The sequence below is a fragment of the Cydia amplana genome, chromosome 1 (genome assembly GCF_948474715.1).
Source record: "Cydia amplana chromosome 1, ilCydAmpl1.1, whole genome shotgun sequence".
Classification (NCBI taxonomy): domain Eukaryota; kingdom Metazoa; phylum Arthropoda; class Insecta; order Lepidoptera; family Tortricidae; genus Cydia; species Cydia amplana.
Genome location: NC_086069.1, coordinates 20,831,945 through 21,985,104, shown reverse-complemented (window position 1 = coordinate 21,985,104; position 1,153,160 = coordinate 20,831,945). Strand labels below are relative to the sequence as shown.

Below are 1,153,160 nucleotides of genomic sequence, written 5' to 3'. Positions count from 1 at the left end.
AAACGCCATTGTGCATGGGAAAGAACACCCTGTCCCGTTCCTATGCATGTAGATCGTAATGGCCACTAGGGTGCTGAAGTGATGGACCAGCATCAAGGGACCTTGGTTCCAGTACATCAGACACCAGAGTAGGTCGAATGCGAAGTAGCCCCAAGACCATACCATCAGGGCGTAGTGCCGAGGCAGAACTGGAGCTGAAAAAATTTCACGTCAAAATAAATTAGAGATGCCACGGCGAATACCTATTCGGCCACAAATGTTGCCTACTATTCGGTTGAATGAATACCGAATATCTGTTGTACCTACCTAAAAGACTTTGTACTTTGTTGGCGAATAGTTTTCATAATAGGTAAGTTGCGACATTTGTGACTCTAAATGTTCGCATTGCCGCAAATGCCGAATATTAGCCGCTTCGGCCGAGTGAGGGGCCGAATATTCGGTAGTCGGCCAAAACCACTATTCGGGGCATCCCTAATTAGTAAACGCATATAATAAATAGTAGGGGTCAGATAGGTACAGTCGGCAAGCACGCTCTTAACAATAAAGTTGTGCTCAGGCATTTTGAACACCTCGCCCGTTTAGGAACTTTTTTTACTGACTGTACATGTAATACTAACAATAAGTACCTATAGCGGTCGTCAAACTCTTGGCAAAATTCGAGAGGATGTGGAGGAGTCTATTGTCTCAAAATAGGCAAGCTAGGCGCTAGGCTTGGGAGACTGGTCCGGGGGTGCCAATTCGATAGAACTAACTTTTGCAGCGGAAATTTGAGCATTCCAAAAGAGTAAGTGAGAGCGGGATTCCTTTTTTATATTCGACAACCTTGCACAAATTGAACTAGTCCTATAGTACCTAAGCTCAATAAGGCTTGTGTTGTGGGTACGAGACGGCGGTTTGGCCGAAGCCAGTCGCGCAAGGTCGTTAGGCTACGGCGAGGTCGTTAAAAGGCTCTTTACCAGTCAGCCGGCATATGCTGAGCGACCCCAAACCACACTGCGCGAGGCCCACCGCACTCGACACGCTCCCGTGCAGGAGGGTCACGGCCCGCGAGTGGTACTCGGGGCATTTGTCCGGCTGCCGCGCGCAGGACAGCAGGTACAAACAGCTCCAGAACAGGAACGATGACAACTTCAGAAGCGATGCCGTGTCTAGCTCGGGAACGAAATCCATTCAATACATCCCGGTTATATGGTTTACCGTATTATTTATGGATTTTAACCATGTTTAAATAGGTACTTTAGTTCTTATGGTATTTTAGTTGGGACTGACTCATGTTGTGATTGTGTAAACATGTCAAATTGACAAAATGGTACCTAATATATAAATTCAAAGAGGTTAAGGTTCCGTCACACAGGCGCGTTTTCCGGACGGGGCTTGAGCGTTTTGTATGTAAAATAGCGACTTTTGCTGGCGACCCGCCCCGGCTTCGCACGGGTTAATAGATTATACATAAACCATCCTCTTGAATCACTCTATCTATTAAAAAAACCCCATCAAAATCCGTTGCGTAGTTTTAAAGATCTAAGCATACATACAGACGGACAGACAGCGGGAAGCGACTTTGTTTTATACTACCTATGTAGTGAGTTGTGATGATAGTGAAGCGGTGCGCCCCGCCCACGCCCTGCCCGGAAAACGCTCCTGTATGTGACGGAACCTTTATTGTCTAATGTATGTAATAGCACAGAATAAATAATAGTACTAAGTACAGAAGACCTCTCTAACAAGTCTAACAAAACGCGTCTGTTACGATCAGCACAGATATGGCCGCTAGGTGGCGACAGCGCCACGCGCGGCTTATGGCTTTCCCCTAAATTGGGGTCGAACGGATGTACTTTTAGCTACCTGTAGTAAAGCGACGAAATCGCGGAGTGAGACACGCCTGGTAATAGATTGATTTTAGGTACAGCACGCCACGACAATTTATTATTATTTATTAAAGTTCCGGCTTAGCACAGGAGCACCGCGACAATAACTCGCCCGCGAGACGGACTAGGTACCCGTCTTTTTTTACTGTACCTTATACCTATTAATTAGAGAGGAACGGATAAACTATGTCGCAGCCATCCTGTGCGAAGCATCACACTGTTAGATATGTGTTACTATAAAACTGTAGGTATTTTAGGAGTTCAAAATATTTTTTTATGCCATATTTGGCCAAACTAGGAATAGTTTATGGCATACTGTGAAACCGTCCCCGCAAAATAAGTATCTTGAACTCTTGGAAGTAACGTTTTCTGTAGTACCTAGACCTCCTGACGAGTTTTATAATCTTTGAGGCAGCTAAAAGTTTCGTAATTAGTCAATTCAGTTCATATCAGATTTAGGTGCCTATTTATGAAAGTGTTTAGTCATTAAACTTAAAATGAATTTAAAAGTGGAAAAATTACTGTCTTTGGTACTTGAACTCACGGCCTCTGGATCGATACTCCAGCGCTCTGCCATCTGAATGAGCATTACTACTCGCATGATTGATTGTGATTGATAATGATTTTGTTTTACTCATTGTTTAGTAGGCATGAGAAATTGGAACTGTGACGTCACTGTAAATCCATATAAAGAATGGGACTCATAAAGCTTATTTTTACAGTGTAAGTATTTATTCATTTTCCAGGCATAGTACGATTTATCGACCACATACTTACTTGTCAATTTAATTACATACAACCTTAGCAATCCGATTTAAGGTTCAAATGAATCACCAAAACGTAACTACCTATTTGTAATAAGTATAATTTGGATTTGTTGGCAAACCCTTCCAGATTTGTACAACCTGGAAAAGGGTTACGTAAATTTGATTGCATGACTGGCTGTGAAATTAGTCTATTTGATTGTTTACAATGCTTGGGTAAAAACTCTAAATATCTAATTGGATTTAAAGAACAGTAACATGACAGTATAAAATCTGTCTAGGTCGTTTCAAAGGTTAGATTTACCTTTTCCTTTGACTCACGGCCCGATTCGAATTCATGTCATTCATGCTCACGGCAAACTTGAGCGCGTAGCACTACGGCAAACGCTGCGCCGTAGCTTGTTGTTGTATAGTGTAGCGGCCAAAATCCCGTAGCCGTAGAAGGGTAACGCTATTGGTAAAATGTGTTGTAATTACAGCGTAATTTTAACAATTAGCTCTGAAGGATCAACAAGTACTTAATTGTAAAATCAAAATACATAGAATTAGATTCATAATTCGTGTGTTTAATTTTCTTCTATTAAAATCTTATAAACAAATATACATGTACATATACATTATAACTTATAAGTTTCAGGAATGTATATTATTTTCAAGAAAGCTCACTCCGATGGAGGATAACAATAGATTCATAATAAAATGTTTATTCGTATTAAATAAGAATTATTTAGCTACAAAAATACCTTTCGCACAATTCAGTCATTTTAATGCACATTTGAATAAGACACTTTATTTAAGTACCTACTTATATTTTAGTAGATACTAATTAACTTATATAGTATTGAAATTTGTATTTTATTGTAAATCTAATTGCACAATCTCACGATATGATACGAAAAATGGTTAGTTATTTATATACCTATGTTTTATTGTAGGTCTCGAATCGTAAAATTGGCATAGGTAATATAAGTACCTATAAGTATAATTTTATGGTCATCGCAGTTTATCCACAAATTTCTGTATGGCTCTATATCGGGTCGGTTGCATGGATTCTTTGAGCATCGGCCGAAACCGCGTGTCTTCGAGCAGGGCGAGGCAGAGCAGCCTCGCGTGCAGGCGCGCCTCGGCGCACGCGTCGCCGAGCAGCTCGCCCGCCGCGCGCAGCAGCAGCGTGCGCGGCTCGGCCGGCAGGTCCAGCATGCGCGCCGCGCCGCGCCGCTCCACCAGCCGCGTCAGCGCCTGCGCCGTCGCCGCGCGCACCGGCCCGGCGCGGTGCGTCGCGCCTCTCCGCGCCAGCGCCACCGCGGCGCGCGCGCTGCTGCTCCCGCACGCCACGCGCACCAGCGCCGAGGCGGCGTCCGCTCGCAGAAACCGATTCACGTCCGCGCAGCGCTCCAGCAGCGCCGTCACCGCATCCTCCAGCTCGGGGTCCAGCGACCGACCTCGATGTTCGAACAGAGATCCCATGGTGGAGCACGCGGTTCGGGATACGCGAGAACGTAGCGACTTAACGTGAGTGGCCGTCGAGCGGACTACCGCCCGCCAGCTCGTCGCCGGTGCCCGCGCTCCGCTGTCCGACGCGAGTCGCTCGGCTTCCGTTAATGCGTTCACTATGACTTCCCAATCCTCGTGTTTAGCGGGTACTATACACTCCGTGAGCGCCGAACGCACGTCGCGTTCGCACGCGGGCTTGTAAACGTTACTCGTGGGGTCGGGTGACCGTTGACCGCTTTTAATCGGGCTGGCGGATTCACTTCTACTCCTAGCCGACACCGGACTGGGCGAAGAAAGTCTGCTCTGAGGTCGTGAAAGGGGCGATTCGGCCCTTTCGGAGCTTAATGATTTCTGCGAACCAAAATCATTGTTACCGTGAAGCGAATTATTGTCTTTCAAACTATTCTCATTCTGAGATTCAGCGCCTTTAATGGACTTCTCCGAATAATCTTCGACGTGAATAGACGGCGAGTGCGGTGCGGGCGGTACATTATCAATTTCGTCTACAGGAATGTCTACGATAGTGGTTTCCCCGAAAATTAGGCTTTCCGACGATATCTTTTTTTCTTTCTCTTCAGTGACATCTTCACAAGTAGCGGTGAGCGCGCTCGAATCTCTGTAATAAGAAGGACAAGTTGAGTTTGTCATGCATTTTTTAATCATCACCTAAGATATAGTTAGGGGTGTATGGTGACGGGTGTCACGTGCCGGGGCGGCAGGGCGAGTGCATGTTTACCGCGTGTGGTCGGGCAGGTCGGCGACGAGGTCGGGCGCGAGCGGCGGGGAGGGCGCGGGCGCGACGCCGGAGCGGGGGCGCGCGCAGCAGCACAGCCGCAGGGGCAGCATGGCCGCCTGCCGCGGCGGCGCCTCCGCGACTGCCGCGCCGGCGACCCCTGCCCGCCGCCCGACGCCCGTGCGTACCTACACCTACCGATCGATCGCCACCACATGTTGATGAACTCACCACTTTACTACCTGCATATTATGTAAATTAAGTAACATTCTCGGAATTTCCCCCGATCGCAAGCGGAACAAAGTAACTCCACCATTAGCAAAAATTAGATGTCAAGTCACCGTGTAACCATTATAATGTAAAAATGCGCCATGGCCTTGGCGTTAGTTAATTATGCGATTAACTAAAGTAGGCATACAGGAAGAATTAGTGTTCAGAAGGAATTTCATTTTTGCCAGTAGAGCCTTTGAGAGAGAAGCAAACATGGTAGTTTGCTTTTTAAATCATACATAGCAGATAGGTACCTATTTACACGTACGACACTACTTACATCTGATTACAAATGTGCAAGTTGCGGAATGTTTCTAAAAAAGTTAGTGGAGTAGGTACCTAATACATATATACTTACCTACATATACAAGCTGCAAGTTGTATGGTATATTTTCAAATACAATAATTAACAATATTTTACATAAATAATATCTGGGAGACCGAGCTTTAATCTATAAGATCTAGCTAGATCGATTTTCCGCCCCCAAAACCCCCATATAGTAAGTTTAATCGAAATCGTTAGAGCCGTTTCCGAGATCCCCGAATTATATAAATAAATATACAGGTATATATACAAGAATTGCTCGTTTAAAGATACCGTGGAATGGGGTTACTCTGATTCGAGGGGTAACATTGATCATCGATTTTTAAGGAAAAGGGAGTGGATTTTTGAACGCGAACTTAAAGCATTTTATGATGTGGTTGGCATGCTTTACAAAAATAGATGATGAAAGCGTGCAGAAACGTATTCCTTATAGTTTAAAAATCGATGATCAATATTACCCCATGAATCAAAGTCACCCCAGTTTACGGTATAAGATCTAAGTACAGTCAGCAGCAGAAGTTGCTAAAGCGGGCGAGGCGTTCAAAATGATCTTGACGCGACTTTATTGTTAAGGGAATAAGAGCGGCAGCGTGTCAAGGTAATTTTGGATTGAACACCTCACCCGCTAAGCAACTTCTGCTGCGGACTGTACGCTTTATGTTCATTTCTTACAGCTCACAACCTAATAATTGTATGTGTGTACCTAGAATATACCTACGCTTCACTTCAGAAAGTTAATCGTATACATTTAAGACCTATTAAGCGACTGTTAGCTAGGTTTGCCTAGTGAAGTGGGGCGATCCGCCGATACCGTAAATGGGTCATCCATAAACGCCGAGAATGAAAGCCGGCAATAATTTTAGGCCCGAAATGTAGGTTAGTGGTGGCACGCAATTACACATGAATTATATACTTGAGGTTATTAGATTCGTGGGTGACGTGCGTAATTGATATCATGATATGGCTGTCGAATTTGATAGACGGTAGGGAATATCAATTAGCTACCGAAGCAAAAGACTTATAGAATGTAAGTTAATTTTTTTAAAGAGCCTATATAGGTTGCTTTTCTATTCTTCGGACATAATAAATATGTGACGCCTCTGCAAAACAAAGTGGCTATAGATAGCCCCTATAGTTTAGGCTACTACGAGACTCCACTTTACCAATGTTGGTCAATAAGATCATACATACAATGTCTAACGAGAGTTGGTTTTAATTTCATGGCAGCGTGGTCGAGTTAAAGTAAAGGAAATTAACAATTTTGAAGAAGACGGTTAATTAAGGTTCATTTAAAAGGTTATTAACCTTAATTAATAATTTCAGCTGAATATTACTTTACAGATTCCTTTAACTCAACAACGCTGTCATGAAATTAAAACGTCGTTACCTATCCCTAGTCATAACGTGACATGATAAAGTATAAATAGTAAAACCTTTTAGAGATTATATATTGAAGCTCCGCTATTGTATATTATCAGGAAACTAAGCGCCGTAAATAAAAATACTACGCAGCCTTGGTCATAATAATGCTTGAACGTTGACATTTCCAAAGGCCAAATTTTACGCGATTTCTTTAAATATTTTATTTTCTTCGGCCTCGGTGGCATTTTACCGACATTCGTCATAATTACTCATGTCGATTAACCAAGCCAAATGGGGGTGACTGACTCGAACCAAACGTAATTGGCATGGTAATTTGTGCCAGTTTTATACTGATAACAATCGACACTCCAAATATACAACAAACAGTTAACATACTTATTAGTTTGTATTTTTAGCTGTACGCGTTAGAATCCTCGCTCTATAAAATTCTTGGTCGCATGGAAAATGGAACGGAAACTAATTAATACGAATCGCGAGAAATAGGTAGGTACCTAAGTAAGTAGCCTTGGAGTCTAGACATTTGGTCAATTCTTGCTATCAGATCAAAGGAAAACTGCAAGTGTGCCCTAAATACTGACTACGAGTATGAACAAGCACACTATTTGCCGAAATGCTTAGGTAAGTTTTTTTGTATTTATATTGAAAATGTCTAGAAACGTGCATGTCTTGTAAATAGGTAGGTACATAAAGGCAATAGGCTCTTGCTTCCCCACCACACCCAGTGCAATATCGATGTGACATGTGACACGCTATTGGAAGACATAATTTCCTGCGCATGCTAATTAAAACCCCTTCTATTTTTGGGTGACAAAAACTATGTCACTTACAAGTTTATCTTGTTCGACCACCCTTAGAATAAGGCACTAAACAGACCCGACCGTGGTCACGGGCGGCGATTGGAGACCGCCAAGAATCCCAAAAAGGGATGGGAAGGCATCTCATACCCTCCTACAGACGGTAGGTAAGGTTTTGTTATTTAAATTTAAATATAACACAATGTAATATTGTTATTGAATAAAATGATGATGATGAATAGGTACTTTGGCAGTTCATGGACTAAATCTGTTAGGGAAATGGGCCACAGAAAGTAATCCCGTTAAAATCCGGTTCGAAGGACCATGTAGGTAAAGCCATGACAACGTTAGGTAGGTATAGGTATCTTAGGTTTTAGGAGGAGTTACACGTTAAATAGCTATGTCTCTAGCTCTACCTAAGATTCTAAGATTGTGTCAGACATTTTATGGGGTTCTTTGGCCTACGTTTTATCGGAGACTCTCGGAGCTCTGCTAATAAATATAGGAAGTACCTAGTTATAAATATAATGATATTGTCGTTGATTGGGGCCGGTATCACGTGTCATATCGGTACGTTTTTGCGTTTTGGCGATATAAATTGCATTAAGGAGGCAATACCTACCGGCTCGGCTACCTTATCGTATCAGCATCAAACTAAACGGCGGCTAAAGCCTATAGTGATTCTGGAAGACTTTAGCCGTCTTTTAGTTAGAGGACAGCACTAGCACCTTATTCTGCAAGCTGCAGGAATCAATGAAATATCAGTCTAAATTGGCTCCTGTCTGCCCAACGAGTATGTAATATAACTCCGCGGCTGAAATCAGCTGACACAATCTACGATAAAGCCCAAAAACATACCTAACATTTCGCCATTTCGTGACACTTTATTCTCACTAAGTTCTATTTTATGTAAGTACCTTTGTCTATTGACTGTTTGTGTGTTTCCGAATAAAAAATATATTTCTATTTCAATACTATATTTTAACCAGAACTGTAATTTACATCTCATCGTGAATATCTTGATAAATAAATACACCTGTGACAGATATAGTAAGTAATTTTAAAATTACGGATTGTTATCTTACTATATCTTACTGTATCTAAACTAAAGCAATATACCTAAGTGCAACATACCTACTAGGTATTGTCTGGCCTGGCCGTCAGCTGAATAGATTCCCAAGACAGCAAGGTCAATATCCAAGTTATAACACAAGGCAGTACAGTATACATTTTAAATAAGCACTAGATAATTGATCAAACATTTGAAGGCGATTCGTGCCATCGTGGTATTGAACTCATTGACCCTGGCATTTTGGAAATTGAGAAACTATAATTAACTTAAAAAGTATGTACTTACTTCAACGGGATTTCTTCACGGAGATAATAATTGTTGATACTTACTTGTCACTTAGTGGAATCGGCGATAAAGCTTTGTGTATAGACTCCCCGTTTGCTTGTGAAATACCTGTTGAGTGAAAACAAACTTTAAGGCTTTTAAGACATGCGTTCCTCATCTCAGATGTGTTCCTCACCTGAGATGATGACCTTAAAAACGCAACTTAAAACCTTCCGAACTGCGTATTGACGAATCACGAAATGGACGCATCACTTATGGACAAACTGCGTAGTAGACGAATGGACGAAATGCGATTTGGACGAACTGCGTATTGGACGTCCAGCTAACAAATCTGTTACCCGCCTTATTCCAGACGTCCAAAGTATGTTGTGTACCTACGATTTAGGCTTGTCTTTATATTTTAGAGAACTTACTCGGTAATGGAGCAGAGTCTGGTAATGGCCTCAATCGTCTCGGCGGAGGCGGACCCGCAGGCGAGGGCGTCGAGCGAGCGCGTCTTCGCACTGGCACCGGAAGAAGGGAGCTCCTGAATCAAAACAATTGGTGTCACACAAACTCCTCGTTTTAGAGAACTCCGGAGCTGGCGGATCCAAGCAGAATGCTGCCTCGCGAGGAGTTAGCCGTGTGAAGTACCTCGGTCGCTAAGATGTGCCTCGCCTGAGAAGGCATTGCGAATATTGCGATTACGTGTAGTTAACTAGTTAAGGTGTGTGCGTTTGTCTCGGTTGAGAATGTTGAGATACATCAACACGGACCGTCCTGCTTCACGCGCGAATGTCGCCGCGAGGCAGCTTTTTCTGTGTGGATCTTCTTCTTCTTTCCCGTCCCGTCTAGTCTAGATTGTTCATAAGTTGCTTTGAAGTTTATACCAAGTTTATACTAAGCCTTGCATCTGTCCTAAATGTAGGGTACCTATTTATAAAATGTTCCACAGTCTTTACTTTCAGTGTATGACTTCTCATTCTTAAAATATACCTACCGCCATATATATATGGTAAAGTAGGTATCAAGAAAACGATAGTTCACGAAAACGCTAATTCAACAACTAAATATTTTAAGTATACCTAGCTGAGGACTGAGGCTATTTACCTTGACACGTGGCTGGTTCTGTTTTCGACAGGCTTACTGAGTCGTTCTCGTAACTGAAATAAAACTTTATATCAATAACCACTACGTCATCAATACAACTATTTTAGTTTTGTGTAATTACAGACTGAATTATTGGCACTAAAAGACTTGGTGATAATTTTATTTGGTGTAAGTAGTGTATCAATCGACTCTACCCAGCTAATTCTATCGGCCTTACCCGACTTACCTTAGTTAGACGCATTCTACTTTAACAATCGCTGTTAGAAACAAGGAAACTGACTTAAAATTTACCAAGCGCATGCTAATCGAAACTCTATTTTGATTTTGTTTGTTTTGTTACCGTATTACAGAACACAAACAGCGGTGTGGACTATTAGTCTCCTCTGAACTGCGGTCAGCACCTCTGCGGGCCCGGCAGCCCTCGACGCGAGGCAAATTGTGCGCTTTATGTTTCCTAAATTCCTAACGTCCTAACAAGAATATCGTGCTCAGATGTTATTTGTTACCATATTACAAAACCATATTACAAAACAGCGTCATCAGCCCTGGCGGTGTCGGCGAGGCTTCTCCGAACTGCGGTCTGCACGTTGTGTGTGCCTTACGGGCGCTTCATGTCAATTAACGTCCAAACAGAACCTCGTGCTGTTACCTTATTACAAAACACATCCGCCGTAACGGTGTCGGCGAGTCGTCTCCGAACTGCGGTCAGGACCGCGGCTGGGCCGGCAGCTCTTGCGAGACAAAGCGCAGCGCGAAGTTGTGTACTTTGCATTCGCTCCGTGTCACCAGACATCTGATCAAAATAATCTCACGTTAATCTAACGTGATGTCACGTTCAAATTATGTAGAAATGAAAATGAAGGTTCAGTCGCCACCCCAGGTGCATCATAGAGGCTAAGGTGCTCATTTATAAATACGTAGGTATAACCTATCTTTAAACGCATCTGTAATCATTGCGTTAAAGAGAGCATCATATTGAAATGTTCAAATATTTCTGGAATTCTCCACTTTATTGTACCCGGTACACATTTAACCTGCTTTTGGTATAGGTAGGTACTTACGCCGATTACAGCAGGGTCGAAAATTACGTCAATGAGATTGTGCAAAGGTATGGTCTGCAGCATCGCATGAGGTAGTGCGGTCGGTGGTGGTTCTCGGCCCATCCTGGCCACTAAGGCTGGCAGGAGCCGCCTAACGCAGTCTTTGCTGGCTCCTCGCAATAGGGCACAGACTGCTCCTTCTGCTGGTGCTCTGGCTGCCGAGACCTGCATCAAGAATGTATTTATAATGTTATACATGGTATATATTAGGTCTGTTCAGCTGGAAAATACCTACGCTGTTATTATTAGTGTGCGAGTGCCACTATAATAGATAGGGCATCCGGAGTATAGCTTTGTGGTTGTTGTGCTAGGTCTCACTCCAAATCCAATCACTGATTGGTCACTGTGTCCAAATCTTTAGTTGGAGCATGGAAGAAGAGGAAACAGCAAACATATTTATAGCTATATATTAGTACGAGTGTAAATATGAACTAAATATCAACAACTTAACACAAACTAAACAAAAGAAGTGTTACTATGTACCTAGTTACAAAAGTAATTATTTTGGGCACCCGTTTTTATTTCTAAATGGGTTTATGTAAATAAGATTGTTGATAAGTTCGGGCGTGTCAGTTGTACACGGACGCTTTTGTTTGGGCACCTCGGTAAAGTTTCTTAGGCCGACAAAGACAAAATCTAAATAGCCTCTAATAGGAGCGAAAAGTTTTTAATAGGACCTATTAACTCAACAGAAGATCAATGCAAACTGGGCATGCAGTTTGCATGAAAATTTATACAAAGTGAGCCGTTTTTTTTTCAGATGACATCAACATCACTGTTGTGTTATCTAATTTTCATTCCTATCCTATCAAGAGTATTGAGTTTTTCGACGAGGGTTATTATTACCTCACATGTGTACATACAAGCGGTCGGCTCTGCGTACCGCAAGTTCTCTGCGTGTAGCAGAGCACTGTCGCTATCCAGTTTTCATTCCTGTCCAATCGAGTCTTTTGACGAGGATTCAACTATATTACCTCTTCGCTTAAAGCCCACATGTGTTGTACAAGCGAGAGAGCGGCCGGCTCCGCGCGCCGCACGTTCTCTGCGTCTAGTAGAGCACTGTGCAACTGATCGGCCGCTTTTACTGCTGCTATCCAGTTTTCCTACACGAAAAAAGGAAAAGTCTTTGGGTTATTAACATTTAGAAGCGCCCTTCATGTAATTTATTAATTGCGGATCTGTCAATGCAGATTTTTTTCTCCGAAATTGACGCCATGATTGCTTAAAACATACCTATCCTTATCCCTGAATAAATGTGAGTATAGGTTAGGTGCTTTAGACATCAATCAACCTAGCTTCGTAACTGTATTTCCATTAATTAATCATAAGTAACTCGTGTCACGTTTATACTAGGTAGGTACCTAGACTAGGTACGCATTATTCCAATAACTGTTTCCTATGTTAGAATTCTAAGAACGAAAGCTACGCATAATCTTATGAATCTCGTCGAATTTCAATGATTCATTCAATTACCTATATAATCTCCATTTGAAACCAACAGCAGAGTAACGCAGAGTGCTCGCTAGCAAATTGATCCCGACACGCACACATTGTTTTGGACTACTATAGTTCGTTTTTTTAGCATTAGAAAGAAGGTAAGCGATCTTGACATGTCTTTTAATTGAAAAACGCTTTTTAAAAATCAGTAACTATTACTTATGAAAGTAGAAGAATATATAAATGATCGTATTAGATTCATAATTGTTACATATTTGCAATTATTTATTTTTAAAACGTGTTTTTCAATAAAAAAGACACGTCAAGATTGTTTACCTTATTTCTAAAGCTAAAAAAACGAACTATAGAGCAATTATTATTTAATTGACAAAACAATCACTTGCCAAAACTATATCGTTCAGTGAGTGGTATACAGTCACTACAAACACAACTAATGGCGACGGCGTAAGTACTTACTAGGTATGTAGTCATAGGTCATATCAGACGTACCGTATTGTGTAATTGATCCGAAATATGTTTTGGAACTACTCCTAAATCTTCCCATTGGTAGTGCCCGCGAAGTGGTGAGGGTCCGCGCGGAGAGAGGTAGTCTTCTTCTTTGGGCGATGATGACGCTAGAAGGCTCAGCACGAATCTACGAGTAATGAAGAGTGTTTTTTTGTATTGTATTGTATTATTCTATCTACAGTCTACTATTATATCACATCTTTCTTACCCATCCTGCTCTAGATGTAGCCGTGTTGATCTTCGGCGAGGAGACACTGTTGGACTTCGCTGTAGATTATGAAGCACCTCGACTTCTCTGTGTGGTTCCACTGGACTCGGAAGTTTATCCGGAGTTCGGATCTCAGTCAAAGTCAGTGTGAACCCCGAATTTTTTAAATTGTCCTCCGGTGCTTCGTTCTTAGATCTAAAATAGTCATACAATTCACTTAATGATTTCGATTTTAATTTGACTTTACTGTATGTTGCTTCTATAGTAGGGTTGCGAGGTTTGTTGTTAATGACTGGTAATGGAATTCCACTCTTTTTAGGTTTGCTTTGCGATTCCCTTTCAAATGCTTCCCGTTTTATATCATTCATTTTACTCACAATCAATGGTGTTACTTGCATAGACGCTTCTTCGATGTGCGAATGTTGTATGGCTGCAGATTTGTTTTGAATAGAATCGTCTTCACTCGTTGCTATGTTTTCGCTGTCAGGTGTGCGAATTTTAACACTTTCTCCTCCAAATCGCACCTTTTTAACTACAACATCCATGTCTTCCGAGTCCCCGTCGCTATATTTCAGCATGTTCCGATCGGAACTATCACAATCTTCTTCACTACCCGTATTCTTCTCAGATTCAGTCTCATTCTCCTCTAAAACGGTCATCGTAATTGCAGTATCGGAGTCGAATTTGATTTCAGTTTCGATTATCACTTTTGCGTAATTATTTCCATAACATGGCACGTGGTTATATGAATCATCAGATGAGGTATCACAAGTTGATAGTCTGACAGGGCTATTAAAAACATGGTTTATTTTAACCAACTGATGGCTGTTTTTATCTCGGTAAGTGGTTTTTCTAGGAGCATAGTATACATCAAGCGAATCTTCATCATACACTTCACACAAAATACGAAATTTATCTTGCACTTTTGGTTCTAATCTTGACAAGTAAATCATGTAATCTCTCGGGCCGACAACTCTTCTTAGCTTAATAAGCGACCTTAACGCTACATCTCTGTGTACATGATCAAAAAGTTTATCTCCTAATGTCTGAAAAATTGGAAACGTATCTAACACAGAGTGTCTTCTTTTCAAAATTGCCATAACTGAAGGAATAGACAGAATTAAGCCAGTTATTACATTAACTTTGGTGTCAAAATCGGCTGAATGTGGTCTAATGTTATGATAAGAGCACTTGTCTAGAATAGCTCTAGCCGCGCATTCTGGGTCCTCGCAATGGGAGCAAAACACTTTCAAAGCATCTAGTGCAGCTTTGCGGACGTTTGGGGAGCCATGTCCCAAGTTATCTATAACTTGGTCGAAAGGGAACGTTAGTGCGTTGCCAGAGAGCGGCAGGAGATCAGCGAGCACGCGAAGAGCATGGAGACGGACTTCCCATTCAGGGTGTGTGAGGCGATCCCTTATAGCGATGTAGAGGAGCTCAACGTCGAGGTCCGGCGGCAGCGCCCGGGCTCGGAGGACACGATCCCATAGCGGAGCGAGGGGCGGAGGCGCCGTCTCCGGCAGTTGCATGGTGGTGGACTGAGCGAGCCGGCCGGTCGCGTGCCCGGCGGCGCCGCGTCGCGAACACAACTGGGTTAATGATCGGACGGTACGCCACGCCGTCCCTGACCAATCGATGGCTCACACATGCACACTTTACCCCGACGGCAAACTTAACCCCATAACGTCTCGGCGGAACTTCTATCGGTTGTCTTAAATCACTAAAATATTTTGTTATTTGTATAAATGAATTAGTACCTAGGTAGTTTAATTAGAAATTATGATACAAAGGTGTGTTTTTGTAAGGGTTATCTAGAAGGGAAGGGAACCTCTACGCTCTTCAGCGATACCTATATAATGCTACTTTTGTTGGTTTATTTTGGTAATAGGTAGGTACCTATTACCAAAATAAACCAACAACATATCGACATGGCCTGAATTTTGATGACAGAGACCAAATTTTGTAAGTAGGTATAGAGAGCATAGATAGAGCATTAACATTTGGGATGTAAAGGATCTCTATTACTATTTACCTATCACAAAAACCAAAAACCAGCATAAAATAACATACAACTACATACCTATGTAGTTGTATGTTATTTTATGCTGGTTTTTGGTTTTTGTGATAGGTAAATAACCAAAAACCAGCATAAAATAACATACAACTACATACCTATGTAGTATGTAGTGTGTTTGTGATAGGTAAATAGTAATAGAGATCCTTTACATCCCAAATGTTAATGCTCTATCTATGCTCTCTATACCTACTTACAAAATTTGGTCTCTGTCATCAAAATTCAGGCCATGTCGATATGTCGATAGCAACCAAGCATAAAGTCATAATAATAATATCGCTTATGGCCGCTTGTATCTGTAATTCTGTACCAATCAATATAATACGCGTTGCCCATTATTTGAAAAAGTGTAGGTAAATGCGAAGGCGGGGTAATTTTGAAACTGGCAAATATCTACTAAACTAGAAACACTTTCTACTGTAACAACTGTATGCAATATGCCATGTAAGCGTTGCAGTGGCGTAAGTGTTGCTGAAGTATAAAGTGTTTCTAGTTTAGTAGATATTTGCCAGTTTCAAAATTACTCCGCCTTCGCATTTACCCCAATGCACCCTAGTAGTTTTTTTTTGAAGTGAAGACTTCTTTAGCGGCGCTGGGCACTTTTTGAGGTGGGGAAAAAATGATAAACTCGAGACAGCGTAAGGCGATCACGTGACCGTAAGGCGATCACGTGACCGTAGGTAAGTTTAGATGGCCACTCATTTAGATGACATTTAAATCAATAAAGAAAAACTCAATGGCATTACTTGAAAAAGGTTCTAATCTTGTACGGGCTGAAATACGAGGATCTCACAGTTACATTCTAACTTTATATCACTCAAATATAATTCAATCAAGCTACATCTTGATGAAATCGCTAATAAAAGTGAACTCTAGTACTGGTGAATAAAACTCAAAATATTATGACCAAATATATTTAGATGCGAATGGATGCGAGGTCTGCAAGGTAACTTTACAATTTCTATTCGAATTTTAAACAATTAACGCTACAAATTTGAATTTCGAATTTTAAACAAGCTCACTCACCAGCAATTCCGGAACTTAAGTTTTTCAATAGAAAGGAGGATAGGTCAATTATACATAGTGCTGCAGACATTTTGGACTAGTCATTGAGTTTTCACTTCTGTCAGCACTCCCGGAGTGCAATCCGTTGTTGTTTTATTAATGATTTGCTTTGAAATGTCAGCGATTTGATTTCATTTACGCCTGTCCCAACACCAAAGAGAAAGGTTCTTAGTTGTAAACCAATTTTGTTAAAAAAATTAATTACGTGTAGACTGTAAGGATGCTGGGAAATAACAAATGCATAGAGTCTGTGCGGAGAGAGAAGAGTCGTCGAATGTATGGGGCCCATTACATTCCACCCTTTCCTTCACACTTAATATTCAAGACTCAAGAATCGTCAAATTGAAAACCTGTGGTGAAAACTCGCGCATCGTTACATGCTTTTCGCTAATCGTCGGCCATAGGACTGCTACGGGGTCCGATTTTTGAATTTCGACCACTCGATTTCGTGTATTTCGTTAATTAATATCTCCACTACTAGGCATTTAAATTCTACTAATAGAATTGAAATCGAGTGGTCATACCAATAGATTCCAAATTTCGATCGCTCGTATTTCAAAAATTAGCATTTCGCCGTTTTCCACCGATTTTCGAGTGAAGAAATCGAGCGACCGAAATTCAAAAATCGGCTCCCAGCGATCCTTCTGGCTCATAGCGGTGTTCCACCATATATATTCTTAACTAGAAGTGTTTGACTACATTCCTGACTAGCTAGAAAAGTATGTTAAGTATGTCATGTCTATATGCTTATAGTCGTTCCGTATGAACAGCAATTCCGTACCTCCAAAGCAAAGAAGTCACTGAAGTCAGTCTTCCCATTCATGGTTAGTTCACACAAACACGCACATTGTATACTATAATTTGTCAAAGGACTGTCTCATTTCAAACATAGACAGAGATAATCATACTATCTTTGTCTTACACTTGTACTGGCACCCAAAAGAAAAGCATGAGTATAGTTTTGTTTGGTCTTATTTACTGACAAATTGGTTTGACCAACTATATAAAATATTTTTTTCAAACAAAATATTATAACTCGTCGGCTACAAATTTGATCAAGCAGATACAAAACGCAAGCCGCCATGTTTTATCAACTGTCATAAGGGGGGAGTTGCGAGGAAAACAAGCTCTGTTTGTTTTATTATTTTTGATACCATAGTCTTTATAATTATAATAATATCAGAAACATATTCATCTCTACACCTCTATGTATATTATGAAAACTATTAACGGTGATTTTAAGATGTGTTCCTGTAAAAAAAGTACGAATCAAGTGTGACGCGGATCAAATAGAATGCCGACAAGATGAAGCTTTTATCGCTGCTATTTACGATTATCACGACTTTTTACGTCCCGCTTGTCTTCGCTCAAAATGAAAATTGTACGAGGCCTAATTATCGGTGTGACTACGAGTTATCGGTGGAAAAACTTTCTGAGACTTTGGGAAAAAAGTTTAATGAGATAGTCGCAACAGAACTCGGCAGTGATTATTCCACGCATTTCGAAGTACGCACCGCTTCGAAAGTAAGCCGAAATCAACCCTCAGATAATGACCTGCTTTTCACTATAGCCAGTAAAATAAGCTACAAGCTCACCTCTGCGGCTACAATACTTAAAGATATGAGCAAAGCTATTAACGGCAACAATACTCCGTCCTTCACGTATCCCTGTCCATTCAACTCTATACGTAAGTCAGTGTTTATTAAAAATGTTGAATTATTTGAAAATATGCCTTTGGACCCTAAGTCTCAAATGTTGGAGCGTTTCAAGGATTTAAAAGTAAAACGACAGTATTACCTTTCACATATTGACTATGCAACAGATAAAGACTGTGTTACAATGCCACACTCTAATTTGAGATATCTTTATCACAAGGTTGTGCACCCAGCTTCAAAATTTGTTGTATTTATTATTGATAATAACATGAGCTCAGGATCATTGCAGCATGCAGTAAGAGTAGCTCGAGAGATGGCCTATGCTCTACAAAGCACTGATGTTATTGCATTGAAGGTGACCAATACTACTGGATTTCTGAAATTTGATGACACATGCAGTAAAGAAGGTGTATCCAGCCTAGGCAATGCTACAGATAACAACAAACTGCTATTACGGGAGTACTTTTCATTGCTGGACATTGCACCTTCAAATGTTTCCCCTCTGACTATAAATAAAGAACTAAAAGCTCTACTCGCTGAGAAATCATTACCTACCAACAAGCTGTTCGTATTTATGACAGATACTAAGATTTTAAAGAATGAAACATGGCTGAAAGTCTTTCCTTATTCAACAAATGACGATAACATGAAGTTTGCCATTGGTCTGATATATGAAAATGATGCAGCTAGAAACAGTTCTTTGGGAATATTTCACATGGATAAGTGGCACAATCACTCCAGCAACCACTCTGTGCTTAGGTTGCACATAAACAACAGTGGGGTGGTGGGGCAAGTGGCATCAGCATTTATTTCACTATTACCTGATACATATCAAAACAATTTAATAATAACTGAAGGCCCACTCTGGGAAGCAACAGATAGAGACTTTATGGTGTCCTTGATGCTGCCTATATCTTCTGGGATTCTAGGATTAGATTTATATTGGTCTGATCTTGCTGAGGACATTATATACTTTAAGGATTTAAATTTAAAAAAGAGAGCATTTGTGATGGATTTCTCAGGTAAAGTGCTTATGCACTCATATTTTCCAAGACCTGAGACAGCTTCTGAAAAAATCAAATTCACTCACTTGGAAAGTGTTGAGGCTTATGACTTCATTCACAGTGTAAAACAAGAAATGGTATCCAAGAGTTCTGGTAACTTCACAGTGACCGATCAGAGTTCTAGTAATTCCATTGTTTATTCTTGGAGATGGGTTGAAAAGTTGTATATTGTTTGTATAGTTTCAGAAACAGTAGGAAAAAGTTTTTTAAACAAGACTAACATTTCCCTTGCTAGAAGCAACAAAGAAATATTATTTCATAGATTAGATTTGTTTCCTCCAAAAAATGGCAAAATTTGTCGTCATTTCAAACAAATAGCCACAATTGATCAAGGTACAGTTTATTTGAGTCCTTCTAGCTTTCAGTCGCCATTCACTTACTTATATGATATGGGGAATGGCCATGAAGCAGTTATGTATATGCAAAACTATTTGGCATATTTGAAAAGTGTTGCTCATGGATTGCTCTCTAATCCGGGATTGAAAAATGAAATTCAACAAGATGTGGGATTTCTTAATTCTCTTTTGACTTTTTATAAAAATCAGCATTTGCATGGAACCTACTCCAAATACATAGTTAGAAGGTATGCAGTAACTGAAAGTGGTGTACTTGTCATGTATCCTGGCACAGTTTTAGAATATGACTATGAACCTGTTCGAAGACCCTGGTATACATATGCCTTAGAAAATCCAGATAAAATTGTTCTTACTCCTCCAAATTTAGATGTGGGTGGTGCAGGATATGTGGTGTCAATTTCTTATGCTTTAAAAAGTCCTCTTCATCCCACTATGGTAGTCTCTATGGATGTCACCATGGGCTTCCTTTATAAACTGCTAATTGATAGCATGCCTTTATGTGAAAAGGCACATATTAAATGCTTCATTATGAATAACAGAGGCTACCTAGTTTCTCATCCAGGCTTAATGGATCCTAACAGTTCCGGCCCTATTGAACAGCAGCATATCACCCATAAAGAGTCTATGATCGCAACAGACATGCTTAATCACAAAGGATTTGTCACAAAAAGACTATGCAGTAATTTCTATGACAAGACTATACAAAGATTTTACGAATTTAATACTTCTCTCCCAAATATTCTTTCCAATGCAGTGTCTGGAGACCACTGTGTTCATTACTACATTGCAGCCATTCCTGGTACGAATGCCTTTATAGGTCTTGTAAACGCGTCTTGCGTTGCAGCCTCTTTTTGTCCCTGCAGTATGGTGGACAGGCTCTGTCTTAACTGCAATCGGATGGAACAGACAGACTGTGAGTGCCCTTGTGAATGCACTTCTGAAATTTACGAGTGTCCAAACACTAATTTTACTAAGATCAATCAGGAGATTCCCTTATGCGGAATGATGCCAGAAAATAATAACCATAAATCGCATTATTTTCACAATTTTGCTGAAACTTTGCAGGCCTGTTTCGATTTTCAATGTGAAACTTACTCAACGCGTTCATCTTGCTTGGGTATATTAGGTTGTGAGTGGTGTCAGGTTGATACAGATGGCCATTCCCAACTTTCGACGCCATATTGCACTTCTCAGTCTACGTGCTTTAATGGAGTTCTTGGTGCCGTTACTCCGTATGGCGAGGGCACCTTAGGTCACGTTAGTAGAGACGTGACAGGAAACTATTTAGGTCCGATTGCAGGTTGTATTGTTACTATTAGTCTAGTAATAGCCGTTGCCATATATTGCTATAGGCAAAATGTTACGACGGCCAGTTGCCATAATTTATATGTAGATGGTCCTGCCGAAACTTGGCCTGATGCAGACGTACAAATGAGCCATTTACAGTCTGATGACACCCATGATCTTTCTGGGCAAGATAAACTATTGCCAGCCATGGAAATAGAAGCCCCCATTTCGCCATACAGGGTAGTGACCGGTTACAGACGCTCCCACACGGCTGGAGGCTCAGATCACGGGTATTCTACGATGACCCCGCATGAGGACTCTGAAGCGACCGGATTTTCGGTCAATGATCCAATAATTCTGTCAGATGACACAAAATCAGATATAAGCTGCCCACTTCCAGCTAAGATTAAGCCCAGATTAAAAGCTGGCGATCTTAGCGTGACTGTTCTTCCCTGTGGCAAAAATAGTGTAATAGCTCCTGTGACTGTTCATAGACATATGGAAGCCTCGTAATACGTTAATTATTCATAATCTACCTCTGTTGTACATAGCATTAATGTTAATGTGGTCAAGCAGCTTAATTTTTTTATTAAATGTGATATATTATACATACTTGCTAATGTTAGTGAATTTGGGTAATGATTTTAGTATCAGAATTTTGGTTACTACATAATGGTGCTCTTCCTTGATTTCTGTACTGTAATAATGTACTTATTTTTTATACATTGTTTTGTGAAGCATAATATGAGGTGAATATTAAGTTAATTGACGAGAAAACGCGCACGCGCAGGATTGTAACAAGTGGTGCTATATCGCATCAGCAATCAGAACTGCCTCCGGGTCATTGAGCCATTTAACTTGGCTTGAGCTTTTTAACTTATACTTGGTTTTTTCGGGTTATTCCCACTAGTTACCACCAAGTTGTTACCAGTGGTAACTACTGGGAATTATTTCCCACCTTTTAACATTGGTAAATAATTGGAAAAATAATTCCAGTAGTTACCACCAACGCAGGTTGGAGGTAACTACTGGGAATAAAAATTCCCAGTAGTTACCACCAAAATATTTGTTAGAGTAAAATACTAATAAAAACAGTATAAATAGTATAATATAAATATAGAGTGATTTAATAAATAATTATTAAGTTGATTAGTGTTTACGTAAACTGCCTTTAAAGCGCCCAAAAATATTGAAACAGTTTTTAACCGGTACTAGTACAAAAACTATAAAATATGTAAGGAAAAATTTAATAATCCATTTAGATTATTTTTCAAGTGATTTTATTAGGTAATTCAAAATCACTCTATATTTATACTATACTATTTTATACTGTTTTTTTCCCAGTAGTTACCAGTGGTAAAAGGTGGGAAAAAAATTCCCAGTAGCTACCACTGGTAACAACTTGGTGGTAACTAGTGGGAATAACCCGTTTTTTTAACTGATCATTTTATGCTTCATCATATCTATTTATTTATGTACCTAAAAACCTACTTTTGTTTAACGGAGATTTTTTCTTGTGACAAGCTTTCAAACTACAATAAGTAGGTAATAAATAAACGTTCATACGTTCAATAGACATATATTCCCTGAATACCTATGTTAACTTGCCTTTGTTATTTGTAGTGCTAACTGATCAGTGTTCAGTTACGAAGTATTGTATTTTCGCTTATGTTACAAATTGGCACTATACAATACAGGTCTATTTGTATGTAAGTTTTATATTTTAATTTTTTGTATTAGCATTAAGATACAGTAATTTTTATTTCGAGAATGTGCCAGTGCCTAATGTATTATTAAATTAAGTGGACATATTTTTAAGACTGAATTGGATGTTGCATTTACGCAATTTAAGAATAAATTTTCTTTTGTAAAGATGTCTTGATTATTTGACACTTCCTCTGGTTGAAAAATACTTGAAATTATGCACTCTAATATAAAAAAATCGTATACGCGCACCGAGGGTTCCGGAAAAGCTTTTAAATTATATCATGAAACTATACAAACCGGACAAGTGCGAGTCGGATTCGCCCACCGAGGGTTCCGTACAAATTTAATTTTTAGTATTTGTTATAGTAGCAACAGAAATACATCATCTGTGAAAATTTCAACTTTCTAGCTATCACGGTTCATGAGATACAGCCTGGTGACAGACAGACGGACAGTGGAGTCTTAGTAATAGGGTCCCGTTTTTACCCTTGCTCTTCCAGACGGACGGACTGACAGAGTCGCACCAGTAAGGGTTTCCTTTTAACTTTTTGGTACTCGTACGGAACCCTAAAACGGGGGTGACGCCAGGAGTATAATCTGACCTAGTCTGTTTTTAAGCCCTTTTTAGGGTTCCGTAGCCAAATGGCAAAAAACGGAACCCTTATAGATTCGTCATGTCTGTCTGTCTGTCTGTCCGTCCGTATGTCACAGCCACTTTTCTCCGAAACTATAAGAACTATACTGTTGAAACTTGGTAAGTAGATGTATTCTGTGAACCGCATTAAGATTTTCACACAAAAATAGAAAAAAAAACAATAAATTTTTGGGGTTCCCCATACTTCGAACTGAAACTCAAAATTTATTTTTTCATCAATCCCATACGTGTGGGGTATCTATGGATAGGTCTTCAAAAATGATATTGAGGTTTCTAATATCATTTTTTTCTAAACTGAATAGTTTGCGCGAGAGACACTTCCAAAGTGGTAAAATGTGTGTCCCCGCCCCCCCTGTAACTTCTAAAATAAGAGAATGATAAAACTAAAAAAAATATATGATGTACATTACCATGTAAACTTCCACCGAAAATTGGTTTGAACGAGATCTAGTAAGTAGTTTTTTTTATACGTCATAAATCGCCTAAATACGGAACCCTTCATGGGCGAGTCCGACTCGCACTTGGCCGCTTTTTATAATTATAAACAAGAAAACTTTTGGTTATTACTATTTTTATTTTTTTTCTTAGCCTATTTGTGTCCCACTGCTGGGCAAAAGCCTCTCCCCTGGTTCTCCGTGACTCCCGGTTCAGCGCTTCTTCCGGCCGGTTGTTAAGGCGTCAAAGTCGTCCCGCCATCTCTGCCATTCATTACTATTAGACAATCATAATTTGTAGGTATGGGGTATGGTATTTATTGTATTACTGGCTAAATGACGGTGTCACGTGGTTTTCTTTGTTTACATTGCCTCGAGAACATAAAATAACCGACTTAAAAGTGGTATTAGAAAAGTCAGTACTTATTTTGAAATTTCTTATTTATTACCATTTATAATCCGTCGGTTTTCGGCTATGTAACTATAGTCCGGCAAACCGATTTATCAGAAGGGAAAGGCGCGAAGTACAAAATTTGTTCGGGCATGCATCCTTCGCGCCTACATTATTCAAATTTGTCGCCTTTTGCCACTGACAAAACCGTTTCACCAGACTGTATCAGGAGGTACTAACAGCGCCGCTACTCGTCATCGAATCTGATGTGCGTGTGCGTGGGCTGCGGCGAGGCGGGCTCGGGCGGCCCCGGGGGCGGGGGTGCCCGCAGGCGCGCGCGCAGGCGCTCGCGGCCGCGCGGCCGCGGGCATCCCCGCCCCGCCTCCGCGCGCGCCCACTGCTCCTCCTCCTCCAAGCCCGACAGGATGCTGGCGCGGTTGCTGGAGTTGGCGCAGTACTGGAAAATACATTCGATTTAAACATCGGCGGCTGTGTAAGCGTAGTCCACCTCGTCCTCGACATTTTCACGAGAACCAGTAGGCCTAACACTAGCACAGGACGCCTTTTTCTAACTGTACCTATTAATAAATGAGGGACGGGTAGTCTACCTTCCGAGCGAAATACTGTGGCGCCACTCATGGCTAGTCCGGCTGTTAAAAACTGCAATCCGTATATGGGAGCGTTTTTTGCCCATGATGAAAGGGAGACGCTTCGCTCGGTCAAAAAATAATTGACACCGCGCTAGTACCTAAACATGCGATGCGAGATTAAACCTAATGCACACTGTTTTTAATTTTGAAGTTGACCTTTTTAAAATAGTCAACTGTAACAACTATAACATATTCACTAAATTTACGACTTACGAATATCATTATAGTCTAGTTCAATAGGTACTTATAGTAGAACTAACATCAAGTAAACTTTTTTCACTCCACCAGTTCAAGCAACCCAAACAGAAAAGTTCATCTGATAATTAGCTCTACTGTAACATTCCCAAGGATCATTAAATAGCAAATAAAAATGAAATGTACAAAAATTAAATGTGTGATTTACTTACTTCGTCCGCTGCTTTTGCTGAATCAAAGCGTATGATTATCTCCGACTGACCTTCTTTTGCGTCCACGTGCATGGCATGGATATTGCTTCGCACCTGTAACAGTGGGCAATTATTGTGTACATCATATCTGTCATGGTACTAAAACAGTCTTAATAAATAAATAAAAGTACACTGAAAATCAAATTGCATTATAAACGAAAATTAACAAAAACTTATTTAATATTTTTTTATATACCTACCTATTTTAAGGACGCTGTGACATTTGTGTCTCTTACCATGATTAATATCTGGGAGACCGAGCTTTGCTCGGAAAACATATAAAAACTCATAAATGCGCCTTTTCTCAGAGATAAGACCTAGCTAGATCGATTTTTCGCCCCCGAAAACCCCCATATAGCAAATTTCATCGAAATCGTTAGAGCCGTTTCCGAGATCCCCGAAATATATATATATATATATATAAATAAACAAGAATTGCTCGTTTAAATGTATAAGATAAGTAGTAGCTTGTTTAAATATTTAGTTAGATGACAAATTGACAACCCTATTTGATTCTACTAAAACAATAACTTAATTCAATAGGAATTTATAATAAAGAAAATTGAATCTAAATGGGCATGTTTGGATGGTTGTTGATAAAAGGTGCAATTAGTTTGGGACAAGGTAAGCATACCGTTCGTTTGGTGTGTCTGATATCGCAGCATGGTTCTGGTAGCACCTCTCTGACAAAGACACCTGGGATTCTCTCCAGGGGTGTCACATTCTTACTGCTGATATTTTTTCCGGGATTTAAAGCTGTAAATCAGAATGTTACATCAAGGACATTAAAACATTCAAGTAGGTAACTACGTAATTCATTTCAGTGATTAAGGGCCACCCCTCACTAGCGTCTTTTGAGCGTCGGCGTCTAGTCAGCGCTACGGAAAATGCGCAGTTGCGTCAATGCTGGGATTCGAACCATCGGCTTCACAGGCAGGGTCACTACCCATAGCCCAGACCGGTTGTCCTAAGAGCTAAATTCCTCTTCATGTCTTAAAAGTTGGACAGGTGGAATTTCATAATTAGCAGATTAATATCTATGCAGACTAATAATAAATTAATAATTACCTGTGTCAGCTTCCATTGGAAGTGTTGCAGGCTCGGGTATAGCTGAATAGGAATTCTTCCTATTATACAAATTCAACTTCACTTGTTTCATATAGTTCCTTTGCAGGGTTAAGTACTTATTCCGTAATGCTTTCCATTCTGATCTCGGCAAAACTTGGAGGCCCCACAGGGCTCCTTTTGGAGCTTCTTTTGTATTTAAGCCGTTTGGAGTTTTGCTTTTAGTTTTGGCCGACTTTTTTTTGTTTTTCTTCTTAGTTGGCGAATCTGCATCATCCTTAGATTCATTGTGGCTAGTTAAATCGTCTTTAGGGTCTTCTTTTGTGCACACCTGTAAAATGTATTGTGTCTGCTGAGTTGTGTTTAATGAATGAATCATGTCTTAATTAATTTAGGAATGTAAATTTTTAGGTCTTCCTTACTAAAAATTGTAAGTAACCAAAGTCAGCTATTGTTCAGTGTATGACATTGCTAAATAAATAGTAGGCAACATATCTTGATCAAACAAAGAATCTTCAATTTAGTCAAAAAATACAGTCATTTTTAAATACCTTTGATGGTTTACATAACAGGTATGTGATCAGCTAAATAATTATTCAATGAGTAAGATTTTACCAGTTACCAGTGATCAGCAGAAACAACAGCTTAGCTGCAAACTAATTATTTAATAAGAATAATAAGTTAAAAAAATATTACTTACATCATCTATTGGTGTTGCTATACCTTTGCACTCATCCTGCAAAAAGAAAATGTGATAGTGAGGAATATACTGTATACTTATGTATAAGAACATAATGAGGGATATTAGATGAGTTTAAAACTTACAGTAGGAGTATCCCTTTTCTCAGAATCTGAGTCTTGCCCTAGCCTCAGTTCTAAATTTTTTGGCCTTTTATCCTTACTTTTCCTTGATCTTTTCCTAGGTGGTTCATCCTCTTCTTTAGCCTTGATATCTTGTTCTTTCACCATAATGCCAGTGTCTTCTTTTACCTTATCGGGGTTTTCTTTTTTGATGTGTGTCCCTTCTTTTATCTTCGGCTTTTCTCCCTTTATGTCCACCCCTACTTTTACCTTATTATCATCAGGCTCCTCAACTGAAAACATTTTAACAGAAGAGAGTTCCTCGGGTGGCATGCTAGTGGGCAGTCTGCAACCCATCTTGGTGAATGCCACTATGCAATTATGTGCATCCTCGACTTTATCAAATTCTATGAAGGCATAACCCTGGAAGACAAAACAAAACACCAACTTAGTTTGGTTTTTTTGTGATTTTTTTTGCAATAAACATTTGTAGGATAAAATTCAGATATAAAAAAAAAATTGATACAATTTAGATTCAGTCATCAATGGTTTTACCAGTAAAATCAAATTGGAGTAAGGGTATTAAATTTTAACCTTTTAACCGTCATAGAATACGTCATCGAGCGTGCTCGTGTCGCGGTGGGGTACGAAGTTTTGTCTTATTTATCAGACAGCGGCGAAATGAGCCTGATATTGTATGTCTTAAGCCCCGTCTCCATATCGCGGCAAGCTGCCGCGCGAGCCAATGTTCGATAGTTTGCCGAGCGATATGGAGACGAGGCTTTACATATCAGTCTACGGCGGTTAAAAGGTTATACTTAAAACATATAGAAATATTAAACTGTCTATGTAAACAGATATTTTTTTATAGAATTTTTTATATGCACCTTGATTTTCTGTGAGTTTTTGAACTTGGGTAATGAAATGTATGCAATATGCCCATAATCCGAGAACACCTTCTCAAGCCACTCCCGATTGGCAGTCATTGGTATAGACTCCACATACACAGTCCTGGATTCTGCATCATAGGGTTCAACTGGAGTTTTTCTTCTTATCTGAAATGTCAGCAGTTGTCAATAGTTCTTCATGATCCGGGTTAAAACTATTTATTTTATTTACAAGTTATTTGTTAGACAGAGCAGACAACTTGATTACCTTCTGCCTATCCTCTGATAACTCCAAAATTGTGGAAAACTTCATAGCTTTCGCAATATCAATAACGTCCTGCGTCATGGCGCGAATCTTATTGAACTTTAGAAAGACTTCTATAGGCACATAAGGGTCAGTTTTAATTAATTCACCGAGAAATCTATCTTTTGTAAGATTTGCATCACTAAAATAGAACTCCATTTGCTTGAGTATTTTATCATATAAAAGTTTTTTACGATGCCGCACTCTCTTCCTACCGTGGGACTCATGTTTTGCCGTACTATCGGTAGTAGTTGGATTTTCCGATTCCGACATATTTATTTACTGAATGTGAAGTATTTGCACCACGAATCACACTAATAACTACACGGTAGTGTCGGTAGTCGACCGGCAATTTTATTTACCTACTGTTTCATCAGACTTTTGAGTTTGAGCTCTACTATTTTTTTCTATTTTATGATCATTGACATAGTTTATGATCATGGTATAATAATATACTCCGCCTGGTACTCTATTCCGAGATTCGCGAATGACCTAACTGGCACTTGCCTACGTCATCATGCTGTTTACAGGTTCTCAAACTTTAAAATGTGGGAGAATTTTAACCAACAGTGAAAATTATTTTAACGGCATTAATTTTAAGTTATTCATGTAGAAACATAGTAAAATAAAACAAATCTATACTGCACTTTTCACTCCTACTCTTACAGTTCCGAATAGAGCAGCCAACCATTTTCGTAACAAAACATTAATTACGAAGCTTACGACGTGAAAAGTTTGGAAAACACTGCGACTGCTGACACTGAGCGAGAAGGAAATAACAATTAACACGCGTTCGACAAGGACGGTCGGTCAGGGACAAAATGGCGGATTGTCAAATGTGACAGCGCTATCCTGTGTTGCCAGTAGTGTAAACAGAATTACCCGAACGTCTGAAATTTCTTTCGTGAATCGGAAGATATTGCTAACGAATAATTAAAAATGACGTGTTATTGTAACATTTAAGATAAAATACATATAAATGAAAATTATTAAATTATAAAGAAATAAATTAACTTATTAACCATAGATATAATGTACCCATGTAACATGTTATGTTGAAATAAAGTGGCAATGTTATTGTGACGTAGGCAAGTGACACTCTGGGAAGAGAAGACCATGTTTTATTAGACCATGGTTTATGATCAAATCACACCATATGCACACCATACAAAATATAACTTGTCAGTGTGACGTACTGATCACGATTATTGCCATATAGTAATATTTATGAAGACTTAGAAAGTTGAATAGACTTAAATATTTTTTTTGCATTTTACACTTAATTTAAACTAAATTATTAGTTCTTGATTACGGGGTTTATTAGCATACAGTTAAAACAAGTCATTTGTTGAATTATTATGGAATTTAATCAAATAATGGCTATACTTAAGAATAGACAAATCTCTTTTTTTCTTCTATTTTTATTTAAAGATTCCCATTCATGGGTAGATGTCACCGGACCAACAACGAACCGTGCAGTCCGATGGTTCGCACCAATGTGAATGAATCGTGTAAACGCCACTTTAGATAAAAATACTGATAACCAATCTGTGGATGCAGTACAGTGGACCAGTGTACGTTTGACATTCTGAGTTTTTGGTGGTTTAGCTTTAGCGGAGTATATATGAGGGAGAAATTATTGTTTGGTAGTTATTAGGAAGGTGTTAAATCATGAATACAGTTTTCATGCCCTAGTCTTAATTGGTTTAGTGTAATATTGTGGTTTCGCCTTTATTTCTATGATGTGCCTTTACCTTGTGTACCGTCGATAGATCTCGTACACATCTCGTAGATAGGTTTGTGCTCGAGAGGAAGATGACGGTTTTAATCTGCTACTGTGTTATTGTTTCCACTTAATTGCACGATAACTATATTCAAGATGACAACAAATATAAAGTCGGCCAATGTTACCTTGAGGCCGATTGAGGTGCCGAAAGCTTTGCAGGATGGAGAGAAGTTCATGAAATGGGAGGAGGTATATTAATTAATTATTTTTATGAGTTAAATATTCAAGTATAATATACTATAAGTATATTTTTTATTTGGTCAATAGGATTCAGGCCAGACAGGCCTGCCAGTTACTCTGAGGGTGGATGCCAAGGGGTTCTTCCTGTTTTGGACTGACCAGAATATGGAAGTGGAGATGCTGGACATTGCCACCATCAGAGATGTGAGGACAGGAATCCACGCAAAGGTTCCAAAAGTAAGTAATAAATATTTATTATGATTTAATTCATGTTCACAGCTTAACAGTCAGGAAAATATTAAACAGTGCACTCCATACTAACTTAGCCTTTATGACGAAGAAGCAAATATCCAAACGAACTACTCGTCGTGCAAGTTTCATTGTGTTACCAAAGATAAGAAAACAATTAGGTAAAAAAAATGTTTACATATGAAGGTGCACAGCTTTATAATAAATTACCGTCTGATCTGAGAGGGGCTTAAAGCTAAATTATCGCAGTACATTTTAAACCACTACACACCTTAAAAAAAAATAGTTGCTTGAGCGTGTACCTCTCGAGCGACTTTGTATGCTACCGTAGATATAATTACTTTCACTTTATAACTCTGTTCTCGTGTAAGTGACTTGTATGTCTTTTATGAGAATAAATATCTTTAAACCTAAACCTAACATTTTATGGGACATACCTAAAACATAATTTTCTCTTTTTAGGGTTCCGTAGCCAAATGGCAAAAAACGGAACCCTTATAGATTCGACATGTCTGTCTGTCTGTCTGTCTGTCTGTCTGTCTGTCTGTCTGTCTGTCCGTCTGTCTGTCCGTCCGTATGTCACAGCCACTTTTCTCCGAAACTATAAGAACTATACTGTTGAAACTTGGTAAGTAGATGTATTCTGTGAACCGCATTAAGATTTTCACACAAAAATAGAAAAAAAACGATAAATTTTTGGGGTTCCCCATACTTCGAACTGAAACTCAAAAATTTTTTTTTCATCAAACCCATACGTGTGGGGTATCTATGGATAGGTCTTCAAAAATGATATTGAGGTTTCTAATATAATTTTTTTCTAAACTGAATAGTTTGCGCGAGAGACACTTCCAAAGTGGTAAAATGTGTGTCCCCCCCCCTGTAACTTCTAAAATAAGAGAATGATAAAACTAAAAAAAATATATGATGTACATTACCATGTAAACTTCCACAGAAAATTGGTTTGAACGAGATCTAGTAAGTAGTTTTTTTTTTATACGTCATAAATCGCCTAAATACGGAACCCTTCATGGGCGAGTCCGACTCGCACTTGGCCGCTTTTTACTAAATAGACAATTCTATACTACCTATAAAATTTCATAATTTTCATAAAGCAACTAGTATGAATAAATACATTTTCGGAAAAACTAACAATATTCAAATGTTCATTAGAGTATTATCAATAATCATTTATTGTGTTTTTTTGAAACAGTTGCTAACTACACCAACTCATAGGTTCAAGCACACACACACACACACACACAACACATGTGTGTAGGTCACATATTCTTATTGATGTCTAATTGGAATTGTTCATTTTTTCTTATCTGATTTATAATAAAGGTGTACCTACTAATTCTACCATTTGATTACCAATTGATTTAGTCCATACATACAATACAATTCAATACAATAACTCTATATTGCTTACCTTAAACTACAAAAAAATGACACGGACAGTACAGAAAGATTAGATTGCCATACTGACTGATTGATAGTCCATACTGACTTTATTATATATTTTTTAAGCTTCTTACTCTTAGACTGAATTAGACTTGTTTGTTTATTTGTTTAACTTAAAAAAGTAAATTGAATTTAGAAATTTACCCCTTCAGGTGGCATATAGCATTTTAGGGTTATTGTAATTTGGTGAATCATCTTAGTTAATTAAACAAATTAGTAGCACTTTGTATTTATTTCGCTCCAGGTAGTTTATGTTTATAATGATGTACTTTTTTTACCGGAACAGATACATCATATTATTTAGGGTTAGAGGCTGTTCATGACAAAGGGTAAAAACGGGACCCTATTACTAAGACCGCTGTCCGTCTGTTTGTCTGTTACCAGGCTGTATCTCATGAACCATGATAGCTAGACAGTTGAAATTTTCACAGATGATGTATCTCTGTTGCCGCTATAGCAACAAATACTAAAAACAGAATAGTATAAATATTTAACTGGGGCTCCCATACAACAATCTGATTTTGTTGTTGTTTATTGCGTAATGGTACCCTTCGTGCGCGTGTCCGACTCACACTCGGCCGGTATTCTGTAAAGCATTTGTGATACTCCATCAATAGTTCTTGGATAGGTTTTAACTTAGCAGATATAATTATAGTTATAATTTTATGAGGGGTTTTTAAATTTAAAATTTAGAGTTTTTATAGTTGGTACAAGATAAGAACCAATATTTGACAGTTATGAATTGATCCTTATATACGATGTTAAAGGCTATCAGTTAAATGGTAGGTCTTAGCTCCATATTTATAAGGTTTAATTCACTGTCAAATATGTGATCCTAGAAAGTTTCCACTATAATTATTTTAATTTATTATATATTGTTATTTTTATAAGGGGTCAAAACAAAACATCAACAGTGTCAGCATAAGTTGTTAGAAATGGCAATGTATGCAACAATGAACACTGTCTGCCTTTATCAGAAATATTTTGTGCACTGTGAACCAGAGCAACATAAAGATTTTACTTTAGCAACACATTTCCGAGGTTAAAAGAGACTCTGTTATCAATGCAGTAAAATACTGAAAACGAAAAATACATACTATATAAACCATAACTTTTCCATCATAACATACCCAAAATATATTTTTTCTACTCCCGTACTTTTATTTGTCATTTAAAAGGTCGTACACACACCTTTAAACCCCTATGTTATAGTTGTCAAGACAAGTCTCTAGTCTATTCCCCAAAAAAGTATTTGTGCATACACGCAGTATCTTTTTGGTACTTTTACGATACTTCGTGTAATCACCACAATATTGTATGAAATACATTGTTGCCAACCTAATTTTAATTGTCATCTCTGACAGATGAGTACTAACTAGTAGAAACAAAAAAATTGCTTCAGAAGTCAGAAACGCGCATGTGACACCCGTAATATAGCAAGATCCATAGACTACGAACACCGCTTAGCGTTGCTTGTTAGTCTCCATAGGCTACTGTGGTCAAAATCGAGAAAAAAACTGTTCAAAATTGTAATTTAACTAAGAGCAAGTACCAGGGCCTCATGAGTTACAAGAAGGTGTCGCTGACCAACTAGCCGTGGGGCGCGGGGCGCGATTGCCGGGTCGAGTATCTTAGCTGTATACTTTTGGTTTGTTTACCTACATATATGTCCTATATGATTCCACTTGTTTAAAGTATTATTTTAGTTGAATGAAAAATAAGTAGTAAGTGCTTGGTCGTAGAAAAAATATTGTATGCAACGTTGTTTAACTGAGTCAAAAAATACTCGTGGCGTCTTTATTAACAATTTTCGGCTTCGCCTCAAATTGTTACCCACACCCACGCCACTCGCCTTTTTTGACCCCTCTTAAACAACGGTTGCATAAAATACTATTTAGGGGAAACTGGGGAGGGTTGATCACCCCTTTTATTTTTAGCAAAAATTTTCTTAACTATTGGCTGTTTTGAAAAACTTTATTGACCATACGATTCAGAATTTATCTGTTCATCAATAGTTTGAATTAGAACAGATTTGTGCAATAAATTAGACCATTATTTAATGAAAACCCATACTGTAGACTTTTACCATGTGTCCCCTATATTAGGGAGACTTGTTTACCCCTAATTGGGAGCCTTGATCCTAGGGGGATCAAGTGTCCCTGGTTCTTGGGACACATGGTAAACAGATTTTTACCATGTCTCCCCATACCAGATTCTCATTTACTATATAACTCGGATCGCTATTAGTAATGCATCTAGAATTTGGAAAACACACAGCAAACATATATATATTGTATCTTCCATACTTTGAGGTTGTATTTCCGGTTATCAGATGTGTTAGTTCGATGGGATCAAGTCTTCCATATTTGGGGACACTTGGTAAAAAGATTTTAAGCGGAAATGCCATGCTTCGAGGGTTGAATCTACATTAATTTATTAACTTTACCTACAGGAAATTAATATATTAAGGTATGAAACACATAATAATCCATAATCTTATGATTTTAAAATACAATGTAATTGTATTTTCCATACAACAACATAAAATTTGGAATCAATTTTTGTACCAACAAAAGTAAAAATAAATCAGAAATTAAAGTTATAAACAAAAAAATTTCTTGTAACAAGCAAGCTAAAGCTTTTAAAGTTCTTTTTAATGTATTTTTAGCTTCAGATACAGCATATTTTTATTTTCTACTGGTTTTTTACCCTTCTCTGGTCGTTATTATTTACTAAAAGTTTATAAATTTACCACGCACGTTTTGAGGACGGTGCTTGAGCTGCATAATCCTAAAATCCTTTCTACGGACCGTCGTCGGTTCTATAGTATAAAAGTTCGGAGGGCCATTGAAATTGCATCTCATCCGTTAAAACAAATATCGTTCGGTTGAAAAACCAAATATAGTTATGAGTGTTGTTTGTCGACCCCGGAACATCCCTAGTGTGTAAAACGTTTAAGTTGATAAACAAGACCAAGTGCGGGTAGTTCGTAAAATGTCGATGTCAACTTTAGTCAGTCTTTTCCGGGGACAATTCCGTTTTCGAAACGTCGGAGGTATAATTGAAAACTAAATTATACAATTAATAAACAATAATGAGTCAACCTTGAAAATTTTAATCAGTGTTTCTCTGGTCGTACTTTCGCGGCATGATTTCCAAAAGAAAAGAAAATATTTATGATAGCTCTATGAATCATTTTGTAAGTAGATTGATTACAAGGTGTACTTGATCCATGTGGGGGTGACATGATCCCGGAATCATATCTCCCCTGGAGAAAAAGACTAAGTCTCCCCAAACATAGCAAGATTATAAAACGTGCCGTACTCGAAACTTGTGTTCGCGTATTTCAATGTAATCCAAGTTAATCATCACTTCAATAAACAACAAATAAAATAAGCACACTCACTAACATCATTTCCATCCCATGCTATAAAATAAATCCACGTAAAGCTTACCGAAAATGTAATATAATACGCAGAAAATCTTATACCGTCCGCCATTTTTAAACCACTGACTTCTTCGATACAGCGCCATGACAGAACGTGAAGTTAGGAACGAATGAATGAGTGTTACTAGCGTAAAAAAATGTATTTCGTTTGGTTTAATAAAAAATGAAGTTTACCAAGTGTCCCCTAGGGATCGACCCTCCCCACCCTCACCTAACCATCATGAAAGTATTTTTTTGACGTAAATTACGTCAAAGCACACTTTTAAGTTACGTAGACCAAATTTGCAACAAAATTGGTCTACAATGTCTACCTCGTAGTTCCCGATATAAAAAAAGTTGCTTGTATTTATTTAATATACATTTGATAAACCAGTACCTAAACGAAATTGGCTCGAATATAATTTAGATCTGATCACCGGAACCTCAAAAATGGCTCAGATACTCGAACGAAGGAAATGAATAAATAAATAAATTATGAATTATTATTATGATCTCCAAAGTAATGACGTCATAAAAATAAATTCCACCTCATAACGAACAGCGCTAATTGTACCCAAACTCATAGAGTTATAGGTCCATGCCCGAACTGTGCAATGCATGTACACGTATACACGTGTGGAGTGTCAAATTAAAGCTGACTTATACAGGGTGGTCCAAACCTTGACGTCCAAAATTTTTTTTTAGATTCCTCACGTCGTCGTATCAGAATATACCCCATGTATGTTAGCCGATTTTTCGTAGTTTTCGAGTTATGATTTTTTAAACTTTTAACTTTTGTTATGAAATTCCGGGGTTCCCATACAGAGTGACTAAAAAATAACAGCATTCCTATTGCCAGGGAGGTTTTGGGATTATACTGATCAACTTTTACTATGGGACCAACCCGAGGTTCGAATCGTGACTAGGAGGCTAGAACGCCGAAGGTAGGCGAAATTTGGTAACCCATGATTGTTATGACTGCTTTAATATGAATACGACAATACGTGTTAATTCCCACGATGAACCGTTTCATGATATGAAGCCATTAAGTGTCCATATTGTATTGCCTGTTTCACGACACGGCCGAGGCGTGGAAATTGCGGGGTGCGGTGGCCATAATGCTTATAATTTATGTGCCCTTCCATAACTGAGCTAAGTAAACAGCCACTGTGGGTTGATGGCAATTTTGTGATCCACACAACCTTAAGTATTCTTGTTTTAACATGGACCGCTACATTGTTATTTAATGTTTTTTTTTTTACCATAATATGATAGATTAGTTAGATTAAAGTCAGATTAAAGATGTTGCAACTTTATTCGTTTCTTGCAAACATCTATAGCGAATTAAGAAGACAAACCAATCTAGGTAAATTTAATAACTATTAGGGATATCGGGATTATATCGCGTACTTATATTGAATTGATTATTTAGTTATTATTATTAACTGTCTAAGTGTTATTGTTTAGTATTTATTTATATTTTCGTTTTATTTCATGAGTAACTATCGCGGTAACCGAAGACAATATTATTAGGCAAATACGTTTTCCCGTGGTTTCTTGAGTGGGGATTGTTGAGTGGGGATATTCTTAAATAAAATGATGCGAAAATATTGAACCCTTTAACCGTCAAGAATGCTTTAAGATATTATGGCGTACGCTCGGCTGTCAGCTGTCAATGTAACCTTCATGCTTATTAATAAGTAAAGTTTATATTGGCGCACTTCGCTTGCGCCCATAATATTAGCGTATAATGTGAGTGACGCTTTTAGAGTTGATGTATAGCGTAGCGTTCGAAGGGTTAAAGGCACATAGAAGTATGTATGTGAAGTTATCGGCCGACGCTGGGCCAGTGTGAAACTAAAATATGCAATAAGTACTTGGACTTCTTCACAAGACATTATCGACAATATGTATAAATATAAAATGTAGTGCGTATGCGTATGTAGATCATGAGTACGTGAGTTAAACTATATGTCGGTAATTTTCTTTTAAGACGTTAGTATAATTTTTCTATGATGTTAAAATACTTATCGATAACAGGTGAGTAGGTAGAGTAAATGTTACCATTTTGTCAATTACTGGTTTTTGCCAACACAATTTCTAGGTTTACTCTACTTTTAATCTATATATATAAATGCAAGTGTCCTGACTGACTGACTGACTGACTGACTGACTGATTCATCAACGCAGAGCCGAAACTACAAAAGCTAGAAAGTTGAAATTTGCACACTAGGTTGCATTTATAAAGTGTACACGAGATAAGAAGCGATTTTGAAAAATTCAACCCCTAAGGGGGTTAAAAAGGGGATGAAAGGTTGTATGGGGTACAAGTTTTATTTTAAGCTAGGAATTTGAAACTTTGTAAAAATGTATTATATTAAAAAACAAGGAAACTAATTTCAGCGTTTTCGAAAATTCATCCCCCAAGGTGGTGAAAAAGGGGTTGAAAATTTGTATGGAAATCAAATATTTTTGTGAGTGTGGGACTTGAAACTTTGTAATTGAGGATATTATTATAAGACAGGAAAAGTAATTTCAGCGTTTTTGAAAATTCATCCCCTAACAGGGTTAAAAAGGGGTTGAAAGTTTGAATCCATTACAAATGCTTTGAAACTTCTTAGAAAGGCATAATAGCCGATTACCAGGGGTCGGACAAAAAGTGCCGATGACGTAAAAATGACGTAATCTTGCACACAGGATGATGTTTGAGTTTGTATTTAAACTTCCGTGTGACATGTAGTAACAAAGTAGTATTAATGAAGTAACAAAATAATCGTAAATAAATCCATGGAATTAATAATACAGGTGGTAGGGTGATGTAGTGAATGCCGGCCACAATATTCGAGTACAGATGACATTTTAGAGCGTTTTCTTATACATTAGTAAATATAAATTTTAGCTAAATATAATCGTGAAGATACAATAGCTAAACAATAACAATGTCAATTTATTGTTCATCTGATTGACAATGTGTCAGTCAAAAACGTACTTACTCATTTCAAGTGGCGATATCGTTTAATAAAGAGTTGATAAATGATAAGTGATAATTGTTTATGAAAATCAAAAATACTATTTGAAATCATCCTATAAGTGGTTTGACGTCATCCGCACTTTTTGTCCGACCCCTGCCGATTACAAAAAAAAGTAATTGCGACGTTTTAGGAAATTCAACCCGTAAGGGGGTTAAAAAGGGGATGAAACTTAGTCTTGGGGTGCAAATTTTATTTTAAGCTAGGACCTTGAAACTTCGCAAAAAGGTATTAAATTAAAAAATAAGAAAACTAATTTCAGCGTTTTTAAAAATTCATCCCCCGAGGTGGTGAAAAAGGGGTTGAAAGTTTGTACGGAGATCAAATATTTTTGAGAGTGCGGGATTTGAATCTTTGTATAAAGCCATATTATTAGAAATCAAGAAAAGTAATTTCAGCGTTTTTAAAAATTCAACCCCTAACGGGGTTAAAAAGGGGATGAAAGGTTGTATGGGGTACAAGTTTTATTTTAAACATCAAACATCAAACATCAACATTTATTCAGCAAATAGGCCACAAGGGCACTTTTACACGTCAACATGGAATTTACATACAGCAAAAAAAAAACACATCTACAATTATAAAATACAACTTTCTAAGCCGCAAATATAAAATCAAACTAAAGTATTACATAGAGATGTATAAAGTCTCTAAATGTCGAATTACAAAAAAAAAACGCTATAACAATAGTATTGAAAAAAAAAGAACACAAAGATACAAAACTATAATCTAAAATTATTTAGAGATGTAAATGTCTCTAAGTGTCATCATAACTAAAAGATTACAAATATATAGTAGTTAATCAAATTATCCTTAGAGATGTATAGGGTCTCCAAGAGTCAAAATCCTGTATACCTAATTAAAACATTCATTAAGTAAGAAAATGACAATAAAAATAAAATAGCATACGAGAACCGAATGATGTGTGTCTGTGTCCATGTAATTATCCTCAAAAATAGAGTAACTAAATATAATAGTTCGTGTTAGCTTAAATAGACCAGTCTCCACAAACAGCACCCGTTCACGAGTATGACGCGTATCTCAGCCATCGCCTCTCTCAACCTTCATTCGGGAAAGTGGCGACCCGATCAACAACGCCACCGTAAGCAAAGACTTTTAAGCGAGCATGACATATTCAAGCTGCCGGGCCATATTAATATTTAAATTGTAATAACGTATAACTGTGAGACACAACATTTTGTTCTTGTATGTTACATAAAAAAACGGTAAATCTTCACATAATTACCAAGCTAAATGCCCTATATTGACTTAGAGATGTATAGGTCTCTAAGTGTCGGAATCATTAAAAATATAAGTATGTACAAATAAAATAAAAATAAAATTAAAACTAAAACTTAGAGATGTATAAGGTCTCCAAGTGTCAAAAATTTAAATTAAATTAAGCAATATAAACAATATAATTAATCGAGAACATGATGGTCTCATGTGTCAATTCTACTGGACACTAGCATGATTAATTTACAATGAAAAGAAAAAAAAGAAAAACAATACATATTTATTTAACTCTTATTATACTATCGAAATCAAGCTGCCGGCTTAAAGGCATCTCTATCATCTATAAAATCATTTACAGTGTAGTACGCCTTACTCAACAAGGAGCGCTTAATGTGTGACTTAAATTTGTTAAGTGGTAAATTCGCTATATCAGTGGGAACTTTGTTATAAAAACGTGTACAGTTCCCGACGAAAGACGTACTAACCTTACGGAGGCGGTGGGCGGGCACAGCAAGTTTAAGCTAGGAATTTGAAACTTTGTAAAAATGTATTATATTAAAAAACAAGAAAATCTATTCAGCGTTTTTAAAAATTCATCCCCCGAGGAGGTGAAAAAGGGGTTGAAAGTTTGTATGGAGATCAAATATTTTTGTGAGTGTGGGACTTGAAACTTTGTAATTGAGGATATTATTATAAGACAGGAAAAGTAATTTCAGCGTTTTTGAAAATTCATCCCCTAACAGGGTTAAAAAGGGGTTGAAAGTTTGAATCCATTACAAATGCGTTGAAACTTCTTAGAAAGGCATAATAGCCGATTACAAAAAAAAGTAATTGCGACGTTTTAGGAAATTCAACCCGTAAGGGGGTTAAAAAGGGGATGAAACGTTGTCTTGGGGTGCAAATTTTATTTTAAGGTAGGACCTTGAAACTTCGCAAAAAGGTATTAAATTAAAAAACAAGAAAACTAATTTCAGCGTTTTTAAATTTAATCCCCGGAGGAGGTGAAAAATGGGTTGAAAATTTGTATGGAGATCAAATATTTTTGAGAGTGCGGGACTTAAATCTTTGTATAAACTGTATAAAGCCACATTATTAGAACACAAGAAAAGTAATTTTAGCGTTTTTAGAAATTCATCCCCTATAAGGGTCCATAACGGGTTGAAAGTTTGTATAGGGTTCAAATTTTATTTAAAGGTAGGAACTTGAAACTTCGTAAAAAGGTATTTTATTATAAAACAAGAAAATCTATTCAGCGTTTTTAAAAATTCATCCCCCGAGGAGGTGAAAAAGGGGTTGAAAGTTTGTATGGAGATCAAATATTTTTGAGAGTGCGGGACTTAAATCTTTGTATAAAGCCATATTATTAGAGCACAAGAAAAGTAATTTCAGCGTTTTTAAAAATTCATCCCTTAAAAGGGTTAAAAAGGGGTTGATAGTTTGTATAGGTTTTAATTTTATTTAAAGCTAGGAACTTGAAGCTTCGTAAAAAGGTATTTTATTAAGAGAAAAGAAAACTAATTTCAGAGTCTTTGATAATTCATCCCCCAAGGTGGTGAAAAGGGGTTGAAAATTTGTATGGAACCCAAATATTTATTTGAGTGCGGGACTTGAATCGTTGTATAAAGGCATAATATTAAAATACAAGAAAAGTAATTTTAGCGTTTTTAAAAATTCATCCCCTTAAGGTTTAAACGGGTTGAGAGTTGGTAGAGGGTTCAAATTTTATTTAAAGCCAGGAACTTAAAACTTCGTAAATAGGTAGTTAGGTAGTAGGTTTTATTAAATAGTGGACTTGAAAATCTTCTGGGGGTTGAGAGAGATTATATCAAGAACAATTTTATTCAGTTAGGGGCTTGAAACTTCGTATTAGCCAGGTTGTGAAAGACAAATCTCATGCGTTGTATAATAATTAACAAATGATTAACCGTCCCTACTGCTATCTTTTGCTGCATAATGTTCTAAGCGAATGTAGAATTTATAACCACCAATATACAAATCCACGCGTACGAAGTCGCGGGCAACAGCTAGTACTACATACTTACAACAGATTGCCTAGTACAGGCCGGCAATTTGTTTTCAACTTTGTTACACGAAAATAATGTGCGATGACGTCTATAGTTCGTTTTTTTAGCATTAGAAAAAAGGTAAACAATCTTGATGTGTCTTTTAATTGAAAAACATGTTTTAAAAATAAGTCACGGCAAATATGTAACAATTATGAATCTAATACGGTCATTTATATTCTTCTGCTTTCATAAGTATAAGTTACTGATTTTTAAAAAGCGTTTTTCAATTAAAAGACATGTCAAGATCGCTTACCTTCTTTCTAATGCAAAAAAAAACGAACTATAGTTTTAGCTTTAGAGGTGACCACGGAACAAATAAACTCGTAAATGTGACGAAAGTTTTATACCTAGATTGCGTGTAGGGTCGCCCATTAGCAAACCCATAAACTAGGCTGAAGATAGGTGACTCAACGGCAGCGGAGTCACTTCATGTAATAGGGGTGCTTTTAAATTAAACTCATTTTTCATCGTGACATATGATAGTTACCTACACCTAGGCGTTTATAGGGTACTATTTGAGGAGTGTCTTTTCAAAAGGGTTTATTTTTTTCTTAGCGGTACTTCTAGAGAGAACCTTGCTCAAGAAAACTTAAGGTCCAATTTAGAAATAGATTCCCAGAAAAAATAAACCCTTTTGAAAAGACACTCCTCATTTCAAATAGGCCCTAATAGTTATTTTTGAGCTTTTCCTGAATTTACACTAGACTTTATTAAAGGTAATGTAATCAATATTAGTGTTAGTAATATAGGGATGATGACACATGTTGAACTTTATAACAAAATCTAGTAAAATAGATAGCAAACAAGCAATTTATCACAATAATGTGGATATTAAAATAAAATATTGATAAATTACAAAAATACAGGACCTGCAAGTTTCAAAATTTAAGTTTTTTTTAAACTTCCAAAAACGATAAAAGTAAGGGTACCATTCGATTCCTTATTACATTTCATCCAAAAAAATATTGTAGGTATAGCAACTATATACATAAACGCAATATTTCACCGACAAAAACGCAATTTTCTTGTTTTGTCCATACTACAAGATGGGCTCCCAGAGACCTTGACGTCACGTTCCCTTGTCGTTTTGTATAGGGCTTTTCGCGAGTGAAGTGCGACTGTCGGCCTTTGACTACAATTTCTGACTTTTGTGTTACTTTAATGCAATGGGTCCCATATAGACATTTGGTCCTAAAAACAAACCCGATCGATTGATACCATAAATGAAAATTAGTCATGTAGCCTATTATAGGTATTGGTTTAAATGTTTTACATCAAGATGTTTATTGTAACTATTCTAATAGGTGTCGAAGTATCTGTAAAGGGCTGATTAATACACGCCACTCCTTTATGTTTACGAGCTTGTGCGGTGATAAAATAATACGTTTTTGGCAAAAAATTCATTTTTGGTACAAGCTTTTATCGCTGACTGTACTTTTCTTTCCACAGGCAACTAATCTAATCGAGACAATTCTAAAAACCTCAAACACAATTAGGTTGCCTTGTATTATCACAGAGTTCCTATGGCCACCTCCTGTCTCCATCATCAGATCAGCTCGATGGTACCATAACATTGCATTGTCACTAGACTTACATATGTATGCAAATTTTCAGCTTCATTGGAAGTCGGGCAGTGGGTCAAATTTAACTTGCAAGATTTGACCCGTACAAACATAACTACATACCATAGATTAAATTTCATTTATTTGCAATAAACATGGTACAGTGGTTCTTATGCTATTGTTATTAGGTAACACATGATTAACTACATAGTAGCATGCAAATTTACACCTTAAACTCTAGGACATCCAACACAAATAGACAGTTATATACAACATAATTCAAATGTCAATGCTAAAGCTAAGAAATTTAATTAATTAAAGTAACCGTCAATTTAAAATTTCATTAATATTATACAAGGTTTTTTCATGTAGCCATAGGTACATAAGGTACATTGCAAGTTAAATAAAAGCTTGTAATATAATAAGGGTTAATTTTTCCTTTTGATGTAATAATGAGCCAAAAATTTCACTGACTTCTATCAGACGCGGACTGTAGTATACCTATACGTATAGAGAGAGCGATAGACAGACCATCGGCTTAATAAAACCGCGAGGAAGGAGAGACGCAATCACTCCTGACTGGTGATTGGTTCCGTATTGCCCCGAATACTTCAGTAATTCAGTTCAGACGCACACATTTTTATGCGGGTCTCCCACAATTTTTAAATGCATAGACCAAAATTGAAGTCAACAGCGAATATTTAAATAAATTAAGTAGTAAACAATATTCAACTTTCCAAAGCAATTTAAAAGCCAGTATATAAAATTTCCAAATGAATATTGAATTGTTTACCTGTGGCGGGGTCCCTATTTAAAGAGTACCCTCTATTTCTCTAGGATCCCACCATCCGATCCTGACCTGATTACACTGACTTCCTTTTAAGAAAATATATGTTTTCATCCAGTCATCTAGATTAGAATAAGGAAAAAAAAATGAAAATACCTAATTAGAGTAAAAGAAAAGTTTGAATAATTGCTTAGTAATTGCTAGTAAGTACCTATATCGTCAGTATATGAATAACGTACATACAAACGTACTCGACTGTTTCCTCCGTGGTTTTTGAAGCTTAACTCGTCCTTCAATTTGCCACTTCTTAACCGTTCAACAATTAATGTACTATTATTTGATGTACTGTCCATAAACATATTTTGCCTATATCGTCTAGTCTGAAATCGTTAGCACCTAATTAGTCAGATAAGCCGATAGCCACAAATGTGGGCGTTTTAATACTCGAGACCTCGGCTTAATTTATTGAATTATTAACATTCAAATTATTCTACAATTGCAAAAGCTTAGTTTTTAATAGGCATGTTTCTTATTACAATTATACGTGGACTAGCAACCCACCCCAGCTTCGCACGGGTTACAAAAACCTTAACAAATTATACACCTAAACCTTCCTCAGGATTCATTCTATTGATAGGTGAAAACCGCATAAAAATCTGTTCAGTAGTTTTTGAGTTTATCGCGAACATACATACACACAAACAGACAGACTTTGTTTTATAAAGTGTAGTTATGAATAAGCAAAGAACCACAAAGCGAACTGTGCCGAACAAGATATCCAATGGAGAGGAGACAGTAAAGTTATCTTGTTATAAAATTTTGAGAAAGTTTTGTTCGCGCTAGACGCATCACCACGGGCGATTCATTAGGTCATAGGTTTTCAAACTGAAAGGCTCGTTCCCCTTAATGGACGCCTCCCTTGCTGTCCAAGAGGGGGCGCCGATCTTAGCGCCCTTTGCAAGCAACCTTTGAAACTCCTAAGAATTGAGGGGGGCAGTTATTCCCTCCTGATACATAAAGGGCATGCGGACAAATGTTTTGGAACCCGTGCAGTAGTGTTTGCTACTATTGTGCATACAAAGAAAGTAAGAGCCCAGCTAAAATTAACGTCCGCTCCGTTCATTATCGATTAGGGTACGGATGGATGTGGGAAAACGTATGCATGGTTTTCACGGTAATGTGGGCTCCATCGATGCAGGCTGTTTAATTTGTGTTAAATTTTCTATTGATTTGGCTTTCAGGGATGGTGACTTCAGTAGTCCAGTAATTATTTTCGTAGTAATTACTTTTACAATTATTATACCGCCTACGTGTTTATTTGGCATATAGTCATATACCTATCTCATTTAAAATAGGTAATTATTTATAGGTTTTAGACTTTATGGCCGACGGCCGCCGTCACTATGATGACACTTTATTTCTACATCTAGGTATAGTTCTTAACTAGTTGTGATGAAAACTTTAAAACTCTTTAATGTTGTAAGTTATGTATTAGGATTCAAGCGGGGTTTATAGGCTATAACTGAAGTGGTAAAGCAAGGCTACTTAGGAAGGCAAAATTCAGACGTTAGAAAATATTTGTCAATAATGGCATTTGATTTGGTATTTCATTATTTACGTGAAATCGGTTCCGAAAGTAGTAACAATAATGTATGTTACATTCACATCAAGTCAAGATTTAAATACATCAGAATTCGACCTAATATAGACTAAATTTATTTGAAATCTTTTTCGTATTTTTCCGTAATTCGTGTCGCGTATGTTCCAAGTAAATGCAACAAATCAATCTATTCCGGTTTACAGCCAATCCGACTGTTTTATGTTATTACATCACGTATCACATACACGAGCGTGATCGTCAGGGAACGTGATTTGTGGAGCGACCTTAAATTAAAATACCTAGGTTCTAGCTAAACTGTTCATCCTCGAGGAACCCGAGCGATTCATCTCCGTTTATAATCACCGCTTCAAACCCACGTACCGTATATGTATTATGACAACAGCGGTTTACTTCACGGCTAATAATTAATGGCTTATTTTTAACCGGGCAACTAAAATATTAAACAGGAACTTTCATTGGGTATATAATAATATAATTTGGCTGTGCATTAATATTTTAGCGCCAAAAAATATATTTTAGCCTCAAATATAAGCATCATTATTATTAAAAAAACTGGCAGCAAAATCGAGCCACCCAAAAGAATTAAAGGGAACTTAAAGTTGGTTGGTTGGTTGGTTGGTGGTGGTGGTTGGTTGGTGTCTAAAATAATAAATTGGCAACTAATATTGTAAAGCGATCATAAAATTTAGTTGTCATCTAGTTGTTCACACCTAAGTAATCAACTAATCATAACTAAGCATATCGTTTCAGCTAGGTAGTATTTTAACACGAAAGCAGTTAAATTTAATGAATATTGGTCACTTTTTACACAAAACACCTCAAATTAATTTACCAATACGCAATGGTCAGTATACTTATAGTCGAAATTTCTAATCATGCAACGCCTAATGGCCATTATACCATTAGATCTTTATGTTTTTAATTACTAATTTCAATAGTTACCACTGTGTTCTGCTAGAGTCAACAGATAGGTGCGACGACGAGCGAAGCGAGGAGGAGCGTGTTAGGTTAGGAGGACCGTGTAATGACCAAACAAAATATTTTAAAAGAACTTCATTTTTTAATTAATAGGTAGCCGTTTTATTTTTAAAATGTGCTTCATAAATGGTCTCCAATATATTAATTCAGTTGCCAAATAAATACTTGGTACCTGCCTAAAAATAATCAAAAGCTGCAACGGCATTAAAATACAACTCATATTGACATATTTTAAGGCTATTTTAAGGCTTTTTGTTGCCAAACTATTAATTTTAGTAGCCATTTCTATTTTTTAAACTACCCAAATTCGATTAATTAGTTGACCGGTTAAATACGTGCCATAATTAATTGCTGACTTTTATTATTAAGGACACGTGTTACGTTAAAATATGATAACTTTCCCGTGATCCGCAGGTGCGTTTTTAATTCAAATTTCTTAATCCGTTTCCCTGGATTTCGGGCTGTTTATTTAGGTAACATAACGGCCCGATTAGAGGGTTTCATACGTTACTTTGTAATATGCACTCTTACAATCTAAGATACGTTATAAGAAATATATAGGACCCTCATCCGTTATTTATTTGCAATAAGAAATAAATGATAGATAATATTCACATTGACACATATTAACATTGCAAATAGGTTGCCTAGTTAAATTGCGTTCGGACAGTAATTTTTTTTGTTATTTAATCATATATTATATCAAATGAAAGCTTATTTTATCTATAATCTAACTGTAATAGGTTGCCTTATTAAAAAGTTGGTTCAGTCCATGGTTGCCTAGATTAACCGATTTTAAAAATGTACATCTTAAATCTATGCAACCTATTTGTAATGTGTCGATGTGAATATTATCTAGGTATCATTCATTTCTTATCACATAATAAGAGATGAGGGTACCTATATATTTCTTATAACGTATCTCCTACTATTACATGAACCTAAACTTGTGATTTAATTACAGTGGTTATAATTAATTCTTAAGTACGCGCAATTCTGAAATTAGCTCCTTGAAATATTAAATAACAGTAGCGAGACCGCAATTACTTAATGAATCCATGTTCAAGCAGCACTCGCGTAATGGACTGCTAAGCTGTAAAACCGTTTAGCTACTTGCCTACGAATTAATGCAATGCAAAAATATATAGTTTAAAGACTTTTTTAATGTTTTTTTTTAAGCGGGAAACTAAACATCGCTTCATTACACAGAAGTTTCAAAAGCACATGATAATAACATTGCGGTGCCAGTCCCCAAATATTGTTTGCTATATATTTTTATCATATATCCTCAAATTGTGAGTTATAGTCACCTACCGTATAGCTAAGTGGTTAAGCAACTTTTGTCGGCTTCCTCGTTCTTCTTGCGCGAACTGTAGATCGCGCGGCGGATTTATACAGGTAATATAAAACAGAAGACCTAGATCTATGTGATTGTTATCAGATGGGCACTCGCCTGATAACCAATATAGAAAAAGACAAAAAATAACGCTAATAGAGACTTGTGATTATATGTTTCCGCCGCTCCCACGCCGTCATCCCCCGCAATGCCACACTCTTGAGACCGAGTAGAGCGTGCAATCTCCTTTTGCACATTAGGGGTTGTTCTGGCTGGTCGTCAATTTCGTTTCTATATATTAAAGGCTTCGTTTCCGGGCGGGACGTGAGCGGGGCGTGAGCGTTTTATATGTAAAAGCGGCGCTCCCCGCTTACGCCCCGTCTGGAAAGCGCGCCTGTGTGACGAAGCCTTAACACCTTTTATAGGCCCATTTGAGCAAACATGGGAAAGGACTTGTTTTGACATTAAGAATCTAAATTGTGTAGGTACATTGACTTAGTTGGTGTAGCGGAGTTTCACCTTTAGGGGGATGTAATGATGACCTCGCTACATGGATCTCTAAATATATTAAGCACAGTATAAAATAGCTACTGCAATGACCATGAATCAACACTCGATGGGCGCACAATTCCATCTCCTCTCAATCTCATATCTCTTGTTATGAATGTAACCTCAACTCTCTCAGGGAAAATTAGAAGGGCCCCAAGTCCCGTGGCTTATATCGGTGGATGCACGGCACAACTGAATCTCCACAACACAGGAGAACTCATCGTGCATCCCGCAACTCATATACTCATGATATACTCTCATAATCTCGTATATCTCTCAACTCATAATATGCGATGAGTCCCGAGGCGGGAACCATTTGGTCCCCGACGAGCCTCCACAACAACCCCTACAGCTCATCCATCAGCCTCCATAATGAAACCTCCAGTGACTCAAACCGATAAACTCTAGCCACCTCACTTGTTACATTCAAACTCGAGCTACACATAAAGAATATCAGACAATTCTTCAACTCAGCTCTATCTCAAGGTCGTCGCTAATTCAAGGTCACTGCAATATCCATATATATCAAAATATAGATTTGTTTAGCTTACCAAGAATCTCCTGTACGTGATGCACGCGCCACGGCGTCACACCACCTCTTACGTACCAGAAATTCAGACGACCTCTCTCAACTTGTCTCAACTCGGTTCCCGCCATCTTCTCCGCTGTCACCCATGACACTAGCCGACCTCGATCGCCAGTGTTACCAGTGAAAGTACGCTAAGAGTGACAGATAGGATACATACCACAATAACAGACTTCGCGATCTCCGCGACACTCGCGAACGGCAAAAGGGTTACATCAGTAGCGTCATTAGCTGACGCGTCCATTCGGCTATTCGTTCTCTAGCCCAAATGGCCGCATTCCTCCTTACTCTTGTCGCTTCCTCTGGCCGTTCTTCCATAACACTTGGCTCTCTCACTTCTGCCTCATGTGTATCAGCAACGGGAGCTTGCTCAGTTTGCGTAGGACTACTTTCGGAATCTAACACAGAAACTTCTTTCTCGGTTGCCGACTCGGTAGGGATTGTTACCTCATTAATTTCTATCTCGGGCTCGGGTAACACTATCGTTTCTGATGCTTTTATGGGTTCTATAATTTCAACCATCTCACGGTGTTCAGTTGGTGTCTCTGCCTTCTCGTTGTCTTGTGATGGTAATCGTGCATAATCCGTTGGGCCGTACGTATCAGACTCTAAAGGATACAGATGGGCTATGGATCTCGTAAACTCTGCATTCCCAACTACCACTTTGGCTGCTCGGCACTCACCATCACGGCTTCGGATTAAACTTGAGATTTTACCAACCTTCCAATTGATTCTATTTTTGGAATCATTCTTAATCTGTACAATGTCACCGACTTCTGGAGACTTCTTTGATATCACTCGCGGTTGTTTATGAGAGTGGCTGAATCTGTCCCGCAGACTCGGTAGGTATTGATTGGTGAACATCTCTCTGTATTCGTTAAGAATCCTCTGACCTCTCTTCCAGCCTTCAACCAAGTCAACTTTGGTATTGGTACCTTGTGAGGTCCCCTCGCCAAGTTCCGGGTTTATTTCTAGACACTGACCTAGAGACAGAAAATCAGCTGGTCGCAGGACTCCCTCTGGATCGGAACCCACTGCAGTCAAAGGTCTCGTGTTCAATACAGCCTCAATCTCCTTCACTACTGTATGCATTTGACCGTCTGTTAATAAATGCTTGTCAAGTGTTCGCTTTAAGCAGTGCTTTACCAGTGCAACTAATCTTTCGTAAAAGCCGCCTTGCCAGGGTGCAAGCTGCGTGATGAATTTCCACTTGATATGTTTCTCCTGGCAGTATGAATGGATTAGTACCTCACTTGTCAGCTTGAACTGTAGTGCATTGTCCGATATCAATATTCTAGGTGGTCCTCTAGCCGCCACGAAACGCCGTATCGCTAGCAAGCACTCCTCAGCCGTCAAAGCCTTGACCAACTCCAAATGTACAGCACGAACTGCTAAACATGTCATAAGACAAATCCATCGTTTTTCTCTACCAGTATTTGTTTCCACTAATACCGGACCCAGATAGTCCAATCCAGTAAAGGTAAATGGAGAACTATAGTTAACTCTTTCACTGGGTAGTGCAGGTGGTGGTGGCAGTTTATAAGGACCTCCAGAATACTTCTCACACTGCGAACATCTCTTCAGAGCTTTCTGTACTTGGGCACGCCCATGGGGGATCCAATACTTTTCGCGTAATATACTTAGCGTGTGTGGAACCCCAACATGGTAGTTGTCTCTATGCGTCTTCAGAATTATCTGGGTTGTGAAGGGCGATTTCTTCGGAATCAGAATGGGATATCTCTTATCATACGACAAATTAGCATTCGCGAACCTTCCTTTACATCTTAAGATCCCATCTTCGTCTACAAAGAGACCTAAGTTTCGTGACAAACTGGTTACCTTTCCTGAAACTTCTTCTGAAAAGAATTTTCCTTGTAACTTCTTTATCTCAGTCACTGTCTCTTCACACTTCTCTTCGTCTAATGGGTGTTGCATAGAATCCAAACTTTCATGAAGTGCAGTGGCTGCAGGATTATCCTCCATTTCAGAAAAGTTAAGATCACTATCTCGGTCTTCATAGCCTTTAATTGTCATCTCTGGACCATCCACCGTGTCCAGAGCCCTCCCGGCCAAGCACATTTCTTCCTTCTTCTGCTCCTTAGGCCAATCACGTTGGTCTTGTAGAAGGAAATCTGGACCATGGAACCATAGATCCTGTTTCTGATGCCACAATTCCGGTCTGGTAGCTATGTCTGCAGGGTTCTCTTTTGAGTTGACATAGCGCAGCTCTGAACCTAAGATGTCCTTAATTTGCTTGATCTCATTGACTCGTCTCGATACAAATGGTGGAAGTAATCTACTAGATTTGATCCAAGCTATGACAACTTGACTATCCGTCCATAAATATATCTTGCATATATTTAGGTCTATGTGGCTTTTAACATACCTCAGAAGTCTACTTCCTATCAGATACCCTAGCAACTCAAGTCTAGGAATTTTGAGATCACTTTTGTCTTCTGCTGGGGTTACTCTGGATTTTGACATGAGAAACGAAGTTGATACTTGCTTTCCAGTTATGACGCGCAGATAAACAACTGCTGCATATGCATTCATAGATGCGTCAGTGAAGCAATGTAGCTCATACTTCGTACATTCCGACTTTGAACCACTTGCGACATGTCTTGGCAGTTCTACGTTCTTAACAGCTTTTAAATTCTCAATTATGTTCCTCCATGATGTTGACAAGTCTTCAGGCAGAATCTCGTCCCATTTTAACTTCCTAGTACAGATCTCCTGGAACAAGAGTTTTCCTGGTAGCATGAGTGGTGACACAAACCCGCATGGATCGTACAGACGTGCTAGCACTCTCAAGACTCCTTTCTTTGTAATACCTCTGTCTATGATCTCGCTCTCAAAGGTTTCGTTATTCAGTTTGAGCTTTAAGGTGTCATTTTCCAAATTCCATATCAAACCGAGGATCTTCATTTCACTTTCCTGTTTAGCTCTCTTTTGCTCGGGAATCTTGTCTACAAAATCTTTGTCGTTAGACATCCAATCTCGTATGTTCATTCCTAATTCTTTGAATGAGTTTGTAGTTTGAGCATACAAATTGAGAGCCTCTTCTCTTGATTGAACTGATGTCACTAAATTGTCCACATAACATTTATCTGCTATCACTGGAAGAAGACTTTTGTTAGTCCTTGAAAGGTGATATCGAATTGTTGCCGCTAAGAGGAAAGGACTTGATATCACTCCAAAAGGCACTCTGCAGAACCTGTACTGCATGATATTGTCTTCGGTTAGTTCCCTTTCCAGATCTTTGACCCAGAGAAACCTGGTCACATCCCTGTCCTCTTCTTGTAGACCAACCTGAAGAAAAGCCTTTTCAACATCGGCGGTGATAGCAATTTTCCCAATTCTAAATTTCAGTACCAATCCTGTAAGGTCTTCCAGCATGTTCGGACCTCTGTATAAGCACTCATTCAAGCTCTTCTCGTTTTTCAGCTTAGCTGAAGCATCGTAGACCAGCCGGCCTCTTTTTCCCTTCTGTTGAACCATATGAAAAGGTAGGTAGTGAACTGGATGGTCAGCAGGAATGGTAGGATCCACAACTTCTATTATGTTCGCTTCAAGCTGTTCCTTTAAGATTTCCTCATACTCTGTCATGACTTCTTTATTTGACCTCCGTAATACACCCTTTAACCTTCCAAAGGCAAGTCCAAAATTAGTAGGCAATTTAGGTGGATACTCTATCCACGGCCACTTGACCTGGTACCGTCCTTCACTGTATTTGACAGTATTGTTAAAGTGCTGCACGGCTTCTTCCTCACATGTAGTTTTTGGAGAATCGCATATCCCGATGCTCTCAAGTGACCATAAAAATTTGACATCTATGGTACGCAGAGGAAGATCTGGTTCTGTAAAAAAGTCTTGATTGATTTCATGACACTGGCAATATGTAGCAACTGATAGAATGTCCCTTTCTCTGTTGTTAGTAGCACTTCCTGCGAGGAACCAACCAAAATCAGAATCTACCAGATAAGTATTATTTCCCAAATCAACACTCTTTCTGATAAATGAGAAGTATAAATCATTTCCAATCAACAAATCGATGCCTTCACCAGTAGAAGCATCGTCCGCCCAGATGTCTATCATTGGTGACTCTACCTTAGCTATGGGTAGCTCTGCGGTGATGTATGGAACTATATTCACTCTAATCAGTCTTTCAACATTACGTTTACTCACTACAGTTATTGTTGCATATGGGCATAACATTTCTCTGGGCTTTTCTGATCCAAAAGTATAAATCATCAAACAATCTTCTCCATCAGATTTAATTCGTAATAATTTTGCTATTTTGTTTGTAATGTAAGTTCGTTGACTTCCAGAATCAAGTAAAAGTCTAATGCTCAGACTTCTCCCCTCCGCTGTCCTTACTTGGGTTACTGCCGTCTGTAAGAAATTGGATGGTTTATTTAACTGTACATTAACTGAAGTAATGTTTGAAAGTACCATATCACTAGCCTCACCCCTTTGCACCTTCTGTCGACACAGTGCTCTATTATGCATCCTAGAGCAATGTACACATTTTCTCCTTCTTGTGCACTTGGAGGCACGGTGTCCTATTTGGAAGCACGCATAACACCTATCTTTCAACTTCCCAATCCTCTCTTTATATGTGTTAAATTTGGTACAGTCCTCACTATAATGTTCTTCATTGCAAAATATGCACATTCTCTTAGGGCGTTTCTTGCTAGGTTGAGTTGAAATTGCTTCCCTCTTTTGTTGCCATTTCCTTTTCTTTACAGCTCCAATCTGCAGTGTTGCTGTTGAAGCAGGTGTACTCATCTCCGTTGTGTCACTGGACTTTACTGGAATCACAGAACTCTCCATGTTTGTAACAACCGAACTCTCCATGGCTGTTATTACAGCATCCAAAGCCTTCCGGATTGCAGCAAAAGAATCATCGGTTGACATAAGCCACACTTGGTATACTACTCTTGATGGAAATTTATTAAGTATAATAACTCTAAGGTGACTAGCATCAACTTTCTCCCCAAGAGCCTCTAATACCCTAAGGTGCTTCTCTATATTGTTCAGAGTACGCCTACAATCTTCAGGTGAATCCTTAGCTACAGCTAGATTTTGCAAAGCATCATTGTGAGCATCGATGACCTTCGTAGGTTTACCAAAGCGGCTATTGAGAATGTCTACCGCAATCGGATAATTCATGTTAGTAGTTTCCAGACCCTCGACTGCTTGAAGGGCTGGTCCCTCTAATGACGCTAGCAAGTATGATAGCTTCTCAACGTTGGCAATGTCCTTATTATCAACATTAGCTGCGAATTTATCCCAAAAAGTGTTCCATTTTAGAATGTCACCGTTATATTTCCCTAACTCTAACTTAGGTAGACGCGTTCTATGATTGTTTTCCCCTTCATGGCAGTATAGTTTTATTGCGATTTCTAATTCGGTCAGCGTGTCCTCCGCCTTTACTTGCATATCTCGACATTCATTGCAGAAATCTTCTTTTATATCCGTTGCGCCAGACAAATATCTATCTAAATCTGTTGTGAGCGATAACAATCTATTTTTAACGTTTATTCTCACAGCAATTATCCTGTCCCTTGCTACGCCAGTTTCAATGCTGTTAAGGGCCTCTGCGGCTCCCTTTAACGCTTCTGCTAGCCTATCTAGGCGCAATTGTAATGTGGAAAGCAGAAAGTCCATTTTGTACGCAATGCGAGCTACCGATACACTTTATATGCTTCTATATCTTATGAGTATCTTGCATTTTGTTTGATGCTAATCTGCAATGAAAAGCGTTCACTTGAAGTCGAGTTTAAGTACTATAAAAGTTTGTTAATCTTACATGAAATTGCAAGTGCTTTATTACTTCATAATGAAGTCGCCTTAAATCTATTACTTACAAAAGTTTATTTAGCAGTCCACTTCGACACTTTGGCACTCCTTAATTAAGTAATTGCACACTTTTATTAGTTTTTCACTTCTAAAACAAACTTTTCTCACAACACACGAAAGAAAAACGGGTAAGTTCGCAAAAGTAAAAACCATAGACTTAAGTAGACTAAACTTCATTCTTAAACCTCCTCTACACGACCAGACCGATAGATCTATCATACCGAACCGTTCCGTACCAAACATAATAAATAATCCGTGACGTAAATAATGTCCGTAGGGAAAATAAAACAACAAGGAAATGTTTCAATATATCTTTTTTTGTTATAAACTAACGAGGAAACGCAAAATGTCAAATTTAGTAAATAAATTTGACCATGATTACCATGAATATGACCGAACGTAAAAAGTGGCGTGTTTCTGAACGTGTTCAGAAACTAATTAATGCTGATCTATGGAAAAGAAAAAAAAACAAGGAATCGTCTATCGGCCGGTTCACCGTGTAATAAAATTCTACAATCAATTCGTACTGAGCTCGAGACATGCACATTCTCTTCATGGCTGGGCAATATCACTGTCCATGTGTACGCACCACAATAGGTCATAACTATCCCATGTGTACGCACCAGCATGGGCATACCCAAACCAAAAAAAAAGTCAAGTTGAATAAAAAAATATTTCAACATTTAAGTACGACAACTCTTTTCTCATTCCAAACACGTGAACCGCAACCGACATATTTTTAAGCATTCTCCACCAAAACATGTAGCGGAGTTTCACCTTTAGGGGGATGTAATGATGACCTCGCTACATGGATCTCTAAATATATTAAGCACAGTATAAAATAGCTACTGCAATGACCATGAATCAACACTCGATGGGCGCACAATTCCATCTCCTCTCAATCTCATATCTCTTGTTATGAATGTAACCTCAACTCTCTCAGGGAAAATTAGAAGGGCCCCAAGTCCCGTGGCTTATATCGGTGGATGCACGGCACAACTGAATCTCCACAACACAGGAGAACTCATCGTGCATCCCGCAACTCATATACTCATGATATACTCTCATAATCTCGTATATCTCTCAACTCATAATATGCGATGAGTCCCGAGGCGGGAACCATTTGGTCCCCGACGAGCCTCCACAACAACCCCTACAGCTCATCCATCAGCCTCCATAATGAAACCTCCAGTGACTCAAACCGATAAACTCTAGCCACCTCACTTGTTACATTCAAACTCGAGCTACACATAAAGAATATCAGACAATTCTTCAACTCAGCTCTATCTCAAGGTCGTCGCTAATTCAAGGTCACTGCAATATCCATATATATCAAAATATAGATTTGTTTAGCTTACCAAGAATCTCCTGTACGTGATGCACGCGCCACGGCGTCACACCACCTCTTACGTACCAGAAATTCAGACGACCTCTCTCAACTTGTCTCAACTCGGTTCCCGCCATCTTCTCCGCTGTCACCCATGACACTAGCCGACCTCGATCGCCAGTGTTACCAGTGAAAGTACGCTAAGAGTGACAGATAGGATACATACCACAATAACAGACTTCGCGATCTCCGCGACAGTTGGAATCAATTTTCTCAATATCGTATGGTAACGATTGAAGGTCAAAACGCGTTAACCACCCGAAAGCTATCAACATTCTAACATTGTTTCTAATTTAGTATTTTAGACGTAAAGCATATGCGACATGCGTATCAATATTATTTTGCCTGGCACCCTTTTTAATCTTTAAAGCTCAAAGGGCTCAGTTTGGGTAAAATAATTAGACTAGAACCGAAGCGGTAGCCGTCAAAGCCAGGATGCCTCAGGCGGCCTGTTGCGGGTTTAGTATTCAGTACCACGGTGGGGCCGGGGCCTATGCGAGACAATTTACCGCTAACCATATTACAATCATGCATCAAACATGCTCCGGTAGTAATTATGTATGCGTATTTGTTTGTTACGAATATTTTTATTTATACCTATGCATTGTGTATGCTACGGTTATGAACGAAAATGCTCTCATTGACCTACGAAAACAATTGCCTTAGTGAAATCTAAATATTTTGCGAGAATAATGCAGAATTGTCGTGCAGCGACAAGCTTGGTTACATGCTGATTTGTAATTCGACCTATTCCTTGAAATTTGAAAGGGGTTGTTCAAGAAGAGCTGATTTGCAATGATTTATGCCCACTCACCCCGGGGTCTCAATTGTCTCAGTGGCTTTCAAGTTATTTCCGTTTTAAATGATTGTTTCATGTTAAACATGTCGATTTTAGGTACTTATTCAGGATGATTGTATTTATCTTAATTAAGCTATCCAACGCGAAAGATTTTGTATAGCGGGATACACTGCTACGACCTACGGCGTAGTATTACAGATTACAGTGAATGATATAAGATTTTTATTTAGCTACCTTGAGTAAACTCTTTTTGTTTGTCCTAGGATCAGAAGATCCGGAACGTGGTGTTGTTCGGCTCGCAGGGCTCGTTGGAAGAGAAGACTGTGACCGTGTGCTATGGGGCAGATTTCGTCAACGTCACTTTCATTAACTTCTGCTGCACGAGGAAGGAAATTGCTCAGGTCAGTTTATTTACACATTCATACATTACAGTTTATTCATACATTTTATTACGGTCTTATATTTTCCCACTGCCGGGTGAAGGCCTCCCTCCTATTCCACCCCGTACTCCTATCCGTTGAAGTGTCCCACAAGTCTGTCAAAGGCGTTAATCTCCTACGAGGTCTACCGTGACGCCTTACAATTGTGTGACGCAACTGGTACCTGGCTCACAGGTCATCCGACTTACGGCATACGTGTCTCTCCAACCAGGCCAATTAACAGTAAATAAAATAGCTTTTTCTCAAAAATGGACGGCAAAGTCGACGTTGCCGGTTAAAAAATAGGTTGCGAAGTTTGTAGTTTATGGTCAGTCAAAAAATTAAAAAGTTAAAAACATTGCAGTCTCGATTTTGGGACTGCAATGTATACAAATTCCATTATTTGTAGAGTTCCAAACTTTTTAAAAGTTTAAATGGCCATATCAAATGAAGGAATAGGTTCATTAAACAGCCAAACAGATGATCAGTACCAGGGATGTTGCGAACATCCGCATCCGCATCCGCAACCGCGGAACTTCCGCATTATTTTCAACATCCGCATCTGCATCCGCATCCGCATCAAATCGATGCGGATCTTGTGCGGATGCGGATGTCAAACAAGTCGGTAGAGGAACGTCTTAGTGGCGGCGTAAGTGCTAGGTAATTTCGTCATTACCTATAACGAAATCGTCTAGATCCAGAAAAGTCGGCCAAGTTACTGTTTATTAAATATAACCACTGACAATCCAACCTCTAGACTGAGCTTAGGCCAATTCTTTCATGAAACCGATGCTGCCAAAAATACGGGGGTGCGGGGGAACGAGGTGAGCGAATCCCGTGCCGTGATTGGTCCGTTCAAAGACACGGACCAATCACGCCACGGGATTGACTCGAAGATGGAGTAACGCTACCCTATATGTGGCAGAGGGGGTAGCGCGACTATGCTATGTCTAGAGGTTGGACTGTCTGTGAATACAACGCACCTATATTCTTGCTCAAATACTAATCGTATCTTTTTTTTTTTTAATAAAAAATACTAAAAATGTAATATTTGACGTTTTCTAAGTACCTAATCTTGACATCCGCATCCGCATCCGCGGATGTCAAAAAATCTGCATCCGCAACGTCCCTGATCAGTACTTATTATTATAATGTTGGTACCGCGACTATTTAGGTGTTTCAAATAGGTTGGCGTATTTGCAGCAGAAAAATACACTTTATAAATAAAATTACATTATTTAAACAGGCTTCTACACTTACCTTCCAAGTATCTTCTCAACCTACTCGGGAACTGCAATTCGGGAATTATATTAAATATTTGTAATATGAAGGAAGGCGGGGAAATTAGGTCTCCTCCAAGCTAGCCTCCAAGCCCATGCGCGAGGTGCTCGGCCGCAGGTGCACGCCTTCCCGCTTCCACGGCCCCCGACTCTGTAATCTCTGAAAATGCTCACAACTTTCCTTAAAAGCGCGGAAATTAAAAAGTAACTGCATTATTTTTAAAGTAGATGAGTGCTTTAGTCCTCTTTAGACAAAGGCTACTTCCCTCTGCAGTTTACCGCGTTCCATGTTTATTCCGGCCCCTAGGGGCAGCGGAAACGGAAATTCAGTACTAATATTTCTGAATCAATATTCATATAGCCAGTAGGTAGCGCTCAAAATCCACCTATGTGGCTACGCTACGGTCTTTAGTCTAACTATACATATTGTAGAATACGAGTAACACCTACCTCCGACTACTGGTCGACACGGGAAATCACTTCCTTTCGAAATTCTGGAACACATATTATGGCTACCCGGCGAAACATTTGGCATACCTACACCTAACTGATTTTTGCGAATTTATTTATGGATGTTGGGTCCTTGGGGTTTGCCCAGACGTAACTGTAAAAATAAATTAGTCCTACAAATTAACGTTTTTATGACGTTATAAAAACTTCACAATGGCAATTGTGTGTCAGTCAATCTACGTACCGGACGTGTAGTAGTGATAAAATAAAATAATGTTATTCATGTCCATTAATTACCAGAATTAATCTTATCACAGATTAATACACTGGCGCTCGCATCCCAATTGTCGCTATGGATTTCTTTACCTAAACCTATTATATATTACCCTTAGTATGTATAGTGTATGTGTGTGTGTTTTATTTTTATTTTTTATTTATTTTTAATTTAAATTTTTAATTTTAATTATAATTTATATTCATATACAATGTAAATTGTGACTGAATAAAAAATGAAATGAAATGAAATGAAATGTAGGAGGAGATGGGGCAGCTTGATACGGTTTTAATAACGTTTATATAAAATTGAAGGCATTTATATTATTTTTAAACCTCTATTTATGAATGAATCACAGATATTCTATAGCTATTTATCTCATACATTAATAATTTATTAATTATTTATCTCATACATTAATTATTAATTAATTTATCTGAAATTAATTATTTATGAACAGTGAATTTATTAATAACCATTAAACAAATCAGTGAATGTAGTGAATTGCATTGCTCAAGTTCATCGATAGAACTTTTATTTCTCTTATTTTTATCCGTGCTGACCATTTTATAAAAAAAACGTTACTTACTCGCGTATTATGGACATCAACATTTTTATTTTAATGTTATTTATTCCTTAAATTAACACTTACAGGCTACACGTGATAACCAAGAGTGCATAGTGAAATCAAGAAAAACATGTTACATAAATAATTACTTATTGGTAGAACTCGTTGGTAGAACCTTCATATCAATGTGCCCCCAGACAACTATATAAATAATAAATATTAATAAAAAGTATGGAAAAACTGAAAGTAGCTGAAACAATACGAATACATTATTCAGTAATTAAAGGCCAAGTATCGTTGTAGGCATACCTATACAGTGTGTAAATCCAATATGGGCGAATATTTAAACGGTGGTTAGCATAGGACCTAAAAAGTATATTGAGATAGATTTTACTTAGAAATGCATTGAAAATTTTAACCATACAAAATAATTCGGCCCGCAATGTAATACACCACACAAGTTACGGGATACGAGCTTTTTAAAGTAACTGTCAACGCTTGTTGGCAGTTACTATAAAAAGCTCGTATCTCGTAATGTCATGTCATCTTCTGTTTCTTAATGTTTGCAGTACATTGCTGCTCGGTACATGTGGAAAAAATTAATCACGGGGTCATAATTAAGTGTAACTTAAAAAAACATTTTAATTAATGATAAGACGGGTAAATTATATATCTGGTTTAATTTATTGCCCGTATTAGACTTACACACTGTATATGTACCTACCGTATACTGAGGATTTTTATTTCTTTTTCTATACGGGATTTATTCTCTTGCTAAAATGTTAGCTGTCTAATTTACCTTAATTTTAGTTGAGTCGAGACCCCCAAAAACTTATATTTTCCAGTGAATCGTAAGCTAGCGACCGAGCGAAGGCGGGCCTCCGGTAGCCCATTGGTTCTTCTTCTTTATGTGATGTGAATTAGTGTGCAGGTGCACTTGTGCAGTCAACTCTCGTTAGTTTCTGAAATATACTGTATGTATGTGCCCCTTTATCAATGTGTACATTCCCCCTACGAACTGTAGGTACTGCATATTTCAATGTACCTATACGGTCCCCGGTAATTCAAGAAACGTCAGCTATGTGCACTAGCTGGTATCGTCTCGCGTTCCAGGTTGTCTGGCAAACCGACGGAACGTAGTCGCTGCCCGTGACACATTTCACCGCGAATATCGGTGCACGAATGTACTGTACAAGAATGTTTATCTAAAATTGCATTGAATGCGATTAGGCGCAGAAATCTCATCTGCGGTGCCCGAAACGCTGATTATAATGCTCAGATGTCGCGCGATATAAATAAAGGCACCTATTTTTAGAAATCTTCCTGAATTCGTTTTCAGGCTTAGTAAGATTTATCGACCACCTACGATCAACGTACACACAAGAGCAGAGAAAAGCTATGCAGTGACTCGGTTTTATTGCTCTTGAGTGTAATAATAATGTGTATTGTTAAAGTATGAGTGAGATTAACATTCGGTTGTCATTTTTGACTCATGGTTCGAAAAGGCTAAACTTGAACGTTGCCTATAGAACCGAGGAATTACGATAGGTATAAATTTAGATGGTTAGTGAGGTAGATTGTAATTTGTATTGTGTTGGTTTATTGAAGTAATGCATTGTTATACTATGTTATACTTATGGAGATAGGTACCTGTTAAAATAGTACATATCAGTGGCGAAACGTCCATAAAAATCAATTTTCCGTTGATTTGCATACTTGAAGCACGTTTTTCTAAAGCTTTTGGAAAAAGGGCAAGGTCGCTGCGACCAATTCCTTCGGGAAATTCCGTACAGGTACACAAATGCAATATTTGCTTAGGGTGAAAGGTAATTAATTATCCTTGCCAAAAAAAGTAGGTATTCCATCTTGCATATGTGTATTGTGTATGGGAACTTTCCACATATGGAATTGGCCGCACTGACCTTAAGCCAAATTGGTTCCGGTTTGACTTACGGATGTACGAGTACACGGGTATGCCACCTTTATGCTGTATTCATATTCATATTAGCTTCCGAACTCCGTAAGTCAGTATTTCCTCTAAAAGTGTAAAAGAGCCCTTATACTCCGTTAAGCTGGGATTCATTCATTGTGCTCATTCATTGATCGCGCAAAGCCCCATTTTTCTGCATGGCGGTTCAACATGCGCTATGCACGCGTCCCACATGATACGTGTGCATATTGTATTGTCATTTAGGTCATTACCTACCGACGCGAGCGTGTCTCAGGGTGCGGGTAATCGTGGTTAGACTTGTTCCTGAAGTAACTAATTATTGAAAGTACTGGGTGCGGTGCTGATAGAATACTACGTTGTTAGTATTGTACACAATACTACACAATATGAAATTTACGACATTAGTCAGTAGTTTAATAAATGGAAAATTACAACACACGGTTGTTAAGTAATGACAATAGGCAGCAATAATATTTTCTAACAACCTACTAATGGCCATGATAACAGCGTTATTTTAATCGTACCATATATCTTTTTCACGGTCATAGGACATCTTAAAGACTGTACTTAAAGCTATGATTTAGTGGTAATACTAATACTACAGCTGTTCTGTCAGTCACCAAGCAGATCCTGTTCTAATGTTTCAAATGCGTTGTTATTCGTGTAAATGGTTTAGCATTGAGCGTTGTTCAGTCAGTTCGTATATTCCCTGACGAAGGATCGGACTGACGGACGAGCTTGATCGCCGGATACCTACTTGTCTTGATTCTTGCCCGCTTTCTTGTGATTTGATCAGCTAGCGCACGTTCTAACAAAAGGTCGACAGTTTATTTACGCTAGCTCTGCTAAGTACTGGACCGCATTTGACACGCAAGACAGTTACTTGGCATGTGTTTGCCATTTAATATATTTTTAGGCGTTATGATATGGATTCTTCAGTATAATGACCTATTAACTGTTAAAGGACAACTTCTAATAGGTACTTCCTTTATAAAAGTTTCTAGGGCGTCCATTTTTATAGTTTATACTCGGCGCCACAAATTTCTGAAGACACTGAAAATACATATTGTAAGGTCGTAAAAAGAAAGGGGATGTAGTAGTACATAATGTTTTATTATATGTCACGTTGTAAATTGTAGATCTCCGTTTTAAATTTCCAGAGCATAAAGAGGATTTCTTATCAGTTAGAGTGGTTTAGGGCGTCCTATGTACATATTTAATTTTGCGTCGAAATATATATGGCATTAGCTATTCCGATTATCTTTTTCAAGTTAATTATTACAGAGGAGTAACCCCTGTACCTAAATGTATTACGTACTTAAAAAAACACGTCTCAATCAAAATAAAACTGACGGAATACTAGTTTGAGTTTACTTTAATAGTAGTTTATGTGACTGCTTCATAATGAAAGGCATTAAAATAGGAGCATGGGCTTATATTGCCTAATCATGTACAGTTACATAAAAAGTTCTATCTAGATACCTACAATCCTACATATTACAAGCTCTTTTTATCGTCTCAAATAGCTCAAAACGATGGGAACACTCGAAATAAGCTTACAAATATATAGCGCGTTAAAATTAATTTCTAAAATCATAACCGTTTTGGCTTTGCTGGAAAAATAGAGCAGGTGGCAGAATTTTAATCCCTACTAAGTACCTACGTAATATTATGGGAATGTAACTTTGCCTGTCTGTTATCTCTCCACCCTTAATAAAATGAAATTTGTTATGGACTTAAGGAGATAGTTATAGCCTAATCACACTGGCGATTTGCGGGAGAGTTGAAAGCGAGGTGATCGAACAGCGAGTTCGCAGTGTGAATTCTGTGTGGTAAGGCTCTTATATGTAGTACCAGAAAAGGATATTTCAATTCAATTTTATTTATTTGCTTGAACATACACAGTTGTCATGGTTACATGTCATAGGGGTGTTATAGGTACTTATTGTAGCTATTGTGTACATGAATGTATGGTCTACCACAATATGGCATGCAAAATCTTAGATTAACTTAAATTAAAATAATAATCTAATTACAATTAAAATGACAAGTTATCAAAATATTCCTTCAGATTATAATATGGTCTTATTAGTAGAAATGATTTTAATTTTTTGGAAAAGTCAATAATATTATCACATTGTCTAATGTCCTCATTCAAAAAATTATAAATTTTCATTCCCATGTATTCCAGACTTCTTTTGAAAAGTATATAATTTTTAGATTCTGGTAATTGTATGTCAAATTTATGTCTTAATCTAGGATGTCTATTTTTGTTTTTACATGCAAATCGGGTCTTATTTTTATAAACAAAAATACAGACTAAGTATATGTAAAGTGATGTCACTGTCAATATGTTATGCTTCACAAACAGAGGACGGCAATGTTCAAGTCGCTTTGCCTTATCAACATACCTCACAGCCTTTTTTTGTAAAAGTAAAACACATTTCACATGGACACTGTTACCCCAGACCTCAAGGCCATATCTCATTAGGCTTTCAAAATATGCAAAATAGACTGTTTTAAGCGCAGACGAGCTAAATATTTTAGAGAGGCTTTTCAGTGTGTAACAGGCGGAGGCTAATTTTTTTCTTAGAAGTTCTATATGACTATGACTATGATATATGATAGTTTATAATAATCATCATTCTACGCAGATACACCGCGGGTCCTAATATAAAATAATGTGACCTTTTACAGAAAGACTTGTTTGTTAGCTAGTGAGACATTTTATTACTTAATTATTTTGATGCCTTATTCGGAATTAGCTAAATAACCGAGGTAAAGCATCAGCAAAACTAAGCGATCTTAGAAAAATACTAAATCATACTCGTAGTAGCGTAGACGCTAATCGCCTTAAGATGGTCTTACACTGATATTAATTAAAATTATTATAACTAGGTTTAATATTATAATTATTTATTATAAGATTTTAATTTTAAGTATTTTAACGTATGGTTTTTCTACCTGTTGATACTTTATTAATTCGCGAACAGATGTTTGTTGCCGACTATAAGAGCCTTATTGCCGACTGTAATTTTACTTAAACAATCTATCAATAACTAAGGTAAACGTACTGGTGCCCGACGCGGTCCCAGTACATGTCATCTTGAAACTTAAGTCACTGTCAATAGAGGTGACAGCAGGGTGTCATCTATTGGGCATCAGCATGTCGAGCACTAGTACGTTTACCTTACCACTACTAACGGCCCGATTCGAACTTTAAGATACGTCAAATATACGGCTATTAGATACGATATAGATTAGATATGTCAGTAATATTTGACGTATCTTAAAGTTGGAATCGGGCCGTAAGATTGTTAATTCGATCGAGCTCTATCTAACTCACAGTGGGGGTAACCAAAAACCTCACCAAATATCACCAAGGGGGAGGGGGGGTCAAAAAGTAGCCGAAAACACCTCGCGTGATTTGTGCACAACCTACTGCCATTGCAAGTTAAATAAGTTACGTAGACAGGTACGTATAACAAATAGTACAGATATTTTTAATGGGGATTAAGTATTTTGTTAGGTATTTTCGGTGGGTGCATTTGATCCAAAATGTGAAAAAGCCGCCAAAATTGCTCGCGAGCCATAATGCGAAGCTGTAAATCTGCGTGAGAGATCTCGTTAATAATAGAACGACAGGACAATGCTCCGCGTTACGATGTACTTGACACGCTGCGATCTTTACGGCACGAATAACGATATTCAATCCCGTTCGCATCGATTTTATTGAAATGAAGGCTCAACAGGAAACTACAGTCTATATCGGTGCATCTTATAATCCTTTGTGACACTGCTGCCCTTTTGGTTACTTCTGCTGTTAACTGTACCGAATATGGAGCCTTTCAGTAGTTATGAATTTTTGATATTGGACCTATTCATTCATCGCATCAGTGAGCTTCCGGGTTCTATTGCGAGATTTGCGAGTGAGCCGTTTCTTGTGAAGTTTGAGTACAATGTCAAAACTATTTAACCTACGCTACGGTTGCATTGTTCATAAATTAAATTGGCTTCTTGTACTCCGTAAAAGTTGAACAATGTTAGGCTTTGCTCAGGCCAATTTTATTTGAGGCTTAAAGGTTTAAACTGCTATATTTTTAGCGAATTAGACTAGCAGGTCATTTACCAGAATTTTACGGATCTTTCCTTGTTTCTGTTTGTATAGCACGTGTGGATATTGAAAACAATCTAATCGCGGTTATGACGCATACAAATAAAACAACAAATGTATAATGTATATGTAATGGAGTTTTCTTAGAAGCTCCTCTACGTAAATATTATACGGCGCTTCAGGCGTCCTCTCGCGCCATGAAAACCTGTTGCATTTATTATTCAATTTGAAGGGTCCACTAATGGCCGCGCAGTAACAATGTAAAGATAAGCGTTATATTTTTGTATAGGGTATATTATTAGTATATAATCTAATACCTTTAAACGAGCGATTCTTGTATATTTATTTATTTATATATATATTTCGGGGATCTCGGAAACGGCTCGGAAATTTGCTAGGGTTTTGGGGGGCGAAGAATCGAACTAGCTGGGTCTCATCTATGGAACGCGCATTCTTGAGTTTTTATATGTTTTCCGAGCAAAGCTCGCTCTCACAGATATTGTATGTTTATACTAAATACGACTTCGGAGCAACGGTTTCTCGAGTTAAGAAGTTGCAGAAGAGTTATTTAGGAGTCCGCAGCAAGCTCGGCTGAATTTCACCTATATCTTATCCTATTGTATTTAAGTCAAAGTTTCAGAGCAATATAGCGTGTCGTTTTAAAATGAGAGCGTAACTACGTTTGTATGGAAAACCGAGCTTGTTTGTATTGTATTTTACGAATTAATTTGCTGCTATTATTAAATAATGAATGAAAACAGTAGTTTTAAAGCATCACAAAATATGAAATGAGCTCATGCGATAAGATAAATTGCGCCAACAACGTTGAATGACATATTGTCACACTATCACGTCATGATTTTTTTTCTCGACTGACGACACAACTAATGGGAAAACTAACACTTTTAAAGCGATAGGCATGTATGTACAATTAAATGTAAGTTTCAGTGGGGTTTAAGGCAATGTCTTCAGGCTGATTTATGATAAGTATATTCGATTTGATTATTTATAGAACAAACTTAATGTTGACATAGATCACTAGCTACACCTTATAAAACAAAGTCTCCCGCCGCGTCTGTCTGTATGTATGTATGCTCGCGAAAACTCAAAAACTTTTGAACGAATTTTCACGCGGTTTTTACCTATCAATAGAGTGATTCTTGAGTAAAGGATGGTTTAGGTTTATAATTTTTTAAGGTTTTGTGTAACCCGTGCCAAGCCGGGACGGGTCGCTAGTATTAGATATGTATAATATTGTATAACCATAGTCAACAGTCATTGAGTATGCTATAACGATATCAGAGGTAAAATATATATTTATAAAAAAATATATTGAATAAATGTAAGTTTCATATAGGTAGGTAGGCATTTAAAAGAATAAATAAGAAAATATACATAATATAATTTAGGACGTCATCGAACTGTAAACGTTTAGTAATAGTATCTTTATTATAAATGGCGGGCGTGAGCTATTCTGACACTTATAAATTATTCTGACTTAAGTACTCTGAAGACTCGAAGTTCCAATCAATTCGCACACTCCATCCCATTAAATTCGTCTAGTTCCTCTGATCAGATATTAAACTGATTCTATCGGGGATTACATCACTTAATATTGATTTTATTTTATTATTTCATTAAATTATAATATAAGTTAATTTGTATTTGTATCGGCATACTTACCGGTTAACGTTGTTAAAACATCGTTAAGATATGTAAATCTATGGAATTTATTTCCAAGATTTATATCATTAAAATTTGCACAGCACAAACAAGCTGAATTACGGTCCACGCCACGCCGGACAGATTTATAATTTACTAATTATAATTTACGTCTATTGTTTTATAACGTTTTTTTTTTATAAAAGTATCCAGTAGGCAGGTAATTTATAAAAAGTATACATATTGTAATAAAAATTAAAAATATCGTATCGCTATTTGGAAACCATGTGACAATTATGTTCTATAATTTCAATAGCCAAATTCCAATTGATAAGTACGAGCAAAATCGTACCATTAATTCTGTGTTAGTGCGATGTGATTTAGGTCACTCTAAGAGTCTAAGGCGATTAGTGTACAGTGTCTCGCCTTACCACCAAATTGCATCATGGCTTGCACGTACAATCGTTAACTAATTAAGATGCTGCTTAAGGCTGCACTCCACTAAAGCTAAGTTTACGTTTACATACAAGTGGCACATAGCTTCGTAGCTTAGCTTGAACGTTTTACGAATAAACGTTACACTCACTATCGCAATCGTTTATTTTCCGGTAGATAGCAAAACGTTATAGAAACTTATTCTATCTACGAGTAAGTATGTATGCAACGTCAAATCGGGTACTATTCTCGATTGACATGCCACATACGCTTATAAAACAACGTGACCGAAATATGTTACCTACATATTTCGCATGTACCTATGTTGCGCGATAAGTATTAAGGAAAAATGCAGGGTCTCCTCCACAGTATTGTGTCATGTCAGTGATAAATTGCGCACGGCCATGTCTTTAGTGCGATGTGACAGACATGAAAAGGCAAATCCGATGCGTTACGATACACGGGCCAAGGTCGGAAGTCACTAGATCTATGCGCGCACGTATTTTTAGTTTTTACCTAAGCATCAGTAGGACGAGAACTATTATGACAATTAAACTTAAAATTTGATAACTAAAGTTGAAAAGAAAATAAACTGTTATACTTAGGCTATAATATCACTTTCACAATCGAGACAATCTAACGACGAATGACACTTCAAATAAAAGCTCTTGGAGTCGTTTAGGTATAGGTAGTGCCAAAGAAACTGTTACAGGCTTAACAGCCCGTAATGTTTCTTTAGCACTTGGCACAACTGTAATGGTTGTTAACACAACCGACACATGAATTCAGCAATAGCTCAATTTCCCACATTTACAGGTGCCTATAAAATCCGAAAGAATCCGACGATCTCCTGCATGCTCTCTGTCATCGAACTTTAATTATATTAAATTCAGGAAAACAGTTGAGTAGGTAGTAGTATTTCAACTAATATTAAATAAAAGGTAATATGAAAACATACTTATTCTTTCTTTCTCTTTTCTGTCTCCAAATTGTTATCGAATTGAGAACCACTTCATAATTGAAAGTCTGTTATAAATATATATCTAACGAAAACAGCCCAAAATTGTGGAACGCTTCATAAGGCCATAAATAGATTTTCAGCATCTAGTTTTGGTACCTCGGAGACGGCGCGATTGTATGAATATTTAGTTCTGCATCGAACAAAGCTTTTAAGCTATTTACGAGTATAGACCGTCTGATGGTATCAATGATATACTTTCAAGATGGCCAACTAGATATTTAATTCCTACCGATTCATAAGTATCTACAGTAATTGAGATTATTGAAATGTGCAAACCTGAGCGAAATACATTTTCTTGGTAGGTATAAATTGCCGGAAGACATTGATGGTAGCTGGAATCTTATTTTAGCCTACTTAACACAATAAACGCAACGTTTTAGTAATCATTAGTCTGCCTACGCGCCATTTCAATAATTTACGGAGCATATTCATTACGCTGTATTGCGTTAACGATGGTCAAACATAAAGCCTGAATTACATTTTTGTCAGTTCAGTTTTGTTCTTTGGCATACTTTGTGATTGAAAAACTTTTGTTTCGCTCCATCATTCTTAGCATGCGAGTTTTGGACGTTTAATCGATATGTCACGCCGGGGCTTTGAGTTTCTTGTCCGACTCCACCAATCACGCCGTGTCTCATCTCACAAAACAATCGAAACTCGAGTCTGAAGTTTTACTTAAAGTAGGAGTTTTGCTACGCGTAAATTGATTTACGGCCTGATTCGACTTTAAGATAAGTACTTAAAAAATTTGCTAAAGATACGATATGGATCGGATATGTCAGTGTCAAAAGTGACGATTTTGTTTTAAGAAACGTCACTTTTGACACTGACATATTCAATCCATTTCGTATCTTTAGCAAATGTTTAACGTATCTTAAAGTTCGAATCAGACCGTCAATTTGTTGAAGATTTGTATTGACTGTTGAAATGCAAATTACTACTTCACTGTAGTAAATGTCTGACGTAATTTTTTGGATGCTCCATATTTTCTGTAGTTTATTGACTGCGTCTTCCTGACTGCTAGTAAATTTCACGAATTTTGACTAGGCGAAGACAATCACTGTGACGTTTAAAAGTAATATGTAGCAATAGTTCCCTTTGGCCTAGCTCTTTCTCGGATACTCGGATCTCAGCCTCCGTCACTGGCTTTCTTTATTATTAGGGTTCCGTAGTCAACTAGGAACTAGGAACCCTTATAGCTTCGCCATGTCCGTCCGTCTGTCTGTCTGTCCGAGGATTTTTTTTCTTGTAGACATACTTTTGCATTCTGAAATCAAATATTTTTCGGTTGCGGATTATACCAGTAGCAGAACGTAATGATTATATTCTCTTTGACCAGTAGACATTAGTATCTTGCTCAACTGAATACAGCAGCGTCTGCTTCGCGATCTCAGAACGTTTTGGAGTTTAAAACTTAAATTAATATTTTAATACCTACGAAAGTTTTGTTGATTCCTAGCTATAATATACGAGGGGTGTTCAAAATATTCTCGGTATGAGAATGAAAACAAACAAGTACGAAAAGTTTGATATTTTTATTTTTCAATATACTCCCCCCCTATGTTCATACACTTAAAAGATCGATCAATTATTTTTTTTAATCCCTCATAAAAATATTTTTTATCTTTCGTGTAAAAATGCTCCTCCACTGCCGCCTTCAATGCTTCATCGTCAGAAAATTTATTTCCACGCAGATCCTTTTTAAGATTGGGGAGCAAAAAGAAGTCGCTGGGGGCTAAGTCCGGACTATACGGTGGGTGAGTAACAGTTTTAAACCCACATTCAACAATAGCTGCCTTGGCAATATGAGCAGTATGGACGGGGGCGTTGTCATGCAGAAGCAGAATACCTTTGGTTAACTTTCCTCGCCTCTTTTCTTTAATTACATCCTTTAATTGACGTAGAATGTTAGCGTAGTACTGTCCTGTGATATTTACACCTTTTTCTTTATAATCGATTAGTAATACTCCTTCACAATCCCAAAATATCGTGGCCATGACCTTGCCAGCTGAAGGGATGACCTTGAACTTCTTGGGATGAGCTGAACCCTTAATGTGCCACTGCATGCTCTTGTTTACTCTCTGGGTCATAATGATGAACCCAGGTTTCATCTCCAGTAACTATTCTTTGCAGCACCTCATCAGGATTTTCACCGCACAGGTCAATAAAATCGGAACAACAAGCTACACGCATGTCTTTTTGAAGCCGAGTCAGCATTCGCGGAACCCATCTTGCACTTACTTTTGACATATTAAGATGGTCATGTATAATATCATGTACGGTACCAATAGAGAGATTGGTTACTTGTGCTATAGATTTTACCTTCACTCGACCATCTTCCAATATAAGTTTTTCCACTTTATCAATATTTTCTTGTGAAGTAGCTACTACAGGCCGGCCAGGTCTAGGGTCATCTTCAATACTCTCCATTCCGCGTTTAAACTCGCTTGACCACTTTTGAATGGTAGATAAAGAAGGAGCAGACTCACGGTAAACACAATCCATTTCCTCTTTTATGGTTTTTTGATTTTTACCCTGTTTTGTCAAGAATTTTATCACGCATCGATGTTCTAATTTAGTTAACATTGTCAATTCGCACATGATGTTCATGTTTGTTCAGCAATTGCAGAAAAACAAAAGACTATCTCGGTTCGAATTATACTTTTTTTTAATGTCAATGAATAAACCTTAGCGGCCAGTAACGAAAGAAATTTTAGAAGAGGTCGTAAGATATCAATACCGAGAATATTTTGAACGCCCCTCGTATATAAATAATCCATTCATAATGAGTCCGACCGTGTGCGACAAAAGTTAGAGTTAATATCACTGTGAAAAAATAACCATTAAAATGTGGACTGTATTATGCGGCTCTTCACTATTTAGGTCATATAAAATGCACTGCATTATATTTTTAATATTGTGCCTCTTTAGTGCTGGCACCTTGTAGCAGTAATGAGCACAACTTCAAACTCTAGTATATATTCGGATTCACCTGCCTCCCGGTTTTCCTTTTATTCGTTCAGCCTGTCACAAATATTATTCTTGGCAGCGGATCAGGTGCAAATCCGATTTTGATATACCACGCTTTCAGCGTCGTCTTTAGACGTCGGCGTATGTGTATTACGGTGCGATATCAACAATTAAGATTGATAGACGAGCTACATATTTCAGTGTTCCGCACCAAAATTTGAATAAACGGATATTTTTTTATGGAGATGCAAAATTTACTTAGGTACATATTAACAAATTATTAAGAGAGAAAAACGTAAATTTGTATTTTTAATATGTTGAATTTTACACGTTTTAATCAAGGGTGAAAACATGTTGTTCACACGGAAACTAGGGCAGACATCAAGGTTAAGCTGGCTAGAAAGAAAAAAATGCGGTGGTGACTGGTGATATATATAGCAGAGGGATCTGAAGAGCAAAATTTTAAAAGAAGAGTATCCAGAAGTATGATCAGTAGAAAAAGTTTTTGAGTTATTGAGATAAAACTCAAAAACCGCGCGTCGTTTATATCTTCCGTCGTAAATTTCGGTGGCGCGCTAAATCTTTTATTTCCTTCTAATTTCTTGGCTTCACTTAGTAAGACTATGTAGGTATTATTTTTATACCTTTCCGTTGATTTACACATAAATGCACGTTTTATATGATTATTGAAATCAAATTTTGTTGACAGATGTGGACCGAAGAGCTATTTGCATTGGCATACAACCTGAACCAGCTTAACAATCCCACCATCAAGTTTCTCGAGAAGATGCACACCAAGATCACCCTTAAAGCAGACAAGTCTGGAAAAATACTCGTTAAAAAGTAAGTGACCTTCTCATTAGTCTTTTAATTTTTGTAGAGCAATTGAAACTTTAATTATGAACCAACCTTAGTAGCACGGTCGCATTTTTATCGTTTGTCACCATGCCATCGTTTGTCACGTTCTAACAAGTAGGTATGTAAGTGCGAAAGTGACGGGCATAGTGATAGACGATAAAAATGGAACCATGCTGAGCCCGCAGGGCTTAATGCCCCTTGCTATCTACCAACTGTATCAGCCTACATAATTATTATAGTTCTTCTTAATAAACCAATTGCAAAAGTTTTTCTATTAATAAGCAGGTATACAAACAGTCAAACACTAGGATTACTGGCCTCCAGATTAAAAAAAAGTAGTTTATTTATTTTACAAACTTCTTCTTACAAACTTAAATTAAATGAGTTGTACCGTGACAGCTTTTTCATGACTGGCTGGGGTTGCCGGGTTGCCGAGATATGCTAGACTTCTATGCTAAATATTTTAGCTACCAAACGGTAGTACAAACGTATCTAAACTATTAATCTGTGTATTCAGAGGTATGCAATGTGCATGCACAGGATGTGAATTTGCGCAAGAATGGACCCGTGTCTTGAAAGCTTGCAACTTACAAAACAAGCGGATTTTATCTGTGAAATATTCTAAGCTTTTGTGAAAAGGGCCCCAGATTGACCAGATTTTTCTAACAGTGGGCGGTTGATGAATATACAATCCTGGGTTTAGTACGTCTTCCGGTTTCCTGTGTATTCAGAGATAGGCTGTACGGGATACTTATATTCGTACAGGTTCAGTTTGATAACGACTCATTTGTCAACGCGGAGTTACCTATGTGGATCAGATATTTATTATATAAGTTTTTCGTGACTGCATATTCAGATAGTTATTTCTTGTTATGAAACTGTTATTGGATATGATCACCTATCAACAGTGACATTTCTGGCTGAAGGATATTTTCTGTTGACAGCTGACTGATCATATAACGGTTTCGTAACAATATTATACAGCTCTAATCACCCTCCAGCGGTGAGTCGTACGCTAGGGAATATTTTGTAAGGGCGGTTGGTAGACGAAAATACAGTACACGGGTATGGCACCCGCTGTATCCAGAAATGTGATGTACACTTATAGCTGTCAGCGTGGAGATACGGGGATGTGGTATTTGCGAAACGGTTGACAGGTTGACGTGAGTGCATCCTGGCCCCTATTTCACCAAGCTGACAGGTACGACAATTGTCAAAAAAATGACAGACCTTTGTTTCACCACGCCGACATTTGTCAGTGACATATGTCGAGTGACAATTGTCAAGTGACAGGTGACAGATGATAATTTCGTAAATTGTTTTGTATAGAACTTCATATAAACATGACAGGTAGTTTGGTACAATTGTCCATCTTAAATTTAATGACAATTATTTTGTGAAACAAGGGTAATGTTTACTAGTCGACATATTTGTCAATTCTTCACAAGAGATCTTCGATCAACACGGGCTTCCGACACGTCGGAAGGGATAGGCCCAAGCGATATCTTGACATTCAAATCATTCTGCCATTTTTCGCGGGGGGGAACGTGCACACAGTCGCACTTCTCACACACTTACATACAAAATCCAATCTGTAATGACGACACAAATACATAGAAAATGACACCCTACACAGACAAATCTTGCACACCTCGATTTGTTTTTGTGTACGGACGAGTCACAAGTGTCACAACACGCACACTAATACATTTTCGTCAAGAGATGAGAAGTCGGATTTGTCGCTCGACCGATCCGCAATTTGTACTGGGCGAGAAAAATCGATAAATCTAACAATTACATGAAACTAAAATATAATAATTGTGTTTAAATGTAATTAAACGTATGATATGTAAAAAAAATATTACTTACATGTGAAATGTAACACCTTCTTTTTGTAAATTTGATGTCCTCGACCTCTTTTTACAATAAAAAACCGAGCAATTGGCATTTTTTTCTGCTGCTATGTTCACTAGCGCGTCTGGACTCGGTCTAGTTTAAATCCGAGCGCAACTAGTTTTGTTACCCGCGCTAGATCAGTTGGTCTTGTACCTAGGCAGAGGGGAAATAGTGCGAATGCCGCGTCCCTTCCGTGTTGGTCGAAGCAAGAGATCGTTAATTGCTTTCGATGTGCCGTGTTGTCATCACTAACATGATATATTTTTTTGTTTGTTTTAAGTATTTTTTCTGCAAATGCAAAGTCAGTGACGTCAAAGTAGGAATCTATTCGTACTTTATATATTCCCTTGTATAAGAATGTCACCACTATTGCTTTCGCGGAGATTCATTTTCTAACTAACCAAAACCCTAACTTTACTGTTAGTGCCCAACTTCGCCCAAGTAAATTATTAAAAAAACAATACCTACATACCTAATTTCGCTACCGGTCCCCAACTTCGCATTATATATTTTTTTAATTATGAAAACTATACTGAGACTTATTCCAAGTCCTAAATGTTGAATTACTAAACGCCTTCATAGGCAACAATTACAATTTATAATGGAATTATGATTTAATGCTAGTTAAGAAGAATTTAAAAGCGATTTAAAGCGATTTTTATTTGTACCCTAAAGGCGAATTTAGGGTACACAGTTTTGCCAACGTTTATTTTCAATGAACTGCAACAATGATAACGTGGTTTGCTAACAACGAAAACACTACAATTGTCACCCAAGCCTGACACAGCTCCGATCTCATGTCAAGAATTACCGACAAATCGACAAATTTGTCGACTTATAAAAACTACTCGTGTTTCACCAAATCATTGTCATTAAATGAAAGATGGACAATTGTAACTAAATGCCTGACATGTTTATAAGCACTTCTATACAAAAACAGTTTACGAAGTTGTCACTTGTCACCTGTCACTTGACAATTGTCACTCGACATATGTCACTGACAAATGTCGGCGTGGTGAAATAGGGGCCTGGTGTTGAGAGGCGAAGCGACAATTGATACTTTTGTAAAATATGCAATGTTGGTAGGTGAAACGGAATAAATACCTACGAGGGGTATTCAAAATATTCTCGGTATGAGAATGAAAACAAACAAGTACGAAAAGTTTGATATTTTTATTTTTCAATATACTCCCCCCCTATGTTCATACACTTAAAAGATCGATCAATTATTTTTATTAATCCTGCATAAAAATATTTTTTATCTTTGGTGTAAAAATGCTCCTCCACTGCCGCCTTCAATGCTTCATCATCGGAAAATTTATTTCCACGCAGATCCTTTTTAAGATTGGGGAACAAAAAGAAGTCGCTGGGGGCTAAGTCCGGACTATACGGTGGGTGAGTAACAGTTTCAAACCCACATTCAACAATAGCTGCCTTGGCAATATGAGCAGTATGGACGGGGGCGTTGTCATGCAGAAGCATAACACCTTTGGTTAACTTTCCTCGCCTCTTTTCTTTGATTGCATCCTTTAATTGACGTAGAATGTTAGCGTAGTACTGTCCTGTGATATTTACACCTTTTTCTTTATAATCGATCTGTAATACTCCTTCACAATCCCAAAATATCGTGGCCATGACCTTGCCAGCTGAAGGGATGACCTTGAACTTCTTGGGATGAGCTGAACCCTTAATGTGCCACTGCATGGACTCTTGTTTACTCTCTGGGTCATAATGATGAACCCAGGTTTCATCTCCAGTAACTATTCTTTGCAGCACCTCATCAGGATTTTCACCGCACAGGTCAATAAAATCGGAACAACAAGCTACACGCATGCCTTTTTGAAGCCGAGTCAGCATTCGCGGAACCCATCTTGCACTTACTTTTGACATATTAAGATGGTCATGGATAATATCATGTATGGTACCAATAGAGAGATTGGTTACTTGTGCTATAGATTTTACCTTCACTCGACCATCTTCCAATATAAGTTTTTCCACTTTATCAATATTTTCTTGTGAAGTAGCTACTACAGGCCGGCCAGGTCTAGGGTCGTCTTCAACACTCTCCCTTCCACGTTTAAACTCGCTTGACCACTTTTGAATGGTAGATAAAGAAGGAGCAGACTCACGGTAAACACAATCCATTTCCTCTTTTATGGTTTTTTGATTTTTACCCTGTTTTGTCAAGAATTTTATCACGCATCGATGTTCTAATTTAGTTAACATTGTCAATTCCCACATGATGTTCATGTTTGTTCAGCAATTGCAGAAAAACAAAAGAACATCTCGCTTCGAATTATACTTTTTTTTAATGTCAATGAATAAACCTTAGCGGCCAGTAACGAAAGAAATTTTAGAAGAGGTTGTAAGATATCAATACCGAGAATATTTTGAACGCCCCTCGTAGTTTATTTTTAAATATTTAAACATTTTACTGCTGAATATTGAAAACTAATTACCGATCAAGCGTGAGTTAATAAAAAAAATTGTGATGCTTCGGAACGTTCCATGCACAAGTTTTTTACTATTGTACAATGATTCTTTTGTAATTGTTACTTCTTCAAGTGAAAAGCAGTATAGCTAGTTAAAAATGACATATAACCTATGATATTTATTACTTTATATCTGCATGGTTCTTAGTTTAAACTTCTAAACTAACATTTTAGAAGCCAATATAGAAAAAAATGAATCCATCGAACTGCACCACACGATAGTGCTCCATTGAATGCGTATTGGAAATACGAACTAGGGATATCTGCCAACGAATGTGGAAAGTTTAGATTAAATGGAATACAGTGTAGGTATGCCTTCTGACTCCCTTGCTGTTGTTTACTGCGACTTACTACTTTGTATCTTGATCAATTTATTAAAAAATTCAAGAAGCTTTTTGATATACCCTGAAACATTTTAGCGAAGAGAATATACGGACTTAAATAACGTATAATATTGTTGGTATAAAGTTTATACATAAGTGTCTACATTATTGGACGGTGCTGTATCTTCAAAGTGTTGTATAAAACTTGTTGCACACGTACAATGTCTGTTTTGTTAAATGAACGGTTTAATTCAACGGCTGTGTAAGTATATTTTTAAACAATGTCAATCACTGACTAGTATCTATCAATTGTAATCAAGGGGCGGATGACTACTAGTATTTTATACTTAAGTCAAGGTTGTCGAAATTGATAATGGGTTATTTATGACTGACCCAGAAATTGTTAAAAACCAGTATTTGGGAAAGTACATTTTATCTTGTTTGGTTGTTGTCAATGATTGCATTGCAAATAAAATGATATCACTCAGTAAAAAAAATAATCATCTTCACTTTGTGTGATGTAAAGAGCGACCGCTTATTAAAAAAAAAAGTGGTAATTTTGGCATTTATAATAAAGGAATAGTAAAAATTATGTCAAGCAAAACTGAGATTATGAATTGATTGTTTCATTGGTTTGGTATATGTTAAATGTTGAAAGTTATACGCCTCACAAACTTGTGCCAACATATTTGTTACATTCAAAGACAACTAAATAATAAAAACACGTATCCTTAAATTTTGTTAACTCGCTTGCTCGCGTTGTAAATGGCACACTCGTGAGTTTCTCAGTTAATTTAAAGATACATTCCATAAATATATGAGGTTGGCATCAGATCAGATCCATCTTAAATAATGACGAGGAAGAAAAAGTCCACAAAATAGGTATGGAAATTGACTGTCTTTCTTATTTAATTGTATCTGGCCTTAATCTAGTAAATGGGTAATCACTCCAAGTGAAGTCCAATTTGACAACTTTACTGCGGCGTACTTCAGCGAATTTGTTAAAATGTTGCCTCTTAAATTTGGCATCCAATGTCGCGGGCCACTGGGTCACAATAGCCAAGACGTATCGCCGAGTATTAAGTAATATTCGTAGCCAATAGTAATAACGGGTATATTATACGTTTGTGTGTATAATATTGCCCTAAAATAAAAATACGGTTTGTACTGCTCAGGCCTTTAATGGAATTCACATAAAAGTAAATTGTTGTCGCTCTGTGTATCGGCAGCTATATATTTCATTTCAACGATGCGACTTTCATAGGCATAAATAAAGGAAATTTTAAAAATAAACCATACTAAGCCTGAAAAAGGAAGATATACAATGTCGAAATAATGATTTATTTTGGTTCATTATTATCGCATGCTTGATACCGATTTGTAATCAAATAGCTGCTTTCATTAATTAATCTTAATTAACTTCATTTCGCTCGCGAACGAAACCATAACAACACAACAGCGATAACAGTTTTCCTCGTATGATGGATCACGCAATGAGCTTAATAAAACTTTTGACGCTGAAGTGATTTCTTGCACACTTGGGCTTACGCATATCTTGTTAAAAATATAAATACCCGTGCTACTCCAATGTTATTTATTTAGCTCCTTTTTCGGAATAGGTACATTTAGTTATAGACTCTTATTTATTGCATTAACGAAATGTACTATTGTAATTGATCGGCCGGCCCTTAAAGCAATTTTGCGTGTGGGCATTTTTATTTTCAATTGGATGGTTGAGCCTATCTCGATTTATATATTAAAATAAAATTCATCTGCCAATTTTATGACGAGACCACAATACGGTTGACATTAATCCTCAGTGTAACTCACTCGGTTGATCCAATTCTAAACGAAATGGCCCATTTATAAAAGTAATGCACTAGTTTGGATCATAAGTTTTAAGGATCAAAAAATTATGCAGTGAAAATTTCGAAAACATAGGCCAGTTTAGGCTCAAAACTGCGTAGTAAAATCACAGGTGGTGTGATGACCGAGGATCGGCCATAACCTAATTCCACGACCCTGACCGTACGCAATCGGAATTTGTCAAAAGTTAGACATTTGCGGCTTTGTTGTATTGTGAGAAAGTTAACTACTTAGTTATCGGACACTGTTGAGTTAGAGCTCATAATTATAAATTTCATATAAGTTTGAAAACTATGGTCATTGGAGTTATTTTCTTGGCAATGAAAATTGTTACACCGAATGATAATATCTTGTGTATACCTAATCAATTAATCAGTGTTTTTAAGCACGTATTTTTATTTTCCATTGAGTTGAAATTGTGTTTTAGGATTTCAATATAATGATTATCTTTTCAGGATATATGTTATATTTATATTTATTTCTTTATTTCAAGGCGAGGTAACAAAATGTAAATTGGATACATACGTCTTAATATTATAGTAAACTTATAGTGCTAAATTTACATTTCAATAACTACCAAGCACAACATTCATTAGAGATTATAATATTTAGTTAACAATTAATTTGTAATCTTATAATTAAGGTGAGATCATGGACAGTGAGATCATGTACTCAACTAGGTATGTGATAATTTAATTACACTGTTTCTAAATCTATTATAACTTAAATGAAAAACGTCTACATCATTACAAATCTTATTGTAAGAAGCGCATATACGAGACAGGGGACTATGTTGTGAAACGTTATTTGTAGGAGGTAAGTATGTTATATTTTGTATCAATTCTCGGTACTTAAATATTTTCTGAAATTGCTGGTATGGTATATATGTTGTAAAGGGTCTAGCCGCAATCCTATAGTGAAACTGCCCCTGGCTGAAGTGTATACCTTTTTTAGGTGCGTTTATTTGTCTTATTATAAGATATCGTTTTACCAAATTTCAAGGCTAGAATTTTTCCCATACAAACATGAACCACTCTAAAGTACGTAAGAAGGACGGCCTGTATGCATTAGTAAGACATTTTTACCTGGCTGCTCCAAATGGATTTTATTACAAAAAATATATTTTATGCAATAGTATATTCTGCATTAAATAACAAAAAATTGAGGTTGTCGCTATCTCATAAGTATTAAAAAAAAAGTTTAAAAAATTAAAAATATTTTTTTAAGCCTTTATAAACAAGTTACAACTTTGATTTTTTTTTGGAAATATACTAATATTAGATGAAATAAACATCCAAATTTCAAAACAATCGAACCACTAGTTTAGCTACAAAAAAATAAAAACAATTAAAAAAATATTTTTTTTTTTAGCCAAACCAAGGGGATTCTAGCCTTGAAATTTGGTAAAACGATATCTTATAATAAGACAAATAAACGCACCTAAGAAAGGTATACACTTTAGCCAGGGGCAGTTTCACTATAGGATTGCGGCTAGACCCTTTCATATCTATTGTAAAGTACCCCTACAAATATTGCTCATATAATAAATAACGGCGTAGAAAATGCGTGTTGATGAAACTATCATACCACATGATCGATCACTAACACTTATGAAGTGTATATTCTGACTGGTGTAAATTACAGTATCTTGTCTCCTGCGCCAAAATATTTTTGGTCACTGAGCGAGTATCGCTTTAATTCATTTAAATTACCTAGTCGAAAGTTATTCCTGCTGCTTGGAGTTTTAAAAGCGTAATATTCGGTTCTTCGATAATTGGCGGTAAAAAAATATTTGTCTTTCAAATCAATCCTCCACAATGTTAGCACACTTGACGAACATAATGTCATAGCTATGTTTGGCGATGTCACACATTGGATTGTTTGTTTGTATTACTTAATCATCATCAATTGCGAGGGTATGACATAACCTGCTCTTTCTTATCTTCAACAAATTTTATAAAATTGTGTGTTTATGCTACGAATCTACGATTGATTTAAAGGGTTTAACATTTTTAGCATATTATTGCTTGAATAAAATAAAGTACATAGATATTATATCTTTGACTGTACTAAATAAGAAAAAGAAAAAATAAACTCATTAGTATATCAGAATAATTACTCACTCATGAGCATTAGAGGTTCAAAATATATAATTATATATGTAGGTATGTACGTACTAACTGTCAATTTACAGCAGCGAACCTCAAAAACACTGTAATATTATGAAAAAGAAACACCGGTCAAGTGCATGTCAGCCTACTCAAAATGGGTTCCTAAGTACCTACTTTTCGACTGATATGAATTTATGTGTTTTGATTTTATTATACCTATTGATATAATTTACTTCAACTAAAACTGATTTTTTATGCCAATATGGTATAATTTACTTCAACTAAAACTGAATTTTTATGCCAATACAAATACATAAATGTATATAGGTATGTGCCAATACATTCCGTGAAAAATTCCATTGTCGACTTATTACGATTCATGAGATACAGGATGATTGACACTTGACACTAACAGACTGTGGGATAGCGGAGGCTTAATAATAGGGTCCCGTTCGGCACCCATCGGTTACAGAGAGGCTACCGCGAAAATCGAAATTCGCAAATTGCGGAGATCTTTCTTTTACTCCAATGAAGGCGTAATTAGAGTGACAGAGAAAAATGCCCGCAATTTGCGAACTTCGATTTTCGCGGTTATAGAAAGGGCAGTCTCGATTCAGTAAAGATGTTACCTGTCCAATATCTAAGTTACGGTCAGGTCAAGTTTGCCGGTTGCGGCGCATCCAGTAATGGGATTTGGCCGGCCGACTGCGAAAGCTCATTCCTTATTGCCCTGGAGCGTTACGCTGTCATACTTTAAAACTTTTACCGAAATTGGACTGGATGAGATTGGACGGACTTTATTTTGATGTTAAAATGTTTTACGACTTGATTTAATATTTTAACTATCAACGTTATTTTATTATGTACAGTCAGCTGCAGAGATAACTGACCCCCTGTGTAGAAATTTGTTTGCAGGGGGGTCAACTGTACCTGTACTTAAGTTTTTCTTTGGTGTATAAATAATAGAGCCAATAGGACACCAGATTATGTTTTTTATAGTAATTTAATAATTGTATTCAGTTAGTTTTTAGGTTTCCAAAACTAGATTAACGTAATTGTTTTTCCATCAGCATCGTCCGCCTATTTGCCCAGAACAAGGACGACAAGAAGCGGGTGGAGAAAGCCCTCAGCGAATCGGGACTTCCTACAGGCAAGAATGACACCATCAGCCAATCCAAGTTCCAGTTCGAGGACTTTTTCAACTTTTACAAGAGCCTCACGCAGCGGAGCGACGCGCAAAAGATATTCAACAGCCTGTGAGTTTGCTTTATAATTGAACGGCCCTTGGTTGTTTAATTGACAGTTTATAGACAGCAACAGTCGGAATTGAAACGGAGCGCGGCAGGGAGGGAAGCCTAAACGATTGACATTAAGTAGCTGCAGAGTCAGTATCCTTACATATAAGTGCCTATTGGTGGATAGAACGTTGGTAGTATGTATAACGATATGAAACGTCCCAACGTGGCGTCGTTTTACATAAATAACCACGTCATATAACATCAGCTTTAATATCAAATCAGCTTATGACACCATAATAATAATTATTTTTGTAATCCTCTTTAATGTAAGATGTACGGACGTGCCTTACATAAGAAGTCAGATTGAACGCTGGGAAATTAGTTAAAATCAAAAAGAGTCATGGGGGTCGCGAGGTCTACAGCTCATAGAGCCACTAGTTTATTAATCGAATATTCTGGTTTTCCCCTTCGTGCCCAACGAAGGCTTAATAAATAGAATAAATAAATATATTAGGGGACATCTTACACAGATCAACCTAGCCCCAAACTAAGCAAAGCTTGCACAATGGGTGCTAGGCGACGATATACATACTTATATAGATAAATACATACTTATATACATAGAAAACACCCATGACTCAGGAACAAATATTTGAGTTCATCACACTAATAAATGCCCTTTCCGGGATTCGAACCCGGGGCCATCGGCTTCACAGGCAGGGTCACTACCCACTAGGCTAGGGTCGTCAAACTTATATATTTTACTTTGTATCCAAAATCGTGTAGAACGGACGGCAAGCCGCACCTGTCAGCGGCGCAGCTGGTGGATTTCCTCAACGAGGTGCAGCGGGACCCGCGCCTAAACGAGATCCTTCACCCGTACGCGGACATCCAGAAAGCCAAGGACCTAATCAAGGCGTACGAACACAACAAGTATCACCAGCAGAGATCGCAGCTAACGTTTGACGGATTTTTAAGGTATGTTTATATGACTTATATATATGTAAATACTTTGTCCAGTGTCTCTTCTTGAAATGATTTAATCACCAAGACGTAAACATCATATAAAACATTGTTTTGTTGCTTTATAAACGTTATCGCATGAAATATACAATTTATATTAGTAGCTCTATTTTTTTTCAGTAGGTATTAGAGGAAAACCTCCTCCTTTGGAGTTTAGAAGTCGGTTATAATTTGTGATATTGTAAAAAAATACTAAGCATTTTTTATGTAAAAAAAACTTTACCTATATAAATTTTACAAACTTACGATTGTTTCAAAATTCCCAAATATAAGGTTTGCATCGCTTTTCCATTTTCCACGTCGGCAGTGTATGTTCAGTTCTGCAAATGTGTGCATAGGTACATTTTACTTACTACAACGCGAAATTCAACATCGCACCTAGTATCGTACATACACATAACGATTGTTGACTGTTAAACAGTTTAAAATCGGTCTCGAAAAAATGTTTTAAATGGACTCATTAAAATTTATGAATGCATATTAAAACCCAGGTGCAACGCAAATAGGGGTAGCTATTTTATGTTTCAAATGTGGATGTTTGTTTGGTATCCGTAGGTAGGAAACATATGCATGCAGCTTGGATGCTTTTTCTTTTTAATGCAAATAATAATTGTATTTTCAAATATTTTATTTGTAAAGTAAGCTTTTATCGCCGGTTGCACTTTGTATTAAACAATGCAGCCTTAACAACCTAAATTTTTGCCATTGAATAAAATAAATTTGTAACAAAGGCACCATATTGCAGATTCTTAATGTCTGAGGATAACCCAATAGTGGCGCCCAACAAGTTAGACCTGAGCGACGACATGGACCAGCCGATGGCGCACTACTTCATCAACAGTTCGCACAACACGTACCTGACCGGCCACCAGATCACCGGCAAGTCCAGCGTCGAGATCTACCGTCAGAGCTTGCTCGCCGGCTGCAGGTGCGTCCATGTCCTGCCAAACGACACTAAGGCTGGTTTTAGTGTCACGCGGACCGTCCGTGCGGATTGCCAAATTGTACGAGAAAGCTGTCTGCGCGGACCACTCTAAGACGCTCCCTGAACTTAATACATATTGGTCTGGTGCGGAGCGATCCGCACGGACGCCAGCCAGCTAAAACCAGCCTAAAATGAAACGCTACTTCTATGGGCTGCGACCTCACCGCATCACAAAGATCACCGCAGTCTGGGTTTTGATCACAACAAATAGGTTATCTTTACCACGAATATTACTGAATCGCGATTAGAAAGGGATTGAGATAGCTGTCAATCCATATTGATTTTGACGTAAGTGTATGGAAATCTGTTATTTCTAATCCCTTTCTGATCGCGGCATGATAATACCACGTGACAAACAAGTGCAGCACTCATAATTAGACTCGTAGGCATTTTGTGAATAAACATGGCCCTGACCACGTAATAGGTAGTGATATGTGGTTGCACTAATGATTTGCTTATCGAAAATATTTTAGGTTAGAAAACTCTCCAAATTACATTAATGCATTTTTAATAGCGTTATAACTATAACTACAAATGTGTTACCGGATAATAGTTGTCGAATAAATGTTGATCGACCTTAATAGCTCAGATTAACTTGGTGTAGGTACCTAATTATATAGAATAAAATATTTCCAAGAATACCTACATAGTTTAAGTATAACGATTTGAGATTCTTTTACAGTAAAAACGTATTAAAAATTAAAGACAATAGTCCAGTGTTAATATTGAATTAGAGCCGGGTCGTGGGACGCATAATAATTTATAAGTTTAAGCGAGCGAAAATGAAAACTTCCATTCATTAAAGTGAAAACGTAATAACATAACATAATAGGTAATTTCTTTTGTGAATGAGTATTATTCGTTTTATACAGATGCGTGGAACTAGATTTCTGGAACGGGCGCACGGAGGAGCCGGTGATCGTGCACGGCTACACGTTCGTGCCCGAGATCAGTGCCAAGGAGGTGCTGGAAGCGATCGCGGAGAGCGCCTTCAAAACCTCCGACTTACCCGTCATACTCAGCTTCGAGAACCACTGCAACCCCCGCCAGCAGGCCAAGATAGCCAACTACTGTCGGGATATATTCGGCGACAAATTGTTAGACCGCCCTTTGGACTCGCATCAGCTCGAACCAGGTAAGCCAATATTTGAGCAGAGTTGACGTCATTATTTTAATTTATTCGGTGACAGGCTCGGTTTACTTTCGTCACGCTGATTGACAGCCGCGTAAATAGTTCAGCACTTCTAAAGTTAGACGCTCATAAAAGTCGAATAACACCGCCAAGGAAAATATAGTAGAAAGGGTGTAAATGTAGAGTGACATGGGCAGTGATGTGATCGCGCGGGCGGAAAGTTCGATTAAACTAATTGAAGCCGAGACACCTGATGTTTGCGCTGGCCGCGCCGGGTAAACACCGTTCGGACCCGTCTATTCTACACTCCATTTCGATTACACCTCACGCGAGCTTCAACATTTTTCGAACAAAAAATATTTCAATATGAAAACTAAAGAAACTATTTAAAGCATATACTGTTGATTAGGTTTGGTATACATATATTAGCGGTCATGGCATGCATAACAGGCTTTAAAACGAATAATATCACGCGCGGGCTAGTAATTCTGTAATTTTCCATAAAGTCAATATCCAGGGAGAAAAATGAGGACTACATTTGTATAGAGAATACCTAGATCGTCCTCTTTCCTCTTAAACCTTCTCATCTTTTGAGATCTGACAGCTTCATCCCAACTGTGCTAATTTTATATAATACATATTTTACTTAAAATATACTGAAAAGGCTAAATAAAGTTCGTTTTTTATATTCTTATATATATACAAGTTAGATAATGAATATCTAATTGAAATGACTACGCTTGAAAAGTCGGTATTGGATTGGTTAAAGTAGTACAACCAGCGATTTACTTTATTTAAAAATTGCATTGACTAAAATTCTGAACGCACGAATATCTACATTACCTAATGTACTTCTAATTTATTGGAATTAATGGAGATATTTTTACGAGCAGCAGTCTTATCTTGAAAGCTTATGTCGTTTGTAGTAAGTAGTACCTACGCAGTAAAATATTTTACGCCTGATCCTTGTCACATAACGCCTCGTGACAGTTAGACACAAATTTATCGGGACGACTGCGCAGTCAATCGCAAAAATATCGCATCATTCATTCATTTTGTCGTTATTTACTACTTTGTTAATAGAGTCTGCGCGGATAGAGAAGAGTCGTGAAATGTAGGGAAGCCCATACATTCTAAGACTCTTATCTTTCCGCACAGACCCTACCCGTATTATTTTTCTTTAAGTACCATTTCGACATGTTTGAAATAGTTTGAGTGGATCACCTTGTAGTTTCTCAACACCAATGAGCACGATGTTTTTCTTGAGGTTAGCTACATTTGAAGCTGAGTGTACAAACATAAACTCGATTACCGATGCATTCCAATGTTGTCTTTCTACCCATAAAATACCTACATATTCTCTATTTTAAAATACTTTTGATCAAACTAAATGACACACAAATAAGTCATAAAAGTGTTTAACGATAAGTATTTTCAAATTAATTTTTAATTGAGATGCATTTCAATATTAAACAATTTTCTTTCGACTTTTTTATGATACGCGATACAGTCATGTAGGTTTACCGTGTATAGTTTGACGTTGAAGAATTTCGCATTGAGGAAAGTTTCCGCGTCGATTGCACCGCGCTATTGAAATAGTTCCTTTATGCGCTGATTTATTCGCGCTGCGGATCAATCTCACTAATGAGATTTTATGTTTTTTTTTCTGAAGCTCTTGAGGGGCGTCGTTTGTTTACCTGTTTACGCGGTACTTCTTTCCTAGCGGTTTCATCGTGTACCTTACCGTTCGTGGTATACTCAGTCATATATTATGAATAGTCAGCAAGGGGAAATTTAAAACGTTTTATGATATTGACGCCAGTTCGTAGGACGATATATTTTTGAGTATATACAAGGGGATGAAATCTTAGAAATGTTAATTAAATTCTGATTTCCCTTCACTGGCCCAGGAGTATTGCGAAGCACAACTCTAATCATACATGTAAATTTACATTCGATTTTATAGCCACATTAGATCAATTCGTTTTGATGCGCCGCGTCTTATTTGTAGGTATTAGATCATTTAGAACCTTGTTAAACCATTAACGAGGTTCTAAATACGTGGGAATGTATCTTATGTTTGATGGCGGTTATAATTTATAGGTTAATTTACACTATATAATTAAGCAACAATTTTCATTTTTCTATTTTAAACCGAACTTCATTTAACAACTGGAAAATTCAAAATGTCCGTCATCAATTGTCGTTTTAATTTTCCATGAAATTCAGAATGTTTGCTGTATAAACACGGACTTTATTAAGCCCGTCTGAATCGAGGACAACTACGGATAGGTATTATTTTAAAGCGACGTTTTTAGAATTAATTCTTGTAATACCGCGAGATTAACTTTTATGAAATGAGACAAAGTCGTGAGAATTTTAATAGTTATTTTGTGCTAGTTTATAAAAACATTTATCTTCCTAGTGGTAAAGTTTTGTAGTGTCATATAATATGATGTAGGAATGATAATACTGTGCTATCCAGTATCAAACTATCCACACTGTATAGGATTTTTAAATAGGTCAGTAAATGCAAATACTAGTTCCTGCTCTGCTACGCGTAAATTGTTCTTTGAAGATTCGACCGTGATACTTCTGCAAAACGGGTTGGGGTTACATAAAACGACAGAAGTATTTTTTTCATACCGTTATAAGAAAAAAAGTTGGTTTAATTAGTCATACCACTCATACCTTGGTTTCAAAGAGGCCTTTGATTTGTAATGTTAAAGCACGGGAATTATAGCTTACTTTCAAAAGTGATAACATTCTATAATTGCTATACGGTAGCACTATAGTGATATATATACTACTTGACGATAAAAATGACTCATTTAAATTATATTTGTAAAATGCTATTTTAGGAGGAGAACTACCGCCACCATTGCTGCTTCGTAATAAGATTATAATTAAGAACAAAAAGAAACACCACCACCACCACAAGAAAGAGGACTCCTTGGCGTCCGAGGAGAGCGAGGCCAGGCCCGAGCCCCCCGTGCAGGGCAACGGAGACGTGTCTCACGGAAGTGTATGTACCTGCAACATTATATACATACCTACATATAACACAAGTAAACACTCAGTTTTCTCGTACATATTTTCTATCTCTAACTTATCTAAAATTGTGACTGAATGGACAGGACCACCAGGAAAAAGATACAAGGGTAGGCCACAAAAGCGCTGGTCAGACGACATAGTTCAAATAGTTGAAAAAACGGGAAAAAATTGGATGAAACTAGCTACAGACAGAGAACAATGGAAGGGACTCGAGGAGGCTTTTACCCAATAGGGATCAGTGAAATGAAATAATAAAACAACATATAAAATAAACTAAAATTATATTTTACAAAAAAAACTGCTATATTATAAACTGTACACATTTCGCTGAAAACTTATCTTATTAACGACTAATATTTCTGTACAAAATAATATATATCCTACATTTAAGTATAAAATGATTTTGCTGTGAAAGTACGCACTAATGGAAAGAGCTCGCCGGGCCGCGCCACGGTTAAAATTAAAAATCGGAGAGCTCACTTCACATTCGAGAGGAATTTATTTTGCTGGAAGCCTGCAGAGTTTCGTTACCAAAAATGAACAAAGTACTTCATTGTAAACGATTAAAAAAATAGTATCGAAGTCGGAATTGGAATTGGACGGCTATGTCTTGTTTGTGCCTCTGGCGGTCGAAACGGCTGGCTGTTGGTGCTTAGAGGCTAGAGTTTTTTAAGGAGGTTGGGAACCGTTTGCGACATAGAGGCCTGTAGCGGTATCATGGTCGTGTTTTTATCACCTGTCACGTCATGCATCACTTTCGCACTTACATACTTGTTAGAACGTGACAGGCATGGTGACAAATGATAAACAGACGGCCATCATAGCCCTTCTGGATCCCCGCTCCGGGTCATTCCTGGTGCAGAGGTTGTCCATCGCGATTCAGCGCGGTAATGCGGCGTGCGTTTTGGGCACCTTTGCGCCTGGGATGACGCGGGGTGGGATTTTTGACTGATTGCCGACTGCTTTGTTTTTGACTCGTGTTTTTTTGTGTTATGTAATTTTTAGAAATGTAGTGTGTAATTATGATCTGTTTTATATAATTAATGTAATTTTGGTGTATCTGACATTTTGAAAAATTCATATCATAAAATTATATAAAGTGTTTACCGGCAAAAAAAAAAATCAAACTTTTTGGCTGGAAAAAAAAAACAAATGAGTCGGAATGAGTGTTAAGAGCCAACAGGAGTGGTCATTTCTCCATACAAACGTACTCGACTGTTTCCTCCGTGGGTTTTGAAGTTAGAGCAATGATTTTTTCAACACAGATTAATATTGTCAATATCTGTGTCGGACCGTTTTGCTTTTTTTGATATTTTTGTTTTTTAAGGCGCTAGAGCCCTGCAAAAATGGCCAAAATGGCCTAATTGACTATGCCGCAATGAGAGGCGTGCTATTCAAAACTGACATCAATTAGTCAAAAAAGCAAAACGGTCCGACACAGATAATGTCATAATCATTTAGATTTCCAAATTTGGTTACGATTGGTTAAGTTTTGGAGGAGGAAACAGTCGAGTACGAAACCTCGATTTTTGAGATTTTTACGCAGGCTTTTTCGCCTTGTCCTTATCGCACTAGTTTTAGGAGCCGCTTCCGTTAGCGAGACGGGTATATTTACCTAAAATATTTAAATCTTAGGGCCACCCCACATCTAGCGTCTTTCGAGCGTCGGCGTCTGGTCAGCGCTATGGAAAATGACGTTGCGTCGACGTTGCGTCGACGTCGCGTCGACGTTCGGCCATAGAGTTGTAGACGCCGACGCTCGAAAGACGCTAGATGTGGGGTGGCCCTTAGCTCCTGTTGGCTCTTAATGTTAGATGTTTGGGCGCAGCTCGTGCGTCAGAGCTCGAAAGAGTCGTCATCGTCGTCGGAGTCGGAGAGCTCGTCGGGCGAGGAGGAGGCGGGCGGCGCGGACGGCGGCGGCGAGGAGCCGCGCGAGACGCACGCCGGCGCCGAGATCTCCGCGCTCGTCAACTACGTGCAGCCCGTGCACTTCAGCTCCTTCGAGAGCGCCGACAGTGAGCATGCCTTTCTACTTACACTACTTAGAGCCACTCGCACCATCGCACTAACCAATTAACCCGTGGAGGGCCCTAACAATACACGTGTGCTAGTAACTAGTATAGGAGTTCCATACTACGCTAATTTTGGGGCGCTCCAGAGGTTAAGAGCCACTTGCACCATTCCACTAACCAGGGGTTAACCGGTTAAACCCTGAGTTACCATGGTTACCAGTACAATTTGACACTGGGTTAACGGTTTAACCCCGGGTTAGTGGGATGGTGCAAGTGGGCCTAAGCGATTAAACCGTTAACCCAGTGTCAAATTGTTCTTGTAACCATGGTAATTCCAGGTTTAAACGGTTAACACCGGGTTAGTGGGATGGTGCAAGTGGCCGTTACTTACACAGGAACCCATCACAATTACGAGAGCTCCTTTTCACACCATTATGTGGCCGCTCCCTACTAGAATTAAAGGCACATACATTCGCGCGAGCGCGTATTTCAAATTCGTTTAACTCCAGAAACTCACGCACCTACTTTACCCGTTTGATGTGAATTGTACATAAACCGGACCCGGCAACGAATACATACAAGAGTGAAAACGGTAAGCGGCAAATAGGAAATCCATTGCTCTGTTTTCAACAGCTCATTATGTGTTGTGTGCGCGTAACGAAAGATTTGTATACGTACTTTACAGAAGGTTAACTTCTTTATGACAACGAACATTTATAAACACCCATAACATAAACACTGATTTAAGTTCGGACATTTATAGCGCTTATTTGTTTACAGAAAAAGGTCGTTTCTACGAGATGTCGTCATTCGATGAGAAGCAAGCAACAGCTCTCCTGAAAGAGCGACCGATCGAGTTCGTGAACTATAACAAACACCAACTGTCGCGAGTCTACCCCGCTGGCACGCGTTTCGATTCCTCCAATTTCATGCCACAGGTAAAGACATAGACATGTATTTACTTATAATATTTAGTTACACGTCAAGTTGCCTAAATATGTTTGCATTATCATACTTATATAACATAAAGATATTTATTTATACAAATACGTTTTGAAAGCTACTTGTAACTTGTCATTAGTATTATTTATAATATATCACTGATACAAAATAAAACCATCTTTCGCATTATTCAATGGTACAAAATTGCGCTTGTTAAGTCAGTTAAGATTTTTGTACGTAGCGCGCAAATTCATCTCTGGCGTGTATCACACTGAATGCGATTCCGATGTTTGAGTGAGACAACGCTATATATCCCGCTCGCACATCGGAGCGACGTGCGAATCGCATCCAGTGTGATAACCGCCTCTCTCTGAAAGTATGAAAAAATGAAAATGATTTATTTAGGCATCAAAAATGCAGCTTATTATATAGTAGAAGGGTATTACATTTTTAGGAGTAAGTATTCTATTGTTAGACAGCCTAGGAATAGTGTCCTGAGCCCTAAACTAGGTAAACCTGTCTTATATGGATCAGGGAATAAACCACCGCTACTTCTAGCAATGCAGGTTGGTTGTGAAGTATACACAAGTTAAAAATATTATACCGAAGGTCTGATCGCTTACATATTTCGCGTATTTTGTGTTTTCCAAGTACAACGTAGGGAGACGCGAATAATAACGCCTTCCAGCTCGTTCTAGGCCTTCTGTTGCTGCGTTCGTCTGCTTTTCTCTTGCACTCAAGTACTAAGTACCAATATCGATGACCTTGGTTTTATTGCAAATCTTCATGATGTAGCTGGCTCACGGTTTCATACATATTATACATGCATTTGACTTGTAATGACTAATGGCGTTATTCATAAACGGCTGCTAACTTAATCAGTTGGTGATCATCGTTTGTCCCTATCTGTCGTTATGACATAGAGACGGACAAACGATGATCATGAGCGATTAAGTTAGCAGACGTTTATGAATAACGGCGTTAGTATCTGTTTTACTTTATACAGGACAGGGTGACATTTGAGTCGTGATCAGTAATATGTTTTTCTAACTCCATAAACAACGAGCAATTTAATGCCCCTACTCTTACTAAAATCAGACAAGATTTTTTTAATTTTTTGTCATTTATTTTACTTTTATAAGTGGATTTAGGATATTACAACGGCTTATTAAGATATTTAAATTAGTAAATTGAATCGCCTCTTTGAATCGGAACTGTCATTGACATCAATTTTGTCATTTGTCCCAGTTAGAAATAAAATTTACTTAATTTTTCATTTGAAATATCTTACAAAGCTGTTTAAATACCACATTGCCACTTGTAAAAGTAAAATAAATGACAAAAATAAAACAAGAAAATAAAAAAAATCTTGTCTGATTTTAGTAAGAGTAGGGGCATTAAATTGCTCACTGTTTATGGAGTTAGAAAAACATATTACTGATCACGACTCAAATGTCACCCTGTATATATTTGTTGTATTTGTTAACCTGTAATTCTTGTAAGTCTTATTACGCGGTGCATTGGCACATGCTGTTATGCCGTGTAAATGTATTTAATAAATAAAAATATGTGTTACTTCCCAGGTGTTCTGGAACGCGGGCTGCCAGCTGGTGGCGCTGAACTACCAGACGCTGGACCTGGCGATGCAGCTCAACCTGGGCACCTTCGAGTACAACCGCCGCTGTGGCTACCTGCTCAAACCGGAGTTTATGCGGCGAAAGGTAACTATTTCATTTATGCTATTACTAACCCTGAATAGCTTTAAATATAAGGCTTATTTTCTGAGCAAATCAGTAAAAAAATCAGAAAATAATATCCAACCTAAATAAAGATTATAAACGGCTATATATAGGTATACTTAGACACAGTTCATCATTATAAATGGTTTAATTTTTTTTTAAATACAACAGGAAGGTGATATATTATTTTCACCACACCAGCTCGGAAAGGCTTACTTTGCACTTCAAAAACCGATAGCAAAGTTGCATTTTATTCACACGTGAGGCAAAGTAATCAAATGCAAATTTTTATTTGTTTTCTTATGTTTGCTGGTAGAATTGACTTTTAAATGATGATCTTGATAAATATTTAATATTATTCATTTGGATTTGATTTGGTTTGATTTTGTTTGATATTTTACATTTAATAAATATTTGCTTCGGGTTGGTGTTTCAATTTGGTGTCACAATTTTCTATCTCGCCCATCAGTCTTACAGCAATGTCTTCATACAGTATTATGATCCTTAAATGTAACAGGACTGATTGGGCAGATAGAAAAATGTGAATTAAATTTCACGTTTTCTCCATAGTAAATGTATGGAAAAAGTTTTTTTAATTTGTGGCTTTTTAGTACATTACCGTAAGTTGACCCCAAGGAAACTATTGATACTGGATAGGAATGGAATCGATTGGCATACAAAAATAGCATGTGAAAAATAAAAGTTTTCATTTTCATACAAATTGTATGGGAAAAGTTTTCCTCGATTTGTGGCTTTTCTAGCCGGAATTTTTTTTTTGGTTCCATACAAGCTTTTGATTCTTAATAGGAACGGGATCGATTGGCATAAAAAAAGAAGTTTGTCAAAAATGACCCTTTTCTCGCAACCTGTATGTTTTTTTCAAAATCTGTAAAAGCCAATCTTCATTAATTTGAAATCGAGGGAAGGTCTTCTAAGACCGTTTTCTCGTAGCAGCACGGGATCTGGTAGCTGCCCTCACTGACCCAAAAAGATAATCCACCCTGTATATGTTTTTCTAATATTTATCTGGTGCTTTATTTCATGCATTATGTGAAATAATTTATTTTAAATGCAGTATAATACCCTATTCGTTCGTTTCAATGGGTTCATTTACATGGCAAGTAGAGTATTGATACAGCCGTAACCATCGTTTGTTTTAGGACCGTCGCCTGGACCCGTTCGCGGAGAGCACCGTGGACGGCATCATCGCGGGCTCGCTGGCCGTGACCGTGCTGTCGGGCCAGCTGCTCACGGACAAGCGCTGCGGCACCTACGTGGAGGTGGACATGTTCGGCCTGCCCGCCGACACGGTGCGCAAGAAGTTCCGCACCAGGGTCGCGCCCAACAACGGCATCAACCCTGTCTATGGGGAGGAGCCGTTTGTCTTCAAAAAGGTATTCCCAGTTGACCCTTGTCACGTAAAAATTGCCTGTGGTGCATTGATTAACGGCCGTTTGTACGAGGATAGGGTTTAAGAGGTCGAAGTGGTCTTCGATGAACGAGATCTGACATCGGGCGATCTGTTACAGATCATATCATCCGCGCTCGGCATGTAGTGTTAAAACACCATGCCTTCACCATGTTTCTTTCACACCTCTTTACTATGTTTCACATCTGCACTTCCTATGTTTCACATCTGCACTTCCTATGTTTCACATCTGCACTTCCTATGTTTCACATCTGCACTTCCTATGTTTCACATCTGCACTTCCTATGTTTCACATCTGCACTTCCTATGTTTCACATCTGCACTTCCTATGTTTCACATCTGCACTTCCTATGTTTCACATCTGCACTTCCTATGTTTCACATCTGCACTTCCTATGTTTCACATCTGCACTTCCTATGTTTCACATCTGCACTTCCTATGTTTCACATCTGCACTTCCTATGTTTCACATCTGCACTTCCTATGTTTCACATCTGCACGCTATGAGAGACGAGCAAGAATCGCGCTGGACCGATCCGATCTCACGGGCCGTGGAGTTGCAATATGTTTTTGATATCTTGTTGAATTTCCGTTTAATACTTTATGTTGACAAATTCAGACGGTTTGAACCATGTAAATGATATAACCGATGTATTGCCAGGTGGTGTTGCCGGAGCTGGCGATGATCCGGATCGCGGCGCACGAGGAAAGCGGGCGACTACTCGGACACCGCGTGCTGCCCGTGGTGGGGCTTTGTCCGGGTTACCGGCATGTCAACCTGCGCACCGAGCTGGGCCTGCCGCTACCCGCCAGCCTGTTCCTGCTGGTGGTGGTCAAGGTGAGTGGGGGCTGTGTGCTACCGGCACGTCAACCTGCGCACCGAGCTGGGCCTGCCGCTACCCGCCAGCCTGTTCCTGCTGGTGGTGGTCAAGGTGAGTGGTGGGCTGTGTGCTACCGGCACGTCAACCTGCGCACCGAGCTGGGCCTGCCGCTACCCGCCAGCCTGTTCCTGCTGGTGGTGGTCAAGGTGAGTGGGGGCTGTGTGCTACCGGCACGTCAACCTGCGCACCGAGCTGGGCCTGCCGCTACCCGCCAGCCTGTTCCTGCTGGTGGTGGTCAAGGTGAGTGGGGGCTGTGTGCTACCGGCACGTCAACCTGCGCACCGAGCTGGGCCTGCCGCTACCCGCCAGCCTGTTCCTGCTGGTGGTGGTCAAGGTGAGTGGTGGGCTGTGTGCTACCGGCACGTCAACCTGCGCACCGAGCTGGGCCTGCCGCTACCCGCCAGCCTGTTCCTGCTGGTGGTGGTCAAGGTGAGTGGGGGCTGTGTGCTACCGGCACGTCAACCTGCGCACCGAGCTGGGCCTGCCGCTACCCGCCAGCCTGTTCCTGCTGGTGGTGGTCAAGGTGAGTGGTGGGCTGTGTGCTACCGGCACGTCAACCTGCGCACCGAGCTGGGCCTGCCGCTACCCGCCAGCCTGTTCCTGCTGGTGGTGGTCAAGGTGAGTGGTGGGCTGTGTGCTACCGGCACGTCAACCTGCGCACCGAGCTGGGCCTGCCGCTACCCGCCAGCCTGTTCCTGCTGGTGGTGGTCAAGGTGAGTGGTGGGCTGTGTGCTACCGGCACGTCAACCTGCGCACCGAGCTGGGCCTGCCGCTACCCGCCAGCCTGTTCCTGCTGGTGGTTGTCAAGGTGAGTGGTGGGCTGTGTGCTACCGGCACGTCAACCTGCGCACCGAGCTGGGCCTGCCGCTACCCGCCAGCCTGTTCCTGCTGGTGGTTGTCAAGGTGAGTGGTGGGCTGTGTGCTACCGGCACGTCAACCTGCGCACCGAGCTGGGCCTGCCGCTACCCGCCAGCCTGTTCCTGCTGGTGGTTGTCAAGGTGAGTGGTAGGCTGTGTGCTACCGGCACGTCAACCTGCGCACCGAGCTGGGCCTGCCGCTACCCGCCAGCCTGTTCCTGCTGATGGTTGTCAAGGTGAGTGGTGGGCTGTGTGCTACCGGCACGTCAACCTGCGCACCGAGCTGGGCCTGCCGCTACCCGCCAGCCTGTTCCTGCTGGTGGTGGTCAAGGTGAGTGGTGGGCTGTGTGCTACCGGCACGTCAACCTGCGCACCGAGCTGGGCCTGCCGCTACCCGCCAGCCTGTTCCTGCTGGTGGTTGTCAAGGTGAGTGGTGGGCTGTGTGCTACCGGCACGTCAACCTGCGCACCGAGCTGGGCCTGCCGCTACCCGCCAGCCTGTTCCTGCTGGTGGTTGTCAAGGTGAGTGGTGGGCTGTGTGCTACCGGCACGTCAACCTGCGCACCGAGCTGGGCCTGCCGCTACCCGCCAGCCTGTTCCTGCTGATGGTTGTCAAGGTGAGTGGTGGGCTGTGTGGTAGCACACAGCCTGCTGTCTGTTCCTCTGTCTAATAAAATTTAATGTCTGAATATATTCGACATATTTACACTGCATATACTTTGCAGTGATAGTGTGAAGGTGTCGCCATAGACGTCTGCGAGTAGATAATTGCGATGAAAGCAGATGTTTATAATGGCACTTGCACTTGCCTGGTCTTTTTGTAATTTTGCGAGATTTGTAGCATTTTTCGTATACTTGCAGGACTACGTGCCGGACAAGCTGTCGGAGCTGGCGGAGGCGCTGGCCAACCCCATCAAGTACCAGAGCGAGCTGGACAAGCGCGAGCACCAGCTGGCCGTGCTCACCGACGGCACCGACGAGCCGCGCCGCCCCAGCACCTACCCTCCTGTAACTATACTTATTTTAATTGGGTACTTTCCTCTACTTGAAATAAATTATTTCAAACTGTGCACGAAATAAAACACCGGATAATTATTAGAAAAACATAGATAGCAGTTATTTTTAAACAAATTTTCTAAATTGGATTGAAATATAAAAAGTAGGTGAGTTGACCGTGACGTCACTACACATGTTTTCATATAAACTCCATAATATCTGGGAGACCGAGCTTCGCTCGGAAAACATGTAAAAACTCGAAAATGCGCATTTTCCCAGAGATAAAACCTAGCTAGATCGATTTTTCACCCCCAAAAACCCCCATATAGCAAATTTCATCGAAATCGTTAGAGCCGTTCCCGAGATCTCCGAAATATATATACATATAAATAAATAAATAAATATGCAAGAATTGCTCGTTTAAAGGTATTAGATTAGCAAATCGTTTTGACAGGTTTAAAAAAGAAGCTGATTTGACTAGTAGGAAAGTAGCCAATTATGCCTTTTACACTTTGTGTATGCGGCTGCCGCTGCCGGCGTGTCGATGCAAATCATGCGGTGGCATGATCCACAAGAGAGAATGTTTATAGGTTTATACTTACAGTCGGAGGGACGTCACAATTGATATTTGACTTAAAACTTATTTATTTTCTGCAAACTGTACCACAAAGCTTATAAATAAATAAAAAGTGGGAAAAATCACTGCCTCGGGCGAAATTCGAACTCGCGACTCTGAGGTCAATCTTAAATACTCGTACATAATGAACTCTAATTTATTTGATGAAAATTCAATACCAATGTAACACATATCAATGATCTACATGGTCCGTGTCACTATACTAATTAGGATTATTGGTAATCGTGTAAGTTTTATTAAACACAGCCGGGTTATGTATAAAATTCACCACGAACGGATCGGTCGAACCATCAGGAAGAAAAAAATTTGTGTAATCGTATTAAGAGGATTTTACAAAGTCTCGTGGCTCGATCGATCGAACTAGATGAACTTTTAAAATCCCGTTAGTCCGATAGTAGGACTACAAGACTACAATAAGTACTTATCGTCCGATCAATCGAGCCAACAGGAAAAAAAATATTCGTAGTCCGATTGATCGGACAAGCCGATCGGACCACGCGGCGTAAGGGCAAATATTGGGTTACAATATCAAATATCAACATTTATTCAGCAAATAGGCCACAAGGGCACTTTTACACGTCAATATGGAATTTACATACAGCAAAAAAAAACACATCAATAATTATAAAATACAACTAAGCCGTAAATATCAAATCAAACTAACATAGAGATGTATAATGCCTCTAAATGTCGAATTACAAAAAACGCAATAACAATAGTATTGAAAAAAAAAACACAAAGATACAAAAACTATAATCTAAAATTATTTAGAGATGTAAATGTCTCTAAGTGTCATCCTAACTAAAAGATTACAATATATAGTAGTTAATCAAATTATTCTTAGAGATGTATAGGGTCTCCAAGAGTCAAAATCCTGTATACCTAATTAAAACAATGATAGTAAAAATAAAATAGCATACGAGAACCGAATGAGGTGTGTCCATGTAATTATACTCAAAATCAATGTAATCGGTATACCAGGTGAAGTCGCAGCTGACGATGGACGGCAGCCCGCAGCGGCCGAGCGCCCCCGAGCCGGCCGCCGAGCCGCCGCCGCCGCCGGCCGAGCCCAAGGACGCGCCCGAGGGTACGTCACCAGTCATTTATAATTATCACATTCATTATAATTCTACAATACCAGGTTATACCAGTACAAAAAAAAAGCGCTGGTGGCCTAGCGGTAACAGCGTGCGACTTGCAATCCGGAGGTCGCAGGTTCGAACCCTGGCTCGTAACAATGAGTTTTTCGGAACTTATGTACGAAATATCATTTGATATTTACCAGTCGCTTTTCGGTGAAGGAAAACATCGTGAGGAAACCGGACTAATCCCAATACGGGCCTAGTTTACCCTCTTGGTTGGAAGGTCAGATGGTAGTCGCTTTCGTAAAAACTAGTGCCCACGCCAATTACTGGGATTAGTTGCCAAGCGGACCCCAGGCTCCCATGAGCCGTGGCAAATTGCCGGGACAACGCGAGGAAGATTAATACCAGGTTATACCAGTGCATCATAGTTTTATGGTACACGAATTATTTTTCTAAAGTACTTGATTTTTCAGAGAATATGTGACGACATAATCCATTCCATTCCATTTCTATCTGTGAGTACCTTTGCTTTGTATTGTTACCTAAATCTGTATAATATTTTTTCACCTCAGCAGCTCGAACAAGGGTACTTTGCTACTTAAAAACAGTGAGCAAAATCGCATTTTGCTCACTGAGTGAGACAAAATGACATTCAAGTGACCTTAATATTCAAATGTCATTTCAACATGCGGGGTCTAATACAATTTCGAAATACTTGGATTCTATTATCTCTGTCCCTTTCGCGTCTTTAGCAAAAAGAAAGAGACAAAAAAAAGTTCAAACTATATTCAACGGTACATTGACGGTTTATAATAGACCCCCGAAAAACGTCAGAACGCATCGTTCCAAAATACATACGAGTATGGATTCTTAATAATTAATTAATTAAAATAAAATTTAAGATTTCATAAAAACTGATAAAAACATTATATTTTACGTTATTTATTGTACGATTAAGATAATGAACTCAAAAAATACACAGAATATCACGTAAAATAAATAATTATAGTTTTAAGAATCTCTACTATAGTTTACAAATAGTAAGTATCCGCAATTCGGACCGTATCTTACAATGTTTTTTTTTTACAAAACAAAGTTGTCGATTGAAGTGTCAATCAATTGATGGTCGTTGTTTCCATATATTACCTATTTAACTGAAATTTACTACGTTTTGTTTTTGTGTTTGATTGTGGTAATTCAACTTAATTGTTAGTATATCTTAAGAAAGCATGAGTGAATAGGTAAGTGATGAAGGAGGATTACATTTTTCAGGTTGTCTAATATGTTCTCACTGCTGAGGTGAAAAGTTTTGTGAACTACACGAGATCAAAGTTATTTACATCTCGTGCGCTTTTGAGTCCCTTACTACGCTCAAGATTCTAAATTAGATTCACTCGCTACGCTCGTGAATCTACTATAGAATCTTTCGCTTGCACGGGACTCAAAATAAGCACTCGAAGAAATATCAAACTTTGATCTCTTGTTGTACAAATAACTATTGTAGCTGTTGGTACTCCTTAAGAATAAAAATAAATAAATAAATAATCACCGCCGCCTGCCTTTTATAGATCACGACATTACAGCTTTATTGTGACCTTTTCAAATCAGAATGTTCTTATAATGTGAAATATAAGCGCGACGAAGCTGTAAAGAGGTCCTGTAGCGGTATCATGGTCGTGTTTTTATCACCTGTCACGTCATGCATCACTTTCGCACTTACATACTTATTAGAACGTGACAGGCATGGTGACAAATGATAAACAGACGGCCATCATAGCCCTTCTGAGGTTTACTTGTAGAATAAATTACTAATTACAATTAGAATTTTTAAATTATTACTGTACCTATTACTGTGTTATTTATGTCAATTTTACTTTTCATTCCACAAATAATTAAAAAGGCACTTACGCTTCGTTAGGTCTTATATTATAGTGTTGATATGATCTGATTTGATGACACCAATTATCATTTGTAGAAACACCAGAATGCAAATCGAATGGCGGCGCGGAGGAGCCGGTATCGGAAACGCTGGACGCGCTGTTGTCGCTCAAGGTGGTGAAGGAGAAGCGCTCGGAGCTGGCGCGCAAGCTCGACGCGCTGCGGCGCAAGTTCGACAAGGAGAGGCGTCCGCTGTCGGCGTACGTTAGCACCAAGCTAGTCAAGAAGCTTTCATCCAAGAATATGTGAGTTTACACACTTTTTATACTCTATGCAAACGTATTTAACGCAAAGAAAAACCGGCCAAGTGCGAGTCGGACTCGCGCAACAAAAAATAGAGCAAAACAAGCAAAAAAACCGGCCAAGTGCGAGTCGGACTCGCGCACGGAGGGTTCCGCACGATCAACAAAAAAACAAGCAAAAAAAACGGTCACCCATCCAAGTACTGACCCCGCCCGACGTTGCTTAACTTCGGTCAAAAATCACGTTTGTTGTATGGGAGCCCCACTTAAATCTTTATTTTATTCTGTTTTTAGTATTTGTTGTTATAGCGGCAACAGAAATACATCATCTGTGAAAATTTCAACTGTCTAGCTATCACGGTTCGTGAGATACAGCCTGGTGACAGACGGACGGACGGACGGACGGACAGCGGAGTCTTAGTAATACGGGACCCTTTGGGTACGGAACCCTAAAAAGCACTTAATAAAACACCTAATAATGTAATCTAAATTTATCGACAGCATCGGCGAGGCGAGCTCGAGCGACGAATGTGCAGGCGCAGGTGCGCCGGGTAGCGCTGAGGCCGTCGCCGCCGAGCGCGAGCTCCGGCTGCGCTACCACCACGCCATCTACGCGGCGCTCGACAAGCACGTCATGCTGGACCAGCAGCGGCAGATGCGGGCGCTCACTGTGAGTACATGTCACACGACAACCGTCGCCGCCGAGCGCGAGCTCCGGCTGCGCTACCACCACGCCATCTACGCGGCGCTCGACAAGCACGTCATGCTGGACCAGCAGCGGCAGATGCGGGCGCTCACTGTGAGTACACGTCACACGACAACCGTCGCCGCCGAGCGGGAGCTCCGGCTGCGCTACCACCACGCCATCTACGCGGCGCTCGACAAGCACGTCATGCTGGACCAGCAGCGGCAGATGCGGGCGCTCACTGTGAGTACACGTCACACGACAACCGTCGCCGCCGAGCGGGAGCTCCGGCTGCGCTACCACCACGCCATCTACGCGGCGCTCGACAAGCACGTCATGCTGGACCAGCAGCGGCAGATGCGGGCGCTCACTGTGAGTACATGTCACACGACAACCGTCGCCGCCGAGCGCGAGCTCCGGCTGCGCTACCACCACGCCATCTACGCGGCGCTCGACAAGCACGTCATGCTGGACCAGCAGCGGCAGATGCGGGCGCTCACTGTGAGTACATGTCACACGACAACCGTCGCCGCCGAGCGCGAGCTCCGGCTGCGCTACCACCACGCCATCTACGCGGCGCTCGACAAGCACGTCATGCTGGACCAGCAGCGGCAGATGCGGGCGCTCACTGTGAGTACACGTCACACGACAACCGTCGCCGCCGAGCGGGAGCTCCGGCTGCGCTACCACCACGCCATCTACGCGGCGCTCGACAAGCACGTCATGCTGGACCAGCAGCGGCAGATGCGGGCGCTCACTGTGAGTACACGTCACACGACAACCGTCGCCGCCGAGCGGGAGCTCCGGCTGCGCTACCACCACGCCATCTACGCGGCGCTCGACAAGCACGTCATGCTGGACCAGCAGCGGCAGATGCGGGCGCTCACTGTGAGTACACGTCACACGGCAACCGTCGCCGCCGAGCGGGAGCTCCGGCTGCGCTACCACCACGCCATCTACGCGGCGCTCGACAAGCACGTCATGCTGGACCAGCAGCGGCAGATGCGGGCGCTCACTGTGAGTACACGTCACACGGCAACCGTCGCCGCCGAGCGGGAGCTCCGGCTGCGCTACCACCACGCCATCTACGCGGCGCTCGACAAGCACGTCATGCTGGACCAGCAGCGGCAGATGCGGGCGCTCACTGTGAGTACATGTCACACGGCAACCGTCGCCGCCGAGCGGGAGCTCCGGTTGCGCTACCACCACGCCATCTACGCGGCGCTCGACAAGCACGTCATGCTGGACCAGCAGCGGCAGATGCGGGCGCTCACTGTGAGTACATGTCACACGACGAACCCGGGACCGGTCACGATTACGCTAGGAGGCAGTTAAGCTTTGGATTCCTCCGAAAACGGTGCCGTCATATGACGGCCGTCATATAGCGGCCGCAAAGACGGCCATCTTTACGGTGACGACATGTGGAAAGTACCACGGCGTCATAACACACCGTCAGCCACCAAGTTCAAAGCGGCAAATTTGAAAAATGTAAGGGCGAAGGGATAACGTCCATAGAAAATTTGAATTTCGCGCCTTTTCCTGCTGACAAGATTTGCTTGATCATCTATAATTTACTTGGAGGATGAAATATCATCAGAAGAGGAAAATAATCGTAGTACGGAATCATTTATTCAAATCTCGTGTCATTTATTCAAAATGGCGTCACCGCTATCTAATAAAACGTTCACGAAACTATCGACACCGTCATGACGGCCGTCATCTTACGTTACGTTGACAATCAACGTAACGTAACGCCGTCTAGGAAACCGCGCCATCTTGTTTACATAGACAACGTTCTAGTGACGTCAATCAACGCTATATAGCGGCCGTAATATGACGGCACCGTTTTCGGAGGAATCCAAAGCATTACCATCTTGGTCAGCTATCTGTCAATGACATACTAAATATTTGTCTTGTATTTATAAAAAATACGGAATTAAAATATGGTTTTATAACATTTTTACAGGACATGCTGGACGCGGAAAAGAAGGAGGTCCTCAGCCGGCTCGCCAACGACCGCAACAAGGAAGTCAAGGCGCTCGCCAAGAAAACGAACCGGGACAAGGACGAGATTCTTCGGATAAAGCGGGAGATTCACTCGCAGGTATGTTATTTTTTATTTTTTATTATTTATTCAGAACACATACAGTCATACATGATACATAAGTTAGAAGTGCATAATGCGCACATAATATTTTTACTAAAAAGACATGGAGACCTGGGGCCGATTGCATAACAAACTACAACTAATATTACAAGCGGAACTCCTTTTATAATTTCACTTATTAAATAAGGAGTTCCGCTTGTAATATTAGTTGTAGTTTGTTATGCAATCGGCCCCTGGATGTTATTTGTCATAATTATTCTTATTATTACTCATAAGTCATAAGCTTGCAGCCCTTGCGGGCTAGATGCACGAATCCCATTTAAACGACTATATTTATTTACTGTGCTCCTATCTTAATTTCCGCATTGAAACTTTTTAATAAAAAGCAGTTTTTTCGACTGTTTAGTATAGAGCTCGTCGTTTGAAGAGCGTCAACAGAATCGCACAAAAAGGTACAAAAAGTATGGAGATGGGAATTCTAAAACGACATATTGTTGCGTGCGGGGCCGCTGGGCACTTTCTAAATGGCGAGGCCTATACACTATACCAAGCTTTGGGCGACTGTGAGGTCTACGGAAGCGGTTTTTTGGCGATAAATTCGTGTGACTCAAATAACTAGCGGCGTCGCGTACGACGTCCGTAGATCGTAGTCGCGAGCGGGCTCTGACGCCGACGTCAATCGAAGACTGTTGATGTAAGAGTGCCACTGACAATCCAACCTCTAGACTGAGCTTAGGCCAATTCTTTCATGAAACCGATGCTGCCAAAAATACGGGGGTGCGGGGGGACGAGGTGAGCGAATCCCGTGCCGTGATTGGTTCGTTCAAAGACACTGACCAATCACGGCACGGGATTGACTCGAAGATGGAGTAACGCTACCGTATGTGTGGCAGAGGGGGTAGCGCGACTATGCTAGGTTGGATTGTCTGTGACGAGTGCATTTGAATGTTCGTTGCAGTCGGTGGAGCGCGGCGTGGCGGAGTGCTCGCAGCTGGAGCAGGCGTACGCCGCGCGCCGCGAGGCCCTGGCGCGCGCGCACGAGCGCCTGCGCAACGAGCTGCAGCGCCATCGCGACCAGGTACCCACCCCTCCCGGCCGTATTTCCATCTCTAGTTCACTGGCCCAGCCTAAACCTTACGCAATGTGACGGTGCGCCGTTCCATATTGTAACCCGAGAGCTCCGCCGACCGGCGTCGACGCCGACTGCCATACATATTTTGAATGTAGCCAGGGTGCGGCGGTCGGCGACGGCGGCGAGCGGGCGGGCGTCGGTCAGGTCGGTGCATAGACTAGGAATCCTCTAGACGGAGTTTAGAGCTATTATTTCATGAAACCGATGCTGCCAAAAATACGGGGGTGCGGGGGGACGAGGTGAGCGAATCCCGTGCCGTGATTGGTCCGTTCAAAGACACGGACCAATCACGGTACGGGATTGACTCGAAGATGGAGTAAAACTACCGTATAAGTGGCAGAGGGGGGTAGCGTTACTATGCTCAGTCTAGAGGATGTCTTGTCTGTGGGTCGGTGTTTGATATAGACGCTGGCGGTTGTGGTCCCGCAGGAGCTGCTGGAGCTGGAGCGGCTGTGCGGGCCGCCGGAGGGCTAGAGCGGCCGGCGCGCGCCCGGCCCCCGTCTCCGCCCTCGCGGCCGCGCCGCGCCCCGCGCCGGCGTCCCCGCCCCCGAGGCTCTTTACTTTTGTTAGGAATCTGTGATATTATCGCCTAAGGAGAGGAACGTACGAGTGGATCCCGTCTCCGGTCGAGTCTCGGCGACGGCAATATTGTTTCGATTTCGTAATCTCGTAGTTTTATTGCGGACCGTTCTCTTTCGGCTCGCCCGCCGCGGCCGCGGGCGCTCGCATGGCCGCGGCGCCCCGGCGGCGGCCCCGGGCACGTGCCGGGTAGCCGTTTAACTAATTTCGCTCCGTGCTAAGAATATATGCGAGTATGTCGTGACGGTGAGGTGTGTATTCTGTATCCGAAGTGTGTCTAGTGAGGGGTGTCCGTTATGTTCCTGCATTTATATGATGATAATAACGTAGTGTAGAGGTACGTGCGGCCGAGTGCTCGACGGTCGGCGAACTGGTGGCCCGCGCCCGCCGCCCCACCGTTCGACTGGTTCACGTCCGACGCACGATTCCGTGCCAGGCGTTTCATAATATACGTTCAAATGTAATATCTATACATATCGCAAGCACAACATGCTTTGAAATATTTTCACTGTCGTTTTTGGTATAAGGTTTCTACGATGGTTCTTCCTTTGATTAGTAATTTGTAGAGTTATTCCAAAAGTAATGTTAATTATGAAAATTATTCTTATGATGGTTATTCCAATGATTTCTGGTTAGTGATTGTGTTTAATGCGGTAAGTGAATTATTATTTCTTATTGCAGATACATTAAACAATTATACACTTTATTATTGAACGCCATTTTTGAAGTAATTAGATTAAAACAAAAAGATTACCTTCCGTATCCAGGTATTAAAACTGTAATAACCTAAGTATAATTATTATTTATTGTGCAATTGATTTACATGAAGTAATGCCGCGCACGCATGTGTCGCCGTGAAGCGTTGCGCACGCCGCATAGCCCGCACACGTGAGCGCCCGAGCGTGCGAGCCGTAGTGGTCGGCTCGATCGATATAATATAATGGCTTGGAAACTGTAGTCGTACTAACCGCTCAGTCAGTAATGTAGGTTGTAGATTAACATTCCATTTTGCTTAGAAATTAATATGATAGCCGATACGTATATTTTACGACTACCGTTCGACTTTAATATAAAACTATAGTATTGCTGCCACTGATATTGTTTGAAATTCATATACAAAATATTTTTCCGCATCGTAAGGAACTATTTTTAATATAGCTCTCTTAATCGTATTACCTTATTATTTTCATCTACAAATAGGCGATCGTATATAGGTATATATTGACTTACAAAAAATAAAGACCCCAAAATTTCTTCCCAATATCGTAACTTGAAAGATAATGTTCGGCTAGCAATAATTTTAACTATTTTAAGTAACAGTCATTAATTGTTAAGATCGTAGTGGCCTTGTCCTGGGCGGATTTCAAGGTATTAATATAAATAAAAAAGCCACAGTACTGTCAGTCATCAGTCCTGGAGTAGGTTTGAACTAAGCAGCTGTAGCCATCGTTTGAGATGCACAATTCTGTCGCTTAGAGATTTAGTTTTGGTTTTGCCCCCCCTTCAATATCGGTGTGCAAGTTTCCATTCGAAACTCGAAAATTAAATCGAGAGGCAAGATTTTTGAATACACTGAGGATTTCGTAAAAGATAACTTTTAATTGGCTCAATTTCAATTCAACGTAAATGTCATGGATTGTCTCGGCTTTGTCTCGATTGTTTTAACGTAAATTATGCGTACTTTTTACGTTTCTATGGTGCTTCTACTAAATTTAGTCGCGATGTACTTAAATCGAGTTATTACATAGTCACTTTATATTATTCTAATATTCGGAAGTAGTCTTTGTCACAAAATAAATATAGATTTATTGGAGAGTACGGCGATTATGGAATTCAAAATTACGGAACCGCTGACTTGTCAAATATCTCAATGTCCTTGCAGTTAATTATATTTGAATCTGAAAATAACTCGAGTACTTCGTTTAAGCGTTATTGACGCAATAGTTATAACAATATAATATGTCAAGTTTCAGCCGTAATTTTGTTCCAAACGCATCGTCGGTTATTTATTGCATTAGGTATTTATTTTTCTATTTTAGTCATTTTGCGTTTTGTTCGACATAACGCGTTATTAGGTCACATACCCATTTAGAGCCACGGAATTTAGTCACTTTTGACAGCTCACAGGGAAATGATTAGAATTTAGATAGACGTAGAAGAAGCCTTTTCGCGGTGAAGTCTCGTAACGAATACCTCCATTTCGTTACCCGTGTTTCAGCAATAAAATATTTATAATAATAAAATACAAATGTATCCGTCTCTACTTATCTTAAACGAATCGCAATAATGTTCACGTTTGATAGATGTTAAGGTGCGGTGCGTTCATATTGTCCCACTGTACGTTATTATAGGATTATTTGAAGAAATTGATATTCTGTACCCTTTAAAGTGCCTATTAGTTTATTATTTTTGTCTTTTAGAGCGACTCGATACAATATGGACTCACCGAGTAACAAATTAATAGTCAAGTGCAATATTAACATTAAGACTCGATCCCGCGATCGTTTCCGACTTATGCGTTCTCCGTTCTGTGCATCTAGAGTATCGTAATAGCTGCCAAATATACACGGATATTATACAAGTAACGGATGTTAATAGACCTGCTCATACTACATACATATTCTTGTTTTACTTTACACTTGATATATTTTTAGATACAATGAAATTTACACCGTTTCGTAGTTTTATCCTATAATGAGATTTCATTAATCACTTTCGATACACAGCTTATAGGGTGGTGGTAACTAACGCCCTTGGTGTTTCGATTGGGTACCTATGTACGTGGAAGAATATTGAAACGAGTTATTTAATTAGTAAATTATAGTCGAGTGAATACTTATAATTCAAACCATACGTGTCTACAAGGTATAATTACACATTTTAGTCGTGTCTACCACTAAATACCACTTTAATATAACAATCCTTTCTCCAATACGCTGTCTAAGCATTCGTGACTTCACACTTCACAATAACGATGACGACAGGCAGATGCTCCGTGCTAAAGTTTTGGTGATTAAATTGTTACATTTGTAACACTGACACTAATAGCCATAACGAAAAAGTTGAACTAGTTTAAAAATATAAATATTTAATTAAAAAAATCTACTTTATGAAACCAGTCAAAAAGGTATTTCATGTAGCATATTTATTTGTTACAACTTTGCCCACCGCGTCGCAAAGTTATGTTAAAGGGCAAAGTTTTATACTTATACGGTATGCAGAAATAGAAAAGAAACAGGGAAACCTTTTACTTGATCGCCTTCATGTACTATATTTGAAATTGTTATAATGATAGGTAGTGTGTATATACTTGTGCCCAATTTTATCACTGTTAGGTAAATGCAAAGTATGGTCAGTTTATGTCGAAACCCTGCGTATTATAAACGGTGCCAGTAGCATACGTCTGACAAAGATCGAAAATGAAACACTTGCCTTTGAAGTTTAAAATTAGTTATCGCGTTTAATTCGGGTATTTTATTGATCATGTATATTTAGAGTGTAGATAGTTAAAAAAGTACCGTGTTACACCCATCTAGAAGAGCAGGCTAATTGATATTTTTCGAGTTTTCAGATTTCCATTTTTATTGAATATATTTGTGACTTTTTATGGTATCCTTTACAATGTATCAAAATAACTTGAGAAAATAAAACGTTAGGTCACATTTGTTATGTTTGATCGTCGCACTAAAGAATGCGATGTGGTCGAGCTCCTCAGTAATGAAAGAGGGAAGAAGTCAAGTTCAGCCGCTATCCATTTCGTAACTGCGAAATATTAATTCATCAATTAACATGTTTCTCGTTACGTAACCAATATGTTTTTAGGAGTCGTAGTATCAATAGTCTTGATTTCTAGAAGAGTTTTAGGTCCCAAGAACTTCTGAACTCGCTCAACATTTGAGCGGTGTCCATTTCTGTGGAGCTTTTTAATGGATGAGGTTTATTATTTATTTATTTGTTTATTTAATCTTTATTGCACAAAAGAAAACACAATCGAACAAAAGGCGGAATGAATGCTATAAGGCATTCTCTACCAGTCAGTACCTAAGTAGTACTCTGAGATTATTATGCACATCAGTATTTTTTGTTTACGCTGTTGTCTCGCTCTATCCCACTATTGCATTATATAGAGTTAATAAGATACGTAGTTAATGTAACTGGTATAACTTTGCCAACTAGATAATAAGAGTTAGCTTGTTGTAAACAATCCGACTGCAGCTTCGATCAGACACGATAGAAGACGTGGAGGATTCGAACTTCTGGAATGATATATTACATTATAATGTATGTGGTTTAGCGTTTTCGCGATCGTAATATTAGCTTCTACTTGTGTTATGTTTCTGTACAAAATGTCAGGTACGAATTGATATTTATGTCTATGTCCATCACTGACGAATATACAGACTTGGAAAAAACCTCATTAATAAACCAGAGCCCGTATCATGAGCCACTGACAGTGTCAAAACTGACATTTACGCTATCGAAAACGTAATCTACTTTCTATACATCTCGTTTGCACTAATATACGAGTACGAGCGAGATGTATAGAAAGTAAATTACGTTCTCGACGGCGTTTATGTCAGTGACAAACTGATGGTACAGGGGGCCTAGCCAAACGATATGAAACGCTAATATAAGTGTTTCGTTTTGTTTTCTGCAAACGATTGTCATCTTGGTTAGGCCCCAGATCGCAAAAACTAAAAACGCAAAGGCTTCGTGACCTGTCTTTTGTATAGCATCATCTCCTTTATAACTGAATTCTAACTTCTAGAACGGTATCGTCTGACTGACTTACACTCATTGTAAATGTATACGTATACCTTAATATGTACAAGTATTTGTTATTTTTTATACTCTAATAATACAATTACTGTGTACGTTGAGATGTTATATTTTTAAAATGTTCTTTACATGCCATTTACCGTTACTGTTCACTCTTTCGAGTCTTCCTGCTTTATACGCTTTTTACTCCCTTATTTACTTTACAACTATGAAATATAATACCTACATATATACTTACTAATCCAAGGCAGTTAACTATTCAAAATGTTTGCCCGTTTTGCTGTTTATTTATGTACCTATGCATATTTTATAAGCGGTTACACTTCTGTTCTATATTGTATTGTGTGTTGGATCATTCTACTGAGATTTTATGTATGAGTTCCATTAATTAAATGTAATTTTAATGCTCGCGCTAGAACATTAATGCCGTTATTTAATAGTAAAATATTACTAGGAACTAAGAACTCTTACTCCGCTGGTTGTATTATTTAAATAGCATGTGTACCTTTATCATATGCGCAGCTATAGATTTATAAATTCATTCCAGGTGCATTTGTTTTATTGAAATTCTATTAAAATAACATAACTGAGCGGGGTGATGAAGTGATCGGCACATTTCTTATGATCTGTAACATTAAGCGTCGAGAGCGACGGGTTGTGAATAGTGCGAGTACGAGTAGATTAAATTCGGAGCTGCAGTGGGGTGCCGTAGGGCTGTACAGTAGTCGTCTCCCATCCCGTGCGAGCCGTCTGGGGACATCCAACCACATACACATTAGATATACCCACACTGTGAGCGTTTCAATCGCTGCCATCCCTTTTACTGATAATGTGGAAAGGCTAGCGTTACTTCTGGTTAGAACAGAAGACTTGTCTTATACAGATATTTAATCAGTATAGAGTTGCTATCAGTTGTCATCATCCTCATGTTTTAATTATGTAATTGAATTGGGATTACATTCCTATCAAACATGATTCAAGAAATTGATTATACTACTTTTCTATGTCAAAGTACCTACGTCTTTAGAAATGAGCGTTATCAACGTTGACGTAGGTAGCTATTTACATATTTGCTCTTCAAAAAATAATAGATCATATCGTTTGGCGTTGCAACTTCACGTTAAAATGTTAGAATTTTTTCGCATTTATTATTAGACGTTTCGTAAAAACTTTTGATGTTATATTCACAGGAATACGTTTTTCATATCATCATATTTTATCTATTTCGATATTTTGCCAGTTCGAATGTTTAGGTATTTAAGTGTAAGTAATATAAAAGGAATGACTGAAATATGTTTGTTAGTCAAAGTTATTATGTTTGGATTAAATTGCGTTCTCTGTATTGAAGAAATCAAATCATGTCATGGTTTTTATTAAGAAATGTGTATATATATATGCACTGTTGTTACTATTTTGTTGAATATTACTTTTAAGTCGCACTCATTGAATCTAAGCAAAGATCTGTTATCTAGAATTCGTATAATTGATATTGTGCCAGCCGAAATATTTTATTTGCCTTCGTTATTAATATTATTTATTATGCATTATAAACCATATGTTATTATCACTGAGAGAGTAAGAGTTGGATTTGTTTGTTACCTTTATTTCATAGTTTGTTTAGTATAGAAACTTCCTTTGTCAAAACTGGGAATTTAATTAATTGGTAAAATTGTCTGGTGTCGAGGCGAAGGTGCTTTCCGATGGATCCCTTTTAATTAAAATTTAAACCTATTTGATATTTTTCGTATGAAAAACAAACGGCGAGTAATTTCTATAGGCACAGATATTTTTTCCTTTATAAAATATAAAAGTACCCGGCGAACACTAATAACATATTGAATAATGTTAGAATTGCAAGCTTATGTCAATAAGATTAGGGTTCATTATTGTTTGCCAGAAAAAAGTAACGTGCTCTTAAACATAATTGCATTACCTACTTTTAAATATATGAATGACAAAAAAGAAGGACAATGCAGTGTCCAATTTCAAATATGATGAAAAATAGTTTAAATACAAATTACCCTGTGTTTGTATTTTGTACCGATGTTCAAACGAGTACTTATTTATGGAGGTATTTATCTTGTTGAAATGTGTAGTTCTGGGCGGCTTACACTCTCTAAATAGTTCTAGTCATTTTTAATTCCTCCGTGTTGTAATCGATACATAACAAGTATGCCTGTTTATGGGTAGACAATATAATATAAATCAATATGAATGTTAAACAAATATATATAGGTGAAACTTATATCTATTAAATTTGATGTCTGTTCTACATGTCGTGGTTTTATTTCAATCTGCCTGCTTGAATTAATCAAATTATTTAAACGAACATGGCACAAAACGGCCAATCTACTACTTATATCTTGCTCTGTAAAGCATGGTTATAGGGTAGGCAGGTATTAGTTTTCGTCCAGCACTAGTTTTCGTCCACTGGACTAAATTTGAATATAAACTTACATTGCTGCACAAATTTGGAGTTATTGTTATCCTTAATGTCTAAACAATATATTTATCTACATAAAAATGATATTTCGCAAGTAGCAAATTAAATATCAAACATTTTATTGTACTCTCAAGTGGACGAAAACTAGAGCATCAACGGAAGTCGTAAACTAGCGCAATGACCCTATTTGGTCCTGGGATGATGTCGCTATTCGTCCCGTGCACGACAGTTACGCCATCTTTAGTTTGGCCAAGGACTGTATCTTGTATCATATCAAACAGACAGACATATTCATAGGTACTATCTTTGTCTTACGCTAGTAGGTACCAGGGATGTTGCGAATATCCGCATCCGCATCCGCAACCGCGGAACTTCCGCATTATTTTCAACATCCGCATCCGCATAAAATCGATGCGGATTTAATGCGGATGTGGAACAGGTCGGTACAGGAACGTCTTAGCACCGGCGTAAGTGCTAGACTGCTAGGTAATTTTGTCATTAACCAAAAAAACCTATTAGAAATGAGCAGTCAAGCGTGAGTGGGACTTAATGTACGGAACCCTTGGAACGCGAGTCCGACTCGCACTTGGCCGGTTTTTTGAAATAAAAATTACTAAAATGTAATATTTGACGTTTTTTATGGTACTATCTTGACATCCGCATCCGCGGATGTGAGCCTTTAAAAATCCGCATCCGCGGATGTCAAAAAGTCGGCATCCGCAACATCCCTGGTAGGTACTAGCGACCCATAAGAAAAGGAAGAATACCTATAGATATTTTTGTTCTTTACTGACATTTTTGGTTTGTCAGGCTATATATAACATGTTTTAATTCAGGGGAATATGTCAAATAATGACATAATAATAGGCTTTTATCATTGCCGGAACGTGGATCCGAGCAGGAAGTTTAGTATTGAACTACCTAATTAATTATTGATTAACTCAATGCCTAAAGGGAGAGGCATTCATTGGCGCGAAGTGTTAAGTTACCATTTTTAGATTTAAGCCACTAGATATGGCAGACCCTACTAAGTATGCGAAATAGAGTCAGCGTGAAGTGTAAGAGGCAGCACCTGCTTACAACCGTGAATTGATTTCGATTCAGGTCACGAGATGGCAGACCCAACACGCACGGTCTCTATTAGTAGGTACATGGTAGGTACTTTGGTAGGTACTAAAACGTAGTGATTTAATTCTCTTTAGTAGGTACTAAGTCAACGTGAATCCGCGTTCCCGTATTGGCTACGTGCGAAGTACATGGTGGGGGAAAATAAAGCGATCGCAGCGCATGCAGTGGTGAAAATTGGAACTAAAAAAGGATAGAGTCTTTAACATTTCATACACGTTATATGGCTCGAACTGGAAGTTTAATTTACGATTACTCCTGAGATATTCATTTAAATTGTATGGTGTAACCATTGTAATCTGTATGAAATGTTTAATATAACTAACGTAATTAATTTGATAATAATTGATGCTGTATCCGTGTAAAAAGCTTTGCAAATGCCACATATTATGTGATCTTTTTCTAGAAGTTAAGAATGGTTATAGTAAGTTATCCTTAAAAGATAGACATACACCATCGCGGACTTTTTTGTAGACTCATAAAAGAGAGACAACCCCACCATACATTGCATTGTTATAGCACTTATACTCGTAGCTCAAACGGATTAGGCAGCGTTTTCGATTAAAGCTCCTAGCCCGCGTGTTTTTTTTCCGACAACATCGTCATAAGTATTTCAACAATTTTAAACAAATCCTTAATATTACGAGTAAGTTATACACCTAAACCTTCTTTACGAATCACTCTATTGATAGATGAAAATCGTGTGAAAATCCGTTCAGTGGTTATTGAGTTTTGGATTTGGAGTAGTTTTATAAGATGTAATAAATTGACGTTTTCCCCTAGAGTTGCGGATGATGTGCGGATGCTAGGTTGCGTGACAGTCGTGCACGAAGCGAATATTTGCGCATAGAGATGTTTTTAAATGTCAGTGTATAACTGACATAATTAACAAACATATCTTTTCACTTTTCGTAAAACCATTTAAACATAAAAAATTTTAAGTGTTAAAAATTTCGTGTGTAAAAATGTTAAAGCAAGTAAAATTTCTACGTAGGCTTACGCCTTATGTCACTCAACGGGCTACATTCCAAAATTTCGTAATGTCCGATACTTTAGCGCGGTTGGAGTCAGAATGCGAGAAGTGCTGCTACAACCCTAGACTACCATCTCGCAAGGTTTGTGGTTGCATTGCAACTAATAGTTAAGGTTACTCGCATGTAGATAGCACGTTACTTGTTACGTGGACCCTGAGCCAAACCAAATATCTGCATAGTTCTTCAACAGTTTTGAAAAAGTAGTCGCAGTGGCTACAACGAAACTTTTACGTACCTTTGTCTATTGTATGCCGATACATTCCTTTCCTTTAAATAGGTAAGTACCTAGTGTTTACAGACGATCGGGCCGCGACGCCCGCGACTTTGGTGCGGTCCGGCGCACGTTCGATCGTGTGTAAGGCGGTCTACCGCAGAAATGAAATGAAATGAAAAATTAAATGTACAGTGCACTGAGAAGAAGGCCTTAAGTAAACTCCGCAGTTTTCCGAACAATCAGTGTTTTGGTCTGGTATTTCTCGATGTCTCTATGTTCTAGGTAACAATAGTCGGGGCAGGTACCGACGTCGGTCGAATCGTATCGTTGTTCCTCAAACAGCAGCGAGTGATCAAGACGTTGGCGCTGTACGATGACGAGCCAGACCGGTACGTGCTGGGCGTGGGTACGGACTTGGCGCACATCGACACCAGCACCGAGATCGAAGCGTATCAGGGAAAGCAGTTTCTTAAGAATGCTTTACACGTAAGATGGTTGATGTTCACGGTATTTTCAGGTCAATCTGAGTTCCTAAGTCAAACGATAGCCGTTGGCATTGAAAGGGTACCTACTTAAGGAGGATTTGTTTGGTTCCGAGATCACTTTTTGTCTCGGTCTTATTCATGTACGTAAGTAGATTGGTAAGAAAATAAAGTTTAAAATCTCGAGCCATAAGGTTGTAAACCACAATTTTCATACCTAGGTAGGACTGGTGGGTATCATCATTAAATACTTACGACTTATTTTTAACAGACTTCCCCCGACGCGAGGGGAGACTAGGCTTTATTGGAATTAGTACGGTATCCTCACGATCTTTTCCTACGCCAAAATGCGATTGGTAAATATCAAAATGATAATATTATACGAATGATACAATATCGTCGATTTGATATTATATTGTACATAATAGGTACCTACTCCCCGAAAATCCAAAATATCCAATGCTCATTGGTCCACGTGGTCGTCAGGATCCACGTCCTGACTTGGCACTTGACACCAAATACATAAAGCTATAGTTAGTGGGAAATGCCTTGAAATCAATTTAAACGTGTTTTAAATTTTATCATCATCTTCCTCGCGTTGTCCCGACATTTTGCCACGGCTCATGGGAGCCTGGGGTCCGCTTGGCTTGGCTTGGGGTGTTTTAAATTCACCTTTTTTTATTTTTAAATTTATCACCTTAGCTTTTTGTAAAGGCTCTCTTTATTAACAGGTGAAAAAGTTGCATTTTATCCACAAGAGTGGGAAAGTAATTTGATGCTAATGTTGAGAACGTTGTCTCCTCATGTTAGTTGATTTGGAACGATAAATATTTAGTAAACTACCTAATATATCCTAATATCCTTTCATTTGGATTTGATTTGTAATGTTATACAGTTAGTGTTTTCCTCGGGTTGGTGTGATGAAAAATTTTGTGTTTCACTCTCTAGCAAAGATTGTTTAACCCTCTTGCCTTAAGACCCTCGCAACGCTCAAGATTCAACTTTCCGAACCACTCGCTACACTCGTGGTTTTTTGGCATTCTTCGCTTGCTCGGAATCTCGAATATTGTAAAACAACAACTTGTAAAACATAACTACCTCTCAGGATGCGGACGTAGTGCTGATCTGCGGCGGCTGCTACGAGTTGCCCCCTTGCTGCAATGAGCCGGACCGCGAGCTGTTCTTCAAGAACATGCGGATCGTGCGCACCACCACCATCGCCGTCTCCCAGTTCTGCCCGTACGCCGTCCTCGCCGTGCAGGCGCCGCCGGTCGACTGCAACTACGCTCTGTGCGCGCATGTTAGTTCATTTGTGACTTATTTCATCCCGAGCGCTATAACAGCTCGACCACTTCTCAAGAGGGGGCGTAAAGCCAGGAAATAAGAAGGAAACAAAAATAAAATATGCTCAATATGTTAGCGATATACCCAATTATACGCATTAGCAGGGAGGAATATGATAGGTAATTAAAATTTAACCTCTTATTATGTACTTATTTCCGAAGAACGTTCGTTGCACGGTCAACACTCCTATAAACACCAACTCTAAAAATGACTGCAGAATGTAGGTACCGCACTTTTAAGAAACATATGTCCTTCTGTTGTAGACATTAAAGGTTCTCGGCACGTACAACCGGCGCCGAGTGCTGGGCGTGAACTCTGTAAACGCCATGCGCGCCAACCAGTTGTACAGCTCCATGATGGGCGATGACCCCAGCAAGTCCAACGTGGCGGTGGTCGGCGGCTGCGGCCGTTGCACGCGCGTGCCGGTCTTTTCCGCCGCGAAACCTAACCCCTTCGACTGCAATGTGCCCAAGGTGATTCGGGGTTTATATGACTTAACCATACACTAGTGATATGCAATGTAAAAAAATAACATGCCACAATCGTTTTTGATCTAGAAAACGTTGAACTGTCTGAGCCGACTAGTGCGCGAAGCCGACGACATTATCTGCAGGGTGAAGAGCAACAACGAGCAGGGGCATCTTTCTATCGGCTTCTCTACTGGAAGATTCGTTTTGAACATTATGAAAGGTTTTAAGTATGATTTCTTAATCTTAGCTTTTATCTCTTACTTATATATATTAGGTGCCTACGAATTTCGGGCATGTAATTCATACATGTAATGTACCCTATTATTCGTCTTCCGCATTGTTCTTGTCGATATCTTCCGACTCCAAATCTAGGCGAAATGCTTTCATACCTAGTCTTAAAGTTAAAGTAAGGAGTTTTATATGATTGGAGACACAATTGGTTTCAATCTGGCAAATTGTCGTTGCAAATTAATATATTCACCATACATTTTCTCATAAGGAATTCATACTTTGGTAGGAATAGTGGAGACACCCTCAACTCTCGACAGTGCGCTGGTGGAGCAGAGTGACCCGGAGAAGTGCTACGGAATGCGCGTCTGTGCGACCCCCGTCACGGTGGGTCGGTACGGCATCGAGCAGTATACCATCCCCGAGCTAAGCGAAGACGAGCAGCAGCTGCTTTCAGAGGCTAAGTTAGTAAATTAAATATCGTCGGCCTTTCCAGGGCAGGGCAGGTATTTACTTTCGCAAACGCTTCGGCTGTGGAATGAACTCCTTATCCTTACTTATCCAAACTTATAGTTGGATAAGTATGGAAAAGACACTGCTGCGTTTTTCATACAGCTGAGAGCTTAGTAGTTTCTACTTTGTCTACCTTCCTGTATCCTACACCTACAAATTTTTTCAGGTGTGACTTAGAAGATATGTTAAACCTCGGGCGATGCTACGCTACTGGTGAAGAGTACACTTTGCACCCTTGCAGGTACTACGAAGTCGAATGTGGGCCTACGTGTCCCTGTCCACAAGTCTCAAGTTCAAAATAAATGTAAATTAGACGATTAATGAGGGACTTAAAGGGGGACTTTTTATCTGAGTTTGGTTTTGACAGGTATCCGAAGTATAATGAAAGAATATAAAGAAATATTTAGTTATTTTTGAACGTTGATTGGTGTTAAAACGCTAAAAACGCATGTCGTGCATGAATATTGAATAATTTGGTATTATGAGCCTCAAGCTGTGTCCAGACGAAACAATTTTTCGCCAATCTGATGAAATTGACCGATAATTGTGAATAAAATTTCACGTCTTCTCCATAGTAAATGTACCTATGGAAAAAGTTTTTATTAATTTGTGGCTTTTTAGTACCTACATTATCGAAAGTTGACCCCAATGAAACTATTGATACTGGATAGGAATGGAATCGAGTGGCATACAAAAATTGCATGTGCAAAATAAAAGTTTTCATTTTCATACAAATTGTATGGGAAAAGTTTTCCTCGATTTGTGGCTTTTCTAGCCGGAATTTTTTTTTGGTTCCATACAAGCTTTTGATCTTCAATAGGAATGGGATCGATTGGCATCAAAAAGTTTGTCAAAAATGACCTTTTTCTCGCACCCTGTATGTTTTTTTCAAAATCTGTAAAAGCCAACCTTCATTCATTTGAAATCGGGGGAAGGTCTTCAAAGACCGTTTTCTCGTAGGAGCACGGGATCTGGTAGCTGCCCTCACTGACCCAAAAAGAAAATCCACCCTGTATTTTATATTTTCGTTTTGGAGCGTTTTTTTAAGAGCCCATCAACGTGCACACTAGCGCCACTGCTAAATAATCGCGATTATTTCAATTTAACGAAAGATAGTTAAAAAAGGGGGCCGCTACGTACTGTATCTTGTATTAAAGTACCTACCTTTTGAATACATCAAACTAGTTTCTATGTTGCTGGATTCGTCAATCTATAAACTCAAAACAAAAACGGCCGTTTTAACTTTGGACGCATAGATTGAAGAATCCAGCAACATATAAACTAGTTTGATGTATTCAAAAGGTACTTTAATCTTTAAAATGTATCTGTTATTAAGTAATTTACTGGTACTGTCACTGACTCGTATATAAAAACTCTTTATTCTGGTTCAGCGTATTAGGTATACCGAATATAGCCTATATTTAATAGCCGAAATTTTCTGCTAAAACATAAACTTGGTAAAGTTCCTTTGTGGTAAAATAAACCCTTAAAAGTTCCCTCTTTTTATGTTTAACCTGTGTTTTGTAAAGTTTTTGTTGTTTAGGAGCGGCACGTGTAGTGTAGGTACGGCAGGGATGCACGTGTAGTGAGGTACGGCAGGGATGCACGTGCTAGCAAACGCCTCGTTTGTTGGTCACGTGTCGTGGGGCTTCAGTTTTACTTTCTTTCGATCTTATACTTATTTAAAGGGCTCGTTTGTATCAGGTTTGGCCACTTCATGATTGAATTTCATTTGTAATTTTGCCCATGCAATTTTGCAGCTTGTACACGAATCCATGAATTAAAAAATAGCTTGTGATGATATTGTAATTAGTTTTGAATTATTTATTGTGTGTAATTAAATAAGCCAAATTTCAGTTTATAAATAAAAATATATGTGTTCCATTAGTTTTGAAAGATCATTAACCACCTCAACCTCAATGAACTAGCATTGAATCGGTTTAGGTTAATGGTTATCGGTAGCCATGAACTTCAATCAATATTGAAGTTCATGGCTAACTACTACCAATGTAGTAGTTAACTTAAGCCTTGGTTAATCCTATTGATTGAAAAAGGAAGTATTACGCGACCTACACGCACACGGGCGGGATTTCTGCTGCTCTTGAACCTGTAACGTGCTGGAGGCCTTTGGGCGGGGGTGGGATGAGCCGCGCTACCGCGTGTGGCTCAAGTGACGCGTGCAGCGGTTATATGATAGTATAACCGCTGCACGCGTCAGATAGTTTATTAAGGATTGCGAGGAGAACGATTTTGTCGAATCATATTAAGTAGGTACTTATTTAAGTAGAGAATTGATTGATTGATTGGAAACACCATTACTCCTATACAGTCTTCTGGTAATATCTTCTTTATTATGTAAATGTTCCGTGCCATTATAGATATTATAAACACTCTCGTAGTATAGTGTTCTGTAGTAAACTTTTAGATACTGTGCAAGAGATGTGCAAGTAGAAGTAGCTCTGATTCTTTCGTGTTCATGGTTGAGGGCGGTTGACATTTAGTAATTCAGGTTCTTCAGGAAGGTGAAATAACTGAAGGATGTCTTTAAAATCTGAAAAATAATAAAGCAGATTTAATTTGTTGATAACATAATAACTTACGTTTCACTCTTGCATAGCTACTTAGGCCGGCCCACGAATAGCTTGAGTTAAATTAACACACCGTTTACGCAGTAATGTAGGTAAGTATATTATATGTATCCTCATATTTAGTCTGCATATTGAGCAGGCACACGGAGCGCCGGTTGGACATGCTCACTCGGCGCGCTGTGTCGGTGCACAAACAGGCAACGTACCGTGCTCATAGTCTGCACGTTGACGGCGGTGACGCCGATGGGCTGCTGCAGGCGGCGCAGCAGTAGGTATGCACACGGAGCGCCGGTTGGACATGCTCACTCGGCGCGCTGTGTCGGTGCACAAACCGGCAACGTACCGTGCTCATAGTCTGCACGTTGACGGCGGTGACGCCGAGCGCGCGGACGGCGATGGGCTGCTGCAGGCGACGCAGCAGCAGGCACACGGAGCGCCGGTTGGACATGCTCACTCGGCGCGCTGTGTCGGTGCACAAACCGGCAACGTACCGTGCTCATAGTCTGCACGTTGACGGCGGTGACGCCGAGCGCGCGGACGGCGATGGGCTGCTGCAGGCGATGCAGCAGCAGGCACACGGAGCGCCAGTTGGACATGCTCACTCGGCGCGCTGTGTCGGTGCACAAACCGGCAACGTACCGTGCTCATAGTCTGCACGTTGACGGCGGTGACGCCGAGCGCGCGGACGGCGATGGGCTGCTGCAGGCGATGCAGCAGCAGGCACACGGAGCGCCAGTTGGACATGCTCACTCGGCGCGCTGTGTCGGTGCACAAACCGGCAACGTACCGTGCTCATAGTCTGCACGTTGACGGCGGTGACGCCGAGCGCGCGGACGGCGATGGGCTGCTGCAGGCGATGCAGCAGCAGGCACACGGAGCGCCGGTTGGACATGCTCACTCGGCGCGCTGTGTCGGTGCACAAACCGGCAACGTACCGTGCTCATAGTCTGCACGTTGACGGCGGTGACGCCGAGCGCGCGGACGGCGATGGGCTGCTGCAGGCGACGCAGCAGCAGGCACACGGAGCGCCGGTTGGACATGCTCACTCGGCGCGCTGTGTCGGTGCACAAACCGGCAACGTACCGTGCTCATAGTCTGCACGTTGACGGCGGTGACGCCGAGCGTGCGGACGGCGATGGGCTGCTGCAGGCGATGCAGCAGCAGGCACACGGAGCGCCGGTTGGACATGCTCACTCGGCGCGCTGTGTCGGTGCACAAACCGGCAACGTACCGTGCTCATAGTCTGCACGTTGACGGCGGTGACGCCGAGCGCGCAGACGGCGATGGGCTGCTGCAGGCGACGCAGCAGCAGGCACACGGAGCGCCGGTTGGACATGCTCACTCGGCGCGCTGTGTCGGTGCACAAACCGGCAACGTACCGTGCTCATAGTCTGCACGTTGACGGCGGTGACGCCGAGCGCGCGGACGGCGATGGGCTGCTGCAGGCGACGCAGCAGAAGGCACACGGAGCGCCGGTTGGACACGTTCATGCCCTCCCACGGCATTAAGTATGCCGTTGTCGCAAGGAGCTCGCTCTTAAAGCCCATGCAACAGTTTTATTTCTAATGAGATTTGAACCCAGCTTTATATAAATAAATAGTAATAATAAATAATTATATTAATATAATTTAATATATAGATATTATATATTTATTTATTTAAAACTTTGTGAAGTCCCCAATCCGCATTGGGCTAGCGTGGGGACTATAGCCCAAGCCCTCTCGCGCATGAGAGGAGGCCTGTGCCCAGCAGTGGGACGCATATAGGCTCACATTATTATATTTTTTATATTAAAACTTTATTGCACTTAAAAAGTAGGTACAACAGGCGGACTTAATGCCTCTAGGCAATCTACCAGTCAATCATAGGGCGAAACAGAAATGCGTCAAAGTAACTATTTATTAATCTGTGGTCAAGGTGGGTGCAGTGAGACCAGAGTAGACGTGTGCGCCGCGCCGGCGCGCCGCCGCCGCCGGCATTTTTTGCCACGCCGCCGCCGCCGATAAATGGTCGGCGTGAAATCGGCGTGACCTTGAATGTTGTTAATTTGCATTTGGATTAGAATATGGATTTTTTGTATAATATAGTTGTCAAATATACATCAATTATTAATTAAATGAAACAGAATAACCAAGTTGCATAAACTATTTGACATACCAAGTAAAGTAACTGAGTAATCCTAAGTATTCAATAAGATGGAGCGATAATTATGAAGTAGGATTGGTCCTGTTAATTGGGAATTCACATTGCCTCACATACGAAGGCAGAATGCTCCATCATAAAAAGACTTACAATTAACTAAAGTCTATTTTATATTCGGTAGACTAAAATGACATTTCATAGTATGAAATGTCACATGATGTTCATACTATGAAACGTCATTTTAGTCTACCGAATAAAAAAATAGACTTTAGGCAACGAAAACAGGGCTCATGTAGTGGAGTCAAGCAAAAATCTGAGAACGTTGGTGTGCGAAAATTCTCGAGACCTAGACTTTCCAAAAAAAAGTCATGTGCTAAAAATGTCAAGAAGAGAGAGACAGAGTAACAACACTGTCGATTCACTGTCAATCTGGCGAACAGCGCAAATGCTTGCCCAGCGGAAATGTGCAAGCAGTAAATGGGTAAAGCAACATTATCATATCACTCGATGCTATTTCTTGTAATAAACTGTGCTACTATTGTCGCCTTCCTGACGGGATTAAACCTTTAACCCTTTAACTAAAGAGTCTGATATATAAGACATTACATATCCAGCTCATTTCGCCACAGTCTGATAAATAAGACAAAGATCTGATTTGGTTTTTACAGCACATTTATAACTCCCGTAACTTTGCCAACCTTACTCTGCGTGGTAAAATTACTGTCGGTGGCGACACGAGCACGCTCGATCAAAAATTGCTGGCGGTTAAAAGGTTAACAACAAGAAATACATCGAAATGGTGACTCTTCTGAAGAAAATTGAAGATGAAAGTTCTAGAGAGGTCTTAAGATCAACCATTCCAAAGCCAAAGTAAGGCGATTACGAAAAAGCGAGCTAGTCTATATCTTGGGTTGATAACCAGTGCCTGTGCTTGCACCGCCGAGATACGCCGCAAAGCTGGCATGGCTAAGAGATGCTATGGCTAAGGCTAACCTAGACAAGATCTGGAAGAAGAGAGGTATTCGACGTGCAACTAAAGTGCGCTTGGTACGAGCTCTTCTTTTCAATATTCCAGTATGATGCCGAAAAGAAGATACGTCTCAGTGAGCCTGGTGCTTCCTGCTTGTACGACAAGAAAACCAATAAATAAAAGCCGTAGCAGTCCACTGTGTCTAGCAAACTTCAAGGATATTTGGAGTTCTGTTTTGTTAATGTACGTCATTTTTAATACGATACGCCAATGAAATCATGAGAAAATTGAGAGTTACCGATCGAATCGAAGGTCATTGGGACCAGGTAACCCCTTAATGCAAGCCAGTTGCTAGAGAAATTTAAGTTATTATAGCTATGCTATATTCATTTACAAACCCTATTTTAATCACAGTCTATTCAAAACAATACGTATTTCATTCACCAGCAATCTGGATTGATAAAATTTTCAAGAAAAACAACTAATTAATGATTTTTCTTAAGAAACCTGAAAGTCAAGGTCACGCCGATTTCACGCCGAAAACACGCCGCCGCCGCCGATCATTTTTGAATCGGCGCACACGTCTAGACCAGAGTGAGACTCAAAAATGAAATAGATAATTAAAGAGTAGACATCTATTCAATTTTCGACGCGACTGAATAAAAGTGTGGTAATTCAAAATGGCTGCTGTTTATTTATTAGGTATTTATGTTAAAGGGCCTTTCAGATCCTTCATACCTATATCAATTTTCATTATGACCGGGACAAAGGGAATTTAAGATAGCGGCCATTTTTTACAATTTTTACTTCATATTCCTATTTTTTAAGAAGCCTTTTGAATCCTCAGATATCAATTTTTAACATGATCATACCTAAAATAAAGAACCACGTACCTTGGTGTTAACTATTTCAAAAATAGTTGATATAATAATTAGCTGTCCGAAGATTGTTACTGTGAGGGGGCCATATTTGGTTAGAGCACCTGGGTCCTGAAACACAATAATTACGTTTTGAATAACATAACTAGTTACATAGTTATAAAACATGGAATATTTAAGTAAAGTCTGCTTTAAAATTCGACTTGGAAAAAGAAGTGAAAGAACTTACGCCTGCTGATAACTCTAGAAGCAATATACATCCCGATACTTGATGAAAGAGATAGTAAATAGCTAACACTGGTCCAAAAAAGTCCGACATGTCATCTGTAAAACTATTCATAAAATTACAAAATATAATAATCTGTTACTGGTTAGGTATCAATAGGTAATCCATATTTTACCTGACAATAAATAGATGATGTTTAACACAATCTTTAATTTTTTCCTTAATTACAAGATTTTCTTCCTCGGTGAACATTGGAGCTGTTATAACTGAAAACTGCTTTTTTCCTCCAAAGTGTGCGTTTATTATATCCGTGGACTTCTTGGGCCCAGGAAAGGTCAGCAGACTATTTTTAAGCACTTCAATATGCCCGATTATTTGAATAACGAACAACGACATGAGGATGTCTATACCACCAACTAAAATGGCGCATACGAAAACTATGTAGAAGTTGTAGATTGTGGCAAACTTATAGTGGTCCTGAGGATCAAAGCCTGGGTAAGAGAAGTAGACGGACAACTCGACGGTCTTATTGTCATTTTTGTATGCCCCGCTGCTGATGTTGTTGATGATGGGAATCATGTTGTATACGACGGCACAGAACATCCCTAATGCCATTGTTATTATTACAACGCGATGGGAAACCCATTCAAACTTCTCATAGATCTGGTAATAAATTGAAAATAAATTCAATTTAAATGATTTTAATTGAGTATAAGAAACATAATCATATGTGAAAAATATTATCTAAAAGAATAGGTAGGTATATGCAAGATACTGACCTTAAGGTGGTAGCTGCCCTTATGCTTGAAATGTGTAAGATGAAAAGAAAGCAGGAATCGTTCCACTAGTTCTCCGTATCGAGAGTAAAGTGGAAGAAACGTTCGAACCTTAGAGACAAAAAAAATTGATACAAACACAACTTTGATTCAGAATAAAAATGTAAATGTACCTAACTATACTTACTATTGACAAGGCAGCAAAAAATAATGTCAAATACATCTGACCCACTTCAAAGAGAGATAAAACATTGAAGTTGTCGATCAGGAACCATACTTCTAAACTGATGGATGTAACTCCGGCGGGTATTACGATGCAACGGCCATAGTACTTGTACAAGGGGTGAACCTTGCCGCCAGCTATTTGGTATGGCCAGGAAGCTGTTATTGTAAGAAATGCTTTTAATATTTTTATGTAACCGATGGACAAAGCGTCTAGGGGTCTGCAAAAAAGTATAGTAAATACATTAAACTATGCTACGTAGTGAGTACCTAGCTAGACGCGTACATTGTTAAATTCTGCGTTTATTAATTATTAATGTAAAAAATAGCGGTATGCACTAAAGTAGGTCCATATTTCTGATAAGGAATATATGTACATAGATAAGGTTGTTAAAATTTTCCCTTACAAGGCACGGGGCGCTCGCCTTTCAGACGTGTTCATGTTTGCCATGGCTAGGGTAGAATGTCGTGATAAATAAACAGCGATGACGAGAATAATTTATTTATCTAGCATCATACGTACGTTATGGTTAATGTGGACGCATCTGGTAAAACTCCATACACTTTGGTACAAAAGATTTTTAGAAGCATATCCACGTTAAAGTATCATTAGAAAATTGTTGCTAGTCGCGTGTTATTAGCGATAACGGTAATTTCGATGGCATAATTTGTAATCAGGCATATTAGATTACTAAACTAGCCTTGTTATTTCTTTGATATAAATATGTCATTATAATATAATGTGCTAATCCTCTCATTACCCTCGTAACGTCATGTGAAAAGCAACAGCCGTAGCATTAAGCGCTACTTAGTAATGTGTAGTTATGTAATGTAGTAATTATTTATCATTTAAGTACCTAATACTTACTAATTAAATGCAAAAAAAAACATTTCATAACCCATGGCCGGTGGTGATGAACTGGACACAAAGCATGATAATAGGTGGGTACTTATTATTTACTACCTGTTTGGCTATGAGGCCTAAAAAAAACCGGCCAAGTGCGAGTCGGACTCGTGCACGAAGGGTTCCGTACCATTACTTACACACACATTACATTACGTACAATACATTGTGAACATGTTCACAAGGACGTCAAGGACATCACAGGCGACTCTAAGGGAGTCGCGATGCGACGAAGATGGTGGAGAAGAGAAGGAACCCAGCTCGTCAGAATCAGTGCGATACCGCACCGACCGGACCCAACCATTTGCTGCGTCCTGCAACACCGTCGACGCTGCTGTATGTGTCCCGTCTACACTACCTTACGAAGGTCGATGATATCGTAAAGTACGTGAAAGTAAAAACCGGATTCATCCTGAGGGTCGCTAAGTTGGAATCTCGACACAATGCGAATTTTAATTCGTTTGTGTTGACCGTTCCGACTGAACATCTAGCGATCCACCAAGGAGGAGTTTTGGCCGAAGGGTGTCAAGTTTCGGCGGTTCCGCGGCCAGCTTCCTGACACAGCGGGGTTGGGTAATGGATCGCAATCATAATGTGATTTTTAGTGTTTAGTTATATTTATATAATATGTATGCTAGTTTTAAAGTAGGTATTTATGTATGGGCTACTAGTTGCCTGAAATAAAGATTTCATACATTACGCAAAAAACGACAAAAAATCACGTTTGTTGTATGGGAGTCCCATTTAAATATTTCTTTATTTTGTTTTTAGTATTTGTTGTTATAGCGGCAACAGAAATACTACATCACCTGTGAAAATTTCAGCTATCACGGTTCATGAGTTACAGTCTGGTGACAGACAGACGGATGTACAGCGGAGTAATAGGGTCCCGTTTTTACCCTTTGGGTACGGAACCTTAAAAATTAACTCTCAATACAAATGTCACACGCAAAGCAATTCATTAAACAGACACCCCTTCATCAATAATAATATATCTAAAATAATATTATTATTGTACATAATACATTTATAATACCTAACCAATTCCTATTTCAAGCTGTCTGGTAAAAGGCCCGCAGTGTTTCCTCGTGATCGCTCGCGTGCGAAACATTGAGCACATACGAGTAAAGTACCTAAGTATAACTATTATTCACTCACGCGATTCTGCACGTTTGCAAATTAGATTAAAGATGATGGGATTGTAGTCGCCGTACAGGTCAGGAGCTCGACGACTCAAATAAAAAGCTTCAATTCTTAGTGAACTGATATAATTTTCCAAGGTACTGGTTTACAAGGGTTCTTGCCAAAACGGTTAAATGTAGAAGTGGTGTAGTTATTGTATGAAGGCTGATGAGAGAGTGATTTGCAATATTTGATGAGTACAAAAGGTGGTTTAAATTTATGTGCCTCTAATTGGCCGCGATACAAAGTATGTGGAGCGCCCCTATTGGTGCTCAAGAAAAAGCCTCCGAACACTAGCCGAGCCCGACGGCCGCGTTTAGCCACTGCACCAGGAATATAGGTACTGAGACCCTATACAAATATAAAGGTTGCGTTCGCAACAGGATAGTTCTAGTAAAAATAGTTACATCAAACCTAATTCCGTTATGGTAAGAATTGTATGACGCGATTATAAATGTGATCACCTAAGTAGTACTTAATCAAGTACCTAAGTAATTTTTTTTAATGTAGGTTTAAGAACATGCTTAACACAAAAATTCAAGTGTATCATACACATAATATATCTATAGGTATTTTATACTTAGGTACTGTTTAAAGGGCCTATTATTCCATTACCTAATCACATATATGTAGTCTATCCACAATAATAAATAAAAATCCGTCTGTAAACTCTTAGTTTTTTAATTATGTAATTGTTTATTGGGTGTAAGGCGTAACACGCGCAAACCCAGCACGTGTTCCAGCCCCTTGTTGTGCACTAGTCACGTTCTCACGTCGCCAGGGGCTTCCACCACTTCGGAAGAATGTAACATATAGATAGGCACTTAGTTGCATCCTTCTCAAGATTACTAATCGGTGTTAAAAGGGTTTACTTACACAGACATTTTAATCCTCGAGCTTTGACATTCTTGTATGAGGTGTTCACTAGGCACTTACCTAAGTCTATTTTTTTAATATTTAATTATTTATTTAACATTAAAATATAGAAATAAAACTTATTTATACGAGTATCTTACTTAATTTGTTTTAAAACACAAAATAACGTCGTATTTGCTTAGTTTGGGACTATGGACCTGTGTAAAATTGTTTCCATTTATTTATTAATTGACCTACAGCAAGCCTACCTACCTAGAGTAGGTCGGTATGTTTTAATCTTTAATCCCTTTGCAAATACAAAAACTCGTTATGCTCGTTACGCAACGTACGCACTCGCAAATTGGCATTGAGACGTTTGAACTTGTAACATGCCCTTGAGAGGGATGGGGTCGTTCTAATCCCGGGCTAGATTTTTCCAAATACCTATATGAAAGGAATTATATAATATTAATATATACATAACATTAGCCTTTAACGAAAGTTTAGTTTAATTCATCAATATTTAAATGATTATAGGGATTATTAGGGATTTTCGATTTAGGATTGATTTTAAAATCTAACAAACTCCATTTTTTTAAATGTTGCGTCTGCGCCATACGAGTTCAAAGCCACAGTACTTAGGGATTATTACATAAGTGCGACCCCAAGTGCGCGATGCACGATTGTGCGACATATTTTTTTTAACGACACTGCAATTCTGCGAAGTGATATTGTGCGACATATCACTATTCGACCAAACTATAGTCCGGCAGTATTTTATACTATTACGGCTCGACAATACTTCTAGTGCACGACAGTATTTGTGGGTCTACGGGTAATTTATTTTTAACATGGTCTCAGCACTTACACTGTTTCTTCTCAAAAAACATTTCCTTTACAACTGAACTAGACGGAGCCCCGCTTCGCGGGGCTCCTATTTCTGGGCGCTTTGCCCTTCGGGCATCTGAAGCTACCTAACGAACCTAACCTACCTATTGATTTATATTTCGCACACACGATGATTCGCTCAAACGGCACATCGTATAGTCGTGCATCGCCTAATAATGTTTCGCACGAACAATAGTTCCCACAAATGACATGTCGTACAATCGTACATCGCCTAATCATACGTCGCACTAACAATACTTCGCACAAGCGTGTGTCGCACTCCCGTAGTAAAGCCCAGTACTTATACGTTATAAATATATTGAAATATAAAAAATACCTATGTACGTACGTGTACGTATATCCAATCCTAGATATTGTTTTGTTATATATGTTGTGGTGTAATTGTCATGCGCAGAGAAACTTGAACTTGTTGCGTAACCTTGTCCGAGCGAGGACGCCCCCGCAGGGATCGTCCCCTTCAGCGAGTGTGTCCCAAGTCACAAACACCCTTACCGATATACAAGGTAACGGAATGGAATGAAGAAATGGTAAAATTAATCTAAAACTTCGGTCAAGAGCATGTCGGGCCATGCTCAGTGTAGGGTTCCGTAGTTACCCGTCCGGCACAACAGCCAGCCTTGAACGGGGCTATTAGTAGATATTATATAGGTACCTGCAAAACAAGCAAACTGGAGTATCTTCGCAGCACCTTTTTGCGAAAACTCGAAAATGGTGTAACCGACAATATTCGCTTTAATTTTCATTGAAACTTTTTTGATATATTTTGGAACCATGGTTCGTGGTTTTTGAAGTCCCCTAATAAATTTGAAATACCTTATCCAACGATACACTTATATATAAAAAAAGAATTTAACGTGTAGGTAGTAGGGGAGCTCTAAAAAAATGTTTTCAAGTTTTATTTATTTTACCGTTTTATCAGCGTGATTGATTTATATTATACCTATTACATGCTATTACTCATGCCTAATTGCAGCTTTCTAGCACTAACAGTCAGTGAGCTAAGCCGAGGGCGGACAGACAGACGGTTAATCTATAAGGGGTTACATATCAGAATACCGAAAAACGATTTACCTAATGTTGAATCACCTATGCTTGATTCACCTATTTTTAATTTACCTAACGATCATTTAACCTAAACATTTACTGACCTAAGTTTATAATACCTAAGCTCAAATAACCTAATGGACGAAACACCTAATGAACGATATACCTAATGCACGTTTCACCTAAAGCTGATATACCGAATGCACATTTCACCGAAAGCTATTATACCTAATGCACGAAGCACCTATCGCTGATATACCTAATGGACGATATACCTAAAGCTGATATACCTAATGAACGATGTACCTAAAGTTGATATACCTAATGGACGAAATACCTAAAACTGTTAGACCTAACGAACGAAATACCTAAAGTTGATATACCTACTGAACGAATTACCTAAAGTCGATATACCTAGCACATACTACCTATCATTTTGCCGAATGATCAAGTGGCAACTCAACCCAATAACAGACACAGTCATTAACATTATGACGATGAAATGGAAGGTGGTTTTGGCACTTTTTGGTCACAGTTTACCTAACACGCTCCTCCTCGCTTTGCTCGTCGTCGCACCTATCTCGACTCTGTATTATATTAAATTATTGTATTTATGTATTTAAAAAAATATGTAGCCAATTGAATTATTTGGTTTATGAAATGTAAGTTATTTCGTTTATTAGGTGCATCGACTTCAGGCATTTCGTTGATTAGGTGTATCGAATTTAGGTATTTCGTCCATTAGGTATATTAACTTTAGGTAATTCGATCATTAGGTACACCGACTTTAGGTAATTCGTACATTAGGTATATCAACCTTAGATGTTTCGAGCAATAGGTGTATCAGCTTTAGGTAATTCGTGCATTTAGGTATATCAACATTAAGTGTTTCGTGTATTAGGTATATTAGATATAGGTATTTCGTATATTAGGTAAATCGGTTTTAGGTGATTCGAGCATTAGGTGTATCAAGTTTAGGTAAATCGACCATAGGTGCTCTGAGCATAGGTAAAACAAATGTAGGTGAAACGTGCATTAGGTAATGCGTTCATTAGGTGTTACGAGCTTAGGTTAATTGATCATTAGGTATTTAAAAAAATAGGTGAAACGAGCATAGGTGATTCAACATTAGGTAAATCGATTTTCGGTATTCTGATATGTAACCCTATAAGGCCAAGCGCGCACTACGATTTTATGTCGTGCGATAATTTGGTCACAGAAGTGCAACGTATGTGTTTATGTGTCAGTGCGCGCATATACGACAAAAATATTATAGGACGATTCTAAAATCGTGTCGCAAAATTTAAAATCGTAGTGCACCCTTGGCCTAAGGGTTCCTTGAGTGAAAAGCTCCTTCTTACAATTTTTTTAACGACATCAACAAACAAACGTCTTTTAGGAGCAGGCGGCTAAATTTTAGGTAAATGTTTGCCCACGTACCATCACGCTCGCTCCGCGATTGTTGCTCCATTTAGGGTCCTAGCTAAATTGGCTGTTCAATACTTACACCATACAATCTGCTGTATTCGAACTTCAAGATATTCACAAGAGACGACACGTACTAGATCCATTCTAGATACGTTATAGTTTAGATATCAATCGTATCTTGGTGATGTCTAAAAGATATCTAATAGATGTCTATTTCAAAATCCGAATCGGGCCCAATTTCCAATATAGCAAGAACCCTAAATGGCATAACAATCCCGTGTGGTGACTGTACAAATGTATGTATGAGGATTTAGAGTACCTACCTCATGAATGAGACACCGAAACTTAAGGTTAGATGAAATGTAGTAACACTAGTACTTGCCGATTTGTAAAAGCAGTGGTGCAAATTTTAAAGTGGTGTATTCTATTCAATGAATAAACAAAGTTTTATTTAGGTACACGTGCTCGTTAATAAAAAAAGTGTAATTGGTTACAGTTACATCATAGTAAGTATTTAAAAATACACCTAAGAAAATCGTCTTCTATAGGTAATGATTTGGATATCCGATGCTGGAGAGTTTTAGTTTTATAACTAACGTGAAGTAGTTTATAATATGTAATTATTTTAATGTATGCGGATTATTATCATCGGAAATAAAAATATCGTAATAAATATTTAAAAAAATTGTAACGTAGATATTTTTGTTTGTCCCTTTGTACAGACGTCGGGTGAGGCGTGGTGAAGGTTAAAGGGGGGCCTCACCCCCTGTATTTCAGCAGTCTCGGAGCCACAAGCCTCTCACACTCATATGTTGATCGTAGACCGCAACGAGTGAACCTCTTTCAACCTGAAAATATATTTACCTTTATATTTTCATTCATACACGATTCTTAATAGTGTCCGTGTTTTACCATTAAGTAAAAGCGTCAGTGAGTTTGTTGCTGTTGGTTTATAAAAAGGTAAGCTCTTCCGTTTAAAAGAATCACTTTGTTACATTATATCCTTAGTTTATTTTATTTTGCTAAAGTTTTAGTTAAAAAATAAATAAAGTATCGAAAGTCTTTGTTGAGTTTACAAGAGATTAAATTGAAAGCTGCTCCGAATTACATTTAAGATCGAGTCAGGAGTACCTAACTTCCTTTCAATTTTTATTATATTTGAGAGATTTTTGGCTGTGGTATTACGGCCTTTGCGTTAATAAATTAAGGTAATAAGATATTGTTCAGTAAGAGCTTAAACACATGTATAACAATTGTCTTTATTACAGATAATCGACACTATTATTATTATTTAATATAATTACTCATGGAATTTTGTAAGACCTTGTATACTGTGTCAACCAACACAATGAATCTTTGTTAGGCCGCTTCACAACAGGCGGGTTGCACGGTTTTGCCATCATAGTGGTAAATAAAAGAATATATAGGTAAACTGGGTACTTAGGTCAATTCGTGGGAAATTTTCTGTAGGTATTAAATATATTATATTTGCATTTGCATTAACGTTTTAAGGGTTCCCCATACGAAAACGGAGCGGGAAGCGTTTGTGGCCTAGCGATAAGTCGTGCGACCTTTTTCAGTTACTTGGAACTTGTATGATATCATTTGATATTTACCAATCGCTTTTCTGTGTAGGAAAATATCGTAAATAATCTAGACTAGTCCCAATAAAGCCTGATTGCCTCTCTGCATTGGAAGGTCAAATCCTATGCCAAATCTTGGGACAAGGTTTACAACTTTTCCAAGCGAACCTCAGGCACAGAATAAATAATAGTTACATGATATTTCTATTCCGTTAACTTATTTCAATATTAGTTTATACACCATGTAAAATAACTACAGTCGACTCTCGTTAATTCGAAACTCGTAGGACTTTTAAAATATTTCGAATTAATTATCGAGAGTTTGAAATATCAAATGGTTCGAAATTTTTGAGAAAAAAAAATGAAAGTTCGTATTATTGAGTAGGTTTTTTTACAATATCAAAAGAAATCTGAAACATGAGTTTTCTTCAATGCACATTGCTGAGAGTGATCTGAAAATTCTTTTGCAATATCATGCACTTGTCTTCTTACCGACCTCCATTTTTTCGATTAACTCCTTCTTAATTTTCAGCAATAGTCAAGCATTTATACTTTTTAGGAGTCGTAACTAACACTAACTTTTAATCTGTACACATAACCAACGAAAGATTGCAACGACGAACTTGTACTTGTCCCAAAATGTGCGGTCTATTATATGGTTCGAAACCTCTGTGAGGTCTGAATCTGAACTTTGAATTGTAGAGTGTTTGACGCCTATGAGTTCGAATTAACGCGTCGTTTTGTTACTTAGCGATGATTATTTTTGTTCGAATTACCAAGTGCTTAAAAATGTATTAATTTATTTCGAAATACAAATGTTCTAGGGAACTCGTGATAACTTCGAATTATAGAGAGGTTCGAATTATCGCAGGTTTGAATTAACAAGAGTCGACTGTATACTGAAAATCTCCTTATTAGGTTACCTACCTAAGTTTACCTAAACATTCTGTCACGCCATGTCGAGCGCAATAATTGCTTTTTATTCCTCCACCATGCATTTAGCATTAGACAATAAGTCCTTGGCATATGAGCTACTAGCCTATTTTAACTTAGGATCATGCGTCATTGCGTAATTAGTCTCAATCCCTAAGACTCCTAAGAGGATAATGAGTCTTGAACGGATAATAACTGACCATGTTTAGACAATTAGTTGCGAGACTTGCCTAGGACCGAATTCACTAATGATCGCATTACACGCGACGCGAGTGCCGGTGAACCCGCAATTGTAAATTAAACCATAGCCATACTTACAAGTATCTCCGTACCTACATTATTAATTCGTTGGTATTAATAATGATCATCAATAGAACATAGGATCATTTTGTCACTTTGAACTTTAGGCAGTTCAATGAAGTATAAACTAAAAGCGAAATATGAAAGAAACCGTAGGTACCTACGTTCCTAATTATTGATGACGATTTCATATTAATGTAAAAAATTTGACCTAATTAAAAAGTTTGTTGCAAATTTTGTCTAAAGATAGCGTTTCACATCATCGTGTGCACTAAACTTGTGCACTTGTGCAGTGCGTGCGTGCGGGGCGTCTTAGCGGAGGGTATTAAGTATATCTACGTGTTTTCTGTATTATTTCAGTAAACCGCAATGGCTGCATGTAAAGATAAACTGTATCCCAACTGCGATCCGACTGTATGGCTCCGATCCTGTGAGGAGGAGGTCACTGAACCATTGGAAGGACAAATTACAGGTTTTATTTTATTTATTTTATTAGTTTTAATTGATATAGTTTATAGTTAAATTGAATATATTTTAAATTAAAAAAAAATATTTTGTTATTATTTTGTTGAAGTCTTTAAAGTTAAGTTTTCGGGAGTTAAAAGTTAAAGTTATCATAGTTAAAATTTGTTATTATTGTTTAATTTTAACGTTTTTTTAACGTTAATGTGACAGCTAAAATAGCTAAGAAAAAGTGTATTTACATCGAAACATTTCTTTAGTCCAATCCATAATAATTAATTAATAACAAAGTGTTGTCGTAACATTTTATAGTCAGGACAATATAAATACGTCCTTATATTCTAAAAACTTGGCGATATATAAGTTAGGTATATTTAATTTCCACCAAATGACATGTATAATTTTATTTATGAGCCACGTTTTTAGGGTTCCGTAGCCAAATGGCAAAAAACGGAACCCTTATGAATTCGTCATGTCTGTCTGTCTGTCTGTCCGTCCGTATGTCACAGCCACTTTTTTCCGAAACTATAAGAACTATACTGTTGAAACTTGGTAAATAGATGTATTCTGTGAACCGCATTAAGATTATCACACAAAAATAGAAAAAAAAACAATAAATGTTGGGGTTCCCCATACTTAGAACTGACACTCAAAAATGTTTTTTTCATCAAACCCATACGTGTGGGATATCTATGGATAGGTCTTCAAAAATGATATTGAGGTTTCTAAAATATTTTTTTTCTAAACTGAATAGTTTGCGCGAGAGACACTTCCAAAGTGGTAAAATGTGTGTCCCTCCCCCTGTAACTTCTAAAATAAGAGAATGATAAAACTAAAAAAAATATATGATGTAGGTACATTACCATGCAATCTTCCACCGAAAATTGGTTTGAACGAGATCTAGTAAGTAGTTTTTTTTTGGGGTTCCCCATACTTAGAACTGAAACTCAAATTTTTTTTTCATCAAACCTATACGTGTTTCTGACACTTCCAAAGTGGTAAAATGTGTGTCCCCCCCCTGTAACTTCTAAAATAAGAGAATGATAAAACTAAAAAAAATATATGATGTACATTACCATGCAAACTTCCACCGAAAATTGGTTTGAACGAGTTCTAGTAAGTAGTTTTTTTTAATACGTCATAAATCCCCTAAATACGGAACCCTTCATGGGCGAGTCCGACTCGCACTTGGCCGCTTTTTATTTGTCTTGGTATCATCATTCATACATCAAACGGCAATGCCCGGATCATGATTTTTGAAGTGAAAACTTCTTTAGCGGCGCTGGGCATTTTTTGAGGTGGGGAAAAAATGATAAACTCGAGACAGCGTAAGGCGATCATGTGACCGTAAGGCGATCACGTGACCGTAAGGTTTAGATGGCCATTTAGATGGCATTTAAATCAATAAAGAAAAACTCAATGGCATTACATGAAAAAGGTTCTGATCTTGTACGGGCTGAAATACGAGGATCTCACAGTTACATTCTAACTTTATATCACTCAAATATAATTCAATAAAGCTACATCTTGATGAAATCGCTAATAAAAGTGAACTCTAGTACTGGTGAATAAAACTCAAAATATCATGACCAAATATATTTAGATGCGAGGTCTGCAAGGTAACTTTACAATTTCTATTCGAATTTTAAACAATTAACGCTACAAATTTAAATTCACTGGCCAGCAATTTCGGAACTAAAGTTTTTCAATAGAAAGGAGGATGGGTCAATTATACATAGTGCTGCAGACATTTTGGACTAGTCATTGAGTTTTCACTTCTGTCGGCACTCCCGGAGTGCAACCCATTGTTTTGTTTTTCAGGTGAAATTCCATCGTGGGTACGCGGTAGCCTGCTGCGGAACGGGCCTGGCTCACTCCAAGTTGGCTCCGAGAGGTTCGACCACCTGTTTGACAGCTCTGCCCTGCTGCACAGGTATGTAGTAGATGCCTTACTACAGGGGTCGGCAAACTTTTGAGAACAATAGCCAACTGCACTAGGAATTAACAAACTCAATAGTATTAAGAAGTTTAAAGAGCCGCAAATGTTTTTTCAGTGATCTATGAACATTCAAGACTTAATTTTTTGGTGTCTTGAAAAGCCGCAAATGTACCTACCTCCAAAAAGTCGCGGATGCCGACCCCTGCCTTATATATCCCGCCGTGCTATGCAGATTCGTAATAAGTGGTATCCTTCACGTCACATATTATAGTCTGTGAGGAAAGAGAAGAGTCTTAGAATGTATTGGATCCCATACATTTCACGACTCTTCTCTTTCCGCACAGACTCTAGTTTGTGACTATCATGAGGTTCATGAGCGCTATTATATCTGTCGTCATCACATCCTAAACGATAGTCATCCCGTCATATTGTTAACTAGTGCCCCTGAAGGTGCCTCATGCATTGCTTTGTTATCCTTATACCAGCTTTTGCTGGTTTTGCTGATGCTTTTGATGATGCCGATGGTTTTGATGTATTTTAGGTTTGCTATCCACGATGGGAATGCTACATACCAGTGCCGTTTTCTGCAGTCTAACACCTACAAGCGTAACCAGGCGGCGCGGCGTATCGTCGTCACGGAGTTCGGCACCAGCGCGGCCCCTGACCCGTGCCACACCATTTTTGACAGGTGACAACATTTCCGACTAGCGCCCGTGTCCCGTGCTAATACCGGTCTAATTATCTACATAAACTTATTAGGGGCTCATTTTGGGAATTACCATTGATTTAAACACACATTTTCTGTATTTTAGTGCTAATATCTGAATATATTTTCTGTAAAAATACACTTGTGAACCAGAAGCTGAATAACGTGTGAATAACTGATTCATTGTGTACAAAGCTGGATAACTTTGGTTTAAAATCGGTATAGCCGATTTTGACAGCCTCTATACAAGTATTATTCAGCTAATTCACCACTATCCACGAGTCAAAGATGGATACGGAGTACGCGTGCGGGGGGAGGGGCGGCTAGTGCGTTTAGGAATCTTGTTATTAGTACACTTTACTAATATCTATAAAGCTATTTACTATTTACGGAAATAAGAATAAAACTCATAAGAATAAGAAAGGGACTTGTTATTACAAGATTACCAAGTATAGAAATCAGAATTGACTTATAATTATTAATACTCATTTGTAGCCACCGATTTTAATAAATCCCATTTGTATTATCTAGTAATCTTTACGTACTGTAACTAGTACACCATTTATAAACTCAAGGAAAGTTTTATAGAATTTATACAAATCTGTTATTCCGAGTAAAGAATATTAATTTCACGATTAAGTAAAACCGTTTTGTATTTCCTATACTATGAAATTAATAAAACTTACTTGAAATTATATTATTTTGTATCGCCTAGAAAAAAAATGTAAAAATTAATAAAGTTTGATAATCCCGTCTTTTAGAAAGCAGGTTTTTAATTCGAACAATATTTTTTCTCTCCGTGATGCAATGCACACATTATACAGCTATTACATTGCTGTTATTCAGTTGTAAGCTGCTTAATTTGTGCCTAAATCTTCTGTATAAAGTCTGTAAAAGCGCTGTTGCAGACATTATTCAGCTACCTTATTAAGCTTACAGTACGGCATGCTCTATTATTCAAACAATATTCAACTGCCTTGTGTTACTTGGAATGTGGCATGTGGCTACAAAGTTTTGAGAGTTAAGCCTTGACATCGCAACATTAACCCACCTATTTCCAATGACCTTTTATTTATGTAGACGTGTGACGTTCATAGTTGACAAAACTAAAATTTGATCCAACGATATACGTCTAACTCAATGTAGGTTCCGTAACTTATATTTAATGGCTCACGATTGTGCGCCTGGTACCATATCTACCTCATTTTACTTACATCTATGCCTATTTCATAAACTTTTATAGAAAAAACCGCCTTCTTAAAACAGTTTAAAATGCCATTTAAATTATTTAATATCTGGGTGACCGAGCTTCGCTCGGAAAACATATAAAAACTCGAAAATGCGCGTTTTCCCAGAGATAAGACCTAGCTAGATCGATTTTTCGCCCCCGAAAACCCCCATATAGCAAATTTCATCGAAATCGTTAAAGCCGTTTCCGAGATCCCCGATATATATATATATATAAATAAATAAATATATAAATAAACAAGAATTGCTCGTTTAAAGGTATTAGATAGATAGATAGATTACCACAGCGCATTTCATAATTACAATTAGCCCAAAATTGTTAAACTAGTAAGGTTATAATTATAACAAGAATTGCTCGTTTAAAGGTATTAGATACTTATAAATTCAGGACCCATACTTTTCATGCCGTTGACATCAATTTGACGTCACGCTGCATATAGATATTGATCCCAAATAGTTTTATTGTAATTATTAATCATTAGTCGTCAATCATTTTAATCATGTAGGTACAAATTACTTAAATAGTTTTCGTAATTTACAATTAAAAACGGATATCTGTTGCAAAACTCGTGTAAAGATGACATTGTGCCTATTTACGTTTTTCCAACAATACATAACAAATTATGCAAATATATCAAATTTTAAGTAAAATAATATGTATTATTTTAATCTGACAGCTGCAGTTATTTAGTTGAGTGACAATATAGTACTATGCCTTATGGGAAACGGTTGAAGAGATGGTTCAGATCCGGAAACCGCTACCAACTTTTAGTATGTTGTTGGGCATGGTATTTAGTCTCCAAAACTGCCGGGAGACAGCGGCGCTTTTGGTTTGGTTGTGAAACCCAAATAACCAAATATATTTTTACATCATTTTGATTTCTTTGTGAATTGCTCTTAAACTGTTATATATGGGTCAATTTCTGAACACGATTTTTTTTCTGTCCGTGATGAAAATCGCGGGTTAGCATCAGATAATACTTACCATTTTTTTTTTACATAAAGAAGTCACACTTTCACACCGAGTTCCATATGAATTCACTGATTAATTGGTTTTTAGAGTACACTTAAAAATACCTAAAGGCTCAAATTACTGCTCCCGTGCCCTGTCCGGAATCTACTTTTGAGCATAATGAAAAATCCTACGAAAAATTCTACATTAGTATCACTAATTTAGTGTCAAATACTTAAACTAGATGATATTTACTATCACTGAGCACATACACTATTAACTTCATTGTGGTAAATAACTCGTGATCGATGTTTAAATTTTGTCCGAGCGCGCGAGTACAATTTCGTCGGCAAAACTCACAGGGCTCTGACAGCCGACGTCTGTATTTGAACCGCCTCGTGTCCCGCCTCACCTGTACTGGCAGTATTCGGCTGTCTTTCAAAGCAAACGGATGTACGTCAAGCCGTGGCGTGTTTGAGCAAATCGCGTAAGTATTTCGGAATCCGGGTGGGCGACAATTTTTTTCTAATTTCGATGCCCCTTATAAATTTTATTTTCCACATAGCTTTTCAATAACAATTGTCATATTTAGGAGCCCTTTATGTATCTTTATGTAAGCGATAACATAACAGTTTGGTCAAACACGATTTAAATTTTTGGCGAATTTTTTTATTACGAATTCTAATTTCCGTGCCCTAATTCCCATAGCAAATTTACCTAAAACAGCTGATTAAGTGGCACGGGAATTAGAAAGTATTACATTTATTGTCAACAAATCTTTTATTGGGGGCACTTTAAGTTAATTGGCAATGTTTACGTCATATTATTATTACATTTATGTATATTGGCATTGAATATATATTATATGTAATAATAATATGACGTATATCTTTCTATTTTGCATTTAAGGAAATCTTAAAGAATGCACAAAAATTTGTGAACGGTTTTTTAGTATAAGTACTATAGTACATACAGGGTGGACCCGAATAACCCGGGCAATTTTAATACGTAAGGTAAGGTGGGGTAAGACGACACCGGGGTAAGACTATCACTTGTATGGAATCCTTGTACTGTTAGTCTTGCCCCACCTTACCTTATTCATTGATCATATTATAACATTAAAATATTATATAAACATAAAACTATTTCTGGAATTATTACATATTATAATACCTGTACCTAAGGTTACATGAAACAAAATGAATCAAATTTGCAATGTTTTTTTTTTTGTAAATTTGACAGCTGACAGCGTATACCGTATAAAGTTTAAATATCTGGGAGACCGAGCTTTGCTTGGAAAACATATACCTACCTAAAAACTCAAAAATGCGCGTTTTCCCAGAGATAACACCTAGCTAGATCGATTTTTCACCCCAAAAAACCCTCATATATGATCAAATTTCATTCGAAATCGTTAGAGCCGTTTCCGAGATCCCCGAAATATATACAAGAATTGCTCGTTTAATAGATTAGTTGTTATAAATTAGCTTTTCTAATACAAGAAAAAATAAATATATATCCTATTCTTACTATATTATAAATGCGAAAGTATCTCTGTCTGTCTGTCTGTTATCTCGTCACGCTTAAACCGCTGAACCAATATCATCTTGATGATATTTGGCATGGAGATAGTTTGAGGCCCGGGGAAGGACAAAGGATCTGGGGGCACGGCAGTGCCGCCGCCAAGTCGAGCAAAACAAAGTGGCACGGCCGTACCATCAAATCTCAATAACATTCTATCAAAATAACATTTAATGCACTTTACAATCCCTTAGTTTTGTCACTGACACAATCACTCACGATCATCATTATTTTAAGGTACTTCTAGCATACCCAAATTTGAAACGTAATTTGGTTTTAGCTTTTTAAGCCAATACAAATCTAATAATACTGCAATATTAGTCACGTTCTAAAGATCTAATAACTGCATAAATAAGTTTGTAATCCCATAGAAATATATGCGATAACAACGTTACCTTTTAGTTCTTACAATTAGTAGGGAAAGTAAAGGTACACTACGACGTACGATGTGAGTATGAATAAAGATGTGTATACATAGTATCAGTATGGTATGGGTATGATTACCTGAAAAGAAGGACAGCCTACAAAAAGAGATGGGATCCTATCAAAAACATTACATGTAAAAAGATGCAAGTCTCGCAACGCAGTTCTTCTACTACAAAAAAGTTTTGAGATGTAATGGGAAACCAAGTCGGTTATTTTAGTCAGTGCCAGGGGGTATTAAAATCGTAATACTATTAGATACCTTATTAGGGTTCCGTAGCCAAATGGCAAAAAATGGAACCCTTATGGATTCGTCATGTCTGTCTGTCTGTGATAGTCTTACCCCACCTTACCTCATATGTGGTCAAACAATTTTTTGTGTTATGAATTTATGAAGGCAGCATATTCGATTTCTTCAGATTAACTTACACAATAACTTCTTCTCACTGTGCCCCTATTTACTTATTTCTTAGTATCATTTCCTATACGGCCATATACCAGATCATACACCTTGTACCTATCTACATGCAGATACATCATGACACTTTTTAATTTAATGAATAGTTTTGTATGTATGTATGTATGTAAGTAGGTATTGTTTTGAAATATGTACATTTTACTAAGAAAGAGAGATTAGTTGCCATTAAAATCAAGGAAACGATTAGTCAAATACGTAGTTTTTAGTGTATCATACTTTCGTAGATTTGTCGTCCGAAACTAATATTAAAGAAGGTAAATATGTTCGATGCCGCTTCAGTATGGTTAAAGTACATTATTGTAGATTAAAATATACATAAATAATAGTTTTTACTACCAAAATAAGTTAAGAAAACAATTCCTGTGCCATGTTCTAATTTCCGTGCTAGTAAAATCTAATTCCCATGGACACACTAATTCCCGTGCCCTGACCAAAATTTTAAATTGAAATAACTTTTATAGTTTTATGAATATTTTTACCCCATAAGAAAATTAATGTTTATTATATTTTTTATCAAATTATCAGCATAATTTTTTTTGTGTAATGTTAGTATTTCAAAATTCCATGGGAATTAGACAAAAATGCTCGTTTGGTGAAATTGACCCATATTTTGGTACACAGTGTATAAATTAAAAATAGTATATTTAATTGGCTTTCATTTAATACCCCACACGTGTATGTGCAATGCATAGTTTGGGTGCAATATGCAATATTCGCAACGAGGCGGGAGTCATTTTTATGACGTCATTCCGCTGAAGTAGATGGCCGGCGTCGCGGTCTCTCGGCAGTTTTGGAGACCCAATACCATGCCCAACAACATACTAAAAGTTGGAAGCGGTTTCCGGATCTGAACTATATTCCCATAAGGCAGTGCACTAATAAGATAAAAGTCAATTAGACATCGCACCTACTGATTATTTCAAGTAAGTCGATATCGGTTATCTGCAGAGGTTGTCAAAATGATTAATTATGACAAAATAATTATTATGTTGCAACATTGTTGCAATCATACTCTATGCAGCGTGACGTCATTTTTGCGTCAACGGCATGAAAAGTACGGGCCCTGCTTATAATATATAAGCAACATTTTTGACTAGATCCAGTTCTGATGCTAATGATGAGTGTAGTCAATGATGAAGAAACTAGTATAAAATTCCCTTCTGTCCATCCCGTTTGGGTGACCCCCTTTGGGTATGGAACCCAAAAAAATATGGTTTAAAAAATATTGTTTGTTTTATTATATTTCAGAGTTTCAGCACTTTTTGATCCTGGAGAGTCAATGTCGGACAACGCCATGATTTCTTTGTACCCATTCGGTGACGAGATGTATGCCTTCACAGAGGGTCCAGTCATTCACAGGTAACTATGACATTTTCGGTTAAATATTATATGTGAATAAAATACATTTAGGTAATTATGCCTGAAGGGTAAAAATGTTTTAGGGTGGACCCGGTAACGCTGGACACGCTGGGGCGGAGGAACCTGATGAAGAGCCTTGCGCTAGTTAACCACACCTCGCATCCCCACGTCATGCCCAACGGTCGGTATTTCGGTAACCTTTATATTTTACTCGTACTAGCCTCCGGCCGCGATTTGAACTCCGTAGAAATCGTTAAAAACTTTCAACCCCAATTTTAAACCATTTCATAAGTCCATTCTTGGTAGAGTGTAGAGTAGACCTCTAAATATTTGAAGAAGGGTTTTCGGTTTCAACGGATTGGGCTGTGCTTTGTCCGTCGGCGACTAAAAATAGGTGTACCTAATGGACCTGTTTTATTTATAGCTATTGTCTTAGATAAAAAACAATTCGGTTTGTATCTAAATTGTAGGTAAGTAATGAGCAAATTTTTCTCAAGTTGAAAGTTTTGACGCGGACCATAGAATGAAACTACCATTCCAAAAATGTATTTGATGTTACTACATTCGTGCTTATTTTAGTAGTAAAGCATGTAATCAGCGTTTTGTTTCCTCATTTCAGGAGACGTGTATAACGTGGGCATGTCCCTCGTAAAAGGACGCCTGCAGCATGTCGTGGTCAAATTCCCATTCACTGAAAAAGGTTCGTTGTCATACACGCTTTCATTCACACTAACAGCAACACTCAGTTGATCTTACGTATTTACATAAAGTTTCGAATTGTCAGTAAACAGTGTGGGTACTTTGTCTATATTCCTTAGTCCTTACATTGTCGACAGCATCGACAGTTTAGGGACTTTAGGGTAAATCAACAGCTTACTGCCATGAATGTAGGTAAATAGTGAATGAGTAAAGTAGACAATCTATTGCCATTTTTAAACATTGATACTATACCTGAAGTCAATATTAGGCATTTAAAATAAAACCGAGAATTTGTAAACTTAAAGCCTGACCAGGAATATATGATCACGCGCTTTGTTGCGGAATTTCACTACCTCTACGAGTAGAACTATTTTTTTCATACTGCATAATATACTGAACTGTCACCCTATACATGAGAATAACAGCGTCCTCTTGACAATGATCATAGGTATACTACTGGTCAGGCTTTAAATAATGTTATTCAATAACCTTTAAATGAGCAGAAGGATGTCAGAAATTACCTACTCAAAATTGAGCTCAACCTTTTTAAAATAAAGTCCTAATCATGGCGATAAATAATGCCCTTGTTATTAAGGGATAATTATTAACAGTGTTTGATTCTTCGTTTCAGGGGATATGTTCGAGCAGGCTCGCATCGTAGGCAGCATGAAACCACGGTGGCCCTTACACCCCGCATACATGCATACGTTTGGTAACTATAATCAATAATATGATGACTTCATTTAAAAGAAATATTCAGAATACAATACTCTTTGTAAGACTTTATTGCTCACCTCATACAGTTTACGATACATGTACAGAAACAAATAAAGACAATTGGGTAGAGGATTGGAGAATATTCTGTATTTCAAGATTTTTTTGCTCCATTCATAAGTCTCTCTACATGAATGGGGATCATTATATTTCCGCTAGCTAATGCTATGTTCCATAATCCATTATTCAAAACCTTACTTATCTGATTGATAATATTGTCAGGAATAACGGACAACTACTTCGTGATAGTAGAACAGCCGCTATCGGTGTCCCTGGTGAGCGTGGTGCGGAGCCAGCTCTCGAACAAGCCCCTAGCCCGGAGCTTGCAGTGGTACCCGCAGCACGAGGTACCTAACTAAACACTCATATGATACTACTTAAAAAGCAAGCAAAATGTTACAACTTTAGTTGATAGTAGTGTCCGACCGAAGGTTCGGTTTCGGTTTCGGTTTCGGCCAGTTTCGGCCAAAAAATCATGTTTCGGCCGTAGTTTCGGTTTCGGCCAAAAAACGGCCGAACCTTTCGGCCGGGCCGAAACATACGCAATGGTACTTAATTCGTTCTATGAAACTAAACTATGTGACAAAGACCAAAAGTTGTGGAACAAGTAGGACAACAATATTAATACATATACTGATTTATGTATACAGAAATTAATCGGTTTATTATTAAACACAATTCCACTAATAATGGGCCCACTGAACCGTCGACGCAGTCTTAAGAGGCTGTCAATACTATACCTAAAACGCGCACACTGTCTAATTGTAACGTAGTAAATGAGATAGCACTGTCGCATGTTACTGGGCCTGGGCAAGGGAATAATAAGAAAAATTCATCATCGTCCTCGCGTTATCCCAGCATTTTGGCCACGGCTCATGGGATCATGGGGTCCACTTGACAACTAATCCCAAGAATTGGCGTCGGCACTAGTTTTTACGAAAGCGACTGCCATCAGACTGACATTCCAATCCAGAGGGTAAACTAGACTTTATCGGGCTAGTCCGGCTTCCTCAATGGTAAATATCAAATAATATTTCGTACATAAGTTCCGAAAAAGTCATTGGTACAAGCCGGGGTTTGTAGTGTTTGTACCTGCGACCTTTGGATTGAAAGTCGCACGCTCTTACTCACCGCTAGGGTACCAGCGCTCAAGGGAATAATAAGAAAACTATTGAAATAAAAATAAATGTGGATTATTTGTGTAATATTACTCGTTAGCGGTTTAGGTATACTTACGTAAATGTTTTAACAGATTGATTTTAATTTCAGACACATAAGTCAAGAAATAAAGACATTAGAACCGTTTAATGGTGATTTCAAGACAATCATTGCAATTATTTTTTATCGAGCCGATGTCGTTCAATCATGTATCGAGTGCGGCCCCGGTCTTAAAATATAATAAATATTAACATAGGTATAAATATATTTTTTGCTTTACTAAATCAAATAGTTTTTCTTAAAAGGGGCTACCTGCGGTTTTCAACGATTTTTGACAAGTTTTGAATCGTATCTCCTACTTTTGCACTACAGATAGATTTTTATAAGACATACGGCTATCGGTTCTTCAATATTTATCTCCATTATTGTCTACCGGATTTTGAAAGAAATTGATACTATTTTATGATTTTTTTAAACATTGTCTAAAAGAAAACTTTTTCGTATCTAGATTGCTGTGAAGGATATTACTTATACGAAATCTACATATTTGGGTTCGTCTTTGACGTGTCGTAAAACGTGTCTAGGGTTTTAATTTTAAACGAATTAACACAAAAGTTATGGCCAGAAAACCAGTTTTTTGGCCTTAAATTGTTCAACTTTGATGCCAAATATCTCGAAGACAATGAACTTTGAAGTAAACATGGAATACTATATTGCTTAAAGCCGTTGCTGTTAATATGATAAACTACACATAAGAAAACTAAGGGATTCAGATCGAAGGTTATTAGCGTGGCGGATCCCCTTAAGTAACATCAATTTCAAGGACATTGGGTGTTGACAGCCCCTTAATATAAGTTTAAAAGCGGTTTTATGACATTTTTTCAACGATTTTAACAAGTCTTCAAAAGTTTCGGTTTCGGTTTCGGTTTCGGCCGAAACTAGAGCCAAAGCCGAACATTCGGTTTCGGTTTCGGTTTCGCCAAAAAGACATGTTTCGGACACTAGTTGATAGTAACAAATAAACAGAAATCTAATGAGTATTTTTTTAAATAGATTATTATGCCAAGGTGCTTAGTGAACGTGCCAATCGTTAACGCTCCGTAGCGTAGTGTACCTACTTACCTAGTCATCTCTGGCTATCACTCTTCCATATTAGTGCGACAGTGACAGTTGCGTTTCGTTCGCTACGGAGCGTTAACGATTGGATTGGCACGTTGGCTACGCACCCTGAGACGTAAAACTCACCAAAATAGTAGCACTTCCCAGTTCTATAGAACTAATAGAAGTATACATCGTCTTTTTATTAAATTCCGTTAACTTCGGGTATGGTTAAGTATGTACGTTTAAGAAAACTAATTGTTATTGTTCGTAGGGGCCTTATCAGATATATTTTTATTGATTATCTCCGAAATGCAGTTAATTATAATTCCGGTGTCTTTGAAAAAGTTACTTGATTTAAGCTCAGGAATGCACCCATGAAATTAACGGAAATATTTAAAAAAACACGGTGAATATCTTGCTCGAATACGATTCTTTCATAGAATTTTCATAATACTTCGCAGTTATTTGGAGTAGGTACATCGGACTTGCCACTTCTAATTTGTTTGCTTTAATGATTTCCAGACACACATAGTCCTAATAAGTCGAAAAACTGGGAAAGAAGTAACGCGATACCGGACTGACACCCTGTTTTACCTCCACATCATCAACTCGTATGAGCAGGACGGCAGGCTGATCGTCGATATTTGCGCGTATAACGATGCTAAGGTGATAGATGCTATGTACATCAAGGCCATTGAAGTAAGTCCCTTTTTAATTTTTTTCACCACACCAGCTCGGAAAGGCTTACTTTGCACTTCAAAAACTGATACCTAGCAAAGTTGCATTTTATTCACATGTGAGCCAAGTAATCAAATGCAAATTTTGAGTTGTTTTCTTATGTTTGCTGGTAGAATTGACTTTTAAATGATGATTTTGGATGATAAATATTTAATAACATTCATTTGGATTTGATTTGGTTTGATTTTGTTTCATATTTTACATTTAATATTTGCTTCGGGTTGGTGTGGTGAAAAATTTTGTCTTTCACTCGGGGGCAAATTTTATTTAACTGTCCTTTGAAACCGCTACGCTCGTGGTTCAATTTTGGAATCTTTCGCTTGCTCGGGTATCAATATTAGCACGAGCGCTTAAACAACAACTTTGCCCCCTTGTAAAACAAATAACTATTTTCGTTTATGTAAGTATATTGCGCTTGAAGTCGCAGAACGAAATCTGAACCTAGGGTTTGAAGCCCGGACGCTTATTTCAAATAGGTAAATACGATATTATGTCACTACGCATACATTTTTGCTAAGTACGTAAGTGGTTGCCAAAATAGTTGCGACGATCTTTTTGTGAATGCATTTTATTTTTACATGTAACATATAATGTACATTTTCAATGAGAAATAAATTAATCTAATCTATCTACCGATTTCAATGGGATCGTTAGTTACTGACTTGCCCGGGCTACGAAGGTGTTTTTACCTACTTCTCTTGACTATAAATAAAGAAATGGCTCATAAAAAATTAAAATATAACTGTATAACTTCTAAAAAATTATGCAACACGCATTTCGCACCACCATCGTACTTAAAGTAAGCGATTTCAGTCGATGCAAAGCAACGCAGACTACGCGGAGTGGTTTCGCGGAAGGCCCAAGCGGGTAGAGATCCCGCTGGACGCCCCGCGGCTCACGCGCGTCGCGCCCCGCCTGCTGGCGGGCCTAGGCTGCGAGACGCCCAGGATACACTACGACCTACACAATGGTACGTGCCAAGCCCTAATTATTTACACACTGGAACCTATACAGTCACGCACACAAACACGTCGTGTGTTTTAGACTGAACCGTCTGAAACTGTACCGTCATACCTCTTAGGAGTAATTTTACTAATAATTTGTTTTACCCATTCTCCTCTCTGAAATAATTTATTGAGCTTAGAATAAATTTAAAAGTGGAAAAATTACTGTCTTGGGTGAGACTTGAACTCACGGCCTCTGGATCGATACTCCAGCGCTCTGCCATCTGAGCCACCAAGACCTCATCCATAGCCAGCAAATCTTTCCACCATATTATGGGTCAAGGGGACCGTAGCGACATCTACCGTAAGAGTGTTACACTTCTTAAACGGCTACCGGAGTTCCAAGTCATATTGGAAATTCACCAGTTACGATGTGCTACCCATACTAATTTCATTTTTTAACAAGCAGAAACGTCTGCGAACGATGCTATTAAGCTTAGAATAAATTTAAAAGTGGAAAAATTACTGTCTTAATAATAACATCGACATCGTAATAGCATATGACTTGGAACTCCGGTAGCCGTTTAAGAAGTGTAACACTCTTACGGTAGATGTCGCTACGGTCCCCTTGACCCATAATATGGTGGAAAGATTTGCTGGCTATGGATGAGGTCTTGGTGGCTCAGATGGCAGAGCGCTTGAGTATCGATCCAGAGGCCGTGAGTTCAAGTCTCACCCAAGACAGTAATTTTTCCACTTTTAAATTTATTCTAAGCTTAATAGCATCGTTCGCAGACGTTTCTGCTTGTTAAAAAATGAAATAATTTATTGAATCAGGCGTTACTTCGGGGAAATCCATATTAATATCTTCACACAACAATGTTGCTTTGCTATTCCGTGATATAAAAACGTGCTAGCTTTTAACCCGTTATACTAAGTAACTTGCGTATTTTTACATGGGTACAAAGTAAAATGTGATGTGTATTACTTCTAAAACGTGCTATGACATGAACCTTAAGAATACACTGTGATTACTATTATCGGTCTAGGTAGTCTATTTGTACGACTTTTTATAACTTTTTTTTATAAATCTGAATTGATGGTACTGAAATATAACTATGGAAACGGATTTTAAATTCATTATACGCGATATTATCCGTTTCCATAGTTTTATTTCATGAGTAACTGTCGCGGTAACTGAAGACAACATGGTGGATCTGTGATAAAACCGTTTTTTTTACAGGAAAGCCCTATCGTTTCTTCTACGCGATTAGTTCAGACGTCGATGTCGAAAACCCCGGACTGGTAAGTAATAATTTTATTTAATTTCTATAATTTCTTGTAGGATTGTTACAGTACAGTACACGACTTAGTTACTTTTCACAGGAAGTACCTATAATACGTAATAAGTATTACATAAGTATTTTTATATGCTCACGTTGACATTGACTCACGTTGGTTACAGATCATCAAAGTGGACACGGCGACGAGTGAGATTCGGACGTGGTGCGACGTGGACTGCTATCCCAGCGAACCCATCTTCGTACCGCGGCCAGGCGCTAAGGTACTTATACGCATAAGTAATATGAAATATCATTTTGTTACTGGCTTAAACAATTTCCATACCATATTGATCAGTTAAATGATTACTCATCACGGGATCACGGGTCTCGAGACAGTCGGGACTCATTCACCGCATCGGACGTAGGGAAAACCAATATATTTCGTATGTACACGAGTACCTCATGTGCCTCTTATGGTGACGCCGGTGCCTAGCAGTTGACCGTTTATAGGCTGTTGATGATGATAATGTTATCTAGGCAGAAGACGACGGCGTGTTGCTGAGCGCGGTGGTGCGCGGTGCGGGCGACTCGCGCGCCGTGGCGCTCCTAGTGCTGGAGGCCGCAACCTTACATGAGCTGGCACGCGTCACGTTCCGCACGCCTTCGCCTGCGCCCAAGTGCCTGCACGGCTGGTTTCTACCCGAGCGCGTTTAGAGCCAGTTGCGCCTACCACAAGTCCCACAACTGACGGACCGATTAGTTATCTGTGCAGCTTACCGTACAACCGTAGGTAGAAGTAGCTACTTTATAATTATAATAGGTATATGTTTGTGTTTATTCGCGCAAAGTTAGTACATAATTATATCGTTATTTGTGGAAGGGGTCGTTAATATTGTATTATTCATATTTAAGCTTTAAATTGTAAGAGCTTATGAACAGGCTATACAACGAAAAAAATGTGCTTTTGTGCTACTACAGCATACATGCTACACGAACAAATCATTACAGATTTACAGCTTACCTACAGATTCTTCATATGTTTGATAATTGTACCTACATTAATTGTTTTAGGACTTTAGTTTTTACTTAGCCATAAGTGAATGAACAATTAGTGTAAGCAAATTTACATACCTATTCTATATTTTTGCTATATGAATAGTGTTTCCACGGTTATTTGTCTGGAATGAAATATACTGGAAAAAAAGCAATTGTATTTATGTCATTGGTCAGTTGACATGTCCCCCATATACCTACTGAAAAAAGTTATAGATTGATAGCTGGGCATGGGATAGAGTACGGTAAAACCACCCAACTACATACATATACGAGTATGTATAGACCAGTACTACAAGTTATAAACTGAAATAAGGAGTTATATACCAAACACCAAAGAAAATGTGACCAAGTCCACCGGTGGCCGAGGCGGGAACCGAACCCGCGCGGCTAACCTCCTGATCACTAGACCACCCTTAGGTAACTTATTAAATTAATAGGAGGTGAAGCTACTCCACTTATTAATTTGCTTTCAATTACTCGTAATTTCTGTTTTTGTTTTTTAAATTTTACGTTAAATTGGGTGTTTGGCTAAGTACATTTATTTAAGAAAACTAAATGGCATAGGTAGGTTTCGTAATTTACGAAATTTTAATTTGTTATAAGTTTTCATAAAAATAATTATGTAAATGCTCCATCTTCCGCTTTTGTGGCATTAAAACAGTTTACCAACTCTTTCAAATAATTAAAAATCCTGACATGTAATTTTTTGATATTGCCGCGTTTTTTCAGGTTCAACTTTCATTCTTCAAACGGGAAATTTTATGCGTTCAAAGGGAAAAAGTACCCGAGGCATTAATAGAGTCTGGCTATTAATGCCTCGGGCCTCGGGTACTTTTTCCCTTTGAACGCAGAAAATTTACCGTTTGAAGAATGATTCAAATACATTAAATAAACACTAACAAAAATGACTAGCTTTTCGGAAGTCTCAAATAACACCATGAAATTTTCTATTTTTCACCCTTAAAATCTTATCTCAATGTAAGCATGGTTGTTACCACCTTTTTAAATTGAGTTATCAGTGTGGGTAAACAGTGAACACATCTAATGCTAAGTAGGTATACTTTAGTTAAGTAAGTAGATTAGTAGGAGGTGGAACTACTCATTTGCATTCTGTCATTAATTGTGTCTGGTCCTATTCATTAGATTAATACACTACGTTAAATTTAATACTTAGTTAACAACCTATCAAAATAAACACTGACAAATATGGCTGACTTTTCGGAAGTTTCAAATGACACGGTGAAAATTTGGTTAGAATTTTTAGAAATAGCTATGGTGCGTGATGCTAATAAATTTCCTTTTGCCATTTTCTTGTGCGTGTTCTTCATAGTCAGTCTGACCGGCAACCTGATCACTTGCTTCGTAATTTACTACGACAAATCAATGCATACAGTAACTAATTATTATTTGCTGAACTTAGCCATATCCGACTTAGCACTCACGTTTACGATGTTGGAAGAAATTTTGGAGAATCTTGTTTCCACGTATGTACATAGTCAATTCACATGTCGAGTGCAGTGGTTTTCTATCCTCTGCTTATGGAATGGTGGCATATTAATTATGACAGCAATATCTATTGAGAGGTATATTGCTATTTGCCATCCGTTGAAGGTAAAAAGTAATCCCGACTGTCGCAGAGTGGTGAAGGTAATTGTGATATTATGGTTGGTTTCGATCGCCGAGGCGGTGTTGGACACGCTCGACGTCGATGCTTGGAAGGTCCGAGAGACGTGGGTGTGTCATACGTTCCCAACTCTGCGGGTTCGTGTTGTAAACGGAGCACAAGCGATTATTTCATTTGTTATACCACTTATAACAATGACTTTCGTCTATATGTCAATTATGCTAAAAGTCAACTCTAAACCGAGAAAATGTTCAAGAGATAAGGTTTTTAACTACCACGATCCCAGAGGCAAAATTAACAACGTTGTGGGTAAGTCCTGTGAATTGTTAATATGTTTTATATGCGATGAATTTGCATATTAAGAATGTGAGTGACACGGAGCTTGATTCGAGAAAACAACAGAATGTAATGCGACTGCCAGTAATGGCAGCATTAGGTACAAGTAGGTACTTACCTACATATACAATTTCACAATTTACTTGTCACACAATTAGCCATATGGTAGCCACGCCACATTCTCTCATTTTCCTGAGCCAAATAAGGCTAAGCTAAGATTTGTTGAAGCGTGTGTTTTCAAATATACTAGGGGGGTTTTGCCATAAGAATCACTGGGGGTGATCGCCAATGATTCTTATAACAAAATAAATACCAAATAATAACGTTGGATATTGTTTTTGTCTTTGATTCCAGTAGCTATGACGGCATCGTTCATCGTTTGCTGGCTGCCGTTTTTTGTACTACGAGTGCTGCTTTGTGTACTAAACCTGCAACAGCTCTTCAATATCGCTGAGGTTTGTATTCTTTTGTCATGAATTTTATAATTTAGTATCTATATCTATGTATGTACTTATCACTTTAATATTGATAATAAATAAAAAATTACACTTTCGTTTTAGTGGTGGAGCATAGCATGGCGTGTGAGCTGCTTCAATTGTTGGCTAAGCGTCGTCTTAAACCCCATTATGTTTAGCCTAGTGTCATCTAAGTTTAGAAAGTCCTTTAAGGTAATTACTAATATTGGGTATTGGAAAAGAAACCGTACCTAGTCATTCAATATTACAGTATGTACTTAATCCAGTTAATTTACTTGTCATAATTTTTCTTTCAGACCATAATCTGGAGAAGTCAAATATAAGTAAATTACTAAGCCAGCCAGCTCGCCTAACCACTTCTACCGCGTTGCAGACTATAATTAAGATGTTTACGTATTAGTCAAAAAGGCCTTTACTTTTGTTTTTTTTATATACAGAGGTATTACAGTAAATGTACAAATATGTACTAAATTAAAATAATAACTAGCTTAAATCTAAAATAGGCCCTTGAGACATTGTACCAAGGATGCTGGCGGCATTTCCTCGTTGTATCACAATGCTGATACGCACAACGGTGCGAGGAAGCCGCCTCTTCGGTCAACAGTTACGTCAACTTTCACGATTTCTGCAACTATTGAAATTGCATTTAAAGATAAAAGAGTCAGGCCAAGATAACTCTGCAGCGATTTTGACAGCACGTACAGACTGTGCAAGTGTTACATATCAAACTTCTCTGAGATTATGAAGTTTAAAATAAAATAACTATCAAAGCTTATTCTGGCTTGGTTTGACTCTATATGTACTTAATCAAATACTCTACTCAACAAACTTAGGTACTACATAGTTTGGATAGTGATTGTTCGCTACTAATACCGAACCGCTAGATATAAAAAGAAAAATTATTTAAGTATATACTTATCTGTAACTTATAGCTAAAAAGCCAAAACGTTACAAATATTAACATTTGTATTGATGCAATTATGTATGAAAAACAGGACATCGTGACTTTAAAATATCGCTATGGACTGTTGGTAAGTATATAGACCAAAATTAATAGTAGCAATCCGTTAAAAAAATGGTACCTACTTGCATCTTTGCATCACTAACAAATATATCGTTCTCACGAAAAAACGAGTTTAATTCTTAATACTCCGTTATTAGCTGTAAAGTAATGACTGATGGGTAAGTACATGTCAACTTTATATTGGGGCGAGGAGAAATATAAGTAATACCTATATATGTATGTATATAAAATAGAAACTCGTTCAGAGTCGCGCTAACGCGCTTTACAGTACGTTAGACCCTAACGAAAATACAAGATATCTCTCAACATGTCTAACGTATCGAGTAGGTAACTCAACAGGGTTCCTCGGAAGTCGGAACCTCAGTAAAACAATACATATATTCTTTCAACTGAAAAGCTGAAAGAAGTGCGCCCATATCGCGTTGAGAGAACGTCGTCAGATCCTTCTTTCGACCTTTTACAGATCTATCTTTCGACCAAATAGCTAAAAGAGAAACGTAATGCTGCCTTCCTTACGACATAATTTGCTAGTTGGGGCCCTTCGGCCAGAAGTCCCGCACACGATGGTGTCTTGCAGCGGCCGTATTTGGAGTTTTACCAAACCTTGCTTTTACATCCCGAGAGGGAACAGAAAACATAAAACTAAACAAGTTATTAAGTAGTTAGGCCATTTGAAGTAAGCACAGATTCAAAAAATAACTACTGAGTACCCTGCCAATATAGCTTTTTTGGAACTGCAGACTCCGAATGTGTAAGTACCTACGTTTATTAATTAATTTTAGCATGAGGAGTCAACTAAACTTAATAGAAGATAATGGATAGTTGCGCGTAAACATTATCCACTTAATCAAAATGTCTACTTTACTCTACTAAGTAAATGAACTTGCTACGCGTATAATGGACAAACAAATAAACGCTACCGCGGCTACCTTACTAATCGCACCATTTAGAGCGTGGACAGAGGTTTAAGTACAAGGATGTACATAATTTATCGGAATAAAATAATACTAAAACAATGTCGAACTCCAGCGATGGTTCTGATAAATTCAATGTGGAATTGTGGTCCGCAATATGGGCTGAGGCATTTCAAATAAAAACTGATTCTGCTAAAATGATCGTGGCCGGTCTTATGGCTATCATATGTGCATTAAGTCTCCTCGGAAATCTGTTAATTTGCTACGTAATTTATGACGATAAGACCATGCACACTACAACCAACCTACTTGTTTAACTTGGCGATATCGGATGTGACTCTTACTTTGGGCCTGATTCGGACTTTGTAATAGACATCTATTAGATATCTTTTAGACATCGCCAAGATACGATAACGATATGTTTAAGATCTCACCTGTCAAATTTGACTTTTACGCGATTCTGGAGATACTCTTGAACGATTTCCACAAGATATTACTTAGAGATCTAATATACATATAGTACGTCTAACACGATCTATCATAAAAGTGACATATTGGTTGCCCGAATTGCGCTGCAAAAGAGAACTAGTTGAAATCTAAACTATAACGTATCTAGAATGGATCTAGTACGTGTCGTCTCTTGTGAATATCTTGAAGTTCGAATACGGCAGTTTTGCTCCTATGTTTGAGCTAGTAGGTGATGCTTATTTTTTAAAGTTTTCGCAAAGTGAGTGGGCATGTAAAATGCAGTGGTTTTCAGTGGCCTGTTTATGGAACCATACTGTGTTAACCATGACCGCGCTGGCTATGGAGAGATACATAGCGATTGTACATCCTTTGAAAATTAAGTCAAGCCCGTCGATCATTTAGAAAAAGAGTAATGAAAATCATAGCCTCGTTGTGGATCGTAGCGATTATTTTAACACTACCGGAGATGCTGGTCGTTACTCTGGGGAAATATCGCCAGACAATAGCATGCTTCGTGATCCCTACTCCGTTGGCAAGGATCCTAAGTGGAGCTTTAGCAATTTTGACGTTTTTCTTTCCACTGATTATTATGATATTCGTGTATTCAATGATAATTTATAAAGTCAATACCCGACAGAAAAACTTAGGGCACCGCGATGTTACTAGAAAAATGAATAAAGTTATTGGTGAGCAACATGTTATTAAACAAGTAGTAGGTATACATACATTTTGATAAGCATATTCAAGTCAAGCATGTAATAAGTATGTACACTTGTACTGGGGGAAATTTCCCGTCAGCCCACTAAGTGCCAGTTGCATCATCCGCACTTGACAGACTGATCAACGTCACCCGGCGCGCCGCGGCGGCGGTTTACTATGAAACGTTGCATACAATAAAATTTAGCGAACTCTTTAACGATGACAATCAGTTTGGTGCAACCGACCCTTAGTCCTGGGATCTTAGAAACGGCTGTAATGTTTTCTATGTTTGCTATATGGGGCATAAAAAAATATAGGGGGCAAAAAAATAGTGTTTTTCCGAGCAAGGCTCGGTCTCCCAGATATTTTTGTTTATAAGCATGTCGAGCACTGGTATATACGTAAACGTACTAGTGCTCGACATGCTAATGCCCAATAGATGACACCCTGCTGTCACCTCTATTGACAGTGACTTAAGTTTCAAGATGACATGTACTGGGACCGCGTCGAGCACCAGTACGTTTACCTTATGCAATGTCAAAAATTGTTTCCTAATTCAATAATTTACATCCTAGAATATACTGTATATACGGTTTATAGGTTTTAGGATATTGAACTGTGTGCATGTGGTTTTTTCAGCAGGACTTATGGCATTGTTCTTGATCTGCTGGACGCCATATTTCGTGAAGCGAATCCTGCTAGCGGTGCTACATCCCAATACAGTACTCAAACTCGCTAAAGTAGGTACCACGAAATTAAGGGCTTTAAAAATATTTTATAAAAAAAAATCTATAAGGGTTAGCTACATCTCCCTCGAACTTCGAGATTTGATAATTATTTTAATTTGAAATCGGAAATCCGCCGCTACACACCCTTGTATTGTTGATGAATAAGTATGATATAATATATATGATATCGTTCCTCTCCTTATGTCCTATCCATATACCTAATACATTACAACTTGATGACGATATAATAATGGGCATAAATTGAGGATGGGTCTAGTGAATTTAAACCCAATTAATAGATAATATGCTTACTTACAACGAACCACTTGATGCTAATCCAATTAATCTAAAAGTATACATTGTTAAACAAACATGGCTAATGTATTCAGAGGGCCTAGCCAAGGTGACAATCTTTTGCGCCGTCCGTAGCGAACGAAACGCCTCTCTCTCCATGTCGCACTAATATGGAAGAGTGGGAGAGGGAAGGGACATTAGCGTTTCGTTCGCTACGGACCAAAGGATTGTCATCTTGGCTAGGCCCCCCTGTTCTTGAGATATACCTACCTACATTCAGAGGAAAAAGATGCGTTAACGTAATCACACGCGCCGCCTTGCAATTTGGATACATCTCAATATCGATAATTTTATATCAAGATTAACCTTACCTAAACCAAAAAATACCTGCCTCGGATTCAAAATGTCCATTATTAGCGAAGTTTTAAGTGATAGTGATCATAACCTCGAGATATGGGCTGATTTCCTAGAGCAAGTAATGCTCATAGAAAACTCATATTACAAATTGGTACAATATAAACGGTATTTTTATTTGTAGTCAATCAATCAATCAAGAAAGGTTACAGGAAAAATCGTTAAAACAATACACTCCTTTTTTTTGGCCGTCGTGTAAAAAAGCCAGAAACATATTAAGATTTAATAAATACTGAGTAATTTATATGTATTGTTTTTTCTTTTTTATTTATTGTCATTTTTACAGTATCAATTAGCTTCCCTTGTATAATATCCTTGACCGCATTGCGTGATGGTTTCATCCTATCATATTGGACCTTTACCTACTGATATGAACTTCATAAGATAATATTATGATAAAATTATTAAACTAACCTATGCCCCCGACTTACAGGCCAATTCGTGTTTCGGTTATTAGACCTATTTCCAATATGACACTGACAGATCGGTATCAACAAAACAAATCTAATAAATAAAACTCGAATTGGCCTGTTAGTTACGACTACCACAGTCGCCATATTCAGTCGGTCAAATCTGAATTTGAATCGTTGTCTTGAGATATGTAGAGCAACAAAAATCTCATCTTCTTTAATATAGTTTAATAAACTTAATTAATAGGATATCAACTGCTTAACAAAGACTAGTACTTACTAGGAATCAGAATCAGAATCAGAATCAGAATTATTTTATTTGCTAGAATACTTAAAACAACATGTAGTACAGGATGTTAAGGTACAGTAGATCAACAGTTTCAAGTTCATCACGGAACCTTATAAAGATAACTACATACTTATTATTCACGTCACAAGTTATTGAAGTGTGCGGCGCATAGATAATAGAGTCATGACATGCACAGTGGACAGTTTACTGGTAGTAGATACTAAGACTGCATAAAGGGCACTGCACGAATTGAAACGTAAGCCGACATTTACAACGTTCCACCAGACAACCACGCGTGCCGTGTGCGCTCAGTGCCGTCAAGATGGGAGGAGAATTACTTGTGGCATTTGTTTTAGTTATTATTCTTGTTACAAAACTATTTGTGTTAATAAGTAAAACATCGTGCGAGTCAAAGCTTCCTATGACGGGCAAAGTTATTATAGTGACAGGAGCTAATAGCGGGTTAGGGTTCGAAACGGCCAAAGATCTGGCGAAACGTGGAGGTCGGGTCATCATGGCCTGTCGGAACGAGCACCGCGCGCTCGCAGCCCGCGATTCAATCATCAAAGAGACAAGTAACCCAGAAGTCGTTTACAAGCACCTCGACATGTCGTCCCTTGCGTCGGTGCGACGATTCGTCGAGGACATCAACAACACGGAGAAGCGACTAGATGTCCTCGTCAACAACGCAGGAGTCAACGGGTGCGGGGATCGTTTCACGGAGGACGGCATTGTCGAAGAGATGCAAGTCAATTACTTCGCAGCATTTCTCTTAACTCTTCTCCTTCTGCCTCTACTGAAGAAAACCGGGGCGAGCCGGATTGTAAATGTTAGTTCGACTTTACACTTTTTTGGGAGGATACATTTTGAACACATAAATAAGAGAGGCTATTACTTGGACATGTTTACATATAGCAATAGTAAGTTGTGCATAATTTTGTTTACCGTTGAGCTAGCTCGAAAGCTGAAGGGATCCGGTATAACAGTGAACGCCGTACACCCTGGGGTGATTATGACTAACATCAGTGCTACATCGTGTGCACTTGAACGGTTTTTGTTTTCTTCTCTTTGTTGGATTTCTTCCAGAAATGTTGTGGAAGGGGCGCAAACAATTATATATTTAGCGGTAGCGAAGGAAGTTGCCACTACCACTGGAAAGTACTTCATAGATTGTAAAGAGAGATACATGACTAGAAAGGCTTCAAATAAGAAACTTACAGCTGATCTGTGGAATTACTCGAAAAAATTAGTGGGCTATGAAGAACCAAATAAACATGAGTAAATTGGCACCGTTATTGTGTAATAATAATAAATTGCTTTTTATTTGAATTGCTGTACGAGACTGAAGTGACTGAATACATTAATTTTCGTATACTTTCCACTGTGATATTTAACTCCCAATTTCATACATATATATCCTTTTACCTGAATGGTTCAGTGAAAGTTACCTACTTCAAGAAATACCTACTACATAATGGTTTGTTTACTTAACACGTTGGCTGTCCACGATACACTGTAGGTGTAACAGTTTTACTCCCACGTCCCATAGACTGATCCCACCGGTGATGCTCAAAGCATTGTTCTATTACTGAGGTGCCATTGAGCATCACTACTGGGATCATGTAATTTTCTCTATGGCCATGAGCCAGTGGGCGACCGGCGGGATCAAAGCTAATTTTTCAGGGTTGATTAAATTACATGTCAGAGGTTGTACATCAACTAGACAAAAACAAACTCTTTGGATGTGACTCGCCTCGGAAAACTTGGCAGGTTCACTTACATGATGCACTTGAGCCCGCGAGCCTCCCTGGGTATTTTGTATGTAACATTGACAAACGACAGTGCCTGATAAAGTCACAAAGTGCGGCCCGCGTCAACTTTGTTAACTACTATGTGGCCTTTGGCTGCAAAAAGGTTGCCGACTGCTGGTATAAAGTAATGATGGTCTACCAATTTTAGGAGCCCCTCAGAAGCTAACTAAGCTAGGTATCTAAAAATTCGAAATATTCAAGTTGTAACTTTAGAGTATCCTCTACAAAATAGCACTCAAAGATCCAAAAATTACTTCCCTCGATTCCTCGTGGATCCCTGCCTTCGTAAAATCGGAACTTGAGTTTAACAGAAATGGGACTAATCTGGTAGTAGGTACCTACCTATAATTATAAAAGGTATATATTTCCAAAAGGTTCAGATGGTCGTTTTTGTCTACGTGACAGCGTGATAAAACGGTATACGTCACTTTCAATTGCGCTCTGTTAAAAAGTGACGGATATTTTGTCACGTGGATAAAGCCACCCATGATAGGCCTGCGGGGTAACCGATATTAAAAGAATAAAATAAAATACAACCAAATTGAGAACCTCCTCATTTAGAAATATTTAAGTCGGTTAAAAAACGATTGTCTCGCTAATCCAATTAATCTAAGAGTACCTATACCTCATTGGACAAACAAAGTTAATGTTTAACGCTTAGAGCAAACAATTCCGCACCGCGAGCTCACTAGAAATTGTACCGCTTAGTAGAGTGCATTTAAAATGCCACTAAATAGAAATAGCGATTGATACTCGTATTATGCCTAGTGAATTGAAATACCGAAATCGTTAATATAACGTATCGTTCACAATGTTTTACCAAACTCCAACGGTATCGCGTGAGTTTAACTATACAATGTGGGCTGAATTTTTAGAAGAAGCATTGCCTAAAGAGTACGTTTACTCCAAGGTGATATATGCAATATCCATGTTCTGCATATTTACGGTCAGCCTTATAGGAAATTTTCTTACCTGCGTTGTCATTTACTACGACAAATCTATGCATACTGCAACTAATTATTACCTATTCAACTTAGCCGTGTCGGACTTGATCGTCACCTTCTGCATTCTACTGGCGGTACAAGAGAAACTGAGTGACGCCGACATCTTTGGTCATCAGGTAGCGTGCCAAATATATTTCGTGTGTGTGGTCTGCTCGTGGAACAACAGTATCCTGACCATAACCGCCTTGTCTATTGAGAGATATATGGCCATTATGCGCCCTTTATTGCTGAAATCAACTCCAATGTGGCGGAGAGTTACTAAAGTAATTGTCGTACTGTGGTTTATAGCGATTTTGGAGACAGTCCCAGAAATGTTTACAGTTTCAGCAATCACGACTCAACAATCAACCAGCATATGTTTCACGATTCCGACCGCTTTATCCAGGGTTGTAAACGGAGTGCTAGCAATTATAACTTTTCTGATACCACTTCTAATAATGACGTTTGTATATTCAATGATCGCAGTAAAAGTTAATGTCACACCGAAAGACTGTTCAAGAAATCAGATTTTCAATTATCGAAATCCCAGAAGCAAAGTTAACAAATTATTAGGTAAGTGCATGTAGGTACAGACATAGTGTTATTTAACTACAGACTGACAAATCGCATTTAAAAAACGAACAGTTAGATATGTAAGCTCGCGGGGAGACCTTTGTCTCTTTAATTGGGTGTCAAAGTTCATTATTAAAGGTAAAAAAACGTACCTATTCAAATAGTGCAGTAAAATATTTTTTAATCGACTTTAAAATTGCAAAAGGAGGAATTTCTCAATACGGTTATATGTTTTTTCACCTCAGCAGCTCGAACAAGGGTACTTTGCTACTTAAAAACAGTGAGCAAAATCGCATTTTGCTCACTGAGTGAGACAAAATGAGCAAAATGTGATTTTGCTCACTCAGTGAGCAAAATGCGATTTTGCTCACTGTTTTTAAGTAGCAAAGTACCCTCTTATTCGAGCTGCTGAGGTGAAAACTTAATTGTTGGTATTTCTTAAGAAAACATGAGTGAATAGAGGTAAGTGATGAAGTAGAAATACATTTTTCGGGTTCTCTAATATGTTCTCACTGCTGAGGTGAAAAGTTTTGTGAACTACACGAGATCAAAGTTATTTACATCTCGTGCGCTTTTGAGTCCCTTACTACGCTCAAGATTCTAAATTAGATTCACTCGCTACGCTCGTGAATCTAGTATAGAATCTTTCGCTTGCACGGGACTCAAAATAAGCACTCGAAGAAATATCAAACTTTGATCTCTTGTTCTACAAATAACTATTTTGTATAATGTTTAATGTTTGTTAAGTACCTTTCAAATGAATATGTAGTAAGGTTATCCTGTTAGTATAAAACCTTGGGAAAATGTATGACAACGATGTTTAAGGCATTATTTGCGGTTACATATCTATACCTAGTGTCGTGGTTTTGTCTCCAGTAGCTATGACGCTGTCATTCCTAATTTGCTGGCTGCCATTCTTCGCCATCCGAGTCATGATTGCCACCCTGGACGTCCAGCAGCTGAAAGCTTCCGCTGAGGTAAGGTCAAATAGGCCAGTAATTAATAATAATCTTAGTCCTTTATGACTTAATATTAAATTTATCGTCGTCGTTACATAGTTCCCGGCTTCCCGGCACCTATTCACACCAGAGCCAAAGAAACTAGGTCTGACTTACTATTAAACTTGTCTTTTAAAAACCCTTGTTATGTCTCCTTGGGTTTCAGTGGTGGGGGCTCGGTTATAGAGTTACAGACATCAACAGCTGGTTTAGCATCGCAATAAATCCAATTCTCTTCAGCCTTATGTCCACTAAGTTCAGAAAGGCTCTAAAGGTAAGCAATGCAGGTTGTAATTTTAATTTTTGGTCAACATTATAGGTACCTTAAGAGTTTTTGTGCAAAAAAAATACCTAGAATGCCCATTTTTAGGGTTCCGTAGCCAAATGGCAAAAAACGGAACCCTTATAGATTCATCATGTCTGTCTGTCTGTCCGTCCGTCTGTCTGTCCGTCCGTATGTCACAGCCACTTTTTTCCGAAACTATAAGAACTATATTGTTGAAACTTGGTAAGTAGATGTATTCTGTGAACCGCATTAAGAATTTCACACAAAAATAGAAAAAAAAACAATAATTTTTGGGGTTCCCCATACTGTGAACTGAAACTCCTAAAAAAATATATGATGTACATTACCATGCAAACTTCCACCGAAAATTGGTTTGAACGAGATCTAGTAAGTAGTTTTTTTTAATACGTCATAAATCCCCTGAATACGGAACCCTTCATGGGCGAGTCCGACTCGCACTTGGCCGCTTTTTATATAATTGCAATTTTAAATAAGCCTATTCCGAACTGGCCTATTTCATTTAACCCTAATTATAATCATGTTTTTCAGTCGTTTTGGAATACGAAACTTAGGAACAAGCGTCACCTGAAGTCCCAGCGCAGTTACGAGAATAATACTTGTACGAGGGTATAATAATTATTAATGACGAAAAAGGGTGCGATAGTCGAGCAGATAATGGCTTGTAATATCCTTGCAATACATCATTGATCAAATTTTGAATACTGATAGACGATGATATTAAGCAACCAAACTACAATATTGAAGTGGTAAACGTACTTAACTAGTGCTCGACATGCTAATGCCCAATAGATGGCACCCTGCTGTCACCTCTATTGATAATGACACTTAAGTTTCAAGATGACATGTACTGGGACCGCGTCGAGCACCAGTACCTTTACCTTATCCGCTAACAATTAATTAATTAATTGATTTACAGTTAGGGCCCATTTAGACGAAGCGAGAACTCGCATGCGAGTTTCATTACATTGCGGGTTTTGATTGGTCGGTTAACAGTCCGCAATGTAACTAAAATCGCATGCCGCATGCGAGTTCGCGCGCCGTCTAAATCAGCCCTTAGCTCTCTTTATTTTGGCAAAAAAGTGATTAAAGCCTATTTTATCCGCTGCACCTATTTAATGTTTTTTTTTTTAATTATAGTATTTAATTTATAGCTTTATTTTTAGTTTAGTTTAGAGTATTTTAATTTAATTTAATATTTTTTACGTAATTTCAATGGAATGAGTTGATACCTTAATAAATAACATTTTATTTTATTATTTATTTATTTATATTTACTTCCAGTTTGAAAATCTTTCAAAGCCGATGTCCTGGGTAAGGACGACCATTTCGTAATCACCACAATGTTTTAATTACCATTACGTACACTTGTGGGTACTTACACTGAAATTAATGTTATAGTCTGCAGTAGAAGGCAAGCTATGCTATTAATCAAATAACAACAATGGCTAATATTACAGACACATACAAGGTGACATCTAATTGGACGAATTCAAGGAGATAATACTACCTATGTAGTTAATTTAATTAAAGCCGGGTTACGATCTAGGTAGTCTTTGTAACTAGGTTTTTAAATTAATTAATATTGAAATTGATATGAGTCTACCAAGTCTAAGTAAGGGTAATTATTGTACAGTCGGTTGCAGAAATTATTGACCTCTCGGGCATAGAAGTTTGTATGTAACGCGACGAGGGAGGTCAAATAGGTCTGAAGCTGACCTCTGAGAAAAATATTGGCCGATCAATACCTTTAACTTTAAAGGCATGTTTTTTATTCAAATATAAAGACAAATATATGTACTTATTTATAAATACGTTACACAACCTCAAAGAATATTTCATTCATACCTAGCTAGCCTACTTTAGCCTAGGTAAATACATCGTACAAATATATTTTTTCAATAATCTAAGACATCGTTTTGAAGGTCGTCACTAGTACCTTTGTAGTATAGTGGAAAGTTTTATATAGATATAATCATATATTTCTTATTGAAAATGTACCTACATTATATGTTACATGTCAAAATAAAAGCATTCACAGAACTCCCACTCATAATCTCCCAGTCTATTATTATAAAGGAAAACAAGAATCTATGAAAGACTCGTCGTTGTTTTGTGGTGTTTAAATATCTACTCAGAATTGTAGTGATTACAGCTTGAAAACCACGTGTTATTATTATTATCTTCTCCAAATTCTTAGGTACCTACCTTAATGGTTTCTAATGTTTCTATTGCATTACCTCATCACCAATCTCCCCTCATAATATTAGTTAAATTGCTAATAAGTACAATTTTTTAAATTACGTACTTAAGTAAATAGGTATTTAGGATAAAGTATTTTACTATTTTTTAATAACAAAACTTCCGTGAGACACAGACATATTAAAAATATTAAAAACGGGTCACTCACATACCCACGGCACGGGACTTACAATACGTGAGTGACCCGTTTTTAATATTATTTAGTATATTTTATTACTCGTAGGTTGCAGCCGTTGCAGATAATGAGATACCTGTAACTATTAGTAAGTGCTATAAAAATAAAAGAATTGCTCTAATCAAGGTAATTATCGTATGAACACACGAATTGCAAATAATTTTACGTAATTAAGAAGATTAGTCTTATTTCAAGTTAATTTATTCATTTATGTTACTTACAAAAATTAACCATGTAAATTGTATTAAGTACAATTAAATGTGTGGGCCGTGCAGTCAGTATACACCACACCAACGATATCTTGCACTTGTAAATAAGGGTCTATTTGCAGATAGGGCTTTATTCAAAGAGGTAAGTAGGTATTCTGCCCCACCACACATAACGCCATAAAAACGGTTACCTATTGGGAAACCTATTTAAACATTTACAAGTTTGCGAACGGATACGGAAAACAAGTAAGAAACAATAAATTTTCCAATGACTGTTGCGCCTGTTGCGGCTGTCATGCGTTGTGGGGAAGTATTCATGATCGAATTTGAATGATATCTCCTTAAATCTCAAAATTAAAGTAACCTAATAAATTGCCATAGCCTTTCCCATACCTTGACATACCTGACATACCCGAGCCACTGCCATAAGATTAGAATATATGTACTTACTCAGTTGCTCATGTTAGTACTCCAGTAGGCACAAGTACACTAGAAAAATATTTTAAATCTGCCTGTAATGTACCAAGTTACACAGCAATTGGGAATTTAAGTTTGTCATCATTAGGGACTGCACTTAATTATCACAACGTGTTATTTTATAACAATACCTCCGGCAGCGGGTACCCCCACCTCACACATTGTCCAGGTACCCAATCGTTATCTATTCTAATAAATACCCACAGAATTGTGAATATAGTTCAATTTTAAAAGAATCCGGGGCCCTGTGCAAATGCACGTGCAGTAGTTATCATTGGCAGTTTTGCGACAGTCAAAAAAGTAATTATTGAATAGATAATAGTGTAATATATTGAGATGAATCAAAATATAAGTGACGCTGAGATCTCGAGTTGCCATGAGATAGAAGAAATGGTGAGTTTTGGTTTTGTTATCTACCCCATTAGTACCTAACTTTATTTATTACACCTATGTAAAAATATAATTTTAAAGGCATGGAACTATATATGTAGGTACTTAATTGAAAGTATTCTAACCCATTCTATTCTATTCTAACCCCCTATTAGAAAACATTTCCTTCAAAATTTCTCGGTTCCACTCACGTTCTAAACCTACCTTTTCTATTTCTTCCTGTGGCACACAGTATGCTAAAAATTATTTCTTTAGGCGTACTTGTAATATGTATAATGAATCGCTTAATGATATAAACATTTTTGTTCATAGTTTGTCCGTTTTCAAGAACAAAGTTCGGCATATTTTGTTTACTAGTAATTGAAAAATTGTTTCAAGTAAATTTTATATTTTGCATTGTTTTCTTACTTTATTTGCGTGTTGTATTCACAACTATACCTACGGGTAAGTTATAATTAAGTAACCTATTTACTTTTCATTGTAATAGTGAACTTAGTAACATATGAAACTTTAGGCCTATTTTTAGTCATTTTTGTAAGACTTATTTGTAAAAGGCTGTTTGTTTTCTAAATAAATAAAATAAAAATAAAAACTTTGATACATGTATATACCTACATAAATAAGATTTATACTGGGCCCGATTCGGATTTTGTAATAGACATCTATTAGATATCTTGTAGACATCGCCAAGATACGATAACGATATGTTTAAGATCTAACCTGTCAAATTTGACATTTCCGCGATTCTGGAGATACTCTTCAACGATTTCCACAAGATATTACTTAGAGATCTAATTCACATCTAATAGATATCTAACACGATCTATCGTAAAAGTGACATTGGTTGCCCGAATGCGCTGCAAAAGAGAACTAGTTGAAATCTAAACTATAACGTATCTAGAATGGATCTAGTACGTGTCGTCTCTTGTGAATATCTTGAAGTTCGAATACGGCAGTATAACTAATAACCCTGTAAATCTGAAAAAATACACACTCGCAAACGTCAGTTTCCTGTTTCTAATTCTGGATACGAGACTAGGCAAAAGCAACTTAGCTATTTACATAATGACTGTATGTGTGTCAAAGTAATGTAGGTAGATAATTATGTAGACCCACTTAATTTTTATTATACCTAATATTTAGCGCAGAGAGGCAGAAAGAGTAGCACTGGAGGCGCTGAGGCGCCGGTTGAACGACATCATACGCTTAGCTATAGAAGAAGGTAGGTACTTACGTTTATCATGCGTATAAAGTATAAAGGCCTGTGCACACCAGCTGCGTGTGCGTGACGTGCACGTGCGCGTGCAGCGTTGTAGTATACAGATCCTTATGAGAGACGGCACACCGCTTGCGTGACGTGTGCGTGTGCGTCTCCAACATTTTAGCGAACGTGCACGTCACGCACACGCAAGCCGGTGTGCACAGACCTTTATTATCATATTTATCGATCTACCCTACTAAGTAAAACACTACTTGCAATTGGCTTCGAACTATGTACCTGGTGAGTCAGATTTCTGACTATGACAATATAATATATAGTTTCACGTTCTATCTCGTTCTAAGTTCCATTGTGAAGATTCAGGGCGTGTTCAATCACTTTCATTCATACTCGTATGTTAGAATATCATGTTGTCTTTTTGCTGACTCACTCAGCTCACTCTATCGCCTAATTAAATATCATAAGAAATAAAAACCAATTGATAAAACAGCAGTGTATCTTAATGGAGTAATATCGACCTACAGTAGTTTACTAACTTAAGACGAAACAGGAGCTGAGATTTAAATATTTTAGGTAAATATACCCGTCTCGCTAACAGAAGCGGCTCCTAAAACTAGTGCGATAAGGACAAGGCGAAAAATCCTACGTAAAAATCTCAAAAATCGAGGTTTTGTACTCGACTGTTTCCTCCTCCAAAACTTAACCAATCGAAACCAAATTTGGAAATCTAAATGACTATGAAATTATCTGTGTCGGACCGTTTTGCTTTTTTGGCTAATTGATATCAGTTTTGAATACCACGCCTCTCATTGCGGCATAGACAATTAGGCCATTTTGGCCATTTTCGAAGGGCTCTAGCGCCTTAAAAAACAAAAATATCAAAAAAAACAAAACGGTCCTACACAGATATTGACAATATTAATCTGTGTTGAAAAAATCATTGCTCTAGCTTCAAAACCCACGGAGGAAACAGTCGAGTACGTTTGTATGGAGAAATGACCAATCCTGTTGCCTCTTAATAAAGGAAATAAATAACTGATGCGAATAGATAGTACACATACATGGACAAAAATAACACCTGTATTCCATCAGATAAAAATATTTGTATAACACTCACTCCCTAATTCCAGACGAAGAGATAGTCGGGGAGAGAGACGTGTTAGCCCTGGAGCTTGAAAACGAGCTTCGGTCCGAGAGCAGGTACAGCGAGTTGCTGAACGAGGCGCAGCAGGCCTCCCGCGACCAGCTGCAGGAGATGCTGGAGTTGCAGGTCAGTGCACGCTTTTTTATGTGATAGTAAGCAAACGAGCAGATGAGCAGCTTGATGGAAGGCGGTCTCTGTCGCCCCTGGACATAAGCAACATTGGAGGAGCCACTTATGCGTTTCCGACCCTTGACAACCCTGAATACCCGCTTTTTGAAGAACCCCATGTCGTAGCTCATTTCACATTCTGCATGTTCTGGGAAGAACCGAAACTAGATGCATGTCATGCATATATATTGCATCTGGTTTCAGCCAACTACCTCCTGCAGAGTTATGCAGTATATGCCTTGCAGCTTCAATGCTTCCTGAGTAAATGTGGCTCTCCATCACAGTAGGGTCCTTATGCTTCAAGTGCAACAGGTCCTTTCCATCTGAAATTCCAACAGAAATTCTGATAAAAACGTTCTTATTGCACATGAAGCATAAGGACCCTTATCTAATGGAAAGCCACAAATATTCAGCTAGTGACCTTCTATAATTGTCATCTATTTTGACGTAGTTTTTTTTTTTTCAATTTTGTTATCGTCAGTGACGTATTATTTTTTACCGCTTATCTGATTTCAGACCCAATTAACAAATGCTAACGTGGACACCGTGAACCTGCTCACGTCACTGCAGGAGCTTCGAGAACAAAACCACGCCACTCTCAGAGCCGATCCTATCTATGTGAGTCGTCTTAATTTGCATAAAATACTCGTAGCCCCTTCGATGCCAGCATTGGCTAACCTAATCTAACAGTAATAATACTAAAGTACTTATATATAACGAAAACATACGTATTAGCAGAACATGCTGTTTGAAAAACACTATAATATGAATTAATTAATTATTGTGTTTAAGAATTTATTTATAATTTAATTGACTTAACTTAGGTACTTTGCTCTTTTTTATTATTAGGAGCCACATGAGCCCATATAGTGTCCCACTGCTGGGCAAAGGCCTCACACTTTTTCCAAAGCTCGTATCTAAATATTATTAGTTTGATCTTATCTTTTAAACAAATAACAATATTAGTTAATAAATTAGATCGTACCTAATGTACCTACCCATTTGTGCTCGTTGTTGACAAACTGCTTCCCACGTTGATTCTATCCACGGCCCACCACGACTATCAATTTAGAAAGCTACGCGGCCTAAATAGGCTATAAAGCAGGTGTCAAAACGAATCCCAATTTTGGAACGTTTCAGGCCCTGGTCCAAGAGGAACGCGAGTTGCAACAGAAGTTGGACGACATGGGTATTTACGTGTACCCGCCCACCGGCTCCCAATATTACCAGTGACTCTGGCTACGTTGTTCCAAGGGAAATATAATGCTGCGTCTTACGTAAGCGAACAACTCGTGAATGCGAAGCGAAGCGGCGCGGTGCGGCGCGGCGGGCCCATGGCGTTCGCGTTCGCAACGAGATGTAGGACACTTATAGGTACTTATTTCACCCCGCGCCGCATCGCTTCGCTTCGGTTTCGCGTGTTGTTCGCCTACGTATTACGCTGCGTAAGACAATCATTGACATGAATATTGTGTACAGATGTAGTGAACAATTGTGAACAATACTTCGCCATCGGATTTTCTCGGAAACGTTCGTATTTGTTATGCTACTACCTAATAGTCCACATCAGTAGGTATTTTTTTAGGTAAGTACTGAGACTGACTAAAATAGTTCTTGCGTTTCCGTGAAAATACCATGGTAAAAGTAGATATTCACTACATCTGTACCTAGACTGTAATTCAAAACATTCACTTTACGAAAACCTACCTTCCTCTAGCTGCCCGTTGACCTAATACATAAAAGGTCTTTCATTTTATTGTATTTAGATTTTTTATTTCAAAAAATCAAAATTACATTTGTGTTGGCAACTTTTGATTTGTGGATGGCTAGAAGAACGCGTGCCAAACCTAATAAAACGATAGCTGTTCGCGTTTCTAAGAGTTAAAGGATGACATAGTGATTATTTGTAAATAAATAAGTAAGTAATAATTGTAGTTTATTTTTTATTTCCTAACTCTATTACAAAATTTCCCTTACGTTACATGAGCATTACAGCGTACCTATCCCCATTCATTTCAGCTCATAGGAATCGTCTCGATGAGGTCAAACGTCAGCTGCAAAAACATATGATAAATACAGACATACACACTATTTTGCTATGCAATACATTATAGGAACAACAAACAATTTAAATTTAAATCACCGATTTTGTTAAATTATGTAGTAAATATATTTTTCGGTCTCTCTGTAATACGAATAAAAATGATTATTATGATTATATTTATTATTAAATACTTAGGATTAATACAACTCATTAGTTACAGAGCTTAATGAGCTAATTAATAGATAACAACAAATCCGGTTACATGGCATATGTTGTTATGTAATATGTATTTATTACGAATATATAAGTATTATGTCTAATAACTACATAAGCGCACTTAAACCGTTAACCCAGTGTCAAATTGCACTGGTAACCATGGTAATTTTAGTATTAACTAGGGCTCGCGGTCGTGTCCGGGTTTCGTGTACACGTGTTCGGTACCCGTTTCCGTACTACACGTACACGGTTTTCTGACCCGTTCTACACGTGTAGACGGGTACACGTGTAATTAAGATCCGTGTATCCGTGTACCCGTGTACCCGTGTACACGGCGGAACGGATCTTACTACACGCTTAATACACGCGGGTCTAACCCGTTCTTGACGTGTAGCGGAGATTAAAGTTATGTATAGCTTAACTTAGTTATGTTAGTTTGATATGAATGTAAAGGGCGATATAAAGAAACACGATGTTACTTCAATGGCGGTTTATTCTAAACTAAAAACATGGTCAAGCGCGAGCGGCATACCCACATATTCATATCTAAACCTAATAGTTATGTTTACCTACATGTATAGTATTGTGATATACTACACTACTTCCCCCCTTACCGACAGGTTCGATCTTGTACGTACCCAGCTGATTATCCATTGTATTAGGTCACCTGGAGATACTTAAGTTATTAACTAGGTCAGGCGAGCAACAGCTGTTAGATGACTCATGACTATAAGTAAGAAGGAATGTGGTGTTTACATAATTAGGCGTTAATTCTTATTGACTAAGGTTATATTATAACAAACGTAAATTAGTTTAACGGTTAAATCTCAAAATTGCTAGGAGTAAGTACATATATTATGAAGTGAGCACTTGTAGGTAGATGCTGTACCTATTTACTCTCCTCTTAATCTAAGTAAGTACCTAGGTTTAGTAGGTACAATAAGGAAAAAAAAATGATGACTTAAAATTAATGGCAATTATTAACAATGGTAAGGTATCATAACACATGTTAAGCCAGTACCATATATTATAAGTACTTAGTACTAATAGCTTCAATCGAATTTAAATTTAAATAAAACGTTTTGTTTTATGCGAGTTGAAAAACAAAGCAAATTTTGCTCTATTACTTAGGCTATTGGTTCAAATTTCTCTGACAATTTCCTTATAATTTGTCAATGATATTTTTTTTTTTTACCTAGGTATCTGTGTTTGATAATAAGGAACAAAGAAAAACAATTATTATTCGCATGTTTACGGATACACCTCTTCAAAACCGTATCGCATAACAGGCATGCGAGCGCGCATCGGTCTGGAGTTGGTGGCGGGTGGCGCTGGTGCATCCCCCGGGACCCTACAACCAGCCGCCGCCAGGGGAGCCACGTGAACGTCTGGGGTCGCGCCGTCATGGCGTGCCTCGCGCCAGCAGCTGGACTCGTCCGTCGGCGCCGCGCCAGAATCGTGGCGTGCGCGCAATTGATTTGTGTGCCGAGATATCATGCCTTCCTCTGTCTGAGCTTTAAAATTGTTGTTACCTAATACCTGTACAATCGTAGCCTCAATCCACTTATGGCCCTTACGAAAGTCTCTAGCCCACACTAAATCCCCGACTTCGAATAACCTACTGTTCTGGGGTCCACGAGCTATTTGTGTTTGCTTATTTTTTCCTACAGTGTCAAACAAACCGGTTTTGAGTAGGTCAAGTCTTGTTTTTAATTGACGCCCTAGCAACAGTGCAGCTGGTGAGTCGTCCGTGGTGCAGTGTTTAGTGTTTCGGTAATCTAACAAAAAGCGTTGTAAAAATTGATTAGGGTTAGTATTTTCTTTCGTTGCTTTTTTTAAACATTTTTTTATTGTACGCACCGCTATTTCCGCCTCCCCATTAGACGCGGGGTGATAAGGAGCTGACGTGACGTGCGTGACCCCATTTTTCATTAGGAAACTTGCGAATTGTTCACTACTAAATGGGGGTCCATTATCTGAGACTAATTTGGATGGAATCCCAAATCTAGCAAATAACTCCCTTAATTTATCTGTAGTTGCTTCGGCCGTTGTGGTTGTCATTGGGAACACTTCTATCCATTTCGAATAACTATCTACGACTATAAGGTATGTTTTCGCATTATATGACAAAAAATCTATGTGTATTCTATCGAATGCCTTCTTTGACATAGTCCAAGGCACTATGGCTACTCGCGGGGGTGCATCCGCTGTCTCTGCACAGACACGGCATGAGTTGCACAGCTGCTCGATGTCCAGGTCTATCCTAGGCCACCAGACGTAACTCCGCGCGATGCTTTTACACTTGACAATGCCTAGGTGTCCGCCGTGCACCTCGGCCAGCACTGCCGCCTGCAGCGCTGCCGGCACCACGACGCGAGAACCCCATATGACACACCCACCTTCTACGTTGAGCTCATCTCGTCTTCTATAATAAGGAAGCAGGTCGGCTACCACTCCTGCCTTCGGCCAACCTGATTTAACATACTGTGACACTAGATTAAGTGTTTTATCAGCGGCAGTTTCCCTTTTGACGTCGAGCGCGCGAATCGGGAAATTATTTTCTATAAATTGTACAAAGCTACAATCATCGCTCGCGTCGCTTTGGTCAACTATGGGTAACGGTAAGCGAGACAGTCCGTCTGCTATGTTGTCCGCTGATTTTACGTACTCAATGTCATATTGGTAGCCCGACAACAGTAGCGCCCATCTTATGAGCCGCCCAGCAGCGGTGGCTGGAATGTCTGCCTTAGACCCAAAAATGCTTACCAGCGGACGATGATCTGTGCGCAGGGTGAACCGCCGACCATATAAGTACGTATGAAATTTTTTTATGCCAAAGATGATGCTAAGTGCTTCGCGGTGAATCTGGCTATAATTTCGCTCGGCCGCATTAAGCGCTCGCGATGCATATGCGATGGGCCGTTCACCCTCCGCCGTTCGGTGCAGTATGACGGCGCCAACCCCCGTCTGGCTCCCGTCACAACATAGAATCAGTGGTAGCCTCTCACTGTAATGGGTTAAAACTGGACTATTCGTTAATGCAACCTTGATTTTCTTAAAGGCTTCTTTCTCCGGTTGGCCCCACTCCCACGTCTGTTCCTTTTTTAACAATCGGTATAAAGGCGTCAAAATGTCTGTGAATCCTTTAATAAATTTCGAATAAAAATTAACCATGCCCAAAAAGGCTTTAAGTGTAGACGTGTTTTCGGGTGCCGGAGCCTCCAATATGGGCTTAATTTTATCATTGTCTGTTCTTACCCCATTTTCGGAAATAATGAAGCCCAAATACTTTACTTCTTTGGCGAAAAAGGTGCATTTCTCTTTGCGCAATGTTAGCCCCGCGGCTTCAAAGCGATTTAGGACACTCTTTAAATTTTTAATGTGATCGGCTTCACTATTTCCCGTAATCAAAACGTCATCCTGATAAACTGTCACGTTGGGGATTCCGGCCACTACCTGTTCTATGACGCGCTGAAATATTGACGCTGCCGACGCTACCCCATATACTAGTCTGTTATACATGTATAAACCGCGATGTGTGTTTACTACTGTGTACTTTTTTGAATCTTCGCTGAGTTCGATTTGCATATATGCTTCCTTCAAATCCAATTTTGAAAATAGTTTTCCCCCATTAAGATTATTAAACAGCTGTTCGGCACGCGGAAGTGGATATCTGTCTACTTCTAACACGGGATTGAGGGTGGATTTATAATCCCCGCAAATTCTGAGGCTACCATTGTTTTTGACAACAACAACTAAGCATGAAGCCCAGTCAGAGGAAGAAATCGGCGTAATTATACCTGCACGCTCCATGCGCTCAAGCTCGGCGTCGACGGGCGCGCGCAGTGCCAGCGGTAGAGGGCGCGCGCGTCGGAACACGGGCTGCGCGTCCGGCCGCACGCGTAGCGTCGCGCGCGCGCTCACATGCCTTCCCAGGGACTCGCTAAATACGCGGGAATGTTCGCGCGTCAATGCTGACATATCTAACATCACTTCACTGCACTTATTCTTACTGTTGTCTATTTTTAACACTGAGTCTGTGACGATGATGCTCATACCTAACGGTTTTATCCACTCCCGACCTATTAATGGCACACCACCGTTCACGATGATATATAGGTGCAGTTCTTGTCTAATATTTAAATACTCCACGTTTACACGTATGAATCCAAGCGACTGGATTGGTAAACGATTGTATCCACGTAACTGTGAATCGTCTGTATATAATGTGTGGTGTCCGAACAATTTTTTGTACAGATTTTCGTTAATACAAGCAACCGGTGAGCCCGTGTCAACGTGCATGTGCAGCTTCTTCCCGTCGACAATAACCTCGGCAATTACCGGCTCCCGTCCCGTCAGTTCCACATGGTACAGGCCCTCGAAGTCGCCGGTCTGGCCCGGCTCGCAGTCCTCATCTGGATCGCCACTCGAGCCGCTATCTTGTCCCCAATCGTTTGCCGTGTCGGTGTTCGTAGTATAATTCATCTCACGAATGTTGGGACACGCTCTTTTTATATGGCCTTTTTTTAAACATATTTTACAAACGTACTCCTTGAACTTGCATACGGTTTGGTCGTGATCTTGGTCGCCACAGCAGACACACTGTTGCCGTGGTTGTCGTGGGCCCCACGAGCTCCGGGTCGGCCGCGCCGCGGCGCCCGCAGCGCCCGCGCCGCGCCCCCGGCCCGCCGTGGCGGCCGGCGCGCCGCCCCGCCGAGCGAAACGCGCGCCGCTGCTGGCGCCGCGCCCGTGTCCTGGCGCCGGCGCCGCGTATACCGCGTGAAGATCGTGTTCTTTGGAGCTAGACGGTTTTTGGTCTACAACATTCGCGGCGTTTTTGGCAGCGGCTTCCAACGATACCGCCATTTTATAGGCCTTTTTAAAGTCTAAGTCGTTTTCTTCACAAAACAAACGTTGACGAGTCATTTCGTCTTTTAGGCCACATATGAACTGGTCCCTCAGGTTGTCATCTAAAGTAGTTTTGAAATCGCACGTTGTTGCTAGGTGCTTCAACGACGCGGCAAACTGGGCGACCGATTCACCCTCGGTTTGTTTTGTTAAGCGAAACTTGTACCGCTCGGCGAGATAAGATAGCTTCGGCTGAATGTGCGCCGCGACTAACGCGATCAAGTCGTCATATTTAAAGTCCTTTGGTTTCTTTGGACTGCAAAGGTCTACCATTAGCTCGTATGTGGCAGTGCCTACACATGCTATCAGTGTAGGGACCTTCTTCGCATCCTGTACATCGTTGGCTAAAAAGTATTGTTCCACGATCTCACAATATGTCGACCACTTTCCGTCATTAATATCAAATGTTTTTAACTTTCCCACAGACATTTTCTTTTACTTGCACTATCCACAACACAAATAACTTGTAGATTCGCGACTGCGCCAAATGATATGAATGTAAAGGGCGATATAAAGAAACACGATGTTACTTCAATGGCGGTTTATTCTAAACTAAAAACATGGTCAAGCGCGAGCGGCATACCCACATATTCATATCTAAACCTAATAGTTATGTTTACCTACATGTATAGTATTGTGATATACTACAGTATAGCTTTAAATAAAACACAGATTCAGGGTCAGGAGCCCCGATTGTTTACCAGTTTTATCGGATTTTCAAATTCGGACTTGCAAGTTATATTTGACCTACTTCCGATGAAGCTGAAAATTTCCATACGTATGTAAGTCGGGTGACAATGCAATATTAATGGAGCTGAACTGATGATGGAGACAGGAGGAGGCCATATGAACTCTGTGATATAACAACTGAATTGTGTTTGGGGTTTTTAGAATATACTCGTGGAAAGAAAAGTACAGTCAGCGATAAAATCTTGTACCAAAAATGAAAGTTTTGCCAAAAACTTATTTATTCTTTATTTGAATACTCCAGGACCCGCTTATTTTAATCGCTTAATATCGCTTTCAAATAATTGCTAAAAACGACACCGTTATTGGTAGAGTGAACAGAAATGAAAATATTTATTTTTGTGTACCTACTAGTTAAAATATCAAATTGTATTATAAAAAGAAACATAAATGCTATTATTATTCGACACAGGCTGTGAAATGCTTTACAACGGTTCTCATTTTTAACACGCTTTTATTAGGTCGACCTGTAACTAAATTGTAATGGAATCTTGCAAGTTAAATTTGATCCACTTCCCGGTTTCCGATTGAGCTGAAATTTTGCATACACATGTAAGTCGGGTGACAATGCAATATTATGGTACCATCGAGCTGATCTGATGATGGAGACAGGAGGTGGCCATAGGAACTCTGTGATGAAACAACGCAACCTAATTGTGTTAGGGGTTTTTAGAATTGTCTCGATGAGTATTAGTTGTCTGTCGTAAGAAAACTACAGTCAGCGATAAAAGCGTGTAACAAAAATGATTTTTTTGCCAAAAACTTATTTTAAATTAAACAGTAATTTTCAAAGATATAAAAAATTGTTTTTCTACAAATTGTCACAAATGGTAAAATGCTTGTTTCCATATAGAAAAGACCCATTAATCACAAAATTATTTGTAATATGTAGTGACTGTTTATGGTGCATAATATTTTCTGAATTGATTAGTTTAAACTTAAAGTATCTACAAGTAAAATGTGAAGATTTCATTAGTTGATTTATTGATTGATTGATAAAAACTTCATTATATATCATATACCACACAATAATAAGAACGGTAGTTTTAAATCCCATCCTCATTCCCATTCTGACCCTTATTGTTTCAATACCTTAATTACAAATATACTACAGAACTGTTTATTTAAATATACTAAACATAAATTATAACTGTTATAAATGTAAAAAAATCGCATTAATTTTAACGCAGTTTTTGGTTTCACTATACGAAGTAGGAAGAAATGTACTTACTCAGGGGTCGTCATGGTGGGTGATTTTTGATGTATTGATAACAAATGTCTTCCTATGGCTCCTGTTGAACCACCATGGCACGAAAACTCGTTATTTGCCTGGTCATTGCACAAAGAGCAATAGGCTTTGTCACCGGATCTGGCAAAGTTCCACACCCAACTTCTTCTCATTTTTTTTAACAAAAATTAACAGTAAACAACAAAACAAAAACTATTAATAAAACAACAAAACGGTACGATTAACGTAGATAGACTTTAGTATCCAACTGACCAATAGGCGAACTGGAGTCTAACTAAAGTTCTATGAGATACTTTTTAAATCGTAGGCATAGATATTATTCATTGTTTGCTGTCTCTGTCACTAGTAAAATGCTTTTAAGAGCCGCGCGGCAACAAAACAATAGAATAATCCTACCTGAAAGATTAGTTGTTGTATTTTTTTGCAGATGTGTCTAGCTTATCATAAAGAGATAAGACCAAAAGCACCAACGCACGTTGTAAAAACAACACGTTCTATTGAATGAAACTTCTGCACTTTGTTTATTATCTATGTCATGTATTTTGTTTTTCACACGATATGGCAATTTAAAATACTTAATCTCATTTTGTTAGTACCCCGTTCGTGGTAGTTTCAGTTATGCTTACTATCTACTTTTGTCTTAGTTAGATAATCATTTAGGTCGTTAAATATTAAATTATAAATATAGATTTCATTGCTACGTATAAAATGCATGTACCTACCTAGACTTAACAAATATGGAGTGCCCTAACAGGGTGTCATATATGTACCTACCATCCTCAAATTATAACAGCTGATGTATAATGAGCATGACTATAGATGACAATACAATAAAGAATAGGTTTACTTTCATTATCAAAAAACTACATCAATGAAGAAAATTATATAAATGAACTCAACGGTATCTAAGTTATTGTTAATTTTAATTTAATTAAGTAGAGTAAAACAAAACATGAATTATTGAAACAAAGTCTACTTTATTATTGACATTACTAATCAATAACACGTTAAACTGCAAAGTAATCGAACTTTCCTAATCTCTCTTATATTCCATCGTATCTCTTCATAGCACGAATCTCTGCTACACGAAAATGAACGGTTGAACCCGCGGGTAAATAAGATCCGTTCTTTCGTGTACCCGTGTACCCGTGTACACGGGTACACGGGTACCCGTGTAAACGTTTCTGGATCCGGGCGGGTTCGTGTAGTTCGGGTTCTTAGTACCGCCGGGCTTAAGAACACGGGTACCCGTGTCAGCGTGTAACACGTGTATCGGGAGCTCTAGTATTAACCGGTTAACTCCGGGTGTATGGTGCAAGTAGCCCTAAGTACCTATACTAGCTGTCACAGTAAATAATAATAGGCTGGGTATGTGCGAAATGCGTGGTGGGGAAAATAGAAGCGACGACAACGCAAAGGCATGGGAGAAATGCATGGTCTAATAAAACATGGTCTTCTCTTCCCAGAGTGTCACTTTCCTACGTCACAATAACATTGCCACTTTATTTCAACATAACATGTTACATGGGTACATTATATCTATGGTTAATAAGTTAAAATATTTCTTTATAATTTTATAATTTTCATTTATATGTATTTTATGTTAAATTTTACAATAACACGTCTTTTTTAATTATTCGTTAGCAATATCTTCCGATTCACGAAAGAAATTTCAGACGTTCGGGTAATTCTGTTTACACTACTGGCAACACAGGATAGCGCTGTCACATTTGACAATCCGCCATTTTGTCCCTGACCGACATCCTTGTCGAACGCGTGTTAATTGTTATTTCCTTCTCGCTCAGTGTCAGCAGTCGCAGTGTTTTCCAAACTTTTCACGTCGTAAGCTTGGTAATAAATGTTTTGTTACGAAAATGGTTGGCTGTTCTATTCGGAACTGTAAGAGTAGGAGTGAAAAGGGCAGTATAGATTTGTTTTATTTTACTATGTTTCTATGTGAATAACTTAAAATTAATGGCGTTAAAATAATTTTCACCGTTGGTTAAAATTCTCCCACATTTTAAAGTTTGAGAACCTGTAAACAGCATGATGACGTAGGCAAGTGACAGTTAGGTCATTCGCGAATCCAATGACGTATAAAAGAGTGGACTCGGCATATTGTTCTATACATGCAATCAGTTATACAAATACCAAGCATTTCGATGCAGAATAAGTAAAAATTATGTTGTCACTTTCTAACCAATATATTTTCCCTTATGTGGAAAAGGATAACAATACTTCAGTGCGTTCTGCTATGGTAACATTTTTCATTTGATGGTCACGTGACATGCCTACTGTGGCCGGTCCGCCATATTCAGTTCACGTTTTCCAAGGTACATGAAGCGTCAAAGTGTTCTGTTATTAAGATAAAATATTGGATATTCGGAAATTTTGCGAATATTTCTGTTTAATAATGTGGTGTAGTGGTTAAGGACAAGAAAGGACATAATCCCTAAGTGCAGTTTTGTTGGATGTGGCTCAAGAAAAAAGGAAAACCGGAAAAGTTTGTCGTTGCACCGGTATGTTTACATTTTAACTGAAATATTTGTTATTTCATAGATGACTGCCTTCTTATGGTGTGTATTTAGTTAATAACTAGCCAATAAATACTATTTGCGATATATTGGAATAAATTAAGGATTTATTTTCGATATTTTCGTACTATAGAAATTAGTACATTTGACAGCTAGTGATGTGCTTTTATATCGAATTTAAGAAAAGTTTGGGGAAGAATCTTAACATGTATTTGAAAGATTTTGTATGTAAATTTATATTTTCAATTAATTAGCAAAAATTGGACCAATCTCATTTTACGAAGGACGATATCCCTTCGTGCCTACATTTTTCAAATTTGCCGCCTTTTTCTACTGAAAAGATCTGGTTGACCAAATATATATGTATATACTTAAAACCTGTATCCTGAAAGCGGTTGTACTGAGGGAAAGTAAGTAATCATATATTATATAATATTTTTGTTTTTTCAGGTTACCGAAATCTGAACTGAATGTACGAGAAAAAAATGGTTAGAAACCATTGGAACAGAAAATATAAGGCAAAACACAAACTCTTGCTGATGAAAAGTGTAATTCAAACTTACCTTGATGATGTACGTTTCCAATATTATAGAAAAAACAAACGAAAAAAGAATCTTTCTGGAACTACCTGAACAAAGTTGTATTATTCCGAATCAGAAATGAATAAAGAATATTTTTGTGTATGAATGTTGTTTTATTCTACATAGGAAGAATAATCTTCTCATGTTATATTTAACTAATAACGGTACCCTAGTTCACAATACCGCTAATTATAAATGGTCAAGCAGATCTTGTCAGTAAAAAAAGGCGGCAAATTTCAAAAATGTAGGCGCGAAGGGATATCGTCCCATAGAAAATTTGAATTTTGCGCCTTTTTCTACCGACAAGACTTGCCTGACCATCTATGCATTTATATTAATAATTAAATTGCAACTTTGTGATATCTGCACTATCGTCTTAATTAATCGTAATTAGTACGATTATTAACTAGAGTAGGTATCGATAATGCAAACGGCCGTCATAAAGACTCGTAAGCCAACAAATAGCGTTTTCTCAATTATATGTTATCTTAAGTTACAGGCCAACATCAACATTTTTTCTGCTTTGCCTTAAGGCAGGCTTAGGGCTTGAGGTGGACTGGTAGAGAATGTCATAAGACGTATAAACTCCGCCTTTTGTACACTATGTTTTTCTTCTCTTTAAGTGGATCTAATAGGTTTATGTGTTTAAAATGATGACAACTTAGTTTATCGATATCCTTGTCAAATATCAACTAGTCTTCCAGCACTACAGACCGCCATGTTCAGTTCTCGGCAATATGGCGTCGGCCACACTTTTTTTGTAGGTATGTCGCTTCCATATGATTCTTTTTTCATTGCGCGAATCTCGGAAGAGAGTACCAGGCGGAGTATATTATTATTCTTATGGTGTGTATTTAGTTAATAACTAGCCAATAAATACTATTTGCGATATATTGGAATAAATTAAGGATTTATTTTCGATATTTTCGTACTATAGAAATTAGTACATTTGACAGCTAGTGATGTGCTTTTATATCGAATTTAAGAAAAGTTTGGGGAAGAATCTTAACATGTATTTGAAAGATTTTGTATGTAAATTTATATTTTCAATTAATTAGCAAAAATTGGACCAATCTCATTTTACGAAGGACGATATCCCTTCGCGCCTACATTTTTCAAATTTGCCGCCTTTTTCTACTGAAAAGATCTGGTTGACCAAATATATATGTATATACTTAAAACCTGTATCCTGAAAGCGGTTGTACTGAGGGAAAGTAAGTAATCATATATTATATAATATTTTTGTTTTTTCAGGTTACCGAAATCTGAACTGAATGTACGAGAAAAAAATGGTTAGAAACCATTGGAACAGAAAATATAAGGCAAAACACAAACTCTTGCTGATGAAAAGTGTAATTCAAACTTACCTTGATGATGTACGTTTCCAATATTATAGAAAAAACAAACGAAAAAAGAATCTTTCTGGAACTACCTGAACAAAGTTGTATTATTCCGAATCAGAAATGAATAAAGAATATTTTTGTGTATGAATGTTGTTTTATTCTACATAGGAAGAATAATCTTCTCATGTTATATTTAACTAATAACGGTACCCTAGTTCACAATACCGCTAATTATAAATGGTCAAGCAGATCTTGTCAGTAAAAAAAGGCGGCAAATTTCAAAAATGTAGGCGCGAAGGGATATCGTCCCATAGAAAATTTGAATTTTGCGCCTTTTTCTACCGACAAGACTTGCCTGACCATCTATGCATTTATATTAATAATTAAATTGCAACTTTGTGATATCTGCACTATCGTCTTAATTAATCGTAATTAGTACGATTATTAACTAGAGTAGGTATCGATAATGCAAACGGCCGTCATAAAGACTCGTAAGCCAACAAATAGCGTTTTCTCAATTATATGTTATCTTAAGTTACAGGCCAACATCAACATTTTTTCTGCTTTGCCTTAAGGCAGGCTTAGGGCTTGAGGTGGACTGGTAGAGAATGTCATAAGACGTATAAACTCCGCCTTTTGTACACTATGTTTTTCTTCTCTTTAAGTGGATCTAATAGGTTTATGTGTTTAAAATGATGACAACTTAGTTTATCGATATCCTTGTCAAATATCAACTAGTCTTCCAGCACTACAGACCGCCATGTTCAGTTCTCGGCAATATGGCGTCGGCCACACTTTTTTTGTAGGTATGTCGCTTCCATATGATTCTTTTTTCATTGCGCGAATCTCGGAAGAGAGTACCAGGCGGAGTATATTATTATACCATGGGAGAAATGAGAATTTTCTGTGACGACATATCCTCATACATACTATTTGACAACAAGAAAACTGATGTGTGCCAGTCAGGACAGCGCCATAGTAATAATGCACAATTCGAAAAATAAATAATCAATGGAAACGACCACGTGAATTCGATTGCCATGATAGACGAGATGGTCGTTTGGCTACACGCATAAGTCAGCGTTGGACCGCAATCCGTGGGCCTCGTTACCGGCTCCAGTAGGAACCCCAGCAGTAGGTACCACGCACATCAGCAGTCGCTGGAGCTGGAGTCCCGACTAACGAAGCGGACGTATAGCGGGTGCGCGGCCCGCAGCACCAGGTCGCCGGTGAACCGCACATCCGCGGGCCGCGTCACTGGCTCCAGCCGGAACCGCCGCAGCAGCCCGCACATCACCACTTTCAACTCCATCATAGCGAACTTCATACCTGGAAACCATTTCATGAAATGTACCTACATGTATTAGAAATACTGCCTGTCGAACCTCCTACACTTTAATCATTGATTATTAAAAGTGTTTATAACTTTATACCTATATTTATTCCCGGTGACAGGGGTCTGTTTGTTATCAATTTAAGTTTTAACTCGGGTACTATATTGCTATTGACATATTGCTGGTATGAAAAAAAAATTAAATAAATGAAACCATTACGATATTGTACTCATACTCATATATGTTATTGCATCAGCTACAGTTGGTTTGAATAATAAAAATAACAGCACCTACATTGGAACTGTACAATATATTTATAACATGTAGTAATAGTACTTGTCTATTACATGACATTTGCATATGGCATTTGAATAATGTGTAGGACAAAGGAATAGCTGGCCTCCTTATCAGAGGAACCCTCGGCCCGTTATTTATAGCGTCCGTGGTCCTTATGTTACGCCTGGTCATTCAACTTTGTGCAGTTTGTGCTATAGCACTTCGTCAACAATAGAACGTTTTGAAAAATAATTTGATGAAACCAGTAGAATAAATCAATAATATTTTAAGTAGGTACCCGATATATAATTAACTAAGTACCTACTTTTGAGCTGGAGCTAAATTTGAGTGTAATCTCCTTTCTAGTGTCACTATTATAACATTAATCGTAATGTCGCATCCTGCTGATCTTATCATTTAACCAACTGCATGGTATAATAATATACTCCCCCTGGTACTCTCTTCCGATCACGTGACTGACACAAGCCTACGTCATCATGCGACAGCGCTATATAAAGTGGCAATGTTATTGTGACGTAGGCTTGTGTCACTCTGGGAAGAGAAGACCATGTTTTATTAGACTATGACCAACTGCATATTCAGATGCTGGTTCGAAGCCTGGGCTTCGCACCTATAGCTGTGTGAGCCACTAGTTATAACTGTAGTAAATTACTTGCCTATACAATTCCTTGGTCCAGCGCTAAATGGTATGTAAGCATACGGATGACGTTTTCCATTTAAAAACCTTTCCGGCATAAATCGTTCAGGGTCCGGGTAAACAGCTTCATCTCGGTGGATATCGAACACGTTGATCTGGCAAATAGTACCAGCTGGTACTCTATAGCCTCCTGAAAATACATGCAAGACACGTGTTTTAACCAATTCACAACACCGTAGTAATCCCATTACATAAGTGCTCCATTAACAAAGTTTTGTACAGAGCACAAAAAAATTACATAGGTAATTATAGTTATTACAACTAGCATAGTTTATTGTAAGCAACCGCTTTGATTTGCTAATATTCCGCTCGCACAGTGGCATGACCGCTAGCATCATCGGCGGGACAGCAATTATAATTATGCGCGTGGGATAGAGATAGGAACAGGCGGATCAATGTGCCAAATTATTCGTGCTTAGCGTCCTTACTTTAGCGACATTACATCGTCTTCAATGTAATGCATTTGAGTTTTTCGACCTTATTTACACGAACCAAACAAAAGCATCAATACAAATAAAATATTAGTTACTTCTGCAACAAAGTCAATAATGTATTATATATTTTGATTTTTATTGTATTTTTGTTGTCACTTGTGCCGAGATGCTGATTATAGTACCCATTACGTGTATTTTACCTACCCAATGTAACGTCTTCATTAATGTGGCGAGCGATAAATGGCACGCTGGGGTAGAGGCGCAGGGACTCCTTGATGCAGCACTCCAGGTACTTCATCTCGCACAGGTCTTCAAATGTCACTTGTCGATGACTATCGTTGCCAAATATACGTTGCAGCTCCTCGAGAATACTATTCTAAAAAAATTACATATTTACAAAACAACTTCAACTCCGGAGACTTTTGTAGTAACTAAACAAAGTTAACACGTGCCTGGACAATTGATTCGTTGGCGATCCTCATAATCATAAAACAAAGCGCCATAGCAGTTGTATCGTGACCCTGCAATCATAATTTGTTTTTAAATTGGTGAAAGGTTCTTATATTTCTAAAAATATAAAGACGCAAATATTTATGTTGTTTTATAAGTTAAGTAAATCTTTCACCTCAAACATAAACGTGTCCACTTCTTCCCTTATTCCATTCTCGTCTATTTTGTTATCCCTTTCGTTGACAAGAAGCAAGTCCAAAAAAGCTTGTTTCTTTTTTTGACCATGCACTTCCGAACCGTCATTAACTTTCTCATTAGTAGCTTTGCAAAATTTCCTTTCTTGGATAACTTGGTTTGTAAAGTTATGTAAATATTTCAAGGCAGACTTTTCCATTCTCCAAAATGCAGAGAGGTAAAATATTCCGTCGGGATACAGCCAAGGTCGGATCATTCGGTTGACTATACAATAACCAATCGTATGGAGCGCTGAAAAGTATTTCTTTGATTCTGTACCTTCACGTAATGACGTACCCATGGAAGTCTCTGAAAAAAATGCCCCAAATGTCCAAGATTACTATTATCCCACTATATAAATTTACATACTTGTAGGTACATAAGTATAAAAACATACCGCACATAATGCGAAGAGTTGCCTTAGTTATGATAGGCACCAAGTCGGTCCTGGGGCTGCCGAGCTCGGCCTGCACGAAGCCCAGCAGCCCCTCCGTCTGCTCGATGATCGTGTGGCTGAACTGCTTCAGAATGTTGAAGTGAAACGCCGAGGTTAGCAACTTTCGCCTTTGGTGCCATTTGATTCCTATTAGTTAGTAGAATGTAACTTTAATGGTTATTAAAATCTAACAACGTGAAAGTTGATTATTTCAAATGGGTACTTACCTACTACTTGTATATATATATACCTACTCTTTTTTCTCTTAGACGGTTATACGGTCTAAGATACTTTGTACCTCTGCATACAAAAAATATGTAAGTACCTAAGTGTGGCTACAAGAGTAACCCAAACAGGCTCACGTATTGGCATAGTGTGGATTTTGAAATTATAATCAATCTCATGCCGATGACCAATACCCATGATGCAGTTGTTTCTTTTTAAAAATAAAGGAATGTCTCCATTAAGTAAAATGAGCCAGCTTAAGGATTTAAGGTAGTTTCCCTCCAGGGCCCGACTTATCTTTCCACACTAAACGTAAACGTAATACTTGCCGTTGCTCACTAGTAATCCTTGGCCGAGCCAGGGTGCTAAGAAAGTGTACGGAAGGCGTTTTTCGTTAAAACGGGTTGTAGACAGTATTGTCTGAAAAGCAGTTTCGAATATTATAATTCCTTTCAATACCTACTAGAAACAAGTTGAAATAGTTATACTAATATATAGCTGGTCAACCAAATCTTGTCAGTAAAAAAAGGCGCGAAATTCAAATTTTCTATGAGACGATATCCCTTCGCGCCTACATTTTTCAAATTTGCTGCCTTTTTCTACTGTCAAGATCTGGTTGACCAAGTATAGTATTTAGAGGTTTATGTTGAGTACAGATACAAATCTCTAAAAATAGCTTGATTGATTGAAGTAATATTACTTCTGCAAATTATAAGAATCTATTTATTTTTACCTCGATATCCACTGGGTCGTAAATGTTAATTACGCGAATATTGAAAGAAGTTAGTTTTAATATTGGTCCTTTACTCTCTGCTCGCAGTTTTCTTGCATATAAAAATAGTTCATCTGAAACCATAATGTTCAAACATAGGAGCACCCAAGTGCTTTGTAGAAGTTTTAGACTCAAGAAGATAGTGGACAACCGCTTCTCCATGCATATAATACGTAGTCCCTATTTTCCTTCCTGGATATTGACATTATGGAAAACTACTATTAATCTTAAAATCCCAAAATCACTATCGGCACAGCGGTTTTCTTTTGCGTTACCTGTTTTAGCTCAGGATTCGGCAAATTTTCACCGAACCCCTGGAATAACATACCCTTATTTATCTATTTTACCTTAGCCTTTAGACATCGCGCTTTTCAAAACGATAATAGGTGGTCCACAATCTTCTTAATACTCGTTTAAGTAAAAGTGAATAAAAACTACATCTACCTGGCGGTAATAAAACCTGCAAGATGTTTCCTATCAGAGGCCACCCTCTTGGTCCAGGAATTTTGGCGATTAGTCGGCCTGCATGACAATATCTAAAGTGCAAATGCAACCAAATAAGTAACACTACAATTAATAACGGTATACACAGTAACATCGCGAATCTGCCCGGATGCAAAACTTGGCAACGACTGGCGCATTTGTTATATGTATCTAAATAATTTCTACATAAGTATGTAGAATCGTACTTATCGATTACAATTATAATGCAATAAATTGTCCATGACGTCTGGGTCATAGTGCAAGTTGATACTCGTACACAAACATGAACCTTAATTAATTAAGCTTCACAATAATATAATATTGGCAAAGTAGTAATTTGCTAATTTTACTGTTGATATCGTCATTTAAAAAGTACCTATTAATTTGTTTCTGTTACACTAAGGTATTACGACGATGTAGGTAATAGGCTAAAAAAATGACGATTTTTCAAAAAAACTCCTTTCTCTGAGCCTAATACTGCGTCTTAAACGACCCCGAATGTACAGTCGCGCGCATTTACATAATATTTGTACTGACCTACCCTTTATTAGATACAGAAATTAAGGCGGAAATTTTCATTAAACTTTTATAAGCCGGTAAAACATGCGGTTTTTTGATAGGCTGTTAGTACGTTCGGCTACCATAGGTACATAGGTAAACAATTAGACACGACGAATCTAATAAAATAAGATTTTAATTAACGTTGTTCTAAAGACTACAGTCTCATAGTTCTTGGAAATAATACATTATAAGTAGGTATTTATATTCAGCACGTACGATAGGTACTTAATTAAGCTCAGAGCTTCCCCGACTCAATCAAGTCCCGAATTTTAAACTTCTGTATTTTCCCGGAGTTGGTCTTGGGGAACTGCTCGGCGACCCTCAGCAGGCGCGGTATCTTGAACTTGGCGAGGCGGCCGTCGAGGTGCCGGCGCAGGTCGTCCGCGCTGAACGTGGCGCCGGTGCGCACGCGCACCACGGCGCACAGCTCCTCGCCCAGCCTTTCATCGGAGACGCCTACCACCTGGGAATCATACAAATAAACTATTTTGCATTCAAACTAGCTTGTATTCATTGCTCTTGAGTGAAATATTTTAAAAGAGATACTTAATATGTAAGTATATCCAACCTTCCGGAAGTGTTATGTTTGTTCCCATCGCTCATTATAACTGCAAGAAATTGAAACTGATACTGACACCCACCCACCACCACTGATAATGACACCAGTCATGAAATATTTAAGAGAAAATTCGGAGTATTATATACCTGTAAAATTTCTAACGCTCTGCGCGTTAATAGTTGAATGTGTTATTCGTCTTTTATGTTTTCGACATGTTTAATAAAAGATACTGCAATTTGATTACAAGCAAATAACAAACCTAAATTAATTAAACGTTAAATTTAAGCAGCTCTATGACTCTTGTTTACGGTAAAATATTTCCAGTGTTTAATTATTGGGTCCTAGTATTATGGGTATTGTACTCCTACTTAAAGGCAACGTCCTCAATCTCCTAGGGCGCCATTTTAACATCATGTCTATTAGCCGATCCATTATCCACGAGTCTTACCCCAGGCTCCCAGGCTGAACATAATCCCTAAAATAGGAGTGGCAGGGTAAGGTACCTGGCTCTCAATGACGTCAGGATGCGTGTTGAGCAGGTCCTCGATCTCCTTGGGCGCGATGTTCTCCCCGCCGCGCACTATGATGTCCTTCAGCCGACCCACTATCCGCCCGTAGCCATCTTCACCCAGGATGAACTTGTCTCTACAATAAAAATCCAAATAGTTGTCGAACTAAACGTGTCTTTATCCGATGATTGCCTACTCTGGGAGGGCAGTTCGTTCTGACGACTTCGACTATATAGTCTCCTTGACATCAAATGGTTTCATGGTTTCATCGTATAGGGAAAAACTTGATCCCCTAAATTATTAATTAATAAAGCTTTGTAGCTTGATAATAATTTTAAATAACTATTATACTTAATGGGTCGTTAACTTTAACAGTCTGCTTTTTATAGCATAGTACCATCGCCCACACTGTTAACTGACAGTGCGTAAACCTTATTACAAAAGGCATAAGGTCGACCGATGGACAGTTAAGAGTGTTGCTGTTTGTACTCAGCGGCGTAGCTACCTAGGGGCTAGGCGGGGCAGTGCCCCGGGGCCCTCAAGCTCAGGGGGCCCTCGAATCATTACCAGAAATCTCGATCGAACTGAACTTTTGGAAATTTCTCCCATTTTCAGAATAAATATGACAGGTTGCAACCCCACTTTAATCATGGCAACTCAGTTGAGAGAAATTCAAAAGTTATGCCTAGGGAATTCCCCTAAATTCTTTCTGTAGGTTGGCAGTGTTGTCAATTTGACGGATAGTGATATGTGCGTTTTATTATCCATCGATGTGCGTTTTATTGTGAATTCGAGTTAAGGCCATAACACACTATCGCACCGCACCAAGGTCATTGTGCGACGCACCGATAAGAGCGAGAAAGAGATATCGCTTTCTCGCTCTTACTTATGGGTGCGTCGCACAATGACCTTGGTGCGGTGCGATAGTCTGTTACCACTATTAAGATTTTTTTTTCGAGAACGGTTAAAAAATTAATTCTGTATCAGGAGTAACCCCGGCTACACACGTAACGATAAATGGTAGCTTTAAAACTGTGCAGTCCTAACTGCGCAGTTTTATCAGCCGTGTGTATGACAAATCGTTGTCGATTATCGTAACGATTTGTCATACACACGGCAGATAAAACTGCGCAGTTCGGACTGCACAGTTTTATCGCTACGATTTATCGTTACGTATGTAGCCGGCATTAGTAAGCTAATGTCAATAAACTTTTTTGTACTGGTCAATATAGTGGTTCAATTTTATTTGATTTTACCACTCATATCTTGGAGGATATAAACGGAGACGCCATGTCTAAAATTTTCGGTACAAAATAGTCTGCCGTTTTTTGCGGGGGAGGGGCACATCAAATGTATAGGTACTACGTCATGTCAGATAAAAGTCAGTCCATACATATGGTTGACATGAGGTTGACCATTGGCCGCCTATTTTCGACAGAGGGGTACGCCTGTTAATGGCGGCTCCATTGTTAATTACTCCGAGACTCATATTGATGTCCGTTAAGTCAATAAATCGTGTCAAATCTATAGATTTCGGCTACAGCTCATTGTATTATTGTATAACGCGAAATATCGTGAAAAAATGTAAGTCAGTCAGTGGCTGCAGTTGGTACATTGATTCAGGTCCGCGGGCAGGAGATCGTTCATGGTCTTCACCGTTAAATGTGGTAACACTAACGGTGATAAATTTTTTTTCCGGGGATTCCCCAACGACACTTGTAGCGTATGATTGTGTTTCTCTTTCCTTTTATTTTACTTTTAACGTCGTCAGTGAACAGTGAGTACCTACCTACTCGAGCACAATCTAACATTGTATTGTTTAATTAAATTAGAAAACTAAAATTATGGATAAAAATAAGAAACCCAGTGGTGCATTTAAACGCAAACAACGCCAAGAAAGAGAAGATAGTAAACAAAAATTGCCCAAAATTGACAAGTTTTTTAGTCAGCCTTCTGCAAGTACATCTGGCCAAAATATTTCTATTGATAGTGACTCAAATAATGTGGTAACTGCAGTGTTGGTTGAGAAGCCTACTGAAGAAAATTCGACAATTATTGCAGTTGGAGATACCTCCGCCGCCGATCATGTGAACGTGGATGATGTTTGCATGACACACATAAGAGCGGAGGGTTTGGAGGAACCACAGACCTCTACATTTTTCGAAAATGTGTACGACAAATCTTCTTATGACTTGGGAAACTTCACGAACAAAATATTAAGTGATAACGAAAAACGTCAAATTATTGATATGGGGCCTTTACAGCCTTCAGGACCTTTTCCAACAGACATCAACCAGAACAATAGGTGTTTTTCAAAATCGTACTACGTTTCATGTTCTAAATATGGGCCAGTTAATCGTTTTTGGTTGTGTTATTCCAAAATACTAGACGCTGCCTATTGTCAACCCTGCTGGTTATTTGCTTCACAAAGGAATAATGTTTGGTGTACGGGAATTCGAGATTGGAAGCATTTATCAGAAAGAATTAAACAACACAGTTGTTCGAGTGGCCATTCAGAAGCATGTGCTGTGTATGAATTTTGGAAAAAAAATGATACTAATACTATCGACAAGGAACTTGAAAATGAAATTCGCAAAGAAGCATCATTTTGGAGAATGGTTCTTCAAAGGTTATTCGATATCATACTTACCCTAGCAAAGGGTTCTTTGGCTTTGAGAGGACATCAAGAAGACTTAAGTCAGGAAGGATACCACGGAAATTTTCTATCCGTTGTAGAGCTTGTCGCCCGATATGATCACATTTTGCGGCAAGTATTGGATATGCCCAAAGGTAATAATAATTATTTCTAAGTTTTTTTATCGTTTTATTTTGTTTATAATAATTAACTGTTTATCAGGACTTTTTTGAAATTGTGTTTTTTTATGTTTTTAGGATCTACAAGATATCTGAGTGCAACAATTCAAAATGAAATGATTGAGACCTTGGGGACCAAACTCGAAACCCATCTACTAGAACAAATTAGAGCGTCACCGTTTTTTGCCATCATAATGGATACGACACAGGACGTATCGAAGGTAGATCAGCTAAGCATTGTTGTGAGGTATGCAGTAATAACCAGATCGGAAAATGGACAGCCAATTGATATAGAAGTAAAAGAAGTGTTTCTAGGCTTTTATGCAGCCATCAAACATGGCGCAGTAGATTTAGTCAACCAAGTGACAACATTATTTATCGACAAAAATATTGATTTAAAAAAATGTGTGGGGCAAGGCTATGATGGAGCCAGTGTGATGAGTGGTGTGTATAATGGTGTACAAAAACATATTAAGGATATCCAGCCTAACGCAGAGTACGTACATTGTGCCACTCATAATTTAAATTTGGTGATAAATGATGCCGTTAGAAGTTGTGTGGGAATACAGATTTTTTTCGCAACGTTGCAAGATTTGTATAACTTTTTCGGAAACAGCATCAAACGTTGGGATCTACTGTCAAAATTCACTGGTGAATCGGACACCACTCTAAAAAAACTAAATCCGACTAGATGGTCCAGTAGGGTCAATACGATATCTGCAATAAAACTTCGTTATTTTGATATTATCAAAGCATTATCAGAAATAGTTCTAAAGAGCCCTAATAAAGATGAGCGTAGTGAAGCAGAGAGTATTAAAACAAAAATGCTAAATTTCGAGTTCGTGTTGCTTTGCGAATTCATGCACAGTGTATTGAACGACATCAATTATGCATCCAAAACTTTACAAAAATGCGACATTAATTTGGGCGAGGCGAGTAAAGTTTTAGCAGAGACCAAAGCAAAGTTGCAAATTTATAGAAATGATTTCGAATTATTCAAGTGCAAAGCCAGTGAAACTGCAAGAAAATATGGTATTGATACCCATTTTCAAGAAAAAAGGCAAAGAAAAGTTAAAAAACATTTTGATGAATTAGCTGCTGATCACCGATTTCCAAACCGAGAAAAAATATTTGAAATTGAGATTTTCAATAATGTACTAGACACAGTAATATCTCAATTAGATACACGTTTTATTGGTATGAGTGCAGTCTGTCATATATTCGATTTTCTAACACCAACTATTTTATTACATGTTGATGAAGCAACTTTATTACAAAAGTGTGACGAATTCCAAAGAAAATATTCAGATATAATAGGCCCTAGTTTTTCACTTCAATTTATTAATATTTACCACCTAGTTTTACCTCAACTAACTCAAGCATGGACTGTTCACCAATTATGTAAGGAAATAATGAGCAAATATGGAGTGCTAGAATGCGACCTAACAGAAGTATTTACAGCAATGTTATTATTCTTTACAATTCCTGTCACTTCTGCAGCAGCTGAAAGGTCATTTAGCAAATTAAAAATAATAAAAAATTATTTAAGAAATAATATGGGCCAAACTCGACTCCGACATTTATCGCTAATAGCAATTGAAAACAAAACCGCATCAAGCCTGGATTTAAACGAAGTCATTGATACTTTTGCGAAAACTAAAGCTAGGAAAAAATTGTAAATATAATTGTTATTTAGTCAGTTGTTAGGCCCGACCATTATATAATAAACCCTTGAATCTTCTCTATTTCGTTTTATTAGCCAAACCAAACCTACACCCAGTATTAATTGTAATTTATGTTGTTACTGTTTAATACTATTATTACCTGCCCTGCAGTGCACAAAAAAGAAAGCTCTTTTTTGTGCACTGCAGGGCAGGGCAGGGCAAGGCAGGGCAAGTAGCTTAGCATTTTTGAAGTATTTGTATATTTCATATTTTTATTTGATAAAACTTAATCAGTTTACATAGCAGTGGGGCCCCATTTTTTTATTTGCCCCAGGGCCCTTGGCTACCTAGCTACGCTACTGTTTGTACTACTATAACTGATATACTGGGCGGCAAATTTGAAAAATGTAGGCGCGAAGGGATATCTTCCCATAGAAAATTTTAATTTCGCGCCTTTTTTTACTGACAAGATTTGCTTGACCAGCTATATATGCTTACCCAGTATGCAGCCAGCCATCATCTCTTAAAGTTTCTCTTGTTTTCTTCGGATCGTTCCAGTAACCAATCATGTTGCAGTAGCCTCTTACCATCAGCTCGCCCGGGCTACCAAAGGGTAAAGTTTTGCCTTCATCGTCGACCACCTAAGGACGAAAAATCGTTCAATACGTTATAGTAGACCTAATGTTATATGTATTCATAGAATTATCTAAACAAAAATAATATTTTAATTTTACCCTCGCTTCGACATGATCGTGAATATAACCAACAGTGTTGGCGACAAGCTCCGTGCTGTCGTCCGGTAGATTTTGGAACACAGCTGCTGTGGTCTCCGACAATCCAAATAAACTCTGCAACATGATATAGAGTTACATACCTTTTAGGACAGTTATATACATGTTACTAGTTTAAATGAATTCTTCGCTTGTAATAACGACAAATACCTACTCGTACAACACTTTGTGTAACGCACAGTGAACGCCAATCACCATGGGGCCCTATTTTTAAACGGAACGAGACAAATTAGATTTAGTAATTCTTACCGTAACCATATCAGCATTAAGATGCGTTTTAATATCCTTTACAAGTTGTGGACTGCAAGGAGCTCCTCCATTCAACGCGACCCTGAGGTTGGGCTTCGCGCCAGTACTCCTCACCAAGTTCAGTATGTCGACGAACATCGTCGGCGTGCCGTTCAGTACCGTACATCTAAACAATTTAATTAAATTAATCGCGAGTTTTGAAAAGTATCACGGTTCTTTGGTGTGGATTTCTGCCTCTTTCCAAAGCAGAGACAAAGTTGGATTATTTTTGAAGTCGAGGATTAAGCACTACCTATAGCAAAGCATCTATTAACATCGGATATGGGAAACGTACCGCTCTTGACTTAATAAGTATAACAGAGGATAAGTATTTTAGGTGGTCCTAAAATTTGGAATTTAGACGTTCTTTGGGTATGACATTTAGACATTGTCTCATTTAAATGAGGCAGTGAGTGAAAAAGGGCGATTGTATACTTTATCACGATCGTCCATCCACGGTAACGACATGATTTTGCGAGTTCACAGTAAGTATTTAGTATACCTACCTAGTTTAAAAACGAATGCATGCAATCTCATACATTTTGGTCCGCTGCTAATCCAATGTCATGACCATAAATCGTTAAGTTATGAAAGCGCCCAATCAGAACTCTTTTATATCAGCTTAATTAGAGCTCAAGTGTCACGAGGCCCATTCAGGCAAAGTCTGCCCTTAGATTCCTAAACTTTTACATTTTCTAGTTATAGTTTTTAGACGAAGCTACACTTTACTTCTCATTAAGCAGAGCCTTCAAGTTCATGTCGGGGTTGTAAATAGGCGCCGCTAGCACGAGCGTGGCGCCGTGGCGCAGCGCGGCGCCCGTTGTGATCACTGAACCCATGGCGTGGAACAGTGGTGCCTGCACGTGGAAATAAGAAAATACTTGAGTAGGTACAGTCACCACATGGGATTGTTATGCCATTTACGGTTCCTGCTAAATTGGAACTTCTATAGCGTAAAATTTAGCTAGGACCCTAAATGACGCAACAATCGCGGAGCGTGATGATATATGTACATGCCTTTCGTGGTTTATCATCTGTCCAGCCAGTGGTTATGTAAAGAGAAGATACCCTTTTCACATAGATTTTCGCACTTTGACTCTCCTGATGCTATCTCTATTGCACGCGCATAATTATATTGCTGTCAAGCTTGCACATTGACAACCAGCATCATGGGCGGGATAGCAATATTAGTTGTTCTGCGCGTGCCATATAGGCAAAAATTTTTTTTTATCAAACCCATACGTGTGGGGTATCTATGGATAGGTCTTCAAAAATGATATTGAGGTTTCTAATATCATTTTTTTCTAGACTGAATAGTTTGCGCGAGAGACACTTCCAAAGTGGTAAAATGTGTGTCCCCCCCCTGTAACTTCTAAAATAAGAGAATGATAAAACTAAAAAAAATATATGATGTACATTACCATGTAAACTTCCACCGAAAATTGGTTTGAACGAGATCTAGTAAGTAGTTTTTTTTTATACGTCATAAATCGCCTAAATACGGAACCCTTCATGGGCGAGTACGACTCGCACTTGGCCGCTTTTTTAACTAGTTAGTAATAACTCTAACCTGGACACAAATTGTGTGATGTTCCTCGTGTAACTTTTGCCTCTTGCCTATGAAATAACTGTTGTTAATGTATCCAAAATGTGCGTCCAGTGCAGCTTTGGGGTCTCCTGTAAAAACAATTTTTGAAAAAGTTTACCATTTTTATTCAGAATATATTTTCAGTTTAAGTACGTCTTTCAATCTGGACTAATTATTGCACCCTTGTTAAGTTCTCTGATGAAAATCACGACATCAAAAACCTGACTCCTTACGGTAAGCAGTGCGAAATTGTACCCAAACAGTTGATTACACATTTACAAGAGCTTGACACAATTGTCACTGTTAAAAAAAGCAGCCGACCCTTATTTAATTCAAGGTGAAAAGTAACATTATATGTAATAAGTAGACAAAAGATGATAGTCACTTGATTTTTTAAAATCAAGAAATAAGAAAAAGGAACCTAACCTGTGGTTCCTGATGTTAAATGAATGACAGCTCCGTCATCAGGCTCAACCTTACTGCAAAACCGTGAGCAGTCCTGCTTACTCGTCAATAGCGACTCGAAACAGAAAGTGCCACTAAAAATCAGTTTTAATTATCACAGATGTTAAAATTACATCTTATTATATTTCAGTTTTAATAGGTACCTACTTACGGCAATTCCATTCTATCACATGATATAATGGATTTTAAACTAGGAAAGGTTTTGGACTCAATGTTTCCAGGTGTTTGTTTGTAAACTTCTGGTATTAATTCTTCTATAATCTTGAAGTAGTTTCTTTTAACCGTATCTCCTATTACGATTGCTTTCAGTCCAGTTTTTTTGATGCAAAAACTTAGTTCTGGTTTTTCGTAGAGAGGATTGAGCAATACCTACAAAAATAAAGTAATTTTACAATGTCTGACAATTTCTAAAACATATATATATATATATATATATACCTACACAATTAAGGTCAAGTGATATTTCTTAATTTTCTCTTTTGTTACCAATATATTTATAATTATTATTATATAGGTATTAATGTATAATATTTTTCATAATTGTTATTTTTATAGTTAATTTTGTAATAACACAATTCAAACGCAATCACTTTAATTGCGTCTTCGTTCTGTGTAAACTTTTTAGGATTCCGTAATTCTTTTATTATTTTTACATCTTAGATTAAGTTTTTTTTTATAATATGAATAATACAAAGTACATATAAATACTTTACAAGACACCTAACCTATATAGGGTGCCGCCAGCAGTCAGGGCCGCAGAGTGAGACCGATATTAGGTATATAAATATTTTTAAATTGTAATTATTATTTAAAATACTGTACCGATATAAGACCCGCTCGAGCAGCGCCTACCAGGGTGACAATAAACTGGGAATTGTTGTGCGACCAAATCCCCACCATGTCCCCTTTCTCTAGGCCTTGAGCCCTTAGAGAACATCCTAAAGAGTCCGCCTGCAATCAAACATAGGTACCTACATTTTATTTATTGTTAAATAATTAGTCGTTTCTCAAAATGTAGTATTTTTCAATATTTATTAGTAACCTACTCGCAGAGATGGTATATTATTTTTATTACCGCTCTTGTATGCATAAATAATAGAAATCGAACAATGACTATCGAAGAATAAGGCCTGCCCGTTTAACACACCAAATAAACAATTTTTAATATTCTAATTCCGAAGTCAGATTTAACAAGGCAGGTAGATGTACGTGAAGGTTCAAATAGTAGGCAGCAGCTTTTAGCATAACATGACATTACTACTACATACATACTACTTATCTAGATATAAGAAAATAAATGTTTTAAATGTAACATAACACTTACTTTCGTCAATAGTTGTTCATAAGTCAGCGTGACGTCTTCGTAGATTGACCGGACGGCCACGCGCCCAGGCCAGCGGTCAGCGGAGGTCTCAACAACCTGGCCGAAGGTCGCGTAAGTCAGCGGCTCGGACCCGGGGTTGTGCAGATACCCATTTGATGCTAAACGACTGAAATTGTAAAATCACATGACAATGATCACCTGGATTTAGTAGATAATTGTCCTTTTTGATCACTTAAGACTCCTAAGATTTATTTTTACTTGGTTTTACTTAGTTTCACTGTGTATATTTATTCGCATCGTGTTTGTGTTGTACCTACCTATATTTTATTTCTTTATTGATTTCGCTGGATAATGAAATGAAAATTAGACATGTATTTTTTTATTTTTTTATATCGAGAAAACTTTAACCTAGTAAGGTTTTGGTTGGAGTTTGCCCTTGTAAATATAATTTACTTGCCGTGTGAATTTTTTCGCGGAATTTGCCTTCGTAAAAACGCGACGTAACAATTCAAAAAAAAGCTTCCTCTTAAGTTTGAACAACTTCCCAGTGTATGATTAAGCCAAAATTTGGTATAATATGCTAATATACCTGAGAACTATAGATTATTTAAGACAAACTAATCGTAAAAAAATTATAGGTTGATAATCAGCGAAAGCATCCATAGTTTATCATTAGAAGTCCTGAGGTAGGTACTATATTCTGATTGTAATGAGAGGTTATAAATTTGATCTGGATTTGTTATGAATACGATCCGTTAGTGTTAAAAATGACATTTTTGGTAGAATAAATGTCGGATTTTTACAGGTAAGTTACATGAAAAAATATAGGTACCCGAACGTAGAAACTCCTTCTTATTCTGAAGTCGGTAAATATTAGATACCTACCAGTTCAGATATTTATATAAATATTTAGGTAGATCATACCTTACACTTCTATTAATAATGATATTTGAGCCAAACAGCGCCGTTTTAAACAACATATTAAACATATCACAATACACTGTTATCAGTCTAGTGAGCTCAACAGCTGCTTGTAAACTGCGTCACAATGTGATAAATATACAAAAATAAAACTAAGTAGGTACATACTAAGATTACAGGTTTAACTAGAACAGACATACTCAACATTTTTCCCATAAAAGATCTTATAATAGGTACTTACTGAGTGGTATTCTTGACGAATAGGTAGGTAGGTACATTAGATCTGTGTTACATAGTTTAGCAACTAAAAGAGGCATTCAAACTTGCACCTAACATCCAAACGATATCTAAATAATGTAATTTTGTTCTCATTCGCCCGTGCGTCACGCGCACAACGCGCGAAATTATTTATGATAAATATAATATCGTTTTGATGTCAGGAGCACGTTCGAATCGACCAAAAGGGTTAATGCAAATAAGTTAGCTGTTGTATTTATAATGCGGCGGACTTGAGGAAAAACAGTGAACGCATATAAACCATGGAAGTATTCTGTCCGCTCAATTATGACCCAACGTAAAAGTATTCGATTGTAGGCGGTGCTTACAGACTGTTCGATTGGCAACTTCAGTGCGGCCGAGATGACAGTCAGTGACGGATGGCTAAATTGGTTTATAAAAACTACGTTTTTTTGTAATTAATAATGTCTTCATGTGTCGTGAAGTGGTGCAGAAGTTATTTTAGTTCATATCAAGGACAGTGGAATCACTTTTCACTTGTAGTAAACAGATAACTTCAGTAAAATTTGGAATAAACATGACGACATTTTTTCAATACTACCGTGCTAAGTTAAAACGTAACAACTGCATACGACTTTCATAACAACATACGACTTTTTAAATTGCGAGGATAATAGGGATGGTTTTATGCCAAATGAAGTAGACTATTTTATTAACTTATGATTGAATAAAAAAAAAACGGATAAACGGATAATAAACGGCTTCCACTGTAATTATAAATGTAGTAATAAATTCCTTCTTACAGATTTGTATTTTCCTTTTTTATTTCATGAGATGGAGCTATAAAAAAACTACCTAGTTATTTCAAATTAATAATCAAATTTGGTATTGTCATTTTACATTACTTTCCATTCAGATTCCCACAAGATGCTATTCGCAGAGAACTATGGAAAAAAGCTGTTCAATTAGAGAGACATGAAATTGAGTGGATGCCTGGCAAGATATCTAATGTTCTATTCATGAGATAACCCGTGAGATAATCATACCCGGTCTCCTATATGTAGATACATTTTTTTCTATCACGCTTTCACTGAATTAATTTAACAAATACACACATTATCTCAAAATGTTTATCATTTTAATCCACCCTCTACTGTCACATATATGTAGGTTCTCTCTCAAGCCATTTCCGTCAGTAGAAAAGAGCGGCGAATTTAGAAAATGTAAGCGCGCGAACGGTTATGGTCCCATACAAAATTGTAATTATGCGCCTTTTTCTACTGACAAACTTGCTTGACCGGCTATATACCGGCTAAATATGAAAATGGGGATTTATTGTGACTCCGCCTGTTCAAATGTTTTGACCCGATTCGTGTACCCTTGTAAATTTTGCAGGCTGTATAGCCTGCCCGATTTCTAAGATCAAGTTCGCCATACATTTACTATGGCGTACTTGATCTTAGAAAAACGGACAGACTATACCAGTACGGCTACCATCAGTTTGGCACTGACAAACGCCGTCGAGAACGTAATTTACTTTCTATACATCTCGCTCGTACTCGCATATTAGTGCAAACGAGATGTATAGAAAGTAAATTACGTTCTCGATAGCGTAAATGTCAGTTTTGACACTGTCAGTGACTCATGGTACGGGCTCTGAACGTGACTTCGCACTGCCATACAGATTGATAATAAAATATACAAAATACTTATTATAGCGGAATACATTTATACCTACAACAATGAATATTTAATTATGTTGAGTTAGTCTGTCATTTACTTTCATAACAATATATTAACTAGTTATCTTTTAATCTGCATTAAATTATTATACGTGAATTATTTGACTGGTTCTTCAATGTATGGCATAAACCTATCCCTGTCCAAGTCATATACTAATCAAATATGAACCGCGAACTCTCAGCGGCCAGTACGTACAGCAAGAAGGTTATTAGCGGATTAATGTCGCTGATTGGTAGTTATTGACATTATATGCATTTCATCTACACTTAGCTGTGTACGTTACTGTAATAGAGACAGGCTCTGTAAACGTATCGTCTTATTTAAATGTAGGCGTAATTGTGTATGTGTGCTAATTTGGCCCGAGGATTTGAACGGTAATGTTTCCAAAGGCGGTTTCCAGTTATATGCTTTCACTGAGGAAAAATCTTTCAGAAACTAGGTACTTAGTTGTACAAGGTTGGTACTAAATAAAGTATTTATAATTGAAATATGGTTTTATTTTCATAGGTAATGGTTTGCCTTGTCATTGGTATTTCAATTGAAGGTATTGTCAAAGTGCCCCGGATTCGATCATATCTCGAAGCTTGTACTTTTGAATCTTGCCCGACGCCGTTTTTGGAAATTCTTCTGTGACTTTCAAGAGCCTAGGGATCTTGAATTTAGCCAGTTTTCCCGAGCAGTACCGGGTCACCTCCTCAGGAGTAACAGAGGAACCATCTCGCAGACGCAATACCGCGCACAACTCCTCTCCAAGCCTCTCATCTGATACTCCTACCACCTGTTGATAAGATTGTTAAAATGATAAATATGTTTATTAATACACACAACTCAAGTGATATGATTGATAACAATGACGTCATGTTACAAGAAGAGAGTTTTTTTACAAAGATTTCTCGTATGCGAATATGCGGGTGTTATGCAATGCAAACTATTAATTGTTTACCTCGCTAGAATTTCACAATATGGACAGTTTTACAGTATCTATAGTATATAGTATAATATAGTATGGAATTATTCTGTGGGGTAATAGTACCAACGCTCCATTACTTTTTACCCTCCAGAAAAAGCTTGTTCGTATCTTAATAAATAAAACACTTGACGAAATCGAAAGCCACAAACCTTATTTTTCTGAACTTGGACTGCTGACCCTCACATCTATATATATATTAGACATGTGTAAGTTCGTTCGAAAGAATAGGGAATTATATATAAAACGAGAGGACCTACCTTCTACACGATCGATACGAAACAAGAATAGACTAATCCCACCACCTTGTAAACTTAAACTACTGTCATCGGGCCCTTTAGTAATGTCTATTAAAATATATAATAAACTCCCGGACTCTATAAAAGAAGAAGAAAATTATAATATATATATAAATAAAATTAAACAGTTGCTATTAGCTAAGTCATATTATACCCTAAGCGAATTTTTTAATGACAGATTATAATTAAATAATATCTATAATTACAAATACATTGAAATTTACATTTTTTTTTTTGTTAAGGCTTGACTTTGGTATTTTTGACATAAATTTAATCCTTATTTTTACATTTGCTTATAATTATTGTTTATATTAAGATTTAATCACTTTACATTAATCACAAATTCTCCTCTCCTTGGAATTGTAAATAGTATATTGCAGTGCCCAACAGGGTTCACAAAGACCTAGCTTATAAGTTTACCACCTGTACAATTACTTTGTGAAATTGCAATAAAATATTGAGTATTGAGTATTGAGTATATAGCATGGCATGTGGAACGTAACCTGCACTTATAGTTCCTAGATATCAAATAAGTAGGTAGGTACCTGGCTCTCGACGATGTCAGGATGCGTGTTCAGCAGGTCCTCGATCTCCTTGGGCGCGATGTTCTCCCCGCCGCGCACTATGATATCCTTCAGCCGACCCACTATCCGCCCGTAGCCATCTTCGCTCACAGTAAACTTATCTCTGTATTACACAAATTAATATTTTAGAATATCGCTTCTAAAAATGCGTAATTTTATATCTGATCGAACTAAAGATTACTTTTTTTTACACGGCAGTCCGCTCAGTGTTCAGCGAGCTGCGTTCGGAGAAGGACCTGAACTCACAGCGCCCTAAACAATGTCTGACCAATCCTGTCACCGACGAGGTCTGCTAATGTAATCGTTTTAAAAGCTTGAAATGCTGTTACCCTGTGTGCAGCCAGCCATCTTCCCCTAAAGCCTGCCGGGTCTTCTCCGGCTCCCCCCAGTAGCCCATCATGGTGTTGTACCCCCTGACCATCAGCTCCCCGGAACTGCCGAATGGGACCACTTTACCTTGTTCGTCGACTACCTTCAGGAAATAGAACTTTGTTACTTTAAAGGAAACTTAACTACTGTAACCTGATAAAACCAATTTCAAAATATTTTTCGAGATTTTTATACTTTGTTTTCTTTTTTGTGGAAATAATGGTACCTACCTACAAATAATTCATAAACTGGTATCACCGCTAAATTTAAATCGGCTAACCGAATTTATTAAATAAGTATGTCGAATGTAGTAAGTATGGAGTTACCCGAATTTATCTCTCTTTTGCAAATCTCAGTCAAGTACAATTCAATTAAAATTAAAGGCAAAATAATCAACAAGTATTGATGTGTATCATTTAAGGCATTTTCGAGAGTATTAAACTACAATCTATTAAAATGTTTTGAAACTTTTTTTTTCAGTACATTAATTACCTTGGTTTCAACATGGTCTTGTATGTAGCCGACTGTCCCGGCAACCAAATCAGTGCTGTCGTCAGGCAGCGACTGAAACACAGCTGCTGTAGTCTCTGTCATTCCGAATAAACTCTGTAACGAAAGGAGTTCTTTGATTTTCTGTCATTTGCCAAAGTTAGAGCGACTACAGTTAATTGTTAGCGCTGATTTCTGGCCATCCTTAAAACTGGAACACCTGACCCACGGAACATATAACACTAGGTATACCGAGACAGTGCGGGCGTTGAGGTGTTGCTTGATATCTCGTATGAGCTGCGGGCTGCACGGCGCGCCGCCGTTCAGCGCCACGCGCAGGTTCGTGCTCACTCCCATCTTCCTCGCCAGGGACACAAGGTCCACGAACATTGTCGGCGTGCCATTTACCACGGTACATCTACAACAAGAAAGAATGATACCTACTATCAGTAACATTTATACCTACAACAGAGCTTATTGTATTGTAGGTATATAAATATACCTACTTCTCAGATAGCAGAGCTTTCATATTTGCCTCGACGTTGTACGTAGGAGCCGCCAGCACCAGCGACGTCCCGTGCCGGAGCGCAGAGGCCACCGTGATGACCGAACCCAGTGCGTGGAATAAGGGAGACTGAAACAGATGGAAATAAAAAGGAGGGCTTTCCCAACTGCAACTAGCTTTCCCATACTGACCGATCTAAATGGGCCACCCTGTATACTAACATATCTTATGTTTTACTAGATAGTTACAAGCGTACCTGAACACACGTGATTTCATGGTCTTCGTGCAGGTTTTGCCTTTTGCCCATAAAGTAAGAATTATTCACTACTCCAAAATGCGAGTCTAATGCTGCTTTTGGATCACCTGTATTTAAAAATAAAATTTGAATACCATAGTAATTAGGGTAATTCATCAATTCCTGGCCGCAGTTAATACCTAGCAAACATTTTAAGTATTTTTTCCTAGGCTCGAAGAAGATTTTACCAATTTAAGTAAAAATTACGTCCTAAGTCACCAATTATTTTACGTATTGTACACTTTTACTTCAAAGTCAAAATATAGGGACAATAAAACGTAAATTTCACTTCATAAATAGACCATGAAGTCAGGGACTTACGGGTTGAAAATAAGGCGAAATATTAGGTAAAACTTACCTTGAAACCTGACCAATAGGTCAAATCTACTAATAAGGCATTTTAGGTGTATTTGCGACGTAATTATTTCTTATACGGGGACCATGAAGTCACGGACTTAATGGTTGAAAATAAGTCGAATTACTAGGTAAAATTAACTTCGAACCCTGACCAATAGGTCAAATATACTAATAAGGCATTTTAGGTGTATATGCGACGTAATTATTTCTTATTCGGGGACCATAAAGTCAGGGACTTAATGGTTAAAAATAAGTCGAAATATTAGGTAAAATTAACTTCAAACTCTGACCAATAGGTCAAATGTACTAATAAGACATTTTAGGTGTATTTGCGACGTAATTGTTTCTTATACGCAGACCTTTAGGTCGTTGATTTTATGTCGATTTTATGTCGATTTAGATACTAATTTTAGGTAAATGTTACCTAAAATAGATACCAAATTGCGACCATATAGTTAAAAACACTTGTAAAGTACTATCAATACCATAAGGTTGTGCCGCCATTTTCTTTCATTATAACGGGATGCAAAATATGAAATTGCATGATTTAAGTTGTTATATCTTGAATGGTGCCATCGCACGGTACTTCATATTGCTAATATTCAAAATAAAACAATACTTTTGATCGAGTCAATACACTCACACACACAAATATTCAATTACAGCACTCAATTACAAGCAAATATATGCATTTTGATTTTATAAAATGTTGAAAACTTAAATATTTCAAGAGCCCATCGATAGTTTTGTATGTAAACCTAACATACTGCACGAAAAAATTTTCTGCGCACTAGATTTCATCGTTCTTCATCTGCGTAATCGGCCTAAGTAAATTATTTTACATGACTTAGTGGCCGCCATTATCATTGCAAAACTTCAAGTTGTTTTCTTGTCAGACATTTTGTTTCTGAGTGAAAAGAATATATAAGCGTAATGTTTGTGTCTCTTTTTCTCATCATCGCGTCCCATCTAAACATTGCCTCGCAGAGTAATTATATGGTAAAAAATATGTCACCACCACGTCTAAAGGTGGTAAAGATTACCAAATTAGTACATTTCAACTACGCGGCACGTCGTGGCGACGTCGAATCCACGTCGGAAACATGACCTAATGTTGACCTAATGGTTGTAATCACCAAATTGCCGTCAATAAATACGTCGCCGGCACGTGCTTTTTTTCCCCATTTATGTCGACTCGACGTCGACTCGACGTCGATTCGAGGTGCCTCATTTTGGTCACCTAAATTGTGCGACCTAAAATAGGTGCCTTTCTCGGAATATTGACCAAAAATATTTGCTGGGTAACTGGCCACCTTTTATACTAAAAATATAAACAGAATTCATGAAGTGTGGCCACTTGGCCAGTTATTGACACTTAATACTATAATGAATTCTGTTAGGTGAATAGAATTCATTTTTAGTATAAGGTGACCAGTTATTAACCGGTGGCCAGTAATTGACAATTTACGCTATAGTAGAATTATTTACTACTGTGCCTGTTTAATCAGAGAATTTTAAGTTTCGGCACTATATATTATTTATCACTAATGTGACCCATAAAAGCGATAAGAATGAAAAGGAAAAATAAATACTTGATGAAGTTACCAGTAGTTCCAGATGTAAAGTGGATAATGGCGCCGTCGTCTGGGTCTACTTGAGCTCCGTACCGTGAGGCATCATGCCTGTTTGCCACCAGGGAGTCATATGTGAATGTACCCCTGTAACGCAAGTAACGCAGCGGTTAAAGTAGGTAGGTACTAGAAAGCAGGACGCATCTAAAATGAAATCTAACCATATGCTTGTCGGTATATTGTATTAGAGTTTGTTGCGGATATTGATGCCCTACGTGTCATCTCTAACCAACGTTTTTTTGTTACTTTGTTTGGGACGGTTAAAAAAATCAAATGTTCCGAACTTTTACGCAGATAACAAGCAACTCCTTTAGGTCTAGTTGTATTCAATTCTAATGCGATATTTTATTGCTAAGCTAATATACAGATGTAGTCCATAATTATTTTCCATCGTATTTTCACGGAAACGTACGAACGTGTCTTGCTATCCCAGTCAGTCTCGGTACAAAGAGTACTGAGGTTAACTGAAGTAGCATGACACATACGAACGTTTCCGAGAAAATACGATGGAAAACAATTATGCACTACAACTGTATTTAGGTATTCTAGTTTGGCCGAATTAACTTACGGTAATGCGTTTTTATCACACGTGATGATGGTTTTCAAACTAGGGAATGTTTTGGACTCTATGAATCCTGCTTTTTGTCTATGTACTTCCGGTATCAGCTGTTCTATTGTCTTATAATAGTTCGCTTTCTCTAAAGTATCACCTATAATGATGGCTTTCAACTCTGTTTTTTTAATACAGTATGTTAATTCAGGTTTCTCGTACACTGGGTTTAAAGCTACCTGAAAATAAAAAGCATTAAATGTATAAAAACATCAATAAGGTAACGCTGCAATTTATTAACAAACGTTCTATATTAGGATCATGGGGACTATTATTAAGTGTAACGAAGATTTTTTAGATGAACTTAAATTCAGTTTATTCACGATGCTTTCCGTCACCGAAAAGCGACTGGTAAATACCTATTAAATGATATTACATACATAAATAACTTCCGAAAAACTCATTGGTACGAGCCGGGGTTTGAACCAACTCCAACCAAATAAAGAAGAAAAACGACCTTACGGAGATAAGGCCGACCCTCGCCGCCGCGACCAGCGCGACGATCCAAGCAGCGTTGTTGTGCGACCAGATGCCCACCCGGTCACCCCTCTCCAGCCCTCGAGATCTTAGGGCACAGCCCAAAGCATCTGCCTATAAAGTAAATACTTTATTGAACAAATTAACAAAAACAGTCCGCAGAAAGCTCGGCCGAATTTCACCTTCTCATACAAACAGTACGGCTACCATCAGTATGGCACTGACATAAACGCCATCGAGAACGTAATTTACTTTCTATACATCTCGCTCGTACTCGCATATTAGTGCAAACCAGATGTATAGGAAGTAAATTACGTTCTCGATAGCGTTAATGTGTGAAAAACTTAAATTCGCTGTATTTTTTAACTATAGTATCTGAAGCTACATAAACTAATTAAATCAAAATATTTTTTTAGCATGCGTGTCTCATGTCCAGATACTTAGATATCGTTAGGTGATATTGGAGTGCTGATAAAATAAATAATTTGATATTGTCACTTTTTTTAATAAAATGGTTCAAGTCTCCCACCTGGTCAAGTCTCCCGGACTCCCTACTAGAGAAAGTCACTATATCAGTATATAGTCAATTAGTCACGCATTAAACTTACGCGTACACGAATAAAATACATTCTTAGGTCCAACCAAACCACACTAAATGCAAAATGGTCGTGGGGCAACTATGCATATTTGAACAGAGTACAGGCCCATGTTGGTGTTTAACTTACTTCTGCCAATAGCTGCTCATAGGTGAGGGTGCGGGCCTCGTACACAGAGCGCACGGCTACTCGGCCAGGGTAGCGATGCGCGCTGGCCTCGACTGCCAGGCCTATGGTCGCGTACGTCAGGGGCTCGGAGCCGGGGTTGTGCAGATAACTGGCATTGGAAAGTGCGCGACTGGCTTGCCTGAAATTATCGATTTAATCCTCAAAATAAATATACTCATTGACAATATTATGTGACTTGATGGCAATCCCCGCAAAAAGTTATTTGCTGCTGCTGTTATGTTATGTTAATATAAATATATATACGTATGTAATATCTTTTAATATAAAAAGATATCTACTTATGGAAACTGTCTCATATTTTAATTGATAATAATAATCTCCTTATTCCGGCCGGCTATATGTAAAACAATAATATATGTAAGGCGAATTAGAATCCTGGCCATAGGTATATTTAGGTAGAAAAAATTACTATAAATATTAACGTAAGGTTAATACTGCGATTCAAAGGAAGATTATTAATGAACGAATCAAGATCTAGCCTAAACCTGGTGATAAGTATCAAAAATAAATAGACATAATTTTCTTTACACAACAATATATAAAACAAACGTACCCGATATTTTTCCCAAAGATGATATTGAATGACTCGTAAGTAAGACGTTTAATCCACATGGTTAAATTAGTTTATTTATTGGTGTTCACTTATCTGGCGCTAAGAACACTGTTATCGCCGCCAGTCTATGGCACGTACTGTTTGGTTCAATGACAGCTTGTTTTGCATGTATTTATTCTAAATAATTTAAATTGCATGTTACCTATTAAAGAGAATAAGCCCGTTACTAACATGATAATTGATAACAAGCAATTCTTTCTATAATATTGGATAAAGAGTAGGATTGACAAGTATTAATTACATATAAAAAAATATGATTTTAACTTAATCAGAACTATTAATTAAGTACAAGTTAAAATTCAAACAAATAAAAACTTTATTGTATTTTGACGTTCGGTAAGGATAATACTATAAATGATGGATTGTAAAAACGTTAAGACCCAATTAGTGAATAAGTAAGTATAATATTTTTCATAGAGCTTGGGTATGGTGACAGGCGACATCTCCATACAATTAATCTAATACCTTTAAACGAGCAATTCTTGTTTATTTACTTATTTATATATAAATATTTCGGGGATCTCGGAAACGGCTCTAACGATTTCGATGAAATTTGCTATATGGGGATTTTCGGGGGCGAAAAATCGATCTAGCTAGGTCTCCGGGAAAACGCGCATTTCCGAGTTATTATATGTTTTCCGAGCGAAGCTCGGTCACCCAGATATTAACGTTTAAACGCAAAATATGTACCTATTGAGAGGCAAATTGTCACCATCGCAATAAGCTATGTGAAAAATAAAAATACTATAATTGGTAGGTAAGTACCCAGTAAATAATGCAAGTAGGGAATTTTTATATTATTTATATTTACTGAAACAATTATAAGTATATATAATTGTCTCAGTAAATGTTAATAATATAAAAATTCCCTACTTGCATATCTAGAATTTGAGTATAAAATACCACAATAACAGCGGGATTTTTTTTTATAAGTATACACAAATATAGTTAGGCGCCGATTGATATTTGATTCCCTCTCACTATTATCCAAAAACAAGTTTTTCGAACACTGAAGCACTATATTGAGTTTAGTTATTTATTTATAAAAATAACTGGAAATAAGAACTGGAAATACTGGAAGGAGTTGGAGGAGGCCTTTGCCGACAGGCACACTGAACTAAGAGACTTCATATAAATATTCAAAACTAAAATTACTACTAAAATCAACAAATATGTTCAGAATAAAAGGGCTATATAAATAAAATATTGAGTTTAGTTACTTTAAACACTAAACACGTCCAACTCCTAACAGTTTTGATTAAGTAGATATTAAATCGCCCATTATATCACTTATCTGATAAAAGTCATAAAAGTGTATAATGCGTGTCTTGATGATTAAATATTTGGATTTCCGGTTGAACTAGAAAATGACGAAGTCGTCTCGATTTTTTTTTTGCTCATTAATGTTGTTTAAAGTGTGACAGCTTATTATGCAGTGAACTAACGTTGAACTGTGCTGCTAATACTAATGAAGAATAAATCTGAATCACTTTTACCTAACCATTTTTTTGTCAACATCCATCTTGTCCATCCATCATTTCGTCCATTTGGCTAGACCAGCTATTACTTAAAGCAACTATGTAATACCGAACAACGTCATGCTCTACGAACGCACTTTTTATTCTCTACCTCTGACCGTGTCTGGCTAATAGGGTCCTAGAGTTCATAATTTATTGTATACTGGCTGAAATCTATATAACCTAAAGTATTATTTCGATCCCACTTGGATCCCACTTGACGTAGGCTAAATCATCTACAACATCGATGGAGTCATATATGATATATGCCATATACACGGTGGAAAAAAATTATGGAGGGAACGTGGCTTAAAACAGTAAAGTTGAAACCTTAAGTTAGCTTATTTTATTTTTGAACATGATACTGTGCTGTTCTGTAATAACGAATGAACTTTATTATTAGGATCGCTCTACGTGAGTCGTAAATCGAACAATATTAGCAAATATTTGTAGTTAGCTAGACTATTCAGCTACGAAAGTAAAGCTACGGTAAAAACACGGTATCGCTAAACATTAAATTATAATAACAATTTTTGGGAAATAATGGCAATATGATACTTATGTGATTATTTACCATCTGTCTTACTGAGGGTTTACTAACAGGAAAAATTTCGACACTACAGGACATGCGCGTATTTACCCAAGGGCCAAAAGGTGCCGCGGGCCAGAGCGTTGGGCTGCGAGCCGAAGTGCTTCGCAAAAATGTTATCCTACTCCACTACTATTTAGAATAAGAAACAAAGTTACTTGTAATATTTAAGAACCCAGATATAGGTTGAGAAATACATTACCTCTTACATATTGATTTGCATATACGAGGGGCGTTCAATAAAAAGTGAGAATGAGTATGTTATATACAACTTTTATTAAATGTTATTTTATTTTTCGACATAGTCACCTTTTAGCATAATACACTTAGTATATCTTTTTTCTAAACTTAATATTCCATTTCTAAAAAAGGTTTTATCTTGAGTACTTAAAAAATCTTGTACTGCAGCGACTACCGCGTCGTCGTCTTCAAATTTCTTGCCTCTTAGGTATTTCTTCAATCTCGGAAATAGGTAGAAATCACTAGGGGCGAGGTCTGGTGAATACGGAGGATGCTTAAGGATATCGAACCCAGCATCACGTATTGCAGCCATTGCAACGGCGGACTTGTGTGCCGGTGCATTGTCCTGATGGAACAACACAATTTTCGAGAGTTTACCTCGCCGTTTTTCACGGATCTCATTGCGCAATGTTGTTATTTGTTTGGCATATAAAGAGCCCGTAATAGTGGCTCCATGCTCGAGATACTCAATCAGTACGACCCCTTTACCATCCCAAAAAACAGAGCCCATGACCTTATCGGCAGATGGGCCCACCTTGAATTTCTTCGGAGTTGGAGATGATGGCCTTTTCCATGTCATAGACTGCAGTTTCGTTTCAGGGTCGTAATGATGGAGCCATGTTTCGTCCATTGTTATAAATCGCGCCAAAAAAAGTTCCCGGTCTTGCTGTATCAGGTCCAAAGCTTCTTGACAAATCTCGACTCTAGTTTGTTTTTGCGTGTCAGTAAGCATTCTGGGTACCCAACGCGCTGATACCTTTTTCATACCCAAGCGTTCATGTAAAATATTATGCACGCTCCCCGTTGAAATCTTTACATTTTCAGCAATAAAACGAACCGTGACACGACGATCCGCCAAAACTAAGTTTTCGACTTTTTTCACAATTTCTTCAGTTACTGCTGTAGTAGGGCGTCCGGAGCGGGGGTCATCCATGGTCGATGTTCTTCCACGTCTAAATTCGGCGCACCAACGTGTAACTGTCGAATACGGAGGAGCATTAGACCTTAAAGTGTCCCGTAAATCTAAATTGACTTGGTCCGTAGAAAAATTTTTCAAACACAAGTATTTAATAACGGCGCGCAGTTCAATTTTCTCCATTTTCGCTAACGTACTCAACAGCATCGCAAAGAAATCGCCGTATTTTTTTTAAAAACAAAAAACAGTTAGTTTTTTTTTTCATGGCAATCAGCTAGGTAGATTAGCTTTACCGGCCAGTATTTACTTTCCTAATATTTAAAGAGTTTGCATCTCATTCTCATTATATATTGAAAGCCCCTCGTATTATATCTATTCATAATTTATGTAACCGACATAACAAAATCAGACGTTTTTGACATATACTTAATTAGCCACGTCAAATTAAGCCGAATTTGGCCAATCTGCGGAAATAATTCGTGTAGTTTTAAAAATTGGTACAGGTATACCTTATGATGTCCAGATAAACATACTAAAAGTCCTCGAGGGTAGGGGGTGTGCTGAGGGTGTAGGAGGGGGTTGAAGGTACCTTTTTTCATATTTTGGCTCATATCTCGAATATCTGTACGAATAGCATTATAATTACTTCGGACAAAAATTTTAACATAAAATTTACTACAAATTTAGTTATGTCTTATTTTTACTCTGTTCTGTCTTGTTCTTATTTTTTGGAGCTGTTAAAGTTAAATAAGAGATAAAAAATAGACACATCTATACTACTTAAGCACACACGCTTTCCTTAACAGCATTGTCTCGTTTTCCTTTACCATCCATTTCTTTATACTCGAATTTACTAGTCTTACATGCCTAGTTATTGTATAAAATGTTTACATCAGACCGCTGGTCAAGCCCTTGTGTTCCTCCGTATCTGATCATCGCCGTGGCAGAATCGAGGCCGTGGCGGAGCCCGCCCTCTGCCCCCGAGCCCCGTGGCACCGGAAGTGGCGCGTGGAGCGCACGCGACGGCCCCGCGCGCCGCGCACCCCCGCCTGTGACGAAACATGCAAATTTCCCTCGACCTCTTAAGGCCACGATACAAATCGAAGTAGCTGAAAACGCGTCCGTATTCTCCCCCCAATTTTCCCAAACAAGGTCGAGGATGGACGAGGCCATCCAACTGGGGAATAAATTAAGCAGCTGATAAGGAGTAAATTAATATTAATAGTCTTGATTAGAGTTCAGTTCACTATTATAAATAGAGGGAATATATTCGTTATTATTATTAATGTGTCTAACACAAAAATTTAGTATAATTCCTGTTCATTGATTTCATAAATACCTTACATACTTATGTTGCCGCTCTTATCTTGTTGTGTACAGTTGAATAAATTGGTAAATATAAATATATTTCTTATAAATCCTAAAATTACCTTTAGCTAAACTGTTATTTGGTACTATTTTATACAAATAAATAATTGGCCGCTCCGATATATGTGATGACGAAGACGAATGTACACCTACACTCAATAGGTAGGTACTCATTGTTTCCACCCGAATTTCACAGTGTAAATTATGTGACTCAGAACATATTGGCGAGATTTACATAGTGGTGGAGGCACGAAAAATGTGAAGGGTTTTATAAAAGTGACGTTGGTTTAATAAAGGTTGAATTTATAAGTAACAACACAACACAACAACAGTTCTTTGTTATTAATTTTTAATCATGTATACCGCGAAGTTAGGAATGAAGACCTTAAGCATTACAAAGGCTTAATTGCTACTTGGAATAAATTTACTTCAAATGTATTTTTGTCCTAGGACTTTCAGATACTATTTTCAGGACGTGTAATGATTGTAAGTTCCAGTATATATAATTTCTGACAGTATAGCATAAATAAACCAAGGGTTGGCCAACCACAGCTCGTGAGCCGGATGCGGCTTTTTGAGTCCCTGAAATATGATGTCACAGCACAAACCTCTTCAATTGAATAATCTTCCAGCATATTGAAATTACTATAGTCTCGACCACGTCTTGATACCTTCAAACCGGCTCTACGAGTACGTGACTCGGCACGTTTTACCAATTTACTATAATGTAATCAGCAAAATGTAACCTATCGACAACGATAGCTGTGTGAGTACATACTTGCATACTAAATTAGAAAAAGCAATTATATTTACCACCCGCCTAAACTTAACATTTCGTAGGGACATTTATTCAAATTCTTTAGATAACCACAAGTCTGTTTTTATTTCCACTACTGTTTATGTTATGAGAAATAATTATCTATACGGTTTTCTTTCAGTATTCTACATTTCAATACTTCCAGCGTGCCTCGCATCATTTCGTGTAGACAGTAGCTACAAATCTGGCAGCGATACCCCGATAACAGAAAAGTAAAAATCGAGCCAATGCATGTGACGTTTTGAGACATCGCCGATTCGAGTTTGTTTGTAAATCCGGTTCGCGCACCTGCCTTCGCCTTTATATACTCGAATCATGCAAGAAATCGGCTGAGCTACGCAGCCGTGCCGCAGTCATGGCCCGCCCGCCCTGCGCTCAACATAGCCCAGGCCGAGCACGGTGATACGCGACGCCACAGTGTAGTGATGAACAAGTGATCGTGAATCTGGCCCGGTTATGAAGTGAGGATGTCTCAAGCGCCAGCCGGCAAAAAAGGCGGAAAGGGTCCGCCTAAGAAAAGCACCGAAGATGATAAATCAGCAGCGGCGAAGGTCACGGATGATAAGGATGAGACGGACGGAAGGACGGACGGTGATAAGAAAGAGATTAAGGAGAGCAATGGAGACATTCCAAAGCCACCCAGCGCGGGCGTCAACATGCGGGAGGCGGCAGCGAAGGTGCTGGTGCTGGCCCAGAAGACAGAATGGTCGGCGGTGGAGAACACTCTCAAAGTGCTGGAGAAGCTGGTGGCGGCCGGGGGAGATGACGCCATCACCGTGCCCATGGCGGGCATACACGATCCGGTTAGCAATTAACCCTCATTCTTGTGACCTGCTATATAAAAAAACAACTACCAAATAAATTACAGTACCTATGAAATCTCCAGTAGAGGAAATTACACAAGATTCGGGAAACATAACAAATGAAAAGCGTTATTTCGCCGTTTTCCTAGCAAACTATTAGGTATATTACGACTAGGTAGGTACCTACGGTTACGCTGTTTACTTTAAATTACTGTGAGTATTTTCTTGTCTGAGAAATTGGATTGCATTACAGTTTGTTACAGCTTAAAGGCAACGTTCATTTGCAAAAAAAAAAGGTAAAAGCTTTATTAAACTAACTGCGTTCGTTTATTGTATTTGAAAATTAATGCGTACTGTATTTTTTATCTATTATGATTTACTTTTCCAAAAATTGAGTAATTTAAGGTGTAGTTTGCAATCATCTATTTACCTACGTATTTCAATACCCGTATATAATAAAATTACATCCACGTACTCAGCAGTCATCAAAAGCCTTCAGCGAAATGCCGGTTTAAATTAGTTTTTATTATTTTCACTGCAGAGAAAAAAACAAGTAGTTATGTTGTCTGCGCTCTAGCATGTATACTCAGACTCAAACATTGGCCAGGTGCAATTTAATGTTGATAAAAATCTACGTAGAAGTTAAGTTTACCTTAGAAACTTTTTGTTTTATCGGGGTAGAAAACTTCCAAATGGAGCTTTAGACACGAAATCAAATCACTGTTTTACAGGAATTACAAATAGCGAATACGTCTCACTTTATTCATATCGATGCGAGAAAATAAATACAATGGGTAATTATGAATCCTGTTAATCAAGTTCTATATGTCTGTATCCATTCAATCATTTAGGCAATTCATTATTACTTATAGGGGTTTTTATTTGCTGAAGACATACCTACATAGTGCCTACCGACCTATATCTAAAATTATTTAACACATATAAATATCATTAAAAATTGTCAACCATAATTTTAATCTTTTCGGTTAGAACGAGTCTCATAATCATACAAAATATTGAAGCAGAGGTAAAACAAAAGATAAAATTGATATTTACTAAAAGTAGCCAACTATTTTATAATTTGGATAGAGATGTGTTGCGATATATAAGGCCAGGGCCAGTTTGGCTGCACTGTTTTTGATGCTGACTATAGGTACCACAATAAATTCTACTTCCCTAAAGAGTTATCACTATTACTTATAAACATAGGTATCTGGTGGGTTTTACCTACCAATACCGTAAAACGAGGTGACTTTAGGAAATTTTGGGGATACTTTGATAGTTTTAAAACTGCCACTAAATTATCATTATTCATTATTTTCTCGAACTGTTCGTGTAACAAGTTAGATTATTATACATACTTGTTTACCTACTACTAAAAAATCCGAATAAAAATATGTAACGGCTGAAAAACTGAAATATCGAAGTCGCCCCTGCATTTGAAAGTCACCCCGGTTTACGGTACCCAATACCAATAAGGACAATTTTACCTACTAAATATGAATTGGAATCGAATTGGTTTTGTGCAACTGCTTCTGGTGGAAATAAACACGAAATAAAAATGTTCACACTTCGCATTCAACTGTTAGTTTATTCAGATAGAAACACAAAATGATAAGGAATAAATCAGTCTGAATTGGATCTCTGGTAAGTCCCGAAAGTTAAAGATACTGCAGCCTAATTTCTGGGTATTACTTACATCGTAGTATGCCTGAGTGATCCGTTAATCAGACTAATTGGAATCTAATCCGGAAGTTTTTAAAGGATTTAGAAGTGCCACAACTAATAGGAAATAATTTAGAAATAAAATTCTAAAATATTTAAGGTATAATGAGGATTCCCGATTCCCGTCAGTGTCCGGTGTTGGTTACATAAAGTGGTGAGCCGTTGTACCAAAAGCGAAGCTAAGTGGTACGTCGTAGCACACATGCTACTTAGGCTTGCCTATATTAAAAGTATATTTTCTTTATAAAGAGTGGTATTCAGATTTCAAAATCTATTACGTATTGTTTTGATATTGCGATAGGCTAACATTGTTCACGTTTGGTTCAAGTGATGCCATAAGACATCTCGCTAGAACTTATTCAAGGTCGTTAATTAGGTTCATGTGTATATAATAGAATATATTTATAAGGTTGTCCTATAAGATATAGAGTAAAATCAGAATAGGGAGGTGCCGTGCCGCTCCAAGTGAATTACCTACCTATTTTCTACTTAGGGGCTATTTTCTACTGATCTTAAGATACACAGTCACAAGAGCAACACAAACTAGACATTGGTGAATTGTCACATATGAAATTAACCTGCTTAAAATTGTTATATGCTGTCTTAACGTACTAGATACTGTATAAGGATACATGAAACTTTACAAAATTCAGTTAGTCAGTTTACATTTTATCCCTTTTTACAAATACTAAACTAAAGACAAACGATTAAAATAGCTAATTGAGGCTTGAAGCACGTTTATGATTTTATAAATAACGGTAATTTATCTATTTACTTATATATTTGATCCTTAGGCACTGCAAGTGTGTCGCCTATTCATTATATTTAAAAAAATGTATATTATTGATGCGGTCACTATAACGGGTAATTTGTTAACTAATCAATAATAATTATTAAGTAACAATTTATGTTTATGACACTTGCGTTCCGTGGAACGGTATATAGAAACATGCTAAATAAATTAACCGACTTGGTTTTAAATTACGTCTTATAACTTATTAGCAGTGAAGAAGAAGTGCATAAGTGTTTTAGAAGGAGTACGACATTCGGAGACTAGCATTTTTTTTTAATGTAGGTAATGATTTTGGTAGGATACCTATGAAAATGAAAATGAAAAATGTTTATTTGTTAACAAAGAGGGTACAGTTGTAAAGGTTGGAGTCTTCTAGTAAGTATAAAATACTTGTAACAGAAGATATGTGTTTAAGTAGTGTCTAAAGTCTGTTTTTTTATTCGGTAGACTAAAATGACATTTAACAGTATGAAATGACATTTCATGTTCATACTATGAAATGCCATTTTAGTCTACCGAATAAAAAAATAGACTTTAGAGAAGATAAAATTTGATAATTTGAATCTATAGTCAATATATCAAGCATCATTTACGTATGCCTTTGTATAAACACCATTAAATCTGGTAATAGCTATCAAAATCACAACATACCATTAGTGTATTTTAGATAACACTAAAAGCTGATACCTAGTGATAAACGAAATTTAACACATAACCGTAGAATATTCTCATCTTATCAATGATATAGTTACGAGTACCTACAGGTTTTACTTCGTAAAAATAAGATATTTATACTTACTCAGTAATGTTTTGTTTAACCAGCGTCAGAAAAAGAAGGAGGTTATCAATTCAACCTTTTTTTTGTAATTTTTATGTTACCTCACAGCTCCGTAATTTCTGAACCTAGGTATTTGGAAAATTATTTATTATCTTCAATGTGCGCCATTGTGATTGACGATGCTTGCCACGCCTTAAACATTGCATCGTAAACTAAATTCGCAATACATTTCATCGTAGAATATACTTTAAGAGGCCGGTATCGATTTTAGTCGCAAAAATGTAAAATTGATAGATTTAGTCAATGAAATTGTCCATCTTTTGTTGCGTAATAGAAATAACAAGTACTGGTATCTATTAGCACGTTTTCTTATCTTGAATTTGTACAGATATTTTTTTTGAAAAGTGACTCACTAAATTAGTAATGATATTTTTCTGAGGGACGTTTAGGTAAACGCGCGTCTAGCACTGATTTAGTCGATCTTATTTGTAAAAAAAGTTTGGACTGCTAAAAATGGTAATTTTGTATTACACATATCCTGTACTCCAACTTTCATAGACTACATTTTTGTTATATGATATTGAACAAGAGTAAATGAAAGTTAGACGAAATCAATTTTCACCAGAAATAACTTCAAAACAAGTGAACATTTTTCGTAAAAATATACTTAATTTCAACGTAATTTGGATGCTTAAATAATCTACAATATTTCCTGAAACTGTTCTTATACCATAGTTTTTTGGTGAATTTTTAAAAACTGCCCCTTCTCGTCATATATTGCCGGTGACGCACGGTCGGGACCTCATTATTAAAAGGCAAGATGAGAAAACGTGCTAATAGAAACCAATACTTGTTATTTAGATATTATGTAACAAAAGGATTATAATTTCAACGACTGAATCTATCAATTTTACATTTTGGCTCTAAAATCAATAACGGGCTCTTAAAGTGTACCTTATAAAAAACAATGGAAAAGTTATTTTTGAAAGTCGCTGAACAAATGTTAGTCTATTTGAGGAGTACCTACAGCCTACAGTTTAATTTTTAGCTCCTGTTACAAGCAGGCCACACCCAGCATAACTAAAAGGGATCCTGTTTTTTATTTATTTTAAGAACGAGCCGATAGCACGTGAGATGAACTTACTTCCATATTACCACGTATCTATTGAGTTATAATACAGCACGATTTAATTCCTATTTACAAGTTTTTTTATTCTTATTTACTTATTTAACATCACCAAATAAGCGACTATAACTTCTTACCATCACATCATGCACCTTTTGCAATATTGGTTGCGGTCAATCAAATTTAGTAGGTGGTTAAGCTTAAAAAAATCGCATTGAGTGCACTGATTGATTTACAATCTACGTATTTCGTTTCGCGTATCACGAAAAACTAAAACAAATCATACAGGGATGGTTGATCGATCTCGCAGTAAACTGACTCCTGGCAGTAAAAACGAGTAAAGATGACTGTGCGCTGCACGCGACCGTTGCCAAGATATCACACAAACATGGAGGGAGGACGAACCGCGTTTTAAGCTTTAAGAAACTTTCTTTGTCAGTTTGAACTACCACACTACTTATATTAGAATATGTTACGATCAAATGAGCAGGGAACTCCGAGAAATAATACAATCACCCCGATCTAAAAAAAGTAGAAATGCAGGCATCGGAGTTTTTGTCGCATGGTAAGACTAATAGCAAGCTATGGAGTCGACATTTGCCATAAATGTAAACTCTTATTCATACTCATACTCATGATTAATTTTATTTAATATGAGAACAGATTACTAAATAGTTACTACGTATATCAGTTTAATTTATTAAACCTCATTTGTTGCAATAAATGTATATTACAATTGGGTGAGTTGTACTTCACAACTCAAGCACACTATAGCAGATTTTTCATAGTCATATTGTAAATCGTTGTATGGCTCTATCCAAAGAGTATTAAATCACTACGTTTTAAGAGTCGGCACTCTCGAACAAGCCTTAAACCGAATTAAGAACGTACATTGTGCCAACACACCAAATACATGTCAATACTGCCAACACAAAAAAAAACAACGCTAGGGCTCGACACTTCCGGTACCTACTGTTTATCGATATCGATAAATGTGCGATACGTGCTGTTGTACTGTACTACTGTAAAAGTAAATATTGAAAATCAGGTGGATTAATAAAATAAATGCAAAATATAAAAATAATTTTATTTTACATAATAAAGATAAGATACAGATAGTTTTATATTTACGTAGGCATATTACAATACGCTTATGAACGTAACTAAAGCTACAATCTACTTTTAGAGCACTCCTGCAAACACTGAGTCTTGCCTGTGAAGGCTGTGAACTCCAACTTCCCACAAAGGGAAAAAGCTGTCAGGCTCATTCACTTGTAGATATTCAGAGGTTGGAGTTTCATTCAGCCTTTGTATAGGTAAATATTCCAAATCCTCATTACCTGTTACCTTTACCCATAGTCGATATCTGAAATAAAGGGATTATCGATAAGTTGTTCGCACACTATTCGTGTCTTAGGTTACCTAGTTTTTACAAGAAGAATCTATTCACAGAATGTTTTCGTTTTAATCAAGGATGGTAAACGATAAAAACTACTCCAAACTAATTAAATTAGTATCTGGGAACGACTCAAAATGAAAATATCGCACAAAAACACCAGTTTACCGACCTGTTCGAATCAAGAGGAAATCTTGCTAAAAATATATCAGAAGTAAGTTTCCTTACACGCCTGACCCCACAAACTTCACATTTTCTTAAAGATTTGCCCCCCATTTAAATAAAAGCTAAAGTTATTTGGTCTAAACACAAAAATAAACACGTAACATAACCGCTTTCACCACAATTTAGAATGACGGTAGACGTTTTACCGATCATACCAACCTAAAGAAAAGTAGGTATAATACGTCTATGTTTGAAAGCAAGTATGGTATGTGTCACCAAAATGCAACAGCAGTCATTTTAATTCGATAAGATTATTTACTATGCCTCAACGTTGGTAACAAGTACGTTCCTAAGTTATCATAGTATGGGGTGTCGATGGGCTGGCTCTATCCATACCAAAATTGCAGCTATTTCTGGGTTAGGCATAATAATTAATTATGGAATATTCCTCAACGTATTTACCACATACAGATATACATAACTACTACGTTTGCAATCACCAGTGATTGACACATGACAAATACTAATCAATTTTATCAGCGGTTAGTACCTACATGACATTAGGTCTTTCGCAGCGATGTAGTTTGTACAGTTGTATGTTAAAATAGTTGAAGTTATGAATTCATAATGTAATAGAAAAATATTTTTTTATATAATTCGACTAAGATAATATACACGACCGACCGCTCTAAAGGCATTTTAAGATAAATTAAATAAATGAGTATGAGTATGAATAAGAGTTTACATTTATGGCAAATGTCGACTCCATAGCTTGCTATTAGTCTTACCATGCGACAAAAACTCCGATGCCTGTAGTAATAACTGTCTACAGGTTTAGGCTTGGGTGATATTTATATACTTATTTTGTATATAAGGAATCGCAGTGAAATGATTCCAATGTCCGTTTTATTTATGATTTCAATTCATAAAACAAAACTGATTGAATCTTGCCCACTGCGAAACAAAGTTGCAAATGAGCGTCCACTGATTCAAAACACTCATTCAAATAATTAATAAAAACGGAATTTAGTTACATGCCGTCTATTTCTGGCCGTACAATAGTCGTTTACGATAGCGGCAAGCGTGCCAGTGGCTCAATTAAAAAGGTAAATCTTTACTGGGCAGCTCCCGTAGCGTAGCGTGGCGTGAGCAAAGTGTGTCAGACGGCGGGCGTAACGAGGACTGCTTACGTGCTTACCATACCTACTCGTTACTGGCGAAGGAGCCATGCCGGGACTGCAGCTCCCGTCGCTTACAACTCGCTCGGATAACTGAGCGCCTACCGCGAACCACGTTCGACGTGTTGCCTCTCTGTCGCACTTGTAAATCCGTACGTAAGTGTGACAGGGAGGTAACACGTCGAACGTGGTTCGCGGTAGGCCCTCGGTATGAGCGAGACCTAACGATTCGTCACCACTGCAAGTAATCTGATATCACGATTATGCCGGTTTTAAGAAATATATTAAGTAAGCAATAGAAATAGTAGCCTAGTCCGCGCCGATTCTGCGTAACAATCAAGGTATTTTTTTTATATTCACGATAAAATCAAAACATTTTTTTCGGATTTAGACATCTATATAAATATAGGTAATAAGCGAAGAGCACTCAACTACTACTATAAGTAGAGATACCTCAGCTCACTCGCCTACCTATTACCTACTCGGCTCATTGCGCTAATATTTGGTAGTGTATGGCAATATTAGCAAATATTAGTCAATATCCAACCAATTGGGAAATATATATATACACCGTATTTTTTTCCCGCAAGGGTGCATTCCCGAGCTTGACCCATTAGCGCCCGCATCCACTTTTTGGAACCCACCATTTTTTTAATGCTGTTAGGTACAGTTACAGTAGAAAATTGATTCTAACACCGTAACCCACGTACCCAAGTGGGTACATTGGGCGCTAATGGGGAGTGCGTGTGGTAGAATGCTGTCGCGCTAGCTGAGCCCAACATTGTTGCTCCTAGCCAAACTAGTTATTATAGTTATTATAAATAAACACTCTACAATCAAGATCTTTTCTTAGGAAATACAACGTCCTTACCCCAAGGATGAATCACCTACAGATATTTAACAAGTAACTTTCTCAAAGACACCGCACCGGTATTCTAATGAACTCCATTTCGGATATAAACAATTTTTTTTTCTGATAAGGCCCCCACAAGCGTGTACACTCTACTAAACTTAAGTACTAACTCGGGCGATCGATGTTCGGAATGACATTGATATGTCACAGCTTTCAATTGTTTGGTTGAGTTAAATATATGCCCGTCTTACGACAAATCTATATGCAACATTTAATTACTTTAGTAAAATATTTTTTTTTTTTTGAAAATTAACAATGACATTTAGTTTTCTCAAACGTACTTAACCATATCCCGAAGTTAACGGAATTCAGTTAAAACACGGAATTAAAAAGTAATAAAGTAATTACATTTGTAATATCCTAAACTGTCAACACTTTATTCCTTACTAGCGACCCGCCCCGGCTTCCCACGGGTTAACAAATTATACATAAACCTTCCTCTTGAATCACTCTATCTATTAAAAACCGTATCAAAATCCTTTGCGTAGTTTTAAAGATCTAAGCATACATACAGACAGACAGACAGCGGGAAGCGACTTTGTTTTATAGTATGTATAGTGATTCGTAAATGTGGGTGTCCACAATACAATAAACACGAATTGAACATAAACATGAATAGAAGTAAAAACAATAAGTATGTTTCTGTAATTGAAATAAAACCCAAGATTTCAATTTAACCGTTGATACTTCAGCACGTCGATCGCCACGCTTCCGGCAGCAAACCGTTTGGCCTACATAATTTCAGATGTAAATTCGTGGAAGTGGTGCTGACCATTTGTGTGTCAAGGCAAGGAGTTTTGCGTGTGGCTTGAACCTGCTTAATCGATAGGATTAATGACCTTGGCGTTGACCTATCTATTCTTTGTAATCATTGTTTTTTATACTTAAGATGATATTTAGTTATAAGTAGTCGAGGTTTCTTTAATGAAAACCGGATCATAAATAATTATTCAACTCCAAAAAAATTATAATTTATCTGATACACATGTATTATGATTTGTTAATATACATAAGGAAGATTAGGATCTAATAGGATCTAAGTAATTATATATCTTAGCCCTTCAAAGTTTTATTTTTTTAAGCACAGTTTAGACATAACCACTCATTATTATTATTTTAAACAATAGGTGAAGTGCAAGAATACAAAAGTGAGGTATTTGATGAATTATTAGATATGAGATTATAATATAGACAAGACAAGGAAGAGACGAACGAATAGCTCACTGTGTTATCTTTCTGAGCAATTGAGGTCTCGTGTCGCGTTGATGTCGTATACTGTACAGTGCCGACACCGCTCAACAAACTCCTGATAAATTTTGATAATAGGTAGGTACTCGTACACTGTCAAACTAAAACCTTAAATAATATATACCAGTTGATTGCCTGATAAACAACACTTTACCGCAATTTCCTTTCATTTTACACTCGCTGCGAATTTGTAATATACCTAATGACAAGAACTAACTGCCGTAACCTCATGAATAATTCATAAATATTTAGCACAAAGCAAGTAGGTATGATTAATAAACTTAAGTATTCGAGCTATATAGCTTTATATAAACTTCGTGAAAATTTGGTTAAGTCTTGAGGAATTCGCATAACTATTTATATTAGTCCGTTTTCGTAATTCTTTATTAATATATTTAATATGCAATTATGCATGACGGAAGTGACCAGAGTACAGTCAAAAGGTTCGTTAACAACCTACACCTACGCGTGGATTGTCAAAGGGGATTTTTGGAGTACTAATAGTCTTAAAAGCATGAAAATCGGTACGATTGATCTTTAGGCCTTTATAATTAATTTGACCCGTAGCACCAAAAAAACGAGTATTTTTTGACTCAGTTGAACAACATTATTAAATTGTACAACGGGACTTAATCGCGTATCTAAGTTTTAAGATTTACCTCTGACGTTTCGAGGACGGCGTTGTCCCCGTGGTCTTGGAGAAGACTGTCTAAGTTAACATCAGCATCTTCTAACAGTTCTAACCGCGCGAGTTTTTGGAACTACCCGCACTTGGTCTTGTTTATCCGCTTGAACGTTTTGCGCACTAGGCGCAGTTAAACAACGTTGCATTTATAATACTTTTTCTACGACCAAGCACTTACTTTGAAATAAAATTGTAGATTTATATTTTTAAATCAAGAAGTAGCAAAAATTGTGGGTACGGGCGGAAAAAGAATGAAGGAAATTAAAAAAACATGTCAATGATTCACTTAAAATAAGGTTTGCAACACTGTATTTCATTCAATATTTTTTAAGTGGTAATTACACGAAGTATCGAAAAGTGCCAAAAAGATACTGCGTGTATGCACAAGTGCTTTTTTGGGGAATACACTAAAGACTTGTCTTGACAACTATAAGGTAGGGTTTTAAAGGTGTGTGCACGATCCTTTAAATGACAAATAAATTTGTACTGGTCTAGTAGTTGAGTGAGTTAGTCTGTAAGATAGGGTTAATAGGCTTAGTGGGGTAGGTTTAACATTATTAGTGAAGCACCAAAGATCCCACTATTCTCAAAATATATATTCGACACCCTGATTTATGTTTATGGTCGTCCAAAATACAAATATAAGTTTTATAACACTTTAAAGTTTATTAAATTACCGTTTCCAAATGTACCTACCCAAAACTAAAACACAAATACTAGTCTCCAGTCTATTTTGTATGTACAAAATGTAATGCAAATTAATGTAACAGATATTTTTAACTAAAGCAACAAAATTACTAACATTTAAAATAGTTATTTTCGATACAAGTGCGAAAAAGAGGAAATTCGAAACGAGCGGAGCGATAAATTAAAACACGACCGAAGGGAGTGTTTTAAATCGACACGAGTTGCGAATTACCTATTCGCACGTGTATCGAACAACGTTATACAGTACATATATGGCACTTTAAAGTTTCGACATACGCACGAAAAGTGCTATTTTACGCACTAGTGCGGAAAAGTAGCCCCATATGTACTGTAAATAACTATTACAGTGTTCTATTTGTTATACCTACTGGTAAATATGTAGTTTTATAATAAAAACTCTTCTTTATCATTTAGTTTCCCCGGAAGTTCATCAATCTAATTGCTATTCTGAATAAAACAGCGGAAGTGACCTTGCATTCTTTAAACCCTGCCTAATATCGGAAAGTCCTAGCAATCGATAGACAAAACACCTAGTTTTCATGAGATTTTGTAAAAAAACTGGGTTTTGATACTTGTTTGTAACTTTTTTGATGAATCCCGTACTCATAACATGATTTCAATGAGCTCAAATTCACTGAGGCTGTTTAGTTTAAGTATTACCATGTTCCTATGACTTCTGTCTTCATGATGTATGCATTTTCATCGAAATTGAATAGCTAATGTAGGTCTTTAGAAGGAACAATAATTTTATAATTTATATGTACTCCTTGGATATCACGGGCCTATATATGTACTTATTATTATGTGAGCTTGAAAATAGTTATAAACAAAAACTTATTTCTTAAAGTTAAACCATCGCTTTTGTAACGTGACAATGTCAGCCAAAATTTCTCTACCGACCAAGATAATATCCTAGACTCACCATTAAATGCGACGATGAACGAGGCGACAGGGAAGAATTATTAGACACTAGCGACCTGCTCCGGCTTCGCACGGGGTATACAAAACCTTAACAAATTGTAAACCTAAACCTTCATCAAAAGTCACTCTATTGATAGGTGAAAACCGCATGAAAATCCGTTGAGTAGTTTTTGAGTTTATCGCAAACGTACTCGTATATACACACAAACAGTTTTTGTTTGGACTTTGTTTTATAAGTGAGTGCATAAGTAACTCGACTTGTTACCCATAAATAAGGACTAGGCATTCCAAAATTTAAGAAGATAATAAATAATACAATGCAAAAAAAACAACGGGTTGCACTCCGGGAGTGCGGGCAGAAGAGAAAACTCAATGACTAGTGCAAAATGTCTGTATAATTGAGGTTAACGCCATCTAGCGTTATTTCGTCGCATTACTTGAAACCCCTAAGCACATCACTGTTAGTACTCGAGTTATATTAATACCAGTTAGAGCTAAACTCACTAGATGGCATTTAAATCAATAAAGAAAAACTCAATGACATTGTTCGATCAGGTCACGTGTCCGTGTTACGGTCACGTGATCTGTCGCGAGTTTAACATTTTTTCAAAAAATGCACAGCGCCGCTAAAGAAGTTTTCACTTCAAAAACACAGGGCACCCGGTATTATTTTTCTTTTTCTGAAAAGTATATACTCGTATAAGTTCATCAATATTTAGGTACCTACAACATTAAATGCATGTATTTACGAATATGGAATAGCCCAATTTCCGTTCTCCTAAATTATCCGGTCTAGCTCTATTTGTCATTGCCATGACATTGCCACCTAAAGCCAAAGCGAAAGCAATACAGCTTTCATAATCGGGCCAAGGGTCAACACTTGAATCGGTTCTGATAATTTACTAAAAGGGTTTACATAGCGGATATTGCAATGCTCAGGAAGCGCCCCACCACGACGTTATTCGCGAAATCAGGACACGTACGGAAATTAGCTTGAAGGGGATCGATTAGCGATGATTAGTTTTTTGTACCTACTAAAATAATCAACTTACCTCGCTGTGGCATTATAATTGACCGAAGCGTAGCGAAGGTCTACGTTTTGACTCGGGCATTTTGCTTTTGTATGTCTGGATGTTCTCCTCTACAGGTCACAATTCTCAACCGATTCTTGTGAAATTTTGTGACCAGATTCTATGAGTAAATAAAAAAAAATTGTCGATCCCGTTTTTGGAAATTTTTAAAAAATGGAGGAGTTGTGATACCTCGCGCTTAAACAAATAGTCGTATCGATATCATAAGAGTATTTTCTTTTTGAGACATATTTACATAGTAAATGGCAAAAAAAGCAGAAACATTGTATTGCTGGTTTAGGCGGTATTTAGATATTTAATTTGTACTCGAGAATGAGTAGCCGAATTTCGTCAGCTTAGCTAAGAACTATCATGGCGCAGTTTGTAAACAATCACTTTTTTTGTTTGCACACAGAAAGTCTGGGTTCGATCCCCAGTAAGACATAACTTTTTGTATTTTTTTTTCACTTAAACTTCGTATTTTTTTAATCAATTAAAATCTTTGTATTGTTGATTGATCAAACCGCTGTGTGGCGCTGTCATCGTGCATGGTCCCAATAAACTATGCTCGCGAGGTCTACAGCTCACAGAGCCACTAGTTATTTTGCTTATAAATGCTTGTGCAAGACTGCGCCACTTTAATAGATTTTTTTGTTTGACCTTATATGGACCCTTACTTATTTTGACTTTTTCTTTTTATTTAGACCGAATGAAAAGTCATTTAATATAGGTTCTTATATCTGGCTATGCTTGAGTACCACATGCTGATGGGAAGCATTTTTTATTATTTAATTTAACTCGTCTAAGTCGAGTTTTTCAAGGAATAGGGTATTTGTAGTCAAATCAGTTTCTTTTTTCGAACTGTCAAAACGATTTCGCTTCTATGGAATTTATATGAAACACTAGCATGTGACGTCACAGTCAAATTACCTACTTTTTATAGTTTTATACGAGTTTTAAAATATAAATTGTGTCTAAAAATAACTGCTGTCTACGTTTCTCTATTAATCTTCTGGTGCTTTATTTCATGCATGGTGTAAAATAATTTATTTTAAAAACAGTCAAATACCCTATTAACTGACAGAAAAAATATATTTTATTTTACTTTAGCATATCAAACAAATTTACCTTGCGCAGTAAAAATTTACTTAACATTTTACAGAATATACAAGGCCGTCCTCGACATGAGCTATGTATCTGCCTAAATTACGGCAACATTATGGGTGATTCCACACCTTTATTGCTAGCTCAAATGCAAGAGTTAGGTGTGCCTAGACCTATCCCATCTGTAAATGTGAATTAAAATGTGACCTAGCCTATGAAAACAATTTTTTATTTCTTAACTAAATGAGCGGTTTACATTTGTAGGATACCACTTTGAGGTATTTTAGGTGTATATGGTACTTATTTACCTATACATACCTACCTATTTAATTTCCTAGCCGAATTATAACTGGCGACAATCGCTTGCGCTACGATAACGAAACGCTTTGTGTCTCTCTATTACTCTTCCATATTAGTGCGACAGTGACGGTTGCGTTTCATTTGCTACGGAGCATAACCGACACGAAAGATATTGCGATCAAATGTTATTTAGTTCGTCAAATATAAAAGATTACGGTTGTGACATGATACTGGTAGTATTAACAATAAGTTTGAGTTTGTCTGCATTACTCATGAATATATCTGCTTGACGAAACAGGAGCTGAGATTTAAATATCGTCTCGTTAACGAAAGCGGCTCCTAAAACTAGTGCGATAAGGATAAGGCGAAAAATCCTGCGTGAAAATCTCAAAAACCGAGATTTCGTACTCGACTGTTTCCTCCTCCAAAACTTAACCTATCGTAACCAAATTTGGAAATCTAAATGATTATGAAATTATCTGTGTCGGACCGTTTTGCTTTTTTGGTTAAATGATATCAGTTTTGAATACCACGCCTCTCATTTCGGCATAGTCAATTAAGCCATTTTGGCCATTTTTGAAGGGCTCTAGCGACTGATATTACAGTCGGCGGTCTTGTGGTATAATATCTATGCTTGAATGTACCGTACTTCATATGCCAAAAATATAACAGGGGCTTAGCTAAGATTACAAATAGTTCATAGAAAACGCCAATCGAAACATAAATAATGTATGGAAATAGTCACGTGACTTTTCGTAGCATCTGTCATCCCATCCTCATCATGGTACTATTTTTTTTTCGTACGGCGTTTGTCGATGTACAATTATTATCTTGGCTAGGCCCCCAGTAGCTTTCAGTTTCGTAACTAACCCGCGGGTGGATATAAAGGAAAGGTGTTCGAAGTCGTCGTACCACTTGTAGTTGTAAAGGCTTTGTTTGGTATTAAAACCTTCACGCGCTTTCCTATATTCGTTTTCTAGATTTAAATAAAACATTGACATGTAAAAATAGTGTCACATTTAATTTATTCGTGTACAAAAAGCACGATATTTTATATAATAAAGAACTAGTGGAAAATATGTGTTTAATTCATCAGAATTCAATATATATACATAATCCACTTCAGGCTTTCAATCCACTTTCAGGGTAAATCAAAATGTAGTTAATAACTGTTTGTGTGAGAGATCATTAGAGTAATTGTTAAAGCGAGGCCACGTGCACTCTAAGCCAATCACGGGAAGAGGGCTGCTAATTCCAAAGGTAGTCAACGAGTAGCAAGCGAGAGCGGAAACCTTACACACACAGATTTAGCGGCTATCATATTGAGAGATCCGACCTAAGTATGTAGATAGATAGCGTGTAACACATATGTTTACCCTAGTTTGTACCTATACAAACAAATTTTTTCACTACATTAAGTTTTATATTGTTAATTTACACAAACCAAATTATATAACTAAGAGTAACTAATGAAATGTGGCAAGTATCAATTATTCCAATCTGAAATATCCGGTACATGAGATTATTGATCGTTTTAAATGACAGTTTTTTTTATATATATTTTAAGCACCAAAAAAATGGAATCATCAAAACATACATTCAGAAAATATGTGATCACATGGGATATAACATTTTGTTTTCCTAAAAATTGGCAGTTCTCGTAGTTTCCCGGTCAAAATGTACGAATATATATATGTCGGAGCGAGACACCAGAAAGACGTATTGCAGCATTACAGTTCATAGTTAGACGCTTGTATAAAATCGATTAGCAATGTTTGGCGTATTGTTGAACTAAAATGACAGGTAGAAGGCTTTGGAACGTGAAGATGTGTACCTATCTTGAGTGAACGTAGGCACGGGCAGGCATTTTTGTCGTTATGTTGGTAGACTGGTCAGGCAGGTTTACCAACTTGAATTGGAGGCGGGAGCGGTTGGCTCCGCCGCGGGAACTGGCTTCCTTCTTCTTGATCGGACCGCGCTAGAGATCGGACGTTAGCCAAGCTCGTGCCTAATTCGCTACGTTCCTGAAGGCTTACACCTGAAGGATTATTCTGAAAGCTTATAGATTCTCACGTTGTTTAACCGTTTAGCTAAGTGTTTTATTCCAAGTGTTATTTTGATTTCTTATGTGCCATTATAAGCTTACTTTTGTAAAATAAAGAAACTATGTGTTGTTTTGAAAAGATGTGTCCCGCCGAGTTTGTTGCCGGGTTAGATCTTCTCGGGTCAGAGGTGTAGGGTTGGAACCGGTTTAGTTTGACTTAAATAAAGATTTGAACGATTTCATGTGATCTTTTTATTTTTATTGAATTCCGATTCCATCGTAAGATCGTTTAGTTATTTTTATTATTTAGTACTGAAATAATAGTAGGCACTAGTATGGTTAATGAGTCCGAATGTTTATTTCATGCGTAGGTAGCATACCTACTATTTTGGCTGTGAAGTAATACATCTAGGTACTACCCCCACGCGCCCACCGCCATCGGGACTATCCGTCCCCGACATCAGCAAGTGGGATAGATGCGGAGTTTCATGTATTGCTTACACAGCCACCTGGGAACGTGGTGTATTTCTGGTGACCTACATTCCATAGTCTGGACACTTTGTAATGGTAAGCTCACGTGTCTAACCTTGATTGAATGGTGAGTGTAATTCATTGTTATTTGGTGAGAATTATTGTGAAATTGTGAATTATGATTGAGGCAGTCGAGCATAGCGGTCGTTACGTGACGTCATCTCTGGTATCGCCGCGTTTCTTTACAATTAATTTTTGTAATCCATTTAGATCGAGGCGATCTCGAGTTATTTTGATTTGAAATCCATACTGTTAATTAAAACCAAGTATTAGCTATCACGACGTGATATTATTTCATCGCTCACTTGTGAATCTACCCTCAATAATTGATTTGAAAATACAATTAATTTTTAAAATCCGTTGAAATCTAAGTGATCTTAAGTTATTTTGATGTGAAATCCATATTGTTAATTAAAATCAAATATTGGCTGTCGCGACGTGATATTATTTCATCGCTCACTTGTGCATCTACCCTCAAAAAATATTTTTTTTCATAAAAATACAATGCACCGTTAGAAATTGATCCTGCTGATTTGCCAATGCAAGCATTATGTAATCTTTACCCTGTAATGTTTAGTAATTAATAAAATTGCGACAAATTATTGCTCGTAATGCCGTGATAGATCGCAAATCGTGTATACTATGGAAACATGAGCTACGCATATGAAAATTAATGTTACAGTGTCCTGCAGCCAGAGCCGAGCGAACTTGCAGACACCATTACGCCCGTGACACAGAAGCAGCTGTGCAGTATCTTCTGTGCTGGAAATTTGGAAATAAAAGGACAGGTTTCGTTCTAATTGTTTATTAGTGAATTTTATTTTGAGTGTAATGGCGAAGCATAACAGTCGAACGTAACTAATAAGCTGTCACTTTTCGTATTGGCCCATTTACCGTGTTACTTATTTTTGGAACACGTGTTTGTTTGTTCATGGAATTAAATAAAACGCACTCATTGAAGTTTAAATTTTATTCTGAGATTTTTGAAGTCCCGTATACATTGGAAACATGTTTTTTTGTGTCTGCTACCTTGCATTTCATAAACCTTTTGAGTTTAGCCTGCATTCATGATAAACCTGATACCGTGCAAATGATGATTTCAGTAACAGCCAGCTATGTTGAACCACATCGTGTCTCTCGCAATCTGCCGCAGCAACGGCAACGGCAAGCGGAAAGAATCAGCCTCCGTGCTTGGGTTGGACCTCACCACCACCACCTTTGACTTGGTCGCGTGCATCATACTTTATTAAGCTGGTGAGCAGTTCCCATTTCGTTGGGATTATTTTGAGATGTCTTACATCTGTTTAGAACTCTTGAGCGAGTTTCTGTTGTAAAAGCTAAAGTAAAAAGCGATTTTCAGTTATTTTGATCAGTAAAGTTCAGTTTCAGTCGATCAGTTGACGCTGATAGTGTCAGTAATTCTAAGTTACATGATTGTAACGCCTGTGTTTATTTTCTTTTCGTGATTCACTCTTAACATTTTTTTTTGTGCTTTCGATGGACTGAAAGCTTGTACTTTCGTAGGACTGAAATTACGCCCGATGGACTGGGCACTACTGTTTTGCTTTTGATAGACTGAAGGCACGCCCGATGGACTGGGCAATACTGTCATGCTTTCGATGGACTGAAGGCACGCCCGATGGACTGGGCAATACTGGTTTGCTTTCGATGGACTGAAAGTATGCCCGATGGACTGGGTATTTTTTTTAGTGACCGCATCAGAAGTGCCGGAGCATGTAAGAGGTGCACGTGGTCTGCTTTTTATGTGCAGAATGCTCTTTGCGAGGAGTAGCACTTACGCAGCTGAGATGGTTACTTCTGACGAGGGTCTGGTTATCTGGTATCTGCCGAAGGACTGGCAATGCACCGAAGAACTGGTGTTGTTTTGTTAAAAATGAATTCCCATTTATGTACTGTGTTCATATGAGTAAAATTGGAACTATCAATTCAGAATGTTATTTATTTTAAGATGTCTTACAAAAATTTTGATCACATACGACCAATTTTTTTTTAATGCCAGATTACTTCCCCGTAAATTGATATTGATGACAATAGTAGTGATACTGTCGAGCAATGAATTAGAGCTGTTGTGATTTGTGTTTTTGATGTTTGGGATTGTTCTGTTTTCGAGTATCCGCCAGATGGAGGCGATGATTATTGGAGTGTATCCGTTAGATAGCGGCGATGATTACCGACGAGTATTTTTATTTAGTCGTTGCTCGATGGACTATTTTTGACTAGAGAATTGAGGATTGTTAAAGTAATTTTGAACAATTATTTTTTCTGGTTTGATTGATGACAAAGTTTGATTTTAATAGTAATTTGAGTGAGACCCAAATTGTTGGTCAGGAATGACCGAGCGATGAGATACTGTGCTGTATGTTTTGTTTCAGTATCAAATGCATACACCCACACACGAGGACGTGTGTAACGCAGGATGGCCGTGTCGGAGCGAGACACCAGAAAGACGTATTGCAGCATTACAGTTCATAGTTAGACGCCTGTATAAAATCGATTAGCAATGTTTGGCGTATTGTTGAACTAAAATGACAGGTAGAAGGCTTTGGAACGTCAAGATGTGTACCTATCTTGAGTGAACGTAGGCACGGGCAGGCATTTTTGTCGTTATGTTGGTAGACTGGTCAGGCAGGTTTACCAACTTGAATTGGAGGCGGGAGCGGTTGGCTCCGCCGCGGGAACTGGCTTCCTTCTTCTTGATCGGACCGCGCTAGAGATCGGACGTTAGCCAAGCTCGTGCCTAATTCGCTACGTTCCTGAAGGCTTACACCTGAAGGATTATTCTGAAAGCTTATAGATTCTCACGTTGTTTAACCGTTTAGCTAAGTGTTTTATTCCAAGTGTTATTTTGATTTCTTATGTGCCATTATAAGCTTACTTTTGTAAAATAAAGAAACTATGTGTTGTTTTGAAAAGATGTGTCCCGCCGAGTTTGTTGCCGGGTTAGATCTTCTCGGGTCAGAGGTGTAGGGTTGGAACCGGTTTAGTTTGACTTAAATAAAGATTTGAACGATTTCATGTGATCTTTTTATTTTTATTGAATTCCGATTCCATCGTAAGATCGTTTAGTTATTTTTATTATTTAGTACTGAAATAATAGTAGGCACTAGTATGGTTAATGAGTCCGAATGTTTATTTCATGCGTAGGTAGCATACCTACTATTTTGGCTGTGAAGTAATACATCTAGGTACTACCCCCACGCGCCCACCGCCATCGGGACTATCCGTCCCCGACATATATATATATATATATATTATTATTTCTTATGTATTAACCGAAATCTTCTATTGTTAGAATAATACATAACATATTCCAATTTAAGTAGAAAGAAACAGTGTCTTGTTAGGTTAGGTTAGCGGTCTTAATAATATGGCGTTCTTCATAAACGCACTATAAGCGCCAACACGTCAATTAGTTTGACCTTATCCACCAATATTATGTATTTGTAGAAAAGGAATAAAACATAACATAATTAATTGAGGCTTGTAAAGTTTTATGTATAAGAGGGTTAGTTATCATTTTCCATCCACCGCCTCCTATAAAGAAGCCCGCTTGAGCGTATAACTCGCGGCGCGGCGGACGACAGGTCGGCCGCTTGTTATCGGCACGTAAGCACGGGCCGCTCTGCTACTCTAAACTGAAAACATTAACAGCGATTATTCCGTGAAGCTCGTCGTGACGGCCTCAAGGACTTGTCTTAATGAGCCACATTAATAAAACTATGCAATTTAAAACGGAATTTTCCCATCGTATTAAGAAAATAGCGTTAACATTAATTTTAGCAAATTTAAAGATGAATACCTAATTTCATAGAGTTCATGTTCTGGATTTTCGTTAGAATCGTGAAAATAGAATGTAAGAAAGTCAATGAATAAGCCGACTAGAATTGAGGGACATTTGGTCATGCGCGGTTAGTCCTAAATACATGAAAACTCTGAAAAGAAGCTCCAGACAGTCAGCATCGTAACATTAAATATTTATGAATGTTTATATGTATGTCTTCCGTTACTGAGCCAACCGGAATTAAACGCGATATTAACCCGTGACGATTCGACCACAAGATTTAGGGCCCGATTCGGATTTTGTAATAGACATCTATTAGATATCTTTTAGACATCGCCAAGATACGATAACGATATGTTTAAGATCTAACCTGTCAAATTTGACATTTCCGCGATTCTGGAGATACTCTTGAACGATTTCCACAAGATATTACTCAGAGATCTAATTCACATCTAATAGATATCTAACACGATCTATCGTAAAAGTGACATTGGTTGCCCGAATTGCGCTGCAAAAGAGAACTAGTTGAAATCTAAACTATAACGTATCTAGAATGGATCTAGTACGTGTCGTCACTTGTGAATATCTTGAAGTTCGAATACGGCAGTAAGATTGGTACAAATTTAATTTAGATATCAAAGTTGTTTACGTCTTGAACAGAAATAATCTTAAGGTCAGGGAAGGCCGATGCCATATCATTACGGTGACCTAATGTCATGTATTATTCGTATTAATTAACATCTCACGTCCCGGATCCTTTTTTATAGTTTTACCCGTCACAAGATGGAGTAACTCGATGTACAAACAACTATAATTAATATGCCAAAAAAATTCATTAATGTTCTGCTTGGTCATAATATTTACTTAATTTTTTTAGAAATGTAATCTGTACGGATATGATGGTCGTTCTTGTCTACGTGACACCGTGATAAAACGGTGTCCGTCACTTTCTTTCCCACGGTGTTAAACAGTGACAGTTATTTTATCACGTGGATAAAGATGGATAAAACTATCACACGGCTAATGATACAGTACATAGTTACATACATCCAATATATACATAAGTACACTGTTAAAGTCATAACACTTGCTGTGTATGTGCAGGTATCTGTTTAACTAAATCATAATCGGGTATGTTGGTGTCGTGTGTTGCAAAATGATAATTACTGAGCCGGTTTTGGCGAGGGGTCAATAGATTTGTGTTATAACGCGGATGAACACATAATATTTTTATAAGTACGAAAAAACCGTAGTCGGGTTTTGCCTGTATACCTATTGATAAGTACTTAGATTAAGCACCTAAGAGAAATAATTTGTAATATAATATCTTCTCAAAATGTGTCATAATCAGGTTAGATGAGATCTATGGAAGTTATTTACAAAGTAAGTATAAGTATGTTGGAAATGATCAAACTTTAATTTACCTGGTACTAACTAGTCTTAGGTTTCTCTTATAATTATAATGGATGTATTAACTGTAATGGCGACTAATGCGATATTTGTTTGAATTCCGCAGACGACGGGCATGACACCGCTCATGTACGCCGTGAAGGACAACCGCACATCCTTCGTGGAGCGGCTCATCGAGCTGGGCTCCGACGTCGGCGCCAGAAACAATGTAAGTATTCGTACAACTCGTACAACACTAGAAAATGGTACTCGTACCATAACACCATCAGCTCTCAATATCGACATTCCAATTGTAAAAATCTATTATTAACTATAAATATCTGGGAGACCGAGTTTTGCTCGGAAAACAAATAAAACACAGAAATGCGTGTTTTCTAAAAGATAAAACCGAGCTAGATCGACTCTTCGCCCCCGAAAACCCCCATATAGCAAATTTCATCGAAATCTTTAGAGCCCTTTCCGAGATCTCCGAAATATATAAATATACAAGAAGTGCTCGTTTAAAGGTATGTTCGATTGTTTGTCTATTTCTTTAGTACCTACATACCTACATGCCGCAGCCGCAATTAGAGTTGAGAGGGTGACAAATGTTAATAGACTACCTAGTAGTTGTAATCAGATTAGACAATTGATTTAAATTATCTTTTGACTTGTTTTGTTCTTTTATTAATTATGTATTATAACTTTAGTCTAGGTTGCCTTTTGTTAATGCATTTTTTTGCACGCTAGAGAAGCAAATTATTTATTCCATAATGTCGCAAGTTTTAATTCACGTCGTTACAACGACACCGTCCATTATAATCTGATTAGAATCTACTACCCAACTTATGAAATACATACAATGGTATCACCACCGGACTAATTATTTGTCTAAAAAAATGTAAAGTACTTGCAATAAAAGCAAAATGACTACTCGAATCGTCAAAGTAACTCAGCTGCCATCTAAAATCACTTATCTTTTGTCAATTGAGAAATGATTCACTGAAGCATAGGAACATAATTATATTAATTATTTTCATGACGCCTTAAATTTATATTACAGCAAAGATTGTCGTTAATTCTGTGACGCACGAAAACTATAGTACATTATTGTCGAGGTTCGGAAGTAGCTACTTGCAGGCTGAGGATTCGTTTTAAACGGACGACCTTGGGAGTCCGTTTAATTGAATCCGAAGCCAGCAAGTAGCCTTCCAGCCGAGTCATATATAGTGCTTTTCTCAAAAATGGTGCAAGAAATAGAAATATTTTACAGAACTTACAGAAGCAACGTTCTAATTTTCACAGAAAAAAATCCAACCATTAAAAAAATTTGCTTGCCGCCTTTAAAAAAAAAATAGAAATGTATTTTTCTGCTAAAAATACGCCAACCTATTTGAGACACCTAAATAGTCGCGGTACAAACATTAAGCCTGTAACAGACTATCGCACCGCACCGCGACCTTGGAGCGTCGCACCCATAAGTGAGAGCGAGAAAGAGATATCTGTTTGAATAATTTTACGGCTTAGACTCACTTGTTTTAAGTCACTCGCGCGACATGTTTCGGAGAGCCTAGGTCTCCTTTCTCAAGCACTAACAGTGCAGCGAGTTAAAACAAGTGAGTCTAAGCCGTAAAATTATTCAATGTTAGCATGTCTCACAACAGTTTAAATTCGATTAGATATCTGTTTCTCGCTCTCACTTATGGGTGTGACGCTCCAAGGTCGCGGTGCGGTGCGATAGTCTGTTATAGGCTTTATAATAATAAGTGCTGATCATCTGTTTGGCTGTTTAAGGGACCTATGCCTTCATTTGATATGGCCATTTAAAGTTTTAAAAAGTTTGGAACTCGTTAAATAATGTAATTTGTATGCGACATTGCAGTCCCGAAATCGAGACTGCAATGTTTTTAACTTTTTAATTTTTTGAATGACCATAAACTACGCACTTCGCGACCTATTTTTTAACCGGTAACGTCGACTTTGCCGTCCATTTTTGAGAAAAACAATATTCCTACCTATGGCATGCGGAGGTAGGTAGGGTACCTATTACCGGAGTGTCCATAAATATACTGCAATTGGGTTACTCGAATGTGGTGGCCATAATTTTGCATGTTATGAAAAAGTAGGTGTGATATCGATTGGCTGGCCCAGGGTACTGGCTATTTGGTACACACCGGTAATTACCTACAACCAACGTCTTGGCGAAGTGGAACAAAGAGGCAATTTGCCGCTTGCTTGCCATAGGGGACTTATTCTCAAATGTGCACTCGCCGTATCAGAATGATATCGAAAACGTATTGGATGAGTGTGGATTGGATACATATTGAATTTGTATAATATTGGCATTGAGATCAATGTTGAACACACTTCCAACATAACATAAGTACCTATAAAAGTGTTCCACACTTTAAGAACTATACTTGGTCAACCAGATCTTGACAGTAGAAAAAGGCGGCAAATTTGAAAAATGTAGGCGCGAAGGGATATCGTCCCATAGAAAATTTGAATTTCGCGCCTTTTTTTACTGACAAGATTTGGTTGACCAGCTATAGAAATAAAATATTTTAATTTACTTGAAAAACGCCCCGTGAACTGCGAAAAAATCTTGTTTTATGTACATTTTAAAAACATAATAACTATGCCGATACGGATCTATGCCGTAGAGTGAGTGGAATGCGCTCTAGGTCATCTAAAAGTTCGAGGATGACATAAAAAGAAAAAAACGAGCCGCCGTTCCAATTATCACCTATTAAAAATTTCAAACAGCCACCGGATATTAATTTAGTATATAATTATGAATGTCCATTTCTGGGAAACTGGAGAAGCCGCAATGGTCAAAGACAATACATGCCAACCATTCTAGATTTAACTCTAGTAAAACCTACGTCGGATAAATGATGTAATTGTAAGTAAGTAAATATTCTTTATTGCTCCAATAATAATTACATGTAAATGTAAAATGAATTGAATATTAACTTAAATTAAGAAGAAAATTATAACTAGGTGATATGGTGAACTAAGTGATATTAGGTATAAATGATGATATGATTAAGACCAATAAAATGCTCACAATAAATAAAACAAGGCCAAGTCCGGTGAGAATGAATGACAACAATGACGTGAGACTATAAAGTGTATTGAAGAAACTTTCTAGCTTTTATAGAATGGTTTTTTATACCTACTTCTCACATCAGTTTTATTTATTTATTAAATAGTGTTGTAAGTACGTACAGTTGTAGTGATACCTGACATGTATTATGCCGATTATACTTGAGTATAATCACGATTACATATAGAAAAAAAAAGCGGCCAAGTGCGAGTCGGACTCGCCCATGAAGGGTTCCGTAATTTATGACGTATTAAAAAAAAACTTAATTACTAGATCTCGTTCTTCAAACCAATTTTCGGTGGAAGTTTGCATGTTAATGTACATCATATATTTTTTTTAGTTTTATCATTCTCTTATTTTAAAAGTTACAGGAGGGGGACACACATTTTACCACTTTGGAAGTGTCTCTCGCGCAAACTATTCAGTTTAGAAAAAAATGATATTAGAAACCTCAATATCATTTTTGAAGACCTATCCATAGACACGTATGGGTTTGATGAAAAAAATTTTTTTTAGTTTCAGTTCTAAGTATGGGGAACCTCCAAAATTTATTGATTATTTTTTATTTTTGTGTGAAAATCTTAATGCGGTTCACAGAATACATCTACTTACAAAGTTTCAACAGTATAGTTCTTATAGTTTCGGAAAAAAGTGGCTGTGACATACGGACGGACAGATAGACATGACGAATTTCGGGTTCCGTTTTTTGCCATTTAGCTACGGAACCCTAACAATCAAAGACATTTGACATTTTGTAGTCTAGCTCCATTAAATTCTTGACTCAGTAAAATTGAAAAGAGGTGAGATGAAGCTACGCACTCCAATCAAATCGTAGAAGTCTACGGCGTAGACATCTGCGCCCAGCGCCTAACAAGCAAGGCAAAAGGCTTTCAGCTTTTTAATATTGGGGTGGCAAAGGCTCTGTAATCTGTAATCCGGTAATTGATTTATACTTTTGATTACTTAATACATATAAAAAAGCCACTTAACTATTATTTATTGTTTAAATAACCTTACTAACTTGTAAGAAGAGGGCTAGAGGGGTCGGAGCCGACAGAGCTTACCAAAGGCTGTTCTGAATTTTTCATTCACACACGTTGTATAAACATGAATGCATTATGTATTTGCGAGGATATTATTCTGTACAATTATATACGTATTACAACCGAGCGAGTCATAAATAAATACACCAGACGGTCTAGCATAAGTTGCGTTCTCGCGCGCGACTCCATACGTCAAGCGCGACTTCAAGTATGGACTCGCGCGCGAGAACGCAACTTATGCTAGACCGCCTGAAGATTGAACATATATCAAACCTTTTTATGCCAATGACTCGGTACCTACTCTGACCTAGAATGCCCACTGCACGCTATTAAGTTCTCAGACACAGCAATTTGATTTGTTATCGCTTGCCTTAACTTTTCCGGGCGCTGACCAGCGTCAAATGCCACATCCTTACTCACGACTGACTCATGATTCTCATGAATTCGACTCCACAAATGACATCACTTGTAAAACCCGAAGGTGGTCGAGGAGACGCACGCAACCGCAAAATTATGCCTACATTATAGTTAAAGTCAGGGTTAGAGGGTGAGACAAATTATTATTGTTAAAGTCATTGCATATCATTACCTATGTTATTTGACCCAACTCTGTGCAATTATACAGGATACAGGGTGGGATTTTCTTATAGAAACCTGGACGGAAAGTACTCTAAATAATGGAGATAGCAAATTTCACTTAAAAAAAAATTCCTGCATTCAAAGATTTAAAAAAATACGCCGGCTAAAATTAAAAAGTACAGGAAGGATGTTTTCCAAAGAAGTGACCTTTTAACATCAGTTTTTAACACTAGCATTATTTTACCATAAAGAAGAGTCACAGACCTCCTTTAGTTTGATGTTAAATTAATTTCGGTCTGTTCTAAAAGAAATGGCGTCTTGCTGTCCGTAATTTGAGAAAAATACAGTTTTAATTTGATAATTTTATTATGTTGAAACCAATTGCAGTATCATTCACATCGAAAACATAAGACGAATAGGACATTGAACTTTTAACGCGCTAAGCGATAGACATTTTACAGGATCAGTAAAATATCAAAAATACTCCAAATGTGCCGTCACTACATATATGTAGTGTGACTTTTTTAAGATGTCCGTATGTTATGAACAATTCTTAAGTAAAATTCGGTCATCTTAACATAACACGAAGACGTCACGTAATAATTAATTGTGACTAAATAATTCTAAATTATTTTTTTCTAATTTCGTTTGTGGCAGGACAACTACAATGTGTTGCACATCTCTGCGATGTACTCCCGTGAGGACATCGTTAAGCTGCTACTCTCCAAGCGAGGGGTTGATCCTTTTGCCACCGGAGGGGTAAGCTCTTGTCTTGTAACAAAATAAAAATTGAAACCGTCCGTTTTTGTCTGAAGGGTAAATGTGCCCATTGTCTTTACAGTTCTTTCTTATACCTAGGTACTTTATAAAATATAAAGTAATTTTACCTCGTGAAAACTATTTTATTAACATGAAAATCTGGCCACTCGTGCCTAATGAAAAGGAATACTTCCTTTTCAAATAAATAAAATAAATGATGTGAAAATGATCAGCACTGCAGAAAGTTCATTACATCTACGTACCTACTGCAATAATATTAGTTACTGGCAAAATGCTGATACTTTTGTCGTTGTAATAGAGCCGACAACAGACAGCGGTCCACCTCGTGGCCAGCAGACAGACCGGCACGGCCACCAGCATTCTGCGGGCACTGCTCACGGCGGCGGGGAAGGACATACGGCTGCGAGCGGACGGAGTAAGTGTACCACTATTTAATAAGGTAAAGAAAGAAAAAGATACAAAAGGAGAAACCAGATAATATGTCGAATAGGCCGTCGTTCACATAAGCATAGAGTAGAAAAAGGGGGAAAGGGTTATTGTTTCAAATGAAACGTATGTAACAAACTGTGCAAACGGTGGCAAACTTTTTGAAGTCAATATTGGTATCATCTAATTGATCTAATTAAGTGGTTAAATGAACGAACGGTATGCTAGGCTATTTTATTATAAATCAGAAGGAAAAGTAGGTAATAAAAAGGCAAGTAAAATTAACTGCCAGACTGACTCATTTATGAATCCGTACAAAATTTATGGTTTTTATAATATCCTCCCCGTTTCTAAACCGAACTAATTTATCAGTAATATTTCGTTTCTAAAGAAATCATATCAACATAATAAGTTTTGGTATTTCTATTTCTTTATCATGCGTCTAGCAAATAAACCTGAAATGATAGACCGATATGCAGATCCCAAATTGAACGAAATGAACGAAACGCTACATGAGCACTTCAATTTTTACTAAAGATAATAAAGGATATTGCATTCTACGTCATTGAAATAGAGTTGTTTAATCGAGAAGCTTCGCAGACAGATTGGGTGGCGGTGCATCGTTAGTCGCGGCATCGCGTGCAGCGGCGTCGCCTGGCACCGCCATCCGCCGCGTTCAGGAGCTATGTACCTCCAAAAACGCCCTCCACTGTAAACAAAGCCCCTTCCAGCTCGAGACCCGTAACGTCGTAAATGAATAAAAACTAATAAAACTTTTGCATCATCCGAGTTTTCACCTACACGCACCAGTCTGACAGAAATTAATTACTTGTTCTTATAATCTGAAATCGAAACAACAAAATACACAAGGCCATACCCCCGTAGTAAAACGTGCCTCCCTTGCGAATAGAAACTAGCTAATTAAGATCCGCGAGCTTTAGCCTACGGGCAAACGTCACAACACGAATTTACAATGCAAATTAGGCGCGGAATATTAGTTACAACGTCAGAACTGAATTTCAAAATTACTTATTATAATACAACAAGTCTCAGTCAGTCCCTGGGCGCGAGCTGGACGAGACCTCTGCTATGCCCCGACTCGTGCCCGGGCACTAGTAATAGACTGGCTCGATGGAGGACCACGTACGTATACCCCCTGTCGGTGATCCGTCGCAATGAATCAAAATTGTTTCCAATTTTGCATGCATCGGAATTGAATGTGAAGCACGATAGTCGATCGATTTGGCATTCCCCGTATACGAAGATTGCACATAACTTTGGAAGTATTGTCTGTGGTGTGACAGTTAGCGGCCGGTTCGTGCCGCGCCTCGCCGCAGCCGTGAGTAAGCTGCACTGTATGGAAACTGCATTCACTTCAGTGCGGGTTTGGCGCGAGCCTGGAGCCCGGTGCCGATAATGTCTGACGGCAGGCCGGAGCCCCCGCGGAGTGCGAATCTGCTGCGCGGCGGCGGCACCCGCAGCCCGCCCGGCACTTCGGCTCTGCAGCCGAAAGATTTGCAGAAGCTTGAACTCAGTTTCATAGAGTTAAATAAGGAAAAAGCTAGACAGAAGGAATGGAAAAAGTTAATTCGCGACGTGGTGTTGCAGAGGGGCAAGATCCCGCTCCTGCTGGCGGTGGAGGCGGGCAATCAGAGCATGGTGCGCGAGCTGCTCAGCGCACAGACCGCGGAACAGCTCAGGGTAAGCTTTCTCGATTGACGCCTGACAAATCGCATGGGGCAATGTTATCTTTGAACACTTGTGTTTTTGAGGCGCTACTTTACCTTCCTACGTCCCAAAAATGGCTGTCTATAATATTTGAAAGGTGTCTATTAGATATTGAAAATTGTGTAAGAGTTACAGAACTAATGTCAAATGATGTATAATAAATATAATATTATACCACTTAGTTGATCTTCAAATGTTACTAAGCGCGACGGTATTAAAATGTGAAATTATTTGTTTCTAAGTATAGTTAACTTATTTGTTATTTATATCAATTATCTTATAGAATTTACTGTTAAGTTCATTTGGGTGTACATTCCCTAATTTCAAGAATAGGTACTGAAGTTCAATTTAATTACGCTGCGTATTTCTCTTGTAGTTGTTATTGCCTTATTCAAACTTCAAAGTGTAGGTATTTTTTGTTGTGCCAGTATGAAAGACCGATAGCAACTCATCAATAATAGCGAGAGAAACATTAGGATAACATTCCACATCTGCATATAATGTCAATAAAAATATTATTACAGTCGGTACTTGTTGTAGATGTTCGTTCTAGGAAGGTACTTGTTCTTTGCCTACGCTTTGCATTAGCGCCTTCATAAGCTTGGTCACAATACTCACAATCAATATTCTTGCACTTTAAGTACCAACACTTTTGAGCCCGTACATGTTCGTGTCACGAATCACTGCAAAGGCTGTAGGTTTGCATAGCTTTTTAAAAACTTTTATTATCCTGGTAGTTTTTATTAGTAACTTGAGCAAATTTACGAGCAGGTATACTAAACGCAATAAAAAAAAACAAAGCGCAAAAATAAGCTGAGCTTATATACCCACACCAATTATTGCAAACAAACTAAATTACTTTAAAAGTAATTTAATTTGTGTTATTTCAAGTTGACACCTGCCACGATAGCAGAGGGGCGCTGGTTCGATTCCAGCCCTGGGCACTGGAGACTTTATTTAGTCACTTTTTTCTTCGTACTTGTATAACATTTACTTCAGTTTTTATTTGTACACCAATTTTAAATATATTTTATTCCTGCCTTCAATAAATAATTAGCTTTTGAATCGAATCCAAATCAATAAATTAGCGGAAACATCAGTTAGCACGCTACACAATCGGACGCTGAAATTTAGGTTATTCGATTAATTTAGCCAACCGGAGAAGTATCAAGCGAAATTGGCATTTAATATGAAACATGAAACATCTGCGGTTTCATTGATTTCGATGAACGAATTACATGATTACATGTATTTTTGGCACATTAGTAGGACAAACATATTGAACAAGGGTTAACTAATTAACTAATTTATTATGTTCAACTTTCGTAAAATATTTTCAAATTATCGACGAAATATGTAGGTAGGTAAGTGACGTACCTACTTAAATTGGCACTTTTGGTAAATATGTTTGACCTTTCGCTAATCACAATTAGTTAGGTATATTGCTTCCCTGTACACCCTCTCATCAATCATACACAGTGCAGGACGACATCGAGTTCTGAAGCAAGTTTGCATGTCTACTCGTATTACAGGCGTATTAAAATTGTAGTTATTCGATCTGTTTCCGATATGATACTGATTTCTCAGAACCAAAGACACTGTCACTTTTGACACTGACAGATCAGTATCATATCGGAAACCGATCGAAAAACTAAAATTCGAATACGACTGTTAGCTCAGTTGTAGTTGATACGTTTTACGAACTCTCATACAATACTCATAATAATCCGTGATAGGTATTTCGCGTACGTACAATAAAGCATAAAGCTGGAGGTTATGTTGCCAGGCATCGACGCCGGCCGGCGACACGGCGTTGCACCTGGCAGCGCGCCGACGCGACGTCGACATGGCGCGCATCCTCGTCGACTACGGCGCCGCCATCGACGCCACCAACGAGGCCGGCATGACGGCGCTGCACATCTCCGCCGCGGAGGGCGACGAGCCGCTCGTCAAGTATTTCTACGGAGTGAGGGCTAATGCGGCCATTGCTGATAATGAAGGTAAATTTAGCCAGCTTTAAACCGTCTTCAACATTTAATAAGCTTGAATTAAAACAATGCAACCCTATCAATTGCAGACCGCACTCCGATGCACTTGGCGGCGGAGAACGGGCACGCGGCCATCATCGAGCTGCTGGCGGACAAGTTCAAGGCGTCCATCTTCGAGCGCACCAAGGACGGCAGCACGCTCATGCACATTGCCTCCCTAAACGGCCACGCCGACTGCGCTATGATGCTCTTCAAGAAAGGAGTCTATCTCCATATGCCTAATAAGGTTTGATGGTTTTTAATAGTTTTTATGCTATTTTTAACCTGCAATGACATGTATTAAACCTTAAATGCATAGTGTTGCCAAATGTCTACAAAGCATTAGACAGCTCACAGATTAATGGTTAAACAAATTCTATTTGTTCCTGTATTATTATTTCAATAGTAAAACTAATAAACTTTCCGAATTATTACATACATTTACGCAGTATTTTAATTTATAAAAATTACATTTGTTTATAGACGAAATGTCGGAAAACTTAGAAAAACTTGGAAGTTGATGATTTTTAGTATGTGATTTTGGGCAGATTTTTCGGGGTTTGTAATTATTTTATATTTACAAACTTTATAATAGGTATATCACAAATAGTTTACTTACCTTTCTAATGGTAGTAAAAAAATTCATATATCTATTACTGAAAATTACATATTTACATAAGTATGATTTAGCCAATTCAACTTCTAACACTGATTTCGCAGTGAAAATCGAAGTTATATTTTTTTTACTATTTTTCCTAGAATCGGCAAACAATTATGTGATACATATATTAATTTCGGGCAAAAAGAAAAAGTCATGCATTTAAGGGTTAAATACAAACGGTAAGCGACTCTGTAGTTTGTCTGTTGTCCGACACTTAATTTTTAATTCTGTGAACCCCTACTAATATTAAATATATTAAAAATGGGTCACTCACGTATTTTAAGTCGAAAACGCTCGACATGTTTCACTCCGTACATACCGAGGAGCGTCATCACCATCAGCTGCAGAATTAGGCAAAGAAGTCATACAAAACGACGGTTTTGATGAACAACTGCGCTAACCGAATATCCTTATTTGGATTTTACAGGATGGAGCCCGCAGCATACACACAGCGGCCCGCTATGGACATGTTGGAATCATCAACACCCTCCTGCAAAAGGGGGAAAGCGTGGATGTGACCACTAATGTAAGATACATACTTTTACTTACAATGGGTATCAAAATACTATTTGATATTTGATATTTATTGAAAACAAATTTTACAGCATTACAGCTAACACCAATGCACTGTAAAATTAACTAGTAAAATTAAGTAAGTAATAATAAAGCGATTAATAAGCTACCTATTGCGTGTTTAATTCGCAAAAAGATAAAAAATCTTTAAAAAGTTTACGACTTTGGTCGGCAAACAAGTCGCAGTCAGGTGCAAAAGATAAAAGATTATTAAGGAGTGTCCGGGAACGGACAATTGGAGAGTACTGGTGTGCAGTCGTATCATTTGACAGAAATGATAACACATATAAATATTATATGCTTACCATTTCCATTGTGCAGGATAACTACACGGCTCTCCACATAGCGGTTGAATCATGCAAACCGGCTGTGGTGGAAACCTTACTCGGTTATGGAGCCGACGTTCACATTAGAGGAGGGAAGCAGCGAGAAACACCGTTACACATTGCTGCGAGAATACCTGAAGGTATATTGTGGTTCTTGTAGATATAGTAAGATAGAGATACAATCAAATGGTTGATCAATATAAATACATATTACTTTTTAACAACATTTCAGGAGATAAGTGCGCATTGATGCTTTTAAAGTCTGGTGCTGGTCCGAACAAAGCAACCGAGGATGGAATGACACCGGTACACGTGGCAGCTAGATATGGAAATTTGGCAACTTTGGTACTTTTATTAGAAGATGGAGGAGACCCGTTAAAGAAGACCAAGGCAAGATTTATTAGTGTTGCTACTTTTATTACGCTGTCATTAAAATATTGAATATGAAATGACAAAATTATAAATTAATTTCAGACTGGAGAAACGCCTCTACACATGGCCTGCAGAAGTTGTCAACCGTACGTCGTACGCCACCTCATAGAGTTCGTGAAGGAACATAAAGGCGAAACCGTCGCGACTTCATATATGGATGCCGTAGATGATGATGGAGCAAGCGCTCTTCACTACGCTTGCAAAATCAAAAAAGAAGAAGTAAAAATTCCCGCAGCTGACAGAGAAGTTGTCAAATGCCTCATAGAAAATGGAGCTGATGTAACCCTTATAACAAAGCATAATCATGAAACGGCATTTCACTTTTGTGCGATTGCGGGAAATAATGATGTGATGACAGAAATGATAACACATATGTCAGCTGCTGACGTTGGTAGAGCTCTTAACAAACAAAACTCTGTTGGTTGGACGCCGCTACTAATAGCATGCCATAGAGGACATATGGAGCTGGTCAGTACGCTATTGTCCAACCATGCCAGGGTAGATGTTTTCGACGTGGAAGGGCGATCTGCTTTGCACTTAGCAGCTGAACACGGTTATCTACAAGTCTGTGATGCACTTTTGACCAATAAAGCCTTTATCAATTCCAAAGCCAGAAACGGAAGAACGGCACTGCACTTGGCAGCAATGAATGGGTACGCGCACTTAGTGAAATTTTTAATACGCGACCATAACGCCATGATAGATGTGCTTACACTAAAAAAGCAAACGCCGTTACATCTAGCGGCGGCTAGCGGACAAATAGAGGTTTGTAAGCTTTTGTTGGAGCTCGGGGCGAATATCGATGCTACTGATGAATTAGGTCAGAAACCTATACATGCCGCAGCACAAAACAATTATTCAGAGGTCGTGCAGTTATTTTTACAGCAACATCCAAACCTTGTAATGGCCACTACAAAAGACGGCAATACATGCGCACATATAGCTGCTATTCAAGGTTCAGTGAAAGTGATTGAAGAACTTATGAAATTCGATCGGACTGGTGTTATTTCCGCCCGTAATAAATTGAACGACTCTACTCCGCTGCAGTTGGCAGCAGAGGGAGGCCATGCAGACGTGGTCCGAGTCCTCGTAAGAGCGGGTGCATCTTGTACCGATGAGAACAGAGCAGGCCTCACCGCTGTACATTTAGCTGCTGAACATGGACATACCAATGTATTAGATGTTATGAGGTCAACAAACACTTTGAGGATATCGAGTAAAAAGCTGGGCCTTACTCCATTACATATAGCAGCGTATTACGGGCAAGCTGGTACTTAGTTTTATTTTATAAAATATTGCAAAATGTACCAGAACTAGTTTTGCTATATGATAACCATTATTGTTTTTCACAGAAACCGTCCGCGAGCTACTGTCCTATGTCCCGGGGACTGTAAAGTCGGAAGCTCCAACCGGCGTATCCCTAGTTCCCGTACTAGGATCCGAGTCCGGCCTGACTCCACTTCACCTGGCGGCCTACAACGGCAACGAAAACGTTGTCCGATTACTACTCAACTCAGCGGGAGTACAAGTTGACGCCGCTAGTACAGAAAATGTCAGTGCCAATGATTATCGTTTTAATGTTGTTTAATATAATATTATATATATATAAGTAGTTAAAAATTAAAACACATGAAAATATTTTCAGGGCTATAATCCACTCCATCTTGCGTGCTTCGGTGGGCATATGTCGATCGTCGGTCTTTTACTCAGTAGATCCGCGGAGTTACTACAAAGCACAGATCGGCATGGAAAAACTGGGTTGCATATAGCTTCTACCCATGGACATTACCAAATGGTTGAGGTGTTACTCGGTCAGGGCGCAGAAATCAATGCCACAGATAAAAACGGTTGGACACCATTACACTGTGCAGCGAAAGCCGGGCACCTCAACGTTGTCAAACTTCTATGCGAATCTGGAGCATCACCTAAAAGTGAAACGAATCTAAATTGTGCACCTATATGGTTCGCCGCATCTGAAAATCACAACGACGTCCTTGAGTACTTGTTACACAAAGAGCATGACACACAATCTTTAATGGACGACAAACGATTCGTTTATAACCTCATGGTGTGCTCAAAAAATCACAACAATCTACCAATAGAGGAATTCGTGCTAGTTTCACCGGCGCCCGTTGATACCGCCGCTAAGTTATCCAACATCTACATTATTTTATCTACTAAGGTAATGTCATTGTTTGTACCTTGGGACCTTGGCATAGTGTGGTTTAATACGTGCAGATAGCATCAAGTATTTAACATGCATTGTGTGTCCGTAACAGGAAAAGGAACGTGCCAAAGACCTCATCGCGGCGGGAAAACAATGCGAGTCGATGGCTACCGAGCTGCTGGCGCTCGCGGCGGGCGCGGACTCCGCCGGGCACATCCTCACCGCCACCGACAACCGAAACATCGAATTCCTCGATGTTCTCATTGAGAATGAACAAAAAGAAGTCATTGCTCACACAGTTGTTCAAAGATATCTTCAGGTAAAATATAGGTAACTTTTTCTAAGTTACAAAGAAAATTATGCTCAGTCAAGAAAACCATGAATATTGCTATACACATCTGTATTGTTTCAGGAACTCTGGAGAGGGAGCCTCAAATGGACTGGCATCAAAATTATGTTCCTTTTTTTCGCATTTATAATCTGTCCACCTGTTTGGATGGTGTTTTCTCTTCCAATTTTAAAATACAATAAGGTTCCAATTATTAAGTTCATGTCATATTTGACTTCTCACATTTACCTCATGATATTGTTAGCTTTAGTGGCAATTACGCCCATTTATAACTCTATATTCAGGGAAAGTTTAGTACCGAGATGGTACGAGTGGATGCTGCTCATCTGGTTGAGCGGTCTTCTTTTGTTCGAGCTAACTAACCCCAGTGACAAATCAGGCTTAGGGTGGATTAAAATAGCAGTATTAATGTTGGGTATGATAGGGGTAGCCGCGCATGTCGTGGGTTGGATATTTGTCGAAAAAAAATACTGGCCAACTCTAATGTATTGTAGAAATCAGTGTTTCGCCTTATCATTTTTACTAGCTTGTGTTCAAATCCTGGATTTCCTGTCATTCCATCATTTGTTCGGGCCATGGGCCATTATCATCGGTGACCTCATGAAGGACTTGGGAAGGTTTCTCGCAGTGTTAGCGATATTTGTATTCGGTTTCTCGATGCATATCGTCGCGTTAAACCAGCCATTCAGGAATATTGTCAAACCAGAGGACGCAAAAATTGCAAGAACGGCTCGGAGGAAACTGTTTTCCGACGGTGAGTGTGAATCTATTACATCATTTATTACTCATAATCATTTTTAGATACTTATATGTTTTTTTAGTTTTACTGTAGTTAGGTTGGAATGTCCGAAAATGTATGTGATTAAATTATGTTATTAATACCAATTACATGATAGATGCTAATCTTCGAACCAAACGACAAACAAATGATGAACAATGGACAAATTCACTGCCCGGGGAATCATACCGGAGGAAACAGGGGCAGCCGACGGGACGTAAGTCCGAGTTAGAGACCAGAGTCAGTCTACATGTTTTACTTTCATACGATGATCGCATATTATCTCGATGTGCTTATTTTCTTTATTTTCTAATGACCCATGCATCCGCTTAAAAGCTTGAATGTTATATCAGTATCACATCGAGAATGTTATCATCGTTGAATGAAATAAATGTAAAATATTTTTGTTTTGTTAGATTATTGTGCTGCTATACAAACACCTCATGTGGAATGTGTTAGGAACTGTAATATACAAAATATCGTTTTCTATAATTTATATCGTCGTGAATTTACAAATGCGATATGAGTTATGGCAGCGAAATGGTTTAGATTGTCTTGTACCTAATTGTTAAGACCCCGTAAACAATGCATATTCTGCTTCATTTGTGCCATCGCGCGCTTTATGAAAACGTTTAGTAAGTAACCTACCTACTCGTACGTTATGAATGTCGACACAGAACATGCATTGCGCGTCACAACTCTAGATTTAGTGGAATGAGTGGCCGACCTCACGCATTTGATGGAGCAAGTTTTTTTGCGCATGCCGTGGCTGGCTTATGTCCTGCGTTTACTTTACACCGGTGTCTTGGCTCTTGAGGCACCTTTATGTTTCGGATATGTTTGGCTGATTGTCCTCAATGTGGCGCCGGGCGCGCACGCTGTCCATGTCTGTGACACCTAGCTGAAGTAGAGGGACGGGGTAGATTGATGCAATGACTCAAAATTAATACTAATTGACTCGTAATGACAAGCCTAAACAAAGTTTCTATTCCGATCATATCATTCATCGCACAAGTTAACAATTTCAAAATTAATTTGATTTCCTTTCCTTCTTTAAAACCCACGTATCAGTCTACCCCATCCTTTCTCCTACACGACCATTTAAAGATTTTATCCAAGATCTCTCACAGCCCTATGTGTTAGCTCAAACCAAAGTTGCCAAATGTGTTTATTTTTTTATATTTCAGTAAGTGATGTTTTATTTTATTTTCTGTTTCACAAGGAACGGCTCTAGAGCAATATCACCGAGCGTTGCATCAACCTAACCTATTCGTGTCTTAATGTTTGAGTAGAACCGAAAGAAACGTGGCCCATTTGAGTATTGTCTTCTAGCGTCATTGTCGGCGATCGAGGCGTTCGAGAAATTGTTCTTCGCCCTTTTCGGCCAGCTCACCTTGTCGGACCTGAACTACGTCTCAGCCCTGCGGCCCCTGTGGAGCCAGAACCTGTTCAAGTTCGTGTTTGGAGGATACTTGCTGATGTCGGTAGTGGTGTTGGTCACGCTCCTCATTGCGATGATGTCGGACACTTATCAGCGCATCCAGGTAACTGCGTGTGTCACCTCGCGTGTACATTTGTTCGCAGTGACCATGAATCCAATATTCTCGTTCGAGCTGCTGTTCTTCGCGGTGTTCGGCCAGACGACGACGGAGCAGACGCGCGTGCACCGCAACGACAGCAACGTGCAGCCGCTATGGACCAACTATCTCTTCAAAATAGTGTTCGGGATCTACATGCTGGTGTCCGTGGTCGTGCTGATCAATCTACTCATCGCTATGATGTCAGATACGTACCAGCGTATTCAGGTAACGTCCGTGGGATACATATCAAGTATACTTTATGCATTACGAATTGGCATGCCATAACTTAACGATGAATCTAACTAAACATTTGGCTAAATAAATTAAACTGTTATAAAAAATTACCTATGCCATATACATATATGCACACGTCTACACGATTGACTCGAATTCGTGTGCGTGGCCCGTCCTTAGATATATGTATTTAAATGTTAAACAGGTAATTTCAAGTTTTATGGCTAAAATTTAATGAAAACTTAACTAAATACGAAATGGTATCACATGAAAATTACTAAGGTTTTATTCGAAAGTTTTGTCTAATCTCAGATTAAATGTTCTCGAGGCACCCAATGTAGGTATATTTTTAATGTAACCAAGGCTTCGACTTCGTATGACAAAAGATCGAGTCCCAAACCAAAAACCGACTAGAATCGGCTAAGTACAGTTTGCTGCACATTGTTAATAATGCTACCTAATGATAACAATTGATAACGTAGCGGTGGGTGGGTTACAGGCTCAATCAGACATCGAGTGGAAGTACGGGCTGTCGAAGCTGATCCGCAACATGCACCGCACAACCACAGCCCCGTCGCCGCTCAACCTCGTCACCACCTGGCTCATGTGGCTCATCCACAAGTGCAAGGTTCCTATTATTCTTCAATTATTTACACTTGATATTGATCGATATTAACTTGATATTCAGGCGATGAAAGGATATGAAAGAGTAAAGAGGTAGGACACATCATAAAATATATTATTTTTTTGAAGCGCTGACAGTTTCGGCAAAAAAGGTGTTGCCGGTTGCCACCATTGAGCAAATGGCCCCACATAGATATTTAAATAAAATCAGCAGTAATATGATCTAAATGCAAATCAATCAATTCAGTTACTTAGCTGAAAGTTAACTCGTAGAATCACTATACACTACATCATCACTGCTGTACATACACGAACCATGAAGTCCCCATGTTGACTACAAAAAAATATCCACAACACATTGGCTCTTTTGTTCCTATGGATGGGAATACGAGATTTTATTTTTAATGAACGGATGAATAATTCAATTGGCAAAATCCTTTGTTTGAAAACAATCGTCACTAACGGGACGTTTATGGCACTCACACATTGCCTATTTATAGTCAGATGCCACTAGCACAAATCAGTCGTCCGTTCGATGATCCAATTATTATTTTTGATCATTAACCATCGTTAATTTATACCTACATTTCGATGAAGAATTATATGCACTCGCACGCCACCTAGTGACGCTCCATTAATACCATTGCACAGGGTCGCATAACAAAGAAGAAGCGTCCAAGCCTGGTGCATATGATTGGATTGCAGAGGCAGGACCAGCTGAGCGCGAGGACCAAGGCCGGGGCCAAGTGGCTGTCCAAGGTGAAGAGGGGACAAGTTGTGCCCAAAGGTAAATCAAGCTAGCAAACAAAAAAAATGCTCTTTAAGTGTCAAAGTGCAAGAAGTCAAAGTTAGTTCCTTATTATTATTTTTTCCAAATTTCTCGAGATATTCGAGAAGTTCTGGTCGAGAACTCTCGTGCCTCGAGAAAAAATAAGATCGAGATACCAAAACCCTATTATCGTTTTAAAAAACTTCTCAGAAGAACATAGAGGTGCTTATATAATTTTCTAATATAAATAGGTACCTCCTACCTATCTTCCACCTATGAAAAAAACTTAAATTGCATATTCTAACTTATCCTTCTAGACTCTACACGTCTCTCAGTGGTGCACCTGAGCCCACTGGGTTCCCAGATGAGCTTCAACAACATGACGAGAATAGAAAACGTCGTGGACTGGGAGATCATAGCGAAGAAGTACCGCGCGCTCATGCGCGACGAGCCTGAGGAGCCGGTACTTAAGGATGCCGACTTGGAGGAGGCCGACAACACGTCAGAAATAGTCCCCAACAATGTAGCGGCTCCGCCGAAGACATAGGAAGATAGGTAGTGAGGAATGCGTTTATAAACATAATACATTTGTCACGTCATGTGCCACCTTTACCACGAAGTGGCCTGCGCGCCAAGCAATCGTTTCCGAAGTGTCAGGATCTGACCAGGAGTTTGAGACATTTTATAACGTGAGCCCTACTCTACATTTTTTACAAATTTTTCATTTTTACTAAACGAATTGATTGGACGGCGTCTGGGACACGTTTTATAATGTAGGTAAGATCACTTGACTTCTAGACTCATGGACATTAATTTGAATATTGTATGTAAGTATTTGAGTATTGTATTGTATGTAAAGTAGATATTGTAACTCTTTTATACAATCCGTGCCCTATACTTTATATAATATGAAGAAATTATAGTTTCATATATACTAACTGTACATACAGGTTATTTTTATTTTGTCTGACTGTATAATCAGACATAAAAAAACTACATACTGAACAACTTTTACTATGGGCCAACCCCGAAATCGCGAAAAAAATATCTGCCGTCTCAAACATTTCTGCTAATCATGTGTAACATGTGTTAATGAGGTACTTATACATACTTAGGTTGATACTCGACTACTCGTACCGATTTTTTAGAACTGCAGTTTACTCTACTCGTTTATTTTTAGCCTAAAACGATTCGTCGTAATGTGTATCATTCTTTGTTTTCATTAACTACCTATTTATTGTGCATCGTCAGCCTCGGCAAATTCACAATCACCGTGACCAATGTCAATGGGTGCCCCACTCAAGTGTGAATGCGGACCGAATTTTTCGCAAATATGTTATTGCAACATTTACTTTTTGTGCATTTAGTATGACAGTGTGAAGGCACTTGAACTTGTATAAAGATTGATGCAATTTCTAATCTCCATTGGGTATTTTAAATCGGTGTAATGGTTTATTCTAAAAAAGATCCAGCACCATGCTGTATGTGGACAAATCTTACCTTGGCCCTTTTACGTATGTAAAAGAACCTAATCGCTACGAAACCGTACAAAAATTATAACAGCGCTATCGGTTCAATATATTGTAGGATTTGCAGGTAATAGAGCCGAAAAATTACGCATTTTAAATTGAAAAGGGAACTCAAGTTTTTATTAATTAATCGCAAACAAAAATCAAGTTCGTAGGTACTTGACTTCATCATAGGTACCGACATGAAAATGGAAACGAATACGTAATGTAATCACCTTATGAAAAATACCTATATAGGTAGATATCTGCCTACTAATATACCCGCCGTTAATATCTAATACTTATATATGATCGAAAATTGAAGATACCGCATCCTAGATACTTACGACTCGGGTATGTTTTCACCAGTGTAAATTAAAACCGCAAATTTATTTCTGCGGTGGCAGCCAATATAATAACATGAAGAATATAAGATAAATCCCTATTAGTGTTTGACAGCCAAGCGTCTCGATGCCAACGATTACCTAGTGAGAAATGAAATTACTGAAATGAATTTTTCTTTACGATTGAGTATTTTCTGCTAATAAATATTTTGGCTGTATATGAAGTGTGAACAGTCTAATCTTACGATTAAAACAAAAAGCATATCTTTTACTCACACGGGATCTACATCTACATGACCGGTTTTCGTGCGAAAATAGTCCATCGCTTTCTTCAGCAGTCGGACAGCTGCCTAATTCCAGTAGTTAAATAAACATGTGTTTACCACATTTAATTTGTTAAGAATTAAGGTTGAAGGTGGCAACTATTGGTTCAGTGTCAAGCACTATTAGGTTATCTACGTTATTGTAAATAAAAAATGCATGGTAGATATAAAAAATAATCTTTGTTTTTAACATTTTGTACAATAACTTTTTTAACATTTCGATTTCTAAATAATAATAAAGTCGAGATTTAAAGCAATAAGTAAATAAGTTAGTACATATTTTACCTTGAATATGTATAGTTACGTTTATTTAAAATTATATAATAAGATACTTTTAATATGGACCGAATGTTTGTGATAGTGAAAATAATATTTTTCCATCTAATTAAGTAAGTAAGTACCTACGTATTGTATTGTAATAGAGATAGATAATTAAACCACTTAAACTTGTCCTTTTTGTTCTTTTAGAAACCTAATCATATTTTTGTAAATAAACGTGTTGTGCATTTGTGTACTTGTATTGTTTCTTGTGTATATTTGTTTTCTACATATATTTACATATTTATATTTTATTATATGTATTTACAACTACCTATTTCCCAATAAGGAATTAGGTGAATCACGCTTTATATTTTATAATGTGTGACTTTTTTCTATATTTGAAGCAGCGCATTCGTTTTATCATTAGGATATTAGGAATCAATAACTGAAGAGTAAATTTAAACAGGTTTACTAACGAGGTATTTTTGTAGTTCATTGGCATGGTTACATCTAATGGATACCTACCTCTTTTAGAGTTGAAAGATCTAATTTACTAACTTAATATTTCCTATTTATTGAGGTTTATTCATCTTCCTCGCGTTGTCCCGGCATTTTGCCACGGCTCATGGGAGCCTGGGGTCCGCTTGGCAACTAATCCCAGTAATTGGCGTGGGCACTAGTTTTCACGAAAGCGACTGCCATCTGACCTTCCAACCCAGAGGGTAAACTAGGCCCGTATTGGGATTAGTCCGGGTTCCTCACGATGTTTTCCTTCACCGAAAAGCGACTGGTAAATATCAAATGATATTTCGTACATCAGTTCCGAAAAACTCTTTGGTACGAGCCGGGGTTCGAACCCGCGACCTCCGGATTGCAAGTCGCACGCTCTTGCCGCTAGGCCACCAGCGCTTCACTGTAAGTGGTGGTCTACTGAAGATAGAATAAATAAAAAAGCGGCCAAGTGCGAGTCGGACTCCAGTTCCGTATTTAGGGGATTTATGACGTATTCAAAAAAAAACTACTTACTAGATCTCGTTAAAACCAATTTTCGGTGGAAGTTTGCATTTTTTTTAGTTTTATCATTCTCTTATTTTAGAAGTTACAGGGGGGGACACACACATTTTAGCACTTTGGAAGTGTCTCTCGCGCAAACTATTCAGTTTAGAAAAAAAATATATTAGAAACCTCAATATCATTTTTGAAGGCCTATCCATAGATACCCCGCACGTATGGGTTTGATGAAAAAAAAAATTTGAGTGTCAGTTCTAAGTATGGGGAACCCCCAAAATTTATTGTTTTTTTTTTCAATTTTTGTGTGAAAATCTTAATGCAGTTCACAGAATACATCTACTTACCAAGTTTCAACAGTATAGTTCTTATAGTTTCGGAATAAAGTGGCTGTAAAATACGGACGGACAGACAGACAGACAGACATGACGAATCCATAAGGGTTCCGTTTTTTGCCATTTGGCTACGGAACCCTAAAAATACGCTCCTGTATGGAATATCCCGCAGACGACACTGTTCGCATTGGCCTTATCATATTTTTAAATGTGAATTCACATACATATTTCCTTCCTAGGTTATGCACATTGCGGTGTGCGCACTGGTGTGCGTGTCTATGCGAGTAAGGTCGCTAGACATGACTGACATTACATTTGCACGGTCGAACGAATTAACTGCCACGAACTTAGAAAGCACTTGATTATTTTGACAACCTTGCATTCTTTAATAGTAAAGAGATAAATAATTTTATATCTATTATTACCGTCCGTTTTAGAAGTCTTTAGGTACTCCTCGTGTTATTTAATAGCGTGGGTCATCATCTTGAAAGCTATACTAGAACAAGATTAGCGTTCTAATTTGTTATATTTACCTACATACGAAAGGCCGATCGGTGTCAATGCAATATTATCATGACATCGAGCTGATCTATCTGACTATAGTAGAGACCGAAATGAGCCATACTATATAAACTCGGTGATAAAACAACGAAACCATATTGAGCTTGAGTTTGTTAAAATCGTCTGAATTAATACCTAGTAGTTGACTGTTTAAAGAAAAGAACAGTGAGCAATAAAAGCTTTTATCGAACATGAAAAAAAATATGTAGGAGTTTGAAAAAAAAAACATCAATCTTAATTTCACGTGTTTGATGGGGACACTTTCTAGAGTTAGACCAAGAAAAGTCTGCAGCGATTTTGATAGCCCACGCAGTGCAGGTGTTATTTACACGTCACAAATTCATAGAAGTATGACGTTTAAAATGACACTTTCACTGCGTGGGCTATCAAAATCGCTGCAGACTTTTCGACCCTATTCACTCCCAATGCCAATACCGGAAGTAGTGTTAAATACAGAAATGGACTAAGTATTTTAAGTAATTAGGGTTCCGTACCCAAAGGGTAAAAACGGGACCCTATTACTAAGACTCCGCTGTCCGTCCGTCCGTCCGTCCGTCCGTCCGTCCGTCCGTCCGTCACCAGGCTGTATCTCACGAACCGTGATAGCTAGACAGTTGAAATTTTCACAGATGATGTATTTCTGTTGCCGCTATAACAACAAATACTAAAAACAGAATAAAATAAAGATTTAAGTGGGGCTCCCATACAACAAACGTGATTTTTGACCGAAGTTAAGCAACGTCGGGCGAGGTCAGTACTTAGATGGGTGACCGTTTTTTTGCTTGTTTTGCTCAATTTTTTGTTGATGGTGCGGAACCCTCCGTGCGCGAGTCCGACTCGCACTTGGCCGGTTTTTTTTTACTTAAAATACAAACAGAAGTATCCTTAATATAACCTTTACTTTTTCTGAACAACATCGGCCTTTGGAGAGTCGCACCTAACCATGCGTTAAGGTCTCTTCTATTTCTATGAAGCTATAGGTAGGTAATACAAACATTACAAACAAAAACATTCAAACCATTATCGTTGCGTGAAACCAAAAGAATATATCCAATTTACATAGTTGTCCAAAAGTACGAGCCCATGATAAATAAAATGTGAAATTGAATATGTAAAACCACCAACCACTACAGGGTGCACGTGGGGTGCCCAGTATTAAATGTGAACGTGCATAATAACCACTACATAATAACCAGGCCTCGGAGTTTTTTTAGCACGGTAAGACTAAGGAGAGCTATGGAGTCTTTGTTAACATTAAAATTAAGTTCATACTCATACTCATCCTCATTAATTAAGTACAAGTAAATTATGTACAGCTCTAGACCTAATAAATATCAGCGATCATCACAATAACGAAATACGTAACTATATATTCATGACATAATGTGACATCTGATTTACTCATACACATATTTAGAACTTTCACACACAGTGCAGTATATAACTGCTTGATCGGTATTATACTCTAACTCTTCATAGGGTTCTATCCAGCGCTGTATAAACGAAGAACGTTGGCGAGATTTTGTATTGTGTAGAATGCTGTTGACATGCTTTAATATAAAAGTGTGTCTTAATTGCGTGAGATGTACGTCACAAGACACACACATTACTACACATTTTTCGTGATCGTATATAAGATCTTTGTACGGTTCAATCCAGTGCAAAATTTCAGATATTTGTGGATCCGTCATAATGAAATCAGCAATTTATTCCGAAATTTGCCTTAAATGAATATATTGAAGTAACAAATCATACGTCTTAATATGTTGATACATGACATATGATGTCATTAAGTGCATTATCTAAAGCGGCCAGTGACAACGTATAGTTCCTTATCTTAACAGTAATTATAGTATGTAGGTACGTTAAGTACTTAAATAAAATATTGGAGCGATGACACTGCAATATGGGTAATATAATAATATTAACATACACATATACATATTATTACTTTTTTATAATATAACATTTAATTAAATATATGTAAACAGAATTAATTACATATAAGTAGTCTAAGTATTTATAAAACGATTCGGTCGAACTTAATTAATGAGGATGAGTATGAGTATGAATTTAATTTTAATGTTAACAAAGACTCCATAGCTCTCCTTAGTCTTACCGTGCTAAAAATACTCCGAGGCCTGATAATAACCAATACACTACATTCGTTAATTTAAACAATAATTTATTTTATTTTAATCATAAAGACAATAAAAGGACAAATAAATAACTTATGATCGAACTAAATACATATATATATGAATAATACCAATTATTTATATCTACTGATTATTAAAATAAGTGCTACAGTAGTTACCTAATATATTATTAATTATTAAAAAAAAACAGTTCATCCATATTAATAATAACGTTGACATACTATATAATAAAAAAAGCGGCCAAGTGCGAGTCGGACTCGCCCATGAAGGGTTCCGTATTTAAGCGATTTATGACGTATTAAAAAAAAACTACTTACTAGATCTCGTTCAAACCAATTTTCGGTGGAAGTTTACATGGTAATGTACATCATATATTTTTTTTAGTTTTATCATTCTCTTATTTTAGAAGTTACAGGGGGGGGGACACACATTTTACCACTTTGGAAGTGTCTCTCGCGCAAACTATTCAGTTTAGAAAAAAATGATATTAGAAACCTCAATATCATTTTTGAAGACCTATCCATAGATACCCCACACGTATGGGTTTGATGAAAAAAAATTTTTGAGTTTCAGTTCGAAGTATGGGGAACCCCAAAAATTTATTGTTTTTTTTCTATTTTTGTCTGAAAATCTTAATGCGGTTCACAGAATACATCTACTTACCAAGTTTCAACAGTATAGTTCTTATAGTTTCGGAGAAAAGTGGCTGTGACATACGGACGGACAGACAGACGGACAGACGGACAGACAGACAGACAGACATGACGAATCTATAAGGGTTCCGTTTTTTGCCATTTGGCTACGGAACCCTAAAAAGGAAGGAATAATGAAGAATATAAAATGCAAATTAAAATAGCTTCGTCGCTGCGACGTTTCATATCAGTAGGGTGCGCAGACGCTGCTAAACGTGCGCACGGCCGCGGCACACGACCCCCGTACAGTGTCAACAAAACAAAATGTGTAGTGAAAAGTGCCACTGGAAAATATTGTTACTTTTTATAGGTACATTATTAATATTATTATTTATTTTGTGTCATGTAGGGATGATTTTCAGGCTATGGTGTTAGTGATGATATAGGTAATCGATTCATGATCGAATCATTCCTGAAAAATAAACGCGCAACTTAGTTTAGCGCATTTGATGATTTGATGAATTTATTTTGCACCTGAACATAGGACATACCAAATGTCGTCACTGTTAAAACTAAGTTTGGGAAAAATAATTAAAGTATTAATATTTTTATCAACAGTTTTATCATGAATTGAAACATTATTACTTATGGGAAAGGCAAACCTTAATATTCATAACTCGTTCATTTATCACAAATTGCAGTAAATCATACCGAATCCTAACCAAAACTGGGCTATGCAAAATACCATCAACGTGTATAAGTAGGTAGTGTAGGTACCAATCTTTAAAATAAACTATTAAATACTGAAAAAAAAAAAATGCCGACGAAAAATTACATACTGACAAAAAACAGTAGGCTCAATATAATTATGCGTCCTTTTCCAGGAAAATTATTTTTTTGTTCAGGGTATCCATTTAGCGCTTAATACATTACAAATCGAAACATCTAAACAATACGTATAAGTAAATTTCAAACACTCAATCAAAACGTTTAACATTTGAATAATTTTACGGTTTAGACTCGCTTGTTTTAAGTCACTCGCGCGACATGTCTCGATCACAACAATTAAAATTCGACGTTTAACAATTGTTTGACGTCTCTAAAAATATTTTGGGAAACATTAATTTGAAACCATAAATACATAAAGATGTGCATTTATTTTATGAGTAGGTTTTTCAATTAGTTAATCTGCATGGATATATTAAGCAACATTTTATAAAGTTAATCATAATTGGAGTAGATATATTTTTGTGATTATGTAAAAAAACGATTTGGATCTAACGCATAACTTTTATGTAAGAACTAGTAGCCATGAAGTAATAAACTTTTTTTAGGAAATAGTATTTTATGCAACCGTTGTTTAAGAGGGGTCAAAAAAGGCGAGTGGCGTGAGTAACAATTTGAGGCGACGCCGAAAATTGTTAATAAAGACGCCACGAGTATTTTTTGACTCAGTTAAACAACGTTGCATACAATACTTTTTCTACGACCACTTATTTTGAAATAAAATTGTAAATTTAACAAATATTTTTCATGTCATCTAGTGGACCTTCTACCTACGGTATCTACCTGTTTTTAGTGATTCTTGTGCTATTACTGAAATTTCTTCAGGCGTAGACACTAAGTTTTTGTCTTCATCCATTTTAACTTGAAAGACACACTGTTTTTTAACACAAAAGTTAAGTTTTCATTCGACAGGCAGAATAGTATTCATATTCAAGATTCACAATATTCAAGAAGTAGCAAAGAATGGAGGGTACGACTGGTACGAGCGGGAAAAGAATGAATGAAATTAAAAATAAAAACATGTCTATGGTTCACTTATTTGTCAGATATGACATTCACACTCATAAGCGAGAGCGAGAAAGATATATTTCTTTCTCGCTCTCACTTATGGGTGCGACGAACCAAGGTCGCGTTGCGGTGCGACAGGGTGTTACGACTATAAAGTTGGCAACAATGTATTTTTTAAGTGGCCATTACACGAAGTATCGTAAAAGAGCCAAAAAGATACTGCGTGTATGCACAAATGCTTTTTTAGGGAACAGACTAAAGACTTGTCTTGACAACTTTAAGATAGGGTTTTAAAGACGTGTGCACGACCCTTTAAATGACAAATAAAAGTACGGGAGTAGAAAAAGATATTTTATATACTCCGCTGTAGTTTTAATAAAGGTATTAGCTAAGCTGTAAGTCATAAATTTTATAATTCACTCCACCTTGCAGGTATTTTTCACAGCACGCAAGCGGCTTGGTTACGCTGTTACAAGGGGTAAGTATATTTTATAGGTACCTACAGTGGTCGTTTGAATATGCTTGAGTTGCACCAATATATTGCGCATATAACACCCCTGTAGTTGCAGGCGTCCATAGTTTACGGTGACTGCTTACCATCAGGCGGGCCGTATGCTTGTTGGCCACCAACATTTTAATTTAAAAACAACTCCATTATATCGTCAATAAATATGTAAGTACATACTTATTTTGCGGTTACCGTAGCCTATGGGGGCCTGTGACGTCAGTAACAGTGATGTCGACAATTGTCGCACCTGTCACCGTAGTTAAATAGGGGCCTAGAGGGAAAGTACTCTAAAATCTCTAAATAATGGAGATAGCAAATTTCACTTAAAAGAAACATTCTTTTTTTTTAGAAAAGAAACAAAACTGTATTCAAAGAGTTTTCAAAAATAGGCTTTACTGAGCCAGGAATCGAACCAACTACAATTTAAAAAAAAAAAGCGGCCAAGTGCGAGTCGGACTCGCCCATGAAGGGTTCCGTATTTAGGCGATTTATGACGTATAAAAAAAAAACTACTTACTAGATCTCGTTCAAACCAATTTTCGGTGGAAGTTTAAATGGTAATGTACATCATATATTTTTTTTAGTTTTATCATTCTCTTATTTTAGAAGTTACGGGGGGGGGGGACACACATTTTACCACTTTGGAAGTGTCTCTCGCGCAAACTATTCAGTTTAGAAAAAAATTATATTAGAAACCTCAATATCATTTTTGAAGACCTATCCATAGATACCCCACACGTATGGGTTTGATGAAAAAAAATTTTTGAGTTTCAGTTCGAAGTATGGGGAACCCCAAAAATTTATTGTTTTTTTTTCTATTTTTGTGTGAAAATCTTAATGCGGTTCACAGAATACATCTACTTACCAAGTTTCAACAGTATAGTTCTTATAGTTTCGGAGAAAAGTGGCTGTGACATACGGACGGACAGACAGACGGACAGACGGACAGACAGACAGATATGACGAATCTATAAGGGTTCCGTTTTTTGCCATTTGGCTACGGAACCCTAACAACATCGTGTACTTTTATGGAATGAATTAATAAGGACAATCATAAGGATCGAATCACGAACGACTTGAGAACTGATGTTCGCAATACAATTTTGACTGATTCATCACAACACGCTATTAAAACTTACTCAAAATGACTATCAATATAGCAGCAATATTTAAACAGTATTTTTCTACTCCAGCACTTAAATGTGTCAATTAAATGACTGACAGTGATATCTAAAGCAATGTCATTTGAATGCTTTGTCTATAGGCTCATAAGATGACTGCTAGCAGTCATCTTATGAGTATAATACAACTGCTTTATTTTTTTTAAAGATACAAGTTCCGATCATCTTGATTGAAAGAGGTATGTTTTCATTTACAATAATAACTCTTTTTTTTTTTAAATAATAACTCAATTTTTTTTAAATAATAACTCTTTTTTTTTAATAATAACTCTTTGTTTTTAATAATTACCTTTTTTTATTATTCCTTTTTTTTTTTTTTTTTTTTTTTTTTTTTTTTTTTTTTTTTTTTTTTTTTTTTGCTGCAGCTGTAATAGAAAAAGTAATGTATGCAACAGCTCATAATTGGTTCTTAAAATTCTCGGGTCTTTTTTTACAAAACTCGACTACGTCTCGTTTTGTAACTTCGACCCTTGAATTTTAAGAACCCTTATTATATCACTGTTGCATAAACTACTATTATCACGGATTACATTATTTCTGTCGATTCAAACTACATAATTCAGCAGTCATTTGTGTAAAAGGCAACTCTGGCTGAATACCAATTACCATTGTATTGTAATATAGGTACTTACACATATTTTAAGGAAATTAGGGCGTCGCATTTAGGGGTGCATTTTTGACGTGTTATTTTTTTTTATTAAAAACATAATGACTATATAAAAATACATAGATATTAATTACTTTCGAACCGTATGATTTAAATGTGTGCTATCATACCAGTTACTAGTTGTAACTTAATTCTTCATTTAAATGTTTGTCAATTTATTGGACATCAGTAATCAATAATCATTGCGCAGAATAATTTAGACCCCACATCGATCGATCGATCAATGTTAGCTATAAACGTTAAACGTTTAAACTCATCGACTAAAGAAACAACATATAGACAATTACATAATTAATAAACTAGTAGATGATACACAAATATAATCGATGCAGAATACATTTCCTAACAGAGTTGTCATATAACCATGTCACTTATTAATATTTCGGTGAGGTCAAGGTTTTGGTCAGGTAAGAAAACCCCGGCCAAGTGCGAGTCGGACTCGCGCACGGAGGGTTACGCACCATCAACAAAACATAGAGCAAAAAAATCGTGTTGGTTGTATGGGAGCCCCCCTTAAATATTTATTTTATTTTATTTTTAGTATTTGTTGTTATAGCGGCAACAGAGATAGAGTAAGACCAAAGAAAGTCTGCAGCGCTAGATTAAAAGTAGTTTTTAAAAACCAGTATGTGACAACACCACAGAAAATGGATTAAATAATCTTGATACTTGTGAAATTTCTACCATATTTACCGACTATGAAAAAATTAAGCTGTGCATTATGGTAAAATAAATTTAATTCCAACAATAGATGTCACTATTAATATGTATACATATACTAATATTGATAAATAATATTGGGAGAATGTGACATTTGGCTTCATCAAAATTATTAAGCTTTTGTAATATTGAGTGATTTAGGAGGAAGGTTTATTTATAATTCGTTAACCCGTGCGAAGCCGGGGCGGGTCGCTAGTCAAAATATAATTCAATTTATTACTTCTACACTAGCTTATCTTGTTCAAAACAAACATTTCTAAAGATATTAATGGCTAAAGCGCTTTATCTTGAATATATGCATCTACCTACAAAACTTATTAATTATACTTTGATTTACTGTACCATTGTCTATCTATACCTATTAGTGTTGTGAATTTAAGCTTCGAGGCGTAAACTACAAGACTCGAGTCGCGACTTCTGAGTCTAGAAGCCTCGAACCTTAAAGCCTCAACTTAATAAGTTCGCGTTGCTGCTTACGAGCACAGAAACCTCGAGTCTTTAGGCCTCAAGCTTTAAAGCCTCCTAAGCTTTGAAGGTTTAAGTCTATAAGGTTTGTAGCATTTAAGTCACAAATTAGATTAATCTATGCCATATTTGATAGTTATGTCGTAGTCAGATTGTATAATCCGCCGTATTACATTACGGCTAGCCGTTTTACAAAACAGGGGCGTTTTGAAATGCGGCGGTTCGACGATTAGCCGGATTGTCATTACGATACGTTCTTCAATAAGGCGGCCTACGTTTAGCCGCATCGTATCTACTATTTAAATTGTAGAGTGACCATTCTTTCGGTCGCCTACGTAACCGGAGTTTGACAATGTTTGCAATTTAATTTATTTTTACCATGGTCCCACCGCACTTCCTGTGTTTCTTTTCCAAAACATTTCCTTCACATCTTAAATAGACGGAGCCCCGCTTCGCGGGGCTCCTATTTCTGGGCGGTTTGCCCTTCGGGCATCTGAAGCTACCTAACGAACCTAACCTACTTACCTACCTACGCTTTTTTCCCCAAAGTGAAGAAGAAACAGTCCGACGAACTCCAGATTTGATGGACACCCCAGCGTTTTTCATTGTTTGTTGTTGTTATGTCAGGCAGCGCCACGAGTGTTAAAAATGGGCACTAAAAACTGTCAAAGCGGCGGCTAATGACTCGCTGTATTACATTACGGCTAGCCGTCTTGAAGAACGTATGGCGCCGAATACATTCCGGCGGATTTTCATTCAGCCGCATTCAATCCGGCTAATCGTCGAACCGCCGCATTTCAAAACGCCCCTGTTTTGTAAAACGGCTAGCCGTAATGTAATACGGCGGATTATACAATCCGACTGCGACAGTTATACAGGGTGCCCGTGAGGAACCCGAGAGATTTTAACAGCATAATCCTGAGATCGTTAGAAGTAAAAATCCGGCCAAGTGCGTTTCGGACTCGCCCACTGAGGGTTCCGTACTTTTTAGTATTTGTTATTGTAGCGGCACGGCAACAGAAATACATCATCTGTGAAAATTTCAACTGTCTAGCCTAGCTATCACGGTTCATGAGATAAAGCCTAGTGACAGACGGACGGACGGACAGCGGAGCGGAGTAATAGAGTCCGGTTTTTACCCTTTGGGTACGGAACCCTAAAAACTAGGTAGACCGCCACACCGGACGCCGTCAAATTAAGGGTTAAAAATAAATACACAATAAGTAATACTTTCTGCCTATAACGCTCGTTGTTTGAGCTCTTAACGCTTGACTCAGGCCTTCGAAGTTCGGGGGCTTGAGCTGTCAATAGGCCCGAGTTTTTAAAGCTTGAGCTCTCTATGAAGCCCGAGTCTTAAAGACTTATTCTTAAGAGCTCATAAAAAGCTTGAGTCGTTAAGGTTCTGAACCGTTTCTAAGCTCAAACCTTTAACGCTTGAGTCTTCAAAGCTTGAGCCTTCAAGGTTTGCAAGTCTTTAAGGTTTAAAAGTCTTCAAGACTAGTCTTTTAACAACACTAATACCTATTATCAATCAATCAATGTCAATCACGTCAATCAAATTGCTAAGCTTTGTATTCAAATCAACTAAACAAAAAATTACTAATAAACCTCAATAAAAAGCGTAAAATAGGTGGGCCATTTAATTTAAAGTTGTCCCCTACACTTTTTTTTTAATTTGTGAATTTATACAGGGTGTCCCAAGAAGTAGTGATATACTGAAGCTGGGAGGTAGAGGACCTAGAGGGCTATCTGAATCACCCCCATGTATGTTCCGCGATTTTTCGTATTTTCGGAGTTATGATTTTTTTAAATTTTTCACCTATCGCCGAGTACGATGAGATTTTTATTTATGGTGACGTGAATTATTGCGGTAGATGCTTGATTTTTTTTGTGTTTCAAGCTGATAGATAGGCCAATCAATTCAGTATGGTAACATTTACTATCGTTAGATCACTGAATGGAATTAAAAAAAAAATTAATGCCAAGAAAGATAAAATTACCCAGTATATTTTATTTTTCTAAGCGCCCTTGAAGTTGTGAACATACTGGGTTATTTTATCTTTCTTGGCATTAATTTTTTTTTAATTCCATTCAAAGATCTAACGATAGTAAATGTTACCATGCTGAATTGGCCTATCTATCAGCGTAGCACACAAAAAAAATCAAGCATCTACCGCAATAATTCACGTCACCATAAATAAAAATCTCATCGTACTCGGCGATAGGTGAAAAATTAAAAAAAATCATAACTCCGAAAATACGAAAAATCGCGGAACATACATGGGGGTGATTCAGATAGCCCTCTAGGTCCTCTACCTCCCAGCTTCAGTATATCACTACTTCTTGGGACACCCTGTATGTTATTTCTACTCAGAATCACGAGCTCTTTCTATCCTAATAGGAGAAAAAAAGTGTCCCGAGGTTTTTTTCCCATTCCGTTACCATTTAGACTTTGTATCGGTTTCGGAATGGAAAGATCGAAAAATGTATGGAAATCTTGGGACACTTTTTTTTCCATTAGGATCAAAAGAGCTCATGATTCTGAGTAGAAATAACATAAAAAATCCCAATTTAAAAAAAAAGTGTAGGAGACAGTTTTAAATAAAATGGCCCAGGTATTACCTACACTTGTTTGTTTATTCTAGTCATGTTTTCATCTTACGAAGCCTTCGATCAAATATTTAACGCTCATCATCATCAATCATATCATAAGAATCTAAATTCGTACTTTGAAGATTGCTATCAAATCTGCTTTTAAAAAAATTACAGGGTTGGTTTTAAGAGAAGGAGTAAAGCCAGGAAACTAGAATGGAACAAATGATATGGCCCGCCGCGCGAAACTTGCGACGGAAGATTTTTCGCGCGAGAGTTTTAACGTGGCACCTACCTCAATAACTACAATTTTGCGCTAATTATTTTGTTACAAACATCCTGCTACTTTTAAATGCTTCAAGATTTTAGAATAGGCAACGTTACGTAACGAAATTTAGGAAACTTTGCAATAAGTAAGCTGCTATGGCAAGTTCGGTTTGGCGGGTTACCAAAGTGGACCATTAGAGCACCTTGAGTTATACAACGCACGCGGCCGAGGATCGTAATCGGGTGGCCCCGCTTTCTTTGCAGGTTTGTTGATAAACATGCGGCGCTAGTGCTAGGGTTGCCACTTTTTTTAAATAAATATTTTCCATAAAAGGGTGGCGACCAAGAGGAAAAGAATTGTACGTACTTACTTAATGTTAGATTAGAACTTATTTTAATCCATAGAAAAAACAACTTCAATTTCAACTTTTGTCTAAACCCGCTCGGAGAATCTCTCTTCATCCTCTAAACTAAAGTGCCAAGTTATCAATAACTTGGCACTTTATGACTCCTCACGTTATTTGGTGGGATGAACTTTTGAGTGAAAATTTTGAATAATAAATACTTCATAGCATTAACTTGGATTACATTTATAATGTTTTATCGTTTGCGTTGGTGTGATGAAAAATTTCTACTTCACCCAGTAGGAAAGTTTGGTCACGCTTCGTGCCTTGAACCCTCGCAACATTAGTAGTTTGCTCCCTCGTTAAACAAATATGTGACGTTCCACGGCAAAAGGTACCTTATGGCACTTGGCGCTTACGTCGCATAGCGCCGCAATAATGCCAATAATAATAGCGCGCGGCGGCGGAGCGGCGTTAATAATAGCGTAAGCGCCAACGGCCATAAGGTACCTTTACCCGTGGGACGTCACATATAAGCGGTGTTAAAGCACAGCATAACACCCAGCAGATAATATTTTTTGCCAGTAATGATAAAGATTATTTATTTGTCAAACATGAGTAAAGTAGTATAGAGATGTTATATTGTACAAAGTTGTTGTCCTTCGTGCTTTGCCCTTCGGCGTACATAATATAATTTTTCTACTCCAGCACTTAAATGTGTCAATTAAATGACTGACAGTGATATCTAAAGCAATGTCATTTGAATGCTTTGTCTATAGGCTCATAAGATGACTGCTAGCAGTCATCTTATGAGTATAATACAACTGCTTTATTTTTTTTAAAGATACAAGTTCCGATCATCTTGATTGAAAGAGGTATGTTTTCATTTACAATAATAACTCTTTTTTTTTTTGAAATAATAACTCAATTTTTTTTAAATAATAACTCTTTTTTTTTAATAATAACTCTTTTTTATTAATAATAACTCTTTTGTTTTAATAATAACTCTTTTTTTAATAATAACTCTCTTTTTTTTTTTTTTTTTTTTTTTTTTTTTTTTTTTTTTTTTTTTTTTTTTTGGCTGCAGCTGTCATAGAAAAAGTAATGTATGCAACAGCTCATAATTGGTTCTTAAAATTCTCGGGTCTTTTTTTACAAAACTCGACTTTTTTTTTTTTTTTTTTGCTGCAGCTGTCATAGAAAAAGTAATGTATGCAACAGCTCATAATTGGTTCTTAAAATTCTCGGGTCTTTTTTTACAAAACTCGACTACGTCTCGTTTTGTAACTTCGACCCTTGAATTTTAAGAACCCTTATTATATCACTGTTGCATAAACTACTATAATCTATCTAGCACAACCACACCTATTCATTAAAAGCCATTTAGAATAATGGCAAAAGCAATTTGTCATTATCATTTAAATAAGTGTTAGTTAATAAACTATAACCAACTTTTATTGTGACACTTACTAGGTACTTCTAACATTTTTACTGAAACCATGAAACTAACAAACTTGCTTTATATGCAGGCCTCGGAGTATTTTTAGCACGGTAAGACTAAGGAGAGCTATGGAGTCTTTGTTAACATTAAAATTAAATTCATACTCATACTCATCCTCATTAATTAAGTTCGTCCGAATCGTTTTATAAATACTTAGACTACTTATATGTAATTAATTCTGTTTACATATATTTAATTAAATGTTATATTATAAAAAAGTAATAATATGTATATGTGTATGTTAATATTATTATATTACCCATATTGCAGTGTCATCGCTCCAATATTTTATTTAAGTACTTAACGTACCTACATACTATAATTACTGTTAAGATAAGGAACTATACGTTGTCACTGGCCGCTTTAGATAATGCACTTAATGACATCATATGTCATGTATCAACATATTAAGACGTATGATTTGTTACTTCAATATATTCATTTAAGGCAAATTTCGGAATAAATTGCTGATTTCATTATGACGGATCCACAAATATCTGAAATTTTGCACTGGATTGAACCGTACAAAGATCTTATATACGATCACGAAAAATGTGTAGTAATGTGTGTGTCTTGTGACGTACATCTCACGCAATTAAGACACACTTTTATATTAAAGCATGTCAACAGCATTCTACACAATACAAAATCTCGCCAACGTTCTTCGTTTATACAGCGCTGGATAGAACCCTATGAAGAGTTAGAGTATAATACCGATCAAGCAGTTATATACTGCACTGTGTGTGAAAGTTCTAAATATGTGTATGAGTAAATCAGATGTCACATTATGTCATGAATATATAGTTACGTATTTCGTTATTGTGATGATCGCTGATATTTATTAGGTCTAGAGCTGTACATAATTTACTTGTACTTAATTAATGAGGATGAGTATGAGTATGAACTTAATTTTAATGTTAACAAAGACTCCATAGCTCTCCTTAGTCTTACCGTGCTAAAAAAACTCCGAGGCCTGTTTATATGCGCGCATACATACGTCTCCCAAGTTTCGTACAAGAATGCCCTTGACACTGCTGTCAGATTAACATGCTTCTAAAGAGAACTTGAAGCGAGCAAGATAAGGCGGCGTGGTTAATCCGTCAAAATAGGAACAATGTAATCCAGAAAACTCTTATACAAAAGTGTTTACGATTGCACGGAAATAAATTGACTTTATAGTTTTACACATGTTAATATTATAGTATTGTCCGTTTGGCATCCCTAGCCTGCGCACGTACCTCGAGACCGGTCTATTTGTTATCTTATACTTCAAATTAAACAAACTAACCTACACGTATTTTATTTGTTCGTACATGTGTAATATTTTTCCCGAAAACGGGTGTGTAAGTTTTACACACCCGTTACACATGTAACGGAGTCCATTATGACAATTTAATGAAATATAAATGGTAACCCGAAATTATTTATATTACGATACTCAAACCCACTAATCCATTTTACAATTCATTGAAAATCAATGTTGGCAAAAGTAGAATGTTAAAATAATAATGCGGGCTCCTAGCCTAGTCGTTAGTGAACGCTACCTGTGAAGCCGGAGACGCTCGGGTCACCCGGGGGTTCGAATCCTAGTAAGGGCATTTATTTGTATGTTAAACCCAAACTTTTAAATGTTATCAGTGGGTATTGTTTTATGTACGAAATATTTTTATTTTACTGTTACAGATAAACCATTCTTAGATTATTTTAGATGTAGGCGTAGGTACTCTGGGGAGAAGTGCGCCATCTCTCTCACTGCGTACCCTACCTATCTTTATCTGTAAAATGTTAGGTAGCCCAGATATTAAGTAAGTAAGTATCAGGCAACCAGTAATTAATTTGGTAACTAGAAAGTTTTTGTTCTCCTTTAAATGTACAGTTATGTAGCAATACATTATTACATATGATAAACTGTAAGCGAGTGATTTCATTAACAACAAGTTAACGATGTAGAAAAGTTAACGTACCTATCTATTTTGGTCTACATTTTTATCCGATAGGTGACTTCGAGAGAAGTCTTGGCAAGTATACTCAGCTTTTTTATAGGTACTTGTTGAACGAATTTCAGCAACTTCCACAGGTATGGTGGATTTATAATTTGGCAAATTAATTACCTATATTTATTTATTCTGGTACAGAGAACGTCAAAAACATATTTACATTTTTCGCATTATTAAATTATCGGAGACCACGAGGACAACGCCGTCCTCGAAACGTCGGAGGTAAATCTTAAACTTAGATACGCGATTAAGTCCCGTTGTACAATTTAATAATGTGTAAAAATCGTGAAAGTTTCAATCAGTGTTTTACATTTATCGCCTTATTACAAAGGAGCAAAAGTTTTCATATCTTTGACGACTACGTTTTAACGTAGACGCCGAACGAAAAGAGATATACCAGCTACCTACGACGAGTACCTATACCGGAATCACAATTGCCACGAATACGAAATACGAAAATAAATCTATAACCATTATCCAGTTTATCCACCTCCGACTCGGATCTTAAACGGATTGACCGATTTAGCTGTTGTTTTCTGTAAGGGATTAATTACATTAGTGATTCAAATGGTTCTGTGTTACGTTCCTAACTTGCCAGAGAATTTCTAACATGGGCCCACGATAGTTCACATATATTTACGCCAAGGCATTTATTTGCCCCATCCTTACCATGCACACGCACAACGCCAATATTAATAAAATTACTAAGTTTAATTAGAATACAATCATAAAACTATAGGAAACAGGAATTGGTAATTCTGCAATTTACCTGCGTATCCTGACCTAACAAACGTATTAATTATTTCTGAATGTCTAGAGCGGAAGAGGCAATTGCCAATACAAACACAGGTCCACTGCAACTGACCAAGGCTATTTGTTTTAATCACGATCTTATGAAACGCATTTTCTAGTGATTATCCGCTCTATTGGTGTTATAGCGTGAACCCACTTGGGATACATCACTCGCACGATACGTTTCTCACGAACATAGGTTTAAAATGCACTTTAAAAATTTGTAACAAATGATGCACATAGCGCGTCGCAAAACACTAACTAAAAAGGTTAGGTTGCTTTATTCGCTGTCCGAAAAAGTTGAAAATCATAAATATACAACGCAAGACCTCTACAGCTCCTAAGCCGAATTTAATTCAATTTATCCAAAGTAAGAAACGGTATACGAACAGGTGGGACGAGTTGTTGGCAATCGGATTCCTGCAAGTAAACTTTAAGTTATTGGTTAATACGTGAAATCTTGTGTATTTAATAATTCCTTTATTATGTGTACTTAGGTAGTTACCTACATATTAAAGTGACGCGATGAATATTTGCGTTTTAAAGAACTAAGTAATCATATTACAAACACAAACTCACAACAATATCTAAACATTTGATTTCAACAATGGATGATGACACTTGTAAAGACAATTTTATAACAAAATCTAGTAAAATAGATAGCAAACGAGCAATTTATCACAATATGTGGATTTTAAAATAAAATATTGAAAAATTACAAAAATAAGGACCTGAAAGTTTCAAAATTATTTTTTTTTAACTTCCAAATACGATAAAAGTAAGAATACCATTCGATTCCTTACATTTCATCCAAAAAAATATTGTATAGCAACTATATACATAAACGCAATATTTCACCGACAAAAACGTAATTTTCTTGTTTTGTCCATACTACAAGATGGGCTCCCAGAGACCTTGACGTCACGTTCCCTTATCGTTTTGTTTAGTTTAGGGCGTTTCGCGAGTGAAGTGCGACTGTCGGCCTTTGACTACAATTTCTAACTTTTGTGTTACTTTAATGCAATGGGTCCCATATAGACATTTGATTCTAAAAACAAACCCGATCGATTGATACCATAAATGAAAATTAGTCATGTAGCCTATTATAGGTGATTAAACTTTACAATAACAAATTTTGAGGATAATTGCTACACTTACTTACATTACAAAATCATTACATATTTGTTTGTAAGTAGACCAGGGCTTACGACATTAAGCTATCTAATAATTGACATGTTTTGTCTCGACTATGAGCATAACGTGTAACTTGATCTAGTGGTTCGTAACAACTGCACCTCATTGGAGGTCAGACTACGCTGATGCGTCCGTGGAAAAGTGTTCGGTAACCGTTGTGACAGCTCTGACCGTCACACCGCGCCAGCCCAATAGCCTCAATCCATATATATTAATCATTAATTGTCTTCGTAATCGAATTACACCTGTAGCTATTACACACAATATGTAGGCACATTATAGTTATTGAATACAGATGTGATTATTTGCTAGGTATTTAATGGATCTTGACAGAGAAACGTGGCTAAAATGTTCACACATGGGAATAAAAAAAAACCGGCCAAGTGCGAGTCGGACTCGCGCACGGAGGGTTCCGCACCATCAACAAAAAATACAGCAAAACAAGCAAAAACACGGTCACCCATCCAAGTACTGACCCCGCCCGACGTTGCTTAACTTCGGTCATAAATCACGTTTGTTGTATGGAAGCCCCACTTAAATCTTTATTTTATTGTTTTTAGTATTTGTTATTATAGCGGCAACAGAAATACATCATCTCATCTGTGAAAATTTCAACTGTCTGGCTATCACGGTTCGTGAGATACAGCCTGGTGACAGACGGACGGACGGACGGACGGACGGACGGACGGACAGCGGAGTCTTAGTAATAGGGTCCCGTTTTTACCCTTTGGGTACGGAACCCTAAAAATTTAATAGGGGAACTCTAGTTCATTTGTAAAGTTAAAGTGAATAAATAGTTTTTCGGTTTTTATCCGAACACAGCCAAATAATTAATAGCATTTAAAGATCCGCATATTTTCTAGTTTTTTGAAGTGAAAACTTCTTTAGCGGCGCTGTGCACTGTTTGTGATGGGAAAAAATGTTAAGTAACAGGTGTCACGTGACCGTAAGGCGTAAGACGTAACCCTCTCTTTCTACCGCGCGGCGAAAATGCATGCCTGAGCCTGCTGTTTCGTTTTTATTCACCAAAGAACTTTAGTCATAACGTATCATAATCAGGTCAATTATTTAAAAGTAAAACTGGACTTTTATATTACCTAAGCAATAAAGTTCAATGTTCTAATCTTATACGGGCTCTAGTACTGGTGAATAAAACTCAAAATATCAAGACCAAATATATTTAGATGCGAGGTCTGCAAGGTAACTTTACAATTTCTATTCGAATTTTAAACAATTAACGCTACAAAGCTCACTGACGAGCAATTTCGGAACTAAAGTTTTTCAATAGAAAGGAGGATGGGTCAATTACACATAGTGCTGAAGACATTTTGGACTAGTCATTGAGTTTTCACTTTTGTCGGCACTCCCAGTGTGCAACCCGTTGTTTTTTTTTGTGCTACCTTTTGTATCTCTTATTTGTATGTAAAAACAGTACCTACATATGTAATGACTTAAAGTTATTTTTATGCATAATAATATATGCTACGAAGAGAAGTCAAGAGAAACTGTGTCATTTCATGCCCAGAGCCGTCTTAAACTATGCTGTGGCCCCTGGGCACATAAGAAATTGGGGCCCTTTTGGAAAGTAAAGTAAGCTAATTAAACGAACATTTTTCTACTATGATCTTCTATTTATTATGGGTAATCAAATATACTGTTACTGTATGTCCTCGGGGGCCCCCTGAGGATGGGAGCCCTGAGCACGGGCCCGTGTGCCCTTATGGAGAAGAAGTAAAGACAGTACTGTTCATGCCTCGCGTATACGATGATACAAGTGTAACAGCTCAAACTCGTAAATAATACTTAAGACATAATCCACTTATCAGGAATGTGTGTTAAAGAACCCGTCCGACCTGTATGGGGGTGATACCTAGAATATAAGTAGCTATATGTATGTAGCTAACAATGCAATGCATTACGTGCACGGGGCCGTGTATTCCCGTCGAGTGCGCGAGCGCAGAGAAATAGATCTTGAGCGAATCAGACTAATTTGGCCATAAATAAACGACTTGACCTCGAGGTATGGGAATAGTGACTTGAATCATTCCGATTTTGAAAGAGCCACTTGCATTTATACGGAAGTTTGTAAAGAATTGGGCACGAGTTTTTTCGTAACAAATGAAACAATATTGATTTTATATTACCCGTAAAGGCCACCCCGCACTAGCGTCTCCCGAGCGTCGGCATCTAGTTAACTCTATGGCTGCTGCTCGACGCAACGTTGGCGCAACTGCGCAGCGACGCCATTTTCCATAACGCTGACTAGACGCCGGCGCTCAGATGACACTAGTGTTGGCTGGCCCTAAAAAGTCACTAATGTCACGTAAAAATAGAAACCCGTATGCAAAATATGCAAAATCAAATTACACCTGTAGCTCTATAAATCTGTTAAGTAATTAAAATACCTACCTACATTTTATATGCTCTTAGAAAAAAAATACGCATTTGAACTGTTAAAAATAGAATTGCCTAACATCAACGCTTGCATGAGGTCAATGCTTCCTTTATAGTCTAGACATATTTCTACCTAAGATTGACCAAGTGTATTTCATTTTTCAGAACGCTTGATAACTTCGAAGTGGTTCCATTGACGAAACCCCAACTCCTGGTTAATTCAACATGCATCAACCATGCCCACCCGACCATCGTGTTCACATTCGGCTACAGGGGCAAGGTGGGGGGACCGGCCACCACCGCCGTCCTCTCGGCCTACTTGGCCACCAAAAAGAGGAACGTGATTCTGCTTGACTGGGAGAAGGAAGCTGACGTCGGAATTCTTGGTCTGCCCATGACTTACGTATTTTCGGCAGTTCCGAATGCAAAAATTGTAAGTGGTTTAAGAGTAGAGATCGAGAGTCCGTTGAATAGTAGAGTCCGCCAAGAGAGAGTAAGAGTATGCCACAGAAAATTATGGCACAGTTTATTCATCATCATCATGTTATCTGGGCGAATGAAGCTCGCGGTTATCAACAGAATAAATCGTCCATCTCTTTTCATTGATTAGCGTCTCCATCTCCATTTCGTTAGGAATGGGTAAAAAAGTCTTGTGAGAGCTATCGCGTTATGAACTTTCAGGGTCGCTATTAATAATGTGCATGTGCAACCATATTTCCAATATTTATTTAATGTCAACAACCTTTAGAACAAATAGCTATGTAGAGACCGCTGCAGTTGGGTTTTTGACATTTTATTATACAATTTATGCTCTGTTTATAAAAAAAAATCGATGAGAAGGATGTTATTACACGTAATAAACCAGTTTGATAGGATGTATTTCGCCAATGTTTTATGCAATAAATTACATGTAACGTGTAAGTATAACAGGTTCTGCAATTAAATTATTTTCGACCAGGTTGGTGACCATTTGGGAGAAGCTCTTACAATGTTGGCCCGAGCTGGGATGAATACGACACGACTACATCTCCTAGGACATTCCTTGGGTGCCCACGTGATGGGGTACGCTGGCAGGCGCGCCAGAGAAAACCGCCAAGTTGTCGCAAGGTAAGTGGTAACCGTATGACATAATTCACTTGACTCACGATTCTCACGAACAAAAGTAATTGTTATTCAGAGACACGGTTTATTTTAAGACCGAACAAAACAGTTTTCTTCACATGTTTGCCTATCTACTGCTAATGATTATTTTATTTTAAGACTGTTCTGTTCTTGTCACGCCACGCGTAACGAATCTTGAGTTGCAGTCATTGTCCTTGCTCTTTTAAAGTTACGTTGTTAAAAGTGATGTTTTTTCCGGAATAAATAACTATTGCTTACTTATTCCTTATCATTATCCTTGGTTCGGCCTAAGTTAAACGTATTTTGATAACTAAAGGATAACTAGGCTTTCAAGTTCTGTTGCTGTCACGTAAAAAAATATTTATACCAATGACAATGTGTAGGTACCTGCAGTTTAAAGTTATATGAATTGCTTAATTGCAGTGCCTCAACCAGGTCTTATGGTAAGACTTACTTATTGGGCTAATAATTGTACTGTAATACAACTTGTCGCATCCAGAATCACAGGTTTAGATCCAGCACGGGCTCTGTTCGAGGGCTCGCTGGGCGTGCGCGCCGGGCTGGGCCGCAAGTGCGCGCGCTTCGTGGACATCATCCACAGCGACCCCGGCGGCTACGGCACCACCACCTCCGCCGGCACCGTGGACTTCTGGCCCAACTACGCGGGCAGCGGCGGCACGCAGCCCGGCTGCCCCAATGGGGACTTTGACATGTTCAGCCCGGAAGGTATTCACGACTCTAACTATATATACCCTTCATAGTACATATTTCCAAGGATTCATAAGAATCCATTAAGATGAAAGTGTTTAAAGATGTGCGGGTAAAATATTTTACAGTAACGCGGAAAGGGTTTTACGGTAAAGAGGAAGAAACGAGTAGGTAAATGAGGAATGTATGGGTCATCTATCCTATCCTAGAAATTTAAATCTTCTGCGACATGAACTAATCAGTAGGTAAAATCAATCCAAAATACAATATTATTAAAAAACCATGTCCAAATGTAATAAATGCAGCTGCTACCCCCAACCGCAATGTGAAGATACACCGAGGCGAGGGCAAATTTAATTGCAACACATTGAAACGGTGAAACCAAACCAAGTAACTTAACCATTTAATGGGCAACATCAACATAATTGCCATTATTTGTAAAATGGATACGCATCAAAATTAATAGATTTACGGTCGAAATCAATGTTCCACATGAAACACGTCCAGCCACTAAAAGGGTAATGAAATCTTTATCATAATCGTGACCAAACGATTATTTCAAATCGCACAAGAGGAAACTGCAATTACAAATTTACTTCAGTAGGTATCTAAAAGTAAATCACACATATTACAGTCGACGTCAAAGATACGTTGCATACCTATGTCATGTTTGCATCTTTCTAATAAAGCGAAATATTGTATATAAATAGTACCTAAACCTATTTAACATCGACTGTAGGTACATTATAAATATAGTGTGATATTAGTCACGAAGTAATACTTATAAAGCACAAACTCCAGTTACATTCAGTAGTATTAATTAATTACTAGCAATTTAATGAATTCATAACTTTTGCTTTACTATTCCTGACTTGTTAATAACCACAATTAATATTCAATAGGTATGTAGCTACTGAGAAAATGATCAAGTATCAAGTAAGGTAAGGTATCAAATCAAGTAATTATAGTAGCAAGTCCATGACACCCGTTTCCGTGCCAAAACACTGTGATTCAACGTGTAGCTGTGTTTTTCTTCCTATGAACCGTGCCATAATATATTAGAAAATTGGTACATTTATTAAGCCCTCGATTCGATCGACGAAATCCTAATTGACAATACGGTGCTCGACACCTCCTCATCTAAAAGTCTCTTTACGATGTACTGGCAGAAGAGTCCTTTATCTATGTAATATGCCACGCAAATTACACAATCGTGTTGTAGAAATCATGTCCAGGTAATAACTTGGTCTCGTATAAATACGCCAACTTTAAGGGTGTTACCACACCAATCGATCGATGGCATCGATGGATGGAATTTCTACCTAGACTTATCGATCGATGGGTGTGGTAACACCCCTACCTGTGATTAAAAAACAAAGTAGGTACCTACTTTAAGACTACTTCCTGGCTATCTACGTGGTTTTACACTCGAGCAGATATCCTGACACTACACAATTGCGTTTTCAGAGTTTCTTGACGATAATAACTCTGAGTTCGCCGAATATTATCTGACCTCCGAGCAAATTAAGAACATGACCCGGAAGCAAAAGATGCGATCGATATCTCAGCGTAGTAAGTTCACTATACCACAAGGATAAACATTAAACACGCCTAAGCTTCGCTTTTAGGAATGCTGAGCTGACATAAATTTGCGGGCGGCGAGGTTTTTTAAACATGTTGCAATGCAGATTGGCTGTTTGTGGGAATTTACAAGTGTAATACTAGATTTTGTATAATTATTGGGCAAATGCCGATTCGTCTATTAATTTTCAGCTGATACCATAACTATAACCGTAACGTATAATGGCGAAATCACTCTGGTAGCATGCAAATAATGTCGACTGCCTGGAAATCTTATACACATATTTCGCATTCGGCGCCCGACCCGGTGAACGACCCAGTGTTATTAACTGGGAGGTTTGCTTCTAAGAAGGTGATGGATGCTAAATTAATTCGGTTAAATTGTATGTAATTGTATTGTGTCGTTGTTTGTTGCTGATACTTTAACAACAGAAATACCTAAAGTTAATCTGTAGATGGGTGGATCAACTTTTTCGTAAGCGTCAGGACGGCAGGGGCTCCTCAGCGATTTCAACGAAATATTTAAATACATATTGTACCTTCTGTGTACCTCAGTGTACCTTTAATAGAAAGATATAATTAACAAAGAAGGTCCAACTATGACATCTTGCATAATACCGCACTAAAAGTATGCAGTTAAATTGTACCTTCAGTGTACCTCTGTGAAGCTTTAAAAGAAATCAGTACGTCTTTCCTTTAAAACGAGCTAGGCTCAAAACAAGGTCCACCCGCCAACCTGACGTCAGGATAGCGGGTGAACCTTATAAATCTTGTATTTTTTCCAGCAAAATGTATGTAGTTATATTGTATCTTCTGTTACTGACATAAAAATGTATGTTTGGTTATTTTAAATACCAAACACGGGTTTGAGAGATGCTCAGGTGACTGGAACCATGGCAAGAAGTGTCAAGAAAAAGTTGATTCACCTATTGTTGAAATATACAAGGATACTTATGCTTTGCAAAATATGGGAACTTAAACCAGACAGCACTACGCTTGGCTCATAATAATTATTTGTTATCTTTTAAAGAAGAAATTTTAGCCACAATTAAAGTATTTGATTCCTAACTGCCGGCTGCAGTAAGGAGGGGGTTGTTTTCACGCGTAATTGTACCTACATGCGTAAGGTTAACTCACATTTATAGACGGGTCTAACGCGAAATTTATTCACATACTTTTATTTACCGACGTTTCACTGGTCATGTTCGCGGCTAACTGTTAGACCCGTCTATAAATGTGAGTTAATATGTGTTCAAAACGCGAAAGTTTTAAATATTATATGCATAAGGTTGTTTGATTTTTATTAATGTAGGGCAAACCTTGGCTTATCGGTGATACTTGGTAATTCGGTGATGATGCGTTGTTATCTTACGCTGAGCTTACAATGCTGAAATGTAAGCAATTAAATCGCTGCCAACCCAATTGCAAGCATCAAAACTAACAGCTGCCAACAATTTTATAGCTCGCATTTCCTCATGGTGAGAACTGTGTAAGATTATAACGCAGTATCACCGAATTACCAAGTATCACCGATAAGCCAAGGTTTGCCCTACCTAATAAAATAAAATTATTTTCAGATTTCATTTGTTATTTCACTAAATTTTTTTAAACAAGTAGCAATTTTTTTTAAATATATGACACCGGTATTTTAGATTTTATTAAATTATTACAAATACGCAACTAAACATCTCAAACTAGCCACGTGACCTATTATCAGCTGAATGATGACCATGTTTGGGAGCTATAATTAGTCGAAAACATTATTTGAAGCACGAAACAAGTAGGCATGTGGAGCAAACTAAGTAAAGGGTGTTTTTTTTAAAGGTATACAAATTCAAATTTAAATAAAACACGTAAAAATAAATTTTATTATAATGGTATTGGTTTTATTTAAAAGATATTCTTATGCCATTAGTTGTTAAAAATGATTTCGGGCATATGGGCGCCACGGCTGGCTCGAATAAAGCGTAATCAAGTCCAATTTTCGACCACTTTTTCGAGCAACTGGGGCCGTATATTGGCAATAACGCGGCGAATGTTGGCTTCCAATAAAAACTTTTTCCATAAGTACATTTACTATGGGGAAAATGTGAAATGTTATTCTCAATTTTCTATCTCGCCCATCAGTCCTACAGCAATGTCTTCATACAGTATTATGGTCCTTAAATGTAACAGGACTGATTGGCCAGATAGCAAAATGTGAATTAAATTTCACGTTTTCTCCATAGTAAATGTATGGAAAAAGTTTTCTTTAATTTGTGGCTTTTTAGTACATTACCGTAAGTTGACCCCAAAGAAACTATTGATACTGGATAGTAATGGAATCGATTGGCATACAAAAATAGCATGTGAAAAATAAAAGTTTTCATTTTCATACAAATTGTATGGGAAAAGTTTTCCTCGATTTGTGGCTTTTCTAGCCGGAAATTTTTTTTTGGTTCCATACAAGCTTTTGATCCTCAATAGGAATGGGATCGATTGGCATCAAAAAAAAGTTTGTCAAAAATGACCTTTTTCTCGCACCCTGTATGTTTTTTCCATCCGTTCTTCTTAGACCGTTTTCTCGTAGCAGCACGGGATCTGGTAGCTGCCCTCACTGACCCAAAAAGAAAATCCACCCTGTATATTTTATGCTCGTGGTTCTTACTATAAAGAGTATAAAATATAAATATCGATCGATAAGTGATAACAACACATTCCAGACCTGTGCAGTCACGACCGCTCCTGGCGTCTGTTCGTGGAGTCGATACAATCGCCCACAGCCTTCCCGAGCGCCTTCGCGCCGGATTACGACACCTGGGCGAGCCACCCCGCTCGCTCCGCTCACACCATTTATATGGGAGACTTGGTCAACACGCGGTGAGAGGACAACCTTAACTTTAACTTTGCCATATTAGTGGATATACTCAGGGCCGGATTAACCCTAAGGCAGAGTAGGCAACTGCCTATGGGCCCCGCCTCGGCTAGGGGGCCCCGGGGGCCCCGCGCGCGCCAAAAAAATTGTGTTTCATATGGCCAAAATTCATAAATAATTTTTTATGGTACCTACTTATACCTAATGTCCAATATCAGTTTCTCAGATACACAATCATCAAATGATTATGTAAATTATGTTATTTTATAGCTTTTAAAGTATGTAAATCGAGCTCGAATTTCAGGCTCCCGAGGGCCTAAAACCTCATTAATGAAACTTCGGCCCTCCGAGTAACTGATGATTGGTTCGTATCAGAGCGCTGCTTTCTTACAGTTCGACCTTCGGCGTCGCTTTTTAACAAATATAAACATTGATTTCAGAAGCTTAAGACTCGAAGCTTTTGCCTCGCATGAAAGCTCACCTCGCTGGTTATAAGTACGCTTCGGGCTTGTTAAGTATGTGGAGATTGCTGAGCTCGACCTTCAGCCTCACTTTTTACCTCAATTTTTGGTTCGTCTACCAAATCTCTTCTTCAGCTTAGCCTTTGGCCTCGCTGCGCCAAGCTCGGCCTGCGGTCTCGCTTTTTAATACAATGGACATTGGTTGGCGTCTGTGATCTAGCTGAGCTTATCCTGAAGCACGGCTTTGACCTCGCATGAAAGCTCGCCTCACTGGGTAACTTCGGATTGTTAGGCTTTTTTAAAACGCTTTCACAATTTTTTCACAAAAAATTTCGCGCTTTATGTCCACGCAAGAGCGAAAAAGACATCGTTCGGCATGTTCGGATCGGCTCAACCGACACCTGAAGGTTGAAATTAAAACCGCAAACTTACTTCCCTGTACTGAACAACTGAACTTATGTATTCAGAATTAACTGTAAGGGGGCCCCGAGCATTGCACTGCCTAGGGGCCCCGACATGCTTAATCCGGCCCTGGATATACTGTGTATACGGTACACAGGAATTCGTATGATACCTAATACAGAAACGACCAGTTTTTTTGTCATGGGCAGTTTCAGCATACTACCTACCTTGCAAATTTTTTTATAGACTGCATCGGACAACCAATTTTGTACACAGTGTTGTTTTCAGTAAGGATCAAACAAAGGCCAATAATAAAGGACCTTGAGAGCTACCTATTTAAAACGCATAGTATGTTCAGTTATCAGCAGAAATTATCAATTTTGTGTTCTTCGTGCTTCTAGAGTTTCTAGACCATGCTTGCTGTAGCACCTTGCATACCTACTGAATTATTTTGTTAGGGTAGATTCACAGACATGACATCCTCTAGACTGAGCATAGTAACGCTACCCCCTCTGCCACAAATATACGGTAGTTTTACTCCATCTTCGAGTCAAGTGTCAGAATCCCGTGCCCGTGTCTTTGAACGGACCAATCACGGCACCGGGATTCGCTCACCTCGTCCCCCGCACTCCAGTATTTTTGGCAGCATCGGTTTCATGAAATAATTGCTCTAAACTCCGTCTAGAGGATTCCTAGTCTATGGGGTAGATTAGATATACCCTTACAAAATAATGGTCAGATGACCAAAAACTAATAATAATATATTATTAAACAGTTTTGACTTAAATTTCTTCTGATGGTTATCAATGTGTGGTGTCAAATTGTGATTATTTCTACGAAACCCTTGATTTTCTTGGAGCAAGCATAATAAGGGTCAAAGCGATAGCTTTTACGGTCCTCTATGGTCTAAGTTTGATTCGTACTGAACGCGACGCCCTTAATAGGAATTCAAGACTATCCGATCAACCTTCAATTTGTTGACAAACTTCCTGTTTCCAGTGCCTCGGGCGACTATTTCCTAACCACAGGGCCGACGTCGCCCTACAGCATGGGGCCTCGGGGCCTCATCCCCGACGACAACCAGACGAGGAGGCGACGGAGCTCGACCCTCACCCGCCTGCTCAAGTACCTCAGGTGATACGTCGCCAACACAGTGCAGACAACCCGAAGGACTGCCTATTATTATATTACTAGATTACTTTATAAGTGATAGCATAGTGATAGTGAGTCCGTTGTCTAGTGCTAGTGATGTACCAGCGTCCCCACAGTTTACTGACAATTCGTAAACCTTAGTGCAAAAACAGATCTACACAGATCCGGTTCCGGAATCGGATTATATTAGCCAATTCATTAAAATATAGTGAGTAGTGTTGAGTCGCTCACTCGTGAGGCACCTCATTTGTACCACTCATTTTGTTAATTTGTCGCAGTACTTCGTACCGCAAAAATGTCTTACTTCACTCCTCTATTCATTTTACTCATTTACTCGCGCGCATCACAAACACCTCTTGCCACACAAATCATTCACACACTTCAAATTTCAAAAAAACTCTTATACGTTCAAATTCACTCGCGAGTCTCGCGACCCTCAAAACTCATACACTCCTCACAACTCGCAACAGAGTCCCGGGATCGCGCGAGGCGCTAGGTGCTCGCCTGCTCGCCGACACTCAAAACTCAAATGTCTCAAATCAAGAAACGAGTAATGATCCACACTGTCAACTGCCGAACTACAAACCTTATTGCAACGACAAAAGGACTACCGAGAAATGCGTTGAGTTTGTACCACTCACCGCCTCTCTGTGACATGAACCCCTCAAAAATCGTTTCAAAATGAAACAATGAATTAGAAATACCCAAAGAGGAAGTGAGACCGACACGCGACGTACTTCAATATCGCTTCGCGTCACCACCGAAAATACGTTAACAATTAAACACGAAAGACAACAAGCGTAAGCGCTGCAAGCTTTCATACATCTTAAAAAAATTGTCGCTGTTGGAATTAATGGAATAGTTGACGCTGAAAATATGCTAGTACCTCACCTCATTTGAAGTAAGACATTGTAACACCTCATTTTAGAAAATGAGGTACTCATACAAACTCATTTTAAATTGATGTCCTACCCATCACTAGTGAGTATTGAGGTCGCATAGACAGGCTGATAAAGTATTGATAATAGAGTGTAAGTGAAATGTTCATAAGGGTATCATCATAGGTGTTAAAAGCTTGCAGTGCCGTCAAGTTAATATTTCTTATTTAGGCTAGTAGGTGGCATATACCTACTCTCTCAGTCTCTCTCGTTTTTGCCTATTCAAACTGCTGTTTTAAATAGGGTAGCAAATTCTTGACATCCAAATATTCACTTAACATTGCAGTCCGATAGTTTATTACGACAGAAGACATGGGATGTAACGTAAATATTCGCTAAAGTATCGAAAAGTGAAGCTTCAAGAATGGGTCTAATTTACCAATGGACGAGGATGACTTGGTTTGTTTATGAATTCATGATTCCTAATCATGATGTTGATGTTGAACAAAATGTGTAAGATGTTGCTTATTTCTGACAATAAACTACTTTTTATACATATTTTGTAATTTTGTAATGTTAAGAGTTACTATATCTAATTTAGGAATATTAATAAATACAAAATAATAAGTAAAAAATTGTTTTCATTTAATAAATCTTTACTATTTACAATATAGTACAATATAGGACTAGGTACAGCTAATTAAGGCTAAATATTTTTAAATTTTGGCATCATAATGATTATCCAAATATAAGTTAGTATACCTACTTAATAAATTACATTACAAATAAAAGTTACTATTACATTACTCTTCATTTACTCAACGATTGACTATTTTACTTAGCCACAATGCAAAACATAATAATACATGATAATACTAACTTCAAAGATAAAATAAATATACTTACTCAAAATGCTTATCTAAACTACTGGCCTATCACAGTATATTCAGTATTTAGTTTAGGGGCCTAATTTAAACTTACGTTAACAAGCAAGCCCAACAAATTTTGTCATTTGTACACGATTTGTAATTAACATACTAGCACTTTATAAATAATATGTAAATCCGAACGTGAATTTGTCTTTTGGCGATGGACATACAGGATGGATTTTCTTTTTGGGTCAGTGAGGGCAGCTACCAGATCCCGTGCTGCTACGAGAAAACGGTCTAAGAAGACCTTCCCTCGATTTCAAATTAATGAAGATTGGCTTTTACAGATTTTGGAAAAAACATACAGGGTGCGAGAAAAAGGTCATTTTTGACAAACTTTTTTTTTGATGACAATCGATCCCATTCCTATTAAGGATCAAAAGCTTGTATGGAACCAAAAAAAAATTTCCGGCTAGAAAAGCCAGAAATCGAGGAAAACTTTTCCCTTACAATTTGTATGAAAATGAAAACTTTTATTTTTCACATGCTATTTTTGTATGCCAATCGATTCCATTCCTATCCAGTATCAATAGTTTCTTTGGGGTCAACTTACGGTAATGTACTAAAAAGCCACAAATTAAAGAAAACTTTTTCCATACATTTACTATGGAGAAAACGTGAAATTTAATTCACATTTTTCTATCTGGCCAATCAGTCCTGTTACATTTAAGGATCATAATACTGTATGAAGACATTGCTGTAGGACTGATGGGCGAGATAGAAAATTGAGAATAACATTTCACATTTTCCCCATAGTAAATGTATGGAAAAAGTTTTAATTAATTTGTGGCTTTTTAGTACATTACCGTAAGTTGACCCCTAGGAAACTATTGATACTGGATAGGAATGGAATCGATTGGCATACAAAAACAGCATGTGAAACATAAAAGTTTTCATTTTCATACAAATTGTATGGGAAAAGTTTTCCTCGATTTGTGGCTTTTCTAGCCGGAAATTTTTTTTTGGTTCCATACAAGCTTTTGATCCTTAATAGGAATGGGATCGATTGTCATCAAAAAAAAAGTTTGTCTAAAATGACCTTTTTCTCGCACCCTGTGTTTTTTCCAAAATCTGTAAAAGCCAATCTTCATTAATTTGAAATCGAGGGAAGGTCTTCTTAGACCGTTTTCTCGTAGCAGCACGGGATCTGGTAGCTGCCATCACTGACCCAAAAAGAAAATCCACCCTGTATACTGCAACTGCAATTAAATCAAATGGCGCCATCTTAGCGCTGTCTAATAAAGCTGCCAGTAACACGAAATTAAATCTCTGTATGAATTCGATACGTCCTTTGGTTTTGAACGTCTTTCGTCTATTTGTAAAATTAAGTGAAACCACAGAAAACGAAACTAGTTACGTCGTACTCTGAATGTCTATGAACTCTGCTTAACGTCTATGATTTGAGATTGAACTGTCTATGATGAAAGAAATATTTATGTGACCATAAAAATAATCCACCCACTTAAAATGTCACAAAATACAGACAGGAAAACAACCCATACATATTCAGCGTCGTATTTTAAAGGCCTTGTTACACCTTTCTAAATTTAGTCATTGACAAGAGGGACGCCGCAATACGTGAGACACGATAAGAGATATATTCTATCGTTTCTCACGTATTGCGGCGTCCCTCTCGTCAGTTACTAAATTTAGGAAGGCGTAACGACCTCTTAAGATCCTACTTGTAGCGTGATGGCCTTATAGCTAAAAAACTGCAGTTACTAAAACAACCAATAGCGCCGTTCCATTATACCTATAAATACTACACGCACGCATATAGTTATTTGTCTGCGGCATGGACTAATTAAGTTATGACTAGAGTAGTAAATGGTGGCTCGGCGCACTACCTCACAAATACCTGTGCTACGTGGGCGAGGTGGAGTAGAACCTCTTCATGGTAGAGTCGATGTCGACGATGGACCCTCTGATGTCGTGCGTCGCGCCCGATATGTTCTCGAAGGTGGACGCTAGCCGCTCTAGAGCTCGGGCCTGTGGGTAACACATTCTGGTTAAAGTAGTTCACAGAGACAGAACAGACGTTGGAAATGCATTACAATTTTAAGATAGAAAATGCTTTTTCCATGCATCCTTCCTCCTAGTTCTAAACAAAATCAAAGGTAGGTATAGTTCTGTTATGCTACCTAATCTTAAGTGTTGGATTTTGCAATATTTTTGTACAAAAAAGAGACATTAATCTGGTCTTGATAGAATAATACTTAGTCAAATGGCTTAACCACTGGTTTTTCAACCAGGCTCACAGCTTAACGTGACTTCCGCTCGACCCATGCAAGAAAGCCGGGTCCACACAGAGCGAGCATACGCGCGAGGCAATTTCCTCGCGCACAAAACGGCCAGTGTAGACGTGACTCGCGCGCACCGCCTCGGCCGAGGCACGTCTACACTGGCCGTTTTGTGATGTTCGTTTTGCCTTTTTTGACTAATGATTTATTATCGTCTGCACACAAGAAAATCTCATCATGCAAAAGTATGAGGTTATCACCTGTATATGCGAGGATTCCGCTAACCGCTCCATGGCCTGCGAGTTGACTAGGGTGGCGTGCGCCATTTGCGACATCGCCGCAGCTTGGTCGCCCATCACTTTTACCTGGAAACAATAGTAAGTATAAAATTATTGTCTTAAAGAGGATATCATTACTGTTAACCCTTTCACAGCCAAAGACATCAACTGACTAGCGCGGCGATACTGCCTGATATCCATACATCTGGTATTTCGGTGCGGGAATGATTTCGTGTATTTTATAACTTTGTTTATTGTAAAATAATTACCAAACTATGAATTAAACGTAGGTAGTAAGGTCCAAATGTGCTTAGAAATGTTAAATTAGTATAGTTTTTAGTTTTTACCTGTTATTTGGCTAGTGTAAAACATTCCCGCACCGAAAACCCCGATGTATGCTGATATCCGATATCGATCTACGTGCATTCTGACAAGGTTCACGATGACGCGCCGCATACGATAGGTGTGGCGTTCAAAGGTTTCAATGTTATCTTAGGCATAATTTAAAAATAATACTAGCCCCTTGAACTTCACTTAAACCTTGGAATGCGTGAAGGACTCTGGTGGTCAAAGGTCTAGTGGCCCTAGCCAAACAGGGAGTATAAGAATAGGTACAAATAGCACCAGTGCATGGTCGCCTTTTGGTTTCATTTTGGCGCCTTCCCAGTATGGTTGGTGTGGTTATATGTTTTTTTTACACTTACTAATTTCTCCATGACCGCTACTTGGCGCTCCTCATAGTCCATCATAGGCTCCTCAAAGGCTAGGACTGGTTGAGACTCAATATGGTTTGGCTCCATACTGTCCTCATTGAAAAAGTTGTCATCTACAAAATGGGACTCCTGCTTCACTGAACTGCGGGACTCTGGAAGTAAGGATTTTGGGGTTTCAATTAGGTCAAGGGTAAAGAAACATACTGAAGTGTAAATATTATGCCTAACTTCCATGCATTGCCTTTAGAGTGATTTAACATTTTTAACATCAAAACCAATGCCACATGCCATGTGTAAGAATGGTCAATGTAAGCCTTCTGCTTTCAAAAAACGCTGATATTAGTTATCATGTACCAATAAGTTAATGTGTATGTGAGTATTTTATACAGCAGATAATGATGAAAATAATAGGAATATAATTATGTAATAACATTACATTATGATTTAAATATAATGTCATATTTAAATAAAAACACTGACATATTCAAGTTGAGTGTGGTCATGGTATGGTAAGTTGATAAATAGAATTTAAACAATTTTTATGACTAATTGTTACACTTAAAATTGATAATACTTCTTAATTGAAAGATCAACCGATCCCTTTCATAAGACAGTGAAGAAATATGACTGATGACTTTATGAGATGAGAAATCGCATAAGAAAATTTTTAATTTACTTACTAGTAGATTTATCTACATCACTTGCTAGAAACAAGTCCCATATCTTCTTCTCAATATTGGAACACAATCTGTTAGGATCACCTCCGCCTGAGATAACTTTATTCCTTACAGTAGATTTCTTGTCAGCCCAATACTGAAACATTTCAAGACAAACTTATAAATTTCAAATTCCATATTAAATGAGTCTAATTATTTTTATTTAAATTTGTACACTACAGGTTTTCTTTAGATTTGGGATTTTTTGTGTTATTTCTACTGAGAATCATGAGCCCTTTCAATTCTAACAGAAGAATAAGTGTTTCAAAAATTCCATACATTTTCTATTCATTCCATTCCATTACCGTCATAAGATTATGAGAAATGGTGGAAATGGTGGTGGTTTAAGGTAAAAATATTGAAATTATAAGTGAAAAAAACAGGCCAAGTGCGAGTAGGACTCGCGCACGGAGGGTTCCGCACCATCAACAAAAAAAAGAGCAAAACAAGCAAAAAAACGGTCACCCATCCAAGTACTGACCCCGCCCGACGTTGCTTAACTTCGGTCAAAAATCACGTTTGTTGTATGGGAGCCCCACTTAAATCTTTATTTTATTCTGTTTTTAGTATTTGTTGTTATAGCGGCAACAGAAATACATCATCTGTGAAAATTTCAACTGTCTAGCTATCACGGTTCGTGAGATACAGCCTGGTGACAGACGGACGGACGGACGGACGGACGGACGGACGGACGGACGGACGGACGGACGGACGGACGGACAGCGGAGTCTTAGTAATAGGGTCCCGTTTTTACCCTTTGGGTACGGAACCCTAACTAGTTATATTTTTACTAATTTACACAGGTATCGATATTCTCTTAGTATATTTGATATGGGAAAAGATAAGTAGTTTTACAAATTTTTCTTGACATTTGAGTTGTATCCATTTACTGACTTACTTTAATCCATGATTTCATAGGTCTTGTAGGTCCAGTTATGCCATTAACTATCCTAGTAAGCTGGAACCACAACTTCTTGCTCTCCTCCCGCCCTTCCAGTCCTCGCAATAGCCCAAGAGCCAGAGTTTGGTGTTTTTCCATGAAGTCCACAATTGCAACCACCTGCTCCAGGCTAGGTCGGGACTATAAAAATAATAACATAGATCACCAAAAAAAAAGCAATGTAGGTACATAACCGGTGTGCAGTTACTGGTCCAAATTGCCAAAACTACAGATTTAGATTAAAGTTCTATGTAAAGTTAAGTAGGTATAATAGGTTGAGAATATTGTTTGAAACTTTCAATTCTCACTTGAAAATAACTTGACTTCTCGCAATACAAGAGTGATGACTGATGATACTCACTGCTATAGAACGATCCGACATGACGGAATACAATATTAGAACCTGCCAAAAAAAGTATCACAGCAGTAATTTTATTCGACACTGATCCCACCAAGTTTTATTCACATTTCAAAAGTTAAACGACTATTGAAATTGAATTCGAGTATAATAAACTCCTACAAAAAGTCGATAGCCAGTGGACATGACGACAACCATTGGTTGGGGTTGAAGCATAAACTAAACAAATTGTATTTTTTTCCATATACAAACAATTTCACACGCACGTACACGTAATAATAATACGATTTATGTCTGACAGCAGTCAAATGAGTCAAATGCATTGATATAAAGTCTATTTTTTTATTCGGTAGACTGAAATGATAGTTAATAGTATGAACATGAAATGTCATTTCATACTATTAACTGTCATTTCAGTCTACCGAATAAAAAAATAGACTTTAGGATGATTGTGATTGATAATATGTGCAAAATCACATCCACATGTTATTTGTTGAAAGGTCTATAAAGCCCCACTGGTCCGATACTAGACCAAATCCCTGCGTGAAAGGTACGCTTTATAAGAAAATAAATTGTATGTGGTCTATGGTTTAGGGTTGCAACAAGATGAAATTTCCCTATAAAGTGAATTAAATTATCATGACGAATTTCATTACGTCATTCAGAACTTTATTTCTCTCTTAAATGTCTCCCTTTTAATTAATTAGGTACTGAAACGAATATGTTTTAATGTTGACGTTAAACGATATCGAAAATACTATCTTAATCTTCTTTTGTGAAAAAACTACGCTTAAAATAAATCATGACGCTTCATAGGGGCACATAGGGGTTATAGATTATGTTTTGTTGCAACACTTAACACCAATCCGGCCAATCTGACAATTGAATTGACATTTGTTTTGTAAATTGTGATTCTGATTTGATGATGGGATAGAAATGTTTGCCGAGTAAATATTTAATGAATATAAAATAAACTGCTTTCATTTTTATATATTTTGCACGAATATGGCGAATTCAGTAAATATATCAATTGAAGCGCCCATAGAAAATCAGATACAAGAAATAACCTACGATGGCCAAGAAATATATCAAGCGTAAGTATTAATCATGTACATAAGTTTAAATGAGAAGTTATTGCATTAAATAAATTAAATTGCTTGGTTTATACAATAATTGTTCATACATTTCAGGCCGTTGTCTATGTCAGAGAACCTTGCGCGTTTAGCACAGAAAATAGATTTTGCGAAATCAGATGATGAATTCTGCAACATTAAGAAAGAGCCTGAAGTAGAGGCGAAATCTGAGGAGGAGAGCAAAGAACCCGGGTACCAGTCCAGTCAATGGCCATGGGACTCAGTGAGGAACAAGCTGAGAGATGCCCTAACACAAGTCTGCGTCCTGGCCGATGTACTCAGCATTGCCAAGGAGAAGAGATACATGGTTAGTAGATATTATAAAACTAGGTTGGTTTGGTTATCATAGATTTTGTTGTGAGCAGTAGTGAAGCTGCTGGGCTTCATTAAAATGTATTGGGTTATTCCACAACAAGATTAACACAAGTCACCATTTCATTACATGCTTGTTTTATTTACGATGCATAATTAATTTTTAACATATTATACCTAGATATATTGACACTTAAATATGCTTCATTAATAAATAAAAAAACCAACAAAATTGTGACTTGGATAATCTTTCAAGGAATGATCCAATTGGCTATTGTCTAGCGAGAAATGTTGGGCTCTGGCCATCAGTCCTCACACATGTACATGGTACATAATACACAGAGTTGTGGCAATTTGATTGCAGATATGTTTTCTGTGAGGCATAGTTAGGTAACAAAATAATGCATCAGTATTCTTTTTTTTTGTATGGCCAGTATCTTTGGCCTAAAGAATATCTACATTGTGATATCTATTTCCTTTCAAATCAGAAAAAGCATTCTATGAATATTCTTGTAAATTGGTATTGGGTTGCTCTAACTATTGTGTACAATTATTGCTACAATGTACTTATTGAAATTATCTTTAGTTAATAACATTTCTTTCCTGGCAACAAAGGCTGTGTCGATCTGCAAAATATCAGCATGTGACGATAACAACAGACAAAAGTTAGTGCATGCGCTGATCCAGTTAAGTTAAGAAGTTATGTATCGCTGGTTTCTGAATGTATGTATTACAATAGCACCAATATAATTATATATATATAATTATATATTATAAGCAATGTAACTATTGGAGTGTATTATTAAACTTACAGATTAAGTATAAAACTATTCTGCTTACAGATTCTAGACCCAATTCAAGCAGATCAGCAAGACACACGCCCCATGCTCCAAGTGTATGGTCGCAAGAAAGCGCTCGGAGCAGCAGCTGCTGTCTTACTGGCAGGTGTGGAACGTCTCCGAGCCAGTGAGACCATGAGAATGAACCGCAACATGCCAGACTTCCACATTGACTTGCTGAGGCTGAGACAGAACTGGCGGCTCAAGAAAGTTTCTAACACTATTGTTGGGGATTTGAGCTATAGGACTGCGGGGTCAAAGTTCAGTCAGACTGGAGTTTTTGAGGTAAAATATTTGTGTCAGACATGCGAAGGTTAGGTCAGCTGCACACTTTAATTTCTCATCTCAGAAGTAGTAAACAAATATAAATAAGTCTATATATTTTTGGTTTTTAGGTAACTACTACAATCTATACCTATGATACTAGTATAGTTGATAATCAGAGCATCAATTAACCTGTAATATGAATGCAGGTTACCAAAGCTCCAGAGGAGCAGATAGCAGCCGCCATGAGCCTGAACGCAGCGGGGCCGGCGCCTTCGGCGCTGCGGGTCACAGTACCCCCTGAACTGCAGGGCGTGGCATTTATATCCGTACTCTGTCAAAAAGGTTTGCAGTCCTCTTGTAATAAAAGGCAGGTAATATAATAACTGGATTGCCTTCTGCAGTGCGTTCTGTCACCTACCTCTGAAACATCTTGTTAAGAGTGTAAAGCCAGGAAATTATACGGGAACAAAAGGTATGGAGCGCTGCGTGAAATATTGCGACGGAAGATATGGTCATCCCTCAGGTTTTAACGTTTTATCTCATAAATTCTGAAAATATAATTCTGTTTATAATTTTATTTTACTTGCCACGTCAATCGGCTCTATGACTAAAGTCTATTTTTTTATTTGGTAGACTGAAATGACAGTTAATAGTATGAACATGAAATGTCATTTCATACTATTAACTGTCATTTCAGTCTACCGAATAAAAAAATAGACTTTAGTTACCTAAGTTTTCTTATTTATTTGACGTTATTGCTCTAAAAAGCTTTATAATCCTTGACGGACAAAAGATCATTTCAATAACCTGTTGTTTTAAGAACAAGAGGACGTAGTGACCGCGACCCTCTCGTCGTCTGCCCTGAACTGCCCGGGCACGCTGCCGGGCGAGGGCGCGGAGCTGCACTGGCAGCAGAAGCTGGAGGCCGCGCAGAACGTGTTGTTCTGCAAGGAGCTGTTCGCGCGGCTCGCGGCCGAGGCGGTGCAGCTCGACGCTTCTATACCGCACATGGTTGTGGGCAACCAGATTATGGCTACGGTAGGTTTAACAAGTGTTTGCTGCTCTCATATGCCCGGTGCATTCCCGTGTCTGTCTGTGCCATATGTGCCCGCCAGAGACAAATAAGCTTAATCCCAATTTGAATCCTGAATCGCAATCATACAAATACAAATACAAATACAAATAATTTATTGAGAAAAGTATAGTACAGTGGTTGCTCTTAAAGACTAAGAATTTATAAAGACAAGTGATTTACAAATGCCTGAACTAGGATTCCCTGTGTTTCAGGCAGCGAAGGACAATATTAACTATTTATTAATTATTCACTTAATTATAAACTATAAGTAGTACACAATATAAGTCTTATTACCTAAACAAAAAAGTAGGTTCTTAAGTATTAAATATCAGAATACAGTAGGCAGTAGGTAATCATTTTACGACTATTAGTAAGTTCTCTGTATCATCGTACGTCATTTTTTGAAAGGCGCGTCGTAGAGTATTCTTGCAACAAGCATAGCTAAGTGGGTATAAGTCTAGTGTTGCATTTAACCTGTTGTACAAAAATGGGCCCAAAAAGACAAAGAATCTAGATGAAAATACGTATTTTCTTTGTACGGTTTGCATGCATATAATATCTTTGCGCCTTTTATTTCTATAATCAGTGTTGAAAGGAGTTCTGGCGTGCTGCTTTAGTACTGTGCTTAATATATATAATTGACGAACAGTTAGTACTTCACATGATTTATAAAGGAGGTCAGTAGGGTATAGGAATGGGCGGGAAGTGGCTACCTTTAATAAGGCTCTTTGAGCTCTTTCTAGGGTTAGTAGTGTAGTTTTAGCTGTGCCACCCCAAGACGAGATGCAGTAAGTTAGTATCGATTGACATAGCGCAAAGTATACTTGTTTGATTAAATTTGAATCAGCGATTGAACGAAGTTTTTTAAATATAAACATTAACTTTCGAACTCTATTGCACAATGCTTCAATGTGATATTTAAAAGAGAGGGTTTCGTCTATCAGGACTCCCAAATACTTGATTTTGTCAGTAATAGCTAGAGATTGACATGAGCAGAGATTATTCGAGTTTTCCTTACAGTTATGTGCGTAAAGTTTGAGGTTATGTGCGACCGGATCTGTTTTCCGCATGGAAAATCTTATAAAATTCGTTTTGTCGGAGTTCAGTGTTAGTAGATGCAGTTTTAGCCAGTTAGTTACAGCATCAAATCCGCGTTGAGCATACTCGTAGGCCTCGTTTGTTGACTTTGCGGAAAAAAGTAGGGCAGTGTCATCTGCGTAGGAAATGATTTTGCCACTATCTATTTTTAGGTTGCATAGGTCATTAATATAAATCAAAAATAGGGTCGAGGCCAAAACGCTGCCTTGGGGCAAGCCAAAAGGAGTGTTTTCTAAATCGGAACTTATGATGTTATCTATTTTTACGCATTGAGTACGTCCGTCTAGGTAGCTCGCGATTAATCTATGCTGTGTTCCTCTAATACCTAGTGTTTCGAGCTTGTGCAGTAAAATGGGAGTAGAAACAGTGTCAAATGCTTTTGCGAGGTCCAGGAAGATGCCAATTGTCTTGTTACCCTTGTCTAATTCCTGAACTAGATAGTCAGTCAATTCGTGTACAGCATCTGCGGTTGATAATTTTGGCCTAAAACCAAACTGTGTCTTTGCCAAAAAGGCATTCTTCTCGAGATATTGTACAAGTCTGTTATTAATAATTTTTTCTAGGATTTTGGATGTCGCTGGTAACAGAGAAATCGGTCTATAATTTGTTACTTGAGCTTTGCTACCAGATTTGTGGATAGGGACTACAACGGATTTTTTCAAACATTTCGGAAAAATTCCTTCAGAGATGCATTTTTGAAATATGTGTGTTAGCGGTGGAACTAGGATGTGTCTGAAGGTCTTTATTATTTTGTTCGAGATGCCATCCCAACCAACCGCGGAATCCTCTTTTAAGTTCATGATAATTCTGTCAACCTCAGTTTCATCCGTATTTAATAACACAAAAGATTTGGAAGATTTGTTTGGTTCGGATAGCAATCTTGAAGGGAGTGGCGATGAAAATCCCTGGACTTTTTCAGCCAGGTTTTTGCCTATGTTAACGAAAAACTCATTTGTGTTATTTGCAGCCAACAATTCGGACGGACCTGCTTGCAGCAAACTTGCGGATGATTCACGTTGTTTTGCTGTGTGTGTTACGTTTTTAAGATGTTTCCAAACTAATTTACTGTTTTTTCCAGCAATTTCCAGTTGTTTTTTGTCGTAGTTTGTTTTTATGTTTTTTAGTAAGTTGGTACAAAAGTTACGATATCTTTTATACGTCAGTTGCAATATAAGATTGTCTGGATTTGCTTTAGCTTTCAAGTGTAGTTTATCCCTGTGTCTCATAGATCGAAGAAGTCCCGTGGTTATCCATGGTTTTTTGTTAAAATTCTTGCTATTTAAACGTGTCTTATTAGTGTTACGTAAAATTGCTTGCTGGACATTTTTGGTCAAGTACAGCATACTATTTTCTGCATCAGCAGAATTATAAACGGGGCCAAAGTCAATATTGCGTAAATCATCTCCAAGTTTGTTTATATTTAATTTATTGACAAATTGCGTGCGCGTGCATGTACTACGTGATTTACGATAGAGGGTTAGTAGGGCAGCTCTGTGGTCGGTCACTGTAGAGTTAGTAACAAGTGCTAACGCCGAAGAATTAGATTTTACCATAATATGATCTAAGCATGACCCGCTTTGATGTGTAGGAAGCGTGTGCGCTGGTAGTAAGCCATGGAAAGAACACAGGTTAAGATAGCTTTGTGCTGTCAGCGAGGATTCGCTGTTTTCAGATAGAATGTTAATATTAATATCTCCTATCAATACTATATTTTTGAAGGATGTTAGTTTACTTAGATTTTCATCCAGGGACTTGATAAAATTATTGGTATCTCTAAAGGAGGGGGGTCTATATAAGGCTAATACTGCAGTATCTGATCCGATTTTAATTAAGAGCCGATTGCAATCTAGTATATGGGGTTCCACAACTGTGATATTTAAATTATTTTTTACATAAACTACTACCCCGTCATTTTGGTTATAATTATACTTAGTGCTATACGAAATGTAACCGGGCATATTTGGTAGATTGGTATGAGTACTAAGCCAGCATTCAGTCAAGACAATGATGTCACAAGTAATATCTAGTCTTTGTTGAAATACATTAAAATTATCGAAGTTTTTGCAGATACTCCGTATGTTTTGTGTTAAAATTGATAATGGACTTCGACAGCGACGAACATGTTGTTTGCAGGTTTCGACATCGCAGGCTTTAGACTCTGATACAGAGAAACTATCTAGGTCAGAAAATATGATATTGTTCATAGGTAGTTAAACTAATGAAATAAGAAGTGCTATATAAGTATGTAGAAAGTTAGCGCTCCTAGGCGCCTTCATAATCTATAGAGTTTAAATACCTTTTTTCGGCCATTTTTCTAGCTGGGCAGTCGGCTTCGCCTGTTTGGTGGTTGCATGGTTTCTTGTAGTGCGAGCATGTTGCACATTTTGGTGCTTCGTCCTTTTTTGTGCATTCCTTGAATGAGTGACCCGCTTCGCCGCAGTGGCCGCAGATGTTGGTCTCCATTTTGCAGGTCTTCGCTGCATGATTGTAAAGCTGACATTTGAAACAGCGCGTCACCAAGGTGAAATCCCTAACAGGGCAGGATGACCAATTCACAAAAACTCTGTCGTTCGTAATTAAGGCCTTGCGTATCGCTCCAGAAACTTCAATTATATAATTACAGGTCTCGGCGTCCTTTTTTCCGGATTTGTGACTGAGCTTAGTGGAAGACATAAATTTTTCGAGCGACCAATCTTGTAATTTATCGGCTAAGTTTTGATTGAAAATGCACTTGAGGACTTCAGTTTCCTGCATGTCCGCGGGAACTCCAATGACTACAATTCTGGGCTTGCGTTTTTGTGGCTCGTCAACGGTGAGTCCAGAGGTCGTAAGCTGCGCCGATTGCTTCAGTTTTATGACGTCTTCTTTTGAGTCAGTGCTTATCACTACACCGCCGTTTTTGATCTTGCGCAACCCTCTCACGTGCAGCTTCATTTCTTCGGGCCGGATAATCTTTTGAACGAGAGATTTTGTCTCCTCACTCGATTTTAACTTGTCGACCGGATAGATTGCGACTGAGCTAATGTTAGATGGTTGAACGTACCTCGTTCCATTTTTCTTAAGGGCGTCGGCAAACGATACAGGTCCCGAAACTTGTCGGCTGGATTCCTCAATCGATTCCTTTAGTTCTTGGATACGTTTTACGAGGTCCATCTTTTCCTGCTGCGCTTGGCGAGACTGATATGCTTGGACTGCGTGGCTTTTTAGAGATTGGTATTCAATAGCCATTTGTGAGGCTAAGTGGTTCACGCTGCGACACAGGTTGTTGATTCTGAGCTTCTGGTCAGTGTTGAGTTTACCTTCTGCAGATGTAGAGCATACGTCGTGGAGGTTCAGTTCGATCTTTTTCAGCCAGGTCTGGATGTCACTCGTGGGAATTACCTTCGGGGGCTCTTCTTCCTGCTGCATGTTTGCTGGTGCGGGCCCGGGCGGGCCGGGCTGCGGCGTGGGCGTTGAGGGCGGGCTGCGGCGTGTTAGTCCACTCCGGTTAAATGGACTATTCTCCGACATTTTTCGCTTACACCTGTTTACTCCACTTATACATTATACTGTAGCCGTAGGTCGGGGTAGATGACTAATGACCCAGATAATGCACGAATGAAATGCAGACAATCACGAAATTATGCACGTGAATAATTAATTATTTTAATAAACACGTCCGATCTCATTGACGGCTCATTGAGAATGTCATAAATGATCACAAGTTACTCATCTGCAATAGAATTGCTTGCAGCACCTTTCGATCTAGCTCCGAAATTCAGTCTTCATTATTATTCTTCCTGACGCTCGTTTTAAAATGATTACTTATTATTAATATGAAACGTTTTTGTTCCAAGGTCCTGCCTGGAATCCAGTTGCTGATTGGACTCTGCCACAATAACGGTCAAAATACTAATAGCAGCAACCCTGATGCAGTGAAGGTGTGTATTGGAACCTAAGTATTTACTATTTGCCAATAATATAATGTTCCTTACTTATTATATTGACGCAAATGCGGAAGATCTCGCGCCTGAAAGACAGTTATACTCGTACATGTGACAATTATACTTCCGCACGTATAATAAACTATAAGCAACGTTCAGGGGAGTCTATCACCACTGTTAGGTTACGAGTGTCCCGTGCTGCATCTGGTAGCTAAATTTAAGACGAAAGTTGACGATCGAGCACGACCGCTTTTCCATACCAAACGTAGTCCCCATTTTTCTTTCTGGATATCAACATTACCTATTGAAAATGTTTTTACACCATTTCATGTAGGTATATTAACAGTTATATACCTACATCTTCATTATTTTTATGGATTTTTTTATTAATACAAAAGTTAGGTTAGCTTAGCCTATTTAATCGAAAATAACATTTACAATATGTATATATTTTTTATCGATCATCATCATCATGCCACGCAGACGAAGTTGCGGGCAGAAGCTAGTGCTCGATACCCATCATCTCATCCACCTGCGAGTTGAATTCGATTAAGGATATTCAAGTGACGCCGCCGTCGCGCGTATGCGTCCAACACCATATATACCTAGGCACCTAATTCATACTGGAGGTCATAAGTTATGGTTATTACCCTAGCAGTTTCAGATTTCCTGCATTATGATGTGACGTTTGTTCAGGGCGAAGGTGGCGCCGGGAAGTCTGAGCACGACCACGTGCTGGAGCACTCGCTGCACCAGCTGCTGCGCGCCGTGCACCACGCCAACACGCACCACCCCTTCCCGCACCCCGCCACCGGCCCGCTGGGGCCCTCCAAGCGGCGCTGCCTGGCCGGTACGTAGTGTACACTCGCTGCACCAGCTGCTGCGCGCCGTGCACCACGCCAACACGCACCACCCCTTCCCGCACCCCGCCACCGGCCCGCTGGGGCCCTCCAAGCGGCGCTGCCTGGCCGGTACGTAGTGTACACTCGCTGCACCAGCTGCTGCGCGCCGTGCACCACGCCAACACGCACCACCCCTTCCCGCACCCCGCCACCGGCCCGCTGGGGCCCTCCAAGCGGCGCTGCCTGGCCGGTACGTAGTGTACACTCGCTGCACCAGCTGCTGCGCGCCGTGCACCACGCCAACACGCACCACCCCTTCCCGCACCCCGCCACCGGCCCGCTGGGGCCCTCCAAGCGGCGCTGCCTGGCCGGTACGTAGTGTACACTCGCTGCACCAGCTGCTGCGCGCCGTGCACCACGCCAACACGCACCACCCCTTCCCGCACCCCGCCACCGGCCCGCTGGGGCCCTCCAAGCGGCGCTGCCTGGCCGGTACGTAGTGTACACTCGCTGCACCAGCTGCTGCGCGCCGTGCACCACGCCAACACGCACCACCCCTTCCCGCACCCCGCCACCGGCCCGCTGGGGCCCTCCAAGCGGCGCTGCCTGGCCGGTACGTAGTGTACACTCGCTGCACCAGCTGCTGCGCGCCGTGCACCACGCCAACACGCACCACCCCTTCCCGCACCCCGCCACCGGCCCGCTGGGGCCCTCCAAGCGGCGCTGCCTGGCCGGTACGTAGTGTACACTCGCTGCACCAGCTGCTGCGCGCCGTGCACCACGCCAACACGCACCACCCCTTCCCGCACCCCGCCACCGGCCCGCTGGGGCCCTCCAAGCGGCGCTGCCTGGCCGGTACGTAGTGTACACTCGCTGCACCAGCTGCTGCGCGCCGTGCACCACGCCAACACGCACCACCCCTTCCCGCACCCCGCCACCGGCCCGCTGGGGCCCTCCAAGCGGCGCTGCCTGGCCGGTACGTAGTGTACACTCGCTGCACCAGCTGCTGCGCGCCGTGCACCACGCCAACACGCACCACCCCTTCCCGCACCCCGCCACCGGCCCGCTGGGGCCCTCCAAGCGGCGCTGCCTGGCCGGTACGTAGTGTACACTCGCTGCACCAGCTGCTGCGCGCCGTGCACCACGCCAACACGCACCACCCCTTCCCGCACCCCGCCACCGGCCCGCTGGGGCCCTCCAAGCGGCGCTGCCTGGCCGGTACGTAGTGTACACTCGCTGCACCAGCTGCTGCGCGCCGTGCACCACGCCAACACGCACCACCCCTTCCCGCACCCCGCCACCGGCCCGCTGGGGCCCTCCAAGCGGCGCTGCCTGGCCGGTACGTAGTGTACACTCGCTGCACCAGCTGCTGCGCGCCGTGCACCACGCCAACACGCACCACCCCTTCCCGCACCCCGCCACCGGCCCGCTGGGGCCCTCCAAGCGGCGCTGCCTGGCCGGTACGTAGTGTACACTCGCTGCACCAGCTGCTGCGCGCCGTGCACCACGCCAACACGCACCACCCCTTCCCGCACCCCGCCACCGGCCCGCTGGGGCCCTCCAAGCGGCGCTGCCTGGCCGGTACGTAGTGTACACTCGCTGCACCAGCTGCTGCGCGCCGTGCACCACGCCAACACGCACCACCCCTTCCCGCACCCCGCCACCGGCCCGCTGGGGCCCTCCAAGCGGCGCTGCCTGGCCGGTACGTAGTGTACACTCGCTGCACCAGCTGCTGCGCGCCGTGCACCACGCCAACACGCACCACCCCTTCCCGCACCCCGCCACCGGCCCGCTGGGGCCCTCCAAGCGGCGCTGCCTGGCCGGTACGTAGTGTACACTGTATACAGTAGACCAGGGATGTTGCGAACATCCGCATCCGCAACCGCGGAACTTCCGCATTATTTTCAACATCCGCATCCGCATAAAATCGATGCGGAGCTTATGCGGATGCGGATGTCGAACAAGTCGGTACAGGAACGTCTTAGCGGCGGCGTAAGTGTTAGGTAATTTCGTCATTACCTATAACGAAATCGTCTAGATCCAGAAAAGTCGGCGAAGTTACTGTTTATTAAATATAACGCACCTATATTCTTGCTCAAATACTAAACGATTCGTTTTTTTTTAATAAAAATATACTAAAAATGTAATATTTGACGTTTTCTAAGTACCTAATGTATGCGGATGTGAGCCTTTAAATATCCGCATCCGCGGATGTCAAAAAATCTGCATCCGCAACATCCCTGCAGTAGACCACCACGTTTTGATAAAGATATCACTACATAAAGTCTATTTTTTAATTCGGTAGACTAAAATGACATTTCTTAGTATGAAATGACATTTTATGTTCATACTATGAACTGTCATTTCAGTCTACCGAATAAAAAAATAGATTTTAGTATAAAACAAAGTCGCTTCCCTGTCTGTCTGTATGTATGCTTAGATCTTTAAAATTAAGCAACGGATTTTGATGCGGTTTTTTTAGAGTGATTCAAGAGGAAGGTTTATGTATAATTTGTTAACCAATGCGAAGCCGGGGCGGGTCGCTAGTAGTTTATAAGTATTGCTACTGCTCTACGAGTATGCATGTAAAAAAGTAAATATTCAGCCTTAACACTACCCTATAAAATTACCATGTATTTGGTCATGAATAATTGAATAAGTGTACCTATTCAATTATTCATGAATGTATTCCATGTCGCTTGCCTCCAGGTCCTATGGCCGCGGACCGGTACGAGCTGTTGGATATGAGCAAGGAGCAGTCTTTGCTGGAACAAATTATACAGCAAGCGCAGCATTTCTTCATGCGTCGTCGCAGTGAATATGTCCTAGATACTATAGCTAAAGAGGTAATGCAATCTTGACAGAAATATACAGACTGTCATTCATTACCTCGTCGTCCATATTTTTTCAAGAGCCGGCTTTCGGATGATTTGGCGGCCCACCACAGGTTAAAACGAACAAAACGAAAACTAAAAACCGTAAAAAGCAAGAGTGAATAGGCTATTTACTGATCCTTCAGTGGAGACTAGGTGAATCTCTTCAGTTTGCAGTAATTTATAGAAAAAATAGTGGTAAAATTATAACTCTACAACATTAAGGGTCAGTTGCGCTTGCGCCTGTTTGTTATGTATACATATAAAGTTACAGTATACTTTACTACTATGTGATGATGATGATCAGCCCAACAAGTGTGGATGGTGCAACTGGCCCTAAATATTGCGTCTGTTAGGTAAGTGATGTATCTAAATACTGTTTTAGCAATATGTAATCGTTTTTTGGCAGGTCAAGGATCCTCTAATTGTGTCACATTGGAACGCCCTTAACAGCCCCACGCAGTCCTGCGTGAAAATCAATATTATGGCGTCAGGGTACGTCATTTTGCCATAAATATATAAAATTTTATTCTCCAGTTGTTATTGGGCTCATTTCTATACGGATAATTAGGTACATTTATCCTTTTGTCTTTGCACTTGTACCGATTAAACTGTGTTAATATTGTTGATCACTTTTAACCTTTTAGACGCCAATGACCGATATATCCGCACCGTAGGTTCAACGCCAAAGACCGATTTATCGGTCACAGACCACAGAGCAACATAGACCTACGTGCATATGCATAAAGTTCAATTTCAGTTTTGACACTTAGCTGACGTGGCGTCAGCGTGACAGCTTTTGTGTTTGACACGGGCGTCGAAAAGGTTAAGGCAGTTTACGGGGAATTATTTTTGCCAGTAACTACTGGAAACTACTGGTAAAAGATGGGAAAAATATTCCCAGTAGTAACCACCGGTAACAACTTGGTGGCAACTAGTGGGAATAACCAAATGCGAAAGTTTTTGCCCTATAACGGTCTTACCTGCAATAAAATATTGTTTTAACAGGTACGATGCTGTGTGCCGCACGTCGTTGGTTGTGCACGTCGGCGAAAAGACCCTCAAGTGCATTTGCCGCGACGGCAAAGTACGGCATCTCTCCTACGAGCTACAGGAACTAAGAGACCTAATTTACTGTCAGGTAACTTTAAAAAAAATCCAAGCCAAAAAAACATTATTTAGTTTTAATACGGAATCTAAATAGTTAAAATTTATTGAAATTTAAATATTATTTGGTGCAATAACGCGAAAGATATAGTTCACTTTTTATGCGACTGAAATCATTTCGATACAGTTTAGTCAACTATAATGAAATTGACCAATCGAAAGCGCGGAGCAAGTACCAGGGCCTCATGAGTTACGAGAAGGTGTCGTTGACCAACCGGCCGGGGGCGCGGGGCGCGGGTCCGGGTCGCGTACGAGTATGAAGGTATCGCGGCTGCTCGCGCATATACTTTTGGTTTTTTTACCTATATGATTCTTCTACTAGTTTTAAGTATTTTTTTTGTTGACTCGTAGAAAAAGTATTGTATACAATAGTGATATAATCAAGCTTTTCAATCTCGTACCTTCCTTAGGTAACTCAGCAAGCTTCGTTGCCTAAACACGGTACTCGACTGAAAAGCTCTCCATTATATCACGATTGTATAATAGTAGTTTATGCAACAGTGATATAATAAGGGTTCTTAAAATTCAAGGGTCGAAGTTACAAAACGAGACGTAGTCGAGTTTTGTAAAAAAAGACCCGAGAATTTTAAGAACCAATTATGAGCTGTTGCATACATTACTTTTTCTATGACAGCTGCAGCAAAAAAAAGGAGTTATTATTTAAAAAAAAGTTATTATTTAAAAAAAAATTAGTTATTATTTAAAAAAAAATTAGTTATTATTTAAAAAAAAAAGAGTTATTATTGTAAATGAAAACATACCTCTTTCAATCAAGATGATCGGAACTTGTATCTTTAAAAAAAATAAAGCAGTTGTATTATACTCATAAGATGACTGCTAGCCTATAGACAAATCATTCAAATGACATTGCTTTAGATATCACTGTCAGTCATTTAATTGACACATTTAAGTGCTGGAGTAGAAATAGTAGTTTATGCAACAGTGATATAATAAGGGTTCTTAAAATTCAAGGGTCGAAGTTACAAAACGAGACGTAGTCGAGTTTTAAAAAAAAAGACCCGAGAATTTTAAGAACCAATTATGAGCTGTTGCATACATTACTTTTTCTATGACAGCTGCAGCAAAAAAAAAAGAAAAAAAAAAAAAAAAAGAGAGTTATTATTAAAAAAAGAGTTATTATTTAAAAAAAAGAGTTATTATTAAAAAAAAAGAGTTATTATTAAAAAAAAAAGAGTTATTATTTAAAAAAAATTGAGTTATTATTTCAAAAAAAAAAAGAGTTATTATTGTAAATGAAAACATACCTCTTTCAATCAAGATGATCGGAACTTGTATCTTTAAAAAAAATAAAGCAGTTGTATTATACTCATAAGATGACTGCTAGCAGTCATCTTATGAGCCTATAGACAAAGCATTCAAATGACATTGCTTTAGATATCACTGTCAGTCATTTAATTGACACATTTAAGTGCTGGAGTAGAAAAAAATACTATTCAAATCTTCCAAGAACAAAATGAAGCAATTTTATATGGTCAAAATATTTAATAAAATAATTTGATTTGTTCCCAAAGTTGTGCAACTTTATGATGATTCAAATTCTTAAGAGGGTTCCTGTATAGCTTAGCCATCTGATTTTAAATTACCTGTAATACCATGTATACTTATCTCTTCCTTAGATATACCAGCACCAAATGACTGCAGTCCAAGCCGTCGGTCGCTGTATGGGTTGGCAGTTGCTTGCCAGCAGCTCGCATCTTGGTTCGGGACCCGTAGAACCTTTGGGGAATGCTTCATCATGCCTACTAGCTTCTCCCAATGGTATACTTTATTATTTTATATTGTTTTTGATTGCAAAACTGTTTTTCCACTATTTATCTTGTCCGTTTAAGTACTTTGACAGAAATTACTTATTGAAATTTTGAGTTAAGTGTATATATCAGTTAGATATGAGCGCCGCGCCGGCGCGCCGCCGCCGCCGTCAAAATTTTCGCGCCGCCGCCGCCGACGCTGCGCTATCGGCGTGGCATCGGCGTGACCTTGGTAGTTACTATACTACTTTCAGAATCAGATAATATATTTTTAATCGAGTTTAGATCATTAACGGCGCCACTTCGAATAGTTTATAGGCATTCAAAAGGTATTTTAGGCCATATAAACTTATCTGTCTAGTAACCGCGCTACTAGTCTTGGGGAAACGAAATTATTTAATATCAATTTTAACATCAATATGCTTGTAATAAACATACTGATTTCCTTCCATTTTTATTGTGGAACGTTCCACATTACAATTTATAGATTTTATATATACACTAGACATGTCAATCACAATGAAAAAATTTACTGTGATCAACTCTGGCTAACGTGAGACTCGAACCCACATCTTTGGATTACCGATCCAATGCATAACTAATTTTGCCAGCTAACCATCCGTCATTTACCGTGAATTTAACCATTGCAAGCATGGTTAAACGTCTTTAAAAGGTATAAAATGGGGTTAATTTTGAGATATTAAGCGTTTCCACGTTCAAATGTCCGGCCGTTGGCTTCGCACGGAAGGGCGTCGGAATCGGGTCTCAATTAAACTTGGCCACTGTTGAAATTTCAAGCTTTGCTCTCTCGCAGCTCAATCTTTGGCCTTGCATCGCTCGCATGGAATTAAGCCGCTATCTGAACCTGCAAGTTTTTGGCCCTGTTTGGAGCTCAATTTTCGGCCTGTTTAAAACGCTTGAGCATTGGTCCTTATCCGATCATAGCTTCATTTCATCTCGGCCTTTGGCGTCGCACGAATGCGCCCGCAGGAAAGCTCCTGATCTTGAACACTATGGCTTCAATCTTTATCGGCCTGCACCCTCGCTCTGCTCTCTTGCAGCTCGGCCTCGCACAGAAGCGCGACGCAATCGGCGCTCCAGGCGTTCAGCCGTCAGCCAAGTTTACACTTGACGTTCGATTCTTAGCTGTATGCTTACCTGCAGCTCATCCTCTGGCCTCGCATTGGGAGACGTCGAAATCAAGTCCTCGGTGTTACATGGAGCTCGGCGTTGGGCCTCACTTTTTGACATAAATCGGTTTTGTTGGGTCGATATTGGTTAATGACGGAGCTCGTTTTTTTTTGGACTGTCGACAAGACGTTTCCCTGATACAGTCAATCCGCAATTTTTAACTTAGCACAAAGATAAGGGCCACGCTAAAATCTTCCGGCCAAAGCCTCGCCATGATTAAGACCGCCTCTGATGCCGCGCGGTACCGCTTATCCACAGTTTATACGATATCAATGTTTTTTCGTACCATTATTCAATAAATTATACTTGAAAATAAAAAATGCATTTATTTCATAACTTTCTTACAGCAAAATCATGTTTTTTTCGGTAAAATTTTGGTTTGAATTCTTCTTTCATTAATCGAAGGTGTTTCAAGGCCACGCCGCCGATGCGCCGCCGCCGCCGACCAATTTTGACCGGCGCGCCGCCGCCGGCTATATGCCTATCGGCGCTCATATCTAATATCAGTATATTCATATTACCATATCTTTTAATCTCTTTAGGTGACAGGATGATAGCAATAAGATGCGAGCCTTCTGTAGGCATGCAAGTCTTCATTGCTCAATCTCCAAGGAAAGACTTCTTCTCCAGTGAACTTGTGCAAGATAAGAAATGGGAAAATCTGGGTGGAGCTTTCAAGGAGATCAAACTGGACAAAATGGAAGGCAAAAACTTCTTGAACAAAATGGAGCTTCTCATGGCATGTCTCAGCAGCCCTTCGTAACTATAATTTATGATTAAAGTAAGATGTAAGATAAAATGGTATAATAAAACTTATTAAGCAAAGTAATCATATTTTTCATTTATTTATAAGGGGACTTAACAGTAGATCGCTTAGGTAGTATGTTAAATATTCACTGAAGATTGTTCTTGTATTAATTTCTCGATGAATTAGTAGATTGGAGACCAAATATTCCAAGGAACTGCAACAAAAAGATAATTTGGTATTTGAACATACATACATAGATGGTTTTTATGTGATAGAATTAATGAAGTTATGACGTCAATAATAGTTTCTGCATGTGACTGTGTCAATTACCAATAATAAAAATTATCCTATCATCTAAATTGATTCAGCAGTTTAAGTACAAGAGGATAGAGACAGGCTGAGTTTCTTTTTCGTTTATAAATTTTATAATAGTGTAGGTAGTATTTCCGCAGCTTTCATTGGGGATAACATAAATCTGCATGGAGTATTACCATTGCACCAAAATATGAATACCGTCAAGTCAAGTCGTCCTCATGGTCCTATTATAAAATACTATAGAACAGGAAATTAATTAGTGTAGTAAACAAATATGCTGTTTTAACATAAAAGGTTTTTGAAAGTAGATGTTGTTCAGCATAATAATAAGAACCTTTATCCTGTATTGAAATATACTGCTTATAAGTCACACAAACGTAGCTGCGACCATACAATTAAAGTTGTGCTTTTATTTTAAAATAACATGAAATTTAACATGAACATTAAAGTAACATATATCTATGTATTGTACTAGTTTTAGTTGCTAGAAATTGTAATACAAAGAAATAAAGGGTGGCTTAACCCCTCAAACGCCACTGTCAAACATTTGCTACTGAATTAATAACCTTTTAACTGTTAATTACAATCTAAATTGTCTGGGACGGATATGGGAAAAGGCATTTGCGGGGTTAAACATTTACATTAAGACTACTCTTTCTATTTTCTTGACATAATAATATAAATGTGCATGCCAAGTTTCATGTTATTTTAAAAGAAGGGTGTAATTTTAATTGTATGGGCACAGCAGCGGGTTCATGTGAGCCGCTATGAAAAGTATGAAACTATAAGGAAAATCGAACACCCAAGATATTGAAATAACTGTGCATCAACCTAGTTGTGAGAAGAAATAGCTGAAAATAAATGCAGACTCACCTCTAATTCCTTGAGAGTTAACACCAGCAGAACTCTTCCTAGAATCCAACCCCCAGATTTACCAGACATTGAATTTAAAAACTTGGAAGGCTTCAGATTATGATAACACTAACACCTAAATAAAGTCTAAAGCTAAATTAAAACCGAGAGAGGGGTGATCTAGATCTGAAATTTCCACCACCACCGCTGCCGCCTGATCCATAACCGCCACTCCCTTGGCTGCCTCCGTTGCGGTTGAATGACCTGCCGCCTCCGCCTCCGCCACCTCCACCATAAGGGTTGAAAGGTCTGTTGCCGCCAGGGGGTCCTCCAAAGGATCGCCCGCCTCGGAAGCCACCACCTCCGCGTCCTCCCCTGAACCCACCGCCTCCACCGCCGCCGTTTCTTCGGGGTCCGTCCCGCTTCCTCGACAGTTCCACTTTCAAAGTCGTGCCTAACATCTCGATGCCGTTCATCGCACTACACGCATCTTCAGCCTCTTGTAAGTTTTCAAATTCTATGAATGCAAAACCTGGGGGGTTAAGTGCTACCCAAACGGAGTTCAGTTTGCCATATTTGTCGAACTCGCGCTCTAAGTCCTCCTTCTTTATGCCTTCTATAAGGCCGCCGACATACACCCTAGTGCCACCGGAACTCATTATTTTTGGTTATCTAAAAAGGCAAATATAAATATATTTAGTAATAATGCTGGAATGTACTGCCCGATACTTAAATAATTCGATTCAGATCTGACGTTCGAGCACTAAATACATAAATACAATGCATCGGATAAAACAAAATGTCGTCAGTCCGTTAATGCCACGCTAACGAGTATTTCGTTTTTTTGCAAATTTTACGCACTCACGGACAATTAATTTAAAGTACTTACATGTATCTGATTTAGACGAGTGAAGGTAGCATAAACTACACTATAATCACTGCGTATTTAATTTGTTTTTTAATATTTAGCTGTGATGAGAGACAAAAATGGATCAATGAAATTGATTGATGTCGACCGAGTGAACGAATGAACGAAATGAATGGCATTTGTTGGGTTTCTCGGTCGCAGGAAAGACGCAATACCGCGCGGCGCGCAATACCGTAGCTAGAGACGTTTTAAGGGCTCTACATACGGATGCGATGAATCGATCGACACAACGTGAATAAATATAGATGGTCAAGTAGATCTTGTCAGTAGAAAAAGGCGGCAAATTTGAAAATATAGTCTGTGCGGAAAGAGAGGAGTAGTGGAATGTATTGGGCCCCATACATTCCACGACTCTTCTCTTTCCGCACAGACTACATACAAACGAGTGCGGAGGGGCTTAAGGTGTTTGAGCCAATTATAGTCTGGAAAACACAACTTGTCAGTCGGTAAGAACCAGGAAATCTGGCTTAAGAAAAAGACAGTATGATTATCTATATCTATGCTGGCCACATACGTAACGATAAATCGTTGCGATAAAACTGTACAGTCCGACTGTGCAGATAAATCGAACCGTGTGTATGACAAATCGTACGATAAATCGTTGATCGGTGGCAGTTGCAAATTATATTAGAAAAATCGTTGTCGATGCGTTTGCACAGTTTTATCGTTGCGTGTGGATGGCGATCGGTCATTTCGGCAGTACTTCATGTAGCTTGCTTGTGTGCGCACGTTCGTTCCTCAAGTAAATAATGAAAAATATGAAAATCAATCCATATTTCTCTTGGTCACGGCATCACGCGTGAACGGCTGGACCAATTTCGCTAATTCTTTTTGTCTTAAAATTGGTCAAGCAGATCTTGTCAGTAGAAAAAGGCGGCAAATTTGAAAAATGTAGGCGCAAAGGGACTTCGTCTCATAGAAAATTTGAATTTCGCGCCTTTTTCTACTGAATAGATTTGCTTTACTGTCTATATGTTAGTTATTGTCAGGAGAAGTTTCTTATAACAGAAAAAAAATAAGAAAGTTGCGCGGAACATTAGAAAATTTAAGAAAACTTAACTACCATATTAACTTTCATGACATGGATAACATGTTTCTTGCGTGAGCTTCTGCGGAGAACTGACGATCGACGCCGATATCGGAGGCGTGTGGAGGCACTAGGAACGTTCGATTTATCTGCACAGTCGGACTGCACAGTTTAATCGCTACGATTTATAGTTACGTGTGTAGCCGGCATAATAGCCGTTTAGACTCGCGGCGCGTCTCGTGGCTCGCCTCGAGCGTGTAAGCCCGTCGAGCTAATGATTACACTCTCGCCTCGTGGCTCGGCTTGTGGCTCGTCCCGACCCGTGGCTCGTAAGCTCGTCGAGCTAATATATTTTAAACACTAACAGCACGGCATAAGGTTTATAACCGAATGACAAGCCGAACGCGAGTGCGAACGCAAGCGCGCGTCCCGCGTGAGCCCCTTTGACACGTGCCCAAAAAACCGCTCCTCCACGCGAGCCAGGCGAGCGCGAGACGAGCCACGAGCCCACCGCTTACACTCGCGTCTCGTGGCGCGGCTCGCGGCTCGGCTCGTGTCTCGCGCGAGAATGTAAACCGCTTAATAAATTGCGTGAGGTTTGTAGTGTTGTTCGTGTGTATTAGTGGTAACAGACTATCGGACCGGACCGCGACCTTGAGCGTCGCACCCATAAGTGAGAGCGAGAAAGAGATATATGTTTCTCGCTCTCACTTATGGGTGCGACGCTCCAAGGTCGCGGTCCGGTCCGATAGTCTGTTACAAGCTTATGTAGAGGCCGTAACGGAAACAAATGCTATAATGGGTGAGGTGTATAGAGGCCCTTAGTTCATCAGTGTAGATTGGGATTATGAACGAATGAATGAATGAGAAATTCCCTACGCAAGTTCTTTATATGTGTGCTGTGCGTGCAGCGATGCGATTTGCGACTGGTCGAGCCGTAGCGAGCGCGTAGTGGTAGGGAGGAGGCTTTGAATCGAGAGGGAAGAAGGGAGGGCAGCGGGAGGAAACAAAATTACTCAAAACCGGCCAAACGACTTGTTCAACGGTCGCACGGTGGCGCGCGTTTTCGTTAGGTTTTTCTTTGACGTGCTTGTAATCCCACCCCACCTTTGTTTCGGTACGAATTGTTTTGATACAGTTTTTACAATTGATACGATAAAAAGTATTTATAACTAAATACTGACGATGATATAAGTTGTTTCGTGTAATTTTTACCTGTTCAATGTTTGGATAGGTGTTAAAATAGGTAGCGGGCAGGTGAGGAGCGACAATAAGTGAAATGAATATTATGTTCAGTTAGCAAAATGGAGTGCTGTAAGGATACGGGAGTTCAGAAGAGACATAGTCAGTTCAGTGACACAAAGTACAAGTGGAGGACGGCAGTGTTGATGGTGGTGTTGTGTTGGGTGTGCGTAAGTGGACAAGAGTTGGGATACAGTGAAACGGATCCTTATTTGTTGAACAAGTCGTTGGGATTGACGGAGTTGGCGGGCGGAATCGTGGCCGGCGGACGGACTGTATGGAGAAGCGAAGGTAGTCCGTACCTCCTCCGGGATGACTTGCTGGTGGAAAGGGAAGCGGAGCTGGTCGTGGAGCCGGGCGTCGAAGTGCGGTTTGCACCCATGATTGGCATCACCGTGCGCGGAAGATTGATAGCTGTGGTAAGTTGCTCGTAATTACTATAAAGTATTTTTTTTCTATAACTTTTCCTTTACATTGCTTGCTTCGCTTAACTAGGTATAATAGCTGTGAGCTAAACGCTATGTAGTATGTTGCTAAGTTGTCCTGTAATACACTCCAACAAAGTATTTACCTAGTTACGCGCTTAATAATTAATGTGAGTAGGTACCTACAAAAGTAAATTAGTTGTCAATGTTGTCATTACGTAGGTATAATCCTCTTAAAATGCTTTCCTAAACGAAGAACTAGACATTAGCTTGTTAGTAGTACGTACCTACCTATTTTTTTATGTAGTTGCTTCTCATGTTTACAAACTTAAAATTTAATCTAATTAGCAATTTCAGCAAGAAAAAGAACTGATCAGATTCTGATTGGATCGAAGTAGGTAACTGTATTTTTTATGGAATGTGTAAATAAACAAAATATACTTGGTCAACCAGATCTTGACAGTAGAAAAAGGCGGCAAATTTGAAAAATGTAGGCGCGAAGGAATATCGTTCCATAGAAAATTTGAATTTCGCGCCTTATTTTACTGACATGATTTGGTTGACCAGCTATAGTATTTTTCTCTCTTTTCCCTATTGGCATGTGATGGGTAGGTACCTATAGCTGGTCAACCAAATCTTGTCAGTAAAAAAAGGTGCCAAATTCAAATTTTCTATGGGACGATATCCCTTCGCGCCTACATTTTTCAAATTTGCCGCCTTTTTCTACTGTCAAGATCTGGTTGACCAAGTATACCTACATGATCACCTACGCCGACTGTACATTATCGTAATTTTGTATACCTATGTTATCATTATCACGGAATTAGTATTTACAATACTATTAAGAGTATTAAGACCAAGCATCTACTGCTTCCCATGAATCCCATGAATAGTTATAACTAGCATATTTAAAACCGTAGGTAGGTATGTTTATATTCATACCGTGTATTTTGACGTAATGACACGTTACTTCTTTTACGTCACCCTAGGCCCGTAAGTGGGATTTTCTTCCCACTACGCGAGAAGAAAATCTCACTTCCTGGGTCCTGGCCAAGGCAAAACGTAAAACTTTAGACAAACCACGGGCGGTTATTCGTAAAGCCTCAGATCGCATATTTATGACCCTCACCTTCGGTTCGGGCCACAAACACCTGCGATCTGCATTTACGAATTCACCTCCCTAGGTATGAATGTAGGTACTATTAAAGTTACCTACTTCTTAAAGGAACATAATAAAAATAAAACAAAGTAAGGAAGCCCAAGTTGCATTACAGCTACAGTGACTTGATTACAAAATACACAAACAGAACAGGTACGATTCACCACAAAAACTGGCCCACTCATATTGATCGAAGCGAGCTCGATAACAACAAGCACTTGATAAATTCCACTATGTCCTGATTACGGCACGTACCTACAGCACTGATAAGAACATTTGTGGCACTCATTCACCTGTGCTATTGAGTTTTTCACCTGTTTGTGTGCCAAGTGCAAATATTTAATGCAAATATTTTAACTGTATTCAAGACTGGTTTACTTACAATTACCTAGGATACAACCTAGGTCTGCTTTTGGCAAAATATCTTTCTTATGCCTTACACTGAACTGACTGAACTGGTAATGAAATTACCTCCTCTATTATAAAACAGTTGATTTGAATACAAGTAGCTAAAACACAAGAATGTTTTGTAATAGTCTTTACAAAGATGGTAACTTGTAATCATTCTTACGTTTAGATTTAAGCATTTTGGATAATATCACATGAAGCCGCGTAGTATCCGTAGACTTAAAATTCAACGCACGCCTTACACAATACACAACACTCCTTAACATATTGGGTACGTGCCTATGTATAGACTACCTTGCGTGCGAGTTGCGAGTCGCAACTTGCGACCCTCATGTGTCCGTCTCACCTGGCGAGAAGAGAATATCCATCAAGGGGGAAAACAAAGCACATGAACACGTGCGTGGCTACAGCCAATCAACCGGCATGGCAGCTCTGACCCAAATAAACTAATCACTGCCTACGTTCTCAGTCAGACCCATTAGCCAATTTCACCATAGATTTTGCATATTATGATTTTAGTACCAAAAGTCTCCTGACAAATATGCAATATTTACCTGTAAAAGGTCATTCAATCAAAGTTCTTGGCTTATGGGACGTTTTAGTTTCGTATCCATTGGCATTGTGCCATAGGCATATAATCACCGGTGAATGTGAAGATCATGGAGGAATAGTCCCTCAAAATCTAATATTAGGTCAAGAGTGAATCATTGATAATTAAACGAGCAACACTTGTTAATGAAGGCAGCTGATGCGTCAAAAAGCGCCGCAGCTGACCGAGGCTGACCCGGACCGAGCCCATGCGACATCCTCCCGTTAATTCAATCAGCAAGACAAATCTCTCAACTAGAACCCAGTCATTTAACGATAGCAAACTTCCTGAGAGATTTCCAAGTCCAATGATATATCATGTTCTGTAAAATTTTGGACAACTTGGTATTCTAATTCGCACATTCTAAGATTCACTGATGATCCAGTTATCGTTTCTGTGAACGTCGGATGAAGAAGTGCAGTCAAAAGAAAGGTTTATGACTCTTATCATATATGAATCAAATTAAATGCAATTAAAACTTGCGCAAGACGTAATTCCCTATTATGAGGCGATGATTAGTCATCTCATCGACGATTCTTCTAAGAAACGGTGTTGTGTCTAATTAGATCACTGATTCTAACTTCCTCGCAATTTCACCTCTCACCTAGAATAGATGCAAGTCACTCCTTGTGTCATTATAGAAAATGGTTCTTGAAACATAATGAACTGGCTGAATTATCCATGTCGGATTATATTTCAGCGTGGAATCTTGATTTCGCCGTCTTGATTATACGCCTTGGTAGGTATGGTATGTGAATAAACATCAGTCGACTTTGGTGTAAAGACAAAAGCAACCTTTACAAGAGATAGTGATGAGAAAAGGTATAATTTTTATTGACTAACTTGATAATACAAACATTTTTGCGTGAGGATCTATGGTGTGAACATTATGAACTGATCGAAGAATATACCTACTCATAGTATCTTTACCAACATAGACACACAGCTCTTTGTTCCTAGTTCTCATACTTAACCAAGAAGCGTTAAACCAGAGGTTTGAAGATACAATGGATCATAAAATGTGACCGTTATATAAGACCGCTGAGATCTAAGATGCCATGCCATCGCCATTAAATTGAACCGAAAGGATTTCCTTTAAATCGTAATGTGTTTCTACTGGTCGGAGCCATTTGTAACATGACTAACATAGTCGTTAAAGAAAATGGCTCCTCCATAATGACGGGTAAACCGCATAACTTTCACTGTTTTGACCGAGTACCATAATGTTTTTCTAGGATTATATTGCTTAAATAGTTCATTTTTGATTATCATTATTACCAAAACTCCTTATGCCTACTTGATTTAGATGAAAATTTACAAATGAGCATGAGCAAATCTAGATTTGATTTAAATACTTACCTATATTATACCTAACGACGTACCTACAGTCCTACATTTTGTAACATTATCTAAGTTGCTGGTTGCTAGACAGGGCACCACTGTAATCACAGCAAACGAAAAAAACCAAGCTTGTATAATTAGGACCGCTCCTATCAAAATTGTGTCAAGATCTGTAAACAGATAAGCGACCATTAAGCGACAGACATCGTACTCGCCGGCAAAAAATACGAAAAAATACATAACTATTAACTACCTACGTAAGTACGTCATGTCATAATAATATTTCGAAAGCATTCCAAATAAAGGAGGAAGATACGAACCTGTTTTTTCGCATTAAGTTAAGTGTGTCAGAGCTGAAGAAACAACTTTTGTCCAAATTAAATGACACTGCTTTCTTGTTATCGATGAATTAGGTGCTACGCCTGGCAAATACAGTTAACGGTTAACGGTAGCGGAGACTGATCTCACAGTCCTACGCCTTGGAATCGTAGTAGCCTTGGATGCAAATACCTACTTAGGTGCCGGCTCTGAATCATCGACTAGAGCTGCATTTAAAGGCTTCTTATTCCAACAGTGCACTGAACTAATTTATTTAATCAGAGGCTCATTACATGCTCATTACTCTCATTAGTAGGCAAGTATAGTTAATTTTATACATAATAGTTGTATACTAAGAATGTTGACGCAAGTGTTGTTTTCAAGTGTCTCCTGTAAAACCACAAAAGGCTAATAATACGTAGATAACTCTTATGAATGTTTCATAAGAGGATACATTGATGACAGGACAAAACATCTTTGTTTATAGTGACCAATAATATGTATTTACGCAGTGTATTCTCTATGAGGATAATATTCTCGCTCGTCACATATATTCAATAACCGTAACATAATTATTAAAATAGCTTCCTGACCTACTCACGCATTAACAGTATACATTACGTATATTTTAAAAAGCCTTCAGAAGTATTCAGGGCACAGGTAACCGCGTAACCTGGCGCGGCGATCGGTGAGCGTATGTACTTTCATTGTAATATGTCTTAACAATCTCCTTACAGTGAGTCACAAAAGTCACAATGTGTTGACACTGTGATATCTGATTCATTCATGGCGTAGTATTACTTCCGTTATTGTTCATATTCTTATCAGCTACTGTGCATGCCTATGAAATTCCCTGAAAAATGAGACACTTAGTCTGCACTAAAACAATCATTAGACAAATAAAGATAACTGATTACTAGACAATACTCGGTAAAATGTAAGGAGGAATAATTGAATAGCACATTTATCTTATTGTGCGAATTCATGTAGTTCCTTTTGTAATTGTATTATACTCGTATCCCTTCTTTTATTTGCTTGCGATTGGCGAGCAAATATACCTACCTCTAAATATCTCTGTAATACCACAGCCACACTTACAGCTTGAACGTAAGGCCTTCCTTCCTACACAAGGCTTGCATAATTCCAGCCAGTCACGTCTTATCTTAATCATGTGGCATTAGGTACAGGTGCTAAAGTAAAAGTCTAACTAATGTCTTTTCAGTAAGTAAGTAAGTAAGTATTTATTTGCAAAGAATAAGTAGGTACAATAGTGTCTTAGGTGGTAAGTGACAATTGGTTGCTTATTCTGCTATTTGTACTATACAGGTTGTATTAGCATGCAAAAATCTTCAAACGACTACAAATCGGGCTGTATAATATCTTCAGAGAGAAATCGTTTACACTGTAATAGCTTTTATCAGTCAATAGCTTCATCAATTTATTTCTAAATCTATGTACAGGTTGTTCTCTTATAGATTTTGGCAGTTTGTTAAAAAGTTTCATGCACATAACAAAACAGTGGTTGGAATACAGTGCTGTCCTGGGAACACAATTATGGACCAGCCTTCCTGGATCCCATTGATTTCTAGTAGAGGCGCTTTCAGCTGTTGTAAATAAATACATATGCCTCTTTACAAACATGCAGATTTCCAAAATGTATAAACATGGCAGCGGTAAGATCTCAAGTTTTTTGAAAGATGGTTTACATGTCTTGTGGGGGGGCTATATTACAAATAGCACGTATACATTTTTTCTGTGCTACGAATGGAATATTAAAATTAGTACAATTTCCCCACAAAATAAGCCCATATCTTAACACTGAACCAATATATCCATGATACGCAGCTAACGTTGTATGTAAACCTGATAAGCGTCTTAACTTACGCAGTACATATACAAATCTATTTAGTTTACTACGGATCTTTTCTATTTGTGCCTGCCAATCCAAATGTTTATCTAAAACTATCCCTAAAAAACTTACACTTTCCATTTCTTGAATTGTTTCATTTCCGTAATGTATATTAATCTTAACATTTTCGCCAAGTTTGGAGTTAAATTGTATGTAATTGGTTTTACTAATACTAATCTGCAAATTATGTCTTTCCAGCCATTTTATAACATTGCTTAATGGTCTCATTAACTACACACAGTTACACCTATACTATATAATATACATACACCCATTCAATACGTCAATATATTCTGAACTAAACTCGTTTTGCCGTCTCGGTTGTCAATAAATTGTGTTCTAACCTTGCGAATCAATTCCCTGAGAATTTAGTAAATTGGCTAAAATGTTCAATTGACCGGGCTATTGACTCATTTTTAAAGACAACCTTTTTTTTGTTGCTAATTGGGCCAATACGTTTTTGTCGTTCATAATTTGCTTATGGCAAAGCATTTGTAAGAGAAGTATAGCATGCAATTAAAATTTTAACTACCAGTATTTTTTCAATGTAGGTAAACATATTTTAAAATAAAGGATGCAGTCAATGTTTTTTGCTGGTATAAAACTGCCGGAAAACTGCAGCCGGTGTTGTTAGAGTTCAATGTCTCGAGATATCGCTCCGATCTCGTCACGCGGGCTGCTATTTGGTAGATAAGGTACTTCGTTCGTCTCGCTTGGTGCCTACCGTGGTCGTCTCCTAGACCGTGAGGTCATGAGAAGAAAGCGATTATTAAGCGACAAACAAAACATTGCTCCAAATATGTTACTCGAAGATACAGTGATGGATGAACGATGTCGGTTTTAATTTAACTTGACAAGCCAGATATGGAACAATCTGATGCGTCTACCGTTGTAATTGTAACTAGTGCTACTTTGGTCTAAGTTTCAAAACTCAGTAAATATGTATTTAAAAGATGCTGCGAAACTTGCTACTAGACAATAAATAAAGTCAATGAAAGGAATTATCTACAGGCTACACGATAACATGATATACTTTGTACCCCGCAGTCCTAAAATTCCTAAAACATTTAATAAATTGTAATAAATATTACATTTTCGCCATTATTGATTTGTTGCAACCGTGTCAAATGTAGACCGACCAAACGTATTAAAATATTCAAAATCTGTTTTGTATTAACATCTTCAGTCAGAATAGTTGAGTATCTTCCTCATCCAATCTATTTTAGCTCCGGTTTTGAAAGTTCAGGGAGTGCAATGAATAAGAGAAATGTACAGTTACCAAGTGCAGTATGCAGACGAGGTTGGTTGCGCAAGAGTTCGCGCAGTCGTGCCCTCCTTCCCGACGACGCCAGGGGAGATTTAGTAAGAAGTTTTCGATTACTTGTACATAGATCTCAAGTTAATATCACATTTCGTAGGCTTACATTATTGGTAATATACTTAAACCTACTATCTAAGTTGGTATATGAAAACGTTCAGTTGTATTGCAATGCGTGTTAAGGACAACATTAAACATTAAACATTAAGATTCACAGACTCACAGACTTAATATGTAACTAAAGCCTGAAGGCCTAAGGACTCTTAGAAATTCCAATTAAATATACATGTAAAATAACTATCAATGTTAAAATAAAATCAATCTTACTTTATAATTTTCTCGTAAGCTATACACACTAAGGTAAATGTAGCTCGGCCGAGGTATGCAAATGCATGTCTAACGCTCTGGGGATAAACATTCAGGACAATGCCATTGTGTTGACGATTTCTCCACTTGTTGTTACGATCATTGGCGGTCCTGAGACGTATCATTATAACAATTATCGTTACCTTTGAACGGCTTGTATCTCTTCTAAATAGGGTTTTGCTACAATAAAGTTGATCCATAGAACGTACTTACCTCATTATTTCATAAAAAAGTAAGTTTAAATGTTAAGTAAAGAAGTACTACATACTTAACTACACTACAACTATAATTAACTATAGAAGAAACTGGCGGCAAAATAAAACCACGAAACACGTGAATTTCTTGTTTGAATTAGGAAATTGAAGTTATCCAGCTATTTCTAATATATTCTTGGAAACTAAACTGTCGTTTTCAACGCGATCGCACGTATAACCCGAAGCGGAGACAATGCAAAAGAAAACGCCATCGATTCAACTTATTGTCACAGTTTATGGTTTACTTTTTTCGCTCATCGGATGAAGTGGTTCGTTTTGTCACGCTTTTCACGAGCTGAAACAGAGCGCGACGATACTATCTATTCCCGTACCAAATGTACGCTTGCACAGTTCGTGTTTCATGGGTTAACTAGATCTAATTAATTTCAGAGTTATTTCGCAAAAAGTTTACCGTAAAATTCAGGATCGAAAGCCAATAGCTTGTCGAGTTTGAAAAAAATGTACACAAACTGCCCAAGTGCTTGTTTGATGTGCAATAAAGGGTTCCGTACCGTACTGTCATAATTCAATTCATTAGGCTTGACGATATTCAAGCCACTTGTGTAATTTTATTTAGGAAGGCAGTTTTACGAATTTAAGTTCAACATGGTGAAACTGAACTAGATAAAAATATTTTTAGTGAAGTAAAAATTTGACAGACAGACAGACATTTCTGATTTTATTATTTTGGTTAGAGAGCACCAAAATATAAATCCGCGGTAACATACCATTAAAATGTTTATGAACATAGTCAAGTGTCTACCAGAGCTGCCACATTGACTATTGATTAATTTATTTGCATATTGTAGATAAAATATAAAACGTGGTACTAGCCGGGTATAACTCCTGGGTTAACAACCTGGGCACATTGTACGGTGGCACGACACTGCCGTGATGCCGCGCCGGACGAGCAGGAAGGATCGTGATGTCGTGAGCTTGTACACAAAGGAGTCTTTAACGGTTCGAATAAATAACTAGCAAAATTGCTAAATCGAATTTTATAAGTTTTATAACATTATGGTGACCGTAATGACAGATAAATTGCACATTGTTGTAAATAATATAAAAATGTCCTTCTTCACATTGTTATTATACCTCCCAACGTGCAATATGTGACGATTTTTTTAGTTCCAAACAATTTTTTGTGTGTCCTTACAATAAGAAGAAAAAACCATATAGTATAGTGTAGGTATCTACTATTATTTTCGAAACAATGCTATTTGTTTCCTGGAAATTGCAACAACTGGACTTCAATTGTTTTAGCAAAAAAATAATTTGAAACTCAAATCAACGCGTAATTTCACGTTCGCATTCCATTGACACTAGCGCGCCATTATTATGTTGAATGTTAGATCCGAACAATGAACCATTCCATCACCAACCGAAAAAAAAAAGTTTAATTAACAACTGTTAAGTGTTAACTATTGTCCACAGGACTGAAAACTTTACAGTTTTGATGAAATGAACACACAAGTTTTATCTCCTGTGGACAATAATAGTTAACAGCTAACAGCTTGTGGGCATGTAGGTAATAATTTTATCATACTATAGGGTTAAATAAGAACTTAACTTTTGGGTATATCTACAGGAAAGACGTGAACACACACAGAATGTGTTTGATTGACCCAATTAGGTAGTCACTTATTTATTACATTTCAATGGTATGACGCAGACACAGTTTTTGATATTCATGTCCGTTCCATACATATGACTCTCTACCATAGCTATATAAACTAAACATACAGGTTATTGCTATTAGTAGGCCTTATCTGGCAGTTAGAAGGTTTACAAATGGTCAGTTAAGTGTATCTCTGTATTAGGTGCATTTACATTATTGTTATCGCACACAGACTTAAATATACCTAGATGACGCAAATGCATCTACTTCGCGTGTCCGAACCCCGACGAATCGTCGAGGTTGACCGTCGCTACTGACAGTCCACGCGCGTCAGTTGTTGCAGCCAGTAGTTCGTAAAAAAATAAAAAATGCCTCGTTGCGTGATAAGTAACTGCAACAGCCCAAAAATTGCAAGCACCCAAGGGCAAGGACATATTTCCTATCACAGGAAGTAATTTTAAAATTATATTATGCGTAAATTAATTTTAAAACAATTTTTTAAGTATTCCAAGTTGTGTTTCCAATAATATACCTAAGTAACTATAGATTAACGTTACAAAACTATATTTACATTACATTGCGCGTTTGCTTTGAGCGTTTGATCTGACGTTGTGTGTTAAAGAGTCGATGAATATCGGAACTTGCGATACTGTCGCGCATCGCTTCGACTTCGTGGTACAGGCCATTTCTCATTCGTCCGTCAAATTTAGCGACTAGTGTTGTTCGTTCTACAATATCAATAATCGATTCTAATCGATTACTCGATTTCGAACAGACGAATGATATTATCTAGTATTAAAAAAACCAATTTAATCGTTATTATTAAAAAAACCGGCCAAGTGCGAGTCGGACTCGCGCACGGAGGGTTCCGCACCATCAACAAAAAATAGAGCAAAACAAGCAAAAAAACGGTCACCCATCCAAGTACTGAGTACTGACCCCGCCCGACGTTGCTTAACTTCGGTCAAAAATCACGTTTGTTGTATGGGAGCCCCACTTAAATCTTTATTTTATTCTGTTTTTAGTATTTGCTGTTATAGCGGCAACAGAAATACATCATCGGTGAAAATTTCAACTGTCTAGCTATCACGGTTCGTGAGATACAGCCTGGTGACAGACGGACGGACGGACAGCGGAGTCTTAGTAATAGGGTCCCGTTTTTACCCTTTGGGTACGGAACCCTAAAAAGGAGGGTAATTTGAAAGGGTGTTTCAAAAAAACTTTCTTTATTTTTGTTTTCCACATGATCCAGTCATAGATTTTGAAAATACCAGTTTCATTGAAGGGAAAAGTTGGGAAGAAGATCATTCGTCTGTTAGAAAATCGATGTCATTCATGACAGTCGATTTGTGATTTTTGGCGTGGTTCGCGGGGGAGCGGGGAGTGAGCGAGCGAGACCGCAGATATAAAATCTATGAGTATGAGCAAGACAGTTGAATCGTAGCGGGGCAGAGGGGCATCGGTGTCTTTGAATCGGTTAGGGTTTCCCATCACTAAATTGCGGCTGTGACGTCACAGTAGGTGGTAAAAAGTCGGCACGCTTGGTTTCAATACAAATCGTGATATTTGCTTTATCTATGGTATATTTAAGTCTGTGTTATCGCACATACTTTAGGGCTTTGCATTCCTGACCAACGCTTCGTGTTCTTCCAGACCAGACTGAAATAATTTACATAGAACAACTATGTATTACCTATCGACCAAAAAAATCTCGAAAGAACGCTTTCATTGTCCTCATTGTCATTGGCCTTAAGAATAAGTATGTATATATGTAATTATGTATTGTATTATGATTCAATACATTTGTTCTATTTAAAAAAATATAGGGAAAAGCAAAACATAAATAGAACGCAACGCTATCGTTTTCTATGCCTGTCCTTTTACAGAAAAAAATTGACTTAGTCCTTGCCGCACATTAAAATACCTCTAATGTCCACGGCCGTCCCATGTTGGCCACGCTATTCTATAACTTACTTAAAATTCCACGCACTGTGTTGTGTTCCCACCAATTCTTTGTACACCGGAAGTCTAATGCATAAACTCAGGAATCTTTCAACCGTTGATGTTCACTCAATAATGTCACGAACGAGGACGGAAAATCTCTTGTGTCTTCAAGCCTTCGTCAACTTTCTGTATTGAATTCTGTATTGGAATTAGCGTTTTTTTGTAAGATGCTCTTAACAGTTTTGTTAAATCGGATGTTTTGTTAAATATTATTAGCATATTAATAATTTACGTCAGACAACCGATCAAACCAATATCATAATCATAGTTATTTGTGAGTTCCATCTCATGCGTTCATCAACTTCAAATATAAAGAAACAACTAAACCGTCCCAAAGATATCGCTCAACTATTACGTTAAGCAGACCATAATAATTTACATTGTTGTTTCTTACTCGTAGTAAACGCTTTATCATATAACTTGTTAGATTAGAATAGATAAGATAATTTAATGATTTCTGGTGTATATGACGTATAGGAATCCTATTATCTATAGGTGCGTAGTAATCAATGCCATAAGTTAAAATAAAACATATAAATAAATAAATAAGCAAGTATTGGTTTTCATAAAAAAAGTATCTTATTAGCTCGTATTAACTCTTCTTACTAGAAAGTAAAGGTGAGAGTCAAAGACTCGTTTTTATATTACCCCTACATTTTTTGTGAGTCATTATGTCTCGATGACTTTAAGGCGTCCTTGCGCCGTCCTTTCAACCCGCCGTGCGGGCTGTGAGTTTTTAGGGTTCCGTACCCAAAGGGTAAAAACGGGACCCTATTACTAAGACTCCGCTGTCCGTCCGTCCGTCCGACCGTCCGTCCGACCGTCCGTCCGTCCGTCCGTCCGTCCGTCCGTCTGTCCGTCCGTCTGTCACCAGGCTGTATCTCACGAACCGTGATAGCTAGACAGTTGAAATTTTCACAGATGATGTACCTATTTCTGTTGCCGCTATAACAACAAATACTAAAAACAGAATAAAATAAAGATTTAAGTGGGGCTCCCATACAACAAACGTGATTTTTGACCGAAGTTAAGCAACGTCGGGCGCGGTCAGTACTTGGATGGGTGACCGCTTTTTTGCTTGTTTTGCTCTATTTTTTATTGATGGTGCGGAACCCTCCGTGCGCGAGTCCGACTCGCACTTGGCCGGTTTTTTTTATGTATTTTGCCGTTGATAGTTAACCACGCGGAACTATTTAACGGACGTCTGACGACCTGCCTTAAAATTCAAATAACGCGAACTGATCGTTATTTTAAGTATGTACCTACAAATTCTTTTAATTGTAAAACCGATATCTTATATTTATTTATTACTGCAGGAAAATTTGGCAATTTACGTTCGAATTAAAATATATGTAGGTATACATATGTCGTAGAGACATAATGTCTCCTGTCTCCTCTACACGATGGGCCAGCGCTGGCCACTCCAAGGAACGCAGCCATGCGGTAGAATGAGATAGCAATATCACTTGCTCCATATAACGTATAAATGCGTCCCTTGGAGTGGCCGGCGCTGGGTCATCGTGTAGAGGAGCCATAAAACATATAAACTTTAAAAAGTCAAGACCAACAACAAGACAAAACAAGATAATAATAAAAAATGTTGATTATAAATATTTACGAGTATATTCTATCCTTTACATCGGAGCAGACTTTTGTCGACACCCCGGGAATGTCATCACACGGCCGCATTCCTGTACAATTTCGCATTGTAACAGTTGGTAGCCAGCAGTTCGTGACGATATGAATAGGGATGCATGAAAAGCCAGGAAGCCATATCTAGCGTGAAGTGCAAGGGCGCATCGACGCGTGCGCAGGGCTATATCCCATCACTTGATGGCCAGTCGGCCACAAGCAGACCAGTATAAGTGACAGCTTAGAATACGCACAGTTTTTACAGAATTTTGGTTCAAATTATACTAGGAGCTACCTTAGTATAGTTCTAATGTTTTGTAAATTAGTATAAAGGTATACGACGATATAGCCAGTAAGCCAGTACGTGGGTTGCCGGATGCCGATGCCGGCCGGCCATCGCGCCGGTGTATAATATGATGTCACGCTGCTAACAACCTCCGTAATCGACTTCTGTTTTGGGTTATAAATGTAGGCAGTATGTCATTACACTCTTAATGTTTTCTATGTTAACAGCAGTCTCGTTCAATTTAGAATATTGCCCGATAGATTTCAATTAATTCGCTACATACACTACAAATCGTCAGTGTATCTTATCTTAAACACACCATCCCCCATCCGACTCTTATCTGGTTCTAATTGAAAGTTTCAACGGAAATAATACATTACAAATGTGCAACAGCGGACATTACAAAAACTTACTAGGTTACTTAGGTCGTTCGAGGAGATTGCAAAAAAACCGTGTCCGAATTGTACTTCCGTCTATTCTTCTAGTCAATGGTCAATCTTTGGTACCGCTTGAGTTAATCCTTTGAATGGAATTATTGAGAAACTGAAAATAACAATACAACCTATTTCAAAAACTAGGATTGAGTGCAATATGTTCGTAGTTTTGGGTCAAGTTACGATTCTACAGTAGGTAGGTGCAATAAATTTCGAATTAGACCTTAAGTATGGCCTTACTTACTGCAACTTAACCACTTATCAGCCGTCCCGTTAGCTTGATTACCACTATACCTCTAACCACTTCTTTGCAGCCTTACTCGAGCGGAGGGTAATTGTATGTTTTGTTTCATTCCAGGGTGCACATCATAATGGTATTTCATTTACAAGCACCGAAGAGCCTCCTAAGTCAAGCAAACCCATTCCTGATATTCGGCTGGTTGACGGACCCTCAATATTAGCAGGAAGGGTGCAATTGTTACATCGAGGTCAATGGAGATCTGTCTGTACCAATTCTAGAAAGTAAGTAGATTTGGTAGCTGTTGTTTTTATTTACCCCTCAAAGTAAATGAAGGAATATTTTAGTTGGAAATTTATAACAATTGTTATTTACAACAAATTAAGTCGTTCATGATATCATTATTTTTCAGTTGGACCATTAATGACATGGAAACAGCATGCAGACAACTAGGCTTTATGGGCGGGTCATTTTACAATTGGATGGATCGGCAACCGGGTCGACGCGCTCGTCTATTATTTGAGGAACCCAAGTGTAGAGGAACGGAGTATGACTTATTCCAGTGCGACTGGAACTCGCGTCAATTAGGTTCTGGTGTCTGCGATTACCATCCCGACCTTGCTATTCAATGTTCGCCCCATCACGATGACAATGAACTCGGCAATTCTGGCAGACATTGGCGTGGATTACGTTTTGAAAATGCAGTATATGAAAGAATTCTTACCGCTGCTAACACTTTATACGTACCTACATCCATGTCAATACTCGAGCATATCACTATAAAAAACGCTGGTCTAGGAAGGGATAATAATGCTACTAGTGCTTTAGATGTAATAGGGGTACCACCAGTTATGAGAGACATTGAAATATCTAACTCTGCTTTTAATGCAATCAACGTGACGTCACCGAACGCGCCCATAGTAATTAACAACTGCACCATACAAAACAATAGAGGTTACGGTGTCTATGTGAATTCTACGTACGGCATGACCAAGATTGAGAATTGTTTAATTCACGATAACGGTGGGGATGGAGTAAAATACGTTGTGCATGAAATGAACATAGACGAGAAGTTTGATCGAAGCGAAATATTTGATCTCTGTACAATGGCTTCCACACCTAGTCAGACGTTCCCTATACAGATGACAGTAGAACAATCGAGATATTCGAATATGGAACGAGATTGTGAACAGAAATTTTACACGAGAGCTGATCATGTTTTAACTTTAAGCTTTCTTAAAATTATAACGAGTCGCAACGACACTGGAGAAATATTTGTATACGACGGTTTAACTCTGAATGATAAACTTCTAGTATCATTTAGCTTGAGAAACTACTCAAGACCGCAGAGTGTGACGTCGACAAGAAACCGAATGTATGTACGATTTAAAGCTAATACAAGAACCGATATAACGGGGTTTCTAAGGCTGACTTCGGGTGTGAACAAGGTATATGATTTAAATGTAACTGATACGATTATTTCCGATAATAATGGCAGAGGAGTCGTTATAGAAAATTTAAGATCGCAAATCCATATACACCGATCATCGATATCAAATAACAATCACGTAGCAGGATTGCAAGTTGTAAATGGAGCTGGAGATGTGAATGTAACTGAAAGTAGAATTTCTTTTAACCAAGGCGATGGTATAAATATAACAGTTACGGGTGGTAACAGAAACATATCACGAAGCATATTGAGTTCTAACCAAGGGTACGGTATCGCTGTATGGATTAATAATACTCAAGAAACTGAATACCTCCCAACAAACCAAACGACGGTTATTGAATATTCTGAGATATTTAAGAATCTAGATGTGGGTATATTACATGGTAATTTCTGTAGAGACGGTTGGATCAACATTACAGGAAATTGGTTTAATATGAGCATGGAAAGTACAATCGATATATCGACGTGTTGGAAATTGATCACGCCAAAGAAACCATTAAATTTACAAATTGGTCACAATCGTTTTTACCAAAGTCAGAAGGTGCCTATAAAGATACAACCAGCTCTAAATATCATTGGACGAATAGAATATAATTATTTCGAACATGGTGAATACGGTGCTCTTGTTATCTTAAATAGGATGGAGGGAAAACACATAGAGGAGTTCGAAATACTGCCTGCTCAGTTCAACATACAGCACAATTATTTCTTTAGTAATAAAGGACCCTTTGTGGTGAATTTGGGACTATCGCCATACAGCGATCTTCAGTATATATTATTCTCCAGAAACTATCTAAGAGACAATAAAGTGAGGGAGCCATTTGAACCTTTGGAAGGAGTATCATCCCGTTTAACACCGAGAAGTCGAGTAGCTGCCACAATTGTACTAGCTTCTAGCAATATTGACGTGTACAGGAACATTATTAACAATCCTGAGGCACAGTATGAGATAGGCTCCCATGTTGAAGATCAAAGCAAGATTTTAAATTGCACATACAACTGGCTCGGTTCGGGCGAAGAAGAAAAAGTGTATAATAGGTTGTTTCACAGAAAAGACCGATACAATTTAGCAAAGATAAGTTACATGCCTTATTTACTACATAGTAGCAATCCTGGTGCAACACAAATTAACTATAATCAACTATATGTCCCACAATTTAATATTCCTGGTACTTTTACCGTTGGTGGAGAAGTGGAAGGGATAGAAATACTACGACCCGGAGAATACGATGTAGACAAAGATATTAATGTACGTCCTGGCGGCAAATTGGTAATACAATCCGGAGTTACATTAAAGTTCCCTCCAGCTATAGGTATGATGATAGCCGGAAAATTAGATGCAAGAGGGAAGCGACCCAGTGATATTACATTTACTCTTAAAGAAGAAGTCATTCTGACAAACGACAGTGTTTACGAAACGGATCCAGAAGTAGAACCAACCACACCAGGATATTCAGAACCAATAGTGCCTATTCGACTCTTGGGTGGCAGGACGCAGCATGAAGGAAGACTGCAAGTAAGAATTAATGACAGGTGGGGTACCGTTTGTAATTATAAATGGAATGTAATCAATGCTGCTCTTGTCTGTCACCAGCTTGGATTAGCGTTAAATCCTAATGATTGGTTCCTCGAACCAAGTGAAATACCTTCTGCTGGAATTACTGAAGACGTTATTTTATCTAACGTCGAATGTACAGAGTTCGATGATGATATAACGAAGTGTAAAGCAGAAACTATGGAAAACTTTGAAAATTCGTGTTCTCATGAAAATGATGTAGGAATTCGCTGCTATGAGACCAGTTGGGCTGGAGTAAGGTTCAGTGTTATCTCAGAAAGATCAGATTTACAGTATGTCAGTATCGAAAAAGCGGGACTTCTGGATTATTCATCTAATACTTTCAAACCTGCACTGCAATTGGATTTTGCCAGACATGGATTAGAAAGTGTAAAAATAGCTAACAACTATCATGATGGGTTAGGTATTATATATTCCGATTTGTACGGTGCTGACGCTATAAATACTGTTCGTAATTCAGAATTCAGTAATAATAGAGGCAGTGGTATAAGTTTCAAACAACTTGGGTTGAAGGTGTATAGTTCAGTCATAGAAAATAATAATATTGCTGGTATATCTCACAACCCTCACATACCCGGCTTGCAACAAAGAGAAATTGCTGGCTGGTTTAATTTAGATCCAGGCTTCAATATGGACGAATCAAATTACCATCCGATCATGTTACCCGAATTTGAAACCGATATAAGTTTAGCAAACGGAGAAACGCGGCATATTGTGTTTACTAAACATTACGATGAAAATATCGTAAAAACATACAACATCAAATGCAATCCAGGATATGTTCTTGGACTTCAACTTTTAAACCCAATCCACAATTTTTCTACAGAAATTATATGCATATATGATTCACAAAATATTAACGAAGCTAGTACAAAGTGGTGCCTTGGTCGTGATCTATCCACATTTCCTACAACAAGCAACAGTTTCGGTGTCGTGCTTACATATGAAAGTGGAAAGACTGCTCTGGGAGGTGTTGTACTCGTTGTCAGCACTATTATTGCACCTGTACAAAATCTACGAAATAGAATTGTCAGAGGACCGGTGCCAACACTTCAAGTTGCTAATACCAAAATAAAAGGTAACACGAAAGGTATCAGATCCCTTTATTACAATAGGTACTTAAACGAGCTTGGCGATCACTTTTTACGAAAAGCTAATGAAACCATTAAAATAATCAATTGTGAAATAGCACACAATAAAGAAGAAGCTCTGTATATCAATACGCCATTTTGGGATATTCACGAAAGCAATATAACGGAGATAACAATTATGATTAATAGTAGTTTGATAACAGACAACGGCAAAGGAATTTATCACTTCGCGCGCGATTTGAGGAGTTCTAATAACTTGTATCACTATATCCTTCAAGACAATACCGTGGAACGGAATAAACTAGGAGGTTTTGAAATAAGTCTGCCTTATGTATGGCAATATAATGAAAATTTCACACATTCCGTTTATATGAACAATAACACTTGGCGCGCCAATCAAAATTTTGGTATCTCTATTGACGGCCACTTTGCAGAAGTTAATGTAACAAAAAACGTATTTACTAATAACAATTGTAAAACTGGATGCATCGCTGTTCGCGGCATGGAAAAGAAAATGAAAGTTGACGGAAATCTGATTGAACGGAACAACGGTCAATTCATGGTTCAATTCTTTATGGACAGCCAAAGCGAAATCATGGGACTAGTGTACGCAGTGTTCATTCATAATCAAGTAAAAAATAACAGACCTTTGTATCAAGTAACTAGAGGTGCATTAGTCAAAAGTACTGATCCCACGTTTGCACTCGGTTTTAAAGGAATTCAGAAAGTTAAAGTCAGCAGAAACTTGTTTGGCAAGAACGATCTACAATATACTCTGCTGGCTGGTATTAAAACAGCGAAGACAAATAATTTACTAGACGTTACCGAAAATTGGTGGGGAAGTTCGGACGAACAAGAAATAAAAACACAAATATTCGATTTTGATGATTGGAACAATCATGCTATCGCTACTTATTTACCGTATTTACTAGAAGATAACTTTGATTCTAGTTTATCAGTTTCCTTTAGCCCTCAAACCCCCATAGATGTCAATATCCTTGGCGGCCGACTCACGCAAGATCTTACCATTGAAGCCCGCATTGCTCCATATATAGTAAAGTCGGACATAACAGTTATGCCCGATGTAACACTCACTATCACCCCAGGTGTAATACTAGAATTTCCTCCAGATGTTGGAATTTTGGTCATGGGAACACTACAAGCAATTGGCCATGCTCAGTTGCCTATATTAATGAGGCCACTAAGAATATCAAACAATGCTGAAAGTAATAGAATTGAAAAGAGAGATATCAACCATTATTCTTCCTACAACCATAAACAAAAAAGGCAATTAGAGACTCTCGTAGTACAAGACTCCATTAGACTATGCACGGGGCGTAACTGTTCAATAAATGATAATCTTATGGAGAAAAAGCACGAGGGTTTCTTAGAATACTACAATCGAACCACATTACAATGGGTACCTATGTGTGACAATCGCTTTACTGAAAGAAATGCTCAAGTGGTATGTAGAGAACTAGGCTTTGATCCAATAAACGTATTCTTTGCACACGACAGACGAGTAGAATATCACAGCAACTCCTTATCCCGCATATGGTCCTGGCCCGAGCCTTTGCAATGTGTTGGTACTGAGGAACATTATGAAGACTGCCCTATAAGACTAAATGGTCAGCTGTACGGTCATCGACATGAATGTAAATGGGACTCGAAATACGTATTCATACATTGCGGCAAGAGAAATTTAGACGAGTCTTTAGAATATTGGGGAGGCATAAGATTTGCTAACCCCGAATTCGAATATTCTCTTTATGAACATAGAATTCATGATCATCATACTCACGAAACCATGAGGAAAGTAGAGAGTGCTTTAGAACATGTTCATATAACTGGCGCTGGTGTTCTTCACAATGAACGCTCACCTGCAATTCAAAGTATTGTTAAAAATCCACAAATCAGAAACGTAAACATAAGTCAGTGTGCCTATCACGGCATAAACATTGTGTCTCCCACCGATTCGCTCGACATGATGTTCAATACTGTAAATGATGTCTTAGGTGAAGGGCTCAGTGCAATATCGATGACTGGAGAAGGTAGGGAGTCTGAAGAGTCCAGCTTTACACCATTAAAGGATCTGAATCTTCCGTATCACATGTTTTCTCTCGTTGATATCTGCGACAGTAGCAAAGTTATAACAGTTGAGGAGAGAGTCATTATTTATTACAAGTATGACAATAATCCTGTAAATTGTGTCAAAATATTCAAAAGCATGTACAGAGTAAAACCATTTGGATTTAGACTTCTGCAATTCAATTTGTTTAATCATACAATGAACTATGGAAAACGAGATTCGTTAACTTTATACGACGGAGATATTTACAATATAACAGCTCCTCAAATTGGATATTTAGAAAACGGATCTCCAGAAGAAAAGAAACTTTTTAAGACTGTCGGGGCCAGTTTAAGTATAAAACTGTTCGCTAATGGCGCATCCTCGGTTCATGGATTCATTGCTGAAATAGTCACCCTGCCTATATCTTCTATTGGATTCAGTGAGTGTATTATGTTTATTTGCCTACTATTGAATACAAAACTATTTTCAGAATTTCAAATCATTTATGAACATTTAGCATTTAACATTTGTTTTTTATTTATTTAAGGTCGTGACGTGCATCATAATATATCTAGCAGTGTATTTACAAAGAACAGGGATGGCGCTATAAGTTATACTTCAGTGGGCGAAGTAAACCCTCTTGTCGCTATTACTAGAAATGAACTTGTAGATAACTGTCTCAAACTTTATGGAAACTTTACGTCTTGCCAAGCCGCAGTGAGACTTGACGTCCAAAATACCCAGACTTTTGTATTCCGAGTAAGTGTATGCACTTAAACTATATAATTGTTTCTCTTACAAAATAAATGCCAAAAATAGTAATCAAAACAACTACATTTTCAGCACAACCTGGTACGCGGCAATGTTGGTGGCTTGGCTTTGAGAGCTGACTCCAGAAGTTCTGCAACTTCGTTACGAGGATGGATACACAATAATCTGTTTTTCTTAAATCACGACTTACCAAGTCTTAAAGTAGAAGGTGCATATTTTACTTCATTTTTTCTCTTTTTTTTCAAACGTGTACCTATAACTTATATGAGAAAATTCTATTATGTTATTAGGACGCCAATCATCACCCTACCAAGAAGTCACAATATATAGAAATTATTTCACTCGCAATAATGTACAATTCAAGGATGTAATTGTATTGCGTCAAGTTGTCTCCAATTTCACACACAACTACGTTCATCAAAACACTGGCCAGAGAATCCTAGAGGTGGCTGGTTTTGATAAAGTTAGACTGCCTATTTACCAAACTACGTCTCACAACGGATTTTATAAGTAAGTAACATGTTAAAACATAATAAATAATGAAAATGTAATCTATAACGAGATCGTTATAGATTACATTTGCATTATATGTAGATACATATCATATTTTATAACGATTAAAGCTAAATGTGTTACTACCTATCTTTAGCAAATCGTACACATGTGCAGGTACTTACATAACAGGATTACGAATAAATGTTTGTGTGACGGACATATTTAATATATTTACGTGTATTACCTTATTTGTGTAATTTAATTAGATTACCGATTATACCGATGTTTCATATTTCTCACATGGTTTCAGAAATTACGCATTAGATCGCGAAGGGCGAGCAACGGTGGTAGCGGGTACCGCAGGGCAACATTATGTGGATAATATTTTCTTTAATCCCGACAACGATTATGAGATGATTACTGTTAATAGATCTATGTAAGTATTATGTAGGTAATCTGGTACTTTCAATTCGAAAGTCTACATTCTATAAACGTCTTTCCAAAAGACGTTTAAAAAACCACAACATGACACTATAATTACTGTTCTGTAAAGTTTAATGCATGATATTATTCAAAAATTTGAACATTCCCTTTGGCCTATATTATAAAATTCTGATTTGCATGTTTCTGTTGCATGGCTGCGCCGGACCATAGCTTTGTTGACTATAATCCAAATGCGATAAGGTAAGTTTCGTTAAAAAAGAAATATAAATCATCACTTACCACTTCATTCATCATCTAGCTACCTTATGTAATTAACTTCTTTATATCAAAATTATATGCATTTTAGTTAATCATTATATTGATGTTTCATATGGAACAGCATTCTTTTTCGCTAAATCCTGTTTAATCCATTATAAAAAAACATATTCACCTCCCAGAGTATGCCATAATATACCATATACTATGGTCAATGGTAACAAAATCACCGTTTGTTGTTTAAACAAAGTATCGATACGTATTTATTTCATCGATATTTTATTTTATTTCTGACGAAGCATTCACCTGGATCTCGTTAACCATGCGCTGTATTTAAGCTACTTAATAAAGTCATCTAACTAATCTAAATATTCATTAACTATTATAAAATATTTCCTGTTATGTGGTCCTTCTAACCGGATCTCATTTGAGGCTAAGTATTAATTGACTGGTCAGGGTTCATATTTGTTTGTGGAGGCCGGGTTCTCACTGTATTTATAAATGTTGAACACCATTAATATTATGGTTATCTTACAGCGCTCTGGAGCTCTGGCGTACTCGCATTGACGCCAAACATAACTATTGGAGTTATAACGAGACCTTAGCCGTAGCCGGCCGAATTAGAGATCAATCCGATAATCCACTTTTACTGGAAGTGGACTACAGGCCGTACTACATGAACAATTTAACAGTGCTCGGAGGAGGCAAGTGCCCACCCGGCTGGGACGCTGTTGCCGGAACGTGCTTCATGTACATCGGGGCACCAATGACGTTTGCTGACGCTAGCAACTTTTGTTTGGTGAGTCACTTTTTGTTGTTGTTACTTTGTCCCTCTCCCTTCAGACGGGGGAAAATAGTAGCACTGTTCGAAAGAATGGAAGGAAATTTGAACTCGTGCATTTAATTGATCTCTTGAACCGACATTTGGTGAGATAGAACTGCTGTGTCTGCTGTATGTGCAGTTAGTCCTTTATTTGTTCTGCAGTTAGTCCTTTATTTGTTATATTTGTTCTGCGCCTATCTTTTTTTAATGATTCGTCAGGTAAGTACTTACAAGTAGTAATATGAATAAATCATATTTTTTCAAAAAACAACTGGGGCAAAATAACTGAAATGAATGTCCTATCATTTCAGTCTGACAACGCATCCCTACCATACGTGTCTGGCAACTACGAAGCACTGTACAACTTCATCCAAGCCCAAAACCAATATTTCCAAGACGGCGACCGCGTGTGGGTACAACACATTGACTATCTCACGCAATGCACTTCGTTCGCTATCTCCAGTGTTCAAGTTACTGAATGTAACCAGAAACATGCCTTTATTTGTGAGATTGGTAAGTCCTCCTTTTAGTTATTCTTCTTCCTTGCGTTATCCCGGCATTTTGCCACGGCTCCTGGGAGCCTGGGCTCCGCTTGGCAACTAATCCCAAGAATTGGCGTGGCCACTAGTTTTTACGAAAGCGACTGCCATCTGACCTTCCAACCTAGAGGGGAAACGAGGCCTTATTGGAATTAGTCCGGTTTCCTCACGATGTTTTCCTTCACCGAAAAGGAAAATATCAAATGATATTTCGTACATAAGTTCCGAAAAACCCTCCTTTTAGTTATTAAGAATCAAAAATTAAACAGGATTTTTTTGGCACGTGTTCTCATATTCTAGATTATTTTACTTATGTAGGTACCTATTCTGTGGTTTGGGGGTGATTTAAAATATTAAATTTTGCTATGTCGCCTTTTTTGGAAGGGTTTCCACAGAGGTATCCAAGAAGTACCTTGGTGAATGGAAATCTTTTCAGTGACGTTATGAACTGATTTTGTGACATGTGTTATAGTTCGTTTTTTTAGCATTAGAAATAATGTAAACAATCTTGACGTGTCTTTTTATTGAAAAACACGTTATAAAAATAAATAATGGCAAATATGTAACAATTATTAATCTAATACGATCATTTATATTCTTCTGCTTTCATAAGTAATAGTTACTGATTTTTAAAAAGCGTTTTTCAGTTAAAAGACTTGTCAAGATCGCTTACCTTCTTTCTAATGCTAAAAAAAAACGAACTATAGTTAAGATTTTGTTGTTTAAACGTCGTGAATAAAATTAACTGTATCCTATTCTATTCGCATTTCATTTTGCAGATCCAAAGATCACAATAGACCCCATGGCCTGGCAAGGAGATATGTTGGCGGTAGCTTTTATTGGTATATTGGCATTAGTTGTGGTGTTGGTTGGTGCAGCCCTGGTCTGCTGGTATTCAAAGTCTAAACACAGGTAAGAATTGTCTCATTTAGGTGATCAGTTACATTATACGTTTTATTGAATCAGTGACACAATAACTTGTGTGGTTAATTTCAAATTCCAGACACATCCAGAGGCTAGAACGTCGCAATTCAATTAGGCAGTCACTCCATTCTGTCAGGTCCATCGGCAGCATCAACGGAGGTTATCCAGATAATACTTATAGGAGAAAATTAACTCAAATGGTACGAGCTAATGATCTGGCACAGAAAACATAATCATTTTACTGAAAAATTAAAATAAAACTAACAAAAAAATGTTTTCTTTTAGAGTACCAGATCAACAGAAACTTTAACTAAAGGCTCCGATTATCGAAAGATGCTCGCGTCCACGACCTCCATGGAGTCTATGGAGAAAAGTCAGTTCAATTCTTCCTTGGAAGACACCCAAAGTTATGATATCTATGAAGCTCACAACCCCAACCCGAACATTATGCAACTGAAGCACAGCACATTTATAAAAAAACCCGCATCACCAGAGTATTCGGTCCCACAAAATAATAACCGCCCATACAATCTGGCATACAAAAACGAAGGCTACAGAGATAATTCGAACGCGACCAGTGGTGCTCCCTCAATGAATACGGTAACCACAGAAGAAATTCCTATAATACATCATCCCGGTGGTCTGCAATCTCCTCAAGATGATGACACATTATCTCCCACAAGTGATTCGCAATACTTCACATCGGACACATTGCCTTTGCGAGGGAGGACAGACACCTTAGATTTGAAGAATGGGTTAGAGAGAGAAGCCAAGTATAGTCCATATGGTGCTCCTAACTTTGGCACACAACCAAAGTTATCTTTCCTTATGGAGCTGAGATCGAAAATGCCAGAGCAGCCGCAACCGGGCGCCATGCCAACTACTACATTTGGACAAAGAAAGCCTATTACTGGTAAGTTACACAACTTACACAAATTCTTTTATACGAACTATTATTACACACATAAATGTAAAGAAAATACTCTTGTAGCAAACGATAATTAAAAATAAATACTTAGTGAAAGATTACCTGTGCCCTGTTTATCAAAAGCTTGTATCTTGTAATACAAGTGAAAGTCCCTATTTGATAGCTTTTCTTAGAAAGGGACTTCCACTTGTATTACAAGTTACAAGCTTTTGATAAACAGGGCACTGATCTTATTGTCCGGGAACTGTCTGCATTTTTAAAAAATAACCCTTGTTCACTTTTTCTAATTTCAATTGCAGATCAACAGCAGTATTACGAAGACAATTTACCAAGCCCACCACATCCGCCAGTGTATACTCCAGACTTCTCTGACCACATTCCAAGCTACGATTCAAGTCCCCAAGATTTATCTCGAGAATTCGACGCCTCGCCAACGCCAGGCTTAGTCGGAAGGTCTAAATCTGAAGCGTTACTAGAAACTAATTTTGACTTCGACGATAACACAGAGTCTAGTTCTTTACCTTTAACTGAAGCGAGCAGAACGTATAGTCAACCTTTAGAGACTGCTATGTAAAGTATATACCTTCATTAGGCGCAAAAAATACCACTGTCATTTAAGACCATTACGTTACTACTTTAATAGCAAATGAAATGATGTTGATTATTGATTGTAGAATAGATGGAAATAAAGTCTAAAATAAATGGTGCGCCTGAGTTTGACAGATGGAGTAGATGGCGCTGAACGGCGCCATATTTTTGTGGTAACTTCAAACGACAACTTTTGAAAACAAGTACGAACTTATCTTAGACTTTACACATTTATATATCATCTATGATTCTGCGGTCAGAAAAGCGAAGACAGTCATATTGCAGATTGCAGGCAAAACATCATTTACGATTAAGTAGGTATTGTGAGTAGTAACAATGAATGAAAAAAGACTGAATGGAATGTTTTGGATGTTTTCTTGCATTTTTAACAGGGAAGTATAGAATATTTAAAACTTTCGCGTTTTGAACACGTGTTGACTCATATTTATAGACGGGTCTAATTTATATAAGTAATAATTTATAATAATTTGAGCCTATATACGTCCCACTGCTGGGCACAGGCATCTCATGCGCGAGATAAGTAAATATAATAAAATAAATTTCGCAATAGACGCGTCTATAAATGTGAGTTAATATGGAAGCACGTGATCGTCCGTACAAAAAGAGAAAACGTTTTTCCACTTCTAAATATTTTACATTCTCCATGATTTTTAGTAGGTATGTTATTGACACCATGATAAAGTAAGTTTTATGGTTTTCCGTTTTTTTAATTTTGTAAACACAAAAAACATTTTCTTTATAAAGACCTATAAACATACAATGAGTATATTATGCTGAAGCGATAACAATCAAAATCAAAGTGATATGTTAAGATTTAGTTAGTGAAATGGAAATTGAATCAAAAAAGTGCCTTTTGTCAGTAGCTATACTTCTCTCTTAATAGTGAATCAATTTTCAGTACTGATCTATTATAAAAAAAAACATATACTTACATATGTATATGCAGCAGGAGTGCCTTACGTTACGAAATGTGTTATTGTATTATGAATTTTATATTAAGTATTAGACATTATATCTAATTTTATAAATTTACCAGACGTGCACGATCTCAAATAATGAACTACTTCGTTTATGTAACGAAATATTATATCATTTGTTTAAATTCAAGAATAGGTATGTGATAAAAAATATTCGTATGTTGCCTTAATATGATGCCTTATTTAATTTTTTTATATTGAAAAAAAAAGAATTTATACCTACCTATAAATGTACACTAGGCAATGTGCAATGAAATGACCCACAAGACGTAAATATAGGTGTTAATGTAAGTAGGTAATTAATTTCATTTTTTTAATTTGTATGCTATATCTTAAGGGTTGTCCGTCCCTACGTAATAAGTAGGTATAATATAATATTTTGATAAAATGACTGACAATACAAATTCCATTAATAAATAAATAGTCATATAGTCTTTCCCTAACTTTAGATAATCTCTTTCTTTTTTCTTACTATTCTTGATTTACCTACTGCATCTCTCAAACTGTTAATTAATTTAGTTAATCTTTAACTATTAAGATAAGATAGGTACCACCATGTACCACTTACATGTCCTCTCAGTAAACTAATAAGTTCTTTTTATGTGCTCTATTCTCTGTATAATTATATTATTAATTATAAAATCAGAATCATATTAATAAATATATGCTTTAATTGTAAATTGTACAAAATGATATAGACAACAAACATATCGGTATAAGAGAAATAAAAACAGTGTTACTTACATGAAGAAATAAAATTGTATATTTTATATGACGATTTTCATTTATTATTATTATCATAACAATCGGTGTAGCGGTTACGAGAACGTACTCTGAATGCCTGACCAGTAATATATGATAATATGATCAATTGATCACGCGCCATATTGCGGAATTTCAATGGAACCAAATGGAACTAAATATTTCATACTAAACTGAATTGTCACCACATACCACATACATGAGAATAACAGCGCCCTCTTGACAATGATCATATATTTCTGGTCGTGCTCTAATAATATGAGAAGGTATTATTTAATTTCAGTATTACATTGATATAAATAGTTCAATACTAGAGTCAGACCAAGAAAAGTCTGCAGCGGATTTGATAGCCCACGCAGTGCAAGTGTTATTTTCACGTCATAATTTAATAGAAGTTTGACGTTTAAAATAACACTGGCACTGCGAGGGCTGTCAAACCCGCTGCAGACTTTTCTTGGTCTGACTCTACCTCAATGGTATCTTTTTAACATTGGCAACATGTGCGAGACAGGCGACCCACTTTTGCTATCTCAAGTATAAAAGATCTTTGTCTCAAGTGGACCGTTTTCTCTAGTCTGGTACGAACACCTTTCTCCCTCGGTGATAAGGTTCAATTTAGTATGGCACAAAAAGTGACAGTTGCTCCACCTTGGTATAACTTCATCTTCATGCAAAATGTGGATTGTAGCCTAGCTGACAGATGCCTAATAGGCAAATTAGACTCTCGCACGAGCCGCGAGCCGCGCTACGAGACGCGAGTCCACCGCTTACACTCTCGTTCCGCTTGTCATTCGGTTATAAACCTTATGCAGTGCCGTTAGTGTTTAAATTATATTAGCTCGACGAGCTTGCGAGCCACGAGACGAGCTGCGAGCCCACCGCTTACACTCGCGTCTCGTGGCGCGGCTCGTCTCGTGGCTCGCGCGAGAGTCTAAATTGGGGGTGACACCATACTAGTTCATGCTGACATCACACTGACACTTGACAGAAGACTGGTGGTGTACGGTACGGTACGAGTGTGACATTTGCCTTGCTCTCGCCGAATGAGAGAAGTTCGTACTTTGCGCGTAGCTGATATTCGATAAATTTCGATATCAGCATCAGCTGCGTTTAATGTTTAAAACAAAATAATTATGTTTTGCATATTCAGATAAAGGCATTTTATATTTTGTTTATTTTTGAGTCATTAATTACATCGCGTCATTAGAGCGGTGCTATTGTAAAAACAAGGACATTACAATGATCGTTAACAATAGAAGTGAAATAAAATAGCTTTCTATATTGTGGTCAAAGATTTATGAGTAAATGGTATTAATAAGTGCTACAAGTATGGACGTGGAAGAGACCGGATCGATTAACAATGAGCCCGTGGACGCGATTGAGAACGAAAATGAAGAAGACATTATAGATGACTCAGAGGAGCGCGAGCTGGTGACAGACTCTTGCTCGACAAAGGTGCTGGACACCTCGGAGCGGCCTCGCGACAACTATTGGGTTGTTTATTTACTTTTTTATTTATTTGGCATCACGTCTCTTGTGTCATGGAATTTCCTGATTACTGCAAATGACGTGAGTATTGTTTCTTTTTTTTAATAAGCCTGTTTTAAGAGAATCTAAGAATTAATGGATCTAGCCTCATGTACTAGAGATTATGTCTAGTTTTGAATCAAGAAATATAAACAAAACTGGTAATTGAAATATTGTTTTAATTTATTGTAAATTATTTAGTGGAATTAATAGAATAAAATTAAGCTAGTATAATTCTACTGAAACAAAGACTGATTGTTATGTCAGCTTGTATTCTAAACTGTTGATGTTTATCATCGCAGTGTCCTTGCAGCCTATTTAGAAAACAAAAATTATTGTGTAAATTGTATTGTTATTTAAATCAAGACCTTGCTAAATAAAACTGATGGCAACTGTTTTTATTTGAAGGTGTATAGTCTATTTTTTACACACTCTTATTTGTCTTTACTAGCTTCACTGCTTAAATTAGCCATTCCAATTAACCACTTCCTGATATCTAATCCAGTTGAATTTTGGAGTACTTCCATAGTTCCGATGTAATAATATGCTAATATAGAGCCAATCTGATGATGCAGTTAGAAGGTAGCCAAAGGAACTCTTTGATCAAAGAACACAAACACATCAAGTTTAGCTCATTAAAAAAGTCTTCAGAAGTACTTTGTAAATATGCATAAGAGAAGTACAGTCAGGAATAAGTCTCACAATTTTTTTTGTTTTACAGTAACTTGTCTTTCTCATTGCTTCAAATTTCTTGTTTTCAGTATTGGATGTATAAATTCCGAGATGTGTCTCCAGTCAATTCCACCCAGTTGGAATTACCACCAGTGCGGAAAACTCAGTTTCAAGCTGAGTTCACTTCCTACCTCAATGTGGCAGCTTCTATACCTAATTTAATATTCCTTATATTAAACTCACTTTATGGGCATTTGTAAGTAATTATGGGAATTCATATAATTAATAATACTAATATATATATATGTAATTAATTATAAAGCAATTTAAGCTCACAATTTGCCATCTTTTTAACAAGCTTTTATTAGGTCTACCTGTATGTAACTAACTATGTAATGGAATCTAAGGTACCTAACTAATTTAACCATCTTCCAAGGATCGTAGCGTCATGAAAATTGGCAGCTGTATGTAGTTCTGATGACAATACAATAATATGGTACTGTCAAACTGATCTGATGATGGAGACAGGAGGTGGCCATAGGAACTTTGTGATGAAACAACGCAACCTAATTGTGTTAGGGGTTTTTAGAATTGTCTCGATGAGTATTAGTTGTCTGTCGTAAGAAAAGTACAGTCAGCAATAAAAGCTTGTACCAAAAATTAAATTTTTGCCAAAAACTTATTTAACATCTTAAGTTCAAATTTCTGTGTGCATCATGTTGGCTCCATTATATAATATATAATGGCACCTGAATCTAGCTTTAACTGTCTAAGCATGAAACTAATTGAAGCCATTTTGTCCATGGTCCTACCATATTTTTTTTATTGTTTTGGTTTACTATATGGAATCTTTTTAATGCATCAATAATTATTAAATTTAGAAACCCATAACATCAAGAAAAGTTGCTAGGATATTATGTATAATTTGGATGGATTGTTGCAGAGTATCTGTGAAGAGCAGACTACAAGGATCACTCTTAATGATCACACTGTCATTCCTGGTGACCACCGCTTTTGTGCAGATTGACACAGACGAATGGCAGAACACATTCTTCATTGTCACAATGGTGACTGTAGTTGTCATGAGCGGTAAGTTAATGTTAAAATAAATAATAGTAATACAGTAAAACCCGCTTAATACGATCACGTTTAATACGATTTCCCGCATAATACGCCATTTTACGCCGGTCCCTGCAATTTTAGGCCTGTTTTCATACATTTTTTCACGGTTACTACGACTCGCGTCCCGCTTAATACGCCATCTAAAATTATATATTACTTATCCGTCCCATTACGTACCATCTGTACGTTTGTGTTTTTGTCATAACCGTCGTATTGTTATGCAATACGCCGTTAGCCAACATTTTTTATGTGTTTATTACCTACCTTAGGTTTTTTGTTTTGTCTAATATCTTTTGTCGGGTCCTTATCGGCGTGAGAAGTGCCATCTGCTTGACCGTTATGGAGCACGGAGTGCAAGCTATCGCTACCAGATTTATTTGCAGCCAGTTTCTCCAAGACTTTCTAGTTGAGCCTATCGTTAGTGTTCCTAGATTATTTAACTTATACCTACCTACACTTAAGATCACATTCGCTCATTATCCATTATTATAGTTATTTTTGTTCACGTTTAATACGATTTCCCGTTTAAGACGCTTTTTTTGCTAGGTCCCCTCAGAGTCGTCTTAAGCGGGTTCTACTGTATAATAATGTCAGTCACCACCAAAAACTTACTAGGAATTTCAGTAACAAAAACTTTATAATTAAAGCAAAGGAGTTTTGATGTGGATTCAGGTCTGTGACAAAATTGCATTTTGCTGTTTTAGATGGGATATGTTAGGTTAGGTAGATTTTTTTTTCTGTTTCTTAAAATTGTGAACATTGTAAAACAACGGTTTTGGTTAGTATTACCTTACAGTGAGAAATTATTTAGACTCCAGTTTCCTTAACTTTCAGGAACAGAAGAGACCGCTTTTATTTTCCTGAATTTGTATTGCCCAGAAAGGCAATGAAACAAGGAAACTTGAAAAAAAAACAATGAATTATATTGAAATAATTGGCGTCTCTACTTTTTATGTTTCTGAAAGTTAAACGGTTGTTATGTTCCAGCCGCTAGTGCCATATTCATCGGCGGACTCGTGGGCATCGCGAGCCGCTTCTCAAAAGAGTACATGGCAGCCGTGGTAAGCGGCCAGTCCCTCGGCGGGATCATTGCTGCCGTCGCCCAAATCATATCCCTCGCCTTCAAAATATCACCCTTGCACAGCGCCCTCATATACTTCATCATAGCTGACATAATGCTGTTTGCATCTTTAATCTCCTACATAATGTTGTACAAGATTGACTTCTTTACACACCATATTTTGAGTGGCTCTGGTATGGTTGCTAACAGGCACAGAGAAGTGTCCATGGTAGCTGTCATGAAGAAAATCTGGGTTTACGCGTTTAGCATTTTTGCGATTTTCGCGATCAGCATGGCCGTGTATCCTGCTGTCACTGTGTTGGTTGAGTCACATCCTACTACTCAAGGAACAGATTGGAACAGTGAGTTATTTATATTAATTGTTCATTTTAATCCTAATCATTGTTTGGTAAACAGAATCTCAAATCAATTAGACAGTGTATAATTATTTAACATGAAAAATATTTTTTTAATAGAGTTGTGTTTTTCAGAGATATACTTCGTGCCGGTAGTGAATTATCTAATCTTTAATTGTGGAGATTACTCCGGGCGTTTGGTAGCTGGATTTCTACTTCGAGTAAGTGCCTAATTATTTGTTGTACTAGTTGAATAGTTACAATGGTTTAACCCTTAAATGCATAGTGATGCATTTATACACACAACATAAACATCAAATGTTATGCATTATTAAACAAATTCTATTTGTTCTTGTATATTATTTCAATAGTAAAACTAATAAATTTTCCGAATTATTACATAAATTTACGCAGTATTTTAATTTATAAAAGTTACATTTGTTTATAGACAAAATGTCGGAAAACTTGGAAAAACCTGGAAGCTGATGATTTTTAGTATGTGATTTTGGGCAGATTTTTCGGGGTTTGTAATTATTTTATATTTACAAACTTTATCATAGAAACATCACAAATAGTGTACCTTTCTGTTGGCAGTTAAGATTTTTCCTATACCCCTTACTAATAGCTTTATATTTCCAAAAATATGATTTAGACTATGCAACTTTTAACACTGATTTCGCAGTGAAAATCGATGATATCATTTTTTTTACTATTTTTCCTAGAAACGGCAAACAATTATGTGATACATATATTAATTTCGGGCAAAAAGAAAAAATCATGTATTTAAGGGTTAAGATATTAGAATTAAGAAAAGCTCTTAAGTGCATTTCCTGGTACCTATTGCAATATAATTAATTTACCTTTTAAGCATGTACATTTCATCATCATCATGTTGTAGACTATTTAATTGTATCTATGGTAAACTAATGAATGTTGTTTTGTCACGTCAATCGAATACAAGATGTTAATTCTTGTATCTGATGATAATCATTTTATTTACGTACGTAGCGCTATTACCTAATTACGTACGTGACTAATTGACACACACATCCATAAAAAAACGCCTGTAATTGCACCGCGTGTTTTTGTGAGTGTGAGACATTCTACAGTCGCATTTGTCCTATTAAACGAGCATTATTTATATTATTATTATAGGTAGGTATAGAATATTTACCTAATATAAGTACCTAAAACACGTCTCCGAAACTATTTTATGAAAATTACTTACCTACATGAAAAATTTGAAAATTCATTTTACTAAGTACCTTTTCTCGGTCACCAAATCTTTTTTTATGATACCTAACAATAACCTAAATATTCCAGCCTCTGAACCAATGGATAATAGGAGCCGCTAGTCTATTGCGTATTATCGGAGTCCCAATGCTGATGCTATGCAACGCGCAGCCGCGACCGCACCATCTGCCGGTCATCTTCGAGTGGGACTACGAGTACATCATGATCATGATCGTGTTCGCTTTCAGCAACGGCTATCTCACAAACATTGTAATGATCAATTCTACCAGGTGAGATTGTCAATTATTTCAACTGCTCTAGTCGCTAATAGAAGCCCAGGTTTCATGTCTGAGATCCAACGCGACCGCATCATGTCACGGTCATCTTCGAATGGGATTACGAGTAGGTAGCTACATCATAACATGATCGTGTTCGCCTTCAGAAGCTGCTATCAGACAAACATAGTAATGATCAATTCTACCAGGTAAGATTACGTATTAGGTAATTAGTTATCTGGCTGGGATATGCAAGACTTGCAAGAGCGATAGTAATTGAGATAGAATTTCTTAGAAATTTCGAATTTCCCGTTAGGTAGCCATTCTGATGTCTTGAGTAGCTGTTCATAGCCGGCTTCACGGCTGTTATGTAATGCGCAACCGCGACCTTAGGGTCCCTTAGGGGTTATGGTATTAGTACCATCCTCCTATTTGCTGTGTCAAGTGTATGTAAGGAGAACTAGATATACATAATTATATATATATGTCTAGCTCACTTAAGAGCGACATCTCTCTATCACTCGAATATTCAAGAGCGTTAGAGTGGCAGATGACGAAATTTCGATTGTAGTTAGATGTTCGCGGTAGGCCCTCTACAGAGAGTAAACATTACAGTTCAAAAGTTATCACCATCTAAAGTAGGTTGTCTTGGTGGGTGCTGTTTATTAGACGGAATCTCGATAAAGACTTAATTAATGGTTTTCAATTTCAACTTAAGTACCTATGAGATGAGTAGTAGTATGAAAAGTTTTATAATTCTTTGCTGACTCACGTTAGCGTTAATCAGTTCTTCGATTATGATCGGTGCAACAGGATTTTGACGTTTAATTTACGTCGTAGGAACTATACGTTTTTTTATATCAAAAATCCACGAAAAACTATCGCACTGTAAACGATAAGTATGTTCTTTAAATTGAATTATATACATCTTCCTCGCTTTTACCGAAAGTCTGCACGTGTCGAGATATCTTATCGCGTAAACTAGATACATATTTGCATGCTCTCACATTTATAATGCAGTGCTGATAACCCAGAGTGCTCTGTGACACATCCTTGTTAGGTCAACAGACAGCCGTATCATCTATGCAAGTTGTTTTGTTTTGCTTTATACATAGTTTCTATAATCAATATATATTATAAAAGAAAGTGTACAATGTGCGTGCCGCTAAACGTACGATTGAGGAAGTTATATGGTGAGGTAGCCCTCTACCTCCCGTCCATGAAGAAGTTTCCCGTTTTTACCTGAAGCGTGTGCTTTTGAAGATATAAGGGCTGAAAGTTTAGCGCAGACCCAGTCCCAGAAGCAGTCATATTGTTATTGAATATTGAACCTTAACATAATAGACGAAAGTTCAGAATTGATCGTGAAATATATATGTACCTTCAGAAATTTGTACCTGGTGTGGTGTCTCGGGTCTCGGAGGCTAGACATTTCTAGAACAGTCCAGAACATTCGGGAGAATTCGAGAGCATTCCACAGCATTTCAGAATATTCTGGAATGTTTTCAAATGTTCGAGAACATCCTAGATCATTGTGGAACATTCCAGTACACTTTCGAATGTTCTGGAATATTCTGGACCATTCGACCATTCATTCATTCCTACATTTGGCCTTTGTTTATAGGGTCCGAGCGGAGCTACCTATTGGTAGGGGTATATAAAGCAAGATCCGTCGTGAAGTTCGAATGTTCGAGAACATCCCAGAATATTCGGGAATTTATAGCCTTTTTAGGGTTCCGTAGCCAAATGGCAAAAAACGGAACCCTTATAGATTCGTCATGTCTGTCTGTCTGTCCGTCCGTATGTCACAGCCACTTTTCTCCGAAACTATAAGAACTATACTGTTGAAACTTGGTAAGTAGATGTATTCTGTGAACCGCATTAAGATTTTCAGACAAAAATAGAAAAAAAACAATAAATTTTTGGGGTTCCCCATACTTCGAACTGAAACTCAAAAATTATTTTTTCTTCAAACCCATACGTGTGGGGTATCTATGGATAGGTCTTCAAAAATGATATTGAGGTTTCTAATATCATTTTTTTCTAAACTGAATAGTTTGTGCGAGAGACACTTCCAAAGTGGTAAAATGTGTGTCCCCCCCCGTAACTTCTAAAATAAGAGAATGATAAAACTAAAAAAAATATACGATGTACATTACCATGTAAACTTCCACCGAAAATTGGTTTGAACGAGATCTAGTAAGTAGTTTTTTTTAATACGTCATAAATCGCCTAAATACGGAACCCTTCATGGGCGAGTCCGACTCGCACTTGGCCGCTTTTTGTATTTCCATGAAGAAGGTTCCCGTTTTTACCTGAAGGGCGGTGCTTTTGAAGATATAAGGGTAGATAATTTCGCCCTCTAGACATTTCTAGAACAGTCCAGAGTATTCGAGAGCATTCCACAACATTTTAGAACATTCTGGAGTGTTGTCGAATGTTCGAGAACATCCCAGATCATTATGGAATATTCCAGAACACTCTCGAATGTTGTGAACTATGCAATATTGGGTGCCATTCGATTTTTACAACTACCACACAATCACATGTCTACTCTCTGAGCGAAGCCGGGTACCTCAGCTAGTAGGTACCTACTTGAAGATAAAATATTCAGTCCAATATGAGCACAATGCCGTTTTGTGTGCCGCCTTGTATTGTAGATTTACCTACCTTAGGTACCTACTCATATTTTAGGTCTTGATAAGCAAAAGTAGGCATATTTTGTTATTATTAGATAGGTAGGTAATTAGTTAAATAAAACGCATATCTTGTTTCTAAATTACCTCGTAGGTATTTGTCAGACAAGACAATTAAGGGAGGTTATAGACTAATTTATTATGGGAAAAAACCGGCCAAGTGCGAGTCGGACTTGCGCACGGAGGGTTCCGCACCATCAACAAAAAATAGAGCAAAACAAGCAAAAAAACGGTCACCCATCCAAGTACTGACCCCGCCCGACGTTGCTTAACTTCGGTCAAAAATCACGTTTGTTGTATGGGAGCCCCACTTAAATCTTTATTTTATTCTGTTTTTAGTATTTGTTGTTATAGCGGCAACAGAAATACATCATCTGTGAAAATTGCAACTGTCTAGCTATCACGGTTCGTGAGATACAGCCTGGTGACAGACGGACGGACGGACAGCGGAGTCTTAGTAATAGGGTCCCGTTTTTACCCTTTGGGTACGGAACCCTAAAAAATGACCGGTTATCTACCGATAAATTAACGACCTTTTTAACATATTAAATATTAATGAATTGGCTCTTGATGAATTAGTCATTATCGGAACAGTTAGTGTCTAGATAACTTGATACCACCTTGATACATTGTAGGTCACATTGACAATAAAAAAAAACGTTTATCTTTTGTTTTGAAAACGTTGATCTTGGTCTATTAGGCATGGTGTCGCGTTCAGTAACGACAAACGAATGTCAATGATGAAGAGAATCTACCGATTTAACCCATTATTCAGAGAAAATAACCGTAACATTTGTTTCCAGAGTGGTAGAGCTGCACGAGCGAGAGAAGGCGACGTCCGTGATAGCCACGATGCTGAGCATCGGGCTGACGGTGGGAGCTGCCGTCGGGATGCTGTTGGTTCACTTATTATAAACACCGATATAATATTATATCCCCACACGTCACAATGCGGACGCCTGAGGTACCGCAAAGCCTTTGCACGGGCACTCAATCAAAGCTTAAGGGAATAGATTTGTTAAAGTTAACGGGGCAACAGCAACTTACTAAATATTGTGGAGGGGTAAAATAAAGTAGTACTTAACTGCTCTATCACCGAGGGAAAATTTTAGCAAAACTTTGCTCCTTGTATTTAGGAAATACCAATTCATAACACATCAGCTGTCTTAATCCTGTAGTTGTTAAGCGAGAAAAAAAACCAAATTGTTTTGTGGAAGTAAGCGCATAGCATAATAATATTCTTTACTGATATAAGACAGCCAGTTGCCCGTAGCTGGAGGTTAGTTTACCGAGGGATTAGGAGCGACGTTTGAATAAGATAATATTTGGCCAAACAGTCGCAAACATTACTTATGAAAAGATCCCGTGATGGAAAGAAATTAACAAAGTCAGCTAGAATGTGCTTGCCTTTATGTAACCTAAAATGTACTTTAACGTTGTCCAAATACAAATTGTTACCAAAATTTAATATACTTGCATAAGTATATTTTGTATTGTTCATTTGAACGTCAGCATATTTACGTGTTATTTGCTGTTAGTTTGTATCTGGTAATTACATCAATAGAATAGTTTGCACTCAGAGCCATACACACTTTATTTAGAAAATGCATTTGAAATTCAATGTTTGAATATATATTCGATATTTGATTGACAATTACACATTCAAGTGTAGTTTTCTAAATATTTTACTAATTGACACTATAGATTAACAATTTTTAATATTTGATTGTTACCTGCACGGCTAGCACATATTGCCGGGGCGGGGCCCGCGTAAGATTAAAGCAGTGGTCGGCAAACTTTTTTCATGGGGGGCCAGAAAGCTTGAGAGATTTCGGAGGAGGGCCAGAATTGCAGAAAAACTGGAAATTTTAAAATTTTACGGTTTTATATAAAAGTACAATTATGCAGCAATTCCGACCTTCACCTTGAAACTTCTCAAGCTTTTTTTTACAGCAAAAAAAAAAAAAATATATATATATAATTTCAATGTATCCGCGGCGGGCCGGATAAAATGGTTTCGCGGGCCGGAGTTGGCCCGCGGGCCGTACTTTGCCCACCACTGGATTAAAGGATCGGCGCGACTGAGTAATAATTACAGTCGCGCGATTTTCGGCAACATGTGCTAGTCGCGCTGCTTATATAGAATTTCTTGTGCGTAGGTTTATTAAAAGTTAAGCCGCATTCCTTTGATATTGTTTCACTGCCCTTATTACTTATTTAATGCTCAATTTACATTCCTGCAATGTTATAATTTTATTAACGATTATTTTTTGTACCAAAGTGATGGTTAACTTTTTATCCACTCGATTTATCTTAAGCTCAGATAATGGTGTAATAGATCTCATATAGAATAGGTATTCAATTTTAATTATGACTATGTTATTTGTAAAAATGTAGATAATTTAATTGTAATAGATTGCACAGAGTAATTATGATAATAGATGTTTTTGGACATATTGTTTAATTATTCAATTGTGTTTGTACCTGATGTTAGGTATTATTTTTAAATAAATATATATGTAATAATGTATAATGAAAAAATCATGAATCATGTAAACTAATAACTCATTTATCTTAATAGGTGCTGCAAGGTTAGATGTTTCTACTTGTCATTTATTAGAATTTCTTATGTTTTTTTATGACTATTTTACGTTGTCTTACTTGGTAATACACTGTACAGTGGAACCTCAATAACACGAATCTTTATTTACTGAGGTTTGAAGGGAATGGAATGGCATTTTATTGCGTGTTTTATCATATCGACATTAATACATTTATGTAATGAGTTGACATAATAATTTATCAATGTTAAGTATGTACCTATCGACTTTTCAATGTTTTTTCCGCAAATAGCTTTTATTGCGTTAACTACATATAGTGTGATTGCATCTATGTTCAATGATTGTAATAGATTGTTCGTGTAGTTTATTTTTCTATATATTAAACTGTGATTTGATTATTATGTTTCAATTGACATTATAATTATACTGTTTATGTGATAAATACTGCTTTTGTTTTATAATCCTATATCCATGACATCTTACGTGGGATATGTGTGTGGGACATTATAGCCATGGCCGGGCTATAATGTAATTTTTGCCAGTTAATAAAAACAATTAATCATCAGTCAGTCCCATTTTAATAAGTTATGTCATGTAAAAGTTAACATTCAATTTTAAGCATATATCTAAATGAGAATGATTAGAATGTGTACACATAAAAACTATGAATAAATCGTAATGTCCGCAATTCATAACAATAAAAACATTAAATAGAATATCCTGGCACCATTAATAACAAAAAATCTAAGACAGCCCATGCTTCAGATCGATTTGGACATTGTTTGCAAACAGGCACACAGGCCAAGTTTGGTTAATAATCTTTAAATCGGGAAGGTACATCGGAATAGTTCCACTCCACGGAACTAACAAATTTTGTTTAAATAAAATCTAATTATTTAGGAATTTTCGGGTCAGTGGCGTTCCACTTCCATTCCACTTTCCATTCGTTAATGGAAATTACCCATAATCCATAATCCATATCATGGATCTAATTGGTATTTCACGTTTTTTAGTGCCTAATGCAGTTCACACTAAACTTAACATTTGCTTTATATCACTAAATAGGATAATAAATTGTAGTTCACGGTCAAAAAAACATTAGAACAATAAAGAATACTTATACTTAAGTATTATAAAGGGGCATTCCACGAGAATGTCGCTTACGTAACGCTTTCGCCTTGTATGGCAGCTACCTTAATCAAATCCCTAAAGTTCTAGAATATACTGCCAATTCCTTAGCCAAGTCGTGAAATATGAACAGACCCAATATAGCTTACTCAGCATTTTCATAAGCATTAGAATAATGTCGTTACGAAAGCGACATTCTCGTGGAATGCCCCTAAAGCCAGTTAAAAAAACATTCCTAAAGTTTAAGAAATGTAAACTATCCGAGACATGGTCACCAACGTCTTACTAAAGACATGAGCACAAAGTATAATCACATGTATAAAATTGGGTATCACAATTATATGAACTATTTGCATTCATTATAGGGTTACGATTTGATTTAAGTATATCTAATAGGGTTTTGTATGTTACAATATGTAATATGAATCAAATTAAGTATATGAGATTGGGTGACTTGTGTGTTGTCTTTTTCAATCTATTGGCTACAGTTGGTCAGAAAGTCATTGTTTTTACATTTTATACAGAGTGGTTCCTGTAACAGGAGCAATAAATTAAACTGTAGGCTGTACTCCTCAAACTGACCAACATTTGTTCAGCAACTTTTGAAAATAACTCATGTTTTGATTTTTATTACACTTTAAAGTTTATTCTAAGACACAATGTAATGCAAATTTTGTTATGTTTAAAGCGTGACAAGCAACGTCAAACACACTGATGTCAGCGTACATTAAAGGCAATATTTATTTTGTATTAAAAAGAGGAAGTCTAAAGGATTTATAATTTTTAAAAGTTGCTGAACAAATGTTGGTCAGTTTGAGCAGTACAGCCTTTAGTTTAATTTATTGCTCCTGTTACAGGAAGCACCCTGTATATTGTATTACGTAGTACCCTTATATTGTACCAGGACTTGGCCAGCAATCTTAAGTGTATTCCGTTACCTATATAATATGACACAACTGAACAAGCATAACCCTGTAACGCCGATATATTACTCAACATAATACATAGGTACATATAGTAAATGACGCAAAATTATATTGGCCAACTGTTGGCATCCTTTCCCTTGTCATTACGGCACATTTTGTTTAACCTTTTAAACACGAGCATTTGAGAATAGGACATAACCAAGTTATATTAAGCGAAATATTGTTAGGATCAAAAGAATATCAAAGTCTTGTATGTTACATACCCGACTATCGAAAAAGGGAGTATAAGTTAATGGAATTGGCGTGCCCTGCGGCTAAATTAAATAATTTAACAAAGGTAAGGTGTATTAAAGCAACCGTCCCGCTGCCGACAGTTAGAGTACGGGCATTTTTACACGACTGCCCAAAAAAAGGAGTGTATTGTTTTCGCAAGTGTATGTTCTCTCTTAGAAAAAATTCTTACTGGCAGTATGAACAGTCAATCAAAGTTACATATATGCATCTGTTTTATTCACACACCGCTTGTACATCTACAAGTTTTATTTTTACATTTTTGGTAAGGTCAAGAGGGACTTCTTAACTATAATTATTCAATGTTCTACTTTGCGTAAACCAAAACTACTAAATAATTATCTAGCACCTCATGAATTATGATAGTTACTAACACTACGTGCTACGATGTTAAAAAGTTACACAAAAGTTGCAATTGGCCTTAGTTTATTAGCATTAACCTTTCGACCGCCAACCAAAATAGTGATAAGCAAATTTGAGCCTTATGTAAACAATTGAACCTGCGTGTATACTACAAGCAATGCCGCTCAGAGCCAGTGCTGAATCCCGGCAAGCCTTTTTGAATATAGGTACAATAATGGCTTGGCTAGCTGTCCGAATGGCGGCGAGAGGGCGAGTTGCGATCGACTATTTTTTTATGCATAAAACGTACGTGAAAGTGAAGATGCCGTGTGAATAAAGAGATGCACATGTTAATTATTGATCGCTGACTCTCACTTCCGGCGAATACTATTTCAAAGATAAAACATTCACCCCGTAGAAAAATAACTAGCATATATAACTACTCGCTGATCGCTGCCGGCCAGACACCTGCTCAAAAGTAAGTGTTAGGTAGGTATAACCATAGAGAAAAAAATACATAGATTGCTCACTCCATACATCAGTTTTAGTACCAGAAAGACTATTAGCATCTAGCATCGAGTAGCGGAACTATCAGTACTGCTACTTGACAATAGATGTAGCAGTACTGATAGTTCCGCTACTCGATGCTAGATGTAGACACTGAAATTAATAGTCTAAGTGTATGGAGTGAGCACTCTTGTCTTACTATATTTCTCTATGGTATAACTGAGCATTAGGGCTATTACCTACCCGTTGGGACAAAACGGTTAGGGCAAGCGATTTTAGGACAAAAGTTATTAGGGATAGCGTGAGAGACCCGTTACCGCATAATATACGGAGCCGTGCAGCGCTACGTTAGCTGTCAACTTCGAAGCAGGAAATTATCTTAGATTTTACACAACCAATGAATCTTTGCTATGCTTTACCCTTCCCACAACACTGCTTACAAACGACATCGGTCAAAAGGTTAACCCTAAATGGTTAAAGATCACCTACTCCGCTGGGTAACGGCCTCCGCTCCTTGCCGCACGAAACGGAACATTCCGTTGGAAATCGCCACCACTGGCGAAAACAGACGGAGGGGGTACTCACTGAAATAAAAAAAAAACACCATGTATACTAATGAAAATTCCTTAAAATTTAATAGGGACGTTGACTGTATTATAAAATATAAAATAAATTATTTCACAGCATGTACGAAATAAAGCACCAAAAAATTATTAGAAAAGCAATAGTAATTTTTTGACACAATTTCTATTTAATAAATCGGATACAACTATAAAATCGATCCGTCAAGCCAACAAGTAACCACTGATAATGTTGAGTGAAACTCTAAGATATGATCTTGAACGTCCATAATCAATTAATAGTTGGTGCTTACCTTCCAATAACAGGTGTCGCTTCATTACCGCTCAGTATGAACACCGGGAAGAAAATAGAGAACACACATCCACTGAAAAAAAAATTGTTATTATTAAAACATCGAGTATATAGGCTTTTAGCCGCTTACGCTCGATGGTATTCAGTCAGGCTTACGATTGTTTTAAAGGGACATATCAACTTGATTTTAAAAATTACTAAGATGAGTTGCACTACTTGCACTCAACTCGGCTGGTTTCATAATAATGCTTGTGTCACCACTGATGATATTTTTTTGAGTTGCTATACCTATTACAGGGAATTAATAAACAAAAATGCTTTACCGTATATAAATTAGATAATGTTGGATCCGACTTCCAAGGTTATAATATATTTATATCTAGATAAGCGAAATTATTGTTCAAGAATTAATAAGTGATATAGATAATTCGAATCGGATCGTCATTAATTCTGTAATTAGCAGGACCGTCATAGGGTGTCAGACTTCGGCAGCTCGATTGAATCGGCAGATCCCTTAAAAACGTTAGTTCTAATCTCGCTATTAAACAAGAGTGAAATTTTACATTTTTATTTTAATATTTTGCATGTGTACCTACAAGTATATATCGGAATACCTAATTATAATGTAAATAAAGGAAGAGTAGATTCAACATAATTTAAATTCGCATCCTATACTATAAGAATCAAGGACGATTGAACACTCGACTAATATAGATTATCGCAACCTTTGTACCGCATTTGGTATAGCCGGAAATCGCGGAATGCTGATTAGCTTACTATACTATACTACATTATTACAAAAGGGCGTTTTGAGGCCATGTTATTGAGTAAGAGTTACACAAAAAGTAATGTTTGGGAGGAAGTACAGTCAGCAGCAATAGATGCTAAGCGGGCGAGGTGTTCAAAATGATCATGACGCGACTTTATTGTTAAGAGAATAAGAGCTCGTCGAGATAATTTTGAACACCTCGCCCGCTTAGCAACTTCCGCTGCTGACTGTATATACTAGGAAGTATGGATAGATTTACGTTTAACATCCTGCTCGTGCTTGACGACCGGTCTGGTCTTTTTAGTGACACTAATGAGTAATGACTCTGGAGCCGATAGTCCCAGGTCCGATTCTCGGTAAGGGCAATTATTTTTCATGGGTGTTTTCTACATAGAACATACATATATAAGTATATATTATACATTTTTCTATATACGTAGGTACATATATCGTCGCCTAGTACCCATAGTACAAGCATTGCTTAGGACCTAGGTCGATCTGTGTAAGATTATCCCCAAATATTTATTTCTTTATTTATTATTTAAATCAAAATCTTCATAATCACCTTATGATGTAAGACTGAGGTATCTGCGTGAGCACCGCCAGCGGCAGGCCGAACCCGAGGAAGTACGGCCAGTTGGTCTCGATGAATGTGAGCCGCTTGTGGAGCTCCCAGCCCATGTTGAACCACTTGTACTCGAACGAGTACAGCGAGTACAGCAGGCACATGTGAACGAGGCATAGGAGCTCCCCGATGTATGTGATGGGTAGCATACTGACTAGCATACTCTGTGAAAAAGACATATCATGAGTTAAAAAAAATATAAATTCACAGTTGAATATTTTGCACATAACCTGCAATGAGCATCAGTGTTTACCAAAAATATATTTTTTTGGGAAAGGACAAAGGTAAGTATTTAGGTAATAGGTATACATATTCATATCAAAACTGGTACCGATAACCGCACCGATGTAGGTCAACGAACTAAGTAGGTACCAGACGCAACCCACACAAACCTAGGTCAAAATAATGACATAGCTTTAAATAACTTAAGAAAGGTTCTAGTGGAGGCTGAATAAGGAGTCTTCAACGATATTGCCGTGGCGTTTGGTTTTTTTTTAATTGACCAATGATAGACTGTAGTGTCATCTGATGATAAGTGAAGTCAGGGCCTAAGACAAAACTGTACTTAGGTCGTATCAGCTACGCCCAGGACATAGTTCAGTGTCACTGTCATAAGTAACATACCTGAACTAGAAATAAAGCTTGCACCAGTATGCTGAACAAGGAGTGGGCAATGATCTTGCTGACGCTCGACATGAACTGTGGCCGCCCGCGCCGGTGACTGTAGGCCGAGTCTGCTATGTCCTGTACAAGTTTCCTGTATGCAGTATAACATACCTGAACTAGAAATAAAGCTTGCACCAGTATGCTGAACAAGGAGTGGGCAATGATCTTGCTGACGCTCGACATGAACTGCGGCCGCCCGCGCCGGTGTCTGTAGGCCGAGTCTGCTATGTCCTGTACAAGTTTCCTGTATGCAGTATAACATACCTGAACTAGAAATAAAGCTTGCACCAGTATGCTGAACAAGGAGTCGGCAATGATCTTGCTGACGCTCGACATGAACTGCGGCCGCCCGCGCCGGTGTCTGTAGGCCGAGTCAGCTATGTCCTGTACAAGTTTCCTGTATGCAGTATAACATACCTGAACTAGAAATAAAGCTTGCCCCAGTATGCTGAACAAGGAGTCGGCAATGATCTTGCTGACGCTCGACATGAACTGCGGCCGCCCGCGCCGGTGTCTGTAGGCCGAGTCAGCTATGTCCTGTACAAGTTTCCTGTATGCAGTATAACATACCTGAACTAGAAATAAAGCTTGCACCAGTATGCTGAACAAGGAGTCGGCAATGATCTTGCTGACGCTCGACATGAACTGTGGCCGCCCGCGCCGGTGTCTGTACGCCGAGTCAGCTATGTCCTGTAAAATAAAACATGTATTTATTACAACCTTTCCGTGTCATTTAATATAAACATTGGAAATAGCAAGACATACATAGGATTTTCTTTGTTTGTAAACAAAATATTTGTATTTTGTGCTCGTTCAACAGGGAATATTACGCAAAATTCTGCATATGGGAGGGGGCGCCACTAGCACTATCTGAGAGCCTATTCCGAAACAAGAAAATCGAAATTTCGTTACTATCTCTCTGTCACTCTTGCATATTCGAGCGATAAAGAGGCTGGGTTTACTGTCACAGCAGCAATCAAAAATTTAACACATTTATATGATCATTCAGTAGTTGTGTGTATCTGATTATGCAACAAGATTGTTTCAGAACTTATTTTATGATATTCAAATGGAAACATAATATAAATGAATAAACATACCTGAAACCACAAGCTATTAACCAGCTTGCTCAATAGGAACAATGGTAGCACCCATATCATCCGGAAAGTCATGGACAGGAACGGCTGCATCCAGCCCCACACATTGTGCGCCACGCCAGGATTGTGACCAAACACAACCGTTACTAAGTACTTCATTGAAGGTAGCAACACGTATTCAAACACTAATATACTGAGTAAGAATATAAAGCCGTTTAATATGCATGATTGCAATACCCTAGTAAGTACTTTTGATTCCCTGAAAAAAAAAAACAGAAAATGCAATAAAGTCATTACTTAAAATTGAACCTGTAATTCAGGGACCGGAACCGCTTACCCTGAAGAGGGTTTTACCCCGGGTTAATGATAGAGTGGTTTTTAAAAACCCTATCAATTCGGAAAGCACATCATTGACTTACCCAAACGAAAAAATTACCAAATTGAATACAGTTAACTCGGGTAAGCGCTTACCAAAACCAAAAACCCTTTATTAAAGTTTCCCTATGAAGTGGGTTTCAAATGCGATCAAGCTATTTTAATCTCTGTGACCAAGGCTTTCGGCTGATTATTGCAGCAACATACAAGCGCATGGTTGACAATAGGTACAAGTATGGCGGCACGAGCGAGCCTACACACGCAAATAAACAGACTTTATGCATTAGCCGTAGCGCTTACGCCTTTGATCAAGATGCTATTATTGCTTGTCCGTGCGCGAAAATATCGTTGTGATTTGCCGGGCGGCGGCGGCGAACAAGTCCGAGCTTGCTGTTTGTGTTTATAGAATTGTTCGGACGGAGCTCGTAATAGTGCGTTGCGGTCGGCGAAATTTTAAATTGCAAAATATTGTGAATACTTACTTCACTTGGTGGTTATATATATATATTCTACGTTAGCTTAGAACATTATGCAGCAAAAGATTGCAGTAGGACGGTTAATCAGTTGTTAATTATTAATATTATACAACGCATCAGACTTGTCTTTCACAACAATCACAACCTACGAAGTTTCAAGCCCCTAAGGTAGGGTTGCCATACGTCCCGGTTCGCCGGGACATGTCCCGGTTTGAAGCACGGTGTCCCGGCGTCCCGGCCGATAAGGAAATTGTCCCGGTTTAAAAATCATTTAGTAGGGGGCTGGACTTGGTAAATAATAATATACCTACATTTCTACGTTTCATATGGCCAAAATTAAAAAAAAATGTTTTTTCTACTCCCGTACTTTTATTTGTCATTTAAAGGGTCGTGCACACACCTTTAAACCCCCTCTCTTATAGTTGTCAAGACAAGTCTTTAGTCTATTCCCCAAAAAAGTATTTGTGCATACACGCAGTATCTTTTTGGCACTTTTACGATACTTCGTGTAATCACCACTTAAAAAATATTGTATGGAATACATTGTTGCCAACCTAATTTTAATTGTCATTTCTGACAGATGAGTGAACCATAGACATGTTTTGGTTAATCATCATCATCATCATCAGTTTTCATCTTTATAGGGCTGTATCTCCTAAACCGTGCGTCGTAGCGCAAAAATAATCCAATTTTCGGTCCCCTTTGGAACCCGTAAGTAATATTTAAAAAACACAAAAAACTAAAAAAATTTAAAAAAAGAAAGAAAAATGTTTATGGGTTGTATCTCCTAAACCGTGCGTCGTAGCGCAAAAATAATAAAATGTTCATTCCTCTGTAAGAAACCCCTAATTAATATAAAAAAAAAAACAAAAAAGAAATAATAAAAAACAAAAAAAAAACTTTATAATGCTGTATCTCCTAAACCGTGCGTCGTAGCGCAAAAATAATCAAATTTTCGTTCCCCTTTGAATCCCGTAAGTAATATTTAAAAAACACGAAAAACAAAAAAAAAAATTAAAAAAAGAAAGAAAAATGTTTATGGGTTGTATCTCCTAAACCGTGTGTCGTAGCGCAAAAATATTAAAATGTTCATTCCTCTGTAAGAAGCCCCTAATTAATATAAAAAATAAATAAAAAAAAAACAAAAAAAAAACTTTATAATGCTGTATCTTCTAAACCGTGCGTCGTAGCGCAAAAATAATCAAATTTTCGTTCCGCTTTGAAACCTGTAAGTAATATTTAAAAAACACGAAAAAAAAAAATTCAACCCCTTTTTCACCACCTCGGGGGATGAATTATCAAAAACTCTGAAATTAGTTTTATTTTGATAAAATACCTTTTTACGAAATTTCAACTTTGTAGCTTTAAATAAAATTTGAACCCTATAAAATTTTCAACCCCCCTTCGACCCTTTAAGAGACGAATTTTTAAAAACGCTGACATGACTTTTCTCGTATTTTAATAATATGCCATTTTACAAAGATTCAAGTCGCGCACTTAAAAAAATGTCTGACTTCCATACAAATCTTCAACCCCTTTTTTATCACCTTAACTTAAAGGATGAATTTTAGAAAAACGCTGAGATAGGTTTTCTTCTTTTTTAATGAAATAACTTTTTACGAAGTTACAAATTCATAGCTTAAAATAAAATTTGAACCCCAAACAAACTTTCAACCCCGGCCTTTTTAACCGACGAAAAAACGGAGGAGGTTCTCAAGTCGACGCGTATTTTTTTTTATGTATGATCACATATTTTTTTTTTACAGAGTAGTTCGATTTTGATAATTATTTTTTTATTGGATTTGGTATACCCCGAAGTTGGTCCCATATAAATTTGGAAAAAAAATCCAGCCTTAAGGGTAGGAAAATAGGGGATGATTGATTTTTCACTCACCGATTGTAACGTATGACCACGCATAACTTTTTACAGAGTAGTCCGATTTTTTTCATTCACGTGTCGCGCTATTAACAATGCGTTAAAACTAAAAATGGAAAAATAAAAACTTTTTACAAAAAAAATAAAACCGACTCCAAAAAGGATGAAATAAAATATTATCCTTTTTGAAGTATGTATATGCGTTACCAACTGATATGTTTGAAGTCGGTGCCAAGCCAAGTAGTAACAATACCATACCAGTCAAAAATAATCAGCTTTACGGCTATAAATCCCATTTTTGACTGGTATTGTTACTACTTGGCTTGGCACCGACTTCAAACATATCAGTTGGTAACGCATAGACTTCAAAAAGGATAATATTTTATTTCATCCTTTTTGAAGTCGGTTTTATTTTTTTTGTAAAAAGTTTTTAAAGGATGAATTTTTAAAAACGCTGAAATTGCTTTTCTTGTTATCTAATAATATGCCTTTATACAAGGATTCAAGCCCCGCAGTCACAAAAATGTTTGATCTCCATACAAACTTTCAACCCCTTTTTAACCCTTATAAAGGAAGAATTTTTTAAAAACGCTGAAATTACTTTTCTTGTACTCTAATAATATGCCTCTGTACAAAGATTCAAGCCCCGCACTCACAAAAATGTTTGATCTTCATACAAACTTTCAACCCCTTTTTCACCACCTTAGGGGATGAATTTTCAAAAACGCTGAAATTCGTTTTTTGCAGTTTTGAAAAAAAAAAGTTTGTCAAAAATGACCTTTTCCTCTCACCCTGTATGTTTTTTCCAAAACCTGTAAAAGCCAATCTTCATTAATTTGAAATCGAGGGAAGGTCTTCTTAGACCGTTTTCTCGTAGCAGCACGGGATCTGGTAGCTGCCCTCACTGACCCAAAAAGAAAATCCACCTGTATATTCCATGACGTCGTGTCACCAAACTCAGGACGCGAGTAACACGAGTAATTAGAGAGGACTCCAGAATGTGATGTGACTGCTCCAATTCACTTCACTTGTTTCGCTTTTGCGGCTGCCGCCCCCCCGCCCCCGCCTACCTATCTCTATCTATCCTGTTCTGTTGAATGAGAAAGGTAGAATCGCCGCCTACGTAGAAAAGAGACGGGAAAAGGGTTACCCTATGAAGGGGTAAGCGGTAAATATTATAGGCTTAACTACCTTATCTACACCCTATTTGATTTGGTAACCACATCTAATATGATTAATCATATTCAAAATGGTTTCCATAACGATAGGGTAAGCCAAACGATAGGGTAACCATGACCTCTGGGTAAGCATTTAATAGGGTTACTTTATCGATACGATTAATCTTTAAAAGGGGTTTTCCGGTCCCTGCCTGTAATTCAAAATACTATCTTACAAAAATAGAACATGAATAATAGAGATGTTACGGAGTTTTCAGTTTTATTTTAACTATACAGAACATCAATAAACATCTAATAATCTGCCTATCCTCTCACTGTTTAAATTAGAAGTGATATTGTGAAATTTGCTTTGTTGTTGTTTAGTTGTTACAGTGTGTCAGATGCCTAAAATACCTGTTATATTTAATTTGAATGGCATAGCAATAGTGGTTGTGCTTAAATGGCATAATGTATGAATATATTATTATGAGTACATGTTATTTGTAAGGAGGTAAGTAGGTACATCTTTTGTTTACCTCCGTTTCCAATTCCCATAAATCAAATCTAATTCCGGTTCTGAATCTGGTTCTGAATCCGGTTTTGATACACACTTCTTCACCTCCGTAACACCTCTACTAGCAAACCACTTGAAGATTATTGTTAGCCAGCTAAAAATTTTTACCAATTATTAATCCAATGATCTATCTATTGTAACTTTTCTCATGAACTATCATAGAATATTTTTTTGTATGTACTTATCCTTCAAGAGTTATCTACTCCTAATCAAGACAATTCTAACAAACCTAAACTCAATGATGTTGCATTGTTTCATCACAGAGTTCCCATGACCATATCTGGTCTCCATCATCAGATCAGCTGGATGACATCACAATATTACATTGCCACCGGTTTGTCCTGTATACGGAAAGTTCAATCAGCTCAGCTCAATCAGATACCAACAAGTGGTTGAAAAATGGTTTGCACCTTTTGAAAGAATCTTACATACTTCACTTACATATAAACTTTACAAGTTAAATAAATTATTCTAATATTTTATTTCATATTTCATTTATTGCATAGTCATGAAAATAAATTACATAATAAGATGTACATTTATTTTTTGAACATATGTCTATCACTTAACTGAGGCTGTTGCTGAGGTCTAACTATTGACTAAATAGGTAGTTTTCATGTTATATTCATACTAAGGTTGGACAAAATTTTGTCCTAAAACCAAGCTATCCCCTACTAGAAAGCCACCACACTACTACTTTACCAACTGCCTGACTTAAGTAGTAGAGCTACTAGTTCAATAATGGATAATTATCAGCAGTATGGTAATACAAACAATCTGAAAATATGTCAAAGGTGTTCTGATAAAGAATAATGATATAAGTACAAGTAACATGAATCATGTATTACTAATATAGATTTCATGGTACCTTCAGCTACAAATTTCTATATAAAAATCTATTATTGATAATGTGACGAAAATTACAAAAATTTGTGAAAAGTGCCTACTTTTATAACATGTGTTAGATAACATAACAGAATCTACTCACTACAGTTAGTATTAGCATTTACCTTAAAAATCAGATTGTACCTATTGGTACAATCTGATTTTAAAGATCTCAATATTACAAGAGTCAAATCATAACAAAAGAAGTTTGAATTCAACGCCCTAATAACAATGACTAGGTACTTACTGCTGAACTTTGGGGGCTTTCTGTTTTTGTTTACCCTCTGCATCTTTGTGGGGCGACCGACTCAAGGCCTTCTCGTTGATCTCCTTATCCAAGTATAACAGGACTGTCACGCCTCTTAGGCTATCTATAAAACCTTTAATTAAAGACACCGAGAAATTCTGAAACAATAAAATACACATTCAACATCTTCAACACAAACCAGCGAGTAATTTTAAACGGTTTTACAGTATTTTTATAATTGTACATCACACCTTAACGCTTTCCATATTGTAGGTATTTTTCTTTAAGGAATTATCTATTATTTCATTGTTGTATATATGATAATGAACTTCTGTTTCTTGTGTTCTCACATCATTGGATCATTGGATTTTGTTTGACGTAACTTTTGTATTTTGCGTTCGACTTTGACATTACCACGTGAAAATGTTGCCTGCTAATACATTATTATTTCTACTAATATATTAAGCACCTTAAAATCTTAAAATCCGTTAAGGAGTTATAGGTGAACCAGGATCTATTGAGGTTGCGCCATGTTGCGGAATTTCACTGGAACTAATTTTTTCATACTACACTGAATTGTCACCCTATACATGAGAATAACAGCGCCCTCTTGACAATTATCATATATTACTGGTCAGGCTATACTATAGCTGGTCAAGCAGATCTTGTCAGTAGAAAAAGGCGGCAAATTTGAAAAATGTAGGCGCAAAGCGATATATTCCCATAGAAAATTTGAATTTCGCGCCTTTTTTACTGACAAGATTTGCTTGACCAGCTATAATGTCCGGTTACCGTTTAAAATATTGGATAGCGCAAGAATTTCGAAATTTCGTTACCTGCATCACTCTTGAATTTGAAAGATTTGAAAAATAGAGGCAAATAGACGAATGAACGAATGAAGTGTTTTGCGGTGCGGTAGAACTCAACAGTTATGTAAAGGGAAGGGGTCGTAATTTTTGGGCACAATTGGAACAGCAAGTTTTACGATTCGTGCTACCAATTCAGGACAATCCGTATCACCACGCCAAACACGACAAGTTGACATAAGGTCGTAACTGAGCCTTACCTCTAATGAATTGAGACCTAGAGAACCCAGCAAAAACGTAGTTGGGTATAAGAATGGGTAGCGGTTAGAGTCGCTGCCGAGTTAACTTAGTTTGAATCTAATTGGTCCGACTCTTTTAGTCGTCAACCTTTTGCAAACCTTATGGTACAAAAGTACGAAACCTTAATGATAGTGAATAGAAAAAAAAAACCAACTTCACAAAAATATTTACAACCATAGTGCATCTCATAATTATAATTAACCTCTTGGATCTATCATCAGAAATCGAGTTTAACAACAATGTGACTTGAAAAGCTAAGTTGCTTATAAATATAATAACGAAGAGAACCAATCGCCAAACGTGACCTCTGTTGAAAACCTCCTAATTTTGATGTTGGTTAAAAACTACTAATACCATTTTTTTTTCTTTTGGTAACCCTAACACGTTCAGGTAGTAGTTGATTTCGTTAGTTCACTTTTTCATTTTCACTTTTAAATCTATCCATCAATTTTGTCTTTTTAATATGTATTAGAACAATTTTCTAATGTAACGGCTATCAAAAAATATTAAATAGGACTAATATTTTTTCATTGTAATGCAATGGATGTTTAATATTATAGAGAAGAATGCAGTGAAGGTAAAGTAAAAGCAAATATAAAAAACAACGAAATTAGCACCACCCTATAAACTGTCAAACGTTTGTCAAGCAGATGTCAAGTGTCAACAAGTTTTTGTTTTGCAATTTCGCATGATGTACAACATTCGCGTTTGAAAAGTTATAATAATTTAATCGTACACATACGCTAATTATAATACACATATCCATGAGGATTTGAAAATGGATAACGTATTCATTCTCAACAATTTGGGGTAAGTGTGTTGTATAAATAGATACGGTCTGTAAAGTCAAAGTATTCGCATCACAAATATCAGTTTCGCTTGACCTCTTTTATAATGTTTAGATAAAGAATTTGCGTTTCTGCTGTTTTGCGAAATAAGAGTCGCGTCGACGTCTATATCATACGTCGTAGTTGTGAAACTGTGGCATGATCCCTCGTTATTTCGTCCCTCTAGAGTAGGATAGGCCTCTCAAATGTAGGGTAGGTTACAAAACTTATTGAATTGATTAAATTCCGGTTATAGAGGGGCCTATACCACGAAACTTACAATTACAATTTACAAGTGACAAGTTACAAATATGTATTTAGTACAACTGGTCATATCACAAAATTTACAAAGGACAAAATTGTAATATAAAATTTATACTAATATGTAAATTGTCGCGACATATCTACAATTACGCGTATCACAAAATATTACAATTTACAAGCAATTTTCCGGAAAATTTAACAATTTTGTAACTGACAATTGTACATAAAAGATTTGTGTTACAACTAATTGTAGAAGAATGTATACATATTTGTGGATATGTAAATACAAGTTGACAATTCTCTCGGCGTGTGTCAAAAGCATAATACAATGATTGTAGATCCATTCTACCACAGTACTTTTTGTTTCGTTAAAATCTTCAGTACCAGTGATAGTAGTAGCGAAGAAGAATTAGTTGTTAGGCGTCATAGGATGTACAGCGAACGCTAAACTCCCCGAATAATATTTCAAATTGTAATTTTGTCTTGCAACTTGCAACATTTTCAACCAGTTTTAATGACGACATAAAAAGATATGGTATTTATGTTCGTAAGGTATTTTTAAAGATATAAATGAAATACCCTCAACATAAACTAAGTGAGGAATATTAATACATATTTGTCAAATTGTAATAAATACGATTCTACGTAAGTCACTATATTATTAAATATTTGTCAAAAAACTAAATTGTAATAAATACAATTTCACATTTGTCACAATTATGTATGTTATTGTGACATACCTAGGGCCACTAGGAAAACGGGGTATAGGAAAACCTGTTACTAGATGGGAAGACGAAATAAAAAATATTGCTGGTCAAAACTGGATGCAAATAGCTCAAGATAGAGACGAGTGGAAAACTCTGGAGGAGGCCTTCACCTGCGAAGACGGGGTTCTTGCCAAATATCAAATAGTAGTTTATGCAACAGTGATATAATAAGGGTTCTTAAAATTCAAGGGTCGAAGTTACAAAACGAGACGTAGTCGAGTTTTGTAAAAAAAGACCCGAGAATTTTAAGAACCAATTATGAGCTGTTGCATACATTACTTTTTCTATGACAGCTGCAGCAAAAAAAAAAAAAAAAGTTATTATTTAAAAAAAAGAGTTATTATTAAAAAAAAAAGAGTTATTATTTAAAAAAAATTGAGTTATTATTTAAAAAAAAAGAGTTATTATTTAAAAAAAAAAAGAGTTATTATTGTAAATGAAAACATACCTCTTTCAATCAAGATGATCGGAACTTGTATCTTTAAAAAAAATAAAGCAGTTGTATTATACTCATAAGATGACTGCTAGCAGTCATCTTATGAGCCTATAGACAAATCATTCAAATGACATTGCTTTAGATATCACTGTCAGTCATTTAATTGACACATTTAAGTGCTGGAGTAGAAAAATATATTTAAAATATTAGAACTAACATTATAAAAATTATAAGTTAACTTTAGACTAATTCTAAAACACCAAACAATGTTAAAAATTCGCAAGAAATGAAAGGCTATTTTATTTATTTTTATATTGTGACATACCTTCTATATTTTGTGTTACGGGTCCTCAAATGCAAAATATTTGTAAATTGTAGAATTGTACATGTGACATATGTAAAATTATTGTGGTACGTATTTTTGTTTACAATTTAACAATATTGTCGAATTGTACACTGTACACTTGTAAAGTTTCGTGGTATAGTCCCCTATGAAAGTTGTCAACTCATCAGGTGGTCAATTTATCCTTGGATTTGAGCATTAACTGTATCATATTATGGTAGTAATGTCTAGTTTGTTTGATTTCTCACATAACATGCTATTTTACACTGTACATGTAACTTATTTTCATACATTTTTTTTTTTTTTTTTTTTTTTTCTCCTGGTTTACTCCCTGCAATTTTGCCCAGGGTGAATTTGCCAATGTCGGTGTTGACTTTCACACGTGAGGAGAATGTTCGGTATAATAATTTTGTATTTTTGGAAGGATGTAGTTGGGAAACCCTAAAAACAAATAATTGTTATGAACATCACAGACAAACACATGACGAATACAAAAATTAGCAAAAAAGCGGGAAGCGGGTGACAGAACGTTAGTAGTGCCAACATGAAGGAAGTGGAAGAGAAGAATACTTTATATATATAATATAGATAAAGATATAGAGTATAAATTGACATGAATTAAACGAGTTAAATTAGAAAAGATAAGACGTTATTTAGAGTTTAATGTTATTCGTTTGTAAATATTTAATTAGGATAGAAGTTAGCTTAGTATCCATGTGACAAAGTAGCGAGCTAAAGCATATAGGTCGTGGAACATTTTCGGGTAATACATCGTACAGCGAGTAGCTACATTTTGAACAAGCAAAGAAGATGTGGTCCAAGTTGCCCTCATCCAACCCACATTCACACATTGAATTCGCACGGACACCAATCATAGCCAGAAATAACGGGGTACATACTTTGCCTAAGCGTAAGCGACAAATGGTGGATATTACCCATTTCGGAGAAGTACGGAATCGATAGAACCACGGTTTTCGAGTAATTCGAGGTTGTATACAGCCATAATGTTTACCGGTCTCTAATCTAGAGGTATCCCATTGTTCCTGCCATGAATCAAACATATCAGATAGTGCACAACTCAACAGGTCAGTACTGTAAATTTCCTGTTTTATTGATCCAATCTCAATCGCCTGTTTTGCCCATATATCAGCCATCTCATTACCTCTAATACCACAGTGGCTTGGAACCCATCCGAGAACAATATGTAGGCCCCTCAGTTCACACCTACGTAGCACAGCCTTAATTTCAAGGATCAATGGAAATTTTGCTTTAAATTTGAATTGATTGCCTACAATTGCCTGCAGGCAACTCCTGCTGTCAGAGAAGATAATTGTTTTTTTAATGTTATGTGTGTCTGCATATTTTACCGCCTCAAGAATAGCAACTGCCTCACCGGTGAAAATGGATGCTTGAGGAGGACATTTAAATGGGAGGGCAATATTGTACCGAGGAATCCACACCGCTGCTCCCACGCATCTTGTAGGATCCACCTTAGATGCATCAGTAAAAACCGGTAAGTATTCTTGCCATTTTTCCAAAAATTTATTGAGTTTGTTGTTTGCCCCTGTATCATTTTTGAAAATTCCTATATCTAATATAACTTTTGGTGAGTATATTAAGGTCTCAAACGCCACTTCAAATAAAGGGTTAGTACCAGATTGGTATACACTGGGGTGAATATTAATTAATTTTGAAAAAGAAATTACTATTCTGGGAAAGGCTTTATATGTCCAATATCGGTTTTCAGTGACCTCCAGTGCCAGTGCTCGCAAGCGTGGAAGCAGCAAGTGGTTGTTATAAGAGCTGGCTTTAATCAAGAACCTGTCGGCGAGGTATTGTCTGCGTAGAGATAACGGCGGTTCAACACCTTCCACCTGCATGCCATTTTTGGGAGAAGGAAGCATAGCACCTAGTATGATCCTTAAACATTTAGCCTGTATAAGGTCTAATTTATCTAGGCCATCCTTATTACAGGGTTCCATTAAAAATGACCCATAGTCCATATGGCTGCGTATGATGGCATTATATAGTAGCTTCTGGCAATAAGGATGGGAGCCCCACCAGACACCTGACAACGCTCGCAGAATACATTTTATCACAATTAATATGCTTGAGACTCCTTTTTGATGTGGTTCCTTTAAAAGCTTCTATAGCAGGTTTTCACTGTCCTTCCAACCCCTATATAATTCAATAGAATTTTCAATAAAATATATAATTAAGTACATTTTTCTTTGCTTGCTAAGCTAAGCTGAAATGGGACTGGGCAGGGCACATCTGCCGAATGCACCCAGAACGCTGGGCCAAATTAGTCACAGACTGGATCCCACAGGATGGATCTCGGGGCAAAGGAAGACCCAAACGGAGATGGCGAGACAACCTTGATGCATTCTGTGTGGAGTGGCGGGAGTGTGCATTAGACAGAGTCAAGTGGCGGGAAAGTCCCAGCAGTACACACTAAAAGGCTAAAGAAAAAAAAAATCATCTGTCATGTGGTTCACCAACCTTTTCATTGAATAATATAATATTGAGTGAGATTCTCTAAAAGTCTAACTCTAAACTTATTGACTTATTCTCAGAAATTATATTTTATTGTACTATTTTAATCCAGGATACCAAGATATATAAAGGTTACATAATTATAACAGTACATAATGCTAAATTTTAAAGTCAGATTTAATTTACTTGTATAGTTATAACCTCGACCTCTGGTGAATGTATAAATCATGCCTATGAAGATACAACCTTCTATCTGTACAAACCTATCAAAGTAAAAATGCCCCACCTAGGGTTTGCACGACGGATCCGAAATGTATGGGAAGATCCGCGGATCCGGATCCAGATCCGGATAATTTCATACATTCCAGATCCGGATTGCAAACCCTAGCCCCACCACAAGCCTCCTTATTATGACTTAATCATTACGACTTTACGAGCATAGGGTCATTGCGCTAGTTTCCGTCCATGCTCTTGTTTTCGTCCACTTGACGGACTAGCAAATAATATATTTCATTTTTAATTTGCTACTTGCATATTATATAAAATTTGTATGTAGATAGATATATTATTTAGACATTAAGGATTGCACGTATTCAAATTTCGTCAAGTGGACGAAAACTAGTGCAGGACGAAAACTAGCGTTAAAGAATTTAATTTTTGGTTCGTTCAGTAACAAAAATTGATTCAACTAGTCTAGAGATTGTGAATTGCGGCTGCAAAGCTGCATGCGGCTGTTTGGATAGGAGGCATTATTCCGGCTCTTTCAGTGATCCAAAAGAAAATATTCTTAAACCATTGAAAACAGCATTTGTGGCTCTTTGAGATTCCTTAAAATGCTAAAAAGCTTGAGTTTAAAGTATTAAAATTCTTCTATATTCAATTCTGTCTTTTTAGGGTTCCGTAGCCAAATGGCAAAAAACAGAACCCTTATAGATTCGTCATGTCTGTCTGTCTGTCTGTCTGTCCGTCTGTCCGTCTGTCCGTCTGTCTGTCCGTCCGTATGTCACAGCCACTTTTCTCCGAAACTATAAGAACTATACTGTTGAAACTTGGTAAGTAGATGTATTCTGTTAACCGCATTAAGATTTTCACACAAAAATAGAAAACAAAACAATAAATTTTTGGGGTTCCCCATACTTACCTGTATGTAAACCTGTGTTGTGTACAATAAAGTGATTACTACTACTACTACTACTACTACTACTACTTCGAACTGAAACTCAAAAATTTTTTTTTCATCAAACCCATACGTGTGGGGTATCTATGGATAGGTCTTCAAAAATGATATTGAGGTTTCTAATATAATTTTATTCTAAACTGAATAGTTTGCGCGAGAGACACTTCCAAAGTGGTAAAATGTGTGTCCCCCCCCTGTAACTTCTAAAATAAGAGAATGATAAAACTAAAAAAAATATATGATGTACATTACCATGTAAACTTCCACCGAAAATTGGTTTGAACGAGATCTAGTTAGTAGTTTTTTTTTATACGTCATAAATCGCCTAAATACGGAACCCTTCATGGGCGAGTCCGACTCGCACTTGGCCGCTTTTTTTTAAACATCCAACGCATTTAAATATTCAAATTACATATTTTGAAATATCTTACGTGAGATTAAGGACAGAGGGAGGGGGTCGAGACAAATCTTAAGGCATCTGAGGGTGAGAGTGGGTCAAAAAAATCCTCAAAAGCGCCTCACGTAATTAACCCCCCCAAACTGCGCGTCGGGGCACCCGCCTGGAACGGTTCTGTATTTAAAAAATCGGCCAAGTGCGAGTCGGACTCGCGCACGGAGGGTTCCGCACTCCGCACCATCTACAAAAAATAGAGCAAAACAAGCAAAAAACGGTCACCCATTCAAGTACTGACCCCGCCCGACGTTGCTTAACTTTGGTCAAAAATCACGTTTGTTGTATGGGAGCCCCACTTAAACCTTTATTTTACCTATTCTGTTTTTAGTATTTGTTGTTATAGCGGCAACAGAAATATAAATCTGTGAAAATGTCAACTGTCTAGCTATCACGGTTCGTGAGATACAGCCTGGTGACAGACGGACGGACGGACGGACAGCGGAGTCTTAGTAATAGGGTCCCGTTTTTACCCTTTGGGTACGGAACCCAAAAGCTTGTTTTTAGGGCTAGGTAACTTGTGACCCTTGTGACACATTATGTAGGTATTGAACAGTATGTTAATTTTTGCTGATAATACAATCTTTTTATAGGGTTACGTACCTCAAAAGGAACAAACGGAACCCTTATCCTTATAGGATCGCTTTGTTTTTCGTCCGTCCGTCTGTCTATCAAGACCCTTTATCTCGGGAACGCGTGGAGATACTCGTATAATACCTACTCAGGTCTACAGCCCCTTTAAGCTGTGAAAAAATCAAACTTCTAAGTTAACGTAAAAAAAAGATACAGCCGTTTATGCCGCAAAAAACGTATATTTGGACACTCCACGCCAATCAAAATTTATAGGGTACTTCCCGTTGACCTATAACTATGAAATTCGGCAAGTACCTAATATCGTCGTACAGTACAACTGTACAAGAACAGGGAAAAATCTGAAAACTATAAATTTGAAAAAAAAAAAATTGTACGGAATCCTCGGTGGGCGTGTCTGATTCGCACCTGGTCGGTTTTTTATTTATTTATTTAAGTATAATTGAAGGGCTCGTACATAAATCATGTGATCATTGATCATATTTGGCCTACGCCCGTGATGTCTTCTCGGACTGTCCTAAATATGCCTGGATTTTGAATGGGTGAATAAAATAAAATTAAAATGGGTAAAAACATGCGAACATAACTATTTCAGTTCAAACTATCCATAGCCAGACATAATTATTAAAAGGGACTCGCTAACTGATTTAATTTAATAGCAACGTCTTGCCTTGTCAGTAGCAATAGAATACTGTTTTAATATTTTTAATAAGTAGGTTATTGTTTTTGACATGTTTATTTATTTATTACCAACAGCAGAGCGCAAAGTTCAAAACTCGTATAATCACTTGTACGTCACAGCGTTGCTTTGTCCGTCTGACATGCACTCAGTCAGTGCTCGCCCGCGGTGGAGGCCGTACGCCCCACGGAACAATCTACTTGTCTTTGTCACGTAGGCATGCGTTAAAGTTGACAGTTGTTTATTGTGTAGAGTCAAGATGAAAGTGGACAAAGAGCTATGCGTGGCGGGGCCGGAGACTGTACCTATTATCTCCGACAGGAAGGGCAGCCTGAAGGTGGCCATCACGCCGCTGCAGCACAAGACCCTCACACACTTGCCGAAACGACCGCCAGTGGACTTGGCCTTTGAGGACCTCACTTACAGGGTCCAGGAGGGACGAAAGAGCAGTAAGTAATGTTATTATGAACTTAGATTTATTTTATTGTACAGCGGAAACACAAATACTTATTCGCATTTAAATTTAATGAATAGAGTCATAATGAAAGAAAATAAATTGAACTTATCTCATAGATAGCTAATATTGAATATTAATGTGTACCGATATGTCTCCGAAAAATAAACAGTACGGGTTCAACTCTCACTTAGCTAACATTTTCTCCAGTTTCACTTTTATTTATCTCTATCTACTTTATGGTATCTAAAACAAAGCACAGTGCACGAACTCTATAACAATGCAGTAGGCAATAAAGTTTACAATCATAAAATACCCCATCATTATATAATTAATATTAACACTACATTCATTTAACGCTTGGCTTGAACTACACCTTTGCGTGTTTCTCTAAGAAAATGTAGAGCAATAAGTTAAAATAACTATAATTACAAAGATTTTCCTCGTTTAGTAGTTATCTGTGCTCACGGTCAACTTCTTGGTAGCAAACGGCAATTAAACGACGCGTGTTTTGTGTTATTCAGTAGATTTTAAGGTTTGACGTCAAATAATTCAAATGAGACCAATCGTGAACTACCGCTTAGGTTTTCGGATCTTTGCCGAATCGTATGGATACTTTATATTTTGTAGGTCGGCATGACCTTAGCCTTAGTCTCGAACCTCCAATGACATTCAGAAGGAGCTTACGGCCGATTTCCAGCTGGTTCAATGCACTTGTTGCACATTTTGCCTGCATATACTGGTACTTTAATCTTTGCCTTTTTGCGGCGTTAATTTACCTACATCTTTGCGGATGAGAGCATCGAGTACGAAATAAAAAGGTTTTTAAATAACACCTCCTTACCAGAAATTGTACTTAGAAAGAACCTCGTGAGCCGCTGTTTGCCGAGTCCAGGTCAAATTTATAGAAGTACACGCATTATGTTATATTGGTCATATAACGTAACACGTGTTTCTAATTATATCTAAATATTCCGTCCAAATAAAATGTACATTTGGACTTAATATTACTTTCATTCATATCACGACCATGCTATTTATATACAATCGTAGAAACCAAGAAGGTTTTTCATTACTGAACCTTCACGTCAATTAAATAGTGTCTAGTTACAAGCCCACGCTTTCATCAAAAACAACCGACTAAATACATTAGCATTAGCATATGGCAAAATGCCGTTACAACGTCACTAATGAGAAATGCTACGTGCAACTATGTAGCCCTTAGGTACTTGGACGCGTAAACCTAAATTGGTCCCTTTATTAGAACACCCGATAATGGAATGGGTACCGTAACGATGGCGACACCGATATCATTAGTATCATTAGTTTAATTATTAGTCTGGCCTTCTTAAGTCGTTTTGTATTTCAGAACGCGATAACGACCGATCCTTATGTCGTGAATGTCGTGATGCGTTGTCCCATTTGTATTTATAAATAGTATAAGATATAAGTAATACCTATAAATTTGTAAATTGTAAATTTAAAACATCAGCTAGTTTACCAAGTTGTACATATCTTATTTCGTCGGAAACAAAAGTAACAAAATAAATTCGCGATACCTAATCCCGATAAAATTATGTCTTAGTATGAATTATTATTATCGTGTGCCTATTGTGTCCCACTGCTGGGCAATGGACTCTGGCAGAAGAGGGGGTTCTTCCACTCGCCCCGGTGTAGAGCTAAGGGTTGTATTTTTAAACAAATTTATATGCTTTTCAAATATAAATATTGGTTTTGTTTGCACATCGGGTTCCTATTTATTGATCATAAAAGTAAAATTTTACTACAGGTCAGAGGAAAAACGCTGCAAACTATTTTAAATTTACCTGGCCAATGGCTAAGTAAAGTAGACATAATATTAGGAACATCTTCTTTTTTGGAATCATTATCATCAGGTTTTTGTTGTTTGTTAGCAATTAAACATGGCGAATAATTATCTAAGTGGGGAATGCCCGAATCTCGTCAAAAATATTGTATTCTCGTCTTTAGTGTCTTTACCCATCACGGAGCCAATGGTGTCCCGGACATTTGAGAGGCATGCCATGCGCGTAGTCGACGTGTTGTGTAGACGTGTCGTTTTATTGAAAAACACTTGAAACGAAGTCACAGCAAATATGTAGCAATTATAGATAGCATATCATTATAGCACAGTTAGCACATCATGATTTATATGATATGCTTTTGCAGCTTTTGGTTTCATAAGTAATTATTTTAAAGCTTTTTTCAATAAAAAGACACGTCAAGGTTGTTTACCCTTTTTCTAATGAAACAATCTTTCATTTGGTCTAGACTCAAAATTGGCACTCATGGCAAAAATAAACATAACAAAGATAAATAAATAACTATTAAACAATGTTAAATTACTAATAAAGATGTTCCGAATAACTAAATCGATAGCCGGCCAAGGGTGAATTTAGTAAGTAGAAATTAGAATACAGGATTAATGATAATAAATTGCGTGAAATTAATCGCATTGACATTGGTTGTAAATTTTTATTAGATTAGGTTATTGCTTAACTTTGTTATCTTTGTTTCTTTACATTTCACAATCAATATTTTGTTAAATCTTCGTTGACAATTCTTAATCAAAAATGTCAAAATATAATAAAACCTGATAAGCAGCTAGGTCACCATCTTTAGATCTAGATGAACTTAATGTTCGAAAGAGTACGAAAGCATGACAATTCTGTTTTACTTCATGTTTTTTTCCTGGGCATGTAAATTCTACTAATATTTCAGTTAGAATTTATATTATGTATCAGTATCACCATTGATTACATTACATTTATTAGGATATTAACACATTTTGACATAAACAATACATGTATTTGGATGACAAAGCTTATAATAATTGGCATGTGTATTTATCTGGTAAAAATAATCTTATAATTTTATTCATTGTCATTCAAGGTAATCATGTAAAAACTGTTTATTTTTGTTTTTGTAATTTCCGTGTGCGAGTCAGTTGACCTTCTACATTTTTGATGCCGCTTTATGTATGTTGTTAGAAGATCAATAAAATCATGGTAAATACTATTCATTAAATAAAACTTAACTACAGTAGCGGCCAATAATGTGTCACATCACATCCATATTCTTACGGTTGTTTTTTTTTTATATATTTGATAGTGATTTCTACGACACTACTTTAGATAGTCTAGTAGGTATTTGATTTAGTAGTCCTTTGTGCGGGCGATGAGAAAAATTGGTCTTATGTAACGGTTTTATCATATAGATGTTTTTTTATTTAAATAGTCAACTTATTTTTTTTATTAGGTAGAGTTTTTTATATATATGCTGAGTCTCCTATTGTAATTCACAGTATTTCATTGGTGTATTCATCATATACATATTTGTATAAAATTACTACCGTAAACCGGGGTTACTTTGATTTGCGGGTCGACTTTGATAACAACTTCCATCCGTCACTAAAGTGCTTGTTTTAACGAGTTGAAAAACACCTTAGCAGTTATTTTTTCTTTATTGGCAACACTGATGTTGCTTCACCGCATAGTGACGGGATGTACGTGTATAACTAGTATTTTGTCTAGAAAAAAAAATCATAATAATAAGTACGCTTTTCTACCTGATTTTATTAGCTGAAAAATTTTGACAGTACTTGTGTCAATAATTATGACAATGTTATTTTATGGTATCTTACGTTAATCAGTGTTTATTCGTGAGTTTGAAAAAATATCCAAAAATCAGAAACCTATACATGCGCACGTAGTCGGGGAATTCATGGCTCGGGGTGTCTTTGATCACCTATATGTGGTGAAATTGATCAAAAGATTAAAGTAACACCATGAATTAGTTTTGGCAGCTTATGATGTTTTCATGTATACTTTCTATAGTTATATAAAAAATTGGTATCGTCTGTGAGTCTGTATAGTTCGTTTTTTTTAGCATTAGAAAGAAGGTAAGCGATCTTGACATGTCTTTTAATTGAAAAACGCTTTTTAAAAATCAGTAACTTATACTTATGAAAGCAGAAGAATATAAATGATCATATTAGATTCATAATTGTTACATATTTGCCGTGACTTATTTTTATTTTAAAACATGTTTTTCAATTAAAAGACACATCAAGATTGTTTACCTTTTTTCTAATGCTAAAAAAAACGAACTATAGTATATGTAGAGGTTGCAGAATTGTAAGTTTGTATGTAGAAGTTGATGACGGAGCTGATCATCCGAGTAAAAAAAATATTTACTGTAACTGAAAAGCTTGCAATTCGAAAATCTCTTGCTAAGTGCGATGATAAGTCAAGTTCTTACGTTATTTTAAGTAAATAATCTAATAAAGCGCTTAAAATTATTAATTTGTAGCATTTGTATGTGATCAAAGTACCCCACACCTTAAAAAGACATATAACTTAAAAAGTACTTATACGATTTTTTTTACGGCCGTTTTAGCGGGTTTACTTTAGAATCTTTAGATTGTTAGTGAAAAAAGTAGTGGTTTCAAAGTAACCCTATTCTTAATATAACTTTGATCGCGTTGTTTTTATTTATTTTTGATGAAACTACAAGTACAATTTTTTTTTCATTTGGCAGGCTGAGAGAAGAGAAAAAACTTACGATTACGATTATTATATATTTTTTTCATATTTTTACGTATATTAGGATCGTCAAAAATGATTCCAAACTCAAAAATTGATGAAAGTAACCCCGGTTTACGGTAGTAAAATATGCATTCTACAAATTAACCCATATTGTTTACTCTATAAATGTTCATACAAAAAACACAAAGGTGATAGGTATATTATTGGCCGGTACTGTACTTGTAAACTTACGTAATTCCTTTTGATAATTTACTGGCTTTCTCGCGTTTTTTTTAGGTAAAATTATTATTTTGTGTTTGTTGCGGGTTTATTATTATTTTATTAGTAAGCATGGCCATTATTCAGCCATCCTTACTTTAATTTATTCAAACTATTCTATCTATAACGTACCCAATCATTTAAATGTAAATGTAGGTACGTATGTTTCTATTCGGTTTCGTTACATGTACAATGCATGTAAAAATTAAAATTGTCCCTGTATTTCAAAAAAACTCCAATGAATAATGAATTACTCGTAATATTGTACGGTATTTAACAGTATTGCAACTTTACTGGGCATAGGCCTTTACTTGGTTTTGTCACCATCAGTATTGCATTCTCGGAGATATCCTCATTCAGCGGTCGTCCAAGGTTCGCCGTTAGCAGTCTTGGATTACTTGGATATCACGCAACTTGCCAATTAACGCTACAATAGTTTTCCTGTCCCTCCGTAATAGAAGTTTCATGTGTAAGCATGATGGCCGTTCTTGGCAATTACCCCCTAATTGGTCAAAGGACATAATACGCACGTGCATATTCATAATTGTATTGTACACGTGCATTTATGCACGAGCTAATTAGTACCAGAGATATGTGAGCTAAATGTGTCAAAAGGTGCTCATCCACTGAGGCGTGGTTTTACAGATCTAGAGATGTGATCAGAAATTTAGACACCTTTATTTATGTCATCATTTTGTTCGGCGCATTTCAATTATTCATGAGCAGCAGTAGCAACACACATGTAGTTGAGAAAGATTAAGCTAAGATGGTGTACTTTTTCTTGAGGTCTATTAGGTTAATAGTATAGCTGGCGGTATCTAGATCTAGTGCTACGAGCGCTCGATTACGCAGCAAGCTAGTAGTGCCGTACGTAGTGCGGGCAATGCGGGCATAGTAATGACGTCTCCATCCTGTCTTCGTATTTTCGTCACATCAAAATAAACTTCGCCCATTGCCTTTGTAACTTACAGAATTACAAATTGTAAGCCATGTATAGAGTAAATACGCCCTAAACTATGCTCACGAGGCCCATGTTTTTATTATTATTTCCAAGTCAGGGATAAGATAAGTACATTAACTGCTTACTCGTGTTTTGCATAATCTGTTGCTACACAAAGTTCGATTGCGATTGTTTTGATTATATCTAGAGTAAAGAATACCTATATATCACAACATACTTCTAACGGACACTTTATTGAACCTCTGCGAGTTTATAATCTGTCATTAGTACCTTTCTTCTTTCTTCGGGGCTACTAGTAGTCACTCCATCTGCATCGAGTACGACGTACGACCCTATAAATTCCTTAACATTTTATGTGCTGAGTTACTTAAAGTAGTAATACGTAGATAAGACCAATGCCTAATTCACGTGGACGTTTATGTCTTTCTTAGTTTTGAAAGATTAGAAAAAATTACATTTCACCCACCAAAGGCAAATGCAACAAACAGATTAAAAAAAGATGCTTATTATTATACTAATGTAACGTATATTGTTCATGGTAGGTTGATGTTCACGCCTTAACAACCTCGGCTGGCAGCTAAAACGAGCGGTCATGCGGGTTGCCTCTATGTACCAATTGTTTTAATAGCTGAGGAAACGCTAGGTGCGCCCACGCAACCGACTTTCCGGCGAGCAGTCAAGTAGCCAGAGATGGCGCTCGGCGATTTCTTAAATATTTGACAACCCGTTTTATAAGCACTTGAAGTGAGGCAGAGTAAGCAGCAACACGCGTATATACGCAGCAGATATCTGCTGCCACCATCGTCGTTCGTATGGTGTACTTAATGAATGATTTGTTTTGAGGGTTACGTTTGAGTATTATGTGAATAGCAGATATACCTAGCAAGGTGCATTTTGTTAGGACTTCGTAATAAATGGGCATTTGACGGCGCTAAATAATTCGTTGTATTGCAATTTCTAACAGCCTTGCAAATTACTTTCAGTTTGGTAATTATGTTCATTATTAATCGACTCTTAAATGAATTAGAGTATTAGAGCATATTAGAGATTAGATAATATGGAAATAATGACAGGTTGCTGGGTTGCGTTTTAAATATGTCAATATACACACACATATATATATATATATATATATATATAAATGTCAGCATTGCCATCCTTAGTTATAGAGATGCATTCTGCATTTATATAATCAGCAGGGTCATGACGCTCGTAATATGGTGTTATCTACAACCAGGGCCGGATTAAGCATGTCGGGGCCCCTAGGCAGTGCAATGCTCGGGGCCCCCTTACAGTTAATTCTGCATACATAAGTTCAGTTGTTCAGTAGGTACAAGGAAGTAAGTTTGCGGTTTTAATTTCAACCTTCAGGTGTCGGTTGAGCCGATCCGAACATGCCGAACGATGTCTTTTTCGCTCTAGCGTGGACATAAAGGTTTTTATATTAGTTTTTGCCGATTCCTCCTTGCGTCCAGTGTGGGGTAGGGATTGCAGAACCGGTACTGTTTAAAAGAACCGGGATTTTCGGTACCGGGCAAAAATGGAACCGGGATTTCCCGGTATTTTCGGTACTTTCGGGACTGCCTTCAAAAATCAGTTTCACATCAATTTTCAGTAAAAAAAAGCGTAAAACGACCACGAATCTTTCTTAAAACAATAAAAAAGTAACACAGTGAAGGTACACACTTCTTTGTACCATAATATGTGTCTTTAAGTCACACAATCATTAATATAATTTGTTTCTTTTTTCCTAAACTACATGATATTTTTACTATCTTTGTTGATTGGCAAAAACTGAATTGTGGCTCAGTAATATCATCATTTTTTTTTAAATATGTAAGACGTTTTGTTAAAAAGGATTAAAAAAAAGATAATTTTCGCATGCGTTCAAAATGGGCTGTGGACCTTCGAATATATAATAACAGAACTATCAATACGACAAATCAAGAAATTATTCAGACAGAATTATTAATTCATTTAAAATATCATTATCATATGTGAGTTTCTTATACCGTGTTTGAATTTGAATTAAAAGTAGTATTTTATTAATTACAAAATTGTCTCTATTTATGCTTCTAGTTAGTATACAAATATGAAATAACTAATTGTTCGTATAAAATTATTTATATTACAAACATGTATGCCCTTAATTAAAGTATCAAATTACGCAATTTTATATTGTCGGCATTGTCAAACCCATTGACTTTTTTTAAAATTTTATTTTAATGTAGTGGTCAGCCGTAAAAGTATTACCATCAGCCTTAGATTGATAAAATATATTTATTTTCTTTATAAAACATGATATTTCATGCTAAGTAACAGAAAGCAGTCAAATATTGTACCGGAAATTTTAGTCCCGAAAATCCCGGGAGTACCGGGATTTTAATGTTGAAATCCCGGTTCTTTGCTTGGCTCTAAATCCCGGGAATTCCCGGTACTTTCGGTACCGGTATTTCCCGGGAGCAAACCCTAGTGTGGGGAGAGCTCTTTTTTCTCAATAAGTAGTTAAATATTTTGCGAGGCTGAACAGCGATTGTCCGACCATATGAGCCACATGATTAAAATTAACCTAATAATAAATATTTTACATGTGTTTAAATGATTATTCATTAACCTATCGAACTAGCATGTAAGTACTGGGTAAATCGGAAAAGCAACCGAAAAATCGCGAGCGCAGCGAGCGCGAAATTTTTTGTGAAAAAATTGTGAAAGCGTGTTAAAAAAGCCTAAAAATCCGAAGTTACCCAGTGAGGCGAGCTTTCATGCGAGGTCAAAGCCGTGCTTCAGGATAAGCTCGGCTAGAGCACAAACGCCAACCAATGTCCATTGTATTAAAAAGCGAGACCGCAGGCCGAGCTTGGCGCAGCGAGGCCAAAGGCTAAGCTGAAGAAGAGATTTGGTAGACGAACCAAAAATTGAGGTAAAAAGTGAGGCTAAAGGTCGAGCTCAGCAATCTCCACATACTTAACAAGCCCGAAGCGTACTTATAACCAGCGAGGTGAGCTTTCATGCGAGGCAAAAGGCTAAGCTTCTGAAATCAATGTTTATATTTGTTAAAAAGCGACGCCGAAGGTCGAACTGTAAGAAAGCAGCCCTCTGATACGAACCAACCATCAAATGTTACTCAACAATAATATATGTGTCATACAAGCGTTACTCGGAGGGCCGAAGTTTCATTAATGAGGTTTTACTAGGCCCTCGGGAGCCAGAAATTCGAGCTCGATTTACAGACTTTAAAAGCTATAAAATAACATAATTTACATAGTCGTTTGATGATTGTGTGTCTGAGAAACTGATATTGGACATTAGGTATAAGTAGGTACCATAATTTTTTTTTTAATGAATTTTGGCCATATGAAACACAATTTTTTTGGCGCGCGCGGGGCCGCCGGGGCCCCCTAACCGAGGCGGGGCCCCCTAACCGAGGCGGGGCCCCCTAGCCGAGGCGGGGCCCATAGGCAGTTGCCTACTCTGCCTTAGGGTTAATCCGGCCCTGTCTACAACCGCAGTCTACTTGAAGAACATGATTGTCGTCTAGTACTATGTTTGAAGGTTGGATGTAGAGCAAACTCATTGGGTTTTGCAGAGGAACTAATTTGTCAATTTGGTTTCAAATACCTAATGAAGACAATGTGATTGGTGTACAAACACAAACAGCTTCTCTTCCTAAACGCATACACCGTCTCTAGGGTTTGCACGACGCGTCTTAAATGTATGGGAAGATCCGCGGAGCCAGATCCAGATAATTTCATACATTCCGGATCCGGATTGCAAACCCTAACCGTCTCCGTTCCATGGTGGGGAAAAACATGACTCGATAATTGCTTAGTCTTTTGAGAGTTTATGAACTCTCTGATGGCAAGTTACCGCGACCAGAGAAATAAGTAAGCTCTTAGAGTGCTCAGTGTGCTCACTCCATACATAGACAAAAACCTATTTACTATAGGTAAGTATTTTAAACGTATTATACGTTTTAGCATACCTCCCATACAACTTATTATTATTAAATTAGGAAACTGATGTATCTTAGAGTGAGTAGTCTCTAAGCTTACCTACTATCGAGTATGATGCAGTCATCTTTTGAAATCGACTAACAAAATACGTATTATAATAGTAAAAGGATATGACTACACGTGCATTATGATAGTGATAAGCGCTACCTGTTCATATCTGCAGATTAATAATAATCAATATCGATATCCTAATTACCATAGGCTCTGTTGAAATTTTTATATTGTAACAACTTTGATGTGAATGAATGATTACAACTAAATACATCAGGTGTATGCGTATACCTAATGTACTTATAGATTTTTTATTGCAGAGCTAGAGAGAAGCGCTGGTGGGCTAGCGTTAAGAGCGTGCGACTTGCAATCCGGTTCCGGAGGTCGCGGGTTCAAACCCCGGCTCGTACCACTGAGTGTTTCGGAACTTATGTATGAAATATCATTTGATATTTACCAGTCGCTTTTCGGTGAAGGAAAACATCGTGAGAAAACCGGACTAATCCCAACAAGGCCTAGTTTCCCCTCTAGGTTGGAAGGTCAGACGGCAGTCACTTTCGTAAAAACTAGTGCCTACGCCAATTCTCGGAATTAGTGGCCAAGCGGACCCCAGACTCCAGGCTCCTATGATCCGTGGCAAAAAGCCGGGATAACGCGAGGAAGATGAAGAGCTAGAGTAGTGACCTGTCTTCAACTCTTATACCTACTGTTTTGCTAAAAACTGCGGTACTTGAGTGTCAACTCGTAGGTAAATATTTGCTTTATTGAAGCCTTTCTCTTTCGCGTTGTCATCGTTGTGAGCGAGGTGAAAGCTGATGTGTGAGGACTGAGGACGTAAGGAGACAGCATGGTTATAATATTTAAGGTGTTTACAGCTGCATTACCCACAACTTTTTAAAAACGAATATGTACAGAGATTAAGTGTTAATTCTTCTATTCTGATCACGAATGTTTAGTGGACGACCGTTTCTCCATACAAATGTAGTTCCCATTTTCTTTCCTGGATATTGACGTTATGGAAAATATTTCTATACAATTTATTGTATGTTATTGTATATTTATTGTGAATTTCTTTGATTTTCTCGAAGTTAGGAGCGAAAAGCAAATTCTATAGGTACAACATTTTAGAAGTGCCTAGCCTAAATAATTAAACTCATGGATGCGTTCCCTTTTTGTCTTAAGGGCAAGTACTAACAAAATCTTCACTAGAATTAAGTTGAATCGGTTTAATTCACAATTGTTATTCGCATCAGAGTTAGTAAGTAAGAATTAGAAGTAAATATTTGTTTGCGTTTATGTACAATTGGACGCTGCAAGTCATATATTATTATTTATTTATAAGTCATGTCATAATTACCTTCGAAATATACCGTTTCTAGCACAAGGTTGTAGCGATTGCCGATATGGGCAGTGGGGCAGTGTCATTCGTTTCTGACAAGTTATAGCTCTAAAAGTTGTGAAGGAAATCTGGAAACTTGCGTCAGGTGGAATGGAAGTGATGTGTCTGGAACCGCGAAGTTGGGAATCAAAGTTCGTATATCTCCGTCTATATCGCTTTTGCTATATAGGAGTGATATAGGTAGATGTGGTTGGTGCTGTGAATGTTTAAAGGGGCCCACTTATTACCAGTCCGCCGGAAGATACCGGCCTGTCAGTTGTTCGGAGCTGTCAACTTTTTGTTCTAACTGACAGGCCGATATCGTCCGGCGGACTGTCCATCAGTGGGCCCCTTTAGTCTAGGAACTTCTGAAGGTTGAATGCAGAAAAAAACCTGGGATTGGGTTATTAACCCATGGCTCATGCTATATGTTTTTTCTGCATGGCAGTTGTCATAAAATTTGCTATTAGTGCTTGCTTACAACAACAACACAACATTCAACACAGAGTTTTATTTAACCATGCATACTTAAAGTGTCATTCAATAGAACTTGCGAACTATGTAAACAAAAGTTACTAGTAATTTGACATTTAGTGTCAATTTTAGTATGGCGGTTTGTTTACATAGTTAGCAAGTTCTATTGAATGACATTTTATGCTGACATCAATCCTAATAGTAGGTTAGAAGTTAGAGGGAGAAATTGTATTAGTAATAAGATTAAATACATATTTGTCTAAGAAAGTAATTACGTAGTAGTTATGTACCTAGTATGAATGTACGAAATCATTGAAACGTCGACAGTATAGGTAGTTAAATCGACGACAAATGGTATATTAAATTTAGCTTTTTACGTTTAAAAGCTTTGGACCAAAATGCCAGTCTCGCAGGGATACTATTACTTACTTATTTATTTACTTCGGGGTACATTTCATAAAAATACAAAAACATGCCCTTATAAACGCGTTCGATGTCTAATTAATAATCTATGATGTGCTTGCTGCCAACACTTTTATCATTAAACTGAATGTGTGTTGTGTGTTGATACAGGGTGGAGTTTGTACCGTGACTAATAACGCACACAGCCACCGCTGACAAAGGAACTTTGAAACAAAACATTTCGTCCTTAATGTTAAATCATTCTTGATGATAACCAAAATATATAATATAAGATAACCAATTATTTTGAATCCCTTATTTAGTTATATGGTTTATTCAACTATTTATCGAATAACTACGATTCCTACAACATAATGGAGTGAACTTATCGTGCGACCGGATTTAAGAATCGTTTTAAAGTTCCTTGTGTTTCGGAACAAGCTTGATAAGTACTTAAAAAAAGATTGAATATAATGAAATAGAGAAATTGATGATGATGCTGTCGATGTCGTGGAGAAAAGTACAAATTCTTGTAATTAAAAACATTGTGTACAGATATTTTGAACACTCAGTTCATACATATCCAGATTGTTCTGTTTCATAACCAAATTGACATTTATCTATACTTTTTGGGACACTATGTATAATTATGTATGCACTGCGCACTCGTACGGTACGTTTCGACTTTCTGGTAGTACCTGAGTAATACTTCTGGATAGAACTTTATAAGTACCGGTTGTGTATCTTACTGGTACGGAGTAGAACTAGTTGGTATTAGATAATGGTTATGCGTACGTTTCTTACCTAGTTAAACCAGTTTTGTTCTAAGAAAGCCCATCCACGACGAGAAGAAAATATTGTTCTTTATCTGATATCAATAGTGGTTTCTTACAAACCTACTTATAGAATTTTCGTCTTGGTGTTGTAAGTATTTACATAGTAAATACTCTTATACTGATATACCTTTTAAACGTCTTTTTTATTTTCAACGTTGTGCTGCAGTTAATATGGATAATATTAGTGTCCATAAGGTCAGTGGTTTTTGGTCACGGACGCACTTTATGCGATTTCGAAACGTATGTACTGTACCCTATTACTCCTGGGCATTCGGTATTATTTACAAAATTAATATTGAAGTTGAGTTTGTCGAACCTCGTACCTACCTATTTTGACAGATATGGAATCTGTGAGGTGCGCCACTCGGTACTATTACTTTCTCAAATAATTACGAAAAGAATCGTGAAAATTTTGAAAAATCGCGTCTTCGCGTATACCTAAGTAATGTGTCATATAATTTTTGTTTGTTTTGTGCAGATGTGAAGACGATTCTGAAGTCGGTGTCGGGGCGGCTGCGGTCGGGCGAGCTGACGGCCATCATGGGGCCCTCGGGCGCCGGCAAGTCCACGCTGCTCAACATACTCACAGGATACAGGTAAGCTAATCATCACTGACATAACACTGAGGTTGCAGACACGCATATCTTCTTCTATGAGCATACCTGAGTATGTAAAGTTCCTAAAAAGGAAATATAACTAGGTAGTCGAAAAAAAGTTGAATATACGAAATACCAAGTCACAAAAAATCGTAGGTATGTTCATGTCATTATATAATTATCGAATGAATCAGTTTATTAGCCCCGTTCAGATAATTCTTATTATTTTAAAGAATATATTATAATTAAATGTAGCAAGGAATTACATGAATAAATTGAATACATAATCAACGGATACGTCGCACTTTATGATGAGAGTTGGGTCAATTTCGTGACGCACATTGCTTTTGTTAGCTGGGAGTTAAATAATCACTAGTATCTTCTAATTATCACGATATTCCAATGAAATTAATGCATAGAAATGAATATGTGTAACTGTGTCATATTTATTTTGATATCTTCGGACATAAGTTGTACATTTTCGGCAAGGCTGAAGTAAACTGCGTGAAGCCTCAATACTCATAGGTGTCAAGACTCTCGAGTGTCTCAACATTACTGGAGATTTGTTGGGCGTTGCTGCCGACGTACTAGTTTGCCGACTTGCGTCAACCACTGCACAGTATGTGGTTTAAGGCAAGAGAGATGAGAAACCCAATGTGTTGTTTACTAACTTCTTACAGGTTGAAATATACCTATGATGTTTAGAAGCGCAAACTTAGACGCGACGGGAGCTGGTACCTATATTCAGCAATAGGTAAGGTAGGTAATAGAAGTAGCATGATCACATGATCTTGTCGAGAGATCGAGGGCGTCTATAGAATATTTTCAAAATAATGCTCGATGAAGTGTTTGGACAAATTGTGTGTGTAGCTTAACAGATTATGATTTTGTTCAAATATGTACTAATTATATTTGAACAAAAATTAGACTCTGTTCTGATAATCATCACTGTTCACTTTATGCACGACTTTGGCCTTTAACCTCTGAGCTTCTTCTATTTCTCATCTATCCGCCCCTGCCCTTAGCGTACACCACAGCCTAGTCGGTTGCTGCCATATTGCACGTTTCAATCATTAACTTGTAAGTTGCAGCGTTTTTACAACACGGTCATGTGCGAAATAGGAATTATCCTAACCATCATAGCCGACTTTGTCACTGCGTACATTTACGTAACGCTGTTTACTGAACTAGCTAAAGACGTGATTCAATAGTCGTGTCATATGGAAGGATGAATTATAGGTATACGTGATAAATGACTTAGTCCCTTTTGATTTATACATGTTGAGAATAATTACTCAATTCCATTTTACATGTCTGTTTTAAACTACTTTCCGCTATGCCAATGTATATGCTTAGTTGCTTACACTTACACGTGCAGTACTATTCACATGGTGAAACATATAATTGTGTTGATTTAACATTTTAAGGCGACAGTAGAGGTGGGTAAATTTTCAGATTCTGTCAATTTACCCCATTTCACACACAAGCGCACTTCACGCACACTACCTCACTTTACTGGGACAGGTCATTGACCCATCAAGTTTTTTTAAGATAGCGTTTTGAGTTTAGTGATAACCACTGACCTCTTTTGAGGAACAGAAACTGTAAAAACGTTCCATTGAAAGAAGAAAGAGAAACAATACATTAAATCTTGGTCTCCTTGTCTGTTCATGTCACACGTGACGTATTTAAATTCTAATTTAATTCATTTCATTGTTAACTATTTTCTGCATATTACGGCTTTGTCGAGATACGCGTTTTGTAAAGTTAAACCGAATAAACCCAGATATCATTAAGTCAGATGTAAAATGTTATTTACTATACGGTTATTCATAAGGCGAAAAATCAATTCAATTAGAAATTTAAATAAATAAAGTTTCGGCAGGGTGGAAATTTATTTAAGGCGGACAAAATAAAATTTAATAATATATGTCGGCTGATGTACCCCTTATCTATCTTTACAGATTTACTTGTACGAGTATCGTATATTCGCTATTTATTTTGCTATTAAATTTATAAAATTAAAATAAATAATTAAATATTATACTGGCATTCCACCGCTATTATTTCAGTGCTGAACTGATTATCTTCGATCGTAGCCTTGATGATGTAGTTGTACTTACACTTACGGCGGTAGGAGCGGCAATGAACCCCGCGCAGCGTAGAACGAGAGGTGCGTTGGGGTAAGTGCATATACATATAATTCTTCGTGCGTCTGTCTGTCTGTCCGTCCGTCTGTCACAGTCTATTTTCTCCGAAACTACTGGACCAATTCAGTTGAAATTTGGCACACATATGTAAATTTGGCACACTAATGTAAATTTGTGACCCAAAGATGGACGTGTAACGTAAATAAAATTAGAGAATTTGAAATACGGCAGCCATTTTTGGGGGGGGGGGGGGTAAATGAAAAAATTAAAAAATAATGTTTTTTAAACTATATAGTGTTACATATCAAATAAAAGAGCTCATTGTAAGAATCTCAAATAATTTTTTTTTATAATTTTAGGATTTTTTTTTAATAGTTCAGCAGTTATTCATGAAAATAGGCAAAAAATGATCATTCTCCGCCCACCTTCTCCGAAACTACTGGATCTAAAATTTTGAAAAAAATACACAAAGTAGTTCTTTACCTATATATGTCAGGAAAATCTATAAGAAATGTGCAGTCAAGCGTGAGACGGACTTAATATACGGAACCCTTGGAATGCGAGTCCGACTCGCACTTGTTTTTGTTTAGCTCTTATTAGGTTTAAGGAGTTTTATGAGTGAAAAAAGAAGTTTTTTGTTTTATGTGCCCGCGTTATTGCCGATCGATTGAGTTTTAAACGATAATTAGACAAAAAAACTTGTTTTTCACCCAACGAATGTAGATCCCCATGACACTTCTTCCAAGTCGCCTTTGGATAGGCTTAATTTTAAAAATAATTGAAATAATGTTCTATATCATACTTGCAAAAAAAATCTAAAAATAATTTACGTGACCAATGCTTATTATTAGTAAATATCTTATAATTTAATATCTGATATATCACACGATACAAAAAATGGCCGCAAAGTTAAAAGTTCATTTATTTACGTTACTAGTCCATCTTTGGATCACCGACTCTTTGTCATATGTGACAAATGTGTACCAAATTTCAATTGAATTAGTCTATTAGGGGCAGACACACGAGTGATCTTAAAAGGGATTTTTTTTCTTGAATGATTTGTATGCACTTACCCCAACGCACCTCACGTTCCACGCGGCGCAGCGTAATCAGTAAGTACCTAATAATTAGTGTCCGACCGAAACCACAAATTTCTGTATACATAAATATTGTTGTCCTACTTGCTCCCCAACTTTTGGTCTTTGTCACATAGTTTAGTTTCATAATACGAAGTACTATTTCGTATGTTTCGGCCAGGCCGAAAGATTCGGCCGTTTTTTGGCCGAAACCGAAATTACGGCCGAAACATGATTTTATGGCCGAAACTGGCCGAAACCGAAACCGAAACCGAATCTTCGATCGGACACTACTAATAATCACAATGGTCTTAAGTACCACAGACCCTACTGTCGCTTAAGTCCTTTATGACAATCTCTGCCTATTAGAACTTATAAAAAAAAAGAAACCGAGTAATTATATCCAACTACCGAACTTGCTTACAAATTTTCTCGAGATATTTGAGAAATGTGATATGCAAAGGAGAACATTCGAACAAACGAAAGTATTTTTGCCCAAGCTGAAACGGAGACCTTCGCCTACGCTCGGTCAGTGATGGTTTAGGTACAGTCAGCTGCAGGTCACCCCTGCATAGAAGATTGTATGCAGGGGTGGTACCTTTTCTCTGCAGCTGACTGTACACCTATAAAAAATAGTTGTACCTGCTGCAATTTTATACCGGTACCGTACTTTATATTTTAACAGGTATAGTACCTTCAAAACGAAGCGGTATTGATAAATAATAACGGTACCGTACCGCCTATAAATAATAATAATAATTCAGCCTATATACAGGGTGGTCCAAACCTTGACGTCCAAAAATTTTTTTTTAGATTCCTCACGTCGTGGGCTATCAGAATATACCCCATGTATGTTAGCCGATTTTTCGTAGTTATCGAGTTATGATTTTTTTTTACTTTTAACTTTTCTTATGAAATTCCGGGGTTCCCATACAGAGTGGCTAAAAAATAACTGCATTTCCGTTGCCAGGGAGGTTTTGGGATTATACTGAGCAACTTTTACAATGGGGCCAACCCCGAAACCGCGAAAAAAAATTACCCTTCCATAGAAAATGAACTAGCCAAAATGTATAAAAAACCAATTTTTTTTTCGCGATTTCGGGGTTGGTCCAATAATAAAAGTTGCTCAGTATAATCCCAACACCTCCCTGGCAACGGAATGCAGTTATTTTTCAGCCACTCTGTATGGGAACCCCGGAATTTCATAGGAAAAGTTAAAAGCTTAAAAAATCATAACTTGAAAACTACGAAAAATCGGTTAACATACATATGGGGTACATTCTGATAGCTCACGATTTTTGGACGTCAAGGTTTGGACCACCCTGTATAGACAATAATCTCAACGCTAGCCCAATGCGGATTGGGGACTTCACACACAGCTTTGAATTTCTTCGCAAATGTATCCACTACGAGTATGCAGGTTTCCTCACGATGTTTCCTCCTTCACCGAAAAGCTAGTGGTAAATATCAAATGATATTTCGTACATAAGTTCCGAAAAACTCATTGGTACGAGCCAGGATACCAATGAGTTTTTCCTTACCGCTTATACCGTAAAGAAATAATGCAGTCTCTGCTTTGCACGATTATTGTGTGGACATAATTCTTATAATCACCGAAACATACATACCTCTACGCACAGAATGTCATTGAAATAAAACATTGTTTTTTATAGTAAATTTATATAACATTCGATTTATACACATAACAATAAGCAGGCCGGGCCGCAGCGATATTGGCCTGTAAGCTTCATCTCGGTCTCCAAATCCGCAAAACTCGCTGGTACTAAATGCTGATCTTGCCGTTATTAATTATCTTGATTCTTGAAGATTATCAGAACAGCACGTTACGTAATCGCATACATAGACGGAACGAACGTCAACAAAGTAGGTGTAGACACTGCAAGTCTTTAGGTATTAAACAAATTACGCTTCGTATTAATAGATGAGTAATATTTAAATGAACATATAATATTCTCTAACATAAATACAAGATTACAATTAATTGACATCAAAAGTCATTGACGTACAGAAGTCATATACATTTTTATAATGACGCAAAATTGATACCAGCATAATGAAAATCAATCCCAATCAGTAAAACGAGTCTTTAAACTTTTTTTAATTTTAAGCGGGTTTTGAAGGAACAAGTTACTTAAATTCGATTGTAATCGTATTGTTTTAGGATAATTTACTGCTGTTTTCGACCGTTACGACCCGTAAATAACAACAACTCACATTTAAAATTTGACTCGAGCTCGACGTGATTATATTTATTTACCCTATTGTATGAAATACAATTTATCTACTGGTATACATTTTCGTATGCGTATATGATGAAATGTCTATAATAATGTCAAAAACGAGCTACAACGACGTACACGTCTGCTTCGATGCAAGGCCAACGGCCATCTGACTCGAAGAAGAGTTTTGAGTGATGTCGTCAATGTATGGAAATTATACGAAAGTTTACATTTGGGATTGAATTTCTGTGTTGTATTTGTGAGTAAAAATATAAGTAGATAATAATTTGGTAGTTTAGTTATCTAGCCTTCAAAATCCCACAACAACTTAATTACTGTCAAAGACAAAACTGTAATGCGTCTTGCTCAAACGGAACTCCATATTTTGATTTTTGGACAGTTTTAGTGTTGATTTGTAGAGAATTACAGCAAATAAAAAATATTATGGCGTGAAGATCCGGTACACGGCTTCTTCGTGAACAGATTTACGTATAATTTAATGTAGTTATTAATCATTCATTGAACAAATTGATTGCACAAAGTGAGGTCTAAATCGAAAACGTCATATACCGTCCCCTTAATAGATGTCTGATGTATTTTAATTTTCTGCATGAAAATGTATACCGTTACATACCTGGCCAAAATAGGTTGATCTATGTGGAATTGTCACCAAATATTAGTTTGTTATAAGTTTAACAAGGTCTGTAACGTAAAGTATTGTTTACATATTCTGTACGTATGTACACAAAGTACACTGGGGAAAGAATAGACGAACGGGCCTTATGTTTGTATAGCCATACTTACCATATGATAAGTACCGTTTCCTCATATTGTTATATATTTTCCTTTAAAAGATTGATTTAATTATGGTTTTTAATTTTTACTAATCATCTTATCTTGATTTGAAGCGACCTATTGTATAGTCAATAGTGTTTACTGGTGCCGTAAGAAAGATTCCAAAATTGTAAAATTTCCACATTGAAAAATTTCGGGAATTTCTCATATTTTTGTAAGGAAATCGAAATTTCTGTTTCTAAAATTATGCTTTCCTTAATTTTCTATAACATTTTCCTGTAATTTACGGAAACTTTTACAACATTTTTGACCGCAACTGGCACATATGGCATAATTACGAGCATGTTATGGTATTGAATTTCAGGCACAGAATTTTATGGATAGTATTTATATGTAGCAAGTAGATAGGTAGAGTAACTTCATGGTACTATTATTGAAACGATGACGTTTCTAGTAATTACCTACTTGTTGTTTGCTAGACGATCAGAGTTCAAGTTGCCATGCAATGTCCGGCTTAACGGAGTTATAGGTTGAATTACTAATTACAAATGAATACTAAAGTACGTAACGTTAGTATATTGGATCATCTTTTGTTTTGTTTCATACGAAGGTAATTTATTTATAAGGTGGAGTTATGAAACTTATGAGTAATGAGGGTTTTAGTAAAACCCTTTAAGTGCCACAGCTGTATAAAATAAAATGTTGAAAAAGATTTCAATATTGTTGGCGTGACCAATTCGGAGTCGAGTTTATTTTATTTTAAGTTCGCGGTTAGTAAGTAATGTAACTATAAGTACCTTGAGTACGATCTTATTGAATAAAATTTCAAATCGTCTTTAATATCTATACCTACTCTTGGCAGAGCGTAGTCTCATTGAAACATTTTACACGTCGTTTCACTTTACAGACAATTTCACTTTTATGAATCACTTCTTGCAACTTGTTATATTCAGAGATATTTTGATGAAGTTTGAACGGGTTGTAAAAGGATTTTAACTTGACAGTTGGTATTGATGTGACATGTGATATAGCACCGCGGACAGTGGCTCTGCAAACCGGATCTATCGTTTACAAGTGGCTCGAGCGATCCAGGTCACGCGGTCAGTTGCACTCATCGGACAACCGGGCGCGGGCGTCATTGCTGCGTCCAAGCTCTGCATGTGCACTGTACGCGGGCATAACAAACCGCATGAACATTGAACAGGCGGGCAAAACAACAACAACAAAGTTGGAACTCACAATCAAAGCCAAATGCGCTTCAATAAGACACGTATCGGTCAAAGCAAGACAAAAAAAAAAAATGCCTTTATTAATGAAAATGCAACAACAAAGTTGAATATATTAACTTTAATATTAGGAAAATATACTTACATGTAAGCTATTTTCATACTTTACTTTTGTTTGGACGACGTTTTTGCCTTGACTTCCACTGAAACCACACCACCACAATATGGTGTGGAGACTCATACTCCCGGTATATTTAATATTATTTTATTTGCTTATATACAGATACACGGTTAAAATACCTACCACTAGAATTTCAAAAGTAGCATTATCTGATATGTTACTTAAATGCGACATTCATAAAGAAATTGAGAATGTACGAGTAGACTGCTTCATTACCGTTAAATAGCGGCACCGCTTACTATTTATAAAATCAGTGTTACTTGTTTATACTAAACAAGAGTCAGACTGATCTAACTCTACACAGACTTTGGGATAACAAAGTGTGGTATGGGCAGTAGCATTTGTTGTAAGTAGTGTACTTGTCAATGCCAGGACATTGTACGCATTGCAGATCTTCCAAATATTATGCAAAGCAAACACGCATAACATAACATAAAAGGAGTGCATGAATATGAACTACTTTCATAGCGTCTAGCGCGTTTCTTCTGCCAGTCACGGGAATGCTCTAAAATATCTTATTCGTATCTTTACTAGTTTTTTTTAAATTATTTATTCGGTTTTAATATAATATGTACAAAACTTAAGAAACTAAAACCCGTTCTGAGCCATGCGGCATACCGGGTGCAAAGGTCCCCATCACAGCAGCGTTCTCCTTTACTAGATTACAATCTGATAGGTAGATTAGTCACTAGTCATCAAGACGAGAGAAGGTCTTTAGTTGTCAGGCTAAACTATTACTATATTTCCTAATCAATTTCAAGATCTTCAAGTCCTAAGTACCACTATACAGATTAGATTTCTTTATTTCATGATAAAAATCCCAACTAACATTATAAATGCGAAAGTAACTCTGTCTGTCTATCTGTTACCTCTTCAAACCTAAACCACTGAACCGATTTAGATGAAATTTGGTATGGAGATAGTTTGAGGCCTGAGGACGGACATAGGATCGTTTATATCAATCATCATCATCCTCCCACGCAGACGAAGTCGCGGTCAGAAGCTAGTACACCAACACATCAATTTGTAGAAATGTTTAATGAACTTAGAGGAATATTTCAATTGACTATTAATAGAACAATAAACTTTTACCGATGCTGTAGTAATGCTGCGTGCGAGTGATACAAAACGCTACAAATAATCGAAATAATCTTTGCCCTTGGCAGACATTAAGGCATCAACGTCAATCGATAGCAATTAAATAGATCGATTCTTACCTAGATCGAGTTTAGCTTAGCTTGTCGGTTTTGTTGCTAACTCAATAGTCAATACAAAGTAGTTACCTCTCTAAGTTATACTCATTAAGTTAAAAAAAAAAAGGTTTGTATGATTAAGAACTACTGCCGTATTCGAACTTCAAGATATTCACAAGAGACGACAAGTACTAGATCCATATAGTTATAGTTTAGATTTCAACTAGTTCTCTTTTGCAGCTCAATTCGGGCAACCAATGTCACTTTTACGTTAGATAGAGTTAGATATCTAAGTCATATCTTGTGGAAATCGTTCGAGTATCTCCAGAATCGCGCAAATGTCAAATTTGACAGGTTAGATCTTAAACATACCGTTATCGTATCTTGGTGATGTATAAAAGATATCTAATAGATGTCTATTTCAAAATTTAGTCCCTAGTATTTCTTGATATAAACTTGTGGTTGCCTCGAAGCCTTAGAAAGAAAAAGTTGAAAAAAAAAACTGCCGTAGTGTAACAATCTACATATAACATATATCATATTTTCACAAGCAGAACAATTAGCAAAATTAGTTTATTTATTTCAAAATATCCTTTTAATGCCAGTCTGTTCTTTTAACGATACTGAACCACAGATTAAAACCTTCACTATTATAGTCATAATAATCGTATGTTCTAGTAGTAGTAGTAGTAGTAAAATACTTTATTGTACAAAAAGAAACATAAAACATGAAAGAACACACATCATTCATCATTCATGTTCTCAACGTATTATTTGTATCCCCAGGACGTCAGGAATGGAAGGCAGCATCACAGTGAACGGCATGGAGCGGAACCTGTCGAGCTTCCGCAAGCTCTCGTGCTACATCATGCAAGACAACCAGCTGCACGGCAACCTGACGGTCGAGGAGGCTATGGCGGTCGCCACCGCGCTCAAGCTGCCCTCTGCCACCTCTAAGGCTGACAAACGCGAAGTGGTAAGTGCCTACCCCGGCTTTTGTGAAGTCCGGGAAGAAACATAGTTAACAGTGAACGGCATGTTCCGCAAGCTCTCGTGCTACGTCACGTAGGACAACTAGCTGTACGGCAACCTCTGACGATCGCGAAGGCTTATGGTGGTTGCCACCGCGCTCAAACTGCCATCTGCGACCTCTTACAGCTAACAAAAACAAAGTGATAACTAAATTCCTACACTAAAGTGTAGATACACTATCTACTAATTATTGATGTGGCTTCCGGATGCGGCGCCATTGTGATAGCCATCTAATAATGCTGCTTGTAGAACCTAACAAAGACTGGGTTGAAGCGTTAATTGTAACGAAACAGAAAATATTTGTTGAGTCAATATTTGTTCTTGTTTTGTCCTGTTTGTTTGTTGTAAGTTAGAAACCATCCTTGACATAGTTTATTAGAAATTGTTATTATATGTTTGTATCTCCTTTTTTGGAATCACAGGCCTATAAATCCCGGTCTTTTGATAGGCTTGCGTGGGGATATATATCTAACACGTAGAGGCCCTTTGGAGAGCTTTAATGTCATGTAGAACGCCTGCTGGAACCCGTTCACGGGTGCAACAATAGACACCCATGAACCGGTCTCAGCAGGCATTGAGACTATTGTAGAAAAAGTGAACAGTATGGGTGAAATCACATCTGTCAGCATCGAGCCGCATTTTATATATGAGAAATCGCTCGTTAGTATGAAGATGCGTACGCATGCGGAAAGCTGAAAGCAAGCGTACGTACCGGTCTATGGATTGAAGTTTGGGTGGACAATGAGACTGGGTTATTGCAAAGATGTCGGACACCTGCCATAACAATGTTTAGTACACGTTATCGAGGCAGGCGTTATTATATGTTATTATTGTACCTACATTCATTAATTAGCACAGATGTTTATGAATATGAGTACTGATGACCATCATATACATAAATTATGCAAATTGTACCTGGTTAATAGCAACGGCCAATTAATTCGGTCTAAAACAGGCAGCACAATGAGAATCCTTTTTAGCAATTGCATTATAAATGTTCCCTATAAAAATCAAGTACGTTTCAGTTGTCTGTCATATCCTTATAACAATAAAACTTTAAAGTAACTTCCTCGTTATTCGTGTATTAGCCCACGCCAAAAGTAATTGAGTATTTTGTGGTTGAAACTGGTTTCGTGCCAACCATGCATAATAAAACAGGCGTACGCACCGCGAATATTGACAACGTCGGACGCATTTTAAGATTGACTCATTTGGTAGAATTCTTTACGATGTCTTCCCGTCACTAAAACTAGCGGTAGGAAAATATCACATACATATTAATTACAAATAAATCTGGTTCAACTCTGGTACTTGTTTAAAAGCACCCCACCTGAGATGGGTACTTTGCTACCAGTGGTTTTGAATAAATAGGTAAGGTGAAACAATTTGCATTGATTTGTAAACTTGATGTTTGTGAAACTACGGGTCAAGAGGACTTGAACAATCATACCTACCGATTTAGCCTTTCTCTTCATCCTTATGCCATTCGTTGAGGCTTCTGTCCACCTGTGAAGGACGCATATTCATCGTCGTGTTATTAACTCCAGATCCAGGAGATCCTGGAGACGCTCGGTCTGGCGGAGCACCACAAGACCATGACATCGAATCTCTCCGGAGGACAGAAGAAGCGTCTCTCCATAGCCCTCGAGCTGGTCAACAACCCGCCCATCATGTTCTTCGACGAACCGACCTCGGGCCTCGACAGCTCCTCGTGTTTCCAGTGCATATCTCTGCTGAAGACGCTAGCGAGTGGAGGAAGAACTATAATATGCACGATCCATCAGCCGTCTGCTAGATTGTTCGAGATGTTTGATCACCTGTACACGTTGGCCGATGGACAATGCGTGTACCAGGGCAGCACGGGGAAATTAGGTACGTAAATTTTTGCCACTGAAGTTCTTTTTTTATCGATAGGGATTCTAATGGTTTTTATTTACCTCATAATTGTTTCAAGTCTGCTTGAGTTTTATATGCACACAAACCTTAACTGGTATGTATAATGTAATGTCTTGTTAGTACAATTAAAAGCTAACATTCCTTTTGCTTCGCCGTAGTCGGATAAAAATAAAGGACGCAAGCACTGATACTAAGATCAAAGGAGGTTTTGAAAGTGACGAGTTTTTTTTTCATTGTTTTTCAAATAATTAGTTAAAAAATCGTCTTAGTTAAATTAGCATGTAACCTTGAACATATTTATGAATAAAGAGTAAATATAATTAGGATTGGTATTGCAGTGTCATGGCTAGGCAGTTTGGACCTGCAGTGCCCGTCGTACCACAACCCCGCGTCCTTCATCATCGAGGTGTCGTGCGGCGAGTATGGGGACCACACCGGCAAACTAGTGCGCGCCATTGACAACGGAAAACACGACATTAGGTAAAAATAAAGATAGATGTCATATAATAGAAAAGTATTTAGAAAGGCCTCCCGTGGCTAGATTTGTGCGTCTACAGCTTTCGCAGTTCGCGTCAGCCGCGAAAGCTAATGATGCTAGACCAAGATCTAGATGTCTTTGTCAACGCTTTTAAATAACTTTCTCCATGCTTCCATTTCAAATTCGTATGAATCTCTCTTAGTGAAGCAATTGAGATGTAACAAAAGTCTTGTATTATATGGATTTGAACTAACCTTTCGAATGAAAGAAGAAAGGACAATTTTTCTCATTTACAAATTTATAATAGTCCATCCACTTTATTTAAAAATTGTTATACATTTCCAGAAACGGCCAACCTTTCCCTGAGGCGAAACTGCCCAACCTGAACAACAAAGAAGACATGCAGAACTCTCTGAACGCGGAGTGGAACAAGAACGACCTGTCGCAAGTGCAAGAGAAGTTCAAAGAGGACAAGTCTAACGGGTCGAACGGCACCGGCGCTGGAAACTTGCACAACGGAATATTGCAGTTGGCGGCTAATGAGATCGCCAAGGGAAAAGGTTTGTAAACCCTGCCGATCCTACCATTTAGCATTTATATTAGCAACCAAGGTTGCTAAATCTCATATTAATTAATGTTGTGTGAATATTAATGGATGGCCAGGAATATTATAGGCACGTCTAAAGTGATTTGAATATGCTGGTTATTGTACGTAATTGTGTACACGTGGGCGTGGATATACATTTTTTTTGTATTATCACGATTTTATTTTGCTTTAAATATATCAGCGTGGCCTACTTTCTTGTTCACCTTAGGTTAATATTTAGGTATATTAGATAAAATCACGAACATGTATTATTTGCGTTATCACAATATAATTTACATAAAAATGTTCGCGCGTTTTATAGTTCTATGTCGCTACTACTATTAATCGCGCAAAAATACATATAAAAATTTAAATACAACAACCTTGACATGTATGTATTTGGTAGTATATTTCCGGTTAAAATTCGGATTGCCTCGTAGTTCGATAGCTAAAATGGTAAGTACGGTCACTGTCATAATATTCATAATCAATAACACGTAAAAACATTTATTTTATGCTATAGTAACAGGGCTGCTTTAGGGTAGAGTTAGTGGGGCGTTCACCTAATGCGGTAGCCGAATCCAAGGGGTTGCCAGGCAACTAATATTGTTAGATCGGCCAACGACTCAATATCGACGCAGTTTATATTTCACGTTGAACTATCTTAACCTTCTGAATAATAAACTATTTAAGTTTTGTTTTACATACATTTTTGTCGTTGTCAATTGTCAAAAAAAAAAAATGCAGCGGGTAAACTATGTAGCGCGAAGAAACCAAATAATTACATTGCATGAGCAGGGCCGCAGGATGCGCGATATAGCTCGATCATTAAATATATCCAGAACAACTGTGCGTCTATGGATCGCTCGATACGGACGAGAGGGCCACACAGAAGACCGACGCCGTTTCAACCACCGCTCACAGCGGCTCACGGCTGAACAAGTTTATGAGATTCGCCAACGTTATGAAGAACATCCTTTCACGCCCACCAGATATTTCGCGGATCGGTTTGACGTTTGTTTACGCACAGTTCGAAATTATCTTCACGGTATTGGAATACATCACAGGCCACGCGAGAGAAAAGTAACATTGACTGAAGCAAACAAAATTGCAAGAGCTGATTTTGCACGCAGATACCAAAATTTCGACTGGAGCACTGTGATATTTACACATGAAAAAACCTTTCTTTTATCACGAGATGGACGTTTGAGTTCATGTAGATATGACGGGATCCCGTCGTATGCAGAAGAATATGATGATCGTATAAGTGTAAATATGTGGGGGTGGGTATCTTCTGCAGGGGTCGGAGAGCTCACCCAGATAGCTTCGCGAGCCAATGCTTTAGATTATGTAGAGACAATGGATGAAATCATGGTGCCTACCGTGCGAAACGTTTATCCGCAGGAAGAAGTTCCAAATATACACACCGTTCACGATAATTGTCCAATACATAAAGTAAGGGTCACCAAAAACTGGTTTCGCCAGCATCCCGACATAATTGAAATTCCTTGGCCCAGCAAATCACCCGATTTAAATCCAATTGAGAATATATGGAGTATCATAGTACATAAGTGGGAAAATGGGCGAGAAGGCACGAAACAAGCCTTGGAGGACCATTGCCATGAGGTTTGGGAATCCTTGCGTGGTTCAGATATTTGTAGTCGTATAGACGAATCGATGCCGGCCCGACTCCAAGCTGTGTCTGAAACTCATGGGGCCTTATACTAGATAGGATATAAATATCCCTAATAAAATACTCAGAATGTAATGTATGATAATCATTTCATCGTAGTTTATTATACTTTTGGATCCCGTCTTATAACAATTGAGGTCGACCGACTTATTTCGGATACGATATCAAATGTTGACTTTATAAGCAAACGGTACTTGGGGTAGCCGCTAATTTCTTTAATCACCCGTAGCAACTACCGATAACTTCCGTCTGGTCGTTGTGGCTGGTAGTAACAGCAAATTGGACATAGTCGGCTGTGTTCAATTTTGGCGAGAGAGAAAGATTAGAAAGATGTTAAATGGTGAACTGAGCTCGGAAAGGCTCGGCAAATATACATGTCAAACTGCGGCACAAACTTGATGTTAGCGTTGCGACGAAAGATAACCCTTACAATTATTGATGTCATCACCAATTTGAATTTAAAACGCTACGCGAATCCAATTCCTTGACTACATAATTGCGCCACTATATGTATTATCGTCATTGTACAGATATACTATATTTATTTTTAAAGATATCTAGTGGAAGATAGGCACAAATTAACGATATTTATATTACATTAATGAACTGATTTCAATACAAACAAGCATAATTGACACCGCGATATCTAAGGGCGAAGGTTGAACGACGAAGTTACTTCCTGTTTGTAAGGTTGTTTTTCCTCGTTTCACTCCGTACTCGAACTACGGATTAATCTTCAGCTCTTATATTACTATTGCGTAACAGTAATATTCCATTTTAATCATTTAGTTTAACGTGTATGTAAACTGCCCTTGTAATGACATCAGGGACGGGCTTAGTTAATTTGATCAAGCCAACTTACTGCATAATTATTGTGTTGTAAGATTATAATGAATTTGCTACTTTCAAGCAAAAAAAACCTATCATAATAGCAGTTTTATTCGAGGATATAGTATGACTAGTTAACATTGCGGGAAGCCTTTGAATGAACTGGAGATCATCGCGTAGTGCCTGAAATTAAGATAAAAACCTTATAGGTAACTAATCATTGCAGTGTTTTTCTCAAACATGCGTGGAAATATTGTAGCTATGATGCATTAATAGATTGTGAAACGTTATGTTGGGTGTGCTCAACCGAGACGCGCCGACAATAATTTTTGTACAACGTTGCCGGCTTAATCACCTATCTCCCGGCCTTTGTAGTAATGTACTATTATACTGTACTTTTAAGTGAACGTAATTACGATCACTGTTGTAGCTGGCCCTTCAAAATAGAATAGCGCTCTCCCATCCGAGATATACTTGTTGAATTATAATTAGAGAGCGGATTTGAAGTAGCGATCTCAATATTAATATGGATATGACTGGTATAATTTATTATTTTTTCTACACACAAAAATAATGTAACTTATCGGAACAAAAAAGTAAAAACCTTTTTGGAAGCTTTTGTAAATATTGGGCAAAAATTATGATGATAATAAATAAATGTGTGTAGAAAAAATAATAAATTATACCAGTCATATTCAAATTAATATTGAGATCGCTACTTCAAATCCGCTCTCTAATTATAATAAACCAGCGACCCGCTCCGGCTTCAAACGGATTAACAAATTATACATAAACATTCCTCTTGAATCACTCTCTTCTCTTTTTGGAGAGTCCCTATGTATGCTTAAAGATCTAAGCGTACATAGGGACAGACAGCGGGAAGCGACTTTGTTTTAAACTATGTAGTGATGTATAAATAAGTAATATATGTGCAGGCGAGCCGCTGGTGGTGCAGATGGAGCTGGAGAAGCCGGACAACACGGAGGCGGCGCTGCTGGGCGGCGACGCCTCGCCGCGCCGCTACGCCACCTCCGAGCTCACGCAGTTCTGGGTCGTGCTCAAGCGCACCTTGCTCTTCAGTCGGCGGGATTGGGTCAGTTGTAGCTCTTATTTGTATTGCATCAAGGTTCCATTTCTAACTGATCTTAACTAACTACTTCATACGAGTACAACGGTATTTTAGTGTTTATCTTGGACTTATCTACATTAGAGTTTGGGACATTAGGCTTTCGTCCATTTAGCACTAACGCTGTCCTGGGTTGTGATAAAGTGAAATCCGATCTTCAGCTTGTAGTATCAAGAATAAATAATCGGCCACGGATGTTTAAGACATAGAGATATACACAATGTGCCAGTGACATAGAAAAAAAATGCTTTTGAACTTGAATCTTGGGTTAGTGGCTCAGAACTATTTAACGAATTTGTTAGATCATACACAACAGAATACGAGGCAGTTTAGGTATGTGGATAGTGGATATATTTGTGCCCCACCGTAGCGTGTAAGCTACTGAGGCCGAGTAAACTTTTGTACGAGTAAAAGGAAGATTTTTTTTTATTGTACCTAGTCGATTTCAAGTTATTCAAACGTTTTGCATATTGATAACCATAAAAATTTATATGACAGACTCTGATGTACCTACGGCTTTTCGCGCACGTGCTGGTGGGTCTGCTGATCGGCGCGCTGTACTACGACATCGGCAACGACGGCGCCAAGGTGCTGTCCAACCTCGGCTTCCTCTTCTTCAACATGCTGTTCCTCATGTACACTTCCATGACCATCACGATCCTCAGCTGTGAGTACTATAACGTGTCATACAAGCTGTCAAACACCGATCGCTTGACATTTTTCAGTGAACTCTTTTGGCAAGCCAATAGGGGTGACGGGTGGTAACTAGAGCCAGGGGGGTGTCACTCCGCAGTTTAGGTACATTTGGCCGGCGCGCCCATCAGACAGGCGTATAGCAGTGGGCTGCCGCTCGGCGTGCACGATAGTCGTGTTACGTGGCGCTCGCGCAAAATTGAAAATACACAATGGCTTCGAAACTTACTCCGCGAGAATCAGACATGCTATTTTCGGATAAAACATGTATGTTTACATAATCAACGTTTGTAATTCCTACATATTTATCTTAAAAACAATAAATCAGTGGGTATAGGTATAAAAACTTGTCAAGTGATAACCCCGTGCCGACACTCGCAGCTTGGTCATAAAACTGCGGCGCGCAAAGGAGATTCACGGTTCGTGCGCGGTTATAAGTTTCAATTTTGCTTGCAGGCGGCGATATAGGTGTAATTTTATACCTAAACCTGACTTTTGTGAAGGGGTGAATTTTCTGTACGGTAGTACTATTAGTTATTCTATGCTAGAGCTACCAAAAGTCGATAACTCGAACGGCCATGCTGTATCACTAACCTAGTGATTTGCGTAAATAAGGGCATGGCGGCTTCTCTTTTGTTTATCTATATTAGCGTAAACACAAGACCAAATATTTGACACCTTGCTGTCAACTTTATTGCTATGACATTATGATTGAAAATGTCGATTATTGGAGCTATGTCGACCACTGGAAGCTCTACGTTAGGTTATTTTATATAAGAGTACTAGTATTCAGGGAGGTTTTTGTTTATGATAAAATGCCTACCGTTGTATACCTACTGACGAATTAATGTATCGTTGGATTGATCCTGGGTTGTAGGTATAATGACGCAAAATACGTATAATTGGTTTTAAATGTTGAATGTTGTTTTTTTGCAGTCCCTCTGGAGATGCCCGTGCTAGTAAAAGAGCATTTTAATCGCTGGTACTCACTGCGCTCCTATTACCTGGCCATCACTGTCTCCGATATACCATTCCAGGTAATGTATTAAGTAATTAAAGTTAACTAGTTTTATCTAAGACTAGCATCATATAACTTTTAAGATGTAGAATTTATTTGAAGGTTTTACCATTTTTATAAGGAAAATGTGAGAACTTTGAGACTTCATAGTCGGTTTATTTAGATGCATACTAAAAATCTTAACTCATAATAAAAAAGTTTTTGACCAAGTCATACACATTTCAAACACAGGTAGCTAAAAATAATAGTTATAACGTTCCTAATAATGTTGAAACGTTCCTAGTGTTGTCAATAACGCTCATTTTGAGGCTTAAAGACTCGAACCCTTCAGACTCTCGAGGCTTAACACTTCAAAGGCGGCAAAGACGATTTCTTATATCCATACGCGTAAAATATATGTATATGTAAATACAATTCTCAAATATAGTCGAGTCTTCAAGACTTACGAGTCTTGAGGGCTCGAGTATTTAAGCCTAAAAATAAGCGTTATTCACAACACTGAACGTTCCAGTTCGGCTGTAGGGTTCATGGTCTAATAAAACATGGTCTTCTCTTCCCAGAGTGTCACTTGCCTACGTCACAATAACATTGCCACTTTATTTCAACATAACATGTTACATGGGTACATTATATCTATGGTTAATAAGTTAATTTATTTCTTTATAATTTAATAATTTTCATTTATATGTATTTTATCTTAAATTTTACAATAACACGTCATTTTTAATTATTCGTTAGCAATATCTTCCGATTCACGAAAGAAATTTCAGACGTTCGGGTAATTCTGTTTACACTACTGGCAACACAGGATAGCGCTGTCACATTTGACAATCCGCCATTTTGTCCCTGACCGACCGTCCTTGTCGAACGGGTGTTAATTGTTATTTCCTTCTCGCTCAGTGTCAGCAGTCGCAGTGTTTTCCAAACTTTTCACGTCGTAAGCTTCGTAATTAATGTTTTGTTACGAAAATGGTTGGCTGCTCTATTCGGAACTGTAAGAGTAGGAGTGAAAAGTGCAGTATAGATTTGTTTTATTTTACTATGTTTCTACATGAATAACTTAAAATTAATGCCGTTAAAAAAAATTTCACTGTTGGTTAAAATTCTCCCACATTTTAAAGTTTGAGAACCTGTAAACAGCATGATGACGTAGGCAAGTGCCAGTTAGGTCATTCGCGAATCTCGGAAGAGAGTACCAGGCGGAGTATATTATTATTTTCATAGTCTACATCTAGCATCGAGTAGCGGAACTATCAGTACTGCTACTTGACAATAGATAGCACCGACCGGAAAGTCTTATGTTGTTGAGCATAAGTTAACTTAAAATAAAATACAAATAAAATACTTACTAATAAAATACTAATAAAATACTAAAATACTAATACTAACCTGTTAATGTGTGTCAGGCGATATTCTGCGTGATCTACGTGGTGATCGTGTACCTGCTGACGTCACAGCCGCTGGAGTGGTTCCGGTTCTCCATGTTCCTGACGTCGTGCCTGCTCATCTCCTTCGTGGCGCAGAGCGTGGGACTCGTGGTCGGCGCCGCCATGAACGTGCAGGTAAACTCTCCGTTAGGGCTCATTTAGACGATGCGAGAACTCGCATGCGAGTTTCATTACATTGCGGGTTTTGATCGGTCGGTTGAATTGGACGTAACCAACAGTCCGCAATGTAACTAAAATCGCATGCGAGTTCGCGCGCCGTCTTAATCAGCCCTTATTATTGAATGTAGACGACATCCTACTTTCAACATCATACTCTGTATATTATCAAGCATTGACGAAGAAGAGTTGTGACCACATAGATACTCTTTTACTTGTATAAGTAACACTACGTCGCAAGCCGCGCCATTCAGATACAGCTTACATTGTTTTAAATTAGAACACCCCTAGAATTCAAAAGCTAACCAGGACGGATATGGTGGTCGTTCTTGTCTACGTGACGGCGTGATAAAACGGTGTCCGACACTTAATCCCGCAGTTTTAAAAAGGGACGGTTATTTTGTCACGTGGCTGTTAAAGCTATCCATAATACGCCTGCTCGACGGTGTCCAACTGGCGGCGATCAGCGAAAAGCGACTAGCTATGAGCGAGTATTTTTTCTTCGCAGGACATTGCATTTCTTACTCGCCGGCAGTTTGAATACATTAACGCATGCATCTTTTTACCTAAACATCTACAGCTGCCTCAATATGTGAGCCCCCATCATGTATAGTGATCTGTGCTAGATATTTGACTGTAAGCTGCAGCTCGCTAGAGATCGCTAAAATATCTTGTTGTATTTCAGAACGGCGTGTTCCTGGCGCCGGTGATGTCGGTGCCGTTCCTGCTGTTCAGCGGGTTCTTCGTGTCGTTCAACGCCATCCCGGTGTACCTGCGCTGGATCACGTACCTGTCCTACATCCGCTACGGCTTCGAGGGCACGGCGCTCGCCACATACTCCTTCGACAGGGAGAAGTTAAAGTGCACTCAGGTCAGTACTATGTACAAGAAATGCGTTTATTTTAAATTATGTACCTACACATGTGCCTGCACTGCACCTCCTAGTTATAGTTTAGTTTTAAGAAACATTTGCTGTGCCCTGACAGGGTTCATGTGTGAACTTACCCTGATGTAATATCTGTCCTGTACTCGTACCACATGATTATTATGCAATAAATTATGAATTATGAATTACTAATTACTTATACGAACAGTATCGTCCTGAGCAGGGATGTTGCGGATGCCGATTTTTTGACATCCGCGGATGCGGATTTTTAAAGGCTCACATCCGTGGATGCGGATGCGGATGTCAAGATAGATACATAAAAAACGTCGAATAATTACATTTTAGTAATTTTTATTTACAAAAGCCGGCCAAGTGCGAGTCGGACTCGCTTTCCAAGGGTTCCGTACATTAAGTCCCACTCACGCCTGACTGCTCATTTCTAATAGGTTTTTTGGCCTGAATTACCTAGCAGTCTAGCACTTACGCCGATGCTAAGACGTTCCTGTACCGACCTGTTCCACATCCGCATCCGCATTAAACTCCGCATCGATTTTATGCGAATGCGGATGTTGAAAATAATGCGAAAGTTCCGCGGTTGCGGATGCGGATATTCGCAACATCCCTGGTCCTGAGACCCAGCAGCAGTTTTGTTTTTGAATTGGAATCCTTAAGTTGTCAATAGAAGTTCATTTAGATATGTTGGAATCTTCTATCTCTCCTCTCCATGTGATCACATTACAGCCGTCTAGTCTAGTTAGTTCATCAAGCCATAAAACCATAGCGAGGCGAAATATGCAACAAATGAAACTAGTATTGTTTCCCCAGGCGTACTGCCACTTCAAGAACCCGCGCACGACGCTCGAGGAGCTGGACATGGGACAAGCGGACATCTGGCTGGACGTGGCGGCGCTGTGCGCCATCTTCCTCGTGCTGCGCATCTCCGCTTTCCTCTTCCTGCGCTGGAAACTCAAGTCCACCAGATAAGCTACTCCGTGTCTTTATATACGTACTATAGATTATCGTATCACTCGAGGTAGCTTGTATGTATACATTCGTGTGCCGTTCTCAGGCAAATGCTATCGCGTGTTGGCAGCTAGTTACCTATACCTTCACAGATATGTTGATGGCCGTTGAAATGGTACCGCTTGTTTGAGAACGTCATATATAGTAAAATTAGCGTTCGTTACTGATTTTAACAATAATGAACATCTTCCAATGAGCAGCTGTGTTCATTTAGCGTCCCATACGAGGTTTTAAAGAATCGTTTAAAAATGTCGTTATTTATAAATTGAGATAATGAATGAAACTAAAGAAAGGAATAAATTATAGAAGTAAGAGTGAAAAGGCATGTTACCAATCTTAACGTATGTGATAATGATCGTGAAATGTGTACTGAAATGAATGAAATTAAAATTTGACTTTTTATGAAGTGGAATAGTCTCCCAAAAATCGACTAAATAATTTAAATTATTAGGACGTTTGCCTAGAGTCGACATATTTTGACGATAAATATCGCATGACAAAGATGTCACGTTAAATAATAATAAATTCGTAGTTTGAGGAAGTTGTGACTCACTCTGCCACGAACTTATGTATAACTTGCTCAAATCGATTTAGTACTGTTCGTTTTAAAACTTCATATACCATGACAAATTGTATTTAAGATTTCCTGTTTGACATCCGAATGAAACTAAGTGCCTTGTTACAATCAAATTATTTAAATTGTGATATCTAATGTGATTTATAATGTATTGCCAAAATGAGACAATTTATGAACTGACATACCCGCAAATAATATACTTATGAACTATGAACTGAACTGTTTTGTTTGTGAGCTGTACAAGACATTTCACATGCAAAGATTATTCGTAAAGCATTTGAATAATAGTTAGAACAAACTGTTACTAATTAAAATCATTATTTTATTCGAGATCTGAAATGATATTGATAATTATTGCGCAAAGCAACAACTTGGATTTTTGGTAAAAGTTAATGATTTTATTACTATCTCAATAGTTAGGTACCTACTTTGAGATGTATTTATAGTATCTAATTCTGCCACTAAATGTAACAAGAACTACAACTCTAAGTCTCCAGTGGTGTTTGCCACTTTTAAAAATTAGAACCGAGTGTCTTGCCCTGGTATGGCTTGCCTTTTCCTATCTTTGTAAAGCTAAAATGATATAAGTATAATGTTATTCATAAGACGACACCCAGGAGTATTCTAATCATAGCAATGGTGTTTGACTCTCGAAAACTTATTACTCAACAAATATTAATAAATACTTTACAGCTTTTTACGCAGGGATCACGGTCAATATTGTACTTAGCATAGTTCTTATTATTATTATACTCTAGGTAGAAGAATTCGACGGTTATGTTATTCGGTTAGTTTTAATTATGGTTATAAAATGTTTTGTATATTTTTAATAAATGGTTTATGAAGTAATTGTTATTTTTAACATTATTTAGGTAAGCATTGCTTATCACCATGAATGAACCTAAAGTCTATTTTTTTATTCGGTAGACTGAAATGACAGTTAATAGTATGAAATGACATTTCATGTTCATACAATTAACTGTCATTTCAGTCTACGGAATAAAAAAATAGACTTTAGATCCACCTACACTGAACTGATCGCTTCAACTAAAATAAATCTGGCCATGAACAAAACATAGATAATAATAATTGCAACCCAATAAACCGCAATAATTCAGTAGGTATGTATTTTAATAGTCACCTACTCGTGTTTGTTATTCGGCTTTGGAGGTAATTATTTTGGGAAAATAATCACATTTGTTTGTGGTTTTTAAAAAAGCAAGGAAAACTTTAGACTAGAGATCAAGAAACTCAAACTAAAAACCCAACTATATGTACCTAATAAGGTACAGTTGTTTGTTTTTAGGGTTCCGTACCCAAAGGGTAAAAACGGGACCCTATTACTAAGACTCCGCTGTCCGTCCGTCCGTCCGTCTGTCACCAGGCTGTATCTCACGAACCGTGATAGCTAGACAGTTGAAATTTTCACAGATGATGTATTTCTGTTGCCGCTATAACAACAAATACTAAAAACAGAATAAAATAAAGATTTAAGTGGGGCTTCCATACGTATACAACAAACGTGATTTTTGACCGAAGTTAAGCAACGTCGGGCGAGGTCAGTACTTGGATGGGTGACCGTTTTTTTGCTTGTTTTGCTCTATTTTTTATTGATGGTGCGGAACCCTCCGTGCGCGAGTCCGACTCGCACTTGGCCGGTTTTTTACATTTTGCTTTGACCTAGGTAGTTGCTGGTGAGGCCGGTAGCGTTTACTTGCGTTGTTAGCAATTGGAACTTATTGTTCAGGGAAAACCTTTGTCGTTACAAGAAACTCGCTTACATAATCTTGCCTACCTTTGTTTGTGAAACGGGTGCAGTAAGTATCTACAATGATTATTTATTATATTGTATTAGATTGTCTACAAGTTACTTAGCACCTAAGTACCTATATCCTAGTGTGTCCATGGAAAACATATGGCATCACAGTGAACAACACTTCGTGGCTGTTGCATAATGATGAACACGGACCAGGTAAGAGTTTCAGTTCCTAATATCATTTACGTTTTACTTTTAAGAACGCAGGCAGTGTATAGTGTTCGGTCATAAAATTGTGTTGTGATATGATTTATTCGAAGAACTTATTTTAATGGGACGTAAGTGTAGATACGTATGACTTTCCTAATTACGCCAAACAACAAAACCTTGCAAATAACTAATTTAATGAAATCAAACCAAATGATAAATGATTCACATGGTGTAAAACTCCGACCACGCTAAGTTTGCAAAGCCGCGTGGATGGACTCCACGTATATTTATGTCTAGAGTCTCTACCTACTTTTATCCAACATTTGGGTCCATTTAATTAAGGTAATGAACGAATGTAACCAAGTAGTAACAATCAAGCAAATAGGTAATTATTCATTCACACTAGCTATAAAGACTACCCTAAAAGTACTCATTTAGAAGCACAGATTATGTCTAAGCAGTGTTTATAAGTCAGTGCACTTAGTTATTAGGTACAAAGAACTCATGAGTGGTTTGACGGAATTATGACCGCACTCTGTAATCTTGTGACATACTTACTGTTGTAGGAAATAATTACCGAGTGTAAGCATCTGCATATTCTGAATCGAAATCAGAAAAATGTTGACTTTAGATTAGTTTTGGAGACTTTGTTCTTTGTAAAGGTATACTTTACAATTATCCGCATCATCCCGCAATCCCCAAATTCTGAGAAAAGTAGCAAGTGAACAATTTATTTTTAATTGTTTAAATAGAAGATTTTACTTTCTTGAGTGCCGTGACGTAATGTCCTTAGTTTGAGGAAATTAAGGCCAAGTAAAAAAGAGTTCTGCTCTTATTTACTTAGTAGTAGAGTAGATTACCAGTATGTAGTAGAGGAAGATCTAATAGTTTCTTATGAGTAGGAGAAGATAAGTATCAGTCTCCTTAGCCAATATTTATAAACTGTTCCTAGGTAGGTAATAGGTAGGGTAGAGCGGGGCAAGTTGAGCACAAACATATGCCAAAACAGACGGTTTAGAACAAATCTTATCTACTGAGTTCGATACAACATTTATTTGGGACGAAACAAAATTCTTGTTTTACCTATTAATAAACAGCAAAATGTGATCAAGTAACAAAAGTCAGATATGCTCAAGTTGCCTCGATAGTGAGATAAGATGAGCATGGGCATGGGGTAAGTTGACTGAGGGTCGCGACCACATGAGGTCGTTATTTTGTGCATTAAAGCTCTCCATTCTGCACGATTTGGCAGATTGTATTCCCCTCCCGCGGACCTCTCTTTTCGTATATCGGGTTCCCGCGTCCCATGTTTAGTTTTGGACATGTTTTGATTGTTCTACTTATCCCTTACCCGCTTGCTCAACATGCCCCTTCCTACCCTATTAATAATTGCCCTCAGTCGACAATTGAGTTAATTATCATACGACTTAGTTGTCTTAACGCATATCTAGGGATAATTACTAGCTGACATTATGTGAACAATTTGCATTCAATTGATAATGACAATTTAAGCACCATGCAAGTGGACTTTGTTCTAGAATAATTGGTGCCTAATAACTGCCTATATTATGTGCTGCCACTAAGAAACAACAACAATACAATTGCTTGGTAGAATCCACATTGTACCAGGAAATTGTATGATTGGAATTTTTGGCATTTTGTAGTAGGTCATCAATACAGTTTAGTAGGTAAAAAAAAAACCTCATCAATCTTTTGAAAAAGTAAAGAAAACAACGGAAAATGGACCTATCCTTCTTGGTCCTGGAACAAATTAATATGTGAGTAGGTATCCATTTATTCCCTGCGGGGACTAGTGGAAATCAAATTATTCCTTTTCATCCCGTCCGGCAGAAAAGGGAAGGAATTCCTATTTGTTTTCGTTTCGTGCTAACGGCACCAGGGCTAACGAAAATACACTAACATTTGTCAGTTAGTGGGTCAAAATTATATTTGTTTACTGTTGTTTTTTGTCCCCAAAAATGTGACGGAGTGGAGCTTTAGTTTATAATTTTCTCAAGAAAATTATAATTTACAGCTGGAAAGACATGCAATAGCATTAATTTTTTATTTATTTGTTAAAAAATAAACAAAATAGAAGCGTGACAGAAATGTCAGAAACAAGACAACGAAAAGAATTTTGACCCTAGTCCGACACGTTCTCACAAAATTGCGTCATAACGAAGATTACGAAGAAACATATATTATGTTGCACATTAAGGAATAGGGTCTAGAACTCATATTCCTATGATACCTACGTATACAGGGACAACCATACCTTTGCATATAGGTAAGGTACGCGTACACTACGCAATGAGGTTTGAAGACACACATTTCCACCTTTCCGCTGAATGGCTGATCTAATAATACCTTACTTTCGTCAAACCTAAAATTGCCACTACGATTTTGACGGCTCATTGTAACATTGTATTGGCAATTTAATTGGCTCTATCCTGCGGAGTTAGGGTAGAGTGATTTATAAGTATACCTACGCCATTGATTGACACCATCTGTAGGGTAATTGGAATGATGATATTGATTTTTTTAGTTACAAATCTTTTAGTTACTACTTCATGGTGTTCCCTATTTCTCCATTGAAATATACAGAATTACACAATTCCCTACAAGTTAGTTCATAGTTAAAATTACACAATACAAGTATATTACCAGTTGATGATGTGATGCCACACCACTGACTCTGCCAAGGCATTATTCTAGCTTCGCTACGGTTTACGACATCAATCTTAAGCGATTTATTAGCTAGCACCTCTGCAGTTTAGTGACGATGACTAGGCATGCAAACTAGTTATACTTATATTAGGTAAACAGTAAATTTCAATTGCCTAGTTGCACCAAGCTGCACTCGTCATCTGTGTTCACATGTAGTACGTACGAGGATTTTACTGGAATTGAGTTCACAAAGCAAAAACGAAACCTATACCTATATTGTTATTATTTTTTGTTTGTATAACCGCTATACGCTATAGGGGAGACTGGGGAGACTTGATCCTAGGGAAACTTGGTCCCCTAAGTCATTCTAACTCTACTACGTTGTCAAAACCAGAACATAATGACGACTAATCTGGCCTAGTGGGTAGTGACTATCTTCTTATTCTTACTATTCTTCTTGCACCCTTTTTACATGTCTCTGTTTAGCCCGACGGTTGACTGGTAGAGAATTGCCATTTGTACAATATTTTTGTAATTTGTGAAGTAAGGTTTAAATAATAATAAAAAATGTTTAGCTTTTGTCAGGCGTGTCTCACTCCGCGATTTCGTCGCTTTGCTACAGGTAGCTAAAAGTACATCCGTTCGGCCCCAATTTTGGGGAAAGCCATAAGCCGCGCGTGGCGCTGTCGCCACCTCGCGGCCATATCTGTGCTGATCGTACGTAACAGACGCGTTTTGTTAGAGAGTGAGTCTTCTGTACTTAGTACTATTATTTATTCTGTGCTTTTGTTACAATTCTACTTAATTCGTAAGTTACGATAACGATAAGAGTTACGAATCGTAACTCTACATTTGTCGTTTGTTCCAGTCAGACATGCGTTATCTTCATCTCTGCCACAGCCGAGCGGAGCAATGTATAAAGAAAAAAGCGGCCAAGTGCGAGTCGGACTCGCGTTCCAAGGGTTCCGTACATTACACAATTTTGTAACAATAATTATGTTTTTTTTTTGATGAAAAGGGAGTAACATGTTTCTAATAGGTTTTCCTGTCATCTTCAGGTGTTACCTGAAGATGACAGTCTGACAGTCTCACTCATAAGGGGGGGGGGGGATGGTCATTTTATCTGGGGGCACGGCAGTGCCCCCGCTAAGTCGAGCAAAACAAAGAGGCACGGCCGTACCATCCTTTTCTCGAAGCGATTCAGGCCATTTTCGACGTCCTGTAATTTTGTGCTGGCTGAAGCTGGAACCCTGAATTTTCAGTAATATATAGGGCTTATCATGCTTAAGATATATTCTCAAAAACATTCAATGTGAACTAGTAGTTTAAGAATTATTGTACGTCAAAGTTCCTTATTTTGGAAACTGACACACTCACTCACTCACTCACCTACGATCATCACAATTCTAAGGTACTTCTAGTACACCCACAAGCTTCAAATTTTAAACATAAGTAGTTTTCAGCTTATCAAGCCATAGAAAACCTAAAAATATTGCAATATCAGTCACGTTTTAAAGATCTAAGAACTGCATAAGTAAGTTTGTAATCCCATATAAATATATGCTATTACAAAGTTACTGTTGCAGTTCCTACAAATAGTAGGTAAAGTAAAGGTACACTACGATGTACGATGTGAGTATGAATGAAGATGTGTTTCTTTATGATATGTGTATACATAGTATGGGTATGAGTACCCGAAAAGAAGGACTGCCTACAAAAAGACATGAGATCCCATCAAAAACATTACATGTAAAAAGGTGCAAGTCTCGCAACGCTTCTACTACAAAAAAGTTTTGAGATGTAATGTGAAACCAAGTCGGTTATTTTAATCAGTGCCAGGGGGTGTTCAAACTGTATCAAATATATATCTTTAATTTGTAATACATATAATGACTTGGCAATCGCACATAATGCTTTACTCGTACCGTAAGTACTCGTAAATATGTGTAATGCTCGAACTGCAATTAGCGCTAGCGTTATGTTTCATTAATCATTATGCAGCCGTGCGATGTCCAAGTCATTATACGTATTACAAATTAAAGATATATATTTGATACAGTTTTAACACCCCCTGGCACTGATTAAAATAACCGACTTGGTTTCACATTACATCTCAAAACTTTTTTGTAGTAGAAGCGTTGCGAGACTTGCACCTTTTTACATGTAATGTTTTTGATGGGGTACTTATTTTCTTGAATAACTGCTAAACTATTTATCTTAAAATTATAAAAAAAATATTTGAGATGAATGAAATGAAATGATGAGATGAAATGAGCTCTTTCATTTGATATGTATAACACGATATAGTTACATTGCTGTTTTACCCCCAAAAGTGGTCTTCATATTTAAAATTCTGTTTTTTACGTTACATGTATTTTTAACAATATGTTTTTTTAATGATAAGTGAGTAAATAGTAGATTGTTAACCAAGGGGTGAAAGGCACTCATTTCTGCCGAGGCAGTAGCTCGAACGCAGTGAGAGCGCCAATAGTCCGAGGCTGAAATGATGCCTTTCACCTGAGTTAAACACTCTACTTTTCATTTCGAATACGAGGAAAGTAAAATGCATGTGTTTTTTAAAAAGATGAGTAAATATAAATTTTCATAGTATTTCTTGAGGGTACTTTCAATTAACAATTTAGCCAAACGGATCGTTATTTATGGAATGCGGAGTTAAATATCAGAATGGAAATTGTATAACAAATCCATTTAAACCCAAATTTCAATTGCCCATTGTAATTTTTTACTTGGAACGTAAAATGCTCTAGTGCAGAAACGTATCATTTTCTGCACACCTTAGAACAACAATGACCCTCTTTCAGAGCACGAGAAATGAAAATGTCTTTAAAAAACCCGTAGGGGTCGGATCAAAAACTAAGTACTTAAGTCCGACTCACGCTTGACTACACATTTCTAATAGGTTTTCCTGTCATGGATAGGTAAAGAACTATTTAGTGTATTTTTTTCAAAATTTTAGACCCAGTAGTTTCAGAGATAAAGGAAGGGGGGAATGGTAATGTTTTGCCTATTTTCTTGAATAACTGCTAAACTATTTATCTTAAAATTATAAATAAAATATACTTGAGATTCTCAAAATGAGCTCTTTCATTTGATATGTAACACGATATAGTTTAAAACACTTTATTTTTCAATTTGCTCTTTTACCCCCCAAAAGTGGCCTCCATATTTAAAATTCATTTGTTTACGCTACATGGCCGTCTTTGGGTCACAAACTTACATATGTGTGCCAAATTTCAACTTAATTGGTCCAGTAGTTTCGGAGAAAATAGGCTGTGACAGACGGACGGACAGACAGACACACGAGTGATTCTATAAGGGTTCCGTTTTTTCCTTTTGAGGTACGGAACCCTAAAAATCAACATGCATTACTAATAGGGTAATAAACTCATCTCTCGATTTTTAACAAACGGTTCCGGTTTTCAGTACCTATTCAGTTGATGATACACAATGTATTAGATAGTTAACCGCGATGTTCGCGGTGTTCTGCTCAAAATGCTCTCACTATTATCATTAAGGCATTATCTAGCCTAGCACTAGCCAACTGTGGCCAGTTTAATTGCGTAGCATAGCTTAACAATATTTTTAGTAATGCGCATGTGTGTCATTGATACGGTGTTGATTTTATTGTTATCAACAGATCAAATTGCAAAGCAGATGTCGAAAGGCTAATCAAAAATTACTTGCCCAATACAATAGAGTTTGTCGTATGGAGATAGATACATAAATAACCAAGCGAATAGTGTACAAAAATGTATTAATTGAACTTTTTGTAATTGCAATAAGAACTCTATTGGACATTTTATGATCGTTGTTGAGCTGTTTCCTAACGGCGGCGGTGCTTGCGCAAGTGCTGCCCGCGCAGTCAGATTCAATGATTAGTCAGTATCGGGCGGTATTGCAATTGTAATTAATTACTTAATGCGTGTTCTCGGGAGCGGTCTTAATTCTCATGTAACGTGTGAGCAGTATGATGTGCGGACTGAATTTATAGAGGGAGACTTAGTCATTTAGTCATTTATTCAATATTGCATTGAATAAATGACTAAATGACACATAACATACATAATAAGGTACATAATAAGGTGTTACAATTTAAGAGGTCAGTTCATGACACCCTGTAAGGGCACACAATAGTAGGTACTTATATTTACAGTTATATAGGACTTTATACGATTCTATCAGGTTATATAACATAATCATTTAAAGTTACCAATTATTTAATAAAATAGCATCTACATAGTCACATAAATTAATTCAGGATTACAATGTCAATAAATAAATTGGAATATTAAATAGTTAATGGAATTATTTTGTCAAAATATAGTATAGTTTATTTTCCGGACGTCTTTTCTAATCGTATAGTTAATAGTAGATTTATTGTTGGTACTAGTAGGTCAAGCTATAATTTAAAAAAAATAATAATTAAATCCTAAATTAATTCAATGTCATACTTATTATCTAGCGTATTATCTTCGAGAAACGATTTGACTGTGTAATAACAATTTTCTATTAACAGGGTTTTTAGTCTAGTGTTAAACATTTTGTCATCTGGTTCGGCTTTGATAGCATTAGGGATATTATTAAAAATTTGTATACATTTGTACTGCGGTCCTTTTTTATACATAGCTAAGGTAGATCTTGGCACTAACAGCTTATTTCTATATTGGCTTCTAGTTTTATACGTATCGATTTTCGGTGGGAATAGTTCTGTATGTTGTCTGACAAAAAGTGCAGCCTCCATTATGTATATTGAGGGTAGTGTCAACAGCTTATATTTGATAAAAAGAGGCCGGCAGCTGTTAGGAATGTGTACATTCGCTAAGATTCGTATACACTTTTTCTGTAAAATGAATATTTCTTTGGCGTCTGTGCTATCACCCCAGAGAAGTACGCCATATCGGAGGCCAGAGTAAATATATGCAAAATATACCGATAAAGCCGACTCAAAATCCGTGTTTGCTTTTAATATGCCAAGAGCGTAAATAAATCTGACTATTTTTGTTTTAAGGCCTTGGACGTGCGCTTTCCAGTTTAGCCCTGAATCTATAGTTATACCCAATAGTTTGAAATCATTAACCTCTTCTATTGTATTGTTATTTATTTGTAGTTCTAGTTCTAATGGTCTTTTCTGTGTCGGTTTAAATTGAATGATTTTTGTTTTCTGTAGGTTTATGTCTAAATTATGCTCGGCAAGCCATTTTTTGACAGTGTGTAAGAGGGTCGAAAGTTTTAGGTTGGCTTCGGTACTGTCCGTAGCGTTAAATAGCAAAGAGACGTCGTCTGCAAACATGACACATTTTGTACTTTTATCTAAAACTTTAGGCAGATCGTTGATGTACGCTAAGAATAGGGTGCAGGCTAAAATACTGCCTTGAGGGAGGGAGCAAGTGGTCTGACGTAGTTGAGAGTTTGCGCTCGTAATCTCACGGCTCTGATGGTCGTAATAATCTATTTGGACGTATTGTTTCCGATTCTGTAAGTATGATTGGAACCATTACGTGTAAAGTCGCGTGCAGCTAAAATTTATTTTTTTATTCGGTAGACTGAAATGACAGTTCATAGTATGAACATAAAATGTCATTTCATACTAAGAAATGTCATTTTAGTCTACCGAATTAAAAAATAGACTTTATTTGTTACCATTTTGCAACAAAAAATTGAGTATGGGTTAAGCAGCAAGCCTAGTGAACGGCTTAATATAAAATATTATTCTCTGTTATTTTGCTAAATAATAAAAAAAGCACTTTACAAAAAAGAAACACAAATGTTCTTATTCTTATTTGTGAAGGACTTGTAGAAAGTTATATTGCGATGTATGGTTATAGCGAGCGCTAATATTATAAAGCCGTGTAGGGGGAAAAATCGACCCATTAATTTATTAGACTCATTATTAAAATAGTTTTGAGTTAAAATAAGTTTCGATCCCGTTCTTTTATGTTTTGATTACGTTAATTTTAAAAAACGGTTTTTTTTTGTTATACTGTTTTGTGTTACTACTGGTATTCTAATTCGTAAAACTTTGAATAATTTTTCACTTGCTAAGGTCATTTAATTTTAAAGGTTTTTATTTTATTTATTTATAAGGTCATGGCAACAGTGTAGTGTTAAATGTTCATTCTAGTTTGAAATTACGTATTTGCCTTGAGTTATATAATTAGAATATGTGATGTTTCTCACTATACTTGTTGATTTATTCAGTTTTAGGTAATACTTATCATTATCATGCACACGCTTCCGCATTTTACGACGCACAGTTGCTCAAACCCAGGAATGATTTCATTAGATATTGATATTACCCTTAGCTCATACAGACAGTTTACCCTTAATCAATGTTTAGGTACTTAAGTATACAAAGTTTAGATATAAATAAATAAATATTAATGGTCATTTTTACACAAATTGACTAAGCCCCACGGTAAGCTCAAGAAGGCTTGTGTTGTGGGTACTCAGAGAACGACATTTTTTTAATCTACGATTATAATTTCCTGCTCATACAGAGGGATCAAACGAAGGCCGTTGACCTCTTTGTATGATCATCGTGCAGCGAAATTTAATCGTTTCATAAAAACTTTTCTGGATTACGCTCCGCGATTGTTGCGCCATTTAGGGTCCTAGCTAAATTGGTTGTTCAATGCTTACGCTATAGAATTTCCAATTTAGCAAGAACCCTAAATGTGATAACAATCCCGTGTGGTGACTGTACATACCTACAGTGTTATGTTTTTAACCTGACCATACAAATTGTTATATTGTACATAAGTCCTTTGTTAAGAAGTGTCACCCAGTGGCCCAATTGTGGCCAGCGGCCGAGTCCACGCGCACAATGTAACAAGCTACATCGATAGTCGCCGACGATCATGATATTCGGCTTGTCTGGTTGGAAGTGCAAGCTCCAGGATTGATTGACAGCTTGTAACAATATTCGAGGTTTGTTTTTGCTTTTTACTTCAAAGGGGGCAAAGTTGTTGTTTAACCGCTCGTGCTAATATTGATACCCGAGCATGCGAAATATTCCAAAATTGAACCACGAGCGTGACATTGCGCGAATTGGCGTTCGAATAGTGGAATGTTGAGCGTTGCGAGGGCTTCAAGGGACGAGAGTTAAATAAATTTTGCCACCGAGTGAAATACAAATTATTTCACCACACCATTGCGACGAAAATACTGACTGTAAAATATCAAACAATTTCGCAGCGATTTTGACAGCACCGAAGTTTGAAAATCTCACAGGTAACAAGGAAACATTCATTATGAAAATGGACAATTTTAATTCCTATTCCAAAATAAGAGACTCTTTAGAAACTTTTCCAAGTGGAGTTTCGCAATTTTGGTAACTTATGACACATCTATCTATCTATCATTATCATCTTCCTTGCGTTATCCCGGCATTTCGCCACGGCTCATGGGAGCCTGGGGTCAACTTGGCAACTAATCTCAAGAATTGGCGTAGGCATTCGTTTTTTTAGGGTTCCGTAGCCAAATGGCAAAAAACGGAACCCTTATAGATTCGTCATGTCTGTCTGTCTGTCTGTCCGTCTGTCTGTCCGTCCGTATGTCACAGCCACTTTTCTCCGAAACTATAAGAACTATACTGTTGAAACTTTGTAAGTAGATGTATTCTGTGAACCGCATTAAGATTTTCACACAAAAATAGAAAAAAAACAATAAATTTTTGGGGTTCCCCATACTTCGAACTGAAACTCAAAAAAATTTTTTTCATCAAACCCATACGTGTGGGGTATCTATGGATAGGTCTTCAAAAATGATATTGAGGTTTCTAATATCATCTTTTTCTAAACTGAATAGTTTGCGCGAGAGACACTTCCAAAGTGGTAAAATGTGTGTCCCCCCCCCTGTAACTTCTAAAATAAGAGAATGATAAAACTAAAAAAAATATATGATGTACATTACCATGTAAACTTCCACCGAAAATTGGTTTGAACGAGATCTAGTAAGTAGTTTTTTTTTATACGTCATAAATCGCCTAAATACGGAACCCTTCATGGGCGAGTCCGACTCGCACTTGGCCGCTTTTTACGAAAGCGACTGCCATCTGACTTTCCAACCCAGAGGGTAAACTAGGCCTTTATAATTGGTTTCCTCACGATGTTTTCCTTCACCGAAAAGCGACTGGTAAATATCAAATGATATATCGTACATAACTTCCGAAAAACTCATTGGTACCTAACAAGCCGGGGTTTGAACCCGCGACCTCCGGATTGAAAGTCGCACGCTTTACCACTAGGCCACCATTTATGACTAATATCTTGGAGTTCAGTACCCACTGAATGCCGTCATTATTAGACATGGCCTAGTGGCTTCGCCCCCATTTCATATAACCGAGTTCAAGGCCTGCAAAAAAAACGGCAACCGGTAATCACTATCTTCGAGAATGGTAACGAAACGGTGTGTGATCCGGAATATCCATGGTATTCTAGATTGTAGATATAATACTAGATTGAACGTGAGGAACGAGATAATATTTTATACTTATTGTGCGTTAAAAATAAATGCTTATAAAAATGACGAGAGAGTCAACTCGATTAGTTGACTGGTTTAGTAATTCTAATCTTGCTTTATTTTAAAATCTGAAACGGGCTCATTATTAGACTAGTATGTATGTATAAAATCTGCATTGGCAGGATGCCAACCCCTCGCTCGGCAAGAATGACAGCCGCACTCGTGGGTGCTACGACAACGGCGGCGCGGGCAGTGCTCCGGCGCACGCTACTTGTGCTAGTCGGTCCGCGGCCCTTGCAAGCGCGCCACGCTCGGCCTATGTTTACCGGTGTTACCCTGTTCACGAACATAAAAACAGCTTTGTGAACTGAAAGCTGAATACAAGTAATCTGTACAATCAGGTAAGTTTACCCATATGTTTATAAAGCATTCGAGATTGGTAAAAATACATTCTGTGCGATGTATATTAAAGTTTACGTTACACTTACCCAAAGGATTGTACAGTAAATTCTGTTTGTAAATAACCAAAAATTATGTTGGTGCATATAAAATAAATAATATATCAATATCAACCCAGCCGGTTATCTCGTGATTAGACTGTAAACAATACTGAGCACAATCGCAGATATGTGATTACAATTAGTGATTGAAATATACAAAATATTTGACCTACTTTATTTGTGCACTTAACCTTATTTTTCGTCTTTAACCTGCTTTTGAAGTTACTATTACCTACACCGCGTCCTTTATCGTCTTTATCGAAGTAAGTTATCCTGTAACCTTAGTTAAAAAATACCCAGACAGAAGAATACAATAACAATAATTGAAACACTTTGTTTTAATGTTTCATCTATTTGCTAACTATACCTAATTACTGGATTCATAGGCATAATATTCGTTAAGCGACATCATTGACATGATTAACATTTGATTTTGGGAGACAAAATTTAATGACAGGAGTTTCGATATCGATAAACTCAATTATCAATGTTTATCCCATATACGAGGGGTGTTCAAAATATTCTCGGTATGAGAATGAAAACAAACAAGTACGAAAAGTTTGATATTTTTATTTTTCAATATACTCCCCCCCTATGTTCATACACTTAAAAGATCGATCAATTATTTTTTTTAATCCTGCATAAAAATATTTTTTATCTTTGGTGTAAAAATGCTCCTCCACTGCCGCCTTCAATGCTTCATCATCGGAAAATTTATTTCCACGCAGATCCTTTTTAAGATTGGGGAACAAAAAGAAGTCGCTGGGGGCTAAGTCCGGACTATACGGTGGGTGAGTAACAGTTTCAAACCCACATTCAACAATAGCTGCCTTGGCAATATGAGCAGTATGGACGGGGGCGTTGTCATGCAGAAGCATAACACCTTTGGTTAACTTTCCTCGCCTCTTTTCTTTGATTGCATCCTTTAATTGACGTAGAATGTTAGCGTAGTACTATCCTGTGATATTTACACCTTTTTCTTTATAATCGATCAGTAATACTCCTTCACAATCCCAAAATATCGTGGCCATGACCTTGCCAGCTGAAGGGATGACCTTGAACTTCTTGGGATGAGCTGAACCCTTAATGTGCCACTGCATGGACTCTTGTTTACTCTCTGGGTCATAATGATGAACCCAGGTTTCATCTCCAGTAACTATTCTTTGCTATCGGAACAACAAGCTACACGCATGTCTTTTTGAAGCCGAGTCAGCATTCGCGGAACCCATCTTGCACTTACTTTTGACATATTAAGATGGTCATGGATAATATCATGTACCAATAGAGAGATTGGTTACTTGTGCTATAGATTTTACCTTCACTCGACCATCTTCCAATATAAGTTTTTCCACTTTATCAATATTTTCTTGTGAAGTAGCTACTACAGGCCGGCCGGGTCTAGGGTCGTCTTCAACACTCTCCCTTCCACGTTTAAACTCGCTTGACCACTTTTGAATGGTAGATAAAGAAGGAGCAGACTCACGGTAAACACAATCCATTTCCTCTTTTATGGTTTTTTGATTTTTACCCTGTTTTGTCAAGAATTTTATCACGCATCGATGTTCTAATTTAGTTAACATTGTCAATTCCCACATGATGTTCATGTTTGTTCAGCAATTGCAGAAAAACAAAAGAACATCTCGGTTCGAATTATACTTTTTTTTAATGTCAATGAATAAACCTTAGCGGCCAGTAACGAAAGAAATTTTAGAAGAGGTTGTAAGATATCAATACCGAGAATATTTTGAACGCCCCTCGTACTTCCCATATATACACGATCGCTCCAAGTTTTGTTTCTATTAAAATTCCAGGAACCGGCCTATTTAGTTTCATGTTTAAAACTAATATAAAAGAAAAAAAAAATGGTAGCAACTTCAATATAAATACAAACTAAATATATAAAAAATAACTACATACTAAAACCCGTCCCGGGCTGCCCCCGACGCAAAGGTGCCCATCACGCTCGCCGAGTTTAAAATAAATAAGTAACTACTATTATATTTTCTTTGTATATGATGTCATAAAATATTAAATTTGTTTTATAGGTTCGTGAATACATGGAAGGTGAATTTGTTATTAGTCTCTGCTGGTACATTTAATTCCCCAAAATTATATATTACATACTTTTTTTATGAACTGTTTTCATTAAAATTCTTTCTATTGTGTCATTTTGTTGATTAGGGTTATTTTTATTAAGTCATAATAAATGACTTCAAGACATTTGAATAAAAACCGGCCAAGTGCGAGTCGGACTCGCGCACGGAGGGTTCCGCACCATCAACAAAAAATAGAGCAAAACAAGCAAAAACACGGTCACCCATCCAAGTACTGACCCCGCCCGACGTTGCTTAACTTCGGTCAAAAATCACGTTTGTTGTATGGGAGCCCCACTTAAATCTTTATTTTATTCTGTTTTTAGTATTTGTTGTTATAGCGGCAACAGAAATACATCATCTGTGAAAATTTCAACTGTCTAGCTATCACGGTTCGTGAGATACAGCCTGGTGACAGACGGACGGACAGCGGAGTCTTAGTAATAGGGTCCCGTTTTTACCCTTTGGGTACGGAACCCTAAAAAAGTAAGCTGTAAATATGGTTGCATTGCTAACTGTAGACCGTAGCCATTGTACGTATAAATGGTAAGTGGCTCTTCCTTACGGTCAAGGTCAAAAGTTAACGACAAAGAGGGCAATGACCTTACGATGCTAATGGAGGGTGCGGAGTTTAGAGCTGTGAGCAACTTTTTCTAATCAAATATTTTAAGAGTTTCTTATACATAGTAGGTGAAGTTTAATATTTAGTTTCAAATAAATAAAAAACGACTATTTTACGAATGAAAGATAACTTTGCGTCCTATATGCCTGTTATAGTAAACATATCCCTATAATGGGCGTGGCACCATGATACGTAAACCACAAATTCTGTAAAACAAGTAGGCATTTAACATCAGTTTTTAAACACTGGCAAACAAGAATGATAGAGCTGCTTAAGTTTGACGTTTCATTAATTTCTGTCTGTTTTAAATGATATATGGTGCCGTACTGTCCATGACTGGAGAAAAAAAATAGTGTTAATTTGTTAATCATTAATTCATTATTCATTATGAAACCAATTGCAGTATCTTTAATTAAATAGGTCAAACACATTAAAATAAACGAATAGGACATATAACTTTTAATGCGCAAAGCAAATGAAATTAAGGTACCTTATCCGTGTAAAAAAAAAACAAATACCTATTCTCTTAAATGTTTCATCAGTCTACATGATTAATGATTAGTGCCGTTACCGTACTTATGTACCTACCTTTTTAAGCTTAAACCGCGGAATTTATCCTTTATAATAAAAATAGTTTGCGTCCTTTCAATCCACCATGAATCTATATATATATGTCGGCGACGGATGGTCCCGATGGCGGTGGGCGCGTGGGGGTAGTACCTAGAGATGTATTACTTCACAGCCAAAATAGTAGGTATGCTACCTACGCATGAAATAAACATTCGGACTCATTAACCATACTAGTGCCTACTATTATTTGAGTACTAAATAATAAAAATAACTAATCACTATTCCAAAATTATTTGAATCAAAATAAAAGATCACGTGAAACCGTTCAAATCTTTATTTTACAAAAGTAAGCTTCTAATGGCACATAAGAAATCAAAATAACACTTGGAATAAAACACTTAGCTAAACGGTTAAACAACGTGAGAATCTATAAGCTTTCAGAATAATCCTTCAGGTGTAAGCCTTCAGGAACGTAGCGAATTAGGCACGAGCTTGGCTAACGTCCGATCTCTAGCGCGGTCCGATCAAGAAGAAAGAAGCCAGTTCTAGCGGCGGAGCCAACCGCTCCCGCCTCCAATTCAAGTTGGTAAACCTGCCTGACCAGTCTACCAACATAACGACAAAAATGCCTGCTCGTGCCTACGTTCACTCAAGATACCCCTCTTGACGTTCCAAAGCCTTCTACCTGTCATCTTAGTTCATCAATACGCCAATAGATGGTGGCGTTACTCTCTACGCAACTTTATGATTCCGTTACAAGCAAATAATATGTAGCCAAACATTGCTAATCGATTTTATACAGGCGTTTAACTATGAACTGTAATGCTGCAATACGTCTTTCTGGTGTCTCGCTCCGACACGGCCGTCCTGCGCTACACACGTCCTCGTGTGTGGGTGTATGCATTTGATTCTGTAACAAAATACTCAGCACAGTATCTCATCGTTCGGTCATTCCTGACCCACAATTTGGGTCTCACTCAAATTACTATTAAAATCAAGCTTTGTTATCAATCAAACCAGAAAAAATAATTGGTCAAAATTACTTTAACAATCCTCAATTCTCTAGTCAAAAATAGTCCATCGAGCAACGACTAAATAAAAATACTCGTCAGTAATCATCGCTGCTATCTAACGGATACACTCCAATAATCATCGCCTCCATCTGGCGGGTACTCTCAAATTTATGTGAAAACAAAACAATCCCAAACATTAAAAACACAAATCACAACAGCTCTAATTCATTGCTCGACAGTATCACTACTATTGTCGTCAATATCAATTTACGGGGAAATTATCTGGCATAAAAAAAAAAATTGGTCATATGTGATCTAAATTTTTGTAAGACATCTTAAAATAAATAAGATTCTGAATTGATAGTTCCAATTTTACTCATATGAACACAGTACATAAACGGGAATTCATTTTTAACAAAACACCAGTCCTTCGGTGCATTGCCAGTCCTTCGGCAGATACCAGACCCTCGTCAGAAGTAACCATCTCAGCTGCGTAAGTGCTACTCCTCGCAAAGAGCATTCTGCACATAAAAAGCAGACCACGTGCACCTCTTACATGCTCCGGCACTTCTGATGCGGTCACTAAACAATACCCATCGGCATACTTTCAGTCCATCGAAAGCAAAACAGTATTGCCCAGTCCATCGGGCGTGCCTTCAGTCCATCGAAAGCAAAACAGTAGTGCCCAGTCCATCGGGCGTAATTTCAGTCCTACAAAAGTACAAGCTTTCAGTCCGTCGAAAGCAAAACAATGTTAACAGTGAATCCCAAAAAAAAGAAAATAAAAACAGGTCTTTAAATCATGTTACTCAGAACCATTGGTACTATCAGCGTCAACTGATCAACTGAAACTGAACATTACTGATCAAAATCACTAAAGATAGCTTTCTTCTTTAGCTTTAACAACAGAAACTCGCTCAAGACTTCTATGCAGAAGTAAAACATCTCAAAATAATCCCAACGAAATGGGAACTGCTCACCAGCTTAATAAAGTATGATGCACGCGACCAAGTCTAAGGTGGTGGTGGTGAGGTCCAACCCAAGCCCGGAGGCTGATCCTTTCCGCTTGCCGTTGCCGTTGCTGCGGCAGATTGCGAGAGACACGATGTGGTTCAACATAGCTGGCTGTTACTGAAATCATCATTTGCACGGTATCAGGTTTATCATGTATGCAGGCTAAACTCAAAAGGTTTATGAAATGCAAGGTAGCGGACACAAAAAACCATGTTTCCAATGTATACGGGACTTCAAAAATCTCAGAATAAAATTTAAACTTCAATGAGTGCGTTTTATTTAATTCCATGAACAAACAAACACGTGTTCCAAAAATAAGTAACACGGTAAATGGGCCAATACGAAAAGTGACAGCTTATTAGTTACGTTCGACTGTTATGCTTCGCCATTACACTCAAAATAAAATTCACTAATAAACAATTAGAACGAAACCTGTCCTTTTATTTCCAAATCTCCAGCACAGAAGATACTGCACAGCTGCTTCTGTGTCACGGGCGTAATGGTGTCTGCAAAGTTCGCTCGGCTCTGGCTGCAGGACACTGTAACATTAATTTTCATATGCGTAGCTCATGTTTCCATAGTATGCACGATTTGTGATCTATCACGGCATTACGAGCAATAATTTGTCGCAATTTTATTAATTACTAAAAGTTACAGGGTAAAGATTACATAATCCTATGCATTGGCAAATCAGCAGGATCAATTTCTAACGGTGCATTGTATTTTTATGAAAAAAAATATTTTTTGAGGGTAGATGCACAAGTGAGCGATGAAATAATATCACGTCGCAACAGCCAATATTTGATTTTAATTAACAATATGGATTTCATACCAAAATAACTTAAGATCACTTAGATTTAAATGGATTTTAAAAATTAATTGTATGTTCAAATCAATTATTGAGGGTAGATTCACAAGTGAGCGATGAAATAATATCACGTCGCGACAGCCAATATTTGATTTTAATTAACAATATGATTTCACATCAAAATAACTTAAGATCACTTAGATTTAAATGGATTTTAAAAATTAATTGTATTTTCATGAAAAATCAATTATTGAGGGTAGATTCACAAGTGAGCGATGAAATAGTATCACGTCGTGATAGCTAATACTCGGTTTTAATTAACAGTATGGATTTCAAATCAAAATAACTCAAGATCGCTTCGATTTAAATGGATTACAAAAATTAATTATAAAGAAACGTAACGATCCCAGAGATGACGTCACGTAAAGACCGCTATGCTCGACTGCCTCAATCATAATTCACAGTTTAACAATAATTCTCACCAAATAACAATGAATTACACTCACCATTCAATCAAGGTTAGACACGTGAGCTTACCGTTACCAAATAACCAGATTATGGAATGTAGGTCACCAGAAATACACCACGCTCCATGTGTAAGCAATACATGAAACTCCGCATCCATCCCACTTCTGATGTCGGCGACGGATGGTCCCGATGGCGGTGGGCGCGTGGGGGTAGTACCTAGAGATGTATTACTTCACAGCCAAAATAGTAGGTATGCTACCTACGCATGAAATAAACATTCGGACTCATTAACCATACTAGTGCCTACTATTATTTGAGTACTAAATAATAAAAATAACTAATCACTATTCCAAAATTATTTGAATCAAAATAAAAGATCACGTGAAACCGTTCAAATCTTTATTTTACAAAAGTAAGCTTCTAATGGCACATAAGAAATCAAAATAACACTTGGAATAAAACACTTAGCTAAACGGTTAAACAACGTGAGAATCTATAAGCTTTCAGAATAATCCTTCAGGTGTAAGCCTTCAGGAACGTAGCGAATTAGGCACGAGCTTGGCTAACGTCCGATCTCTAGCGCGGTCCGATCAAGAAGAAAGAAGCCAGTTCTAGCGGCGGAGCCAACCGCTCCCGCCTCCAATTCAAGTTGGTAAACCTGCCTGACCAGTCTACCAACATAACGACAAAAATGCCTGCTCGTGCCTACGTTCACTCAAGATACCCCTCTTGACGTTCCAAAGCCTTCTACCTGTCATCTTAGTTCATCAATACGCCAATAGATGGTGGCGTTACTCTCTACGCAACTTTATGATTCCGTTACAAGCAAATAATATGTAGCCAAACATTGCTAATCGATTTTATACAGGCGTTTAACTATGAACTGTAATGCTGCAATACGTCTTTCTGGTGTCTCGCTCCGACATATATATATATATGTTTATTTATTGTCATTTCCAATGACAAAGTGTGGGATGTCATCATTAATGTCTTTCTTTGAACATAAATGACGTTTATAATGACACCTCCTCACTTTGTTCTGTTCAAGTCGTTGCAAAGTTGGCTGATGTAGACCAGCTCTACTTTATATCAGAGTGCCGAGAGAGCGAAGAATGAATTCTACGCGTACAAAAACGATTTTACAGCCGTATTCGAACAATAAGATACGTCACAGAAGTGTCAAAAGTGACGTTTCTTCAAACAAAAGCGTCACTTTTGACACTTGTTTGACACTGACATATCCGAAGCATATCTTTTCAAAATCTAATATTGGACGTATCTTATTGTTCGAATACGGCTGTTAGTTTGTTACGATTAGGTACCTAGTGACAGTTTAAGCCCCTTATGCAGTTTCTTCAAATTGTGAACAAGTCTTGTTTTAAGAGGTAATTTAAGTAAAATATGTAGGTACTTAAGAACATGTTTTAGTATACCTACTTTAATCGGAGTTGCGATTTGCGAAAAATTCATTTACTCAAATTCGAGGCCATGCTACCATGACGTCACGCATTTTAAAATTAATCTTTTTTTAGAAACGACATCCAGCACCTTAGAAATAAATAATATTTGTATTTGTTACTTTTACACTTGGAGGTGCCATAAATTTTGGGGCAAATGTAAAAATGTTCTAACGTAAGTATTTTAAAATGTTTACAATATGTAGGTGAGGGTGGGGAGGGTCGATCCCTAGGGGACACTTGGTAAACTTCATTTTTAATCAAACCAAACGAGATACATTTTTTTGCACTGGTAACACTCATTCATTCGTTCCTAACTTCACGTTCTGTCATGGCACTGTATCGGAAAAGTCAGTGGTTCAAAAATGGCGGACGGTGAAAGATTTTCTGCGTACTATATTCAATTTTCGGTAAGCTTTAACTGGATTTATTTTATAATATGAGATGGAAATGATGTTAGTGAGTGTGCTTATTTTATTTGTTGTTTATTGAAGTGATGATTAACTTGGATTACATTGATATACGCGAACACACGTTTCGAGTACGGCACGTTTTATAATCTTACTATGTATGGGGAGACTTTGTCTTTTTCTTCAGGGGAGATATGATTCCGGGATCATGTCACCCCCAAAGCGATCAAGTATACATTGTAATAAATTTACTTACAAAATGATTCATAGAGCTATCATAAATATTTTCTTTTCTTTAGTAAATCATGCCGCAAAAGTACGACCAGAGAAACACTGATTTAAACTTTCAAGGTTTTTGACTCATTATTGTTTATTAAAACGGGATTTAATGGCGTATAATTCAGTTTTTAATTATACAACCTACTCCGAACTCCGAAAACGGAATTATCCCCGTGCCTTTTGAAAAGACTAACTAAAGTTGACATTAACATTTTACGAACTACCCGCACTTGGTCTTGTTTATCAAGTTAAACGTTTTACACACAGGAGATGTTACTCGGTCGACCTATATTCATTTAAAATAAGTATAAAAAACCTTATTTTCTTATTTAAACCAAACATTGCTAAAAACCACCAAATATGCCTAATTGCCTATGAGGCAGAGGTACTAAAGCCACCATGAAAATTAAGAACGGGACATTTAACTGCGACTTCGTCCTCGTATGTATATTTCGTGGTTAGCATTTTCACACAAATATCCAACCGCCTTGAATTGTAAGTAACTATAGGAATGGTTTTCGGCTGTGTACCAAATTGAATTCAAACCAGTTCAATTTATAGTAACTACTTACTTTTTAGCATGACATCTACTTAAATTGTTAGGAAGAAATTTCAACATTATCGAAACATGGCTCAAGGCTTGATGCGATCTAGGTAAATGGGTACGTAGATACTTACTCGTACCTAGTCGAATATCCGAGTGAATGGCACGCAAACGGTCAGTTCATAGGTACGCAGGTAATAACCGGATGGCGTTGGCCAAATAATATCTATTCATTACTGACCGCATGAATGGCCCTTAACATTTGATTTATAACACTAAAGAACAGCGCTGATTTCTAAAAGGAACACATCATGCAAATAACGGTTTTACCTATAAAGGTATGATTTAGGTATGATCCTGTCCCTTCATTAAAATATTAAATATATGTTAGTTAACTTTTTAGTTTGGTAGTTAGTGTGGGTCAAATCTTGGAAGCTAAATGATTGATCCACTTCCCAGTTTCCGATAGAGCTGAAAATTTCGTCCAGGAACAGAAAGTTGAATTCCTAAAATGTTGAAATCCTGAAATGTTGACTTTGACTAGGCGGTTTGCCCTTCGGGCATCTGAAGCTACTTAACGAACCTAACCTACCTACTTATTGATTTAATCTGATATCAGTGATATCCGTGAAAACATTATTCAACATTTTGAGAATCCAACATTTCGATAATTCAGCATTATGAGAATTCAACTTTATGTTCCTGGAGGGAAAATTTGCATACATATGTAAGCCGGGTGACAATGCATATGGTACCATCGAGCTGCTTTTTAGATGGATACAGGAGGAGGCCATAGGAACTATGTGATGTAACCACGAAACCTAATTGTGTTTGGGGTTTTTAGAATTGTGCGATAAGTATTATTAGTTGCCTGTGTGGTAAAAAAGTACAGTCAGCGATTAAAGCTTGTACCAAAAATGGTATTTTTGGCAAAAACTTATTCGAATAATTGAAACTCAAACTCGCAAATAAAATTTTAACTAAACACACAGTTATACAAACTTAAAACTACCTACCACAAAAAACTTAAAATCTAACAGAGCGGCTAAATTTGTAAATAAAGGAATATTATTTTTTGTGTTCGCTGAATAATGTGAAGTAGGTACCTAATACCTACCGGTATTCAAGTAACATTCATTTTAATGAGTGATGGAATGGTTCATGGGTTAATAGCCTAATTATAAAGTCGTATATAAACACTGTTTTATGTTAGATATTACATTTTACAATACGGTGTTTATTACCTGTTATTACAGAGTTCAACAGATTCAGAGTTAAGTATCAAGATAAATAAATGCCTGCGTTATTAAGCAAACTATATTTACATAAAATAAATACCTATTTACCTAAATACATGAAAAAAAAAGAAAAAGAAAACTTATATGATTATTAATTATAGTTAAATATAAGTATATGCAGTATAAATACCTACAGAACAATTTATTTAAATATTGCCTACCTATATAGCATAATAAGAAGTAGAGATAGCTTACTTATACAATATAATCACTATACATAGTATAAAACGAAGTCGCTTCCTGCTGTCTGTCTGTCTGTCTGTCTGTCTGTATGCTTAGATCTTTAAAACTACGCAACGGATTTTGATGCGGTTTTTTTTAATAAAGTGATTCAAGAGGAAGGTTTATGTATATTTGTTAACCCGTGCGAAGCCGGGGTCGCTAGTAGAATTATAATTTACCTATAACTTTTAAATTGTAGGTACCAAAAAAATATAATAACTACGTATGATACTTTCCACTAGCATTATTTTGAACTCGATATTCATATTCATATTCACGTACGTACGTACACGTAAGTGCCGCGAAGATACGTTTTTTAGAATGCTTATTTTGACTGTGTTTTGACCTTTTGTTGTTTGATCTTTTGCATGTCGCATCTTCGTACCTATCGTATGAAGGTATGGAACCCTCCGACTTGCGTGGTTCGATACCTACAGTATACCTCATTCTTATAGTAATTATGTCCATTACCTGTGATATTAATATCATGATATATAACATCATAAAGGTGCTTATTTATTGTAACCTATTGGTAAATAACAGTTCCTGTTGGGTGACAACAATATTACAATATAATATAATTTCAAGACCATTATCAAAGTTGACACACATACTGTTTTAGATAAAATCCGGCGAGGTTGCAGTAATTTTTAATTACTTAGTGGTTTATTTGTGAAATGATTTTTATTCATTAGATTAAGGTTTTAGATGTGTTTACTGAAGCACTTTTGGGGTCGTGGACTTCGATGTATGAGTGATATCTTTAAGTGGTTACTAAGCTAACTGAAATATTAAGAACTTCCGTCCTTTGTCGTTGATACTGGTCGTTGTCACACAGAGTGGAAAGGTTAATTAGAAGCGAAAATAAAATTGTATGTAGTTAGGTACATATTTTTTCAAGTTTTTACATATTTTACCGTTCTGCTGCTATGCATGATTTATGTATCCATACCAAATTGCAGCTTTCTAGCACTAACGATCACGGTGCAAAGCCGAGGACGGAGGGGCAGACGGACATGGCAAAATTAAATATAAGGATTCTTAGTTGACTACGGAACCCTAAAAACGTGTCCATGTAGTCTAATCATCTAATGTTGTGAAGTATCAGTAAATAAGTGCATAACATGATGCCAGGGTTAGTGAATTAGAATCGAGAACAGCATTCATCAGATTCGGTAGATAATAATGATTGCTTCCTCGCGGTGGATGACTGCGCACCATTCGCTGCGTAACACACGCATATGCATGTAATCTGTAGGTAACTACGTCGATAGACTCAATAGGTAAATTTTCAACTGTAGGACAGTTTAAATACATTTATGTACATATGTATCTTTGTATAGAAATTTGTATTTTGTTGTGTGGTAGGTAGGCCTCTTATGTTTCCTTTATTATCCTTCATATCTGATTTACATAGTACTATCGTCCTAAGGCCCAAGGTCCTACCTATAGTACCTATTAAGTTCGATGTAATTTAAAACATGTTCAATTGGAACAGAGTCGCTTTTGCTTTGTTTCGTTCAATTTTCAAACAACGCAAAATCAACTCTTATTTCCCACAGTTTAGGTTCAAATTTCAGTGGCAAATTTTCTATGTTTCGTTTGTATGGCTGGGCCTTAGGAGGATATGAAAATCTTGCAGTTTCAAGAGGCACGAGGGCTTTTAAACGAAATTTGCGAGTCGCGAGAAAAATACTAGCTGTTTACATTATACCTAGTATAATAAATCGAATCCGAATGAATGTTATTGAACATTGATCACTCAAAACAAAATCATCACTTAAAAGTCCATCCTACCAGCCAACCTGAGGAAAGAAATCCAAAATTTGCAACAAACTATTTTACCATTATAGATAAAATGCTACTTTCTTAAAATCTGCTTTTGAATAATTAAGAGAGCCATTCTGAGCTGGTGTGGTGAAAAAATATTTTATTAATCTATTAGGTAATCTCTTTTATTCTGCTTGTAAGAAGATGACCATGCTAAATAAAAACAAGAAATGCAAATATTTAAATGTTAATTGAAAATGTGTATTCACTTCCTACCAATGCGGTTGTAGACATACCTAATAACAAGGACGATTATCGAATAGTATGTTTATGATGTCAAATTATGTGAAGAAAAACGTATGTTATAGTATTTTATGCAACCGTTGTTTAAGAGAGGTCAAAAGAGGCGAGTGGCGTGAGTAACAATTTGAGGCGAAGCCGAAAATTGTTAATAAAGACGCCACGAGTATTTTTTGACTCAGTTAAACAACGTTGCATACAATACTTTTTCTACGACCAAGCACTTACTTTGAAATAAAATTGTAAATATAACAAATATTTTTCATTCAAGAAGTAGCAAAGAATCCTCAGGGCACGGGCGGGAAAAGAATGAATGAAATAAAAAAAACATGTCTATGGTTCACTCATCTGTCAGAGACGACAATTAAAATTAGGTTGGCAATAATGTATTTCATACAATATTTTTTAAGTGGTGATTACACGAAGTATCGTAAAAGTGCCAAAAAGATACTGCGTGTATGCACAAATACTTTTTTGGGGAATAGACTAAAGACTTGTCTTGACAACTATAAGATAGGGGTTTAAAGGTGTGTGCACGTTCCTTTAAATGACAAATAAAAGTACGGGAGTAGAAAAAATTCTTTATCAGCCATAACTGGTCTATGTGTGCGAACTTGACCTTCTTCTCTTGTTTAGAATCAATGCCAGGCAACCAGTTTTGAGCCTATGTAGCAAACATAAACCAGGCCATCAGTCTGTACTGTTTTGAAATGATTGGCACAAGCATGATAAGCCACAGGCGGACCCAAGAGGTACAGTGCACAATGCGATATTGCGTCATTAATTTTTGCTAAGGAGTCACAGTCACAGTGTAAAATAGTTTTAATAATGGCGAACTTTATCAAAATCAAAGTATAGAGGGCTATAAAAACCTTGAATTGTGTTTTTGACGAAATGTATGAAATAATTTTATTTATTAAAAAAAAAAACAGAAATATTCAACGAACTGCTTAAAAAATCATTAACAAACCGTATTAAAGTTCACCTTTGACAGGTTCTCGAAATCCTTGCTTCTCGAGATCTAGATAAAAGTCGTCTCCTATCAGCGACGCAAAAATCACAGCTCGCAATTATCAACCGATTTTCGTGAAATTTTGTGAGCAGTAGCATATTTTTTTTGTCGATTTAACTTTGGAAATTATCCAAACTGGCAGAGCCATACATTTATTCAGTTTTAAGCTATGCTCGCGAGGTGTACAGCTCACAGAGCTACTAGCACGTTACTAATGTTACTATCATGTATAATAATTATTATACTATATGGCGAGAAAAAAATACTGGTCAAGTCCGTCAGGACTACGCTCAAAAAACGCTCGTACATTAGAAAAAAAGCAACAAAAAAACCTTGTTTAACTTAATTGCCATGATATCCTTTTTATAATGATAATATTTTATCGGCTTTAACTAAACGGCTGATCCGTACATGTTCAAAATAAATTTCGTGAAAAATACAGTAATTGCACTTACGCAACTTATCCAACGACGAAGTGCAGCAAACTAGGAAACAGGTTTGTTTGATAGTAAAAGATAAACCAACCTCAACCATTGTTATAAACAGTTTAGATTGTAGATTAGATGAAGATCTCATTGCAGCCGAGATGCAATCAGAGCATTTCATTTCAGCGCCCAACATTAATCATTGTTGCATAGTTTGCATCATTGCTCGGAGAGTTATACTTAAGTGCAATGTCCTTACTAACTTTTAAAATGGCTTAACGTTTCTATGGTTTTTAACTTATTTCGTTTAAATGCATGGGCCTACATAATTAACTATTGTTATTTGGTGGCGTAATATTATTATTTCTTCCTGTTATTAAACCGGCCAACTAAGCCGGAAGACGAAGAGGGTATAGTGTTCTAATGACTTACCTATAATCATTAATCAGATATCAGCTAAAGGAAACTGTGGATTATTATTATTACATAAGGATTGTTCCATGAGTTCTCTATTGGAAAATCAGCGAGGAAAAGGAGCGAACTCCTTGATGATGGCACCTTTTTTGTTGATAAAATTATCTTAAAAAATATTCAATCAATCAATCAATCAAATTCTTTATTTCAGGCAAAAATACCCATACATGAAATACCAATATCATATTAAAATTAATAATAAACTTAAAAATATATGTCAACAAAAATAAATACAATTAATTAAATTATTGGTTGGCGTATCACGCTCAAGGCAGGCATTGAATTTAATTTCATTATGGCGGTTATAAAAAAATACTTGCCAGTCTCGTTCTATACATTGTCAAGGACTGTCTGGTTTAGATCACAAATTTTGAATGTATGTATAATAATCATCATTATGTAATTTGGAGATTATAGTTGGCGCCAAATATCATTATGGTATGTTTATTTTTAAACTCGGATAAAATATTTTTTAGTTAAGATTAGACAATACAATTGTCTAATCTTAACTAAAAAATATTTTTTTTGAATTTGAAACTATACTTGGTCAACCAGATCTTGACAGTAGAAAATGGCGGCTTTGAAAAATGTAGGCGCGAAGAGATATCGTCCCATAGAAAATTTGAATTTCGCGCCTTTTTTTACTGACAAGATTTGGTTGACCAGCTATAATTATGGAACGATTACGTTTACGCTGCTGGTTAAACATAAGAAACTAGAATTTAGTTGTTGTTTGTTTTTGTTGTAGCTTAGGCCAAACAGTTGTTTTAGCTTCTTTCAACGATTGCAAGACTAGTTTTTTGTTGCTACATAACAACTGTCGATCTAATCCTATGTAATTATTCAGACACGATTGCGAGTAAAGAATTAGTTTGAGGTTCGGTAGTTACCAAACTAACACGTAATATTTAAACACACATTGTTTTATAGTTTTATAATATAAATATATTTCTGATATTTTTAAGTACTTCACGTAATTTAAAAGGACAATTTTAAGAACATGTTCATTTTGTTTATGCTAGCAGCGCTTTACTGGCAGGCCCCATGTGATACTGAAGTTTGAAAAGGATACACGTTTTTTTGTAATATCTGGGGGCATAGTAGTGGGGGCACAGTAGTTACGAATTTAAAAGTGTAATAAAACATTCCTTTAATGTATTTTCCGGGCCTCTATTGTTTCCCAAATAGTTTTAAGCCATAATGTATTGTTTGCCCGCATTTTCGTTAGTCATTATTCATTTGGTTCAGAAACGCGTCGCTTTTCAGGATTGGCATAAAACAAACCTAACCTAACCTATCTATAGGATAACCTAATGAAAATCCTGAAATGTTAACGGTTTCAGCCTTATGACTAATGATAATATGACAAACAATACCTACATTATAACTTAAAACTTTATGGGAAACAACGGGACCCCGTATTTTCCACATAAAACTCCTTGCTAAATAGTCTATCACGTAGATATTATGCTAGCTAATGGCGTAATTTTCTAAACCGTCGGTAAAACCTGCGTGCACTTGTCACCTGCAAATAGATTTAATTAGTTAATTACAGCGCCCGGAAGCCCTTTATTTTAATTACATTCTATTATACGAGTAAGCATAATAATTAATGAAAAGACAAGTGGTAATATAAACTTATTATCTGGTACCTGTATTTATGCGTTTTTATATCGTCACTTAAATATCGCCTGAAGTATGAGTTTAGTTACTCAGCGTATTAATAACATCAATTACTGATAATTTGTGCCATATCAAGAGTACCTAATTAAGTTTTATGCATGAAATCAGATCTACAGTAAAAAAAAAAGCGGCCAAGTGCGAGTCGGACTCGCCCATGAAGGGTTCCGTATTTAGGCGATTTATGACGTATAAAAAAAAACTACTTACTAGATCTCGTTCAAACCAATTTTCGGTGGAAGTTTACATGGTAATGTACATCATATATTTTTTTTTAGTTTTATCATTCTCTTATTTTAGATGTTACAGGGGGGTACACACATTTTACCACTTTGGAAGTGTCTCTCGCGCAAACTATTCAGTTTAGAAAAAAAAATATTAGAAACCTCAATATCATTTTTGAAGACCTATCCATAGATACCCCACACGTATGGGTTTGATGAAAAAAAAAATTTTGAGCTTCAGTTCGAAGTATGGGGAACCCCAAAAATTTATTGTTTTTTTTCTATTTTTGTGTGAAAATCTTAATGCGGTTCACAGAATACATCTACTTACCAAGTTTCAACAGTATAGTTCTTATAGTTTCGGAGAAAAGTGGCTGTGACATACGGACGGACAGACAGACGGACAGACGGACAGACGGACAGACAGACAGACAGACAGACATGACGAATCTATAAGGGTTCCGTTTTTTGCCATTTGGCTACGGAACATTAGGTTTTGTTGTCATCTATAATAGGTAAAGAACTAAATATTTTGTGTACATCTTTTTCAAAATTTTTAGACCCAGTAGTTTTGAGATAAGGCCGAATGGCATTGAGGTATATAACAAGAGACGACATCTCGAACAAAATGTTTCCGCACCTCAGAGAAGTGCATGCACTTCTTTGCTTTTAGTACGTCATAACGTCACCGACCACTGACGAGATGCCACACATGTACAGAAAATTTAAAAAAAAATAATTAAAAATTAAAAAAATGCATTCGTGCGTGTTAAAATAAAATTAATAAAAGGGATGGAATAACATTTCACCGGTAAGTAATGGAATAACTGTTGATTTACTATTATTTAGTTTATCATGAAACGTCACTTTCGAATATTCGCGGCTGGCAGCCATTTTCTTCGGCGCAAAGATTAATTTTCACAGACGTGACACATTGGTACCTACCTACGAAATGATGGTTTACGTTGTTGGTTAATTGCACAAAAGTTACGAAATATATATTTTTCTCGTTATTTATTGAATGTTTTAGTTATAATAACGTATTTTATAATATGTATATTTACCTATGTTAGGTACATTAAGGGTGGTAAGTGCAAAATTGTTACCGAGAATCAAATAGGTAGGTAGCAAATGTGATGAATCGTTAAAAAAATTAATATAGTCCGTGATACTAGTACTTGGAATATTGTATAGAAATAATATTTTAGGAAAGAATCCTCGTTTTCACTCGTGCTATATATAAGTAATTTAAAAAAAGGTAAATTATATTCAAGTTTGCGTTTTAGTGGTTGATCCCATTAGAAAAGTTGCTCGGTATCACCTATATATTCACGTCGTATAATATTGCAGGTCATTAAAAGTAACCCTGTACGTAGGCAGAATATGAGCAGCTGTCATAACAGTTTCGCCTCTGGCCTAGATCCGCTTATTCTTCATCTTAGTGACAGAGGTCAAACGCCGAAAATGGCGGACAAAATTTGTTCGAGATAGCGTGTCTAGTTTACATATTATGTCTATGGCCGAATGGTAACTTTATGGCAATTTTCTTGAATAACTTCTGTCTATTTATTTTAAAATTATAAAAAAAAAATATTTCAAATTCTTAAAATGAGCTCTTTCATTTAACACGATATAGTGGCCCCCATGTTTAAAATTAATTTGTTTACGTTACATTTCCGTCGTTGGATCAGTACACTGGGTACTTTACATATGTGTAGGTACCAAATTTCAACTTAATTGGTCCAGTCGTTTCCGAGAAAATAGGCTGTGACAGACGCACGAGTGATCCTATAAGGGTTCCGTTTTTTTCCTTTTGAGGTACGGAGCTCTAAAACGTGTAACTATTAGTTTCAAAATTATTATCTATTTATGTGTTGCCGAAAAATTCGGTTAAATACATTTATTACACGTTTTGGAGGTCAAACTACGGCAACCTATGTATTTATTTGAAAAATGTAATTTTCCTTTTCAGTCGTCTCACCTCGCCGCTCGTCTTGTAAAGGAATGTGGACTTAATTACATGGGCTACAAGTGACAATGTCGAGTGGCATGGAGGTCGGGGTGAACCGACAGTTGGGCCGCGCGCACCTGTCGCACCTGCCTCAGCGGCCGCCTGTAGACCTGAGCTTCCAGGACCTCACCTACACCGTGCAAAATGGACGAAGTAAGTTTGTTCGAGTACAGTCAGCTGCAGAGATAACTGGCCCTCCCTGCCAACAGATTTATATGTAGCGGGGGGTCAGTTAACGCTGCGGATTACTGCACATTACAGTTCTTACCAGCGGTAGAGAAACGCTGGGCGCGCACGCAGTTAATACAAATGCACAACTTTATAACTTGGGATTTTCGCAATGACCGTGGTTAAGATTATATGTTACTAATTTAATATTCTTTGATACAAATACTATATACAGTAGGTACAGCTACAGACTTGGTAGGTGTATAGTCGCCATCAGATATATCGGAGCGGCCAAGGTGCTTAAAAATATCTGAACACGCACTCTAACGCCTTGACAATAGAGGCGGGTAGTATATATATTTGTGAGCGCCTCGGCCGCTCCGATATATCTGATGGCGACTATATAAAACGTTATGCGGCAGAGTTTATTCTGTTTTTATCAAAGTAAGGTCGGAAGGTCGTGTTTGTCCGTCTTGATGCAACATATCGGGTAAAAACTAGGTTAAGTATTTTTAATAATTATCGCAGTCATTAATGCATTGAAAGTATTGTGGTATATTTCTTATTATCTCATACACATGTTATAACATTTATTGGTATATATAGGTACTTTTTGAAATCGGATCGTATAATAATAATCCGTATAAGCAGTTGTAAGTAAGTGATATATTTATAAAATCTAACGACATCTTTAAAAGCATACCTGTGGAGATATAAATATTTTATAGTGAGTTCGAATGAATTTGGTAATGTACCAGTTCTGACTGAGAAAATAGTTAGGTATATATATTATATTATTATCTTGTAGTCAAACTCTAGACCATAATTAAAATTGGCGCTGTAAAAGCTAAACATTAAAAGATGCAGCTACATAACATAAATCAGAAGTCATCGGAGTCAGAATCTAAAAATATTGTTATATTGTGATATGCTTAATTACCTAAGCAGTTCATTAAATAAGCAAATGTAATTTACAGCACAAAATAGGTCAGCGGTCCGCCGTGTAGCCGTGTGCCGCCCTGGTGTATACTTTTAACAAATATTAATGCAATGCACACACTCCTAAGTCCTAACTATAGGTAAATTAGAATTTCCATAGATAATATCAACATCGGAGCAGCCAAAATGTTTGAAACAGCCAATTTTTATCGCAATTATGGAGTGGGTCCTATAGTAAAAGTTGCTCATTATGACCTGTATATTCAACTCGCAAAATATGGCCCCTGTATCGACGAAAGAGTATTATAACATATAAGTAATATTGAGTATGTGAGTCGGAGCATACCATAACTAACGTGGCATTTGGCTGTCGACATTGGGTCTACTGCGGGAGTGTAAACGCCGGTTAGTCAACAGCTAGAAAGCATTGCACGTGCCGGGCAGGGATGGGTTCTATATCGATACTTGTATCAAAATATTTTTTTTCTACTCCAGCACTCTCATTTGTCGATTAAATGACTGCCAGTGAGATCAAAATCATCTTCATAAGAAGCGCGGCGTGCGGGGCCCCGGCGGCGTAGTGTTCTTAGGATCCTAACAGCAGTGTTCTTAGGTATATTCGTACAATATTGTTATGCAAATGTTGTTTTTTTCTAGGCAAGTTCTAGGTAAAGATCTACAAACTAATATTTACTTTGATCTTATTTCTAATTTTAGGTGTTTGCCGCTAACCGTTAACAAATATTGTGTGCAACGACGGTACATAGGTAAATAATTAGGTCTTAAAAATTCTCGGGCGTGTCTCTATGAAACTCAACTTCGATTCGTTTTGTAACTTCGGCCCTTGAATTTCATGAACCTTTATTAGGCACTGTTGTAAAAAAAACATAAATAGGGTCGTCTTGCGCTGCTATTCGAAATCATATCGGTTTCGGAGCTGAGAAGAAATAATAATGAAATATATCTACTTTGATATCCGATATCGATTAGGCAAATGTAAAAATTTATTTAACTGGCTTTATTTACCACGATGTTGGCTTTGACCCTGATATTGCTAATTTGATATCGTACAAACTTTAATAATAAACGATACCACTCTGACAAAATTAACTTTGTTATACAGTCAGTAGCAATAGTTCCTAAGCGGGCGAGGTGTTCAAAATGATCTTGACGCGACTTTATTGTTAAGAGAATAAGATCATTTCGGCAGCTTCTGCTGCTGATTGTACCTACTGAATTATGGCATGTCACAAAATCCTTACGTGACATGTGTAATCAGTGATTATCTTAATACGAGGACGAGTGAAGAGACTAGTTAAAATTACCCGTAATGGAAAAAGTCAGGTCAGAGGAAAATGACAAGCTAACACGATCAACACAACAAAGCCGTCATACAAGCAAGTCTTGCCTTAGCAATTAAATAGATTATAGTTATTAGTAAATGCTTCATAATTGTTCAATCTATGTCAATGTTAGAAGCCTTGGAAGTGAACTGAATCGCTCTAAGTATGATTAGCATTATTAAAGCATCTATAGTAGGATACAGAATAGGTACATACCTATTCCTGAAGGCAAACGAGCCTGCAAGCTAAGCTACTTTTAAACAGCACCTAAGTATTATTACAAGTAGGCGGTAAAATAATTTAAAAAATCTGGAAGAAATCTTAAAGAATTTTAGGATTTATTCAGTAAAAATGTGCTACTATTTGGACAAAAAGTTCAGAATAAATTGCTAAAGCACCAAATAGTTAAGTATGTTTATAGCAAACATTGGTTAAAATGTTACAAAAATACTTATTTACTAGCGTGAAAATGACATGACTATCGTGGAATTTGTAGTTATCGCGAAAACAAGCATAGTGCGACTCGCCTCACTAAATCGCCTCTGCACGGGCCACGCGGCCTGGATACGGCAAAAGACGCGCACGTGAGAGCACCGTGCTATTCCCATTACATTTGCTTTGCTCCACACTGTCCTAAGATACCTAGTCCTTATCTTAACAGAAAACGCAATAACGTTTTCCCCTCCAGTCAGAACGGCAACAACAATAACGGACATTAATTACTTAATGACGTTTTTTACTAGAAAGTTTCATTAGGTTTTCTGCTGAGATTATAATCATTATTTAATACTACCTTTTATTTTGATGAAAATAACGGAAATTTGTAGGTACTTATATTTTGATTTAACAAAATCACAGCCAGTTAGATAAAAAGTCAAATGTGTAACGTCCCTTGCTCATCTGGTTAATAAATAAATATACCTTCCGATACTACCTATATAGTAAGCATAATAATGGAAATATGGAAGACAATAACTATATAATAAACACAAGGTTAAGGGGTTAAAGAGCAAAAGACTGAAAGCTTGACAAGCTAAGTATAGGTAGATGATTTTTGACGTGAGCCAAACACTGCCATAAATTGTCATATCATGATGTTTGATGAGTGTGGATATAAACAAAAGGCAGTACAGTCAGCAGCAATTGTTGCTAAGCGGGCGTGGTGTACAAAATGGTCTTGACGCGAATTTATTGTTAAGAGAATAAGAGCGCGTCAAGGTGATTTCGAACACCTCGCCCGATTAACATCTTCTGCTGCTGACTGTACCTAAATAAGACTCTGGCTTAGGTATTTTAATCCTTTGACGGATTCACATTACTTAATATAAATGGAGCTTACAAAAGCAAAAAAATCTATCTAATTAAAGTCTATTCTTTTATTCGGTAGACTGAAATGACAGTTAATAGTATGAAATGACATTTCATGTTCATACTAATAGCTGTCATTTCAGTCTACCGAATAAAAAAATAGACTTTAGGTAGTTTAAGTTGTCTCTAAAATTTGTTTTGTGTTGAAAGCTAAAAACAAATGATTTTATAAGACAAATTATATTTATAATAAAAAGAATCGGTGAATCTATCTATCTATCTAATACCTTTAAACGAGCAATTCTTGTTTATTTATTTATTTATATATATAGCGATCTCGGAAACGGCTCTAACGATTTCGATGAAATTTGGTATATGGGAGTTTTCGGGGGCAAAAAACCGATCTAGCTAGGTCTTATCTGGGAAAACGCTTATTTTTGAGTTTTTATATGTTTACCGAGCGAAGCTCGGTCTACCAGATATTTAGGTATTAAGCAAATTAAAAGGTTTAGTAAGGAGACGAATACCGTGGTCATATGTAGAGTGCGCCGGCGCGTTGCACTCACCGGCTGTGGCGCAAGGAACTAGCTTTCTGTTGCCAGACTCGAGTCTGCCCGCCAAGGACGCTGAGACACTGATTAGGGCTTCTGAGAGGGGTCGACGAACTTACTGCACGTGACTTAGCTCGGAAATGAGATCTATGTAAAACCACCGTTTAAAGAAACGCAACTTAAGCAAACCTATGCAAAGTATTATTTTAAAATTATTTATTGCTATCTATCTAAGATAATTTAATATCAAATTCAAAATTACCTTGTTATATAAAATAACGAGTATCAGATACAACAGTTTTCACTTATGACAACAAAATTCCAAAAGCTTGAACTTAGTCCAGAAAAAATGACCAAAAAACCTTGGCCATAGAGCTTCGTGAGTTTGATAAATGTTACCTAGTTTTGATAGCTCTTGCAGATGTCGCCTGTTATACTTCAACGTATTATTTCCCTAAATACTCGCGTTGCATAATTTTCCTTAGTGTACGTAAAAAAGAGATGCATAACCGTATTTACACAATACAGCAAAGTGAGGCCACCAAACGAATTAAACTAACATGACTTGAACCGAATGCGATGCGGATGAACCACGCAAGCGTTCGTGCTTGAATATATACATACTTATTACTTTTATATACGAGTAGCAGGATATCTAAAATATAAAACCTACAGGCCTGCAAATTATCAGGGCATGACACAGAAATTAAAATATAAAAATAATACTAAATACAAATTGTAGAATTGTAAAACGAAGGATATGTAATGTAATAAGTAGCACGAGTATGTAAGGGCCATGCACGGATTTGAAAACAAAATAAATAAAACACATACAAACAGTGGCCAGGGTGTAGACATTAAAATATCGAGAACAACAGTATGTAGTTCATTACATCATGGGTTCGAATGATCAGCAGGCGTATTATGGATGTTTATCCACGTGATAAAACATACGACTCTTTTTAACACCGCGGGATTGAAAGTGACGGACACCGTTTTATCACGCTGTCACATATGTAGAGAAGGACGACCGTCATATCCGCACAAGACCCTACGGAGGAAAAAATAATACAACGTAAAAAAATATTTAATAAATGCGCTTGATATTTAATACTTACGGAGCTCCATTTTCATATTACATATTTCAAACTGCGTTAAATCAAAACCGAAAATTATACTATCATGTGTGTTTATCAATATGTACAATACCTCATACCCGACCACATAACATAATATAAAAATATTAGACAGTACAATCAATACACTTAGTGGCGATTTCAACATAGCTATTTTAATCAAGCTGATAATTTATAATGTTAAATATGATGGTAGACCGTCCGTTTTATTATAATTAGGGTTTCGTTTTTCAAAGAGTCAAACCCAAATGTATACCTAATAGTTACCTACCTACTTGTTTTTCATCCGTCTAACAACAACATTGCACAACTCGCACTTGACCGATTTACTGCAGTCGATTAAGCCTGCCTGGACACATTGTGCTACAGATACTATCATTCTCGTGAACATTATGATACATGTTAGTCAGTAAAATTCCATGTTAAACGTTTTCAGAAAGAATGTGAAGGCTAAATATACAGTGTGTGGCCTACAATACGGGTGAAAAATTAAAACGTAGATTCTACTCCTCAAACTAGACAATGTTTGTTCAACGACTTTTAAAAATAACTTGTGGTTTGTATTTTAAAACACTTTAAAATTTATTCGAACACGCAATGTATTACGAAATTGATTATGCCTGTACGGTGACAAGACTGACGGGCAATGTCAATTAGACGGAATTTAAAGTACATTGAAAATATTATTTAGTTTATTTGAAAAAGGGACAATTTTAAGACTACATAATTTCAAAAAGTTGTTGAACAAAAGTTTTATTGTTTGAGGAGTAGAATCTACGTTTTAATTATTCACCCGTGTTGTACGCCACACACTGTATATATTAATATATACTTACATTACACAGACGTCATACGTACAACCTATGTTGTATTATTGTTGTATGTTGTTTTTTTTTTATTATTAAATATACCTACAATATATTTAATAATACAACATGTTATATGTTACGTAACTTTGTTAGCTGACTCGTCAACGAAAGATCATTAATATTTTAATATTGACGAAGTAATTTGCTTCCTTTTCTTGGTGATGTCATTGTCAGTTACTCCCAACCGGGTAGGTAGGATCGTCTTAGGGCGACGAGATTGCTGTGGACGTGGAGTATAATAATACATTCCTGCTTACGTGGTGCAGTACGGATACGATGGTCGTTATTGCCTACATGGCAGGGTGATAAAACGGTGTCCGTCACTTTCTATTCAGGTGTTAAAAAGTGTCAGTTATTTTATCACGTGGATAAAGCCATCCATAATACGCCTGCTGATAACTTATACAATTTAAATATGCTTCTATATTCGACGTACGGTGCTTTTAAAATAATCTGAAAAGAAACAGTTCGATATCGTTCGTTCAAATACCTTAAAATTAAAAACAAAAGGAAAATACCCTAGGGTAACCCTCCGTTCAACGTGACCACAAGTATATATTTTTTTTTGCATGGCATTATTTCGACAGTGAATGAATTATTACTTCGTACATAAGTAGGTACCTATTTAATATTCTCGAGTTACTTACAGAAAATATTGAAGAAAAGATATTTATATGTTACCGTAAAAACTCGTTTTTAGCGGAACGCGCTTTTAATTAAACTAGAAAACGTATTTTCACGGTAACATTATACAGGATGTATAAAAAATAATAGGGATCCGTTTAAGGACATATTTGGTATCGTATTCTAATTAGGAAAAAGTAGAAGACAAAAATATTATGACGCAAAAAAAATCCCCTCGAGGCAGGTCCTCCAAGTCGGCCGACCCTCCATTCATACAGGGCGACAGGAAGGGAAGAGGGACATTTTTGCGTCTAAACAAAACCCTTCTACCTTTTCCTAATCAGAACACGATACCGAATATACCATTTTTCTACTCCCGTACTTTTATTTGTCATTTAAAGGGTCGTGCACACACCTTTAAACCCCTATTTTATAGTTGTCAAGACAAGTCTTTAGTCTATTCTCCAAAAAAGAATTTGTGCATACACGCAGTATTTTTTTGGCGATTTTACAATACTTCGTGTAATGACCACTTAAAAAATATTGAATGAAATACAGTGTTGCCAACCTAATTTTAATTGTCATCTCTGACAGATGAGTGAACCATAGACATGTTTTTTATTTCATTGATTCTTTTCACGCCCGTTCCCTCCATTCTTAGTTCTTGAATGAAAAATATTTGTTAAATTTACAATTTTATTTCAAAGTAAGTGCTTGGTCGTAGAAAAAGTATTGTATGCAACGTTGTATAACTGAGTCAAAAAATACTCGTGGCGTCTTTATTAACAATTTTCGGCTTCGCCTCAAATTGTTACTCACGCCACTCGCCTTTTTTGACCCCTCTTAAACAACGGTTTCATAAAATACTATAAACGGATCCCCGCTATTTTTTTACGCCTTGTATAATAGATTAAATATGTATATGGTTGGTGACACTTTTACAATTAATCCTTGGGTTCGAAATCCATGTACACCACATTACATCCTATAAGTACTTCATTCCTGTAAAATTTTGCATCTGTCTTATATTCCCCATAAAGGACATCCTTTGGCATTTCTTGATTGTCCAAATAAAAATCCTTAACTTTGTACGTGCCCTAAAACAAGATAAAAAACGCTCACTAACGCAATTACGATAAAAACTTTAGATTCATGTACAGTCAGCTACACTATTAGCTTATAGCTTTGCTGATTGTACATAGCTCATCAATTCTACACTTACATTTGGTATAGGACAGTCTTCGACTTCTATGGCCTCTAAAAATGTTTTGAACACATCGTTGAAAACAGTTTTTATGATAGTGCAAAATGTATCTTTTAAGTAGTAGTACCCTGGTTTGTACCCTCCTTCTTTCTTTATAGAAACTGACAACTCCAACTGAAAATATAATTGCACGATTATCAGTTCAAATTTAGCCAATCAGAGGGCCTACCGCGAAAACCGAAATTCGGGATCTTTCATCGAAATTCAGGCATATATAATTATTAGCTTCCACGTTCAGGGCAGCAAAATGTACTCACAGTGATGGCGTCTCCCAGTGGCCACGGAGTTATGATGGATACATCAAACACATTAGTGGATCGATTGAATTTCCTTTGTGTCACTGATATATCAATATCCGATGTAGGCGGATTGCAGGGCTCCAACTTTTTAAATATAGGAATTCCAGGGCCCTACGGAGAATTAGGTTGCAGGTATTGGCAATGTGCGAAGTCGGTGGAGGGGGAAGTTGCGCTGATCGTCACAAACACAGGTAATCTTATGGAATGTCCGATATGAATACTAGCGGCAGCCGCTTGAACTAATTTTACTCCATAAGATTTAACGTAGAAAGTCCGACAAAATGAGGGCAGCACTAGTCGTGCACGTAGCGAATAGAGTTATTGTCAGGTACAAATGTATTCAACGCATGGTGTAAAGTGTAAATAATAGTAAGGGGTTCCCTTTTTCAATGTGTTTTTTATATTTCTAATTGAAAAAAAAAAATTATAAATATTTTAATAATCTTACCAATATTTTACCAGGAAAACACAGACATAATATCAGCATATTTGTAAGTACAATGAAAACACATAGTGACGGTGATGTCAACATGGTTAATTCAACGTATATAAACGTCATGTGATGAATCGTTCCTTTTATAGGAATCAATGATAGCGTGCCACAGATCTTTAGGGTTTCATAGGTATCTCAAAATAGAACCCTGCGGGCTCAGCACGGTTCCATTTTTATCGACTATCACTATGCCCGTCACTTTCGCACTTACATACTTGTTAGAACGTGACAGGCATGGTGATAAACGATAAAAATGCGACCGTGCTACTAGGGCTGATATGATTAATTTGTTGTCCGTTGGTCTTTTTGCCTGAGAGGTTTTCTTTTGTAGAATTTTGTCGATCTTTCTTATCATGAAGTTAAAAATTGAAATTGAATAATTGGAACAATTACCATCCTTTGGTATTTATATTTGTGAGTCGTTTAAATATTTTAAAGGCTTTTTGTGGATTTTCGATTATTGTGAGAAATTGTGTATGAAGGAATAAGAAATATTGAAGTGTGTCATTTTATTTATTTATTGAATAACAGTTAAATAATTTTTTTTGGACATTCTATAAATCGACTAAGTCCCACAGTAAGCTCAAGAAGGCTTGGGTTGTGGTATACATAGAAAACACCCATGACTCAGAAACAAATTTATCCGTTGTCTGTATGTCTATCGTCATACAAATAAATGCTTACCGGGATTCCAACCCAGAACCATCGGCTTCATAGGCAGGCCACTAGGCCTGACCGGTCGTCAAGACACGTTGTTAGACTTATAATATTTTGTTAGTTCAAACGGCTAACCCATTTTCACTCAGATTAACCCATCTGTTCTGAAAACGCCATTTCCCTCGATGTGGTAAAACTTGAGGCATATTCTGATTCTAATAACAGGATGAGTTACCAAGATGACAATCGTTTACGCTCCGTAGCGAACGAAACGCAACTGTCTCTGTCGCACTAATATGAACAGTGATAGAGAGATTACCGTATCGTTCGCTACGGAGCGAACGATTGGCATCTTGGCTAGTCACCTTGGGGGCCTACCACCAACAATCGAATCGAATCGATATCAAATAGGTATGCAACAGCGATAGAGAGGCAGATAAGTATATTCGATTTTTCGATGTTGTCGGTAGGAATACGCGTCCAGTTTTAACACGAGGTAGATATGATCTGGAGGCGCATTCTGATTGTAATAACAGGCTATGAATTTGATTTGGATTTGTTATGGATATGATCTGTCAGTCATGTCAGTGTCAAAAGTAACATTTCTTCGACCAGAAACGTTACTTTTGGCACTTACAGATCGTATCCATATCAAATCTAGATCAAATTCATAACCTTTTGTTACGATCAGAATGCGCCTCCAGATCATATCAGCCTCGTTACATGATGACGTTAGTTGTGAACTGATGAAAACATTACTACAGTAAATTATGTAATCAGGAAAATGCGAAGGTTAAATATATCCAAGTTAAAATTGTTCATTATGTTGTTGTGTTGTGTTATTATGTTATGGTTAAGCAATTAAAATAGGAATAATTAAAATAGCAATTACATTCCTAACGGTTAACTACATTGAGAGCGATAAAGTAGCACTTTCATTCTTATATTTTTTCATGTAGGTATATGTATAATTTTCAATAAAAAATAATTGCAAGAAAACCGGACAAGTGCGAGTTGGACTCGCCCACCGAGGCTTCCGTACAAATTTAACTTATTTTTATTTATTATTTTTACAAATTGTCATTTTTCAGGATTTTTCCTGTTCTTGTATTGTAAGACGATATTACTTGCCAAATCTCATAAATGTATTAGGTCAACGAGAAGTACCTACCCTATACATTTTGATGCCGTTAGAGTGTCGAAATATACGTTTTTGCGGCATAATCGGCCGTATCTTTTTAACCGACTTCCAAATCTAAAAGGAGGAGGTTATCAATTCGGTTGTATGTTTTTTTTATTTTTATTTTTTTATTTTTTTTTAAGTTTGTTACTCCATATCTCCGTCATTACTGGACCGATTTTGCATATGCATACAGATTGGTCCCGTTTTTGTCAAAACCCAGTTCTGATGATGGGATCCATGAGGAATCGAGGGAACTCCTCAAATCTTAAAGGCACACATATAGTGATTTTTGTATTTTTATCAACAAATCAAGCATATACATTCAAAAAAGTGACATTTGATGAAGTGGAACTGCTGATGATGATCAGAACGGAACTCTTCAACGATGCATAGCACACGTCTGACGATTTGTCCTTCGTGTCCTTTGTGCTTCGTTATGTTTGTTAAGCAAGTTAAGTTTTTAAGCTACATTTTTGTCAAGCTCGAGTGCTGATGATGGGATCCATGAGGAATCGAGGGAACTCCTCAAATCTTAAAGGCATGCGTATAGAGATTTTTGTATTTTCATCAACAAATCAAGCATATACATAAAAAAAGTGACATTTGATGAAGTGGAACTGCTGATGATGATCAGAACAGAACTCTTCAACGACGCATAGTTCACGTTTGGCGATTTGTCCTCTTCGTTATGTTTGTTAAGCAAGTTAAGTTTTTAAGCCACAATTTTGTCAAGCTCGAGTTCTGATGATGGGATCCACGAGGAATCGAGGGAACTCCTCCAATCTTAAAGGCATGCGTATAGAGATTTTTGTATTTTCATCAGAAAATCGAGCATTTTCATTAAAAACTGTCGCATTTGATGAAGTGGAACTGCTGATGATGATCATAACGGAACTCTTCAACGACGCATAGCTCGCATTTGGCGATTTGTCCTTTTCGTTATGTTTGTTAAGCAAGTTAGGTTTTTAGGCACATTTATGTCAATCTCAAGTCCTGAACATGGTATCCATGAGGAATCGAGGGAACTTCTCAAATCTTAAAGGCATCCGTATAGAATTTTATATATTTTCATCAGAAAATCAAGCATTTACATTAAAAACTGTGGCATTTGATGAAGTGGAACTGCTGATGATGATCAGAACAGAACTCCTCAACGACGCATAGTACACGTTTTGTGATTTTCAATTTCGATTTTGACTTGGATTGGGCCCCGGACTCCGGACTCGGGCCCGTACTCGGACTCGGACCCAGACCCGGACCTTGACCCGGAAAACCACTATGATACCTAAACTAAATCAACCACTATGATTACCATAAAATGTATACATATTACCAAATAAAGTATAAGCACCGTTAAGTGGGTTAGGCTAGTAGTTAGAGAAGTCGGTTTTTTTCTATTAAAGATTATATTCTGTTTTTAACCGACTTCCAAATCTAAAAGGAGGAGGTTATCAATTCGGTTGTATGTTTGTTACTTCATATCTCCGTCATTACTAAACCGATTTTGAAAATTATTTTTTTGATTGTATGTATATGCATACAGATTGGTCCCGTTTTTGTCAAAACCCAGTTCTGATGATGGGATCCATGAGGAATCGAGGGAACTCCTCAAATCTTAAAGGCATACATATAGTGATTTTTGTGTTTTTATCAACAAATCAAGCATATACATTCAGAAACGTGACATTTGATGAAGTGGAACTGCTGATGATGATCAGAACAGAACTCTTCAACGACGCATAGTTCACGTTTGGCGATTTGTCCTCTTCGTTATGTTTGTTAAGCAAGTTAAGTTTTTAAGCCACATTTTTGTCAAGCTCGAGTTCTGATGATGGGATCCATGAGGAATCGAGGGAACTCCTCAAATCTTAAAGGCGTGCGTATAGAGATTTTTATATTTTCATCAGAAAATCAAGCATTTTTATTAAAAACCGTCGCATTTGATGAAGTGGAACTGCTGATGATGATCAGAACAGAACTCTTCAACGACCCATAGTTCACGTTTGGCGATTTGTCCTCTTCGTTATGTTTGTTAAGCAAGTTTAGTTTTTAAGCCACATTTCTGTCAAGCTCGAGTTCTGATGATGAGATCCATAAGGAATCGAGGGAACTCCTCAAATCTTAAAGGCATACATATAGTGATTGTTGTGTTTTAATCAACAAATCAAGCATATACATTTAAAAAGTAACATTTGAGGAAGTGTAACTGCTGATGATGACCAGAACGAAACTCTTTAACGACGCATAGCTCGCGTTTGGCGATTTTTTCTTTTCGTTATGTTTGTTAAGCAAGTTAGGTTTTTAAGCCATATTTATGTCAAGCTCAAGTTCTGAACATGGGATCCATGAGAAATAGAGGGAACTCCTCAAATCTTAAAGGCACACGTATAGAATTTTCTTTATTTTCATCATAAAATAAAGTATTAACATTAAAAACTGTCGCATTTGATGAACTGGAACTGCTGATGATGATCAGAACAGAACTCTTCAACGACGCATAGTACATGTTTGGTGATTTCGAATTTCGACTTTGACTTGGACTGGGACCCGGACTCGGATCCAGATCCGGACTCGTACCCGGATCCGGTTCGGACCCGGACCCGGACCTGGACTCGGATTCGCACTCGGACCTGGACTAGACCCGGACTCGGACCCGGACTCGGACACAGACCCGGACCTTGACCCGGAAGACCACTATGATACCTAAACTAAATAAACCACTATGGTTACCTACCATAAAATGTAGGTATATGATGAGGCCAAACCCCTCCCGCTCAAACCCCCGTACACCGCACCGCATGCGCCGTTAAGTGGGTTAGGTTAGGTTTGAACTGCTATCCTCACAGAACCGAACAAAAGTGGGTTAAGTTAGGTTAGAACTGCGAGCCTTACAGAAACGAAATGCTTCCTTTTCTACATAGCGCACCATCTACAATAATCTTTCACCGGGCCGCATAGAAGTCGGTTTTTTTTTCTTAAAAATTATTTACGTTAACATATAATTTAATTTTTTTCAAGGGACTGTATGTAGACCTGAGTATATGGTTTTAATTTTATTTCACATCGATACCTCCACGCGTTCCCGAGATAAAGGGTCTTGACAGACAGACATACGGACGGACTGACGGACAACAAAGTGATCTATTAAGGGTTCCGTTTTTTCTTTTTGAAGTACGGAATTCTAAAAATACTAACAGGCGAGTAGGTATATTATTGCAGCCTTAGGAAGATTAGCAATCATTGAGCAGTATTGCACGAAGTTAGCACATGGTTTTCCTTTTTGCGCTGTCAAAGTCATTTGCCCAAGAACTTTGCAGGTTATTTATTACCTGTACTACACCTTATTCTGGGAAATTCCATAACAAAAACATTACTATTGCAATGCACACATAAAACCAAGTAAATTCTAATACTCACATTGAGTTTATATAAATTATAAATACTCTTTGCTAGAATTTCCTCGTTTACGTTCTTTGAATCTGGTTAACCTCTGATACGATTGTGTTTATGTTAATAGATTGATGTCAGCTATAGGAAAAATACAGTGTCATAGTCTTGACATTCATGTTCTTTAAAAATGGCGCGAATATACACCGCCCTGTTGAGGCACGATAACAATTTTATTAATGTCAGGATAATTTGAAAATATCATAATTTGTTATGCAACCATCAAAGGGTGAAAACCGTTTATCACCATCATAAACTACTAAAAGGAAACCCACAATGCAACCAGGGCCGGATTAAGCATGTCGGGGCCCCTAGGCAGTACGAGGCCAAGTCCAAGGCCAATGGCCAAGTCATTATACGTATTACAAATTAAAAATATCTTATTGATACGGTTTTAACACCCCCTGGCACTGATTAAAATAACCGACTTGGTTTCACATTACATCTCAAAACTTTTTTGTATTAAAAGCGTTGCGAGACTTGCACCTTTTTACATGTAATGTTTTTGATGGGATTGTGTTTACGTACCTACCCGACGGCAGTATGAGTTCAACAACTTGGTCTGGCTGTCACCCCCTTTTTAACTCAAAAGTATAGTTAAAACGTCGTATGAGAGTGGGGTTTAACGTCATTTACCATTGTATTACCATTTACTTATTATTTAAGATCATGCATTATCAAACTCTTGTATTTATGCTAGGTAGTACCTATACCTATATCTGCGAACCATACCTTAGGTGTCGCTTCTGTGATACCTATTTCGTTCTACTTATCACGGTGACTCATCAGTCTCAGCGAGTTCACTACTCTCGTCCTTGGCCTCCTTAAACACCATAATATTACCTCTGTTTTCCATGGCTTTACATAATACTGCGTGCTCCACCTAAGTAAGTAATAGGAAAATTGTTTTATTTTTGGGTATCAAACGTGATTTGAATATGCTATTGTTATTGCAACTAGGTCATCGTGTTGTGTTGTATTTGATGGAGCATGGTTGTTATCAAAAAAATGATTGATCATATTACAAATTCGCGACCTCAAATATCAAAATTTCTATTGACAGAAGATTTTGTTAGTAATTCTGTGGCTTTTCTTTGACAATGTGTGCCACTTTTTTACAAGAATGTGTGGAAGTGACGAAATGTAGTGCGAGAGTGACGCATGCCACGAAACACGATAAAAGCGCAATCAACAGAAGGAGATAAGCCGGTGAGGCACTGAATACTATGGGAAGAGAATCTCTCAACAAAAAGGTTGTGATCAGATTTTAGCTACTTTTGCTGCTGACTCCTACTGTAAATAATTGATTCTGATGTATTTTCTAGGCACTATGGTCTGGAAGTTTTTCAGGTTGATGAATACTAAACATAATATTCAACACTAAACATAATATTCCAAAGTGATCTATTAGCCTATTATAACAAGATTTGTATAATAATAGTGCTGTAATTAGTGTGCACAACACTTTTTATTTTTAAGTTACTGACTGTAATTAGGTACCCATACTTTGATAAAAAACGAAATTAGAAACTAAACTCATTTGTTTAGATTTATTTGAAAATTATAGGTACTCAATATTGTACACATTACACAATACATTTTTAAATAGGTACTAGGTGCTATTACAAAGAAGGGCATAATATCTATACAGACAGGGCCTATAAAGATTTTTTGACTGTCGATGATAGCATGATCACTCCGGTTTCTTGCGATAATTATTGTTGTTTTTATGGCATATATGTATGTAATACATGTACAACGCAAATAATAGGATGCCTGTCGCGAACTCACGGTAAAAAATATCCACCGAGCCTTGACTCCGGTTTACTTGAGTTCTTGAGGTAGGTAATTATGGGTAATTTACAGCGATCTGCGAATTATATTTGACATTAATCGTGACCTACCCTATTGTAGAACTTAGTGTGGTTTTGAAAATAGTGCAATGACTACCGAAATAATTGACTTGACATCCTTTGTTTGGTTTTATTCAAAATGATGATAAAGGCAATTTTTTTAAGAATAATATATATATTTTTTAGAATAATGCTGGAACAAAGAAAACAGCGACTGCTTTCTTGTGCCTTTCTGTGTTAGAGGTACCTACATCATAACCTTGACGATAACTGATTTTATCGCGTGCTAGCAAAGGGACCTTGCAATGCCTAATATTTATAATATCGTGCAAATCTTATAATCTCGGTTTTGGCCTCAGGTGGAGGTTTCAAATCCACCTAAGAAGAGAAGTGATTTGTTAGATACAATTACAATCATGTTGTTAGTTTTAGGTACTTAAACCAATATTCAGTAGACTCAGCATCATTTAGATAGGTAGTCAGCTCTAAGATCATAGATAGTGATCTCTTAGTTTAGTGGCCCGGTCTAAGAACTTTCAGTGTTACCTATGTACTCGTATCATAAAACACCTTTGTTGCCATAGAAATAAGGTTGTATTCCAATTTCCAATGTATTTGGTCACTTTTACCGTTATTCTCGAATCATTACTGATATATTGAAATGTTGTTTTAAAGAAGTACAATACAATACAATACAAATACTCTTTATTGCACACCTCATTACAGAAAACAATACAGAAGTACCTACTTAACTAGGTACATATTATAATTTATATTTGTTACATTGTAAATCTTGTTTGCCAACTCATGATAATTGCTAGTCAATACATATACGTAATAACTAAGTATTTATTCTTAAAGCTGTTTTATGATTTTAGCGTACCTATTTGTGTTGATAAATTATTAAAAAGCAATATGACAGACAGACAGACGGGTCGGTTCCGTTTTACCTTTTTGGTACGGAACCCTAAAAGAAAAAAAATCCTATTTTAACCTTATTTGCCGGCAGGTTCTAAGCTTATCCTTCGCGGGATCACCGGCGAGTTCCGCTCGGGGCAGCTGACGGCGATCCTCGGCCCCTCGGGAGCCGGCAAGAGCACGCTGCTCAACATACTAGCTGGATACAGGTAAAGCCATCAAGCACATTCATTCGAAGTTAAAATAAAGCTGATAATCATACAGTATATAATATAATGTACTGTGTGGATTCTTGAAAGTAATTCTTTTTTAATTCAAAACTTTGCACCTTTTGACACGACGTCACTACTGTGATGATCGACCATGTACGCTATTACATTGCCGCTATTTTTTTTAATGAATTGCACTAGAGTTGTTAGCTAAGGTTAAATTAAAGTTTCTTTTAAAAATTGTTTCACAACATTGAAACCTAATACGCAGACATAGGAATTCGTGGGGCAAATACTCTTGACAGGTAGGGACTTCCTATATCGATAGACTCAATTATCGATGCTCGTTCTATATACTAGTGACCACTCAAAGGTTTGCTTGTAAAAAACTGTTTTTATTAAAAGTGTAAAAATCAAATAAAATAATAACTCAATTTTCTTCTTCTTATTTTGAGGTTGAGATAATATTAATTATTTTGTAGTGCAATAGGTATTACGCCCTACCTTTATATAACCTAGCGATTATTTGGAATATGCTATGTGTGAATGTTATACTTGTCTTCAAAACAATAGTTACAAAAAACACACACAAGTTGGGGGCGATCACTAGCATATAGAGCGAGCATCGATAATTGAGTTTATCGATATAGGAAGTCCCTACCTGTCAAGAAAATTTGCCCCACGGATTCCTATGTCTGCTAATACGCTTTGTTTCAATTTGCGGTTGTATTATGTAATACACTGCATTTTGACGCAACTAAGATCTATTTAGCAAACTAGAAAATGACGTCATGTTACGATGCCTACGTCTACGTAAATTTTCGAAATATAAGTACCTAGTTAACTACGTGCTTGACGTACTTGACTAGGAAGTTCTACCTGAAGTTACAAGGAAATTATTTGCGTCATGTCGTGTTCATGCTAATTTGTAGATATAAATGCAAAAAAGACATACATGAAAGATGATGATATTGATGATAGGTAGGTACATGAAGATCGTCTGTTGTCTGCATCTTTATCTTGAATCACTTGTGTCTTTTTGTAACGGTGACTTTTTTGAAGTATGTAAATAATAAAGAGTAGGTAATTATTTATATCTACATACATATCTATACAAAATAAAATATAAATCTATATATATCTATCTATATATATATCTATATAAATACAAAGTCAATAATACGTTACATTTTAATTTTATTTTGATTTTCTTTTACTGTATGCTAAGAATATAGAGTTAACCCCTTACTTCATGTCATAAATAAAAAGTATTTGTTTAAAAATGAACTTTAATAGTTGCTATATAGGGCTGCGCATGAGGTAAAGGGTTAAGTAGATACCTAAGTTTAAGTTACCTATCAACTACCTAGCTTGCAAATACATAAAGGAGCCTCGTCTGCCAACAAACCACTCTGTGGTTTGGCAGAAGAATATATGTAATTAGTTATAAGAAAGATCTCTGAATAAACGTTTTATTTATTTATTTATTTATTTTTTTTATCTATGATTCATTATCGTCTAAAAACCTGTGTTCTAACATGATACTTATGTGTTTTTTCGTTAAATTTTACTTCGTATGTATACACTACTGTGTAATTTATGTTTACACAGTTTTTTTTGGTTTTTAAGAATAAAAAAATGTATTTCTTATTGAATTTGACAGAGTAATAGGCGCTAGCGGGCAGATATGCACGAATGGCGAGTCCCGAAATTTGCGGCAGTTCCGTAAACTGTCTCGATACATCATGCAGGAGGACCTGCTGCAACCCCTCATTACAGTGCAGGAGGCCATGGCCATCGCGGCGGACCTCAAGCTAGGGTCGGAAGTCAGCAGGAAAAAGAAAAGGGTTATTGTAAGTATACGGCATGTAGGCTGTAGCTGTTCATACTCTATCTAATCTTAGGGCCAGTTGCACCACCACATTTGACAGACTGATCAACATCACTCGGCAGAGAACTATGAAAATTCCCATACAATAAAATTTAGCGAACGCCTTAACGGTGACAGGTGGTTTGGTGAACCCGACCCTTAGTCGTTGATAATCTGTGTATTAAGTAGGATTATTCGACGTACTGTAATCTGTGTTGCTTAGGTAGAAGAAATCGTGCAGTTGTTGCGGCTAAGTAAGGCGCGCGACACGGTGACGGAGCGGCTGTCGGGCGGCGAGCGCAAGCGGCTCGCCATAGCGCTGGAACTGCTCAACAACCCGCCCGTCGTGTTCCTCGACGAACCTACCACGTACGGTATTGTTTTCTTATTTTATGTACACCCCGCTGCAAAAGAGCATATAGCCACTTTATGAATGATTTCCATTTATAAATGCAATTTTGCAGCTCGCTGTACCACGATCTCTTGAAGTTTGCGTGTTCAAAAATGAGAATTATGAGTATTCCTATAGGCCTCTAGGCGCCCATACGTCAAACCTTGCCAAGCAAAATGAAATTTTATTTTGTCAACACAAAGTTCAAATTAGAATGGAAAAGGAGACCTTTTTATAGGTCTCTGGGCGGCTAGAGGATAGATAAATAAGTAAGCTTAGAGTGTTCACTCCATACATACATAAAACCCATACCTATAGGTAATACGTTTTAAGCGAGTTTCAAACTTACATACTTATTATATTTTTTAATACCATACGAAACTCATGTATGGAGTGAGCACTTTAAGCTCACTTATTTCTTTAATTATAGTTGTTAAAAACGTCTTCATAATATTAATAACAACCATTGAATAACCAGTTTGAGTTCGGAATTTATTGCGCCACATTATGGCAAATACATGAACGAGTTTTCCAACAGCTGTTACGGTTGTTATGTGCGTTGCGTGGTTAGGTTAGGCGCTTAACAATAGAAAATAATTAACCTCAAAGTTATTGCTGCGTATAAAAGGAAATTCACATTCCAGTGGGCTAGACGACGTGGCTTCCTCAACGTGCGTGTCGCTGCTGAAGCGAGTGGCGCGCGGCGGGCGCACCGTGGTGTGCTCCCTGCACACGCCCTCCGCGCGGCTGTTTGCGGAGTTCGACCACGTGTACGTGGTGGCGGGCGGCCGCTGCGCCTACCAGGGCACCTCGGCTGGCGTCGTGCCTTTCCTTAACGAACTCAACCTGATATGCCCAACGACCTATAACCCAGCTGACTTTGGTATGTCAACGACGCTGAATTAGCTTCCTAGAGTCCGACCACCTCATGCAAAGTGCTACGTCAAGTATGGCATTATCGCATTTGTGACTGCTTAGTCAGCGTGGTCAGAGTCTACTTGCTTCTTTTAGATACCACTCAACTGAATGACACAGACAGGGTCTTGAAAAAAAGTTGGCTCCAAGTGGGGTTAAATCATGGCTTGGTAATAATCGATTATAATTAATAGTGTTTGCGTGACGACGCAAAAATAACGTTTTGCATCCTACGTAATCGACTAAATAGGTAATTAATTCAATTATTTAAATAAAGTATTATTTTGCTTTTCCATTAAGTTATTACCATAATTTATATAAATTAATCAAATGTATAAATCTCACATTATAGAGGATGTTTTAATTCCGTTCGTGACGTACCTACGTTAACGTACCGGATCTCTAACGTACTCATGAGATATAATTTAAAGTCAACCGGGGAAATTGCTTATGTCGACATAAAATCGCTTTTCCAAAATTTGCAAGATAGACACATTTTACCAAAGGCGCATTTACCATCTCACTGACGAAAGCTTACCTTAGGTACAACTTAACCTTGTTTAATTGTGGCGTTCCACGGCAAAAGGTACCTTATGGCAGTTGGCGCTTACGTCGCATAGCGCCGCAATAATAATAGCGCGCGGCGGCGGAGCGGCGTTAATAATAGCGTAAGCGCCAACGGCCATAAGGTACCTTTATCCGTGGGATGTCACAATTTAATTTATGAAAACCTACTTCACACTTAACGTCGTTTCTAGTGATAGAAGTGTCAAGCGGCGAATACGGGTCGCACATGGACCGCATGGTGGCTGCGGTGGAGAACGGGCGCAGCCAGCGCTGGCGCGACTACGCCGTCGCGGCCTCGGAGCGTGACGACATCGAGCAGCTCAACGCCGGGGGCGTCGAGGAACACAACTACACGTACGGCAGCACCTCGAAACAGCAGTTCTGTGTACTGCTGAGGCGGATGCTGCTGCAGACTTTCAGAAATAGGGTGAGTACCAGTGTGTCATAAGGGAAGCCGGCGCTAATACGGCTTCGAGGAACATAATAGGTACAAATACGGCTCCAACTCGCGACATTAGGCCACGCTCGATACTGCAGACTTTTAGAAATCGGTTGAGTACCAGTGTGTCAAACATACCGCAAACAGGCGCGTCTGAGGTTTATCTGTTTAAGTTTAGGTTTTAAGTCACGTTTGGTATCATTGTCTATTAATTCAAAGATTGAATTGTAGACCATACCAAATTTCATCTAAATCGGTTCATCGGTTATTGATTCCCCAATTTCCCCATACAAACTTTCACCCCATTTTCACACCCCGAAGGGATGATTTTTAGGATAAAAACTATCCAATGCCCTTTCCCGGGTCTCAAACTATCTCTATAGCTATACAAATTTAAACTCAATCGATTTGGCGGTTTAAAGCCATTTAAAAAAAAAAGGTTGTTTTGCGTTTACCTCAACCACAATGAGGAAAAGAGCGAGGTAATTGTTTTTCCTATTATCTAGGTAAATGTTCATGACAATGTTCTGTCGCGTTTAATTATCTCATAAACGTGGGGAAAATAAAAAGGCCTAGAGACAAATGTCGGAAAATGGCAATCAACGCTGGACATAGAAACTATATAGCATTAATAGGCTTGCACCTTATCGGACTAGTATAACCCAAGAGCCGCATTTGAACATGTTGAAATGTTAACTGTTTTGGCCTGTTTATATGCAAAGTGCAAGGGTCTTCTCGAACTGACCGACATCTAAACGCCCCGCGCCCGCGACATCGTTTTACGAACATCCTAAATGTGTCTAAGTCTTTAGCAAAAGGTTAACAGGCTAAACACACAGGGCCCAACGTAAACACACGTTGGCTACATGGCATCGAAATGCAATGTTTACTGGAGTGCATTGGTCAATACAAATAAGTAATAACTTATGCAAACGTAATATTTATGTCAAAGCAAACATAGAAAAAAAATCAACAGTTAAAGTGACCTGAACCTATTGTGAAATCAAGGATAATAATGTTGAACTTCGCTTTCGGTACTATTTTCTCTATTTGTTCGTAGAGACATGTCACGTCAAGTAATTGTTTAGGTACTGGATTTTTTTGCGATACTACGTATGAATAACATACGACGATATATCAAGAAATACTTTCGGCAATACTTTTTACTGTGCTGATGGCCGGCATAATATATTTATTTATTTATTAAACCAACTTACGTTAACAACATTTTGCCAAACATGAAAGCTATAAAGGCCACAGTACAAAAATATAAAATTATGTATTCATAACATAAATATGTACGGCGACGGAATCTTAAATAGCATTAAGTTAAATGATTTGACAAACACGTATACATTTCAATTTATAGGTAGGTGTCAATTTTTTTATATATACATTAATCTTGGTGCACATTCAGACGTAACGTTTACAAGTTATCTAATAATACTGTATTGTGATAGGAGTGTTAATTGACTCCAAATAGTGAGTGGCTGTGAACACAAATCTTGACTCCGACTGCGAGAACAAGTCCAGTCTGTCAGTAACTGACAAATGATTTTTGAACTCTTTCAATTAAGGTAACATATAAGGTATATTGTAAATACATACATATTTTATAGTTTTGTCGTTGTGGTATCTGTTAGAGTAATTCGGAAAGTAAAGTTTTCTGTTTCCCCATAGATGTCGGCACTTGCAATAATTATTCATTATAGTCAGCAGAAGAAGTTGCTAAGCGGGCGAGGTGTTCAAAATTACCTTGACACGCTCTTATTCTCTTAACAATAAAGTCGCGTCAAGATCATTTTGAACACCTGTTCCGCTTATCAACTTCTGCTGCTGACGGTACGGAAGCATGGAATGGACTATGGACACAGGGCGGACACGCCATACATCAAAAATCATTTGCGTTTATATGTGTGCACGGCACGTCTGTACACGCGTCATTGTGTGTGTGTGCGTAAGTCGCAGTACTGAGAGCACGCCAGAAGTCCGTCAGATTCATGTCGCAGAATGGTCGCGGGGCGAGGTAATGCGAGTCGGGGTGGGGCGGTGCGTGGCCGTTCTGTATGATAATACTATTACTTATGTGGCATGGATGTTGTTACAATGTATCTGCGTTCCTCAGGGCTACCTGCAGCTCCGCGTGGGCCTGCACCTGTTCCTGGGCTTCATCATCGGCTCGCTGTTCAGCAGGATGGGCTACGACGCCTCCAAGACCATATTCAACTTCGGCTTCTGCTACGCCTGTATTATCGCCATGTTCTACATTCCTATGATGCCTGTGCTTTTGGCTTGTAAGTTTTGAAACAGTTAAATGTTTATAGTTTAGACTACCTACATCTAGTATGAAGTTGACACTCAATCGTTTGTTAGCATATTTTTCTCACTATTGAGGAAGTTAATATATTTTTGTGATGACACTTCTCAATGAGAAGTTCTAATTAACGCGTAGGTGTATTTATTCATATATAGGAGTTCAAGTACGAGTATGTTCACGTGTTAGCAGTTTTTTTTCTAAATGTTTTCAGTCCCAACAGAAGTCCAGTTGGTGAAGCGGGAGTACTTCAACCGCTGGTACGGGCTGAAGCCGTACTACGCGGCGCTGGTGGTGTCGCGCACGCCGGCCACCGTGGCCTTCAGCCTGCTGTACCTCTGCATCACCTACCCGCTCACCTCGCAGCCCATGGAACTCGACCGCATCCTCATGTTCACCTCTATTTGTATCGTGGTGGCGCTCATCTCCGAGTCTATGGGGACGGTTATATCGTCAACGTTAAATGTGGTTGTAAGTACAATTTGCTTACGGCTTTAATTTGTCTAATTAAAATCATTAGTGGGTTTTTCTTTGGTTTCTGTGTAATGACAGTTGCCAAGTTGGGACTAACGATGAACTATAATTGTTTGAGTCAAGGGAAGTCAAAGCGTCCATCTTTGAGCCCAATGGGGCTCAAAATCTCCCCAATCAAAATTATGGGGATCTATAGGCAATTGCACGAAAAATTTGAATGAAAAATGACTCACGCTAAAACGGTCGCATTTTTATCGCTTGTCACCATGTTTGTCACGTTCTAGCAAGTATGTAAGTGCGAAAGTGACGGGCATAGTGACAGGCGATAAAAATGGAACCATGCTGCGCCCGCAGCGCGCTTCATTTTCCAAAGCATCACGTGATTAAGTCGAGTGTACCAATCTATGAGGGCCTTTAAGCAGATAACTATCTAGAGGCGTATTCAGGAGGGCTATGATGCTTTGTCACCAAATCATTAATCATTTATTGCGTGATATGTGAAATACCTGATAAGTGATTAAATTTGGTAAAAAAGACGCGAGGATAAAGTACAAGTGACTAATGATAGCGTGACATGATTTGAGCTTTTGAAAAATCAATTTTAATCTCGATGACTTAAGGCCTATTTTAAAGAATAGATTACTTAATCACATTCCACCACTTATCTACTTTTGCCATTGATCATAAACATCATCCGTGGTTTGAGCTTTTGAAAAATCAATTCTAAACAAGTTTACTTAAAGCGTATTTTAATTAATGACATCCTATCACCACTTATCCACATGTGACATTTATAGTTAAAAGTTATCCATGGTTAAAGCTTTTGAAATATAAATTCTAATGGCGTTTATTTAAGGTGATTTTTAAAGTGAAACCGATTAAGGTAGACCCGGCTGCAATACTTAATTAACGAAGGCTGATATTTGCTTGTAAATTCATACAAAGTTTTAAGGATAGTAGATCTTATTAACCTCAAATACGGTGAATTGTATACGTCAAACCAAAGAGTAAAGTAAGTACATATATAGGTAAGTATATTCGCCCGTGTTGGATTTACATGGGATTTACACACTGTATAAGATTACAATAGGGAATATTACGCAAAACTCTGCGTAGAGGACGTCACTAGCACAATCACTAGGCCTACTGAGAAACACGAAAATCGAAATTTTTGTTTCTGCCTCTCTATCACACTTATTGGATCGATAGAGAGGCAGATAAAGAAATTTCGATTTTCGCGTTTCGCGGTAGGCCACCTGTCAAACAAACCGCCTTGTTGCATCAATGTCATAGTGAAAACTTGTCAAAAAACTGTTTAAGGCATATAGTATGTATAAATTACTCCATGGTTTAGGAGCTGCACTCTGGCGACAGAACATTGCAGTAATATTCCCTATATTCCTTCACAATGGTCATTTTTTTAGTGTACCGCACAAACTTTGTTCGCGGTACACTTATTTTGTGGCTGAAGTTATTATGACTCACGAGTCTCACGACAGTATCAATTCGAAAAAAAGCAGAGGCAATGTCTATGAAGGTAAGTACTTAAAAATGTATACTACTGACACTGGTACTCGGTTGATTTTCTTTGTCAATATTGACATTCGTTCATGTTAATTCGTGTATGTACAACTATATTAGCAGAAAATTTGGTATACTTATTATACTACTATATAAGCATGCCTCCGAAAATGTAAGTGCACGACATTAATTATTTACGATACAAGTGCGGAAAAGAGGAAATACGAAACGAGTGGCGATAAAATAAAACACGACCGAAGCGAATGTTTTAAATCGACACGAGTTGCGAATTACCTATTCGCACGTGTATCGTACAACGTTTTACAGTACGTATGGCACTTAAACTTTCGACATACGCACGGAAAGTGCTCTTTCTCGCACTAGTTCGAGAAGTGACATTTTCTTCACATGTGAGGCAAAGCAATCAAATGCAAATTTTGAGTTGTTTTCTTATGTTTGCTGGTAGAATGTACTAAATTTTGAATGATTTTAATTTTGTCGAATCGAAGATAGTGCGACGTGCCTGTACCTAGGGCGTGCTCTGCCACTGCGGAGATGCTGCAGTCCATCTTCTTTACACTCCGTATGTGTTCTACGAGTCTAGTGGACACGTTGCATCCGGTTTCTCCGATGTAGGACACCGCAATCGCATGGTATCTCGAAGATGCCCGGGTTACCCAGCGGATCCCTGTCCTTTGGAGAGCGCAGCACACTTCTAATTTTTATGAGGACGGAACATTGTCCTAATGCTAAACCTCCGGCGTAATAGGCGTCCAATTTCATCCGTCACTCCCTTAATGTACGGTAGGTAAGCAGGTGCGTAGGTAAGCAGGTGCTCTCTCCGCTGTATGCTTCTTTCGAACCGATGACGAACCTGCTGCCCGCTGGCTCTGTCTCCAACCATACCCATTCCTCTCTAACGCCTGTCGTACATGCCGCAGCTCGCCTTGTATATATTGCGGATCACAGAGACGTAGAGCTCTGTTAATCGGTGCACGTGGGACTGACGACAGTGTGCGGTTCAATGTTAGTATGTCTCACAACAGTTTAAATTCGATGATTCTATTTTGTTTGATATTTTACAGTTAGTATTTCCCTTGTATTGGTATGGCGAAAAATTTTGTTTCACTCGGTGGTAAAATTTGTTTAACCCTCGTGCCTTGAAACCGTCGCAACGCTCAAGATTACATTTTCTTTTTTAATTTTTGAATCTTTCGCTTGCTCGGGTATTTTGCCCCCTTGTAAAACAAATAGGTAACGAGGGATTAAAAAAAATAATTGATCGATCTTTTAAGTGTATGAACATAGGGGGGGAGTATATTGAAAAATAAAAATATCAAACTTTTCGTACTTGTTTGTTTTCATTCTCATACCGAGAATATTTTGAATACCCCTCGTACTACGGGTACTAGGCGACGATATACATACTTATATAGATAAATACATACTTATATACATAGAAAACATCCATGACTCCGGAACAAATATTGGTGTTCATCACACAAATAAATGCCCTTACCGGGATTCGACCCCGGGACCATCGGCTTCGCAGGCAGGGTCACTACCCACTAGGCCAGACCTCAACTAATAATAATAATCCAGTAACTTTAGTTATAATTTTCAAATAAATAATAATAAATAATAAATAAATAAATCTTTATTGTTCAAAACATACATGCTACATAAATAATTTAGGGATTCCTTATTCTATAAAGTATCACTTCAAAGGATTGAGTGGCGATTTCCATAGATATGTAAAATTATGGCCTAAGCCAATGATTACAAATGTAAAAAAACAACTCTGCGTTTTAAAAGTATGAATATAATGTTTTCAGCCCTAAATTATATGAAAATGATAAACGAAACGACACAACCATTATTTGTTTGTAACCTATATAAAACTGTTTCTTTTTTGTTAGGTTTTAATAATTATCTTTTAAACTTGCATGTGCTGATGACCCCAGTTGACAGACTGCCTGCACTTTATCGCTGCTGGGTGCAGTGATACTACCTTAAATAGCATGGACTTCTTTGCGCCCTCGTCCACACCCATCGCCACTACTACGCATTCCTACGTCTCGCCGGCCAGCCCTGCATATTCCTTCCCTACTCTATCCGCACCTTTCATTTCCGCTCACCCTCCCACTCAGCCTATACGCCTTCCCCCTGCACGTGCAGCTCACGCTTCTTCATATGTTGCCCCCCGAGCCGCCACCCCTCCCCAGCTGGCTGTCCCACAACATCACGCACTCCCACGCACAGCTCAACCAGAGCAGCCCGCCCGTCCTTCCGTCCGCAACCGTGCAGAGCCTGCTACAACCACAAATTTCGTGGAGATGCAGAAAGAACAAAACGGAATTTTAAAAGTAATTACACCCTTATACAGAATAAGCACTGACCGGAAACTGACGGTTGTCCCCTTTCATCTTAATGACTTTATTTTCACAGGACATACTACAACAGTTGGTCAAAAGGAACACTATTGAGGAACAAAAACTTCTAGCTTTAAGAGAACGCAATCGGATTTTGGCGAACAGGTAAGAGTTTTGACATAAACGCGAACTAATTTCTATAAGAAGATCTTTTTTTACTTCCAATATGATTTAAGTAAAGGTTACAGTTAATTTTGAAACAATGTCAAGTAATGCATAAAATTGTAAAAAAGATCCCATATAATTGATCTTAAGTTATAGTTTTCCCCTAATTTTCATTTTACTATTGACTGCTTGTTTAAGTAGATTCAAAAAGTCTATGACAATCTTCTTCACTGCTATTATATTGCACACAACTGTACTTATATATAGACAGGATGTTTGGTGCATTAGGCTAAGCTATCATCATCTTCCTCGCGTTGTCCCTGCATTTTGCCACGGCTCATGGGAGCCTGGGGTCCGCTTGGCAACTAATCCCAGGAATTGGCATAGGCACGTTTTTACGAAAGCGACTGCCATCTGACCTTTCAACCCAGAAGGTAAACTAGGCCCGTATTGGGATTAGTTCGGTTTCCTCACGATGTTTTCCTTCACCGAAAAGCGCCTGGTAAATATCAAATGATATTTCGTACATAAGTTCCGAAAAACTCATTGGTAAGTACGAGGCGGGGGTGGCCGGGGTTTGAACCCGCAACCTCGGGATTGCAAGTCGCACGCTCTTACCGCTATAGTCCCTGGCGCACACGACAAAAAAGTGCGATTTACGGCAAATGATGATGATGGAATTCCCTTTTGCAGAGTTGCTCCTTTTGACTCACAGATTGATTTAGTAAGGGGAGCCAATCGAATTTTTGATGCAAATTTTTGACTTCAAGGGGGTGCCCCCCGAAATTTGTAAAAAATAGTTTTGCTATTTGGTCAAGTTTGGTATCATTTTCGTGTAACTCAAGGATGCTAAATTCATTTCTGATATTTAATTTATATAATTTCATATAAATAATTTGAAAAAAATAAAAAATTGCTATTTTATTTTTTTCCGAATAAATGCCAAAATTTTTCTTATTTTAATATATACACAAAAAATAAAAAAATCATGAAATAGCCCTACTATTCCTCGTTATAAAAAGTTTACACATGGTATATTTATTTCTAAAAAATGTGAAGAAAAAAAATGTAGACCTTTCGACCACAAGCTCACCGAATAGTATACAACGATGTGTGTTATAGCATTTTCTTATTTTTTATTTTTTTCAAATTATTTATATGAAACCATTTAAATTAACTATCAGAAATGAATTTAGCATCCTTGAGTTACACGAAAATGGTACCAAACTTGACCAAATAGCAAAACTTGATTTTTTACAAATTTCGGGGGGCACCGCCCCTGAAGTCAAAATTTTGCATGAAAAATTCGATTGGCTCCCCTTCCTAAATCAATCTGTGAGTCAAAAGGAGCAACTCTGCAAAAGGAAATTCCATCATCATCATTTGCCGTAAGTCTGCACCATGGACTACTAGCCCACCAGCGCTTATTATATATATATATTATATATGTATATAAATAATATATTCTTTTCTTCTTCCCTCTTCCCTCGATTTCAAATTAATGAAGATTGGCTTAGAAGGGTCATTTTTGACAAACTTTTTTGATGCCAATCGATCCCATTCCTATTGAGGATCAAAAACTTGTATGGAACAGAAAAAAAAATTCCGGCTAGAAAAGCCACAAATCGAGGATAACTTTTCCCATACAATTTGTATGAAAATGAAAACTCTTATTTTTCACATGATATTTTTGTATGCCAATCGATTCCATTCCTATCAGGTATCAATAGTTTCCTAGGGGTCGGTAGCCTAGCCTTAGGCACTTTCCTAAAGCCATAATATATATATAGCTAGGGGATTAGGGCTAGGGACTTATAACTTCGTTTTTTTTTATTTTCGCGTTTTTTGTTTCAGGCAAACGACAGGACTAGACGACACGGAAATTTTGGTAGAAAATTACTTGCAATAATTTTAGTAGACACTAACACTAAAAGCTATACCAATTATCATTTTTATTCATGACACTAATAAGATTCTGACTTTTGACAAATGTCATCATTGCCGCACATTTTTGAACAAATTGTCAAAAGCACTGTCAATGATTATGTAGTCGGTTTTCGTTTTCTTGTAAAAAGTGTTTATTTTCATACAGTTTTTGAATTACCTACACTAGTAAGTACTAGCACCCAAAAGAAAGGGATGTGTATAGTTTTCCTGAAGCTTACTGACTGACAAAGTGTTTATTTTAAGTTTTAATAAATTATTTTTTTAAATACTTGTACATTTATTTATTCAAGCGAATTGGCGTCTACAACTCTATGGCCGCTACTCGACGCAACGTCGACACAACTGCACAGCGACGTCATTTTCCATAGCGCTGACCAGACGCCGACGCTCGAAAGACGCTAAATGTGGGGTGGCCCTAAGACACAAACATACACATACAGACAGAGAGAGAAGGACAGAGGTTTGATCCTGACGGCCCGATTCGAATTTTGGTTATTGGACAGATCAGGAGCATATTGGAAACGGATCGAATTACTAAAATTCGAATCGGGCTGTAATAAGTCCAACACAGTGGCGTGGCTAGGCGTGGGCGAACGGGGGCTTCGCCCACGGCCTCGCACTTAGGGGGGGCTCTCAAAGCCAACCTTTTTAATACCTTGGGAAAACACGTTGAAAAGGGTTTCGCAGTAGTGGTTTTCGCCCACGGTTAGATTGGTTTACGCGAAGCCACTGGTCCAATATTCTGCCACGTTTCACTTGAGAAGGCACAGGCAGTCTTACATAAGCTACCATCTGACCTTCTTACTCAGGGAGAAACTTTACTTGGGCATAGCCCGGTTTCCTTAGAATGTTTTCAGGAAGGCAGTGTTAACATAACAAAACAAAATAGTACTAGATAAGATAAGATAAAGATAAAAGATAGTTTATTCAAGTAGGCATAATTACAATGCGCTTATGAACGTCAAATAAAGCTAGGTAGACCGGCTCCAACCCTACACCTCTGCCCCGAGAAGATTTAAATCCCCCCTCAGTTGGAGGAGGGTATCCCAATATGGGACCGGCAACAAAACTATACATCTTATAATTAACATGCATTACGAGAAAATAAGTAAAAAAAAACAATTTAAATTACTAAAGAATTCATGCAATTATACACATAAGGTGTAATAGAAATCGAGAAAAGGATGGTACGGCCGTGCCTCTTTGTTTTGCTCGACTTGGCGGGGGTACTACCGTGCCCCCAGATTTATATATGTACATGGAATCATACAAATACGTAGCTTTTTCAGAAAACATATCAAATTCTTACAAAAGGAAAAGAAAATAAAGTTATTAAAAATAAATGGGAAAACATATATAAATCTGATTGATTGTTATGAATTACCAACATAAAATATTTGATGTGCTTTCTTAACTGAGCTGTGTCACCCTTGGAGGATACAACTAAACGGAGTAGCTATTAACAAGCTTTCCCCTCTGTCGAAAATAGGCGGCCAACGGTCATACACAATGTATGGACTGACGTTTATCTGACATGGCTATTTTTACGTTACGCATACATTTGACGTTCCCCTCCCCCGCAAAAATCGGCAGACTGTTTTGTACAGAAAATTACAGACAAGGCGTCTCCGTTTGATTATATCCTCTAAGGTGTCACCTATAACTCTATACATAATACAATGTTTTAATTGCTACTAGTTTTTATTAATTTCTGGTTTGGACCATGCACGTTTGTCTGTCAAGTACTTAGTCCTCGACTCTGTAATAAGCCTTCAACATCAATGACTTTTTAGGGTTCCGTAGCCAAATGGCAAAAAACGGAACCCTTATGGATTCGTCATGTCTGTCTGTCTGTCCGTCCGTATGTCACAGATACTTTTTTCCGAAACTATAAGAACTATAACTAACTGTTAAAACTTGGTACGTAGATGTATTCTGTGAACCGCATTAAGATTTTCACACGAAAATAGAAAAAAAAACAATAAATTTTGGGGGTTCCCCCAGGGTTCCCCATACTTAGAACTGAAACTCAAATTTTTTTTTTCATCAAACCCATACGTATGGGGTATCTACGGACACGAAACTTTCTGATAGCAAGCTTATTTTTATTTCTAGTGTTAAAGTTATGGACATCAGAATTCTTAGTGAAGCAGTCTAGATTCTTAATAACATAAATAATACTATCATATATGTATTGGGAAGCTACAGTTAAAATATTAATTTCTTTGAAATGTTCTCTTAATGATTAACGCGCTTTTAAGTTATATATAGAACGAATGGCTCTCTTTTGTAAGACAAATATAGTCTGTATATCAGCTGCTTTGCCCCAAATCAGAATACCATATGACATTACACTATGAAAATAACTATAATAAACAAGGCGAGCTGTTTCAACATTAGTCAATTGTCTAATTCTCCTCACGGCGTAAGCGGCAAGAGTGCTATTACATTTCGGGGATGAGCGAGTTTAGGTATTTTACGCGCTGCGGCAGGCCCCGCGAGCTCAGTACGCCGATCCGTTCCACCGCATTTTCCCTCGGTCGCACTACAATGATGGATTAAACATTCTTGATCCGATCGTGAAGCATATTGAAATCAACCATAACAACACTAACTGTACTTTAATATCAAAGTCCTAAAAATGTTATTTGGTACGAAAATACTAAATCCAGTGCAAATATACATACTTATGTAGGTCATTATTGTCTAATTCTCCTCACGGCGTAAGCGGCCGAACTTAATTTGTTAGCCAGTGTTCCTACATGAGGACTCCATTGTAGATTTTTGTCCAATGTTAAACCAAGAAACAGTGCTTGATCTACCATCTCTAAGCATTCATTATTCAAAAGTATTTTAGTATCGACTGGTTTAACATTCGGCATAGAAAATCTAATACATTTGGTTTTCTTAGCATTAAGAAGCAAATTATTCACAGTAAACCAGTTAACTACATCAACGAGTGTGCTGTTAATTACACTGTAATCGGAAGATTTACGATCAACCTTAAAAAGTAATGATGTGTCATCAGCAAAAAGGACTATTTCACAAAGATTTTCTACTATACATGGCAAATCATTTATATAAACCAAAAACAGGAATGGACCCAAAATAGAACCTTCTGGTACTCCTAATTGGACTACAGCTCCGCTAGACTGGGTTTTGTTTACAACAACTGTTTGTGTTCTATTGCTAAGGTAAGAAGACATAAAGTTTAGGGCATTTTCTGACAGATCATAGTGTTCTAATTTCAAAATGAGCGTTCCATGATCCACACAATCAAATGCTTTAGAAAGATCACAAAATATGCCAATTGCATCACAAGAATTTCCCAAATATTATAAATATGTTTAATGAGTACCGAAGCAGCATCGGTCGTGGAACGGCCCTAGGCCCCGTGGAACGGAACTAGGCGAAATAATCGTTTATTAATTGGGCACGTTTTTCCTGTGCCACCCTTAACAGAAGTCCGTTTTGCGGATAATGCATCCCACCTTGAGCAGCGTCTTCTTCAAATACTGCCTCTGGTTCTATTACTGGCAGAATTCTGGAACAAGGAAATACCTATATCAAAGAGAATTTAGTAAAGAGGCGTATTGTCAAAGTAAATTTTGTAGTCACAGTAAATTTACTGCCATCTTTAGACACATGATTAAAACTTGTAGAACGCCATTTGACTTTGAACCTTGTTCTTTCACTGATATGTGTTAAATTTGTGAAATTTCAAACACCTTTAAATGTTTTTTGCGGATGTATGCTGGTTTCCTCACGATGTTTTCCTTCATAGCTAACTGTAAAAATAAAATAGTTACAGGCCATCAAACAATAAATGTTTCAATTTACCCCCGTCTACCCTAGTCTAATTGTTGAGTAATTTTAATGTTTTTATAAAGTGTTATCCTCCTAAATCTTAAATGGGTCATTCTCATAAAAATATGTCAGTGGTTTAATTACGCGACAACCGGACGGATAGAAAGATTCGAGTGATCATACAAGGGTTACTATATAGGTATTAGGTTCTTTAGTTTTGAGCAGCGGAGCCAAACCTTATTATTTGCGGTAGGCAAACCTTATTTTTTCTTGAACCTTTGTTTTAGTTCATTATGTGTACCTACCTACTACCTAGGTACAAGTACTGTATTTTAAAACATTTTTGTAACATATCTACTTGATTCTCTATGTAAATGCTAGAGCTCACTTACTTGTAATGCTCCATTATGTTATATAGTGTACAGCAAGCATAAATAATAGCCGAAGCCTTAGCCGGGCTATAATGGAGCACACGGTCGTGCCCCAGACAGCGGAATATATTTTTTAAGTATCCATTTGTTCTTTCTATTGTGTTTCGCACGCGGCAGTGCCAGGCCGTGAACCTTTGTTCCGGACTATTCGGGGCAGCGTTCATCACGGGCGTCATGAGCCATGGCTCAAGAGCGTACCCCGAATCACCTGAAATGTTTATATTTATATTTTATTTTGGTGTTCTACGTTTTCGGACATACCTATATATATTTTAGCACGCTAAGTTTACACCAACTAGTCAGTCTTGGCCGTGGCAATCGATGTAACCCTGCCGAAATATTACATGGTCACTTTACGAATTTAATTAATTAATTCATTCATTTACAATTTTTATTTATTTACAATTTATGTTTAGTATAAACTAAAACATTATAACAATGGTTATATTATATGTAATATCTTAATTATCTTCAAAATAACAAAATACTCGACCACCTATTTATATCCTAATTTAGTTGAATGAATATTAGGTGTTTTTTTATTAAATAACAGTAAGAACAGAAAGATAAAGGCTTTTATAAAAGATTAAACTTATGAAAAAATACTTATTTCCATGATAATACGAGTATATTATAACTTGCTGCTTACCCAGAAGAAAGTATTCTCCAATATGCTCGTTATGCAATCTTCGTAACTCGTCTTTTATTGAAGAATTATTGAAAATGAACGAGTCATGTACCCGGCCCGGAAACCTCGCATTCACCGACAGTATTTTGCAGTTAACGTCCGCAATCTAAAAACGTGTACTTAATTAAATAAGATGTTTACCAGTTATTTGTAACAAAACGTACCAGTCTGTGGTGAAGCAACGCTAATAGGGATTACTTTACTTTGGCGATCTTATGGTTTACAAGCAAACAAAATGCATTAGATTTATTCAAAATTATCAAATTATGATTTTGAAGTTATTATTTACATACCAACTGAACGTTGAGTGCATGATTTCCTTTTCTGTTTAAATACTGTACACCGTGTGGTAACGGAGGTGGAAATATTTTTACTTGGGTGCAGTCTACTGTACCCAAGATGTTAGCAACCCCATATGCCTCCTGAAAACCTCTGGCGATGGATTGCCGGGACTGCTCGTCTCCTGGGAAGAGTATCCATTTGTCCTTGAGTCTGTAAACAATCCACCACTTTAATGATTTGGTACCTTAGCTACATGTAGCTAATATTGAATAATACTTACATAAATATGGAAGTAATAACAAAAGTTAGGTATGATTATTATGCAATTAAATATTTTGAAACAATTCAAATTCCCTATAAAAGTACAAAATTAAAAAAAAAAATTATAACACATTCAAGCCTAATAAATTTCTATTTCATACCTATACGGCTACCATCAGTTTGGCACTGACATAAACGCCGTCGAGAACGTAATTTACGTTCTATACATCTCGTTTGCACTAATATGCGAGTACGAGCGAGATGTATAGAAAGTAAATTACGTTCTCGATAGCGTAAATGTCAGTTTTGACACTGTCAGAGACTCATGGTACGGGCTCTAGTCCCCAAAATTCTGCGTAAGAAAAAAGATTTAATATGATGTTACTGACTGAGTCATTTTTGCGTTCCAATGTATCTGATTGTAGTGATTACGCCGTATAAAAGGAACATCATTATAGAAAAAATATCTCACTGCACTCTTATATTTTTACCTTGTTACCCCCTGTTTCAGTGGTGTTAAGTACCAAAATAGACATACCTTCTATTGACTGCAGTAACAAATTGGTCCAGGTACTTGCTGACAGTGGACTGAGCAATAGACAAGCCATGGTCTTGACCAGTTCCCCTTTGGTAACTACCGTCAGCCAATAGGTGCAGTGATGTTAGAACCTAAAACAAAGAGTTGTAAGTTGGTATGTCATTATTAAATAAGTATTATGATCAAGGTGGTGGTAAAAGTGACAATAATGATTTGAGGAATAGTGCAACATTATATCTTTACTTTAAGATGTGCCGGCAATCCATCGTCATGGTTAGGTTTGAGGTCGGCGTCGAGTTCGGCACACAAATAGAGTGCCAACTCTTTGCGCACTCTATATATGTGCCGAAACTCTTCGTTGGGCATATCAAAGGGGTTGCATATGTCCCTTATGGCCCGTCGCTGGATTTTCCTTTGTTGCTTTTCTTCCATGACAGCCGCGGCCAAGAAGAAGTGATATCTTGCCATTCCTACAAATAATGTAATGATATTGTTATATGGAAACAAATGGAGTTCAAATTGTACCTATATATTATATTGAAAAAAAAAACAGATACTTACTGATATTTAAGTAATTCCAAAAATAAATATTTTTCACCACTTTTAAAACACGAGAGCACCTTATCGTGACCCAGTGAGCACTACGATAAATTAATCAAAGGCTAGCCGTCAAAAATCGACTATATGTCTAATTATCCAACAAACGTAGCCATTTACCGTCTATCGCTGTCAAAGTGGACAAAACGGTATGAATGTTATAAAAATGTATAAATCTAGATAAGTGTCTTTTATATCATTTAACTTATCCACTTATCAACTAAGTTTAAGTTGGAAAAGTAGACAAATGACATATTATCCAACGACCATGTTATGCAGTTAATCATTTAACGACTATCGCTGTCAAAAGTGGAAAAGACGACAAATCAATAAAAACTGGATAAAATGTCAGTTTTATCACCATTTATACAGCTATATCATTTATACAGTCGACCATCATAGCCCTACTGATTGTACGGTAATAACAGTTTATGAATTTAACTGTATTTGATGTGAATTGGCTATAGACCTTATCTGTCAGTCAAAAGTGATGTTTCTGGCTGAAGTAATTTAAATACAATATTTTATTATAGAACTCGGTGTTCCTGGGTCCAGCATTGAGCGTGCCTCTGATGTTGCTGGCGGTGTACGGCATCGGCTACGGCGACGTGCCGGCGCCGCTGTTCTGGCGGATGGCGCGCGCCTGCTCCTTCATGCGCTACGGGATAGAGGGGCTGATAGTAGCCATCTACGGCCCGCCGCGGGATGACCTCATATGCCCGGACCACGTAGACTACTGCGAGTACAAGAATGTCAAGTGAGTCTCTTCCTTCTGTGATTCAAAGTCTTAGCAAAAGCTTAGTCTCGTTGGTGCAAAAGAAAATGTCGCATGAGGTGCTATTTTCTCTCTTTTCTTCTCGTCTTATACCTACTCTTAGTAGGTAACTATGTAGAGATAATATATGTGTGTAGATCAAAATAGAGAAGTACGTCATACAGTCAACAGATATTGTTGCCGTGTAGTTCAATTTTATAGAATGATTATCTTTTATGAGCCTGATAGCTCATAAAAGATAATTAGTCTATAAAATTGGGTAAAAAAATAGCAACACAACCCTTTTATATGAATGTCTTATTATTGAATGTATGGTGTCTATGGAAGCTTACGAGACTTTGATGTTTATGGTTATATTTATGTTCCAGGTACTTCGTTAAGCTGATGGGCATGTCGGGGGTCTCTTTCTGGATGGACTTAGGCGTGCTGTTGCTGATGCTATGCGCCATGAATATGGCCGGCTACTACCTGTTGCGGCAGCGGCTGTCGCCAAACTACGCCTTCCGGGCCATCAAGATCATCGGAAGTTTTATCAAGACGAAGATGAGCATTTCACCCTATTAGGTAATAGTAGAAAAAAAAACGCAGCGTGATTTGTTGTGCCGAAAGTTGGACTAACAGTTAAGCAAGAGTGCGTGAAAGACGGCGGAAAAAGGAAACGATTGGTGTCTGATTATTGGGTATTCCCCCAACAGTGGACGTCTTTTGATGCATATTTATGTTTTCTGATAAGGATGAGTATAGAGTATAGTATAGTGCAGCGGTCGGCAACCTTTTAGCAGCCAAGGGCCGCATAGTAGTTAACGAAGTTGACGCGGGCCGCACTTTGTTAATATTTATGACTTTATGCAGACATTGTCGTTTGTCAATATTACATACAAAACAGCCAGGAAGGTTCGCGGGCCGCAAGTGACAGGTTCACGGGCCGCGGGTTGCCGACCGCTGGTATAGTGGGAAGAACTTGCCGATTGTTACCAGCAGCTTTAAGCGTAATTTTAATGGACTAGATATGTGCGTATTGTCTTCACAGAATAAGTACGTAACGTTTAGTTTGGGTGAGACTGAATGAACTTAAAAAAAAAACGATATATAACTATTAGGTAAATAAGTAAACAAGCCTATATTTTTAAGCTCGCGGTAGTGTGTGAATAATTCGTATTGGCAAGGACAAATTCGTCACGAAAGAAGGCTTCGACTGCTGAATAAGTGTAAATATTTTGGTGGGTGAGAGAGTTGGTTGATTGGTAAAAATACGACTATCAGCCAAGAGCCTCTGCGTTTTGGCGAAGGAAAATGTTATAAGGAAACCGGACTAACCCCATCTTAATAAGGCCTGGATCCATTTAGATCGCTGTCGTTAAATAGGGTAGTTTAGCCGGTTGTCGGCCAGTTAAGCAAAATTTCGAATTCAAATGTATTTTATGAACAATATATTCGACCAATCTTTGTCATTTTATGATGTTTAAACTAAAAATATAATACACTTGACATGTATGTATCAAAATCCGTTATTAATTACAACGTTTTATTTATATAATTAAGAATATGAAAAGTAGCAATTTAGCTGGTTTTCGGAAACTTTTTTTGGTTTTCGGCCGCTTGTTAACTAGTTGTCGGCCGCTGTTATTTATGTTTTTAAATGACTCTTATTTCACAATCAATAAGAATTATTTTTGAATAAAACAACAAATATTCAATGGTACAATGAACACATTAAGGAACGTTAATGGGAACTTTTAATGGGTAACCTACATCTCGTAAAGAGTTTTTCAAAACATACTAAAAATATTAAAATAAGACATTTTGTAGTCTATTATGCCTGGCGCAATTCTGAGAAAAAGGTTACCGAGCGAAGCCGAGGATCCCTCAGGGGGCCGGGACATCGCTAGGTAGATGTTGAGGAAAGAGGCAAGGTATCTACCAGAATTTTATATAAAGAAAACATACATGTTTCTGTAAATTGCATTTGGCATAAGTAAATATGTAATATCAATGTGAATAGCGTTTTAGGTTTCTTACTTCCAATAATCTGCTCTGCTTTAGGTCATTGAACTTTACGTGGTTATAAATGTTACTACGTCCCTACTTGCTAGAGCAGTGATTCCTAACCTTTTCAGTCCGGTCACCCCTATGACTGACTAGGGAACCTGATTTTAATAAAAAAATGGTAATAAAAAAATAAATTGTGTACGTTTGTTGTATTGTTATATTAGGTTAGCTTATTACCCCCGTAAAATACCAGTTTTACCCCCACGGGGGTAATTACCCCTACGTTAGGAACCACTGTGCTAGAGGCAATGTATTGCAGAACATTACAAACAACATAATATTTGTAGTCTACATACATCACACTTCCCACTGTCCCTTTAAAGAAACGTTCCTGATAGGTGTTTTTGTCTTATTTTAAACATTTTTGTGATAATTTATTTTTAAATGTGACGGTATTTATCTTAATTAGGTATGAACACATAACTCATAAGTGCCAAATACGGGAACACAAAAATATACTTTATTAGATTCTACATTAATTTTTATATCAGTTAAATATATTATTTATAATGTAATTTAATAATTTAATGTATATATTTTAGTTACCGATACTAATATTTTTAGATACGTGTGGAATAAGTAATTCTGTGAATTGAAAAAAAAAACGCTTTAATTAATCGTTCGTATTTGTACACTGGCAACATTAGTTTACGCCATGTTTATCTAAAAGCCGTAACATACTAAAACCCCCTCTAAACACGAACATTAGTCTCATCTCATCTTACCGAAAAGCCTATTAGAATTACCTGAATACACTTTATAGCAACTTAAATGGACACTATGGACAGATTTATGTTTTTATATAAAGCAGCTACACTTTGGGTACCTTTGGTTGGGTTTGCTACTGGAGTGCGACACACGCTCACGTGCGAACGTTTTTTGTCATTCGGTCAAAAAAATGTGGAGGCAAATGATTGCGTGAAAAATCACTGGCGACTTAGCTAACAGGCGTATTCGAATTTTAGTTATTCGATCTGTTTCCGATATGATACTGATTGAATAACTAAAATTCTAATACGCCTGTAATGTTTAGATTACAATGACAACTCTCGACGTCCATTGTTTCAGAGCAATTCCTTCTGAATCTGTATCATATATCTCATACAATATTAATGTTATGATGATGTATTCTATGTATTCGTCGTTTTATGTGTGTGTGTGTAAATTGTACCCAGTTGTGAACGAAAATGTAAAAAAAACTTATTTGTATGGCTTTTGTTTGGATACTTAATATTGTAAGGAAATAAAACCAATCACTACATCATACGTCTTTTTATTTATATATGCAAACATTTCTCACTAAAAATAAAATCACACATTTCTTGAACATAAATCTCGCAAATAATTAAAATAATTTTAACAAAGTTTGACTAGGGCATTTTTGCCGCTATTTAACAATTCGTAAAAATTAAAAAAAAAACATAATCGTATGTATAAAAGATTTTTCTAACTCTGTTTCGATATTCTCTACTTTGTGCTCTAGGTGCCTTTATAGTGAATATCGTGAATTTTCTTACGTAGCTATCACTACTTACTTAGTAGGTAGAGTAGGCGTGTAGTTACCATACATACATTTCATTTACAGATTCATAAAACCCCTCATGATAAAATACAAATAACTATTTGCCAAAGTCATGATTTTTACGAGCAGGACGAGTATGATAAGTAAATCATTTTGGAAGAGATGCCAGCACTGGATCAGTATTGTTTCATCATATATTTTCATCTAATACAATATTTACCTAAAAAAGCATTTCAAAACATTCGCGTCAATAAACTATAATATTAAGAATGCCACATTAGGACTATTTCCAACAAAATATAGCAATTTAAAGTAGCTAGCCTAGGCTTCGCAGTCAATTTAGCTCATTAAATAATGATCTAGGACGGAAATAATAACGGAATGTTTGTAAATAACAACGATGAAAGATACTTAAATATAAGTACTTAAATAAAATAAAAAAAAAAAACCTGTCTATCCTATTGAAATTTCTCGCAAGTTTTTGTTAATAAAACGATACTCGTAAGTCGTAATCAACATGTTTAGTTCTCTTAATCAGTTAAATTGGTTACCTACCAACAGCTTACTAAGAATATTTACATTAACTTGCGTGATAGTGATCGCTCTTTTGTTACATAAACGTCCGAGATGGCACCGCCAGAAGGGCCATTTAGCCCGCCCTAACTTATAAGTTAGACCGTACTCCTGATCCTGTTCGCTCCTGAGAACAACATAAAAGGTTCTTTTAAACGCTTGAACTGTAATGACAAGCGGGAATATTACGTGTAGTTGTTATCAAGATGACCGTGTCCTGCTAGGTTTCTAAATGGCAGGGTTTTACTGATGACGCCATCGCCATCTCGCTCCATCAGTAATGATATCTTCATCCTATATCACAATATCTTACATTTTTAACTCTATTACAGTCGGTCTATTCTAACTCCGCATGGCATGTGCCGTAACTTAGTGTGGAAATGTCATCATAAATGTCTAAATTCTATGAAAAATTACGTTTACAATGACAATTTCACACTTCACATATACGACTGTTCTGTCAGCCAGTGTAGAGTCAGCTTAGACGGAGTCTATAATAATTGTACATTACAGAAATATTATACAAATTACATACACATAATTTTCTAGGCACATATAAGAGGCACAATGCCTACAGTTAGTGTATTAGCAAAGATTCTACTTACCGGCAGTGAAAGTATGATACAATTATTGATATTCGTTTTATAGTTCGTTTTTTTTTAGCATTAGAAAGAACTTGCAAGAAGGTAAGCGATCTTGACATGTCTTTTAATTGAAAAACGCTTTATAAAAATCAAAAACTATTACTTATGAAAGCAGAAGAATATAAATGATCGTAATAGATTCATAATTGTTACATATTTGCCGTAACTTATTTTTAAAATGTGTTTTTCAATTAAAAGACACATCAAGATTGTTTACCTTATTTCTAATGCTAAAAAAAACGAACTATAGTGGCGCACCATTTATTAGAAAAACGACGAAAAACGAGGCTACGGGCGGAAAAAGTATGAATTAAATAAAAAAAATTGTAATTCAGTCAGCAGTAAAAGTAACTACGAATCATAACATAACAAATAGGTTCCACATGATCTGTACGCTTTGTTCCCATGACAATAATCTTTTGTTCACTTCAGCACATGACGGTACCCATTCAACAAGATTTGTTCCAAATATTATGGAAATAATATATTGCTGCATATATTAAGTACCTAAATGGTTCAGGCTATGAAAGTACCCAAATTCCAGTGTTCGCAAACAAGCTGGATTTGCCATAAAAGTCGTTTACACCTTAACAGAGTTACTTTAAATATGATCATAGTGCTTACTTTACATACCTAAATATGTGTATAGGAAATAGGTAATCGCAAAAAAGAAACGATTAAAGTAGGTAATAAATATTTAAGAACTTTGTAATGCTTTATGAGAAATAACTTTCTTTAAACCTAAATATTTGAAAAGGAGTAAGTACCTATGTATATTAATAAATATACAAGGGAAGAAAGAGTCATAGTTTCCTAAACAAATACAATTATGATTCTTAAATACTTATCAGCAATAAAAAAAAAACAATAAATTATGTCTTCTATGATAAACATACGTAAGCAAATCACCACCCGAACATACATAATAAATCTTAAAACGAACGAGTATTGAAATATCATTGCTATACGTAACAAATACTTGCTTTTATTGAGTCTAATTCAATGTAGGCCATACTTTAATCATTTTCTCAAATAATAGTAAACCTAACTGTATTGCTTCAACTAAAATATCCTAGGATACAGTTTTATAACTAATATAATGCAACTGTTTACAAAACCCTACATTAAATAATATCCACATTCCACTTTCCCGGCACTCATAATAATTAGGTACATATTTACAACTTTATGGTAACTACTATTAATGTACTTAGTCGCAAATCATTCATTCAATTACTTCATAAGATTAAATGAGTCTTAACTGTTACACGTTGTAGAGTCGTACGTAGGTAATTTACTATTACAAAATAGTATTTTTTCTACTCCCCGTACTGTTATTTGTCATTTAAAGGGTCGTCCACACACCTTTAAAACCCTATCTTATAGTTGTCAAGACAAGTCTTTAGTCTATTCCTCAAAAAAGCATTTCTGCATATAGGTACGCAGTATCTTTTTGGCACTTTTTCGATACTTCGTGTATTTAAAAATCATTTAAAAAATATTGAATGAAATACATTGTTGCCAACCTTATTTTAAATGTCATCTCTGACAAATAAGTGAACCATAGACATGTTTTTTAATTTCATTCATTCTTTTTCCGCCCGTACCCTCAATTTTTGCTACTTCTTGAATGAAAAATATTTGTTTAATTTACAATTTTATTTTAAAGTAAGTGCTTGGTCGTAGAAACAGTATTGTATGCAACGTTGTTTAACTGAGTCAAAAAATACTCCAACACCTCAATTTGTTACTCACGCCACTCGCCTTTTTTGACCTCTCTTAAACAACGGTTGCATAAAATACTACTATGCAAATATTTTTCATTCAAGAAGTAGCAAAAATGGAGGGTACGGGCGGAAAAAATATGAATTAAATTAAAAAAAAAACATGTCTATGGTTCATTTATTTGTCAGAGATGACATTTAAAATAAGGTTGGCAACAATGTATTTCATTCAATATTTTTTAAGTGGTAATTACACGAAGTATCGTAAAAGTGCCAAAAAGATACTGAGTGTATGCACAAATGCTTTTTTGGGGAATAGACTAAAGACTTGTCTTGACAACTATAAGGTAGGGTTTTAAAGGTGTGTGCACGACCCTTAAATGACAAATAAAAGTACAGGAGTAGAAAAAAATAATTTCCTAATATAATATTAAATTTCACCTTTGTTATTGACTGTTAAAGTTTTCTTGTTTATTTTAACAAGACTCATGTCAAAATGACAGTCAAGTAAGTATAAACTAAAGTAAATATACTGGAAATGTAAGAGTAGACCTTCATGTTTCTCGAAATTGTGATAAATTAAATGTATATAACCTAATGAAATACGATCATTTCGTATTGCGAAATTCAAATCAGGTATCTCACATTAATCTATTTAAATACTTTGTATAAGTTGCCGTGATGTGATAATATAAAGTCAATTTTTTTATTCGGTAGACTAAAATGACATTTCATAGTATGAAATGACACATGATGTTCATACTATGAAATGTCATTTTAGTCTACCGAATAAAAAAATAGACTTTAGTTATATAATATGTGATGATTATTATGATTATCAAGTTGATGACGTCGTACAGTATAGTATAGAGCTTCTTATAAGAAGATTCATAGTCTTTTTACATAAAGATTCTTAATTAATCACAGCAACTTTCTTAAAACTAAACGCCAAAAAGGGGCATCCATATCTTGAAGGAATAATAATTGTTCTTAATAATAGGCTTTAAAGCGAAACCGTCTTTTAGTTGTATAAAGTTTCTTATTACCTACTTAACAATAATTAGCATTGTAAAACCTATATAAAGATATTGGATCGTGGTTTTTAGGTATAACGTAAAATAATGAGGATTCACCACGAGATAACAACTTCCTCCATCTTCAAATTTTAGGTATGATTATCAAGTATTTTTTAACGAACAGTATTTCAACTGAAGTGGTATTAATATCTTTGAAAAGTTACTACGGAATACTGACAGCTGATCTTATATTATTTCGTACTAACGCTTAACTGAAAATTTTCAATTGTTAAACATATTTTGCTTCGGTATAACAGGGATATCGAACTAGTCTTTCATTTAAAACGTAAACTGTTGACTGGGTTTGTCCTCGTTGCACTTTTCTAAATAGAGTGCGGGTCGGTCAGAGTCCAAGCAGGCGTCGAGCTTGGCGTGCGTGATGAGCGCGCCCTTCCTCCTCCACAGCTGCGCGAAGTCTGAAGGGTCGCAGGCGGCCAGCACGGCCGTGACGCGGTCCTCGCGGGATAGCGACAAGCACAGGCTGTGGTGCCGCAGGAGGCCGTTCTCGAAACGCCACTCCTGGTTGCCGCCCGTATTGTGACAAGGATACATTCCTGGAAATTAATGGAATTTTGTATTCATAGTATTAGATAGCGTATCTTAATCAGTGGTATGCCTTAACGTGACGTCCTTGTCAGGAATCCGGTGCCGGTTGCGGCAAGTTTAGCAATGTCTGCAGTGCTACGTTACCGTAGCGCTCAAGGTACAGTACCTAACGTGCCGTCGATGAGATGGCCCATGGTGTCGAGGCAGCGCGCGCCCTGGCGCACGGCGCGCGGCGCGTCGGCGAGCGCGGGCACCTGCAGCTCGGGGTACACGTGCTCCAGATACCAGCGGAACGGCTTGCAGTGCAGCCGCGTGCGCAGCCCCACGCGCTCCGAGATGCTGCGTCAGATGGTGATTAGTGGTATGCACCGAGTTTTTACAATTGGATTGTAAAAATATTGACTAAAGTTGGCACAATATTTAGTCTTTTCAATAATATATAATAATAATAAGTAGGTATGTATATCAAAAATATGAGCTTTTTTTAAAATACACTAGAAAGTCTTTCGAAAAGTAAACTTACTCTCCATAGTCAACTTGCTTGGCCAGCGGCTGCGACCTGTAGTACAGTTCCTTGTAGTTGTCCATCCACACCTCGGCGGCGCGGCGGGTGTTCCTCGCAAACACGGCCCCGGAGCCACCGGGGAAGGTGTACGGGTGCCGTTTACGGAACACGTGGCCCACGCGGGAGCAGGGAACTATCTCCAGGGAACCGCCGCATTGCCACACTCTGGAAGTAGGGAAGAGATCATTTTATGGTATGGACTGTATTCTAAACAAACTTTGATACCAAATCATGTAAAAAATGTTAAAGTTCTACTACTATGGAGAGCTATATAGTTTGTGCGGCGGTTATAAATGTATTGTAGGAGGAGTAGAACACCCCTTTGAATAAAGCTGATATCTTTGTAGTCCTTATTTGGCTCTGATTCATGAATATGATCTTACAATCACCTTTTAGGTATATACCATTTCGGTCCACCAAGTATCAATAAAGAAACGAACGGTGTTTGTCACTTGTCAGTGTCAGGTGTTAATAGTAAAGTTGGTACAGTAAGCGCTTGAATTTCAAGTTACAGTTAAGGATAATTATCGATCTCGGCTTTTAAGCAGTTACCTGAATGATATTTCCAAATTCTCGCCGCCCCACACGTCCATCTTCATGTCGTACTTGCCCAGCTTGTTGAAGTACTTGCGGTCCATGCTGAAGAGACCGCCAGCGATCATGGGCGTGCGGATCACCTGCGTGGGGTCGCTGAGGCGCGCGCTACGCTCCGAATGAGATAGGTACTCCCACTGAAAAATATAAAAATTGAACATTTTTAATTTTGCCATAACACCGGTCCCTACTAGCCAGTATTGCATTATCGTAATTAATTTCTGCCTTTTTTATATTTGTGAGTCACAGACAAGACATCCTCTAGACTGAGCATAGTAGCGCTACCCCCTCTGCCACAAATATACGGTAGTTTTACTCCATCGTCGAGTCAAAGTGTCTTTGTGTGATGTCCGTGTCTTTGAATGGACCAATCACGGCACGGGACTCGCTCACCTCGTCCCCCGCACCCCAGAATTTTTGGCAGCATCGGTTTCATGAAATAATTGCTCTAAACTCCGTCTAGAGGATACCTAGACTATGTTGTGAGTACAGTAAAAGTAAACAAAACTGTATAGAGGTCGTTTCAGAAGCTATTATTTATTTGTGTATGGTAAGGTGTAGGTACATTCTCTGTCAAGTCATTTCCAAAAACGCGGCAAATTAAAAAAAAAAATAGGGGCAAAGGGTAATCGTCCCATAGAACATTTGAATTTCGCGCCTTTTTCTATTGACAAAGTTGTTTGACCGGCTTTAGATACCCTTCTCAGCGATGAATGATTGACGAGAGTTTAATACAACCCTTTGTCTAAACTTTTTCAATAAATGATTGTGGAATGGATCAGTATTGTCTTAGCCCATTCTTAGCCTGGTGGTTTTTATCCGGTATAGGAGAGCTATTATTAAAAATAAAGGATGACCATCTTGACCACGTCGACCACCGGATACACCACGCGATGCTGATCACGGGACACACGCGAGTCGGGTCCTGGTCACGAGGCAGTCTGGGTTACCTTGAAGACCAGGTTCCAGTCGAACCCGCCCCGCAGGTCGGCCGAGGCGCCGATGTACTGGAAGCTGTCCATGCTGATCACGTCGATCACGGGACACACCACGCGAGTCGGGTCCTGGAAACATGACACGCAGTTATTAGCAAAGCGGTTTATACTCGTATTATATTAGGTTGGTATTGAGATTATAGTGTTGTTGATCTAAAATTGGTTTTAAATTGAATTAAGTTTTGATGAATTGAGTAGGTATTCAAATATTAGGTAATAGCAAACATAATATAATGTATAGACGGTTATTGTTCTAATATATTTTATAGTCACAGTAAATTTACTATCATCTTTCGACACAGTATTAAAAAATGAAAATAAATGAAAATGTATATATTGCAGGTGACTAAATAAACATCCTGTAAAAGTACATAACACATAAACTTTAAAACTTAAAATGATGCATAAGAAGACGTTCTGCGACTTAATCTAGGATAGTGCATAGATTAAACAAACAGGGCGATTTTTTACGTAATTTTGACTGTGCTTATTAAACTATAAACGTTATTCGTAGTCAAAGTACTGATTGTAGTATTTTATTTACAACCAGGATGTTTTTAACGACCGGTTGACCCAAGGTCAAGCTGAGATGTATGTCTGTACGATCAGGTCAGCTATAAGCCTATTATAATCAGAGATCGGACAAATTTGCGACATTGCTCGCAATAATGTGGACATGACTCCAAAATTGATTAAATAATTAATCATTTAATTAATTTTGTTCCCTAGGCAATAAATAGCACTTAAATATATTTTAGATATAAAAAAATAAGTACCTACAGAAAATTTGGAAAACATACTAATTATTTTTTTAAATAAATTTACTTTATAAGAACTCTTTGTGTTATTTATTGATTAGGAATCAAAATTAAACCTCAGGTAAGAAATTAATTAAATGATTAATTATTTAATCAATTTTGAAGTCATGTCCACATTATTGCGAGCAATGTCGCAAATTTGTCCGATCTCTGATTATAATACAAGTAGCTGCATAACTGTACTCATAATCTTCAATTAAACTCATTAGCTCATTGAAAATTAAAATTAATTATGGAAGGAAAGACAGTTAATGCTATCTAGCTATCTTAATGATTATTAGGAATTAAGATTTTGAGCGACATGTCTAGAAGTATATTATGAGATAATAAATGAACTGTGAGTAAATTCGAAACTTGTAGAGATACAGGGTAGTAATAAGTTATTAGAAACTGTAATACCATTTTGTAACCGGAATTTCGGTATGGTTAACATTCTTATCATGTGTTAGGTAGTTGTCTCCAAACATTAAAAATAATCTAAGAAACTTTTTTTTCTATTTCCCATTTGCTCGTATTTGCTCACATTTGCTGCTGACAAAATTGTGCTTTAAAAAATACAGCTAATGCATTTTACTTAATATAGTGTTCCGATATCTTTATTAGTCTCTGATTTCCCTAAATGCTAAAGATGGATTATATTCAAAGGATATCATACATAGTTCATATCGTGCTCACGTGCGAGGTGACTTATAATTAAAGTTATCTTCTCAATTACTGGCACTTAAATCCGTGAGTAATTACTATGTACTGTTAAATTTTGTCACGTATAAGGTGAGGTGGGCTGAGGCTGACATGGTGACTTTTCGATTCGTTTTTATTATAGAGCGAACTTTATATAGTCGTGTAACTACATATCTATAGTACCTACGTAGGAATATCAGTAGTTTATGTTCCGAATTATCTGAAGCATTAACTCATGTCAGCCTGACATACCTAACATTATATTAAATCTTTGCTTACCTTAGTGTAGCGGAATTAGCCTCAGTTTTGGGTAATGGCAATTTAAATAGCCATGTTTGCGTAAATAAGGCATGTTTCGTTTTTATATCCCAGGAAGTCCAACACGAATGTTTGGGCTAATAAGGCGAAGTGAATTAACATGATCGGACCCATGAACCGAACGTGATAGGCCCTGACCTGTCGATGTCGGTATTACAGTCTAATCGTTCCAGACTTTAATGGTTGCTATATTAGAAAGTATAAGGTTATTCAAATAAGCTTTTAATCAACAACTGAACAATTAATTACTTGTTCAACAATTAATTAATTGTTCAGTTGTATCCAATTTATTAGTCTTATTTGATAACCTTCGGCTGATTAACGATTATGGTTTTTTAAGACTGTAGATAAATTGTTAATAATTTACCTATACATATATCAGATCCTATATTCATTACTTGAGCCTATATTCCGCTTAAAGAAAGGTCACGCAACAAACACTTTCCACAGGTTAGAGAGAGTCCAAAGGGGACAACTTTCCGCATTTGAAAAAGGATGTTCAGATAGTCATCTAACTAATTTTATGGTAATAATCATGATAACTGCAAGGCAACTTCATGTATGTCTTCGTTAATTCCTGCTTTCTTTATTTAAAGCAATATATATAACATATATTATTTATAATTTCCGTATCGTTTGTTACGATGCTATAACTGAATTTGTTAAATTATTTGCGTGTGTTATATAAATAATTTCTATTAATGTCCTTTATAATTATGAACATGCTATCGGATTAGATCCCAAGCTGAGACTTAGGTCTTGTGTAACTTGTTTTAACAATGCAATGTAGAAACACTTAGGTACCTACTGCTAATGACTTTAACAATGATTCTGGGCCCGATTCGGATTTTGAAATAGACATCTATTAGATATCTTTTAGGCATCACCAAGATACGATAACCATATTTTTAAGATCTTACCTGTCAAATTTGACAATTCTGCGATTCTGGAGATACTTTTGAACGATTTTCACAAGATATGACTGAGAGATCCAATTCACATCTAATAGATATCTAACTCTATCTAACGTAAAAGTGACATTGGTTGCCCGAATTGAGCTACAAAAGAGAACTAGTTGAAATCTAAACTATAACGTATCTAGAATGGATCTAGTACGTCTCGTCTCTTGTGAATATCTTGAAGTTCGAATACGGCAGTCTATTCTATCAGAATAATTGTTTCACAACCGCAAAACCTTCCGTAGTTTATAGTTTATAATTTAAACAAGCTTATCCTCAGATCTTTAATGCCGTAGATGCAATCGATCTTGTTGGGTCTTGAATGTGAACCGCTCAAGGCCGCAGCATTCAGAAGAGTATGCGAATGTCACGGCCCAAACCGGAATGTGCTGACATTGGTCCATGCTGTCACTCGAGGCAGAAGATGACATTACTTTTGATTACATAGTGCCAAATGCAAAACACGGAACGGAACACAACAATATGCCAATATCTGTATGTATGCATGACCTTATTGCCCATACATTTAAGGTATTTAATGACTTTATTTAAGTATAACGGTACTTTGTCCGCGTCTATATTTAATAATATCTTAACTCTACATACTTAGAAGTACTGTAAACGATTGGGGATTATTATATAAGTGCGACCCCCAGTGTGCGATGCACGATTGTGCGACATATATTTTTAACGAAACTGCAATTCTGCGAAGTGATATTGTGCGACATATCACTATTCGACCAAACTATAGTCCGGCAGTATTTTTGATCGAAGTTAAATTGTGCGACATATTACGGCTCGACAATACTTCTAGTGAACGACAGTATTTGTGGGTCTACGGGTAATTTATTTTTAACATGGTCTCAGCATTTACACTGTTTCTTCTCAAAAAACATTTCCTTTACAACTGATCTAGACGGATTCCTATTTCTGGGCGCTTTGCCCTTTGGACATCTGAAGCTACCTAACGAACCTAACCTACCTATTGATTTATATTTCGCACACACGATGATTCGCTCAAACGGCACATCGTATAGTCGTGCATCGCCTAATAATGTTTCGCACGAACAATAGTTCCCACAAATGACATGTCGTACAATCGTACATCGCCTAATCATACGTCGCACTAACAATACTTCGCACAAGCGTGTGTCGCACTCCCGTAGTAAAGCCAAACGATTGTGGGAATTCGGGATATATAACTATTTTAGAGTTAAGTATGTAAATAGTATAGTTTAGTTATGTACTATAATTGGATCATTTTTTAAAAGTTTATTTTAAGTGCATAGGTGCGGGGTGTCCACGGGCGGCGGTAAACGTTTACCATCAGGCGATCCGTCTGCTTGTTTGCCTCCTATATAATAAAAAAATTAAATAATACCGACTTTAACTTAACTGCTTCATTGTTTTCATTGATCAATTCAGATTAAAAGCCAGTCACATGAAAATTGTTACTTGCTAAACCAGTTTCCATAAAAATCTAAATTGCTAATCAACCAAATCCTGTTAACGCAAGAGGATGACGCACAACTTGGTTTTTAAAGAGCTCATAGGTTGCCCCATTCACTGGTAAACGGATATCAGTCGATGAGGTTCTCAATATTATAATATTGCAACTGCTACTTGTGCATGTGCCCAGAATTTACTTAATACTGCGTTTGATCAATTCAATAGGTATTCATTTTAACACATTCTATATCTATGTTTAACACGAAAGACTAAGTATCATTGCTATTAAGGTTAATGTCACAGTTAATATAAACATAGGTAATAACAATGTAATAAGTCTATTAACGGCACTAATCATTGACGTTTAAAATAAAATTTAGAGTATTTTTGATATTTCACTGACACGAGTAAAATTTCTACCACTTTAGTAAAAAAAAAGTATACAAAAAGAAACTATTGATAAAATTTATACATTACCCAAAAAACTACTAAATTATTAAATCTGTTCTCATTTACAAAAGGGTGTCTTATTAGTGTTATAAGGAACATAAATTGTATAAGTTATGTAGCTACTTATTACTGTTTTCTTAAACCGATGAAATTATACCAGCGAATAACTAGCCAAATTAATGGTCCATTGTATGACTAATAAAAATAAATATTAAAGATTTGATCCTACATTCTTACAAGAAAGTTTATAACTGACTGGTAAAATTACTAAAGATTGTAAAATAAAACCTCACTCTCTGTCGATAAACAACATCGTAGAGTTTTGGACATATTGGTAAAAAAAGTATCGTCGTGCGTCGTCCAAAAAACCCATCGACGTTAATCGGCGTAATCAGCAAACAGCTATAAAATTGCCAACTTAAGACGCCAAATCGTTTCCTTCAATTAAAATAATTTAGTCTATATATACTACGGAATGCAGCATTTAAGTGTGGCGACTTGGTTGGTTTAATATTGAGTGTGTCTGTAAAGTCCTACAGAAGAAGTCCTAAAGTCCTGTCTGTCACATAAAGGACCTGGCATGAAAAAATTCGTCAATCCGAACATACTCGATTGTCCATGTTGAAAAACGAAGTCTCATGCTAAATATTCACAAAATTAGAACGATTGTCGAACAAAGCGCGCAATTTCTAAAATGAGTACCTATTTCAGAATTTAATTATAAATAGTTTTTCTTCCCAACAGAATTGGTACATAGTCGCACATAGTCCACCAGTCCACGAGCTATCAATGTAGACTTAGCGCTTCGGTGAAGGGATCAGCGATGATCCTTACACAACTCCGCGTCTTCCGCTCACCGCTTGAGCAATTCGAGCGACAGGAGGCGCCGCGCCGTGAGAGGAAGCTATAAACTTGTTAATTCCAATTTTTAATTGTTTATGTAAAGGATAATAAACATAGGATGTTATTATTGGAACGCTTATGAAAGCGAAGCCATCACCGCAATGACTGATAAAATTTGTCTTTTGGACATGAATTTACTTACCAATGATGGAAATTAACGTAAAGGTAATATTCCTTACCTACCTACTTCATCCTTTTTATCGCCCAGTTTACTAGTAGTATTATTAGTAGGTACTGCAGGTAGAAATAGTGGGTAGTAGAAACTTATGTTAAAAAGAACATTATGTTAAAGTTAAATATTTAAATAAAAAGGTACTCAACAAAAACACTTATTAAGGTCACTTAAAAAATAATGTGCAATAAACATTGATTGGTCAAATCGCTGGTCACTCTCAGCTTAGGACGCGTATTAAATTAGAATGCAGTGAGTTATCCGTAAGATATACTTTGTACATGAGGCAACCAACTTTCAAACTAAATCGCTTGTGAAACTTTACCTCGGACGCTGTTCGTCTCATTATGACGCAGTGGAAGGAAAAACGGAGCGATTCGACACGTCATTCGATGTTAGCGATTAGTTACTTTTGTCTCTTTTTTTGTACTTGTAAAACCAATAGCGCGGGCCCGATATAACTGCATAAGATCTATCAATAAAAAATTCAGAGACTGATTAAATTAAACATTTCCAAACAAGATTTACAAGTAACTAGTAACTACCCGCTGTGCAGACTGATAGGATATTGAATTCAAAGATGGCCAAGGCCAGAAGCAATCTTAAACGTGGTTATAACCATAGTGTTGATGTCGGGCTAAGCTTAACCATAAATTAAAATAGCGGTTATAATATATATCAACAAGGTTTGCAAAAGGCCAAAAGACGCTACTTACTTAAAATAATTAATGCAGTTATACGGAACTCTATTCCGGTTTGTAGCATATTAAGCTGCATATAACTAACATTTATTATTCAATGTAATTTGTAACATGGATAACATCTTCGTTTCCTTCCATTCTCCTTGAACACAGACATGTCGACTCGTGGTGCCGGCAAATGGCAGCAAAAACCCGTGATTGATGACTGCGAGGTATAGTACCGCGCGCAGGCGATACGATCAATGTACGAGTATAAAGAAACTCTTTAATACGAGTATGAGTTGTCCAATAAAACAAGCTACGTAAGGCCTTAGACGAGTGTTATGTAGAAAAATTGGTGTGTCTATTTGAAAGAACTAATTCTAGTTTAGAACTAGAACGGGTCTCAGCAGAAATGATCTGATGATCTACAGCAGCCTCAACTGCCTCAAGTTCAGGTACTTACTTATCTTGAGTACTCTACTATTTTATTATAAAAACCAAAGTACTTATAGATCGAGTACGTACTAATACTTAGGTTTCGTACTTCTAGAATCTAGTCTACTTTATATTATTATTACTTAATCTTTTTTTCGGAAACTCCACTTGTCGTTGAGCATTTTGTTCCTCGTTTTGCGAAAATATGTCGTTTCTAAGATTTAATTACCCACATAGTTCAAAAATATATCCACTCGAGTCTTTAGGTAGGTATCTAATATTTTTCCTGTAAAGTGCAGACCTTGATCTTGCACTTACGTGTCCTGAATTGTTCACGTGGCAACGATTACAACGAATGTCCATTTATCTGGAATCGGCGTGTCTTTATAAGCACACGATTCATTTACATTGCTAATTTTATTTTAAGCCTAGACAGAAAACGTGAGCTAACTTTAACGACAAACTTAACATGTACGACGATTGTTACTAAGCATAGGTACAAAATACAAATATCAATCAAAGGTAGGTAATTAATTCCTAGCTTTTTATCTGTAAGTAATGAGACATAACACAATTCTATAGTAAGTACCGATATAGTATTTTATGCAACCGTTGTTTAAGAGGGGTCAAAAAAGGCGAGTGGCGTGAGTAACAATTTGAGGCGAAGCCGAAAATTGTTAATAAAGACGCCACCAGTATTTTTTGGCTCAGTTAAACAACCAACCAAACCAAACGACCAAGCACTTACTTTGAAATAAAATTGTAAATTTAACAAATATTTTTAATTCAAGAAGTAGCAAAAATGGAGGGTACAGGCGGGAAAAGAATGAATGAATGAATGGAATAAAAAAAAACATGTCTATGGTTCACTTATTTGTCAGAGATGACATTTAAAATAAGGTTGGCAACACTGTATTTCATTCAATATTTTTTAAGTGGTCATTACACGAAGTATCGTAAAATCGCCAAAAAGATACTGCGTGTATGCACAAATTCTTTTTTGGGGAATAGACTAAAGACTTGTCTTGACAACTATAAGGTAGGGCTTTAAAGGTGTGTGCACGACCCTTTAAATGACAAATAAAAGTACGGGAGTAGAAAAAAATATATAATTGTGCATTCTTAGAATGTGTTTAAAAATTATCAAATTATACCTACCCTTACAAACAATTGTGCTTGTAAGCGGGGAAATTTACATTAATTAAGTTACTATTTATCCAATCGGAACGTATTATTTATCGTAAATTCATGTGAATCTGAACTTTTGAAAATTAACTTTCAATTCTTGTCTGCTCTTCATTGAATAAAACCAAGTCTAATATTAGCCTTAGCCTTGACTTTCTGCCCTTTAGTACCTATTCATTTCTTATTTGCCGTAGAGTGACAGCGTAATTTCCCTCGAGAGCTGTTGCTTGTTTCTCGTTTACTTCACAGCAGTTTTCATAGTAAGAGTTGTAAACCACGCCACGCCACGAGCATCGATAAAGAAAAATATTGTTATTGTTGTTATATGCCTGTATAAATACATAGTTTAAAACCCAGCCTGTTACCTATTTATGTTAAGAGGGGGGCTAACGCAAAATTGTAGTTATAATTTTAATTTTTTAAATGTTTTAGTAAATGCCATGAAAAGATTCACACGGAAACTAAATAGACTATAATATATTGGTCTGGTTGGCTTGATAAAAAAAATACCACGAAAACATACCTGATTTTACCTGTTACCTTGCAGTATCATTTTAGTATAAAAATTGCTACTGATATTGCTGAGAGATCTGACGAGCAAAATTTTCAACAAGTATATTTTCCGAGTAATTGAAATGAAACTCGCATTCCATGTCCATTTCTTCGCAAGTTATACGCGCGGCGCGTTATATGTTTTGTCCCCTTCCTATTTCCGGGCTTTAAGCCCCCTCTTAAACCCAATGAAACTTCAACTTTTCTGACGAATTTAACGTTATTAATATATTTTACCTCTCTCTTTATATCTAAGTATAACAAAATAAACATAATTGTTCACAATTAAAGATAAAGATAAAGATAAAAGATAGTTTATTCAAGTAGGCATAATTACAATGCGCTTATGAACGTCAAATAAAGCTAGGTAGACCGGTTCCAACCCTACACCTCTGCCCCGAGAAGATTTAAATCCCCCCTCAATTGGAGGAGGGTATCCCATTATGGGACCGGCAACAAACTCGGCGGGACACATCTTTTCAAAAATAATTACTTACATCTTATAATTAACATGCATTACGAGAAAATAAGGAAAAAAAATACAATTTAAATCACTATAGAATTCATGCAATTATACACATAAGGTGTAATAGAAAAACACATAAGGTGAATTGTTGTTGTTGTTGTGTACTTACAGTTTTTATTTTCAAATCATGAAAAAAAATTAACTGTTTTGAAATCGCTAGCTATTTGGCTCGTGGGTTGAGTAATTGATGCCGTATTAATGCCTTACCTACGCTTTTATCGAGTGCCATTACAACGAATTAAATAAACTGTTCTCCATTGTGAAATGACACAAGGGGCATTTCATATGAAGCGGACAGGAAAAAAAAAAGTGAGGTTCCCGAATTTGTTTATATTTGGTTTAGTTCTTCTTCTAGTAGGTATAAAACCGGACACCAAATATTTTTTATATATGACGTTTATTTTAAAAATTATGAGCTTTTCAAAAATTACCGTAATTGAAATTCCGATTTTTTTAAACTCGAATATCGAATAATTAAAATATATAACTTATTATTAAACCAAGCGTTTTGTATAGAATTTTTAATGATCTTTTCAGCGAAGAAATCAATTTTGAAAAATAAATAAAAAATAATGGTTAAAACCGGAAGTAAACTTTTCGCAACCATTTTTCCAAAACTTTGACCAGTTTTTTTTTATTTATTTTTATCTCAAAATATAGCCCTAAGTATGTACAAAATACACTAGAAGTTGCAGAATGGGATCTCCATTGGTTAAGACAATAGGTCAATAAATGTACATACATGTCGCCCTGAGTGCGACGTACCGTACTGGTCAGGGATGTTACAGAGCTCCGTTTCCGTTAAGCCCTTGCTACACGGTCGCCGACAAGCCTTCTAACCGTCTGTCCTTGGTCTGACCTTGGTCAGTTTTGGTCAAATTTTGTTGGAAACAACTGTCTACACGGTCCGTCCAGACCAAGGCCACGCGGTCTGAGGGCCTTGTCGGCGACCGTGTAGCAAGGGCTTTAAGTCGGAACTTCCGTTTGGTATTACACATCCGTTTCTGTTCCGGTTCCTTTACTTTTGAAACGGAAGTTATATCGGATGTCAATGCTTAGCGCGGCAGCGGGACATGAGCGGTGTACATCAAAAACAAACAGGTTTATACCAGTCATTCGCTCATAGCCCCGCTTGCCACGTGCTGCAGTAATTAGATGTTCTGGTTTATCCGTGTTTTCGAATTTAAAGTACCTATTCGTATGTGTTCAATGATTTATAACTCAAGATAGGTTATAGGCGTTCCCAAATTGAAGCGCTTAACTTGTGACAAATTGCCTTTAGTCGCGGCTGGACAAGCGAGAAATGTGCACGTGCTAACGAGCTCCCGCACACCGAAAGAGAAAGAGACGACCTTATGTTTAACAACAAGTGTGAGAAAGATGGATGGAATTAGAAAATTAATCAAAAATAACAGATTCCTTCGTAGGCACAGAAATAAATATGGAAGTATTTTTTATGCTCCTCAAGTATGAGTATAACCTATCTATGGTTATATATCATTGTATGTGTTGTGTTGTGTAATGTATACCTACTGATAGTACTGACTCAGGCTCCGGTTCTGGTTCCGGTTCCGTTTTCGGTTCCGATTCCGTTTCTGGTTCCGATAAACTAAATTTAAAACATCTGGTTCCGCTTTCGGTTCCGATAAAACCACATCCGTTACATCCCTGGTACTGGTATACATACATATAGCAGCTGTTTTACTTATAAGAACATGTATTTAGTAAGACTGCTGGTAAATCATAACATAATGAAATAAGAAAGTCAACAATTCTAACCAGTTTATTTCATAATTTTTATTATTTTACAATAAGAATTATAAGCTAAACAGCTGCTATATGTATGTATACCAATTACCAGTACGGTACGTCGCACTCAGGGCGACATGTATGTACATTTATTGACCTATTGTCTTAACCAATGGAGATCCCATTCTGCAACTTCTAGTGTATTTTGTACATACTTAGGGCTATATTTTGAGATAAAAATAAATAAAAAAAAACTGGTCAAAGTTTTCGAAAAATGGTTTCGAAAAGTTTACTTCCGGTTTTAACCATTATTTTTTGTTTATTTTTCAAAATTGATTTCTTCGCTGAAAAGATCATTAAAAATTCTATACAAAACGCTTGGTTTAATAACAAGTTATATATTTTAATTATTCGATATTCGAGTTTAAAAAAATCGGAATTTCAATTACGGTAATTTTTGAAAAGCTCATAATTTTTAAAATAAACGTCATATATAAAAAATATTTGGCGTCCGGTTTTATACCTACTAGAAGAAGAACTAAACCAAATATAAACAAATTCGGGAACCTCACTTTTTTTTTCCTGTCCGCTTCATATGAAATGCCCCACAATTGGTTTTCATCGAGCACGTTCGGATTACTGGTAAAACCATAGGGGATATTGAGTTCTAATGCTGTTGTTTTAGGTTCCGAATTGATTGATGACTGCAAGTGCATTATCGATGTTTTGTTACCGCGCATAGATAGGTAAATATTAAAGAATGCCAGCCTCCGTACAAATTACAAAATCGCGTTCGTCATCATTGTTATACCTAAATGGCGCCGCCATGCGCCACTTGTGTGAAGTCTCAGCCACAAGTGCCAAAGCCAAAGTGCCTTACAAGTGACTTCTAGAAAAAATATGAGAAACATAAATTCTTATTCGATGCAGATTGACAGTCCTTATCTACTGGTGTAGTGGTGTCTGGGTGGGATTACGCGAGGTTGTGGCCATCTCGTACGTAATCCGTCCGTGCTCGCTCCTCCGCGTCGACATTAGTTCGCGTTGCAACAGAGGTAATTGCTACCGTTTGGTTGTGGCGGTTGTGGGATAACCCCGATGAAATGTTATACAGATCATTTTGACATTAATAGATAAAATAAGTGTTGTATGTGTCGACACGTTACATGACATGATGAATACTTACATGACTTTGCAATAAAAAGTAAACAAAATCGGTATAATTGCTGCGAGTAATTTAGGTTGCGTGGTTAATGCTGTTGAAATCTTCGTCTAATTTAGAATCTTGAGCGAAGTTAGTAATACAACTAATATATAATAAAACTTATTTATAACACTAGGGTACGGTTTTTAGACCAGCTAATAAAGATGCATATTATACAATTCAAATAGCTTCAATATAATCAAGTTCCACCTAGACGGAAGTGACGAACCACTTGGATTCGAGCCGGAGACCGACAGCGACAGGTGATTAAGGCAGCTTCACGACCTCTTGTTAAGTGCACTCGACCTCCGATGATACCCGTTAATAAAGATGATCTGCCCACCCACCATTAGTAGTTTAACACATGCTGTTTATTGCTCCTTATCTATTTGTCAATACAAAGACTACGAAATTCCTGTGGAATTCATGTGCAATGCACAACTCTAGCTGGGTATTAATAAATTAAACTGTTGTCGCTACAGCCAATAGCCTGGTATAAAGGATACATCAGGTCTTACGTAACATTTGTACGTCCTCGCAAACGCATATTGTACCTCAATGGAATTTAAAACACCCATAAACTCATGACGAGCACAAAATTTCTCCAAACTCTCCAAAATCGATTTCAAGTGAAATTCACAGCCGATCTTGCTTACAAACAAGCGAAAAGCAAATCGCTCCACATAAACTAGTGTTGGTGACATGCGGCGAATATATAACGAGGTAAATAAGGGTAAAAATAAAACTGCAAGTGGTTCCGCGGCGGACGTCGGAGCGAGTCGCCGAGTCACGAGCCTTGACATTAGCATGCTGGGACGTGATCTAGTGCTCGACCGTTTTGGGTTCCGCGAGATACTTGCAGCCTTGTACAGAAATATTAATAAATACAATCTTCATTATCCAAACTGTCAGAGGCGTATTTACAAATTTGGCGCCCCGGGCCATTTTGATTTGCCGCCCCCCTTCATCAGTGACGATAAAGTATTTTATTTAAGAAGATAAACCTGCAACAAGTACCTATGGGGTGTGAAAAAAAAAACTAAACTTTTACCATTTACTCACATAGGCATTTACATTGTTTTCCTATGTACAAATTGGTTGACAAAATCATCATTGACGCTGTCGTAATTTAAATAAAACGTTTGTCAGCTCAGCTTCTATATTAAGAAGAGTTAAACTATTCAGGCGCTCTTCGCTGATAGTGGAACGTAGATAATTTTTTATTCTTTTGAGTACAGAAAATGATCGTTCTGCACTGCAATTAGTCACTGCGGTGCAAAGAAAAATGCGCAATGCAATTTCTACATATCGACGCCGAAAAGCAAACACGTAGTAACCCACACAAGGTCAAAAAATGTTTATTGCATTTTTGGAATCTCCAATTTTTTCTGCGTCGATAGGTCAAAACCACGTGCCAATATGATGAAAAATGGGGAAAATAGGAACACAAATTTTCTCGTTTTTCTTAAATTTACTCTGCAAACACGCAGTAAATAGCAAAAAAACTCAATAATTTAAATCATTGTATTTACAGCACTTTGAATTCCATACAATTTCTAGTTTTGTCATTTACAACCTCCGTTGTTCTGACGCAAATGTAGGTTACTAACTACGTGTTTGCCGCTCATAAATGTAAATGTCTTGCAGTTACGCTATTTGGCGGGAAATAATGTTTAGTCGAGTAGTGGTTTAACACAAATTCACATACTATTAAAATTTGAGAGACATGATTTTAACTACGTTTACAAGGATCAAGTAAAACTACCACTTAATAATTACTTCACTGTTGTAGGGCGTAAGGTTTAAACTCCTGCGCCTTATTTCGTTTTAACGCGGCTATGGCGGATATTACTCCAACGTTTGCGCCGTCGCTCAGTGCGGTTCGGGGGGTGAAAAGTGAGTCGACATGTTTATAATTAAGTAAAATATTACGGGGATTTTGGTTAAAGTGATTGTTCTTATTTAAGAAAAGTATTTTATTTTCAATTGTAAGCATGTGAAATTGCAATATTTTACGGTGTGTGTATCGATTTTATGGTACTTAAATAAAATTTGGTCTTATTATGGTATCTGGTGAAAGTTTGTTTTGTCTAAAGTGGACTTTCATTTTATAAGAAAATGTAGAAACCACTTTTTTAACCAAACTACTTTGATATACTTTGGTTAACTTTTGATCTCCCATTACGTTATGTCTTTTCCAAAATGTACTTCTTATTTTTTAGTTGGTTTTACAATAACATTATAAGATTTAATTATGTTCTTGAATATTAAACAAAGATTATGTGTTTTGTTTGGTCTTAAGAATGCTCATATTGATTTTAATAATTCAAATCATCATAATAGATGTTTTATTTTCGTTTATGAATCCCGGAAATATCTTCACATTTTATAGTATACATTTGAAATGTCGTGCAATTAACTTTTTTTTTTACAAGAATTTACAAGATGCCATTAAAGTCATTTTTAAGGGTGTGGTAAAATTTTTGGCAATACATTTAATGCATTCTAAATTGCTTACAAGAAGAAAACAAATACTGTTACAGCATTTTGTTCACCCAAATTTTCTAAACCGCAACGTTTGAAACTTTGTTACGCATATCTTTTGTCATATTCAGGTGGATTACTGCGTTTTTGATGTCCATACAAAATTTAAGAAAATGCTATCCCATACATTTGGTACTGGCGTTTACTACGTGTTTGCGTACTGTGTAAAAATATCAAAACGTGGAAACCAACAAAATATGGACTTGTAACAACTTGCGGTTAAATTCATTGAAATGAAATTGAAGTCCAAAAATTTTTGACTAGACTAGACGTGGACTAGACTGCCGCGTAACATTTTATTTTAGTTACGCCGTACTAATACTTCTTGAACGAAAATGTTGCTTAATTTAGGTACTTGTTGGTAGATATTTTAAGCAATTGGTGGAGTTTGAAGTGTTCGTTTGTTTATTAATTTAAATGTCAATTAAAATATGATAAAATATATAGCTAAGTTTGATTATAAAAGGCGCCCAGAAAAAGCCGCGAGGGGGCGGCTTCGCCGCCCCCCCGTGGTCTGCCGCCCCGGGCCATGGCCCCCTTGGCCCTAGGGTAAATACGCCCCTGCAAACTGTTATTTCCTATTTACGTTTATCTTGTAGTTACTAAATAAAAAAAATGATGAAGGAAATCTACTACCTATATTATTTCATGTCAGCAAATATGTATGGCCTATGTATGCAGACATTAGGATGTCCAAATTTATTAATAATTGATCAGAGTCAGACTCGAATAGAGAGAAGAACCAACTTACGATATTATACAAGTTTTCGCAACTTCTTTTACAAGCAGTATGTTTCCAAGAGCCATCAGGGGCACGCGAAGGATGCAGGTATGGTATCTAAAATAACACACACATGCTTCATGTAGAAGTGTTTTTATAAACATGACTAGGTACTTGTAGACATATCGTTTGTAAATACCACAATTTTAACATAGTCGAAATATCTACTGCGTTATAAGTTGACCCTTCTTATATTAAAATACTCTACCTGTCGGAATATTTTTCATATGGATTTATGACAGTTGGGAGGTTGAGTATAGAGTAGAATATGTGGTGATCTCTTAGACAACCTTGAGGCTATGAAGTGTAGGTACATGGATAAGCTCATAGTTGCCATTATATTATATAAAAAACTTAAGAATGTACTTATATATAATACCTACATTGAATTTAAACCTGTTGTAGGCATAACAATGGTCTCGACACACTGACCTACAAATCATTTTGTGGTGAATGAACCGAATATAGACACAATACAATGTCAATTAGTAACACTATAGGTGCATAGAAACAATGGTTTGCTTAAACTTTAATTAAAATTTTCGTTATGTTCCAATTCAAAAAATATATTGCATATGCATTTGTATTTTAGTTAAAATATCTATAAATTATTTACATTTCAGTAAATAAGATGTTATTTACAGTTATTTACATTTCAGAAAGTCAATGAAAAACCTTTATCAAATGAAAATTATTCAATATAAGTAAAAAAATATTTTGTTAAATGCTATCGCTGTGATACAAATTTCTACTCCACTTCACATAGCGGATTTGAACTTGAAATTAAAGGTTTATGGAACATACTCTTTGGCGACCTCAATCACGTGTGATGAAAAAGTACCTTATTCATTAATTGATATATAAATATATACAGTGAAACCTGGTTAAGTGGGACCTGGATAAGTGAGAAACCTCTATAGCTGGGACTCATGGTGCGGTCCCGACACTTTAGCACTGAATTACCTCTGTTAGTGAGAAAAACGAACCTCTATAACTGGGATTAGCTGTTGTGATTTTATAGTCACATTTACCTCTATAAGTGAGACAGAGAGTGTATTTTACCTCTTTTACTGAGACTATATTTATAAGAGTACATTTTTCTAATTGTTTTTTTAGAATTGTATAGGAATTGACCTCTATATCTGAGATAACGTCAATCTATGACCTCTCTAACTTGGAATTTATTGATCAATTTCCGTATTCTTACTAACTCTTAGTCTATGCACAAATTCCGCATTTGCTTAATTGTGTCTAATCTAAACGACTTCAAATTTCATTTAGTTACTTTATGTAGTTAAAACTATCGAAACGAAAGCTGAAATTTTGATAAGTAACACGAATAAACAGATTTTCATTTAATACATTTCTAAGACGCAATGAAGTCCGTATCAAATTTAATTGAAAAAATCTATCCTTTGGAGAATCATTCAAAATAAATTCAAAGAAATATTTAAACAGACTTAAAAAATATTTAGGGACAAGGATTATTTTACCTTATTTATTTTTAAAGATAATTACAAAATACCTTATTAACCACCTCTATAACTGAAATATATCCTCTATTCTCACCTCTATTAATGGGACCCTCTGTAAATGAGACAGACATTTATTTGTACCTGGCTAACTGAGAGCCTGGGTAAGTGAAATACCTCTTTAAGTGAGACAAATCTGCTCGTCCCTTGAAGTCTCACTTATCCAGGTTTCACTCTACATACAAACATGAAGGCTGAAAACAATACACTCTTTTTGTTTGGGCAGTCGTGTAAAAATAGGTATATAATGCCCCTTTTTATCACATACTGAGTAAATATACCGAACCCAACCATGGTATCTGTCGCAGGTATCTAGTACCTGCGACAACTAGGCAGAGGTAGGCCGCTCGACGGGTTTGAGTGACAACAAAGCATTTAGCGAGTACTCGATAAATTGGATTCTCTTCGAAGCACTCCACGTTTGCCAGGATAAAATTATGAGTGTCAACATTTTGAAGTGAAAACTTTTTAGCGGCGCTGTGCACTTTTTGAGGTGGGGAAAAATGTTAAACTCGAGACAGCGTAAGACGATCACGTGACCGTAAGACGGACACGTGACCTGCTCGAAAAACTGTTACATGTAATGTCATTGAGTTTTTCTTTATTGATTTAAATGCGATGGCTCACTAGATGTAGTGAGTTTCGCTCTAACTGGTATTAATATAACTCGAGTACTAACCGTGATGTGCTTAGGGGTTTCAAGTAATTAACGCTAACGCTAGATGGCGTTAACCTCAATTATACATAGTGCATTTTGCACTAGTCATTGAGTTTTCACTTCTGCCGACACTCCCTGAGTGCTGCAACCCGTTGTTTTTTTTTCTGTTTTTTTCTATGTTTATTTTAAATAAAGATTTACTGTTGCCGTGCTGTTAAATTAATTGTTGCAACTGTGCCTTAATATATGTAGTTAAGGTGCACGGGGCAATTTTGACTGCGGGATAATTTAAACTAATCTTCAATATTTTACATTATTAACTAGAGTCACACAAAACACATATTTTTCGCTATCTGGACATATATGGCACTCTAATTAATAATGTAAAACATGGAAGATATTTCGATTACCTACTTTAAATTACCCCGCAGTCTAAATTGCCCCTCTGCACCTTACTCATAAGTCATAACATGTGTCAGTATGTATCCTGTTTCATCCAGTACAATCCAAACAATACTGATTTAACTGTTATGTAATAGTAAAAGCATATATAGTTGTATAAGGAGTCTTTTTATATACTCAGAGACGGAATCGTATGTTAAATTAACTATTTATACCTCTATACTTACAACAGTTACAACTATGGCTCTCCTCTTTACATAAAATCTTTACCCATCTACTTATTTGTTACAAACTGATATCTAGGTAACAGCGCCGAATTGAATTAATCTATCGATATATTCGTTAGCCCCGGTGATACATATTACCCTCTACCTATTTCAAACGAAGTCCTATAGGATACTTTTATAGCAGCACAGTTCATTACGCCAGAAGTCCTTACGGTTATAAATCCTTGTTGCATCACGATGGTTTGTTTGCGTATCTTGTTACCAGCTAATGGATCACTCATTGACAGAAAGATTGATGACTAAGCTACTTGACACGAGCGCGACTCTTATGTATCAACATTCCATCAATAGGTTAAGACAGGTCAGTTTTGAAGAAACTTAGGCTAGACTAGCTTTTAAAATGTACGAAAGTTATTTTTAGAGACTGCGAGAGGTATATTGGTAATTGAAGGTGCTGTGATGTATGACGAGTTTTTAAATGTGGTATGTTGAATAAGTGTGAAAGAAGACGGAGTGAAAAATATGACAGATGAGAGAATATCCGCGGTATTCGGAAAACAAGATTAAGATCGTTTCAAAATCGTTTTGAGATCTAAAAATACATAACGAGACGTTTTAGACATTGTGGAAATCGTTCAAGAGTATCTCTAGAATCGCGGAAATGTCAAATTTGACAGGCTAGATGTTAAAAATATCGTTGTCGTATCTTGGTGATGTCTAACAGATACCTATCTAATTGATATCTAGTTCTAAATCCGAATCGGGCCCTATGCCATGAATTGTAGATGGGTACTTAACTAAAGAAGAAAAGTAAATGATTGCTGAAAATTTCCGGTGTCCGCCTCCCGCACTCTTGCCGCAGTTGAAAAGAAATATTTAATCCTAATTATACTTTATCTTCAATTAGGTAAGTACTGCATAATTTATGTAGAGTCCCTACTTTGATTACCTACTTTGACTTTCAACATAGGTATTCCAATTGGAACACTCAATGTTTGACGCACGTATTGTTGTAGTTAACAACATCTCCCATTATTCTACACTACTAATTAATAAGCACTTAAACATTTCTCAGCTCATGAACTTTTACCTCATCACAATAGTGAAAAGTGAAAATAGAACGTAAAAAATATCGTTAAAGTAAACAACTGTATTATGCCGATGTTAAGAGAAATCTAGAATATTTCAGCTGATTGACTTACCTACTCGCTACACGAGTTGCTTACTTCAATTAAATAGTTAAGGTTGAATATTAAGTACTAGTTTATGTTTGTTGGAATGTCGTGTCCTGATGGGCGCTGTTACTCGTTACTGAGCCGAATCCCTCAACACGTTTTGTTTTTCATCTGTCGTTTGCCAAAGTGGTGATTTAAACAAAAGTGTAGTACCTCCTTGATCCTCTGCAGCAACGGCTCGAGCCAGTGCGCGTTGCACTCGACGTGCGAGTCGAGGAAGGTGAGCACGGGCGCGGTGGCCGCGTCGGCGCCGCGCACGCGCGACCGCATCAGCCCCTCGCGCTTGCTGTTGCGAATCACGCGCACCTTGCGGATAGCACGCAGCGCTGCACCGTCTTCCGCTATATAAAATAAAACATTCTTAGAAATCAGAATGTAAAGGAATAACATCAATCATTTTTGTTGGCGCGCGACAGCTCTTCAAAGTCAAGAAACGAAACTTAATGTTAAGTAGGACTGGGTATTTAAGTTGAAGTGCTGCCGAGCCCCGACCTCTATAAGATATGCTTCAAAAATGTAGACGGCCATTTGAAATGTTACAATAAAAAATAAGAATGCAAGACCGTCATGAAGCGACACAACAAATGCTTAAGAGTTGAAGAAGTTCATTACTTACAAGATATAATTATTATTGAGGTACCTACTCGTACTACATACCATTTTTGCTCATGTTTTTAACCCTTAAATGCATGACTTTTTCTTTTAGCCGGAAATTAATATATGTATCACATAATTGTTTGCCGATTCTAGGAAAAATAGTAAAACAAATATAACTTCGATTTTCACTGCGAAATCAGTGTTAGAAGTTGAATTGGCTTAATCATATTTATGTAAATATGTAATTTTCAGTAATAGATATATGACATTTTTTACTACCATTAGAAAGGTACACTATTTGTGATATACCTATGATAAAGTTTTTAAATATAAAATAATTACAAACCCCGAAAAATCTGCCCAAAATCACATACTAAAAATCATCAACTTCCAGGTTTTTCCAAGTTTTCCGACATTTCGTCTATAAACAAATGTAACTTTTATAAATTAAAATACTGCGTAAATTTATATAATAATTCGGAAAATTTATTAGTTTTACTATTGAAATAATATACAAGAACAAATAGAATTTGTTTAATAATGCATAACATTTGATGTTTATGTTGTGTGTATAAATGCATCACTATGCATTTAAGGGTTAATCAGTGGGTACACTGTGGCAGCAAAAAATTAGCTTTAGTTTTTAAAGTAGGTACATGTAGTGTACCTACCTACCTAAATACGTGTATAATTAATTGAATACTTTTAACGTACCGAGAAGGTTAGTAGTTAGGAGGTTTTACAAAAAACAAGGAGATGAAATACGGAAATTCATTCTGTAAAGTTTTTGCTAATTATACCTAAGAGCATAATAGGTAGAAACTTAAAATTAAATCTAACTATGTAAGTTAATTTATAGTAATAACAACAACAATTTTTTTAACAAATTATCAAAAGTGGTATGGCAATCACGAACTAGTTAATAATACGTGTAGTAGATATTACTCACTGATGTAGGTGATCATTTCAATATAGGTATTAAACATTGGTGTTAACTGCAGGTGTTAGCCAATTTAGCGAATGATAGGAATGTCACGGTTAATTATTGATGATTGATTAAATTTAAAATAGTCGTAGAACGAGGTGCATCAATTATTGTCAGGGATATACTTAATGTTGTTCAGAGACAATTAGTTGCAAAAATGGTTATCACCGACAGAATTAAGAATAATAAAGCAATGATCGATATTAAACTTTCACCGACCGGACCGTTACCGTCTAAACAGTTTAATAAAGCAGTGCTGTAGATTTCCCACTGTGAGGTTAATTTATAAGTTTAATGGATTTTCCATCTAATATAAAACAGTAAAACTACTCGACCACATAAAAGGCTACCGCAAAAAAACTTCACACCTACGTAACAATGGCATATTTTGCATTGCTCAATAGTGAATGGTAGAAATAGGTCGAGGAATATCTCTGAGTCTAGATCATAGATAGTGCGGGGTTGTGGGCAATCGCTACGGATTTTCATGCATGTGTGGCTGTCTGCTCGCCGTATTTTTATTGGTTGTGTGGACGTGAACGAGTCGAGTTTTAGGAAAACCAGTTTAGCGTGACCTTGAGACCTGCAATGCTTACTTGTAACGGAAAGCGCTATTTTTCTGGTTCGCCTGAACTCGACTTGCTTAAGCTGGTTAAATTTAAGGAATAAGAGCCCTCTAGCAAACCTATTTAAACAATAGAAGCAATGATCGCTCGATTCGATTCGATCGATCGATTTAAGAAAATGAACGTGTGGTCGTATAATGAAAACGTTTTACATCATGGTACTTACCTATCGAAAGTGGTTCCGTACATTAATAGGTAATTCCAATTTAAATTTATTGCAGTTGCATTGCAACATGATACTTTAACATGGTCTTGATGGATAGGGCGCCCTGGCAGTTAGCAATCTAACATGGACTTGGTTGAAATGGATTTTAAATATTTGTTACAGGAAGTTATTTCGAATACTTACCATTATCACTGAAGTCATCGACTAGAATTATTTCTTTGATGAGATGTTCCGGACTTCTATTTAGGACACTGCGAGAGAAAAAAATAATTACAGTTTTTTCTTAAATATACTGAAGTAATATGTAGTAATATGGTATGTATCACATAATATATTACAATATTGAGTAGGGTGACAGTCTTTTTAGTATTATGTACAAGTTTAATATTTATTACAAACCCTTTCGCCCTAGCGGCTATCAGTTATACAAACATTAGTTCGTCGCCCACCACGTAGGTTTGTCTACTCTCTAAGATTATTTGACGACTTTGGCATCAACAATAAATAAATAATAATAAATAGACCCAAATGAAATAAAGAAAAATAAATATCAACCAAAATTTAACCTTCCCCATGATGACAATCTCGCGAAGGCTGAGAAGAACAAGTCCAGCAAGTACCTAGACTTAGCTCACAAGTTTTTGTGTTTTATTTTTATATCCTTAATATAAAATAACTTAACATAAGTTTGAAGAGAAATAAATAAATAACGTAGAAAGAAATAACGGTTATGATTATTAAGTACTTACCTGACGATGGTACGCAGAAGCGTCGACCGAGCTTCATTGTGGAAGGTGATGATGACGCTGGTCTGAGGGAGATCCTCGTCGTATTTCTTTAGCCGGCACCTGTTAGAAATGATTATGTAGGTATAGTAAAAATAAAAATGTTGTCTGCCAGACCCATATTACATTAGTTAATTCCACAACATGATGGTCTGATGAATTTTATTAATTGTTTGGATATCGTTGCATACCTACACAAGCAAAAACAAAAGACGATTGTTTTGTTTCGATCATACAAACGTTTAATTGTCACGTTATTTTTAATATACATACCTACTCAGTGTACCTACTAATCTTGAGTCGTTGTGGATCTTAAGCTGCTTTTCCACCAAAGCTACGTTTTGTATACTTAGGCCTATTAGCTGAAACGAAGCTACGTGTCATTCTTATGTAGGTCAACATAGCGCAGCTTAGTTCTGGTGGAAAATAAGTCTAAATACACCTAAGTAATTCCGATGACCACGAAACTGTTGAAAATTCTGTACATACATATGTACTTACCTTTCATGACTTTGATTACAAGCAAAGTATATAAAACGTTTTAAATGCCCTCTCTTCCACAAATGGCTATTAGTTGATTGCAATACCTAAATATAACGAAATATTATAACCACATTGCTACATTTATAGGTTCTTCATTACCATTTTCGGATCATTACGCTTCTGACCTTTAACATTTTGTGCTCTTTTATTTTATGCTTATGAAATATTAAAAACTGTATGGTAGTGGTTAAACAAAAAAATTGCTAATACTTTTGACGAAATGTGTAAAATATTTGTAAACTCAAAAAACCCCCGAAGCCCTGAAACCTCCGAAGATCAATCAGTTTTAAGGCAAGAAACCAAATAGGTACATACAATATATTTAGATATTTCATAGCAGGTGAACTGCTCGTACTAAACTTTGTCAGAAACTCTTTTGTCATTAACAAAGTAAGTCCGTTAAAGCTTACGTTCACGGCTATGAGTTTTGTGTGAAAATGGATGTTTGAACCATACTCTCTATAAATGTAAGACTTGGACGAACTTCTAAAACCCGACAATTGGGTTGCTCAAGTTATACAGCACTATTATGCTTACGTCTTCATTGTAGCAGCGTCTATCAGTGTAACATTTTGTAGAGCACGAGTTGATTTAAAGCGTTAAGTATGTATAAATATTAAATAACACGCGCGGCTTATGGCTTTCCCCAAAATTGGGGCCGAACGGATGTACTTTTAGCTACCTGTAGCAAAGCGACGAAATCGCGGAGTGAGACACGACTGATTATACTTAAAAGTATAATATAGAACACTAAAGTGTTCCGTAACTTAAGAACTAATATATTTACGCGATGAACACACAAACACACCCATACCAGGATTTGAACCCGGGACCTCCTGCTTCGTAACCTACTAGGCTAGGCTAGGAGGCCGTTTCTAACACAAACAATTAAATGTGGTTTGTGAAGAAGTGTACCTATGTATAGGTGTGCCAAGGGTTTGATAACTGATGATGACTAATGATGAACTCGTTTCAAACTACATACCTATTGCAAAATTAATTGTACATCATGTACGTTATATACTATATATACTATTGTCCAAAAGGTCTCGGTTTCTATCCCATCCGACATATTAAATTCCTGATAATCGATATCTTCGTCGTATCACGTGCGTAGGAAGATCCAGACTTTGTTTACAATACGTGACATAGTGAGAGTTTCACGCATTTAGTTTTAAATAGAATAGTAGGAACGTATCAAACAATATTGACAATATACTGAAGTATGTAGCTTGGGGATATTTGGAACAATTTCCGTAAAAAAGTAATATGACATAACCTTCTAACATGTTACTTATTTTATAGATTAGGGATAGGATAAAGAGAGGTCATACATGTAATCCAACCGCACGATATTAAGTCGTACGGCCACAGAATAAGTAATAGTATTTGGTACGGCTACCGTAGGAAAAAAGTTGCAAAGCCCTGTATAAGAAAGTTGTATCCAAACATAGATTTAGTAAATTCTTAGCCGACGGTTGAATGGCACCTATTTCTGGTAAGGTATTTTATCTAGGTAGTTATTTCGCATGCTTGACAGCCTAAGAAATGGAACCGAATCCGACAGGACTCAATGTGAGGCGTCCTTAAACTCGTCTTACTTGTAACAAAATTAAGCAAATTACCTATCTCCCGAAATTCTCACGTGAACTGGAAACACGCAGTTAACAATATTTAATAGTTACTTTGATGCACTTATCCGATGTTTGTTCTCTAGCTGGCACTAATTAACTCATAATAAGTCAATCAACCAACTTTGTTTAAAATCATTGCATTCTTTATTTCATATACGTAGGTAGGTACTAATATCGCATTTCAGTATCGTTTAACCGCAGGTAATGAACATAAATGCGTAGATAATAGAAACGGCGGGGCTGGGCTGGTACGAGGCGGTTAAAGGTCGCATACCTATTACTAAATATTCACTAACCTGTCTCTATTTATCCCTGGCATAACTTGACCTATAAATTCTCAGCAACTATACGCAATCAGAGATCAAACTTGCTGGTCTCTTTATGGCGAAGAAGTTGGCGAGCATTGAGAAAAGGGCCTTGCAATCAGCGGTCGCAGTCAAGCCCGCAATCTTAAGGGCGTGATATGAGACATCTTGAACCGGGAAGCTTGAGGTCGGCCTATCGATAAATAATATATTATTATAGCGTTTGCTGTGACTAACAGACATGTATTTTAATAATGTGTTAGTAAAAATAATCAGCGCCTAATATTGCGAATTTTGAAATGAATTACCTAAGTAGGTTTCGTTTAATAAATTGAATTTTTTTAAATTTAAATTTTGATAATGATTAAGTACTGAAGTTTTTACAGTTACGTAAATACCCACCTAATAAGTTCATAATCCAAAATCCCAAGTTCAAATGTCCTTAAATTTAAGGAAGAGGAGAAAGGTTCTATGCTTCTCAAAAATCAGTTTAGTTTTGTGACCCTATTATTCTGTTTACACCTGCATTTGTAAATTTAGAGTTTTCTAGCTGAAAATATCAACGAACAAAGAAATAACTTAAAATTGTATGGCATTTTGCCATGAACGGAAATTGAGCCAAGACAGGGTCCTTGTGTTTTGCAGTCGCTGTGTGAAACCACTGTGCAATACTTGGTTCTTAGCCAAAGCTTTCCATATGGGTAGTGATAATATGCAATACGTACCAAGCCATTCGTGCAAAAAAGTGTAGGCCCAGTTATTTGCAATAATATTTTACATGACGACGGGTGCAAAAATATCTCAATCTCGCATGACCTAACCTAATAACAGACCCATAATATCGTGACTTACGCGACATATAGTTTTGCGCACTTTCTCGTGTAATATATTACTTATTGCAGGTAATTACATATATGTATATTGTTACTTTACTAAGTACCGACTAACTATCAGTCTGAAAACTAAACGATATAAAGCTACAGCTACTATGTGCTAGTGTACTTTCAACCTCAACTTTAATATGTCGGCGGCCTTTCTTTTTATTAGACTTATGAACAATGGTTTGATTTACCTATCATTCGTGCAAGTTGTATTAAAAACTGGCCAAGTGCGTGTCGAACAACGCCTATTCGTATTAAGAACGACTAATTTGGATTCTTCGACTTAGCCGAACGCGATCCGAAAGTACAATGTTATAAGGGTCGGTAGTTTTTTGGCCCAAACTGACCTTTCGGCCATAAAATGATTTTTAATGCCGAAACCTGCCGAATCCGAAACTAAAACTAAAACCAGACACTAACGGTTAGCTTCCAAACTCGTACTTACATAGCATTTCGCGTATCAGGCACGGCCCTATTGCTGGGCAGGGCATCGGAGGCGGCCTGGTTGAAGCGGTTCCTCACGTACGGGTCGGAGTCCTTGGAGCCCCCCGCCACATACCCCCCCTCGTCGAAGTACCGCCCTGTGCTGGTGTACGGCTCGTCAACTGATGGACTGCTCTCTGTTTCTTCGATGTTCGTTTGTTTTATTAGCCGTAGGGCTATGTTTTCTTCCTGTAACAAAGAAATTGAGATTAGACACGCGATTGGGATATATATTTCAGAAGTACCGTTAAGAAAGTTTACGTGTGATTAGTGTTGATGGAATGATCTGACGTCTTGATCTGAAGTAGAATGAGTTCGTTGGATTTAGCGGGAAACCTTATGGCTCTGCTGGTAGTGCGCAATTGACTTCAGAAATAGGTTTAAAGCCGATAGGTAATATAGTATGTTAGGTAAATACTTAGACATATAATGTTCGTTAGGGAGTTAAATATCAAAGATGATCTACATATTCGCATAGCAGAGATGAAAAATCTTGTTTCGAAAATTTAATTTGAAATTCGGCCCTTATAAAACTAAAAAAATAAAATATACTAAAGGACCGATAAAAACCATGAAAAGACATAAATTGGGGGTGCTTATATTCTTGGGGTAACATTTTTCATCCTTAGTTTATGGTACGAGTAAATTCACCTATTCAGCCCTATAACGCCAATTTCTTAAGTATTATATTATAATACGCCTGTAAATGTCAAATACTCTACCTAACTAATTCTGAATACCCCACTTCTACTCTTTCATAATGTCCTGTCCTAAATCTAAGCGAGATGAAGACACAACCGACGTCCCATAATCAAAAATTTAGCGCTTACTAAGTTATTCATTTCACGTTTAACGCAGAGATGCGTGAGCTCGGCAGAAGGTAGGTACCTTCCCCGAATTTATGAACCACTCCGTTCTTCTACATAATTAAGTAGCTTTATGCTATGGACGATGTGTATGGAAACGTAACGGTTAGAGTCTGTGGACCCGATTCGGATTTTGAAATAGATATCTATTAGACATCACCAAGATACGATAACTATATGTTTAAGATCTAACCTGTCAAATTTGACATTTGCGCGATTCTGGAGATACTCTTGAACGATTTCCACAGGATATGACTTAGGGATCCAATTCACATCTAATAGATATCTAACTCTATATAACGTAAAAGTGACATTGGTTGCCCGAATTGCGCTGCAATAGAGAACTCGTTGGTATCTAAACTATAACGTATCTAGAATGGATCTAGTACGTGTCGTCTCTTGTGAATATCTTGAAGTTCGAATACGGCAGTACGCGGAAAGAGAAGAGTCGTGGAATGTATGGGGCCCAATACAATCCACGACTCTTCTCTTTCCGCATAGACTCTAGTAGTGCGTGGTTCTGACAGACAATAAACGGATTCTTGTAAACAAAGCTGTTTGTTGATAAGGGTCAATTTCTGAACACGATTTTTTTTCTGTCCGTGATGAAAATCGCGGGTTAGCATCAGACAATACTTACCAATTTTTTTTTACATAAAGAAGTCACACTTTCACACCGAGTTCCATATGAATTCACTGATTAGTTGGTTTTTAGAGTACACATAAAAATACCTAAAGGCTCAAATTACTACTCCCGTGCCCTGTCCGGAATCTACTTTTGAGCATAATGAAAAATCCTACGAAAAATTCTACATTAGTATCACTAATTTAGTGTCAAATACTTAAACTAGATGATATTTACTATCACTGAGCACATATACTATTAACTTCATTGTGGTAAATAACTCGTGATCGATGTTTAAATTTTGTCCGAGCGCGCGAGAAAAATTTCGTCGGCAAAACTCAAAGGGCTCTGACATCCGACGTTTGTATTTGAACCGCCTCGTGTCCCGCCTCACCTGTACTGGCAGTATTCGGCTGTCTCTCAAAGCAAGCGGATGTAAGTCAAGCCGCGGCGTGTTCGAGCAAATCGCGTAAGTATTTCGGAATCCGGGTGGGCGACAATTTTTTTCTAATTTCGATGCCCCTTATAAATTTTATTTTCCACATAGCTTTTCAATAGCAATTGTCATATTTAGGAGCCCTTTATGTATCTTTATGTAAGCGATAACATAACAGTTTGGTCAAACACGATTTAAATTTTTGGCGAATTTTTTTATTACGAATTCTAATTTCCGTGCCCTAATTCCCATAACAAATTTACCTAAAACAGCTGATTAAGTGGCACGGGAATTAGAAAGTATTACATATATTGTCAACAAATCTTTTATTGGGGGCACTGTAAGTTAATTGGCAATGTTTACGTCATATTATTATTACTTATATATATTGGCATTGAATATATATTATATGTAATAATAATACGACGTATATCTTTCTATTTTACATTTAAGGAAATCTTAAAGAATGCACAAAATCTGTGAATAGTTTTTTAGTATAAGTACTATAGTACTTACATACAGGATCGACCCGAATAACCCGGGCAATTTTAATACGTAAGGTAACGTGGGGTAAGACGACACCGGGGTAATACTATCACTTGTATGGAATCCTTGTACTGTTAGTCTTGCCCCACCTTACCTTATTCATTGATCATATTATAACATTAAAATATTATATAAACATAAAACTATTTCTGGAATTATTACATATTATAATACCTGTACCTAAGGTTACATGAAACAAAATGAATCACATTTGCAATGTTTTGTTTTTGTAAATTTGACAGCTGACAGCGTATGCCGTATAAAGTTTAAATATCTGGGAGACCGAGCTTTGCTTGGAAAACATATAGGTACCTACCTACCTAAAAACTCAAAAATGCGCGTTTTTCCAGAGATAACACCTACCTAGATAGATTTTTCACCCCAGAAAACCCTCATATATGATAAAATTTCATCGAAATCGTTAGAGCCGTTTCCGAGATCCCCGAAATATATACAAGAATTGCTCGTTTAATAGATTAGTTGTTATAAATTAGCTTTTCTAATACAAGAAAAATTAAATATATCCTATTCTTACTATATTATAAATGCGAAAGTATCTCTGTCTGTCTGTCTGTTATCTCGTCACGCTTAAACCGCTGAACCAATATCATGTTGATGATATTTGGCATGGAGATAGTTTGAGGCCCGGGGAAGGACAAAGGATCTGGGGACACGGCAGTGCCGCCGCCAAGTCGAGCAAAACAAAGTGGCACGGTCAAAATAACATTTAATTTGAACATGTAATCTAAGAATTAATGCACTTTAAAATCCCTTAGTTTTGTCACTGACACAATCACTCACGATCATCATTATTCTAAGGTACTTCTAGCATACCCACAAGTTCCAAATTTGAAACGTAATTAGGTTTAAGCTTTTTAAGCCAATAAAAATCTAATAATACTGCAATATTAGTCACGTTCTAAAGATCTAATAACTGCATAAATAAGTTTGTAATCCTATAGAAATATATGCGATAACAAATTTACCTTTTAGTTCTTACAATTAGTAGGGAAAGTAAAGGTACACTACGATGTACGATGTGAGTATGAATAAAGATGTATATAGTTATGATTTGTGTATACATAGTATCAGTATGGTATGGGTATGATTACCTGACAAGAAGGACAGCCTACAAAAAGAGATGGGATCCTATCAAAAACATTACATGTAAAAATAAAAAGATGCAAGTCTCGCAACGCAGTTCTTCTACTACAAAAAAAGTTTTGAGATGTAATGTGAAACCAAGTCGGTTATTTTAGACAATGCCAGGGGGGTATTAAAACCGTAATACTATTAGATACCTTATTAGGGTTCCGTAGCCAAATGGCAAAAAACAGAACCCTTATGGATTCGTCATGTCTGTCTGTCTGTGATAGTCTTACCCCGGTGATAGTCTTACCCCACCTTACCTCATATGTGGTTAAACAATTGTTTGTGTTATGAATTTATGAAGGCAGCATATTCGATTTCTTCAGATTAACTTACACAATAACTTCTTCTCTCTGTGCCCCTATTTATTTCTTAGTATCATTTCCTATACGGCCATAAAGCAGATCATACACCTTGTACCTATCTACATGCAGATACATAATGACACTTTTTAATGAATAGTTTTGTATGTAAGGCGGACATGTTTACGCAACTACTCAAAGTATTGTTTTGAAATATATATATTTTACTAAGAAAGAGAGATTAGTTGCCAATAAAATCAAGGAAACTATTAGTCAAATACGTAGTTTTTAGTGGTATGATACACTAAAAACTACGTATTTGACTAATAGTTTCCTTTTCGTAGATTTGTCGTCCGAAACTAAAATTAAAGTAGATAAATATGTTCGATGCCGCTTCAGTATGGTTGAAGTATATTATTGTAGATTAAAATATACATAAATAATAGTTTTAACTACCAAAATAAGCTAAGAAAACAATTCCTGTGCCATGTTCTAATTTCCGTGCTAGTAAAATCTAATTCCCATGGACACACTAATTCCCGTGCCCTGACCAAAATTTTAAATTGAAATAACTTTTATAGTTTTATGAATATTTTTACCCCATAAGAAAATTAATGTTTATTATATTTTTTATCAAATTATCAGCATATTTTTTTTTGTGTAATGTTGGTATTTCAAAATTCCATGAGAATTAGACAAAAATGCTCGTTTGGTGAAATTGACCCATAAGAGCCTTCTAGAGACCTTTTCTTAAAAGTAATTTGACAAAAATATACAGTAAGCACCTAAATTTTAAGGATGTGGACCTACTTATAACGTTACATGCAAGAGAAAAAAGATGTAACGTAGGGAGGATAAATCTAACAGAGATTATGGAGATCATCACCTATGTATAAAGAAAAAAATCCTTGTCTTAGTTATTTCTTGTTTACGAAGTTATATTATTGAATACAAGCGACGCCGACGTCAAGACCACATCAACATCTGATTTTTTAAGTACCTAGCTCGTAATTTCATGGTCATGTATTGCCTTGTTTAGTATGTGATTTTTTATCATGTAGGTACGTAAAAAAAAAATGGAATTATTAATTGAGTTGGAACGTATAAAATAATATAAATGATTGCTCACAATGCTCACGGATAAGGTGTCTGATCGCGGATTGGCAAATCAATATTATTGTTATAATTAATTGATTGACCTGTTCCAAAATATACAAAAAATATGTTAGACGTGTAAAATTGCATCAAGTAAAAACTCTCGCAAGTGTGGTTTATTGGCCCAACTACCATATATGGAACTTCAAGGTTTGTTACCCTTAGCATTGCAAGTCCAGAGCACAGTCTCGCTCCATTACGCGGCCAAGGAGCCATAACAAGAACTATAGCGCCAGACGTCTTGATCAACAGGAGTGGCATTTCAACTGTAAAAATCTGTTCTTGATTTGATATGTATACGTATTTGTATGGTTCCAGGTACATATGTATATTTTTGAAATCAAATTTCTTTTACACCTTATGTGTATTGCATGAATTCTATAGCAAGTTAAATTGGATTTTTTCCTACTCGTAATGCATGTTAATTATAAGATGTAATTTTTTTTAAAGATGTGTCCCGCCGAGTTTGTTGCCGGTCCCATATTGGGATACCCTCCTCCAATTGAGGGGGATTTAAATCTTCTCGGGGCAGAGGTGTAGTGTTGGAGCCGGTGTAGCTTTATTTGACGTTCATAAGCGCATTGTAATTATGCCTACTTGAATAAACTATCTTTTATCTTTATCTTTATGTACAGTCAGCTGCAGAGAAACCTGACTCCCTCTCCCTCCATATACATTTGTTTGCAGGGGGTCAACTATCTCTGCAGCTGACTGTATATATTTGACAATGCTTAAATCAGGTACAACTTTCTCATTATTCCTATATTGGCAATAGCGAGAATAACTGGCTGCCACCAATATCGAAATAAATCAATATGAGGTATTTAAAGTTTAAATGCAACTCCAGGTTTCATGCTCCCACTGCATGGCGGATATCCGTTTGATTCAATAATTTATCGTTATTTTTTAAAAGCTTATTAACCTGCAAAGTGCGTGTACGAGTACATATATAATAATCACGAATATTATTCAATAACTATTTACAACCATTACGTACGGTGAATCGGGGTTATTTACGTAACTACACGTAGGTACCTAATTTAGGCGAAGTTTTAAGTAGTGCTATAATAGTATATCCCATGAAAAACATTACATGTAAAAAGGTGCAAGTCTCGCAACGCTTTTACTACAAAAAAGTTTTGAGATGTAATGTGAAACCAAGTCGGTTATTTTAATCAGTGCCAGGGGGTGTTAAAACCGTATCAATAAGATATCTTTAATTTGTAATACGTATAATGACTTGGCCATCGCACGGCTGCATAACGACAAAAGGATCATCGTCACCTATTAAAAACAATTCTAATTAAAAATAACGCTAGCGCTAATTGTAATTTTAGCATTACACATATTTACGAGTACGGTACGAGTAAAGCATTATGTGCGATTGCCATGTCATTATATGTATTACAAATTAAAGATATCTTATTGATACGGTTTTAACACCCCCTGCCCTAGTAGCACGGTAGCATTTTTATCGTTTATCACCATGCCTGTCACGTTCTAACAAGTATGTAAGTGCGAAAGTGACGGGCATAGTGATAGTTGATAAAAATGGAACCGTGCTGAGCCCGCTGGCACTGATTAAAATAACCGACTTGGTTTCACATTACATCTCAAAACTTTTTTGTAGTAAAAGTGTTGCGAGACTTGCACCTTTTACATGTAATGTTTTTGATGGGATCTCATCTCTTTTTGTAGGCAGTCCTTCTTTTCGGGTACTCATACCCATACTATGTATACACATATCATAACTAAACATATCTTCATTCATACTCACATCGTACATCGTAGTGTACCTTTACTTTACCTACTATTTGTAGGAACTACAACAGTAACTTTGTAATATCATATATTTATATGGGATTACAAACTTACTTATGCAGTTCTTTAAAACGTGACTGATATTGCAATATTTTTAGGTTTACCCTTTATGTGGCCATTAAACCCTAACTCTGTACCAAATTTCAGCTCTCTGAGTTTATGGGAAGTACTAATTCTATTCTGATGATTATGAGTGAATGAATGAGTGTCATAAATGCGAAACTTTGCTTTCGCCTAACTTCAGAACTAAATGACCTTCAGACTTGAAATTTTGGATTTTAAGTAGGTATGTGATTATAGCTTACTGGATGACGAAAATTTCTGCGTTCTGGTCTTATCCAGAGGTTCTCAAATAGGGGCCTGAAAATGCGGCGAAATGGTTCCAGTAAAGGATGGTACGGCAGTGTTTGCTTCGCGCTCGACTTGGCGGGGGCACTGCCGTGCCCCAAGATTAAAAAAAAAATATGATTAGATTTTATTTCAAAAGACTAAATGTCTAAATCTGTTTTAAATATTCAAGGTGTTTTCTTTGTAAATGGCTCGAATAAATTATGGAATCTAACATTTTAAGTAGTGTCTTCTTTGAACTTGAATGGCCTACCACCTCAGATCATCTGCAATTTGAATATGTACATATTCTTAAGCATTAAATCCGATGTGGCTATGTGACCTTGGCAGATTGTAATATACTAAAACTATTCCATATGTAAATGAAATGGTATAAATCACCAGATAGTACTGTGTAATAAGATATCGTAACACATGTTAACACATTGTGCAAGGTGGAAATTAAGGTACTTACCTAAAACTATTTTACTAAAACTATTCCATATGTAAATGAAATGGTATAAATCACCAGATAAAACTGTGTAATAAGATATCGTAACATATGTTAACATATTGTGTAAGGTGGAAATTAAGGTACTTAGGTACCTAAAACTATTTTATTCTGATATTCAGAGAGACCCAGTGGGCTAAAAGTAAGAAACGATGGGTCCAAAAGCGAATTGATTAACCTGTACGATGTTTTATTTAACTATTTGATGATAATGTTGTGTATTTATTTGATACTAGCTTCTTAGTATTTCCATATATATAGAAAATTCCACCCTCTTTTTATTCTCCGAAAGGATTATTTCCGTAATGAAATAATCCTTTCGGATTTAAGCGCTTGTTTATTTATTTTAGGCGTCCGTTAACCTTAACCTATAAAGCGCTGGTGGCCTAGCGGTAAGAGCGTGCGACTTGCAATCCGGAGGTCGCGGGTTCAAACCCCGGCTCGTATCAATGAGTTTTTCGGAACTTATGTACGAAATATCATTTGATATTTACCAGTCGCTTTTCGGTGAAGGTTAACATCGTGAGGAAACCGGACTAATCCCAATACGGGCATAGTTTATCCTCTGGGTTGGAAGGTCAGATGGCAGTCGCTTTCGTAAAAACTAGTGCCCACGGCAATTACTGGGATTAGTTGCCAAGCGGACCCCAGGCTCCCATGAGCCGTGGCAAAATGCCGGGACAACGCGAGGAAGATGATGTCCGTTAACCTTAACCGAGAAAATCTTAATGTATGCTGCCGTTGTTGACACTTTGCTTTCTTCAAACGCTAGGCAATTTTCTGGGTTATTTCACCGACCGTGAAAATGTGTCCAATTTGCGCCGTTTAGGGCTACTGCGCCTCGCTACCGGTTCTGCTGTGGTTGTCTCAAATTTATAATATGATGTACTCAGCACAATACAGGCATAATGAGAAGTTTATTGACATTAGAAATTATCCAATCGGCTACGAGAGTAACATGGGTACGTATTTACTACATGGATAATCAGGCTCAGAAGTTATTTATCTAAAATTCTAAACTGATACCCGAAATTACGAAAAAAATGTCAAATCTGAAACCTAAAATAATTCATTTCAGAAAACGGTACCGATTTCTGAGTGCTGTATACGTATACGTAAACGTATGAGTACTAATATAGGTCTAACTACCTACGTATGTACCTATTTGGATCGTATCGTACCTATGTCTGAAAAACCCCACTGACTAGAAAAAATAAGCTATAATGCGTTATAATCCGAGGGCAGGTATTTATAAAATTGTTTGACGTTGTTTTTACATAATTATTTGTTTAGGTGTGTAAGGACTGTACGTTGATTATCTAGTTCATGTCGGTAAAGTTATTTAACTGTTTTATACTTCTACTGCGGCACAAATAAACAAGCTCCGAGTACCGTCCTAGTTAACTGTTTTCACGTGTTCAAAATGTACTTAGTACTTACATTATAATATTTGTCGGAGCGAGACACCAGAAAGACGTATTGCAGCATTACAGTTCATAGTTAGACGCCTGTATAAAATCGATTAGCAATGTTTGGCGTATTGTTGAACTAAATGACAGGTAGAAGGCTTTGGAACGTCAAGATGACGTAGTATCTTGAGTGAACGTAGGCACGAGCAGGCATTTTTGTCGTTATGTTGGTAGACTGGTCAGGCAGGTTTACCAACTTGAATTGGAGGCGGGAGCGGTTGGCTCCGCCGCTGGAACTGGCTTCTTTCTTCTTGATCGGACCGCGCTAGAGATCGGACGTTAGCCAAGCTCGTGCCTAATTCGCTACGTTCCTGAAGGCTTACACCTGAAGGATTATTCTGAAAGCTTATAGATTCTCACGTTCTTTAACCGTTTAGCTAAGTGTTTTATTCCAAGTGTTATTTTGATTTCTTATGTGCCATTATAAGCTTACTTTTGTAAAATAAAGAAACTATGTGTTGTTTTGAAAAGATGTGTCCCGCCGAGTTTGTTGCCGGGTTAGATCTTCTCGGGTCAGAGGTGTAGGGTTGGAACCGGTGTAGTTTGACTTAAATAAAGATTTGAACGATTTCATGTGATCTTTTTATTTTTATTGAATTCCGATTCCATCGTAAGATCGTTTAGTTATTTTTATTATTTAGTACTGAAATAATAGTAGGCACTAGTATGGTTAATGAGTCCGAATGTTTATTTCATGCGTAGGTAGCATACCTACTATTTTGGCTGTGAAGTAATACATCTAGGTACTACCCCCACGCGCCCACCGCCATTGAGACCATCCGTCGCCGACATCAGCAAGTGGGATCGATGCGGAGTTTCATGTATTGCTTACACAGCCACCTGGGAGCGTGGTGTATTTCTGGTGACCTACATTCCATAATCTGGACACTTTGTAATGGTAAGCTCAAGTGTCTAACCTTGATTGAATGGTGAGTGTAATTCATTGTTATTTGGTGAGAATTATTGTGAAATTGTGAATTATGATTGGGGCTGTCGAACAGACTGGTCGTGACGTGACGTCATCTCTGGTATCGCCACGTTTCTTTATAATTAATTTTTGTAATCCATTTAAATTGAAGCGATCTTGAGTTATTTTGATTTGAAATCCATACTGTTAATTAAAACCAAGTATTAGCTATCACGACGTGATATCATTTCATCGCTCACTTGTGAATATACCCTCAATAATCGATTTTTCATGAAAATACAATTAATTTTTAAAATCCATTTAAATCTAAGTGATCTTAAGTTATTTTGATGTGAAAACCATATTGTTAATTAAAATCAAATATTGGCGTCACTACGTGATATCATTTCATCGCTCACTTGTGCATCTACCCTCAAAAAATATTTTTTTTCATGAAAATACAATGCACCGTTAGAAATTGATCCTGCTGATTTGCCAATGCATAGGATTATGTAATCTTTACCCTGTAACGTTTAGTAATTAATAAAATTGCGACAAATTATTGCTCGTAATGCCCTGATAGATCACAAATCGTGCATACTATGGAAACATGAGCTACGCATATGAAAATTAATGTTACAGTGTCCTGCAGCCAGAGCCGAGCGAACTTGCAGATACCATTACGCCCGTGACACAGAAGCAGCTGTGCAGTATCTTCTGTGCTGGAGATTTGGAAATAAAAGGACAGGTTTCGTTCTAATTGTTTATTAGTGAATTTTATTTTGAGTGTAATGGCGAAGCATAACAGTCGAACGTAACTAATAAGCTGTCACTTTTCGTATTGGCCCATTTTACCGTGTTACTTATTTTTGGAACACACGTTTGTTTGTTCATAGAAGGAAATAAAACGAACTCATTGAAGTTTAAATTTTATTCTGAGATTTTTGAAATCCCGTATACATTGGAAACATGTTTTTTGTGACTGCTACCTTGCATTTCATAAACCTTTTGAGTTTAGCCTGCATACATGATAAACCTGATACCGTGCAAATGATGATTTCAGTAACAGCCAGCCATGTTGAACCACATCGTGTCCCTCGCAATCTGCCGCAGCAACGGCAACGGCAAGCGGAAAGGATCAGCCTCCGTGCTTGGGTTGGACCTCACCACCACCACCTTTGACTTGGTCGCGTGCATCATACTTTATTAAGCTGGTGAGCAGTTCCCATTTCGTTGGGATTATTTTGAGATGTCTTACATCTGTTTAGAACTCTTGAGCGAGTTTCTGTTGTAAAAGCTAAAGTAAAAGGCGATTTTCAGTTATTTTGATCAGTAAAGTTCAGTTTCAGTCGGATCAGTTGACGCTGATAGTGTCAGTAATTCTGAGTTACATGATTGTAACGCCTGTGTTTATTTTCTTTTCGGGATTCACTCTTAACAATTTTTTGTGCTTTCGATGGACTGAAAGCTTGTACTTTCGTAGGACTGAAATTACGCCCGATGGACTGGGCACTACTGTTTTGCTTTCGATAGACTGAAGGCACGCCCGATGGACTGGGCAATACTGTCATGCTTTCGATGGACTGAAGGCACGCCCGATGGACTGGGCAAAACTGTTTTGCTTTCGATGGACTGAAAGTATGCCCAATGGACTGGGTATTGTTTAGTGACCGCATCAGAAGTGCCGGAGCATGTAAGAGGTGCACGTGGTCTGCTTTTTATGTGCAGAATGCTCTTTGCGAGGAGTAGCACTTACGCAGCTGAGATGGTTACTTCTGACGAGGGTCTGGTATCTGCCGAAGGACTGGCAATGCACCGAAGGACTGTTGTTGTTTTGTTAAAAATGAATTCCCGTTTATGTACTGTGTTCATATGAGTAAAATTGGAACTATCAATTCAGAATCTTACTTATTTATTTTAAGATGTCTTACAAAAATTTAGATCACATGTGACCAATTTTTTTTTAATGCCAGATAATTTCCCCGTAAATTGATATTGACGACAGTAGTAGTGATACTGTCGAGCAATGAATTAGAGCTGTTGTGATTTGTGTTTTTGATGTTTGGGATTGTTCTGTTTTCACATAAATTTGAGAGTATCCGCCAGATGGAGGCGATGATTATTGGAGTGTATCCGTTAGATAGCGGCGATGATTACTGATGATTATTTTTATTTAGTCGTTGCTCGATGGACTATTTTTGACTAGAGAATTGAGGATTGTTAAAGTAATTTTAAACAATTTTTTTTTTCTGGTTTGATTGATAACAAAGTTTGATTTTAATAGTAATTTGAGTGAGACCCAAATTGTTGGTCAGGAATGACCGAGCGATGAGATACTGTGCTGAGTATTTTGTTACAGAATCAAATGCGTACACCCACACACGAGGACGTGTGTAGCGCAGGACGGCCGTGTCGGAGCGAGACACCAGAAAGACGTATTGCAGCATTACAGTTCATAGTTAGACGCCTGTATAAAATCGATTAGCAATGTTTGGCGTATTGTTGAACTAAATGACAGGTAGAAGGCTTTGGAACGTCAAGATGACGTAGTATCTTGAGTGAACGTAGGCACGAGCAGGCATTTTTGTCGTTATGTTGGTAGACTGGTCAAGCAGGTTTACCAACTTGAATTGGAGGCGGGAGCGGTTGGCTCCGCCGCTGGAACTGGCTTCTTTCTTCTTGATCGGACCGCGCTAGAGATCGGACGTTAGCCAAGCTCGTGCCTAATTCGCTACGTTCCTGAAGGCTTACACCTGAAGGATTATTCTGAAAGCTTATAGATTCTCACGTTCTTTAACCGTTTAGCTAAGTGTTTTATTCCAAGTGTTATTTTGATTTCTTATGTGCCATTATAAGCTTACTTTTGTAAAATAAAGAAACTATGTGTTGTTTTGAAAAGATGTGTCCCGCCGAGTTTGTTGCCGGGTTAGATCTTCTCGGGTCAGAGGTGTAGGGTTGGAACCGGTTTAGTTTGACTTAAATAAAGATTTGAACGATTTCATGTGATCTTTTTATTTTTATTGAATTCCGATTCCATCGTAAGATCGTTTAGTTATTTTTATTATTTAGTACTGAAATAATAGTAGGCACTAGTATGGTTAATGAGTCCGAATGTTTATTTCATGCGTAGGTAGCATACCTACTATTTTGGCTGTGAAGTAATACATCTAGGTACTACCCCCACGCGCCCACCGCCATTGAGACCATCCGTCGCCGACATATTTATAATGTGGCAATGTTTCAAGACACTTTTTAATGTTCAGACCATAACCATCTACTAAATGTATATTCCTATAATCATCTCGAAGTGCGAAAGTGTAATTAAAATGCAAAAGTAATTGTTGCCTTTCAGTTTTAACTGGGCTGTTGGATTTATTGAGAATGCCCCGGGCACGGAAGATATGTCCATTATAGTGTGGTATATTGACAACATAAAATTTATCTTACTGCTTTGCACCACACGATTCAATCGGAGTTTATAATAAACATTCATTAAGAAGTAATAAGGCGGATACTTTATGTGCCAACTTCGTCCTGTGTGAAAATCATCTACCTGTCCGACATGTTTCCTTCCCATTTTCTAATTACAAGTAAGTAACAGACTTGTAGTTAAGCGAGCTTTCTAGAAGTAAGTAGGTACTCTCTGTCTTCCTACAATGTGACTAATACCAGTATTGGAGAGAAAGCAAACGCTATAAAAGACTTAAATCGTTCGATCTCGTTTTAATGCATTACTTCCGTTCGTTATGTTGTAAAATGCGTTAGCGAATATGTCTCTCGGTGAGTTTCGTTTACCGGCTAAACACTGCCTTGAATTGCGTAACACGCTCTATCGTTTGTTTCGTTATTAATTTCATATGTGTAAGCCAATTCTTTCGACTAACTTTTTCACCAGCAACTATTTTAAGCCATTTCATTCATCAATCTGGATCTATGTATTTAACTGTTTCTTACTTGCAATTGGAGATAGTTTCTACACTTTAAAAGTTTTCTTTAATATGAGCGATGTAATATAAATGAGATATCATGGAACCATATATAAAACAAACTTATATGCAGTATACAAGAGCCTTCTATTAAATAAGAGCAAGGACAACACTCATAATAGCGTACCGCTTCTCTAATAGAGGTCTAAGCTCTATACGCGGCCGTGCACATTCCATATAAGGTTTACTAACGGCCTGGCCAACATCTTATTTTGGACAAGAGTTTAAGCTTCTAATAAATTCCATAATTTAGACAACAATCCTTACTATATGTAAATGGTAAACTGTATGACATCAAAACATTTACCTGATTTAGCAGATCTAACAGTTTATTTTTAATCTATAAATAAACTCCACTGTTGTCATTGTCAATAGCCGTCTTTTGGATGTACAGTCAGCAGAAAAAGTTGCTAAGCGGGCGAGGTGTTCAAAATTACCTTGACACGCTCTTATTCTCTTAACAATAAAGTCGCGTCAAGCTAATTCTGAACACCTCCCCCGCTTAGCAACTTCTGCTGCTGACTGTATGTGTCCTAAATAGAACCTTTTAAGAGCACAAGAACATGAATTGTCTTCTAGCTAAATAGCGAGGCGGTCACGCTTCTGGCTCAGACATTGCACTGCTTCCCACCGTACACTTGCACTTTCGACGCCATACTTCCTGCCCGACACCACTATCATTACGATAAACTACTGTGCATCCGTAAGCCCGATACTGTTGCATTCTAATGTAATTGCTGGGCTATTTGTGGATTGCATGCAAATGCATTATTAAAGGTAAACCACTAACCACCGAATCGGAATGAGAGATGTTTGCTATTATAAGCTATTAAACTAAGTATAAGCATTGTTTCGCGAAGTAGGTACCTTTATTGTTTCACAGTAACCACTAAGAGTAGGTTGCAGGTTGGTTGACAGCACCAGCTATACTTACTCGTAATAAGTAGGCTTTTTGATAGTGTCCACAACGGATATCTTGAGAACGCATACAATGAACGGTTTGTTTAATACTGATATGATTATGCTAAATATTTTAATTTTATTACTGACGAAAACTGTACTTTAATCCAAAGTTCATCTACCAACGGAACCATTCTCAAATACGTGGAGCATTGTTATGTGTGGGATAAAGGCCTAATCTATGACGCAAGTGTGTGGCAGTGAAAGTGCCGGCCAGAACACGTCCTTGACAAAAAATCCGGATTCGAATCGAATGTAGTGTAGGTTGGATTCGGACTAGATACCGTCGACATCAAAGTTAAATATTTTTTCTCTTATAACAGTGGAAAAAGGTACAAATTCGAAACATAATTATTTTATATGTCGATGTATATTAATTAGCGTCTGACTGGTTGCCATTCCTTTATTATGTCACGTGTATTGTTCGGACAGAGGTTTTGATTTAACTATGTAGATTACTATTGTTAAAATTCAACACCTAATGACAATTGTAAAATGTTTACTTTTCATCGTCTGATTTTAAATGCAGTTTGTTTTAAATATTGGCTAATTTGTGAATCATCTAGTTAAGCGAGCGTATATGGAAAAACATAACGATACATTTCGATCAAAATTTTTACAATTACGTTCATAAAATATATTATAATACATATATACGATATTAAATTATGAACATATTTGATTGAAGATCGTTGAGATTACGTTGTAATTTTTGCAATTTCTAGTACTCTTTTTTGATAGAAAGAAAGAAAGAAAATACATTTATTTAACGCCACAACATATTACATATAGAAATGAAGACATACATGCATAAAAAAACATTGGACGCTAAAATAGGACCCCCACTCAGCACCTACCTTTAAGGTACATTTTTGTACCTTACATTGGCCCAGAAACCTTACATGGCTCGCTAGAGGAGCCTGGACTTTTCCCAAGAACTTAATCCCAGTATTTGTAAATAATTTTTCTACCACTTTCAGCCCAGACTGGAAAGAAGGGCTTATTGTGGTCAACCTGGTTTTCGTAAAGAGCTACCGGGAGTTATTCAACGATATCTTAGAAACTCGATAACCTTCCATTTCGAAGCTTACCTTTCGGCTACCGATGTTATTATACTAATGATGTCACGACTGAGATAGATAATGGAATGAATGAGAGAGCAAGCATCTGAGGTATTCAAGAATACGTTGACGGTGGAACTGTGGGTGGTTAATTTGACGCGAATCGACGATATAAATGGCTTCCTGCACCTCAGATGGTGCTGCACTGTTCACTAAAACTGTATCAAGTCGACATTTGTTTAAGAAAATATTTAAAGAAATAAAATACATTAATTCATATTCCTACGTAATAAAATATGATGTCCGTATAACACAACCTTATTAACAATGAAAATAGAAACGTGGCCAAGTGACAGTAGTTAATGATTGCATAATTATTAATGCATGTTGAACAGGAAATTTGAAGTACTGCGGCAACATCGTTACTATGTAAAACTCTATGGTGGCTACAGTTCGGTCGATATGAATGCAATTAGTACATATTTCGTAACAAAAATAAGTAGGTATACCATACTACCGTAAAGTTCATACAGGCATAAACCTTTAAAAGATTAATATTACTGTTTACATTGTTTCATTGATGGACACTATAAATAGACAGCATTAAATGACAGGCGTTTTAAAGATCACAGATTGTATCAAAGTCTCAATCGTGGCTATGGCGAATGTCGCATGCGTAACAATTATGCCACGGTGGCCTCGCCGGCCGAATACTTGTGTTGGTACCACTGGTGACCTGATACTCACGTTTACTTTATAAGTTACTTGTAAATACCAATGTACAATTTGCAGAATATTTTCATAAACTTATGAAATAATATAGGAAATTGTCGTAAAAGTTTACTGGGATTTGAAGCAATAACAAAAATTTTGGATGGAAATTTTGGTATATCGTAAAGTGTATTCTAGATGTAATGATAGGTAAAATATTCTGTGTAATCTTTTTATTTTAACTTATTCATCCAGCGGACAGTTGACGTCTTGACATACAACCTATTATTTTTCAAAATTTAAGTTCTGTTCTGTTAAATTTGCAGTTTGCATAGAGGTAGTTATATACCCAACCTAAGTGCATTCTCATTGCATATTATATTTTTCTAGTCGTAAATCGATTTCAAAAGTATGAATGTTTAAAAACATGATGCAAGTCTTTGCTCAATTGTTAGAAAAAGGAACCTTAAAACTTATTATCGCGTTTCATTGTCAAGGTTGCTGCTTTTGACCCGGATTTCACTTAAAGGAAAATACCTAATTAAAACAAATAACCGCACCATCTACCATTGTAGGTACTCTGTGATAATTAATATTAATAATATTTTGAGATATGCTCTATATAATTAATGAGATATTGATACTGCTTGGATGAAATATCTAAAATTAGGATAAGCTAACACAATTTCATACGTATCTTTGATACCACACGTGAAATAATATAATTTTGGTATTTGTACATCTTATTGGCGAAGGCGTAAAACATGTACTAATATAGATAAGAATATCATTTTTAGGGTTCCGTACCAAAAAGGTAAAAAGGAACCCTTATGATGTGACCTTATCCGTATGTCTGTCACATCGCTAAATATCTCGGGTATACTACTTATTTTGGTTTCGATTCGATCGCTGTCTACCGCTGTCTATCTATATATATGTATGTCTATACAACTACTTATTTTCTAGAACAACGCGTAGAATAAATATTTACCCCATACAAATAATTACATTAGCACCGCGTCGAAGTAAGCAGATTATATTACGAGTCTACCTCTTAAGCCTAGAAGTGACTTCCCACGTATTTGTGACGCTTGCATTCGCCGTCTACAGGGAATACCAAAACGGTATAAATATTCTGGGCAAGACAGCAAGTTACGAAAGCTGAAATGCGGTGCAAATGTACTGATGCAAAACATAGAGAAGACTAAATGGACACAATATACTACATTTATTGTAATATAATAAGTGGTATAAAATTAAAACTAACTACAATTAAAAAAACTAAAACTAAAAATTCAAAATGCGTATAAAAATTTTAATCCCTTGGTAGGGTGCCCATCACGCAGGCAGCGTTCCCGCGCTGGATTGCTATGACCAATCTTTGAGTGAGAAAGCTGCCTGGGCGAGGGTCACCTGTAGCCTCCCTTAGGCGTTTGCTGAGCGCCTTGTGGAGCCCCCGAGCCCACCTACCCCACGAGCCTAGTGTCTCGACGCCAATAGCTACAAAAAAAACTGTGAGATATAAACAACACGAGCAAAAACGGCTGGGATAACGTAGCTGGCCGTATACAATACAGGTTATTTAAATGGGGCAGTTAGGAAACATCAGAAATAATGGCTAAATATTTTCTTAGGTACCACGACGGAATTTGGATATAAAATGCATAGTTTTTAAAGAATTATTGAAGAGGTTACAAGGGAATTAATAGATAGATGGATGAGTTAGCTTCAGATATATCTATTTAATATACTAATCCATCTATATATTGCGCTTCCGTTCCACCGCATCATTACATAGCGCTTTCCACGACTACTGCAAGAATATAAATTAATGCTTTATTTTAACCTTGTTTCGCGGAAAACTAGATTTTCAGATAACGATAAATGTATGCTCTCTCGTGGGAATGATTGTTATATATTTAGACGGCGCTACCTCTGATTCCACTTGACTACATACATACAGTAACAGTGTAACATGCCAGAATCTATCTACCATGTTATCATTATATGTAAACATAGTATTATTTTATTTTTAAATCGGCTAAATTTAATTCTTGTTTCTCACGGTAATTGGAACAGCTATTTTTCGTCTCACATCTTAAATAAGCCGAAGTGACTGAAATTCTAGATAAAGTTTTGAAGGGCCTGGTGATTTATAGTAATCCAATTTATTAAGATACTTGTTTATAAAATAATTTGAACTTTATTTCAATGTTATAAAGCTTTTGCATTATAAAACATTGCCCAAAAATTAGATTGGTTCTCTTAGCTCAAGTACTAGTTTCAAATTTCGACTAACACTTCGCACGTCATCATAAAAATGAATGAGATATGTTTGTTTTGGTTAAAATATTCTATGCAAAACTGAACCATATTATAAAGAATTAAGAAAGGGCGGAGCCCTACAATAAATGGCTCATACAGAAAAACAAAGGCGATTAGAATAGAACGGCCATATGCGGGTCGGGCTTGCGTTCCGGGGTTTCGTGCATTGCGCGGTTTTTGGCAATCTATTTTTTATATTAAACGTGAGTGAAATATCTAAACTATTTATCCTAAAATTATAAAAAAAGGAATATATTTGAGATTCTTGCAATGAGCTCTTTTGTTTGATATGCAACGCGATATAGTTTGAAGAACTTTATTTTTAGATTTTCTCATTTATTCCCCACGAACGGCATCCATATTTAAAATTCATTTGTTTACAATACATGTTTGACTTTGAGTCACAAACTTACATATGTGTGCCAAATTTGAACTTAAATAATCCAGTAGTTTTGGAGAAGGTAGATTGTGACAGACGGATAGACAGACGCACGGGTGGTCCTATGGGGTTTCCGTTTTTGCCTTACTCAGTACGGAACTCTAAAACAAACTGAGGTGTCAACCCACAGCCGTCATAATAATATTTTAAACCACACCCATTAAGTAGGTCAAGTTGGACCTTATTTTAATTAGTAAATAAGGTTTAATTTGCATGCGATTATGAAGTTCAGCATTAGTTTGAGGTATACCAATGAGGGCAAAGGAACTGGGAATAGCGGGGAAGCGTCATGGCATGGTAGGGATGTTTATAAGGAATTGCACAAGCATTTTCTTGGCCTTCAGCAGTCCGTTGGAACTGGTTCAATAGTGTAGGTGGTTAGGTTAATCTAGGTTACCTATGTTGTGTCCTGGCCTGGACTTTGCTAGAATCTTATGATGCTGGTAGAGTTTGGGTTGGAGCATAATATAACGTAACTTGTTGTGGGGTTTTATTTGATAGTTTTAGAAAAGTTCATTTAATTTGTGTTAATTTTGAGGGTTTTATTGTTTATTGGTTTGTAGATTAGACAAGCGCTAGTATTTAAAATTGTACTAAGTGAAGTCTAAACTATTGATCAATAGACTTAATAAGATTATAAAGTTTGTGTTGTTCATAGTGCCTTTCATAGTGAATTTAAATTATTTTATTTATTTATTGATTTGTGCTCAGACAAGCGCTAATGTATGTGAATATATTGGTGAAGTTTAGGTTACAAATCAATAGATTACTAAAGGTTTTAAAGTCTTGTTTAGTTTTCAGTGCAATTTATTAATTTGTGATTTAATTGTCTTTAATATATTTAGTGTTTTGACTTGGATTATTTTAGTGATATTTAACACTGAAATGATCTTGGTTGGAGGACTTTATATATTAATTTAAAGTAGTTTTGCGATATATTTCATAGCTTTCTTATATAAATTATGGGGTAGATAGAACAAGTTCCAATTCAGCACAGTGCTGGGTGGTTAGAGAGATAGGGCGGGTAACCAAACGGTGTCAACTACAGCCCTAGTTCACTAATTGCGGATTTTTGATAAATACCAGGTGGGACCTGGCAGTTCCTGCGTTTATTAAGACAGGTTTTACCCCTGGAATCTGGACGATTTGGGTTGTCAACTAGACTTCTTAAAAAAGCCAGGTTCTAGTCCAAATATCCCGTATCTATATACTTATATATTCACTTTTATATTACCCTTTCCGGCTATATATCCGCTGTCCCAACCCCCTGTGTGGATATATTGGCCAGCACACGAGGAATAGGATCTAGACTAAATCGAGCTTCCTCACTCGTCTTAGTTAGCTGTAGACTAGAGATTACTCATTGCACATCGAGTAATTACGCGAGTAAATTAAATGTGTATCCCGGGATACTAGTTTGCAAATATATCGGTAGAGTAGTTGGTTAGTTTAGCTGTTAGGGCTAGGTTTTATATTTGTTTGGCTTAGGGAATGTAGGATTAATCTATGTTTATAATTTTAATTTAACAAAGCCATTAGATATTCACAGTAGATAGCTAGGATTCCTGTCGATACATTTGATATGGCTATTTTAATTGTTTAGTACGAATATAATTATGGGTTTATGGGTCATATTAAAAATAGCAATAGCTAGGATGTAGTGTGGGGTTAGGGATTATTAGGATTTTCTTACATATACTTATTTATGACTTGTTGACAAACTTGACTTATTTACTTATGACTTTAAATATATTTTGGTCCTTTGCAACGCTACTGGTAGAAATATATTGTGGGAAAAACTAAAGTTAATAACCACAATATACTGTAGTATTGTAGAGTCACTTTGCTTATGAAAGAAATATTTATTTTGCCTGTCCCTTGGCAGTCTGTATGACGATTTCATTCTGTTTTCTACAGATCTGTAATTTTCACACTTGGCCTTAAAAATACAAGGTCATATTATTATTGAAATATATCAATGAGTGGTTTGTCTGGGCTAGGTCGAGGCAGATGCAAGACCGTAGTTTATTTTGGTCCGAAAGTGAGATTCAAAATGACTACAGCTAATGTTTGGATAATATCATTTCATTGAATATTAAAATACGTATACTACAAAATTACAGTATTCTGGGGATTTAGGGTAGATCAAATACAGCTGCTCTACTACCAGTATTTTGTTATGTTAAATTGTCCCTTTGATGTCCTCTCAATGTTGACGAAAAATGTCACAAAATAATGACTTGGTCAAATGGTGAAGTAGGCCAGTCATTATAAAAGATGTCCCTTCTGGACCACAAAATAGTTCCTTCCGAACTGGGGCGGGGATTCTGACCTGCAACTGGATGATGATCACGGGTGTCGCGGAGGCGGAGCGACATCTATACCCCAAAAACAAAAATGTTTGTAATTGTGACATTTATTAGAATTCATTCTGACATTGACACACTGACTATTACATTTGACAGACTTTACTACTTTGACATACTTTACTGACAATTTTACTATGACATTTCTCGGACAGACTTAATTATGACATTTTACTATTGATTTTACATCATATTACAGACTTAGTCAAACTAAGTTTAACATTACTAAATTTGCAATATTCTTTCTTACAACTCGGACATATTTTATTCTGACATAATTTACGGTTTGATAATTATCTGACATTATTAGGATTCATAACTCTTTCCTTATATGCGAAAAGGATTTCGGTTACTATTAGCGGTTACGACGAAGGGTTCTACATAAACACTAGACGATCATTTGGCCAATTTACTGATCCAATTCAAGATATTAACTTATTTAATTAGCTTTTTAGGTTATTTACATTACTTTTATATTTATTAATAAAGGTATTTACGGATTGCGGAATTTTAAAAGGGTTTTAGAATTTTAGATTTTCTTATTGGAATTTTTAGTATTTTAGGCAAGTCTAGGTCTAGCTAGGTAGGGTAAAGTAGGGTTAGTTGAGTAGAGAGGTGGGAGAGTGTTACAATTGGTGCCAGAGACCAGGATAAAGTTTATATCATTTGATTTTATTAATTTGTATAATTGGTTCCGTGACCGCGGATAACTTAAACATATTTTTTATAGCTTATATTTTATAATAATTCGTTCATTTATAAAATTATACCGTGACTGTTTTGTATTGTATAATTTATATTGAGATTAAGTTTATTTAATTTGTTTCTATTATTTGATCAACGTTATTAGTTTCATTTTTATTTTGAGTTACATGTCTTGTTTTGGATCAAAGTTGTTGTTATAGTTGATTTGTGTTAACGATCGATTATAGCAACACAATTGTTGTCGTGAAAACGGATAGCATATTATGGGATTGAGTTTATGTGTTAATTAGAAAACGTTTTTTATGATCATTCTGAAAATACATTTTAGGCGTATGTATTCATTGCCAAGATAGTCGTAGCTTTTACATACTTTTACGCGATTAAATATTAGAACTTAAAAAAAAATCTTATTAAAAGTAGTTGGCTAAAATTATTAAAGTTGTATATATGGGGAGGCGTACATGTACATACTTATATAGTAATGTTCTAAATGTAATTTGATAGTTGATTGCTAAAATTATTAAAGTTGTATACATGGGGAGGCGTACATAGTAATGCTTAAAATAGTCTAAAATTGCAGTTTTGTTGTTATTGGATTCTAATATGAATATTCCAGTCGTTGTAGAATTTAGAAATTAGAAACTAGTGGCACTCTTAAAAGTTATCGAGAATAGTTAGACTGGTTACAAAAACAAATCGCGACGGCCACTTTACCTGAAGTTGAGTCTATTATTGTTTAGAGTTAAAGTCATTCGTAGAAGTTACAAAAAAAACCGTCGCGCCAACCTCTTGACTGCAATATGTTGAGTGTTGTTTTCGTTATCGCTCGAGGTTAAAGTGTGAATGTGTTTAATTTTTTATCATGTAGGGCATAACTTTTAGTGTAAAGTCAAATAAATATTAAGATTACTTACGTTTTGTGCCGGTGTTATGCTTAGTGCTGTGGATAACATTATTTTACTAGAATCACTAAAATTTAAAAACATTAAAAATAGTAAGTAAAAGATAGTAAGGAAATAAAATAGTTTAATTCATCAAGGTATATTAGTAATTATTTAGGTATTTACATGATTGAGCATTAACATCAAATTACTTATTTCATAAATATTGTAGGTGTTTTATACTCAATATTGTTAACACTGCGTTATTCAACAAACTTTTTTTAACAAGTCCGTAGGTACGTTGACTTGTGGATAACTTCATACAATCGGGATTTACGTTAGTACGCGTGTTCGCTCGGTGTTATAAGAAAGGGTTTATCTTTATTTTTTGAATTCTTTGAGTAGGTATAGGAATACGTAAGTTACTCAGTTGTAATTAAGCTATTGTTTTATATCTAGTGGGTATTGAAGCGGTTTATAGTTTTTGGTTTTAGTGTTCTTATGTGTAAACAAAGTTTGTTAAGAATATTACAATTTCCTAGCTAGAATTGAAATATTGAATAATTAAAAATATGTCAATATTGGAGTTTAACGTTTTACGGTATATACGAATCAGGTTACATTGTAGGATGAATAATTATACAATTACACGTTCAGTTACTTTCAGATTTTATTTTTTCAGTTATAGATCCATTTGTCACTTTTATATTTACATATTTACATAAATGCTAGGAATATTTATGAGTTATTTAAATAATCAGTAATACAGTAAAACATTTTTCAATAAGCCACGTTTTTGCGTTTGAATTAAATAATTTCAGATCCATGACTTTCAAATGATTAGGTAATTTGTTGTAACTTGTGTCACATACAATAAGGACGTTTTTGCAGTGAGTGACAAGTTTGGCTTAGCTAACCTGTCTTGGTGTTTAAGTCTAATTGAGTGGGAACTTAAAGAAAGTTAGGCTTAAATAAAAATAAATAATTATTATTTCAATAAATAATTAGTACGTTAGGTTAAAAAAAATAGTGAATTTCAAATTACAAACAATTTATTTACGTTTGAATTTCTAGTAGTATCCAATTCAATTAACAGTTTTATTTTTATAGTTGGTAATATAATTGATCATCACATTAAATTGCTTCTTTTCATGACAAAAACGTTTTAATTTTATTTGGTCATTTTTAAATATTTTTAAAGTTTAACATGTTTATTATATTTTGCTGGGCTCTCCATAGTTATATTTTATGTCAAGTAAAAGCATTAAGCAGTATTGTAGTTTTTTTTATTATCACAAGTTGAAATAAATATTTAAACTTTTACTTTGTAGTATATTGCATTTCTGTTATTTTCAAATGGGTAATAGAGTCATAAAAACAATAGTAGTTTTTTATAATAAATGTATTGATCGTATGTTTGCTAACAGTAAATTTTCATAAAAAGATTACAGATCATTAAAACTTCTTTGATTTCAATTATTTTATTAGCAGAAGTATTGTTAGATTTTCAGGGGTGTGTGAAAGTGAGCAAGGAGGTGCATAACTATGACGAATGTTTGATGAACAAAAAAAAAAGGTACGCAGGGCCCTGGGAAGATAGCAAGACTAAAATCAAAACACTTTTCTGACATTCTGACTGGAACATTACACTATACAAGGGAGGTAACACGGTAGTTTGGAGTTAGGTTAGGCTCGCTAAAAAAAAAAAAAGAGCATATTTGCAGATTTATAAACTGCCGCCGTGTTATTTCTACACTACACACAACATCAGAACTAGAAACCTACATACCCATCATTAATGTGACGTCGTAGTGCTTTCTTCATATGGAAAAGCATAATGCGAGATGAGCTTAGAAAATGTTTAAAGATGAAGTGTATTATTTAGCTCATTTCGAATCAGCTTAATGATTAGTTGTGCTTTTTTATTGGTTAGTACTATTTAGATGTTCAATTATATACAAAATAATGTTTATAATTAATACATTTTGGCGCTTCATTGTAGAAGCTAAGGGTTAAGCAGAGCTTAATCTTTTATTTTAACGTCCCGTTAATGATGTACATGCTCCAGACTAGGAAAGGCTTTTTGGGGATATAAGTCATGAGTTACGGTGTTGGATTTAAATCTTTTAAAAAAGAAAAGCCCGTCGAGTGGCATCTCCATATGTTGCTTGGCAGAAGAGGGAAGCGACTCGTCGAGTGGCATTATATGCTGCTTGGCAGAAGGTTCAATCTTGTCTTACGAAGGGATACGTTCAGTTCCTTTCTTGGTCGTCAAAATGCAGACTTAAGTCGGAAACGTGCGTATGTATCATTCGGATCGATAGAAGGATCACAACTTCTATTCTCTTGTTGAGGCAGGATTAACTGGTTGCGCTTTTAATTGTTTATTTTTAACATGACTGAACTTGTTAACTTATACTCTCAGAAGTGTTCATTCCTCTGTTTGGTTTAAACACACACTACACACAGCCGCAACAAAAAAAAAAAGGCACACACAGAAGGGAAGAATGTTAAAAAGGTTTCTTATTAGAGTTTAATTGCATTATTTTGATTACGATTAATTGTCTTATTTTGGTTTTGTTCGAAAATTTACTTTCGCAAATATATTGTTAATATATTTAAGCTACAGCAAATTTTGGGAGGCGATTGTAACATGCCAGAATCTATCTACCATGTTATCATTATATGTAAACATAGTATTATTTTATTTTTAAATCGGCTAAATTTAATTCTTGTTTCTCACGGTAATTGGAACAGCTATTTTTCGTCTCACATCTTAAATAAGCCGAAGTGACTGAAATTCTAGATAAAGTTTTGAAGGGCCTGGTGATTTATAGTAATCCAATTTATTAAGATACTTGTTTATAAAATAATTTGAACTTTATTTCAATGTTATAAAGCTTTTGCATTATAAAACATTGCCCAAAAATTAGATTGGTTCTCTTAGCTCAAGTACTAGTTTCAAATTTCGACTAACACTTCGCACGTCATCATAAAAATGAATGAGATATGTTTGTTTTGGTTAAAATATTCTATGCAAAATTGAACCATATTATAAAGAATTAAGAAAGGGCGGAGCCCTACAATAAATGGCTCATACAGAAAAACAAAGGCGATTAGAATAGAACGGCCATATGCGGGTCGGGCTTGCGTTCCGGGGTTTCGTGCATTGCGCGGTTTTTGGCAATCTATTTTTTATATTAAACGTGAGTGAAATATCTAAACTATTTATCCTAAAATTATAAAAAAAGGAATATATTTGAGATTCTTGCAATGAGCTCTTTTGTTTGATATGCAACGCGATATAGTTTGAAGAACTTTATTTTTAGATTTTCTCATTTATTCCCCACGAACGGCATCCATATTTAAAATTCATTTGTTTACAATACATGTTTGACTTTGAGTCACAAACTTACATATGTGTGCCAAATTTGAACTTAAATAATCCAGTAGTTTTGGAGAAGGTAGATTGTGACAGACGGATAGACAGACGCACGGGTGGTCCTATGGGGTTTCCGTTTTTGCCTTACTCAGTACGGAACTCTAAAACAAACTGAGGTGTCAACCCACAGCCGTCATAATAATATTTTAAACCACACCCATTAAGTAGGTCAAGTTGGACCTTATTTTAATTAGTAAATAAGGTTTAATTTGCATGCGATTATGAAGTTCAGCATTAGTTTGAGGTATACCAATGAGGGCAAAGGAACTGGGAATAGCGGGGAAGCGTCATGGCATGGTAGGGATGTTTATAAGGAATTGCACAAGCATTTTCTTGGCCTTCAGCAGTCCGTTGGAACTGGTTCAATAGTGTAGGTGGTTAGGTTAATCTAGGTTACCTATGTTGTGTCCTGGCCTGGACTTTGCTAGAATCTTATGATGCTGGTAGAGTTTGGGTTGGAGCATAATATAACGTAACTTGTTGTGGGGTTTTATTTGATAGTTTTAGAAAAGTTCATTTAATTTGTGTTAATTTTGAGGGTTTTATTGTTTATTGGTTTGTAGATTAGACAAGCGCTAGTATTTAAAATTGTACTAAGTGAAGTCTAAACTATTGATCAATAGACTTAATAAGATTATAAAGTTTGTGTTGTTCATAGTGCCTTTCATAGTGAATTTAAATTATTTTATTTATTTATTGATTTGTGCTCAGACAAGCGCTAATGTATGTGAATATATTGGTGAAGTTTAGGTTACAAATCAATAGATTACTAAAGGTTTTAAAGTCTTGTTTAGTTTTCAGTGCAATTTATTAATTTGTGATTTAATTGTCTTTAATATATTTAGTGTTTTGACTTGGATTATTTTAGTGATATTTAACACTGAAATGATCTTGGTTGGAGGACTTTATATATTAATTTAAAGTAGTTTTGCGATATATTTCATAGCTTTCTTATATAAATTATGGGGTAGATAGAACAAGTTCCAATTCAGCACAGTGCTGGGTGGTTAGAGAGATAGGGCGGGTAACCAAACGGTGTCAACTACAGCCCTAGTTCACTAATTGCGGATTTTTGATAAATACCAGGTGGGACCTGGCAGTTCCTGCGTTTATTAAGACAGGTTTTACCCCTGGAATCTGGACGATTTGGGTTGTCAACTAGACTTCTTAAAAAAGCCAGGTTCTAGTCCAAATATCCCGTATCTATATACTTATATATTCACTTTTATATTACCCTTTCCGGCTATATATCCGCTGTCCCAACCCCCTGTGTGGATATATTGGCCAGCACACGAGGAATAGGATCTAGACTAAATCGAGCTTCCTCACTCGTCTTAGTTAGCTGTAGACTAGAGATTACTCATTGCACATCGAGTAATTACGCGAGTAAATTAAATGTGTATCCCGGGATACTAGTTTGCAAATATATCGGTAGAGTAGTTGGTTAGTTTAGCTGTTAGGGCTAGGTTTTATATTTGTTTGGCTTAGGGAATGTAGGATTAATCTATGTTTATAATTTTAATTTAACAAAGCCATTAGATATTCACAGTAGATAGCTAGGATTCCTGTCGATACATTTGATATGGCTATTTTAATTGTTTAGTACGAATATAATTATGGGTTTATGGGTCATATTAAAAATAGCAATAGCTAGGATGTAGTGTGGGGTTAGGGATTATTAGGATTTTCTTACATATACTTATTTATGACTTGTTGACAAACTTGACTTATTTACTTATGACTTTAAATATATTTTGGTCCTTTGCAACGCTACTGGTAGAAATATATTGTGGGAAAAACTAAAGTTAATAACCACAATATACTGTAGTATTGTAGAGTCACTTTGCTTATGAAAGAAATATTTATTTTGCCTGTCCCTTGGCAGTCTGTATGACGATTTCATTCTGTTTTCTACAGATCTGTAATTTTCACACTTGGCCTTAAAAATACAAGGTCATATTATTATTGAAATATATCAATGAGTGGTTTGTCTGGGCTAGGTCGAGGCAGATGCAAGACCGTAGTTTATTTTGGTCCGAAAGTGAGATTCAAAATGACTACAGCTAATGTTTGGATAATATCATTTCATTGAATATTAAAATACGTATACTACAAAATTACAGTATTCTGGGGATTTAGGGTAGATCAAATACAGCTGCTCTACTACCAGTATTTTGTTATGTTAAATTGTCCCTTTGATGTCCTCTCAATGTTGACGAAAAATGTCACAAAATAATGACTTGGTCAAATGGTGAAGTAGGCCAGTCATTATAAAAGATGTCCCTTCTGGACCACAAAATAGTTCCTTCCGAACTGGGGCGGGGATTCTGACCTGCAACTGGATGATGATCACGGGTGTCGCGGAGGCGGAGCGACATCTATACCCCAAAAACAAAAATGTTTGTAATTGTGACATTTATTAGAATTCATTCTGACATTGACACACTGACTATTACATTTGACAGACTTTACTACTTTGACATACTTTACTGACAATTTTACTATGACATTTCTCGGACAGACTTAATTATGACATTTTACTATTGATTTTACATCATATTACAGACTTAGTCAAACTAAGTTTAACATTACTAAATTTGCAATATTCTTTCTTACAACTCGGACATATTTTATTCTGACATAATTTACGGTTTGATAATTATCTGACATTATTAGGATTCATAACTCTTTCCTTATATGCGAAAAGGATTTCGGTTACTATTAGCGGTTACGACGAAGGGTTCTACATAAACACTAGACGATCATTTGGCCAATTTACTGATCCAATTCAAGATATTAACTTATTTAATTAGCTTTTTAGGTTATTTACATTACTTTTATATTTATTAATAAAGGTATTTACGGATTGCGGAATTTTAAAAGGGTTTTAGAATTTTAGATTTTCTTATTGGAATTTTTAGTATTTTAGGCAAGTCTAGGTCTAGCTAGGTAGGGTAAAGTAGGGTTAGTTGAGTAGAGAGGTGGGAGAGTGGGAGAGTGTTACAACAGCTGTATGATCAGATACCATATTGTAATATCTAACTTTTGCAATTTTCGACTCAGTTACTCTAAGGTTAGCTAGAAGAGATCCCTTATAGGGATAACTTCGCCTCTGTACCTACATTTCTTATGTTGTACCTACCTAATTTATATTGTGTACAATAAAGTTACTACTGTATTATACAGGTACCTACTACTCTTGTACTGGTTGGCCTGAGACGAGCGATCGCGGGTAATAGGAATACAGGCCTGACTCCGGCGCCTGCTGCCAGAAGGATAGATGTGGGCTCCCAGGGGAAGATTTATATTTAGACGGCGCAGCCTGCGATTGCGATGATAACAGAGTAGCCTTCAAGCCGAGCCGCCTGCGCCAGTACAGACAGTTTAATATTTCAAACATTAAAATATTCAAGCAGATCAGAGTGTCTATAAAAGTGGGCTTTTTAGTAGTTTCCACGCCAAGACCTGTCGTTCTACGCAAATACGTTTAATAATAACGTTAGGTTAATTGGCTAATGTTAAAGAGAAAATGCTACATTTTATTTAATTTTCTCAAGTACCTAACAGAAGTGAAGTGAGTGAGTGATAATGAACGAAACATATTAACATTTCTAAAGAAACTACCTAAGTTTAGTTATTCTTTGCATACTGTATTTAATTAACTACTGTAGTTATGATTAAATAACTTTAATATAAAACATTAAAACGATTGATTCTTAGTCCCTAAGTGTATTTATTTATAGTACTTATATAGGCACTAGTTTCTCTAGGAATGGTACGGATTTTATAAACGGGTTTGGAAAGTTGCCGGGCATATTCCAGTCATGATCTAACCTAATCGCGAGCACTCCAAACTCAACCTAAGTGCTTTGTAATTAGGTTTGCTTTAGTGTCGTTAATTGAGAGCTATATCGATTCCTAAGGCTGAGACGAATAAAGGGTTAAGATAGGAGTATAATGCCTCTTGAATACTAAGATGTTTGCGCCAGAATACCTGGAGAACTGAACTATGCTTGTAATGCTTGTATTATGTATTAGTTTTAACTACGCAGACTACGCACCTATCTAATTTGTTAGGAAATCACTAAGTAGTACATTATTAGCATCTACTTGGTGTTTGTGTTTGTATTCTTCATTAAACTATAAAATATTTATTATACCTTGTATTACATTTTCAAGTATCGATTCTCTAGTTTTAAATTATTTAAACCTTTATGCCATAGGTTCCATTATAATCCTCAATGATTTTCTCAAAAACGATTCTACCCCAGAATATGAAAGGCTTAGCATTTATGCAATCCGATTTGGTTAAACTTTGAACCAGGTGTAATTATTTCACGCAACGAGCGTGTGACGTAACGGTACGAAACAAAAGTAAAAGCTCGCGGACGGACGGAACGGGAGCGATCGCTGTCTGTTATCTAATTTTGACTAACATACATAGATATTTGATTGAATGCTTTCAAAGGTTGGCAACATTTTACGTAAAAGCTAGCTCCATATAAAAATTTACTATCATAATAGGGACCTTCATTCGATGCGAGAGGTATAGTATTGATCTACATATATTAAAAATAACAAAATATAGTGCGATTTTATGAAAATCTTGGTAAGCAAGTCCGACTTGCACACTGAGAAGATATCACTTTTTTTACACAGCGGTAAACCATACCGCGGTATTCGGAAAACAAGATCCGTTCTAGAAAAGAGAACGATACGATATGTACTAGATACCAACTAGTTTAGATTGCAGCTCAATTCGGGCAACCAATGTCACTTTTACGATAAATTATCGTTTTAAGATCGTTTCAAAATCGTTTTGAGATCTAAAAATACATAACGAGACGTTTTAGACATTGTGAAAATCGTTCAAGAGTAACTCCAGAATCGCGGAAATGTCAAATTAGTGAAATATCTTAAAAATATCGTTATCGTATCTTGGTGATGTCTAAAATATATCTAGTAGATGTCTATTTCAAAATCAGAATCGGGCCCATACACAAAAAAATGACATAGAACTGAAAAGTGGTGACTAGGAATTTACTGGTCCAATGAAATACATATGTTGTAGGTACAAACTGTACAAAGTCCTGCAGTTAGTAAAAAGAACAGGTGCTAAAACTATGCAGTCGAGAACAACCGATCATTATGTTAAAAACAAACGCAAGTCATTTGTTTAACTGGCTCTAATCCGAGTACTTGTGTCAACACATCATTACAATACCGACCGTAAGCAGATGATACGTACGAGCATGAATAAAAGATAAACATGCATTTATCATCTGCTTAGGCATAGTTGACGCCTCAAGCTACCTGTTATACTCGTATTGACGGCCTATTCATTTGTTCGAACCTTTGAACTTATGATAGATATTAATAAAAAAAATGTTTTTGAAGGATACAAAAAAAACAGACAGATTATGACCCGGTTTAATCATTTTGAACCATTTTTTTCTACTGCTATAATTATGGTCAAAATAAACTTCATAATAATTATGAAAAGATAAATTTTAGCTATACCAACCCGATAGAAATAGTAGGTACTTACTTTCTTTTTTTTCTTACAATTAATTTAGATTTTACGGCCTCTGTTTTTTTTTAGTAAATTAGGTATTTACTAAAAAACAGAGGCAATGTGACAAAATCTAAAGAATCGGTTCTGAAAATCCAATATAATAATACTTACGCGTAAAAAACAACTGCATGCTAATTTAATTCAATTTAAGTGGTGCTAATAGATGCTATTATGCCTATTATACAATAAGTACATAAAAGTTGTTAATCCAGTTGTTCTTTAAGCTCCATGTGTTTAAACGGATTGATTTTGATCATCGATCAATACTTTCACTCTCGTTGTGGCCGGCACTCGACTATTTAATTGCATCAACGTGTATTGAATAACTATGCTACAACGAGGTTTCCATTACGCTGTTGATCTTTTATCAGGACCCATTGTTGGACTAGTCCGGTTTTATTTATCGTCAACAAGACGTTTGTCAGAATTCATATATTATCTAATACCTTTAAACGAGCAATTCTTGCATATTTATTTATGTATATAGTTATTTATTTATATGTATATATATTTCGGGATCTCGGGAACGGCTCTAACGATTTCGATGAAATTTGCTATATGGGGGTTTTGGGGCGTAAATTGATCTAGCTAGGTTTTATCTCTGGGAAAACGCGCATTTTCGAGTTTTTATATGTTTTCCGAGCAAAGCTCGGTCTCCCAGATATTACATTATAATATCGAGACGTTATCTATTGTTTGATATTTTGTGAAATATAACAGTTATATTACAGTATTTGATATTGATTATAGATACATTCCGTCTTAAAATAATAATTAATGAATCCTTCATAACAGTCTATATATGTTTAATATAGTTTACCAAGGGTTCTATTTTGTAAACGGTAACCCTCCTAAATGCAATCGTATTCATCGCATATTCGTTGTGACTTCACTACATAGTACATATAAAACAAAGTCGCTTCCCGCTGTCTGTCTGGCTGTATGTATGCTTAGATCTTTAAAACTACGCAACAGATTTTGATGCGGTTTTTTTTAATGGATAGAGTGATTCAAGAGGAAGGTTTATGTATAATTTGTTAATCCGTGCGAAGCCGAGGCGGGTCGCTAGTGTTTAAATAAACGCAAAATTTATGAGTAAGAATTTTTTAAGTAAGTAATAAAAATGTTGTTACGAGTAGGTTAATTAAGATGCATTTTCAAAAAAAGCGGCCAAGTGTGAGTCGGACTCGCCCATGAAGGGTTCCGTATTTAGGCGATTTATGACGTATTAAAAAAAAACTACTTGCTAGATCTCGTTCAAACCAATTTTCGGTGGAAGTTTACATGGTAATGTACATCATATATTTTTTTGTTTAGTTTTATCATTCTCTTATTTTAGAAGTTACAGGGGGGGGGGGGGACACACATTTTACCACTTTGGAAGTGTCTCTCGCGCAAACTATTCAGTTTAGAAAAAAATGATATTAGAAACCTCAATATCATTTTTGAAGACCTATCCATAGATACCCCACACGTATGGGTTTGATGAAAAAAAAAATTTTGAGTTTCAGTTCGAAGTATGGGGAACCCCAAAAATTTATTGTTTTTTTTCTATTTTTGTGTGAAAATCTTAATGCGGTTCACAGAATACATCTACTTACCAAGTTTCAACAGTATAGTTCTTATAGTTTCGGAGAAAAGTGGCTGTGACATACGGACGGACAGACAGACGGACAGACGGACAGACGGACAGACAGACAGACAGACAGACATGACGAATCTATAAGGGTTCCGTTTTTTGCCATTTGGCTACGGAACCCTAAAAAGGAACCAGGGATGTGACATAGCCCTTTTAATGTGTCAAGAAATTCCTAAACGCATGTGTCTAACTAGCGAAATTAATTTCCTGTTATAACGAACGAACTGCATATGTAATAGTTAGAAATTAAGTTTACTCTAACAGGTTTAGTAATGGAGTGCGAAACCATAAGTGTTAAATAATTACGGTCTATTTGTAATAGCCATTACAAACTAAGTATAACTGGTTAAAGCCTTAACCAGTTATACTTCTCACCCGAAAGCTCGAGGCGCATACCACGTAGCAACTAGCGACCTCTCGAACCCGAAAGCGAGGTCAAAATTAACTTGCCGTCAAAAAACAAGGTCGTAACGTATGCTTTAATTTAATTATTCTTTCTTAACATTATGTATAATAACTAACTTTTATTGTACCTAACTAACATTTTATGAGCCAAGAGCTTGAAATAACAGTTAATTTAATTTAATTGTATGTTTTAGACGTGCTTAATATACGTAGAAACTTAATTCATTTGATTAATCATTAGGCTGTTTCAAGTAAGGATTTATCCGCTGGATTCAATTATGTTAGTTACAGATTTGAATATGGCAAATACAAGTTTGAATGCAACAGGTTAGGTCGTAGGCCTTACTTTTACAATACATCATACAATTCTAGATAAGTGCTGAGCTACATGCCTAGAAACCGCTAGTGATGTGAAACTAGATTGTTAGATTAGTGGTGAAACCACCATTGTCCGCCCCTCGCGGTTGCCACACCGAACGCACAATTTACTGTGCCGCAGTATGGCTAGCATAGAAACTACGCTTCTGACAGTCCAAATTAGACAGTGTTGCTCGTTTAAGACACAAAAAAAAATTAAAACAGTATAACTAAATAACTATTAATTATTTTGTATTTTCATTTATATTTTCATATCTGTCACTTATTTGCAGTGATACATATTTTTCAAAATACATAATTATATTACCGCAGGCGGCTCTGTTTATACCTTGGAGGATACAACTAAACGGAGTAGCCATTAACAGGCTTTCCCCTCTGTCGAAAATAGGCGGCCAACGGTCATACACAATGTATGGACTGACGTTTATCTGACATGGCTATTTTTACGTTACGCATACATTTGACGTTCCCCTCCCCCGCAAAAATCGGCAGACTGTTTTGTACAGAAAATTACAGACATGGCGTCTCCGTTTGATTATATCCTCCAAGGTTTATACGAGTATCATTACACATATTAGTGTCGACGTGGAAATTTACATAAATATAATGCTAGGCCCAAACGTATCAAACACGGCAATACCGTACCTACTATATTACGTGTAGTGTATGGCAAGCTTCCTGCTGGTGTAGTGTTTTAGGAAGGCATTGCTGGCTTACGTTGCGTGGTCGAGGGGATTAGTGTTCGTATGATTTTTGCCGACTACGATGGCTAAGGCCAAGTGTACACGTCCGGTGTTTTCACGGCGAAAACACAGGACGTCTACAGGCGGTCTATGGAAAATAAGAGCCAACAGGAGTGGTCATTTCTCCATACAAACGTACTCGACTGTTTCCTCCGTGTGTTTTGAAGCTAGAGCAATGAATTTTTCAACACAGATTAATATTGTCAATATCTGTGTCGGACCGTTTTGATTTTTTTGTTTTTTAAGGCGCTAGAGCCCTTCAAAAATGGCCAAAATGGCCTAATTGACTATGCCGCAATGAGAGGTGTGCTATTCAAAACTGACATCAATTAGTCAAAAAAGCAAAAGGGTCCGACACAGATAATGTCATAATCATTTAGATTTCCAAATTTGGTTACGATTGGTTAAGTTTTGGAGGAGGAAACAGTCGAGTACGAAACCTCGATTTTTGATATTTTACGCAGGATTTTTCGCCTTGTCCTTATCGCACTAGTGTTAGGAGCCGCTTCCGTTAGCGAGACGGGTATATTTACCTAAAATATTTAAATCTTAGCTCCTGTTGGCTCTTAAAATATACAAGTAAAAATATTTTTGTAAAAAAAGTCAGTAAAGTAGGTAAGCTTGTACGATAATTTAAGCTGAATCATAAAACGACTTGGGTATTAATAGATTGTTTACGGGTACTAAGTAGCTAGGTATACCTATGTTGTCTCAATTAATACTAAGTTTCCTTATAAATATTCAACTGGTATTATCGATCCACGTTTTTTTAGCTTTTGGTATTAGCAAACTCAGGGCTTGCAATCAGAGACTAACTTGAATGTAGGTACCGAACCCAACGCATACTTTTTACTTTGTATCCGGATCGCAAACCCTACCATAGTTGTTTTTATTTTAATATTAGTTTAACTCTAAATATCGAGTATTGGTTGTTGAAGTAGAGTAAGCTGCGAGACCTTGAAGAGGCAGTGGAGCTGCCAAAGTTGTTGCGCTCTTAGCACCACCCGGGGATCACGTGTAGGGCTATCTAAGGTAATTCCTACGGACGTGGAGCAACATCGACCCCCTGTGGAGCAGCCGAGCAGACCGTACACCACACGGTATTTGACTGTCCTCTAACCAAATACCAAGGGCAAGTTGAAGATCTGACCACCTTAACAATAGAAGCGGTACAGTACTTAAAAACTGTAAATCTCTGAAGTAGAGTAACACACAAAGCCATACGAAAAAAAAAAAAAAACTCTAAATATTGATCAAACCTTCGTAGTTACCGACATTTTTTTGCTGCAATTTCAACGATAAAACGCAATGTATTTACTTAAATCGCTCAAATATTAACATGTTCTCTATATGCATGGCTTTTAACTTTAACGATCTAACCGTAATTTGAAACAGAAATTACGAAATAAAAATTTGACTAATAGTCTATCGTGGATATCATGAAGAGTTGAAGCGTAATTATGTGAGAGCTTCGCAAATACGAGCGCAAGTTGAACCGATTTAGAGATTACGTAAGGAGAACATTGAAGTCATGCCGTTTTTAACATTCTCCTTCGTAAAATCACGGAAGTACTAGATGTGGTGTGGTAGGTAGTTTGTCTTAACCGAATTGTTATCGGTTATCTTTTTTGCTTTTTTTTATAAACGAAACATCGATATAATCTACCATAAGTATGCTTATTCGCCTATACTTTATACACTGGTGATATGCTGACTATAATTTCAATTACATACCTAGGTATGCCACCATTAGGTAGGTCACCATTGGAATTGTCGGTACTAGTACCGACATTACTGTAGAGAGTGCACAGACCGGGAAAGAAGGGCTTGCGCTGCGGGCCGAATAGGTATAGATAGCGTAGCGAACCTGGAAACGGATATGAGCCGAAGCATAATGGCACGAAATTCATATTTTTATGGGACGATAACCCTTAGCGCCTACATTTTTAAAATTTGCCGCTTTTTTCTACTGACGGAAATGGCTTGACAGACTATAAAAGGACAATAGCTTTAACTCCCTGAATTAATTTAGTAGGTAACCAATGTAGCAATAGTGCTTTAGACACTTAATTTCACCTCGTCTATAATGACCCATACAACGGATATTTTAGTCTATTAACCATTTCGAAATTTGAAAAAAAAAAACAAAATGAATGACATTGTGCATTGAAACAAAAGACGGTTATTTTGCAGGACCTTCAATTTCGTAGGAAAATCCCATTACAGTTACTCTCGAGTTACTGCGCCCGAAACGGGCTAGAGTCAGACCGAGATAAGTCTGCAACGATTTTGATAGCACACGCATTGCATGTGTTTTTTAAACGTCAAACTTCGATGAAATTATGACGTATAAATAACACTTGCACTGCGTGTGCTATTAAAACCGTTGCAGACTTACCTCGGTCTAACTCTACTTCAAAGCCTATCATTAGGAACAGAAAAGTATTTTTTTTTCTCAAACATTGCAATATATAGTCAATAAGCCACGCACCCTTCCTTTCCGCTGTAGCTTGGTGTTGGTTGGAAATACAAATTAATGGTAGAGTAATAATTGTAACAAAGGAAATTTCCAGTAGTTTTATATCTACGTGCTAAGAGATTGCCTAGAATTACACGGCTTGTAACTTTACCATGTTCCGAATGATATTTTAACCCGTTTGAGCGAAAGTTATCATGACTATATAATCTTATAATGGTCCTAAGTTTTGTACTGCGTGATAGGGCAAATTTAAAGCTTTTTAAAGGTTGTTCTCGATTAATTATTTAAAAGGTAAGGATCTGTGTGATAACATATAACTGATATAACAATTATAAGTGGAATTATTATTCTTCTGTATGTCTTGTTTCAGTGTCAAATTTTAACTAATTTGAATGTTTTTATTAACGGCGATCTATTTGACACTCTTAATTTCTGGCGAAGGACTATATAAACTGTTTAAGTCATAAGACTCATAACCAGTCATATCATGACCCTTCCCGTAATCGGGTAAAATGTAAAAAAATATATACAGTGAAACCTGGATAAGTGAGACTTCAAGGGACGAGCAGATTTGTCTCACTTAAAGAGGTATTCCACTTACCCAGGTTCTCAGTTAGCCAGGTACAAATAAATTTCTGTCTCATTTACAGAGGGTCCCATTAATAGAGGTGAGATAAAGGATATATTTCAGTTATAGAGGTGGTTAATAAGGTATTTTGTAATTATCTTTAAAAATAAATAAGGTAAAATAATCCTTGTCCCTAAATATTTTTTAAGTCTGTTAAAAATATTTATTTGAATTTATTTTGAATGATTCTCCAAAGGATAGATTTTTTCAATTAAATTTGATACGGACTTCATTGCGTCTTAGAAATCTATTAAATTAAAACTTGTTTATTCGTGTTACTTATCAAGATTTCAGCTTTCTTTTCGATAGTTTTAACTACATAAAGTAACTAAATGAAACTTGAAGTCGTTTAGACACAATTAAGCAAATGCGGAATTTGTAGATAAACTAAGAGTTAGTAAGAATACGGAAATTGATCAATAAAGTCCAAGTTAGAGAGGTCATAGATTGACGTTATCTCAGATACAGAGGTCAATTCCTATAAAATTCTAAAAAAAATAATTAGGAAAATGTAATCTTATAAATATAGTCTCAGTAAAAGAGGTAAAATACACTCTCAGTCTCATTTATAGAGGTAAATGTGACTATAAAATCACAACAACTATTCCCAGTTATAGAGGTTCGTTTTTTCTCACTAACAGAGGTAATTCAGCGCTAAAGTGTCGGGACCGCACCATGAGTCCCAGCTATAGAGGTTTCTCACTTATCCAGGTCCCACTTAACCAGGTTTCACTGTATAAGAGATTTGTATACATCATGGTACCGTAAAATGGGTTCAATGAAAATCGCGCCGCGGGGTGAATAGAGACAATTTGAAACTTTTCTTTCAATAAGTTGTTAGTGTTAAATAGGGTCGGCAACGCGCATGTAACTCAGCCTATGGAGTTGCAGGCGTCCATAGGCTACGGAGACTGCTTACCAATCAGGCGCGCCGTATGTATGTATTGTTTGCCACCGACGTAATATAAAAAAAATGTAATATATGTCTACACTGGAAGGAAGGAAGCGCTGGTGGCCTAGGAAGCGCTGGTGGCCTAGCGGTAAGAGCGTGCGACTTTCAATCCGGAGGTCGCGGGTTCAAACCCCGGCATCATACCAATGAGTTTTTCGGAACTTATGTACGAAATATCATTTGATATTTACCAGTTGCTTTTCGGTGAAGGAATACATCGTGAGGAAACCGGACTAATCTCAATAAGTCCTAGTTTCCCCTCTGGGTTGGAAGGTCAGATGGCAGTCGCTTTCGTAAAAACTAGTGCCTAACGTCAAATCATGGGATTAGTTGTCAAGCGGACCCCAGGCTCCCATGAGCCGTGGCAAAAATGCCCGGATAACGCGAGGAAGAAGAGGTAATAAATGTCTACACTTTGCTTTTGTACTGTGGTGTATTTTATTCGCAATTTGGAGGTATGTAGTTAAAACTTAATACCTAAATATTAAGAATCTGTTTGACTTAGAACCTGTTAGATGAGGTTGATCGTCTCACGAACACAATGCTACTCAGCATGTGAATTTGTGAATAATTAAGGCTAACTATAGACGCAACAAACGTATGTCTACTGCATTTTCATAAAGTAAATCTACATAGTCTAGTGTAGTAATCTCCAGACAATCGCCTGTCCTCGCAAGATGATGTATGCGCCAAATAAATATGACTATTAAGTATTTGGACAATGTAAGGTGATATGCTGAATAAGATTCCATAAGTGTGTGTAATTGTTTTAATGTGGGAATTCTGCAATTCAATTTCCACGGTTGCCCCATGTGACTACCCAAACGCTGACGTTAACAACGTTAAATAGTTTTAGTTTACAGATTACATAGTCTTACGTACAATTCGTCTTGTGTGTCAAACTAATACACGACGGTGATGATTATAGTAGATTTTTGCAGAATTTCCTCGCTTCATCATCGCTCGCAAGTTTCATTAAAGGCGTACGTACCATACCTATCCATCATGTTGTTCGATTGTACTGCGATACTAAGAGGTTTTGCTGAATTTTGGACTTAATTAATCAATCTCAACGCCTAGCGGTAAAAGGATCTACATTTTTGTTAAGTGAAAGGGGCTATTCATAAATCAAATCATTTCAAATTGGGGGGGGGGGGGGGTCTGGACATCGGATGATGGTTGCATGACGTAGGAGGAAACGGGGTCATTCGAAGCATGATTTTTGGATGATTTCTTTCAACAATCGTCAAAAATAGATGACGTAATTTATGAACAGCCCCAAAGTCCTCTTTTAAAAACTCATTTATCAAGTTCTCATCAACTCGTTTTTAAAATAGTACCCGTCTATAGTCGGAAATTGAATAATAAAAATCTTCAGTCCCAGAAAATAGGGAAATATACCGAGCATAGAAATTAAAGTAGTTATTACTAAATGTAAGTAATACCTACTGTTGGTTAGTAATTCGACTCTATTTTAAAGTAAGACACAAATATAGATGAAAGGTAACATGCACAAATAAAATAAGGGCAGGTGATTATTTTGACTATGGGTAAGGCCATAGGAGAAAATAAATAGATTTCAGATGAATTGCCAAAAGTTTAAGACTTGCTGCTGTGTTAGGTTAAAGCAATTAAGAGTACTATGCTGAACTTAGTGTTCATCGAGTATTTAGGCACATTTGGTTTTATTTCTTAACCGGTTTCGATTAAATATGAAGTTTCAAGACAAAATGGAATTGACTTAATTGGTTTCTGAATGCATATTTGCATATTGCCGAGAATAGTATAAAAAATAAACTCGTAGGTTTTTGTCAGAGGGTAAAAATGTTAAAAGTCTTGATTTCGTCATGGCAGTAAAGCATTATAGTAATGAAGCTATTTAGTTGTCATCTATACAATTTTATACTTATATTATAACAACTGCACTTATAACAATATCACAGTCAACAATCAAACTTTCTTTTCTTGTTTCAAACAAGAAAATGAAAAAGTTACGTAAGAAATTGCATTTGAATATAATTTTAAAAGCAGTTTATGAACGACTTCACAAAAACTAAATTCCAACATCAATGTCACACGACTGAATGCCATTCTGCAATAGAACAATGCTAAAGTGGTTTTTGTTGTCTCTGGTGTGGCCCCTTTCCCATGGATTTGCGATATTTTCACTAACGACATTGTATTCATTGTCGACGCCTTTCACGTTTCATTGGACTGCCTTAGGCTTGATTTATTTTGATTAGAATTAGAACAGCTTATTTCAATTGAAGTGTCACTTTAGCGATAAGACTATCATATATAACGAAACAATAGCGATACTGCACTCAACTTTACCACTCATTTTACCATTACCTGTTTTGAAAAGTTCCGAGATGACCCATAGGATATATTTTATGTGCTATCTTTTGGCTACTTATCTAGTAGCTAAAAAATGTAAGCACACGGCTTGAATGCTTTGGTCTGGTATTTCTTAGAAAAGTTAGGAAAAGGCACTGATATGTTAATAGGTACTTAGGGATAGATTATGTCAGCAAACGAAAGTAAGCGATCATGACATGTCAGAGATTAAAATCACGACCACACTTCGTATATTATCCAAGTATTCAGAGGTCGAAAGTACACAAAAAAATTAAGTCGTTATTCTGAACAGTCAGCTACAGCGGTATTTGACGCCCTCTTCATAGAATCAGAGTCAAAACGACACAATATCACTAGATGTAACACAGTATAAAATTAACAAGACATGCAAGAATCTAGCGGCCCGATTCGGATTTTGAAATAGAGATCTGTTAGATATCTTTTAGAGATCGCCAAGATACGATAACGATATGTTTAAGATCTAACCTGTCAAATTTGACATTTGCGCGATTCTGGAGATACTCTTGAACGATTTCCACAAGATATGGCTTAGAGATCCAATTCACATCTAATATATATCTTACTCTATCTAACGTAAAAGTGACATTGGTTGCTCGAATTGCGCTGCAAAAGAGAACTAGTTGAAATCTAAACTATAACGTATCTAGAATGGATCTAGTATGTGTCGTCTCTTGTGAATATCTTGAAGTTCGAATACGGCAGTAGGTGTCCGTCTTAATCTTAGTATATGATATAGGATAGTGAAGACCGGCTTTATTCCATATTTATACGTATGTGAGAAGTACTGTTCACTCTTTTCTAGGCATAGTACGACTTATCGACCACATACTCGCCAATATAATTTCAACTTTAGCATTCCGAGCATTGACGTATAATATCTAAGGACGGGATAATGGGGCACTAAAAATCGTACTAGTTCAGCGGTGTTACTCACGAATTCCAGCCAATCGTGCAGTCTAACGCAACTAGTTGTTGCGACCAATAGCGCGCGTAATGCGAACTCGTCAACCAATCGCGCGCGTGATGCGAACTCATCAACCAATCGCGTTGTAGCGGTTTCACACCGCTGTACTGGCCCCTGTCATGCCTCATTTTTATTGCCCGTAAAGCCAGTCCCTAGATATCTATGTCAATGATTCCTAGTTAAGGTTCAAATTAGATTGTACTTTCGGGAAATGTGAGTTGTCTTCAAATGAATCGTCTAAGTTGGATTAATTGGAATATATTAGGATTTTTTGGCAACCTTGTAGATGTTAAATGATTGAATAAAAGGGTTAAGTTATTATAATTGTATAAAAGTCATTTTTTTTTTCAAATTTTGGTGATGCAGGTATGAATTAGGCCACCAAAAGATATATATTGTCTATATTATGGATCTTTGGAGAAACTATTATGAAGCTTACAGTATTTTTTTTTAAATCGAAGTAATTTGACGATTACATTTAGATAGCAGCTGAATAAGCCGTTTTTTGTAATAAAAACTAGGTTGAACCGCATTCTATTAAAAGTAGCAACCGATGTCACGGCAGACTGCAATTTAATATACGTTGGTAGATTAAACAGTGATATAGTACGTACCCGTTAAAGAAAAAGTACCTTTACGGAAATGTGTCGAAAAACGTAATCAGCGGCAATGGGATCGCACGGTGAATTTATTTACGGTTCAAGAGTTGCGATGTTAAAGTAAGGCATTGTCGCGTAAGTAATTAGTCGCGCGTAACCAGTGTGAAATCAAAGTTCGCAGGGTTGGACCATGGATACCATCGACCCGCAACGTAATTTTCCACACTTTCCGCGTCGCTTTCGAGACCAACTGTCTAATTGATAGCAATAATCGGACAGAAAGTGATTCGATTCACTTGGTAATGGCGTAAGGGTATTTGTTTAATTGCGTTATTTGCGTTTATAAAAAGTCAAGGGGGTTTGGAGCTAAGTATGTTAACCTACGAAAACCATTTGTTGAATCTGGTACTCCAGTTCCATTGGTACTGGTATTCCATTCCATTGTAATGAAATGCTTCCTAGAATATTCTGAGTATGTCCTGTTATACTTATTAGATTATTTCATAAATTTCAGTCAATTTGTTAGAAGGGTTTTATCGGATATTCTTGTTTACAATTCCAGTAAATAAATTTGTCGATCGCGGTCGGAAAACCCACAGCTTTAACATGTCACGAAAACACCGTAACTACGGCTAGTTCGAAAAAGGAGATGGCTTTGCATGTATATTTGCTGAAATTAATTTTATTTACCTGTTTGGCAGTAACTGAATAAGCTCTTATGTACCTGAAACAACAATGAAAAATTAACTATCAGATATGGATAAAAATAACTTAATAAGTATAAAGGTTAGCGGCGATTATGCTTTAGAGACTTATATCATCAATTAAAATCCAAACAAATAATTTACACAACGATTTACCCAATTCGGAAGTGTTCGTCACAGTTTCGTTTTTGAGATGCTAACGGAACGGATTAATAGATTCAAACCTTGTTCATTGCGTAAGATGGTTTCGTTTTGTTTGTCATGCTCTGGTAAACTCCGTGGCATCTGTTACATTGTCTGCTGCCGTATGAATGAATTAGTTAATTATGCGGTGTATTGATATATGAATGAGTGTAATACCAGTGTCATGATTTTTGGTAATTATATCAAAAAGTGTAAGCAAATATGAATTTTACTTGGCAACTTTCTGAAAATACCTGAATTTAATATTAGGGTAATGGGTAATGTTTAATGACTTACCTGGCAACACTTGAGTTAGCAAGTGGTAGGGGTAAGTGGGAGTTAAACGGACGGTTGTGCAGACTCGTGCACTTGGATTGGGGAGTCAAAGAGAGAACATCTTGATGGTAACGGGTGAGCAAAGTTAAAGAGACACCACCATTTTATAATTAGAGCAATCATAGATAAATTTATAATATTTCAGAAGTGTTAACGTACCACTAACCCACAATAAGATTTTTAGATTCGATCGGTAGAATAAAAACGTAAGTTGTCTTTATTTTATTTCAATCTCAGATCATAGAAGTAAGGAGATTTATAACGAAGCATAATTTCAACGAGACTCGGTGTCTCCAACTGTGCCCCACCACATCATTAAGGGCGTGGCCAGACAACCAACTCACGCGTTGTGATTGGCCGAACCGCGCGGGGTAAAGGACAAGAGCGGCGACGCTAGAGAGTAGGACAAGTCGATAAATTTACAACAGCTATCGATATTTTGAATTATGTTCTAAACATGACTTTATTGTTTTGGCATTAAAATGTTTTAAGTAATAATTGCCATTGACTTAATTTATATACCTTTAAACATTTGACCTTATTTGCGAGCTAAGATTTTTAATGTACGATTAAGGTAAGTACCTATATTATTCGATCCATAAAGTTCTGTCACAAAGGTTTCTACTGATAGAATGTAATACAAAGCTTATAATAAAAAAATAGCAATGATTCGAAAGCTTGTTATATATTTATCAAAACGTACCTAACATAATTGGTATGAAATTTAGTAACGATTTTATTTACTGTTTGTTTATATTGTTTACTTTGGGATTGTCGTTAGACGCGATATTCCATCGATAACGCTTAAACCTCAATTATGCACGAGCGCCACTCTAGTTCCTTGCGGAAAGAAGGGAACCGGTTAGCGGTCGTACCAAGAAACAATAATGCCGTTGTGGATATCGTTAGCGGCTTAATGCATTGCGCCGTTGCCTAGCATACTGCAAATAGTTTTCCATGCTAAGCCGTCAATGTAGAATGCATATTCAAATTGCTACGCGTTTGTTTGGCAAAATGGTCCAACTCAGTAAAATCATATGTCACTGGATTTATTTGTTAAAATTTGTTGTTTTATTGACTAAATACGTAAAAAAAATGTACTCACATGTGTTATGTAACTCCATGATCCCTATAGTTTTTGCTAGCACTCCTATTTCTACACGAAACAACGCTACAAACCGGCATTTTACGTAAATTGACGAGCACATTTTTCTACGACAGCTAAATTGCGACTGTCTTACCGGTCTTACGGCGGAAAGAAAAATGGTCAGCCTGACCATGTTGGGGCGACACGCGCCACGCCTCCGTCAGATATCTAGTACCTTCTATGATCTGAGATTTCAATAGTAGGTACCTAAGTACCTACATAATGGATTGATTTTATGAACCTCGAGTAGTTTATGTGTTTCGAATGCAGTTTTGTAGCTGTAAGAAGCTTAGACTTTCTTTACATTGTTGCTTTGTAGTGTTGTTTTAAATTATCAAGATATTTTAATGCAAAAAAAAATATAAGGTAGTTTTATTATACATGAGTGGTAGTTGTATAATCAGCGACAAAGTAAAATTTTACATCAATTCATTGTAAAAGTATTGAGTTTAGTTTGGTTTGTTTTAATGAAGGTAGGTAACCTACATTTTGCTAACGGTAAAAAGTTATATATTTAATTATATACTCTTAGATGGATGAGTAATTAGAGTATCTGATCTAGGTACGTGTTCTTTGCAAAAGTATTTGGAATATAACCATAATTTTCGATATCATTTGAATGGTACAATTATTTTAGTCGGTTGCTATTACGACATCTACCTACAATGAAATTATAATTATTGTATTAGTATTAAAGCGGCAGACTTTTGATTTTGGAATGAGTTCATAAGTTAATAGTTATGTACCCGTCGATTTAATGGCTATTTAGCACAGATTATTGTTTTATATGTACCTATTATCTACTATAAATGATCAAAATTATTGTCATCAAATTGCAACGTCGTAAGAAAATTGATACATTTATGAGTAGATAAGTACATATTTGAAATGCCTATTATTTTGATCTTTTTGTGTTTTATGATTACAGATTGATGTGTGGGCTTGTGCTGGTGATCAGTGATCGGAAATTTGTGCTATTGAATTATGTCTTATTTATTTCATAAAATATAGTACATGTGTAGCATATCGCGGTTAATTGGGACGGAATAAGCCTTGTTCATCGAAATTGAACTGATTAACTATAACCTATAGTTTTTGTCCAGCAATTTTTAGTGACAACGGTACTTTGTTCCTCTCGGTTAAAGCCTATTTGATTTTTTTTTGTCATATGCAAACTAATAATATTTTATGATACAATATAATCATTACAATTAATTTAAATGAGTACCGTATAAGTAGTATTGTGCAATGCAGTGCATTTACGAAATAAATATGACATTAGTAAGATAACAATAGCACAGGGATCCTGATACTTTAAATCGACGTTAATATGAGCTTGTGTCATTTGTGTTTGACGTGGAGGCGTCTTTTGTGTGACGTGGAGGCGTCTTTTGTGTGACGTGGAGGCGTCTTTTGTGTGACGTGGAGGCGTCTTTTGTGTGACGTGGAGGCGTCATTTGTATGACATGGAGGTGTCATTTGTGTTTGACGTGGAGGCGTCTTTTGTGTGACGTGGAGGCGTCTTTTGTGTGACGTGGAGGCGTCTTTTGTGTGACGTGGAGGCGTCTTTTGTGTGACATGGAGGTGTCATTTGTGTTTGACGTGGAGGCGTCTTTTGTGTGACGTGGAGGCGTCTTTTGTGTGACGTGGAGGCGTCTTTTGTGTGACGTGGAGGCGTCTTTTGTGTGACATGGAGGTGTCATTTGTGTTTGACGTGGAGGCGTCTTTTGTGTGGCGTGGAGGCGTCTTTTGTGTGACATGGAGGTGTCATTTGTGTTTGACGTGGAGGCGTCTTTTGTGTGACGTGGAGGCGTCATTTGTATGACATGGAGGTGTCATTTATGTATGACGTGGAGGCGTCATTTGTGTGACGTAGAAGCGTCATTTGTATGACATGGCATTGTCATTTGTGTGACGTTGTGGCGTCATTGATGTTGTTTTGTATGACGTGGAGACGTCATTGAAACTGAATTTTTGACGTTGGGGCGTCATTGAGGTTAAGTTCTATATGACACGAAAGTGCGTCATTTGTACTACTTAAGCATGCGTTATTGGAGTTTCGTTTTGTGTAACGCGGGTATGCGTCTGATGAAGATGACCTTTTATTTAGATTTGAAAATTTAGAGATGTTTGGAACAAGTAAAATACATAGTATAGCGCGCGTGTACGTTATTGAAAGTTAAAAAAATAAACTGATGTGGATCTGACAGGCTAATGTTGATCATTTATTGCAGATCATGTTAAAATGTTTATAGTGGAAAAAAGTAGGCATAGATATCGTGGGAGTGCAGAGGATTTATGTCGTACTAGCGACAGCTCCACAGATTTTTTTTATTAATATTCTGGTAGTTCTTGTTGTGTTTTTGTGATAACAAGCATTTTGAATCTATGTAAGACTGAGTCTGGAAGGTTGTAATGTAAAGACATGAAAAGGGTTTGAGTACTTACATTTCAAGTATTTTAAATATTTCACGGATAAGTACGTGTATTATTTCGATCGGGTTGCGCAGTAAATGTTAATGTCTTATTCCTCTTTTAAAATGTCGACATGGTTAATGAGAGATACTGCAAATAGTTTCAACATAATGAACAAATTGAAATAACATTAACAACAGTATGGGAGTAATTCTCTTAAAAAGGACAGAAGTTAATGACAAGTAAAACTTTACCAACCATATGACTTGGTCAGTCTAATAGGATGAGTTCGGAGTTGATTTTTTGATCCCTGTCTTGTGCGAGTGATCTGTTTGCACGGAAATGTAGTTAAGTTTTCATTAACGTGTTTTGCAAAGTCATATTAAATGTATTGAGAAGGAAGTGTAAGAATTTTGTTTATTTTAAAATGATCATGTGCTGGAGTACGAGGTGGAACAAACGAGATACGAGAAACGTTGAAAGCATCAAAGGAAGTTGATATTGGTTTTGACCTGCTCAAATAGGAGTGAGGGGTCAAGGTGACTGAGAATTGTTGAATGAATTGTGAAATGGGGTCAATGAAAATTTACAGAGTTAGTTAAAATGTCACATTTGTGCTAACTTTATAACAAAGGTTAGAGAATATTTTTTTATACCAGAGAACTCTTGTCATTGGCGGAAGATTGAAAAGAGTAGTTGGTTTTTACCTCATCGGGTTTTTCTAATGAATATATTTTGACCATGAAATGAATTCAATAAAATAATATCTGTGTTGAATATTAAATACAATGATCTTTTTGAAGCTATAGTTGACTGATTGATGTCAGAAAACTGTTTGATTTAGAATTTTTCACACTAACGCAATTGGCAATAACTTATTGTATAAATTAAATTAGTATATGTACGTGCCATAAGTGAGTGGTAGTTAAAATATTTCAATCCCATTTTAATGAACAATGAAGCAGTAAATGTTCAAAAACTAACTATAAGTAAACATTTTTTTTTAATATTACGAAATCGTCGTTTCAAAATTAGTGGTGATAATTAATGTAATTTTTAAAGTGAAAACTTCTTTGGCGGCGCTGTGCATTTTTTGTGATGAAAAAAAAAAAATGTTAAACTCGCGAGAGCGTAAGACGTAAGATTCGTAAAACGTGGGACGGGCACGTGGCCTGGTCGAGGGACTGTTACAATGTCATTGAGTTTTCGCTGCTGGCGCTCCCTGGGTGCAGCCCGTTGTTTTTTTTTCTCTTCTTATACTGTATGCAGTTGTTTTTTTTTCTTTAAGTTGCGTTACCTATGGAAACATAAGGAACATTTTTTAGTATCTGTTCCGCAATAACTTTGGTACCTAATACCTATACATACAAGGTTATTCTGATCTTTGTGAAGTTTGATACGATTATAGCTTTATAGCTAGCAGGATTATTAAATTGAGAGAGTTACCTATATGCAATTGACTCAGAGGTCTTGATGTAAGTATTAGTGGTGATCTCGATGACGATAAGGTGCGATCGAGTTTGGTGTCATGTAGGGGTTGGGCTTGATTTCCTCTCTTACAAAATAGTATTTAAGTATCGTTACATGCGGTCTCGAAATATTTTGAAATAAAAATGTACTTTCTCTATGATAGAAAGTTTGATGCGAGTTTATTTTTGAAACTTAGAATATCCAAATGAAAAAAAAAGATCTAGTAAATTAGATATCAATGTCAAAAGGTATTTTATTTTTAGTTGTGCGTACGTCTATATGAAGAATATTTAGGGTTATATACAGTTACAAATCACGTTATAAAAGCGAAATTGTAGAAATGGCTGAGTTTGTGAAGAAGTTTAGAGCTACAGCCTCTAGATACGTAATAATATGTTTGAAGCATAGAAATAATAAAGTACATGTATAGTCGTAAATTAAAAAAAAATTATTTGAATTAGGTATTTGACTTAGATTTTGGTTAGAGACATGAAATAGGTAACATTCATTGCCTATGCGTGATTTCAGTAACTGATTTGCTTTTAAATTATGCGAATTGTGAGTTTAGTCGTATTTATGCCAGTGTCTAACTCTAAACATACTCTGCTTGATTATTATTGATTTGTTAATCGATTTAAAACAGTGTCTAGAAGAATAGTTTATCTAAATGATGGGATAGCATTAGTAGTTGTTAATAACTGTTCTAGCATATCTAGAAAGGGTTATATAGGGTAACATATACATCAATGATATAGACATCCAAAATTAAAACCATCCTATCTCTCTCGTATTCAAAGTTATGATTGTGATGTTTCGTTCGTATCAGGATCAGGATAAAAAAAAGTGTAATTCAAAATTCATAATTTTCATAAGTTGTAGTTGGTATATCACATGACTTTCTACATTTCCGCTTTTAATATCTAGTTTCTGTATTATTTACGTTCTATTTTCAAAAAAGTTAATTTCGTGTCATTGTGTCTATGGTTCATTTATTTATTAATGAAACACTTACATTTTAAAGTTCATCTTAACAGAGGTAATAAAATAATATTGAAACGGTTATTGATTAGGTACTTAACATATGTCGGTACGCTTAAAAAATGTATGTCACATAAAATTGTTTATTTCAAATTGAATTTTAATACTGTCAATAGAGTTGAATATTATAATTGCCATAAATGGCTTTATATGCACTATAGATAGGTACTTAAAATCAATTAAGTTAGTATGAAAGAAGAAACCAATTGCACCAATAAGATTGGTTTCGTCAGAAATGTTTGCATTGATTTGAAAAATCTGCTATCATTGCATGATTGCTGTGAGAAATAATATTGAAAGAGTGTGAAGAAACATGTTTTTTTTTGGAAAGCTTACTTTGATTAAAAACAAAAAAAAAAAAATTGCCATCTTTAGAAGACTGCTGTAACGAATGATATCAAAAGGGTGTGTACAAAATGCAAATCTTCCGTTTGGTCCGACCAGTTGATTTATTTCTGTTACAATAGATGAAATAAAATAAATCTTCAAGAAAAACTGCTAATTATTAGATATATTGGGTGTCAAATAGACTTTGAAATTTAGAAAATGCATCAAAATATTGGACATTATACAATTATTTAATATTATTTGCAAAAATAAAAATCTACAATTATGCATGATAAAATTGATAAAGTCTGCGTTTTGCTACTGAAACCTGTCTCAAGTGTTTCTGTCGACTTTGAGTTTAATATTCGGAAACAGGTTAGCAAGGTTATATGCTAATAAAATAAAGAAAATATGTATATATTAAGTAACACCAATAGCTCAAGACCTGTAACGTACGAGCTGAAAATAGTATTACAGTTAGAAATCATAAACGATAAATAATGAAAACATTTTTTTTACTATAAATGTAGCAGCTACGCTTTTGTAAGTTTGAGAATTGTTTTTATCCCGTTTTTTTTGGGTACCTATTCGGAAATAAACATACCAATATGGATTTACACTCAGAGTACCCTAGTACATACATACTCGTTGATACTATAAAGCATAAAGGGGATTGTAGCAGGCCAAGTTTCTTCCTAGGGAGGTACCAAAATCTGATTTATTTGTCAGGTCTGTTTCAGAGAAATACAATTAAAAAACATAGTTTGTGTTCATAATATTAAAATTTAAACTTTTAAAGGTACAATATCATATTTTACTTGAAGACTATCGAATTCATTGAATAAAATCTATTTATTGCATAAACTTATATCGCTGTATGATGAAAAATGTTTTAAGCGTTTGTAAGACACGTAGTAAACATCAAGTAAATAATTAACTACAAGTCAAATTCTCATAAAGCTAAACATATGCAATTGACAGTAAACATAAAGAAAGGAAAGAACTGAAGGCCGAATGTCATAATAGACGCGAGCTCAAACATATTGATTTAAAACAAAGTTTACACATTTAATGTTATTGTTTACAACTAGGTATAAGAAGCTGAATAAGCATTTCGATCTCAGGGGAATTTTATGGAGTAGGTACGATTTATTTCAGTGTATAAGAAATGTTTTATAAGTGTTTCTAAAGGAGCTTTCTTAGCTATTTTCTTTTCAACCTTAAATTGAGTTTCGTGCGCCGGAGTCATGCACGAAGTAGGATGGCCGAATGTCATGATTTTTGGTAATTATATCAAAAAGTGTAAGCAAATATGAATTTTACTTGGCAACTTTCTGAAAATACCTGAATTTAATATTAGGGTAATGGGTAATGTTTAATGACTTACCTGGCAACACTTGAGTTAGCAAGTGGTAGGGGTAAGTGGGAGTTAAACGGACGGTTGTGCAGACTCGTGCACTTGGATTGGGGAGTCAAAGAGAGAACATCTTGATGGTAACGGGTGAGCAAAGTTAAAGAGACACCACCATTTTATAATTAGAGCAATCATAGATAAATTTATAATACCAGAAGCTAGTAAATCTCTTGCCTCTCGTAATATGAAATGGACCGTTATTTAATTCATATTACGCAATATTAATGCAAATATGTATGTAAAATAATGTACACCGAAGGCCTATAAAAAGCCTAAAAACGTGAAATCACAACTTTCGTGAGTTAAACTTGGTTAAACTAAATTGCAAATAAACTAAAATAAAATAAGTAGAAATATTTTACAATTTAAATACAAACGTTTAAAACTTTCGCGATATACATGATATGAAATACGCGAGTTTAATCGTATTTTATTCTGTACAGTGTATTAAAATATAAAGCAGATACCTACCTACAGATACAGAACCTATAAGTACGCAAATAATTATGATTTGTGGGTGAGTTCCTAGTTAGAGAAAGTGGTTTTCTCTACACCCGTGGTTAGTAAATTATAGGTTCTAGGCAGTTCCAAGCGGCTCAGGGCCTGGCGAAGATATCCCCGTATACAAAGTGTCCGGGAAGCGTAACTGGCACGTGTCGTGTAATCACGATCTAATTAAACGTAAATCAATTATGTTTAACTTTTAAATCACTTTCAGCATTCGCACAGAACTACTAACAATTGTTCACGTCATACATAAAAAAACCTATCTATAATAAGTTTTAAGCGAAGCTTTGCGAAAACTTATTTGTAATAAGTACCTATTAAGTTTTAATCAAGTTTTAAAACTTATAATAATTTTTACCATACCTCATATTTACAACTTTTATTATTGAGTAAAGAAATTCAACTATAGAGAGAGAGCTCTCTAAGCTTACTTATTTTTCTATGGCTACAGTAAGAGTGATTTTAGACTTTTGAGAAATTAAAATAGGGCCTATTTGACTCAGCAGAACGATAGGTGTAACATGGCCAGAACTCAAACTCTAAAAATTTTCATCTGAAATAATTTAATTTGTGTCCTCTAGAACTCAAAAACTAGCTACTTTTGGTTGTCATACCACATTGACTGGTCTAATAGCTTTGCTAAGTTCAGAAATCGCCCTAGAACAGTGGTAAATGCTTCGTTGATATTCATGAAATGCCTGAATAAATTATTATGCATGCCTGAATATGATACGTATATGAATCGACGGTGCAAACCAGGGATGTTGCGGATGCCGATTTTTTGACATCCGCGGATGCGGATGCGGATGCGGATTTTTTAAGGCTCACATCCGCGGATGCGGATGCGGATGCGGATGTCAAGATAGCACCATAAAAAACGTCAAATATTACATTTTAGTAATTTTTATTTCAAAAAACCTGCCAAGTGCGAGTCGGACTCCCGTTCCAAGGGTTCCGTACATTAAGTCCCACTCACGCTTGACTGCTGATTTCTAATAGGTTTTTTTGGTTAATGACTAAATTACCTAGCAGTCTAGCACTTACGCCGATGCTAAGGCGTTTCTGTACCGACCTGTTCCACATCCGCATCCGCATTAAATCCGCATCGATTTGATGCGGATGCGGATGCGGATGCGGATGTTGAAAATAATGCGGAAGTTCCGCGGTTGCGGATGCGGATGCGGATGTTCGCAACATCCCTGGTGCAAACAATCATTTATTTAGATCTTGAATTCTTGAATTTCCTCCGTAGTCCGTTTCATAAAATCGGCATTTCCTTCTAAAGATATAAAAATCTAAGGCAATTGTAGTGTAGATTGTACAAACTTACTATAACAATAGTGGGTCGATGACTTCTGTATTGTAAACGTATTGGATGCTTATTACCAAAAAAAGGCTACAATGAAATAGTTTGTCATCGTCATTATCGAAAACGTGCCGTGACTTGAGAAGAAACCGATCTTATTTGTAAGAATCCAAGTTTGTGATATTTTGTAAAAGGTCGAAGTACCTACAAACGAATCGTTCATTTGGAGTAATGAGATCTGCTATAGGTACTAGGTACGAGTATACACACATAATAACGCATTCAAAATGTAGGTATCTTATGTCATAGTTGGGTTTGTTATACACCCTATAAAACTAATAGCGCTAAAGAGTGACTTGTTAACTCCTCAACTATTTATAGTTAGTAGGTACTGCAATGACAAAAATCTAGTTATCCAATTTTAGCATGTCATTGAGTGTTAAAAACTACCTCCGGTCTGCAATAACAACCTCCAAAATTCGTTTGACATTATGTCGTTTTACGTTACCTATTGCAATAGGTAAATTGGATAACTATAGTTCGTTTTTTTAGCATTAGAAAAAGACTACGCGATCTTGATGTCTTTTAATTGAAAAACGCTTTTTAAAAATCAGTAACTATTTCTTATGAAAGCAAAATAATGTAAATAATCGTATATGATTCATAATTGTTACATATTTGCTGTGACTTATTTTTCAAAAGCGTTTTTCAATAAAAAGACCAATCATTTACGTATCTTAACACATTTCCAACCTAATTGCGAAAATAGTGCGAAAAAGATGGCATTATAGGGAAAAATGAGAACAATAGTAAAACAGCGTACGACTTGAATGAAAGCCGAGGGGTGTTACGATCAATATAATACTATAGGGGTTATTGAGGGGTGCTTAATGTTTGTCCACAACATTTTTTACTTATAATATCAAGTTATTTCCTTATAGGAATAATTTTGGCGTAGGACAAAAACATTGGTAGCAGCAATGTTTAGTTACCTAAAGTCTATTTTTTTATTCGGTAGACTGAAATGACAGCTAATTGTATGAACATGAAATGTCATTTCATACTATTAACTGTCATTTCAGTCTACCGAATAAAAAAATAGACTTTATACTGTACTGTATAGTTTACAATTTACAAAATCGTCCAAACGTAACGTGAAACGATTGACTCAATTTTTATAGGTAACACTAGCAACTAATTAGTTGCTAGCATGACCACTTATTTCTGAAATAGGCTTACATTCAAAACATAATATGTGCTCGTAATTCTTTAATTTAACATTAATTGATAAAACTTACAACGTACCAATTATACGGTCGATTAAGGAAAAGTATTGGTTGCTTGTTATCCTTTATAAGCATAAACTGTGCGTCAGCGCAACGCATTAATACTCGTACTTAATGTATACCAATACATTCAGATCAGTTCAGATCTTTTTTTCTATTTAAATCAACTAACGGTTTTTGAAAAGAGAAGTTGACCTGTCTTATCGTTATCTCGTATAATAGTTAACCGTATCATGCTACCTACTTGTTGTCACCTAAGATAGTAACGCAGCCGTATGCCCGTAAGTATGTCGTAACTATGCAAACAAATTAGATTCCTCTTGATTACGGCTCGCACTTAGCGTAAGGATTAGGTCGCTACTAGATACGGTGCAATGCACTCCACTTCACTTATTTGCATTACAGTTGCAGCTGTTGTAGTTAATCCATACTAATCTATACTAGTCCATACTAATATTATACATGCAAAAGTAACTCTGTCTATTTGTCTGTTAAGAGGTAACATGCTTAACCACTGAACCGATTTAGATGATATTTGGAATCGAGAATATGGAGATAGTTTGAGACCCGGGAAAGGACATATAATATTTATTATTAATCATCATCATCATTGTCTCAAGGCATCAAGTTGTACATTAAGTTATTTTTTGTGCAATAAAGTTTAAATACATAAAATAAATTATTCCACGTAGACGAAGTCGCGGGCAGAAGCTAGTTAAGTATATAAATAATAAGTTAAAAACATACTAAGACTCTCGTGTTTGTAGATATGAGATAAGGATGCGTTTAAGTACCCAAAATATGTAGTAAATAAACACTATGTATTATGTAGGTATACACTCATATTTTTGGGAGTTGGTGCAGTTAGCTTATTGGCCGAGGCTGTTACCTAAGATGTATTTTTGTCCAATTATATTATAGATTTTATGTCTGTATGTCTGTGCTTAAAATAAATAAATACATATTCTATGTCAAGGCAACTACATGAAATCAAATTAATCGTTAAAATGTTCGAATAGAGTCTTTATCTGCCGTGAAATTACTACTAAAAGTAATGCTAATGAATAAAAATTGTATTTTGGTAACCTTATGTTTACAAATATTGTGTCCTAAATAAATCACACCATTTACCCCACGTGTAAAAAAGTGGGCCAGTGCGTTCAATAATTTTCAGCTATCATTTATAATTGACCGTCTACTTGCCCAATGGCCCACTGCCACAGTGGCGGGCAATTGGCAGCTGGCAATCCGGAAGAAGGTAAACAATCATTAATTAAGACGCAATCTTTGCTTTTCATTTCTTCACGCAATCTGCCCGACACGCTATTTTGCTGCTATTGCACTTCAATTGCAATTCTCAATTAATAGTCCGTGAGTGGGGTCTGTCTGTCTTTGGCGAACGCTACCTCGTGACATATTAATAAGTACGACCACTTCTCATCTTGGTGCTTTTTCGTTTCCTTAAATTAGCTCGGGGTTCTTTTTATAGGATTTTATTAGAAGTGGCGTTAGTTATTTACAAATATGTCTGCTATCTAACCCAGTTTTCCTTCACATAATAGCTAGTGAAAAATATCAAGTTGCGAAATTCGATGTGAAAAATATAAAATACAAATATTTTTTCATTAATATGATATTTCTATTAGTGCATCTCGTAGCGAGAAAATCATATTAATAATGTAACGCATTTTAAAGTTAAGGTCGTTTCAGGATTCTAACCTACAACATACACTTTCTAAGTTGCACTCTAAAATTAGTTAGCTGTCATAGACATCATAGCATAAATATGATCATGACCATTAAATTTAAACGGCACTTAAATTTATAAGATACTTTATGCTCCTGCTAACAACTAAGTATTCAAGCTAATTCTTGGCCGAGAAAAGATTGAGAACCTTTGCATAACAAAGACAGGGTCTGGGAATGGAACTGTCGTTAGATAAGTACATTTTGCTTTCCTTGAATGTCAACGGTACTTTACGGTTGCGATGTTCGCAATATTAACTGTCAATAACAGCTAGTTATTGTTGTGAGAATTTTGACATCTGTCATTCAAATTCACCACGTTTAAAAAACATTACTTTATACACAAAATGTATTGAATTGACAGGTGTCAGAATTAGCTTCAAAGCTACGGGTAATATTATCTGAATTCTGATGTATTGTATTGACGATGACAGTAACAGGTATTTATTACCTCCGCTTGTATTTGCATAAATGCCTTGAGCAGACGCAATCCATTTACATAACTACATCTAATCTAATTTCTACCACGTCTAGCTAGATATGCACATTTTAAATACCAATTCATTAAGAAAAACCGGCCAAGTGCGAGTCGGACTCGCGCACGGAGGGTTCCGCACCATCAACAAAAAATAGAGCAAAACAAGCAAAAAACGGTCGCCCATCCAAGTACTGACCCCGCCCGACGTTGCTTAACTTCGGTCAAAAATCACGTTTGTTGTATGGGAGCCCCACTTAAATCTTTATTTTATTCTGTTTTTAGTATAAATTTGTTGTTATAGCGGCAACAGAAATACATCATCTGTGAAAATTTCAACTGTCTAGCTATCACGGTTTGTGAGATACAGCCTGGTGACAGACGGACGGACGGACGGAGGGACGGACGGACGGACAGCGGAGTCTTAGTAATAGGGTCCCGTTTTTACCCTTTGGGTACGGAACCCTAAAAACCGACTTAAAAAAAGGTTAAAAAAATATGCACTAGGTGCTTTTATATGGGCTAGCAACTGAAAATGGATCTACATAAGCATATACTTACGTACTTTCACACAAAAAATATTTGTCTAAATCGATTCAGAAATTATGGAATTCTAAGATACAAAAAAAACATACAAAAAAACGGTTGCAATGGTAAACACCTCTTTTTGAAGTCGGTTAAAAAAATTATCTGTGAGGATGTTATAACGTTTTTATTGACATATAAGGGTGAGTTATGCGGGTATTTAATTATATATTTAACCGACTTTTAAAACGAACCAGCCGAAAATATATCAGCTTATGTGTCACCCTAATAATACCTAGTTGCTTTTTCTTGTCTTCACCCCTCAAAGGTTATCAGGAAGAGATTGCTCTTCCGCGATACTCACGTGTAATCTTGAATGTTGTCTGCAAAAATGAATAAATTATTTACTGCAGTAAATGATTTACAAACGTACGTGTATTACAATAAAACAGCATTTTTGTGAACAAATGACAAGCTAAACTACAAATATTTTAATTTTTAAATATAATTATTACATTTGGTATTTACATTTGTATCAGTGTTTTGATATTTGAAATGTGCAATAATAGTAGTTTATGCAACAGTGATATAATAAGGGTTCTTAAAATTCAAGGGTCGAAGTTACAAAACGAGACGTAGTCGAGTTTTGTAAAAAAAGACCCGAGAATTTTAAGAACCAATTATGAGCTGTTGCATACATTACTTTTTCTATGACAGCTGCAGCAAAAAAAAAAAAAAAAAAAAAAAAAAAAAAAAAAAAAAAAAAAAAAAAGTTATTATTAAAAAAAAGAGTTATTATTAAAAAAAAAGAGTTATTATTAAAAAAAAAGAGTTATTATTTAAAAAAAATTGAGTTATTATTTAAAAAAAAAAAGTTATTATTTAAAAAAAAAAAAGAGTTATTATTGTAAATGAAAACATACCTCTTTCAATCAAGATGATCGGAACTTGTATCTTTAAAAAAAATAAAGCAGTTGTATTATACTCATAAGATGACTGCTAGCAGTCATCTTATGAGCCTATAGACAAAGCATTCAAATGACATTGCTTTAGATATCACTGTCAGTCATTTAATTGACACATTTAAGTGCTGGAGTAGAAAAAGATTTATAGGAATGTACCAGTGAAAGCATATAACTGGAAACCGCCTTTGGGAACATTACCGTTCAAATTCTCGGGCCAAATTAGCACACATACACAATTACGCCTACATTTAAATAAGACGATACGTTTACAGAGCCTGTCTCTATTACACTAACGTACACAGCTAAGTGTAGATGAAATGCATATAATGTCAATAACTACCAATCAGCGACATTAATCCGCTAATAACCTTCTTGCTGTACGTACTGGCCGCTGAGAATTCGCGATTCATATTTGATTAGAATATGACTTGGACAGGGATAGGTTTATGCCATACATTGAAGAACCAGTCAAATAATTCACGTATAATAATTTAATGCAGATTAAAAGATAACTACTTAGTTAAAATGTTGATATGAAATTAAATGACAGACTAACTCAACATAATTAAATATTCATTGTTGTATAAATGTATTCCGCTATAATAAGTATTTTGTATATTTTATTATCAATCTGTATGGCAGTGCGAAGTCACGTTCAGAGCCCGTACCATGAGTCACTGACAGTGTCAAAACTGACATTTACGCTATCGAGAACGTAATTTACTTTCTATACATCTCGTTTGCACTAATATGCGAGTACGAGCGAGATGTATAGAAAGTAAATTACGTTCTCGACGGCGTTTGTCAGTGCCAAACTGATGGTAGCCGTACTGGTATAGTCTGTCCGTTTTTCTAAGATCAAGTACGCCATAGTAAATGTATGGCGAACTTGATCTTAGAAATCGGACAGGCTATACAGCCTGCAAAATTTACATGGGTAGGTACACGAATCGGGTCAAAAACATTTGAACAGGCGGAGTCACAATAAATCCCCACTTTCAGTTCCAATGGAAATATTTTATATGTATATAGCCGGTCAAGCAAGTTTGTCAGTAGAAAAAGGCGCATAATTACAATTTTGTATGGGACCATAACCGTTCGCGCGCTTACATTTTCTAAATTCGCCGCTCTTTTCTACTCACGGAAATGGCTTGAGAGAGAACCTACATATATGTGACAGTAGAGGGTGGATTAAAATGATCAACATTTTGAGATAATGTGTGTATTTGTTAAATTAATTCAGTGAAAGCGTGATAGAAAAAAATGTATCTACATATAGGAGACCGGATATGATTATCTCACGGGTTATCTCATGAATAGAACATTATATATCTTGCCAGGCATCCACTCAATTTCATGTCTCTCTAATTGGACAGCTTTTTTCCATAGTTCTCTGCGAATAGCATATTGTGGGAATTTGAATGGAAAGTAATGTAAAATGACAATACCAAATTTGATTATTAATTTGAAATAACTAGGTAGTTTTTTTTATAGCTCCATCTCATGAAATAAAAAAGGAAAATACAAATCTGTAAGAAGGAATTTATTACTACATTTATAATTACAGTGGAATCCGTTTATTATGACTCCGCTTATACTGACCAACCGCTTACTATGACGCAATTACTGTGCGAAGTTTGGTTTTCATATGAAATTCTTTGTGACAAAGTCGGATAAGATAACTTCGACCTATAAATACTATTTTTATGGAATTATGTCCGGTTATACTGACAAATTCGCTGGTTTTCGTGGCCGGCCCCACATCTTTCCCTGCGAGGACGTCTGTGGCGTTTAAATTGTTTTAGTTTTTACTCTCGGTGAAAGTTGATAATTGGTATAAGGTTAATAAAACTCATCTCTCACAAAATTGTTTGAGATTAATTTGGAAAAAATAAAATAAAAAGTTTATCAACTATGCTTTATATGACATCCGCTTAGTATGACATGTTTGTTACTTCCCTTCAATGTCATTATAAGCGGATTCTACTGTATATAGAAAATACCTAAACCAATCATAAGTTAATAAAATAGTCTACTTCATTTGGCATAAAACCATCCCTATTATCCTCGCAATTTAAAAAGTCGTATGTTGTTATGAAAGTCGTATGCAGTTGTTACGTTTTAGCTTAGCACGGTAGTATTGAAAAAATGTCGTCATGTTTATTCCAAATTTTACTGAAGTTATCTGTTTACTACAAGTGAAAAGTGATTCCACTGTCCTTGATATGAACTAAAACAACTTCTGCACCACTTCACGACACATGAAGACATTTTTAATTACAAAAAAACGTAGTTTTTATAAACCAATTTAGCCATCCGTCACTGACTGTCATCTCGGCCGCACTGAAGTTGCCAATCGAACACTCTGTAAGCACCGCCTACAATCGAATACTTTACGTTGGGTCATAATTGAGCGGACAGAATACTTCCATGGTTTATATGCGTTCACTGGAATGTACCTATTGTAATCTTTTTGTTTACAATTACGAATAATCTTTCGGCTATACTCAAACAGGTCAATCATTCGAGTAATGTATACGAAGAAAGAAGTAGAAATGAATACGAAGCTCGAAGGTTGATAAGCCTGTAAGGTGCGAGGTTCATAGGATAACCTTCTAAACATGAGGATCCGTGAAAGGGAGTAAAGTTGGGGCTATAGATTCGATAGTGCCGTTCACATCGCGTCTAATACTTTTCGTAATAGGTAAATTATGCTCAAATTAGTTTTCATTTAAGTATTTACTCGTAGTATAGGAAGATCTATAAAATTGACTGAATGGGAGGGGTCTAAGCTACTTCGTCAGAAGCACGGGGAAGGTCTTTTTCAAGAATCGGTAACAAAATCAATGTTTTCTAGTGTTCTAAATAGACACTTCTTCAAAGACAACATTTACAAATTCCTCATTTTTCTCCTATTTTTTTCATCTTCGTGTACCTACCTACGCGCAACCTAGCGTGCTTACATCATGTCCGTGAAATATTATAAGTAATCCGTAATGTACACAATACACATTCATTTGGCATACAACTGCCCCCTTCCCGATGCGTATCCGTGGTGAAGATGGCAGCGGAGGTGCTAAATATAGTTGCGTTCTGTTAGTACCATTATTTAGCAACTTTGACAATTTCTCCGCTCTACTGAATGGTTATGTGCAAAAATAAAAATACCCAAAAATAATTTAAGAATAACAAGATAAATACGAGTATATTGTCGGCATTGCCTTCAAGTATGGTAAGCGTAGAATACAATAGAGTACCTACCACCTACCTACTTGTTTAATTATAAGTACGTATGAAACAGCCCCGTTATATAAGGACGTACATACAGAGAGTTTCCTGTAACAGGAGCAATAAATTAAACTGTAGGCTATACTCCTGAAAGTGACCAACTTTTATTAAACAACTTTTAAAAATTATGAATTCTTTAGACTTCCTCTTTTTCATACAAAATAAATATTGCCTTCAATGTACGCTGACATCAGTGTGTTTGACGTCGCTAGTCTTGTATATCGTTCTATCAAGAAAAGACAGAAAGGACCTTGATCTGAAATAGGTACCTATATTTGTATTTCTTACATACCTATTCATTCTTATGTTGCAGTTACTATACTACATCAAGAAGGGATTCCTTGAAATTCAAGTCCAAAGTGAAAATTGGGTTGAAACTTTTTGACAAATTCTACGCGGAATTAGTCGCGGGTAGAGGTTAGGAATTTTAGGTTAGGATAAGGTATTTTTTGCATCTTAAGGAAGCTCAACAGCAACTGTTGTATTATATCATGCTTTTAGTTACAGTGTATTTAAAATTTCTCAATAGTCGAATTTTAGTTATGGCACTCTGATTGATTTAAAATACGGCACCTTGCCCGTCGAATGATGCTCACAAACAATGGTGGACAGTTCATTTTTGTATTCATAACATATTTAATTATGATTAGAACTATGAACTTACAAGAGAAGAATAATAATTAACCAGCATAATTAAAATTAAAATTAAAAAAAAAAAAAAAAAAAAAAAAAAAAAAAAAAAAAACCCTGGAAAGGTAATTTTTTGCATGGCATGGTGCCATTTCACGGACAATTGTAGCATGATATTGGTGGCATTTAAAACCTGGTATTAGGCAATAGAAAATGAAAGTCTTTTTGAACATTAAACTGCAAAAAAACCACGAAGCTAACCACAGCAGGCGGCACATTACACCACGTTATGCCTCTTGTCAGATACACCAGTTTGTACTGCTATAGCAAGGTGGATTTTAAATTTGAAGAATAAAAAGTGCTCTACATAGTTAAACAATGCAGTTAAAATTAAAATGATAGATTAATTAACATTTCAGTTAAACGAATAAGTAAAATGGATTAATTCAGATTTTACATCATTTTCCTCACGTTGTTCCGGCTGTTTGATCCGGCACGTGGGAATCTGGGATCCATTTAGCAATTAATCCCAAGAATTGATAGGCACTAGTTGTTACGAAAACAAATGCCATCTGATATTCTAACCTAGAGTAGAAACTAATCCTTATTGGGATTAGTCCGGTTTCCTTACGATCTTTCCCTTCACCGAAAAGTGACTGGTAAATATATACTGTAAGTAATGATATAACGTACATAGGTTTCGAAAAACTCATTGGTACGAGCCGGGGTTTACAAGTATTGTTTAAATGTTACGTTTTTTCTACCTATTTACATACAATTATAAAGACAAGTGCGATTGTATTTTGTAGCATTGTGAAACAGTCAAAATAATCCCAATTTAAAACTCGTTTTTCTGTTTGTAACATTAATGTGCATAATAAAATAACATGCGAGCGTAATGTAAAAATAACTCCGAGAAACACTTTATAAATTTACATACGAGTACGAGAGTGGGATTCGCGATATTTTTTGGCGTTACGGGTTCTGTGTGTGTGTATGTTTTTCATTCAATAATAATTGCATAGTTCATTTATCCAACTTTTCCGAAGAATGAAGATGTTTTGAGTGTAGGTATATGTAATTAATTGCCATGCTTGGTTTGACAAAATATCTAATGTGTACGTTGTCTTTATATTCGTATAATTTGCATTTTTTTTTAACAAACTGGATAAGTCAATTCGAAATATGTTTCTTTAATGACAAAATTGATATACATAGGTACAAATTAGTTTAATTTGTGAGGTACCCAATATCACGGAAAGTCGGCAACAACGCGAAGTATAAAAAATATCATAGCAAACAATACTCCCGTTTAGTCAGAAAACAAATTCTGAATAGGTACTGTAAATATCAACGGTTCTAAGATAATAACAGCAACAAAGAATTAATAAATAAGAGATTATGCAGGACTCTAAAAACGAGAAATAACGATGTTGTTAAGAGGTGTGTAAAAATAAAGATGGTCTGAAAGTGAAGGTGGTTACGTACGGATAACCGGCACGCGTAATTTTGCGGCCAGCACAATACCTGCGGTCAAATTACACTGGACTAGTTCTGTAGGGCTAAGATGGCCGGCTCTTTATCATTTGTCACCATGGCTGTCACGTTCCAACAAATATGTAAGTGCGAATGTGATGCATGGCATGACAGGTGATAAAAATGCGACCATGATAGGTGGTCTGTTTTATTATTTTCGCCTAACACCATCTCTAGATAAATTGAAATAGGCTGACCCGTGTTTGGCATTGTTCTTTTTTATGGTTTGGTGTAGGAATACACTTCTGTTTGTCTATCACAAAAAAAGTATACTTTTTAATGAATTGCAACGAATACAACTAAATTTATCATATTATTCGTTTTTCGCAAGGTTTAGATAATTGATATCATTACTTGAATATTTTTGTTAGCCTGAATTACTGTTACAAATACATTTGTAAGATCCTGTAATTATTATACAGACCGTCACCATTAGTTTCCAGTTTAGATCATTAGTATACGATGCATTTGTATGTGTCAAACGCTTATCCATTAGTACTTTGAAATAATTATCACTGTAATGAGATTCAATATTTGACTTATATAGATAAATCTGTTCCTATACATCTGACACGTTCTTTAACTAGGAAGGGTCTACTAGTTTCCTAACAAATTGATTAAAAAAAACCATTCATGTGAACTAGGGGTACATCAAAAATTATTATTTAATTTAATGCCATTCCAGAGCCATAAAACTAGATAGTAATTACCCTAAAATAGGTCAAAGATAATTACAAATACAAAATCGTATTGTCATCCTGAAATAAACAGACCACTAACACAGTTTTATTATTATAACTACAGCTACGTGTATTTTTAAGTTTCGTAACAAAAACACCGACAATTTAAAAGCTTGTAGTTAAATAAAACTAACCCAGTAAATCGAAGTATAAATAAATAAATAAATATTGGGGGACATCGCTATGAAAGAGGACAGTAATTTGTATGTATTCTTGGATCTAGGCCAATCCGATGTAGTACTTTGTGAAAATGTACTAAGAAGTATAAATTCTGAAACATTAGAAGTTTTTTTTTACCAGTTTATGTAATCAGTGATTTAAAGTAAGTATGCATGCTGAGAAAACCAATACGTGAAATGTAGAGCGAACACTTTTACTTAATTGTGGAAGATGAAGCAACTTAAATTTTGCAAACTAATAATTACACTTACTTAGGTGTCTAGGAGAAACAAAAAGTGTTAAGTAATGCAGTTTCTGCAGTTCTCAATCTAAATAAAGACAAGAAGTAGTTGCTTGCATAAAGTGGCGGAACTGATTTGTACAAGCGGTAGGTATACAGTTAACTTTTGATTCCTCTTATTTTGCCATTGAGCTGGCCATTTTAGACATACCTGTCTGTCGCAATTTTAATAACAAAACTTCCATGAGACACAGACATTAAAAATATTAAAACGGGTCACTCATGTATTTTAAGCCGAAATTCACTCGACATGTTTCACTCCGTACCGTGTGTCATCAGGAGCTCGCGTTGGCGTTGTTGGTTGGTTGGGTTGGTGTCGCTATTCTGATAGACGAGTCAAATTGCTTTCGTCAGATGGATAACTATATCTCCTCCCCTACGAGAAGAAGAAGATGTAGTACAACTCTCTATTTTAAAGCAACTATGTGAAAACTATTTAGCAGTATGTCATTCTTATTATCAGGTGTGTACGAAGATGTCAGGTTATGAAATTTTTAAGTCCTGTTCAGCGCAATTTGTACATAATTTACAGGTAAAATAGGTAACTCACGTAACATGCCGACTTATTTTACTCACTTTAGTTAAGTAATTCTTGTAAACAATGGGTGATTCATACATCATAATGCATGGCGAGATGTCCTCATATTACCTAAAGAGACTAAGACTGGATGAACCTATGACCTACTCTACCATACTCAAAAAGTTGCCTGCTGTCAAACTGTAATTCAGCTAGAGCCATAGCTTTACATATTTATGTTTTTGAGCCATAACCTTACTTAAACATATACATAATCTAAAACATTTGTTTGCTCTTCAATTCAATATTTCAAACTTAATTTTTAATTGTGATCTATTTTTGCGTTACGGTATGTAAGTAATTACTGTTGCAGCTATCGCGTCGCATTCGCGTGGGAAGGGTCATGCGCACTGCACAGCAGCCGGGGGTCAAAACGGTCTAACCTCACAGCTGATCCTTTATAAACAACACATAAATTCTCAATGAATTTCCCAGTGATGCATTATTAGATCACGCTAGACATCGCGATGCTCGTGGTCGAAAACCTTACCTTAGACTGTGGAGCATCAGACTGCATGTAGTAAAAAAGGAAAAACATCCAGGCAGTTCCTACGAGGAACATAATTTTCACGTTGCGCCTCATCTTGATTTGATAATGGAATGCACTCACTATAGGACGCTCGTTTAGTTTTCGTTAGAGCACTGATTTGACGGTTGAGCATCGGTCGGCGGCGCGCGGCCGCGCTCTGAGCTGCGGCGTGCAAACTGAGCTAGTACATGAGATAATGACGGGCATGCGCGTATCGGTCCTCGACACCGTGCTCTAAAATAGACCTTACGCGAAGAAGAACGGTGCAATGTTTTTGTTGCTTCCGTTGCCGCACTGGCTATTAGAAATGCTTTTTTTAACTGGGTTGTAATAGTATTTTAGGAGATCGAAGTCTGGCGCTTTTTCGAAAAACAGGATTCAAGTAGAGCTTTCTTTATCGATGTCGGCGGCCGAACGTAAGATCAGATATCGTGAAATTCCTAGGCATATCGTGAAATGTGAAAATCTTTGACCCGTTCCCTGAGTCGATTATTTCTGGGCAGTTTGTCCTTCGGGCATCTAAAGCAACCTAACGAACCTATCCTACCTATATATTGGTTTAATGTCACTATCGTCAAAACATTACACAGGAACATTACGATCTGCTTGATCTTACGATCGGCCGCCGACATCCATAATATATACCCAAGTACATATGTAAAGATTTCTCTTGACAAAACGGCTGACTTTAAAAATACCCGAAATGTTTGAAAATGTAGATAGGTATATAGTTTGATTTCATATTTGGTACCTTGTTAAAGGGGTTTTGTTTTTACATGACCAACAAGATACTATTTCATTTAGCTTTCGTTTCACTTTCAGATGTATATAATCTGAAATTAAGCGGATCAAAACAATAAGTAGATTAACTAGAAAGCTTTTTGTCTTAAGGAAACAAAGCTCGTCGAGACCGTTGTGAAGATTGATGTAAATATGTACAGTCAACAGAAGTAGCTTCGCACAGATGCTCAAAATAATTTTCATTATAAACTTATTATAAATTTATAAACTACTCTATTGTTCATCACCCAGCCAGTTGTTGGAACCTTCCACCAACCTCAACCTTAGTTTAAGCAGGCGTGTCTCACTCCGCGATTTCGTCGCTTTGCTACAGGTAGCTAAAAGTACATCCGTTCGGCCCCAATTTTGGGGAAAGCCATAAGCCGCGCGTGGCGCTGTCGCCACCTAGCGGCCATATCTGTGCTGATCGTAACAGACGCGTTTTGTTAGAGAGTGCATGAGTCTTCTGTACTTAGTACTATTATTTATTCTGTGGTTTAAGGCAGTAAAGGTTGTGACATTCCCGCGATACTTTACCATCATCACATCACAATACACATGTAGAATTAGGTAAATGCAGATAATCTAAGCACTTCGTGCGCTGCTGCCTGTACTTAATATTCGAATGGGTACTTAACGGTGGGTCCTGTCGTCATCAGGTCACCGAGGGATCTCTTCAAATACCTACGTCATAAATACATCCTGAATATATTGAAACCGCCTCCGTTCTAACGATGGCAAAAGGTTGAGTTTCCAAATTATAAGTGAATTAAACCGATTTTCTTTTTTTTTAAACATTGCGCTTTCGATTTTGGGAACCGAAAAAGTGTGCCATAATCCCCATGTACTATCGTCGCATAATCTATTCCGAAGCATATAAAATTGCTACCTAGCTTACCGAATGAGGAAAAAATACACCTACGTTTTATTAAAATCAAATAAAGTACGCGTAAAGGTGTACTACTATACGATGCTACGGATATTAAGAAGGGCCAGCCTAGGTTGACACATGATTATAAATAATTTAATTATGTAATAAAATTTAACAAAAGCTTCTTTTTAACACATCGGGTTCTCTGTTCGTAGTCGCTTTCCTCTACAAAGCGGGAAAATGCTGGTGTCGGCTACGAGCGTAGCGCTACGAAACGTTGTCAGTGAATGCGTTAAATAGATGTTAAATTCCACCAACGCGGGCTCAATGTACTATGTACAACATTTGTTCTTTAAGTTAGTACTCTAGTTACTCTCTAGTAGAGTTTTTTCTTGAACGATAGAGCACGTTTGTCTCGGAGTAAATGTTATGCATATAAATTGAATAGACTTTTTAAATATTGGTTCAATATCAGTACAGTGGACCACCTTCACGTTATTAGTATCCTAATATTACATTATGTAGGTAACTATCTACGACTTTATATCTACGAGAATAGGTTTGATAAATCGCGCCATCTAGTAGCGTTTTCCAAAACACAATGGTGACTACTAAGCTATCTAACCAGTACCAGGGGCTTACAAGTTCAATGTTATTGACACAGGTGGCGCTTTTATTTACCTTCTGACTTGCAGTTTATGTACAGTCGCCATCAGATACGCGATGTGATGGCGACTGTACGGTAAACTCATCATTTATTTTAACGTTTAGCTCAGCAACGCACAGAAAGGAGTATACGCTTTTTAGGCTTTCGTAGCGTAGTCAACTATAGGAACCCTTACTTATAGTTTTGCCTTGTACGACCCCAACATGCTCTTGGCCAGTTTATTTAGTATACTTAGCTTTATTATTAGTAAATACCTATTAAATTTGAAATTTTGTATGTTTGGATATTTGGATGTTTAAATGTTTTATGTTTGTTCCTCAATCACGCAAAAATGGCATAACTTTTCTATCTGAAATTTGGCATACGGATAGCTTAGCTTATAACCAAGGTTATAAGCCTAATTAATATTATAGCCTGGATTATTAACCTAATCCTGGATAAGAATGTAGGATACCTACTTTTTATTCCGGAAATCATCCGCTGGATCAAAATGAAGCGGGAACGGTGTGGGAGGGAGATTCTAACGGCTAAATGAAATCATAGCCAAAGGCTATTAAAAAAACAACATCTACCCTTCCACAGCATCTATGCTATGTAACTACAGTCATATACTACACTGAACGCACTTTTCGTTCAATACCGTCCTTTCAAATGTAACATTCGCTGCAGTGGGTATATTCGCTTCAAATTCAAATGTTTTGTTTAAAATAACTAGTACCTACGTAGATTCATCATCTTCCTCGCGTTGTCCTGATATTTTGCCACGGCTCATGGGAGCCTGGAAACTAGTCCCAACCCAAGAATTGGAGTAGGCACTAGTTTTTACGAATGCGACTGCCATCTGACCTTCCAACCCAAATGATCTTCCTCACGATGTTTTTCTTCACTGAAAAGTGATCGTTAATCAAATGATATTTCGCACATAAGTTCCGAAAAACTCATTGGCACGAGCCTGGGTTTGTACCCGCGACCTCCGGATTGAAAGTCGCACGATCTTACCGCTAGGCCACCAGCGCTTAGATTAATATAACAAACTATCTGGGAGACCGAGCTTTGCTCGGAAAACATATAAAAACTCAAAAATTAGCGTTTTCCCAGAGATAAAACCTAGATCGATTTTTCACCCCTGATAACCCCCATATAGCAAATTTCATCGAAAACGTTAGAGCCTTTCCCGAGATCCCTGAAATATATATACATATAAATAAATAAATAGGTATATAAGAATAGGGATGATGTTGTTGTTGAATTTTATAACAAAATCTAGTAAAATAGATAGCAAACGAGCAATTTATCACAATAATGTGGATATTAAAATAAAATATTAAAAAATTACAAAATTACAGGACCTGAAAGTTTTGAAATTTAAGTTTTTTTTAACTTCCAAAAACGATAAAAGTAAGGGTACCATTAGATTCCTTACATTTAATCAAAAAAAATATTGTATAAAGTCCGTCAACCAAATCTTGTCAGTAGTAAAAGGCGGCAAATTTGAAAAATCGCGGGTTAGCAACACTGTGTTCGAATAATTCCAAAATGCGTGTCATCTGTGTTTTATCTGTGGAATGTGGATCGTGAATGACAGCCGTCACCTTATTTGTTTTCATTTGGTTTTCATTCTGAATCGTTTCTGTTTCAAGAGATATTTCTGCTGTCACCATTAAATACCAATACATTAAATAAGAATAAGCAAAGCTAAGGGGCCTACAATGTACAATCATGCTCGTTGATGGTAAACATTACTAAAAATTGAGATTATGACAAGTACATACTGGAAGAACTCTTTCGAACTTTTAAGATTATGTTCAGTTTTTTTGTTTTAGGGTTAAAAGGCATAAATAAAATTAAAACGTATGCCTAAATCTATCCAACAAGACCATATATTGTGTCCTGGAAACCGTCCATAGGCCCACATGTCTAATATTTTCAGCAATCAGTTGTGACTATTTACAAAGATGCAATAGAATACTACAGAGTATTATGCATAGAGTAACTTATTATGGTATTATGCTTGGTTGAAGTGACCCGGTAACATTGGTAACTTCATTATATTTTTTCAATTAATGACCTGAATTATAGTGTAGCTAAAGTGACCCTTATCTTATTTACCTTTAAATTAAATAAACACCCAAATATCAGTTGTTTTATTTTTAATATGTAATCCTATTGTACAATATATACCAATCAAAAAAATTACACAGGTATGTCATATTCATCCAGAAGAGTACACTAATTTACATTAACAAGTGGCATATTATATTGTAAATAACAAATATATGCACTATCTAATTATCTGCATTTCGATATGATTTTATTTTAGTAAACTTAGAAGACTTAGATAGGGAACAAAGAGAATATAAGCACTACGATAAGGAGTTGTTTTTGATATCTTCAAATTTGTTCATCATTTTGATTAACATTGTTTTAACATCGCTTTTAAATTGTCCGTCCATGTTTCAAATATTTTCAATAAACCGCGAGTGACAATTTGAATTGACGTAAGCAGGACGCGCTCAGCGGAAAAAAAAATCTTTTGGTTCGATGTACATTGCTGCTTTTCTTAGCGCAATACTGCTCTTTGAGTGTTGCCCTACTTTAGTTTGCTTTACATTGCTACTGACAAGATTTGGTTGACGGACTATAGCAACTATATACATAAACGCAATATTTCACCGACAAAAACGCAATTTTCTTATTTTGTCCATACTACAAGATGGGCGATGACGTCACGGCCTCTGGCCGTTTTGTATAGGGCATTTCGCGAGTGAAGTGCGACTGTCGGTCTTTGACTACAATTTCTGACTTTTGTGTTACTTTAATCATTAAAGTTTAATGCAATGGGTCCCATATAGACATTTGATCCTAAAAACAAACCCGATCAATTGATAAAAAAAAATAGTCATGTAGCCTATTGCTCTTTTAAAGGTAGACAAGAATTGCTCGTTTAAAGGTATTAGATATATTTATAGAAAAAAATTGTTTATTATTTTTAGTACGGTACGGGTCGGTACTCAGAAGCTTTACAAAGCACTTTACTACTCGGAACAGAAGATTTAATTATGATAGGTAAGCTGTTTTGCAGCTTTTATTTTATTTATTTTAATATCGTTTCGTGACCAGTCAGGAGATGAGAAGCTTAAGTAAATACATCTTATAATACTATACTAGGTTATAATATAATTACTTAGGTATTGAGTTAGGAACGTGTAGCCATTTTGTTATGTACCTATCGTCAATAGCTCGTCGTGAAGGTACCAAGTCATACAAACGCGACTTCTCTTAGGCCTGAGTTTTACTTACGTAAGTAGGGACAAAGGTACGAGTATATACTACAGAATGAGAGATGAATATCGATATATCGTTCTAACAAATAGCTTTGTCCCTATACTTACGTAAGTAAAACATACAAAGTGTATCTCAGGCCTTAGAAAAAGAGAAGTAAGTTTACGTTCATAACATATACAGGGTGCCCAGTAATTAATGGATGACCTTCTAACCACCGACAGGGCACCGTAGGCTGGTCCAGAAAATGCACTTATAGGTCTAATCAAAGTTTCGTGGTTTTCGAGATAATCGCACTTTTCTAAATTTTAAGCTATTTAAAAAGACAGAAAAGTTCGATTATCTCGAAAACCACGAAACTTTTACTAGACCTACGTATAAGTGCATTTTCTGGACCAGCCTAAGGTGCCCTGTTGGTGATTAGATGGTTATCCATTAATTACTGGGCACCCTGTATGTAGGTAGGTATATGTGTAATTGTACATTTTGGAAAGACATACATATTTATCTTATCATTTTATTTACCATTTTACAACCATTCGAAGTATACTCACCACTAGTTTATAACTAAAATATAGGTTTTTTTGTCAAATATAACTTGGTTTCCATATTTGGGCACTTCAATTGACGCTGAATATACAACCAAAGCGAATGGCGAATTGTACAGCGTAGTAAGCCCGGAGTCGTCATGGACGTCATGGTCCAATTTGTGCACTGTCTATAAAAGGAATAAATATTTGAATGAAACAATAGTCATTCACCCTTTCGTTCGTTCATCCCCGGTTTCCCGCCCGCAGAGTCCGCGCGCGGTCCGCAGAGTACACTCGTCCCGCATCATTCACTCACTCACGAACTTTATTACGAACTTATGAACTTCTGAATTTTAAATTTATAAGTTTGGTTTTATTTGAGTGTATTTTAAGTAAAGGACGTTTTTAGAACAGTTTTTGTGGAGTGCTTAACTTAAGTTGGCACTATTTTATTTTGTGGTGAATTTGTTTTGCATTGATGGTTTGATGTGGTTAAGGTAGGTAATCATTTTAGATTAATATGTACTATAGCTAGACTGTCATTTCCTAATTTAAAAATAAACATTAAATAAACAAGTCAAGCGAAGACCGAGCTGTCATATTTTCTTTAATACGAGAAATAGCACTTATTTATAGTTATTTACGGTACAAGTGCAAAAATTGTTACACTTTTTAAAGAAAAATGGAGGTTAAGAAATCGGAAAGCATAAATACATCAAGAAAATCCCACCAATCTCGATATTTTGTCGGTAAAAATAATGTTATCATAGTTTTTTTAAACCTTTCTTTTAATGTGATAATCGTCATTATGTTTTTAATATTTTTTTTTAAACCTGTGTTGTGGTTTCTTGTTGGGAACATTTATTACTTGTATATTCTTATTCTTAATTTTTTAGGTCCAATATACTCAATTTATAGAACTCTAGATTTTAAATCAATACTATACAATGGAACAACACTAAACACTTTCGCGAAAACCACAACATACCTATGTATCATCATTTAATCTAGGTACATTAAGTACAACTTAGACTAATAATATTCGTGCTGTACAAAATAATCCATGGTTTTTGTATCGAATACCTAAAAAAATACAATTTGCCAATAGACTATTTAAAAAGTTCTCGTAATGCCAGTGATCCAGCTACCCACATACAACAGACATTCCTACCCTTTGTAGTCTCGCAACATTACATACACGTACATACCACTAACATGGGTTAAACAAAATTGTTCAGGTTGTTTCCTAACAAAAATATGCAAGCAAAATATTTGCTTTCACATCTAACACAAGAATTCCCCAATAGGTACTAACATACATAGTTTTACTATAGGTATACCTATTCATTTTGTTGTCAATTGATTCACAGATTTGGTTAATAACCAGCTCATAATTTATTAAATAGGTAGTTAAAAATGTCATGTCATGGGGGTGGGTAAGAAAATAAAAATGCCTAAATATGTAGGTATGTACATATATAGGTATATAATTGAAAAATAAAACCTCCGCAAGACTTAACCTACCTCAACATTTCCGGTGTATTTTAATTACTGCCGAAGTATTTGTAAACCATGCATCGATTAGCTTCGCGTTGTACTCATTATTGACATGGCCCGATCCTTTGAAAATACGAGTCCACCAGACCCCCAAATCAAACAGCCACTTGTTTTAACCAACGAGGTCCGCAATAACGCTACCCTCGCCGTCATGTGCATCCCTCTTACAATTAGCGACAATATAAACACTTATTATGGACCTTAATGCTATACAAGCTGGGGTACGGCTGCTGACTGTTCAAAAAAGAGCTTTGCAATGTGTGCACATATGGGAATTAGTTTTATATGAGGTGGGGGATAATTTTGATAGCGCTATGGCTATAGTCTCTATTTCGTTCAGAGAATTGAAACTGAAATAATGTACAATGCAAATGACCACGTGACATTTTGTTGCATATGTCATTAAATGTCATTATACATTATTTTTTGATCGGTGTTTGTCGATATAAGATATTGTCATCTTGTCTCGAATGTGTGGAGGCCTAGTCCAGAGTCCTTACTCTATCTGGTACAGATACTTATTTGTGAGTGTGAAGATAAAAGTGCATTTCTTGACGTCATAAAGAAAAAGTGCAGCTAGAACAAGTCAAAAAAGCGGCCAAGTTCGAGTCGGACTCGCCCATGAAGGGTTCCGTATTTAGGGGCTTTATGACGTATTAAAAAAAACTACTTACTAGATCTCGTTCTAACCAATTTTCGGTGGAAGTTTGCATGGTAATGTACATCATATATATTTATAGTTTTATCATTCTCTTATTTTTGAAGTTACAGGGGGGAGGGGGGACGACACACATTTTACCACTTTGGAAGTGTCTCTCGCGCAAACTATTCAGTTTAGAAAAAAATGATATTAGAAACCTCAATATCATTTTTAGGGTTCCGTAGCCAAATGGCAAAAAACGGAACCCTTATAGATTCGTCATGTCTGTCTGTCTGTCCGTCTGTCTGTCCGTCTGTCTGTCCGTCCGTATGTCACAGCCACTTTTCTCCAAAACTATAAGAACTATACTGTTGAAACTTGGTAAGTAGATGTATTCTGTGAACCGCATTAAGATTTTCACACAAAAATAGAAAAAAAACAATTAATTTTTGGGGTTCCCCATACTTTGAACTGAAACTCAAAATTTTTTTTTCATCAAACCCATACGTGTACCCAGCAAAATTCGATTTTGCTCACTGTTTTTAAGTAGCAAAGTACCCTTGTTCGAGCTGCTGAGGTGAAAAAACTATTTTGACATATGTATTATACGTTAGTTCCATATTTAAACTGTTTCCAGCGCCACTATCCCAGGGTCGAATATTAGCGACTTTTCAGGCTAAATACACGTACCTACATTTCACGCGCTTCATAAATTGGCACGATTTCTCATTCACAGTAATCCGTGTAGATACAAAGTAGGGTAAAAGGACGCAAAAATAAATTCCCAGGGAATTACACCTTAATAGGCAATACATCCTTTTTAGTCTCCAATCGGCTAACGGAACACATTGCGTATGTACACCTCGTCTCAATCTACTCGTTAGAGGCCGGGCGAGTCTAATACAAAATGCAGGTACAAAATTATGCCTTTTCAATTTTCAGGTAGCGTTCTCATAGCGCTAATAACGGAACGGTACAATAAAGATGAAAAGCACTGAAATTTTATTTGCCTCTGTTGCGGAATGTCGGGCTGTAATATTTATGTGACTTTAACCACACTAGTTAGTCTGGAACTCATAATCATATATTTGAAATTGAAAGATATTTCTTTCAGTATTATGCAAAGACTAATCAATAATCATAAAAATATAACTACCTTTATCATCTTCTTTCTTCGAATACCTACACATTTATTTTGTAATTAATCTAAAACTTTCCTTGGCAGTAAGAATGTTAATTAAAAAAACACTCAGATTGACAATCTTCAAAGTCGCTTATAAAATAACATATTCCATCCAACAACACAAATATAAAATCCCGAAATCAAAATCAAATTACGTAAAAAACATGCACCCAAAATTGTAACCAAAGTCTAACCGGATACAAGTTAATATTAAATATAATACAAGAACGATTTTAAAATAGGTATTTCATGTACGCTGCGAGAAGTCTTTTAACAGTTTTCTAAGAACAAAGAGCGAAATAACTGTTATGTATTTCGCTTGGGCCCGGCATCTGTAAGTTCCAAAGAAGAAGTTATAAGAATAACAAGTTTCAGACTTAACGGAATGTATTCGATTACGTAAACCGTGCGTTTGCGGGAGGTTATTTTTGTTTGGAGTTTTGCCGTAATGTCTTTTAAGAGTTTTAAGGCGTTTATGGAATATAGGTAGGATATGCATTTTGTAGTCTATAGTAGTTTATGCAACAGTGATATAATAAGGGTTCTTAAAATTCAAGGGTCGAAGTTACAAAACGAGACGTAGTCGAGTTTTGTAAAAAAAGACCCGAGAATTTTAAGAACCAATTATGAGCTGTTGCATACATTACTTTTTCTATGACAGCTGCAGCAAAAAAAAAATTAAAAAAAAAGAGTTATTATTAAAAAAAAAGAGTTATTATTTAAAAAAAATTGAGTTATTATTTAAAAAAAAAAGAGTTATTATTGTAAATGAAAACATACCTCTTTCAATCAAGATGATCGGAACTTGTATCTTTAAAAAAAATAAAGCAGTTGTATTATACTCATAAGATGACTGCTAGCAGTCATCTTATGAGCCTATGACATTGCTTTAGATATCACTGTCAGTCATTTAATTGACACATTTAAGTGCTGGAGTAGAAAAAATATTTAAAAGAACTGGCCAAAAAATTCTGGAAAAAATCAATAAGTACCACACATACAAGAATTATTACTCGCATTACTATGAGTACCCGTGTCTCAGTTGTCTGGGCGAGCCAAAACAATGACATTTGTCACGCCAACGGCAGACGCTGTAATTAATCAATTATTAAGCACTTGAATTACCAGTTTGGATCCCCAATTCGTTTGCACGATTAAAATGTTAGGTACCACATTGCAAGGACCGTTTATTATTTAAAAAATAATATTATAAGTGGCTTCAATAAAGCAACTGGACTCATTGGATTCTTGGATCTTCAACATGCACTGCTGGTACAGTCGACGTCAAAGATATATTTACAATTGAAAGTTACAAAAAAATCTTTACATTAAAATAAGTTGCCATGTAATGTGACAAGTACTTGTTTACGTGATATATTACAGTTTTATATTTTCACACAATGTGCCCAAAATATGTTTACACTATTTAATCCATGTAGTTTGCCCCTTTTTCTGACGTATGTTCATTTACATGACAAGTTACAGAATAATATTTACACCCAATGTGTCAAACGTGATACACGTCAAGAGCAACATTTCTGTTTTTACGTTTCATGATGCATAAAAACTTTTACGCATTCTGCTACAAAAACATATTTACACAATTCACCTGTTTATTTACTAATTTCTTTATAATTCATCTATTTCATTCTGGCCTACTTTTTATTTATGAAACCTCCTTGCTATAATTGTCTTTACCTTCTCACTTATTTTTATTAATTCATATTAAGAATATTCATATTAGCTTTTGCGTTTGACATGGCGCCGAAAAGGGTTAACTTATAATTCTTCAGTATCTATGCATTTACAAAATAACCGGCCAAGGGCGAGTCGGATTCGTCCATTAAGGGTTCTGTACAATTGGCAAAAAATCACGTTTGTTGTATGGGAGCTCCACTTAAATATTTATTTTATTCTGATTTTAGTATTTGTTATTAAACTTAACGGCACAGAAATACATGGTCTGAAAGTTTTAACTATTTGTGAGATAGATGCAGTCTGGTGACAGACAGACAGACGAACGGACAGTAGAGGTTTAGTAATTGGGTCGGTTTTAACCTTTGGGTACGAAACCCTGAAAATCAAAAATACTGAAAATGGTTTAAATGTAAACATCGGAATTACATACTCGACATAGCATTGACGTCATCTAAACGAACGAGACAAACAGACCATTTGACAGTATGGTACTCTTTTCGACGATTGTCATTATTTGAAATTAGAATGCAGCTTTCAAATGTTTGTAAAGATATTTATGTAGCAGGAGGTATAAAACTGTTTATGTATGGTTGATTGTAAATATTACATTAGATCTTTACATGCAATTTAATTTCGTACATTAAGAGTAAATATTATTCTGTAACTTGTCATGTAAACGAACATACGTCATAAAAAGGGGCAAACTACACGGATTAAATAGTGTAAACATATTTTGGGCACATTGTGTGAAAATATAAAACTATAATATATCACGTAAACAAGTACTTGTCACATTACATGGCAACTTATTTTAATGTAAAGATATTTTTGTAACTTTCAATTGTAAATATATCTTTGACGTCGACTGTACAGTTTTTAATTCTAGATGCACTCAAATGTAGAACGGGTCCCTTTTTAACCAACATAACGAAATTCCTATAAAGAGCACCTAACCGTAACGGTTACTATTGGTCTTAAGTTATGGGTGAGGCTTAGTGAAATGGCTTCACTACTAATATACGATAGAAAAGAATATAGAATAACATAAGTTGTTGAAGAATAATAACCATTTAAATAGATATGTAGGTAGGTTGTTAGCAGGCTGGCAGTTATTTTGTTTCATACAAGCTTTTGTTTTGTTTCACCTGTCCCGTTGTTGTCTAAATCATGCAAGGTAAAGTAGATCCACTTCTCATTATTCAATTTAGCTGAAACTTCACACACCTACCTATGTTTACATAGATTGTTTACAATGTAATTATGTTATACTACTTCCATTATAAATTCCACCTCTACCTCCCTTTTCATCCCCTTTCAGATGGTTTCTGGGATGAAAACTTTTCCCTATTATGATTTATATCCTACCCCAGAAGTCAAAATATCTCCATACGAAATGTCATCAAATCGGTTTAGCAGTTCAAGCGTGAAGTTGTAGGTAACAGACAGACAGAGTTATTTTCGCATTTATAATATTAGGTATAAAGTATGGAGTAGTGAAGTGTAGATGAAACTAAACGTAGCATCAGACGATGGAAACAGCAATAAAGGTTGCTAACGAATTTCTTGGAATTTCTCAGTTTGTAGGTTGGCAGTAACTCTTGAAAGGGAAATTCACTGCTTCTGTAATGAAAGTTATAAAACTGGAGTTACATGCTTTGGTAACGGGCGGGGAAATGTTTATGTTCTTCATTTTAAGGTATTTATCTTTAGGTTATCTAATTGTTATTTTTAATTAATATGAATATAAGTGTTATTTTGATTACTTGATGATGAATCGACGTGACGTAACCAAAGTTACGTCACGTCGATTACGCTTAGGTTAGGACTGATAGAGGTAGGTACTTATTTACCTTAAAATATGTTGCACGCTGCCCTAAATGTTACCACAACAAAGGCCACAAAAGTATGTAACACGCTCTTATTGCGCTACAAACAAGATCACATATTTAACACATTTTTGCGGCCTTCATTTTGTAACCTTATTATAGGTGACTGTACCTACCTACATGATTTTATACTTTTAATGTTGACTATGTACATAAAAATCCATTTGTTTTTATTAAGTGTAAACCAGTAGGTACCAAAATTGTCCTGAAGTCCACAAGCCGTTAAACGTAGGCAGAGTGTATTTTATAAATATGCTTTGGAACTGAAACGAATTACTTTTATGGCGCGCAGCGACAAGTTGTTCTCCGGTTTTATGTCTTGGCGAGTTGTGCCTTAACAGTTAAGAGGATAGTGGTTAACCGCTTCTCCATGCATACAAACGTACTCCCCATTTTGCTTTTTTGCTTACAACTCTTATAGAACTTAAAAAGTCAAAAATTACCCAACGAAAGGGTATATAACTATGGTAAATATACATCATCCCTGCGTTTCTTTAATTCCATCCCAGGCGGTGAAATGGGATGTCTCTCCGGTTTAACACCATAAATCGTCTACAATTTAGTTAGACGCTAAGGCCAATGAAATATACATCGAAATGTTTAAAAAACAAGGACTACGCTAGTATGGCGAAGCGGTCGTTCACTTTCCTCTTAAGAGTGCATGTGTTAAACTTAGGACTTCAGGTGGCAAATAGTTGTTTGGAACGGGAAGCTTGAGTTTTGGACTTTATTTTAGCTTTAACTGCTGCAGGTTTAATATACGGTACAGTTTGCGTAAAATACATCATGATCATAATAACTTAAGAGCTTTGCTCTTGTCGGTGGAGTAATCGCCAATCATTTCTTCCTTGTGCCAATCATTTCCTCATACGACGTATAATTTTTTATTTGGCTAAGATAAGTTATTCTAGGTTTCCCTTCTCTTGTCTTTTCAATCCTGCCTTCCAAGATGTTCAGGAAAAACTTGTCATGCCGTATCAGGTGTCCTACCATCATGCCTATCCTATTTCTTATATATAAAATACATAAGTATTTCCTTTTTGATTTTATGTAAAGTAGTAAGTAGCAACACATAAGTATATAATTTAAAGCCAACAGACATGACGATATTGATTACGATTATTAAATATAAGTAATCTAATGTATAAAATATCAAATTGTAATTAAATAGGTATATCTAAAGTGATGACGTTATAGAAATTACTACTTGAAGCATTCGAGACCTATTTTATAAGAGAATGGAAAAAATATTACGCAAATATTTCGCAAAGAATAAAGCAGTTACAAAAATGAGCTTAACTTTTATAATTTACGCGGCATCAAACTTTGCGGTAACAATAAAATGTGGAAACCATGTTAATGTTTGTTATACAGGGTTCAGAGTTTAACATCGTGTCAAAATAAAGAGTTGGGTACAATCAACTTATGGAAAGTACAAATCTAAATATTTAAGTAGGTACCTAAGTATTTTTAGACTAAGCAAGATTTAACGAAGAGGTACATTTTTTATTTTTTCTTGTATTGTTTTTGGCGTTGTATACTAATATTCGGAACCTTGTTCATTTTATTTATACGTACTCGAGTAGTTTCAGACTGTTTGAGCATTTTCACGAACTTAATTCCATTTTACACGAACATATATAATGAAGGGTCACGTGGGCCATGCACCGCGTCCAATTAACAATAGTTAAATGTATTACAAAAGTTATTAACTGAGTACCTACATCCACGTAGATCTAACTACAAAATTTTGCTCTTGTCTGCTTTGTTAATAAATTTTGTTTTAATATATTGACTATAAATGATAAACGTGATTCATTTCTGTTTTGGTAAATACTATTATTAATAAAATATGCTCCAATAGAGCCTCTGGAACTCATATTCCATCGAATCAATACTTGTATTATATAGGCAGATGTTGTATAACATAATTAACTAATTAAAAAATACGTGAAAAAGATGTGGCCGGGAGAAAATATCAAAGTACTAGAGACCACGTTGAATTGTCACGTTCAAAGTGTTTAAACCTTTTTATTTTTAAAGCTTATTTAGTTTATCTACGAAGCGTATATAGGGAAGCATTTTTGGCCCTAGGGCATGTTATGAATTATTTTTTAACAATTAGCAATGAAAATTCTGTTTTAAGTGTATCAGTTGTATAATTTTTTGTTCGTAGGTATTCGAAATATAAAATAGAGTGTTTAACTCGGGTGAATGGCATCTATCTGACTTGAACTATTGGCGGTCTCACTCCGTTCGAGCGCCAAAATATCTTGGGTGACTTTCATTTTCATCCTTTGGTTAAAAATCCATTATTACCTGTTACTGCCCTAAAAAAGTTTACAGCGACTTCCTATGGGGACTATACGTATGATAGTACAAGTACATAGGTCATGTAGGTACAGTAGGTACCTATTCGTATGAACGTACGTAAGCCCTACTATCCACCATGCACCATTAGATCGTACCCCACAACATCTCGTCTTCTCGGCGGTCACAATAGGTGCATTGAAAAGTGGAAACAATGCTTTAGAGTACGTTTATATGGCGAGCGAGCCCTTGAGACAGTATTAAGGACCATTTTTAAAGCAGAACGCCAAGAAAGTACAAGAAAAGGCTTTACCTAAATGAATGAAACGACTATGATAATAAGGTATGTTTTTAAGCTAAAAACCAAAATTTCCTATTTTTAGGGTTCTGTAACCAAACTGGCAAAAACGTAACCCTTATAGTTTAATCATGTTCAATGTGTCCATCCGTTTTTTCGTCCATCCATCCCTCCGTCCGGCTGCCCGTCAATAACACAGCTCAATTAGGTTCTTCAAGTTGCAAATTGACAGCTGTTTTCAGAAATTAAATACGTGAAAAGCAGACGGAATGCTCTACCGTGATAAAGCTGAGCCATGGCATGTAAGCCGCCACCAACGCACGGCGTGTTAACACGTCAATCACAAGGGATGTGAAGAGTTGAACTTTGGGGAAAAAATCGCACACCCCACTCGGTAAACAAAGAAACTTTAGATTGGACTACTTGCCGTTGAATCGAATATTGAATTTTTTATCACCCTCCTAATGAGTTGGGGTGTATCTATTGTTGGGGGTTTAAGGCTGATTGATTTTTTACTTGAGCTTAACAACTAGTGGGTATTATTGGTATGTATCAAAGAAATAACAAGTAGTATTTTAAATTAATGATGTATTTAAATCTTTGCCGCAAGTATGGGACAGATAAGCTATTATCATCTACTCGTATTTATTTCAACAATGTAACTAGGTATTCAAAGGAAATATTTATAAGTATTGTTTATTTCAGTCTTTGAATGATCTACGTTCATAAAAGTTTACCCAAAAAACGTTACATCAATGTCACAAGAAGCGATATAACTTTTGTAGCGAAATACTTCATTCGTATCTTATGTCTTCGTTTTTCAAATAAAACGAAACTGCTGTGCTTTTCTATACGTATAACTAACTATAATTATGAGAGGTTGTTTTTATCCGATTTCAATAAAATGTATGTTCTAAATTCGTCGAAATCGTATTTTTTTTTATTTTTTTTTACTTTGTTAGGTACACTAAACAGACATCGTACAATATCATGGGTAATACAATTGTACATTATGGCTTAAATCTAGCACGAGATCCAAAACAAGTGTACACATCATGTTTTACAATTTAGCGGAAATATTACAAACTAATTAACACCATATTATAGCTACAGTGAAAAATATTTACGCCAGCCAAGCACTTCCTAAACCTAGCGATGTGAGGGTCAAAAATATCAATGCCCCTACCGCGATGATCACCGGCTGTTAAATCGTTATATTGGCGGCACATTCTTGTAATTGGATTATAGAATGAAGTGTTGTTTTTGTACACTCTAAGTGCGAAAAGTTTAGTGTTACGACCTCTAAATCTAGGTGTGTTAAAGGTAATGGATGATAATAGTGCAGCAGAGTCAATTTCTGAGTGTATAATTTTATATAAATTCAAAAAGTATAGTAATAATTTTTATTTTTGTTATGTTATGTTATTTCCGTAATTTCTCGAAGACGGCTGGACCGATTCAAAACATTCTTGTTTTTGTTTCAGAGTTGGACCCTATTGTCATAAGTTAGTCCTGTTCCGATGACGGGATTCTAAAACTAAATCTGAAAATACCTTATTAATAGAGCTTTTAAACCGTTTATTATACTTTGCGTGCATGCGTGCTGTCTTACTTGTCTTATATATGATGTTACTTCGGCTGACTATATAATAGTAAGGTACACCAATTGTTTAGTATTCAACCTACTGCTATACTGATTTATTTGAGGTAGCGAGGCTACTGGCCGGCGACACATTCGCAATGGTCTAAAAAGTAATAACTAACGGTGTCAGTGTCATCAGAACATCGCAACAGAAAGAATATCTGAATTCGCGAAATATACCAGAAAACAGTGTGCAGTGCCTTAAAATAACGAGGAAGCCACCAGCGAGCAATCCATCCACCCGCAGAGGCCTCTGCCACCTGCAGACCACAAATACCGGTAAGCCCTTCTACCATCAGATAAAGCAGTATAGTGTCGAATGAACTAACTTAAAAAACTACAGTCCACTGGCTTTACGCCACATTTTCTGGTCCTTCGAGCCGGATTCTTAAATTTCCCAAATTTCGAACCCTCCCAGATTTATTTTTTCCCCAAAATCCTATCTTCTATACCTACTTCTATAGGCTAACCGTTGCGTTTCCCTTGCGGATCGTATCCGCATATTATCTCGCTGTTTCCTATTTATTTCTACGATTTTACTGATATTTATTTCAATAAAATATCCAATTCGTCATACATTTTTGTCCGTGACAAACAATGGCGGAAGGCGAGGTGCAATTGTTATTGCAAATAAATACGTTGACACTCAAAAAAGAATATTTGTTTAACAAATTACAAAAGGCTTATGATGTATCCAAAACTGTTAAATTGGATAGTCTAGACTCGGTGCAAGATTACATGGTACAGTTTTCGGAACTCGATGACGCACGTTGCGACTTCGAAAAGATTGTCATGGAGATTATCATGCTGGAGATGCAGGCAAACCCCAAAGCTAAACCTTCAACAAGCTCGTTAGAAAGTTTCGACGATTTATATTTTGCTTGTAAAAAGATAGCTTTGAACTGCAACCGTATAGTCCAGGAGCCAACCAAAAATAATTTCACTGAAACCAAGGATGATTGTTTCGCTAGGCCACATTTACCGAAGCTGACTTTGTTTGAATTTGATGGTCAGGTGGAGAATTGGGCCACATTTCATGATACATTTGTGTCTTTGGTTCACAGTCGCAAGTTCGAGAACATAGATAAATTTCATTATCTGCTGTCTTGTGTCAAAGGCCCAGCACTGAATATTATCAAGAGTCTTCCGATCACGTCTTACAACTATCCTGTAGTTTGGAAAAGCTTACTTGATAAGTACCAAGATGTCAGAGCGTTGACCGGCAGGTATCTGGATAAAATGCTGAATTTTTCACCTTTGACAAAAGACAGTGCAGCGAATTTAACCTCATTCGTGGAGACTTTTGACCATTCCTTGAAAGCTATTCACGCCTTGCAGATTGAGAACTTGGACGACTATCTATTCTGCCATCTGGCACTTCGCGGGCTAGACAGTCATTCTCGGAAATTGTTTGAAGAAAGCCGCGATCAAAATGAATTACTGACTTTCGCGGAATTAATAAATTTTGTGAACAAACAAATAAAAGTGTTGGAACATACTTTTCCTAGTACTAGCTCCCGGACTATAAACCATCAACAAGTCAAAGTGAAGTCACCTGTCAACTTCACACAACCGACTCATAAACCTGCCAGTTTCAAATATTCGAACGCGACCTCGTCTTCGCAAAAGGTTGGATTAACTGTTTCGCGTAATAATGATACTCAAAATAATTCGTACCAAAACAAACTGACTTGCGTGCATTGCAACTCAAATCATCTGATTTATCGTTGCGAACAGTTTCGTAAACTGTTGATTCAAGATAGGATTGACCGTGTCAACGCCTTGAAGATATGCAGCAACTGCTTGAAAAGTGGTCACGAAGCGTCAAGTTGTAAGAGCAATATGACTTGTGGAGTTTGCTCTCAGCCTCATCATTATTTGCTACATCGGGATGCAAGTGTTCTGCAGGCTCCGGCCGTGCCGACCCTGCAGACGCCCCGCGCTGCCGTGCATGCAGCGGGGCCTTCGCCGCCGCGCTCCGTGAGTGTGACGCCCGCTCCAACTGGAACTGAGAATCTTCACTCCGTGAGTGAAAATTCAGGTTCTTACGGTGTAGTGTTGGGGACTACGAGGACTCTAGTGGTTGACATCACCGGACAACATCAGAACTGCCGTGCTGTTCTTGATTCTGGAGCGCAAAGCTCATTTATTACTTTGAATTGTGCTCAACGTTTGGGCTTACCTCGCAACAAATGTCCTTACACAGTATCAGGACTTGGAGGTGAACTTGTCAAAAACTTTGGCATGGTGACGTGCGACTTGAAGCCGTGTAAATTGGACGTTCCGAGTTTCCAGGTGGAGATGGTCGTCGTGGAGAAAGTGTCATCTGAAATGCCAAATGTTTCGTTTCCGCCAGAAGTTGTGGAAGAATACAAGAATTTTGAATTGGCTGACCCGTTGTTTTTCGAGAAGTCATCGGTGGATATTCTACTGGACAATGGCGTCGTGTCCGAATTGATTATGGACAAGCCTACTACTGTCAAGCCGAACATTCCAAAGGTTATTGAAACCATTTTTGGGTACGTCGTTAGCGGAAGATTATACAACGACAGTAACGACACCGAAACACCAACACAGAGTTTCCATCTGACGATTTCTCTAGAGAAGACTTTGGACAAAACGCTGCGTGACTTCTGGGAACTAGAGGAATTGCCGTGCAAACCTGTACTCAGCCCACAAGATCAGCTGGCTGAAGATATTTACGTGCGTGATCACTCCCGTGATGAGGGGGGGAGGTATATCGTGCCGCTGCCTTTTGTTCCTGATGCGCCGATACTCGGAGACTCTCGCGCTGCTGCCAAGCGACGACTGCTGGCAACAGAGCGCAAACTCGCGCGCTCACCAGTGCTGCAGCAAGCTTACAATGACTTCATGTTGGAGTATGAGAAACTAGACCACATGGAATTGTATACTGGTAGCGAGCCGAGCAAATATCTTGTACCACATCACAGTATTTTAAGGCCAAGCAGCACATCTACGCCGTTGCGCGTAGTCTTTGATGCTAGTGCGAAAACGTCTACAAACGTCTCTCTTAATGACACCCAGTTGACGGGACCAAACCTATACCGTGATATAGGAGCCATTATAACAAATTTTCGATTATTCGAATACTGTTTCGCAAGTGATATTTGCAAAATGTATCGTGCAATCCTTGTGCGCGAATCTGACCGAAAATATCAACATATTTTATATCGGTCGTCAGTTGACGAGCCGATAAAAGTCTATGAGTTGAAAACAATCACATATGGCGTGAGTTCGAGTCCATTTCTGGCCATACGCACTTTACTACAATTAGCCAGTGATGAAGGCGAACGTTTCCCTTCTGCTGCTGAAGTTGTACGTCAAGGCATCTATATGGATGATATCCTGTGGTCATGCGCCACCTTCTCTCAGGCATGTGCATTACAGGACGAGTTGATTAATATGCTACAGTGCGGAGGACTTGTGCTTAAGAAGTGGTCGAGCAACTCTGAACAGTTGTTTGAGCGCGTCCCGGCCGAACATCGTGAAACTACTGTCACTTTTCAAAAGGACAGGGATGACGTTTCAATTAAGCTTTTAGGCTTGAAATGGTCTCCGGTGTTTGACGCGTTCAGCTTCTCATTGAACAAACAAGATACCGTCAATACTAAGCGATCTGTACTGAAGACTCTTGCGTCAATTTATGATCCTGTTGGATACATTGCTCCATGCACATTTGTTGCAAAGTGCATTCTTCAGGACCTTTGGAAGGTGGGTCTCGGTTGGGATGATCCACTTCCTCAAGACGTATGCGAGCAGTGGTTGACGTTCATTGACGAACTACCCCGACTATCCGAGTTGCAGATTCAACGGCATATCTTGCTTCCAAATGTAACTGAATGCGAACTTGTTGGATTTAGCGACGCGTCTTCTCGTGGGTACGCCGCCTGCATCTACGTCATCTCACGACATCAGTCTAACGTTAAGTGCAGATTGTTGATGGCAAGGTCAAAGGTAGCACCTGTCAAAGTTCAGACTATCCCGAAAATGGAACTTATGGCCGCAGCACTTCTTGCAAAACTAATGAAGTACGCGTGTGAATGCTTAATTCGGGTTAATGTGACAAAAATCACAGCTTTGACAGATTCGTCTATTGTCTTGGCGTGGCTACAAACTGACGCTTATAAATTAAAAACATTTGTGTGTAACCGTGTTACACAAATAACAGAGTCAATACCTCCTCATGCGTGGCGTCATGTGAACAGCGAAAACAACATGGCAGACGTCGCCTCGCGAGGTGTTTCTCCGTCGCAGTTCATGGCTGGTAACACTCAGTGGTTTGAAGGGCCTGCCTGGATGTATGACGATTGTGAGAATTGGCCTGTTTCCACTTTCATAAACAAATGTGAAACACAAATCCCAGAGATGAAATTAAATACAAATACATTTAATTTACTATCTCAACAAACGGGAGAAGAAGGTAAACTGGAATTCGTTGATCGTGTTTGCTTCCAGTTCTCTTCTTATTCTAGAATGCAAAGAAGCATCGCCTGGATCTTACGTTTACTGCGACGATTCCGTGGTGACGTTTCGATTTGCGACCAAGTTTTAACGACAAAAGACTTGAATCAAGCCCATGATTGCTTGATCAAATTAGTACAAGCAGCTTATTTCAAAGAGCAAATTGAAACTTTGAAAAAGGGCGTAACGTACATCCCTTCGTTAAGGAAGCTTGCACCCTTTCTTGACGATCGAGGCTTCCTCAGGGTGGGGGGTCGTATCCCGCACTCTGACTTGCCTTACAATGCGAAGCATCCTATATTGTTGCCGAAGCAAAGTAGGTTTACAAAGCTCTTGGTTGAATATTTTCATAAGAAATATTTACACACAGGTCCGCAGACCTTGCAGAATATTCTCAACCAGAGATATTGGATCTTGTCGGCTCGTAGCCTAATTCGTTCCATTCATTCAAAGTGCAAGAGCTGCTACAAATGTAGACCCACTCTGCTGCAGCCTAAAATGGGTGACCTTCCATCAACTCGTCTGTTACCTAATAAGGTGTTTGAGCATGTAGGTGTGGACCTGGCCGGACCCTTTTATATAAAGGAAAGCTTACGGCGCAATGCCAAGATAGAGAAGGCTTATTTAGCGGTCTTCGTTTGCTTTTCAACTAAAGCCGTGCATTTGGAAACGCTCTCCTCTCTATCTGCCGATTGCTTTTTGGCTACTCTAGACAGATTCGTATCCCGTCGCGGTCTTTCGGCATGTTTTTATTCCGATTGCGGGACGAATTTCACAGCAGCCAGTAAACATCTTGCTGATGTTCAGAAATTCATGTCTGACAAGAGCACTCAACAGGATATTTTTAACGGCTGCGCTCAGCGCTTGATTAACTGGCAGTTCAATCCTCCTAGCGCCCCTCACATGGGTGGTTTATGGGAGAGTTGCGTTGGTATTGCGAAATACCATCTTGTGCGTGCTGTCGGTGACAAAGCCTTGACTTTTGAGGAGCTGACAACAATTTTCTGTAAAATTGAAGCCATAATGAATTCACGGCCATTATGCGCTCTGCCAGCTAGTGATAATCCTCATGAGTTTAATGTCCTAAGTCCTAACTCCTGGACACTTCTTGATAGGCAAGAGTCTGACAGCTGTACCAGAGTATGATTTGCAGTCTGTACCTGTAAATCATCTATCACGTTGGCAATATTTGCAAAATTGCTCTCAACTGTTTTGGAAGAAATGGAGCCAAGATTATTTACATACCTTACAGCAAAGGTCAAAATGGTTCACCTCGCCTCCCAATATTAATGTAGGAGACTTAGTGTTAGTCAAGGACGACCGAGTTTCTCCTTGCAGTTGGCCACTTGCAATTGTCCAATAAAAACATCCCGGTTTAGACGGCATTGTGCGCAAGGTTACTCTGCGCACAAGAGCTAACAATTCCTTTTTGAGACCTGTTAATAAACTGTGTCCTCTGCCTTATACTCACTAAATCCCCTTCTTTTATCGCATTAATTGCATATATTTTATTTTATTTTCGCGCCTATACATGCGCAAGTTCTGTTCTCTCTTTTTCATATTATGAGAAAGCCACATAGTGCTTTCGGTGGGGGGTGTTTAGTATTCAACCTACTGCTATACTGATTTATTTGAGGTAGCGAGGCTACTGGCCGGCGACACATTCGCAATGGTCTAAAAAGTAATAACTAACGGTGTCAGTGTCATCAGAACATCGCAACAGAAAGAATATCTGAATTCGCGAAATATACCAGAAAACAGTGTGCAGTGCCTTAAAATAACGAGGAAGCCACCAGCGAGCAATCCATCCACCCGCAGAGGCCTCTGCCACCTGCAGACCACAAATACCGGTAAGCCCTTCTACCATCAGATAAAGCAGTATAGTGTCGAATGAACTAACTTAAAAAACTACAGTCCACTGGCTTTACGCCACACCAATCGTTTCCACTGACTACAACGAAACCAAAAGGCACACAAAATCTGATAGAATATCTGATACTTATAACATTTTTATTTCACTCTAGCTAGACGTTCAACCAGTCGTGCCACAAATGTCGGGCAGCGGGTTTTACAGGATTATTTTTTATTCCCTTTTGACGGAACGTGAAAATTCAGTGTGCGCCGCTTTTCGTCTGTTGCATGCATGAAATTTTAATGACCAATCGCGTGGGACTGACGTTTTTCTCTAACAAGAGTACCTTTAATATTTTTAGAAGTATATTTTACCAAAATTGTGAGTGGATGTATCAAAATTTACATATGTGAAGATTCCTAGCTGAGCTAGCTAGCTGAGTGTGTGAGTGGGTTCCTAGCTTACCTGCCTATTGACCGGAAATAATATGTTTGTAATCCTTTTGGCAAACTACACAAAGGAAATTTATACAGTATATACAAGAAATTCAATGCCTTTTAATGTTATAAGAAAATAAAATGTATACCCTCCATTATACAATGGCATAATTATATGATATTATGTTTTAATTCTTTCAAGGGTCTGGTCTCAGGGTTAGCATTCGTGCGTAGTTGTATGTACTCCGCTGTGGGTTTTCGGCTTGACTATTAACAGTCTTAACAACAAAGTTAGTTATTTCCCCGTAATCACTCGGCGCTAGACGCAAGCGCATCCCATAAACAAGCAGCCAGCGCCCTCAGAGTTTACACCCCTGACCGACTACCGAGGTGCAAGAATAACAGGCGAGTCAACGAACCGCAGGTTACTTTGAAAAGCCGCTGAAATAAACAGGGTAAAAATGTTTATTTAAAATGTATTTATATTATGTCCCGAGTTTGCGTGGGTTCGTTTTTTAAAAGCGTTGTGTCGACGGACTTGACTGTATTTACTGATCAGTGGAGCTTTACTTCAAACGCATTTTAAAGTTGGGCGGGATTGAAACAAAGTAAATAAAAATATTTCTTAAACATGTTCATAATCCCCAAGATGTTTTTCGCAATGTTTTGGACATGTTTTTTACTTTAAAGACCAAACAAATGATAAATAAATCGGTAACAGTTTCGGTTAGAATGCTTTGCATTAAAATATTTGTTACGTCAGGTAATTTTACATATATTATGTTATTCCTAACGTGTATTTTATTAGTATATACAGTATAATTGCTCAAAAACTAAGTTGTAATTTGCCCAAACATCTGTCAATGTTAGAATATTTTCATAGCTCTTTTTTTATCAAAAATGGGTGCGACTATCGAATTGATACACATAAGTTGATGTCGGAGAGCCATGTATGTCATATTTACATTGATCGCATTTGTCGGGAATTCTATGTTGATTTTAAAGCAAACATCAATAGCGGATGCGTATTGACGTCTCTAAATAAATAGAGGGGGATTATTTGCAAGAGCTGCATTACGCGTAGCTTTGTTTAATTAAATGTAGCCCCCGTGTGTGTGTAATGTGTGTTGTATGGCTCCCGTAAGCGTTAAATATTTTCATTTTGCAAGTATCTGGAGTTTATTAAAATTATAATAGCCAATTGAATAATTCTGTAATACATGTTAATATCAAAACGGCAAAGACTCAATAATATTTACGCTTAACGATAACTGGTATCCGAAAGAAAGTGAACGAAAGCGTGTGATCATGAATAATTGGTTTAAACAAGGGGTTTACTAGTACGGCTACCACGAGCTTGTCACTGAACTGATAAGTGACACTGGCATATTTCCTAACGTCTGCGAAATTACTTTATTTTCTAAATATCTCGCTCGCAGTATGTTATGCACACGCTATGTCAGTGCCATTTTAGTGACAAGCTCGTCGTAAGGCTAAGAAATTGATTTACTTACATATTATGATATTATTTATTGACGATACTATAAATTACAAAAACTCAAAACAAGTTTTTTTTACTGACAAATAGTCCGCATGGTCAAAGGTCATCCCAACCTCCATGGCTCATAAATCTTAAAAAAAATAGATTACTTTTATATTTCATGCCAATATCCATTCTACTTTCCAACTCCTTGCCTTCATTACCGTGAAGCATCGACAATTTACCGCGGTATTCGGAAGACAAGATCCGTTCTATAGAAGAGAACGATAAGATATGTACTAGATACGTGGTAGTTTAGATTTCAACTAGATATCTTTTGAAGCTCAACCAATGTCACTTTTACGTTAAATTATCGTATTAAGATCGTTTCAAAATCGTTTTGAGATCTAAAAATACATAACGAGACGTTTTAGACGTTGTGGAAATCGTTCAAGAGTATCTCCAGAATCGCGGAAATGTCAAATTTGACAGGCTAGATCTTAAAAATACCGTTGTCGTATCTTGGTGATGTCTAATACATATAAATATCTATAAAATAATAGATGTCTAGTTCAAAATCCGAATCGGGCCCTTATTGTCCTTTTCCCCGCTGGGACAGATATCGAAGGAATTAGATGCAATTGCATTGAATACAATTGAGACTTCGGATTGCATTTAAGCGGGATATTGGAATGCCTTTAAAAAGCTTTATTGTAAAATTGGCTGTGTTTTTTTTTTAGTTTCAACGGGATTGTTGGGATATTGGAGTATTAATTGGATATCCTGTTAATTTTCTACCATAAAAGTTCTGAATAGCGAGCGGAATGTTAACAAGTTTTGAACTCTGGATATTTTAGTTGTATCAGGGTTAATACTATATATTAATATTATATATGGAGTCTGTGCGGAAAGAGAAGAGTCGTGAAATGTAGGGGAGCCCATACATTCTACGACTCTTCTCTTTCCGCACAGACCATATATTTAGTGCATAGTACATAAATGTTACTCGTTTAAAACCGAAAGAGACTCGGCTACTCTTAGCTTTGTAGAACGTTGACACACACTACCTAAGAGACGTACTGTCATAAGTAAAATAAATAAAAATGCTATTAGATGTAGTTCTCAAGAGTTCTCGTACTTAAAGTCTTTATCATCGTTTCTGTAGACAAACTCAACTAGAAATCCAATTAGGAATGAAATGTTAATGAAAACCTTTAAAATTTATGAAATAGTTGGCGTTTATGCAATCGCACGCGTGCCAAGGGCTGCCATGAGGGCACGAGCCCTCTTCACGTTAACCGATGCATAACAGAGGATCACTCAGTGCCAGCTATGATACTCTTCAGTCTTATAATCATTATGGCGATGTCTTCTTGTCTAGTCTAATCATTTATTATATTAACACTTTATACGAGGGTTGCAAATCTGGATGCATTACTTGTGGTAATTTTACATTTACCTAATTTTGCAACACTCCTTTGAGATACTTCTTATATCTAATACCTTTAAACGAGCAATTCTTGTTTATTTATTTATTTATTTATATATATATATATATATATATATATATATATATATTTCGGGGATCTCGGAAACGGCTCTAACGATTTCGATGAAATTTACTATATGGGGGTTTTTGGGGGCGAAAAATCGACCTAGCTAGGTCTTATCTCTGGGAAAACGCGCATTTTCGAGTTTTTATATGTTTTAATAAGTGATTTGACCGGAACTCATTATGCTTAATAATATATACTTATACAGTGTTACAACTGTTTAGTACCTAAAACAATAATTAAAGCGTTAAGAAACGCTATCAGTGCGAAAACACAATTACACACACATTCATAAAATACAAGTTTCATCCGGTAGGAAAAGCAGATTGGTGTAGGTCGACATATATAATGTATCTTAGATACATGATTATAGCCAAAAGAAAGTGCTTCGGGCGGAAATGGCATATTTTATGAAATCACTTTTCCTAGGCTGTGGATTTTCTGTACGTAAGTAGTATTATTTTTTCTGTGGCCTGAAACAGATGTAAATAAAGAAGGCGTAAGTCGGTCAGCCTGGCAGCTGGGTCACATCTCGATGGGATGAGATTACCATCTTTCCATATTCAGCTGAATGCTGAGCGGTTGCTTCGCGGCGGCAATCTTACCATTATTTGTATACTACGACGGTGGAAAACAAGCCCACGGCCAGTCTGATGATAAGAACACACCGTAGCTTTTAGCCGCTTGCAACTTTTGAGGTGTCGTAACCGGCCCTCTTATGTATGTTTATCAAGAATTTTCTGCAAGATCTGGAAACATATTTAGTTTCCGAAGTGTCCCCACGTGCAATAAGCATGGCAGTTCAGCTGAGTTTTTTCTTAATAAAAAATAATCGCACTGAGAACCTCGTCTTTTTTAGACGTCGGATGAGTACCAGTCTAAGATAATTAACAAAACTATAACTGGAAACACTCATTTGCCAACATATGTGGAAAGGGAAAACACAGAAAAAATACACTAAACTTTTAACATAAGTCTTTAAGTAGGTAGGTACTATGTGCAAAATGGTTGATAAAATTATTTTCGTCGTCGTTAAGTCATCAACTAAATTGTACCTAATGCAAGGTTTACAGCTATATGGGACAAAAATTCATAACTGTCCATGTTGTTAGGTACTCATTCGTAAAAACAATAAGTATAGGTATGTGTTCGTTATTTTGATGCTGACAGGCAAAGCACATTCTATTTTTTCACATAAATATGCCTAGTAGAAATCCACTAAGCATAATATCTTAAACTAGTTCGAAGCGGACGAAGTCGCGGGCGGAGGCTAGTTGTTTCATATAAAAAATTCAGTTCGGCGAACCGAAAGACCGCAAACCTAAGTAGCGTTATATTAGATACCTGATGGTACGTCCCGTGTTTGCTCTTTTGTATGAATTATACGGGGTCAGGTTTTTGCCTTACCTACTCACTGACCTGAATAGGCCCGATATTAAATATCGGGCCTATTATAAATTTTAATTTTATATGTCAATGATTCTGTACTTGAGAAATAATATTTTTAACAAATAAAAGCCATGCTTTTTTTAGGCTTCGTGATTTGTAATTTTTAAGTGTTAATATAGTGTGTTAGTGTCTTTTAAGTTTTAAATGTGTGTGCTAAATGCTCTTGCTTTCTAATAATTTTTATGCTTCCTAATAGGCTACTGTTACGAATAATAGGCAACTTAACTCCACAAATTACGTGAGAAGTGTTTTTATACAAAACCTATTAGTTTTTTTAGACTACCTTAGTCTCAGTAAAGTAGGTGGATATTTATCTTTATTGTAGGTATGTATGTATGTGGGGAAAGGCGGACATTTCTGCGATTTACTAAGTTACCTAATTTTTATCGACATTATTCTCTCTAGGACATTAATCAGCACTTAGACATACTTTATAACGGACATAAATTAAAAGAAAATGACCTTACAAAATTTTTAGGAATATTTGTTGACAGTAATTTAAATTGGAATGACCAGATAAATAATGTGTGTAATAAAATTAATAGATTTGTATATGTCCTCCGTAGATTAAGAAAAACTACAGATCACAATACAGTTATGGCTGCTTACTATGGATATGTTGAATCTATATTAAGATATGGCTTGATTGTTTGGGGCAATAGTGGTGACATTCAGAGAGCTTTTGTTGCCCAAAAAAGTTGTATTCGTGCTATGTGTGGGGTTAGCCCATTAGAATCTTGTCAACCTTTATTTTTTAAATTGGGTATACTACCTCTTGCATGTTTATACATATATCGAAGAAGTGTCTAAATTTGTAAGAAAGCACAGAACACTTTTTAAAACTGCTAGTGATTTATATCCACGGAACACAGGAAACGGTAGCCGACTTGTGGTGGACAAACAACAAAAAACAAGCCGATTTAAGAAGAATTGTACGGTGATGTGTGTAAACATTTATAATAAAATACCACAAGAGCTCAAAGAAGTGCCCGATAGCCAATTTAATAAAAAAATACGGGAGTGGCTGTTAGAACGCAGATTCTATAAATTGAATGATTTTTTGCTATAGTAATATAAAGGCTTAAATAAAATAAAATAAAATGTAAATTATAAATATTGTAATGTAATGTTAGAAATATTTATTATTTAGGTATATAATATTATTTAGTTATTTAGTCAATTTTCAATGAATTTGTACATATGTAAATAATTGTGAATATTTTGCATTCTATAGAATATGGCTAATTAAGGAATGTACATAACATTGTAATAACACCTGTAAACCAACCCTTATTATAGCAAAATAAATTGATTGATTGATAGGCCAAACTTGGCTTACATTTAAATAATCTCACAGTATTACTCAAAATCCTCTACAATGTAATTCGTAGCACATAACTCGCCATAACACTCCGGCCTCGGTTATCTCATCCTTGCCACTATCAACGGGACTAATAATCAGAGAGAGCGAGATGAATACCAAGTAACCCTTACGCGCATCTTATGTGCCCTAAACTAAGGTAATACAGTTCAATTTCCGAAGTCCAGGGTTAAAAGTAACTTTGTTTTCTACATCTAGCAATGCGGTTGTTTGAATTCTTATTAGTGCGGATGAAGGATGACTTTGGAATAAAGGAGTTGGAGATATGTTTGTCTTGTGGCAGGATTCGTCAAAGCAAAGACAGCGAATGGGAGACCATTGTGATGGTGTTCAAAGCTACTTGGAGCCGTACTTTGTTCCTGAGATAGCAAAAACTAGATATTTTCCAAAGTTTTTCCGCTCTTATTATGAAATTGTCAAAAATGCTATCGAAAAATCGAATAAGTAATAGAGTATTAAAACGTCAATCTAAGAAGTTACTTGCAAGCATCAAATATATGTAGGTAGGTACGAGTAACGAAAAAATTCATGGAGTGATTACATGATAATAGACATCTGTCGTTTATTAGGGTTCCGTAGCCAAATGGCAAAAAACGGAACCCTTATAGATTCGTCATGTCTGTCTGTCCGTCTGTCCGTCTGTCCGTCTGTCTGTCCGTCCGTATGTCACAGCCACTTTTCTCCGAAACTATAAGAACTATACTGTTGAAACTTGGTAAGTAGATGTATTCTGTGAACCGCATTAAGATTTTCACACAAAAATAGAAAAAAAAACAATAAATTTTTGGGGTTCCCCATACTTCGAACTGAAACTCAAAATTTTTTTTTTCATCAAACCCATACGTGTGGGGTATCTATGGATAGGTCTTCAAAAATGATATTGAGGTTTCTAATATCATTTTTTTCTAAACTGAATAGTTTGCGCGAGAGACACTTCCAAAGTGGTAAAATGTGTCCCCCCCCCCCTGTAACTTCTAAAATAAGAGAATGATAAAAGTAAAAAAAATATATGATGTAAACTTCCACCGAAAATTGGTTTGAACGAGATCTAGCAAGTAGTTTTTTTTTAATACGTCATAAATCGCCTAAATACGGAACCCTTCATGGGCGAGTCCGACTCGCACTTGGCCGCTTTTTTTGATAGGTACCGTTGTTTAGAAAATATGTAAGCGATCACTTGTGAAAATAATTTATTTATATAAGTACATATTTATTATTCTATGTCGTTACCTGACCAAACCTCTTTGTGACTATAAGTTTCATTTTAATAACACCTTAGGTGTAGAAATAATTCCCGTAGCGTATTATTTAGAGTGTTGGTAGAATAATCTGGGACATTTCTTTTCAGGTCTCGAGGACAATCCAAGCTAGCACAATGAGTGTGACTAAGGGGGGGAGGAGGATCCCCACTCCCATGCCGCCCCCCAAGGACGTCTATCACAGCAATAGGTAAGACAACACACCATAGACTAGGAATCCTCTAGACTGAGTTTAGAGCAATTATTTCATGAAACCGATGCTGCCAAAAATACGGGGGTGCGGGGGGACGAGGTGAGCGAATCCAGTGCCGTGATTGGTCCGTTCAAAGACACGGACCAATCACGGCACAGGATTGACTCGAAGATGGAGTAAAACTACCGTATAAGTGGCAGAGGGGGTAGAGTTACTATGCTCAGTCTAGAGGATTCCTAGTTTATGCAACACACTAAGCATTAATAACACCTTTATAGGAACTAAGCAGTCAATGAACGTTGTACAGAAATAACCGGAAAATGGTGGTAATAAGACCATATAGATAGTATTTTATCTAATTTAATACCTTCAAACGAGCAAATCTTGTATATTTATATATATATATTCGGGGATCTCGGAAACGGCTCTAAGATTTCGATGAAATTTGCTCTATGGGGGTTTCCGGGGGCGATCTAGCTAGGTCATGTCTCTGGGAAATCGCGCATTTTTGAGATTTTATATGTTTTCCGAGCAAAGGTTGGTCACCCAGATATTATCAGTGAAGTGAGTAGCAGAGGGTATATTGTTATGGCAATGGCAAATGGAGCAATATGTCTAGGTAGGTGTGTTGGAATAAAATCATGAGCGCTGTGAGGGTTTATGTTCCCAACCTACCTCCTTCAATCTCTGATTAAATTGGCCTCTTGTAAAGTGACTAATCGGTGCCTTCAAGGTCTTTAAAAACCTTGATATACATTTGAAACACTAGACTAACCTAACAACATAATAGTCAAATCATCTCGTCATATTTCAGTACTTGTTACAGTAAAGCAATATACTACAAGTAAATTACTTTTGGCTTAGACTAATGTTTCTGTAACCAATACCACCCGAGCGTCTCAGCGGTATCCGATTTCATACCTTTGTATATTTACTTATTGCTTAAAACATAAAGGCTATTTTTCCTAATTACTACATTGAACCCTATTCATGGAACCCGCGTAGATTTATTAAATGCATTCGTATAAGTGCACAGCGTTTTGTTCCCGAATTAAGGCAAAAGTTAAGTAGACATTAATCAGATATTTATTGAATGTACTGAAAACATTTAACTGCGTATTGAAATTTGTGTTTTGACCTTAGGTCAGTGACGGTAGTGCGTCAGAAAAAAAACTCAACGTGTGCACCACAATCTCCATACGAAACACTGAGAACGAAAAAACAACATACTTACAAAAAAAATACTTGAATAAATGAGCCGTGTGCTTTTCAGGGCGATTGTATCTTACAGAGCATGTATGATCGCCGCCAGAAAGCTTTTAAAAATAGATTGCTTAGACATGCATTTAAAAAATAGATTGACTGCCTAATTCTTTCTGTCTGAAAACTTTCAGTGCTTTCCACGTCCACTGTTGCGGTACAATAGGTACCTATTATGTTTACGCAAAAACATGCGATTAACTACATTTGTCACGACCGTTTTCCAGAGCCATAAGAGCTCGTCATATTTTTTGCGCGCTTTCACGTGTCATTTATTATTATTGCGTGTTAACTGTGCGTCTACATGTAAGTAATTAAATACAGCCTCAGAGCAGAATGTCCTTCGAATGAAACAGGTGGCAGGCTAGAATAGGTAGGAATTGTCAGAGTCCAGCGTCCGATACAATGGGGTTTATTTTATTTACTTAGCCGTCCATTGTTCCTTGTCAATCGTAGGTACAGTCCATATAAAATTTTAGATAAAGTATATTTGTTGACCAGATGTGCATCAAAATAATACATACCTATTGGGGTATGACCAGAAAAGTTGTTTAGACATACATAGGTACAGAATTATGATCACTAAATTATTGTAGGTACTAAAATTTCTTCACAATTAATATTGCGGTATTTTATTTAAATACGCTTTTAGCGAGATTACGTTTTCTCTAGAGTAATTTTCTTTTTCTTTCTCGTGTTCAATCCTAGCAAATAAACAAAACACGAATACTCAAAAACCCTGCTTTCACATTAAAAACGGCAATGCTGACTAAAAAAACACGACACAAAAGTACTTTCAATCCAATTTTACTGCGATAATGTCCTTTCATCGTCCTTTTAAATTATATTTTAATCAACCCGGCAAAGTTCCTTTATAAAAACACATTTATAATCACTTTTATAAACGATTTATTTCGCTTTATTTACGCTATAATTTCTCGTAAAATAAAATTCAAATTGTGTTTACGATGTATGTATGTGTATACCGATTGCATGGAGTTCCGTTTTAATCTGATCTTTACTATATGAGTCTTTGTGGTACAAAAACAAGTATTCTACGAGACTAGTACTTTAAGTACCAGTTCAATGTTTTAATTTTACAACGAAGAGATTATAAATATTTCAACTTTCAACGTTAATGCATATAAGGTTAGGTAAACTCGAGTCGAGATAATATGTAAGTTTGTGATGACAGCCAACAACAAACAGTTACACACGTGTAATGCGCGATATAATGTGGTACAACCTACGAGTGAAGGCGGATATTTCCACGCACAGACTTTGGGCCGTATTCGAACTTTAAGATACGTCAAATACTAGAGATTGAAACGATATGGATTGGATATGTCAATGTCAAACAATCTTAAAGAAACAGTATCTTAAAGTTCGAATACGGCTGTTACTTGGGTAATTAAACTAATACATGTACATAGTGTAATGCATTATTGCATTTTTTACCAAGTAAGATAGTCTGTAACGATAGATTCATTGGAATAAATATCGAAAATATAATCCATACATATTCTAAATTTCAAATTTACATACCTGCGTCCGTAATATTGGTTAGTCGTTCCGAATTCCGTCATATCTATCTATGTAAATTCAGATGAATACAGTTAGTTCAGTGACTTCTATTTCTATAATTGGGGCTTTTATTTCTGCTCTAGTCCTACTAGGTATTATTACGGTATTATTTATGACAACAACGACATAAAAAACTTTGAGGTCACTTTGTTTTTAACCATTTAACTGGAATTATAATATTATCGATTCTAAGTTTTGATATTATAGCAAAACACATTACCTATTTGTACCACTTAGTCAACTTTGCGCATTCATTGCTTCAGCCCTTGGCTTCCACCTCAACATTAAATGTCTATCGCCGACGGTGTCCATGCCCCGCATAAACGACATGAAAAGATGCTATATATAAACCGTCATATTTTGACATTCCTCGACTGCAGACAGCCTTTGAAAGCGTTTAATTATGGCTACTTCTTATTTGAAATGAGGGACTAATTCGGAATCTTCCACAAGGCATAAAAGGATACGGACAGGGAATTTGTTCTAAAAATTTCGTAAATATTTTTCGTCTACTCCCGTACTTTTATTTGTCAATTAAAGGGTCGTGCACACTTTTAAACCCTACCTAAAGTAGTATCCAGATGAGACAATTTTTCGCCAATCTGATGAAATTCTCCGATCGAATCAGCAGGTGCGGACACATAAATGCCAATTTTCATAGTAATTATCTATGGAATGAATTGTCCTGATTTGATTTGATCAGTCATGTCTGGATACCACTTTATAGTTGTCAAGACAAGTCTTTAGTCTATTCCCCAAAAAATAATTTGTGCATACACGCAGTATCTTTTTGGCGATTTTACGATATGTACTTAGTGTAATGACCACTTACAAAATATTGAATGAAATACAGTGTTGCCAACCTTATTTTAAATGTCATCTCTGACAAATAAGTGAACCATAGACATGTTTTTTTTTAATTTCATTCATTCATTCATTCCTTTCCCGCCCGTACCCTCAATTTCTGCTAATTCTTGAATTAAATAAATATTTGTTAAATTTACAATTTTATTTCAAAGTGCTTGGTCGTAGAAAAAGTATTATATGCAACGTTGTTTAACTGAGTCAAAAAATACTCGTGGCGTCTTTATTAACAATTATGGCTTCGCCTCAAATGTTACTCACGCCACTCGCCTTTTTTGACCTCTCTTAAACAACGGTTGCATAAAATACTATAATTAAATATTATATTATAATGGTAGGTAGGTACATACAGGAATAAAACTGGCATTTGAGATGGCAGTTGTTAATTTTTATATACTCACTGGTTAATTATATGAGCAAACTTTAATTTTAATAGGGCCCTACATTTCTAACGGAAACTTAATATTTATTTAGTGTGATGTTTCACTATTGACGCATTATATTAGGGCAGTTAGCAGACAGAATAACATCCCTAACCATTTTACGCGCAGCCTCCAATATTTAGGTACGCTAATTGACAACTCCATGCCTTTTATAAAATGGTCGGAAAGAACAAAGTGCCCATCATCAATTAACTAAGTGTAATTGTTATTTCATTAGCTAATATTTATTATTGTATTACTAGATTCAGACTTGTCAAATGCGACCATGTCATCGTGCGCGTAATTGCGTATGCTTAGTACATATCGTCATAGTTACGTTTTCCAGCGCGAAAGAGAAAAGTGCAAATTAACCCCGGCGTCTGTACACTTCGGAGTCAAGTGCGCATTTCCGAGTTTCCACGGTTCTAGGCATGCACTGGCATCTAATATGCAGACTGTTATGCGATCGCTATTGGCTTTACTTGACATGTGAGGAGGAAAAAAAGGAAAAAGGTTTGTCTAAAAAGGCATGACATGGTGAATTGTAAATTGTAAGTAAGATTTATTAAATTTAATGTTCTTGTATATTCACTCATGAGCATGCTGTGTTGTAGCAGAGATTTATTAGTTTAAAATGAGTATCAAAAGCGCTTTCTATAAATAATATAATTAACCTTAGAGTTAGATTTCTTCAGGTCTCTGGCTCTTAGTCATTTCACTTAGTTCAACATCGTTCGCATTTCAAAATACAGCTAATTTTAAAGGTTGCAAATTGGTATTTTAAATAGTATTTTAATTCGTAAAACTTTTAGTTACCTAAGTAATGAGTAGGAATATATAAAACATATAAGGTGATGTCAACAGGAACAGGATACGTAATAAGGCACGCTCCTATTCGAGTGTCATTATTGGGTGCGACGACGTTGCACGTTTTCAGAGCCACTGGATGCATGTGTTTATGTTACGGGAGACATAGTATGACATGGTGGTGGATATCATGTATGTATGTATGTATGTATGTCACTTTATTGCACATAAACAGGTTTACATAAAACGGACAAAAACAAAACAAAAATAAGAATGTTATGTACAAAGGCGAACTTATCCCTAAAAGGGATCTCTTCCAGCTAACCTTTGAGAAAATGCGAAAGGATCAAACACTAACAGGTGAAAGACAATTTAATATGGACAAATAGCAATATAAGAATTTTGGATACACATAAAGGAAGACGAGAGTAATAAATAAAGAGAAAACCAGTACTACCTACTCATAAATACGCATAAACTATAAACATACTTATACATATATAACCTATATACACATATACATATACGTATACATAAACATACCGCTGTTTACTAACTACATAAACATATAATCTATATATAAATAATATATAAATATATATATACAAAGTATTCAGTTCTAACTACATCAGGAGTCTAATAACCACAACTTTTTCAACTTCTCCTTGAGTGAGGCAACAGATTGCGATTTCCTTACGTCCACTGGTAGATCGTTCCACAGCTTAACTGAGTAGGCCGTGAAAGACTTACAGTACGCACGCGACTTTTTCGGCGGAATGGCTAAAGTCAGATTTTCACTAGATCGCAGACGGTGACCGCTAACAGTAGCCAGAAAACTAAATCTCTCTGATAGATACGTAGGGGATGCGGGATTAAATAACACGTTAAAGAGTAATGACAGAACATGCACATCCCTACGACGACGTATCGGAAGCCAGCCAAGCTGCGAGCGGAAGGCAGACACGCGATCGTACTTACGTAACCCGAATATATATCTAATGCAGACATTTTGCAAGCGCTCTAGCTTGTCAAGCAGTTCCTCCCTTAGGTCCACAAAAGCAATGTCACCATAATCGAGGAGTGGCAGTAAGAGAGAGCGAGCAAGACAGATTTTAGTAGAAAGAGGAAGAAAGTTTTGCATTCGCCTCAGAGAGTGCAGCGAAGCAAATAGCTTCCTACTGACCTCCGATATATGCGGCGTCCATGAGAGTGTCTGGTCTAGGATGACACCCAAGTTCTTGACAGTAGAGGAAAGTGGAATCAAAGTCCCGTCATAGGTAACATCGGGTAACACCATATTCGCTAGTTTGGAGACAAAATGAGGACTGCCAATTACAATTGCCTGCGATTTTTTAGCATTCACTTGTAGCCCGAAATTCAAAGTCCAGTTGCAAATAGCTCTTAGGTCGCAATTAATCTTACTGAAAAGAGAAGGAAGTTCGTCAATGTTAGCCGCCGCGTAAATCTGCAAATCGTCTGCGTACAGATGGTAATTAGACCTTAAAGATTTAGTAATGCCGTCAATAAAGATGGAAAAAAGCAGAGGAGAGAGCACACCACCCTGGGGGACACCAGCGGTAAGGTTACACCACCCGGAGACCTTGTCATCGACCCTTACTCGCTGGCGCCTACCAAAGAGGTAGCTTCGAAACCAAGCAAGAGCAGATTGAGAAAGGTTAAGCGTATTAAGTATACCTAGGAGAATATCAAAATCTACATTATTGAAGGCACTACTAAAGTCCAAGAGCACAAGGAGAGTGAGCTTCCCCCCCTCGATATTAAGACGAACGTCATCGGTTACCTTAACCAACGCCGTGACAGTGCTATGCCCGGGGCGGAAACCAGATTGGAGAGGATTGACCATACTATGTCTGTTGAGATGTGAAGAAAGGCGACGATTTACGACGTGCTCAATTATTTTTGATAAAACTGGAAGGATGGAAATGGGCCGATATTGGGAATAAGAGATTGGACTAGAAGTTTTGGGAAGTGGGATTACATGGGCGTGTTTCCATATAGACGGGAAGGTACCAGATGAAAAGGAGTAATTTATAATTTGGGAAAGGACAGGAACAATGTAATCCGCTGCAAGCATGAGCATATCCAGACTCAGGCTATCCTCACCAATGGCTTTTGTCTTAATACTCTTGAGGATAGAAAGTATTTCCTGTGGAGAAATGATACCCAGGTCGAAGGCAGAGGAGTTGGGGCGTGGCCTGTCAGAAAGTGATGAAATTGTGCTCTGCTTAACAGATGGGTCCAGAGTAGTAGGAGAGTAACTAAAATGAGAATTCATACCGTCTAAGTCGAGAGTACCATCTGGACGCTGTTGAACTTTACCCACCCCTAGTGACTTCAAAAAATTCCAAAGTTTTGTCGGAGGACACTCGTCGATGGACTTGTGAATATACCGACGTCTTGCCTCACGACAAACTCTGTTACAGCGATTACGCAGCGAACTATAATGAAGACGATTGCTCTCAGAAGGATCAGATCTAAGTTTAATGCGAGCTCTATTTCTCTTCTCCATGAGTCCTTTAATTTCGGGGGTAAGCCACGGTGCAGGAAAGTGACGGACGCGCATAGGCTTCAAAGGAGCATGTTGATCAAAAATCGCAAGCAATGTTGCATTGAAAGCCTCTACTCTTACGTCTATATCCCCAACACTTCCAACGCTGTGCCAGTCAGCATTGCGCAAGTCATCCTGCAGTGCCCGCATGTCTATGCCACGAAGGTCACGTCGTAGTATAACTTTATGTCTCCGTTTGGGTGGACGTATTCTAAAAGAAGCAAAAATCAAGTCGTGACAAGAAAAGGAAGCAGCATCAAATTGCCCATGCGAAGTAACTAAATCCGGGGAAGAAGTTAGAATTAGATCTAAAAGTGAAGGAGGACCGTTGTGTGGAAAGTGAGTTGGCCCAAGGGGCAGAATATTAAGATTAAGGGAATTTACAAGCGAATGAAGTTTAAGAGAGCGATGATCTTTTTTTAAAAGACATGTGTTGAAATCACCCATGATAATGGTGTGATCAAATTGAGGGCTAAGATCTACCAAGGTCTTCTCGAGTATGTCAAAGTAACTAATCATATTATCATATCATATTAATCATACTGGACTGGCTTTTAAAAGGACTAATTTGAATTTAGAATTCTTATGAAGAAGGTTCCAAACTCACTTTGCTGGCTTTTTGCTAATTATGCCGCCACTGAATTTGCTAAAAATATAAACTTTGCGGCAACTTTGTATTTCACAGTTTCACACTTCAAGATCACTTAATATTTCTACAGCATCACAATAACGTCTTATTCATCTCAATCGTTATACTCCTGAATAGACTTATTGTGCGTGGTCCGTAATGGCCACATGAATGGGGATGGCCTGCCCATGGCTTTTGTCTAGCTCGACTCAGGACATTTATGGCGAGCCATTAAGCTGGCCACTCCAGTCTTATGAAAGTTTTATCTATCTCTAAGAGCTACTTGAGGTCACGCTGGAGCTTTATGGAAAAGTTTAAAAATATTATATTTACGAATGGATCGTTGGTATAGAAGTAAAATCTAAAAGCTGTCAGTGGAACTTGTAATAATCTAATTACAAAATTGGTTGACTTAATACCTACTTTCCCCAATATTAAGTACTTAAGTGTAAGTTTGTTTTTGAAAAGATGCAGTGTGTATTTGTTACTTATCTTCTTATGCACTTGTGTTTTTCAATACTGTCATGGTGTTGTCATGAGTAGTAAAAACACAGTTTTATTAAAGAAGGATATCTAATAATGGAAAGACTGGTAAAATCAGAAGAATGGTAAAACTTCATACTGATGATTGTATCGAGAAAATAGCTTAAGACTTGATTAGGTTTACATCGATTGGCGCCATAATAAGCCATTCTTAATATAAATGCCGTCTGCACTTACCTTTAAAGCGACTTCCTTGTAAATACATTAGGACTTAAGTACCGGCTTTAGATGCGCCATAAAAATAATACCTAGGTTCAAGTACCTATAAGAGAGGTTAAGTCAGGTGTAAGAGCACCTATCAAATAAATTTTTTTAAAAATTGAATAATTTTACGGTTTTCAGACTCACTTGTTTTAAGTCACTCGCGCGACATGTTTCGGAGAGCCTAGGTCTCCTTTCTCAAGCACTAACATTAAGCATTTAAAAAAATCTTATGAAATTAGAACCAGTTGGAAGACGATCACAGTGAAAGTAGTGCTCTTTTCTTAGGAATCGGTTGTTTTAAAATTTAAAGTTCTTATCCACTAAACATACCCATAGAACTTACGTAAAATAGTAATTGTTAATGATTGGAATGTAAGTGAGAAAAATACTACTTGCTCAACTCAAAGTAAATGATTCATCCCGCCGGCATTGATAAGAACCTACAGACTGATAAGGAGTATACTAATCCATCTGTATTCGTTATCAGAAGCTATTTTCATCGCTTAGAAATTAAAGATTCCTTGTTTTCATCAATCCATAGCTTTGTTTACGAACATCCACCTTATCATTATTGTCTGCTTTATCAGAGGCTAGGAAATACTAGACTGGTTATACATTTAAAATAAAATACAAAAAGTCTGTCAGAAGTGGGATTCGAACCCACGCCCACAGAAGTGGACTGCGACCTGAACGCAGCGCCTTAGACCGCTCGGCCATCCTGACTGTCACACAGGAGCCGAAATTACAATAAACGTTCTATAAGCATGATTAAATATACCAAGTCCTAAAAAATTACATAATTAAATGAGTATTGTACGCTATCCATGTGACATGTCTGACTTTGACGACACTTGACTGTGATCTCTTTGTGTTATATAACATAGATTGTATGTTAACATTTTTAAACATTTTTTAAATGAATTAAATCGGCTACCATGGGTATAATTTATGTGGCCGAAACAAGAATCAAAGCATATGGAACAACTACAACTAAATTAAGCTTTGTTCCTTGTTTCTTCGCATTCTCGGCATATTCGCTAAATCCGGACGCATCTTTCAGATATAATATAACTATGGCACTTGTCGATTTATATCCGGTGCGTCATTTATAAATCAGTCAGCGAGTGATCTTATCTGTTATTAACGCAAGTTGCAAATAACTTACCTGTTAAGTATGTTGATATATTTTTGTGTTGATCACCTTGGAGAACTGCATTGCTACATCATCCTCCTCGTCGGCAGCCTTTTAAATAGCCTTAGGTACTGGAACAAATTAATAAAAAATGGTGGACTTGTAGTACCTACATTCCAAATGGATGTTAAATAAGGTAATTTAATGAACCATGTGATTTAGTCACTTGGAAAATGAATGAGAGTCAGACCGAGCTTACCCCCTGCACAGACTTTGCAGTGACAAAGTGTGAGACATCACTATAATTCTATGAGACTGTTAAGTATATAATGTCACTGCCACACTTTGTTCCGTTAAAGTCGGTGCAGAGTTCGCTTAGATGTACTTCACGTACTCTACAACTACGCAATTAGGTAAAGCTCCATATTGTGGCGACTATTTGTAAGTAGGTAACTCATGTAAAAACCTAGTCATATTATTTATCAGGTAGGTAGAAAGAGATACATATATTTTTTTTGATACAAGTTAGTTCAAAAATCACCTTAAGCAGGCCACTGACGAGCCTTCCAAATGGCTGCTGTTACAATGGATTCATCCAAATGGACTGCATCCTAATATTAAACATTGCACGTTTATGACATTCACGGACCGAGGTTGGACTGTAGCAAAGGGGGGGCTGGGACCTGGGACTTAGATTTTTTTTTGACAAAGTGGTGTCATTATGACACTATTTTTAAATGATTGTAATGTGTATATCACGTCAAAATAAGCATCTTTTATTGGAAAAACTTTTCTCTAAAATAAAAAATGGCCGAGTTAGACGCCTCCAAAGATTGATATTTTTAAAGGGAGCTGGGATTTTCATTGAGAGTGGTGTCATTATGACATATATTTTAAATGATTTTAATGTATAGAACACATCGAAATAAGCAACTTTTACTTGGAAAACTTTTTACTAAAACTGAAAATGGCGGAGATAGAGCTTAAGGCAGGCCAGGCTTTTAAGGCAGGTCGGAGTAGGTACGACGACGAGCGAAGCGAGGAGGAGTGTTAGGTAGAACTGCGACCATACAGCGCGCGAGCCGAGCGAGCGAAGCGAGCGTGCCGCGGCAGCGGCCGGCGAAGCGCCAGAACCGACGTTTTTATAATAATACAATTTTACAAGTCCCAGCTCCCTTTAAAAACATCAATATTTGGTCGCGTCTAACTCGGCCATTTTTTATTTTAGAGAAAAGTGTTTCCTATAAAAGATGCTTATTTTGACGTGATCTACACATTACAATCATTTAAAAATAGTGTCATAATGATACCACTTTGTCAAAAAAAGTCCCAGCCCCCCCTTTCGTACAGTCTGACCCGGACCGATTTTGGATTGCAGCCACGCTATTTGGACTGTTGGAAGGCTCGTCAGTGGCCACCTTTAGATTAACCACGTCCTATACAAATAAATATCTAAGGTCGTTTTGTCACGTACCTACTCCTGTCCTCCATCCATCCATTGCCCTATAATATTTCCCTCTCCTGGACCTTTCCGAACACTTCGTCCAAAATATGCCCCCCAGCCATCCCCCAGCATACTTACACTGTCCGTCCATTTGGCAGAGTCGCCTGCTTCTCTACACCAATTAGATCTTCATAAAGTTATCGAGCACAAACACGAAGTTATTATATAGGGTATCGAATTTATTACAATATTTAAACACATTTCTGATATTTACACATGTACTATATTTTCTTTATATGGCGTTGTGATTGTGACATTTGACGTCAGTTTACGTGCATCACATAGATATAATATTTATGGATCAGTTTATTTTGTTTTTATGCGGTTTTGATCAAATTGTGACTCTTTGTATAATGTTCTTTTTTTTCCTTTTTTTTTTCTTGGCGCAGACTAATATGAAATGTCAACTTTGACATTTCATGATATCACTCAAACGACTGAAACTGCATATTAATGTTATTTGTGTATTGTGAAGTGAAAATGTAGCTGATTCTAGCGAAAGAGCAATTAAAATTTAGTTAACTGCTTTGCCCAACGCACATAATATTTAAAAAAATATATATTCGTGCCGCGGTCGGACTGACCTTCAAGCCCAAGAACAGCATGCGCATGTCGCAAATGTTCAGGAATATAAATCAGGTTTGTTTTTTAGGGTTCCGTAGCCAATTGGCAAAAAACGGAACCCTTATGGATTCTTCATGTCTGTCCGTCTGTCTGTCTGTCTGTCCGTGTATGTCACAGCCACTTTTTTCCGAAACTATAAGAACTATATTGTTGAAACTTGGTAAGTAGATGTATTTTATGAAGAGCATTAAGATTTTCACACAAAAATAGAAAAAAACAATAAATTTTGGGGGTTCCCCATACTTAGAACTGAAATTAAAAATTTTTTTTTTTTCATCAAACCCATATGTGTGGGGTATCTATGGATAGGTCTTCAAAAATGATATTGAGGTTTCTAATATAATTTTAACCCTTCATGGGCGAGTCCAACTCGCACTTGTTTCTAAATTTCCATGAAATTTCTACAAGCTTTTATTTGACTTGCCCTGTTATTTTGTTAGCTACTATATTTCACTATTCATGATGTAATGGTTCTTTTATAAAATTTCGTATTCTCTTCCTTCGGAAGTTTAAAATAAATCTGGAATCCTAAATCGGAGCTCATAAACGTGCATCCGTACATAATTTTAACAAAACAGTAAATTCATTCACAAACAGTTCCCCCGTCCGGCCGCTCCTTTGATCTACCATGTGCTCAGTTAACGCTTTCCGATGCGTACACGCACGTGCAAATGCAGTATTGCATTTATTGGCATTTCTAACTACACAATACGATCAAATACAGAACGGGTTCACTGAAATAGTATTTACATTTTAATTTAAACCTTTAAAGTTGCTCGTTTACTCGATGCAGACTTATTTTCAGTGAACGCAATTTTACTCGATGTTAAAAAGCTTACAAGAAAATAAGTTGCTTATTCGCTGGTGTTATTATATTATGTAGTGTTCTTCATAGTCTTCAACGTTTATGAACGAAAGTGGTGATAACTAAATCTCTTGCTTCACCTATAGCAGTTTTCGAAATTCCCTATTTACGTAAATATGATTTTCTTAAGCTAACTATAGTTACCATGTGCCGATTTGCATAAAACAGGTGTACACACACAAGAAAATCTAACCGATTTAAGGAATTAACATTAGAAATAGTATTCATATTAATTATTAATACTTAACGCTAGGTTATTTACTGCACTAGTGTATTAATATTGTAATGTTAAAACAAACAGATCGTAAAACACATTTTTTATTGCTGGAGATAATCGTAACAGTATATTAAACGCGCTCAATTTACTCTGAAAATAAGTGTGAATGGGATTTTAAATTTTCGCCGAAGTATGTGCATATTGTCCTGTTATTATTAAGGTTGAGTGTTTAAATATTCAGCAGTAATAATTGAAAATATTATCCATATCTTGTATCAGTTACTGTGGATAGTGTGGATAAGCTTAGCTCGACATAATTAATAATAATAATTATACACTTTAACATTCAGCGCGAAAAATTCAGTTGCAATGCATTGAAAAAACCCTCCTCTAACCTCTCCTTACCTCTCACCTCTTGAAAAAATCAAATGTTACAAACCTCAAATATTATAAAATCAAATGTGAAGATTATGAAATCAGGAATCAACCTCATACTTTTAGACAATGGATGTTGGTGCCAGGCGATTCAGGTCACTCTGGAAATGGATGTCAGATCAATTGTGTTCGTGTTATGGAGACTGCACAACTTGATTCAGAATGAATACTATACTTTCCTTGAATGAATACTATTTTAACTTTTGCAATATCTCTGGTTGCTACAACATTCAAATATAGTTCAAAAGCATCAAATTAGCCATCGACGAAGAGTCAATTGCTTTAGCCACACACTTTTGACGTCCGTTTAAAAGTTTTGAAATCATTACGGCGTCTAATTTAACTTTCTTTATAAAGCTTAGTACTTACATCCATTTAACTAGCATATCATTGGTGAGGTAGTTGTGCGTCGGTTTTCCAGAGGTATTATTGTTTCATTCGCAGTTAAATTCCCATGCCACAATTGGATGAAGACGAAGAACTGGTCTACTTATAAATACTTGAGGGCAGATTAATTCAGTTTTTATTGTTAATGCCATTGCATAAAAATATAACTTAATTAAAATAAGCCATTCGTTCCCACCTTATAAGTATGTCAACCCGTCATCGGTTATTAACTTATCATCATATTATCGATTATCGGTGGTATAAATTTTACTAATTTTTTAACAAGCTGTGGTTGGTTTGAGTTGTTTTCAACGCAACCAATTAATTCATTAATAACCTATTCTCACGTTCTTCTAAAATATCTAAATCCTATTTGCTATGGAACAGATGCCGATGGCAAATTCCATTATTCAGCTGCAAAAGAAGAGTGGGAACTCTTCTATTTCCACGTGGCACTAAGCAAGATGCATTACACCGCGGGCACACAGTAGAACACTGCAAAGGCTTCACGCGTGTTTCGTCGTGTTCGTCCTGCGGCAATTAACCCCCCAGGGGTGCTGTTCCAAACGCTAAGTAGGTATATGCAATTAAATGTTTTAGTACATAATATATAAACTTGACGCAGTTTCCTGTTTTATTTAATTCTTGTTATTACCTTTAGTCGAAATAAAAAACATTTATTGTTGTACAATATTTATTTAAAAATTATTCTAAACATATGACTTATGGTAATATCATTACATGTTGTGTTTACAGTACAGAAAACATGATAAAATTTTAACATTTTTCATCTTCAAAAAGAGATAAACTAAACAGTATTTTCCACAAACCGATGTTAAATAACTTTGCAATTGTTGGTGATTATAAAACCACCTCTTAAATAGTATTTCTCTTTAAAAACATCTTATGATAACCGTCCGGTTTTCGACCGAAGGAATCGAAATATTCAACAATGCCATTATTATCAAAATGTAAATGGCTATCCAATGTGAACCAGGTTTAAAATCTTGATCTAAATTTCTTATGATATAAACAGGTAAGTAGTTGAACAAACATAGGCATTCGGTTGGCTGCAAATACATTCCATTCCATGTCTATCTTACTCATACAGTGTTTAATTTCGTGTGTATTCATCTTGAGTTCTTTCAAAAATATGGCTGAATAAATCCTTGTTCGTTCTATTTATGAGATAACGTCAGATGCAGAGGACAGTCTAACATGTGTGCCAGAGGAGTCTGTAAAGCGAAAATCAAACACGTCCAATATCGATGGATTCTTTGATAACCAAAGTTAAAGAAGAAGAAATGTGCATCATCCACTGTCGGATACGGCTGCAAAGGTATATCATACCTATCTACAAACAAAGTACACAACAACAAGAGTACAACATTTATTTTTTAATTTTTTTCTAGATGCCGTGTATGAAGTGCCAAGGAAGGACTTTTTTGAAGAATGGCTAAAACACCCAAAGTTAACCAGAAATGAAGATTTGTTTCGCTTTGTTTTATCAAGACATGACTTCAGTGGGGTTGCCGAAGAATCTATCAGAAATATAACAATGAAAATTGCGAAAATTTCAGCTATTATTGATGAAAAATAGCACATAGAGTGGTAACAAGGTGCAGATTTATCTTTTGGAGTGTCAATAATACCTTGCTCCTCATCAGGGTACCTCAGGACTCAAGAAGCTCGTAATAAAGATTGTAGGAGATTTCGTGAATTAAATAAGAGAGCAAAGTTAGCTTTTCCTGCGAAGTGAAATCTTAAAGGATAAAGTAAGTAAATTTTGTTAGTTCTAAAATAAGTAAAGGTACGCGGCTATTTAGTATTAATGTAACTTCGCAGACAAAAAAGTGTATTCATAAATAATTTTCATGTAGTTGACTCTAAAGGTATTTCAAGAAAACTTTTGAAACAAGCGCCGTCTAGCAAAAACAACTGTTCCATGCTTAGCATAAAACTTTTACGAAACATGAAAACTAACAGACTTTCTTAGTAAATAAATTAATTAAGAGCGAAAGATAAGGTGCATTATGAAGGCAACTTGCCTGAGCAATTGCCTTTAACTTTTCTGGTGTACTGAACTTACAACTTACAAGTTAGGTGAAGTTTACTCTAAAGTTAAAGATTATTACTTTAAAGCCGGTTTCAGTAGGCATAACGCTACAGGCGTTGTATAAATGTCGCTAGAGATAGTATCAGTGTAATAGTTTGTTTCTTGTCTTGAAAAATAAAATGATACAAAATTAACTTATTTCCATCGCTTCATACAACGAAATTTAATATACCTAGTTTAGTCGTTTTGTTTTGTTAGGTGCAATTTTTTTTGTGATCATTATTGTATGTATTAACTTCTATATAAATTAAACTTTACGTATGTAGGTACCTAGTTATTTAAATTATAAAGTAATATAATGCAAAACCTACCTTATATGTTTGAATGATTGTGCCTCAGTTTTGTTCTAACTTATCTTATACCTTTAAACGAGCAATTCTTGTTTAGTTATTTATTTATTTATATGTATATATATTTCGGGGATCTCGGAAACGGCTCTAACGATTTTGATGAAATTTGCTATAGGTATGAGGGTTTTGGGGGGCGAAAAATCGATCTAGCTAGGTCTTATCTCTGGGAAAACGCGCATTTTTGAGTTTTTGTATGTTTTCCGAGCAAAGCTCGGTCGCCCAGATATTTAAAGATATTAAATTGGGTCTACTTGGTGCTATGGGTGTCAAACATAAAGCATTTATTTAAATAATCTGTAAGGTTCTCGATATCTTGCTTGTACAATAAACCATCACAGATCATATAATACTACACCATGCATTCCTGTTTTATAGAGTAGACTATAAACATTCCATGTCCATGCACCTTTGACTGGTGTTCGGCATGCCCAGTGATAATTCCCCGCAGAAGCGCCCGGCGCATAGGGTGCCGCTAAGAGCCCTCGTCGGGTGCCAACGTAATGTTTAATTGCCCGGGGACATTGCTAGGCCTGCAACTATGCAAGCGCAGGCACACTCCGTTACGTCTGTAGTCTATTTGACATGAATACTCTGAGTAGATGTTAGAGATACAACCAGAGATGTGACTTATTTGAAATACTTGTATTTAAAATGCAAATACAAAATGCAAAATACCTATTTTGTATTTTGTATTTAAATACCTTTTGAAGAAAACTATTTTGTATTTTATTTGAAATAGTTTTTGAGACCTATTTTCTATTTTCAAAATACAAAATACTTTATAGTAGGTAATGTTGGTAGGAGTTACAATCTCTTCTGATGTTACAATCCTGGCAACTCTCTCATTCTTTTAACATGGAACTGTTGAATCTGTTTAGTAACGTCGCTCATCATTAAAAAAGTGGAATCTTAAGTGTTGCGAGGGTTTCAAGGTACGAGAGGACAACAAACTTTTCTGCCCTGATGAAACACAAACGAGACGTTTTCATCACACTAACGAGAGGCATTATACTAGCTGTAAAACATTACAAATCTAAATTAATGCTTTTAAAAATTGTCCGTTATAAACCATCATCTATCCATCCTTCCGGTTAATATGAGCAAACAACTAGAAATTTGCACTTTAGATAGAGGACTGATTGACACACTGTTTTCAAAGAATAAAGAGAGTCTTTTCAATTCGGATATTCTGAGTAATACCTACTTTTTAATTCAGACTGGGTATTCACTATTCAGAGTACCTTTTATCGCAAAGTATTTGTATTTTTAAAAAGTATGTTGAAAATACCTATTTCGTATTTTGTATTTTAAATACAAATTCAAAAACTATTTTGAATTTTGCATTTGAAATAGTATATCAAGAAAGTATTTGTATTTTGTATTTAAATACTTTTTATAAAGTATTTTTCACATCTCTGGATACAACCCACACAAACACAACAAACTTCGGTCGTTTGATTCGTTTGTGTGTGACGTCTGTAACATTATAGCTGGTCAACCAAACCTTGTCAGTAAAAAAAGGCGCGAAATTCAAATTTTCTATGGGACGATATCCCTTCGCGCCTACATTTTTCAAATTTGCCGCCTTTTTCTACTGTCAAGATCTGGTTGACCAAGTATATAATCCCTACTTTTATACACCTCTCTCTCTCTCTTGTTAACCGATTTCAATATTCCATAAAATATAACAATAAAATATTTTCCTTTTTATATATTATGCGCTAGTAACTAATATGTTTGAAGTCGGTGTCAAGCCAAATTGTGTTTGGACTGTTTGGTCCTATGTTTGACTGGTAGAGAATGACTTTTGGCGTTATTGTATATATATTTGTGCAATAAAGTTTAAATAAATAAGCTCAATAGATACATAAAATACAACAATAACCATAATAATAGGTATTTTCTATGAGCAGAACACACCAAACGAAGTTCGGCCTTAATGAAATGAACCCAATTCATGTCTTTACATCTCGTGTTGGGGTGAAAAGGGGAACACTGCAACTACTTTCAGTGATGTGGGGGTAAAACGCATTCCGTCGTAGTAAGGTGGGTAATAAATCCGGTCGAAACAGACTGTTAGCCCATTTCGGTTTACTGAAAAAAGCAAAAACACAAGTCAGTTGCGCGAAATGCTCTCCTCTCTTTATCTTTCTCTCCCTATCTCCTTCCTTCAACTAAGTTTTAGAAGGTATATTTAGGAAAAGTGATCCTAAAACCGTAATTTATTTTAATTTTGATACGGTAGGGTATAAAATTAATGGGCTGTTTAATAGCTATCTCTTAATCACAAACAATCAAGCTTAGTACAATTTTTGTAATGGGCATCATATTAAAAAACATGTTACAATGTTTGTTCAATAAACATGTTCAACAATACGGAAATACGAAATTAATAACCTAAAAATATGAAATTCTCATTTTTTTCTAACATTTTGGTAAAAATGTATAGATTTTGATTGCTCTAATAAGTATACCTACTTAAAACATTTTTAAAAGATTTTTTTTGGCAACTATAATCCTTAAACGCATTTTTTACGCGGTAAACAACGAAAATAATTTAAACTCGCGGACACTTATGCGCCATCAAGTGTTCCGATATCAAAGTTTTGTATGGAACACTAAAAACCGGCCAAGTGCGAGTCGGACTCGCGCACGAAGGGTTCCGTACCATTACGCAAAAAACGGCAAAAAAATCCCGCTTGTTGTATGGGAGACCCGCTTAAATATATTTTATTCTGATTTTAGTATGTATTTGTTGTTATAGCGGCAACAGAAATACTTACATCGTCTGTGAAAATTTCAAATGTCTATCACGGTTCATGAGATATAGCCTGGTGACAGACAAACGGACAGTGGAGTCTTAGTAATAGGGTCCCGTTTTTACCGTTTGGGTATGGAACCCTAAAAATTATGCTTAATTCGCGTTGTTAAACACTACAAGCGCCATCTACCGTAAAGCTCTACAAACTCTGACGCAACTTGCGCACTTGGAGCTTCCTAGCGACAGTCCGTGGTTGCTGACATTTTCATTCGTACGTACGTCGATAGATGGCGTGGCATAGCTTTAATGTTTAAAACTTTAAAATACTTATATACAAAATAAAAATAACCATTTTTATTTATAAAAAAATATATTAGGTTTATTTATAAAAATACAAAAAACGTTGGACTAAGCTGGGATAAAAAAACGGCCAAGAGCGGGCCGGACTTCCGAGTCATCCCGGATTGGCAAATAGAAAAGAGCCTAGTGTTCGTCAGACCATGAAGGGTTTACTTACCTATCTATATGACTTGTAAAATTAAATTTATGTTAATACCTAATAGAACTTTAAATAACAAAACAACTTTCTATGACACAAGTTAATTAGGTACTACGCTACATCAATTGGCTTTGATCTCGGATTGTCTAGAACACAAAATGAATAGTGTAATATTTTGCCTATATCTCTTTTAGTCTACATCGCAAACGGTCTAGAACACAATATGACCACATATAGGTATGTTAGGTTCGTTAGGTATCTTCAAATGGCCGAAGGCCAAACCGCACAGAAATAGGAGCCCCGCGCAGCGGGGCTCCGTCGACATCGCTAACGTGAAGATAAACCGACGAAATGTATGAATGAATGAATGAATGATAATTTATTCGAAACACACATACACAACAACACTAAAATAGGCTTAAATCTAGGTATATTAGTAGGTAAGTAACAGTGCTGCGAGGGGTTCCAGAAAAGGATAACACTCAGCATCTGTCGTAGCACATGAGTTGTGTTACGACGCTGATTTTCAGTGTACCCATTGACACTTAAAACAAACACAAAACAACACAGAACATAAAAACAAAACCGAAGCAGAATACAATAGAATGTGCAGTTGACACTGTAATTTATTTATAAAACCGGGACATGTTTATTTATAAATATTTGGACAATACATAAATAGATACATATATCTATATAAACTATAACACAGAGGTCGATATAAATACAGGTGAGGGTAGGTCGGCTAGGTGGAGATCGTTTGTTCCTTGAGAAGGTGTAGTTTCAGTGCAGATTTGAACACGTATAGTGAACTGGCATTTCTTATTGGTGGCGGGAGGTTGTTCCAGCACCGCGTGGCTGCGTACCGGAAGCTGCCACGGAAACTAGCCGACCTGTGACTTGGACAGATGAGGCGGGAGGCTTGCCTTACGTGTTTACGGGAGAACGTGAGTCTTTCATAGAGGTACGATGGTTGTTTGGTCAGCATAATCCCGAACAAGAGGGAAGCAAAGTGTAATTTTCTACGGGCCTCCATCTTAAGCATATTGCCACTATTTAAAAACGGCGTCACATGTGTTCGCGGTGGAATCGGAAAACAGAATCTGGCACAAGCATTCTGAAGCCTCTGTAGCTGAGTTTTTGTACGAGATAACAAGCAGTTTCCAATTACCGTATCCGCGTAGTTTAGTTTAGACAATACAAGGGTGTCACAAAGTTTTATTCGCATGTCAACACTTAAATAGTTCCGAATCTTGTATAAAACTGTGAGGCGGTAAAAACAATTACGTACAGTTTCTAGAGCGTGATTTTCAAACTGCAGTTTCTCGTCCATAATTACTCCCAGGTTTCTGGCTTCTGACACGCGAGGAATGATTTCGTCTAGAATACGGACCTGTGGGTTGCGTAGTATTGTATTTGCCACTTGATGTTTCGTACCTAGTATTAAAAACTTTGATTTCAAGGGATTCAGAACTAAACTGTTTTTCTTAGACCAGTATGCAACCTGATTGAGATCTTGATTTAATTTGGTAATGGCTAAATTAGTGTTTTCAGGCTTAAACGAAATATACATTTGTAAGTCAACTGCATATAAGTGGCATTTACAATTGTTGATATAATTTATTATGTCGGCGCTGTATAAAATGAAAAGGATGGGCCCCAAAATAGATCCCTGAGGGACGCCCCTGGTGACTGTGGTCCTTTCGGAGACCAAGGATAAGCCCTCCGAGTTTCGCACTTCAACCTGCTGGGTCCGCTCGCCAAGGTATGAAGCGAACCAGTTTATTGCCTTACGATCAAATCCGTAGTACGTCAGTTTCGATAATAATAACAAATGGTTGATTGTATCGAAAGCGCGTGAAAAATCTAGCAGGACCAGGATAGTGGCATTCCCATCATCCTGAGCAGCGAGGATATCATCGACGACGTCGAGAAGGGCAGTTGCTGTGCTACGTTTCTTTCTGAAGCCTGACTGTTTAGGAGGTAAAATATTGTTATTTTCCAGATATTCCACTAATTGTAGACACACAGCTTTCTCTAGTATCTTTGACATTACAGGAAGAATACTGATCGGTCGTAAATCTTTAAGGTTTGTCGGGGACGATTGTTTAGGAATGGGCTTGACCACAGCGCTTTTCCAAGGCTCGGGGAAAACGCCTGTGCTAATTGACTGATTTATAATGGCTGTAATAATAGGCAGAGTGTGTGGTAGGGTCATTAGCAACATGTCGAGAGAGATACCGTCGGTTCCCTGGGCCTGAGTACGAATAGAGCTTATTATTTTACTGACAGTGACCTCTGTTACCGGCTGAAGTCTAAAACGTGCGTCACTGTATCTACTGAACTCAAAATATGTCAAATCAGATATACTAATCTCGTCTCTACCAGGTACATCAAGAAAAAAATTATTAATAGCATTAGGGTCCAATAAATGTTGAGGTATGTCAGAGTCCGTCTTTTTAAAGTTAGCTATGTTTTGTTTTACATGTTTCCATAGAGCGCGAGGGTTTTTTATTTGAGATACAATGTATTTATTAAAGTATGCTGTTTTTTCTCTATGTATAGCATCAATGACTACCTTTTTCAAATCCTTGTAATACGTTTTTTGAGTGTCCAGTCCGCCCCGCCTATATCGTTCATGGGCCTCATCTCGTTTAGCCATAATTTTTTTAACGTTATAGGTTATCCACGGAAACGAGCGCTCTTTAATTATAGTTAATTTAAGTGGTGCGTGCCGATCAATCAAGTTAAGTAAAAATGCGTTAAATGTAATAACAGATGTATTGACATCGATTGATAAGATTTTTCCCCACTCAATACGATCAACGTCAGAATTGAAGCATTCCAAGTCTATGTGTTTAAGGGGGCGGTAAATTATACGCTGTAGAGGAACTTTTGGTTTGGTGATGTTTACTTTACACGATATTAATGCATGGCTGCTTAGATCGGGAATGAGATTGACACATATATCGGAAAGCTTTGCAGTCGAACAAATTAAATCGATCAGCGTTTGGCTATGATCTGTGAAGTGGGTGGCTTTATTTACATATTGAGTAAAATTGTGACAGTATAAAAAATCGTTTAGCTTTTTCGTGGTTGTGTCTTGTTTTTTCAACATATCTATATTAAAGTCCCCCATGATAATTACCTGATCGAATGACGAAAAATAAGAAACCGAATCGCTAATCGAGCTGATAAAAATATCTGGATTTTGCCACGGCGGCCTATATGTGGTGCCGATGGCCAACTTAATACCGTTGTAAGTCAAGCTTAGCCACATTTGTTCGATGGAAGGAGCCGTCGGGTGCACTAGCAAGCGCGCGTTTACGCCGCGCTTGAGGTAGAACCCCACGCCACCGCCGCGCACACGCTCACCCGCTGGGCGCGGCGTGTGGCGCAGCCGGTACCCGGGCGGCGCAGGCGCGCGGCCCTCCTCGCCCACCTGAAGCCACGTCTCGTTAATAGCCAAAATGTCTACTGGGTAACGTTCCATAGCTACCAAGAATTCGTCATGCCGTGTACCAGGAGAACCTGGGTTCAAAAAACCTATAGAAAGCAGAGGTTTTTTCCTCGGTTTAAATTGTATAATAAAAGAAAATCTGAGTTCTGCGTACTTATTGTTTATGATATAAATCCTCAGATAGGTAGCATGACGCCAATCTAGAAATAAAAGTAACAACAGTAACACCGCTTTCACACAGTGGCAATAATACTGACACTGACACGAAATAAAAATATCTTTAGGTAAAATAAGATAACATGTAAGTATCCATTTTGTATAGAACAGGTTCCTGCAATAGAGTCTAAATATAGAAATAAATAAATAGCAGATATATGAATAATAATAATAATTTAATATATCCCAGTACAACACCTTAATATAGTTAAATTTAGTGACACTGACATTCTGTTGTTTTCCGTCGTTTAGTTGGAGTTTTTTGTTTCACTTTCTATATTTACAATCTTCGGCACGCCCTTAATATATTTTATAGTAAGATTTGGTTCTCCGCTTGTGCTGTGTTGTTGTAACTCGTCCCTTAAATGCTTGAGGTACGCCTTCTGACACGCCGTCTCATCACCATAGAGGCGATAATCTTTAGCAATCTTGGACTTGTTTTTTAATAGGTATTTTACCGTTTCTGTAGACTCGAATGATACTTTGATAAGCCGGTTCTTTTTCGGGTCGTATTTACCTAATCTTGATATTTTTGAAGGTGTAGGGCAGTCTTTATGAACAGATTTCAATACATTTATGAATAGATCTAGGTCGTGACGCTGTCTGGACGCTGGATTTTTGTCGTTCGTTTCGGTGATGCCCGCCACCAGAATGTTGTGCATGCGCATATATCGGTCGTACGATTCTGTGATGATGTCCTCGCGGTAGGCGGGCAGCGGATTGGCGGAGGTCTGTGAGGCTGAGGTTGCGGAATCGGTTTCTGGTCGAGAAATTTGCAATTGATGTACATTTTCTTGTAGGTTATGAAGTTTTTCCTGGATCTCCACATTTTCACTTTTGAGGTCTGTTAATTCCAGACGTAATTCCAGACTTGCCCATATTGTACACTTAATTGGTCAGTTGCGACCTTTATCGTCCTGATCTCGTCTCTAATGTCACTGAAACTCTGTCGTATTTCAGTAGTTTGTTCTTTCTGACCTCTTGAAAGATGTAGGTAAATAAAGGTCTAAATATTTGTAGTCATTTTGTGTTCTAGACCGTTTGCGTTGTAGACTAAAAAGGGATATAGGCAAAATATTAGACTAGTCATTTTGTGTTCTAGACAGTCCGAGACCAAGCCATCAATTGCACCTGGGTATATATGAAACTGGTCGACTCTGGCTTTGGCCGATAGTACGATACTAAATGTCGCATGGTAGTCAATAGATAAATAGGTATTTTTATGTAGGTACATGACTTGGGAGACCTGTAAACTATAAAGACTGTCAATCCGCAAAAAATACAGTACTTTAAAATTCTCTTTTTCCTTTCTTAACACGTCTTTTAGTGAGCGAGCACCAGAGAGTGAGAGTGAGAGAGAGAGAGAGAATACATATATGGAGTTCCAGTACCAGGAAGGGGCCTTACTAAACACAACTGAACTGATACCTCGCTAATGTAAAATGTAACACCATCTACAATAATGATGTGGTAACGATTTTATCCCTACAGGTGGCAAACTTCTATGAGTTGTTGATTAAGTTGACCTAAAGTTTTCAGAAGTCTTTAAGGTTTGCTTGTTACAGATTATTAACTAGTTACTTCGTAACTTGTTACCGGAGGCACCCATGCACTCGCTGTGACTCGTGGCTTCATCGATCATACGTCACACGACTGATTGCGGATCGCATCTGCGACGGAGGCTGGACCCGTTCGCATTTTACTACTTTATAGGTTTTCAATTTTGACGTAAACTAATAACACTTCTTATTTACGCCAGGAGGAGTTACATTTTCTCGAAATTAAATGGTTCACAATATGTTCGAAGCTGCGAGGTTTGACCGAGAACTGGCCCCTATTTCACCACGGTGACAGGTGTGAAAATTGTCGACATCACTGTTACTGACGTCACAGGCCTCCATAGACTACGGTAACCGCTTACCATCGGTCGGGCGGTGTGCTTGTTTGCCACCAACATATTAATAAAAAAAAACTCCATTATATCGCCAATAAATAAGTACTTATTTTGCGAAGCTAATGACAATTGTCACAAGAAACACGACAATTGTCACGAAATTCCGACACAGAACTCATTTCGTGTCAAGAATTACCCAAGGGTCTATTAAATCGTGTGACAATTGTCATCATCATCATCATAAACTTCGAAAGAGAAATTTCTGTTTTTTGCCGATATAATAAAGTTTTTTTAAATAATGCAATAATGATGGCAAACAAGAATACGGCCCGCCCGACGTTAAGCGGTAACCGTAGCCCATGGATGCCTGTGACGCCTGTGACGTCAGCAACAGTGACATTTGTCGAAATGTCACTACTGTCGCTGTGGTGAAATAGGGGCCTGTACTAGGTGGCTATCCCTATACGTAGATCCGGAATGTTCGCAGTAATAAAGAAGAAAAATAACGATTATAACATGCAAGAAGAAAAACAACGCCTGTTAGGTACGTACATACTACGGTCTACCATGCTGTACTATCATAATGAGTGAGCGAGATGAAGGACTTTTCCGATATAATTATGCTCAAATTTCACAAAAGTTACCTACCTACATACCTAGTACCTACATGCCTATTGCTTACGATATTTTTCACTCCCATTAAGTGTAATAAAAATAATCAAATATGTTGGCTTATACAGAATCAAATAATAAACAGTAATTTATTAGGTACTTATTTTGTACATCGATAAAAAAGTAATAGGTGTTAATTTTGGGTTCATTATTAAATTAATGGGTAGGAATATGTTCGAATAATTTAAATACCTACAGTGGAAACATACATCCATAGCTCGCCACATTCTCACAATAGCCAGTATTAAATCCAAGCAATAAATTATTGAGAACCGTTTCAACCACAGAACTGTTCACTTTTTACCACGATACATTTTCAGCCACAAATATAAGCATGTGTCTTTAACCTACTAGTTATTAGGTCGATTTTAGACAATCAATCTTGTATTATAGTAGTAATGATAAGTTGGATTTCACATAAGGGAGGATAATTTAACACCAATGTCCAATACGTTCTTTAGACAAGACATATTATAATGTGTGAATGCTCGTTATTGGCAGAATCGATATGCATATAAACATATAGTATTGTATAATAAAATAACTGGCATGTGTTTGCAATGCATATTAAAGTTTGAACGTACGGCTACATATCTGGCTTCTTCAGTGTTATCTAGCTTTCATCTAATACCATCTTTAGTAAATAACCTGCTAAGCTAAAATAAGCATTGTAAATGAGCATACACCTGAGTTATTATTATCATAGTAACTATATAAGTATGTATAATATTATGAAACATGCTCTTCTTTTCATAGCTTGCATTATTCTGAAACTTTGTAGAATGGCGATGGATGAACGTAAATTCGCGGTCTGTTTTTATAGCAAAGAGAGGGTCGAATATTATTCGTTTTCAAAAAATCAAATTAATGTAAGATAATCAAACCTCATCCAATAAAGAATACAGGTAATGAATGAGCTCTCCTGCTCGTTGCTATAATGAAAGAAGAGCGTAAGTGCCTTTAAAACCTAGTATATTTACGACGTTTTTTCTTAGTGCGGCTTAAGTACTTATTGGCGGGTCTGAGATTGGGTAAGTGTGTCGGTAACAGACTCTTATCTCGCGGCGGCGACTTGCGATATTATCACTAATTTCCATCATGGTCCGATAATTAAGTGAATACATACATCTTCTGGGCTTTAGGGATCCATAATGTTTAATTTCATATTAAACGTTGTCTGTTGCATTATTTTCATAATGAAAGCCTGACATTTGTTGGCACATATTATAATTTTGTAAAAACACTAGGAACCACTAAAAGGAACAGCTGACACGTATTTTATGTGCCATTACATGTGCGTAGTTACTTAATTACAGTAATTACTTCCATATTTGCTGTTGTGATTTCACTGAAAACGTACATTAGAAAGCTAGATTTAAGTAAACATAGCGACAGTTAAAATATATATAACTAAGTATGAGTAACTACGAGTAAGTGTCTATTACACTTTTAACAACTTTCCAATTTTCTTTGCAATGAGAACCCAACACATTAAATGGTCGGTTGATGTTTTGTTGTAGTGTAATGTCTTATCTTCGCAAGTTCGCAACCAAATACGACATTTGTGATAATGATGATATTTATTTTAACTTTCTAAAGACTTGCATGAAGTGCATTACATTGTATGGTAGCATACAGGTTGCGTGTTCAATTTTAATGTTTTGAGGCCACCATGTGATATGAGGTGCTTACGGCCAGTCTCAGCAGTCGCTCGGACATTTTATACACCTTGCTGACTGATAATTCACAGATTTGATAGGCACCGCAGTTGCCTTTTGAATTTGCATTTAAGCTTAGAAAATTTTCATGTTTCTATAATAATCAAAAACTTAAAACGTTGTATATTTTTTGCTGTATTGAGTATAATTTTATAAAAATGCTTGCAGTGAAATCACACAGAAAATAAAATGTCATTCGGGAATGAATCTCAAAACCCTCAGTGTAAAGATATTTCTATCAGTCAGGAGCTAACATAATACTATAGGACAGTTCTATAAAAGCGAACGAATCTCGTAATATTTGGCGATGATAATAACAGTGGTATTTCTGCGGACCGTATCAAATAATATTATCAGAAGCTCGGATGATACTTACTTACTCCGTTCTGAACAAACTCCCAGTCCCAGTTGTAAGACGCGCTCGGAAATAATGTGTAACGTTTGTAAAAAAAAAGTTAAGAAGTTCGTGGTCGTCAGTCGTTATGAATGGTAAAATGTGTGATGTTTGGGTAATAATTGACTATTTCGCAATAACTTGTACAAATCAAAACAAATCATTTACTAAATAAATATTCTATAAGTAATAAGGCACGAATCGTTATCACAATAAGGGCATCGGCAAACAAAATTATGAAGCGTCAACTGTATGACATTGTGAGGGGACTGTTATATTGACCATTTACCCCATTAATTACTTTTGCGCATTTACACTCGTTAATTGTTAATTTAAGTTTATGTTCGGTGTCAAATTTTGTTTAATTGGGACGGGATCACTTCGGTATTTGTCACAGGTAGTTTATTTTAATATAAAATGTTAGTATTGAGTAAAAATGTATTGGGAATTTCCGAAAACAAACTTGCGGCTCAAGGGAATTGGTTTAACTTCAAGTAGTTCCCAACTAGTCGCGTAGACAAAAATATGATATTGCCCTACTGGGACGTGAAATGTGAACTATCGGGGTAGCGATATAAAAATAAACGGATGCCTTACAAGGTCGCCCTGAAAGCGATAGCTGGAGGGACGGGAGAGCCATGTGTTTGACACCATCCGACATATTCACAATAGAATTTACATTTATTTTGGTCCAAAAATGGCTTCGACAACCCTACTTAACGTCATCGACTATTTAAATACGGTATTTTTCCCTCTTACAAAACAGGAGTAACACTAATTTTAAATATGATTCAAAATAATTTGTTATTACATACATACTTACAAGGAATGTCGATAAATACTTTAGATAACTTATTAGTAGTGAATTAGGGACTTTTGAGGCCAACATTTAAAAGACGCGACTACTGACTACATTGACTTGGTCTATTTTCCTAAAGCACTAAACAGTAGATGGTAATTTATAAGTGGTAAAATTGATCACCTATTGATTGTAGTAAACAGTATTAACATTAAGACGGGTCGTAATTGGAATGTGACAACTGATTGCGATTGTACCCGTGCAAAAAGCGTCCGATATTAAGATTGTTACTTAATTTCACGATACTAAATTTGATTAAGATTAGATTAGATTAGATTTATTTATTTCACAATATATGATTACAGTACAAATTACATTAATGTCAATTTATAAGAATCTATATTGTGATCGTCAGAAATACATTTAAATAATAACAAGATACTTAATCCAAACCAAATAAGTTAATAATATGAAAAAAATTCACCTGAGAAGGATCGTCAAAGTCGTAAGTTAAGAAAACTGCAAACTTACCTACCATATACTTAGCAATTTTGTAATGGAGTTGATGCTTCCCTTTGCAATATGAAATCATATAAAAAAAATAAACATAAGGGAAATCTGGTTCCACCGCATTTGATTTACGATGTCACGGACTAATAAAAACATCGTTGAACGTAAGCCCTTTCTGTTCATCGCACCATTTTATTAATACACAAAATCCAAGTGACAACAGAAGCTTGTAAAAAAACTACTTAATGTTAATGCCCATCTCTTCACACTTCTGTTTACCGCGTATACAATTGTACTAATAGATCCAATATGGGGCCGGACAGATGTTTGGCAAAACTGTTATTTCTGTCTAAGGGCGCGGGGGTGTAAATTTTACGGTTATTTTCTTAGCAGGGGGTGTCTGTGTGTCAATTAGTAAATACTAACAAACTTTGCGTTCTGAAATGTAAACAGGGGATGCATTGCATAATGCGGTTAGGGGATGATATATTGTTATTTGTTTTTCTATATGCGGCCCATTCTGGAAATGGATTCGTATTTATTATGTGTGTCTGTACCAACTAACCGCGCATTTTGGATCGACTTTGGCATAAAAAGTATGTTTGTTTTTATGTCACTAACGCTTTTGAGATAGGAATTTGTTGACAATGACGGCGAAAGATTTGTTTCTCAATTTATAAATCTAAACCTAAGCTGTATACATCTATGAACATAAATATATAAGCAATATGTACCTATATATATTTGCAATCGTGCATATGCTATAGCTGCCGCTAAAAGCTTATTGTTAGGATTTATGGTTGTTTGCCGCTCGGCTACTGTAATAAATTGTAGCATTCAATAAATAAAAAGGAAATTAACAAATAAAAAACCTAACCTACCATTCAATAAATAAAAAAACCTAATAAACAAAAGTATCGAAATAGTTACAGAGCTAAAGGTTAATCGGTAAACATTTCACGAGACAATGAGACGCGTGACGAACGTGACAACTCGTCAGTAAAGTAACTGGATTGTGAGAATCGTGATGGTGACAGCTAGATGTGTTAGTAGGGTGACAAGGTTTTCAATGTTGTTTAATTAAGTAAGTGCCAAATGAATACGGCATGTTTTATAATATTATCCACAAAATTTCATTACCTACTCGATGGAGCTGGTTTTCAGTAAATATTGCGCGACAAATGCGTTAGTTGCGTGTTAATGATCCCGATTATTTATCCGCAGCTTAATACTCGTACTTATTACGGGAATATACCTCTAAGGGCAAGGAATATATTATAACATATTTACTGATTAAAAAATGTATGTCTCTCTTACGGTATGTAATATTTAAAAGGATTTCATTTATTTTATTTAACCTTCCAGACAATTCAGAGGCGCGTTACCAAAGCCTATTCATCTCGGCCTACAAGTCTCTGCAGCGAGAGAAACGACGCTCGGCATATTAGAACAGCTCGCAAACTATACAGATGGGTTTGGTTGAGCTCCTGGCTTAGATTTAGAATTTAGAGGTGCTAGAATTTAATTTGAGTATGAAGGGATGTTGAATTTTCTCGTTGCATTTATGGAATGATATATTATACATACCTATGTGTACGCCTAAAAACGAATACCTATGTAGATAGTATTGTTAAAGACGTGGCTCCAGATGCAGCTCTGCTGCCAATGAGAAATACAGTTTTTGTCACAAACTATAACTAGGTAAAGGGGCCCACTGATTACCAGTCCGCCGGACGATATGGGCCTGTCAGTTGTTCGGAACTATCAACTTTTGGTTCTAACTGACAGGCCGATATCGTCCGGCGGACTGTTAATCAGGGGGCTAAGGGGCAGAGCGCTAAGTAAATGAATTCTTGCGGTTAGTAAATATATGTACCTATATTATATACGAAGACATATAACTATATCGTCATACTTTAAAAAAAAATTAGTTCTGTATATAAAATTAAAGGAAGTGAGTTGCTTGTCTTGTCACCCTACTTAACACGTGTTCGATGTTTACCTTCGACATCGAAATTACTATGTTTTTCAGTCGTAAAATCTTCTACATTATTATTATGAACCCTAATACTACAGCTCAAGGAACTACTTCTATAAGCCAAGCTCCCTCGCCTCATGTCCCCATGGCGTAAAGCTGAGAAGAGCATGCTTAAGTACATTGTTTTCGCGGGCATACTATTGTGTCATTTTCATGTTATTGTGTATTGACAAACTTATTATTGCTGTTGCTAAACTTACTAAATTTCCAAAGAAAATACTAATCCTTACATATTTTTGATAGGTATAGATAAACCAGAACTTTGGGAGTATTGTCAAGAGGGCGCTCGTTTTGAATTTTATATAGCAACAATTTGTATAGTGGGGACAATGGAAATTGGCAGATGATTTTTGTTTTATTCCGACAACTTTAATAAGTGCGAAGTTTGATGTTTGGATATTTCTTCGGTTTTTACGCTTAAATAGCTGACTCGATTTAGATAAAATGAATAGCGTAAAGTCAATAAGTAACGCAAGAGTTAGGTATAAATAAGAATTTATATAGATAATTTTACAAATAAAATTATTTAACGTACCAAATATGTTCTAATCAGCATAGTTGAAATCGGGATCTAAATATTCTTCAGTCATTAAGACATCAACCAAATCGTGACGACCTGACTATAGTGACATTTGTCTATAAGTTTGAAACTTACCCGTCAATTCAGATGCTAATTTCGTTATGTTTTCTAATGGAAGAAATTTCTCTCGCGCACGTTTTTTTTTCCAATAAATAACTATATACACACTATTTACAACTTTTTTCTTTGTAAAATCTAAAACTTTCGGCATGATTATTGCAGTCTAATAATAATTCACACGAAACTAGACAAAGCAATGTTTACATTGTCAATATTGACAACTATCATAGAGGGTAGATGTTGTCTATTATTAAAATTGTTGCCATTGCTAGAAATTAGTACCAACAAATTTCCGTAACATGGCGCACCCTCAATAGATCCTGGTTCACCTTATACCGATGATTGACATTTTTAAAATACAACTGCCGATTTAATTTGAAACAGAGGCTTTAAAGTACTAAATTTTTCGACATTAATATTCTTGTGAGGTTATGTGTGTTGTAATCGTAGGTCATTCACCTGACCGCTTAGCATGACTTGTCTTGTGCTGTCGCGCGCGCGACAGTGCAGCAAGTTATGCTAAGCGGGCTGGTTTCTCCGTAAGTACTTCAAGAGTTCACAAACGTAGGTCTATATTACAATCATAAAGCTACAATTTATTAGGAATTTATTAATTCAACCACATTTCAACTGTTGGATAATTATGAAAATTTTGTAGGTAATATAAACATACAAGTATCAAACACAGGACTTCGATATATTTAAATACGAGTAATAGGTAATTCAAACAAACTTCATATGTTAGTTTAGTTAAGTAATAATTTGGTTAACTATTCGATGAGTAATGGTAAGGTCAACCGATGTAAATGCGTCACTTGAGGTAAATGCGTCTTTTAAAGGTATCTTCGAAACGCAACATATTATAACTATTATTAATAGCCGTCTGCATTAAAAGTTCAGTGACCACACTTCAAACGAGGGGGTTGCAATAGTTCTAAAATGTTCCGTTTAGAAGAAATCTTTAAAAGACGCATTTACCGCAAGTGACGCATTTACCTCGGTTGACCTTAGTTCCGAATTGTGTGCCTATTGCTTGACATTTGAATGTAGTTAATAGTTATTTACCTACTTGACGATCATAATATAAATAGATCTTAATGTAAATCTAATACGACACTGCTGAACTTACTACTTACCTTTTTGTTAATCTTGTTATATAAAATAACTTGATTACGTAACCGACCTAGCACTGTATGTACCCAAGAGCAAAGTGCTAGGTAATCACGGGCCTAATATATGATTTCGCCTTGCCATTGGCCTCGCTCGCCTAATTTCCTCGGCAACATTAACGAGTCAGTCTCGGGTCAGAGATATCTTTGAGCCGTATGTGGTCTTACCATTGTCAGAATGAAGACAAAACTATGATGTCTTTCTAAATTCACATTATTATTTTACTATAAAAACAAAATGTGAATATGAAGTCTGTAGGTAAGTGAAATATTTGTAGGATAGAATCGTCGCTTTGCATAACATTGACTATTGACTGCACTTCACGAACAAGTTTTAGATTTCAATTCATGTTTGTAACTTCTCAGACAGATCAAAAGGCAATAAAAGTGGTTGTCTTTATTTTGAAATTTATTCCGAGAAATACCTACTATTTTTATTATTCAAGACTGTGCAATTGTGCATGTGTGCTTATCTAGGTATAATCGATGCTTTTGGAAAATATACGAAATCTAGTATTTACATTGATTTAAACTTTCACGATTTATACACATTATTAAATTATACAACGGGACTTAATCGCGTATCTAAGTTTTAAGATTTACCTCCGACGTTTCGAGGACGGCGTTGTCCCCATGGTCTCGGAGAAGACTGGCTTAAGTTGACATCAGCATCGTCTAACCGCGCGAGTTTTTCGAACTACCCGCACTTGGTCTTGTTTATCCGCTTGAACGTTTTGCGCACTAGGGATGTCACCTGTCGATACACAACACTAACGATATTCGATTTATCGACTGTCGATATTCGCTTACGCTTACATTTACTAATGACTGGATTCCATGTGGATGAGATCTTGAAACCCTCGTCCCGATTGAAATTACTATTATTATTCTCCAGACAACCGGCATTTTTGCCGTATGTAAAAGGGGTAACCGATAAAGTTGGCACGGTACTTGGAAAGTACTCTATAAAGACGGTGTACACTCCTTTATTCAAAGTAGCAGGGAGCCTAAGGTCACCGAAGGACGTTATTCCGTATCAGTCACCTGGCGTTTACAAAATTGATTGCAGTTGTGGTAGTTCCTATATCGGAGAAACAAAGCGCACAATAGCAGAAAGAGTTAAGGAACATATTGCAGCTGTCAAAAATCGACAGGTGAACAAGTCTGCCGTGGCTGAGCATTTACTGGAGTCAGGACCAAACCACTGGATTGAGCTGCATAACCCTAAAATCCTGTCCACGGATCGTCATTTCTACAGCAGAAAAGTACGGGAAGCCATTGAAATCAAAAAACATAGTAATTTCAATCGGGACGAGGGTTTCAAGATCTCATCCACATGGAATCCAGTCATTAGTAAATGTAAGCGTAAACGAATATCGACAGTCGATAAATCGAATATCGTTAGTGTTGTGTGTCGACAGAGTGACATCCCTAGTGCGCAAAACGTTCAAGTGGATAAACAAGATCAAGTGCGGGTAGTTCGAAAAACTCGCGCGGTTAGACGATGCTGATGTCAACTTAAGCCAGTCTTCTCCGAGACCACGGGGACAACGCCGTCCTCGAAACGTCGGAGGTAAATCTTAAAACTTAGATACGCGATTAAGTCCCGTTGTACAATTTAATAATCTAGTATTTACTTAACTTAATGTGAAAGTCCCAAATTATTTAAAGCCATAACTCTTTTCTTGAAGATTAAATCAGTTTTTGTGGCAATCAGTCAACGTGGAATATAAAAAAATAGCGATTTTGCACCGCGGGCCGCCATAAATAAAACGGAGGCGGCAAAACTTTTCGCCTTCTCGTGAGCACGCGGTGGCCTTATTCTGGGATCTTAACGTCAAATAATATCATTGTGATAAAGTTGCTAAACGGATGTACTACTTGCGGTATAAAAGCACTAAGTATATAAATATACACTAATATCGCTTTACAGATATCATTCTCCATTATAAGTTATAATTTAAAGGATTTGTCGAGGTCCATATCTTGAGCACTGTGTTTCCTGACAGAAGTTACTACCATTGTGTATTTAGTACGTTATGCTTCACTTCAAAACGAATAGAAGAGTAATAAATTTAAACATTGCATGATTTAATGAAGGTTGAAGGTATGTTTTAAATAACGACTGCAATACCATAAATTGTAACCTCCCTGGACCCTGCAACCGACAGGCATTTTATAAAAGAGAAATTTTAAACCAAACAAATGGTTCTGGCTGGGATCTAGAAGGGTCAAATGGATTATATATAAATAAAATGTAACTCTAAAAATAAAATGTAACTCTAAAATTTGTCAAACATGGAACAATGAAGTCAATTTCAACTTACATTGCGATGCCAAAATGATGGCATTTTGTTAACATTTGCTTGTGCGTCTCGCTTGCATCAATAAATATATGAACAAGTACGAGTGAGTAATTTAAATAACAAAATGACATCACTTTGATATCAAAATGTAAGTTTGGATTGGTTTCAATCTCAAAGTGTTTTCGCATCCGCTGCGCGATTCAATTAGAGCTCGGGATACGGAATAAGAAGTTCGGATACAATTTGTCCGGACGCGGACGTTCGGGCGCTCTCCGCGGGAAATGAGCGTATTTGTCTTACCTGCGAAGGGTACGGTGCCACTGTTGAGGAAAAACAGTAATTATGGAGGTAATAGAAATACACTTTGTAGAAAAAACTGCTGTGAATTCGCTACGATTCATGTAATTTATCATGCAACCAAAATGACCCAAAGGGTAAAAAACGGGACCCTATTACTAAGACTTCGCTGTCCGTCCGTCCGTCCGTCTGTCTCTAGGCTGTATCTCATGAACCGCGATAGTTAGACAGTTGAAATTTTCACAAATAATGTATCTCTGTTGCCGCTATAACAAAAAATACTAAAAATAAAATAAAATAAATATTTAAGGGGGGCTCCCATACAACAAGCACGATTTTTTTGCTCTATTTTTTTGTTGATGGTGCGGAACCCTCCGTGCGCGAGTCCGACTCGCACTTGGCCGGTTTTTATTGTGAGTGAACACCCATAATACATAGCTACCAGCCGCCCCTGACCAAAATCCGAAAAAATACGTGTCCTGGGCCTGGGAAGCATAGCCAATATGACATCGTTGATAAAAAACAATTGAAACTTAAATAATGTATAGAAATACTCACTTAATTTTCGTTGCAGCTGGCATCCCGATACATTATTACTTTTCGTTTAAACAGGATGTCTTATATTCCGTTTTTAAAATAAAATTAATAAATCAGTTGAATTAATACTATAATAATTATACATAAGATTTATATTAAATAAAACGTTGACAGCGAAACATAAAAAGTTAAATGTGCGATCAAAAATGCTAAGTGCTAAATAAATCTATTTGGAAAGTATTCAAGGATCAAAAACTATTTGAGATCAATGATATTATATAACCATAGATAGGTTATACTCATACTTGAGGAGCACAAAAAATACTTCCATATTTATTTCTCTGCCTACGAAGAAATCTGTTATTTTTGATTAATTTTCTCATTCTATCCATCTTTGTCACGCTCGTTGTTAAACATAAGGTCGTCTTTTTCTCCTTTGGTGTGCCGGAGCTCGTTAGCACGTGCACATTTCGCGCTTGTCCAGGCGCGTCTAAAGGCAACTTGTCCAATTTGTCACATTTGGCGCTTCAATTTTGGAACGCCTATAACCCTGCTATAACCTATCTTGAGTTATAAATCATTGTTTGAGATATACTTATTACACAGCCCACTTGACTGTTTACTAAATACCCCAGTTGTATTATAAAAGTACCTTTAACATTACCATATGCGATTACTAAGTAAGTACCTATAGGGTATTTGACAATATTTCAAATAAATTATTTTACACCATGCATAAACACCAGAAGGTTATAGAGAAACGTAGACAGCAGTTATTTTAAACACAATTTATATTTTAAAACCCGTATATAACCCAAAGAGTAGGTAATTTGATTGTGACGACACATGCCAGTGTTTCATATAAATTCCATAGTAGCAAAGTCGTTTTGACAGTTCGAAAAAAGAAACAGATTTAGTAGTCAAATACCCTATAATAGCAGAAAAACAAACTATGAACACTAAACTGGGCCGAGAATTGTAACCTCGCTCTAACTGACGCTACACAATTTAGCCAAGAGCTATACATTCATAAATTCACTTACCAACGGTTATGAATGTTAATAATTAAACGTCGGCTAAGGCACCTGGATAACTTTTATACCGCACTGTTCCACTGGCTCAGTGCAGTACAAAGAACTTTAGCACTCCACTAAATAAACTTTATTTTAACCTCATATTAAAGGTACGCAACACGAATATAACAAAGTTCGTTTGAGTTCCAGAAAGTTGAGTAAGTAAATAGTTATTTAGCTTAAATAAATAACCTCTGTAGATGTAGCTTACGGATGCGTGGCCAAACGAAATTAATTGTTTAAAAACATTTAGCAGATGGCTTTTTAATACCTACAGCCGACACTTCCACACTCCGTCTAGCTAGTGTCTTGTAGCTCATAATAAAAGTAGTAGTATTTAGCAGTTTATATTTATATATCTTTTTGTTTCAGGTCTACTCCGAAATTGGTGGGCTCAGACGCGTCGTATAGGCTGAGCCACTATGAAATCGAGGCACTTAACGCTGTAAGTACAATCGAACAATTAACAAACGATAGGTACCAAGTACCAAGAGGTCCTGGGAAATGAGGGGTTAATAACTAGTACATTTTGGCACTGTCAGCATCAAATAAATTGCAATACAACTTTCCTACCAAAACGTGGCTAATCGTTTTGACGGTTCGAAAAAAGAAACTGATTTGACTAGTCGGTCAACTACCCTTTACAGTATATTTCATTAAACACATTTATTTGTGTCTGTTGTCTTAAAAATTGGTTTTATATGTGTGCGCTGAATAATTTTGAATTAAAAGTTGTAAATTTTTTGTACTTAAGTAATTCATATGAACTACTCTTAGAATATGTAGGCGTATCAAAAATACACAAGTAAAACAGTTTAAAGGACGTACGTAATAGCTGAAGGTAGGTAACTACATACTGACGTAGACAGACTTGTTGACATCAAAACCAAATTAAAATAATGAAAAGGGCAACCTAAGCACTATCCTTTTTGGACCTACATTACTTACTCTAACCACCGTATTTATTACGTAGGTTCACATGTTAGGAATTTACGTAGATTTAAATTAGATACAAATGAGGTAGTATGAATAAATGTAGTTCTTGTTGTTTTTATTTAAAACACAAAATAGAGATTTAAATTGATGAGCTGAGATACCTACACAGAAGCATAAACCTCATGATTATATCTTCGAAATTTTATAGGTTATTATTTTTGAGGTGTGTTCTGATAAATGTATCAAGGTAATTTATTTGATTTAGTTCCTTAACACTATAAAAACAAACAATTTAATAAAAATAAAAATAAAACATTGTAAGTCACAATTTTTTTCGTGGGTGTGAAATTAGTTATAATTCCCTGTATGCCATCGTGAAATGATACCTTTAACCTGAAAGTGCCTACAGATGGCGATACATGAACTCTGTTTCCACTTTTCTTCGTTTTATCCCTCCCCTTTAAGTTAACATGTAAAACATACTGTTAGCATTTTATTACATAGTAATTAGATCATTTCAAAAACGGTACACCTATATGTATATACTGCATTGTAAACTGCATATTATTATAATTCCAATATTTTATCACTAAACCTGCTAACATGTTTATATGAAGCCATTATGATAATGGGTATATTGCAAGGCACCCATTCAACTGAGGTCGTCCGATTAGAGACATTACCATAATCTAGCTCAGTCTCCCGCGGCGATGGCGAAGGTGCTGGTTTCATCAAACATAAAACAACAGCAGACCCACCCACTAACACTACCAAGTAACGAGCAACCAAGTACAGTTTAATGCTTTTAAATAAATAGTTTTAATGGTAATTCGTTGAAATTAATAGTCGTTCGTTGAACAAATAACCTCGTTCTCTAATGCAAAATCGTTGCGCTATATACATTTATCATTTATCAAAGCTAATAGCGTCTTATTTTCTGTCAAATACCTAGTTATCAATTCGTGGCCATATAATTGCCAGTATTAGGTAGTTGTTGCCATGTGGAGATTGTGGATTGTGGCTGTTAGTTTCAAAGTAAATTGTACTTAGTAGATAAATTTATAAAAGTAGTCGCCCACGTCCCATCACTCTTGATTTGGATGGACACTTCAGCAATTCGTGTCCCCTACGTTTTGTTGTTGGCATTATTTCGAGGAGTTATACTTACCTACACTCTGCAATGCTAATAATGTATAATGTAAGCCACCTATTTTATGAGATTCATCTATAGAGCTAGAAATTGCTTGCTTTTAATTTAAATAGATACAGTCAAGGTGTTCAATATCGACAATATGTAGTTACACTCTACCTTAATTTTCGGGCAATAAGATATACGTGTATACATATTTTTGGCACTTTATCCGTGGCCATATTTAATACCTAGACTGTACAACAAAAGAAACTCTGCTGTTTAACGAAGTAATTTCTAAAATTAAGATACGTTTTTGATATTACGAGTACAATTCCAATATCAGTTAAGACAGGGCAGATCGGTATCATGGCACTTGTGTATGATGACTTAATGAAAGATACATTCACTGCCAGCGACCCGCTAGGCGGGTTCAATATTTGTAAGTGCTTTTCGCTACAAAGGGGAAGAAGCTCGACATCGGCTACACGTGTAGTACGTAGCTCGCACTGGCAGTGAATGTGTTAAGACCACCACCAAGCATGTCTACATGACATATATTCGTATGTCATGTGTATGTATGTCAGCAAATGTTAGTAGAAATGATAACTTATTTTTAATTTATTTAGATACATATTTTTATAGTAAATATCTCTTCTTCTTCTTAGTCGGATAATCTTGTCAGAGCAGTCGTGGTCATTGGGGTCGTTGTACGGCTTTTTTCGTTATTTCCCGCCATCCTTCTCTATTTTCTGCATTCCGCACGCACAGATTTAAAGGTGATCCGGTGAGATTTTTAACTTGGTCGGTCCATCGCATTGAGGGCCGCAATCTGGGTCTTGTGCCACCCACTCTGCCCTGAACAACAAGCCTCTCCATGGCGTCGTCTTCCCTGCGCGTAACATGACCGAAGTAGCTAAGGATAGTAAATATAGTTAGCTAACTTTCCAGACCTATAGAAATAAAATGTTTGGCCTGCTGTTGATTTGTATCTTTTGTACAAGAAAAGATATTTAGAATAAAATGCAAATACTGGCAGCTAGCTTACAGCAGAGATAGAAGTGCCAATTCACGTTGCAGGGGTTGTTATCGATTGTAATGTTTTTTTCCCAAATGTTATTTAACATTCAGTGCAATATCTTAAATATATAGGGGTACATATAACATTTTAGAACTTTTTTAACTTAGTCACACCTAAGTATTTAATTATACAATAGATGAAGATATTTAAAAATAACATTTATAATATGTATAAGAAACCAAAACTAAACTGAATGTTTTGGTTTGAAAGATATAAATAATATTAGAAAACAAAATTACGCAGTTCGTACTAGATTCTTAACAAAAAAGACATGTGCTAAGGTAAATACATACTAACCGACAAGGGTACAATAATAATAACACAAAACAAACTTTTAAAATGTCTTATAAATATTAACATACATAATTTAATTCAGACCATTTCCATGTAGGGAATACCTTTATTAGGGACTAACCTTTATTAAGGACAATACCGGGAGCAAAAGGGACTGGTCCGAGTACACTGCCCTGAGGCACTTCCTTTAATTGTATAACAATAGAAGTTAATGCCGTAAATGTGGAACAATATTAACTTACAATTGTAATTATGGTCTTAAGAAAACAACCTGTACCTATAAACCTGGGTAGATATAAGAAAACAATGGAAGAGACTGATTACCTTCCCTGTGTTGAACATCATAACAGGATAGTTTATATGTATTTTAAACCCATTTTACAGTAAGTACAAATTACGCATTGCTGTGTGCTCAAATAGTCAAAACCAAAATGCAAAATGCAATATTTGGTTGCAATGCAATTGCAACCAAATATTGGTCTAACCAGTCAATTAACTATCATGAACTGCATTTACCCTTTATATTCGCCTTGACTGTTCACTGTTCAGGCTTGACACGTATCTGTAAAGTTAAACTTACTAGTTACCAGTGGCGGTGCGTCCATAAAAGCCGATTCTCACCGGCTTGCCTGTTTTTGGACGTTGAGCAGAATTGTAAAGGAAATATGTAAGCCAAATTAGCCCCGGCTTGCCTATGGATATGTTTGACGCGCCGCCACTGCTAGTTACTAAAGTCAATTTCTAAAATACGAGCGAGGGTTATAATTAGGTATAATCACATTCTGTTACTAGCAAATTGTGAATATCTGTCAAATGCCCCGTTTTCGCTACATTAGCCCTCAATGGGGTCTAATGAGATAATGGAGGGGAAAGGTAAACTTGCACTGGACTAGTATTCCTATTGGCTACACGAGCGCGGACCGCTCCAGTTCCCGGCCAACTAGTATGACGGGACCTGGACATCTGTATTAACTTTAGGTTATTTGAGAGAGCGCGTATTATACATAGACATTCCTTCTGAGCCCTCGACTCGCTTGCTTCGTAACAGGGATGTTGAGGATGCCGATTTTTTGACATCCGCGGATGCGGATTTTTAAAGGCTCACATCCGCGGATGCGGATGCGGATGCGGATGTCAAGATAGTACCATAAAAAACGTCAAATATTACATTTTAGTAATTTTTATTTCAAAAAACCGGCCAAGTGCGAGTCGGACTCGCGTTCCAAGGGTTCCGTACATTAAGTCCCACTCACGCTTGACTGCTCATTTCTAATAGGTTTTTTGGTTAATGACTAAATTACCTAGCGGTCTAGCACTTACGCCAATGCTAAGACGTTCCTGTACCGACCTGTTCCACATCCGCATCCGCATTAAATCCGCATCGATTTTATGCGGATGCGGATGCGGATGCGGATGTTGAAAATCATGCGGAAGTTCCGCGGTTGCGGATGCGGATGCGGATATTCGCAACATCCCTGCTTCGTAAGTGTTTGGAATGACAACCCTGGACGGTTTGTCGTCAAAATTTTGTCCGCTTTAGGACCATTTGCAAGTTTTCCTACTGTCTTGCGAGACAAGGGAATATGTTCCGGGTTATTATTATACTATGGGCATTGGTTCACTTAATTGAGAATTAGGTACATGCTCGTTATGCTTCCGTTCATGAAGGTCGTTTCATACGAACTAAGCATAAATCTATCCTTCTATGATATCCACGAGCCTCAGAGAGGTTGAATCATCATAAAAAGTATTCAAATACAACATAATATCTAATATCAGATTATTACAAATATACTTTAAAAAAACTGTTTGCCATAAAATATTTCAAGTTTTGAACACTTTGAACTTCAGCATCATAGATACATCATTTTAGCAAAATGCTTCTAGAATATCTCATTTTAGATAAGTTATCGTTTTCATTATCCCCCACCTTAAGCCGGCGCCACACTACCCCCGCGGCCATTTGCTGAATCACCGCAGCTTAATAGGGTGTGAACTTATTTATCTGAGTTCGGGTGACTCCATTTAGGGGTGGTCATGATCTCATGATCATAGGACAAAGTGTCTTTATTAAATTAATATCAAATCTAAGTAAACTGTTTAATTTTTTCATCCTAAATTACATTCTATATTACTAAGCAACGTGTTACAACTATTTCCGTTTCTAAGTTTCTACGAGAAGTATGAATGGTATCTGTGCCTATTATTTTTGAATTTCGCGCCTTTTTCGTAACTTTCTCTAATAACGAAAATGGTCATACTATACTATACTTAGTACATTAGAAAGTAAATAGCTCGAATGTGCTCGTGAAAATGTTGTATTTGGAAGTACTTACATGTAAATGACTTTGGCGATTGATAAAAAAACATACGAGGTTCGAGGTTTGCTAGTTTGGGATTTCTATTTGTCCTTTTGCCTCTAAAAGCGATCATGAGTTAAACGCTACTTAACCTACACGAAGGGTGCACGGAAAGAACATATATGTCTAGTCACTTCAGTAACATTTTGAGTAATCGCGGTTTTAAAATTTAGAACAATGTCAACGTATGGTAATTCCGTGACCAGGTATTATTTAACAAAAAAAAAGTTGTGTTACATTTATTATACAGTGGTAGCGAAAGATATAACTAATAGTTAATTAAGAGCTCTTTATTTTGAGATAAAAATCTCTTTTTCCGAAAAAAGTGACTAGACATGTTCTTTCCGTGTACCCTTCAAATGTAATATTAACAGGAAAAAAAAATCAATAACCATTAGATTAATTGAAATGAAATGGGCAGTTTTCCTAGCGGTGGCAGGCGTCAGGAGTCGAATAATGTCGTGGACTAATTACTCAGCCTTTACGGCGGGCGTAAAGCGGCTGTAAAGCGGCCAATCCATCGGCCGCCTTTTTACAATTGGATTGCTATGAGTTTTACGGGTTTAGGCAGGTCGGAAATGTCGGCATTGCTAGAAAAGGAATTTGGTAGGTACTTACATTCTAAATTTATGTTGGTAATAATAATATGACGACAGTAATAATGCATCCCATACATAGTTACGACTTCGAATGACTAGGAAGGAATATCAAATGGTTTGAAAGTCGGTTAATAAATTATGTTTTATCCCGCACGTAGGTACGTATAGTTGGTCAAACCAATTTGTTAGTAAATAAGAACAAAAAAAAAACTATACTCTTCCTTTTCTTTTGGGTGCTAGTACTAGTGTAAGACAAAGATAGTATGATCTCCCTGTCTATGTTTGAGAAGAGACAGTCCTTTGACAAATTATAATACCATCTATTATGCGTTCTCAACGTCTATAGGTACTTTTACTTCTTCTGATTTATCAATTAGTAACGATATTGCATGAGAACATTCCGATTTAGGCAATAAAAGTATTTTTTCATAAAACTTCAACATCATACAAGAAAATGTTACATGACAATTTCCACATCATAATTCCGCCACAATACGCGTTTGACTTCCATTACCTTTACGTGGAAAAATATCAAAGGCTCCGTTAATGCACCGCCTGAGCAATCTCCAAATCGAGGGGTGCATAATTTATCACAGTGCTGCTATATCTGCTGCTATTTTTATTACATCACACGTTGAAGAATGAATTTCAAATGGTGTCGGAAGTTTACGTTGGGGGAATAAATCCTTATCCGCTACAGTACGGCTACCATCAGTTTGGCACTGACATAAACGCCGTCGAGAACGTAATTTACTTTCTATACATCTCGCTCGTACTTGCATATTAGTGCAAACGAGATATATAATAAAGTAGTGTAGTTCTCGATAGCGTAAATCGTCGGTGCGAATAAAAAAATCGCCATGTATTTTTTAGCTACTTTACAGGAGACAAAAAAAACTGTTTATTTTCCTGTTTGTAATATATTTGTTGCACCTGTATTTTTTTTTCTGGTACATCAATGGTTTTTACACGATACTTATGCAGAAAATAAACAGTTTTTTTCGTAAATTTTTACAATATAAATTATTTTAACCAGAATTTTGCTACATAGCGACTTAAATTTGGTTCACTTAACCCTTATCTTGGCATTGTAACACCCGTGATACATGGAACTTTAAAAAATCTAGCAGGTTAACTTTATTACCTAACAAAATAATTCTGCCATAAATATGTCGAGCTACCCTCCTTTATTATAGAAAAAAATAATGGAGACAAGTGTCATTGTAAATTAATTAGTAATAATCAACATGGCACCGCGGAAACAACAAATTTCGTTTCGTATTGGATGTTTTGCACTTATTTCTTAGATTAATATGTATTTTCCCATAATCTACATTTTGATGCATTAACTATCTGTTAGTGCATAAATATTTCCATTGCGGTTGTTAGATAATAAATGACAACAGAGACTTAGTCATAATTTAAACTAATAATTAGGCAATACAAATAATAATAAAAAGTACTTAAACGTATAGTGAATTAATTTTGATAACCGGAAGTACACTTTGTACATTTTAGTTGTGTGTAATGTGTTATAGAGTTGTGATGTAATAAATTATAAATAACGCTTAGATAAATCTTAAATTAATTATCTGAAATTATGAATTGTTATTACAGTAGTTTATAAGTAAATTAATTGAATATAGATAGCCGGAAGTTGTCTTAATTGTCTTGTACAAACTTCGTTCGAATGAAGGTGGGGATTTTAGCATAAAAAGGGCTGTCCACCAGTGGAGGGGCTGATTCTCGCTCTGACTCTAGCTAGCGACGGAAGTCTGGACGGCTAAACTCCACACCTTCAGTCTATTATTTTACTTTCGTGGTCGCATCGCGATACCTTGAAGAGGCTGATATTTTTAATAAGTGGTGTCCTGGATTTTTATCTTGGCGGTGTCAGAATATAATGTAAGTAATATAATAAATGTGTTTTATTCCAAGTATTGTTTTCTTTTTATTTTAAATCTATTATCATATTCTTATGTAACAGCGTAAATAAATGACCCTCATTACATTGTTTGCAATGAATATAATGAAATAGCTTACTTTTACTTTATTTGATTTAAAAGTCTTAAATATAATATACACAGATATCTCCTATTTTTCTATCATCAGAAGTGGGATCGTTAAAAAGAGAAATATCTAAGACCACGCCCCTAATTTTTTTTCTTTTTTTCTATGTTTACAAGCCATGGAGCCAACTCCGATTTTGGAATCGCTTGTAAAAGCTATTCGCGACGCAGTGACATCAAATCAGCGGCACGATGACGTCGCGCTACCGCTGTACGACCCCGAAAAGAACGACAACGGAGCAGAAGCTTGGTGCAGATCGATTGAGAAGCTTGGTGCTGAAATGAAATGGAGCAGCATTCAGCAAGCCGCCAAAGCCGGTAAGGCCCTTCGGGGCTCTGTATTATTATGGTTCGAGACTTGGGAGCCGGAGACCGAACGGTCTTGGGAAGTTTTGCGTAAAGACATTATAGATTTATACCCTGAAAAAAAGAATCTTTCTGATAGATTGTCTAAAGCTGTTATGTATATTTCCGATTCAGCCGATACCTATTGTGAATACGCTAGGGAAAAGATAAGGTTGTTACGTAACACTAAGGTAGCTTTCACGGAATCTCAGTTGATTGAACTTGTATGTGGGGGTATAAGCGAAGTGAATGTAAGGATATCGAGTCTAAATAGTGCGGTAGGTTCAACTCAAGATTTGATAACATTGCTTTCTTCTTATGAGAAGGCGTCGAGAAAAAGACCTTTAGAAACTGTTGCACAATCGACAAATTCAAATAATTTAAAACGTTTTAAATCAAATAGTAACGATTTACGTAGGGAAGAGAAAGCGTGTTTTCTTTGTGGGAAGAATGGACACCTGATGGTTCGCTGCCCTAAAAACGTTCCTCAGTCCAATAATAAGGAACCGGTGAGTGAAAACATTCAAACGACTAAGACCACTTGTTCTTTTTGTAACAAGGTGGGTCACTCATTCGATAAATGTTTTCACCGTGTGGCTTGTACAGTTTGCAAGAAAATGGGCCATTCACCTGATAGATGTTTTCAACGTCAACAGCAAGACAAAAACATTAATAACACTGAATCTGAATCAAAGTGACTAGACAAGAAACTAACAAAAATTTATATTAATGACGTTGTAATAGAATCATTGTTGGACTCTGGAGCTGATTGTTGTGTTATTAAAGAATCGGTGGCGAAACGTCTTGGGTGTTCCTTCTTACCTTGTTCTTTATATTATAACGGTATAGGCAATGGGAAGCTTCATGTTTTTGCTACGACAAAAGCAACAATCAGGGCACATGACGTATGTATAGAATTAGAATTGAATATAGTTAAGGATGATGATCTTCACTATGACTGTTTAATCGGGCGAAATGCGGTAAAGAATGGTAATGTAGCGTTAGTAACGGACTCGACTGGTAGTGTTTTAGTACAAACTAAAAATAATGAGCCACAGCCCCAAGTTTGCTTAATTGAAGATAATTCGGGAATGAGTGATCTCTTATTGCGCCTTGAACACTTGGATAAATCTTTGCAGGATAGGGTTGTCGATATTTTTAAAAAATATCCCTCTATTTTTCCGGGAGACGATCATATGAGCACAGTAAAGACGGGCCAACTAAATATTAGATTGAAAAGTGATAAAATAATTCATTATCGGCCCTATCGTATGGCTCCGATTGAGAGGGAGAAGGTACAAAATATTTGTAATGATTTACTTCAAAAAAATATCATACGAGAGAGTGATTCTGAGTTTGCGAGTCCTGTATTATTGGTCAAAAAAGCTGACGGCAGCGACAGATTATGTGTTGACTATAGATCGTTAAATCAAATAATAGAAAAGGAACGGTACCCTCTTCCCCTCATCGAAGACCAGATTGATCGTCTAGGAAAATCACATTACTTTATTTCCATTGATATGAAAAACGGTTTTTATCAGATTCCGGTGGCACCGGAAGCCATAAAATACACTTCGTTTGTTACCAACGATAATCAATACGAGTTTTTAAAGATGCCTTTCGGAATCTGCAATGGTCCTTCAGTTTTTCAAAAAGCCATAACTAAAGCAGTAAAGCACTTAAGATTTCTTTTAGTCTACATAGACGATCTTTTAATACCTTTCACGACTATTTCAGAGGGTCTTGATTATTTAGACCAAACGCTTAAGGCCTTGAGTGATGCAGGATTTACCATCAATATAAAAAAATGTAAATTCTTTGAAACTAGCGTCGAATATTTGGGCAGAACCATATCACATCAAGGTGTTAAGCCGAGTCAAAAAAAGATATCTGCTTTAGTCAATTCCCCTATCCCGGCAAACGTAAAACAGGTTAGGCAATTTATGGGTCTTGCTAGTTATTTTAGGCGTTTCATACCGGAATTTGCTTATCGAACGGCTTGTATAACTAAACTACTACAGAATGACCAAAAGTGGGAATGGGGATCGGAACAACAAGTGGCTCGTGATTATGTAATTGACCATTTGACAAAAGAACCTTTATTAACCATTTTTAATCCAGAATTACCGACGGAATTACATACTGATGCAAGTTCAATAGGCTATGGCGCGATACTTCTACAGAAACATAACGGTTTAAATAAAGTTGTAGCATATTTCAGTAAAAGAACAAGCCCCTGCGAATCCCGATACCATTCCTACGAGTTGGAAACTTTGGCTATATACAATGCTTTAAAACACTTTCGAGCTTACCTTTTGGGGATTACATTTAAAATAATTACTGATTGTAATGCAATTAAATCTACGTTTAATAAAAGAGATATATCTCCACGAGTGGCTAGATGGTGGAGTTATATGCAAGATTTTACGTTTGAAGTAGAGTACAGAAAAGGTCAGTATGTTAGTCATGTAGACTACCTTAGTCGTAACCCAGAATCGAATGAAAAGTCAGCCGCGATTTCCCAAACTGCAAAGGTAAACTCTGAAGTTTCAAAAACAGAATCTATTAATCTGATAAACTCTCCGCGTTCTTGGTTAGAGACCGCCCAGGATCAGGATTTAGAGACTCAGGCTTTAATTGAAAGAGTACGGTCGGGTGATTTAGATAATAATCAGTACATGGTTCAAAATAATATTTTATATTACAAAGCAGACCCCACATCCGCACCGAAATTGTATGTACCCAAAGGAAGTAGGTTGAGTATTCTTCGTTTGTTCCATGATGACAATTGCCACGTTGGTTCCGAAAAGACCCTTCAGAAAATATTTGAGTATTTTTGGTTTCCGGGAATTTCTAAATTTGTAAAAAAATATATAGATCACTGTCGAATTTGTATCGAGAAAAAGGGTCATTCTGGACCAAAACAAGGAATGTTGCATCCTATTGATAAAACACCCATTCCGTTTCATACGGTTCATTTGGATTGTACGGGGCCTTTCCCTGTATCTAACAATGGCTACAAATACTTGCTAATAATAATTGACGGATTCACCAAATTTTGTATCTTAAAACCGCTTAAAACAATGGGTGCTCAAGAACTAGTTAATAAAGTTCGTGATTCAGTCATTATGTTTGGAACACCTTCCTTAATTGTAACTGACCGCGGCACCAATTTTAATTCTCGGCCAATACGAGAATTATTCGAAGAATGGCAGGTTAGGCACCACTTGATTTCCACGGGTACACCTCGTGGAAATGGGCAGGTTGAGCGTTATGTGGCAACAATAACTAACATGTTAAGTACCACCTGTGTTGACGTGTCAGACTGGCCGAACGTTCTAAGTAAAGTCCAACTTTCTTTGAATACTACAGTGCAAAAATCAACGGGATTTTCACCAATGCGGTTACTAGTTGGTAGGAACTCTAATATCCCCACTGTACAGGCTCGGTTAGATGAGGTATTACATGATAACGATGAAATAATAGATGTTAGGGCTGATAGGTTACTAGCACAACAGCGTTTGAAAATAGTATCTCAAAACTCAAAAGACCGATTTGATTCAACCCGTAGAGACAATATTCAATATAATATAGGAGACACTGTTTATGTTAATCAGGACCACAGGCGTCATAATAAATTAAGTCCTAAATATAAAGGTCCTTATGAAATAATAAACATAGAGGATAATGATAGGTATTCATTAAGAGGTATTGGCTATTTAAGGAACATAACCGTAGCGAAAGACAAGCTACGGCTATGGCCTGGTGAATTTGAGGAATAAATGTTGAATACTTAGGTATTAAAAATATATATTCAATTATAAACGATTATGTAATGGTTGTATGTGATGGTGTGGTTAAATGATTATACTTGGAAATATAAAGTGACTATTATGAGTATTACTTTGGCTGATGTCCGGAATCACTGTCGCGGGTGATTAAGCTTCATCGACAGCGGGTGATTGGCCGTACACAGTATGATATGGGATGATTATTTATGATTACGAATTACCAGTGAATCCATGATTATGAAACGGTAATATGTATTTATATTAACAAGTATATTTATATTGTAAAAAGTATATGATCAGTATTATTTGTTGATACTTCGAGAACGAAGTATCTATCAGAATGGCCGTGTTAGATAATAAATGACAACAGAGACTTAGTCATAATTTAAACTAATAATTAGGCAATACAAATAATAATAAAAAGTACTTAAACGTATAGTGAATTAATTTTGATAACCGGAAGTACACTTTGTACATTTTAGTTGTGTGTAATGTGTTATAGAGTTGTGATGTAATAAATTATAAATAACGCTTAGATAAATCTTAAATTAATTATCTGAAATTATGAATTGTTATTACAGTAGTTTATAAGTAAATTAATTGAATATAGATAGCCGGAAGTTGTCTTAATTGTCTTGTACAAACTTCGTTCGAATGAAGGTGGGGATTTTAGCATAAAAAGGGCTGTCCACCAGTGGAGGGGCTGATTCTCGCTCTGACTCTAGCTAGCGACGGAAGTCTGGACGGCTAAACTCCACACCTTCAGTCTATTATTTTACTTTCGTGGTCGCATCGCGATACCTTGAAGAGGCTGATATTTTTAATAAGTGGTGTCCTGGATTTTTATCTTGGCGGTGTCAGAATATAATGTAAGTAATATAATAAATGTGTTTTATTCCAAGTATTGTTTTCTTTTTATTTTAAATCTATTATCATATTCTTATGTAACAGCGTAAATAAATGACCCTCATTACATTGTTTGCAATGAATATAATGAAATAGCTTACTTTTACTTTATTTGATTTAAAAGTCTTAAATATAATATACACAGATATCTCCTATTTTTCTATCACGGTCGAATTTTAAAACATTTAATACACAGAATCTTACATGAAACTGTTATGTATTATATTTGATACATTGCCAAGAACTCAGAAATGTACATGTCAAAAGGATTGTATTACATTTAATACATTGCCAAGTTGTTATCAAAATAGGTTTACATGTTTTTAAATATTTTTTATATTTGTGGGGTTACAAAACATGTTTCAAATATGTCATATTAGTTATCGTATTATTTAGTTACTGAACTTTGATTTTTTTATAGTACTAGATGTTTTTTAACTGTATATTCGTACGCTGTAGCATTATTGCTACGCCGTAGCTCGTAGCACGGAAAATTTTGTGGATGCCCAAAAATGCCCCCTAAGTGAAAAAAAATATTTTTTTAGCTTTTATTTATTTGTTTACTTTTCCTTTTTTACACAACTTCTTGTTCACGACTTTTTTGAAACTTTACGGGATCAAATTTTTCTCCCATGTGATCAGGAATTCGTAGATATAATTTATTTTTACAGGTGTAATAGTTATCTGATGCTTTAGGTTGCGTTTAATAAGCAATAAATTATGATTTCTGTTGCACTACATGTTTTATTTTTATTAAAATCCACATTTTTCTTTTAAAAAGTAGGTAACTGGTTTGTCGAGGGATTGGCATTGTATCAAATATGATACATATGATTTTCCGAAACTGGGAAAACTTGGATTTTTTTCCTTATTTTTTTGTAATCTAGTATGCTCAATAGGTGACCGAAATCTAAAAAAAATATTATATTTGAGATATTTTGAGCCTTGCCAAGATAAGAGTTAAATTCGTCATGTGTAAAGTTTACACATAGCGATTTGTTGCCAAAGTAACGTAGCACGAGAAATGATACATAGCGGATTTTAGGGTCAATAAATCGCCATGTGCAACATTATCGCCATCATCCTCGACGGAAAACAAGGCATTTAATTTCGTTATGTGCAAAAAAAAATCACATAGCTATTTTTTTGTACAAATTTTGTTAGTTATTTTCAAAACTAATATATATAAATATATATATGTATATATATAAAATATTTATTAAGGTCGACGGGAAATTGAAAAAGAAATTAAAAGATGCCAAAATAAAAAAATCGTAAAAAAACACAGCGATTTTTTTATTCGCACCGACGAAATGTCAGTTTTGATTTGACACTGTCAGTGACTCATGGTACGGGCTCTGGACTGTTTTGATGCACTTGTTTTGCTGCATATTTTAAAGTGTTAGGCCTCACTACTAAACTTTTAAAAGGCCCAATTTTATTTTACAAGGACATATTATATGGACAATTGGACATACATTTAAATTTATTATATAATTATGAAAAGTGATATTAGTTATTATAATTTAAAAGTAACTAAAGTAAAAAAAATACTACTTATCTAAAATGTATGTCCTATTTTTACAATGTGATTAATAAAACACACTATTGAATCTTTTTTCAGTCTGCCTCTTTTCATATCATAAAAAGTAAGGGCTGGCAAAGTTATTCTAATTAGTAGGATGGATTGGATACGATTAATACATATGTAGATGTAGTTTTGCATATTAAAATCGTCTTATTGCCTATTTTTTTTATACAGAACATGAAATAAGTACTTATTAAATTTATGTTTACTGGTGCCCGTCTAATTTAGTATATCATATTACAGTTTGAGTTGGCAAGTCCTTAGGGTTTCATCTAAAAGCTGGAAGCTTGACAAGTAATAGCGTAAATAACAGTTTTATTTTCTCTAAGCGTTGAATTTAGTGTCCATTTAGAGCCATATTTCGTTCACCAGTAAAATATTATATTTTCTCCTTTATTGTGTTTTAAAACGGATATTTTTAAATGTATGCACTTAATTTGATTTTTAAATGGCAATATACATAAAACGCAAGATCGTTTAAGATCTGCATTAGAAAATAACATAAAACATTTTCTAGTTTTAAAATTCAAATATGCTGGGATGATGCCTTTTGTAATTCAGTTTAGAACCGATTTCAAATTGTCAGAATTGAAACTGTAGATACGCCTGCAAAGAAATATTGCATGATAGGTAAGCGCATATTGCAGAAGACGCGACGTAAATATAAACTGAAACGATATCTTGTGTGATTCAACTTCACGGTGAGAAGATTTAAAGAAAAATGCGATTTAAAAAAAAATCGTAGATACCTACTCAAAACCAGTAGGTACCTAGTATTTGTCTCATTTTATAACTAGTATCAATTGATTCGTTGTTTTTACCCAAAGACTAAGAATATACCTACCTAGCAACCGAGAAACTAACATTAATGAGGTTACAGCGTTTTTAAAATTTAAATGTCTTATTACTCAGAGTAAAAATATATTTTTTTTGTATTTCCGTATCAAATGGGGTATGGTGTCATTATTTTTATTAATATCTTCCTTATATTGGAGAGTGGGTATATAATGTTTCTCACACTTCACACACTGGCTTCGTTTTACTGTCCGAAATAAATCATCAAAAGCAGAGTAGCCCTTACGCTTAAGAGGATAGTGGAGGACGGGTTCTCCATACAAACATAGTCCCTATTTTCCTCTCTGGATATGTGGATATTGGACATTATGGAAAGTATTCTTTTACACAATTATTAATCATATTAGCTATGCCCTTCGTAACTTTCGTTTGACTTTTCTCGATTTTTTAACTAAATTAAAAGATTTAGGAGCGAATTACTTGTTATTAAGTGAGATACCTATCGATAATTTCTAGCAACGATTTATTTAGTTTGTTTTTATTTAAATAAAATAAAACATGTAAATAAAATAAAATAAATGTGTGCTGTTATCTATCAATCAACAGTCGTGCTTATCTGTTTGGTGCGACGTTATTTTCCCACGATAACTTTTCCTTGAATATAAATATATAATGCCATTTTTAATCATAACCTAAAGACGACCAACCACAAAATAGCTTCTTTTATACTTTAAACCTTATTAACAAAGGCAAAGGGTTTAAATCTTTTATTGTACAGTTTGTACGGCACGTCATTTTTTATCCCCTATCGGAACATTTGTCAATATCGTAAAATTTGTCTATAACAACGTATTTCCGGTTTTCTGGCAGCGGAAGTAGACAGTGCGTGCCGCGGCGTTAGAGGGGAGCAAAAATTAATAAGAGGAAACGCGATTTTAACGACTTGTAGACAAATTGGTGCGGAACGATCATTTGTTATCGAAGTTTGGGTATTGTGCAGGGGTTAGTGGCAGGAATAGTATGGTATGCATCACTTTATCAGTTGTCAGCTTGCTTGGTTGACGATAGCCGTAAGAGCAAGATACGGTTGTTGTCCAGTTGGGCCTAGTGATCTTTGGTAACGGTAATCCTGCTTTTGTATTGGGTACAAATATCGGTTGGATCATTTAAATTATTTGTGTACTAAAGAGTATTTTTTTGACTGTATGTATTGCTTCCAGTAAGTCGTCATACGTTATATTTATGTAGGTACTTATATATTGTATGCACAAATACTGGTTGCAATCAAACAAAAATAAATATGACAAAATAAAGAAATGTTTTCTGTCGGTTTTAAAGTAGGTAAAACTCAGTTAAATCAAAATATTACTCGATGTCACAGCTGTGTTGTTTCTACAGAGTTACTGATGTTTCCTCCCTTTGTAATAGTTAACTTATATTAAGTAGGTACTGGCCAAAACAATATAACGTTGCTCCGTCCATTAGCTGTCAGAGGACAATTTGTAACTATGACTGGTTGGTCTTGGGGGGAAACCGAGACTGTTGGATGATTTCTGCACGGGATTCTGCAAATTAAAATTTAAAATATTTATCTAAACAGTATGAAATTAGTCTACTAATGAACAAAGTACAATTATGATGCCATTAGATAAACACAGAATGGCAATCGAAACCTAAAGTCTATTTTTTTATTCAGTAGACTAAAATGACATTTCATAGTATGAACATAAAATGTCATTTCATACTACGAAATGTCATTTTAGTCTACCGAATAAAAAAATAGACTTTAGTGTATTAAAAAGCGGCCAAGTGCGAGTCGGACTCGCCCATGAAGGGTTCCGTATTTAGGCGATTTATGACGTATTAAAAAAAACTACTTACTAGATCTCGTTCAAACCAATTTTCGGTGGAAGTTTACATGGTACATCATATATTTTTTTTAGTTTTATCATTCACTTATTTTAGAAGTTACAGGGGGGGGGGGGGGGACACACATTTTACCACTTTGGAAGTGTCTCTCGCGCAAACTATTCAGTGTAGAAAAAAATGATATTAGAAACCTCAATATCATTTTTGAAGACCTATCCATAGATACCCCACACGTATGGGTATGATGAAAAAAAAATTTTTTGAGTTTCAGTTCAAAGTATGGGGAACCCCAAAAATTTATTGTTTTTTTTCTATTTTTGTATGAAAATCTTAATGCGGTTCACAGAATACATCTACTTACCAAGTTTCAACAGTATAGTTCTTATAGTTTCGGAGAAAAGTGGCTGTGACATACGGACGGACAGACAGACGGACAGACAGACAGACAGACATGACGAATCTATAAGGGTTCCGTTTTTTGCCAATTGGCTACGGAACCCTAAAAACTAACTGTTGTTTGGAATTTCCTTGCAGCAGCCCAAATATTTTTAAATAACATACACGACGTGTACGTTCTTGGATTTCACGCAGTAACTCTAGATACTCGTACGCTACTTGTAATTCTTAAAATAGATTATTAACATTATAGTTTAAGACAATTGGTAGGTATAGAATATAATCTAACAGGTAATCTCAGGAAAACTGATAAAATATAAAAATTAAACCTTAATCAAAAATCTTTATCATTAGTAGTATTTTAAATACTGTTATCATCAGATTATTTCTGTTTTTCTCACAGACTTGTAATTGTCGCTCGCGCTTGACAGACAGCTGAAGTGTGCGAAAGGGAAGCCCTCGCGTATATGAACATCGCATGAGTGCGAAAGAGTCAGACTACAAATGAGAAAACGTGACCATTTTGGAGTTTGACAACGGCCGCGGACGGCCAAGAGCGTATCACCGTAATTTTCAATTTGAAAAATATACACAAATTCGGAAGAAAACTATTTGATTAAGTAATACAATGAAGATAGTGTCTTGTAGTGTACCGGATTTCAGTGTCACGGGGCCAAATAAACCTAGCAAATACTCATTTCAGAGGAATTATGATATTCCGAGCGAAATTTTCTTGACGATATTTTGTCAAATTAACAGCATAAAATGTGTAAGAAGCCGGTTTATACAGTTAATTATAAGTTTTTCTTCCTTTGTGTGCTAATATTTTATCATATTACTCAATAATTTAAGATATTTTGTGTAAAAACATAAACTGTTACTTTACGCTAGGGCATGACAAAATGTTCAGATGACAGTATCGATAACTTGTCGGTATATTAATAGCTATGTAATAATTTCTTCACAAGACATCATTAAGATATTAACCTTTATAACCGACTTCAAATAATAACGATTGTTATACCTTTTTGAAGGTGCACATGTTTAGCAGTAAATTTAAACTTCACTTTCCAACACAGTAAGAGTTAGACTAAGATAAGTCTGTAACGATTTTGATAGCACACGGAGTTCAAGTGTTATTTATACGTCATAATGTCGTAAATTTTAACGTTTGAAAAAAAACCGGCCAAGTGCGAGTCGGACTCGCGTTTCAAGGGTTACGTACATTAAGTCCGACTCACGCTTGACCACATTTCTGATAGGTTTTCCTGTCATCTATAGGTAAAGAACTATTTTGTGTATTTTTTTCAAAATTTTAGACCCAGTAGTTTCGAAGATAAGGGGGGGGGGGGGGAATGGTCATTATTTGCCTATTTTCTTGAATAACTGCGAAACTATTAATCCTAAAATTATAAAAAATATATATTTGAGATTCTTACAATGGGCTCTTTCATCTGATATGTAACACGATATAATTTGAAAAAACTTTATTTTTTAATTTTCTCATTTACCTCCCAAAAATGGCCTCCATATTTAAAATTCATTTGTTTACGTTACACGTCCATCTTAGGGTCATAAACTTACATATGTGTGCAAATTTCAACTTAATTGGTCCAGTAGTTTCGGAGAAAATAGGCTGTGATAGACGGACGGACAGACAGATAGACAGACGCACGAGTGATCCTATTAGGGTTCCGTTTTTTCCTTTTGAGGTACGGGACCCTAAAAACGGTAATTTACAAACAAACAAACAAAACAAACTTATAACTAGGTAAATATAAAAATTAAGGGTAGGTATATAATTATATGCTATTAGGCCATAGGTACCCGGCTAAAATGTACCTAAATGTACCTAGTACGCTGCTGGCGTTTCCTCTTTGCACCGCTAGCGAAATACGCTGGATAATACGTTTAAAATAACACATTTGAAAAAGTTGTCGATAAAGCAACCAAACACCGACAGATTATTAATATGTTGTAACATGACATCACTATTTTTGAACTCACATAGACAATTTACGCACACACTTGCATTTCATTTTTGGTCGCACTTTTGAAGATTGACAGTTGTTCTTGTCTATTCTAATTCTATGGTTTTTCTCACACTAACCCGAACGTGTTTGGGAATCATACGTCACGTATAACTTCGTCGTTTGTTTTATTGCACCAACTCGGCAACTATGAAAAATTTGCATGTGTGAAGCGTCTAAATTATTCCGCTCTGTTGTCGCATGATGTTTTGTTAGGCCCTTTAGCATTTGTTCTAATCTTTATTCATAAATCATACATGTAATCATGTATGTATGTTTTAATACATCTTGTATTTTAAAACATACTTGCTTATTATTTACGTAAATATGTACCATTAATTTGGAATAAAATCAGATTTTCCCCCATATAGTTCTATCGATAATTTGGTATGGATGGACACTCGTCATCAAGTTATGTAGCATACCTTGATTTTTAACAGTTGTTTATCGAAACAGTGCCTACCCTTCCAAAATATTATGAGCATTCTGCGATAACAGGGACTTTTAACATATTCCTGCCTTATGTTTCGATTTATATGTCTGTCAACAAACATACAGAAGTACATAAGACCATTTGGATCAATCACGCCGAGCCCCAAGTCGGTAATGACGCGGTATCGTCGCCCACCGCACTTATTAGTGGATTGTGCTATTGGATGGTCACTAGATGTGGCTTAGAAGAAAAGCATTAAGTATTGCTGTTGTTCTTAAACAGTTTTAGTCATTAACGTTCTACTGATGTTTAAGAGAATTTAGTCTGAGATAATTATATCTTGGGATACCAAAAAAGAGCAGAAACATTATATTGAATAGGTAATATTATACTAGTTTCTACGTCGGTAGAGATAAGAGACTGATCCTAGAAAGACACATTGTAGGTAGGTACCTAAGTTATTTCACAGCATTCGTTCAATGACGTTGGATGTCAAGGGTCAATATGGGTATTTCTTGAAATTACTACCCTACCAAAAAAAATTTCTATTGGCTGAATGTTTTTAGAGCATTTCAGTTTTTTTACAGAATTAAAATAAAATAATGTAAACAAATAAATGTTTATAAATGTCATGTCATTTAGCTTTAAGTTTCCAAACTATACCTACACCTCTTTGAGTACCGCCTCCTTTTGTAAATTAGAATAAAATCTTTGTAACTCACAACCAGCAATATACTTTGACTTTTGATATTTAATATAAGATATAAGGTATAGAGGCCCAATGTAGAATGCGGGGTAATTTAAACTAATCGAAATATCTTCCATGTTTTACATTATTAATTTTTTACGAGACAAAATTTATTTATTATACAAAAGGTTAATGGTATATAAAAAAATCATACAAAATAACTTAAATATACCTATCTAAATATTAAAATATTTTAATCTAAAAGACCTCCGCGAGTTGTACCGGGTGCAAAGGTGCCCATGACATTATTAATTAGAGTCACACACGACACATCTTTTTCGCTATCTGGACATATATGACACTCTAGTGAATAATGTACAACATGGAAGATATTTCGATTAGTTTAAATTACCCCGCGGTCTTAATTGTCCCCCTGCACCTTACCTACCTACATTTAAGGTTGCTACGGTTATCTACCTTCACAACTGAGGTAGATAATATATCACATGTAACAACAGTTATTGTATTATATTTTTGTCGGTGACAGTTTAAGTACAGTCAGATTAGTGCATCGCTTCCAGTTTCCGTACATCCTGTACCAAAGAGTCACCTAGACAAATTCACCCTAGCGCATTGTCGCTTTGATCTCAACGACATGTTTTGGTTTCCACAACACCCGCCAGAGGGGGCATCGATGTTGGTTTCAATTTGAACCTCGTCTGGATGGAAGATTAATTTTTGAACCTAGTTCTAGGTAGATCTGAACGTACTCGTATCGGCTGATCCTGTCTATAAATAAAACATAAAAATGTTGTTTTTCTAAAGCAAGTTAAAGTTTTTTTAGCAAGCTTGTACAGAATGATTAGACTGGACTTTGCAGAATGTTTATAAAATAGATGTTTATTTTATGTAACTACTTATGTATGTACTGTGTAAGAAGTCGGTTTCTAACTAGTAACTAAATTGAAAACATACCTATTTTCAAGAAAATATATACTTACCTCATTTAGGGAACCATCTACTCGCTAGTGATAATCAAAAAGGTTTATTGTACGTAATATTTTTCAATTTGTTCCACTAGATATGAGATATGTCGTATTCCATAAGTTACCATAGATACCTCCACACTCCTATTAAGCCGTCGGAATTCTCCCCTGCTGGAGATGGTGCGAATGTTTTTTATTTGATTTCGCATCCAATTTACCGTCGTGTGCCAGAAGCGGCTCGTTGAGGCGAAATGACAAGATAGTATGTAGCTAGCGGCGTGTTGTGGATTTGCCCATTTTTTGCTTCTGGATATGATCTGGTAGATTAGAAAATGACCGATTGAAAGATGAAAGAAAAACTAACGAACCTTTTTTGATTCCACAGTTTGTCAGTAGTATACTGACATTACTGACAAACAAATCGTTGTGTTCAGTGATGTCTGCCGTCTACGAAACGAGGAAACGACGCTTTCTAAAGGTGTCAAGAAGATTATGGTGTCACAAATATTAGTCTACTAACTAAAAAAGTACGCCTATGTAGCTTGGCGTCTTATCACTTCCAGCCGGAGCTTTGCTGCATGACCTGGCCATAAGATATACGAGTAGGTGCCTCCTTGCAGCGGCGAGTGAGTGAGAGAGTGAGCCGCGCTTGAAAGTGACACGTATATCGTGTATCTGCAAACGAATACGAGTTAAAAAAAAATATTTACTTAATCGAGTGTCATATTTTATCCAAATCGGTTCATCCGTTTCATTGCGTTGGGGGCTTTATAAATGTTTAAATAATTTCACGAAGACCTAAGGGTCTACGTAATTAATGTTTTAAATCACCTGCGTCGTATTCCATGTCGATTGAATAGCATACAATGTAAACTCATCTGTCAGCGCGCGCGCTGTTAATTAGGGTTCAGGTGCGTGCGCGAATTGCACGCATGTGTATCGCCAGCTTAATGGTGCCTTAGTTGCCACTGTCGAAAATTTAATTTTCTTGATTTTAATGTCAGTTAATGCTAGTATAGCATTGGACGTAAAACAACATAAAACAATCAAGAATTATAACAGTTACCTGGTACAAACTTAGAAGCTATAATATCTAGTCGTTTGTCATGTCTTTATAAATTAAATTTGCGTAAGTGAATTATGGCGTACATCGATGTCGTGGTGTTGATTCTTACTAACTTTACGTTATCGTTATAAAATATACCGGTATGAAAAAAGTTACATATAAAAAGGAAACGCTTTTAAAGCAATTAATCTTTTTAATTTTAATATTTATTCCACGCTTTTAAATATTTAAAAAATCTGTATCAATCTGATTTTGTACTCAAGTTCTTATTGTGACACAACTATTGTTATCTTTTTATCACCAACAAACAGCGTGCATCCCCCTTAAGCTAATGCATGCACGGATTAAAATACCATGATTCCAGGGAGATAAAGTAAGGGTAGCTCACAATAACTTTTTGTCAAATTTTCATTCACAATTTTTCCTATTGTCAAAGTTGGCTGTTACGAATTTGGTATTCAAATGTTTCAGAACGATTTCATGATTTTTAAACGGCGCCGCTGAAATGGAAGAGGGTAGACGGTGTATTTTATTTAAGTATACCAACTGGTTTGTTGCAACCATCATGCATAGATAATAGCTTATGATAACTAACTAAAATTTATGCACCTTGGTTTTTAAAATTACGAATTAATCTTGATAAATGACAGTCAGCGGACTGATTTCAATCCTTCATTAACTTTTGTAATTAATTTTTGAAATTATAATAGTAAATACAAAATAATTCAAGTAAATCGGTATACAAGGTATTGTAAAATAAGTAATTATTTTTGCAATTTTGTTTTAGAACGCATTACAAGTAATTATGTTATGTACGTTACATTTTGTTACACATTAATAAGAAATAACAAAATGTTACCCACTATTTTCTTAATATTTATGAATTTGTTAGTATTGATAAATCCAAAAGTTTGAAAACTATTTAGCAGTTAATTAATTTACGGTTTGAAAGACTAGCTCTTTTGGTAAAATATAAAATACTAAAAGAATTCTCTGCTAACAATTAATGATTATACTTTATACCCGTATACGGGCAGGTTACAAAACACGGAGTTGCATGAAAAACACTATAAATACCTATACATATAGGGTTGTCGATTTTCATTTAGGAACCTAGGGGTGCCATCAAAAGGCTCAGAAGGATTAATGCGGTAATTGAAAACGTGTCTCCTGCGGTTCAACCTGCACTTTGAGGTAGTACGAGTTAACCCTTTGTTGGTGAGTTTTCAAAGCATGCTTGTTCGGCTCATGTTGATTTGCCCGTCACTTTGTGGACTGTGAGGCAGTGGCAGTCCAGTCTAAGGGCTCATTTAGACGGCGCGCGAACTGGTATACGATTTTAGTTATACATTGCGGACCATAGAGGTTACATTAATTCAGCCGACCGATGAAATGACGCAATGTAATGAATTTCGCATGCGAGTTCTCGCACCGTCTAAATGAGCCCTAATTGTGGAATACCTACGAGTATGAATGACGTTTAAAAGAAGTTCTTTTTTAACTTTGTGTTAGAGATTATTATTTGTAAACTCTATTTTTTTATTCGGTAGACTGAAATGACAGTTAATAGTATGAAATGACATTTCATGTTCATACTATTAACTGTCATTTCAGTCTACCGAATAAAAAATATACTTTAAATAGAACATTGGCAGGAAAGCATTCAGTAAATTATTTCATTGATTTGAGTCGTAGAAATAAGAATTTTACTATTTACTCTGAAACTTAGTTGGCATACATTTTTTAAAACAACACGTGCAAAAGTATCCATAACAATGGATAGAACCCGTAAGATATCTGACCACCTAGCATAACTTGCGTTCTCGCGCGCGACTTCATATATCAAGCGCGACTTCAAGTAAGTCAAGCGCGACAACACAAGTCATACTGAGCGGTCTGGAGTTGCAAAACTCCCTCATTTCACAATAGCGCAACGTAATTATTATGTAATCAAAGATATAGCTAGGTACTCTGTATATTTTTGTCACCTCACGCACCGTTCACCCCGAACAAAAAACAATAATCAAGTGCTTACACCCGTTAACGAATGTATTGTTTTCACGTGTGCCGCCGGACAGTGACGTAGTAGTCGCAGCTATGACGGCCGGCAATGTCGTGAGTAAACATGCTGGCACGCGAGAATATTAGGGCTAAGACTCTTAAAATTAAAAGCTTCATTTTTAGTAATTTTGAACATTAAACTCTTTAAAAACATTGACAATACTAACTCATATTTACGTCCTCTTGATACTTAGTAGCTGACAATATAAATTCTGAAACCCTAACAGTGTCGCCTCTATAAGTATTGACACGGAGAAGTTTATTTAAAAAAAAAAATTGTTTTTAAAATTATTAGACGATTGATTATGCACACCATAAGTAATCAATCGTCTAATAACTTGTTATTTTTCGGAATAAGTACAAAAAATTGTTTTTAGTTCGCTGCTGACTTTTAAAACTAAAAATTGTGTTTTAATATGCCACTGTATGTCAGCATTGTAAGTTGATTGCAATGTGCGTTTCCGGTCTAACAATCTAAAAAAGATGAAAACGTAGATTCCGGTACATAAAGGGGAATTAATGTCCGCCTCAATCCTCGTTATGGTTGCATTGGCGGGCAACCCTTAAAAAATGTGTTCATTACGGGTCGTTTCGTTTACACGCGGGGCTTTATACACGACGAACGCGCCGTGAAAGCCCAGCGATCATGGTACATAGTTCAAGAACAGTAAGTAAGCGCTTGATAATAGTCACTTTTTAAATCTATTTCAAACGGATATTATATAATTATGTAACTTCAATATGTAAATATAAGCTATCTATAAAATAAAGGATGTACGTGCCTATAACTATTGTCAGGATAATATATGCAAATAGTGCATTCTTGTGTAGACATTGAAATTCAAGCTTGGTAATCGAGAAGACTTTGACTTCAATATTTGATTCATTTTGCATAGTAAATCCTGATTGGATATTTTCGAAGTACATATTAGGTTGTTTATACCCAAACGGTTTCACTCACTTGAATTTTTAGTCGCTATTGGCGACATGTTTCGGGCCCTTCGGGGGTCCTTCCTCAGGCTCGAGTGCTCGCGGTGACTGCAACTCGTGCACTGATCGCGCCGCCCGCCTCGTCACTCGTTGCGCGCGCGCTGACAGGACGGGGGCGGGGGGCGCGGTGCACTCCGCATCTTGAGTTGTCAGGTGAAGGTTTGGTAGGGCGGCTGTATCGACTGACACTGGAGGCTGGGTGCTGCCACCTGCATGGAAACCTGTAATACCTGGCATTAAGCGGGAAGTGCGTTGTGACGATCGCGCGGACATAGTGAGTGCAGTGTGCTGGATGTCAGTCGATACAACCGCACTACCAAACCTTCACCTGACAACTCCGGATGCGGAATGCACCGCGCCCCCCGCCCCCGCCCTGTCAGCGCGCGCGCAACGAGCGACGAGGCGGGCGGCGCGATCAGTGCACGAAGTGCAGTCGCCGCGAGCACTCGCGCCTGAGGAAGGACCCCCGAAGGGCCCGAAACATGTCTCCAATAGCGACTAAAAATTCAAGTGATTGAAACCGTTATGGTATAAACAGTTTAAAATATGTCCCACGAAAGTTTAATGTCGATTACATATTAGGTATTCGCTTCTACTAATTTAAACCAGTATTTTAAAAATTGCTGAGTAGTCGATTATCCTATACCTATTATTTATTGATCGCGCTTAGAGGTTACAACGGGGAGATAAATTTAGTTACGTTTGTAGGATTTTCCGGGTTCCTTTGGAAGGTTTTACGCACTCGCAGAAAGTGTAGCGATATTCTCTAATTAGGTACTAGTGTTATCGACAGCATGAATAACGACAAATAAATCGAACCCACACTGTGACAACGTAATACCTATATATTAAACCTAAACACCAAGAAAAGAATTATTCAAAACCTTTTATATTCAGTTTTTTTTGTTATATTTTTATTTTATTTTCTTTATTCCTAACGGATAATACATCTCACATGCTCTTAAATCTATGTAACAAACAATCATGGCTGATTCAATTATAGGTAACCAGGTTTGGGTTATGTCAATAAATAAATAGCCAATTTAAAAATAGTTTTCAGTAGTACTTCTGTTTTAAACGGATTTACTATAACATCGAGTCGCGTGTATGAAAAGCGCGCAAATCCTTTAAAAATGGCCGCGTCAACGGGACCAATTAGTCAAAATAATTGGTTGAACCCGTCATTTGGCTGAAAGGGAAATAAGGCCGCTTTTCTCCTCAACAAAACCTGAGCACACATAAATATCAATTAAACCCAAATGGCTGTCAATATTTGGTAACGGGTTGTCGTCAATTTCGTAATAGCGTTGCAATTATCCACGTAAACTTAATCATTATTTCTTTTGTTATGAAAATTGTAAGCTTTACAACTGTATTCTCTTAAAGAGTATTTTTAAAATTAAAGTTAAATGATGTGCCTACCAACTGTTATAATTAGGTACTTAAAACATTTACATTGTCGACTAAAAGAAAATAACATAATATCATGTCAGTCCTCTTTCTTCTTTTCGTCTTAAAATTCACTAATACCTAATAGTAAGATCATATAACCCTATAACCGGCTGAATCTTCACGGTTAGTCTTAAAATCTTCAAGGTAAACTAGGAGGAAACAAGCATAAAGGAGCCATGTTTTGAAAGAGCCATTTTCATTTTTGGTGATTGCGAAACGAAATTTGTACGAGCATTTGTTTCTTTTATTGAAAACTTAAATTATTGAGGACGAATTTAGCTCCGAAACTACTTACCAGAAATAATATAAGTGGCTTTTTCAAAACCTAGCTCCAGGAAGCATTATTTCAGGAAGTAATACTCTAAAAGCAATTCAAAGTTTGTCAGCAGGTATATACCGTAAAATGCACTGCACGCAGCAAGGTTGTTAGTATAATGTGAATGTTTACACTTAGATCCATCTTACCGTAACTCAGAGTCTCCCAAATTTTCAACTACCTACCAAGCAAACAACCAGACAACGAGTGCTCGTACGTTGCAATCCAATCTGATTGATCCATTCGTTCTTTAAAAGCAATTAATATGTCATCGCTCCACTTGGTCATCGTTCCAATAACTATCACGGTAATGACACCTGAGGATTATACTTCATTCAATCCTTTGAATTCAACTGCCTTTGAGGCATTTTTATTTTTGAATCGACACCAAATCCTTCTTCACCCAATAGGATTTATACACATAAAGGGCAATAATACACAACATTTATGTCTCTCTTTGACCCAACGGTTGACCGGTAGATAATGCCTTTTGGCATTAAGTCCACCATTTGTACATTTTTATTTCTTTGTGAAAAAAGTTTAAATAATATACCTAATACCTAGTTTTCACATAAATGTTAGCCATGCTGTCATAATTGTCATAAAGACCCTCCTGCCCCTAAACATTTCATCTGACCTTAGGCAGCCTTAGGCAAATACATATTACTTAGAACACCAAACTATCAGCGTATGCACATCGTCCGTCTGAGATCACCCACTTCTTAGAACGAGGGGCCGGAACGTTAACTCGATAACTCCCCTAACCTATGGGTGGTAGATTTATTAATCAATCTCCTAAACGCGTTTTAACTGGGCAAATTGAAAAATTATGTGTCGACAGCCTAGGGTGAAAGTTTCTGATTGATTGGTTTAGTTTGATCAGTATATTGATGGTGAGCCGAGGTTTGCGAGTCTCAGGGTAGTGAAGTTATTTGAATTGATTGAGTCTTTGTATTTTGTTTTGTGGTATTGAATTTACCTTTGGAAATCTTTTCAGCACCTCATTTGTCTCACAATAATTTCAATTAGTCATAATGCTTTAATGCAATTACTCTTGCTAAGTTACACAAATCATTACTTTTAAGACGTGAAATATGTATATGACACCGTAAGATTGTGAACCCGTTAGTTTATAATCTAACGTAGGTTAGGTTAGATTATAATCTCCCTACCGTCGGTTTATAATGTAACTAGCGAGATTATAATATGACGAGTGTTTACAATTTTACGGTGACATATACATAAAAGTTATATTCTTGTAGGTAATCTTGGAACTTGGATAAGTTAAGGAACATTTTGTAATTCCGCCATTTATATGATACGAGTTCCATTAAGAGTATTTTCTTGGCAGAGCATAAATTCCCTCACGGTTTGTATTGTTCTCACGTTAAAACTGTCCCCAATTGAGTGCCGACAGTTAATTAAGGAGAAAAAGCTGACATAACAGAACTGATAAAATTGTCAACGAAATTTTTATTTTTATACCGAAATAAAGCGTGGGACTGAGAAGTTCTTATTTTATGGATTGTTTGTCCTCAAATAGGAGTTTCTGTGTTCGCGTATGTGGTATTACAAATTGGTTTGATTTATAATTGATTGAGATGATTCAGATGATGGAAGAGTAGGTAGGTATACTAAAATACAACTCATATTAGAAATTAAAACTTAGGTACCAGTGAAAATGAAATGAAATCAATTTATTCCAGAAATATACTTTTCCATATTACATTGAGCCTACCTAGTTCCAATATAAAATGAAATTAAGATAAAACTTACAGATAATATGAGTTCAAATAAAACAAGAAATCAAAATCATAAAGTAAAACATGGGACGAAATCACTGGTCACCCCGTGTTAAAACTTTATAAAATATATGTAATATTTGAGAAAAAATAACTAATATATAAGAGTGTATTACCATATCGATTCAGGACTATAAAAATAAATTATCTTCAACACTTTGTATTAAATAAGTGAAAGTAGGTATACTTTAAAAATGTCGTGAAATTTAATCATTAATCGTCACTCTGAGTCGTTATCCCGTCCCCCAGCTTTAATTCCCTATGTTTAAGGCGAGGTATGCCCGGGGAAAATTTTCAGATTCTGTCAAATTACCCCATTTCACACACAAGCACACATCACGCACACTACCTCACTTTACTGGGACAGGTCAGTGACCCAAGCTGTTTTTTTTTAAGATGCAGATGAGAGCATTTTGAGTTTAGTGTTAACCATTGGCCTTTTTAGAGGAACAGGAACTGTAAAAGCGTTCCATTGAAAGAAGAAAGAGAAACAATACATTTTTATCTTGCTTTCCTTGTCTGTTAATGTCAAACGTGACGTACTTAAATGTAAATAATCTAATTCATTTGATTGTTGTTGAGATGCGCATTGCGCATACTAAATAAACCGAATAAATACAGAAGTCTTCAGATGTAGGTAATACGTTATTTAGGTACCAACTGTCCGGCTTTGGATAAGGCGCAAAATCAATTCAATGACAATTTCAATGAACTCATATGTGTATTCCGATGATGTTATTAGTATATAACTTACCTTAGCTTCAAATTGTATATAATTATTATTTAGTTATTAATACAGTCACCTGCAATAATATGTTACACAACGAAAGGCCTCAATAATATCTGACACGACCTTATTTGTAGAGCCATAAGAGCGTGTCACATATTCTTGCGGCCTTCAAAGAGATAGATATCTATATATATATATACCTTTGGGTTCAATTGGCGCAAAGGACAGTTTGACGAAAATGAGTTATGTATACATTTTTTTTCAGAATTCTAAGCGTTCTGCATAGTTAAAATTTCGATACCTCGAGAAAAGTTGCTTTTACGACCCAATTTTTACACTATGAGCTTGCAAAAACAGCTTAGCTCAAGGGGCGTAAATGACCAGTTAGTTATAAATTATAAGTTCAAAGATAGTATCGTAAAGGTTATTACTAGTGATGTACCGACTATGGTTTTGGCCGACTAGCCGACTAGTCGGCTAGTCGGCCAAATTCATAATCGTTACTTCCCGATAAAGATTATATATTTATGGCAACTGTAGTAGATTTATTTATTCAAGTTCGGATGCATTATAAAAACATTTTTTTTGTCCTTGCGTCGTCGCGCTTTCAATATCAACTGAAAGATGTTCTGTGCTACTGCGACGATACACCTACATAATTACCTATACATAAATTTAATATGAACACAAGCTCATTTTGTAACCTAAATACGTATTTGAGTAAAATGGGCATGTAACATTTGATTAATATTGGCTTTTTATTTTATTTATGTCCTGCTTTCTATAATTAATAATAGATCGACTAATCGGCCTTTTTCGCCGACTAGTCGCCGACTAATCGCCGACTACAAATGTGGCCGGATAGTCGGCTTTCCCGACTAGTCGGTACATCCCTAGTTGTTACCACTAAATAATAATACTGTTGTAAAGGACTTACAAGTCTTTTGTCGTCCTTTAAGCCCGTAATTTGTCATGATAATAAAATTTTCCATGTCGTATCGTCAAGATGGTCGTAAAGGACATATTTTCCTATTGATATTATTTTACTTGCCCTTTACGACCCGCCCTAAAAATGATTTAACCATAAGTATACGAGGTGAACCAGGTTGTAAAGGAATTTTCTAATATTTCTGTCGTTTACTACCACAAATCAGTTTCTTAACTCTAAATTTAAAACAAATAACATGGACGTAGCGGTGTATAATATCAAATAAGTCGTTTTCTGTGACCTTTATTACTATAATGTAATCTTTGCCCTTAAATTTGAAAGCATTTACGCTAAGAGTTTTTTCCGCAGTTATCTTTGATTATAATGATTATGGACGTAAAGGTCTATAATGCCAAATTAATAAATAGTTTTATGAGTCCTTTGTTACCAAAATATAATGTTTGCCATTTAAATGTTTTTCCCCCAACTATTATTGTTTTACTCGCAGTGTAATCTCTTTTAGTCTTGCGACAGCATAATAGCCTGTGCATAATACACTCTGAACCTTTCCGGCTCGCATTTCTTGTTGGTTAGGAGAACGAAACATGTGTATCACCGACTGCCCATTGCGTCGCTTTCCTGATTCTCATCGGATACGCAGCTTGACTGGCGTAGGGTTATGTTATGACTGTTTATTATCCGTCTCTGAGCGGTGGAAGTTGTTGTTGTTTGTGCGTAATTTAATTATTTGTGTCATTGGTTGAGCTTGGCTACAATAACTAGTTGAAATAAAGAACAATGCTTCGTTTCAAACACACTCACAAAGTTTGGAACGTATCAGGACGAAGTACGAACTGGTAATTAATACTTAATGACTAAAGACCGAATCGGTTTTAATTAATTCGTTTACTTAATTGTTTCACAATGAGTCCTGTTACATTTAAGGACCATAATACTGTACGAAGACATTGCTGTAGGACTGATGGGCGAGATAGAAAATTGTGAATAAAATTTCACGTTTTTTCCATAGAGTCTGGCTACTGAAATATTACACAAATGTTTGGCGGGAAATTAAAAAAATCTTGGGCTGGTCACACTTTTTGTAGTAGGAATTATAGTTTTGATACTAGAAAACATTTTACATTTTCTGTGCACACGTAAGGTACCTAAGAATATAAGTTAAATATACGTTGACGTGCACTCAAAGTCAGCTCACATAATTTCTACACATATGTTAACACTTTCTCACCATATACCATTGTAACAAGTCGAAAAATTAAATGTAGTGTAAATAAGACCTAGCTCGATGATACCGTATTATTATTCCATCACCAAAAAATACATAAGTAATTAAGTACTATGCCAAATTTGCTTAAATGCTAAATATCAAAATATTTATAGAGCACCAACCTCCTAATTTGTTTACATTTGCTTACGACTTGTAAACATTGCAGTCATACAACGCTACACGTCGACTTCGCACATTGTCGTAATTATTTACGAGCTTAAATAATAGTTTGCGGACCTCACTCAGTATAGACATTATTAATATTATTTAAAATAAACCCATTATAAACCCCAAACAATTTGAATGAATGACATAAATTGACAACTGACTTTTAGTTTTTTTTCTATCATAGGCAATTGGTGATACAACAATGAAATATCTCTCAACAAAGCTATCTCTCTTTTGGCTAGCCAGACTCTAGTAAATGTATGGAAAACGTTTTTATTAATAATAAATTCATTTATTTCAGATAAGTGATCCATAATTACACAATCACAATAATCAAATTAATTAACAAAATTAGAATAAAAACAATATAAGTAGGTACATTAAAATTAAAATCAATAACAATAAGTAAAAAATATAATATTAAAAATTAAAACTAATAATACATAAAAACAGTCAGATAGACGCCCTGTGCAGCTTATCCCAGTGAAGCTGGAAAGGGCCGTCTAGGCGCTCTGCCACCGTCTGAAGGAGGCTATTCGGGCTGCCGCGCAGGCGCCTCACCAAGGACGCAACGCGCTTGCGCATTATGGCATGGAAGCCATCCGTACGTCTCTCGCAAAACATTCCCGATGCACTGCAATGGCGCGGCAGCCCCAACAGCATCCTAAAGCTATTATTATATTGGACGCGTAGGGCGCTGAGAGCCCGTTTAGTGTAGTTGATCCATAGGCTGCAGTTAATTTGTGGCTTAGTAGTTTTTAGTACATTACCGTAACTTGACCCCCTAGGAAACTATTGATACTGGATAGGAATGGAATCGATTGGCATCCAAAAATAGCATGTGAAAAATAAAAGTTTTCATTGTCATACAAATTGTCTGGGAAAAGTTTTCCTCGCTTTTTGGGATTTTTCTAGCCGGATTTTTTCTCTGGTTGCATACAAGCTTTTGATTCTCAATAGGAATGGGATCGATTGGCATAAAAAAAAGGTTTGTCAAAAATTTCCTTTTCCTCGCACCCTGTATGTTTTTTCCAAAATCTGTAAAGCCAATCTTCATTCATTTGAAATCGAAGGAAGGTCTTCTAAGACCGTTTTTGTCGTAGCAGCACGGGATCTGGTAGCTGCCCTCACTGACCTAAAAAGAAAATCCACCCTGTATAAGGCGGCTAGCATTAAGCACTGGGATATTTAGTTTACCGTCTTCATTAACATGACTACCGTGACTGGTAACTAATACACCCCGAATTTGGAATAAAATAGTCTGAGAATGTCACTTACGACCCCCTACTAAACAAGATACACTAAATTACCAAAACATGTATGGGTGTAAAAGACATTCATAGTGTTTTTGACCAATTGTAAAGGACATTGAGTAACTTCTTTCGTATTTAATTCATACAATGACTGCTAATTCAGGGTAAAGTTACTAAAATTTTGAGTACTTTTCTAATACACATCAAAAATGTAGCTTCATAAACAACAAAAATATTATATAAATATCAACATAAAAAAAAATCGCTGTTTTTCGCGTCTTATGAAAACTAAAATTTTGCCCTTTACGCCAACTGAACCCAAAGCTATCGATACTATTCCAGGTGACTGTACCTAGCTAATAAGAAAAAAATGCATGCTTCTACAAGTGAACTGTACGCATCCAGAATTACTGTCCACCTATCCATCACTACATTTTTGCAAATAAACATTTCTTTATCTTTATCAATAAGTAAAGTCCTGGCACTGGCAGGGTGAAAATTGGTGGGTGGAAAATAGGTACTATTATCAAAATTTTAATGTAGGTAAATTGTATTTTATACATGTAGAAATGTAACCTACCTACTTACTTACTGTATATATTAGGATTGCACATAAATTTGATATACATAGAATGTTGCACTATGCGGGGACTGATTTAGCTACGGTGTAAGCAGTACGGTACCGCTTTTTACACGACTGCCGAAACAAAAAGAGTGTATTGTTTTCAGCGTTCATGTTTGTATGTGTTTATTACTAAAGTAAAAAGTAAACTAATCTGAAAAAAAATCTTAAAATTACGCAAACATTGTATATGCATTTACATATATAGATTATCTTATACCTTTAAATTATATTTGGGTGCTTTAGGATAATTATTCTATTTTGTTTTCAAATACTTAAGGTATATGGACAGGGGGTATGTCCTTGAACTACGTCCAAAAGAGAGGTATGGGTACTGTGAATATCATCATCTGCGTGGTAGGGCACAGCACAGCGGATGTCATTCCAGATCTAAAGCAGAGCTTAACCTTACAGTAAACCGCAGCTCAATAACACTAGACCCTACCCCACTCATAGTGTTTTATGTTCCTGCCGGTGAGTAAGGTGGCCAGTTATCAACGAGGGTACGGAGTGATAGGCTCGGCAACGCGCATGTAACAACTCTGGGAGTTGCAGGCGTCCATAGGCTGCGGAGACTGCTTACCATCAGACGTATGCTTGTTTGTCATCGACGTGGTATAAAAATTAAATATGCTCAGGATGTCATTGAACTTGAACTTTGTTTATTTGGTACCTAGTACATTTGTATAATACTGTTTATATGTATCCAAATAACCACAAACACAAACCAGCCTGTAAGCCTCGTAGGTAAGTATATCTCGGTCTCAAAAGCCGCAAAAACTCGCTAGGACTGAGGCTAGACCATAGCCGCTTATTTTTTCTTGGTTTCATGAAGGTTTGCAGAACAGCATGTAACCGCAACAAATTAGGCCGCAAAAATGTCGTCATATAAAGCTGTAGTACCACGTTCCCGACTATCGGGTCGTCCGGCCTGGGAACGAAATCATAAAATACCCGATAGTCGGGTTATCGGCACTGAATGTTAATAGGTAATATGTATTTGAAGAACAAAAGTTCTCTAACATAAATACAAAATCACAAAATTGTCATCTGTCATCACAGTTCATTGACGTACAGAAGTCACGTAGGAACGTTTTTAAAATGACGCTATATTAATACCAGCATAATGAAAATTAATTCCAATCAGTAAAAATGAGTCTTCAAACTTTTTTCATTTTAAGCGGGATTTCAAGGAGCAAATTACTTAAATGATATTGTAATCGTATTGTTTTAAGATAGTTTACTGCGTTTTTCAACCATTATGCCTCGTAAATAACAGCAAATCAAATTTAAAATGAAACTCGAGCTCTACGTGATGATAATTATTTACCCTATTTCTTTTAATACAAACTGTCTACTGGTATACTTTTTCGTATACATACATGATTTATTTGTCAAGAGTAAGCTGTCATGGAGCTCCAAAGCGCGATGCGTCCGCCTTCGTCCGAGGCCAGCGGCCATCTGAATCAAAGAAGTTGCGTACACGGGACCGCTGATATCATGTCTTTGAATATATTTATTTAATGTTCAATTTAAAAAAAAAGGAATCACTGAGTTCCATCAAGAATAAGATTGCGCGTTATTAGAAGCAAATTTCATATCTTTATCTTTTGTGCCAAAATTGTTACGAATATTTCAAGTCCGTTTTAGACCTATGTTCGTGATTGTTTTCTATCGAGCGAAAGTCAAAAACTTAGGATTCGAATCGTTGAGTTCCGTAGAAAAAGGCCTCAAGATTGCTTATACCATTCATGGCAGCCGTACGGTGATCCAAAAAAGCGCTACGAATATTTTAAAACTCCGTTTTCTGAACTCACTTCACCTTAATTTGCAACAGTTTAATTCATCAGAGTTTGTCTTGTTGATTGCTTCCTACCAATTATAAGTTAGCATGTGTCTGACGTTGATTTGTGCGATGACGGCTTAGGGTCTGAGATTCTTCAGAGGCGACTCGGCTCAGTTGTTACGTTAAATAGGGTGTAAATTAATCCCTTATTATGTGACAAATGGTAGGAATTAATTTTCAAACCGTTACTTTTTGTTCCCCAGTCAAACACGCGCGACATTAGTTGAAGGATGCGAAATGTGTCAAGTATGAAGCAGTGCTCGGTACATACTTATTTTGCAAGTAGCGATAAATACGTTAACGTTTTGTAACATTGTCTTTTTTATTCATATTGTTAATTTATATGTATGAACAACATACAATTTTCTTGTGCGCAATTAGATAATCTATGGTAATTAGAAATTGGATGCTGAAGTTATTTCGTATGAAGAAGCGTGACGTATTGTTTCTAAGTTCTATGTTTTCGATCTCGCAGAAGTAAACCTCAATATTTTTCCCATCGGCAGAGAATTAGGAAAAAGCAAATATACCTAAGGGGCAAAGCTCGCAGCGCGAACTTCTTGTGAACTTCTTATAACTTATCGCAAAGACTAATCGTATTTGTTATTGTAGACGCGATATATTTAATTTACAAATATTTAATAATATTTATTCCCTTGTTTCAGCGCCATTAAATCGAAGCTCTGTAACATCCGCATGTTGCAATTCCTATGGGAGACACTATACCGTAACTGCGGGCTACTTTGACAAAAAATAATTATACTTTTTTCATATTTTTCCGTAACTTTTAAATATTTGATATTTTTGGTACAATAGCAACTGAAGGATATTATATTTAGTACGTTTTTAACAATTGACACAGAGGCTACGACGGGGAGATGTTAATTTTTATTTTTTATTTGAGGAGGATTTTGTGGAGGTTAACAAACCTCTAGGGCAAATGTAGCTTATATTTACGGTAGATAAATAGTAGTTTATGCAACAGTGATATAATAAGGGTTCTTAAAATTCAAGGGTCGAAGTTACAAAACGAGACGTAGTCGAGTTTTGTAAAAAAAGACCCGAGAATTTTAAGAACCAATTATGAGCTGTTGCATACATTACTTTTTCTATGACAGCTGCAGCAAAAAAAAAAAAAAAAAAGAGTTATTATTAAAAAAAAAGAGTTATTATTAAAAAAAAGAGTTATTATTTAAAAAAAAAAAGAGTTATTATTGTAAATGAAAACATACCTCTTTCAATCAAGATGATCGGAACTTGTATCTTTAAAAAAAATAAAGCAGTTGTATTATACTCATAAGATGACTGCTAGCAGTCATCTTATGAGCCTATAGACAAAGCATTCAAATGACATTGCTTTAGATATCACTGTCAGTCATTTAATTGACACATTTAAGTGCTGGAGTAGAAAAAACAATTAAATGACATTTTTCAGTTGCAATTTATACTTAGGTAACAAACATGGTTCACAGGAACTTCCTTATTTCTCTCCAAGCAATGCGATGTTTATTTGAATGACATGAGTTTACCGAGTAAGAGCGAAATTTTCATTTTCATGGGCAAATTGTTTTATTTTAGTAATTCTATTTACCTGACTACTCGTAATGCATAAAGGCAACCAACATAAATTCATACAGCTCGAATAATGAGCGAGCTCTAAGTAATCTCTAAAACGTTTTACTCGACGCCATCTCTTGTGATTCTGAATATTGTGGTGAGAAACGGATGCTGTATCTATATTTGACTATCCAAACATACAAAATTATTGAGTATCTACGCGTTACTCTTTGTCGCTAGTTAGCTGGAGGCGAGGGGAGGAAAAACTGTTCCGTAATTGATTGACGAGCGCGAGATTAGTTGGCAGTTGTATGCAGCGGAACTTATATCATATCGCGATAATAAAGATAAGTAATATCTGCGGAAGTAAGTGATATGTGTACTAATGGAGAGTTTCCTTGAGATTTATGTGTAATATACTTATCTTATCTGTATAGTATTGTGACATTTGTGAATTATTCATTATTATACTGTACGGTAAACGTAACCTATTCGGCATCGCTTATTAGTCGAGCTTTATTTGATCAACAGCCACTGTGTGGTGGTTAACATTTCATTATTTTTTAATAAACAGCTTAGGTATATTAGGTTAAGATGTGTATATGTATATTTTATAATTTAATATTACTCATTACGTTTTTAAGCCGGCTTACGGCGACCACTTCTCAGACGGAAAGCCTCTGTATGAAACTCCAGTCGATGGTATATAATACTTGAAGTGTTTCAGTGACCACAAGGGTGGTGCTGATATTTATTACCTTCATAACAAAGTCCACATTATTGCAAGTTAGCTAGGTTGTTTGCTTTTTTAGTATACATATTAGTGGCGTGTTCATTATATTAAACTCGTTTGTCTAAAACAATGCGCATATCTCAAAGTTCTTCTCACACTAGAGATAGTGACACGGGAAATTTGTTCATGACACATTTTAAAACAATGTTTATTACCAAATATCTAAAGATATTTTAAAAGTAAATTGAATAAACAAATAAAACAATTATGTTGAAATCTATTATATGGTAATTTTTCCATAGTAGGTAAACATTAAACGAAATGAGTTTTTAAAACATTTTACCAACGTAAATATTTGGTACTATTTGGTCTTAACACAGTTTTATATTATCTTAAAATGTAATATTACTGTACATAGTCTATTAATTATGTTTGGTTATGAATCTCTGTGCTATAAATATTTTCAGCAAATATCTAAACAATCTCACTTAATTATAGTATTCTTGGTCATAAGGACGGAGAAGCTAAGAACGTAGAGACGTGTCCACAATATCTACAAATAATCGTATCTTATTTCAATTCAGTTAGTAAATAGAGTAGGACTCGCAATTAGACAGGACAGTCACCAAGTTATAATTGGCCAATGACCAACTAAATAAATAAAATAAAATAAAGAAATATTACAGGACATTCTTACACAGATTGACTAAGTCCCACAGTAAGCTCAAGAAGGCTTGTGTTGTGGGTACTCAGACAACGATATGTATAATATACAAATACATAAATACATAGAAAACACCCAAGACTCGGGAACAAATATCTGTGTTAATCACACAAATAAATGCCCTTATTACCAGGATTCGAACCCAGGACCGCGGCTTAACAGGCAGGGTCACTACCCACTAGGCCAGACCAGTCGTCAAAGATAAAATAAAAAAGATAAAAGTCCTTTTCTAATCTCGCGGTTCTTAATACCTCATAGATACATGGTGTCTTAATCAGTACCTACCAATCAACCGAATGCCAATAATAGAGTACCTCAACAGCTACCGCTTCAACATCCATGTATATTATTCATTGTAAATGAATAAAATTATTCAAATAAATAGCAGTGTTACCAAGCAAGCCGGGACGGGTCGTAGAATAGTACAGCGTGTAAACAAAGCCTTAGCCATGACGCTGCAATGCCGTGCATGCGTTATCGCGAATCAAAGGACGTGGGAGCTAATGTTCGATCAATTGCTATCCAGAGCTATCTATAGCGTGAAATCTATAGCATCTATCCGAGATAGAGAAGGATATTCATGAGGTTGTTTTGTCTTGTTTAACGTGCTTCCTTTCAGCAAGATTGCTTGTATAAAATTAATTCCTATTGCGGTAATCCAGCAATTATGGTTGAATATAAGTTTCAAACAAAAAGCTAGGCCATTAAAAGAAAGATTAGGATAAGTATTACATATTAAATAAAATTTCACATATCTAGCTGGATAAAATATCGATGCAGGTGTTACTATAAAAGTGACAAAATTAATCAACAAAAGCATACCGAAACCTTATGGTGCATTCCACCAAAACCGTTAAAATGCTCGCTCAGTACACAGACAGCCCCCACGGAGGGATTGTCATAGCCATCGTAAAACTGCACTCGATGTCCCTCAATAAATAGAATATAAATGCTCGACAAACAGATGTGACAACGCTGAACAAGTATTATTGATTCATTGAAGACATGAGTAGGTATGAGTTCATACTGTCTAATGCTTTTTATCAAATAAACTCGTTCAATTTGAAGTCCCTTTCAAAATGTATCCGAAAGTAACGGTTGTTGTTTTATCAAGGCTGCTGGGGCGTCCCATAAAGAGTTTTCGTAGTTTCCTATGCAATTACTTAATCTATTTGGAATCCAATGTTGGCACTTATCATCGCAATGCGAGTAAGGTTGTCGTAAAACTGTAAAATCTTCTAAGAATCGAAGATACCTTTTCAGTACCTCTGTCACGTCTGGCCATTTTATTCCAGTGGCTGACCAGCGGGAGCATTAATTCAATCATCGCTTTCATTACGCCGTAAAACCAGATCGTAAAACAGCACTTTCCACTAGATATGGATTCTTCATATTCGGTTTTTTCATGTCCGTGCTCGGTAATAAAAGAAATCACTTATAAAATGCAGTACGGGACAACGGAGGGTGATTTCTTATGGTTCGTGACATACTGTTCTGGGGCAACAAAAGAAATAGAGTGAAACGTTATTTCTTGTACAATCTCTTATACATATTAAGTATCTAGATTAGTATTAGAACAACGTTGAACAGAATCTAGCGAAGTTCTTTTATGCGGTGTCGCCTCTATTGCTTGGAATTAAAACGGAAGGTGGCAACTATTCTTTTTATTTATTTAGAAATTTAAATCAGGCAACAAGGCCCATATTACAAATAACTTACAGACTAACATACTTACATTATGTATTTTATAAACTTAAAACTAAACACTAATTATTTAGTCGACAAAACGGCGTGGCTTCGTTGCATTGCATCCGCTGCTGTTGTGTCGGATTCGGCAGTTTGCCCCGGAACCTCCGAAACACGACACCTTTCTACGACTATGTATGACGTGGTATGACTATTGCTAAATAAATGATATAATATGATATGGAGATTAAGACAGTTACTTTTCCTAAGTACTGGAATAATTTACCTTAGATACTCTTTAAAAAAATGGAAAGAACATTACATAACTAGTAGTTCGCCCCGAACTGAGAACTCGCGGTTCGTCAAAAAGATCAATTGAATGCAGTGCTACTTAGTCCGAGATGGGCATTTCGTAATTGAATCCTGATTCCACGATTACTTGAAATTACTTTTTAATTTGATTACCGATTCCCAGATTAGGTACTTTGTAATGTAACAATACCGAATTACTAAGTACAATTCCATTTGAGGAATCAGGAATCAATTTCTCGAATATTACAATTACTAGTAATTGGAATCAATGTCGATTCCTCATTACAGGAATGCATTACTTGAATCCTTTCAGATTACATTTCGTACTACTACTATCAAAAGTACATTTCGATAGTAGATATAGATGTTGTTGACTTACTAGGATGCATCTATATCTTATTTGAAACAGGTGCACAGATTTCGAAAATGATGACCATGACCTACCTAAAACGACACCCATGACGACTTTTATGACATACTGCATGGCCGCCATCTTGGAATCCAACATAGTCATCATTTTCGAAATATGCGCCTCCTAAAACCTATAAAACGACATCCATGACGACTTTTATGACATAGTGCATGGCCGCCATCTTGGATTCCAAAATAGTCATCATTTTCGAAAACTGCGCCCCATAAAACCTATAAAACGACATCCATGACGACTGTTATGACATACTGCATGGCAGCCATCTTGGAATTCAAAATGGTCATCATTTTCGAAATCTGCGCCCCCCAAAATCTATAAAACGACTGCTGTGGAAACCACTGGCTGTTGGTGCGCTGAGGCAAGGACTTTTATTGGGGAAGTGGGCAGGCGTTTGAGACAGAGTGGTCATGATCCTCGTTCCGGGTCGTTCCTCATGCAAAGGTTGTCCATCGCGGTTCAACGTGGCAACGCGGCGAGCGTGATGGGCTCCTTTGCGTCTGGAGGGGCGCGGGGCGAGTTTGGTGTATAGGTTTAGTACTTGTTAGTTGTTAGTTTAGATTAATATTTAGTAGTAGTGTTTAGTTTTAAGAGTAGGTACCTATAGTTGATTTTAATGTAATTTTTTTTTATATAATGAATGAATAATAAATCGATGAATAAACGACATCCATGACGACTTTTATGACACAGTGCATGGCCGCCATCTTGGATTCCAAAATAGTCATCATTTTCGAAATCTGGGCCCCCTATAATCTATAAAATGACATCCATGACGACTTTTATAAAATACTGCATGGCCGCCATCTTGGAATCCAAAATGGTCATCATTTTCGAAATCTGCGCCCCCTAAAACCTATAAAACGACATCCATGACGACTTTTATGACATACTGCATGGCCGTCATTTTGGATTCCAAAATGGTCATCATTTTCGAAATCGGGGCCCCCTAAAACCTATAAAACGACATCCATGACGACTTTTATGTCATAGTGCAAGTCCGCCATTTTGGAATCCAAAATGGTCATCATTTTCGAAATCTGCGCCCCCTAAAACCTATAAAACGACATCCATGACGACTTTTATGATATACTGCATGGCCGTCATTTTGGATTCCAAAATGGTCATTATTTTCGAAACCTGCGCCTCCTAAAACCTATAAAACGACATCCATGACGACTTTTATGACATACTGCATGGCCGCCATTTGGAATCTAAAATGGTCATCATTTTCGAAATCTGCGCCCCCTAAAACCTATAAAACGACATCCATGACGACTTTTATGACATAGTGCATGGCCGCCATCTTGGAATCTAAAATGGTCATCATTTTCGAAATCTGTGCTTCCTAAAACATATAAAACGACATCCATGACGACTTTTATGCCATAGTGCATGGCCGCCATTTTGGAATCCAAAATGGTCATCATTTTCGAAATCTGCGCCCCCCAAAACCTATAAAACGACATCCATGACGACTTTAATGACATACTGCATGGCCGCCATTTGGGATTCCAAAATAGTCATCATTTTCGAAATCTGAGCCCCCTATAACCTAAAAAACGACATCCATGACGATTTTTATGACATACTGCATGGCCGCCATCTTGGAATCTAAAATGGTCATCATTTTCGAAATCTGCGCCCCCTAAAACCTATAAAACGACATCCATGACGACTTTTATGACATAGTGCATGGCCGCCATCTTGGAATCTAAAATGGTCATCATTTTCGAAATCTGTGCCCCCTAAAACATATAAAACGACATCCATGACGACTTTTATGCCATAGTGCATGGCCGCCATTTTGGAATCCAAAATGGTCATCATTTTCGAAATCTGCGCCGCCCAATACCTATAAAACGACATCCATGACGACTTTAATGACATACTGCATGGCCGCCATTTTGGAATCCAAAATGGTCATCATTTTCGGAATCTGCGCCCCCTAATACCTATAAAACGACATCCATGACGACTTTTATGACATACTGGATGGCCACCATCTTGGAATCCAAAATGGTCATCATTTTCGAAATCTGCGCCTCCTAAAACCTATAAAACGATATCCATGACTACTTTTATGACATACTGCATGGAGTGCATGGTCGCCATTTTGGAATCCAAAATGATCATCATTTTCGAAATCTGCGCCCCCTAAAACCTATAAAATGATATCCATTACGATTTAATGACAGTGCATGGCCGCCATCTTGGATTCCAAAATTGTCATAATTTTCAAAAAAAATCTTTAAAAAAAACAATATTATAAATGTGTAAACCGAGCACTTTCATTTGATACCAAACTCGACCATACTTTCTTGCAATTAAAATGACCAGAATAGCAAGACCCCTCACAAACGGCTTTTTAGCATTTTAAGCTCTTCTAGCTCAATAACCTCTTGTTCAAGCCAGCTCAAAATTTAATGACTAAAATATAATGCCCTCGACTATACGTTCACCCAATTTCATTTAAATTAGAACAAATTTACTTAAGTTATTGAGTATCAAACTATCCTCTGAAAGTTCAGCTTAAAAACATTGAAATGCCGGGACGTGCCCCTAGCCAGCCGTGTGTTCAAAGTCGAATGTAAGAACTTCGCTTCGCTTCGCTTCGCTTCGCTCGCTCGTTCGATTAAGTCCGTTTCGATGTATTGAACAGTTATATAATTAACAATGGTATTAATTTTTCTTACAAATCTATGTAATATTCCAAAATGCCGTGTGTCGTATGGCACGAGGGTGGAAACAACAGGGTAAGCAGTGAATAAAAATCTGGATGCAAACTCCAGGGGGCGTTCAATCCAGGTTGTCGGCCTATGGAAGATTAATACTTTACTTCCTTTGTGTTTGCCAACAAATAACTTGGGGGACGCTCAAAAATTGCCCTTGAAAGGCATTAGATGATTCTTGAAGCATTATTGCTTGGGATTACGAGTAAGTAATTTTTCGAGTAAGTACAGAATCCGTAGCAGATTAAGAAAAATGGTTGCCTCTATAATAACGTTGGTGGGTACTGGGTAGGTTGACTAAAGTAAACTAAAATGTTAGAAAACCTTGTGGCTAATTCGATAAACTAAAGTGTATTGCGCTCTAATTGTTAATTAATTCTATAATATAGAAATTGATTGATACTCATCAACTAAAGGTCATCCACTCTGATTCAAGATTTTTCCATATTTTTCCATCAAAACGTATAAAATACAGACAATTTTAAATTAAATGTGCATCACTTGTGATCATTAAGAAATACATCTATTAAGAAATATAACTCAGTAAAATCTTTAGATACTTGAAAGTCACAGAGTCGGACGTAATGCACACCTATATTACAAGCATTAACCACTGGTTTGAATTATTAACCATCCATCCACTTAGTATAATTCCTTAGTGAGCTCTCCGAGTGATAGACACTCTGTGTAATTAGCGACATCTACGTCACTTAATGTACCTGCGGTGAAACTTTGATTAGGTAGCGCTTAGTCTTTATTATGTGCTACTTACCTATTATGCGCTGTGCGGAATTTCGTATAGGTACATGAGAGTATAATAGAATAAACTATTTTCTTATCAAAAAAGGTGATAGGAAACCATATTTTTTTTGTTTCGAAAATCTAATATACGGCACCAACAATTAATGTTTTACCGTAAAAACATGTTTTTCTCAGTTAAAACTATTTAGTTAAAAGTCTTGGTGAACACTACTAGTTTTGACTTTTGACTACTTATAAAAAGTTAACATTATAAAATACAAAAAAGTCTGCTCTGGCGCTAACACACAGTATACAACATCACGTTGCTTCTCTGTCTTGTAAATCCTCATTTCAAGGATTCATGATGCCCATAGATATGAAACCGTGGTAATATTTATTTACTAAAATCGCCCCCGTCCCCATCCCTACCTACCTTATTAAGGTCATATTCAATTGCAACCAGGATTCATTCCAAGATAATAAGTATCCTATATAGTTTACTAGATTATAAACTATCTGTGTGCCAAATTGAATCGAAATCTGTTCAGCCGTTTTGCATGAAGTAAATAGGAACATACGCCCAATCAACTAAATCCAAACATACAACATTTTACGTTTATAATGTGTAATTAGTAGGATTCATTTCCATAAGCATACAAAAATGAAAAAAGCCACTGAACCTCATCGATAACTGCCCATCAGGTATAATAAAATTTTGCAATTCGATGCCCAAATTTCATATCAATCAATTTCGACGCTCCCTATGTGTGTATTTGTAAGCTGATTGTCTTCACAATACATTTTAAAATGTAATGCATGGTGTCATTATCGTTGTGAAACCGATTTGGAAATTAAAAATCGAATCAACAGTTATTAATTTTGATTATGCTTGCTTTTTTAGATCATTCATAAGAAGTATGAATTAAAATGTTGTAGTGTTATATATTTTTAGGTTCCAATAAAACATATCAGTATTCAGTATCACTTTAAGATAGTTTTTTTGGTAAACTAAGCAAATGCAATCCTTTATGAACTGTTCGCTCATACCATTTCATTTTGGGTAACGGCGCAGAAATTACTCGGGTAAAGTAAATAAATCTGGTTTTACAAATTATATTTCTCTTTGAACTCGGCAAAAATGCGGTAAGTCGAAATTTTTTAATAAACATCAAAGGTAGTAATTTCGTAATAACAGGCATTTCTCTAATCCCGACAGAGTTTTTGTTAGGACTACAAAGAAATTGCAAGAGATAGGAGTCCTTTGCAGTTATGAGACGTCTGGGCAAGAACTTCTTCATTTTGGAGTCCTTCGTTTTTATGTTAACAGTAATTTTTCTTTGTGACGAGACAAAATATTTGTATTATTTGACAGTTAGCCAGTGATTATGAGTTATGATTTTTATCCGAAATATTTTACTTAATTATAACAGACCACTCCATAACAATTACTTCACCCCCGCATCCTAACACAATTAACACAGGTGTTTCTCGCCGCGATTAATCTTTCTTAAGGCAAATGCACTTTTTCGCACGTAATACGTTAATGCATTTTTCGCGTGACCGTTGAGCAGGATAGCTGGTGTACGGTAATTAGCACTGCGTGGTATGATCGACGTTAATGTTAATCAATTCATTATTTAAGCGAAAGTCGGAAAATGATGGTCCCGATGGTCCCGGGTTCAATTCCTGGGCTGGGCTCTAAGGGCATTTATTTATTTTATGAACACAGATATTTGTTCCTGGGCCATGGGTGTTTTCTATGTTTAATATCTGGGAGACCGAGCTTTGCTCAGAAAACATATAAAAACAGAGATAAAACCTAGCTAGATCGTATTTCACCCCTAATAACCCCCATATAGCAAATTTCATCGAAATCGTTAGAGCCGTTTCCGAGATCCCCGAAATATATATACATATAAATAAATAAATATATAAATAAATAAATATGCAAGAATTGCTCGTTTAAAGGTATTAGATTAGATAAATATTTAGATATTATATATATCGTTAGTACCCACAACACAAGCCTTATGAGCTTACTCTAGGACTTATTGTTAGCCAATTTGTGTAATTAATGACCTTTAATATTTATTCATTTATTTATATATATTTTGCGAGACCGATGATAAATGTAGAATAGTTTGGTTTCATCGTATGTTGTTTTGACATTGCTTTATTCTTTTTAGATAAAAAGTATTTTCCTAGGTATACGAGTATAACAGTTTTGATCGGCGGCGTCTTTTGCTCTAAGGCAGACTTTCACAACATACAATATAGGGACAATTAAAGTAGGTATTCTTCAAACATTCAGGAACTTATGTTCGACGTTTAATTCATGCGTTTTTACCTTTATACCTTAAGGGGCCCACTGATTAACAGTCGGCCTGTCAGTTGTTCGGAACTGTCAAAATTTTGTTCTAACTGACAGGCCGATACCGTCCGGCGGACTGTTAATCAGTGGGCCCCTATACAATTCCAATGTACATAATATTCATAGGAATTAGACAAATTACTTATTATATAATTGGCCACTTTGACCGTCAATATCTATTTGACGCTGACTGTACCTTGAGACTACTAAATAAACCAGAAAAAATGCTTATTACCTAATTAGTTTCCTGCATTCAGAGTACATGGTACAAGTTGTATCAAATACACCTGCTTGCCAGTTACCTACTCGCTCAAGCTTTGTCTTTGAGTTGTTTGTACACTTAATGATACATATTGTTCAGAATAAGAAAGTTCTATTATTTGATTCAGTCAAAAAATGTTTAAAAATGTATCGTCTTACTATTAAATTTATATTCACTTATTTCTTTTTCTCTATTACCTATTTATTATGTTTGAAAGGTCATCGTATTACAATAAAAATACGGGTAAATAAAATGTGAATCCATTACGATTGCCCATGTTATCTGAACTCTGAACCCCTTTATATGAATCAGTACCTATGTTGGTAGGTACATAATTTTTGGATCACATCGAAAACATACTTATTGCGAATGCTCCCCGTCGGTTCGAGTTAGCCTATATTCACAATTTTTATAAGCGTAACGCACGTACTACGTCTTTATTTGTTATCTTAATTTGGTGTCAAAAATTCGCAGTGACGCCACACAACATTTTATGCGTTAAGATAAAACAGCTGCAGGTTTAGGTGCTATCATCGGTTAGTATCGACTAACTCTACAAATATTTATTTTATGTTAATACGTGTATTAAAACAAACCTTCTTGTCATCTGTATTCTGTGTTCTTTGTTCCTAGTAAAGTTCTAAATATTGACACACGGAACCCTCGAGATGCAATGTGTAAATTGTCTGATATTGAGACAAGATCACAAGACCTCTTTGAACGTGCTGTTCTTGTAGTGGAGTACCAACTATGTAGGTCTACATTTACACGTGTGTACACGGTATTATCTCGTCTCTGATGGGTATCTCAAGGAATGCAAATAATAACTACATAAAATATATTTGTATGAAACGACACAGTGTAATAAGGCTGTTAAAGTTACTGCACTGTATATTTTAGTACTTTCTCGCGGTATCGGAAATAATATAAACTACAATTTTGTAAAAATACTTACAGGATGCCAATTTTTTATGATATGATAAATAGATTTTATGGTGTACTAGGTAACAGATTCTTTTATTAATTTTAGCGAATGATTTTACAGTGATTGTAGACGGCGGTCTGTTAGTAATCGCTGCAGTTTGTAGTGATTATTTTAAATCTTAATAGTTAGGTATACTAAAGTTTGACATTGTTTTATTATGAATGTAGGGGTCGTCCTTTTTAAAGTTCTATAGCCATAAAAGGATTTGGGATATTCCGCCTTCAAATCTCAGCAAGTAGGCTATTACTCTTTCTGAGAAATTGCTTACATGCGATTGGGCCGACTTCGAGAAATGGAACTGCCTAGGTTATATCAAGGCCATATGATAAGTTTCCTTGAAATAACTTTCAGGCCATTGATATGGGAGCCACCCAATATAAGTAGTTGGACAAGGGTCGCTTGTCATGCGACAAGCGAGATTTCTAGTTCTACATGAAGCAAAATTATCTACCTTCAGAATCCGTTGTCTATTAACGTTATATTAGAAAGAGTGTGTCAAGCTCATTTTGAACAATTCCGCGCTTAGCAACCTTTGCTGTATATACGAGTAACACAATCCCACGCCAAATACTGATTTCTTGTTTTTACAAGTCCCATTAGAGCACAGTTGTGGCTACAGTATCCTACATTATTTACCGAACGAACAACATTTTCAGAGCTCACAAATAAACTTGAAATTGGTTTGGAACTTGTTACTGGTATTAGACGTTTTATGATCTCGTACATGCCCGATTTAAGACAGACCTCCTTTTATGTTCTCGAGTGGGGCGGTCACTCGTGGGAATTATTGCTTCGGAACTGTCCGATTTGATATAATATTCGTCGACTTGACCAATGATTTCGGTTTTAACAGACTTCAAATTTCCAAACCAATAAATTCCTTCTCAATTCGGTTGTATGTTTTTTTTCGTCAATGTTTGTTACCTCAAACTCCGCCATTTCTTAACTGATTTTGAAAAAAAAATTGTGAGTAGGGATGTAGGTATAGTTTGGGCACTTCCTTACAGATTGGTCCCATTTTTGTCAAAATCTAGTTCTGATGATAGGATCCATGAAGAATCGAGGGAACTGCTCAAATATTAAACATTTATTATTTTAGGCATACAAATCAATTAAATTCGAAAGAGTGATATTTGATTAGGTGGAACTGCTGATGAAATGGAACATCTCAACGACACGTACTTTACGTTTCGCGAAAGGCCAAAATAACCATTATATAATATTTTATCCAATAGTTTTATAGCGTTTTATTCCGAAACTCTGAATAATTGTTTTTAATTTTCTAATTTAACGTATTACGTTTACAATATCTAAAACTTATACATATTATATGAAGAGTAGGTAAACTAAGTTTTCCTTAATAAATGTCTTCCGACGCCAGAGGTCCGATATGGAATGCCCCCCAGTTTGATATTTACTTTTGTGCTCGGATTTTAGACTATATTTGCTGTGCCTTGGTCCAGTTTCAATTAAATCGTGTTTACGTGTTCACTATTGTCATGGGCTTTGCTGATACTCCACAGCTTATAGATTGTAGTCTTACCGGAGCAGAAATATACAAAGCTCACCGAATGTAAAAGGTGGATTTAAAAAAATACATTCACAGCGACTGAATTGTTGCTACAGTAATCGTATAGCAACGTATTTATGGAACAATTGGATACAAGTAAAGAATTATTAAATAAAAATTAGAAAAAGAAAACATTATTAGGTACATAAAAAGTAAGATAGAGTAAGTACTTAAATTTAGACGAAGAAAGTAAAGACATACACAAAATATATCACAAATATTAGGAGGCAACAATAAAAACAAGGTGGAAATTATAAAGACTATACACGCAACTGACTTCTTGCATTTTTAAAGATATAACTGTTTGAAACCTGCGCAAAGTTGCGGACGGCCAGACAGACGGACATGGCGAAACTATAAGGGTGACTACGAAACATTGAAAAGGATAAACTTGCACACACGTATATACTAAAGTGTCATTCTATGGAACTTGCTAACAATGCTAACCATGTAAACTAAAGTCACTAGTAATTTGACATTCAGAGACGATTTCAGTATGGCGGTTGTATGGACTGCTGGCTGGTGCTGGCTGGTTATGTGTAGGTATATTATACACCAATGGAGACACTGTAAATAAATACCTTAAATAAACCTCTCAATCCTCTCATCAAGATTCATTAAAGTCTCTTCATTTTCACGAAACTTGTAACTTCCGTCCCACGCAGCTTGATCAGTGCAAACTCCCACATCAGATATAACCACTACCTACCTGTAACTGTTTGCAAAACTACCCCTGAACTCTCGAAATAACTCAGGACCTCTTTGTTAAATGCTAAACGCGGACAGTCGGCAATCTAAATCGCAGAGAAAAATATCTCGGGGCGGAGCTGGGTATCAAAGTGGGGTTCACGAGATGTTGTAGATAGAGCCTTTGCGAGCATTGAGCGCCCAGTTAGCATTCAGAAAGACGCCGCGGGCGAAGGCGCGATAAAATCGTCGGTGAGTGCGCCGCTGCCTTGCTCGCTAGCGGCTGCTGGTGTGCGGAGCAACCTACAGGACTGTTATAGCTTTTCGAGTGCAGGTGAGTGTCTGCCAGAGCATATGTGTGGTCTTGAGGTTTGTGAGAACTGTGCGGATCTCAAGGTCTAAGTTATACAGTGTGTGGCCTTTAACACGGGCGAATAATTAAAACGTAGATTCTACTCCTCAAACAATAAAACTTTTGTTCAACAACTTTTTGAAATTATGTAGTCAAGATTGTCCCTTTTTCAAACAAACTAAATAATATTTTCAATGTACTTTAAATTCTGTCTAATTGACATTGCCTGTCAGCCTTGTCACCGTACAGGCATAATCAATTTCGTAGTACATTGCGTGTTCGAATAAATTTTAAAGTGTTTTAAAATCCAAACCACAAGTTATTTTTAAAAGTCGCTGAACAAACATTGTCTAGTTTGAGGAGTAGAATCTACGTTTTAATTTTTCGCCCGTGTTACAGGCCACACACTGTATATCCGCGTCAATCTGTCGTCAATATCTATATTTTTACAGACACACAAGTGCTCGAGCAGAACTTTGTTTTTAAAATATTTTAAATGTGCAGTTTCCAACCGATTTCAAAAAATTAAAAAGTTCTCAATTTGTCTGGATCTTTTATTGCTTCATCTACTACTCTATTACAATAACGGAATGATAAGCCTTATAAGTTTCTACCTATGTGCAAACTGGTGACAATCACTACATAGTATAAAACAAAGTCGCTTCCCGTTGTCTGTCTGTCTGTGTTTATGCTTATATCTTTTTCTGCGCAACGGATTTTGATGCGGTATTTTTTAATAGATAGAGTGATTCAAGAGGAAGGTTTATGTATAATTTGTTAAACCGTGCGAAGCCGGGGCGGATCGCTAGTGTTCTCATAAGTTACTGACAAGTCAAAAGAATGCTGTCACATCATTCAAACCATAGATTTCTAGGTGACCGCCTTATGTTCACGCTAGCTGGTCCGTTCGTCCGTGTGTCCGGTCATAACTATTCAGCTGCCACTCTTACATCGGCAGTCACCTGCAACGTCGAGCTGAAGGGAGACAGGGCGCGGAACTAGTGTATGAAATTATGGCATTTTTAATGTAGGGTAGTGAGGGAAATGTTAAGGAGCGGAACGTGAAGCTTAAAATGTTTATAGAGAATTTTAATAAGTACATCATACTTAAAAACTTTTTACAAAAAAAAGAAAACCGACTTCAAAAAGGATAAAATCAAATATTACCAACTCATATGTTTGATGTCGGTGCAACTCAAAAAGGACTAAAGCATGCAGTTAATTATATAATTATGTAATTAGGTAACAATAATTACAGCTTCTTAACTGCCTTCATTAAAAAAAATCCAATACACCCTTACGATCGGAGTAAAAGTCATCTGCTCATAGATGAATAGAGCGAGCAGGACAGTAATATTTTATTCAGCGTTTCAACAACATTGTGCTACGAAGTTTTTGTTAGGTACCTTTGAAAATGTAAGAGATAAAATGGTTATTGTCTTGTCGCCGGCTGCCATCGAGAGAATTTTCTATCGAACTATGCGACAATAAGTTGTTCGTTGTGAAATCGTGTTGAGAGTCCATAAAATTATTTAGGTATTTAAATTTCAATAATGTTATAGTCTCGCATATGTTGATGTACCTATATAATTTTAAATAATATATAATTAGGAGATAATAATGAAGTGAATAATTTTTTTCTTGTTATTTGTTGCCATGGTTGACTTAAACACCATAAAGCTAGGTTTTAAGAGTGACCCAGTTCCCCTGGGTCACCTCCTATTTTCACCGAGGCCTTCCGGAAAACTAGTTTTAACTTTAGTGAAAACTCGTTTCAGTTAAAACGGTTACATAATTGTACAAAAACATAGAAAATTACTCAAAAATACTAGAGCGGAGCGGAGGAAATTACGTCTTACGATACGGATAAAAATGTTACATATTTCGCTGTAAGCCCTCAACACTCCTTTTATATTTTAGTAAAAGCTTTGCACTTAATACCTACCTTTCAATTACAGCTTCAGCTAAGCTCTCACTAAGCCGTTTTTCTCTTACAGGTCAAAGCGACGGCTCCGAAAATGGACCGCAACGGTTATTTTTTCTACGTTGCGTCTACCGCGAAAAAAAAGAAAATAAGTTTGATGCAGCCAAAGCCTCCTCGAGTGGCCTTCGTCGACAAGCGGCGGCCAGGGGTGGCAGAGAGGATCGAGTGCGAGCCTCGGGCCAGTGTGGCTCCAACCGCTACGGAGTACACACGCGAGGACCCCATGACGCAGCGAGGCCCGTCGCCCGCGCCACGCGCGCGCCTGTACACGCAACTCGAGAGTTATCAGCCGCGATATCATACCATACGTGACAGTGGTGATAAGAGAGTGGACAGTGAGTGCCGAAGACGGAAAAAGGATCAAAGGATTGCCGGGCAGCCACAGGGTGTTTTGAGGTAAGTTGTTTTTATTTCTAATGTATTTATTAGCTATCAGATTGCTTAAACTAAATGACAATTAGTAGAAAAAAAAATGACATTGTTTAAATTTAACGCGACATGGTCAAATGTAAAAAAAAAACTTTTTTGTTTAGTTCATAATTTTAACCAAAAAAAACATAATTCATAATTCATAATTCATAATCATTTATTTGCAAAATAAGGAGTTACAAAAAAAAAAGTTGGTACGTTATATTTAAGTCCGTCCTTTTAGCCGTCCATGCACAGCATGCAAATCTTACAAGCTAGCCTAAATCTACATTATTTTATTAAATAACAATTTTATTTACAAATTATAGCTAAAACAACAACCAGAACTAAAAAGTAAAATAAAATCAAGAATAAAATCGAAATATAATGTCAAAATATAAATAATAATTAATTAATGACCAGAAACAATAACTTGATATACATTTTTTATTAGATTTACTTCGTTTAAGTTGTCATATCAATTGGAATAAATTAAACTAGTTCATATCATAATGAACTAGTTTAATTTATTCCAATAACATCATAGTCGGTCACTACACTGATACTTCAAATCACTAAGTCGTATCGGTATATATGGATTCAATTGCAAATACCTACTCCAATACCAATCAAAATCGTTTGTTCATGGTAATTCGTGAATCGGTTAATTTTAGGAATTCCAAATGAAATAATATAGGTAAACATTCATGATTTCAGACATTGAATATTGATAAATTCAAATGCCACCGACAGAGCCAAACTGGTGGAAATTATGAAATTAATTGCATGCATTCAATTCCCCAATTGACTTCCAGTTTATTAAACTGGGGTATTATTATAATGAAAGTACCTACATTTTATTGTAGGTACTTAACGAATGATTAGGTACTGTTAGTAAACTTTTTTTATTCTTTTTGTTTTGTTAAATTGTTTTATCGGGTAATTTTGCATATTATACACCTACTTGCAATTGTACAATAATTCCGAATATGGACTCTAAATTGATAAAATTATGGGGGATTTTAGGACCCATACCCATATTTTGAAGTAGGTATTTGGAATAACTCGAATACACCTCATCTTTTTAATTGTTATCTTGTATCTTGATATAAACATGAATGAATGGGTGAATTGTTTTAGGTGATAAAAGATAGGTAAGTATATATATTATACGCGACTGTACTCATTACTATGAGGAACTTTTGTTATGAAAACAACCCTGAAATCACAAAAAATACATCAGGTGTTCCAATTCCATACTGATTCTCCATTCGACAGTTGTGTGGAAATCATTATTTTTTTCGTGATTTCAGATTGCTGCTACAGTTAAAGTTGGTCACAGAAATGAGTACAGTCGCGTACAATATACATCTTGTATGTCACCTAAAAAAATGTCGCTTAGTACCTATAAAAGTATCCGTTTTGATCACCAGCCACCACCTTAGGTATTTTTTTAATTTATTTTTAGATTCTAAGAGTACCTACCTACACAATAAAGTTTTGAAAAAAAATAGATTCTGTAAAGTTTATGGTTTATGATAGTCTTGTAATCAGTAATCTTAACATTATGAACAGCAAACTTTGTCAGTTTCACAACATACACTAGGTTGGTATACAGCGGGTCGTCAATTAAAGTAGGTAATGAATTTGCCTGTGGCTAAGTATTCCCATCTAATAAATGGTATCACTAACGTCACTGCTTCGGCAACCATTTATTTTATCGGTAGTCTTAACAAAAATAATATTATAAAACATTTCAATAACTTAGATTCGTCGAATCATTGCTACTAACAACCTTTCATAACTGTCGCATTGTGCATTGCCATGCACTAATAGTGAATAATTTCACTAAGAAAGCCTTTTATGGCCAACCTTCAATCAGATAAAAACGGACTTTCAATTATTCACCAATAGCTGGTAGTGCATTCCGATTAGCTGCGCGAGCGCCGGATAGTCGAGTTATCGGGCGATCCAGTGTAGCATGACCTCCCTAACAACTATGCTTAATCAAAATGTGCACATACTTATACTAATTTGCCTGAGACTTGGACTCGGCTATATCGATGGCTGTCGGAATGACACCCCTGGTCGTAATTGCAATCTCGTATGACATGGGATCAGATTCCATACAAAGCGTGGTTTATTATAATCCTCTTTACTATAAAGAGAGGGCTAGTAATAATGTATACTTAGTGACCACTGTAGTTTTGATCTGAGATGCAGATGAAAGGTTCATTGTTAATGATGTGTCTTTACTTGACTGACTAAGAATAATTCCATTAATATCCAATTTATTTTAGTGTATTTAACAGTGTATACTTATATTTGAGTGTTGATATATTATGCTTGAAAAATAATAAAAGTTAGGATAACATGTAGAGATAAATATATAGATTACTCAGTAGGTTATCATCACATGGCTTTCCGTCCATTACAGACGCTTTATGCATTGCTGTTTAGATAACGGGTTTGGTGACTGTGGAGGCCGATGCGTGAGCGGCACGACGCCCCACATTTTTGGCAGAGCAAGCTCATGCCACCTGAGGTTTCAGTCCCGGTTTGCTTTCTGCGACACCTTCTGCTATCTAAAGCATTAAACCAGGCTTAGTCGCATAGCCTTCTCCCCTCTACATCAAGCTTGCGCCATCCATCACCTTCCCAGGCATGGTGGTCGATTTCAAATGCAGACGTGTCTCGCTTAACACAATCTTTAAAGCGCAGCATCGGTCTTCCCACGTTCCTTTTAGCATACGCAACTGCACCAAACAAGACACGTCAAGGTATTCTAGAGGGTTCCACATGCCCCAGCCACTGCAAGCGTCTCTGTTTGAGAAGAGCGGCAAGACTGGGCAGCAGTGCTTTTTGAAAACCCTCTGATTGGTCACTTTGTCCTGCCAAGTTATGCCTAAAATGTCGCGTAGACAGCGCATGTGAAAAGTGTTGAGTCGTCGCTCCTGTTTTGCATACGTCGTCCAGGTTTCTGCTCCGTACAAGAGTATACTTAGTACGCAAGTCTGGTATACCATCATCTTGGTTCTAACAGTGAGATGTTTTTTGCACCACACCCTTGAACGTAGCCTTCCGAACATGGTCGCCGCTTTGCCAATACGAATATCGATCTCTGCATCAAGCGAGAGATTATTCGACACGGTCGACCCAAGGTAGCAAAACTTATTGACGACTTCCAGAGCTGTGCCATCCACCAGTATTCTGGGTGCTTCCGCACTGCCCTGCACTAACACGACTGTCTTTTTGGCATTGATAGACATGGATAACAAAGGTACACCTCAATAAAATCTACAGTTTCAACAAATAAACAATTCATTAAGAATAGATGCAGATAATAGACGTTGGCCAAAGAACAATGTCTTCCAACCTTATGTCTTATGTCTTAAGTTTAGTTTAATATAGAGCTTTTAGTGTGATAAATGGTTTTTTACTCTCAGAAATCATGTTACTGATATTTAAACATAACGCATGAAGTACTTAACTTATTTTTTTTTTTCCTTTTTTACTTTAGGTTCTCTATTATTTTATTAGGGTCCGACTGAAAACCAGTCGAGCCCCTTTTTAACATCACGTTGTTTTGTTTATCCTCCTAAGGCCCAAGGTCCTACCTATAGTACAGTCACCAGCATAAATAAATGACTATGGGCAGCCGTGCAAAAATATCTGATGCTCCATTGGAGGCATAAGTATATGACGACACTACCTCGGTAAAAATATGTGATCCTTTGTGACCAGCAAAAATATCGTTAGTCCGTATCCGCATAAATATCGGATCGGGTCGCTTAAAAATATTTGATTACTCATAAAATTCAAAATTATGTGATTACTCTCATCTGGAATAAATATCTCTCCACTGTAAAAGCAAATACATCGGATGGACGACAGACCGCCTATTTATCTGACACGTTGGAAAATCACTAATATGTTATCGACCTTTAAAAACGAACCATACATGTTTGGTATAGAGCCGTAAATTGTATAAAGTGATTTGACAATTCACGAAAAGAGTGCCGACTTGTCATTGTATATGTCTGTCTCACATTATATTCTATCATCGATTTGACGGAATAAACTGGATATAATTTTGAATTGTAACGTATTGCAATCATGAATCTAGTATATAACTGGATCTGGCATGAGGGGTGGGGGAAATGACAAAACGGGATAGTCTTATGTGTCTTTCAGTAGGAGTAGCAGCGAAAGCGCTATTATTGTTTGTCCTTGTCAGTCTCACAGGTTGACCTCTTCATCATTCTTTTTTATGTAAGAAGGAGGTTTATTACACATTGTCTATTAAAAGTCTACCTGAATTATGTCACAATTTAAAATTGCAAGTGAAATATGTGAGACAGACATATGCAATGACAAGTCTGCACTCTTTTCGTGAATTGTCAAATCACTTCAAACAATGTAAGGCTCTATGCTATCCGGGTATGGTTCGTTTTTCCCGATTGATGACATATTTCATAATTTCGTGTCAGATATATAGGCGGTCCCTCTGCCATCCGATGTATTTGCATTCACATTGGAGAGATATTTATGCCAGATGAGAGTAATCACATAATTTTGATTTTTATGGGTAATCAAATATTTTTAAGCGATCCGATCCGATATTTATGCGGATACAGAGTAACGATGTTTTTGCCGGCCACAAAGCATCACATATTTTTACCGAGGTAGTGTCGTCATATACTTATGCCTCCAATGGAGCATCAGATATTTTTGCACGGCTGCCCACAGTCATATATTTTTGCTGGTGACTGTACATTTAACGCCAAAAGACCATTATGCGGAGTTAAGGACGGCGCTGTAAAGAAATTTGAAATAAAGATTTAAAATTTTAGTTTTTTCTTTTCTTGGTGTTCGTTATTTAATACTAATTTATGGAATGACTTTCATAACTAAATATCTTTATTATCAACGATATAATAGTTGATAATATTAGAGCTAAAATTTTTGAAATTGATTTTCAATACAATGCATGATTCAAGTGATGCATGATGTTGATATTGTTGATGAAGAAATATAATTGTTGATGAAGAAATATAGGAGCTATTTTGAGAGTATTACCACAGGAAATTTCCTTAAATGAAACTATTCTTCTATTAATTACTAAGTGTGATATGTATGGAATATAATAATATATAACGAAAACAATATAAAATTGAAAACACGTACCTAATAAATAAAATAATCTACGTAACAATTTCGTTCATATATTTTAGCTCTTAAATGAATAGATGTTTTAATTAAATGATAGATCCTATATCTTGCTAAAATACTGTTACTAATTATTCGCATGAAGATATTGGCATTGATTTGTGGTATCTAACACATTATTGACCGAAGCGTAGCGAAGGTCTACGTTTTGACTCGGGCATTTTGCTTTTGTATGTCCGGATGGGTGTCCTCTACAGGTCACAATTCTCAACCGATTCTTGTGAAATTTTGTGACCAGATTCTATGAGTAAATAAAAAAAAATTGTCGATCCCGTTTTTGGACATTTTCAAAAATGGAGGAGTTGTGATACCTCGCGCTTAAACAAATAGTCGTATCGATATCATAAGAGTATTTTCTTTTTGAGACATATTTACATAGTAAATGGCAAAAAATGCAGAAAAATTGATTTGCTGGTTTAGGCGGTATTTAGATATTTAAGAACTATCATGGCGCATTTTGTAAACAATCGCTTTGTTTGTTTATATATTGTTTGTTTGTACACAGAAAGTCTGGGTTCGATCCCCAGTAAGACATAACTTTTTGTATTTTTTTTTTCACTTAAACTTCGTATTTTTTTTAATAAATTAAAATCTTTGTATTGTTGATTGATCAAACCGCTGTGTGGCGCTGTCATCGTGCACGGTCCCAATAAGCTATGCTCGCGAGGTCTACAGCTCACAGAGCCACTAGTTATTTTGTTCAAGCATATAACCAAGAAGTCTCTCGTCAAAAGATTTCGTCGACAATAGGTAGAAGTTGTGCGGAGTTTTTCAATTTAATGAGACGAAGTGGGTGTGTAGGTATTGATCAGGGATAATGCCATTTGCATAGATATTGTGTTGGTAAATCCCACCAACTTATAAAAATATATCATGTGACGTCACGTTTTGAAGGAAATTAAATATAAATAATTATGTACATTCAGCAAAATTACTAACTTCACACTCATACATACAAATATGTTATGTTTTGCTGACTGTACAATTGTACATAACTTACTTTTTTCCGATGGTTGAACTCTTTTTGACCGACTTCATCATTTCAAAAGGAGTCAAGTTCTGCAATTCGTTTTTCATGTATTGTAAAATGTTGTACTTATGTTTTTTTTTAATGTTTGTTTCCTCAGAACTCCGTCATTTCTCAACCGATTATGAGAAGAACTATGGTTACAAATAATTTTAATGATATTATTATTAAGTATTTCAAATTGTTTTGTGAAGTTGGATTTTGTTTCATCATCATTCGCTCTTGCCCTTATCCTATTCATTTGGGGACGGCGGCGGGTTGGGGGGTTTTGTCTATTAAATTCAATTTAATTTATACAGCAAAGTGTTTTAAAAAAGACCATTGATTTTCCTTATTCAGGATATTACTTTCCTACTATTCAATGATTCAACTAGTAATAGGGTGTGTTAACTGGTTTTGCCTTTGATACATTAATACCTATAAATAAGACCACATATTCTGTTTCAGAGGAGAGAAGTGCGTATGTAGCCTTTTCATTTTCCTTTCTTTCACATCGCTTTCTTTTCAATGATTTTCCTTAAATTTGAAGGGTCTATATAACTACACAGTGATTTATGTATTCCACACGTACAACTTTTTATCCACGTTTATGTAAGCCAATTCTGATAAGTATGTATGTAATGTATCAACCCAAATTCGTGCGTAATTATATATCATTAAACGGTTACATTTCCGTCGGTAAATTAAGTATCAAAACCACTTCGACAGCTAATTTACTGCGAAAAAGTTTTCTCCTATGTCGTAAATTGTTTGCGATCTGAGGAATCGATTTATGAAGTCACCGCGAGAGGTCACTTTACATAATTTAAGGCGTCAAGAAGATAATTTGCCCTTGGTTCGTTGTAAATTTTCCTTAATAATGTGCTGGATTATTTTCGCCTGTCGGTGTTTTATTATATGTGTAAGCGCTTTTATGCTTCAAAAGTTAAAGGTTTGGCGTGATATTTGATTGTAATAAATTATTCTTATTCTTATACCTACCCTGCTGTATCCCTAATCCGTCCAATGAATACAAATAGAGCCGTCGCGCTTTGGTAATGGTAAACCTAATTTCAATTGGCTCTTTCATATACCTAAGTATGTAGGATTAGTTTTAATTAATTTACCGAATATTCTATCCACCTAAGTAATATTTTATTCATAACATTAACTGATGCCGAACTGGGTCAATGCTCAAAGCAACAGATTATTTGGCTCATAATAAACATTTACCTGTAATTTAAATTTTATCAGATGATTTTGCCTACACGTTTTGATGTTTCACGTATAACAACAAAAAATATAAACGTAACATAATAAAAAGGACGAAAGTTTTTTTTCAACATCTTTAGATTATACTAGTCATTTGTCCCTCATATGTCAATAAAGCTCGGAAGCTATTGAAAGAATGGCATCTTTAATATAGCCGCTTAATAAGGTGAAGGTTTATTATAAATGGACTTTAATATTTATAATGTTATACGAAATGTTATGAGACGTCGTCGGTAAAGTTATTTAATATCCTGTCGGCTTATGATTATTATATGAAATAATTATCATAACTTTCAGAAATTCTTGTCATTGGGAGTAAATTATTTATGAAACTTGTTTTTGGGTTTAGGACGTTGTACCATACATAATTTATTTAGAGTGTGATTTCATGCTTGTACGATCATTTACATTTTACTATTGTTAAGGCCGTGCATCGAAAAATAACAGGATCTTAGAAAGGTGGCAGTGGCTAGCCCCGGAAACAAACAGTAGTGATTTTCGGATATATGTTTCTTGACTATATGATAAGAGATTTCGTAGTAGTCGAAACACGAATGCTTAAAATTTTCTCGATAGAAAATAAATCCAAACTTACGTGTTCATTTTTCGGTTTTAGCTTCGTGCAACTAGAAAACACATCCATATCCAGCACAACCCACCTTACAGCAAAGGTTTTCATCTCGTCTTAACTTTCAAAGAACTAAATATTAACTTATTATCCTTTACCGATGGATTTATTATCGATTTTTGATTTTATGAATTCAACAGCAAACGCCCATTTTACGCAGTTCCGTTTCTCTTTCTGTCATGCGTCAAAGTCATAAATGCATCCTTTATGCCAGTAATGTTAGATGGCCGTCGTGCCTCAAAGAGGTAAGACCTATGTCACTTCGCGCAGCGCTCCGAATTACGTAAAATTTTAATATCCAATAAACGTTGAGTCGTAACTCCATTGAGTAGTAACGGAATCGGAGGTAAACCTATGATGGTGCCTTCTTACAGGCCTATACGTTACGCATGTGTGCGTGTTTGCTAGGCTACGTCATGCTACGTCGAAATCTATACTCTTTGTCAGTTACAACGGGTTAGGAAATTTCGACAGATATTGAAATGTATCGGTAGCTGTTTGGTATTTAGCCATCAGAATCTAACCGTAACTTTTTGCTTTATTTTTGTTTGAAAATAAAATATCTATAAGAATATATTTTTTGCTTTTTTTCTATTGTAATGATAAAAATAAATCTAGTATGTTTCATGCTCAAATAATTTAAAATAATTGAATAAATATTAAAAACTAATTGATATTACTCGTTTTAATTATTATATTATTAAGTTTGTTTGAATAAAATATTTTATTTCAATAATACGAAAAGTTATTATATTTAAGTACCACTAAAAAAGGTCTCTACTTACAAAAACTCACTTGCACGGGCCGGGGTTCGAACCCGTGACCTCCGGTTTGAAAGTCGCACGCCACTACAATTTCACATAAGTAATTTACAATGACATGATACCGTGGAAAAAGTGAATATTACAATGTACTGTGTTACTATCATTTTATAGTTTATTTTGGCTTGACAAGGAGGAATGAGAAAAACGTGCAGAGCGAGAGGATTAAATCTCTCTGTCCCTTTCTTAAAGTAGCCAATCCTAATTATGACATCTGTTTTGATATTAATTCTTTGAACATAATTTGTCGATGTTCTTTTTTATATCATCGAGAAAGATTTTTATTAAAAAAATGTGTTGAATTTATATGTTTTATTTATGTTTTTTTTGCATAAATTTCATTACTTTTGACAAATTTTGATTGTGATGACAAACGATTTGATGTGATGTGTGAAACGAACCATGTGATCAACGATTTATCTAATAAAACTTCATTTAGTCGAAAAAAATAGTTGTCTACTACCGGGTGGAAAAAAATTATGGGCCCTGGAGGGAAAGTGCCTTAAAACCTTAAGTTTGCTCATTTTACTTAAATGAAACATTATTGTTTTTTAAAGAAACAACTGCATTCAAAGATTTTTGAAGTGAAAACTTCTTTAGCGGCGCTAGGCACTTTATGAGGTGGGGAAAAAATGATAAACTCGAGACAGCGTAAGGCGATCATGTGACCGTAAGGTTTAGATGGCATTTAAATCAATAAAGAAAAACTCAATGACATTACATGAAAAAGGTTATAATCTTGTACGGGCTGAAATACGAGGATCTCACAGTATTATAACTTTATATCACTCAAATATAATTCAATAAAGCTACATCTTGATGAAATCGCTAATAAAAGTGAACTCTAGTACTGGTGAATAAAACTCAAAATATCATGACCAAATAAATAAATTATTATAATTAATAAATTTGATTTTCGAATTTTAAACAAGCTCACTGACCAGCAATTTCGGAACCAAAAGTTTTCAATAGAAAGGAGGATGGGTCAATTATACATAGTGCTGCAGACATTTTGGACTAGTCATTGAGTTTTCACTTCTGTCGGCACTCCCGGAATGCAACACGTTGTTTTTTTTTTAAATTCGCTTAATCGCGCCCGGGAATCGAACCTACTTTTTCCACACTATTAAAGAACACAAATGCTTTTCTTCTGGTAACTTAAATGTTCTATCTATCTTGGTGATATGTCAATGCAATCAAATAATCTGAAAAAATAACAATAACCCAATTTATGAATTCCGTTCCTTCAGAAAAATGCGAAATGTACGTACAATTTTTAGGGATATCGTACTTTTCCCAGAGACAAATTTAGTTGGCTAAGACACATTTTCACTGATTTGGGGTCTGTACTAAAAATCTAACATAATATGATAAGGACTTAATCGTTTTAAGCTCAAGAGTGAGTTTTCCTAAAGCTTTTTCTAAAAATTATGTCTTTATTAACGTTAGGAGTGCACTGCAGCATGTCAAATGTATGCCAAAATGTCAAGGGAGAGAACAATAAATTAAGTTTAAATTCCACTTCCACTCATCAGCAAAGTGATATAAGTATATCAGCAGTTTAAAGTTATTTTAGATTACAAAATTAGCGCATCAAAAAAATCAAAGTGCATAGAAAAAAAGTCTCCTGAGTCATAATAAAATTGATGTCTCTTGGGTCACCAGAAAAGTCACCAGGGAGAACGATGACCCAAATCACATTTAAAAGAAAATGTAAATTTTGTGTACTACCTACGAACATTTTTCAAAAAACTATGTTTTTATAACATATTAGACCCAGGATAGATCTAATACCTCTTTTCCTACCCCGGATAAAATGGTCGGCGACTAAAAAAGTAACTGAAACGTTACGTTATTAGGTTCACGATGCCGCGTTGTACCCTTGCCTTCGTTGCGATATGTTTGGTAAGTCAGGAGACTTAAAAAATGAGCCATGATTTTGGGACATATTAACAAATATTTTTTTGAATATATATTAATTTTAGCGGGCTGTAATAATTTACCAGTTAAATTAGATGTAAATACCTTTTTAGTTAATCGTTAATATGATATATTAGTAGCAGTAAAACACTTTATTGTACAAAAAGACATATAAAACATGAAAAAACACACATCCTTCGTATATGGTAGAATATATTTTTCACACTTATAAGTAAAAACCAAAACCGATACGCGATTGGGATACGCTCTTTTTGTATGGGATAAAAAAAAAATCTCCTGGGTCACCAAGAAAAATCGACATATTAAAATAATTCAGTTCGTTTTTAAGTTCTAGTCAGATTGACTTTTTGGTTATTTGAGATAAATTACAATAACGCTTAGATTTGAAAAACATGATTTTCTATTTTGTTGCGATCGACCCGGGTAATAAAAATACGGCGAATTTGAACTGTTGTTTGTTGTCGTTGTAAAATGTATTAAAAAATAATGTAGGCACCCCTGACAATTGAAATTCAAAATTATCCAGAAAAAGCGGCCAAGTGCGAGTCGGACTCGCCCATGAAGGGTTCCGTATTTAGGGGATTTATGACGTATTAAAAAAAAAACTACTTACTAGATCTTGTTCAAACCAATTTTCGGTGGAAGTTTGCATGGTAATGTACATCATATATTTTTTTTAGTTTTATCATTCTCTTATTTTAGAAGTTACAGGGGGGGGGGGGGGCACACACATTTTACCACTTTGGAAGTGTCTCTCGCGCAAACTATTCAGTTTAGAAAAAAATTATGTTAGAAACCTCAATATCATTTTTGAAGACCTATCCATAGATACCCCATACGTATGGGTTTGATGAAAAAAAAATTCAGTTTCAGTTGTTCTAAGTATGGGAAACCCCCAAAAAAAATTTTTTTTTTCTATTTTTGTGTGAAAATATAATGCGGTTCACAGAATACATCTACTTACCAAGTTTCAACAGTATAGTTCTTATAGTTTCGGAAAAAAGTGACTGTGACATACGGACGGACAGACGGACAGACAGACAGACAGACATGACGAATCTATAAGGGTTCCGTTTTTTGCCATTTGGCTACGGAACCCTAAAAATGAGTGTTTCAAAAAGGCACCCTGTATTCCTTACATACCTAAATAATCTCTTATTCAATAAAACATATAATTACTAAACACTGTGATTTATTTCAAATAAATGCAAATCGATCGGATAAAAGATATTAATACCTACCTATACAACAATGAATACGAGTACAGTCAGCTGCAATAATATGTTACACACCGAAGGCCGTTTTGCGGTAGATCATGTTAGATCTTATTTGTAGAGCCATAAGAGCGTGTCACATATATTTGCGGCCGTCGAAGAGTAACATATTATTGCAGGTGACTGTACCTATGAAAAATTCGAGGGTTAATAAAAAGCATTTCAACCAAAGCATTTATAATAATAACGACCATGGACGCCTGCAACCCCAGGGTTATTGTAACCCCATAACAATAAGGTTGAAATTTGCATTTAGTGACCGCAAAGTCAGGTGAGCGTAATCAAGTAAATCTGTTTTCATCATATTTTATCAAAAATAATCTCTTTTCTGTTCTTGTGCTATTTTCTTATTATCAATACTCTTAACTTATATGCTATATACGCTGCTGCTTCTATGATGTTAACATCTTCCAAAACAACAATAAATATGCAGGTTTATGAATTAATTATTTTATTGTTTGCTATTATGAACAAGTAACAACGCCATCTGTTTCAATTTTTTCCGAATTTAAGTTTCTGGCCGACCGCAGCGACCACGTATAATGGTAGTTAACTTCTGTAACGTTAGATGGTGCTAAAAGGTCACACAAACTTCACGTGCGGCGCGAAGCGTTTCCATGTGTGCGTGTTAGCGGGGAGGGAAGAACTAGCGGGCGTGGTTTACGAAGCGCCAGACGCGGCTGCAGTAGGCCCTTAAACCTGACAAGGGCATGTGGTGCTGTGCTGTGTATGGTTCCGTAGTTGCCCGTCCGTCGCAACGGAAAAAAATAAAAATTGCGCGTATAAAATTCACATAAGTAGGTACTTATACATATATTTTTGGAACTTAAAAAAACAAAATAGGTATGTATTTACGTATGCAGGTAGAGTCTGTGCAGAAAGAAAAGAGTCATAAATGTAATATTGGTTCTCTTATATTCCACGACTCTTCTATTTTAGCACGGACTCTATTTTGGAACTATTTCAATTGATATCTTCACGCGATCTTTCTTCTTTCGGATTCGCTTTTTATGAACAGTGTCATTGTTACTACTATTTTCGAACGAGCGAGCGAAGCGAAGCGAAGCGAAGCGAAGCGAAGCGAAGTTCTTACATTCAACTTTGAACACGCGGCTGGCTAGCGGCACGTCCTGGCATTTCGATGTTTTTAAGCTGAACTGTCAGAAGATAGTTTGATACACAATAACTTAAGTAAATTTGTTCTAATTTAAATGAAATTGGGTAAACGTGTAGTCGAGGGCATTATATTTTAGTCATTAAATTATGAGCAGGCTCGATCAAGGGGTTATTGAGCTAGAAGAGCTTAGAAGGCCAAAAAGCTGTTTGTGAGGTGTCTTGCTATTCTGGTCATTTTATTTGCAAGAAAGTATGGTCGAGTTTGGTATCAAATGAAAGTGCTCGGCTTACACTTTTATAATATCGTTTTTAAATTTACCATTTTAAAATAATTAGCAAGATAAAAATAAAATAAAATAAACATAATATAGGTATTTGACATTTGACAGGAAATATTTCGGCTTACCACAGATACAGTATCAGTTAAGGGCTCCACACACCCTGCAATAAATCGTACGCGGTTTTCGATCCTTTGACGACTGCATTCAATTGATATTTTTGGCGAACCGCGAGTTCTCAGTTCGGGGCGAACTACTAGTCTATAGACGCAAAACCGAATTATTTATTTGCCCACTCGGCAGAAAAAGTTATGTGTTGAATCACCCACGAAATCACTGGTGCCGCAGCAGACATATTCATGAGTAGTGTACAGTCAGCAGCATAAGTTGCTAAGCGGGCGAGGTGTCCAAAATTACTTTGACGCGCTCTTATTCTCTTAACAATAAAGTCGCGTCAAGATCATTTTGAACACCTCGCCCGCTTAGCAACTATTGCTGCTGACTGTACCTACATACTAAAGTGACCCATTTATTAAAAACATTTTATTTGCGTATTGTTTCTAATAATTTGATGTGGGCAAAGACAAAAATTGGGTGACTTTAATTTTTTTAATACTCACATGGTGTTAAATTAATAATGTATCAAAATATATATCACATTTTTAGTAAGACGCTTATTAGCAACTTTAAAAAGACTTTCCAGAAACAAATTTATTAATTAAAATTACGAATTTAGCTCTTGGCGATATAGCGACATAATAGATAATCCGCGGAGCTTATAAAGTAATTAAAAAGTTAAATTGAAAGAGGTCCGGCGAGTTTCGCTTAATTTTGTGCATACGAGTAGGTATCTCGGTATTTATCAACAATAGAGCAAAGTCATCTTCAATTAGGTACTGGCTTGTCCAACAGGTCTCCATCGCCATACAGCGGGGTAACCATGAACCTATAATATTACGGACAGAGTTTCGCTTACAACACAGCTGTGATTCCAACATCCACCAGTTTCTAAGTATTTACGCGTGACACACACACATTGACAGCCCACATCCACCAGTTTGCCGTCAGACGAATCGAAACGTCATTGAAGTAAACATGTCGAAGAAAAATATAAAATATGCCGGCATGCGTAGTTAAATCCTGCTAGAATTGTACCGATCGAAAGAAAAAAAGTCACGGAATAACTTTTCATACTTAAGTTTATCAATTAGTACGTAAAATCACGATAATTTGTTGTTTATAAATTATCAAACTGCAAAACAGGAGTGTGACCAGTAACATGAATAGGGTAATTTCCCGAAAGTAGGGTAATTGATACCCTTCTTATTAAATCATTATTTATTAAGAGATCATTTAGGTAAATGGTTAAATTATTGATTGTGCATTTCAAACTAGGTCGGTATGGTAATTTCCCGATACTAAGGAGCGATACTTAACGTTTGTTTGTTATGTATTATATTTTTTTTGTTGAAAACCAGATGTGTTTCAAGTTAAATGTATAAATTAAAAAAAAACATGACGAACTGATTTCATTACGATGCTAAATATCATTAGGTATTGAAAATAATGTTTGCACAGTAATTGTGCAATATTGCGCATTTTCAAGACCTATAAAATCAGATACGTACACACCTTTTTTATTGTCTAACGTAAAACTGTCCTAATTTTTTATTTTAAATTAAAAAAAAAAACTAGCACGATATTAAAAATAATTGTTTCACCAGGAATGGTCGGCCTTCAAACACTAGAGACTAGACGAAAGCTGCTACATATAATGCATTATCGCCAACTACTTCACAATAAAGTAGATGGCGCATCCGTGCTTGAGAGAATGGGACTGCAGGTGCCACGGGCAAACGTCGCAACAGGCGTGCCGGGTGGGTCCGGCGGCGCGGGCGGCGCGGTGCCGGCGCGGCGGCGGTGGCGCCTGTTCGCGAGCACCGGCGCGCGCACGAGGCGCGGCGCCAACGCTCCCACCGCTCGGGCCCAAACTGCTCTTAACCGCATCATACTGGAGTCAGATGATGTAGATATATTTGCTGATAGTGCTGGTGTATTTTACAGGAAACTGATAAGGTGCATAGATAAATAATATAATGTTATAATGTTAAAATGCATCCCTGATCTCATTGTTATAAGTTTGTTCTGTTGTAAGTATAAATATTTTAATATAATTATGTAATATACCACATAAGTGCTTTGGTGTTATACTGTTAATTTATGTGTAAAGTTTAATAAATAAAATAAAAAATAAATAAAATAAAATTAGGGGAGAATTTGTGTTACATGGTAACACTCGTCTACACGCACATATTCAAACCGGCCGCCATTGCAGTGTCACAGTTTGTCTTAGGTGACAGTCCGTCCGTAATATTCTAGGTCCATGGGGGTAACGCTGCAAGTGTGATGGGGACCTTTAGACCCGGCATGGCTCAGAACGGGTTTTAGTTCTTAAGTTTTATATGTCCCTTTATATTATTGAAATAAAAATTAGGTACTTAATAGGACAGTAAAAAAATCGTTTTTATCATAAATATATTAAATTCTTATCCTGACAAAAATCCCCCTTCAATATATTTAATTAGGTTATATATCTATAGGTAAAATGCTTTCACTTTTTATTGTTTACAAACATTTCACTTTATGATGATTTGCCATTTCCCGGCCTCTGCAATACTGTGCCATTAGGGTAAATACTAATGAATCCTATAAGTCTTATTGCCGTACATAATACACAGTATCTTGTAGTAGTAACTGTACTAGACAGGTTCATGATCTACAAAGAGCATCGTAGAAAATTGCAACAAGAAAGAGTCTTCACCACAAACACTTTGTCACCAGATAGGGAACCTCGTCGGAATGTTTAAGTCCATCATCTAAGTCCTTGGTTTTGTAGTCAACGGCGGATACTGGCACGCAATGTGAACGTCAAGATAAAGGAAACCATGCTTTGATTCACCAGAACCATTAAATCCATATATTGTGACGTCCCACGGCAAAAGGTACCTTATGGCGGTTGGCGCTTACCTACGCTATTATTAACGCGCTATTATTAATCCAATATTATTGCGGCGCTATGCGACGTAAGCGCCAGCCGCCATAAGGTACCTTTTTCCGTGGGACGTCACATATGTAGTCTCTAATTTAGAAATTAAGAAAATATTTTTTTTGTTGTACACCTATAGCGATTTCACAGCATGATTCAAGTCAAAAATCTTTTATACTTATCTAGACTCTCATCACGACTCCATAGAAATGTTATTGACGCGGCCAATGGCATCGGTTCCATCAATACAAGATCGCTAGTTAATTAATTAGGTTTCCATTCACCTGTCCGTGTCGGTCATTGATTGACGCCATGTACTCCCTTTACATGTGATTACATAGGTACTTGTATGACGTTAGCCGTATATAAGACGGATTACAGAAATATTTTTGTATAGTAGGACGATTTCCTCAATTCTCCACTGAAGTTCCATAAAAATTGAAAGGTATATGAAGAATGAGGGGGGAATGTTGGTATTTTGCACCAGTCTTGTTAGGGAATATTTTTTTTACTGAAATCATAATTGTATTCTAGATTTTAGTATAGGTATACAGGTAATGTATGTAAGTATATTAATTGGTGCCAAATAAGAATTTTCAAACTACTTACGGGTAGGTATTGAACATAGGCGAAGCTTACTATACTTAAAAATGGTTTATTATTGGTTATAACAATAATAAACCATTTTTAAGTGTACCTATTTACAAACAGGAGAATTTATATAATAGTACGTATTTCAGAAAATTGAATAATCTATGCTGGATGCCTAGATCTCAGGTCTAATCTAGACGTACCTATAACACAATCTTACAGTTTTATATCAATCTCTTTCAACGCGCACATTCATAAACTACGACAAGTTTAATTCCTTCCCAGTTTATTATTCAGATTCGAAATATGTATTCGAGTCGTGTCTCAGATTACCCGAAGTAAGTTTTATTGGAACGAGAAACTTACCAAACCCTCTTCGCTAGCTTTGTCGACTCGAACTTGCAAAGGTCGGACTCGTGACATACAAAAGATGAGCATACATTTTTAATGTAGCTCTTAACATAATGCGTTAGAGGGAATGAAATTTTCTAAAAAGGATGAAAAAGAATGAGATAGCTTGATATTCGAGCTGGCATAAAATGTAGACGAGAAGTGTGACATTACCTTTTTGTAGACAGGCGAGCAGATATAGAATTATTTCTGGAGACATACGTAAATGCGTAAATTAACATAATTTTAGAACGCATTACGGTTGCTATTGCTAGTCTTAATGTTTTAAGAGCATAATGGTTAGAGTTGACAGACGTGTATGTGTAGGTAGGTAGTTTCATAACCAATTTATCCAGTGTACTATCTTTTGCAGTTTTTTTTAATACCTATATCACATTCATTATTGTACCGGGGTTTGACTCACTGTAAGTACTGTTTGACTCACTGTAATACCATACCTACCTAAAAATTAAAATTTCATCATTGCAAAAAATATTTTAAAATAAAAAAAAGTTTGAAAACATTTTAAACGCCTAAACATTTGTTATGACGAAATATGAATACGTAGGTACTTAAAAGTATTTTTTTTAAACGATACTTGCAGTTTAGTTTACAACAACTGAGAAAAAAGCTCCAGAAACTCAATTAAAATTTCTTACGAGGTATTTCATCAAATGGTCTAAGTTCCGTCCACGAGTGAAATTCCTAACGACTCCTCCCCTCCCCTTCCGCAGTACCATAAATCAAGGGGGAATTTGCGACTGAAATCGAAAAAAGCCAACGGTTCTTTGATTGAATTTAATAGTTTCAAGATGGACTTTTTGCTGTAACTGTGCAGGATTTCGTTTTTCTATCCTGTTTGATTTTACTGCTGATTGATAAGCCTGCAGGAACATGTTTTTAAAGGAAATAATGTTTATAGGTTGCAACTAAACCCGTGAACAGTATACGTATGTAAGCGTCTTTAATATCAAGTTGTCACAACTGTTTCTATGTACTTAGAAAAGGATACACTGTGACGGGAGTCGGATATTATATAATTGAATACTCAGGGCGTTGGACGTAAAGGTATTCGCTGCATTTGTACAGCCATATTCGAACTTACGAAGATACGTCAAATATTAAGTACTTAGATAAAATGTTCCGTTTAGAAGAAATCTTTAAAAGACGCATTTACCTCAAGTGACGCATTTACCAAGGTTGACCTTATCTTACGAATATGGCGAGCATCGTAAATAAAAAAAAAATATATATAGATAAAAATACCTACATAATCTCTTTATTTCATACCTCTATAAAATAAAACATTATTACAAAACCAAAAGCAATTGATTAAATAGAGCCTGACAACAGGCAAAAATGACACTGGAAAACTTAACTACCTTGTTGATTCTTAATAGAGAATTCGGAGTAGGCATTAACTTGAATTGAGGTTTTCGTTCGCCTATGCATAGGGGGCTTAAACCGACTCAAACATTAATACCACAAAGCAATGACGCTTGTACGTAAATTGTACTGGAAATATATGTAACGCATAATACCTACACGTTCGTGAGCAAATCGGCACAGAGACTTCAAAGCCTGACGTAACGAAGGCACTCGTGCCACCGGCAAATTAAAATATTCCCACAGATGAAACATTGTGTTTTCATACGGAAATTTTAATGCCTACGTTTAGATTTTTAATTTGTGCGTTTTTACTGTGATGATTTTAACTATCTGGTACTATCATCAATGAAATGAATAATCTCCAATTGGAAACAAGGGACCAACGCCAGGACGTTTTTGCATTTTTCGTAATTAACTTTAAATTACTTATTAATTTATTTCACTTATTTGCGTGGTTAAATGATACACAACTGAAACTTACATACGTGATTTTTATCAGATATATAAAAATGTCAAATAAATAAGGGTGCCTAAATTGGATTCACTTAGTAGCACAATATTATGCGTTCAAAAACAGAGAAATAAATTTGAAATGTCACCGACCCCCGAGTGAGGCATATTCGACCTTTTTTCTGATTTACGATGAGGCCTGCAAGATCGGCTGTGTACATAAGTACACACACACACACACACTGTGATTTAAAACGTAGTAAATTACAAATGAAAAGTACTTTTATTAAAATAAAAAAAAAACTAGTTTGTCTACTTCTAGCCTACCAACTATTTTAGGTAATTAATATGTTTATATCAATTAAACTAGATTAGTGTCACTTCTTTACTACCTAAAATAGTACAATTAGGATATGTAATTTAGCTAATATTTTATGTCTTACATTATTAGGTGCCAATAGATTAAGTACAAAGGGAGAATAGGAATTAGGAATGGTTTATTTCTGGCTTGATTGTCAAAGTTTCATATTCCGGCCTGTAGGGTACACCTATGATTAATCGAGTAACTAAATATTTTGTTAAAAATTATGATAACAAACTACGCTGTCGTTATGAACTGGCCCTTATTCTGTTTGCAAGTTTTATTTCCCGACTCGATTTACGGATATCCGTTTTTTTTTGCTCAAGTCGACTTTATTGAGCGTGTAATTTTACAGTCAGCGAGATGAAAAGCAAAGCAATACTTAGTCAAAATATCCAGTTATAATATATTGTATGTACAGTTACTCCTAGGAAATCTTCTCTATAACGCTCGTTTTGTGAATTTAATAAACATTATAATAATGTCAAGAAAATGTATGATAGCATTGATAACTTTACCTACACACTGCCCAGCCTCTGGCGCGTCAGTTACAACTTATACCCATACCATCATACTTATTTGCATTCATTTTTGCGTTAGAAATTTGCAACTGTTTGAGAAAAACAAACGAACAATTTTCCCCATTTGTTACAATCATGGAGCTAATATTAACGATGTCGTCTAGTTTTACCGTCCAACAAATGTTTTCAAGTTTTACCAACAATAAATCAATGAACTGCCCTCGGGTCCTTTTATTTTTTGCCAAATTAAGCGATATTTTACATCGCACGTTTCGTTTATGACCTTTTGATTAAATTCGTCTGTTCAACTTGTAGTTTTACCCGAGCAATTCGTAGTTAAAACTTCTGTTTTTGACAGTTTAATAATGTAGCTTATGTTTTTTTTGCCGAAATGAGATTATTACTGAAGTAATTTTACTGAGTAAGTAAGTAAGTATTAAATTCTGTAAAATGATGATACTCTTGTAAATTAATATAAGCACATAATGTTATTACATATACCAATAATGTTTTACTTTTCATCTAATTAATTAAGCACTTCTAAGATTCACAAAAGAAAAGTTACAACACGAGTATAACACGAAGAAAAAATCCCATGTCATAAATATTAACCATTTGAATCCTTCCTGGGCAGTGGGCACTATTACTCAAATTAATAATGCATAAAGAATTAACACACCACTAGTGAAGACGTTAAACAAGCTGTTAAGTTAATTTTTAGTTTTGTAATCAGACTGTGATTTCCCTCGGGCGTCGTCAATTCGTTTGTCTCCACTTGAATAAATAACATCTGCTTGTGGCCGGACATTCACGTATCTCATCGCCAAGTTGTGCTTTTGAAATAATAAATGAATTTTAAAAGGGGTGAAACACATTTTAAGTCGTATTGGTGCGAGATTACGATACACGGCTACGCGAAATTAAACTAACCTGTAGATTGTGAAAATGAAACTATGTTAAAGAAATATGTATTATGTTATTACTTATTTCTGGCTAAATCCGATTTCGGGCTCAATTAGTTTGTCTTAGGCTAATTATGGTGGTTTAGCCTAGGACAGTCTTCTTCTTCCAGTGCCATCTACCGGAGACTCGGCTATCATGAGGGCTATACGAACTTTAGACACAGCTGCGCGGAATAATGAGCAACAGTCTAGTTTTAGCTAAACAGTCTCAAACTTCGATCTGCCCAGGTCAGGCTTAATTTGTAACCAGTATTTCAAAAATAATTTTAAGTATATAAATAAGGCTCAAATGACCGATTTGCGTGCTCGCTTTGCGCGCTCTTGAATATGCAATCCAATCCTAAGCTTATCGATCATATTATGGTCGAGATACTTAATAAAGCCATTAAAATAATAGTAGATAGAATATAGACAACGAATTACTACCTACTTAGCAAAATATAAATCCGTTTTTATAGAAAACAATGGCTTACCTATTATTTCATTTCAAAATATTCTCTATGAAAATCATACAATGTACGGAGTAAAAATATTTTATTAAGAATGTTCAAAGGGAAATATGTTTTACTTTGCCGTTCCCCGACTGGTAATCACGGGTCCCGGAAATCACGCCGTTTCGATGTCAAGACAATTCCAGTGTCCATTAAAATATCGACTTTAAACCAATTTGCTTCCAAAAAAGTTCTAACAGATTATTCTTTGCGCATTTAAATTTTCCTCCAAAATTAATTTATGGCTACAACTTGCGCAAGCTGTATAATTATCTACCTCGGCTTTCACTCACCTTGCAATAAATCGCATGCGATTTTCGATACATTGTGGTTTTTGATATCATTTGTATTCATTTAACCTAAGCCGGTGATGTATCTAAAATCTTTCGAATAGAAGCCTTATATACTTAAGCCATGCCGACCGCCGAATATCCTCCAACTTTACTATATTAATTTTATTATGCTTAAGTGTATGCTGTGAATCTTGGATACATAACTTTTACTGTGAATGTACAGTAATGACGTACCTACATACATAAAAAGGTGTAGTTTTTTTTTATTTTTACAATACCCAATATGAATGTTTAAGCATTGTTATTATTAACGTTAGTATTCACCAAGGAGGACGTAGGTATGAGTATTATATTGCGTTATTACTGGAAGTACAGTAGATCATCTTCTTGAAGGTTATTTATAAGAAGAGATAATATCATTATGGTTGCTTTATTTGAAGCGTCATTAGAAAGCTGTACCAGAATTATCCTATGATCTATCTGATAAATGTCAAAGAATTGTGAGGAACAGACCAAATATTCAATATTGAGTTTTTGTATCAACAGAAATAATACTTCTTAAATTTTAATAAATAGGTTAAATGTTCGTATACAATTCAATAGTTATTCATAGAAAAATTATTATTGGTATCAATCACTGGTGATATGTAGGTATCACTTCATAAATACGATTTTCTTATTATATGCCATATCCTTTCAATATAGCAGCTCTTGGTTAATGCAACTAAAGCTCTAACTCTCACAGGTATCAAACTGTCCAGCTAGTAAACGGGCATAATCTACTATTACATTCGGGGGTCCCAATCCCAAAGCGCCTTTGGCTTGTCAATAGCACTTAAGCAGTCACACAGGAACCGGGTCAGACTTGCGATAGGTCTGGTGAGGTCTGCGGGTAATCTGTGGCCAGTGATCTGTGGGACAGGTCTGCGAATCCTGATCGTTATCGGCAGACAATGGACGATTAGGGAGCGATAGCCGATGCTATCGGCAGAGTCCGTGTAGGCTCTGCTAGCGGGACGGCGCAATGCCAGAGGCGGTTTAAATGAGTGGGAATTTTATTAAGCCATTAAGTATTTATTGATAATGGTACACATCTTTAAATGAATTGTAGAACCAGAGTAAATAGTGTTACACTATCAGAGAGAGCTGAGAATTAAAAATGGCAGTTGTGTGAACTCTTACAAATCACTAACAGACTATTGTATTATTATCTTTTGTACACCGCACATCATATTAATCTATTTGTCTTGTTTGTTTTTCACAATTAAAATAGTCAATATTGTATAATTTTCTAGCTAGTCTTTTGTAATTTGCGCCATACGCAGGGTTTGACTTACTGCTATTTGCCTATGTCTCTAGCTGCAAGCTAAAAATCCCTCATTGTTCCAGACAAATGACGTGCATAGGATAATATACGTTCTATGCGTCCGTTGTAAAATATTGCCTCTATTGAACTGCACCGCACTTGACCTGTGAGTTCCTGGGAGTAAAGCGTGGGTTTAGTAGCTTGTAGATAGAAATATATTATATATAGTGTATTTTGTAGAAAACTATTTAAAATAAAAGGTTGCTGTGATATAAATGTGTCAAAAATAAATTCTACAGACAAAATCGTATATTTGGAAATGCAAAAAAAAACTCAAATATCAAAAAAACGTGTTGCTGACAGGTGACATTCATACACAAAAAAAAATTACCAAATTTGAGTTGTCTTTTTGGTTTTGCATTATATGCTCCGAGTTTTAGCGCCGAGTATGAGGATTCTCCGACCGACGTTGGCTTGCAGTTGTGGAATTAAACTACATAATATATAAGTGAGCGGATTGGTTTGAGAACAACACGGGTTCTCACCGTTTCTATCTTGTAAAGCTCTACACGAAAAGCACACTTATGTAAAGGACGCCTGAAGTTGTTTTTCTACTGTTAATAAAACTGTATGTCGTTTCTTAACGGCTTACCTTATTTATAACAAAATTAAAAAAAAAACTAAGTTACTGGTATATAATACTGCAGTAACAACTCAGCGACTAGATTGTCCCGTTCAAGGCCATAAGGGTGGTGAATATAGGTAAGTTTCCAGCTTATTATCTCTTATTCCGAGGTTGACTCCTTTTGTGGATTAATTTGCCTGGCCCACTAGCGTAAGGCTCACGTTCTTATTGCGCTCCCTGTGACTTAATACTTCCTTTCAATGAGGATTCTGAAATGTATTGGCGTTAATATATGTCTAGTCAAATAAATATACTTCTTTTGAGGATTCTAGTAATCATTGAAAACCCATGGGTGCTCACCTGGACATATTCTTTAGCAATTTTGAATGATTTACGGTTAGTTTTACTAGACTTACCTATATAGACTGGACAAGATAAGACAAGATGAATAGAAAAAGAAAAAAAAAAGAGAAGATGAAAAGATGATGAGAAGAAAATGCATGTAACTGCGTCGAAATATCGGGAGCTCGAAAACAATACTAAAGGTAATCACGGTTCATATCCCGGTCTATATAAATCTAGCATATTCTTTAGATGTTACACATTTGGTTACATTAAATAAAAAAGAGTTATGAATTGTTTTGTTTTTTTTAGATCGAATCACGCGTCGAGTCTTGACGTTGCGTCGGTCCTTTAACATTTCACGGGCCCAATTGCTTCCCGCTGCAGCTAATTCCAGGCCAGCCTCGGGGCCCGCTCGCTCTACGCCGTGTCACAGCGCAGCGCGTGAACCGCGCAAATGCTTCATACTATACTTACGTAATACGAGTATATAAAATATTACTTATTCGGTAATAAGTATGTACTGAAATTGGTAAACACGAAACACTTTTGTTAGAAATTTTGCGTTTCTTATGCAAATAGTTACAAAAAAATAATTAATTAGAATGTCAGTGCAACTTGAATGTTTGCTGATGCAAGTCTGATATGTATGATAAGGTGCGGGTGCGCTTCAACTTTAGAACAAAAGGGTACGACCGCTTCTCCATACAAACGTAATCCCCATTTTCCTCTCCCTAGACCCCTTCGTTTGATTTTTTCGATTTTTTTATTATTATAAGAATTAGAAGCGTAAACAAATTCCATGAAAATTTTTGAACGCTTCTTACTCTCATAAAAATACAGTAAAAAAATCAAACGAAGGTTAATACACATCAAAATTGCGTAAACATTTATTTTATATAATACAATACAATACAATATAATGTCAATATCCAGGGAGTAAAATGGGGCCTACGTTTGTATGGAGAAGCGGTCGTCCACTATCCTCTTAAGTTGTATTTAATTTTTATATGTATATTTATTGTTTATTAAAAAACAAACTGAATATACGAGGGGCGTTCAAAATATTCTCGGTATTGATATCTTACGACCTCTTCTAAAATTTCTTTCGTTACTGGCCGCTAAGGTTTATTCATTGACATTAAAAAAAAGTATAATTCGAAACGAGATAGTCTTTTGTTTTTCTGCAAGTGCTGAACAAACATGAACATCCTGTGCGAATTGACAATGTTAACTAAATTAGAACATCGATGCGTGATAAAATTCTTGACAAAACAGGGTAAAAATCAAAAAACCATAAAAGAGGAAATGGATTGTGTTTACCGTGAGTCTGCTCCTTCTTTATCTACCATTCAAAAGTGGTCAAGCGAGTTTAAACGCGGAAGGGAGAGTATTGAAGATGACCCTAGACCTGGCCGGCCTGTAGTAGCTACTTCACAAGAAAATATTGATAAAGTGGAAAAACTTATATTGGAAGATGGTCGAGTGAAGGTAAAATCTATAGCACAAGTAACCAATCTCTCTATTGGTACCGTACATGATATTATACATGACCATCTTAATATGTCAAAAGTAAGTGCAAGATGGGTTCCGCGAATGCTGACTCGGCTTCAAAAAGACATGCGTGTAGCTTGTTGTTCCGATTTTATTGACCTGTGCGGTGAAAATCCTGATGAGGTGCTGCAAAGAATAGTTACTGGAGATGAAACCTGGGTTCATCATTATGACCCAGAGAGTAAACAAGAGTCCATGCAGTGGCACATTAAGGGTTCAGCTCATCCCAAGAAGTTGAAGGTCATCCCTTCAGCTGGCAAGGTCATGGCCACGATATTTTGGGATTGTGAAGGAGTATTACTAATCGATTATAAAGAAAAAGGTGTAAATATCACAGGACAGTACTACGCTAACATTCTACGTCAATTAAAGGATGTAATTAAAGAAAAGAGGCGAGGAAAGTTAACCAAAGGTATTCTGCTTCTGCATGACAACTCCCCCGTCCATACTGCTCATATTGCCAAGGCAGCTATTGTTGAACGTGGGTTTAAAACTGTTACTCACCCACCGTATAGTCCGGACTTAGCCCCCAGCGACTTCTTTTTGCTCCCCAATCTTAAAAAGGATCTGCGTGGAAATAAATTTTCTGACGATGAAGCATTGAAGGCGGCAGTGGAGGAGCATTTTTACACGAAAGATAAAAAATATTTTTACGAGGGATTAAAAAAAATAATTGATCGATCTTTTAAGTGTATGAACATAGGGGGGGAGTATATTGAAAAATAAAAATATCAAACTTTTCGTACTTGTTTGTTTTCATTCTCATACCGAGAATATTTTGAATACCCCTCGTATCTAACTATTCATTTTCATCTTTTTAGATGTTACTTGACTTGCGTCGGTCGATGGAGGTATCTGCACTGCACTAAACGATTTTTATTAATTATTTAATTTTGTGTTTATGAAAATATCTCTATTTTAAGAACACAAAAACATCTTACATAGCTAATCTTCCATCTAAACAGCTTCCACATCCTTCAATATTAAATTGGTCTTAAAAGCGTTTATTAGCAAAGGTGACTTATCTTTTTCCAGCGCTGTGGCTCTGTTTAGATATTAATATCTAGTGGTTTACTGAATGGAGTACAGCACTCCACGAGGGCTTCCAGCGAATGGGAACCTCCAAGGTAAATACTAAAAGAATTCTAGATCCGTCACTGCTAAATGAAATATGTTGAGCTACCTTGAAAGAAAAGTTTTAATTTGACTATTCCAACGACAAACTGAACACGTCATATCCATTTATATAAATTGTTTACTCCAAGTTCAGAGTAGACTTGGGCGTTTTTTTTGTTGTCCCCTACACTTTCTTTTTTCAAATTTGGGATTTTTTATGTTATTTCTACTCAGAATCACGATTTCTTTCTATCCTAATAGGAGAAAAAAAGTGTCCCAAAATTTCCATACATTTTTCGATCTTTCCATTCCGCGACCGCCATACAAAGTCTATGAAAAATGGTGACGTAATGGAAATAAAAACCTTAGGACACTTTTTTTCTCCTATTAGGATAGAAAGAGCTCATGATTCTGAGTAGAAATAACATAAAAAATCCCAAATTTGAAAAAAAAGTGTAGGGGACAACAAAAAAAAAACGCCCACTTCCCTAGGGCATGTATACTTTACTTGCTCATAACTACAATAAATAATTAAGTAAAACCATCCTTCACTTTATAAATATTTTAATATTTGTACGTTATTTAATCCGGTTAAAAGGTGTCACCTCTTTATTCAAGCGATAGTCGTAAATAGCATTCGGCAAAAACAAAGACTTTCATCAATTTATTTTCCACTCAAGTGAGGAAATAGCTCGGACCTGAGGACGTATTTACGATGCGTTTTACGTCTCGGCTCTTGTTTAGTGGTGACCCCTTTTGTTTAAAGATTAAAATAGTCTGCCATCTTGTTTTATCTTCTTACTGTTTACAGTGGCTCTAGCTGATAATTGTTTTAGACAATCAGGATATTCGCCTTTATATGTCGTTTGCTTATTTTTATTTTAACACAATATATTTACCTACTTGAATTGCTTACATTATTTGTAATAAATTAAATGAAATCATCATTCAGAGACATTTTCAAGTAATCCCGCCTAACAACATTCAAAACTTGAACGTAATAATATATGTAGTAGGTATGACAAATCAATAACTTTCATTTCTTAAGTACCTACCACATATACTGTGAAAGTAGGATAAGATTTCCCTATGACAAGTAGACAGGGTACTTAAAATATTAAATAGATTTTTCCTTATAACTATTTATTATTTAATTCATAGGCAGTAAAAACATCTAATATGTCATACCTGTTAATGTTTTCCCATATCGTATAGAGTATACGGTAGGGCAAATATTATCGTAAAGGTAGGCAAAGTTGTCACAGAGAGGAGTATTTGAATACATTACCTGCGCTAGCGAGCACATCTCAAATAGCAAGTTAACTGCAGCTCCTCACTCGACTCGGGACATGCGTCTTGAGATTAGTTTTCAGGACGACCTTCTAGTAAATTTGCACAATCTCTGCAATGAACCCGTACCACTATTAATTAATTTCTAATTAGTAAAATTACCATTTAATAACTCAAACCCTGACTGAATTCAATTATAGCAGTGTCTTTGTAAAACACAAAGAAAATAATAGGAAGGCGCATTATGTCCATAAAGGCAAATAGAACCACGAGGGGCATTAGAGTTGTTGTTATCCAGGCTCGTTAAAAAGTAATTAAAATATGTAGTTTCATATTTACAATGGTTTCTGTGCATACAGATACCTACGTTTAAAGATGGAAATGAGAAAGTCAGTATTGTCTTAAAAAAATGTCGAACATGTATTACGAGTATGTTACATTTAGGGGGTCCAAGCTGCATGTTTTTCTGTGCCTATTCTTAACAATTTTTATTATTAACCGCCTTCATTTTCTTCCCTTGAATATTTAGCATTGTAAACATTGCGATTGAACTACAACCCATGTTATTTAATTTTGTTATTAATTGGGATGCAAGCGGAACTACTAGTATATGCAGAGTAACTCGGAGACGCTGCTTATTTACCCGGTGCATGCATCAAATAATTTATGCAGCATGTCTCTGTTAATCCGAGCGAAGTCTTGCACTGATTCTACAAGATTATGTACCGACTAACGCGTATTTGAATTAAATATAACGACTTAAATACATTTGTTACTTATCTTTTTTTCTTAGATATTTTCGAATTGAATCAAAGCAAATTGCACTAGTAAAATAAATGGGTACTATACATATACAATGGTCGCATCGCGTATATTATACTGGTTCTCATCTGAATGTATTTATTATATTTTACTCATATGTACTTATATTAATTATATCCACGAGTTATGGTCATTCTTTTACCACTGGTTTTATACCCCTGTGGATTTTTCTTACTTTGCTGTGGCTATATGGCATCTACACCAGTAAATTAGTGTGTGTTAGCATGTCAGCTTTAAATTTAAGAATGCAGATGTAAAAATTTACTGTACTTGAATTCTCGCATATTTATCCTTTTTGACATATATGCGAACTGAATCAACAAGAAGCAAGAAATGCCTTTGCAAAGTTCTAATAGCGTATTCTGATCTTTTGTTTTGATATTAACAATATTTTCGATTGATTTATTTCCAAAAGATATCTCAAATTTAACAACGGTTTCTTTTAATCTCTTTATTTAAATTACATAGACTTTATTACGGCTCTTACTCTCAGTTAATCGATATATGCGTAAAATGAGTATTTCGGCGTCTACGAAAGTAAATTACTGAGTCCTTTTTGATAGCCAAAACTTAACAGTATCAACATGTCATAGGCCGTTTACTTTAGCCATTCCCTTCGTCATAGACCCGGTTTACAACTCGAAACGTTTAAAGGTTTAATGTGCGCCCGACGTTAAATACGACGTAAAATGGAATGAATCTGCATTTAGATGTGACGGGTGAGATGCGGATTTTTTAATTTTTCTGCGGACCCTGGGGACGCTGTCATCTTGAAGTGGTTTGCGAAAAAATAGATTAGCATTTGATGATCATTTATTATTATTAAACATAGATTTTTTTTCTAGCACGAACGACTTGTTGTAAGTGATTGACAAAATAACAACATCGACAGTCTTGTTATCGATAAGTACCACTTCAACGTCATAGAGGTAATACAAAGACAAATATAGGGTAATAGGATGCGTTAAGAAATAGATAATAATTACAAAACTATCAATTTATTTATTTGCAAATTATAAAAATAAATTGGATCAAAAGCGTACGGATTACGTTCTATTTGTACAAGCTCGGTGGCACGAGGCGTCTAGGTAGGTAGCCGATGTTGTTCCTGCTAGAAAAATATCTAGGTATAATTTATTGTATTTGTTTTTGTGTAATCATTTTGGTTGTATGACACTTTAGTAGGTACATATGTACCTACTAAAGTGTTTCATTGTATGTACCTTTCGTTTTCATTGCTCTTGAGAGAAGTTCCATATAAATAAAAAAACACTTTGACCACTGTCAAAAATAATATTTTACAGTACATATGGCCCTATTTTCCGCACTAGTGCGTAAAATAGCAGTTTTCGTGTGTATGTCAAAAGTTTAAAGGGCCATATGTACTGTAAAACGTTGTACGATACACGTGCGAATAGGTAATCCGCAACTAGTGTCGATTTAAAACACTCCCTTCGGTCGTATTTTAATTTATCGCCACTTGTTTTGATTTTCCTCTTTTCCGCACTTGTATCGTAAATAACTATTTTATCACGGTGGTGATTTTTGCTAACTAATAGCGTCTGTGACAGTTTGTATAAGTTGTAGTGGTTGTAAAGTAGGAATCCAATTTTTGAAGTGAAAACTTCTTTAGCGGCGCTGTGCACTTTTTGTAATGGGGAAAAAATGTAAAACTCGCGAGAGGTGTCACGTGACCGTAAGACGTAAGACGGACACGTGACTTGATCGAAAAACTATTACTTCAATGTCATTGAGTTTTTCTTTATTGATTTAAATGCCATCTAGTGAGTTTCGCTCTAACTGGTATTAATATAACTCGAGTACTAACAGTGATGTGCTTAGGGGTTTCAAGTAATGCGACTAAATAACGCTAGATGGCGTTAACCTCAATTATACAGGGTGGCCAACTTAGAGGTATACAACTTTTTTTTGCCGCCATTTTATTTTGGCGGTAAATATGACAGTTATTGCATGAAAATTAGTTTATGTAGATACGGCAAATTTATTATGGAGCGTTTTACGACGGAACAACGTGTTTTAATCATTAAAAAAATAGAAACATTAAAAATAACGTTTCCCGGTCGATTAATTTCGAGAAACGGTGACATTGACTGGCCCCCAAGATCGCCTGATTTAACAGCTCCTGACTTTTTTCTGTGGGCTATCTAAAGGAAAGTGTCTATGCTAATAGGCCAACGAACCTTGCTGACAATTAAAACAAAATATTCGAAACACTGTCGCTGAGATAACGCCAGAAATGTGTGAAAAAGTGATGAAAAACGCGATGAAAAGCATCTGCCATGCTGCTAGAGGTGGACATTTGTCTGACATTATTTTCCATGTGTAATTGCTGACCCTACATATTATATTTAACAAGGAATACTTAATATTTTTTATGTTTTATAGAATAAAATTTCAAAAATAAAGTGTATACCTCTTATTTGGCCACCCTGTACATAGTGCTGAAGACATTTTGCAATAGTGATTGATTTTTTTTTAAATCATTTGAACTTACATAATTGAGGAAACCTTAAAATTTAAGCATCTCTTAGATTATGTATGCCATGCATCATGTTATTAAAAGGTTAATTTGGTGCACTAATAGTTAAACATATATAAGTCGTTATGTACCCGTACAGCCGTCGTGTCGTCGGCATCTAACAGCACACGTAACTCGACAATTATGTTACAGTTACGACTAGCTAATGATGGCATAAAATGCCTTTTGTTATTTCTAAACTTCGCCTAATTGCTTTATGCTCACATTAGTGCAATAAATACTTAAATAGGTCAGATGACGTTTTAGACGTTTAAAGGGTAATTTACGATTGGCACACAAATGTTGGTGCCGTAAACTTTGTAAAATAACGGCGCGATTTGGGAAATGAATTAGTGATTCACTAGATATGGAATAGTAAAGATATGTGACGTTCCACGGAAAAAGGTACCTTATGGCGGCTGGGGCTTACGCTATTATTAACGCCGCTCCAATTTCAGCCGGGGCAATGGTACCTTTTGCCGTGGAATGTCACATATCTTTACTATTTCATATCTAGTGAATCTCTTATTCATTTTCCGAATCGCGCCGTAAGACAATTTTTCAGACGGCGCCCCGAAGCATCTTATGTATTTCTGCGATCTTAGGATGGTCACGCGCATTTGTCATCTACCATCAACGTTTTAATAGGTTTACAGCATTTCGAATTTGAAAGATTACCTACTCCAATTAGTATAAGTGAAAGAAAATCATCTTACAGGACAAATTATAAAACGTAGGTATGTTGATGAAAATACTTCGAGCGGCGCGGCGGTAGCAGTTGCTTATTTTTATTATCAGTAGAACTTAACTAAACTAACCGGGTACTTGTGACCCCAGGCATTTAACAAAATTCTGTTCAATCTAATTTGAATTCAGTTACAAGGAGTAAGGTTTGAATCTCGGAAAAGAGTTCGCTGGAAGTGTAATGATAGTATCGAGTGGCTTTGATTAAAAGGATGCATTCATAGACCGCAATCATTAGGGCCGAGTAGATACGCTACGGGATACACTGACACCGTGTTGATTTCTTAAGTGTGTGAATTATGTGTCACATAAGAAACATTCGATAAAACATTTGGTTCAGTTCATACAAAAAAAATTACATGATGATAGGGACTGTTTTTAAAAAGTGACATTATTTACATACCTTGTAGATACGTACGTACAAAAAGTTTTCTTAGCCAAGTATAACTCTGGAATCCAAGGAGGCCTTTCTATGATTTTTTACTAAATAATACGGAGTCACGTGCACTAAATACAAACAACTAATTAGAAAAAAAAACCTTCATTCTTAATAAGCGTATTCAAGCGTGGGTATAATGCAGGGCACATGGACTTTTCAAAAGCTTCTTTTAATTGAATAATTCCAAGGAGTCCCCTTATTAACATTCATAAGTGACTCGCAGACTACACAAAGTTTTATTTTCAACACTTTTCACTGGGAAATAGACTTTTTATGGATGTCTCGTGGATGTCCGCTTGAGATCGTTAACTTTTTTGAGTATGCATTCATTTTATTTAATATAGAGATGATAAAACACTGTGATACACGTAAAGTTATGTATAGTTTTTAAGGTTCGAGGCTTAACTAAGGGCTTATTTAGACGGTGCGAGAACTGGCATGCGAGTTTCATTACATTGCGTCATTTGATCGGTCGGCTGAATTGACGTAACCACAATGGTCCGCAATGTAACTAAAATCGTATACGAGTTCGCGCGCCGTCTAAATGAGCCCTTTAGGTGATTTTCAGAAGAGTAATTGCATTTGGGATCATTGAAATGGTCTCAATGATTATGTTACAGATATTTTATGAAAAAAACTGTAGCTTCATAATATATGTACTACATACACACTACATACATCGCTGTAAAGTTTCATTGACTGCGGATTTAGAGCGGGGATTCTATTAAGGGGCGCCAGATTATATTTGTTAATAAAAGAAATAATAAAGGATTAAATAAGTACCTACATGTTATAAGGTATTATTAATTACAAGCGAACCGCCCCGGATTCGCACGGGTTAACAAATTATACACAAACTATACTCAAGGACCACTCTATCGATAGGTGAAAACCGCATGAAAATCCGTTCAGTAGTTTTTGAGTTTATCGTGAACATACAAACACACAAACAGACAGATGCGGCGGGGGGCTTTGTTTTATAAGGTGTAGTGTAGTGACACCCATGCCTCAGGAACAAATATCCGTGCTCCTCACACAAATAAATGCCCTTTCCGGGATTTTAACCCAGGACCATAGGTTTCATAGGCAGGGTCACTACCGACTAGGACAGACAGGTCGTTAAGACTATAAACAAATATAATTATGCATAATGGAAATGTAGGTACACATACGTAATAATAAGGGTCATTTTAATGAGGTTTTTAACTGAGACTAAATGAGTTCGTAAGCAACTGTCCACACGATTAAGCCGTTAGCATCACTCGGGCGAACAAGGGAAATGCATTAAACTTATAATGGCGGGTATCACTTGAGTTATGCACTGGCACGGATTAATTTGACTATTCTTTTAAATAACTTCTTAAAAAATAAAACCAATAAAGCTATTCTAATAATATGTAAACCTAAAGTTGGCAGTTGTTGATAACTATTAGTGTAGGTAATATGAATAAGAACTTAATAATACTGCATTTTGCTTTCGAAAGGCACGTCAGATATATTTAGGTCCATTCACGAAAGCTAGACCGTACTTTCTATAAAAATGTTGACAGTTCAGTACTACTTAATCTCGCGGCGGCTCTTATAAATTATTTTTCACCTCAGCAGCTCGAACAAGGGTACTTTGCTTTTTAAAAACGTTGTCGATTGAAATGTCAGTTGATGTTCGTTATTTCCATATTATTTTACTGAAATTTATTATTACGTTTAGTTTATGTGTTCGATTGCGGTAATTAAACTAAATTGTTTGTACCTATATCTTAAGAACACATGAGTGCAGGTATTAAGTGATGAAGAAGGATTACATTTTTCAAGTTGTCTTATAGGTATGTTCTCACTGCTCCGGTGAAAAAATTTGTGTACTACACATCTCGTGCGCTTTTGAGTCCCTTACTACGCTCAAGATTCTAAATTAGATTCACTTGCTACGCTCGTGAATCTATTATAGAATCTTTCGCTTGCACGGGACTCAAAATAAGCACTCGAAGAAATATCAAACTTTGATCTCTTGTTGTACAAACTATACCTGTATTTACTTTACTTACATTGTAATTAACAGGCATGGTCACATTCGCCAAACATTACTTTAACTTATATTTTTTGTGCTTACAATTACATACAACATTATAACCCAATTATTAGCCCAGTTGGTAAAATACAGTGATTGGCACATTTTTGTAGTGAAGCCCCCAGTCCTACCCGAAGATACCACTCCTCATTTAACAATAAATTGGTGACTGATAATAGTACTACGTACCTCTAATAACATAAGTATCCCAAAACTGGTGATAGTAAATTGTCATGGCCTGTGGCTACCTTGCCAGTGAATTTACATAAGCCCACAATAATTAGCTTTGCACTTGCATCCAGCGGTCAGGATTACCTTACTAGTGCAGCCTTGCCGTGTATTCTCATTAGAAGTGAGAACACGGGCGAGGCGACTTCTCGCGAACACCAGTGTAACGTGAGTTTTAGTTCCTTAACGATTATGCGTAATCGACTTTATAATGAGCTATTGCCGCACCCATGCTCGCTAAGACATAAGAATATCATCCCTTGATAGGGTTCACTGCTTATAATCTACTTACGCTTGGTTGCGTTTATGTCAGCGCTTTTTATGAGCAGCGCACGGCTCACCTGTGAGGTATCATATGAATGAGGAATAAATAATGATATGCAATAAGGAATAAAAGAGAAATAAACGTGACGAGCGATGATTAAACATGCTATATGGTACACTTTTTACCCGACTATATACGCGCTTACCACTTATTTTACTGATGCGGTCAAGGCCACCGTCTCGTTCGGACAAGTATATGTATGTACGAGTAAATTTGAGAGTAAATAATTATTGACCCTTCTAAAAATTCGAGGATTTTTGATAACATTTTTGAATACATCGAAAGTATGAAAGGTAAACGGAGATCTCGGAGACGGCAATAAAAATGCTAAAGATAGATCTAGTTAAAATACATAATTATATCAGGATAATAAAACTTTTGCAAAGTTCGCAGGTGTTAAGTACTTACTTTGAAAGGGTTTTTCGTTTTTAGCGGACCGACCGACGTAGCAAAGGGATTATTGTATACGGGAGGAGTTCAGAGCAATTATCTGACTGTAGCCTTTGAGTGTATTAAATAAATAATGCTTGGGCCGGCTTGGGCGGGTAAGCCCGGTGTTACCTTTGGGCTGGGTACTATATACTATGTGTATAGGTACGTACCTACTACGAAAACTTGTTTTTATATATCGATTTTGTTTAACGAGTTCAGAGTGATATTATTGTTTTATAAGTTATAGCGACCCGCCCCGGCTTCGCACGGGTTCACAAATTATACATAAACCTTCCTCTTGAATCACTCTATCTATTAAAAAAACCGCATCAAAATCCATTGCGTAGTTTTAAAGATTTAAGCATACAGACAGACAGACAGATAGCGGGAAGCGACTTTGTTTTATACTATGTAGTGATAAACATTAATCCCCTTGGATTAAATAAATCAGGAGCTATCAAAAAAGGTTACAGGAATGATTATTTCAGTAAGTAGAATTTTAAACGAGTATCATAAAAACTGTATATTCTATTAAGTTTCTGGGTTCATTAATAAATCTTGTTTAGAAAATTAAGTTACTTTTGCCAATACTCAAATCACTTATGTATCTAATTACCTTAAGTCAAGCTTTCTTGATTTTTGTATTTTATAATGTATCGTTTAATTTATTTATTTTCGTTTTGTGAGTAATTGGTGGATATTTTATTATATTATTTGTTACATGTATTTAGTATTTATTAGAATGTGGTACTCATTGCAGCATTAACGTTTATTTTATTATTGTGGAACAAAGATATTGTCCTCTCTAAATACCTACTGTTTTTTTACTCAATCCAATAGTAGCGCTGTTTATTTAGGCCGCGATCTCTCTCACATTTCTTTGTCGGCCTCTTTACAGACTCCACAGCGATCAAAGCCAAATTCAACCATATTGGTCATGCAAAAATAAGCTGTATGCTATATTATACAAGGCAAAAATTTTAATAACAATAACTCGTGGCACAAGGTTTGACTGAATGCGGCCACTACCTTTCTGTATAAAATATTCAGGATATCTTGACTGTGGGACGCGCTGCCCATATTAAAGGTCGAACAAGTTTTAATAACAACCTCTATATTATGTGACCATGATCACTTATCGATTCGGTTCTTTACTCATTATTCAGCGTTCGAAATTCGCCATATTCATATCATTTTATTTTATTTTCTTTATTGGGAAAAAAACAGATACATGCCAATAACATGTACAAGTCCTAACACAATTCCTACTAGGAGTTCTGACAGTAATTGTCAGACAGTAGTTTGCCTCCTATATCATTAGAAATATCAAAATCATTTGACTGTTCTTGCGCACCGATAAACACTTAATTCAAATAGTCAACTTAAAATGCAATAAAAAGCCAAAATTGTTTAACAAGCCTAAACGACTACGGTGGCCTATTTACTCAAAACCCCGCTTGACCACGAAATAAACTAATTTTATTAATTTTAATCACCACCTCGTGCGTGCTGACACACATTAAGTCCAGCCATGAAACATGGGATTCGATAAAATGCCATAGACCGTTATAGTACCGCCCCTTTTAAAGTATCATTAAAATGTGTATTAGGACGATAAGCCATATTGTTAATGAGGAGCGTTATGGTTAATGTGGTATGGGTGGTTTACAACGGCACAGCATAGTGGTGATAGTGGCGCGGATTTATTACTCGCATGTCAGTATTAGGAGCACGATACCAACTGCCGTATTCGAACTTCAAGATATTCACAAGAGACGACACGTACTAGATCCATTCTAGATACGTTATAGTTTAGATTTCAACTAGTTCTCTTTTGCAGCGCAATTCGGGCAACCAATGTCACTTTTACTATAGATCGTGTTAGATATATCTATTAGATGTGAATTAGATCTCTAAGTAATATCTTGTAGAAATCGTTCAAGAGTATCTCCAGAATCGCGGAAATGTCAAATTTGACAGGTTAGATCTTAAACATATCGTTATCGTATCTTGGCGATGTCTAAAAGATATCTAATAGATATTACAAAATCCGAATCGGGCCATTGTCTTTATGCGACAGGCGTAAGTAAACTAGCGGATCATATTTACAATTTGACAAAGTTCGTTCAAAATTATATTAACAACCAACTTTAGACAATTGTATGGTCGCCATACTTATTACAAAAACGTTTTTACAACTAAAAGACAAGCGAACCTATTTTAATATCTGTAAGTTGTTATGGTAACTATTCATTCGCTAACAGTAACTATTAAAAGAGTTAATTTGTCAGAATGCTTTAGGTATTGCCATATGCATTGAAGCAACCGTTAATACTCATACTTAATTTCAATTTATTTTCTTATTTCTTTCAATTTTATCTCTTATTTATAGGCACTAAAAGCGTAACTTTTGTTTATCGTTGTTTTGTTTATTTCATATAAGAAACATTTATGTATGTATTTCACAAAAAAACTACTAGTGTAACTTCTGTTTGACCTAAACGTTCTGTGTAAAAAAAGACAAATGTGAAGTTTTATGTAATATTACAATGGCTTGTTTGGCCATAATGAGATATCTAACACGCAGCTTAGTGTTTTTAATTTATTTATACAATACAATACAGTACAATACAAATCCTCTTTATTGCACAACCTCAGAATAAATGTACATGGAAACACAAATAATACATGAAGACAGAGGTAAACAACAGGCGGTCTTATCGCTAAAGAGACTATATTGATTGATTGATTCTATAGTATAATTTACAATAATATGTCCGGCAAATCTTTATATCACTCGAAAATAATTCAGATGCTTGCATAAACATGAACAGATATGAGAAGATAGGGGAATAATGTAACGAATAAAGAACACTTGGTAAGTAAATCCATATGGTTTTTGGCTGTTTGAATTTACATACTGGTGAATTTACTTTCTGGACGAAACCTGAGGATGAGCTTTCTGGACTAATTAACTACCTACCTACTTTCCGTTGCATTTGTATGCTTTCTACGTTGACTTTTACTAGACTTATTTCATACATGGTTACTTGATCGAATCAATATAATTATAGAGCACATTAATTTAGGTGCACAATCTCTAAATGGTTAATTTACTAATTAAACACATCCTAATTAGATAACCTGCAATTGAATGACGATACTATGTCACTAGTAATGATTACACGCAAGTAAGTAATACCTACCTACTGATATTTCGTCGGGTGACAAGTAAAAGTCACTAACTAACATCATTGAAATTATTGGACAACAAACCGTGTTACAAGTGTAATGAAGTGCATTGTTACTTTAATCTTTTGATAGTACTTAGTGACTTTTACTTGTCACCCGACGATTTGACCGAGCATTAGCGGTCTCCATTTCAGCTTGGGCAAAAATGCTTTCGTATGGTCGGATGTTCTCCTCCACAGGTTGCAATTCTCAACGCAAGTCTCGTAATTTTTTGTGAGCAGGTTTAATGATTAAATAGAGTTCTTTGTCTGTTCATTTTTTTTATGGTTCAGTTTTGTTTTTAAATACCGGAGCCATACATTTATACAGTTTGAAGTTATGCTTGCGAGGTCTACAGCTCACAGAGCCACTAGTTTAATTAGGTCAGTAAAATACATAATATATCAAACTTGATCAGTAACGCCGCACCGTTCTACTTTGGCTTTATTATTTATGCAAACCCTAATTTCCCATTTTATTCTATACAGCGCGTATTTTTTATACGAACACGTAATCCACGGATAGTTAGTCTTGGACTTAACGTTTTTATTTTCCCTTATAAATTAATTTATCACGCAATCACTACTATGTTTTAATTCAAAACGTCGCACTTACTAACGCAACGTCTCAACTGTCACGAGTGATGATTAACTACGCAGTACATTGCCACGTGAATAAAATTCCAAAATGTATTACGTATTTTTTTTAAATTAATGCATAATTAAATAAACCTTATTAATCGTTTCATAGCAATATATTATGTCAATTTATGTCTTTGTCTATCTCTTTGTCGGTTATATTAAGAAAACACGCTGCGTGATATTTTTTATGCTATAATACTGATGTCGCAAATCCCTTTATCATTTAGGTTACAGTCATAATCATGACTGGTTGCATAACTAATTAAAGGAAAAGGAGGATTTAAAAAAAATCTTTAAATAAATCCCAGTATTTTAATGAGTTGCTGACCCTAATTTAAAATAAATCAGTTACTATATAAACGCTTTTCATTCATACAATTATATATTTGGATCGCGTGATTTTTTTGAGGCTATCACTGTATATCTTAATGGTTTTGTTTTGATATAGTCCTTTAAGTAATCGCTGTACCTACTTAAGTATTCAGATAACTTAGATTTTAAATAGAACGGAATTAATTTCAAGGTTGACCTGAACCAACAAAAGTCTGGCTTTGCGAACAAATAGTGCATTGTGGATGTTTCACGTAGGTAGTAAAAATAGATTCAAATATAAAATGCACATAAAATTATATCGAATACGTGCCTAACGGATACCTTCTTCGACTTCCTATAATTTTATTTAGTCTCATCTTTTCCATATCATTGTGAACATTTATAGTGGCCTTATTTTAGATTAGTGTTTATTTTATTTTTAGTGTGTCATTTTTGTTTATTTTACGTAATTTTGTATCTAACTTTTCTAATACCAACGAGTCCGTATTAGTTCAAATATTTAACGTCGCAGACATACAACGCATTAATAAACCACGTAGTGAATTGCTGGCAACATTAGGTTTCTATACCTATTCCTACTGCTATTCCTACAAAAGCTTTCCACTTGCATCCTAAGGGAACCCAGGCTCAATCCGACTGCTTGATCTTATACATACTTAAGAGGATAGTGGACGGTCGCTTCTCCACACAAACTTTGTATGCACATTTGTATGTAAACGCGGTCGTCCCTTTCGTCTTAAATGTATTATTTATGTCCGGTTAATTTTCCACTGATGAAGTATTGGCAAGATGTGAATAATTCAAGGGTCAGCCGGCCGGTCTGACTCGACAATATTATGCATGGAAACAATTCGTCCCGCGGCAAGCGGATTTGTCTGTGGTTCTTCCGGAATTTACATTCTAAAACAAACAGTGATGCAAGTCAAACTGCAAATAACAAGCTTACGTCAGGCTATGGACTTTAAGCTTCCAACGATGTTTTCTTGGTAGCACTAGTATTATGTACCTAGACCGTAAAAGTTGTGTTAGATATTAATCACAACGTGCTAGTCTTTCATAATTAAAAAAATCAATGATATAATACTCATTATGGTTTTTTATCGTTGTTTTTTTCTAATTTTTTGTAGTTGATTCACCGGAACAGTTAACATGATTTATATCACTTTGCTTGATGTGATTATAAAACATATTGCATATCAAAGAATATTAAAATCGATTATTACATATTAAGGACTAATGAGCTCAAGAAAAAATTAAACGATATTAAAATATCTGTGATTTTACGGACACGTTCTGTAAAGGCGCTTCACTCGCAATTTTTCTCGTCCAAAGAAAAATTAATTCTTTCAAAGACGTAATTATCATTGTCCCCTAACCTCTGCTCTCTATTCAATAAGATTCCACAATGGAAGTCTGTGTGAAAGCGAGCCATCCAAGAGGAATTCCCGGTACATCGGACTAATAATTATTTCCATTGTTTTATTTATACCGGGTAGACAAAGGTTCCACGGGATGCATTGGGATTGTACATGTTGCATAGGATTAGTGCTTAGTGCGGTGCCGAGGGTGTGTAATAATAAACACTCAGACTGATAAGAAGTCCCGCAAGCGTTCCTTTTTTCTTTTTAAGTCATGAACCCTAGGAAAATGTATTTATTTTCTTCCAATTACGCAGATATATAAGTGAGTAACTATCTAATGACCGGTTAAAAGATGTAAGACGTCAATCTTTAAAATAAAGTTTACTAAAATACAAACAAACTACATGCAGTCAGCAGCAGAAGTTGCTAAGCGGGCGAGGTGTTCAAAATGACCTTGACACGCTCTTATTCTCTTAAGAATATCGTCGTGTCAAAATCATTTTGAACACTTGGCCCGCTTAGCAACTTCTGCTGCTGACTGTACAATCAAATATTAAACGTTAATTTTAAAAGAAATACATAGGTAAGCTAATACTTAATGCACAAAAGATTAAAGTAGCTTTCGGCTTAAAACGTAGCATTATGTCAATAAAGCTTACCATGACAGAGGCGGATATTACAATATTTTCACGGACTTTGATGAAGCAAAGGGAATACCTAAATGCAGCGAAATAATTAGTTGCGAAGCGAGCGAGTTAGTATCGTGACACATTGTCGGCCCGGCCTGCTAGCAGACCTTCACAAGGCTTCATTGTACTTACATTGTACTTATCTTCTTTAACCACTGCTGTTAAACTGTTAACCCAGTGTTAATATGGACTGGTAACCATGGTAACTCCAGGTTTAACGGGTTAACCCCGGGTTAGTGGAATGGTGCAAGTAGCGCTAAGTATACCTACTAATTACCGTCCGGTTATCTATGACTTACAAAATTTGTTATTGGCTGGGCATCTTTTGAAAAAGGACTTAAAATCAAGGGATTTAACTCTATTGTAACGTAAATTTTACAGTCAAGAAAATATATTAACAGTAAATAGTACGCGGTAAGGCCAAAATATAATTTAGTTCGGGCCATTCCATCTGAAATCGGCCAATTTGGAATAAAAACTGTGCCGCATGATTTTTGATTTAATTGAAAAAAATTGAGGATAACCTTTATGATGCCAGAAGTGTTACACCACCACCGTTTATTTTTTTATCTTTTAATTTCCGAGCAGTGCCCATTCAAAGGAAAAAAATGGGTCAAATTCCTGCTTGTACATAATGTGCTCTAACTTTTGATGTAGAATGGGTAACCACATACGTCTTTCTTTATTTTATTAGGAATGAAATGAGCATTTTATATCGTATAACAAAAGTTAGCTAAACTAACTACAAACAAAACGGTGGCCATCTAAAATGTTCACGCTTTCGGTCCATTTTTACGATTTTCAAATATTTTCTATGGCAACCCTATTGCACATCAAGAGTTACTTTTTTCTAAAATATAATATCCTTGCCCTTCTTAAACTGGTAAATAAATTTCAGCATAATAGAATAATATCTTCAATTAGAAAAGTAGTTGTGAAAATTGAGAATTTCGAAAAATGGTCAAATTTGACCCTTAAAAAACCCATGTGGCGGAAAAAATAAAAATCTGAAATTTAGGGTCAAAGTTGACCATTTTTCGAAATTCTCAATTTTCACAACTACTTTTCTAATTGAAGATATTATTCTATTATGCTGAAATTTATTTACCAGTTTAAGAAGGGCAAGGTCATTATATTTTATAAAAAAGTAACTCTTGATGTTCAATAGGGTTGCCATAGAAAATATTTGAAAATCGTAAAAATGGACCGAAAGCGTGAACATTTTAGATGGCCACCATTTTGTTTGTAGTTAGTTTAGCTAACTTTTATTATACAATATTAAATGCTCATTACATACCTAATTAAATAAAGAAAGACTTATTTGGTTACCTATTCTACATCAAAAGTTAGAGCACATTATGTACACGTAGGAATTTGACCCGACTTTTTCGAATGGGCACTACTCTAAAATTAAAAGATAAAAAAATAAAATGGTGGTGGCTTATGTTTTCGGACACCATGAGGATAGTTGTCAATTTTTTTTATTCATATTAAAAATCACACGGCGCACCCCATTTGTCGATTTCAGATGGAATGGCCCAGACGTAATTACTGGGATAATGAATCTTTAAGAAAATTAATGCATTTTATAATATACGTGGAAGAGCTATTAAAACTATTAATCTGGTTAATGTATTCAAATTATTTTTACTCTTTCCTTTAATAAAAACAACGCATTGTTTTTAGTTATTTTTGACTTCAGACTAGGTAGGAACACAATTTAGAGGTGACCATGATTGTAACTAATTTAGTGTATCGAGCAGTTATGTACATTGTACCTACAACTACGAACATAACGATGTACTGCCAAAAGTGTTCGAAGCTCTACTTGTACTCGGCTTTACTTGTACTCCTAGCCGTCCCTGTTTTCATAGGGGTTGCATTATTAATGCAGTGACGCGACAGTACCCGAGACGAGAGGGGGTGCGGCTCGCTCCAATCACATTAAAATAACCCCAGTGCATGCTGGAACCCATTGTTATTTGCTCTTTATGATCGTGTGTCGTTTGTTATACTTCAAATTAATATAATATATTTTATCAACAACTTCAAATATTATAAAAACTATTTCGTTTCCTATTTAAAAAATCATCGTTAGCCATCATAATGTAAAAAATGTAAGTACTTATGTCTGTGTCAAAAAAATATTTTAGTAAGTTTCTAGACTATATTGATAGTTTATTGGTAATGGTTAAGATAGCAAGTATTTGATAGCTGACTTATATCCGTATATTTCCTTCTTGGTATTCCGGTAATTATCAAATAGGTACATTATTATGTTTTTCACGGAATTATTCTTTGTCGGTGATCAATGCGAAGCCGCCACCTAGAGATTAGTCGGAACTTTGAAGAATGCTACCACGTGGAAACGAGCTCACGAATCGAGACGACCACCGACGGATCGTTCGTATTCCTATCACTGGGGCTTTGCGTTGGGTACGAACAGCTAGATCAAGCGGGAGCGGGCGCATAGGAGAAAGCGAATTAATGTATCACTACCATTGGCGTTTATTCAGCGAATATCGAAGCTTTTTCGCGTTTCATTTGAATTGATCTACATTTTGGACAGCACGCCAGGTTTTTGGATTTTAACCTACCCATTTTGGATATGATAAATACCAGTACAAGGGTCATTCTCTGAGAATATGTCTGCGATTGCGTCTAATTGCCATGACTCTCTTAATACATTTTGTATGAGAATATATGGGTGGCGGCAATTAGACCGCAGACATATTTTTTTGAGAATGACCGACAAAGGTCAGGATAACGTTATAAAGATAATAATGTGTGGGTTGTATTGTAATGTTTAAGTACAGTGAAATTACTATATATTGACACTGACAAAGTACCAAAAATATGTGTACACCACCTAATTGCCCATACATTAAGGTAGTGTGTAGGTACATACTTTTGGTAATTTATCCATCTCAATATTAATTTTATGAGAATAGATACATATTTAAGACTACATTTTCATTATTATAAGGATGAGCGATAATCATTTAATAAATGTTAAATGTTTTTTATTTTTTAATAATAATAAATATTTTCTCATTGTCTACTAGCAAGAAATAGAATGCGTTACGCTTGTAACTTGGACATGATTCCGCCGTGGCACGAGCCTGGACGCGTTGTGACACAGTTGTCACTGTCACGACGCAGACGAGAATTCTAATGAAGAGACGCGCGTGACCATGTTCCAGCTCAAAATCGCGGCGAACGCTTTTGAAACTTATTTCAAAAGGATTTTCAAAAGTTTGCGACGTCAAAAGTTTGATTTTGGTAATTGAATTAAGTCGGGATGGAAGGTGAGGCTTTATAGAATGATCTAGGATTCAATTATATGGAACTAAGTGAGAGCTTTTCAATTTTGTATGATTGCTAGCTATATATTATTTAGTTACATATTCGTTTAGTGCATATAAATTGAAAAGTTGAAGACTATATATTTATAATAATCATTTATTTACAAACAAGATATATACAGTGTATTACTAAAAGAAATTAAAAACTAGCTTAAATCTAAAATAGGCCCTTGAGGCATTGTACCAAGGATGCTGGCGACATTTCCTCGCTGTATCGCAATGCTGATACGTTGTGCGAGGTAGCCGCCAGCTCTTCGGTCACCAGTTACGTCAACCAGACGCTTCGCGATTTCTGCGAACAACTTATGCGCGCTGGGACCCCATGGACCTAGAGTTTCAACTCCAAATGGTACAAAATGGTACTCTCTACCGAGGCTCTTATATTTGTTACGTTTTAAAATTTCGGCGCTTTCCGCCGCCCCGCCCGCTTTTACATTGACTATATAAAGTTGCATTTATTGTGTTCTTTATTGTGTTTTCTGTTTACTTTCAGTAACATTAGTATGGATTATTTTAACGGATTTAAGCATTAATAATAATACCCAGGAATTTATGGAAATAAGTAATGAAAATTAGGGTGTATTCCATCTGTCCAATATGTATGTTTGTCCAACGATAGAATATCATAGTTAAGTATTTTTTTGCTAGAGTAAATCCAGACTGTAAGTTTATTTAGTTTAACAATTTATACAAACAATACACAATGCCAGTGGCGCCGTCTTGCGAGAAGTTTACAAACGCACAAGTTCCTGGAGGAATAGGAAACGCCGAGCAGGAATTGATTTCTGCATCAGGGGATAGATGGCGCCATATACACTATTTGAGGACTGAATCAATTTACTAGAATATACAATCCGAAACATAATGGAAATTATGGAAACATGGTTACATAATTATACATCATTATCATCATCATGCGATGAATTTGGTTCTTATCAAATATTTATAATAATAATAATTCAGCCTATACGTCCCAGGCCTCCTATTAAATATTTATTTCCAGATAAACGTGTTGAAAATTACTTTAATTTTAAAACTACGATATATCGGTATTTTTTTTAGAAATGTTGATCTAATAACTGACCATTCAATTTAGTAAACATAAAATATTTTAAGTTTATTAATACGAGCCCCGATGAAAATTAGTTCGTCTAGTTCCACACAACAATTTTGTTTATTCTAATAAATTTTACACATGAACATACAATTACCCAGTAATGGGAACCATAATAGTAATGTTTAATCTAGTTTCTTTTGATAGTATAATAAAATTGCATGAGACTTTTATTGCTGAAGAAATTTACTTTTCAAAAACATTGTCCAAATTATATTGTCCTCTCCTACAGCACTGCTGCATGCGTGGGCTCGAAACAAAATTGTCAGTACATTGGCAGAGACGTGTCGCTATCCCTAGTAATAGCCCTATTCACATCTGTTATATTCCTATATACAGTATATACCCGTCAAATAAAAAATAAAAAATCGTTATTTTTTCCTTTCAGCACAAACGGTACTTCTTGTATATGGATTTAGTTATTGTAGAATATTACCATATAAAATTAAACTACATTAGTATAAGCATTAAATATTTAGTGACTTTTAAACTAAAACATTAGTTTAGTACAAACGCGAAGACCTCAAAAAATGGTCTGACTAGACGAAAACATGTGCATCGGGGTTCGTATGAACGCTATTGTACTTAATAGGATACTACGAAAATATCTGGGTAAAAAAGCGTTCTTTCACCCTCATACGCTTGTAAATAAACAATAAACGGACTACATTTCGCCGTAAGTCATTTTTCGCAATGCAAAAGGATGGATGTAGCCTTCATACTCTGAAGTTGAGACTTTAGAAAATGTCTTTAACTATGTAGATGTGTGCAAATTTTATTCTGTTGGAATCCTCATGTATGATACACATGGTAATGCCGTTCAGTTAACACAATATTTTGTGGATTAATGTCTTATAATGTCAGCATCAGATTTTACTGACGACGGAGTATTTAGTACAATTTGCTTAAAAATATTACAATAGGTGCGATTAAAAAATTGACACAAGAAAGTGCCTAAACTGGTTATTGATACTAACATAAAAGTGTCTGCATTTTCCATACATTTGTTATGATTCCGTTTTGTTACATACAAATGTGTGATGAACTGACGATAATACTAGACAAGGCGGGTTTCATACTGTTTTAAATTTTGTTATGTTTGTAATATATTTGTAGGTTGTAGAAATAATAAAAAAATGTTCATTGTTAAAAAAAACATACTGCATATTCTAAATAATAAAACTACCAAATCCTACAAATGGAACCTTGATTTTTGATGACATTTGACCTATCATGTAATTGTTGTTACATTATAAGTACATAATCATCATAATAGCTGTACCTATACGCAATTATATGTACATTCTTCAAATCCGTGAGTAGATAACATTTCGCAGATTATGACGCGCGAGACGCCCCATCGCATTGTTCACGAGAAAGCAATTCCGCGTCATTCTGACAGACAGACAGACAATTTGACACCGTGTTTATTATTAAATCGGGATGAAATTAGTATCGTGACGGGGCGGCGCCTGTCTGTTTAATCTTATCGCGGTTTTGGGAACTGTTTTGACAACTATGAACAAATAATTCAGAAATAGTACACTAGTGTTATAAATCCTTGAATTTACTGCATTTTATACTACACGAATCTCGTATTTATATAAATCTTCATGTAAGTGAGTTCTCTAAAATGTCCAAACCGACAACAGTTTTCGATATCTCGTTCGTATTTATGTCTACATTCTCCATTGGGTCGAATATAATTATCCAGTTTTATCTATTTGATCTCAATGTGAAATAAATTTGTAAAGTTTAAATGCCGTCAAGATATTCATTACCTACTGAAACAGGAATTCTTATAACTCTTACCACAGACTCCATCCGGTGGAAATGACAAATGGCTCCAGAAACTTACTCTGCGGTTCAAAGGATGATAATACCTAATTGCCGAACAATCATTTTAACCTTACTTCTTAACTTCCCCAAACTTTGTAGGAATCCGTAACGTAGTGGAAATTACAGTATAATTGTATTCAGTAATGTGACTGAGCAAGCTACCGGAGTCGCACTTCATAAAAGACCTTGTTATTGTAACCTGCAATTGCTGTCTGTGTCGTCTCCAAAAAAATATGTTTGTAAATTGAGATAGATCAAGTTATACATAAAACGCTACTCTGCTTTCGATGTTAAGTAGTGATGGGTAGGACATCAATTTAAAATGAGTTTGTATGAGTACCTCATTTTCTAAAATGAGGTGTTACAATGTCTTACTTCAAATGAGGTGAGGTACTAGCATATTTTCAGCGTCGACTATTCCATTAATTCCAACGGCGACAAAAATATTTAATGTATATACATATTTATGTATTCATCACTTCCTTTATAAATAAATAAATAGTAACATTTAATTGGAGTGCAATTCTGGAGGTTAAGAATAGAACTTTTAGGAGAAAGATAATTTTAGAATCAATTAAAATGAATAGAGGAGTGAAGTAAGACATTTTTGCGGTACGAAGTACTGCGACAAATTAACAAAATGAGTGGTACAAATGAGGTGCCTCACGAGTGAGCGACTCAACACTAATGTTAAGCCTTTAGAAGGCGGAGGGAATATATTTCCCACCTGATTTTGAACTTTATTTCAATGTTGTGGCAGGGTAAAAATTTTCATAATTCCTAATAAAATATCTACTACAAAATAACCATGTCAATAACCTCGCGCTACATGCAAGCATGCATTTCCTTATTACAAAAGTGGCAAACATAATGCGAGATTCCCAGCGCATATAATGAAAGAAGAAGTAAAATAAAGAGTGTTGATAATTTTATTGTGTAAGACCACGACTTAACCGTGCCTCACACACACGAATAATTCCTTAAGTTACTAGGTACATAAAAACCCACAGGTAATAGAGAACTTTCCACATCCGCAATAAGATTCGAAATTATATTTAGTTTTTAGACTATTTTTTTAATATAAATATTACATAGAATATGTACCGCTCTAATCAGTATTTCGTCCGGTTACTAACAGTTGTCTTTCTTTACATTTAGGTATTTTAAATCGCGTTGGCCTTAGTGCAAGTTATAAACTTACATACCTATACATTTAAAAAAGATCTTTATTTTTTTATTACTTGTGGTTTCCTTATATTTTTTGCTTTTACTCTTACTATTGTAAAACGATAAGTTTTACATGCTTTTTGTGGCTGTCAGTAGTAGGTAACATGGCTCTTCAGATTTTCTATAAAAGATTTGTGTTACACCAGCAATGGTTCAAAGATAAAGTTAATTCACTTGCAAAATATATGTCACTTGATCCAAGCTATATAAAATTGATTTACGTAAGCTGACGCTGATTTTATATGAGATTAATTTATTCACTCCACCAGCTCGCCATCTTGTGACGATTATTACCTGTCTTTTACTGTATGCAGCATAAGGGAATTTATTTTTCACGACAAAGTGACTACTGGACTTTCTATTCCGCCATAATAACTAATACCTACGGACGACACAAATATGTCCCCTGTCTGTAAATCTGATCTGTCGTTGTTTGTACCACCGCAAAAGTGCTTTGCAGTACAAAGGATTGTCAAGTAGGTCCCCACAAGAGTCGTGTAAATTTATCCAAGGATAGTGAACCACTTTGGAAGGCTGCGGCGGCGGATTCTTGTTCACTTGTGCTTGTTGCACTTTATAATGAATTTACTAGAAACATGAGAGTTTATTAAAAATAATCCAGGGTGATCTTTGAATAACGGGTAGCTTAGACAAGCTAAGTACCTACTTATTTAATTGTAGCATTAACTGACCGTATTATACAAAGTTTAACATGTATACTTATTTAACTTAGCATAAAAGGGTCTGCCTATGTACTCGTATTAGTAGTCACTTGTGCGTACCTAAATTACTCGCAATTATTTTGCAAAAATCTAAATGGTACCTACAACAAACGTGCCTTTATACAACAACTAACATTTTTTAAGTTCAGCCATAACAAATACAAGTACTTAGGTTGTTCTTGTTTTTTTAGAGAATCGATTACAGCTCTAAAGATTGAATAATGAAGATACTGAAAATAGCCTCAAAAAGCAACGAACGCAGATCTAAACGAAAGGTTCCCGACAACGACGCAATTTGTAAATTATTTCTGGCGTACACGCCTATTAGGACATCTTGATAGCTGCCTGTCGACTTCTTTCAACGTCTATTTAAAAGCTACCGAAAAACATCAAGCTTCATTACCATCGACAAATAGTAATGATTCAAACTTCTACCTAATGACAGACGCTATAAGGATCTAGTTTCAAGTTCTCGGGACGTAAACATAAATTTGTCAATGCATCTCGCGGAGTATTTATGGCAACATGCATTCCAGTTTGCATTGAACTACCCTGTTCCTCTTTTCTATTTAGTTTTCTATCTCTTAACGGGAATTAGCGGCATGTAGAGGGCTCTCGTCGGTTGGTTGTTTTACACTCGTTTGGGCTCGTTCTGTTATGATGTCGGCTTCAAAGGATGTGGATAAGCGCTAACATATTTTTAAGTGGTAAAAATATGGCTGTTATTTATGGATTATCGGAAGCAAAATGCCATATACAATCCATAAGTGATATATTAGCGGAAAAGTTCCCTTGGGGATTATTTACTGTTATTTTAGTACTTAGCTTAAAATATAAATTTCGTTTCCTTTATTTTCGAGAATGTTATAGTAGGTAACATTGTAAACCAATCCATTTGTTTATTATGTTACCTACTTTTAGAAGTTTCAAGTGTCAAAGTTTTGCAATTTATGTCTGCGTCATACTATAATCTATAATGTACAAAAGATTGCTCTATAAATAATTATTTTTATTATGCTCACACCGCCGGTGGCAGTGCCGCGCGAGGCAAGAGTTATGACAAACATGACAGGGCGACAGACGATGCCGTTCTGCGAATGATACTTCTCATTATGCAAAGTTTATATTTTGTTAAGTGCATGCGAGCTGATAAAAGCTAATTAGGTACTTAGTTTTGCTATTTAACGGAAACCTAATACGACAAACCTCTTATTGAAATAAATGTTGTATCAGTTACATGCTTAGTGCTTACCTATTTCCTAACATAGGTACGTAAAAATAGTATGCTGGCTTTGTAAGATGTGTTACTCTAATAAACGTATACTTAGTCACAAAGAATACCATAAAAATATTGTTTTCGCTGTTTGTATTAACTTTTCTTATAAATGTACAGTATGTCGTACCTATGATCACAGAATCGGGTCATAAAAACACAAAAAGGAAACACAAAACCTGAATGACAGAAATAGGTTCTTACCTATTTCTGGTTTTTGTATAAAAATAACTTTCTTGATCAGATTGTTAAAAGGTCCTCAATACGTAATGTTTTTTTAGATGAAACCTTCAGGTTCAACCTAAATCTAAAAATCGTAAATGGTTACCTGCCTCTCTATCACTCTTGTTTATTCGAGCGTTATAAAGATAAGTATTTTAGATTTTTCTATGACTTGCGGTGTAACTTACTTGATAGACTAGGTAATTAATGCAGCAAATGTCCATAAAACTCATTCGGGCAATTATTGTTACTCTTGCAATTTATATCAATAATCATTCATCTCTAGTCCAAACAGTTCAATTTGTGATATATGTGTATACATAATAAAGTGCTAATAACGCTGTCATAACCTAAGCCCCTAAATCCTCGCATCAATATGCAAATTTATTGACCATTGCAAGACAATGACATTCGTCGATGTTAATTAAGATAAAGCGTCGGTAATTACATTAATTTCAGCTTATGCCATAATTTTATATTTGTAGGATATGTCCGTGCATTATTATTCATTATTAACGGGAGCTTTTGAAATATAATTAAGGATGTACTTCGTGTAATTATCAAAATGAGTTTTATTGTCTGTTCGCAATTCGCCTGTAATTAATTATCCTGTTTGTTGACCAGATATCGATCCAAATGTAGAAATAAAACTAAAGCGACACATTTCTACAAGTACCAATCTAATTCGATTAAATATATCCCTTATCAGCATAAGCCACCAGTCGCAAAACTTTAAAACCGAGTGCAAAATGTGTTCGATATCATTGGAAATCGCATCGAAATAGCGAATCGCATAAACTCCGCGCGCTATCAACAATAATAAATCAAATATACGCGGCAACGGCTCGGGAAAACAAATGAAACGCGGGAGAAACTTTCATTCCGCACTCGAAGTGCACTTTGCCTCGAAACGTTGACACTTCTAATGGTGGTTCTCGATTTTTCGTCGAGGCAGTTTCGAGTGAGGTGAAAATGTAATTTAAATTTCGTCTTTAACCAAATAAATTATTTATGCATTTAGATAGGTACATTTAAAAAAATCGTACACATACATACGCTACGCTATTGTTTAATCTGTCAGTTAATTGATAAATATATGAATTATTAATTTTATGTAATTACAGCTCATATTGATTGCATTTATTTAATTATTACATTAGGTAGGTACCTTCCTATTCAAACGGCCAATTTGACTATAGCATGACTGCTGTATCAGTATCAGACTCACTCCCACTCTTGATACCTACATACTTAAGTTTCGTCAAATTGAATTAGTTAACTTATTGGAACTTAGCGTGAAAAAGAATGATTTCATAATCAAATGATACCAGTAGTAGCGATGTACAGTCGTGTTTACTGTCCTCTCCGGGCAGGACACTGCACCAACCTCAGACACTTGAGCGCGTGATTGTTTTTGAACATCCGTAAATGGGTTACAACGGAGTTTGCCTCTAGTTAACAAGGCTTTGAGAGCTAAAACTTCGGTTTTAAGAGTAACTTGCTTTTTACCGAGTCCCAAATGGAATGAGGTTCTTATTTCTTATCTAAATAATGTTTTAGCTAAAAAATAGTAAATCAGATTCAACCTATGTTTTATAAGACACTATTATGAGTTACTTAAGTTACTTTATTGATCCAAGTCTTAATTGTTAATTAATTAGACTAAAAAATGGCATGACTAATTTGTTTTTTAAATACCGTAGCAAGTATTTATTTCTACATTGATCATAGATTGATGTATTATAGCTTTAGCTTTACATTGTGTCAAAAAATGGTTTTACATAATTTTAAAAACACACGTGAATAATCTCACTGGAAGTAAGTCAAAGGGAATAATTACCCATTTATATACGGTGGCGGTGGTGGGTGGTTTTGTTTTATTATTTGACATGCAGAATAAGCCGCGTCGTGCGGATTGATATGGCGACTAAACAAATATTGCGTTTCAAGGCGACACATGGCTCAAATATTTAACAAACACCACGATATTCGGTCAGTAATTGAAAAAGTGAAGTTGTCTCTTGCCTCAGTACCAATAGGTAATAACCTATACTTATGAGGTTTCGATATACATTTCACAAACTGAAAACTAAACGAGAGAACAACGTAGCTCCATTGAATCGTCTGCTCTTGAGTCGCATTCGGCAGTTTGTCCCGGAACCTACAAAACACGACACCTTTCGGCCAGTAGCTGGAACAGCCTCAGCCTGTAACCGATCTGGTGACGATAGGCACTCCACCACTTCAACAGCTGTGGCGGTGTAATGCATTGTTAAATGATAATTTTTCCTTTCATTCGCTTCTGTCGATAAGCGAATTGTCATCTTGGCTACAGCCACTAACTAACCTTCTAATCCAGGGGAGAACTAGTCCTCGTACCTATTAGGATACTTACGACGCTTCTTTCACCAAGGTTCTTAGAAACTTAACCACACAAGCCGGCCTCAACAACATCTTATCTCAACATCTTAACATTTTACTAAACTGTCCATATCGATATACGAGTTTTTCTTGTCTAAAACGTATTAACTCGAGCGAAGTTAGCAACACTGCGCCGCCGTATGGCTCGGCGCTGATCATTTGCATATGAAAACCGTAACTCTGTGACACGGAAAATTTAATCTTTTCGGTAATTAAATGAAGCTCGCGGCTCGCTGACCCAATTAACGAGCGCATTTTTAGACGAACAGTGGCCAATTAAGTGGAAACGTGATCGGACCCCTCGGTTACCTACCTACCACTGCACAGTGTGCACTTTCCTCAGTGCTACGATTCATATTATTATGTACTCGTCATCTTCCTAGCGCTTTGCCACGGCGCGCAATTTATTGAGAATTGGCGTAGGCACTAGGTTTTATATGTAAGCTATTTCCTTCTGAATTTCCAACCCAGCAACCCTTGTTGGAATTAGTCCCGTCTCCTCATGATTCATTACATACTAATCGTAAAAATGATTTTATAAAATCTTCAAATGTACTCAGACTTTTGCTCGCAGCTTATTTTTTTTTATTTGTCGTAAATATAACGTAAAATTGTGTTTTTTTTTTGCAGGTATGTTCCTGATTTATTTTCTTGAGCAGTAATGTATGGAGAGCAAACGGTAAAGTATTATAATTGTAACTATTTTAATATAATTATGTAAACTTATAAGAAATTACAAATTTTAAATATATAACTCATTTTAACGGAGACCATTTAATTCATACCTGCTATTTTTAGGTTGGTCTTATACTAAAAGTTGTTCAATATGTCCTACATCTAGGTACATAATCACATCGCAAAATATAGATAAACGTTTAAAACTCAGTAAATCTAAAGGATCTCTCACCTTTACGTTCATTGGTAATGTTTCTATAAACTTACGAAATAATGTCACTTTCCTGCTCAAAAAGTAACCAGAAATCTACCAGGAAAGCATTTTACTGGGACGCGTTAAGCAGCTTCGCGGAGACATAAAGCCTGCTACTAGGACAGTCGCACTCAGAACTTGTCTTCAAAAATACCAAGTTATAGTTACCGCTTTGAAAACAAACTATTCTAATCTAAACCTTGTGTCAAAGGCCACAAAACTGCAAGTATCGAACAATGCTGTATAGTTAAGCACAGTTAATGTTGTCCAGTACTTGCACCAACCAAAACACCATTACCTGTATTGAAATTAATGTTGTTACATTGTGAACCATATTGTTAAGCAAATAAGTAGTGATAGTTTATATTGTAAGCGAAATATTAACGACGCTTTTATATTTTACGACATATTAAAAACGAGCGGTTTAAATGCGAAAAAAGGCATTGTCATAACATTAAAGAATGTTAATGGACATTATAAGTGCTTCGCAATAAAAAATAGTTTAATGCAGAAATAATCGTCCAAGAATCAATAAAGTTGAAGTTGCACTTAAGATTGTGTTTTGTTTTGTTTTTTTTTTTTATAAAATTGAAATCCTTAATATATATAACGGAACATATTACATAGATCAACCTAGCCCCAAACTAAGCAAAGTTTTTATTATGTGTGCTAGGTGACGATATACATACTTATATTATACATAGAAAATACCCATGACTCAGGAACCTTACCGGGATTCGAAGCCAGGACCATCGGCTTCACAGGCAGAGTTACTACCCACTAGGCCAGACCGGTGTATTACAACATATAAGAATCATAATGAGATAGTGCACAACAGCAAATATTCAATTATGTACGAGTAAAAGCATTTCGAGGAGGCAGCCGAAATTTGCAGATACTTGTAGTCATAATTGCAAGGGGACTTAGGTAAATAATTTTACATCAAAAGAAAATTTCTACAACATTTCAAGAAGTTGTTATTTGCAGTTCGACAGCGTATATATTTCTCTATCACGTTCCTTATTAACTAGAGAGGCACTCCTAATCAAGGAGATTTAGAAGAACAATAGTTTCTCCATTTAATTGTGCAAGTTCCGTTTTCTATTTTTAAGTTGGCGCCAAAGTTCGTTGGTGTGGAAACAATGGGGGAACATTAGTAATAGGATCGTCTCAAGGAGCTCTCCGACTTTTCCGATAAGCTTCCAGTACAGAGGAAGTATCGTAAACAGCATCATGACTGGGCTGTAATATACCCGTAAATTGCCATACAACTAATAAACATAATACACATTTGAACGGTACGGGCACAGTTCTCGGTTCGTTTCCATTATATACAATTTTGTGGTACCCTATATACCATTTTTAGTACCTACCTACCTACTCATTTTTATTTTTAAGTGTAACAGCAAAAGATTTTTATTATTGTATTACAATTGTTATGTACTCATATCTAGATAGAAACTTACGCAAACTATGATATGGTACAGTTACAGTAGTACCTATTCCCTTTCTCGTATATTAATTAGGTAAATGGTCGACTGAGTATTATTGTGGCTATAGCTGTCGGTTAATATTTATTTATTTATTCATATGAGCCTAGAGTGTCCCACTGCTGGGCAAAGACCTCCCTCCTCCCTTTCCACGTATCCCGGTCTTGACCCGTCTCCCACCAGTTCCTGTCAAGGTCATCTCGCCATCGCCGTCGAGGTTTGCCGCGACCCCGGGTTTGATGTGGGACCCAATTGGTTGTTATTTTAGCCCACAAATCATCCGGCATACGGCAAACGGTTAATATATTGTGTTATATATTTTAACTGTGCCTGGAGTATCGTCTCACTATCGGTGCAATGGATACAGTTTGTTTAAATTCGTTTGTTGAAAGTATTTTGAGATTTTAGATTACGAAACTTAATAAATAGTTTGTATTGTTTACCTAGTATTTTTTTCTAATATAAGTTTACACACAATTTCATGGTAGTTGGAGAGTTTTGTAACAACAACATGGCAAGCAACCTAAAGTAGGTATTGATGACGATGACAGTCAACAGCGTGCGTATGTATGCAGGGGGAATCGGATATTCGTGTAGCTATAATTAAAGCCCGGAAATTATATTTATAAATATTAACTGCGAGAAGCACCTGGGTCAATTTCACCAAACGAGCATTTTTGTCTAATTCCCATGGAATTTTGAAATACCAACATTACACAAAAAAAAATATGCTGATAATTTGATAAAAAATATAATAAACATTAATTTTCTTATGGGGTAAAAATATTCATAAAACTATAAAAGTTATTTCAATTTAAAATTTTGGTCAGGGCACGGGAATTAGTGTGTCCATGGGAATTAGATTTTACTAGCACGGAAATTAGAACATGGCACAGAAATTGTTTTCTTAGCTTATTTTGGTAGTTAAAACTATTATTTATGTATATTTTAATCTACAATAATATACTTCAACCATACTGAAGCGGCATCGAACATATTTATCTACTTTAATTTTAGTTTCGGACGACAAATCTACGAAAGTATGATACACTAAAAACTACGTATTTGACTAATAGTTTCCTTGATTTTAATGGCAACTAATCTCTCTTTCTTAGTAAAATATATATATTTCAAAACAATACTTTGAGTAGTTGCGTAAACATGTCCGCCTTACATACAAAACTATTCATTAAAAAGTGTCATTATGTATCTGCATGTAGATAGGTACAAGGTGTATGATCTGCTTTATGGCCGTATAGGAAATGATACTAAGAAATAAATAGGTGCACAGAGAGAAGAAGTTATTGTGTAAGTTAATCTGAAGAAATCGAATATGCTGCCTTCATAAATTCATAACACAAACAATTGTTTAACCACATATGAGGTAAGGTGGGGTAAGACTATCACCGGGGTAAGACTATCACAGACAGACAGACATGACGAATCCATAAGGGTTCCGTTTTTTGCCATTTGGCTACGGAACCCTAATAAGGTATCTAATAGTATTACGGTTTTAATACCCCCCTGGCATTGTCTAAAATAACCGACTTGGTTTCACATTACATCTCAAAACTTTTTTTGTAGTAGAAGAACTGCGTTGCGAGACTTGCATCTTTTTACATGTAATGTTTTTGATAGGATCCCATCTCTTTTTGTAGGCTGTCCTTCTTTTCAGGTAATCATACCCATACCATACTGATACTATGTATACACATATCATTACTATATACATCTTTATTCATACTCACATCGTACATCGTAGTGTACCTTTACTTTCCCTACTAATTGTAAGAACTAAAAGGTAAATTTGTTATCGCATATATTTCTATAGGATTACAAACTTATTTATGCAGTTATTAGATCTTTAGAACGTGACTAATATTGCAGTATTATTAGATTTTTATTGGCTTAAAAAGCTTAAACCTAATTACGTTTCAAATTTGGAACTTGTGGGTATGCTAGAAGTACCTTAGAATAATGATGATCGTGAGTGATTGTGTCAGTGACAAAACTAAGGGATTTTAAAGTGCATTAATTCTTAGATTACATGTTCAAATTAAATGTTATTTTGACCGTGCCACTTTGTTTTGCTCGACTTGGCGGCGGCACTGCCGTGTCCCCAGATCCTTTGTCCTTCCCCGGGCCTCAAACTATCTCCATGCCAAATATCATCAACATGATATTGGTTCAGCGGTTTAAGCGTGACGAGATAACAGACAGACAGACAGAGATACTTTCGCATTTATAATATAGTAAGAATAGGATATATTTCATTTTTCTTGTATTAGAAAAGCTAATTTATAACAACTAATCTATTAAACGAGCAATTCTTGTATATATTTCGGGGATCTCGGAAACGGCTCTAACGATTTCGATGAAATTTTATCATATATGAGGGTTTTCTGGGGTGAAAAATCTATCTAGGTAGGTGTTATCTCTGGAAAAACGCGCATTTTTGAGTTTTTAGGTAGGTAGGTACCTATATGTTTTCCAAGCAAAGCTCGGTCTCCCAGATATTTAAACTTTATACGGCATACGCTGTCAGCTGTCAAATTTACAAAAACAAAACATTGCAAATGTGATTCATTTTGTTTCATGTAACCTTAGGTACAGGTATTATAATATGTAATAATTCCAGAAATAGTTTTATGTTTATATAATATTTTAATGTTATAATATGATCAATGAATAAGGTAAGGTGGGGCAAGACTAACAGTACAAGGATTCCATACAAGTGATAGTCTTACCCCGGTGTCGTCTTACCCCACCTTACCTTACGTATTAAAATTGCCCGGGTTATTCGGGTCGATCCTGTATGTAAGTACTATAGTACTTATACTAAAAAACTATTCACAGATTTTTGTGCATTCTTTAAGATTTCCTTAAATGTAAAATAGAAAGATATACGTCGTATTATTATTACATATAATATATATTCAATGCCAATATATATAAGTAATAATAATATGACGTAAACATTGCCAATTAACTTACAGTGCCCCCAATAAAAGATTTGTTGACAATTTAAGTAATACTTTCTAATTCCCGTGCCACTTAATCAGCTGTTTTAGGTAAATTTGTTATGGGAATTAGGGCACGGAAATTAGAATTCGTAATAAAAAAATTCGCCAAAAATTTAAATCGTGTTTGACCAAACTGTTATGTTATCGCTTACATAAAGATACATAAAGGGCTCCTAAATATGACAATTGCTATTGAAAAGCTATGTGGAAAATAAAATTTATAAGGGGCATCGAAATTAGAAAAAAATTGTCGCCCACCCGGATTCCGAAATACTTACGCGATTTGCTCGAACACGCCGCGGCTTGACTTACATCCGCTTGCTTTGAGAGACAGCCGAATACTGCCAGTACAGGTGAGGCGGGACACGAGGCGGTTCAAATACAAACGTCGGCTGTCAGAGCCCTTTGAGTTTTGCCGACGAAATTTTACTCGCGCGCTCGGACAAAATTTAAACATCGATCACGAGTTATTTACCACAATGAAGTTAATAGTATATGTGTTCAGTGATAGTAAATATCATCTAGTTTAAGTATTTGACACTAAATTAGTGATACTAATGTAGAATTTTTCGTAGGATTTTTCATTATGCTCAAAAGTAGATTCCGGACAGGGCACGGGAGTAGTAATTTGAGCCTTTAGGTATTTTTATGTGTACTCTAAAAACCAACTAATCAGTGAATTCATATGGAACTCGGTGTGAAAGTGTGACTTCTTTATGTAAAAAAAAATTGGTAAGTATTGTCTGATGCTAACCCGCGATTTTCATCACGGACAGAAAAAAAATCGTGTTCAGAAATTGACCCACCTAAACCATAGCCACTTATAAAATTGTTTGTGGTAAATTTATAATGAATAATTATTTTTTATTTGAAAATCACTTTAGTAAAAGGAATGTCAATGACAAAATGTTAGTGAATAGGTATCCTTACATTTCGAAAATCATTACATCGGACGATTTGCACAAACGACCTGATTCACACTAATAAACTTAGGTACACCTAATGACACTTGTCCACTGTCATTGTAACAAGATGTCTACAAAACTTTTAGTATTAGCCACATACGTTGTATCCCTAGGATGAAGTTGATAAAAGTAACCAGCAAAGTGCCAGACCAGGAAGGTACTCTTAAAGTACAGTACCATAAGCCGCCCAGACAAAATACACATTTGGCCATGAGTGCTTAAATTATGAGATTTAGGATCATACCTAATACAGTATAAACCGTTACGATAACAATATCTCAAATAAGGGTTCCATAACCGTAACAGTTATGCTAACTGGCTGTCGTTATGAGCGCCATAACGCTTCCAGCATGACTCGGACATGGATACAAGATGTTCCCGTTTTATTAGCAGCCGTTATGCTGTTTTACTTTGTTTTCTTCGATAATTTGGTGATAACACGTTCTTAGAGAGGCGAGACAGTTGTTATTGGTTGCGATCTTATTTGAAACTTTATTTTAGTGTAATATTTAAAACTTTCGCGTTTTGAACACATATTAACTCACATTTATATATTTTTTGATATTGTGAGTGTTGCGTGTCGGACTATTGACAATAATTCGTCGGACTTTTTCATACACTTTTCGTCGGGTAGTTGCACAAATCGCTGTTTTGACATTTTGCTGGGACATCAGTTAGCCGCGCGCGACCATGACCAGTGAAACCTGTGTCGAAACGTCGGTATATAAAGGTAATTGAATAAATTTCGCGTTAGACCCGTCTATAAATGTGAGTTAATATTTATTTTAGTGATCGAATAAATTGGTCTGAATAATGTTATTTCTGTACATTAGTATGCTCAAAAATATATTAAAATTTGGTTGAACTTCCGAATGGATTAATGGTTTCGGAACGCAAACTCTATCTGAATGTCATTAAACAGAAACGAGCTTAAAACTAGGTAAATCATTAATGAGTAATTACGTGTAACCGACCGAACTGTTTACCTACCTGCCTAATACTAACAAAGCGATAAGGTACTAAATTTCATTTGAAGAGTTTATTTCATTACTTTTTACAGCTGTTCTAAGTTATAAGGGTAAAGGTGACAGTCCATTTCCAACCGCAGCTGCACTACTGTTGATTTTACTATGGAAATAGGCTACATGACAAATTTTTTTTATGGTATTAATCGATCGGGTTTGTTTTTAGGATCAAATGTCTATATGGGACCCATTGCATTAAAGTAACACAAAAGTCAGAAATTGTAGTCAAAGTCCGACAGTCGCACTTCACTCGCGAATAGCCCTATACAAAACGGCCAGAGGCCGTGACGTCATCGACCATCTTGTAGTATGGACAAAACAAGAAAATTGCGTTTTTGTCGGTGAAATATTGCGTTTATGTATATAGTTGCTATACAATATTTTTTGCATGAAATGTAAGGAATTGAATGGTACCCCTACTTTTATCGTTTTTGGAAGTTAAAAAAAACTTAAATTTTGAAACTTTCAGGTCCTGTAATTTTGTAAGTTTTCAATATTTTATTTTAATATTCACATTATTGTGATAAATTGCTCGTTTGCTATCTATTTTACTAGATTTTGTTATAAAATTCAACATGTGTCATCATCCCTATTGACAGTAACGTAACAGCGACGCGTTCAATACCAGTAGTGCAGCTGCGTTCAGAAATGGAATGTTACCCTTAGGTATGTGTGAGTTTTGGTGCATACCTATGTACATTTGTGTTGCACTGATATTCATATTGGTATTCTTATTCAATTTTCATCATATTCTCCGTTCGAAATATTACCTATTTGTAAGAAAAATATATTGGCGTAATTTCATTACGTGTAAGTAAAATAATTTTACCTACGGTCTAACCCATTGCCAGCCACTGAAACCAACGAAATTAATTAAATGGACTCGTGCGTGCCGACGTGCCCGACACGACGTGTCCGACACGACACGGCACGTGCCGTATATCAATCAGAAAGACACCGGATCGGGTCCATTTGTTCCGCGGTGCCGACGAATTAATAAAAGTGAACTAGGTACTTAGATGTGTTTGTGTGGGTATGTGGTATATATATCATAGCATGCAGAATGTTACTAAAATGTTGAAGTTTGCTGTAAGTACTATATTATGGAAAGTAAATGTAATTGTTTAAATTAACTTTACCTACATATTCTTTTGCCGAATTGTGTATAGTTCTTACACTTGGGCATATTTTACGGTATAAGATGTGAAGTAAACATTTTAGTGCTGCTGCGTACATATAGTAGGTACCTACGTGACTTTTATCGTAATGGTATAGAATGGGAAATAAGTTACGTGACCCACTCAATGGTGCCCTTTACAAAAAAACCAGTAGTAAACAACAATTAGCTAATACCTACCCCATCTAGGCCTTTATAACTAGAGATACAGTTTAATAACTCAATAAATGAGTTCATGAAAATGACATTTTAATTCAAAAATTGTTTAATTATTATTGTTTTCTTATTGCCATTGTTTCCGTTATCCTTATCATAGACTATCCTTATTGGGAGATACTAGGTATTTCATTGTTTTTTTATATTGTTGATGTTGTGTGTTGACGATTCTTATTGGGAGATATTATTTTATACCTACTCTTATTAACGACTGTTCCAATTGGAAATTAATTGACTTTTATTCATTGTTTTTATTTTTTCTGTTCTTGTATTCTCGTAAGTTCTGACATTGTAAATTACATTTTGGATTTGTAAGTATTTACCTACTTACTCTTATTCTAATTGTGTTGACAATCCTTATTGGAGCTATAATTTTATTTCATTAGTATTGTTATTATTTTCATTTTTATTTTTTATTTTTATTTTGACGATCATGATAGAAATTCTTATATTTTTGACATCAATGCAAACTTATTATGTAATTGTCTTTCATGAAATAAATCATCTATCATCTATCTATCTAATGTTTTTAATAGAAAGCTTAGGTGCCAGGTTTACAATATTTTCCGTCAAACAGAGAGCAGATTGTTGGCAGATAATGGGCTCTCTAATTGTGTACATTTAGTATGTGATTACTTTATAAGTAACGCAAAAGCCTAACTCAGAAAATTATAATTGTGATTAGTACAGTCAAACAGTTTACTCCATCCAATTCTGAATACCAGTGTAGCATGTTTTTTAATGCCATTTAATACAATTACCACCAGTTTGGCACTGACATAAACGCTAGCGTGAACGTAACTTGCTTTCTTTGCATCCTGCTCGTTCTGGCATATTAGTGCGAGCGAGATGTATAGAAAGTAAATTACGTAGACGTTAGCGTAGTCAGCGTTGACACAATGGTTGACACTGTCAGTAACTCGTGGTACTACATATTACGGGTACTAGTCTCAACGTTAACAAGCGTTGAAAAACGTATCAATCTTAGCCACCAAGGAAATTATACCTTTTCCGAATTTATACATTCAAAAATAAATTACAAGTGTATTTACACCATATTTTGCTTCCGTTCGTGCAGGAATGCATTTGTATGCGTTAGATGGTGTTCTTTGTAAATAGTACAGTATAAGTGCAAGTTACGGCATATGTATTAAAAAATGTCGATCTATACGCAAGTACCGGTACCGAACCGATACTGAACCACACGTATCAACAACAAAATCCGATGTCCACATAAACTAATCCATATATGTAGGTACCTACCGTAAAATACTTCAATTTATTACTTAAACTACGAAAGGATAACTTTCTCATCCAATTTATGGGTTATTTCGTAAAATGTGTAATAGATCATTGCCTCTACCACGGTATCGAGTCCCGCGGGAGCACACAGCACGCAACTCAAATGCCGTGACAGCATGACAGGGTTCTGTGACAGTCTTCAGTTGTTTCTGTTATAATGTTCGATTGTCAAATTGAAAGCCGGTATCCAAGTTTAAAACCAATGTCAGAATAAGAATGGTACAGTCATTGGAAACTGTCATAGTATACCTAACCTGCAAATGCTAAGGCACCTACGCTTTCATATCTTGAAATATTAAATACAGAAGCATATACTACTACATTATATACTTCAATATACACACACATGTACTTCTAAGTTTTTTTAACCATTGAGAATTATAGGGGACTAATTTAATTTTTAAAAGCAGAAACGTCTGCGACCGATGCTATTAAGCTTAGAATAATTTAAAAGTGGAAAAATTACTATCTTGGGCGAGACTTGAACTCACGGCCTCTGGATAGATATTCCAGCCCTCTGCCATCTGAGCCACCAAGACCTCATCCATAGCCAGCAAATCTTTCCACCATATTATGGGTCTAGGGGACCCTAGCGACATCTACCGTAAGAGCGCCAGAGGCCGTGAGATCAAGTCTCACCCAAGACAGTAATTTTTCCACTTTTAAATGTATTCTAAGCTTTATAGGGGACTAGTTAAAAACGTAAAACATAATATTTCGGTACAAAACCATTGAAGTTAATGATGAATAAAAACATAATAAATAACTTTTTTTTTATTATGAATGCACCTTGACACATGTAAATAGACCTTTTTTACACTAGGAGCACATACTAATAATCCTTTTTAATTTGTCCACCATTTCTGCTTTATCAAAAGTTCCCAATTTATGTTACTTACTTATTTCTTAATTACCTATTATATTATAGAATAGAATAAAATTTATTCAGGACGCTTATACAACAACATTTTACAAAAACATGTCACAAAAACGGTTTAAAACGTCACTGAAAAGGTTTCCACTCAGCTTGATGTCAAGGTATCTTATGAATACCTTAACGCTGGTCTTCCGTGGAAACCCTTCCAAAAAAAAAAAACGAAAGTTCGTATATCTAACTAAAGGTATATGTATTGAAAATGAATGAAACAAACTATTAGGTATATGTATTTACTTAAGTCAATATTTTCCTTCGGTTTACAATACCTAAGTAGTTATAATATTGTGTTAACATTGTTCCAGTGTGCCAATAGTAGCGGCTGCGCACATTTTTTTAACTGGACCTTTATTTATGCACCATTTCCGCGGGGAGGACTTTGACAAATGCTCGCAATTTTTGCTTCCGCTCATTCCTACCTTCCTCTAGTCGCTGATAACAATCTGTAACATTTTGTTTAAAGGAGCTATATTATGTTGTACAAAATGTTGTTTTCTGTAATCAAAGTATTTAAATACTATTAAGTAGGTAGTTTATGTGACTGCTACAATAATTAAAGGTGCTGCTACACTCGTGTGATCAAATCGAAAGATCGAAATTCAAAAATCGTCCCCCTGGTCGTAACTTGCGGTTTTTGAGCGCATCGTAGAGGGTTTATGTTTGGAGATTTCAAAATAAAAGTTTATTTCAAAGCAAATGAACCGAGGACTAATAATGGCAATTGGCATAAGTCCGTTTTAAGCAATTGCTTCAATATGAAATATAATAAAAATGTTGTCAAACATACCTTCAACAGAAAAAATGCCAGTATAATATATATTATATATTTACATCAATACTACTCTAATAAATATCTACTTACGAAATTTTCTTCGAAGTACAAGTAGTGAAATAAGATCTGCTATATTGTTACCATAACTCGTATTTCTAATCTCGCAAACCGTGAACTTTAACAAATATTAATCAGAAAAGATAAACCCTGTAACCATATCTCGTTTCTTTCTCTGCAGATAGATTTAATTGTAAAGTTTACTTTGTAAAGGGCCGGCACCCGTCATCTGGTAAAGAAAATGGCCGCGCAGTATTGAGAACAGACAGTAAAGAAAATTACACTAAAACGTACTCACTGTATACTCACAGAAAAATGTGTTCACTGATCATTACTTTTCTGTTAATACAATATACTTCTAGCAACGAAACGGCAAAGCCACATATTTTGACTAAGGTGTAGAGTTTCTGAATTTAGTGCTTGTAGAGTTAGGCCATGTAGAGTTAGAAGCTTGGCTCTACATGAGATATGACAACTTTTTGACAGTGCGAGCATATGGTCGTCTTGGCAACATTTTGCATGAAAATGTTTTTGGTGGGATCTTATAAACCCAAGCAAATTTAACTACGTCGCTTTTATTGTGCTTTTTAAACTACCAAGACGACCTGAAGAATCTAATTCCCATACTGGTTTAACAGTAGTGTAATAGGTCGCAATGAAATTAACGCAGCGCGAACGAATCTCGAGTTTTAATTAAAGGCGAGTGTCGCCCCGGGCCGCTTCTTCATTACACGGCATCGGCAGCGGCGCGGGCGCGACTCTTCAACCCGGTATTTTGCGACAGGACTTATCACGGCTTTATGAAACAAATTACAGGTCAGTAACATGGTTTTAAGTCTGAAATATCTTAGAAGTGCCGATATACGTTTAACAGTGTCAATCTTAAACCTTCTCGTCGGTCAAACAAAAGGTCGCCCTCTTGATAGTCTTGATGCTACATACATACAAAACAGAACATACGGTATTTATTAAAGACAACATTAAAAATTGCTTTTTTTAGATACGAGTCGTCGCAGGCATGGTGTAACTGTGAGGTTGTGGAATGAGACGAAGGTTAGCGACCGAGGAGCTTAAGCTCTATCGATTTGACTACATGCATTATACTGGGTAAATTAATTACTCGTGTATGCCCTCGTTAAACTATCTTAGAACTGATTGTTATAACTAAACAAACCAGAAAAAATACATAAATCTTAGAAGAAATTTAAACCTGAGGGACACCTTTGTTCTCAGTCAGAGTTATTGCTTTTTAATTTGAAGCATAAGGAAAAAAGCAATAAACGGCGACAGGAGCCCCGATCCAGTTAGAATGTAATACTTTGAAATATTTTTTACGACCAGAGTTTGACGAGTGTCATCATTTTAAAGTCGTTAATTGAGAACAATAAAAAAACATGGCAAGGTTAAAGACAATTATTTATTACAAATTCTCTATTTGAAAAGAAAAGACTAAAATTCATAGAAATGTTAAAACAAAGTGACTAGTTTTCATTGCTCTTATTATCGTAACAAATTTCTTAAAATACGATGTATGCAATCGTGTGTATAAACGTGTTAAACTATTTTAATACCGTAAAATTTATGCTTATAAATATAAATATTCCTAAATAAACTAAACGGAGAAACAATAGGTAACGATTCCCGCATAATATTAATGAACTTTTCAAAACAGCGTACATTTTGGCGGCTGTAAACGGACGGATTGGGCTCCAGGCGTGAGGGCATACAGCACTTTAAAATTTATCGAGTTTTCGTGTTTTCCCACCCCTTCGCCGAACGCGGCCGTCCGGTCGCCTCGCACGGCAACACCGTAGCCAGCGGCCGTTTCAGTTAGAACGGTTCGAAAACTTTTTAAAATTTGAATTTATTTCTATTGTGACAACGCAATGTTTTTTATACCCGTTTAGATTCGTTTGTCGCATTTAAAGTTTTTCTAGAGTTGTTGTATCGCAAACACCTCGTTATACTCGCATCTTACTTACGATTTTTATATGTAGTAGGTAGGTATTATGCTTAAATTGATATTGGTAGTAATAAATATAATAAATATGTTAGCAATACGACAAAATAATTTATTTTTGCTATTTTGTGTGTAGGTATCTCACGTTCATCAGAAGGATATTCATTTTTTCAAAAAACTTCATTTCGGATGGAATTAACTTGGCGATTTCAAAGATTTTTTAAATTAGTCTATATAAAATATGAATGAAGATTTTATGAGTAAAATTTGCTAATGGTACGGTGATGATTAGAGAAATTAAACTACACGACATCACAACTTGGTCGTGGTGTTAAGCGCGACGTGATACAGGTTCATTACATTTAAAGGTGAAGGTTCTTTACATTTAACGATAAATATATCTTGACAGCCATTGGGGCTTGCACTGGCGTAAAACCTTAAAGCGATCAGTCAATTGTATACTTAGTAAGTAGGTATAGTAAAATAAAGAAAAAACAAAATGCGTAAAGTATAAATAACGGCAGTATAGGCCGGTCGGCGTAATGAGTGCTGACGTCCCTTTTTTTTAACGCCAGACACCAGCCAGACAGACAAATAGAGATTTATTGCAAGCAATGTCGGTTAATTTTTAGTACCTATTGAACCCTTTTTGGGAGTTTCAAAATATTTTTGCCCGTAATTATGTTTTGTTTTAAATCTGGTAGATACCAACAATGTTTATTTATTGTCGATCTTCTAATCATACTCATACTCATTTATTTATAATATAATTACATATTACACGTCGAAATTGACAATCCTTTTAGACAATTAGGGAGAATAATGAAATAATTTAATAACAAGAATAACACGTGTACTTAATTATTCATAATTATATTGTAAGTAATAAGTAAATAAAAATAAAATATATAAAGTTATATTTGAAGTAAACATTTTATTACATTAAATAAAGCGAAGAAGGTCATAATGTACACGTTAGATCATATACTACGAGTATGTTTGCCATAATCATAATACCTATATTGTTGCATTTTAAAACCATAAAGATAATTAGATAGCTAACTATTTCAGGCCATTAGTTGCCTATTAAAAAAGTTATGTCATTTCATCTTAAAAAGCAATTTTAACTCTGTCTAATTAGTATACAAGTAAAGCCTAATTAACTTATCTAGTTTCAAACAGAAAGTTATGACATGTCACCATCGCTATGACTATCAATACGCCCCCTTGTAGCCCAAGTCACGGCGCAGACAGGCTGCGAAGCCTGGTCACAAGCTCGTTAGTCCACAGCAAACAAATTTGATTACCTAATGAGCTACAGTTAGACGCTTCTAACGTTTGGACTCACTGGGCACGAAGCACGTTTCGAACAAATTAAGACTTTATGCGGTTAAGGCAAGGTTGTTTTGTGTGAAAAAAGTCGGGCGCTCAGTCTGAATTGTGAAATTGCTGTCTATTAAAATTGTAGTCACATTTAATGTAAAATTAAAGAGTTTTCATCCGCATTCCTGGACTGGTTTTTTTTTATCGAACACGTAGTTGTCGCAGGCACTTATTTTCGTGCAAACTTTAACCACAGCCTGTTTATTTTATTTTTTATTTTTTGTAATAAAAATCTTTCTTCCTAGCGAGGCATAGACTAGCAAGAACTTGCATGCAATTTACGTTACATTTCCAAAGGTAAACTGCATTCAAAGTTTGATAAGTAATGAAAATTGCATGCAAGTTCTTGCTAGTCTAAACCTCGCTTTACAAGTAAGTCAGCAGAGCTTCATTTGTATCAAAATTGGCTCAGTAGCTTTTAGGCTCCGGTGTAGTACAAACGCCCCCATACGTTTTTTAAATAAAGTTTAGTTACAAGATTTTCAGCAATGTCACAGGCTATTGTGAAATTGCGCAGCTTACATGTCACAAAAGCAAACGTGCCTGAAATACTGATATAGACAGTTTCGTGATTCACTTTTCCATCGTTTTCCGCCATGAGCCCGAAACAAATTAACGGGAAGAAATATTTTATGTTTTTTTATTGCACAATGACTGCCATTGTAGACCACTTGTGCCTCATTAAGAAGAAAAAAAACAATTGAGCTGTATGCACCTGAGCAATATTTACTTTTCCATCATTCAACTGTGCTGCTTAACTTAGTAATGTGTCAGAAGAACCATAATTGCTTGAATTGAGATATATCTGGTGCAAGTTTGAGTTGGTTCCCGCATCGTCATACATACGTCACTCGCTCAGAACTCCGGGCGATTCCTTTATGAGCATTGTGAAGTTTAATCCGGTCGTGAATGGCATTGTTTAAGGCTACGCCAAAGGGTCGGCTGTGAGTTCAGCGTTCTGTGACGTTCATATGCTGTACTGTAATATAAGTACCTATTTATATGAACTAAAAAGTCATAAGATTCTTACCTACTTTACCTAACAATGCCAGTGCTGGTCATAATATAATTATATTAGAATTGTATAATAAATTATATTAGAATTGTCAAAAAACTGCAACTCTAATTAGACGAATCTTAAGTTTCTAACCCACAACCAAGTATAATAATATTTTTTTTAATAAAATTCAAACTTCTTTTTAAAAACAAAAAGAAGTAAATAATGCAATTGCTAGAGAAGTATCAAAGTTTTAAAAATTGTAAGTAACCCGGAGTAAAAAATATCTTGTGCAAGTGTTTTAACGCGTTTGAAGTAGTTTTAAAAGCACATAATCCTTTCAAAAATGATACCATGGCACTCCGCGAATCCTCTCATAGTTTTCTTTTAAAAATGTACAAAAGAAACTCACAGTCTGCCTGATAAATTTATAATAAGCGGTCGCTGAATTGATTGACTGACGTTGACAACTTCTTTCTGTAAAAACGTATGTACCTACCTACATTTTTTCCTTAGAACCTCATAATATATTATAAGTTATGTATTTCTCAAGAAAAAAGCGCTACTGTGTTGTTGGTTGATGTTACGACAATAAAGGCATAGGTTGGCTTTCTACCGATACATTATCTACGCCAACTGTTAGAATACTAGCTATGCTCACGGATTACCTGCGTGAAATAATTAGATTTGTGTTAAGTTCCAAGTTAAGCTAAGCAAGACATGTAATAAAGTGACTAATTAACTTTCTTTCTAATGCTGTTAGAATACTAGCTATGCTCACGGATTACCTGCGTGAAATAATTAGATTTGTGTTAAGTTCCAAGTTAAGCTAAGCAAGACATGTAATAAAGTGACTAATTAACTTTCTTTCTAATGCTATGACAACCAGCTAAATGTTTACCTACTACAAGTGATGACAACGCTGTTGCAATCACATAATATTTCTGAATTTAATACTTCCAATAACACTTGAGATCATTCCGATTTTGGTCGCAATTTTGATACTTGTCAGGTAATCTTTTATATTGTAGATCTGTGGTCTAGAATGTACTGCAAGTAGGTATACAAGCGTGAACCTTTTTGGGGCCCGTTTCTCAAAAGCTTGTAACTTGTAATACAAGCGGGTGTCACTTTTTGACAGCTGTTGTTAGAAAGGGACTTCCACTTGTATTACAAGACTTGCTGATAACTCGGATTAGATAAGGGCGAGATAATGATGAATTTGATAGAGATAGAAAACATGTTAATATAGTCGTTACTGGGAATATCGAGTAATTTGTCATTGCGAGATGGGAACGTAGATTGTGGATCAATTAAGAGAACTGGTTGCTGTCAGTGTTTAACGAGTCGATAACGTTGATTGGGCGATTAAATTGATTAAAACCTATCGGGTGGAATGTCTTGAGACATAATGAAACAGGCGAACAGGATAAAACCAAAGGCATGGTTAAAAATAATACGGCTAGAACGTTAAAAAACCACCTAATAAATGCAAACGTTGACTTTATATTAAGTATTAAATCTATGTATAAATTCTGATGTACCTATATATGTATTATACCTAATATGGATATGTGACTACAATCAGAAACGATAAATGTATGCGGCCTACACTCTTTGGCTTCCGGATTTGTTCAGGTAAAATAGACCAAAACAGAATGAGGAAATAACAAAGTTTTCTTGATCGAATTACAAATTTTAAATTTTCAGTCTCAGCATGCCATTCCGTTTTATTTTTTTTTAAATATTATTTTATTTTTCTAATTACATTTTCATTCAAATCTAAAAATCCACACAAAAAGAAATCCTTTCAATTGTTTTTTTTTAATACTTGTATTATATTTTAAGTAGATACATATATAAATTCTATTCTACTCTTACTCAAGTTTGTCGTCGTAATCAAGTTAATATTAGAACGAACACTATCCGACAATAGTTTAAACAAACTGCCCTAAGAGCTACTTTGAACCCAGGGATCATGAAATGTTGGTCAGTTTTCAGTCTTCACAAACACCGAAACATCTATTAACTAAGATCTCTAAGCGCCACTCTAGCTCCTGCTAGGCAGGTCTCAAGATATACTGGTTATGTGTAGTTGAAATTTGATAAGCAATTTTCGGGCTCTGCGCATTTATCCTAAGCTAATTGAGTGACAGACAGACGTTTATTTGACACGACTGTTGTGTTGGGATACCTATTTTGCAGCAGGCATGTACCTAAGTTACCCAATAGTTAGAGTATTAGGTTTATATCTATTGTAGGTATTTAGTTTTCGTGAAGCTTATATTATACTAGCTTCTGCCCGCAACTTTGTCTGTGTGAAATGATGATGTTAATTGATAAAAAAACCGGCCAAGTGCAAGTCGGACTCGTGCACGGAGAGTTCCGCACCATCAACAAAAAATAGATCAAAACATGCAAAAAAAACGGTCACCCATCCAAATATTGACCCCGCCCGACGTTGCTTAACTTCGGTCAAAAATCACGTTTGTTGTATGGGAGCCCCACTTAAATCTTTATTTTATTCTGTTTTTGGTATTTGTTGTTATAGCGGCAACAGAAATACATCATCTGTGAACGGACGGACGGACGGACAGCGGAGTCTTAGTAATAGGGCCCGTTTTTACCCTTTGGGTACGGAACCCTAAAATCTAGGTAAGTATCTTATGTCGTTTCCCGGGCTTCAAACTTTTTCTATGACACATTTCATTTAAATTGGTTCGGCGGTTTAAACGTAAATAATATACAGACAGACAGGCAGACAGAGTTACTTTCGCATGTATAATATTAGTAGAGACTAACATATCTCCTATTATCTTTTCATTCTGCAATCTCCTTTCCTAATGGACTATACATTTTTATGGCCGTCTAATTAACTAATCTTAATTAATTAATTAATTAATTAATCTTTGACCCCAATACCTAGGGGACGTAACATAATAACCTTAACATCTTTTCCATAAATACATAACCTTTTATGGAAATTTACGACGCGTACTGGGCAATTCTTTAACAGTAAAAAAAAAACGTTTTAAGCGACGCCATTTTATTTACGATCACTTTACGAAATGCCGTTAAACACGTTAACAGCCACCTCACTTGCACTAATTCTCGATTTAGTTAAGTTAGTGTTCGTTGATTTTTAAGAAAATTATGGTATTTTCAGATGCGATGAGGACACCTACTTAAAACATGCAGGGGAGAGTCTGCTATATCGTACCTACCACTTTCACTTGAATGTTAATATTTTCTTTATAAAGGCATTTACAAATGTGTTTGATTGTGCATATAAAAGTTCAGTATCTTGTCTATGTACATTAAGCATGCAGAGATGAGTCAAAATGTATTTTTCCGAAGATACTGTCATCGGTACGATTTAGCCTACGAGTTGTTTATAGTATTTTATGCAACCGTTGTTTAAGAGGGGTCAAAAAAGGTGAGTGGCGTGAGTAATCTTTATTTATTAACAATTTTCGGCTTCGCCTCAAATTGTTAATAAAGATGCCACGAGTATTTTTTGACTCAGTTAAACAACGTTGCATACAATACTTTTTCTACGACCAAACACTTACTTTGAAATAAAATTGTAAATTTAACAAATATTTTTCATGTCATCTAGTGGACTTCTACCTACGGTATCTACCTGTTTTTAGTGATTCTTGTGCTATTACTGATATTTCTTCAGGCGTAGATACTAAGTTTTTGTCTTCATCCATTTTAACTTGAAAGACACACTGTTTTTTAACACAAAAGTTAAGTTTTCATTCGACAGGCACAATAGTATTCATATTCAAGATTCACAATATTCAAGAAGTAGCAAAGAACGGAGGGTACGAGCGGGAAAATAATGAATGAAATTAAAAAAAAAAAACATGTCTATGGTTCACTTATTTGTCAGATATGACATTCACACCCATAAGCGAGAGCGAGAAAGATATATTTCTTTCTCGCTCTCACTTATGGGTGCGACGAACCAAGGTCGCGTTGCGGTGCGACTATAAGGTTGTCAACAATGTATTTTTTAAGTGGCCATTACACGAAGTATCGTAAAAGAGCCAAAAAGATACTGCGTGTATGCACAAATGATTTTTTAGGGAATAGACTAAAGACTTGTCTTGACAACTTTAAGATAGGGTTTTAAACATGTGTGCACGACCCTTTAAATGACAAATAAAAGTACGGGAGTAGAAAAAGAATATAATATTTTGCATATTTATTGCTTACTGTAAATTTAAATATCAAATATTTATTGCCAGATATCAAAATCGTACCTACTGATACTTTTCAAAAATACTTGTTCGCTTAAATCTTACCTCTGCCCGTAAGCCATAGTATATCGGACTTTTTTAGGCCATAAAGTATATTAAAAGCATAAAAATGAGTTTTTCTATTTATGTAGATGCTATTAGGTGCTGGACGCTTATTAGTCTTATTACATCTAATACTAAACATTATACATTGAGTTAGCTGTTTTACGCTGTGGCAGAGTGGTGTGTAACCAAGTTAAGTGTGACGCAGTGCATTTCCTTGATATTTTAGGATGAGGGAGGGATTTATATGACGATAGATTTAGATTTAGAGCCACTTCTATTTTAAAGAAAATTAGGTGTTGTGAAGGATTTTTCCAGTCTAATATTCCAGGTAAAAGCACTTAGGTAAATGATGCTCATTGGAAAGTTTACTTAATATTATTTATTCCTTCAGGAGGCAGATTCTAACTTACAAATTATAGTCTATTACTTAAATTAATAGATATAATTTTAACATCACTCGCCCGTTTAAAGATCTAATGTCGCTTCAGGAATGGCAAATGACCTTTGTATTAATTTGCAGACATGACGTACATCTATGTAGCCACAATACGTGTTTGTTTAATATGTTTTGACCTAACTGATCTGGTTTGGGTCTTTGTAATATTAGTTACTTTTGTACTCATTATAAAGAAACGTTGCACGCTATGTATCAAGATATAGCAATAAGTAGTAATATTGATTGGTATACTTTAAATTTTGATTTATTCTTCTCAGCTCCACTGTACGAGTTATGGGTTATAATCTTGCATATTATTCCATCACTTGAACGCCCGGTTAATACGCTCTCAACATCCATACATCATACACGCGCATTAACTACGCTAACCCTCGCATCACCGCGACGCTCTTTCGGCAGTCGTCGTGGTAGTCATTATAAAATTCATGCTAATTGCGGCAGGGAGTGACGGTCCATTGACGGTGTCACTCCGTAATGGCTTTTAAGAAATGTAATAAATTATTCTACGCCGCCGCCAGGTGACGCGCGAGTCGGATGCGGTGTAGGGGGCGAGAGTGCGGAGGGCATAGTTTGGAAACGTTTTTTTTTTTGTTGGTGAGTTTCGGGTGCGTTATTTCTAATGCCGACTGAAGATACAACTACTCGAAGGTTAGCTGGAAGAGATCCCTAATAAATAAATTATTAACTAGAGCCTGTGCGGAAAGAGAAGAGACGTGGAATGCATGGGGCCCAATAAATTTCACGATTCTTCTCTTTCCGAACAAACACACACACACACAAACACACACACACACACACATAAATACTTGAGTTTTCTTCTTCTCTCTACTACTACTAAAAATCTATTGAATTTGTTTTTTTTGTGTATTATAATAAAAATTGGATCGGTTGTTTCGAAATCAAATAATATTGTCATTAATTAATGTCAAATTTATATAGATAAATGTTATCATGTCGTGACAGTCTTGTGACGGTATAACGGTCACATGGGGTTAAAAAAATCGTAGATAATCGTGGGTAGTTTCCCATCACTCAGGCCAAACGCCGACGTCAGACGCGACGTGCTCTTATCGTTCCCGGAATTCGTCTTTTACTAAGTATTTCACAAAAAAAGATATCTCTTTCGGAGGGCGACTTTGTTTTCTTTAATCATTGTGAGCAATTCACTGTGTCGCGTGTCAGTTTAACAACGAAACCGCTGTTTATTTTTATTTTACGAGCAGAAAACACTTGGATAGATACTTTTATTGTATGCGGCCTACGACTACACTTGTGACGTTTATACTGATAGGTGAAATAATTACTTGTTTAACTTTTATATAATATATTAAAATAATGCATTTATAGCATAAGTCACATAGATTTTGCACATCATTTTGTCATTTTGAATATTGTACCTATCATCAACAAATAATTAAATTATATTTCACGTTTATTAGTTAGCTGATAACAGAGGATTAAATACACCTAAATAAATAATTTCCCATTTTATTTTAAATAACCACAAGTTCCTTCTTTCAAGTCTTGTACCTCATATACAATCATGAAAATAATAATGTTTGTACTTAGAAGTCATTTTGACGCTAACACTTCGTAAATACATTACAATAATAATGACATTTAGCCCCTTTTTGTCTCACTGCTGCGTTTACACTAACCAGATGAAACAAATAAACACCCATAAAACATATAATATGACTAACATATCACCCGAAACTTCACCAGACAAACTCCATCTGTAAATTGTAAATTAAAATTAAAGAGATGTCATAATGTACACATATACAGAAGGCACATAACCTGCTTCCATCTGTGAAATCTAAATTAAAATTAAAGAGGTAACGTGCACACGGCAGTAGGTCGTATGTCTTCACTCAAGGCAGTGCGCCTGGGGGATCATCCATCCTCGTTAATAATTAACGTTGTCAAGTTGCGTACGTCACGCAGAGGGGGATGGCCTACTGGATTAGGGTTATCATTGGGACCGGGCCGATAACAGTGAACAATACTAACAAATGACACTTGACTGTTTATTTGAAACAAATAAGAACAATACTTTTCCTATTCACACATTTGTTTACATGAATTTAGTTAAGTACTTACCTTGTTACTTGTTTATAATTTCTTGTTTTGCTAAAACTCTTTAATAAATTCTATATATTATTGCTAAAAAAACACTTACGACTTTATAAGTAAACTAACTTACTAAAAAAATAACCGACCGTAGTCTCATCTGTTTCCGTTGATTATCATAATATGTATGTAGTTATTTGGTTTAGTGCAGCATAGGTGTACCTATGCTGCACTAAACGGCACTGTAGTCAAGTGCCAAAAAAAATTCTACACACTACCTTAATGTCTGAGCAATAAGGTTGTGTACCTACACATATTTTTTGAATTTTATCAGTGTCGACATTTAATACCTTGACTAAAAACATGGTACTTACTAGGTAGGTACTTATAATGGTGCTCTCTCACTCGATAGGTATTGTGTTCATTCAAGCAGCAGTCAATTAACGTTCATTAACTGCCAGAAGAATAAAGGAAAGCACCTGGTCTCCTAAAAGCGGTATTCTCCGAAATTCAAAGGCAACAATAAAAATAATCAGGAACTGCTTCCACCGTCGCTAAGTACAGAACATTAACAATTCAAACACTTTCGTGAGCAATAAATTAACTCCGCCGTACACTGGGTAAATCAAAATGGCGTCGTACGTAATACTTCAGCGCTGAAGTGGTGTAAGACCACACAATACAGCGGTTGGCTAGAAACAAACAATTTGTGGATGCTTTTACATGGGCAAAGCGATGAAAGCGAGAAAAATCATTAAATTAGCATTATACATTAAATAAATTTTAATTGACCGAAGCGTAGCGAAGGTCTACATTTTGACTCGGGCATTTTGCTTTTGTATGTCCGGATGTTCTCCTCTACAGGTCACAATTCTCAACCGATTCTTGTGAAATTTTGTGACCAGATTCTATGAGTAAATAAAACTTTTTTGTCGATCCCGTTTTTGGAAATTTTCAAAAATGAAGGAGTTGTGATACCTCGCGCTTAAACAAATAGTCGTATCGATATCATAAGAGTATTTTCTTTTTGAGACATATTTACATAGTAAATGGCAAAAAATGCAGAAAAATTGTATTGCTGGTTTAGGCGGTATTTAGATATTTAGTTTGTACTCGAGATTGGGTAGCCGAATTTCGTCAGCTTAGCTAAGAATTATCATGGCGCATTTTGTAAACAATCGCTTTTTTTGTTTGCACACAGAAAGTCTGGGTTCGATCCCCAGTAAGACATAACTTTTTGTATTTTTTTTTTTCACTTAAACTTCGTATTTTTTATCGTGCACGGTCCCAATAAGCTATGCTCGCGAGGTCTACAGCTCACAGAGCCACTAGTTTTATAGCCTAAACTAAATCATGGAATTTTCAGTTTTAGAAATAAATAAAATAATATTTGAAGCATCGAAATAACCTTTAACGCCATTTATCGACTAATTGTTCTTTATATACCTATCATATATAAATTTATTCGCTCTAATTAGTATGTAAGCTGATAACTTCATAAGATTAAATTATCTTCTAAATTCTGAGACAAACAGATACAAATCTAATCATACCTCGCGAGATAAAATCCCTTAAGCCATTTTAGCACTAAGCGGTTTTAGAAAGAGTCAGAAATAAATACACATGGAAACACACACACACACACACACACACAAACACACACACACACACACACACACACACACACACAGGAAGAAAAGTAGGTATAAGTATTTAATCGTTAGTCGGGTCTGAGCCACATCTAACAGTGTATCCTACCGCTCGCTTCCTGCCATGACTCGGCCCAGCCAGCAGCAGTTGACTGTTTCCCTTGACTTCCTGCGTGCTACTTCCTGGAGACGTCACAGCCTGTTGTTCGGCATGTGACTTCCACCGTATAAGAACTGTTTTACCGATTCTGAAAAATATACGGCGTTGAGGAATTGGGGGTTTGTGAACTGGCTCGGTTCAAAATAGAAGCACGCGTTTTAGGGTTAAGGGAAACCATTTTTGCCATATTTGTGTATTTTTCCGTTCGCTGCTTCGCACGGTGATGAAAGTAAATCCCTACTATACCTTTTGAACAGTGTCAAAAACACTGGATCAACAAAATAAATACATTTTATGAAATTATAAATAATTATCTTTTAGAAATGCGCCATACCTAATATATGAAAAGTTATACAAACAACTATTCCAATTTAGTGAATGAAATACATTTCGTTACATTCAATTAATAATAAATATCATTTTCTGCAATATACCTGACGTAAATAAGCCCGAAACATTTTAATCAGATTTTATAGAAATGCAGCGCAACCCTTGCAGTGCCATCAGCAGCGCCTGGCCTGCTCAGAATTCTCCATTTTAAATCATCGCCCTTCTCGGCTTCTCCATTTGCGAAATAGCCGCCCGCCTATTAAATGTCTATTTTTCACATTCAAAACGTTCGCGCCCCCTTACGAAACAGTTGATTTTTAAGGGTTTGCATTAGGGTTGCAAAGATTTGGGCCGTTTTCAAGAACGCGGCGAGTTTTCTATAGTGGCTGTTTAGATAAATGAGATTTCAGCTTTGTGCTACCGCCATTTTACACAATGGCTAAGGGGAGAATGTGTGAATTTGGATTGCGGAATAGTCCTTAATGCGTTTGATTTTATTTATATTAATTTAATGAGATAAACATAGAAATGTGTAAGTATAGTTACTTGAGAGCACTTCTTAGTAACTTTAACTATAATTATGGTTATCATCTTTTAAAGTAAATATACCTACCACATGTGAGCTATCACAATTCCGCAATGCTTGCGATAAAGTGTAACTGAGGAGGTACTTTCATAACACAGTCCCTTAATTTTTTGATGTTCATTAACCAAGAAAAATAACATTTTGAATTTAATTACCTACACAACGTAAACTTGGACATTACATTACACGTAATTGTATTTGTTTTTCGGACAAATCCTACTGGCAAAAAAAATTACTCATAAATAACTCTATCGAGAACAAAATAAAAGTACTACCTAACAATCCCGACAGACATTAAATAAAAGCCAAAAGCAGCTAATAATTTATTCTCTTCTGAAACTAAAAGTTCGGTTACGGGTGTCTGTCAAACAAAGAAACATACTGAAGCATCCCAACTACATTTTCTCGGAAAGTTGAGTAATATTTTATTACTTAATGGAACCTGTGACTTCATAGATAATTCAAGTACCTTAAGAAATAAAACTAGCGATGGCGTATTATACCTACTTATAAGTAACATTAGGTTAACTTTTTTTATACATTGAGTTCTCCCTTATGTTTGTCTTGATGATCCAAATTAATGTTTTGTGTGTTTTTACGAATTATACGAACCATTTAACATATAACAATGGCAACAATTTGTTTTATAAAACAATGGCCATAAAATAACAGTTGTTTTTTGTATGCTGATTGATGGCCGAATATTGTACTTCGATACGGTAAGTAAAAATCATTCCATATTACATTGCGGAAGTCAGCTACACAGCCCGTGGGAGTTATTCCATTTCCAGACTAAAAATGTTAGTTTTAATAATGTTTTAATAACAACGTAATAATTTCTTTATGAATATCATATTAGTTATTTTAATTATTTCAAAATGTAGAAAAATAAAAAATAAAGTATATCAACTAACAAATTGCGTAATACAGTGAAGGTGTTAAATATCGTCACCAGCAAAGTGCCATAAATATATACCTACTCACTACCTGAACGTAAGGGCAATAAGGTCGTGTATACATATTTTTGCCACTTTGTCAGTTTGTAAGAAAATAACAAAGGCATCCAAAATAGGTTATCGCTACGAAGAAGCCATTGAATGAACTGAATTGTCCTAATTATTTTCTTTGTCATTCGTTGCCAGCATTATTTAAGAAGCATACCTACAGCTAGGCTTGACACTAAATAAGTACTTTTATTTTGAACTACGTAATATCTAATTTATGTTTTTTTGTATTAATTGGGTACTTTCCTACTAGTCAAATCAGCTTCTTTTTTAAATTTCAAAAGATTTGCCTATATGGAATTTATATTAAAACGAGTATAGTGACGTCACGGTCAACTCGCCTGCTTTTTATATTTCTATACGATTTATTAAATAGAAATTGTGTTTAAAAATAACTGCTATAGATGGTCAAGCAGATCTTGTCAGTAGAAAAAGGCGGCAAATTTGAAAAATGTAGGCGCGAAGGGCTATCGTCCCATAGAAAATTTGAATTTCGCGCCTTTTTTTACTGACAAGATTTGGTTGACCAGCTATATCTATGTTTATCTAATAATTATCGGGTGCTTTATTTCGTGCACGGTGAGAAATAATTTATTTTAAGTAGAGGAAAATACCCAATGACTAGCTTCCACCCGCGACTGTGTCCGCGTAGAAGTCGTTAAAAACTTTCAACCTCATTTTCATCTCGTTTGAGGATGAATTGTGAAAAATATTGTCTTGGTGGCGCTCTAAGTATTCTAAAGAATTTCCTTGTGATAACCTTCAATCTTTCAATGACTTTCAATGGTTTATTGTACATACATAATAAAGAAACACGAGAAGCATATTTACAGACTTAATAAAATACAACAAAAATGAAAATGTATAAGGCTGTTTAGACTGTGCTTTGTCCGTGTACCATTTTCATGTAGGTATCATTAAAAATATATCGTAACGACAGCTACTCGTGCGTCGTGGCCTGTATATTTAAATGGAGGTGTTCACATATAGGACGGGACGATTACTGTCGTTACGACATAGTGGGAACGCGGCCTAAGGTATAAGTAATTGTGTCCTATCAATCGGGCGGCCGAATGCGGGCGATCCGTCGCCTGTTGCTATCGACACACACATTTGTTTCTATAAGGACGGCTATTTTTTATATCCTTACTGATTGACAAGCGTAGCCTATATAAACTATCTGATAAAAAAGTTTTAAATATTATTTTGTAGCCCTAGGAAGAATATGAGTAAAAAATAATTTGGGTGCTGTGCTAACACGTATAATACATAATAACTGTATGTTACTATAAAAACTATAGTTCGTTTTTTTAACATTAGAAAGAACATGAAAGCGATTTTGACATGTCTTTTAATTAAAAAACACTTTTTAAAAATCAATAACTATTACTTATGAAAGCAGAAGACTATAAAAGATCGTATTAGATTCATAATTGTTACATATTTACCGTAACTTATTTTTAAAATGTGTTCTTCAATTAAAAGACACATCAAGATTGTTTACCTTATTTCTAATGCAAAAAAAAACGAAGTATAGTCCAAATGTGTAATTAATTTATTGAATAATAACAGCCTACTACAGTTGTCATGCGCAGTGGAGCAGTTTATTGTTTCCTTAAATAATTTATACAAAGCGTCCAATCTATTTGCACATTGGATAAAAAGATACATTGTATTTTATTGCATCTTCCCTTTAATGTAGGTACACCCTCAAACCACAATAATATGTTCAAACAACCGAACCATGGTCTAATAAAACATGGTCTTCTCTTCCCAGAGTGTCACTTGCCTACGTCACAATAACATTGCCACTTTATTTCAACATAACATGTTACATGGGTACATTATATCTATGGTTAATAAGTTAATTTATTTCTTTATAATTTAATAATTTTCATTTATATGTATTTTATCTTAAATTTTACAATAACACGTCATTTTTAATTATTCGTTAGCAATATCTTCCGATTCACGAAAGAAATTTCAGACGTTCGGGTAATTCTGTTTACACTACTGGCAACACAGGATAGTGCTGTCACATTTGACAATCCGCCATTTTGTCCCTGACCGACCGTCCTTGTCGAACGCGTGTTAATTGTTATTTCCTTCTCGCTCAGTGTCAGCAGTCGCAGTGTTTTCCAAACTTTTCACGTCGTAAGCTTCGTAATTAATGTTTTGTTACGAAAATGGTTGGCTGCTCTATTCGGAACTGTAAGAGTAGGAGTGAAAAGTGCAGTATAGATTTGTTTTATTTTACTATGTTTCTACATGAATAACTTAAAATTAATGCCGTTAAAATAATTTTCACTGTTGGTTAAAATTCTCCCACATTTTAAAGTTTGAGAACCTGTAAACAGCATGATGACGTAGGCAAGTGCCAGTTAGGTCATTCGCGAATCTCGGAAGAGAGTACCAGGCGGAGTATATTATTATACCATGAACCGAACTTATTATGTTAATCACCGAACAAGTGCCTATCTAACGTGACTTTTAAATGGCGGTTAAAATAAAAACAACTTTGAATTGGGTGTTTTATACACACGCTATGGCACAATTAAGGTTGTTCACGGGTGCCACAGAATTAATTTAGGAAACTATAAGGACAGCTACTGATTGTGAGGCGATAATCGCTTCATCTGGTTAAAACCAGTGAAAAGTTACTTTTCAAACAAAAGCTTTAACGTAAATTGCGAGGAATATTTTTAAGCTTAATTTTATAATAGCTGAGGTTGCCTTTATAATGATTTAAATATTTGCAGGGCACGATATCGCTCACAAACCAGTTTAACTAACTTTTTTGTTATATATCATGTTTCAATAATTAAGTACTTTTCATTTTTTTATCCGCCTGAGAAAATTACATACATTATCATTTATTTATCGCGGAACCTTTAAGGCTGATTTAATATGTTCGAAACCTTAAAAATTTTATCTCCTAAAGTAAATTACCTCCAAGTCAAACGACCACCGGCAGGTAATGTTGCCGTTTATGAAAATCATAAATTCCACCTTTACAACTTAATGTTAAGAGATACGTAATAAGCAAATGTTTGCCAACCTATCAACAGATTTATGGTACAAAAAACGGTTGTTTAATGAGGAGATAAAACAATATGACGTTTTGATAAGTGTTTATGGCAAGCGTCTTGAACCGTTTATTTATTTTATGATATTTCATGACTGAGAGTAGGTGTGAAAGAAATAATCAGAATTAAATATAACTTACGTGTTTAAAAACTTAACTATGATATATACTTTAGAGTCTGTGCGGAAAGAGAAGAGTCGTGGGATTTGAGGGCGCGCCAGTGCTATTTTATGGTTTTAGCTATGCTGACAACACTGGTCACGTGATTATAGTACGACACTAAAGGTCATGATACTTGAATCCCTTGTTCCGGTTTTTTGCCATGGCTTACTAAACGGAGCCTGGTGGCGGTGTCGGCTCGTCAACTCAATCCTCTGATTTAGCGCAGGCACTAGTTTTCTTTTTAAAATCTTGTTTTTATGTCTCAGATACTAAAAAGTGACAGTGCGATTGACAAAACTGCTAAAACTAGTTAAGAATCTGCCCAATACAACTGTCATTTTAGTACCAAACAAGAGTCTCATTTATGTACTGCCTAATCTGTCCAGTCCAAGAGTTATTTAAATACAAAACCGGGTAGATCGGGTAGAAATTGGGCAATAGTACTGTAATTTTACTATCTGGGATATAAAAATAGTGCATAAGTAGGGGTAGGCCTTATTGGGATATGTCCGGTTCTCGCATCTCACGATATTTTACTTCGCCGAAAAGTCACTGCTAAATATGAAATATAATTTCGTAACTAACAGAACCTAGTAAACGGACTTACAAATAAAGAAATACTTTATTAGAAAAAGTTTTATTTGTTGTAATTGAAGTCTGAATTAAAATATTCAATGTCACTTATCTTTGAGCTAGCTTCAGAACAACCAGGAACACTCATATAACTATCTTCATCTGAATTGGATGTGCTATGTGCTTGAATCCGGCACATAGATTACAAATTCTTGCATATCACCTACATATAGCGGTCTTTTATTCGAGATACCGTAGGTACTTTTACTCAATCCTGCAGAAAAATTACGTATAAATATGCATAAAATGGCAAGTATCAAGACTATTTGAAAGTTATTTTAAAGATCATGAATGACCTGCATATTTATGAAAATGAATATATTTTGAATGAATATACTTACCGATTATATACTGGAGACAAGTTACTTAGGGGGCATATTAAATAGGTAATTATTTAATATGAAATACAACATCAATACCCGTAAATAGCGGAAATACGTTCCGCGACTTTTTGTAAGTCGATAGTCGGCTTTTAGCAGTTTCCTTCCCGTTGACAAAACCGAACAATGTTAAATATAACTTTCCTTGTGGTTTTATGTACGGTTTTATCGTGTTTTGAAAATATTTTATACATAAAACTTGCGGTTTTTATTAATTAAAATATACAATGACAAAGGTTTGTTTACTTTTTACAAGACAGGTGTCAAAGGTTTGATTGCCATGTAAAATTGAAAATGTTAGTTCCCGTTTCTGCCACGACTCTTCTCTTTCCGCACAGACTCTATATATCATAGTATTATTTTTTTGTACCTATATTGCAAAAAACACTTAAAATTAAATTTCACTCAACCATTGCGTTACAATTTCGATGTATACCTAAAAGTAATGCCTGGTCTTACTCATCCACTAAATGCACCCCTACGAGGATCACTTTACCATAGACAGCACTGCTATAACGAGTTTACACATCCATTATATCGACGCACAAAAAAGGGAAACGTAAAGAGGTTTGTTTATCCTTGTCACACGTTCGGCTCCTTTGGCCTGAAATAAAAGTGTGTTTGTTTTAACACGCTGGCTTTGAAGTGCAAGATTATTTTCGCGTGAAAGTTTCATTATTGAAGTGTTATGTTGCTTCAGTCATCAATCAAAGTTTAACATTTATTTCCTGTATAATAGCTGAGAAGAGTATGTTAGATGTTGTAAGTTGTAACTATCAAATTTTACTCTCAAGTGGGTTTATTTTTATGAGTACCTATAACGATAGTTTTCTAAATAAACCGAACCAAATAAAATAAAAAAACATAAAAATACGGATTAAATATAAAAGTAAATCCGTCATCAATTAACGGTCCCGTAAAAATGGGAATCGGTTTTGTTCATAGAATTAGAATAGACAAGAACAACTGTCAATCTTCAAAAGTGCGACCAAAAATGAAATGCAAGTGTGTGCGTAAATTGTCTATGTGAGATCAAAAATAGTGATGTCATGTTACAACATATTAATAATCTGTCGGTGTTTGATTGCTTTATCGACTACTTTTTCAAATGTGTTATTTTAAACGTTAAAATTCTACGACATTATGATGTATAAAATAACACATGCACTGCGTGTGCTATCAAAATCGTTACAGCCTTATCTTAGTCTAACTCAGCGGTTCTCAATCTTTTTTTTTGACGGAACCCTTTTGGAAAGCGAAATTCTTGATGGAACCCTACAATATAACAATAGTTTTTAGAAGTGTATTTTTTTATTAATAAGCACAATAATTATGCTTATTTTATTATTCTAAATTCTTGCGGAACCCCTGCAGGGGTGTCGCGGAACCCTAGGGTTCCGCGGAACACACTTTGAGAATGGCTGGTCTAACTCTTACTGTGTTGGAAAGTGAAGTTTAAATTTACTGCTAAACATCTGCACCTTCAAAAAGGTATAACAATCGTTATTATTTGAAGTCGGTTATAAAGGTTAATATCTTAATTATGTCTTGTGAAGAAATGATTACATAGCTATTAATATACCGACAAGTTATCGATACTGTCATCTGAACATTTTGTCAAGCCCTAGCGTAAAGTAACAGTTTATGTTTTTACACAAAATATTTTAAATTATTGAGTAATATGATAAAATATTAGCACACAAAGGAAGAAAAACTTATAATCAACTGTATAAACCGGCTTCTTACACTTTTTATGCTGTTAATTTGACAAAATATCGTTAAGAAAATTTCGCTCGGAATATCATTATTCCTCTGAAATAAGTATTTGCTAGGTTTATTTGGCCCCGTGACACTGAAATCCGGTACACTACAAGACACTATCTTCATTGTATTACTTTATCAAATAGTTTTCTTCCGAATTTGTGTATATTTTTCAAATTGAAAATTACGGTGATACGCTCTTGGCCGTCCGCGGCCGTCGTCAAACTCAAAAATGGTCACGTTTTCTCATTTGTAGTCTGACTCTTTCGCACTCATGCGATGTTCATATACGTGATGGCTTCCCTTTCGCACACTTCAGCTGTCTGTCAAGCGCGAGCGCGAAAATGACAAGTCTGTGGTTTTGTTTGAAGAAACGTCACTTTTGACACTTGTTTAACACTGACATATCCGATCCATATCGTTTAGATATCTAGTTGACGTAGGTATCTTAAAGTTCGAATATGGCTGAAATTCTACGTTCATTGTTCTTGATATTGCCCCGCGTTCTTATAAATACACGTTCCTATAATACGTTAAAGTTCATTGATAATATTAAAGTTCGAGGAGGGGCGTGTGGGCACACACCGAGACAGTCACGGCGCATTGCCCTTTGGCGCCATGGGACGACTAATTCCGATGTTTTGTAGCTTATTAGGGTTTATTGGAAGTAAAAGATAGTCTGAAGGAGTTAGACATAGGCACCAAGTTCTTTTGAGCAATAGGTACTTAGGTATGTAAATTACAACAGGAATGTAAACAAAAGTAGGTACACACTTGCTGTTGGGGGATCCAATATTCGTGACATGACCGCGACTGACGGAATAATTTCAGAAAAATCGAAAAATAAAGCTTAATAAATACTTTTATCAAAAAATATTTTTAATATGCTCAGTTGAGTTAGCAGGAGTTTCATCAAAATACTTATCTTTTTATTAAAACGATGTAAGTGACGCGAACTGGCATTTTGTATTGTATGACCTAGGTATTGAACTCTCCATTATGGGTGGGACAATATGCACTTGGTCGGTTTTTCCAAATACTATGTGATAATTTTTAGTATTTCAATCACATTTTCCAAAACATTGAACTCCCAACTAAATACGAATGCACATTGCACACGTGACATATATTACACTTCACATGACAAAAATTTAATTGATACTGCAATAGTCATCCAACTATGCACCTTCCCTTGTTTAAAATAAGGGTAAATTGTTTTGAAATTGTATTCAAGTGATGCGTGACTGGTTTACGATGAATGCAGCAATTGAACATTCCTAATCATGGTAGCCATTTCAGCCATTATTACGATACCAAAACGATGCGCTGTGACATAACCCTCGAGTACGTCAAGGGTCCTTTTGTTTTGTATTGTCACCACTGTGTAATCAGCTGTGAACAGTTGATTATTTTAATGCTTTGTCGGACGCCATGCCGTCCGGGAGGATGTGTACGTATTAATTTGTGTGCCACATCACTGACCATGTGTTACGGCGACAATCTGATCAGCTGTGTTAGCTGAAGATTAAATAGTTATATCAATATTTAGAATGATCACTATAGTAATTAATAAATAATAAATCAAAATTATAAAGATTTGAACGGAACCTTTGGATTTATAATTCGTCTACACAATTATAGGTACAGTTAATATTTTTTAGTTAGTCAGTTATTATTTCTCTGATATACAGTTAATATTTATAAACATCTAGTAAAGCCTACATTTTTCAACTTTATAGAGCTTGACAATAAATAAATTTCAATGAAAATAATATAAAATGCAATTACATGGACTACAAATGGCTGAACGCCAAACGGTGACCAGTCACATTAATATTGTCAAACGACAATAAAATATTGTAAAATTTAAGTAAAATAGAGTTGCAGCACACATCTAATTTAGATAAGAGTTTTAGATAAACTGTACAAATCACTGCTGACAAAAACGAGGACTCTGCATAGCGTCTTTCTGATGCAAATGGCTGTATTAAATTTGCAATTTAAACCTCGATAACGCCTAACGTTATAGCTCAAGCGAGTAGAGGTCAGCGAGGAAAATATAAAGACGGTCTTAATCATGGTATAATAATATACTCCGCCTGGTACTCTCTTCCGAGATTTGCGAATGACCTAACTGTCACTTGCCTACGTCATCATGCTGTTTACAGGTTCTCAAACTTTAAAATGTGGGAGAATTTTAACCAACGGTGAAAATTATTTTAACGGCATTAATTTTAAGTTATTCATGTAGAAACATAGTAAAATAAAACAAATCTATACTGCACTTTTCACTCCTACTCTTACAGTTCCGAATAGAGCAGCCAACCATTTTCGTAACAAAACATTAATTGCCAAGCTTACGACGTGAAAAGTTTGGAAAACACTGCGACTGCTGACACTGAGCGAGAAGGAAATGACAATTAACACGCGTTCGACAAGGACGGTCGGTCAGGGACAAAATGGCGGATTGTCAAATGTGACAGCGCTATCCTGTGTTTCCAGTAGTGTAAACAGAATTACCCGAACGTCTGAAATTTCTTTCGTGAATTGGAAGATATTGCTAACGAATAATTAAAAATGACGTGTTATTGTAAAATTTAAGATAAAATACATATAAATGAAAATTATTAAATTATAAAGAAATAAATTAACTTATTAACCATAGATATAATGTACCCATGTAACATGTTATGTTGAAATAAAGTGGCAATGTTATTGTGACGTAGGCAAGTGACACTCTGGGAAGAGAAGACCATGTTTTATTAGACCATGGTCTTAATGAGATATAGAACAAAATCCTAATGTTTGGTACTCTCGGTAATAATATCAGTAAACATACACACATTGCTGAAAGCTTAGGAGTTTATTTTTTTGTAAGATATTTTGATCACTACGTTAGATAGCTATCAACGCGTACGTAGTCTTAAAAGATGCAGGCGTTCATAGACTACCGTAAACGCATACCATCAGGTACGCCGTAATGTTGTTTGCCACTTGCGTGGTAAAAGTTGAAATAAAATAATCATTTTGCACGTAACACAGACTACATAAAAATAAACAATTTGTATGTAAAATTCAAATTGGCGTCAAGCATTGTGTCATATAATTATGATTATTACTGGCCACCATGTAGGTACTGCGACATTGAATATTTTTAAGCTATGGTCGCGTATAAGTAACTCAACGACTGGTTTTGATATTCTACTGTAATCTGTAAATAGGAAGGTTAAAATAAATGAATTGTTTACTGTCCAATTAAGCCACTGAAGACTTGATATGATTCAATAAAGTAGTTCGTGACTTGGGCCGCGCGTCACCGTTGGCGACGCGTACAGCCCCGAGAGCCTTCAGACAATGAAGATATCCCTATTGTAATGGTCTAAATAGGTTTTGTGCCGTGTTGTAGGTGTATTTTTGTACATGCCCACGGCTAAAGGGAACGGTGAAAGGAGCTAAACCGTTTAGAAATTTGCACTTAATCGTGGCATGTTGTTTAACTTGGATTGCTGATGTTGCAGTTAATTTTGGTATGTTAGTTATCTAAATACTTTTGAGAGAAGTAACGTAACACATGCACATTGTTTTAGAAGTTTTACTTTAATTGTGGTAGCTTAGTATCTATTTATTTCTAGTGTTCCGTTACTTCAGCAGAGCAAATTTATGTTTTGTTTTTTATTATGTACGTGCCTATCTCTCATCTAAGTGTTCATCCCGGTGCCATCCTCAGCTATTGCTTCGCAGCCCTGATTCTGTTTCGACGTTCTCTCCCACTCCGCACATTGTGAGACGATTGGCACAAGAGCACCAGCCAGGCCTCACAATATACGTATAAGGCTCATTTAATAAGAAGCAGTCACCGTATCCTATGGACGGTTGCAATTCAAGAGGTATCAGCACATTCGTGTTGCTGACCCCTTGAAAATCGAACTAGGCATTTTTTTACCGAACCCTGTGCTGGATCCCTCGACAAAACATGGGAATGAGATTGATTTTGAGTTAGCGGAAGTAAATTCTTTAGAATCTGCACAATTCGGGACCATTAAGGTTTTCCAAATGTGGCAAATGATGCGGCGGGGGAAATTAAGCCACGGGCATCCTGGTCAAACAAGTATTCGGAACATGACCCAAAAACCGTAAAACACACACTAAGGCAGTAAAATCTTTCCTTAGACTTAACATGTAGTTCACAAGTCGCTTATGAGTTATCGTCGACGATTCGTACAGCGCGTTTTTTGGACCCACCTTTTAAAGGATCCTGATGAAAGAAAGCTGGTGGTTGCCTGCATATGACAGCATTCATGGGGTCTATCTTAAAACTTATAATACGAGTAAGTATATAATTACGTAACAGTAGTTTATGTCCCGCGATAAAGTACAAGTGTAAGTTTGTATCTTACTTGTAGCATCGCATATCGAGCGTTTTGGATGTTACTTTGCCCACATTTTTATGTTACATTTTCATCAAATATTTAACGAGAGTTCTCATGTAGAAAAAGAACCGGCTAAGTGCGAGTCGGTCTCGCGTTCCAAGGGTTCCGTACATTAAGTCTGACTCACGCTTGACTGCACATTTCTAATAGGTTTTCCTGTCATCTATAGATAAAGAACAATTTTGTGTATTTTTTTCAAAATTCTAGACCCAGTAGTTTCGGAGATAAGGTGGGGGGATGGTCATTTTTTGTCTATTTTCTTGAATAACTGCTAAACTATTTATACTAAAATTATAAAAAAAAAATATTTGAGATTCTTACAATGAGCTCTTTAATTTGATATGTAACACGATATAGTTTGAAAAACTTTATTTTTTAATTTTCTCATTTACCCCCCAAAAATGGACTCCATATTTAAAATTCATTTATTTACGTTACACGGTTATCTTTGGGTCACAAACTTACATGTGTGTGCCAAATTTCAACTTAATTGGTCCAGGAGTTTCGGAGAAAATAGGCTGTGACCGACGGACGGACAGACAGACAGACGAGTGATCCTATTAGGGTTACGTTTTTTCCTTTTGAGGTACGGAACCCTAAAAAATACGTCCTCATTGTAGATACGAGTTAATTGTACTGTACATCAAGTCCTGAAAGCGGAATGGAAGTTCACAAAACTTTTCTCTGATAATTTCCTGAAGTAGGTAGGCGATGTCTTCGCTTAAGGGCAGTGAGTAACGCCGCGGGGCGCGTCAACTGATGGGGACTTAGCAGGAATCTCTTAATTTATAGCCTTGCACTAAGCTGCGACGCAAGAAATGAGAGAACGCGATCATTACAATACCTACTAATTTATAAATTGCGGTAAAGTGCGTTTGCAAGAGCATGAGAGTGTAAATTTTGCAAGGGCTTTAAAAAAATGTGTTGTATTTTCTTCTTGCCGGGAGTACAAGAAACATAGCGCCTCTTACTAACCCATATGACATTACCTACCTTATGTATAATCGATTTATGTGCATTTATGTACTTAGTATTTTTAGTCAAAATTTCGTTGAATATAAATATGTAATAAATACTTATTAATTAGTCATTTTACTTACATACATGTAATCACGCCTATTTCCCGCACATACATATATATTTCTAATGATATATATAGCCTTTAACCCGCCGCACCTTATCGTTTACGCTCATACGCCCTGTTATCTACAGACTCATAGTGGGTGAAATAATCTGATTTGTCCATTTGCCGACCGTGGCACGGTAACAAACGGCCTCTTCGATTAACAGGATTGCTTTTTGTACTCTTATTCTGATTATTGCCAGCGTTAATCGGGATATAAATTTTGTGTACTTTTAAGCTGTAGGTACCGCGATTTATTTCTATTAGTAGTTTTTCGCTTTGTGACCTCTTTGGGTTTGTTATTATCTTGCTACTCATATGGTAGGTATTAGCGGCTTCACTTGTTCTTCTTTGGGTCCCTGCAGCGTGCACGCTGCGTTTTATTTTGTATACTTATGTAGAACCGCTCCCGCACTAAAGTCGAGAATCCCCAATATGATAAATATCTATACAATATAATGTCAAATCTATTGGATAAAAAAATCCCAAGATAACAATATACATATTATTATAATTAATTAGTATTTTATGTATGTAACACAAAATTGACAAATCATTACTTTGTTTTGTTGTTACCGATGTAGCTGTGACAAATAAGGTAGAAATGTTCAGGCCTCGAACTTCGGTTTTCGTGGTTAGTGCGAGGCCTGATAACGTCCGAGGGCCATTCAAAACATATATTTGACGTCAAATTGAACGCCGAACTGATCATGCAAGTCAGATCTCAGTTTATCTCGTCCCCCGTTGTGTCGCAAATCCCGGGACATTTGTAACCGACCCCTGGATTATCGGGGCGCCCTGGGCAAAAACTGGAGCCTATAACATTATTGTCTTTCACAAGCTCCTATTAGCACGTCTATGTATTTTGAAATTAAAACTATATTATCTACATCATAAAGTTGCTTTTGCCTTAAATACTTGGACAGGATGGAGGACCCTTGGATAGTTAAAACGGGCAGTGCTCCGGCAACACCCGAGGCATAAATTCCGGGAATGATTCATGAATGCTGGGATGAAGTTTTTGCCTGCCCAATTAATTGGTACTTTAGAGAAATTGTCGCCAAGGTGTGGAGTAAATATTTACGCGAGTGTGAGTACAATGAACAATTTCAATGTTGCTGCCGTTATTGACATGTAAAATATTAGACAGCCGTAACAAATTCTTATATTTTTTTACTAGGAACGTCACTTATATGTAACTATTTTTTTCTACTCCCGTACTTTTATTTGTCATTTAAAGGGTCGTGCACACATCTTTAAAACCCTATCTTAAAGTTGTCAAGACAAGTCTTTAGTCTATTCCCTAAAAAAGCATTTGTGCATACACGCAGTATCTTTTTGGCTCTTTTACGATACTTCGTGTAATGGCCACTTAAAAATACATTGTTGCCAACCTTATAGTCGTAACACACTGTCGCACCGCAACGCGACCTTGGTTCGTCGCACCCATACGTGAGAGCGAGAAAGAAATATATATTTCTCGCTCTCGCTTATGGGTGTGAATGTCATATCTGACAAATAAGTGAACCATAGACATGTTTTTTTTTAAATTTCATTCATTCTTTTCCCGCTCGTACCCTCCATTCTTTGCTACTTCTTGAATATTGTGAATCTTAAATATGAATACTATTGTGCCTGTCGAATGAAAACTTAACTTTTGTGTTAAAAAACAGAGTGTCTTTCAAGTTAAAATGGATGAAGACAAAACCTTAGTGTCTACGCCTGAAGAAATATCAGTAATAGCACAAGAATCACTAAAAACAGGTAGATACCGTAGGTAGAAGCCACTAGATGACATGAAAAATATTTGTTAAATTTACAATTTTATTTCAAAGTAAGTGTTTGGTCGTAGAAAAAGTATTGTATGCAACGTTGTTTAATTGAGTCAAAAAATACTCGTGGCGTCTTTATTAACAATTTTCGGCTTCGCCTCAAATTGTTACTCACGCCACTCGCCTTTTTTGACCCCTCTTAAATAACGGTTGCATAAAATACTATAAACCTGACGCAGATCTATAAAACGTGATATTTTTTAACAAATTTCAGTTCAGTTAAATGTCTATTACTTAGTGGCAACAGAAATATCTCAGACCACATATAACGTTTCAATCTATTGAATTTATCACATACACTCAATAGAACTTCTGAAAAATCATTCTTTAGTGATAATCATATATCTTTCTCGTGGGTGGTCACGTTCAAATTCCGATCCTGGACATAATGAAGGCAAACAACATCAATACTTGATAAGAATACTTAGCACAATGCCACAAGGCTGGTGTGAATTCAATAGCTTTATCATTCCAGTTTCAAACGGCATAATTTTGTATACATATAAATACATTTTAAATTGTTCACCTTTGAAGCGGTGAAAGCGGCAGGCAAGGCAGCGTCTACAAAACATTGCAACTGGAATCCATACTAACCTAATAAGGTTCGATGGGATCAATTGAATTACGAATGAGTTTCTCTGCTAACAACAGTTAAACTGCTTAACCTACTTGTGGAACAAAGGTTCGGCGTTTCATAAACCTATTTAGTTGTACAACTGTGCTTATTACAAATTGTAAATTCTCTGAATCATAGTCACAAAACAAAAGATAACAGCGAATTATCATTACAGGTTTAATTACCTATTAGTGTACCATTTTTACCTTCTGTTGCTGAACATTTCATACCAGAGTCTGGAGAGGACGTAAAGCAGAATCATCAAAAGAAATTCCACTCAATCCTCACAAAATTAGTGCATAAAGCTTGCGTAATTTGCAAAACAAACTTTCATTAATGTGGTCCAATATTTTAAATTTATTTATTTTAACATTTAATTCAGGCAACAAGATAGATTTTTATTGGTATTAATCATACACTGTCAGTTACATATTTAAGAATAATTCTTAAGGCCCATATTACTATAATAATAAACATTCCACGCATAAAGAATTAGGGCAGAGCAATTCCTATTTTCTAAATCACTAGTGTTTATACGTCTGCCTACATAAGCACCGTTCGTGAAAGGGCATATTTTCGCTGCCGTAGGTTCACACAACGATATTTAATAAAAATTGGTTTTACCTGAATTCAAAACGGAGGAAACTCCTGTTCCTTGATATGTCGTAGTTTTGATGTTATTTTTTGACTGATGTACTTATAGGTATACTTTACAGTACTACAAATACTACAATGTACAGCAGTCATTCAAGCATATGGATAGGAGTTTTTTTTTTCATGTAATCCTATGCAAAATCGAGGGAGGTATTCATACAAGGGTCAAGGAATTTGATTTCTATACTATGTCGTACCTTGTCACCGTGGCGATAATGTGAGAGCCCTAGCGGCTTTCATATTGATTGGAAGCTGGAAGATTGAAAGGTACGAAATAGTACATAAATCAGATTATTTTAACAGTCAATAGCTTAATATAGGTGAACAGTTCAAAATAATTTATGTCAGAATTGCCTCACATAGACTGAACATGTGTTTCACTTTTAGCGTATTCAATTGAGGAACCACGCTTTTCAAATTGCGTTTGTCTGACTGCCGATATCCAGCATGTTTCTCTGAATAGCTCGAGGTGTAAAGGCCGGGGGCCACGCACTAGGCTGTCTTTTGTCCTCTTCTCGAGTGCAAATAGCCTAGCGTTTTAATTTCAAAATGTCCGCCACTTCAACGAAGCTTATTCGCGCTGTAAGAGCGATGGAAAGTCAAGACGAAGATTTCAGATCAGTTTTTGGTTATTGGTTATTGAAAATGTTATATACTTACATGTTTGGAATTTAAGATAAACCGAGTTGATGCTGAAGTATCATTCAAAATGAGCACTTATAAGCATTGCTCTTAGCAGGCATTATTAGTCTTATTCAACAACAATTTCTTACTTACTTAAATATTACAAGGCCCACACCGGATTGTAGCAGGATATTCAAACGTCATCATATACTTACTGTCATCCACCAAAATCCCTGGCACACACGTAAGTACTTTTCTTAACTCGGCAGTTTCTACTTATTCGTAGCATGTAAAAGAAATGTATCATACCTTATGAAACTGTCGAAAAGTAAAATTAAAACCCATAATTTTCTTACCAAACGAGATCACATCTCCCGTTACCTACATTGTCTTAACAATTCCTTTCCCGTGTTCACAAAGGCAATTTCGTATTAAAGTGAGTGCCAAAAATGCTGCGAACATTTGCCATATTGCGGGGTAATTTCAAATTACGCTCGGTTCACTTGGCCCAACCCTCCACTTGTTCTGCTTTCAGCCACACTGGAAGTATTCAGCAAGGCTGAGAGAATAAGGGTATTTATATTTTCAGGGTCCGTTATATTTTGTTACGTAGGAGCTCAATACTCAATTGTAATTGTATTTCATCGATTAAGTAGATTGCTCGGCAAAGGAATGCACAAAAAAGGACGAAGCACCAAAATGTGCAACATGCTCGTACTACAAGAAACCATGCAACCACCAAACAGGCGAAGCCGACTGCCCAGCTAGAAAAATGGCCGAAAAAAGGTATTTAAACTCTATAGATTATGAAGGCGCCTAGGAGCGCTAACTTTTCACATATTTCTATAGCACTTCATTCACTTTCATTAGTTTAACTACCTATGAACAATAGCATATTTTCTGACCTAGATAGTTTCTCTGTATCAGAGTCTAAAGCATGCGATATGGAAACCTGCAAACATCATGTTCGCCGCTGTTTAAATATAAACAAACTTGGAGATGATTTACGCAATATTGACTTTGGCCCCGTTTATAATTCTGCTGATGCAGAAAATAGTATGCTGTACCTGACCAAAAATGTCCAGCAAGCAATTTTACTTAACACCAATAAGACACGTCTTAATAGCAACGCCCTTCAAAAGATGACGTACGATGATACAGAGAACTTACTAATAGTCGTAAAATGATTACCTACTGTACTCTGATATTTAATGGAACTTAAGAATCCACTTTTTGTTTAGGTAATAAGACTTATATTGTGTACCATACCTATAGTTTATAATTAAGTGAATAAGTAATAAATAATTAATATTGTCCTTTGCTGCCTGAAACACAGGGAATCCTAGTTCAGGCATTTGTAAATCACTTGTCTTTATAAATTATTAGTCTTTAAGAGCAACCACTGTACTATACTTTTCTCAATAAATTATTTGTATTTGTATTTGTAAACTACCCAGAAAATCACGTCATAGGTACTTAATTCTACGCATTTACGAATATTTCTCAAACATATCAAAAATAATGTTTTATTTTAAGCAAATTGGGTATTTTACAGACTGTGACTTTTTTCACCGACACAGACACGCGTTTAACTGCCGCACGATTGCATCGCATCGCAACACAGGCAATTATGGATTATGTGTCATTATTTACACTACTGACTGTAGACAGATACATCTGAAAAAAATCGTAGTCTGCAAAGGGTCATAGATACCTCCACTACTAAAATATCAGCCATAGCCCATAAACACTCATCGCAAATGAACACATTTCAGTGATAGGTACGTTTTTATTTTCGCTAATTTCTTACACTCGATACCACGTTTTTGATATTTCTTTACTGCCGCTTGTCTCACTGTGCCTGTGCTGCGGGAGTATTTACTTTGCTTCGACGTTTTTATTGCCGTTCCGAGCGTTAGTTAAAATAATTATTGCGTTATCCTGATTTATGAACCAAATGTTAAGAAAACTGCGGGATTTTGTGACCATGCGATCATATGTAGGTAATTTACTTTTTTAAGAATTTATAGCAATAGGCCACTAGAGTAGGTAAAAAACATGAATCATATCTAATGATTTTGGTATTACTACATATATAAATTTGGATTTACATGACTGATAGTTTAAAAATCATTCAACTGAGCATCAATAGAGCAAAAAAAAATATTTTGGTGCTCTATATGTACATGCATTTATATCTCTAAAATCGAAATAGTTCAATATTGATATTGTATTTGAATAGGTAAAGGTATTAATTCATATTTTTTAATTAAACTTTTTGTTACAGGTGAGTTAATCTCTTTTGTTCTTAATTGGTAAGTAATAGAATAAGAACCTAGACAGCACTATACTCGACATTTCTGAAAAGTTTCCCATCACTACAATGTTGCAGTAATCTCATATAATCCCTAAAACGGAGTACTCAATTAAACCATTAAAAGCCAATGGCTCCGCATGAAGCTATTGGTTCATACTAAAACGTATTACCGGTATCGTACCAGTTGGGTATACCGAAGTAACAAGGGACGACTCGATATGATGGAACTTGACAGCGGACATACCCATCTTGCTAAGAGGTACACCAAGCAAAAATGATCCTTATACCTACGCAGTAATAAATAATATTATATATCGTTTTCCGTTATTTAGTTTTATGAGAATAATGAAGTGTGATAGTACGTAATTATATTGAGAGATTTATTAAGTGTATGAGAGTTTACTTAGAAGTTCATGACGTTTTTGTGTCCTGTACCACGAGCATATTATGAAAAAAATCTCGACTTAAGTACATATTTATCCAATTATTCAGCTTATATCTACTAAATCTACTCCCTAGTAGTATGGAGTTTATACCCAACTAATGTTTTATACTTCCCTGATTAAATGAAACTTACATTATAGTAGAAATATACTGACAATTACTTACCTACAGTAATCCTAACTATAGCTATTTTTTAAACCATATATTTGACTCTACTATGTTAAACTTTAAAATTGACATTAAATGCTTACATTAATATTCCCACGACTTGAGCTGTATCAAATTACTAAAACGGACGCATTCTAGTCTTGCTCACCCTCTCCCATCAAACCAAATTTTCCGTTCACATTTATAGCCAAATTTAAACCTTACCTCAATGTATTTAGAGGGGTGCATTATTGTATGGTAAATCCAAAGTTGGTAGATATAAAAATCTGGTACAAGAGTGTTTGGAATGACGTTTGCATTACGGGGGTCATGAGCCCCCTCTGGGCTATACCGCCTTCCGTGGGTGAAAAGACGTATCTGACACAATTTTTCTGCTACAGTATGCCATTTTACGTGAAAAAGGCAATGTGGGCTAGAATTAAACGGGTCAGTGGGCAGGTAAATATTGAAACGCAAACAAGTTTAACTCACTTTAATGCACCACTGATATTTATATTTTTCCCGGGGGGTAGCAGGGGAATTCGTTTTGAGATTATATTTGGACGTGCTCTGATTTAATTAGCTATGATTTTCCATTAAAATATCTTTTTTTTTTGTAAAGTTATTTGTATATTTATTTAATTTAATCGGATTGTCATTTTATATTAGAAAAGTAAAACGTTGTGATGGTAGAGGTATATGTTGATGGATTTTTGGTTTTCTTTTGCGCAAAAGCTCTCTTTTGTTAAAAAGATCTAGTTTAGCATTTTACTCTCTTTAATTTTTTCCCTTACTTTTTTTATTACTTAGTAACTTTTTTTTTTCAATATCTTATGCGAATGATTATATACATTGTAGGAAGTAATAAAGTGATCCATAAAATAAAGCCCGAAAGATGATAACAAAGCTTAATGAAGTTGTTTATTCGAGCGATAAAAACTAAAACGAGGGGTGGCGGTGGGTAATAGCTTTATTTAGGGATCGTCCTGGAAACGTATCGTCGCGATTGATTTGTCTTCCTAATTAATACAGTGAAATTGAATTGTGGAATTCCATCCACTAACAGAGTAGTCAAGTCTGAAGCAAAGGCCTAGAAAACTGACGGAACTATACTTGGATTCAAATCAATGTCCATAAATTATATTTACATTAGGTACCTACTCATATTATCCCAACATAAAACTTTAAAATCAAAAGATTTTGAATAAAAAAAACTAAGCTTAGAATCAAAAATATGTATGTGCCTAAACAATTCAAGGGCAATTCAAGTTAGGCTTGTGTCGTTCGCGAACTAAGAACTGTTAAGAATGAAATCCCGTGAAGGACCGAAAGGAACTAAATCTTTTTGCGCACTCTTAATCGGTCTTTAGGTCCTTTAGTTCAGTGAGATTGGAGAGCGCTTGAATGAGTGAAACAGAAAACGGTCGGAACGAAACGGTTCACAATGTCGCTGGCACAAGTGCGAACGAGTTGAAAGAATCACGTGACACGCCAAATCCCGAAAAGTTTGAAGGAAAATCAAATATTTTTCTATATATTTTAATTTTTTTATTGTGTTAACGTGTTTTAATGTTTAATATCGACCTAATCATATCGTACAAATTTAATTATATTTAGTTACCAAAGATTGGGACAAAATTAAGTGTAAAACCGATTCCTATTCATTCCCGGCTCTCAACAAGTTCAACGACCGAATTGAACTAGAGGAACTAAAAGAGCGAACTAGTTCGTTCGACCGATTGACCGAGAGCGGAGCGCTCTCTGTAGTGAACGAGCAGGCACAAGCCTAATTCATTCAAGTTTACAAAGATAGGTAAGGAAGGTGAATGAGCCCAAAACTGGCAGGTGTCAGATTGTACTTTAATTAGACGGGAACTCTGTTTGTAGGAATTTAAATCACGTTGTATATCAAATTTATAATACCAATATAGCGTGTCCGTCTAAAATCGATTAATTCCTATGATCAAATATCGGAGCTATATTAACAATAAAATATAATTATCTCTTCTCGATATCTTTTTAATATCCGTCATTTAAATATTGTTAATTATACAGGTACGTAAATATGGTAACAGAAAAATGGAGGTGTAAAATACTTATTGTCAAAGACATAAATGTGAAATGAGAGTCAAGTTCAATATTAAGAACAATGCGTCATTGTTGATTTCGCCGGCAAAAGAATTGAGATCTATATGGGTGCCAAGTTCTAGTTCACTTGCCTGGGATGTAATTAAAGTTCATGATTTGACTTAGCTAGTTTCAACGTACAGGATATATTGTATTAGGATATTTGACGGTATGAAAAATATTATTTTTTACACCATGCAAGAAATAAAAAATACAGAAACGTAGACAGCAGTTATTTTTAGACACAATTCCTGTTTTAAAATCTATAATTTGATCGTGACGTCACATGCTAGTGTTTCATATAAATTCCATTGTAGCAAATCGTTTTGACAGTTCGAAAAAAAAACTGATGTGACTAGTAGTCAATTGCCCTTTTGTCTGTATTACTTTAACAAGCCTTCTTGATCTTACTGTGCGGCTTAGTAGATTTTTGTGAAATAGTGTCCTATAATTATTAGGGCGAGCGAAGCGAGCCTTATCACTATTCGACAAACTATGCATTCTTGTGGTACACTTTACGGAAAAACTATCGCACTTAAAGGTTTGAAATTTAACATAGTAATTTAAATTCATGTCTAGATGTGTTATCAAACATAAAAATATCATTTTATAAACCTAAAAAAATAAAATAAAGGAATAACACTTTGTATTACTACTAGCGCCATCTGTTAGAAAAATTATGAATTAAAATTCGTGCTAATGTACTATGTGCTAACAACGATGAATACAAAAAAGGGTTAAAATTTTGGATTCTGACCCATCTCGCTTCGCTCGGTTTGATTCCCAATTTAGCAATTAAGTTTCTCTGAATACTGGAACACTCAATCTTGCTGTATATTCACTGCGGAGGTCAATTTACTCGTATGTTCTGTTCTGTGACGCCGATGAACTGATCATCAGTCTAGTTGTGTTAGCAAATTTAAATCGGATTGCTTGGAACTGCCAAAATTATAAATAAAAACAAGACCGATGTGATCCCATAAGTGTACCGCGAACAAAGTTTATGCGGTACACTAATAAGCATACCTATTAGGCCGTCTGTATACAAACTTCAGTGATTTAGGGCCGATGCAGACGGACTACAACCCGACTGCAACTTGTATGGAAACTGCACGCCGACTGCACGCCAATAGCAACGTCGGCGTCCAGTTCAACAAAATGACCCAGAACCCTGGCAGTTCCTAGTGGAACTCAGGTTTGGTGCAACATAGGCACACGCTGTTTTAGTACCTATATAATTCGACACGTCTTGATGAGCACTTGGGAGAGCAGTACGATAGAGCTAATGCTGAACCCTGGCTGTACCTTTTTTTTTTTTTTAACGTGGAGTAATGCATTTAGGGCATTTAGGCATTCCGCCTAGCCCTGGAACTAGGACGGATATGTCGGACTCGTGGCCAAGGGGCTAAATACCGACTAAACCCTCCACGGTATGCCCGTCTCGCAGCAATGGTGACGGTGAACATATTCGAATATCAAAACAGGTCGAATATTCGACAAATTCGAATATTCGAATTGCAAGCCCTAATTTAGGCATTCCGCCTAGCCCTGGAACTAGGACGGATATGTCGGACTCGTGGCCAAGGGGCTAAATACCGACTAAACCCTCCACGGTATGCCCGTCTCGCAGCAATGGTGACGGTGAACACGGGATCGCAGAGCATTCCGTTGCTGTCCGTTTTATAGTCACTGGGCGTCTGCTCATCGTCCTGTGTACCAAGACCCCAAATGATGATTTTTTGAAACTGCGAGACCTAGGTTAAGATCTACTAACACTAGTAATGTAAGTCTGTAAATATGTAACTAAAATCTATGGGCAAACTGGCCTGAAATAAAGAATTTTATATTTATTTATATTTATTCCACCGCGAACACCGCCTGCTGCCGACAGCCGAGGCTGTCCCCTCCTTGGACCCGAAGGCCCTGGAGCCGAAGCTCCCCCTCTCGAAGGTAGTATGCAGGGCGACACCATACACTGGTCCCTCATGACAACCTCCACGCCGGGAGGAGATGGAAAAACCCCGGGTTCCACCCCCTCAGGTTGCCTTAGCGATTTTTTATAGAGGTGGTCATCCTCGTGGCCACCACGCCGGCGCCGGCCAGCAGTGGCAACCCCCCGGCCGTCATCATAAGCCCTCTGCCTAGACAGTTACGGGGACCGTAGTTTTATACAGGTCAGCGGCATTCCTGTGCCCTCACGCACCCGAAGGCGCCCGGCCCGAAGGCCCCATCCGCGACCGAAGCCGCCCGGGCCGAGGCCCCCCTCCAGCACACACTCGGGTGAACTCTCCCTCATTGAGAGGACACCCTGTGTGGAACCCCCTCAACCCCCCCACGACAGGACATTGGCAGCACCGGTAAGGAATTACTTGGAAATCAAGAGATTACTTACCGTTGCCCCCGGGGCGCACCGTCCAAGAACCCTTACCTTTCCCCCGGATCAACTGATCAAGAGGAATGAGAAGGGACTCGGCACTCTAGGAGGTTTCCTGTCCGTAGCACCCCACCCTGGCTGTACCTAGCGGAACTCAGGTTTAGTGCAACATAGACACACACTGGGTTGGACATCCGACTCGTCATGATGATCACTTGGTAGAGCAGTACCCAAGATAGCTGATGCTGAACCCTGGCAGAACCTAGTGGAGCTCGGGTTTAATACAACATATGCACACGCTGTTTTGGTCATCCGACTCGTCTTGATGAGCACTTAGGAGAGTAGTACCCAAGATAGAGCTGATGCTGAACCCTGGCTGTACCTAGTGGAACTCAGGTTTGGTGCAACATAGGCACACGCTGTTTTAGTCATTCGACACGTCTTGATGGTCATTTGGAAGAGCAGTACCCAAGATAGAGCTGATGAGCTGATGCTAAACCCTGGCTGTACCTAGTAGAACTCAGGTTTTGTGCAACATAGATACACGCTGTTTTGGACAGCCGACTCGTCAGAATGATCACTTGGGAGAGAAGTACCCAAGATAGAGCTCATGCTGAACCCTGGCAGTACCTATTGGAACTCAGGTTTGGTGCAACATAGGCACACGCTGTTTTAGTCATTTAACGCGTCTTGATGAGCACTTGGGAGAGCAGTACCCAAGATAGAGCGGATTCTGAACCCTGGTTGCACCTAGTGGAACTCAGGTTTGGTGCAACATAGGCACACACTGTTTTAGTCATCCGACACGTCTTGATGGGCATTTGGGAGAGCAGTACCCAAGATAGAGCTGATGAGCTGACGCTAAACCCTGGCTGTACCTAGTAGAACTCAGGTTTGGTGCAACATAGATACACATCCACATTTTGGACATCCGACTCGTCAGAATGAGCACTTGGGAGAACAGTACCCAAGATAGAGCTGCTGTTGAACCCTGGCAGTACCTATTGGAACTCAGGTTTGGTGCAACATAGGCAAACGCTGTTTTGGTCATTCGACTCGTTTTTTTTTTTGAGCACTTAGGATATCCAAAATAGAGCTGTAGCTGAACCCTGGCAGTATTTAGTAGAACTCAGGTTTGTTGCAATATAGGCACACGATGTTTTGGTCATCTCACTCGTCTTGATGAGCACTTAGGAGAGTAGTACCCAAGATAGACCTGATACTGTACCCTGGCAGTACCTAGTGGAGCTCGGGTTTTATACAATATAGGCACACTTTGTTTTGGTCATCCGCCTCGTCTTTTTGAGCACTTAGGAGATACTCACGATAGAGCTGTAGGCTGTAGCTGAACCCTGGCAGTATTTAGTGGAACTCACGTTTGTTACAACATAGGCACACGCTGTTTTGGTCATCTCACTCGTATTGATGATCACTTAAGAGAGCAAATTATATGTAAGTTTATGTGTGGAGCAGCATGATTACCGTCATTAGGTGTCCAGACGGGATAGTTTTACGCTCAATTGTGTGGTGTGGACGCATAAATAAATTCAAGGACATTGGCTCGCTGACCCAACATTATGTAGGAAAGCCAGTTGACTTCCTTACAAAAAGTACTGGGCGACCATGTAGGATGTAATAAGCGCTTATGAAATTGTATATTACGTGTGGATGATATTGGCAATTTGGTTTTGTCGTCTGGACACGTTTTGATGGACAAAGTAAAAGTTGTAACAGACAGGCGTACCGGAGATCGAGAGGGGTCCAATTAGTAGGTCTATTTCTTTCTTGCTCTCACTTATAGCTGCGTCCTTAACGGACTTATTACGTACCCACTCGATCGAACATGGAACAAGCCTCGGACTGGATCAAAGTTGCGGTCCGGTTGTTTTAGGTAGAAAACTCTGCGAGCCCTTACAAAGCTCTGCTTTTTGCTAGTTATTTATCAGGAGGTGTGAACTCTTTCTAAACTTCGGACAAAGAATCGTTTCGAATTTATCTTTTGTTGTCGTACCTAATTGGCCCCGTATTAAAAAAAGGAGCTTTGCTTGGATTCTTTGTTATCGGAGCTTTAATGGAACAAAATCACATTAATTGCATTCTCTCTCTAATCTTTACTTTTATTTTTAGGGTTCCGTACCCAAAGGGTAAAAACGGGACCCTATTACTAAGACTTCGCTATCCGTCCGTCCGTCCGTCCGTCCGTCTGTCACCAGGCTGTATCTCACGAACCGTGATAGCTAGACAGTTGAAATTTTCACAGATGATGTATTTCTGTTGCCGCCGCTATAACAACAAATACTAAAAACAGAATAAAATAAAGATTTAAGTGGGGCTCCCATACAACACACGTGATTTTTGACCGAAGTTAAGCAACGTCGGGCGGGGTCAGTACTTGGATGGGTGACCGTTTTTTAGGGTTCCGTACCCAAAGGGTAAAAACGGGACCCTATTACTAAGACTCCGCTGTCCGTCCGTCCGTCCGTCCATCCGTCCGTCCGTCCGTCCGTCCGTCCGTCCGTCCGTCCGTCCGTCTGTCACCAGGCTGTATCTCACGAACCGTGATAGCTAGACAGTTGAAATTTTCACAGATTGTGTATTTCTGTTGCCGCTATAACAACAAATACTAAAAACAGAATAAAATAAAGATTTAAGTGGGGCTCCCATACAACAAACGTGATTTTTGACCGAAGTTAAGCAACGTCGGGCGGGGTCAGTACTTGGATGGGTGACCGTTTTTTTCCTTGTTTTGCTCTTTTTTTTGTTGATGGTGCGGAACCCTCCTCTTGGCCGGTTTTACAAGTGAGATGATTATTTCACCTAAGACAAAGACCTCTCGATAAAAAATTTCAACCTATTATAGAATACCCATCAAAAATCTAAATTTTTGTTGGGTTTATTGAAATATTTTGTAATTCTTATATTAAACCTTTTTAGAAAATGTTAACAAATGAAAAGGGTAAAACGCAGGTAATACAAAACACTAAAAGTCGTACTAAACTCATTTGTTAAATTGAGCATTTTTGTTGCTGATAATTCTCATTAATCAAATTAAATAAAATTATTAAAAAACAGTTGGTTTGCTACAGATTGCCATGCATAGAAATGCCTAGTATATATTAGTATTATAACGTTACTGATGTCGAGAGCCATTTTGCTTGACAGGTGATAATGCAAATTATAATTACTTAAAGAAGTACACTAATGAGTACTTTTTATATACGAGGGGCAAACTGAACATTTTTATAAAGAAAACTATAGTACTTACTTAGGGCGATAGGCCGTTTCTCTTTATTTTAATGCGTGCTTTAACTCTTTCTAAGAACTTTCAGTATTGCCTATGTATTAATAGTATCCTTAGTAAGAATATTTGATTATATTTTGGTTTGAATTCAATTTAGTAACATTATTATGAGACGTATAAAACCATTTTTTACATTTGTAGTTTGTTAAATTACTGCACCAAACTGCAATTAGTTTTATGGTAGGTTGTAACAGTTTAGCTGTTGTTTAGAGTTCTAGAAAGTAAAACAACTAGTACATAATAAAAAAAACTATATTAAAAACAAAGAAAAACGATTTTGTAAAAATATCCAAAGTTGAGGGTAGGTAGATTAATAGATCTCAGAGGTGGTTCTTTATACAATTTAAAGCGAGCCCGTATTCACTTGCACGCACTTATGAACGAGTGCCACTTCCCTGCTGTGCGCTTGGTGCTGTGGTGGTTGCGCATGTAAGTGGTGGTGACGTCACGGCCTTGAGGTCTTCACGGGTCAGCAGGGCAGCAGGTGGACTCCGGAGCCAGTGTTGGTAGTGTAGGTGGTAGGACCCCTGGAATTTATCATTATTGGACATTTAGTAAAATGTCCGATTTTGCGTTACTGCCTGCAACATTTCGCCGCGTGAAGGAATAGCGCAAGATGAAAGTGCAGAAAGCAGGAAGGCAAGCTCAAAGCATTAAATAGTGATCAGTGATGTGGTAGAAACATACAAAATCAACTCAGTACTATGGAGTAAGTACTTATGCAGTGAAAACTATTAAATTCAAAACATGTAAAGTGGAATTTATATTGAAAAACAATAATGTTAACCTATAGCAATTAAGTTTTACTCTAGTTGTATTTAATCTACACATTTATTTGGAAATTGCAAATCATGATTTCACTTTTTAGGCAAGAGGGTAGAAATTCATTACGTTACAAGGAACAAAGGAAACCAATTGTACAGAATTACTGCGGCGAAGCGTAAAAAAAGGATCTTAACTACAAATTAATCTAAGCACACACCTTATTAGGAAGAAATAACTATCTAATGATATAATTAGCACAAAGTAGCTATAAAATATAATTTTGCAACACTCACCCGAGCGGGGGAAAACACTAACGCACAAAATAAATTTAGAACATGATAGTTTCTGATGCAATTAATTAATTTTCCGACGGCACATTTTGGAAAGGTTGCACGGGAGCATTATTAAAAATTTAGCTGGAGCGAACACATCGCGCCGCCGCGGAAGTCCAAATGGCCGAGCTCCATGCACGGACACCCCTCGCGCCCCGCGATGTCGATACACACGTCACATACGTGTTTCGCGCTGGATAAGCGCCTACATCACCACACGAGCAAATATTACTATAGAATTATTTATTTAGTTAGGCACTTATATTTTAGTTTTACCTAATATAATTTATTTAGTTTTAAGATTATTCTTAGTGTATTTTTATGACAAAATTGATCATTCAAGGAGCGTCAAGACGCTAACGTTACAAGGTATACGAGAATATAAAAATGAAAAACATATTTGTATGTACCTTTAAACTGAACTATAGTGCACAACGAAACATTTTCCTTTTAATTAGTATTCTCTTACCACAAACTCTCCATACAATATTTCGTCTAAATCGGTTCAGACGTTTAAGCGTGAAGAGGTAACAAACAGACAGAGTTATTTTTTCATTTATAAAATAGTAGGAAAGTAGAGACTATGATTCTTGAGGTTTAATGATCTATAATATATAATAACAGAGTAATATGTTACATTATAACGTAACGACATCCGAAATGACACCGAGAATTAAATTAATGATCATGATCTTACAAGCGCAGTGAACATAATCCAGATCATTACATATACTTCGCGAGACTATTCATAAATCTCCCTCATTTTCTTTTCCTCGTTGTGCCAGTTAATATACGGAAAATAATAATCTTGTAAATATTTCGGTTGTCTATTCTTATTTTTTCCGCATCAAAATGTCGAAGGTAAGTGACACAATTCACCGAGAAGCACCTTATTTCATTAGGTTTGACATATCAATTTGAGATTTAGTGATGTATCTGTAAATAGGTAGTATTTAGCACAATCACGTACTGGTTCGCATACAGCGCAACTTTAGAGTTTTATGAATTTCAAACTAGTTGTTCGGTTATATTTTTATGAACATGAATTCATTAGAGACTATAAAAAAATATTAAAATGTAATGTACGTATAAAAACGTATAATTGGCAGACTTAAGACAATCTCACCAGTTAGTCATAGGGATACTCGTAAATCAGAATCAGATATAAAATAATACAATCTAACACAAGAATACATAAGATCACTTTTCCAATTGTAGAATGACTTCCCCTAGCGCGATGGAAGCTGTGTACCGGCATGGCATGGGGGATGCGCCAGATAAACTGAAGTTCAGAATTCAGTGGCACGTCGACCGCGGACGGGAAAGCACGCGGGTTCCGCTCCGCGTTGCGTGTGCTTCCTATAGCGTGTATTGTAGTGGCTGGTATATTATTGTGAATGATTTGTCGGAGATCGGTGAGGCTTTAGGTTCAGTTTTTTTTTGGCTCGGGGGTAGAGCGCGAGTTGATATTGATACATTTTTATAAGTTTTAAACGTTTCTGTATAGACATACTCCGTACTTTAAGTATTCGTTTGAATAATGGACAAATATATTATTTTATTTGATCTAGAAAAGAGTCATTAACTATTTGACGACTGGTCTGGCCTAGTGGGCAGTGACCCTGCCTGTTAAGCCGCGGTCCTGGGTTCGAATCCTGGTAAGGGCATTTATTTGTGTGATTAACACAGATATTTGTTCCTGAGTCTTGGATGTTTTCTATGTAGGTATTTATGTATTTGTATATTATATATATCGTTGTCTGAATACCCACAACACAAGCCTTCTTGAGCTTACTGTGGGACTTAGTCAATCTGTGTAAGAATGTCCTATAAATATTTGTTTATTTATTTTGTTTTAAGTTTTACCCTACACTTTTTTTACAAATTTGTGAACTTTAATGTTATTTCTACTCAGAATGACGAGCTCTTATGATCCCAATGGGAGAAAATAAGTGCCAATTTTTTTTATATATTTTTCGATTCTTCCATTCCGTTACCTTCATACCAAGTCTGAAAAATGGTAACGGTATGGAAATAAAAATCTTGGTACCCTTTTTTCTCCAATTAAGATCGAAAGTGCTCGTCATTCTGAGTAGAAATAACATAAAAATTTAAATTAAAAAAGTGTACTAATAAATTTAAATAGAGTACCTAGCCCAAAAACTGCTGATGGAGACCTGTATTCGTTACCACATACAATGATTTTTTTTCTGTTTAATATGATCTCTTGTTTAGTTATATTAGGGAGATTTAAACTTAATAATTTTAAAGCTAAATGCAAATAATATACTTAGAATGGCATTGTAACGTCCGATTATCTTTCGTATCTGTTAAAACATATTTCAAGGACATGTAGCTACACTTACTTTAGTACATAACTGAGTATTTTTGTACTACTTTGTAAATATATGTTTAATTAGTTAGGAATTATATTTTAACTGCAAATAGATATTTTCCGTTAACGTAACATACAGTACTGACTGCATGTTTTTAGAGGAATACCTACTCAATTTTGTCAATAAGAGAATTTTTTTATTACCATGAATACTTTAGTCTGTCAAACGATATTCATATCCTTTGATGGTCACTGTATTAGGTTATTACCGTAATTAAATACACATATCTTGTAAAACGGAATCATTCGTCCGCTCTAACACCCAGCTGCAAAACTGCATGGCCACGTTATGTATGAATTCTATTCATAATGTATCCATGCAATTTTGCAGCTCGCTGTACCTACATCTTTTAATTGATTAATTTTCGCACCACACCTCTTGTAATAGCTTAAACTTAAACTAACTACTAATTTGATTTGATCGGCTTTGGCTGTTTAGAGCATCCTTAACTATGATCGATTTACCTACATATCACTCACGTACTACCTATTGAGTGTCAGTTGTGTACCTAAATGTACATACTACTATCATGAATTACGAATACACGTCAAAACATCATTGCTGTCATTGGCAACATTTGAACTGTCTAGTTTTCAGTGCAATAGAAGCAAAGCAACTAAATTTATCTTTAAATACAACCCCACCCAACTGTTGTTCGATTTTATGAGCCAATTTTAACCGTAAAAAGTATTTTTCTCACTTTTCGTACCACAATTACGTTAAGTGCAGAAGTTTCTCGAAATACCGTTGTATTCCAGTAAACCTTAGTACTGAAGGGAAATAAATGCTAAATGGAATCGGCTGTTTTCTTTTTCTTGTTAGGTTTTATTCATTGATGGTAGAGTTTAAAGAAAATACTACCTATTACCATTTATTAGAAAAACATCTTTGATTTCAGCTTTGTGCTAAATATCTATTGCTTCATATTACTAATTTCTAATGTTGTTAGCATACTGGGTTAGTTAGTTAACCAAGTTCAAGTTTGAAATAACAATTCCACGAAAAGACCCATTTCTATGAGACTAATTCGAAATAAAATGTCAATGTAACATCAGAATGATGTCAGTTAGTTATCGTGCGTCTCACTCGAGCGTCAACACATGTACGGACTAAGTATGAGCGAAATACCCGATAACTTTATGACATCATTCAGATCGTTCAAATTGTCCTGTACGCATAAAAACATCAGCATGTCTGTTCTTACAATATCGTAACGATTGACAGGGACATTTCAAGACATAATATTAAGTTATCATAGGACAAAGACATTTCAAGCCTGAACCTGAGAATAATCCTTCAACATTCGCTGAAATTTTCATGTGCACGTTTCTTCGTTTTTACGGCATGGAAAATTAAACTAGCGTTCGCTGCTATGATATTTTTCCCTTTTCGACTGGCGCGTTCAAGCGAGCATATTTTCAGTTACTTATTTAGCAAATTCTTGCTGAACTATGCTATCGGAGCGTTCAGTGTTAACTTTTTATAGATAAACACTAGATGGTATCGATTTTAATAAGTTACTTTAGCATAATAAGTGCTTATTTTAGCACTTTCCCGATTACATTCTGCGGTCGGCTGTCTAATCTTTAGGTTTAGCGTGGGTACACTAGGTACTATTTCGGCTGTCCTCTGACCTTTTGATCAGACTCCAATAGCAGCACAAAACTTTATTTTATATCTTGGTTTTTTTTACATCATCATTATTTAACATAAACATCAACAATCTCGCTATCATAAGTAGTCACCTACTCTTTAAAATTCATCACAACATTCACATACTAACACGTCAGTATAACAATAGCGAAACAATCATGGCAACATACGCTAATGAAATTTATACCCCGTAAACCCTCGTGGTTGTTTTATAAAGTGCAATAATCATAAAACCGCACGAGTCTGTCCCCCTGTTACAGATGCTTTTCATTCCGTGAATTGGTCTGCCATAAAGATACGTTTTTGGGGCTTGTAAATATTCAGGTGTTTCATGTTTTTAAATTTAAATGAACTTTCAATAGGAACTTGTAACTAAAAATGACAGCCAACTGAAATGAAAATTTAATAAGTTTGACGTACAAATCGTTCTTAAATAAATTTAATAAGTGGATCAAGCGCGCAATACGTGATATGCATCATGTGACAAAATACAACTGTCAACTATTAGGTGTAACAGTTTGTTTCTTAAATTGCTTGTTTATTAGATCCATAAATTCGCTTATTATTTATATCAAATTAATATCCCAAAATTAATTTCAAAAACTAATTCAATGGAGTTCCCAAACTGAACTTAATAAAGAAGCTTCTCTTACAAATTGGTTAGACTAAAATGATGATAGGCGACTTACGTTAATTCATAAATTAATTAAAGTTGGCCGGGCTTCTGGAGACAAAGTTGGTTGTCATTGCGAATGATAAGCAGGGTTCATTAGGATTCACCCCATTGACTCGTCTGACCCGCTACGTAGAGTACAGGGTGAAAACAGTACGATAATCCAACGATAAAATAGTTTCTCTTTGTAAAACATTAAATATTTTTAGAAATTTGTGTTTTACAAGTTGATTTTGTTGTGAGGATATAAAATAAAATATTAGTTATTTCAAAGAGATTGATTTAAAATGTAATTTAGGTCTAGAATATTTCTCGCAATTGCCCTTGATTCCCGAAAATTTCAAATATCTTACATACCTCGATAACTCAACCCTGGCCTCAAATAAGGCAAAATGGTCATTTTTTAAATCTTTGACACAACAAAAAGAAGTTCCCTTCCTTTCAGAGCCTAAAAATCGAAAATTTGAAGAATAGAGACAGTAATTAAACTAATTAACGATTATTTTTGCTTTTTACCTCTATAACTTCTAAATCACAGACACAGGGGTTTTATTATTTTAACTTTAATTAGATAAATCCTTGAATAAACTGTTCGTACTGTTTTAAATCCGTTTTCTATACCTCGCTTGGGCTAACGAGTGGGTCACTCCAGATTTGTCTACGTAACTCAGATGATAATCTGCGTAAACTCGGCGAAGGGGTTCAGGAAATTTTAGAGTGCCCGTTCTTAATCAATATTACTCACGGGCGTTTAGTACCTTTTGCCTCGGTTTGGAACATCTTGAAAAATAAGAGCAAAAGATAGCATTTAATTAATTACTTAAATGGTACTAGATACTCAGCTAACGAGATTTTTAACACTAAGTTACAAGATATATTGATATAAATAGTTACCGTACTCACAAACGAATGTACATATTATAGTTTACCTACCTATCCAATAAACAATAATCGACAGAATTATTTCGAAACTCGGGCAGCTTTCTGAAATAAATAGTAGTTAAAAGTCAAACAAACAAGACAAATAAGAGTAAGAAACAAGAACATGAATAAACAAACAATTACAACCATATTTTTAACTGTAAAAGTTTTAAATTTATTCACTGCTTAGCGAACATGTTTAATTACGGCAACAATAAAAGGTAGGTCATAAATTTTTAACGTCTTCGCAAAACGGGAGTTTCATTTAGTCCTTTTGCGACTACATTATGAAACACTACAGCGACGAAATGTATAAAAGGAAAGTTTTTGGACGATATGAAAAATTTACTCAAGTTATAAACCTAACGAGCCAGACGCTAAACAGTTAAAACTATATTAATTAAAAACAGTTTCATTTCAATCATTACGTATGTAGGTACACTAGAAATACTTAGTAATGATCTAATGATATAAAGTACTTACTTAAAACTACTTGTGTTTGGTCCGCAACCAGTTTTTATTATATGTATAGGTAGGTACCTGTATCAACTAGCTAGAAAATTAACCCCACTACATAGTTAGGTATATAAAATTGATGAAATTTGGATATCTTCGATAAAATCATTTCTTGGCTTTTAATGGTTATTTAAGTAAATTTGGTTCAACTTTAAAATGTTAAAAATATGACTTTAAATATCAGTGAAATACGGTGAGAATACTTCTGGTAGTTTACAATCGTAATTTTATAAGCATAAAGCAAGTAACGTAACGACAGTAAAATTTATTAATTAGAGTAAATTTCGAAGGGATTTATGTAGGTACCTTCTATTGTTTTACTACTCGACTTAACGATCTCCAATTAAAGTTGGCAATTACTTAGTTAACAATAGCAGAATACGTATGTCGTAAAACGAGAGGCTTTACGCCACGTGCTATGGACATAAATCTGGGAAATATAATCACCGTAAATGGATTTGTATGAATCAAACATATACATAATATATGACTTACATTACAGTGGAACCTCGATAGCACGAATCTGAAGGTAAATGCCATAAAGTTCGTTTTAACGAGTTTTGGTCTTATGGAGGATAGCGACTTTGAGAGGTCAGAGGTTCTTACTATAGGTTTTAGTTCGTCTTAAATAGGTTTCGAATACGGAGCTAAAACACAAATTTATTTTACAAAATCGGATAAAGTACAGCTTTATTGTTTTATTCGAGTTACAGAAGTCTAAAAAGATATACGTGGTTAAACAGTAAATCTGTTATTTTATTTGAATTATAGAGGTCAAATTTAATTTTTCAACTTATTTGAGGTAAAAATTGTACTGGATAACCATGAAGAGAATCGTTGGTTACGTACTTGGTCTTAATGATGTAAAATATTTCGAGTTATGGAGGTTTTAGACTTTGAAGACTTCCCTAGAATATAATGTTATTTCATGTTAACGAGGATTTCGCCTTACCGAGGTTCGAGTTAACGATTTTCCTCTGTATTATTAATTAATTATATCATATTAAAATCATTACAAGGAAACTGAAGTACCTCACTTTCAATTTTCGGCAGAAGGATCATAATTTGTATCTTAAATTGGTTATTGTAATATTCCAGCCAATATTAAATTACACTAACTCTAGTGGCCGTGACAAGTGAATTTAACTTTTGAAGAACAATGAGTGTTAAAACTGTCAACTCTTAAAAATGGCGTCGTTTAGTCATCAAGAAACACAGTCCAGCCCTGCCAAGGAATTACCAAGGTAAGCCTTCTTTGATCTTTATATATACGTAAATATGTTTAAATATTTTTATACTTTGTTACTTAAACCTTGTAAGGGGTTTAAACTGTATAATGTTGTTGACTGTACAAGTAGCACATATTTAAGTGTTTATTTTCACACGTAAACATTTATTAATTCACATATAAATAGTGATATATCCAGAAACGAGCCAGATATCATATTCGTTGCTGAAGATAATGAACCTCCTCTGCTGTGAGAATTTTTATTAATTGAAAAAAAAACTTAGTTTATGTTTAAATAGCTACGAAGTAATTACTTACGTACAGAAAAAAAGTTTCATAAGAATGATATAACGCAGTAAACTTTATTTCATATAATGAGAGAACGTCCTATGAAATCAAAGTATCAGTCTACAAAATGAGAAGAAATAACAACGAAGTCGACTACAAAGGATATAATAACTTCTCGTCAAACAACAAACAGAGCAGCGTGATAAGTAAACGAATTGCTGCGTAAATAAACATTTTAAAACGTAACGGGCAAAAACAAACGCGTACGATCTCTTCACAGTCATCGTATTGATTTTACATCCGCCTGCGGACCAAAATGGATCGCCCCTACCACCGGTCGCAGCTCTAGACGAACTCGAAAGCAAGTCCAAAGCGATATCAAAAAAAATGTTTTTGGTAAGTATGACAAATGTGCTTTTTTGATCTACTATAGACATCGCTAATGTAGCACGGATGCTTTATCCCTTTATTATTTTATTATTTACGTGAGTCAGTTGCGCAAGTCATACGACCGGAAGTGTTGACGGCTGTCAAGGAATAACTTATACCTGTACCTATGCACGGTTTTCGGATTTTAATTGCAATAGTGATATATGTGATAATTGATAATAATACATTTCAAAGTGCAAAACATAGCATATTTTTTCCCGTAGTTCCTAAAATGTGTGCTTTCCACGCAAATTGTTTTCTCACAATCATCGACGTCATTCATGACCATTAATTTTAAAACAAACCTCGTAGTAAGATATTCAAATTGTACAAACATTCAATGTCCGATACGCGCCCAATTGCTTCATACACCGACGTCGATAAAAGAGGTTTTGTTTCAGTTGCCGTAAACGCTTTCCGCGTTCAACAACTTGCCGCTATTGTGAGCGGCCCGTTTAAAAATCATCGGGATTTCCAATTAAGTCGGATAAAGCCTTTTAGTTTCATTGAAACAGAGATGATCCCTATAGTGTGTGTTGACAAAATTATTTTTTATGATTTAATAAAATTTATTATGATTTCATAGTTTTTACTATGATATGGGACGAAAAAAAATGAAACTAAAATGAAATATTTAGAAGAAGGGTTAAGATACAAAGCCTTTCAGTTAAGACTCTTATTATTCCTGGACCGAATGTATTTCTTCCTAGGACTTGGAGCATCTATTAGGTACAAATAAATTACCTTTGTTATTTTTCTACATTGGAAGTAAGTAACAATTAATGCACGGAGCGCTATATAATAAAAGAGTGGATTGATAGATAACGATATAATATATGTGAAGGGTCCACGGAAAGAACATGTCTAGTCACACCAGTGCATTGATATAGTATAAAGAACTGGATACCCAATCAGCCGCCAAAAATGGCCCCACAAAAGTGATGTCAAAACAGATCATGCATTACTTTTTCGTTTAGTCTTGTTTGAAACTCCCAAATGTGAAGTTGTCAACAATTACGAAATGTGCCGTTAAAATATGTAAAAATAACAATGATAAAACAAGGAAAAAGGATGGAATGTATTTCTTTCGGTTAGTTCTTTGGATAGCATTACATAATTTATGTAATCTGGTGGTAATTTTATGGTTTTGAATAAATTAATTTGTTAGTACCAAAGAAGGGATGTTAAGGAACAAAAATCTAATGAGTCGATGTGAGGTCAATATTTTTTTATATTTTTATATGGAATTCATAAGAAATAATATTATGTTTAAATTCAAGATTTCCAAGAAAACCTATGCGACGTGCAAAGTGGACTGCTATTTAATTATAGCAAGAGATAGGGGTGATGCAGTTTTAAACAAGGCAAAACGGCACTTGTGTGTTCGGCCCATTTCCCTGTTTCCGACATATACACCACCAATAAGGGCTTATATCGACTAACTGTAAATGCTAAACCTGTCGGAACACAGTGACAACCACAGGTTTTTTTTTATAAAGTATAGGTAGACTTTATAAAAAAAATCCAATCAGTATCTAAATGTCCCCGTGCACCCGCGCTATGAGTAAATGTAGATCTTAAATACACAGTTATTTAATAAGTAGAATTTATTTCAAGGAAATTAGTATTTAAAGACGTATACTTACCAATTAAAAATTTGATTTGTTTGAATTTGAACTACGAATTAATTTTATTTGAGCTCCCGATTAAATTAAATTTGTTTTATTTATTACTTCAATTGGTTTTCCTGTACAGTAATACATATTAAAGTGTACCAAAGTGACTCCATTCGTTCATTATTCTCGTTTGACGTTGTTTGACGTAAATACGTTACGTTTAGTGCCATCGGACTAAATTTTTTAACAGTGTTGGTACTTATGTTTGCAAATTTGACACTTAATGCTTACGACATTAAGCTCTTTTCCGTACGAAACATTTATCTTGACTCAAAATTTACGTAAGCGTTTTTATCATCAATGCAAATGGTGCGAAACATCATTGGGATCCACATTTCTTGACGTTTTTGTTCTGCTTTGTGTGTCTATTTCTTTTATATTAAGTCAGTGCACCAGTGACATTTTGAGTAATCGTGGTTTTAAAATTTGGAACAATGTCAAAACGTATGGTAATTCCGTGACCAGGTAGTATTTAACTAAAAATAAAAATAATTAATTAAAAAGTAAAAAACACGACTGCAGTTTAAAATGGAACTGAAAAGCTAAAAATAATTTTAGTTATGTTAGTTACTCAACTTAATGAATGTAGATTAGAATATAAGTGTTCAGTCAGGGTCATAAACAGCAAATGCAAAAGTTTAGGCTCATTTAGGATCGTCACTGTACCTGTATATTTTATTTCAATTGCAGTCGGGGACCTTGATGTATTAAAATTTTCCCATTTAAAAGGTCCCCGACTGCAATCAAAATAAAATATACAGGTACAGTGACGATCCTAAATGAGCCTAAACTTTTGCATTTGCTGTTTATGACCCTGACTGAACACTTATATTCTAATCTACATTCATTAAGTTGAGTAACTAACATAACTAAAATTATTTTTAGCTTTTCAGTTCCATTTTAAACTGCAGTCGTGTTTTTTACTTTTTAATTAATTATTTTTATTTTATACATTTTAGTGATCATACAAACTAACTATATTTTTATGATTTAATTTAAGGCAATGTAGTTCCTTCAAGGAGATTTCATCATGCTGATTTTTGATATGTTACTATGAAACGTGCTTGAAAACCTAAATAGGTCGGACCCAAAAACCTGACGTATTGAAAAGTGCTAGAGCTCTATCTCTGCAACTACATATTTCCTATAATATCTTTAATACGTAAAATAATTATAATACCGATATTTAGATAATAATATATGTACATGGTAGCCATTACTCAGAATTGCATTTACCTAATGCTGATACAGATGACGCTGATTTATTCGGATCTAAAGTAACACTCGTGGAGTTTACGTGATATCATCAGTTAATCAACGGATTTGAGCGAAAAATGTGGCATCTGATAGATATTACTGCGTTTTAGGTTAATAGTACCAGCATAAAATATGTGGACTTATAGCGAGCTGTAAAAGTTCCTTCGACCCTTTGTGGAACTCCGTCTTCGGCCTTTATCATTTAGATACTTGTAATATATTTCTGTGTTTGAAGAACTAGTAACTTAGTAAGCATGGACGCGAGCTTGCGTGGAAACGATCCTCTCTCGGTCGCTTCGGGCCGTCGGCCCCTATTTGGAGCTTTGGCCTTCGCCTTCACTATTAAGAAACTTGGGGAAGTTCCAAAAAGCACGCACCTGCTTTACGCTCCGGGTCTTCGGCTCTACGCGGAACTCGGCCTTCGTAATTAAGATGCTTGGGAAAGTTGGAAGCACGCATCAATCCTGGCTCCGGGCCTTCAGCCCGACTCGGAGCTCGGCCTTCGGCCTTTGCAATTAAGAAACTTGGGGTAGTTCCAAAGAGCACGCACCTGGCTCAAGTTCCGGGCCTTACGGCCCCATTACGCGGAGCTCGTCCTTCGAAATTAAGATGCTTGGGGAAGTTGGAAGCGCGCACCGAGCGTGGCTAAGGGCCTTCGGCCCTACGCGGAGCTCGGCCTTCGGCCTTCGCAATTAAGAAACTTGAGGAAGATACAAAAAGCACGCACCTGGCTTACGCTCTGGGCCTTACGGCCCTACGCGGAGCTCGGCCTTCGGCCTTCGCAATTAAGAAACTTGAGGAAGATACAAAAAGCACGCACCTGGCTTACGCTCTGGGCCTTACGGCCCTACGCGGAGCTCGGCCTTCGGCCTTCGCAATTAAGAAACTTGGGGATCTTACAAAAAGCACGCACCTGGCTTACGCTCCGGGCCTTACGTTACGGCCCTACACGGAGCTCGGCCTTCGGTTAAGATGCTTGGGGAAGTTGGAAGCGCGCACCGAGCCTGGTGCGCGCAATTAAGAAACTTGGAGAAGATATAAAAAGCACGCACCTGCCTTACGCTCCAGTCCTTCGGCCCTGCGAGGAGCTCGGCTTTCGGCCTTTGCAATTAGAATACTTGGGGATGTTGTATAAAGTGCGCACCGGGTCTGTCTTACGCCCCGGGCCTTCGTGTAGGGTATGCAGCTCGGCCTTTGGCCTTTGAGGAAATGTAGATTTTTACAAAAAAAAATAGGTTATTAATGACACTTTCACACTCTTTTCTGTCAAAGTCGGTGCAGAGTTAGCTTAGACGGACTCTACAATCGTATCGATTAATAAATATAAGTTATATGTACACAGTTCGATTCCATTAGCGCAATTTGGATTTATTTGGCTGCTTTTAAAACATGTGTTAAAAACTTTAAGTAGTATAATGAAATATGTATTATATTATGTTTTTTTTTTATGATCGGCGGTGAAAACCTTCCTTTTATTATCCGATTCAATAATAATAAATGGTTTAATGGGATTTGCTTTTCTTAACATATTTTGAAAGTTCTTAAATTGTATTATGTGATCTAAAGCAAATATGCACTACAAAACGTGTGAGATTTGCGGTTTAAAGGCCGGTCTTGTTGTTGGTTGGTGGTCAAAAACGAACATTTATGGCTAAATTTCCATTGGATGAAGATAGGTAAGTTCAAAAATCTATTTGTTTTTCTACATAAAACACATAACATGCGTTTTATAAATTAAAATAAATTCTGGAATAAAATAATATCATTGTAAAAGTTAGTGCGGTAAGTACCCAGATAATATCGATATTTTTTCTGAACAGCTCTTAGGTCCATGTTATTGAAAAATGTTTTGGTTTCCCTTGCCATGGGTATATATAAATAGAAAGAGACGAGCAAAAACACTACTTGACTTTTAATAATCCGAGTATAATATCTTTCTATTAATATCGAAAAAAATTGCTCCTGTCCAGGTGTAAAAGATGGGTTCAAGTGACGGGTAATGAAGATTTAGCCTATGTGCCTATTGAAAATCAAGCAACCGTGACTGACCAACTGCTGAGGCGACTAAGCCTCTTATTAATCAGAAACGAATGCCGAATTAAAAATAGATCTTTCGCGGAATTAGAAGACCCCTTAGTAGACACTGTAAAAAAAGGTCAACAACAGGGTATATCAAATTAGTAAATATTATTTTAAAAGATCTAATAGAATTAATTAATTTAAAAGAAAACTGTTGTTATCATTTATTACAATCATACTTTTTGTAACTTCTAAGAAAAAAAATTGTAGTTACGAAAAGTACTTATTGCGAAAGTTTAATAATTAGTCTAAAAGCAACGCATTTTTTTTTCAAATTATCGATATCGATAAAAATATCTAACAGTGTGTGAAGCACATCCCTTTTTGTTGCTCATGTTGGCAGCAGTGCCGTCCACATCTGCTGTCATCGAGCTGTCATAATTTCTGTCCTATTGGTACAGGATTCTAGCATACGCTTCATACTACTCAGAATTTCAGGTGGCTAGTATGGAAGTCCCGTCTCTTAAAACGTAGTGATTATATTCTCTTTGATCGCTGATTTTTTTTCTATAGATGGTCAACCAAACCTTGTCAGTAGAAAAAGGCGCGAAATTCAAATTTTCTATGGGACGATATCCCTTCGCGCCTACATTTTTCAAATTTGCCGCCTTTTTCCTCTGACAAGATCTGGTTGACCAAGTATATTTAAAATGCGAAACTACAAATAGGTTATATCGTTTGTCAAAGCACTGTCTCATTTCAAACATAGACAGAGAGAGTCATACTATCTTTGTCTTACACTAGTACTAGCACCCAAAAGAAAAGGATGAGTATAGTTTATATTGTTCTTATTTAATGACAAATTGGTTTGAGCAACTATACTTACAAGAATGCACTTCGTTTTTCGGGTAAAATCGGACGTAATCGCGTAATAGAAAATGACAGCGTCGTACTAATTTAGTTGCAATCCAACACTCAAACTATACAGGATGGTATATACCACAACGTTCAAATTTTTTTTTAGTTTCCTCATATCGTGGGCTATTAGGCGATTCTCAGAGATGACGTTTGGTGCCTGACTTCGGTGCCGAATTTTATTTTTTACTTCTTTGATACACAACTTTATTTCCTAAAATCTAGCCTTAATATAAAAAAATATTGGTAGTAGCCCACGTAGTGATAAAATAAAATAAAATGTTGGACATCGAGGTTTGTACCACCCTGTATAGAGTAGTTAATAGAGTCAGACCGAGAAAAGTCTGCAGCGATTTTGATAGCCCACGCAGTGCAAGCGTCATTTTAAACGTCAAACTTCTATGAATTTATGACGGGTAAATCGAGCGCGAAAATGACAAGTCTGTGATATAGCTGGTCAACCAAATCTTATCAGTAAAAAAAGGCGTGAAATTCAAATTTTCTATGGAACGATATCTCTTCGCGCCTACATTTTTCAAATTTGCCGCCTTTTTCTACTGTCAAGATCTGGTTGACCAAGTATAACACTTGCACTGCGTGGGCTATCAAAATCGCTGCAGACTTTACGAGTAGCAAGGACCTAGGACCGCCTTAGATTGCGATGGACAGTCTTTGCATCAGGAACAATCCCGAGCGGGGGTCAAGGCCCCTTTCAAACAGGCGAGGTTCCCGGCTCCAGGAGCATCCCGAAGTCTCGACACCGAGGGAGACGAATAAATACCCGCTCAGCGCCGAGTATTTATCTTTTTAGGGTTTCAGGAAAAACGGGACCCTATTACTAAGACTCCGCTGTCCGTCGGTCTGTCTGTCTATTTAGATGATGTATTTATATTTCTGTTGCCAACAACAAATAATAAGTACTAACAACAAAATAAAATAAATATTTAAGTGGAGCTCCCATACAACAAACGTGATTTTGTTGCCGTTTTTTGCGTACCTAATGGTACGGAACCCTTCGTGCGAGAGTCCGACTCGCACTTGGCCGGTTTTTAAGAGACGCCGCATGCTCAGCAGCCGCTCCTGCCGACCGCATTGTACGACTAAGATGCGGGGCGGCAAAAGTACTGACGCACGTGGCTTCCCACAGTAAGCACTTACCTCTTTCCCGCGGCACCAGGGTCTAGCCGTCAGGCCTTATGCCGTCCGATCGGCTAAAGCCTGGCGGCTCAAGCATACATGGGATATTAGGTAACTCTGACACTAAGGTTCTCCTAACGATGTCATTAAGAACATGGTGCCGTGGGAACCTCCCAGCGCAACGGCAGCAGCTCAAGACATGGTGGCCGTTGCTCCCCACAGTGGAACCGTAGATGCATTGGTGGGGTTGGCATACCCATGGCAACCTATTAGGCGGAGAGCAACGGCCAAATGCATCGAGCAGCAGAGCAGTCTTAGTAAGGTGGCTAAGTTTGGGAAGGGCCTACAATTTAGTTGATTTTGACAGATGGTTTGACGTATAAAATTCACCGTATTTGAGGTTAATAAGGTCTACTGTCCTTAAAATTTTGTATGAATTTACAAGCAAATATGAGCCTTCGTTAATTAAGTATTGCAGCCGGTTCTACCTTAATTCGATAATGTAGCTTATTTCAAAGACTATAAACTCTAAGTACTTAGAAATAAAGCTTCAAAAGCTTTAACCTTGGATAACTTTTAACTATCAACGTCACATGTGGATAAGTGGTGATAGGATGTCATTAATTAAAATACGCTTTAAGTCAACTTGTTTAGAATTGATTTTTCAAAAGCTCAAACCACGGATGATTTTTATCAGTCAATGGCAAAAGTAGATAAGTGGTGGAATGTGATTAAGTAATCTATTCTTTAAAATAGGCCTTAAGTCATCGAGATTAAAATTGATTTTTCAAAAGCTCAAATCATGTCACGCTATCATTAGTCACTTGTACTTTATCCTCGCGTCTTTTTACCAAATTTAATCACTTATCAGGTATTTCACATATCACGCAATAAATGATTAATGATTTGGTGACAAAGCATCATAGCCCTCCTGGTATTTGTTTAACATGTAAACATATTAGACATGCGCCTGTCGGTGTCATTATATCAATGATAACAATATAAATAATATTTCATAATTTTTATAAGCTGTCATTTCATATCACAATAACGTACAATGTAATACAAAACATGACTTGACGATACAAATAATGTAATGTTTAACCCGGACAATATGATTAAAGTTAATATATGTATAGGTACTTACTTATATAAATATAGTACGTAGTGCTCACTTGCGTAATGTGATATATAAATGAAAATATTTTGGTAATACGTATAAATATTTCAATAAAAACATTAATTAGGAAATGGCTCAATATTAGTATTCCCGGGCGGCTTATGTTAGGCGAAATTAAGGAATTCCTCGCATTGCGGCTTTTCTGTTAGGTACGCGTGCAATGTAATTTTATTTCTTTTTATTATGAAATGCCAGAGTTATTATAAAAACTAAGCATAACATATAACTCTTAGTTTGTGTTTTAAAAGCGCATAGCAAGGCTGTCACGGCAAACTGTAACCTTATTACATGTATCGAGTCCCGGAGGAATGTCTCGCAACGTATTCTCGCTGCTTAGTTTAAGCGTGTCAGTACGCTGTCTAGGCCGTATGTTCCTATTTGTTACTAGAAGCAGACGTGACTTTGGAAAACTAGTGTAACTGTTAACTCAAGTGTAATCGGAGAACTCAGTGCACTGGCTTTCTTGAGCTTTCGACTTGAGCTCGCGACTTGAATAACACTTAGGACACTTTGGTAACTAAAGTTTAGAAATATCTCTAGAGACTGTCATGATTTAAAACGACGCAACTATCTTGAGATATCCTGAACTCATATCGACAATGTCAATAGTTTCCTTAAATGCGTTTTACTTTGTGTCATGTATTTCCAGTTCCAGCTCCAACTTTTAAGTTTAATTTTTGTATACGAAAATACCCTAAAGCCTTTACACAATTAATATTTAAATAACAATTCGTTTATTTGCCTCTTAATTAGATGTTTATTCTAGAAGAAAATTAAATTCTTTACACATACTTAGCTGATATCTTCCCAAATATCTGGATAGGCCTTAACAATCATGTAACGTAACGGAGTCAATAATATGGGCCGTGAAAGGGCGGGTGTTAATAGACGCGCAGTTGATCCCGGAACCCAATCCAAATTCCGGAAACTCATTGCGATTCCCTCCGCAGTCTGTCTTCCGGGGCTGAAATATACAATTTTAAAGGTTTTTCCCGGGAAAGAGACATTTGCATAGGTGTGGAGCCTTTGTCGGTCTGTTTAGATTAACGTCACATTTTTGGGTTACATTGGGTCGCGTTGTGGAATATTAATATTGTTGTGAAGAATGAATTTCGTTTGTTTTAATTTTAATAATAACATGAGTCAACTTAACAACGGCCTGTATTGCGATCAAATGCTACAATTTAATGTAATAAAATAATGGTAAAAACCACAAGTATCAGGCCAATTCGATTGTGCACCTGACATCAAACCGGTATTTGAATGATATTGGAATCATATTAGTTAGCTGTCATTTGCGCGTTCAACTCTGACTTTGTCCGTTCATGTATTAGTGCGAGCGAGACGGTCACACGAATGACAACTGATACGATTCCAATATCATTAAAATATCGGTTTGATGTCAGGTGCACGTTCAAATTGGGCTGTGAGTAAGTGAATCTGTTATATGCTCAGGATCAAAATCGTGTCAACTTCCAACACCTTTTTTAAAATCTGACTAAACTAGTAAGCTTCTTGACTTCTACTATACTAACTTCTCGTCAAACACAATAAACCTTCCTCTTAGACCTTAACTTTACCCTCTTACAGCTTACACCTCATATTTCACCCCCGCCGATAATCGCCCCATAACTTATGGCTGAAATGCACCTCGGCAAATATTAAAAGTACGTAGGATAATGCCCCTGCGATTTTTAAATAAATTTATAGCATGGAAAATCTTGTAATCGTGAGTTATACTCGTGAATTTTGTTTGACTTATAGGTTTTTACATGTACGTATTTGAAAAATATTAACAATAGAAATTAGTCGCGAAAAAAAGTAATAAGTAAACAATTATGTATTATTACTTGATGCCAATTATATTAAGAGTACCCTAACTAGAAAAAAGTATTTCTCTTAATATTCACACGAAAACGGTACGTAACTCTATCGTACGTAATCTATTTATGTAAGTACGAGTATATGTTTTCTGTCAAAAATTAACTGGATGCGTGTAAATAAAAATTTAATAATATAATTGTGAATATTAGAAAATATCCATCACTTTGCTTTTAATTTATTCAATAGTATAGTTCAACCAGCATTTCTATATTTGATAAAGTTCAATTACTAAGCCATAATGGACCGCCATCGAACACCCAGCTCATCCCAATGATTCCCTATTGATCCTTTTTACCGGTAAATTTAATTGTAAACCATAGAGGTTTACCGCAGACCGACAATTTGTCCCCATTCTCAATTACGTCGCTTGTTTAAATTATTTAAATTTGTCGCTACAGCAAACAGCATAGTTTATTAATTAACTCTACACATGTGGTTAATGTGATGTTATGTGTTGTCGCTTATGCGTAAAATGTGACGAAAATAGCGTGTATGTCAAAATATAAATCAAAGATCTATTTTTATGTTAACGGTTAAAGTAATTGGTTGTTTAGTCCCCTCTGGACTGAAATAGGTACGTATTTTTGGACTATATATATTATTACTTTCTAAAAAATATTTAAGTGCATATTGTGTCTAAAGTTTATGTAACTTATTTATGAAATAGCATTGTTCACATTACAATTTATATGAAAGAATCGATTATTTGTCAATAATCAACCAATCATATATCAATCAATCTCTTGGTATCTGGATGTAGTGCAGTCGAATATACCAATTCGTAGTTCTAAAAATACGATAATGAATATGGACCAGCCATAATAAGCAAGTGTGATAAATATATTACCAATTTCTACGAAATGCCTGTATTTTTGAAAGTGCGTTATTAACTTTAAGAAGAAAATCTCCGTGGTAAACGAGGTCGATTATCAAATGATTGTTGCACCGTCTGATGGCCGCGTTAGGGTTTCGTTCTGCCGGCGCGTCTGGCTCAGTGGGCCGCGCCCGCAGTATCCGCATTCGAACAGCCCGCTTTTCCGCACCAACGAACTACTTTAAGATACAATTATTAATACGGATATTTGCAATGACACAATATATACATATATACCAAAATATCAAATAAAGTCGCGGCCTGACTAAACTGGTAAACGGTCACTGTAGCCTAAGTACCTAAGAAACACGCGAGGATTATCACGAGTGCGTTGCCAGCCATTTATGAATATATAGATACAAATAGACAGGACACCCACTAGCAACATAATACACACTTGTATTTTCAAATTTATACATTAAATATCTTCGAGAATTTAATAAAACATTTGTTTTCCTTTTATCACACAGCTTTATTTATAGCAATCTCTGTTTTAAATATATCCGTACTTCTACCTTTCTTTCGAGCGTACTGTGAAAACCAAACGATAATGAATTAAAAACAAAAGCTTGGTTTCTGAGCCACTGGCGGTTCACAAAGGATTGTTCTCTCTTATTTCATATTGTATTTTCTCTGTGTAGTTTCAGGGCGTATAAACATTAATAAAGTTCAATAAAAACGAGAAATAAACAAACGTTATCAGTGTACTATTCCAGTACGTACGAGTATAAAGCAGAAACGGACAACAATTAAGAGATACAGTAATGTATTTCTACCCTCATCTGTTATCTTATTTTAATATAGACTACGCTTGATAATGTACACAGAGGTACATAAAGAAATTGTGTCCTACATGAATCGGGTACCAAGTGGAGGAAATACAAGTTCCTAGTCTTTGTTTGGATCAAATAACGTATCAGGTCAGAACTTCATAAAACAGATCTCCTACTAAAAATTTCTCAGTCTAAAGAATAATCACTGTATTCCTCAAAAAATCGAATAATAATAGTAATCGCTCTAGTTTCGATCCATTATAATTTAATTTTGTCAATTTTCTTGTGTCAGTAATAATCGGCGTCTGGAGAGGGAAAAATTACCTTTTATTAAAATCAAAGTTTACATTATTATTAGGTAACATTACCAAAAATTTATAAATAACATATTGTCTACTGTAAATTTTCTATTACCTACCTATCTTACAAGTATGGTGAGGATATCTTCCAATAAATTATTACTTAGGTATACACAAATTTACAATATGCCTGCTCTACTTTACCGATCTCTGCTCTGCTTTGGCGATCTTAAAGCCCCTGGAAGCCTTAAGATCGCCTAAGTAATTGGGAAGTTTTAGAAATAGTAAACGCACGCGTGTTTACTCCAGGTCTTGGGTTCGATTCCGGTCACGTCCGACCATTCGTTCCAACGTATCGCCGAGGCAGAACACCTGCGTTTAGGTAGCACCATTAGTTCGGCTTATTTGGGGTTAGCTTTGTTTTTGTTTTCGATATTGATTTTTTATGGTAAGTATATTGTTTTCTTCGTTTTAACTACCAGATTTTGTAGTAATAAATAATTTTAGTGATTTGCAAATTACAAAATTGCCTTATTGAAAAATTAATCGTAAAATCCTAATATTTTACAGGATTGTACCAATAAATAGTTTGATAGCACGCTCTACTACTAGGAATTAAAATTGAAGATGGAAACGTTTGGGACATTGTCAACTGAAGGTTAATTGATGTTTCTTCGAGCAAGGACTATTTTTCCGTGTTTGGTTGACTTTTCAATTAGGTTTTTTTAAGGTTTCATTTGATTAAAATAAATTCTGTCTTGGAAAGTAATTATAAAGTTAATAATAGACCCTCATATAAATTCTCTCTTATACATTCGATTATAAGTACCTATAATTGTAATGATCATGGACGTTACTGTTAAATAAAAGAGCAGTATCTTGTCAGTTGAACCACGTACGAAACTTAACCATTGTTCTAAAATAAACAAACAATCGAATAAAAAGAACAGTAATCACACAAACCCTTATAATCTTCAGTTTCGAAAGGGATTACGTCCTGGGATCGTTACCTTACGTCGAAACGTGATCCAATCTCTCCTATGATTGATACGACGTTGGCTCTGGACAGATGCAATTTTTTACGTCTGTTTCGGATACAACTTTTTTTCGTCTCTGTTTTGACAGTCTCTTTTCCGAGTGAAATGATTTATGCTTCTTGCCTGGGCGGGGCTTTCCAGGTATTTTGAGGGCTCCACGTTGTCTGGCAGTGGTAATTGTGATGGATCTATTTCGAGTTATATTGATGTTTTAGAAGTATTTGATCTATATTGGCTAAAATAGTAGGTATCCGAGCATAAGATAAGGTATATCCCAAAGTTCGTAACCAGCTTAAATGAAATATTACAAACTTAGAATGAAAAATAAAATATATTTGAATTGCAAAAATGTTCTTAATGAATATGTATATTAATATTTTTTAAAGACCGGTCTGACCTAGCCTGGTACTCGTAGTAACAACCCATAACACAAGACTTCTTAAGCTTACTGTAAGGCTTAGTCAATTTGTGTAAGAAAATCCTATATGTATTTATTTATTGATAAATCAATTACAAGTCTTATGAGTTCTAAATAATAGAATAAGAATAAGAATAAGAATCTTTTATTTGCGATAAACATTACCAGGTACATCGGTGTTCATGCGATAGGTGGTAGGTTTCATGTTTAACCATAAATGGTATGCAAAATATGTACAAAACTTATAAACTATCATGCAAAACATATACCAATAATGTATCTATTTATAATATATTAATTATGAATGTTATACAAGTCAAGTCTAATTAATTAAATTTCATGTCCAAGAATTCATTTGTGCTATAGAAATTGTAGATGTTTAGCCATTGATGCAATTTTCGCTTGAATGCTATAATATTAAGGGTAACATTCCATTTCTGACCGCAGCTGCACTACTGGTACTGAACGCGTCGCTGTTACTGCCAATTTCCATAGTAAAATTAACAGTAGTGCAGCTGCGGTCAGAAATGGAATGTTACCCTTAATGTCTTCATGTCTATTATACATATTAAGACATATGAATGAGACAATGTATAAAAAATAGTTAAGTTTGAAAATAATAAAAATATATTATGATATAGGTATCAGTTTCAAATATCGACATGTAACTTTATTTTAATAAGCCTTTCACCAATAACAGTGTTGGGTACTCTTTGGAAGAAAAAATTACGACAGTGAAATCTTGTGTTGAAGCCAGCAAGTTTCCCGGCGAACATTAACATTCATGGCTACCAACATCAGCGACTACAGTCAGCCAAGTATTACCAGTGTTACAGATACGCACGCCGCCGCATTGCTGACATTACACGTACGGATTATATCCTCAATGTAGAAATAAATCCTTTTATTATCTACATTAGCACACTTTTAATTAATTCTATTCGCTAGGTGCACGACTGATGCTGCCCTCATTTTGGCGGACTTTCTACGTTTAATCTTATGGAGTAAAATTAGTTCAAGCGGCTGCCGCTAGTACTAATGGCGGACATTCCATAAGATTACCTGTGTTTGTGACGATCAGCGCCACTTCCCCCTCCACCGACTTCGCGCCTTGCCAATACTTTATTAATTTTGCAGTTAAAACTTTCGCGGAGTTTAGCACAGAATATACAAGTATTGTGGTACTTTTGTTCAATATCTAATATTCTGCTTAAAATAACTTTGTTTAAAAAAATCCTTTCATGTGCTAATTAATTAGGGCGAGCGAAGCGAGCCTTATCACTATTCGACAAACTATGCATTCTTGTGGTACACTTTACGGAAAAACTATCGCACTTAAAGGTTTGAAATTTAACATAGTAATTTAAATTCATGTCTAGATGTGTTATCAAACATAAAAATATCATTTTATAAACCTAAAAAAATAAAATAAAGGAATAACACTTTGTATTACTACTAGCGCCATCTGTTAGAAAAATTATGAATTAAAATTCGTGCTAATGTACTATGTGCTAACAACGATGAATACAAAAAAGGGTTAAAATTTTGGATTCTGACCCATCTCGCTTCGCTCGGTTTGATTCCCAATTTAGCAATTAAGTTTCTCTGAATACTGGAACACTCAATCTTGCTGTATATTCACTGCGGAGGTCAATTTACTCGTATGTTCTGTTCTGTGACGCCGATGAACTGATCATCAGTCTAGTTGTGTTAGCAAATTTAAATCGGATTGCTTGGAACTGCCAAAATTATAAATAAAAACAAGACCGATGTGATCCCATAAGTGTACCGCGAACAAAGTTTATGCGGTACACTAATAAGCATACCTATTAGGCCGTCTGTATACAAACTTCAGTGATTTAGGGCCGATGCAGACGGACTACAACCCGACTGCAACTTGTATGGAAACTGCACGCCGACTGCACGCCAATAGCAACGTCGGCGTCCAGTTCAACAAAATGACCCAGAACCCTGGCAGTTCCTAGTGGAACTCAGGTTTGGTGCAACATAGGCACACGCTGTTTTAGTACCTATATAATTCAACACGTCTTGATGAGCACTTGGGAGAGCAGTACGATAGAGCTAATGCTGAACCCTGGCTGTACCTTTTTTTTTTTAACGTGGAGTAATGCATTTAGGCATTCCGCCTAGCCCTGGAACTAGGACGGATATGTCGGACTCGTGGCCAAGGGGCTAAATACCGACTAAACCCTCCACGGTATGCCCGTCTCGCAGCAATGGTGACGGTGAACACGGGATCGCAGAGCATTCCACCGCGAACACCGCCTGCTGCCGACAGCCGAGGCTGTCCCCTCCTTGGACCCGAAGGCCCTGGAGCCGAAGCTCCCCCTCTCGAAGGTAGTATGCAGGGCGACACCACACACTGGTCCCTCATGACAACCTCCACGCCGGGAGGAGATGGAAAAACCCCGGGTTCCACCCCCTCAGGTTGCCTTAGCGATTTTTTATAGAGGTGGTCATCCTCGTGGCCACCACGCCGGCGCCGGCCAGCAGTGGCAACCCCCCCGGCCGTCATCATAAGCCCTCTGCCTAGACAGTTACGGGGACCGCAGTTTTATACAGGTCAGCGGCATTCCTGTGCCCTCACGCACCCGAAGGCGCCCGGCCCGAAGGCCCCATCCGCGACCGAAGCCGCCCGGGCCGAGGCCCCCCTCCAGCACACACTCGGGTGAACTCTCCCTCATTGAGAGGACACCCTGTGTGGAACCCCCTCAACCCCCCCACGACAGGACATTGGCAGCACCGGTAAGGAATTACTTGGAAATCAAGAGATTACTTACCGTTGCCCCCGGGGCGCACCGTCCAAGAACCCTTACCTTTCCCCCGGATCAACTGATCAAGAGGAATGAGAAGGGACTCGGCACTCTAGGAGGTTTCCTGTCCGTAGCACCCCACCCTGGCTGTACCTAGCGGAACTCAGGTTTAGTGCAACATAGACACACACTGGGTTGGACATCCGACTCGTCATGATGATCACTTGGTAGAGCAGTACCCAAGATAGCTGATGCTGAACCCTGGCAGAACCTAGTGGAGCTCGGGTTTAATACAACATATGCACACGCTGTTTTGGTCATCCGACTCGTCTTGATGAGCACTTAGGAGAGTAGTACCCAAGATAGAGCTGATGCTGAACCCTGGCTGTACCTAGTGGAACTCAGGTTTGGTGCAACATAGGCACACGCTGTTTTAGTCATTCGACACGTCTTGATGGGCATTTGGAAGAGCAGTACCCAAGATAGAGCTGATGAGCTGATGCTAAACCCTGGCTGTACCTAGTAGAACTCAGGTTTTGTGCAACATAGATACACGCTGTTTTGGACAGCCGACTCGTCAGAATGATCACTTGGGAGAGAAGTACCCAAGATAGAGCGGATTCTGAACCCTGGTTGCACCTAGTGGATCTCAGGTTTGGTGCAACATAGGCACACGCTGTTTTAGTCATCCGACACGTCTTGATGGGCATTTGGGAGAGCAGTACCCAAGATAGAGCTGATGAGCTGACGCTAAACCCTGGCTGTACCTAGTAGAACTCAGGTTTGGTGCAACATAGATACACATCCACATTTTGGACATCCGACTCGTCAGAATGAGCACTTGGGAGAGCAGTACCCAAGATAGAGCTGATGTTGAACCCTGGCAGTACCTATTGGAACTCAGGTTTGGTGCAACATAGGCAAACGCTGTTTTGGTCATCCGACTCGTTTTTTTTTTGAGCACTTGGGATATCCAAAATAGAGCTGTAGCTGAACCCTGGCAGTATTTAGTAGAACTCAGGTTTGTTGCAATATAGGCACACGATGTTTTGGTCATCTCACTCGTCTTGATGAGCACTTAGGAGAGTAGTACCCAAGATAGAGCTGATACTGTACCCTGGCAGTACCTAGTGGAGCTCGGGTTTTATACAATATAGGCACACTTTGTTTTGGTCATCCGCCTCGTCTTTTTGAGCACTTAGAGATACTCACGATAGAGCTGTAGGCTGTAGCTGAACCCTGGCAGTATTTAGTGGAACTCACGTTTGTTACAACATAGGCACACGCTGTTTTGGTCCTCTCACTCGTATTGATGATCACTTAAGAGAGCAAATTATATGTAAGTTTATGTGTGGAGCAGCATGATTACCGTCATTAGGTGTCCAGACGGGATAGTTTTACGCTCAATTGTGTGGTGTGGACGCATAAATAAATTCAAGGACATTGGCTCGCTGACCCAACATTATGTAGGAAAGCCAGTTGACTTCCTTACAAAAAGTACTGGGCGACCATGTAGGATGTAATAAGCGCTTATGAAATTGTATATTACGTGTGGATGATATTGGCAATTTGGTTTTGTCGTCTGGACACGTTTTAATGGACAAAGTAAAAGTTGTAACAGACAGGCGTACCGGAGAGCGACCGGGGTCCAATTAGTAGGTCTATTTCTTTCTTGCTCTCACTTATAGCTGCGTCCTTAACGGACTTATTACGTACCCACTCGATCGAACATGGAACAAGCCTCGGACTGGACCAAAGTTGCGGTCCGGTTGGTTTAGGTAGAAAACTCTGCGAGCCCTTACAAAGCTCTGCTTTTTGCTAGTAAAAATAAACTAAGTTGTTGTACTTACATAGTATACGTAAATTATGTTTTTTCGTAAATACCAAACGTTTCCTTGCGAATTATTAAGCTGTAAATAAAATAAAATGCCAAATCGCAATAACAATAAAGTTAAAGTGTACCTAACTGTAATGCGAGTGACTATACCGGAGCGAAATCGTTAAAATGCGCCCCAGGCACAGGCTCTGCCTATTTGCCGATTCGGCGGAGTCGGCACAAGAAAAGTGAGGTTTTACTGCAACTACGACTGCTGAAAATATATTCATAGTAGTTTCATTCAGAGAATAAAACTACATACATATGTTGAATTAACACTTAAATTTTTTTCAAGACTAATACGACGTGTGTGTAAAATAGTCAAGTTGTGTCAAATTTGTACTGTTTTATGGTTCAGTTATCACCCCGAGAAAAATTAATATAATCGATCATAAAATGTCTTACATAACTACAAATCATTACTAGGGATCCTATCAAAGATGACAATCGTCTGCAGAAAATGAAACGAAACGCTATAATTTCCATACATTATTTACGTTTATCATTGCGTTTTGTTTCTGCAAACTATTCTCATCTTGGCCAGGCCCCCAGATAGGAAAACATGGAGCACAGATACGAAATCTATAGTTTAATCTCAAATAACTAGTTGAATGAATGGAAATCGATCGGTTCCCATTCATCGAACGAGCTCTTATAAAATGTCACAACCAGATGCGACCGGAATCCTTGCGGGAAAAGATTTTAAATAGAAACATGTTTTACGGTAATCCTGCTGTCCCCAATACTTGATGAGATGTCTTGCGCAGAGCTTGGCGAAGTTTGATCGAGGTCATAAGTGCTAGAAGAGACAGTTTTATTGTACAATGTACATAAATCGCAATGTAGCACTAAACATTGTTTATTTACTAGTATAATCATTGAAATGTAAAATACTAAGCAGATATTGATGATGATAAAGTACATAGACACCTAACATATGAACTAGAATGTAAAAGGTACAGCGAGCTGCAATAGTTATTGTAAGGACACATTTTGAATTAATTCATTCATAAATTAATTATTTAAATTAGCAATAACATTTTCCGGCTTGGTGTACACTATCATTACTTAATAAGTTTTGGAGCCCTTCTTATTTAAGATTTTAAAAATGGTAAATTCATATTCAAAGTTGGAACTCGACCCAGGTACTTTTGATTTTAAATTTTTTTGGTGTTAATTTTTTGGATTGAAATATAGGTATTATATTTTGTCCTATAACGATTGAAAAAGTTTGATGTTCCGAAGAATAGGAAGAGCATCAAATTTCCCGAAATCAAATGGTGAAAATGCAAACTTTTTAGATGGCTCTTATGACATGTCTCGTCATCTTAATAATACTTTATAATTTACATAAAATGCTTTAAAATTGCCGCATGAAAACCTTTTGAAAAAAAAAAACCGGCCAAGTGCGAGTCGGAGTCGCGCACGGAGCGTTCCGCACCATCAACAAAAAATAGAGCGAAACAAGCAAAAAAACAAGCAAAAAAACGGTCACCCATCCAAGTACTGACCCCGCCCGACGTTGCTTAACTTCGGTCAAAAATCACGATTGTTGTATGGGAGCCCCACTTAAATCTTTATTTTATTCTGTTTTTAGTATTTGTTGTTATAGCGGCAACAGAAATACATCATCTGTGAAAATTTTAACTGTCTAGCTATCACGGTTCGTGAGATACAGCCTGGTGACAGACGGACGGACGGACGGACGGACAGCGGAGTCTTAGTAATAGGGTCCCGTTTTTACCCTTTGGGTACGGAACCCTAAAAAGTAGTTTTCCATTTAAAAAATAAATAACAAAAACCTATGTATTAAATTAATTTACATTATCTAGATTCTTTACATCCGCGCACCCGTATAAATGACAAGGGTGAGATAGTAATTTACATAATGTAATCAGGCACGAGAGCCGATGATTCTCTCGAACTTGTTACACAGGAAAATCATGGCATTTTAATTTCGTTAAAAACTCCGGCGACCGAATTGCGATTCTTTTGACTGACTTATGGCTTATTATTGGCAAATGGTTGAGAAAATTTAACGTTCTTTTGTTTTCCGGATTTTTTCGTCGGATTACGCTTTTTATTGGACTTCTCTTTGATGCTGAACATTTCTTCTTTTTGTTCTCGTTTTCAAAATATATTTCATTTTATCAACCATTATTTGTATTGCAACAATGATAATGTGATATTGTCTGCAGAGAAAAATGTATACTATAGTATATTCCAAATATCTCACCATCACGTCTTTTAATGTAATCTATATTCAAATATTTTCCATGTCAAGAAAAATACAATAAAGTCGAGTACGTATACCATGTGAGAATATTTCTACGTCATGATATTTCGATATTAACTGCATGGAGGCAGATGCGCATGAAGTGAAAATATTGCGCAATACGGCCGTACCCTGACAAGACATAATGCCACATAGTACTATACTTTATGTTGTGGCACTTTGATTATTTATAAAAGCTAGGTTAGATAATATAGAATCTGCCACCAAATAATCAATACTACATAAAACTCAGTTTACTAGTGTAGTAGTTCAGTCTTATCTCGTTATTTTTAAGTTCTTCTTGGATCATATCACTAGGCACACTAGGTATATCCACCACTCTACTGCAGGGCACCAGAAAAAAAAACATTTCCTGGTTTGCAAAAACGGTCAATAAATACTTACGGAAAACAAATATTTTACTACGAATAAGCAAAACATGCAATACTTCAAATGTTTTGCCTCCGACTGTTGTTTTCTATTCATCAATGTCGACCGAAACCATTACAATTGTAAGCCCAGTCAATTTCCATCCAAACCGTACGAAAACTGAGCCGTAATAAAGAAGGTTGTAACTCGCGAGCGCACCGCGCAGCCTTTTTGTATTCATGGGATGAAAGAAAGTTATCCAGGTGCCCCTTCTTGCCTTTTGAAGAATTCCGAACATTTTTAAATTACTGCCGTTTGGTCGCGTGGCTAGGAAGCCGGCGAATGGGTGAGTTTAATTGGACGCTACGCATCTTTCTTAGCTTGGAGCCCAGTCTGTGGTTAATTATTCCTTTACATTTGTGACTTAATGAAGGATTTAACTACTGCGTAAGGCCTCATTAAGTGTTTAATAAAAAGTGAGCTTTAGCTTGGTCATTTTACCCGTTAGTGTGTTTTATGCACTTTCGTTTTATATCTACGTACTTATTCGTAAAGTCATTGTAGGTATAATTACATTTATATTATGCTGTTCTTTTATTTTTACATGCAGTGGCAGGGATAATTCTACAGTACACGGTGGCCAACTTAGAGGTATACAACTTTTTTTTGCCGCCATTTTATTTTGGCGGTAAATATGACAGTTATTGCATGAAAATTAGTTTGTGTAGATACGGCAAATTTATTATGGAGCGTTTTACGACGGAACAACGTGTTTTAATCATTAAAACGTTTTACTCAACCCAATCGTGTATTAAAAATAACGTTTCCCGGTCGATTAATTTCGAGAAACGGTGACATTGACTGGTCCCCAAGATCGCCTGATTTAACAGCTCCTGACATTTTTCTGTGGGGCTATTAAAGGGACGTGTCTATGCTAATAGGCCAACGAACCTTCAGCAATTAAAACAAAATATTCGAAACACTGAGATATTCGCTGAGATAACGCCAGAAATGTGTGAAAAAGTGATGAAAAACGCGATGAAAAGGGTTCGCATCTGCCATGTGCTAGAGGTGGATATTTGTCTGACATTATTTTCTATGTGTAATTGCTGACCCTACATATTAAATTTAACAAGGAATACTTAATATTTTTTATGTTTTATAGAATAAAATTTCAAAAATAAAGTATATACCTCTTATTTGGCCACCCTGTATCTTCAGTCTTTGCTTTTACAGCACTCTCCTGGCCCTACCAAAGACTTACTCATTTTGTCTTCAGGCGTAGGTACTTCAGTAGAAAGGTTTTAATGTCTCCATCGTAGCGCCCTCTCGTTATTAATTTTTAAAACTCCAATGGACGCCATTCCTCAGTATTATTCAAATGTTTAAGGCTTTTTGCGTGATGAAGTTTTTAATGAAAAAAATTAGGCTATTCAAGCCTTTAAAAATAACGAGTTTTTTAAATGTTTATGTGAAGCGCCCTGAATTGTAACGATTGTGCTTATTAACGTTCTGCTAATAATATGTATTTTAAATATTTTTACAAAAAAATAATTGTGTTCCTAACAAGTTATCTACATTCAACGTGTAATTTTAAATTCAAAATCCACAATTGTAGGTACGAGTATATTTGCACGTTCCGCACGCCACGCTAACTAGATCCAAGTTATTTATTAGCACGAGTTAACATAACATTGCATGTTCTAATAATGCTAATTAGAAACTACTAATATACCATTTATAACCGAATATTGGCCCCAGGCGAGCGGAAATTTAGCGTGTAGACTTCAGCCAATGAACGGTAAATTATTATTTGTTGAACAGTTTCAACAGTTGATTCAACAGCGTCGATTTTAAATAGTCGCAGCCCCCCCCCCCCTAGATACCTACGAGGCGATATTTGGCAATGGCATAACACTGGTAAATGAATTCCGTGATTTAATCGTCGCTTGTAATTAAATACCTCATTTTTGTGTCACTCTTATAAAGAAGACATTGCAAGAAGAAAACATACACTCAATACCAAGTCATTTTTGTTTCATATCACCTATTTTCCAATTTCAATGTATCATTTATAGAGTCTGTGCGGAAAGAGAAGAGTCGTGAAATGTATTGGGCCCCATACATTCCACGACTCTTCTCTTTCCGCACAGACTCTATAGTGGATTTCTAATGTAATGAAACAATTATTGTAATAGATTGTTGCAGCTAAGCCACTGATTACTTAACAAATTGTTGTTTTTACATGAAGATACGCTTAGTGATAATATTCAACAGGTACACCTATTGAAAAACGATTGAATAACCTAAGATGTTCATTTTTAATCTACGGGTTTGTAGTCAAGCATTTTATAATGTGCTTTGTTTAATTTACTAAACCACTTCTGAACCCGACGTTATAAGTCACCGCAAGACACGAGCACCGCCGAAATAAATTCTCCTACGTACTGACTTTCCAACTTTCCAAGCAAACTTGAATCCCACAAACGTCGTATTGAATTAAAATATTGTCTGGCTCCAAATTAATTACCCCATAACACGATATTACGAAAATAGGGGGAGGATTAGGAAATTGGGGCAAGTTGCCGTAATCGGATGAAGGCGATTAGGCTTGATAAGACATGTGGCGGAGGGGCTCAGGTGTGCAACTAACGAATTCTGGGGCAATAAATATATTCGTATGCTGCGTGTCTGCTTTGACTCCATTAGTTATAATCTGTATAATGATAATTAACTTGAGAGTATTAGTCTATACTCGGAGTCTTTCGGCGTGGTTAAAGTTATATTTTAGCATTTGTGTCTATTAAAAAAATGGTATTAGGTACGTAGGAAATATTCTTTAAATAGGTATAATAGCCGCAGTGATTCCAAACATAAAATATAATACAAATAATAAAAGTTGTTGAAATCATAGTTAAGTAAAAATACAAATGATACTGTAAATACAGGGTAAAATAATAATGCAAAGAGATATTTTGTCAAATATGTTTAACCTGCTTTCCAACAACGTAGATTTATTTCCCTTTACAGTCCAAAATACCATCCAGTGAAACACGGCGGGTGAAATGCGGCTCGACTCCGTCCATCTTAATGGCTCCGTAGATTCCATGTGCTGCTAATGTACCGTGCAAACTTTTATTAGGACACGTATCCACCCCTAACAAAGCGGAAAGCTTCGAAATTAATGTTAGCCGATCTAGGGACCCGATTCCCATTTCGAACTAGATATCTATTATACATCACCAAGATATGTCAATGTCAAATACGTGTCATAAGTGACGCGTTTGTTTGAAGTTCCGTCACTATTGACACTTGTTTGACACTGACATATCCAATCCATATCATTTCAATATCTAGTATTTGACGTATCTTAAAGTTTGAATGTGGCGGCTGTATGTGAATTATAAAGCTTGAATTTATCTCAAATACCCTACGAAGGCTACGAATGCTTAAAGATAGTTATTTTCAGATTATAGTCTTTTTGATCATTCCGTCATTAATATAAGTACAGCCTTATTTGAGAAATATTTGACTGCTGTTAATTCGTTTCCTGGGTAGATCAACTATTTCAGGAGACAATAGAAACACAGTTTGTCAGAAGAAATGTTGTAAGTACCTCTACCACTTTTAACTGATATTTATTTTCCTTTATTCCAGGTAAATAATCAATCACGCTTCTAAGGGGCATCTCTAGAATCGGTAGATATTTAAAATTATACCTAATGGAGGTAAAGTAAGTAAGTACCTATTATTCTTGATACAGCTTTCTGTAGAGAATTTCGCTTCTCTAATTGTGGTGCTCAACTAAAAAAATACAATAAAAGGTCTTACTTATTTGGTCTATGATATATTATACGTATTGATCACAGTATGTGCTTTTATTGACCGACGAATCGGCAGCTTTGGGTATGATGTAAATAGAATAGGCAAGTTTATATCGGTCAAATCAAAGCTTTTAAAGCATATCTGTATAATCCTAGTAATCTTTCACTGGTATACATTAAAATGTGCACAAATGTACATGAGATGTCCCGTCTGGCAAGATTTCTAAATGAGCTCCCCTTCCAGACGCAGCCGCGGGCGTCCGCTAACCCAATCTCGCTGGGTACCCCTAGCAAGTTTGCGGCCGCAGCGAAATATGGGAGCTTGAATCTTAATTTTGAAAAGTTTCTAAGTTAGCAGCTTTCTGCTTGATTGTCAAAATGATTTCTTAGATTAATATGACATTCTAGTTTTAAAATTACACGAATATTGAACACATTGAGAGCCGGGAACCCGCTTGGCGGGTTCTCTGGTCGTAGACGCTTTCCTCTACAAAGCGGGAAACGCTGAGATCGGCTACGAGCCTAGCGCTACGAAAACATTGGCAGTGAAATTTGACCTGTTTCCAATATGATACTTATATGTCTGTGTTAAAAACATTTCTTCAACTAAAAATGTCACTTTTGATACTGACAGATCAGTATAATATTGAAATCTAATAACTAAAACAAGAATTGGCCTGACACACTCACCAGTAGTGCTACGCCGTAGCTTCCCATAGCGCGTAGCACGCATATCTGGTAGTGGAAAATTCGGCGTAGTACTTTGATCCTCTTTGCAAGTTGTGCTAAGAGATAAAGAAATAATTATGTTATATTCTGCATACTAATGTACATAATCGTCACACTGGTGCAAGTGGAGCAACCGTGTTCTGTGTAAATCTTTGCTTAGAACTTTATGAAATCTGGAAACACCTACGATCACGTACGGGTCACACCTCACGTAAACAAGTCGAACAGCCATATGGAATAGACTGTAAGAGATTACGGGTAACCTTTGTAATTGTTTTTTCAAAATAATTATTATTCATATTGCCGCCCGCGGTGCCTCCTGCCAATGCCGGTACACTCACACAATAATACGCGTCAAACACACGCCTCACCCAATTACGTCCAATCCACCGTCACTAATGCGTTCTCATGCAAAAAATCTGAAAATGACATTCGGAGAGGACAGTTTATTTTATTTGGCTTCTTATTTTGGCGTATAAATATAAAGTGTTACGAAAACAGTTGCAATAGGCTACATGACTAATTTTTTTTTTATGGTATCAATCGATCGGGTTTATTTTTAGGATCAAATGTCTATATGGGACCCATTGTATTAAAGTAACACAAAAGTCAGAAATTGTAGTCAAAGGCCGACAGTCGCACTTCACTCGCGAAACGCCCTATACAAAACGGCCAAGGGCCGTGACGTCATCGCCCATCTTGTAGTATGGACAAAACAAGAAAATTGCGTTTTTGTCGGTGAAATATTGCGTTTATGTATATAGTTGCTATACAATATTTTATTGCATGAAATGTAAGGAATCGAATGGTAGGTACCCTTACTTTTATCGTTTTTGGAAGTTAAAAAAAAACTTAAATTTTGAAACTTTCAGGTCCTGTATTTTTGTAATTTTTCAATATTTTATTTTAATATCCACATAATTGTGATAAATTGCTCGTTTGCGATAGCAGTAAAATAGATATATTTTACTAGACTTTGTTATAAAATTCAACATGTGTCATATCATCCCTATTCTAATGGTGCCGAATGAAACTATTATTAGACAGAAGCAGATTTTCCAGCAGCCCTTATCACAAAGTTCACTTAAACATAACATTACCGTGAACAACGGGGCTAATGGGAATGCAAATGCTGCTTATGGCGGCTGTTGTTGTCGATAGTGCGGTTACGGGCTTACTTGCTGTTGTTCGATAGTGCGGTTACAGCTTTAGTTGCTGCTAACTGTTAAGTGCTGAATTGGGATTAATCGATTGTAATTTAGTAAACCGTATTGGCTTTTCTAAACTATATACACAATGTTACAGGCCTATTTACCGAGTACAGGGGAGTGGAAAATATACACAAAAATAGAATGTTCAGTAACTTGCAAAAAAGTTAATAACAATACTTTTCATTAATTAAATTTGAAAATATTTAGCATGTCCATTGTCCGACTGTACTTTAATAGTATTCCAGCAGGAAATAAAACTTCAACATATGTATAATGTGATAATACAAAAAACATATATATGTATAAATTTGTACGCATACCTAGTAGACATACATTTATTTAGTGTGGTATGGCGAACACACTAATGGGATGCAAATGCATTTGTCTGTGCGTTCACGCAGCTTGCCAACTATTTAGATAGCAGATAGTAGGAATAGTTGCCATTGTTTTGTGGGGGTTGTGGTGTTTAGTATGAGATAGTTTCGTTTATGTTTGATACGCTTTAGATATACGGAATACATTTGGTTTATAGAAAACGGAAAGAGAAAAAAGTAAAAAAAAAATTACGCCATGCAACATTGCCAATTATCGCTAAGTATGTAGATGATTATAATATTTCATGCTACTGTCCGAGTATTTTACATAGAACAAAAACAATGCCATTTTATTTAGTCACAGTTCATATTTTCAGTCACGCTCCGCTACAGATATCCCATGGGATTGCGAAATACAGCGTTACGTTTTATTTTATACCAGCAAACGTTGACTCCACTGCTACAGCAATATTTTAACTGGCACCTTTGTTTCTGCATATAAACGATCTACTATTTTTGGTGAAAAGACTCGATACGATATCGGTTGACTTTATATCATGAATCGAATGGCCATGGCCGAAGTACAAGTTGGTGGTAGGATTTGAGTTAAGTAAAAAAAATGTTTTGTCATTTAAACTCAATATTTAAATAAAATTTAATATTATTTGCTTCCAAGCAACTACGGACCATAGATACATACCGACCTTACAAACTAACATACAATAATAAAAACCTTAATAGCTAGGTGACACAACAGTTTTCTGTTGTGTCACCTGTTCCGGTGTAGTATTCGGCAGATTCCCACGGAACTGCCGAAATGCCACAACCCTTCGGCCAGAAGTCTGCGATTGCGATGGTTTCCAGCAGCGGCCACGGCACACGCATCACAAACGAGCAGGCCACGTAGCAACATGCCAATCGCTAACGCTCCGTAGCGAACGAAACGCAACTGTCACTGTCACACTAATATGGAAGAGTGATAGAGAGTCACAAAGCGATTCGATGGCGAAGCGCAAGCGATTGTCACCTTGACTAGGCCGCCTGAAGTGTACGTAATGACGCAAGCGCAGCTGGAACACTTTCAGCTCGTAACGGGTCTTTTTGCGAACATATTCCACCACGTCGTCTACCGTGGCGGACTTACTTTAGGTTTAACTATGGTATTAATAAATATTAGTACATAACGCTTAAAGCTACATAACATTTCTTCAATTTAACAAAGTAAGATACAAACAAACAGAGTGGGCCGCTTTGTTGAGATTATCTCTAGAGTTAATCAAGATGAACGCGCGTTCTAAACCGTAGCTAAATGTATTAATGTGATGGGAACAGACTGTAACTGCCTTATGTTTGTGCTCTTGCCGTCTCAGTACTTTTATGTAGAATGAAGCTAAATAAACCTATAATCTTGTAACGTACCATTCGAGCTCCTATGGCATAAAACTGAAATGGAACATAATCAATATTAGGTTTTTTTTTTTTGTTTTATTGCACTTTTCTAAGTTGTAAAACCACTTTCACTTTTGATGTAAATATACCTATGTATTGTTCCTATTTACTTATTCAGATGTCCTTAGTAGTAGTTGACAGACTTAGCACAAAACTATATTTAAAGGTTTTTGTAGTCAATAAAGTAGATACTCGTACTAGGTACATAAACATTTACATACTGAGCCAAAATTATCATAAAACGTTCATAAATAATAAATATTTTACGGATGATTCAGCTTAGACAATATAGGTATACAAGAAAATTCAAGACAAGGAAATTTTTTTTGTATCAGAATACTATTTCCCGACCGCGATTTTATGGTAAAATGACCATTATCGTTACTTTACCGGCGTCATTCCCTACGGATGCAAACTTCTACGATTGCGTCTATTGTTTGATATTTTTGTCTATTATCGTTTATTTCAAGTTTGTTTTAGTGAGAGCTTTTAAGGAAGTAAGTGTTCATCTCATTAATATATGTGCCAAACAATGTAACCTATTATCCTGTCGCATACTTCTGTTGTTTCTCCAATAAATAAAATAAAATATTACACACGGAATAAATTATTTTCTTTAATATTTTTTTTCTCTATTTGCAAGTTAAATCAAATGTATACAGACATAAATGACACAAGCTACCTGCCTACATCATTAAACCGGGAGATATAGTAAAGAGCAAGTCGTAATGCTGTACATGTATAATTTTCGACATGTCGTGCTAAACCATTATTCGTCCTCGAGTGTATTTGCGCGTCATCACACTCCGGTTTCTCTTTTCTCTTTTTAATCATTGCCGCGTAAAAAAACTGTTTTCACAGTTGGTTTCAAACATATTGCTTTATGCCATGTGACGGCGTGTGTAGTTCCGTAAATACGGGGTAGCATTCCGGTCGTCTGACCGTTTTGTCGCTCGGATGGATATATGAAAGTTGGAAATTTTATTTTCATTTTGTTACGATAATGTATGCTTGTATTGTTCTATGGCTCGGTAATTGCTTGGTTTTGTTTTCAATTACAGCTATATTTCTAATGAAACGTCAAATCAAACAGCGATTTTAATTCATCCATTGTTCGAGCAGGTTTGATTTAGAACTTTAGTTTTTTTTTAATGATCCAGTGTGTAATGTGAACCCAGACTTTCAAGCCGCTCGCTATTTTCTCTCCATGCTCCTATGTTATTGCGTTTAGTTTGGCATGACCAAACCTAGTTTACTCTAATTTTATAGGAATAACAGGTTTAAAATAATTCATATATGTAGCCGCATCTCTGACAACACACCGGCTGTGAACAATAGGTAGATAACGCATCGACATAAACCAGCGTTGTCGGCGATAATTCACGATAGGGGAATGCACCAGATGTGATTTACCTTTACGTCGACAAGTACACAGGTTATGGCGTGAAAAATATCAGGAAGCGTGACGGAACATCTTTATATTATAATAGAAAAAAACATGCGAGATTTTTAGACTGTGAAGTTTATTTTAAGATTTGTTTTAACGACTTTGCGGATGGAACCTGTATGTGTTTACTTACGTAATTAACATCTCTTATAGCGGGTTGCACCCACCAAAATGGATGAACTCACTCATCAAAACTGGGCTGTGTTTCTTTAAACTGGTTGTAGGTACAGTCACCTGTAGATATACTTGACCCCCTGCAAAATAAGCTTCTATGCAAGGGAGGGGGTCCACATATCTGCATCTGACTGTACCCTCAACAAATACGGTTTCTTGGCAAGCGATTAAGAATGAACACAAGAAAAATAACTTTCTTACAACTGAATTAAAAGCGCCACTTCGATATACTTTCATGATATTCTTAGGGTTTCATTTAAGTTGTCAATAGTTAAACTTTGGGCCATTTTACCATATTTTAGTGGTGGGTAACTCAGTAGTAGGATCTCCCGCGAGATCTTCGTAAATCTACCGCAAGTCGCGCGACAAAAATATCATTATGCAAATTTACATAGAAATAAAACGCCTCCGCTGCGTTGCAACCGGTAGCCATTTTTCAAAGCGTGCGATATTTTGGGAACGTTTCAGGGTTGGCGCAATTAAAATTCATAAAAATAATTAATTATTTAATACTATTTTGTAAGAATATGCATTATCATTCATGTTCCATTTGTCACTTATTTGCCTAGTACAAATACAAAAAATAATCTAATAACTATTTGTTAACGTCAATTGAAAAATAAAATACCCAACGGCCGTGTAAAATATAAAAGTGCTTGATATATTTCATTGCCATTCTTACTCAGTCACGGCTCGAAAAATCTGAAATTCTCGAAACGCTCTAAAATAATCCCCGACATTCTAGAATCTCCGCTATCCTGTTAGCTCAGCTCAAATATGACGGGAAGACGGCTTTGGTTCCGGAACACGTAATAAACACAAATACTATTGTGTGAATCGCTACAATGAATGTCTACGAGAACTAACTGTTACATTAGGTACACTTCTTGAACACATTGAATAAATAATTTATTCTGTTGTGAGAAATTGATGCTTGATTTTCGTGAAATATACATATTTATAGGTGATGACAACGGCTCAATATTAACAGCATTAAATATTAAGTTTAAAATAAGAATCACATTCAAAACGTACCGTGATCTATTTTGTAATAAAAATACAGGTACACGATTTGTTAAAAAACTGGACCAGTGAAGTCATTCGGGAAAGTCAGGCGAAAGAAGGAATTATTTAGACACATTTTTAAAATGTCAGCAATGAGCGAAATGATAAAGGCCACTAAATACAAGCTTAGACTTAGACTTTACCTTATAAGCACAGTTGACACTGTTTTACAGCACTAAATACAAGCATCTAAAATTAAATTGTCATTGCCATTTTAGGTACCTATTCATTTACTATTCGAAAACAAGTTTTTTTAAAAGGTGTTTGTAATCCTATTTTCCATGTCTGTGTCGACTGCCTACAAACGTATTACCGTCGCAGCTTGAGTTAATCCGGGTACAGTCAACCGCAACTGACAAAGACCAGAACCAGAGGTCGGGGAGCGCCGGATTTGTGAAAAACATACGTCTGCCACCATTCGTTTAGCTTTTAGACTATATTTAACAGACGGTAGAATGGAGCAATCTTTTTTCAAAAGTTTTATTTGTGTTTTCTTAGATAATGTAATTACAAAACAGGGGTATATTTCAATTATTGATAAGTAATACCATTAACATAATAGCAATACGTTATTAGTATTTTCGTACTAATGCTTTTTCTATATTGGATACTCAACATAATTTGAAAAATATTTATACCTACATATTTTACTGGAACTTGAATTTGGACCATAGTTGTCAGTTGTGGACTAAGGTTACCCGAGTTTACGGTACCTTTCGCATTTCTTTCACTTAAGTAGAACCTCAATTAAAAATGTCTCAGCCTTTTATTCGCACTCAGACTCAACCTTTTTCGCTTCACTCACACATAGCTGCATGGGGTCGCCCGAAATCCTGCAAGTGCCAACCCTATCGCCACGCACGGGTACCTACTCGAATATGGTTTTTCTCATTTCCTCCACCGGAATGCTTGTACATTTATTTTTATTCTTATTTGTATTCGTTTCCTGTAACGTCATATTTTTTTCGCGATGATTCTATCCGACGTATATGTCAGGGTTGTGCCGTGTTTCCGAGCCTTTGTCAACGTATTATGAGGAATAGTTTCTTTTTGACCATTGTCTCTACTAGTCCGATGGAAATTTCATTTGCTTCCTTTCTATTGCAAATAATGGACAAAACAACAATTCTTAGGTAAATGCATTTTTGCATTATACCTAGGTACTAATACATTCCAACTAGTTAATGGGCTATCATCGTAATCATTCAGACCCGAAAGTTTAATAATCTGAATTTGTCCTCGCATCACCATTGCTCGACATAGTTTATAGTAGTAATGATGCTGGTATTAATATAATAGTTTGCGTTAACATACTACAAGTTTTCAGTAGGTATTACCTCACTTGCATATTGCAGCAAACTAAAATTCTTGTTTACTTCAGTAGTTTTTACAATAGGAAAAAAGCGTAAACGCTAAACGGTTAGTCCCGCCATACCTGACGCACGTATTTTCCTAAAACGCGTGTGTAAATCTGGCAACACGTGTCGACTACTAAATCTGGCCTACATAAAAAGGCGAGGAAAAAACACCGTAACTCTGTGCTAAGCCGGCAACACGAGGAATTCTGCTTTATTGTACTCGTCGCATATACAAAATAGGCTCACTTACCGGTCACCTGTAAGCCTATGACGACTCAAGAATTTAACTTGCGATACCTACGCGAGTTTACATCACCACCACCACCATCATCATCATCACTACCGCTTGTATCGTATAATCCATGTTTGGACGTTTAACACACCCTATTTAAAATTGTATAGTTTTTAGCCTTAAAAACCTGTTACGATATAATTTTTATAAATTAACCTCTTTAACAAACATATACACATTGCTGCTTACATGTAAACATCGTCCAATAATCTTATAAACTAGGTGTTTAACTATCGTCGCTAGTTTCATTCAAATCAAATTAAAGCATCCAACCAAAATGGAATGGTTCTATATAAAAAAACTATAAATCGACTTACTTCCCAATCCCAACTTAACTCTACTTTATTTTCCGACCATATGGGGTAGAACGCAGATTACTATTCGTATTTTATGTGTCAAAGCTCGAAACTTGAGAGAAAAGATTGCGGGGTAGTTATCACCCCTTTTCGGCAAGGGGAGTTAAAGGCACATTTTAAAGCCGAGCTCGTATTGAAGATTTATCGCTTTATCGAATTTAGAAGTTTCAGCAGCTTGCGTTTTCCTTTTATTACAGTATATTTCACTTCTTTTGTTTTATTTAAACTATAATCCATTTGAAGTATCAAAGTAAGTGTACTATCGACATATTCAAAATCATCTGCGCAGCGACAACTATAAGGGGCCTTACGCACTAGCGGATAACCGCGCGGCCAGCCGCTTTTCCAATTTAATATGCAACCGCTTGTGATCGTACGCACTTAACCGCCACAAAATTTCAACCGCGGCGGTTGAATGAAGACCTGCGGCCCGCTTCGCGGCTGGCCGCCAACTTGTCTATACGCACTGGTGGTTCAGGGTGCGGCGAGCCGCCGATAAGTTTGTAGCCGACGTATCCGTCCACTACAATATTATATATATAACGGAGGAACATTAAGGCCGTAATAGTGGGCACGAAAGGTCCGATCGCTGTGTCTCGGTCCAACCTATGGTTATCGCTGCCGCCGTCACAAATCGCTCAATGTCGTGGCAGAGCCGTTAGTCAATGTGGTCTTAGTTCCAAATTCAAATGCTTACTGGTATATTACTTTGTTAAACTAAAGGCCACAGAATAAGTAATAGTATTATCATACAGAACGGACACGCACCGCCCCGCCCCGACTTGGATTACCTCGCCCGCGACTGGCCGCGACATGAATGTGTGCGTAAGTCGCTCTACTGAGAGCATGTCAGGATTCCGTCAGAAACTCAATGACGCGTGTACAGACGTGTCGCGCACACATATAAACGCAAATCATTTTTGATGTATGGCGTGTCCGCCCTGTGACTAAAAGGCAGAAGTCGCTTGATTTCCATTTAAATACGATGTTTAAATACAGCCCCCTAAAAACAATAACGCAACAATTACACAAAAAGACAAGGGGCGATCATCTTGCCATTGTTTTGTGCGGACTAATAGGCCCGCACAATGCAGCCTGTACCGAAGTTCGCCATCGGGTAACAATGCCACACGTTTGGGGGGAAGCTGCGCCGTCCTCGGAGTAAGTTACGAACGGAAGGAAGATCCGACAACTGCCTCATAACATGCGATACAGGATTTAGTCACCTACGGTCTACACTAATTATCCTAGTATATACCTACAGGTAATAATTACTTAATTAATTACTTAAAACTTTTCAATCAAAATTTTAACTTTAAATATATTTTCGAAATAATTGTAACGAATGGTGAATTTAGGCCATTTTTTGCCGAGACCCATAATAGAGTATATAAATTACCGAAAAAACAAGCCTGACAACGCACAAGTGGCGCTCTTGGAGTAGCTAAAGTACATAGATAATAGTAGTCGCTTAGCATCAGGCGAGCTGTATCCTTTTTTACCTACTAAAGCGGTATAAAAAAGGAAAAAAAGAAAAAAGCGGGAAAAAGGAGCGCTGGTGGCCTAGCGGTAAGAGCGTGCGACTTTCAATCCGGAGGTCGCGGATTCAAACCCCGGTTCGTACCAATGAGTTTTTCGGAACTTATGTACGAAATATTTGATATTTACCAGTTGCTTTTCGGTGAAGGAAAACATCGTGAGGAAACCGGACTAATCCCAATAAGGCCTAGTTTCCCCTCTGGGTTGGAAGGTCAGATGGTAGTCGCTTCCGTAAAAACTAGTGCCTACGTCAAATCATGGGATTAGTTGTCAAGCGGACCCCAGGCTCCCATGAGCCGTGGCAAAATGCCGGGATAACGCGAGGAAGAAGGAGGAGAAAAGCGGTATAAAAAAGTGTTGACAACTTTTTAGCACTTTACGCACGTGGGTATCACAGGGTTATTGCTGGTCCTTCGAAAACTTGCACAATCCTTTTAAAAGATCCCACACTCATATAAAGTCTCTTCACAAAATCTAGGCACGAATTTCACGGTGATACGACAAGGAGAACAAGAAGTATGATATAGAAAATGACGAATGTTTTCGCGACTTCCTTCCCATTGGTCCCCCGCATAAAGCCACAACTTCAGCGCAACTACCCCATGATGTCTAATGAAGAGTTTTGTACACAGAGGGCCGGACAACTCTTTATTAATGGCGTGTGGAACTTTTGCTTTTAATGTCACGCGTTCATATTTACTTATTTTCTAAGCCTCGTATCATATAAGTTATAGGTACGAGTATAAAATATATTTTAGTTTGCATTACCGTGACATTACAAATTGTACGCGCATTAAGAGGAAACTAGACGACCACGCGCGACCATTTCTCCATACAAACGCAGTCCTCATTTTCCTCTCTGGATATTAAATTAAGTATTAGAAAATTTATTATAAAAATAAATTACTATCAAATTATGTAAACTAAAATGAACCAGAAAATAATGGATATATTTACGTATTTAACATAACTTAAATTTGTTTTCTTTCAGAATTCATTAAAAAACCCTGCTTTATATAAGTATCTGCTTCAATGATACCTTAAATATTTTTTTCACGCGAACCAACGTAGCTACTTTTCATACAAAATATATTTCCTGAAACACACAGTAGTCTCAAAATATGACGTGCTCTGCAGTTCTCACAGGATAGCAGTTTTTCACATCAAATATTCATACAACGGATGCTGTAAGCGCGTGAACAAAATAAGCATATATGTGTACATGCATATTCAACTGATAAAAGCATGTTTCGCGTTTTAAGTGACTGTAGTTTTAAAGATAGGGTTACGCTGAAAAATAAAATTTATAAGTGATCAGTATTTACGTGATGTTAATTATTTTTGCCTTTGATGTTATAATTACCTACTAACTGTAAACCATAGGTTAATTGTTTAACTGTACTAGCATTACAGTTTACACAAACCACCAATTATGAATCCACATATCTCTTTGATGACTCTGGTGATGGCGGCAATGTGCGCTAGATTGTTCACGCACAGATTTAAATGTTGCGACCGGGCCCAGCGTATATCCTTATGCACACACACTTAAAGTTATATTACAAATCTTTTTATGTTAAAATGAGTTCACTTCTCACACTATTTTAATATAAATCCTAGTTTTATGCACCGAGAAAACTTTTACAATCCGACATTTATTCAACCGAAAACCAAGACCGAAGGCCAATATAAAACACGGTAATATGTGTTTTATATTGACCCAATTTAATAAAGTACCTAATTTCGCCTAAAACATCATTTAACATTTTACAATAGTGTAACCTATTCATATTTTTTATATGTCCGTTAATCCTGAACCTAAAACGCCATAATTTGTCAAGTACATCTTATAAATTTGGGTTTTCATCGACTACTAACATAAGCATAACTAAAGCCTATTTTTTTATTCCGTAGACTGAAATGACAGTTAATAGTATGAACATGAAATGTCATTTCATACTATTAACTGTCATTTCAGTCTACCGAATAAAAAAATAGACTTTACAAACAACAGTGTTCTATGTCAATATAGTTTGAATTTGCAAACTGTAAAACACCGACTGTACTTTACTGGACGGTTGCCATAGAGCTAGAAAATTCGTCTACGAAAAATAAAAGGTGTTACCTACGCTATTTTGAATTTAGAACTTGGCTGGCGTGTCCCAATTTTCATTGGAATGTCGTTTTTTGACATGAAACAGTAAATGTGAACGAATTGTGAACATAGCGAAGAAATGGAATGAACAATGGCTTGTTTATATTTGGATTCGAGTGCTGTCGACTATAAAATGTCTTTCGTTCGATTGTCCTTGGAACATTTCGTGATATCTGTTTTATTTGCGTCTTTCTCTGTCTACTATATTGTTTGGGGTATCATAGTTTAGTTTTGGTTTTTTTCTGAAGTTATTTTTGACTTTCAGTCAGAAACGAGAACCATTTGAAAGTTACTTAATATCGTTACAATAGGTGACTTACTTAACAAAAGTTTCGAAAAAAGTAGCTCACAGTCACGCATCCCCTTAAATCGTGGCGTTATCGCGCCTGAAATATGTAACGTTCCCGCCTTAACTCTCACAGCCGTTTTATATTTACTTGTCACGGGGACAACCCCAAAAAAGGGATACATAGCTATACGCACATACTCGACCAAATATGTACTACAAAAAAAAGGCTTCTATGTTCGAGGGCTCGCCAATAGCGCTATGGAAACCAAAGTTAGAACGTAGTCAGATTGGCTGATAAATAACAATATTTAAAATATTACGACTTATTACGACTTAAAGGACTTTTTCGATGATAATTATAGGATTAAACGAACTTACCTGAAGTGAAGTTCAATCCTGATTATATGAAGTATTTATTTCTGGATAATTAACAATGTAGTACATCTCGCTCGCTTGCCAATGTACGCGAATTTAGAGCCGCCATAAAAGAAAAAATCACCAACTGTCACGATGACACTTCATATAGTTTAGAGTATTCATACATTAATTGGGAAGTAACCATGGATCCATGGTTACTCGAGGAGGGTGGGGATATCCCTTATCCAGAAATAAATACTTCATATAATCAGGATTGAACTTCACTTCAGGTAAGTTCGTTTAATCCTATAATTATATTCGTATTTATTTCTGGATAATTAACAATGTAGATGTTTAGAGAAGAGAATTAAATAATTTGTAAAAACCAAATATCTCAAAAATCTACCCAAAAACAAGCACTTGTCTTCTTGGTAAGAATATACATATATATCTATATATCTATAATGGATACCTATCTCTATATATCATCAAAGGTAAACTAAACATAAGTTGCTATGAGACATCTTAAAGTAGATCAATGTTAAAATAAAAATTCTCCTTCCTATGACATGGGAATTATCAACAATAAAATTAGAGTCTGCTATTTTAATAGGTAAATACTTTGAGAATCAAAGATTTACTGTATACAAAATTTTGAACATGTAAATATATCTAATAAATAAGTATCTAACAAAAATAGCAGACTAGTTATCTGAAGCATCCCTCCATTATATTAAAACATTAAATTCACTGGTGAGACCTGCCCTTATGATCTTTACCTTATCCAATGTGAGACATGATAATTGTCATATGTAAAGAAAATATAGAAATTTTATTACCCCCTCTTTTAGTACTAAATAGCATCTAAGTAATGTATGATATATAAATATAAAGCCTCCATAACAGAAAGAAGACATGTGAATGGCTACTAAAATACCTTGTACTTTCTTGTTACTTGTCTAAGATACGTAAGACAAGGTTTTAAGACATTATGATGCCATATTTTTCTCTTATATTGTATTCGTTTATTCCAATAAATACATAATTTCATTTTATTAAAATTGTGTCAATAGTCATAGGTTCTGGGCATCACCCAGTAAGTAAAATCTTGACACTATTAATTTTTCTTAGCTAAGGTCTTCAAAGAGTTTTGCTATTCTAAGTAAACATAAAAATAAATGTACTAGCTATTTGTTGAAACATGAAGTAACTAACCCTGTAATCTTAGTTTCAAATTCTCAAGTTGATTTATTATTCGTGTCATACACCCTTAAATATACTCGCATTGCTTCTCATGCATGCAATTAAGCGTAATTGATTGCATGTCCATATTCTAATCCGAATAAACTCTTCTTTCCCCGTTTGGAGAATCTTGAGACATGTTTGGAGCTGTTTAAACTAAATACCGTAAACCGAGGTGACTTTCAAATGCAGGGGCGACTTCGATATTTCAGTTTTTCAGCCGTTACATATTTTTATTCGGATTTTTTAGTAGTAGGTAAACAAGTATGTATAATAATCTAACTTGTTACACGAACAGTTCGAGAAAATAATGAATAATGATAATTTAGTGGCAGTTTTAAAACTATCAAAGTATCCCCAAAATTTCCTAAAGTCACCTCGTTTTACGGTATAGTAAATTTGTTACTACATGGTGACTTAACACCAGATAGTTTACGTTAGAAGGGATTAAGTACCCTTATTTAAAATATTGTTAAGTACTTAACTAAGCTAAGTAAGTATTCACTTGCTTACTTGCTAATTATGCTAAACGGGGTATTACCAATTATATAGCCTACACTTAAAATACGATAAATTGCTTTCCTAGCTACAACAAGTTTCACTTTGTATTATATTTTAATAATTTATTTCCTCATCATCATCATCCTATCAGCCAGAGGACGTCCACTGCTGGACATGGGCATAGGGAATATTTTATTTAAGTACTTATTATAAATATCTAGAGGTACTTATATAAAAAGATGATCCTGTTGGGTAACATTCTTTCAATTATTTGTTCTAGTATTTCTCACCACTACAGAATCTAACAAAATAAGCAGTTTAAACCAAAACAACATGTAATTAGGTAAAATAATGTAAAACATTTATTTAGGGACTGTGTGAATTATAAAACCACACATATGTATGTGGATCGGTCTGTGACGTTTCGTGTATTATCCCATAATAAAAACCGCAAATCACTTGTAAGTGACATATGTTCGTACTTCGTATGTTGTACATATGCATACACCTCGAGAATTCTAAATAGGTACTAAGAAAAACAGAAAATGACTATTTATATAACATAGTCATGAGTTATTATGGATCGACAGTTTGTCTATAATGCTCTGTTAAGTGCCCAAAAATATCTTCATAGATCAGCTTGAACAGTCGTAAGACTGCTGAGAGGTGTAACTATCTATCCACTTTCTGTTGGATCTTTCTGATCATATTCGTACAGAGAGTATAAAGAAAAGCATATAAATGCAACAAAATGATCTGTTGTACATTTTATTATACTTTTGAAATTGTTTCAATTCACTACTGATTATTTATTGATTAATTAGATCATTAGAGATAAAAGAAAAATATCTATTGCTCATTATGGCATAAAATGGGCATAAAGCATAATTTTACTTTCGGAATCCAATCCTTCTTTCATTTCAGCTCTACTATTGATAATTGTCTCCGATGGACCTGACCCATTATCATTAGCCCCCCAACCGTTCAAAGTAAATTTACAGTACCAAGAGGTATCAAACATTCTAACACAAATATAAATAAATACCTAAGTAATTATATTATCTTCATTTTATGTTTTGGGCTTAATTTGGCTAAGACCGTTACTGTTTTAAAAAGTCAAGGATTCTGCTATAGAGATTTGTTACTACACTACTGTTCAAAAGTTGGGAAATGTAATATAGCTATTACATACTTACCTATAAACCCAACTAATTATCTACCTACCTACCTACTTATATTATATTACATACCAACCTAACCATTTCTCTTTCTTATCACAAATGTATTCAAGTCTGCCATTTAATGGGCATGAACTTGTGCTAAACTGAACCCTATCATTTTGTAAAAGGGTTCCAAAAAATAAATAAATGTTACCACTGGCTTATAAAGGTCTGAAAGTTTGATAAATAAATGAGTTTGAAGCGTTGGGTTATAATTTAATTGATATTAAAAATCCATCCAATGGCTGACTGATTAAGATTTCATATGTAGGTATAGTTTCGGTATTGTATCCTTGTTCACCTACAGTCTTGTATTTTATACAACATACTTCTCATTATTTTACATTTGAAAGTAATAATAAACTCACTTAATTCAGTATATAATATCTTTATATATCTTTTGAACATTTTCACCGAAGGCAATTGGGCTTCAAGAACTTAAAATTCCCATGCTCAACTGACTGAGCTATCCGGGGACATTTCATAATTTTGTTCACACTATAATTGTGACATTTTGGCTAAAATAAATTAGTAGCCCTTGAAGGGTTATGTTATGATGTTATGATATTAGAATTTTTTAGTAAACTTGTATGGCAATTTACCAAACTGCCTGAAAAGGGAAAAAGTTATCCATATTCACACAATATGATATATTATTATGAAACACGCTCAAGCTATAAACTTGTAAGAGTGAAAAAAGTATAAGCCATTAACCCCAGGATATGACCTTCACAATAAGGCAGTGGTTTGGATCTAGTCCTTATAAAGGCTGTTAAATAGCATTCTTTTGTACACTAGTATATGTGTGTGCTGTACACTGCCACGGCACTTATTTATTTTATTGTATTAGTGCAGGTTACAGAAGTTTTGATTAGCAAAGAAATAATAAAAATGGTAGGCCATTCTTAAGCCTTAAAAGGGTTCAGCATATATTATAAATGCTTAGCATATACATTAATCCAGAGGCATTATTCCAACAGCATCCAGAATATTGTTATTATTTGTAAACAGTAAGTAGATGCTTAATTAGCATACAATTTGTTTAATGCCGCTAGCGGGCTTGCTAATGACAGAATATCATCTATATTAGAATATGCTTGTAAATGATACAGGATCACATCCATGAGTGTGACGAAATTCATGCACTGAATTTCAAGTGCTAATGTCATTATAAGAAATTATTAGGTAATACAAAACAATTCACAAATGTAACGCTGCAAGTGTGATTGGGGCCTTTGGACCCGGCATGGCTCAGAACAGGTTTTAGTTCTTAAGTTTTGTATGTACGTATTTATATTATTGAAATAAAAAACTTTTCCCATTCACAAATTATCATCCCACGGATGAGGTGTTTCTTCACATTTAATCCATTTTATTATTGAATAGTGATACTCGTGCTCGTCCCACGGACGAAGGGCTCCTTGCTATGCAATAAGCATTATATTATAGTCAAAGTGAGTTGAAAAAGATCTGACCTTCGTTCCACGAACAAAGCACAATGTTGCCACGCAACATGTGGATATTTTCAAGCCAACATTTCAAACAATGTCCCACGGACCTAAGTCTATGTTCTCTATAGAACGAAGCACAAAATGTCGCTACGCGATATGTGAATATCTTTAAGTCAACACCTCCAACAATGTCCCACGGACATAGACAAGCTCGTCACACGAGAATGTATAAAAACTTTGTATAGGTACTCTATAATAAAGTGAGGTTAAGTATGTAAATATCTTTAAGCCAACGCCTCGAACAATGTCCCACGGACATAGACAAACTCGTCACACGAGAATGTATAAAAACTTTGTATAGGTACTCTATAATAAAGTGAGGTTAAGTACATGACTTGTATCAGAAGTCCAAGTTTCCCCACGGGAGCACTCTTAGCACCTTCTAGCTGCAAGAATTTAGAAAATGAAAACTACTTTTGTTTACTAGCTGACACAAATGCTGTCCGTAAAGATGTACAAGGCTGTACAATGTACTTACCACAGTCCGTGGTACTTACGTTGCGATATTTACAAATTTCATTTTCCATGTACACATTGCACTGTATATAGACCTTTTAGGTATAACTGCATGGGAAAAACTAGTAATTACTCGATAAAACTTAATTTTTAATAACTATGCGACAGATGCGTTACGGCGCGCGCAAAATATATGAAGTGTCATCGTGACAGTTGGTGATTTTTTCTTTTATGGCGGCTCTAAATTCGCGTACATTGGCAAGCGAGCGAGATGTACTACATTGTTAATTATCCAGAAATAAATACGAATATAATGTTACAGGATATTCTAAATAATTTATTATAATTAAAACAATGACATTTATAAATACTTAGCTAAATAATAACTAAAAATTAATCTTATTATATGAATATTGTACATTAATTATATAAGCTAATACATTTATTAGGAATTTGAACCTGATTTTGAGATAATGTAATACATACAATATAATTTTGTTACATATAATAGAAACAAATTAATAATAATATGTAAATATAATAATATTGTTATAAGAAAGCTATGCTGTGCCCTTACAGGGTCCATGTGAGACATTGTACATTTATACTTGACATCTATACTGTACCATGGTTGCAATAAAAAATTATGAATTATGAATTATATTTTTTTTTTATTTCAGATAAAATTAATCCTTAATAATCCTACACAAAAAACACATATATTTACAATAGGTATAATATAATTCAAACATAAACAATTAACTTAAATCAAATTAAAAACCAAAGTCTAAAAAATTGTTATATACTTACTAACTTTGTATTCGGCTAAAGCTAACTAAGAAATCAGTTGTAGTACATATTATTTTGTTTAAGTATATTATTAAGTACTATATACATAACTTACTCTTACCCGGAAAAATAGCTGACGCCCATTTTGCTTAAACCGTAATAAAGTTTACAATATACTATAAAATGTGTCGTGAGCTTTGCCTACTGACTGTAATAAAATTCAAATCACAAATAAATAAACCGTTTTACTGCCATTTAACGCCATAAAAAGGGTAATGAATTAAAAAAGTTCATTCCGAATGAACGAGTGAATGAGTGAGTGAATGTTTTACGAGTATTAATTGTTACGTGTAATTGGGACACAATGAGTTCACGCACGCATGGGTTAATGGTAATGAGGGAAGTTTTAGTTTTAGTCGATAGGTGTGTTTCACTTCATGGGTTTGTACGACGATGATAAAGGAAAGGATTAATGGTTTATAGAAAAATAGGTATTGTAGGTACTTACATATGATGTGCCTTTATTCTAATCAGGTGTGACCACATATATATGGTGCAGTATCAGCGCCCTATACTGAAGCTAACACTTGCAGCTTTATTCATCTTTGGTATTGAAAATATTTCAGCACTGAAGGTTTAGAATCTTTACCTATCCAACTCTCAGCCATCTAAAAATATATGATCGTGTTATCTGCCTTGCGCAAATAAAATCAATATCTTTATAAAAGCGAGCGGATATTTTAATAAAATAAATCTGATCCTCGATACAAGCGGCTCTCATGCCCGAAGGCGTATTCTATCAAATGTCAAGCGGAGACCTTTCCGGATTGTTTTCATCGCGGCCAGCGACCCGTGAAATCAACGGCCTCCGACAAGCATTAGGGATGCGAATATAGGTATGTTAACATTGCCAAAACCTTTATTTTTGGCGAAAAACAAGACTTAGTGTACCTAATAGTTTAAAAGAAAATATTTTGCAAATATGCAGTTTTGCGTCCAATATAATATTGCAGAGAAAAAACAAGTAGTACTTAAACTGTTCCTGCGAATGACTCTCTTTTACGGGACAACAGTTCCAAAGCGGCATTTAGAATTAACTACCTAAACCGCAAAAAAATCGATGCAACTTTTATTCATTTAAGTATATACATTTATATATATATATATATATATATATATATATATATATATATATATATATATATATATATATATATATATATATATATATATATATATATATATATATATATATATATATATGTCACATTGAGTGTATACGTATAAAGGCCTGAAACTAAAGTTTTAGAAATAATTAAAGAATTCGTAAATAAAATCTGTACATTGGTTATTTTTTCCGTTCAATACGTATATTATAAACAAATTATGTATTCAGCGGAAAAAATAACCAATGTACCCAACAGTTTTCCCGTATCATCCATGTGACATTTCCTTCAGAAATCAAGTGGTGTTTATACTTTCACTTTCAGCGAGTATTTTTGTTGTAGGTACATATATATTAGTTTCAAATAGTAACTTTTTTATTCGAGAGGTGGATTTACTTCAAATAAGTCCTTATTTAAAAACGTATGTCACCGTATCCATCATAGAACTAGGTACCTGTACCTACACGAGTAGGTCGTGTAAGAATTTATTTAGTCAAAGCATTGACTAAATTGAAAAGGGTTGAGTTAGTTACGATAAAATCATACGTTACTCATACATCCAATTTTCCGTTTTATTACTATGTGCATGATCTATGAAACGACCTTGTCAAATAGCCCCGAGCGGCAGGGTGCTCGACGACGTCTCCACAAGTTGAAGCTTCAACTAAAAGTCTCACCCAACAGAAGCCCGGGCCAAAAGCCAATGTACTGAAGTTATCTGAGAATTCCCGCTGAGGAATGTTAATAGTTGTAATCAGTATGAAGTATGGGGCACCTCACGTCAGCTTTGCACGCGACGGCCGCTAAGGAGAAATTTCAAATCGGGGTAAGTAGTTTGGAAATGGAAGATTAAGTTTATTCTGCTTTAAAAGCGTATGTAATAATCTTCAAATTTTTCATTGCCTTTAAGTAAATCAATAGTTAGGCCGACGTGACCAAAGTGAGAGACAATTTGTGATTTGGCTACTACATAGTACTACTAATTGCCTTCTAACTGAAGGTTAGCTATGTGAGCACGCGAGTATTTCCATGATAAGATTACTTACCATAATGTCATACACATTTTTTTATTGCAGTCTGGTTAAACATGAAGGTTAAGTAATAATCCTTCGCAATTGACTTGTACGTTTACCTTCTGGGCTTTGACATAAAAACAATAATCTATCATTTCAGTTAATTCGTAAACAGCTCATGTACCGCGTTCCGTACGTTAAGAATTTTCAATTTTGAGTGTCTCTTGAGGCGCTATGCTATTAAAATAAAACCCGACTGGCTGACATCACGTAAACGCCATCCATCAAGTGTGCAAGCCCCTTTATGCGGGGTATCGACGCGAAACGAATTTTTGAAAAATGTAAAAAGGTCACTGCAAGACGGCACGTTTCGCTCATTTATTGTGTTAGGTATTGGCTATTTTGGGGTATCGTAGGAAACGCATTTGAAATCTTATTGGACAACTCTCGGACTTTTACTACTCGTAGGCAAGATCATTTATGTTCTGTAACTAAGATATTTAAATTGTTTGTATACACTTACATATTTAATGTAGGTACCTATTTATATTTCTTCATATCTATAATTCAAAGGTTAAGGTAAAATGTATACCTATAATCTCCTTATTAAAGCTTCTTACATTTCAGAACACATTAATTATTGAAACGCAATTTAGGTACTCGTACTTGCAGTAAATCTGCATTATGTTTTTAGACACGGAACCCTCTTTACTTAGATCGGACTATTGATAAACACTTAAAGAAAAATGTGAACGGTTTCATTTTCAATCACCTTTATTGCACAGGAATTATTTTTGGATTGATTTATTGTATTTCAGAACACAATGGTTTTTTTATATTATATTTAATCAAATGCACTTTACTTAATTTAAAAAAAACATACAGCCGAATTGATAACCTCCTCCTTTTGAGATTTGGAAATCGATAAAAAAGAGCTTAGTTAGACTTAGGGTGGAATCACATCTGTCAGCATCGAGCCGCATTTTATATATGAGAAATCGCTCGTTAGTATGAAGATGCGTACGCATGCTTTCAGCTTTCCGATGCGTATACGCATCTTCATACTAACGAGCGATTTCTCATATATAAAATGCGGCTCGATGCTGACAGATGTGATTTCACCCTAACAGACGATTTCTAATTTTTGTAATGCGTACAAACTATATTATATTCTAACAATCCGTGTTTGTTACAGCAGGACATCGACAGCGAAATGCAGCGGCTCCCCACACCGGCAGCGGCGGCGAGAGGAGGAGGCGAGCCCCGCCGGGTTCTGCGCGGCGCTGCACAAGACGCCGCCCGCGCCGCCGCCGGCCCTGCTGCGCCGGCTCGGCGTCAAGGAGCCCACTGGCGTCGGGAAGGTAACACTACCTTTATATAAAGTGTCATTCTATGGAACTTGCTGTGTAAACAAACCGCCATATTGAAATTGTCTCTGAATGATGAATTTACTAGTGACTTTTGTTTACATACGTACTTAGCAAGTTCCATAGAATGACACTTTAAGTCACAGGTCACAGGGCGGACATGCCGCAGTACAGATATCGTTATAGTACAGGTAGTATGCATGCACATTCACATGTATACATATGTGCGCACGATATGTCTCTATCAAAGGTATACTCGTACAATAAGTCCCTTAGGGTAGTCAGTTGATTTTTTTTTGGCGTAACCATGGCAGCGTGGTACAAGAAAAAGTTTGTACACTAAAATTTACAAGCACCCACCTGGCACAGAACACGGGCATTTTGAACTTTTCGTCATATATATGACACCGTAAGATTGTGAACCCGTTAGTTTATAATCTAACGTAGGTTAGGTTAGGTTAGTTTATAATCTCCCTACCGTCAGTTTATAATTTAACTAGCGAGATTATAATCTGACGAGTGTTTACAATTTTACGGTGACATATATAACAGCTAACCAAATACTCGTATCACCGGACTTTAGAATAGGTAATTGCCTGAAGAAAAATAAGTAATAATGTTACCAAGCACTGCAGGCTCAAGACATTTCATGCGATGAGCCAGTTGGTTGATTCATTCATCTGAGTCATTTCACATTAGTTGCACCATTTGCCTTTACCGCTCTCGTTCTATGTATATTCAATTCAATTCAATCATTTCAGTTTCATTTCAATTCAATATATATAAGTACATAATTTGCGACGTTTTAAAAAAGTACGGTATGTATATTTTGGTGGAGATATTTTACACTACCTATAGTTGACAGTATATCTATCTATCAAAATTACTAATAATAATACATATGAAACCAAAGCAGGCTTCGGCGAATAATTTTAGTCCATGAAACAGTGCAAGTAAATAAGATGGTGAATAACGGGCTGAAACCGCAGCGATGCTTTAGATACAACAGAACAATGCGTAAACATGTAAATCAAAAGCCGGGTAATCAACATGCAATTCAACCAGACTGCACCGAAATACATGTTCCTATAATATTACTAATCATAGCAATTGGCATGAAAACATTATATATTATACTTAGGTATAAAGAGGAAAACTTATTTTAGTGCACATGAATATATTATTTGTATACTTTTAAAATATTGACGCACATTATAATTATAGTCATTCAATAGTTTGTCTTTGTTTCGGTACATGTCTCTTAAATTTTCCATTAAAATAAATTACTTTATTAATCCGTAATGTACCGTAAAGTAACAAAGGTGGTGTGTACCTAACTCAAAAGACACTTAATCATTCAGATCCGTCCGAACCACATTTTAAAAGGAAACTCATTTAAAACCGCAAGCAATTAACCCCAGAAATCGCTAATAACCCGATTGATATCTCTGGAGTTAAGGGCGAGTTCATTAGCGCAAGATCATCAGTTGTCTCATTAGAGGGAACCAATTAGTGTGGCCGGATGGCGGCCCCTTAAATCATTGGGAAGCGTGACTCGCGTCCGTTATTGAATCCTGTGCCATTTCGCAGTATAAGGAATACAAAGAAAACAACTTTAGGAAGATTGAACAAAATTGCTGGGTAAGGGAAGATGTTGCTATTATTGTTACATATGTACCTACCTAAAGAAAGCAATAATAAAATGTAAAAGCGCATTCATTTTGCTCAAATTTCGGTTGTAATAAATCTATTTAGATTAGTGTAATTAAATTAGTGATTTAATAGGTTACACTAACTGACAGCGATGGGTGACCCCCCAGCGTCGGTTTTGGTTTTGACATACCTAAGTTTTTTAGTTAGGTAAGAGCACTGTACATCAGTAGACCTTATTACAAAAGGCACAAAAAGGCATAAAGGTCCTCAGATGTACAGTTAACAATGTGGGCGATGGTACCTACCGACTACTTGAAAAAATGCTTATAATTTTTTTAATATCTACCTAGAGCCTAGAGATAATTTAATATTCAATGTCACTGCCAAAGTAACGTGCATAAATCAAAGTTTCTCACAGCCATTATTATACAGTTGTCCAATTATTGCAGGCCATTACTCGCTTCAAGCGGGTATTGGCAGGAGTTTGCCAGCTCCCAGTGCTCCGGCCAGTTAGGTAACTAGATTAGAGCTATACCAAGTCTGGACTAAGCTGCCAATGACGAGACGTGAACTGAATTCGAGATGACTCAAATTGAGTAAGTCTGAAAAAAATTATGAAAACTTTTACTAAACGTATTTTAGTTAAAACGTTCACGAATCGGAATTGTTAAATGCTTTACGTCATGTAATTTAACCAGTCTTAAGGAGACCATCGGGTATCCGTTACAGAATTGAATGAACTTCGCTCTTTAGAAAAGCCTACCCAATATCCCTCTATGTTTACATTAGAATTCATTTTATTTCGGTCGTAAGTACATAACAATTTCTTTGATCAAATTGTGATGGTGTTAGCAATTTCGAAAAGAATATTGTAAGTATTTTTAAATCGACGAAATTTTACTATCTGATTAATAATTCTAAATATTTATTTTATTTTATTGATTTTATCACGCCGGGCCGCTTACTTCAATCCCGAATATATTCATATACCTATGGCCATCTCACTCGTTGGCGTTAGAACACGCTCACCATAACCATTATCTTGAAACCTTACTATGGTAACCGGCATTTGCTTCCATGGGGACGCTATGATACCGCGTAAGACGACATGAGGTGAACTAATTAGTTGCATTCACATTCATCGTGTCAGATGTAGTACAGTCAAATCGGCTTCTCTTAGGAATTATCGAGCTAAGTTTCCTCCTAGCGGATTTGAAATATCAAAATGTGCTCGTGTAGCGCTTTTACCTTTAAGTGTCACTGTTAAAACGTATATATCTAATATAACAAACATTTTTAAAATGATACAACGGGACTTAATCGCGTATCTAAGTTTTAAGATTTACCTCCGACGTTTCGAGGACGGCGTTGTCCCCGTGGTCTCGGAGTCGTGGTGTCGTGGTCGTGGTCGTGGTCTTCTCCGAGACCACGGGGACAACGCCGTCCTCGAAACGTCGGAGGTAAATCTTAAAACTTAGATACGCGATTAAGTCCCGTTGTATAATTTAATAATGTGTAAAAATCGTGAAAGTTTAAATCAGTGTTATTTTTAAAATGAGTTTAATTTCTAAGACTTATCCAACGGTCTGATAATTTTCCATCGCAATGCCCTTGCTTTATCCAAGCGCACAGCTACGACGGAAATACGTCTGCCTGTCTGTATTTCTTTTACTTATTGCTGGACAGAGGTCAGACAATAGGCTTCTTTAAGCGATCTTAAGTCTTGCCAAGCCCCGCTCACAAAGAGATGACCGTATCAAAGAGTTTTCTTTTCTAATTTACTGGCTTTATAAAAGAAGTTATCATCACAAGACCGTGATTGATACATACATTCGATAATTCTACTCTATATGTCGTGGAATATGATCGTTTTTACAACGAATCTATACTATGAGATATGAAATTCTTTTCATAACTGAGCCCTCACTTGTATTACTTTTTTGACTTAGGTACATTTATAACAATTATAACATACACTTACGAGTATATAGTGCAGCGATACGCTTTGGTAGAAACCTTTTTTTTCTTTTTGACTTAATTCCCGACGACGTCTGGTTTGACAACAGACACGAGATTCATTTATCTTCCAAATGAAGTTGGTGTCAATTCTGCCTATATTATTAGCGCAATTTTTAAACGTTCATTGAATATCCTTTTTGCAATTGGGAAAACCGCTTTTTGTCGCGGGTAAGTGTTCGAATCTTTTATTTTATTATTTGTTTGCATTTCTTTATTTTAGCGTGGCCTTTCTCTTCGTCCGCAGTTTTCTTTTTCGGGAACATTTTACCATTGCCTTTGTGGACACGAACCAATAGCTGGAGAGCTAGCCACACCACAAGGCGCACGCCACGTTACCTAACATAGTTCGTCCAACGATTCAGACATCAGCCTGAGCATGGGCAGCGCACCATTGGCCTAAGCCTATTCCCGACATCTGAACTGAACGTGGTCGGTTCGCAGCTCTACCCCACAACTCAAGGGAAGTGTCCATCCTTTTAACGAATTCAACAAAATTTACAATTTAAAGCGAACGCTAAACCATTCAACAGTTTCCTGTGTGCATTTTATAAAAATTTAATTATTCTTACATTCTTATTGCTCGCAGCCTGTTCCTTACTGGTACCATTAGGGAACGAGAAAGACTTAGCCAGGTAGATAGCCTTTTAGTTCATAAGACTGATTTCGGTGTCACACTACATCTTAAAAATTACCTGACTCTGAAACTTAGCTGATTTCGGTGGCAGTTACCTTTTTTTATACTATCTATGATTTTGTGTGGGCAAGGTGACTACTTATTTATCTTAAACTGTTAATTATAAAGTAGGGAACAAGAAAGAATTAGCTGATTTCGGTGGCACTTATTTTTTTATACTATCTATGATTTTGTGTGGGCAAGGTGTCTACTTATTTATCTTAAACTGTTAATTATAAAGTAGGGAACAAGAAAGACTTAACTGATTTCGGTGGCACTTATTTTTTTTATACTCTATGATTTTGTGTGGACAAGGTGTTTACTTATTTATTTTCAACTGTAAATTATAAAGTCTATTATTTATACTTTCCGAATAAAACGTGGCAATCTTGTAATATTTTTTTTCCATTTCTAACAAATTTGCTACAAATTGGCGCCCGAACTCAAAAATAATTAAAATAAACTTTCGTTATTCGATATCATTATTATTGTTTTGTTTTGAAAAGGGGAGGGAGTCCGTCCATTCGGCCTTACTGTTACGTTTAGTTTCGCAGCCAGAACAGTAGTATGACGAATCAAGGTGAAGGATCCATTGGTGACACTCCACACAGATCTCAAAATCCAGTTTTTGACCCAAATCCACGCGTGCTAGCCATGGATAGCGGTGACATGCACTCATGCCAATTCGCGGAACCACCACCGCGATCTGGGCCAGTTCCGAGTCCGATGTATACGAGTCACCATTGGAAACCCGAGTCGCTGACTAAATGGAATCTCACTTTTTCGGGTGAGAACTGTGTTCGCGAATTTCTCGGTCGGGTTGAAGAGGAAGGCATTGCGCGCGGCGTTAGACCATCCTACGTTGTACAGAGGTTTCACGAGCTACTTTCCGGCAGCGCTCTGAAATATTTTCGGGCTATTCGCCATCCGGGGCTTTCGTATGTTGATCTAAAGTCAGCCTTTATGCGCACTTTCGACATTGTTGATTTTGATTTTAAAACAGAACGTCAACTGCGAGAACTAAAACAGTCCGATACTCAGACCGTTGTTGATTTCGTCATCCAGGTCCGTGACCTTAATGCTAAATTGCGCGTCCCAATCGGTGAAGACGATTTATTTACTATCGTCAAATACGGATTACACAAGCGATATCACTCATGTCTTGCCACTAATATTATAGCAGACATGGATACCTTGTTGGAGGTAGCTAAAAACTTTGAAGCATTCCAACCACAGCTGGTTCCGGCTACCACGGTGGCTCCAATTAACGCCCTAAGTCCAGAATGCCTTAAGTGTAACATGTTAGGACACGACTATAGGGGGTGTCCAAATGTTCGAGGGGTGGTGTGCTTTCAGTGCAAGCGGGCAGGTGCTGTGACTCGGAATTGTCCCAATTGTAACCCTCCTACGCAAAAAAACTAGGTAATGGCGATGCCACGCTCAATCCTTCGGTATCGCCGATAGTCATAAATAACTCTCTTGATAATAGATTATTTGTCGAAGTTTCTATTTCTGGTATTCCTGTTAAAGCCCTTTTAGACTCAGGTGCTATGCGGTCCCTCATCGACCTCTCACTTCTTAAGGGTTTAGGTTTAAATTATTACACGGGTACAATGCCATTAGTGGTATCCGCGGACAATTCACCGATCGAGATTCTTGGTGGAGTGGAACTCTCAATTTTTTTCCATGAAATGCTTATCACCCACCGATGTCTTGTGGGTAGGAACTTACCTACGAGATTAATACTCGGAATGGAGTTTTGGGACGTGTGCGGGTTGACTTCGGTAATCAAACAGTTTTTTAAAGGGGACAAAAGCGGTAAGCTTTTTGTGCCACCTGCACACGTTCCCGTCAGCGGGCGCATTGAGGCTAGTGATACTCGATATTTACATCCGAGAAGAGTCCTTTCCGCCGATCAAGAATTCAAACTCCAGTCCATTATCAATACCCTGGAAGACATCTCTTCTGACAAGATAGGTCTGGGATGTACATCTTGGTTATCCCACAAAATCTCGACTATTGGGCCGCCTATTCGTCAGCGTTATTACCCACTGTCTCCCGTCAAACTGAAGGTCCTCAATGAAGAGATTGACAAGATGCTTGAGATGGGGGTCATACGCCCTTCTCGGTCACCGTGGGCAAGTCCAGTTGTAATGGTGACAAAAAGCGACGGAAGTGTAAGATTTTGTGTAGATAGTAGGAAGTTAAACAGTGTCACTATCCGCGATTCCTATCCACTTCCGCGAATCCAAGACATCCTGGATAATTTACGAGGTGCCAGATACCTCACATCGCTTGACCTTAGAAGTGCCTTCTGGCAAATTCCGCTCGCCGACAAGGACAGTTGTGAGCGTACAGCGTTCATTGTACCTCAACGCGGTTTATTTGAATTTGTCCGTATGCCTTTTGGACTCACGAATGCGGCGTCAGAAATGCAACGGCTGACTGATATGATAGTCAACTATGAGTTTTCACCTGAATCAGACGACTTTGTATTTGGTTACGTTGACGACTTAATTTTAGTATCTCGCGATTTTGATAGTCATCTAAACCTCATTACCAAAGTCCGCGACCGCTTAAGAGAGGCCGGTTTATCTATCAATCTAAAAAAATGTGAATTTTGCAAATCGGAGCTCAGATATTTAGGGTACATTGTTAATGAACGCGGGCTCCAAACCGATCCAAAAAAGTTAGAGGCGATTAGTAATTTCCCGACGCCTACGACGGCAAAATCTCTACGGGCCTTTATTGGTATGTGTTCATACTACAGACGTTTTGTGGACAATTTCTCATCGATCATCGCGCCTTTAACGTCTCTTATCGGAAAAAAGAAAGGCAAAGATCCCATCAGTTGGAGCGGTGAGGCTGAATTAGCCTTTAAGCGATTAAAGAGGGTCCTTATTGATTCCCCGGTAATGGCATGTCCAGACTTTACCAAGCCGTTCGTGCTGCAATGTGATGCCAGTTCAGTGGGTCTTGGTTCGGTTTTAGCTCAAAATATTAATGGAGAGGAGCATCCTATTGCTTATTACTCACGGTTGCTTTCAAAAGCTGAAAGAAATTACTCAACGTCAGAACGGGAGCTGCTCTCGGTTTTGGAATCTATTAAACACTTTCGCGGTTATCTCGATGGTATAAAGTTTAAAATAATTACGGATCACATCGCCCTAAAATGGCTCATTACCTTGGACAATCCAAGCGGCCGACTAGCTCGTTGGGCTACTCTGATATCCCAGTATGATTTCGAGATCGAGCACCGAAAAGGCGCGTTAAACGTTGTTCCAGACGTTCTTTCTCGTCCCCAAGTCGGTTTGATTTCCTTCAGACGAGGTGACAGTATAACGACGGACCCTTGGTTCGAAAGGGTGTTTACAGGTACATCAAGGTCGCCACAAACATTTCCGGCGTATGCAATACGGGACGGTGTTCTAATGCGTAAGTTGGCGGTTGATAATCCCTTAGAGTCTAATTCCTGGCGGACGGTTTTGCCTAAAGGTAAAATAAGAGAGGCTATCGCTGAGATTCACGACGGGTTCCCGAATGTTCACCCTGGAGTCATGAAAACTTATTTGAAATTGAGAAGTTTATACTATTGGCCAAATATGTATCGCGATGTAAGCGAATACCTTGCGGAATGCCAAGTCTGTAAAGCGTACAAGATTTCTAACACGCAACCGCGTGGACACCAGCTTTATCCAAGACCTGTATATGCTCCACTAGATTTAATTTCTATAGATTTGGTTGGTCCTCTTCCGATAGCCTACCACGGGTTTCGATATATTTTAACCATGGTTGACGTTTTTACAAAATTTGTTTGGTTGGTACCATTGAAGAAGGCTGATACGAGATCTATCAAAGTTGCTTTGGAGTCGGAAGTGATATTGCGTTATGGAACGCCATCTAACGTTCTTTGTGATAACGCGTCTGTTTTCCGTAGCGTGGCGTTCGTAGATTTTTTGAGGTCTTACGATATTCCCGGTCCATGTTACACACCCTATTACTCGCCCCAGGCTAACGTCGCAGAACGCTACAACCAAACAGTTATCACGACTCTCAGTATTTTGGTAGGGAACGATAATCGCACTTGGGCAAGAAATTTGCCAAAAGTAGCATTATATTTAAATTCATGCGTAAGTCTCGCGACTTCGTATACCCCTAATTTTTTAATGTATGGACGTGAGGTAGAGACTACACGACAAAGCGCCCATTCTCAGACTCCAGGCCCAGAGTTGGTCCGTAGTCGGAGTGATCGCGCCTTGAATCTTGTAGCACTCCAAGACATTTATGCGAAAGTCGCTGATTCCTTGTTTCTTGCTTTTCAACGGAACGCTAACACCTATAATAAGAAAAGGAAGGCTGTTATGTTTCAACCAGGTGAAATAGTATGGCGGAAAAATTTTCAGCGTTGCCCTATTGGGGAAGGAACTGGCGGAAAGTTCGCTCCGCGGTTTGTTTCGTGTCGCGTAGTCAGGCGTATTTCGCCGCAAGTTTATGAACTAGCTGATGTGAGCTCACCTCACGTGGGTTTTTATCACGTCAAGGATATTTTAAAATAGTTTACGATAATTAACTTTTTTATTTGCTGGCATAATTCGTTTCGGGGGTGTTAGTTTTTTGGTATTGTTGTTGAGGTATCTTTCATAACAAAATCCTTTTTTTTGTGTATGTCAGAGGATGTCTGCAGCGATACGCTTTGGTAGAAACCTTTTTTTTCTTTTTGACTTAATTCCCGACGACGTCTGGTTTGACAACAGACACGAGATTCATTTATCTTCCAAATGAAGTTGGTGTCAATTCTGCCTATATTATTAGCGCAATTTTTAAACGTTCATTGAATATCCTTTTTGCAATTGGGAAAACCGCTTTTTGTCGCGGGTAAGTGTTCGAATCTTTTATTTTATTATTTGTTTGCATTTCTTTATTTTAGCGTGGCCTTTCTCTTCGTCCGCAGTTTTCTTTTTCGGGAACATTTTACCATTGCCTTTGTGGACACGAACCAATAGCTGGAGAGCTAGCCACACCACAAGGCGCACGCCACGTTACCTAACATAGTTCGTCCAACGATTCAGACATCAGCCTGAGCATGGGCAGCGCACCATTGGCCTAAGCCTATTCCCGACATCTGAACTGAACGTGGTCGGTTCGCAGCTCTACCCCACAACTCAAGGGAAGTGTCCATCCTTTTAACGAATTCAACAAAATTTACAATTTAAAGCGAACGCTAAACCATTCAACAGTTTCCTGTGTGCATTTTATAAAAATTTAATTATTCTTACATTCTTATTGCTCGCAGCCTGTTCCTTACTGGTACCATTAGGGAACGAGAAAGACTTAGCCAGGTAGATAGCCTTTTAGTTCATAAGACTGATTTCGGTGTCACACTACATCTTAAAAATTACCTGACTCTGAAACTTAGCTGATTTCGGTGGCAGTTACCTTTTTTTATACTATCTATGATTTTGTGTGGGCAAGGTGACTACTTATTTATCTTAAACTGTTAATTATAAAGTAGGGAACAAGAAAGAATTAGCTGATTTCGGTGGCACTTATTTTTTTTATACTATCTATGATTTTGTGTGGGCAAGGTGTCTACTTATTTATCTTAAACTGTTAATTATAAAGTAGGGAACAAGAAAGACTTAACTGATTTCGGTGGCACTTATTTTTTTTATACTCTATGATTTTGTGTGGACAAGGTGTTTACTTATTTATTTTCAACTGTAAATTATAAAGTCTATTATTTATACTTTCCGAATAAAACGTGGCAATCTTGTAATATTTTTTTTCCATTTCTAACAAATTTGCTACAATAGATGCTAGTACAATTACTAAATATCAGATACTTATTTTATTTTAAATTTAATTTTTACATGAATCAATAATAGAGATACATATTACATATAAGAAAAAACCGGCCAAGTGCGAGTCGGACTCGCGCACGGAGGGTTCCGCACCATCAACAAAAAACAAGCAAAAAAAACGGTCACCCATCCAAGTACTGACCCCGCCCGACGTTGCTTAACTTCGGTCAAAAATCACGTTTTGTTGTATGGGAGCCCCACTTAAATCTTTATTTTATTCTGTTTTTAGTATTTGTTGTTATAGCGGCAACAGAAATACATCATCTGTGAAAATTTCAATTGTCTAGCTATCACGGTTCGTGAGATACAGCCTGGTGACAGACGGACGGACGGACGGACGGACGGACGGACGGACAGCGGAGTCTTAGTAATAGGGTCCCGTTTTTACCCTTTGGGTACGGAACCCTAAAAATGGCATACCTATTTCACAGCACGAAAATAGTAACCCGTTAATACTCCTCCCTTGCTTGGTTACACGAGCAATTACGGCAGTGGCAGGGTTAATGTGATAAGTGACGCGCTAACAAGCTCCAGGTGCAACGTGGCTAAGATTTTTTACAAGTGGAGATTTTAAAAGATTTTCACGCTTGGGGGATAAAATTATATCCCCCTAATTTGATTTAGCAAGGCAACGAGAGGGTTGAGGTATCCCGTTATAGTACGCAATTTCTATTACTGTAAACGTGTGCAGTTTTGAAAAAACCGGCCAAGTGCGAGTCGGACTCGCGCACGGAGGGTTCCGCACCATCAACAAAAAACAAGCAAAAAAAACGGTCACCCATCCAAGTACTGACCCCGCCCGACGTTGCTTAACTTCGGTCAAAAATCACGTTTTGTTGTATGGGAGCCCCACTTAAATCTTTATTTTATTCTGTTTTTAGTATTTGTTGTTATAGCGGCAACAGAAATACATCATCTGTGAAAATTTCAATTGTCTAGCTATCACGGTTCGTGAGATACAGCCTGGTGACAGACGGACGGACGGACGGACGGACGGACGGACGGACAGCGGAGTCTTAGTAATAGGGTCCCGTTTTTACCCTTTGGGTACGGAACCCTAAAAATGGCATACCTATTTCACAGCACGAAAATAGTAACCCGTTAATACTCCTCCCTTGCTTGGTTACACGAGCAATTACGGCAGTGGCAGGGTTAATGTGATAAGTGACGCGCTAACAAGCTCCAGGTGCAACGTGGCTAAGATTTTTTACAAGTGGAGATTTTAAAAGATTTTCACGCTTGGGGGATAAAATTATATCCCCCTAATTTGATTTAGCAAGGCAACGAGAGGGTTGAGGTATCCCGTTATAGTACGCAATTTCTATTACTGTAAACGTGTGCAGTTTTTAATCCTGTGTCAAACGTTATATTTTATGTGTGGTGAAACTTTTTGACACCATGTCTGGTCTGAAAAAAAAAAATCAATTAACAAGTAATCTTAATATAAATAAACCTACTAATAAAGTAATACAATTAGTAGGTTTTTTTATATTAGGATTACTTGTTACATAATGTCACTTAAAAGTACATGTACATACTTCTGTATAAAGCACATTGTTTTAGCATTTTTCCACGAAGTCGTTTTCCCTACACAGCCATTGTACAACATCCTGAACTATCCAGAATAAAAAATTAACTCCTCGAAGCAAGGCATTTGCAATTCAAGAGGCTAGATAGTACAGAGCACTTGTGACAAAAACTCTTAGCGACGCTAACGAAACCTTGCACCCGTTCGCTTTTATACATATTCGTTTAAACTACAGCGACGGATTGCCACATATAAAAACACAGTAGTAAATATAAAATCGTACTAATACGTAAGCTTCAGCTCAAGTTTGGTTATAACAATATTTGGATTGTATTCGTAGTACCTAAGTCCTACAGTGGTCATACGAAAAACAAATTGTACGGGTGTTAAAGGGCATTCCTATGCTTACGTATCTTCCCGTTGCTTTATAACTACAAAAAGATCCATTCGACAGGTCATCATCTAAAAACAAACCATGAACGCCAAAGCAAATGAAATAAAACATTTCATAAAGTTGATCAACAGGAAAACCCTTGAAAAACACACAACAACCGCTTTGAGAAAAATAAACGCTTTGGCCACTTGTGTGTGTCAAAACAATCTCCTGTGTTATTAGGATCTAATACTATTGGTAGCGTCTCGAGGGAGCTCACGGGAGTGTAGTGGGCTTCAGATAGAATGGACTGTATTATTTCACCGTAAAGAATACCAAAGTAATAGCAAACTTAAAACATTCTTGGTAGAAAATTAAATGCTTACTTACACTTTATGATGAAAATTAAGTAAAGAAAAAACTATTTTCTTAAAAACAGAATATTTAATTGATAATAATGTTGAGTGCCAGGTGAGCACTCTACCGGTGTTATTTTAGAAGCTTAAGTAGGATTGCCAGCTTTAAGCCTGTTTCTGAAACATCATTATACTTACCTACCTATAATTTAAAAAAACCCGTAAGAGCAACCGATATAGTAATAGTCAGTGTATTCTTCCCCACTATTCCTTCGTCAATTTGTACCGTCCAATGGAAAGGCCGGCTGCTACCCGCGGGATTAAACTCCTTATTGATTATTGGACCCTTTTTTATTGTACGAGCCGTAAGTGACTGACTTTAAGCGTCATAGACCATAGATTGTGAACTAGATGAAGCAAGCACTAATTAGTATGACATTGACAACAAAATGAGTCATTTTTTTAATAACTACTGTAATGTATGTATTTATTGTGCATAAGACCGGTTAAATTTTAAACTGCGCCTTTCCATTTAAAAATACACACAAAGCTTCTTTTTAAATGGAATAGGAATGAAATAAAATAAGTTGTTGAGTGTTAAAAACTTTGTCTTATTTTTACCCGTGTCTTATATTTACCCTGACCCAATTTGTAACCCGTAAGCGCCACTTGCACCATTCAACTAACCCGGGTTAACCGGTTAAACCTGGAGTTACCATGGTTACCAGTACAATTTGACACTGGGTTAACGATTTAACCGCTTAACCCCGGGTTAGTGGGATGGTGCAAGTGGCCCTAATAAGTATCTTCATCATCCGAATAATATTCTGTGAACTCGCCGCTACCGCTTGTGTCATATTATCCTTTTACGACAAGCAACCACACACTCCTCAATTCGCGTATAGATGATTTATACAGTACGCGATATTGATACTACAGACCTACTTTCTTTGATGTCCTCTTGATGGGAGAAAACATATCAATAGAGTCCAAAAAGGCTTCCATCATATATATATTATTATTGTTCCTAACAGAAACGAGACTACTAGCAATACACATTTTTAAAGTACCTAATGCAAGCAGACAGATGTGTGGCAATTTCGTTTTGACAAACTTATTCAGTGTCCCAATTACTTAGGTACTTAATTTAATTGTAAAACGGATATCACAATATTTTGTTTAAAAATTGATTACTCGTATTTGTCTACTAATCAATCATAGTCACTAATTTGGTTTTAATTTAGATGACAAAAATGCACACTTCCAAAAGTTCCAAATTGAAACTCATTATCTCTTTTATTTTTCCGTAAACTAATATGTAGTTGACTTGTTAACAAAATTCAATTATTCGCCAGCATCAAGTTGGGCACCGCGAAGCGCACATTCACACGGCATTCTATACTGGGCAAATATTAACATTGGAAAACATGATGCAAATTTTCATTAATTGATTTTTCAATGCATGTATAACTAGCTTTACTATAAGATGAACCAACCCTAATCTAGGAAAGTTTTAATAATTTTGAGATATTTCTATAATAAAAGTGGCTCGGGTTTACCTATAGATTCACCCAGACTTAAAAGCCTAAAATTTTCTGTATAATATAATATAATTTTATCAACAGAAGAAACATAAAAATTTATACGTACATACTACTTATACTGTATTGTGCTTGCGAATGCTCATCGTTATAAGCATCATCTCATAAGCCTAGTCTGCTGGAGTTATTTCTTACAAGCTTCGTGTTCTAAGAGAGAAGAAGAAGAGCATTATGCACCCAGCACCCATCAGGCATTCAGCGTAAAGTATTATGTTATGAGTTATGAAGACCTAAAACGTTAGTTACACAATGATCACAACAAAGCATAACTTTCATCCGCGCATCAGACATTACAGCTCCTGTGTACACAAAAAAACCTAATGATGACTGCATAAAATCCGGCAATAAGCGGCCGGCGGGCGTTTTATCAAATTATTCGCGCTTGGCGATCGTCCAGCCGGACAGTCGCATACTAAACCTGTTCGCACAAGGTAGAAGTAAGAGATATACAGGTATTACGAGTAAATATCAGTGTTACCACATTATTTTAGGGTTAACACCTTGACAAATGAAAATATGTAATTAATTTGCTATTGAATATGCAGGTCTTATACAACGTCTACGTAGGTACACATATAATGGTTAAGTGTTTCTGATCAACTCTAAAGCATATATTTTGTATAACATGCAAATTTTACCTCAAAAGTGGTACCTACATTGTTTCGTAGCACCACCCACTTAAACATGTATACCTCCTACAATAATAATAATGTCTTGTTAGAGTTTAATTAAACCGTAAAACAGTTGCGTCCGCGACAGTACAGTCTAGTTCACAGCGAACTAATGTAAGCTATTACTCCGCTTGTTTCACTCGGTTTTAGCTACGGTTAAATGTAAACAATGGCTGCGGCACGATGCAATAGAGCCAGCTTACAAGCTGCTATATGACTTTGTCGTTGTTTTTACAAGAACATCTAACGTTCACATTTTTTATTCAGCATAATGGGTGAGCAGCTCGTGTGTAAATAAGTAATTTTGATAAGCGGATGCGGGACCAAAAGACACGTGAACTCGATGGTTATTTATGTTATGCAAACAAATGTATCAATTTATACACATGAAATAGAACCCCTCCTACCATAAGATCACACACGGAGAGCACACACGATTTAATGTAATAAGTTGAAAGGATCAATACAATTAATTAACCATATTCCAATACGAATTTAGATATAATAGTATATGGATGAGTACTGACGTTTTCTTCTGCCGTTACTTAAAACAGGACTCCTTTTCGTTTTGGTTAAAAATGTTTATACCAAAGGAAATTTTGAAGTATCAATCATTTTAAAACATACCTACATTATTTATATCACTTGTACCTCTTTTATAGAACACTATGCATTGAATAAACTCGAACAATGTAAACAAAACCGCAACATTATTTCATATAATATGTAGCTACAAAACGAATACTACTACTTAATAAAAACTAGCATCAAATATTTCAGCTTGGAAAATTGTTCTTCGAAGAATGCACAGGTACTTTGTTTCCACCGTATGCGTACCTATGCATAACCAAATGCATATTTTATTGTTTTTTTTTCTTTGCAGATATAATTAGACCAAGCTAACTCTGCGGCGTCAAATTCTTTGAAATTATGACGTTCAATCTTTGCTATCAAACCGCTGCAAAGTTAGCTTGGCCTTACTCTAGCTGTTGTGTTAATCAGCGGTTTTACTTGTTTAATAAAGTAATAAGTATTACGTATTAAGTGTATTATTTAGTTTTTACAGTCATTTCTTGTTCCTGTTCTTAAAAAGTTATTGTCAATTCTATCCAAAATCTGCCATATATTCAGCACATTGTCATACTCGTAGGTGGGCTCGAGTGAGTGAGTAGATCGGTCGCGGACGAGTGCGCGACGATGGCCGCGTCGCTCGTTAATCAATTACCCGGTTGTTTTCACGCGAATTAACGCCCACTTCCCTTCCAAGATCGGGCCATTAAATTAGCTGAAAATCGCATTATTTACAAATCCTTGCTCAATTTCACTTCCGTTACTTAACACTGTTCTAACCAATATGGCCACCACAAAATCTCTTGACAGTTTAGTTATAATAAACCTTGTTTGTATTTTTAGCAACATTTATCGATGCAAGTTTTACGATTTCTGTCCTTAGATATGACCTATCTATGGTCATAAAATTACGTCTGTTCCTCTGACCACCTTTCATTTAAATGAATATTAATAGATTCTCCGTCACTGCACTTATGTATTTGACAGTGTTAAATGTAAAAAAAGCTTACAGAAACACGTACTTAATTGTCAGAAACTATTTAAATTCACGTTACTGTCGATTCGTAATAACACGTGCTTTTATGATCGCAAACCATTGCTATTGGACAACATCTATTGAATCCCAGCGAATACACACATAAAATAACTCGCCTATTTCATGCCCCCACTTTTCCAAATCACGGTCCTCAAACACAAAACGCTTTTATTTTTATTCCGGTTTCAGCTTGATTGATTCCGCTTTTCCATTCCTGATTGTCACCGCCACTTTGCCGGGTCGGCTTTTCCCGCTTTTTGATATTACTTTATAAATTCAATTACACACTGTTTTTTTTTAGAAATAATTTTCATATATTTTATTATAATTTTTTAAAGTGCATTTTAGACCTATGTTCGTGATCTTTTTCCATCGAGCGAAAGTGAAAATCTCGGGATTCGAATCGCTGCAGTCCCTAGAGAAAGGCCTCAAGATTGCTAATTACATTTTTGGCAACCGTGTTGTTGTAATCTAAAAAAATCGCTACGAGTACTGCACCTTAATAGTAATCAATTGTATTGCAATCACATTATAATGCGATATGAATATTGATGTTTCTTCGCATAAATATGTTAAGTACTTACTTAAATAGTTATTTTGAATTAACAATTTAACATATGCTGTTCTCCTACTTTGTTTGTAATTGAAGTAAAAAAACTTGCACACAAGACCAATACAATCATAATATCTGCTTACTATTACATACTAGCTTAAGTAATATAAAAGGATTTTTATCCGCACATGCTTCTGACAAGGCAAGGTTGCAATATATCTTCGATATTTCAATCGAACATAATATGTTTTTTACTAGTCGTACTAGTTCTATATTTTCTTTTTCTTTGTATTTAGGTTATCCAGTTAGTAAGTTCAGTTACCTATTATTGAACAGCTTGTATGATTTAGTTTTTAAATATTATTTCCAAAAATCAATCGGCTGTCCTAGATCATGCTATTGTAAATCGATTTAGAGTTTAAAATACATTTTGCATAACAATAATCAGGTGCAAAATTTGACATGCAACGCGAGAACAATGTACCTACTGCCGTCCTATTAAGTGAAAAAGGCGTAAAAGGCAACGCAATACGTCAGTTTTGCTTAGCATGGTGACATATTCGAGTTGAAAACCGGTGCTACAAACCGCGGTATTGTTCCAATGCCCGTTTGATAAGCTTATTACTGCCGCAAATGTTCACGAAATTAATTAGTCCCATCTAATGGTCTATTTGCCGCCGTTCGCCCGTAGTGCCGGTGAGAGACGAAGGATATTGTTATTTAATAGGTATATTTAAAGATATACCTCACCTACGTTAATCTATTTGACATCTTTGTAATAATCGTAAATTTCGTCGAAATATGAAGAACTATTTTCGAGAAATGACGCCCCTGATTTTATCATGTACTTTTAAACTAGCTATATGTATTATTTAGGCGTGTGGATCATAAATACATAAATAACTAATTCAAACCAGTTGGTCGCTAAAAAGTTGTGCTATACAGAGGCTTAAAATAAAAACAGTCGCCTAATCACACAAGTTGAATAAGAATAATAAAAATGCAACATATATACATACATTCTGTATAAATATCCAATAAAAACTGCGCTTGCTTACTTTAATATAAATGTATAAAAAAAAATGATACCGCTAATGTATTGTATTTGTACCACAACGTAAGATATGAAGTCATAATGGCTACAGGTACAATTTGTGAGCCGCAGTTATTTGGCTTTTAAATCAATGTGTTGTTGATAAAAAGGTGCTTTGTTTAGGGGTTATCGGCGGCCACACGGAAACCAATTTTGAGGGGGAATAGCCAATTTGCTACATGCTGTATGGGGACTACCTACCTTGAAGGTTGGGTGTGAAGGAAAGTTAAGCGGCAGGTACCAAGTCTTTTTTCTAATAGTTTTTGTACGTTTCATTAAAAAACAATATCTATACTTACTGAAACAAAACTAAATCATTATTTATTATTTTTTCCTTTATTTGTCTTTAAACTTAAGTTAGGTTATTTTATAATATGGAGATAATTTTATAATATTTTATAATATATTTTATAATATAAAGAAATAAACACGACTTTCGGCATTTATATGCGAATTGACGCAAAAAATTAAAATTAAATAGGTAGGTGAGTAGACTTATGGGCCTTATGGCTCCTCTACACGATGGGCCAGCGCCGGCCACTCCAAGGGACGCAGCCATGCGGTAGAATGAGATAGCAATATCACTTGCTCCCTCTAACGCATAAATGCGTCCATTAGTAGTAAGCTAATTACTGTTTCTGCGGCACCCCCGCGCCTACCTGCGGCGCAGATTTTTTTTGATATTTTTTGCTCTATCCTTAATGGATATATGTTTACAGCTTCTGCGGCGGTCATTGCTTGTGTGGAGTGGATTTTTAGTATTGCCATAAACTAAAGCCACATTTCGTGTGCCTGTCCATTTTTTTGGTTTTGACAAGCGTGTGACTCCATGTTTTTTTGAGGTAGAATAGTTTATTAGGGGTTGCATACGTATTTCTTTAAAACGATTTATTTTATTAAGGTTAAAGTTTTTGCCATTTATTGTAGCCTCCCACGCTGTAATAATTACATCTTTTGGAATGCAATAATATTATAAATTTATGCGACATGGGCCGTGAGAAGTATTTTTAGAAAACCCATAAAATATCCTTCATTATTACGAAATGTCATGGTCCCCGAATTTTATTGTGTATTCAATTATAGAGCATTTCATAAAACTGATCAGGTACAAACACGTTGCAACCCACAGGTGTCTATTTTATTTAATAGGGGTTTTGCCTTAGATAACCAATAAAATATCATTAATTATTACGAAATGTCATGGCCCTGTATTTTATTGTGTATTAAATTATAGACCATTTTAAAAAACTGATCGGCTACAAACACGTCGCAACGTGTCGTATCATACAACGCACAGGTGTTTGGGTTATTTAATAGGTTTTTGTCTTATCCGCCATATGTATGCATGTGTGTGTGTTGTACAATAAAAGGAGAGCTCAAATCGATGGGACCGCCATTCGTTCAAACGTGTTTGTCTCAAAACAGTGTCAAGTGCTAAAAATATACTTCAAGTAGTTTAAAGTATCGCAATACAGTACTCTTCGTCATTAGTGTTTATTTTGCAAATCAGTATACAACTTGCAGCGAATTAAAATGGAGGTAAGCTCAACATTATCTGACTGTTTATACACAAATATTATCTACCTGTTTCCATTTATATCAAGCGTCTCACAAATGTTTTCTTTTGTTTTAGATTTCAAACGAGAATTCTCTTGAGTGCACATTCAAAAATTATTATTACGGCAATGTGAGCGACAATGAAACTGAAGTTTCAAAACCACTTAAAATCCGTACCCAAAAACGAACCAACAATATTGATGTATTTTTCGAAAAGCCTACGAAGAAACAAGCTGCAGAGTATTCGTCTACTGTTGCCCAGTTGACAAATGGAGGTACAAATTATATATCTTCTCGCGTAGATGACGTTTCAAAGGCCACTCATCTCATAAAAGTTGATGTCTATGACATGAAAAAATTGCGAGGTGTTCCAAGCGATCAGCACTGGAAATTCGCGAATACTAGAATCAAATACTACACGCAGACTGAAGAAGATGACTATTATTCCAATACACAAGAATTAATTTACAATATTACTAAACATATTGCAACTAAAAACAACTGTAAAAAATATTTCATCGAAGCAAAGCCATAAATCATCCCTTACGCCGCCCACACGTAGAAATCCCCCACCAACGAACAAACGATTTTTGGGCCTATATATAGATAGACAACGCAAAGCAAAACCATACCGTATCCCTTTTGACACCCGTAGAAGCGAAACAACGAGCACAAAATGGACCTACAAGATTCGCAATACGACGATGAGCTCTATGAACGCTGTGAAGATGTTTCAGAGCTCAATAAGTCAGTTTTTGATAATGAACTCTATGAACGTTGTTTGGAAGCCGAGAAACAACATCAAAATATGTGAGTATAAATATTTTAAACATGTTTTAACTAGTTTTACTTTAATTACTGCTTGTAGTGGGGGGAGATATGAAACCAATATAAATGAAATCCTAAACGATCTGTGTCATTTGATAAACCTTCACCATCACAATGGAGTTTACTAGCGAAGACATTAAAATGTTCAGCAAATCAGTGCTACTGAAAAGTTTTCATAAATATTTAAGATTGTGGTTTATCAGTGGAAAACTTGATCCGAGTATAGCTCACGATTATGATTTTAAGCCCTATATCACCCCCTGTAGTGGACATGTAACTGTTAAGCGATCGTCGATTTCACCTTATGATGAGATAGATGGTGTATTAACCATGGAAGCCTATTGTTCTCTTTGCCGGTCAAATTTAATGTCAGGTATTATGGTACAAATGACTTTCGTACTGAATTTATTTAGCCCATTCTCGTATATAAGTATTTTAATCAATTATTTTTTTATTGTTTTAGATGCGTAACACGTGGAATAAAAAGAAAACGTGAGTCAGAGGAACCTATTCCAGCATATGATTTAACAAGCCAGCATCCAGCAGCCGCCATGGAGCCACAACCATCAACTTCTCGAACAGCTGAGGCAACATCTACTCCTGTCGTTGTTGATACTGTCGAATGTAAAACATGCAATCGGAACGTTTCAAGGAGGTACTACGCCCAACATGTAAGAAGTAATGTACACAAAAATAATAGTTTAAAATTTCATCATTCTTATCCAAATGTAGATCTTATTGAAACTGCATTTGGAAATAGATTATTGACTTATAGAATATCATCAAATGTGAATAAAGGTAACCTTGAATTTGAGACGCCGGAACTTTTTTTTGAGAGTATTAAAACGCCTTTAAATAATTTAATAGATGATGCCCTTCAACAATTAACAGTATTCAAGGTTAGCTTTATTTTACACGCAGAATTTATACAAGAAACTAAAGGAATCAACAATTTTTTTGATTTTAATATTTTAAGTTGGACAATCTGTAAAGGTGACAACAGGGAAGAATTTTTTGAAAGTTTAAAAATGTCACTCATAAATAAAATTTCAAACTTTGAAAAGAAAGACAGCGGATGGAGCCTTAAAAATATACAATACATAGACATGAACATCAATCAATTCAATCCATTGCGTGGTTCTTCGTATATCGATTTACCACATGATATTAAAACCAAAAAAGCTATAATCAACGTACAAAATAATGACCACGAGTGTTTGAAATGGGCGATTCTTTCAGCGTTGTACCCGGTTAGGAACAGTTCACAAAGAGTGTCGTCCTATATCACTCATCGTAACAAATTAAATTTTTCAAATATACCGTTTCCAGTTAAACTAACAGATGTTCATAAAGTTGAAAAATTAAATAATATAAGCATTAATGTTTTCGGATTACATTATAATGAAAATTCCAAATCACATGAAGTAAACGGCCCACTTTACTTTACCAAATGTCGTAAGTCAACACATATTAATTTACTTTACATATCTAATGGTAGCCAGGGGCATTACTGTTATATAAAAAATCTATCTCGATTAGTAAGCCGACAGATTTCTACAACCAATTATAGCTTTCACATTTGCGATGGGTGTTTATTAGCATTTTACTCGAATGAAGAACTAACGAATCATCAACAAAATGATTGTGCTCACGTTGTTGTCGAACTCCCAAATCATGATAAGAAGCACAAAGATTGGTTTGGCAAAGAAATTTCGAACCAACAGATATTTTTTGACAAATATCATCGTAAACTTAAAGTACCGTTTGTTGTTTACGCAGATTTCGAGGCATTTTTAAAACCTATATCGTCTTGTGAACCTAAGCCTAGCACGTCGGAATCTTACACACAAAGTGATCCTAAGCCTAGCACATCGAAATCTAACACAAAAAGTGATCCTAAGCCTAGCACATCGAAATCTAACACAAAAAGTGATCCTAAGCCTAGCACATCGAACACAAAAAGTGAACCTAAGCCTAAAAAAACGGAATCGTACACAAAAAATGTTCAACAACATGAAGTGTATAGTTTTGGATATTTTATAAAGTGTTCATTTGATGATAGTCTTTCACGCTATCGATCATATACAGGTTCAGATTGTGCTAAAGTATTCATGGAAACTCTTTACAATGATTTAACAAAATTAATAAAATTTATTCACTTTCGGAAACAACCCATTCGACTAAATCAGAGCGATTTAAACAAAATTGGAGCTAATAATAAGTGTTTTGTATGTGATAAAACGTTAGAATCTGAAAGCGTGTTCAGTTATGATTGGACTACGGGAAAATTCCATGGAGTGGCACATAAGGCTTGTAATAATAAATTCAAACCTCAACCGTTTGTACCAGTATTTTTTCATAATCTAAGTAATTACGATGCTCATTTTATTGTAAAAGCATTAAATTTCCGTGAAGGGAAAATCGAGGTTATACCTCAAAATAAAGAAAAATATATTTCCTTTAGCAAGGAACTTAAAATTGATGGAAAATTGTTATCACTTAGATTTGTTGATTCCTTTAGATTCATGTCGAGTAGTTTAGATAAATTAGCCCGAAACCTCCAGGAACACCAATTCCATGAATTAAGGAAACAATACCCTACATATGAAGATTTTAAACTTCTGAAGCAAAAGGGTATATTTCCATACGAGTTTATGAAATCGAGTAAATCTCTTGAAGCGTTATCGTTGCCTGAAAAATCTGATTTTAACAGTGTCTTAACAGATAGCAGTATAACAGATGAGGATTATCAACATGCGCAAAACGTATGGACCCATTTCAATTGTAAAACGATGTTAGATTATTCTAACTTGTATTTAAAAACAGACGTTCTCCTATTAACCGATGTCTTTGAAAATTTTCGCTCAGTGTGTCTTGATACATACAGCTTAGATCCAGCTCATTATTTTACAGCTCCTGGTCTCAGTTGGGATGCTATGTTTAAAATGACTGGAATTCAACTTGAACTCTTTACAGATTTTGATAAAATTGCGTTTGTTAAAAAAGGGCTTCGAGGTGGTATATCACAGTGTAGTAATCGCTATGCTAAGTCAAATAATTACTATATGTCAGAGTTTGATCCAAATGAACCGTCATCTTATCTTATCTACCTCGATGCTAATAACTTGTATGGTTGGGCGATGTCACAACGTCTTCCTGTTGGTGAATTTGAATGGGTTGACCCAACTACGGACTTTAAACTTTCAAACGATGCTGATTATGGGTACATTTTAGAAGTCGATTTGGAATACCCAGATTCATTGCATGATTCTCACTCAGATCTACCATTTTGTGCTGAACATATAATAGATGAAAGTAAACAAAAAAAATTGATTCCAAATTTGAAAAACAAAATAAAATACGTTATACACTATAGGAATCTTATACAATGTTTAGACAACGGATTAATTTTAACAAAAGTCCATAGAATCTTAAAATTTAAACAAACTAACTGGCTCAAAAAGTATATTGATTTGAACACTACGTTAAGGATATCTGCAGTAACCGATTTCGAAAAAGACTTCTATAAACTAATGAATAATGCAGTTTTTGGAAAAACCATGGAAAATATTGAGAAAAGAGTGGATGTGTATTTACTATCACAGTGGAAAAGTCAAGATCACAAAAAAGGACTTGAAAGTTATATCGCTCGTCCTGAATTCCATAGTATTTCTATTTTTACCGAAAGCTTAGCTGCAGTACAGTTAAAAAAAACTAGACTAGTATACAACAAGCCTATATACTTAGGATTTTGTATATTAGACTTATCAAAAACATTAATGTATGACTTTCATTATGGATATATGCAACAAAAATTCAGGAATAATGTTAAGTTGTTATACACAGATACTGACAGTTTTATTTATCAAATTTTTACAGAAGATTTCTACTCTGATATAAAAAACGACTTGAAAAAACATTTCGATACATCTGACTATGCTCCCAATAATATATACGGTTTTCCATGTATAAATAAAAAAAAATTAGGATATTTCAAAGACGAAAATAAAGGTAAAATTTTAAAAGAATTTGTAGGTTTAAGATCTAAAATGTATGCGTTGAATATCGAGGAAAAAATAGTGGCTAAGGCTAAAGGTGTGAATAAATGTGTCACTACGAAATTTCAGTTGGAAGACTACAAAAATTGTCTAGATAAAAAGAAAAAATTATTAACAGTAATGTACAGATTTCGATCTATAAAACATGTAATTTTTACACAGAAAATCAATAAAATTTCGTTATCTTATTCTGACACGAAAAGATATCTTTGTCAAGAATCATTTGACACCTTAGCTTGGGGTCACTATAAGTTAAAGTAGTGAAATAAATATTAAGCTGAACGATCATAAAAGTTATTGGATCGATTCTGCATTTGTCATTTAATTGTAAAAGTAATATTAATTAAATTTGCTCTTGTTCGTTAGTTGGAGGGATGATAATGTATTTTTATTTTAAGTGTATTGTATTAATTAATAATCTTTTTTAAATATAAGTTTTCTAATAAACGTATGTGTAATAATTATAGTAATTATTTATTGTTCATAAGGTGTGTCTAAAACAATAAGATGTAGATGTAATATAAAAGATGTAGTTTAGTATGATAGAAATTGTATATATTTTTTGTGACTTAAGTATCTTTTAACAATTGTTTAAATAATTAGAAATAAATATGCTAACAAAAAAAAATGTTTTTGATTTACTTATAACGTAGTAAATAATTTCGAATAAATATGCATTTTTGTGTATAAGAAGGAGTGCATATATACACATAATCTTATAATTGGATTTTATTTTCTTGACAGTGTTTAAAGGAGAAAGACCGTTTTCTATAATGTATCATTTTATCCATCCTTTTACAGCAATTATTGCTGGTCCAAGCGGTTGTGGGAAATCAAACTTTGTCACTAACTTTCTGAAAAATGTAGAAAAAATGTGTAATACGGAATTCAGTCAAGTTCTGTGGTGCTATGATGAAATGCAGCCGCTATATAATTTAAATGGAGTCGATTATATTCAAGGCATTCCCGATTTAAGTATGTTTGATGGAAAGCAACCTAAACTACTTATAATCGATGATTTAATGAGAGAATCAGATGGACGCATTGTTGATATTTTTACTAAAGGCAGCCACCATAGAAATTTAAGCGTTTTCTATATAACTCAAAATCTATTTCATCAAGGGAGAGGACAACGTGACATATCTTTGAACACAACATACATTGTTTATTTTAAAAACCCTAGAGACAAAACTCAAATACGGTATTTGTCACGACAAGTTTATCCCGAAAATACAAAATTTGTTGAAGAAGCCTACAAAGATGCAACTACGCCAGCACACGGATATCTGATGATTGATTTGAAACAAAGCACTGATGATATATGCCGTTTTAAAACTAAGTTATTTCCATTTGACAAATGTTGTACAGTATATATTCCGAAAAAAGGGTTTAAATATGTCAGTAATCATTCTGTTCTTGTCAGTTCTAAATGATGTCTGATAGAGTAACCACACATCAACATTTACTTAAAGCTCTACATACGTTAAAACCAAAGTATCGTAAAGCTTTACTTAAAGCATGTGATGAAGATGAAATAAATATTATATGTGAGTGCATTTACAACGTTTTAAGGGGAAAAGTTCCATTAGACAGTACAGAAAAGACCAAGTTACATAAACATAAAAATATATTACGGAAATTAGTTTCTAAGGGTAAACAAAAATTAAGAAAGACTATTATAATTCAAAAGGGTGGTGCGTTTTTACCAATTATACTAGGCGCTGTTTTAAGTAGTTTATTGAGCTCATTAACTTAATTAAAATGGAGAACACGAAGAAAATGATTCTAGTAGAACCAGATTTCATTGAGAAGCTTAAACATGATGACAATGCACCTTTGAATTCCTTATCACGTTTAGACGCAGACATGCAAAAAATATTGAAAAGTAAAATGGGAGATCGTGAAAAATGGGCATTATATTCTCAAGCACTGCAACGTTTTTTGCATTTTACAGAAACAGATCGAAAACCGTTCAAGCTACCAATTATTGTTGATGATATAAAAAAAGTTCATGAAGACTTTGATAAGTATATCGATAAATCTATGGTTAAAAGAGATGAAACTGATTATAATGTGACATTACCAACTCCAAATCCACACGAATATGACGCTGCTAGTACTCCTTCAACTCACACTTACCCTGAACAGTTTACTCCATCACATATCATAAATTTAATTCCAAAAAGTTACCAAAAAAAAGGTTACTCCCTGCTTGATTCTATTTTAAAAAATAAACCGAAGATTTGGTGGAAAGAAGGAGGTGAAATCGTAGTGAATAATCAAGTAATTCCAGAAAGTAATATCACTGATTTGATAAGTGACGTTGTGAGACCCCTCAAACGAAAAACAAAACCCACTGGCTGGAAAGAATTTGCTTCAGTTTTAAATGATATTGGAGTTCCTACATCTTGCATAGGCAATCAATCTAATCTAGAATATATAAATAGTCTGCAGTTTAACAAGGTTCAAGATTCGCCAATATATAAAAACACCAGATCAACATCGACTCAAGTAAAAGAAACCTCTACGCCAATTTCACACAAAACTCCTGAAGCATCAAAAAAGAAAATCAATTGGGAGAGATGGACCCCTTATTAGATATCAATAGGATTTACTATGATGTTTCTAATCCAGCTGGCTACAGCAGTATTGATAAATTAGCTAAAGCAATGCATGGTCGAATGAACAAAGATGAGGTAAAAAACTGGTTACGGTCTCAGGAAACCTATACGTTACATAAACCAGTTCAAAGACGTTTTACACGAAACAAATACATTCTTTCTAATTATAATGAACTTTGGCAAGTCGATTTAAGTGATATGCGTACATATAGTAAATATAATGATGGATTTAAATACATAATTTGTGTTATTGATGTCTTTAGTAAGTATGCTTTTGCTAGATCCATGAAAAAGAAGGATTCAGAAACAGTTAAGCAATGTTTTGATGATATATTTACCGAAGCTAGAGCAACTCCGCGTCACATTCAATCTGATAAAGGGACTGAATTCGTTTCCAAAGAAGTAAGGAACTATTTTAAGAGTAAAAATATAAACTACTATACAACAAATAATCCTGACATTAAGGCAAGTATTGTAGAACGATTTCAAAGAACATTAAAAATGAAAATGTGGCGCTATTTTACACACAAAAATACTTATAAATACATTGATATTTTACAAGATCTCCTTTATTCATATAATCATAGCTATCATTCTAGTATTAAAATGCGTCCAATAGATGTTAATTTTAACAACATTATGACTGTATGGACTCATTTATACGACACACCAAGAAATATATCAAAAAATAATTATACTTGTAATTTCAATGTCGGTGATCATGTCAGAATAACTAAATATAAACACATATTTCAAAAAGGTTACGAAACCAATTGGAGCGATGAAATCTTTGTTATCGAATCAATAATAAAAAGATTCCCTCATTTTGTTTATACCTTAAAGGACCTACAAGGTGAACCAATCACAGGCACTTTCTATTCTAAAGAACTACAAAAAGTTACTTATAACCCCACCATGACATGTAAAATAGATAAAATAATACGTTCAAGACGAGTTGGTAACAGAAAGGAGGTGCTTGTGAAGTGGAAAGGTTATCCAAATAAATTCAATAGTTGGATATCTGCGTCGAGTTTAGAAGAAATATGAGTGATGATAGTTTTTATTTAACTTTGTTGAGCAACAGCTCAATGCAGTATTATCCCGAAAATACAACAGCAAACTTTCTCACCAAACTCCCAAAGACAATAAAATTAGAAGGAGAATGGGTTGTCGGATTAGTGGAGTTTCATTACCCGTGTTCCTTGTACAACGTTCAGGAACATGAAAACGTAGTGTATGTAAAAAAGCACGTATTATTACAAAATGAAAAATCACCTGTTACCGTTGAATATAAGTCTCATATACCGGCAACAACATATGACGACATAGATCACTTTTTATCTGCCTTTAATGAAAACTCATTATTGAAGAACAAGGTTAAATTTAGTTATGACCGAATATCGAAAGTTATCAAGGTGACTTCTTCGCACAAAGAAATTGTTTCCGTACATGCAACGCCAATACTAAACCTTCAGCTAGGTTTCAAACCTAATACGAACCTTATACAATGTCAACTAGGAAAATTTCCTGCTAATTTATATTTAGGCCTACCATCACAATTATTTATATATTCAGACATTGTTCAACCTCAGGTAGTGGGGGATGTTATGACATCGTTAGTAAGAATAATACCGCTTGATCCGACAAAATACATTTATGGAGCATATAAAATGCATAGCTTCTCTCCTGCACATTACATACCCGTTATGCGTAGAGAGTTTGATACAATTGAAATTGATATAAGAATGCATACGGGTGGAAAGGTTCCATTCCAGTTTGGAACTTTATGCGTGAAACTACATTTTCAACGGATAAAATGAATCATAACCGTGAAAATATTCGCTGTCCATATGAACATTATTATTCTCATCAAGCTGGTTCAGGGGTAGGCATTGTATATAAAGGTGTTCCTCACCAACGAGGACATGGCATAGGAAGTTTTTTGGGGGGACTGTTTAGGTCAGTATTTCCTCTGTTATCCAGCGGTTTTAGAACGGTTGGAAAAGAAGCACTAAATGCCGGTGTTGGCATCTTGTCCGACATGATGAATTCACACCCTATTGATGAATCATTAAAGTTTCGTTTTAAGACTGCAAGCAGTAATTTAAAAAGAAAAGCTGATGAAAAAATTGATTCTTTGATGTCAGGGTCCGGGTATAAAATACAACGAAAGAGACAGGAGCGCACCATTACATCAAAAGCAGTGCGACAGAGAGGTACAAAGAAAAATAAAAAATATATAAACGATATTTTTTCTAACTAAAACATGTCATTTTTACATAATCATTCATGCGAATGCGCTAAGTCCGAGTTAGATTTGTTTGCCCTTCCATCAACGCAGACAAGTATAGAAAATGGGCAGTGGATACACTATAAACCTATTTCTTCTCTTAGTGATGATGGTCCTATTGAATTTCAAGTACCAGGATCAGGTGATGACTATATTGACCTGTCTCACACTTTACTGCATATCAAAGCCAAGATATTGAATCAAGATGGTTCTAACATTAAATCGGCAGAAACGCATGTTGCTCCAGTTAATAATTGGTTACATTCACTTTTCAACCAGTTGGATATTTATTTAAATCAAAAACTAGTATCACCGCCTAATAATACATACGCATACCGTGCATATATGGAAACTCTATTAAATTATGGACCGGCAGCAAAACAGTCTCATCTTACATGTGGGTTATGGTACGAAGACACTTCGGGTCATATGAATGCAACTGATGCGACTAATAAAGGTTGGACCAAGAGAGAAACATTTATCGAAAACAGTAAGGAAGTTGAAATGATAGGACACCTACACGGTGATATTTTCAATCAAGAAAAGTTTTTAATAAATGGTGTTGAAGTTCGTGTTAAATTAGTACGATCCAAGGAGTCGTTTAATCTTATGTGTAATCAAGATAAAAAACTTAAAGTACTTATAATGGATGCAAGTTTAATAATTAGAAGAACAAAAATTAACCCGAGCGTTTTACTTGCACATCAAAAGGTTTTAGCTTCAACGACTGCAAAGTATCCCATCACAAGAGCGGAAGTTAAAGTACTTACAATACCATCAGGTGTGCAAGGGAAATCACTTGATAATATTTTCCTCGGCCAAGTGCCAAAAAGGTGTATTGTGGGTTTTGTTGATAATACGGCATTTAATGGTAGTTTAAAAAGTAATCCTTTTAATTTCCACCACCACGATATGAACTTATTTAGTTTGTACGTTGATGGTCATCAAGTTCCTTCAAAAACATTACAACCATCTTTCAGCAACGGTTTAATGGTTTCAACATATCACACCTTGTTTTCTGGAACGGGTATTCATTTTCTTAATGAAGGGAACTCAATAAGTCGAGAAGACTATGGAAATGGTTATTGTTTGATGTGTTTCGATTTAACACCTGATTTATCAGCAAGTTCTACTTCTCACTGGAATCTTGTTAGACATGGTAGTGTACGATTAGAAGTTCGATTTGAAAATGCTCTTAGCACAACTGTTAATTGCATTGTTTATGCAGAGTTTGATAATATCATCGAAATAAACAAACATCGAGATGTGACTGTAGATTTTAATAGTTAGATTATATAATATATTAGTGTATATAATAATAGATATATGAAACACTATGTCATTAGTTTTTGAACCTTGGTAACGAATTCATCTGTGAATTCAATAAGTAATTTGTAATGGATACCAACGAATTACAATTATGTATGAAAAAAATCTGTCCCACGATTGAGTCGCATGTTTATCCAGCTAACAGAATACCTGTTTTCATGGACCTTCCGGTTTATATCATAAGCAATTTAGACCCAGATTTTAAACCCGGATCACACTGGGTAGCAATTCATATTGATATGCATGGCAATGGTGAATATTTTGATTCTTTTGGTAGAAAGCCTTCTGGTTATCATAAGTTGTTTTTAAAAAGAAATTCAAAGAAATGGTTTTATAACAATGTATCTATTCAAAATAATTTCACGTCAGTTTGTGGCGAATACTGTTTAGTTTATATATATTTTAAATTTAATGGTAAAACGATGTTTGATTTTTTAAGCTTATTTATAAATAATACCATGTATAATGATTGGGTTGTGAAAAATATGTATAGATCTATTTTTTTGTGTAATAAATAAATATTTTATCAGACAATGTCTTTACTTTCTTTCCTTATTTCTTATTGCAAGTACACAGAAAGGGAATTATACCAGTAAAATACAGGAGAAGTATTGACAAATTTATTAGCTATAACTAATTACACACAAGTCTTTCCTACATTTACACACAAACGTTTCACATAAAAACACATATAAAGACGGTCTTAATTTTAAAACATCTAGCATCTTAATGCATATCACACCATTTTCCCCCACTCCAATCTCCACTCATCGTATTGTGGCACAGGCGACGAACATGTTGTAGCACAGGTGGCGAACGCGTCATAGCATAATGGTTCATATGCATCTTCGCTGATAGATATTGCCGTGTTGTCCATTTCTATGTCTTCCTCTTCATCTTCCCACGTTATCAAAAGAGGGTTTTCAGCATAACTGATGTATAAAGGCGGTGACGCAGGAGAATATCCTTTAGAGCTTTGATTTTGCATCTCAATGTCTTCACAAATTTTAATTAATTCTTCGTCGTATTGCGAATCTTGTAGGTCCATTTTGTGCTCGTTGTTTCGCTTCTACGGGTGTCAAAAGGGATACGGTATGGTTTTGCTTTGCGTTGTCTATCTATATATAGGCCCAAAAATCGTTTGTTCGTTGGTGGGGGATTTCTACGTGTGGGCGGCGTAAGGGATGATTTATGGCTTTGCTTCGATGAAATATTTTTTACAGTTGTTTTTAGTTGCAATATGTTTAGTAATATTGTAAATTAATTCTTGTGTATTGGAATAATAGTCATCTTCTTCAGTCTGCGTGTAGTATTTGATTCTAGTATTCGCGAATTTCCAGTGCTGATCGCTTGGAACACCTCGCAATTTTTTCATGTCATAGACATCAACTTTTATGAGATGAGTGGCCTTTGAAACGTCATCTACGCGAGAAGATATATAATTTGTACCTCCATTTGTCAACTGGGCAACAGTAGACGAATACTCTGCAGCTTGTTTCTTCGTAGGCTTTTCGAAAAATACATCAATATTGTTGGTTCGTTTTTGGGTACGGATTTTAAGTGGTTTTGAAACTTCAGTTTCATTGTCGCTCACATTGCCGTAATAATAATTTTTGAATGTGCACTCAAGAGAATTCTCGTTTGAAATCTAAAACAAAAGAAAACATTTGTGAGACGCTTGATATAAATGGAAACAGGTAGATAATATTTGTGTATAAACAGTCAGATAATGTTGAGCTTACCTCCATTTTAATTCGCTGCAAGTTGTATACTGATTTGCAAAATAAACACTAATGACGAAGAGTACTGTATTGCGATACTTTAAACTACTTGAAGTATATTTTTAGCACTTGACACTGTTTTGAGACAAACACGTTTGAACGAATGGCGGTCCCATCGATTTGAGCTCTCCTTTTATTGTACAACACACACACATGCATACATATGGCGGATAAGACAAAAACCTATTAAATAACCCAAACACCTGTGCGTTGTATGATACGACACGTTGCGACGTGTTTGTAGCCGATCAGTTTTTTAAAATGGTCTATAATTTAATACACAATAAAATACAGGGCCATGACATTTCGTAATAATTAATGATATTTTATTGGTTATCTAAGGCAAAACCCCTATTAAATAAAATAGACACCTGTGGGTTGCAACGTGTTTGTACCTGATCAGTTTTATGAAATGCTCTATAATTGAATACACAATAAAATTCGGGGACCATGACATTTCGTAATAATGAAGGATATTTTATGGGTTTTCTAAAAATACTTCTCACGGCCCATGTCGCATAAATTTATAATATTATTGCATTCCAAAAGATGTAATTATTACAGCGTGGGAGGCTACAATAAATGGCAAAAACTTTAACCTTAATAAAATAAATCGTTTTAAAGAAATACGTATGCAACCCCTAATAAACTATTCTACCTCAAAAAAACATGGAGTCACACGCTTGTCAAAACCAAAAAAATGGACAGGCACACGAAATGTGGCTTTAGTTTATGGCAATACTAAAAATCCACTCCACACAAGCAATGACCGCCGCAGAAGCTGTAAACATATATCCATTAAGGATAGAGCAAAAAATATCAAAAAAAATCTGCGCCGCAGGTAGGCGCGGGGGTGCCGCAGAAACAGTAATTAGCTTACTACTTCCATTGGAGTGGCCGGCGCTGGCCCATCGTGTAGAGGAGCCATAGACCTAGATAAGACTGCAACGATTTTGATAGCGCACGCAGTGCAAGTGTTATTTTAAACGTCAAACTTCTATGAAATTATCTATCTTTTTTTATATCTTAATATGCCTCCGATCCGAGTTCCAGGTATGCCAAAGACCTCCAGTTATGCACGTCTAACACGGTAGTCGGGTCACCAACTTCTGTTAGATAATGTATTCAGCTTGTTGTAAACTCAGTACAAAATCAGTTTACGAACAATTCCAACGACGTTCACATATGCACATAATAAAGAAGAAGATAAGCTCTCGCTAATGGCGCGGTAGTGTGGCCACATCTTTATTTACTACTCTGATAGTAGTATCTATTCACGACGGGTGCTAATGCTAATGTAGATGAAGCTATACTTTGAATTAAACTTGGATAGGTACTGGGCTATCCAGTACCTATCCAAGTTGTACTACAGTATGGTAAATGCCTGTTGTGGAGTAAAAACTTTATTATTTTCTGGCACTCAATTCTTAAATAATAATTGCGTAATATAAATTTTAATAATAAGTATTTCATGCAAGCTCATGATAGTCATAATCGTAAATTGAATGTAACGGCAGTATGACATGGCAACCATGTGTACCATAACCGGCTATTTTTTCTAGTTTCTTGTGCATAAAAGATTAAAGTTACAGTTTAAGTCTAATAGCGCAAGTAAACGTACCTACATACAGTCAAATAAAAATATATGAAGTCGCTTACAGGTACAGTTAGTTGGTACTAACTCTGCACTCTAAAAAAAATTTGGTTGGCCCTATCAATATCTTGATAGTCGTAATCAAGCATCTTGATTCCATACGAGCCTAACAAGAACTTAGACATATCAAATAAGGTAATTCTGATTGCTATTACTATATCTATGTAACTGAACCAATTAAGATCTTGTTCAATATTTACACGAAAAATAATTATGCTAACTAATTGATCCTAGCAAGATCAACTAAGGGCTTGATAATTATTATCATGATAAGTTACTGTACCAACTAATACAAACAAGTCAGTTTAACTAAGATGTAGGTCAATATTAACATAAAGAATTACTGTATTAACTATTTGACCCAAATAAGTTCAACTAAGAACATGATTACCTCGACTAATGCACCTTATTAGCCTGAACTAAGATATTGTTAAATTTGAATCTCAACAGTTTAATCATTTCAACTAAGATGTAAATCAATGTTAACATGAAGAATTACTGTATCAACTATTTGACCCTAATAAGTTCAACTAAGAACATGATTGCATCGACTTATGCATCTTATTAGCCAGAACTAAGAAATTGTTAAATTTGAATCTCAATTGTTTAATCAGTTCAACTATGAAGCTTGTCTAGTACAATATACCATTCTTCATCAATTGTACTAGTACAATAAAACACAACAACAAACAACAAGCTTCATAGTTGAACTGATTAAACAATTGAGATTAAAATTTAACAAAGTAAAGTTTTATGAAAAGGGGGTAAATGAATAAAACAAAAAATATATATAATAAGATGTTATTTATTCATCTAAACATTTAGAAAACTAAACATTTTACATTTAAAAATCGAACTTACATACCTTACATATATATTATAATTAACATTTAAAACGGGCTACAAATATAATGACCGTTTGGCGTACAACCGTCGATTTCCCCCTTATGGGTACCCGTTGGCGGCAGGCTCGGGGACGTCTGTCGCCTACACGAGGGTCCCTGGGATGGCAAATGCGCAAAAAATGGCGCACTCTTAGAGAAGTAAAGGGAAACAGTTCCTCCGAAGTCGAGTCCGCAATTCGGACAGCCGCTGGCGGGGTTTCGGAAGCATGGTCCCGATCGTTTCCCGTGCCTCGCCTTAAAGCCTTGAGGCGGCCAACAGGGGTTTTACTGGGTAGACCTGGGGTCTCATTAGTCCACAACAGGGATTCCCACATAACCATCCCGGCCCGTCCCCGCGCCTTTTATTCCCGTCGCCACGATTATCACTTGCTCCATGTTGCACATACACTATTATACATTAGGTACACAAAGCAAAGGTAACACGTTCACTGTTCCAGGCTTGCCGTGAAATAAAGGCACAAGTAAAATATATTTCGTTGACGCGTACTTGAATGACTAAGTAGTTGAATGTTGAACGTCGAGGCTGAGACTGACTCCCCACTCGCACGGTCACAGGCGCCGCAGGGGCGCGGGCGGGGAGGACCGCGGGTGCACCGGCGCCCCGCTACTTATCTCTTGATTGAACGGATTAACTGATTATTTAATTTAATTATGAAGAAAATCGATTTAACAAATAATTCTTAATAGAATGGAATATTAGTTTCGTAATTAATACAATAACTTGATCATAATGGGATTGAATGTTTTATCTTCGTTGTTCTAAATATTATATGTTTAGTTGATTAAAATACCAAGTCTTATGTAAATCAACAAAGAGAAAATAATCACATAAACTATTAAAATGTTCATAACTATTAACATATTTATCTGTTTTAATTAATTTGTTAAGGATTGAATCAACCTACGTTACATAATTATGCCAACAAGTTAATGATAGATGCAAAGTATACAATTGTTAGGATTAATAACATACCTACTTTATTAGTTCAATCACAGATACACTTATTGTTTTAAGTAATCAGGTTTCTTTGATTTATATAAGATCGTTATTGTTATAATTAACTTAACGTCAACTAAGAGAAAACTGCTCTTAGTTGGTCTTCATTTTTTAGAGTGTGTCTATAGGGGTAGCGAACATAGCGATGGATGGAACTTCTGTGTTTGAAACCGCGTATATTTTAAGGTAGGTACTAGGTACGTATGGCATGTATAGCCAGAATATTGCTTCTTGAGTCTTGGGTATTGTATGTATATTCAGTGGTTTTTAATCGATATAAATAATATAAACAATACACGTAAACAAATATCAATCAATCAATCAAATGTATTAAATATAGGTACACAATTATTGTCGCTTGGTACTACTTATATACTATATCGTCCCTAGCTATGAAACATCTTTCGAAAACCGACCTTTGTACCTATTTTTTTTATTTCTCACCATTAAGTAAAACAAAAATAAGTAAAATGTTAGATAACTAAGTAAACCCATATTTTATCCCGAATAATATTTTGCCGATTCCGTAATTACACCAACCAAAGACAGAAGCGTACCCCGTGACCCATTAAGGAACATATTTATAACCCATTGGTGCGGGTGCGGTGATGCCGTGACTACGCGACGTTTGTCCAATTAATGCTATAAATACCTTCAGTCACCGCGAGTACCTAATAAGCATTACAATAACCGTATACTCGCTGATATACAATATTTCTGAACGCGAAACCGCCGTTAGTGGCTCACAGTCGATTAAACGGGATTTCTGGACAATTTGTGCGTTTTTTTTGTGAAATTAAACGTGATTTTGATTTGGATAGGTAAACATTAATAATATGTCGATTTAAGCACCTAAGTTTCAATAACAATCTTAGTGATAATCAATTAAATAAATAAAACTTTAAAATAATAATCTTTAGTTCGACTCATTTATTATTCTAGTAACTATAACTATTTGAATTGGGCCTCAGATCATTGAGCATATGCATGTGATGATACTTACGCATAATTTTCTAACTTCAGACCTAGGACCCCTAATTTCTAAATTGTGTCAATTTTGAAGCGACTATCTAACTGGTTGTCCGCAATATGCTATCACTCTTATATTATTTGTATTACTTGACCCAAATATACATTGAAATGTAAGCAAATTCGCAGAGTTTTCCAACACAATACGAGGAATCTGTTTGTCAAAAGCTGCCCTCTTTTCGAGACAGACCAATTCTCTCGCAGGCTGTGGAAGTGGAGCAAAGTCCTATTGTGGAGGCCTTAGGTTTGATTCACTGACATTGTTGTTTTAATTTACAATGGGAATAACGGGTTGTTGATGGAAAAAATACAACAGGTTTTTCTGTTGACCTCGCGTGTACTACTTATCCTTAAACGCATCTGCAAATGTTGAATAAAGTTTAAAATATCTTATTAAATTAGAATCTGAAATAGGTACATGTCATATACCTAATAAAGAAAAAGTGACCAAGCTCTCCAATTAGACCTCAGCCACACACAATTTATAAATAGTAGTGTTATTACTTAAAACAACACATGTCAAAATATTTAATAAAATAATTTGATTTGTTCCCTAGTGGTATCTGATTAGAATATGAGCGATTTAATATGTTATTTAATATCCACATCCTATATCTATACGCAAATTGCATCGCCTTAACATTCTTTTTATAACATCACAACTCAAAGTTACTCTAATTACCAGTTTTCTCTTAGCCAACTATTCGCCTGTTTCAACTAGTAGCTGGTAAATCTACCTTTTATTTACTTTGAAATAAACTAAAACCCTGACTGCAGGTGAGACACCAAACCGACTCTCAAGCACCGAATTACACGCTCGCTATTAGTTACATTAAAACAGTGGCGGACACGAAAACGCCATAACTATGCTTTATTTAAATTTATTGTTCTGCACTTTAATATAGCCGCTCTCCAGGGCCTGTGAACTTTGCGGCGGAGTTCACGAGCGAAACTAATAATGCGCGACTCGAAACGGCAGGCGTGTTTCTCTTATTGTTTACCGTTTTCATGGCAAATGGTGTGAAATGTGTAATATTTACTTTGTATTACAATGATTTTATATCAGTTACAAATACTTTGGTAACATGGGGTTTATTTTTATCTGTTCTAAGTTTATATACTGAACCTTCATCTTGCATGCATATATATTCATGACTTTTTTTTTATATTCTTGAGTGTTTTTGCCAAGTGTAATAGACAAATTAGGCAAGTACCTACTTACATTTTGAATAATTAATTTAGAGCTTTTTCTACCACAGACACCACAGTCAGATTCTAAAGCTTTTTTTTCCACTCCTTATCTCATATCCATCCACTATCTCATCGGTTGCTTTATTAATAAATTCTAAGAGTCAGTTATTAATATCCTATGAAAGAAATTAAATCAGAATGCAGAAAATTCTATCTTCATGAAGCTGAAAAATATCAGACGCAATTTGAAATGAACTTGCGATTTGAAGTATAAGGTAATTCCTCGGTAGCGGCCAAGTATGCCCAGGAGACATAAAATATGAATGCTTATCGTGAAACGTTACCTTTGGAAATTGTATGGGGTAGGTAGCCTTATGATTTTGTAATTATCTATTATAGTTTCGTGCATATTTGACATATAAAAATTAACAGTTACAGTTAATAAATACCTACAGATTATCCTGCTGATATAGGTACCTACCTATTATAAATGCAAAAGGTTTAAGTATATGTACTTACGTATAAGTAAGTATATAAGTTTGAATGTTTGTGATTATCAAATACGACTTGATAGATAGGAGTGAAATTATGCGTTTGGAGTGAGATATTAATATATAGGATTTTTATTACAAAAATTAAGGCATACGCAAATAGTTGAAAGTGGTCTAGTTTGTAGTACCAGAGTGCTAGCGGGGGATGAGTTAGGCAGATATGTCGTAAGGAGGTTCTAGTTGTAGTATAAAAGAAAACATTATTAATAACAACATTAAAGGTTCTAACGTGTAGAGTCGACGTCAAAAATATGTTTACACTTTTGCACATTACTCCTTTGTACCTAATAAGGCGAAAAATGTAAACATATCTTTGACGTCGACTGTACTTAATACAAGCGCGGTACACATAGTTTCTTACAGGTGCTCAACTTAACTATACAGAACACTTCTTAACTACATCTTAAACTATTGCTAACGTTAAACTAATTCCAAACCGCCCTTACCACACAAGGCCTATTTACAAATAAAAGCAATCGAAAACTAGAACAATCATTAAGCGGTTCGCACACGACGCAGCACACACGTGCGGAAGATTTACGCTAAAAACTTGGCCCGTTATTAAGTTGGGCCGTATATCGTCGCGCGATGCGTTGACGCGTCTGTCGCGTAACGAGGTTGCTTGTACACTTGTAGACAAAAGTAGTTAAGGCTCGTATGTTGCGTACAGCGATCTTGGCCTACATTGTTCCTTATTTTTTGTAAAACGTGGCCTTCTTAAGCTTTACCGAGAGACCAAGACCTTACTGAACTGTAGGGCGTAAAATTGCACTCAAATCTATAACAAAAAAAAAACAATCTATACTAAAAATATAAAATAACAATATTTTCTATCGGAAATAACTTACTTTTCATAACAATATCTGTACCGTAAACTTACCCAAAGCACCTTTCTCTTCAAGCTAGGCAAATGCTTGGCTTGTTGATGTTGAGCAATTTCCGTACAAATAAACATTGATTTTTTGGTGTTTGTCATATATTCTATATCGCCAGTATTATATTGAGTAAATAATGAATGAATGTATGAAAAACTTTATTTTCAGGCAACTATTGGTCTATAGATAAATACCTTAAAACTAGCATACATATTATTATAAAATATATCTTAAATTAAAACTAAACACACACAATTATTAATAATAATCTACCTATGAGAAAAAACGTAATTTCCGAGCTGAACGTTGTTGTGCGCGGCTGTATAGAATTAACAAACGTGAATGTTTTATGTACTAGCCGGGTGTTTGTCTCCGCTCAAAGCACGGGCAGTATTTAGGGATGCACAGTAGTAATTGACATATGTCACCCTTCCGCAAAAGTTTACCCGTAAAAATGTTGACCGATAAAGAGCTATAGCTACTTATAGAAATGTATTAAATGCTCTGCGCAAATTACATTGTTCAAACAATTTAGAGATCAGATTTTGTAGAATCCTAAATGTAGATTTCGCAAATATTATATATAATATTATGCGCTCACGTATATGGCAACACTTTAAGGAAGGTGCTCGCTACACGTAAACTTGTATATAATATGCTCAATAACCTATGAATGCGAGAGTGTAGATATCTAAAGCACGCAACTTATTAGTAGTTATAAAACAAAAGTCGACTTATTTTGTAACCTCCCTTTGACGTGACGAATTTCCCAACAATAACTTTCTCTTCCATCATTGGTACATCTCGCCAAATTAGGCCCTTTGGCGAAGTTTAGGTCCTTCCCGACTCGCGTCACGTATTTTTCTCAACGTGTGCAGCGAAGTTGTCAAAGTAGCAAGTAAGGGTGAAATAATTCTTGCAGAAGAAAAACTTGGCGACATGTTCACTTTGCGTCGGATATTGTGTTTCATTGTTTATTTGTGTTCTAACTAGATGTCGTAGTTAATGACAAATTTTATGATCACTACATAGTATAAAACAAAGTCGCTTCCCGCTGTCTGTCTATCTTAGATTTTTAAAACTACACAATGGAATTTGATGCGTTTTTTTTAATAGATAGAGTGATTCAAGAGGAAGGTGTATGTATAATTTGTTAACCCGTGCGAAGCGCTAGTTGAAATTAAAAACTAAATTTTCTTCCATAAAGAAGTTTACGTTCCAGAAGTAACGGCATAAACTAGAGTGTATTTACACTTCCTTTCTACGTAACACCTAATGTTGAAGTTTCTTCAAGCTTTCGGATTTGGGAGCTTAGTTCAGTTGCATCAGGTATGCAAGCGATACGCTAGTTCGCGGAACTAATTTGTCTTACGAATCTCCTTGAGCTCCCAACTCCTAACTGAAGTTTACCACGAAACCAACGTAATTATATTTATTCTAAGCGCTAGTTTTGCAACTGATTCTAATAAGAATCAAGGTAAACGTACTGGTGCTCGACGCGGTACCAGTACATGTCATCTTGAAACCTAAGTCATTGCCAATAGAGGTGACAGCAGGGTGTCATCTATTGGGCATAAGCATGTCGAGCACTAGTACGTTTGCCTTACATGTTATTCTACTGAAGTTGACCAAAAACATAATGTTATTTTCCCTGAAACTACACAATTTTTTGAATTTGGTTATGAATGGATGAATTTTGATACGCAGAGACAAGTTGGAGAATAAAACCATCTAGTTGTAAATAATCTTGTTTATTTCAGTATTGTGTTTTTAAATCCTATGGAGCGTTTTCCAACATAAGCTTGTACGTGAAGAAATTCAGTGGATTGCCAAAAATTCAGAGCCACTATCCTTCTCCCACACGCTATTCTGCCCAAGTTCACGTTACAAATAAAATGCTACGATTCGAGATAAATTTAAAAGTGAAAAAGGCAAAACATTTGAGCGGGCAGGGGAGTAAAGTGCCTCATTATGGCTCGATGGTGCTCGAAGGGCGTTCGGCAAAAAGTTAGCAAAGCCAGCTAGACAACGGCGGATCATTAAGCGAACGACTAAACTGACGGAAACATTGATCCTGGAATGGAAACAATTTTGGTGACATTTTTTAATTACATGTAAAGTGTATAAATAATGAAAAGAAAAACAAATTAAAATATCAACGTCTGCATTATATATGTTTTGCGTTTTGCGTCACTAACACAAAATATCGAATAGATACCTGTATCAATATCAAACTATTCGTTCATTTATTCGTTACTATTCGTTCACCTACGAGTACTTGGGTGATAAGTAGACATCTAGTTCCTTTTATGATATTGTCAAATAGTCATGTAACAACATGTCGATCGAAAAAGAGTCTATAAAAATTGGTTTAAACAGAGCACACTGAAGACGCATTGTAACATTGGAGAAACATTTGTAAAAGTGTAGTATCATGCAGCAGGTCGGAGGGCCCCTAACTGTCACACAGTAAGTTTGAGAGCGATTACGTGACTAAGCGGGGCTTCTTCAACGCCACAAATTACACAAGTTTTGAATTTCAACTCACTGTCGAGTTGCAAAAGTTAATTATTAGTTAAACGTTGTTTTGTCTAACGTTTCGAGTGTTTTTGTTGAAGCCTGTGTAGGTTGCAATTATTAAACTTTTAGTAATCAATGTGACAAAACATAACATCACGAGAAAGCATTGATCTTCAAAGATTGTAAGGATTGATTAATTAATAGTAACGTAATTTTATTAATGGTTATGATTCTTGCAGAAAATATGCGTTTTGAAGTGAAACGGGTTTTACTAGAGGACACAAATTAAATTAACTTATAATGAAAATATTTTAACTTGTGTTACTATATAAATTAAGATATATGTATATGAAAGAGAAAGTTTTCTTTCATATATGATTATAGGTACATATTTAATTCGGTTTTTAAAACGATTTTTCTTTATTTTCTTATCACAATGTCATGCAATCGCTGCACCGCTTTTCAATCGTTACATACATAACGTACTATATTTACACTTATTAACTACTGCCACTTACTCTAATCAGCCTCCCATAAACACTAAACATTCATTATCCCTTTTACTATACTGTATCATAAATCACAAGACTAAGTTTAGAAAATTCTAAAACACCTGCCGACCATAAAGATTTAAAAGCAAAATCTGTTTTAAAGTTGGCTCGATCATTAAAAACGCAAGTGTAGGAGATATGGAGTAAGTTGTAAATTTAAATCACTAAGTCTAGCGAGTTGGGGAAGTTCGGGAACTTACTGCAAATTGGATTACTGTGGCGGGCTAGTTTGACAAGGCGCAAACTGCGCGCAGCTGCACGCGAGCTTAGATTCTGAAGTGTACGCAAACAAACTGGATATTTTCTCTTCAGCTTGCTCGCGAGAGCACCGAGTTTCTCCCAATACTATAAAGTGGAAAACGTCTTACTCAGGCAAACTTTAATTCTGACCCAGTTAAAAAACGGAACCATTCGATGCCAGGAAGTTTTTCTTATGTTTTAGTGGCAATCATTAGTAGCGTTTTAGCTTAATACCTAAATACACGTATTTTTTAATAATTGTTCTAAAATGGTATACGTGAATTTATTAATTTAACGATCACTTAGGTACTTCTTCAGATTTAATAACGTGTTATATCCGTATTAAATTTATAGAATGTTCATATGAAGTTTATTGAACTGTTATTTGCAGCTGAAAGCCATTGCCTTCTTAGTGGCCTTCGTACCTGCAATACCTATTTACCGTTGCACGGCTCGGGCGGCAACGATGCGTCTCACCCAGCAACAATTCAGTCGAGAGTCGTTTTTATTTCACAGTTTATGAGATCGTTTGCGGCGATTCCTCCCTGGATTTACCGCCACTATCAATTCCACTGCACGGCTAAACAGCCGACATTTCGCAATGTCCTATTGGACTTAATTTTCTACAATTGCTTTAGAGTTCGAGTCGGAGGCTGAATAAAATTTTAATTGAATTTTACCCCTTCTGAGACATAATTAAGTTTGTATCATCCGCATTTTTCTGCAGTTAAGAACTTTTGTTACTAAGTATTTATTTTTGATTTTTTTTTGTATAATAATAATCGTTTATTTTATAATTATAAACCAAACCAGGTGTTAATCAACACAAGACGTTAAAATATAGGTACAACAATTAATAATAAATTTGACCTTTAATCGGACAGAAATATCTCATAATTTATAACATCCTTGCGCCACTTTACAATGTCTACTACTTACTTAATTATCGTATGAGTATGTTGCTGTTATGCCAAGTTCTACAAGTTCGTTTAAATTGTATCTGTAGCAACACGAATCTCACCGGCTGTTACCATGGTCGCAGTGTCGACTTAAGCTTGTTCGTTGTGTAATCGGGTAAACGTTTCGCATGTTTTAACCCGAGATGCAAAGTGTATATCGTAGGGTAATATGCTTTAACAATAATGTTGTCTGAATGGTCTTTGTAACCGACATCAATTAGCCCGTCCCGTGACATTGGTCCCAAATCGAGAAAAGTCAAATAAATAGACTCATATAATGAGTACCTAACTGTAGGTCTACTTTTTAACTGAGACGGACGGAACTACAAACTGCTCGGCTCGAGGCTGTATGAATCTGATTAGTATTTTTTTAAAGTAACAAGCCAAAATGTAATATGTATGCATACAATTTGTCCCAAAACTCAGCACCTCGCAACTTCTTTACCAACCGCCTGAGATAAGTAACACATGTGAATTAAAAAATATCTATGGCATGTACAATTCGATGTAAAAAATACCTACTCACATACCAGTCATCGAACCTGGGACCATCGGCTGTGTAGGCAGCAAAACTGGTTGTCAAATTTAAAATACGCAACTTCCTTTCAGGATGTCCATGTTTTATTTCGAGTTCGCATTAGCAGAGATAAACGCTTGCGCCGAGACAGCCCAAACTTGTGTTTGGTTTGAGTCTGCCTCCCCTTTGATAATTTTCACCTGCCCCCTCACGAATTTATACCGGCTGAGATAGCATCTCTGCCGGAAGAATTCGGGGTTTGATTTAAAGATCCTATATGCTGCTAGAAGCGCCAAATATTTATGATCAAATACCTATTATCATAATCATAAGACATCGTTAAAATAGAACGACAAGTACCTACCTATAGTTAATAGTTATGTTCGTAATTTATGTTGTGTTAGGAAAACTTCATCTATCCATTTATGATGCACACATTTACGAGTAGGTATATCAAATAACCTTTATAACCGTGGTTCCAAAAAAGTTGATTATATAATAGGTAACATACATATGTGTACGGAAATCACTTTTTTTTATTGATTGATGATGTTGATGATTGTGATTGTTTAAGTTTTCTTCTTTATATTCAGTTTAGTGCAACTCAAGAAGCCTTCATTAACTTTCTCTTAGATATTAGGTAAATAGAGATGTGCAAGATTGCACAACGTTTTTTTATAAATTTATCTTTTTTACGTATTTTTGTTTATGGTTTTGATGCTTTTTGTCTATTTTATTATTTGTTAGATTACATTTTGTTTTCTCCTACACCAGTGCATTTTAATATACAGTCGTTTATAAAAGAGATCATTCGCTACTCCTTCCAGTGTCTGAACATCGTGCGCCCCTGTATAGGGGAGAAGTGTCGTTTACAATATTACGATGTTAACCGCTTACGGCGATTTACATAATTCATCCTGCCCTCTATTAAACGTATGCTCTGATTTAATATCTAACCTCAATTGGTCGTCTAAGAAGGGAAGCTTTCTCACAGTGCGCGTTTAATTTTGATAATAAATATTGTATGTAAGTACTTACCAGTACAAGTGATACATATTATGATGACGGAACACGGTTTTTTGAATCTATTTAAATATTCTTTGGAAAAACGTCAATAATGTTCAAAGGCGTCATTCAGCGCTACTGACAAAATTAAAGATTATGATTAATTTTACAATAACATATAAGATAAAATAAGACTTTTTTTATAAAAGACAATTACATAATTATATAAATGTTGCATCACCGAAAAAAATAAAGGTACGAATTTCTATAGTGAAATGGATTTCTACAATTATATAATAGCCTTATTTTTCTACAATGAAAAAAATATATTAAAGCGAAATATGTTACATATATACAGTATGTATGTAAGAAATATGTACACTATAAATTGTAACGTTGGATGTGTTTAATGCCGTTAATCTCATACAGACACCTGACCCTTACAAAAAGCAAGGACATTTGACAAAAATATTCACCACGTAAATTTTTCCACGCTTGTTTTGTTGAATAGAAACATTCGCTACGTGGCAGAAAATACAAGCTACAAGCTACGGCGTAGCAATAGGTAAATTAAATAATTAGTGTTCAGTTAATGAGACTTAAAAGGCGTTTCCTGATAAATTTCACGTAATGGTAAAATGTAGGCGACCAACAAAGCCTTCATATAATTATACATTTACATTAATTATGTTAATTATAATGAACAATTTGTGCTTGTTTTGCACGTAAATAGCAAGGCAACATACGAACAATTAGTAACAGTTTAAGTTTTTACATACGAGTATTAACTGCTCATTATAACAGCTTTAGATCAAACATTATTAGTATTTGTGTGCGTTAATAATTAAAGCAAATTGATAATAAACAAGTTATGTTTATTTTGTATGCAAAGTTCATAGAAATCTTGAGCTATTCAAATGAAGAGCAAACAAACCACCGAATGATGCCGCAAAAATAACATCAGGCAACCTGCAAGAAGTATCTAATGCCTTGCAATATCTTCCAGTGGCGTCACACATAACAATGACGCAGTGACAAAGCATACATTATTCATACCAGGATAATCTCGTCCCCTCTCGTGGGACGGAAGAACGTAAGTCACTCGTTTGTATGAAGCGGTGGTTCATTTTGAGAACCATAAAATCTACCGTTTGAAATAGAATGTGATACATAGTCATTCTAAACTTACAACTCTGGCGGCAGACCTATGTGCTGTTTAAATTTGATTTCAATAAATGTTCAAATTTCTATTTATTCTATTTTATTGTACCTTTCTTCTTGTATTATGATAGGTACTATTTAAAAACTTTTATTCGAACACATTTTTTTTTAAACGTTCTAAGTAGCAACTGACCTATGTAACTAACGAGAATGTCAGTTTATTATTTCGATTATTATTTATTTTTGTTGTTTATAATAGTAAAAACAACCTGTGTTTTACTCGAATTCTGAAGTAAAAATCAAAACAGTTAAAAAATAATAAAACCAACTCGCGTGCTGTGTACGTCATAAATTTGGCAAAACTCATAAACGGTGCTATATAGGCGGCACAAGCGATATTTCGCAGCTCATTCCGCCTACCCCCGTGTCCGCAGGTGACACTCCTTTATTGCTCCTATACTCCTAAACTGCGTCGTCGTCCTACAATTTTCTTTTGCGATTGAAATCCTTATGGCGTAAGTAGATAGATTTAATTTGATATGTAATATACTTCAAATTCAATTGGGCTTGCAAAATATTCGGGGTAGGTGATAATAATGAATACCTATAAATGAATAAAAATATAGTACAGATGCGTCAATCACTAAACGTTATTTTTACTAAGTAGATTTCTGACGTTAATAAGTTGTCCCATCAGCAGACCATTTTATGCGGACGTGCTAAAGAATACAATACTTAAATGGACTCTCAACGACTGATTTTACGACGCAAAAAGTACAAGCCGTAAAACAACGCATAAACAGGCCTTGAAAGCCTTTTCACAAAACGAAGACCGTAAGGTTTACGTAAAGGTAAATATCTCGGAGCTGTCGGTAAAGCGACGCAAACTGCGCCTGGCTGATAAACTTCGCGCCGAAAAACTCTCATTTCGTCAACAACCTCGTCTCGAATCTATCATAAAAAAGGAATATTTTATGGGAACTCAAGAAGCTAGGGCACGTTTTCGATATTTTGAAGGATAACCTGACAAACAAGCCCGAGATTTATGTCAGGGATCATCTGGTTTCATACTTTCCTTGCTATAAAATTAATCAGCATTTATAAGATTTTGCTATCAAAATAATATTTTTGAATTTTATGGAAATCGTTTGTCCGGTTTAAAAGATTTATACTTACCTATTTATATCTTCACAGTATGATAATACAGCCTCTTAATGTTAAATTTTATTATTAAACGCCCATTTGAAGATTAAGTAATACAATTTCAAATTAATACACGGCTAAAGATATTTTTATGTATTGAAATGTTTTGTTGAGTTAAACCATTGTACAATAAATATAGTATTTTAACAAATGTAAAACAACCGCGTCATAATCTGTATCATTGACTCCCCAAGTTTGTTATATAAATTTCTCAGCTTAGCACATTCGAGGCGCCGAACGGTTCATTATCTTGTTTAATTTTCCACTTCGTCGCCCGCGCATCTCCGCTGCACCTTCGGCTTTGGCCCAATTTTCCGCAAATTTAAATTTTGCCTCCACTCCGCTTTGGCGGATTCGAGCATAACTGAACAAGGGCGCGAGTTCCCCTTACGTTTGGGTGTCTGGTTATTGTAATTTCAAATCATAGGTATGCTGTAAAAGATCTTCTGTGGTAACCGGAATATTATAGGGGTGAAGAAATAAATGGGAATGTAGAGAGTGTAAGGATATCGATGTAGTCAAAACCACGTATCTACTTGCGTTAGGTACTCAAAGAAATAGTTATTGAGGATGAGGCAAGAGTATAAGGTCAATATAAATACAACTGATTATGATAAAGAAGAGGTGAACATTTTTGGCTCTTGTATGGACGGTTGGCCAATTGGACGACCTGCCCCATAAAACAAAATCTACTTTTTCCTAATCAAAATACGATACCGAATATGGACCCTTATTAAACGCATCCCCACTATTTTTGTTACATGCTGTAGATAGTAAATACCCGTAGTTATTCATTACAAAGAAACACATACATTACATTACATTAGAAGAGATACATTATAAAGAAACACATGCTTGAAATAAGGGAACAATCGAATCCCTATCTTGTAACAATATAATAAAACTGTAATAGTAGTGTATAATATATGACTACCTAGACTCCTTAACTCAAAAAATCTTTTTAATTTAGGTAAGATTAGTAGTTAAGTTTGTAAATATGCATGCTTTTTTTTTATGAAATAAACAGTTTTTTTTATTCAATAACTTTGTTAATTAAGGCTTTTTAAACGCATGCAGCTAACGATATACTTTACAACTTTGATAAAACTACAATCGCTATAATAGGTATTATCAGTGAACAGGCAGTATCAATACATTCATTGTACATCCAAAACTCGTAGTTAATAGCCAAAGATACGTCAATTCATTACAAATCTTATTGTTAAAAAAGGAACATGGCCGCTTGACGCGCCATTTAGCTTGTTGGCGACGAGATTCGTTTTTTTTGTGTTTTCCTCAACTCCCTTGGCAGTTTGTCATTTTCTATGGAATAATTTAACATCTGTAGGTACCTATAGCATGTAGGTAATGAAATTTACCTGTATACAATTTTGAGGTTGTGGATAGCAGTTGAAATTATTATTTTCTTAGAATAAAGAAGGACAAATAAATATCAGAGTTTATTATAATTGCAAGAGCTTTTGATATTACCCCATGAGGTATAGAATAGAATAGAATACTTTATTGCATATCACATTACAAACATGGATGGAATCGAACATAAAGGTATACATGTGACACCCTGCAAGGGCACGGCAAGGTAACCAAGGGTCGGCAAAAATTTATGCATGCATCGAAATGAAACGCAACATTTTTTTGGTAAGATTTTTATCGTACCCCTAACCTACCAATTTACTGAGGAGCTTTCCTAAGTTTGCCTAATAAATTGTGATCACACTGAGTCAAAATACGGTAAAAAGGTGCAGTACTTAGGTCACCTTGTTTTAAAGAAACAGACATTCAAACAGGTAGGTATCCTGAAATAGTAATATCACTTAATTATCCTTACATTAAATAGTTACTAATCGTCAAAAATCTCTCCACAATTAGCCTTCAAAACACCGACGATAAAATGAATTGAAGTTAAATCAACGCTACAGTACAGTCACTTAAGTCAGTCAGTACTGAAAAGCACTTAGTCAAATATCTTTCTCGGACCAAGTGCCAGACTTTGTTTGAGCTGAAGTATACCCTATCCAGTACGTTTACAGTATACATTATATAGACACCGTCTGTTTTATGCTATGCTAGCAAGCTTTAGTTTGTATTCAATGGTGTTAGAATACAAGTTCGATTGTCGGGATAAAGGCCGTTAAACACGAGCGGCGCGTGCGATCAAGCGATATCAGGCAGACGACCGTGCGTCAGTCAGGATTTATGGATTTACTCATCAACGGCTGATACATAGGCAGACAGTAGATCAGCGAACTTAATGTACTAACGAGAAAATTTTAATTTGTTTCAGTCTATTCGTTTCGTCGTGGTGTTACAATTGCAGCTTATTTTTTGTTCTAGCGTTAGCATTGCTTCGGGCGTTGTCACTGTCAATTTCCTTGGCAAAGTAAGTGTCAGATTGAATGTTGAGAAAGAGACTGACAGTGACATCGTCCGCGTCAACGCTGCAGCAGTAAGTGAACTTGTTGCAGTCGCCATTCAAATGTGGTTATATTTATCTAAACAATTAAAAACGAACGTCAAGACAAAATAAAAATGACAATCTTTAAAGCAACCGTATGATCAATAAAAATAAAGGGTCTTTGCAATAAAAAAGTGAGCCGTCAAAAATTCGCTTTCAATTAGCAAGAGGATTTAAATTCAATGGAGCGTTTGATTCACCGGCGGCCGGGAGCGGACGCCTCTAAGCCGCTGACGGCGCCCGTGTGGATACAGCTTTACAATGACAGCTCGTGCCATTATTTGAGATCGCAGTGGCCATTGGCATTCATATCAATATTGATCTGTTCAATCTGTTGGTAATCTGGGTAATCTCTTACAAAACGAACAATTACGACCACTATACATAATTGCCGTTTTGATTTGTAATTTATTTAGCCATTATTTTAGAAACAAAAATGATACCTTCTGTATCTTAGAATTATAATTGTAATATTAATTTATTTTTAGGAAATTATAAGAGTACGAAACGAGTACATAATGACTTAGTTCAAATAATGAATTAAATCCAAATATAAGTTTACACTCGCACATGCTGTCAATTTGTTCAAGTAATTCAACTCAACTTATTAGTTAGATGCCAGTTAGCACAGTAGCGACGCGACCCGCGAATCACGCGTCGAGTAATTACTATCAAATTAATTACGACACGATCTCGACTTGAATCGCTAAGTGACTTAGTGGATTAGTGGCACCTTCGATTACATGTTGGCGTATATCCAGATACACATAAATAACCCTTAGGTAACCAAGGCGCGTAAATTCATTGTCGGTTTAGTTAGCTTAGGTACCTCGTTACGCGTGACCGTGACGTGACGTGAGTAGGTACTAGCTTAGTAAAATAAGTAAAAGTGAATATTAGTCTTTAACTTTATATATCGTCAAAGATGTTGTTGTTGTGTGTTATTTTCGATTTATAAAACTTTCACAGGAATGTCCCCCCTCCCTAGTTCGTTGCTTTCCACTTTTATCTAAAGTTGTCCATAAAAAAACGTTATCACGCATTTCTGTAACTTTAAGATTAATAAACAAGCATAAATGCGTGATGCGTGAGGATGTTATTTACTGAAAATAACAGTTTTTTTTATTCTTCGCCTTTAAACAACAGTAAAGTTGGTCAGCTGCAGAGAAAAGGTACGACCCCTGCATAGAAGTTTGTATGCTGTACAATATAACGTAGGGTGCTCACCGAAAACAGGTCGACAAACAAGTAAATAGAAACACGTTTTTTAGAGGTAAACTTAAACTATGTTGCAGTTTTATATTTATCTTTCCAAAGCAATTCAAAGCAAAGCAATTGATGGCTGCCTAAGTCTGCGTTAAACGAACCGTATTCAAATAGGACTTCTGTGAAGAGAAGCTGCTTTCCGATTCGTATATTGTTTACTTATTATGATATAAACACTATTTGAGACGTTTACCACGTTTCAGATATTACTGAACTTCATAGTAAAGTTGTTTGCAAACATAAAATACTTTCACAAAATGTTCAGGTCATAGGTCATATCTGTAGACTACAAGATCATTTGGTGCGTCATACATACAATACCCTGTAGCACCCACCGCTATACCAGCGGGTATAACTCAGTGTGTAATAATAAGGAATGATAATTCTTTGTTATAAGACGGAGGGTGCAAAGGCACGCAGACCTTAGGGAAATATTTGCCAACGCGTTCAAATATTGGTTCCGTGGGGCACACGCACGCTTGTCAGCCCTATGTGGGTCACGAGACTCTATTTATTAGTTTACAATACAAGATAAAATACTTTTAGTTCGTGTAAAAAGGCAATATAAGAAAAATAAACGCCTCTTAAATTTATTAAAACGAATGTAGGTATCCCATACTTACTACTTTCTAGCTCGCTATGTGGCAGAAAATAATTTTATAATTTACATCTAATATGTAACAGTGCAATATTTATTATTTTTATTGTGTATGGTATAATAAGTAAAAAATTAAATATAGATAATAAGTTTTATAAATAAGTTTTATAAAAACTTTGGTAACTTTTTACATATTGGATAATATTAATATACAAAAAATACTAAATAGGTACCTACACAATTAAATGTGAACATATTATTTATTTACCAATAATATTTATATTGTTTCAGGTGAAAGTGATGCTTCGTGTCGGCGCCTCGGGCGAAGGTCCCTTCACGAGTGGCACCCAAACGTTCTCCTTGGACAAACGCAAGAAACAAGTGAGCCTCTGCGAGAACACCACCGGCGCCGCCGCCGCCCCCGAGGACAGGAAGGTCGGCGTGGCCGCGCCGAAGATGTTCGCGTTTGACGCGATCTTCTCACAGGATGACTCACAGGTAAAGTTTGACCTTGGCGGACAAGATCAAGAAACAAAATTCATTTAATGAGCCTCTGCGAGAACACTACCGGCGCCGGCGCCGCCCCCGCCTCCGAGGACAGAAAGGTCGGCGTGGCCACATTTGACGTGCAGCGTTTGAAGTGGCCTTCTAAAAGTAAATAATTGGTGGGGTGAAATTATGAAAATGTCTATGATTACATATACCTACCTACTAATATATTCCTCCACATTGTCACATTTTATAAGTTTGAATGAAAGCTCGTTTGCCCTTCTATATAACAGAACTAAGCTCCCCAATTTAACTAAAGATTGGCAATTGATGCCGCGCGATGGCGCTAGTTTATTTTCCGCAAACTAAATTACTGCAGGTAAGTCGACCTATCATTTCACGACCTTTTCAAAAATGTATCTCTCAACGTTTCGCGCCCGGCGTCAACTTTATGAGGTAAGTATCTTTTCAGCTATTTGAAGATAAAATGAAATTACTTTAGGTATTCCGTTGCTCGAGGATAAAGAAAATGTCATGAACTATGAAGTATTTATTATGCAACTTCTTATACTATCGCATTTTTGTTACCCAGTTTGGAATGTTCGCAGCAGTAACTAAATACATTTTAACATTATATCCGAGTATTTTAAACAAAAAAATAGGTTCTTTGAAACAAGATATAGTGTTTATATCTTATCTGTAGGATTTTTATAAAAATACCTTTTCTAGGTCGTTTAAAAAGCATCAAAACCAAATATCACACGCGCCGTACATTTGTAGATTTATTAGCTTTTCGATGTTTATTAATTTTATTTCGGTTTTCTTGAATGCTAGGGCTACACTTACGAATTGATATTTGACTAGCTTTACATATATGTACCTATACATTTTTTTAACTCATTTTAGGAAAAAATCATAGTAATTGTTTAAAATAAAAAATGGGGATATTTTTTTCTATTTACCTGCTTTCGGGTAGAATGTTTGTAGGATGCCTGCAAAAAAAATCTAAATATCTATTATCTTATAAATATTTTTAAAACATCTGGCTATAATAATTTATTTTTTACGCAACCGTATTTTTACTGTAAATGCACAGAAAACGAAATAATAAAGACCTACTTATCTATACAAACAGATATGAAGGTCTAGTTATAGGTACGTAGGTATGATTCTTTATGAAATCCGTACCTAGGTAGATACCTATAATAATAGGCAGGTGGCAATCGTTTCATACTCTGTAACGTTAGATTTACCGAAAGTACTGTACGTTCCGCCATCGTTCAATTTTAAACCACCATCTCCTTGCATCGCTCCGTGGAAAACGAAATGCCTACATTGTTAACCGTACATCGTTCGGATATTAGCAAGTTTTGCGTTCTTACAAAATTCCGGTATTGTATAAAAATGTCAGGCATTTTCTACACCTACCTACCTAATATTCCTCAATTTTAATGCAGTTGCAGTTGTGCTATAGCACAAAGTACATGCTTAACTTTACTTATAAAAAAACTTACTCGATTGTTAACTTGTGAAATAAATTAAATACAATGGTAATCATAGCAACAGGTAAGATTGGTTCTAAAACACTATGAAATGACAGCCTACCTGAGCCTAATTAGACTATTCCACAATATCCTCATAAATTTCGCCGTAACTCTGCATTCCGCAGTCATTAATAGTGTGTAATCCCCTTTATCTAGCGCGTTAGGCACTGGCTTAAATGCGCATCGGAATTACATTCGTACGAGTTCCCTAATAGTACATTTACACGAAAATACGGCAGTTAACGATTGGGTATTAACCGAACATTAATAAAATTATTATGGCACTGTGCGTAAGTCATTTAGTTACGTGGTGCGACGCCATTCCTATAATGTTTGTTTTGTCTATGATATAAAGTACCTACGTAGGTGGTTTAGGCCACTATCTATAGTATAATTATATCAATTGTAAAATATTTGAGATATATAACTGGGAACATTTTTATACTACTCTAGATGTAGTAACGATTAAAATACCGTTTTCTAGGTATTAGGCTTAAGGAGTTTTATGCCAATTCTCCTAAGCCTCTGTATCACTGCAATATTAAAATTTGCTGAGGGCCTAGCCAAGATGACAATCGTACATCGACAAACGCCAAACGAAAATAAAATATATTGGGATGACAGATGCTACGAATGTCACGTGACTTAACCCCTCGTATGCGGCCTGTCAAATTTGTTCATTGAAAAAGTGACCTTGACATTTAAAACAATAGATTTAAATTCTCACGCACGGATCCGTGTTTAAGCGTACGATGGGTTAAGTCCCTATTTTCAAGTAACACATTTTACTGTTCTTGTCGTTTTGACCGTAAATCGAAAAGTAGCATAATGGAATACCGACTAAATATAACTTAATTAAATTTCACAAGACATGATTGTAGCTGTCGCTTGGACTGTACGTGTACAGTGGCGTGCAATAATTCGGCTGACAGCCTGACAGTGGGCTGACAGCGGCTTACGAACCTCGGCCCAGCTTAGCGGACGGTCACTTCGTGTTATAATGGATTTACATAGGTATCACTTAGGTACAGGCTCCTCCCTAATTATACGCATACTAGCCTCTGAACCGGAATTCGCCCAGATAGAATTCGTTAAGAACTTTAAACCAGATTGTCACCTTCTGGGTGGTTAAACTACAAATGTCCTGTGTTACTGGAGTGTACAATAAGACAATAACATTTGAATAGCTGCTTAGGTAGTATACTATGTTTCACTTTCAAAATAATTACTCACTTTTGTTAGAACGGGTATCAAATAAATCCGGTTTTTTTTAATTACATCTTCCAAGTTAATAGTTTCCTTCAAAGATTATTCCGTTAAACCAAAAACAGAAACATTTTTTATTCCAAAATTCTTACGCACAATCATCCAACGAATACGTAAACCTTATAATTCCCTCAATTCGTTAACTGGATGAAACACCTCTCATAACAAATTGCGATGTTTTTTTAAATAATTAACTGCCCTCTTGCGCTGGATCTAAACGCTTTCAATTAGCGACGAGGGGCCATTAAAATTTTCATTCACAACAATTTCAATATTCCCGCCAAATGAATTTGTTCGAGTGGGGTTGCTAAGACGGAATTTAAATAATTAATTACTAAATATTTAGTTTATTATTAATTTTACATTGCATATTTTCCAGCACATATAGGTATCAAACGACAACATACTTAATGTGTAATAGTTGTGATACGATTACCTACTACTTTTTGCTATGGTAATTGTTCAGGGAGAAAAATTACTGTCTATTGCCAGTTAGCTACACTCACAAAGGGCCGATTATATACCTATCCCTCATAAACAATTAACGGCATTTACACCTGACCATTGTATACATAATTATTAAAATAACATTAAACTACTTAAAACCTCATATCAACTTGTGGGCTTAGTAACGGCTTTAGCATTTTTGGATCGCATCGACGAAAAATGTAAACAATAATAACCTATTTTCAACTTCGTCAACATACAAACTATCTAAGGAAACATGTCAAAACATTAACATCCCAAAAAACTGTACGAGTAAATAGCATTCTAACATAATCTGGGGGCAAACCTTAAGCCCTTTTAATTATCTCTGTATAATAAAAAAAAACAAGATTTTCCGAGATCTGCCGAAGGCTACCGAGGTCTGCCGACAGATCCCGAGGTGTGCCGCGGCTCAGCCCGGCTTTGCAACGTAAACATGATGTAAGTGGCAGATTTGCTTAAATTATTCAATGCATTACCTCTAACGCTGGCGTAGCGAAGTTTTCCTTTCTAAATCCCTTATGACACAAGGTCAACACAAACAAAACGTTTAACTAAGTTTAATTTTTCATTTATTGAAACCGTTTTGATTAGGTAGGTATTTTTACAAATGTTAATTGTAATAAAAAGCAATGTCTTTATTATATCTATCTCTCAACGCAAAGTGTGTCATACCAGTAGGGTTGACTTTACTGGTGTGTGTAAGTATGTAACTATATTGTAAATGTACTTAGGTACCTATATTACAAAAAAGATGAATTTAGTTTGGTATCTCCCAATAGAATGAACATTACGATTACGATTTAAATAATTATCTAATGTTCAGCTATTGGAGGATTATCAGCTGCGTTTTGTTAGACCTAAGTTAGGTATTAAAACATTTAATTTATAGAAAGCATTCCAGCCTAGATTATTGTTGTTACAGACGGAGATATGTTCGAGCGCTCTCACGGACGTTATCCACGCGGTGATCAACGGAACGGACGGTTGCCTCTTCTGTTTTGGACACGCAGGACTAGGTAAAAATATTACTTATTCTTAATACATTATATGTATCGTAGGTACGTACATGACTGCGTTTTTGATAACTACTTTCAGGAGCTAAATTAATATAGAGCAAAACTACAAAATATGTATCTAAAAAATAATTTTACTTCTTCCAAAATCGGTTGAAAATGTACTACACCCGGGCTTACGGCATGCAGAGTTATTTCTTGATTCCGAACTTATCGCTGCAAGTCACAAAAGGAAATGATCCCACATAAGTTATATTTAAAGCTAATCCGAGACAAACTTGATCGGTGCCTGTGCACTCATATACGTGGCGGTAATTAAAACAAGATAGGAAATTATTCACTCAGTTTGAGAATCCCCAAAATAAGCGGCATGTTCTCTAAGCTCGGTTTTAGTGGGATCTGGCTCCCGGTGAAGTTTCATTTGGCGAGCTTTCATTCAATTTGCATTTAAAACCATAATCCTCGAGGTAGGGGTAAGAAGAGGCTTGTTACTTTACCTCGTTCTGAATTATCGCCGTAATGAAAATATAAGCCTCCTTATTGTTCTTACGGATTATTATCCTGAGCGGGATTACTCGGAATACCTTGCAAAAACGATTTGCAGAGCATTAAAATCATGACCTAATTCTCTCGTTGAAATCTCTAGACGATGCACATTTTCTATTAAGTAATTATATACCGCATATTGTTACCGAAGGATATATTTTTAAATCCTGGAGATATTTAAATTGGTAGTGCCGTGACAAACAATATAATTGTTTTGAATTTTGAATGGGGTGCTCGAGGTCGGTACAACTCACAGAGTCACTAGTTTAGTAAGAAACCCAATGAGATTCGTTAAATTGGCGTCAAGAATGCCCGATATTGACATGCACGTAGTACATACAAGGTTTGCTTAGTTTGGGGCTAGGTTGATTTGGGGAAGATTGTCCCCAAATATTTATTTTACGTTTTGTGTTGTATAGGGTTTCATTTTATTTCAGTTTCTGACTTTCTCTCAAGTTCAAGTAATATAAGTTATGGCTATTTAGGAGAAAGCCGCTTTCTCACCTTTTGCGTTTATCAAACTTTCAATTAAGACTCAGACTCTTTCCCATTTCGATGCAAATTCGGAGGCGACGAGGCGAGGCGGGCGGAACTTCGCGCCGCACTTTATAGTTCACTTGATAAATAGCGAAATAACTTGCGGTCTGCTTTGTCGTCACCAGCTTTGAATACTAAAAGTTTTTCGGAAATGGAAATCTAGGAATTTATTTAATGGAACGATGCCCAACGGAAGTATGTCAAAATATTGCTACTTATTTGTGCCTAGGCAGAGCAGTTTTGACTCTCTCTAACTATAATAATATAAACTATACTTACAGAAGACTGGCAAGGGTTATCGAAGGAAGTAACCAAAACCATTTTTCATCATCTAATAATCCACTTAAACTCTCCAGGTAAATCGTACACAATGTTGGGGCGACCGGACCCGGCGGCGTCGCTGGGCGCCATCCCGTGCGCCATCGCCTGGCTGTTCCGGGGTATCGCTGAGCAGCGCCACAAGTGCGGCACAAGGTTCTCCATACGAGTGTCTGCCGTTGAGCTGTGCACCAATACCAACCAAATCAGAGATTTGCTGACACCCTATCAAAATGGTAAGCGCAACGAACGGTAATGTATGAGTGAAAAACAATGCTTTTATTTCCCATCAGTTGTGTATCAGTTGGCACTACCAGTAGTGAAGCGTCACGTCATTACTAAAACGAAACAAATATCTATTTCTTATTTGAAGACTGTGAATTTTCTTTTTGAAGCAAGAGACTGGGTTAACTGCGGAACACAATGTTTTGACGCAGAGCCACCTGCGATTTGTACCTAGTACCTACCTATAAATTCAAGAGTTATGAAAAGCTTGCAGCCTAAATCTGCTAATTTTCTATTATTCTTATCAACAGATACCGAACAATCGCCCGGCGTCTACCTTCGAGACGACCCTCTATTCGGGACGCATCTCCAGAACCAGTCAGAGTTGCGCGTGCATAGCGCGGAGAAGGCAGCCTTCTACCTAGACGCCGCCCTAGCCACGCGGGGGGCGAGGGAGGAGGGGAAGGACAGCCATCTTCTGTACACTCTGCATGTGTACCAGTACAGTGTTGGTGGAAAAGGGGCAGGTAAGTTGTCCAAAACAATATCATACTTCAAAAAATAAACGAAATCGCTTTCACTCTACGATTATTCAAGGGTTTTTTACTTAACTTAAGGCAAATACATTTTTATTTAAATAGACTATTATGAAAATGAAAAATAAATTTGACATCAATTAAACTAGGAAAAAGAAAAACTTTGTTTCACACAAAATCACTCGGTATGTACAAATCAATGTAAACTAATGAAGTTTCTTGTTCACAGTCGCCGGAGGTCGGAGTCGCCTGCATTTAATTGACTTAGGAAACTCAGAACGAGGTAAAGCTAGCGGAGGAATCCCGCTTTCTGGTCTAGGAAATATATTACTGGCAATATTTAATGGGCAAAGGCATCTACCGTACAGAGATCATAATCTCACACACGTACTTAAGGAATGCCTTGGGTCGCTCACTTGTCATACTGCCATGATAGTCCATGTGTCGCCTACCGTACAAAACTACTCTGATACTTTGACTACTTTACAATTAGCATCGAGAATACACAGGCTCAGAAGAAGAAAAATTAAATATTCTGCTAACAACAACGCGGGATCTGGAGGCAGTTCAGGAGAAGATGCATCAAAACCCAGTAGCAGTGAACCAGATCCTTCTAGCAGTGACCTGTCCGCAGACACTGTTATATACGTCGGACCATTAGATGATGCAACTGATGGTGAACATCCACCAGTATATATTCCACACATGAACTCTGGCGACAATAGAGGTGTAATAAGTAAAGCACTGAGAGGGTCAGCGTTAGAACATAAACACAAATCATCTTTATCTAAAGTTATTGAAGAAAAAAGCCCTGTTCATAAATTACACTTTTCCCCTAAAGCTTCTCCCATGAAGACTGCCCTACAATCGTCAACTCACACTCCAAAGTCTTCACCAGTTCATTCCGCCACTTCTAAACTAACGCCCGTTAAAAAAGTATGTTCAAAACATACAGAAGATGTTAAAAGTACTAGTGACGAACAATGGATAGATGGTCCTCGAATATCTAAATCAAAATTAGTAGAAGTTAGGCATATCATAAAAGAAACTCAAGAAAAACAACGTGAAACTTGGATCGATGGACCAATGCAAGAAACGAAATTGCCATTACAATTTGAATCAGTTCCGATTCAATCCAACCAACTACCCTTGCAAATTGGCATACTTGGTTCACATGGTAGCGAAAATATTGGATACGGCTACATGGATAATCATAAGAAGAATATGATTAGGAAGTGGGTTGAAAATCAAACATCACAAATCCATAAATCTCGACACAATTCCCCCAGCCATAAAAGTCAGCCAAGTCACAAAAATTTAACACAAAAGGTTTTAGAGGAACCAGAGGCAACACACAAAATGGAACCATTGAAAGAGTCAGCAAAGCGCATTCACGTTGAAGAGTCTACAGTAAGAACTGGCCTAAAAGCTGCTTCAAAGGGCAATGCAATAGAAGAAGAGAGCATAGGTCCACCAGTTGACACTCAAACACCTAAGAAGTCTAATAGTAAAATTATTGCAAAGAATGACATAGATGACGATGACGATAGTGAGGAACTAGCAGAAATTCCACCCGCTCTGCCTATAATGCAGCCAAGTAGTCTAAGTAGTAGAGAAGTATCTATGGAGAGCTTAGATAGTAAATATAAAGAACGAATGAGAATGGATGATGAATTAATGTCTAACCATAGCAGAGATATTGACGCTCATGGTCTAAGTAGGCTAGCAGAAGATGATGACGAAATCTTAGAAATTATAGAAATAGAGGAACCGTTAGAACCGGTACCAATGCAAGATAGTTGCTTACAAGTAACCGAAGAAGACATCGCACTTTGTATGGGTTACACGGATAATCATTTCCAGGATGCGGACCAGGAAGACGCAGAGGATCATCCGCTGAGGATTCTTAGTCAAGAAAACTTAACCGTAGCATCAACATTTACAGATACATTATCATTATATAGTGAAGTCGAACGACAAATTAGAAACGAAGCATATCTCAGACAAACACTCGGGTTTTATACAGAAAATTTTTGTTACGAATATGCCTTAAGCGGTGATGTGAATCCTCACGAAAGTTTACCATCATCTCGTTCGAGAATAGACGACATGCTGGGGCTTGCTGAACTGTACGGTTCTAGAAAAATGTTGGACAATAATGACTTACCCAACACGAGGATCGCTCCCCAGTTTCAGTCACTGTCACTTTGCAATGTTAGAGATACAGAAGAATTTCACGGTGATGGTTCAGTTTACAGTGAACCCGCGTATCGACCCAGTGATAAAATATGTGATAGTTGCAAGAGAACTATGTCTCGACCGGGTAGTGCGGTTGGAGAGTGTGGTGCTTTTCAAGATATAGAATGTGCACAGAACGACACCTACGGCCCTTTCGAAAGATACAGAGGAAACGACATTACAGACGCTAGAATAGCATCATTGAGGCATCCAGATGGAGCATCTGATCCAAATTTACGAGAAGAAAAGCGAATACCAGGTAATGGTGCGCCGTCAAATAATTTTCGAGAGTTGAAGTCAAATCTTCACCTAGAAGTTACACCTCCAGTAGTCACAACTGAACCGCGTTCGGAGAAGAATGAAAAGGGAGATAAAAGTGTAGCAAGAATTGTTGGCAGTTCTAAACCGGATGGTTACGATAGCGGCCACGAATCTACACCGAGAACAGGGAAACATAGCCCCGCAGCTACCTCGAGACGAGCCGAGTCTGGCTACGACTCTGTCCCGAGAGATTCAGATGCATCATCTTTAGACTCATACCCGACGCGGAGAGCGGCGGTGGCCCGAGCGCACGCGAAGAAACACACGACGGCCAAATACAAACAACATAGTGACCGGTCTTTTTGCTCGTGGCTGCGAAATCCCTTTGCATGCAAATATGCTGATACAGACCCTGAAATTAGTGATTTTTAATGTGATGATTGAATGGGTCGATCAAACGAATAGAGTAAAATTACTAAATAGCATTTACATACCCTTAACGTTACCGAATTTAATCTGGAGACTGCTTTTGTACTCTAGATATACTCGTTTTTATATAGTTAAGGCTTTTGCACTAAACCAATGAGGTTACCGTTGTATTTTTCTAAACGTTGCTTCTTATGTGCTCAGTTACTTATAAAATTGACGTTGTATTACTGTAAATACAGACGTATTTAAATGACTCTTGATAACATTGTTATACTTCAGCTGATTTTTGTACTTTTATACTGTCAGAACTTGAATCACTTATCGTGTAACTTTATCTGAGAAATGTTAAATGTAGCTTTTGTACCAACTTGATTGTAAAATTGAAGCAAGATCAAAAGTCTTCCTCCGTCTTCCTCCTAGACAATCATATTGTGAGTCTTCTTCTCTCTTCCTTGATATGCACTAACCTCAATAATAAATGCTACCTACTTATGATCCTTCATTTGTTCGGTTCTTATTGGAAACCGGTCATTGTAAACTTTTGTGTTAATCCAATCAGGATTACAAGGCACAACAGAAATGAAATGTTCTAGTACTAAGACTGTTGTCATTTGCCATGTTTTGTATAGCTTTAATATTTTTTTATAATGTAATTATTAACGTTCACTGTCGGCGTGTCCGTGTGTAAATAAGACTTGATTACACTTAATTCTAATTACTGTGGCTTTATCAAATGTTGGTGAACTTAGTTATCGCTTATATCGTCAATGTTTTGTTATGATACGATTAATATTACAAATATGTATCCTAAATTTTACTATGCGTTCGTATTAGTTCACAATAAATTGTTCAATTTCAACTGACATTAGAGCTTTATTTTAAATCCCTTAATATTAAACAATTAAAATGGTTAAGCTAAGTAATATTTCCCTTTTTATCAAGCAGCTAAATAATTAATCGCCTACCAGAAGGTATCCCAAAATCCCTTAATGCAATAAGTACTTATAGCGAACCTATGAATAAATAAGATGAAACTCAAAACTTCCCACCACCCCAGGGGTTGAATTTCAAAATCTTTTGGGGCACAAACTTTTTCCTCGAAAGTGGAACAAGTTTCCCCCGCCGTAAGGGGGCGCTATTATCTTTCATTTCGCCAGTAATTTAACATTCTCTGTGCGCCCCGACAAAATCATGCTATCAAATAAGACGTTTACCCTCTTTTAGGGGTGACAACTTTTTTTTAGAAATCTCCCAATAATTTGTTAAAGTGGCAGCTGCTTAGCCCATAACGCTTATCGGGTGCTAAAAAGATTTCCCTTTTTATGTTTTAGAAGGTAATCTTTAGGAAATTGGAAAGGGAAGAGAAATATTACCCAGAAAGGCAATTTGTGGGCAACGATAATTTATGTAAATTCTGAGAGAGAATATTATTCTTGTAGGTATGTATGTTTGTATATGGAATTACAAGATTAACTCTACTTACAAACGCTTTCTGAGCGCCTATTCTTCGCCATATCCGGCTTAAAGATATAACAACTCCTGATCACTTTATGTTAAAGTACCTCGCCACCTCAAGTAGGTACTTATTCCATGTTTGTATCTTGGGTCCTCATTCGCGATCACAATAACATGCTTATATTATTAAGACTAGATTGTAAACTCATTGGTTTACCTATGCATTCCGTTTCGGGTGCGATGCACATAATATTCATACTAAATAAAAATGTGTTCTCATCCTAAAATACCTACCCAAAATACTAAGTAGAATTTAAAAATGACTTAACCTGCTTAATTTAAGGCATGACAAAGCAAAGTAATAAAGATTTCATTTAATTACGAGTCAGGCCACAGATGGACAATTTTACTATTAGGTCCTTGTTCAATGTTTTATGATAAAGCACCCTTGCACTTCGTGTTTAAGGTTTATTTTGCAACGTTTTACTATAATGTTAGTTAACGTGCAGTAACAAGAGCTGTTCACGCAGATGTAGGTGAAGCCGCAGGCTCACCGCGAGGGGAGTGCAAGATATATGAAGGTCAGACAGAGAGATCACAAGCCAAGAGGACAGAGATTACAGAGGTTATTTACTATTAATATTTTTGTTTATTTAGATAAATGGCAGTTTTTCTACTAAATTATTATTATTAAGTGATAAATAAACCCACTTTTCAAATCATATGTCTCCATAAAGTATTAAGAGTTCCGTGCAGGACTTCACGCATTAGCGATTTCTGGGATAAGTGCGATGAGCTGAAGGCAAAAGGTTCAAGAAAACGTCAATCGAAGCCGAAATAATGTAGGTAAGTATGGAAATAAAAGCGCGAATTTTCCTCGCATTCGTCAATGCTCGCTTAGCGGCCATTCTGCGACTGTCAGGCAAACTCTAACGTACATAGAAATTACATAGAAGTTTGTATGCAGGGGTGGTACCTTTTCTCTTCAGCTGACTGTACACTGACATCAAAATGATGTCATTCAGCTATCGTGTCCTTAGCTCGTATTTATTGTCTTGTCGTGTATTGGCGCGAGGGAGACGATAACTAAATGACATCATTCAGATTTCATTATGATTTCAGTATACGTGCGAACTGGCCTAGGACGTGTGTTTTATGATTGTGGCCCTGGTGGGTGGGCATTATAAATTACTAATTACGTGCAGACACTACAAAAACAATGCCTCCATTCTTCGTCAGTTTAGTTAAAAAGATACAATGTAGTTTCAATTATAAACTTCATCAACTTATCGCTTGTCGCAACATAACACCCATCAAACAGGCGGATAAATAATACCACCAACAAACCGAGCACCACCGGGACCCAACGCACTACGTGACGAGCACGCCAAGCCACCAGACGCGACATATCGAATACCGATACTGACTAACGGCGTTCCAAAACCAACCTTATCACAAAGGAATAAAGCATTTTGCAAAATAATTTGTAACGATTATGGAAAGTAGTGAACGGTAAGCAAGAATGAAACTTATGGTCAGACCGAATAGAGCTTATTTTAAAATTTACGGAAAATATGTAGTAACTGCAGACTGAAACAATAGCACGCGCAGAGCACAGAAAGGTACAAAGAAATAATAACTACCTATGTAATATTTCATGGCTTTATGTATTATGGCTAGATGAGAACGAAAAGGATTAACGAGTGACACATTAGATATGTTATCTTTTTTTATTTGCCCTGTTCCTATATTGTTTGAACAGTTTTTCATACAAATGTGTTACATAGTTAACCTTTTGGACGCCAATTACCGATATATACGCACCGCAGGTCCAACGCCAAAGACGTATTAATCGGTCATAGACCACAGAGCAACATAGACTTAGGTGCATATGCATAAAGTTCAATTTCAGTTTTGACACTTCGGTGACGTGGCGTCTGAGAAACAGCTTTTGTGTTTGACACGGCGTCGAAAAGGTTAACTGCCTTTTGCCCTTTGTCTCGTCTTGGCGGGGGCACGGCCGTGCCCCCAGATAATAGTATTTATCGCCGGATCATTATCCAAACAAAGCAAGTTTCAAGTTTGAACAATACAGGGGTAAGCAGGTTAGTAGATTGTTAAGTAGTTGTTTATTCCATGTTTTTGCATATTAAAATGTATACTGCGAACGTCCTAGTTTTTTTCAAAAGAAAACATTGTCAAGCTATAAAATAAACTAACCTTGTAATAGAAAATACATTAGGCGGTGTAACGGAGTAAGCTAAGTTGTATTGTTCGAGTTTTGTTCTTTAAAAAGGCCATCCGGGAAACATTAAGGCGACGTCGCACGTGGCATGAATACTCAAAGGTTGTCGCGATAGTGTTGCACTACTGGCTTTCCTTTATTTGATTTCTGTATGGTCCTATACAGAAAACCTATAATTATAGGAAGATGATTCACAAGAGGATTTCTTCTTAATTCCTACCCGTTTGAATGCGTGTGAGAGATTTTCATTTTATTTTTAAGTAAAAAGTAAGTCTTTACGGGGAGTGCTCCGAAGAATTGCTCGGATTAATCCCTGTCGCTTCTTTCCGCCATCGCTCTACATAATTTCCATCTTCATCACTATTAAGATCCGTCCTCGGCTGTGCGTTTCCTGCCTCGCACAGCTAAACCTTCAAACCTTCAAGAAAATAGCATACTCCCATCTTAAATCCGGCAACGCACTTGAAACCCCTCTAGTGTTGTGGGTGTCTATGGGCGACGGTAATCGCTATAACCATCAGGCGATTCATCTGCTCGTTTGCCTCCTGTATCATAAAAAAAGTAAAAAGCGGCCAAGTGCGAGTCGGACTCGCCCATGAAGGGTTCCGTATTCAGGGGATTTATGACGTATTAAAAAAAACTACTTACTAGATCTCGTTCAAACCAATTTTCGGTGGAAGTTTGCATGGTAATATACATCATATATTTTTTTTAGTTTTATCATTCTCTTATTTTAGAAGTTACAGAGGGGGGACACACATTTTACTACTTTGGAAGTGTCTCTCGCGCAAACTATTTAGTTTAGAAAAAAATTATATTAGAAACCTCAATATCATTTTTGAAGACCTATCCATAGATACCCCACACGTATGGGTTTGATGAAAAAAAAATTTTTGTGTTTCAGTTCACAGTATGGGGACCCCCCAAAATGTATTGTTTTTTTTTTCTATTTTTGTGTGAAAATCTTAATGCGGTTCACAGAATACATCTACTTACCAAGTTTCAACAGTATAGTTCTTATAGTTTCGGAAAAAACTGGCTGTGACATACGGACGGACAGACAGACGGACAGACGGACGGACAGACAGACAGACATGACGAATCTATAAGGGTTCCGTTTTTTGCCATTTGGCTACGGAACCCTAAAAACGACATAGTTTCAACGAAAATAAGTTTACGTACGAAATAAGTTTACTACAGAAGTACTAACCATGCAATTACCTCGTCAACCTTCTGAATTAAGTATTCGGTTGTATGTAGTATGATAAGGAGAACTAAATAACTAAGAATGTGCCAGGTACCTATCGCTATTTATACCGAACCTAATACTGCAGCTGCCCGACAAACCTTTCTTTCCAACGGACAACTCACCACAGGCCCTGTTCGGTTTCATTTTATTGCGCGTCTCTAGTTCCTGTTGTAACCGATACGCGCCCTGTCAGTATAAACTGGCTGGTTAGGCTTTATGGACTGGAGGCTAATTCAAACTTACATTGTGACATCAAATTGATACATAAATGATGTCAGTCGCGTGTGCATTTTACTCGTACTTGTCCGTACATGTATGGGCGCAAGCGAGATGCACGGGCGTCTGACATCATTTAGATGTCGCAATGTAAGTTTGAATTGGCCTCCGGGAATTTAGAGCAAGAAGTAGGTGAGTTTTATTCATTTTGACATCTCTATGTAAGCTTAGTCTCAAATACTAGATAGATAAAGACTATTTAAAAGCAGAATACGAGTATATAAAAAACTGGAGTTAATTTTTATTTTTAACCGAATTAAAAAAAGGAGGAGGTTATCAAATCGACCGTAGTTTTGTTATGTAAGATGTATATTTTTATATTAAAGGGAAAAAGGGAAAAATGTACACCTCCGGCATTACTCGAACTTGCGAACTTTGGTACACCGGTCCAATATCGCTGCTGCCAACTGAGCTGCGGAGCTGCTCTATCTTTAATGTTTCTCTATGTATGTTACCTAGCTCAGAATTCCATCATGTTCCATCAAGTAATATTTTTAATTTATATAGTAGTCATATCCCGAACAGCGGCTTAGATCCAAGTACGTAAATAAAGACATTTTTTTACAAACGCATATATCCTGTTTTTAGTTAGTAGTTTGACTACAAACTACAAAGTATACAAACATAAAAAACGTATAGGTACAATGGTAGAATGCGATCATGCATTCACTTTATAAAGCAAAGGTATGTTCGAACGCATGTCAGTGATCAGTATTTGCATTAAAATTACTGTGTACTTGAATTTTCGTTCCCGAATACGTTTACTGGTTGTCGTTTTGGGAGCTGGATGGAACGACGAAGTGTGACATATTTCGTCAAATCCGCGCTTGTCGGCGTCGGCCACAAATCGAATTTCTTAGGCCTGAGCCGAATCAATCTGCATTATCCGTTCAACAAATGGACCAAGTTATAGGGAAGCGGCAATTTTGTATTAACTGACACGAATAACATTAAAATCAACGTCGTCGTCGTTATTTAATCAACGTCGTGCTCGTGTGCTTTAAATAGACATGTGTTCAAAGAAAATAGGGGTTTTACAAACATTATGTAATTTTTTGTTAAAACCGACAGAATAACATCGACATTAATTGTAGATTAAAATTTGAATTCAATGTTTAAAAAACCCTTTGTTCTTTACGCAGGGTATAATATACGGTCAGGTGGGGTAAATATAAGACACGGGTAAAAATAAAACTAAGTTTTAACACTCAAAAACTTATTCTATTTCATCAATTCCATTAAAAAAGAAATTTTTACCCGTGTTTTAATTTACCCCACCTGACTCTATCCTATTAATTTTATACCTTGACCAGTATTCGAACCTACAGTGATGCAGTGACAGAGAGGTAAAAATAAATGAAATTATGTACTTGTTGTAATTGGGTTATTTTGTAGGTACCTTTAAGTGTAGAAACAGTTTGGTCACCCGTGACTTGCACCACTCGGCAAGTGTCGAAAGGCGACAGGAGCCGCGATTTCTCAGGATTTAGCGCGCACTCAAACTGTAAGCGGACGCACTTGGCCTGAGGCTTGGAGGGTTCGCTCGGTTTCTATAGAGGTTACAAGTTTTCTGGAAACAAGATGCTGACAAATAGCACAATTTATGAATTGCTGTTAGATAAATTATCTATACCTAATGTACAAATTTGTTAATTGCCAGCAACAATTTAAATAACAATAGGTAAGTACATACATTTTATCGAAATGTCTGTTGGTATAAATTCTACGTTAGGTTCTAAATCATGATAGCAAATTATTAAATGTGGAGTATATTTATTTCCATATTAAGTAGGTAGTGCCTCTTCACTTAGTTTTATTAGTCTACAAAGGAGATGTACTAAAATTATTAGCATTAAATAATGCTAATAATTTTACTAAACGAGACAGACATATCAACACATAGCTAGATTTTATGACGCACCTCGACCTTGCGTCGTGTAATCCTACAAGATCATTTTTTTTTGGCAATAACTTCAACGGGGGCGTGCAAAATGTAAGTATTTTCCGATGAGCACGGGTGTAGGCGACGTGCAATCTGTACGGATCAGCGACGTGCGCGTAATGCCGCACGCGCGTCGTTGATAAGAATTAACCTGCGGCGGTACTACGCACGCTCGCAAGAACGCTACTCGCTATCTAGATCTCACTCATTCACTATGTTCGTTTTTATTGCGCATTTGGTCTGACCAGATTCCTATATTATTTTTTACTAGAAATCTTTAACAGTCAGTAAAATGTCTTATTGAATTCGGATAAGCTAGTTTTGATTTTTGAACAACAACGTCTTTTCTTAAAATTATGCGGAATAAAAATCTCGCTCGCATATTTTATCTCGCTAATCCGTAAGATAAGTAGTCCGTGATGATACTGATGAGGATGACGATGACTCGAGTTTCAATCCAGGCACCAGACTATTACCCACTTCTATAGACACAATAGGACACTATGAATTTTACCTGGTAGTAGTAATTAGACCTTTTAACTAAATGAAAGCGTAATAGGTAGGTATGTACTGTATTATTTCCATACGCAACCGTGGTTACGCACGCAGAAGCCGCACTTTGTTAGTATTAGCAACACTTTTATTGTTATCCTTACTTTATTAGGATATCTAGTATTTTATTATTATAATCGGCATATATTCGCTATTACTTACTATTGGCGATAATACCAGCTAATAGCTCATAAGATAGGATTACTGTGTAAAGCTTATTATGATTGCAGCTATTGAATATTATAAATATATTAGGTATAATATATCCCGATGTTTATTTATTTGATGTTTATAGCAAAGTACATCGCGTTCAAATAATAACTACTAATTAACAAGTAAGTATGATGAATTCGAGATTGCGAAATGTCATGATCTGTGTTGCGATTATTTAATAGTTATTTACGGTACTAGTGTGGAAAAGAGGAAATTACAATACACGTGCGAATTTCCTATTCGCACGTGTATCGTACAACGTTTTACAGTTCATATGGCACTTTAAACTTTCGACATACGCACGGAAAGTGCTCTTTCCCGCACTAGTTCGGGAAAGTAGCACCATATGTACCTACTGTAAAAGAATAAAACCACCACTATGACATAATGTAAAATCTTACCGATGTTTTATAGAGAAGCTGGCTACAGTATGAGATTCTTCAAAAAAGCGGAGCAGGGACTTTTAAGGATCGGCAATTTGAGCATTTTATATTCATAGGGCTCGGTCGATTTGTGTAAGATTGTACCAAAATTTTATTTGACTTATTAAAAAAGTAAAACGTTTTCGCATTTAAACTGGTAGACTAATGTATTGCAGCCATTATTTGAGTGCAGTGACATTTGTCGAGGGACTGCGGCTCCGCTGGTCACGACTCTATCGATTGCTCAAAATAAATGCAGGCTCGGAACGCCCAATGGGCCTATTATTAATATATCCATAATAACACGTACTTAGGCATATAAAACTAAGATTACACACACACCCAAGTATGTATGTAATCTTAGTTTTCTTATGTAGATAAGGTACTTACACCGATTGCATAGGTACTTACTTACTATTTTACAATGAAAGGTAAAGCAAATATATACCTACCTACTGAAAAAAATGAACGTTTTTATGATTTTTCTACTGTTATAGTTACATATCTCCAAAGAGTGAAGGAAACACGTAAATGATATTGTTTACGTATGAAATAGTTTATTTTTTGCATTTACCCTTATTATAATCCTTTTGAACTAAAACCCTATAATGATTGGTGGCAATGGCAGACGGTTCGTCTTACTTATGCTAACCGGCGAGCACACGCTAATCCTCCTCTCTTCCCTATCAATGCTATCAGTTAACTTGTTTAAAGCTAAATCTATGCTATGCTATTCACAATATTCACATAAAAGGTTTATTCGCATTTAAAACCAGGGTTCAATTCAAGTAAATTACAGGAGACTGGTTAAAACAGTCGACTTGGGCGTGCATAAAATTTACGGGTGGTATTCGGATAGACCTCGTTATTTCGGCGAAGCTCATCATTCCACTTTTATTACCCCTCCCTTATTGTCCCCAATAAAAAGTCTAGAAGATAGCCCATAAAGTTTAATGTAGGCATTTGTGCTGTAAAAATGATTACCGTAATACAACACTGTAATCAGTTCGAAGATATGTTAATAAATATTTATTAGGAAGTTAAAAACAAAGCAGATTGCAAAATACTTAGGAAATACTCTATTTATAAAATATAGAATATAGATTACGTCATCGTATGCGTAGAGTCTGTCTAAACTAACTTTGCAGCGTCTTGATTAGAACAAAGTGTTGATTAGATCATTAATATCAACGTCACATTTTCAAAGAAATATGTCATTATGTCCATAATTATGACATTACCACACTTAGTTATTGCTAACACTATTCGGAGTTAACTTGGTCTTACTCTAGGCTGTTACACATACTAAAGCTAGCAATTACAAATCAGTTTACATTTAAAGCAGTTATCATCGTTGGCACTTATTGGGAGTCAATTCAGAACACTTAGGTATTCGAAGTATAATCTATCTAATACCTTTAAACGAGCAATTCTTGTTTATTTATATATTTATTTATTTATTTATATATTTATTTCGGGGATCTCGGAAACGGCTCTAACGATTTCGATGAAATTTGCTATATGGGGGTTTTCGGGGGCGAAAAATCGATCTTATCTCTGGGAAAACGCGCATTTTCGAGTTTTGATATGTTTTCCGAGCGAAGCTCGGTCACCCAGATATTTAATATAATAGGAAGTATCACACATTTCTATACACCGCAGGCGTAAATAGCCCGAAAGATGTATATGTACTAAGACATAATAATATTATTAAAAATTTTAGTTTAAGAATTACATTTAACTAAAGCCTATCTACTTACCTACTTGATTTGAGTTTGACTTGATGAAATTGATAAAATAAAATAAAATTATGTAAAATAGTATTCCATATACGCATTTACTTACATAGTACAAAGGCCAAGTTTTGCACGCACCTCAATACTCACGTATTTATTACAAAAGTCACTTATTTATCGCTGAAACGCTACAACGTAGTCGAATCTGAAATGGGAAACGGAAACCTATATAATAGTATCGTAAATAAGGACAATTTAAATAAAATATACGCTTAGAGATCGGAGCAAGGTTGTAGTTGAGAATACGCACTGAGCAGCGATAAAATTTATCGTCACTCGCGCGACATCTGGTGCCACCCTCTGCAACTACGACTTACAGCACAAGCGGTCGCGATTTCGAAAATAACCAATTCTGCAAGGAAACAATCAAGTGCCTATCTACTTACAGTATTATTTTTCTTGTTCTTCAACTAGATTGTACTTTCTATCCCAACACTTGACTACAACGACTTTCTTGAACATTTCAATTGGTATAAAACTGGCAAAAATGATAATAGGTGACATATATCTTTCGTTGTTAAAGATCTTCGCTCAGCGCTGACATCATTAAAGAAAAACATAATAATCATTTTATATGGTCTCACCGTTAGAGGTAAATGTCATTGGAATCATATTTAATAGCGTTTGCTAATATTCGGTATTATTTCAAAGTGTTAGGTTAAGGTTTCTTGTTGATGCCTAAATAGTCAACTTAAGTATTAGCGTATTCAGGCTAATACAGCATTTAGAAGTGTAGCGACTGATGCGGTTAACCGGTCAATAAACTGTCTCTATCGCTCGCTACAGCTTGTATCTTAATCTGCCATTGGAAAGACGAGCGCAAGCGGTTTCTGGGTACCTACTCAATATTCAGAAGAATAAAACCTTCACAATTTCATTGTGTACATGGAAGTTTACTTATCTATGCAAAGAATTACATACCTACCGTTCTCGGGGGCGCAGAAATGGACTTTTTCTGTGGCAGTATCACAGTCAACGCACTCATAACCCATGGGAGAAGGAAATAAAAAAAACGTAGGTTGATTTTAAGTTTACATATTACACATATTTGGACTTATGAACGATTTTTCATATACATACCAAAGCAGGTAGAGTCAGACCAAGAAAAGTCTGTAGCGATTTTGATGATAGCAAGTGTCATTTTAAACGTCAAACTTCTATGAATTTATGACGTGTAAATAACACTTGCACTGCGTGGGCTATCAAAATCGCTGCAGACTTTTCTTGGTCTAACTCTACATATACAATGCTTAAATAGGTATATATGCACACTGCAAGTAGTTCTGTCAATGTGTCAATAAGCTTTTAAATGATATTCTATTCTATTCTATTCTATTCTATTTTATGGGGCAGTTGGCAATTGGATAAAGATCATATTTTTTATATATTTTATTTTGTGCTATACTACATCCACATTACAGCAGGGCCTGTGAAAACAGTGCCGAAATACATAGTAGCAATTTAAATTTCATTGAATTCCTTCCTCACACAAATTTAAGTGCTTTATAATCTTTTTTGTTGCATCTTTAGTATCGCAGAAGTATTTAACCAATGCTCCTGTAAATTTTATTAATAATTAAAACAAAAATTTCTCGCTTGAAAGTCAAATTCAAATTAACAGACGACTCCTGCTGCGCACTGCGAAGATAAGACAACATTCGAATACACTTTTGCATATTAATTAAAAACTGCGCGAAAAAATATTAAAAAGGGAATGAAAATACGAAACTCGGCCCAAAGTTAAAAGCAATAACGCAAATGAGTAAAATATGCAATGACTTGCGTAATGCAATGCATGATGTTAAAGTATGGATATGTAAAAAAATTAAAATATCTAAGTTCTTACAGGCAAGAGCAATTTCATTTGACTGGTTGGACTTAGTTAATCTACTATGTGAAAACCTCATGCACTTGGTAAGTACTTCGTTGATGAACACGTCATAAACATGTCTCGTCATTATTTTGATGGCCGCTCGAGTTTCCAACTTCCTCCTACACTACACATGAAAACAAATTAGCCAGTACATGCTGGCGGCAAGGGTTCTCCCAACAGGGCAACCCGAAATGGCTCAGCGTTTTACCCAAAAAAAAAGTAAAACGTCAAGCCGTTATGGTCCATCTAGATTCAAACATTTCGCCCCCAGCAGTTAAAATTAAAGCTAATTAACTTTTTAACTTTCCCCTCCGCCAGGGTGCAATTAATACGAAACAAAAGTCAACTTTACGTGGCCCTAAGGAGTTTACTATGCTCTCTTTAAAATTAAATGTAGGTTTGTTGTTGGACACAGTTTCGAAATTTGTGTCACAGCTGTATAGTACGGCTCTTCTGAGGTGAACTTTTCGCTTCAAACCGTAATCTTTCAAACAAAGGCCATTGTCTCTATTATCGCAAAAGCGCTTGCTCCCGACTTGGCACGTGCCAGTACAACATTCATATTGAAAAACAACCGGTATCGTCATAGTATTAAGGTTCAAATTTAATGTCACTGATATTCTAGATATTACGTTTTGGTAGTGTAGGACGATAAACCGCCCCGAAGCGATACGGCGCTCATATTATTTTGATACTTAGTGTGGTGTTAAAAATGAAACGCGGTTATTTATTATATTATTTTATTTAAATTATTAGCTTGCGGTGGTAAATGTAATAATTTACAAAGGTGCAGCTGCAAGCATTGTTATTTTTTCTGCATAGTAACAATAAAAACACTGATAAGGCAAACGTGGAGCTTTGAAGCGTACAGCTTTTCTAACAAAACGTGTCAACGGTCAGAAGAAAGGTCGGTTATAATATAAGAAAGAAATTGATTATATCTGATTTTTTATGACACGATTTTATCTAGTAGTACGTATAACTGTTTATATACCTACACGGAAAATTTTTGATTATACCTATGTTAAACTTATTAATCTTAAATTTACATTGTTACCTTAGATTTTGTTATATAACAAATATACAACGCTTTATCATAAATAACCGTGTTTCATTTTTAACACCACACTAAGTATCAAAATAATATGAGTGCCGTATCGCTTCGGGGCGGTCTATCGTCCTACACTACCAAAACGTAATATATAGAATATCAGTGACATTAAATTTGAACCTTAATACTATGACGATACCGGTTGTTTTTCAATATGAATGTTGTACTGGCACGTGCCAAGTCGGGAGCAAGCGCTTTTGCGATAATAGAGACAATGGCCTTTGTTTGAAAGATTACGGTTTGAAGCGAAAAGTTCACCTCAGAAGAGCCGTACTATACTACCATCTTGAATCCCAGAAGCTTTTGTTGTTTTGCTGGCCGTACAGTTTTGCTGGCCGTAATCCAATTACACGTCAAAAGTCCATTATCTAACCATTTCACAAAAAGCCAAAGCTATGTCTCTATATGTAGAACAAATTAGACTATGACAAATACTTATGAGCGCGAACTGCAGAGAAATATATCTATTGGGAAATGAATTACAAGGGTGGTAGGTCCTTTTAGCACGTTGTTTCATTCGCTACTGTTAATTCTGACTGTACCTACTTTATTAACACAAAAAAAAACTTTTATATAGTGCGCACTATTTGGAAACATTGGTATTCGATTTAACATTATTAACGATAAGTGTTTATAATCACAAATGCTCTTATAAAATAGTAGGTAATAAGTACCTAATAGAAAATAACCCTTTTCAAACACTTCAAGCTAAATCAAAACGCATGTAAAATCTCGGTAGGTAAATGATAGCATCTGCTACTGAACCGAATTATATTGTAATAGACTTGAAATCCGCGGTTGGCCCCCTATATGTCCTTTAAAATTACTTACGAACGTGACTAGAAACCTAACCGTCAGTTATAGCTTAATGGTTTTTCTTGAACTGCAATGTTTTGGAAATATTGGATTGGGACGCAATACGTTTTTACAGAGAAACTTGCCCGATATTTTAAGTAGTACGATAAGGAAAACTAAGGTATTTAAAGAAAATGTAGCTCTTAAAAAAATACTCGTACAAAATATTAGAAACTACACATTTTGAAATATCTTATAGGGTTTCATGCCACGATGTCCCTTTTTAAGGTTCCGTAGGTACCAAAAGATGCGGGGTGAATTTAGAAGTTTACTTACTAGGTCAAAAACATCAGGTTCTACAGTGAAAGACAATTGATTTATGAAGGAAAATGAAAAAATCACCGTGTTCCTATCCCCCTCCCCCTCTACAATTTATCAAAGAATAATTATGAAATTTCCTACTTACGCTTATTACAATAATCTAAATGGCCTTACTCAGATGGGGTATTTAACACTTTCTACGCTTTGATTACGCATTCGTTACAAAACTTATAAACCTATCACTAATAAAGTCCTTGTACGTATATGTACCTGTTTCAAACGCACCCATAAGACCCGTCGATACGCATCATCAGTCAGCGGCAGGGCAGGGTTAACCGCGGCATTGGCACTGCTCGGCGGGTAATGGCCTATTGCGGGACGTTAGTGCGCTCGACGACGATTTGCCGCCGCAGACACAATGCCGCTCACCTTAAGACTAGTTAAGTCAGTGATAAACTGCTGGAGCTGCTCAGGGAGTACAAATGTTAGCGTACGGTGTATCCAATGAATCCAATGATATTAGAACAGCGGGGATTTTGTTACATGACAGTGCATGACATGATACGAGTATAACAGCGCTCCTTGTATCATCGCATTGTTATACGTTGAGATGGTACGTATCTGTCGTAGAGCTATTCATCATCATTCATCAACATTCATCATGTACACGTTTTAGTATGCTCAATTCTTATTTTATGCTACTTAAAAATTAGGAGTTGCTTATAAATGTCAAAAGATAGCAGTAATAAAAGCGTACAGAACGCCGCTGCTATTAGACTCCATCTAAGCTAACTTTGCATGCACTTGAACAGAATAAAGTGTGGGAGTGTCATTATGGACTCACGTATTTTAGATAAAAAGTAAGTAATCAAAAATCAAAGACTTACTCAGCATTCATTCTTACGGCACAGCCATGGTCTAATAAAACATGGTCTTCTCTTCCCAGAGTGTCACTTGCCTACGTCACAATAACATTGCCACTTTATTTCAACATAACATGTTACATGGGTACATTATATCTATGGTTAATAAGTTAATTTATTTCTTTATAATTTAATAATTTTCATTTATATGTACAGTGCCAACCACTTGAATAGCCTCACCTATATATTTTGAGTATTATAATTATACGTGATTATTTTTATCAATATATCTTAAATTTGAATTGTACGCCCTGACGTTGATCGAACGACACATTAACAAGTCCGAACTTGTCTGCGCGTGAAACGTCGTGGACGCAAGAGCTAATACGGGCCCTCCACATGAATAGCCTCAGTGTAACATAATCGTCCAAACCGTGCATTTAATTTTCGCTTTCAAATTTATTTTATTATGATTAGATAATACAGATGGCATTCTATTAAGTACCTGCAGTAACGCGATAAACACTGTGTTTTTGTGACTATGGGACGTGGTAAAAAACTTACAAGTTTAGAAATTGAAAAGGTTAATTTTTATTTAACTCTAAAATTATCCCATCGTGAGATAGCTAAAAAAATAGGTCGCAGCCCTAAAGTTATTAATAATTATGTTAAAAATAAGGAAAATTACGGCCACCAGTATACAGGACGCACAAAATTTGCCACTACGGATAATGAACGTCGACTTATTTTACGCTCTGCTTCAAATTCCACCAAGACCGCCAGGCAAATAGCTAGTGAAATAAATACTAGAGCATTTCTCTCTACAGTTCGACGGATTATTAGAACATCATCCCACCTCAAACGAAAAAAAATCATGAGTAAACCTCCTTTGCGCGAACAACATGTGGCGGGTCGACTGTCTTTTGCTAAAAAGTACATGTGCTGGAAAACCGAGTGGTGAAATGTGATTTTTAGTGATGAGAAAAAGTTTAATCTAGATGGTCCAGATGGATTTAAATATAATTTTCATGACCTAAGGAAAGAACCGAAAGTTCTATCACGTCATCATTCAACTCTCGGATCGGTAATGGTTTGGGGAGCAATTTCTTACTATGGTACTGTTGATTTAATTGTGGTAGACGGAAGACTAAATGCTGAAAAGTATTTAAATTTATTAAAAGAAACAAAAAGTAAGTTCAGAAAAGTAATAGGTAGAAAAAAAATGTTTTTTCAGCATGATAATGCTCCCATACTCACGTCAGCCATAGTTACAAAGTGGTTTGAAGAAAACCAGATTGAAGTTCTAGATTGGCCATCCTTGTCCCCTGATCTGAACATCATGGAAAATGCCTGGGGTTGGCTGTCTCGGCAAGTTTATTACAACGGAAGACAGTTTAGTAATAAAGAAGAACTGATTCAAGCTATTTACACTGTTTGGGCTTCTGTGGACGTTAATTACATACATTCTTTATATGAATCACAACCTAATCGTATTTTCGAATTAATAAGGTCTAATGGAAGGTATACGGAATATTAAACGAAAGAGTTTTAATAACTAAACAGTATCTTTTAGCATGTGAGGCTATTCAAGTGGAAGGGTCAATTATTTGTTTGACGTTATTTCTTAAAACTTTGATTAGATAACAATAAATATTTTATTTACTATTACAAGGCTTCTTGTTTTATTTCATATTTAATGTTTAATGTATATCTCTTTTTTATATAACTATGAGAAATATTAATTTTGGTGAGTGAGGCTATTCAAGTGGCTGGCACTGTATTTTATCTTAAATTTTACAATAACACGTCATTTTTAATTATTCATTCGCAATATCTTCCGATTCACGAAAGAAATTTCAGACGTTCGGGTAATTCTGTTTACACTACTGGCAACACAGGATAGCGCTTTCACATTTGACAATCCGCCATTTTGTCCCTGACCGACCGTCCTTGTCGAACGCGTGTTAATTGTTATTCCCTTCTCGCTCAGTGTCAGCAGTCGCAGTGTTTTCCAAACTTTTCACGTCGTAAGCTTCGTAATTAATGTTTTGTTACGAAAATGGTTGGCTGCTCTATTCGGAACTGTAAGAGTAGGAGTGAAAAGTGCAGTATAGATTTGTTTTATTTTACTATGTTTCTACATGAATAACTTAAAATTAATGCCGTTAAAATAATTTTCACTGTTGGTTAAAATTCTCCCACATTTTAAAGTTTGAGAACCTGTAAACAGCATGATGACGTAGGCAAGTGCCAGTTAGGTCATTCGCGAATCTCGGAATAGAGTACCAGGCGGAGTATATTATTATACCATGGGCACAGCGCTCAGCACCGCTTACGCTTGTAGGAATAACGGCCTGTTACATTGCCGACCAATACTGTGTTTCCATTCCAATCCCCAGTCGAGCACGAGTGACTACCTAATGCTTAGACGAATGATATTAATAAGTCTTTACCCATCATAGAACAATGGTGTTCCGAACATTTGGGAGGAGTGCGCGCATCCGAAGCCAACACGTAGAGGCCCCTTTGACACTTTAATGAGATGTAAGGGGATGCTGTTCTGTTGATCCTACCACGTAGTTTTATTGGCGCAAACCTTTACGTTAACATGGCGCAGTCGGTAGGATGTAAAAGTCAGTAGGTCGGTACGGGTACGGGTCGGTTGATTCTGCGACTTTTCTCTGTGATTGAATAAATGGAAATGTTCATGAAGCTCCTCTGCATTAGGGTCGCTAGTAAGGTACAAACCTTACTGGCATGGCTGGCTGGCATAGCTATTGCGAGTTCGTTGTGATTAAGATTCAACGAAGTATGATCTTAATTTTATTTTTTTATTTTTGAAGTGAAAACTTCTTTAGCGGCGCTGGGCACTTTTTGAGGTGGAGAAAAAATGATAAACTCGAGACAGCGTATATAAGGCGATCACGTGACCGTAAGGCGATCACGTGACCGTAAGGTTTAGATGGCCACTCATAATTTAGATGGCATTTAAATCAATAAAGAAAAACTCAATATTATTTGACATTTATGTTGCGGACTCCTTTTCAAAACCTATACTTACCTTTTTACACACTTTTTACCTATGTTCAAATAATTTGACGTTGTCATGGCAGTATGTAAATAAACATGTCAATGAAAAAGTGTGATCTTATTTGAGAATGATAATAATATATAATAAATAAATAGAATACCTCCGCTAAACGTATGTATCGTGTTACCGGGCGTCGGTAACATAGTGAGGTGAGTTTTCACTTTCTATCGGCACTCCCGGAGTGCAACCCGTTGTTGCTTTTTTTTTAAAGAATCAAATCAAATCGTCCTAGACCCACAGTAAGGCTTGTGTTGCGGGTACTAGACGACGATATATACAATAGATATAGATAAAAACTTAAATACATAGAAGAATATTGTTTTGGACTTCTATTATAAATCTTAGGATCAGTCCTATTATCATTATCTTACTAGCCTAAAGACTGTATCGTTTATTATAAATACAGATAAAACCTGGTCTAACTGTTGACGTGTGTATTATTTTGTATTACTATGTTCTTAAGGTATAATCTGGGGGTATTTTTAAGCCACATCTGATATAAGAAGGTTTTACATTTATTTTATTTTAGAGACTTTATGATGATTTCAATAACGTCTAGCAAATATAATTTGGACAAGCCTATCGAGCTTAGACGAGATTTCTTGACCAAGAGACGAGCGAAACTATTTCACCGATTCCTTGGTACGATTTAAAGAAACAAAAGGTTAATATGCTGCCAAAATATGTCATCTAAGTGTCCTTTTCATGATTGCTCAATTGAACATCCACAGAATAAATGTGGTGAATTTTAATTTTTACATGAAAACGACTTTTTATGCCACATTTTGGATTCCCGTCAATTTCTGACGCAAGCGAAAGGAGGGAAACAGCTAAAAGAATCTACCGAAATCCAAAGCCTAACGGACATTCATGGCGTTGAACCATGGCTAGAGCAGGTCGATAGAAACGCTCCATGATGGTTATATTGTATACCAAAGTCGGAGTTGTCGTAAGTGACATACCATGTTCTCTAAAAGGCCACCATGCACAGATCCAAAACTTTTTTCCAACTAAAAAAAATGATTAGACTATGCCCAGATGTTTCGCTTTACGAATCATGTGTAATTGGTGTTTACATAGTACGATTTTTTTGTGTAATATCTCGTCTTGTTCGCAAACCGCAATTTTTTTGTAGTATTTGTCCACAATCGTTGTTGTTACTCGGGAGGATTACGTAAATATTGCCCAAACCATATGCTTTACTCGATCTCCCAGGACAAAATGTTACTTATTATTAAAGCACTAATTAAACTAGGAGATTTCCCAGACACCACGCGCTTAACGACATCGTCCGGAGGGCCCTTATATCCGCGAATATACCGTGCGTTCTGGAACCACCTGGCCTCTGTCGCACCGATGGCAAACGGCCGGACGGCTTAACTTTGGTGCCGTGGCAGAAGGGAAAGTGCCTACTGTGGGACGCGACCTGCGTCAGCACTTTCGCCGCCTCACACCTTAACCGAACGGTGCAGACAGCAGGCGCTGCGGCAGAGCTGGCGGCGTTAAGAAAGAGGATAAAATATTCCGACCTTGAGGCGAATTATTATTTTGTACCACTCGCCTTCGAGGTAACGGGGTGTTGGGGGTCTGACGCCATAGCTTTTATAAGGGAGGTGGGACGTAGAATTAGGGAGAGGACCTCTGATGCTCGCGCGGGTTCGTACCTGGTGCAAAGGCTGGCCATCGCTATCCAACGTGGCAACGCGGCAAGTGTCATGGGCACCTTTGCACCCGGTACAACTCGCGGAGGTCTTTTAGATTAAAATATTTTAATATTTAGATATATTTAAGTTATTTTTGTATGATATTTTATATACCATTAACCTTTTGTATAATATAAATAAAGTTTAAAAAAATTAAACTATTTGTGTAATTTTTAAATAAACATATAATACCAGAAAAAACGGCTAAGTAAAGTTGTATTTATAATAAACGATACAGTCCTGATTTATGTCTTTACTTGGCCTTTACTAATGGGCACAGCTACATTTAATAATCTCTCACATTTAAATTACTACCGCTAAAATATAGTAGTTCTCATAAGATATCTCACCCACTTTGTAATAGTTCGAAATCCACTTAAATAGTAGACCGCGACATAAGTGTACACACTAGTCGAAACTGCGTTACAGAATTAGTAAACACATGAATATAAATCGATTGCCGGAGGCGTGCGATTCGTTATGTCGCACCATAACGGCCAATGTCGAGCACTTTAGATAATGTGAATACACCCCTTTCGGGCATCTGCCAAATCACTCGATAATTGTAGTGTACCTATGTAATTGCAATTTACGCATGTTCAGTTTATTTACAATTTCGTATTCTTACGATAATATTGCAATGGGGAAAAACGATAACGGTTTATTTTCAGAACCGTTTTTACTCGTAAGACCCACCGATGTTTTTCCGCAATCGAAAGGGTCATCACTCATCATCCTCGAATAAACACTCACTAAATATTTAATCTGGGAACGTACAAAATACCAAGGAGATGTGAACTCTAAGCCTTTCCCTATTTTTGTTTTGGGCCAACGTTTTAAAGGTTGGACTTTCATAATTGTTACACATTTTCATATAACGTAATACATATAATAACTGATGTGGGAACTGGTATTACTACTTACCAATCGTTGAATTTCTCAAAATATATATACCATGGTGCTTAAATCGGTACCTTAAACGTTATTTGTGTTGTTATCAGCTTTATTTTATAACCTATATATGTATTATCTTTGTGTTAAAGTTTTTTTACTGAACATATTGTATCTTGTGTGGTGTATTGTGTAATTACTTGCAAAAAGTTTTAAGCATTTGCAAGAAAAAAAATCTAATTTTATTTGGATGTCAATAACAAAGTGCAATTAAATACTATTTAAAACCTACAGATATATACTACATATATACTTTGTACTAAAACGTTAACTTGACACATCCGAGATTCTTTCTTATCCCATTAAAAGAAGAAATAAATCCCCGTCTCGAGTACACAAAATCGATATACGCAAATCAGTGATAACAGGATGGTCTCAGGAAACTTTTTACCGTTTATTTCCGTCCCCCCTCTATCCCATCCCACCTTATCGCCTGCGATCTACAAATCCAATTTCCTAAAATAGGGATCGATCCGACAAATCATCTGGTGAACTCTATTATGGAGCACGGGGGATATGTTGATTACTTGCTTAGCGGGGCGCTTAGTGGACAATGGACATGCATTACAGTATGCACATTTGTGCATTTTGAGAAGCACACGAGTCATGAAATCACTTGTAGATTTTTGACATTTACGAGTATAACAAAACATTCCATTTGAAGCCGTAATTTCAGTAGATTCGTTTCCCACTATAATTTAACTACACACTAAAGCGAAGGTACTAGGTACGGACCTAGTAATTTGAAAGTTTAGAAAGTGAAGACATACGTTCACTGGGTATTTCACAAATATAAATAATTGATTTTAATGATTCTAAATAGATCAGTTGGAATGATAAGTTGAGCAAAATAGTAACTGTAGGAGTATAATGTCGTATTGTGCAGTGAAGTTGATAAATCTCAATGTAACAAAATGAAAGAGCCCTTGAGTGGGTTTATATCTTTAAAAAAGGTTCGAAGGTGCCCCTCGTCAAATGGAAAAGAAAAGCGGCTACCTCGAAACTAAGTGTGACCATAAGTATCTTAAGTAGAGACTTTTCCGCGCAACTGCAGAATGTTTTAAGAAAATTAAGTTAGCTAAGATCAAAATTAAGTGAGCGCGGGTGAAAGGTTCGGCAGTTTGTGGCCAAAACCGAACCTTCGACCGAAACATGATTTTTATGCAGAAACCTGCCGAAACCAAAAGTTCGATCAGATTATTTAGCAGTAACATAAACTACTACTTATTTTGTTTTAAAAATGATGGTGCGCTGTACAAAGGTAATTTGTTAAAGTACAGTAAGTACCCCAGCTTAAGCTCGAAATAAAAACGGATACTTATGTTTGAGAACTGATTGTACGTTGGTGTCAAAAGGTAGAAAATCAAAAGTACCTACTATACTCGTAGGTACCTAACGTGTATTCCTAAGCTAGAAATAATAGTAATCTTCAACGGTGTACGAGAGTGATGGTCACCCTTGTTGCCAGCAATGCCAGCAGCCGTCCTATCCGCGATCTCGTCCTATCTCCCTCGATGTCACACGCCGCGGAGCTCTCATGACGCCCTAATTTGTATTCGACTTGTATGACAAGTAGCGAAAACCCGAGTAAAAAGCCTCTCAATGTCCGCTATGTTATGTATTTACGTCGTAGCGTATCCTACAACTTGAGTTTACCCACTGATTGTTACGCATTTGTTCCTGGAAGCCAATCCGGACTTTAAAACTTCATTTTAATCAGTTGTTGATATGATATTATTTCAGTATATATTTAATTACACTAAAGTACACGTATCTCTAAGTAGGATTTGTATATTAGCGTAGGTAGGTACGAGTAGACCGTGTTGATTATTTTCTTACTGTAATTTACCCGTAATTTTGTCTTTTATAGGTACTTAAAAACATAATTTTTCAATTGTGCTGAAACGTATCGATTAAAGCGCCAAGATGAAGACATTATGAAACATTAAAGAAAATAAAATGTACATATATTTTTACTCGACGACAAATATATTTGAATATTTACATAAGTATATATGTGTGTAGTTTTCTTGTGTTGCGGGGACAATTTAAATGGCCGTCTTGCGAGGTGGCAGCTGTGCTCGACCCCTTGCCTTATATTTTATCTACATTAACCTTTTCCTTTTTCTGTTTTATTGGCTGCGTGTGCGAGTGGGACCTATGTCACCATCTTTTTAAAGCTTGTTTTTAAATAAGTTAGAAGGAATTGTTTTATATAATCGGTCCTAAATATTTATTTTTCGTCACCGAAGCATAAATAACTTTATTTTCGGTACAAAATATTAATTTTATTTTTTGACTCTGATTTCAATAACCTCCTCCTTTTAGATTTGGAAGTCGGTTAAAAATAGTTTTTACTTTATTGTGGCTGGTGGCTTTATTTTTTTTAAATTCTATGGTATTTTAGCATGCCCACACCTGAAGTGGAGATAAAACAAATAAAAAGAGTTAAAGTAAAAACGAATGAATATGCAGACCTTTTTTGAATCTCTAGGTGTATCATGCACTTTGCAAGTCTCACGTTATTAGTTGCAAATCATACGCGTTCATTTTGTTCCAATATTTTTAGTGTCACGAAGAAAAACGATAATTTTTAAAAAGTAATTGATTGAAACCTAAAAAATGTCATAGACTAGGTACTGGTTCCCCTGAAAATCCCAAGCGGTTCGAATGTATTTAAGCCACAAAGCGGTTTGGCACCCTCTCTAAATAAAACAAAAAGTAAGAAGTATCTCTAAACTAGGCTCTTAGAGCACGTAACGTCCGCTGAAAGCCCGAAGTTAGGGCGATTGCACACGTGACGCAAGTGCGATGTATCGGGTGAACGATGTGCGATAAACACATAACAAACGGTGACGCAGTAGCGGTAATTATTTTATAAAACCAGATTGTTGCCGAGATTTTTATAGACAATTTTGATTTTTTGTTTGTGGTGTTTTAAATTGAAGCAACATAATAAACAAATACATTTTTAAACCAACACAACACCTGCTTTATTTTTAGCCCAAAGCGGATTTAAAAATAGTTTGGAGATACATTTGTGTATCAAAAAGTGATAGAGCAGCAGTACCCATACTTATACTAATCACTTCACTTATGTTTAAGGTGATACCTAAAACTATGGTTCCAAAAGTTGAGTTGATGTACTTACTTACCTAATTTCTTGGTTTGAGATTGTTTTTTATATGTCCCAATTTTACTATGCTTTTTGTTTACTATGCTGTGCGTGTTTTTTCGTGTATTTAACAATGTCATATAATATTTTATATGGCCTATCTAGATTTATAATGAAAAATGTTTTTTTTTATACATAACTATATTATACATATTACGTATAACCAGATAGTGAAGACTCTCTGAGTGAGGTCTCAAATCCTTATAATTCCGACTCATATTTGAGCCACTGGGATATGAGAGGTTAATTGTCGCTAACAAACTTATTCAACTAATAAACTACATATTATTTCAAATCAATATATCTATTTGTAGTTACAAAAGGCTTCAACTACTGTTTTAATGTGTACTGCAATAAGTCTCCATTCACATTACGGCGGTTATCCCGGACGAGTGCATTATGTGGTCGTGGAAATCTCCCGCCAAGCGGTTGTCTACACACACACATACTAAAACGCACACACAGTCAATCTACTTGGTGTAATTACGTACTGAATGCGACAAATCAGGTTATAGGCGGAATTTAGCCTAATGCTTAATTATTTAGTAAATTGCCACATCTAGACATTTACTGTATAAACTTAAAGGTAGGTAATTAATTACATCGATTTCATAGGTTCCTACACAATACAGCCGTAGGTAGTACAGTTACCATCAGTAGTTGCTGATGAAAGAACGCTCCGAAGGTATCTGCTACCCTGGAATACTTTTCAAAATAGAGATACCTATACATACACATACAGGTCACTTGATAAGTTTTGCAATAGACAAATATGAAACAAAGAGGTGGCCTATCACATATTCTTAAAACTATATAATTTCCATAGCCAGAAAGGCTTGGCCAGAAAACATTTAAGTTACCTAGCGGAAAAAATAAGTTTTAGGTATGTATTCCATTAACGGTGCGATGAATAATGGCACAATCTTTAAATCGTACAATAATTATTCGCAAGTGAGAGCATGTGCTCATATGTATTATAATTTCAAATATCCCAAAGTAAGAAATTCCATTTTAACGTGGTTTATACCTACTCAATAATCTGCAAATCTTTTATGCAAACCGGGCCCATATTCTTAACTTTTTTCATAACCATATTTTGAAGCAGTAAACGAAAAATGTAAGTGCCTTCAACTGACTAAAGTCGCCATAAGCCTACATTAAAATCGGGGACCCAATAACTTGACCCTTCTTTCCATTTAGCGCAAATCCTTTAAAAACTGGGAGCGACGGCGGACTCTTGATTTAGATAACGACCGAGTAATGGCACGTCTTGATCCAAGCGATCCACCAGGATCCACCACGGATCCAGGAGGACCACGTAGGATTGTATTAAACACCTATTCGACAAGCGAAAAGTTTAAAAGGCTATGCAACACTTTAATTATAAATTTTAGCCTTGTTGAATTTTAAACGTTTGTTACCCTTAAATGACGGAATGCAATTCGCTCCGCTCACTCACGGCGCCAGCTCCTGAGATGCAGACGTGCCCTCAGCCATCTGTGCCTCAGATAAGTGTGCTGACGTGTGTGGTTGAGCCAAAATGTGGTATAGAGGCGATCGAACCCTTGCATTATAAAGGTGTTCCTACCCTTGAATGAAGGAATGCAAGTCGCTCCGCTTACTCACAGCGCCATCAGCTCCTGAGATGCAGACGTGCCCTCAGCCATCTGTGTCTCAGATAAGTGTGCTGACGTGTGTGGTTGAGCCAAAATGTGGTATAGAGGCGATCGAACCCTTGCATTATAAAGGTGTTCCTACCCTTGAATGAAGGAATGCAAGTCGCTCCGCTTACTCACAGCGCCATCAGCTCCTGAGATGCAGACGTGCCCTCAGCCATCTGTGTCTGGGGTAAGTGTGCTGACGTTTGAGCCAAAATGTGGTATAGAGGCGATCGAACCTTTGCATTATAAAGGCGTACCTACCCTTGAATGAAGGAATGCAAGTCGCTCCGCTTACTCCCGGCGCCAGCTCCCGAGCTGCAGACATGCCCTCAGCCCTCTGTGCCTCGGTTGAGAGTCAGCACGCTCGAGCCAATGTGTGGAATTGAATCTGCGATCGAACCTTTGCATTTTAAAGTACTGGCCGGAAATAAAACAAGTTCAGTAGACTTCCACGTACCGGCTGATTTAGAGGAATGTTAAGATTGTAACGTATTGTTCCCTTTACAAGCATTTTTCAGGTAGGTATTTAAAAAAAATAAGGTTTTACAAGTCTGCAGGATCATATAAATCCTTCGATCGTTTTCTTTTATATGTATTGATTAAGTTTATTATTTTAAGTTGATGCCTACAATACAATATACAAATCATTTTTATTGCACAACTTCAAAATACATTTACAAAGAAACAAACATAATACACAAACATAGAGGTAAATAACAGGGTACCTACTTAAATAATAAAACAATTCGTAATACGAAAAACACGTTTCAACTCAAAACAATGACTGAACGCCTATAAAGATTACATAATTTATTTTTTTACAAGCAGAAACGTCTGCGACCGATGCTATTAAATTCACCATTATTATTCATTCATTATTTTTCCACTTTTAAATTTATTCTAAGCTTAAGATTACATAAGCTAGTAAGTTCTTTGAATAAAGCAATAAGTCCCTTATTACCATATGTTATTTAAAACCTAAACATTGTCTTGTACCTACATGTACAATGCACATAGAAGTCGGTAGTTCAGACTCCTGACAGAAGTGCAAACCCTACTTTAATACTTATTCTCTCATCATTCTGCACATATCAGTGTTCCTAAACTACAAGTTAACCTCATATTTTAATAACAATGGCTTGAGTTATCAAAGCGAGTGACTTGTCTATCCCTTTGATGCGCTGACCCTACTCAAGTGTGGGTCCGGTTTTATCGGCGCACTCTTGCGGAAACTTATATGTCTTTTTATGACAGAGTCATGCTTGGAGACTGCAAGTTGAAATATAAGTACGTTTATATAAGAAAGACACTTGAGAACGATTCGAAATAATAAAGATTCTAAAATAAACATCTAAAACGTAGAATACAATAATGCAAAAGAAGATGTATAGACCTAACCTATAATAAAATATTTTATTTAACCTTCGGCATACGTAATGAATACATACCAACCTACTTATCTGCATAAGTGCATACTAAAACAGCTTTACAAATACTAAGGGTCACTATACCCAAGGTTTTAACTAATCTGATATAGGTACGTACTCACATTGTGGTATTTTCTAGAATATCTATACCGGCCACTGAAGTTCCGGAGCCGGGAAATGGACCAAAATCGGGTTTGAATCATTCGGTTACGCCTCTGCCTTATTTTGAGCCTTTACTAAAAGCGCTTCATGTAGGGGTTTGAATTTTCATTATAAGCAACAAAAACTAAATTCATCATATTAATCCACATCATATTACTAGCCGATCTTGGTGCCTGCATGTAAATTGTGCGTGTATGTTCTAGATAATCACAATTCAAATAGCCTAGCAGCGCTCGTACAGCGACAGGTCATTCCCTTCGAAACTAGTGCCTACGCTGGTAACTAATTAATTCAATTTCAGAATGTCATACATAAATTAATGTATAAAAATGTTAGCTTTTTACAAATAATTCCGCGTAGGCCAGTCAACTCCTTCCAGTTCTGCATCCGTTATCTGTCAGCAGCGCACGGAAGCCTGTGAATAAATCCGTTCGACTACATTAAAACGTCACTCAAACTGTTGGAGAAAAATGCAACGCTTCAATACGTTACCCTTCCTATTACCCTAACTAAATATTTACTGTGTGAGGATAGATTAAGAAATATAGGATTTCAACTAAGTACTACTTGAGACCTCGGGTGACCCTAAGGCTGGCTCATTCCTAGGTCAACGTATATAGGCATAGCCATCCAGCGGGGTAATGTAGCCAGCCTCATGGGCACCCTTCCGCAGGGTACGGACTTGGGGGACCTTTGATAGGTGGTTATTTTTTCTATTGTTGTTTAATTTTTAAGTAGGTTTATTTTAAGTTTAGTACTATTTATTTTTAGATTTAGCTTTTAAGTTGTATTTCATGATGAATAATATTAAATTGAGTACTGATAAATACAAACTATAAGTATCAATTTTGATCTGTGTAATATATGTATCCAAATAATATACTTACCTAAAAACAAAACTAGATACAAACGCATCACACGATTGTCGCGTCGTACCTAAAAGTGTTATAACTATTAACTACATCTACGACTGTGTCAATTCAACACAATTTTTCGAATTTAAACATCTAAATTTCCTATGTTTATTTACATTTTATTTTTAAATCCAAAATTTAACCAAGAAATAAATTCAAAACTACTGTACAAAATCGAGTTTAGCAACTTTGAGATGAAATTAAACCGCACGAAAAGAAGAGCAAGTTGGACACAGATTAGCATTTTATGGAAGTTTTCCTTTGAAACCCGAGCCACCTGAGTTCATCGACTAACTATTAATCCTAAGCAAGTTTGCCCGTAAAACGAGATCACTTCTAAAGGCGGTTCTTCATGAATTACTCAGGTGAATACGAAGTCAGTCCAAGCTACTGTACTCTCATACGAGTGATGACTTCATTTTAAAACTTATATACTTTTAAATGCATATTACCTATCTATGTAGTGGCAAAAGTAGACATTGATAGACAAATACATAATATTCACTTTATGAATAAGTATGTATGTTTCCGACCTTAAATAATAGACATAACAAAGCGGGAAGCGACTTTGTTTTATACTATGTAGTGAAATTGCAGTGGCGGAAAAAACTTATATGTACTTAGCGCGGAATTATTTCACCAAACACACACAACATATAAGTTTATCGGCAAGCATGGTCGTTGCCAGTTGTAGGTAAATACCTAGTTTTAATTTACTGCAAAGGTGTATGAAAAGGTGGTCTTATTTTTACCCGATGTGCACATAACTTAAGCCCTTAGATATTTAATGAAAGTCAGCCATCTAGGTGCAGCTAAAGACAGCGCTTACCCGCGAGCATATTAAACTTTCCTACGTAGTGATGCTTGATTAAAAACTGAAATATTATCTGCGAGAGCTTTAGTGCGGTGTGGTATAATGAAAAAGGTTTTCAAAGAACATATTTATAAAATGTTTTACAGATTGTTAAGTTCATTTAATTAAAGCTATCATCTTGTAGGTCCGGATAATTATTATTTATGTTAAATGGATTACGATAGTCACAAATATTAAATCAAAAAATATAAATAATACCTCAACCTTTTTTTAAAGTTAAATTTGTAGCAACACAATGAGTACATATATGCCCCATTAAAAATAGATTTTAATAAAATAATGCCTAAATATAAATATAATTCATTAACATGTAAAGCAGGTTAAGCAGGTAGGTACGCAGCGCGTCCCGTTGCCGCGTGATCGCGTCAGTTATAGTGTGGTTATAGTACGATCAACATCAATGGCAATGGATAGCACAACGCGCCAAAAGCATCTGCCATCCTCTAATAATTTAACAAACAGTTAGCGTTCAAAATGTGTCTGCCACTAATTGTTTTACATATTATAAGTAAAGAACATGTCTCTTTTGTGCTAACTGATTAAAGCTGTTAATGAATGGCAGTTAGGTACTTTTTGCGTAGTCGCATCCGCTACTATACTTTCTAATTGTGCCTATACAAACCATAAACTTACTGTATAAACAACTGCTAGCGCTGTGACCAGGCATCAATAAATAGCACAGGCTTTATTAGTTTATTGATTGGTGAAAAACGCACCGCTGCTGGCGCGGCGCCTAATTACCCTCACTAATTACCGCGGCGCGACATACAAACTGTGCGTTCAGTACTTTTTTACCTTACTTTTAGAACTAACTGCAGGTTCTATTTGTAGCAATTTATTCAAAGTTTGGCGATAGGTATTATATGTATATATTATGTCTCCTCAGCATTTTCATTTTATCAAAGATCACTACGAGTAAAGATGATCGTTTCCACACGCTTAAAGGATGACTCACGCTAGACCGGGCCGTGCCCGGGCCGAGGCGCCCGACATATAATTTTCTATGACGGCTGATCGGTGATCACGTGGTGTTTTCCATAGAAAACGATGCGCCGGAAGCTCCGGCCCGGTCTAACGTGAGTCATCTTTAAGACGTGAATCTCGCACCAAAGCTCGTAATATACCTAAATCAATAGTAAATTAACAAGTAACAGATTTCAAAAAAATGTGCATATCCTCAAGCATGTCGGAATAACTATGAATCTCATACTATCGGCTACGGCGTAGCACTCTTAGCACAATTAATTCTAAAAAGAGTTACTTTATATCATCATTATGATATAAACTAAAAAATATGTATGTAGTATGTATGTAGGTGTAAGTGTATTGCAATTGTCATACATTTATATAAGTACCTAGTATTTGCAATATACGGTACATTAGCAAGTTAACCCCATCAACAGAATTGCAAATGCATGGCAATATCCGGTTCGAACTAGTTCGTAATGGCGGTGTCACGTCAGTTTCCTGTCTAATGCATTCTATTGTTATCGGTCTTGTGCATGCTTATCAGTATCGATTTAACGATGGGTCTACATAGTTGCAGGACACTGATATCGAATCTATTTGGCCTATTGACGACATCGCTACGATGGCTGATACAATTGTAAAAACTTGACTAGAATATATCAACTCACTTGAAAGTCGTCCATTCACAGCTATAAAAGGGTTTCAATAATAAACTTTATTCACACGGTAGGTATCTATAGTGTTAGGCACAAGAGGGCTTAATTGCAATTGGTTGAGAATTATTTGATAGCATTTTTATTTCATTTGCAGCACATATGACTCTGCTGATTGGTACATAAGTACAATTCCTAACAAGATGATAACCATCTGCGCCACAAAAAAGCGCTGGTGGCCTAGCGGTAAGAGCGTGCGACTTTCAATCCGGAGGTCGCGGGTTCGACCCCGGCTCGTACCAATGAGTTTTTCGGAACTTATGTACGAAATATCATTTGATATTTACCAGTTGCTTTTCGGTGAAGGAAAACATCGTGAGGAAACCGGACTAATCCCAATAAGGCCTAGTTTCCCCTCTGGGTTGGAAGGTCAGATGGCAGTCGCTTCCGTAAAAACTAGAGCCTACGTCAGTTCTTGGGATTCGTTGTCAAGCGGACCCTAGGCTCCCATGAGCCATGGCAAGATGCGGATAGCGCGAGGAAGAAGAAGATTCTTGCCACATTGACCCACTGAGTAGTGAACTGAAATTGTCTTGCAGATCATTAGGTTAAACTGGTTATATAAATCCTTATATGTGTCGAGTCATTATAGATCAAGTAAACCACCCAAAACTATTGCATTTTAATTGTATAGCAATACATGCACATCGCGGAAAACACATTCCGACTATTACTTGACTGATATTTCTTTTTACCACGTTTGAAACAAAGCGCTCAAATAACTCAGACATTTCCATACGTGGTGCTCCCCACTAACAAATCTAATTTGGACGTCCATCGTTACGTCCAACTTTTTGATAGAGGGTATTTGAAGCCCCATTCGTGCTTGCATGAGGAGTTTTTTGCGCCACAAACACGTACGGTTTGGATAAAATGACCGAGGACTTGAGAAAGATTTCGGTTGCACGTGATTTTAGATCTACTGGTGTTCGGCAGCATAACGAACATTTTATAGGCAAAGTTAATAAGTACGCGACTGCACTTAAGAAATGGGCGTTTTGAGGGGGGGTCCATCCGTGGTCAAATATAGCACGAGAATCATTACATTAATTACCGATTATTAGATAATTTATGCATTTAATTTTTTGGCAGCAAACAGGCAGCTAGGAACTCCTCTAACTAGACAGGTGCTGGTAATTGTGTAACAGTGGAATATAATATCCATTCAATTCTCTAACAGTCAGTCTCGCACAGCTAACCCATATTCCAGGCGTATTCGGCGCTCATATATAATGCACTCTCTAAATCCATTCCCCGTTCCATCGGTAACAATTCCGTTACTCAGTGAAATTATTGAGTGAGTTCGCGACAATGCAGGATAAGTCCACAAACTGTATCAACTATTAATGTGCTAACAATCGTTACCTACCAATTATCCGTGCTTTTTATTAGTTAAAAATCCATGAAGGTATATTTAAAGTTACCCAAATACCCTAAAAAGGAAGAAAATTATTGTAGGCACTCATGGATTAGTTCAATAATGTTCAAGATCTAGGCAGATTTTAAATTCAGTCGTCTATTTGTGAATAAAATTGAAGTTTTGGTTGAAATTACGAGGGCATGTCTGGTGAAATGGCAAATTTGCAAGGATGGAAGTTCCGCTGACTGATAAAAATAGATTGCAGCGAGAATAGTCGGATCGATGTAGCGCAGTGATGCCATGCACGTGCTGCAGCCAACTCGACTGACTCGTCTGCTTAGCCATTATAGGAAGAGCAACTATTGTATAATTTGGTATACTATAAGTAGTAGCTAAATTTTGATCTTAGGAACCACGAGAAAACTTTTGGAGATAAGAAAAACTGCAATAATACATTTTCCAAAACATTTTAGGAAAACATTGTAACATTATCTAATCGTAAAGCATAAGTTTTTAAGTCGATTATTAAAATGTTTCTGTTTGTTATAGGATGTATATCCATTTTGCAAACGCTGACACGGAAACGGCCAGCCTCAGCCATCTCAAATCCCAAGATTATTATTTGCTATAACACCACCAATATAACTTGACACTTGAACCCACGAAATGGCGTACAAGGGTCGATTTAATGCGTAGTTTCGCTGGGGTTACGTAGATCTAGCTAATGTGGTGCTATATTTTGAATCCAGGTACGGTGACATTTGGCTGAGGTTCAACCCGGGAAGGGTGGGTTTGCAGTATGTACGCTATGCAAATGTACTGGAGCGGCGCAAGTGACGACCGCAAGAAGGGACTCGCCATTTTACAAGTAAGCATAAAAATAATTAGGTTTAGTGGAACTTAATTTGACTCGAGTAACAGAAGGTATGAAGGTAATGTGGCTACCATGACTTAAGTGATCGCTCAGGCTTGCTGTTTCTAGCTTTCATTAAGTTTTATCTGTCAGTTATCTCTTCGTAATTATAGTAATTAAGTTCTATCGTAACCAACTCCAACTCTAATTTAGAAGGAAACGCATTTAAGAGGAGGTTACCGTAAAATTTTAGTTTTTAGGGTTCCGTACCCAAAGGGTAAAAACGGGACCCTATTACTAAGACTCCGCTGTCCGTCCGTCCGTCCGTCCGTCTGTCACCAGGCTGTATCTCACGAACCGTGATAGCTAGACAGTTGAAATTTTTACAGATGATGTATTTCTGTTGCCGCTATAACAACAAATACTAAAAACAGAATAAAATAAAGATTTAAGTGGGACTCCCATACAACAAACGTGATTTTTGACCGAAGTTAAGCAACGTCGGGCGGGGTCAGTACTTGGATGGGTGACCGTTTTTTTGCTTGTTTTGCTCTATTTTTTGTTGATGGTGCGGAACCCTCCGTGCGCGAGTCCGACTCGCACTTGGCCGGTTTTTATATAAAATTTTTACAAGTTTTAATCAATATGCCAATAAGATATCAAGACTATATTTGCAAAGGCAGACTCCGTCCGTTTGGGTCCTTCGGGTCGCTTCACAATCAGCGGCGGTTGAGCAATGCACAGCGTCCTATATCTTTCTCGTAGAATAAGTAGGTACTTTATGATCAACTTTTAAAATCAAAAAAGGGACGTTACCTATACCTAATACGTTGTTAGCCTGTGCCTTACCCCAGTGAACTCCGGTACGGAGATTCCCAAAGCCGGTCTCCAGTTCACGCACTTTACGACCGTCGACGGAACTACGATTGCGATCCGTCATAAATGTAACTCGACTCGATTCATAATTAGTAGCTATTGATGCCAAGGGATTTCGGGCACGTCACGTAGTAGAGTCTGATCCGTGTTGGTGGGGTGGATGATGAATGTGTAAGAAGCGGTGGCTCTGTCCTAATGGGATAAATACATTAATTTATAGAAATCGGTGAAATTATTTGGGGAAAATCTGAGCAGATTAATATTACAAATATCCACTCTTCGTTATACAGCATAATAAAATAAAACGAAAAAGTAGAGGCAGACAATAGGCGATCTTATCGCTAATTAGCGATCTGTTCCAGACAACCATTAGGTAGCAGGAGTGCGTTGTTGAACTTTGAATTACAAATGTGCGATAAACGATTGTGCGACACGACAGCGGGCTCAGCACGGCCGTCGTTTTTATCGACTATCACTATGCCCGTCACTTTCGCACTTACATACTTGTTAGAACGTGACAGGCATGGTGATAAACGATAAAAATGCGACCGTGCTACTAGGGCAGATCGCTATTGTTCTAACTAACTGTTGCACGACAGAACAGATCCGCGACGAATGTTTGTGCGAAAGATCGATATCCCGATGAACTGTTGCTCGACAGAATGCTTTTGCGATGAACGTTTGTTCGAAAAATAGGAATCGCGATAAACGCTTGACCTAGAGAACGCTTGTACAACATAACTTTAGAGCGACTAATCGATTTTGCAACAAACGGTTGTACAATGTACAACACAAACTGTAGAATGCATCCGAAACAAAAATATATGAATACCTTCCTAGTTTCGGTGATTTCATTTTCACTGACTTTTATTTAATTGACTAGTTTTTTAGACACGATAATACAAATACAGAGTTGAAAAAATATTATCTATCAACTCCATTGCTCGTTAAATGTATCTTGTTTACATTGGTGCTTTGTGCTTTGATAAACCCCTCCTTCATAAATTCATAATAATCGAAACGAAACCCACACAAACAGGCAAAAAATTAATAACAAAGCATTCATATAAGACGAAGAAAAGTCGAGGGTCGTATTATTTCAAACATTAAGACGAGAATATTGCCGCAGGCAATTTATGAAAGCGACGCGGAGCCTTATCTACTGTATTAAAGATTTCATTAAATCATGCTGGGCAATAAAACAGTTTGATACCGCAGTTAGGTCCCGGGTCACTAAGTTAATGACATGTTCTTGAGTATTGGTGTAAGGGAGTGACGGTTAAGCGAGACCCCTAACTCACAGATTACTAGTGGATTAAAATGTCGTCATCAAAATCACGGATGTCCAAAAACAAGCTTTCAATTACAGTCTAGAAACACATATTTATTTACATTGTGGAAACCTTATTGCCAATACCAATGATTTAAAAAGCTCATCTCAATATTACAAGAAAACTGCGAGCTTCTAAGAGATAAAATTCGGGTCAATCTAGTTAAGCGATCCTGAAAAATGGGTACCTAATGAAATTTCACCTTTTATGAATACGAACAGCCTCGAGGGCTTCGAAGAGGGCGTTTTTATTTCGCTCGGAAACCGATCTAACCAATGTAAAAGGAAATATTAATTTCTTGTTCACTTATACACAGTTTCCAAGTTTTTGTTGGGACAAAGGAATTTAATGAATATTTGAACTTGAATATTGTAGCTGATTGGAGTTCCATTGAATTAAATAAGACAGAACTGATTTAATTATTGGGTACACATTGTTTCTTATTATTAAATGTAAGGATTTTTTCGATTAACTAAATTTATATCGCCAATGCTTCCTTGACAATAATATTCATTGTAAATAAACAACGTGTAAAACTTATTCGACTATGTATTTATCATAAGTATCATAACAGTCGAGTAGCTTGGATTTCGCTCGGAGTGCGGAGTTTAAATTTTTTGGGTAAAAAAAAAAGCGGCCAAGTGCGAGTCGGACTCGCCCATGAAGGGTTCCGTATTTAGGCGATTTAAGACGTATAAAAAAAAACTACTTACTAGATCTCGTTCAAACCAATTTTCGGTGGAAGTTTACATGGTAATGTACATCATATATATTTTTTTGTTTTATCATTCTCTTATTTTAGAAGTTACAGGGGGGGGGACACACATTTTACCACTTTGGAAGTGTCTCTCGCGCAAACTATTCAGTTTAGAAAAAAATGATATTAGAAACCTCAATATCATTTTTGAAGACCTATCCATAGATACCCCACACGTATGGGTTTGATGAAAAAAACATTTTTGAGTTTCAGTTCGAAGTATGGGGAACCCCAAAAATTTATTGTTTTTTTTTCTATTTTTGTGTGAAAATCTTAATGCGGTTCACAGAATACATCTACTTACCAAGTTTCAACAGTATAGTTCTTATAGTTTCGGAGAAAAGTGGCTGTGACATACGGACGGACAGACAGACGGACAGACGGACAGACGGACAGACGGACAGACGGACAGACGGACAGACAGACAGACAGACATGACGAATCTATAAGGGTTCCGTTTTTTGCCATTTGGCTACGGAACCCTAAAAAACTAGATAATAATATTAAATAAAAATATTAAAATTAGATAATAATATTTGTCAAAAAAAAAACAATATAATTTAATAAACAATACGTATACAAAAGTTATTATGACAAAACATAGGTAGGTAGTTTTTAGGGTTCCGTACCTCAAAAGGAAAAAACGGAACCCTTATAGGATCACTCGTGCGTCTGTCTGTCTGTCCGTCCGTCTGTCACAGCCTATTTTCTCAGAAACTACAGGACCAATTAAGTTGAAATTTGGTACCCAAAGACGGACATGTAACGTAACCAAATGAATTATAAACATACGTAGGGGCCACTTTCAAGTCAAGTCAAAATATACTTTGGGGGGTAAATGAGAAAGTTAAAAAATATACCAAATGAAAGAGCTCATAATGAGAATTTCAAACATATATTTTTTATAATTTTTAAATAAATAGGTTAGAAGTTTTTTAAGAAAATTGCCAAAAAAAATACCCCCCCCCCCCATCACCGAAACCACTGGGTCTAAAATTTTAATAAAAATTACACAAAATAGTTCTTTACCTATAGACACAGACAATCCAACCTCTAGACATAGCATAGTCGCGCTACCCCCTCTGCCACACATAGGGTAGCGTTACTCCATCTTCGAGTCAATCCCGTGCCGTGATTGGTCCGTGTCTTTGAACGGACCAATCACGGCACGGGATTCGCTCACCTCGTCCCCCCGCACCCCCGTATTTTTGGCAGCATCGGTTTCGTGAAAGAATTGGCCTAAGCTCAGTCTAGAGGTTGGATTGTCAGTGCCTATAGATGACAGGAAAACCTATTAGAAATGTGCAGTCAAGTGTGAGTCGGACTTAATGTACGGATGTAGATGTAGATGTAGATGTAGTGTAGGGACGCCCGGCCGGATGCAGGCGGGCTGTCGATCGCGTGTCGCGTTCATTCAGCCCTGTTCCCTGGAGTTGGAGCTGCAGGTTACTGTCCCGGTGGCAGGTTTCTGTTCCACCATGGCTGCCCTTTGCCTGTTTGTAGCAGCTTCTCCGGGCACGCCTTGTGGTATGCTCCTATTATGATTTCTTTCAGTCTGCGAGCCCCATTTTCTAGGTCGTTCACATTCTCATACCTGACTCCCGAGACAGCCAGTTCCCCTAGCTCCTCTTCGTACTTTGTCCAGTCGGTTTTACGTGGATTTCTTACCTTCATCTTCTCTACGCGACCATCGATACTGTAGAGTAGTCTGCGGTGGTCAGACATGCAGTCCTCCACATCCACCCTCCAGCCCTTTACCTTGTCGCTCACCTCCTTCGTTGCCATGGTAATGTCAAGCAGAGGCGGCCGGTAGCTATGTGTTATGGGTGTTCACTCACAATAAAAAACGAAAACTAAACCTACACATTCAATTAACTGTCGCAAAGTACCTAGATGTCGGTTTCCGTCCACCCGGTCATTGAACTCTCTCATAGATTTTCGGTATTACGAATATCTTGACGACCGATAGACGCCAACTGCAGTTCATTTTACAAATGGATATAATGTTTTTATTTAAATTTTATGGAAAGATGTGCTAAATTGTTAACACACCTATTTCGGTCCAAACAAACTCACCGCACTTCGCCCGCGCCCGAGCCAAACACAAAACATAATACGAGTATATACTTAAGTAACACGAAAAACAAAATAAGCTGCACACAACACAACCACGGTGTTTTTGCATATTGATCTGATTTAAAAATATATAAGTTTTTGTTTTTGACTAACATTGTTACGAACGTTCAAGGTCGTCCATAATTTAACTCGAGTCGATTTTGTGAACTTTTTCATATTCTCACGTTAAATTCATTAATTTTTAAACACTTCACAAGAAACAAATTATGTGCTTTCACTGTTTAAACTCTTGTTTCATTATTTATTATGAAAAAAAGCCAAAATTGCATTCCCGCCTTTAAAATTGACTAAGGTCTGTTTAGAAACAAGTGACAACAACATCAACATGGCGCGCGGGATGCGCGCGCAAGGTCAACCGGGCTCGGAGCGCCGCACCGATTTTGCCTGTTCCCTCATAGAAAATTATCTGTTTCACGCGCGCAGCATTGTTGAAATTTCTCTTTCGCTCTTATTGAATTTCCTATTGATCGAATGTACTAAATCTTTTTCCATAGGAGCGCAATCCAAAGCGCTCCGCTTCGCGCGTTATACCTTTGATTTCTATGAAATGACGCCGAGTAGGTAGTGGTAAGCTGTCTATAAAATAAACTTATAATGAATAAAGGTTATTATTTAATTGGTATTGAGTTTTTTACGATAGATCTTAAATAGTAATATATTAAATAGGTGGTATGATTTCATTTTGATTATTTATGGGAGTGCACCGCACAAGCGCTCCTTAAGGCGAGCCGCGCCCGATGTCAAGTACTTCTTTCCTGGCCCTTGTTACAAACGTTGGTGTGTTACCTGTGTTCATAATTTCTAGGTCGTTGCTAATTATGAATTCTATCAATGATTCGCCCCTTTCATTAGTGTCGGTACTACCCCACACCTCGTGGTGTGCGTTAGCATCGCAGCCAATAATCAGGGGAATCCCCTTACCTCTGTACCACAGTACCATTTCTTCTAATTCCTTCGTAGGTGCCACTCCATCGCCCGGCAAGTAGCAGAACGCTAGCGCCACCTTGTATCTCTTCCCCTCCTCCTTCATCAAGTGAGTCTCCACCACAACGAGGTCTCTGTAACATAAGGTCATGACACAACCCATGTTTCTTATTTTATTGCTCACATAGATGCATGCTCTAGGAGACAGCTCACCATTCCCTTCATAATAGAGAGCTCCCCCCAGATGTCCCAGGCCTGCCACCCGATTCTTCCATGCATAAGGTTCTTGCAGCAGTGCTATATCAACTTCGGCCCTCCCAACATATTGTCCCAGCTCGGACATTGCATCCTTGCAATGTTGGAGGTTTACTTGACATATGTTCGTGTGTGTGTTGGTGTGTGTGTGTTTGTGTAGTGTTCCCTGTGTGTCTCCCTTTCTTTTCATTTCTTGTGTGTAGTGTTGTTGTCCCCGAGCTGCTACCCGGAGAGTTCACTGCCGGCCACATCCATACTCTCCTCTCCTCCCGTATGGACATCGACGGGTTCAGCACTCTCCTGCATCAGCTCGGGTGCTCCTTCCGGTCCCTCTTGTTTGGATTCTGAGGGTTGTGGATTTGGATTTGCCCTCAAAATCCGGACTCGTATGCTGGTGGCCGAGAAGTCCAGTATCTTGGTCTTCTCTTGCCCCCAGCTCTCCTCGACCCCGTCTGGACCCATATAGGTCAGTCGGGTTCCTAACTCTCTGGAGTTAGGAACCCGACCTCCCTCTCCCTGGCCTCTCTCCCTGCTGCTTTCCAGTCCAGGATTTTGAGTTCCGGTCGATCAGGATTCTGAGCGTAAAGGAACTCCTTTACGTACTCAGTATCCGCATCGCCCGGAACCCAGACCTGCACCCTGGTCTGCTCCAGCTTACGCACGCTGATCTTGTGCCCGTCCAGCTCACCGAAGTCCTGACTTAGCAGCCACTTCCTCGACTCCGTCGATTTTGGTGTCACAAGGAAGAATCCTTCCGACACCAACCCCGACGTAGCGAATCTGGGTGCTACTAAACCAGGCTCCCCCCTTACTACCTTGAGGACGACCACCTCGATCAGCTGCGTAAGCTTCTTCCTGATGAGCTTCGCCAGAGCCTCGTCCACCGAAACGCCATCCTCACGACACACTGCTACAGCCAGACCTCGGTTCGCCTTCGCGACGTTCCGTGGTCCCTCTGCAGCCGCCTTGCCCTGATTCTGGCGCTTCGCCGGAGGACGCTCCGAGCGACCCTCATCTCTTTTCATCTTTAGGCCACGTTTGCTCGGGCCAGGTTTGGCATCCCCCCCGGTATTACCCCCTGGAACGCCACCCCTTTCCCCAGCAATCGCAGCCTTTCTCCTTAGTTCCTTGGCTTTCCTCTTCTGCGCCTTGGACTCATACTTATGGAACGGCTCGTTCACCACCGGTATAGCTTCCCTTTCGGTTTCCCTCGCCTTTGGCGAACGCAGCAGCTCTTCTTCATTCAGCGTGAGGCCCCCCAGTTGTAGGACATCTGGAGTACCCTGCCTTGCTCCCTGTCGTGCTCCTCCGGTCTCCTCGTCGGAGCTCAGAGTTCCACTCTCTTTAATGTTCGGGGGTCCATCCTCTGGTTTCCCCCCCTCCCGTGCTTCGGTCGGGGGTTCACTAGCTGATCTCCCTCCCTTACATACTAATACCCTGACGGGTCGCTTCGCCGCTTGCGCGGTGTTGGTTTTTGTTTTTTTGTCTTTTGAAGTCTCCATACACTATTTAATTTTATGGGAAGAACTAAAATTAGGGTGGTCGGCAGTGCTCCCTTGCCTATACCCAGCAACATTTACCCCTACGTACGCCACTCCCCTACGCATAGTCGCTAACGACAGCGATTGTGCTGAGTGAGCTCGCAGGCATGGGAAGACAGCTCCTGTGTTGCTTATTTGTGATGGGAATGCACGCGGTTTACCCCAAGGAGATCTCTCATGACCTCCCGGGGCTAACACTTGTGCATATCTCCCACCACTCCAGTTTCCGCTTCGGAGCAAGTGGTTCACCCCAAGGGCATCGCAAGGACACCCCGGGGTTCCCCGACAGTCACCCCTCCCCTTCCACCAGACACACCACAGACCCTGCCTCCCCTCCCCTCCTCCGCTTGCGAGCCCAATCAGCACCAACCCCCCGCTGCCCACAGCCGGCTGTGAGGGCCCTCGGCACGTCCTCCCACCTTGACCCTGGGGGTTTTGGGGCGTGTTTCCATGATGGAGTTTCCCCCAAGATGACAACACGACCAGTGCACTCCTCATTTACCCGGGCTTGTGACCGGCTCCTTTTGGACCACGGATGATCCGCAAGGAGGCTGAGTTTAATGTACGGAACTATTGAAACGCGAGTCCGACTCGCACTTGGCCGGTTTTTTTTTGTAACTTAAGGTAGTATTAAAGGTAGGTTGTTTCTGAACGAAACCAGCACTTGTCGAAACCAACAACTCCCACAGTTAACATCGCTCCGTGTAATAATTAATTTATAAGTGAAAATATAGAAAATTTTCAGTGTTTTATAAGGACTATTAGGTATTCCTCAGAAAACAAAGGTACGTAATGGTTAATTTAACGAAGTTATTGTGAGTTGTCACTCTTAATTATGAGTGTCATTAATAAGGTACCTACACGAAATATCTGAATTGCAAAAATAGCTCAGTAACGAAATAAAATAAATGTAAGTCACGTCAAAGAAACTCGTAGCACTAATTAATACGGGGCAAAATCCTCGGTCCCCAAGGGGCCCTCAGCCAAGACGCGCCGTGTAATAATTATCAATGGACCCTAAGGGCATAACCGTAAGCCCACCTTGGCACTTACCCAAACCTTTCTATTTGCATCCGCGAACTTTGCCGGACCCTTATGAGCTTTGTAGCGATTTTAATTTGCTGTGGATCTGGGTTGTGTGGTAACGAATGCGGGTCGCTTTAGGATTGAGGGATCATTTCACGGGAATTTATTCTGTTTGTGGATATGTTGTTTGTATCTTCATGTCTCTTATCTAAGATTTACAACAAAATTCAATTAAAGAGAATATATGCGGCACAAGTCACCCCTGATTATAATATAATAGATTAGATGTATGTAATTACATCATTTTAAAATCGGACTGTATAAAAACATTACACACACAAAATAAAACGAACTATATTGCAGTTCCGATAATCATTCATAAGACTGTTTGCCTGTTAAAATTTATGACCAATGTCTTATAGGTAGAGTCTGTGCGGAAAGAGAAGAGTCGTGGAATATATGGGGCCCAATACATTCCACAACTCTTCTCTTTCCCAACAGACTCTACGCTAATTACTATTCATACCTACATACATATTTGCCTCAAAACTGTATTTACATTACCTAGTACTTTTGGTATTTTGAAAAGTGATAATGATAACGATTTGTTCTAGCTATTGCGATCCTTGTAGACGAGACAACTAATGTCTCAGTGCCTAAGTCATATGCTAGAGCAATATTGGCGATCTGAACGTTAGTTACTGTCTAGTAGTAGGAACATTTAGAAATAATAAATTAATAAGTTCCTACGAATAACTCAATGATATATGAATGATATATGTTGAGCGTTTTAATCTAATTGTATTGATATACCTATAATTTGCAGAAGGACAAGCCCGATTTTTATAATTTGATTTTTATTTAGTTTCTTTGATTAAATTGAAGTTACACGGTAGCTTTTTGGACACTACCACTGAAAAATACCTACATCAAAAAGGGCATATAGAAATCTATTGATTCTGTAAATAACGTCTGTAAATAACGCTTAGCTGTGAGAAAAGTACCGAACCGTTGACCGCAGCGGTTAGCATTCCGCGTGCCTCGGCCTGCCCAAGGGAACCGGAGGGACGAACTTGCTAAATAATTCAGACCAAAGGCCTCAATTGATAGTTAGCAATAAAAGGGTCTATTGAGATGTTTTGTTTGAATATATATCAAGGAGTTTAAGGATAGACTGCCGTATTCGAACTTCAAGATATTCCCAAGACTAGATCCATCCTAGATATGTTATTATACGTTATTAGATTTCAACTAGTTCTCTTTTGCAGCTCAATTCGGGCAACCAATGTCACTTGTACGTTAAAATATCGTATGAACGAACGATTTCCATTAGATATCTATTAGATGTGACTTGGATGAGTATCTCCAGAATCGCGTACTGTCAAATTTAACAGGCTAGATATTAAAAATATCGTTGTCGTATCTTGGTGATGTCTAATAGATGTCTAGTTCAAAATCCGAATCGGGCCCAGAGTAAGATCTCCCTGGGTGAGTGACTGGGTGGGCGTTTTACAGTACATATCGCACTTTAACCTTTTGGCCGCCGGACCTAGTCCGCAAAGACGCTCACTCACACGCCAGAGCAAATTTTAAGTAAACAACTAATAAAAAGTTTAGGGATTGCAAATAGTGATATCGATATTTACAATTTATGGTAAAAATCTCAATTTGGCTTTGTTCTTATCCAACTTTAATTTATTTCGAAAATGCCCAAAATTAACATATTTTTTACACACGACAATGTTAAAAATAAAGGTCTTTATCATTAAAAACAACCACTAAACAATATCGATTCATGACGTAATATCACCGCACTAGGCTGTACTAGAAGTCGTTTATACAAGACAACGGCGCGCATGGACTGTCCGAAGTGCAGACCGACAAGGACTGTTTCCGCGCGGATTAAGTAATAATAGTCTCTAGGTCAACGGCGTAAGCGCTTGTCGGTACGTAAACTTTATAAGCGTAACGTTAGAGCCGCGCATCGTGCGTCGATAATATAAATGTAAGTACCGGAACTGCATTGGGGAAAATTGCACGTGGGTTAATTGAATTGTTAATGAGTGAAGAACAATAATATTGGAAAATGGTGGGGATCGGAAACGTTCGGGTATGCATGTTTCACATACGACATGTTCCTTAGATGAGCTTATCAGTTTCCGTATTACATCCTCCCTACCATGACAATTTTTCGTCAATTTCAAATATATAACACTCTCATAGTTAGGCGACACTGACTATATAGTCCTAGCGTCCGCCTGTACCTACCATTTTTGTGCGGAGCAGTCACTGCAGGGTATCACTCCCCACTACACTATCATTTTAAAATGAATCTTTTGTTCTGCAAATAAACCACAAGGACAGATTTACTTGTCTGACTCTACTATCAACAGCTGAAGAAGCTCCCTGAACTTCAGCTATAGGTAATGCCTGTCTCTCTCGTCTCGTTTTACGTATTCTAGTTACTAGTTACCACCAATTGGCATTTAACAAGTGTTCAAATGCTTAAATAAAACCAGATTTGCGATTTGATATTTATTTTGAATATTCTCATATCGAGTTAACATTCCCATCCCTAGCTGTCTTGTATACAGGACAACGGCGACGAGGAACAAGAAAAACGTTGAAATCTGGAGCAATTTTTTTGAGAGCCTTATTATAAAAGAATGGATTTCTATAGCTGCAATAAATGCAATTTTTTTTTAAACAAGGACCTAAAACATGAACATGAGTGTAAAAAAAATATAATTGATATCTTTTCCACATTTACCGAGCGGTTGAATTTTTGTCTTGTATACAAGACAGCGGCGCCAGTGTATCGTTCTATCGTTGTCTTGTATACATGCCAACGGCGGTCAAAGGGTTAAACTTTCGACATACGCACGGAATGTGCTCTTTCCCGCACTAGTTCGGGAAAGTAGCACCATTATATATGTACTGTAAAATCATTTAATTACTCTAGGTATTCCAAATTTCAATAATACCACTGCTTGGATTTGAATAGACAATATAAATTCCAATTACCGCAGAAAATGGCTCTAAGCTAGTGAAATACCGCGACGATCTCCATTTGAAAACGAAACCTCGGCGCCACTCAATGCAAAGGTATTTTCCAATTACTCCACAATCCTTTCATTTTCCCCCAGCTGAAGACTTTATTATCACCGTCTCTTTCTGCCGAGTGCTCGATCGTCTACGAGAGACAGGGTGAGGAGATCAGTTAGGTTTCGCATCATCTCATGAGGCTAGCTGGCTTAATTTCTATCCGCCTGAAGCGAGTGCCGCCTACACCATTCATTGGGAAATTGGAAAGGTAGGTGAAAGTATTTTAATATTTTGGATCCACGCATTTTTACGGATTTTGTTTTGTCAGTCAATTATATTCGGTCGTTATATTACATTTAATTATATTGATCACGTAGGTACTAAAAGAAAGTATAGATAATACTTTTAAACTATGGTGCTTTCAGGTAAATCCGAAGTAGGTATTACATTTTACTTATTCCTAAAAATAATGTTTGAATATTTTCAACCATGATTATGACTTGAGCTTGTAAACGTCATCATTTCTTTGCATAAGACGTAATAATAGCTAAAAAAGTCATAGAATTAATAGTGTTGGCAGAATCTTCAACGTAAAATCGATAGGTACTTACTCAACACAGACTCAACAATTGTCAGCTACAAAATAAATGAAAGCTTTGAAATCACCAGCTTCAGTGCTAGAGTCTGTGCGGAAAGAGAAGAGTCGTGGAACGGATGGGGCCCAGTACATTCCCCGACTCTTCTCTTTCCGCACAGACTCTAAGTATTGCGAGAACATGCACCCTCACACAGTCACATGAAGCGACACGAGTTTACTTTGACATCAAAATACCCCTAGCACAAGGACACTCCAGGTTCTCAATGACTGCTGAGTTTCACCAATGTCTGTTACAAATATACCGATATTTTGCTGAGTTACTCTAAATTTATTCAATGAAATGTTCTATCTTCATTGATCTAGACATAATGATTTCTTTAAAATATGTGTATGTAGTTAATGTAGTAAAACCGTTTACTTTGTCAAGGCAAGAGAATTTAGTATATACGCTTATTGTCATAGGTACCTAGTATATTTTGTAGTCACAGCAAATTTACTGCCATCTTTCGATACAGGATTCAAACTAAAAATAAAAATGAAAGAAATATATTTTTGAAGCGGTGGTGGCCGAGTGGATATGACGCCCGACTTTCAATCCGGAGGTCGCGGGTTCAAATCCTGGCTCGTACCAATGAGTTTTTCGGAACTTATGTACGAAATATCATTTGATATTTACCACTAGCTTTTCGGTGAAGGAAAACATCGTGAGGAAATCTGCATACATCTGCGAAGAAATTCAAAGGTGTATGTGAAGTCCCCAATCCGCATTGGGCTAGCGTGGGGACTATAGCCCAAGCCCTCTCGCGCATGAGAGGAGGCCTGTGCCCAGCAGTGGGACGTATAAAGGCTGAATTATTATTATTAAATATATTTATAAATATAGTATAGGGGATTTTTTATGTTTTTTAGAATGCCATATGCTGTTGACCCATGTTCTTTCACTGATATCTGTTAAAATTGTTAAATATCAAACGGTGTCGCCATCTACCCGAATATAGGCCAAAGGTACCATCGATTCGAGCATACATTTTTCTTGATTTTTCACGTTTTTTACTTAGTCTGTGCCTAACAACAACACACAAACTTGTAACAAGGAGAAACAATAAAAGCGCTTTGTCTGTTTTCCTACTGAAAGTTCCATATATTATAACCATTTCGTTCGGTCATCTGCCCGCTCCCCCTTGTCATCTCTATAGTATTGTTGCTCTGAGTTATAATTATACATAATTGTATAGGTACATACTTACTACTTATATATGTAATTAGAATAGGTATCAGTTTAGTTTAGTATTGCAGTGGCAATATGACATCAAAAGGCACAGGCATCTTTCAAGTAACACTAAAAGAAGAGAAGTTAAAATCATTGAAGGGATGAAAACCGTGATAAATAAATTGGATTCCGCTTGACTTTGATTACTAGCGGTTTATGAGAGCAAGGGGCGTTTTTTACACAAGTGTGTAATACACTTTGAGGGCCATCAATCTTATCATAAAAGTTACCCGAGAGGTATCATGTACGCTTAGTTTTATGAATCCCATTCAGATTTACCGGCTTTTTACCCTTCACGTTTTGGTGCTCGAGGGTTCCGTAAAAAGAAAAAACGCCACGAGTATAGGTACATTGTAATTAATGAAATAGAAACCTGGATACTAGGATATTCCACACAATTAACTCGTATATCCAAATTTTCTATTGAAATTAGCCTTTAAGTACACATTCACTGTCAGCGAGCTGCTGGGCGGGTTCTCTGTTCGTAGGCGTTTTTCACTACAAAGCGGAAAAATTAGCTATCGGCTACAGGCATAGCGCCTAGCTCACGCTGACAGTGAATTCTTTAAATTTAAAGTATTCGACTTGCGATTCATAGAAATTACAAACATAGCTATTGCGTTGCCATATAGTGGTAATTTCCGAAATGTACCTAGATATTATACCAAATCAATATCAGTGCCTCGCGTTAGTCGCGTTCGAATTAATGTGATATAATACCATTTTGCTGTTTTAAGTAAATAGATACCTATCAGCGTCTGAGTATAGTACCTAATATACATAATATACATATATGGAGGTAGATCATACTCTTTATTAGCTAAGCACTTTCGCTATCCATCCAACCACTAACCAAACAGGTACGACATACCTCAATATCAAATATACTCGTGCAAGCCCTTTGGTGATTCAAAATAATTAATAGTGAAAATAAACTTGGTCATAACGAGGTCATTGGCATTACCATTAGACCATCTCAGCCCTCAGTCGGTGCAGGGGCACGGCCTGACCGCCATGAAACTTAATGTTACCTTGGTGAGTTTTCAATTAACTTACAACTTAGCGTTGGGTTGCATTAGGACGCATCAACCAACTCTGCTACTACGGCAAAAGGTACGGTAATCCTGGAGGCTTATTCTGATTGTAATGGCGGGTTAAGAATTTGATCTGGATTTGATTTTGATATAAAAAAAAATCAGTCAAAATCAGTCAAAAATCAGTCAGTCAAAAGTCTTTTGTCAGTCAAAAAAAATTTTTTTTTGGTATGGCAGCCTCCAGACAAAAGATCTGACTGAATAAATAACATTCAAAACCAATTCATAAACTGTTACTTCTAACAATCAGAATAAGCGACAAGCGTCTTGGGGCCTTCTGCATGATAATAAAATACAAGCTAATACTATTAGTATCAATAGATCAACAATAGGCCCCTGACCAAGAAACAGGTAAGATATTAAATAAGTATTAAACTAACTTCAACTTAATGTAAAGTTAATTTTGTAATAAACTGTACATCAAGTATACCCTAAATATTTAATTAAATTAAACAAACAATATCAATGATGACATGTTATGTGGATAAGGATTATGTGATGGCAAATTTTTCTTGCTTTTAAATGCATTACTCTTGTTTTCTAAATTCTTAAATTAAATGTGCCAACTTAAATTCACACGACACTCAAGACTTTTCAAACCAAGGGTTTTGAATAAATTAATTTCCTCATTTATTTGTTATTACAAAAAGTTCAAAATTGACTGGCCTAAATAAAACGTTGGCTCCCATAAATATGTTTACCTACTTGCAAAGTCGTGGAGAGACAAACGGATTGGGCCTTAAAACCGGCTCTAATGAACTGAACGAATAAAACTCCAGAGAACTCATCTGTTTTTTCATGATACAGTCAGCCGAATCTAGCCATTTAAATAACTCGTCAATATAAAAAGTAGCATTAGGTAAACTTAAAAACATAAATAAATGTCAAAAGTTAATGCCAGGGTTTATATAATTACAGTGCTAAATTTTAATTAAAATAATTTAGCCATTCGAAAATATGTTAACACATTGCGAAGCTTATTTCATAAAAAATAAACGCAAGTATTTTTTCTGCAATCTTTAAGGCATAAAATGATATTAGGTACAATGTAGCATTTCATCGTAGAAGTAGGTAGTACTAAAGGGGTGTCGTAGTTTTTTATGATTGTGATAGAAGTTTAATCATTTGTACAATTAATTTCTAAGCTGTCTCGCCTGTACCCAAAATCTACCCTAAAGAGTGAGCTGATAAAATTGATGAAGTTCCGTCCTAAGCAAACAGTGCGAGCCTTTGAGAGGAAAAACTCGAAACAACAGACCCACATTACATTATTTACATACCAAAGTATATATATATATATATAGGTAGGTACACCCACAAAGTTTACCTGGCCCACAATACCATGTTACACTACTTGGTAAATAACAAGATGAAAGTGAGTAAATGCGATTTGTGGTATCTTGTATATCAGTGATGTCATTTAATGTTTTTGGTTTTTGGTACTTAGTCGCCACCACTAGTACAATTTTTGGATTACAGACCAGCTAACATGGTCGCATTTTTATCACCTGTCATACCATGCGTCACTTTCGCACTTACTCGTACCTACGAGTATGTGTTATCTAGAACGTGACAGCCATGGTGACAAATGATAAAGAGTCGGCGAGCTTAGCCCTACAGGACTCGATAACATTTGTTTTAACAACATTTTAATTTTATATTACCTACTTATGTAGTAAGTAATTTATAATTATAACGTATAGAAAATGTTTAAAGTTTTAATTTTAACGTTTGTTTTTGTTTCATGACATTAGTAAGAAAGAGATAATTTATTACCAAACCTTATTCCATTACAAAACTCCTCGGAATTCTTTAAACTATTAATTTCCAAAAAGATTCAAGTTCTATTGAATTAATTAAGACAAAGCGACGCCGTCTCATTATTCCCAAAAATATTCAATGGAAAAATCTTCAATCTCCGAATCTCAGCTAAAAGGGATCATTTCCATCGAGGCTTTAGGGATCCAGGTTTTAAGTCGAGATAATATTACAATATTTTGGAGGCAAATTCGACTTGAGTCAATGACAATTATTGAAATAAGTGTTAATATGTTATCGATCGACTTTCAAAAAAAGGAACATGTACCAAACTGAAAATTCGTATTTTTTATAGTTCTAAACTAGAAATATTAGTAAAAAACACTTTCTAAGCATATGCAAATGTAGAAGTTGAACCTATTTTAAGTGTAATAGGTATTAAGTACCTATATCTGTAATTTGTTTTATTATGCAATAAAAATTTCATTAAATTTACGAAAAGCTGCGGAACTCTTAGCGCAACTCGCGCTTGGGTATTTTTTGAAACATTGTGTTGTAATGAATTGAATCGCGGGTAGTTTTTCGGCGGCACGCAGCGTCTCCGGCTCTTCCGGTCTGGCCCGCGAATGATTTGCCGCTTCCTGTTTTCTACGGACTAACGTTTAACGATACGCTTTGTGGTGTACCTTTGTACACAGACCCTTATTTATTGCGTCTGGAGAAAACAATTCATGCTTACGAACTTTTAAAAGTTTTTATAAGTGACAATTTGGTTTAAATGATATATTAACAAACACATAAAGAGAAGTAGTTCGCGCGGTGACTAGCGGACTTCATAAATGTCACACATGCATTGCTACAAAATGGCAAAGTAAATAAGTATTTGGAGCAACAATGAACGGTTCCCCGGCGAACACAGATAATCTAGTTTGTGCCGTACGTGACCTCGCCTCGCCTCGCACCTAATTAATATAAACCCGCAAAATGCTCGCACTGCGCCAGTTCCCGTCATCGTCAGTGTACCGAGTCGAACGCCTGAGCGATTGTAAAATAACAGCATCCTTGAAGATATTTATCCATTTATTTTCTTGTCTTGTTCCAATTCACAATAATCTCGTCTCATGACAACCGTTCGCTAGCACGGCTCAACAACCAAAGAGGCCCGTCCGCCAAGTGTAGTTTCTTTTTATACCCAACCCATAATAGTCTTCAATTTCAAAACTACCCTTCTTTAAAAACGAATTAAGTAGGTATGCTAAGTCTTCAATCTCAACTACCCTTAACTTTAAAAACGAATTAAGTAGGTATGTTAAATACCAAAAACCCTACACTCGTCCATCCTGACTCCGTGTATGTCCTCATACACGTGCCAGGTGGAAACTCTACACTTGGCCGACAAGACTACGTATACTACTTAACAGTGGATACACTAATCGCAAACCGATCAATTTCTTGCGATCAGAGTCAATGTATAGGATACGAACCAGTTCTATTGTCGCACCTACTACTTAATTGTGTCAGCACACGAACCGATCATTTTCTCGTGGCTTTAAACAGTTTTAATCAGGCATCAGCTGTCAAAATCTCAAAAACATCGTGTAAATAACCTTTCGTATGCCTGGTTCCGTATACGTACCACACAATCGACTAAAATTTACAGTTTCAAGGTTATTAATTCAGTAGTAAAACCTGGTTCCGTATACGTACCACACAATCGACTATAATTTACAGTTTCAAGGTTATTAATTCAGTAGTAAAAATTTTGACTCAATGTTATTAATTCATTAGTAAAAATTTTGACTAAGGCATACGAAGGGTTAAAAATTGTTATTCTTCTGCCGGACTCTAGCGGCGCGAGGCGGGCTCCTGCTGGAGACGGCTCGCAACCGGAACTCTGGCGGCGCGAGGCGGGCTCCTGCTGGAGACGGCTCGCAACCGGAACTCTGGCGGCGCGAGGCGGGCTCCTGCTGGAGACGGCTCGCAACCGGAACTCTGGCGGCGCGAGGCGGGCTCCTGCTGGAGACGGCTCGCAACCGGTCTCTGGCGGCGCGAGGCGGGGGACGCCGGTAGAGGTGCGGCGCTCGATTTACGAATAAAGGTAGACAGTACACGAACCAATTCAATTCTCGTGACTGAGGACCTTATCAATCTTCCTGCCATATATAACAAATCTTTTTTCTAAAATGGTAGGTATTAGTACTTAGCTGTGTCAGCACACGAACCCAATCAAATTGTCGTGGCTTTCCTCGATCTCGGTTTAATTGTGGTGTTCTGTTCTAAATCAAATCTCAAATCAAAAAATCAAATCTCAAATCAATAAATCAAATCTCAAATGAATAAATCAAATCTCAAATCAATAAATCAAATCTCAAATCAATAAATCAAATCTCAAATCAATAAATCAAATCTCAAATCAATAAATCAAATCTCAAATCAATAAATCAAATCGCAAATCAATAAATCAAATCGCAAATCAATAAATCAAATCTCAAATCAATAAATCAAATCTCAAATCAATAAATCAAATCTCAAATCAATAAATCAAATCTCAAATCAATAAATCAAATCTCAAATCAATAAATCAAATCTCAAATCAATAAATCAAATCTCAAATCAATAAATCAAATCTCAAATCAAAAATAAAATCTCAAATCAATAAATCAAATCTCAAATCAATAAATCAAATCTCAAATCAATAAATCAAATCTCGAATCATAAATCAAACAAATCAAATCTCGAATCAAATAAATCAAACCTCGAATCAAATAAATCAGATCTTTAATCAAATAAATCAAATCTCGAACCCAATAAATCAAATCTCAAATCATATAAATCAAATCTCGAATCTCATATCAAATAAATCGAATCTCAAATCAAATAAATCGAATCTCAAATCAAATAAATCGAAACTCAAATCAACAAATCGAAACTCAAATCAATAAATCGAAACTCAAATCAATAAATCTAAAATCAAATCAATAAATCTAAAATCAAATCAATAAATCGAAACTCAAATCAATAAATCGAAACTCAAATCAATAAATCGAAACTCAAATCAATAAGGCGAAACTCAAATCAATAAATCGAAACTCAAATCCAATAAATCTAAACTCTCAATGAATCTAAACTCTCAATGAATTTAACTCTCAATGAATTTAACTCTCAATGAATTTAACTCTCAATGAATCTAAACTCTCAATGAATCTAAACTCTCAATGAATCAAAACTCTCAATTAATCAAAACTCTCAATTAATCAAAACTCTCAATGAATCAAAACTCTCAATGAATCAAAATTCTCAATGAATCAAAACTCTCAATGAATAAAAACTCTCAGTGAATCAAAACTCTCAATGAATCAAAACTCTCAATGAATCAAAACTCTCAATGAATCAAAACTCTCAATGAATCAAAACTCTCAATGAATCAAAACTCTCAATGAATCAAAACTCTCAATGAATCAAAACTCTCAATGAATCAAAACTCTCAATTAATCAAAACTCTCAATTAATCAAAACTCAAATCCAATTACTCATTAATCCAATTACTCATCAATCCAATTACTCATCAATCCAATTACTCATCAATCCAAAACTCACTAGATACTCGATACTAGATACTCGATAAATCAATATTTGGTCAATAAATAAATCAACAAATCAATCCAACACATTACCATATCAAATCTTTCATAATATAATAGTAAAAGTAGGTGTACATGACCTGATGTCCACTGGCGCGTACCCCTCGCCAAGGCTGTCGAAGCGGGGTTACTCCTGACTTTCACAACAGGACTGCTTCGCTCTGGTTTCCTTTTTCACTGCCGTTGGAATTCCAGCTACATTCTGGTGTTCGCAAGCGCGGTTGACCATCATGGGTCATCGTCAGCCATTCTCCAACAACTCGGTATGAAATGTAAAAGCATCCGGTGTTACATAATTCCTATATAGTATATCATAATACCCTATACACTTTAAATTATAACATAAAATTATGTTTAATGGTAGTTCAAATTATAACCATCCATTTATCTCTAAAACGGTGGTTCGTAGCGAAAAAAAATAATGAAAATCAAGGCACCCTTTAACACTCCATAACCAACACATATATCAAAACCCACGTGTTGACATATTCTGCTTAACTTCCACATGTGTATGGGTAGGTAAGTAGCAAAAGAAGTAACTACCGTCAAGTATCTATTTATTAGGAAGAACACGTGTACTTGAACACATAATCCATTAGAATTTTGTATATTTAATTATCTCAAAGCTCAGAATAAGGGTCATATTGTTATCAGTTATCTCACTAAATCAATAAATAATAGCAGTAGGCGTGTACTTACGTTCTGCACACTTCTGAAGTGTAAAATAACAGCACCCTTGAAGATATTTATCCATTTATTTCCTTGTCTTGTTCCAATTCACAATAATCTCGTCTCATGACAACCGTTCGCTAGCACGGCTCAACAACCAAAGAGGCCCGTCCGCCAAGTGTAGTTTCTTTTTATACCCAACCCATAATAGTCTTCAATTTCAAAACTACCCTTCTTTAAAAACGAATCAAGTAGGTAATGCTAAGTCTTCAATCTCAACTACCCTTAACTTTAAAAACGAATTAAGTAGGTATGTTAAATACCAAAAACCCTACACGATACAGTTTATATGTGATGTTGAGATCCATGGGCTCTACTTTTCGTCTACTATAGTTTATTTTGCCTGGGCCAAGAAAAACGGTACGAGTATGAGGATTCCCTACAAGTGTTTCTCTTACCCCATCTAAATGAGTCAGAGCAGAGCACAAGTCAGAGCAAAATGAACGCGCGAATGACAGCTAACTGATATGATTCCAATATCATTCAAATATCGGTCCGATGTCAGGTGCACGTTCGAATTAGCCTGTAACTTTGAAATACGAAGGTCGCTGCAGGCCCCTGGTCGGCCGTGTGTTCAACTCGCATGCATTCAATGTTTGAGTGTAACAGCACCTCTGTTACGTACGGGTATAAATATGTTACTAGATACCCGTGTCACGTAGATGCTCCGCCGTATTTATTAATCAGAAATTGATATGTTTTAATAAAGGAACCGAGGCGACGTGTGCACAAAAACTTACTTCGTTAGTTTAAAATTTAAATCACAATTAAACATACAAATTGTGATTACAATTTAAGATTGATTAAAGATACAAAAGGCAATGCTTCATTTACACTTGATTAATACAGATTTCATTTTGACACTTGGAGAGCCTTTATTTTACACCACCGAACCGACCTACAAGTAATTTTTCTGACATAGGGGCGTTATTTTAGTTAACAAGGAACAACGGTTGCACTCCGGGAGTGCCGATAGAAGTGAAAACTCACCTCACTATGTTACCGACGCCCGGTAACACGATACATACGTTTAGCGGAGGTATTCTATTTATTTATTACATATTATTATCATTCTCAAATAACACAACACTTTTTCATTGACATGTTTATTTACATACTGCCATAACAACGTCAAATTATTTGAACATAGGTAAAGAGTCTTGAAAAGGAGTCCGCAACATAAATGTTAAATAACATTGAGTTTTTCTTTAGTGATTTAAATGCCATCTAAATTATGAGTGGCCACCTTACGCCCCTTACGATCACGTGATCGCCTTACGCTGTCTCGAGTTTATCATTTTTTCCCCACCTCAAAAAGTGCCCAGCGCCGCTAAAGAAGTTTTCACTTCAAAAGTTTTCACATCTCCATGAATGAATCTATAAATATTCCTATGTATTTTCAATGGCATATGTATGATAGAGACATCATACAAAAAAGTAAATGTTGTTTTAATCGTTTAGTTCGTCGCGTCTGTCATCCCGATAGAGTTTTACTTATCGATTGGAGTTTGTCGATATGCGATCTTGCCTAGTCTCCATCCTCTGTCATTTCTACGGTCGACTAAAAACGTGACTTTCAGACACAAAATGTATTGAATTGGCAGGTTTCGAAATGTACCTACCTGCTTCTAAGCGGCGTAGTGGACAACACTATAAGAAATGATAAGATAGGATACATACCTACGTATATACATAATTTGAGCATTATTTCCTAAGACATGCTATCGGTAACTCCGCTTTCTGTTTTGATTGTGCACATTCTGCTCCGGAAGCCGGTTTCTTTGAAACACGAACTCCGCCTTTTATCTTTACGTTTTCCAATTTGCATTCATATTTCCGAGGTTTCTCAGCCTCCTATATTATATATATGTCGGAATCGTGGGCGTATCATACTATCAGGAGCACATCAGGACCTTCAATCATGGATGACGAGCCCTCGTCAATGAAATACGTTATTCAACTCACAGTCTTTACTGGATAAGACTGATTACAAATCATAGCACACGTTACACTTCTTATTCAAAGCAAACCAGTGGATTAGACCCAGGAACCGCCACAGACGTCATCTTCTCCCGTTCTTTCTCATCATGTTCTCCTCTGAAGATTGATTGACAGCATCACTTCAATTGTTCTGGCTTTCATTTGTTTTCGACAGCGCACTCTATGACGCCTTGGCGGAACTGCGCCGAACGCCACTCAGGTGTACACCCTAGTTATATATATACAACCCTAGTTATGTATATATATTCACAATAAATAAGCGTGTGACTACTGGAAAACATCCTGGCAAGTGAAATGTGACCTAAACTCGTAAACCAACTGTCAATAAAAATGGTTCCCTGAGAGCATGTCAACCTATTATGTAGCTATCGCAGTGTTCCTACTAAAAACAGGAAGTCAGTCCTATACGGAGTGCGTCTCACAGGATTGTATGATGTGTTGGCAGGATCACACTAAGCACTAACGGAAGGCCTTACAACTGACATGCCAACCTATAATTGAACAGTGAGAAATGAAGTGGGTTCTCACTTTTACGATGGGGTGTGTTTCTGCTTTCAGGCTTCTTGTACCTACAAGCAACTCCTGCGCGTCAATATTATTTAGTGGTTTGGATTGATTTAACTAGTCTTACTAATACACAAGGAATAAATATCACTAAAATGTATGTAAAAAACTCCTTATTTCAAATGTAACTGAAATAGACTAATATAATGCTATGTGCAATGGGTAATGTAAGAGTTCTTCATAGGAGAGCCTATAGCAGTAAGTATATACATATTTCCAGGGTATTTGTAATCTGTGTGCTACGTAGGACTCGTAATCAACCAACTACATTCCCTGACACTTGGGCCGCCACATTACGTAACTCATAAAACACAAATCGCATTAGCAAAGGGTTGGGCAACTAAGGTTGACGCGAGCAGTAGCATTGTCATGGATGGTGTCCAAAGTATGGCCGGGAAGCGATGTTACGAGAATCTTGCAACACTCATGGTATGCAAACAACAAGTGTAAGACGAAAAGTTGGGAGAAACACTTTTTGATTTCCTGCGGAAGTTTAATAGGTTAATGAGGTGACATTTAACATAAGAAAACCACCGCCACGCCAGTGAAACCTGTCGTAATTATAAAGGGCAAGAAATTAATTCGCTGTAGACCTGTTACATATGTATTAGGTGCAATGATTTGCAGTACATTAGATAAAGGATACGAGATGTGTGTGTGACTTAACAATATTTTGCTGGAAAGGAATGTTTTGTTTGCTTTGCAATCAAGTTATCAATATTTAATCAAGTTTTAATTGTTATTACGGGCTGGACGCTCAGTGGACGTTTGTTATTCGTAGTTATAGTCACTTCAATTCCAGAATTCCGTAAAGAAAACGAAGACATGTTTGAGAAGATATGTTAAAATAGGACTCAGCATAATGCACGGCAATCCGTGGCGCTGGTTTTCAGACCATTTATTTAGCCTTTCAGGTTTCATCCCCATGCAGATCCGCTGTCTCCCATCCCCAAGACTTCGTCTTAAGTGGTCGCGCGCTCGTAAACGTTTTACGACTCGCCTCCAGCGGCCGAGATTAAAATCATGCATTTATTTTATTCGTCATTATTCTAAAATTGCCTCGGGCTTCGTTAACGCTCCCCTGCTGACAGAAAATGCCGTATGTGCAGCGGAAACTTCAATGCACCTATGTCGTTCTAAATCAGCTCTGAAATCTGCTGCGAGATAGTAGCGATACATTTTACAGGAATGAAATGTATTTTTTCAGAGGGTGACATTGTCCTTAAAGGTGTAAAGTGTAAGAGGAAATGGTTAAAATAACTTTTGTCTATATATGTAGGTATATATAAAACTTAACCTACTTACCGTGTTTTGGGAACAGTTAAAGTCTTAAGTTTTAACAGGACTTTATTGGAAAACCTAATCCGATAAGTTGAACAAACCCTTTGTTTTTAAACAAAATAAGTAAGTAATAAACACTTTATTGTACGAAAAAGGATTGGTTACACCAGATAATATAATGGTATAGTACAAATGCGAACTTATAGGGATGAGGGATCTCTTCCAGTTAACCTACAAAAGTAATTAAAAACTATACCTAAAATAATTAAAGTATCCAAGTACTTATGTCTTAACATTTAAGAATTAGCGAGGATTGAAGCCTATTATTTTGGTACAAGCTGAAAGAACGTCGGCCGCGATTTATATTGTTAATTAATAACCATAAATTTGGCTAATTTTTCCGTAAGGTTTGATTTCCATATATGTGTGACCTAACTGTTTTACCGTTTATCAGAACAATGCAAATTTAATTATGCGACTAAAACAAACTATTAGTTACAATTAGGTACCTAACTAACAATAATTGGACTGACTACAAGGCAGCGTCGTCGAACTGAATGTGTCTGTTATTGTGTTGCTTAGTGAATTCCAGTTCTAACTTTAGACTGCGCTTAGAACTGTAGCAAAACTAATTAGGTGACTATTTTAAACTCGTAATGCTAGTTTAAAATGCATTGAGCTTCGCCCCGGACTTTAAAGTTTTCTAGCCAAGCCTGCTAAGTCTATATTTGCCCTACGTTTCTCGTCGCCAACGAATAAGACTATTGATCGTTTTATTTGATTTCTTAATCTATATATATAAATGCAAGTGTCCTGACTGACTGACTGACTGATTCATCAACGCAGAGCCGAAACTACAAAAGCTAGAAAGTTGAAATTTGCACACTAGGTTGCATTTATAAAGTGTACAAGAGATAAGAAGCGATTTTGAAAAATTCAACCCCTAAGGGGGTTAAAAAGGGGATGAAAGGTTGTATGGGGTACAAGTTTTATTTTAAGCTAGGATTTTGGAACTTTGTAAAAATGTATTATATTAAAAAACAAGAAAACTAATTTCAGCGTTTTCGAAAATTCATCCCCCAAGGTGGTGAAAAAGGGGTTGAAAGTTTGTATGGAGATTAAATATTTTTGTGAGTGTGGGACTTGAAACTTTGTATATGGGGATATTATTATAAGACAGGAATAGTAATTTCAGCGTTTTTGAAAATTCATCCCCTAATAGGGTTAAAAAGGGGTTGAAAGTTTGAATCCATTACAAATGCTTTAAAACTTCTTAGAAAGGCATAATAGCCGATTACAAAATAAAGTAATTGCGAAAAAGGGGATTAAAGTTCGTCTTTGGGTGCAAATTTCATTTTAAGCTAGGAACTTGAAACTTTGTAAATAGATATTAAATTTAAATACAAGAAAACTAATTTCAGCGTTTTTGAAAATTCATCCCCTAAGGTGGTGAAAAAGGGGTTGAAAGTTTGTATGGATATCGAACATTTTTTCGAGCGCGGGACTTGAATCTATGTATTTGGGGATACTATTAGAAGACAATAAAAGTAATTTCAGCGTTTTGTAAAATTCATCCCCTAACAGGGTTAAAAAGGGGATTAAAGTTCGTCTTTGGGTGCAAATTTCATTTTAAGCTAGGAACTTGAAACTTTGCAAATAGATATTAACTTTAAATACAAGAAAACTAATTTCAGCGTGTTTGAAAATTCATCCCCTAAGGTGGTGAAAATGGGGTTGAAAGTTTGTATGGATATCAAACATTTTTACGAGCGCGGGACTTGAATCTTTGGATTTGGAGATATTATTAGAAGACAGGAAAAGTAATTTCAGCGTTTTGTAAAATTCATCCCCTAACAGGGTTAAAAAGGGGTGTTAGTTTGTAGTATATTGTAAAGAGTGATCGCCGTTGGATTTTCGTGTTTGAAACCGGGAGAGTATTTTGTTCTATTTTTCTGTTACTACACTGCTATTATAATATTATACCATATATTACTTAGTATTATATTTACACAAAGCTCATTGTACAACCGTGAGCAACGTCAAACCACACATACATTGGCTCAGTGCAGTTTCTCTTTGCTTGACGAACTAGTGGAAGTAAAAGTTGAGACAAGGCACATTCGCCACAGACACTGCCCACTACTGACACACTGCATACGTCATTCATACCTTCTTTCATCTCTCTTGTCTTCTTGGCAAACATTTCACTCTCAATTTTATTGAGATAAGTACTCATCCTTTATTATTTACACCTTTCAGAAATCGTGACAAGTGACAATGACCACCAAAGGCGCTGCCAACACTCGCAAGGCAACTGCGCGTCAACTAGAGATGCAACTGAAGACTGCTACACAAGATCTACAGGAGTCGAGGGCCTTGTCCAAGCAGTTGCTGCAGGATAGGGAGGAAAGCGAACTGCAGTTCAAGAAACTGGTCGACACAAATTCAGAGTTAAGAAGGGACCTGGCAGACAATGATGTGCAGTTGATTGATACCCGCGGTGAAGTGGACCGTTTGCAAGAGGCAGTAGACTCATTCAATCAGTGCGCTTCTACACATGAAGTGGCTTTAACCCGCATCACACATCTGGAAGAGGAACTGGGTGCGGCTAACGATGAACTTAATTTGTTTAGGAGAGAGCGGGAGCACTATGATGCTTCGGAACTACAAAATGTGTACCAAGAGTTGGCAAGCGGCAAAAATCAAATTAGTCCGGACTCTAGAAATTTAGTCTTTTTTAATAGTAGCAATAAGTTAAAAAAATATATTAAGATTAATAGGTATATTAGGAGAACCCAGAAGCTTATCAAAGGCCAGGCATGCATTAAAAAATATAGTAAATTAAAACATGCATTATCAGTTGTGAAAAATAGGGTTCAAAATTGTCATTTGGAGCTTGAAATTAAGGAATCAAATTTCCAGAAGTTACATGCCGATATAAATAGGTTAAAAGATGAGCTTCTGGTAATAACCACCATGTATGAAACCACAAAAAAACAAGTTGAGGAGCACATCAAGGCTTTCAATAAATTGTTGCAGGAAAACCAAAATTTAGAGGAGCGATGCAAGTCATTACTTAATGGAAATATTTGTAATTGTGGACAAATGCCACCGGCAAAGGTTATTCAAGCCGATGTGGCCCTCAACACTTCTGGGCCAGCTGTACCAGTAGTCACACAGCCCCCTAGAGCAGTCAGTAAGACTGTTATTTTTTCAGATCAGATTGGGTTAGGAATGGGCCCATTATTAAGCTACAGATTACAGCAAAAAGTCTCAAATTACTGTTATCAAAACATTACTTTGTCTCACTTATGTGACCTTATTTCAAAGGGATGTTATGATAGCAGTACTACACTAGTAATTTTATTAGGAAATAGTCTTAATGTAGATAAGCTTAGCATAGATAAGTTGATGTCTACTTTAAATATTATTGAAAAATCTGGTGTGGGCAAAATCATTCTATGTGCACTGCCTTATGCAGAGAATATGTCTTATGACTATAATAGTAAAATAGCACACTACAATTCTTTGATGTACCATGCCATATCTGTCAATAAAATGTACCATTTCTTTGACTTAAATAAATTCATTGAACGCTTCATGCTAGCTCCAAGGAAGGTATTTTTGCCAAAGAAATATTTTGTATACCTAGTGGATTTATTGGCCTTTAATATTGAGCCAAATAAATTTAGTAGTGTTATAGCTAATTCTCAGTCAGCTGACAAAGTCAAGGACCCCGTGCCACATTTAAACTAGGTTGTAAGACAGCGGAAAAACGCCTGAGTATGAACATTATTCACCAGAATATTCAGGGTTTTTCCAGCAAAGAATTATAAATAGGTTTATTTTTAGATAATAATAATGTTGAAGTTATGTGTATTACTGAACATTGGCTGAAACATGGACAGTTTTTATTTGATTTTGTTAACTTTAAATTAGTCAGTTTTTTTGCTAGAAAGTCTGCTGTTCATGGTGGTTCCCTGATAATTGTTAAAAATTGCATGAAATCTAAAGAGCGTAGAGATATTGTAAATTATTCGGAAATAGAAAGAATTATAGAAATTTCCTGTGTAGAATTAGAAAAATATATTATTGTTTGTGTTTATAGACCACCATCAGCTGACTTCAGCACATTTGAAACTACAATGGAAAGTGTGCTGAAGTTAGTATGTAAGGGCCAAAAACATGTTATAGTCTGTGGAGATTTTAATGTTAACTTGCTCGAGTCCTCTAGTAATACTCTTAAAATGCTGTGTTTGTTTAAATCATTCAATTTATTTAACTTGTTTCTTGAACCTACCCGGGTAGGGGTAACTAGTGCAACATGTCTGGATAATATATTTTGTAATTGTGAATGTATAGATAAGCAAATATTTAACTGTTTTCATTCTGATCATAGCGGTCAAAGGGCTGTTTTCTTAAGCGATATTCATGATACTCCACAAACAATAACATACAGACCCATTACTAGTAGTCGCTTGGAATCATTCAAAAATGAAATTCAAAAAAATCTCTGTATGTTACCATTTTCACATTATAACTGTAATAGTCTGTATGAAGATGTTTTTAGTGTAATTCTTTATCATTTTAATCAAAATTTCAAGGAGAAAACTATTAGTGGGTCAAAAACAAAAACTAGAACAAAGTTTAGTGAATGGGCTACTGCAGGCATTTATAAAAGTAGAAAAAGGCTTTATGAACTTTATGGTGAGAGAGAGCTGAACAAAAATTCTGATTTCCTGGACTATGTAAGGAACTACTCAAAAATCTTCAAGAGAGTGTGTGTAACAGCCAAGACAAACTATACAAGTTCTAAACTGAAAGTGTCGGACAACAAAGTGAAGACAACATGGAATATTATAAATAGGGAAGCTGGTAAATGTAAATCACGCGATTGTCAAGTCAACATTGTCTCGGATAAACAACTTACCATGTCAAACAACGATGTTGCCTCGGCATTCGAAGATTATTTTTCTAAAATAGCTATTAATACCACGAAATGTCTACATTCATCTTCGTCTCGAGCTCATTCCTTACTTTGCGCTAATGTTAAGAAATGTAATATTAACTTTGAGTTTAGTCAAGTAGATTCAGCAAATATTGTTAAAACATTCAAGTCACTCAATTTAAAGAAAACGGAAGATTTATGGGGAACATCAGTTCGAGTCATTAGTCATGTCATAGACGTAATAGCGCCTTACTTAGCCGTAATTTATAATATTTCAATTTCACAAGGCGTCTTTCCAGATCTTATGAAATATAGTAAAGTCATTCCTCTTTTTAAATCTGGTGACTCGAGTAATATGGCTAATTTCCGACCAATATCAATACTTCCTGTACTAAGTAAAGTTTTTGAAAAATTAATGTTAAATGATCTACTGGGTCACTTCAACAGACATACTTTACTTACAAGCAATCAGTTTGGTTTCACAAAGGGCCGTTCCACGACCGATGCTGCTTCGGTACTCATTAAACATATTTATAATATTTGGGAAAATTCTTGTGATGCAATTGGCATATTTTGTGATCTTTCTAAAGCATTTGATTGTGTGGATCATGGAACGCTCATTTTGAAATTAGAACACTATGGTCTGTCAGAAAATGCCCTAAACTTTATGTCTTCTTACCTTAGCAATAGAACACAAACAGTTGTTGTAAACAAAACCCAGTCTAGCGGAGCTGTAGTCCAATTAGGAGTGCCGCAAGGTTCTATTTTGGGTCCATTCCTGTTTTTGGTTTATATAAATGATTTGCCATGTATAGTAGAAAATCTTTGTGAAATAGTTCTTTTTGCTGATGACACATCATTACTTTTTAAGGTTGATCGGAAATCTACCGATATGTAATTAACAGCACACTCGTTAATGTACTTAACTGGTTTACTATGAACAATTTGCTTCTTAATGCTAAGAAAACCAAATGTATTAGATTTTCTTTGCCGAATGTTAAACCAGTCGATACTAAAATACTTTTGAATAATGAATGCTTAGAGATGGTAGATAAAGCTCTGTTTCTTGGTTTAACATTGGACAAAAATCTACAATGGAGTCCTCATATCGGAACACTAGCTAACAAATTAAGTTCGGCCGCTTACGCCGTGAGGAGAATTAGACAACTGACTAATGTTGAAACAGCTCGCCTTGTTTATTATAGTTATTTTCATAGTGTAATGTCATATGGTATTCTGGTTTGGGGCAAAGCAGCTGACATACAGACTATATTTGTCTTACAAAAGAGAGCCATTCGTTCTATATATAACTTAAGAGCGCGTGAATCATTAAGAAAACTTTTCAAAGAAATTAATATTTTAACTGTAGCTTCCCAATACATATATGATAGTATTATTTATGTTATTAAGAATCTAGACTCCTTCACTAAGAATTCTGATGTCCATAACTTTAACACTAGAAATAGAAATAAGCTTGCTATCAGAAAGTTTCGTGTCCGTAAAGTACAAAAGTCATTCGTTGGGCAATGCATTCATTTTTATAACAAGTTACCTGAGGATGCTTTAAGATTACCCTTTCCAGCTCTTAAGAATTACTTAAAAAAGTCATTGATGTTAAAAGCTTATTACAGAGTCGAGGACTACTTGACAGACAAACATGCATGGTCCAAACCAGAAACTAACTAATAAAAAGTAGTAGCAATTAAAAACATTGTATTATGTATAGAGTTATAGGTGACACAGCTCAGGTAAGCAGGAAAGCACATCAAATATTATATGTTGGTAATTAATAATAATCAATCAGATTTATATAATATGTTTTCCCATTTCTTTTAATAACTTTATTTTCTTTTCCTTTTGTAAGAATTTGATATGTTTTCTGAAAGAGCTACGATTTTGTATGATTCCATGTACATATGTATATTTTCTAAATCAAATTTCTATTACACCTTATGTGTATAATTGCATGAATTCTATAGTAATTTAAATTGTATTTTTTCCCTTATTTTCTCGTAATGCATGTTAATTATTAGGTCCTTACATATGAAATTGGCGTTTGGCGAACTGGCAACTTTGGTTCAAAATATGTGGCGTTCGGCTAGGAATTCCAAATTCAAATTTATTTCAAATTTAAGACCATGTATTTCTGTGTTCGAATTACGAAATTTATTTGTTATCGCGTCATTTGTTTTTCTTTCACATCGTTCTGTTCACAATATGGAGAACTTAAAATATCGCTATATTTACGAATATGAGTTTCACCTCGGCACTAGTGCTGCAGAAACGGCTCGTAGGATTAACAATGCGTATGGGGAAGCTACTGCAAAAGAAAATACGGTACGTTATTGGTTCCAACGTTTCCGTTCTGGAAATTTTGACCTACAGAACAAGCCCCGTGGACGGCCGGAGACAGAAGTTGATAACGAAGAATTAAAAGCAATTGTGGAAGCAGATCCATCGCAAACCACGTCAGAGTTAGCGGCAGGCTTCGGTGTGAGTGATAAAACCATTTTGATTCACTTGAAACAAATTGGAAAAGTGAAAAAACTTGAAAAATGGGTACCGCATGAATTGAGCGACGCAAACAAAGAAACACGCGTCGAGTGTTGCGTTTCACTTCTCAACCGGCACAATAATGAAGGCATTTTGAATCGTATCGTTACTTGTGATGAAAAATGGATCCTGTACGATAACCGGAAACGTTCTTCACAATGGCTGAACCCAGGTGAACCAGCCAAATTCTGCCCGAAACGAAAGTCGACTCAGAAAAAGGTACTGGTAAGTGTCTGGTGGACTAGTGCCGGTGTCATCCATTACAGTTTCTTAAGATCTGGGCAAACAATCACGGCTGATGTGTATTGTCAACAATTGCAAACGATGATGGAAAAGCTAGCCATTAAACAACCCAGACTGGTCAATCGATCTAGCCCACTGCTGCTTCAGGACAATGCTCGACCACATACGGCACGTTTGACGGCCGCAAAACTAAGGGAGCTGCGACTGGAATGTCTTCGACACCCACCATACTCCCCGGACCTTGCTCCAACTGATTACCATTTTTTTCGGAATTTGGACAACTTCATGCAAGGAAAAAAATTCAATTCTCACGAGGCTGTCCAAACGGCCTTCAAAGATTTTATTGATTCTCGCTCACACACTTTTTTTAGTAAAGGAATCAATGAACTACCTTCGAGATGGCAAAAGTGCATAGATAGCCATGGTACATACTTTGACTAAATAAAAAAATAGTTTCATAAAAAAAATCGTTTTCATTTCTGCCATATGAAACGCCAATTTCATATGTAAGGACCTAATATAAGATGTAATTATTTTTGAAAAGATGTGTCCCGCCGAGTTTGTTGCCGGTCCCATATTGGGATACCCTCCTCCAATTGAGGGGGGATTTAAATCTTCTCGGGGCAGAGGTGTAGGGTTGGAGCCGGTCTACCTAGCTTTATTTGACGTTCATAAGCGCATTGTAATTATGCCTACTTGAATAAACTATCTTTTATCTTTTATCTTATCTTATCTTATGGGGTTCAATATTTATTTTAAAGTAGGAACTAGAAACTTCGTAAAAAGGTATTATTTTAAAACAACAAAAAAGTAATTTCAGCGCTTTTGAAAATTCATCCCCTAAGGTGGTGAAAAAGGGGTTGAAAGTTTGTATGGATATCAAACATTTTTTTCGAGCGCGGGACTTGAATCTTTGTATTTGGGGATATTATTAGAAGAAAGGAAAAGTAATTTCAGCGTTTTGTAAAATTCATCGCCTAACAGAGTTAAAAAGAGGTTGAAAGTTCGTATAGGGTTCAATATTTATTTTAAGGTAGGAACTTGAAACTTCGTACAAAGGTATTATTTTAAATCAACAAAAAACTAATTTCAGCGTTTTTGAAAATTCATATCTCAAGGTGGTGAAAAAGGGGTTGAAAGTTTGTATGGAGATCAAACATTTTTGTGAGTGCGGGGCTTGAATTTTTGTACAGAGGCATATTATTAAAATACAAGAAAACTCATTTCAGCGTTTTGGAAAATTCATCCCCTAAGGTGGTGAAAAAGGGGTTGAAAGTTTTTATGGATATCAAACATTTTTTCGAGCGCGGGTATTGAATATATTGGGGATATTATTAGAAGGCAGGAAAAGTAATTTCAGCGTTTTGTAAAATTCATCCCCTATCAAACATTTTTTCGAACGCGGGACTTGAATCTTTGGATTTGGGGATATTATTAGAAGACAAGAAAAGTAATTTCAGTGTTTTTAAAAATTCATCCCCTAAAATGGTTAAAAAAGGGTTAAAAGTTTGTATAGGGTTCAAATTTTATTTAAAACTAGGAACTTAAGACTTCATAAATAGGAAGTTAAGTAGTATGTTTTATTAAATAGAGGACATGAAAATCTTCTAAGGGGGTTGAGAGGGATTATATCGAGAGCAATTTTATTCAGTTAGGGGCTTGAAACTTCGTAGGTTGTGAAAGAAAAGTCTCATGCGTTGTATAATATTAATAATTAACAAATGATTAACCGTCCTACTGCGATATTTTGCTGCATAATGTTCTAAGCTAATGTAGAATATACAATAACCACCAATATACAAATCCACGCGTACGAAGTCGCGGGCAACAGCTAGTTTCTTATATGTACCTATAGGAAACAAGTTCTATTTGCATCACTTAACAAAGGAGAGGAGAGAAAATATTTGTAACCAAAATGTATTAGTTTTTTATTAAATCAAGTTTTAATAATTTACCACAGATCTAGAATGAGGCTTAGCTTATGCTTAAAGATAACTGAAGTGCGCAAAAGGGTAGACAGAACTTATATGAGCATTACATGAGTGCGAAACGGGCCTGAAAAAACGTGACCACTTTTGAGCCTAATATTTGCTAGCGCCGCTAATTTTCTAAGAAGGTAAAGTAACAAACAAGGTCATAGTTACGAATTCACTTTCGTACTCAATATTCATTAATGGTTTTCAATACAGTAAGTTATTAAACGTGAAAATAAGAATAAGTAATTATTCTTATTTTCACGTTCGTTTCTGTTATGCATATTCTTACTTACTTACAATAAAATTCACGGTTATAATATAAGTAATAAGTATCCTTATATTATAAGGATACCTACCTAAGTATCGTGAGAGTAATCGTCATATTTGTACTTGCAATATACAATTGCTCAATCATCATGATATCGAAGAGTAAATCCAAATGTGTGCTACCGCGACGCACTCTTTGTACTAGGCATATAATATAATAATTATATTGGGGCGTTTTTTTTTGTTGTCCCCTACACTTTTTTTTTCAAATTTGGGATTTTTTAATGTTATTTCTACTCAGAATCACGAGCTCTGTCTATCCTAATAGGAGAAAAAAAGTGTCCCAAAATTTCCATACATTTTTCGATCTTTCCATTGCGCGACCGCCATACAAAGTCTATGAAAAATGGTGACGTAATGGAAATAAAAACCTTAGGACACTTTTTTTATCGACCCATTATATCGACCGGGATGACACCCACCCGCTATCTTCAGTTACCCGTGAACAAGATGCATGCAGTATATAACTGCGTCGAAATATCGGGAGCTCGAAAACAATACAAAAGATAATCACGGTTCATTCAAAACCGTTATACTTAATAATTATGTTGTATATTTTCGTTTCTGAGAATTTATTCTCAAACCAATAACTAGTTGTTCGGTATTAAATTATTTAGTACTCTGAATAGTTCACAAACCAGGCTACCATGAAGCAGGAACCACTCTGGATAAAATGCAACTTTATTATCAGTTTTTGAAGAATAAAGAGAACCTTTAGGAACTAGCGTGGCGAAAAATATAATGTCATACGCCTAACTGAAAAATAAATAAATAAATAATTTTAAATTTAACCTAGTTGTGTTGAAGCTTGCGGCCAGAGCCTCCGGAAGAGCGCTCGCCGACAGCCATAGATCTCGTCCGGACGTTGCTTGCGTCACGGTGGCATTAAATTCTTTAACGGCCACTACTTCTGGTGCTTGAAATCAATCTGGTGCTGAACAGAGAAGTTTATACATTCACAATTAGCTCATTCAGTATTTTGCATTTATATTCAATGCTGGGCCGTCTTTCCATGAGTTTTTATAATTATGACATGTCAGGTTCTATGCTAAGTTGAGGACATCTGATCTCATGTCAAAGACAAAGTATAAAGATGACATACTTTTTCATCTCAGTTACACATTTGCCTGCACTGTGTAATATCCTAACTAACCCCAAACCAACCTTCTCAACTATTAAAACAGCTTTTTTGTGAATGGGTATTTAGTATTTACTAAGCTCCAAAAGGGGCCCACAGATTGCCAATTCGCCGGACGATATCAGCCTGTCAGTTGTTCGGAACTGTCACCTTTTGCGTTTAACTGACAGGCTGATATCGTCCGGCGAACTGATTATCTGCGTGGCCCTTAAGGAATCGAATGTAGAATAAATAAGGAACACCTAACGAATTTAAAATGTGTAGTACTGTTTTTAAACTGAACAATTGATGCAAATACGGCTTCATGAAAGATCATGAAAGCATTTATACAAAACACATACACATACAAAACAAATGAAAGTGCCTTTCTAAGAAAAGGGTTTAATATAAGACTTTCACTTGTATCAAAATCACAAGTAAAGCTTTCATTAAGCGGGCCCAGAACATTTATTCTCATCGCTTGCGCGAGCGCTGGGCACAACGGCTTGTGGCGTTATTCATAAACGCTGACAAATCGAACACACCGTTGATAGTCGTATGTCAACTATCCGTCGTTTTGACATATTTCCGTTTGTTAAAAACAGACAAAATTTAACAGAAGTTTGAAAGAGGTTGCTAAGTTTAATAATTAAGGGGTTAAAGGTCCATCACAAGTAGAACCCTATGTAATGGAGCACTCATACTCGTAAATGTAAGCGATCAACTCACCAGCACTCGGTAAGCAATTTAAATACCACGGCTGAAGGAAGATAGTCAGTGTTCGGGTGCATTCCTATCCTGCTAATATTAGAGCGATGCTCTTAATAAGAGTAAGAATAGATGAAATCTCACCGTGTAAGGGTGTCGTGTGTCCATTAGTCTTGTTGACGTGGTGATGAAAATATGTATAAATAGTAGTTCTTCTTATAATTTATCTCATTCGAAAGATTTGGACGTTACGTATGTGTTAGAGATTAAAAAGATATATTTTAATCTCGAAAAGAACTATCTAATCAATTAAAAATATATATTGTTTAATCGCTATGAAATAATTGATAAACCAACAAGACGTCCTTTTGAAACTTTGAAAAATCTTTATTCGTTTCTGTGAACAGAATGTCCAATATACCTACTTACCAAAGTATCAGAATTCAACAACAACGCACATAATAAATAAAGTATTTCACATTTTGAATAAGTCGATAATAGGAGAGGATATTCCAAGACTAACCTTTCTAGGTTTTTGGACCGTTCTTGAAATAGACATTGGTAGGGGCAGTGTGCGGGGTTGCACATTTTTCATCATTACTCAGCAATAAGCGGGTTAGTTTTTTCAACGTCTGCGTCGCAAACGATATATTTCTCGTAATAGTTTATTAGTACTATCAGTTGTGAGCTATGAGTTAATTAAAATAGACACCAATATAACTGATACGAGAGTGCATTAAAATAACAATTTTAAAATGGCGGTTACAAAAGAGACAAAGAAAACGCACTACTTTTTATCAACGACGGCTCAAGACAGCGGTCAGGCACTTTAGTGAAAAGTTGAGAACTCATCAGCAATTAAATACGAAATAAGACTGCAAATGCTTGAGATGTTAACTCAAACTCATACAAATTTTAACTAAGTGTGTGTTCATGGCTGAATTGCTTAAATTTGTGATACGGTAGCCAAGTAAAAGTGTGGTATTGCTAAAATGTGCTAAATGTGCATATAACAAAATTAGGTATCTACTAAAACATTTTTTAACGGATAAGATCATTTTATATTTTGCTTGTGAATATTAACATCTTAACACACTATGCGCGCGTTATGTTATTATTATATACGTATTTCGGTTGTGACCTAATTTTCTCTAGAGTTCTCCTAAAAGTTTTCTATAACAAAGTTGGCAAATTGTTAGCAAAAGTGGGGTTTCCGCTGCTATAAGAACTGCTGCGACATTATAATAAAGAGTTAGATTTAATGTTGTTATCTTCACTTCAGGGCAAGCTGCCAAGCGACGACACAACATGTAGATGAGAATCAGTATACCAACACACCTTCGACGATAATATAAGAGGGCTTTTAATATTTAAACAACCATTTGCCGCCAGCATCCTTGATACAGTGTCTCAAGGGCGTATTTTAGATTTAAGCTAGTTATTAATTTAGTTTAATATTTGTACAGTTAATGTAATACCTGTATATATCCCTTAACAACCATTTAAGAAGACTATTTATGGCAGTGAACCCTTATATTTTTTATATTATTTTGTAAATCTGTGACTATTATTTAGACATTTATTTTAAAGCTAGTAAGAGTACGCTAGGCATTACATGTGTGAAACGATTTGTACAATTGGGATGTGTATAAAATGCAAGAAACAATCATGATACTGATTATATTAGTTTTATTATGATTGCGTTTTCATGCATTTCGCTGGCAAGCGGGTCAACAATCTGCAATTATATCCGAAATAGTTGCGGAGCACACTTCGTGGAAATTGTATTTTTATTAGATAGGGGGAATGACCGGTGAAAACACTCACTTTCTTTTCCTTTATTAAATGTTATAAAGTCATGTGCTTACAATTACTAAGGTTCGGTTGCACCAATCGACATTTATGTAAATTTTTATACCTTAGTGTTAACAATTGCAGCAAACACACTGTGATTGTAACTTATTTTGGTAGTTGTTTTGATACGAGTAGTCCTTACTTGTAATGATAGTAGTTATAAGTGTTAAAAATATCCCATCAAAACATTACATGTAAAAAGGTGCAAGTCTCGCAACGCTTTTACTACGAAAAAGTTTTGAGATGTAATGTGAAACCAAGTCGGTTATTTTAATCAGTGCCAGGGGGTGTTAAAACCGTATCAATAAGATATCTTTAATTTGTAATACGTATAATGGCTTGGCCATCGCACGGCTGCATAATAACAAAAAGATCATCGTCACCTATTAAAAATAATTCTAATTGAACATAACGCTAGCGCTAATTGCAGTTTGAGCATTACACATATTTACGAGTACGGTACGAGTAAAGCATTATGTGCAATTGCCAAGTCATTATGTGTATTACAAATTAAAGATATCTTATTGATACGGTTTTAACACCCCCTGGCACTGATTAAAATAACCGACTTGGTTTCACATTACATCTCAAAACTTTTTCGTAGTAAAAGCGTTGCGAGACTTGCACCTTTTTACATGTAATGTTTTTGATGGGATCTCATCTCTTTTTGTAGGCAGTCCTTCTTTTCGGGTACCTACTCATACCCATACTATATATACACATATCATAACTAAACATGTCTTCATTCATACTCACATCGTACATCGTAGTGTACCTGTACTTTACCTACTATTTGTAGGAACTGCAACAGTAACTTTGTAATATCATATATTTATATGGGATTACAAACTTACTTATGCAGTTCTTAGATCTTTAAAACGTGACTGATATTGCAATATTTTTAGGTTTTCCCTTTATGTGGCCATTAAACCCTAACTCTGTACCAAATTTCAGCTCTCTGAGTTTATGGGAAGTACTAAGTTCTATTCTGATGATCATGAGTGAGTGAATGAGTGTCATAAATGCGAAACTTTGCTTTCGCTTAACTTCGGAACTAAATGACGTACAGACTTCAAATTTTGGATTTTAAGTATGTGATTATAGCTTACTGGATGACGAAAATTCTCAAATAGGTGCCTGAAAATGCGGCGAAATGGTTCCAGTAAAGGATGGTACGGCAGTGTTTGCTTTGCGCTCGACTTGGCGGGGGCACTGCCGTGCCCCCAGATATGTAGTTGGCAAAAGGTGTAAACTATTAATATTAAACTAAGAATAAGTCGCTTTCTAATGATCTGCCGGCAGCGATAAGCAATGAATGGACAGACAAGAGCCACCGCGTTGTCATTAATGGGGACAAACAAATAAGCGTAGCTCTCTACCTTGGTCATTTTAAGAAGGTACTTATTTAGTACTAAAAGTTAGGCTGTTAGGACCTTGTGTACGCATACATACGCACAGGAGGAGGGAGATAACATGTCATCGTTCGCGTAGATGTTCCAGCTAACCTATTAGAACATATTTTTTGTTATTAAGCTGCTAATAATGTTTGTATTGTTTGTTAATTGTGACTCAGTTATATACACTCAACAGCACGACAAGTGTGTGCCTGAGTTATATCCTGAGGGTTCCCTCTCGACTGTTTATAAACTGATTTCAAGAACCTATGTACTTAGTTATAAAAATATAAATGGTCAAATTTTACCCTTTTAATAGTATAAAGTTGTTAGATAACATAATATACATTAAGCTTAATACATACTATTTTGTTACTAAAGACTACTTGCATTGCAACTCTAAAGAACAGGTGAAAAAAAATATGTCAACCCACAGCCACAGCTAGGTCTTATCTCTGGGAAAAGGCGCATTTTTGAGTTTTTATGTTTTCCGAGCTTTGCTCGGTCTCCCAGATATTTAAATTATAACACTGCTAAATATTTAATAAAAACAAAGCTATTTAAGATAAGTAGTTAAAGTCGTTAAAACCCATAAGACAGTCGGAGTTAACATTCCAGGGCGTTGCAGCAACTTTCCTGCGCGTACGCTTTCCACATTCATCTGTTTATTTTAGTTAGCTTTTATTGCCTGCTGCGATGTCCTACGAAAGCTTGCTAAAGTAGCGAAGCGGAAGCGATTTAAGAGGAAACGTAAGCTCCCGTTCCGCCTGTACAACTTTGCATTCAATAGAATACAGAATAGTTCCCTCGACCAAACTAGAACCCGTGTATAATAATTAACCTACCTGTAGAATAACAAAAAGTATTCTTATGTCGGTTTATTATTTATTTAACCGTTAAAACTGTAACGCTTTAATTGCAAACTAATGTACTTGTCGGAGCGAGACACCAGAAAGACGTATTGCAGCATTACAGTTCATAGTTGGACGCCTGTATAAAATCGATTAGCAATGTTTGGCGTATTGTTGAACTAAAATGACAGGTAGAAGGCTTTGGAACGTCAAGATGACGTAGTATCTTGAGTGAACGTAGGCACGAGCAGGCATTTTTGTCGTTATGTTGGTAGACTGGTCAGGCAGGTTTACCAACTTGAATTGGAGGCGGGAGCGGTTGGCTCCGCCGCTGGAACTGGCTTCCTGCTTCTTGATCGGACCGCGCTAGAGATCGGACGTTAGCCAAGCTCGTGCCTAATTCGCTACGTTCCTGAAGGCTTACACCTGAAGGATTATTCTGAAAGCTTATAGATTCTCACGTTCTTTAACCGTTTAGCTAAGTGTTTTATTCCAAGTGTTATTTTGATTTCTTATGTGCCATTATAAGCTTACTTTTGTAAAATAAAGAAACTATGTGTTGTTTTGAAAAGATGTGTCCCGCCGAGTTTGTTGCCGGGTTAAATCTTCTCGGGTCAGAGGTGTAGGGTTGGAACCGGTTTAGTTTGACTTAAATAAAGATTTGAACGATTTCATGTGATCTTTTTATTTTTATTGAATTCCGATTCCATCGTAAGATCGTTTAGTTATTTTTATTATTTAGTACTGAAATAATAGTAGGCACTAGTATGGTTAATGAGTCCGAATGTTTATTTCATGCGTAGGTAGCATACCTACTATTTTGGCTGTGAAGTAATACATCTAGGTACTACCCCCACGCGCCCACCGCCATCGGGACCATCCGTGTCCCCGACATCAGCAAGTGGGATAGATGCGGAGTTACATGTATTGCTTACACAGTCACCTGGGAGCGTGGTGTATTTCTGGTGACCTACATTCCATAATCTGGACACTTTGTAATGGTAAGCTCACGTGTCTAACCTTGATTGAATGGTGAGTGTAATTCATTGTTATTTGGTGAGAATTATTGTGAAACTGTGAATTATGATTGAGGCAGTCGAGCATAGCGGTCTTTACGTGACGTCATCTCTGGGATCGTTACGTTTCTTTATAATTAATTTTTGTAATCCATTTAAATGGAAGCGATCTTGAGTTATTTTGATTTGAAATCCATACGGTTAATTAAAACCAAGTATTAGCTATCACGACGTGATATTATTTCATCGCTCACTTGTGAATCTACCCTCAATAATTGATTTGAAAATACAATTAATTTTTAAAATCCGTTGAAATCTAAGTGATCTTAAGTTATTTTGATGTGAAATCCATATTGTTAATTAAAATCAAATATTGGCTGTCGTGACGTGATATTATTTCATCGCTCACTTGTGCATCTACCCTCAAAAAATATTTTTTTTCATTAAAATACAATGCACCGTTAGAAATTGATCCTGCTGATTTGCCAATGCAAGGATTATGTAATCTTTACCCTGTAACGTTTAGTAATTAATAAAATTGCGACAAATTATTGCTCGTAATGCCGTGATAGATCACAAATCGTGCATACTATGGAAACATGAGCTACGCGTATGAAAACTAATGTTACAGTGTCCTGCAGCCAGAGCCGAGCGAACTTGCAGACACCATTACGCCCGTGACACAGAAGCAGCTGTGCAGTATCTTCTGTGCTGGAGATTTGGAAATAAAAGGACAGGTTTCGTTCTAATTGTTTATTAGTGAATTTTATTTTGAGTGTAATGGCGAAGCATAACAGTCGAACGTAACTAATAAGCTGTCACTTTTCGTATTGGCCCATTTACCGTGCTACTTATTTTTGGAACACGTGTTTGGTTGTTCATAGAATTAAATAAAACGCACTCATTGAAGTTTAAATTTTATTCTGAGATTTTTGAAGTCCCGTATACATTGGAAACATGTTTTTTTGTGTCTGCTACCTTGCATTTCATAAACCTTTTGAGTTTAACCTGCATTCATGATAAACCTGATACCGTGCAAATGATGATTTCAGTAACAGCCAGCTATGTTGAACCACATCGTGTCTCTCGCAATCTGCCGCAGCAACGGCAACGGCAAGCGGAAAGAATCGGCCTCCGTGCATGGGTTGGACCTCACCACCACCACCTTTGACTTGGTCGCGTGCATCATACTTTATTAAGCTGGTGAGCAGTTCCCATTTCGTTGGGATTATTTTGAGATGTTTTACTTCTGCATAGAAGTCTTGAGCGAGTTTCTGTTGTTAAAGCTAAAGAAGAAAGCTATCTTTAGTGATTTTGATCAGTAATGTTCAGTTTCAGTTGATTAGTTGACGCTGATAGTACCAATGGTTCTGAGTAACATGATTTAAAGAACTGTTTTTATTTTATTTTTTTGGAATTCACTGTTAACATTGTTTTGCTTTCGACGGACTGAAAGCTTGTACTTTCGTAGGACTGAAATTACGCCCGATGGACTGGGCACTACTGTTTTGCTTTCAATAGACTGAAGGCACGCCCGATGGACTGGGCAATACTGTCATGCTTTCGATGGACTGAAGGCATGCCCGATGGACTGGGCAATACTGTTTTGCTTTCGATGGACTGAAAGTACGCCCGCTGGACTGGGCACTAGTGTTTTGCTTTCGATGGACTGGGTATTGTTTAGTGACCGCATCAGAAGTGCCGGAGCATGTAAGAGGTGCACGTGGTCTGCTTTTTATGTGCAGAATGCTCTTTGCGAGGAGTAGCACTTACGCGGCTGAGATGGTTACTTCTGACGAGGGTCTGGTTTCTGCCGAAGGACTGGCAATGCACCGAAGGACTGGTGTTGTTTTGTTAAAAATGAATTCCCGTTTATGTACTGTGTTCATATGAGTAAAATTGGAACTATCAATTCAGAATTTTATTTATTTTAAGATGTCTTACAAAAATTTTGATCACATATGACCAATTTTTTTTTTTTTTTTTTTTTTAATGCCAGATAATTTCCCCGTAAATTGATATTGACGACAATAGTAGTGATACTGTCGAGCAATGAATTAGAGCTGTTGTGATTTGTGTTTTTGCTGTTTGGGATTGTTCTGTTTTCACATAAATTTGAGAGTATCCGCCAGATGGAGGCGATGATTATTATTATTTTATTTAGTCGTTGCTCGATGGACTATTTTTGACTAGAGAATTGAGGATTGTTAAAGTAATTTAGAACAATTATTTTTTCTGGTTTGATTGAAAACAAAGTTTGATTTTAATAGTAATTTGAGTGAGACCCAAATTGTTGGTCAGGAATGACCGAGCGATGAGATACTGTGCTGTATGTTTTGTTACAGAATCAAATGCGTACACCCACACACGAGGACGTGTGTAGCGCAGGACGGCCGTGTCGGAGCGAGACACCAGAAAGACGTATTGCAGCATTACAGTTCATAGTTGGACGCCTGTATAAAATCGATTAGCAATGTTTGGCGTATTGTTGAACTAAAATGACAGGTAGAAGGCTTTGGAACGTCAAGATGACGTAGTATCTTGAGTGAACGTAGGCACGAGCAGGCATTTTTGTCGTTATGTTGGTAGACTGGTCAGGCAGGTTTACCAACTTGAATTGGAGGCGGGAGCGGTTGGCTCCGCCGCTGGAACTGGCTTCCTGCTTCTTGATCGGACCGCGCTAGAGATCGGACGTTAGCCAAGCTCGTGCCTAATTCGCTACGTTCCTGAAGGCTTACACCTGAAGGATTATTCTGAAAGCTTATAGATTCTCACGTTCTTTAACCGTTTAGCTAAGTGTTTTATTCCAAGTGTTATTTTGATTTCTTATGTGCCATTATAAGCTTACTTTTGTAAAATAAAGAAACTATGTGTTGTTTTGAAAAGATGTGTCCCGCCGAGTTTGTTGCCGGGTTAAATCTTCTCGGGTCAGAGGTGTAGGGTTGGAACCGGTTTAGTTTGACTTAAATAAAGATTTGAACGATTTCATGTGATCTTTTTATTTTTATTGAATTCCGATTCCATCGTAAGATCGTTTAGTTATTTTTATTATTTAGTACTGAAATAATAGTAGGCACTAGTATGGTTAATGAGTCCGAATGTTTATTTCATGCGTAGGTAGCATACCTACTATTTTGGCTGTGAAGTAATACATCTAGGTACTACCCCCACGCGCCCACCGCCATCGGGACCATCCGTGTCCCCGACATACTTTATAAATTAATATTATGCCTATTCATTGCCTATTGTATGTAGAGTTTGCTTGTTTTATATGCTATTAAGAAAATAAAGCCTTTTAATTTAGATACTACATATAATCAAAAGTCGTAAATATTGCAAAAGTGTAAGTTTTATTATAATTATACATGCCGCATATTTTTGCTAACTGAAAACACGCTACACCTGTGGCGAGTCTCTACTAGCCACTGGTTTGGTCTTGCGGAAAATTTTAAAACACGTCTTGCTTGCATTCGTATAAAATTTCATTTTGCAAGTGCAGTCTATCCTCCTTATTCATAAAACTTAGCAAACCATTGTTCAATTTTGTCCCTATTTAGCGCGGCGTTTTAGGTTAATCGATGAGGAACGCTGAAAAACGCGTACTGTGCAAGCTCCTTAACGACCCAAAAATCGCTACCCGCTCCTCACTTTGTTCGGTACTTTAATGGGTCATTCCCTATTAGTAACGCATACAGCGCGGCGAAATGCGGACGTGCGTGTTGGGAGTGGTGCTGCTGGCCGCGTGCGCGCGCGCCATCACGCGGGACCAGCTCTACCCGTACGGGTCGGGGCTGGATCTACAGCTGCAGAGAGGCGCGGCGGTCGAGAGCCCGGAAGTGCGCCTGAGAGTACCCGTTGTGTTTTACGGAGAAACGTACGATTCGATTTTCGTAAGTCGTTTTTGTTAATTTCCACCCAGTTCCTTTCGACCCCCGTTGTCTGTACCCGAATCGAGAAATTTGATATCACCCGTCATTTGATTTTGTATGGGACGGTCAACCTATTTAATTGCTAGGTTACTTTAATACCTTATATTAAAAACTATTCATATTTAGGTATTACTACGTTACGGTAACTAAGATGGTTTTAAATTTCTTAGTACGGGTAGGTATTTGGCCACTTTCGTATAGTCATTACTCAATAGAGAGAAATTTTGTTTCCATTTTTGCCGAATTAATGTACCTCCCTCCTCCTAAATATTTAGTCCCATTTAGAAGCAAAATCTAAAGAAAAATATTTGTCTCCTGAAATAGTCGGGAGATTTTATTATAATATATGTGTTGAACAATAAAATATATAGGTATATACTTATTATTTTACAATTTTTTTTGTGTTCGATTCATGGCATTGTTTAAGTTTAGAGTTATGTTATGTACTTAAAAAGAAAGGATCACCTTATAAAGACCGTTTGTCCTGGAAAACTTCATGGAATACTATGTATTTATCTTATAAATCAAATTAACCTGGCCAACATAATCAAGGATTCCGTATAATACGAAACGAAAATGCAACAAACAAAAATACCCTACGAGCAAAAGCGTGTATTTTGATGGCACTGTCATCCTTTTAAAAAGAAGGAAAGTTTTTGACAAGTATCCAAAAAACAGCTCATCCGATCATGACCAAAATAATCGTCGAGTAATAATAACAAAAATGGCATTTATAGAAGTTATATGACTGTATTGATAGTTATTTGTTTTACAAGCTGGCAAAGTTGTTGTTTAACCGCCCGTGCTAATATTGATACCCGAGCAAGCGAAAGAATCCAAAATTGAACCACGAGCGTAGCGAGTGGTTCGAAAAATGGAATCTTGAGTTGCGAGGGTTTCAAAGCACGAGGGTTAAACAAAATTTTCCCCCGAGTGCAACACAAAAAATTTATAATGTATTTTATGATACAATTGGCCCCTGGTAGATGGGCCATTTTTTTAAAGTTGTCCCCTATACCTTTTTTTTTAATTTGTGAATTTATATGTTATTTCTACTCCGAATCACGAGCTCTTTCTATCCTAATAGGAGAAAAAAAGTGTCCAAGGTTTTTTTCCCATTCCGTTACCATTTTTTCATAGACTATGGCGGTTTCGGAATGGAAAGATCGAAAAATGTATGGAAATCTTGGGACACTTTTTTTCTCCTATTAGGATCAAAAGAGCTCATGATTCTGAGTAGAAATAACATAAAAAATCCCAATTTTTAAAAAAAAGTGTAGGGGACAACTTTAAATAAAATGGCCCAGATATTACACAACTGGGCCACTCCAGAAAGATCACCCTGAGCTATCTTCTGTCAACAATCATGTCCTCTATCGTTGGTTAAAGATTTTTCTTATGCAACGCTACATATTATTTCTCTTTTACCTTTATTAACATTATAAAATATTCTCCATGCACACATACCCGTACCCGTACGTGTTGTTTACCTGTACGAATACATGCAATATTTATCGCAATCATATGTATAGAACATACTAAATGTGTAGTTTTAAACTAAGTCGATACATAATAGGATTAATAGGTATCGACTACATATCGTCGGGTGACAAGTAAAAGTCACTACATAACACCATTGAAATTATTGGACAATAAACCGTGTTACAAGTGTAATAAAGTGCATTGTTACTTTAATTTTTTGATAGTACTTAGTGACTTTTGCTTGTCATCCGGCGATATATACATACACATACATAGGGATAAGGTCAATAAAGACCGTCTATCAGGAAAGACCGATTACAAGCTCTTGCCTCGCTTCTAACTCTTGCGTTCGTACACATACTTCAGTTACGGAAGGTAGAGCAGAAGGAGCGAGGAACTTCCTTTCTGACTGTGTCTGAGCAAAGTACGTATTCAAATACATACAATACAGTTCTTGTCCTATTCCTATGACGATCATAACAACCAAACATTTTATATCTCGCCTATCTTCGCCACATTGACTTAAACTATTTCTAAAATGAAGAGGAGCACAGTTTAAAATGTTTAAATGGTTTATCTCTTGTTATATAAGTATTTGATTTTCTTCTGAAAAAGTCGGGCCTTTCCTTGCAATTTGTTCTTAGTAATGGGTACTTCACACCATATTAATCTTCTTTATCATGGCCAGTTTTTCCCATCCACAGCTAATCAGTCCCAATAACTCATCACATTGAGACACGGGATACCAATCCCGTACTTACATTAGATAACTAAAAAGTTATAATTTCTAAGGTTATTTAAATAAATCACCGGCGGGGTCGTCGTAAAAACATTTCAAATCAATTAGAATACCGTGCCAAATGGACAAACAATGTTGTAGCACTTTCCATAATGACAGAATAGTAAATATTCATAAACATGGAATACAATAGAAAAATCCAATTAAATATTTGCTTCCAAATGAACTGCATAATTACTTCCGCGTGAATAAATAAAAGTATTAGTTGATTACCTATCAGTTTAGGCGAATTTGACTTGTTAATTCATTTGGTTTTAAATTGTATTAAAGAAAAACAATAAGTTAGGTACAAAACTACCTTAGGTAGGTATATTATTACTGTGAATAGGTAGTCTATAGTCTAGTACCTACCGGCTTCTAATCTGAAATAAACATATTATATTAACAAAAAAACGAAATCAGTCCACTGAGGCATTAAAAAGGATTTTAACTCGAAATTATGTTTGCCATTGAAGATTTTCTTCCTGATTTACACTACGAATACAAAACCTAATAAATTACCTTAGCTTGGTGGGTTTCAGTCTAGTCTTATTTAGTCTTTCAGAGTTTAAAGTCTCCACTGTATATTTTGTACTTTTGTAACGATAAAAGATAATCAAAATAACTTAGAAACGAATCTACGAATTCTACGAACATTTTCCATCACTCGTACACCCAGCGGCAAAGTTGCATGGCCATTTTATGAATGAAATCGTTCATAATATGTTCATGGAATTTTGCAGCTCGCTAAACATTTACGGTAATTTCGATGAATGTGATGTGTACCTATGATTAAAATCACTCTGAAACACACTCACAAATGCAATCCACCAGTGGAAAGGGTAGGTACCTACCTACTACAAATGTGATAGATAGGTACAAAAAGTAATCCAAATTCGAAACTGCACTGGAATGTTTTTTTTGCAACACGATAAGAGATACATTCGGGGACAAGCGGGCAGCGGACGGAAATGCGTGGCTATCGGACCGCCGGTCACTGCTCTTTTTTAATCTCGAAAACCTAAACTATTTTTTTTGTCATTTTCTTTGTTTACTTAGCATGAAGTACTACCTACACGTGTTTTGCAAGGGTTGATAAAAAAATTCTTTGTACAAAAAATACAGGTACCTAGATACCTACCTAAATCCCCGAGAACTGACCGTGTCGAAAGGAAATGCTACTACCTATGTGCGCCAGGCTAATTATAGTTATAGCTAGTTATTAGATAGTAGAAGAAAGACAGTCAACATAAAATTAATCAAAATACCTACTACCTAATTACTTTGGAAACAAAAGCACTTTTGGTGTTTACATATATACTTACATACTTTTGCAGTTTATAATCTAGTAGCGTTTCGAAAAATACGTCATATAAAGCGCAGAATTGCTGCAGAAAATAGGTACGTAGTTTCCTAGTTACCCTTGAAAGTTCCATCAATCAAATGTGATCTTAAAGGGTGATGTTAAAGTAAACACCATAAGGGTTCATTTTTTACCTTTTTGGTACGGAACCCTAAAAATATGTAAACTTTTCTATTTAGGTATTTTATTTTTATTACCGTTGCCCTCAGGTTAACAACCACGGAATACTTTCCTTCAGAGCAGACATATCATCATTTATGAATGCAGAGTTCCCGCTCCCATATCCATCAATCGCAGCGTTTTATTCCAACGTAGACACCTCCATATCAGGGGCGATCTATTACAGAGAAAGTAACGAAAATCGTGTTCTCGCAAAAGCTACAGAGAGTGTACAAAATAATTTTCACGAATATTACGACTTCCAACCCACTTCTGTATTTATTGTGACGTGGGCGGACGTATCTTATACTGGTGCACAAGGCAACCAAAAGAATACTTATCAAGCGGCCATAATTAGCAACGGCAACGAGAGCTTCGTGGAGCTGTTGTATCCCGATGGTGACATCCAGTGGATTCAAAGAGAGACTTCTCCGGACAGCTTGCCAGACGCAAAGGCTCAGGCAGGCTTCGTGTCTGAAGACGGGCAGATGCTGCTACTTAGGGGCTCTGGCAGCCATCAAATAAGGAATATAATTTCGTAAGTATTAATCCATAATTTACTTTTTATCTTTAGTGCCTTCCAATTTGACACCTGGCTCAAGCAACTTGACTGTCTGAAATATCCAAGTAGCCCGAAAGACTTCCAACACAAACGACAACTTGGCAAAATAACTTTCAAATCACGGTTGTGCTCACCTGCTCAGTGAGATGCCACTCAAACATATTATTTAAGTGCAAGCGCCAAGAGGCCATGAGCGCTTCAAATATTAAAACGACTATTTACAAGTCCTAGGAATTAACATTCATTATCTTATTTCAGTTGGTCAAACACACAAGAACCTGGGAAGTATGTATATCGCGTAGGAAACGTAATGCAAGATGGAAACGTCGTAGTACCAGATTTATACAATCAGAGTGAAGAGGAATCTGAAGAAGAATCTAGAACGTGTGCCCAAAGTGGGCCGAGTATATGCCACATCAAAGCAAGATGCGTCGACTACCAAGCTGGTATTTGCTGCCAGTGCAATGAAGGATACTATGGAAACGGGAAATCTTGTGTTAAAGAGGATGTCCCACTACGAGTACACGGCAAACTGAATGGCGTTGTCAACGAAGTGTCATTAAATGACGTGGATATTCAAGCGTACGTGGTGGTGGCAGATGGCAGGTCCTACACCGCTCTATCACAAACACCGGCCGCAATTGGAAACAACCTCCAACTGGTCCACGTCCTTGGCGGAGTCATAGGGTGGCTGTTTGCCAAGCCGCTGGGAGACGCCAGCAACGGTTACCAACTTACGGGAGGCGTATTCAACCACACAGTAGACATATTCTTCCCGGCTACAAACAATCGCGTAACAATCACTCAGGAATTTATAGGTCACGACGTTTTTGATCAAATTACTCTAGATTGTGACATTAGAGGATCTCTGCCGAATGTAGGTGTAGGCGCTAAACTTCAAGTCACAGAATACGAGGAACAGTACACGGTGATAGAAGCCGGACTAATACGATCGGAGTCCACTCGAACCATTATAGACAAATTAACAGGAGTGAGCTATGAGCAAAGAATACAACAAACAATCAAATACAACACCTGCCACAATGCACCACCAGAAGGCACGGTATCATCGACTTTGAAAGTTTCTAAAAATTATTTAGGCTACGAACCTAAAAATAACATAGTAAGATATGGAATGAGTAATAAAATCGTTCCATTAGGTCAAGAAGATCCTTGCATTTTTGGTAGAAGCACCTGCGGGCCTCACAGCTCTTGTGTAGTGCAAGGGAGCTCATTTGCGTGTATATGCCAATCTGGCTTCTCAAACGTAATACAAGACGATGCTTTGGTATGTATAGATATAGACGAATGTGCTGTAAGCACGCACAACTGTGACACGAACGCTGACTGTTATAATCACGATGGAGGATTCCAGTGCCGTTGTCATGATGGCTTTGAAGGCAACGGAGTGACTTGCAGCCGCATATCGCAATGTAGAGAGCAGTCTTGCAACCAATTTGCTTCGTGCGTAGAAGGCTATGGTGGAGAACCTACCTGCGTGTGTAATCCTGGATATACCGGGGACGGACAAAGATGTTGGTTGATCAGCGCTTACACTTGCGACGTTCTACACAACTGCTCCCCTTACGCATCCTGCATCTTTTCACAAGTGAGCAACAGCCATATCTGCCAGTGTAAACACGGTTACGTTGGTGATGGCTATTATTGTTCCGTGGATACTCAAACACATCCCGGAACCCTACCAGCGATCACTACAACTCTTCAACCAAGCACCAACTACCCCGATAACGAATATTTAACCCATGAATATAACCATAACAATAACCAAGACACGTACAATAACGAATATAACAATAACAATAATCAAGAAACGAACAACAACGAATATCACAATAACCAAGAAGCGGGCAACAACGAATATGGTAATAACCAAGAAACGAGCAACAACGAATATGGCAATAACCAGGAAACGGCCAACAACGAATATGGCAATAACCAGGAAACGGCCAACAACGAATATGGCAATAACCAGGAAACGGCCAACAACGAATATGGCAATAACCAGGAAACGGGTACCAACGAATCCGAAAATGTGCAACAATTCGTTTTGCCAAACTGCGGCTTCTTCGGCCTAGGCTGCACATGTCCCGATGGGTACTCCAGCTTTATGGACGAGAAAAATAACGAATTATGTCGATTAGATGGATATGCCGACCCACATCTATTGCAAAAAAATAACGATACTTCAAGTAAGCCCCTTACTTTTAAGTTTTTTTTTAAATATTAAGTAGGTGCATACCTACGTACTAGGTATTTAAAAAAACTATCTGTGGAATTGCTAATATTTTCTATCAGTAAATGGGTGGATCAACTTTTTGTGATGTTATTGTGTCCCGTAGTCCAAAGGAAAAACGTTGGTAGTTTAGTGGAAGTTTGTTAGATTTTGTATCACATTCTACTATTAACATGCTTAGTAGAGATGACCGATTCTGGAAATGGCTCTGTAACCACCACAAAAATACATGTTTGGTAAATTTAAATAACATAAAATAGGGGCTTTAAAAGTTGTCCACTTTGTCCAGGGGAAAGTACCCATGGCAAAGAGTGACAATAAAACGTATGTTATAATTATTCATAATTCTTTTTTTTTTCAGTTGCATGTACAACCGATTCAAACTGTCCACCAAATGCAGAATGTAAATATACGTTGGATATTGATGGCCAATACGTATCACGCTGCGTTTGTCCCGAGGGTTTTGTAGGGAACTCCTACGAGTGTGTTGAACAGCGTAGCGAAGTATGCGCTTGTGGGCCCAACGCTCACTGCTACCAGACTGCAAATGGACCAACTTGTGTTTGCGACGTAAGATACCACGGCGACGGATACATCTGTCGACCAAAACTCGTCTGCACAAACAGCTCCGAGTGTGAATCCCACGCCGAATGCCGGCCTGACGGCGCTAGTAACGAATATTTCTGCCAATGCATAGAAGGATACATCAAGGACGAAAACGAAGCGTGCATCCCTGACCGCCAACTTTGTAACGGAGGCGTGTGTGCCGAACACGCTTCTTGTCTGTATGATAAGACTCTTGAGATCGGCTACTGCGCATGTGATGCAGGATATGAAGGCGATGGAATCTACCAGTGTATACCTAGGGTTAATGGCCAAGAACGTCCATATGATAACACAATCACAACGTGCGATATCCTGCAAGATTGCAACGAAAACGCGCAATGCACACAAATTGCAGACTTATCATATCACTGTGTATGTAGAGAGGGATATACCGGAGATGGTTATGATTGCAGGCCGGAACCGAGCTGTCGGAACGATCCTTACATGTGCGATGTACATGCTTCATGTCTCAAGCGGAACCAAGAATACGTTTGCGAGTGTAATTCAGGCTACTCAGAAGTAGCTTACGGCAATGAAAGTCGGTGCGAACTGAACCCTAGACAAGCTGGCAATTTCCTGGTGGCTAGTGATGGTGTTTTTGTATACAGAGTGCCCTTCAAGACCACCGCTTGGGAATATGCGACACCTATCAACAGCGCGATCGACCAGATCGCTGTCGGCATAGACACAGACTGCCAGGCAGGCAAAGTCTACTGGGGTGACGTGGTCAGTAACTCTATAAAGCGTTCCAGCTACGATGGATCTGCATTTGAATTATTTTTGACAAGTGGTAAGATTTTTTATTCATAAAAAGCTGATAATAAGTAGGCTATAATATGGTCATATAAGTAATTTTAGATTTTATACCAAAGGTTTGTCAAAAACCAACAAGCTAAGGTAGGCAGAGAAGATTGCACTAATTGTTCAACAATTGAATACAACTTAAATGCGATCATACTATGTAATACAGTAATTTTATACATTTTGCGTTTGCGTCAAATCCGGTAGTTCTGATTTTTTGCAGACTTGTTTATGATGTTGGCCCAATGAATAATCCAAGTTTGTGACCTCGAGCGCCGAACGCAACTTTGTCAGTAATCGAAAAAACCGCAAAAATTTCATTTTTTTTTAGTTTTGGGCGATTCTAACCCTAAAGACTAGTTTTTGATAGTACCTTCCTTAGACGTTTTTAAAAAGACTAAATTTGCTACAATACGAGATTAGAACTGTCTCTGTAGATTGAACAGTTTCCGAGATAAAGGCTTTCAAAATTTAGATTTTTTTTAAATTGAGCTCGTGAGAGTCGTGAGCTAAGCGAGTGCAGTGAGTATGCACTTTTGACTCAGGCGATGCCGCTTGGCACGATTGTTCCTAAGGTCAAACAAAGCTGATTTGGCACAGTAGCTACGAGATCGTACCGTGCCTACCCCCCCAAAAAGGGAGGGGAAAGGTCGGATCCCCAGGTCCAATCTTTGCTATATATTTCTTTATACTCTTAGCAACTAGGGCAAGTTATATATCATTTTCATATAATTTAGGGATAAAAACATTATATTCATACTTTTAAAACGCCAATATAAGTGTTTTTTAAGATTTTTAACTTTTGACTTTAGCCATAATTAGATTTCTATGGAAATCGTCACTCAATCCGCTTCATATATTTACAAAAAAATGTATGAATGCCTGCTTTGAAGTGATGCTTTATAGAATAAGGAAGCCCTAAATTATATCCGATCAAAAACATTACATGTAAAAAGGTGCAAGTCTCGCAACGCTTTTACTACAAAAAAGTTTTGAGATGTAATGTGAAACCAAGTCGGTTATTTTAATCAGTGCAATCAATAAGATATCTTTAATTTATAATACGTATAATGACTTGGCCATCGCACGACTGCATAATGACAAAAGGATCATCGTCACCTATTAAAAATAATTCTAATTGAACATAACGCTAGCGCTAATTGCAGTTTGAGCATTACACATATTTACAAGTACGGTACGAGTAAAGCATTATGTGCGATTGCCAAGTCATGATATGTATTACAAATTAAAGATATCTTATTGATACGGTTTTAACACCCCCTGGCACTGATTAAAATAACCGACTTGGTTTCACATTACATCTCAAAACTTTTTTGTAGTAAAAGCGTTGCGAGACTTGCACCTTTTTACATGTAATGTTTTTATTCTTTATTCTTTAAATAAATACAGGTATAAGTTTACAGCTCTAGATATGCCAAAACACTTATACTGTTAATACATAGTCATTATAACTATTACATATGTAGAAATTAAAAAAAGGCCTGAAACTATACTAATTTACATAGGTACTCGTAGAGTTAAAAAAAAACTACTTTGTAAATCCTGATACTATACTAACTACTTTTGATGGGATCTCATCTCTTTTTGTAGGCAGTCCTTCTTTTCGGGTACTCATACCCATACTATGTATACACATATCATAACTAAACATATCTTCATTCATACTCACATCGTACATCGTAGTGTACCTTTACTTTACCTACTATTTATAGGAACTGCAACAGTAACGTTGTAATATCATATATTTATATGGGATTACAAACTTACTTATGCAGTTCATAAATCTTTAAAACGTGACAGATATTGCAATATTTTTAGGTTTTCCCTTTATGTGGCCATTAAACCCTAACTCTGTACCAAATTTCAGCTCTCTGAGTTTATGGGAAGTACTAAGTTCTATTCTGATGATCATGAGTGAGTGAGTGAGTGAGTGTCATAAATGCGAAACTTTGCTTTCGCTTAACTTCGGAACTAAATGACCTACAGACTTGAAATTTTGGATTTTAAGTATGTGATTATAGCTTACTGGATGACGAAAATTTCTGCGTTCTGGTCTTATCCAGAGGTTCTCAAATAGGGGCCTGAAAATGCGGCGAAATGGTTCCAGTAAAGGATGGTACGGCAGTGTTTGCTTCGCGCTCGACATGGCGGGGGCACTGCCGTGCCCCCAAATAAAAATCATATATAACTTGCCCCAGTTGCTAAGAGCAGGAAGAAATATAGCTAAAGCCCTTGCTACACGGTCGCCGACAAGCCTTCTAACCGTCTGTCCTTGGTCTGACCTTGGTCAGTTTTGGTCAAATTTTGTTGGAAACAACTGTCTACACGGTCCGTCCAGACCAAGGCCACGCGGTCTGGGGGGCTTGTCGGCGACCGTGTAGCAAGGGCTTAAGATTAGACCTGGGGATCCGACCCTTTCCCTTCTCTTTTTGGGGGGTAGGCACGGTACGATCTCGTAGCTACTGGGCCAAATCAGCTTTGTTTGACCTTAGGAACAATCGTGCCAAAGCGGCATCGCCTGAGTCAAAAGTGCATACTCACTGCACTCACTTAGCTTACGAGCTCAATTTCAAAAAAATCTAAACTTTGAAAGCCTTTATCTCGGAAACTGTTCAATCTACAAAGACAGTTCTAATCTCGTATTGTAGCAAATTTAGTCTTCTTTAAAAACGTTTAAGGAAGGTACTATCAAAAACTAGTCCTTTAGGGTTATAATCGCCCAAATCTATAAGAAAACCGAAATTTTCGCGGGTTTTACGATTTTTGACAAAGTTGCGTTCGACGCTCGAGGTCACAAACCTGCATTATTAATTGGGCCAATATCATAAATAAGTCTGCAAAAATCAGAACTACCGGATTTGACGCAGAAGAGCCACGTTACAAAATTCTACAATTTCACTGGATTAATGTATTACTTACGCTTTCCATTATTTCGCAGGAATCCTGTCTCCGGAAGGAGTGGCCATTGACTGGGCATCTCGCAATATTTTCTGGACTGATTCAAAGAAGTTGACCATTGAAGTAGCTAATGTTGATACTAAAGTGAGAAAAGTTTTGTTTTCTGGCGACATCAGAAATCCCAGGGGCATTGCCGTGCATCCACGAAGAGGGTAAGCCAAAAAATAAATATATAATTAATATAGTTTTACATGTAGGTATGTATATAATGATATATGTACCTACTAAACTATGTAATTAGACATGCGAAATCGAAGTGTAATATTCTAAATATAAAATCTTAATTATTCGTATAATTACAGCAAAGTCTTCTGGACGGATTGGAACCGATTAAACCCTAAAATCGAGTGGGCTAACATGGACGGATCTCAGCGAGGAGTTTTTGTTGACAAATCAGACGTGAAACTTCCGAACTCTCTAGCAATAGACTGGCTGAGAGACCGTTTGTGCTACACCGACGCGGGACTGTTTCTAATCAAATGTGTCAACCTAGACACCATGGAGACTGAAACCATAGTCACGAACTGCTTGCATCCTTTCGGACTAGCAATTAATCAGGAAACTTTCTATTGGACAGATTGGAAAACGTAAGTCTTCTGCTTCCCTAATGCCAATAATGAACTGACATAGTTGTTCTGGATCTGTACCTATTGTTTCCTTCCATACTAAAGGATAAGTTCAAGTATTTGGGCAAGTAGAGCCTAGAGAGTAATCCACTCGCACTAGGTAAATAGGTACCTACGCAAAGAAAAATTAGGACTTTTTTCTGTTTAACTTGTCAGTGAGTAAGCATGTATAGGTGAACCAGGATCTATTGAGGGTGCGCCATGTTACGGAAATTTGTTGGTACTAATTTCTAGCAATGGCAACAATTTTAATAATAGACAACATCTACCCTCTATGATAGTTGTCAATATTGACAATGTAAACATTGCTTTGTCTAGTTTCGTGTGAATTATTATTAGACTGCAATAATCATGCCGAAAGTTTTAGATTTTACAGAGAAAAAAGTTGTAAATAGTGTATATGGTTATTTATTGGAAAAAAAACGTGCGGGAGAGAAATTTCTTACATTAAAAAACATAACGAAATTAGCATCTGAATTGACGGGTAAGTTTCAAACTTATGGACAAATGTCACTATAGTCAGGTCGTCACGATTTGGTTGATGTCTTGTAATAATGATATTTGTAAAATTATCTATATAAATTATTACTTAAACTCTTGCGTTACTTTACGCTATTCATTTTATCTAAATCGAGTCAGCTATTTAAGCATAAAAACCGAAGAAATATCCAAACATCAAACTTCGCACTTATTAAAGTTGTCGGACTAAAACAAAAATCATCTGCCGATTTCCATTGTCCCCACTATACAAATTGTTGCTATATAAAATTCAAACCGAGCGCCCTCATGACAATACTCCCAAAGTTCTGGTTTACCTATACTCGTATGTAGGTACCTAACTACCTAGTACCCATATATTTTCAAACTAACTTGCACATTAGTCAAATTTCTACCAGACTCCTCTTGGTATCTATGGTAGGTACTTACGAAGTCAGACGAACAGCTCCCTGAAGATCGGTTTTCCTGGGATAGCGGTGCCGTCATATAGCGGCCGTCTCCATACTAAATATGGATGTCGTCGTATTTGTATGGAGACGGCCGCTATATGACGGCACCGCTTTCGGAGGAAACCAAAGCTTTGACAGGTAATCATAATCATAATCGGTAGGAGATGCTTTAAAAGTGATGTCGTAAAAAAGATAAACGTAACAAACGTACAAATAATCCAATTAAAAAATACCATAAATTATTTCCAGGCTTAAAATCGAAAACATCGACACACTGACGCAGAAGAAGGGTCAGCTATCAATCGCCACAGCGGCCAACAAGCTGTACGGCGTTGCGGTGGCGCCCAACGAGTGTCCCGGCGCCACCAACGTGTGTGCGCTGCGCAACGGCAACTGCGAGGCTGACCAGCTGTGCCTGCCGGATGGCCGCGGCGGGCGGACGTGCGTGCCAGGAGAACAGATTTACGGATATTAGATGCTAAACTAGTTCAGTGTTCTTTCTGAATGCTGGTCAGACACTGAGGAAGCCCGCCCACTAATGACGCACCAGTTTCTTTGGATGGATGGAGTGTGATGGTCGTCGTTTTTACCGCTTGTGTCGACTTGGATCTTGGATTAGACATCCGATACGTTTCGAGAAGTGTGCTAGTGCTGGAATTAGCTTATGTATCCACAAGTGATAAAAACGCGACCATAACTAGCTAGCCGCTAGGACCTTGGAAGAAAGCAGCATCAAGAATTAGAAGGCCTACTGCTGTGGGCATGTTGCCGCATCCTCAATCGGCAATGCATGATCAATTCATCATTGACTCCTTTTTACATTTCCGCCACAAATGGGCACCGGATTAATAAAGATAAAAGGAACAGAAACATTGTTTTCCAGTACAGTTATGCTGCATAAATCATATATCTAATTTTGGTAATTGGTCCAAATATATACCTATATTTTTTATATTGTAAGTAGATGCATAACAATCGTCGATTTCTCATATAGTATTAGGTAAGGTAGGTAGGTATATGAATATTCATTCACCTCAGCATTTGTTATTTTTATAAAAAGGTACTATTGTAATATACCTATCACACTACTACTTTATATACAATAAATGTAACGTACTATTGTAAGTAGGTACTTAAAGCCATATTTATTATAGGTTACAAACAATACTCAATGTAAGTTTTGTTAATAGTATAGGTTGCCCAATCGAATTCTGGCTTGTTGTTCAGGGTAGAGTGGATGGTACAAGACCAACTTTTATATTTTAATAGAATATTATTGATGTCTTCCCAAAAAGCAATAAAACTCATAATAGGTACGTTAGTATTACATTTAAAAAAAACTTGTTATAAATGAGCGCTTTTATACTTTGCCGTGGTCGTCTGCGGCAACGACAAGATTTATCGCCACGATAAAACAGGGGCCCTAATTGTACGAGATTGTATGGACGACTACTATAAAGTATAAAAGCGCCCAATGGATAGGTAGGCACCAAGTAAATAAAAAGTGTGGAAATTTTCATTATTTTTTTTCTACTGCTTAGTTAGAACGACTACCGTAACACCTCATACTATAGTCCAAAGCTCCCAACTATGGTCCAAAATTAACTGTAAGGGGGTCGCCACTTCTAAATTGTAAATTATTATGATGGGTCGATAATGTGATCGATTCAAATTAAATTAACAAGCCATGTTAGATACTAAAATACTTTTATTAATAAAATAGATTCACTCGCAAATGAGTTCTTATAATTATCTAAGTATGTATATTTAACATAAAATATTCTAACATCAGTCTTAATTAAACGGCGGTATACTCTTGAGCGGAAAGTCTGTCTACATATCCACGGAACGTTTTGTACCTCGAGTTGAGGTCGTACCTTGTATAATGTAGTTCGTAAATTCGTTACAGAAATTCATTTAAAAATATATGTATAGGTAGGTATTACATTTACATATATTAGGCGGCAACTTTACGTCTGTACGATCAAGGATACATACATATAAATTTAACTAAACTACCATACCTACTACCTACGTCATAGATAATTATGATTAGTCCATGCCTATGCCTACATATAATATAATACTAAATAATTAACTAGTTACAAAAGCTATTGAGATATGTATAAATCAAATATCTACAAATGTAGCCAATATCAAAGTATGTTGAGAGTTGAGACTTATGTACTTACTTGAGTTTGGTTCGACGAGAAACATGATTTTAACATCCATTGGTGACAAAATTCATTCGACACTTAAACACGGTAATCAGTATTATCACACATGTCGGAATTTCAACAACTCATAGGTATAACTTGTCTCAGTATTTTAAATACGAATTCAATGGTCATTCGATTGCAAAATATAATCGTGTTTTTCTAAGTATTTTAAATACGAATTCAATGGTCATTCAATTGCAAAATATAATCGTGACCGTTTTCTGTTTAGATAGAAGTTAGTTGCGAAATAATATTGTAGAACCTTTCAAATCGAGCAGAATAATAAAACTAGAACTACTTGTTTCTAATAATCACGGTTTAACTTGTAGATTTATGTGCCTTTAAAACAAATAAATGTGCCTTTGTCATACTTAATACCAATTTGAAGTCGACGTTACCGAGCAGAACTTGTGCCATCGAATGGGGTGACTTAATGAAAAATGTGTTAATAGAAAATCCACCTGATGGAAAGTGGTCACTGCATGTAGCCTATGAATGCAAGCACCTCTTCAGGTGTCAAGTGCGTGTTGCCGACCTTTTATGAATGAAAAATTCTAGCTACAACATATGGGCTGTTCATAAATTACGTCATCGATTTTTGACGATTTCTGACCGGCCCTAAAATCATCCAAAAATCATGCTTCATATAACCCCGTTTCCTCCTATGTCATGCTACCATCATCCGATGTCCAGACCCCTCTAATTTGAAATGACGTAATTTATGAAGAGCCCCATAGTCTATAGGTATTATAAAGGAATGTTCATTTTAACTTAGAATTATTAAAGTCACCCTACATTTCAATCTCATTCCATTTTACGGACTTAAGGTGTTCGTTTCCTAAAGGCACATATACTTATTTGCATACATATTAGATATATGAGAAGTTTACTTGGTAGATTAGCCCCACAGGTCCTCGGCGCGGCCAAACTTCAAGGCTAGCGAGCCGGCGAAGATGAACGCGTTTTGCAATAGCAGGCTCACGCCCACCCAGGTGTGTTTGGTCACATCTGCAAGGAACAAACAGGCAAATAAGGCAAATTTTGTATTGAGAACATACTTGAGCTAAAATCAGCGAAACAAGACATATTTCTCTCTGTAACAGAATTGACAGGATTGTCCAACACAGCCATCTCCAAGCAATCTACACATAGTAGGTAAAGAGTACGATTCGGCTTTATGAGCTTCCGTTAATTCCGTCTACCCCTCGCAATCCAGTGAAAATTACAGAAAATAAAGAAAGGCAAGTCAGTTTTCAATAAAATGTTGGGGTTTTTAAATTATCACCGTCAAAAAGTGACAGTACATACATACATATCTGTGTGATATTTTATTTGTATTTAGATAAGACTTGTAATGGAAATTATATGTTATGTTTGAACACTATTTAAAAAACTGATTTTTAGGGGTCCATATTTTAACATATAATATGTTTTTGTGAAATATATTACTCAAACCCTGATAAACTTTCTGGCATGCGCCTACACAAGACATACAAGTTGTAGAAGAGCTAATTTGTCATGATTTTTGCCTTAACTCTTGGCCAAAGAATGCACTTCCTTTTGCCCTTTGTCTCGTCTTGGCGGGGGCACGGCCGTGCCCCCAGATTAGGTGGAATTAGCAATTAATAGGTATATAACATACTCAAAAATTAGTCAGAAAAGTACCAATGAGCAAAAATAAAGTACTAGAAATATTTCCGGTGTTGCTCATGACCATGCAATTATCTAACAAGAAATACAAACATAAACACCTGAACTCATTTTACCAGTTTTTACATATTTGGCAAGCAGTGTCAAGCTAGCTGCGATGAGTGACGCAAAGCCTACAACAAAGCCGATGAAGAGGAAGAACTTCGCGCCACGCGGACCCATGCAGCCCCCCGTGTATGTCTCTCCTCGCACCTGCAATAAGTTTATGAAACATTTTTATTTAATATCACTAAATAGTATTAGGTGGTGTCTTGTTATAGAAGATGGGTCACTACATGAGAACATGATTTCAAAAATAAAAGGTTGTAAAACTATCATAACTGTTATCATCTACACCATTAGAAAACAAGTTACAAACAAAATATACCTAATTAGACTTAAATAACTAAATAATGCCTGTACCTACAACTGACCTGTGCATTTGAAACAGAGTTGACCATAAGCAGGGAAATGGTAGCCATCACTCCGCAGGCATAAGCTGCACTTGGTAGTTCATTAGGGTACTTCGATGCCGAGTCAATTATAAACCACCAGCCTGTAAAGTACTAAACAAAACAATAACAGACATTAATCTTTCAGATAACATAATTTTACTCAAAAATGCCGGCGTTTCATGATCTGCCTAGGAATATCACACCCTACTTATTTGATATGCCTAAACGTCGCTAGGCAAATCGTCAAACGTTGATGTTTGAACGATATGGCTGGTCAGATCATGAAATGGCGGCGTTTCATGATATGACTAGGAATATGTCGATATGCCCGATTTTATGATCTGCCGCCGACATAGATATTCAATAGACTTAATCTGAGTTTCAATGTTAAACATTGAATGGAAAATTCTTAAAATAAACTATACATTTGGCTGGCCTAATCAGCATTCAAGATAAAACTAGCGAGTCATCAAGCAAAGTGCAAATACAAATAAATGTACTTATTTAAGGAGTTACATTTTTGTAACTTACTATTTAATATGGTTAAGTTAATAACAACAGTTATGTAGTAAATAAATCAATATTTTATAAAAACAATTACAGAAGTTTGTTAGATAGAAACAACGCACAGCCTAAATCGTTGAAAGCAGTCCTGAATGAATGAATTTGAAATATTGTTTTCAACGTTATAGAGCGTTACGAATTTGAAATTCAATTCCTAAGCGATTGCTAGTAATATGGTATGATTAATCTCTTTTCCAATTTAAGATCTAGTAACAATTTATTCATAGTGAAAGTCACAAAACACTTACCAGAAAACCTGCAGCCATGGACGCAAAAATATTGCGCCTTTCTCCTCCTTCGAACCATACGAAATTCGGCATAGTCACGTTCTCGAAGCAGTTCATGATTATTTCTAGTTATTGTCGTATTTATTTATAAATATTATGAATTACGAATGGTAAATAAATAAAATTATGTTATGACGTTAACGCTTACAAACAAACTTCACTTCACCTCGCAAGGCCTCGCACAAAGAGTAGTATAATATATATATGAGAAAGAGAGCCCTCTCGTGGAACTTTTTTGTATCCATTATGAAGCGCCATCTGTAAATCTGAACACACAATATTAACGTCAATATTCATACCTACAGGGCCTGTTTACACATTGATTAATGTTTAATATGAGTTCATACATTTGCTACAAATGTATAAACTCACACTAAACATTAATCAATGTGTAAACAGGGTCACATATAATTTGTTATATCAAGAGTTTTGCTCTTCTTACCCATTAATCAACAACTTTATTATAATATTTGCTTGCTATAGGTATATATTGGCAAGCAGATATTTTAAAGTCCAACAGGTAACGTAAGTACAATACAATGATATCCAAGAATGATTTTAACAAGAAAATTATAATAAAGTAGCTTATTAAATACCGGATAAAATAAAATAACAAGGTACGTATAAATGGGAAAGAAAAGATAGTTGATAAAGTCCGTCAACCAAATCTTGTCAGTAGTAAAAGGCGGCAAATTTGAAAAATCGCGGGTTAGCAACACTGTGTTCAAATAATTCCAAAACGCGTGTCATCTGTGTTTTATCTGTGGAATGTGGATCGTGAATGACAGCCGTCACCTTATTTGTTTTCATTTGGTTTTCATTCTGAATCGTTTCTGTTTTAAGAGATATTTCTGCTGTCACCATTAAATACCAATACATTAAATAAGATTAAGCAAAGCTAAGGGGCCTACAATGTACAATCATGCTCGTTGATGGTTACTACAAATTGAGGTTATGACAAGTATTGGAAGAACTCTTTCGAACTTTTAAGATTATGTTCAGTTTTTTTGTTTTAGGGTTAAAAGGCATAAATAAAATTAAAACGTATGCCTAAATCTATCCAACAAGACCATAAATTGTGTCCTGGAAACCGTCCATAGGCCCACATGTCAAATATTTTCAGCAATCAGTTGTGACTATTTACAAAGGTAAACCTTTTAAACAGTATTAAGAGCCATTATTATATCGCCGTTCTTTCGCAATATCTACCTAATCTATACATGTTTGTTGCAGGATTAAATCTTGCCCAATATAAGGCGTTCGTAGTAGGTAGTATCTTTTCAGACAATACTTACCTATGGCGGTTTATGTACCTACGTGTACAACGCAACCAAGTCGAAAAGTGACCCTTATCTTATTTACCTTTAAATTAAATAAACACCTAAATATCAGTTGTTTTATTTTTAATATGTATATTGTACAATATATACCAATCAAAAAAATTACACAGGTATGTCATATTCATCCAGAACAATACACTAATTTACATTAACAAGTGGCATATTATATTGTAAATAACAAATATATGCACTATCTAATTATCTGCATTTTGATATGATTTTATTTTAGTAAACTTAGAAGACATAGATAGGGAACAAAGAGAATATAAGCAGTTGTTTTTGATATCTTCAAATTTGTTCATCATTTTAATTAACATTGTTTTAACATCGCTTTTAAATTGCCCGTCCATGTTTCAATTTTTTTCAATAAACCGCGAGTGACAATTTGAATTGACGTACGCAGGGCGCGCTCAGCGGAAAAAAAAATCTGTTGGTTCGATGTACATTGCTGCTTTTCTTAACGCAATACTGCTCTTTGAGTGTTGCCCTACTTTAGTTTGCTTTACATTGCTACTGACAAGATTTGGTTGACGGACTATATTTCATAATTTAAAATTCAAAAGTTTATTACACAAGTCACATTTACCTATACAGAAGTTTATCTACTACACATAGTGATATAACATTTACATGATGATAACATGGCAACAGATACAAATACCTACAGGAGCCAATACCTGGGTAAACATAACGTTATTGTATGCTGTAATAAACTATATTATACAAACGTAAAAGAAAACTTCGCAACTGATACATGTACAGGAACCAATACCTGGGTAAACATAACGTTATTGTATGCTGTAATAAACTATATTATACAAACGTAAAAGAAAACATCGCAACAGATACAAGTACAGGAGCCAATACCTGGGTAAACATAACGTTATTGTATGCTATAAAGTCCTGACTGACTAATATCAAAGCTCAGCCCAAACCGTTTGACCTAGAAAACTGAATTATTGGCAATCGGTTGTTTAAAATTAACGCATTCACTGTCAGCAACCCGCCAGGTGGGTGCACTATCCGTAGTCGATTTTCGCTACATACGGTTTTTCCCATGTTATCGGCTACGCTCGTAGCGCGTAGCAAGCGCTGGCACCGAAAGTGTTAAGGGCTCATTTAGACGGTGCGAGAACTCGCATGCGAGTTTCCTTACATTGCGTTATTTGATCGGTCGGCTGAATTGATGTTACATTAATGGTCCGCAATGTAACTAAAATCTCATACGAGTTCACACATGAGCCCTTAGTTTGGAGACGTGAAAGGTACTGCCTCATCATCTTCCGCGCGTAATCCGGGCTTTTTGCCACGGCTCAATGGGAGCCTGTGATCCGCTTGTTAAGTTATCCCATGAATCGGCGTAGGCATTCGTTTTTAAGAAAGTGACTGCACTCTGACCTTCCAACCCAAAGGGTAAACTATATCGGTAGGTACCTTCACCGAAAAACGACTGACAAATATCAAATGCGATTTCGCAAATAAGTTTCGAAAATCTCATTGATACCAGCTGAATTGAAAAACTCATCAGAATTTGAGGCGTAATAGACATTTCATCAAATATTAGGCTACACAGTCTGTCAGCAGGTTCTTTTGAAGCCATTGTTTTTTTTAATTTCTTCGGATATAATTGTATTTATGCCACTGGTCAGTTTAATTTGGCGTTTAATAGCTTTGCCAGATGGCAGTGAAAAATATTCACACATCAGCCAGTAGCACTTTGGACTCTTTTTGTAAAGCGACATTGTCAGTATTTTTTTTCTAATGAATAGCGTCGTCCTTTAGGTTGCTTCGTTGATTGTTTTTGCATGTTCACTAAAAGCCGAGCTGGTTTCGTCATGTGCCGCACTACTGTCTGGTACATTTGGTGAGCTTGTTCCAATCGTTGCTTGTATGAAAGTTCCCTTTTGCGCAAACGGTTAACTTCCATTTGAAATTATTTTACCTTAAGCTGCACCTCAATTTTCTTCGAACCTGAAAGAAAACAAAATTATAATATTAAGTACCTTTCATTTTTAATAACTTTTGGCTTTGGTTTGTCACTATACATTTATAGTTATTTGTTTTACAAGGGGGCAAAGTTGTTGTTTAACCGCTCGTGCTAATATTGATACCCGACCAAGCGAAAGATTCTTGAGAGTTGCGAGGGTTTCAAAGCACGAGGGTTAAACAAAATTTGCCCCCGAGTGAAACACAAAATTTTTCACCACACCAACCCGAAGCAAATATTAAATGTAAAATATCAAACCAAATCAAATTCAAATGTTCGAATGTTATTAAATATTTATCATCCAAAATCATCAATTAAAAGTCAATTCTACCAGCAAACATAAGAAAACAACTCAAAATTTGCATTTGATTACTTTGCCTCACATGTGATTTACTGATAGCAAAGTGCAATTTAGCTATCCGTTTTTGAAGTGCAAAGTAAGCCTTTCCTAGCTGGTGTGGTGAAAAGTTTGTTATGTCATCAAATTTAGTATTGATACATTTTTTTATTACCGACTGTATTTTTATCTCTACAATTATCTTTCACTGATTGAGAAAATTATAAATACACAATATTTACGAGTTACATTTATTTTTTACCTAGTTCCTATGCTCAGCTTTGGTTTTCATCATCAGATCGAATCGATCTCTTCATAATAAATATAACCTATTAAGTACCTACATTATATTGATATACACAATCAGTATGGCATTATAACTTATAAATATTTTTAATTACCGTGATCTAATATCCTTCTTTTCGAACGGGTCATCCCACTATAATTATGTTCTGCCAATACAGAAGACTCTGCAGTAGTTATGTTGTTGATGGTAGGCATCTCAGAATGTTGTGTGGCAGGTGTCACTAGAAGAATACAAAGAAATATATAAAATCATTGTTTACGCGCGCGCGCGTAAGTTCTGAAACTTAGGAGATCTTAGAATTCTATCGAGACTCCAGAAAAATAAATACTAACAAATATTTTCTATTCATGTTTCTCACATACGTATATGTATTTTAATCACTACATAGTATAAAACAAACTCGCTTCCCGCTGTCTGTCTGTCTGTGTGTATGCTTAGATCTTTAAAACTACGCAACGGATTTTGATGCGGTTTTTTGATAGAGTGATTCAAGAGGAAGGTTTATGTATAATTTGTTAACCACAGCAAAGCCGGGGCGGGTCGCTAGTTAAAAATAAATTATGGTGATTGAATCCATTTTTATCTAGAAACAAAATACCTACAGAAAATACAGCTTTTATCGCTAAGGGCCCTATCATACTGGCGATTAGCGAGACTCACCGAGAAAATGCTAACAAAGACAATTATAGGTACCTATATGTATTGCATAGTCACCCGACTTACTTAAGTACCTATGTGAACTTTCAGCTCAACCGAATGATGGGAAGTGGGTCTAGTTTAGCTTGCAAGATTGCTGCAGTAGGTTTGGCCATGCTCAGTGTAGGGCTCCGTAGTTACCTTCTGTCAAAAAAAGTCGCCATCATTGATTTTTGTATCCATAGGTACCGAATTGCAGCTTTCTAGCACTAAGGCGCACGGCACACTGCATCCGATTCCGACAAGCGGGATGTGGTTATAATACGCGCATAGCGTTGTCTCGCTCAAAAATCAGAGCGACGTGCTAATTGGGTGCAGTGTAAATAAGGTCAAGTGAGGTAAATGCAACTATGGGGTTATTGCGTCTCTCCGTTCTTTCTCGAATACGATTGGTCGAAACGCCCTCTACTATGCAACGTTTCATTTCCAAGTAGCTCAGGCATGAAACGTTGCATAGTAGAAGGCGTTTCGACCAATCGTATTCGAGAAAGAATGGAGAGACGCAATAACCCCATAGTTGCATTTACCTCACTTGACCTTAGTGTAATGCGCCTTACGATCACGTAGCAAATCCACAGACGAACAGACACAGACAGACAGGCAGACAGACAGATATAGCGAAACCATAAAAATGTATGCTTCCTCGGTATGTATCTAGTTGACACAGAACCCTAAACAATGAAAAATATTACACAACTTTGGGAACAAATCAAATTATTTTAGGAAGCGCTGATGGCCTAGCGGTATGAGCATGCAACTTGCAATCCGGAGGTTCAAACCCCGGCTCGTACCAATGAGTTTTTCGGAACTTATGTACGAAATATCATTTGATATTTACCAGTCGCTTTTCGATGAAGGAAAACATCGTAAAAAAACCGGACTAATCCCAATAAGGCCTAGTTTACCCTCTGGGTTGGAAGGTCAGATGGCAGTCGCTTTCGTAAAAACTAGTGCCTACGCCAATTCCTGGGATTAGTTGCCAAGCGGACCCCAGGCTCCCATGAGCCGTGGCCAAAATGCCGGGACAACGCGAGGAAGAAGTCACATACTATGTATTTCAGTTTATAATGAAATAAAATATAATGCTCTTTTTTCATTTTAATATCATGAATATATAGGAACCATCATATACCTGGCACAGAAGCAGAATGAGAGGCGTGCTGATAGCCCATTCTAGGAGGAAAATGTTGGGCGCTGGATGGATGTGCCTGCCCTGGAAGTATTATAAAGCTTATTTAAAAAAAAAAAACTCCAACGTTATAATCGCTACAACTTATGCCATAAAGGGTCACTCTTCTGTAGACTTAGGTATCATCAAAACTAAGTATACTTTTCCTTAGCAATAGAAAGTAGGTAAGCGATCTTGAAGTGTCTTTCTTATTAAAAACACTCTTGAAAAATAAGTCACAGCAAATATGTAGGTAACAATTATATTATAAACTAGCGACCTGCCCCGGCTTCGCACGGGTTAACAAATTATACATAAACCTTCCTCTTGAATCACTCTATCTATTAAAAAAAACCGCATCAAAATCAGTTGCGTAGTTTTAAAGATCTAAGCATACAGAGAGACAGACAGACAGGGAAGCTACTTTGTTTTATAGCGGCAACAGAAATACATTATCAGTGAAAACTTCAACTGTATAGCTATCACGGTTCATGAGATACAGCCTGGTGACAGACAGACAGATGGACGGACAGACAGACAGAAGGACAGAGAGACAGACAGACAGACGGCAGACGGACAGACGGACAGCGAAGTCTTAATAATAGGGTCCCGCTTTTACCCTTTGGGTACGGAACCCTTAAAACAAATCAAGGACTATCTGCAGGGCTTAAATCACCCCTTAACCCCCTAGCCTCTCAGACCATGACTCGTCAAGCCCCAACTCCCCAACCCCCAACCTCAAACCCCTCAAACACCACCCTGCCTTCAGACTTCACCTCCCACACCTACCCTTCACCTCTCAGTCTCTTTAGTCATTTCCAATACCTACTACCTTACCTACATCCAAAATCATAATAAACCTTTCATAAGAGGGAATTAAGTTCCCTTATAGTCCTTGGTCTATATCATAAAGTGCACTCAATCAGATTGGTAGTTATCCAGAGTACATGCTTGAGTTACTTTATAAGACACCGAAATCACCATACACGTGCCTTTCAAAATCAAGGAGTTGCCTCAATTCCTCGTGAACTCCATCACCATCACCTTGGAGGTAACTTCTTTCAAGTAAAAAAACCGGCCAAGTGCGAGTCGGACTCGCGCACGGAGGGTTCCGCACCATCAACAAAAAATAGAGCAAAACAAGCAAAAAAAACGGTCACCCATCCAAGTACTGACCCCGCCCGACGTTGCTTAACTTCGGTCAAAAATCACGTTTGTTGTATGGGAGCCCCACTTAAATCTTTATTTTATTCTGTTTTTAGTATTTGTTGTTATAGCGGCAACATCATCTGTGAAAATTTCAACTGTCTAGCTATCACGGTTCGTGAGATACAGCCTGGTGACAGACGGACGGACGGACGGACGGACGGATGGACGGACAGCGGAGTCTTAGTAATAGGGTCCCGTTTTTACCCTTTGGGTACGGAACCCTAAAAACATCATTATCTTTATCATTATTCATTATCATCAAAAAAATCATCATCGACTTCAAGTATGGACTCGCGCGCGAGAACGCAGCTCATGCTTCACTTCATCAAATTGGTGGTTTGCGAGAGAAAATTCTCGAGTTGCTTAAGAAAACAACCAAATCACCATACACGTACCTTAAAAATTGAGGACCTCCTTTCAAACTAAAAATAATTAAGTACTCAAATCGGATCACGGATGTCGGAGTAAGTAATCGGCGAACATACATAACAAATAACCGCAACCGAATACAGAACCTCCTACTTCTGGGAAAGGAAGTCGGTTAATAAAAAAAGACACACAAAGCGCTTTATTCTCCTATGTTAGAACAGGTGTGGCTCACTCCGCGATGACATCGTGTCACTACGAGTACAATTTATCTCAAATTTATTAGTGCACTAATTAGAAACAACTTCAGCTCCAGTAGAAAATTTAAATATAGATATCAATTGTAGGTATTCCTTTTTTCCTACCTACCTATTAAGTATTATATGCCTGCCTATCACATGCACAGATGTACATGCACGCACACACACACACACCCACACACCCACACACACACACACACACACACACACACACACACACACACACACACACACACACACACACACACACACACACACACACACACACACACACACACACACACACACACACACATACACACACGTTCTTATTATTCTATTGCATCTTAAGTAAGCCATGAAATGATAACAGATGGACTGAGACATCACTCTGAGTTACCTACTTTTATTAGTACAGTTAGTACGTGAGTGAAAGGATCGTTATTTACCTGGGGCAGAAGTAGCGAAATTAAAGGTAGGTTGATTGTTTATTTCAGGAGAAATATGTTGGGCGCTGGAGGTGCCTGAAAAAACATATTAAACGTATGTTTACACACAAACCTTATTTTAAATATACATATTTAGATCATTTCAACGAGGGTGCGAAGTGTTACCTAGGGTAGGCAACGTGTACGTACCTACGTAACACCTCTGAAGTTTCAGGTATCCATATAGGCTATGGTGACTGCTTACCATCAGGCGGGCTGTATGCTTATTTGCCACCGACGCATTATTTAAAAAAAGCCTTTCAATGGGTGGAAAAACAGGTTTGTTACGCAGCTACCAAATCCCGAGCTAAGTACTGTACAAAGTATTTACTCGACTGCGTGATTCTTGGGGAAGGTTTAGGTGTATAATTTTCATTTCTCATGCTCTGAAAGAGGGTCATTGTTGTTCTAAAAGGTTTGCAGAAAGTGATACGTTTCTGCACTAGAGCATTAACACATTCACTGCCACTGACGCACATGTGCGTCGACCGTCATACAAGTTTGTTCCTAGGCCACTCCCCTTGGCAGTGAATGCGTTAACTTTCCAAGGACGATTTTTTTTCATTTTTTTATATAAATAATTGAAATTTCGTTTTAAATAGATTTGCAATTTCCGTTCTGATTTTTAACCCTCCATTCCATAAATAACGATTCTTTAACCTAAATTATTAATTCAAAGTACCCTCTAGAAACAGTATAAAAATGTATACAGTACTCAGTCATGTTTTTTTTAAATCACATGCATTTTACTTTCCTCGTTATCGAAATGAAAAGTAGAGTGTTTAATTAACAATCTAGTTATGAATATGGATGGTTTGTGATTTACCTGACGTAGAAGCAGCAGAATGAAAGGTGGCTTGAATGTCAGATAGGAGCAGAATCTTGAAAGGTGGTTGTGCCTGAAAGTGTATTAAAATTATGATTGTTTAAATTTTATTGCACCAACAAAAAACTTTGCATACGCGTTCAATTCCGTGACCCGCTAGGCGGGTTTTCTGTGTGTAGTCAATTTGACTGCATAGACCTACAATCTTTGTCATGCTGTTGGCTACGCCTGCGCTCGTAACGCGTAGCTCGCGCTGGCAGAGTCATCTGCAAAGAAAGGTAATCTCCTTGCTTAGAAGTTAGTATGCAAAGGTGCTAAGCGAATAAGTACATACTATTGCTGACTGTACAAAAGGTATATCATATCCAAAATTGTTGCATAATTTCAGTTCCACATGTAGGTGCATTGTAAATTACAATCGTGGACAGCTTTTGATGACCTGTCTGGCCTAGTACGTAGTGACCCTGCGTATGAAGCCAATGGTCCCGGCTTCAAAACCGGTCAGGGCATTTATTTGTGTGATGAGCTCGGACATTTGTTGCTGAGTCATGGATGTTTTCTATGTATTTTTTAGTATTTATAGGTATATAAAAGTTTATACATGTCATTGTCTAAGTACCCACAACACAAGCCTTATTGAGCTTACTGTGCGACTATTTGTGTAATAATGTTCTGTAATATTTATTTATTATTACATAGGTATTTTATTTATTTACATGCAATTTTTTGATAATTATGAGTAAAAGTTTAGCATACTTAGTATAGTGATTTAGGCTTCAAAACCGTCATCCAGGCATACTAGCTGTGTGGCTGTGTAGCTGTGTGGTTATAGTGTTATTATTGACTTACCAAGTAGACATAGCGTCGGTACTGCTATTGCATTCAGTCGCTTAAAGCGATTTTTATGTTCATCTGTAAAATGAAGATCACAAATCCTCTTGACCCTCTTCTTATAAAATTCATAATCTGACGGGGTATCCAACTTGCCCCCAATAAGCTTAACCCAAACTTTAAAACGCTCAGGGTATTTGTCTGGATTTGGACAGACGTGCATCACCGCATCTGAAATAAGTTGATTGTGGACTTCGTGGAGACCTCTCTGCTCTCGTAACATACACGGCTGAAATAACACACAATTGACCACGAAACACAATTACACGCAGCAGGTCGGGAATCTACCCGCCATGGTTTTTTCTGAATTATCTTGTAAAGTTCTCAGCGACTGTGATGGCGTATGAAAACTTTGTTTCTTTTAACATTGTATAACCGAAAGTATTTTTTATTTATCTGAATTATGTTGTAGTACAATAAATACGAAAATATTATATTTTGAGTTTTATTTGACAAAAATGTTTTTTATTGTGACAATCGTCTCCATGGCAACGATGGCCATAAAATACTCTGTTCTATAAAATGTTTTTTGTTTGTTGCATGTCCTAGATACGAGACTTTTAAGACGTTCTGAGGAAATAAAATGTAGCCATATTTAAAAAAAAAGTTTAGTGTTCAATGATAAAGGTGGTGCTATTTTTTTGAATAAAGGGCTTTATATGTGACTGTCCCCCCCCTGGCCTCGCAACAGACAGACCTTTTTTTTTTTGGATTTTATGGCCTGGTTACGAGACCTTTAAGCACAGACAGAACTTGATACTTGATCAGTGTTGCCAGAGCGCTTCCAGCTTATGTACGTTTGTTTCGTACGTCAAAAAAGCGGCCAAGTGCGAGTCGGACTCGCCCATGAAGGGTTCCGTATTTAGGGGATTTTAACGTATTAAAAAAAAACTACTTACTAGATTTCGTCCAAACCAATTTTTGGTGGAAGTTTGCATGGTAATGTACATCATATATTTTTTAGTTTTATCATTCTTTTATTTTAGAAGTTACAGGGGGGGGGGGACACACATTTTACCACTTTGGAAGCGTCTCTCGCGCAAACTATTCAGTTTAGAAAAAAATGATATTAGAAACCTCAATATCATTTTTGAAGACCTATCCATAAGATACCCCACACGTATGGGTTTGATGAAAAAAAAATTTTGAGTTTCAGTTCTAAGTATGGGGAACCCCAAAAATTTATTGTTTTTTTTCTATTTTTGTGTGAAAATCTTAATGCGGTTCACAGAATACATCTACTTACCAAGTTTCAACAGTATAGTTCTTATAGTTTCGGAGAAAAGTGACTGTGACATACGGACGGACAGACAGACGGACAGACGGACAGACAGACCGACAGACATGACGAATCCATAAGGGTTCCGTTTTTTGCCATTTGGCTACGGAACCCTAAAAAGGTACGATTTGGGTAAAAAAAGTACGGATTTTTTTTTAGGAAAAATTTCTTACAGAAACAATTTTTACAGTTAGAGGGGGGTCTATCGCAAAAACTGAAATTCGCAAATTGCGGCGATCTTTCTCTTTTACTCCAATTAAGCATCAGCGTTTGCCTACATTTTGCTATATTTATTGCATTTTTTGCAATAAAGAAAAGAACTAAGTATTTTAAAGTACAAAATACAACTCATTTGTTTTAAAATTTAGCTGGTCAAGCAAATCTTGTAAAAAAAGGCGAAATCAAATTTTCTTTGGGACCATACTGATTACGGTCTCTTTGCGCCTACATTTTTCAAATTTGCCGCCTTTTTCTACTGACTAGATCTGCTTGACCAAGTTTAAATTGATATACATGAAAAATTAATGGCCGACCGCCGACCGAATTTCGACCTTAGTGGTACTTTTTTACCTTGGCTATTATTATTCAGATTAGAAATTTTGCCCTGAATGAACCAACGTACCGAAAAAAAAATTAAAGAACAATCGTACTTCAAAAGGTACGAATTTAGTACGATGTACGCTGCGTACAAATAAGGTACGGAAGGGTCCGAAAATAGTACGCAAAACCTAAAAGAAAGGTACGATTTGGCAACACTGTATTTGATTGACAAGTTTGACATTTTTGTCAACTGTTTTTTTTACCTGGATCCAAGCCCTTTAGCCAAGCTGGAATCATGAGCGTTGCGAGGGCTTCAAAGCACGTGGGTTAAACAAAATTTGCCCCCGAGTGAAACACAAAAATTTTCATTACACCAAACTGAAGAAAATATTAACTGTAAAATATCAAACAAAATCAAATCCAAATGAATGTTATTAAATATTTATCATTCAACATCATCATTTAAAAGTCAATTCTATCAGCAAACATAAGAAAACAACTCAAAATTTGCATTTGATTACTTTGCCTCATATGTGAATAAAGTGTAACTTGACAATGATGATTGATGATTTTGAAGGCTTCATTTTCTAAAATAGCATTCATTTGGAAATCCAAATCAAATGATTTGTAATTTGTAACCAAGTTTTACTGTTTACAGTGTTTTCCTTGCGTTGGTGTGCGAACAATTTTATATTTCACTCAGTAGCAGTTTGTAGAGTCCGTCTAACTTAGCTAACTGTGCACTGACTTGAATAGAACAAAGAGATGGTGTCATTATAAACGATATTTTAATAGAAATTTGTCATTAATGATGATTACATTGCCACATTTTGTGATTGCAAATGGCAGTTAGCTTGGTCCGACTCTATAGGCACGTGCTTGAACCCTCGCAACGCTCACGCTTCAAATTTTATGTATTTCATTATTTTTCGCTAGTAGGTACGAGATTAAACAATAACTTTGTCCCCTTGTAAAACAAGACAAAAGCAATTTAACTTGTCTGACAAAGATTGAAATCAGAACAGTTTTAAAAAATGAAATTGAAAACTTTTTTTAGACTATAGGTTATTTATGTGATGTGATGATAATGATATATTTAAATTGTAAACAAGCCATTTATTCGGTTAATGAGAGACTTTTATTAATGTAATAATAAAATAGATTCACTCACAGGTGAGTTCTTATATCTACTTAAGCATACATATATTTAACATAAAATATTTCAATTTTAACAAAACCCGACACAATAAACACGTTTAACGGCTACAAGTTCGGAACCTAAGTATACATTTTTTTGGCTGAAAATAAACATTTGTTGCTCTTGAATATCAGGTTCAAAATTATTTTTCACACCACCTATTCGGAAAAGAGCTTTTTCTTCCCTGCTAGGAGGGATCAAAGTGGCACTTTTCCTCCCTGCTAGGAGGGATCAAAGTAACATTTGTTTAGCTTAAATGATCTGTTTAAGCATCAGATCAGATTGTGTCAACATTAAGATTTTTTTATTTTCCTCATAGTTGATGTGAAAAGCAGTATGTGTCACACGGTATCAAAATTATTTCGTCTTGGGCGTTAACACTTGAATCCCTCATTATGCTCAGGATTCAATGTACGGCCTTGACGGAAATATATCATTTTGATCCCTTGTAATACAAACTACTATTCTTTGACATGTTTTCTGTTCCAAAAGACTGTGACGGGGTGGAATTTTTTTCAGTCACTTAGATGTGTTTTTCTTTTCATTGTGAATATGAATTACAAAGAGATAGATATAACATAAGATGGTCCCAACCTACCTATTTTTTATTTGGTTTCTAGAATATTGTTTGAATACACAATAGATTACACAAACCCAGGTCGAAGCCAAAAAAAAATAGTAGGTCCGTGGATTCCCTAAATAAAAGGAAGTCAGTTAACCCTTAAATGCATGTTTTTTTTGTATAATTTCCTAATAAATTAAAATAAATGGGTAATGTTGTATAGATTGTGGGAAAAATAAAGAAAAAAATCTAAGTAATTAAAAAAGAATACCTATATGCATATCCTAATCATAGAACCTCATAATGCATTTAAGGGTTAATAATATTATACCTGGGCGGTAATGCTTGAGGCATAAAATATGACCTGACGTCACGTCAGCATTACTGTTCTCGTTTTAGGACGAGTCTCTTGAAAGTTACTTGACAACTATTATCGTGCCGCGATCAGAAAGGGATTAGAAATAACAGATTTCCATACACTTACGTCAAAATCAATATGGATTGACAGCTATCTCAATCCCTTTCTAATCGCGATTCAGTAATACATCCCTTCAAGGCAATATACTTACTGCCTAATTTAATTTAATTTCAATAGAATCAGAGACAAAACATCAAGTATTGGCGTGCAAATTCAGACTCAATTTTGTTATGCAGTATGTATTTAATCTTCTTGGTCTATACAGTCAAAGAAACAGCGAATTTATGTGCTTAGCAAACGTTTCATATCCGCATTTGGTCATATAATAACGTAAAACTAATTTTAGACTCTCCAGGAGTTTGACTTAAAACAAAATAGGTAAGATTTTCGGTAGACAGTTATATTTTAATTGTATAAATTGAAAAATGAAGAAGGTATGTCTGCGAGTTATTAAATCATGTTGACAAAGAAAATGTTTCTTCCTTACTGGGTTATTGATTATCGAATAGTGATGTCTAAGAACAAATCGTGCTTCGAATTTGAAAGCTGATGTTTGACAACTCAGTCACCACAAATCATATTATATGACGCCGTAGAGCACCATCTACTTTAACTGCCAAACTTGAAAGCTCGGTTTTTTCTTAGTCTTTACATATATTCTATGGTAGAATCCATAAACCATTCATAAATAACTACCTATTTCCTTCCTACATATAAAAAAAATCATAATAACTACCTTACGTACAGCCTTGGCTTGATAATGAGGAACACAATGTGTTTCCCATTTAAAACATACGTAGTAGTAGGCAGAATTTGAAAAAATCTTGTAGGTATTTAAAATCTTGTAATTATCATATCAGGCCACGAGTGTAGTGTACATGATATTATATTACATTATTAACTAGTCACAAAAATTATTTAGACATGTTAAAACCGAATAATTACAAATGTATCCTTTACGAAAAGTATCTTGAATCTTATTTACCTACTCACTTGAATTTGATTCGACTAGAAACATGTTTAGCGATTTTAACATCCACTGGTAACCAATTAATACTTATACACAACCGGATTTAAAATGTTGTATATTTTCTTATTATTAAGTATTATAAACACGAATAATAATTTGATTGTAGTTTGTGACGTTTTTGTTTAGTTAGCAGTAAATAAAAAAGATTACTACAGGGTCTTTCAAACCAGACTGAATATTAAAACACAAATAGATTTAATTTTCTATAAATCAAGACTTGTAGATTTCTTTGCCTTCAGGCAATTCGCTATTAGTAAATGCCAATTTGAAGCCAACATGAACATAACTTTGTAGCATAGAATAGGGTGACCTGAGGAAAGATTTTGAGAGAGTTTTAACAAGTTGTAGATACATTTAGTCCCTTAGCTTGATCCTTTTATGGTTTTGTAACGACAGTAGTTAAAAGCATGGCATACGCCTCTGGGCTGGTAAGGATAGACGCATGCCACTCGAGATTGGATACGAGCGCGTCGCCGGTAACTGCTAAAGTAAGATAGATGATGTTAAGATTATTTGTTTATATAAATTGTTACAAATATTAATCTCGGCTACAAAACAGTCGATACAATGATATGAAAACTGTTCAGTCATTGCGGGTCACCCCATTTTACGGTATTCATATTGTAAAGGCACACATACTTATTAGCGGACTTAGAAATGAGATGTCAAGGTTACTTGCTAGGTTTAGCCCCACAGGTCCTCTGCGCGGCCGAACTTGAAGACCAGTGAGCCGGCGAAGATGAACGCGTTCTGGAGGAACAGGCTCACCCCGGCCCAGGTGTTTTTGGTCGCATCTGCAGGAAAAAAACAAAAAAATAAGGTAAAATTATACCTTGAAAACATACTTATTCTGTAAAGTAGATATACAACACGACACGATGTCGAACAGCTAAAATCGGCGTAGCAAATCAACAGTCATATTTCTCTCTGTAGCAGTTCCATCATGACAGGATCTTGGATATCACCAAGCTAAACTCAGTGGCGTAGCTAGGCGTGGGCGAAGTGGGCCGTCGCCCACGGCCTCGCGCCCCAAGGGGGGCCTCACGCGAGGCCGCTTCGGGCACAGCGAAAGAAAAGGGCCTCGCAGAATGCGACTTCGCCCACGGCTAGATTAGTTCACGCTACGCCACTGGCTAAACTTTTAAGAGTAGGTATATAATTGGTTCATCGGCTTTTGGCATTAGGTACAGAAAATAAGGTAAGTTATCTCAACTCAGTTCAGGATATTTCATTTTCATGACATCAAGCCATGACAAGTGAAAGAAGTTCCATCTCCCTTCTTCCCTATTTGTAATTTCCATATCCCTTCTTCTCTATTTTTAGTTGGATTCGTGTTTCGTAATAGGTATTAATTTATATGTTTAGCATAATTCTAATTAATTCAATTTAATCCTAGCAGAGTTTAACATATAGAACTCAACATACACAAAGCTCACTTAAATAACCTTATCAGAATTTGGATGATGTTATGAACAATGATTGTTACTGTGTATAATGAAAAAAAAAAAACAAAAACAGGCACAACTGATATCATTGACTACTGATGCAGGAACATGGAGTTATAAACGGGAATTAATTACCATGTCAGGATAAAAAAAGCTGCTAAGTGCGAGTCGGACTCGCACATGAAGGGTTCCGTAGCAGCACGTAACATAATAAAATTGCGGTTTACGATTTATGACGTATTAAAAAAAAGCGGCCAAGTGCGAGTCGGACTCGCCCATGAAGGGTTCCGTATTTAGGCGATTTATGACGTATTAAAAAAAAACTACTTACTAGATCTCGTTCAAACCAATTTTCGGTGGAAGTTTACATGGTAATGTACATCATATATTTTTTTTAGTTTTGTCATTCTGTTATTTTAGAAGTTACAGGGGGGGGGGACACACACATTTTACCACTTTGGAAGTGTCTCTCGCGCAAACTATTCAGTTTAGAAAAAAATGATATTAGAAACCTCAATATCATTTTTGAAGACCTATCCATAGATACCCCACACGTATGGGTTTGATGAAAAAAAAATTTTGAGTTTCAGTTCTAAGTATGGGGAACCCCAAAAATGTATTGTTTTTTTTTCTATTTTTGTGTGAAAATCTTAATGCGGTTCACAGAATACATCTACTTACCAAGTTTCAACAGTATAGTTCTTATAGTTTCGGAGAAAAGTGACTGTGACATACGGATGGACAGACGGACAGACAGACAGACATGACGAATCTATAAGGGTTCCATTTTTTGCCATTTGGCTACGGAACCCTAAAAACTACGTACTAGATCTCGTTCAAACCTATTTTCGGTGAAAGTTTGCATGATAATGTACATCATATTTTTTTTTTAGTTTTATCATTCTCTTATTTTAGAAGTTACAGGGGGGGGGGACACATTTTACCACTTTGGAAGTGTCTTTCGCGCAAACTATTCAGTTTAGAAAAAAATTATATTAGAAACCTCAATAACATTTTTGAAGACCTATCCATAGATACCCCACACGTAAGGGTTTGATGAAAATATTTTTTTTGAGTTTCAGTTCCAGGTATGGGGACCCCCAAAATTTTTTTTTTTTCTATTTTTGTGTGAAAATCTTAATGCGGTTCACAGAATACATCTACTTACCAAGTTTCAACAGTACAGTTCTTATAGTTTCGGAAAAAAGTGGCTGTGACATACGGACGGACAGACAGACAGACATGACGAATACATAAGGGTTCCGGTTTTTGCCATTTGGCTACGGAACCCTAAAAAGAAGTGGTTATTCATCATACATGTCATTTCGAGGAAATCACCCTGATAATAAGTATGGAAATGGACGCGGAAAGAAGGGTGCACATAGCCACATACCATATTGGGTATAAGTAATTTAATGTACTGAAAGAAAGCCCATGATTGTGAGCATTGTATGTATATGTATGCAGTTAATAAGCAAACAGTGCAAAAGTAACACCTGAGCCTGGTTTACCAGTGTTAACATAATTGGCAAACAGTATCCAGCAGGCGGCGATGAGCGACGCGAAGCCCACAACGAAGCCCATGAATAGCCAGAGCCTCGCGCCGCGCGGCCCCATACAGCCCCCGGTGTACGTCTCTCCTCGCACCTAGGAATGGTTTACAATTTAGCACATCCAACCATAGTATAGGGTAAGCGGCAACTTTTGATGATTCCCATTTTCTGACGTTAGCCTAGCATGTATTTGATTTGAAAATAATAAAATACTCAAAGCTCCTTTAAAATTTTGTAGCTTTAAAATTTAAAAATTCTATTGGCATTGACATAAATTCATATCAAATATAATTGATTAATTTTAATAATAATCCTTGGATAATTTCAAGTTACATAATTATTAGAAAGAAAAATGAAAGACCTATATTTCACGCAAAAATACGGATAATATAGAAAAATTTGGGATGTAGGACAGATAGATAATAACACTAAAGTTAATAAGGCCTGCTTAGTACTCCTGTGGCTTATGTTACCTCAACCTTCCCAAGCATTGGAGATTGGGTCATTTTATACCAAATTACAATAATACAAAATGACATAGGTATCTTAATATAGCTTAAGCCATAGTTCCACTGATTACCAATAACATTAGAATGGTGTACTTATATACGAATACTACATGGATTAGGTACAGATGAAAAGAATATTTCTCACATACAACTTACCTGTGCATTTGAAACCGAGTTAATCATAACCAAAGATATGGTGGCCATCACTCCGCAGACATGTGCTGCATTTGGTAGGTCACTGGGGTACTTAGATGCTGAGTCAATTATAAACCACCATCCTGTAAAGAACTAACCAAAACAATATCAGTATTTTTGTTTGTTTAAAATGCATGGATTAAATAAATTTTTGGTACAAGCTTTTATCGCTGACTGTACTTTTCCTACGACAGACAACTAAGTCAATTAATACTCATTGAGACAATTCTAAAAACCCCTAACACAATTAGGTTGGGTTGTTTCATCACAGAGTTCCTATGGCCATCTCCTGTCTCCATCATCAGATCAGCTTGATGGTACCATAACATTGCATTGTCAGCCGACTTACATGTGTATGCAAATTTTCAGCTTCATTGGAAGTCGGGAAGTGAGTCAAATTTAACTTGCAAGATTTAACCCATACAAACATACATACATTGGTACATTGCAAGTTAAATAAAAGCTTGTAAAAATAAATGTGAAGGTAAAGATGAATGGATGTTTGTTCCTCCTTCATGGAAATATGGCAGCTAGTTACCTAGTAAAGGACATATATCCCGAAGTTTATCCCTTAAGGGTGTGCAAAAGGGGTTGACATCATTGATATAGTATAAAGGTTGACATTTAGTACGAGCATAATAAGTAGTAGTAGTAGTAAACTCTTTATTGTACAAAAAGACATATTAAAAATAACATACAATTAGTAAGAAGTACAAAGGCGAACTTATCCCTTTGAGGGATCTCTTCCAGTTAACCTTTGAGTAGATGAGAGGAGAAAGTGAAAAGAGGGTGACAAATGCAGCAAAATGTACAACAAGGTACCAGAAAGATAAAGGATATAAATACATACAAAATGTATAGGATAAACATACATATATTACACAAAAAGGAATGGGGAAAATACACTAAAAATTGGAAAGAATTATAAGGTAAGTATAATATTTGTTAGTACTTGAGAAAGGAGACCTAGGCTCTCCGAAACATGTCGCGCGAGTGACTTAAAACGAGTCTAAACAGTAAAATTATTCAAAGTATAATATTTGGCTACTTTAATTAGCATTTAGTTGGTTATCACACCAAATGTACTTGGCGCAGGGAGCGCGAGCGTTCTATATAGACTTTTATAGCGTTGTCTTGATCGCAACCGTATCGGTCAGAATACAACCTCAATATTATAAAGATGCATCGAGTAAAGTGACAAAACAAAAATATCCTTATAACTCTTATAAGATTCTTTTATTACATTGATTACCTGCAGTTTACTACGGTTACGATAATAATGATAGTTATAAGTAAATTGATCATATTATATAACAAACAAACCTTAGTACGCTAACTTAGTTAAGTGGAACAATGATTCATCGAGAAAATCGCAAAACAATTACCAGAAAACCTGCAACCATCGACGCAAATATATTGCGCCTTTCTCCTCCTTCAAACCACACGCAATTCGGCACAGTCACGTTCTCGAAGCAGTTCATGATTATTTATTGTTTTCGTCCTATTAATTTGGAAATATAATAGCAACAATTAAGTAGAAATAGTAAATAAATTATGACAAATCTAATTGGCAAATATTTGACAAGTGACGTTTGTAATAAAAAATTGCCAGGATTAAAAAACTAACTACTTATGGCGCATGCACGTAAAGGTCCCAGTACACAAGGAGCCATCGCCGGCCACTCCAAGGGACGCATTTATGCGTTAGAGGGAGCAAGCGATATTGCTATCTCATTCTACCGCATGGCTGCGTCCCTTGGAGTGGCCGGCGATGGCCCATTGTGTACTGGGGCCTTAACATGCGCATGTTGAGCAAAATGTCGAGATACAGTCCCCTCCACACTAGTGGCCGAATCGCGGCGCGAGGCCGCGAACGCGACTGTGGAGTCGATTTTCGCAGACAGCGACTACTTTCAAAATTTCATATACATATCGACATGACACTGGCTACTGTAATAAACGCCATTAAAAAAAAAAAAAATCATAAGTAATTCAATAAGATTTGATTTGATCCCAAAATTGCAAAGTTGTTCAACCACCTTGTTTACTACCTTCTAACTTCTTGTAATTCTACTTTAAATAAGAATTAGGTACTTACTCATATCATAAACAGGGCTCAAAACAACGGCTCAAGTGAATATAATAGGTAAATACACTTTTCTTTTTGCGTTGTTAAGAATGTCGTGAAGTCGAGTCGGTTAAAAATACACAAACCGCCAATTTCGAATTATTTTATTATAATTTTAACAATAGGTAGAAAACAAAAACACGTAAATAATACGAAACCCCATCATTTTCATTATTTCTTTTCGCTGTCTAGGGGGGCAGGAAGTTCCTGGATGGGAGCTTTGACGGGAGTCTGCAGGGTGAGCTTGTCAGAACTGACGGAGATGCCGCTCGGCGTGATGTCGGTTAAACTGTTGACCACGAACGAGCTGCAGCCCTGGCTGAGTGACTGCAGCGTAAGGGGCTGCTTAATAGCTTCTTGGGAGAACACTTGCTGTAACAATGGTAAAAGTACATTTGTCTAAGGAAGTTAGTTCATATTATAAAGGTTTTTTTAAACACTAAATATGCTACCACTGATTTGTAGCTATTCACTTGACAGATGTTGGTTTCAGAATACATGATCAGAAATATCAAGACATGTCATATGCAATGCAGCATCTTCGTCTACCATATTTTACTTGCCAAGTTGCAAGTATATTCCGTTTCTTTCGCATATATACCTACCTACATAATTATACCTAGTTATCAGAAACTCGCACGAGAGGAGCCGCGTGGTAAAATATGCTAGAGCGCCTAATGAAGACTACAAAGCTATAGGTATAGCTACAAGCTGTTTACTAAAACTTAATGTTGTAGTATACATTGGCAGGCCAGGAATACCTACGCATAACAACCGTAATTGATATTATTTACTAATAACTTATTAGTAATAAGTATAAGTAAGTACCTAATACTTAACAATTTACTTACGAATTATGATTCGCGGAGATAACTGAAAGCTAAGTACCTACCTAAGTGCTTCACTAATCAAATTACACATTAGGTTGTAACACATGCATTTCAAATATTGCTCCATATAAAAATATCCTATTTAGATATAAAATTAATCAACATTAATTTTAATCGATATTTAATTACTTACCTGGACTAAAAGCAAATGCGCACAAAGCAGAATAATTCCCTTAGCGTGCATGATGACTCGATGCACACGAAAATAAATATACTTACTTAAAAGTTGCGTAGAACTAACACATTCAGAATATTATAGGTCTTTTTATTATAAATTATTGCTCAATAATGCCTTGCGTAGATATTGAAGCATGTTATGTGAAGATACGTAATCTTACTTGGACGCGTTTCATGACAGTCAGGTGCAATAACATAAAGTTGGACGTGACATATTGGAACTTGATAAGACACACAATAGGTATAAGGCTTATTGTATTCCAAATGCAAACGCAGGCCAATATGTCCAAATACGAAATAAATAAACTGGAATAGATGTTAATACGAAAGAAAGAGTGACCATGGCCTCCAGTATCCGCGGTAATGGAATCGGCAACTTCTTTTGCGGCTAACGTCATACTCGTAATCATAAGTATCATAACCCCGCAGGCCCGCAGCACCAGTACTTACCTAAAAATTTCTCATGTAGGTACATGTAGATATCTAAGGGCCAGTTGCACCAACCACATTTGACAGACTGATCAACGTCAGCCGGCGCGCCCCGGCGCTTTACTATGAAACTTTCCATACATAAAAATTAAGCGAACTCTAACGATACAAACAGTTTGGTGCAACCGACCCTAAGTAAGTAACATACGACTTTCTAAAGGCTGGGCTCCTAAGGCCTGTGGCAGAACGAAATCGAATTAAGCCTTATGCCCTCTAACGCAGTGGTTCCTAACCTGGGGGTAATTACCCCCGTGGGGGTAAAACTGCTATTTTACGGGGGTAATAAGCTAACCTAATATAACAATCTAGTTAGTCATAGGGGTAACCGGACTGAAAAGGTTAGGAACCACTGCTCTAACGCATTATCACGTATAGTTTGGGCTTCCGAGGATCAATTCCAAATCCGGGTACAATCTGGGTTGAAGTTCAGGGTTCGAATGATAAAATCTATGACGCCTTTAGCCTTCTAATCGGTAAGCAATTGGAATTATACTTATTGCGTCAGAGGTATCGCTAATATGTAGGTATAATGTACTAAGTACCTATTGTTTAGACAGAACGCTTTGTCGTCCCTAAAACAGCTCGATTTTAAGCGACAGATACGTTCTATGCATAATTGCAGTAGTTATACATTCAGGTTAAGTATCAGTTTGCCTCAAAATCTATCACGCCTTTTATATAGTCATAAAAGATTCGCTACGCTACTGGCACCTACTGGGAACATTGTGCGCATAGCTGATTAACACCAATAAGGCATAGCTGCAATTCGAACTCAAAATAGGAATAGATCATATAATGTAGATAAGATACCTACGCTAACCAGAGTGATGTCACATGTCGAGTAGCTCTCAATTGATAGTCGTTAGTTGCTATTGGCTATATGGTGGCTAGCTGGCTGTATGGTGAGTGGAATAAAAGTGCGAACGCTCGTGGCAAAAAACTGCTTTTTCTCCATCCAAATATCCACATGCAAACACGGTCTTTGGTAATAGAACTGGAAGCCGCGAGCTGGAGTGAAACTAAAAACACGGTTCGATGTGGAAATCACCCTCGGTGCCGGTTATTGAGTCACCATACCATACGAAACCAAACAAAAACAGATACCATATGTTACCTACAATACAATTGGTCGAGAATATAAGCGGATACAAATGAAACAATTATTTAATCGTTCTGCGCAATACAACGCATGTTGCAATGGCAAAATTATGCCTTAAGTAAATAATAAAGTAACAAGACGCTGATAACAAATTATGACTCTTATCGAAACCAATTATATTAGGTAGTACTTTATAGGTACCTATATTTCCTTTTGTACAAGACTTGCTATGTCGCTGTTATGCCAAAATATCAGTAAAACTAGAAATTATTAATAGGTCTCCTGAACTGTGTCGTATGCATAATTTTTATTAGACCGCTTTTTGATTTGATGACCTGTCTAGGGTCCTCCACACTCGTGCGCGAATCACTGTTACGCGCCGCGATTCGCGCACGAGTGTGGAGGGAGCTTCTGACTCTGACTGAAGCCGATGGTCACGGGTTCAAATCCTCATTTATTTATGTGATGAGCACAGATATAAATTGTTCCTGAGTTATGGGTGTTTTCTGTGTTTATAAATATTAGGTACCTATATCTTAGGTAGAATCTAATTAAATGTAGGTAAAGTAAAACAAACGTTTTATATATATAATAATAATTAATAAATATATCGAAATAATCGAATTTATTATCGAATATATTGGAATAAGTTCAATAGTTACAAAAACCATACGTGCAATAATATAATAATAAGTATTTGTTCTATTGTATTATATCCCAGTAAACGTGTTAAAAGAAACCACGTCACTGTACGCGCCAAAAATAGTTAAGTAGACGAAGGTTCTTGCACAGGTCTACTCTTATTACCTACTTATGTTTATGCCAAGGCAATAGAATCACTAACAGTTAGCACGGCGTGCATTTATAGTCTAAACCCCACATTATCTGTGAATTTGCCCTTTATTAAAGCAATACCTAAGGGTATTTAGTGTATCGACTTGAGCTAGACAGAGATAACTGAACAAACACTTAGGTACTAGCTATTTGGAATGTGAAAAAAAATGTTTGCTATGAAACAATCATTACCAATCAGATCTATGAGAATATTGAGAAGAGGAAAACGGAGTTCTCTGTTGTTAACTAATTTTAAATACTCATAACATGAGAGGCCGATTAATTTTTTGACTGCATGCTTGCGTGTTTAGGTATTACAGAATTTTTATAAACAATTGGAATTTTAACAATCGCAAGAGCACCAACCTTATAAATTAGAAAAGATGTTTACATGGCTCAATCAAATTCACAGAGTGTCTGATGGGATCTTGTACATTTACCTACAGAATTCTTTAAGAATTGTAATAACCTTATTTAAGATATATAATAAATGTAATTGAATTGTTTAATCTCGGCTCATAAGATTAGGTATAGGTACAATAATCAGCATAAATATTTCACAAAGTTACTGCTGTAAGGTATTGCTTGGACGGTTGTTGCTTATCTGTAGCAATAGCCTTCGTTCTGATAGCACCATTCAGGCTGGATGGACTCTGCTTGGATACCCATACGGACGAGGCGTTCTCTGTTGAAAAAAACAAAGTTGTTTAGACACATTCTGATAAAATTTATAGTTTATACAAGAGCTCTATTCGAGTGTACGACCACAGGGCCACCTCACCTCCTGTGTAATCATGTCTAGTGTTTGAGACATAAATCTAGTATTTTAACTAGATCGGGCATGAGGGGTGGAGGGAAATAACCGAATAGTCTTATGTATCTTTCAGTAGGAGTAGCAGCGAAAGCGCTATTATTGTTTGTCCTTGTCACAGTCTCACATTTTTAGGGTTCCGTACCCAAAGGGTAAAAACGGGACCCTATTACTAAGACTCCGCTGTCCGTCCGTCCGTCCGTCCGTCCGTCCGTCCGTCCGTCCGTCTGTCACCAGGCTGTATCTCACGAACCGTGATAGCTAGACAGTTGAAATTTTCACAGATGATGTATTTCTGTTGCCGCTATAACAACAAATACTAAAAACAGAATAAAATAAAGATTTAAGTGGGGCTCCCATACAACAAACGTGATTTTTGACCGAAGTTAAGCATCGTCGGGCGGGGTCAGTACTTCGATGGGTGACCGTTTTTTTGCTTGTTTTGCCCTATTTTTTGTTGATGGTGCGGAACCCTCCGTGCGCGAGTCCGACTCGCACTTGGCCGGTTTTTTTATTCCCCACCGTAAATTAGTATGGATTATGGTGGGCAACAAATAAATTTTGTTTTGTCCCTCACGGAGGCACGCGTATACCACTTCTATAGGATCCTACCTTCTATGGTTTGAGAGCTCACCTCGTGTGCAGCATACGGTGCTCGGCGTCCAGCCACGTGGTGGGGGGCTCCGTCCAGAGCCGCTCGGCGAGCGCGGCGGCGCGCGGCCACAGGCGCTGGTCCAGCGTGGCCGTGTCCGACTGCTCCGACCACAGGGCCGCCTCATCTCCTGTGTAATCATGCCTAGTGTTTGAGAGCTCACCTCGTGTGCAGCATACGGTGCTCGGCGTCCAGCCACGTGGTGGGGGGCTCCGTCCAGAGCCGCTCGGCGAGCGCGGCGGCGCGCGGCCACAGGCGCTGGTCCAGCGTGGCCGTGTCCGACTGCTCCGACCACAGGGCCGCCTCACCTCCTGTGTAATCAGCCCGTGTAATCAATCGTGTACCCGGTGTCAAAAATAGACAAGTATCGAGACTTAGAAATAGAAACCCATTGTAACGGCGCTTAATCCGCAGAAAATTACACATAAATGTACATGATATGTACTTACTAATAGCCCCCGTTCAGTCTTTTAGAATGGTAATTACGGAACCCTTCACTGAGCATGGCCCGACATGCTCTTTGCCGATTTTTTCTTAATATTACATGGTATAACGTAGGTTACGTAGGTAATCTATTATTATTTTGACGTCGTCAGGCGGGCTTTTTGTGGGCTGGAACTGTACCAGTCTACCAGTACAACGCTGAACTGAACCAGTTCTAGTTCTTCAGTGGTTCCTAACCTGGGGGTAATTACCCCCGTGGGGGTAAAACTGGTATTTTACGGGGGTAATAAGCTAACCTAACAACAAACGTACACTTTTTATTGTTTATTACCATTGGGAGGAAGGGTAAAATCAGGTTCCCTAGTTAGTCATAGGGGTGACCGAACTGCAAAAGGTTAGCAACCACTGATCTAGTTTGTTTCTGCATTTTAAATAAAACCTAGACCAGTATCAGTGTACCCTTACCTAGAACTAGATACTTGTTCTCGGAGGCCATGGCTGCTATGCTGTTATCGTAAACTTTCTGCCAGCCGATGTACGGAGAGCACCAGTTGTTCCCTGAAGATGTAAAGAGTTAGTAGATGGCTCCAGAACGGTAAGGTGGAGTATGCGCACGTGCTAGTGCAAGTACCCCGACCAATCCGACCATGTTATCAACTTATCAGTGTCATCCCCATTTAAACATAAGGATTTTTATCCAGCACTTTACGCGCTATAAATGGTATGATCGGTCGTAATCTCATATTTACTGCACTGCACAATTAAGAATCCTGAGTACTTCTACGCAGTTTTCTATAAATCTAAAAAAAGTAAGTATCTTTATCGCATTCCGTACCATCATTGACACTGTTAACTTCAATCTTCAAATCATTCATTGCCAGAATATAGATAAATTGCATTACATACACCTATACCTTATTGTAACGACATAAGGTCTAACATTGGTCAGTTAAAAATGTTTCTGTTATTAAGTTTGAATACGTACCTGCGCCAACCCAGGCACCAAAGCCGCAGTCTAAGTACAACGCATCGTAGTTGGACATAATGAGGCGGTACCCCTTCGAAAGTAACCCTTGGATTTGTGGGTCTACTCCCGTTGTCCACACCTAAAATATAAAAGGAAATTTATACCTACCGTAATTACCGTGTGAGAAATAAGGAAGAATAGAAAGATTATGATTTATGTCTCCTGCGATTTGTGACATTACAGTTGCATTATAATTCATTGCGTTTAATACGCTTTTTTAAAATCAGTAACTTATACTTATGAAAGCAGAAGAATATAAATGATCGTATTAGATTCATAATTGTTACATATTTGCCGTGACTTATATTTAAAACATGTTTTTCAATTAAAAGACACATCAAGATTGTTTACCTTTTTTGTAATGCTAAAAAAACGAACTATAATAGCTAATGTCCTGGTCTCGTTGTCTATGCAACACATAGTGTTACGATCTCGCGCTAACGCATTGACATAACGTCTTTGATGCAACATTAGAATGACGAAATTGCATCAGCCAACGTTCAATGGCCTAATAATGATTCATTTATGATTCGCTAATTTAAATCACCGTATTTTTTCTCAAGCGAACAATCGAACATTGTTATAGCGATTTGTTTATATGTCCTTATTCTTAGCCTAATTTGGATACACATGACTCACTTGAATGATGTAATCATCCTTGTTAAGATATTTGTCAACATAGCTGTAGTCCGTCAGCGTGCTGGTCCATAGGATCAGAGGCAGCTTCTTGCCAAATGCCTGGAAAAAGGGAAAATAATAACGAATTGTTAGCAACCAGAAACGGCGAAGGATGACTCGCGCTAGACCGGGCCGGGACCGATCCGGGCGTCCGGCTCTTCGTTTTCTATAGAAAGCACCACGTGATCAACTGATCACCGATCAGCCATCATATAAAATGACATGTCAGACGCTCGGTCGGAGGTTATATGACAACTCTGTGCGAACTTGTTGCATTGCATTGTTTCGATCAAATACGTACGCAAATTTCTATTTATTTTCATAAGAAAGCATTACCTAATGCCAACCGACACATAGCAAATAAACAACACTTTCGGCCATATCTTCATATAATAGTTCCGAATAAATGTAAGTTACACCTTAAATACCCACAGCTTAAGGAAGCGGATCCAGCAGTGCTGGATCATGAACTGCTGTAGTATATTCCAGAATACATATAAATCCAGTCAATTACCCACTGTATACTTTTCATCTTGTGCATGCTTTCTTCTGGAAGTAGCCTCACCGCTGAAGGTAGATCACAGAAGAAGTAGCTTACAGTGGCCTTATCCAGGTTCCAGAGGTGCTGGATCAAGATCATGTATTGCTAGATCCCCTACACTTTTAGCGATAGAATATACCAGAATAAATATAAATAGGGTACCGTGTACGCCTTCTCTTGTGCTTTCTTCTGGAAGTAGTCCCACAGCTCGAGGAAGCCGGCCTTGTCCAGGTTCCAGCGGTGCTGGACCATGAACTGCTGGATTTCTTCGGACACATTCCAGCAGCGTTCGCTGACCTCGTCTCCGCCCATGTGGAATATGTCCGGCTGGAATATCTCTGGAGATGAAACGTTGTTTGTTAAGTTAATAAAAATACTATACAGTGAAATCTCGATAATCCGGCACTTCGATGGTCCGGTGTACCCAGTAATCCGGCAATAAAATTGGAGTATAAACAATCATTTTAAGTCCTAATTTACTATGTGCGCCTACATTGTTGCACTTCAATCTCTTTATAAATGGCTAAGTTCCAGATAACAGTAGGATTTTCTTTGAATTTAGTAATTTTAGGGAAATGTATTTCGACGACATACCAAAACACATCAAAAAAATATGCAGATTTGCTCTAACTTCCAGTAATCCGAATTTTCCAGTAATCCGGCTTTTCTTTGTTAGCATTACTGCCGGATTACTGAGATTGTACCTACTGTAAGTAGGTAGGTACCTAATATATCTATAGCCAAATACGATTTTATAACTGTCGGAAAACAAAGCAAGCTAATCAGAAGTTGTAGGTATATATTTACGAATATAATTATTATCAAACATAATTCACGATAATGCCTTTTAACTAGTCTTAATTAGGCCAGGCAATTTATGAGCGGACCGTAACTGAAACGGGTTAATTGAGAATGATTATGTTAAAGTTGAACGAATGCAGAATTACAACATATCGCAAATTGAACAATGCAGAATTAGTAAGGAAAATTATGGTAAATAAACAGTTACTATTCAAGCTTAGGTACCTAAGATGCGTTTTTATTTTCACTTCCCTATTGTTTTTCGCGACAGCAGAAAGTGGCACTGTATTCTTTTGAAAAGAGCATTTAATACAGCATGTAACCAGGCGTGTCTCACTCCGCGATTTCGTCGCTTTGCTACAGGTAGCTAAAAGTACATCCGTTCGTCCCCAATTTTGGGGAAAGCCATAAGCCGCGCGTGGCGCCGTCGCCACCTAGCGGCCATATCTGTGCTGATCGTAACAGACGCGTTTTGTTAGAGAGTGAGTCTTCTGTACTTAGTACTATTATTTATTCTGTGATGTAACGTTAGTTTACAAATTAGCAAGGCCCAGAATTACGTCCGTTCATGATGATGAAGGTAGATCAAAAATATAATTGGTGACTTGGACCTAATTGTAATATCATTGCACTATAGGTACCTTTACCTACTTGTTAATCATCAACCAGTTTCATTTTGTTTACATACTGTATTAATATTGTCGCGATGGGGCAATTATAAAATATGTTGTACCTGCCATATCCGCGTAAATGTCTTCTAGCACATCGTACAGTTCATCCCTCGTGGGGTTCAGCTGACCACACGGGGGCTCGACGCAGAACGAGGCCCAGGGTTCCGCCTGTCGAGAAAAACCATGTACACATTAGTTTTTCGAGCAGTGTGAAATCTTAAATCCATTATTAATCAAACAAGTATTTTTCTAAATTGTCTTGTAACTTTTATGTCGCACTATAGTGCGTTCCCAGGTAGGTATACTTTTATCTAGATAGTCATCTAAATCTTATCAAGACGGTTTTAATAGACTATGAACTAACACTGGAAAAAGGTATGCCATTTTGAGACCAACGAAACTCCTCTGATTAGTTTTGTATAAGTAATATCATTATTATTTGATCCGGGCGTCTGGCAGCTGTTCATCCGTGAAGGTCAGAGTATATTAGGTATAGCAAAGCAAATTAGAGAAATAAAACCGGCCAAGTGCGAGTCGGACTCGGGCACGGAGGGTTCCGCACCATCAACAAAAAATAGAGCAAAACATAGATGGTAGTATTTCTATAGATGTGGCCTACCGCGTGCCCCCGTAAGGGATAGACATAGATGACGTCACAAACCCGGGGATACCATATAGTTAAAAATTACCCCAATATTATCAAATATTGGGGTAATTCTAATCACATTCGCGAGTTGTTCGCCTACGTAAGACGCAGCGATAAATAAAATATCAATGGGCCAATTTTCTTTTTATTTTTATTTAGAAAACAAACAGCCTGTTACAAATAAGTCTTACAAAAATGACTAAAAATAGGCCTAGTTTCATACGTTACTAAGTTGACTATTACAATGAAAAGTAAATAGGTTACTTAATTATAAATTACCCGTAGGTATAGTTGTGAGTACAACACGCAAATAAAGTAAGAAAACAATGCAAAATATTTACTTGAAACAATTTTTCAATTACTAGTAAACAAAATATGCCGAACTTTGTTCTTGAAAACGGACAAACTATGAACAAAAATGTCTATATTATTAAGCGATTCATTAGACATATTACAAGTACGCATAAAGAAAGAATTTTTAGCATACTGTGTGCCACAGGAAGAAATAGAAAAGGTAGGTATTCGTAATATGCTTTGAGCATATTCGGCAGTTTTGCGTCGGTGCCCAGTTTCTCCTTCCGGTTACTAAAATCCATTTAGCACGCGTGCCTGCATCTTGTGGAAATCTGGAGGTAATAAACGAAATATTCATTTTGTAATCTGTCACTCTTATTACAAAATTAAGAATTAGTGCCTGCAGCATATCAATTAGATTCTCTGAGTCGTGGCAAAACCCCCTATAACGTTAGAAAGAATCCGTAATGCTTAAATAAATATAATTTACATTCTAATTTAAACACAGTTCAATTTTATTGTTCGTATATGTCCAGTTCTGCAGCAAAATTATTTATAAAAATGTTATTAAAATAGAAAATACCCGAATTTTGGGGTAATTGTATGCATCACGGGCTGGTATCCCTCGAATAATAGCAATGCGACTAAATTGAATACACGTTATTAAAAGGGTGACGGCTTAAGATCGGTTTTCCTAGGATAGCGGTGCCGTCATATAGCGGCGGTCTCCATACTAAATAATACGGCTAAATATGGATGTCGTAGTATTTGTATGGAGACGGCCGCCATATGACGGCACCGCTATCGGAGGAAACCAAAGCTTCACTGTCAATATGCGTACGTAATTTGGTCGGTTAATTTATCAGGAAATATTTATAGGTTAAATTTTTTACCCGAGTTATTATTTACTGTAAATGCTTTTTCTACTCAGATTTTAATTGATATAGATTGTAGGATGCTGTTACTAAGCATGATAATGTGATCGAAGTATAAAATACTGTATTTACCTGTGAAATGTTACGCTGTCCTGTTTTTGCCGGCAGTCACTTGTACAGCGCAAAACTGAGCAATTCACCATATTTGTTGAATTGTTAAGTACCTACTACATGCACACGAAACACTGATTTCAATATTTTTCCTGAGCCTCTACCATCAGTTGCCTGAGTATTTCTCACTTACTTTATGTGAATAAACGTGCCTTATGTCACGTTTTACGTTTCTTTACGGTCTAATGTGCCTAACTTCACTCCACTAGAAACGATGCTGTCCCTTTCTAAGTATACTAAAAAACAGTGCAAGAATTATATCGGAGGATTGTACAGCGCCCCTAGGAGTCACCTAAAGAACTAAATATCAAAGTAACCTACCGAAAACATCGAAGTTTGCAAATTGCGGGCATCTTTCTCTGTCAGTCTAATTACTCCTTAATTAGAGTAAAAGAGAAGCATGCCCGCATATTGCGAACTGTGAAATGTTTTAGCTGTTTCTATGGTTTCTAATAGGGTGATCAAAAACATAAATGTGAAATGAGAGCCAAGTCCAATATTTAGAATATGCCTCGGTGTTGATTTTGCGGAAAAAAGAATTGATATCTATATGGGTGCCAAGTTCTAGTTCGCTTGTGATGTAATTAAAGTTCAGGATTTTACTTGACTAGTTTTTACGTACACGCTATATTATATTTGTCTATGTTACTTTTTTAAGAATTTAGTTTGTTGGTATAAAAACTAGACAAGACAAATCCTGAACTTTAATTTCATCCCAAGCGAACTAGGACTTGCACCCAGGGTAATTCGCCAGTGACTGGCCAGCTGGCCACCTTAAACTAATGATGAATTCTATTCATCTATAAACAGAATTCAATGTAGTATAGGTTCAATAACTGGTCAGCTTTCAATAACTGGCCACCTAATACTAAAATGAATTCTGTTTATACGTGAATATAATTCATTTTTAGTTTAGGGCCAGTAACTGGCAAAATACCCCGTATAGGTAAAGATTTCAATTCGTTTTCCGGCGAAGTCACAACGACGCATATTTTTTATAAGTACCTAGTATTGAACTTGACTTTCATTTCAAATTATTTTATGTTTTTGATGCATTATCATTACTTTTTGTACAGAAATTATTAGTATTCATCATAATTGATTTCGAAACTAACATTTATTTCTATTTAACAATTATTTCTAGTTAATATAACACATAGCCGCGGAGTCGCCAGTTCTCTTTTAAACTTGGCTTGACACGCTACCCGCCATTCTTGAATTTGTGCGAGCTATTTTGTCACTTTTTACAGATTCAACATTCATTCTATAGTCTGACCAGTAATATATGATAATTGTCAAGAGGGCGCTGTTATTCTCATGTATAGGGTGACAATTCAGTGTAGTATGAAAAAATTAGTTCCTGTGAAATTCCGCAACATGGCGCACCCTCAATAGATCCTGGTTCACCTATACAATTTATAAAGATTTGACGTTGCCATAGTTACGAAAATATTAAACATATCAATGTTAGTAAACAATGTATAAACAGTGCTGTGTTCAAGAAAAAAATGCAAAATAATATATGATAAATACGTAAACACCATTAATAATCGTGTTAGAATTATACCTTTGCGTGTTAAAAAATATGAAGCAAATTATACGGGCTACTTTTGGCTACATAAATAAGATTATTATGTACGTATGTTGAAAATAGTACACACGTGAGAAGAAATCTGTATTAAAATAGGTATGTATATATGTTAGGTCTTGCCCTGGCCTCGCTTTGTGTAGGTTGCTGTACGTGCCGGCGTACTAAGTAAGTAACATTATACGGCCTTAACAGCGATCTAAATTTTATGGTACCTAAATGATCTCGATCTTAGCACTTTCAGTGCCAAGCGCCCCTTCCCAATACAAAATGAACCCACTCAGCGGGTTTTTGGGCAGTGAATGTGTTAAACCTTATTTTAATTTTCAGATTGTGAACTACCAGCAAAAAATGTTAAGTTTTATATTTCCTGTTGCCAAACTGACGAGACATGAAACATCATCACCACACACATGAAACATCGAACTGAACTTGAACATCGGGAAATAATATATAGGTAGTAAAGAAAAATAAATAAACTCACAGAACATTTGTATGTTTTATTTTAATTAAGATATAAAATAATAGGTAATAATATAAAAAATACGTAGGAACTCTCTCTGTGTACACATATAAACAACAGGTCTTGCAGTAAGTATGTATATTGTGTTACTATGTGGTATGTGCACCCGGCAACAACAACACAACATGTCTATGTACCGCTCCTTGACATCATCATCTTCCTCAAGTTGTTGTCCCGGCATTTAGCCACTTGCCAACTAATCACTTCTACAATGCATACAACAATGAACGATTTGCTTGCACGCATGTACCGCTGGATGCCATCCGGGTTTGTATGGAAATGTTGTTTTCAATCATAGGTTCATGCCTAAAAGCAAAAACTGCTCGTAAGTAATGTGATCTTTGCAAATGTACTTAACTAAACAGTAGAAATAGGAGTAAATATAACTCATTACCTTTGTATCAAATCAGCCTTTTTTCGAGCTACTAATTGATTTATTCCGTATTAGTTTTGCCTGGAGTTCACGTAACTCTTATAAATAAATACATACTACGTTGAAAATTGCAAAGATAATCGTGAAAAATATGTTTATTTGTTGTGTTTACAAGTTGACAGAAATGTAACGTCGAAAACGCACGTATTTTTCGATGACATCTGTCACGTTTATTCGCGTAAACGGCGTAAAGTAATTAACTTGTATAATTCTGGCTCAGTTTTCTTTATATAGTTAGAAAGAGAGCGTTTTAGGTGTGAAGTTAGGCATGGATAGAAAACTTACGTAAAAACGTTAGGAACTCATGGTACCAGTTGAAATTTTTAGTTCTTTAAGTGACCGGTAGAGGCACTGTACAAATACTCCATACATTTTCCTTAACGTTCTCACTATCGACTGTCATTTACGGAACTCATGGTAGTGCTTCTGATAATCTTTGCACTGTTCATATGTTTCACACCAATTTGACGTTTACGCATTGTTTGTATCCCACCATATACTACGGTGGGGAATAAAAAAATATGAGACTGTGACAAAGACAAACAATAATAGCGCTTTCTCTGCTACTTCTAGTGAAAGATACATAAGACTATCCCGTTCTGTCAGTTATCCCCACCACTCATGCCATGCCCTCGGAGCAAAACAAGCAAAAAAGCGGTCACCCATCCAAGTACTGACCCCGCCCGACGTTGCTTAACTTATTCGGTCAAAAATCACGTTTGTTGTATGGGAGCCCCACTTATATCTTTATTTTATTCTGTTTTTAGTATTTGTTGTTATAGCGGCAACAGAAATACATCATCTGTGAAAATTTCAACTGTCTAGCTATCACGGTTCGTGAGATACAGCCTGGTGACAGACGGACGGACGGACAGCGGAGTCTTAGTAATAAGGTCCCGTTTTTACCCTTTGGGTACGGAACCCTAAAAAAAAACTGCTTTTTGTCCTATTAAAGTTCATTAGGTATTGTAACACTCAGTAAAAACATATCAACATGCGCATACGAAATTAGACTTTATCATAAAGAAGTTAAGGTCTTGGTTACCTTGAAGCAGACGGTGAGGTTGGTGTCCTGCCAGCCCTCGCCGACGTGCGCTGGCGCGTCGAACTCGGGCAGCACGCGCACGCCGCGCACGCGCCCGTACTCCACCACCTCGCGCATCGCCGCTGGGGTGTACACCTAGAAGTACATAACGGGGTTTTATGAAACGGTTGCGTTTGATGAAGAATAGTCCACTTTCAACATACTACTACACACGCCAATTGTTTACCTATGGGATTTACAAAAATAAAAGGAATAAGAGAAACGATGAAGGATGCAGGAAAAAAAAGTTAGTAAAGTGAGAAAATGGCCTGATAAAAAACTTAAATCCTTTTCAATAAATATTTAATGGCATATAGTAAAGGTACACTTGCAAACAAAGAAACGGAATCAATTAACATGTTTGGCTTCTCAATAACTTTTCTATTAGTAGATTTATTTTTATTTATTTAGATGGTATTTTGACTATTTTGTTGCTCCTTCAACGATATTTGGGTGCCAATTTCAATAAAAGAGTATTCTAGCCTCCTAGAGTGAAATACCTAATATTTACCAAGAGTATGTTGTATGTACTTATTTTAAAATGTCGTACCTTAGAAGAAGAATAAGCGCCATATTTCGAGAGCTCCGGTCTCCTCTCAGACACGAAGGGGAAGCTCTGGCTGTCCGTAATGTGCCAGTGGAACGTGTTCAACTTCACGGCGGCCATAGCATCTATCGGTAAAATAAACTTCTGGTAATCAAATCACGGGTATAAAGATTGTATTATATGGTAGGTATTCCACTATCTATATAAAAACACGCTCATCTCTTTATGCAAGAGCCGACGTCATCAATCATGCCTCACTTTGCAACGAATCTATCCCCCGAACCCTTTTACGTGACTTGCTTTTTTGTAGGTATTCTATTATGAAATATTTGTTTGTAAATACAAAAACCTAAAATAATAGTAAATAAAAAAAGTAACCTATAGTTTTCTTAATAGAGTCCACGGAATAATAGTTCCTTGCTGTATCGAGAAGCAGTCCTCGGTATGGGTAGACCGGATTGTCCATAATGCTAACATCACGAACAATCTGAAATAAAATAATTTACTTATAGAAAATCTACAATTAAACAAAACATCTTGTGGCGGAGATACACCTACAGACAACCATTGATAGACACCTAGAGCCATTGATTCTTCTTATTAACTCCTCTACTTTAAATTTACTTATAACTTTTAAAATATGAAATTTATTCATAAAGTGGCTGGCTGCACTTTTGCAACGTAGAGTAATTAAAAAAAAAACCGAGCAAAATTATTATTAACCTATAGCGTTCCACGGTCCTATTAGTAGTACAAATTATGAAATTCGAATCATTATGAAAATATCGCATTTGTTTTGAATCGTTCGATTTTAAGACGAATCAGTTACTATATTTTCTGATTGCTGGTATACGCTATTTAATTTAATTTTGATATTAATATGATATTACCCCTCAGTGTATGTCACAATTTGCGGTTTTGATTGGTGTGAGCGCGATGCAACGACGATGCATTTTAAAAATCTGAATGCTTTCTGAATGCCTCTCCAGAGTCGGTAATGTTTTCAATTTATTAGACGATATAACTTGCGATAAACCGTGAAATTAAATTCAAATATCAAAATAATCTGGCAATGTCGTTGTAAGATGAAATAAAATATAAATGTGGATTTTAATACAAACGACTTGAAGTTAATAGTCAGTTATTTTAAACATAAAATTAAAACGAAACCCATAAAAAAATCTTTACGATATTCAAACTAATGTCTAAGTAGGTATTCCTATAAGGATATTTCGAAACAACTTTTATCGATATCTAAAACAACATTACAATAGTAGATTTGTACAGGTGGGCCTATGTGGTGAAGTTGTGTTACCTATTTGCTTCGTCTAATAGTTTAACCCTTAAATACATGATTTTTTCTTTTTGCCCGAAATTAATATATGTATCACATAATTGTTTGCCGTTTCTAGGAAAAATAGTAAAAAAAATGATATCATCGATTTTCACTGCGAAATCAGTGTTAAAAGTTGCATAGTCTAAATCATATTTTTGGAAATATAAAGCTATTAGTAAGGGGTATAGGAAAAATCTTAACTGCCAACAGAAAGGTACACTATTTGTGATGTTTCTATGATAAAGTTTGTAAATATAAAATAATTACAAACCCCGAAAAATCTGCCCAAAATCACATACTAAAAATCATCAGCTTCCAGGTTTTTCCAAGTTTTCCGACATTTTGTCTATAAACAAATGTAACTTTTATAAATTAAAATACTGCGTAAATTTATGTAATAATTCGGAAAATTTATTAGTTTTACTATTGAAATAATATACAAGAACAAGTAGAATTTGTTTAATAATGCATAACATTTGATGTTTATGTTGTGTGTATAAATGCATCACTATGCATTTAAGGGTTAAGTACCTACGTGGTTTGTGATAAGTGTGAAATTACTACTTTCATGAAAAAAACTAATACACCTGCACTTGTGTTACTATATTAGATAAGTACTTAATATTAAAAGTATCATAAAGGTACCTGTACGTATTCATCTGCCGATAAAAATGTTCCATGTAGATTTATCTCTAGATATCTACTACCCACTAAAGATTATCACTATTATCAGTTATTGACCTAAAAGATAACTTACCAAGAGATGATCTCTGATATCATCGTAAAGAATGAGCTGAGAGAGTGTTTCTAGGCCATGGCGGACTCCGAAGAACGACCCTCCAGTTATAAAGGCTTCCACTTTATCGTTGTTCCCGGATATTTTCAGTGTGTAATTTTCGCGCATGTCCAGGGAAAAACCTATAAACAAATCGTTAAACAATTAAATATGTTTAACAACATTTTAAAATACATGTGTAATTGTGTATAAATGAGGTCTATCTTTGTTTAACCGTGTCAGTTACTTATACAGAGATGTACAAAATGGTTTTAAAAAAGCATTTAAATACAAAATGCAAAATACTTTTCAGATTTACTATTTCAAATGCAAAATACCAAATAGTTTTGAGTTTTGTATTTCAAATGCTAAATGCAAAATAGGTATTTTCAAAATACTTTTTCAAAATAAAATACCTTTTGACCAAATCTCAGATATTTTTATTTATGTTAGGTATTTATAATCAGTTTATAATGAGAAATAGAGACACAATGCCGAGCCGAACAAAAACGTCTAATAACATGGCACCTTATGCATGACATTTTGGTCATATTTATCATTACGCGTATCAATAAATTCTGTTATGTTATTAATAATAGTCCGTCGGATCCTCTCTCTGCGGCCCTGACCACCGGCAGCTTGGGCCTTGCCCCGCTGCTGGCGGCACCCTAGGTTAGGTTTTTAGGGTTCCGTAGCCAAATGGCAAAAAACGGAACCCTTATAGATCCGTCATGTCTGTCTGTCTGTCTGTCTCTCCGTCTGTCCGTCTGTCTGTCCGTCCGTATGTCACAGCCACTTTTCTCCGAAACTATAAGAACTATACTGTTGAAACTTGGTAAGTAGTGTATTCTGTGAACCGCATTAAGATTTTCACACAAAAATAGAAAAAAAACAATAAATTTTTGGGGTTCCCCATACTTCGAAGTGAAACTCAAAAAAATTTTTTTTCATCAATCCCATACGTGTGGGGTATCTATGGATAGGTCTTCAAAAATGATATTGAGGTTTCTAATATCATTTTTTTCTAAACTGAATAGTTTGCGCGAGAGACACTTCCAAAGTGGTAAAATGTGTGTCCCCCCCCCTGTAACTTCTAAAATAAGAGAATGATAAAACTAAAAAAAATATATGATGTACATTACCATGTAAACTTCCACCGAAAATTGGTTTGAACGAGATCTAGTAAGTAGTTTTTTTTTATATGTCTTAAATCGCCTAAATACGGAACCCTTCATGGGCGAGTCCGACTCGCACTTGGCTGCTTTTTTTTATAATGTGTTTATAATATTTTTTATATTATTTTTGTAAGTGATTTTATATTTTAATTTTATATATATATTGTAAAAAACCAACCTAAGAAGAGAAATAAATAAAGGAAATAATACTCATTTAAAATAATGTAAAAAAACCGGCCAAGTGCGAGTCGGACTCGCGCACGGAGGGTTCCGCACCATCAACAAAAAATAGAGCAAAACAAGCAAAAAAACGGTCACCCATCCAAGTACTGACCCCGCCCGACGTTGCTTAACTTCGGTCAAAAATCACGTTTGTTGTATGGGAGCCCCACTTAAATCTTTATTTTATTCTGTTTTTAGTATTTGTTGTTATAGCGGCAACAGAAATACATCATCTGTGAAAATTTCAACTGTCTAATATAGCTATCACGGTTCGTGAGATACAGTCTGGTGACAGACGGACGGACGGACGGACGGACGGACGGACGGACGGACGGATAGCGGAGTCTTAGTAATAGGGTCCCGTTTTTACCCTTTGGGTACGGAACCCTAAAAACTATACTAACGAAAAGAGAGCCATGGCTCCATTTTGTGACTTGTGTGGCCATTTATTTCGGTTGATTGTGCATCTAGTTCTTATTTTATTATTATTACACTTTTCTTTTATTAATAACAGGCTTAGCACGGGCGTATCATATTGCACGTGGTATGATACGTTGTCTTCTAACGTTATTGGTAAATTTGTCATATCGCTGAGCATGGCCCCGAGCTACGATAAGCCTACCACGTCGATATTGAATAAAGTTATCGACTATCATACGATAGTGACCACGACTGTCTATGCGTAGAGCTTATGAAAAATCTATTCAATGGCTGCCCTTATTCATATGTCGGACGTGTGTCGGACATAGTTTGAACATGAATAGTCAATTTTATTACTACACTTCCAAATTGAAAAGTGTTTAAATGAGTGACAGCTTTATACAAATTGACCTACATTATAACATGCACGGATAATCGTGTTTGACAATTGAGTCAATTGACAATAATTTGACATTGACAAGCATCGCGTACGCGCGTGATCAGTGAAAATATCAGAATACAAACCAAGTTGAAGAAAAATACTGATTTGCTGTGAAATCTAAAGAAAATGCCAAGCATAATGTAAGTTTCTCTAAAAACCAATAATTTATTTACAGAAAAAGTTATAATTCGTTTGATCATAACTGATTTTGTCATGAATATGTTTTTCAGTCGATTCTTTGACGCAGAAGAAAATGCTAGCAAAATATATAACTCAGCATCCCCTGTTCGCCTACAGGGAGTACAGGGAGGACCATGAGCCTCTCGGAAGCCAGAGATAAGTGCAGTGCTGCATTCAAGTTCTATGAGAGCACGATCCGTACAGATCAGTGGCATCAGTGGCAGCAGGCATGGAAGTCGGTAAGTACTATGCTAATAATTAATACAGATCAACCTCATCTCAAACTAAGCAAAGTTTGTAGTATGGACACAAGAAACATCCATAACTTAGCATTACTTAAAACATTCAGTGCCAGCGCGAGCTACGCGCTACGAGTGTAGCCGATAACATGGGAAAAACCGTATGTAGCAAAAAACGCCTACGAACAATGAACTCCCCTAGTGAGTCGCTGGCAGTTAATGTGTTAATGTTTGTTGTTTATCTTGTTGATATTAGCCCAAATCCAGTTTCTAACTACCGTTGCAGGTAGGGTCATCAAGTCATCACTGAATACAATTTAGCTGTTAAATGTGTCAATTATCTATAAATTCTATTTTTATTGTCAGACTTGTCGTTAATTGAGCTGCAAAGTTAGAAAAATCAATGTGGCAGCAACCCAGGCTCCGCTAGCAGTGAGCGGTAACTCAACCAATTACCGGGAGAACTGGCTTGTCTAAAATGGATCCAGAAGAATCAAGGATTGGAGATGTAAGTACACCTTTCTTAAACTAAAATCATGAAGAGTTTATTGTGCCATTTAAAACTATTGACACTGATCTTCTACTATGACTATGTTCTACTAAGTGACAAAAGTTTGTTAAAAACTGTTCTATGACTACTATAATTGCATGAAGTTGTCATGGCAACAATGGATGTTGTAAAAGTTGATCCAACTGTAGATTAATTACCTAACTAGAAAGTTCTAGTTTGTTATACTTGTTTTTGGTAAACTAGAGTTAACAACATAGAAAGATACACTACTAAACTACCAATTGACATTTTTTTCACACTGCAGAAAAAGGTCATAATGATTGTAACAACAATTAAAAACTTTGGAACCCGTAGACCTCACTTTCAAAATTGTTTTTTTACCCTGTCTGAATATTGTAGAAGCTGGTTTTGTATGTAAGAATTCAAGTGTATTGACAAAAGAAAAACACCACCACACTTTGTGCCATGAATCTAAGACATAAGGATAAAATATTATTAATATTTAATTTTTATGTACAGTCTAACTGCACAGGTAAAAAGGCATTCGACTGCAGTTTCCAAACCGGCTTTACCTGTGCAGTTGAACTGTACAGTGTACATGCTAAACTGCGCAGGCATAGCCTAGTGTGTATTGCCAGCAGTTTAATTGAAAGATTTAAGTAGGTACTCTTATTTTAAATGTTTACATTTGCAATACCCTAAGTGGTTTGATTGTATACGTGACAATGGGAAGAATTATGATTTTAGCAGCCTATGTATGTAGGTATGTATGTATGTGTGTGGGTATGTTTGTGTCGTGTATTACCCTAGCATAAAAGCTTAACTACTGAGACAAATATTGTTGAATAAGATGTTCATTGGTATGTTTTTATGCCGCAGGTGGCATAGACTACACTTTAATACATAATAGGTACTCTTTAATAAAATAATAATAACAAAAATGCTTTAAATAACGGATTAATAGTTACTGGAACAAAATTTAATTTATTTTCAGTCGAAACGAAATCGGACCAATGAAACTATAAAATCCCCCTGACTTAAAAACGACAGCTTTCTAAAAATGACATTAATTTCTTATAATTTGCAAATGAACCTCTGTACTAGCCTGCGCCACTATAGAATCATGACCTCATCTAATCTATTTGTTTCTGTTTCAGTCATAACATATTGGAGGACACTCAAGTTATCGAGGACACGATAGAAATTAACTAAAATCTGCAGCCTCAATTATTTAATGACTTATTTAGAAAAGGGATAGTCATAATATTTAGCTATAGAACGAGAGAGTGCGCCAAAAAAAAGTTCTGACTTTCTGCCTGGAACACACTTCTCAGCAGGCACGTCCATGCATTTCGAAGTCAATAGTAAAAGTGTTTATTTGTTAAGCATATGTAGGTGAAACTATTACAGTGGTATTTAAAAGGTTTTTTCTAACAAACCTTTAAGTTGCAATGTATGTATCAAGTACATATTACAAGATAAATTAGACCCCACGTCTCTTTATTCGATTGAGCTAAAACTTAATATACATTATTTAAGTTGGGTGATAACTGATAACGCAATATTATGGTACCACCGAATATCTGATGATGGACGCAGGATGTGGGCAAAGAAACTCTTTGATATATATAAAGCAACCTAATTTGTGTTTGGCTTTCTTAGAAATTGTTTTTATGAGTAGGTATTAATTGCCTGTTAAGGCCCCAGTACACAATGCGCCATTCTGGGGGACGCATTTATGCGTTAGAGGGAGCAAGTGATATTGCTATCTCATTCTACCGCATGGCTGCGTCCCTTGGTTTGGCCGGCGATGGCCCATTGTGTACAGGGGCCTTTATAGTCGGCAATAAAAACTTTTATCAAAAATATCATTTTTATTTGACAAGATATGTACTTACCACCTTATTCATAAAACTTTACGGACCTGATTTAGTTAAATAATTTTTTATCCCTTTCTTTCAAATACATAAGGGAGCCGGTCTACCTAGCTTTATTTGACGTTCATAAGCGCATTGTAATTATGCCTACTTGAATAAACTATCTTTTATCTTATATTTATCTAAGTCAAAATGACAGATAAAGACAAACGATTCATAGCTAATTCAGGGCAGTAACACTTTTATGAATAATGCCACTAGGCTAAGCGTATTATGAGACGCAGGCGACGCAGTTCATGCAGCGCAGCACAGAGCAGATTTTGTAAAGTATGGAACGTCCTTACTCTGGAGTGTGCGTACCTAAAGGACGTTCTATACTTTACAAAAATCGCTCTGTGCTGCGCTGCGTGACCTACGTCGCCTGCGTCTCAGCATACGCTTAAGTTTCCGTCACACAGGCGCGTTTCCCGGGCGGGGCGTGAGCGTTTTATATGTAAAAGCGGCGCGCCCCGCTAACGCCCCGCCCGGAAAACGCGCCTGTGTGACGAAGCCTTTAGCCTTACGGCTTGGCCATGACATTGCTCGACTGGCTTCGGCTAAGGCGACAACCATAGGTTGTAGCGAGACACAGCGATCGGACCTTTCGTTCCCATCTAGCCTTCCCTGCCTTAGCCGGAGCCAGTCGCGCAATGTGGCCAACGCGTTAGTATTTTTATAGTTTACCCCGCGACATCATTAGTAGTTTGTTTCAGTTCTTATAAATTGAAATAGATGTCATACACTAAAGATAAAGTGATCAAGTCCACCGGTGGCCAAGGCTGGAAACGAGGCAGGGTACGCGGCTAACGTCCCAAATTCTCTTATGTAAGTACATATATATGTTTTGACGACCGGTCTGGTCTAATGGGTAGTCACCCTGCCTGTGAAGCCGCGGTCCTGGTTCGAATCCCGGTAAGGGCATTAATTTGTGTGATGAGCACAGATATTTGTTCCCGAGTCATGGATGTTTTCTATGTATTTAAGTATTTGTATATTATATATATTAGTCTAAGAGCTAGCCACGGAAATAGGTACTTATGCAATTTATAGAGCAACGAAATCCCTCTAGTTAGTGGGCCATACTATCATTATTAATTAATCCAGCATGGCAGCAGTTCAGCGGTGGGTGTGTGAGTGGATGGGCAACAAAGGGGTTGTAAAATGATATCATAGCTAATTATATATTTAATTCAAATATAACAATGCCAGGCGTTTTATTTGGGGGAATAGTAGTGTCAGGTGATGAAAGTACACAAACCACTTGAGCGCCTGCAGGAAGACCATGAGCAAATTGCACCTGACTCACAATTGCTTCACGCATAGTTGTATATGTCTTCTACTTTTTCTTAACACATACCTAGGCGTAATCGAACAGAGTAGTACTATTATTTATTCTGTGACAGAGTACAAAAAGTACGATTGCGAAAAGTACGAGTGGATTATATACGTAAAGCAAAAACGCCTGGCATTGTTATATTTGAATTAAATACATAATTAGCTATAATATCACACCAAACACAGAGCTCTATAAATTGCACACCTTCAATTGATTTTACAACTCCGTTGTTGCCCAACCACTCTCACACCCACCGCTGAACTGCTGCCAGGCGACCGGATTAATTAATAATGATAGTATGGCACACTAACTAGAGGGATTACGTTGCTCTATAAATTGCATAAGTACCTATTTCCGTGGCTAACTCTCCGGTTATATCGTTGTCTGAGTACTCTGAGTGTGTCTTGAGACCAAAACACTTTTTCCCTTTTCAGGTCATTACTATGTATACCTATACATTACGGCCCTCGCTCCGAGCCGTTCCTGGTGCAAAAGCTGCCCATAGTAATCCAGCGTTGAAAAGTTGCTAGCATCATGGGCACTTTCGCACCGGGGACGACAATTAATGATTTGTTTGTATACCATAATTTAATGTGAAAATAAACTTGGTTTATCTTTTTGGCAATAGTTGTGTTATTTACCCATTTATAATATTCTCTCCAGCAGCACAGAGCCGATATTGTTAAGAGCCCATCAACGTGCACACTAGCGCCACTGCTAAATAATCGTGATTATTTAAATTTAACGTCAGGTATTTAAAAAAGGGGGCCGCTACGTACTGTATTTTGTATTTGGGGCATTATCTATGAAAAGGGACCTTATTGTCGATGGCGCTTACATCGCGCGGCATTATATTTATATCGGAGCATCTTTAATAATGACGTAAGCGCCATCGACAATAAGGTCCCTTTTCATAGATTCCGTCACATTTAAGTACCTCTTGAATACATCAAACTAGTTTTTATGTTGCTGGATTCTTCAATCTATGCGTCCAAAGTTAAAACGGCCGTTTTTGTTTTAAGTTCATAGATCGGCGAATCCAGCAACATAAAACTAGTTTGATGTATTCAAAAGTTACTTTAATACTATGTAGATACAATACGTAGCGGCCCCCTTTAAAAAAATCTTTCGTTAAATTTAAATTATCACGATTATTTAGCAGTGGCGCTAGTGTGCACGTTGACGGGCTCTTAACTTACCTAGTAAACATAGAAGACTGACAACAGTGCCAACGCCGCGAGAATATTGACATTGTTGTTAATGAATTTAACATAGTTTTTTAAAATTTAACATTAATTATTAGAGTATTAAACTCTGTCTGACCGTAGTTATAGTTACTAAAGTAGGTAGACTTATAGCATAATAGAGCATTTAGGAATATTCTTATTTAACCTTTTGACCGCCACAGACTAACTAGATGCGTCTTTAAATAAGAACGTGCTTAAAATGCTTTAATTATACTATAGTGTATATATATGAAAGTCGGATTAAATACGTTTAGAAGCTATAAGTAGTAACAGTGACAGATTTTGTACGCTAAAATGAAAAATAAGAATAAGCGACACCTACATGCGGGGAATGCTGTTTTGTATGAAGATTGACCATAGAAAAATAGGTAAATAGATTAGGTAGGTATTTGTGTGATAGTAAAACATAGTTGGTTATAGGCGAAATAAGTATTTATTAAGCTGGCTCGCACGCGCACATTCTCAAGAGCCCATCAACGTGCACACTAGCGCCACTGCTAAATAATCATGATTATTTCAATTTAACGAAAGATATTTAAAAAAAGGGGGCCGCTACGTACTGTATCTTGTATTAAAGTACCTTGTGAATATATCAAACTAGTTTCTATGTTGCTGAATTCGTCAATCTATAAACTCAAAACAAAAACGGCCGTTTTAACTTGGACGCATAGATTGACGAACATAGAAACTAGTTTGATGTACGAGTATGCAAAAGGTACTTTAATACAAGATACAATGCGTAGCGGCCCCCTTTTTTAAATATATTTCGTTAAATTGAAATAATCACGATTACTTAGCAGTGGCGCTAGTGTGCAGGTTGATGGGCTCTTAACAACAGCCGGTTTTGTGCATGATGCTTAGGAAGTCCTCGGGGAGCGCCTTCCTTAATTTCCCCCTGTATCCACGAGAAGTTTTCTGGAAGAAAAATAAGGAAATAAGTAACAGCAGGTTCATGTGGCAGCTATGAATGAAATATTTTCACATGAGTGCAGTAGTGATGGGTAGGACATCAATTTAAAATGAGTTTGTATGAGTACCTCAATTTCTAAAATGAGGTGTTACAATGTCTTACTTCAAATGAGGTGAGGTACTAGCATATTTTCAGCGTCGACTATTCCATTAATTCCAACGGCGACAAAAATATTTAATGTATATACATATTTATGTATTCATCACTTCCTTTATAAATAAATAAATAGTAACATTTAATTGGAGTGCAATTCTGGAGGTTAAGAATAGAACTTTTAGGAGAAAGATAATTTTAGAATCAAGTAAAATGAATAGAGGAGTGAAGTAAGACATTTTTGCGGTACGAAGTACTGCGACAAATTAACAAAATGAGTGGTACAAATGAGGTGCCTCACGAGTGAGCGACTCAACACTAGAGTGCAGGCTATTTGCACCCAAAATATAGCTACTAGTAACTAATCGACGGGAACGACCATTTCGGGGAATAATATCCATTGGTTTTTATATATATTATCCGCTAGTTTTTATATATATGTATTATCCATTGGAGTCTCGTGAAGAGCAATATGAACGCTTACTGATGCACACCAAAAATATGAAAGTTAAGATTTGTCCTAGACTCGAGGTTGCTGCTTGCTGCGGATTCCGCTAGTCATCAAGCAATAGGCCTGTATTTTTTTTTTAATAAAAATATGACTAAGTATGTTTGTCAACAATGCAGCACATTAGAACTAGAACTGGATGCCTTAGTTAAACCTTAAATGCATTCCCAGATTATGATATGATATGATTTATTTATCTCACAATATACAATTTCACTTAAAATTACACATGGTAGATTTTCAGGAATGTATATTGTGATTGTCAGTTTTTTTCACATAATGAATAATTGAATATGAAGAATAACAGTATGTATCCTAGACCCAGTAACTACTTAACATAACTATCAAACAATAGTTACCTATCTCATTGCACAATACAGCCACACTCATACTTATTCAAAAAAGTTACTAAGACACGCCTAGTGGAACGTCACAGTTTTTTATGTCTAGTAAGTACTTAATTCAGTGCTCAAAAGAACTTACCTTCTGTGTGCAAGTTGCTCGAGAAAGGTATTGACTTAATATTAAATTATTACAACAGTTATCTGAAGTCAGTTCATCGTATAAGCGCTTCCGGAAAAAAACCCCACTATTAGCTTCAATTCACAATTCATTTAAATCAGTTTCTGTCCAATCTAGTAGACAATTAGAAATGTTTTCATTACCATTATGGGTTAACACAGTTGATCTTTCAGAAATAGTTAAATTAAATATTAATATAGTTCATGAACCAAAGCGCAGCTATAACCAAACAACTAAATCTTTAATTATCCAGTTCATTAGTAATAAATATCATAACTTCTACCAACTATTCACCGACGGTTCTAAGGAAGAAGGTACAATGGGCGCCGCATTTTATGACCCTCAGTGTGAAACACATTTAGAATTGAAAATTACGTCGGACTTATCCATCATGCACGGGGAGTTAGTAGCCATTGCAGAGGCAATATCCTATATTAAAACAATTAATTGTGATAAATTTGTCATTTTTACAGACTCTAAAAGCGCATTACAACATCTGGCTCGCTGTACCTCGAGTTATCGAGGACTGCCGATTGCCTATAGTATACTTAAAAGCATTTATAGTCTGGAATCTATGGGGAAATCATTGACTCTGCAGTGGATTCCTTCACATATAGGCATTACCGGAAACGAAAAAGTAGACTTGTTTGCTAGGCAAGCCTGTCATAGTGATATCATATGCAACATTTTACCTTTCTTTTCAGAGTGTATCAAATTAGTCAAAAAACAATGTCGCCAATTATGGAAAGAGTACTTTGACGAAAGGGCAAAAGAAAAAGGCATTTGGTACAGAACGATCCAACCTGAACTGATGAATACACCATGGATAGATTGCTCGCTTAGTCGGCAAGAAATTGTAACAGCTCTAAGAGTACGTTCGGGGCACATTCCCCTCAATGAGTTTGGATTCATGATGCGTAAGGTCACCTCGCCATTATGTTCAGAGTGCGATATAATTGAGGACGTTTACCACATATTGGTGGAATGTGTGCGGAACGAATCCTTTAGGAGTCAACTGAAAATATCCTGTAATACTTTTCACAATGTTGGTGGCTGCAATAGTGCCCTGGCTTCTCCATTATCGGACGAGGCCAGAGCACTCTTCAAGCTAGTCAATATAGGCCTTAGTAATCGTAAATGAGGGTGATTGTATGTTGATTATATGGAGCGACATAATCGCTAAGCGATAAAGCTCTTCAATAAAGATTAAAAAAAAAAAAAAAAAAGATTGTGCAACAGAATATCTTAACATACTAATTTTTACAATTATAATATGAGATAGTATTTAAGAGTTTAGTAGCATTGTCATTGAGACGCCTGTCTTACATGGAATACATATTAACTTTAAAGAAACACTACAATTTTATTAAGCTTTACCTTTAAGGTGTTTTGGTAATCCATCACCGTTTTGAGACTCTGCGTTAAGTTCGGCACATAAATGCACTGCACACTCCTTACACTCTGTAAATATGCCGAAACTCTTCGTCAGGCATATCAAACGGGTTGCAAGCGTTTCTTAAAGCTATGCACGAGATTTTTCGACGCTTTGTTTCTTCAACAGCAGCCGCGAGTAGGAATAATAAAATTTGACTTCCCTGCAAATAAAATATTGACTATATTATATAAAGCGGAACATTGTAACTAATAACTCTCAATATAATCATAGAAAAACGGATATTTACCTGTAATTTGTATTTGTAATAGGTTTATTCACTAGTTTTGCTTTCACGACAAGGCTTATCGTCACCTAAGAAGCACTTAGATAAAATTAACTAAGTTGAACTGTCAAAATGGGATAATATGTCAAATTATCCAACCCCCATGTTATGCAAATTGTCTTCTGTCATCTACCGCTGTCAAATGTGGATAACTCCATATATCGTCTGCTACCATAGTATGCATGATAAAATCGTCGGTAACTAACGTTTTATTCACATATTTTATACCATATTGCGTGATAACTGCTACCGTGCTAAGCCCACTGGTATTGTTAAAAAGTGAAAAAAAAAACATCTGTTTTTATTTATTACTTATTACGCTTTTTAACAATACCAGGGGCCGATTTTTGAATTTCGATCGCTCGAAAATCGGTGGAAAAGAGCGAGATGCTGATTTTTGAAATACGAGCGATATAAATTGTGAATTTAGTGGTATTGACCACTCGTTTTTGATTCTATTAGTAGAATTTACATGCCTAGTAGTGGAGATATTGCTGAACGAAATACACGAAATCGAGCGGTCGACTTTCTAAAATCGGCCCCCTGGCGCTGGCGCCAGGCGCTAGCAGGCGCCTCTATCGGTCAAATTCGGCAATACAAGCGTCATTCGTTCATTTCATTTTGTTTGACTGGTAATGTTGGCTAACTGCTAAACTTAATCACAAAGTATTTTGCATTTTGAAATGAATATTAAAAATGCAAAATACATCTCGAAAAGTATTTCAAATAAAATACAAAATGCTTTTTACTAAAAGGCATTTAAATGCAAAATACAAAATAGGTATTTTGCATTTTGTATTTGCATTTTAAATAGAAGTATTTCAAATAAATCGCATCTCTGTACTTATATTATACTTAAATTAAATGTGTTAAGCATAACATTTCAGCGAGATACGACTTGAGGAAATACCTACAATCAATGCAACATCATAATTGCAACGTAGGTATGCGAGGTACCAATATGTATAAAGCGAAAGAAATCTTGCTTCCGATACCAACCTTTATAAATAATAATATTTATAAATAATACCTACATTTATAAAGGTAGACAATAATATTTTGACGATGTAGTAAACATCAAGTATTCTCGGTTTTTATATTAAAGTACCTTTTATTTCAAAAACATAATAAGACCGAAATGATGTCGTCAAATTTATGAACTTTATAAAAGACATTCAAACTTTATCACTAATTTTATATGCAAAGTTCAAAATAACGCTTTGAACAGCTCATGCTGTTGACTTTGCTTATTTGAGTTCAACATCCCCAATGGCGATTCGAGAACCGGTCGACCGTATACATTTTAAGATCGCTCTGTGATAGGTATTCTAATCCGATTTGAACAAGAGATCATTGATCCTTAAATTAAATACAAGTTTCCTTCGTAGAAACAACGGTAGGTCGATATTTATCTGTGATAAACAGAATTAAACAGTGAGTTAGCTAGTGGTTAACTACCTAAGTCACCAACTGCGGCCCGTGGCCCAATCGCAAAAAACCTAAGCACCTTATTCCTATGAATTGGCGCAGGCACTGCACGCTGTAACGTATATAAGAAAGCTACTGCTACGTCTATTTGACCTTTCTACCTAGAGCGCTAACTAGACCTCCTTGGTAATAGTAATAGTCCGGTGTTTCACGCATTTCCTACATACATATAGGGTTAGTTGTTGATCAATGAAACACTAAAAGTTCAAGCCTTTCTATCTCTGGTGTTTTTAAAGTAACGAGTGTGACATTTCGCATGAAGATAAACAATTTAGTTGGCTATCGTATGGCATTCAATGTTTCTACTTATCTTTAACAGTTTCTGTATTGTAAACCTTTTTTTGAAAAATGAGTTTTGTTTCATTGTGTACTTGTGCATGTTTCAATGAAACACTCTAATTTTTACAGTGAAACAGATGTAATATATATAGTCTACCATGAAACATCCCTAATAAACATTGAAACGTTGTAATAAATAAGTTACATTAATACATACATCCTTTCAATCAATTAACGAGAAAGGAAAGGAGAAAATAGTGGTAGGCTGAAATTTATTATTTAAAAGGTTTCCAAAATATGGAATCGTTATAAGATTGCTGAAATATCTAAAAGCGAAAGACTTGTTTCATTGTACGCACACCTAAGTTTCATTGTGAATCGAAAATCTGGTCGGTACTTACGGCATGCTGCGAGAAAGGCGCCTTTTATGTCCACGGAGTATGATTGCCAACTAGGTAGACGCGGGAGGGTTTTAAGCATCTCCATGCTCGATATCATACACTTTCTTGCGACATAGTGTTTATAAACGACTGTTTCAATGTTAGACATGTGACCTTAACCTTGCCATCAATGAAACATTCAACATATAAACTATCCTATCTCAGCCATTTCTAAAGTTAAGTATCTTATATTTTGTCATATGATAGACAAATTATTATCAATTTTCATGGTATTTTAGTTCCACAAATTTCGGACATAGTCTTTAATTAATTAAAAAAATAATGAGTTTGTTTCATTGTATACTAATACTGGTATTCAGTGAACATCATGTTTCATTGTTTACTACATAAACATGTTTCATTGTGAGACTAGGGGGTGTTTTTTGAATCAATTAAAAAAACTGCACCAAAGAGTGAAATAAATTTAAAAATATTTAGCTCCAAAGTAACTTTAATACACATAGAACACAACAAAAAATTAAATAACGCCAAACTAGGCTCTATATCTTGGTAAAAAATTGCGAAACATAAATGAAAAATATTACTTTTGTCGCACGAATTCACAATAACGCTCGTAGCAACGTGCTCCTTCTCCGAGGCGCGCTCGCATATTGGGGAGGTGCTGGGGGTCCCTGAGCCTGCCCTTGCTTGACAGCCGGCACTAGCTGATAACACCTAGTTTCCGAGATATCGCAAAGTTTCACTGTGTACGATTGTTTCAATGTTCGACAAGTGACCCTACATATTAAGAACACGACTTATCAGCGCTACTTTCGGACCATCGCACCGACTTATTTAAGTCGATGTTAGTAGGAACCGAAAGCATTTATCTGGGGGTTTTTAAACTCATTTCTAACCGGCAATCCTATCTTTGAAATAGTTTTCCATACCGAACTGAAATCGTCGTAACTCGTAGCAACTACATACTTACTTAGGTAGGTAAATATACCTACGCGAACGAGAGATCAGAATATTTATCGGGTCAGTGAACTATTATATGGGGCATTATTTATGAAAAGGGACCTTATTGTCGATGGCGCTTACGCCGCACAGCGTCGCGCGGCATTGTATTTATATCGGAGCATCGTTAATAATGGCTTAACCGCCATCGACAATAAGGTCCCTTTTCATAGGTAACGTCACATATTTGTATGCAATGTAAAGTATACGAACCGCCGGTATCGGGATCCTGGTTGATAAGATGCACATCTAACACCTTGCCTTTGGTTTTCGGTATCGCATCTTTGGGTATGGCTAGGGCCACAATACTGAGAAATCTCTGTAAAAACATATTTTATGCTTTTATATTCATTCATTTAAGTTCTATCTACCCACAAAGCCTTTTTTGCAATCTCTAGCCAGTATAGAGAGACACGTAGGTCGTAATATAGGTACCTACTATATAGTAGTTTCCAATTAACAGCAACAGCATTCATCAATTAATCATTAAATAATAGATATACTTAATAGGTCCAATTATGAACCTGTAGATGTCATTATACCTACTCGTTCTTCGTAGAGGTGCCTACGACACCTACTTAAAAAATAAAAACAACCAAGGTATCCCTTGCCGCCATTGCAGCGTCTTCAGAGCTCACACCGGATCGTAAATAGAAATTTCCTTATCACCCTTGCATTATTCTTGATTTTTGATGTTGAAAGTAGATCCTCAAGTGGCAGAAGCCCAGGTGATTTCATTTGTTTGTCTATAATTTAAATTTAATACAATTTGATCCTTTCCACCTAAATCCATTAATCTCAGTTAGTTAAAATTATGATCGTTAAGTAGGTACCTGAAAAGCATCCTGCATCAGTTTGTCTGTCTCACCATGCCGTTCGATCTTCATCTCGATGCTGTTCAGGTTGATCTTGGAGAGGAAGTTACCGAGATCCGTGTCGCCGGTGGGCCTTGGCCAGAGGAGACCTGAAAATAGTGCTACCATTCTAGACTCTATTTGTGGTTTAGTCTAGACTCTAGACACTGATCTAATTTTTAGCTAAATTGAGAAGTTTATTAGAAATTCATATAATATGTATATGTCACCGTAAAATTGTAAACACTCGTCATATTATAATCTCGCTAGTTACATTATAAACTGACGGTAGGGAGATTATAATCTAACCTAACCTAACCTACGTTAGATTATAAACTAACGGGTTCACAATCTTACGGTGTCATATATATCGAAAGTATTACCTATAGTTACACTTACACTGTACTAATTAGGAATAGGTACCTATATACTCGTATTATGATGGGTTTCGCTAGTTGCAATAAAAAAAACCTGTGATATTTATAGACATATATGTATATAGGTGGCATAATTAAAAGGATAGGTTACCATATTCGTTGCAGAACATTTTGCAGGCCTCCAAGCTCAGGGCGGGTTCCTTGTTCTTGGGGTCATGGCGTGTCTTGAGACACTTGCCGCTGTCGCACGCCCATTTGTAGTCGTCGGCTGCGACGCTGCGAACATGCTAATGTCAAAGGTGCAAAATAGCGCAGTGATAGGTATAGTACGGCTCTTCTGAGGTGAACTTTTCGCTTCGAACCTTAATCTTTCAAACAAAGGCCATTGTCTCTATTATCGCAAAATCGCTTGCTCCCGACTTAGCACGTGCCAGTACAACATTCATATTGAAAAACAACCGATATCGTCATAGTATTAAGGTTCAAATTTAATGTCACTGATATTCTAGATATTACGTTTTGGTAGTGTAGGACGATAAACCGCCCCGAAGCGATACGGCGCTCATATTATTTTGATACTTAGTGTGTTGTTAAAAATGAAACGTGGTTATTTATTATATTGTTTTATTTAAATTATTAGCTTGCGGTGGTAAATGTAATAATTTACAAAGGTGCAGCTGCAAGCATTGTTATTTTTTCTTATCTTTAAAATAATGATACTGTGAAATTAGCACCTCTGATGTGATGCCGACGCATAGTGACAATAAAAACACTGATAAGGCAAACGTGGAGCTTTGAAGCTTACAGCTTTTCTAACAAAAGGTCACGTGTCAACGGTCAGAAGAAAGGTCGGTTATAATATAAGAAAGAAATTGATTATATCTGATTTTTTATGACACGATTTTATCTAGTAGTACGTATAACTGTTTATATACCTACACGGAAAAATGTTGATTATACCTTATTAATCTTAAATTTACATTGTTACCTTAGATTTTGTTATATAACGAATATACAACGCTTTATCATAAATAACCGGGTTTCATTTTTAACACCACACTAAGTATCAAAATAATATGAGTGCCGTATCGCTTCGGGGCGGTCTATCGTCCTACACTACCAAAACGTAATATCTAGAATATCAGTGACATTAAATTTGAACCTTAATACTATGACGATACCGGTTGTTTTTCAATATGAATGTTGTACTGGCACGTGCTAAGTCGGGAGCAAGCGGTTTTGCGATAATAGAGACAATGGCCTTTGTTTGAAAGATTAAGGTTCGAACTGTAGGGCTTCCAAATACCGGAGTTCTCACAATACCGGTATTAATACCGAAACTCTCTTCATCAATACCGGGATCCCGGGATCCCGGTATTGGATATGAATCGCTTAAAAATATATAGTTTTATTAAAAAGGGGAATTAGAAAGGCTCACTGGAATACCAGATATGTCCTAAAAGCTATTACAACAATAAACAATCAATGCCGCCATCTGCAATAATTTTATTTCACACTCCAGGTTGGCAATAATTTTATCCAATTTGTTGACTTCACCTCACCAGTCACATTTGTAGTCCAACTTAACCAACTAGACAACATTTTTTCAAATTTCCGTCAAAATTGGTTTGCCATTATTACAGTTATCGTTGCTCTTTCGTTTTATTTTTTGATAAAATTATAAGAACTAATTATGTTAATGTTAATGTCACTATCATCATATTCATCACTCACATAACTTCAGGATTCATCCACCACCAACCACCAAATATTTATCTGACGCATTGGGCAACGATCTTGTTTCAATAATAAAATGCGGGCTAGAGACCAGTTAGAGTTAGACCAAATAAAGTCTGCAACGATTTTGATAGCATACGCAGTACGCAGTGCAATTGTTATTTGTACGTCATAATTTCATAGAAGTTTGACGTTTAATATAACACTTGCACTGCGCGTGCTATCAAAATCGTTGCAGACTTTTCTTTGTCTAACTCTCGATGCGTCTGACGTTTAGTAAGATTTTTGATACAGCCGAAAATAATGGATTTAAAAGGTTTATACTGCGCATTTCCCTCATTTTTAAAAATACCGGGATCCCGGTATTGCCTTTAAAAATACCGGTATTGAAAAATGCGTTTAATAAGACGGGATCCCGGGATCCCGAAATACCGGGATCCCGGTATTGGAAGCCCTAGTTCGAAGCGAAAAGTTCACCTCAGAAGAGCCATACTATACTTAAAGCTGCTAAATAGTTACCTATCTCAATACAGTATCAAAGGTTATGGGCCCGTTTCCGCACCATAACGCAAGTTGATGGATGTGGTGCAGATATCTATTTGTGTAGTTTTAAGTTCTCATATAAGTGAATTGTCAAATTCTTAATGAGAATAAAGAATCTTAAACCTAATATCGTGGTCATATACCCACCTATTTATTTCATGGTACCAATTGATATACCGGCCGATAGGAAGATACCTAGCTATCTTTAAAAAAAAAAGCAGCGGGTTTTATTGATGATACAACCTTACCGACTTTAATATATCTAGGTATAGGGACGGCCATGGTGACGCATGGCTATTTCAATATTAGCGTCGGCCAGCGATTTCGTCCGAGAATTCATTAAATTCAGCCCTACACTCTCCCGGCCCTCCCTCCCTCCCAATCTCTATACTTAAGTTCAATACAGGCAATGAATACTGGAATAAAATGTATCCTATGTTGTTTTCTAGATTATAGATTGTCTGTATTCCAAATTTCATCGAATTCCATTTTTGCGTGATAAAGGAAGAAACATCCAAATAGCAAAACATACAAGCTTACATATACCTAATCTAACATTAGCTGTATTCTTATCTTATTATCGTAAAAGAATCATAATATCAAAGAAACATAAGACTTGATTAGACTATCTATCGCAATCTCAATCTTCATCCAGCAGATCAAGCTAGAGTAGAGGGGTCTCCAAATGTTAGACCACGGCGCTTTCCCATTCTTGCAATTCAATTGACATCTTTTATTGCAAAATTGCAATATAATTTTTTACTAACCGCACTTATTTTTCCACAAACGTTGTTTCCTTACTCGACTCTTGTGATAAAAAAGGCCTCTTTTTCTTTTCATTCAATGTCATTTTCACCATCAGTGTATTATTGACCGTTACGTATTTATGGGTCAGGAGCAAGGACCGGAAAACCCCTCTTTACGCTTAATCCTATCCATTCGGTAACCCAATCAATTCGGTTACCGTATCATTCGGTAACCCTATCATACTGTTACCTGATTGTAACGGTAAGCTTATTGAAACGGTAACCTTAACCTTTAACCGAGTTAATCTCAAAACCCCATCGCGTTAGGGTTTTTGTTAGGGGTTTTTAACCGGTTTTTATTCAGTTATGGTAACCTTTATTATCGGTTGCTTATTGGTTTGCTACATTCGTATTTAGTGATGTGCCGTCAGTCAAATACCTACTAAAAGAAAAAGTTAATTTATTAATACATAGAACTAATAGTTTATTCTGTTATTTTTGTATTTTTTTTAATTTTGCTTATTTTAATGTTTTTGTTTATTTTAATGTTTTTGTTTATTTTAGTTATTTTGTCTATTTTAGTTATTTTGTCTATTTTTTTATTTTGTTTATTTTACTTATTTCATTTATTTTATTTGTTATTAATTTTGTTAATTTTATTTATATAATTTATTTTGATTATTTTGATTATTTTATTTATTGTATTTATTTTGTTTATTTGGTTTATTTTGTTTATTTTGTTTATTTTATTTATTTTATTTAATGTATTTATTGTATTTATTTTGTTTATTTTATTTATTTTATTTGTTTTGTTTGTTTTGTTTGTTTTATTTATTTTATTTTATTTTATTATGTTATTTTATTTATTTATTTTATTTATTTTATTTGTTTTATTTGTTTTATTTGTTTTATTTGTTTTATTTGTTTTATTTGTTTTATTTGTTTTATTTGTTTTATTTGTTTTATTTGTTTTATTTGTTTTATTTGTTATATTTGTTTTATTTGTTTTATTTGTTTTATTTGTTTTATTTGTTTTATTTGTTTTATTTGTTTTATTTGTTTTATTTGTTTTATTTGTTTTATTTGTTTCATTTGTTTCATTTGTTTCATTTGTTTCATTTGTTTCATTTGTTTCATTTGTTTCATTTGTTTCATTTGTGTCATTTGTTTCATTTGTTTCATTTGTTTCATTTGTTTTATTTGTTTTATTTGTTTTATCTATTTTATTTGTTTTATTTATTTTAGAAACTTACAAAATTAAAAGTAGTAGTATGTAACTACAAAAGTTAAATTAATTCAGAATAACATTCTAATTGAATAAAACGTTATTTAGTATAATCCTACATCTGGATTGTTTATACATTGTTTATTTTAATGTTTTTGTTTATTTTAGTTATTTTGTCTATTTTAGTTATTTTGTCTATTTTTTTATTTTGTTTATTTTACTTATTTCATTTATTTTATTTGTTATTAATTTTGTTAATTTTATTTATATAATTTATTTTGATTATTATGATTATTTTATTTATTTTGTTTATTTTTTTTATTTTTTTATATATTTTATATATTTTATTTATTGTATTTATTTTGTTTATTTTGTTTATTTTATTTATTTTATTTAATGTATTTATTTTGTTTATTTTGTTTATTTTATTATTTTATTTGTTTTGTTTGTTTTGTTTGTTTTATTTATTTTATTTTATTTTATTATGTTATTTTATTTATTTATTTTATTTGTTTTATTTGTTTTATTTGTTTTATTTGTTTTATTTGTTTTATTTGTTTTATTTGTTTTATTTGTTTTATTTGTTTTATTTATCTTATTTATTTTATTAGGATAAAGTTCATTTATTTAACTTAAAAGGTAATAATAAAAAAACATTACAACTATGAATTAAAAATTTAAAACCTAAACTAAAATTAAAATAAACCTACTTAGAAATTAAACTAATACTTCTAATATTATATAAAAACTAAAATGCAATACTAATAAAATAGATGTAAATAATATAATTTATTTTATTTGTTTTATTTATTTCATTTATATTATTTGTTTTATCTATTTTATTTGTTTTATTTATTTTAGAAACTTACAAAATTAAAAGTAGTAGTATGTAACTACAAAAGTTAAATTAATTCAGAATAACATTCTAATTGAATAAAACGTTATTTAGTATAATCCTACATCTGGAATAAATATTCCGTTTTGTCTTTTTCAAATCGATTGGAATAAGAATGAAATTTCTGTTTTTATTCTTATTCTTATTCAAGTTATTTTTTGCCCAACTCTGCTCTAGATTCTCTCTCGTGTTGTTGAAGGTGACTATTGAACAAAATCTGCAAAATATCTTTCATGTATGAAGTCAATTATTTGCACTTCCTAGTACCTAATAACATGAAGATAATAAATATACCTACACAGGCGAAGCAACATGCGTATTTAAATCGAAACGCTGCGCTCCGCTGGCACGCGCTACAACGCAAGTGCACAGAATGTTTAAAGGTCGTGGTATTTTCTATTGTATTAGGATATTTAGGATTAAGCAGAATGCGGTGAGAGCCATAGTGACAACAATAAAGCCTTATTATTGTACTACACTACAGTATTGTTATCAGTGCTCTGCCGTGTCATGACTAATTGATGTAATTGTAGATACATGAGTTAGTGGTAACAAGGTTAAATGGCATTTATTTGGTCATATTATACGTCATATTATATGTAGTACAATGTATATAGATAGTAAAATGAATTTCACCCCTCTTTTCAATGGTCGGATTGATTTGAATTTTTTGAAGCCTTCGAAACGGTGATGATAATTTTATAATGAAGTTACATAGAAAGTAAACTCCGAAATTATAATTATGATGGTTCAATGTATATTTCTTTGCGTATTAAGTATGTATTTTGTTTATTATTCCTACCAGCCTTGAGGTCTTACGTATGCTATCTCTTTCACACCTACGGAAAGTGAATGAGATAGTAAATTACTGCAGGTAAGAAAAGAGTCCTACGCTTATCACTATAATTAAATAGTTTTGCAGAAAGTTGCAGGCGTGTTTCCACTTGAGACCGTCATTTATTACTCATTGGCAATAACAATAGGATTAAGTCGTGGCGTGGTGAATTCTTTGTCAGCATTTGCTAAACACGTGCGGCAAGCGTTGTGTCAAACGATATTAATACCTGTTAATTTCCGTCTAAATAATAAATGCAAATTTTAAATATCAGAAGAGCTTTTAAAAACACCATAAGTCTTGGTAGTAACTCGGATACTGGAACCACATACTATAGTTCTTTTTTTTTTAGCATTAGAAATAAGGTAAACAATCTTGATGTCTCTTTTAATTGAAAAGCACATTTTAAAAATAAGTTACGGTAAATATGTAACAATTATGAATCTAATACGATCTTTTATAGTCTTCTGCTTTCATAAGTAATAGTTATGGTTTTAAAAAAGTGTTTTTCAATTAAAAGACATGTCAAAATCGCTTACCTTCCTTCAAGTTCTTTCTAATGCTAAAAAAAACGAACTATGAACATAATTCGAAAACAGAAAAAAATCATGAGTATTTTCCCCATTTGTTCCTGCCCAACGTGATCGCCGCGATACATGAGGCGGGGACATATGGGAATGATTTAAATGAAGCGCCTATTCCCATCTGTGCCCGGCGGGGAGAAATAGGAATACACCATATCGAGCCATTCCTTATTCTACCTTTAAAAACATCTTTTTTAGGGTTCCGTACCCAAAGGGTATAAACGGGACCCTATTACTAAGACTGCTCTGTCCGTCTGTCTGTCACCAGGCTGTATCTCATGAACCGTGATAGCTAGGCAGTTGAAATTTTTACAAATAATTAATTTCTGTTGCTGCTATTACAACAAATACTAAAAACAGTATATAATAAATATCTAAGGGGGGCTCCCATACAACAAACGTGATTTATTTGCTGGTTTTTGCGTAATGGTGCGGAACCCTTCCTGCGCGAGTCAGACTCGCACTTGGCCGGTTTTTTATTTTTTACATTAATTTAGGCACAGTGAGCCATTGAAGAGTTTCGCTATCCACCATCCGTTCAGAGCAGCTGAATTGTACCTGATGATTTAGTTATCACATTAAAATAAATACGGGTATCGTCCAATACCAAGACTATGCGGCAGTAAATTAAATTTGTAAGATTTTATTGCATAAAATCAGGTATAAATTAGTCAAGAAACATAGTTTCTTGTCTAATTTACTTCTATCTATACGTAACGCCTATACGGCACGCAGACTACATGTTTAATCCAGGAATATTATTTAGAATATAAAATCATGATTATATTTATTTGATTAACAATGAGATTATTCTTATTCAATTTTTTCACATACGAATTATTTCCGATCAAAACTATTTGAATAATTTTGACGGGAATTTCTTAGGAATTCTTATTTAAATAATGATTTTATTCTTGAATGCCCAACACTGCTTACTAAGCATGTATGTATCTATTTAATTTAATCAAAACTATTTCACCTACCAATGTTATAGATACCCAATGAATATGTATAATGAATTCTGCCCTAGTAGCACGGTCGCATTTTTATCGTTTATCACCATGCCTGTCACGTTCTAACAAGTATGTAAGTGCGAAAGTGACGGGCATAGTGATAGTCGATAAAAATGGAACCGTGCTGAGCCCCCTGGTATTAATGAAAGATTTGTAGTATTAAAATAAGTTTATAACTGCTATAGATATATATTTTCTGATCGCTGCATTAAGCGGTACAAGGTAAATTACGACTTAGCTCATACAACTCACCGCATCTGAAAACATTTTAAACTAAAGTCTATTTTTTATTCGGTAGACTAAAATGACATTTCATAGTATGAACATCATGTGTCATTTCATTTCATACTATGAAATGTCATTTTAGTCTACCGAATAAAAAAATAGACTTTAATTGCTTATTATAAAATAAGCTCATAATAACTAGTACATATGTCATTTGTTAACAATGGTAAAATATCTACCACAATCCGCTAGCGCATGTATCTTTATCACAAAGTGATTTTTTTTAAAATCACTTAAGATAAATTATACCTAACCTAACTAGGTACCAGTAAAATTACTAGTTAGGTGAAAATTTTTCTTTAAATCAGTCTTTAATCTGTAGGTACCAAGTGTGAACCCGAAAATAAAAATAATAATCTAAGTAGCATAAAATATAACTAAATAATAGCAGATATTACTAGGATATGATGTTGTTTACTTGCAACCCCTTTTCTAAAAATTTCTAAACTAGAATTGCTCCGAAATTAACAAAAACAATAGGAACACACAGGTATAAAGATAAACAAAGGAATGGCCGCGCTGCGGCTGACGCTCTAAAATAATACTGTAAACGCTCACTTATGTTTTCAATTTTAGCTTAAGGACTCAAAGTACAATATTGTTTGAATTGACAATAAGCGAAGTTACCGGCAAAAAAACTTGTTTGTGCTGGAGGCTTCATAGACCGCCCATGCCAACCACGGTTATTCAATAATAAGTCGAATTTAAGTCTGCGTAAAGATTACAATCGTTTGAACTGGTTGAAAACCTTATTATGAGGTAACAGAATAGACTGGGTTTTTATTTCGGTTACCGGTAACAGGGGTTAACTCGATCTGATACGGTTACCGAATCAAAGTGTTACCTTATCAGACGGTTACCGTTATGGTAGGGGTTTTTATAACCACTTCTAAAATAACCCTATAAAAAACCCCGGTTAAGGTAACCGGTTCCGGTCCCTGGTCAGGAGATTTTGTTAGGCGCCGCCGGCTGGCTTAAAATAGGTAAGGTAATAAAAGGCAAGTTGAAGGAAAATTTGTCGTAAACAAATTTTTATTTTCTATCAGTACCTACCTAAACTTAAATGTTTACACTTAATTACAATGAAATATGCATACAAAGTGAACCAAACAAAGCTCTTGAGGGTTGTTTAAGTTTCGAACTAGAGATAGAGGCTTTAGCTAGAGTGTCAAACGAGTCGTTGGCCTAATTAAAATTGGTTATCTAATAGCGATGCAGTTTTGTTTATCATCCTATTGTGTTAAACCAGTTAATGAAACCATGAACTAATCGCGTAGGTACTATACATGTCAATATCCATGGTCATCAAGTCAACATCATTCGGCCAAGACGTCATCATCGGAAAATCGTTCGATCAATTAGGCATTCTCTGATCATCCGATTGGAATTAAGAGACTAGTTATGAAGACAAATGGGTTCTGATTATGCCTTACTTAGGTAAACCTCAACAACAACGGAGATGTTTTATCAACATGATATTAAATTTAAGAGCTGTGCTCTTGTCGGTGAAGCAATCTCCAGGCATGACACGTTCACTTTTTCCTTCACTTGATCCATGTGTACTAGTATGCCATTCTTGGCTTTCCTCTCTTGCTCCTTCCTTCGACTTTCCCTTTCCACTGCTCTCATTAAGTTGTTACTTCTTACTCCCCTTCTTTCCCAGAGGATACTTAAGCAACCGAATTTAGGTATTAATATTATTACTATTTATTTTATACATATTATAAATGAGAAAGTTTACATGTTTAGATATGTTTTGGAGGTTTGTTACTCAAAGACGCATAAAGTAAAAAAAAATGGCACACAGATAATTTATCTATATATATAAATGCACGTGTCCTGACTGATTGACTGACTGACTGACTGACTGACTGACTCATCAACGCAGAGCCGAAACTACAAATGCTAGAAAGTTGAAATTTGTACATTAGGTTGCATTTATAAAGTGTACAAGAGCTAAGAAGCGATTTTGAGAAATTCAACCCCTAAGGGGGTTAAAAAGGGGATGAAAGTTTGTATGGGGTTCAAGTTTTATTTTGAGCTAGGAAATTGAAACTTTGTAAAAATGTACTATATTAAAAAACAAGAAAATTAATTTCTGCGTTTTCGAAAATTCATCCCCCAAGGTGGTGAAAAAGGGGTTGAAAGTTTGTATGGAGATCAAATATTTTTGTGAGAGTTGGACTTGAAACTTTGTATATGGGGATATTATTATAAGACGGAAAAAGTAATTTCAGCGTTTTTGAAAATTTATCCCCTAACAGGGTTAAAAAGGGGTTGAAAGTTTGAATCCATTACAAATGCTTTGAAACTTCTTAGAAAGGCATAATAGCCGATGACAAAAAAAAGTAATTGCGACGTTTAAGGTAATTCAACCTCTAACGGGGTAAAAAAGGGGATGAAACTTTGTCCTGGGGTGCAAATTTTATTTTAAGCTAGGACCTTGAAACTTCGTAAAAAGGTATTAAATTAAAAAACAAGAAAACTAATTTCAGCGTTTTTAAAAATTCATCCCCCAAGGTGGTAAAAAAGGGGTTGAAATTTTGTACGGAGATCAAATATTTTTGAGAGTGCGGGACTTGAATCTTTGTATTTGGGGATATTATTAAAATACAGGAAAAGTAATTTCAGCGTTTTCTAAAATTCATCCCCTAACAGGGTTAAACAGGGGTTGAAAGATTGAATCCATTACAAATGCTTTGAAACTTCTTAGAAAGGCATAATAGCCGATGACAAAAAAAAGTAATTGCGACGTTTTAGGTAATTCAACCTCTAAGGGGGTAAAAAAGGGGATGAAACTTTGTCCTGGGGTGCAAATTTTATTTTAAGCTAGGACCTTGAAACTTTGTAAAAAGGTATTAAATTAAAAAACAAGAAAACTAATTTCAGCGTTTTTAAAAATTCGTTCCCCAAGGTGGTAAAAAAGGGGTTGAAATTTTGTACGGAGATCAAATATTTTTGAGAGTGCGGGACTTGAATCTTTGTATTTGGGGATATTATTAAAATACAGGAAAAGTGATTTCAGCGTTTTCTAAAATTCATCCCCTAACAGGGTTAAACAGGGGTTGAAAGATTGAATCCATTACAAATGCTTTGAAACTTCTTAGAAAGGCATAATAGCCGATGACAAAAAAAAGTAATTGCGACGTTTTAGGTAATTCAACCTCTAAGGGGGTAAAAAAGGGGATGAAACTTTGTCCTGGGGTGCAAATTTTATTTTAAGCTAGGACCTTGAAACTTCGTAAAAAGGTATTAAATTAAAAAACAAGAAAACTAATTTCAGCGTTTTTAAAAATTCATCCCCCAAGGTGGTAAAAAAGGGGTTGAAAATTTGTACGGAGATCAAATATTTTTGAGAGTGCGGGACTTGAAGCTTTGTATTTGGGGATATTATTAAAATACAGGAAAAGTAATTTCAGCGTTTTGTAAAATTCATCCCCTAACAGGGTTAAAAAGGGGTTGAAATTTTGTATGGAGTTCAAATTTTATTTTAAGCTAGGAACTTGAAACTTCGTAAATATATATGTTATTAAAATACAAGAAAACTGATTTCAGCGTTATTGAATATTCATCCCCTAAAGTGGTGAAAAAGGGGTTGAAAGTTTGTATGGATATCAAACATTTTTTCGAACGCGGGACTTGAATCTTTGTATTTCGGGATATTATTAAAATACAGGGAAAGTAATTTCAGCGTTTTGTATAATTCATCCCCTAACAGGGTTAAACAGGGGTTGAATGTTTGAATCCACTACAAATGCTTTGAAACTTCTTAGAAAGGCATAATAGCCGATTACAAAAAAAGTAATTGCAACGTTTTTGGAAATTCAACCCCTAAGGGGGTTAATAAGGGGATGAAAGTTCGTCTTAGGGTGCAAATTTTATTTAAAGCTAGGAACTTGAAACTTCGTAAATAGGTAGTTAGGTAGTAGGTTTTATTAAATAGAGGACATGAAAATCTTCTAAGGGGGTTTAGAGGGATTACATCGAGGACAATTTTATTCAGTTAGGGGCTTGAAACTTCGTAGGTTGTGAAAGACAAGTCTCATGCGTCGTATAATATTAATAATTAAGAAATGATTAACCGTCCTACCGCAATCTCTTGCTGCATAATGTTCTAAGCTAATGTAGAATATATAACCACCAATATACAAATCCACGCGTACGAAGTCGCGGGCAACAGCTAGTATTGATATAAGCCTACTTTTCATTCTAAGAATTAATCTTGTATAAAATGCGGGTTGAAAGTTAGTATAGGAGTACCTACTAGGGGTGGGGTCAGGAGGCAGTTTAACGACATCACGCAAGCAAGCAGGGGCTTAGTAAGGTTAACTTACCTCTACTTTTTTAACATATGTTTAACGGTATTTTTTTAATTATCATATCAAGTAAATATTTACGTAAGTATATTCATGCTTCTTAGTTAATTATTTTATTAGGTATTAGTAGTTACTTAGTTATATTGCAGTATTTACAAACTTACCAAATTATAACAATCGCAATTTGAATAGCGCAAACTATTAATAACTTATCTAGCCACGTCATATCTGAAACAAATAAAAACAACGTTAGTTTTCGGATGTGCCTATTTTATACTTAGTTAGGCATTGCTTAGGAGTAGTGTTGAGTCGCTCACTCGTGAGGCACCTCATTTGTACCACTCATTTTGTTAATTTGTCGCAGTACTTCGTACCGCAAAAATGTCTTACTTCACTCCTCTATTCATTTTACTTGATTCTAAAATTATCTTTCTCCTAAAAGTTCTATTCTTAACCTCCAGAATTGCACTCCAATTAAATGTTACTATTTATTTATTTATAAAGGAAGTGATGAATACATAAATATGTATATATAAAATATTTTTGTCGCCGTTGGAATTAATGGAATAGTTGACGCTGAAAATATGCTAGTACTTCACCTCATTTGAAGTAAGACATTGTAACACCTCATTTTAGAAAATGAGGTACTCATACAAACTCATTTTAAATTGATGTCCTACCCATCACTACTTAGGAGTCCCATGAAACTAGCCGCCGCTATCGCTATACAAAGTTACGCTCTCATTTTAAACGAAATAACATGAAATTTGACGTGAACATTCAAATAACATAAATATCGTTAAATATATATCTATATATATATATATAAACGTGAAAGACCTGACTGACTGACTGACTGACTGACTGACTGACTGACTTAAACTTAATCAACGCACAGCCCAAACCGCTGGGACTAGAAAGTCCAAATTTGGCAAGTAGGTTCCTTATAAGGTCTAGGGGTCCACTAAGAAAGGATTTTTCAAAATTCATCCCCTAAAGGGGTGAAATGGGGGTCCAAAGTTTGTATGGGGTTCAAGTTTTATTTTGAGCTAGGAAATTGAAACTTCGTTAAAAGATATACTATTAAAATACAAGAAAACTAATTTCAGCGTTTTTGAAAATTCATCCCCTAAGGTGGTGAAAAAAAGGTAGAAAGTTTGTATGGAGAATGGAGATCGAAATTTTTTCGAGTGCGGGACTTGAAACTTTGTATAAGGGCACATTATAAGAATACAAGAAAAGTAATTTCAGTGTTTTTAAAAATTCATCCCCTAACAGGGTTAAAACGGGGTTGAAAGATGGAATCCATTACGAATTCTTTGAAACTTCTTATAAACGTGTAACATAAAATAAAAAATAACATTAATTGAACATTATTAAAAATTCGACCCCTAAGGGGGTTACAAAGGGGTTGAAAGTTTGTCTTGGGGTTCAAATTTTATTGTAAGCTAGGAACTTGAAACTTCGTAAAAAGGTATTATAATAAAAGAGAAGAAAACTGATTTCAGCGTTTTTGAAAATTCATCCCCCAAGGTGGTGAAAAAGGGGTTGAAAGTTTGTATGCACATCAAATATTTTTTTGAGTGCGGGACTTGAATCTTTGTATAAGGGCATATTATAAGAATACAAGAAAAGTGATTTCAGCGTTTTTAAAAATTCATCCCTTAAAAGGGTTAAATAGGGGTTGAAAGTTTGTATGGAGATCAAACATTTTTTTGTGTGCGGGACTTGAAACTTTGTATAAAGGCATGTTATTAGAATACAAGAAAAGTAATTTTGGCATTTTTGAAAACTCATCCCTCAAGCTGGTAAAAAAAGGGTTGAAAATTTGTATGGAGGTCAAACATTTATTTGAGTGCGGCATGATTCAAATCGTTGTATAAATAAAGGCATATTATTAGAATACAAAAAATTAATTTCAGCTTTTTTAAAAATTCATCCCCTATAAGGTTTAAGAAGGGGTTGAAAGTTGGTAGAGAGATCAAATTTTATTTAAAGCTTCCTAGCTTCACATCAAACTTCGTAAATAGGTAGTTAGGTAGTAGGTTTGACTAGGACTAGGTTGAGAGGGTTTATATCGAGAACAATTTTATTCAGTTACGGGCTTGAAACTTCGTAGCCAGGTTGTGTATAATAATTAACAAATGATTAACAGTCCCTACTGCTATCTTTTGCTGCATAATGTTCTAAGCTAATGTAGAATATGTAACCACCAATATACAAATCCACGCGTACGAAGTCGCGGGCAAGAGCTAGTATTAATATATATTGGTTCTTTGTGTTAACAAATAAATTAGAGCGAATATGTTGTTTTACATACAACATTTCCACTCGCTCTATTTTGTTTGTACTTAAGTATAACAGTTTTTAGCAATGAAAACTAGTAGAGTCGGGCCAAATTAACTCTGCATGGCATTTGTAATGACTTGTAAATATTGATTTGTAAAGATTGAATAGAAATGATTTGTAAAGACGGACTCTACCAGACCTACATATATTTTTACTTACATGTTCATGGCAAGTTTGATGAGAGCGTAAACTCTATAGAATCGAAGCGAGTTTTTGGCGGCAAGTTCGTGTGATTCTCAACGTAAAATTATATTTATTTACAGTAGCAGAAAAAAACATACGAGTAAGTATGGCATATTATTCTTGGCTCTTCTAAATTAGCTGTTGGATTTCCTTAATTACTGGTAAAGTGCATTCATTCACTTGAATATATGTGGTAGGTACCTACTTTTATGCGTATTAAGTACTACTAGTTTCAAAGATTATTGCCAATTTAATTGCTGGTTTTACGATAATTTGGCAAGTAGGTAAATTGGCTACCTACATATACTACAGTAAGCAACATTTTAGGCTCAGTAAACCTAAGGTGGGCACGCCACATTCGTAGAAAATCAATAGTACCATGCTAATGGGGTATCCAGGTCGCTACTCGCACAAATCCACTACGGCAGTTGCTTTAACCCATTTACCCACGCTTTAGTATGGTTAGAGTTTAAAAGTTAAAGTTCCTTCTCATGTCAGCTGCAGAGAAAAGGTACCACCCCTGCATATAAACTTCTATGCAGTACTCTTCACGCTTTACTCTTCAGCTGACTGTACAAAACGGCGGACTAAATGCCAAATGGCTTCTCTACTAGTCAACCATAGGGCCAAACAGAGATACCTACAATTGGTGCAGAGGTGGTGGTTTATTATTCTGGCACGAATTTTAAGATGACACCGCACAGTTTAGGTACATCTGAAATTTAGTTCGCTGCTGATACAATACGGCGATGAATTGATTTAGTCACGATGTCATTTTGTAATTGCCACAAAACAAAACAGCTACATTTCATGCTTTTCAATTTTCCGCTGTCTGCCAATTATAATAAATTATTTATTAAAATTATCTAGATAATTTATATAATTATGAAATATTTTTTTACTGTTCTGTACCCGAAGTGACCAAACGAATCCCTATTACCTTCTAATCTTATTACCCACAATCCGTCTGTCTGTTAGTGTACCACTTGATCATTGTATTCCGTGCAACTCGACATAACTCTAAACTCTCTGAACTAAACGGATTGTTTTCGTTAGTCTCTCTCCCATTCTACTACCTACTTAGGATAGCAAAATACTTCCCATTCTACTAATAGGATGGCAAAATTCTATATCAAAAGTAAGTACCTACCGTGCATTAATTAGGACGTTAACATACAAACATAGAAGAAGCTATCAGTAACGGACGTTCTATCTATACATCCTACTACATATCTATATACATATATTATGTATAAGTACCTACCTATTTTATAGCAAACGCGGCCATCACAGCCTTTGTAGTTGTTAATGTTTTTATAGGTCTACTCTACCATTTAACTGAGGCGGTTGGTAGACGTAAGTATTTTTTTACAGTACATAGCACTATACGTGCGTAACTGCGTATGTCGAAAATTAAAAGGGTCATATATGTAGGTAAGTACTGTTAAACGTTGTACATACACGTGCGAATAGGTAATTTGCAACTTGTATGGATTTAAAACACTCCCGTCGCGTCGCGCCGGTTGTGTTTTAATTTATCGCCACTCGTTGCGAATTTCCTACTTTTCACACGTGTATCGTAATGTACTATTCGTTTACGGTTAGGGTTACCAGATACAAATTTAGAATTTCCTGACAAAATTCCTGATTTTCGAATATTTTTCCTGACATTCATATTTTTGACGACGACGACGATGGGGAGGGGGGGGGGGGGGGGTGTCTAGCTGTTAGCGATGGGCATCCGATTGAGCCGATAGCCGCGTTTTATTAAATTTATTATTTGTATTGATTGAAGTAAATAAAAAGGTACTTTATAAAGAAGTCTATAAATTCAAAAATTCCTGACATTTTCGTGTTCCGTCCCCATTCCTGACAAAAGGCCAAAATTCCTGACATGTCAGGAAAATTCCTGTCATCTGGTAACCCTATTATAATTAGTACTTTACTAGAGTCTGTGCGGAAAGTGAAGAGTCGTGGAATGTATATGGGGCCCAATACAATCCACGACTCTTCTCTTTCCAGTTTCCACAGAGACTCTAGTTACCTAGTAATGTCACTATAGTCAGAAGAAATATATTGTACATATATAAGTAAATAATATGGTAATATTTCGGTTTTTTATACTTCTTCAATCAATAAAGACATTTTGTAAACACAGCACATAAATGTCACTAACAGAAGCAATAATGATGCTCTATATTATGTTATAAAATCTCCTGTGAATATTTTAATATAAGCTCTTAAAATTGAGATAGCGTTTGTTTCTTTTAAATACCTTGGTAATCCAAAACTGCACATAAACTCTAACACGCAAAACAAGGCAATGTAATGCACGCAAAACTGTATTTGAAAAACCAAATACTAAAACAAAGGTGCGCGTCCGCTCAGCAGCACGGATCGAACTAAATGCGATTTTCCCGCCTCTACAGCTGTTTGGGTGTGCTGTACATTCCTATTAAGCAGGCGAATCGACCGTTTTTCGTAGATGAACCAATGTTAAGGCCCCTGTACACAATGGGCCATCGCCGGCCAGTCCAATAAGGGACGCAGCCATGCGGTAGAATGAGATAGCAATATCACATCACTTGCTCCCTCTAACGCATAAATGCGTCCCCCAGAATGGCCCACGCTGGCCCATTGTGTACTGGAGCCTTTACAGGGCCATGAGATGAGAACCACTCTGTTTCAACTTAGCACATAAACTCACATGCGCTCGGTATGCGGTTGGAATACGACTAACCGGACTAACGCCGCTGCGCTGACATCTGTTTTACGCAAACAAAATTGGTCACTACTGCCCAAGCTTTAGAATCATATTATTAAAACTCGTCTATAAACGGCGGCGTGTAATTACATCGTTAAATTTTTTTTGTATGAAATTATATATTGTGTTTTAAATTAACTTGACTTTCAATGAATGAAAGACTAGCACGCGGCTACCACGAATTGGCATTTGACATTTACGTTAGCGACTGCGTGAACTCGATCGCATTCCCTCTCTACCTATCGCACCAATAACTAACTCAAAATCTGACTATATTATGACTATGAAACCCAGGGGTTTTCTCCGTTTTTACCACCAAGTTGTTACCAGTACAGGGTAGCCTCACCATGAGTTTTATATACGCGGCCTTAAACGCTAAGCGAATGCAATCAACTCTAACGACCGCAGAGCTAATTTGACATCGTGCGATACTCTACCAAGCGTTGCTTTTTGTAAATTAGTACATAGTAAATAGGTAAATCGTCAGTTAGCCACTCTTCAATAACTGGCCAACGTATAACTAAAAATGAATCCTGTTCACCTACTCGTATAAACAGAATTCATTTTAGTATAAGGTGGCTTATAGTCTAGTTATTAAAGAGTGGCCAGCAATTGACAATTTACCCTATTAATAATACATTTTTAATTTAAAGTTGATATTCAAACCATCACAACAAGTCTCAAAATTGTTGCGGATAAGCGCTCGAAGAAGTGATTTACATAATAATTATATTATACATAGGTACCATTTAAACAGAGGTGGCGCAAGGTTAAAGGACGAGACGTATGAGGAATAACAAATATTCACTTTCCCATAAGTGTTATAGTATATCTTCGTTTTGGTATAATTATTATTTGAATGTAGTTCTATGACAAAATATTTAAAAAAATAGTTAAAAAAAACTTAGGCAAAACCATTTTGGCCACAATTTGTGGACCATCGTTTTAGTAGTATAGCTGGTCAACCAAATCTTGTCAGTAAAAAAAGGCGCGAAATTCAAATTTTCTATGGGACGATATCCCTCCGCGCCTACATTTTTCAAATTTGCCGCCTTTTTCTACTGTCAAGATCTGGTTGACCAAGTATAGGTACCTACTTACCTACTGGACTATATATAATTAGGTGGATTTACGGAATGCAAAATTAACAATTAAACCCCCTATAAGAATAGGTAATGTAATCCTTATCTACGAATGAAATGAAAGCCTAAACAATTTTAAAAATATCGGAGTTGTTCATAACAATCATAACTCACGTAGGCGAAGCTTGTTTCGCTCAACTGCCGACATGCCGGCAATCGCCAGCCCGTGTAATTGCAACTTTTTTCATGGAATCGTACTCATACAATGCTAGAAAGTTGAGCTTTATAGGTACCCGAAATTACCGAAGCGGTATGAGAAAAAGTTGCTGAGTATTCTAGTACAACAGCAACCGCTGCACTGCTAGCACCTGTACAACTAAAACGAAAATTCAACACTATTTATTCATGCGTGGTGGTAAGGGTACGGAGTACGGAACTTATTTTCTCGGTCCTACTCTGGTAAAAAATTTAAAGTAAATTCCAGCTGTTACCAGTGGCAACAACTTGGTGGTTTTTTTTTTTTAATTAGTACACAATTTGGTCGATATTGTGACCAGCGACTGCTTTTTTAGGGTTCCGTAGCCAAATGGCAAAAAACGGAACCCTTATAGATTCGTCATGTCTGTCTGTCTGTCTGTCCGTCTGTCCGTCTGTCTGTCCGTCCGTATGTCACAGCCACTTTTCTCCGAAACTATAAGAACTATACTGTTGAAACTTGGTAAGTAGATGTATTATGTGAACCGCATTAAGATTTTCACACAAAAATAGAAAAAAAACAATAAATTTTTGGGGTTCCCCATACTTCGAACTGAAACTCAAAAATTTTTTTTTCATCAAACCCATACGTGTGGGGTATCTATGGATAGGTCTTCAAAAATGATATTGAGGTTTCTAATATCATTTTTTTCTAAACTGAATAGTTTGCGCGAGAGACACTTCCAAAGTGGTAAAATGTGTGTCCCCCCCCTGTAACTTCTAAAATAAGAGAATGATAAAACTAAAAAAAATATATGATGTACATTACCATGTAAACTTCCACCGAAAATTGGTTTGAACGAGATCTAGTAAGTAGTTTTTTTTTATACGTCATAAATCGCCTAAATACGGAACCCTTCATGGGCGAGTCCGACTCGCACTTGGCCGCTTTTTTGTGAGAGGAATGGTGACGCAGACGCAGCAGCAGCAGCAGGAAAGGCCGAAAGGGCCACGTCACCACCAAGGACGAAAGGGAAAGCAAATTTACAGAAATAAGAATAGAGAAAAACAAGAATAGAGAAGAGAAGTTAATTTGCAGCAAAACAATAACGCTATTAGGTAGTCAGGGATGTTGCGAACATCCGCATCCGCATCCGCAACCGCGGAACTTCCGCATTATTTTCAACATCCGCATCTGCATCCGCATCCGCATAAAATCGATGCGGAGCTTATGCGGATGCGGATGTCGAACAAGTCAGTACAGGAACGTCTTAGCGGCGGCGTAAGTGCTAGGTAATTTCGTCATTGCCTATAACGAAATCGTCTAGATCCAGAAAAGTCTGCCAAGTTAATGTTTATTACATAGGTACGAGTATAACGCACCTATATTCTTGCACAAATACTAAACGTTTCGTTTTTTTTTTAAATAAAAAGATACTAAAAATGTAATATTTCACGTTTTCTAAGTACCTAATCTTGACATCCGCATCCGCATCCGCATCCGCGGATGTGAGCCTTTAAATATCCGCATCCGCATCCGCATCCGCGGATGTCAAAAAATCTGCATCCGCAACATCCCTGTTAGGTACCTACAGAATGTTTTGAGTTTTACCACAGAATAAATAATAGTACTAAGTACAGAAGACTCATTCTCTAACAAAACGCGCTGTTACGATCAGCACAGATATGGCCGCTAGGTGGGGACAGCGCCACGCGCGGCTTATGGCTTTCCCCAAAATTGGGGCCGAACGGATGTACTTTTAGCTACCAAAGCGACGAAATCGCGGAGTGAGACACGCCTGGTTGTACAGAATGTTTTGAGTTATGAGTTCCTGATCTTTTCCCAATGGGGGCTTAAGTCCTTGTGCAAATAATTGTTTCTCACTTGGTGGTAACATTTGGGAAAATCGAATGGGGGTCCAAGACGGAACATCCAGTTTGAATGTAAAGATTGTAAAGACGTTGCCTTTACTAACGTAAGAAAAAGACAGCACGATTTTCTATGCCTTCTATGGCTATACTACCAGGGACCCTTTGCGAAACTATAAATTTGTAAATATTTTTGCTATTTTCATTGGACAATATTTTTACTCCACACGCAATGTAAGTACTTACGCTTAATGTAAGTATGTACGCGATACCTAAACTGACATTACTTTGATCTATAGTTTGTCAAAGGCATGAATCTAGTACCTAGATGACCTAAAAGTATTTAGATGGTAGGATCCTAAAAATACTAGATTCATGATCTAGTAGGATCCTACCATTTATGGTCGAAGGACTGTCTCATTTCAAACATAGACAGAGAATCCTACTATATTTGTCTTACACTAGTAGTAGCACCCAAAAGAAAAGGATGAGTATAGTTTTTTTTGTTCTTATTTACTGACAAATTGGTTTGACCAACTATATAAAACCCAACTTACAGGTTATTGATTGAAAACAAATGGAAAAACAAGGTTGTTTAATTTATATATAAACTTGCAACACAGCACATAATGTCAAACTAACGTCATTACTACCTAACCAAAATTGTATTGTAAACTTGTCAAAAGGTCAATACAATTTAAGAGTTACATGAACAAAGATTTAATATTGTGTAACTAAAATAATTATTAGTGAATTAGATGCTTACTTGTTATAGAGTTTCGTAGTAAATCTTCAAAAATATGGACCCAGCTCTGCTTCGAGAACGGGAGGCTTTCAAGAAAAAGGCACTTGCGACACCCAGGTACGCGGACGCGACATACTTGGGAACTGACTAACTGGGCAGCCCGCCAGCCGGCTAGTCGCTTACTTTCTCTCCCTCGCACGCGCGGGCCCGCTTCGCTTATATTGATGAGATCTCAGGGCCAATTTTCGGCAGGAACAGTAACGAAATTATTAGTATGAGTTTGTTTATTTGGTGCTAATGATACCTTACTTATTTATTAGTAGTGATATATAGTTAAGATTATATGATACATTGCTCTGAAATAGGAAATTAAGTAGATAAATTTATTTTGGTTAATATTTAATCATGTAATGAAGATTTGTTTTGTGTTTTTTATTTAGTTTCTTAGTAGAATTGGAATATAAATCATCAAACTTTAAAGTTTATAACTATTTTAGCGTTGAGAAGAAGAGAAGAGATGATTCATCACACTCCAAAGATGATAGCAAGAAGAAATCAAAACCATCATCAAGCTCGGTCAGCTCTGCGCCGAAACTTGATGCCTCCAAGTATGTATTTAAAACTTTTGAACAAGGCTTTATTTAATTACATTATACAAAGCCATTCTTGCAGGCTTTCCAATAATATTAAATTGTTAGTTAACTTGTGTTCCATTAATTTTCAGTTATAAAACCATGTCTGGCAGCTCATCATACCGATTTGGTGTGCTTGCCCGCATTGTGCGTCACATGAGAGCCAGACACCAGGAGGGTGACGACCATCCCCTGACATTAGATGAAGTACTTGATGAGACTAACCAGTTGGATGTTGGTAATAAAGTTAAACAAGTAAGTTTAAAAAAAAATATTTCTAGTAAACTCTTGGTGTAAAAAATAAAATATTTCATGTATTAGGTAACAAATTAAATAATTATCTGTAATTATTTTTAGTGGTTACAAACAGAGGCACTTCAAAATAATCCAAAAATTGAATGCACTCCAGATGGTAAATACAATTTCAAACCAGTATACAAAATAAAGGATAAGAAATCCCTACTCAGGTATGTTTAGCATGCTTTAGATTAAGTTAAAGTAAAAAAAAGGTAAAGTTGTAACCAAGTGCTTAATATTAATTAACTTATTTTTCAGATTACTAAAACAACAAGATCTAAAAGGTTTGGGGGGAATTTTGCTGGAAGATGTTCAAGAATCTCTGCCACATTGTGATAGAGCACTCAAAAACTTGGCTCAGGAAATCCTGTACATTACCAGACCTACTGACAAGAAGAAGATTCTATTTTATAATGATAAGACTGCAACATTAGATGTAAGATAAAATTTCATAAATCTCTATCTTATATTCAAATATCTTATGTACTGGATGCTTGATTTCATCACCGAAATTATATCTTTCTGCATTTCCTAATTTTCTGTGCAAGGGTTGTAACTGATAAATCCAAAATTTTCAGGTTGATGAAGAATTTGTAAAACTTTGGCGTGCTACTGCTGTTGATGCCATGGATGATGCCAAAATCGAAGAATACCTGGAGAAACAAGGAATAAAGTCAATGCAAGATCATGGGCCAAGGAAACCGCTCGCTCCAAAACGTAAAAAGGCATCACAAAAGAAAAGGCAATTCAAAAAACCAAGAGACAATGATCATTTGGCAGATGTTTTGGAAAATTATGAGGATAACACTTTGACCCAAAAAGGTGTATCTATAAAATAATAAAATTTATTATATAAATAATATAAATGATAATAAAAGTGTTTTAATTTGTTGCCACACTACACATTCTGGGGCTGTATTTAAAAGGGCCCTCCACACTCGCGGTCGTGGCTTCGCGCCGCGATTCTCGCACGGGTGTGGAGGGGGCTGCGGTTTACCGCGAAAATCGAAAATTGTTAAAAGTTTTACAACATAATACTGGCAACACTGTGGCGTTGGTCAATGTGGCCAGGTAAGGTATTAAAAAATCGTAATTGTTAAAATGTTATGTTCAAAGAAAATATAACGTTTAGTAACGTTTTAGTTATTTTCTGCACGCCAAAGTATAGTACGACATAAAATAGTAGAAATTATGTAAAATGGAATTTTAAAAATTCCATACTAAATTGTTCATGAAGTTATATTTTTTAAACTGGAGCGAGTTGTCACTTTTTTTGCCATACTAATTTGAACCTTATCACTGAGACAGAAAGTTGTTCGTACCAGACTAGAGAAAACGGTCCACTTGAGATAGAAAAACCCGAGCCCTGTGTCTCACTCGCACATGTTGCCAATGTTAAAAAGATACCATTGTGGTAGAAATTATATCATTAAACTACTGAATTTAATTACCTTCTTATACAATTTTAGTGTTATATTCAGATTACAGTTCTGATATATTTTAAGTAATTTGTAAATAATTATGATGCCAATATTATTAACTGATTAAACCAAGCGCATACACAGCAAAAAAAAACCTAAATTTTAGTATGGTAGGATTTGTAGTAACTTTAAATATTAATTGGTATCCCCAACTTGATGACATTTCTTCAAAACACGTGAATGCGAAATTTCTTAAAAATTGTGAAGAAATGTTATGTTAAAGATTGTTGGAGTGAAATAATTGCTAATTGTGGAATATTGTTTCACAAGAAAGCCACAATTATTACATTTTACTATAAAAATACAAGACAACATTGTCAAACTCATTAGGGTGACTATGATGTCGGCACGTTGTGAATCGGTCTCACAGAATTCTTATTATTAACGTAGGTAATGTAAAAGTAAGTTTAACTTAATAGGTATGTCTTTATTTCGGCATGTTTAATTTAAGATTTGTTATAGAATACCTAATTGAAGGGATGTTTACAAAAACAACATAACTGATTAGAGCGGCTGTCATTTTTTTTAAGAACATGTTAATCGTTTCAGGTGTCAACCAGTGTAGTCAGTTATGTTGTTTTTGTAAACATCCCTTCAATTGCCAAAATTAAAAACCAAAGTGCTTAACTCCTTAAACATTACAGACTCTCATTTATACATAATATTTTGTTACGGAAAAGGTGTGTCAAACTGTTTATATATATGCAATCGATTCTTTATAGGTAGGACACATTTCCATCAATAGAAAAAAGGCACCAACTTTAAAAAAAACGTCATATTTGCTAAACAGATCTTCAATGACGCTTACACTTAAAAAAAGCTGAAGTGGACAAAAGGGAAGCCTACCTATATGAACATACCATGAGTGAGTGCTAAAGAGGCCGACTACAAATGAAAGAAAAAACCCGACTACTTAAAATTTCACTTTATTTAGAAAATGTCACACCCTACTGATATATTTCATGTTATGCTAATATCCCACATACAGATGTCTTATGGTCACCCTAATTAGAACGAGATGCAGGGCTCTAGTTTGACTTCTCATGTGGACACACTTTTTGGTCAATGTACTCGATCCAGTTTATTAACTCTAAATCCGTGAAATTGTTGCCATGTTTCAGCATTTTACGTCAAAAATGTGACAGTTATACTTGGTCAACCAGATCTTGACAGTAGAAAAAGGCGGCAAATTTGAAAAATGTAGGCGCGAAGGGATATCGTCCCATAGAAAATTTGAATTTCGCGCCTTTTTTTACTGACAAGATTTGGTTGACCATAGATTATGGTAGTATTTCTAAAAGTAATGCATTATTAGCCCGTCTGTGTCATGGCTATGGGGTTTTTTAATATAATATTCTTTGTTAAGACCAATAATATTATATAACCATAAATAGGTTATACTCATACTTGAGGAGCACAAAAAATACTTCCATATTTATTTCTGTGCCTACGAAGAAATCTGTTATTTTTGATTAGTTTTCTCATTACATCCATCTTTATCACACTCGTTGTTAAACATAAGGTCGTCTCTTTCTCTTTCGGTGTGCGGGAGCTCGTTAGCAAGGTGAACATTTCTCGCTTGTCCAGCCGCGTCTAACGGAAACTTGTGCAATTTGTCACAAGTTAAGCGCTTCAATTTCGGAACGCCTATAACCTATCTTGAGTTATAAATCATTGGTTAAGAATAGAATCAATAGAATAAATATAATCTGTTTTCGAACTAACCCTTGCTACTAGAATTTTACTGGTAACACAAAGCCAAACGTCAAGTTTTTATGTCTTCCCGAAATTGATTTATTTTGGTTTGTTAGCGGAATCAAAGCGGATTACATGTAAATAGAAATCAATAAACTAGTAAAAATATACATTAATTATGGTGAATACACAGTTCGCGTTATCATGGGAAGCTCACAAAAAGAATGTATGCAATGGTTTAAGTTCACTGCAACAGGTACAGTACAGTACACAATTTATTAGAGTCGGTTATAGAATGTAGTGGTTTCCATACATTCCACGACTCTTCTCTTTCCGCACAGTCTACTAGGTAACGATGGCAGGTTTTATTGCTAGGAATATTTAAACAATGGTCCCCACTCACTAACCAAATATTCTATTCAAAGTACACTGAATATTTGTAGAGGAGATTACAAGTCAAAAGTAATTTGCTCAACAACTTTGAATTCATAAAAATATCTATACAAAATGTTAATTTTATTTAAATAAAACAACAAGAAACACGACATTGTTTTTCAACCACAACCTAAGGTAACCAAGGTGTAATACAAATTACTTGTTGATTTACAGAATGGCGAATTTGTAGACATGACTTTAGCTGCAGATGGTCACATGGTGAAAGTGCACCAGATTGTCATGGCACTGGCTAGCCCCTACATCAAGGATCTTATAGGATCAGCACAGTGCCCTCATCCTGTCATATTCTTGAATGTATGTATGTTTTTTTTGTTTTTAGTTAGTAGTTGGATCACATTAGTTGTACAGTCAGCAGCACACTAATTTTAGGTGTTCATACTGTCTCCAAATTTACTCAATACCTATACAATTTTTTCACTATTTAAAAAAAACCGGCCAAGTGCGAGTCGGACTCGCGCACGGAGGGTTCCGCACCATCAACAAAAAATAGAGCAAAACAAGCAAAAAACGGTCACCCATCCAAGTACTAACCCCGCCCGACGTTGCTTAACTTCGGTCAAAAATCACATTTGTTGTATGGGAGCCCCACTTAAATCTTTATTTTATTCTGTTTTTAGTATTTGTTGTTATAGCGGCAACAGAAATCTGTGAAAATTTCAACTGTCTAGCTATCACGGTTCGTGAGATAAAGCCTGGTGACAGATGGACAGACGGACGGACAGCGGAGTCTTAGTAATAGGGTCCCGTTTTTACCTTTTGGGTATGGAACCCTAAAAAAGTGCTGTTGGTCAATAAAAGTTTCAGGACAATCTTGCTATTCCATCACTAATATAATAAATTGTAATAACATCAATAAATTGCTCTGATAATTAGATTAACATAATATATATGTTACGATTCATAAGTGCTTGTTGCTAGGCCTACATGAATAAGGTATATTTTGAGTTTGCGTTTAATGTTGACACAACAGATGGATCAGTGGAAAATTTGGATTACTGGAAGTTATAGCAAAGCAAATCTGTGTATTTACACAACATATCAAAATATGTTATATAGTTTTAGCCATATATGAAGATAAGACAGTGTGATAATAAAGTGTCAATCAATAGAACTTGCTAAGTATGTAAACAAAAGTTACTAGTAAATTGACATTTAGTGTCAATTTTAGTATGGCGGTTTGTTTACATAGTTAGCAAGTTCTATGGAATGCCACTTTACATAATATAATAGAATGATCATTTTCAGCCCAAGTTTAGTGCATCACTAGCTGCCCCGTACCATTGAGGTGCCTAAGTTTTTAGTAAGTTCCTTACCTTATGTTACAGAGAATATCTTATTCAACATTATGCTCAATACTTGAGTACATATACACGGGGGAAGTGCTGGTGAACAGTGAGGACTTGAACCAACTCATAGAAGCTGGCAATGAATTACATATAAAGGGATTGGAAGAGATGGTTAATATATAAACTTTTCTATTTTCAATTTTTTTCTATATATTAGCATACCTCGAGGGTTCAGAAGCGGGAATTATTTTGAGCATTTAATAAATGTAAAATAGTTGCTAAACTATGAATTAATACCAGGTAGTTAGCTCAAAATGTGTGTGTGTGTGTGTGCTTAGAATGTGAAAATAGTTTCTGATTTTACCGTCTTTACTTATTTTAGGCTAGTGTAAAGTAAAACATTCCCACACCCAAAACTTTGGGTGTGTATATTTAGTGATTTGTCTTTACTTTATATTAACACATTTACTGCCAGGAACCCACCCGGTGGGCGCTCGTAAACTTTGCTCAAATGCGGGACAACCCGCTGCTGTTTTTTGTCTGGTAGTGAATATGTTAATATTTGTCTGCTAAATACTCTTAATTTTTGTGACAAATATTTTCAGAAAATGAGCCCGTCTGCCCCCAGTAATCGGACCTCCGTTCACTATGAATCTAATGCACAATCACAAAATGAAGAAGATGTTTGTTTCTTTGAGATTAGTGATATGCCAGAAAAAGATTCTAAGTACCAGATATATACTAAAAATATGTAAGTACAAGAGTCAATCATAATTTTTAATATAATTTTTATGAAGACCACAAGTCCACAAGTTATGCAAGTTATTCTTCTTTAGAAATGTATATAGTTGCACCTATAATAAAATCTTATTTTGTTCTGGCAATGTTTATTTGTGTAACAGTGGTCCCCAATTAGTTAGAAAATTTATATTATAAGTTAAAAACTTATTTGGAACTTTATATGCCAACAAACTGTGTTAGGTACTAGAGGGTTTTTAATTCAGCAAATTCGTAACCATTTTGCTTAGCTATGTGGGTGAGTCCCTTAAATTTGTGTTATTCAAGGACACTAAAAGTCTTCAATCAGTTTTTTTCATTACTAATTTGCTAATATTAACACGATATGTATGAGTCTATTATTGTTTGTGCATTATTGTGAAACAATTTTCATATGAATATTCCTTAAATGTTCTATAAGTTATGTAAGTATGGTTTTAAGATGTACTTAATTAGCAAATTGTTACTCTTTTCAGGAATTATGAAAACGAAGAATGTATTTTGGGCACAATAGATAATGTGAAGTCAGTAGATGAGTCCTTCATGGAGTTGCAAGAAGACATGGAAAGCAATGTCGTGGCAATGACAGATACGCATCACAAAATCGACCCAGTTAGCAGTAAAAGTAAGTTAACCATGCCGAGAATTTTGAGCAAGATGTACGGTAGGATGGTGTTTTTTTTTAATCCCGAAAAACGTCCGCCACAGTCGCTGAACCAACCAAGGGGCTGTTCATAAATTACGTCATCTATTTTTGACCCCCCTCCTCCCCCTCAATCATCCATTGACCCCGTTTCCTCCTACGTCATGCTACCATCATCCGAAGTCCAGACCCCCCCCCCCCACCTAATTTGATATGACGTAATTTATGAATAGCCCCCAACCAGTGATCCCTTTCAACGCAACGCCTGTTATATGTACCTAAAAAACGCGCCATCGTAAACCTTATTAGAATGCACGAAGGTTGATATTACGCTATGCATGCGCGTCTGTTGAAGTCTGCGGCTGTCAAAGGGCTAATCAATAATAAACTTGGTTGTCTTGGTTGGTATGGAATTCCAAAGAAAGGACACTTATCATGAGGCATTTCGTACATTGACACGCCTGGGCTATAACCGCGAAAATCGAAGTACGCAACTTGTGGGTATTTTTCTCTGTCACTCTAATTACGCCTTCATTAAATTGGAGTAAAAGAGAAAGATCCCCGCAATTTGCGAAAAACTGTTTTCACGGTAGCCCCTCTGTTCTTATCTCTATTGCACGCGCATATTATATTGCTGTCCCGCTCGCACAGTGTCATTACAGCCAGGATCACGAGCGGGACAACAATATTAATTACGCGCGTGCGATAGAGATAGTTCCAGGTGGGTCAATGTAAGAAATTCCTCGTGGTAGGCGTCCTTTCATTATTAGTAACTTCTTGAATTGTGCAATAAGGGTTCAATAAATGACTTTGTGTTATTGTGCACCACACTTACCTAAAATGTATATTATTCCAGACACCGGCGTTATCCAGTATACAGTGTCAAACCAGGGCAGCTTGCAGATGATTCTGAACAGATACGTTTACTACCTGAAGCATACGAACCGTAACAACAGTAGGCAGTGGCGGTGTGTTGACTACGTCACGTCTTTGAAGTGTCCGGCGCACGTGGTCACTAAAGACGACGTTGTCGTTCAAAGGTAAAAATGGAATAGGAAAAAAAACTTAATCCTATTTTTATCAAGAATCGAAAGTTTTTTGAAACCAACTTGGGTTAGGTTAGGGCACTATAATGCCACAAATCAAAAAAAATCTACATAACATTATTTTTGTCAAAACTTCTATTAATTTTCTAGTCATCTATTCAGTAATAGTATAACGTGTGTGTGTACTAAATAAATAAATAAATGTAGGTATATTTACTTAGCTATTCTTGTCACGATCATGATGATGATGAACCAGTAGGTATAAAGCGCTTCACACACCTTACTTAGTTAACTTAGTTCAGTAGCTGACGTTACTGACAACAGGGACGCAGCAATACGTTAGACACGGTAGAAATATCTGCATCTCAATTCTACGTAAATAAGGAAAGTGTGTGAAGCACTTCAATCACAATAGGTTTCACATTCAGGGTGATAACTGCGTATGGCTTGTTTTGTGGACATTATTATATCTTTATTTCTCTCTTACAGGATTGCTGCACATATTCATCCTTTCCACGACAAGAAAATCCTTAAGAAAGTTCACGCTGGTTCAATATTTTCCGCGATACATGAAGCAGAAAAGCAAGGGAATGCACTACTAGGTAATAAACGGGCAAAACTAGCGGTTGCTGCAGAAGATGAGGGTAGTAAATAAATATAATTTAAAAAATAATTGTTTTATTATTTTTCAAGCCAAAAATATTTCAGCAACGTTACTATATTTTACAGCTACTAATACTAAAGTCTATTTTTTTATTCGGTAGACTAAAATGACATTTCATAGTATGAAATGACACATGATGTTCATACCATGAAATGTCATTTTAGTCTACCGAATAAAAAAATAAGACTATATTTTATTTACTTATTTATGAATTGACTCCATGGTATGTATTTTTCTTTGGATATAAAACCACAAGTTCACAATGATCTCAGCTGAACATTATCATTATCATGGTCTGTAGACCACGTCTACATGATGGATCATGAGTAAATACGTAAATAGTAGTATAATATACCTATACTTGGTCAAGCAGATCTTGTAATTAGAAAAAGGTGGCAAATTTGAAAAATGTAGGCGCGAAGGGATATCGTCACATAGAACATTTGAATTTCGCGCCTTTTTTTACTGACAAGATTTGGTTGACCAGCTATATGTAAAAAGTACAGGCAGTACGGCCAATGGTCTTGCCCTGTTCAGAAGGACGAATAAAAAAATATGACACGTCAAGCAAGTGTTGCTAGATTCATAAATGTAAATATGCTGGTCAACCAAATCTTGTTAGTAAAAAAAGGCGCGAAATTCAAATTTTCTATGGGACGATATCCCTTCCCGCCTTGGAGGATATAATCAAACGGAGACGCCATGTCTGTAATTTTCTGTACAAAACAGTCTGCCGATTTTTGCGGGGGAGGGGAACGTCAAATGTATGCGTAACGTAAAAATAGCCATGTCAGATAAACGTCAGTCCATACATTGTGTATGACCGTTGGCCGCCTATTTTCGACAGAGGGGAAAGCCTGTTAATGGCTACTCCGTTTAGTTGTATCCTCCAAGCTTCCCGCCTACATTTTTCAAATTTGCCGCCTTTTTCTACTGTCAAGATCCGGTTGACCAAGTATATTCACGTTATTTTCAACAAAAAAAGAGAACATTAAAGCCATAACAGACTACCGCACCGCGACCTTAGTGCGTTGCAGTATTCTGTTACGACTAGGCAACATGCAACTTTAGTAAATGAAAGCAGTGTGCTTATGCTTAGTCAATGTTGTTCTCTAAAATGTTTATTTCATGTAAAAGTGGTCTATCTGCCATTGATGATTCGTTTTAGTACAAGTATTCTTCAAAAGATAGTCTGTTCGGAAAGGAAGAGTTTAATAGCTCATTTAAACTCTCGCACGAGCCACGAGACGAGCCGCGAGCCGCGCCACGAGACGCGAGTCCACCGTTTACACTCGCGTTCGGCTTGTCATTCGGTTATAAACCTTATGCCGTGCCGTTAGTGTTTAAATTATATTAGTTCGACGAGCTTGCGAGCCACGAGATGAGCCGCGAGCCCACCGCTTACACTCTCGTCTCGTGGCGCGGCTCGCGGCTCGTTTCGTGACTCGCGCGAGAGTTTAAGCTGGCTATAACAGTCTCACAAAGATATTTTGGTTTTCATCCTATGGCAACACTCTCAAAGACAAGTCAAGTCAAAGTTCATTATTTTCAACCCGAATTGGGTTGTAGTTTTTACGCTTTATAATTTAATTAAAGTTATATTTTAACTAAAACCCAATTATTTTAGTGTGGGAATAAGTGTTCTAGTGCCTTAAATATGTACGCTTTAAACAAATGTCCTCATAAAAACCTGTGTATAAAAAGCATAGCACAAAGAAGTTATGCCAGCAAATCGAAAACAATTCGTGATGTTAATTATCAATATTTACAAAGAAGTAAGGTGCCTACAATGCACTTCCAGAAATCATTACCGAGACTGCCTATACCTGTGTTGAACAAAAGCACCGAGCGGTATCTTAAGGCATTGCAACCGCTTTTAACCGACGACCAATTTAGTGCTGCGACCAGCCGAACTAATAACTTCATTAATAATGAGGGCAAAGCGTTGCAAGAGAAACTCGTAGCGAAAGATAAGGCAAACAAGCACACAAGCTACATTTCAGACTATTGGTTTGATATCTATCTTCGTGATCGCAAACCTCTACCAATCAACTACAATCCTCTAATCGTTTTCCAAAATGACACGAGACCTGAATACAACAATCAGTTAATCCGCTCTACTAATTTGTTGATAAGTGCTGTGAGATTTATGGAGTCTCTGAAGGCACAGATATTGGAACCAGAAGTGTTTCACATGAATCCTAAGAAAAGTAATACACCACTTTTTAGAACTGTTACAGGTTTATTGCCTGAGGCGGTTTCATGGTTTGTAATAACTGCACTTTACTTAACAGCTACTTGTTCTTGTCTGAAATCTGGAAGTCGGATTGTGGTCAGTACTAAAGTATTTATATGCTTCTTGAAATATTTTGCTTAAATTCTCTTTATTAATTTTTTTTTCTACTAGGTATGGGGCCTACCTTTTCAAAGCGTTTCCTCTTGACATGAGTCAATTTCCGGGTCTTTTTGGGGCAACCCGCATCCCTTTGGAGACTAAGGACAAGATATTCAGGGCAACAGACAGCCGGCATGTGCTGGTGCAGCGGAGAGGGAACTTCTATGCTTTTGATGTGTTGGATGCTGATGGTAAAGAAATCTGTGTTATTGATACATTTTTTTTTAGATACAAATAAGGGAACTCTTAATTAGATACAAATACTCAATGAAAGATAGTGCAAGCAAACCTCCTTGGCACTCAATAGTAGTAATTATTCTGAATCTATATACCAAGACAAAAGCACTACACCGCTGTCACCATGTAGTATTCAATGAAACACCGCGAGTCCTTGACAACAACTGATTTATTAAAATATAAGAGGGTACTACCCACATCTTACAGATACCTACAACAGCAAAGGTCAAAGCCTAATGGCAAACCTATGTTATTACTACAAAAGCATTGTTAAATAACTCAACTTTAGTGCCACAAAACATACACCGGAAAGGTAGATTATATTTGCTACATTTAAAACACTAAATACCCTATCACCTCTACTAAATATATTTACGCCTATGATGACGAAAATGCAACTAGATCACAAATTACATTGTTAAATATAAAATGGATATTGATAAAATTAGCGGACAGACAACATTATTAAAGTAGCGGGGGTCAACTGGATATGGGAGGCCCAAGACCGCACAAAATGGAAAAAGCTGGAAGAGGCCTATACCTCCAAAGAGGGTTCTGGTGAAATTTAGATTTAAGCATAGGTTAAGTTACCAATACTTTAAAATCCATGTTATGATAACCAGAAATAAAAGGCTTTTTTATTTTTATTTATTTATTATTGATAAAATAACTGTATTTTTTTAGGTAACATCCTCGCACCAACAGAAATGCTAGCTAACCTGAATAAAATCATGAATGACAATGCTCCTGCAGCAGAGCATCCGCTAGGAGTCCTAACTTGCCAGAACAGAAACGAGTGGGCCAGACAAAGGGCACACTTGGAGCAAACTGGAAACAAAGAAGTCCTGAGTAAAATTGATTCGGCCATTTTCAACTTGGTACTGGATGAAGAAATTATTGGTGATTCAAAACATGCTCTATTGAAGAGTTATTTACATGGCGATGGTCTAAATAGGTAAATAATTAATTTCAGTTTCAAGACTCCTAATGTTCCAAATTCTGCCTTGTACTCTAGATATAGGTACATATAAAAAAGAAGATTGATAAAAAAATTGAAATTAATTTTATGATTTTCTCATAGTCTCTTTTCTTTGAGCTTTTTGCCTGCCTGGTTAACCAGACCAGTTCCAATAAGCTTTCACAATGTTTTCCATCATTGAAAAGCAATTGGTAAAACAACTTATATTTCACATAATATGTTCCGAGAACCTCAATTGGTATGAGCCAGGGCTTTAGCCAGTGCCCCTGAACGAATGAAACTACTAATACAAATGAATATGTACTATTATCAACAATTCCATTCAGGTGGTTTGACAAGTCCTTCAGCCTTATCATCACTGGTGATGGTGTCTCTGGCATAAACTTCGAGCATTCCTGGGGCGACGGAGTTGCAGTGCTCAGATTCTTTGAAGACATCTATGCTGAGACTACAAAGAAGCCTTTTGTTCATCCGGACACAAAGCCAGCTAGCAGCAACATTAGTGTTACCAAGTTAGGTATGCGTGGACAAACAAAACAAACAGTGTCTATACAAAATCACGTTCTCCAATATTCAGCTTATTGACAGATGGCGTGATGCCAGTAGGTTTCAGTTCCATCCACTTTATTCAGTGCTTAGACCTCTGCTTTCGGGTTCGGGTTCTCCAGCACTATCTTTGGATCAGAAGTTGAGTTATTTTGAAGTACGCCTTAGTTCCATCCATTATGTTCGACCCTTAGGCCTCTTGTCAAAATAACTCGACTCCCGTTCGATAGATGGCGCTGAATATTAAAGAAACGCGACTGCGTATAGACACTGTCAGTCTTCTGGTTTTACTCATTCATGCTATGGGTCAATTTAAGTCTCCCTACCGAGACAGTGGTCGATATTTTTACGAATTACTTTGTTGGTTTATACAGCGTAATAAGTTCTATCTTGACCTTCCAGATTTCAAGTTGGATGATAAATCAAAACAGTTTGTTGACAAAGCTAAGAAGGAATACAAAGAGTGGTATGAATCATTAAGCATCGACTATATATTGTACGAAGGCCTAACAAAAGGTGCTTGCAAGAAATATAAAGTCAGCCCTGATTGTGTAATGCAGCTCGGCTTCCAGGTATGTTAAAATGTACCTTATGTATGTGACGTTTAGAGCCATTATACCATGTTTTTTGAAAATTATTAGCAAGAGAACATTTTTAGTATCTCAATCAGATCTACCTTGGGGCGAAGGTTTTTAAGACTTATACACCATTAGAGTGCTCAAATAGCTCTAAAATATATGTCGGGGACGGATGGTCCCGATGGCGGTGGGCGCGTGGGGGTAGTACCTAGATGTATTACTTCACAGCCAAAATAGTAGGTATGCTACAAACGCATGAAATAAACATTCGGACTTGTTAACCATACTAGTGCCTACCATATTTTAGGACTAAGCGATAAAAATAACTAATTGCTATTTAGTTTTAAAAGGTGTGATTTGAAAATAAAAAGATCGCATAAATCCGTTCAAATCTTTATTCAAGTCAAACTACACCGGCTCCAACCCTACACCTCTGACTCGAGAAGATTTAACCCGGCAACAAACTCGGCGGGACACATCTTTTCAAAACAACACATATTTTCTTTATTTTACAAAAGTAAGCTTATAATGGCACATAAGAAATCAAAATAACACTTGGAATAAAACACTTAGCTAAACGGTTAAAGAACGTGAGAATCTATAAGCTTTCAGAATAATCCTTCAGGTGTAAGCCTTCAGGAACGTAGCGAATTAGGCACGAGCTTGGCTAACGTCCGATCTCTAGCGCGGTCCGATCAAGAAGAAGGAAGCCAGTTCCAGCGGCGGAGCCAACCGCTCCCGCCTCCAATTCAAGTTGGTAAACCTGCCTGACCAGTCTACCAACATAACGACAAAAATGCCTGCTCGTGCCTACGTTCACTCAAGATACCCCTCTTGACGTTCCAAAGCCTTCTACCTGTCATCTTAGTTCATCAATACGCCAATAGATGGTGGCGTTACTCTCTACGCAACTTTAGGATTCCGTTACAAGCAAATAATATGTAGCCAAACATTGCTAATCGACTTTTACAGGCGTCTAACTATGAACTGTAATGCTGCAATACGTCTTTCTGGTGTCTCGCTCCGACACGGCCGTCCTGCGTTACACACGTCCTCGTGTGTGGGTGTATGCATTTGATACTGAAACAAAACATACAGCACAGTATCTCATCGCTCGGTCATTCCTGACCAACAATTTGGGTCTCACTCAAATTACTATTAAAATCAAACTTTGTTTTCAATCAAACCAGAAAAAATAATTGTTCTAAATTACTTTAACAATCCTCAATTCTCTAGTCAAAAATAGTCCATCGAGCAACGACTAAATAAAATAATCATCAGTAATCATCGCCGCTATCTAACGGATACACTCCAGTAATCATCGCCTCTCAAATTTATGTGAAAACAAAACAATCCCAAACATCAAAAACACAAATCACAACAGCTCTAATTCATTGCTCGACAGTATCACTACTATTGTCGTCAATATCAATTTACGGGGAAATTATCTGGCATAAAAAGAAAATTGGTCATATGTGATCTAAATTTTTGTAAGACATCTTAAAATAAATAACATTCTGAATTGATAGTTCCAATTTTACTCATATGAACACAGTAAATAAACGGGAATTCATTTTTAACAAAACAACACCAGTCCTTCGGTGCATTGCCAGTCCTTCGGCAGATATCAGACCCTCGTCAGAAGTAACCATCTCAGCCGCGTAAGTGCTACTCCTCGCAAAGAGCATTCTGCACATAAAAAGCAGACCACGTGCACCTCTTACATGCTCCGGCACTTCTGATGCGGTCACTAAACAATACCCAGTCCATCGGGCATACTTTCAGTCCATCGAAAGCAAAACAGTATTGCCCAGTCCATCGGGCGTGCCTTCAGTCCATCGAAAGCAAAACAGTAGTGCCCAGTCCATCGGGCGTAATTACAGTCCTACGAAAGTACAAGCTTTCAGTCCGTCGAAAGCAAAACAATGTTAACAGTGAATTCAAAAAAAAAAAGAAAATAAAAACAGGTCTTTAAATCATGTTACTCAGAACTATTGGTACGATCAGCGTCAACTGATCAACTGAAACTGAACATTACTGATCAAAATCAAACTCGCTCAAGACTTCTATGCAGAAGTAAAACATCTCAAAATAATCCCAACGAAATGGGAACTGCTCACCAGCTTAATAAAGCATGATGCACGCGACCAAGTCAAAGGTGGTGGTGGTGAGGTCCAACCCAAGCACGGAGGCTGATTCTTTCCGCTTGCCGTTGCCGTTGCTGCGGCAGATTGCGAGAGACACGATGTGGTTCAACATAGCTGGCTGTTACTGAAATCATCATTTGCACGGTATCAGGTTTATCATGAATGCAGGCTAAACTCAAAAGGTTTATGAAATGCAAGGTAGCAGACACAAAAAAACATGTTTCCAATGTATACGGGACTTCAAAAATCTCAGAATAAAATTTAAACTTCAATGAGTGCGTTTTATTTAATTCCATGAACAAACAAACACGTGTTCCAAAAATAAGTTACACGGTAAATGGGCCAATACGAAAAGTGACACCTTATTAGTTACGTTATCCTGTTATGCTTCGCCATTACACTCAAAATAAAATTCACTAATAAACAATTAGAACGAAACCTGTCCTTTTATTTCCAAATCTCCAGCACAGAAGATACTGCACAGCCGCCTCAGTATCACGGGCGCAATGGCGTCCGCAAGCTCGCTCGGCTCCGGCTGCAGGACACTGTAACATTAATTTTCATATGCGTAGCTCATGTTTCCATAGTATACACGATTTGTGATCTATCACGGCATTACGAGCAATAATTTGTCGCAATTTTATTAATTACTAAACATTACAGGGTAAAGATTACATAATGCTTGCATTGGCAAATCAGCAGGATCAATTTCTAACGGTGCATTGTATTTTTATGAAAAAAAATATTTTTTGAGGGTAGATGCACAAGTGAGCGATGAAATAATATCACGTCGCGACAGCCAATATTTGATTTTAATTAACAATATGGATTTCACATCAAAATAACTTAAGATCACTTAGATTTCAACGGATTTTAAAAATTAATTGTATTTTCAAATCAATTAATGAGGGTAGATTCACAAGTGAGCGATGAAATAATATCACGTCGCGACAGCCAATATTTGATTTTAATTAACAATATGGATTTCACATCAAAATAACTTTTTCTACTCCAGCACTTAAATGTGTCAATTAAATGACTGACAGTGATATCTAAAGCAATGTCATTTGAATGCTTTGTCTATAGGCTCATAAGATGACTGCTAGCAGTCATCTTATGAGTATAATACAACTGCTTTATTTTTTTAAAGATACAAGTTCCGATCATCTTGATTGAAAGAGGTATGTTTTCATTTACAATAATAACTCTTTTTTTTTTTTTTAAATAATAACTCTTTTTTTTTTTTTAAATAATAACTCAATTTTTTTAAATAATAACTCTTTTTTTAAATAATAACTCTTTTTTTTAATAATCTCTTTTTTTTTTTTTAATAATCTTTTTTTTTTTTTTTTTTTTTTTTTTTTTTTTTTTTTTTTTTTTTGCTGCAGCTGTCATAGAAAAAGTAATGTATGCAACAGCTCATAATTGGTTCTTAAAATTCTCGGGTCTTTTTTTACAAAACTCGACTACGTCTCGTTTTGTAACTTCGACCCTTGAATTTTAAGAACCCTTATTATATCACTGTTGCATAAACTACTATTTTCTACTCCAGCACTTAAATGTGTCAATTAAATGACTGACAGTGATATCTAAAGCAATGTCATTTGAATGCTTTGTCTATAGGCTCATAAGATGACTGCTAGCAGTCATCTTATGAGTATAATACAACTGCTTTATTTTTTTTAAAGATACAAGTTCCGATCATCTTGATTGAAAGAGGTATGTTTTCATTTACAATAATAACTCTTTTTTTTTAAATAATAACTCAATTTTTTTTTAATAAATAACTCTTTTTTTTTAATAATAACTCTTCTTTTTAATAACAACTTTTTTTTTTTTTTTTTTTTTTTTTTTTTTTTTTTTTTTTTTTTTTTTTTTGCTGCAGCTGTCATAGAAAAAGTAATGTATGCAACAGCTCATAATTGGTTCTTAAAATTCTCGGGTCTTTTTTTACAAAACTCGACTACGTCTCGTTTTGTAACTTCGACCCTTGAATTTTAAGAACCCTTATTATATCACTGTTGCATAAACTACTATAAGATCACTTAGATTTCAACGGATTTTTAAAAATTAATTGTATTTTCAAATCAATTAATGAGGGTAGATTCACAAGTGAGCGATGAAATAATATCACGTCGTGATAGCTAATACTTGGTTTTAATTAACAGTATGGATTTCAAATCAAAATAACTCGAGATCGCCTCGATCTAAATGGATTACAAAAATTAATTGTAAAGAAACGCGGCGATACCAGAGATGACGTCACGTAACGACCGCTATGCTCGACTGCCTCAATCATAATTCACAATTTCACAATAATTCTCACCAAATAACAATGAATTACACTCACCATTCAATCAAGGTTAGACACGTGAGCTTACCATTACAAAGTGTCCAGATTATGGAATGTAAGTAGGTCACCAGAAATACACCACGCTCCCAGGTGGCTGTGTAAGCAATACATGAAACTCCGCATCTATCCCACTTCTGATGTCGGGGACGGATGGTCCCGATGGCGGTGGGCGCGTGGGGGTAGTACCTAGATGTATTACTTCACAGCCAAAATAGTAGGTATGCTACAAACGCATGAAATAAACATTCGGACTTGTTAACCATACTAGTGCCTACCATATTTTAGGACTAAGCGATAAAAATAACTAATTGTATTTAGTTTTAAAAGGTGTGATTTGAAAATAAAAAGATCGCATAAATCCGTTCAAATCTTTATTCAAGTCAAACTACACCGGCTCCAACCCTACACCTCTGACTCGAGAAGATTTAACCCGGCAACAAACTCGGCGGGACACATCTTTTCAAAACAACACATATTTTCTTTATTTTACAAAAGTAAGCTTATAATGGCACATAAGAAATCAAAATAACACTTGGAATAAAACACTTAGCTAAACGGTTAAAGAACGTGAGAATCTATAAGCTTTCAGAATAATCCTTCAGGTGTAAGCCTTCAGGAACGTAGCGAATTAGGCACGAGCTTGGCTAACGTCCGATCTCTAGCGCGGTCCGATCAAGAAGAAGGAAGCCAGTTCCAGCGGCGGAGCCAACCGCTCCCGCCTCCAATTCAAGTTGGTAAACCTGCCTGACCAGTCTACCAACATAACGACAAAAATGCCTGCTCGTGCCTACGTTCACTCAAGATACCCCTCTTGACGTTCCAAAGCCTTCTACCTGTCATCTTAGTTCATCAATACGCCAATAGATGGTGGCGTTACTCTCTACGCAACTTTAGGATTCCGTTACAAGCAAATAATATGTAGCCAAACATTGCTAATCGACTTTTACAGGCGTCTAACTATGAACTGTAATGCTGCAATACGTCTTTCTGGTGTCTCGCTCCGACATATAAATATTTTTATTGGTTCCAGGCTGCATATCACCTGCTCCATGGTAAATTCGTCGGCACCTATGAATCATGTAGCACTTCGGCGTTTAAGCACGGCAGAACGGAAACGATGAGGCCTTGCACTGAAAAAACTAAGGTAGGCACTAGGCATATAGCCGTGGTCACCGTGGCCCGTAGCCACCAGGGGGCAAAACTTTAACGTATATAGTCATTAAACTCCATTTTGCACTGTTTTGCGGGTTTCTGTTTTTTTGCATAAAAAGACAAGTGCTGGTTCCATTAACTTCACTTAAATAAATCCATGATCCCTAAAGGTTCCGTCACACAGGCGCATTTTTCGGGCGGGGCGTGAGCATGTTATATATAAAAGCAGCGCGCTCCGCTCTCGCCCCGCCCGGAAAACGCGCCTGTGTGACGACGCCTTAAGCGGAACCACTTCGTACAATCTTCCTGCAATCATATCTCGCCTCGCACAACGAAGTGCGCAACAATATGTTATCTGCCGCTATCTTTAAAGGTTTTTTTTTAGATGTGTTATAAAAAAGAGCTTATGTATTTATCCATTGCTCAAGGGATGTTGACAATTTTTTGGAACTGGTTTCATTTTGTAGATAGACACGTAATAATTACAGAAAAAAATAAAAAATAAATATATTCATTAATTTTGAATAAAAAAACATGTATAATAAGTTTCGTGTTTAAATTTCGCGCCTAAACGCTCCAAACTGTCACGTGACCTTGATGACGTAACGGCGTTTTAAACAAACTGCTATCAGTAATTTTTTTAAATTCTTTATATGGCAACTGACAATTTTTTTTAAAGCCTTAACACACTACCGCATCGGACAGCGACCTTCTTTCTCGCTCTAACTTATAGCTGCGTCCTTAACGCACCACCTTACACACTATCGATTCGTGCGCCGCACCGCACCAAGATCGCGTTTCGGTACGATAATCTGTAGACACTTAGGCAGGTTTTATAACTTGTCTTTGGTGATTCCACTGTGATTACGTCACGCGCTCCGATTGGCGTTTGCAGTCACGTGATACTGGGCATTATTTTAAATACTTTTGATTATTTTTAATTAATTTATTACGCATATTTACACTTGCAAAATATGATTTTCCGCGTTCTAATATTCCCTGCTATGGTAAAAACATAACATATTATATATTCGCGATTCATGTCAACATCCCCATTAAAAGAATAGTGCCGTGATAGGTCAACGTAACTACTGGCTGATGGCGACTATCACTAAATCTGTTATCACTTGTCTGATACCAGTCTAACAACCTATACCTATATGTACATAGGTTGATACCTATACTCAACGAGGGTTTAAAGTACTAATAAATGTTTTTATCGTTGCGTCATTACAAAGTATGTAATCAACACTTGAAGAAAGTGTAACTGTGGAGAAGACAAGGGGGGAGGGGCCGGGAGATGATTCAAATTTGATAGCTGATATAGATGGCGTTGCACGGCTCTGTGCGGTAACATTGGTTATTTACTTATAGACGTTATAGTTAATTTTTACAATCCAGCATAGTGGTACATCGCCATCTATTTTTGTTAGTTTACTTTACGTCTTTAGTATTAAAATTACGAAAATAACACCTAAGCCACATTTGAATAATTCCTATCATTCTCCCAGGCGTTCTGCGAAGCCCTTCACTTAAACAAGACCTCACGAGGGGAGCTCAGCGCAATGATGCAAGAATGCTCCAAGTACCACTCGGAGCTAGTGAAAGACGCAGCGATGGGCCAAGGATTCGACCGTCATATGTTCGCGCTCATGAAGATTGCCGAAGAATTTAACCTGCCACGGCCTGAGCTCTTTGACTCTTATGAATATAACTACCTGAATAAGTCGATACTGAGTACGAGTACCCTGTCGTCGCCTTCAGTTATGGGAGGGGGTTTTGGACCGGTGGCTACAGAAGGATTTGGTATTGGGTAAGTTTATAGAGTTATTAAGTAGTTGCCCTGGCACGTACCAATAAGTTTCTTGGAACTTATTTACGAAATATTATTTAATATTTACCAATCGCTACTCGGCGAATATCGTAGCGAGGTGGCCATTGAAACTCTGATAAAAGAACGCAACCAAATTGTTTTTGGGTTTGTTATAATTGTCTCGATGATCAGCAGTGAAAGCTTGTAACTAAAATGACATTTTTGCCAATAAACTTTAGTTTAATTAGTTTTTTTTTAATCTTCCTTCAGGTATTCAGCCTTCCCCGACAAGTTAGGCGCAGCGGTCACCAGCTACAAATCTCACAACAACAGCACCGAGTTCGTGCAGGCATTACACCAGTCCTTTGAAGATATCACTAAAATTATATCCACGTGATTACGATTTAAAAGCTCACTGCGGCGCAAAATAGAACCAAGTTACTAATGTGTCTTTTAAAGCCGCCTAAGATGGCTATGTTTAGCTTGATAAAATAGAAGTTGTTGGCGTCCTAAAACGGTAAAAAACGTTACTACTATACTACTGTGCACCGAGCTCACGAGCTGTGAACTCACGACCTTCCGTGTTTTCTGGTCGATTTAAGGGGTTGTCGATGTTTCATTAGATAGTTGGATATTTATTTTAAATTTTGTAGAAAATAGTTTTGCAGCCTCGCGTAGGTATTGCGAAACGGGGACCCACAAAGGCCCCATCCGTGTAGGTAGGACTAAGGGTGAGGATCTCGGCATCCATGCACCAAAGATGAGCGAGGCAGATGAGTGTTGCTGTTGCTACCTATAAGTGTTCCTTTTAGTGGATTTCTGCTCTCTCGCACAGCTGTTGGGTACTCGATCTTAGGGCGCGCTTACACTCACTTAGGTCACCTATCGGCCGTCGAATGCTAGTCAGACGGTATTCACATTTGATGCAGAACCGCACGCAGTTCTTGTATACCAGTGAGACATAAGATAATCAATTATTCAGGACGTATTAACAAAAAAAATACCTAATATAAAAACACTATAACCTCACTGAAAAAAAGACCTCTCTGTCTCGCTGAAACGCCGGAAAGGCAACAGCAGTGTGATAAGTGATAACCGCGTAAACGTGCATTTATCTGAACATTTGAATTTTAATAGGATTATGAATGATGGTTACAATACAAGTCTTGGGACAATTTATAGTCGGATCTGCTCAGCCAACCTTAGTGCCTTACAATGCATTGAGTATAGGAATAGGATAATTAAATTTTATTTATTCATCTACACATAAATTTGTTAACCTAAGTAAAACAATAGGTATATGTATTTTAAATATTTTTTTAACTATTTATAAGTAAGCATTATAATTTATAATAATATTTATTTGAAAAAGGATTTTGTATTCACATTTAACTAACCTATTTCTTTTTAATACTCGTAAGTTTCATGAATCATGAATAGTCACTTAACTGTGTCGACGGTGGAATGTAATTTGGGTATCAAAGAGAATACTAGAATAGGTAGTTCGATCACTAAATCTTTGTTTAATGTCTCATCCCTTTGACCGCCAAGTTTCACGATCACGCACCACGCTCGATAGGCGTAGCGTTCTAGTTCTAAGGGTGTTTTGTACTTTGTATATATTGTCATATTGATATTAAGTACTGATAAATAAATAATATATTTCATTTGCCATTGTTTCATTCTCTCAAAACACTGCAGTAGAGTAAACCCACAAATGAAAGCCCCCTTGAGCTGATAATGCTGCTTTTAAGTAGACAGTAACGGATTTACTCTAATTATAAGGGCTTGCGAACGGGCCCGAGCAAAGGGTCGTTTTCCATTTCACCAAATATCAGCACATCGTTAACAGTCGGTATTTTAAATGTAAAAAAAATAGTTTAAATGCAAAAATATTAAACATTGAAAACTTTTTGCAATTGAGGCCTTCATTCGCACGGGCGCTTATTCTACGTGCGTTCATAAAGCTCTTGAATCCGTCTGCACGCTAAATTCGATTTAAAGATCAACGCTTAAAGTCGAAAATCCAACAACGCCAAAATAAAAAGCGCCATTCAATAGTAGTTTGTGTTACAAGGGATCAAAATGATATATTTCCGTCAAGGGCGTACATTGAATCTTGAATGAAGCGATGGATTCTACAATAGAATCCCGAACGTAGTGAGGGATTCTAAAGTAGAATCCTGAGCGTAATGAGGGATTCAAGTGTTAACGCCCAAGCCGAAATAATTTTGATACCGTGTGACACATACTGCTTTTCACATCAACTATGAGGAAAATAAAAAAATCTTAGTGTTGACACAATCTGATGCTTAAACAGATTATTTAAGCTAAAAAAGTAATGTGCGAAAAATGTATAAATAGTGTGCTAGAACAGAAAAGTGTTACTTTGATCCCTCCTAGCAGGGACGAAAAGTGCCACTTTGATCCCTCCTAGCAAGGAAGAAAAAGCTCTTTTCTGAATAGGTGGTGTGAAAACGCTTTTTTAACGCGCGTTGAAAAAGCACTGAGGCCTAAACTCAACTCAACTGTACGTACACCCAGGTACAACCTATATGGACCTTTGTCCACTCCACCGTACAAAAACAGAGAAGAGTGTTATTTATTTAGCATGGACGGGACGGTTAAAAAAAGGTAGTGTATGTTTATACCTACAATGTATAGGTACAATGGATATAAGGTTTGTGTATGTATTACTATGTATGCAGTATGTACCTAAACAGCTCTATGGCGAGTTCGCGGGCGGCGGCGCTACAGACTGTTATCGATTACGCCCTGTCCATCATCTAGGACTAGCCCAGTGCTATTCATAGTTGCTTCGTTGCAACTATATATGTATAATATAAGAGCCTCTTATTAACTACTTAGTAGAATGGATGGACCAATGTTTGTACTATGAGTGGGTCTGTGAGCCATATATATTGTTAGCTCACCCTGTGGGCCTCGCTCTGGGGATTCGTATACTGCTTAAAAATGTAAAGACGATGTTCTTCTTGACAGGTTTATAATTAATATTCGTTGTACAAAGCTGGTTTCTCATCTTGCCGTAATTCTCTACAAGTTTACAGGCAAAAGCTAAGTGTCACAGATAACATATATCACTCAAAGTATAGTTTTGGCGGGCTATCAATAACTGTCATTAAAACTAAAATTACAATCACCTTATGTTGGTACACTGTATGGCCATATTGTTTTATCAAACCGTTACGTTGATAAGCTTGGAATAATACTATATAATATAAAAGTATCACAGAATATAAAAATGCTTATATTCGGCCAATCCTGGGTACAACGCGTCTCTGCGTTTTAAAGAGTTAAACATAAATAATCCACATTACACATAATGCACCACAGAACAATAGACAAAAGAATCAATATTACTCAACTTATGAACTGCATCATTACAGGCATTCCTCCAATGCCTGCAACGACTCACTCTTATAAACTACATCAATACATGCCTTCACATGTTATTGACTCACTGTTTCTTACACACTACATCAATGCATGCATTTACATGTCATTGACTCACTGTTACATCAATAACGCTTTCACATGTTATTGACTCACTGTTACATCAATAACGCATTCACATGTTATTGACTCACTGTTACATCAATAACGCATTCACATGTTATTGACTCACTGATATTCTCTTAATACATAAATACATGGATTCACATGTCATTGACTCACTGATACTCTCTTAATTCATCAATACATGGATTCACATGTCATTGACTCACTGTTACTCATTTTTTTTATACATGGATTTACATCATTGACTCACTGATACTCACTTAATACATCAATACATGGATTCATGTCATTGACTCACTTAATACATCAATACATGGATTCAGATGCCATTGGCTCACTGTTAATCACTTAATACATCATTACATGGACTCACTGTTACTCATTTAATACATGGATTTACATCATTGATTCACTGTTACTCACTTAATACATCAATACATGGATTTACATATTATTGACTCACTGTTAATCAATTAATACATCCTTACATTGACTCACTGTTACTCACTTAATACATCAATACATGGACTTACATGTCAGTGATTCACTGGTACTCATTAACTATACTTATCAATACATGGACTCATGTCAGTTACTCACTGTTACTCATTTAATACAAAAATACATGGCTTCACATATATCATTGACTCACTGTTAATCACTTAATACATCATTACATTGACTCACTATTACTCATTTATACATCAATACATGGATTTACATGTCAGTGATTCACTGTTACTCATTTACTATATTAATATATGGACTCACGTCAGCTACTCATTTCTTATTAAAATACATGGATTCACATATATCATTGGCTCACTATTACTTGTTACATCAATACATGGACTAACATGTCATTGACTCACTGTTGCTCACTTAATACAAAAATACATGGATTTACATATTATTGACTCACTGTTATTCATTTATTACATCATTGCAGCTCTTCATATGCAATGCCTCACTGTTAATGTATGTACCATATAATATAGCTCACTCAACTTTAATAATTGCATGTCTTTTGTACTAAATCACTCTATTATTTTTAGACAAATATATTTATAAATTCACTCTTACAAATTATTATAAAATATTTTTCTTGGTCACAAAATTCTCTGACTCGCTTTCAGAAAATGATCATGGATAAATACCTACATATCTCTTAATAATATCACAAATTTCTCTGTTTCACTCCATAACTCGTTGGATTGAATACATCTTTTATGTTTTGATTATAATTATTCTATGATTTTCTGGCTCACTCAACAACATGTTATAATAGATATGTACATCTTTCACAAATACATTGTTTATAATATTCATATTACTGTTACTCTTTTAGTAATTCTCATCACAATTTAAACAGGAAGATAAATAGTTAATATCTCTCGACTCTCTGGTATTCCAAATTATTATCACTAATATTAACTTGCTTAGCATTTCAATTTTACAACAGGTATGAATATCACTTTATAATTAATTATGATTAATAAACCTCAAATTGATCACAGCTTTTCACATGTATCATCATTATTATTTTTCCATTTAATAAAATCTTTAACATATATCACTAGCTTTGATAGTAAACATGTTTACCCTTTACTTTCACTCTGAATCACTATGTATGCATACTAGTATAATCGTACCTCTCTCACACACAAGTTTTCTTTTTTTCATAATAGGAGTATCTTAGTACCCTCTCTAAATTCTACATTAGTTAGTACAGAATGTAAGTTTATGTCATTGCACATCTCTAGGTATGAAATCATGTTTGATAACTATGCTGCATGTGGCAATACAACCAGTTACTACTTTAAATGTCAAGCAAATTTTATATATTCTCAAATCATCCTAAAGTACTAGACAACGGCATGGACTAGTCCATGACAACGGTCAGTATTTTAATAATTTGTAGCGTATACTTTACTTCCATAAGACCCTAACTGGCTCCATCTATAAATTTCAAGCATCAGTTTCTCTCATTGTGCTCAGATGCTCCGGCTATCAAAATCAACCTGTGCCTAGTAATGTACTCTGGTGATATAAATTGACTCAAAATGGTTAGGTATCTATTTTTTTCTACCTGTTACCTAAAACAGCTTTATTACTGGATATCTCACACTTATTACCTAATGCAATTTTATCATAATAATAATTCTCTAAGAGCTGTCCTATCCCAGTTTCAACATGTTTGTCAAAAGTTCTCCATAATATTCATAATCATAATAATCATTTATTCGTCGCAATCATTTATTCTTTGTCACAATCATTTATTCATTTTTCATTCCGGCCATGTGAAAATAACTGATGGCTCGCATTGGTACTTGGTACCATCTATGTGAATGAGATGAATGTTACAACAATCCCTCCACTTATTTTTATGTGTGCACCTAAACCATAGACCTACTTACTCACTTGTCTTTATGGTGTACCAGTAGGTACTAGCAATTCACTTTTATTATTTCTTCTATCACACCTTTACATACTACAACCATGGAATCTTTCCATATTTCACTTTTACTGTTAAAACGGACAATATCAAACCAAATCAAATCAAGTCAAGTACCTACACAAATAGCATATTTACAACCAGTAATTCAGTGTGAAATTCATAGGTAACAATTATGAACCATATTTTCCTTGAAAATTATTCCCATTAACAATCAATATGCTCACGAAAAGCCAAACACATATTATTAATCACTTGATACTATAACAGCTATTGCTGTTAATTCACGACACAAAACAAATCTCGCAATGTTCTCTTAGTGTAAAGTTTGTTCAAATAGGTTACTTTTCCTTATACGGATATCACTTTCTCCAACTCTCAGATTGTTAGTAGCTAATCAATCACTCTTCTGACAGCCAAAACAGATGAAAATAACTGGAATTCTCTGACCATTGGCTCCCAATTTATAGAAATAGCGTCTTTTCCAACTGGCGGGCGTCGGTTTTAAAGCAAGCTGGAGCAGCTTATCCCTGCTTCTGAATTGTTAGCTCACCCTGTGGGCCTCGCTCTGGGGATTCGTATACTGCTTAAAAATGTAAAGACGATGTTCTTCTTGACAGGTTTATAATTAATATTCGTTGTACAAAGCTGGTTTCTCATCTTGCGGTAATTCTCTACAAGTTGACAGGCAAAAGCTAAGTGTCACAGATAACATATATCACTCAAAGTATAGTTTTGGCGGGCTATCAATAACTGTCATTAAAACTAAAATTACAATCACCTTATGTTGGTACACTGTATGGCCATATTGTTTTATCAAACCGTTACGTTGATAAGCTTGGAATAATACTATATAATATAAAAGTATCACAGAATATAAAAATGCTTATAATATGTAGACGTATATGTAGCTGGAAAAATTGAAATTTCGTTACCTATCTGCTTTCTATCGCTTTCGCATAATCAAACGATAGAGAGGAGAATTAATAGACGAACGATTTAAGGGTTCGCGGTATTTGCGGTAGGCCCTCTAGTCACAAAACTCACGAGAATCGATTAAGAAACGCCACCTATAGTGAAAAACAGCTGAACGGACATACCAAAGCATTTATGTTCAATCTAAAATGGAGATGCTTCGCGCTCGCTCGGTCGAAAACAGAAAATCTATGGTATGGACGTGACTATGAATACGCACCTCATCTACGCAGGAATGGCAGAATCGGTAATAATTCAACGTTCCGTTACACGTGTAGCGGCTTAAATAGAAATATATTTTTATAATAATACAGTGGTGTACAATAAAAACTATAGGATTGAATTAAATTTTGACGAAAATATTTTAGCTGGACTGATTGAATAATTGTATTTACAAAAGGGATCATTACAATGTACTGTAATGTTATACAATAAAGAACGTACATAGGTGTAGTAGGAACGTGTTTTAAGGCGTTTTGACAGTCGGAGTTTGCGCGTTGAAAATGTCAAAGTTCACTCGCAGTTCTCCTTTGGAGCGTTTGTTTGGTGTGAATAAGAAATAAAATAATGTTTGTGTGATAATGTGTCATTGTTGTGATGTGATATTTTTAAAACCTTTAATTAGGATGTGAAATCAGGTTAGTTCTGATTATGATTGTATATTGTGTTATTCTTGTGAGTTTTGCTAACTTATACGTTTTATCGATAGAAGATGTAACGCTAATGATTGTACAATGCATTTTCAAAAAGCAGAAATAATATTTAACTATCTAAGCGATATAGTATGAAACTTTGATACAGTATCACTTTTATTTAATTCAATGTTGAAACACACCCATAACATTTGACCTTTATGTTAAAAGAACTAGCTATATTTTCTTTGCCCTTCAAAAAAATAACGGGAGGATCATAGAATTATAAGTGTCTAATGTGTTATGTGTACCAGTATTTGCATCAGTTTTATGACCATGACCTCACCTCTGTGCAAAGGTTAATGTGAAATACATATTAATTAGGTAATTTAGAACTTGTGCCTGTGTCAGCAGCAACTCAGCAGGTACTGGAATTAATTATACTGACATTAGGCAAACCTTAACAGCCATTACTTTTAATTGGGGCATACAATATTAAAAGATCATTCAAAGTAGTATTAACCCGTTGAGCACCCTACCAAGACATGTGTGATGGTAACTCCATACTATTCTTGGTTCTGGACGCTCCACGGGTTAAACTGTCTTAACATGACATTATTTAGTCTATTATATAAACAATGTAAATTGGTGTCTGTCAGACACCTACACATGTTGTCAAGTGACAGCCAAAACTCACTAATTACTACAACAAGTTAATAACCATAGTGAACCATGTTAATACCTAAATAAGGCTGATTTTTGTTAATTCTTTTTTTGGTAATTAGTGAGTTTTATTTCTCACCTGACAAAATATTACTGTTAAATGAATAGAAAAGCAGCATAAGCGTAAGCTAAAGTCGATTTATTCTTTCCGTAGACTAAAATGACATTTCATGTGTTGCTAGTTTTTTACGTCTTATAAATAGTGATGTGCTACAACCGGTACAAACCGAAAATAATGAATGGATAACCAGTGACGTGCTAAAAGGGGACACTAGGAGAGGTAATTAAAAATATGAAATAGTGTAGGTATAAATGCCATCATTTTGAGGTATTTAGAAATTTTGTATCCAGGTCTATACACAATATTTCTAATATTTTAAAGCGATTTTATTGTAAGATTAACAGTCACATTGAAGCTACATATCATATAGCTCATAATGCACCAAGTTACTCATCCTATTTCTCTACATACACTAAGTTTTATTTAAATGAGAACCTTACTTTGTACTTTTCGCAACCTGTTTTATAAAGGAACCATTTAGTTTTTTTTTGTTTATTTTGAATCAAAAATTAAATTAATATTTATCGGTTATTCACAAACCGAAATCAAAGATCAGCACTGTTTGTTTTAAGCTGGCCACATTATTTCTACGTTTGACATTTGTGGTTGTCATTTTAGTCTACGGAAAGAATAAATAGATTTTAGTATAATAGAATTAGCATTGATAATGATAATTGAGTTTTTTCGATATAGGAGGTCCCTACCTGTCAAGAAAATTTACCCCACGGATTTCTATGTCTGCCCATAAAGCTACCTATCTATTTATATAATAAGATAAAAGATTATTTATTCACCCAAAATATATGTTTGTATATTGACATCTTACAAATAGACTAAATTATCAAATAAAACCATACCAATTACCAAACCAACCAAAATAAATATAATAAGATTAACGAAACTCCACATATTTATCCTCTGTCTACACATGTATTTAAGATAGACCTTAAGTATTAGTTTTTGTCATTAGACTAAACACAAACATAGATAAACTGTAAGAATTTTACCCTAACATATTCTTTTTACCTAGCTCAGAAGTCGGAGAGTTCAAAACTTATCAGTAAATGTAATTATTTTTGCAATATGTTCTTAAGTGTGAAACTCAACCCATCAAAAACAAAGATAGATAATAACAAGTTTGAAGTAATGAACACTAAAATGCTGTTTATACACATACAGTTTCAAGAATAATCATTTCCTAAAATAACATTAAGGCAAACTTTGTCTATTGACTTACTTATTATCAAGTATTTTGTCCTCAAACATTCTTGAAATATGCTGAGACTTTTAAACATTTTGTTGTGACACGCTGAATTGATTGCATAGGAACTTAGGAAGATGCCTAATTGATTATTATTTGTCTTGATTGGGCCCAATCAACTAGGAACAAAATGGATTTTTCTGTTTAAACTTAAGTCATTTTTACAATATTTTTTTCTCCGCAGACAATTGTTTATCTAACTAATGTATATGCCACTATTGGGACATATGGGAAATGTTGTTTTACTCATTTAATCATAATCTTAGTTTTCATGGAATAGTCTGGATTAGAATAGAATAGAATACCAGATTTTGAAGTATAAAAAGTTTATTCCTGTAATGATCTGACTTGCCCGACTTGTAACTTGGTATTGTTATAAAGTAGAAATAATTTTTTTTTGTCTTTGTTTCAGATATTTTTTGACCCTAGTAAATACTGACTCAGTCAAGATGCTGATCAAAGAGTATAGAATTCCTTTACCTCTCACAGTAGAGGAATATAGGATTGCGCAGCTGTACATGATTGCAAAAAAAAGTAAAGAAGAAAGCACTGGTGAAGGCAGTGGTGTTGAAATCCTGGTCAATGAGCCATATGAAGATGGGCCTGGAGGTAAAGGTCAGTACACACAAAAAATATACCATGTTGGTAGTCATTTGCCAGGGTGGTTTAAAAGTCTACTGCCAAAATCAGCTTTAACAGTTTCAGAAGAAGCTTGGAATGCTTATCCTTACACAAAAACAAGATATACTTGTCCATTTGTTGAAAAATTCTCATTAGAAATAGAAACTTATTACTTTGCTGATAATGGCCACCAAGAAAATGTCTTCAAATTATCTGGCAGTGACTTAAAAAATAGAATAGTTGATGTTATTGATGTTGTAAAAGATCAACTTTATGGCGCTGATTATGTTAAAGAAGAAGACCCAACAATATTTGTGTCTCAGAAATGTAACAGGGGTCCCCTAACCGAGTCTTGGCTAGAGGATTATTGGAGAGAGGTTCAGGGAAAACCACAACCTTTGCCAAATGGAAAATCACTAATGTGTGCTTACAAACTATGTAGGGTAGAATTCCGATACTGGGGCATGCAAACCAAACTCGAGAAATTTATTCATGATGTTGCTTTGCGGAAAACAATGTTACGCGCTCATCGCCAGGCGTGGGCCTGGCAGGACGAGTGGCACGGCTTAACGATGGAAGATATACGGGAAATAGAACGACAGACTCAGTTAGCACTCCAGAAAAAGATGGCTGGAGACACCAGTGACGAGCAGGATATCTCTGAGGATAATTCTAAATCTCTAGCTGCCACAATGAGTAGCCTGGAAAAGAACGAAGACGTGGCGACTCCGTTAGTGACAAAGAAAAATAATTTAGAAAAGAAAATGCAAAAGCATTTGAGCCCAGAGGGAACTCCGCCATCAGAACACAAAAGTTCCAAATCTAATCCTAGATCATCGTCCTCCGGATCTATAAAGAGTTTGCAAGCGCAAGCAGCTAACTGGCGCATGGAAACTCTCGTTAGAGAATCTGAGACGGAAACTGGTTCTGAGGATGAATTCTACGACTGTGAATCTTCGTTAAACAAATGGTCATCAATGTGCTCGCTCGATGAAGGAGACATCGATATATCACCGACACAAGTAGACCAGAACCAAGAAGACAGTATATTTAATCCCTCGTTCCTCAAAAGAGTTACATCTGAGAGAGGCTCTCGCCGCATCGGCACGTTACAAAGTCACCAGAGTATTGACGGCGGCCCTGATACTCCAGTTCACGGCTCGTGTCAAACAACAGTATTAATATTAGTATTTCATGGTGGTAGCGTTTTAGATGCCAATATCGATATGACTGCTAAGAAATCAGATGTAACAACTTTTAAGGGTGCATTTGAATCTGTCATGCGCCAACACTATCCGACTCTTGTAGGGCATATAATAATAAAGCTAGTTCCCTGTCCATCTATTTGCACGGAAAGTTTAGGGATATTATCCACATTGAGTCCTTATAGTTTTGATTGTTCACCATCTACGATTGAAACACCATCTCTTACTAACGATTTAATTCCTATTGGTGCGATTCCTTTAATTGCTACTAATTCGCCAGATTATCCCGAGTCTGTAACGAAGACTATTAACTCTGCCAATGCGGTTTATAATGAATTTATAAAATCAAGTGATGGCAAAGGATTTAGTGGACAAGTCTGCATAGTTGGTGACAGCATGGGCGCTGTTCTCGCCTACGACTCACTTTGTCGTACTTTGCGGTACCAGTCGCGGCATGACAGCGAAAGCAGCATTTTAGACACCGAAATAACCATTCCTAATGATCCAACAGAAAATTATATAAATAAATCTCATCTCCAAGCTCCCACCCCGCGAAGAAGGTCGTCTTCCACGAGTGATAACCAGGTCAAACTGGAATTTGAAGTCAGTGATTTCTTTACATTCGGTAGTCCTTTATCGGTTATCGTTGCATCGAGAAAAATAGCCGATGATAAATATCGTGACATTGTTAAACCACCAGTTCAACAAGTGTTTAACTTATTTCATCCGACTGATCCAGTGGCTGCTAGAGTGGAACCTTTACTATCGGCTAGGTTCACAAATTTGCCACCTATTAACATTGCGAGATATGCTAAATATCCATTAGGTAACGGCCAACCATACCACTTAATGGAATTAATCCAGAGTCACCCACAATTGTTTGGAGATCATTTGCAAATGCCGCCAACTCCGGTATTGAGAAGGCTATCCGAAGTATCGATGCAAAGTACAGTCAGTGGGTTAGTCGATAATATTCCACTAATTACTATGAATGCATTGCAACAAAAGTGGTGGGGATCCAAACGATTAGACTATGCTTTGTATTGCCCAGAAGGATTAAGCAATTTCCCAATGAATGCTCTGCCTCATTTGTTTCACGCTAGTTACTGGGAGAGTTCTGATGTTATTGCGTTTATTCTGCGCCAAGTTGGACATTTTGATTTGGCTCTATACGGTCACTCAGAAGATAAGGATAACCAGTCGTTCAAGCCCGGTCAAGAGAGGGAAAAGTGGATTAAAAAGAGGACATCAGTTAAACTAAAGAATGTTGCAGCCAATCATAGAGCTAATGACGTGATAGTCAAGGAAGGATGTCCGCAAATGTTTACAGCCAGATTTATGTATGGTCCACTAGACATGATTACGTTAACGGGCGAGAAAGTCGATATTCATATGATGAAGGACCCTCCAGCAGGAGAATGGACGTTGTTGTCTACAGTTGTCACAGATAAAACTGGTAGAATCTCCTATTCTTTAACTGAAAAACAAAGCGTGGCTTGTGGTATATACCCGCTAAGACTTGTTGTCAGAGGAGATCATACGAGCTGTAGTTTCCATCTAGCTGTTGTTCCCCCTGAAACAGAATGCGTGGTTTTCAGTATTGACGGCTCCTTTACCGCGAGTGTATCTGTGACTGGCCGAGATCCAAAGGTTAGGGCGGGTGCAGTGGACGTAGTACGCTTCTGGCAAGACTTGGGTTACCTTATATTATATATCACTGGGAGACCTGATATGCAACAGAGGAGAGTCGTGTCGTGGTTAGCAGAGCATAACTTTCCTCACGGACTAGTATTTTTCTCTGATGGGTTCTCAACAGACCCCCTAGGGCACAAAGCGGCACATTTAAAAAGCCTCATAAGCGAACATGGCATTATTCTCCATGCCGCATATGGATCCGGAAAAGATATTAGCGTATATAACAACTGTGGATTGTCTGCTAAGCAGATATATGCAATTGGGCGCATCAGTAAAAAGTATAACCATATGGCTACGACTTTGAATGATGGTTACGCTTCTCATTTGGCCGATTTAAAGTCGCCTGGTGCTGTTCGACCTGCGAGGGGGAATGCGCGCTTGCTGGTGCCGCGCCGATTACTGGCTCCAGTGGCTAGCGTGTCCACTCGCGGCCGCCGTTAACTCAAACCTATTCTGTATCATTCTTGGCACTGGCATTGCATGTAAATTAGATGAAGGCATTAACAAGGAATGAGTATCATCGTGGATGGTGAGCAATATAAAATGAAATGATCTTTGAAAAATGGATGCGTCTTTAATGCTGTTAAACTGCTATTGGTTGTTACCAACTATTATCCTTCTCAATATTATGTTTAAAAAGGTTTACTAATGAATGGGCCAAAAACGTTTCCCAAAGTATCACATCCCAAACTATGTTTCCCAAATTATCATTTCCCAAAAAAATGTTTGGCAAAACAACTTATCGCAATTTTTCAGTTAGCAATAGTCTTTTTTGGCAAGTTATTGTTTAGCAAATAATTACTTGGTCAAGTTTCATTTTACCAAGTATTATTTAGTCAAATGTATCATTAAGCATAACTTACATGTCCCAAAATATTACATGGCATACCATTTACATACCAATAGAGGGCCTGCAGTATTTTTATTTTTGCTTTCATTTGAAATACTTTATCATTTTGGTTATGTTTTACGCAAACGGATGTAATTTGTTGAACCATGAACAATAATATTTCTGCAATAATATTTTCTAGAATTATAGAAGGACCTAAAATAAAAATTAAGTAATTAAGATTCGGTAATCAATGGGATTGGCCGGTCAAAGTATTTAGCAGATGGCGCCAGCATAGATTGCTCTGTCAATCCCTAGAATTGTGTCAAATTCTTGTTTTTTATATAGAATTTTATGCCCTAGATGCCAGCCCTTTAAGCCAAATCTCACAGAACTCAACTAGAGAAGGGGCAAGTCCCGGCAAGCTATGATGGTGCCATCTATGCAAACCATTGACAGTTGCCAATCCTATTCAGTGTAGTGTAACTGGTAAAGCGGTATCCAGACGGGATGATCAAATCGATCGATTTGATCAGAAGTGAAATTGACTTGATTTTGACATTTTGATGATTAAAAATTTAAAAAAACATAGTAATTTTTTTGGTACTGCATTGTACCTACTATAACTTAATTTATGAAGATTACCCCCTGATTACCGCCAATTACTGGGATTAGTTGCCAAGCGGACCCCAGGCTCCCATGAGCCGTGGCAAAATGCCGGGACAACGCGAGGAAGATGATGACCCCCAATCTGCATTACACAGAACTGTGATTTTTTTGTATTATTTCCAGTCAGAATCACGAGCTCTTTCGACCCTAATACGAGAAAAAAAGTGTCCCCAAAATTTCATACAAATGCACCAGTAACTTGTGGACATTTTTTCTCAGTTAGAATGGAGAAAGCTACTGATTCTGAGTAGAAATATTATATCAATTCAAAATTCTAACAGAATGAAATTAGGTTCAAATTTAAATAGAGATGCCTATTTGCCAAATTTGCGAAGTGACAATTTGAGCAAACATCTTTTTGGAATATAATATTAGCCAATAAAAAACGTTTGCTAAATAAGTTTTTGTCCTAATAACATTTGACAAAGTAAAATCATGCCAAATGATAATTTGACCAAATAAGTTATATGCGAAGTGTAACTTTGCTAAAGGTTCCTTTGGGAAATGAAACTATTGCGATAAGTTTGTTGGGAAGTGAAATTTGGCGAAATGTATTTGGGCCAAACGGAAGTACACCGTTTAAAAAATGTATTATTGAGTAAAATGTACTAGTCTTACTAGATTTTTCATGCTTGTGCATCATAATATATAAACTAGCGTATTTCTTAAGCAAAGCCGTCACAACTAAAGCAATTGAGTATTGTGCGAAGAAAAGCCTAGACAATCTATCGTCACTATGTACCTTACTATTTTAAACAATGTAATGGTATGTAATGCGTTATCTACGATAGGTGTTATTAGAATATTTAAAAGATACTTTATAAAAAGAGGTATTCATTGTAAAAGCAAATTGTATTAGTTAAGTTTTGGGAATGTAGTATTTTGTGACCTATCGTGGATGCCGCATCCCATACTACTGTTTAATGATATAATAGATGTAAGAATTCTTGTTATCTACTTCTCGTGTTTTAAATTGGTGAAAGCCTATTGATTTAGATATTTATTATTTAAATCATGTATGTACTAATAGTATAATTGTTGGGAATCTCCGAACATTGAGAGTATTGAGACCGACAACCGACAAGTCGATGTTCTAGTCGTACGCGTTTTTCTCGTTCGTATTTTAATATGTAAGTTACATTTTCAATAAGTGTATGTAATGTAACGTGAAGTATTTATGTTACGACATTTGAGCATTTACGTAACGTAGGTCGTACCTGTAGATTCTGTGTACGTGTCTAGATATGCAGCGCCTCAGTGCCCTCGTTTTATGATACGTTGAGCGCTGACCTGACCAGACAATCGCTGACGAGTAGTGCCGAGTGATGACACAAATACTATACATACTACATATTGCTTTTTAATGACCTAATGGTATGTATTGGCTTTCGTAGTTCTGTTTTGTTTAAATACAGTAGAATCCGCTTATAATGACATCGAAGGGAAGAGACAAACACGTCATACTAAGCGGATGTCATATAAAGCATAGTTGTACAACTTCTTATTTTTGTTAAGTTTTCCGAATTAATCTCAAATTCCTTTGTGAGAGATGAGTTTTATTAAACTTTTAACAAATATCAACTTGTTACTGAGGATCAAAACTAAAATACCTTACACACCACGAACGCACTAATCGTCCTCGCAGGGAAAAACGTGCGTGGTGACCACGAAATCCAGCCAATGTGTCAGTATAACCGGACATTATTTCATGGAAATAGGATTTTTAGGTCATAGTAAGCGATTTGTCACTATAAGCGAAGTCATCTTATCCAAATTTGTCACAAAGAATTTTCTATGAAAACGAAACTTTGCACAGTAATTACGTCATAGTAAGCGGTTGGTCAGTATAAGCGGAGTCATAATAAACGGATTCTAGTGTACCATCTAATCTTTAAATAGTATTGCAAAATTAACTGTAATGAGAACATACTTCAACGTTAACTGTAATGAGAACACAGTCCAACATGCTCTATTGTACAAATTACAAATGACACGTATTTTGCCGCTCTTGGTACATAAACTTATGCGCTAGGGATGCCCATTTATTTATTTTTATTTTTAAGGAGTACCAACAGCTACAGAAACATTAAACTAAGCTATTTAAACTAAGAATAATTTCCTCGGATCCTCACTCTTGTTGATATTTAATATATACTTAAATAATAAAACTCCCTTGTCCGAAATTAAAGACTTGTTAAACATTCTGAGAACTAAAACAATTTCTATATGTTTTGATTTTGACACGATCACCATTGCGTTGCGGACTTTAATAATAGGCAGGTATACGAAATATATTATTAGGTCCGTAAGAAAATATGAGCATACATTGACATAATGTAACCACATACCAAAGTGCATTAAAGTTTATTTTATTAAATGTACCTATTTTGTTGGACAACTTAATACATTATATAATTTATATTGTATTTCGTTTATAGATATAACTTTCGGTAGATTTTTGTATATTGTTATTGTTATTTATTCCTTAAATATACGTAAATTCTAATATTATAAATTTATAACATTTTATAATTATGATGTTTTTCAATTATTCATTTAATCGGGCAACCTTTACATATTATTATTAGTAGATATTTAAAACTTTTATTGCATATTAAAAAGTACGTTTAAAATTATGAATATAAGATACTTAATGTAGTTGCAATTTTATTAACATTTTGGCATATATTTAATTAAATACTAAATTCTAAGTCATAAAATATGTATATTTGTAATAACTTTTTATTATTCTCAATTTGTAATATATTGGCATTTAAAATTTATATTGTTGATATTATAATAAACCTACCTAATCTAACAAATTTATTTTTGTAGACAACATTATGTTACATAGTAATTTAAGTAGGTACTTAATTATAATTGTAACATAAAACTTATAAGTAGTTGAATATATTCCTGCTTCAGGTATAATTATACTGTTATGAGAAGTTTTGGTATCAATTAATGTTGTTTAATTCATATTTTCAACTTGAATAACAACACAGTAATATGTCAGGTAAATAAAAAAAATAAGCATTTTGCAAATAATGTTACACCTTTGCCTAATATCTACATTTACGAATTAGAACTGGCAATACTGGCGAAAAAAAAGCAATTTGTTTTTATTGTTGCCAGAGTCCCAGATGATTGAAATGATGTAATGTAGGTAGTATGGCCTGCCAATGTCATTACAATATAAATAAAAAAATATATAGATGACAAATACATATATTTCTGTAAATTTCTCTTCATTGGTGTATTCCGTCACATTTTTTAAAACATTGAAAAGTTACTGAATGATTGGCGGTTCAGATTACAATTTTCCCCCATTTTCTTTTATCCTCCTAAGGCCCAGCCATACAAACGAAACGTCCAAAATTTGCCACTGAAATTTGAACCTAAACTGTAGGAAATAGAGTTGATTTTGCGTTGTTTGAAAATTGAACGAAACAAAGCAAAAGCGACTCTGTTCCAATTGAACATGGTTTAAATTACATCGACCTGAATAGGTACTATAGGTAGGACCTTGGGCCTTAGGGGGTTATAACCATTAACCATCCACTTGTTTTATTAAATAGAATACTAATATTTTATAATAATAATACGATTGTGAAGAAGCAATATGTTAAAATAATATGTATTTTCGTTCTTGATACAAATAAGGACTAAATCGACTAATATTTAGATCCTCACATAAATGTTTCTGAAATATATTTATCTAACCTTAAAACTTCATATTACAGATAAATAATTTACATGATTATTGCTTGACTTATGAAATACTTAGCATAAATAACCACAACTGTTGATATCCCGAAATCAGATGCACCTATTATAAGACTAAACCAAGTCAAACAGATCCTTGAAGTTTTGAAAAAATTGTCCTTAATTAATTAATTCATAATTTCAATAAGTCTTTATTAATTATTTTGCCTGGACTCGTGGTAAAACACTAATTGGTGATTGCATCGCTAATTAAATAAAAATGGTGACGGGTCTTTAAGTTTAACACTAATAAAAGTAATGCATGAAATGTGTAGGTAAGTAAATACACAAAAACCTGGTTTTGTTATAGGTGCAGGTTTTTATTTTTTATACTATAGTTATACTGTATTTATAAATCCTGAGGAATATAAAAGAAATGCCAATTTGTATTATTCTGTAATTTGGCAAGTGTTTATAAGATAATCACTCGGCCATGTTAGTTACCCTCACATTTTTAATGAGATGTAATGTGATAAGAATATATTATATATATTAGTAATGTTAATGTAAATGCCAAGCAACTAGCTCCCATTACCTACTCGTAATCAGAAGTTTCACTTGCTTTTATACAGTTTGTTGAGGTTGTTACAGTAGTGGGTGTAAAAAGAAACAGTGTATCTAGCCTGCATGCAGGCCAATAGATAGGTTATACTCATACTTGAGGAGCACAAAAAATACTTATATTTATTTCTGTGCCTACGAAGAAATCTGTTATTTTTGATTAATTTTCTCATTCCATCCATCTTTGTCACACTCGTTGTTAAAGATAAGGTCGTCTCCTTCTCTTTCGGTGTGCGGGAGCTAACGAGCACGAGCACGTGCACATTTCTCGCTTGTCCAGCCGCGACTAAAGACAACTTGTCCAATTTGTCACAAGGTTGGATGTCGCTTCAATTTTGGAACGCCTATAACCTATCTTGAGTTAAGTATAATATAAATCATTGATGCAGGCGTGCAAATGTATATCAATATCAATATAATTCAAATAAAGTACATACCTTCGCAATATGATTCGCATATCGGCATTATGATTCATATAACTTGCGTTTACATATTTTCAATTGGCTGGTTAATAAACAATACAAATAGTAGCGTTGTTGTATCATGAATATCATGATGAAAGGGTCAGAGTTTCCATAGCATCGTAGTCGCTGAAAAGATAAAGACACAAGTTACAGCCTAAGATATTCCAGAACTCAAAGTTAAACTTCTCCCAAAAAAGTTTAAGCAGTGACACCCTTAAGTATGCTTTATAAAGAGTTAACTAAATAAATATGTACCTGACTAAAATTTTAACTGCTGCAGATGACGATGAGCCATGGGATGCATATGTATATTGCAGATATCCATGTCGAATCTCTACGTATACGGCGCTATGAAAACTAATCCTATATACCTATATCATCTGTATAAGTACAGCATAATTATACAGCGGGCTGTACTGTAGGCCAGGCCAGGTATAAGTATAACTGAATTGGATTGTGTGGATCTTCCTGTGTAAGCACCTCGCTAGTTTATTAGTATGGCTTCATGCCGCGGCCCGTACCTTCTAAATTTAGAGATTAAAACTACGGCGCTCGATCGTATGATGTATTTAGTGTTTATAGTCCATAAAGTAAACAACTCCAAAATTATCCCAGAACCTGCCGATAGCTGGCTTTTGTTTATATTTTATCTCTCTTTTTGGTTACCTAATCGTTTTTTCTAGAATCTATGGTAAAATCATATTAATTCTATTTCGAAAAGTTGGCAGGTAGCAGGTACCTACACCGTTTTGTAAAGACTTACCTCCGAAACTATAATGTTCAAAAAAACCGGCCAAGTGCGAGTCGTACTCGCGCACGGAGGCTTCCGCACCATCAACAAAAAATAGAGCAAAACAAGCAAAAAAACGGTCACCCATCCAAGTACTGACCCCGCCCGACGTTGCTTAACTTAGGTCAAAAATCACGTTTGTTGTATGGGAGCCCCACTTAAATCTTTATTTTATTCTGTTTTTAGTATTTGTTGTTATAGCGGCAACAGAAATACATCATCTGTGAAAATTTCAACTGTCTAGCTATCACGGTTCGTGAGATACAGCCTGGTGACAGACGGACGGACGGACGGACAGCGGAGTCTTAGTAATAGGGTCCCGTTTTTAGGGTTCCGTAGCCAAATGGCAAAAAACGGAACCCTTATAGATACGTCATGTCTGTCTGTCTGTCCGTCCGTATGTCACAGCCACTTTTCTCCGAAACTATAAGAACTATACTGTTGAAACTTGGTAAGTAGATGTATTCTGTGAACCGCATTAAGATTTTCACACAAAAATAGAAAAAAAAAACAATAAATTTTTGGGGTTCCCCATACTTCGAACTGAAACTCAAATTTTTTTTCTTCATCAAACCCATATGTGTGGGGTATCTATGGATAGGTCTTCAAAAATGATATTGAGGTTTCTAATATCATTTTTTTCTAAACTGAATAGTAGTGTCCGACCGAAGGTTCGGTTTCGGCCAGTTTCGGCCAAAAAATCATGTTTCGGCTGTATCTTCGGTTTCGGCCAAAAAACGGCCGAACCTTTCGGCCGGGCCGAAACTTACGAAATGGTACTTCGGACAAAGACCAAAAGTTGGGGAACCTCATTGGTACGAGACGGGGTTTGTACCTTCGGATTGAAAGTCGCACGCTCTTATCGCTAGGCCACCAGCGCTTAAGGAAATACATAATAAGAAAACTATTGTAATAAAAATAAATGTGGATTATTTGTGTAGTAGGCATTACTCGTTAGCGGTTTAGGTATAAATGTTTACACATTGTGATTTAAATTTCAGATACATAAGTCAAAAAAATTAAGACATTAGAACCGTTTAATGGTGATTTTAAGCAGGGTCGGATTAAGCATGTCGGGGTCCCCAGGCAGTGCAAGGTTTTGGGGCCCCCTACAGTTAATTCTGCATACAGCATGTTCTGTTGTTCAGTACAGGGAAATAAGTTTGCGTTTTTAATTTCAATCTTCAGGCGTTGGCCAAGTATAAGCGGGCCTACCACGAACCACGTTCGACGTGTTACCTCCCTGTCACACTTACGTTCGTATTTACAAGTGCGACAAAGAGGCAACACGTCGAACGTGGTTCGCGGTAGGCCCTCAGCTCGCCCCATGTCGAACGACGTGTCTTTTTCGCTCTTATTCAGTAATTTTCCTATCTACCTCTAATGGCAAATTTTAA

General features: G+C 36.7%; 38 protein-coding genes, 2 long non-coding RNA genes and 1 other non-coding gene across 52 annotated transcripts; 23 read left to right on the top strand and 18 right to left on the bottom strand.

The window, feature by feature from the left end:
- Nucleotides 1-3,601: 3,601 nt before the first annotated feature.
- LOC134650333 (uncharacterized) lies at nt 3,602-15,032 on the bottom strand. Its single transcript, XM_063505297.1, has 9 exons — nt 13,351-15,032; nt 13,125-13,269; nt 12,152-12,280; nt 11,139-11,342; nt 10,727-10,870; nt 10,078-10,130; nt 9,402-9,514; nt 9,033-9,096; nt 3,602-4,742 (listed from the first exon to the last, which is right to left on the bottom strand). Exons 1-9 carry the CDS (start codon nt 14,877-14,879, stop codon nt 3,626-3,628), a joined length of 3,498 nt encoding a protein of 1,165 aa, XP_063361367.1. The 5' UTR covers nt 14,880-15,032; the 3' UTR covers nt 3,602-3,625.
- Nucleotides 15,033-17,608: 2,576 nt separating this feature from the next.
- LOC134650322 (VWFA and cache domain-containing protein 1) lies at nt 17,609-21,590 on the top strand. Its single transcript, XM_063505286.1, has one exon. The coding sequence runs from the start codon at nt 17,795-17,797 to the stop codon at nt 21,362-21,364; it is 3,570 nt and encodes a 1,189-aa protein (XP_063361356.1). The 5' UTR covers nt 17,609-17,794; the 3' UTR covers nt 21,365-21,590.
- Nucleotides 21,591-24,285: 2,695 nt separating this feature from the next.
- On the bottom strand, nt 24,286-28,544 carry LOC134650304 (la-related protein 7). Of its 2 annotated transcripts, XM_063505275.1 has the most exons (9): nt 28,156-28,544; nt 27,888-28,055; nt 27,271-27,423; nt 27,025-27,231; nt 26,900-26,935; nt 26,203-26,530; nt 25,769-25,890; nt 25,096-25,188; nt 24,286-24,495 (listed from the first exon to the last, which is right to left on the bottom strand). In XM_063505275.1, exons 1-9 carry the CDS (start codon nt 28,462-28,464, stop codon nt 24,286-24,288), a joined length of 1,626 nt encoding a protein of 541 aa, XP_063361345.1. In that variant the 5' UTR covers nt 28,465-28,544. The 2 variants fall into 2 exon arrangements, with proteins under 2 accessions (XP_063361345.1, XP_063361338.1); XM_063505268.1 differs by having other exon boundaries at nt 27,025-27,423.
- A 1,160-nt stretch (nt 28,545-29,704) lies between these two features.
- LOC134649138 (1-phosphatidylinositol 4,5-bisphosphate phosphodiesterase classes I and II-like) lies at nt 29,705-106,643 on the top strand. Its single transcript, XM_063503884.1, has 21 exons — nt 29,705-30,166; nt 30,245-30,394; nt 57,356-57,493; nt 72,946-73,079; nt 82,853-83,038; nt 83,807-83,998; nt 84,789-84,971; nt 85,901-86,163; nt 89,022-89,185; nt 91,043-91,229; nt 92,007-92,164; nt 93,752-93,889; nt 95,068-95,301; nt 95,997-96,173; nt 97,934-98,080; nt 99,687-99,792; nt 101,766-101,973; nt 102,472-103,930; nt 104,622-104,759; nt 105,721-105,840; nt 106,324-106,643. Exons 1-21 carry the CDS (start codon nt 30,071-30,073, stop codon nt 106,366-106,368), a joined length of 4,623 nt encoding a protein of 1,540 aa, XP_063359954.1. The 5' UTR covers nt 29,705-30,070; the 3' UTR covers nt 106,369-106,643.
- Nucleotides 106,644-115,731: 9,088 nt separating this feature from the next.
- Nucleotides 115,732-119,407, top strand: LOC134649043 (malate dehydrogenase, mitochondrial-like). The gene is made up of 7 exons (XM_063503787.1): nt 115,732-115,935; nt 116,351-116,554; nt 117,656-117,850; nt 118,158-118,367; nt 118,452-118,584; nt 118,882-119,056; nt 119,272-119,407. Exons 1-7 carry the CDS (start codon nt 115,786-115,788, stop codon nt 119,405-119,407), a joined length of 1,203 nt encoding a protein of 400 aa, XP_063359857.1. The 5' UTR covers nt 115,732-115,785.
- Nucleotides 119,408-122,883: 3,476 nt separating this feature from the next.
- On the bottom strand, nt 122,884-127,304 carry LOC134648960 (uncharacterized). The gene is made up of 7 exons (XM_063503666.1): nt 127,285-127,304; nt 126,873-127,128; nt 126,689-126,796; nt 126,085-126,572; nt 125,913-126,015; nt 125,699-125,794; nt 122,884-123,228 (listed from the first exon to the last, which is right to left on the bottom strand). Exons 2-7 carry the CDS (start codon nt 126,906-126,908, stop codon nt 122,884-122,886), a joined length of 1,176 nt encoding a protein of 391 aa, XP_063359736.1. The 5' UTR covers nt 126,909-127,128; nt 127,285-127,304.
- Nucleotides 127,305-136,414: 9,110 nt separating this feature from the next.
- LOC134650293 (carotenoid isomerooxygenase) lies at nt 136,415-152,619 on the top strand. Its single transcript, XM_063505257.1, has 13 exons — nt 136,415-136,517; nt 138,329-138,440; nt 138,988-139,134; nt 145,083-145,193; nt 145,277-145,374; nt 145,813-145,893; nt 146,524-146,604; nt 146,889-147,013; nt 149,448-149,624; nt 150,477-150,633; nt 151,851-151,912; nt 152,073-152,171; nt 152,428-152,619. The coding sequence occupies exons 1-13, from the start codon at nt 136,415-136,417 to the stop codon at nt 152,602-152,604; spliced, it is 1,530 nt and encodes a 509-aa protein (XP_063361327.1). The 3' UTR covers nt 152,605-152,619.
- A 1,599-nt stretch (nt 152,620-154,218) lies between these two features.
- LOC134648901 (G-protein coupled receptor 83-like) lies at nt 154,219-165,943 on the top strand. Its single transcript, XM_063503535.1, has 7 exons — nt 154,219-154,430; nt 154,584-154,707; nt 161,032-161,445; nt 163,236-163,989; nt 164,866-164,966; nt 165,154-165,261; nt 165,823-165,943. The coding sequence occupies exons 1-7, from the start codon at nt 154,219-154,221 to the stop codon at nt 165,904-165,906; spliced, it is 1,797 nt and encodes a 598-aa protein (XP_063359605.1). The 3' UTR covers nt 165,907-165,943.
- Nucleotides 160,840-161,928, top strand: LOC134650284 (retinol dehydrogenase 14-like). The gene has a single exon (XM_063505247.1). It carries the CDS (start codon nt 160,945-160,947, stop codon nt 161,902-161,904), a length of 960 nt encoding a protein of 319 aa, XP_063361317.1. The 5' UTR covers nt 160,840-160,944; the 3' UTR covers nt 161,905-161,928.
- Nucleotides 165,944-168,620: 2,677 nt separating the features above from the next.
- Nucleotides 168,621-172,581, top strand: LOC134653822 (uncharacterized). The gene is made up of 5 exons (XM_063509189.1): nt 168,621-168,807; nt 169,948-170,026; nt 171,154-171,293; nt 171,852-171,953; nt 172,476-172,581. Exons 1-5 carry the CDS (start codon nt 168,751-168,753, stop codon nt 172,566-172,568), a joined length of 471 nt encoding a protein of 156 aa, XP_063365259.1. The 5' UTR covers nt 168,621-168,750; the 3' UTR covers nt 172,569-172,581.
- Nucleotides 172,582-186,107: 13,526 nt separating this feature from the next.
- Nucleotides 186,108-189,262, bottom strand: LOC134648814 (cytochrome P450 4C1-like). The gene is made up of 7 exons (XM_063503420.1): nt 189,259-189,262; nt 188,801-188,986; nt 188,345-188,712; nt 188,172-188,240; nt 187,924-188,095; nt 187,245-187,415; nt 186,108-186,286 (listed from the first exon to the last, which is right to left on the bottom strand). The coding sequence occupies exons 1-7, from the start codon at nt 189,260-189,262 to the stop codon at nt 186,108-186,110; spliced, it is 1,149 nt and encodes a 382-aa protein (XP_063359490.1).
- Nucleotides 189,263-189,383: 121 nt separating this feature from the next.
- Nucleotides 189,384-190,487, bottom strand: LOC134650277 (uncharacterized). The gene is made up of 3 exons (XR_010097030.1): nt 190,281-190,487; nt 189,798-189,910; nt 189,384-189,484 (listed from the first exon to the last, which is right to left on the bottom strand). It is a non-coding gene; the product is annotated as an uncharacterized LOC134650277 (long non-coding RNA).
- Nucleotides 190,488-191,065: 578 nt separating this feature from the next.
- On the bottom strand, nt 191,066-201,968 carry LOC134650427 (medium-chain acyl-CoA ligase ACSF2, mitochondrial-like). The gene is made up of 12 exons (XM_063505385.1): nt 201,807-201,968; nt 200,883-201,048; nt 200,381-200,509; nt 199,710-199,927; nt 199,520-199,632; nt 199,076-199,182; nt 198,235-198,362; nt 197,467-197,632; nt 197,161-197,274; nt 196,925-197,067; nt 191,943-192,084; nt 191,066-191,343 (listed from the first exon to the last, which is right to left on the bottom strand). The coding sequence occupies exons 1-12, from the start codon at nt 201,869-201,871 to the stop codon at nt 191,116-191,118; spliced, it is 1,719 nt and encodes a 572-aa protein (XP_063361455.1). The 5' UTR covers nt 201,872-201,968; the 3' UTR covers nt 191,066-191,115.
- On the top strand, nt 193,219-195,128 carry LOC134650458 (uncharacterized). The gene has a single exon (XM_063505416.1). The coding sequence runs from the start codon at nt 193,793-193,795 to the stop codon at nt 194,756-194,758; it is 966 nt and encodes a 321-aa protein (XP_063361486.1). The 5' UTR covers nt 193,219-193,792; the 3' UTR covers nt 194,759-195,128.
- A 2,356-nt stretch (nt 201,969-204,324) lies between the features above and the next one.
- LOC134650417 (medium-chain acyl-CoA ligase ACSF2, mitochondrial) lies at nt 204,325-211,899 on the bottom strand. Its single transcript, XM_063505375.1, has 12 exons — nt 211,705-211,899; nt 211,092-211,269; nt 210,352-210,480; nt 209,848-210,068; nt 209,254-209,366; nt 207,253-207,359; nt 206,998-207,125; nt 206,744-206,909; nt 206,495-206,608; nt 205,963-206,105; nt 205,595-205,736; nt 204,325-204,561 (listed from the first exon to the last, which is right to left on the bottom strand). Exons 1-12 carry the CDS (start codon nt 211,761-211,763, stop codon nt 204,334-204,336), a joined length of 1,728 nt encoding a protein of 575 aa, XP_063361445.1. The 5' UTR covers nt 211,764-211,899; the 3' UTR covers nt 204,325-204,333.
- Nucleotides 211,900-217,382: 5,483 nt separating this feature from the next.
- Nucleotides 217,383-258,622, top strand: LOC134648742 (serine/threonine-protein phosphatase 6 regulatory ankyrin repeat subunit B). Its single transcript, XM_063503297.1, has 20 exons — nt 217,383-218,014; nt 240,018-240,119; nt 245,279-245,380; nt 245,700-245,816; nt 247,436-247,528; nt 249,342-249,555; nt 249,633-249,829; nt 250,671-250,769; nt 251,138-251,282; nt 251,375-251,532; nt 251,617-252,844; nt 252,927-253,126; nt 253,220-253,756; nt 253,854-254,060; nt 254,154-254,844; nt 254,987-255,085; nt 256,201-256,412; nt 257,182-257,310; nt 257,958-258,093; nt 258,393-258,622. The coding sequence occupies exons 1-20, from the start codon at nt 217,679-217,681 to the stop codon at nt 258,620-258,622; spliced, it is 5,232 nt and encodes a 1,743-aa protein (XP_063359367.1). The 5' UTR covers nt 217,383-217,678.
- On the bottom strand, nt 245,766-297,140 carry LOC134650475 (uncharacterized). Of its 2 annotated transcripts, XM_063505439.1 has the most exons (7): nt 296,958-297,140; nt 296,555-296,737; nt 295,621-295,753; nt 294,932-295,092; nt 294,210-294,314; nt 293,568-293,698; nt 245,766-245,828 (listed from the first exon to the last, which is right to left on the bottom strand). In XM_063505439.1, the coding sequence occupies exons 1-6, from the start codon at nt 296,976-296,978 to the stop codon at nt 293,573-293,575; spliced, it is 729 nt and encodes a 242-aa protein (XP_063361509.1). In that variant the 5' UTR covers nt 296,979-297,140; the 3' UTR covers nt 245,766-245,828; nt 293,568-293,572. The 2 variants fall into 2 exon arrangements, with proteins under 2 accessions (XP_063361509.1, XP_063361502.1); XM_063505432.1 differs by lacking the exon at nt 245,766-245,828 and having other exon boundaries at nt 293,487-293,698.
- On the top strand, nt 265,446-290,098 carry LOC134650447 (pancreatic triacylglycerol lipase-like). Its single transcript, XM_063505406.1, has 7 exons — nt 265,446-265,576; nt 267,433-267,478; nt 281,788-282,055; nt 282,581-282,729; nt 283,244-283,470; nt 287,736-287,892; nt 289,750-290,098. Exons 1-7 carry the CDS (start codon nt 265,531-265,533, stop codon nt 289,886-289,888), a joined length of 1,032 nt encoding a protein of 343 aa, XP_063361476.1. The 5' UTR covers nt 265,446-265,530; the 3' UTR covers nt 289,889-290,098.
- Nucleotides 297,141-297,918: 778 nt separating the features above from the next.
- LOC134650524 (mediator of RNA polymerase II transcription subunit 17) lies at nt 297,919-314,272 on the top strand. Its single transcript, XM_063505482.1, has 12 exons — nt 297,919-298,048; nt 298,145-298,394; nt 299,242-299,523; nt 299,712-299,847; nt 300,326-300,543; nt 305,515-305,598; nt 306,298-306,451; nt 309,153-309,289; nt 309,726-309,811; nt 310,325-310,457; nt 312,121-312,262; nt 313,986-314,272. Exons 1-12 carry the CDS (start codon nt 297,960-297,962, stop codon nt 314,204-314,206), a joined length of 1,932 nt encoding a protein of 643 aa, XP_063361552.1. The 5' UTR covers nt 297,919-297,959; the 3' UTR covers nt 314,207-314,272.
- LOC134650490 (RNA-binding protein Rsf1) lies at nt 314,265-316,402 on the bottom strand. Of its 2 annotated transcripts, XM_063505449.1 has the most exons (3): nt 316,248-316,402; nt 315,380-316,030; nt 314,265-314,405 (listed from the first exon to the last, which is right to left on the bottom strand). In XM_063505449.1, the coding sequence occupies exon 2, from the start codon at nt 316,015-316,017 to the stop codon at nt 315,517-315,519; it is 501 nt and encodes a 166-aa protein (XP_063361519.1). In that variant the 5' UTR covers nt 316,018-316,030; nt 316,248-316,402; the 3' UTR covers nt 314,265-314,405; nt 315,380-315,516. The 2 variants fall into 2 exon arrangements, with proteins under 2 accessions (XP_063361519.1, XP_063361526.1); XM_063505456.1 differs by lacking the exon at nt 316,248-316,402 and having other exon boundaries at nt 315,380-316,049.
- Nucleotides 316,403-318,251: 1,849 nt separating this feature from the next.
- LOC134650261 (protein bark beetle) lies at nt 318,252-344,803 on the top strand. 2 transcript variants are annotated; one of them, XM_063505220.1, is made up of 14 exons: nt 318,252-318,974; nt 332,975-333,138; nt 333,267-339,481; nt 339,590-339,801; nt 339,886-340,021; nt 340,104-340,323; nt 340,619-340,744; nt 340,963-340,992; nt 341,545-341,806; nt 342,142-342,343; nt 343,149-343,281; nt 343,373-343,493; nt 343,579-344,206; nt 344,521-344,803. In XM_063505220.1, exons 1-14 carry the CDS (start codon nt 318,618-318,620, stop codon nt 344,793-344,795), a joined length of 9,081 nt encoding a protein of 3,026 aa, XP_063361290.1. In that variant the 5' UTR covers nt 318,252-318,617; the 3' UTR covers nt 344,796-344,803. The 2 variants fall into 2 exon arrangements, with proteins under 2 accessions (XP_063361290.1, XP_063361298.1); XM_063505228.1 differs by lacking the exon at nt 340,963-340,992.
- A 2,926-nt stretch (nt 344,804-347,729) lies between these two features.
- LOC134650251 (equilibrative nucleoside transporter 3) lies at nt 347,730-356,599 on the top strand. The gene is made up of 7 exons (XM_063505209.1): nt 347,730-348,138; nt 348,858-349,024; nt 349,712-349,857; nt 350,878-351,312; nt 351,442-351,527; nt 352,630-352,829; nt 356,314-356,599. Exons 1-7 carry the CDS (start codon nt 347,875-347,877, stop codon nt 356,423-356,425), a joined length of 1,410 nt encoding a protein of 469 aa, XP_063361279.1. The 5' UTR covers nt 347,730-347,874; the 3' UTR covers nt 356,426-356,599.
- Nucleotides 356,600-361,497: 4,898 nt separating this feature from the next.
- Nucleotides 361,498-371,297, bottom strand: LOC134650236 (etoposide-induced protein 2.4 homolog). 2 transcript variants are annotated; one of them, XM_063505196.1, is made up of 8 exons: nt 371,137-371,297; nt 370,886-371,043; nt 369,716-369,847; nt 365,299-365,554; nt 364,463-364,735; nt 363,473-363,696; nt 362,140-362,211; nt 361,498-361,849 (listed from the first exon to the last, which is right to left on the bottom strand). In XM_063505196.1, the coding sequence occupies exons 1-8, from the start codon at nt 371,149-371,151 to the stop codon at nt 361,747-361,749; spliced, it is 1,233 nt and encodes a 410-aa protein (XP_063361266.1). In that variant the 5' UTR covers nt 371,152-371,297; the 3' UTR covers nt 361,498-361,746. The 2 variants fall into 2 exon arrangements, with proteins under 2 accessions (XP_063361266.1, XP_063361257.1); XM_063505187.1 differs by lacking the exon at nt 369,716-369,847 and having other exon boundaries at nt 361,501-361,849.
- Nucleotides 371,298-372,649: 1,352 nt separating this feature from the next.
- On the top strand, nt 372,650-415,732 carry LOC134650390 (ATP-binding cassette sub-family G member 1). Of its 2 annotated transcripts, XM_063505354.1 has the most exons (13): nt 372,650-372,801; nt 380,344-380,471; nt 393,833-393,950; nt 403,598-403,787; nt 405,391-405,715; nt 406,078-406,219; nt 406,563-406,777; nt 410,260-410,417; nt 410,949-411,117; nt 412,080-412,180; nt 413,568-413,723; nt 414,451-414,636; nt 415,477-415,732. In XM_063505354.1, the coding sequence occupies exons 1-13, from the start codon at nt 372,770-372,772 to the stop codon at nt 415,633-415,635; spliced, it is 2,079 nt and encodes a 692-aa protein (XP_063361424.1). In that variant the 5' UTR covers nt 372,650-372,769; the 3' UTR covers nt 415,636-415,732. The 2 variants fall into 2 exon arrangements, with proteins under 2 accessions (XP_063361424.1, XP_063361418.1); XM_063505348.1 differs by lacking the exon at nt 372,650-372,801 and having other exon boundaries at nt 380,168-380,471.
- Nucleotides 415,733-429,732: 14,000 nt separating this feature from the next.
- On the top strand, nt 429,733-486,757 carry LOC134650406 (ATP-binding cassette sub-family G member 1-like). Its single transcript, XM_063505364.1, has 11 exons — nt 429,733-429,766; nt 448,521-448,712; nt 465,703-465,820; nt 467,484-467,673; nt 467,914-468,059; nt 468,726-468,964; nt 469,755-469,990; nt 472,128-472,296; nt 472,531-472,787; nt 485,933-486,156; nt 486,543-486,757. The coding sequence occupies exons 2-11, from the start codon at nt 448,586-448,588 to the stop codon at nt 486,736-486,738; spliced, it is 1,902 nt and encodes a 633-aa protein (XP_063361434.1). The 5' UTR covers nt 429,733-429,766; nt 448,521-448,585; the 3' UTR covers nt 486,739-486,757.
- LOC134653814 (uncharacterized) lies at nt 456,423-457,619 on the bottom strand. The gene is made up of 4 exons (XM_063509179.1): nt 457,509-457,619; nt 457,019-457,171; nt 456,720-456,875; nt 456,423-456,594 (listed from the first exon to the last, which is right to left on the bottom strand). The coding sequence occupies exons 1-4, from the start codon at nt 457,617-457,619 to the stop codon at nt 456,442-456,444; spliced, it is 573 nt and encodes a 190-aa protein (XP_063365249.1). The 3' UTR covers nt 456,423-456,441.
- LOC134650468 (putative nuclease HARBI1) lies at nt 482,979-485,269 on the bottom strand. Its single transcript, XM_063505424.1, has 5 exons — nt 485,046-485,269; nt 484,803-484,933; nt 484,015-484,213; nt 483,683-483,827; nt 482,979-483,241 (listed from the first exon to the last, which is right to left on the bottom strand). The coding sequence occupies exons 1-5, from the start codon at nt 485,232-485,234 to the stop codon at nt 482,991-482,993; spliced, it is 915 nt and encodes a 304-aa protein (XP_063361494.1). The 5' UTR covers nt 485,235-485,269; the 3' UTR covers nt 482,979-482,990.
- A 7,233-nt stretch (nt 486,758-493,990) lies between the features above and the next one.
- On the bottom strand, nt 493,991-590,454 carry LOC134650437 (polypeptide N-acetylgalactosaminyltransferase 2-like). Its single transcript, XM_063505395.1, has 10 exons — nt 590,227-590,454; nt 522,893-523,119; nt 519,049-519,147; nt 518,483-518,550; nt 516,079-516,266; nt 496,418-496,531; nt 495,426-495,604; nt 494,832-495,038; nt 494,475-494,647; nt 493,991-494,316 (listed from the first exon to the last, which is right to left on the bottom strand). The coding sequence occupies exons 1-10, from the start codon at nt 590,317-590,319 to the stop codon at nt 494,042-494,044; spliced, it is 1,623 nt and encodes a 540-aa protein (XP_063361465.1). The 5' UTR covers nt 590,320-590,454; the 3' UTR covers nt 493,991-494,041.
- Nucleotides 590,455-608,848: 18,394 nt separating this feature from the next.
- LOC134648648 (uncharacterized) lies at nt 608,849-613,237 on the top strand. Its single transcript, XM_063503176.1, has one exon. It carries the CDS (start codon nt 608,849-608,851, stop codon nt 613,235-613,237), a length of 4,389 nt encoding a protein of 1,462 aa, XP_063359246.1.
- Nucleotides 613,238-621,522: 8,285 nt separating this feature from the next.
- On the top strand, nt 621,523-939,363 carry LOC134650365 (kinesin-like protein CG14535). 4 transcript variants are annotated; one of them, XM_063505326.1, is made up of 9 exons: nt 621,523-621,692; nt 659,562-659,634; nt 713,143-713,525; nt 876,292-876,454; nt 928,901-929,107; nt 933,320-933,413; nt 934,850-935,047; nt 935,348-935,563; nt 935,802-939,363. In XM_063505326.1, the coding sequence occupies exons 1-9, from the start codon at nt 621,619-621,621 to the stop codon at nt 938,501-938,503; spliced, it is 4,110 nt and encodes a 1,369-aa protein (XP_063361396.1). In that variant the 5' UTR covers nt 621,523-621,618; the 3' UTR covers nt 938,504-939,363. The 4 variants fall into 4 exon arrangements, with proteins under 4 accessions (XP_063361396.1, XP_063361391.1, XP_063361407.1 ...); XM_063505321.1 differs by having other exon boundaries at nt 876,289-876,454; XM_063505337.1 differs by lacking the exons at nt 621,523-621,692; nt 659,562-659,634; nt 713,143-713,525 and adding exons at nt 823,058-823,184; nt 829,027-829,172.
- Trnal-cag (transfer RNA leucine (anticodon CAG)) lies at nt 631,216-631,299 on the bottom strand. Its single transcript has one exon. It is a non-coding gene; the product is annotated as a tRNA-Leu (tRNA).
- Nucleotides 667,017-670,184, top strand: LOC134650534 (uncharacterized). The gene is made up of 2 exons (XR_010097045.1): nt 667,017-667,112; nt 670,024-670,184. It is a non-coding gene; the product is annotated as an uncharacterized LOC134650534 (long non-coding RNA).
- Nucleotides 939,364-1,016,956: 77,593 nt separating the features above from the next.
- LOC134650218 (nidogen) lies at nt 1,016,957-1,030,371 on the top strand. Its single transcript, XM_063505164.1, has 7 exons — nt 1,016,957-1,017,170; nt 1,021,042-1,021,529; nt 1,021,812-1,023,763; nt 1,024,169-1,025,203; nt 1,028,174-1,028,345; nt 1,028,496-1,028,780; nt 1,030,016-1,030,371. The coding sequence occupies exons 1-7, from the start codon at nt 1,016,985-1,016,987 to the stop codon at nt 1,030,239-1,030,241; spliced, it is 4,344 nt and encodes a 1,447-aa protein (XP_063361234.1). The 5' UTR covers nt 1,016,957-1,016,984; the 3' UTR covers nt 1,030,242-1,030,371.
- A 2,512-nt stretch (nt 1,030,372-1,032,883) lies between these two features.
- On the bottom strand, nt 1,032,884-1,035,072 carry LOC134650227 (transmembrane protein 50A-like). The gene is made up of 4 exons (XM_063505176.1): nt 1,034,942-1,035,072; nt 1,034,109-1,034,240; nt 1,033,752-1,033,887; nt 1,032,884-1,032,993 (listed from the first exon to the last, which is right to left on the bottom strand). Exons 1-4 carry the CDS (start codon nt 1,035,035-1,035,037, stop codon nt 1,032,884-1,032,886), a joined length of 474 nt encoding a protein of 157 aa, XP_063361246.1. The 5' UTR covers nt 1,035,038-1,035,072.
- A 15,458-nt stretch (nt 1,035,073-1,050,530) lies between these two features.
- LOC134650506 (transmembrane protein 50A-like) lies at nt 1,050,531-1,055,125 on the bottom strand. 2 transcript variants are annotated; one of them, XM_063505465.1, is made up of 4 exons: nt 1,054,949-1,055,125; nt 1,053,525-1,053,656; nt 1,052,803-1,052,953; nt 1,050,531-1,050,655 (listed from the first exon to the last, which is right to left on the bottom strand). In XM_063505465.1, the coding sequence occupies exons 1-4, from the start codon at nt 1,055,042-1,055,044 to the stop codon at nt 1,050,546-1,050,548; spliced, it is 489 nt and encodes a 162-aa protein (XP_063361535.1). In that variant the 5' UTR covers nt 1,055,045-1,055,125; the 3' UTR covers nt 1,050,531-1,050,545. The 2 variants fall into 2 exon arrangements, with proteins under 2 accessions (XP_063361535.1, XP_063361543.1); XM_063505473.1 differs by having other exon boundaries at nt 1,052,818-1,052,953.
- A 4,602-nt stretch (nt 1,055,126-1,059,727) lies between these two features.
- On the bottom strand, nt 1,059,728-1,060,789 carry LOC134654200 (chitooligosaccharidolytic beta-N-acetylglucosaminidase-like; the record flags this gene model as incomplete). The annotated part of the gene is made up of 2 exons (XM_063509665.1): nt 1,059,728-1,059,865; nt 1,060,626-1,060,789. Coding segments are annotated over 2 exons (249 nt in total), but the record flags the coding sequence as incomplete, so codon positions are not given.
- LOC134650200 (chitooligosaccharidolytic beta-N-acetylglucosaminidase-like) lies at nt 1,060,788-1,110,471 on the bottom strand. Its single transcript, XM_063505141.1, has 15 exons — nt 1,110,362-1,110,471; nt 1,101,318-1,101,381; nt 1,089,126-1,089,250; nt 1,088,577-1,088,707; nt 1,087,957-1,088,062; nt 1,073,060-1,073,220; nt 1,071,345-1,071,453; nt 1,070,970-1,071,091; nt 1,070,381-1,070,515; nt 1,064,868-1,064,973; nt 1,063,496-1,063,671; nt 1,062,754-1,062,852; nt 1,062,073-1,062,193; nt 1,061,553-1,061,645; nt 1,060,788-1,060,954 (listed from the first exon to the last, which is right to left on the bottom strand). Exons 2-15 carry the CDS (start codon nt 1,101,377-1,101,379, stop codon nt 1,060,803-1,060,805), a joined length of 1,698 nt encoding a protein of 565 aa, XP_063361211.1. The 5' UTR covers nt 1,101,380-1,101,381; nt 1,110,362-1,110,471; the 3' UTR covers nt 1,060,788-1,060,802.
- LOC134650209 (transcription initiation factor IIE subunit beta) lies at nt 1,110,323-1,112,108 on the top strand. The gene is made up of 6 exons (XM_063505152.1): nt 1,110,323-1,110,457; nt 1,110,838-1,110,948; nt 1,111,065-1,111,227; nt 1,111,330-1,111,439; nt 1,111,528-1,111,705; nt 1,111,848-1,112,108. The coding sequence occupies exons 1-6, from the start codon at nt 1,110,396-1,110,398 to the stop codon at nt 1,112,106-1,112,108; spliced, it is 885 nt and encodes a 294-aa protein (XP_063361222.1). The 5' UTR covers nt 1,110,323-1,110,395.
- Nucleotides 1,112,109-1,114,570: 2,462 nt separating this feature from the next.
- On the top strand, nt 1,114,571-1,119,323 carry LOC134653770 (transcription activator GAGA-like). 2 transcript variants are annotated; one of them, XM_063509150.1, is made up of 7 exons: nt 1,114,571-1,114,701; nt 1,115,055-1,115,195; nt 1,116,227-1,116,358; nt 1,116,793-1,116,914; nt 1,117,441-1,117,589; nt 1,118,464-1,118,647; nt 1,119,143-1,119,323. In XM_063509150.1, the coding sequence occupies exons 1-7, from the start codon at nt 1,114,624-1,114,626 to the stop codon at nt 1,119,306-1,119,308; spliced, it is 972 nt and encodes a 323-aa protein (XP_063365220.1). In that variant the 5' UTR covers nt 1,114,571-1,114,623; the 3' UTR covers nt 1,119,309-1,119,323. The 2 variants fall into 2 exon arrangements, with proteins under 2 accessions (XP_063365220.1, XP_063365214.1); XM_063509144.1 differs by having other exon boundaries at nt 1,116,793-1,116,938.
- Nucleotides 1,119,324-1,120,845: 1,522 nt separating this feature from the next.
- Nucleotides 1,120,846-1,131,947, top strand: LOC134650196 (carnitine O-palmitoyltransferase 2, mitochondrial). Its single transcript, XM_063505127.1, has 8 exons — nt 1,120,846-1,121,582; nt 1,121,725-1,121,903; nt 1,122,634-1,122,904; nt 1,123,255-1,123,445; nt 1,123,877-1,124,046; nt 1,129,583-1,129,696; nt 1,131,216-1,131,517; nt 1,131,788-1,131,947. Exons 1-8 carry the CDS (start codon nt 1,120,975-1,120,977, stop codon nt 1,131,912-1,131,914), a joined length of 1,962 nt encoding a protein of 653 aa, XP_063361197.1. The 5' UTR covers nt 1,120,846-1,120,974; the 3' UTR covers nt 1,131,915-1,131,947.
- A 6,946-nt stretch (nt 1,131,948-1,138,893) lies between these two features.
- Nucleotides 1,138,894-1,145,292, top strand: LOC134650192 (protein retinal degeneration B). The gene is made up of 2 exons (XM_063505112.1): nt 1,138,894-1,139,125; nt 1,141,577-1,145,292. Exon 2 carries the CDS (start codon nt 1,141,614-1,141,616, stop codon nt 1,145,124-1,145,126), a length of 3,513 nt encoding a protein of 1,170 aa, XP_063361182.1. The 5' UTR covers nt 1,138,894-1,139,125; nt 1,141,577-1,141,613; the 3' UTR covers nt 1,145,127-1,145,292.
- The last annotated feature ends 7,868 nt before the right edge of the window (nt 1,145,293-1,153,160 follow it).

Excerpts from the sequence above, each read along its gene's own strand:
- LOC134650333 (XM_063505297.1), bottom strand. The coding sequence starts at position 14,879 with ATGCAACTGCCGGAGACGGCGCCTCCGCCCCTCGCTCCGCTATGGGAT. Across the intron at positions 13,270-13,350 it reads CTACATCTAGAGCAGGATGG|ATTCGTGCTGAGCCTTCTAG; the intron begins GTAAGAAAGATG and ends CATTACTCGTAG. Across the intron at positions 4,743-9,032 it reads CCGATTCCACTAAGTGACAA|AGATTCGAGCGCGCTCACCG; the intron begins GTAAGTATCAAC and ends TTCTTATTACAG.
- LOC134650322 (XM_063505286.1), top strand. The coding sequence starts at position 17,795 with ATGAAGCTTTTATCGCTGCTATTTACGATTATCACGACTTTTTACGTC.
- LOC134650304 (XM_063505268.1), bottom strand. The coding sequence starts at position 28,464 with ATGTCGGAATCGGAAAATCCAACTACTACCGATAGTACGGCAAAACAT. Across the intron at positions 28,056-28,155 it reads TATCAGAGGATAGGCAGAAG|ATAAGAAGAAAAACTCCAGT; the intron begins GTAATCAAGTTG and ends CTGACATTTCAG. Across the intron at positions 26,531-26,899 it reads TAGCAACACCAATAGATGAT|GTGTGCACAAAAGAAGACCC; the intron begins GTAAGTAATATT and ends TACATTTTACAG.
- LOC134649138 (XM_063503884.1), top strand. The coding sequence starts at position 30,071 with ATGACAACAAATATAAAGTCGGCCAATGTTACCTTGAGGCCGATTGAG. Across the intron at positions 93,890-95,067 it reads CGGAGTTTATGCGGCGAAAG|GACCGTCGCCTGGACCCGTT; the intron begins GTAACTATTTCA and ends CGTTTGTTTTAG. Across the intron at positions 99,793-101,765 it reads GCCCAAGGACGCGCCCGAGG|AAACACCAGAATGCAAATCG; the intron begins GTACGTCACCAG and ends TATCATTTGTAG.
- LOC134649043 (XM_063503787.1), top strand. The coding sequence starts at position 115,786 with ATGTTAAAGCAAGTAAAATTTCTACGTAGGCTTACGCCTTATGTCACT. Across the intron at positions 118,368-118,451 it reads TCGACTGCAATGTGCCCAAG|AAAACGTTGAACTGTCTGAG; the intron begins GTGATTCGGGGT and ends TTTTTGATCTAG. Across the intron at positions 118,585-118,881 it reads CGTTTTGAACATTATGAAAG|GAATAGTGGAGACACCCTCA; the intron begins GTTTTAAGTATG and ends ATACTTTGGTAG.
- LOC134648960 (XM_063503666.1), bottom strand. The coding sequence starts at position 126,908 with ATGTATTTGACATTATTTTTTGCTGCCTTGTCAATA. Across the intron at positions 126,573-126,688 it reads AGGGCAGCTACCACCTTAAG|ATCTATGAGAAGTTTGAATG; the intron begins GTCAGTATCTTG and ends ATTTATTACCAG. Across the intron at positions 126,016-126,084 it reads CATCATCTATTTATTGTCAG|TTTTACAGATGACATGTCGG; the intron begins GTAAAATATGGA and ends TTTTATGAATAG.
- LOC134650293 (XM_063505257.1), top strand. The coding sequence starts at position 136,415 with ATGGCTGCATGTAAAGATAAACTGTATCCCAACTGCGATCCGACTGTA. Across the intron at positions 145,375-145,812 it reads TCCCCACGTCATGCCCAACG|GAGACGTGTATAACGTGGGC; the intron begins GTCGGTATTTCG and ends TCCTCATTTCAG. Across the intron at positions 145,894-146,523 it reads ATTCCCATTCACTGAAAAAG|GGGATATGTTCGAGCAGGCT; the intron begins GTTCGTTGTCAT and ends TCTTCGTTTCAG.
- LOC134648901 (XM_063503535.1), top strand. The coding sequence starts at position 154,219 with ATGGTGCGTGATGCTAATAAATTTCCTTTTGCCATTTTCTTGTGCGTG. Across the intron at positions 154,708-161,031 it reads ATACGTTCCCAACTCTGCGG|TCAAAGCTTCCTATGACGGG; the intron begins GTTCGTGTTGTA and ends ACATCGTGCGAG. Across the intron at positions 161,446-163,235 it reads AAACCGGGGCGAGCCGGATT|TCGTTCACAATGTTTTACCA; the intron begins GTAAATGTTAGT and ends TAATATAACGTA.
- LOC134650284 (XM_063505247.1), top strand. The coding sequence starts at position 160,945 with ATGGGAGGAGAATTACTTGTGGCATTTGTTTTAGTTATTATTCTTGTT.
- LOC134653822 (XM_063509189.1), top strand. The coding sequence starts at position 168,751 with ATGAATCAAAATATAAGTGACGCTGAGATCTCGAGTTGCCATGAGATA. Across the intron at positions 170,027-171,153 it reads ACGCTTAGCTATAGAAGAAG|ACGAAGAGATAGTCGGGGAG; the intron begins GTAGGTACTTAC and ends CCCTAATTCCAG. Across the intron at positions 171,294-171,851 it reads AGGAGATGCTGGAGTTGCAG|ACCCAATTAACAAATGCTAA; the intron begins GTCAGTGCACGC and ends ATCTGATTTCAG.
- LOC134648814 (XM_063503420.1), bottom strand. Across the intron at positions 188,096-188,171 it reads CCAACGAATCAATTGTCCAG|AATAGTATTCTCGAGGAGCT; the intron begins GCACGTGTTAAC and ends TAATTTTTTTAG. Across the intron at positions 187,416-187,923 it reads TAATGAAGACGTTACATTGG|GAGGCTATAGAGTACCAGCT; the intron begins GTAGGTAAAATA and ends ATGTATTTTCAG.
- LOC134650458 (XM_063505416.1), top strand. The coding sequence starts at position 193,793 with ATGGATAAAAATAAGAAACCCAGTGGTGCATTTAAACGCAAACAACGC.
- LOC134650427 (XM_063505385.1), bottom strand. The coding sequence starts at position 201,871 with ATGTTTAATATGTTGTTTAAAACGGCGCTGTTTGGCTCAAATATCATT. Across the intron at positions 197,068-197,160 it reads ACGATCATGTCGAAGCGAGG|GTGGTCGACGATGAAGGCAA; the intron begins GTAAAATTAAAA and ends TTTCGTCCTTAG. Across the intron at positions 191,344-191,942 it reads CTGACGTCATTGAGAGCCAG|GTGGTAGGCGTCTCCGATGA; the intron begins GTACCTTACCCT and ends TATGATTCCCAG.
- LOC134650417 (XM_063505375.1), bottom strand. The coding sequence starts at position 211,763 with ATGTGGATTAAACGTCTTACTTACGAGTCATTCAATATCATCTTTGGG. Across the intron at positions 206,910-206,997 it reads AAAGCTCTGCTATCTGAGAA|ATGTACCGTGGTAAATGGCA; the intron begins GTAGGTATATTT and ends TTCTTGTTGTAG. Across the intron at positions 205,737-205,962 it reads GATGGCTGGCTGCACACAGG|AGATAAGTTTACTGTGAGCG; the intron begins GTAACAGCATTT and ends TGTGTAATACAG.
- LOC134648742 (XM_063503297.1), top strand. The coding sequence starts at position 217,679 with ATGTCTCAAGCGCCAGCCGGCAAAAAAGGCGGAAAGGGTCCGCCTAAG. Across the intron at positions 218,015-240,017 it reads TGGCGGGCATACACGATCCG|ACGACGGGCATGACACCGCT; the intron begins GTTAGCAATTAA and ends TGAATTCCGCAG. Across the intron at positions 249,830-250,670 it reads ATCTCCATATGCCTAATAAG|GATGGAGCCCGCAGCATACA; the intron begins GTTTGATGGTTT and ends TGGATTTTACAG.
- LOC134650447 (XM_063505406.1), top strand. The coding sequence starts at position 265,531 with ATGTGTAGTGAAAAGTGCCACTGGAAAATATTGTTACTTTTTATAG. Across the intron at positions 282,056-282,580 it reads CAGTTCCGAATGCAAAAATT|GTTGGTGACCATTTGGGAGA; the intron begins GTAAGTGGTTTA and ends ATTTTCGACCAG. Across the intron at positions 283,471-287,735 it reads TGACATGTTCAGCCCGGAAG|ACCTGTGCAGTCACGACCGC; the intron begins GTATTCACGACT and ends AACACATTCCAG.
- LOC134650475 (XM_063505439.1), bottom strand. The coding sequence starts at position 296,978 with ATGTCGGATCGTTCTATAGCA. Across the intron at positions 295,093-295,620 it reads TGATGTAGATAAATCTACTA|AGTCCCGCAGTTCAGTGAAG; the intron begins GTAAGTAAATTA and ends CCTTACTTCCAG. Across the intron at positions 293,699-294,209 it reads CGGAATCCTCGCATATACAG|GCCCGAGCTCTAGAGCGGCT; the intron begins GTGATAACCTCA and ends TGTTACCCACAG.
- LOC134650524 (XM_063505482.1), top strand. The coding sequence starts at position 297,960 with ATGGCGAATTCAGTAAATATATCAATTGAAGCGCCCATAGAAAATCAG. Across the intron at positions 298,049-298,144 it reads GGCCAAGAAATATATCAAGC|GCCGTTGTCTATGTCAGAGA; the intron begins GTAAGTATTAAT and ends CATACATTTCAG. Across the intron at positions 306,452-309,152 it reads CAAGCGGCGCTGCCTGGCCG|GTCCTATGGCCGCGGACCGG; the intron begins GTACGTAGTGTA and ends GCTTGCCTCCAG.
- LOC134650490 (XM_063505449.1), bottom strand. The coding sequence starts at position 316,017 with ATGAGTTCCGGTGGCACTAGGGTGTATGTCGGCGGCCTTATAGAAGGC.
- LOC134650261 (XM_063505220.1), top strand. The coding sequence starts at position 318,618 with ATGGAGTGCTGTAAGGATACGGGAGTTCAGAAGAGACATAGTCAGTTC. Across the intron at positions 339,802-339,885 it reads CCCAGACTTTTGTATTCCGA|CACAACCTGGTACGCGGCAA; the intron begins GTAAGTGTATGC and ends CTACATTTTCAG. Across the intron at positions 340,993-341,544 it reads TATAATCCAAATGCGATAAG|CGCTCTGGAGCTCTGGCGTA; the intron begins GTAAGTTTCGTT and ends GTTATCTTACAG.
- LOC134650251 (XM_063505209.1), top strand. The coding sequence starts at position 347,875 with ATGGTATTAATAAGTGCTACAAGTATGGACGTGGAAGAGACCGGATCG. Across the intron at positions 349,025-349,711 it reads AACTCACTTTATGGGCATTT|AGTATCTGTGAAGAGCAGAC; the intron begins GTAAGTAATTAT and ends GGATTGTTGCAG. Across the intron at positions 351,313-351,441 it reads TCAAGGAACAGATTGGAACA|AGATATACTTCGTGCCGGTA; the intron begins GTGAGTTATTTA and ends TGTGTTTTTCAG.
- LOC134650236 (XM_063505196.1), bottom strand. Across the intron at positions 364,736-365,298 it reads TTAATAGCTTGTGGTTTCAG|GACATAGCTGACTCGGCCTA; the intron begins GTATGTTTATTC and ends AAACTTGTACAG. Across the intron at positions 361,850-362,139 it reads GCGACACCTGTTATTGGAAG|TGAGTACCCCCTCCGTCTGT; the intron begins GTAAGCACCAAC and ends TTTTTATTTCAG.
- LOC134650390 (XM_063505348.1), top strand. The coding sequence starts at position 380,282 with ATGAAAGTGGACAAAGAGCTATGCGTGGCGGGGCCGGAGACTGTACCT. Across the intron at positions 380,472-393,832 it reads CCAGGAGGGACGAAAGAGCA|ATGTGAAGACGATTCTGAAG; the intron begins GTAAGTAATGTT and ends TGTTTTGTGCAG. Across the intron at positions 393,951-403,597 it reads AACATACTCACAGGATACAG|GACGTCAGGAATGGAAGGCA; the intron begins GTAAGCTAATCA and ends TTGTATCCCCAG.
- LOC134650406 (XM_063505364.1), top strand. The coding sequence starts at position 448,586 with ATGTCGAGTGGCATGGAGGTCGGGGTGAACCGACAGTTGGGCCGCGCG. Across the intron at positions 465,821-467,483 it reads AACATACTAGCTGGATACAG|AGTAATAGGCGCTAGCGGGC; the intron begins GTAAAGCCATCA and ends TGAATTTGACAG. Across the intron at positions 468,965-469,754 it reads CTATAACCCAGCTGACTTTG|TGATAGAAGTGTCAAGCGGC; the intron begins GTATGTCAACGA and ends CGTCGTTTCTAG.
- LOC134653814 (XM_063509179.1), bottom strand. The coding sequence starts at position 457,619 with ATGACGTTTATATACGTTGAATTAACCATGTTGACATCACCGTCACTA. Across the intron at positions 457,172-457,508 it reads GTTTTCCTGGTAAAATATTG|GGCCCTGGAATTCCTATATT; the intron begins GTAAGATTATTA and ends AATTCTCCGTAG. Across the intron at positions 456,876-457,018 it reads CACTGGGAGACGCCATCACT|TTGGAGTTGTCAGTTTCTAT; the intron begins GTGAGTACATTT and ends TTATATTTTCAG.
- LOC134650468 (XM_063505424.1), bottom strand. The coding sequence starts at position 485,234 with ATGGAAGAAAAGCAACAAAGGAAAATCCAGCGACGGGCCATAAGGGAC. Across the intron at positions 483,828-484,014 it reads ATGCACTCAACGTTCAGTTG|ATTGCGGACGTTAACTGCAA; the intron begins GTATGTAAATAA and ends ACACGTTTTTAG. Across the intron at positions 483,242-483,682 it reads TGGAGAATACTTTCTTCTGG|GTGATTCGGGGTACGCTCTT; the intron begins GTAAGCAGCAAG and ends TAAACATTTCAG.
- LOC134650437 (XM_063505395.1), bottom strand. The coding sequence starts at position 590,319 with ATGAGGCGCAACGTGAAAATTATGTTCCTCGTAGGAACTGCCTGGATG. Across the intron at positions 518,551-519,048 it reads CTTCTGCGTACCATCGTCAG|TGTCCTAAATAGAAGTCCGG; the intron begins GTAAGTACTTAA and ends TTTCTCTCGCAG. Across the intron at positions 516,267-518,482 it reads CGATGACTTCAGTGATAATG|CGGAAGACGGTGCAGCGCTG; the intron begins GTAAGTATTCGA and ends TATTTTATATAG.
- LOC134648648 (XM_063503176.1), top strand. The coding sequence starts at position 608,849 with ATGCTGAATTTTTCACCTTTGACAAAAGACAGTGCAGCGAATTTAACC.
- LOC134650365 (XM_063505321.1), top strand. The coding sequence starts at position 621,619 with ATGAGTGTGACTAAGGGGGGGAGGAGGATCCCCACTCCCATGCCGCCC. Across the intron at positions 929,108-933,319 it reads TCTCACAGGATGACTCACAG|ACGGAGATATGTTCGAGCGC; the intron begins GTAAAGTTTGAC and ends TTGTTGTTACAG. Across the intron at positions 935,564-935,801 it reads TGTTGGTGGAAAAGGGGCAG|TCGCCGGAGGTCGGAGTCGC; the intron begins GTAAGTTGTCCA and ends TCTTGTTCACAG.
- LOC134650218 (XM_063505164.1), top strand. The coding sequence starts at position 1,016,985 with ATGCGGACGTGCGTGTTGGGAGTGGTGCTGCTGGCCGCGTGCGCGCGC. Across the intron at positions 1,017,171-1,021,041 it reads AAACGTACGATTCGATTTTC|GTTAACAACCACGGAATACT; the intron begins GTAAGTCGTTTT and ends CGTTGCCCTCAG. Across the intron at positions 1,028,346-1,028,495 it reads GCCGTGCATCCACGAAGAGG|CAAAGTCTTCTGGACGGATT; the intron begins GTAAGCCAAAAA and ends GTATAATTACAG.
- LOC134650227 (XM_063505176.1), bottom strand. The coding sequence starts at position 1,035,037 with ATGAACTGCTTCGAGAACGTGACTATGCCGAATTTCGTATGGTTCGAA. Across the intron at positions 1,034,241-1,034,941 it reads CCATGGCTGCAGGTTTTCTG|TACTTTACAGGCTGGTGGTT; the intron begins GTAAGTGTTTTG and ends TGTTTTGTTTAG. Across the intron at positions 1,032,994-1,033,751 it reads TGCCAAATATGTAAAAACTG|ATGTGACCAAACACACCTGG; the intron begins GTAAAATGAGTT and ends TGTTCCTTGCAG.
- LOC134650506 (XM_063505465.1), bottom strand. The coding sequence starts at position 1,055,044 with ATGAACTGCTTCGAGAACGTGACTGTGCCGAATTGCGTGTGGTTTGAA. Across the intron at positions 1,052,954-1,053,524 it reads ACTCGGTTTCAAATGCACAG|GTGCGAGGAGAGACGTACAC; the intron begins GTAAGTTGTATG and ends AACCATTCCTAG. Across the intron at positions 1,050,656-1,052,802 it reads CACTGGTAAACCAGGCTCAG|ATGCGACCAAAAACACCTGG; the intron begins GTGTTACTTTTG and ends TTTTTCCTGCAG.
- LOC134650200 (XM_063505141.1), bottom strand. The coding sequence starts at position 1,101,379 with ATGACGTGGCTAGATAAGTTATTAATAGTTTGCGCTATTCAAATTGCG. Across the intron at positions 1,071,092-1,071,344 it reads CTCTATTAAGAAAACTATAG|ATGCTATGGCCGCCGTGAAG; the intron begins GTTACTTTTTTT and ends TTTTACCGATAG. Across the intron at positions 1,064,974-1,070,380 it reads ACCTCACCGTCTGCTTCAAG|GCGGAACCCTGGGCCTCGTT; the intron begins GTAACCAAGACC and ends TTTTCTCGACAG.
- LOC134650209 (XM_063505152.1), top strand. The coding sequence starts at position 1,110,396 with ATGGACCCAGCTCTGCTTCGAGAACGGGAGGCTTTCAAGAAAAAGGCA. Across the intron at positions 1,111,440-1,111,527 it reads GATAAGAAATCCCTACTCAG|ATTACTAAAACAACAAGATC; the intron begins GTATGTTTAGCA and ends CTTATTTTTCAG. Across the intron at positions 1,111,706-1,111,847 it reads ATAAGACTGCAACATTAGAT|GTTGATGAAGAATTTGTAAA; the intron begins GTAAGATAAAAT and ends CAAAATTTTCAG.
- LOC134653770 (XM_063509144.1), top strand. The coding sequence starts at position 1,114,624 with ATGGTGAATACACAGTTCGCGTTATCATGGGAAGCTCACAAAAAGAAT. Across the intron at positions 1,114,702-1,115,054 it reads GTTTAAGTTCACTGCAACAG|AATGGCGAATTTGTAGACAT; the intron begins GTACAGTACAGT and ends GTTGATTTACAG. Across the intron at positions 1,117,590-1,118,463 it reads CGACCCAGTTAGCAGTAAAA|ACACCGGCGTTATCCAGTAT; the intron begins GTAAGTTAACCA and ends ATATTATTCCAG.
- LOC134650196 (XM_063505127.1), top strand. The coding sequence starts at position 1,120,975 with ATGTACGCTTTAAACAAATGTCCTCATAAAAACCTGTGTATAAAAAGC. Across the intron at positions 1,121,904-1,122,633 it reads TGATGTGTTGGATGCTGATG|GTAACATCCTCGCACCAACA; the intron begins GTAAAGAAATCT and ends GTATTTTTTTAG. Across the intron at positions 1,124,047-1,129,582 it reads TAATGCAGCTCGGCTTCCAG|GCTGCATATCACCTGCTCCA; the intron begins GTATGTTAAAAT and ends TATTGGTTCCAG.
- LOC134650192 (XM_063505112.1), top strand. The coding sequence starts at position 1,141,614 with ATGCTGATCAAAGAGTATAGAATTCCTTTACCTCTCACAGTAGAGGAA.